Genomic DNA, 1,153,433 nt, shown 5'->3' with positions numbered 1-1,153,433 from the left:
TCTTTATAAAATAGTTTTTTATCATAATTTGTGATTAAATAAGTATTTAGTGCTTGCATCATTATAGCAAATGATCAAAGGTGAGCTATGAAACCAACTATGATGACATTTCTTTCTTAGACAACTTTTTCTTATACTATTTTTGTGTTTGTACATATCACATTTTAAATTTACATTAATCACATTTTCATTAATTCCTCCTCCAAATCTCAGCCTGAACCTACACATACCTTCTCAACATGATCAAATATACGATTTCATATCAGTTTCAATTTCTCTTCCCAAAACCTCCTTGCAGTCCTTTGTCTTTCTGCTAATCATTACTGTTTCTACAGACTCTTAAGGATTTATCCTCACCAACAGATAGGTAATTCTGTGATAGAGCCCCTGTTTCCTGAATTCCTCTTTTGTGTTTATTTGTTTTTTCTTAATTTATGTAGAGTACATTATCTTGTTGCTCCCTAGGAAATTGTGTGTGAAAAGTAAATTTTTGAGACTGACAACATCTAAAAATGCCTCATTCTTAACTGAGAGTTTAGTTGGGTATAAAAGTCTAGGTTGAAAATTATTTTCTTCACCTCACTTAATTATTCTGTTAAGACATTTACACTCTACTCTTAATAGATTTGACATGCTAACCAGTTTGCTGTAAGCATTCCAAATTGTATATAAAATCATCACATCATACCACATAAATTCATTAATGTATACATTTATGATTTAATAAAAAATTAACAAATAAAAAAATTATGTTCTTATAGAAGAGAAGAAATTGTTATATTGTCTTCAAGCTTTGTGTTATCCTTGAAAAGATTCCATTCTAACCACTGACCTATAGTGTGTGACTTGTGCTTTCTCTCTGGAAACTTATGCTTTATTGTTCATGAATGTTACAAAATTTCAGGATGTTGGGAGTTTTGTTGTTTTTTCATTTTACCGTGCTGCTGTGTACTTGAAAGTCATTTTCGTCTGAATTCTCATGTCCTTCACTCCAGGAAAAATTTTCTGCATTATTTATATGATGATTTCCTCCCCTCTGTTTTTTTTATCCCCTTTTCCATCATAAGAATGTTCCAAGCAGTCCTTTTTAAGTCTGATCCTACACTGACCCCTTAAGAAAAAGTTGGAATGTTCAAATCCTAATTTCCAGAAAGTGAAAACACAGCAATGCTGACTTTATAGAGTTTACTCACTAAGCCAGTCAGCCACTGTCAGGTTACAAGGATCCAGCTACTTCCCACCACTTACATAACCAAGCAGAGCAAAGATTCTCACTGCACCCTCTGTCTTCTTTCTTCCCACTCTCCTTCCTCCTTTCCCCTCTCTTTTCCTAATTTATCTTTCTCTTCAATTTCCCTTATGATCACTTGCCTCTCCTCCTCTTTCAGCCTCTCCCCTTTTCTCTCAAACTTTATCATTCACCACTATCCTGGCTCTAATGACCTGTCCCTGTTTCAGTCCTGTGGTTTCTTGTTTGTTCTCTCTCTTGACTTACCTGTCATATTAGATAGAGCTGCAGACCTACAGTTCTGTAGGGCTCCATTCACTGATGAGAAACTGGGCCCTGAGACAGGGCTGATTTGCTAGCAGCAGCCTCCAGACTCTAATCCCAATCTCCTGGCTCTTCCCATTACACAATAGTAGAAGAGACTTCAAAGCCAGAGACGCAAATCCCCGAGCTTTATGCTAAACATTGCGCAGTGCAAATTCGACTGAAAAGATATATTTTTACACTGCCTTTGAGTTAACTAAGTCATTAGAGAGAAGTTTCTGTATATTTCAAAGAAAAAATAAAACAAATCAGAAAAGGGTTCTAGTAATTGCTAACCTCCATCAAATACTCAGTATTTGCCCTCCATTTTGCCTTATAACAAAACTTGACTCAATAGATGCTGTTATAATCCCTGACTTGGACATGATGAAATACGAAGAAACTAACTTCTTTACTCAAGGAGACAGTGGAGAGATGAGTTCACAAGTCTGGCTCTCAAGTCCATGCTGGTAACTGATCTCCTATGGTGCTTCATGACAAACATTCTTTTAGGCATCAACACAGCCTGCTAGACAAGCTCAAATAGTCCAAAAGCCTGCATGATTTCAACATAACCTTCAAATTTTTAATGCCCTCTGCCTGTTAAGCAGTTATCTGTCTCTTCTACCTCTTTGCAAATCTCTAGCTTCAGAGTGGGACAGGTCCGTTCACTCCCCTCAACAACCTGAGCTCTCCCACCCTCATGGGAAAAGGAAATGTAAGAAAAGTAGAGTTTTCCAGATTGTTTCCAGTCTGGCTTACTTCTTTTCAGATGAAAACATTTGGCAAAGTGATCTTTCTAAAGCTATTATAACAATTATATCCAGCAAGCTTCTTAGGGTTCATTTAAATAGAAATGATTTTCATCAATCCTAGTCTGCTCTTTAGTTATGGTGACTTCTGTTATGAGCTACAAATCTGGTTCGGCTAAGGGAGGATAATAAGGAAAGTGTCCTTGCTTCTCTTCAGTGTAACTCAACTATATGTCATAGTATAAAATCCTGATTCTCACTTTAGACGTATATTGAGCAGCTCGCCAGAATTTCAGTTGGCATTGTATGTGAGGGTGGGTGGAACCGCTACAATTTAGACGTAACTGAATTAAAAAAAAAAAATCTTTTTTTCAAGTGACTTCAACTCCTTGATTCATTTTCAACTTGGAAAAAAATATCAGGTACATGATGGACTATGAGAGCTGTATTTTTGCAAGCACAATTTACAATTCATGATCCTTTTTGTAAAGGCGATTTTTAAAAAGCTATTTCCATCATCTTTTAATCTGATGTGTTCTTCTTTTGGCTGCAATACCAGCTTTATGCCTTATTTTCAACATCTTCAGGGATTTTTTTTTTTCCTGTTGCTTTAAAGTACAATGAACCATACATCAGGCATTATAAAATATGTTCCACTCTTCAAAGCTAGTTAAGTCTACTGCCTCTTTCATAACAAGCAAGGAACACAGTGAATGCTCTGCTGTAATTTCCATGGTGAGAACTAATACTTCATATTCATATGTCTCCCAGGGTCCTTCTGAGCTGGTTTGGAATCCAGGACAAACAGTAATTTGTTGCTTTTTGGTAGTTTGTTGTTTTCTGTATGAGCAAGACTCGGAGCATACTGTATCGAATGGTGCTCTGCCCCCACTTTATGTTGACCTAGTACTTCAGAATTTGACCTTATTTGGAAATAGGGTCTTTGTGGATATAATTAGTTAGGTAAAAATGAGGTCATAGTGGATTAGAGTTGGCCCTGAATCCAGTGATTGCTGTTTTTATACGAGGAAAGATAAGCACAGAGATGCAAGATAAGTACAATGACAGAGTCAGGGACTAGAGTGAGGCGGCTGCAAACCAAGGGATGCTGATAGCCCCTAGAACCTAGGAAGAGCAAGGAAGCATTCTTCTCTAGAGCCTTCAGAAAGAGCACTGTCCTGTTAACACCTCGATTTTGGACTTTTTGCCTTCAAAACTTGGAGAAGATAAATTTGTATTGTTTTAAGCCACCAGTTCAGGGTAATTTGTTTCAGCAATCCTAGAAAACTAATAAACTGAAGAACCCCGGAATGATGTTCACTAAATGGAAGAAGGCACAGTCGAGACTGTCCTCACACACAGGACTCCAGGGACTGGAGTTTCTACAGCTAACCAGAGTGTAGCGGGTAAGAATGGGGAGTGGGTAAGAATGGCAGGGGACTGGTGTAGTTACTAGAGGTGGGGGCAGCTGATGAAAGGAAATGCAGTGCTGAGACAGTGAGAAGACTCGAAGCTCGATGTGATCCTAGGGATGCTAAGTTAGAGCTGCAAATTAAAGAGCAGACTCCATGAGTAAACTGGGAGAAAAGCCCCTCAGAAACATGATAATCTTCTCAGCTGTACCAGCACACAGAGACCAGCTTGAGAATTTTGCAAATAGTTCAATCACAGTAAGCGGAAAGATTTTCCATATGAATTATGGGGAAGATAAATTCAAGTTCAGCACTTGAGCCAAGACTCCATTCTGGCTGTAGTTGATCATGTGTGCTTATGTGAGAATGAAACTGATACACTATTTCACTATTTGGTGCTCATTTTTTAATATTCATACTTAATATTTATTTACAAACAGCTTCCAGAAGGCAGGGGTTTCACTGAGAAGGGAGCTGTACTCCCACTGTGACAGTGTGGCCTTGGCTGAGAGGGCTGCTTTTTCTAACAGTGTTAGTGCTGCCAATGAGCTGTTATAAATGGCTATTCCTTACACACAGTGTGGTTTGGTCCAAGACTTACATGGAACAACGACGCTCTGCATTAGGACAAAAAAAGCAACAGTGGAAACTTTTCCGTAGTTCCACAAATCACAAGCTCTTTCAAAACTAGTATCTCTTCACATAGACTTTTCCAGACCCTAACCCTCAAGGCTTTCAGAAAATTGTGGGTTTTCTTTTTTTTTTTTCTGGTCTGGATTCAAACCAAGGCCTAAAGCCTGGAGTATCTGCCAGTCCCAACCACATTGTGCTTCCCAGCCTCAAAGTCCATGTGTCTCCTCTCTTCCCTCTCCTAAAACCAAGGACACTGGGCCAAAACCTTGTTTCTGAATTTCTTATGTTTTGTTCTTTCCTGGAGAGTTAAGTTACATTCTGATCCTACAAAAATTAATAAATCATGAAAGAAAGAACTGAGGCCATTTGCTTGACTGAACTGGATGAGATGAATTGTTAGTCAAGTGTGGAATCCAGCTCCATGGAAAGGCAAGGGAAGTGACAGGAAGGCCAAAATAATTTAAATTTAAATTTACAAAAGATAATAAAAGGAAAAGGAAAAGAAAAAAAAACCGTAATGTAGAAGAAGGAGAGAGTGGAAGGAGCCTTCTTTGTGGGTTGTGTATTATCTGCTTTGGCCACCATAACAAAATACCCCAACCGGTGGCACCTGTGGCTCAAAGGAGTAGGGTGCCGGCCCCATATGCCAGAGGTGGCAGGTTCAAAGCCAGCCCCGGCCAAAAAACTGCAAAAAAAAAAAAAAAAATACCCAACCTGCATGGCTTAAATAACACAATCTGTTTTCTTCACTGTGCTGGAAGCTGGACATACAAGATTAAGGTGGAGGCAAGCTTGGCTTCTCAGAGGCCTCTCTCCTCTCTCCTAGGTATAGATGCCTGCCTTCTCGCTGTGTCCTCACAGCCTTTTCTCTGTGTGCACCTCCTAGGTGTCTGCCCTTCTTAGTTGTAAAGACACTGGTCACATTGGGTTAGGGCCTACTGACCCCATTTCAACCTAATTACCTCTTTAAAGACCCCATCTCCAAGTATAGTCAAATTCTGAGGTATAGGGGGTTAGGACTTTGGTGGGGGCACAATTCAGTCCATAATAGGTGGTTTGGCCGGTGCAGCTCACCTTTCCTATGGCTTCTCCACGCTATACTCTCCATCTCTCTTGTCTATACTCTTGACCTCTACTTGTCTCCTGTAGGCAAAACACCTTTTAACCAGTGAATTCTCAAAGTTTAAACTAGGCCCTGCAATAGTTCAGTATTTTGTCTAGAAGAAAATGTGTCCAGGAGACTTGTTAACACACCAAATGCACATACTTCATGCCATTCTCGTCTTCACGCTGTTCCTGATTTTTATCTTAGACTGAGAAAAATGAGGTTTAGAGAAATTACGAAACTTGCTTAAGCCTCTACAGCTGGTAGATCCAGTACTCAAACCCAGGTCTGCAATTCAAAACCCCAGGCCGGTAAGTACTAAGCCAGGCTGCCATACCTAGATCACAGAAGGCCGGAAGGTTCTCTCCTGGATCAATTTAGCAGCAGAAAATAGGCTTCCACCCCTGGATAGAGTGGTGAGGTGGTTTGTTTAGAGAAGCAGCAATACTTTTCCAATTCTCCTTTCCTTAGCTGGAGAGAGATTTCCACCTCTCCCTAAGACAGAACGAATAGGAGGCAGCCCCCGCTTCTCTCTTCCCTGTCACTTACTCCTCCTCCCAGGAACGGGAGTCAGCAGTCTGACGTGGAAAGCCTGCACACTTGGCACTGTACCTTGATTCCTCCTCCCTCCAGCTGGCCCGCCATTACCCCATCTTCTTGTCACTGGTGTCCTAACCTTTCAGAGCAGTCTCAGGGGATAGGAGGGCATCCTGCTGAGCTGGAACCAGGAGGGCGAGGATTTCTAATTCCCTGTCAACTATAGCAAGCCCTTTGGGCCCCACATCGAAAGCACATTTTCCGTTCGTTCTTGTAAGTAAGAAAACCAGTGTTTTGATCTCCATCGCTCTGTCTTATTTCTCAATTGGGTTCAAAGTCAGAGGGGATACAGGAGATGTTTAATCAGCCTCTCTTATACTCAACAGGAACAAGAGTGAATTTTGAAAGCATGCAGAGATTTGAATCCTGGTTTCTTCGCTTACTAGCTATATAACTTTGGTTCAGTTATTCAAATTCTCTGAGCTTCAGTTTTCAAAACTTCCAAGCAGAAATAATAATATTCACTTCATAGGACAGTTCTCACAGTGAAATGGGAGAAAGTCTCTAAGACTCTTGGTACTAGTAAAGCTTTAACAATGTTTAGTTTCTTTCCCTCTTTTTTTATTTATGTTAGTCGTGATCCCACTTGTGTAAAATATTTATATGGAAGAAATACAAACATGTTTTCTATTCTGTAATTCTTCATTACACATACTTTATTTTTATAATATCTAATAGGTGTTGGCAATTAAACTAAATATGTGTAAATAAGAAGTCTCAGAGTTAGTATTTTTTGTAGATTTGGTTTTCATAGATTGAATCTTTGAGCAGATTAATCTCATTGGAAGTAAAGCATCTGATATAATTGTTTTCAGCAGCATATGATCTTTTTAATTGTATGATTGGGTTGTAGTAATTAGGCCTTTGAAAAGAGCTACAAAACAGAAATTTGAACATATAAACTATATTAAACTTTTCAGAATTCAAAGTTGTTATTTTGGCTTTAATTCAATGTACCATATTATTTAAAGAAGGTGAGAAAGACATAAAAATATCTTTAGATTTGAAGCAACTCAGTATCTTCCAAATGTCATTATTCAACTCTTTCACATTTGTTCTGATAAAAGTGTTAAAAGCTCAGGCTTCAGAGGCCAATGTTCCTAGCCCAGTGGGTCCATGATCAAATGTCTTCTCATGTGGAAAGATAGCAGAAATGAACAGCTGACGTATGAAAGCAGAACTTTTCTCACTGATATACCACATGGCTCTCCTTTTGGAAGTAAAAGTGTCAAACAGGTGGGTGACATTGGAGTCAGTAAGTGATTGACCCCAGTGAACAGATCATGGCAGTTCAGCCTTTGGGCTCTGTGCTTAAGCAATTTTCTGGGCCAAGACAGAAGGCATAACTTAATAGGGCCTCTTGAACACACAGTTTACAAATGCCCTACCTCAAGTTGTGACAAGGTGTCGAAGGGAGCTTAGCGGAAGGAAAGACCAAGTAAGACAGATGTATGGAGATTTCTACTCAGTTCCTGGCTCAAAACTTGAGCTCAGCAACGTTAACAATGATGGGAAACAACCATCCCAGCTGAGCATTTCCCAGGACATTTTGGTCCCTTCTCTTGGGTACTGTAATGATGCTACCTCTCTCATCATTATATTACACTACAGTCATCATTATATTACTTAGTAGTTTCCTTTTGCCCTTGCCTACCTCCCACAGAAAGATAGCCCTTCACTGAGAAAGTTCCATAAGGTGCTCAGAGGTGTATGTGAAGGAGATCTCAATGCTAAGGGAAAAAGTGAATTGTTGCACGATCTGCTGTCTTAGAAATTTGAATATTTAGGCTGGGTGTGGTGGTGCACACCTGTAATCCTACCACTCTGAGAGGCCAAGGTAAGTGATTTGCCTGAGCAAAGGAGTTGGAGACCAAACTGGGCAAGAGCAAGACCCCATCTCTACTAAAAATAAAAAAACTAGCCAGGCTTTGTGGTGGGCACCTGTAGTCTCAGCTATTGGGAGGCTGAAGCAGGAGGATCACTTGAGCCCAAGAGTTTGAGGTTGTTGTGAGCTATGATGCCACAGCATTCTACCTAGGGTGACAGAGTGAGAGTATGTAAAAAAGCAAATTTTTTTTGAATACTCAAATTCTTACATAGTGATCATGTATTATAAAGATCCTCCTGGTTTACTTTGTAAAAGAAACCAGAGCCTTCCTAAGAAATTGATTTATGTGCTTTGTTTGTGAGGACTAAAATGTCATTAACTTGAGAGGTTCCTTTCCTGGGTGTTTCCTTCCAGAGGTAGGATCTGGCCCAACCCATACATTTTCTTCCTGCCTAAGTCCAGTCCAGTCCCAGATATCAACCGTGTGACATTTTGCAAAGGTAGGGAAGCTATTCGACTATCCCCAGCATCTTAGTTTGCATAAGTCCACTCTCCTTCCCTAGAAACTTTAACAAGAAGCAACCCCCTTCCTGAGCTCTGCTGTGTTGGCTGTAGTATCTTGTCTTTCTCTTTTCTCATTTCTCACTATCAGAGCTCAGAAATAAAATGATAGAGAATTTGGGAGATTTTAATGATGGCAATTACTAGTTATGAAAATACTGACTGATGTGTCATAAGGAAATTGAAATGGCCTTAGCTTTTTTCTATTCTCCACCAGAAAATGTCTTAGTCTGACAGAAGTGACATATATAGGCCAGCTTTTCTCAAACTTGAGTATGCTGCATGCATGAAAATCACCTGGAGAATTCATTAAAAAACAGACTTCTATGCCCCATCTCCAGGGTTTCTGACTCAAAAGGCCTGGAGTGGGACCTAAGGATTTGCATTTCTAAGATGTTTCCAGGGAAAGCTGATGCTGGTAATCTGAGGACCTCATTTTGGGAACCCCAGTTGTAGTGCAAGTCTAGATAGCTGCAGGGTGTGTGAGGCAAGGGTGACTAACTCATCCCATGTGCCTGGGACTTTCCCAGGTTCAGAACAGAAAGTCCCCCAGGAATTCCCTCCATCAGAGGCAAACCTGAAAGGTTGGTCACTCTACCTAAGACCAAACATACTACCTGAGACCAAACATATTTCTAGTTTCAGGAGAAATTTCATAGTTCTTAATATTTCTGAAACCCATTTTCAAGAGTGCTCCATTGTGACTTTATATTAGCAATAGAACTTTGAAACAACTAGGTTTTAGATATGCCATATGTCTAGTATCTTTATTTCTTAAAAAATGAATAGTCCATGGTATCTCATAATAACATTAAAGAATGTTTGTTGAGGTCCTAAAGCTCTGTGTATAACATATAAAATTACTACAATAGTATAGCTTATTAGGAATTATAGTAAATGCTGATGGGAAAACTAAGTCACAGAGATTACCGGTAACCTAGCCGGTTACTCTGCAACTGAGATTTGAGCCCACATTTCTCTTGCTCCAAAACTTATATTCTTTTCTGATGATCTGGGTGGGTATATCTTTATTCCCAGGGTTTAACAGTTTCCATCACTGAATAGGTATAGTTATTCAAAGCCAGTGTCACGGAGGCCGATTATTTATTTATAATGCACTAAATCTGCAATTACAGTGTCTGCCACAGGTATCTGCTATAAGTACAGAGAGTCTGCAGACAGGCTTTCCTTAATTAGCAGGAAAACAGCTATTTATTTATTTACTAATTTTTTTGGCGACAGAGTGTTATGGTATCACAGCTCACAGTAACCTCAAACTCTTGGGCAGAAGCAATCCTCCTGCTTCAGCCTCTCAATAGCTGGGACTACAGGTGCCCACCACAACACCCAGCTACTTTGTTTTTAGTAGAAATGAGGTCTGACTCTTGTTCAGGCTGATCTTAAACTCCTGAATTTAGACAGTCCACCTGCCTTGGCCTCCCAGAGTGATAGGATTACAGGCATGTACCACTGCTCCCAGCCTATTAGGTTTTGTAATTTTTTTTAAAGTTATAAGAAAGCAATTATTTTACATATATAAGGCACAATGTAAGGCACAATCAAATTTGAAGGAATATGCTTAATTATAAGGCTATCTATCACATCTCAACCACAGTCAGTCATTAAGACCTGGTCTGCTTTCTTTTCTCTTCCCCCAGTACTTCTGACTCATCACTCACTCTTTCTGATCACAAATAAGTCCTAGATCATTGGCCTGTCCGTGGCACCTCCACTAGCTGCAGATAAAATTCCCACTCTGCTTTCTCTTCTAAAACTTTTCAAGGTTTCATTTTGTTGCCTGTTTAGTTGCAGGAATAGTGTTCTCTTTTCAGGACAGCTGTTTACCCTCCCCTTGGGATGCTTCAAACTATCTCCACCCTCCTATTCTGTGATCTGCCCTTTTCAAGGCCATATCATTGGGGGAGAAGAATGAAAGCAGGTCAAAATATGTCTCTTTCCTCCCAGGCTTCTCACCCTTGATAATTTCCTCCCAATCAGGGAAGTTGCCTTTCCAGATCACCACACTCGTTCAATGCATTCCTCTCCATACTTCCTTTAACCACTTTGCGAGCATGGAATCAATTCTTAGTTTAATGTTAATTTTGTGACTCAAAAGGGCATACTTCTCATTTTTATTACTTGAAATATTTTTGTTTTTGGAGGACACACTTGCTTTTTCACTCCCTTCCACAGAGGGGTTTCCGTTTCTCCCCTTGTTTCACATTTAGGTGACTGTTTTGGTCCATGATGGTCCGTAACACTTGAAAGCCACCTTTTTTTCTTCCCTGACTTCTGTTAAACAGAATTACTTACATTGTTTAGTTTTCTTTCTGATCATAAGAAAATACAGGTTATGAAGGCAAAAACATCCACAATTCCTAACAGCTATGCCACTAGTCCAGTCAGGGCAGGGACACCTACAACCCTACTCTCCCACCGGGGCTGCTAAAGGTGGGCCCAACCACAGCTGCCCAGGGCAGGAAATCCAAAATGGGAGTGAGGAAGCATCCTGACCCAGAAGCATCCCTGACCCTGAGCCCTTCTTGCGGCACTTCTGATCACTCACCTCAGCCCTCTAGCCTGTGGCCTGCTGGGCTCTGTACCCGGATCTGCCTGGTTCGTGTCTTGGCCTTAGTCATAGTGTGTGTGTCCAGGCATGATCCAGTCAATCTTTGCTGATAGTTCAAAATATGAATGGGTTACTGCATAATTTTCATTTTATCCCAAATGTTGGATAAGAGAAAGCTGAAACTGCACATGTTGTCATGGCCTGATGCCCACAGGTGAGGTCTGTGTTGGTGAAACTTTTGCAAAATGAAAAAAGGGCTGGGAAGAACAATGAGTAGTAAAAAAGACAGGAGTAATACACATGTAGGCTTCAAAAATAGCAACCTCGTACTCTGTTCTCTAGAAAAACATTAAAAATCAAATATCTTCATCCAGCTACTAGACAAAAGGAAATTTGTTTTGTTTTCTTTTTTCTTTTTTTTAAATAATCACATAAGAAGAATTATTAACAAAAAAAATTGATTGAGCCGGCCAGGTGCGGTGGCTTACACCTGTAATCCTAGTACTTAAGGAGAATGAGGCAGGTAGATCGCCTGGCCTCAGTAGTTCAAGACCAGTCTGAGCAAGAGTGAGACCTCATCTCTACTAAAAATGGAAAAACTAGCTAGATATGGTGGCAGGTACCTGTGGTCCCAGGTACTTGGGGGACAGAGGCAAAAGGATCACTTGAGCCCAGGAGTTTGAGGTTGCCTACAGCTAGGCTGAGTCCCCAGTACTCTACCCAGGGCATAGAGTGAGACTCTGTCTCAATAAAAATAAATAAAGAAAAGATTGAGCAGAAATGCCCAACATCATAAAAAGATTTTTACTTAACACCTATCTCAGAAGCAAAATAAAAGTGTCCTAACAATGTTGATCATCTCAAGATAATTGTGGAAACTGTACAAAACCAATAGTTTTCTTTTCAATACAAAACTCCTTTTATGGTTTGCTCGTAGGCTCAAACTGTCCCTTTTCAGCACAGACAGGGGATAATATTTTAAACTCTGAACTGAATCAGATAAAAGCTGCTGATGGTTTCTTCCTCTTTGAGGTGTAGGCCAGCCAAGGCCCTGCCAAGCTTTGGGTCTCCCCAGGGTCATTTCCTGACCGCAGAGCAGGCACTGTGGAGGGATATGGAGTTATCTTGACATCTATATTTTAGAGCATCAAGGATACAGTCTTCCACTTGAATTTCTGGTTGGCAAGTTCCAAGGAATATAATCATCTAGGCGATAACCCATCTCACTATTGTTCCAAAGGATTCTAAGTTAGAAGTTAGCCAATTGTATTTGCAACAATTAAAATTTCTCCCCCAGCCTTCCTCCTGATGGCAGCTCTTTCTGGAAATAGAGAAATGGCTACTGAGAAATTTATTATTTCAGACCTGTGAGCAGTGTGCAGAAACAGTATTTCTAGTAGGGTGCCACTTTTTCAATGTTTGCTCAATTCTGAACATACTATCTTTTCTGGGTTAAACAGCTGAAGGTTATCTAGAAAGATAGGGAAGGAGAGTTTGAACCAGAAGCACGGATTTGAGAATTAGAGTAATTGATTCTTTACTTTCCCAGAAGACATTCAGAAAGTTTAGGATTATTTAATCTGGCCTTAGCTAAAATTTGTCATTCACTATCTAGGAAGTAATACTTTGTTAAGCAAATTAATAGTATCATATAATTATATAGTGTATTTAATCTATTAAAAAAGAGTAAGAATAAGGTATAACTGTTTTCTTTTTTATGTTTTATTTCTATAGGTCTTGAATGGGTGATAGAGAACATGTTTGTATAACATCTTCTTTAATAGAGAAGGCAAATTTTTTCATGTAGTGATGAATGTAACTTTTTATATGATAGCAGGAGAATGAAAGAATATATATTTTGAAAGATTCAAAATTGGCAGAAGTTTTTGTTTCAATATCTCACTTCTAAATCTAGCTTTTTTAGTTCTATATTTTAAATTGATTTTGTTATATTCATTTTACCTGCACAGTTGACCACCTCCCTACATTGACCATCTCCTTAAGTTGACCTAATTTTCTTTTCTTTCTTTTTTTTTTTTGTGACACTGAGAGAACATTTTTATTATATACATTACCTTGAAATAACATTTTTGCCAGGAAATTTGATGCAGCATACACATGGTGCATGATAGAGAGAACCCATGCTAAAGAACATCAGTCATGTGTGCTGCTCCTGATACACAGTGGAACAGCCATGAGACGTAAGGATAGAATTAACAATGAAAGTTGACCTAATTTTCAGAGACTGGACCTACATTATATGTTCATATCAGTAAAGTAGGCTTAGTTCCTTATGTTGGCCCCCTCCATATGTTGACCAGTTGGTTACAGTCCCTTGGGTGTTCTATTGTAATTATATTATGATTATGGGTAATTTGATTAAAAGATCAAATCTCATATGACTAACAATTTCTTTATTATGGTATACTATATCCTTGAATCAGCTGTGCTATTCAAAAATATCAAACTACTTTTTTTCTATGTATACTAAAAACTTTTGTCTTTTCACAGTCCAGCTGATACAATTTCCTTTTTGAGAGACCAAATGGCAGAACAGAATTGTTTCTCAGTTTAAGCAGCAGGACACTTCGTATTCAAGGTTCAAGGTGTAGGGAAGGAGCCAGGTTAAATGGGCTGGGAAACTGGCAGCAGGCAGGCCGCACGCAGCTCACCAGCCAGACACCAAGAACCCACTGAGGGTGGAAGAAGTTATCCCAGCTGGTCTCCACTACTAAAATCAGGGTAAGGATTTTCTTTCAATTCACCCAGCCAAGAAGATCCAAGGAACAAATATCGGCTAAGTACAGGATAATTGTATTATTGATTATCCAAACTGGCTCCTTTTGAGAATGAAAGAAGAAGATGCTATTAATGATTATGGCAGGACAAGAAGTATAAACTAAGCCTACTCCATGCAAGGGAGGACTTACAGTCACCCGGTTAGGAACCAGACTGAACTGCACAGTTTTTACATCAGAGAAATTTACAGCAGACAGTATCATCTAGCAACATCTTCATTATACAGGACAGACAGCTAAGGTCTAGGGCTGGGAAGGTGACTTTCTCAAAGCCCACAGCAAACTACTAGCAGAATGAGGAGGAGGGGATTTCCTGCTCCCTACCCATTGTTTTTCTAGTTCACCACACATCTGCAATGTTTTATTCTTTTCAAACCACGGTCCCAACCTTGTAGAGCCCCAAATTTCCCCAGGCCGTATCATCCGGGAATATAAACTAAGATTGTAACAATAACAAATAGCATTTTCCTACTTCTTTCTTTACCTGTGATTACCGAAATTCCAGCTTTACTTTAAATTCCCTTTAAACAATCCCTGGGAGTCTCCTGGGATCAGCTCATGTTTGTTCATGAATAAAATCCTCTCTCCACTATGTGGAATCATCCTTCTGTACCTCCACCTTTATATCAGGCTACATAAACACCACAGGCTGGTCTGGAGTCAGAGCTGGGCGCTAGTCTCTGGCCAGTATTGTGAACTTGAATACAATATTTAACCTATCTAAGCCTCAAATTCTTCTAGGCCTATATTTTTCATAAAATGGGTTTTTTATAGAATTACTATACAGACCTATGCCTATTAAATTAAGTAATTTATGGTTGATTCTGATTATTTGCTATAACTCTGTACTATAAATTTGCCACGAATACTAAATTATCCATTTAATTTACGAAAAATTGCTCTTTGGGGGAAATACAGGGTTTAGGTTCCTGAGAGCCTTTGGTCACACCATTTTTGTCAAAGAATCGATACATTGCCTTGTTTTATGTGCATTTCTGTTTAGAAACACTATTTACTCTACATTATTGATTCATTAACACTGAACTCATGGGCAACAGCACTACAGCTCACACTACAGCTCATGCCTGAAGGAAGCTCATCTAACACATGCGTTGTCCTCTGGAAGGCTGATCAGCCTCAGGCTTAGGGACAGCCCTCAGCACTATGCCCCCCTAAGGATAAAAATGCATAAAATGTGGCACTAAATAGACTACCAAAGGACCCCTGCTTACCATTGGGAGCTGAAACAAGAAGGCAGAGTGATGTCTTATTCCATGTCATCTGAGAACATGCACACATGTGGGGGGACTTGAATTTTCCTCTGTGGTTGTCCATGAACATGCTTCCAGTATTGGTTGGGAGTCACAAATCAATTTTATTGAGTAGGTGCATACCAAATATGTGAATAATGAATATTAACAATACATAAAAAGCTTAGCACACTACATGCCATGAAACTCCCCAATAAATGTTAACTGTTGTTTTGGCTTTGGTTTTTTGTTTGTTTTATTTTGTTTTTTATATGACAATGTCTCCCTCTCTTGCCCAGGCTGAAGTGCAATGGTATGATCCTGGTTCTCTGCAGCCTTGAACTCTTATGACCCAGGGATTTCCCAGCCTTAGCTTCTCAATGTGCTGGGATAAGAGGGATAAACCACCAGGTCCGGCCCAACTGCTGTTTGTCTTTTGGTTAAGAAAAGCTCCCTTCAAAGGCCTAAGACACAGGAAGGTCACTTCTCAACCAAAGGAGATATTATCTTCCCCAACACAAACAGTAAGCTGGTCAAGCTCATTGATTGAACCTTACATGCCAGATAAGAAAAGCCAGTTGTGAATTTTTCCCAAGAGGTTCTGCATTTCACCAGTTAATGGGTTCTAACCAGGTTCTTTAGGGTCAAACACCACTGAATCCTTAGGTGAATGTCCTGTGGCTCTAATTTAGACACTTGTTTCCCCTCTGGGCCCCCCCCCCCCCCCGCCCCCTGCATTTGATCCTCCTGATGTTTATGTTACATATGCAAGTGCAGGGCACACAGAATGCATTCAGGACCCATCCTCAAATTCCACACACACTTGAGCACTCCCCAGTTTCTTCTACAAACGGCCCATTCCACGCCCTTCCTTCCCTTCCTTTTGATTTTTGTTTTGTTCCTTGAGTTTCTCCTTTACCTCTCTGTGGCCTTAAATTCTGCTATTCTTGGAGTGTATTCTTGAAATGGATTTAATTCCTCCTTCCACTGCCCTCAGGGTTTTCTCTTTCCTTCTCCTCTTTGACTCCCTGATTTCTGGCTAATTCACTGTCTCAAGTTCCAATTCCTCCCTCCTCCAACAGATCCCCTCTTCCGCAGAGCTTTCTATAATTGAGCTTGTTCGCCTTTCTGTCTGTCTTCACTTCCAAGAACGGCCTCCTCCGCCTGCCCTTTCGTCCCCTGTGGCCCTTGGATGGCTTGTTTTCTCTGGGGCAGGCCCAGACTGTCGCCTTTCCTCAGCAGGGGGGTGTCTTCTCCCTGCTGTTTTCTTCCTGTGCTTTTTGTTTAGCCCTAGCTGCTTTCTCAGTTTCCCATTTCCCCTTCCTCTCTTATCTTCATCTAAATCCATCACCCTTGACTCATGTGATTTGTAGGTTTACAGTTTGCCAAAATTGGATTGTCTTAAAATAGGTCATACTTGAACACTCTGGGAACCTTCCTTGCAGAACAGCGTGTCATGGCATGGATCCGGATACACTGCCTGTCACTCTGCCCTCTCAACTGCAGCCTCACAGGTCAGCCTGCGAGTTATATGCCTTACATTTGATTGCCTGCGAGTTATATGCCTTACATTTGCCTTCCAATATCAGCATCAGGAAGACCTGATACAATTATCTACAGTTCTGGAGTGTTACATATTATGCCCAAACGTTACTTTGCTCTACAATGTAGGCGTGATGAGCCCGGCCGGCTTCCGCTCCCTCTAACCTGCTCTATGCAGACCCATCTCCATTTCTCTCCTGCAGCCGCTCTCACCAGCCTTGCCGAGGACTTCCTAACACAGCCATCCAGTGACCTTGCTTGGGTCCCATTCTCCTTACCTTCTCAGCACCATCCAAAACTTCATTCTTTTCCTCTACAAATAGTTATTGAGGGTTTCCCTGGACCAAACACAGTGCTAGGCACTTAAGATAGGTTAAAGTTCAACAAAGATCCCCACCCCTCCAATGGAGGGAGGGAGTGGAGCATGGAGGCAGATGTTAAACAATATGCATGCTAAATTAGGTAAGTTATTAGTAAGCGGTTACTAATCAACTACATAGACAAACTGGTAAGTACATTTTCTAGTGTTAATAAAGATGCTAGAGAAAAAGGAAAATTAGACCAGGGCAGAGCCTGGAGATGCAGGGGGTGGGAGGGCGCGAGGCTCCAGGCCTGGGGGAGGACTTCGCTGCAGGCAGCATTAAGCAAAGGCATGACAGAGGCTGTCAGGGAGGGTGCCCCCCAGGGCTAGGGCCGGCACTAGGGCCCTGGCGTGGGGCACCTCTGCCTGTTCAGGGAATAGCAGGGAGGCCAGAGCGCTGGAGAGGATGGGGTTGATAGGAGGGTGCTAGGAGGGGATCCTGAAACCGGAGGACCCTAGCTCATCTACGGCCTCATAAGCCACTGTTGGTCATGGTCTCTCTTGGCCTCCGTAGAAATGCTCTGTGCCGGTTCTCTCTTTAGCTTCCTCCCTGGTTTCCTCCCCCAGCGATGCTGCCTTTGCCAATCCCTTCCCAGTCAGGTTTTCCAGAGGTTCCTTTCCCATTCTGCTCTGCTCCCTGCCATCTCCCTCCTTTTGGTCACATCTACTTCTTTGGGTTCTGCTACACCACTATTTTCAACACTTCTTCCAAGTCACACCTGCCTCCAAGGTACCATTTCTAACCTGGTGTCTTACTAACATCTCAGACTCAGCATGTACATCAGCTTTCTCTAGTAATTCCAAGGTTCTGTCCTATTTCCATGAATAAGAACCCTCTTCCGCTGGCTACTCATGTTTAAAATCTCATAGTTACCATTTCCTTCCTTATCTTATCAGTATCTGAGTTCTCTTAAATCTATCTCCCAAAAAGGAAACTTCATGTTCAAGAGAGCCAGAATTCACTAGGGTTTCACCTCATCACTTTCAGACCATTCTAATGTCTTATGTGCTGGCCTGAGCTATGGATCACCAATAATATTTTCATAATGAATCTAACAAATCAGGAACTAATTTTGCTTTATACTAGAATCATTCAAAAGTTTATGAGAAAGGACAATTCTAAGATGTCAGCTGGACGAGGCAGCTGCAGTTGTGTAAAAACTGACAGAAAAGTAGGATCTGGGTTGTAAGCTGCTTTTTTTGCTGCCAGAAAATTCAGACCCTGTTTTTCAGGTCTTCTCTTGCCTTTGTTCATGATTTAGGCTGCTGTTTTTGCAGCGCCTATCTGGTACCACACATAACTCAGCAGTTTGTCACAGATCTACTGAGGAAAGGATTCAAGGAAGGAGTGAAACCCCTGGAAGTAACTTAGTGGGAGTAACCCACCCACCCTCCAACCCGTGGAAAGCTCACATGGCATCTAAATCCATGCAACTCACAGCCAGTTTCCATTGCCACAGTTCAGGTTTTAAAGAGGATGTCCATCTTTCACCCCCATTTCCCCTTGAGCCACAGGGTACTTTATTTTTCTCTAGATGTTGTTATTTTCTGTGGCACATCTTGTACAATAACAAGATCCAGGGTTAGCCCCTTTCCTGAATCTATTCTCTCCTCCGCTGCCTGTTCTATTTCTCTCCTGAGAAGCCATCACGTTGCCTCATTTAGACAAATCGAGAGCGGCACCATTAGACACAGCTGCTCCCTCTTAACAAGTGAGTGCCATTTCTTCCTCTTAGGGATACTGCCCTTCCTGGTGCGTGTAATAGATTCTCCACTCTTGTTTGTGTAACGTCCGCTGTTCTTCCTCTGGGGAGGAGGTGGGCAGATTCTAAGGCGAGGCCATGCTCATTGTGAGCGGCACAAGTTCTAACTCTGTTCTGTTGACCAAGAATCAAAACCAGCACTGAGACAAGATGATGCCAGCAGCAGGGTCCTAATGTGAGGGCTGGAGAGGGCAGAGGGCAAGAACATCCTCAGCCCTACCGGACAAGTGGACTGCTCGCTGCCAGGGACCAGCCACTCAGCACACACATATCCAAGGGGCCTTCATGTTGGGGATAAGGGTGTGGGGGTTTGACAGTTCAGAGACACTCACGGAGAAAGGAAAGGGGTAGGAGAGGGAAGTGGAGAGGGAAGGGTTTGGGCAGAAAGGAGATCAGAGGGATTTTCCCTTTCTCCAGGTGCTCCCAGCCGTCAAGTAAAATATATCTGGGTCTCCCAACAGCTTTTCCCAGCTTACCTGCCAGTCTGACCACAGCCTGACGTTGAGATCTGGAGCCAATGGTGGTATTGATGTTACTACCATGTCCTTAAAGTATTTACATTCATTGCTATTGTGGGAAGAGCGAAATTTATTTGGGCTGGGGTCTTAGTTTGATTTTAGCCAAAAGGCCAAGAAGTGATTAGCGTGTGATTTCTTAATGACTTTTGTTAGGGGCTCTGATTCTGAATTCTGGTGCCACTGGCTGGCTGTGTCACTTTGCATCAACTTTAAGTGCTCCTTCCAAACCCCTGTCTGAGGGCTAAGAAGCTGCAGCGAAGCTGTTGTGAATTCTCAGCTCAGGGAATTTTCCTCAAGGCCTTATCATCTGAGTGTCCAAACCTCATCACATACCAGTGCCTCCCAGCTCCTAGCTGGTGGGTGTCCATTTTGATAGCTCTTGCTCTGCTTCCCACTCGAAATTGGTACTTGGGTTCTGAACACCTATTACTGACCCAGATCCCTGTGGAAAATGGACTCACTGCTCTCAGGCATAGGGAACATTAATAGCTAGGTAGGGAGTGTAGGCAGACTTGAAGCTCCTACACATAAGGGGATCTGGCAACTTGCTGGGGGGTGGGAAAATGTCTGAGGGGAGGAGAAACTTGTACATAAAAAAAGAAACTCATCTAGATTGGAAGAGTTTACATTTGATGGGGCAAAAGTCCTCAGAATGCATAATTAATCATTCTTCCTCCATCTGACATATTGTGATACTGGTTGAAATTAGGAAAACCACATTGACCACTCTAATTAGCAAATACTAATTAATAATTTCAATGAAAAAATATTTAATTCCAATGAGTGACAGATGCATATTTCATTATAGAATTTATTTTTAAAAATTCAGTCAATTTAGCCATCATTTAAAAATGCATTATGCATGTGGACATATTCTGGAAAGATACATTTGGTTCTTTAGTTTGCCATTTCTGCCAACGGGTATCTTGGGTTATTTGGCTTGTTTTATTGTCATTGACTAGTTAGTCTTTTAATTATTCTCATTTGGGGGAGAAGGAGTAAAGTAAAAAGAGAGAAGTTTCTGGAAATGATGTTAAACTTGAACAGAGCTTCCTGAACCATCCCCTCCTTCTTTGCTGACCTGGACTGCAGGGTCAAGTGCACAGATGTGCTTAGGAAGCCAAAGTGCCAGGTGTCCCCAAGGGCCATGGAGGTGGAAATGTGGGTGCATTTGATTCCCACAGAGCTGAGTCTGAGCTCACTGCCCAGACGGTTGCAATAAAACCCTTCTTTCACATAAAAGAAAAATAATTTAAAACAACCTTTCTCTGTACAGTATTATCCCAGACAAGCATTGGAAATCAAGTCTGAGTCACCTATTTAAATCCAAAGTACTATTTTTAGTTGGCAGTGTCAGCTGTTATTTGACACTAATCCTGATGTCGAGGCCTCTTGGCTGGAGTTCTAGTCGTTTGCTGATCATTAATGGAGTAGGTGAGACATGACTGATTAGCAAGGTTCAGGCTGAGGCTGTGGATTGGTGGCATCTTGCCCCTTCTCCGCAGAATGATCAAAGTGCAGTAGCACAGAGGTTGTGACCAAATGTGGCTCCCACCCACATCTTTCCCATCTCCACCCTTCCAGAAATAGGCAGGGTATTATCAAAGAGCCTTCTTGTTTGATGCCACCACATAAGTATGATTTGGGAAAGGTAGCACTTAAAAAACCAAGACATTCTAGAAAGGGCTTTTGTTTAAAATATAAAGCTGGACTTCCCTAGTGCTGTATACTTGTACTCATGGATTACCCGGGATTTCTGCAGCCCAATCTCTGGTCATATTCCCAGAAATTTGGCAAAACTTTCTGAAGGGAAGCCTGTGGGCATGTCTGCTTCACTGTCCTTGGCTATGCAGCAAGATTCTAGAACATGGGGGACAAGAACTGATCAGAAAGGGGGACAGGCTGGGGACCCCCTGTGATGCTAGGTGGAAGGTGGGTCTTTTAGCCTCTTTCCCTGAGCTGCTGCTGGCATGCATCTACCACGCCTTTCATTTATTTGGTTAATAAAACTCGTATTGGTTCTCATGTTTCTAGGTTTGATACAACAAACCGCCTTGACTGCCAGGAAGTGTTTTTCACTCCAGACTGACCAGTCAGGGCAGAAACCACAGTCTGAGAACCAGAGAAATCCAACTGCAAGTCTGAAGCAATTTATTTTTCACAATAAGTGAAAATGTGGAGGCCAACATTGCATTACTTGGTAAATTCAAAATGTGGGCACAAACAATCAAATCAGATTTTTACCAGATTTATGTCCGATAAATGCTTAAGGTCTTGCTTGTTGCCCTCTTATGTAAATGTGTTCAGCCAAAGGCAAACGCTCACGTCCTCCCGTGCTTCATGTCCATCAAACGTTCGAGTTACCAGGAAAGCAGTTTGTCAGCAAGTGTCAAAAGCCATAAAAACATGCCTTTCTCTGTGTACGTGATTCCATTTCTTAACATTAAAAATAATTATCCTTGAGAAATAACCATTATATGTAAAAATATAGAAGACTGAACAATCATTTTGAAACAGACCAAACGTCTAAAAAGAGAAGATATGGTAGATTTAGGATAAAGGCTAATCCATGTCACAGAATACTATGCAGCCATCAAAACACTTTGAAAGATAGTTAACTGCATGGGGAATATTCCATATCACAAAACAAAGGATGTTGGGGATAGAGAGAGAGTGAGGTTGGGAGAGAGGCGGGATCGGAAGGTGGGAGAGGAGAGAAGAACAGAACAGGAACAACTGTACTGTTGTTATGTGAGATCACAGGGCAGAGGCAGGCTGCGGGCTGCCACCTGAGATGTAAAGAGAAGACAGACAGACACACAGACTCCTCTGCAGACTTCTCTACTTGCTCACTTGCTCCATTTGTTGATGTTGGTAAGTCAATCTAGACTGGAGAATTTTAGAGTACTGAGAAGCAGGCCCGGATGAAATTATGAGCAGATGGAGACCATAACCCTCTGTTCAGACCAGGAAAAATCTCTCTACTTAATAACTGCCCTACAGGGCATTCTGAACATGCTTGGTCGAACTCTTCTTTAAATAAAAATAATACTAATAAAGATTCCTTCATCTCTATGCTTTCTTACAACTACAGCAACTATGCCTCTTCTTCCCTTCCCAAGAACATGTCTTGAAGAAACAGAATCAAAGACATCTTCTTTATCATCTATTCACTTCTCAGCCCATTGAAATCAGGCTTTGACTCCCACTGCATCATTCAGACTGTGTTGGCAAAGGTCCCCACATAGCTTCTTAATTGCCAGCTCCAATGAATTCCGTCATGTTCTCAACTACCTGGACAGCATTTAACCATCCCTTGCTGAAATGCTGTCTAAAACTCTTCAACAATGTCCTTCTTAAATGGTTCCCCTTCTTTCCCTCTTAATTCTTCTATCTTTTCTTTGCTGGTACCTCCTACTAGGTCTGGCCATTTCTACCAGCCTCCTAAAAAAATCTCTCTTTATCTTTCAAGACCCAGTTCAAAGTTGGTTTTGTTTTGTTTTTTTCTCAAGAGACAGTCCAACGCTGTCACCGAGGCTGGAGTGCAGTGGAATGGACATAGTTCACTGCAGCCTCACACTCCTGGGCTTAATCCATCCTCCTGCCTCAGGCTCCTGAGAGGGCAGTACTACAGGTACATGCCACCACCAAGCCTGGCTAATTTATCTTATTTGATTTTCTGTAGAGCCAGTATCACACTGTGTTGCTCAGGCTGATCTCAAACTCTTGGCCTCAAGTGATCCTCCTGTCTTAGCCTCCTGAAGTGCTGAAATTATAGGTGTGAGCCACTGCCTCTGGCCTCGGTTCAAAGTCTGACACCCCAGTCATGTCTTTGCTCACCCACTCAAATTACTTACCTGCTTTCTCAGAGGTGAATTTGTGTGGAAGTTAATGAAACTTAAGCATTAGTTTCCTTCATTTCCAAAGGCTCCTTCCAAGGCCCTCATGTGTTCATAACATCAAAGATCTCTGTAAAGTATGCAGCTGCAATCTATTTTAATAGGGCTCAGGTAAGTCTGTCCTACTGGCTCTTTCTTCTCTGATGGGCCCCCAGTCTTCTTTGCACATGTCCCCTCATGTTTGGTGGCATGGAGTGGCCGAGGGCATCTTGGAGATCTGGCTCAGGGAGGGTTGAACTACAGCAGTGATTTTCAACCAGTGTGCTGTGGCACACTGGTGTGCCGTGAGAGGACCTTGTGTGTGCCACAAACATTTTTGAACATCATTTATTAAATTATTTTTGAAAGAAGTTTAAAGCACAGTAAGTATATTCTTTTACTTTTCTCTTTTTTTTGATCAACATAATTTAAGTGTGCCGTGGAGGTTTAACTATAGGTTCAAACATGCCATGCGATAAAAAAGGTTGAAAACACTGAGTTAGAGAAACATTTATTTGGATGTACTGGGATATATTTATGTGGTTCATAATCACTCCAATGCAATAACTACTAGCTGTATAGGGTTGACTTCCAGGAACCCTTCCCACTGCCTCTGTGGTGACTCCCCCTGCTCTGTGAATCTCAAGGTCAGGTGAAGCCAGGGGCTGCATCACGGTCAGGATGGCCAGGCCCTGGGACTATACGGGTAGTTAAGTGAAACAAGGTTGGAAATATTTTGAACCTTTTTTTCAATCTTCAAATATACAAAATTTTAAGTGAATGATTTGGCTTTCAATCAGATCTAGTAAAAAATATCAATAGTATAAAAAAATGAAGTTCAGTGAACTATGCTAGAGGAAAGACTGAATTATTTTTTTCTGGTCTGTCTATAGAGAATCGTACTTAAAAGTCAGTGTTATATGAAAAGGTGATCAAAAAGTATGTAGTCAATATATGTGGAAAATATAAAAGCAGTTTGTTAGGCAGTAAGTGAAAACACCATGTTGGGTTTTGTTCTGTAGATTTCCTGGTGCTTGTGTTACAACCTCTTTGGAAAGAAGTATGGAGAATTTTTTTTTTGAGACAGAGTCTTACTTTGTTGCCCTCGGTAGAGTGCCGTGGTGTTACAGCTCACAGTAACCTCCAGCTCTTGGGCTGAAGGCAATTCTCTTGCCTCAGCCTCCCAAGTAGCTGGGACTATAAGCGCCCCCCACAACGCCTGGCTATTTTTTTTTGTTGCAGTTTGGCCGGGGCCAGGTTTGAACCCGCTACCCTCGGTATATGGGGCTGGCACTCTACTCACTGAGTTACAGCCCAATACGGAGAATTCTTAAAGAACTAAAAGTCAACCTTCCATTTGATCCCACAATCCCATTACTAGGTACCTACCCAGAAGAACAAAATTCATGTTTGTTACTTTTTTTTTTAATTTGAAATTTGTTGCAATTTCTTTTCTCACTCTAAATAAAATTTCTCTTTTATCCTTAAATTTATATTTATAATTTTGATTTTTTTTCCTTAAAGGGAGCCCTGTAAATCACACTAACATCAGGCTCCACACACCTGGGTGCCCTCTGACTTCTCCTGTAGACCCCAGACAGTAGCCACACTTGTTCCTGGCCTAGCCCAGACCCAGATGTCCAGCACATCCTCAATAAATGTTGAAAAATACAAAGGGTGCCAAAAATATATATGTACATTTTAAGAAAGTAAAAAACTGTATTAAAATCATTATACTCAATATATACTGATAATGTTTGTTATCTCCGTATATTTTATCTTGTATCTCTTGTACTTGCTGAAGTCAAAAGTGACTTGAGTGTTACAATTTAATACAGTTTTTTCCATTCTTAAAATGTGTATACTTTTTCGGCGCCCTCTGCATATCATCTCTAAAATCTTATAACGGCAAGCATGCTGAGGGTTCCCTTAATGTGATCAGAGGTGAAAGCATTAGGACACCCTAGAAAACCAGTCCCAGTTCAGGGGGCTTGCCTCAGTTTATACACTCCTCCATTACACAGCACTTCCTCACTCTGTGCCTCAGTTTATACGCTCCTCCATTCATACAGTACTTCCTCACTCTGTGCCTCAGTTTATACGCTCCTCCATTACACAGCACTTCCTCACTCTGTGCCTCAGTTTATACGCTCCTCCATTACACAGCACTTCCTCACTCTGTGCCTCATATCCCCACTCTTAACAATTGAGAGACAGAATAAAGGAGAAATAATAGGAATTCCTGCTATAGGTGACTCAGAGTATGAAATGTACCAAAATAAGAAATTTAACAATGGAAAAATATCTGCCAAGCACCCCTTGATTAAAAGGGGTGGTGGGCTCCCCCAATTCCTTTTTCTGGAGAAACTCTCTAGCAGTTAGGAGTAAAACTAGGGCTTAAAATCTCATCTTCAAACTCCTTTACTTTGTTCTTTACTTTGTTTGGAGGTCTTGCTAATTCAGGTGATGAACTACCCAGAGACCTAAATTACAGGTATTCGGCCAGCTGTTGAATCTGCAGAGTACACACCCAGGTCTGGCTTTTTCAAATTTTAATCTCCCTCTTTTCATGGGACTCCAGATACAGTCTCCTTAGTTTGAGTCTAATACTAATTATTAATACTTTCCAAATCATTGTTACCTAATTTGCTCTATCCTCTGAGTGTATGATCAGAAGCCATTAACTTCATCTCACCTTTGAACCCAACTCTACCATTCAAATTCTTCATTTATTTGATGACAAATCTCTTCCCTAATAGATTTTCATAACCACGGGGATGTAGTCCTATTCTTTTATCTTTTGTAGATGTTCATCTGGCATTTTCATAATCAGACCCTTTACCTTGACATGCCTTCTCTCTGTAGACATTATAATCAAATTTTCTAAAAATAATCCACATCTCTCTGACATACAGCTCCTGTGATTCAATCCACCTGTCCCCCATCTTCTTGTCCCACATTCTCTGTTCCTGTAAGTCAACTTCTAAATAAATGTAAAACTGGCATCCAAAACCCATGTCTACAGGCCATTCATCCCCTCTATACCTCCTTTGTATAAGAGAAAGAGAGACAGAGACCCAGGACTCATAAATCAAGGGAAAGGCCTGGATAACCCAATGTGGGAAGCCAATAGAAAACATAATATAGTCAGGATAAATAAAAGAAAGGGGATATGAAAAAGCTAACCAAGAAGAAGATAGAATTCTCATTCAATGTTCTGGATGAAACAATAAGAAAATCTGGAAAACTATATTATAAATGATCATCTAGAGAAAATTAAAAAATAAATCTAAAGCTTTGAAGCATAAGACAGATTCTTGAAACAAAAGGCAAAATAAAAATAAGGTAGAAGGTTATGCCCTAGTGGTTTGAGAAACATCCCCTTCTTCTGAGAAGAAACGCCTGCTAAACTGATGTTACAGTTTATGGGCCTCAGGGGTCCATATGGGAACACAATGAAGAAGAAAACCAAATCACCAAGACAACAGTGTAGGCAGATTACCTTCATAACTTACAAAGAAGAGCTATGCTGTTCGTTTTTTGTTTTTTTTTCATGTGCTGCATTTTGAGATCTGATATTTAAAAGAATAATAGATTAAAATAGAAATACATTAGCACAAGAAATGTATAAGGTTAAAAAGGGAACACAATAAATTCATTCATGTGAAAGTTATTTGGAGGTAGAGCCAAAGTCAAGTCAAGTTAAGTTTGAAGATACAAGGACAATGCATTTCAAATACATTAAGAATATTTGCTTCTTGTTTTTAAAGAAGACTTTAAAACTTGGTATGACTCCAGGAACCAGTTACTCATAATTATAAGTTTTTCAGAGTCATTAATTAAAAACCAATTAATAATAGTCTCACCCTAAACTTCTTTCCAGTTCCCTTGATAAATTGGCTGTGGGTGTTTCTTGAAAGGGAAACATAACCAAGTTGCATTCTACCTTTTCAAAAGATCTGATATTCTGCCACCATCACACAAGGAAGCAAACAGATTTTTCTACTAGTGTTGGTGTAATCCGTGTTCAAAGAATAGAACGTCTCAGGAGAGTGTCAAAGCATGAGAAAAGGAAAGGTATGAAATGGAAATCTGCATCATCTGATTTGGGCCAAGTTTGGGGGATGACATTTCACACATACTGAGAGTACTTCCCAGTGTTTATGGTAGAAAACTTTCACTACTCAATATACATATATACATCTTTGACAAATGAAAGTTTCCTCATGAGAAAACAGGAGTCTCAGGATTTTATCCCTCTGAGGTTGCACAAAGCTTGTTTTTGATGGGTAGAGAAAGGCAAGTGACAATGTCCACAATGTTCTTCATTCCCCTGTCCAGGCCTCTCTAGGACTACAGAATTGCCAGGGACTGAATGTCAGCCATTTCCCAGACACCGTGAGTGACCAGCACTAATTTCTGTTGATTCATGAGAAAGCCCTCAGAAGCGATAGTAGCTGCAGGGAAACAGCAAGAAGAGGAAAACAGAAAGGTGCTTTCCATTCTGCTGTTGGAAAGAATTTCCCAGATCCACTGCACGGCATTGCAAGGCATTGCACGGTAAATGGTTATATACCTACCAGAGAGGTGTGTTAAAGTTTTCTGGTTGTTATGAAGAAATACACCCCTGTTTCCCACCAGCTCCTCTCCCCATTTTTGAGTTTTATGTGCTCCCAACCTTGGTACACTTCTCTGACAGGGGAGACATGGTTTGGGTAATCACTGAAGTCTTTGCTCAGGAGGCAATCCAACCTTAAAAACGAGTTGTGTTTCCTTTGCTCAGGAGGAGATCCAACCTTAAAAAAGAGGCAATGAATAGCTTCACTGTTTTCTCAGGAAGATGTTCATGTGTCCATTTTGTGCTTAATTCACCATAGCTGCAAATAACCAAAGAGGTACTGTAAAAACTACACATTTGAATTGTTTTGTGGACAATTTTCTGGCAAGAAGGAAAACTTCCAAATTAGGGCGATTCCTCACACAAGAAGAGCAGACATCATTTGGCTGGCATGTCTTTTTTTTAAGCTCAGATCTCACTTATTTAGCGACAGTGAAGGGTATTACAGGCCTAAACAAAATTCCAGGGTAGTATTATAATCAGCGTCAACTGGGTCTTACGAAGATTTATAAACACAGGTTCCTAGGGGAATTTAACACAGCTTGGGAATAGGTTCAATGAAGAAGTGGAGCCATGCTACTTCAATGAGAAGAGATGTCTAATATTCTAAAAAGTTGAACTAGTTCTGAGAGTCTCATCAAATTAATATTGTTTCAATAAAACTTAATTTCAGTAAAACTTAATTTTGATAAGCAAGATTCAAAATTGAGATAACTGACATTTTTAAAACATGTCCTCTAAATGCTTTGCTCTTCTTCCAGTAAGAGACAGGTCTATGACCCCCTCCTTATAAGTCTCGCTTTAATGACTGCTTGACTTATCAAATTCAGAAGAAGAACTACTTGCTAGTTTCCATACCCAAGTTTTAAGATGGGTTTCACTGTCTATCTCTTGGGATGCCCATACTTAAGACCCGACCATTATGTTGGAAGGGACCTTGAGAAGAGACCCATATGAAGAGGAGTCAAGATCCCTAGCCCATAGCCTCATGACTATCCAAATGTTAGTTAATGCCAACTTTCCAGGCTTATGGGTAAACCACCACAAAATGGCATCTGCCAGCCCCAATTCAAGCTTCCACAGTTGTCCATGTGTTGAGTAGATGAGTTGCCTCTGTTAAGCCCTGACAAAATTAATTGCATTTTCATTAACAAAATAAATTATTTGTTATTGTTTTAAGTGATTAAATTTTTAAGTGGATTATTATGAAGCTATGTATAGCTGATACAGTCTACTAGCCACAATATTTTTTTTATGCAATCCAAAATTACTCCTTAATTAAGTATCAATTTTGAAATCAAGGAAAGCAGATCTGGTTTAATAGAGGCAATACAGTAAATATAAATTTGATATTCATGTTTGCAACAGGCTCTGTTAATACCCTGCAGGTTTAAAGTTGAAAATAATGATATTAACAAAAACATAGCACTAGTGGCCAATTGAAATGATAATGTTCTTGCTAACATGGGTGTTACCTTTGATGTGTCTGCCTTCAATTGCTTGTCTCAGCATGATGTACTATCTTAATGGTATAATTTCTCTGGAACAATATAGTATCTATATGGAGCAAATTGTGATTATGTAGTCATAAAGATGTTCAGCGTGAGACATAATACATCAAAATGAAGCCTAATACAATTAGAAGAAAATGAAACACTAGAGATTCTGATAAATGTACTGCAGCACAGTACTTACAACAAAGACATATTCGCTTATTTATCTATTCACTCAACAAATACTCAATTTGCTTCAACCAAGTGTCAAGAATCTGCTGGTGGCTAGACCCAAAGAAGAAATAACAAGACACAAGGGATAACAGCAAACAACGGTGATTACCCTGTCTTTCTGCCCTGGTCTGTTCTGTGCTGCTTTAAGAGAATACCTGAGATTGAGACTGGGTCATTTCTAAAGGGCAGTAATTTCTCACAGTTCTGGAGGCTGGTTCAGATCAAGGTTCCAAGATCAAGGTTCAGCTGCCTGGCCAGTGTTGCATCCTCTGAAGCGAAGAACATCGTGTCCTCACATGGCAGAATAGCAAGTGAATGAGCTACCTGAACATTGAATACACAGGGGAAGCCTCTTTTAAGAATCTTAATCCCACAAAGAAAGAAGGAGTCCTCATCGCTTAATCTCCTTTTGAAGGCCCCACCTCTTATCTACTGGCAACTTGGAGGGGGCACATTTAAATTATAGCATCATCTGAAAAAGAAAACTCTATTTTTTTTTTCATCTCTGTTCAGTTCCAATATCTTCCACTCTTGTCAGCAAAGCATTTCTACTTGGAGAAACTTGGCTAATGGATCTGAAACCACTTCCCCTGCCAATCTGCAATGGGGTAGAAATCACTTCCATCATATTAAGTGGCTGAATATCCTTGAAAAAGTGTTATGGGTGCTGGCCAGTTCTTTACAGTCTGGCTAGTGTGGTGGACCTGTAATTTTTGCTTGTGACATTTGCCTCACTTCTGTACCTTGCTTCTCCTTTCAGGGCTCACAGTGCACATGTTCACTGCCGTCCTGTTAGCCATGGCAGCACACTCCACCCTGCTCTTCCTGGCTGCCATAGTGGATTTGGAGTAGTAGAGACAAGTCAAAAAATGTGGACATTCTTCATGGCTACCAAGAGTGAGAACTTCTCCTTCACCTGGGTTGGAAAGCTAGAGGGGGTTTGTTGAAGTTCACTGGGCAGCCATGAGGGATGTGTCTGACTTTGAGTGAATCTAATGCAGAAAGAAGAAAACAGAGACCTGAGGAGATTAATCAGGCACTAGAGGCGGGGGCAAGCTACAGCAGCTGATACTTCCTGAAGCTCAGACGTCAGGGTTTCTGTCATTGGTAACCAAAAGATTCCTAAAATAGTTACTCTATTAGATAAACCTGTGTTGGCCAAGAAGTAGTATATAGAAAGGATTTGAAAGAGGGGGTTAGGAAGATCCTAAGGGTCTTCCCAGGGTGGGTGTTTTGGTTAGCCTGAGACAAATAGAAGGGTCATAAAGATGCCTGTTATTTGATCCCAGGGAGCTGGAAAAAAGCAGAGAAAATGCAATGTAATGGAGTGATTACCAGAAATTCTCTTCCCTTGTACTTTTTAACTGTCCATACACTAGGACTTAATGTTTTATAAAGACCCCCAATATGTTTTAAAGTTTACAAGGTGCACCCATACCACTCTTTCAATTAATGTTGGCAAAGACCCTGTGAGATTCATTATTATTCCACAACAGACATGAGGTGATTGAAGCTCAGAGTTGAAGGGACATGGATTTGGACCTCAGTTGCCTGATAAGACTGATTCACCCTTGTGGAAGAAAATTTGGGTAATCTTTATTTAATCTCACATGAAAAGCATTTTTTTTGGGGGGGGGAGAAAACATTGAAGAATTTAATATTGATATCTTTGAGAAATTTATATGGCATAAAGATGTAGGAAGTAAAAAAAATTGCTAGACTAGGCAGTGGGCACAGGAAGACATGGTGAGGATGACTGATGGGGAGAGGGGAGACAAGGACCATCAGAGGAGTCTGAGGACAGTGTCAAGTCTCCCTCTGATATTCCACTGAGGAACACGCAGCAAGGCAACATGCTGGAGAGGTGAGCCTTGTCACAGAGAAAGAATGTTTCTATGCTAGTGTCACCTCATTTACTCAAGAATCTAGCCAGGAGAATAAAATCATGGTTTGTATAAGGAAAGGGTTGGGAAATCAAGAGAAAACAGTAAAGAAAATCCCTGACGTACTGTGGGGAGTAGACCAGCTGCAGGGCTGTGGGAAGCAGATAGTTGGAAGTTGGAACCTGATGTCCTCACCCTGGGAATGCCAGGCAAAGTTGTGTTTGTGTTGCCTGGTATGCCCAGATGTGAACAGGGACACATAATCCTCTGTGTATCTCTACCCCGGATGTAAACAGGGACACCTAGCCCTCTGCGTACCTCTACCCCGGATGTGAACAGGGACACCTAGTCCTCCGCGTATCTCTACCCCTGATGTGAACAGGGACACCTAGCCCTCCATGTAACTCTACCCCAGATGTGAACAGGGTCTTTGGATTCTCTACCCTAGATGTGAACAGGGATACCTAGTCCTCTACGTATCTCTACCCCAAATGTGTACAGGGGTACATAGTTCTCTATATATCTCTACCCCAGATGTGAACAGGGACACAGATCTCTGTATATTTCTGTTTGCTAGGGTATTCGTTACAATCTTTGTGGGGAAACACCAGAGTTGAATATGAATGCATGCATTCAACCAGCTCACCGAGAAAGTTTGTAATCATTATACCAGATAGAAAGTAGGAAACTACATTCATATCAGACACAGTCTAAATTCTAGAGAAAATGCTGGGAATAATGATAATTTCCCATAAGAAAGAGGATGACATCAAAAATGGCATGGCTTGAAGCCAGGTGAGGAAAAATTCCTGGCTCATACAGAAAAAGCCTTTCTCTTGCAGGCTCTGATTCATCAGGTTGGGTCTTAGGAGACCAGGGCAGGGGACACACAGTCAGATGGAGACCAGCTAGGCACAGCAGGCCTTCTGGACATGGACTATTCAGAAAGCAGGAATAGAAAGATGAGTAAGACATGATTCCTGTTGTCTCATAAGAACAAACTTCTTAGCCCATGTGAGAAGTGGCCAGTATTTGATCACTGTCCTGTGAGGTCACCATAACGGAGCCACCTGCCCTGCCACCAGGGGATCAAGAAATGCTCTGAAAACATGGCATTTGAATGATTCTGAAAATGAGTAGACTTCTATTCTTGAGTTATGTATGTTGTTTATTGTATTTTATTTTCATATTTTACCATGTTTTACGATATTCCAACGAGGATCTGAAACAATTTTGAGTTAGGATATTTCAGATAGAAAAAATGTTTTGAAGGCAAAGCATTTTTGAAGAACAAAGGTATAAAATGATGATAAATGAACACAACTAGAGCAGTGAGGAGAAAGGAGGGGAGTAGGATGGTGAGTCTGGTGGCAACACCATTAGGAGGTGGTTCATCCTTTAAGGTAAAGGAGATGAGGGCCTGGCTCAAGGTCAGTGGATGTGGACAAGAGGGGGTTCCATGGGGACATTTTGTTAAAAACAAAATTTTCAAGATAGGACACAAATGGGATGCGGTGGATTAAAAAAAGAAGGAATAGTTGTGAGACTAACTTTGAAGTTTCTAGTTTTGGTGCAGACAAGATGGAAAGATAAGTACCTAAGATGGAAAATAACAGAATAATTGTCAGGCCAAAGAAGAGAGACACTGTCTCAGTCTGTTTATGCTTTTATAACAGAATACCCAAGACTGGGTAATTTATAAAGAACAGAAATTTATTCTCTCACAGTTCTGGAGGTTGGGAAATTCAAGATCAAGGCATTGTCACCTGGTGAGGACCTTCTTGGTGTGTGCCCACATGGCAGGAGGAGGAAGGACAGGAGGCAGGAAACTCACTCCTGCAAACACGTTCTGTAGCAGCACCAATCCATTCACAAGGACAGAGCCTTCACGACCTAGACGTCTCCCTGAAGCCCCTGCTTCCTAACACTGAGGCACTGGAGATTAAGTTTCCAACACACAACTTTTGGGTGATACATTCAAACCATAGCAGACACCCACATAGGCACAAAGCAGTTACTTCAGAACCAGTATGTTCAGAACTAACAAATATAGGTCATGTAGGAGAACCATCTCAGAGCAGCTATAGTCATAGCAGGGAACTTAAGCACCAAACTCAGGAGGGAGCAGAACAAGGTTAATATATATTGGAACAAAAAGGGCTTCAAATATATGATAGGAAATAGAGTAGGAAATCAATTTTCAATACCCTTAGCACTTAGGGACCACTTTTTTAATTACACAGCTATATCCTTTTGTCTATGCTTCAGTTTTGGTGTTGTGATAGTTTTCTTTTGTCTTATTTAATTTGGATTAAGCAGAAAATGCTCTGGTAAAGATAGAATGTAAGCAGGTTAGGGGAGACCAGTGCTGGTCTCACAGGGAAGGGCAGGGAGTGGGGACATGGCAGTGGGAAATGATGAGCAAACAACTTAGCCTCTGGGTCCCCAAGGTCAGCTGAGGGGCCATGGAAACTGGGCCAGACACCTAGAGCTTCAACCAGTGGAAAGACTGTGCCCAACCATGCCAGACCTCTGTGGGCTGAACAGACCAAGCCCCTGTCCCAATAGTAAGGCACAAAACCAAACTGAGCATGCCTCACATTTACTGCTGAGCACATTAACTGAATCAGAGAAAAAAGGCAGTATTTTGTAAGAAACTGGCAAGGCCCACAATGTTGACAGTGTGCTGAGATTTTTGTGTTTGGCCTTTACTGAGAATGAACTTAGTTGAATTTTCAGCTTCTCTGAGGCTTGATAATGAGTACATATCACTAAAGGCTCTGACAATGGAAACCTTTCACTACTATGGCCTCCAACTGTCACTTGAACTTACTGGTAAAATTTCAGCAGACAATAGTAAGACTGTCAAGCAAAACAGTGACTCTTTTAGTGATTCCAGAGAGGTCTCTGGATTTACCTGGATGTCAAGAGTCCAGGCGTGGCAGAGGGGACCTGAAGAAAAATGGTGATAATTGAAGCAACACATGCCTTCAGAAAGAAATTCTTTCTGGAAGAAAACAGGGTATCCCTGGGCGACACTTTCATAACAAATACTTAATAAAATCATGGGTTAGATCTATAGGACCCAATTACTTCATTATCTCTGTCAATTGTACATGCAAGAATTTGAACCCTAGGCAGGGTCTTGAAAATACAAGACACAAGAAGGAATGCAGAAAATCTCAGAAAAATGGGAAATCACGTATTTCAGGATGAGAAACACTTGCAGGGAAATGGACATCAACATGAGCTTTCTGCAATCACAGAGCACCAACTTCAGAGAAGACCATTAACCCTGAAGGCTTGGCCCGAGTTGGGAAGAGTTGGGCAAAGCCCTGGGCAGATGGTGTTTAGTGTTTGCCTTCCCCATCTCCACCAATCTCAAACTTGCAGTTGTTGGTTGTGAAACAGGCAGGAGGGGTATTTAAAATATTTAATGAATGGAATGGCAAGGTCTAACCAATCACAATGGAAATGGGAATGTGTCTAAGGCCTAGTGATAGTTGTTTCAATGGTCTAGACAGGAAGCTGTAAGAGGCCAAACCAGGTAATGACAGTGGGAACAGTCAGGGTGGTCTAGATGTGAAGGACATGATAGAATATATTCAATAGCCTTTGGAAGTCCATATAATGAGGGGTCAGAATCAGAAATGATGTCAAAGCTACAAACCTTACTTCCAGGGAGAATGGTGACACCCTTGACAGAAATGAGTAATTCAAAAAAGGCCTGGGTTGAATAAAAATGTTAGCTGGGTGGAGGTGAACTATGATGGCGGACAGGACAGACATGTAGCCCACCTCTCCCAAGTCATCAGGTAAGAGGAAGGGGGGTCTGGACCTTTTCCTTGCGTGGATTATTGGTGTGGATAGATAGCTGGAGATGCACAGCGAATTGGTGGATTGCTGTATCTGAGGTATAATTTAAAACCACAGACTCTGTTGTAGAGATTTTCCCTGCTTGGCCGTGCTGGCCGGCAGGCCCCTCCCTCGTGGAGGACAGCAGTTTGCAATTCCTGGCAAAACCCAACTGATGAAAATTTATTCCTGAGCAGAGTTTGGCATCTGAAAGGGGAGCCACTCAGAATCACAAGGAACTAAGCAACCCAATGGAAAATTGAAAGGAAGAGATCCCGCGTGGGAAACAGACATTTTGAATTGTCCAAAATGGCGGGCACCTTCCCCCAGAACAACAGGAGTGATTAAATAGACCGGACCATTCCTGATGGGGAATACTGGTGTGGGCTGGCAGTTCAGGCTGCGTGGCTAACTGGCGGGTGGCTGAACTCAAAATTCCAGACTCAAAAGTGACACTCTGAGCCACAAAACTGAATATAAGGTTTCTGTTGGCCATAGCTGCGGTGGCAGCGACCCGTTGGCAGCCAGCACCCTCCCCCACAGCCGATTGCACTTGCCAGTTTACAGGAGAATGTGGGAACAGAGTGGAAAGATTTGTGAAGCGTGGATTCCTGCACTGAGTTGGGAGGTCGGATAGGAGTGCTGTCTGTAACAGAGCAGCTGAGGTTGCACAACGATTAGGTAAAAAAACTTTTACAGAAACTCCAAAATGGCAATCGGCCAGGTAGGATGGTTACTGTGGTAACAGTATAAACTGTGAATCAGGTATAAGCCTGGGAACCACTCACAGCACCACCTGGTGTCCAGAAAGTATATTGCATTATAAATATATTCCTATGAAAGGTGATCCCTACGTCATATATATAGATGTATATTTCTACATATATACAAGAATAATATATTTGTGGTTGGTGCCTTTTTTTCTCATCATTTTCTTGGAGGAAATATCGTTAATTTTTATTATTTTTATACATATTTTTTATTTTTTCTTTCTTCTCTTTTAACTTTTTTATGAACACCACCTTTTTTTTTCTCCCTTTGCTCTTCTCTTCCCTTCCTATGGTTTCTGAGAGTGCTAACATCAAATTTGTAGAGGTTTTTTCTTTGTTTGTTTGTTTTGTTCGTATGTTTTTTATCCTTTTTTCTCAATTATTTTATGAATATCATTATTTTTATTGTAGTATTTTTTGTTGTTGTCATTGTTGTGTTTCTGATTGTTTGTGTATCTGTGGGCTTGTGTGTCTGGTAGCATTTTTATCTGTTTATTTGCTCATTTGGTCTCAATGAGTTTGGTGTTTCAACCTGCAATTCTGAGCTCCCAGCACTCCCCTCCACTCTCACTCTGAGGTCTGGAGGCCTGCCCCCCAGAAGTCCAGATTCTTCGGTGATTTCTCGAGGGGTGTGGACAAGGCCTGGATTGCAGCTGGTCAGTGCTGATTCTGCAGCATGGGAGTGAGGAGACGACAGTCAGCTGAGAGGGAACCACAGCGGAATGGCAGTGCCCTGAAGCGCAGAGCAGCAGCCTTTTTTGGCAATAATATGGCCCATCCCTGGATATTCCGAAGCCACAATGCCTGTCTCCCTAGGCAACCAGAGGAGGCTAGGCATCTTCTCAGATGTCAACCACCATGGAATAGATCTGGGACTGAAACACAGGCCTCGGAATCATCAGCCTACAGACAAAGGAAAGCAGTAGGCTAGAGCTGATCATGCTACAAATACAAACCTGCAGGAATAAAGACAGAACCTGAGGCACAGGTTCTGGGAACTCAAAACAGCTTCCCTTTTGCAGAGGAATTTAGCAGGAACAGAAACAAATTCACACAAAGTTGTTTTGTTCTATCAGCAACATCAATCAGGGGCGGGGCTGGAACTGACTGAACACCCCCAGCCTCCATCAAGCGCCTGAGGTTGTCAGGTGTCACCACCCACTGCTGGATAGAGGCAGAGAGCAGTGGCCTGGCTGAGAAGATACAGATTTCCTTGTGATTCAGGCAGGTGCAAATCCCTGGAGTATCTGTTCACTACAGATAACTGTGTCACAGCCCTGCGGGGCTATCAGTGACTGGGTGTAACAGAGGTACAAGGTGGGGAAGGAGGTATCAACCTTCCCAGACTACACTATTTGCTGTGTGGGTACTCCTGACTTCACGGAGCACTGGAGCAAGTCATATTTGAGTGGTCACCAGACCCCTGCGATCCTGATCCCAGAGACATTTGAAACTCTCACACCTGAGACAGGTGCTGACTGAGACAATTGATTTGGACCTTTTGAACTGAGCCAATCTCCTGAGGACTATTCAAGTGGTGCCCTGGGTGTGTGGTTGTAGGAAGGTTTGATTTTCCTTTTCCAATTGTTGCCTGGAGGGGGCGGGGTGACTTAATTGCTGTTATTTCTCCACAGCTGAGACTTCAACCCAGAGTAACTGTTTCACTAGGGTGGAACAGAGACCAGCTGAAAACAAGACAGAACCACTTAGCCCCACCACACCAAATAGGTCCCCAGTTTCTCAGGCCGTACCACTGTACAGGTCCTTGACAAAGCTCCAGGGGAAAAGTCAAATGGCGTAAAATAATCATGGGGCGGAATCAGCGGAAAAACTCTGGTAACATGAATAACCAGAATAGATCAACCCCGCCCCCTCCCCCAAGGAAAGATATGGCAGATGTAACTGAAGATCCCATTCATAAACAGCTGGCTGAGATGTCAGAAATTGAATTCAGAATTTGGATTGCAAACAAAATTAATAGAATGGAGAAAAATTTGGAAGTAGAAATTCAAAGAACAATTCAAAAGTCAGAATTAGAAATTTGAGGAGAAATTCAAAAGTTGTCTCAAGAATTTAATGAATTTAAAGACAAAACCACCAAATATTTTAATGAACTGAAGCAAAAATTTACAGCCCTCAAATCTGAAAAATAGAATCCCTCAGTAACAGAGTGGAGCAAGCAGAGGAAAGGATTTCTGACATTGAAGACAAAGCTTTTGAATGCTCCCAAACTCTCAAAGAGAAAGAGAAATGGAGAGCAAAAACAGATCATTCTCTCACAGAGCTCCGGGATAATTCGAAGAAGGCTAATATCCACCTCATTGGAATCCCTGATGGTGATGAAGTGGCCTCGCGAGGCACACAGCCCCTTCTCCATGAAATTATGAAAGAGAATTTTCCAGACATGCCAAGAGATTCTGAAACTCAGATAGCAGACAGTTTCAGAACCCCAGCACGATTCAATCCAAATAAGACATTCCCCAGGCATATCATAATTAACTTCACTAGTGTTAATATAAAAGAGAAAATTCTGAAAGCAGCCAGACGTAAGAAATTCATTATCTACAAAGGGAGGAATATTAGAATGACTATAGACCTCTCTGCTGAAATTTTTCAAGCCAGAAGAAGATGGTCATCGACTTTTAATCTCCTAAAACAAAATAACTTTCAACCCTGGATCCTGTATCCAGCTAAACTGAGTTTCATTTATGATGGAGAAATTAAATACTTTAATGACATTCATATGTTGAAGAAATTTACCGTAACCAAACCAGCTCTTCAGGATATTCCCAGACCTATTCTCCACAATGATCAACCCAATCCTCTACCACAAAAGTAAACTCACTCAGAAACTTTTGATCAAACTCCAACTTCCACAGTAGCAAAAGATTAAAAGGGTCCACTGGACTTTCAAAAAACTCGATACCCCAAATTTTACCAGATTTATCAATATTCTCCATTAATGTGAATGGCTTAAATTGTCCTCTAAAGATGCACAAGTTGGCTGACTGGATACAAAAACTCAGGCCAGATATTTGCTGCATACAAGAATCACGTCTTACCTTAAAAGATAAATATAGACTCAGGGTGAAAGGATGGTCGTCCATATCTCAGGCAAATGGTAGCCAGAAAAAAGCAGGCATTGAAATTCTATTTGCAGACACAATAGGCTTTAAACCAAAAAAAGTAAGGAAGGATAAGAATGATCACTTCATATTTGTAAAGGGTAATACTCAATATGATGAGATTTCAATTATGAGTATTTATGCACTCAACCAGAATGCACCTCAATTTATAAGAGAAACACTAACAGACATGAGCAACTTGATTTCCTCCAGCTCCATAATAGTCAGAGATTTTAACACTCCTTTGGCAGTGTTGGATAGAACCTCCAAAAAGAAGCTGAGCAAAGAAATTTTAGATTTAAACCCAACCATCCAATATGTGGATTTAACAGACATCTACAGAACATTTCATCCCAACAAAACTGAATACACATACTTCTCATCAGCCCATGGAACATACTCCAAAATCGATCACATCTTAGGTTACAAGTCTAGCCTCAGTAAATTTAAAGGAATAGAAATTATTCCTTGCATTCTCTCGGACCACCATGGAATAAAGTTGAACTCAGTAACAACAGGAACCTGCACACTCATACAAAAACATGGAAATTAAATAATCTTATGCTGAATGATAGCTGGGTCAGAGATGGGATCAAGAAGGAAATCGCTAAATATTTGTAACAAAACTACAATGAAGTCATGAATTATCAGAACCTCTGGTATACCACAAAGGCAGTCCTAAGAGGGAAATTTCTAGCACTGCAAGCCTTCCTCGAGAGAACTGAAAGAGAGGAAGTTAACAACTTAATGAGACATCTCAAGAAACTGGAAAAGGAAGAGCATTCCAACCCCAAACCCAGTAGAAGAAAAGAAATAACCAAATTTAGAGCAAAATTAAATGAAATTGAAAACAAAAGAATTATACAACAGATCAATAAATCAAAAGTTGGTTTTTTGAAGAGGTCAATAAAACAGATAAACCTTTCGCTAACCTAACCAGGAAAAAAAGAGTAAAGTCTCTAATTTCATCAATCATAAATGACAAAGACAAAATAACAAGAGACTCTTCAGAAATTCAAAAAATGCTCAATGAATATTACAAGAAACTTTATTCTCCAAAATATGAAAATCTGAAGGAATACTTGGAAGCACATCACCTTCCAAGACTTAGCCAGAATCAAGTGGAAATTTTGAACAGGCCAATATCAAGTTCTGAAATAGCATCAACTATACAAAACCTCCCTTAAAAAAAAAGCCTGGGACCAGATGGCTTCACATCAGAATTCTACCAAACCTTTAAAGAGGAACTAGTACCTATATTACTCAACCTGTTCCAAAATGTAGAAAAAGAAGGAAAACTACCCAACACATTCTATGAAGTAAACATCACCCTGATCCTCAAACCAGGAAAAGACCCAACAAGAAAAGAAAATTAGACCAATATCACTAATGAATATAGATGCGAAAATATTCAACAAGATCCTAACAAACAGAATCCAGCAACACATCAAACAAATTATACACCATGACCAAGTTGGTTTTATCCCAGTGTCTCGAGGCTGGTTCAATATACGTAAATCTATAAGTATAATTCAGTACATAAACAAATTAAAAAACCAGGACCATGTGATTCTCTCAATTGATGCAGAAAAAGCTTTTGATAATATCCAGCATCATTTCATGATCAGAACACTTAAGAAAATGGGTATAGAAGGGACATTTCTTTTTTTCTTTTTTTTTTGTAGAGACAGAGTTTCACTTTATTGCCCTTGGTAGAGTGCCATGGCGTCACACAGCTCACAGCAACCTCCAACTCCTGGGCTTAGGCGATTCTCTTGCCTCAGCTTCCTGAGTAGCTGGGACTACAGGCGCCCGCCACAACGCCCGGCTATTTTTTTGTTGTTGTTGCAGTTTTGGCCGGGGCTTGGTTTGAACCCGCCACCTTCAGCATATGGGGCCAGCGCCCTGCTCACTGAGCCACAGGCGCCACCCGAAGGGACATTTCTTAAACTTATAGAGGCCATATACAGCAAACCCACAGCCAATATCATATTGAATGTTCTTAAACTTATAGAGGCCATATACAGCAAACCCACAGCCAATATCATATTGAATGGAGTTAAATTGAAATCATTTCCACAAGGCTGTCCAATGTCTCCACTGTTCTTTAACATTGTAATGGAAGTTTTAGCCATTGCAATTAGGGAAGAAAAGGAGATCAAGTGTATCCATATAGGGTCAGAAGAGATCAAACTTTTGCTCTTCACAAATGATATGATTGTATATCTGGAAAACACCAGGGATTCTACTAAAAAACTCTTAGAAGTGATCAAGGAATACAGCAGTGTCTCAGGTTACAATATCAACATTCATAAATCAGTAGCCTTTATATATACCAACAATAGTCAAGCTGAAAAAACAGTTAAGGACTCTATTCCTTTCACAGTAGTGCCAAAGAAGATGAAATATTTGGGAGTTTATGTAACAAAGGACGTGAGAGATCTCTATAAAGAGAACTACGAAACTCTAAGAAAAGAAATAGCTGAAACCATTAACAAATGGAAAAACATACCATGCTCATGGCTGGGAAGAATCAACATTATTAAAATGTCCATACTACCCAAAGCAATATACAATTTTAATGCAATCCCTATTAAAGCTTCACTGTCATACTTTAAAGATCTTGAAAAAATAATACTTCATTTTATATGGAATCAGAAAAAACCTTGAATAGCCAAGACATTGCTCAGAAATAAAAACAAAGCAGGAGGAATTACGCTACCAGATCTCAGACTATACTATAAATCGATAGTGATCAATACAGCATGGTACTGGCACAAAAACAGAGAAGTAGATGTCTGGAACAGAACAGAGAACCAAGAGATGAACCCAGCTACTTACCGTTATTTGATCCTTGACAAGCCAATTAAAAACAGTCAGTGGGGAAAAGATTCCCTATTTAACAAATGGTACTGGGTGAACTGGCTGGCAACCTGTAGAAGACTGAAACTGGACCCACACCTTTCACCATTAACTAAGATAGACTCTCACTGGATCAAAGATTTAAACTTAAGACATGAAACTATAAAAATACTAGAAGAGAGTGTAGGGAAAACCCTTGAAGAAATCGGTCTGGTTGAGTATTTTATGAGGAGGACCCCCCGGGCAATTGAAGCAGCTTCTAAAATACACTACTGGGACCTGATCAAACGAAAAAGCTTCTGCACAGCCAAGAATATAGTAAGTAAACCAGGCAGACAGCCATCAGAATGGGAGAAGATATTTGCAGGTTATGTCTCCGACAAAGGTTTAATACCCAGAATCCACAGAGAACTCAAACGTATAAGCAAGAAAAGAAAAAGTGATCCCTTCACAGGCTGGGCAAGAGACTTGAAGAGAAAATTCTCTGAAGAAGACAGGCGCACAGCCTACAGACATATGAAAAAATGCTCATCATCTTTAATCATCAGAGAAATGCAAATCAAAACTTCCTTGAGATACCATCTAACTCCAGTAAGATTAGCCCATATCACAATCCCAAGACCAGAGATGTTGGTGTGGATGTGGAGAAAAGGGAACACTTCTACACTTCTGGTGGGAATGCAAATTAATACATTCCTTTTGGAAAGATGTTTGGAGAACACTTAGAGATCTAAAAATAGATCTGCCATTCAATCCTACAATTCCTCTACTAGGCATATACCCAGAAGACCAAAAATCACATCATAACAAAGATATTTGTACCAGAATGTTTATTGCAGCCCAATTCATAATTGCTAAGTCATGGGAAAAGCCCAAGTGCCCATCGATCCACAAAAGGATTAATAAATTGTGGTATATGTACACTATGGAATATTATGCAGCCTTAAAGAAAGATGGAGACTTTACCTCTTTCATGTTTACATGGATGGAGCTGGAACATATTCTTCTTAGTAAAGTATCTCAAGAATGGAAAAAAAAGTATCCAATGTACTCAGCCCTACTATGAAACTAATTTATGGCTTTCATATGAAAGCTATAACCCAGTTATAACTTAAGAATATGGGGAAGGGGGAGAGGGAGGCAAGGGAAGGGGGAGGATGGGCAGAGGGAGGGTGACTGGTGGGATTACAGCTGCAGTGCATCTTACAAGGGTACATGTGAAACTTAGTAAATGTAGAATATAATTGTGTTAATACAATAACTAAGAAAATGCCAGGAAGGCTATATTAACCAGTGTGATGAAAATGTGTCAAACTGTTTGTAAAACCAGTGTATGGTGCCCCATGATCACATTAATGTGCACAGCTATCATTTAATATTAATAAAAGAAAAAGTTTTGTTTTTTTTTTTAAAGGAGTGTTCTCAACAAAGTAAAAAAAAAAAAAAAAGGCCTGGGTTAAGTGTCAAGTTGGGGGGGGGTGCAAAGGTGGTGAGAGACTCAATTGAGAGGTAACAAAGGGGAGGGTTGCAACAGAGTTGCCTGTTGCAAATGTCAATCTGAGATGAAAGAGAGAAATCAGAGATGGAGACATAGAATTAGATCAAATAGACTTAAATTTTTACTGAGCATAAAAAAAGCTTGGTAGCTGCTCCAGATATTTCCATAGGTGGACTGAGATCCTGAGGCTGGTGCTCACTTGCTTATTGGCTGAGTTTCTGGTCCTTCTTGTCCCTCACAGAACGGTGAGCGAGGGGCATGGGCCACCCTGCGGGGCAGCACTGTGCAAAGCTGATGGGTCCAAGAGGTGCTGCAAGATAAGAGGTCAAGAGGAGGCAGTCTTCACCCAGAGCTTTCTCTCATACAGAGAGTTCTATCTGTAAAAGACTTTTTAAGTGTATTTATAAAACAGTAGGAATGGAGAAAATACTGCAGAACAGAAATTTTTACAAGAATAAAACAATTTAACCTTACGTTACAAAATGCTACACTGCTCAGAGAAGTTTTAGTCTGGTTCAAAAAGCCCGATATCTCCACAAAACAAATAGTTATTTTCCCTCTAAATTCACAAGACAACATTGAGCGATAATTGGCATTGTCAATGTTATTAATCATAATTGCACAAGTCTCATCTCATCAAGTAACATCCTTTTGGATTCTGCTTTAACTAAGTTCACTTGTGAGTAACTTTATTTATTTTTGCTGGGTAATAATGCACTAGTTCCTGCTTCCAAGAGAGAGATCTCTAATTTTTAAATGTTTATTCTAGGAAACTTGTGGCCTGAACATTTTTTTTTTCATACCAAAGCATTTTTTTTTTTTTGGTGTATATATATATATATATATATTTTTTTTTTTTTTTTAATTGTTCCAGGTTAACTTGAGGGCACAAAGAATTAGGTTACAATGTTTGCATTTGTTAGGTATCCTTATAATTGTGTCCTGCCCCACAGAGGTGTGCTATACACCCTAACATTGTCCCCATTAAGCGGAAGCACACCCATCCCCTTCCCTCATCCCCTCTCCCTGCTCCCTCATTCTTCCAATCCCCACTTTGAATTGATTTGAGTTTTTCTCTTATGTGGGTGTGTATTAGATCATCTACTGGCTTCGTATTAGAATTTAGTACATCATATTCTTGCTTCTCCATTCTTGTGGATACTTCACTAAGAAAAATGTGTTTCAACTCCATCCAGCTTAATATAAAAGATATAAAGTCTCCATCTTTTTAATGACTGAATAGTATTCCATCATATATGTATACCACAGTTTATTAATCCATTTCTAGGTTGTTTCCACATTTTGGTGATTGTAAATTGAGCTGCGGTAAACAATCTAGTGCAAATGTCTTTGTGATAAACTGATTTTTTTTTCTTCTAGGTAGATGCCTAGAAGTGGGATTGTGGGGTTAAATGGGAAGCCTAATTTGAATCTTTGATTTTTCTCCTTGCTTCCTTTCATAGAAGTTGTATTAATTTGCAGTCCCTCCAACAGTGCACAGAGCAGACATTTTGAAAATCATGGAACTAAGAGTTTCAACAGTCCCATCCCCACATTAGCTCACGTGACAGAACAGTTCCCAAAGAACCACTTCCCTTTACCACAAACAATTATTCACTTGGATAATTTTCTTCTCTACTAAATTTATTTACACTTCAAATAAAAAAGGAAAAATAAAATGAAGTGATGAAGTGTTCATGTTCTGGAGTCAAATTCCCTGAGTTTGAATCCTGGGGGCCTGTGTTAGTTTCCTACATCAGTGTAAGATATTACTACAGACTGGGTAGCTTAAAAAAACACAGATGTATTCTCTCTCACAGTTGGGAAGGATAGAAGTCCTACATGAAGGTGTTGGCAGAACCATGCCTCTCTGAAGGCTGTAAGGAAGAATCCTTCCTGGCCTCTTCCTAGCATCTGGTGACAGGGGCATTTCTAGGCTTGTAGCAGGATTAGTGCAATCTCTGCCTCCATCTTTACACTGTCATCTTCTCTCTGTGTGTCTCTTTGGTCTCTTTTAAGGACACTCACAGTGGACTTAGGGCCCACTAATCCAGTACGAATGACCTCATCTGAAGGGCCTCCATTTAACTGCATGCAAAGACCCTTTTCCAGATGAGGTCACACTCACAAATACTAGGGATTAGGACCTGGATATATCTTGGTAAGGCGGGGGGCAGCAAATTTTAACCCACTCCAGGTCCCCGTTACCAGCTGTGTGACTGTAGGCAACTTTACTTTACCTCTGTGTGCCTTTGTTTCAGTAAAATAGAGATGACAATAGTACCTAATAGTTATATAAATAAACTATCCATGTAAGCCACTTATCATAGTACTTGAAACACAAATATTATGTATTGTTGTTTGTTTGATATAGTGGAAGAAACAAACAAAACTAGCAAACAAAAAACCAAGATCAAGTTTGACACTGCTCATTTACCATAAGCTTATATTTCTGTAGTATATATTTTTCATTTAAGTTTTATAAAATATTTCATTTCAGTCTTAACAAATCCTTGTGGAACAGAAAGAGATTTTAAGTATAATATTACACCCATTTTGCAACTGAATAAATTGAGGCATTGTGCGGTTAAGCAATTTCAGTAGTTAATAGCTAAGCTAGAACTTGAACATTGGTGGTCTGGTTATAAATCTTGTGCTCTTTCTTCTCAGACAACTTATCCAGGCAAGTTATTTTACATTTCTATAATAAACCATACTTCTACATTCAAGATTTTATCTAGAAATAAGGAAGGGATTGTGATAAAGATCTTGAGTGAAATGTCCCTATGACAGTTTGTATGAGAGAGAAAAAAGTCAAGATGAATTAGGAAAGAGGGAGAAAAAAATGTTCGTGTATAATTAAAAGGAAGCCTTTATTTTCAGTTTCTTTTTCTTTCAAGTTTTATTTTTAATACTACAGTTATGTTTGGTCTTAAACAGGTTACCCAGCCACTGATTCAGGAAAATCACCTCCAATCTGCTCTCCCTTCCACTCAGATTGTGTGTGGGGGTTAGAGTCACAAACAGATAACCACAGGGAGTCATTACTCACATTACCCACTTCCTAATTTCGCTCAGTGGCCATCAGCAGCCTTCATAGCCCAATCTCTGACACCTCAGGAAGGAAGGGGGCAGAGACAGGTAAGAAACAGGCACTAGGAAAGCAGTAGGAAGAAACCTTTGCTTTAAGCTTTTGCCAACTCTGATGAGAACAAACCCACTCTATTTTGTTCAAAAAGTACTCCTTGGCATTAATGTACACAGCTATGATTTAATAAAAATAAAAAAAAATTTTTTAAGTACTCCTTCATAGGGCAAAAAATTAGATATGCTGAAAGGAAAGTACATTAAAGAGGAATTCTGGTCCTCTTATCTAGATCACTCAGCCTCTAGTTCTTAAATTCCCCTGAGAGCTCTTACTAGAAGCCAGAGTTGCTTCAATAGCAAAGAAAGAAAAGGAAAAAAAGCCAGGGAGCAGAGAAAGGGAGAGATAATTAGGGGAGGACACCTGCTCATAAATTCCTCAAAGTATGGAGTGTGAATAATTATCTAAGGGGGGTGAAATATGAGTAAATATGGATATTACAACCTCCTTTGAAAATTGGACTCATAGAGAGGGTGGAGCAAGATGGCAGCCGAGTAACAGCTTCCTTGCATCTGGGCACCGTGAGTCTGGGGAGATAGGACTCCAGGCATCTCTGGCTGGTGGGATCTGCCTATCATCACCCCTGAGAGGATACAGGGAGTCAGCGAGAGACTTCTGGACCCCAAGAGGAGGACTAAAACAGTGGAAAACCGGCAAGTGGTCGCATGTGTTCAATCCGCCTAAACCCGCCCACAACTGTAAGTTCAGTAGCAGCGAGACTGCAAACCAGAAAGGCCTTACCTGTGAACTGTTTTGGTGTCTTTGGACTTGGCACTCAGCTGAACTGCCTTGGGGAGAGCCTGAGCGGGAGTGCGGAGAACTTTGGCCTTTGTCTAGGGCCCCAGTCTGAGCCGCTGAGCCAGACAGAGCTAATAGAGTTTGGCTCTGGGTCACAGGCAGACATTGTGAGCGATCTGCCCTGGCAAGCTCCGCCCTCAGGGTCGCAGAGCTGGAATTGGGTGGGAGCTGGTAACCCAGCGACCAAGTAGCCTAAGGGCGGGGTCTGAGCCGCCTTGCAGCCCTAACCCTCGGGGGCAGAGGGAGACCAGTTTTGACACACAGGGTAAGTGGATAGCCACTTCAGCAGTGATTCCAGCAACAAGCACTTCCCTGAGAAAGCTTCTGCTCAGTAAGTGAACAAGTTCAAAGTGCCTTTTAAGTGGGCTGAAAAGAGATTTAGGGTGTCTACCTGCTGGGGTTTGAGAAACTAGCAGCCTCCAGTCGTATCAGAACTGTGATTAACATCTCATACCCCAGAAGACCACGTGTTGCCCAGACAATATTCAATTCCATATACATACTGCTTTGTTTTTGGTTGCGTGTGTGTTTTTTTTTGTTTGTTTGTTTGGTTTTTTTTTTTTTTTTTTTTTTGGTTTGGTTGTTTTTTTTGTTTATTTTGACGTTCTAGATTGTTGTTTTGTTTTTTAAGTTCAACCTTTTCCATACAGATCCTTTTTCTTTCTCAATTTTTCTAGTTTAATTATAATTTCCCATTGCTGCCTATTTCAATAATCAGAACTTCATATTGGTTAGTGTTTCTACCACTATTATTTGGTTTTTCCAGCCAATTTTATCCCGTAAGGTTTTCTGTTTGCTTGTTTTGGTTTGATTTATAGCATTTTTGTCTTTCCTCTCTACTTGGTGGAGGTGGGGTACTGTGTCTGATCAGGTTAGCAAAGAGCTGCTGACCTCAAGGGAACCACCCCACTTGGTACCCCCAGAAGGTGTTTTTTTTTTTAAGGTTGTATCAAAGTACCCTACTGTACACCTATATTGCTCTGTCTCCCTCTTTCTGTGCCTCTCTTCTTTTTGTCAATATTCCTTTCACCCAACCACTCTCCTTTCTCTATTTTTCTTTTTTTTCATTTTTTTTTTTTTCTTCTTATCACTCGGTCCTCATTTCTTTCATCGCTTTTTTGCTCTTAAACCTTCTCACCCTTCTGGTCCTGTAACCCTTAGTCCACAGGCACAAGAACTTAAAGAGCAAGAGGAATTGAAAGGAAAATTAGGGCAAGTAAACAGATAAAAGAAATCACCCATGAGGAAGAATCAGCAGAAAACTCCAGGCAACATGAAGAACCAGTCCAGAACTACCCCGCCAAGGGACCATGAGGTAGCTACTGCAGAGGATTCCACCTATACAGAAATGTTAGGAATGACAGAAAGGGAATTTAGAATACACATGTTGAAAACAATGAAGGAAATGATGGAAACAATGAAGGAAACTGTTAATAAAGTGGAAAATAACCAAAAGGAAATTCAAAAACAGAATCAAATAAGAGATGAACGATATGAAGAATATAAAAAGGATATAGCAGAGCTGAAGGAAATGAAACAGTCAATCAGGGAACTTAAAGATGCAATGGAAAGTATCAGCAACAGGTTAGACCATGCAGAAGAAAGAATTTCAGAGGTATAAGACAAAGTTCTTGAGATAACTCAGACAGTAAAAGAGGCAGAAAAGAAGAGAGAGAAAGCAGAACGTTCACTGTCAGAATTATGGGACTTTATGAAGCGTTCCAACATACGAGTTATAGGAATTCCAGAAGGGGAAGAAGAATGCCCCAGAGGAATGGAAGCCATACTAGAGAATATTATAAAAGAAAATTTCCCAAATATCACCAAAGATTCTGACACACTGCTTTCAGAGGGATATCGGACCCCAGGTCGCCTCAACTCTAACCGAGCTTCTCCAAGACACATTGTGATGAACCTGTCCAAAGTCAAGACCAAAGAAAAGATTCTGCAAGCTGCCAGGAGTAAGCACCAGTTGACCTACAGGGGCAAATCCATCAGATTGACCGCAGACTTCTCTAATGAAACTTTCCAAGCAAGAAGACAATGGTCATCTACCTTTAATCTACTTAAACAGAACAATTTTCAGCCCAGAATTCTGTACCCTGCTAAGCTAAGCTTCAAAATTGACGGAGAAATCAAATCATTTACGGATATACAAACATTGAGGAAATTCGCCACAACAAGACCAGCTCTACAGGAAATACTTCAACCTGTTCTGCACACTGACCACCACAATGGATCAGCAGCAAAGTAAGAACTCAGAAATTAAAGGACAGAACCTAACCTCCACACTGATGCAAAAGATAAAACTAAGCAATGGACTCTCACCAAATAAGACGAATAGAATACTACCACACTTGTCAATTATCTCAATAAATGTTAATGGCTTGAATTCCCCACTGAAGAGACATAGATTGGTTGACTGGATTAAAAAATACAAGCCATCCATTTGCTGTCTGCAAGAAACACACCTGGCTTCAAAAGACAAATTAAAGCTCCGAGTCAAGGGTTGGAAGACAATTTTTCAGGCAAATGGAATTCAGAAGAAAAGAGGAGTTGCAATCTTATTTTCAGACAAATGTGGATTTAAAGCAACTAAAGTCAAAAAAGACAAAGATGGTCACTTTATATTGGTCAAGGGAAAAATACAACAAGAAGACATTTCAATTCTAAATATTTATGCACCCAATTTAAATGCTCCCAGATTCTTGAAGCAGACCTTACTCAGTCTGAGCAATATGATATCTGATAATACCATCATAACAGGGGACTTTAACACTCCTCTTACAGAGCTGGACAGATCCTCTAAACAGAAATTAAACAAGGATATAAGAGACTTAAATGAGACTCTAGAACAACTGTGCTTGATAGACGCATATAGAACACTCCACCCCAAAGATAAAGAATATACATTCTTCTCATCACCCCATGGAACATTCTCCAAAATTGATCATATCCTGGGACACAAAACAAACATCAACAGAATCAAAAGAATTGAAATTTTACCTTGTATCTTCTCAGACCATAAGGCACTAAAGGTGGAACTCAACTCTAACAAAAATGCTCGACCCCACCCAAAGGCATGGAAACTAAACAATCTTCTGTTGAATAACAGATGGGTGCAGGAAGAAATAAAACAGGAAATCATTAACTTCCTTGAGCATAACAACAATGAAGACACAAGCTTCCAAAACCTGTGGGATACTGCAAAAGCAGTTTTGAGAGGAAAATTCATCGCTTTAGATGCCTACATTCGAAAAACTGAAAGAGAGCACATCAACAATCTCACAAGAGATCTTATGGAATTGGAAAAAGAAGAACAATCTAAGCCTAAACTCAGTAGAAGAAAAGAAATATCCAAAATCAAATCAGAGATCAATGAAATTGAAAACAAAAGAATCATTCAGAAAATTAATGAAACAAGGAGTTGGTTTTTTGAAAAAATAAATAAAATAGATAAACCATTGGCCAGACTAACGAGGAATAGAAAAGTAAAATCTCTAGTAACCTCAATCAGAAATGATAAAGGGGAAATAACAACTGATCCCACAGAGATACAAGAGATCATCTCTGAATACTACCAGAAACTCTATGCCCAGAAATTTGACAATGTGAAAGAAATGGATCAATATTTGGAATCACACCCTCTCCCTAGACTCAGCCAGGAAGAAATAGAGCTCCTGAACAGATCAATTTCAAGCACTGAGATCAAAGAAACAATAAAAAAGCTTCCAACCAAAAAATGCCCTGGTCCAGATGGCTTCACTCCAGAATTCTATCAAACCTTCAAGGAAGAGCTTATTCCTGTACTGCAGAAATTATTCCAGAAAATTGAGGAAGAAGGAATCTTCCCCAACACATTCTATGAAGCAAACATCACCCTGATACCAAAACCAGGAAAAGACCCAAACAAAAAGGAGAATTTCAGACCAATCTCACTCATGAACATAGACGCAAAAATTCTCAACAAAATCCTAGCCAATAGATTACAGCTTATCATCAAAAAAGTCATTCATCATGATCAAGTAGGCTTCATCCCAGGGATGCAAGGCTGGTTTAACATACGCAAGTCTATAAACGTTATCCACCATATTAACAGAGGCAAAAATAAAGATCACATGATCCTCTCAATAGATGCAGAAAAAGCATTTGATAAAATCCAGCATCCTTTTCTAATTAGAACTCTGAAGAGTATAGGCATAGGTGGCACATTTCTAAAACTGATTGAAGCTATCTATGACAAACCCACAGCCAATATTTTACTGAATGGAGTAAAACTGAAAGCTTTTCCTCTTAGAACTGGAACCAGACAAGGTTGTCCTCTGTCACCTTTACTATTCAACATAGTGCTGGAAGTTCTAGCCAATACAATTAGGCAAGACAAGGAAATAAAGGGAATCCAAATGGGAGCAGAGGAGGTCAAACTCTCCCTCTTTGCTGACGACATGATCTTATACTTAGAGAACCCCAAAGACTCAACCACAAGACTCCTAGAAGTCATCAAAAAATACAGTCATGTTTCAGGATATAAAATCAATGTCCACAAGTCAGTAGCCTTTGTGTACACCAATAACAGTCAAGATGAGAAGCTAATTAAGGACACAACTCCCTTCACCATAGTCTCAAAGAAAATCAAATACCTAGGAATATACCTAACGAAGGAGGTGAAGGACCTGTATAAAGAAAACTATGAACTCCTCAGAAAGGAAATAGCAGAGGATATTAACAAATGGAAGAACATACCATGCTCATGGATGGGAAGAATCAACATTGTTAAAATGTCCATACTTCCCAAAGCAATCTACCTATTCAATGCCATTCCTATCAAAATACCAACATCATACTTTCAAGATTTGGAAAAAATGATTCTGCGTTTTGTATGGAACTGGAAAAAACCCCGTATAGCTAAGGCAGTTCTCTGTAATAAAAATAAAGCTGGGGGCATCAGCATACCAGATTTTAGTCTGTACTACAAAGCCATAGTGCTCAAGACAGCATGGTACTGGCACAAAAACAGAGACATAGACACTTGGAATCGAATGGAAAACCAAGAAATGAAACTAACATCTTACAACCACCTAATCTTTGATAAACCAAACAAGAACATACCTTGGGGGAAAGACTCCCTATTCAATAAATGGTGTTGGGAGAACTGGATGTCTACATGTAAAAGACTGAAACTGGACCCACACATTTCCCCACTCACAAAAATTGATTCAAGATGGATAAAGGACTTAAACTTAAGGCATGAAACAATAAAAACCCTCCAAGAAAGCATAGGAAAAACACTGGAAGATATTGGCCTGGGGAAAGACTTCATGAAGAAGACTGCCATGGCGATTGAAACAACAACAAAAATAAACAAATGGGACTTCATTAAACTGAAAAGCTTCTGTACAGCTAAGGAGACAATAACCAAAGCAAAGAGACAACCTACACAATGGGAAAGGATATTTGCATATTTTCAATCAGACAAAAGCTTGATAACTAGGATCTATAGAGAACTCAAATTAATCCACATGAAAAAAGCCAACAATCCCTTATATCAATGGGCAAGAGACATGAATAGAACTTTCTCTAAAGACGACAGACGAATGGCTAACAAACACATGAAAAAATGTTCATCATCTCTATATATTAGAGAAATGCAAATCAAAACAACCCTGAGATATCATCTAACCCCAGTGAGAATGGCCCACATCACAAAATCTCAAAACTGCAGATGCTGGCGTGGATGTGGAGAGAAGGGAACACTTTTACACTGCTGGTGGGACTGCAAACTAGTACAACCTTTCTGGAAGGAAGTATGGAGAATCCTCAAAGCACTCAAGCTAGACCTCCCATTTGATCCTGCAATCCCATTACTGGGCATCTACCCAGAAGGAAAGAAATCCTTTTATCATAAGGACACTTGTACTAGACTGTTTATTGCAGCTCAATTTACAGTCGCCAAAATGTGGAAACAGCCTAAATGCCCACCAACCCAGGAATGGATTAACAAGCTGTGGTATATGTATACCATGGAATACTATTCAGCCATTAAAAAAAATGGAGACTTTACATCCTTCGTATTAACCTGGATGGACGTGGAAGATATTATTCTTAGTAAAGCATCACAAGAATGGAGAAGCATGAATCCTATGTACTCAATTTTGATATGAGGACAATTAATGACAATTATGGTTATGGGGGGGGAAACAGAAAGAGGGAAGGAGGGAGGTGGGCGGGGCCTTGGTGTGTGTCACACTTTATGGGGGCAAGACATGATTGTAAGAGGGACTTTACCTAACAATTGCAATCAGTGTAACCTGGCTTATTGTACCCTCAATGAATCCCCAACAATAAAAAAAAAAAAAAAAAGAAAAAAAAAAGAAAATTGGACTCATACTGTTTTAAGTCATTTTAATAATCTTGTGGTTTATTCTATAATGTATTTTCCAAATTGCCCTAGAAAGCCTGAAGGGGCATGCACAATGAAATCATTCAGCAAGGTTCTTTAAACAATTGATAATAGCAATAAAATGAAAACTGGCTGCATCTAACTGTAACCCGCATTGAGATAATTCTTTGCCCTTCTACGGCATTTATCTTGAAATGCCTGACCTCTGGGTAAGGATTAATTAAATCCTACAACTGGAATGAGGGGCAAAATTCCAGACAAGTGCAATTAAATCCTGTCATAAAGCACCTTTTTACTCTTGGATTGGGTTACACCTGGGTCAGATTATGCCCCTGGTGTGCATGAGAATGTAGAATACATCTTTCACTCTGTAACCCTGAATGCTTTTAGCACAAGGTTATCCTTTGTTCAGGAAAAGTAAGTTAATGGCTTACTCAACAACATTTTGCTTTTCCCTGCTACCTCTTAGCTCCTAGTTCCAAGAGGATGTCCATCTAATCCAGCATTTATAGTATTACAGGATTTGACAGAAAGATACAATAATTAATTTTCTAAACTCAGCTGCTTCATGTTTTTGCAACGTGTCTTCAATAAAATAATTGAACAACCTACCCCATAGGCTGCGGGACTGCTTCCACTAAGCATTGAGACTGGACTTTCTTCCTGCCTTCAGTACTGGGTTTTATTTAGTTATATTTCTGGAAGTTGTATTTTTTTTTAAATATCATTGTAACTTGAAGTCTGCAGGACATATGTCCTCTAGGAACTAGACTAAGAGCTCAAAGCAGGAAATGGACCATTATTCATCAGATGGTAACACTAATGCTTTGAGCCACTACTGTTCTTTATTACATCTGGACAGGAATCTTAAAATTAATATGGTCCATATTCAGGTAACTCTGTGCCTTTCCATCAGTCACCCTTCAGGTATTCTTGTCTCATTTCCTGTCTGCCAAGTCAAATCTGACCCCCACAGTTCATCCAGCAGTTGGACTCCATGCATGTCATCCACCACACACAGAACACGCTTCTCAATATCTTGGCCAGTGTCAAAGAACTTCCTTGCCCACCTGGAACAAATATTAAGGTCCAGGTTAAATGAAAAGACATAACAATGTGCAAAAAAGAAATGGACATCATATATCTAGTTTATTCTCACATGTATTCAAGTAAGCACTGACTGAGCCGACCAAATCTGAAGAGATTTAGAGAGGCATTTTCTGAAAAGCCTTCAAGCAAGCCAGAATCATTAGGATATGTTTTAAGTGTTAAAATGTAAAGGAAAGAAGAGACTGGCTGATTGAGAGAAGAGTAAGCTAGGGGCAGAAAAACATCTTCAGAATGACATTAGTGCAAGAAGGCAAGCTATGAGCATGCAACAATTTGCTTGGCTAAAGGAGATAAGAGTTTAACACAGTGATGCTTTACCCAAAGCCTCTCCAGAAAGTTGATAAGCAAATTCATCCCTGAAACACACAGCTCTTCTGTTAAATTTAGTGCAGTGTCGTATTACAGATCCTCAGATGCCTCTCTGACACAAATGATAAAACAGGAGATGACATTTCCAACTGCCAACCTCTAAAGGACCATAGGTCACTAATTGCCCTATTGCTCACATAGTAAAGGAACCATAGAAGCCACTTCATTGAAGTTTGTTGGTAAGCCACGAGCCACTACAGAGATGCTGCCCAGAGCCGCTGCCTTCAACAATGAAGCAGGTAAAAATATTTTGTCCACAGTATCCCAGGGCTAGGTGTTAGACACACACTGCATGCTATTATAAAGCCTGAATTTATGCTCCCGAGGATGACACCTCCTCTCAACCTGGCACTATTGCCTCCATACCCAGAGTATAGATCCAGTCCTCAGGGTGAGCCTACGGCATTCTCCAGTCAAGGGCACGGTGAAAACCCTTCTTCACCATTTGCTAAAGGAGTGTCTTCTAACCCACAACAAGCTCTAAAGATCACAGTGAGGACAAGATCAGCCAAACTCCGAAGAGTGGAACTGAGAATTTCTCTCCTACAGCTGCTGATAGCACCAACTATTAATGCTTCTGTTTGAGGATTTCTGAGCTAGCAGAGCAGAAAGCCCCAGAACCCCAAAGATTCTCAGGGTCTGGACCTCTGAATTTCTCTAAACCTTATTATCAGTGGCCCAAGAAGCTCAGGAACTTTTCCCAAGGGCTTCCTCTCAGACCCCCTTGCTCATTGTCTACAGCAATGTTTTTCAACCTTTTTTAATCTCATGGCACACTTGAACCTATAGTTAAACTTCCAGGGCACACTTAAATTATGTTGATTTAAAAAAAAAGAGTAAGAATAAGAATATACTATGTTTGAACTACTTTTGAAAATAATTTCACTAATGATCTTTAAACATTTTCACAACACACTCAAGATCTCTCATGCCTTACCAGTTGAAAATCACTGCTCTAGGGTATTAGAAAACCACCCCCTGGTTTTCATTAACACTTAGAGTATGTTCTCCTGGCTCATCTTCACCCAGAGTGAGTGTGGAGCAAGCAACATCAACCAGTTATTTCGCTTTTCATTGACTCAACAAACACTCTTTAGCTGTACTGGGCACAGGAGACTCTGAGAGATTTTACTGAGGAAGGGGAGTACAGGCAGGAGTCACCAGGTATGTGGGCTGAAAGGGGACTCAGAGGCTGCCATGTGAGGGGTGCCACACAAGTCCTCTGCCTCCTTTGGGTCTGGGAGTTCACTGGGTCAAGCATGTGGAGGAGATGGGAGAGTCTGGTGTCTTTGAGGGTCAAAACTAAAAGAAGAGGGACTGAGAGCAGCTTGGAGGAGTCAGTTTGAAGCTACTTTTTTTTTTTTTTTTTTTTTGGGACAGTCTTAGTCACCCTGGGGTTGAGTGCCATGGTGTCCTAGCTCACAGCAACCTCAAACTCCTGGTCTCAAGTGATCCTCTTGTCTCAGCCTCCCAAGTAGCTGGGACTACGGCACCCACCACAATGCTTGGCTAGTTTTCCTATTTTTTTTAGTAGAGATGGGGTCTCACTCTTGCTCAGGCTGATCTCTAACTCCTGAGCTCAGGTGATCTACCTGCCTTGGCCTCCCAGGATGCTAGTACTGCAGGCATGAGCCACCGTGCCTAGCCTTAAGCTACCTTTTTCTATCACCTGCTCCCGACCTCAGATGCAACTGACCCAGAAGACAATCTCTGAGCAGACCACCATGAGCCAACTCCTCACTGAGCATGCCCACTGCACCCAACTGCACATATCCAGATACTCTTGTTACCTGCTCAGACACTGGCTGAAATTGGAAATGGAAAAAGGAGGTGAGAATACTGGTCCTTTATCAGAGAATATGAAATAAACAAAAAAGGTGACACCATCTCTGACTTTATTTATTTATGTAGGACTTCTCTCTTATATACAGGAGCTAAATATTAAAAGCTATTGATCTCATGGAGATAGAGAGTAGAACGATGGTTACTTGAGGTCAGGAAGGGTAGTGGGGAGGGGGTGATAGAGTGGAGAGGGTCAATAGGTATACAGACGTAGTTAGATGGTAAGATGAAGAATGAACTATATTTCATAGCACAAATATAATCAACTATAACTTAGGGCATACTTCTAAGCTTAAAACAACTAAGAGTGGAATTAGAATGCTCCTAACACAAAGAAATGATAAATACCGGAGGTGGTAGATACCCCAATTATCCCCATTTGATTAATTCACATTATATGCCTGTATCAAAACATCATGTACCCTATAAAAATATACAGCTATTATGTACCCATAATTTAAAATTTTAATTAAAAAATTATTTGACGAATAAAATAAAATCTTCTTATTCAGCTTTTTTTAAAAAGTAGAATCAGAAAAGTAGAAAAGCAGAAAACAACTGTGTTCCTTTGTTCTTACCTTTTTTTTTTAATTCAAAATGAGAAAGCATGTACAACTTTCTCCATTTTCTAAAAATAGACATAGAAACCAAGTGGGTAAATGATGTGCCTTCTAAGGACAGTGCTAAACAAGAATAGAATCCAGATCTCCTTCTTTGAAATTTTAATTTGCATGAAATTCCCATCTTTACCTCAAGAAAGGTTCTCTTTCCCAACTAAGCCCCAGAGTAAGATAAGTTTGCAGCTCCAATTTCTGCATAGCATCTGGTCCTAAGCAAAAATGGCCACTGGAATTTGGAGACCACAAAGGAAGAGAAATTGTGTTAAGTTGTATAAAACTTAACCTGTCTAAAAAAGAAAAACCACTATCATCAGATCTCTCTCTCTCTTTCTCTCACTGTCCCTTCTCACACATACAGATGCTCAATATTGGCAATGTTAATACATCTTCTAAAGAGACAGGAATGAATAAAGCTAACAGAACCCATCTTTAGGGAAAAACAGATGGTTACATAATATGGTTTGTGAGTGAGAATTCCTAGAAAGAAAAAAAATAATCAATTGACAATGCAAATTAATTGACACTTGACTGCCCCCCCCTTTTATTTTTCTTCATATAAGATAATTAAGATGACACCAAGAAAAACTGCTTGGACTATTCTCAGAATCGGACCTACCAAGTCAAACATGTCCTTCCCTTGCAAAACCAGTGCTATTTCCCTCCATTCTACGGAGTATCTTCCTTCTCCTTTCCAGCAGCCATTCCCACTGGGTGACGCTGAGCTTTTTGTTGAGTCAGCCTGGCATATCTTTCATTTGGCAGGCTTCTGACAGGCAGGGTTGACAGACATTTGAGATTCATTCCCATCCATCAGCCTGACAGGCTTTACAGGGCTGGATTTCAGTACCTGCAACAGCTCTTCCCCAGGGCCTGGCGCACCAGTCAGGCTATATCAGGGAAAAGAGCAGTTTGCCCTGTGTCCTCATGCACTCACTTGCCAGGGTAAAGAAAGAAGTCTCCAAGCCGCCCATTGTAATCTGGAGGTGCTAACCTTTGGTAGTTTGCCTTTGTGGTGTGCACACATATGCATGCATGCACACCAGAGTACACATGGAACACGGGCATGCACACATGTGTGGGCACACGAGATGGGCTTAAAAACAACTCAGTTTACATACATATGTATTTCTCTTGTTTTTTCTTATCCCTTCAGCAGAACAAAAAGGATCCTATCAGTCTCTTTAGGCGTAAGTAACCACAGCACTTGGCGCACTCCTCTTGCAATCACCAGCACAGAAATGAAGTCTATTCTTTGAGTTCAGACTCTTGGCACAAGATGCATAAATGACAATCACATAAAAGTGGTCAGGAGAAAAATTTGGGGAAATAATATGTTTCTTAGTTCAGACTCCGTGAATGGTGTTTCTTTACACTACAAACGTGGATTAACATGCCAGCTCTTATCTGCTAGACTCTACAAAATTGCCTCCATCCAGGCCCCTTTTCCTAGGTTTCAGATTTTCATTTACACAAAACTCTTCCAGTCAAATTGTTTGGAAGATGGAAGAATAACATTAAGGTGCAATGTAAATCTCAATGGTTTGCTCAAAGATTGATACTTGGCAAACGTGTCTTTGTGGAAGAGGACTTCGACTTGTTTTTAGTTCTAGATCCAAGTGAGATGAAAAGCAAACTAATCCCAGTGTTGATTGTCAGAAGAAAGACATTTGCTGTGCATTAAAGAGACTGAAGCAAGTAAATACCATTTGCACTACTCAGATGTTAGCCAATGGGAGCTAAGTCTACCACTTGACCCCTAGGTGCCCTGTTATTTTAACAGCCAAGATTCCTGGTGCTTTTCTTTAGGAAGGTGAACACACCCACCAGCTGAATGTTATTGAATCCAGTGGTCCCTTGGTACTAAGAATCGCCACAGGGGGTTGTTAAATATACAGATTATCAGGGCTCTTCAATGAGATTTCTGATTAAAACAGTGTGTGTCTGGAGCCCCAGGCACCTCAGTTTTTAACAAGCTCTTTGGGTGAACTTAAATAACTTGCCTAGCATTATATTGCTGGCTAGGGATCAAACCAAGGCTAGATCCAGGTTTCTTGACTTCTAGACTAATAACATTGACGATTCTGTGCTGCATCCAATTTTATTGTAGAAAAATAGCAATTAAAGTCATCAGGCAAAGAAACCCAGAATGGTGCATCTTTATGGCATCTATATTTATAGGAAACTAGGTGGCAAGAGAACTTGAGAGTACTACTGAGCCATCACTTAAGGCTGCAGTTTGGAAGACCATATGCTATCCTTTTAATTTTAATGACTATTTTGAACCCTACAAGTTTTTGGTAAAACTAGGCTATCTCCATTCTCAGTTTAAGATACAAATCCCCGGAGTTCAATAATCAGAATTTCACGGTCCAGTAATAACAAAAAGTTTGGAAATCCAGCTTATCCTGCCTCAGACCTCCAATTCTTTCTGTCCTCAGCTCTCTTGGAGCTCACAGCTATCTCAAAGGGAGGGGTCTAGTTTGTTTCCTGGCAACAGACGAAGCACACCCATGTCCCCTGTGCCCCTGGAGTATCCACAAATGTAGGACAGGGTCTTTCTTTGGCTACCATGACAATCCAGTGCTAAGTTGGATCATTTCCTCAGTGTTATCCACAATAAAAGGGGTTCCCAGTCACTTTGGCTGGGACCTTTTGGATTGAAGTTCATGTGATTTCCTCTGTCAGACTCTGGGCTGCCCCAGGATGGATTTGAGCAAGATCTGGATGGAATTGGATAGCAGAGTCCAGGCTTTAGGAAACACCCAACAATAAAATATATTTTAAAGACAGCTCAGAAATAGAAGCATTTTTATAAATCTTTTCCTTTCAAATCTCAAATTTATTTCTGGAGTTTTCCTTAAATTCTACATGCTTCTATTTCCCTTTCTGGGAAGTTCTGTTTTGTTTATTCATTCTACCAAACATAAATTCTCCTGATGGTTTGGACACAGTTAGCTACAAGACAGTAGCTTGAGACATGGTGAAAAAAGCTCAGTTATGTCCTTGAGAGCTCATGATCCAGTTGGAAAAATAAAAAATAAATGACTCAAAAGCAGAAATAAGACTGCCATGCAAGACAAACGAAAATCCGGAAGTACATGCACCAGGGCCACCTTCATTAGCAGATGAATGAGGAGGCAACATGGAGAGGAGGAGGAGCTGAGGTCTGCAAAGGGAGTTGATCAGCTGGCGAGAGGGGAAGGATGTGCTTCACATAGGATGGCTGTCCACTTTGGCTGCAGAGGTAGCTGGGATGAGACCAGCACAATTCAGCAGCATAGCCAGAACCAGTCAAAGCACAGTCAGACCAGGGTTTAGAGAAGATGTCAGACCCTTTATTCCATGGAGCCCTTGGCTGCCTTGGAATCTCTGAGAGTCTTATAGTAGGCAGGCAGAACAAAGCTCACACACACGTCCAGAATCAATGAATATGGCCTGTTACATAACAAGATGATCAAGATTGCAGATGAAATTGAGGCTGCTCATCAGCTGACCATTACATAGGATATTATTCTGGATTACCCAAATGGGTTCAGTGTGAGCTTAAGGCCTTACAAGTGGAAATGGGATATTCAAAGGAATTGATCCTCATTGTGGGATTTGAAGATGGAGGAAGGGGCCATGAGGCAAGGAAGGCAAGGAGCCTCTAGGAGCTGGAAAAGGCAAGGACCTTCTCCCCTAGTGCTTTTAGGAGAAACACAGTCCCACTGACATCTTGATCTTATCCCTGTAAGAACCCCCACTGGGTGCCTGAATCCACAGATAGTACCAAACTCTGTACAGACACTCCTCGACAGTGGGGCTACTTCTCCGCAAACCCTTGGGAAGTTGAAAATATACCAAGTCCCAGATTTTTCACCTATAGAATAGGAAGATATTAATTTGTGTTATTCTAACACTAAGTTTGCATTAATTTCTTAGGGCAGCAATAGAAAGCTAACACAGACCTCTTTGCAGAATGTTTGTAAATGCATAAATAAAATGCATAGCATTGTATTAGAGAGCAGCTAAATTGACATTCAATTACCAAACTACTTTTAAAGTGATATAATGTACATACATATATGTATATATCTCCTTTATTAATTCACTAAAGGAGAATATTTCATGTCATATGTAACAATTACCATAGTATTGAAGTAGTGACATTCATAAACATTTTTTAAGATAGCTGCCATAGCTACATGATATGCAATTACTTGTGCTTTCTAATTGTGATCTAATTATTGTTAATATTATTGTAGTTAGTTGCTTATACTCATAATTGAAGGAAATCAAATTTCCATCAGAGATTAGTAAAACTAAAGATGCAGTTTTCCCACTCAGGTTCATGAACTCCTGAATTCTATCCAGAGATCTAGCAGGGTTCAGATCCAGTTTGAGATCTGCTTATTTAAGGAGGATGTTAGCTGTGGTTAAAGGAAATTATTTCAGGGCAAGCATTATGAACTTTGGGCTGCATCCTGGAAGGACTAAACATAGAAACAGACAGCCCATGGGAGCATTACAACCCAGGAGCAGACCCAAGGAGATGAGAGCCACAGAGCCTTATCCACAGGGCTGGACAATAATTGTGGGAGTGTGATAAGCCCAGGTTGGGGGTAGAAAGGACCGCAGCAGCTGTGATCACTTTTATGCAGTCTCTTACTAGAAAATTTTGAGCATCTCTTAGCTGCCTCCACAGAAGGGAAATCCTTCTAAGTCTACAGGGTAGCTACTGGGCATCCTATTTATCAATCTTTGACCTGGCACCTAAAGGCAGGGCTCCTTCATCTACCAGAATGGAGTCAGAAATGAAAATAGGTCGTAGATTGTTCTGTTTGGCCCATATATTATTGTGATTATATAGGGTAATACGTGTATATTAAGCACATCGAATATGAGCAATTGTATTCATTATCCTGGAATGTTTCCTTGTGCCCCTTTTTTAGTCAAAAATTGATCTTCCCTTATAAAGGCATCCACTGTTCTGATGTCCACTTCCATACATTATTTGTGTGTATTCCTGAACTTCACACAAATGGAATTTGCAGGTTGTGCTAATTCACATATGGCTTCTCTTCTTCAATGTAATGTTTTCAAGACTCTCTCCTTCAATGTAATGTTGGTGAATACATAATATTGTTAGTTTATTTCTTTTTATTGCTAAATAGTATTTTACTGTATGGATATACCACATTTATATGTTCCTTTATTAATGAACATTTTAGTTATTTTCAGGACTATTTTCGGCTTCTTGAATAAAGCTACTGTAAAGAACAGAGTTGTGCCAGTTTTTTTGTATTTCTCTTAGTAATATGCATAGGAATAGAATTGTTCTATTCTGTCAGTGTTTAAGGTAAGAGGAAGATTGGCTGCAGTTGCAGATATTTTTGGTTTATCTTCGAAATCAACTCATTCAGCGCCCTAGAATTCAATTGCCTCAAGAACACAAGATATTATGTTATTTCCTATTTGGTTACTATCCTCCTTACTGTTGCATTCTCAGCAAAATTTTGAAGGGTGGAGGGAGAGTTGTGGGACCAGTTTTGCTCACCAAGGCTTCTTTGAGACCACTGCTCTTTGCTACCCCCATAGAAAAGTATGATTTAAATTTTGTATGGGTGTCTCTTCTTGTTACCATGTGAGCAAAGGGCTTTCTCATTCATCTTAATCCAAGCTGGACAAACAAGTGTTTTCCTTTCTTCTTTTTCTAGCCTTTGGATTCATTGAAAGCAATGACAAATTATGAAAACTAAAGGAAATATGCATATTTCTAGCTTCTCTTGAAAGTAGGCTATCTTGAATACACAAGGGCTGCCTTCTTATATGCAGTGATTAGTGGGAGCTGAGCAGTGGCTGGCTCTTTACTTAAGGTGGGTAGTCCCTCCTGGGTTGGGGTACCAAAATCTAAAATAATCACAATAATATGTGGGCCAAACAGGACAACCATCACCCAGCCCAAGTTCCATTAACTGTGATTCCTGGTCTTTTGGATATTCATAATCATATCTTTCCTGAAGCTGAAGCAGAGTCCTGCAGCAGCATTTTGTTGTTACTGGGTTCAATTTTTTAACAGCTTTATTGAGATATGATTCACCCACCATACAATTTACCCATACAAAATGTACAATTCAATGAATTTTAATATATTCACCGATATATAATGATAAATTTTCAAACATTTTCCTCACCTCTAGGAGAACTCCATGCCCTTTAGCTACCACCCCTGGTCCCCCATCCTTCTTAGCTGTAGGCAACCATGGATCTACATTCTAGCTCTACAGCCTTAGCTCCTTTGGACATTTCACACAAATGGGATCATATAATATGGGTTCTTCTATGACTGGCTTCTTTCACTTAGTGTAATGTTTTCAAGGTTTAGCCATGTTGTGGCATGTATTAATACCCCATTCTTTTTCATGACTGAATAATATTCCATTATAAGGATATGCTGTATTTCGTTAACCAAACAAATCTTCTTTCTGTGAAATTGTGAAGAAGGACAAAGAAATGTGTGCTAGTTTTGCTGTTGTACCTCAAACTGAAAAAGTGAGGGCTACAGTGCATGACAAGAGCTTAGATAAGATGGAAAAAGCATTAAAGGCAAGTATACACAAAAGGTCTCTGAATTATAATGGTTTGACTTATGAAGAGTTTTTTTTGGTCTACGGCCCCATTGTAAGTTGACGAGCATCTATATAGGGGTAGATTTTATCCACAGTTTGGGGCATCCACTGGGGGATGTCTTGCAACATGTCCCTGGCAGATAAGGAGAGTTACTATGTCATATTTTGTTTATCCCTTCAGCTAGCTGTCAATGGACACTTGGATTGCTACTATGTTTTACCTATTATGAATAATACTCCTATTAACATAAATGTCTAAATACCTCTTTGAGACCTGACTATCAATTCTTTGGAGTATATCCAGAAGTGGAATCGTTGGGTCATACAGTAATTCTATTTTTAACTTTTTGAGAAACTGCAATACTGTTGCACAGAGGCTATACCATTCTACAGTCCTACAAACAGTGCACAGGGGTTCCAGTTTCTCCATATTCTTGTCAACTCTTGTTATTTTCTGGGGTTTTCTTGATAGTAGCTATCTTAATGGGTATGAGGTGGTATCTCATTGTAGTTTTGACTTGCATTTCCCTAATTATTAGTAATGCTAAGCATCTTTTTATGTGTTTATCAGTCATTTGTATATCTTCTTTGGAGAAATGTCTATCTAAGTCATTTTTTTGAATCAGATTGTTTGTTGTTGTTAAGTTTTAAGAGTTTTTAAATATATTCTGGATGTTAATTCCTTATCAGATGAATGATTTACAAATGTTTTCTCTCATTCTGGAGTTGTTGATAGTGTCTTTTGATACACAAAATTTTGTATTTTTTATGAAGTCCAATTTGTCTATTTTTTGTTGCCTGTGCACACTTGGTGTCATAGTTAAGAAAACATTGTCAAATCCAGTGTTCTGAAACTTCTGTCCTATGTTTTCACCTAAGAATTTATTGTTTTAGGATTCACTTTTAGATCTTTGATCCATTTTAAGTTAATCTTTCTAGATGGTGTTTGGTAAGTGCCCAACATCTTTCTTTTGCATTTGGATATTCAGTTTTCCCAGCATCACTTTAAAAAAAGAGTATCCTTTCCCCTTTGAATGGTCTTGACCTGCTTGTCAAAAATAATTTGATCATATATGTGAGAGTTTATTTCTGCCTATTCTATTGCTATGTTTTTATGCCAGAACAACACACACCTGTTTTAGTTACTATAGCTTTGCCGTAAGTTTTGAAATCAGAAAGTGTAATTCCTCCAGTTTTGTTTTGTTTTATTTGTGGTGTTTGTTTTCACTATTTGGGAGTACCTTGAGATTCCATATGCAGCAAGTTTTTTAACTGAATTCTGATTCATTTAAACCTATAAATAATAAAACTTAGGTCAAATAATCCTGATAATCTACTCTTGTTCAAGTCTTGGATCACATTTTGCAGATAATATGTCTCCCCAACAACAAATCAGGAAGAATGGGAAGTAGCTAGGTCTTGATATGGGATACAATTCCCTTATTCTGGAAGCACACAGAAACGCAGGCTAGGGAATCTGTCTTTGACTTTCCATCTCTAAGATGTTAGCCCTGCAGTACTGTCTGATGATAGCTACCTGTTAAGCATATTCAACATTGTCTTTGATTCTTTTTTTCCAGCAGAACACTAACATGACTCTTAGAACCTTCTCAAATTTAGTTTAGAGGTCACCATTATAGGAGCTTTTTGCCACAAAACTCCCTACCCCTAGGACTTCTGATTAATTTCATGCAAGAAGTCTCAACCTATTTCCTATATGTATATTCTTCCTGCTGTTTGAACTTGGAATATTCCCAAACTATGCCTAAGTTTGGTACATTTAAAGGAAGTCAAGCAGGATGAATTCTCAAAAATCCTTTTATCCAAAAAAGCAGTGAACCTTGTATGGGAAGGTCACCAGTAAGGACTATCAAGAAAACAGAACTTAAAACTCACAGTTAGGACTTAAGTGACCTGCTATATACAGCATGAAAATTCATTCCTAAAACAAAAATACTATTTTGTGTGACTATTCTTCAACCACTCATAAACTTCTTGGGGACAGAGAATACATCTTATTTTTTATGTGTCCTCAGTACTTAGTTCATGTTCAATTATATAGTGAAAGTTTAATAAACATATGTTGAATAAATAGATTATAGACATCTTCTTGTCTGAATTATGCTGTATACAAGTTCAGAGAAAGCCAGAGATCTCCAAAGCACACACTATTGCTGACCTCTGAAAGTAATGGATTAAAAGATTACAAAACCATATATGTATTGTAAAGGACCTAGAGTGTCCCAAAATATATTAGGATTTGGGGTCTAATCTTAGGTATAGGGGGAGGTGGGAGAAAAACTCTGAATAAAGAATTTCTTGTCCTTTGTTAATCATGAAATTCACAGCTATCTAGGAAGAGGCTCTCCTTTGGTGAAACTCCCTGTAATGTACGGTTCAGTGAGGGGCATTTACAAGTCAGCTCATTTTCTGTAGAGAAGAACAGCAGGCAAAGAACACAGAGCCTGTGGGTTCATTAGGCCTGAGGGCTTTGCTTCCCAAGCTCTAAGGAATCACTATTGTAAGTGGCTCAATGGTAGCAGAAGCTGTAGGAAGATGGATAAATGGAAAAAAATTAGTGTGAGTTTTTAAGCAGTACCCAATTTACCTTTCTCAGTAACATTTTACAATGTGTGTTTTTTACTTGATTTAGAGCCGAATCTAATTCACAATGGCCCATTGTCGAAGCAGTTCCTCTGCCTCCTACTCCTAAATGCTAAATACCTTGGCATGGTTGGCACATTCTTCACTGATGTTACCCACAGATCTTCTCACTGGAGAGTTTGATATTTCTTAAGTAATGCCTGACATGACAAATTAGCTCAGAATAATTCTTCTCATCTATTTTTATGCAAAGTTTATTTCTATTTGACTATAAATAGAAAAAATGGGGGAAAGATAACAAGGAAAACTGATTTTTTAAATTGCCATATTAAATCAGGTTATAAATAGATAGAAAATTGGGCTTGAAGGTAGAGTTAAGCAAGTTACTTAGTCTCTTGCTGTCTGAGTTGTATCATATGTTAAAGAGTAAGATTGAACTTGATGACTAAATTGTCATTTTAGGATTGTCACTAAGAAAATGAAATTTCCTACCAGTCTTAATTTTTAAATAAAATTTTGATTAAAATTTAACATATCAAGGATTAAGCGATCTTGCTTAATGAATTATCACAAAAAGAGCTCCAGCATTTAAGCACCACATTGATGAAGAAACCAAATATTACTGGTATCCCAAGCCCATCTCACGGCCCATCCAGTCATTATTTCTACTCAGTCCATTCCAAGTATAACCACTATCCTTACTTCTAACATCACAAAGTAGTTTGCTTTTGAACATTATAAACACGAAGTTGTAATATATGTATTTTTTTGATGTCAGTAAGGCATAAATTTGTCTAAAATTTGGTGTTAATCAAAATTCAGATTTGTCAATAGAGATAACCAGGGTATTAGGCCTTTGAACCTAAGCTTTTAGCCATTCCAGGATTATTCACTGTGGAGGGTGGGGGCAACTCTACGCATTTCTAGCTGAAAGATATTTAATGTAAAGAATTAGAGTTTCACATAGCCATTGGAAAGGCTGGGGGAGCAAAAGCCAGGAAGACCTCTTCAGGAGACCTGGAGGTGCAGGGATCCCAGGGAAACATTGTGATGACCTGACCTTCCTGACCACAGGAACCCAGAGCCAAGGGAAGCTGTGGATGAAGATCTCAGTTCCCATCCAAGGCTGCTCAAGAGAAAAATACCTTCTCCCTCTTTTCTACCTTCCAAATCTCACATGAGTATTTCTCACTGACAGCTTTAACCCAGAATCCTACTAGAAAGGGATTCAGGAAAAATGTCACCTGGATTTCTCTTCTGTTATCTAAGGAAGAAGACAGAAAGGGACAATGATGACACTCAGCTAAAAGCAGATCAAGACTTAGTTTTAAATCAGCTGGTGGAGGCAAACAGGCCTGTCTGCATCTCTGATCTTCTAGTCTCTCCTAAATCTTCAGATCCATTTCCAACACAAATCCTATAGTGCCCTCCTTAGAGATACTTGAAGGCCTGCTTTTATTTTACTTATTTCTAAACCACAGAATTAGAAGGCCTTCCTCTGTTTTGTTGGAGATTACACAAGGTAGTTTCTAAAGACTCTCCAGAGTGAGCCCTATAGCATCATCTGAGGATCTCCAGAATTGAAGCAGTGTGCAGCTCATCACACAGAGGGTGGGGTAGAGTTACTGTGGGGTAATGGACACTTCCCACTGTCCATGCCATACTATTCTGAAGGAAGCAGTGTTGAAGATAATTACTATCCCTCTTCTTCGGTAACAGAAACTATTTTCTCCCCCTTTTTCGGTTTCCAATCTTAGAAGTTGCCCTGTCCTATCAGAAGAATTGCCAGGAAGGTAGGGGTTTTGTTTGTTTGCTTTTCTGTGCATCTAAAATTTCCTGACAATCTAATCTCCGGAGAGTCCCAGTAACCAGGCAACACAAGTCATGCTCTAGTTGTGAGATCCTCAATCCACATTTACTGTGTTATCCTAGTTTGAAATAAGAATACTAAAGGCAAAACTGGAGAAATTAGATTTAGATCTTTATTACTACAAGCAGATAACTGGGCCCCTGCCCTGTCTTATTGCTGATTAGAAATTCTGAGACAAGTGCTTTTAAAAAGACTAGAATAACAAATTCTATCTGAATAGGATCAAAGCCAGTAACCTGTTTTTCTCACAGAAAAAAGAAAATGGAAGGAGATCATTTTTGTCTGGTGACAGTTTATTTTAACCCACATGCTTTTTCCATTTGTAATTTAGTCTCACTTGTGTTTTCAGAAACATTGCCAATTCAGATGGGTTTCTTGGGTAAGGATGTATCAGGGAAGGTTAAACACAGCTGTTCTGGTGCCTGAAATCCTTCAGCATCTAGCAAGACCTGAACTAGTAAAATAAACTCAGAAAGGGCTGTTTGGACCAGTGTTTCTCAAGATAGCATGAGCATAAATAAGCTTGGAGTCAACAGTTGTGGGACAAGGTCAACGGCTACCTGGGGACACGGACTTACTGTGGAAGGGCACTATCTATAGTACATTTGCTACAAAACGGTACAGAGTTGGACATTCTGGCCTGTTACCACCAGGCTATCACAAGGAAAAGTGGTCCAGATCAGTACTATGTCAGCACTTTTTATAATAATGATTCATTTACTAGGAATTTGGCTATCAGGTTACAGGTGATAAAAATGACGCTCAAATGTAGTGTCAGACCACAACATTCATAATTCTCTTCCATTAGCTAAACACACAGTCCTAATTATCCAGATAAAAGGGGTAATTCCCCAAATAGTACCTAAATCTTTAGTGATTTACAAAGTGCTTTCATATACCTCATCTCATCACAGCGGTGTGCATGCCTTTGTCACACAGATGGATTGAACTAAAGGTAGTTTCATTTGCCAATTTTAAGTATCTCCCTTTCCTTTCTGGGCTGCATTAGTTTCTGTGAAGCCTGACAGACAAATTGTCCTTTAGCTCCTCCAGGCACGTGACACCTCTAGAAAGAGGCTAATACCTGATCATTATCTCAGATCCAACACCTCAGGCAAGAGTCCCTCAATCTCCTAGGCTTCAGCTTTGTCAAGTACACTCTAGATATCTTTTCAAAACTGTGGTAATCCTCACCGACTAAAAAGGGTTGATTTATGATATGAATGAGATTGTGTGGATATAGGAATCTAATACACAGAGGTAAATAAGTCCGACATTGGGTTGGTCTTATGTAATAAAACGTTAAATGTACATACAATTTGATAGAGAAAATCCTGTACTAAGAATCTAGTTTAATGAAATAGCTACATAAATGTGCAAACATATACCAAGATGCTCATCACAATTAAAAGCAACCAAAACATCCACTGCCATGGGACTAGTTAAAAAAGATATGGGAGTGAGCAATTAATAAATGTGGGGATTGGCAGCTGTGGCTCAAGGAGTAGGGTGCCGGCCCCATATGCTGGAGGTAGTGGGTTCAAACCTTCCCTGGGCAAAAAAACTACAAAATAAATAAATAAATGTGGTATATACTTACTATGGAGTACAACTCAGCCATAAAAAAGAAAGGTGAACTAATACCTTTAGTAACAGCTTGGATGGAACTGAAGACCATTCTCCTAAGGAAGGATGGCAAGAGAGAATACCACGTATTCTTACTATTAATTTGGAAGCAATCAGTCAACACTCATGTGCACATATGAAAGTAAAACTCAACGGAAATTAAGCAGGTGGGAAGGAGGAGAAGAGAATGGGTAAAATTACACTTACTCAGTATAATATACACTATCTGGATGATGGGCACATTTATAACTTTGACTCAAACTGTACAAAAGCAATTCATGTAGCCAAAACATTTTTATCCTCATAATATTCTGAAATTTTAAAAATAAAATTAAAAAAAAAATGGGTTCCAGGGCAAAGGCTCATGCCTGTAATCTAGCTCTTTAGGAAGTTGAGGTGAGAGGATCACTTGAGGCCAGGAGTTCAGGATTAGCCTGGGGAAGAGCCCATCCCTATAAAAAATAGAAAAATTAGCCAGGTATGGTGGTATGTACCTATGGTCCCAGCTACTCAAGAGGCTGAGACAGGAGGATTACTTGAGCCCAGGAGTCTGAAGTTGCAGTGAGCTATGATGATACTACACTCTAGTCCAGAGAAAAGAGTGAGAGCTTGTCTCAAAAAATAAAATTAAATGAAAAAAACATATGAGATATTCATGTAAAAGAATCCATGCATCCACTAAAGAGAATCATGGAATTTATATTTGTTGACTTGAATGGGGGCTCCAAGTCATGTTTTTGAGAAATTGCAACATAATATGGTTGGTATAATCCTATTTATGTGTAAATCAAATAAATCCCAGATCCCACTGTGGTCCAAACTCAACAAGTGTTACATTTACAGAAATAGCCTAGCAACCAAAAAGCATTGCAAAGTAATTTCGGTCTTTGCTCTCAATTTTCAGAAAACATTAAAGAACATACAATTTCTAACCCACAGCATCATATCTTAAAATAGCCACTTTATGCCACCTTTTTCATCTTGTTCTCTTACTCTCATGTTGTAATAGCTTCTGAAGGCTTTCTTCCCACAACACCCTTTCCAATCTCAATCAGAAGCTTCACAGTGATACCCAAATTGCTCAGCCACATCTCTTCCCTCTTCCTCTGGTTCTAAAAGAACATCTGAACATCTGAATAATAAGATGAGACAAGAAGAAAATTGTAAGTAGAAAAAATATCCTTCCCAGGGATTAGGAGGAAAAGAGATTGATTATGTATATACTACAATGTCTTAACCTTGTAGCAAAATTATTAGGCTGATATCCAGCATACATAAATGTAGAAGTGTCTACAAGGATATAAGAAAAAATTCTTAACAATAATTATCTCAGTTGGGATTTCCCTGTGAATTTTGCTTTTAACTTTATATCTTTCCTTTACATCTGTTAGAATGATTCATGATGAACACATTTTGTTTGTAATAAAAAATGAGAAAAACTCATGTCAACATGTTAAAAAAAAGGCCATAATGATGTTCTCTCAGAATAATGGATGTGAAAAAATATACAATTTAAGTATAAAATTCATATATTTTAAATAAATACAGTTGGACTATCTTTTCCTGTTTTCAACATTGAATAGTTCCATTATTTTGAAATTATTTTCATTACTCCTACATGTTAAAGTTGGTTAGTTTCTTAACAGCAATCAAACACTCCCCTACTTTGCTTAATTTGTTATTTAATTACCAATCAGCCCTGCTTAATTTTAAGCCCTAGATTGTGACTTGCATAGGATTTGATGACTTGCAAATAAATGTTAAACATTTTCAGCTCTGATTCCTTTCATTCATTCGCTCTGAAAGTCATCATTTTTAGGGGTCTCCTCGATGAATAGGGGGTTAGTGTATGCATATTTGTATACATTTCAATCTCTCCACACCCACACATGCCTGTATCTCTTCTCAAATATATAGTATTTACTTATTTTTCAGATTCATGAGGCAGACAAATTTCCCTCAAAATCAAGGTGCCTGTCTGTACAGTTTCCAGCATTCTGACTCATGATTCTTCTCTTCACAAGTAATTCTGAAGAGGAGTTTGCAACACATCTCTGATGGGGCCCGGTCACACAACTGGTAACAACTGGTGCCAGACAATCAGTACTCCTGGCTCCTCAGAAACGAGCTTGTTAGTCATACTCCCCTTTCCGAAATGCCAAATGACACCCTTGCTTATAGCTGGAAAATCCATCCTGGGAGTTTCAGAAAGCAGAATCTGTCACTTATCAACTACATTTACAGCTGAATATTGTTTCAGCATTATAATTAAATAACTGGATTGGTTCTAGTCATAGACCACTTAAAGCAGGTCTCTTTATAAGAAGAAAATAAATAACTGCTGTTCAAAATCCTAAAGGACCTTAAAAAATTGGAAAAAGTGATTGGAAACAGGCTTTAGTAGGCTGGCAACAAAAGAGAACATTCAGAGAGGGAAAAGTACTCAAAGGAAGCAGAAAATGGCTGACCTTTTGGCTGTACACATATAAGTGTCAGGAAGGAAATATACACTTCAGTGATATTATATAAATATTAGCCAACATTTTAATAAATTTAGCAGGGTACATCTTTTTGCTTTCTTTATATTCCAGAGAAGGTTATCTTTCAGATATCCTTCAGAATCACCTGAGTAGCCCTTCATTGTATGTATGGGTGAGGAAGCCCCTTAGAACTAGTGTCTAATGGGACCCCTTTATCTCTCATTTTTTAGTCTGACCTAAGAAATATTGCTTCACTTTCTAGTAGAAAGTGGATCACCTTGACCAGAGACCAGACTCTTCCAGCCCTGAAAGAAAAGCTGGGTGAGTTCATCACTTCCCCAGGGAAGTATCCCCTGACTTTCTCACTAGAGCACTCTCCTTTTATGTAATTCCACCTTGTATCTTTCTATCATTGTCTTATCATAGCAGTGGCTTTGCATTTACATGGCTATTATTTGTTTAGTAGTGCAGTCTTACTGCAGACTTTTAGCAACATTACAGCAAAGACCATTGTTCTCTTTGTTCCCCATTATATTCCTAATGCCTTGCATAGCATTAGCACCCCATAAATACAATACTTGTTGAAAAGATAAAAGAATGAATTGAGAAGATCTCCTTTAGGGTCTCACCAATCAAGGTCCAGGGACAGAGAATATAACAAAATGTTCTTAGTTAACAGTAAGGTAGAAAGAGGTGGGGCCAGCAGACTGGCCATGGATTTGAGTCAGAAACAGAAAACAGCATAGTTGTTTAATTTTTATGTGACAAACACTAGAACTGGTCTTGAACTAATGTACCTAGGATGCTCTGTCCTAGGAACTGGCTGGTTATATAATGAAATAAACCATCTCTATCAATGGCAGCAGTGAGGGCCTTAGACATATCATGGTCTGAAGCTATCTCAACTGAGCAAAGTTCAGGAAGTGACCTTCCCTTAAAGGATTTTTTTTTTTGGAGACAAAGTCTCACTTTACCACCCTTGGTAGAGTGCCATGACGTCACAGGACTCACAGCAAGCTCCAGCTCTTGCGCTTACGCTATTCTCTTGCCTCACCCTCCCGAGCAGCTGGGACTACAGGCACCCGCCACAATGCTCTGCTATTTTTTGGTTGCAGTTTGGCCAGGGCTGGGTTTGAACCCACCACCCTCGGTATATGGGGCCGGCGCCCTACTCACTGAGCCATACGTGCCACCCCCTTAAAGGATTTTTGAGGTCAGGAAAGGACTCTGAGTGAGCAGAGGATTTTGCCCAGTCTCAATGTCATGTTTCTGAATGGCATGCCGTGTTCACCAACAGTAGTAGGCAACATTCTAGGATAAAATCAACACACTGTGTGTTACTGCCTGCCTCTTCTGTGGAAGAAACCTAACAGGTCTCTGGGTCACTTCTCCCCATACAAGGTATTTCACATCTGGTAGTTGGTATCCCACTGGACTCTCCTCCACGTTCCAGTCACACAGTGATTTTCATTTGATCATGCCTGAGGGGAGATTACCCCTTATGAAAGTCACCTGATGAAGGAATTCATATTATTATAACTCAAAGGGCCTTGGTCAGTTGCTTGGAAGCCAGTACCACTGAGCATAACCCAGAACACCCTCAAATGATGGCATCTTTACTATACTTCTACATCTTTGCATACCCTAGAAGCAGGGAACTTCCATCTCTATAATCCCAGCAAGGCCAATCTCTACTAGGAGCTTTCCTGCCTTCACCACCACTGTCCACCTACATGACTCACACCAAACTGAATTTCTCGCTTAACAACTTGATTGATGCCAGGATACAAGACAGAGATTACACTAGAGCTGAAAGAACAAGAGAATGTCTGAATTAACTCGTATGCTATGCCCTGGGAATTTCCAGTTCAAGTTATTTTCACCTAAAACTAGAGGACTTGTATGCTATGCCCTGAGAATTTCCAGTTCAAGTTATTTTCACCTAAAACTAGATAAAGGAACAGTCTTATTACGTAAACGAAGATCAGTCTAGCTCTCAGTGCAATCCATAGTTCTCAGTCATATCTGTTATCTTCCAAAAATATGGATTGAATCTCATCACCTTCCGTTGAAAATCTCCATGTGATTCTCATTATGCACAGAATCAATCCAAACTCTCTTCACACTGCTGTCTCATGCCCCTTTATGCATTCTTGAATTTGTGTTAACATACCAATTTTAAAATTTTCTTGTTAGCTATTTTAAGTATAAATTAATACATATCCAAAAATTCAAATACTATAAACAGCACAAAGAAAAAATATTACTTTTCCCTTCTCTATCCCTGCTTTAAAAGAAAACAATGCTTTAGTGTGTGGCCCTTCAGATCTTCTCCAGTATATAAACTTTTCCATGTAAGAGTAGCATCATGAATAAGCAAATAAACTAATGCAAACCTAAAACAATGTACATAGAAACAGACAGAAAGACATACAAAGAGAGTGCAATATATGTATTCCCCCAGGAAACCAGGTACTTTTTGAAGGAAAGGAGCATGCCTTGTTACGGTGGAACTTCCATAGCTGACCACCTCCCTACATCAACGTACTCCTCAAGTTGACCTAATTTTTACAGACCGGACATTCAGCAGATGTACAGATCAGGACAGTAGGCCTAGTACCTTATGTTGACCACCTCCATATGTTGGCCAGTTTGTTACAGTCCCTCGGGTGGTCAACTTACAGAAGTTCCACTGTATTTGGTAAATCCTAGGGCTTAGTACAATTACATGATAGGAATTCACCAAATATTATATAATTGAATAAAAGAATGAAAAAAATGCTGCTAATAAAAATCTATCTTTTCTTAATTTTAATGTGAACTTGAAAAATATGCATTTTACATGTCTACTGACACAGGACATTTGTTAAGATCTATACCAGACATTGTGACACCAAGGCTAGAATTAAGACAGGTATATAAACAACAATGATACATAGAGAAAAGAGCCACAAGAACATTAAAAAAGGAAGTACTATAGCCACTCAGAAGGAGCCAGAGACCATTTCTGGAGAATAGTGTGAGTTTAAAATCAGATGGTAGCCTGCTGGTAAACCAGGTCTTTGAGGACAGAGTACAAAAGAGTCTTGATTTGTAGTCAATACCAATTTTCATGGCCAATTTCAAGCTACCAATGTATTTAATTGGCTCTCTTGAGCAAATACAAGCCCTCTCCAGCATACCACTGATTTAGGGCATGCCAGCCAATCTTTTAGAAACCCCCTTTATTCTTCTATCACCATGACCTTCTAACACCACATTGTTTCAGCTACTGCATATGCACATGTATGCACATGCACACACATACACCCATATGCTCTACAAGTGAAACAAAATATTCTTCAGGTGATTTGGACAAGAAGAGATTGGAATCCCTAGAGCATGACTTCTGGACCTGATTAAGCATGCAGAAAACTACCCTACCCAGGTCTACATGCTTCCTGTCAATTTTTTCTGGCACTTGAGATGTTCATTCCTTTATCTAAGGTATCTTTTCATTTTTACATTGCCTAAGCTGCTGAGCTTTTCATCAATACTTCCAACCTAGTTTTGTGGAATGAGCCAGACATCACTCAGAAAGATAAGAAAAACAAGTGGAGATTGCATGTTATAAGTAGGGTTTAACTCTAAATAAGATCATCCTCTAAGGCTTCAACATGTGTATTTAGATATCCGATTTAAAGCAGAAATATGAAATCTTAACTCTAGCGGGTGAGTAAGAGGATATTTTAAGTAGTATTGGACACATGTTAAGAAAAAAAAAAAAAATGGAGACTTTACATCCTTCGTATTAACCTGGATGGAAGTGGAAGACATTATTCTTAGTAAAGCATCACAAGAATGGAGAAGCATGAATCCTATGTACTCAATCTTGATATGAGGACAATTAATGACAATTAAGGTTATGGGGGGGGAAGCAGAAAGAGGGATGGAGGGAGGGGGTGGGGCCTTAGTGTGTGTCACACTTTATGGGGGCAAGACATGATTGCAAGAGGGACTTTACCTAACAATTGTAATCAGTGTAACTGGCTTATTGTACCCTCAATGAATCCCCAACAATAAAAAAAAAAAAAGATTATATTTTTCCTGGGGCCAGAAAACAAAGCATGCTAGCTGTGCCATGAGAAGTTATGTTTTGATTGCTCAAGTGAGAAATAACATCATACAAGTTTCTGGAAGAGGGGCCTTACAGGAATTAGTCAATATTAACCCAAACTGTTTTCAGCAGGAGTATTTGGCTTTGGACCCCACTGTTTATCAGAGATCATGAAAAATAATATGAAAACAACTAAACAAAAAAAATCATATCCACCTCTTTGGGAGTTTAAACTGTATTTTTCCAAGTAGAACTTCAACCCATAATATTCTCATTCATCAAATCTAGGCTTGCAAGCCAGTATGAGATTCTAATTTTACGCTCAAAATAAACTATGAAAACTAGTATATCAAAAGAGGTTCCTTGGAGAATTAAATGGTGCCTTTGATGATCAAAATAAAAAGGTGGTGAATCATGGAAACAATTTATTTCTTTTTATTTCTTTTTCCTTTTTTTTATTAAATCATAGCTGTGTACATTGATATAATCATGGGGCATCATTCACTAGCTTCACAGACCGTTTACCAAGTTTCACATATACCCTTGTAAGATGCACCGCTGGTGTAATCCCACCAATCCCCTTCCCTCTACCCACCTCCCCCCGCCCTCCCTTCCCTTTCCCCCTTCCCCCTATTCTTAGGTTGTAACTGGGTTATAGCTTTCATGTGAAAACCCTAAATTAGTTTCATAGTAGGGCTGAGTACATTGAGTACTTTTTCTTCTATTCTTGAGATACTTTACTAAGAAGAATATGTTCCAGCTCCATCCATGTAAACATGAAAGAGGTAAAGTTTCCATCTTTCTTTAAGGCTCCATAATATTCCATGGTGTACATATACCACAATTTATTAATCCATTCATGGATCAATGGGCACTTGGGCTTCTTCCATGACTTAGCAATTATGAATTGGGCTGCAATAAACATTCTGCTACAAATATCTTTGTTATGATGCGATTTTTGGTCTTCTGGGTATATGCCCAGTAGAGGAATTACAGGATTGAATGGCAGATCTATTTTTAGATCTCTAAGTGTTCTCCATATCTCTTTCCAAAAGGAATGTATTAATTTGCATTCCCACCGGCAGTGCAAAAGTGTTTCCTTTTCTCCACATCCGCGCCAACATCTCTGGTCTTGGGATTTTGTGATATAGGCTAGTCTCACTGGAGTTAGATGGTATCTCAAAGTAGTTTTGATTTGCATTTCTCTGATGATTAAAGATGATGAGCATTTTTTCATATGTCTAAAGGCCACACACCTGTCTTCTTCAGAGAAATTTCTCTTCAAATCCCTTGCCCAGCCTGCCGTGGGATCCCTTGTTCTATTCTTGCTAATGCGTTTGAGTTCTCTGTGGATTCTAGTTATTAAAACCTTTGTCGGAGACATAACCTGCAAATATCTTCTCCCATTCTGAGGGCTGTTTGCTTGCTTTACTTACTGTGTTCTTGGCTGTGCAGAAGCTTTTTAGTTTGATCAAGTCCCAGTAGTGTATTTTTGAAGCTGCTTCAATTCCCCAGGGGCGGGGGTCCTCCTCATAAAATACTCGCCCAGACCGATTTCTTCAAGGGTTTTTCCTGCACTCTCTTCTAGTATTTTAATACTTTCATGTCTTAAGTTTAAATCTTTAATCCAGTGAGAGTTTATCTTAGTTAATGGTGAAAGGTGTGGGTCCAGTTTCAGTCTTCTACAGGTTGCCAGCCAGTTCACCCAGCACCATTTGTTAAATAGGGAATCTTTTCCCCCACTGAATGTTTTTAATTGGCTTGTCAAAGATGAAATAACGGTAGGTAGCTGGATTCATCTCTTGGTTCTCTATTCTGTTCCAGACATCTACTTCTCTGTTTTTGTGCCAATACCATGCTGTTTTGATCACTATCGATTTGTAGTATAGTCTGAGGTCTGGTAGTGTAATTCCTCCTGCTTTGTTTTTATTTCTGAGTAATGTCTTGGCTACTCGAGGTTTTTTCTGATTCCATATAAAATGAAGTATTGTTTTTTCAAGATCTTTAAACTATAACAGTGGAGCTTTAATAGGGATTGCATTGAAATTATATATTGCTTTGGGTAGTATGGACATTTTAACAATGTTGATTCTTCCCAGCCATGAGCATGGTATGTTTTTCCATTTGTTAACATTTTCAGCTATTTCTTTTCTTAGAGTTTCATAGTTCTCTTTATAGAGATCTTTCATGTCCTTTGTTAGATAAATTCCCAAATATTTCATCTTCTTTGGCACTACTGTGAACGGGATAGAATCCTTAACTATTTTTTCAACTTGACTATTGTTGGTATCTATAAAGGCTACCAATTTATGAATGTTGATTTTGTAACCTGAGACGCTGCTGTATTCCTTGATCACTTCTAAGAGTTTTGTAGTACAGTCCCTAGTGTTTTCCAGATATACTATCATATCATCCGCGAAGAGTGAAAGTTTGATCTCTTCTGACCCTATATTGGATACCCTTGATTGCCTTTTCTTCCCTAATTGCGGTGGCTAAAACTTCCATTACAATTTAAAAAGCAATGGAGACAATGGGCAGCCTTGTCTGGTTCCTGATCTGAGTGGAAATGATTCCAATTTAACTCCATTCAATATGATATTGGCTGTGGGTTTGCTGTAGATGGTCTCTATCAGTTTAAGAAATGTCCCTTCTATACCGATTTTCTTAAGTGTTCTGATCATGAAGGGATGCTGGAGATTATCAAAAGCTTTTTCTGCATCGATTGAGAGAATCATATGGTCTTTGTTTTTTAATTTGTTTATGTGCTGGATTACATTTATAGATTTACGTATATTGAACCAGCCTCGAGACCCTGGAATAAAACCGACTTGGTCATGATGTATAATTTATTTGATGGTTGCTGGATTCTGTTTGTTAGGATCTTGTTGAATATTTTTGCATCTATATTCATTAGTGATATCGGTCTATAATTTTCTTTTCTTGTTGGGTCTTTCCCTGGTTTGGGGATCAGGGTGATGTTTGCTTCATAGAACGTGTTAGGTAGTCTTCCTTCTTTTTCTACCTTTTGGACAGGTTGAGTAATATATGTACTAATTCCTCTTTAAAAGTTTGGTAGAATTCTGACGTGAAACCATCTGGTCCCGGGCTTTTCTTTTTAGGGAGGTTTTGTGTGGTTGATGCTATTTCCAAACTTGATATGGGCCTGTTCAACATTTCCACTTGATTCTGGCTAAGTCTTGGAAGGTGATGTGCTTCCAAGTATTGGTCAATTTCCTTCAGATTTTCATATTTCTGAGAATATAGTTTCTTGTAATATTCATTAAGGATTTTTTGGATTTCTGAGGAGTCTGTTGTTATTTCATCTTGTTGTTTCTGATTTATGAGATTAGAGATTTTACTCTTTTTTTCCTGATTAGGTTGGCCAAAGGTTTATCTATTTTATTGACCTTTTCGAAAAACCAGCTTTTTGATTTATTGATCTGTTGTATTATTCTTTTGTTTTCAATTTCATTTAATTCTGCTCTAATTTTGGTTATTTCTTTTCTTCTACTGGGTTTACGGTTGGAATATTCTTCCTTTTCCAGTTGCTTGAGATGTCCCATTAAGTTGTTAACTTCCTCTCTTTCTGTTCTCTTGAGGAAGGCTTTCAGTGCTATAAATTTCCCTCTTAGAACTGCCTTTGTGGTGTCCCAGAGGTTCTGATAGCTTGTGTCATGGAAACAATTTAATTCAGCCTACTTCCAGTCAATAAGATGGTGTTTCTTGTTTAAAGTAAGAATATCAATGCACTATCCTTGAAAATTAGCAGTACCTTCCTTCAGTTTTTTTAATGGAAGACTTCAGACATAGGGAATTGTTAAGGTTGATTCTGGCATGAGAAAGAGTACCAGGTTTTAGTAAGAAGTATAATGCATCAAAAAAGAAAGATTATTGCAAGATAGAACTCAACACAAAGAACAGATGAGGCTGGGCCCCTTAAACTGTCACACAACATTTCCAGACAGGGCCAGCTCCAGGCATGTACCACCTGTGCAGTCTCAGTGGCTCCCTGTTCACAAGGGCCCTGTGCCTGGATTTTCATGTTCTGTGGTTGTCATCATGAAATTCTTCATTCTCTCTTTAAAGTTGTGTTTTAGATTTGAAGTTAACAAGCATAATGACCCAGGCTATACGATTTTTCATGGAAAGTCAGTTTCTGTCTATGCCAACAACAATAACAAAAAATGTTGGGCTAGAGTTTCATTCAATATTAGTTTGAAAAGGTACTAAATAGTTGGCCTCCCTACAGCTGCCTTTTGGGCCCTGATAGTTCAGTGTTTCTAGGTTGTCTTACACATTTTGTTTCTGCATGGCCTCTGAGAATCATTGCGAAGACTTTGCTGACATACCACTGCACAACCTAGAAAGGCCACAGTCTGCTTGCAGGCTCCTATTTCACAACCACCTCGTCTTCCTGTACCAAAAGAGGCCACTAAGAGGATCTGGACAGGGTGCAGCAGACAAAGAAGGGAATGTCTTTCCCTACCATGGTCACTCCCACCTCTCAGGCTTTTCTTATTTCTCCACGGGTGCCCACATAGTCACTCTGCTCCAAATCTACCCTGAGAATCCACTGCCATGTTGGGAAATATCCTTGCTGTAGTTATTAGGAAGTTCTTCCTTTCTATCTATCTCCCTCTCACCATTTCTTTACTTCTTCCAATATACCTGTAAATATTTCCAGGCACCAGAAGTCCAAGGAATCACCACTCCTTCTTCTCAGGCTTACATAGAACTATTTTCATGGATATCTACTTTCCAGCTCCATTCTATGTCTTGTCTGATCATCCACTACTTCCCCTTTATGATGATTAATTTAATGGATCAACTTGGTTGCGTCACAGTACCCAGATATTTGGTTAAACATTATTCTAAATGTTTCTGTGAAGGTTATTTTTGGATGAGATTTACAGTTAAATCATTAGACTCTGAGTAAAGTAGATTACCCTCCATAATGTGAGCAGACCTCATCTAATCAGCTGAGGGATCTAATAGAAAAAAAACTGATATACCCCAAGGAAGAAGGATTCTGCCAACAGAGGACCTTCAGATTCAAACTGTGGCTCTTCCTTGATTGCCACAGCTTCCTGGCCCATTCTGCAGATTCTGGATTTAATAGGCCTCCACAATCACATGGCCCAATTCTTCAAAATCTCTCTCTGTATATTCATTCATCTTTGTTCTTCTCTGGAGAACCTTGACTGATGCACTCTTTTCCCAGAATAAACCAGAGTGTCTTCATTAACCATGTGGCGTTATGTATTCTCATTGCTTCCAAGGCTCTCCAATAGGCTTACCTCAAATTCACACATAGAAGATTAGGAATTGGGCAGAGGGTGGAGGAGTTAAGAGGGCCTTTGCTATGTGAATGTAAGCAAGTATTTCACATCACTGTGGGAAAATCCATCCTATGTAGATTCACATACCATTTAATTAGTATAAGGTAAAGGGACCTTACTGAAACAGCTAGCACAAATAACATTTAATAGAAAAATACAACACCAACCTTGTTTACTATTTACTGGATTTTCTTGATTTTTTTCAGATGTCCCCTCGGATTGAGTGTTTTCTTGCTTTGTGGTTATTTACACTGGTCATTAATTTAGCTATTTAACCAAATTTTCATCCATGTTCATACACAAAAAATTTCTTGTGCAGTGGACACCTATGGACTTTTTTACCTAATACCCTCATATCTATCATTGTAGACCTCCAAAGAAAATTGTGTTTCCTTAACTCTACTGGTAAAGCTGCCTAACTTATCCATCTCCAGGGTATTGTAGGCGTTGCTCTGTGAGCTCAATGCTTTCCTCCTCTGACCCAAAGGATGCCCAGGAATAATATCCTAACTCAAACAGGGCAACAAGCTCCTTCTTGCAAAGTTTTAGACTTGGGACTGAAGGAATCATATTATCTCCCTGTTTCTTTTTGGGAAAGATTTTTCTGAGGGATTTCAGCAGCCACATTTTCTGTCATGCAGACAAAGCTGCTCAAAAATGAATGTGAGGAATTGGAGAGGGTTTTCAAGAACCTAATTCCTATTGTCCCAGATGCCTAGCCATGTTTATGACCTTAGTTTCCATTAGACATGCTTCTGTCCTCACAATAAATACCCTTTTCCTGATGTGGTAGATGTCATTTGCAATCAAAGGAGTGCTAAGTAATATTTGTACAAAAGCATGGCATCTATGAAACCAGCGCTCTATTCTGGTCTCAGAACAACTAGAGTCATGTTATCTCAGATAAGTAGAAACTTGCCCTTTGACCCAGGGTGTGCCAGTTTCAAGCCACTGCACAGGTGCTTTGTATGATACAGCATGATCCAGGTCTGGGTCTTATTCACCATCAAGAAAAATCTTTTTCTTTAAGTCTACTAGGAAAACACATTAACATATGTACTTTCCTACAGAGGTTATCATCATCTTAAACAACTGCCTGATACACAGGCTTTCAGAGGCAAAACTGCTGAAGTTGAGGAGAAAAATACTTTGGTGAATTTTTGAAGGATAAAAAAGAACAGAAAAAACTAAATCTAAAAATACTCAAGTTCTGAAAATCTCTTCCAGTACTTATTACCTCCTCTCCATATTTACTTTGGGGAGGAGGTAGGGGAACTTCTAAAATTGTTTTTCTGAGTTCCTGCTTCATCTAGCCTAAAAAATGTCTTCTTTCTATCTTAATCAGTTTGGACTGCTATAATAAATATACCACAGGCTGGGTGGCTTAAACAACATTTATTTCTCACAGTTACAGAGATTGGAGAGTTTGAGATCGGGGTGCTAGCTGGTCCAATGTCTAGCAATGCTAGGTCTGTAGATGGCCATCTTTTGGTCTGTAGATGGCCATCTTTTTAATGTATTCTCACATGAAAGAGAACACAGAGAGAGAACTCTCAGGGGTCCCTTTTATAAGGCACTAATCCCATTCATGAGATTTCCAGCCTCAGGATCTAATCACCTCCCCAAGTCCTCATCTAGTAATACCATCACATTGGGGAGGAAACAAACATTCAACACATTTTTTGCTGCTTTTTCCTTTATGAGGAACTTATACACTAAAGATATTCAGAGGGTAAAACAACCTTCTTACTCAACTTTCCACTTTAACCATTCTTGACATGGCAACCAAAGGATATTTGTAAAACACAAAATTAGGCCGCTAAGTCTTCTATTTAACAGATTCCATTTGTTTCCCACCAACTTGGAATGAAAACCAAATTTCTGACAAGAATCCCCAAATCTCTGTATGATCTTGGCCTCATATACCTCCTTAATCTGAGGGATGTCATCATTTTCCTCCCTCACTCTCTTCCAGCCACCCTCATTCCCCTCAGCTTCCTGAAAGTGCTTGGGCCATAAAGCTTTATTCTAAAGCAGACAAACTGTGCTTGTAGGGAAGTATTTGGCCAGACACAGTTCTTGCAGAAACCCATGGAAAGGAATGTGATGCCAGTCACAGAGTAAAGTTCTATCCTGGTCAACAGAACCTTATGACAGCAGATTTACATCTGATATTTTATTTTCAATACATGGGAAAGTAAGTGCACTGCTTTGAGTGCTACAGGACTCCCATCATCACTGAAGTCAGAGTGGGAAGGTAATGTGGGGCTTCCAGCAGAAAACAGAGTATCGTGGTTAATTGTACAAATTTGATGTAGACAAAACTGGATTGGAAACTTGGCTATTTTTTTTCTTTTTTATTATTAAATCATAGCTGTGTACATTAATGCAATCATGGGGTACAATGTGCTGGTTTTATATACAATTTGAAATATTTTCCTCTAAATGGTTAACATAGCCTTCATGGTATTTTCTTAGTTATTGTGTTAAGACATTTATATTCTACATTTAGTAAATTTCACATGTACTCTTGTAAGATGCACCATAGGTATGGTCCCACCAATTACTCTCCCCTCCCCTCCTTCTCCCCTTTCTCCATATTCTTGGGATATAATTGGTTTCATAGTAGGGCTGAGTACATTGGATACTTTTTCTTCCATTCTTGAGATACTTTGCTAAGAAGAATATGTTCCAGCTCCATCCATGTAAACATGAAAGAGGTAAAGTCTCCAACTTTCTTTAAGGCTGCATAGTATTCCATGGTGTACATATACTGCAATTTATTAATCCATTCATGGGTCAATGGGCACTTGGGCTTCTTCCATGACTTAGCAATTATGAATTGGGCTACAATAAACATTCTGGTACAAATATCTTTGTTATAATGTTATTTTTGGTCTAGGAATTGTAGGATCAAATGGCAGGTCTATTTTTAGATCTCTAAGTGTTCTCCAAACATCTTTCCAAAAGGAATGTATTAGTTTGCATTCCCACCATCAGTGTAGAAGTGGGATGGTGGGAATGCAAACACATCCACGCCAACATCTCTGGGATTTTGTGATGTGGGCTACTCTTACTGGAGAAAGATGACATCTCAAAGTAGTTTTGATTTGCATTTCTCTGATGATTAAGGATGATGAGCATTTTTTCATATGTTTGTAGGCCATGCACCTGTCTTTTTCACAGAAGTTTCTCTTCAAGTCCCTTGCCCACCCTGAGAGGGGATCACTTGTTCTTTTCTTGCTAATACGTTTTAGTTCTCTGTGGATTCTTGTTATTAAACCTTTATCAGAGACATACCTGCAAATATCTTCCCCCATTCTGAGGGCTGTCTGCTTGCTTTACTTACTGTGTTCTTGGCTGTGCAGAAGCTTTTTAGATTGATCAGGTCCCAGTAATGTATTTTTGGTGTTGTTTCAATTGCCCAGGGGGGTCTTCCTCATAAAATATTCATCCAGGCTGATTTCTTCAAGTGTTTTAGAAAGTGCAGGAAACCTGGCTTTCCCACTTGGTTTCTGTATTACTTAGGCAAGTCAGTTAATCTTACTAAGCCTCAATTTTATATGCTGTAATGTGTTAATAATTTGATTTTGTGAAAGTTAAATTAGAAAAAGTATATAAAGCTCTTTGTTAGAGCAACCTTTAAGGCACCACTAAATTTTCAGCAATAACTAAACAAAATCATAGTCTTGGCTTTTGTTTTTGTTTTCACAAACTTTATAAGTACAGAAGGTAAAAGATTAGTTAAGTAGAGAAATCAGTCAGGAAAGCAGTCAATCTATTACTAATTGAGATTGTGATAGACTTTGTCCGAAGCCTTTGCAATACCTGGGGTCATGCTGGGTACACAGTGGGGCAATGTTACTCAAGTAAGGCATGTACACTTCTATATCAGAAACACCTGTCATAATGCACGTTCCTGATCTGCCCCGATCTTCTCATCCAGGATCCCGAGGGTTGAGGTCAGTTATAAGCATTTTAAACAAATTCCCTAGATGATTCTTTCTACACACATCAGTTGAAACATGTACTTCAGCCTCAAAAACAAACTGATTGATGAATTGAGCAAGAAAACCTACAATTCGGGTTCCAGATGCAAAAAAACTCCATCTAGTTTTGTATCTTTTAAAAAATCTTTCCCCCAATTCCCTATTTAACAAATGGTGCTGGGTGAACTGGCTGGCAACCTGCAGAAGACTGAAATTGGACCCACACCTTTCACCATTAACTAAGATAGACTCTCATTGGATTAAAGATTTAAACTTAAGACATGAAACTATAAAAATACTAGAGGAGAATGCAGGGAAAACCCTTGAAGAAATTGGTCTGGGTGAGTATTTCATGAGGAGAACCCCCAGGGCAATTGAAGCAGCTTCAAAAATACACTACTGGGACTTGATCAAACTAAAAAGCTTCTGCACAGCTAAGAACACAGTAAGCAGAGCAAGCAGACAGCCCTCAGAATGGGAGAAGATATTTGCAGGGTATATCTCTGACAAAGGTTTAATAACCAGAATCCACAGAGAACTCAAACGCATCAGCAAGAAAAAAACAAGGGATCCCATCGCAGGCTGGGCAAGGGATTTGAAGAGAAACTTCTCTGAAGAAGACAGGCGCACGGCCTTCAGACATATGAAAAAATGCTCATCATCTTTAATCATCAGAGAAATGCAAATCAAAACTACTTTGAGATATCATCTAACTCCAATGAGACTAGCCTATATCACAAAATCTCAAGACCAGAGATGTTGGCGTGGATGCGGAGAAAAGGGAACACTTCTGCACTGCTGGTGGGAATGCAAATTAATACATTCCTTTTGGAAAGATATATGGAGAACACTCAGAGATCTAAAAATAGATCTGCCATTCAATCCTGTAATTCCTCTGCTGGGCATATACCCAGAAGACCAAAAATCACAACATAACAAAGATATTTGTACCAGAATGTTTATTGCAGCCCAATTCATAATAGCTAAGTCATGGAAAAAGCCCAAGTGCCCATCGATCCACGAATGGATTAATAAATTGTGGTATATGTATACCATGGAATACTATGCAGCCTTAAAGAAAGATGGAGACTTTACCTCTTTCATGTTTACATGGATGGAGCTGGAACATATTCTTCTTAGTAAAGTATCCCAAGAATGGAAGAAAAAATACCCAATGTACACAGCTCTACTATGAAACTAATTTGGGACTCTCACATGAAAGCTATAACCCAGCTACAACTTAACAATAGGGAGAAGTGGGAAAGGGGGGGGTGGGTAGAGGGAGGGGAATCGGTGGGATCACACCTGTGGTGCATATTACAGGGGTATTTGCGAAACTTGGTAAATGTAGAATGTAAATGTTTTGGCACAGTAACTGAGATAACGCCGGAAAGGCTATGTTAACCACTGTGATAAAAATGTGTCAAATGGTTTATGAAGTGAGTGTATGATGCCCCATAATCATATCATTGTATACAGTTATGATTTAATAAAAAAAATAAAAATAAAAAAAATAAAAATTAAAAAAAAATAATAAATAAAAAATCTTTCCCCCAAACATAAGCAAGATATCAGAATTTTTTAAAAGGAAGTGCAATGAACAAAAAGGCCAAGGGTTGCTGGTATCTATTTCAAAACCTTAGAGACTTTCTCTTTGATGTTTCAAAGGTCTTTGATGGGCCTGTAAATTGAAAGTTGTACACCACCATGCTCATGAAAATCCCTCCTTCTGAAAAGCTGCCTCCCACAGAGCAGGTTCTATCAGGTAGAGGCTTATAGCTCATTTATTGTATTAATGTACCATCCTAATTTAGCACTTAATCACTCTCACCACCCTGTATCTGTGTAATAAAGAGTCTGGTTTCCTTATTGATGTTTGTTTGCTGACCGCTTTCAAGCCACATGCTTTCTTTTCTCCTTCTTTATGCTGGGAAGAACACCTATGTGTGCTCCTTCCCTCCTTTGGCAGCATCAGGACGTTCAGATCATGTCAGCCCCAGCACATGTGAGGAAACCCCCAAACTATCCCTGTGCCCTAATTGCCATAAAATTCCAAGCCTCATTTTGTGAGTAGTACATCGTTTCATATGCTCTTGGTATGTATGTGACATTGTTAGTCTAGACACTGGAACCAAAATATTTTAGAGGAGGGATTCCATCCTGTGTCCATACAATGCCCTAAACCATCTGAGAAATGGCAGTTGCCTTTAATCCATCTGGGTATCTGAAGTTTCTCTGCCCGGTCTGCACACAGCTGAAAGATTCACTCTGCAACACACTGCATACATCCCACAGTTTCTTCCTATCTGATACATTTTCTGGCTATGCAATATTGATCATGACAGCATATACGTCTAGCTTTGGCTGACTGTCCAGTATCAGTGCTAAATAAATCTTCATTCATAATAATGGAGGTTAATAAAGCAGTTATTTTGGGCCAGGCACAGTGGCTCACGTCTGTAATCCTAGCACTCTGGGACACTAAGGCGGGTGGATTGCTTGAGCCCAGGAGTAGGACACCAGCCTGAACAAGAGCAAGAACACATCTCTAAAAATAGCCAGGTGTTGTGGTGGACACCTGTAGTCCCAGCTACTGGAGAGACTGAGGCAAGAAGACGATTGGAGCCCCAAAGTTTGAATTTGCTGTGAGCTTTGATGCAACAGCACTCTACTGAGGACCATAAAGTGAGACTTTGGCTCAAAATAAACAAATAAATAAAGTAGTTATTTTAAATAAGGGTGTACAAGTCACTAAAAACATGTGAGCAATGTGTCACTAAACTACTCCTATTCAAGATTTATTTAATACTTAAAAAATATGTAGCCTAGTTTTCTGCCTGAATGAAACAAAATGGAAAAAAGAGAACATTATCACAAACTAATGTGAGGTTTCTTAACAAATGTGTATTCTTTTCAATATCCAGAATCACACACCTGTGACTAGTCATAACACAAATGACATTTTTATCTATAAAATATGGAAATAACTCTATGAAGGCTAAAAGTGTAAGTAGAAAACATTTAAATAGGTTCACATATTTAAAAGATATCTGGTAATAAAATCTAAGCTTTCCATTGATAGCCCAAATTATATATCTAACCTTTGCATCAAATGAGTAAAATCATCATTTATAATTAAACAGCAGATGTTCAATAGTGATTATATCCTGTTATTTCTTGTCCTATAATAATAAAACTAATAAATCTAGAGCAGCAATTTTATATTATAATATTACCATCTCTTTGCGGAGATTTGATTCTAAATTTGACCAGATAGCCAGTCCTAACATACCACTTCTTGACTTGCATTTCATTCTAGAACATTCCCCCCAAGACATGCTAAGTAGAGACTCTTTTCTTTACCAATCAACTATTAGAACAGTGGAAAAAGTGATAATTCTTATTTCTTTTTCAGTGACATCAAGTGCTAGTCAGTCTATTTGGGGGCAAGAAATAACTAAATTTTCTTAAATATTGGCAAACAAGCCTCCAATTAAAATTCAGATTGAACATAACCATTTACTATTTTCCCTCCAGAAACCCCCAAGGCAGTAGAGGCATTAAAACATATAAATCCATGAGTACAAAGAAAAGAGGAAAATAAATAACAAAATCTTGAAAGCTAGAAATTAGATGGATGAGCACCAACTAACATAGGAAACTAGAAAAAGCCTGGAAGAGTTGGGGGGTGGGTAAACTGCCAAGATAAGTCCAGAAACATGCAGATATTACATACTGTCTATTACAGAACCACAGACAGTTGTGGTAATTTGGGGTATCAACTATCCCTGAAAGTGGGGGTGGGAGATTCAAGTGAGGTTGAAAGTCAGAAGCTTAGATGGAAATCTATATAAGAAATAATTAGACCCATAGATCTCTCCCACCAACCTACTCAGGCAAATGACTACCTCTTCCCTCACCACCTCACCATGACAGAAAACAAAAATTTTATTCACTGACTGAACTTCATCTTGCCATACATGGTACAGAACTGTACTTAAAACAGGGCAAACCTGAGACTTCTGAAAGGTGAGCCCTGCCCCTCACACCCCAACCTCTCTTCACATTCAGCCCCAGAATGCTGGCAGGAACTCACAGTCCTCAGGCAAGAAACTGAAGGATTCATATCCAGGAAAACTGACCCAGAATAAAAACCTACAGATACTAAAGCTGGGGCTCCTCTGAAAAAATCCCCCAGCCAGATTATCTTCAGCTGAAACTAGTAATCAACAAGGCCCATCCACTCATTCAGAGATTATAAGCCATCTCTCCTTTTTTTTGAACCTTAACCATAAGCACACAGCCAAAAATAACTCTATGAGAAAAATCTATGACATAAAAGACATAAATTCAAACAAAATAAACAACATACAGGAAAAAGGAAATTAAAGAAAAGAGACATTGAGTGAAATGTAAGAAACCATCAAACAAACCTTCATAATTCTCAGGGAAATAAAAAAAAGCATCCACAAAACAGGGAGAGGATGCTATAAAAACATTTTGAAAACAAATAAAACAAAAAAACTCTTGGAAATTAGAGGAAAGCAGCAGAAATGAATTTTTTCCTCTTTTGAAACAGAGTCTCACACTATTGCCCAGGCTAGGGTTCTATGGCCAGTCACAGCAAAAACAAACTCCTGGGTTCAAGTGATCATCTTGCCTCAGCCTCCAGAGTAGCTGAGACTACAGGTGCCTGCCACAACACCAGGCTTATTTTTCTAGTTTTGGTAGAGACAGGGTCTTACGCTCAAGAGACAGTTCAAGAAAATAGGAGGAAAGATTTTTTAAAAATAGAAAATAGATCCAAACATCCAACAACATTTTAATGGAGTCTTTAGAAAGACACCCCCCCCAACAAAAACCCATAGAGAAATAGAAATTATTAAAGAAATAATTTGAAAATACATCAGAACTAAAAAAATTAGCAAGCAAATTGAGGACCTACAAAATGCCCCACACAACGCTTCAGCAAAGATTTACATCAATTTCTATAGTCAGAGAATTTTAGAAGCTTAGGAACAAAGAAGAATTTCTAAAAGTTTCAGGGGCTAAAAAACATATAAGGATCGGGAATCAAACTGACATTAATTACATCATGGTATTACAACAACTGTGAAATAACAAGAGTATTATCAGAAGCTGGAAGATAATGGAGAAATGCTTTCAAAACCCAGAGGTGTTTAGCTTTCCATCTCAACACCTCGTCAAGTAATCAATTAATTGTAATACTAAGAGAAAGACAGTAAAGTCTTGAAAAACTTATTTCTTATGAACACTTTTTTTATTAAGTCATTTGTACATAGATCACGTGTTGATTATTTGTACAAATGGAGTGCTTACATCCTACTAATTAAGATAGCCTTCACCTTATTAACCCAATTACAGTGTTAAGACATTTGTTGAACACTTTCTTAGGAAGCTACCACAAGATGTGCTCCATCAACACAATGGAGGAAGCCACCTATAATCCCAGCTCTTGTTGAAGTGGAAAGGGAAGGATTTCCTGAGGCTAGGAGTTCAAGACCAGGCTCTGCAACATAGCAAACCTGTCTCTACAGAAAATAAAAATGATTAGCTGAGGGTGGTGGTACATGCTATGTATGTAGTCTTAGCAACTCAGGAGGCTGAGGAAGGAGGATTACTTGAGCCAGGAGTTTGAGGTTACAACAAGATATGATCCTACCGCTGCACTCCAGCCTGGGAGAGTGAGAACTTGTCTCTTAAAAAATAAATAAATAAATGGAGAAACCAAGAAAGAGGAAGACATGACAGCATGGATCAAAGGGTTTAAGCCAGAAGAGAGAAGAAGAAAATCCCTAAAATAGCAATAAAATGCTATGGTCTGAATGTGTCCTCCAGAGTTCATATGATGAAACTTAATCATCAATACGATAGAAGGGGGGCCTGCTAGAGCTAATTAAACCATGAGGACAAAGCCCTCATGGATGGGATTAGTGTCCTTATGCAAAGGCTTTAGAAAGTGAGTTCACTCTCTCGTCCTTCCCCTTCCTCCCTTCCAGAGATTGCAGCCAAAGGCATTATCTTGGAAGCAGAGAGCAGTTCTAAACAGACATGAAAGCTGTTGTTGCCTTAATCCTGAACTTCCAGCCTCCAGAACTATGAGACATAAATTTCTATTCTTATAAATTAGTCAGTGGTATTCTGTGGGCTAAGACATGATGGAAGATTCCCTGGTGACATCTGACATTCCTTAGGGACCTACAACCAGCCAGTTCAGGCTCGATGGGGGATAGAGGGCTACAAGGGAGATGTTTCTGAGGAAAGAAATGCAACAGATTACATAATGTAACTTAATATATTCAGAGGAGATTTGTATTTCTGGCAGACAGTTCAGGAAAGAATTAATGATGATAAATTACATAAAACTAAAGAAATGAAGAAAAGGAGGTGATTGTTATATCTAGGGGAAACAAAAATGTATAAAAGAATGCCGTGCATAATATGTACAAGGAAATAATGTAACTAATAAATATCAACCTGACAAAAGTTACCTAAGTTGAGAAAATATAAGAATTAAAATTATCTTCCATAGTAGGAAGTTAATAGATAATGTATCTAAAGCTGAAAATTAAGCAATAAAATTATAAATATATTATTGAGAAATATGAAGTTGAATACCAGAAGAAAGCTAAAAAACTTGAAAGGAGCTGCTTCCTGAAATGAGATTTATGGTTAGATAGTATTGGAGTAATATACCACTGTTTTTTTCATTTAAAGGCTTATAGTACTATGTGTATTTGACTATTTAAATTATGTACATATGTAACTTTGAATAAAAGTAAAATAAAATACACAAAATTAGAAAATGTGCTAGCTACAACTTACTGGTACAAAATTATAAAGAAGAGTTTAATTAGAACTGATTCTAAAAAGTGTGATATGCAATTATGAGATTGTAAACTGTCTAGAATAGCCAAGGTAAAATATAAATACTTTTTATGAAGCTTTGCAATTAAGACACTGTGGTACTAGCCTTAAGATAGACAGACAAATAGAGCGATGGAAGCAAAGTAGAATGAAGAAATGTATTGCATCTGTATGTATGCAATCATCTGATTTACAATAAAAGCACCACTTTAGGGGGGACAATTGAAAATTTTAATAAATGTTGCTAAGAAAGACAAGGGAATAATATATTTATTATTTATGAACTTGAATAGGAAAAGATCTAACCAATGTAAGAAAAGCACTAATTTTAAAACAAGAGGTGGATAAATTAGATGTCATCAAAATTAAGAGCATCTATTGTGTGTTAAAAAGATATATTAAGAGTGAAAAAGCAATCAACAGACTTGGAAAAGATATTTGCAATATCCAATAAAGGGCTTGTATTTAGAATATGTAAAGAACTGCTACAAATCAATAATAAAATTATAGACAATCTAGTTTGAATAATTGGCAAAAATCTTGATTAAGAACTTTTAAAAAAGAGGCGGAGCAAGATGGCAGCCGAGTAACAGCTTCCTTGCATCTGGGCACCGTGAGTCTGGGGAGATAGGACTCCAGGCATCTCTGGCTGGTGGGAACTGCCTATCATCACTCCTATGAGGATACAGGGAGTCAGCGAGAGACTTCTGGACCCCAAGAGGAGGACTAAATCCGTGGAAAACCGGCAAGTGGTCGCGTGTGTTCAATCCGTCTAAACCCGCCCACAACTGTAAGTTCAGTAGCAGCGAGACTGCAAACCAGAAAGGCCTTACCTGTGAACTGTTTTGATGTCCTTGGACTTGGCACTGAGTTGAACTGCCTTGGGGAAGGCCTGAGCGGGAGTGCGAGAACTTTGGCCGTTGTCTAGGGCCCCAGTCTGAGCCGCTGAGCCAGACGGAGCTAATAGTGTTTGGCGGTGGGTCACACGGATCCATTGTCAGTGATCTGCCCCGGCAAGCTCCGCCCTCAGGGTCGCAGAGCTAGAAACGGGTGGGAGCTGGTAACCCAGCAACCAAGTAGCCTAAGGGTGGGGTCTGAGCCGCCTTGCAGCCCTAACCCTCAGGGGCAGAGTGAGACCAGTTTGGCACACTGAGTAAGTGGATAGCCACTTCAGCAGCGATTCCAGCAAGAAAGCTGGGAAAGCTTCTGCTCAACAAGTTTACAAGTTCGAAGTGCCTTTTAAGTAGGCTGAAGAGAGATTCAGGGTGTCTACCTGCTGGGGTTTGAGTAATCAGCAGCCTCCAGTCGTATCTGAACTGTGACTAACATCTCATACCCCAGAAGACCACGTGTTGCCCAGACAATATTCAATAACATATACAAACTGCTTTGTTTTTGGTTGTGTATTTTTTTCTTTCTTTTTTTGCTTGGTTGTTTTTTTTGTTTGTTTATTTTGACGTTGCTGATATTCTTTTGTTTTTTTAATTTCAATCTTTTCCACACAGATCCCTTTTTCTTTCTCAATTTTCCTAGTTTAATTATAATTTCCCATTGCTGCTTTTTTTAATAACTTCAACTTCATTTTTGCTAGTGTTTCTACCGATATAATTTGGTTTTTCACCCAATTTTATCCCTGTAAAGTTTTCTGTTTGCTTCTTTTGGTTTGATTTATAGCATTTTTGTCTTTCCTCTCTACTTGGTGGAGGTGGGGTACTGTGTCTGATCAGGTTAGCAAAGAGCTGCTGACCTCAAGGGAACCACGCAACTGGGCACCCCCAGAAGGTTTTTAAAGGTTGTGTCAAAGTACCCTACTGTACACCTATATTGCCCTGTCTCCCTCTTTCTGTGCCTCTCTTCTTTTTGTCGATATTCCTTATACCCACCCCCTCTCCTTTCTCTATCTTTCTTTTTTTCTTATCACTCGGTCCTCCTTTCTTTCATCCCCTTTTTTTTTTGCTCTTCAATCTTCTCACCCTTCTGGTCCTGTAACCTATAGTCCACAGGCACAAGAACTTAAAGAGCAAGAGGAAGTGAAAGGAAAATTAGGGCAAGGAAACAGATAAAAGAAATCACTCATGAGGAAGAATCAGCAGAAAACTCCAGGCAACATGAAGAACCAGTCTAGAACAACCCCACCAAGGGACCATGAGGTAGCTACTGCAGATGATTCCACCAGTATAGAAATGTTAGGAATGACAGAAAGGGAATTTAGAATACACATGTTGAAAACAATGAAAGAAATGATGGAAACAATGAAGGAAATTGCTAATAAAGTGGAAAACAACCAAAAGGAAATCCAAAAACAGAATCAAATAAGAGATGAACGATATGAAGAATATAAAAAGGATATAGCAGACCTGAAGGAACTGAAACAGTCAATTAGGGAACTTAAAGATGCAATGGAAAGTATCAGCAACAGGTTAGACCATGCAGAAGAAAGAATTTCAGAGGTATAAGACAAAGTTCTTGAGATAACTCAGACAGTAAAAGAGGCAGAAAAGAAGAGAGAGAAAGCAGAACGTTCACTGTCAGAATTATGGGACTTTATGAAGCGTTCCAACATACGAGTTATAGGAATTCCAGAAGGGGAAGAAGAATGCCCCAGAGGAATGGAAGCCATACTAGAGAATATTATAAAAGAAAATTTCCCAAACATCACCAAAGATTCTGACACACTGCTTTCAGAGGGATATCGGACCCCGGGTCGCCTCAACTCTAAACGAGCTTCTCCAAGACACATTGTGATGAACCTGTCCAAAGTCAAGACAAAAGAAAAGATTCTGCAAGCTGCCAGGAGTAAGCGCCAGTTGACCTACAGGGGCAAATCCATCAGAGTGACCGCAGACTTCTCTAATGAAACTTTCCAAGCAAGAAGACAATGGTCATCTACCTTTAATCTACTTAAACAGAACAATTTTCAGCCCAGAACTCTGTACCCAGCTAAGCTAAGCTTCAAAATTGACGGAGAAATCAAATCATTTACGGATATACAAACATTGAGGAAATTCGCCACAACAAGACCAGCTCTACAGGAAATACTTCAACCTGTTCTGCACACTGACCACCACAATGGATCAGCAGCAAAGTAAGAACTCAGAAATCAAAGGACAGAACCTAACCTCCACACTGATGCAAAAGATAAAACTAAGCAATGGACTCTCACCAAATAAGACGAATAGAATACTACCACACTTATCCATTATCTCAATAAATGTTAATGGCTTGAATTCCCCACTGAAGAGACATAGATTGGCTGACTGGATTAAAAAACACAAGCCATCCATTTGCTGTCTGCAAGAAACACACCTGGCTTCAAAAGACAAATTAAAGCTCCGAGTCAAGGGTTGGAAGACAATTTTTCAGGCAAATGGAATTCAGAAGAAAAGAGGAGTTGCAATCTTATTTTCAGATACATGTGGATTTAAAGCAACTAAAGTCAAAAAAGACAAAGATGGTCACTTTATACTGGTCAAGGGAAAACTACAACAAGAAGACATTTCAATTCTAAATATTTATGCACCCAATTTAAATGCTCCCAGATTCTTGAAGCAGACCTTACTCAGTCTGAGCAATATGATATCTGATAATACCATCATAACAGGGGACTTTAACACACCTCTTACAGAGCTGGACAGATCCTCTAAACAGAAATTAAACAAAGATGTAAGAGATTTAAATGAGACCCTAGACCAACTATGCTTGATAGACGTATATAGAACACTCCACCCCAAAGATAAAGAATATACATTCTTCTCATCACCCCATGGAACATTCTCCAAAATTGATCATATCCTGGGACACAAAACAAATGTCAACAGAATCAAAAGAATTAAAATTTTACCTTGTATCTTTTCAGACCATAAGGCACTAAAGATGGAACTCAACTCTAACAAAAATGCTCAACCCCACCCAAAGGCATGGAAATTAAACAATCTTCTGTTGAATAACAGATGGGTGAAGGAAGAAATAAAACAGGAAATCATTAACTTCCTTGAGCAGAACAACAATGAAGACACAAGCTACCAAAACCTGTGGGATACTGCAAAAGCAGTTTTGAGAGGAAAATTCATCGCTTTAGATGCCTACATTCGAAAAACAGAAAGAGAGCACATCAACAATCTCACAAGAGATCTTATGGAATTGGAAAAAGAAGAACAATCTAAGCCTAAACCCAGTAGAAGAAAAGAAATATCCAAAATCAAATCAGAGATCAATGAACTTGAAAACAAAAGAATCATTCAGAAAATTAATGAAACAAGGAGTTGGTTTTTTGAAAAAATAAATAAAATAGATAAACCATTGGCCAGACTAACTAGAAATAGAAAAGTAAAATCTCTAATAACCTCAATCAGAAACGATAAAGGGGAAATAACAACTGATCCCACAGAGATACAAGAGATCATCTCTGAATACTACCAGAAACTCTATGCCCAGAAATTTGACAATGTGAAGGAAATGGATCAATATTTGGAATCACACCCTCTCCCTAGACTTAGCCAGGAAGAAATAGACCTCCTGAACAGACCAATTTCAAGCACTGAGATCAAAGAAACAATAAAAAAGCTTCCAACTAAAAAATGCCTTGGTCCAGATGGCTTCACTCCAGAATTCTATCAAACCTTCAAGGAAGAGCTTATTCCTGTACTGCAGAAATTATTCCAAAAAATTGAGGAAGAAGGAATCTTCCCCAACACATTCTATGAAGCAAACATCACCCTGATACCAAAACCAGGAAAAGACCCAAGCAAAAAGGAGAATTTCAGACCAACCTCACTCATGAATATAGATGGAAAAATTCTCAACAAAATCCTAGCCAATAGATTACAGCTTATCATCAAAAAAGTCATTCATCATGATCAAGTAGGCTTCATCCCAGGGATGCAAGGCTGGTTTAACATACGCAAGTCCATAAACGTTATCCACCATATTAACAGAGGCAAAAATAAAGATCACATGATCCTCTCAATAGATGCAGAAAAAGCATTTGATAAAATCCAGCATCCTTTTCTAATTAGAACACTGAAGAGTATAGGCATAGGTGGCACATTTCTAAAACTGATTGAAGCTATCTATGACAAACCCACAGCCAATATTTTACTGAATGGAGTAAAACTGAAAGCTTTTCCTCTTAGAACTGGAACCAGACAAGGTTGTCCTCTGTCACCTTTACTATTCAACATAGTGCTGGAAGTTCTAGCCAATACAATTAGGCAAGACAAGGAAATAAAGGGAATCCAAATGGGAGCAGAGGAGGTCAAACTCTCCCTCTTTGCTGACGACATGATCTTATACTTAGAGAACCCCAAAGACTCAACCACAAGACTCCTAGAAGTCATCAGAAAATACAGTAATGTTTCAGGATATAAAATCAATGTCCACAAGTCAGTAGCCTTTGTATACACCAATAACAGTCAAGATGAGAAACTAATTAAGGACACAACTCCCTTCACCATAGTTTCAAAGAAAATGAAATACCTAGGAATATACCTAACAAAGGAGGTGAAGGACCTTTATAAAGAAAACTATGAAATCCTCAGAAAGGAAATAGCAGAGGATATTAACAAATGGAAGAACATACCATGCTCATGGATGGGAAGAATCAACATTGTTAAAATGTCTATACTTCCCAAAGCAATCTACCTATTCAATGCCATTCCTATCAAAGTACCTACATCGTACTTTCAAGATTTGGAAAAAATGATTCTGCGTTTTGTATGGAACCGGAAAAAAACCCGTATAGCTAAGGCAGTTCTTAGTAACAAAAATAAAGCTGGGGGCATCAGCATACCAGATTTTAGTCTGTACTACAAAGCCATAGTGCTCAAGACAGCATGGTACTGGCACAAAAACAGAGACATAGACACTTGGAATCGAATTGAACACCAAGAAATGAAACTAACATCTTACAACCACCTAATCTTTGATAAACCAAACAAGAACTTACCTTGGGGGAAAGACTCCCTATTCAATAAATGGTGTTGGGAGAACTGGATGTCTACATGTAAAAGACTGAAACTGGACCCACACCTTTCCCCACTCACAAAAATTGATTCAAGATGGATAAAGGACTTAAATTTAAGGCATGAAACAATGAAAATCCTCAAAGAAAGCATAGGAAAAACACTGGAAGATATTGGCCTGGGGGAAGACTTCATGAAGAAGACTGCCATGACAATGGCAACAACAACAAAAATAAACAAATGGGACTTCATTAAACTGAAAAGCTTCTGTACAGCTAAGGACACAATAACCAAAGCAAAGAGACAACCTACACAATGGGAAAGGATATTTGCATATTTTCAATCAGACAAAAGCTTGATAACCAGGATCTATAGAGAACTCAAATTAATCCACATGAAAAAAGCCAACAATCCCTTATATCAATGGGCAAGAGACATGAATAGAACTTTCTCTAAAGACGACAGACGAATGGCTAACAAACACATGAAAAAATGTTCATCATCTCTATATATTAGAGAAATGCAAATCAAAACAACCCTGAGATATCATCTAACCCCAGGGAGAATGGCCCACATCACAAAATCTCAAAACTGCAGATGCTGGCGTGGATGTGGAGAGAAGGGATCACTTTTACACTGCTGGTGGGACTGCAAACTAGTACAACCTTTCTGGAAGGAAGTATGGAGAAACCTCAAAGCACTCAACCTAGACCTCCCATTCGATCCTGCAATCCCATTACTGGGCATCTACCCAGAAGGAAAAAAATCCTTTTATCATAAGGACACTTGTACTAGACTGTTTATTGCAGCTCAATTTACCATTGCCAAAATGTGGAAACAGCCTAAATGCCCACCAACCCAGGAATGGATTAACAAGCTGTGGTATATGTATACCATGGAATACTATTCAGCCATTAAAAAAAATGGAGACTTTACATCCTTCGTATTAACCTGGATGGAAGTGGAAGACATTATTCTTAGTAAAGCATCACAAAAATGGAGAAGCATGAATCCTATGTACTCAATCTTGATATGAGGACAATTAATGACAATTAAGGTTATGGGGGGGGAAGCAGAAAGAGGGATGGAGGGAGGAGGGAGGGGCCTTAGTGTGTGTCACATTTTATGGGGGCAAGACATGATTGCAAGAGGGACTTTACCTAACAATTGCAATCAGTGTAACTGGCTTATTGTACCCTCAATGAATCCCCAACAATAAAAAAAAAAAAAAAAGAAAATTAAAAAAAAAAAAAGAACTTTTAAAAAGTGGATATCCAATAATTTATGGAAAAAATGCTCAATTTCATTACTCATTAGATATGTGTAAATTAAAACCAGAATGGATATCACTCTACACTCACCAGAATGACTAAAATTTAAAAGACAGGTAATAGGAAAAGTTGGTAAAGTTGTGAAGCAGTGGGAATTTTCCTGTTTTGCTAGTGCAAATTCATTTATTTATTTATTTTATTATTATTAAATCATAGCTGTGTACATTAATGCGATCATGAGGCACCATACACTGGTTTTATAGACCATTTGATGTATTTTCATCACACTGGTTAACATAGCCTTCCTGGCATTTTCTTAGTTATTGTGTTAAGACATTTATATTCTACATTTACTATGTTTTGCATGCACCCTTGTAAGATGCACCATAGGTGTAATCCCACCAATCACCTTCCCTTTGGCCATCCCCCTCCCTCCCATCCCTCTCCCCCTTCCCCATATTCTTAGGTTATAACTTGGTTATAGCTTTCATATGAAAGCCATAAATTAGTTTCATAGTAGGGCTGAGTACATTGGATACTTTTCCCTCCATTCTTAAGATACTTTACTAAGAAAAATATGTTCCAGCTCCATCCATGTAAACATGAAAGAAAGTCTCCATCTTTCTTTAAGGCTGCATAATATTCCATGGTGTACATATACCACAATTTATTAATCCATTCATGGATCAATGGGCACTTGGGCTTTTTCCATGAATTAGCAATTATGAATTGGGCTGCAATAAACATTCTGGTACAAATATATTTATTACAATGTGATTTTTGGTCTTCTGGGTATATACCTAGTACAGGAATTATAGGATTGAAAGGCAGGTCTATTTTTAGATCTCTAAGTGTTCCCCAAACATCTTCAAAAGGAACATATTAGTTTTCATTCCCACCAGCAGTGTAGAAGTGTTCCCTTTTCTCCACATCCACAACAACATCTCTGGTCTTGTGATTTTGTGATATGGGCTAATCTTACTGGAGTTAGATGATATCTCAAAGTAGTTTTGATTTGCATTTCTCTGATGATTAAGGATAATGAGCATTTTTTCATATGTTTCTAGGCCGTGCACCTGCTTCTACAGAGAAGTTTCTCTTCAAGTCCCTTGCCCAGCCTGCGATGGGATCACTTGTTCTTTTCTTGCTTGTATGTTTGAGTTCTCTGTGGATTCTGGTCATTAAACATTTGTCAGAGACATAACCAGCAAATATCTTCTCCCATTCTGATGGCTGTTTGCTTTGCATACTGTGTTCTTGGCTGTGCAGAAGATTTTTTGTTTGATCAGGTCCCAGTAGTGTATTTTTTGAAGCTGCTTCAATTGCCTGGGGGGGGTCCTCCTCATAAAATATTCACCCAGACCGATTACTTCAAGAGTTTTTTTGCACTCTCTTCTAGTATTTTTATAGTTTCATGTCTTAAGTTTAAATCTTTAATCCAGTGAGAGTCTATCTTAGTTAACGGTGAAAAGTGTGGGTCCAGTTTCAGTCTTCCACAGGTTTCCAGCCAGTTTACCCAGCATCATTTGTTAAATAGGGAATCATTTCCCTACTGAATGTTTTTAATTGGCTTGTCAAAGATCAAATAACAGTAAGTAGCTGGGTTCATCTCTTGGTTCTCTATTCTGTTCCAGACATCTACCTCTCTGTTTTTGTGCCAGTACCATGCTGTTTTGATCACTATCGATTTATAATATAGTCTGAGGTCAGGTAGCGTGATTCCTCCTGCTTTGTTTTTATTTCTGAGTAATGTCTTGGCTATTCGAGTTTTCTTCTGATTCCTTATAAAATGAAGTATTATTTTTTCAAGATCTTGAAATTATGACAGTGGAGCTTTAATAGGGATTGCATTAAAATTGTATATTGCTTTGGATAGTATGGACATTTTAACAATGTTGATTCTTCCCAGCCATGAGCATGGTATGTTTTTCCATTTGTTAACATTTTCAGCTATTTCTTTTCTTAAAGTTTCATAGTTCTCCTTATAGAGATCTTTCATGCCCTTTGGTAGATAAACTCCCAAATATTTCATCTTCTTTGGCACTACTGTGAATGGAATAGAGTCCTTAACTATTTTTTTCAGCTTGACTATTGTTGGTGTATATGAAGGTTACCAATTTATGAATGTTGATTTTGTAACCTGAGATGCTGCTGTATTTCTTGATCACTTCTAAGAGTTTTGTAGTAGAATCCCTGGTGTTTTCCAGATCTACAATCATATCATCTGCATACAGTTAAAGTTTGATCTCTTCTGACCCTATATGGATACACTTGATCGCCTTTTCTTCCCTAATTGCAATGGCTAAAATTTCCATTACAATGTTAAAGAGCAGTGGACACAATGGGCAACCTTGTCTAGTTCCTGATCTAAGTGGAAATGATTTCAATTTGACTCCATTCAATATGATATTGGCTGTGGGTTTGCTATAGAAGGCCTCTATCAGTTTAAGAAATGTCCCTTCTATACCAATTTTCTGAAGTGTTCTGCTCATGATGGGATGCTGGAGATTATCAAAAGCTTTTTCTGTGTCAATCAAGAGAATAATATGGTCTTTGTTTTTAATTTGTTTATGTCTGAATTATATTTGTAGATTTACGGATATTGAACCAGCCTTGAGACCCTGGGATAAAACCGACTTGGTCATGATGTATAATTTGTTTGATATGTTGCTGGATTCTGTTTGTTAGGATCTTGTTGAATATTTTTGCATCTATATTTATTAGTGATATTGGTCTATAGTTTTATTTTCTTGTTGGGTTGTTTCCTGGTTTGGGGATCGAGGTAATATTTGTTTCATGGAACATGTTGGGTAGTATTCCTTCTTTTTCTATATTTTGGAACAGGTTGAGTAATATAGGTACTAGTTCCTCTCTATAGGTTTGGTAGAATTCTGGCGTGAAGCCATCTGGTCCCAGGCTTTTCTTTTTAGGGAAATTTTGTATGGTTGACGCTATTTCAGAACTTGATATAGGCCTGTTCAACATTTCCATTTGATTCTGGCTAAGTTTTGGAAGGTGACATGCTTCCTACTATGGTCAAATTCCTTCAGATTTTCATATTTCTGAGAATGAAGTTTCTTGTAATATTCATTAAGGAGTTTTTGTTATTTCGTCTTTGTCATTTCTGATTGATGAAATTAGAGATTTTACTCCTTTTTTCCTGGTTAGGTTAGCCAAGGATTTAACTATTTTATTGACCTTTTCAAAATACCAACTTTTTGATTTATTGATCGGTTGTATAAGTCTTTTGTTTTTAATTTCATTTAATTCTGCTCTAATTTTGGTTATTTCTTTTCTTCTGCTGGGTTTGAGGTTGGAATGTTCTTGTTTTTCCGGTTGCTTGAGATATCCCATTAAGTTTTTAACTTCCTCTCTTTCCATTCTCTTGAGGAAGGTTGCAGAGGTATAAATTTCCCTCTTAGGACTGCCTTTGTGGTATCCCAGAGGTTCTGATAATTCATGTCTTCATTGTCGTTTTGTTCCAAAATTTGGCAATTTCCTTCTTGATCTCATCTCTGACCCATCTATCATTCAGCATAATGTTATTTAACTTCCATGTTTTTGTATGAGTATGTAGATTTCTGTTGTTACTGAGTTCAACTTTTATTCCCTGGTGGTCCGAGAAGATGCAAGGAATAATTTCTATTCCTTTAAATTTATTGAGGTTAGACTTGTGACCTAAGATGTGATCGATTTTGGAGTATGTTCTGTGGGCTGATGAGAAGTATGTGTATTTAGTTTTGTTGGGATGAAATGTTCTGTAGATGTCTGCTAAAACCAAATGTTGGATGGTTAGGTTTAAATCTAAAATTTCTTTGCTCAGCTTCTTATTGCAGGATCTATCCAACACTGCCAAAGGAGTGTTGAAATCTTCAACTATTATGGAGCTGGAGGAAATCAAGTTGCTCATGTCTGTTAGAGTTTCTCTTATAAATTGAGGCACATTCTGGTTGAGTGCATAAATATTCATAATTGAAATCTCATCATATTCACTATTACCCTTAACAAATATGAAGTGACCATATTTCCTTCTTATCCTTCCTTACTTTTGTTGGTTTAAAGCCTATTGTATTGGGCAGCACCTGTGGCTCAAAGGGTTAGGGCGCTGGTCCCATATGCTGGAGGTGGTAGGTTCAAACCCAGACCCAGCCAAAAACCACCAATAAATAAATAAATAAATAAAGCCTATTGTATCTGTAAATAGAATTGCAACACCTGCTTTTTCCTAATTACCATTTGCCTGAAATATGGACGACCATCCTTTCACCCTGAGTCTATATTTATCTTTCAAGGTAAGATGTGATTCTTGTATGCAGCAAATATCTGTTCTGAGTTTTTGTATCCAGTCAGCCAACCTGTGCCTCTTTAGAGGACAGTTTGAGCCATTCACATTAATGGAGAATATTGATAAGTCTGATAACATTTTGGGTATCAAGTTTTTGGAAAGTCCGGTGGACATTTTTAATCCTTTCACCACTGTGGAAGTTGGAGTTTGATCAAAAGTTTCTGAGTGAGTTTACTTTTGTGGTAGAGGATTGGGCTGGTCATTATGGAGGATAAGTCTGAGAATATCCTGAAGAGTTGGTTTGGTTATGGCCAATTTCTTCAACAGGTGAATGAAATTAAAGTATTTAATTTCTCCATCATAAATGAAACTCAGTTTAGCTGGATACAGGATCTGGGGTTGAAAGTTATTTTGTTTTTGGAGATTAAAAGTCGATGACCACCCTCTTCTGGCTTGAAATGTTTCAGCAGAGAGATCTGCAGTCATTCTAGTATTCTTCCCTTTGTAGGTAATGGTTTTCTTATGTCTGGCTACTCTCAGAATTTTCTCCTTCATGTTAACTTTAGTGAAGTTAATTATGATGCGCCTGGGGGATGTCTTACTTGGGTTGAGTCATGCTGGGGTTCTGAAACTGTCTGCTATCTGAATTTCAGAATCTCTTGTCATGTCTGGAAAATTCTCTCATAATTTCATGGATAAGGGCCTCTGTGCCTTGCAAAGCCACTTCACCGCTTTCAGAGATTCCAATGAGGCGGATATTAGCCTTCTTCAAATTATCCCAGAGCTCTCTGAGAGACTGATCCATTTTTGTTCTCCATGTCTCTTCTTCTTTGAGAGTTTGGGAGCATTCAAAAGCTTAGTCTTCGATGTCAGAAATCCTTTATTCTGCTTGCTCCACTCTGTTACTGAGGGATTCTACCGTATTTTTCAGATCTTTGAGGACTGCAAATTCTTGCTTCAATGTGTCAAAATGTTTGGTTGTTTTGTCTTTAAATTCATTGAATTCTTGAGACAACATTTGAATTTCTCCTCAAATTTCTAATTCCAACTTTTGAATTGCTCCTCAAATTTCTAATTTCAAATTTTCCTCCATTCTGTTAATCTTGTTGGCAATCCAAGTTCTGAGTTCAATTTCTGACATCTTGGCCATCTTTTGTTTGCATCCTTGGGGTCGCAGCGCGCCTCAGCAGGGTTGATGTTCATTCTTCAACCTTCTTTCTTGGCGCATCTCTAATCCACCAGGTTATTCGCTAAATTTCTGTCCTTTAACTCTCCTTCTGAACAGGAGCCTCTGTGGAAAGCTGGCTTCAGTCAGCCATCTTGTCTCTGCCCCCAGATTTCTCACTGCTAGTGGAAATTTAAATTGTATATCCACTGTGGAAAAATGGTTGACAATATCTATGTGCCTATCCTAAAACCCTACAACCCTGCATTTCTACTCCTTGTGATACACACAAGAGAAATGAATGCATATATCCACTAAAAGAATGTTCATAGCAAATTTGTTCATTACAGCAAAAACACTGGGAACAACCCAAACGTTCAGAAATAAAATGAATAAATAGCATATAGTATTTTCATAAAATGGGATACTGAACACCAGTAAAAGAGAATTGACCAAGCATGGTGGCTCACTCCTATAATCCTAGCACTTTGGGAGGCTGAGGTGGGAGAATTGCTTGAGCCCAGGAGTTCAAGTTTACAGTGAACTATGATTCTCACACAGCAGTCCAGCTCTAGCAACAGATCAAGACTCTGTCTCTTAAAAATAAAACAAAACAAAAGCACTATCATTACACAAAGCAATGGGGATCAATCTCACAGAAACGTTGAGTATAAAAAGCTAGATTCAAATGCATATGTATACTATAATTCTGTGTAAATGAGGCAAAACTAATTTTTAATGACAGAAATCAGAGCAATTACCTCTATAGACAAGGGTATTGACTGGGAAGGAGTGAAAGAAAGTCTTTTCGTACTGGAAATATTCTGTACATTGAGCTCACTTGCTGATTCATTGTGGTATACATAAATACCTAGTTCCAATTTAGTACTGAGGATATGTGGTATTTGTTTTGTTATTCTTGCAATACTTCACTTACAAGAATGGTTTCTAATTACATCCAGGTTGTCACAAAGATACTAGATCTCCACATTTTTATGGCTAAATAATATTCCACGGTATACCTATACTCCAATTTATACCATTTGTGTATTAAAGGGCACTTGGATTGTTTCTGCATCTTTGCAATTGTGAATTATTGTGCCATAAACATTCTAGTGTAAGTGTCTTCATGAAAAAGTTTCTTTTTTTTCTTTTGGGTAAATACTTAGTAGTGGGATTACAGGATCAAATAGTAGGTCTACTTTTAGTTTTTGAGGAATCCTCATCCTACCTTCCATAGAAGTACTAGTTTGCAGTCCCACCAATAGTGTATGAGTGTTCTTTTCTTTCCACGCCCATACCAGCATCTGTTCCTTTGAACATTTTATGACGTGATGTTATTACTGAGGCTAGATGATATCTCAGCATGGTTTTGATTTATACGATTAGAGATGATGAGGATTTTTTCAGGTTTTCATTGGCCATTAATCTATCTTTTTAAGAATTTCTCTTTTTAAGAGAAATTGTCTCTTGCCCAATTTTTAATGGGTTCTTTGATCTTTTCTTGGTTATTTGTCTAAGTTCTTTATAAATTCTTATTATTAGCCCTTTGTCAGATGTGTAGCACGCAAATAATCCTCTCTCATTCTGTAGGTTGTCTATTTGCTTTGTTAATTGTGTCCTTGGCTGTACAGAAATGTTTTAACTTTATCAGGTCTCATTTATTTATTGTTGTTATGGCTGCACTTGCCACTGGGGTCTTTTTCATAAATTCTTTCCCTAGGTCAATATCTTCAAGAGTTTTTCCCATACTTGCTTCTAGGATTTTTATAGTTTCATGTACTAGGTTTAAATATTGTATCCATTGTGAGTTACTTTTTGTGAATAATGAGAGGGGTGCTTCCTGTTTCAGTCTTTTACAGGTTGCTATCCAGTTCTCCCAGCATCACTTATTGAATAGGGGTTCTTTTCTTCAGTGATACATTATTGTTGACTGAAGTCTATAGTTTTCATTAAGGTTCACTCTTTGTGTTGTACAGTTTTGTGGTTGTGATTATATATACATATATAATACACATATATACATATATGTATATCACAACATATATGTATATCACAATATATATATTATATGTATATATATAATTTATATATATGTTTATATTATATATTGTGATATACATATGTATATCAGAGAGAAAGACACATGTACGCACCTTTGCAGTATCATGCAGTACAGTTTCCCTGCCGTAAAAATGCCCTGTCTAATATCTACTCATCTCTCCTCTCACCTTCTTCAGTCCCCATCAAATCCCTGCCAATGTTACTCTCTGTAGTTTTGTCATTTCCAGAATATCATATGGTTGAAATCATATAGCATGCAGCTTTTTAGATTGATCTCTTTTACTTGAAATAAGTGCTAAGTTTTCTCCATGTCTTTTTATGCCTTGATAGCTCACTTCTTTTTATAATTAAATGATATTATGATTATGTGGATATACCACAGTTTGTTTATTCCTTATTGAAGAATATGTTGGTTTGCTTTAAATTTTGACAATTATAAATAAAGCTATATAGAAGAGGGGAACATAATTCTCTACCTTTTTGTGTTCAATATAAAAGGCCTGAAAATTAAGCTAATGAAGGGCAGGTTAACAGGAGAAAAGATTTATTTTGTATGCACATAGAAACTTCACAGAAAAGAAATGAGACCCTAAAAAGGTGGTTAGACTCCAGGGTTATGTAGCATTTTAACAAATAATGATATAGTGTGGAGAAATAAAAAAAATCAAAGAAATAAATCTGGGCTTCTGGGGCAGTAAATTGTGGAATGTTAACTATTTGGTGGAAACATAGTAGAAGATAAGTTAGTAAGGTTTGCAGAGTCATCTTGGCAGGCATCTTCCAGGCACAGAGGAGTAGAGAGAAGACACCTTCACAAAGGAAAATTTATGTTGTGCTTTTAGGCAAAAAGAGGGCAGAGAATTCCTCCTAGTTTTTCTGTTTAATTGTGTAACCAATCCCCTCCATAGAACAAATTTCATTGATCCCTATAAAATTCTCTCTGTAATTATTTGACCTTTGTAATTTTTTTCCACAAAATGGTGGATTTTTTGCAAGACAAAATTGCTAAGATTCTGAAGTCCCAGGGAGACTACCTGACACCAAGATTCACCATCCCCCACAACCTCCTTAGTTACACAATACCTGCCCCCAAGCACACAGCCTCTCCTTTAAAAGACTGTGATCTCTGTTAGTCAGGCAGCTTTATCCATTCTTAATATGGCAAGACATCTGTCATATTAAAATTTTCTTTTTTCCTTAGCAATCCTCATTGTCTCAACAATTGGATCTTTGTGTGATGAGGAAGTGACCTGTACTGAAATCCCCTTTCGGTTTCAACAACAATTGCCTTCAGCTCAAAATAACCCTCATACCAAAGTGACATATTTCGGGGTGACATATTCTGATCCCCTTCAGTTTCTATAAACATTTGTGTGCAGATTTTTATGGAGAAATAAGTTTTCAACTAATTTTAGTAAATACCTGGGAGCACAATTGCAGAATCATATGGTAAGATTAGGTTTAGCTTTGTTATAGAAAAACATTTTAAGCATTCTAAATATAAAGATATATGACACTTTTTCAGTATACAAAACATTGGACATAGCCTTTCTTCTGTAGCTACTCCATTCCTGCTCAATTAAAAACCTCATAATGGTTAACATTTTAACATTTCTTCTCTACATTTCTTCTCTTGAAGGAGCCTCCAAATTCCTTTGAAGAACAAATCTGAATCAAGTAGACCGGAGCAGTGAGGAAGAGAACCAAAATGCCTGAGAGAGGATACCAAGAAAAGACAAAGTCAAAAAAAACAAAAGGCTTCTCACAGAAGCCCCAAGGACACACCTACAAAATGCTCTCTGTAGTGACTCAGCTCTTAAGAATTTGTAGAAACTTAACTTCCTGGGACCTTGAAATTAAACTAATGCTTGCTTCCACTTCTGTAAAAGCCCACATCCATCTTCTCCAGCTCAATTCAAACAGCCCAGTGAGAAGGGTATCTGTGGACAAGGAACCCTTGGCTGGAGATAAAAGGGAAAAGACAGGCAGGTGGAGAACTCAGCCATTTTTGGACTTTCATCTGCCGTGGCTCTGCTGGCTGAAATAAAGCCCTTCCTCTTTTAAACATGGATCTTTGGGTGGCTCTTTCTCTCCATCAGGCCTTCAACAAAATTCCTGAAACATGCCTTCAACAAAATTCCACATGTGAGGTCTCTATTTTTCTTTTGGGCTAATTATCTTTGAAATAAAATGTCAAGTCTGAATTCAGGATCTGCTACTTTCTAGACCTTTGCAGCAACTTAACCTCTGATAGCCTTGGTTTCTTATTAAAGTAAAAATAATGATAATAGTAATAGCATAATGGCATTGAAGGCAGGATTTGATGAGATAATATTTACAAAATGTCCAGGAAAGTGCTGGGTATGTGAGGAAAATTTAACAAAAGTTTATTCTCCTCTTTTGATTAAAAGTACTTGAATACCACAATCTATTTTCTCTTTCCACTTAACTGGAATAACATCTGAATAGGTACCTCCTCTCAGGAGACCTGGAAATCTCCTCTGATAAGAGTTTGAAGTAAATTATTGAAAATCTTACAAAGAGGTCAAGAAATCAGTCTCATTCTGTGGCAGTTATTAGGCTAATATGAAAATAGTCTCTGGCAGCTTTCTTGATGGCTTTACTTCTTAATGCTTTTTATTATAGTACTCTTCCTGGGGTATTTATATTTTAAATGAAGATCCCTAAGATAACACAAAGGACTTAGCATCTAGATAAATTTAAATCACTCCTGTAGTTCACTCACCTTACCCTGGAAAATACCTATCTTCATTCAACATAGCCTAACTTTTCTGAGAATTATTGGTGGAATTCAGACTCTTCAAACAACATTGGAACATGAGGTGGGATCATCGTTTCTACAAGACTGAAATGTTTAAATGAAAGGAGCACTGTGCTGGTACTGCTTCGGAGCCTTGTGATAATGAGATTGTGGTTGTTTCTTAGTTTTTGTTCTTTGTTTGTTTGTTTGTTTTCTAAGATATATATATATATATATATTTCTTTTTTGAGGTTAATGTGAGGGTACAAACAACCAAATCACAATATTTGAATTTTTTTGGCAGAGTGCTTCTGGTTTTGTTTTTTAATGAATAAGAGTGTAAAAATTATTTTCCATGGAAATACATCTATCTTTATGAGAGCACCTGTGGGTGAAAATAAGCTGGAGTCAGTCAGGCTCGGGCCAACATGACACAGCTGGTCTGCTTGGTTCAGGTCCTATGTGACCTTCAGCTCCTGTCTTCCATTCTTTGTTTTGTAAATTTAGCTCCCACTGTAAAGATGCCCATCTTGAGTAGTTTAGGAGGATTGATTTAGGAAATTAACTCTTGAATTGGAAATATGGTAATACATCACTGAGTTGTGCTGATTATTATTTAAAGTAAGAGTTAATGTGGTCTTTGCTTTGAACCTTTATGTATAAAACTGGTTTCGGAAATAGAATAACAGAACTGTCTTGAAGAGGCTACTCTTACTGTTCTCCAGAATCAATGGCCTTCTGACAAAGTTCAGTGGACCTATCCCTGTCTCTGCTTATTGGCTGACAGTGACAGGCAGGTAGACCCTCTTTGTCTGGTTGCATTTTGATGTGTTACCCCTACCTACCACTGGGAGTATTTAGTCAACATTAAGTGATTTACAGCAAGCAAAAGTGCTGTGATTTGCTGATCATAACTAGGATGTATCATATATTTTAGAACTAGCTCTGTGCTTTTAGCATCAAAATAAGTATTTCTCCCTTTTATCTCCCTCGATCACTACCTACCATGGGATTAATGGCTACTTAAATATACCATTATTATGACCTTCTTCCAGTCTTAGAAAATAATATCTTTTCATCAAGATAATTTGCCTTCCCAATGTCAAGGTTATATTTGCAACATAGAGCCAATATTTTCCTTTTCTCATACAAGGACAGGATCTATGTCCTGTTTGTCCAGCTTCTTTGTAGCACAGAACTTTGTGTACAGTAGTATTAAATATTTACTGGCAAACACCATCACCTCACTGCAAAACAGGAAATTAAAGATGCAAATTCTCTCTTTACAATGTTATTACTCACCTGACAGTTTAGTAATTTACATTTTATAATTTGCTATACAACAGAAACTATGTAGTAGTGAAGCCAGAAAAGCGGCCTGCAAGATGGAGTCTGCTCAGCTGTCCCCACACACCTTCTGTAATTATCTAGTTAAGGTTTCTCCATGACTGTGAGAATGTTTGTCTCAGGAGACCTGAGGAGGTAGCACACACAGACAATAGGTGTTCCGATATTGGTACAGTAAGGTTACTTTGATGATACAAGGTTTTCTTTAATGATCCTCTTAGATATTTTGTTAAGTGAAAATTACCTTTCTGTTGTTTAAATATTCTGCGCTGCAGAATTAAGACTAATTTGATGTAACTTCCTATGAGATAAAGTTAAAATTTTCTAGGTTTGTTTTCTTGTATTCCTAGTATAAAAACTATTAGAATTGTAACTGAGGCAGAACAGAATTGAGAGGCTACTCTTTCTGTTCTCCAGAATTGCTCACCTTCTGAAAAATAAAGCTTTTTCAGACTCATTTGCATATTGACTGGACAGTGACAGGTAGGCAGACCCTCTTTGTCTGCTAACAGTAGTATTAAAAATAATCATAAGAGATCCTGAAGTTCTTTTTTTTTTTTTTTTTTTTTTTTTAATTTTTTTATTAAATCATAAGTGTATACAATGATATGATTATGGGGCATCATACACTCACTTCATAAACCATTTGACACATTTTTATCCCAGTGGTTAACATCCTGAAGTTCTTAAAAGATATGTCCTAAGACATGTACAGATTCCCAAAATCACAGATACAATTATAGCTGCAGTTCCCAACCCCGGAGCAGAGGACCAGTACCAAGCCACACAGCAGGAGATGAGCAGCAGGCAATCAAGCCAAGCTCCATCTCTATTTGCAGCTGCTCCATGGAGAAACTGTCTTCCATTAGACCAATCCTTGGTGCCAAAAATGTTGGGGACTGCTGCATTATAGCACAGAATTTTTCTGATAAAATGCAGTCAAGTATCACTAAAAACTTTTAATTGACCCCTTAAGACCTTTATAATTCTATAAGTAGAGGAGTAGACTCATTTATAAATCTAATAATAAAAACTCTGTCTGGAAAATTTATTGAAACAGTTTGTGAATTGCCTTTCCTTATTTCCTTATACAGCACATGGTAAAAGCATTCATATCATGGATCTAAGCCACTGCCAATATGGCATTCCCACTCAATAATTTATCCCAAACTCCTGCTTTTCTACATAAGCATCATCTATTTCTTAGGTTTCATAACTTTTTTTCACTTCTGTACCAGGTTAGTTTTGGTTGTTTGTTTGTTTGTTTTTTTCCTGTTTGTTCCTTTAACAGGGGCATTTTCCATAAGATGAAGAGATTTTCTTATTTCACAAAAGGTGCACAGATGAAAAGATAAGCTAAGAACTTCAAAATCAGGCTGAGATGAGGATGCTTGCCATTCCACAGACTACACCCACATAAGTTACTCACCCCTGCAAACCAGCCTCCTCTAAGGATACAGGATTTAAATTTGCACCTTGGCAAAGTTCAAATTATTACATGATGTGGACCATTGGAGTTACTTAGAGATAATCAAAAGTGAACATGTTAAATTTCTGAAAGCCTAACATCTTACAATGAGTTTTAAGATTCTAATAAAATCTGTAAATATACGGTCTTTTGAGAAAGGGAGGGATACTAAATTAGTGAGCCATATTGTAAATAAGAAGCTAATTATTTGCTTTATGCTTTAGAGACATGACATCATTTAATTCTCCCAGTAACTTTACAAGGTAAGTATATTATTCCTATTTTTATAAGAAACTAAAAGCTCAGAGAAGCTTTTAAGATTGTTCAATATTATGTGACTTATAATTGGCTGGGAAACAATTCAAAGCCAGGCCTGTCTGACCCAACAATGTTATTTTCACTAAAGCCTCACTACTCAAAACATCCCAGACCACAGGATTAGTGTTACCTGGGAGGGGGCTAGAAATGCAGAATCTCTGAGAAACTTAAACCAGTTTATATATAATTGTAGACTGAGCTTTACAAATCTCACAGTGGTCCAGAAAGAATGGAAAACAGAGAGACTGAGGCACAGAAAGACTACATGTAAAAGGATTACCTAAGTTGAATTTACTACTTAATTAAAAAGATAATCTATAGTTTTTTAACCTGTTCTTTTTCTCAGAGAACTTCGCTCCCTATGGGTAGGTGACTTTAAATCCCAATTCCAAACATACTACTTCTATGGGTCTTTCCTATCCCAGTTAGTGGGACTGCTCTTCTTGCTCCAGACTAATCTAGGGATCATCTTTAATTATTCTCTTTCCATTGTCCTGCATTGAAATGTGCCACAAGTTCTTTTAGATTCACCTCCAAAATAAATACTAAAAGCCAACCACCTATCACCATCATTGCCCTAGTCTAAAACACCCCATCTCTGTTCTGGGCCATTGTGTGGTCTCATAACTAACTGGTCTCTCTTATTCTACTCTTCAACTCCTGCAAGTCTTCCACTACCCACAAGTCAAAGTGGTACATCTAATTGCTTCTAATAATTTCTTATGGCATTTAGAATAAATTTAAACTCAATAATCTGGCCACTCGCTCTATCAGCCTCTTTCTCATTTGTCATGTCTGAGTTACATGGACCTTCTAGATTTTTCTGGAACATGTCAAACTCATTCACACCTCAGGGTCTTCATACTTCCCTCTGTCTGAAATTCTACTCCCCAAGATACTTTGGTGCTCTTTCTCAGTACTCATACCTCAACTCAAGTATCATATCCTCAGAGGAGACTTATGTAACCAACTACAGCAGCCCCTCTTGGTATGTGATCATCTATTCCATTACACTGTTGTTGTTATTGTGTGTTTATTTTTAAAATAGTCCCATTGCAGGTGGATGCCCTGGGAGCTAGAGAGTGGGCAGTGGTTTTGCTTATAAGAAGTTTATTAGAAGTGCTCTTGATTAACATCCAAGAAAGAGAAGGGAAATAAGAGAATTGGGCAAAGAGAGAAATTGGGCTACAACTACTGCCTCAACAAAGGCCTCAGCCAACTCCACAGGAAATTTGTAGGCTAGAACGAGCCTTTAGAATATACCAAGTTTCAGCAAAAGGGGAAAGCCTTTATATCATCACATCAACCGGTTACTGGATGCCAGCTTCCCAGAAAATGCACAGCAGAACTCTTAAGTTGAGACAATTCCCGAAGAAGCCCGACAGCTACAACTGTCTGTCTGGGACACCCCCAGCAAGTTGGGGAGTGTTTTAGGTCAATGAGATCTTGGTAGCACCTCACCAGAGTCCATCCTCTGAATCCACTGTATGTATAAATTCTGGAATTACCTTTATTAGGATGCTGGGGCATCTCTTTCTCAGGTAAAACTTACTGAGGTTTAGTGAAATGAAATCCAGCCTCAGCTACTGCAGCCATTCTTAGAATCACAAGTGAAACTCATTGTCTCCCTCCTCTACTCTCCATACTGTCTCCTCCCCAAACTCACCTAGAACCTCCACAGGTCTAGGTCTTGCCTGGTGGCCTAAACCAGACCCTCATCCTGAAGGGTCTGAGCTCCTAGTTGTCATGTCTTTCTCTCTCATTATGGCTTCTGTGTTTGTTTACTACTGCTAAAATGGAGCAAAGAGTATCAAGAGTCATCTAAATGCAGACTAGGTATGACAGTAGCCCAGTCTCTTTCTGACACCAGGAAAAGTCCTCTTCTTGCTCATTGGTCCTAAAGTTCCCAGGAATAAGCTTCATTTTATGGCTGAATTGGATTCTTTCTCTGTCCTCTGGTGGAAGCCATTCCCTCTCTGGGAATCAAGATGAGGTGGAAGCCATTCCCTCTCTGGGAATCAAGATGACTAAACCTGGGCAGTGCCTGTGGCTCAAAGGAGTAGGGTGCCGGCCCCATATGCCTGAGGTGGTGGGTTCAAACCCAGCCCCGGCCAAAAAGTGCAAAAAAAAAAAAAAATAATAATAATAATAATAAAATAAAATAAAGATCTTTAAAAATAAATAAATAAATAAATAAATAATAATAAAAAAAAAGATGACTAAACCTACAGAATCCAGAAATGCAAGAAAAGGAATACAAATTTCCCCACACAGGTAACTGGGAGTGATGGGCAGCAGGACCATTCCTGCCACTACCTCTTAATTCCAGGACTCATGTATTCTAACTAGTAGGGAAGTAGCACCACATACAATTCATTGGTCCCTAATATGCATTACAGATGATGACTTCAAAGCTGCTGCCTGAGCTTTTCCTTTGCTCTGCTAAGCCGGCAGCTTCTGATGTTGTCATACATGATAAGAACAGTAGATCTCCTAGTCATGTGCCCACTAGAGAATCCCTTTTCATGTAAAATTATCCCTAACTCTAATGCAACATATGAGTCATTCCATACTCATCAACAAACATACTGTAGGCCCTCAAATAGTGATGCTGGTGCTCCCCTGGAAAGGCAAGACAAATCTTTATATATATTACCAAAATAAATTTTTATTTCCATTTAAATAAACCACTGTTCTTTCCAGGGTGGAAAGATGCTTAGTATCCTGGTGGCACTGTATTAGAGACTCAGTGTTAGTCTCTGCTACTGGCCATGCTGGACTTTTGTTAGGCCCATGCATAGTATCCATCTTTCCCAGCAGTGATGGTGTTATTATTCCTAGCTAGGGAGCAGGTAATCCAGGCCACAAATTCTAAATCAGGGTCTGTTTCCTTGGTACCCTGTTGATACTAGTTGTTGCAGATCAGGGCTCTCAGGGAGTAGACTGAGGCAGAGATTAGTGAACAGAAAGTTCACTAGGAAGTGTTCTTAGGTTCTTACCTATGGAAAGGATGGAAACAGCATTGGGAAGAGGAAGAAACTGGGCTGTGATGTAGTCTCCATAAAGGCCTCCATTAAGCCTGCAGAAAGCTGGGATAGACCTTCAGACTTGTCCTGAGCTGGGTGAGGGGCTGATCCTTTATACCTCTGTGTTGTTCAGTTACTGAATATGAAAACCCCAGAATAAAAAGTAACCTTATGTAAGATAATGCTCTTCAGGTACGGTGATTCCCAAAGGGGACTATATTAGTTAGGGTTCTCCAGAGATACAGATAGGATGAACAGATAGACAGACAGCTAAGTGGGGATTTATTATGAAGATTGGCTCACCTGATTTTAGATGCTGAGAAATGCCATAATACACCATTTGCAAGCTGGAGAACCAGAGAATTCAGTCGATCCAAGTTTGAAAGCCTGAGATCCAAAGACCAGAGAACCCAAAATTCTGGTATCCAAAAGTGGGAGAAAATGAGTGTCCTTGCTCCAGAAGAGATAGCAAATTCATCTTTCTTCTCCCTTATTGTTTTATCCAGGCCCTTAATGGATTGTATGGGTGCCCACCCACATTAAATTAAGGCAGACCTTCCCTACTTAGGCCAGTGATTTAAGCACTAATCTCTTCCAGAAGCACCCTGACAGATACATAATAATGCTTTACCTGACAGGGTGTCCTTTTGGCTTCTCTGTGCCACATTAGAAGAATTGTTGGGGGCCACGCATTAAATATACAAACACTAATGAAAGCTGATAAGCCAAAAAAAAAAGTACATGCATAATTTTTATAATATCAGTCACCAAAGATAAACAAAAAAGTCCACACATAATCTGCATGTGGCCATGGGCCATAGGCTGAGCATCCCTGCATGAGTTCACCAGCTACACAAATGTTCCTTAACTCAATCAAGTTAACCGTCACATGGGGCTGAGGGGTTAGGGATATCTGGAGACAACGTTCCAAGGACTAGGGAAATAAGAACTTCAGACTTGAAGGTATATCTGAGAAGGTATCATAGAGATCATTACAAAAATGCCATTATCTTAAAAACTTAAAAAAGTTTTTCTCTCATTTATTAAATATCTACCCTAACTAAAAGTAATCATCATGAGGACAGACAATTTATGAATGATATTTGGCATATATTAATAGTAGGTAGATTCTCAACAAACAGTATTGAATTTTGAATGAATAAATTAGAACTGATTATAACCTCAATCAAAATAACTAAAGGTAATTTATAGAGTGTTATTTGAAGGAACAATTTCACTGATAGATTGAGGGAGCTTGGTGTATTTTTTGTTTATTTTTCTTCTCTTACCTTTTTTTCTCTTCCTTCCTTCCTTCCTCTTTCTTTCCTTTTTCATTCACAGTTAAAAGACGGAGTATATAGGTCTAGAGAATTCAAAACCGGATACCTCATTCATTTTTTAAATGTCATCTAGAGAATACTAGTTATTTGGAGAAAGAAGAAAATAAAAAAGAAGGAAAAATGGAAGAAGGAAAGGAGGAAAAGAGGGGGGAAGGAGAAAGAAAATAATGTTAGGAATTAGTTGCCTTCCACTGGAGGAATTAATATTTAAGGGTAATGGTATGAGAAAAAATCAACTGGAGTATTTGAGTGTGTATCTATGTGGCATAAAGCCGGGGCAGCTAGTTGCTTAGCCACTATGATAAGACCTAGACCACATTCCTTGCATTTGAAACCATGATAATATTTTTTTGTTTGTTTGTTCCCTAACCTTCAGGAGACAAAGGGTAGGAAAATGCTGTTGTTAAAGAGTCCACAATTGAAATAATTTCTTTCTTCAGCCTGAGGAAAGTTGCAAGAGTAAACTTGCAACCATTTTAGGTCCACTGCAACTTAAATATGTGGTGGACGAGTGAACAAAAAAAACTCATATTTTGGTTATTAAAATTTGTGGAGCAGTGCAATCAGTATGTAGGCTTATCATATTAAAATGTAGGGAAAGTTGAGGGCTCCACTGATATTTACTCTGTTTGACTCTACTCTCAAATTACACTTTAAATAAAACAAAGAAGAAATTATATTAAGCTTATTTTTAAATTAGGTACATTTATCAATTAGAAAAAAAACAAATACCAACTTGTTTCCAAAAGCCAAGTGGACCTGAAATTTTTATCTATTGTTACCTAAAAAAAATACATATAATTATGGTTAATATTTTACTTTTGTAACTATGTATCTATGTATATTTATATACATAAACTTATAAGGCTATACCAGGTGTCAGCTTGTGACACCAGATTGTGAGGTTTGTATAATAGTCTATTAAAAATACTTATTTTCAAAGGCATTATTTTTTTCACTCAATACTAGAACCAATCCATCCAAAACACACTTACTTTTAATAGTTGCATGAGATGTGTGGAAAATACAAGGCATAAAAATCTAGGAAAACAACCAGGGCCAAAATCAGACTGAAAACCCAAGAATGCTAAAGCCTCAAAGGCTGTTAAATGTGCACAGTAGTGAACTTAAGTGACCAGCCAGACTCACAAAACAGCTCAATTCAGCAGCAAAATCCACTAAGGGATTTTTTCATCTGCTCTGTTCTTTCTTCTTTGGCTTCTGCATGAAGCTAAATAAATACATTCTTTGCCTACAGGATGTGTTCACCTTGTGGTATGGATCTGGTTATTGGCCACAGACAACATGGTCCACCCTGCCTTTGAGCCCCTGTCTTGTTTGCTTAGGGAGAAAAAACCTAACTTCAGGGAGGAGACACCTTCCTCCGCCTTCTCTGAATTTCAATGATCAGAATCTATCAACAAAGCCGCCGCATTGTAAGACCTGACAGGCTCTGGGTCTTCTCCAAGCTGAGGCCAGACTGGGGATTTGAGACTGACATAGAACTTGTTATGTGTAATATTAAAGAAACATGAAGCAATAGCCAGTCCCCAGCAGGCTCCTTCTCATGGATACTGAGAAGTGTAAGTTATGGCCCTGACTCCTTCTCTTTCCAGTTATCCCTTCCTTTCCTGCTCTGTTGCATATTGCTATTCAGAAATAAGAGCATCTTCTTTTGAGAGTTAAATAAACAATGCATTATGGTTACAAGTTATACATTTGACTAGCATAATTAGCAAAAAAAAAAAGGTCATAATTTGTGACTGTGTAAATTTAGAATTACATTTTGTCCTTAAAATGATTTCCCTTTTATTGGGCAGAAAATCAGGCTTAATTTCGGTACCAGGCATGCTAGATTCCAGGGTTGATGACAAAGCCCAGTCTTTTCTGATTTTATCTAGGTGTGTACTGGTGGGAAAACGTTTCCTAGTGGTAACTTGTTCAGTATCACTCCTCTTACGGTGTCTTTGAGTCTTCTCAATTTATTTCCTTGACAAAAAGCATGTTTTTCATCTGTCTGCATCACTGAACCGATGGAGGAAAGGGAGAGCACAAAATGGATTCTATTCCTTGTGAATTATTAAAGCAGGTTGTCAGCAACTATAAATCCTCCTAACAGATGACAGCCCCAGAAGCAGAGAGAATGCAACCCAATCTGTAGAGCCTAGTGGGGAAAAAAAAGAAAAAAGAAAACTTCAATGGAAAATTGAAGAAATTTCCATTTAGATTTAGGGTATGGATTTTGAGGATATCCTACAATCCACACAAAAGAAAATTAACCATTAAGTCCTTTTTTAACATTAGTTTGGATAAAGTTTTATATTATTTCTTTTGTTCTTATCTTTTCTTAACATAGTACCTGACTGAGGTTGGAGTCAACCAAAGTGATTTAAATGATATATTTCTGAGGAAAATTTGTAGGCATTTATTACAAATACTTTTTATAACCTTCTGTAAAAAAGTGTGAGAAACATATAAAATAAAACAAACTTGTTACTTTAGCCACCAGAAGAAACTAAAATAAAGGCTCTTAAATATTTTCCTGGGGTTCATGTGAGTTCCATTTTCCCTTTTGCCAGTTCTAATTCATTTTCTATTCACTTGGCAAATACTTGCTGGGTCTCACAGTAATTTCCTGTCTGTTTTCTTTGAAGCAAATACTTTGGGAAGGTATTTAGAACACTGGCCAGTAAAGGGATATGAAAAAGTCTTTACTTTGGTGTTAACCAAAACTTTTCCTGTTTCACCAGTTTGGGAGTTTATTTTTCATCCCTCTTACATTATTAAATGCCAGAGAGATACTCTGGTTTCCCTTCAGATTGCATAAATCTTTCACCTTTTAAATGCCAGAGAGTAGCTAAATATTAATATTTCATTTTGTTTCAAAAAAACACCACAAGTTCTACAGACCTTGATTCAGAGTGGTCCAACATCATAGAGAAACAGACAAGAAGATGTCAGGTCCAGGACTGCCCGGCCTTGGAGTGCAGGGGCCCCTCTCCTGTCTGAACCTGCAGGGACCCTGCATTGGTATGACCCTAAGAGTAAATGCCTCCTTAAGGTTTGCCTTCTAGCTGCTCACCCACCACCTAGTCCAGATCCTGCCTCAGTGTTATCACTTTGGGAGCTTCATACTCCAGAGACACCTGGGGTATGAAGGACTTGTCTTTGCTCTGTCTCTGCGTAGTCTAAGACTGGTGAACATTCAAACAGCTTGCCTTGACTCCAGGATTAATCACCTCCCCAAGCCCAGCAATGGTGGATACTTTCCCAAGGGAGCTGCCCCAAGCTAGGGCTTAGGAAGCCCTGTTGCAGGGTGTGAATGCTGACACTGATGTTTGCTCACTATTGATTGCTCCTTTGGCTCCTTTGGTCCCTGTCTTCTGTTTTGGCCCTGAGCTTGGCTAACTGTGACTTTTGGCCCCTGTCTTCTGTTTTGGCCCTGAGCTTGGCTAACTGTGACTTTTGGCTCCAGTGACTTTTGGGCTTCTGCCTCCTGACTTCCCCCCTGTCTCAGGAGCAGAACTTCCAGCTCAGACCATTGGCCTTGTATACATTTCCTTTGGGTCTCCAGCTCTCTTTTTCCCACAATCCTGGGATGAGGTCCTGAGGCCATTCCAAAACCCACTGTGGTTACTGGTAGCATGCTCTAGAAGGGAGGGAGACCAAAAAAGCTTGTTTTCTAATTTTTTTCTTACCATATGAAATAGGCTAAAAAAACACATTTTGCCCTTCTGGACTGCATAGGTACGCTATAAAGATTAACATCCGTGAATCCTGTGTGGATTAATGTAAAAAGCAGCCATGGAGAAGAGTGCCAAGCTATTGTCTTGGCAACATCTCCACACAAGGAAAAAAAATCTATAAAAACAAGCTGTAATTATAAAGTAAGGAGGCTGTTTTTGTTTTTATCGAACATAGCAACTCTGTCCTTCCAGGTGCCTCTTATTCTCTTCACATCAGCCATTGAGGCAAACTGTCAGTTACTGCATTAATTTCAACAATAAATTCCTGTCCCCAAATGTGTTTGGAATGTCTTTTTGTATTTCTTTCATGACTGGTTGCACAGTTTTTAAAAAAATCCTTACTGCTAAAAATTCTTTGTCCTATTAGGGTGGCCCTAAATTTAAAACTGCCACATTTGGGGAGAAAGCCATGATCTAGGAAAGATGGGGGGAGATTGAGATGCATGTATTGGCCCTGATTCTAAAGAAATAATGGGTGTGTGCATGCAGGCATGTGAGGGAGGGGTGGTGTGAGGCAGGGGTGTGTGTATGGAACAACCAGAAAGAGAGAATACCCTAGGTACCCTACACGTTGGTGGGTAGTGGCTTTATCCCTCATTAAACCAAGGAAGCAAATCTGACAGGCCGTGCATGCCACAGCTTCCACTCTTGTCAGGAAAATTTCTCGCTTCAGTCTTGACTGCAAGCAGACATTTTTTGAAACATAGACAATGCCATCAGTTTGTAGGCAGAGTTCCCACAGAACACACCACAGGAATGTCCTTCCTCCCTCCAGGATTCATATAGCCTTGTCATCAGCTCTGATCTCTGCTGTCAAAGACCAACCAACAGGATGTGCAGATTTGTGAACAACTACATTTCTAAGGGAAAGGTTACTTTGCAAACTGGTCAAGCTCAAGCTCTCCCCCTTTGCCTACTTCACTAGTCTTTATTCTCATTCCTCCCTCTCTCACACATTTCTCTGTCTCTACTACCATAAGCAATTATTTCTGGCTTAAAACAGGGTGCTGCTCCTTAGAGAGCTTCTAAATGCCTGGGAGAAGATGGATGATCTACAGATCAATATCTCCATGATGGACAGTCTGGGTTACTTTGCTTTTGAGACCAGGGGATTAATGAACATAGTTTTGCTGGCCATAGAAAAATATGTAAGTAAAGAGAAAGAAAAGCCTCTCCTCTTCATCTTTAAGAATCCAGTTGCTGCTTTCTTTCCCATTGGCAGATTCCCTTTTCAGGCTCTTCAAAAGAGACAGAAACATTTCTGCTTTGTGGATTTGGGTATGTCAGATTCTTAGCCAACATTAACAATGGGCTGAACTCTGTGGGTTTGTAATATTCCCTGAATCTGCCTGTCAGATTCTAGTGAGGACCACTTGAACCTAATTCAAGGCATGGGAGTTCAGCCTATGTTGTTGCTCCTAATTCCCAGTGGTACTATTCAGCTTCTTACCCTGTAACTGGCATACCTACCTACCCAGTTTGCCAGGACTGCCAACTTGCCACATTTTGGAGACTGCCTTTATGTATGTCAGAGTACAATGATATTCTGTGTCCATGCTTTTGTTTAAGCATATTTTTAACCCTTTGGTAGATTACTGAGTCTATCAGAGTCTACAGAATCTCAAGTTGTTGCCGTAGGTAGAGTGCCATGGCGTCACAGCTCACAGCAACCTCAAACTCTTGGGCTTAAGCGATTCTCTTGCCTCGGCCTCCCAAGTAGTTGGAACTTCAGACACCCACCAGAATGCCTGGCTATTTTTTGGTTGTAGTTGTCCTTGTTGCTTGGCAGGCCCGGGCTGGATTTGAACCTGCCAGCTCCAGTATATGTGACTGGCGCCCTAGCTGCTGAGCTACAGGCGCCGAGCCAGATTACTAAAATATTTTAGAGTGGATTTGCTGAGTTTTCTTTCCTGTTGCCTAAATTCAATTCAGTTCAGCAATTAGTTAGGGAATTCTTACTAAAAATAGATACAAAATCTGCAAAGGTTACATAAAAAGTCAAAACAGTTTACATTCAAAATGAGTAGATAATTTAAGCACAAAAAGAAACATAATACAGGGTGTAGTGAGGTAGGTATCACAGGACACATTAAAACTTTGTTCATTTGCTACTATACTATTACATGTTTGGCCATCAGGGATGTGCTAAATGAGGAAAAGGGTGAACAACACATGGAAGGAAAGGGCTGTATCAAACTCTTCATAGAAAAGAGAAATCTAAACTTGAATTCTGAGAGGGGCCTCTGCTCCTCTGGCTACCCTGGAATCCTCTGAATAGTGTTAAGTCAATCTGTTTTCAGCATATAAATGGTGGAGAAGCCATTATATTATTTTAAGAAGCAATGGTGAAATTCAAAAGGTGGAAGAGACCTCACAGACCATCTTAACTGACCCTCTAAAAGAGGCTGCAATCCTTTTTCTGATAACAATGCTACTCTATCAGGGAGCATTCTCTAAACAGATCCAGAAGTGATTCATTCACTTCCTACTTATCCAGTAGCCCATTCCTTCCCATATCTGTGAGAATGAAGACACTAAGTTCACAGGAGGGAAAAAAGAAAAAAAACAAACTATATATAACCAAGGTGAGGATCAAAATCTCCAACTAGTAAGGTCCCAAAACAATCTTTTCCTAATAGGATCTTGTAGGATTATATTCCACAGGATTTGAATCCTCCCTACTCCACCCCCACCCCCCAAAATACCCAGTTTAGTTGATATAGGTGGTATAGGATATTCTGGCTAAACCAGAAAATTAGTGTCCCTACAGCAGTCCAAGTTTTCAATCATAGGATCTGAATCTTTGAGTCTGATAGTGGGAAAGAAATAAAGCAAAATTTTACTCTCTTGTATAACAGTAGGTTTGTCATGTTTTATGTAGCACAGAATGCATCAATTACCAATTAGAATTCCATATTTGGTGCCATGGATCTGGTTTTTAGAGGAAGTTCTCATGAGGAATTATTCATAAATTAACTGTATTTGTTATTTCTGCTCTTGATTAATGTTGTAGCAGAAAAGTGGGGAATGGCTCAACGGGAGACGCTGTCTTCACCTCCTTTCTTCTACTTTGACACACAGAAGTCTATAGAGAGTCTACATCTATCTCAATATCCCTTCTTTTGTTCATTTCTACCAAACAAACCTATTGATAAGCTGTCTATCTGGACTCTGACTCTTCCACTGCCTTAAATAAGCTTTTCCAAAATAAATTTCTTTTTAGCCAAAAATTTTTAGCTACATAGATTCCAAGAACAGTTCTCCAAGGCTACACACAATCCTACAGTCTCTTTTTAACTTATCCACTAGTGAAATTAGTTATTTCCAATCAGTTCTGCTACCTTTGTTTCTCATTATATTTTTATAACAAAATCTGGCTCCACCATTAATGTTGCTAGAAAAATCTGAGATATAGCCTAGTACTTGTGAAAGTGACTTGTGCCCATGTGACTAGCATGGGCACAAGATATTTGAAAATTTCACTCAGAGAATTAGCTGGAAGGTGAATAATTACTTGTGTTCTTTTTAACCACTTTGAGCAATGAGTGTCCTATAGCACTGCTGAAGACCAATCCTGGCTTGATTGGTGCCCACAAGAATGGTTTCACTTCCTGTTTTTCAGGCTCAATACTTGGAAATAATTCCGCTTCCTTATGGGCAAGAGTTTTGAAATGAATGTGTTGGTAAAGCAATTTGAGGTCTCACATGATCAAAAGGAGAGGGAACAGTCAAATTGTGAGTCCTCGAAAGAAAAGGAAGGTTATTAGTATTATCCTGAGAGACTGAGAAATCTTCCCTTCTGCTTCTCAGCAGTGTTGTTGAAATCCCAGAAAGGAGTACCCACACGTGCACACATCTATCAGTTCTTGATTATTTCACCAGTGACAGGAGAAGTTAGTCCAAACCATGCATGTTAATCTTGCTTCTAGAATTGGACTTGGAAACAATGAATTAGTATAAATATCAAGCAGAACTCTTACTAAATTTATATAATCCCAACTACAAATCAGTGCTACATGGCAGGACCACAATGGGGAATAAGCAGAGGACAAAGAAAAGACCCTGGGACAGGTACAATATTGATAACCTCAAAGTATTTCCTTAGCTAAAGAAGATTAGAATGAGGGTGTGCAGTTATAATTTCTGCACACACCTGAATCCATCGCCCCTCATCCTTAATTTCATCATGTTCATAAATGGTTGCATACCAAAGAAAGTAACTTACTTGGTTTGTTTTCTTAGGAAAGAAAACATTAAAAAGTTTAATTCGGGGCGGCGCCTGTGGCTCAGTCGGTAAGGCGCTGGCCCCATATACCAAGGGTGGCGGGTTCAAACCCGGCCCCGGCTGAACTGTAACCAAAAAAAAAAAAGTTTAATTCACCACATTTTAAGCAAATAATAAATCATATCAAATCATTCTCAATACACATTAGTTCTATGAATTACCCTTTCATCTCAAGTCTGATCTATTTGGAGAAAAAAGAAAAAAAGAGAATGGAGAAATGGGAATAAAAGGGAAAGTAGGTAATAGAAGGAATAAAGAGGAGACAGGGAAAACAACAAGGGAAGAAGAGAGTGACCAAAGGGAGTCAAAGAGACCAATAAAAATAAATGAGGAACAACTGGAATGAGTAATGATAACAAATTAATATTTTTTTGTAATAACTGAAGTAATTATAAAGTGCCTCTCCTTTCCTTTCCTTTCACTTTCCTCTTTATTAAATCTGTAATGGCTTGGTAATTTAAATATTAATAACAGGGACCATGTAAGTATTTGATTTAAAAAAAAATTTTAAGTATAAGGAATCTAAAAAATATAATTTTCTAGAAATGCTCAAATTCTAACAAGGTCTCATTTGACAAAATATACTAACTCTGCTTCTAGCATCCTTTTGAAAGGCATTATGATTTCATAATTTATAGAGCCAAAACAGAAAGAGACAGAATAAAACTTGTATTTTTTTTAATTTTCGCTTTCAAATTTCCTACGTGTTTTTCACCAGAAAATGCATACTGAGTTTGTATCCTAGGATATGTCAATTGTTGTCTCTTTGAAATAAATAGGGGGAAAATGCTTAATGCATGTTGGCTAAAATATAATGAAGCTCTTTGTTTTTTTAGTGAGGGGGTAGGGGTTAAATGATCAGCTAACACCTCCAATTTGTCTCTGTCAAATATGTATGCTGAAATGTCAAATCAAGTGACTGAGTATGGAGAAAAAGTTGCTGAATATTATAGCCATTATTCTCCATGCTATGTATAGCAGTGACCAGAGTAATATTGCTCTAAAGAAAGTTTAAAATCATAAAATAAAATCCATAGCCAAGACTCTATCCCATGTTAAGATCATGCATATTGATTGCTTCACTGGATTCAACTATTTAGATTTTTATTTCTTAACAGGTCATATTTTTCTATTTTTATGTTCATATTAACAAACAATGAAATTCTTATTTCATTGCCATGTGAAAAGTCTACTATAATGTACATGTGTAGTGCTGAGAGTTTTGGTACAGATTCTCAGATCTGCAGAATAGGACACAAGAGTGCCCCCTAGTATATCCTCCTGGGGCTCCCCATGTCAAATTTGGAAGAGACATTGATGAATAGTCCATGTTCTAGAAAAATATTTCTCACAAGCAAATTGCAAATTCTCTTTAAAAGAAAATTTTTTAAAATATACATTCTATCGTATTAATTTTACTTTAATAAAAGCATAAAACTATATATAAACTTCTTACCCTTTAAACCCAGAACTATGAAACCCAAAGAAATTTTAACTCTTTATATCCATCTATCCTTCTATTCATCTATATAAACAACATTAAAACAAAATAAAGAAAATTCAAATTTGCAACATTAATTTAATGGATGGTATTGGTTTGCTGAAAACTAAATCTCTGAGGTAGAAAAATGTAAATGCAGATCCAGTTTTTAAATATACTCTCTCCCATCTGTGAAAAAGATTCCCCATAATGTATGGAACAAAATCTAATTCAGGGATGGGAAACCTACGGACACTTGTGGCCTTCTAAGTCCTTTAGACTGAATCCAAATTTTACAGAATAAATTCTTTGATACTTTTTTGTCTTTTATATTTATATTTTATTTGTAAAATGAATGTATTTAAAATACCAAAGAATAAAATAAATCTGAACAAAATAATCCCCCCAGATTAGAACATTAATAAGCCATAATTCCTAAATTGATGGCTAACTTTTCCTGCCTGACCAGCAACACTATTGCACAAGGCTGGTTGGCAAGAGTTTATGGGGATTGAGTACACCAGTCTGTTATCTGCTTTTGACAGCAGTGCCCTGTGTTTCTGTTTGAAGTGGAATTTGTGAATAGTTACACAGCTTGACAGTATTTTTTAATTCTGTCTGCTTAACAGCCCATCATGTCAAAGAAGATCAAGAGAATGCTGAAGAAGAAAACAGATTTTTTAACAAAGTTTGGGAATTGCAATACTATCTTATTTTTGCTAAAAATAAGATGATTTGCTTGCTTTATGATACTGCAATATGAACATTAAAGAAATTCAATGCTCCTCAGCTTTATAACATGCATACAGACCACAAATATTTTAAATTAGAGGGCAAGGTACAAAAGGCTGTATTGTAGAAATTAAAAGATAAAAAGCAAAAGCAAAGACAATTCTTTCTTTATTTTTCTTTCTAAAAAAAATTTTTTTTATTTTTTTTTATTAAATCATAACTGTATACAATGATATGATTATGGGGCATCATACACTCACTTCATAAACCGTTTGACACATTTTAATCACAGTGGTTAACATAGCCTTTCCGGCGTTATCTCAGTTACTGTGCCAAAACATTTACATTCTACATTTACCAAGTTTCGCAAATACCCCTGTAATATGCACCACAGGTGTGATCCCACCGATTCCCCTCCCTCTAACCACCCCCCCCTTTCCCACTTCCCCCTATTGTTAAGTTGTAGCTGGGTTATACCTTTCATGTGAGAGTCCCAAATTAGTTTCATAGTAGGGCTGTGTACATTGGGTATTTTTTCTTCCATTCTTGGGATACTTTACTAAGAAGAATATGTTCCAGCTCCATCCATGTAAACATGAAAGAGGTAAAGTCTCCATCTTTCTTTAAGGCTGCATAGTATTCCATGGTATACATATACCACAATTTATTAATCCATTCGTGGATCGATGGGCACTTGGGCTTTTTCCATGACTTAGCTATTATGAATTGGGCTGCAATAAACATTCTGGTACAAATATCTTTGTTATGTTGTGATTTTTGGTCTTCTGGGTATATGCCCAGCAGAGGAATTACAGGATTGAATGGCAGATCTATTTTTAGATCTCTGAGTGTTCTCCATATATCTTTCCAAAAGGAATGTATTAATTTGCATTCCCACCAGCAGTGTAGAAGTGTTCCCTTTTCTCCACATCCACGCCAACATCTCTGGTCTTGAGATTTTGTGATATAGGCTAGTCTCACTGGAGTTAGATGATATCTCAAAGTAGTTTTGATTTGCATTTCTCTGATGATTAAAGATGATGAGCATTTTTTCATATGTCTGAAGGCCGTGCGCCTGTCTTCTTCAGAGAAGTTTCTCTTCAAATCCCTTGCCCAGCCTGCGATGGGATCCCTTGTTTTTTTCTTGCTGATGCGTTTGAGTTCTCTGTGGATTCTGGTTATTAAACCTTTGTCAGAGATATACCCTGCAAATATCTTCTCCCATTCTGAGGGCTGTCTGCTTGCTCTGCTTACTGTGTTCTTAGCTGTGCAGAAGCTTTTTAGTTTGATCAAGTCCCAGTAGTGTATTTTTGAAGCTGCTTCAATTGCCCGGGGGGTTCTCCTCATGAAATACTCACCCAGACCAATTTCTTCAAGGGTTTTCCCTGCATTCTCCTCTAGTATTTTTATAGTTTCATGTCTTAAGTTTAAATCTTTAATCCAATGAGAGTCTATCTTAGTTAATGGTGAAAGGTGTGGGTCCAATTTCAGTCTTCTGCAGGTTGCCAGCCAGTTCACCCAGCACCATTTGTTAAATAGGGAATCTTTTCTCCACTGAATGTTTTTAATTGGCTTGTCAAAAATCAAATAGCGGTAAGTAGCTGGATTCATCTCTTGGTTCTCTATTCTGTTCCAGATATCTACTTCTCTGTTTTTGTGCCAATACCATGCTGTTTTGATCACTATCGATTTGTAGTAAAGTCTGAGGTCTGGTAGTGTGATTCCTCCTGTTTTGTTTTTATTTCTGAGTAATGTCTTGGCTATTTGAGGTTTTTTCTGATTCCATATAAAATGAAGTAATGTTTTTACAAGATCTTTAAAATATGACAGTGGAGCTTTAAAAGGGAGTGCGTTGAAATTATATATTGCTTTGGGTAGTATGGACATTTTGATAATGTTGATTCTTCCTAGCCATGAGCATGGTATGTTTTTCCATTTGTTAACATTTTCAGCTATTTCTTTTCTTAGAGTTTCATAGTTCTCTTTATAGAGATCTTTCACGTCGTTTGTTAGGTAAATTCCCAAATATTTCATCTTCTTTGGCACTACTGTGAATGGGATAGAGTCCTTAACTGCTTTTTCAATTTGACTGTTGTTGGTGTATATAAAGGCTACCGATTTATGAATGTTGATTTTGTAACCTGAGACGCTGCTGTATTCCTTGATCACTTCTAGGAGTTTTGTAGTAGAGTCCCTAGTGTTTTCCAGATACACAATCATATCATCTGCGAAGAGCGAGAGTTTGATCTCTTCTGACCCTATACGGATACCCTTGATCGCCTTTTCTTCCCTAATTGCCGTGGCTAAAACTTCCATTACAATGTTGAAAAGCAATGGAGACAATGGGCAGCCTTGTCTGGTTCCTGATCTGAGTGGAAATGATTCCAATTTAACTCCATTCAATATGATATTGGCTGTGGGTTTGCTGTAGATAGCCTCTATCAGTTTAAGAAAAGTCCCTTCTAGACCAATTTTCTTGAGTGTTCTGATCATGAAGGGATGCTGGATATTATCAAAAGCTTTTTCTGCATCAATTGAGAGAATCATATGGTCTTTGTTTTTTAATTTGTTTATGTGCTGAATTACATTTACAGATTTACGTATATTGAACCAGCCTTGAGACCCTGGGATAAAACCGACTTGGTCATGATGTATAATTTGTTTGATGTATTGCTGGATTCTGTTTGTTAGGATCTTGTTGAATATTTTTGCATCTATATTCATTAGTGATATTGGTCTATAATTTTCTTTTCTTGTTGGGTCTTTTCCTGGTTTGGGGATCAGGGTGATGTTTGCTTCATAGAACGTGTTGGGTAGTCTTCCTTCTTTTTCTACATTTTGGAACAGGTTGAGTAATATAGGTACTAATTCCTCTTTAAAGGTTTGGTAGAATTCTGACGTGAAACCATCTGGTCCTGGGCTTTTCTTTTTAGGGAGGTTTTGTATAGTTGATGCTATTTCTGAACTTGATATGGGTCTGTTCAACATTTCCACTTGATTCTGGTTAAGTCTTGGAAGGTGGCGTGCTTCCAAGTATCGGTCTATTTCCTTCAGATTTTCATATTTCTGAGAATAAAGTTTCTTGTAATATTCATTAAGGATTTTTTGGATTTCTGATGAGTCTGTGGTTATTTCGTCTTTGTTGTTTCTGATTGATGATATTAGAGATTTTACTCTTTTTTTCCTGATTAGGTTGGCCAGAGGTTTATCTATTTTATTGACCTTTTCAAAAAACCAGCTTTTTGATTTATTGATCTGTTGTATTATTCTTTTGTTTTCAATTTCATTTAATTCTGCTCTAATTTTGGTTATTTCTTTTCTTCTACTGGGTTTGGGGTTGGAATGTTCTTCCTTTTCCAGTTGCGTGAGATGTCCCATTAAGTTGTTAACTTCCTCTCTTTCCGTTCTCTTGAGGAAGGCTTGCAGTGCTATAAATTTCCCTCTTAGAACTGCCTTTGCAGTGTCCCAGAGGTTCTGATAGTTTGTGTCTTCATTGTCGTTTTGTTCCAAAAAATTGGTGATTTCTTTCTTAATCTCATCTCTGACCCAGCTATCATTCAGCAGAAGGTTATTTAACTTCCATGTTTTTGTATGGGTATGCAGATTCCTGTTGTTACTCAATTCAAGTTTTATTCCATGATGGTCCGAGAAGATGCATGGAATAATTTCTATTCCTTTAAATTTACTGAGGTTAGACTTGTGACCTAAAATGTGATCAATTTTGGAGTAAGTTCCGTGGGCTGATGAGAAGTATGTGTATTCAGTTTTGTTGGGATGAAATGTTCTGTAGATGTCTGCTAAATCTAAATATTGGATGGTTAGGTTTAAATCTAAGATTTCTTTGCTCAGCTTCTTTCTGGAGGCTCGATCCAACACTGCCAAGGGAGTGTTGAAATCTCCAACGATTATGGAGCTGGAGGAAATCAAGTTACTCATGTCTGTTAGAGTTTCTCTTATAAATTGAGGTGCATTCTGGTTGGGTGCATAGATATTAATAATTGAGATCTCGTCATATTGAGTATTACCCTTAACAAATACGAAGTGACCATTCTTGTCCTTCCTTACTTTTGATGGTTTAAAGCCTACTGTATCTGCAAATAAAATTGCAACACCTGCTTTTTTCTGATTACCATTTGCCTGAAATATGGATGACCATCCTTTCACCCTGAGTCTGTATTTTTCTTTTAAGTTGAGATGTGACTCTTGTATGCAACAAATATCTGGCTTGAGTTTTTGTATCCAGTCAGCTAACCTATGCCTCTTTAGAGGACAGTTTAAGCCATTCACATTGATGGAGAGTATTGATAAGTCTGGTGGAATTTTGGGTATCGAGTTTTTCAAAGGTCCAGTGGACATTTTTAATCCTTTCGCCAGTGTGGAAGTTGGAGTTTGATCCAAAGTTTCTGAGTGAGTTTACTTTTGTGGTATAGGATTGGGTTGGTCATTGTGAAGGATAGGTCTGAGAACATCCTGAAGAGCTGGTTTACTTATTTTTTCAACATATGAATGTCATTGAAGTATTTAATTTCTCCATCATAGATGAAACTCAGTTTAGCTGGATACAAGATCCTGGGTTGAAAGTTGTTTTGCTTTAGGAGATTAAAAGTTGATGACCAGCCTCTTCTTGCTTGAAAAGTTTCAGCAGAGAGATCTGCAGTTATTCTAATATTCTTACCTTTGTACGTTATAGTTTTCTTTCGCCGGGCTGCTTTGAGAATCTTCTCTTTCATGTTAACTTTAGTGAAGCTAATTATGATATGTCTGGGAGATGGCTTATTGGGGTTGAATCGTGCTGGGGTTCTGAAGCTGTCTGCTATCTGAATTTCAGATTCTCTAGGCATGTCTGGAAAATTTTCTTTCATAATTTCATGTAGAAGGGCCTCTGTGCCCTTGGCAGCCACTTCATCGTTCTCCGAAATTCCTATAACGCTTATGTTGTTTTTTTTCGAATTTTCTGAGAGTTCTCTGAGTGAGTGATCCGTTTTTGCTCTCCATTTCTCTTCCTCTTTGAGAGATTGGGAGCGTTCGAAGACTTTATCTTCAATGTCAGAAATCCTTTCTTCTGCTTGCTCCATTCTGTTACTGAGGGATTCTACTGTATTTTTCATATCTTTGAGGGCTGTAAGTTCTTGTTTCAGTGTGTCTAAGTCTTTGGTGGTTTTGTCTTTAAATTCGTTAAATTCTTGAGACAATTTTTGAATTTCTCCTCGAATTCCTAATTCCATTTTATTAATCTTGTCTGCAAACCAAATTCTGAATTTGACTTCTGACATCTCAGCCAGTTGTTTATGAATGGGATCTTCAATCACATCTGCCGTATCTTTTCTTGGGGGGGTTGATCTATTCTGGTTATTCATGTTACCAGAGTTTTTCCGCTGATTCCGCCCCATGGTTTACTCCCTTTGGTTTTTCCCCTGGGGTTTTATCGAGGGCCCGTACAGTGTTGTGGCCTGAGAAACTGGGGCCCTGTCTGGTGTGGTGGAGCAAAGTGGTTCTGTCTTGTTTTCAGCTGGTTTCTGTTCGATCCTATTGCAACTTCTACTCTGGCTTGAAGTCTCAGCTGTGTGGAAAAATCAGCAATTAAGTCACCCCGCCTGCCCACCTCTGGCCCCAGTTGGAAAAGGAGAATCAAACCTTCCCACAATCGCACACCCAGGGCACCGCCTGAAAAGTCCTCAGTCTATTAGCCCAGTTCAAAAGGTCCGAATCAACTGTCTCAATCAGCACTTGTCTCGGGTGGAAGGGTTCAAGAGGTCTCTGGGAACTGGATCACAGGGGCCTGGTGACTCCTCTGACACAGCTCACCCCAGTGCAGCGTGGAGTCAGGAGGAGCCACCCAGCAAACAGAGCAGTCTGGGACGGTTGACATCTCCTTCCCCACTTTGCCCCGCCGTCGGACCCAGTCACTGGTATCTCTGCAGATGGCTAACCCAGTTGCCTGCAGTGAACAGACACTCCAGGGGTTTGCACCTGCCTGAATCGCAAGGAAGTCTGCCAGGCCCCCGCAGACTGCCGCTATCTAGCAGGAGGAGATGGGGCCTGACATCTTTGAGTGTTTGATGCAGGTGATGGGAAGGAGGTGTTCACTCAGGCTTAGCCGCGTCCCTGATGGATGCTGCTAACAGAACAGAACAGAACAGACAACTTTGTGAGGTTCTGTCTCTGTTCCTGTCGTCGCCTACAGAAGACGGGCTGTTTTGAGTTCAAACGTCTTTGCTGCTGGAGAATTGCGTCTGAACACCTCTCTGGGTCGGCCCCGCCCTGGAAGCTTCCCGGGTTTGTGAGCCGTCACCGGTGGCCTCCTCTGGTTGCCCAGGGAGACAGGCGGTGTGGCCTCAGAATATCCAGAAGTGAGCGTTCTGCCGTTAAAGAAAAAACGGCTGTTGATCTACCTCCAGGGAACTGCTGCTCTGGTGTGGGCACTCAGGCGACCCTTTTCTCCTCTGTCCCACGCCCCAGAGTCAGCACTGAGCGGCCGCAGTTTGTGCTGGGTCCACACCCCTTAAGAGATCCCCCAAGAATCAGAACTCTTGGGGGATGGGCCCCCAGACCCCGATTGGGAGTGGGGGGGAAGCTAGAGTTTCTTTCAGTTTTATGCAATACTACGGTCCGGGGAGGGCTCCTGCACTGCACCGCAGGGAAGTGCCGCCAAGGCTTGATTTCCCCTCAGCAGAGTGCCCTCTCCTCGCTCACGTATCCCAGAGTCAGCGCTGACCTGACGCAGCTCAGGCACTGTGCACTCCCCTCGAGAAATCACCCAAGGAGCCGAACTCCTGGGGGATAGGCCCTCAGACCCCGAGTGAGAGTAGGGGTTCTCAGCTCTCAGCTGGGAGGCTAGAGTCTTATTCAGTCTTGGGCCCCTTATGCCCGGGGAGGGTTGGTGCACTGCACCGCAGGGAAGTGCCGCGAGGCGTGACTCCCCCTCAGCCCGGTGCCCTCTCCTCACTTGCGTGCCTCAGAGTCAATGCTGACCAGTTGCAACTTGGGGACCGTCCACTCCCCTTGAGAAATCACCCAAGGATCCGAAGTCCTGGGGGACAGGCCTCCAGACCTCAGTGGGCAGGAGGGGAGCGCCGGGGATTCAGGGTTGCCGGCAAAGGATTCCCAAAGTTTTATTCAGCCCTATGTCCGGCAGGAGAACGCCACGGCACCCCAGTAGGGGAGGTAGGTCCAGTTTTTAGAAGGTCTCTCCCGTGGAGTGTAGTGGGAGGGCCTTTAATTTCTGCCCGCTTGTTTAATTGTGGGGCTCTTGAGCCGGTCTCATGGGGGAGGGGGACTCCCGTCCGCTTGGTGGTGGATTTTGTACCTTTTGTTTGCTCCTTGTGATCACAACTTGCCTCAGCGGTGTTGATGCGTGTTCTTCAGCCTTCTCTCTTGGTGAGGCTCAAGTCCACCAGGATACTTACTAAATTCCTATCCCTTAACTCTCCTTCTGGACGGGAGCCTTTGTTGAAAGCTGGCTTCAGTCTGCCATCTTGTCTCCAAGACAATTCTTTCAAGCAGTAATAAGACCTGGAAATAAGGCTACTAAAGAAACTTATAAAATAGCTTCTATACTCAGGATAAAATCAGAATCCATTCAGTGATGTAGAAATTCTGAAAGTAATGCATTCTCATTATTGAAGTTGTAGGATGCTTAGATCCCAATAACATTTCCAAGTACAAACAACTGCCTCTTTCAAGGAGAACCATAACTGATCAGCAGCATGAATTAGCCCTCAGCTTACTAGAACAACTTTGTGCAATACTTCAAAGGAAAAATATACATTATTAGCACTTTGTATGAATCAATTGATGCTACTGACTTGACATAGATTTTATACTTCATTTGGGTCATAACAAAACATTTTCTTTGCTATGAAGAGTTACACGCTTTGGGAACTCTAGTGAACAAAACACAAGGAATATATCCAGCAACTCTCAAGATAAATTTTGTCAAGTTGAATTTGGTAAATTTAGTTAGCATATGTACAAATGGTTTACTTTCCATGACAGGAAAACATGAAGGGTTTTTTACACAGATAAAAAAGTATTAACAGATCCAGATGCTCTTATTTCTTTTCATTGTATCTTGCATCAAAAAAATTCTATTCTAAAGCTCCTAGTTTAAGTGACTTGAATATTTCTTTGCAAGGTACAACTATATATATGATATATGGCAAGAAAATCCAAGCATTTTGAAAAAAGTATCTTTTTTTTTTTGCAGTTTTTGGCCGGGGCCAGGTTTGAACCTGCCACCTCCAACATATGGGGCCGGTGCCCTACTCTTTTGAGCCACAGGTGCCACCAAAAAAAGTATCTTTATTAAAGACATTTCTTCTTCAGTCTCAGCACCTGAAGTTCAAGTGGCTAAGGCGCCAGCCACATACACCAGAGCTGGCAAGTTCAAATCCGGCCCGGGCCTGCCAAACAATGACAACTACAACCAAAAAATAGCCTGGTATTGTGGCAGGTGCTTGTAATCCCAATTACTTTGGAGGCTGAGGCAAGAGAATCGCGTAAGCCCAGGAGTTGGAGGTTGCTGTGAGCTGTGACACTACAGCACTCTAACCAGAGCAATAGCTTGAAGCTCTGTCTCAAAAAAACAAAAAAATTTTTTTTTCTTCTTCAAAAGGAAATTTGGGGTAAACATTTTCCCTGGTTCGCAACATGTTCCCTGTCAGAACATTATCCCTGTTTTGTATAAACATTTTCCCTAGTTACTCACTGATGAGCAGGATAATGTGTGGGAATCATACGAAGAATACATAGCTGTTATAAATCTATTAATTGGAGAATTCAGTGAAAGGTTCACTGACTTTGAGAACCCTGACATCATTTCAGCCTCACCTAGTTGACGTTACCAAGCCACCTACAGAACAAGGAATTAATTGAGTTTTCAGTAGATAATAATTGTTTGATGCTAAGAAAGATCCAATTGAAATATGGAAAAATGCAGTTGAATACCCAGGATGTCAGCTACTTGCTTGAAAAATGCTTTCTTGCTTTTCAACCACTTATTGCTGCAAGTCTACATTCTCCTACCTAACCCAAATCGAGATGCTCTTAAGGTTACAAATGATCAATACATCCAAAGGATCAACTGAATCTGTGGGCTTCCATGCTGCCACTGCAACCAAATATTCAAATGCTTTCCAAAAAAAGGGCAGACACAACAAAGTCATTGAAAGGTTTAAAACTAACAGCTAGGTCTCTCTCACCTCTGCTGCTTCATGAGAGAAACCCACTTCCAAGTCTCTTTGGAAGTGCTATAAGCTCTTTGTTCTTCCTAAATAAAATTTCTCTTTGTTACACTGAAAAGGAAAGAAAAACTAATGAATAGTTCTCATTTTTTGAAATTATTACATATATATTAGATTTTTACAAATTAATATGCATTTTTATTGTATCTAATTGTTTTTTTGAACATGACCTTGTTTGATTACAGCTAAATTAACATGGCCTTTCAACATAAAAAAGTTCCCCACCCCTAGCTCCTTAGCATTTCATTTTAGACCCTCCATATAGTCAGACCTCTTTCCGACCTCATTGCCCTGTACATCCCCCACTCACCCTATGACTTGCCATTTTCCCAGAAAAACACAGTCCTCTCACACACCTGTAACTTTGCACATGCTGTCTTCTCATCCTCCTCTCTTCTCTGCTTACCAACATTCTAATTTTGTCTTTCACTTTCAATGCCATCTCTTTCACAAAGCCCTCTCCCAGTCTCCTGGACTTAACAACTGCACCTTCCCCTGAGTCTCTAGAGTCCATTGCTCATATTTGTTTCTATGTTGCCTGGAAATGTTAGTTTTTTCAATAGATTTATCTTCTTTATTACACTGTTAACCTTGAAAACAAAATTTTTAAAAAACACCAATTTATTGAGATATAATTCTATATAATCCCATCATATAAAGTGTGCATTTGAATGAGTTTTAGTCTATTCACAACCCTCATCACAAACAATTTTAGAACACTTTAATCCCTTTAAAAGGAGATTCATCCACGAGCCATTAGAAGCCACTACCTATTCCCCTACTCCCTTCCCTAGGCAACCATGCCTGTAGATTTACCTGTTCTACTTTCTGTCCTGTAGATTTACCTGTTCTGGAATTTTCACATAAATGGAACCATCCGATATATGACTTTTTGTGTACAAGTAATCTTTTAAAGGCAGATACCAAGTCCTGTTCATAAAGGAGGAGGTGATGAATGGGATATGTAATATAGAAAGAGAATGAGTTTAGAGTCAGACAGAACTGAGTTAAAAATCTCAACTCAAGTATTTACTATTTATATAAATTTGGGCACATCACTTCTTTCTCTGAGCATCAGTTTACCAAAGATGGGTATAAGAATACCTCTCTGGCTAAGCAACCTACCCGAGGTCACACAGCAAGCCAGAGGCAGACTTAACCCCAGGGTCCTCTGATGGCTTCCAGGGCATACTCCTGGGTAGCTCATATAAAATACTGAGGGCATTGCCACTGAATCTGGGACAGATTGGTCCCCCTCGTTAGGATTTTAGGACCTTTCTAAGGTAGATCTGGCAAGTCCTGGAGGGTGAGTATAGCTCCCAGCAGGGAGGTAAAGCTTCCCCCAGGGCTTTGCCTGGTGTTCACATTAGGCAGACTTGGCTCCCTTGAGAATCTCACAATCTGTTCAGCTATTTGGACCAGACAAGGGATCTGGACTGTTCTCCATCCCAATGTAAATAAAAATCCAGTTAGAACATCCAGATGTTCATTTTACCCCTTCTTGAATTAGAAGCCACCCAGATGTGTGAACAGAGTACACAGGAGACTGGCGGTGCCTGAGCTTCCTCTCCTGCACGTGTGAGGCCACCACTGTCAGCACAGTCCCTGCGGCTCCCTGTACTTTCCAGGCTCCGCACCCATGGAATCAACAGGGTATTCGTGGAAGGCCTGATAGTGGCCTTCTACTTCTACTTGGGCAAAGCACTCAACTGAAACAAAATATTTTATTGAACTAGACATACAGAAAAGTGGACAAATCATAAGTGTCAGCTTGGTGAATTATCACAAAGGGGACATCCCTGTGTAAGCCCCATCCAGGTCAAGGAAAAAAAAAAAAAAAAAAGGATACCTCTCTTAAAAGGTGGTTGTGAGCAGTGTAACCTGGCTTATTGTACTCTCAATGAATCCCCAACAATTAAAAAAAAAAAAAAAAGGTGGTTGTGAGGATTAGAAATAGGATGGAAAAAAGTTCCTAGAAAAGTGTTTACTCAATAAGCAGACATTGTTATTTATGTTTATCCCTCTATTCCCATAGTATATGACAAAGTAGATGGTAAGAACAAGTTGAGTAATTATCAGGTATTCATTCTGAAGAATTTGAATGCCTTTCCTACGGAGTGCCAATGGACTTTTAACAATGTAGAGGAAGGAGATAAAGTTCCCAGAGCAAAATCTGTCCTAGAACATCTAAACTAGTTGCCATTTGTTTTCCAGCCACTGTTCTTTCTCAGAATAAAATAAGCTTGGTCAATGGAAAAGGATAACAGATAACAGCCAATTAACAAATCTAGGATCTGCAATCGGAGGGAATGCAGTTGGGTTCTGGCCCTGATATGGGCATTCTAAAAGCACTTAGAAAAATCATCTATCTCAACTTTTAGCTTTCATTTGCAAAAAATTAATCTAATAAATATTTCTTCTTTTTCTATTATAGACAAAAAGAGCTCAAATCACACCTGAAAAATATTCGAATTCTTAAGATAGACAAACAATACCATCTGGATCATAAGTAGAAACAAACTACAGGGAAGGAAAGGCATAGAATAGGTTTTATCCAGAGGAAAGAAAAGTTCAGCCACCATAAAACAATTGAATTATATCTACAGATTTCCAAATAACTCAGGAACCGTCACCCTGAGAACAATAATGCTCCCTCAGAGAGAAGTATTAGTATACCAATCCAATTCTTTCAAATAAAGAGAAGAAAGAGTTTTTAAAAATTATATAATAGAGGATGTGTGATTGAATCAACAGTCTGAAAGAAATCGAATAGTCTACTTTAAAATAAAAAGGGTACACAAGTAATTCAATATCTATGGGAAAGAAACATGGCAGGATTTTTATTTTTTTTTTTTTTCAGGATTTTTAAAGAAGAAAAGATCTAATTTCCCAGAGATGGGAAAAGTACATGAGTTTTCTATAAAGAATTGTTTTTCGTTTAAAACCATAATTCTGCAATCCATGGGAATAATTAAGGAAATAATAATTTAATTTGAATAGATCGTTTGGCAATTGAACATTAAAATAGTGTAGTTTTACCAAAAAAAGGGGGAAAATGTTCTTGAAAACTTTTGCCATTTCAACCTTTTTTTTTTAAATAAGAAAAATTACCTTCTAGCTAAAAGCAACTGGGTGAAATTCACATGGAGAAATTTTTAAAAAAATTTTAGAACCTGAGGTCATGGAAATGCTTAAATTGATAAATTCCAGTTTTTCCAAACAGGCTGAAAAAATTTTTTAAACATAGCCATGAGGCAGAATCCATTATTGGTATAGAAATAGGCTTAGCATTCCCAACTCAGATTGCTCTCACGCCTTAATGTACTCCTATTATTTTCCAAATAATTTATCCCATGATGAGAAAATATTTACCTTCTGATCCAAAGGAAGAGAGCCAGTAAGCTTTTCCATTTACTTATCTCTTTAAATCAAAAAGAAAGTATATCAATCCCTAATAGATCTAGCTTCTTATGCCAGTGGCCTGCTCACATGTGCTATATATATGCAGTCTCCTCACCTCCCTTTTAATGCAAATACCCTCTCAGCAGATAGAAACACCTGAGACCCTATTTCTATATCAAAATCATATGGGTGGGAACAGCTCCTAAAGTTCTCTAAGGATATTTGCCTACTGTGAATAAGGTAGTAATTCTCTGATTATCTGACCTGAAGTTAGGAGTGATGTATGTACTTTTTCTTGTCATGATTTCCCAGATTCCATCATAGGTCTGTTAAACGTATTTTCTCACAGATTTAATAGTGAAGGCTACCTGAAAAACAGGCCCAGCTCATCTCCAATGATCAGCCCTCAAGAGTGGACTTGTTTGTGTAAGAAATTCTTGATATTGGGGCAGACTTTCAATAACTGAGCATTCATGGAAGTGGTCTCCTTCCAATGCTGACAAACATAGAAACTGAGAAAGGAGAGGAAAAATTGGAGAAAAAAATATTGACATTCAGAATCACCCTGACCTGGAGCCCACTGAAATCCAGATCCCCAAACAACTGAAACTCATTGTGAAAATGAACAGAACACAAATATTCTGCATTGTAAAATGATGGTACAGGACTAGTAATGATTCACCAAGCTTAGAAACTATTTCTACTATTTTATAATTATCCTGGTTTTTACCCCAGCACCAAATGTGCTCATTAAATCTCTAAAAGTCCATAGGAAATTAAGCTCTAGGGATTGAGTTTGTCTTTGTACTTTTAACCTTCCCCAAAAGTTTTGTTTCAAGAGCCAAAAACCTACTATCCAAGTTAGCAATCACTAGATTCCTATCCTATCTTTGGCTTTTCCGTTGACTTGTTACTTTACCCCAGGTAAGTCCATATGTTTTATTTCTCTCTAGTTTTTCTTTTTTAACATGGAAACAAAAACATGGTACCTATAATTTGCCTTAACAGGGTTATAGTGAATGTTCTTCAAACTCATGGATATTCTAAATAAATATGAAAAGCAATTTCATATTGGAACTGTTGTGATACACACTAATAAAATATTGAAATAAAACATTACAGTAATAGCTTCAGAGTGGCTAAAAGAGCTGAAAGCCAATTATACATACACGTTAGCCCGGTGGATCCCTGATTACTACCCACAAAACTTTTACTTCTGAGAAATGAAGGGCCCAATGGTCCTTTCCATTTATTCCTTTGTCATCAAAATAGTTTATTAACAAAAGTTCAGTCCACTAAAAAGCTACCACCTATGACTCAGATGTTTTAAAGACAACCAAAAGTGTCCTTCAACACTTCAGATCTCTATTAGTCCAGAAAAGGTACGCAATTCTAACTTACTGTTCAGTGTTATTATAAAGGTTAATTTGATGGGCAATCTAAGCAAATCCAAACAAAGAAAAAGAATTAAATTATGGAATGGAGGAAAGCAAAAATAATCCATTCTATACCTTTTATAGAGGGGCTCAAGTCGCCAAGATGCTGGCTTTTTGCTGCCTGAGGAATGGACACAAGGATCCAGTAGGGAGTGAAGCATTGGACTAGATTATCTCTGTGCTCACTTTCTGGGGAAGGTCATTGTAAAATGAGAGGAAGAGTTTAAGGTTTGATCTCCCTCCTCCAAAGAGGCTGAATTTCAGTTTCATCTGTTGTATCACATTGGACAAATCATTTAATCCTTCTAAGTCTTAGTTTGTCATGCATGAATATGGCAATATTAATACCAACCTTAGAGAGCTGTAAATGCTTTTGTTCCACTCATCACATTAAATTTTAATTTGCTTATAGTTTTAACTCTGAACTTCTTGATGGCAGGGACTGCATCTTATTCATTTCTATAGCTGAAATATTGAATACAATACCCAATTAACAAAAAACATTCAATACATACTTGTTAAATTGTGTTGAATCAACTATTTGCACCACTGCAGCCCTGTGGCAGCAATATACCATATAGTATTTTTGTAAAGACATGAATACCGGCTTTAAATTCAGATGGTACAGTAGATTAGACCATTGTTCAACAGCTATTCACCCTTGCCCCACTCCTCAGTGACAAAAGTATATTCTCACCCTTTGATTTTAGTCTTGCCCGCATACCTCGCTTTGTCAACTAGAATGTGGGTGGTTTGCTGGACCACATTATTGTGGCATAGCTGATTTGTATAGATGGTGTTTCATTAAATAATGTGCATTTGCGGTGGTATTAGTTCTCAAAGTCCCCAAAGTCCTAATACTTTGAAGCTATTAAGTAAATTTTTCAATCAAACTCAGCAGATTACCTACTAATGTACACGTTATTGGTGTCTTATGTTTCTAGTGGTACAATGGTTAAAACTGTGGCCCTGAGAGCAATTTCCCGAGACAGGGTGCTTTTCCCCTTTAGCAAACTTTACCATCAGATGTACAGCTTGAAGTTTTACCTGGCGGGAAGGTTTCTCTTTTCCACTCCCATTCTTACCACCCTTGAGGGCCTAGTGCCAGAATTTGGGGCAGAACAAACTGCAAACCAAGACAAATTTTTTTCTACTTAGGCAACACAGCACAGGGAACTCCCCTTGGAACCATGGATGAAAATTGATGGAGAAAAGGCAATGAGCTGCCTTCTAGCCATAGGGGTGGGACCCAATTCCTAATGTCCTACCCCTGCCTCTAGGATCTCTTCAGGCCCAATGCCACACTTAACACTTGCATTTGGTGACAAAACATCTCTAAACATATCTAACTTTATGATGAGCTTGGTCCAAAACAACCAATTTATATTAGAAAGCTTAGGTCACTTACAGACCTATCATCAGGTATTTGTGTCCACCAGGACCCAGTAGCAAGCCATAAACTGTTTTCAGAAGTAAAATGATGACTTATTAAAGTGATCATGCCCTTTCCCCAAAATCCTGGGGCTCCACGCTGTGATTCTCTTATTTAAGCTTGCCACAGGCTCTGTTTATATTCCTTATCTGCCACAGACTCTTGAAGAGCCTGTGATCCACTGGTTTAGAAAAGCTTAAATTACAGATCCTCCAGTACTGAAATCTGAACAACCATGGAGTTGTTTCTTTGCACTGGGCTCCATTTACAGCTGGAAATATTTTTGGTCAGTGACTAAACAAGTTGGAGCAGAACAACCAAATATTGCCTAAAAAATCCAAAGACACCTACTAAGCATTGTGCCTCTTTTTCAGTGGGAAGGCACAAAGATGCCCAACATATACCTCTGAACAGAGTATGTCAACATGATGTGGACAATTTGACCCTAGAAACTTCACTGAGATATAGGAACCTACATTTTCATGTAGGTGTATCAGTAGCTGGGAGATAAAATCCATGAAAATATAGGCGTTAGCCATTTGCTGCTTGCTGCTAGACAGGTCTTACAGCATGCTAGCACAGATACAGTATGCTAATCTGGTGCTCTATGAAGTGTTAAAACAGTGAAGGTCCTGACTGGGCGCCTGTAGCTCAAGGGGCTAGGGTACCAGCCACATACACCAGAGCTGGCGGGTTTAAATCCAGCCTGGATCTGCCAAACGACGATGACTACAACCAAAAAATAGCCAGGCATTGTGGCAAGCACCTGTGGTCCCAGCTACTTGGGAGGCTGAGGCAAGAGAATTGCTTAAGTCCAAGAGTCGGAGGTTGCTATGAGCTGTGACACCACAGCATTCTAACAAGGGCAACATAGTGAGACTCTGTCTCAAAAACAAACAACAAACAAACAAAACAGTGAAGGTCCTTGTGGGCTACCTTTGGGCACAGAGCCAAAGAGTTTACACAGCCTTAGACAAGACTGTTTTTTGGAATAGTGAGAAAATGGGCCAATTTAACAACTACATATTAGGTGCCAGGAGAGGTGTTAGTTTGTTTCAATAAAAAAGGCTGCCTCTGAAAAAAACAGCTTCAAGTGAAGTAACCATTGGCTGACTTTTAATAATCCATTGTCATTCACCAAAATCCAGTTGAACTGGTGAGTTAAATCAGAATGTGATAGGAATCATTTCTCCAAACTAGTGTTTGATAGTGGCAAGGGTTCTGTGGCCTGTCAAGGATGCAGTATTGCTTTGGGTTTACCCTTTCGATAGCATGAGAAGGAGCTCCCAGCTTCTACATAGTCCCTGAAATAGACTTTACTCTAAAGCAGTAGGTCTCCAACATTAGCATGAATTAGAATCATTTTAAGAGATTTTAAAACTCAAATCATTAGATCCTACCTGTTTCTAATCCAGGAGGTATGCTTGGGTTTGAGAATTTGCATTTTTAACAAGTTTCCAGGTGATACTGATACCAGTGTAGATTATGCCTAGAGACTGGATAAGTGGGAAGAAATTTTTAAAGTAATTTACCAGCCTCAAGCACTTAACATGGTACCTGCATGAGTCTATGTTTTACAGTGAGGGAAATGGAGAAAAGTGGTGAAGTTGTAAGTTAATTAAATAGCATTTGGTTAAGAGACCTCCTACTTTCCACCTCATCTAGTTGCTGTAGATTTTAAATTAAGTTATATCTGTGAAGTGGTAAGCACAGTGCCTACCATATGGAAGTACCCAATAAATATTATTATTACTATTTTAGTTTTCTTTATATTATTTTAAAAATCTACCAGCAAAGCCACTAATCACCTCTGTATCTTCATATAAATGATTTAACCATTTAGACACCAAGTTTATTCATCTGTAAAATAAAGTGATATTAATCATCTTTAATGTCTCTTTTTTAGATCCAAAAATCTCTAGTTTTACATTAAAAAGAACCTACCATAGTTGTCTTAATTAAGGTTTTATACTCACTAAGGGCAAGCCCTCTTCATGACCACAGCTCTGATGCCCTTAAAATCTTGTCTTTTGTTTAAATTACTTAAATTTTTCATTGTGTGAAATATACATTTATATAAAAAGTATAATGGACCTTAGGTCAATTTCTACCTGCATTTATTCCTGGGAACTTGGAAATTAGGTACTATAAAGAGAAAAATCCAAACAGAAAGGGTTACATTTTTTTATTCATAGGGTCATATTTTCTCCATATGGGTTTTCTCTGAGGTTTTACTCGAGGGAACCAAAGCTCCATCAGCAGAAGTGCCAGAGATAGGAAAGAAGCTACTGTTGTTTTAACTACATGAATCTAATTATAATAATGTGATAGATTATTTACTAAACACTGAGGACTGAAATTTTCAAGTCGTTCTAGGATTAGAAACTTCCAATCATTCTTTAAAGTACCACTGACTTCACTGAAGAGCCACTGTCTAAAATTCTGCAGAACAACATTCTATTATCATTATAATTTCACACATATTATTAATCATCACTTAATTTAATGATGAGAAAGCAAAACAGACTAGAAAAGAAATGTACACTTGCCAACATAGCTGATTTGTCATGCCTACCTATTTGTCTTCTTTTGGAATGTCCTAAGTCTGTGACTGAAAGGCACATTTTTACAGGAGGGAATCTGCACACTGAATCCCCACTGTCTCTTTCCTATACAATAACCCCTCTCTTTTTCTGCATCAACAGTTTTCCCTCTTTACTGCATCTTTGTTCTTTGCACATAAAAATACTGTGATTTCTCTCATCTTAGGAAAATAAAAGCCTCTTTTGGTCCCAGGGCTCTCTGTAGATACTGCCCATTTTCTGCTTCCTTTTGTAGCCATGTGCCTCAAAGGCACTGTGCACATTCAAGTCTCCATTTCTTCTTCTCCCATTCTCTCTCAAGCTGATTCCTACCAGGGTCTCCTCCATTTCAATTAAACTGCTATTGCCTTGATCACCATTGGCATTCACATTGCCAATTCAAAGGTCAACTCTGAGTCTTAGGCAATTGTTCTCCTTTTTGAGATACTTTCTCAATTTGCCTTCCGGAACACTACATTGTCCTGTTGGTCCTTCCACCTTACTAGCTGTTCCTTCTCCACCTTCCTTCCTGAACTTTCCTCATCTTCTCTACCTCTACCAGGGAAAAATGCAGGTTTTTGCTATGTAAGAGAAACACAGCTCACAGCAAAATTGTTACAATCTAGACTAAACAGGTACCAGGATAACTACAGGCTGGGGGCAGGAGCTAGGGGGAGTGCCTGCTTTCTTGAGTGCCTCAGCCTTTTCATGTCTTGAAACAGCTGGCTCAAACTGTCCCTGTCTGCTTTAGAGCTGTGGTAGTTGTCATATAGTGACCTTTAGCTAATTGTAACACTAAAACCCCACCTAATGGGAAATTGTAATATCATTAACATAACATGAGGTTCATGACAGCACATGATGATGGGACTGGGTCTGCATGATTTGTTTCACCATGAATAAGTAAAGATACAATGTAAAAACTTTGTTTCACTCTTTGGGAAAGTATTTAAGGCAATACCATAGGTCGGAAGATGTGGATTTTGCATACAAGAAACTCCTGTGAAGAAATTCCTATGCCACCCAGGAGCAAATGTCCTTATAAGTAACTTCTAATAAACTCAGATAACTCATAAAACGGTTCTTGTTTGAGTCATTCTTTGGTCTCTTGGTTCCCTCTCAGTTTGAAAAGGGGGATAGTTTATCTACATATACTGTCTGGGATTTTCCTAAAATATTCTAAATGTTAGAATTCCCCAAAGCTGGGTCTTCTCCAATCTCTTCCATGATCACATTATTCTCTAACTAATCTTAGCCCTATGCCTTTTATTAACCATCTGTGTCCTGGCTTTCCCTCTCCATCCCATCTAAAATACCATCCCCTCCTGTCATTTTCTATTCCTTTTCCTTACTTAATGGTTTGTCACAGAAATTTACTTTTTAGCAGTGACTTTCTTATATATTTATTCATATTTGTTTATTGTGTCTCCTCCTGGCTAGAATGTAAACCCCATGAGAGCAGGAACTTGATATTGTTCCCTGATATATCTCCAGTATACAGAACAGGGTCTGGTATGGTATATACTAGGTACTGAAATGAGTTTTTGTCAACTGAATAATTAATGTCCAAATTATTCTTTCAAATTATTTGGCACCGTTTATTTTATGTAACAATGCCAGGCAAGCAATAGCTTTAGCTCTCAGAGAGGGATTCCTGCAGGCTGCCCGAGTTATTTACCACACAGCCTACATGGAACAGAGTTGAGCTGCAGGGCACAATGGCAAAAAGGTGGGAGAGTGGAAGCAATTCTAACTTGTGGTTCAAACCAAAGAAAGGAAAATCCAGTCTAGTTCAAGGCAATTGAGATTGCAGTGGGAGAAACGTGGAAGATGCCGCCAACATGGGCACAGCTTCTGAACTATCAGGTAAAGAATGGAGATAGTAGGGCTCTAAATACTAAACAAGGTCATCCAGGGAAATGCCAGATATTCTGGAGCCGAAGAAAATTTGCCAAGTCTACCAGGGACCTACCACTCGAATGCCTGGTTCCTTGATTTCCATGTAGAATCATGACTGCCTGCAAATGCTTAATGCTCAATCCAGCATCAGATGTGGGGATAGGGCTGAGACAGGTACTGTGAGGAGTGCAGAAATAAATATAACAGAATCTCTACCTTCAAAGTGCCTGTAGATTTATAGGCGATGTTAATACAGGCTATAGAAGGCTCATAGAAGTAAGAGAGTTACATAACGTGTAACGTGCTCAGCAGAGCCATGGAATCATAGCAAATTATATCTGTAAAGGAAGTTATTTATGGATTGTGTTTAAATATAGAACTAGTCTCTTGGATGGAAGAAAAAGAACAATTTACCAGTTACATATCTCTTCATCTGCAAAAATGTAGGTTTTAGAAAGAATTCTTTTTTATGTTTCTTTCCAGTGCTAAATTGCTGTGATTCTTAATTCACATACACTTAACTAAATACATAAAATTATACATATAATTTGAACTTTGCTCATTTCGAATCTATGACCAATGTAAAGCTAATTGAATTTTAATTTCACTCTACTAGTAACATTAGTAGTTTGTCCAAAAACAGTGTAAACATATTATAAAAGGAATGTCTACCAAATTTAAGAAATGAACTGTTTTCAAAGTATTTAGAGGTCTTATTTGTAGACAAATAGCTGAAGTGGATGGCAGCCACTTAGCCCATGTTTTGACGCACTTCATAGAGATTCCTGAGTGAGGGCCCTTTGGAGAGAAGGGAGTTGCCATACCAGGTCCCTTATCTTACCTCAGAACAACAGGAAGCCAGAACTTGCCTTGACTGAAGGAGAAGTGAGAATAGTCCTGCAGATTATCCTCCGAGCCTTATTCTATTTCTCATTCTGGCAGTAAAAAGTACTTGCATAAAGTGTGTAACAAAGAAGAAGATGCAGTTTTCTTTATTAATAAGTTATTATGTAAAATTCATTCATTCAGAAAGACTTATTGAATGTGTACTATATTTATCAAATGTACAGGAGGCAGTATTACATATCCTTATTACATTACAGACTTTCAGACCATGTTTATTTCATCTACAGCTCTTGAGAATATGCTGTATCTTGTAGAGTTAACTCTAATGGGACTTTCAATTACATACCTCAAAAGGCTGCACATGCACCTCACAGGCAAATAGGGATGTTACCAAAAATAGAAACTAGGGTGATTAGGGAATACTAAAATTTACCAAATGCTTTTGGGACTTAGGTCAAAGAAGCTAAAATTCAGAATGAGATGCAAATTGAAAAATGCCATGAAGGGAATGGTAAAACAGAATTTGGAACGCATACAGCCAAAATTTTCATTATACCTTAGAGAAATCATCACAAAACAAGTTCCAAATAGAGGATAAGATATAGGAGTCATACAACCTATTGGAGGCGGATTTAGTCACTTTTTGTGACTGAGTCATAAGGCTAATCAAGACAGGACAGCGTTTTCAATTTCCCTTGAACATACTGCGGTTGGTTCAATGAGGTGTCTTTCCTCATTCTACTCTCTTGACCCACTGCCTGACTTCTTAAATATTATTCGTTCTTCAGAGCCTTGCTGCAGTTCCAGCTTCTCCTCAATGCAGTCCTCTTAATTCCTCCTACCCAAAATGAGAGCCCCTTCCTGGATGTCCTATGAATCTTTATAACATGGCAGTTTCCCACTAAAAGGTTTTCTAAAGGGCACTGAGTTCTTCTTCTGGATAAGACTACAGATTTCTTACTTGCAGGATTCATACCTTATTCCTTTTAATGATTTATGAACTTACTTATGAGGAAAGTCAAGATATAAAAATTTGATCATATTAATTAAATATTGAATGAATTGCATTTTTCAAAATGAATAAAACTGTAGGAAAGTGAAACTATCTTGGAAAATTTGGGATGCATGATCCATAATACCCATTGAACCTAAGTCCTCATAAGACATAAAGGAGGCACTTAAATAGTTTTGACTGACAAATTAAATAATTGGTGAATGGTAATAAGAAAGTTTTCTTTAGTGAAACCTTTCATTCTAGCCTATATACTAACATATGAGGTTGATTAATGCAAATAATCATGTCACTAACACCTCCTAAAATTTGCTCAGCCTCCTATATCCTTTATCCTAATTAATGGCATCACTCCTCCCACCCCGCAGTGACCTAAGCCAGGAAGCTGGAAGTCAGTCACCCAGCACTCTCTCCTCATTCCCATATTTGATTCCCCACCAGACTCCATTGACTCTCTCAGATCCATCCCCTCAGCACAGCTTTTACTTGGTCCAGGCCATAACATCCCCACCCACCTAGGTTCTAGGGACATTTCTTAACTGGTTGCATATATCTGGTCTCACTTCTCTCCAATCCATGCCACATCCAGCCAAGAAAACCTTTCTGAAATGCAAATCTGTTTGTGTCATCCTCGTTTCTAAATCTTGCAATGGTTCCTAAGGCCTAAAGGATAAAGTCCTACCTTCGTTGCATGTCATTCATGGGTCCTCTTAATCTGGTTTCTGCCTTTCTTTTTGGTACCAACTTTGGCCACTTGCCAAAACCATATCATACCTTCTTATCTACTATTTTTTTTTTTTTTTTTGCAGTTTTTGGCTGGGGCTGAGTTTGAACCCGCCACCTCCAGCATATGGGGCCAGCGCCCTATTCCTTTGAGTCACAAGCACTGCCCCTTATCTACTATTTTGAAGTCTGAAACTGTCAGACTTTCAAAGTCTAAAATAGTCTAAAGTGTCACTTTGTTATGTAGAACAATCTTCCACTCTGTACACATTTAAACTGTTCAAGTTACCTTTAGACCTAACCCCAGGACCAACTTATTTCTTGATCACCTCTGCAAGACTGATACTTTGGCCAGCACTATGCCTGGTAATCTCAGAGGGTAGGGAGGGACACAGCAGATTCTGGTGTTGAGAGAGAGCATATCATTTTGTATTTCATATATAACCATCACCATAACAACTATCCAAATGTTTGTTGAACATTGGTGAGTTGATGATGAAAGAGTTTAAAAGATGGAATTTCAGGGAATGAGAATGGCAGGAGCAAAGACCCCAAAGCAGCAGTGAACTTGTAGTAGACTAAGTCCAGCCCAAGGTGGGGTTTTTTTCCCTCCTGATATTGCTAAGTTGGAGATTTTTATGAAAGGGCAAAAGATGAGGGAAGGAGCCAATCTGAATGAGCAGTGACTAAAATAAAAGAAGATGAAATGAAACAAACATAACTCAAAGACTTCTACCTGGGACGCTGGAAGATTGTTGGCACCTTGATAGAAAATGAGAAACCCAAATTGTACATTCAGACCAGTTCTCGCTATCTGAATATGATAAAGAAAAAAAAGTCTAAGGGGAAAATACAGTTACCTACAAATTACCTACAAATGTCCTTGCCAGGCTGCGGGCTTCTGCCACCTGGTGGCAGTTTACTCAATTCTTTAAACTTGTGTAAATTCAAAATCTAAACCAGCAAATCCTAGCACAGAGCCAGAAACGAAGCAGTTATTCAAACATTTGTTTGTAGAATGAATGAATGAGTTAAATGTGTAAACAAATGACTGAATGAAGCAAAGCTCTGTGGAAAAAGAGAACTCTGATCTGAAGGTCAAGAGTCGGCATCTAGTTCCACACTACTATCTGTGGGCTGATCTAAGAAAGTCATTGACTTCTCTGAGGCTTAGTACTGGTGTATGTAGAGTCTCTAAGTAGGTAACCTCTAAGGTCATGTCCAGCTCTAACATTCTTACCTTTATATTAGGGCTTCAGTTTACTCATATGTAAAAAATGTGTGAACATTTTTCAGTTATATTATTTGTTTTTTAATATGTATATATATTATACATTTTGAATATATATATATAGTTTTTTTCTGAAAACTTATTAGCTGAGTTCAAAAGTCTTTGAACAGTCACATCAGCCAGACTATCAGAGGGGACATGCAAAGTTCTGGCAATTGAATTTAAACTCACACAACTGGAGGAATCTTACTGGTTCTAAGCTCCCTTCTGATTATGTGATCATTGCTCCTCCTCAGCTGCATGTTTCTAAAAATGGCTTAGAAGTCATTCCTTCTGTTTCAATTCAGTCCCAGAATACTGTCCAACAGCACACTGGAAGCCTTCCTATGAGTTTCCAGATCAAGGTCCTGGGTGAGAATTGAAGGGTGAATAAATACTACTGTGTGGAGTTTTCTCCTTTTAGGTTAAAATCAGCCATACTAGATTGCATTATGATATTAATTACATATGCTTGTTAAATTTTCTCAGCTAAAATAAAAGATCTGGCTGAAAAGAGACTTTTCAAAAAAATTATAATCCTTCCACAAGGTCTGCAGGCAATAGATAATTAGCATATATTTTTATCTTTATGATGACAGTTAAAAAGCATCAGCCAATTCTAGGACTGAGGTAGGGACTATGTAAGTTGATTTTGAAGAGTCCCAGAAAGTAAAGAGGTGCTTAAAAACTCCCACAATGATGGGAGAATGTCAAAGGGATAGAGGAACACAATTAGAAAATCTCCAAATAACCAATTTAGGCAACAAAAATAAAGTACGATTGGCTTCTAATTCAAAATATAAAATAAAATATGTGAGTTCATACTGACATAAATCATTAAATGATTCAATAAACAGGGGAGAATAGACAAATCTTCTATAGAAAAGAATTTCAAGTAATTTATGCAGATCTTCCACCCTCATAGAAGTGGAGCCTAACTCTCCACTCTTCCAGTGTGGGCTACACACACTGCCACAGAGAGAAGTATGACAGGGGAGAATAAAAGACTAACTCTGAAGCGGAAAAACCTGGCAAACACTGCTTCAGTCAGATGATCAAGAATGCTAAGTCATGTGGATAGTACACACCGTAGTAAGAATAGCACTTTACTTTTACTTTCTTCTTCCTCCAAATCCATAACCTCTCTCTAATTATGAGAGAAACAGCAGACAAATCCCAACCGAGGGACATTCTACAAAATCTTCACCATTCCTCAAGGCTGCCAAAGTCATGAAAAATAAAATAAGTCTGAGAAACCATCAGAGTTAAGAAGTCCACAGAGATAAAACTAAATGTAATAAGATTTCCTGGGTGGGGTCCTGGAACCGAAAAAGAACATTAGGTGAAAACAAAGGAAATCTGAATACAGTGTAGATTTTAGCTAATAATAATATATCAGTATTGGTTCATTAATTACAACAAATGTACCAAAATAATTTAAGGTTTTAAAGGCAGAGGAAACTGAATGTGGGGTGTGTAGGAATTCTCTGTACTATACTATTTGCAATTCTCTGTAAACTATAACTATTCTAAAATAGAGTTTATTAGTTTTTTAAAAAACATGAGCCAAAACTTCCATTATACTTAGCAGCACCATCATAACCAGCACCATCTAGAGAAGCAAAGAAATGTCAAAATATTATTAAGTATCTTCTGGAAAATTAGAAAGCAGAAAATTCAGATAGGATACATAAAAGAAACAGGAATGTTTCCATCTAGGACAGAGAAATGTAAACAATGCTTTAAGAACAGCTATATTATTGTATATTTTTTCATTTGCAAAAAGCATAGTTCCTTAAAGAAAATATAGGAAAAACTATAAAAAAGCATAAAAAGGAAATAAAAGCTTTTATAATGTACCATCTAACACAAATACTATTAGCATTTTATTTTCAATTTTTTAAATCCATATATATTTTCGTGAGTTTTATTCATAGCTGTAATCATATTTGATACACACAAATACAATTTAACTTATTGGGAGGTTTTCTCTCTCTTAATTGAAGACAAATCATATATAGAGTAAGTTATTTGGTCTCATTTTGCATTTTGGATAGGATTAAGTAAAAGGGAACCTTATGGCTTCCTAAGACTATATGAATATCCAGAATTTGCTCTATTTTCTAGGATCTAGCACAAAATCAAAGGAGATGCATATGGTACTATACGGGAGTTTAATGGACTATCTCTTGATTTCACTGCAGAGAGGGTGTAATACTTAGAAACAAAATGGAAAAGGGGTAAAGTTACTGTCAGGCAAGAGCCACAAAAAGAAAAGGTAGGGTACTAAAGTATGGAAGTTGGTAGATGATTTAAAAGAATTTAGAGAGGGCGGCTCCTGTGGCTCAAAGGAGTAGGTCACCGGCCCCACATACCAGAGGTGGCGGGTTCAAACCTGGCCCCGGGCCAAAAACTGAAAAAAAAAAAAAAAATGAATTTAGAGAGAACATATATGTATTTAAGAATAAAGTATGAGGCTCTGTAGCAAGCACAGTGGTTATGGCACAGGCCATATACACCGAGGCTGGCAGGTTCGAACCCGGGTGGGTCCAGCTAAACAACAATGACAACTGCAACAAAAAAAATAGCTGAGGGCGGCGCCTGTGGCTCAGTCGGTAAGGAGCCGGCCCCATATACCGAGGGTGGCGGGTTCAAACCTGGCCCCGGCCAAAACTGCAAACCAAAAAATAGCTGGGCGTTGTGGCGGGCACCTGTAGTCCCAGCTACTCGGGAGGCTGAGGCAGGAGAATCGCTTAAGCCCATGAGTTGGACGTTGCTGTGAGCTGTGTGAGGCCACGGCACTCTACCGAGGGCCATAAAGTGAGACTCTGTCTCTACAAAAAAAAAAAAAAAAAAAAAAAAAATAGCTGGGCATTGTGGCAGGTCCCAGCTACTTGGGAGGCTAAGGCAAGGGAATCACATAAGCCCAAAAGTCTGAGGTTGCTGTGAGCTGTGATGTTACATCACTCTATTGAGGACAACAGCTTGAGACTCTATTTAATAAAAAAAAAGAAAGAGTGAGGTATGAAAAATTATAAAATGGTGAGGAATGTAAAGAGCATGAGGGGTAATCTCTTTTTGCAAATGTGTGGTGTGTATGTTGGCAGAAGAAAGAATGTAGTTGAAAGTAAATAGTAGCAAATATTAACATTATAATCTCTATAGTTATCTAGGTAAGAGCTTACATTCAGATAATACTGTTTCTTAAGGTTTATACAATGGCTATTTTCCAGATTAAAAAAAGTTTGATCCCTTCTAAATTTCATTAGACTGAGGCAACTAGAAACAGTAAACATTCTTGAGTACATATTGCCACCCAGTGGATAAACGTATATGATGCACAAAGCATTTGCAAAGGAAGAAGACAGATAGTAAGTCATTATGACCATGATATTGAAGCTTTGCTTGTGTGAGGTGAAAGCCATGTACCATACGTGGTCCAAAATTGAATCACACTGCTCATTCAGACTGCCAGACTAGATTTTCATATACATTTTCAAAGTACTCTGATAAATATTACCAGAGGCTTTCAGCAATGGGAAAAAATACTATGAGATATGTCTCAGTAATGCTAATGCTCATGAATTTCTAATAAGACCAGTCAGAGATACTTTACTTCTAATAGGGCAGAAAGAACACTGTCAAGGTGGAGCCTAAGAGATTCAAATCTTAACTTCCTAGGGTGCTAAGAGCTCTGACATAAAGTCTGGGAGAATTATATTTTTGGCATAATATTCTTGGAATTTCCCATCATATGAAACCAAATAAAGATTCTTAGAGTGGAGCTATATAGAGACAATAGAGGCATTGAGGTCATTTAAATTAATACTGAGGCCACATTTATGCAGGGACTTCCTAGTAATTCAACTTAGAAAGGCACAGAAATATCCTTCTTTGTGGGTAACTCTGTGTCTTCTGGTATTCTGTAGACAAGTCCAATCCTATTTACTATGTTTTCTAAAATGAATAATAGAATGTATGGGATTGGAATGGCATTCAAGTTTCAAGGAAAATTATCCTTCTGATACTTTATTTTTTTTTTTGCTGTTTGTGCGTTATGCTCACTGAGAGGTTTGCCCATCTACTGTTGAACACTTCTGGATGGGGAATCCATTAACTAATGTGTCCATTGTTGAGTCTGGGATTTATTGATCTCACCATACTTAGAAACTAATAAACTAGTCTATCGGTGTTTCATGAATGCTGGTAGAAGATGTGAGACAAAAACTTCATTATTCATGGTCCATTATTCATGGACATCATGTTTAAGTTAGTCTCCCTTGTCAGGTGCTGTGCACACAGTTGATTTGTGTCCTAGGTTAGGAGGATTGAGTTTGGGAACTCACTGCTTTATAATAAGTGGTAAGTAAGCTGGCTCTTTTTTCCAGAATGGAATCTTGACTTATCCCTCAAGGTTGTTTGCTACAAACACAAGTCTAAAAAATGGCCTGGATAAAGAGAGGCCAAAGTCTTGCATTCTTGGTATACCCAGTAAAAATGTTCTGGGATGCATAAGCCCTATTATCAGTTGCCTTGCTCAACATTCATATAAAGCCAAAATCAGTTTTCCTATAATTTCCTTCAATTAGTTCTGGGCTTTCCCCCCAGTTTCTTCAGCATTTTTATGTCAAACACCTGCAGTGTGTTATACTGCCATTGAGTTGCCTTTTCTCCATGCTAATCATGTCTAATCCCTTTGACCATTTCTTCATGATCAGATGTGACTTTGGCCCCATCACCATTAGTATGCTTTCCTCTGAGCTTGTTTAAGTGCTCTTCCCCAAATGGACTAAAATACTCCAAGTATGGTCTAATCATTTCAGAGCAGAATTGAAATATTACTTTGCTTATTTTAGGAATATACCCTTATATGGTACCAAAGATCCCATTAGCTTTTTTGACAGTCTCATTAATTCCCATTGGAATTCTTGACTTTTGTCATAAGCTGCTATTTAACCATACAGTTCTATTCTATTCTTATGCTAGAAGCTGGAAACTCCATATAGTTTTTCTTTAAAGGAATCACCATGCCAACCAATTTCATTGAATATAATAGAAGGTGTAAACTTAAGCTCCTCGTTTTAAATACTTATTTAGCAGTTCTAGTAGAAAAGTACAACTCTTTATTACTTCTTTTTTTTATGTTATGGACTTCTTTTGTATAAGCTGTTATCTGTGTTAAAATAAATGGCATGTGATTCTCATACTCTTTAAGAGTTCAATAAGAAGCTTTTGTTTTCTTCCCCCATCCATACATGTAGGAGAATGGGAATTGACAATGTTCATCTTCTGCTTTAACAAAGAAAACTGGATGTGTATATATAGAGGTTGCAAAAATATGAGTACACATTTTAAGAAAGGAAAAAACCATAGTTTAAAAATTATAATATTCGAATCAGATTTGACTTCCACAATTATAAGAAGTGCTCAAATGTGACTTATATTCATCTATGTTATCAGTATATATTGAGTATTACAATTTTAACACAGCTTTTTCCTTTTTTAAAATGTGAATATTGTTTTTGGCACCCTCTGTGAGTGTATGTATATGTATACTTTTTCAAAACCAGAGATATTTAGATACTAAGTTTAATTTTTTAAATTATAACTTTTGTCAATTATTTCCTTTGATGTGCAGAAACTTTTTAGTTTACCATTTATTTATTTTTTGCTGTTGCTATATTTGCTTTGCAGTCTTACTCATAAATTTTTTGTCTGAGACAATACCCAACGTCCAGAAGAGTTTTTCTACATTTCCTTCTAGAATTTTTATGGTTTCAGGTCTTACCTTTAAGTCTTCAATTCATCTTAAATTAATTTTTGTATGTGGTGAGAGATAGGGGGTCCAGTTTCATTCTTCTGCATGTGTCTATCCAATTTTTCCAGCACCATTTATTGACTTGAACATCATTTCCCCAATGTATGTTTTTGCCTTCTTGATCGAAAACCAGTTAGTTGCATATGGCTTTATTTCTAGGCTCTCTGTTCTGTTCTCTTTGTCTACGTGTCTACCTTTCTATCAATACCACGCTGTTTTGGTTACCATATCCTTGTACTACAATTTGAATTCAAGTAAAGTGATGCTTCCAGATTTGTTCCTTTTGCTTAGGATTGTTCTGGCAATTCACACTCTTTTTCGGTTCCACGGGAAATTTAGAATTGTTTTTTTTTCCTAAGTGGTGAAAAATGGCATTGGTATTTTGATGGGAATTGCATTCATCTATAAATCAGTTTGGCCAGTATGGACATTTTAACAATGTTGATTGTTCCAGTCCCTGAACATGGGATGTTTGTGCATTTATTTGTGTCATCTATGATTTCTTTCATCAGTGTTTTACAGTTCTCCTTGTAGAAATCTTTCACATCTTTGGTTAAGTATATTTTCAAGTATTTTATTTTCTTTGCAGCTATTGTAAATGGTATTGAGTGTTCTATTTGACTCTCTGCTTCACCATTACTAGTGTATAGAAACCCTACTGTTTTGTGTACATTATTTTTGTAACCTGAGCTTTGAGTGAATTTATTTATCAATTTGAGGGGTCTTTTGGTCGAGTCTCTAGGGTTTTCTAGATATAAGATCATATCATTGGCAAAATGGATAGTCTGATCTTTTTCCCAATTTGGATTCCCTTTATTTCTTTCTCTTGCCTTATCACTCGGGTTAGGACTTCCAGTACTATGTTCAATAGCAGTGGTGATAGTAGACATCCTTGCCTTATTCTAGTTCTTCAGAGAAATGCTTTTCACTATTTTCCATGCAGTATGATGTTGTCATATATGGCTTTTTTTATTTTGAGGTAAGTTATTTCCATGCCTGGTTTGTTGAGGGTTTTTATTATGAAGAGGTGCTGGATTTTATCAAATACTTTTCTGCATCTATTGAGGTGATCATATGCTTTTGTTTTTAATTATGTTTATGTGGTGAATCCCATTTATTGATTTGCATATGTTGAACTACCCTTTCATCCCCGGGATGAAGCCCACTTGATTTTGATGAATTATCTTTTTGAGGTGCTATTGGGTTTAGTTTGTTAGTATTTTGTGGAAGATTTTTGTATCTATGTTTATGAAAGATAGTGGTCAGTAGTTTTCTTTCTTGCTGTTGTTTTCTTTCCTGGCTTTAGTATCAGCATGATACTGGCTTTTTAGAATGAGTTAGGGGGGATTCCTCCTCAGTATTATGGAGCAGTTTCAGAAGGATAGGTACCCGATCTTCTCTGTAGGTCCAATAGAATCTGTCTGTTCCTAAGCTTTTGTTTAAATGGAAGATTTGGGGGGGGGCGGGGGGCGGGGGGGGCTGGGTTTGAACCCATCACCTCCAGCATATGGGGCCAGTGCCCTACTCCTTTGAGCCACAGGCACTGCCCTAAATAGAAGACTTTTTTGTTACTGTTTCAATCTTGTTACTCATTAATGGTCTTTTCAGGATTTCTATTACTTCCTGATTCAAGCTGGGGAGCTTGTGTGTTTCTAAAAATTTATCCATTTCCTCTAGGTTTTCTAGTTTGTCTACATAGACATTTTTGTAGTGGTCTTGGATGATATTTTTTATTTCTGTGGTATCACTTGTAATGTCTCTTTTTCATATCTGATGGAGTTTTTTGAATCCCTTCTCTTTTATTTTTGGTTAAATTAGCTAGTAGTAAATAAAACCAGTAGCTACTGGTTTTATCTTTTCAAAGAACCAGCTTATAGTTTTGTTGTTTTTCTTCTGTTTGGTTTCTACTTCATTTAATTCTACTCTGATCTTTGTTATTTCTTTTCTTCTGCTAGCTTTGGGTTTGGTTTTTTCTTCTTCTAGTGACATTAGGTTGTTAATTTGTGATCTTTCTGTGTTTTTGATATAGGAATCTAAGGCTATGACATTCCCTCTTAGCACTGCTCTTTCTGTATCCCAGAGTTTGAGGAAACTTGTGTCAACTTTGTAATTCAATTTAAAATTTTTTTTAATTTCTATCTTGACTTTGTTATTGATCCATGAATTATTCAGCAACAGAATGTTTCATTTCCATGTATTTTATAGTTTTAAGAGTTCCTCTTGGAATTTATCACTAGCTTTATTCCACTATGAGCTGAGAAGATACATGGTATGATTTTGATTTTCTGAATTTTCCAAGACTTGTTTTGTGGCCTAACATATGATTGATCTTGGAAAATGTCCCATGTGCTAATGACAAGGATATGTATTCTGCATTTTTTCAGTAGAATATTCTGTAAATGCCTGGTAGGTATATTTGTTTAAAGTCCTGTTTAAATCCATGTTGATTTTCTGCCTTGATGATGTCTAGTTCTGTCATTGGAATGTTGAAGTCCCTAGATATTATGAAGTTGAGGTTTATTACTTTCCTTAGATCTACTAGAATTTGTTTTAGGAACCTGTGAGCTCCTATGTTAGTTGTATATATACTTAGGATTGTTACATCTTCTCATCAAATCGATCCCTTTACCATTAATAATGACCATATTTGTCTTTTTTACCATTATTGATTTAAAGTGAATCTTATCTGATATAAAAATAGCTACTCTTTCCCACTTTCGGTTTCCCTTTGCATAGAATATTTTTCTCTACTCCTTTACAGTGAATCTGAGAATCTTTGCAAGTTAAATGGGTTTCTTAGAGGTAGTATATTTTTGAGTTTTGCTTTTTTTTAATCCATTCAGCCAATCTGTATCTTTTAAGTTGGGATTAAGACCATTTATACTCAATGTTAGTTTGATATGTGAGATATTGTTTTGGTCATAATGTTGATCGCTACCTAGTTGCTTTGTTTTCTCTCTTGTGTACTGTTTTACAAGAACTATGCATTTTAACTTTGGGACATTCTTCACTGGTGGATACAGATTATGCTCTTCTGTGTAGAGTACTTTTAAGCACTTCTAGTAGAACAGGTATAGTAGTGACGAATTCCCTCAGTGTTTGCTTGTCCAGAAAGACTTTATTTCCCCTTCATTTATAAAATTGGGTTTGCAGGACACAAAATTTTTGGCTGGCAATTATACTATTTAAGAAGACTAAAAATGGGACAATGCCAATCCCTTCTGGCTTATAAGATTTTTGCTGAGAAGTCTGCCATTAGTCTGATGGGTTTTCCTTTTAAGTTATTTGATACTTTCATCTCATAGCTTGTATGATTTTCTCCATCACTTTTTTAAAATTAAATCATAAAGAGGCAGATCATGTATACATTAATGCTTTTAGAGGGTACAATGTGCTGATTTCATATACAATTTGGAATGCTTACGTCATACTGGTTAATATATCCCTCACCTCATTTACTTACTGTGTTAAGACATTTATACTCTATACTTAATAGATCCGACACATACCCTTGCAATATGCACCATAGGTGTGATCCCACCATTCACCCTCCCTCCATCTGATTTCCCCTCTCCTTCCCATACCCCCTCCCTCCTTCATCCTGGGTCATAGTTGTAATCTATTCTTCATATGAAAGTGTAAGTGATTGTAAATTGGTTTCATAATAGTACTGAGTACATTGGATACTTTTTCCTCCATTCTTGAGATACTTTACTAAGTAGGATATGTTCCAGCTCCATCCAAATAAACATAGAAGAGGTAAAGTCTCCATGTTTTTAAGGCTGCATAATATTCCATGGTGTACATATACCACAATTTATTAATCCATTCATGGGTTGATGGGCACCAGCCTGATGACCACGTTCGTGATGTGTTATTTACCTTGAATCTTCCAGGTGTTCCATGACCTTCTTATATCTAAAGGTCTAAATCTCTAGCAATACTACAGAAATTTTCCTCCATTATTAGCTCAAATAGTTTTCCATGCTTTTTGCTTTTTCTTTTTCTTTCTCAGGGATACATATGACTCTTATATTTGTTTGCTATGCATAATCCCATATTTCTTGGAGAGAGTGTTCATTGTTCTTGATTCTTTTATCTTTGCTTTTGACTAGCAGGGTTAATTTGAAGGGCTTGTCTTCAAGCTCTGAAATCATTTCTTCTGCTTGATCTAGCCTGTTGTTTAAACCTCCCACTGTATTTTTAAATTCTCTAAATGACTTTCATTTCCAGAAGTTCTGTTATATATTTTTCTTATGTTATATATCTCTTAAATCAATTTTCCTTCATAGCTTGACTTTTTTGTTTGTTTCTTTGTGTTGGTTTTCAGCTTTCTCATCAACCTCATTGATCTTATTTGTGATCCACACTCTGAATTCCATATCTGACATTTCAACAATTTGCTTTCCATTGGAGTCCATTGCTGAAAAGCTAGTGTAACCTTGTTGGGGTCCCGCTGAGAACTGTGGAAACTGGTGGTGATCGACTGAAGAAATTTGGTTAGAAGTGATGGTAAAGAAAGACACAAGACATAGACTAGAATTAAAAGTTGGAGACAGGGGTCCATTGCCCGTTGTGGGATTTCAGCAATGGCCCAGAGTGTTTGCTCCACTCTGATTTTATTGAAGTCTATTTGCTCAGAGGGTAAGATGAGGGAGGGAACAAAGATGTCAGCAGTTTCTCAGATTGATCATATCTATTCTATAGTTCTGTTGTTATTATAATTAACCTTAAGGGTGGCTTTCAGTAATCCGAAATCTGAGCCTTGGATTGGGAGAGTCTCCTGCTTGAGGTCACACACACAGATTTCTAGGGAGGTATTAAACTCCACTAGTTCTCTGTGGAGTAAAAAGCCACCACTGTTAATCTCCTCTAAGGGATCGGTGGGAGGGAGGCATTTTCCTCCCATCACCACCACAGAGGCTTTTCCTCTGCTATAGGGATACAAGCTCTTCTGCCCATATCTCAGAGCTCTAGCTACTCTCTTGGTCTCTGTCCCAGGCAAATGCAAATCTCTACAGTGGGTATCTGCTTTTGCCTGTTTAATGAGCAGGAAATGCCCCAGAAGATGTATCTTTCTTAGGACTTCTCATAGCCTCTTCTATGACCATTATTCTCTTCAGAGTGCTCACAAACCCAGTAGGGTATTTGTAAGCTGTACCCCCAACAGACTAGAATTTCAGAAAAGGCAAGAAGCTTACTAGCAATGGCTAGCTTAAATGTAAACTAGCTGACTTGTCTTTGTTCCAACTCACCCAGCTTACTTTTTAGTTTTCCTCTTTTTCTGGGGGTGCTTTCCTTGTCAAGAATGGGGTCTTTGGTCCCCATTCTCCCAGCATAACCTTTTGGGGAGATCAAAACAGTTTGTTACTTTATGTTACCAGAGTTCTTATGCTGGTTCCTTCTAATTTGGTACCTCTTCTCTCAGCTCAAAACAGACAGCATTGTGGTACACCTGATTTCTTCTGCTGGGAACTTTGTTGCTCAATGAAAAGAAGAAGAGGTCCCTGGATAGTATGCTTGAGTCCTAATCCAGGAGATTGGCCAGGCAGTAGAGGGTGTATATATCACAGGCTTTTAATACTCCTGCTGTCCTGTGTCTCTCTCCTTCCCCTGTGGTTGTCATGGGCACACAATGGTCAGTGGCACATGCAGGAAGTGCCCAGCAGCATGGGCATTTGCTCTGTCCAGTTCTAGTGGTGATGTTGCTACCCAGGCAGTGGCAATAGATGACAGGGGCCTCAGGCATGTCCTCTGCCTGAGACCTATGGCAGCTGTCACTGGGTAGGGCCATCCTAGTGCCAGGAGTAGGTGCTGCTGGATCTGAGGACTTCTTTTTGTCCAGGCCCTCTAGTGGCATTGGGGGTCCACAGCACTTGCTTATGGGGTGAGCAAGAGCACTTAGCAGGCTTGCTCCCTCCTCAGCCTGGAAGGAACAATGCAGTGGGGGTGGGGGGAGAGGATGATAGCAATAGATCTAACTCCCAGGTAGATGCAGCACTCTGGGGCTGGGAGCTCAAAATGGCACCAGCCATTGTGCTCAGAGTTTGGAAGCCAGCTGGAGCTCTTCATGCTCTCTCTGGAGCAATGCCACCGCACAGTCTCCAGTTAGCTGCTTATATCAGACCAGATGGCTCCTGTACTGGAGAGGCCCTTCTGCAGCTTTGATTACAATGTCTTCAGGGGAAGTTTGGATCCCTGAGGATCTTTCCTCGGTCCCTTCCACATGTGGGCACCTTCCCCAAAACCTCCAGTCCCACAAAGTAGATCATGCCACTTCCGTCTCCTTCATTTTGGGAGCCTCCTGTTCTTTCTCCATTGATTACCAACACTTTCTACTAGATGACCTACTTGAAGTTGAATATCTCTCCAGCATTTTCAAGTATATTTGCATAGAATTTTACAAAGTAAAATTTGCTTTTTTATTTTCTCTGTTTCAAAGAAAATTTCCTGGACAGCAGGACAGCATTTAAAAATACAAAATGTCATTTTGTATTTTGTGAACTTCTACCGTAACCAATTAGGTTGACAAATAACTTTTTTATTTTTTATTACTTTAACCAGCTTTTAAACACATGAATTTCTTTTTTCTAACACATCAATTTCTGTAGCTATCAATTCTTTATGCTTCATTTTAGGTTTTTATTTTTGTTTTCTATATTCTTTTGAGTTGAAAATTTAATTCATTTATTTTTATTTTTGTTGATAAACGTACTTAATGCAGAAATTGTTCCTCAGAACACTGCTTCAGCTATATTCCATAGACTGACTTTTTTTATTATCATTATTTTCTAGAAATTCTGTAGTTTCATTTTGTAACCCTTTTAGTTTCATTAACCTTTACAATATAGCTGCTGATTTTGCTTAGGTCCTCTCCTGTTGGCAAGTGGGCCACACTCACCCATAGTCTGGGCTTTTAAGGGATTCCACATCACTGACTTTTGTTGAAGATGTTATCTATGAGAATTCCCTTCCCCCCTTTCATTAACTTTTTAGTCTGTTCGGTTTTCAGAATGAGTTTTGAAGTGATGATTCAAAACTGCTACTTTGATCACAAATCTTGATCTCCCAACATACCATTTAGTAAGATAACTACTCAGAATTACATATTTTTTTAAAGTGACTAAAAGTAATTATCACAGAACATAATAACAATTACAGAAATCAGAGTGCATTTATAAGAGTTATTAGAAACAATTGTTCTAAGATAGTTTTGTAACTCAGAATAATATCTTTTTATACAACTATGTGATTCCTTTTATTTCATTTGCCAGCAGTTTGAAGAGCCTGTGGTTTCAAGGCCAAGCACAGGAATCATATTAGCAGTGAGAGAAAAGCAAGCCTGAGAAGCTTAAGATTTACAATATGTACACTAAAGGATAGATCAAGAATTTGAACAAATGAAATCTGGGACATACACCATTCCAATTATATCTTCAATCAAGCCCACAGCTTTGGAAAGAAAGCATAGAGTCAGGGAGGAAGAGATGTCTACTTAAATGTTCAGATAAATAAAACCTACAATAAATCATTGAGTATTATCAAAGCCAACTTTTCGTTACATACTTTAAATAGAAGTGCCTTTTAGAGTTGTGAATTAAGATTTTTTTTTTATATAGACTCTTGTCACGTAGGCTGGAGTGCAGTGCCATCATCCGTAGCGCACTAAAACCTCAAACTTCTAGGCTCAATCAATCCTCTTGCCTCAGCCTCCCAAGTAGCTAAGAGTATGGGTGCTTGCCACCACACCCAGCTAATTTTTCTATGTTTTGTAGAGATGGGGTCTTGCTCTTGACCTCTTGCTCTGGTCTGCAACTCCTGGCCTCAAGCAATCCTCCAATCTTGGCCTTCCAGGGAGGTAGGATTATAGGCATGAGCCACAGAACCCAACCATAAAATTTACATAAATAAAATAATATGACCAAGGGGGCAGAGCAAGATGGCAGCCGAGTAACAGCTTCCTTGCATCTGGGCACCGTGAGATAGGACTCCAGGCATCTCTGGCTGGTGGGATCTGCATATTATCACCCCTGTGAGGATATAGGGAGTCAGCGAGAAACTTCTGGACCCCAAGAGGAGGACTAAAACAGTGGAAAAATGGCAAGTGGTCGCGTGTGTTCAATCTGTCTAAACCCGCGCACAACTGTAAGTTTAGTAGCAGCGAGACTACAAACCAGAAAGGCCTTACCTGTGAACTGTTTTGGTGTCTTTGGACTTGGCACTCAGTTGAACTGCCTTGGGGAGAGCCTGAGAGCGAGTGCGGAGAACTTTGGCCGTTGTCTAGGGCCATTGTCTGAGCCGCTGAGCCAGACGGAACTAATAGTGTTTGGCTGTGGGTCACAGGGAGCCATTGTGAGCCATCTGCCCCGAAAAGCTCTGCCCTCAGGGTCGCAGAGCTAGAATCGGGTGGGAGCTGGTAACCCAGCCACCAAGTAGCCTAAGAGTGGGGTCTGAGCCGCCGTGCAGCCCTAACCCTCAGGGCAGAGTGAGACAAGTTTTGGCACACTGTGTAAGTGGATAGCCACTTCAGCAGTGATTCCAGCGACAAGCACTTTCCTGGGAAAGCTTCTGCTCAGCAAGTTTACAAGTTCAAAGTGCCTTTTAAGTAGGCTGAAGAGAGATATAGGGTGTCTACCTGCTGGGATTTGAGAAATCAGCAGCCTCCAGTTGTATCAGAACTGTGATTAACATCTCATATCCCAGAAGACCACATGTTACCCAGACAATATTCAATAACATATACATACTGCTTTGTTTTGGTTGTGTTTTTTTTTGGTTTGGTTGTATTTTTTTGTTTATTTTGATGTTGTTGATGTTGTTTTGTTTTTTAATTTCAACCTTTTCCATACAGATCCTTTTTCTTTCTCAATTTTTCTAGTTTAATTATAATTTCCCATTGCTGCCTTTTTCAATAACTAGAACTTCATTTTTCCTAGTGTTTCTACCGCTATTGTTTGGTTTTTCACACAATTTAATCCTGTAAAGTTTTCTGTTTGCTTGTTTTGGTTTGATTTATAGCATTTTTGTCTTTCCTCTTTACTTGGTGGAGGTGGGGTACTGTGTCTGATCAGGTTAGCAAAGAGCTGCTGACCTCAAGGGAACCACCCAACTGGGCACCCCCAGAAGGTGGGGTTTTTTTAAGGTTGTGTCAAAGTACCCTACTGTACACCTATATTGCTCTGTCTCCCTCTTTCTGTGCCTCTCTTCTTTTTGTCAATATTCCTTTTACCCACCCCCTCTCCTTTCTCTATTTTTTTTTTCCTTATCACTCGGTCCTCCTTTCTTTCATCCCGTTTTTGCTCTTCAACCTTCTTACCCTTCTGGTCCTGTAACCCTAAGTCCACAGGCACAAGAACTTAAAGAGCAAGAGGAAGTGAAAGGAAAATTAGGGCAAGGAAACAGATAAAAGAAATCACTCATGAGGAAGAATCAGCAGAAAACTCCAGGCAACATGAAGAACCAGTCCAGAACAACCCCTCCAAGGGACCATGAGGTAGCTACTGCAGATGATTCCACCTATAAAGAAATGTTAGGAATGACAGAAAGGGAATTTAGAATACACATGATGAAAACAATGAAAGAAATAATGGAAACAATGAAGGAAACTGCTAATAAAGTGGAAAATAACCAAAACGAAATCCAAAAACAGAATCAAATAAGAGATGAACGATATGAAGAATAAAAAAGGATATAGAAGAGCTGAAGGAACTGAAACAGTCAATAAGGGAACTTAAAGATGCAATGGAAAATATCAGCAACAGGTTAGACCATGCAGAAGAAAGAATTTCAGAGGTAGAAGACAAAGTTCTTGAGATAACTCAGATAGTAAAAGAGGCAGAAAAGAAGAGAGAGAAAGCAGAACGTTCACTGTCAGAATTATGGGACTTTATGAAGCGTTCCAACATACGAGTTATAGGAATTCCAGAAGGGGAAGAAGAATGCCCCAGAGGAATGAAAGCCATACTAGAGAATATTATAAAAGAAAATTTCCCAAATATCACCAAAGATTCTGACACACTGCTTTCAGAGGGCTATCGGACCCCAGGTCACCTCAACTCACACCGAGCTTCTCCAAGAAACATTGTGATGAACCTGTCCAAAGTCAAGACAAAAGAAAAGATTCTGCAAGCTGCCAGGAGTAAGCACCAGTTGACCTACAGGGGCAAATCCATCAGAGTGACGGCAGACTTCTCTAATGAAACTTTCCAAGCAAGAAGACAATGGTCATCTACCTTTAATCTACTTAAACAGAACAATTTCCAGCCCAGAATTCTGTACCCTGCTAAGCTAAGCCTAAAAATTGATGGAGAAATCAAATCATTTACAGATATACAAACATTGAGGAATTTCACCACAACAAGACCAGCTCTACAGGAAATACTTCAACCTGTTCTGCACACTGACCACCACAATGGATCAGCAGCAAAGTAAGAACTCAGAAATTAAAGGACAGAACCTAACCTCCACACTGATGCAAAAGATAAAACTAAGCAATGGACTCTCACAAAATAAGACAAATAGAATACTACCACACTGATCAATTATCTCAATAAATGTTAATGGCTTGAATTCCCCACATAGATTGGTTGACTGGATTAAAAAACACAAGCCATCCATTTGCTGTCTGCAAGAAACACACCTGGCTTCAAAAGACAAATTAAAGCTCTGAGTCAAGGGTTGGAAAACAATTTTTCAGGCAAATGGAATTCAGAAGAAAAGAGGAGTTCCGATCTTATTTTCAGATACATGTGGATTTAAAGCAACTAAAGTCAAAAAAGACAAAGATGGTCACTTTATATTGGTCAAGGGAAAAATACAACAAGAAGACATTTCAATTCTAAATATCTATGCACCCAATTTAAATGCTCCCAGATTCTTGAAACAGACCTTACTCAGTCTGAGCAATATGATATCTGATAGTACCATAATAACAGGGGACCTTAACACTCCTCTTACAGAGCTGGACAGATCCTCTAAACAGAAATTAAACAAGGATATAAGAGACTTAAATGAGACCCTAGAACAACTGTGCTTGATAGATGCATATAGAACACTCCACCCCAAAGATAAAGAATATAAATTCTTCTCATCACCCCATGGAACATTCTCCAAAATTGATCATATCCTGGGACACAAAACAAATATCAACAGAATCAAAAGAATTGAAATTTTACCTTGTATTTTCTCAGACCATAAGGCACTAAAGGTGGAACTCAACTCTAACAAAAACGCTCGACCCCACCCAAAGGCATGGAAATTAAACAATCTTCTGTTGAATAACAGATGGATGCAGGAAGAAATAAAACAGGAAATCATTAAATTCCTTGAGCATAACACCAGTGAAGACACAAGCTACCAAAAACTGTGGGATATTGCAAAAGCAGTTTTGAGAGGAAAATTCATCGCTTTAGATGCCTACATTCGAAAAACAGAAAGAGAGCACATCAACAATCTCACAAGAGATCTTATGGAATTGGAAAAAGAAGAACAATCTAAGCCTAAACTCAGTAGAAGAAAAGAAATATCCAAAATCGAATCAGAGATCAATGAAATTGAAAACAAAAGAATCGGGCGGCGCCTGTGGCTCAGTGAGTAGGGCACTGGCCCCATATGCCGAGAGTGGTGGGTTCAAGCCCAGCCACGGCCAAACTGCAACAAAAAAATAGCCGGGCGTTCTGGCGGGCACCTGTAGTCCCAGCTACTCCGGAGGCTGAGGCAAGAGAATCGCGTAAGCCCAAGAGTTAGAGGTTGCTGTGAGCCGTGTGTTGCCATGGCACTCTACCAAGGGCGGTACAGTGAGACTCTGTCTCTACAAAAAAAAAAAAAAAAAAAAAACAAGGAAAACAAAAGAATCATTCAGAAAATTGATGAAACAAGGAGTTGGTTTTTTGAAAAACATAAATAAAATAGATAAACCATTGGCCAGACTAATGAGGAATAGAAAAGTAAAATCTCTAGTAACCTCAATCAGAAATGATAAAGGGGAAATAACAACTGATCCCACAGAGATACAAGAGATCATCTCTGAATACTACCAGAAACGCTATGCCCAGAAATTTGACAATGTGAAGGAAATGGATCAATATTTGGAATCACACCCTCTCCCTAGACTTAGCCAGGAAGAAATAGAGCTCCTGAACAGACCAATTTCAAGCACTGAGATCAAAGAAACAATAAAAAATCTTCCAACCAAAAAATGCCCTGGTCCAGACGGCTTCACTCCAGAATTCTATCAAACCTTCAAGGAAGAGCTTATTCCTGTACTGCAGAAATTATTCCAAAAAATTGAGAAAGAAGGAATCTTCCCCAATACATTCTATGAAGCAAACATCACCCTGATACCAAAACCAGGAAAAGACCCAAACAAAAAGGAGAATTTCAGACAAATCTCACTCATGAATATAGATGCAAAAATTCTCAACAAAATCCTAGCCAATAGATTACAGCTTATCATCAAAAAAGTCATTCATCATGATCAAGTAGGCTTCATCCCAGGGATGCAAGGCTGGTTTAACATACGCAAGTCCATAAACGTTATCCACCATATTAACAGAGGCAAAAATAAAGATCACATGATCCTCTCAAAAGATGCAGAAAAAGCATTTGATAAAATCCAGCATCCTTTTCTAATTAGAACACTAAAGAGTATAGGCATAGGTGGCACATTTCTAAAACTGATTGAAGCTATCTATGACAAACCCACAGCCAATATTTTACTGAATGGAGTAAAACTCAAAGCTTTTCCTCTTAGAACTGGAACCAGACAAGGTTGTCCTCTGTTACCTTTACTATTCAACATAGTGCTGGAAGTTCTAGCCAATACAATTAGGCAAGACAAGGAAATAAAGGGAATCCAAATGGGAGCAGAGGAGGTCAAACTCTCCCTCTTTGCTGACAACATGATCTTATACTTAGAGAACCCCAAAGACTCCACCACAAGACTCCTAGAAGTCATCAAAAAATACAGTAATGTTTCAGGATATAAAATCAATGTCCACAAGTCAGTAGCCTTTGTGTACACCAATAACAGTCAAGATGAGAAGCTAATTAAGGACACAATTCCCTTCACCATAGTTTCAAAGAAAATGAAATACCTAGGAATATACCTAACGAAGGAGGTGAAGGACTGCTATAAAGAAAACTATGAAATCCTCAGAAAGGAAATAGCAGAGGATATTAACAAATGGAAGAACATACCATGCTCATGGATGGGAAGAATCAACATTGTTAAAATGTCTATACTTCCCAAAGCAATCTACCTATTCAATGCCATTCCTATCAAAATACCAACATCATACTTTCAAGATTTGGAAAAAACGATTCTGTGTTTTGTATGGAACCGGAAAAAATCCCGCATAGCTAAGGCAGTTCTTAGTAATAAAAATAAAGCTGGGGGCATCAGCATACCAGATTTTAGTCTGTACTACAAAGCCATAGTGGTCAAGACAGCATGGTACTGGCACAAAAATAGAGACATAGACACTTGGAATCGAATAGAAAACCAAGAAATGAAACTAACATCTTACAACTACCTAATCTTCGATAAACCAAACAAGAACATACCTTGGGGGAAGACTCCCTATTCAATAAATGGTGTTGGGAGAACTGGACATCCACATGTAAAAGACTGAAACCGGACCCACACCTTTCCCCACTCACAAAAATTGATTCAAGATGGATAAAGGACTTAAATTTAAGGCATGAAACAATAAAAATCGTCCAAGAAAGCATAGGAAAAACACTGGAAGATATTGGCCTGGGGAAAGACTTCATGAAGAAGACTGCCATGGCAATTGCAACAACAACAAAAATAAACAAATGGGACTTCATTAAACCGAAAAGCTTCTGTACAGCTAAGGAGACAATAACCAAAGCAAAGAGATAACCGACACAATGGGAAAGGATATTTGCATATTTTCAATCAGACAAAAGCTTGATAACTAGGATCTATAGAGAACTCAAATTAATCCACATGAAAAAAGCCAACAATCCCATATATCAATGGGCAAGAGACATGAATAGAACGTTCTCTAAAGATGACAGATGAATGGCTAACAAACACATGAAAAATGTTCATCATCTCTATATATTAGAGAAATGCAAATCAAAACAACCCTGAGATATCATCTAACCCCAGTGAGAATGGCCCACATCACAAAATCTCAAAACTGCAGATGCTGGCATGGATGTGGAGAGAAGGGAACACTTTTACACTGCTGGTGGGACTGCAAACTAGTACAACCTTTCTGGAGGGAAGTATGGAGAAACCTCAAAGCACTCAAGCTAGACCTCCCATTTGATCCTGCAATCCCATTACTGGGCATCTACGCAGAAGGAAAAAAATCCTTTTATCATAAGGACACTTGTACTAGACTGTTTATTGCAGCTCAATTTACAATCGCCAAAATGTGGAAACAGTCTAAATGCCCACCAACCCAGGAATGGATTAACAGGCTGTGGTATATGTATACCATGGAATACTATTCAGCCATTAAAAAAAATGGAGACTTTACATCCTTCATATTAACCTGGATGGAAGTGGAAGACATTATTCTTAGTAAAGCATCACAAGAATGGAGAAGCATGAATCTTATGTACTCAATTTTGATATGAGGACAATTAATGACAATTAAGGTTATGAGGGGGGGAAAGCAGAAAGAGGGACGGAGGGAGGGCGGTGGGGCCTTGGTGTGTGTCACACTTTATGGGGGCAAGACATGATCGCAAGAGGGACTTTACCTAACAATTGCAATCAGTGTAACCTGGCTTATTGTACCCTCAGTGAATCCCCAACAATAAAAAAATTAATAAATAAATAATATGACCAAAATGGGAGACGGGAGAAGAAAAGATAAAGCAGATATACATCTTCTCTATTTAAATCTCTTTTATTTCTTTTAGAGTAGATTAGAAGACTAGAGAAGTGATTTTTCCATGAAGTTATAACAGAATATAAAATAAGATTTTTCTTGTTCAGTCTTTGCTGAGGGGACATGGCTGAGAGCAATAGCCACATATTCTAGAGAGAAATCAGGCATAAAAAGAATTTGCTAAGAAGTGGCTCCCACAATAACTTCTTAGACCCCTAAATTATCATTTACTTGTTGCGGTGAAAGCTTCAGGGGGAAAGTTGGTGAGAATTTTTTTGAAGAGCATCATACATTAAATTCTTTCTTGGCAGTACTTTTAATATGTCACTATTATTTAAATAAATTCAACTAAACATTGAAGATATAAAGTACCTGGTGAAAAGGCTTCCTCAAAATTAGGCTCATCCAAAAGTTTTAAAAAGCACTGATGCTTTTCCAAACCCAGATTCTGATTTAATTGCTCTGCGGTGTAGCTTAGACATCAGGGTTTTTATAGCTTACCAAGTGATTCTACTATGTAACCAAGGTCCAGAACTATTCTAAATATAGAAGCTATCAAAAACAAAAACAAAATGAAAAAAACAACAGAAACTTCCCTGCACACAACGTTTTACTACTGTGCTATAAAATATCAATAAAACTATTGAAAAGTTGAAATTTTCACTGAAAATATCTACACTTTTGGTCTTCACTCTCTGGGTCACTGTCATAAAGATTTGACTAAATGGTTTGTGTTCATTTCATTAAAAGCATGTAAATAAGTTCCAAGGACAGAGTATGGTATAAGATAAGTAGTATTATTACAGGAGTAAAAATATTAGTTTTATAAAATAAGTATTGGTTTCTAATATACATGACTTCCATAGGAGACAGTATCCTAAGGAAGAGTGCAGAATGTTTTTCTCTTTTTTTATATATTTTGCTTTTATTTTTAATTGACGCATAATTTACATATTCATAGAGTACTGTAATATATTGATATAAAGATCAAATAAGGATAATTAACATATCCATCACCTCAAACACTTATCTTTTCTTTGTCTTGGAAATATTCAAAATCCACTCTCCTTGAGACTTCAAAATATACAATAAATTGTTAATTATAGTCACCCTACCATGCTATAGAACACTAAATCTTATTCCTCTTATCCAGCTGTAATTTTGTACGTATTAAACAACTTCCCTATCCCTCCAATCCTTCCCAGCCTCTAGTAACCATGGCATTTTACTCTATTTTTATGAGATCAAATTTTTTAGCTTCCATGTATGAGTGAGAACATTTGGTATTTATCTTTCAGTGCGTGGCTTATTTAACACAACATAATGTCCTCCAAGCTCATCAATGCCACTGTGAATGAAAAATTTCATTTATTTTTATGACTGAATAGTATTCATACACACACACACATATGTATATACAATGTATATACATATACACTATATATAACACAACGTGTATATCGCATTTTCTTTATGCATCTGTCTATTGATGGACACTTATCTTGCCCACTGTGAGTAGCGCTGCAAGAAAGATGGGAGTGTTTTTCAATATACTGATTTCTTTGGATATACGTAGTATATTCAGTAGTGGGAATGATGGATAATATGGTACTTCTACTTTTAGTTTTTTGAGGATCCTCCATACTGTTTTCTATAATGGCTTTACTAATTTACATTCCTTTTTTTTTTTTTTTGTAGAGACAGAGTCTCACTGTACCGCCCTCGGGTAGAGTGCCGTGACGTCACACGGCTCACAGCAACCTCTAACTCTTGGGCTTATGCGATTCTCTTGCCTCAGCCTCCCGAGCAGCTGGGACTACAGGCGCCCGCCCCAACGCCCGGCTATTTTTTTTTGTTGCAGTTTGGCCGGGGCTGGGTTTGAACCCGCCACCCTCGGCATATGGGGCCGGCGCCCTACTCACTGAGCCACAGGCGCCGCCCCTAATTTACATTCCTAAGAGCAATGTATTATAGTTTTCTTTTCTCCGCATACTCATCAGCATTTGTTATTTTTTTGTTCTAAAGTTGTATTTTAAAGTTTATAGCTACACAAGTTAGAAATAGGAAAGTCTAGTAATAGGGAAATAAACATGATTGAATGCTTAAGACAAAAATTCCATTATAGGCATTCTTTCCTTAGAGTGACTTTATCATTATTATTTAAATAAATTCATCTAAATATTGAAGATATGAAATCACAAACATTCCCAAATTATAATTAGTTCTCTTTCTCTTTTCAGACCTTGTATTGGACCATTAAAGGATTCTTTCCCCTCTCTACTTCTCTTTTTCCTCCTATAGATACTAGATGATTACAATGTAGTATCTTTGCTAGATACTAAAAAATATGAAGATAAGATTGGTCTTTATTCTAATGCAGCTTATATTTAGTAGTAGACAGGTAAACAGAACATTTAAAAACCATTTCACTAAGGACTATTAAAAAATGATGCTCAGGATGAATGTTAATGAGGCAAACAACCAAGGAAAATATTCTGGCAGAGTTGACACCTGATTTGAATCTTAAGGATATTTAAAGTTATTCAAGAGAATTACAGTTGAGAAGTACTGTAAGGAACAGAGCCAGCAGTATGTACAAAGCCAGAAGGCAAGAGACAACATGACAATGGAAGATTATGGTAAGAACTGCTTTTCTTGGCACCCATAGAACAGTGGTTACGGTGCTAGCCATATACACCAAGGCTGGTGGGTTCAAATCTGACCATGGCCAGCTAAAACAACAATGACAACTGCAACAAAAAATAGCCAGGCATTGTGGTGGGTGCCTGCAGTCCCAGCTACTGGGAGGCTCAAGCAAGAGAATCGATTAAGTGCAAGAGTTTGAGGTTGCTGTGGGCTGTGACACTACAGCACTCTACCGAGAGTGACATAATGAAACTCTTATGAGAAAAAAAAAAAAAAAAGAACTGCACGGGCATCTGCAACACTGGGACTTTGTGGTGTGGGCTATTCTCCCTGGGGTTAAGTGATATCTCAGGGTCGTTTTGATTTGTAGTTCTCTGATGCTTAGGGATGATGACAAACATTTTTTCATATGTTTGTTAGCCATTTGTCTTCATCACAGAATGTTCTGTTCACATGTCTTGGACAGTGATAGGATCGTTTGCTCTTTTATTGCTGATTACTTTGAGTTCTCTATAGATCCTAGTTATCAAGCTTTTGTCATATTCATAACATGAAAATATCTTGTCTATTTTCTTTAATTATTGTATTCTTACTGTGAAAAGGTTTTTCCATTTAAGTAAGTCCTATTTGTTTATTTTTGTTGTTGTTGTGATTGCTGTTAGAATCTTCTTCATAAAGTATTTCCCCAGGCCAACATCCTCAAGAGTTTTTCCCATACTTGCATCTAGAATTTTTATCATTTCATGTCTTATATTTAAATCTTTTATTTATCTTGAGTCAATTTTTGTAAGTGGTAAAAGGTGAGGATCTAGTTTCAGTCTTTTACATGTGGTTATCCAGCTCTCCCACCACCATTTATTGACTAGGGGTTATTTTCCCCAGTATATGCTTTTGTTTGGTTTATGAAAGATTAGATGACTATAAGAGACTGGTTTCATCTCTTGGTTCTCTATTCTGTTCCATATTGTGCCAATATCATGCTGTTTTGATTACTGTAGACTTGTATTTTGCAGTGGGGACCTACCAATACTTTCTTTCTAAAGGCCAAAGCTAGAAGAATACCCTAGACCATTAGCTTGTGGCCTCCTTGAGCCAGACCAATGCTATGACTCCCCAGCCCTCAGAGAAGAGGAAACAAAAAGAAAAAAAATTAAGATAAAGAAAATTTAAAATATAATTATATAAGATAAAGAAAAAAAGGAGATATTTTAATGGGTATATGAGGAAATGTATGTGGGGAAAATGAGAAATTAGTAAAATCTCTACCAAAAGAGAGACAGAAAAAGAGAAATAAAAAAGAATAAAAGGGGGCTAAAAGCCCTAACAAAAATAGAGAAACCCTTATTATTAAAAAAAAAAAGTAAAAACAAAAAACAAAATACAACCAAACAAAAAAAAACACGAAAAAAAAAAAGCACCAACGAAAGGCGGGGGAGGTGAAGAAAAGAAAAAAAACTAAAGAAAAAAAAATTTTTAAGTATAAAATGTAAAACTGTATGTGTGTGTATTGCAATATAGTGCCTGGACACCAGGTTGTACTATGTTGTTAGGTGACAGAACACACGCTAGATTTACTATATATGATGGAGGTAAGAAATCACTCTCTAGCTGCAGAAGAGATTGGGTCTTATCTTCCTGCCTTCTTTGCCCTCAATCCTGGCCTGTTTGCTTCATCAGCATTTAGTCCCCACAGGACTGGGGTGCCAAAGCTCAAACTCTCCCCAGACTCTCCAGGAGGCCCATCAAACCATGTCCCCTGATAACAAAGCATCCCTCCTAGTGGGTGTGGGGGCCACTCAGCTCACCTCAAAGATGCTAATTGGGCTCAGCAGGCACACCAGAGCTGGCCCTGCACTAGGATCCCATAGACTATTTTTCCTATGCGTGTGGCCCTCCCCCAATGGTGGCGTCCCACCAGCAGCCAAGTCAATGGGAGAACCACCCCACCTAGTGTTCAATCCTGGCCCCTGGAAGCTGTTCGAGTTTACTTGCCACTCCAGTGAGCAGCCCAGTCCAAAATCAGAAAATTGCAGGACAGCCTTTTCCCATCCCCAACCCTCCAGAGGAGAGTTGGCTGACTGGCCAGCCTCTGCCCATACTAAACATCTGACTCTATCATTTTTCCTCAGCTCCAGATCACTTCATAGGTTCCTCAAGTCTCCCACTGTTTCACTATGCCCCCAGAGTGATTTTCCTGGGTAGATTCCTTCAGCCAGAAGTGACTGAAGTCCACTTTCCCCTGTCTCACCATGAGTAGTTGGTAAGATATCTCTAGTCCACTATCTTGCCTGGAGCCATACTGCTTGGTAATTCAATTTTCTTATCTTTTTCCTTTCACAAAAGGGACCCACTTCAACCCAAAGATCAAATATACATGTTCTCTTTGGAAGTGCTCTAAACTTTCTCTTTGTTCTTCCCAAATAAAATCTGTTACCCATAGAGCAAAAAAGTTTTTGAGGGTCTCCGTCAAACTAGAATGCTGGATTTCAGCTATACCTCCATGAAAGCTTTTCTTTCACAGAGGTGGACATAGAAACTAAACAAGACAATATTGATCATGTTCAAGAAAGAGAAACCAGTTCTAAGTAATAAGATTTTCTAAGCTCACAGCTGCGTTTGTCCACCATGTGCTTTTGTTGGCGGCCCTGTACTGCCAGCACTGATTTCCTTACACAAATCAGGAAGGTTTTATAACCTTGATATATCAGTGTCTCATAGTTGTGTTTATGTTGATGTGTGGTAGTGTCTTCATGAGTGATGTTTATTATTGTTGTTGCATGTTTTCATGAGCCATCACAAGAACACTGGAGCTTGAATTAGAGCAATGAACACACATTCATAAATATCTTGTTAAATTTGGCAAGAGTGGAAGTGAATCAGGAACATGTTAGCCAACATTAATGGGGATAATGCCATGGAGAAAATGGCAGCATACAAGGTGCCATTTGTTTTTCTGTGGGGAAAGAATCACCAATGAAGAAAGGTCAGGGAAACCAGTAATGAGCAGAACTGATGAAAACATTGCAAAAATTTGTAAAGTTGTGTGTCAAAATCATCAGCTGACTGCGAGAATCATAGCAGACCAAAGAAATATAGAGAAAGAGTTAGTTAGGAAAATTTTAATTGAAAATCTGGCAACAACTCATAGCCCTTGAATCACAACAATGCATCAGTTTACATGGCACTGTCTGTGAGGGAGTTTTTAGCCAGTTAACAACTGTTTTGAAACACCCTCTCTACTCACCTCATCTGACCTCCAATGACTTTTTTCTTTACCTGAAGATAAAGGAAATACTGAAAGAAAGACATTTTGATGACATTCAGAATATGAAGGATAATACTCCAATAGCTCTAATGGCTGCTCCTGAAATAGAGTTCCAAAACTGCTTTGAAGGATGCTGGAATCAGTGCATAGCTTCCTAAGGGAAATACTTCAAAGGTGACTAGAGTGATATTCAGCAAAGAGGAATATAGCACTTTTTCTAGGACGAGTTTGTGAACTTAATTGTCAGAACTCATGTGTGTGTGTGTGTGTGTGTGTGTGTGTAAAAGTAGAAAATTCAAAGACTGAAGTTACCTTGTGAATATGAAAGATCAAGTATACATGTGCTTAAGGAATATTAAGGAATAGGGAAGCATGGTTAAAGGTAAACTAAAGCAACATGTGATGCAGAATTAAGACAATGAATTATATTAAAAACTCAATTGTTACCATGATCAAATCTATTTTCTGTGGATGTTCCTCATGAAATTAGTACTCCTTTTATATGGTTAGGAAGGTGGTATTTTGAGCTACAGAGTCTGCTAGAAATTTGAATTGTTTAATAAAATAGAGTAACTGGGCACTCCAGCCTTATGAGAATAAAACAAAAAGCCTACTTCAAATACAGAAGGAACATAGGTCACCTCAGGCTCTTGGTACAAGGTCACAGGGAATGTAAGCATTTCTTTTTCTGCAAAGAAAATGCATCTAAAGAGAGTAGGAAAAGTTTGTCTCAATACAGTTGACTTGTAATCATTGTGAGTTCAGGTAAAATGTGTTGATCTGGAAAATGTACTACTGGCAGATTTCTTTTTTCTTCTTTAAGCAATAACCTAGCACAGAACAATGCCATGCTTATGGAAGTTGCCTCAATCTTTAAAATCACAAGTTTTAAAACACTGCCTACAATGGAAATGTGCATGCTCTAGACCAGGGTTCCCAAAAAACACACCTAGTAAACATAGGTACCATGCTTCTAACTCTTTATTGCACAATTCATAAAAAAAAAATCTGTGATTCCACTGCATCCAATGTGGGTTTTTTTGTGAATTTATATTAGCTACAGCAAAAAGGCCATAATATGTCACGTTTAACACCCACCTATTTCTTTTGTTCGCCACTTAGCACATACACACAGACCCACGCATACACACTGATAAATGATAACAAATTACTTTTTCACACCGATAGATAAATTGTAACGTTAGGACAACCAAGTGGAAACAAATATCAAATCCCACTTTGAGATACAATGTAACTCATATGTCACTATTATTTTTTCCTTCAACTTCTGAATATGTATTTATGTTTTTGTCATGTGACACAGAATAAACTTTTCTGAATTTTTCCCATAAATCTACTTATCAAAAAGGAGGCACTAGCGATTTTGTAGAAGTGAGATCAAAGTGGGTAAAGGTTCCTAAATGCTTTTATCTAATTGATCCACCATATGCTGTACTAAATTTACTAACTTCAAATGCCTCCACCCTTATTTACACAAGTAAATACAGAGATGAACTTTAAACCAAAAAACAGAGCAGAGCTACTTGCAGAAATAGTGCCTCCTGGTCGTGAGATCATCTCATACGTTTTGTAAAGCACTAGAGTATAGCATATTTAATCACTATGTTATTCTTCCTAATTTAAAATTACAATTAGATAAATGGTACAGTAAATTTTAGTTTGATAAGTATTACTTCCAAAAAGTCATGTCACTAACATGACATTATGAACTTATTGCCTCCTATTAATAAAATAGCAAAGAATATTTCCTATGTGCAGTTAGTAGTAGTGGCTTAGCTTATAAAAACAAAACTTAGTAGAAATCACCATCGTTCTTATATTCCAAAAACCCTATATATAAATGCTTGAGAGCGACAGGTGTGTTGTAGAAGCAGTAAGACATGATTATTTAATAACCCAGTAGTTCTATTTCTGAGTTACTAAGTCAATACTTTTCACTTAGTGAAATAATGAGATAGTTTTTTATTATAAACTTTGGCACAAATAATCAAAAATCATAAATAATCAAAAAAATTATTTGGTTTTAGAATGTTGTGGTACATAAAGAGTAATATAGCTGCCTAATACTCTGTAAATTTGTGAACTTCAAACAAAATAATGCACAGTGGAGAATCAGAAAATTACTGACCTTTCTTAATGTATGGAATTATTCTTTAATCTTTATTGTTATCATGGAAAAAACAGTATTTTGCATGAATTCAAAATTTCTATCTTATACTGTGTTTAATGCCTTCCCTGAACTGAAAGAAATGAGATATTTAAATTTCACTCTGAGCTATGGAATGCTAAAAATTAAACTAAACAAGGTAACAGATGGTAGCAACCTCACAACACATACACTACTGAAATTTTTTGTTTACTGTCACTTCTCACTGTTTATTAAACATCTCAAGGGCTACAATTGTATTTTCTTAACTTACCCCAGTACCTCAATAAAATTCTAACTGAACATATGAATAAATGACCTTAACAAAAAGTTAAAAATAAAAATATAAGTTAAATAGTTTTTATTAACTGTAAAATCTGAAAGGAGATCTGGAGTCACAACACGTGTGTTCAAATATTACTTTATCACAAGTTATGTGAATTCCGCCTCAGTGAGGCTCGGTTTTCTCATCTGAAAAAAGGGGTAACACCTGACCTAAGTCTTTCAGAGTACCTGTAAAGGTAACATGAGGTAAGATACATGAAAGTCCTTTGTAAATATCAAAAAAAAAAAAAAAGTTATTTGCTGGTATTCTATTACATATACAAATAGGAAATGCATGTACATATGTATGAAATAAGAAATTTTCAAGATGCAATGTGCAACTGACATTTAAAAATATATACCATTTTTCCTAAATGAAAAGTAGCTTAACTCTCCTTTTTAGCCTACAAACATACTCAAAACCATTCATCAAAAAATCAAAAAACAAAAAAACCGCACCTGCTTCCTTCAAGATATGGTCCCCATACTTTTCTCTTCTCTAGTAAATACTTTTGAAGAAGGGTTGATATTTATACACCTTCTTTCTCAATGCACTGAAATCTGACTCTGCCACCACTGCGTAAGAACAGCGTCAATATGGTTAAAGCCACTAGTTTCCTTTCAGTTCTCACTTTATTTTATTCCTGAAGATTTCTTTTTGAATACTTCCTACACTTGTGCTAACTTCTGCAGAATGACTATGTCCTGTTTTATTCTTCAATTGACTAATTTTTTTTACTAGGTCAGCTTATTCTTCAAATGCAGGTGTTACATAAAGTTTTGCCCTTAGATTTTCTTTTCTCTTACTCTAATTTTCTTTTCTTACTGTAATTTCTGCCTAGATTATCCAGCCTGCTCCAATAGAAGAAAGCATAATATCTGCATTGCTAACTTCCAAATCTGTGACTTTGTCTCAGGCTCTCTAATGGTCTGTATTTCTAATTATTGACCAAATATTTCCACCTGAATGCACTTCATTCTTTGCAAAGTGGAACTCATTATCCTTCTCCCTTATCTCAAATTTCCTCCTCCTCTCTTTATTGCCACTATAGGCAGTTAGCCAAGCAGAAATCTTACAGTCATCAATGACATCTCCACTCTTCTTTGACTTCTATTATCTAGTAATAGGATTATTAATTCTACCTCTGAAATATCTCTCTAATCCACTTTCTTTCTTCTCCATTTTAACTTTCATGGCCTTCACTGGATCTTCACTATATTTCTTTTTTGAAATATTTTGACCACCTCTTATCTAATCTCTCTGCTTTGATCTCACACAATTTGAATCTATCCTGTTAAATATAATGTCAGGGAAATGAATACACTCCCCTTCTTCTCTATTTAATGCCTACTCATTGCCTGGAAAATAAACTCCAAACTCTTTGATGTGGCATTTAAGCCCTTTTCTGATCTGTTTCCAACCTGTATTTCTTGTCCTAACTCCTGCCTATACCTTTCTTTCTCTAGAACATGTTATGCACTTCAAGTTTCATGCCTTAATTCATAGCGTTCCCTCTACCTATTATGGTTGTTTCTCATCTGTAAAAAGCCTATAAATCTTTTGGGCCCATGTGATATGGGATTTTCTCTGTAATAACTTCTTTACCCTGCCTTCTGGGTAAAATTAACCCCTACTCCTTCTGTAATCTTCCACTGCTATTAAAATTAAAGTTGTAGAAGTGTTTATCACTTCCACTGCATTAGATTCAACAGGAAAAAGTCATTCATTTTGATTCATCTATGCCTAACAAAATGCCTGACAAATACAGGATATTCAATAAATACTGCACAGAACAAACCTGTTCCTGATTATGTAATAAATAGAACAAACCATAATAATAGTCTTCATTACTGTAAAATATATACTATAAAACTATATCATATTGATTCTGTCAGTTATTATTAGAATTAAATGAAAATCATTTGGCTTTGGATGGTAGTAAAAAATATACCCTAAAGATGAATTATCCAATGTAATCCTTTTGATTTTAAATAAATCAAACAGCTAAATTTCTCTCTTATAGTTTGGAAGGAGGCAGGAAACATTATAGCAAGAATCCAGTCAAGCATCTGTAAAATAAACAGAAAGCAAATATGAGGCCTTTATTAGTGCTATTAGAATATCAAGGTAAGAACCATGAAGTATATTAAAGTTTTTTGTGTACTGAAGAGCTAAAGACATTGTAAAGACTGAAAATACGCACAGGTATATGCTAATGGGGTAGTGCTAAATCATTATCATGACCATTAAAAGGTTTCTGTACCGTTAAGGACATATTCAAAATAGCAAACAGACAACCCACAAAATGAAAGATAATATTCATGTTACACATCTAATAAAGGACTAATAACCAGAATCTATAAAGAACTCAAGCAAATCAGCAAGAAACAACCAAACAACCCCATTAAAAAGTGGACAAAGAACATGAACAGAAAGTTTTTAAATGAAGCTATACTAATGGCTAACAAACTCATAAAAAAATCTCAACAGCTGGGCACCTGTAGCACAGTGGTTATGGTGCGAGCCACACACACTGAGACTAGCAGGTTCGAACCCCACCTGGGCCAGCTAAACAACAATGACAACTGCAACAAAAAATAGCTGGGCATTGTGGCGGGTGCCTATAGTCCCAGCTACTAGGGAGGCTGAGGCAAGAGAATTGCTTAAGTCCACGAGTTTGAGGTTGCTGTCAGCTGTGACGCTACAGCACTCTATCGAGGGCAACATAGACTCTGTCTCAAAAAAAAAAAGCTCAATGTCTCTAACCATTGGGAAAATGAAAGTCAAAGCCACAAGATATTACCTAACTACAATGAGAATGGCTTGTATTAAAAATTCCCAAAACAAGTGATGCTGGTATAGATGCAGAGAGAAAAGAAACTCTTATACACTGTCGGTGGGATTGCAAACTGGTGCCACTTCAATGGAAAATTATGTGGAGATATCTCAAAGAACTGAAGGTTGACTATAATTTGATCCAGCATCCCACTGCTGGGTGTATACCCAAAGGAAAAAAGGTCATTTTATGAAAAGGACACCTGCACTCGAATGTTTACAGCAGCACAATTCACAAATGCGAAGACATGGAAACAACCCAAGTGCCCACCAATACATGAATGGAATTGAAACACATTCTATTTAGTAAAGTATGTCAAGAATGGGAAAAAAAAAGCGTCCAATGTACTCAATACTAATATGAAACCAATATATAAACAATTATGCACTAACATGAAAGAAAAAAACACAAATATAGTCTAGCAAGGGGTAGGGGAGAGAAGGGAAAGGAGATGGGGGGGGAAAAAGGCCAATTGGCAGGATCTCACCTAACGTGCACAACGTGAGGGTATTCAGCATGCCCTTTGGGTGAAGGGCTCAAGTACACCTTGAACTTTATCTTAGAATTGAAAACAATGTAACCAAAACTTGTGTATCTTCATATTAATTTGAAGTAAAAAAATTAAAAATTAAAAAAATAAAATAAATTTGTGGTATATGCATGCTTTAGAGTACTACTCTGCCATCAAAAAAATTGTGATCTAGTCTCTTTTTGGAAAATCTGGAGAGAACTGGAAACCATTCTTCTAAGGGAAACATCACAAGAATGGAGAAACAAATACATGTAACTCAATTTCAAACTGGAACTAATTGATCAACACTTAAGTGCATAGATGGGAATAAAGTTCAGTGAAAATCAAGCAGGAGGGAGTGGTAAATTCATAGCTATTGGGCACAGTGCACACTAACTGGGTAAAGGACACACTTACATGTATAACTTCAACTCAATCTGCACAAAAACAAAGTATGTAAACAAAATGTATACCTTCTAATATTCTGAAATTTTAGGAAAAAACCCAAGTGAATGTTAACTTTATCAAAATAGATAAACTTTACCTATAGATTTAAAAAAACCATCTCTTATTAATACTATTTTAATGAAATTATACTCAATCTTATTCTATGACTGTAGTTCAGGTGTCAGCAAACTATAGCCTATGAGCCAAATGTAGTCACTCATCTTGTTTTTTTGTACATAAAGTTTTACTGGAACACAGACATTCACTTCTGTAGTATTAGTGTCTGCTTTTGCTCTACAAGGTCAGAGTTGAGTAGCAAAGACAGATACTGTTATGTACCACAAAACTTAAAATATTTACTATCTGACCCTTTAAAGAAAAATTTGATAAACTCCAACTACAGATAGTCAGTTGCAAAGATAGTTAAAAACCAAACAAGTTTGTATATAGTATGTACAGTTTGTGTGTGTACAAATATATCTCTATATATACTTAATATTCTAGAATTTAGAGTCTGTATGCAAAGATTTCTTCTCAAAAATAAAAATATGAAAGGTAAAAATATGGTATCATAGGAAATGTACAGACATCAAACACATAACAGAGATAAAGGACATACGGGACATAAGTAGAGGGCTTTTTAAAGAGTAAATTATTTTATTTCCATACCTATAAGGCTCCCTGATTATTCTTCATTAACTAGAATATGCCATGGCTATTTTTTATAATAGAGTATGTTACTGAAAATAAACTTTTCTACCACTATTATATTGCTAAAAAAATAAAACTTAACTCTTCCTATATGAATAAAGGAGTAAAGTTAAATATAATGAACTATTTTTTAAATAGAGAGAAAGGTTGAAAGAGGAAAAAGGAGAGAGGGGGTGGACAGGGACAAGAGATAGAGAAAGACTAGAAAGAAAAAAGAAAACCAACGGTACCTCATTCTCTAATTGAAATGAACCCAATTTGTGTACCAAAATTAAGGCCATCTCGGACATGAGAGAAAAACTTGTCAGGATGACAGGATGTACAGAGGTTAAGGTCTTGGTTCTGGTCCTGAATATTCTGTGGAAGAATTCCTCCCCGTTCTAGAAGAATCCTTAGGATAAAGATTAAAAAAAAATGAGTTTATTTTACCAATAGTCAAGGCAATAAGAAAAAGGTATGAATACTGGTATAAAAGAGTTTTGGGAAAGATCTTGGAACAATGTAAATTGTTATCCACTTACAGAACATGGACTAGTTAGAAAAAGGTAGATTTTATCACCATTTATCACCTAAGTTCATAGATGAACTGCACAGTCTTCCATGTTGTCCTGCAGACATGATCTGGATACATATTTTTATAATAAAAATCAAGGATTTATTTAAAAAATTCTAAAGTTACCAGAATACCAGACAAAATTCATTTGGTTCTGATAGAATGTACTTTTTAATCATCTGGTTTTCCATCTTATTTTCTTCTATTCACCATTTTTTTCCATAGAAAACTTGCTTTTCCATAAATACTTTATGATATGAAATAATAGTACAAATTAGTGATGTCAGATTCCAACTTAAATAAGTCACATTTAAGGATCAATTTCAACACTTCCACTTTCTGAGGCAGAATCTGGGTAAGATTTTGCAACTAGAATAGAAATAGGATTTAAATCAAACATCAATTTTCCTTGGTAGTAATGACAAATAATTTTCAACAGATATTTATGGCAAAACTTTCAGATTAAAAAATGCAAGGGACTATAAAAAATTTGATTTTGACTGTTTATGTTATCTAATATTTTCCTAATAAATATATTCCTCTAGTAAATTAGAGAAAAATTCCAAAATATCAGCTTCCTGATAGTTTATTACATTTCAGAGAATTTAGCAGAGAAATGGTTATAAAGTTATGTCACCTTTTCTGAAGTTTAATTAGATCTTTTAAATCTAAATGCCAGTGTTCCTTCCTTCACTTTTAAATCAATTAGAGATGCCAGACAGCAAAATTTCTGGTATTCAAATTTAAATGAAAATAAAATTCGTATTTAAAATAAGTTTTTGTGTACACATATATGACAACTACTTAATTAATAGCCACCTGAATTTTTCTTAACAATTGTTTTCTAAAATATTTTTCATTGAGAAATTACAGTAACTGAACTTGCAGTTCCAATATGAAAGCAAACATACCTGGTAGCTTTACGGATGTCAACATAGGGATCTGGTAAGTCAAACAGTCGTACACACGCAGGATGAATATTATGAAACGCCTTTGCTGATTCCTTTGGAAGAGTAAAACAGCAAGGTCCTACTGATGGTCCAAGTACCACAACAATGTCTTCCAAACTGGAGCCATATTCTGCTATCATAGCATTCACTGTAGCCAGAGCAACACCTAACAAAGTACCTTTCCAACCTGGTAAATAGGAAGAAAAAGATATAAGGAAAACTAAAATATAATAATATTTTACCTGAATTTATGTCTAAGCTAAAAATGAACAGATTTAGTTTGCATATTTTTCAAAGTCCAGAATAATAAATGAACTACAAAGTTATTACATTATAGTCTGGCTTTTAAATGAGATACCCTATAACAAAGCACCTAACACAGAAGAAACATTTAATAGGTGTTTCCTTTCTCTTCCATTTAAACGTGTCCCATGGTACCTTTAGCTTCCTCTAGGAGTACAGCTTCTTAGTGTTCTTACTTTTATTTTTAGATTTTAAAAAATTGTGGTAAAAAAACAGAAAATTTACCATTTTTACTGTCTTAAGAGTACATATCAGTATGTGTTAAATTCATATTGTTTATGAAATGGTACAACCAATCTCTAGAAAGTTTTCAGCTTATAAAATTAAAACTCTATAAACATTAAACAATAAATCCCTGTTTCTCGGTTTCCAAGCCTCTGGCAACTACCATTCTTCTACCAGTTCTTACAAATTCAGTCACTCTAGGCACTTCTAATAAGGGAAACCAGCACAATATTTTTTTGTGAATGACTTATTTAATTTAGCCTACTGTCCTCAAAATTTATCTGTATTGTAGCATGTGTCAGAATTTCCCGCTTTTTTAAGGCTGAACCCATTATATGTACATACTACATTTTGCTTATCTATTCATCTAGCAATGGACACTTAGGTTGTTCCCACTTTTTAGCTATTCTTATGTTGACAATGTTGTTACCAACATGGGTATGCAAATATCTCTTTGAATTCTTCTGGATATATACCCAGAAAGGGAGTTGCTGGATCACATGGTAATTCTATTCATAAATTGTTGTGTCATCACCATATTGTTTTCTATAGTGGCCACACTATTTCACATTCCCAACACCAGTGTACTACTGTTCAAATTTCTCTTCTTCCTCAATAACACTTGTTATTTTCTGGATCTATTAGCCATCCTAATGTATTTGAGGGTAATATCTCATAGTGGTTTTGATTTGTATATCCCTAATTTTTAATCCATTAATATGAGATTTCTATTCATTTATTTATACATCTTTAAATTTCTTTCAATAATGTTTTGTAGTTTTCATTTCTCCCTGACTTTTTACCCTAAAATATATCTATTATGTTTCAATCAATAATTCCCTTTCACATCCTTCCCATTTGCCCAAACTATCATTCTCTTGCCAGTTTTGTCTTCTCTGCATTGGATCCCATGAGTTCAATGATAAAACCATTTCTTTACTCCTGCTCCCATCTAGTTGCCAAGGACATAAAGCTAAGAATATTGCATTTCTCCTTTATTCTCCGTATCTGAGTTTGATTCAGGTGATCTGGGCTGGCTAATAAGTAGTCTCCTTACTCCTTCCCTCAGCACTCCACACATACTCCCTTCTAAAGTGAGGCACTAAGGTAAAGAGATCAATTTTTCCAAATAAATGGAAGAGATAACCAAAACAAGAAGTACTCAGGTGACAGGTCCAACCACCACTGGTAAACCAATGGGTATGTGGTTATAGGAAGAACAGAATGAAAAGATCATATTTCTAGATGGGTCTGTAAGTGAGTGGGATATTAAACATCAAAATAGGAAACCTATGTGGTGGAGAAGGCTTTAGGAGAAAAATATTGCGTTTTTGACACAATGATTTACAGGCACCCAAGAATATGCAGGTAGTGATGTTTATAGGAAAGCAACTAGGTATAGGTATTTTGAACTAAAGAGAAATATTGTCTGGGCGTTTCTATAGAATAAGAGCAGCTCTCTTCCTCAGAGATCTTCCTTAATTATTCTCTCAGCTATAATTCATCCTACTCCCCTCTATTTGGTATTTTTTCATACAGTAAAGGCATATATGCATATGTACACATCCGGTTAAAAGATTTTTATTAAATTAGTCCCACAAGACTTTACACTTTTTATATGTATATGATAAAATATAAGTATACAATGTATCTAATTATAGTCTATTTCAAGGTTAATTTATAAATGACTTAAAAATGCACACTTATATCTTCATTTTGACTGCTTTATGTTGGCTATTTTAAAACTAAATGTTTAAAAGCCTAAGAAGTAACAAATATTCCCCTTTTATATCCGAGAGTTAAGACTAAAGTTTTAAATAACTTTTTGACAATGTCACATATTAAACTTGAATTCTTATGCAATTCCATTACTTCAGCTAGTCAGAAGAAAAACAAAAGGAAAGTAGTAACAGACTTACAAATAGAAGGAAATTCTAAAGAACGTCCCTCATTTCACATAGAATCATAACCACTGGATAATGTAAATACTACTTTAAAAGACCTTAAGAAAACAAAATTCCATAACTTAATTAACACAATATAGATTTGAAAAATATTTCTTTGCTCTTATCTTCAGAGAATAGTTACAATTAAATGCACTGACTAAATAAACTAAATGCAGTTTTCAAAACATCTTGCTTTTTTCTTACCTCCCTATACATGCTGCTCCTCTGTATGAACACCATCCTACAACACGCCTAACATTCCTATTTCCTGGTGCCTGAACTTCAAGAATTCTCAAGCAGAAGCAATACCTCTACCCTAGAAGGTATTCTGAAAAGCATGGAGGTGTTTTTGTTGTAGTTTGGTTTGTTTGTTTTGGTTATTACTATAACTGGAAGTGCTACTGACATTAAGAATTTAAAAGGTCAAAAATACTTAATCTATAATGTAAGATTAACTTGGCCAAAATGTTAATAGTACCCTTGCTGAGAAACACTGGTACCTAGCCAAATCCAACAAATTCCTCAGCAATCAACTTAGATACTACCTCCTTTGAAAATTCTACTATGATTGATATAATTTGACTTGGATGCTCCTTTTATCAGCCCCTATAATAAGAGTATGCTGACCGCACATCATCATTCCATTTATTACAATGTAATGTAATTAACTGTTTGTCAATTGCACCAGAAACTATTTTTCCTGTACTATAAAATTAGTAAAATTCTAAATGCTTAATTTATCATACTTACCAGAGTGAGCAACTCCACATGCTTTTTTGACAGGATCTGCAAAAACTATCGGTATACAATCAGCACCAAGAGCCGCTATTGTGATGCCTTTCTGATTTGTGGTTATTCCATCATAAGATTCAGGCTCCTTCTTTCCCATAATCCAGACGTCACTGCCATGATCAGTCTAATTAATGGTAAAGATGTAAAAATGTTCAGTGAAAGTGTTTTAAAAAGGGAATTTCTCCTACCATAAGCTTTTTTGAAAGTATTCATTTTAGTACAAAATCATTTAATCAGTGTAAAATTACTGACATTCATTAAATATACCACTTCTGCACATGGTAAAATATCAAATTTACTTAACTTTTTAATCTTGTGGTATATGATCTCTGCATATTTTATTCAAAGAAAAGTAGGCTTTAACATAAAATTCAATATAGTTGGATCGTGAATAATTCCCACTATAGATGGATAAATCTTTACTTGTAGCACTTTCCACAAAGTAGAAATTTAACTTTCCTATTAAAGAAAGTTAATTACCAAGTTAATAATTTTACTTTTCCTAGACTCAAGGAAGACTAGAATTCTGTAAAGAACAAGACATGTCATCTTTTATGACTCTAGTTCCTCCTAGTGTTGATTTTGGAAATAATGGTCTTTCTCTCCCACCATTTACTTATCCTCCATCTTAATCAGAAAGGGCAGTGGTACCCTACCACTACTCTTGAGAATTAACTGTACTTTCAGAATTGAGGAATCCAGATGAAAAATATAGCAGATCCTTGAATAATGTCATTTCATTCAACATCATTTTGTTATAATGTTGGTTAGGGAAAAAAATCAATCCCCCATAAATAGTTTAACTAACGTCCATGTAACTACTAGCAGAGTCAAAAATATACTTTAGATCTTCCAAAACATAAAGCAAAATTTTACCTTTATTCGGTAAAATTTCTCCATATTAAATCCTGCAGTATTTGCCAACCTACGCAGATTTTCTTGAACAACTATCTTGGGATCTCTCCGTTTGGAACTACTAAAGAGATTGAATGAGCTAAGAGTTGGTATATAAGATATTCCACCTGTTCTTGTAGTAAATCCATGTATAAAAATATCTGTTGAAGATAAATAGTAAAGATTAAAAAGATGCTATACAAGACTACAAAGCATTACAAAACCCAGTGTCTCAATTAGACCTTCCCTGACCACTTCAATAGCAATTCGGCTCCAATTTCAATAGCATTGGGTACCTTGAGAGGAGCTTACTAAAGTCTGCTTTGTGTTTGTTTTACCTTCCTTATGGAATTATTCCTCTTCGAGGGTATATTCTGTCCATCTTTCCCATGCTGTTACACCCAACAGCATATAGCTCGCAATAAATATTGTTTAACCAAGAAATAAGATTGACGATTTTAAATTTCACTCTTCTATGAAAGTGCCAATGAGATGAAGTTTCAGGGTTCTAAGTAGACTTTCAGGGTCATAGATCTCACTATAAATGAAGGCTGGAGGTTTGTCTTAAAGGTTAATTTGCATAAGGCAAATTTTTTTTGTTTAGGGTGGCTTTGAAGGAGTTACCCCTTGACACCCCTGATACCACAAGGCCATCCATGACACACCACGTTACAACTGATTCTAATGAGCAACAAGCCCACCACAGTCAATAAAAGAAAGGAAGAAGAGAAGAGAAAACAACCTCTAAAGAAAGGCTGGATCTTCATGCACATAATAAAACAACAAATAGTGTTTTATATACCTGGGATCAAAGGAGAAGTGATAATAGTTAATTCCCCATTCAGTGCAGGCAGACTTCTCAAATATGTTTCTATTTCACTCTGGATTTCTTCCCGTTCTTGAGCTGTGATTACCTTTATTTCAATGGATTGTTTCAAAAGGCCTCCCCCCAAAGTGACTTGTAAGTCTTCAAATTCAAAATTATAAACATCAGTGAAGAGTTGATCAATGAAAGCTTTCATTAATGTTTTTCTGTGCCTAGGTACAATCACTTTAATGCTGCTCAGACTTCTTTCATCTATTTTTTGTTTAAAGATATACAAAGAGGCAGCCATGCTGGGATTGCTAACAGTCTCAAATTCTCCCAAGAGGGCTGATAATCCATTGCTTGTTTCTAACTCACAATTATCATGTTCCCCATCCCTTTCACAGCTGGTGTTACCACAACACATTATACAAAGGAACTTGGCCTTGGCAGCATGGTGGTACTGGACAGCATTCAATGCCTGATGGCAGTTCTTTTGAGAGTTCAACTTCAAACCAGAGAGATCAATCAAAACTGCTTCTGCCATCTTTTAAAGACTTCTGTGCCAAATAAATCACCTGCAAAGAAAAATAGCATAAGTACAAAATGATATCAATCTTCTTATATTTACAACAGAAATTTGTGAGTGATAAAAAAAGAAGTAATTAAAATATAATCAAAGTAGTAAATCTAGTCCCCCTCCCAGAAAAACGAGTCCACTATTTGTCATAAGAGAACTATGACAATTAAAATAAAGCCACATCTTAATTCTTACTGTGAAGATATTGGAACATCTTTCCAGCAGAACAACAATTGCTCTGTTCTGTTTACACAGCAAATTTTAACTGGGGAATTACTTCTTGACTTAAAGTCCTCTTTTTAATTACAGGGTGTCAACCTGTGTGGTATATCGTTTGAATCCTGACGTGACGCTCATATTAGGTCACGTGCCTTTATATGCTGGGACTTAAGTTCACGAGATTAAACGGAAATGCAGCTGAAAAGCCCGTTTTAAAGAGAAAACAGCTGAGAGGGCTCCTAGATCTCCCTCCAGTATTTACACAGTACTCCTCACTTAGCTATCATCACAAAAGCCACTGCGATCTGGACTAGGGGCTTCCTACCTACTGTGATATTCATTCTCCCGCGCAGATTCGCTCACCTGCAGCCCAGCCCTCAGGGTCTGGGTCTTTCTAAGGTGACCCCCTAAAGGCGACACGCTCAGTCCAGGACGGTTTCCCCCCGCAGCCTCTCCTAACCTCCGCTCCCTCTTAAGTTCATTTGCAAATTTGAGCTGGTGACGGCCCTCCCCCCAGTGCACTGTGAATTTCCACACACTGTTCCCGCTGGGTCCCGGTTAACCCGCACTCGGCTCAGCAGGGCACAGGCTGCAGCTCCGCACCTGCCCTGGCCCCTCCACTGGCCACTCACCGCCTCCGGGACGTCTCTGACGGACAGACGCACACCAGCTGCGGATTCCTGGGTCCCAGCCTCTCTGCGCGACTTCGGTGACGACCTGCCGTCCCCACCCCCGCCCTGCGCCTCAACAAACCCCAGCCGCGGCGGGATAAGCGCGTCCCGACTGCCCCGCCCCGCCTCACCTCACCTACCTTCCCGCTGCCGCCGGGAGCCCCCGCATGGCACGGACGTGGGCTCCCTGTGGAGACCCGACGGCCGGCGCCCGGCCGCGAACGCGGGGAGGCGGCAGGGAGCGCGGGAGGCGGCCGGGCCGGGGGCGCGGTGCGTGCGGACGCCGCTGCCGGCGCGAGCGCGGGGAAGCCCGGGATGAGCCAAGCGCCGCGCGCCCGCCGCTGCCTCAGCAGTTCCGGGTCTGGGCGGCCCGCCGAGGCCGCGGCCCAGCCGAGGGAAGAGGAACGGGAACCACAGCCGCGCAAAGGCCGTCTGGCCGGAGCCGGGCGGGTCAGCGGGCAGGAGAGGGCAGGCCAGGCCGGGAGCCGGTCGCGCGGCCGCGGGAGCCCGGGGCGGGCGGGCCGGGCCGGGCCGGGCCGGGCGGGGGAGGGGCGGTGTCCCGGGAGGCGGCGGCCGGAAGGACCTGGGGACCCCGCAGCTGGAAGTCGGCTCTTCCGTAGCTGGAGGACGACTCTCTGACCCAGCAGTGTGGTCAGGACACTTGGTTTAATAACCAGAGCCCAGGCCTGAGGATCCTGTCACGCTAGCTCTGGCAACTTGCCCCGTCCAGGGTTCAAGTAATGGGGCCTCCTTGGGGACATGTTTTCTGTGGGTTGTTTTTTTTCTAATTTGTTTCCTGAAAAACGCTGGTTGATTCTCTTCCTTTGCCTTTTTGCTGATTCTGCCTTCCTCGCTGACTGGACCAACAGTCATTACAGTTCCTTCACTTGTACTGACAGCACAGATGTCCTCTGCATTTTTACAAGAATGTTTTTAAGCAGGGTCTTTCCTGTTGCCCTTGTAACCTCTGGGGCTCAAGCGACCCTCCCACCTGGGCCTCCCAGAGTGCTAGGATCACATGCGCAGGCCACCGAGCCGGCCCCTTTTTAAATTTGAGCCACTGATTGGGCGGTAGAAGGAGCTTACACCGAGAGTCAGGATAAAGGTACAATTTAGCAGCTCTGATCGGTTCTTCAAGAGGGTGATGTCCATTTACTTAAAACTATGGAGCAGCTACTATAGGAAAGGCAAGTGTTAAGGAAAAGGAGGAAAAAAATCCAGCCTTGAAAGCTTAAGAGAAAGAGTTTTCCTGTAGAACTGGTTATGATTCAAAGAGAGGTCTTTTTAAAATCTCTATTGTTGGTCATGTAAATAATAGACCAATAAATAAATTCAATAAATAGGTCAATAAATGATAGATAAATGCTAATGAACCTTTATCTGAGAATCTTGGATATCTGGGCGTTTAGAAAAGTCCTTGGAGGGAGGGCACCTTCTTGAACTTGACTAGAGGGTGAAGCAACCAACCAGGAATGGGAACCCACTCTGCTATATCCTTGACAACTGTTTTCATCAAAATTTCTATTTTTTTTTTTTTGGACATTTTATAAGAGCCCTGAGTGGTAGATGGTACATCTGATCAGAAAGTGTACTCTCTGCCTTGAGCCTGTTTTATATAAAATATTTCCTGAAGCAAAATAGAGGTCATTTAGTTACAAAGCAGAATTAAAACACTGATCTAGTTTTTTAGTGGCAGTAAGAAACAAGAAAGAAAATACCTCAAAATAGTGAAGCTGTCTGGGAAGAGTTTGTTGCATTGTACCATTTCCTGTCACGATCTGGTCCTAGTCACATCGCCTAACACTACCTCACTCCACTTTAACATACCGTACTCCTGTGGTTCTCAGTCTTGGCTAAACATCAGAACTACAAGTGGAACTTTTTTTTTTTTTTTTTTTTTTTGTAGAGACAGAGTTTCACTTTATTGCCCTCAGTAGAATGCTGTGGTGTCACACAGCTCACAGCAACCTCCAACTCCTGGGTTTAGGCGATTCTCCTGTCTCAGCCTCCCGAGTAGCTGGGACTACCGCCTGCCACAACGCCCGGCTATGGAACTTATTTTTTTAAAAGAATGAATGCAGGGACTCCACCTCTGCTGTACATTGAATTAGAATCTGTAGGAGTCAGGCCTGTGCATGTTTTGCTTTGCTTTTTTGTTTTGTTTTAATCTCTGTGGATGATTCAGATGCATAAATGGGTTTGAAAAAAATAACTTCCCTGTTCCCAAGCCACTCAAATAAAGGCTGTTCTTTGGATAGGCCACATGATTTAATCTTTTACATTTGCTAGCCCTTCTCTTAAGATGCCCTTCCCTTTATTTGCTTATTTAACTGCTTCTTATTATTTAAGACTCTTCAAGCACAAACATAATCTTCCCTGAATCCCATCCCTTCACTAAGCAGAATTAATAGTTTCTTTAGCATTTTGTTCATATTCAAGAGGCAATCTCCACGCATAGCCAAGCAATAAATTGAAAAAGTTGGTTTAACATTGAATTGTATGCTTTGTAAGGATAAACTTTATGGTATGTAAATTATCCCCAAATAAGGCTTGTTTTTAATAAAAAGAAAAAATTCATTTAAACCAGAGAATCATCTAAAATATTATATAAGTATGACAAAACTTTCTATTTTAGCCTAACATAACTGTATACTCATTTGTTGATCTATTGAGAAGGTCCAAGGCCTTTCTTTGCACATGGTCCACTGATTGGAGTTCTATATTATACCTCTAGCATAAGCCATACCTCCATCAGCTAGATTTCACAACATTGCATTCTTTTAAGAGGAAAATAATTTAAACTGGAAGTTGTGAAGCAATCTGAATACAGATTTATTCTTTCTAATCTTTTTCAGTTATTTCACACACCTTTGTTGGGTCTTTCTAAAATATTAAACATAGATTTTTGAAGAAACAAACTATTTCCCTTGGTATTTTATTGGTTTACATAATAAATTATGAAAGTATAGTATTAAGTATAACTGACATAAACAGTTTTGAGAACAAACACAAGAAACTCATTGTAAGATTTTACAGTTCAACTGGTAGGCGAGAAATAGACAAATTTGCTACAGACCAATTGCCTTGCCCTGAACATTCAGTATGATAGGGAAATTAGCCACTTATGATTTACAAAGGAAATTAGAATGGGTCAATTGGTTAGAGGTTAAGTATAGATGGGCTAAAAGAGCATCTACTGTGCTGCTCCATTTGATTATGTGTCTTTTTCTTGCAAGGAGATTTTAAGAGCATTTTGAGAGCAGAGATAGAGAACCACTTGGATCATCTCCATTCTTACAATACCACACAGATCTCATCAGAACACGTGGAACTTTTTTTTTATTTTTATTTATTTATTTTTTTTTTTGTAGAGACAGAGTCTCACTTTATGGCCCTCAGTAGAGTGCCATGGCATCACACAGCTCACAGCAACCTCCAACTCCTGGGCTTAAGCGATCCTCTTGCCTCAGCCTCCTGAGTAGCTAGGACTACAGGCGCCTGCCACAACGCCCAGCTATTTTTTGGTTGCAGTTCAGCCGGGGCCGGGTTTGAACCCGCCACCCTCGGTATTTGGGGCCGGCGCCTTACCGACTGAGCCACAGCTGCTGCCCAGAACACGTGGAACTTTTAAAAACTTGAATAGTTGCTAAGGTTTATGGGTCTTTCCACAAAAGGCTGTGTAACAGATGCAGATTTCTTTGTGAAAAGCTTCCATTAGTTTCCCAGGGCTGCCATAACAAATTATGACTAAATTGGTGACTTAAAACAACAAAAATCTGTTCTCTCACAGTTATGGAGGCCAGATTATGAAACTCAGATGTTGACAAGACCTTTCACCTTTTTTGTTTGTTTGTTTTTTGTTTTTTTGAGACAGCAACTCACTATGTCGCCCTCTGTAGAGTGCTGTAGTGTCACAGCTCACAGCAACCTCAAGCTCTTGGATTTAAGAGATTATCTTGCCTCAGCCTCCCAAGTAGCTGAGACTATAGGCACCTGCCACAATGCCCGGCTATTTTTTGTTGCAGTTGTCATTGTTGTTTAGCTGTCCTGTGCCGGGTTCAAACCTGCTAGCTTCCGGGTATGTGGCTGGTGCTGTAACCTCTATGCTACGGACACTGAGCCAACTTTCACCTTTTTATTGTTCCCTTAACTCTTACAGCTTTTGATGGCTCCAGGCCTTTTTCAGCTAGGGGTGACATGACATGAGGCTCCATGCCTCTGTCTTCATATGGTCATCTTCTATTTGTGTCTGCATCTCAAATCTTTCTCTGCCTTTCTCTTATAAGGACACTTGTGTGGAAATAAATGAAGATCAATCAAATGAGAACAAGCAAAGGATATTTATTCAGAGCTTTCAAGGGAGTCAGCCACCAGTTCATGCATTTTTGCAGAGTCAGATGCAGGCCGAGAAGTGGGTATGCCTTGATTAGAGGCTGTTGGCATGGGAAAGCTGCAGACAGTCTAACTAGAAGTGAGGCATTCTATGTGATTAGTTAGATATGCATATTTTGCTCTCTCTTATTTGTCCCAAGTTGGAAGTGGGCACAAAAATTAGGGAACCTGTCAGTTATTAATCAAGCACTGGCCATTTGGGCCCAGTTGTTATAGTTTGGCTTTCTGAATTGTTACTGGAGATAGTGGTCTGATTTTCTATAAGTCTGATTTATAGATACTAGGCTAGCTTCCTAGATTGGTTACTACAGGTAGTGGGTTGGTTTCCTGGCTTGGTTGCTGCAGGTTATGGGTCACAATTCTGTTTTTATGTATGCTCTGGCTATTATCCATTTGTGTGTTAAGTCTCTCACTTGTCATTGACTTTATGGTCTACCCTAAGTCCAAGATGATCTCATCTCAAGATCCTTAACCAAATTATATCAGCAAAGACCCATTTTCCAATTAAGGTCACAATTATAGATCCTAGGGGTTAGGAAGTGGACATATATTTTGGGGGCCATGACTTAACCTACTAGAAAGTTCCTCTTAGTTTAGAAATCATGGTTACTTGTTTAGAGAGAGAGAGAAAAAAAAGAAAGATCTTACCCCATAGTGTCCTGAATGATACAAGCAGATAGGTCATGACTAGACTTCACCAAAGGTCTATAATTTCTGTCCTAGAGGCATAAATCATCTGGAATAGTTGCCCAGGCATCATTTAAAGCTTAGATTTGAGCTGAAGAACAACCCCTCTATGTCCACAGTCCAAAACAAGAGATGTCTTTGTGGTTTGGTACTATCTACACATTCAAAGAATTTCTCTCCTTTGGTAGAAAGCTAGAAACAACATTGATAATATGTGAAAGTTGCCTGTATTATATTGGATAGGGAGGTAAGGAACAGTAAAAACTCTTTGGTTTCTTTCTTTTTCAGTGTCCTAAAACTTCAATCTCATTGCCTGTCCAAAGAAGGGAGAAATCCCTAGTTTTAGAGGATTCTAAGACATAGTATGTAGTAAGTATACAATAAATTTTGAGTTAATTAATTAGTTGATTCTTTTTGGATGACTGTTCTAATTTTCCTTAAAAACATACGATTGAAAAGACAGTCTTGTCTTTAAACTGTTTGCCTGATTTATGGAATTCTAATGAATTATCAGTAGATGGCAGTAGATTGTTTTCATTTTTATTTCTTTATCATTTCGCAGTAGAAATCTGGAAAAAAACTAAAACTTTCCCAATTTTATAGTATGGTTTAAATAAATATCACCCAAAAGTTCTTTGGTTTATGTTGCTTCAGAAATACAGATAAACAGGTACCAGCTACTTTATTTTTCATTTTATAAATCTAATTTTCTTTATTCTTTCCTTATCTAATCAAATATTTTTTGCAATATTAAAAATTAATAAGACAGTATATTTGCCTTCCTGAAGCCTAAAATCTAATGGGGTAAGATACTAAAAAATAATGAAAATAATAAGAATAAAAATTTGTTGCATATTCACCATGTGACAGGAATTTGCTAAATGCTTCTCATATGTAATTTCATTTAGCCTTCACAATACCCCTAATTAGGCAGGTACTAGTATGGCTTCCATTTTATGAACAAGGAATCTGAGGCCCAGGTTAGAAATAATTTACCTGATAAACTAATAAGTGGCACAGCCTGGTTTTAAAACTAGCTCTGTCTTACTCTAGGATGTATACTATTATCTGTCATGCTATAATAGAGATCTAAAAATAATTGTTCTACAAAGAGAGTGATCATATTTGCCAGAAAGATCAAAAAAGACTTCTCAAAGAAGATGTCATCTAAAATGGAGTTGAAAGATTGTCCTTGATGTTAACATGATCAAAACAGTGCTTTAGGAGCATTATACTGTCAGAAAAGGGTGAATTGGAGTAGAGATAGACTAATGATAGACCCCTGTTATGTACCAGCCGCTTCTCTGTAATCATAGAGCTTACAGGATTTAGAAAAGAGACAAGTGTATAAGATGTCAGTGGTGATAGATGGTGTTAAGAAAATTAAGGTCAAGAAAGGAAATGAAGGGTGAGATAGGAAAGGTCATGTTTTAGAGAGGGTTATCAAGGAAGGGTCTTCTGCTCTGATGGTATTTGGAACTGATAAGTGATTTGATTCCAGTATAATTTAAAGCTAGAACCAATGGGTTTTGCCAAAAGAATTGCATGCAACCTACAAAGGAAGGAAGAGAGTCAAGGTTCTGGCTTGTTCCTTGGGTTAACTGGGGCATCAGCAGCCTTGGCTACCTACCTGGAATGTCCTTAGCATATCCTGAAGAGCCTATGAAATATCAACAATAAGATTTCCTTTGTGATTGTTTTGGGCATGTCTGGTTGTGTCATCCTGAGCTCCATACCCTTGGAGAGACCTCCTTGCTAATGAATCCAGGATTTGGGGTCTGAACAACAAGAAAAATGGACTTGTAATTTACTGAAGTGGAGAAGACCATGATGGAGCAGGGTTAGTAGTAGTGATGGAATGGATAGAGGAATCAAGAGTTCAGTTCAAAACCTATGAAGTTGAAATGACTATTAGAAATCTAACAGGAAATATCAAGTGAACAATTTGGTATGAGACTGTAGTTCAAAAAGGATGTTCATGTTAGAGATATAAATTTGGGGTTTTTCAACCTATAAGTAAATTTTAAAGCCATAGAACTAGATGGTATCACCAGTGGAATGAGTGTGAGAAAATAAGGAAGCCTAAGGACTGAGCACTAGGACACCCTAACATAAGTGAGAAAGATAAGGAGGATCCAACAAAGGAAACCAAGAATTATGGTGTTTCAAGAAGGCATAATTATCAAATGTGTCAAGTGGTGTTAATATATCAAATAAAATGACTGAATTTGTCCATCAGAATGTGGTAATATGGAGGTCATTGATAACCTTAGTAAGAGCTTTAGAGGTAGGGTGGAAAATTACTGGTGCTGATGAGTCCAAGAATGAGAGGATAGAAAGTGGAAAGCAAGGAATCTAGTTTTAAAGGGGAGTGAAGAAATGAGTCAATAGCTGAATTGTCAATCAAGGGTGTTGGTATGGTGGTTGATAAATGATGGGCCATTCAGGGATAATACATTTTACCAAGTAAAGAGGGAAATTCTGTTGAGGGACCAGTTGAAGAAGTAATGTCCTTAAGTAGGTGGGAAAGAAGTATAAAAGTAGAGGATTGGCCTTAGGAGCAAGGACAGTTTTTCATTGTGAGCAAAGGGTAGACTACTGTGTAAGTATAGGTGCAGAATACTAGTAGATGAATAATTTACCAACCCCTCTAAATTTTTCTACTTTCTCAGTTAAATCAGAAGGTAGATTATTAATTAAAATGAAAGGCAAAGAGATGTGAGAGGTTGGCAAACAGATGAGAAGGAGAGAAACAATCACGTATAAAACTTAATGACTCCTGGGCGGCGCCTGTGGCTCAGTGAGCAGGGTGCCGGCCCCATATACCGAGGGTGGTGGGTTCAAACCCAGCCCCGGCCAAACTGCAACAAAAAAATAGCCGGGTGTTGTGGCGGGTGCCTGTAGTCCCAGCTACTCGGGAGGCTGAGGCAGGAGAATCACCCAAGCCCAGGAGTTGGAGGTTGCTGTGAGCTGTGTGAGGCCACGACACTCTACCAAGGGCAATAAAGTGAAACTCTATGTCTCTAAAAAGAAAAAAAACTTAATGACTCCTAAGGGCCTAGGATGAAGAGCCCACTGGACATAAATAGTCTTAGATTTAAAGTGAGACCACAGTGCGGTTGTGTGTCTTTCTTTAAGCATATTCAGCTACTTGAGAGTAAGCAAAGCAACTGGTTAGGATTTTTCCAGGGAAGTAGGACAGAGAGTGATCTGTAAGGGAAATGAAGGTTAATGCAAAGGGATCTTAGGTAAGAAGAGAAGAATACAAGAGGGGCTGAGGAATTGTGTAAAGGTAGAAGAGTCAATGGATTGAAAGTCTTGGTGTGGTTGAACAGAACTTAAAGTGTAAGTATTAGATGTAATAAGCTCAAAAAATAAAAAGTGGTTTGAATCTAAGATGATGGATGAGGTACAGTTATACTCTGTGGGAGTGTGGGGAGGACAGATGGGAGAAAACATCAAAGAATTGAGAGATCCTGGCATCCATCTGTGTGGATGTTGAAATACCAAAGAAATATAAGAGGAGTTGTGATAGAGAAATAGTAAGACAGCTGCTATGTTTTGGGAGCGAGGAGGAGAGATCTGGAGGTCAGTTAATAATAACAGGAAAGGGAAGGCTTATAGTCTATGGTATGAACTTTGAAGAAAACAGAGATGGTTTTAGAGAGAGGAGAATAATAATAGTTCGGCCGTGGTGATGGGGAATAGGAATATTTGCCTCACCTCCAGACTTCGTGAGTTTAGGATGAAGATGCAGTATCTTTGGATTTTAGTTAAAGTCAAAAGGTGAAGGGAAAATTTGCTGAAGAAGTTGAATGAAGATAAGATTTTGCTGAAGATGATCCCTGAGTTTCAGAGGTCACAATGAAAAGATATCAAAGGGTTGTGGAGTGGGTAACAGCATCAGATTAAGTCAAATAAGATGGGTCTTCATGGTGAGGAATGACCCCAGGGAGTCTAGGCTTCTCCTGAAGACTGAGGTTAATAGAGATTCAGAGTTCAAAGGGAATAGTGCCCACCATGTCTTAGGCATATTGTGGAAATGACACAGTGATTTGGTGGAGAGAGAAATGGAGACTCACCATGAAGTTAGCTTTCCTAGCAGGAGGTGAGAGCATGAAGAACTGATTGGGTTACCTCTTCACTTATTCATGCATGTATTGTGTTGTTAGGCCATTGGAGGTCTGTAAACTGCAGCAGTTCTATCAGTGAACTTTACTAAAATAGCTCCCCAAAGAAGAAAGGTGGAGAGTAGTAATGGGAATAGAAAGGAGAAGACTTGATTAAAATGTCATTTTAGCACCACAAAAATACAAAATAGAGTTGACCTTGAACAACACAGGTTTGAATTGTATGGGGCCACTTATATGAGGATAATACTAACCCAATTGAGATAAAAATGAAGTATTTAAGAAATTTAAAGCCCGAGTATATAGAGAGCCCACTTTTCATATAAGTGGGATCTGGAGGGCTGACTTTAGGACTTGAGTACACAAGGATTTTTGTAGGGGGGGCTGGGGGAGTCCTGGAACCAATTTCTTGGCATATTCCGAGGTATGATCGCTGTTCTATTCTGCAATGATATGTAAAGACATAGTTCTTCTCTTTAAAAAATTATAATTTGGGGGCGGCGCCTGTGGCTCAAAGGAGTAGGGCACCAACCCCACATGCCAGAGGTGGAGGGTTCAAACCTAGCCCCGGCCAAAAACTAAAAAAAATTATAACTATGGTAGTATAGCATAGTCTATTAAGAGCATAAACTTTGGAGATAAAATCTGTCACATCTCTGATACCTAATAGTAGTCTGACTTGTGGTTAAATCCCTGGATCTGTTCGTGCCTCACTGTGCTTTTCTATAAAATAAAAATTATTAAAATAATTTGTACTTCATAGAGTTAAATGAGTTAATATTTGTAAGGTTTTTAGAATAGTATCTGGCACAGAAAAATCTCTATAGATTTTTTTTAATCTAAAGCACTTAGAACAACGTCTAACATAAAGTAAGCATGATATAAATATTTACCAGTTATTATTTGAGAGAACTGATGGAATTTAAACATAAAGGGCATACATTTTCAAGGTAGTTTGGCAGAATTAAGGATGAAGTCTGTGACCATGAAACCCAAACAAAAAAGCTAGAGAGAAAAATCAGATTTGGATTAATAAGCACTAATTTGTGTGTTAAGCAGAAAGGACACAGCATGAACAGAGTGAATGGTCTCAGAATCAGGGAAGACTTCATTAAGGAAGTAAGTTTAAAGTGAGATTTGAAGAAAGTGATGTGAAAAAACATAAAAGAATCATAAATTGTCAGGGTGATTGTGACAATCTGATAGTTAAGCACACAGGATTTCCTTAGGATATTTCTAGGTTGATTTGAGTCCTCTCATTTAGGAAGGAATTTGGCTTTGTTTTTCTTTCTTTTTAATTTATATATCAGGTTTCAATCCTCTCAGTTTTGTTTTTAAAGAAAACATTTAACTAGTACATGAGCACGTTGAATATAACCAATCTTTAAGAAAGATATCAAGTGATTGAAGGAGAAAAATACTCCTTCATTTCATCAGTTATTCTTATGTGGAGAATAGACTAAAATATGATTTTAAACCTTCTAGGACTTACCCTGGCCAAAATAGTATGGACAAAAGTGCTATATTCCCTGTCTTCCATACCATTCCCATGGCAGAAATTGCTAATCATTCTTGGCACTGTTTCTCACAGATTCTGGTTTTAGTTTCAGAATCTATTTCATTATAGTACCAGACGTACCTGTCACTAATCTGTAATAATTACTCAGTATATGTAGTCTGACAATTAAATTCAAAACTCACCCTAGAAAAAGTGCTATATGTTTCATGGGTGACTATCACTATGGTCACCTTTGAGGTTGGAAGCTATGCACCATCACCAGTACCTAGTCCACCCTTCAGAACAAGTTTGGAACTCTTTTTTTGGGATGGCCATCAGAGCTATCACAATATAAGGTAAGACAATTAAGTTTGCAAACTCATTCCAGAAAATGAGGGTGGACTAGGTGCTGATACCAGTGCATGAAGGGTGGACTAGGTGCTGACACCAGTGCATAGCATCCTAGGGGGAATACCTGGAAGGTGGTGACCATCGTGATATTCTGCAATGAGGTATGTAGTACTTTTTCTAGGGTAAGTTTGTAGACTTAATTGTCTGAACTCTTTTGTCAGGTACTGTGCTAAGTATGTTGTATACATTACTTTAATCATCACAACAACCCTATGATGTTTGCTAAATGAGGACATTGAGAATCAAAGGAATTAAGAAACTTAGGGTCATAACAGCTGAAAAGCAGAAGAACCAAGATTCAAATAAAGTTTCACTCTCCTTCCAAAAATCTCTCATTGAACCATTTGTATTTGAATTCTTGGCACTAAAGATAAAATGTCATTGCCATACCTGTGACATGTTTAACAATTTAACTTTCAGGATCATCAGTATATGACAGGAAAAAACAAAAGTGAAAGATTATCAATATAGATTATTGTATCGGAGTAAAGAAGGTAAACGAAAAAGGAGCAAAGAGGAGATTATAGGTGTGGAGAATGTCAGACAACAAAGAAAGGAGGAGTCAAGGACTTTCCAAAGAAGGTAATAAAGCAATCTCAAGAAAGAAATAACTACAAAATCAGCAACAACAAAATAGTATCATGATAAGTTAATTATGTTAAAATTGATAGCAAATTATAAAAGAGGGAAGCAGTTAAACCAGGAAGAAACATATACAGTGTTTAGAAAAGGTATAACAACCTAAAAATACAGGCCTATAATGAAAATTCATCAGCTGTAATTGCTCTAGAGTTGTTATGGTAGCACTATAATTATAGTATATGTGCAAGTGGTCTGGGAAAAAATTAGAACAATCAAAATATTTATACTGTTCCATAAAGGAACAGGTATAACATTGCAGTAAGCAACACGGAATTGCCTATTATTACTGCTTTTGATTTTGGTTTAGTATATAGTCAGGGAAAATTACAAATCCTAAATTCAGTTTAATTTATGAGAAAAAAGCATCAAATATTTTATGATTTTGAGTAATGAAACATAACTGTCCTAAAATGCCTGCATTTTAATTTTTATTATGTACTTTATTCTTTTGTCTAGTTATAGGTAACGAAGGCACATCTTCATTAACAGATGTTGTAGAACAAGTTGCAAGGCAACAACAATCACAAGCTTCAGAAATAGAGAAAAACAAAAAGGTCCTGTTCCATTTGCAGGTAGCCTATTTTATAGTTTTTAAAATGTTTTTACTTCCTTCAAAAGTATGTTAAATTAGTGACAAGGAAGTTATTAAGAATATTTAATATTGGGAGTCAATATTAAATTTATTCTGTCTCAATTATTTTGTTCTCCTTAAGTAAAGTTCATATGAATATTTCAGTTTTATGGAACTGTTTACACTCCCAATATATAAAGATTCAACTATGTCATTTCAACTGTGTATAACCATATATAACCTCACATATGACAAATAATTATTTTACATTCACTTATTTGATAGTTTTTCCTAAAATGCTGAATTGAAGGAAGGTTAATTTTTAAGACAGTGTTTCTAAAGCTGTGACTTGTGATTTATTCATAGCAATTGAACATTTCAAGTAGCTTCCCTCTATGTTCCTTCTCTTTCATAATATATTCATAATCCCACTTCAGGATATTTGGGAGCCATGCATGGTCTTTGCAAGCAGCATAATTAGATATAACTATACCCTGTAAATATGACTAAACAAATGAAAATGAAAACCATATCTTTACTTGTGACTTGTAGGTTGTTATTAAATATATCAGAGAAGTGAACTGTCTAGTTTGAAAGGCCAAATTTGCCTCCTTCTAGCTCCATGATTGAATTTTTCTGTGCCCCTGTTTTCTAAGTTATAAAATGGAGATAATAGTAGGTACTGCCTATAAGGTTTTCATGAGGATTAAATGAGTTAATTTGTAAATAATGTAAGATATCCTTAGTGGGGTCTAGGTGGACAGTGTAGTGCCTGTTCTTGAAATTGGCTATAAGTGTCATAGGTTTATATGTTTAGGAAAAAACAGACTGTGTAGGGTTCTGTACTGTCTGTTTTTCTAGGCATGCAAAGTGGGTCTTGGAAAATACCCCTCCTGTATAAGGAGAGACTACTGTCCACCCGGAATTAGCATCAGATTCCACAAGTTAAATAGCTCAGTTCCACAAGATTGCTCCCACTTCATATGCTAATTACAAATCCCAGGCCACCCATACTTCTGATCAATTTGAAAATTTTTTAGAATGAGCCACAGAATTCAGGAAAGCACTTTACTTACTATTATTGATTTATTATGAAGCATACAACTCAGTAACAGTCAAATAGAAGCAATGCATAGAGAAAGTATGGGGGCATGCATAGAACTTCCATACCCTCTCTTGGCACACCACCCGCCCAGCCCTCAGTGCGTTCACAAGCTCAGAGCTCTCTGCACCCAACAATTTAAGGTTTTTTAATGGAGCTTTTATAACTTTGGGATGATTCATTATTAATTCAATCTCCAGTCTCTCTCTCATTTTAGGAGGCTGGGAAAACAGGACTAAAAGTTCCAGGCTTCTAATCAATGATTGGTCTTTCGGACAACCAGCCCTCATCCTGAAGCTATCTAGGATTTCACCAAGAGTTAACTCATTAAAACAAAAGATGCTCCTATCACTCATCACTTGGGAAGTTCCAAGGTGCTGTGGTGGATGTTTGTCCTCTCCAAATCTTATGTTGAAATTTGATCACCTGTGGAAGTGGGGCCTAAAGAAAGGTGTTTGGGTCATGAGGGCAGATTACTTATGAATAGATTAATGCCCTCCTTTGGGAGTCAGTTCTCACTCTTTTAATTCCCTTGAGAGCTGGTTGTTAAAAAAAACCTGGCAGCTCTCCCCCAGCCTGATTCCTCTCTTGCCATGTACTTGCTGCACATTGGTTTCTCCTCACCTTCTGCCATGAGTGGATTCCACCTGAGGCTTTCACCAGATGCAGATGCCCTATCTTAAACTTCCTGACCATCAGAATTGTGAGCCAAATCTTTTTTATTTAAACAGACTATACAGACTTAAGTATTCCTTTATAGCAACACAAAATGGACTAAAATACAAGAGTTTTAGGAGCTCTGTACTAAGAACCAGGAACAAAGATAAAAATATCTTTGTATGATACCACACTACCTGATTTAATATTTATTATACAGAGTAGTAATCAAGATAATGTGATATAATGTCAGGCTAGACATATAGATCCATGGCATTAAATAAAGTGTCCAGAAATATTCCAACACATATCCACTGATTTTGAAGAAGTACCAAGGCAATCCATTGGAGAAAGATAACCTTTTCACCAGATAGTGGAGGAAAAATGAGATATCTTCATGCAAAGAGAAAGGAAGGAAGGAAGGAAGGGAGGGAGGGAGGAGAAAGAAAGAAATCTCTCAAATTTCACTTCATGCCATATACAGAAATTAACTCAAAATGAACCACAGGCCTCAATGTAAGAATTAAAATTACAGAATATTTAGGAGAAAACATACAAGACTTAGTGCAATTAGGTTTAGCAATAATTTATCTAATAGGACACAAAAATTGGTTGAATTTCACTGAAAAAAAAAATTGGGGGCCAGGTTTGAACCCAGCACCTCTAGTATGTGGAGCTGGCACCCCACTCCTTGAACCACAGGCACCACCCATGAAAAAATTTTTTTAATTTGCACCTCAAAATATACTGTTAGGAAAACAAAAGTGAGATATCTTTTTAAGACCTTTTAGGCATTTGGGTTGTCACAGACTGGGAGAAAATGTTTGAAAACACATCTGGCAATGTACTTAAATTTGTATTATATATGCACAACCCATTAGAATGGCTAAATCTAAACAGATTGATCATATATACCAGATTGATATAGTAGATCCCTCTAACTAGAACTCCTAGTTAAATGGAATGTAAAATGACAACAACCAATTAGGAAAACTATTTCTTATTTCTTAAAAAGTTAAACCTGTCCCTATCATATAACCAAGCCATTTAACTGCTAAATATTTATTCAAGAGAAATAAACATATAGGTCCACTGCAAAACTAGAAATAACCTAAATGCCCATCAGTTAGATGAATCTAGAGAAAAAAGTATGATATACCCATATAAGGAATATTACTCAGCAATTAAAAGTGAAGAACTATTGATATATACATCAACATGGATGAATCTCAAAATAATTATGCTGACTGAAAGAAGAGAAACTTAACACTATCTTAAATGATACTATTTATATAAAATTATTGAAAATTAGTGATAGAAAGCAGAGCAGTGGTTGCCTAGGAATTTAGAGGGTAGGCAGGGGAGTACAAAGCATTAGGAGGAAGCTTTTTGGACAATGGACATGTTTATTGCCTTAATTTTGGTAATAATTTCATGAGCATCTAAGTGCCCAAATTTATCAAATTGAAAAGTTTAAATATGTGAAGTTTACATCAATTTTTCCTCAATAAAGCTGTAAACAATAAAAGGAGAGAAAGAAGAAGGGAGAGAGAAAAGGAGAAGAGGGAGAGAGAAAAGGAGAAGAGGAAGAGAAAGGAGGAGGAGTTGTGGGGGGAGGAGGAGAAAATAACATAATTCTAGTGTAAGGGTAGAAATGGATTAAAGGAGAAAGGTACTAAAGCCAATAAGAAAGGTTGACAGTTAATTTCATTTGTCCAGGAAAGACAAGAGGCCATGACCAAATTGGTGGAAATGTCATCAGTAGAATTGATAGCCTGCTGTATCTGGCAGGGTATGTGTCCCTTTCCTGACCATTCCTGTACATCACTCATTCGCTCTTTTAATAAGTATTTATTGAGCAGCTACTTTGTGCCAGTTCCTGTTTTAAGCACTGGGAAGATGGTGGTATAGAAGACAGACAAGGTTCCTGTAGCCACTTTGGGAGCTTGGGGTCTGGGTAAAGTAATACAATGGAAAAAAACATTGGAGGATCTTCAGCAGGGAAATAACATGGTATGATTTATGTTTTGAAAAGATTCTTCTGCTTGATATGAGAAGCCTAGTTGGGGGACTGGATGAAAACAGGGAGACAAAGAAGTTAAATTATGCTACAAAAATTGGACAGAAGTGAATTGGGAGTTTTTTTCTAGAGGCCTAGCCCTCAGATTTGCTGGGAAATAGGTGGTGGGGGTTAAGGGCAAGGGAGGAATCAAGAATAACTTCTAGACCTTTGGATATCCAGACAGAAAGCAGATACCCAAATTTTATTAAAACCGGAAAGACTAGAGAGGAATATGTTTGGTGTATGTTTTTTCCTAAATAATGATTTGAGATGTCTTTTAGATATCCAAATTGAAATGTCAAATGGGTATTTGAAATATCAGAGCTGAAGATAAAAACTGGGGTTCATCAGCAAGTTATCTTTTTCAGTGAACTCACCTCTCTTGTCTCTGCAAGGAAAAGGATAGAGGGTTTTGCCTTTCTAAAACAGTGCCTTTCTCCCAACATTATAAATTACTTATTTAAAGACAATGGCCATACTAGGAAAAAAAGAGGATGGCAGATGACCTGCAGAGTTATTTCGGTTGGAGGATCTATAGAATTTGAGGAACAGTTAAATATAGATATAAAGAGAAGGGAAGAAGTAATGGCTTAGGAATATAGGAATGTGGTAATTAAAATTTTTGGTCTCTATTTTTCATCCCTCTGTATATCCACACCATTTTCCATATCATTAGAATGCTCAGTGCTCTCCCATAATGGTGGCCACACTTCCCCTTGATGCTGAGTTTGATCATGTGACTAACTTGGATATTAGCAGATGTGATTCAAGTAAAAGCTTTAAAAAGCTTTTACATAATGGAACTTCCACTCTTCTGCTTCTGCTTATTAGCATGAGAAGGACATGACTGGGGTGGCCCACTGGAAGAAGAGGTATGCATAAAGCAAAGCCAAGAAACCCTTGTCAGCCCAGTAAAAGCCAACCTATATCATCTTACAACCAGCTAACCCCCCCAGCACTTGAGCAGCAGAACCACCTAGCCAGCCCCACCTGTTTCCAGTCATGTCAGCAATAAATACTTATTGTTGTTCTATGCCACTGAGGTGTCGTGGTTCTAGCTGGGTGTAGAACTCACAGCCACTTACATTCAGTGAATCATCAGCAGAGTTCAAGCTGTGAATGTAAATGAAATTACTCAAGGTGTATAAATACAATGAAAAGAGGAAATTGTGATGATTGAACTCTGAGGCAAACTTGTATTCAAAAGAACACCTGAGATTAAGAAGGAATGTTTGGAGATATCTAAGGAGAACCAGAACAGAGTAGGGTGGTATGGAAACAAGGTTTTAACAAGGAGGCATTGGTTAGCAATGCCAAATGCCCCAGAGAGGCAAACCAGTTATCTTTATATTCATTTTACAAATGAAGAAACTGAAGTTTGGGTGGAGTAGTTAAGTTTGTTATGCACAATCATACAAGCTAGTAAGTAGCAGTAAAGGCATGAGAACCTGGATTTTTTTATTCTTAACTCAGGGCTCCATTATTTTTATCATATTGTCTTGAGTTTGTACTTCTGATGTCCATAAATATTAAAATGATTATCATATATATAAACAATACTAAGATAAAATGATATGATTTTAATTTTCAGGATTATATGAACATTAAAAAATAAGAAAAATATAACTGAGATTTTTCTGAGATTATAAAATAATTGTGTTACTTTAGTGTGTTTTCTTCTGTAATAAATCAGTTTTTAATGGATAAATATATATTTTTATGTTAAGTGATTTTTCTACACGCATTATGGATCAAAATAATGACTTTCCTTTTATGTTTAATATCATGAATTAATAATGATAATGTTAAACTGTATTACAGAATGAACTCCATGAGCTTGAAAAACAAATAGTAGTTGTCTCTGCAGAAACCAAAGAAACAGAAAGACAGATTGATCAGCAAGATGCTACCATAGAGAATATCAAACTTCAGTGCAATATGCTGGAAACGCAAATCAAATCCTTACATTCAGAAAATGTAAAGCTTAAATTTGACATAGAAATGGCCCAAGAGGATTTTGAGGGACACATGATAAAATATAATGCATATTATGTAAAAATAAAAGCACATAAAGATAGTATGAAGGAGGTAGAAAGCAAATGGCCATTTATGACTGAACTCCATGAAAAACAAGATCTCGTTAAAAAACTAAAAACAATGAAAGAAGAACTCATGCAAGATCTCCAAAATCCAGGAGGAAACCGAATAACACAAGTACAGGTTTGCATTATTACTGAGCAAAACTTTTTCTATTATTCATTTTTTGAAAGTTCATATACTAAATGATAAGTTAATCATTAAGTTAATAAAAAATACTATTCTACATTCAGAAACTAACAAGTATTAAAACTTAGGTAAGCTGTTATAGAACATGTGTTCTATAACAACTATATCAAGTGTGCAAATGCATTAATGAACACCCACAAATCCTTTGTGGATTTATGACAATATATGGCCAAACAAAATCACAGTGAACAGTTAATCAATTGGTTGCAGAAAGTATAATTCCCAAGTGTTGAAGCCTCGGATCCAAATCCAGCTATGCATCTAGACCAATTCACATCAATTTAGTATGCTTAATGCTGCTAATGAAAACAATATGAATTAATAATTGCACCTTAAGCATATTTTTATTTCTCTTACTGTTTTTTTCAAGACATTAGAAGACACAGACTTAAAATATAGATCATTTCTTGCTAGAGAATTAAAAAATATCCTTTACACTATTGTTGGACAATTGATACCACGACTGTCATTTTCCTTTATACCTTATTTTCATTTAGTTTTTAGTTATATGTTTATATGTTTTCAATAGTTTAGTTATATGTTTTCGATTCTAAGGTATTTTGTTTGAATAATAGCTCTTTATTTTGCACACATATAGAAGTCATATTCTAATCCTATTTATCAAAGTTAAATTTTGATTTGTCTAGTTTTCTTAAATTATAGAAAGACTAAAAATCTTGGACTTATATTGACTATGTCTTTTTTATTTGTATATTTTAAATTTTATAAATATACAGGAAGACATTACAAAGTTAAAGGATAAAATTATAGCTATAAAAGAAATTATCAATGAAAAAACTTGTTTTCTTGAGGAAGAAAAAAAGACACATGAAAAACTCAGAAAAGAAATAGAGGTAACTCTTAATTATATATATTTCAGTGTTTTATGGGACCATTTTAAAAATTTATAATAATATTTTCATAGTTTACTCTCAACTCAAAACAGATGAAGAGCCAAATGTTGTGATGGGCACCTGTAGTCCTTTGGGAAGCTAGAGCAGGAGGATCTCTTGAACCTAAGAGTGCTAGGTTGCTGTGAACTAGGCTGACACCATGGAACTCTAGCCTGGGCACCAAAGTGTGACTCTGTCTCAAAATAAATGAATAAATAACAAAATAAAAGTGATATAAGGATTTTAATATAAATAAAAGCAGATGGATTTTGTTTCCACTGGACTCATAAAACAAGAAATGTTAAAGAAAAATAAATGTTAAAGCTTAAAGAAAATGGTGTTGAGAAAGATTAAAACATGAAAAATATGGGTAAATAAATATTTTTCTTTTTATGAATTATTTAAAATTCAATTAATACTTTAAAATAAAAACAATAGCTTGTCACAGTGGCTCACAACTATAATCCTAGCACTCTGGGAGGCCAAAGTGGGTGAATTGCCTGAGCTTATGAGTTGGAGACCAACCAGAGCTAGAGTGAGACCCCATCTCTAAAAATAGCTGGGCATTGTGGCAGGTGCCTGTAGTCCTATCTACTCGGGAGGCTGAGGCAGGAGAATCACTTGAGCCCAAGAGTTTGAGGTTGCTGTGAGCTATGACACCAAGGCACTCTACTAAGGGCTACAAAGTGACTCTCTCAAAAAACAATCAAACAAAGTATTTTGAGTTTTATAATATACATACAATAAGATATATCTCAATAATAGCTTTTTATTATAAAGTTCCAACATTTTCATGAACTGGTATGATATATGTATTAATTGAAGCTAGATTGTGAGAAGTTAAGGGTACTTACTGAAATTCCCTAAACAGCTTTTTTAAAGAAAGAAAAAACATAGGTATATAGTATAATTAGAAAGAAGAAAGTGCAGGGAAAACTCTTGAAGAAATCTGCCTGGGCGAATATTTTATTAGGAAGACCCCCCGGGGCAATTGAAGCAGCATCAAAAATACACTACTGGGACCCGATCAAACTAAAAAGCTTCTGCACAGCCAAGAACACAGTAAGTAAAGCAAGCAGACAGCCCTCAGAATGGGAGAAGATATTTGCAGGTTATGTCTCCAACAAAGGTATAATCACCAGAATCCACAGAGAACTCAAACGCATTAGCAAGAAAAGAACAAGTGATCCCATCTCAGGCTGGGCAAGGGTCTTGAAGAGAAACTTCTCTGAAGAAGACAGGCGTGCAACCTACAGACATATGAAAAAATGTTCATCATCCTTAATCATCAGAGAAATGCAAATCAAAACTACTTTGAGATATCATCTAACTCCAGTAAGATTAGCCCATATCACCAGAGATGTTGGCGTGGATGTGGAGAAAAGGGAACACTTCTACACTGCTGGTGGGAATGCAAAATAATACGCTACTTTTGGAAAGATGTTTGGAGAATACTTAGAGATCTAAAAATAGACCTGCCATTCAATCCTACAATTCCTCTACTAGGTTTATACCCAGAAGACCAAAAATCACATTATAACAAAGATATTTGTACTAGAATATTTGTTGCAGCCCAATTCATAATTGCTAAGTCATGGAAAAAGCCCAAGTGCTCATCGATCCACAAAAGGATTAATAAATTGTGGTATATATACGCTATGGAATATTATGCAGCCTTAAAGAAAGATGGAGACTTTACCTCTTTCATGTTTACATGGATGGAGCTAGAATATATTCTTCTTAGTAAAGTATCTCAAGAATGGAAGAAAAAGTATCCAATGTACTCAGCCCTGCTATGAAACTAATTTATAGCTTTCATAGGAAACCTATAACCCAATTATAACCTAAGAATATGGGGAAGGGGGGAGGGAGGGGTGGGGAGGGAGGAGGATGGGCGGAGGGAGGGTGATTGGTGGGACCACACCTACGGTGCATCTTACAAGGATACATGTGAAACTTAATAAATGTAGAATGTAAATGTCTCAACATAATAACTAAGAAAATGCCAGGAAGGCTATGTTAAGTAGTGTGATGAAAATATGTCAACTTGTATATAAAACAAGTGTATGGTGCCCCATGATTGCATTAATGTACACAGCTATGATTTAATAATAAATTTTAAAAAAAGAAAGATGAAGAAATCCAATGGAAAAATAAAAATAATACAAAAGAAGACATAAAAGGAGAAAGAAAGGAAAAAGACAAAAGGGACTAATAAAAGACCAATATGATAGACTGAAACCACAAAATATCAATAGTTATATAAAATGTAAATGAACTAAACATTCCAATGAAAATAGAGAAATTACCAGAAAAATCCGGGTGCAGTGGCTCATACCTCATAATCCCAGAACTGTGGAATGCTGAAGAGGGAGAATTGTTTGAGCTCAGGAGTTCGAGACTTGTCTGAGTGAGAATGAGATCCCCAACTCATGAAAAACTAAAACAACTAAAAAAACCTAGCCAGGCATGCAGCAAGTGCCTGTAATCCTAGCACTCTGAGAGGCCCACAGCTGGAGTCTAAGGTTGCAAAGAGTTGTGACACCATTGAATTCTGCTCAGGGCAGAGGGTGGGACTCTGACTCAACAACAACCAAAAAAAAAAGGAATTAAAAAAATAAACATTTAAAAAAAAATCAGGGTGCCTATTAACCTCTTCACAAGAGATGCACTTTTAATTTAAAGGCACAAATATGTTGAAAGTACAAAGATGGGATAAACTATGAGGACACAAATCTTAAAAAACCTGGTGTGGCTATGTTAATATCAAATTGGTTTTAAGATGTAGAGTACTAAGCAATTTAAAGAGGAAAGTCAGTTCACCATGAAGGAATAACAATTCTGTATGTATATTTACCTAATAATAAAGCTTCAAAATGCCTTAGCAAAAACTAACAGAACTAAAAAGAAGAGATAAATCTGGGTGGCGCCTGTGGCTCAGTGAGTAGGGCGCCGGCCCCATATGCCGAGGGTGGCGGGTTCAAACCCAGTCCGGGCCAAACTGCAACAAAAAAATAGCCGGGCATTGTGGCGGGTGCCTGTAGTCCCAGCTGCTCTGGAGACTGAGGCAAGAAAATCGCATAAGCTCAAGAGTTAGAGGTTGCTGTGAGCCGTGTGACGCCACGCACTCTACCCAAGGGCGGTATAGTGAGACTCTGTCTCTACAAAAAGAAAAAAAAAAAGAAGAGATAAATCTACAATTATATCAGAGATCTTAACTTTTTTTCAAGTACTTGCTAGAATAATACAAAAAAATGAGTGAACATGTAGAAGATGTGAATAACTTTTCTACCAACTCCAACTAACTATGGATTGTACTTTATTTTCAAGTGCACAAGGAATATTCAACAAGATAGACAACATAGTAGATGATAAATTTCAAGGAAATTGAAATTCTTTTATCATAATAGAATTAAATTAGAAATCAACAACCATGAAATAGCTAGAAAATATATTAACATTTGGAAATTGAGCATTATAATTCTAAAAACCTGTGTGTCAAAGAAGAAATCACATGCAAAATAAGAAAGTATTTGAAATTGAATGATAATGAAAACAGAACATATGGAAAATTATGAGGTATAGCTAAAGCAGTGTTCAGAGGAAAATTCACTGAATATAGGTTTCAATGCCTATATTAGCAAACAGTAAAATATTTGAAAACAAGCATCTAACCTTCCCCCAGAAAGGATTATAAAATAAGATAAATTCAGCCAAAAGTAAATGGAAAAAATTAAATCATACAGAGAAGAAATCAATGAAATAGAAATCAGAAAAACAAATGGGAAAATAACAACAAATCCAAAAGTTGAAAAGACTAATAAAGCTGACAGATTCATAGCAATAGTGATCAAGAAAAGAGAGAGAGAGTGGGAACATTACCTCAGGTGGTATAGATTAAGAAGTATGATAAAGGCCTATTATGAACAACTTTATGTCAACAAATTTGATACCATAGAGGAAACAAACAGATTGCTTGAAAAAGACATATACCTTAATACAGGAAGAAATTGCATGTTTAGGCCTATGATCCATTTTAAATTAAGCTTATGAATGATATGAGATGAGAATAAGTTAAATTGAATTTATTACAATTAAAAGCTTCCCCATAAGAAAAATTCCGGACCAACACATTTTCACTTGTGAATTCTGATACGTTTAAGGAAGAAATAATACCCAACCTATATAAATCTTCAGTATACAGAAAAGGGAACTCTTTTCCTTTCAAAAGGCCACATAACCCTGATATAAAAAAAGATACATTTATCAGAAAAGAAATTAGAGACCAATTGCCTCTCATGAACATAGATGTAGAAGTCCTTAACAAAATATTTGCAAATTGAATTTAGTAATATACAAAAAGTCTGACACATTCAAACCAAGCAAGTATTATCCCAGGAATAATAAAAATATTTGAAATGCAAAGTTTGTTAAACTTTTAAAAATCCAACCTATAACTCATTATAGGAGCAAACGACAGAAGTAAAAAAGATATACCCTTGATAGTTTTAGAAGCAGGATTGGACAAAATTGAGCACCTTCAGCAAATTTGTTGAGTAACAAATCTCAACAAATTAAGAATAAAGGAATTTTTTTCAACTTGATAAAGGGCATCTGTAAAAAACTTACAGCTAACAACATCATATTTACTGGTGAAATGTTGTATGCTTTCTCCCCTAAGATGGAGAACCAGACAAAGATATCTGATTTCGCCTCCTACATACAGCATTCTTCTTATTCTTTTTTTTTTTTTTTTTGAGACAGAGTTTCACTATGTTGCCCTCAGTAGAGTGCTGTGGCATATAGCATTGTTATAAGAAAAGAAAAAAATATATAAGGCATAAAGATTGGAAAGAACGAAGTAAAATTGTCATTCATAGATAGCTTAATTGTTTATGTAGAAGCAGCCTGAAGAGTTTACACAAAGACTAATTAGAACTAGTAAGTGAATTTACTAAGTTCATAGTATAAAAAGTCAAAATATAAAAGTCAATTATATTTTTAAGTAGTTTCTATGTAGTAGTAATAAACAACCAAAAAGTGAAATGAATAAAATAAAACTTTTTTCATTAACCCCGAAGAACATAAAATACTTGCTAATTAATTTTATGAATAAATGTATACAACTTCTACATTAAAAATATTGCAGAGAAATTAAAGACTGCTAAATAAATGGAGAGATATACTATGTTTATAGTTTATAAAACATAATTTTAAAATTTCAACTTTCTCCCAAAATGATTTATGGTTCAACACGGTTCCATAAAAACACTGTTGAGTATTTTTTTTTTAGAAATTCGCAAGATGATTCTAAAATTTATATGATGAAAATGCAGACGATCTAGTAAAGCCAAAACAATCTTGGGAAAGAAAAATAAAGTTGTAGGACTTATCCTACCTGATATTAAGATTTATTAGCTGTGGCTATCAAGAAAGTATAGTATTGATAAAAGAATAAATGGACCAATGAAATAGAGTTCAGAAATTAATCATATTTTGTCAATTTGACAAAGTTGTCAAGGAAATTCAATGAAGAAGGGAAAGTCTTATCAATAACTTCTGCTGAAATAATTGTATATCTATAAGGAAAAAATTAATCTCTATGTCTACCTCACAACATACACAAAATTTCATTTGAAATGGAGCATAGATCTAAATGTAAAAGCCAAAACTATAAAGCTTGTAGAAGAAGCTGTAAGAGAGTATCTTTATTATGTTGGATTAAGAAAGATTTCTTAGGATACAAAATACATTAACTATAGGGGAAGAATTTTGATATATTAGACTTAAAACTTTGAAACAAACTTCTTTTCTTCCAAAGAGACCTCTAAGAAAATGAAAAAGCAAGCGTTCTAACTTTGGGAGCCTGGGGCAGGAAGATTGCTTGAGGCCAGTCTTGTGTGACAGCAAGATCCCATCTGTACAAAAAAAAAAAAAAATAGCCAGGCATGCTGGTGTGCTTCTGTAGTCCCAGCTACCCAGGAGGCTGAGCTAAGAGGATCACTGGAGTTCAGGAGTTTGAAGTTGCAGTGAGCTATGATTGTGCCATTGCACTCTAGCCTGGACAACAGAGTGAGACTTTTTCTCAAAAACAACAAAAAACAAAAAAGCAAAGATCACCGTAGGAGTAAAAATATTTGCAACATACACATACACAACTTTCACCTAGGACTTATATATAAAGAATTACTGTTACCACTCAAAAATATAAAAGACATAGAGCCATTTTTAAAATGGGCACAAGATTTGAACAAAAATTTTACAAAAGAAGATACAAGATGACTGATAAGCACATGAAAAGTGCTCAACACTCTTAACACCAAAGAAATGCAGACTAAAACCACAATGAGATGCTATCTACACCCTTTAATCTTAGAAGGGTTAAAGCTTCCTTGAATGATAACAATGAACGTTGAACAACTAGAAAGATCTTGCATTGCTGGGGAAATTACAAAATGGTGCAACTGTTTTGGAAACTGGTTTGGCAGTTTCTTAAAAAGTTAGCATAGGCTCGGTGCCTGTGGCTCAAAAAAAAAACAAAAAGTTAGCATATACATACCCTATGTCTCAACAATTCCTCTCACTCATAGGCATTTGCTCAAGAAAATTGAACATGTATTTTTTTATGCTTTAAAAACTTATGAATTCTCATAGCAACTTTATCCTTAATAGCCTCAAAAGCGAAACATCCCAAATGTACCTGAAAGGGAGAATGGATGAACAAATTGTGGTATATTTATAAAATGTAATATTACATATACTATACATGAATAGGTAACTTTTTCAGCCTTATTATTCTATCATTTTATTAGTTCATTTAAATGTAGGCATATTACTATATTGAGATACCATTTTACATCTACAAGGATGGCCATAACCCCCCCCCCCCACAATGAGTATTTTCAAAGCTGTGAAGAAACTGGAACCCTCATACATTTCTTGTAAAATAGTGCAGTCATTTTGGAAACTGGCTGGCAATTCCTAAACAGTTATATACAGACGTACTATATGACCCAGTAATTCCATTCCTAGGTATATGCCAATGATAAGTGAAAACATATACCCACATGAAAACTTGCACATCATATTGATGGCAGTGTTATTCATAACAGCCAAAAAATGGAATTAATTCAAATGTCCATTGAATGGATAAATAAAACATGGTAAATCACACAATGGGCTGTTACTATTTTGCAATAAAAAGGAATAAAGTTCTGATACATGCTACACTGTGGATGACCCTTAAAAAACATTATCCTAAGTAAAAGAAGCAAGTCACAAAAGACTATGATTTCATTTCTATGCAATGTCCAGAATAGGCAAATGTATGTAAGGAGAAAACAGATTAGTGGTTTTCTACTGCTAAGGGGTGGTGGATTATAGAGTGACTGCGAATGGGTAGTGGATGATGCAAATGTTTTAAAATAGTTCATGATCATGATTGCACAATTTTGTGAGTGTGCTAAAACACTTGAGTTGTACACTTTAAAAGATGGATTTATGTGAATCCATCTCAATAAACTTGTCGTGAATGTTAATTAAATCTCAAATAAAGTTTTTTTTTTGTTTTTTTTTTTTTGCAGTTTTTGGCTGGGGCTGGGTTTGAACCTGCCCCGTCTGGCATATGGGGCCTGTGCTCTAAAACAATGGAGTGTTCTATGCATAGAAAACATTAAACATCAGAAATTTTGACTTACTTTCCCAGGGCCTGACCCCAGGATCCTTATACCTTCTGTGGTACTTCATTCCCATCATCTGGCTCAGCATGAGTAGTGATTTACTTACTGGTAGAGAAATGCACTGCATACTCTCCTAGATCTTTTAGATATGTAGATCTGTATTTCAGCGAACCACTGGATACAGGAAATGGGAAATGAAAAACTGATGTTAAAAGAAAAACTTTAAGCAAATTTAATAAAGCTTAACTGAACAAAGAAGGATTTGAGAATCAGGCAGCCCTCAGAAACAGGAGAGGTTCAGAGACCTCTGCTTTACAACATGGGCAGGCAGCCTTTGTGGACAGCATTGCTTTTTTTGAAGGGATCTGATCAATTAGAGGCCTGTGATTGTTTGAAATTTAGCTGCTTTCTGTGATTGGATGATACAGTTATCTGTTGTAAAAGTATATTGTAAAAGTATAGGTTTTCAGTTAGTTTAAATACTAGGTTAAGTTGCAGTTCCTTACATAGGGACTCAAAGCACAGAGTCCATCAGGCCAAGTTTAGTTTAACACTGTAACTGCTCTGACATGTAGAATGTACTCCATCATGGACTCTTCACTTGGGTTCAAATGCCAAACACCATCACTTGATATCTATGAAAACTTGGTCAAATTACTTAAACTCTTGCATCTTTGGTTTTCTTACACAAAAATTAGAATAATAATACCTATATCATAAAGTGTTTTGAGAATTTAATTATATGAGAAAGCTTTCAGCACAGTATCTAACACGTAATAAGTGTTGAATAAATAATTATCATACGATTACTGTTTATTTTTATTATCACTGTTATTTACTGTGAGTAGTTTCTAATTAAGTGCTTTCCTTTCTAGAATAGTCAAAACTTTCTTTATGGCTGTTTACTATTTGTATTTCACAAGCTCTACTGATGAATGCTCCTTTTTTAATAGGTTCAACATAAGAGATATGATGCGATTCTTAAGCGTTTGCATTGTCAACTGAACAAGCTTCAGTCAAACAGAAGACAATGGCAATGGAACATTCACCAACTGGAAAAAACTGCAGCTGAACTAAGAAAATGTATTGGAATGCAGGAATAACATGTCATAGGGTAGTGTGGAACATACACCATGCCAACAGAAATTATGGGACAGAAGGTTGAGAAACTCTTTTGAGTTCTTAATAACAAACTTCCACTACACATATCAGAGGCCTGTCATCCATTTGGTAAAGTGCCTTCCAACCCTACTCTTGATAGCTCTAGATAGAGAAAGGAAGGCTTACAGGTGGCTAATGGAAGAGTCTACGAATATTTTGAGAATGTTAAGATGTATTATGCTCATGAAAGTGTGTTTATAACTTTGCTTCACTACAATTCACTTCATATTCACAAGTGAATATGCTTCACTTCATATTCACTACCCTATGAAGTAAAACTTTAGAAGAAAAGAAATACTTGAATTTTCAATGATTTAAATTAAGATAATTTTAAAATGGTGTCTGTTTCAAACTTTTTATTGTAATTTGTTTTTTTTATAACTGCCTTCACAGTAGCCCATAAATACTGATATTTACAATAATGTTTTTATACGTTCAATGCTTCAGATATTCTACTCAGAAAGCAAAAATCATTTTTCTTTGTTATTAAATGACATGTTTTAAAGTGTTGCAATGCATAAAATTTTTCATTTGCTTTTCTGTCTATAAATTCTTTTTTTGCCTATTGTGATTAAATTAAAGTCATATTATGTAAGGTAAACTCCGAAGAGTTTTAATTATTATAGACTGACATGTATTTTTTTCTCATTGGAGAGTAAATGCTATGTCCATGGCAATGAATCAAATATTTCTTGTCCTTTTCTAGGTAAAGTACCTCCTTTCATGGTTCCATTGAGTTAGAAACAAAACAAGATATTAATTATTGGAGATATGGTTTTTAAAGAGTCACTTACAGGATTAAGTGATTTCAAACAAACAATATCAAAAAGATATTTCAAATCCATTTTCTTCTCCCCTTTCTATATCCATGAGATTTGTTTAAGAGTGTAGCTGATATAAAACCCGATATTTATAATCTTATTATATCTAACATTAATAGTTTTATTATGGCTTATCATGGCTTACCCTGGCTAACACATCTAATGACTTTTCCTATAACAGAATCAGCTTTGGTCTATGATTCAGAAAAACATCTCCAAATGGAAGTGGTTAACATACAGATTATGGGGAGTACCACTTCTGCACAGCTGGAGACAAAGCTAAAGCAAATGCTGACTATATAAATATATTTTAATGTAATGAATTATTAAAAAGTTTTTCTTAGCATTATACTCCATTCCATTTACAGCTTATAAAAGAGAGATTCTAGCATTCTAAACTCTTTTATAATGGGATTCAAAATATTTATACATGGTAACACCTTGGGTCATATTTTTGTAAGTTTATTTTTCAATTAACATATAAAGAAAATAGGTTTAATCTGCTTAAAATAATATGCCCTATTCATGAAAGCAATTTTTAGTGTAGTTTTCTAAAATATCCTTGATGTAATACATGTGCCTATTTTAAATTTTTTCAGTTATTTGAAAGAGAAACATTTTTTCCTTGCTCTTTTTAAACTTGAAAACTATTTCAAATGAATAGAGGCTTTTGGATTAAGAAGAACTCAATCATGAAGTATCGCAAGCTTTATAATTGAGTGGGTATGATATTTCAACACCGTCCAAAAACTTTAAAGTGAGAAAATGGAAGTTATTTTTTATTCTATTTCTGTACAACTCAATCCAGCTCAGACTATGACCTCTTCTGCCTGCTGGTAATCCTCACACAATGCTTCTGGGTTAAAACTCAGTCTCTTTTGGGTAAACATGCAGCTCAGAATTCCCTCTTTCTCATTTTCTCTTTGTGGTAGTGGTCTTAAATTTCTGAGGTATTTAAATTGTTTTGGCATCAGGAGCAGAGCTTTGGTCCAAGTGTCCTTCTGTGCCCTCACTGGCTGCTGCAGGGAGGCAGTGCGTTCTTGCTGGTCTCCAGCACCATCTGTCTGTGCTGGGCCTGCAGTTGTTTTTTCTAGTCAACAAGCTCAGCTTCTTTATCCAATCACAAGACTTCTTCTGGACCTATTTAATTTTCTCTATATGCTGGACAGGTTTTATGTCTTTGGAATCCTATTCTATCCATGCATTCTTTTCCCTTCTCTGCTTTCTCTGGGATAAACTGAGTTTTATAAGGTTCTCAGTGCTTTGAACAGCTCAGCAAATATTTTGTCTCTCAATATACCCAGTCTTTTGCAAAGGAAAGCAGTGATATCAAAAATATTATTTCTACTGTGAATTTTTTAAAAAGCCTAATATGAAGCTCAAAGCTAACAAGTTACTTCTTAATTCTCAACAGTATCTGTATTGACCCTGCTCTGGTAGGTGCTATTACTTGAATGATGACTAAAAGGTAATTAGTGCAAGGAAGCAGAGGAAGGGGAAAAAAAACTCGATATCTCAAAATACTACTTACTACATAGGAAACCTTGGGCAAGTTGTAGTTGACCAATGAAAAGAATGGATATCTACTTTCAAGGTACTATGGAAATCACCAGGTGATACACATTAAAGCCAGTCAAGTCTGCCACTGTGAACAGTTTCATGGGCAGTATAAATGTTCTACATGGTACCTATTAGGCTATGTCTCTCACCATCAGCTGATTAATCATGCTGAAGCACTACAGATATAAAATGTTAATAACAACACTAAAGAACAGTACTGTACAGAGTATGCTGTGCCCTATTTGGAAAATTGTATGTATTATTTCACTTATTTCTCAAAAGATGATTTAAGGTAAATATGATTCCTGATTTACAAAGGGAACAATTGAGGCTTCTCAGGTTAAGTAACTTGCCTAAGAACTCATCACACAGATCCTCAAGGTTAGAGTTAAAATCCAAAGCCCCATTTTGGCTACGTGGCACTATGAAAATTATTCCAAAAGTAAGCCTCAATTTTACTATAAATAATAGTAATTTTCTACATTTATTATTTCTGTAGATTATAGAGCATGTAATACATTTAATCAAAGTGAAATTTTATTATTAAAAATAAATAGCACTCAAATGCTTAGGTAACACTATATGAGGGTCAATGTCAGTAAAACATTTTGGCTAAGGAAAGTAGAATCCTGTGTACGAAAAATTGCTTTGGCCTTTTAAAGTTAATATAGGAATTTTCAGTTAAAAGTCTCAGTTTCTATATTATCTTACATTGAACGTGGGACTCACTGTTCACCCATAATAGTTACAATATTAAAGGGCTTTATTAATACTGTCACTATTTGGAACTATTTCAGGGAAAGCCGGCAGTGATTTAGAAGAACATGTTTTTATTTTTAGTTGCTCATAGTTTAGTTTCTCATATTTTTAACATTATAAATATTTTATTTTTCATTAACTAAGCTAATGCTTACTAAAGCTAATGAGCAGAAGCTAAAAGTTATGTGCCTGTCAAAAATAGTGTATATTATTTGAATATATAATGTATTTCTAGGGGAAGCTTTTCTTTGCTGATAAATTTGGCAATATAAGGAATGAATCTTCTATATCACATTAGCTACCATGTAACACTTTCTCTTGAGTGTTACTGAACTATGACCAAAACCAAGAAAAATAAATTGAAGCAAATACTAAAACCAAAATAGATTTATTCAATTCATAGCTAAGAATGGGATGCTTCAAATTGCTTTTTCTTTTTCCGTAATGTTACATTTAAATGATGGCTGTGAGCTCTAGATCTTTAGAAAAATAAAAATAGCATATGATTTGGTAATGACAGGGTTGCTGTTTACATAATCCAGCGAAGACAGACATGAAGTACTGAGACCTCAGCCTCTTAATTAATGAGACGATGTATTCCAAAAGCAAAACCAGAGTTGACAGGATAAATACTTCTAAAAGCCTTCCTACCCCAGACCTTTCTGGCATAAAAACCACATCGAAATTTGAGTAAAGCACTTAAATTACAGATACTTGTTGGCATTGCTCAATTACATAGCACAAAGTAATTTAGAGGCAATGGTAACACACTGCCAGTCTAAGATAAATTTTAAGTTGTTTTTTGTCCAAAATAAATGGGTGAAGACATCATCTACTTTATCTGCTTTTGTTACTTCTCCAGATATTATTTTACAAAGAATAGTATCCTGAAGGTGATTTCGAGATTGCTTCTCCCTGAATCCGCAGTGCTTCTTAATACTGTAATTTGCATGAGTTGTTTTATTTTCAGTGACCTACTATTAACTAACTTACACACAGTGATCCAGCCAGATGTTAACACATCTACTTGGCGAAACATCACATGGCTTTTTCTCCATCCGCCTTTTCTACAGAGACTGCGTACAGCCACTCCCAAGTGTCATTCCAGAAGGTGATACCTCTCTGAGAACACTTCCATCCTTTAGATATAATATTGGCTTTGCTGGGCGGTTAGATAATGTTGATAACATTTTAATTTTAATTTATAATTTATACATATTTGTACAAAACATTCAATTCTTAGATCCACCCTTTTTCTAACATTCCAGTACTTTAGATTATTCATTTCCTAGGTCTTTCAGTCTCAATCTGTCAATGTAATTTAAACACATTTTCCTAATAGTGTAATTCTCTTATGCTTCTTTCATATCTTCCCATCAAAATACCACTTCCTCATTCAGACCTTAGCTTTTTCAGCCTCCTCTCAGCCATAAATTGCATCATATTTAGGCACCAATGCTAATTTTTGTTGTAACTCCAAAGCTTAGTCAAGTGACCTCAAGTTAGATCTCAATCATTAAAAATAGTCTCTTCATTTATAACTGTTTTATGCATGAGAAAATATTGTTTTGTTATTCTGAAATGCCTCACAAAGAAAATTTTTCTCTGAAACATTGTGTAACACACACAGTCAATGTTCTGCCCAGATCCTTGGGCCTATTTCAAAACCCTTTTGAGAAACCCTCTCCCCACTGAGGCCTGCTTTTTTGACTCTAATAGCTCTTACTTAAGACATTCTTTGGGAGGTTTGCTACCCTCAGAAGACTTTGCTAGGTATTGTAGCCTTGCTTGGCTTTTTTTCCCCTTACCAGTCTTCCTTTCCTTACCAATTTCTTCTGGTAAAATGTCAATAATAATCACTTTCTCAAGAATTGTCATCTCAGGGACTGCTTCTGGGAATCGCAAACTAAGTCACATTGCAAAATTAATCACACATTGAAATCTCTATTTTCAAGAGATGACTATTGTTCTGCTCCAGTTCCTCCTTCACCCTAGACCCAGATCAATTCCATTGCCAGCAGCAGCAGCAGCAGCCAAAAAAATAAAAAAGGAGAAAAAGGAAGGAAACTAACTTACCACCTTTGAAATCTAATCATCATCCAGCACTCTCCTATTTGGTGTAATGTGATGTATTTGTTTTAAAGAAAATAACCCAAAAGGCGCAAACTTCATTCCATGTACCTAGTACATTAATAAAAGTATACTATTAACATCATTTTAGTACACAAAGTACACTATTAGCTTTCAAACATAACGAATTACTATTTTGTATTTTTTATGTTATTGTCCTTAGGAACTACTGCGTTGTTATTAATAATATATCTAACAAACCTAGATTTGGAAACCCCATATTAACAATTTAGGATTTTTGCTGCTGTGTTGAGGTCATATAATTTCAGGCAGACTGGGGCAGTGCCTGTGGCTCAAAGGAGTAGGGCACCGGCCCCATATACCGGAAGTGGCAGGTTCAAACCCGGCCCCGGCCAAAAACTGCAAAAAAAAATTAGACAGTTGGCAGAAGCCTTGTGCAACCAGACTATAAGAGTGATAATTGGAGAAAACATTTTGGTTGCCCTCAAGCCAACTAGATGACAAAGACAGGGACAAGGACAAGAATAAATCACGTGTGCACATCCACTAGTCATGTGTCTCCAGATGATCATCTTAGTCTCTCAAACCATTCTTTTCCATCTTTTAAAATTAACAATTCTCCCTTTTAATTGTCCATACATTTCAAAAGCACTAGAAAAATAAGGCTGGGCATGGTGGCTCATGCCTGTAATCCTAGCACTCTGGGGAGCCAAGGCAGGTGGATTGCCTGAGCTCAAGAGTTCAAGACCAGCCTGAGCAAGAGCGACACCCAGGCTCTAAAAACTATCTGGGCATTGTGGCTTGTGGCAGGCACCTGTAATCCCAGCTACACGGGAGGCTGAGGCAAGAGGATAGATTGAGCCCAAGAGTTTGAGGTTACTGTGAGCTATGACACCACAGAATTCTACTGAGGGTGACAAATTGAAACTCTGTCTCAAAAAACAAACAAACAAAGAAAAAAAACACTAGAAAAGTAGTCTGATGGAGATCAAGAGCAATTAACAGAAAATTAGAAAGGAATGTGGGTTTATAGGACAAACCATTATAAAATATGAATCATAGCATCTGCCATCACAGTCACAGAAATTTACAGTAATTTTAAGAGTATTTATTGCAAATGATAATATAATATCTTTGTGATGTTTTCACTATGACAAAACTTAAAACATAAAATTAGTAAAATTTATCAAAAACAATTGTTACTATTGTAAAAATGATTTTCCCCTAGGCTCAAGTCAATATTGCTGTTTTGGTCCTTGACCTCAAAACATTCATAAACATTAATGTTGCTAGTTCTCAAAATGTTTAGGTCATATATGAATAATTAAAAACTGCTGCAAAATGTCTTACCTAAGTGGGGCACAGTAACAGGAGCAAACCTGGAATATCAACTGTTATTATACAAACTGAAAAAGAAGCCATGTACTGCCAGTTAGGACCCAGAGAACTGATGGCCAATTTTAATCTTATACCTTCTCTGTGTTAGGTAATTACAAAAATTAATACGACATAATTCTTCTCACCCAGGAGATTAATTTAGTTGGTAAGAGAAACATGTATTTATAATAGGCTCTACTACAATGTAAAACATCCAATAACAGAAGCATGAACTAAACTCTTATTTTATTTTGTAAACACGAAATAAGGAGCAATTACTCCCCACTGTGGGTGGGAATTCTTAAAAGAAGAAGTGACATTGGAAGTGGTTTGCCTCACGGATGTGTTGCCTCATCCTCTCTGGAAGTCCCTATGTTATTCCCCTTTGCATCTCCACCAACTAGTAGATACGTGGCACATAATAGGTGCTCGGATGTGGGTAGAATAAATCAATGAAGAAGATAATCAATTGAGCATTCAAGCATTATTCTCATTATCAAAATCCCACAACAATCCAACCTTCAGCCTCTCCTAATTTTGATCTTATCTATTGTTACTATTGCTTCAATTATCTTTGAGTAAAAAGTAAGCATGCAAATGCATTTTCTATAAAGAAAGAAAAAAAAAACCTTTCCATTGGCACAAAATCTGTGTCACAAGTAAATAGCAAACACTTAAAAATCTGTCTCTAATCAACTTGTCTAACCTCATTTTTTTCCCCTATTGAAGACCCTGTACTTCAACCAAAATAAAATTCTAACTATTCCCTAAACCTGTGTTTTCACATTTTATTCACTTTACCTGAAAGCTTTGTCTTCTACATCCAGGAGTCAACTCCAATTCAGCCTTTAGGACCGAGTGCCATAGTTACAACTACAATAAAGCTGAGCTACATTTAACATACCTCAGTTTCTTTGCAATGCCACAGTTTCGGAATACAGTTGTCCCATGGTACACACAAGGGATTGTTTCCAGGCCCCCACCCTCCACCCCAAATGTATACATCCAAGCCTGCAGTTGGCCCTGAAGGATCTTGCATATAGAAAATCAGCTGCTCCATAAAAGCAAGTTTCAATCTGTACTTTCAATCTGCTTTTGGTTAAAAAGATCCCTATGTAAGTGGATCCCTGCAGTTCAAACCCTGTTGTTCAAGGGTCAACTATACTAAGAAATCTACATGATAATTTATAAATTGAATTCATGTGTGTATATATTTATATATTTATATACATGCCGCACCCCCGGCATCAAGCCGTGGCGGGATGGCTCTGTCCGCGTTGTAAAAACTGTGGTAAGGCGGTGGGTGCTCCTCGGAGCGTTGCCCCCAGTCCCCCTGGTTTGCGACAGCAGCGCATAAGTTGCCTAGCATGCCTTTTAGTGAACGTAGGAAGTCATGAGGTGCGGCATAAAAGCCTAAGAAACTTTTACCCTGAAACCTGTCTGTTCAGTTGAATGACTGATTATTGTCTGATTGTTTTGAGAAACTAAGAATAAACACAGTAACTTACTGATCCACAATTAAACACAGCAAGTATGGCTGTGCCGGACTCAGTGGCTCCAAGAGAGCCTGTACAACAGCACGTCCCCACCATAAATGTCAGTGAATTGAAATAGTACATCGAGAGAATGCAGGCACGGCAAACAAGATGTTCCAACATGACACCTCCTGCAGTAAAACCTTACTTAGAAAAACATCTGACTTCACTAATTAGTAAAACTTTACTTAGAAAAATGTCTTACTTCACTAATTTTCATATGTAACACAAATCAATGGAGTAGTTTAATGTTTAACAAGCAATTAACTATGAATCAAAATATAGGTACTAATTAGAGTAAAAATATATAGAAGTAGTCAAACATTATACATAAAAGAATATGTTCAGCTGTTTTTAAAAGAGATCATAAGAAACTGAGACCAATTAAAGAACTAAGAGAAGTTACAAGCCTTGACATTCCTAGATAAGGGGAAGCAACCAGGTGTTACTAATGAAACCACTTCTTTAGAACAAAAACCTTGAAAGTATACAGTGCATCAAAAGAATGTAAATACCACAAACAAGATGTTTCCAACCTGATATCCACCCACCCTTTCCCCCTATCTCTAACCTTGTCTTTCCTAACCTCACTTTCAATATAGTTTAGTTTTCATACAATATCCTTTTATTTCTCATGTTTCCTTCACACTCTAATCACTTATATGATTCATAATACACCTCTAATCATAACAACTATATATAATCATGAAACTAAAAACTATGAAAGAAAGTAGTGTTGTATGTTAAAAAACACATTCAACTTTAAATAAAGGAAGCTGAAAAGTAACTGCTGCTTATCAGCTACCTCACAACTGCCATTTGTTCCCCCTTGCAGGCAAAACACTGTGTAAGATAGATGGTTGAATGCCTGCGTTTGTAAAACAAGATAAAAACTTGTGACCACCTACAAGTCATAAAAATGTCTTTTGTGATTTGTAATGCTTTGTCAAAAATGTATAAAAGACACTCTTAAAATTCAGTAAAGTTGCAGCTACTTCCATCATCACTTGTGGTGTCTAGTAGTCTGTCAAAAACCATCCTGCGTCGACCTTCCAATCAACCTGTAACGTTCCGCCCTGAAAAGCCCTCAGACTGAGACTCATTCGACTGGCGGTCCACGACAGCTGGCGCCCGAACAGGGACCTGAAGGACAGGTGATCTTTCTTTTTCTTTCTTTCCTCTCTTTTCAGATTGAAGGCGACTCTCACCAGGGAGCTCGAGTCCCGCCGGTAAAGGCTGACCGGTTAAGCGTGAGTAATCCGCAGGACAACATGGGGCATACATTAGGAAAAGAGGAACGCATGCTCAGTGTCATGATACAGCGTTTATTAGAGAAAAATGGTTTTCATGTGTCTCTCAAACGGTTGGAGGAGCTTATGCATTTCATAAAGTTGGTTAGTCCTTGGTTTCTGGAGGAAGGCTCTCTCTCTCTCTCCGACTGGAAGAGAGTGGGACGCGAGATGCGGAATTACATGCAGGAGCATGGGGAGCAGGTTTTGCCCCCACAGGCTTTTCCTTTGTGGTTACAGGTTAGAGAACTTTTGGCTGACAATACCTTCTTAGAAGCATTTATAAGAGAAACTGACTCGGAGGCTGAAAGCCCTGAAACTAAGGTGGCACCCATTTGTGATAAAGTTTCCCCAGAGGCTCTTAAAGATCCTGAGCCGGCATTAAATGCTGAGAGCGCAATTCCCTCGGCACCAACGCTTAAGGACATTCTACCACCACTCCCGCCGGTTGATAATTCTTCTGACAGTGACAAATGGGATGTGGTCGATGAATTTACTAAACCAGATGAGAGGGACAGAATGGATGATTGTATTCACCCTCGCCGAGCTTATCCGGCGGCTCGCATTCCTATGACTTCATCCAGACCAACTTTGCGGGCTCCACTTCCCCGTGTGCCTCCTTGTCTCCCCCCGCCACCTGCAGGCTTTCAAGCGGCGGTGCGAGAAGCCCGTCAGCAGGGAGATTTTACTTTCGCTTTCCCGGTGCGCTTTCCTACGGAGGAAAGGACACCACCCACCTGGGAACCTCTGTCGTTAAAGACACTTAAAGAATTGCAACAAGCTGTCCGTACATCGGGAGCTTCTGCCCCTTATACTTTACAAATTGTAGAATCAATTAGCAGTCAGTGGCTTACTCCGTATGATTGGCAACAAACGGCCAAGGCCACGCTTTCCCCAGGTGACTATATTTTATGGAGAACAGAATATGAGGATAGATGCAGAGAAAGCGTTAATCAACATGTAGGTAAAAAGGCACAGCCCACGTTATCTATGCTTTTAGGAACAGATGAATTTGCCACCTCTGAAAATCAAATTAAACTACCACGGCAATTTTTAGAAATAATTAACCACAATGCAGTTTCTGCTTGGCGCAGGATACCTCCTCCAGGTACTAAGGGCACAACTTTAGCAGACATAAAACAGGGTATGGAAGAGTCCTATCCTGACTTTATTTCTCGCCTGGAAGAAGCTATTAATAGAATGCTCCCACCGTCTGAAGGCACAGCATTATTACTCAAGCAGTTGGCTTGGGAAAATGCAAATACGCTGTGTCAGGACTTAATACGTCCACTCAAAAAAACAAATACAATACAAGATTATATTAAAGCATGCATAGATGCCTCACCAGCGATCGTCCAGAGAATGGCGTTCGCTACAGCTATGCGGGGTCAAAAATTCAGTTCATATGTTAAAAGTGCTTTTAATAGAGACCCCAGTAATACATGTTTCGGGTGTGACCCCCCACATGACTTACCCACTTGTTATAATTGTGGGAAGCCAGATCATATACAAAAGGATTATAAAAAATCCACCGGTGCTAATAATAATAATAGTAAGTCTCGTGGGCTACCCCCGGGACCATGCCCTCGTTGTAAGAAGGACAGACACTGGAGAAATAAATGTAAATCTAAGTTTCATAAAGATGAAACCCCCTTGTCTGACAAGGGTGCATATGCTAATAATGACAATAGGTCAAAAAACTAGATGAGGGGCATTCTCCCAGCCCCGACCCCAAAAGAGAACCTAAGTCTACTGTAGTACAATCTATTTTAGAGCCCACATCTACTACTAATTGTATACCACCTGAATGGACTATTCATGATCTCCCACGTGGGACTCCTGGCAGTGCAGACCTAGACCTTGCCAGCTCTAAGGATGTAATTATATCTAAACATAATGGTGTTACTCTAGTTCCTACTAAAATTAAAGAAAAGTTGTTACCAGGCACAGTTGGTGTTATTTTAGATCGTAGTTCTAATTACACTAAACATTTTAAAGTTATTCCAGGAGTAATTAATTCTAATACTGAAAATACAATTAAAGTCATGGTAAAATCTTTAGTAGAAACTACACAAATTCATAAAGAACAAAGAATTACTCAGTTATTATTGTTGCCATATATACCACTCCCCACCTATCACTTACATGATACCAGGGGAGAGGGTCAATTTAGATTTACTGATCAGGACTGTATAACTCTCATACATAATTTATATGATAGACCAATATTGAAAATAAAAATTGAAGACAGACCCATTAAAGGGTTAATGAACACAAGAGCTGATGTGACCTGCATTGCAGCTTCTGACTGACCAAAATCCTGACCAGTACATCAAACTAAGTCTTCATTAGTTAGTTTAGATTCTATTTCTAGTGTTATGCAGAGTACATCTCATTTATTATGTAAATATAAGAATAAGAAAATTTACTTTCAACCTTATGTGTTACCCTCTCTACCCTATACTTTATGAGGACGAAATCTTTTACATGTTCTAGACATGAAACTAGTTACAGGGGATCAACTAAACAATCAGTGTTTTTCATAGGGGCCACTGCAGAAAATTATGCCTGTAAAATAAAATGGTTAACAAATGTTCCTGTGTAGGTTAGTCAGTGGCCCCTAACAACAGAAAAATTACAGACACTACAAATTTTGGTACAAGAACAATTAAATAAAAAACATTTAAAAAAATCCACTAGTCCATGGAACACTCCTGTGTTTGTCATTAAAAAAAAATCTGACAAATAAAGACTTTTACAAGATTTAAGAACAGTAAATACCATTATAGAAGACATGGGCTCCCTTCAACCTGAGCTCCCATCTCCTATAGCAGTACCTAAACAATAGCCACTTATAATTATTAATTTACAAGACTACTTTTTTACTATTAATCTACATCCTGAGGATTGTCCTCGTTTTGCTTTCAGTGTTCCTTCTTTAAATTTACAGGAACCATTTAAAAGATATCAATGAAAAACTTTACCACAGGACATGAAAAACAACCCTACCTTATGTCAAAAATTCGTAACAGCTGCATTGGCAGCACTGAAAAAACAATTTCCTAATGCTTACATAATTCATTATATGGATGATATCTTACTAACTCATCCTGAGCTACCACAAGTACAACTAATGCTAAAAAAAGCTATAGAACAATTAACTAAATTTAATTTAATAATTGCCCCAGAAAAAATTCAAAAAAATAAACCATTAAGTTATCTAGAACAATAGATTCACTCTAACTATATTACACCCCAAAAAGTACAAATTCAAAGAAATAAATTACAAACTCTTAATGATTATCAAAAATTACTAGGAAAAATAAATTAGATTCAACCTTTTCTGAAGATTACTACAGAAACCCTTAGTCCTTTATTTACTATCTTACAGAAAAACTCTAATCCCCGTTCCCCTAAACAATTAACTCCAGAAGCCTTGCAGGCTTTAAAAGTTATTAAACAAACTTTAACTCAAACTAGAGTTAAACAAATTAATTATCAAAATCCATAGTCTCTACTCATTTTTTCTACTAAATATACTCCTACAGCTTGCCTATGGCAAGAAGATATTTTAGAATAAATTCATTTACCACATGTTCAAACAAAAATTATTACTAATTATCCATACCTAGTGTCTTTATTAATTAATAAAGGAAGAAAAAAATCACGAGAATTATTTAGTAAAGATCCTCATATAATTGTAACTACTTATAATAAAATTCAAGTAAAACAACTGTTTCAAAATAATAATGATTAAATATTAACCTTACAAAACTATACAAGTCAAATTTTATATCATTATCCTAAACATCCTTTAATTGAATTTACAAAAACAGTTTCACTTATATTTCCTCTTATGTGTTCCAAACAACCTCTATCTAACACAATAACTTTGTTCACAGATGACTCCTCTACAGGACAAACTATAGTTTTTAGTCCAGGTCTGTCTCCTCTTATTAAGAAAGTTACACAAACCTCCACCCAACAAACAGAATTATGGACTCTAATCTCAGCCTTTAATAATTTCAAACAAAGGTTTAACTTGTACACAGATTCAAAATATATTACTTCTCTTTTTCCAGCTCTTGAAACTACTCTTTTGACAGAAACCTCAACTATTTTACCTTTATTAAAAAAACTACAAACTTTAATTCAACAAAAAAATAATCAATTTTATATTAGTCACATAAGAGAACATACTAATTTACCTGGCCCTTTGACCCAAGAAAATGCCACTACAAATTTGTTAACACGTACTATGATGACATCAGTAACTAAAACTGAAGAAAACCACACCTTACATCACCAAAATGCTAACGCATTAAGAAAAATATTTCAAATTACTAAAAAACAGACCAAACAAATAGTCTTAAAGTATAAAACCTGTCCTATTACTCATCATCCTTTAAAATTCGGTGTCAATCCTCAAGGTTTACGCCCCAATATATTATGACAAATGAATATAACACATGTCTCTAGTTTTAAAAAATTACAATATGTACATATTACTGTTGATACTTTTTCTCATTTTATCTGTGCCTCTACAAAATCTAACGAGGCTTACAAAAATGTTGTACAACACCTGTTTTACTGCTTTCAGCAGCTAGATGTCCCTCTTCAACTAAAAACAAATAATGCTCCAGCTTACACCTCTCGAGCATTTAAACAATTTTGTACACAATAAAAAATTACTCATTCTACAAAAATCCCGTATAATCCTCAAAATCAAACAATTATTAAAAAAACTAATCAAATATTAAAATTACAAATTAAACGCCTACAAAAAACTCATAAATATTTCTCCCCTCATCATATTTTAACCCATACTTTATTCGTCCTAAATCACCTTAATGTAAACTCCAACAATTTAACCCCTACTCTCTCCCATTGGCAGCCGCAATCGGCTGCCACCCTTCCTAAAGTTCTTTAAAAAAATTTATTATCAAACCAATAAAAAGACCCTAATATATTATTAACCTCCAGACAAAACTATGCTTACATATTTCCACAGAATACCAACTCTCCCATCTAAATTCCAAACCGGCTCATCAAACCAACTCCTCCAGAGACCCCGACACAAAAAACAACGCCTGCGGCGGATGAAAATCCTATCTACACAAATGAGAACAACTGTGAAAGTTTCACCAAAACCCTCCAAAATCACATGGACACAAATCCGTGCCCTGGTGAAACAAACTAAACAACTTCTCATGTCTCAAAGAAACCCTCTAACTCCTACAATGTACTTTCTTACGTTTCTATCACTAATCTCTACTCCTAAAATAAAAACTACAACTTATTAGTCTTATGTTCCTAATCCCCCACTGCTACACCCTGTAGACTAACTAAATCCAAACCCCATAAAAATTCTCTCTAATAATTCTATCCACTTAGAAGGTTTAACTAACTCAGAATCCAAACATCATACTACAGCTTTAATTAATTTCACTAACAAAACCAACTCCTTACCTATTTGTTTTACTTTAAAAGACAACACACCTCCTTTTTGTTTACCTACTAACTACAAAATATTTTTAACTAATACTCCAAATCCTCATAATACAAATAAACGTTATATTTAAAAATATAAATTACAAACTATTAAAAATCCTAATTATAATAAAACCTATTTATCTATAAACTCGTTACCTCTCCCTAACTATAAAAAAAAAATATAAAAATAAAAATCAATTCTAGAAATCATCATTAACTAAAACACCTACTTAACTTTCCTATAAATTCCCAAATACCACCAACAAACATTCTCCTATAAATTCAAACACAATCATCTAAAACTATTCTCCTACTTCCTATTATAATCATAATAAATACCTATCAAACCAATTAAATAAATATCATCAATATCAATAGTCTAGTACCCCTCAACCAATACACAAATAATTTACACCTAGTTTAATTAAACCCATATAAATCACTCAAAACAAAAATAAAACTCAAATACATTATAACCTATTTAAACTTGTTACTACATCCAACTTAATTTTAAAAAAAAAAACCTAATATACCAAAACCAAATACAATGTCAATAAAAACTTATATTAAATATCCATATACTCTACTTTTAACTTCAAATAAGTACTTAACTATTACACAATCTAAAAACTCTTATCATATTTCTTATACTATTTATAAAATAACTAATTATCTCACTTCTACTAATTTATTCAATAAAAAATTATTTAATTCTATTTTAATTATAAAAAGACCTTCTTATGTACTATTACCTGTTAATTTACAAAATAATCCTTAATATAATAATTCTACTTTACAAGTTTTACATACTGTTAATCAATTAATTCGACCTAAGAGATTTATAACTACTTTAATTCTTAGTATTTTAACTTTAATTTCTATAATCACAACATTTACGATAACCACTACTACTTTAGTTCAAAAAGTTCACACAACTCACTTTGTTAATTCTCTCAACAACAACATCACTCTAACTTTAATAACTCAAACTAACATAAATAATAAACTTAAAACAAAACTTAACATCTTAAAAAAAATAATTTTAACTCTAAAACAAAATATAAAGTTTATACAACATAAACTTCAAACTAAATATCACTCTACTTTTCCAACTATCTGTGTCACTCCTCTACCTTATAACCTCTCCACCTCTTAAAACAAAACAAAAACACATTTACAAAATATATAAAAAAATAATAATATTACACATAACTTACATACTCTCCAAAAGAATATCACTACCATCAATAAAACTCATCTACCTAATACATCTCTCAATACTCTAACTCAATCACTCTCTAACAATCTTAAATCTTTAAATCCTATATCTTAAATTCAGTACATTGTATTTATTATTATTATTAAATACCTAATATTCTATATTATTTTACTGTTACCATATCTTCTTCGTTATGTCTTTTCCTCCTTAAAGACTGTTCACCAAGACCTCTTTAAACTACGTTTCATTAACAAAAAAGAAAAAAATGCCGCACCCCCGGCATCAAGCCGTGGCGGGATGGCTCTGTCCGCGTTGTAAAAACTGTGGTAAGGCGGTGGGTGCTCCTCGGAGCGTTGCCCCCAGTCCCCCTGGTTTGCGACAGCAGCGCATAAGTTGCCTAGCATGCCTTTTAGTGAACGTAGGAAGTCATGAGGTGCGGCATAAAAGCCTAAGAAACTTTTACCCTGAAACCTGTCTGTTCAGTTGAATGACTGATTATTGCCTGATTGTTTTGAGAAACTAAGAATAAACACAGTAACTTACTGATCCACAATTAAACACAGCAAGTATGGCTGTGCCGGACTCAGTGGCTCCAAGAGAGCCTGTACAACAGCACGTCCCCACCATAAATGTCAGTGAATTGAAATAGTACATCGAGAGAATGCAGGCACGGCAAACAAGATGTTCCAACATGACACCTCCTGCAGTAAAACCTTACTTAGAAAAACATCTGACTTCACTAATTAGTAAAACTTTACTTAGAAAAATGTCTTACTTCACTAATTTTCATATGTAACACAAATCAATGGAGTAGTTTAATGTTTAACAAGCAATTAACTATGAATCAAAATATAGGTACTAATTAGAGTAAAAATATATAGAAGTAGTCAAACATTATACATAAAAGAATATGTTCAGCTGTTTTTAAAAGAGATCATAAGAAACTGAGACCAATTAAAGAACTAAGAGAAGTTACAAGCCTTGACATTCCTAGATAAGGGGAAGCAACCAGGTGTTACTAATGAAACCACTTCTTTAGAACAAAAACCTTGAAAGTATACAGTGCATCAAAAGAATGTAAATACCACAAACAAGATGTTTCCAACCTGATATCCACCCACCCTTTCCCCCTATCTCTAACCTTGTCTTTCCTAACCTCACTTTCAATATAGTTTAGTTTTCATACAATATCCTTTTATTTCTCATGTTTCCTTCACACTCTAATCACTTATATGATTCATAATACACCTCTAATCATAACAACTATATATAATCATGAAACTAAAAACTATGAAAGAAAGTAGTGTTGTATGTTAAAAAACACATTCAACTTTAAATAAAGGAAGCTGAAAAGTAACTGCTGCTTATCAGCTACCTCACAACTGCCATTTGTTCCCCCTTGCAGGCAAAACACTGTGTAAGATAGATGGTTGAATGCCTGCGTTTGTAAAACAAGATAAAAACTTGTAACCACCTACAAGTCATAAAAATGTCTTTTGTGATTTGTAATGCTTTGTCAAAAATGTATAAAAGACACTCTTAAAATTCAGTAAAGTTGCAGCTACTTCCATCATCACTTGTGGTGTCTAGTAGTCTGTCAAAAACCATCCTGCGTCGACCTTCCAATCAACCTGTAACGTTCCACCCTAAAAAGCCCTCAGACTGAGACTCATTCGACTGGCGGTCCACGACATATACACACATATGTAAAATATATGGAATTACAACTTAAGGAACTTATGTATAACTTCTTGTTCAGAATATGTTAAAATAATTTTACCCTTTTAAACATTGGGCTTCATTATGGAAAGGCTAGCATTTGAATGACATAGAATAATACCAAATAAAAGACAGTTAATTTACCATTTATAAAAGAACATGAAAATTAGTTGTTCCGGGACTATTTCCAAAATCTATTTTAATAATTTTAAGCCAAAATGTATGAATGTTTATAAAGACAAAAGCTTTTTTTAAAAAATGCTTTTCTGGAAAATGTAATGATACTTTTAGGTAGTTCTAATGAAAATAAATGTGCTTCACAAGCCACACAAAATATGCTTTTGTGTTTTTCCATTATACATATTTTGAACTATGATTTTAAAGTTTCACATATTGAAAAATTATGTAAAATGTTCCATCTTTTAAAGAAAAGAAAACTGTAATAAGCTTCGTGGAAATACAGCTAGCCAAATAGGGACTGTCTGGGAATAGAAAAGAAAATTGATACTGAAAATGGAAATCATAGCATTTCTCTGAATACAATATTATAATCATAAATTTAATGATTAATATGATTTGGGGCAATTTAACTTTGTTTTATTGTTTCTATATGATTATGCCTGATTATGGAATTTAACTATAGTTCTAGTAAAGTTCCTTCCAATGTCACACTTTGCATCTTTCCTAATTACACCTGTAGCAATTACACCTTTTTCATTTTTAGGAAACCAGCTTTCTGTGTCTATTATTAAGATTATATACATTATTTCTGCACCATAGAAAATAACCTCTATTTTCATCACTTTGAAGTATTCTTTACTTTTCTCTCTAGAATTATGATGTTCCATTAGCTGATGGTACGGTTTTGAGTACTTTTCAGAGTTTTGCCATCAGAGGTATCCTTAATATGCTTATTAGGCCTTAGAGGATGCTAGTTTTCTTATATAAAGGGAGTTTTGAGCTTTCATTAGGTTGTTTCCCAAATGCTTTAATTTTCAGATGCAGTTTAGCACAATTATTGGTGCTTTAAGCAGGGATAATTGAGAAATAATGTACATAGCAAAATGAAAAAGCACAGAGTAGCCAATAAATAAAAAAACCCAAAGTAACATTGCTTAGTATCCCATATACTGATGGGAAAATGTGTATTTTGTGATATTAACTGTGACAATTTCAAGTATTTTACAATTAGACAAATTAGTTCAAGAATAGCAATGTCCCTGAAATTGCATGCATCCTTTGAATGTGAATTAAAAATACAATATTATTTATATTTAGGTGGTAGAATAGAGTGAATAAAAAATAAAGGCCAAATATATCTTATTAAATAATGGAGGATAAAAGAGCTTAATAATATGCATATTACCAAGAGTATGTATTCATACAATGAGTTAACAGAAAAAAGTGGATTATAAAGCATTACAAATAATATATTCTAATTACGTTTTTTTAAAAAGTGACTGTGAGTTATGTTTCAAAGAGCTAGGAATATTTAGCCTATGTCCAGACCAAGTATTGTTTTCTCTGGGCTAAATATTTTCAGTTCTATAATAACTTACGTGGCATAAGGTTAAGTCCTTCCATCATCTTAGTCACATCCCTTTGGATATAACACTGCCTTGACATTGTTCTCTGAAAGATACAAAACAGAAAATAACACTTAAAGTATTGTCTGATTAACATCTTGCATATATTGTTCACTCAAGTTGAACTCACTTTCTCAATCTGAGAGATTACATTGTCATACAAAGGATTATACTCCTTGTTGGAACATGGAACTATTATTTATCGTCAATTAATTCATTTTTTCTTACTGACATATCTTGGACTTTATGGGATAGCATATGAGATAGAATATTTGAAAATAAAATATGGTTTGAGATAGTAAGATTGTCAGCTGGAATAAAACATTGCTCTAAATAGGAATATAAATTTCTAGAATATTTTCAATAGTACTCTATAACAGCTTCAAAAAAGGAAACATATTCAAAAAAAATAATTAAAAAAGCTAATACTTACTAAGGCTTTGCTGTAAGCCAAAGTCACACTATAAGGTAAATCACTAATGTTCTCATTTTAAAGACGAGAAACTTATTTATTTGCTGTGATTCTTACATAAAGAATATTTGGTTAACCAGAAACATGGTTCATGTAAGAAAGGTAAGATTGATGCTTGATTTAATTTTCAATTTTAAGAATAATAGCCTAATGTTCTAGCAACATACAAAGGTAATAAACCAGGCATTCCTTTTAAAGCATTATAATGAAGTCATAGATTGTTATATATTTAATGTTTTAATCAATGACAATACTATTATTGATTTCAAGTCATGCCATCTTTGATGAGTGGGGGTTTCTCAAGTTAGTTTCTATGTCCTTTGGCATAATCCCAAATTTTTCATGACCTACTTGTCTTAAGTTGTCATGAGTTGTCCCAGAATTACCATCTACATTTCCCGCTCAGACCTGAAACCTGCCACTTTACCATGGAGCTTTTGTTTCTTTATTAGAAAATAGTATTTAGAGCTCACAAGCTGAGCACCAACAGTTTTTGTTAAACTGAGTTGTCAATATCCCTAGAAATTTTCGGTAGCCAGAGGTAGGAGATACCAATAATTTTAAATTAAACAGAAATCATCAGTTTATGCTGTATTTCTCAAGTCAAATTAAAGATTACATAGAGTTATACTTAGCATCTCCAATTTTGTAGTTGTATTTTTTCCTCTTAGCTCCTAAATCACACTAATACAAATATCCATTGTCAAAATAACACTAACCATTTTAATAACAAAATAAAATTTTCTGCTCAGCTGCCATATGAGGTTGCAGAGCCCATCTCTGTCTTGTTCTTGCTCTTTCATCTTCTACCATGGGAGGACACCACAGGAAGTCTTCAGCAGACCTGGTCTTGATCTTGAGCTTTCATCCTCCAGAATTGTGAGAAACAAATTTCTGTCCTTTATAAATTACCCAGTCTCTGATATTCCATTTTGGAAGCATGAAATGGACACATAACTAGAAGTGGAACTTCTGGATTATACGATAATTTTCTGTTTACAGTAGACCCTCAACCATCTCAGGAGTTAGAGGTACCAACCCTCTCATAGTAAAAAAATACATAGTCATAATTTTTGATTATCCCCAAACTTAACATAACTAATAGCCTACTGTTGACCAGAAACTTTATAGACAATATCAACAGATATTTTGTATGTTAGATATATCTTATATAGATATATCATTTATCTTACAATAAAGTAAGTTAGAGAAAATGAAATGTTATTAAGAAAATCACAGAAGAAAAAAACATTTTATCAAAAAGAAATTTGCCCTCAAACATTTATAGCAGCTCAATTCACAATCCTAGAGGTGTGGAAACAACCCAAGTGCCTATCAATCCATGAATAGATTAATGAACTGTGGTGTATGTATACCATAGAATGCTGTTCAGCCATGAAATAGATGGAGACTTTGTATCTTTTTTATTTACCTGGGAGGATTTTGAGAACATTATCCTAAGTAAAATTTCTCAAGAATGGAAAAGCAAGCATCCTATGTACTCAATACTATGTTAAAATTAGTAGATAAATGACTTCAGGCCCACTTAAGATAAAAAAATTAAATTCAAGAAGAAGGGAAAGGGGGAGTTGTTAAGTTCCCACCTAACAGGTATAATGTACAGGTATATGGCACACTTCCTGGGTGAAGGACTCCACTACAACTCAGACTTTACCTTACAAATGCAAACAATGTAACCTAATTGTATGTACCTTCATATTAATCTGAAATAAAAGAAAGACACACACACACACACACACTCTTCACATTGCAATCATTATGTACCCTGCTCCTATCTGGAGGTGTTTCATGGATAAATTTTAAGAAATAGTGCCGCTTGGATCAAAATGTCTCCATTGTTTAATGAATATTTGAATTCTAAAATCTTGAAAGCATTAAAAACAAGAATAATAAATAATAAATGAATAATAAGGTAAAAACAAGAAAATTATCAGGAAGATAAAATAGCCTTACTATTTATTAAGTGGCAGTGGATTGATCATCCTAAAGGTCTTCACTCCTGTCATCCTCACATGGAGCAGGCTGAGGAGGAGAAAGTGGAAAGAGCTGGTCTTGCTGTTTCAGGGTTGGCAGAGACGGACTAGGTAAAGCAGGTGGGAGGGGAGGGAGGAGGGTGTCAGGTGGAAGGGGAGGCAGCACACTCCGTGTAACTTTTATTTAAAAAAAAATCTGCGTATAATTGGACCAGTGCAGTTTAAACACCTGTTGTTCAAGGGTCAACTGTAATTTATTCTTCACAGCATCTGTACCGTTTTACATTCCCACCAGCAATGCAAAATGGTTCTAATTTCTTCACATCTTTCTCAATGCTACCTGTTTTCTGTGTAGTTTTTCTTTTATAATAGCCATCTTTATTGGTGTGAAATGGTATCTCATTCTTTGCATTTCATCTTTGAACATGTATTCATGTGCTTATTGGCCATTTGTATAACTTGTGGAGAAATGTCCATTCAAGATTTTTGCCCATTTTTTAACTAGGTAGTTTTGTGGTTATTATTGCTGAGTTCTAAGAGTTCTTTATATAGTCTACATGTTAATTTCTTATCAGATACACAATTTGAAAATATTTTCTTGCATTCCATGTTTGCCTTTTCACTTTGTCAACTTGTCCTTTGATGCACAGTATTTTAAAATTTCAATGTAGTCTAATTTATCTGTTTTTCATTTCCTGTTTTTTTGATATCACACCCAAAAAATCCAGGCCAAATCCAATATTATGAAGATTTTCTCCTATCTTTTTCTTCTGAGTTATTGTTTTAGTGCTTACATTTAGGTCTTCGACCTGAGTTCTTTTATCTGTTTCATATATGATGTAAAGGCAGGCTCCAACTTCATTCTTTGGCAAGTAGATATCCAGCTTCTCCAGTGCCATTTGTGGAAAAGACTATCTTTTCCCCATTGAATGCTCTTGACACCCTCATAAAAGTCTTCTGATCATATATGTGAGGGTTTATTTCTTGGCATTCTATTTTTTCCTGTTGGTCAATGTAGTCATCTTCATGCCAGTACCATCTTTTGTTTGTAATAGAATAGCAAATATTTTCCCCAGATTGTCATTTCTTTTTTTTTATTTTGTTTATGATACTTTTGCCATACAAAAGTTGCTTTATTTCTAGGTAAATGTATCAATGTTTTTCTTTATTGTTTCTATATTTTGTGTTACAGTGAAGAAAGATTTTCCTATACCTAGCTTATAAAAGAATATGTCAGTGTTTTCTCCTAACACATGAATAAAACAATGTCAATTTTATCTAATGATTATTATCTTCAATTCTACTGCAAACTGTTCAGAGAAAAAAGGGAGATGATAATAAACCAAATTGAAAAAGACTGCAATAAGATTGCTGACCAAGTTAGAATATAGCCTTTTGTTTCTAGTGATGATGACAAATATGAGGAGAAAGACAATGACAAACAACTACTATCTGATGTCTTCATGTTCTGTACAGGCACAGCTGAAGGTCTTGGCAGATATTACATATAGAGAAAGAAGAAAAACGCAGTTTTTACACATAAGAGCATTAACTTCCGTGTTATAAAAACCTGAGACCTAATGCAGGTTTTACTAGATTTGATTTCAAATGCTGTCACTAATTGTGTGACTTTGAGCAAGTTTCTTACGTTCATTAAGTCTCAATTTTAAAATCTTTAAAATAAAAACAATAATACAATTTATATCATACAATTGTTATAAGATTAAATAAAATAATCCAATTGAGCATGGAGGTTCAGGTCTGTAATCCTAGCACTTTGGGAGGCTGCACTCTAGTCTGGGTGACAGACCAAGAGCCCATCTGAAAAAAAAGAGTGTATGCATATATATATTTAAATGTATATATATGTGTATATATATATATATGCATATGCGTTCTTGGTGATTAGCATCAAATATTTAATACGTGTTAGCCACTATCAGACCCCAATTTATAAATAAGATTACTAAAGTGATGAAAAATCAGATAAAGTCACACAGTGTCAGAACTGGGATTCAAACCTAAGCTCTAATCTGTTTTCACTCCAAATAGCCTATCCTTTCACTATATCAGGCAGAAAACAATTTTCACATAAATGCTGAGTTTTGGTAAAGCCTAGAACAGATCAGACTTAGGTATTAAAGGAACTATTTTCTGATTAGAAACAATGGCTTTTAGATAAGAAACTTAGTGTGCAAAACATAGTGCATGACTCCATGATCACTGCCTCTTTTTCCACAATCAGATGGAAAGTATTCAAAATTTTAGAGGTGAAAAATCACAGAAGAAAAGAACCGAGAAGGAGTTGCTGGATTGGATAATTAATATCTTATAGTTTATTGTTGGGGCAGAAACCATAGTGTATACCAGCAGCATCAGGACTTGAGGGAGTTAGACAAGAGTGGTCAAGATTAGATAGACTTTCTAGGGCAGAACAGGAGCCAGGAGAGCCCCAGCAAGGGCAGAAGATAGAGAGTGGGGGGACATTTACTCCCCATGACTCATATTTCCATTAAGGGCAGAAAATGTCTAATCTACTCCCCAGAGATGGAAGATTATGGGAGGAATGCTTTCAGCTTATCTCTGATTTTCCCCTTATCCTAACATATGAGCAATTTATCTTTAGTGAATTTGGAAGAACACTTAGCCCCTGACTCTCCCATAATCCAGCTATAAACCGAGTGCAGAGGGGTTGCATTCAGGGCTGCTGCTGTTGGAGAAAATTCTACTCAACAAAACCTCTGACCAAACATCTAAAGACATGTTCCTAACCAGCTTTATCAATAATGAAGTTAATATCTATTTTAATATCTATTCCTCTCAAAGTGAGAGAGGAAGAAAACGGTGGCATCCACAGGCAGAAGCTGCAGCAGGAGGGAACTTGGCATCGGTAAACTCTAGGAACACAGGCCGAATCTGGAACTCCAGGTTGGAACATTGACACAGAGACTCAGAACTATGAATCGAAGGGGCAATGATTGTTGTATCGTGACTAGGTTTGACCCAGAACCTAAGAGCACACGCCCTTAGGACTGTCATTTGAGGCCTGAGAGCTGACAAATGGAAGGAAGGTATGCTTTCCAGGGGTCCTCAAACTGCAGCCCACAGGCCACATAGGGTGGTGTGATTGTATTCGTTCCCGTTTTGTTTTTTTACTTCAAAATAAGATATGTGCAGTGTGCATAGGAATTTGTTCACAGTTTTTTTTTTTTTAAACTATAGTCCGGCCCTCCAACAGTCTGAGGGACAGTGAACTGGCCCCCTGTTTAAAAAGTTTAGGACCCCTGCTGGAAAATGTAGATAACCTATGTTTACTGCGCTTTGAGAAATGAGATACTCCATGAAAGGCTAAATATACAATAATTTAAAAGAGGAGGATTTTCTAGAGCTGGAGAAATCTGACCATGCTTGTGCAGCTCATGAAAATGGTAGCAATGAAGATGCAAGAGTGTGGGAGGTAATTCATGCTGTTGATCCCAGGAGGCTGGGAGAGGATAGACTTCCAGTTGGAGAAAGAAGGCTTAGAGTTGGGAGAAAGAGCATTCCTGCGACAGGAGGGAGAAATAAAGGAGAATGTTTAAAGAAAAAAGAAAATTCAAAGTGAGGAAGAGGGAAATCAAAGGAGCTCTTGTTTAGAAAGAGGGCGAGGATGACAGCTGAGGGTGACAGCACAGAGCTTGTCCATGTGAGGAGAATGAATGGTAGAAAAAGCCCCAGAGATGGAGCCATGGGTAAGAAAGGGGACTGGCACTGATGATCTGCATAATGCAAGTTGGAGTAAAGTCCACAGTGAGTCCATTCACCTCAGGGTGGCCATGGCTGTCTAGCAATGTTCTGTTGTCCAGGATTAGGAGGCACAGCAGAAGACTGAATGGGAAGTTGAATTTAGTAAATTCAACATGTCAAGCACATTTTAACTTTTCTTCTGTAGTAACAATAGATTTTTATCTCAGGGTCACCATTTTAAATAGTTATTCTCCCCAAATTATAGTGTATTTGTGAATATAAAATTTGTAAAAGATAAGGCTGAACAGAAAACATAGCTGGGAAATAGCTTATTTAGTCTGTTGGTTTATTTTAAAACCAAATCCAACATCTCAGACTACACAGTGGTCTACACAGGGAGTGCTAATATTTATTGACCATCTAAGACAGTGGTTCTCAACCTTCCTCATGCTGCAATGTATTTTCATTGTTACAAAGGGGTCGCAACCCACAGGTTGAGAACCACTGACTAAGAAGTGCCAGACATTTGCAAGGGCACCACACAAATGTGTAACTTGACTTAATTAAGTATTCCGATTAGTAAAGTTCTGGATCATTTGTTCAACAATTGTACATCTACTAACTACTTCCCTTCGCAGCATAATATGATGTGCGATATATGGTCCTTTCTTGCCTTTCTCTCACACCCAGTTGAGCCAGTAAAACATGAAATAGATAAAATGGTATATAGCAACATTAAAAGGTGAATATAATTAAATACCAAATATGTTTTCAGAAGCAAGAACAACATGAGCTATCTTTGAGATGATGGGCAGGATTTGGATGAAAAAGAAAGGAAAAGATGGGCTATTTCAAATCACAGCTGTGGAACAACCATAATAACTCAGCATGTGGGTTGAACTACCATGGACAAGGAGTAAAAGAGAATTTTTGAATCAGAGATATACAGACACTGAGAAGCTGTGTGGGAGTAGGGGACATGGGAAACATATTTCTTAGGCTCTATCCCATCGGTTCATCACTATTTCCAGCTCCCCTAGGTTGTTTTGAGCATGCAGTCATAACTATGGCAGGCTTCTTTATATAGTGTTCTATGAATGACAATAACTCCATCATAATGTTTCCTAAAACATGAAGTTTGCAAGAATCAGTGTTCTCTGTAACCATTAAAATAAGTCCCTCTTCCCAAAGCAACTCTCACCTGACCAACTCTTTAGTCCAAGTTAAGTTGGAAACTATTAACTTTGGAGGCCACAGGCCTTTAAGGGACCCGTATTTGTTTTTCTTTTTTTAAGTCTGAAAATATGCTAAATCAAAATGAAGAGGTAGCAGCTCAAATTTTGGAATTTTTCTCTTAAAGCAAAAAATTGAACTGAGATGAGTTTGGAGTCAGAGATTTTTTTTTTTTTTAGACAAGAGTCTCACTATGTCATCCTTGGTAGAGTGCCACCATGCATTACAGCTCACAGCAACCTCAAACTCTTGGGCTTAAACAATTCTCTTGCCTCAGTCTCCCAGGTCGCTGGGACTACAGGTACCTGCCACAACACCCAGCTATTTTTGTTGTTCTTGTTGTTGTTGTTGTTTGTTGTTATTGTTGTTTACCTGGCCTGGGCCGGGTTCGAACCCGGCTCCATGGGTGTATGTGGCTGGCACCGTAAACACTGTGCTATGGGCGCCAAGCTGGAGTTTGAGATGTTTTAATTATTTATAGGTCTGAATGCAGCCAATGGGTTGATTTTATCATGCCTCTTGAAAGTAAAAAGTAATAGCCTGGTAATTTTTAGTTTTGACAAATGCTTGAACAAAGCCTACAAGAATGTAGTCTCTAAGCCTCAAACCTGAGGTAGGTCATATATCATGCCTTAATCAGAAAGTCCTTGGATAGCTGAATGAGTTAGAAAGGATCACCCCTCCCAAGTCCCCTGCTTTATACACAAAGCAGTTAGGTGGTAGTCTGACCCCAGCTGTCACACTCCCAGCCTACACCTCCTGCCATATCTTATACTATAACAGATTCATTCATTCATACAACAAAAATACTTATGGAGATGCCATTAGGATCACTGGTAGGGGTGTCCAACCTGCTGCCCGTGAGCCACATGCAGATGTATTTGAGACATGTTTTATGTATCTGTGGTTTTGAATATTGCAAAAAGTATGCAAAGACTTTTTTTTTCCTTGCTCATTCCTTCCATTAATGTTTGTGTATTTAATGTGTGGCCCAAGACAGCTCTTATTTTTCTAATTTGTGGCAGAGAAGAAGAAAGGTTAGACACCCCTAGATTCTACTAGATTATAGAAGGAAAAGGTAGACATGGTTCCTGCAGTCATAGAGTTTACATCCAGGGAGCAGGGCAGATGTTAAAGAACTACAAGGTTAGTTATGTAACCATAAATGTGGTCTCAGCTGCCTCTATTAGCACATAGAAAGCACAGGGAAAGAAGCAAGCACATCATTGTGTAAAATATGCTATGATTAGTTTAAGCCGCATTTGTCTTCTATATCCAATAGCAAAATCCAGTCACATCCAAAATTATTAAGTCCCACCAGAAATCAAAGTAGAACTAAATAATGTTTTAATATATAACTTCTCACCCATTTTTTATCCTCTGCCCTTTCTTCATTCAAGCCAACAGCTCCCTTTATGCTCCACAACTTCAGCTGTAGAAAGTCAAGGAGTCCCTACCCTTTCTGGCTTTTGTTTCTAAAAATAAAACTAAGCCCACAGAGAAACTTACACTGTTTATACAGGATGCATAAGAGAGAAAATATTTGCGGGAACAAGTGGAGTTTGAAAAAATAGGAGGAAGAGAAAGAGGAGGAAGGAGGTTCCTGGAGCAGGGAAGAGTCAAATGCAGCCTCCAGGGAGCAGCAGGAGCCTAGCACAGAATGGCTTCAAGTAATGGCTGTGACTGGGGAGGAAGGAGGACAGGGCAGCCAGGTTTTAAGGGACAAAGCACAAGAATGAGACAACACTACCTTCATCTGTATTCTCCTGAGGGGGACCTCCATACCAGTCAGCAACAGCTCAGAGAGATCCCACAACATCTCTAGTCATTTTCACGCATAGCTATCTTTAGGTATGTATATGCCTTATTTTTAGGTAAGTATAAATTTTATTATTTCCTATATAGATAAAACTTCTCTTCTTCTCTCAAGGGAGGTCTGAATTCGCTGCTAGCAAAAGACCTTGAGATCTGTGGAGGAAAAGGGAGAGCTTAGTTTTCTGTAAGCAATCTGCAGATTGAGGAGACACAGCTTGCAATGCAAACTGAAAAATGTGCCCCAGAGAACAAAGGGGGACCTGGCTTACATAGGGGGATGCTCCCACCTTATTAAACTAAGGCAGTCATGTCTTAGTGCATATCCATCCGAGCAAATGAAGGATTCAGACTCACTCTGTCCCAATTGGTTAGAAATGGCTAAGTCCTGATTGGGTAGTTTTTAAGCCTGGAGCCAGAAGCCACTGCTGGTTGTCCTCCTCAGATGGCTGGTGGGAGTTTTCCAGCCATGGTATCTTAGCTTCAAGACCCACCTTAGATAAGAAATGCAAACAAGATGAGGGCACATAATCATCTTTCTCTCACCCACCCTGGTCACTCAGTTCCTGTTATCCTGTGGTGAGAGTGTCTCTGTTAGCTACAGGGAGTCCATCTCTTCTGGAGAGCTCCGGGTCTTATTTTCTAGTTTTATTTCACATGATTTTGTTTGGGGACCAGGAGTACCAAGTGCAGGCAGCTTTTACTGCTGTCTTCTTCCAACCTCCAGCTCCCACCACTCCTTTCCTCACCCCAGTGAGGATGAAAAACGCTACGAGGAAAGAGCAAAGCCTACTTATTTAGCTTTAAGCTGGGCAGTTCTGTTTTGACAGTCATTAAAATGTAGGCTCCCTTTCTTGGTTTGTATTTGCAGATTGCTTAAAGATCTCCCTGCTAGGGAATTCCGATGTGTATCATGTCCCAGTGAGATGACTTCCGAATGGCCTCTTACTACCCTCCTCAACTCCTGCTCTTTGCTGTGGCCCTGGGTCTCTTTCTGCTGGGGTCTTTCCACTTCATCAGGCAGCCTCTGGAGATGGCGCGAACCATCCTCAACCACTTGGTGGTGTGCAAAATACCAGAACAATGACACATTTGGTGGGTGGGGGAGGCTTCCATGAGAGACAGAGGTTAAATTATCCTCCTAATAAAAATGATGGGAAGTCCAGACTTGCAGTTATATTTGTAGTTTGAGAGTCATACTTGCTAAAATCGTAAGTTATCTATATGAAAGTTGTCCCCTGATCATCTATTAATGGAGGCCAAGAAGGTTTTGCCCATTGCAATAAATTTCCTTGGAAATTTGCATAATTGTAGCAAAGGATAAGCCAATTGCCATTATCCTATACGAAGCTAAAGAAATGATTTCTAACCAATTTGTAATCTTACAAGTTGTGATATCCAATGAAGAATATCTTCTTGTTTATTTATTCAAGGGTTTAAAAACAGTTTTCTGTAGTAGAGCAAAATGGAGAAAGAGTTTTCTTCCCCTTCTCCTCTCTCAACCCTCTCTCTTTCTTTTGTAGTCAGTCAATCAGGAGCTCAAAACCCTCAAGTCATACTAATCGCTAAAAGTCACAAAACTGGCTTCTGTTTGTCATCTACCTTGTCCTTGCTGTGACAGCAGGAGACAGTTATACTTTGACAATTTTTTATTCTATTGATCTTCTCTGTTAATTTTCAAGATAGTTAGGAAGAAAGCCCTTTATTCAGTTCTGGGGGGAAAAAATCTGTTACCTAAGCATTTGCCCGATATTAATAACTATTCTAGAATAGCAAAATTCTGTGCTTAGAAGTAGTGGTGCTACTATGTCACTGTATTCTACGTCATCTCTAAAGCGCTATTAAATGCTGCTGAGTTAATTTTGACATGCTTAGTTAACAGGAAAAAGAAGGCAAAGTTAAAAGAAGGCAGCCTGGTTGGAGGTCTTTCCAGAATCACACCTTTTGTGTATACTGTCTCTCACCCTGGCTTTCTGTTTGTCAAATCTTTTTGATTTTTCAATTACACATTTTTGAATCTTTAGAAGAGTAACCAAGCCTAAACCTATCTAACTCTGTTAACATTTTTTTAAAAAAAGTAACAGAAAGCAAAGAAGTTCAAAGAGAAATAGAGAAATGACTGTTTTGAGCTCACACAGAACATGTTTTGGGGATGATGACATAGATTCATAACAATTATGGGTCAACAGGTCATGCTGCTCTTCCAAGGTTCATCTTTCAATTGCTTACAAGTTCTTTTACAATTGTCCTCAAAGTTCCCCCAAACACTCATAAAGGCCTATTCAGAGTGAAACTGGCAGATAAAAACTCTCATTCTTTGAATGTGTTCAAAAACACATTTTATAAACTAATTATGTATTTAAACCAGCTAATTTTTCTTGACAAATTAGATGTTAGACATGCAGATTTTATGTCATCATCATTTCCATTGATTACTGACAAAAATATTAGGGATCCAATAGTGTGGAATACAATTAAATAATACAATTTCAAATGGTTGGAGGAGGGCATTCTATCCTAATGTGAATCATTTCATTTTATCAAAACCTATTACACACATATATTTATTAGCCATTCACATAGGCCCCACTTTATGTGCCATGCAAAACACAGCAATGGGCTGAGAAATATCTCATGCTATTGTCCTCAACAGTAATTAACATCTAAAATCCTGGAAATGGTGCAGAGTGGGCAGTAAACCCAGTTTGATGTAATTGCTGGCAACATCTACTGGGCAGCATTTGAGTGGGAATCATGTGTGCTAAATTCTATTCAAGGCAATCCTGTCCTCAAAGCAAATCATATTTCTTGACTCTTTAATTTCTCCAGCAGTAGAGGTTGGCAGAAATTCTTAGGGAGAGAAAACATTGGTAGACAGACTCAAAATTTTGTTTTATCAGAGCATTCAATTTCATATCAATTTATAATTCACTAGGCAGTTCTTAGACCCATCTAGGGATCCCTAGATTTCAAACTTTTAAAATACTCGAGGATTCTAGTTACCTTCCTAAGGTGAGAGAAGGAAGGCAGAGTATAAGACTTCTCTGCACTGTATTTATGAAATTATTTTTGGTTGTATTTTAGATTGTCTCTGTCATGGTTTTCTTTTTGTCAATGTCTATATTCATATATTAATTTTAATATTTAATCTTAAGCTAGGATTTTGGCCTGAATTTGAGGAGAAAGGCAAAATTAGAACTTTCTAGCTGAGCACAATATAAAACAGAAAACGAGGTGCTCTCAGTTCTGTTCCATATTAGAATTACTCAAGACAATTAAAAAAACATTGAACACTCACCTGCAACCCAACTAAATCAAATTTGTTCAGGAGGCCTGGGTGTCAGAATTTTATAAAGTTATGTTTCTGGCTCGGTGCCCGTAGCACAGTGGTGACGGCGCCAGCCACATACACCGAAAGTGGTGGGTTCAAACCCGGCCCGTGACAGTTAAACAATAGCAAAAAACAGTTGGGCATTGTGGCAGGTGCCTGTAGTCCCAGCTACTTGGGAGGCTGAGGCAAGAGAATCACTTAAGCTCAAGAGTTGGAGGTTGCTGTAAGTGATGTTACAGCACTCTATTGAAGGCGACAGTGAGACTCTATCTCAAAAAATAAAAAAATAAAGTTATGTTTCTAATGTGTACCCACTGGAACAGATAAACCAACAATAAGTTAGAAAGAGGATATGCCTAGGGCTATGGAAGATTCTGGGGAACAAGACAAAAATTATGCTTAGGAAATAATAGAATTGCCAAAGGGGCAGTTCTACTTACAGGGAAAAGGCATGGTGAACCAAAAAGAGTTTGATAGAACTGAGAAAAAGAGGCAGGCTTCCAAGACAACCATGTAAAGAAGGATTTGGTCTGGGAAGGGGCTGAATCTGAGACTCCAGAGGGTCACAGATATCTACTTTGTGACTTTGTAGTTGCCAATCTGCAGAATACTCAAAAAATCCTGCCTTAAAAGAGTTTTTGAGCACTCTAATAAATTGCTATTCATGTCTTTTTCCTGAGGAGAGATGTGAAAGAAAAAGCTGCATCAAATGAGCTAATATTTTTTGAGCATTTCTCTGTGTGAGATGCTATGGAAGATATAAATAAATCCAAGATATGGTCCCTGCCTCCAATGAGCACATGTCCAATGAGTTGGAAAGATAATTGTAAAATGTATAACAGTACTCAAGCTACATATCATTACAAATTTTCTCTTTATATTCTTCTTTAAAACCTTCTTCAACATAACTGAAGAACTATTTCAAAACAGTCTAAAACTACTGTATTTTGCCACATATAATACATACCTTTTTGCCCAAAATTTTGAGGGAAAAATAAGAATGTACATTATATATGGGTAACATCTCTACATAAATGTTGTTAATTCTTTTATTTATGTTTATGTGTTAAAAGTGCAACTTCAGAAAACAACAATGATATCTGTATGCAAAATAATACATATAGTATATTTATTGTATGTACTAAATATACATATAGTATAGTAATCATGCCCCCTCAGTGCTGCCCCCCTCCCTGGCTGCCCCCACACTGGGCCGGCATTACAGCTGCAAGAGCCTCCAGACCGTCTAGCCAATTGTACCAGACACCACTGCCACTGCCATCTTGGAAGCCGGCATACTGCTGATAGCAATGCAACAATTAGCCAGGTACTTTGGTGAAAGGAGGGCAGAAGTGGCTACACAGTGGTGCCTCCTTCTTTTGCAAGAGGCCCGAGGTGTGGAGAAGTCAGAGCGAGCCCAGACAGAAGGTGAGAGTAGTCCAGATGACCTGAGCACCCAACTTCCCCTAACAGTCCCCTCTTGGCCCACCCTTACCCCCACATCTTCTCATTTCCTACTTCCACCCATGTATGTTGGAACATGACCATGGCTACTCCACTGAGAACCCCAGTGTGCTTATTTCCTGGGAAGCTGTGTGAGGGGCTAGGGTGGGCCCTGCCTGTCCGGGATCCCTGTACTTTCCTGGCTGTCTGGTATCTTGGGCCCCTTCTGAGGCTCCTGGGATTCTGAGCTAAGGAGGAAGCCTTCCCTGATGATACCTCAGTGAAGTACTCTGCATTTATATTTGTTTAGTGACTAGACTGTAACGTCCTCAAGCCATCTAGAACATGGGCACTCAGTAACATCAGAATGAATGACACCTGCCTGTCCCAAACTGGCAAATCCTACAAATTACCCATGGACTGGTTAAAATGAGACTCCTGAATGACACTCAAATACGACACCTAAATCTACCATCCAGGAGAAAGACCTGGGTATCCATTCTGTTAACAAGCATCATAGATGGTTCTTCCCACTGGAAAGTTTGGAAAATTATACCAGTTCAACACCTTGGGTGCTGGGAAAAGTCACAGGCTCAAAATTCAATCTATGGGTTCAGGTACCCCTCAGATTTTGTGCCTTGCTGCCAGGTACCCCTTGAACACAGAAACTTCATGGGGACAGAGGACCAAGATCACAACATCAGGCTATAAGTAGAACCATGTCCCAGAACCCAGGTCTCCCAGACCCCAGCTCAGGGATCTGCTCCTTCAGTACAGTGCCCTGGGGTCCTCAGAAAGGAGCCGGTTGTGTGGGAGACAAGGCAGCCTGGGAAAGGCAGGGATCTACTGTTAGGAGCCCAGGGAAGGCAGGGCTGGCCCTGGCCCCTAACACCAGCTTCCTGGGAAATAAGGCTGCTGAGGTTCTCAGCGGAGCAGCTGTGGCCACATTGGCACTGACAGACATGAGTGGGAATAGGAAACGAGAGGGTGTGGGGATAAGGGTAGGCCAAGAAGGGACAGTTGAGGGATGTCGGGCACTCAGGTTGTCTGGACCACGCTCACCTGCCACCCAGGCTTGCTCTGACTTCACTGCAGTGGGCAGCTCTGAGCCTCATGCTTCTCAGGAGAGAAGGAGGAGCACTTCCACCCTCCTTTAAAAAAATTTTTAAAAGATTTTTTTCTTGACAGTGTAAGCAAAAAACATGAGTGGACATTATACACAGCAAAATACAGTAGTTGTCATGTAGTGGGTCAGACTATAATGCTGTGATTTTGGAAAAGAAGAGATGACTGTGGAAAGGCCTGGCCTTGGAATATTTCACAGAGGGCCTAGACCTGAGCTGGGTTTGAGGCCACAGTGTCTGTAGCTAAGTCAGAGGTGGATGTTCTTGGTCCTGGGGAAGGGTGTCTTTTCTTGGTGTCACTGTTGTCAGATTGGGAAGTCAGAGAGACTGGTCTTGTTTGCTGAGGCCCCACTTTCTTTGTGCTATTAACATCTCCAGGACTAGTGATACCACAAAGGAGTCAACTTCTGCAAAAGGCTCTATAAGCAACTCTGCTCAAACTGCCACACAGCCATACACATCCCTCACCAGCAATGGATATTCTGTCTGAAAAAGGAGTATCAAATCTGAAAATATAGTTGGATATAAAATAAGTGGTTTATTGATATTATACATGACAAAATCATATTTATGTTTCCAGACTTTCTAGACCACTCCATGCCCACCTAAATTCATTAAGAACTAATGTTCAGGAAGAGCTCAATAAGCCTCATCTAGAATGGGATAACTGAAAGGAATCAGGGAATGGGGAATTAAAGAAAGAGCAGAGAGGCAGAGTGCCAAAGGAAGGAGAGGGTACTCCGAGAACATGGGAGACAGCCAACACAGGCTGCCCACTTCTGAGTCTTCCCGAGGACTGTCTGTGTAGAGGGGGTCCTGAAATTTCCCACAGCTGTGACTTACCAAGACTGGCTGTACATTGGCATGGCCTGAGGAACTACCCAATAAATCAGAATCTGCGATGGGACCCAGGAATGCATTACAGTCCCATAGACGGTGCTGACCTGAAGGCCTGCACTGTTTTGGAATGGTCCTCACAGGCAAGGTGCAGTCCTATCTTAGGTATAACAGAGGCTTTAAAATCAAAAGTCCTAAGGTTCTGGACAGAAGACAGCCTCTTAAGTGCTCATTCCTGGGTGCCAGATCTGAGGTTTATCAGCACGGCTTGGGTTCAGGCTGAGAACATACATCTTCAACAAGTACCCAAGTGGTCCTGATGCTGGTGATCCAAGGGCCACAATCTGAGAAACACGGTGCTGGGGTGTTGCCAGAGAGTGGATCACAAACCATCTCATGCATGGGTAAGTTCACAATGCCTGCTAGAGAAAGCAAGATGACCCAGGGCACTGAGTCCTCTTGGGGAGAGGCATGGGGACAATATTCCAGCCCCTTCTCCACCATGTGGGTAGCTTAGAATGATCATTTTTACATTCTATGTAGATCATGACCCCTTCACTAAAAAAAAGTAGTGCTCTTTTCCTCCTGTTTGTTGTAAAGAGGGAAATATGTTAACTTTTGAGGTGGATCAGAGTGAAAAGAGGAGAACTATCGGCTGAGCAGAGGAAATAGATTACTTTACAAACCTGTGGAGGTATGTCTCAAGTTTTACTTGGCAATGTTTCTATGAAGGGTAATTTATTTCTAAAAGTTTTTCAAAATATCAAGATAGATTTATTTGAAGGCAATCATTTTATTTTTATCGAGTATTTCTTTTAATATCAATAATAAAGTGGCTTAGGCTCAGCACCTGTATAACTCAGTGGGTAGGGCACCGACCACATTTACAGGGCTGGTGAATTCAAACTCAGCCCAGGCCTTTTAAAACAACAACAACAAATAGCCGTGCATTGTGGGCGGAGCTTGTAGTCTCAGCTACTAGGGAGGCTGAGGCAAAAGAATGGCTTGAGTCCAAGAGTTTGAGACTGTTGTCAGCTATGACAACACAACACTCTACCAAGGGCGACATAGTGAGACTCTGTCTCAAAAAAAAAAAAAGTAGTTTAGAATATATTCATAAAAAAAAAAAAAAACACACAGCCACTCAATTATTTTTAACATTTTAACATATTTTGACTCTCACACTGGAAAAAATTATTTTTCCTTGGGGCCACAGTATTTTTTTTTTATTAAAACAGAATAAAAACTATGAAAAAAGACCCCGTCTTTTCTAATTAATGAAAAATTTATTTTTTCTTTTTGTTTTCTGTGTGTGTTATACACAACTCACATGGCCCTATAATCAGTTTTCACACTGTGTGCCACGTGAGTTGTATGTGACTCATATCATATTTATTGAATTCATTTCTGAGAATTGAGTGTTTTGTAATTCCACAAGTATTTAGTGGTGTCTGGAGTGGAGCAGTCCTGGCTGATGACTTCTGTATCATGCCCCCTAAGCATGTGCAACAATGTGACATTGCTGCATATTATCCTATCAATTTTGTTCAAAGAGCTGCCCGGCAAACATATAGGGGAACATGCAATGGGAAGTTATGGTAATCGGAGAACACAGCCCAGCACGTGTGGCACACCTGGGCAGAGGGCTGGTGCAGGGAGCAGGAGATGGGGGAGACAGGCAGATTGACAGCAGAAACAATGAGCAGAGGTTTCCCAGCGTGGAGGCATGCTGTGGACCTTCCCACACATCTACCAGTTCTATACACTTCAGGAAGACCTGGGCTCAAATCTAGCCTGAGTATACAACTCGCCTGGCCATTAATGTGTTAAATATCTTGAAATCTTCATGGCAAGTAACAAATGACTGTTCTTATTTATGTACTCAAGACATATACAATAGCTATGATCACCTGGAAAACCTCTAACAAAGAGAAAAATAAAGTCCAATAGATGGCAGTATTTGCTACTTTTTACAAATTAATTCAGGGAGACACTTTCCTTCACCTCAGACTTACTTGTTCTGGAAATATAACTTCAATCACCATTTTTAAAAAGCCAGTACAGGGAGCCCAATAATTGTGTCATTTTCTGGGCCACCATTAAATTATTCTGCCACAATTTATTAAATACGGAAAATTGTTAAGGTAATAACCTTGTATGAGAGTATAAAGCATTTAGCTCCATTCTTTTGTTTCAGTGTTCCTAGGACAGCTGTTTTACCTCCCCAACTCCTGAGTCCCCATCCACAGAGTGCAGAGGACTGGTGCAGGGAGCAGGAGGCAGGGGATAAGATAAAAGATAAAAGTTAGGGTGGCGCCTGTGGCTCAAAGGAGTAGGGCACCCATCCCATATGCTGGAGGTGTCAGGTTCAAAACCAGCCCCCACCAAAAAATGCCAAAAAAAGAAAAAAAAAAGTTAAAAATCAATTTCAGGCCAGAAAATATTAAGATTACATCTACCTGTTCTTTAATATTATTTTTTCAAACATTGTAATGTACTTATGAATAAATACTTTACTGGGTCTTTTGGCATGAGAAAGAACTGATATATGATAGATAGTAGTAGGTCACTAAACTCAGAAGAGACATAGCTATGGACATAGGAGTTCTACTCGCAGCTCCAATCACGTGACCCAGGGTGTGGTAATTAAATTTCTTGAGCATCATTTTAACCATATGTATAATTGTGATAATAATGCCTACTCCATGGAGTTATGAAAATAAAATTAGATAATATATAGCATCTCCTGCAATTCATTAGTGGTCGCCAACCTTTTGGCACTAGGGATGGGTTTCAAGGAAAATAATTTTTCCACAGATGGGGGAAGGGTCACAGGTGGGAGTGGGAGCTTGATGCAAGTGTGCAAGCAGTTGATCTTTCATGGTTTCTGTGAAATCAAACCTTTCTGCTAATGGTAATCTGTATTTGCAGCCACTCCCCAGCACTGGCATCACTGCCTCAGCTCCATTTCTGATCATCCGGCATTAGAGTCTCATAAGGAACAGGCAACCTAGCTCCTTTGCATGCATAGTTCACAGTAGGATTCACACTCCTATCAAAATCGAATGCAGCTGCCAATCTGGCAGGAGGTAGTGACGTGAGTGATGGGGAGCTGCTGTAAATAGAGATAAAGCTTCACTTGCTTGCCTCCCACTCACCTCCTGCTGTGCAGCCCAATTCCTAACAGGCCAGGGACCCATACCTGCCTGGCAATGCATGACATAGGAAGGCATGACAATTAAGTTCATGAACTCATCCTAGAAAAAGTGCTATTTATCTCATTGCTGAATATCACTACAGTCATCTTCAAAATACTCCCCATGGGAAGCCACGCACTGATGCCAGCACCTAGTCATCCCTTCAAAGCAATTTTGGAACTATCTTTATGAATTGGCCATCAGAGCACTGTCATCATATTACCCTCCATGTCCTGAATGTCATCAAAATGGCTTCCTTTCAGTATTTCCTTTATCTTTGGGTAAAGAAAATGCACCCACATTTTCTTTGAGACTGTGTTCTGAAACAATTATTTGTTTACTGGCTAAAAACTCCCTCACAGACAGTGCCGTGTGAGCTATGCAGTGTTGTGATCCAAGAGTCATGAGTTGTTTGCCAAGATTTTCAGTTAAGATTTTCCTAGCTGTTGCTCTGTTGGTGTTTACTTGGTCTGCTATGCCTCTCACAGTCAGCTGATGATTTTAACTCACAATTCCATGAAGTTTTGCAATGTTTTTGTCAGTTCTGCTTGTTATTGGCCTCCCTGACCTATCTTCATTAGTGATGCTCTTTCTCCCCTCAGAAAAATGTTTAATCCCTTTGTACACTGCGATTTTGCTCATGGCATTATCCGCATAAACTTTGACTAACATGTCCCTGATTTCATTTCTATTTTTGCTAAGTTTAACAAGAAATTTGGGACTGTTTGCTTGTTGCTCTAATTCAAGGTCTAACATTCTCACCACAGCACAGAAAAACACACAATAGTGAATTCACTCAGCAAAACACCACCACACATCGACATGAACACAGCTGTGAGGCACTGATACATCAAGATTATAAAACCTTACCAAGTTCTTTGTACAGTGCTGCCAACTTAAGCACACAGGGGCAAGTTCGCGAACTTAATTGTCAGACCTCTTATACTGGATACTCAGTAAGTGGTGTCTGTTGTTTATGTTGTGCCATCAACCTTAATGTCCTATAGTCAGGCATGCCTTACAACAAAACATTTTTCAAGAACTTCAGAAAAATAAATCCCACTATCTCCATTAGCAATATATAAGTGTTTAGCCCCAATTCTTCCCCAGCCTAGGCAATGCTCATCTACTGCATTTTTTCTCATCATTAGCATCAAACCTATTTATTTAAGCTTCCTGGGCTTTAGAAACACACAGAGGCAATTCAGCAAGCATCATTTGCTGTTGAAGGTTAAAGCAACTGTACCCTATAATCTCCTACTCAGCTGCCAATACCAAATTTAATACAGAGAGGTGAACACATGGCTGAAATGTTTAGCACAGTATCTATTTTTCTCATCTTAGTTTAAAATTATGAAAATTATATATTGTCTACAAAAGCTGGTATTTCTAGTTAGTGATAGTTTCCCAACATCGGGGCACTAAATACATCAAAGTGGCAAGGTATTCTACAATGAATTAAAATTTGGTTACCTATCAGCATTGAATTCAATTAAAATTCAGAAGTGAAGCAGAAGAAGATTAACAAAATGAACTGGAAAATCAAGAAGGGAGGAAAATATAGAGTAATAAAGAGAAAGCAGGGGAAAAAAATCACCCTAACAACAACCTGAAGTTTCTATATTTATCTATGTGTATTTGCTTCACTTGGTTGTCAATTTTAATTGGTCTGCAACATGCTGTGGTTCTAATGTATTCAGAATTTCAATTGTTATTTCTGCCATCTATTATAGTATCCCCAAATGAAGCCTATTCCTAGTGAATAATGAGGGTTTCTCTCAGTATAGAAATAGCTTATTAAATCTATTGTTAGTTTTTGTACCTGATGACATAAGTCCTTAGAGGTGCAGAAAATGGGAAACTGTCTCTTTCACAAATCATATTTACTTTACTAAAAGCAAGGATGATTCATCAAGGTTGGCCCTATGCTAATTGAGATTTTGTGAAGGTTAAAACTGAGGCAGGTATATACCAAAATGTCAGAAGTTCAGCACTGATATTCATGTCTTTCCAATGCCTTTTTTTTTTTTCAGATGGCAAGACTATTTTTACAAAGGAAAGACTCCTACTTTGCCTGTGTATATGTGTACCATCTGTATAAACCCTGATGGTTTTAAGATTTGAGACTCTACATTAGTGGTCCTCAAACTTTTTAAACAGGGGGCCAGTTCACTGTCCCTCAGACTGTTGGAGGGCCGGACTATAGTTAAAAAAGAAACAAAAACTATGAACAAATTCCTATGCACATTGCACATATCTTATTTTGAAGTAAAAAAACAAAACAGGAACAAATATAATATTTAAAATGAAGAACAAGTAAAGTTAAATCAACAAACTTACCAGTATTTCAATGGGAACTATGGGCCTGCTTTTGGCTAATGGGATGGTCAATGTCTGGTTCCATATTTGTCACCGCTAGTCGTAACAAGTGATGCAAGTGTGCATCACTTAGTCCTGAGACTGAGAGGAGGAGTCGGAGAATGCCACGCACATTCCACACATGAGCACTGCGGGCCCGGGACGAGTCAGTTGCTAAGCAGGACAGGCAGCAGTGGCAAAACACCCGGTGGGCTGGATAAATGTCCTTGGAGGGCCGTATGTGGCCCACAGGCTGTAGTTTGAGGACCCCGCTCTACATAATTTACTGAAAAGAGCACAGGCCTTGGAGAAAGACAGATCTGGATTCTTAGACAGAATCTTGCATTTATTAGTTTTCTTACCTTGGGAACTTATTTAACCTTTCTGAAGCAGAGCTTTGTCATCTATAAAAAATGAGAATAATAATACATGCCCTACAGGAAGTGATTGGTGTATTTTATCACAATGCCAGAAATGTAGGAAAAGTTCAATACTTGATTAAAAATTTACTCAGAGCATAGGTGAGCCCTTAAGCAATTTCACATATGAAAATCTGACTTGCAACAATAAGAAATTAGTTGTGGATAGTTATTTTTAATGATTATATTAAAAGAAAAACAACAGAATCATTTTTAACAGCATCTATTAATGTATTAAAAAACACTATAAAATATTAAGTAAAAAGAAATATACCTATAGAATTCATGGAACACAAAAGGGCATGAAACTTCATTGTTTCTAGGAAATTTTTTGTTCATTCTTATTAATAAAAATTAATCCTCCACTTAAGTAATACCTAACAAGTATTTTTCTATCATTTACTTTAAGTAGAACTGGCCAATATTTAAATATTTAGTCTTGTCAATTTAGCTAATGTCAATACATATGTAATATATACAGAATATATATATATATAAAACATATATTACGTGTACATATATGTTCTTTTGCCCTGTTTGGAGATGTTAGTTAATATATGGCTAATCAATATATGAACATTAAAGGTAAAGAAAAATAAACATAATGGAGATTTTAGAATTCTGGGACAAGGACTTGGGACTTACTTCCTCTTTCTTCACATGCCCCTCCAAGGCATGAAAATTTGGAAAAGAACTTAAAATCATAGGTGGGTTTGTTAAAGGGATAATAAAATTGAAAGAAAACATGTTGGAACTAAATGCATTTATGAATCTGGGATTGCATATATTACAATTATTCAATGTTCTCAGAATATGTTAACATAAAGTCTTCATTTTAAATAAGCTTTTCTTCCAAGAGAAATAGTTTGATTCATGTTTTGTTGAAAAAATGGAAAACAGAACCAAAGACATGAGCTGTAATATAATAACATGTGTATTTAAGAAAGACCATGTTGTTGAGAAAGGGCTGGTGGTCTCTGTAATTGATTATGATTCTGAGAAACAAGACATAGTAAGTTCAACCACCAATTTGCTTGGTGAACCATATTTAAAAGATAGAGAGCTAAAATGCTACTAAAAGACAAAAATGCATCTGCAAAGTGATAGCATAAATAGAAAGGGTGTTGATTTGGTTGCTAAGCTAGCACACATATCAAATATATGCGTTGCCATTTGATTTCAGCACAATCAAGGGTTGTTGCAGGGTGTTCCAAGCAACTACTTGTATATGGGCATTTCCTTCAGTCCAAATTGAGCATAGCTAATGAGGTTACTGGCTGTTTCCTGCCACATGTAAGGAAAGCAGTCACTGAGAAGTACACAGCCATTGTCACAACCTTTTTTTCATTATTCTCTACTATTTCTCAACTCTCCTATTATAAAATCCAGCTTGTGTGCCCAACACTTTTCTTTCTTTTTTTTTTCCTTCTGCATAAAAATCACTTTCCAATTAATTATTAATCATATCATTTCTTTATAACTATCTTGAGTAATAAATAGTAATATTCCTATTCTGCCCCACTATTCCATACTATGTTTCCTTCTTTTGTTATTATTATTATTAAATCATAGCTGTGTACATTAATGCGATCATGGGGCACCATACACTGGTTTTATAGACCATTTGACATATTTTCATCACACCGGTTAACATAGCCTTCCTGGCATTTTCTTAGTTATTGTGCTAAGACATTTATATTCTACATTTACTAATTTTCACATGTACCCTTGTAAGATGCAAACCTCGAAGTAACACACACAAATGTCTCAGAACTCTCACGTGTTATTTGCACAAATGGAGGACATGAATGGCAAACTCTTGAGGGTATGTCAGGCCTGTCCTGGTATCAGCTTCTGGCTTCTGGAGATTTCTGGACAACTCAGAAGATTTTTGAGAGTAAATACATTACGCATATTCTTAATGAACTAAAAGATTAAGCTTAAACTTTTAAAGGCTCTTCCATTGATTGCATCTTGAAGGTTACAGTTCAAGTATTAGCAAAGTGCCCATATAGGTACATTGCTTGGATCCATAAGAAAAAAAGAAAGAGAGAGAGATGGAGAAGGAAGTGCATGTGTACCTGAGCTACTGATCAAAAGTGTCAGTAGCTGGGAAAACATGGCTGGAAAGTAGTATTGAAAATTAGCACGACAAGTTGCACTAAGTAAAACAGAAAATGAACAACACAGACAATGGTGTTTGTGGGTTGAGTGGCAGCCTGGCTAGAGAGGATGTCAAGCCTTGCCATGGATTCAATAATTATTTCTTGATTAATATTAGTTAATTATCAATTTATTGGTTATTATTCAATCAATTAAACAACTATTTAATAATAGTTGGGCTAGGGTTAAAGTTAAGTGCTGCCACACAAAGATAACAAAATAGATAAGCTTTTGACATGTTAAGGCCCCATCACGTAATTGACAAGTTCCTGCAGCATTACTAAGAGCAGGGCAGAGAATCTGCAAAGTCCCCTCCCGCTGTGCCTCTGACTTGCCACAGGACCCTAGAGAAGGCATTTAACCTCTTAATCTCACTTTCCACTGCTATATAGAAGGATAACAGTAAAACTGCCTATCTGGCTTTCTGGCTTTCTCACAGTGTTGGTGTGATGTACAAATGAGATAATCAATGTGAGAATGTTTTGGAAATTGTAAAGCATCCATTTTATTTTCATCTCGCTGTAGACAGAAATAATAATTTCCACCTATTCACCCCATATGGATGCTGTTGCTTCTTGGCATTTATTGAACAACAATGCTCTCTCCCTGATTTACAAATAGAATTAGACAGAGTTCTTGCCCTGTGATTTTTTAAACCAGGCAGATATGCACGATAAAAAGATGAGAAAACATTCAAGGCAGACACTATTGTGTGACGATCATTAATGTGTTTATAAAATGTCTATGCATTTCTTAGATGGAAAGTGCTATGGGAATTTTTCATAGTTCTTAGGATATTTGCTTATTGTGAAAAACTGACAACCTACATGATGTAAAGCAAGAAGAAAAGAAGTGAAGAGAAATGAAGTAGAAAGAAGGAAATGAGACACGTGGCAGGTGAGTCCAATAAGTGATTAAACATTGTATTTACATGCTTTAGATTATACTGAGTCCTGGATAGGGGGAATTTGGGTGTAGGCATGAAATGAGCACCAACTCTATTTGCAAGTAGACTCTTTGTTCAGTAAACTATGTGAAGTAGTAGCACTCATGGTTGACCATTATACTATTTATTTAGCTTGAAAATAATTAACATTTAAAAATAATAGCTGTATTAATAACCACCAAGTATTAGCATCTGTACAATGTCTTAGATTTTACAACTTTTTTAAATGCAAACAATTCTCATAAAACTGTGAGAGGAGGAGTTAGCAAAATCCTTCATAGTAAAAAAAAGTAGGAGACTCATGGCACATATGTGCATTTTCTGTCTTCAAAAAAATTAATCAAAAATCTAAAATAAAGAATCATAATGTGGGTTGGGGAAGGAAAGAACTCTGAAAAATAAATTAAAAAGCAAATTTAAAGCTGGGTTGAATTTGGAAAGATTTTTCTTATTTTTTTCATCTTACTCCAGTTCTAGAATTTGCAAATTAATTTCATTGGTTTTCAGAGTGAGGCAATCATTAGAAGGATTTTGTGCAATGGGCCCTCCAGGCAAGCACTACCACCTAAGGAATGTCACTGTGAGGGCTTAATCATGGATTGAGGTTCTGTGGATGTATAGCGCATATTTCTTACATATTATTCATAGGATACTGAAAAGAGAGCCTTGGTATGATATTCACTAAATAGTTTAAAGAACTTAAATATTATACCTTAATGTGTGGGTTATCATGTGTAAAACTGAAGCTTGAAAAACAGAGTTAAAATGACTTTAGAGAAAAATGAAACAAAGTCGTAACTGATATTTCAATTTTAAGAATTAAACAGGATATTAGGTAATTGTATTAATGAAAAATTTAGATAAATAAAACATACATTTCAAATAATTAAGCATGGTTAACAAAACTTTAATGCTTTCCTTGAAATCCAAGAGTCTTCTAGTCTAAGAACAAATTACTTCATGGCCCCTTTGCCAAAGTTAGGGTAAAAGACAGTAACTGCTGTTATAACTCTTGTGGTAGTCTGGCATTTTCCAGTTGTATTTCTCCTTCTCTTCCCTCCTTTCTCCTGTCCCCTTCTCCTCCTCCTCTTTCTTATTCCTTACCCGCCCCCCCCATAACAACAAGACCTTTAATATTAACATAAGATCTTTAACTACAATAAGTATAAAATCTTGTTTCTCTGCTTCTAGACTAGTATCTCTATTCTGGAAATCTAAAATGTAGATTTTTCTCCCTAAAACAGCTGTTAAAGGCCAATTTCCATGTCTTCTTCCTTTTTCTTTTTTCTTCTATAATTGTCACATAAAGAAACTACCAAAGTATTTCCAAATAACATCAATGTCTGAGTTTCTGTAGCATCAGAGAATCTTCTAACTATAAGGGCACTTGATGAATCATCAATATCTGGCTTTAGGAACTATTGTGAATAATTTTTTTTGACCTATTTATAAAGAACTTCAGAGAAGACAATTTCACCATCTTTCTTATTAACTCATTTTGGGCGCAGTCACTTTCATTGTCAGGAAACTTTTCTTTACAGAGCTTAAGTTCCTCATGCCACAGACTGAGAAATATAAACAAGCAGACTAAGTCTCTACATGTGAACATTTGACTCTTGAATGTTCTAAGTATGGAAAGAACTCAAATTCATTTTAAAAAGGGTGATTTTTATGATATGAACTCCATTGAATGTTTTAAGCTGGGAAAAACAAGATGTAGCCCCTTAATAAGAGAATTTTCATGGTATGAGTCTTGATTCACAGTTTTGCAGTTTCAAAAAACTAAGGCATGTTCTTGTCCTGAGCTACATAGTCAAATAAACCACAGAAAACATTTACAAGGGTGAATATATGGTGTGATGTGAGGGGGATGTCCACCTTTTCTGTTGGGCTGTTCTTACTCAGGTATAGATGTGTCTGAAAAACTATATTTTGATAATTAAAAAAACTATATTAAGAACGCAGCTTAGACATGGGAAATTGGTAAAAAGAGACAATTTGTAACGAAAAATAAGCATTCCCAAGTCTCCCCAATAGAGTTCTCTTTTTGACCAAAGAAGCAGCTAGTCAATCACATTGACAGGTACAGGAAGAGATAGCTAACATCTTGAAGAAATAAAGAGAAAGTAGACAAGTGACCTCAATGGTCTGTTTGATAGAGAAGGAAAGTCAACTCTACACATACATCCTCCCCCCTGGGCATAGTCCTTGGGACCAGTGATGGTTAATATATCCAAAAATGAGTCACTGAGAGGCGTATCAACATTAGGGAAGAAGAAAATACTTATACTGTTTTCATTTCATTGTCAAAGAAAGTCTTAAGTCAAGTAGGTATTAAATTATCCTTGTTTTTAGATGAGGAAACAAAGGCTTAGTGAAGTTGAGAAATTCATCCAAGTTTACTTAAAACATAAACCCACGATAGACCCACAATTCAAATTCAGCTTAATCTGATAGTAAATCTCAAGCTTTTACTTTTCCATGCTTGCTCATCTTACCATTAAATGTTAATAATTATTCTGATGACCCTGATTTATAAAAATTAAGTTAAAGGATCTATAACAAGCTTTACGTTAATAGAACTGCCACCAAAGTAGTCAAATAAAAGAAGTTTGGCATTTATTTTCACTTTGAATTATTCTGGCCAAATACTGTTTTATTATATTAATTAAAAGGCTGATATTTTATAATGGAATCAAAGGAAATGGAAGTGGAGAGCATTCATCTCTTTGAGTTTCATTCAAGACAGATATCACACTTGGTATGTCTGCTCAACCCCTATGGACTTCATTCTGGCCCATCCTGTCTCTCAATTTCAAATTTTCTGTTTTTGTTCTCACTTCACCCTTTGTATTTAATGCTAAAACTTGGCATCTCTGAATAAAGATTTTGATATCTCTTCCTGCCCAAGGTCACTTCTCAACCCAAAGTGGACCTAGGCAAATAAACCTGCAGCATCTTGAAAGAATCAAGGTAAGTGATTTTATGCAGCAAGGGTCCATCTTCCTAGTTGCCGAAATTCTCAGATTGGCTAAACATGATGACTGTCCCTTAAGTAATGCTAGGGATATACGACCAATTCTTCATTTGCAATTTGGCAATCATCAAAACTTTCCAGTTGTATGCAGTTTCCAAGATATGATGTCATCATGTGTTACATTTTATTATTTCATTATTTTCTTTTACCTGTTGCATATACAAGGTGGTAATATGTGAACTTAAGATTTTCATAATTTACAATGTAGGATGTATAGTTTACAGAGAAGTTTTATAGAGAATTAATTCCAACTTATTTTCTCTTTCTCCCTTTCCCTTCCCTTCCATTAATTTTGGAGCTTTCATTTTAAGAGTGGTATGAGAGGGCCAGGTCTCTTAGATCCGCAGGTTGGGATGGACTGGATTGAGGTTGTTTTACTTGGGGAACCGGTAGCCCTCCCAATTAGAAGTTGGCAAAATTATGAACATTATTTAAGTTTTAGTTAATGATGATCACTTCCTGGGTAAATTAGTTAGCATATTCAACTACAAAAGTAGAAAATTCTCTTGGAATTTTTGCCATCGTTTGGTTTAATTGTTAAGGATTTTTTATGGAGTCTTAAAAGCAAAATACAACAAACTTCCTAAATTTCGCCTGTAGCAATTGACATAAAACCTGAATTCAAATAATTCACCACCTCTCAGCCAAACTTCTGCAGAACCAGTGAATAGATGGTCACTGTAATGAACACTCTGGTTACTTACTAAAATCAAGAATCTTTTTCTGCTCCATCAGGGAATGCAGTACCACATCCAAGGTTAGAGCTGGATCTCATTTGGGGGGTGGAGGTTAAGTAATGCAAAACAATAAACATTCTGGTACAAATATCTTTGTTATGTTGTGATTTTTGGTCTTCTGGGTATATGCCCAGCAGAGGAATTACAGGATTGAATGGCAGATCTATTTTTAGATCTCTGAGTGTTCTCCATATATCTTTCCAAAAAGAATGTATTAATTTGCATTCCCACCAGCAGTGCAGAAGTGTTCCCTTTTCTCCGCATCCACGCCAACATCTCTGGTCTTGAGATTTTGTGATATAGGCTAGTCTCATTGGAGTTAGATGATATCTCAAAGTAGTTTTGATTTGCATTTCTCTGATGATTAAAGATGATGAGCATTTTTTCATATGTCTGAAGGCCTTATAATAGCTAAGTCATGGAAAAAGCCCAAGTGCCCATCGATTCACGAATGGATTAGTAAATTGTGGTATATGTATACCATGGAATACTATGCAGCCTTAAAGAAAGATGGAGACTTTACCTCTTTCATGTTTACATGGATGGAGCTGGAACATATTCTTCTTAGTAAAGTATCCCAAGAATGGAAGAAAAAGTACCCAATGTACACAGCCCTACTATGAAACTAATTTGGGACTCTCACATGAAAGCTATAACCCAGCTACAACTTAACAATAGGGGGAAGTGGGAAGGGGGGGGTGGGTAGAGGGAGGGGGATTGGTGGGATCACACCTATGGTGCATCTTACAGGGGTATTTGTGAAACTTGGTAAATGTAGAATGTAAATGTTTTGGCACAGTAACTGAGATAACGCCAGAAAGGCTATGTTAACCACTGTGATAAAAATGTGTCAAATGGTTTATGAAGCGAGTGTATGATGCCCCATGATCATATCAATGTATATAGTTATGATTTAATAAAAAAAAAAAAAGTAATGCAAAACATACACAGAATGGCCAGAGGCCAAGGAGCTGGGCTTGTGACTATAGAACACACCAGCATTCGGCCAAGGTGAGATTAAGTTTTTAAAGGGCCATTAAAAGTGTTTATTTATTATTATAAGTGGTAAAAGTGGGGAAATATAAAGGAAAGGACTCAAGGGTGACCAGTTAAAATCTTGTTTTAAAGAACTTGCTGAACAAAGAGTTCATCTTGGAGAGGAGCATGAAAGGAAACACACACACACACACACACATGAATCTTTTTGTGAAAGCCTTTAACTAAAATGCTTGTATTTAAATGGTTGAACTTTGACTTGAATGAAATTTAAAGAGAATAAATATATGCCAAGAAAATATCTGGAAGGGTATGTACCAAAGTAGTAATCATGGTTGGTCCCTGAGAGGTAATGTTACTGCAATTTTATTCTTTCTTCTTTTTCATTGTTGGATTGCCTATTTTTTTCTCATAAGCATACACAACACTTTTACAATTAAGGGGGGGCGGTGGCAGGGAACTATTTTTGTTTAAAAGAAAGGGATTTTTATGGTTGGTATTTATCTATAAAATAAATGTTCACATAGCTAAATCAGCAGGGCAAACCAACATTGGGGAAGCAGAAACTGTGTGACAGAATAAAAACAGAGACTAATTAAAAACAAATGAACACAAAAGCTTGAGTTTTGCAACAGCAGCAGAATTTATAGAATTACAGCACCTCTAGAATTATGGAATCCACAATTTCCTGCATGTGTCAGTTTCTGCCAACTTTTGGCTGTTTGTGGTTTTCTTTAAATATTCTTGGAAGAGACTCCCAGAAATCATCAATTCAGTCCAATATTATAATCTAGCAAAGATTTCCAGAATTTCTACAGGAGCTTCCATTCACGTATATGTTCCAATTTTCTGTCACACACTTTTAATTTAGATCCAAGATTTACAAAAATTTGCTGAGTTCCTACAACACAAGGGACCTTTTCTCATGTTACTTTATGTAATTTTCTTAACAAACCAATGAGGCATATATTATTATCCACATTTCACAGGTGGGCAAATGAAGCTCAGAGAGTGAGGTGTCCAACAACACACAGCAAGTCACTGGTTGGGCTGGGATTTGAACTCAGATCCTTTGACTCAGTGCTGGGTGCTATTTTCATGCTACACTACAGCCACCTCTGGACAAGTCAAAAATGTGACTGAGATTCCTGGTTTACCCAAGTGAAACCTCTGGGGCCCATGAAGAGGCAGATGATATATATAAAGTGTTCAATACATGAATGGTTGGGCTTCCAACAGCTCTAATTAGGTCAATGGCTTTATGTCAGTGTTATCCTATAAGTATTAGGGGAGTCTGATAATGCTGCTTTGAACCACTGAAAACTCTGTCACCTTGGATTATTGCTTCTCCACTCTTTACAGTTTTGTCATGAATTGAGTGAAGGAGTTGTTTTTTTAAAAGTTATATTATACTCAGTTTTAATATGAAGCCAGTAGATGATCAAATACATACCCACATTAGAGAAAAATTCAAAGTAATTCAAGGTGAGAGGTGGGGGAACATGGGAGCGGAAAGAGGAGGGGAGGAAGGGGGATGGGGGTTATGGTGTATGACACACCTCTCGGGGGCAGGACACAATTATAAGAGGGTCTTTACCTAACACATGCAAACAGTGCAACCTATTTCTTTGTACCCTTAATGAACCTGAAACAATACAAAAATTAAATAAAATAGAAAGGAAAGCATGAAAGTTGTTTTAAAAAGTTAAAATAATAAAAAACAATTCTGTGTTAATAAGTGAACGGAAACTGAAAAGGCAAAAATTGGAAAGTTCTAAGAAGAGTAATAGCAAAATTATATGTTAAAATTATTGAAGAGGATGCCAGGCACAGTGGCTTAAGCCTGTAATCCTAGCACTCTGGGAGGCTGAGGCCGGTGGATCGCCTGAGCTCACAAGTTTGAGACCAGCCTGAGCAAGAGCAAGACCCCATCTCTAAAAATAGCCAGGCGCTGTGGCGGGTGCCTGTAGTCACAGTTGCTCTGGAGGCTGAGGCAAGAGAATCCTTTGAGCCCAAGAGTTGGAGGTTGCAGTGAGCTATCACGCCACAGCATAGTACTCCACTGAGGGTGACAAAGTGAGATTCTGTCTCAAAAAAAGAAAAATTGAAGAGTAACTGCTATGTCTTTGTAGGCACTGTAATTTCAAAATACTACACACACGTTGTCCCGTGAATTTTGTGATGGGTTCAATATAAGCATATTCTATAACCTATTCCACTCTGCCCCGGGATCCTTAGGGATAGGCAATGCATAGCTGCCATTGCCAACATGGCCTATCTTCCCTTGCCAGGATCTTCATATAGCAACAGACTTGCTATTTATGTTATATATCCCATGAAAATCTAAATGGTTATTACTAATAGAGAATATGAATATGGAAATATACATAAATATCTTATTCACTAATAATCAATCATCAGCAAATGGTTTATTTAACAAATGCCTTCATTAAGTCCTATTAGTAATTCAAATTGAAGTTTGTTTCACCTGGTCAAGTGACAAATTATGCTTATATTTACTTTCTTGTTCCTAAGAATAATGATAACTAGACTGTAGGCTCCTTAAAGACAGAGACAGATTGTATTTTACATTTTATTGGTAAAAAACAGCATGAAAAACAGAACTGATTATGAAGTAGGTACTCAATAAATACTGGTTTGGTTTACTGATGTGCATCTTCTTGTTGTGGACAACCAAATGAATTATTAGGTTAAGACAGAAGTGAGGATATTAGTAAATCTATCAGTTTATTTACCTTTAGCCATACAATATTAATGCTGAAAGGCTCCGGATTAGGCAGAAGTTCTTAACTTGAGATTCAAAGGAGTTTCTCTTAACTCCATGACATTTTTATTCAGAAGTCTTGTGTACATTCAAATGTTCATTTTCCTTGAGAGGAGAGTCCATAGCTTTCCTCAGCTTTTAGGAAATCCGCACCTCCATAAACTATTAGAACCACTGACCATCAAACATGTCCACCTACACCCTAAATGTAAGCACTAATGATTAAGAAATAAAATCTATCTCCATTTGCTTAGAATAGACTATAACATTTTTTCTCCTATTTTTAACTTCCCTGAAGATGTGTGACCTCCAGTCTGAATCAAATTTTCCTAAGCAGTACCTGCAATAAGGCAATGTATAAATGATGAATACAAACAGGATAGCTTGAGGCTGTTCCTGGTCCCTGTGCCACACTCAGTACCGAGTTGGCACTTGGTTTCCAAGTGCAGGTCAAGGTGTTTTTTATCATTTAAAACTCCAATGTACTAACCGATCTGGGACCTAATTATGGGGAACATTATCTGTATCCTTATGTGTGCTCACAGCTACTAAAATCAACATCAGCCCTTCAGCTAACGGTTCCTGTCTTCTCACTTCAAAGAATTTGGGGGCAATCTACTCCCAGCATGAGTAGGTGACTTTGGAATTCATGGTACATCTCACAGTCTAAATTTACCAGTCTTCAGAGGTAGAATGCTTTTATTTTTGTTATTTAGACTGACAGAATAGATTAGTTAGTTATGATCAAATCAGTTTCAAGCACTTTACACCCCACCCCTTCACGATCCTGTGTTTTTAAGGAAGTTAATATGTGACTAGTTTATTGCACTGCTGCAAATTGAAAATAGCAGTTATGTTAAGGAGCATTCCCTTTTTAGGAAGAAAAATAGTACCTTTAGAAATATGCTATTGATTCTCAGTCTGATAATAATATATAAAAACAAATCTCTGAGCTGTACATTTTATTATTATCTAGTATTAAGTAGCAGTGGGGGTTGCTGGGTTGATGGGTTGATAGCATTTTCAGCCCATGTGTTCCTTCAAACTTTTATTTTTAAGTGGGTCAAGAATACTGTACATATTATGTTGTTATTCCTTCTTTCCATTGTTCATCTTTTACATTTCATTATTTATTTTAAATGTCAGGTTAATTTAAGGGTACAGAGAATTAGGTTACAATGTTTGCATTTGTTAAGTATAGCCCCTTTTGTTTATTTTTAATGTTAATATAAATTAAGATTGCTATGCACCTATATTCTTATTTTTAAACATTGGCTCCTTATAAATGTATTTCTTTTTACAAAGAGATGATTTCCCATTTTCGTGATCATCAGAGGAGTTACAGTTTTGACATTCTTCCATCCTATCAACTAAGACAAACACTTGAGAAGTGGTTGACGCTCTAGCAGGGGTCCTCAATCTATGGCCTGCGGGCCACATGTGGTGGTGTGATTGTATTTGTTCCCGTTTTGTTTTTTTACTTCAAAATATGTGCAGTGTGCATACGAATTCGTTCATAGTTCTTTTTTTTTTTTTAAACTATAGTCCGGCCCTCCAACGGTCTGAGGGACAGTGAATTGGCCCCCTGTTTAAAAAGTTTGTGGACTCCTGCTAGGGGTTTCAACCTTCTGAAGGTTCACTGAAAATCAACTGACTTGTGCAGATTAATAGGAGAAAAGGCATATGATATTGAACATGCATAAACAGAGGAATTGTAGGAGAATAAAGTAACCCAGTGGGGTACAAATGCTTATATATCTTTTTGAAAAAAAGATGTGGAAATGGGGGATAGCACATGATTTTAGAAGAATTCAATGGGCTTGGAACACACAGTGGTCCAGGACAAAGTCTATTGGGCCCAGAGAGCAGTGTGACAAAATTCTGTCCAGTTGTGTGGAAACACTTCAGTCTTTCTTCCTGTGATATGAGTTAGGTTAAGGAAAACTTCAGAAGGCAATTGTGTTCTTCTTAGGAAGGTCTGGTTTTTAGATAGACAAGGAACTTCAGAGAAAAACTTCATATGGTGTTTTGGGAGAGAGAGAGGATTTAAAATCAGAAGAGAGAGAGTGTGTGTGTGTGTGTGTGTGTGTGTGTGTGTGGAGGGGGTCGGAGGGACCTTGTGGCTACTTCTTCAGTCCAGCATGTACATTTTGGATTATCATTTTTCTGAGCCTCAACAAAACCCTAAATACAACTTTCCAAGGAAAACTTTTAAAATTATTCTCTAAGATTTTGACTCATATCCACTTTATACTTTGGCTGTTAAGGGTCCATTTGGGATATCAGAATTTTTCTCCTTCTGCAAGTTTTAGAGATTCTTTTCAAGTAAAAATATTAAATATCTAGCTTTCAACATAACAAAAAAGCACATGAATTCCAATATCACAGCTAATGTCTTCTAAGAAGACTGTAAATTGAGTGACAGTAGAGAAGTCATTTAAAGAGACCCCCACTAGAGAACACACAGCAGCACCCAAATAAATCCATTTTAATTTTCACTTTATTTCAGTTATATTTCACAGCTGTAATATCATGAGTGGTGAGAAAAGCAGCTCGTAGAAGAGCCTAAGTTCAAAGGAATTGAAATTTAGCATGGAATGTAAAATTGGGGACTTTTGCTTGCTTCTAAGAGGAAGATTGTAGAAATACCAAGGTTGAAGGAAGTGGGCTTGATGGCACAAAATTAGCAGTCTGGGGTTGGTGACCTTGCATGTTTAGGCAAGCGTCTATTAAGTACTGCTCTTTACAGGAGAAAAGTGTGTAACAGACAAACTATTAGAAACGTGCATTTCTTTTAAAATTCGATTCCCCATCCTTCTGCTCTAGAAAGGATGGTAGATACGTTCAGTGGGAGGTTAGGTTTCCCCAGGCCAGAAATAAAGCAGGGTGAAGCTTTCTCATACCCAGAGGACTCCAATGGGTTCCAGGCAAAGTGCTCTTTGCAGACAGCACCCTTTGTTAAGGTTGCACAACGGGTCAGTTTTCTGTTTTCTTTCTTTGCACTGGGGCTCTGGCCGCCAGAGGGGAAAATAGCCACACACAGGGAAACTGCATAAGTTAAAATCAAGTAAGCCTATTGGGGTGGTAATGACTTTCCCAGATCCAAGTCTTTCCCTTCAGGTTATGTGAAGCTAGAAAACAATGTCATTCATTTATAGAGAACACACAAGGTACGTGGTACTGTGCTGGGTACTGGAGGGCATGCAAGAGTATACAAAACACAATCACTGCCCTAAGGAATCCTGTTAGGAAGGGCATTTCAAGTATTACCCAGACCTTACAACGCCTGAAAAAATAGTTGGGTAAATAAAATTCCACTCAGAATTTAAAATGAGTCTGAAAAAGTACACTGCTAAGACGACATATCCTTTAAGAGGCTGGACGTGTAATTGTGCTTTAAAAATTTATTTCTATGGTTTGGACGGAGCCTGACTTGAAAGCTGCACCCCTTGCATACTTGTACAGTTAAATCCGAACAAAGAGAAGGGCAGCAGTTGTTACTGTGAAGTGGGTAACTCTGAGGAAAAGTGGTCTCCAAGGAAGAAAAAACAGGACAACATTCTACCTGGGGTCCCCCCACAACCCTCGCCAACCGTGCAGGCTGAATGCACCCCAGGCCCCCGTCCTGCATCTTCTGCCCAGGCGGACTGCAGGCTGCCTCGGCCCTACTCCACCTTCTACCCGACGCCCACAGCCTTGGCACATGCCGGCTTCAACCCGGAGTCAGCCACGTGCGCCCAGATTCCCCGCGTGGCCTCTCGGCGAGCCTGGCGCCTCCAAGGTCGCCGTGTAACCGTGCGGTCCCTATCTCTGTTCCCCTGCGCCCCAGCCCAGAAGTCTGTAGAGCAGCGGCGGCGGCGGGAGCGAGCGGCCTCGGCCCCTCCCAGAAGGGGGCAGCGCGACCACGGGCTGCGGGCGCCGCCTCTACTGCATTGGTGGCTGCGCGTTCCGCTCACTCAGCCCGGCTCGGATTCGCAGCCCGAGCGCGCTTCGCCGCCGTCATCCCCTACTCTGCAGCCGCCTCGCGCCCGCAGCTCCTGCAGGCTAGACGCGTTCGATCCTCCTTCCCCGGGTTTACGGATTTCCGGAGGCGAAGAATTTTGCCTCGGTCCCTACGAGCATCTCTCTGCTTCACTCCTCCTCCCCTCGCGATTCCCCCAGCCCGTGGGCGCGCGCGCTCGCTCGCTCACGCACTCACACTCGCAGGCGCGCGTGCGCACGCCCGCGCGCCACGAGCCGCGGAGTCTCCAGCGCCCCTCAGGAGATCCTTCCTCTCTCGGGCGCCGCTACTCACACAGGCTTCCAGCCGCCGCGGGGCGTCCTCTGTCTGCCGCGGCGGGGGCGACCGCGGCTGTGGAGGGAATCGCGGCCGCAGCCCGGCCCCGTCTCGTAGCTCCGTGCCCGGGAGAGAGTCCAGGAGAAGCGGAGAAAGGGGAGGACGCCAAGGCTAAGAGGAGCGGCGCCGCGCCTGGCGCCCGGCTGTCTCCGTTCCCCATACCGCGGCCCCAGGTAAGCTGCTCAGGGGCCCGCAGCATCCCTGAGGCGTCCCGGCTCGGGGCCCGGGTTCTCTGGTCCCGCCTCCGCCACGGCACTTCTACCTAGGCTTGTAGGGGAGTGGGCGAGGGGGAGGGGAGTGGAGCTAGAGGTGAGGCTGGTAGAGAGAGGTGCGTGGAAGCGTGGGGGCGTCGGTGCAGACCCCCGCGCCCGTCCCCGCCGCACCCCAGCCCAAGCTAGGTCACTTTTAGTAGCTGGGGGTGTCTGGTGCCCCAGACAGTTGTTCCCGGCTTTCCTTGCCGCCCGCCAGCCGGTGTCGGCTCGGGGCTCTGCGCCTGCCGCGCGCCAACCACCTTCCCTGAACCTTGGACAGCGCACCCGCCGCCTGTTGTCCCGGGCATCACCCAAGACCCTGTCCTGCCCCTTATCCCTCTGCTCTCTTCTTTCCAGGTTGTCACCCTCCCTCCCTGCATCCCTTCTCCTCCCTGCCTTGGCGGACTCCGCTCTAGTGCGGGCCGGAAACTTTCCTGTGTGCCTCATCTGCGCTAGGTACTATTGTTATTTGTGAGGGTCCCCTCTACGGGAAACTCGGACACCCCGACAGGTCTTCTTCGGCGGGAGCGCTCCCTGCCCTGCCCAGCCCAGCCCAGCCCAGCCCAGCCCAACCCAACCCGAGGCAAAGGAGGCAGTGGGTAACTGGACTCGGCGGCTGCCAGGGTGCAGAGCCCGCGCCTCGGCAGCTGGATGTCCGCTGTCTCCGGCCTCTCTGGACTCGACACGTGCGCGCCTCCCACGGACGCGGCACCTTCCAGACCACCCCACGTCCTCCCCCTGTACGGCCACGGCCACCCATAGGTTGGACACCGGGGTTCGCGGGTCCTGATTGGCTGAAGGTGTAACCCCGCCCCCATTATGGAGGTGGGTGTTTCTGGAGTGTTGTGGTTGTCATCCCGCTGCTAGCACATGGGGAAAGTGGGGTCGACAGGTGGCCTGCGCTGAAGGATCCTCGAGTCCCACTGTGTATACCCATTTAGCCTTCCTTCTCCCTTCTCTTGCTCTTTCCCTTTCCTCTTGCTCAATCTTTCACTGCTATAACATTAAATAACAAAACAAAACCTGGCTTGTAACCCTAATTTTATAAAGAATGTGTTTGTTTAGTGGTAGCGATTTTTAAAAGTGGATTTAGGAAAATGTGAAAAATAAGTGTTTATGGAGAGGTTCCTAGGAAACTGGGCTTCAGATTTAAGTCTGGTAGTTTGGAGAAAGTAATAAAAGGTGCTTAAGGGATCTGGAGAGGGTGAAGAAACTGGGAAGGAAATTGATTCTTAGAGCAGGAAGGACACAGGTGAGCGAGCTTGGGAAGGAAATAGAGAAGGAAGTGGGTCATTTGTGGGCTGAGAGGTGAAAGAGAAACCCAGGTGGGCGCCCTTGAGAGGTAGGTGCATTTCTCTGGGAAAGTGGTGATTTTGGTACTTAGTTAATTATCAAAAAGGTTTGCTTCTGTTGTGCCCGAGTAGTCCCTTTGATAGAGACTTTGTATTAATAATGTTTATCCACGTACTGGATATTTCTTATTCCAGCTTCTTATAATATACAGATTTGCAAGTAGTAATGAATTCCAAAAAGTGAAAAGACCCCTTGAGAGGAATGCATTAGTTTATTTAAAGTGCTTTGGAAATAATTGTGAGGGAAGACCGATGAGCATTGCATAAAATGCAAACATTGTTCTGGCATTATTTAGGGCCTTTGCAGAAATACAAATGATACTGATTTCTCTTCATTTCAATATTTGATTGCCTCTAGCATTTTCAGGCTTTAATTCCTTTAGGCTGTCTTGATGTTGTGTCTGTAGATCTAGAATATTATAATTCTTATCTTCAGAAGCCTTGTCAATGAAAACCAAACAGCAACTGATGAAAGTTAATGTTGACAACTTTATATTGAGTACACTGTGTGTTATTTTATTTGTAAGGTAGTGAAATATGCAAGAGTAACATAGCTTGACTGTTATTCCCCAAGGACTCATATCAAAACAAAGTGGAGAATCACATGAGACTATTCCAGGGAGAACAATTCAATTATTTTTAAGATGAATAAAATTTAAGATTCTTGGGTGCAAACAACAACACTGAATTATCTTTGTACACATTGGTAGCATGTGCTGTTAAGTGAAACAAAATATTAAATATGTTAGATGATTCCAAAGTAGATGGTAAAGGCTTTTCATTTATCATTTTTATGTAAGTAGGCAGAATTGCTTTTCTGTCTGGAAGACTTCCTGTTAGAAAGAACAGGATTTGATAAATCTGGCAAATTGGAAATTATTGCTGTTGTTAAGGAAATACAATTCTTGCTATGCTTTGATTTCTCTAGTTCATGCCTAGAGTTTCCCTCAGGGATTTAGGTTTCAGTTATGGGCCTGTCAAATTTAGTTGGGCTTTCAGGTGCCATATGCATATATGCAAAATATATGTATATATATTAGCACACAGTTATATATTCATATTCTCTGTATCTCTACACAATTTTAGGGTACATTCAGTATACTTAGTCTCGTGTGTGTGTATATATATATATATATATAATTGTCATCCTTAGAATTTTTTCTTGTTCCTTTTTGTCCAAAAGGTGGCTCTGTTTTAAACTGTAGAAAGCATTATCACCAGTAGAATTGGCCAATAGATCATGGAAACAGACAATAGTATTTTGTTGCTTGGCAACCACCTACTGTGAATGAAAAACAAAGCAGTGACAGCTGCTTCCACATCCTGATACACTGTAGCTCAGGCATTGCAACCCTCCAAATAAGATAGATCCACCAAGTTTCATTTGAGTGAGGTGAACCTGTTGTTTTCTTTTCTCAGTGTTTTAAAAAGAATATTAATTTTTTATTTTGATATAATAAAAATTATGTTGTTATTGTGGGATGAAATGAAGCATCTAACTTCAATTTCCCTCTTAAGCCTAGTGTAAACTGAAAAATGCAAGTTTGGGAGGATCGTTCAGCTCTTCCCTTTATAGTTGTTAAACATCGTAAGCGCATTTTTTTGCTGCTGTCAGGTGCTCTTAGGATATTACAAAAACTTGAATTTTCTATAATAGGTCTCAGGATAGCTTCCCTTGGGTCACACCTGAACATTCCCCCCCCCACCCCATTATTCTTTCTTCTTTATATACATAAAATTTGTAACCAAGATTTTTTTCCTAGTAAGAATTTTTAGAAAATATAGTCATATTTGAGAGTAACAATTCATCACTGACACTCTAGGTGAGGCTGTGGTCTTAAATGTGTTGTATATGGTATATTCTATCTTCAAGTCCTATGACCCTCACCTCTTTCCCTAAACTGGGAAGCTCAGTTCCTTGATTTAATGGTAGTTTACTAATCTCATATTTTTTGTGTGAGGTTTTTTTTTTTTTTGTGATTTTCGGTTGGGGCTGGTCTTGAACCCGCCACCTCCGGCATATGGGGCTGGCGCCCTACTCCTTTGAGCCACAGGTGCTGCCCTTGTGTGAGTTTTTAACAGAGAGGAGATTAAAGATTTTGTTGATCACTTTGTATAGCTGTAAAAGTTTAAACATTTTAGGTAATTAATCACTTGGTACAGTTTCCTATCCTGTAAAGCAGTAGACATGCTGTTGGTGTTCTGGGCTCTTTAAATTTCCTGGGGTAGGCTGTGTCCCTGGATAATATTCCTTTCAGTCTTTTATCAAAGCCATCTTGCCAAAGGTGTTACCTAATGCCTGTTAGTGGAGGATGAGTTCTCTATCTCTGGAGAGGTGATAGTGCAGATTATTTCGTAACTCTAATAAAATGATAACAGATGGATTGTTGGATGGCAAAATGGCATCATGTATGCATTATTATTTCTTCTAAACTTAGAAAATGTATATATTATACATTTTGAGGTTCCTCATGCTATTATAAAGAATTTGCATTCCACTGTTTATTATTTATGGAAAAAGTAAGCATTTAACTTTAATACAAAACCTTAAGTAGAAAAACTTGAAGTGGGCTGATTGGAGAAACAGTGTAGTGACAGTATTAAGTACCATTGAAGAGCCATTTTCACCAGAAAAGATGTACTTTTGCAGATTTTTAGGGGGGAATAAATTGATTTACAACATGTTTAACCTAGTTTTAGAAGCCTGCTATTAACTTGTTCTAGCTAGAAGGATTTTCAAACAGAATAATAATTTGGCAGATTTCAAGTGAATTTCATTGATTTAACAACAACAACAACAACAACAAACCTCTTTCCCACTGTCTGGATATAGTTTGTCCAGAAGAAGTACTTGTTTTTGGATAATCTAGTATTAATCTGAATTTCAAGATTTTCTTTTTTTAAATTTTCGGAATTATCTGTTTGTACAGTGTGATGTTAAATATTCAATAATTCATGCATTTAATTTAATCCACTGGAATCTTGAGATGAAATTAACTGTCTTCTGTTTTCACATACAAGATAATTTTTATGTATATGTGTAAACATATACACAATACTTGTATTTTTTCCTTTTTGTCATTTTTCATTCTTATGATGAAATGCTAAAGGACTTGACTTGTGTTTTTTTCATATAGTAAAGAGAACCTTTAAGCAAGAGATATTTATGTTTTCAATTTCCTTATGTCAGCTTCTGCTATTATAACCTGTAAACTCTTACCCACCCAAATAAGATGATTGCTAAAAGCAGACAAATGAATAAATATATAAGTAGGCTCCCATTTGCCACCATCCAAGCTAGCCTGGAAAGCATATTTTCTCATTCTTAGACACAGATATACTTCCACATACGCCTACATACACATAGAGTTTAAGGTCCTATAGACTCTTATTTTAAGGAGGTACAAAATATTATTTAATTGGACTTGTATATGGGAATTTTTAAAGAAAAGATGATATATTCAGATTTTTAGAAATACAGAAAAATAAGTTAAAATTAATTAAATTTTTCACATTTATGCTGATAGTATGACACGTGGTACTGAGAACAGTGCCCAGTACCTACAACAGGGCCTGGCATGTGGTACATGGTAACCATGTATTTTGCGGAGTTAAAGTACCTTCTGTGTTTTTTGGTGTAATGTTGCAAATACTTCAGTCTTTATCTGTGTGATAGTAGATATTCAGAGAATGGAGAAAAGAATTATTGTAGTTTTCTAATAGTTTCTGTCACTGTATTTAAAAAAAAAAAAAAAAAAAAGCCAAACTAGCTAACTTAGCTAGTAATATTTTGAAATATACTTCTTGAGAACGTAGAAAGTTATAACAGGGCTATTGATTTATCCCAAGTACAGAAAAGTGCTTTAATAGCCTATAGCAGCATAACAAAGGTTATGGCAGCAAGTCCCAAAGAATACTTTATTTAGTTGGCTTTAGAGGGTGAAGTTTGCTAGCCCCAATATAATTATCCAAACTGGAATGTAGCCAGGATGCTGTGGTTAACATCCCAAACAGGAGAAAAGCCACAGATAAGGTCTTTAATGACAAAAAGTGGCCAGAGCTGCTGCTTTGGTCTCATTTGCAAGAGAGCACCTTGAGTCTCAGAAGCCATTGTGCACTTGAAGGATAGCACCCAAAGTCACTATCTGGATCCCAAGTACCAAATTTTTAGTCATTGGAAGAAGTCACAACCCCAAGTATTCAGTGCCATTGAAATAAGGCTTTTTTTTTTTCTTTATCCCGTTGAATCTTTGTGAAGTAAGTAGAGAGTGGTAACATCTCTGGAGACAACCGTGGCAGAATCACAAGATAGGTAAAGTCGGCCACACTTCCAAATCCTTCTATAGTGCTGTTTATCTTTCTATCACTGCCTAGGTGTTTATCTCTTTTGAAGTTTAGTCACAGTTGAGTATCAGCAAATCTTTGTTAAGTTGCAAGCTGATAAAACGTTAAGTACTTTTCTGGAGGGATTCCTGTGTGTCTTGCATATGTTAGGTGCTCACTATTTATTTGCTTGATTCTCATAGTGGAATTATTCTCTGGTTTTGTCCAGAGAACCTTCCAGTATCACTTAAACAATCACATACTATGTATTTTCTTTTGGAATTATTTTCTTAACAAACATTTTTTGAGTATTTTTTTTATAAGTACTGCTATATTTGGCTCTGGGAATTATAAGAATTCTTAAGGCGCAGTTCCTGTCCCTGGAAGAAAGCATGCTGCTTTCAGGGAAGTGCACAAATTCAGTGTGGTTTGATAAGTAGCTTAGTTGGTCCAGAGTAGAGGCAGGAGACAGATCATGGAGGACCTGGTGGAGTCCACCAAAGATTTTGAACTTTATAATATTGGCCAGATATTTGCCTATCCATAGAAATTTTATGAGTTGTTTGTCACAATACGGATTTCCAGATTTTACCCATGACCCACTCTCTTCTGCAGGACACAATTCTTCAAGCACTTCCTATTCTCCAAATGAGGGCTTTATCTCCCACATGTGGGGGCAGATTAGTGGTACAACACAGTTAGTGCCCCAGGAGTAGACTTCAACCAGTGACGGAAGAGAACACCTTAGCATCCTCTCTTCTTGGGTGAGATAACGCTGATGCATATTCTCCATGGTGTCTCAGAGCTGCCCTGTGAAGCTGAGCCTCAGTTACCAACAGTGGCAGTCAGCTACACAACCTGCATGTTAAAAATAGTTGTCTCCTCTTTTTATTTCTTTACCAGAAAGAACTCCTAGGATTTTCCCAAGTAAATAACTTCCACTTACATTCAGTCTAAAGGTCAGCTTCGGGAGGAATTTAGCATAAGATGTAGAAGAAGCTGGTGGTGGTGGTGGTGGTTGTTATAATGAGGCAAGTTTGGGAGACCCAGCCTCAGGTGGTGGAGAGCTACTGAAGGATGACACTGAGGCCTAGGCTACTTTAGATTTGCAGCTTGTAAAAGTTACTCTGCCAGATGTGTGGGGAATGGATTGCTAGAGGGTAAGTTGGAGGGATAGAGACCAGCTAGGAAGTAGCACTGCCGGGCAAGCCGTCATGAGCACTTAAGTTAAAGTAAGGGGATGAAGATGCAGGAAAGGATTTGAGATGGATTGCTGCCTAAAAACGTCAGCATGACACGGATGCCTGTGCTATGCCTTCATTTATCCCACTGCTCTTCCTCAGACAAGCTTTCAGTCCTCCACCCTGCCGGTTGCCCTGTCCTGCCTGTTAGACTTGGCACCCCTGGAAGGGTTGGGAGTCCCTTGTCTTGCCTATAATCTTGGTTAGCCTTTATAGCATTAAGTAGCACAATTCTGGATATAAATAAAAGAAGAAAGAAATATTAATTAAAAATATGAATAATTCACTATCAGATCATTAAAGGAAGAAAGTTACATTTTATAGAAAGGATTTGTGGAGTTGTAGAGAAGGAGCGTGCCTGTACGTTTTGTAAAGAATAGTGATTTCTCCCCGCCTCGCTTCTGGGAAAGAGGTGATTTTCATCCACCATCAATTTCTGGAAGACCTAGCATGACTGTATGCCCTTATATCTATTGTTTTCTCTGCTGCTCTGATAGCCTATATTTTAGCTAAGTGAATGAGTGGTAACTGGGAACAGGGTTGGGTTTTTTGGCCTCTCATTCTGTCATAATGCCAGGCTTTTGACTGAAATTTTTCCCATCAGCTCTTAGGCCATTACTTCCCAAAGGAGATCAAGAGGTATAGACAATGAGAGAAAGAAAATATAAACATGTAAAAAGAGCTGTTTTGGATTGAATTCTTTAGTTATGAAATGAGCAGGTTGAAGCTTGTTAGGTGATACGATGTAAGATGGGGCAGGCTTCTCATCGTCTCATGTATGCATGCTAATATTCTGGCTCTTTTTGTAGTCAGAAATGTGAAATTTGAGTAATCCAGTAAGAGTGACCTGACACCATCATCTTTTGTAAAAGTAGCATTGATTCAGTGACAAAGAGAAGACCAAATTATGAGCAGTTGTGGAGTGGGCCAGCAAGGAGCTTTCCAGGGAGACCAAATCGTCACGACAGCAGAAATATGGAGCATGTGAGTGTGAAAGAGGCCCAAGATGCCAGTGGTGGGACACAGTGCAAAGGAAGAGGCCTCGGTGATTCAGGATGTCATGCACGTAATTACTATATTTTTAATTAAATTCTTTATTTTGAGATAATTATAGATTCAAATGAGTTATAGAGAGATCCTGTTACTTAGTTCCCACAAAATTAACATCTTACAAAAATATAGTATAACCAAAATAAGTAAATAAATAAAAATTAAAAAAATATAGTATAACCAGAATATTGTCGATACGTTGATACAATGCACTATCCTTGTTCATATTTCCTGAGTTTTACTTATACTGTATGTATTTACTTTTGTGAAATACTTATGACATTTTTTCTTTTTAAAAGTTAGGGCCTGGTTTGGCCCCTGTAGCTCAGTGGTTACAGCACCAGCCATATACACTGGGGCTGGAGGGTTTGAACCCGGCCTGGGTCTGCTAAACAACAATGACAACTACAACAAAAAAATAGCTGGGCATTGTGGTGGGCGCCTGTAGTCCCAGCTACTTGGGAGGCTGAGGCAAGGGAATTGCTTAAGCCCAAGAGTTTGAGGTTGCTGTGAGCTGTGACACCACGGTACTCTACCAAGGGCGACATAGTGAGACTCTGTTTCAAAAAAAAAAAAACAAAAGAAATTAGGGCCTTTTTAATTCTAGATATTTAAAAAGAAATCTCGCCTCTTTGGACTAGTTCTGACTTAATTGTAACTAAAGAAGGCGTGATAAAGAATAAATTTCCCGACCTCTTTCCAACTTAGATTCTGCAGAACAGCACTGGGGCCACTGGAACATGACAAGAGGTCAGTTGGCTGTTCTGTCCAAAGGTAGACATACTTTATTCTTTTGTGGCCAATGTATGGCAATACGCAAACCTTTTAAAAGTATGTCTATTGCAATAGGAGCTTGCTTGTTAAAGCGGACTGTCCCTCTTCTTTTCACCAGCATTTCTGCCCTTCTCCCTTGTGGTGGGTGCAGCATGCCTCACTCTTCCCGCGTCCTCTCTGCCTCAGAGGAGGCACACCTCTGTAGGCTGGTTTCCCAGGTTTCTGAGTCAGCTGGCTTGCTGTTTCTACCCATGGGAGGCACTAGTGGGAGATGGCAGGGAGAAGGCAGAGTCAGATATTTGTTCTTTTCCCTGGCATTGGGCGGCACCCAAGGCAGTGGCAGACCCTCCTCAGTAGCACAGCCCATGATTGACACGTTCTCTGGTTCTACCTGCTCACTGGCGACCTTGCTGCACAGAATCCTGCAGCACCCAAGGGAGTTAGGGCTTCTTGGCCTTGCTAATCTGCATTACATCACTGTCTGGTGTTAGGCTCTCTGTGCCTCTATGACCCGAGTAACCAGTTTTCTAAAGTACTTTAGAGATTTCTATTTTCCTATTTGGATGTTTCCTAGTTCCTCAAAGTATGAAAATGGTGTAAATCTGATGAGGTTTTTCTCTTCTGACATTCTTATTTCTTCTACTGCAAAAAATCTTGAGTTGGGGCAGAAGATACCCACATTTATAATCTCACCCTGCCCCACCAGAAATCTTAGACACTTTACTGACGCTTCATTCCCTCCAAGTCTCTGGTTCTCTAAGCCCTGATATTTTCCCTTTGTCAAATATTTTTGGCAATTTGGTCATCTCCCTCCAATTTCTCTGTTATTCTGTCTTTCAGCCCCTCGTTTGCTCACCTTCCCTATCCTCTGCTCTTAGAAGGGTTTGGCTTTGCTGGAATCTTGCTTTCCTGCATAAGGATGCTTTTCATAGTGTTATCAGTCTGCTTCACCTTATCTCCTGTGAAGTATGTAACAAAAACAATGGTAAGAATGTTGATAAGAATGCTTTGGGAAGAGGGGAATGGACTCATGGAGTGTCTTCATATATGAAACTGATTTAGAAGGTGTGTCAAGGAATCCAAGCGAGGGGCTATGAGGCAGTCACACAACACACTGCCTTAAGGAAGGGGGCACTGAGGGGCAGCTTGAAATCCTGAGGGATGTTGATGGGGCTGTCTTATGACACAGGCTCTCCTCCCCTTGTTGGAGAGCAGTTTTGTTGGTTGCCACATAACAGTCCCACAGTAGCTTCATCCTTTATCCAGGGGTTCCCAACCAAGCACAAAGAGCTGAGAGATGGAGCCTCTATTAACAAAAAGCTTCATACCCATCTCCAAGATGTTCAAAACAGCACAACTACCACCCAGTTTTGGGTGCCCATCCTCAGCTGCCAGGAGCAGTGCCTTTAGGCATTGTGGCACATATGGGGATACTCTTAAAATTAACTAGCAGCTGTGCACATCACCCCTAAGTCCAAGACCTGGGGCCTGGGAAAATCCAAAGCCTTGGCAAAAGAAGAACTTAAGTATAGAAACATAGCCTGTGGTACGAGTAGTAAATGTGTTCAGGTCCAGATATTTTTCTGCCCTTGAGGTGGGAGCTGGGGAATGCTTTGTGGTCTGGTGCACACACTTATGAACAGTTGGATCTTTCTGGAACCTGCCTGTAAGGCCACTGCTTGCTTTGTTCTCCATGATGATCATAAGTGGTGAGAGCTGGGTGGGAGAATTGTGGATTAGACAGCTCTGAGGGAGCTGAAAAAAGAAAAAAAAACTTATTTTGAATAGGCATAAGCTTTAAAGGCAAGTAATTAAGACCTACTTCAGCCTCGTGGCAAGTTCAGGTTCTAGTTAATACAAGTGCAAGATGGGAAAAAAATAAATCACTTGCATACCTGTAATCTGTTTAGTAACAAAGCCCCAATTATGCCTGCTCTTATATGAGTTTAGCTTTTATTTTCCTTTCTCTTTATCTCTCAGACCTGCCTGAGCTCAGGGCTCTTATTTTCTAGTAGTACTCTATACACTTTTCTTCAAGAAAGTCATGCCTGTGTGAGAGCAGCCATCAGTTTCTTGTGACATCCTTCCCAATTCTAGTCTTTTACACATTTCAACTGTGTCTTTTCTTCAGAGACATACACACTGTGTTTATTTCCGTATTACTCAGTAACGTGCTGTGGCGTGCGGAGAGCATCTTTAAGTGGATTTTTCTTGGGCATTAGGGTCTTGATTCTGTCAAGTAACACAAAGCAGGTGCAGCATGAGTTGGAGAAACGGTTTTCTGTGCACTGGTTGATGCATTCTATATTGTGTTGAGTTGACCTCAAGTAGTGTGTGATTTTTCTCATCTAACTATTAAAAGAATAATTTTGAAATGCATATTTGAAGTCTCCTATAATATTTTTGACCTATCCCTATAATCATTTTGTAGTAGAGATTTAAAGTATCTTGAGAAAAGCATGCTAGATATTTGTTGTGCCAAATTAATAGATATTTAATGTGCTAAGTTCACACCAGGTGCTGGGAGTGAAGTGGTGAACAAAATAATGGCTAGTCCTGTCCTGGTAGGAGTCTACAGTTTACTGGAAAGAACATCAAACAAACATGAAAGTAATTATGTAATTGGAACTCACGATAAGTACTTGGAATAGGCTGTATTTTTCTGAAGTGCTGGTATGAGAGAGTGGTAGATAAATTAATATCTGAAGGGTGATTAGGGTATCCAGGTTGGAAGTCCAATGTGTGAAGCCTAGATGTGAGAAAAGCTTTGCTGCTGGGAAACTGAAAGATGGCTAGTGTGGCTGCACAGTAGAGCATGAAGGTGGGCAGAGGTGAGGAATGAGGCTGCTGAGGTGGAGGCTGGGGCCTGATTAAGCCACACTTACCAGGCTATGCTGTGAATTTTGGATCTTATCCGAAGTGCAATGGGGAATACCTCTGGGTTTTGTTTTTTTCTTTGCCTTAAAAAAAAAAAAAAATCAAGGTGAAATTCGCATAACATAAAATGAACCATTTTAAAGTGAACAGTTCAGTGGCATTTAGTATATTCCCAATGTTGTGCAACTACCATCTGTTTCTATTCTAAAAAATTTTCATCATCTCAAGAGGAAACTATGCCCATTAAGCAGTGATCAAAGGGTTTAAAGGGAAACGATGTGGTCTGATTTGTAGTATTTAAGATCTTTCTGGCAAGTTTCTAGAGAAAGGGATTGGAGAGGGCACAACTGGAAGCAAGAGAACCAACTTGGGAATTACTGTCAAATCTGTAGGTAGATAGTGGCAGCTTCTAGGACAAGGGGCAAGAATAGTGACCAAAGATACAGAGAAGCGTAGAATGATCTAAAATAAGTTTGTGTAATCAGGCTTGATTATCTGTGACTAAACCACCTCATAATTATTTGTATCACTGTTTCCTAATGGGGATGATCCATACCCTATTCAAATCTGTCTAGGGTACTCATTCAAAGTATATCTGCTTAAAGCCATCTCAAACTAATGAAGAAAACTGGAGATGGTCCTTAGAAATTATTGTTGGGGCTTGGCGCTCATAGCACAGTGGTTATGGTGCCAGCCATGTACACCGAGGGTGGCGGGTTCGAACCTGACCTGGGCCAGCTAAACAACAGCTAAACAACTGCAACAACAACAACAAAATAAAAATAGCTGGGCGTTGTGACAATAGCTATTCCCTTGCCTCAGCCTCCCAAGTAGCTTGGCGTTAGGAAGGTTGAGAACCACTGCGCTATTGATAGATTCTGAAGCCAAATATGTAATATGGACTATTTAATAGTGAGTACTTATTTATTTTTTCTTAGAGTACTGTGACTCTTCTAGAATTAAATGGTTCCTGATTGTGAATAATGGCATTATCATGAAATACAGTGTAAGTACAATATAACATTTTATTGTAAAAGCAAGGAAGAATAACTGCTGGAAATTAACTTGTAAAACAAACCATCCCAGTATATTTGCAATTATCCTACATCTGTAAGATTCCTGTTATTTTAAAGAAATGTTTACCCCAATGAACTGATTATAAAAGCCAGAGTTTTTGAGAACTTTTCTTTTTGGAAAGATTCTACAAGCTCTCGTAAAAATCAACCAATGATTTTTGAATTTTGAAATTTTGGATGGATTACATAAGTGACATGTAATTTATTGACATGTGGTGGGCCTCCTTCCATGTCAATAAATACATATATTTTTAATGACTTAATACTTTCATGTTGAAATTTTTATATGTAACTTCTGTTTTCTGCTTGCCTTGGGGTGGGTATTTGTAGCCCAGAGCTACCTCTTAGACCTGTCACTGCCAGCCTGAATTTATAGCACTCAGATGTCTTTAACCCAAGTGGTGTTTGAGATCTTTCGGATAATCTCCTCTTACCTCCCAATTTATGAAATGTGTTTAATTAAATTATAATTTTAGAACTGAGAGGGGTCATGGAGAACATCTGGTCCTCTAGGTTGCTTGAAACTGTAGCCTTTGGAGAGCTGGAAGTGACTAAGGCTCTGCTGCAGAGGGGTGGGGATGAGGTAGGTCCTTGGGGATTTATCCCATGAAGAAGGTGTGTACACCCAAGGAGAGCCCGTCTATCTCTACCTGACCTAATGGCACTTACAGGCGGCCGCCCCTCTGCTGCTTTCAGGTGGCCGTGATAGCCCCTGCTTTCTGCTCGCAGCTTTCTGGTTGCCATGCCTCTCCCCTCCCACCACAAGGATTCTCTTCTCAGTTTTTGGGATATGAAGTGTTCAGCTTCTTTAAAAAGATATTTCATTTTGATTAATGTTATTTTCACTCTTCTGGAAAGACACTTAGATACCTCCGGCTGTGTTTCTTTTTCAGCATGTATAAATTCAGATTTGAAAGAGATTTCATTGCTTCATCATGGAATTTTATAATGAAATAATATTTTGTCTGTCTGGCTAGTTTCTTTCTTTTTTTGTTTTTTCTCCTAGAACACTTAAGTTTGGAGAGGGATATGAAACAAAGCTGTCCATTTATTTTAGACTAAAAGCAGAATCAGTAAATAGCCAGATTTTTTTAAAAGCTTGTCCCCCCAACACAAAAATTCATGTTATTGTGCAAGGGCAAACACTATAGAATACAAAAAGGAAAGTGAAACTTATCAGAAAGCCTACTAGAAATAACTATGGTTGAAATTTTAGTAAAGTTCTTCCAGTCATATCTTTGAGTCTGCGTGTGTATTTACATATACTTACACACACAGTATATGCAGACCAAATTCTAAATAATTTTGTCTGTGCTGTTACGTAATCCATTTTTTTTTTCTAGTGACATGTGGTGGGCCTTTTTCCATGTCAATAAATACATATATTTTTAATGACTTACTACTTTCATTAGATGCCTTTCCTTGTAAGTAATAGAATTTTTAGGGCAAACTGCCATAAGAAAGAACATGTTCACATATTGAAAAGTCCAGTGAGTGGGGGCTTCAGGCATGTTTTAAATCAGGATTTAGGATTTATTTATTTATAAATGTGCATTTCCTGTTCTTTGTCATACTCCTTGTAGTAGTAAATTATTGCAGCTCTAGGGGCACATTCATCATCCAGAGGACCAGAGCTGTTCTTCTTTAATCTTGGCTTCCTTCTTCTTGGACCATCGGAGGTCATGTGACCCGGAAAATATTATTTTCTGATTGTCTTATATTTGAGTAGAAGTTTAGTGTTCTGTTAGGAAAGATGGGGAGATGCCTTGCTGACTAGGCAGCTAATGGTGCCTGTCAGAGTTTACTCTAGGTTTAATGACAGACAGTTGTTTACAGCTTTTCATTCTAAAAATCATTACTGCTCTAAGCACACTTGTATGTATACTATTTTACACTTGTGCTGTTACCTCATTTGGGTAAATTATTACTGAAAGAATTGCTGGATCAAAAAGTGTGCCCATTTTTCACTTTGCATAGCCGTCAGAGATATAAAGGCACACTTTTCCCCCCAATTATGTGTTGATACTCCTCAAATGCCTATTGTGAGTTGGGTTATTTTAATTTTTTTAGTCTCTGAATTTTTAAGTGGAGGCTTCAGAATTAAAGCAGAATTTCAGGTGTCAACAATTTCTCTGAGCCAGACAAATTGGAAGTGACATTTGCTGTTAATCAAAACTCCTGTGGCATTAAAATATTTCTCTAGGAAGGTGAAGAGGAAAGGATGGAGAGGTGTGTGTTCAGCCAGCTGCCAGCCCAGTGCGTGGTGGATGACTGCCTGAGAGGTAGGCCATTTCGGAGCCCCTGAGTGCTCACCTGTGTCTCACTGCTGACACGTGCTTTCTCTCCAGGCAGTCTGTTACTGTGTACCCCCCATTCCAATACAGACTGTGGAAACCGGAGACACATAACTGGGAGTACAAGGAGCTGATGGCCATTTATGCATTTACTCTGTCCTTTCTTCTTCTTCTTTTTTATTAAGTCAGATACACATAGATCATGAATATGTTCATGCATACGTGGGGTACAGTGTGCTGATTTTTTTTAATACAATTTGATGTGCTTAGATCAAACAAATCAACATAGCTTTCACCTCATTTACGTGATTATTGTGCCAAAACATCTATTTTCTACACTTGACAGATTTGACTTGTACCCTTATCCTTTCAACTGTAGCTTTTCTGAATTCTTGGTGTTTATTTAGTGAAAAATTTTAACTTAGAAATCAGTGGATTCCGGGATGGCAGCACCTAGTGTGCCTTGGTCTCCTTTTGAGGAAGTGAATGGGAAAGCTCATCAAGATGACACACTTGTAGGACTCTGGCAGGGGGCTGCGGTTTGCCTGAGCAGACTTTATGAGAAGGGCATTTGAATGGAAGCCCAGCAGAAGATTGCAGAGTCGTGGGTAATATCTTTTGAGTATTTTCAGGCATAGTTGCATTTGCCATCCAATTTAATCCTCATGGCAACTTTTTTTTTTTTTTAATGTGAGTAATAAGAAGACACCCAAATTTAGAGAGATAAGTAACTTGTGCACTGCCAGAGCTGGTATGTGGAAGAATCAAGAATTTTGAACCCTTTTTTCTACCACATTGTGCTCCATGATGCTCTGTCTCTCCCCAAATAGAAATTAATAGCATCTTGCTTTTTTTTTTTTTTATTGTTGGGGATTCATTGAGGGTACAATAAGCCAGGTTACACTGATTGCAATTGTTAGTTAAAGTCCCTCTTGCAATCATGTCTTGCCCCCATAAAGTGTGACACACACCAAGGCTCCACCCCCCTCCCTCCTTCCCTCTTTCTGTTTCCCCCTCCATAGCCATAATTGTCATTAATTGTCCTCATATCAAAATTGAGTACATAGGATTCATGCTTCTCCATTCTTGTGATGCTTTACTAAGAATAATGTCTTCCACGTCCATCCAGGTTAATACGAAGGATGTGAAGTCTCCATTTTTTTAATGGCTGAATAGTATTCCATGGTATACATATACCACAGCTTGTTAATCCATTCCTGGGTTGGTGGGCATTTAGGCTGTTTCCACATTTTGGCGATTGTAAATTGAGCTGCAATAAACAGTCTAGTACAAGTGTCCTTATGGTAAAAGGATTTTTTTCCTTCTGGGTAGATGCCCAGTAATGGGATTGCAGGATCAAATGGGAGGTCTAGCTTGAGTGCTTTGAGGTTTCTCCATACTTCCTTCCAGAAAGGTTGTACTAGTTTGCAGTCCCACCAGCAGTGTAAAAGTGTTCCCTTCTCTCCACATCCACGCCAGCATCTGAAGTTTTGGGATTTTGTGATGTGGGCCATTCTCCCTGGGGTTAGATGATATCTCAGGGTTGTTTTGATTTGCATTTCTCTAATATATAGAGATGATGAACATTTTTTCATGTGTTTGTTAGCCATTCGTCTGTCGTCTTTAGAGAAAGTTCTATTCATGTCTCTTGCCCATTGATACATGGGATTGTTGGCTTTTTTCATGTGGATTAATTTGAGTTCTCTGTAGATCCTAGTTATCAGGCTTTTGTCTGATTGAAAATATGCAAATATCCTTTCCCATTGTGTAGGTTGTCTCTTTGCTTTGGTTATTGTCTCCTTAGCTGTACAGAAGCTTTTCAGTTTAATGAAGTCCCATTTGTGTATTTTTGTTGTTGTTGCAATTGCCATGGCAGTCTTCTTCATGAAGTCTTTCCCCAGGCCAATATCTTCCAGTGTTTTTCCTATGCTTTCTTGGAGAATTTTTATTGTTTCATGCCTTAAATTTAAGTCCTTTATCCATCTTGAATCAATTTTGTGAGTGGGGAAAGGTGTGGGTCCAGTTTCAGTCTTTTACATGTAGACATCCAGTTCTCCCAACACCATTTATTGAATAGGGAGACTTTCCCCCAAGGTAAGTTCTTGTTTGGTTTATCAAAGATTAGGTGGTTGTAAAATGTTAATTTCATTTCTTGGTTTTCAGTTCGATTCCAAGTGTCTATGTCTCTGTTTTTGTGCCAGTACCATGCTGTCTTGAGCACTATGGCTTTGTAGTACAGACTCAAATCTGGTATGCTGATGCCCCCAGCTTTATTTTTGTTACAGAGAACTGCCTTAGCTATACGGGGTTTTTTCTGGTTCCATACAAAACGCAGAATCATTTTGTCCAAATCTTGAAAGTATGATGTTGGTATTTTGATAGGAATGGCATTGAATAGGTAGATTGCTTTGGGAAGTATAGACATTTTAACAATGTTGATTCTTCCCATCCATGAGCATGGTATGTTCTTCCATTTGTTAATATCCTCTGCTATTTCCTTTCTGAGGAGTTCATAGTTTTCTTTATAGAGGTCCTTCACCTCCTTCGTTAGGTATATTCCTAGGTATTTCATTTTCTTTGAAACTATGGTGAAGGGAGTTGTGTCCTTAATTAGCTTCTCATCTTGACTGTTATTGGTGTATACAAAGGCTACTGACTTGTGGACATTGATTTTATATCCTGAAACATTACTGTAGTTTTTGATGACTTCTAGGAGTCTTGTGGTTGAGTCTTTGGGGTTCTCTAAGTATAAGATCATGTCGTCAGCAAAGAGGGAGAGTTTGACCTCCTCTGCTCCCATTTGGATTCCCTTTATTTCCTTGTCTTGCCTAATTGTATTGGCTAGAACTTCCAGCACTATGTTGAATAGTAAAGGTGACAGAGGACAACCTTGTCTGGTTCCAGTTCTAAGAGGAAAAGCTTTGAGTTTTACTCCATTCAGTAAAATATTGGCTGTGGGTTTGTCATAGATAGCTTCAATCAGTTTTAGAAATGTGCAACCTATGCCTGTACTCTTCAGTGTTCTAATTAGAAAAGGATGCTGGATTTTATCAAATGCTTTTTCTACATCTTTTGAGAGGATCATGTGATCTTTATTTTTGCCTCTGTTAACATGGTGGATAACGTTTATGGACTTGCGTATGTTAAACCAGCCTTGCATCCCTGGGATGAAGCCTACTTGATCATGATGAATGAATTTTTTCATGATAAGCTGTAATCTATTGGCTAGGATTTTGTTGAGAATTTTTGCATCTATATTCATGAGTGAGATTGGTCTGAAATTCTCCTTTTTGTTTGGGTCTTTTCCTGGTTTTGGTATCAGGATGATGTTTGCTTCATAGAATGTGTTGGGGAAGATTCCTTCTTCCTCAATTTTTTGGAATAATTTCTGCAGTACAGGAATAAGCTCTTCCTTGAAGGTTTGATAGAATTCTGGAGTGAAGCCATCTGGACCAGGGCATTTTTTAGTTGGAAGATTTTTTATTGTTTCTTTGATCTCAGTGCTTGAAATTGGTCTGTTCAGGAGCTCTATTTCTTCCTGGTTGAGTCTAGGGAGAGGGTGTGATTCCAAATATTCATCCATTTCTTTCACATTGTCAAATTTCTGGGCATAGAGTTTCTGGTAGTATTCAGAGATGATCTCTTGTATCTCTGTGGGATCAGTTGTTATTTCCCCTTTATCATTTCTGATTGAGGTTACTAGAGATTTTACTTTTCTGTTCCTCGTTAGTCTGGCCAATGGTTTATCTATTTTATTTATTTTTTCAAAAAACCAACTCCTTGTTTCATTAACTTTCTGAATGATTCTTTTGTTTTCAATTTCATTGATCTCTGATTTGATTTTGGATATTTCTTTTCTTCTACTGAGTTTAGGCTTCGATTGTTCTTCTTTTTCCAATTCCATAATATCTCTTGTGAGATTGTTGATGTGCTCTCTTTCTGTTTTTCGAATGTAGGCATCTAAAGCGATGAATTTTCCTCTCAAAACTGCTTTTGCTGTATCCCACAGGTTTTGGTAGCTTGTGTCTTCATTGTTGTTATGCTCAAGGAAGTTAATGATTTCCTGTTTTATTTCTTCCTTCACCCATCTGTTATTCAACAGAAGATTGTTTAGTTTCCATGCCTTTGGATGGGGTCAAGCATTTTTGTTAGAGTTGAGTTCCACCTTTAGTGCGTTATGGTCTGAGAAGATACAAGGTAAAATTTCGATTCTTTTGTTTCTGTTGATATTTGTTTTGTGTCCCAGGATATGATCAATTTTGGAGAATGTTCCATGGGGTGATGAGAAGAATGTATATGCTTTATCTTTGGGATGGAGTGTTCTATATGCGTCTATCAAGCACAGTTGTTGTAGGGTCTCATTTAAATCTCTTATATCCTTGTTTAATTTCTGTTTAGAGGATCTGTCCAGCTCTGTAAGAGGAGTGTTAAGGTCCCCTGTTGTTATGGTATTATCAGATATCATATTGCTCAGACTGAGTAAAGTCTGTTTCAAGAATCTGGGAGCATTTAAATTGGGTGCATAAATATTTAGAATTGAAATGTCTTCTTGTTGTATTTTTCCCTTGACCAATATAAAGTGACCATCTTTGTCTTTTTTGACTTTAGTTGCTTTAAATCCACATGTATCTGAAAATAAGATTGCAACTTCTCTTTTCTTCTGAATTCCATTTGCCTGAAAAATTGTCAAACCCTTGACTCGGAGCTTTAATTTGTCTTTTGAAGCCAGGTGTGTTTCTTGCAGATAGCAAATAGATGGCTTGTGTTTTTTTTTTTTTTTTGTAGAGACAGAGTCTCACTGTACCGCCCTCTGGTAGAGTGCCGTGGCGTCACACGGCTCACAGCAACCTCTAACTCTTGGGCTTACGTGATTCTCTTGCCTCAGCCTCCCGAGCAGCTGAGACTACAGGCGCCCGCCACAACGCCCGGCTATTTTTTTGTTGCAGTTTGGCCAGGTCTGGGTTTGAACCCGCCACCCTCGGTATATGGGGCCAGCGCCCTACTCACTGAGCCACAGGCGCCGCCCGATGGCTTGTGTTTTTTAATCCAGTCAACCAATCTATGTCTCTTCAGTGGGGAATTCAAGCCATTAACATTTATTGAGATAATTGATAAGTGTGGTAGTATTCTATTCGTCTTATTTTGTGAGAGTCCATTGCTTAGTTTTATCTTTTGCATCAGTGTGGAGGTTAGGGTCTGTCCTTTGATTTCTGAGTTCTTATTTTGCTGCTGATCCATTGTGGTGGTCAGTGTGCAGAACAGGTTGAAGTATTTCCTGTAGAGCTGGTCTTGTTGTGGCAAATTTCCTCAATATTTGTATATCCATAAATGACTTGATTTCTCCGTCAATTTTTAAGCTTAGCTTAGCAGGGTACAGAATTCTGGGCTGGAAATTGTTCTGTTTAAGTAGATTAAAGGTAGATGACCATTGTCTTCTTGCTTGGAAAGTTTCATTAGAGAAGTCTGTGGTCACTGATGGATTTGCCCCTGTAGGTCAACTGGCGCTTACTCCTGGCAGCTTACAGAATCTTTTCTTTTGTCTTGACTTTGGACAGGTTCATCACAATGTGTCTTGGAGAAGCTCGGTTAGAGTTGAGGCGACCTGGGGTCCGATAGCCCTCTGAAAGCAGTGTATCAGAATCTTTGGTGATATTTGGGAAATTTTCTTTTATAATATTCTCTAGTATGGCTTCCATTCCTCTGGGGCATTCTTCTTCCCCTTCTGGAATTCCTATAACTTGTATGTTGGAACGCTTCATAAAGTCCCATAATTCTGACAGTGAACGTTCTGCTTTCTCTCTCTTCTTTTCTGCCTCTTTTACTATCTGAGTTATCTCAAAAACTTTGTCTTCTACCTCTGAAATTCTTTCTTCTGCATGGTCTAACCTGTTGCTGATACTTTCCATTGTATCTTTAAGTTCCCTAATTGAGTGTTTCAGTTCCTTCAGCTCTGCTATATCCTTTTTATATTCTTCATATCGTTCATCTCTTATTTGATTCTGTTTTTGGATTTCCTTTTGGTTATTTTCCACTTTATTAGCAGTTTGCTTCATTGTTTCCATCATTTCTTTCATTGTTTTCAACATGTGTATTCTAAATTCCCTTTCTGTCATTCCTAACATTTCTGTATAGGTGGAATCCTCTGCAGTAGCTACCTCATGGTCCCTTGGTGGGGTTGTTCTGGACTGGTTCTTCATGTTGCCTGGAGTTTTCTGCTGATTCTTCCTCATGAGTGATTTCTTTTATCTGTTTCCTTGCCCTAATTTTCCTTTTCACTTCCTCTTGCTCTTTAAGTTCTCATGCCTGTGGACTAAGGGTTACAGGACCAGAAGGGTGAGAAGGCTGAAGAGCAAAAAAGGGATGAAAGAAAGGAGGACCGAGTGATAAGAAAAAAAAGAAAAATAGAGAAAGGAGAGGGGGTGGGTAAAAGGAATATTGACAAAAAGAAGAGAGGCACAGAAAGAGGGAGACAGAGCAATATAGGTGTACAGTAGGGTACTTTGATACAACCTTAAAAAAAAACCCACCTTCTGGGGGTGCCCAGTTGGGTGGTTCCCTTGAGGTCAGCAGCTCTTTTTAGCCTGATCAGACACAGTACCCCACCTCCACCAAGTAGAGAGGAAAGACAAAAATGCTATAAATCAAACCAAAGCAAGCGAACAGAAAACTTTATGGGATAAAATTGGGTGGAAAACCAAATAATAGCGGTAGAAACACTATCAAAAATGAAGTTCTAATTATTGAAATAGGCAGCAATGGGAAATAATAATTAAACTAGAAAAATTGAGAAAGAAAAAGGATCTGTATGGAAAAGGTTGCACTTAAAAAAGCAAAGCAACAATCAACAACATCAAAATAAACAATAAAAACAACCAAACCAAAAAAAAAAAAAAAACACACAACCAAAAACAATGCAGTTTGTATATGTCATTGAATATTGTCTGGGTAACACCTGGTCTTCTGGGGTATGAGATGTTAATCACAGTTCTGATATGACCGGAGGCTGCTAGTTTCTCAATCCCCAGTAGGTAGACACCCTAGATCGCTCTTCAGCCCACTTAAAAGGCACTTTGAACTTGTTCACTTGCTGAGCAGAAGCTTTTCCAGGGAGGTGCTTGTCGCTGGAATACCTGCTGAAGTGGCTATCCACTTACCCTGTGTGCCAAAACTTGTCTCCCTCTGCCCCCCAGCGTTAGGGCTGCAAGGCAGCTCAAACCCCGCCCTTAGGCTACTTGGTCGCTGGGTTACCAGCTCCCACCCAATTCTAGCTCTGCGACCCTGAGGGCCGAGCTTGCCGGGGCAGATTGCTCACAATGGCTGCCTGTGACCCAGAGCCAAACACTATTAGTTCCGTCTGGCTCAGCGGCTCAGACTGGGGCCCTAGACAAAGGCCAAAGTTCTCGCATTCCTGCTCAGGCTCTCCCCAAGGCAGTTCAGCTGAGTGCCAAGTCCAAAGACACCAAAACAGTTCACAGGTAAGGTCTTTCCGGTTTGCAGTCTCGCTGCTACTGAACTTAACAGTTGCGGGCGGGTTTAGACGGATTGAACACATGCGACCACTTGCCGTTTTTCCACTGTTTTAGTCCTTCTCTTGGGGTCCAGAAGTCTCTCGCTGACTCCCTGTATCCTCTCAGGGGTGATGATAGGCAGATCCCACCAGCCAGAGATGCCTGGAGTCCTATCTCCGCAGACTCACGGTGCCCAGATGCAAGGAAGCTGTTACTCGGCTGCCATCTTGCTCCGCCTCTCCGCATCTTGCTTTATTTTAACTGATGATACAAAAGGAGAAATACAAAGTGGAGTATTGAAATTGAGATATGGCCTTGAAGAAATTCACCTGAGAATTGCAAATGATAAATGACAAAGTGTAAGTAGCCCAAACAAGTCAGCTCAATGATGAGAGAAAACAGGCTTTCCTGAGGGAGGTGATGGTGCATGTTGGGAGTATTCATGAACCTGGGACACATGGAAAGAGACCAGGTAGTGAAGATAGACAAGAGACAAGTGATAGGGTATGTCTAAAGCAATGAATATGCTAAAGAAATATTGATAATATATCATTATTGTCAAATAGGAAATATTGACAAATTCTCATATATGTGTATGTCCATGACCAAATGTGATTGCAAAATAGAGCACTTGTGGAGTTTAGATGATAACTGAACTTGTCTGATATGTTTATGTGGGTTCAGAATGCTAGAAAGCCAACGATCAAGTCAGTCAAACTGTGACCTAATTAAAACAGAAAAGAAAGAGAATTTATAAATAATATGCAATTTTATAACATTGAAGATATATGTATATGTAAAAAGAGAATGTTAGGGAGTGGAGTACTTAGCAGAGAAAACTAATGGCTTAAGCTCACTGGAATAGTTGTATAACACAGAACCAGTCCTTTGACATTCAGAATATGGAGCAGTTCTTTGCGGTCATCAGCCAAAAGAAGATCCCCACTCTCCCAGACTCCCTCCCCCTCTCTAATTGCTGAATGCCAGGTGGAGTGGAGGGCGCTGACAGATTGAGTGGTCCTAGTGACTTTTGTATTGCATCTGGCAGCCAGTGTATTGCTCTCCTCAGTCTCTTGCAGGCTGCTATGCACTGCCTGTGTTTATGGTGTCTGCCAGTGGACAAGTGAAGAGCCATGGGGAAGAGTAGAGAGCTTTGGCAAGTGCCCAGTTGAAGATGACAAGCCCTGCTCTCTGTAAGTGCTTTGGTGGGAGGTGAGTGCATTCTTTCCCACTGATGCTCTAATGAACCCATTATAGAATATCTGTTGCAACATCTCCTTAGCCACCTTTATTAGGAATTGGCTCCATTGTCCAATTGCACTGATCATTAAAAACATTCTTTCAATGCACAGTGTAAACTTTTCTTTTCTTGGCTTGAGGCAATTACCTCCTGCCCAATTTGGCAGTTGCTGGGAATAGCTGTGAGCACTGGTGATATTATTGGCTGAGGAGTGAGGCAGAAGCTGAATAAAGTTTGGTTTTCTGCATGCTTCACAATGTGGGTTCTGATCCCAAGGTTAAAGACAACACAGTAACTGAAAATGCCTCTGAGCTGTAGATCCAAGAATGGCCTTCAGTGTCCAGTGGGGGCATTTGTGTCTCAATGTTGAAGATGCCACTGCAAACCTTCAGTGCTCCAAATTTGTGCTCCTGTCTCTTTAGTCTCAAAATCTTAGCGTGAAATATTTAGTACCCGAGGAAAGCTAAATTAATGGTGAGTCAGAGTAATTAAGGCAAAGTAAATAATCTCCAAGGTTCTCATTCCCCGTGAAACTAATTTCATATCTTATCCTTCATGTGTTAAAAATAGTTCTCTGCTAATTCAAGATGCCTGTGCTCTGTGTTGGTGAAGTGCACTTCACTTCTATTGAAAGGATGCAGATTAGAGAGTTATTTTCAATTGGGTGATTTTTTTTTTTTTTTTAAGGTACATTCATTTTGGCACCATAAGAGTGTGAATCTCTTTGGGTGAGCTGAGAGTTGGATACAGCTGCAGCCAGGCAGATGATGGGCCAACTAGCTTATGATAACTTGCAGCTGGGTTATCTATCCTTTTCATCCTTTTACTGAGAACTCTCAGTTCCCATCCTTCTGTTCCATGAAGAGGTTGGTTTGATTCTTCTGTATGGTTTTGGACTTGCCTTAGCTTGACCTTGCCTGTGTGTACAGTTTAGAAAATAAATCTGTTTAGCACTTCTGAGCAAGGGGAATATTGGGACTTGAACATAATTTTAATTGTTTTTCACCTTAAAATGAACATGAAACAGAAGCTCACAACTCTTCTCTTATTTATGTGTTTTTAGACTTCAGTGCACCAAAACTTATCTTTCTGTAATGGAGCTGTAGCAGTGCATTGCCTTCACCATCCAGTGGCCTGGGAGGATTGTGTGCTTTGGCTTGAATGCATGGCTGGCATACCTTGTGTCCTCAAGCTAATGAAACTGCTTCAGGCCACTGCTACAACAGTAGTCTTTATGAAAAGGGAGAATTCGTTCTCTTTCTGTAACAAGAGGGTAGTTTACTTAGTATTTGAAGGAGAATGTTTAACATACAATCCTCAGTTAGTACAGCTGAAATGAGATCATTATCACTGATGTTGTGCACCTTGAAATCACTGAGTTATCTTTTTCTCTTCAAAGAGATGCCTCAGTCCTTTAGTGCATCATGGACCTAATCTTTCAGGGAAATAAAATTTTGGCTTTTAAACATTTTTTTTTTTATTGTTGGGGATTCATTGAGGGTACAATAAGCCAGGTTACACTGATTGCAATTGTTAGGTAAAGTCCCTCTTGCAATCATGTCTTGCCCCCATAAAGTGTGACACACACCAAGGCTGTGGGAGTGGAATATGCAGTGTCCAGTGTACATCAGAATAGAGTCTGTATATAGCTACATGTCCAAGCAGAAAAACATGGCTAATTGAAGGAGAAGCCCATGTGAAATGATTTTAATGATTCTCCTAATTTTAGATGTTTAGATGTAGTGCCATAGGAACACTTTTCTGGACAGTGAATGTTCCTTTTTGCTAATTTCCCTTCTGAGAAAGATGGGTAGTGGAGGCATATGATATGTATGGGGAGTAATTATTTCTTTACTGTATGTGAAGACATACCCTGTGAAGACGTGACTTTTTAACATTGCTGCCTTTATCACAGTCATTACATACATATTATACACCACCTAACAATGTGAAAAACATCATCTGATATTTTGATTGTCATGACTTCTGAATGAACTGGGTACTGATTATTATCCATTTTAAAGGTGATGAAATTGAAATTTGGTGAAGCTAATTTGACAGTCATTTCTTCATTGATTTATCTTTTATTTCACAAACATTTAAGGATGCTTCTTACTGTTATGGCAACTGTGAATATACAAAGCGGTTGTGGTCCCTGCTCTGGAGGGGCTGTAAGAGGAAGTGGACAGCAGTGGGTAACTGTGTGATCAGCATTGTGAAACAGATAGTTGCCAAGTGTTAGAGGAGTGCACAGCAGGGTGGGAGGTTAATTCTGACAAGGGAATTGGGGTGCCATTTACACAGAGGAGAATTAAGCCAGGCTCTAGGCCCTCTCTAGGAAGAAAAGGTCATTCAAAGGTGAGACCCAGAAGCACTAAAGAACATAGGGAAGAGCAGTGCTGAGTGGCTCTGGCATGGAGAACATGTAGAGAGCACAGAGAGATGAGGCGTGGAAAGGTCACAAAGCTTGTAAATGGTACAATTGGGAAGGTACAGAATTTTCTGCTTCCCACTCCGATGGTTTTCCTTTAGAGTAGGTTCTTTATTGCTTAGTTATTTCCCCCCTAAAAACAGCATTAGCATCCTCTCTACAAGCCATGTTGAAGAAGATGAAAACAAGGGATTTCACTTAACAAAGTTTCCCACTTAGCCAGAGGGTGTAGCTTGTATTTTGGTGGGGGCACACGTCTGTGTGTGGTCCTGTAGATCAGGTAAGGTGCAGTGAGTGGCGCCAAGGCCCAGGTGCTGTCAGTTAAGTGCTCTGGCTGGTGAAGCAAATGCCATTTTGAAGTACTCTAGCTGCACAACCTTAGTCCTACTTTAGAAGTCTTACCGGTTGTGTAGATTTGGCACTTGGAAACAAAAACTATAGTAATTATTTTGAAGGAAATGGTGTTTTTAAAGCTGTTTCTTCTGATTGAAAATGACTTTTTGTTCACAGAGATGAGTAAGTGCTAGAAAGAACTGACAGCAACTTGAAGTAGGAGTATAAAGTGGAGGTAAGGCACATTAGCTGTTAGCTGATTATTATTGCTTGAAAGCAGGGAGTTTTGTTAGATTTTGTACACTGTATGTGGTGTGAAGAACAAACCTTTCCATTTTTTTTTCCTGAGAGCCATGATGTTATCTCAGTAATTGAAAATAATCTTTTAAAGTTGCTTTTTAACTAGATTTACACAATCCCCTTTCAAATCAGTGTTATCTGCCCTTACATTTCACAGTAAATGTTGCTGCCTGCACAGCCCCTGCTAACAAGAAGATCAAGTGTAACTCTTTTCATGATTTGAAATAAAGTGTTTCTGTTGTAATTATCCTGGCTCCTGGTTGTGCTCTTGCCAGTTGCATCCTTTCTCAGCTGCATTTGTGAGGATGTTTCATTGTGGGGCATAAGGCGGTCTGTTCAGTGTTGGCTGTCACAAACATCTGATTCTCCCACTCATTTTAGTTTTTCTTTGTTTGAAAATGTAGATATTTCTGGGTTGTGGCTGTGATTAGGATGAGGTGGGTTTTGGGAAATTTTTTGTCAGCTATGCTGAGTAACTCCTGAGAGGCAGTGTATCTCCTGTTTATATCTTCACTGACCTTACTTTGGCAAACTTAGAATAAACACTATGTCCCTTAAGCTGCAGGAGCCAGATTTTTTTTTTTTTTTTGTAGGGACAGAGTCTCACTGTACTGCCCTGGGGTAGAGTGCCATGGCGTCACACGGCTCACAGCAACCTCTAACTCTCGGGCTTACGCGAGTCTCTTGCCTCAGCCTCCCGAGCAGCTGGGACTACAGGCGCGCCCCACAACGCCTGGCTATTTTTCTGTTGCAGTTTGGCCGGGGCTGGGTCTGAACCCGCCACCCTCAGCATATGGGGCCAGCGCCCTACTCACTGAGCCACAGGCGCTGCCCTAGGAGCCAGATTTTAAACAGGTGTTTTATGATGGCGGTAAGAGGTAAACACTAAAGTGTGTTTCCAAAGAATACTGTGAAAAGATGTAGAATCTCCTTAGGAATTCTTTGGGAACAGGCTATATTTTCATATGTGTAGGATATACATTCTTTGAGTTTTATTTCTGATAATACATGAAACTCTCTTTTCTACATAGTGATTACATTTTATTTTCAAGTTGTGACATTATATCACTTGCATTCCTGACCTAAAAAACACTTGTTTATTCTAGGCTGGCAGTATTTTCAATAATGTTGTCTTCAAGGAAGATGCCAGTCAACTGCCATCTTTTTTAAGTTGCAGAACTGAATCATTTTGAGACAACATGGATGTGCTGGGCAGATATTTGTTATGGGTGGTTTGGAATAAGGCTTGAGTGTTGAATTGAGGATGGGATTGGCAGACACTGAGTCAACCAGTTGGTTTTCAGACTTCTTTTGAATGGAGTACTCATAGTTCTACTGCATGATGTCTGCTGGACAGTTCAGATTAAGACCTGTTATAGACTGAATGTTTGTGTCCTCCTCAGATTTATGTACTGAAATCTTAACCCATGAGCTGATGGTATTAGGAGGTGGGGCCAACCATGAGATCATGAGATCCTTACAAAAGAGACCCAGGAGAGCTCACTTGCCTTTCCACCATGTGACGATGTAGAATAGAACAAGAAGGGTGAAATGGGCCTTCACCAGACACCCCTCTGCTGGCACCTTCATCTTAGACTGTTTATAATAACTTCCAGAACTATGAGAAGTAAATTTCTGATGTTTATAAGCCACCCAATCTATGGCGTTCTGCTATAGTGGTCAAAATGCAATAGACAAGGCCCAGCTCTTTCATTTAATAACTGTCAAGTGCCTGAAACATTTGAAGCCTAATTTTCCTTGTATTAAAAATAAGAGGGCTGGAAAAAATGGCCCTCTAAGATTTTCCACTTCTCTGAAATGATGGGTTCAGTTAAACATGAAGAAGATTCAACGCACCAAATACCAATAATGAGTGAGTTTGAGCCTTATTTAAATTATATAGTTTGCCATTTTAGGCTATTGTTGTATTGATCAACTCCGTTAGTAGGGATAATTGAGAATTGACTGAGTTGCTTAGGCACTTTCCTAATTACATTAACAAAATATAAATGTTCCATAAAAATTTCATGTACTATTTCAGAGACTTCATATGAGACTTCATTGTATTAATGTATTTTCTGACTTTAGGGAGAATAAGCACTGTTTTGCAATGTAAATAGTAAGAAGTAAACAACTTGCTTGATTCAGTTGGCTACCAACAGTGCCTTTTAGTACTCTAAGGTTTCAAGTGAGAGTTTACCCCAGATTATTAACTTACATCTGGTGAAAACGAATACCCCTGGCTTACATTTGTTGGAGGCAAGAGATCCAGATTATACGTCTACTTTTCTCTCTGACTAATTCAAATATAGGGGAAGTCTTAAGGAATTAAATTTAATTTTTCCCCCGTGATTGACTACACAACTATACAGGTGAGGAAGTTGATGAGAAAGGAAACTCAAATCTGATTGTTAAAGTGAAGCTCAATTAACCACCCCCAATTATCTCAGAAAATGGAGACTTGGCTGTCCTGTGGAATAAATAATCACTCCCAACTTGCACACCTTTTCTTCTTTCTTTGCAGCAGTAGTCTGTGGACAGCACAAGGAGCAATGAGAAAATTAGAGGAGGAGGTTTTCTTGGAGGAAATGGAAATGGGACATCTGTAGCTTACATTCATCCTAGAGTTCTGGACCGACTTGGTAATGAAGTTTAAATTGCCCCTCAGCTGCTTTAATTTATGAATTCCCCACTTAATCGAGATGTTGCCAGATGAATTCAGACTATTGCCAATACTGTGCTATCCCTGAAGCATATCTCATCAGTCTTATCCATCTCAGATATACCCATGCACATTAAATATTACTCTGCTACTTTTGCCAATAAGTCTAGCTTTATTAGGCATATGGTGTAGAAAAAGTGAAAAAGTAGGATGTTCATTAATTAGATTCGCGGTGTGTGTGTGGGGATGTGTGTGTGTGGTGGGGGGAGGCTGCAGCATGAACCTGCTGTAGGGCAGAGATACTGTGCTTTTATTTTATTGTTTTTGTTTCTCATCCTGTTTGTTTGTTGACTACTTGGAACACATTGTTTCCAGTTCCTTTACTGTAAAAGTTTGTAGTATTTTGCTAATTGAGGCTGAAAAGTTACAGAGATTTTGCGTAAAGCAGAAAGAACATTGTGAGCATTTTGAATCCTTATTTGTGAAGAATCATGGGTACCTTCAGCAGACAAATGGGGGAGAAGAGGATGATCCAGGTACTTCTAGTGGAATAGCACATAAAGACAGGACATTCACAAAATAAAATTCATTTGAAAACAATTCATTATTGTGCATGAAAGCGAGAAGACATTCAAAGATAGTGGGCAGGGAGTTGGTATTTGTTACATACTAATGCAAGGTAATTTCTGTGAAAGTGTGTGGGTAGTTTTATGTAGTGTCATGGAATGGTGTGTTTTTTTTGCTGTATGAAAAGTACCTTTAAAAAAACTACAATAAAGCTTATTGTTGTATTATTTATAATAAGGGAAAACTGGAAGTTATCTAAATATTTTTATTTTCTTGATGGAGTCTTGCTTTGTTGCCCAGACTGGGGTGTGGTGGCATAATCACAGTTTACTGTAACCTCCAGCTTCTGGGTTCAAGTGATCCTCCTGTCTCACTTGAATTTTTCATTTAAGAATATTACAGGGGTACAGATGTTTTGGTTACATAAATTGTTTTTGTAAAGTTTAAGTCAATGTTATAAGTGTGCCCATAAAAAAGTGATTTGAGAGTTACTGCATTTATCTTAAGTAATTTCAAGGTGTTTGGAAAGGTGATGTGTCCATGATGATGATATTAAAAGATGAGGGTGCAAGCTGGGCATCTGAAGCTCCGTGGTTAAGGCACCGGCCACATACACCAAAGCTGGTGGGTTTGAACCCGGCCTGGGCCTGCTGAACAAACAACAACAACAACAAAAATAGCCAGGCATTGTGGCCGGTTACTGTAGTCCAGCTTCTAGGGAAGCTGAGGCAAGAGAATCTCTTGAGCTCAAGAGTTTGAGGTTGCTGCGAGCTATGACACCATGGCACTCTACAAAGGGTGACAAAGTGAGACTCTGTCTCAAAAAAAAAAAAAAATGAGGTTGCAAATATTTTCTTCCATTGTGCAGGTTACATATTTATTCTATTGATTGTGTCCTTGACTGTGCAGACATTTTTTAATTTCATCAAGTCTCATTTGTTTATTTTTACTGTTGCTGTGATTATTCTTGGGGTCTTCATAAATTCTTTCCCTAGGCTGACATCTATAAGAGTTTTTCCACCTTTTTTTTCCTAGAATCCTTATAATTTTGTTTCTTAGGGTTAAGTCTTTTATCCATTGTGAATTAATTTTTGTGGGTGGTAAGAGGTATGGATCTTGTTTAAGCCTTTATATGTGGCTATCCAGTTTTCCTAGCACCATTTATTGAATAGGAATTCTTTTCTTCAGTGAATATTTTTTTCTGCTTTGTCAAAAATCAAATGAGAATATGAGGATGCTTTCATTCTGGGTTCTCTGTTCTGATCCATAGGTCTATATATCTGTTTTTGTGTCAGTAGCATGCAGTTTTGGTTCCTATAGCCTTGTAGTGTACCTTAGAGTCTGGTAAATTGATAGATATTTGCATGCTGTAAATCCCATAAAAGACTGATAACCAGAATCTACAAAGAACTCAAGAAAATCAGCAAGAACAAACAACCACATTAAAAAGGAAGTGAAAGACATAAACAGAAAATTTTCAAATGCAGGTAGTCTGATGACCAGCAAACACATGAAAAAAATGGTCAACATCTCTAATCATCAGGGAAATGCAGATCAAAAACCACAATGAGATATATCACCTAACTCCAGTTAGAATGGCTGTAATCAAAAAGTCCTAAAAACAAGTGCTGGCATGGATGAGGAGAGAAAGGAACAAATGTTCCTTGTATAAGGAACTGCAAATGAGTACAACCTCTATGGAAAGTACTATGGAGATACGGCAAAGAAATAAAAGCAGACCTACCATTACATCTAGCAATCCCACTATTAGGTATTTACCCAGAGGAAAAAAAGGCATCAACAAGACCCTTGCACTGCAAATGAGTATGACCTCTATGGACAGTGGTATGGAGATAGCTCAAAGAAATAAAAGCAGACCTACCATTACATCTAGCAATTCCATTATTAGATATTTACCCAGAAGAAAAAAAAGACATTTTATCAAGAAGACACTTGCACTGTAATGTTTATGGCAGCACAGTTTCCAATTGCAGAGATGTGGAAACAACCCAAGTGCCCATTAATACATGATGGATTAAGAAAATATGGTATATGTATACTGTGGAGTATTACTCAGCTATAAAAAGGGTGATCTAAAAAAGGCTATCTTTTGTAACAGCCTGGTTAGACCTGGGGAGACCATTCGTCAATGGTGTTCAGTACTAAATTGGAGTTTTATTGCACATATGAAAATAAAACTCACCAGGAATCAAGTGCGGGTGGGGTGGGAAGGAGGAGTTGGGTTAATTCACAACTAATTGGTACGCACATTCTGGGTGAAGGGCACACTTATAACTGACTTAAAATGTACAAAAGCAAATTATGTAACCCAAATATGTATTCCTATAATTTTCTGAAATTAAAAAAATAAAAAGTTGAGAATATTTTATTGGTTTTAAGTACTATACTTTCTGTAAGTTTTTATATGAAATGTAATTTCCTTCAGACGCAAAACATCTATTAAATTTTTTTACTAATCTTAGTTCCGAGGAATTTTTATTTTTCGTGCCTCAACTTCTCAATATTTGAGAGGAAAACTAGATATCTTGTGGGCATTTCTGTTCTGGAAGCATTGTTTTCTGTAAAGAAAATGAGGGCAGGTGGCAGGAAGACACTCAGGCTTCTTTCTGTGATTTTTTGGCAACTCTGAATCTTGGTGGTCTTAGCTTATTTCTCAAAGTATTAATAATTAAGGTTAATGATTAAGATATCATTAGCCTGGGCGGTGCCTGTGGCTCAGTGAGTAGGGCGCCGGCCCCATATACCGAGGGTGATGGGTTCAAACCTGGCCCCGGCCAAACTGCAACCAAAAAATAGCCGGGTGTTGTGGCGGGCGCCTGTAGTCCCAGCTACTCGGAAGGCTGAGGCAAGAGAATGGCTTAAGCCTAGGAGTTGGAGGTTGCTGTGAGCTGTGTGAGGCCACGGCACTCTACGGAGGGCCATAAAGTGAGACCCTGTCTCTACCAAAAAAAAAAAAAAAAAAAAAAGATATCATTAGCCTTTTTCAGTATCTCAGAATTTGGGGGAAAAATAGTTAGTAGTTGGTACAAACATTTGAGATCTTTCTAGGGAAAAATTCTGTATTATCATAATGTCCATATGACTTGTGGACATAATGCTTACCTCCAGGCAGGTGCTGTTTACTTGCTTGGTTTCTCCACTTTAGTGATCTGGAATATCTGTGATATTGGAAGTAAAGTCAGGAAAATCCAATGTCCCTCGGACTGAAAATTAAACACTAGAAATGTTTTGTACAAATCCTGTGCATTTTAACTTTGTTTTAGGCAAGGTGTTTTTTTTTGTTTGTTTGTTTTATGGCCAGGGCTGGGTTTGAACCTTCCACCTCCGGTATATGGGGCTGGTGCCTTATTCCTTGAGCCACAGGTGCCACCCAAGGTGTCATTTATTTTAAATTTATATATGGTACCTGTTATTTGGATTCTTTTGGAAATTTTAATTTTTGTTCTAGCTTATAAAATACAAGGAGGAGAATAATTTAGCTGAAGAGAACATCTTAGAAGGGAGGAACGGTGTCGGAAGCAGGCATTGTGGACAGGTGCTAGGGGGTCAGTGGACCCTAATTAAAAATGAATGTATCACTGAGCTGGGGCTGTTTAGTGCAGGGGCAACTGTGCTCATATATGCCCTGGGGTTCAAGGAGTGGGCAAGGCGCAGACTGATGGCAGCATACAGCATGAGTGAGAGTGCTGTTCTCTGTATCCCTCTGGAGAGTTCAGAGTCTTCCTGGTATGAATAAATGGGACTGACATACATAACAGTCACCAGGTACCATTGAAAATAGTGTCAATTACCATCATTTGTCCATTTTAGTTATTCAGGGTAGTATACACGTACAATGTCATATTGTAGAAGGATTTGGTTTTTAGAAATTTTAGAAACTTTTAGCATAAAGTGATACACTCCAGCTTTCTAGAAAGTACACTTAGACCAGGATACTGTTCCATGATGGCAGATTAATGAAGTGTTTATTTTTATTATCTAAATGGCAAAAAAACGTTGTGCTGCATTTTCAAGGTGCATTACTATAGGGAAGAGACTTGTATTGTTGATAATCTCTCAGACGAGAATGCTTTTTCATTCTTTCTCATAGCTTCTCTACTTATTTGAATCTCCATATAGAATAAAAATTTTATGAGCACAAAGATTATGTCACTCTTGCTTATAATTGTAGTTCCAGCATCTACCATGGTACCTAATACATAAAAGATGCATAATGATTATTTGTTGAATGAATGGAGAGATAAATGGATATCCCTAAATATGCTAGAATTTAATTATGCTGTACCCTGGCTGTATTAAGAGATCATCCGAGAAGGAAACACTGCATCTACACAATGAAGAGACACCACCCTGTCGTTCCAAGGTGATCCTAAAAAGTCATATCTGTGGAACTTATTAATCTTTATTTTTAAAAAGCTTACCAAGTAATTCTGATGTATAGCTTGGAATGTCAGTCTTTGATTTAGAGTTTAAAAGTTACATTTTCCTCTGTAAGACAGGGACTTCTCCATCATTAGGAATTTAAACAAAAATTTCTTTATTAGACATTCTAGAAACTTTATGATATGACATGAGCGGTGGGACAAGTTCAGTGGGTTAAGTTCTAATTTAACTCCAAGATTCTGTGATTCTCTGGGTATATGTTTAATTCTGTATCTTCATGGAAACTAATCAATTCCCAGCCCAGGTTTTATTTACTTAACTTTCTGACATGTCATCTTTTCTTCTTTGCTTTATTCTGTACCTTTTTCTAAAATAGAGCTGATTTTCTCACTTTTCTAGACCTTAAACAAACAATACCTCCTTTCCCTTGCTCAGAATGCTATTTTCTGCCTTGTTGTCATGCCCCCCAAGTCTTGCAGGTCACAAATATAATTTTAATTTATGACCATGTATATTTATTATTATTTATTAATACTGCTACTAATATTATCAGTAATAACATTTATTGAATAATAACAATACTCTAAGAATATTACATTTAATAAACTACTTTAAACCTCATTAAGTACTATTTTTCTTTCATTTACAGATAAGAAAACCAGGATTTAGAGAGGTTTAGTAACCTGCCAAAAGCCATTGAGGTAATTAGTTTAAACTTAATTTGAGCTAATTGTAGATCCATACATAGCTGTAAAATAATATAGAGAAATCCCTTGTATTCTTTATTTGGTTTCTCAAATTGGTAATACCTTAAGAAACTATAGTATAATATCACAGTACTACTCTGTATAGTACAGGGCACAGTCAGGATGCAGCACATTTCATCACCACGAGGATGCCCTGTGTTGCCCTTTTATGTATGCCTCCTCTCTTTTCTTGCCCCCTACTCTGACCTGTGACCTTGGCAACTGCTAATTTGTCCTCCATTTCTGTAATTTTGTCATTTCAAGAATGCTATTATTTGTGTCCTTTTGGGATTGACGGCTTTTTCACTCAGTATAACTACCTGGAGATTTACCTAAATTCTGTGTATCAGTAGTTTGTTCTGTTTTATTACTGAGTAGGCCAGGTTTTAAACCATTGTATGTTGAAAACTTCTATGTTGTTTCCAGTTTTAGACTGCTATAAAGTTGCTGTGGACAATTCATGTACAGGTTTTTGTTTGAACATAGTTTTTTATTTGTCTTGGATAAATGTCCAAGAATGCAACTGATGAGGAGTTGCATGTTTAATTTTTATAAGAAACTTCCATAATGTTTTCTACAGTGATTGTATCATTTGACATTCCCATGAGCACAGTATGAGTGACCTTGTTAGTATGCATCATCACCAGCATTTGGTGTTGTCGTTATTTTTATTTTTGGCACCCCAGTAGGTGTATTGTGGTATTTCATTGTGGCTCTAATGTGTATTTCCTTCATTCTTTGTTGAAATGTCATGCATCTGTGCCAACATGGCAGGGTGGCTCAGGGATGGCTGGTCCTGGACACCCTCAACTCTCAAGTCTGGTGTTAGCTGACTGTCAGCTAGAGTGATACAGGGGCCAAGGCACAGAGCTGCATGTGTGTGATAATCTGCCAGGCTAGGAGTGTGGTGTTGGGTAGGGTTCTGAGAGGGTAGAAGCTCACATGATGTTTGGAGACTTAGTCTCATAACGGGCACACCTTTTTTTCCTCTATTGTGTTACTCAAAGCAAATCACATGGCCTGTGAAGGTTCAGGGGGTGGGGAAATAGATTCTACTTCTTAAAGGGAAAAGCTGCAGAGTCACATTATCACAGAGCATAGATACAGAGAATAACAGAGAGTTGAGGGCCATTTTGCAATTAATCTACCATATCAGCTATCTAATATAATTATCTTCCACCCATTTTTCTCCTTTATAACACACATTAACTTTGGAAACAGTGTATCTTAGTGAAAAAAAAAAAATTCACCTGGGAGTTAGAAAATCAATACTTGCGTGTGTGTGCATTAAGAAATTGGATTAAGGATGCCTAGAGCCCTAAAATTACCTGGTTTATTTATGAACATTTACCTATAGCACATCCAACAAGGCTTCTGCCGCAATCACAACAGCACAGTTATAATTAGAGAAGGTCATTTTTCATCTTTTTTGTAATGTGTGTAAAGTAGACTAGTTTCTGCCTGTTCAAATTCAGCTCCACTGCTTCTGGGATAGCCCCTAAATTGAACAAATCCTTACTAAGTGCCAGGCATGGGAGAATAAAGATTCCTGCTGAGAACTCCTGGTCCAGTAAGAGTCGTGGATGAACATAAAAACACCAAGTGGCATACGGCATTACCCAGCCTATGCACGTCTTTTTCTCTGGACCTCTAGCACTTCTTTGTTCTTCTCACCAGGAACAACACGGACTCAACTCTTTTCAACTTTGCCACCCTAGTGTGTCAACTACATATATTTATAGGCTACTTAGAGTTTTGTCTGTGGTCTAGGCTGTCTCCTGTGACCTGGGTGATTGACAGAGTTCTGATTTTCTAATTAGTTAATTCTTCTCTTCAGTAATAAACCATGGGCTAGCTGGAGATAGTTCAGGTCTCACACCATAATTACATGTAGTTTGTGCCTTTGGTTGAATGCCTCTCCTTTCTCTCTCTAATGTTTTACTTATTTTATTAAGATCATACTATAAAGTAACCAACATGTTTCCCTACCATTTTACCTGTTTAACAATTTAGAAAACAGCAGTGGCTAGCTATATAATTTTATTTTTGTTGAAAATGTTGTAATAGAGGAGGAATACAGAGGGTGTAAAAATGTAGACATGTTTTAAGATATGTTATCTTTCTATTACTTTTCGAAGTAATCGAAGGTGCCATCACTGGTCAACTGTACCTAGACATTCTGTACAAATCCATTTTATCTGCAATTTCTGCAATTTGTACACTTTTGGGGAATAATTGATTTTACTTCCAACAGGATCGCTTAAAATGTATTTACATGTCTTCCTCCCCACGCTCTCCCCCCATACCAAACTCTAAGGAATAGTACTTTCTGGGTGGTGGGCTTAGTGATGATTTTTGTTTTCTTATTTAGGTGTGCTTGGGATTTTTAATTTTGTGCTACAAAACATATTATTACTGTAAAAAAAAAATTAAACATTTTTGTATGAAAGAAATGTAAGGCCCACAAGTAATGGTTCATAACCAGAGAGCATGTGTGTGCCCAGGTATGAGAGGCTAGAGCTTCACAGGTATGTGAGGTTCTGATTAAAGCAGTCCCAGAGGTGTCCTGAATGACTGTCACGCCAACCCAGAGTGATAGGAAGCAGGCTTGGGGAATTTTGACCAGATTTCATTCTTTGATGTTAATTCTGTATGTTTTCTCTTGGCGTCTGTTTCTCTCTACCTTTCATACACATGCCACTCATATTCAAAAATGATGGTTCTTTTTTTTTTTTTTTTTTGCTTGTACAAAAGATTTTTATTGGTGAGGGAGGAATGCAGCAGCGCAGCACCAAAGAGGAGAGAAAAGAAGAGAGAGGGGAGAAAAGAGAGAGAGAGGAAAAAGAGAGGGGGAGAGAGAGAGAGAGAGGAGAGACTGAGACAGAGAGAGAGAGAGAGAAGAGAGAGGAGAGGAGGGGAGAGAGCTAAAATGATGGTTCTGACAGTGATGTTCATGTAGGTAGTTGAAAAAGCTCCTATTCAACCAAAAATCCTTTCAATTAGGAACATGCTTTGAGGTTTTCTGTGCAGTGCAAAACAGAAGTGGTTTGTGTTCTGGGATTTGAGACAATAATATCCTTTCTTTTATGTCCTGAGCAGACAGAGTTCTGGTGATATGAAGGCTAGAGAAACATGTGACCTGTGAATTTTCAATTGTGTTGAATCAATGCAGCAGACAGAAAATACTGCATTGTTAAGCAAGGATTTCGTCTACAGATGCAGGGCAATAAGAACATAAGCAGATTGACAGATAGTCAACATGAACTAATATGTAGACTTTAAAGTCAGAAATCCAAAATCAGTCTCTCAAAATACAGGTAGAGGGGCGGCGCCTGTGGCTCAGTCGGTAGGGCGCCGGCCCCATATACCGAGGGTGGCGGGTTCAAACCTGGCCCTGGCCAAACTGCAACCAAAAAATAGCCGGGCGTTGTGGCAGGCGCCTGTAGTCCCAGCTACTCGGGAGGCTGAGGCAAGAGAATCGCTTAAGCCCAGGAGTTGGAGGTTGCTGTGAGCTGTGTGAGGCCACGGCACTCTACCGAGGGCCATAAAGTGAGACTCTGTCTCTACAAAAAAAAAAAAAAAAAAAAAAAAAAAATACAGGTAGATACATAGAGGGAATGCTCCAGCTTAATGTTCCAGTTCTTTCTGAAATGTCTAGATTCTTACTAAGGAAACCTGGTCACACAGGATGAGGAACAGAAGCTGAAGCCAGCCTAAAAGAATCACAACCAAAAGGAAGGGGCTATTACTGGTTCCCCCAAGTTTCTCTTCTGTGGTCAGAATTACCATGTTTCACATTTCAGAAACTCTTTTAGGAAGGACCATAGATATTCAATTTTTGAATATTTTCCAAATCACTTGCCTGAAGGTCTTAAAGGTGCACTTAAACTACTACACTAAAGAAACACAAACAGAAATATTGAGAGTATCTCTGTACTTCATTCCCCTACCAAATGTGTTTCTACAGTTTACCTTTTCCCATATGTAGTTGTGATCAATTTTTTTTGGCAGTTTAAATTGAAATGTTAATCTTAATTTTTAATTGTAGTATTCTTTGGCCAGATTTCAGAATGCATTATGAATATATAAAAATTAATTGTTATTATATAGTATCAATGAACAATCAGAAACAAATAAAAATGCCATTTACAATAGCATCAAAACCAGAAAATACTTAGGGATAAATCGTTAACAGCACCAGCCACATACACTGGAGTTGGTGGGTTCAAACCTGGCCCTGGCCAGCTAAAGAACAATGACAACTGCAACAAAAAATAGCCAGGCATTGTGACAGGTGCCTGTAGTCCCACCCACTTGGGAGGCTGAGGCCAGAGAATTGCTTAAGCCCAAGGGTTTGAGGTTGATGTGAGCTGTGATGCCATGGCACTCTACTGAGGGCAACATAAGGAAACTGTCTTTAAAAAAAAAAAAAAAATCTGACAAAAGATATGTAAAACCCATGCACTAAAAACCATAAAATATTGTTGAGAGAAATTAAAGAATATTTAAAGAAAGCTATAACCTGTTTGTGGTCAGAAGTCTCAATATTATATGCTATCAGTTTTCCCCTGCAGGAGTGTCCAACCTTTTTTCTTTTCTGCAACCCAGTGGAAGAATAGGAGTTGTTTTGGGCTACACAGTAAATATCCAAACACTAACAAAAGCGGAATGAGCAAAAGAAAGGTCTGTGCATACTTTTGATGAGGTCTGACACCACAGATAAGCAAAATAATTCTTAAATAATCTACATGGGGCCGGCAGACTGCAGGTTGTACACCCCTGGTTCACCATGATTCCACTCAGAATGCCAGTTCTTGAAATTGAAAAGATAAATCTAAGACTCCATAGAGATTCAAAGAACCTAGAATAGTCAAAACAACATTGAAGATGAATAACAAGGTTGAAGTGTTGAAACTGCTTAATTTCAGTTATAAAGCTACACTTACTAGAAGAGTGTGGTACTGGTGTCACAACAGACAGGTCACTGGAACAGAAGAGAGACCCAGATAAAGACACATACGTGAGTTGGACACTAATTTTAGACAAATATCCAAGGGCAATTCAGTGGAGAAAGGACCATTTTTTAAAGAATTGGTGCTAAAACAGTAGGATATCCATAAACAAACGAAAAAATGAACATTCAACCATATTTTATAGTACATATAAAAATGAACACAACATAGACATGTATGTAACACCTAAAATCATAAATCTTGTAGATGAAAACATAAAAATATCTTTGTGGCATTTGTTTGGACAAAGATTTCTTAGCTATTATACCAAAAGCAGCCCATAGGAGAACCAATTGATGGACATAATAAAAAGAAAATCTTTGCTTTTCAAAAGATGGTGTTACATGAATGGAAAGATAAGCCATAGACGTGGAGAAATATTTGCAAATCATGTATCTGATTTGTGATTCAGAATACATAAATTACTTTCAAAGTTTAATAAGGAAATAACCCACTAAAAATGGGCAAATGATTTAAACACATATTTCACCAAAGAAGAAATATGGGTGATAAATAAACACATGAAAGATGCTTAACATGAGTAATCATTAGGGGAATGCAAATTAAAACCTCAGTGAAATAATATAGTAGACATATTAGAATGGTTGTAATTAAAGCAACAAACTTTATTAGATATTGATGTGGATATGGAGGAAATTGAACTTTCATATACCATTAGTGGGGGTTGTAAAATGGCACAGCCACTTTGAAAAATAGTTTGGCAGTTTACTAAAAAATTAAACATATCTGGAGGTGGCGGGTTCAAACCTGGCCCGGCCAGGAACTGTGAAAAAAAAATATATCAGGCAGCACCTGTGGCTCAGTGGGTAGGGCACTGGCCCCATATACTGAGGGTGGCGGGTTTGAACCCAGCCCCAGCCAAATCGCAACAAAAAATAGCTGGGTGTTGTGGCAGGTGCCTGTAGTCCCAGCTACTTGGGAGCCTGAGGCAAGAGGATTGCTTGAGCCCAAGAGTTGGAAGTTGCTGTGAGCTGTGATATCACGATACTCTACAGAGGGTAACAAAGTGAGACTCTGAATCAAAAACAAACAAACAAACAAAAAAAAACATACACCTACCACATGATTCATCCTTTTCCACTCCTCGGTATTTACCCAAGAGGAAGGAGAAACATATGTCTGTACAAAGACTTGCACATGAATGCTCATAGCAGAGTTCTTCAAATGACCCAAAACTTAAAACAACCCTTATATCTATCAACAGGTGAAAAGACAAACTATTGCAGCCCATCCATATCAATGCTGAAATAACTCAGCAATATAATGTAATAGCCTATTGATTCATACAGCAACATGGATGAATTCTCAGTATAGTTATGCTGAATGAAAGAAGCAAGGCAAAAATAAAAAGACTGCAGGTTGTATGATTCCAAGCATTTTAAACCTAGGAAATGCTAATGAGTATGGAGAAATCAGATTAGTGGTTGCCTAGGATTGGGGAAGAACAGGGAGGGATTAGGAGAGATGACAAGAAAGCATGGGAAACATTTGGAGGTGGTGGGTATGTTCATCATTTTCATTATGGAGACGGTTTCACAGGATTGTGTGTGTGTATGTTAACACTTAAGAAAAATTGTATACCTTAAGATGTGCAGCTTATTCATTTGAACCATTCTCCCATAAAGCTATTTAAAAACTAGTGCACTAAAGTGCTGTGGCAGCCAGAAAAGCAGGGGATTCTGCGGGCACAAAGAAAGCAGTGGTGAGTCTCCTGGGAGAGAGGAATTGGTAAGGGCTTTCCAGGGGGAGGTGGCCTTAGCTGAACTGGGAGCAATGAATAAGCATTTGTTGAAACTGCTACAAAGACAAAACTTTCTGGGTACAGAGGCATTGTTAGTAAGGGCTGAGAGGTGTGAAGCATGACACACAATTTGGCATGTTACAGGTAGGTGGCATCTTGACAGCTGTGGTGGAGGTAAATGAAGCTAGAGAAGTAGGTAGGGGCAAGGCCACAGAAGTTTTGTCATTCCAAAGTATTAGGATTTTAGCCTGTAGGCACAGGGGAGCCACGGGAGGTATGTAATCAGGGGGAGTTTGATTACAAACTCCTGGGGGGAGTAACAGGCTGTTTGTGTTCAAGGAAGATTGTTCTCACACTGCAATGAAGCTAAACTATAATAATTAAGGATAGATAGGATTTTAATTAAATAAGAGGAGAATTTTCCATTGGTAAATGTTACATGTGAATACTTTTTGTGAAAGTATTTTATTTTGAAGGGGTCCCCCTCCAAATTTGATCACATGGAAAATTATGCAGCAAATGCTAACTGTACAAATACATGAACATTCCTGGGTTTCTTTCCTATCTTCTCCTTTCCTACCTGTTGACTTAGAGGGCACATTCTTCAGTCTTGTTCCAGGGCTATTTTGACAAAAGGATCCAGATGAGAGATCTTGTCTTGACATGAATTGTAAAAGGGCTCCACTGCAGAATCACATCCAAGTAGATAACCAGACTTAACAGTTGGAGATTTGGAAGACACTCGCTGTGGTTGAGTTCTGGTGGTGCAAGCACTAAAGACTAGGCTTATCTCTCTATGGGATGCTTTGAAAAGCCTCCTGTGGCTGAAAGCCAGAATCTAGGGACAGTTGTTAATCCCTCAGCTGGAATATTATACTTTGACACTATTAAGGGATGCTGGAAATGATATTACTGACACAAAGTATGGAGAGCTCTCTAGTGATCACATCTGTCTTGATGCACTGTAAATTTTTCCATTTCCTATTAATCTTTGGTAACTAAATCCTGAGTATGCCAGATGGTAGTTTTCTGCTAAGAAGAAAAGCTTCCTGTTTTTTACTTCCTTTTGGGAATGGACCTTTAGCTATATGTGTTGGAAAAATAAATCTCTGTGCATGTGGTGAAAACCTGATGGTTTATTGCCTCTGACTTTTAAACACTGGTGGTTTAGTAACCTTTTAATTATTACAATTTAAAAAAATTAGATCTAGAATTTGCATTTTTGGTGAGTCCTGGGGATGATGATTAGCACTGATTTTAAAGTATAATAGAATTATTAGGGTATATATCATAATTTAATTTTAATGTTCATTGTCTTATATGTGGGAGGGTTAATATTCAGCAAAGAATTCTGAATTCTTAAAGCTCATAGGAAAAAAACAGTAAAATGATGGTGGGAATGCTTTCACTTGCTTTATAGCTTGGCTGAGTTGAGTTACTAATTACTTAACTACCTTCAAAGATGAAGAGTGAAGTGTTTATTATCATTATTATTGTTACTGTTATTCTCCATTCGGAGAATAGCTTTAGTCACGTTCTCAGAGCTCAGTGGTTTATGGAGGTTTTAAATTAAGGCAAACCATACTAATTGCCAGATGAGCAGCAAGGCTGGTCCCCTTCTGGGAAACAGGTGTGTCTCCACTTCTAGGTGCTGACGCACGTGGTCCTTGCTGTTGTCACTAAGTCCAGCATTTCCATGGCTCCTTTCTCCAAGGTGAACTCCTGCCTGGGCCACAGAGGCTCTTCTCTGCACCTGTTTAAAGATACAAAAGCAAAGTTATGTTTATTCCTGGAATTTAGAGATCTGTTGCCATAAAAAGAGCACTTCAAACTATAGAGAATATTTCCTGTACAGGCTTTCACTTCATTATGAAGTCCCAGAAAGTGGGGTCTTTCTAGTCCCTCCTTGTGAATAATTGTAGCTGAATTTGCTCCCTGTCTTGTTCTCATTAAAACAGATATATTCATGTAAATAGTTTCATTGAAATGTGGCCAACTGCCCTACATTTGTAATAAACCACTAAACCTCAGGTTAAAAGAGGAAGTAGTTCTGGGTAACTTGATGAGAACTGTTATGTAATAACTATTGATAATAATGATAATAGCTGATAATTACAAAGTACCATGTGCCAGGTGTGTTTAATGTGCTGTATATATGGTTACTAATTTGACCGTCATAATGACCCCATGAGGTAGGTATGATTAATAACATAAAAATCTGCTTAATAACACTAAAACTGAATGTTAGAGAAATTAAGTAGCTTACTCATATTTACACATCTTGTAAATGGTAGAGGAAAATTCAAACTCACTATGTTCTTAGAGTCTGTGTTCTGATAAATGTGCTATATTGCTTCTTAATTATAGACTTTTAAAGAAGTCATCTTAAATAATATAAATTATTACGTAAATGACACTAATAACTAAATTGGACCATAATATTGTTATAAGTTATTGAGAACTTAATGTGTCAGGTAATAAGTACTTTGTATGTGTTATTTAGTATTTTGTATATATTAATCCTTTTAATAATACTTTAAAGGAAGTATTATCTTTCACATTTTATAGAAAAGAAAACAGTTTTAGTGAAGTTTACTGACTTGCCTAGGGTCAGATGGTAAATTTGAGATAAGATGCAGAGCCAAGTCCTTTACTAATGCTTAAGTTTTTAACCCTATGTTAAAAGATAATAAAAAGAACTCAAGCTAGATTGTTTCATACATAGCCTGCTCTATTATGTAAGTCATGTTATTCATTTTTATTTTTTAGCTAATATAAATAATTCTTACGTATCATAATTATTGCAGATACTCAAATAATGTTTTTATATTTACTTCTAAAAGTATTTCAAGTGGCCAGTTGTGGTAGTTTATGACTGTAATTTTAGCACTTTGTGAGGCCAAGGTGGATCACTAGGGGTCAGAAGTTCAAGACCAGCTTGAGCAAGAGCAAAACAGAAAAATTAGCTGGGTATCAGGGCATGTGCCTATGGTCTCAGCTATGGGGAGAGGCTGAGGCAGGAGGATCTCTTGATCTCAGAAGTTTGAGGTTGGAGTGAGTAATGGTGATACCACTGCACTGTAGCTACCACGGTGACGGAGTAAGACCCTGTCTCAAAAGAAACAAAAAAAGTGTTTCAAGCAATGGTATTGGTACCTGCATAATGCTTTGAATTATGGGGAATTATAGTTTAGGGCAGGGCTCCTTAACCTTTTAAGTACTACAGACATCTTTGGTAGTTTGTTGGAGCCCATGGACTGTTTCTCAGAGTAAAGTATGTGAATGCATAAAATACTTAGAGTGACAAGGAAGCAATTATACTGAAATACTTATACAATTATTTTAAAAGTATATTATGATAATATATGTGCTTTCTTACAAAATATATAGCAGTGGGAGGGGGGAGGAGGCAAGATGGCCACCTGGAGCCAGCTTTACACAGAGGCTCCCATCCAGAAGGAGAGTTAAAGGATGGAAGTTTAGCAAGTAAGCTGATGGTTTGGAGCTGAGCCAAGAGAGAAGATTGAAGAGCACATATCACCCCTTTTGAGGTGAGCTGCGACCCCAAGGAAACTAAAAACAGGTAGAAAACCTATCCCCAAGTGGACGGGAGTCCCCTCCCCCATTAGAATGGCTAGCAGTATACTTTCTGCAAACAAGCATGCAGAATTCAAATCTTTTCTATTTTATCCCATGGGAGAGACCCTCTAAAAACCGGAACTCCTTACCCAGAAAGGACCCATTACTGTGCCATGGCACACTCCCACCAGGCATAAAACTGAACACATACGCTACCTGTAATTCTGAACTCCCATGAACTCCCAGCACTCTCACCCCATGGTCTGGAAGCCTGTTCCCCATGGAGTCCAGATTCTTGGGCATTTTCTTGAGAGTTGTGGACAGGGCATGGGCTATTACAAGTCTATGCTGAATTGGTGGCACGGGTGTAAAGCGGGACTGTGGAGTGAGGGAACCTGTACAGGAGAGGGAGAGACGATGCCCCACAGCGCAGCAGCAGCAACATTGGGAACAATAGGCCTCACACCTCTGGTGATGTTTTGGAGAAACATTTCCTGCCTCTCTTAGCAAGCAAAGGGAGCTGGGCCTCTGCTCTGGTGGTGGCCATGGGTGGAACAGATCTGGGACGGAAGTGCAGGCCCCGTGAGCAAAGGGTATGCCTGAGGCGGTACCTGCCTGGGCTGGGGGGTGGCAGGGATGGAGAATAGAATCTGCATATGCGCACAGAGACGGCATACTCCCAGGGCGTGGCTAAGTCAGAATTGCTGCTTTTTTGAGCCCAAGATGCAAGCAGGTCCCAGGGGATCATAACTGGGACAAAAGAAGGCATGGCAGCAGCATCAGCCCAGGGAAGGGCAGGAACTGAGAGCCGTTTGTGAGCTCTAACTGCATCCGCCCCAACACAGAGGGCAGTGGAGACAGAGACACCAGCTCCATGAGAATTGGCGCAGCAGCACCGGCACAGGGCGGTGCTAAATCGCAGTTTCTGTGAACTCAAACAGCTCCTTGCCCACAGGGGAATATAGCTAGGACAGAAATGCAAATTCTGTGGGAATATAAGTGGCAGCAACATCAATCTGGATGGGGCTATAACTGAGTGAAACTCCCCAGCCTCCAGTAAGCAACTGAAGTAGTCAGGCTTCACCTCCCCCTGCTGTCTGGTGGCAGAGTGTGGCGGCCAGGCCGAGGAGACATAGATCTCTGAGTGACTCAGTCAGGTGCAATCCCCCAGTACATCTGCTTATTGGAGGGAACTGGATCACAGCCTTGCGGGGGTACCAGTGACTGGGCATGACAGAGGTGCAAGGTGGGGAAGGAGACATCAACCTTCCTGGACTAATTCATTTGCTGGGTGGGCCCTTCTGACTCCATGGAGTCATACTCAAGCTTCAAGCAGACCCCTGCTATCTAGTTGCTGGAGGTCTTTTGAACTATCCCACTTGAGACTGGGTGCTGACTGGGACAATTGATTTGGAACTCTTGACCTGGGCCAATCACCCGAGGACCATCCAAGGTGGTACCCTGGTTGTGTTGTTGTGGAAAGGTTTGATTTTCCTTTTCCAGTTATTGCCCATGGGGGCTGGGGTGTCTTAGTTGCTTGTTTTTCTCCACAGCTGAGACTTCAACCTAGAGTTATTGATTACTAGGATTGGACAGAGACCAGCTGAAAACAAGACAGAGCCATTTAGCCCCACCACACCAAGCAGGTCCCCAGTGTCTCAGGATGTAGTACTGTATGGGTCCTTTGCAAAGCTGTAGGGGAAAACCTGCAGTCACAAGTCTCAGCTCTTAGGAAAGGTCTGGTTAATCACTACTCTAGGAGCCCCTAATCCAATTTCATGTTATCTGCTCATCTAGCCAATGGTGAAAAATAATCATGGGGCAGACATGGGGGAAAAACACTGGCAACATGAATAATCAGAGTAGATCAACTCTCCCAGGAAACAACAAGGTGAACACACAAGAAGATCCCATTCATAAACAAATGGCTCAGATGTCAGAAATCAAATTCAGAATTTGGGTTGCAAATGAGGTTAATAGAATGGAGGTAAAGTTGGAATTAGAAATTCAAGGAACATTTCAAAATTTGTTTCAAGAATTCAATGAATTGAAAGACAAAATTACCAAAGATTTTGACACATTGAGACAAGAACTTGCAGCCCTCAAAGATCTGAGAAATACAGTAGAATCCCTCAGTAACAGAATGGAGCAGGCAGAAGAAAGGATTTCTGACATTGAAGACAAAGCTTTCGAATGCTCCCAAATACTCAAAGAGGAAGAGAAGTGGAGAGCAAAAACGGATCATTCTCTCAGAGAGCTCTGAGACAATTAGAAGAAAACTAATATTTGCCTTTTAGAAATTCCTGAAGGCGACGAAGTTGCTTTGAAAGACCCAGAGGCTTTACTTAAAGAGATAATCATGGAGAACTTTCCAAACATGGTGAGAGATTCTGAAATTCAGATAGCAGACAGTTTCAGAACCCCAGCTTGACTCAACCCGAATAAGGCATCTCCCAGAAACATAATAATTACCTTCACCAAAGTTAATATGATGGGGAAAATTCTGAAAGCAGCGACACGTAAGAAAACCATTAACTACAAAGGGAAGAATATTAGAATGACTGCAGATCTCTCTGCTGAAACTTTTCAAGCTAGACGAGGGTGGTCATTGACCTTTAACCTCCTAAAAAATAACTTTCAACCTAGGATCCTGCATCCAGCTAAACTGAGTTTCATTTATGATGGAGAAATTAAATACTTTAATGATATTCACATGTTGAAGAAATTTCCATAACTAAACCAAGATGTTCAGGATTCACAGACCTATCCTCCATAATGACCAGTACAATCCTCTACCACCAAAGTAAACTCAGTCAAAAACTTTTGATCAAACTCCAACTTCCACAGTGGCAAAAGGATTAAAAATGTTCACTGGACTTTTGAAAAACTCGATACCCAAAATTCTACCAGGATTATCAATATTCTCAATTAATGTGAATGGTTTAAATTGTCCTCTAAAGAGGCACAGGTTGGTTGACTGGATACAAAAACTCAGGCCAGATATATGCTGCATACAAGAATCTCATCTTACCTTAAAAGATAAATGTGGACTTAGGGTGAAGGGATGGTCATCTATATTTCAAGCAAATGGAAATCAGAAAAAATTAGGTGTTGCAATTTTATTTGCAGATACAGTAGGCTTTAAACCAACAAAAGTAAGGAAACATAAGGATGGTCACTTCATATTTGTTAAGGGTAATACTCCACATGATGATATTTGAATTATTAACAATTATGCACCCAACCAGAATGCGCCTCAATTTATAAGAGAAACTCTAACAGACATGAGCAACTTGATTTCCTCCTGCTCCATAATAGTCAGAGATTTTAACACTCCTTTGGCAGTGTTGGATAGATCCTCCAATAAGAAATTCAGCAAAGAAATTTCAGACATAAACTTAACCATTCAACAATTGGATTTAACAGACATCTACAGAATATTTTATCCTAAAAAACTGAACGCACATTCTTCTCATCAGCCCACGAAACATAACTCCAAAATTGATCACATCTTAGGTCACAAGTCTAACCTCAGCAAATTTAAAAGAATAGAAACTATTCTTTGCATCTTCTTGGACCATTGTGGAATAAAAGTTGAACTCAGTAACAACAGGAATCTGCATACTCATACAAAAAATGGAAACTAAATAACCTTATGCTGAGTGATAGCTGGGTCATAGGTGAAATTAAGAAGGAAATTACCAAGTTTTTGGAACAAAACGACAATGAAGACACGAATTACCAGAACCTCTGGGATACTGCAAAGGCAGTCCAAAGAGGGAAATTTATAGCACTGCAAGCCTTCCTCAAGAGAACAGAAAGAGAGGAAGTTAACAACTTACTGGGACATCTCAAGCAACTGGAAAAGGAAGAACATTCCAACTCTAAACCCAGTAGAAGAAAAGAAATAACCAAAATTAGAGCAGAATTAAATGAAATTGAAAACAAAAGAATAATACAACAGATCAATAAATTGAAAAGCTGTTTTTTTGAAAAGGTCAATAAAATACATAAACCTTTGGCTAACCTAACCGGAATGAAAGAGTAAAATCTCTAATTTCATCAATCAAAAATGACAAACATGAAATAACAACAGACTCCTCAGAAATTAAAAAAATCCTTAATGAATATTACAAGAAACTTCATTCTCAGAAATATGAAAATCTGAAGGAATTTGACCAATATTTGGAAGCACATGACCTTCCAAGACTTAGCCAGAATGAAGTGGAAATGTTGAACAGGCCTATATCAAACTTTGAAATAACATCAACTGTCCAAAATCTCCCCGAAAAGAAAAGTCCGGGACCAGATGGCTTCACATCAAAATTCTACCAAACCTTTGAAGAGGTACTAGTACCTATATTACTTAATGTTTTCCAAAATATAGAAAAAAACGGAATACTACCCAACACATTCTGTGAAGCAAACATCACCTTGATCCCCAAACCAAGAAAAGACCCAACAAAAAAAGAAAATTATAGACCAATATCTCTAATGAATATTGATACAAAAATATTCAACAAGATCCTAGGAAACAGAATCCAGCAACACATGAAACAAATTATGCACCATAACCAAATGGGTTTTATCCCAGGATCTAAAGGCTGACTCAATATATGTAAATCTGTAAATATAATTAATCACATAAACAAAAATAAAAAACAAAGACCATATGATTCTTGCAATCGATGCAGAAAAAGCTTTGATAATATCTAGCATCCTTTCTTGATCAGAACACTTAAGAAAATAGGCAAAGAATAGACATTTCTTAAACTGATAGAGGCCATACTACAGCAAACCCACAGCCAATATCGTACTGAATGGAGTTAAATTGAAATCATTTCCATTCAGATCAGGAACCAGTTGCCCATTGTTTCCACTGCTTTTTAACATTGTAATGGAAGTCTTAACTATCACAATTAGGGAAGAAAAGGCGATCAAGGGTATCCATATAGGGTCAGAGGAGATCAAACTTTCACTCTTTGCAGATGATTTGACTGAATATCTGGAAAACCCCTGGGACTCAACTACAAAACTCTTAGAATTGATCAAGAAATACAGAAGCATCTCAGGTTACAAAATCAATACTCATAAATCTGTAGCTTTTATATATACCAACAATAGTCAAGCTGAAAAAACAGTCAAGGACTCTATTCCTTTCACAGTAGTGCCAAAGAAGGTGAAATATTTGGGAGTTTACCTAACAAAGGATGTGAAAGATCTCTATAAAGATAACTATGAACCTCTAAGAAAGAAATAGCTGAAAATGTTAACAAATGGAAAAACATACCATGCTCATGGCTGGGAAGAATAAACATTATTAAAATGTCCATACACCTAAAGCAATATACAATTTTAATACAATCCCTATTAAAGCTCCTCTTTTATACATTAAAGACCTCGAAAAAATAATACTTTTATTTGGAATCAGAAAAAACCTTGAATAAGCAAGACATTACTCAGAAATAAAAACAAATCAGGAGTAATCATGCTACCAGACCTTAGACTATCAAAGTGATCAAACCAGCATGGTACTGGCACAAAAACAGACAGGTAGATGTATGGAACAGAATAGAGAACCAAGAGATGAACCCAGCTATTTACCATCATTTGATCTTCGATAAGCCAATTAAAAACATTCAGTGGGGGAACAGACTCCCTATTTAACAAATGGTGAACTGGCTGGTGACCTGTAGAGGACTGAAACTGGACCCATGCCTTTCACCATTAATTAAGATAGACTCTCACTGGATTAAAGATTTAAACTTACGACATGAAACTATAAAGTACTAGAAGAAAGTGCAGGGAAACACTTGAAGAAATCGGCCTGGAAGAATAGTATATGAGGAGGATTCCCTCTTCCCCAGGCAATTGAAGCAACATCAATAATACATTACTGGGACCTGATCAAACTAAAAAGCTTCTGTACAGCCAAGAACACAGTAAGTAAAGAAACCAGACAGCCCTCAGAGTAGGATAAGATATTTGCAGGTTATGTCTTGGACAAAGATTTAATAACCAGAATCCACACAAGTGATCCCATCTCAGTGTGGGCAAGGGACTTGAAGAGAAACTTTCCTGAAGAAGATAGGTGCATGGCCTACAGACATGTGAAAAAATGCTCATCATCTTTAATCAGCAGAGAAATGCAAATCAAAACCACTTTGAGATATCATCTAACTCTAGAAAGATTAGCCCACATCACAAAATTCTAAAGCCAGAGATGTTGGCATGGATGTGGAGAGAAGGGAACACTTCTGCACTGCTGTTGGGAATGCAAACTGATACGTTCCTTTTGGGAAGATGTTTGGCGAACACTTAGAGGTCTAAACATAGACCTGCCATTTGATCCTTCAATATATCCAGAGGACCAAAAATCCCTTTATAACAAAGATATTTGTACCAGAATGTTTATTGCAACCCAATTCATAATTTCTAAGTCACAGAAGAAGCCCAAGTGCCCGTCAATCCATGAATGGATTAATAAATTGTGGTGTATGTACACCATGGAATATTATGCAGCCTTAAAAAACCTGGAGACTTTACCTATTTCATGTTTACATGAATGGAGCTGGAACATACTCTTCTTAGCAAAGTTATCTCAGAAATGGTAGAAAAAGTATCCAATGTACTCAGTCCTACTATAAAACTAATTTATAAGCACCCACACTTCCAAATGAAAGGTATAACACAACTATAGCCTAAGATGAAGGGGAAAGAGGAGGGGGAGGGAAGGGGAAGTGGGAGGAAGGTTGGAGGGCGGGTAACTGGTGGGAACACACCTATGGTGCATTTTACCAGGGTACATGTTAAATCTACTAAGGTAGAATACAAATATCCTAACACAGTAACTAAGAAAATGGGGTGAAGTTTATGTTAACCATTTGATGAAAGTATTTCAAATTGTATATAAAACTAGCACATTGTACCCCATAATTGCATTAGTGTATACAGCTGTGATTTAATAAAAAAAAAAACATAAAAAAAATAAAAAATCTAGCAGTTGGGGAAACGATCACTTTAATTTCAAAGTGGTGATGAAAACAGAATATTTTGAGACAGCAGCAATAATTGCAGTAAAAATGAGAATATCTGTGATTTTTGTTAATGAGAAATGTGCAAGTACTTCTAATGCTCCTGTGATATGTTGCATGATTTCCCAACCAAATGCTAAATGAAAGTTACAGATTAGTGACAATAAAGATTAAATTTTTATGCGTCTTGAGTTTAATGATTACATGAATTTTATCCATAGATCCTTTTGGGACCTGAGAGCCTGGGTTAACAAACTCTACTATGAAGGGAGGGTATTGCTCAATTTCGTGTCCTTCAAGTAAAAGGTATACAATTCGATGTGCTAGTCACATAGGTCTTCAAAAAAGTTTTTTTTTTTTTGTTTGTTTTTTGCTTCAACTTTATCAAAAGATCTAGAATCGTTTCCATTGCCACCACATAAGATTCTTAGATGTTTTGATAAAGTTGAAGCAAATAAGGAGGATTCTCCTTGGGGTGGAGGAAGGCTTAGAAATATTTTCTTTTCTGCATGGCTTGTTATTTGCCTTCATAAGGAAGTGTGAAGACACAGCCTTCACCATTGTGGACCCCATAGTTAATAAAGAGAGAGGGCAAAAAGTATACAAATACACTTTCCGAGTGTGGGTAGGGTTGCAGGTGCCGTGTGAGCTTGCTTATGAAAACCAAAATAGCAGTAGAAGCAGTAAATGATCACAAAATGAAGTTACTTGGACCTTACTGCAGTGGTAGTATCCTCTAGATTATCGTCCTTTTTCAGATCTTCTTTTTGTACACAGTAGTAGTATTCTAACGTAGCATATCAAATACATTAGATCATGCATGCATTCTGACATATTTAGTGAGTTCTGTGTCCCAGGCATTGAACTGTCATTCATCTTTTATTTGAATCTCTTGATTCTTTGAAATTAATACCCATTTTTCAATCTGAGAACCTGAAGCATGTGCTTATAAATGGTAGAGCCAGTCATTTTGCTTTTTATACTGCTGAGAGGTACTGCTTACTCTTGTCATGATTCTCAGCTAAACCCAACACTTTAGCTGCTCTGATTCCTGCAAGCATTTGAGACATGGTGACACAGACTAACATGTAGGAGTGGTGATTTTCAACTGGAATTTGCTCAACTTGTTAAGGGCAAACAAACTGCATTTCAAAGTTCAGAATGCTATTTGGAAACAAGAAAGTGTATTTCAGGTTAATGGATTGGGAGCCAGATTACTTTGTGCTTGACTGACTTTTGGTAAATAGGCCATATGTTATGAGTCCCCTCATAAATTTTGTGTACTTTCCTCCAGTTTTATTTTCTGTCACCCCTTATTTCTTAGCTTCACTTTTTCATTTATTTTCTACCTCCTTTCTTCTCTCAGGGATTCCTTGTCACTTTTTCTCAGAACTCTGTGGATGAGCAGTAATCTTTGTTATTCTGTGAAATACTTTCTCCGACATTCATGTTCGGATGCTCTTCTCATTCCTGCCTCCCCTCAACTTAGTGGATTGGTTAATTACTGCCTAGGTTAGAGCCTAGGTTATGACTGTTTATATCTTCTGCCTACTCTATCCCTAACCACTTTCTACCCTTGAAAGCTCCTCTTAGATTTTAATCCCCATTAACCTAAGTGAAACTTTCAAAAGCTTTTCCCCACATACAAGTTGTTTTTATAATTTTTAATTTACATTTTACTCCTTAATCAAAGTATTTTTTAATGATAAATGTAAAACGGGTTACAAAATGTAAGCATTATAGAAATATATTAATGTACTACATATATGATAAAAATCTCTCATGCCATAATTTCTCCTCCATTTAGTGTTTATTACTTCAAACTTTCTTTTCTGTGTACACACTGACATTAATATATTTATTTTCATATACATATGAATTTACCATACATATTTTTCTCAACTTACATTTAAAAAATTTTTTCTTGGTCCTATCTTATAGGCATATCTTCATGTTAATTCATACAGCTTATACCTATTAAAGTGGCTTAGGAGGTCATTTTATGTATATGTCAGAATTTATTTGATATATTACTTATAAATAGATACTTGTTTCTCTTTTATCATTACAAACATAGCTGTAGTGAATATTCTTGTATACTCTAATTGCCTGAAAAATTTATAGTATATATATGTATTTATAATAAGATTAAAGGAAATTTTGAAAGAAAACTGATATGCTCACAATTCTGCCACTTTCATTCATTGGTTTTGATTTCTCTATATTCCCTTTCAGACTTCAGTCTTCTGTGTACGGGATTTTACAACTTTATCATCTTCATCATCTTCTGTTTTACTTCTTTCATTTAATGGTATTTTGTGAGCACTTTCCCATGTTGATAAATTTTCTTGGCAGTTCTAATGGAAATGTCATTTTCTATTCTGTTGGTATTTTGGTTGATATTTTTGTTGTCTTCTGCTAACTTTTCTGTTATCTGTTACCTGTCTTGTGATGTTTCATCACATCCAGCTTTCTATTGCAGTTACTCTCTTCTTGCATATGCTCTGTTTAGCAACCTATTCTTCCTCCACTTATGTGAAACCTTCTGACTAGAGGTTTCCATCACCTGGCTACCTCTTCTGTGGGGCTCAAGGCCCTGCATGCTCTTAGTGCTCAGTAAATAAATGATCTTTATTTCCAAGTGCATGCTTTCCTGGTTATCTCCCTAAGAATTTTCTTCACACTGCAGTGCCTCTACAAATACTGCCTTCTGGAAAAACTTTTGGTAATCCATAATGCTAAGATGTGTTGTAGATGTAATTTATATTCATAGCCATTTATGCAGTGGGTTGTGTGGGCATTTCAGCACCAAGGAGAGTGACTGTTTGCTTTAGTTTGGGTTCAAGGTCAATGGAGGATTTACTGTGTTTAGGTCTCTGTAGTGCTGTTGGCAAGATGTAATTTTTCCATAATAGATGAAAAGCCAAACCCTGTATAAACATACTTTAATAATGGTGAAAGCCCTAGCAGAGCTGTACACTGAGGAAATATTAAAGTTCACATCCTATAGCTTAGACTTAATTGGAGCAAGTAGTCCTTGTATTTACATTGGGTTGTTTGTTTTAATATCAGTTCTTGGAGTGGCTCATCACATATTTTCCATTCCTCTACACGTAACAGCCCATTCCAGGATTCTGTTTGGTTTATGTCTTCTTTCCAACTCTGAAGAAAGAAAGATTTACATCTTACTTTGTGTGCCTTGGAGATCCTTGACATTGTATCTAGCCTCCCCTGCTCTGAATATTTCCAGTGCTGTAGGCACAGCTTCCTCATTAGTTCTTGGTTTACTGAAGGACAAATGACTTGAGATTTATTGGAGTCTTGAACTGAACTGTTTATATCTGTTTGTATAACATGTTCTCAGAACTATTAGTTCTGGGTTACCCAGAACCTGTTTCCAGAAAAGCTCTGAAGCCTTGTGCTTTCCCTGGGAAGTAACGTTAGTTGGTGCCATCCCTTGTGCCTTGTGGACTCAGATTTTCACTGAAATGGAAATATTTTCTAAGGTAGAAGGCAGTGAAAAGTTGCTGCTATGGGTCAGATGTGTCCCCCAAAGTTGATGTGTTAAAAACTTAATCCTCAATGCAACAGGATTGAGAGGTGGGAACTTTAAGAGGTGATCAGGTCATGGGGTTCTGCTGTCATGAATGGATTAATGTCATTATCAATGGAGTGAGTGAGTTATCATAAAAGTGGGATTTTTACAAGTATGCCCTGTTTCTGGCTCTGTCTCACCATGTAATGTCTTCTGCCATGGAATGATGCAGCAGAAAGGCCCTTGACAGATACTGGCCCCTTCACCTTGGACTTCCCAGTCTCCAAACCATATGATATAAATTTCTGTTCTTCATTACCCAGCCTCAGGTATTCTGTTACAGCGATACAAAATTGACTAAGCAATAAATCCAGAGGAAAATCATCTTTTTTAATGCAGAAGGAGGAAGCTTTAGTGCTTCTGCTTTCTTCCTGTGTGCCACAGCACTCATCCTGCTTCACCTACCTCTCTTGAGGGCAGAGGAGGAAGATTAAGTCTCTTCAAGGGATATTAGAGCTACAGGAGCTTTTTCCCCATCACAGTAGTATGAACTATTCAAGTTGTGCCTTGACCATCTTCTCAAGGGGGGTTTAATAGAACTTGAGGATTTATGCCTAAGAACCCTCTGGGCTGGACCTATGGGAAAATCTACCACAAAGGATGCTTGAAGGACTTTCTGAGTTAATGGGAAATAAGTCTTCTTTTATCTTCCCGTGGAAATGTTCTGGTTTGATTTGGGGTATGCTTAAAATCCCATCTGCGCTGTAATATCTTCTTCATTGACCTGTGGTCAAATTATTAGATCTCATAATCATAAGTTATCATGGTGTCTCTAAGAGTACTAATGGCATTTCAAGTTAAGTTTGTGATGAGGGATTATCAAGGTAGCTGCTGGCTAGTTTCTCTCTTTTTGTCCTGCCTCTCCTCTCTGCAGTCCCCCTGTCTAGTTTTTTTTTTTTTTGCAGTTTTTGGCTGGGGTTGGGTTTGAACTTGCCACCTCTGGCATATGGGGCCGGCGCCCTACTCTTTTGAGTCACAGGCGCTGCCCTCCCCCTGTCTGTTTTTAATATAGTTGCCTGAGCGATCATGTCATTCTCCAAACCAAAATTACGGTTTTTATGTCTTCAAACCCCAACATAATCAGAATCAACTTTGAGTCCTTTCTTTCACTTTTGCCTACATCAAGTCTCTCAAGACAGCTGAAGTTCCTATCAGCTCAACTTTTAAAACATCCAAAATTCAACCACTTTTCATCCTTTCCTGTGTTACCCTTTTGGTTGAGCCACCATCATCTGTTACTAGGTGTGATGATTAATTTTGTATGTCAGCTGGTCTGGGCCAAGGATGCCCAGGTTAACTGGTAAAACATTATTTCTGGATGTGTCTGTGAGAGTGTTTCTGGGGGATATTAACATTTGAATTGGTAGACTGAGTAAAAAAGAAAAAAATGTTTTTCACTGGTGTGGGTGGGCATTATATAATCTGTTGATGGCCCAATAGAACAAAAAAAAGTGAAGAATGGGTGAATTCTGTTTTTCTTTGTGCTTGCGCTGTAATAGAACACTTATCTTCTGCCCTTGGATATTTCTGGATCTCAGGCCTTTGCATTTGGATTAGGACTTAACACTATTTGGTCCTTTGGTTCTCAGACCTTTCGGTTTGAATTCTAACTATGCTGCTGCCTTTCCTAAACCAGCATTTACAGATCATGGGACTTCTCATCCTCTATAGTCATGTGTGCCAATCCTTCATAATAAATCTTTCTATATATCTCTCTATATACCCTATTAGATATTTTCTCTGGAGAAGCTTAGGATGCTTGGTTTATGACAGTAGCTTCCTAACTTGTCTACGTCTAGCCTTGCCCATTTACTCTGCCCTTTGTACAGAAAATAAAGTAATCCTGTTAAAATGAAATTTAGTTTGATAAGATAATTCAATAGGAGAAAGAATAGTCTTTTCAACAAATGGTGCTGGGATAACTGGATTTCTACATGGAAAAAAAATAAACTTATACCTTTTTTTCTTACACCATAGACAATAATTAAAAATGGATTAAAGAGAAGTGTAAGAGTTAATGCTAGGTTACTATTTGAAGAAAACATAAATGTAAATTTTCAAGATTGTGGATTAGGCAGCAGTTTCTTAGGTATGATAACAAAAGTATTAAGCAACAAAGCAAAAAATAGATAAATTGGTCTTAATCAGAATTTGAAACTTTTGTATTTCAAAGCACATCATGAAAAAGTAACAATAAAATCCACAAAATGGGAAAAAAATATTTGCAAATTATGTATCTGATAAAGGGGTTATATCTTGAATATATAAAGATTTCTTATAACTCAATAATAAAAAGACACAACACCAAAAAAATGAGCAAAGGATCTGAATAGACCTCTAAATATATGTACATGATCAATAAGCACATGAAAAGGTGCTTGATAATCATTAGCTATATGTGAAATCCAAATCAAAACCAGGTGGGGATATACTTTGCACCAACTTAGATGGCTGTATTCACAAAAACTGATAATAACAGGTGTTGAGGATATGGAGAAGCTAGAACCCTCATTCACTGTTGGTTTAATGTGAAAAGCTTCAGCCACATTGGATAATAATTTGACACTTCTTCAAAAGGTTAAACATAGAGTTACCATGTGACCTAGTAATTCTCTTAATTATTTTCCCCAAAGAATTGAAATTATATTTCTGCACAAAAACCAGTCAGTAGATGTTTATAGCAGCACTATTTATAATAACAACAACTAAAATGCCCGTTAACTGATGAATGGATAAACAAAATGTGATATATGCAGACAATGGTATACTATTCAGCAATAAAATGGCATGAACTGACACGTGCTATATAGGGTTCAACCTTGGAAACATTACATGAAATGAATGAATTCAGTCATGAAGACCACATACTTTCTGATCCTATCTATGTGAAATGTCCAGAGTAGGCAACTCTATGGAGATAGTCGATTAGTGGGTACCTAGGGCTGGGAGTTTGAGGAGGGGATTAGAGTGACTACTAACAGGTATGGATTTCTTTTTGGAGTGTTAAAATGTTCTAAAGTTGATTGTGATGTTGGTTGTACCACCCTCGTGAATTGTACGCTTTAAATGGCTTAATTGTATGTTATACCAGTTATATCTCAGGAAATGCATTAGAAAAAACAAGTAAATCAGGGGAGGTCTCTCCTTTGCTTAGAATCTTCCAATGGTTTCCCTTCTTACTCAGTAAAAGCAAAGTCCTTACTTACGATGGCTTCTAATATCTCCCTGTCTTGAATGCTTGCTGCCCTTTGTCTTGTTTACTCCACCCTGGGAGCATTGGCCTCATTTGTGCTCCTCAGAAATGTTGATCTTCAGCCCCTGTGCGGTGGCTCACACCTGTAATCCTAGCATTCTGGGAGGCTGAGGTGGGTGAATTGCTTGAGCTCAGGAGTTCAAGACCAGCCTGAGCAAGAGCAAGACCTTGTCTCTACTAAAAATGATAAAGCTGAGGCAAGAGGATCGCTTGAGCCCAGGAATTTGAGGTTGCTGTGAGCCATGATGCCACAGCAGTCTACCCAGGGTGACAGTAAGACTCTGTCTCAAAAAAAAAGAAAGAAAGAAAGAAAGAAATGTTGATCTTCTAACTTATAAATCTGCTAGGAACATATTCCCCATATACAGTTTACCCTTACACAATGTGAGGATTTAGGGGCATCAACACTTCATGCATTTGAAAATTTGCATATAACTATTGACTCACTAGCAAATAAACTGCTAATAGCCTACTGTTGATCCAAATTCTTGCTGGTAACATAAGCGGTTGATAACACATATTTTGTATGGTATATGTATTACATACTGTATAGTTACTTACTTTATAAGAAAGTAAGCTAGAGAAAAGGAAATGTTCTTAAGACAATTTTAAGGAGGACAAAACATGTTCATTATTCACTAAGTGGAAGTGTATCACGAGAAAGATCTTCATCCTCATTATTTTCACATTGAATAAGCAGAGGAAGAGGAGGAGTTGGTCATGCTGTCTCAGAGGTGGCAAAGGGAGAAGAAAATTCATTTATGAGTGGCCTCATGCAGTCCAACCCCATGTTGTTCAAGGGTCAACTGCATATTGCACAGCTCCCTCCCTCGACTTCTGTAGTCTTCACCTTATCCAACCATGTTATTTAAAATACAGCCTCATTGCAGCAGTTCTTCTTTTTGTTATTTTTCTCCATTGTTCTTAGAACCATATAACATAATGCACACACACACGCTCATATATATGTAAATAAATTAATTAAATATTGTATTAATATATTAGCCTGTCATGAAGGCAAAAACTTTGGTCTGATATTATTCACCAAGACAGGGTGCCTATAGAGGGTGGCTATATATAGTTTGTTATTTTAAATTACATAGGAACTTTATAGACACCCTGTATGTATCTCCATTAGATAGAAGAATGCAGGCACCATAGTTAGGTATGCGATGGATATTTGTTGACTGAACGAATCAGTCTAGGATAGTTAGTGAAGAAATGTTGTCAATCTTGTTAGCTAGTTAGAACCTAGGAAATAATGGATGACAGAATAGGAGATAGAATGGATTTCTTTAAAAAATGTGGCTTTGCAGATTGGACAATATTTGGAGTGGTGAGCACTGCCCACAAAGGGGCAGCCCTATTAGGCTATTAATATGGAGGATGGGGGTCCTGGGTGCTAGTTATGAAAAAGGTTCATAGAGGAAATGGAATGGTAGGACATTCTGAAAGCAGAAATGTGTGGAGTCAGAGGTAATTTTAATTGGGGTGAGTGTTGTGCCTTCTTTAGAATTGAGTAACTGATTAGTAAAATCAGCTTGAGTAGATGAGATAGTTTTAGAGTTTTTTTTCTTTTTTTTTTTTTGTAGAGACAGAGTCTCACTGTACCGCCCTCGGTAGAGTGCCGTGGCGTCACACAGCTCACAGCAACCTCCAGCTCCTGGGCTTACGCGATTCTCTTGCCTCAGCCTCCCGAGCAGCGGGGACTACAGGCACCCGCCACAACGCCCGGCTATTTTTTTGTTGCAGTTTGGCCGGGGCTGGGTTTGAACCCGCCACCCTCGGCATATGGGGCCGGCGCCCTACTCACTGAGCCACAGGCGCCGCCCTCAAAAAGTATTCTCTATATAATAGTTATAGTCACTTATGATATAAAATAACTAAGCAAACATAACCTAAAAAGAATCAGTTGCAATCTTGGTATGCCTATTGGACGTTAACTTTATTTTTTCAAATGATATGATATGCAACCAGAAAAATTGTTTGGAAGTACTTATCTTTGTAAAGTATTTCGCTTATCATCAAAATATTGTATCTAACTAAATGAGGGATGGGTCATTTAAATAGAAAGGGTTAATATTAATTTTAATAATTTTTAATTGATAATTTAAGAACTAATTCCATTATAATTCTATCTATGACATGAAAGAAAGGCAGTTAACCAAAGTATAGATGTTTTCAATATATTTTTTCTTTATTCATTTAAATATTAAAGAACTTTTCTTTAAATTACTGCATTTTTTGACTGTATTCTTGGCTGCATAACAACATTGTTATGTTGAAAAACTGATTAAAACTCTTATATTTAAAATATAAAATTATTTTCCTCTAGGTGGTATCATATACTTTATATTCTATAAGCTCGGGAAAAGGAGTGTTTGAAGGTATTCCTATTGTAAAGTAAAGAATGTGGCATTTCTAATGATTTATAATTGTATTTGGAAAATACTATCTTATAATATTTTCCTATCTGTTTTACTTAAAATACACAGGATTTGCAAGTATGCTAATCATGGTGATGACATTAGGTCTAAACTGAAGTAGAATTCTTCAGAAGAAAAAAAAATAGTTTAAAATCATAGCCCTAATTTTTTTTATCAGAATTGATTTAAGGAAGCTAGTCCCCTGATTTGCTGTAGGGGATATTAATAGAATAGGATAAGATTTAGACCCCATATTATTATGTATGTTTGCTGTTCAAGTACCTATCACGTGTTCATTGTGAATTTTACATGAAGTCAAGGTAGATTCATGATAGTCACCAGTTATGACTTGTTTGATGACATTTATGTTTGTGGCTACTAGACCTTTAACCAGGTAGTTCTTTCTATAAGGTCAAGCTTAATCATCCGCCTCATTGACTATGTTATCCTGCTTTTCACTCACAGTGTACAAATATGTTGCATATATATTCTGGGAAGTGTATATAACTTGTGAAAATGGGTGGTGTCCTTGGCCAGTGTGATCAGTTCTGAGGAAGGGTTCCCATCTTATCTGGAACAGTGAAGGTCTGAACCAAATGGCAGGAGGATACTGTGGACTCAGAACAGTGACCCCGGGAAGAGAGTAGAATCTGAGAGACTATTCAAGCATTTGTTGCCACTGCTGAGCAATGCACAGATTTTCCAGAGATCCAGATCAACATCGGTTGGGGATATCTGCTTCTGTCACTAGTCCAGTGCTCAGGCTGTCTGGTATTTACTGTTCATGCTTCAAGATGTTGAACCCATCTATTAAAATTCAGCACTATTCTGTTCAGATGTAGCAGATCTTCCCCTTATTGTCTAGGTATGGGAGAACCTAAAGGACTCAGCAATGTTGCAACACAAATTTGTATTATCATTCCAAATTTTACCCATGATGCTGGGGAGTATCTTTTAGAGGTTATACTTGATTTTATTACATGCATCATTGCCCTGACATTGGAAAGTATGAGAGGCAATGGAAACATATTTGCTGGTCAGTATCTCTCCCCCCTAAAAATCCATGTAAGTGTAAAGCTGGTTCTCACTAAAAATCATCTATGGCAGAGTGGAATTAGGCCTACATTAGGACTATCTCTTCTGGCTAACTTGATTCATCCAAGTTTAAGTTGACTATATTTAAGGCTAGAGTGGTATTTAGAAGAGAAGATGAGGGAGGAGTTTGAATGGGAAGAGGTGATAACCAAGGTTTTATTCCTCTTTGAACTTAGAGTCTTCTGTAAAAACTCAGCCCCATCACTTCCATTTTTACTAAAGGGCATAGAACCCACCTTTTATCATCACCTTGTGGCTGGTTCTTTGCACCAGACTGGCCCCTTAACCTTTATTGTTAATCTTGTACAAATTTTCTAAGTGAGAATGAGTCTTTCTCTAAGACTAGGGGGTCATACTGTAGGTAAGAGGCAGAGTATTAAGAATTAGCATATCTATGTTAACCACTTCGATGAAAATATTTCAAACTGTATATAAAATCAGCACATTGTACCTCATGGTTGCATTATTGTACACATACGATTTAATAAAAAATATAAAAATTCAAAAAAGAAAAGGAAAAAAAAAGAATTAGCATAAGTGGGATAAAGTAACCGGATAATACATGGCATGTCACAGTTTGTCCATGGCCTTAATGGATACTTAAGTACCTTCCATGGTACTTAATCTTGTGGCAATTTTGACAGGAAGCTAGTTCACCCAATACGGCTCTATATATCCTAATAATGGCAACACTGAAATGGGACACTTGTTTGCCATCCCCATGGCCAAGTTAAAAGTATGATGATAATATTTCTAGAAATTAAAAAAAAATTTTTTCTTCATTGAATTTTAGAAAAAATTTCTTATTGATAGCACATTTAAAACAAAACCTGACGACTACCATTTTTAGGGGTATTAAGTCAAACTAACATGTTTCATTTGCTGACAGAATTTAACAATTTCTTGGTATAGTTTGGAAAAATAAAAAATATTTGCTATAAAGCTCTTCAGGTTTTGTGGCTTACATTAATAATTAAAAGATCAATAAATGCACTGTAGTAAAGGTTTCTATACAAGTATAAATGTGTACAATTGAATCAATAAGGTACATTAAATGATGTTCCCTGCAACCAAGCTGACTGAGAAAGTGCAAAGTGGGTTTAAAAAAATCAATAGAAGGAGGGAAATGGAAGGAGTTAGTCCTAAAAATGGGTTTTGATCAACATTCTCTATTGCTCTCTTTCCCTTCTGTAATGTTTTACAGGAAGTTTGAAAAAACAAGGATTCTTCCCATTACTGTATCCTACGGTCAGTACCAAATGGAAGGGCAGAGGATGTTTTAAGCCTTAACCTTGAATGACTGTAAGGCGTGATTTTATATGTGTGTTTTGACTGTCCTTCCAACTTATTTTTATCCATGGCCTTTTTTCTCTGACATTTAACTTTTGCTCAAATTTCCTTTTCCTTTTACACTTCCTGATTCCACAAGTACTTGTATTGTTTACAATGACTGGTAGTAACTTTTACTGTTTGTTTCAGTTTAGTACATACTATAATGTACTTTATTTATTATTCTTTTGTTATACACAGAAAAAAGGAAATTTTAGGTGTGTTCAGAAAAGCCAAGTTGTAATTGCAGTCTTTAAAAGCCCAGTTATTAGATTGTTACCTTAAATGTCATGCTTTCTGATGCATTTAAACATAGAGTATTTTGATAAATATTTTATAGCATAGAAATATGTCCCCAGTTTTCCAATTTAAAAAGATAGGTCAACTGGCTGGCTTTCTTTCATTCTTTGAAATAAAACTTGTTTTAGCTGGGTTATCTGATGCATATTATAAACAAATATTATCATCCTCCCTTTGGAGATAGCATATGGATTGCAGTCTGGCAGAAAGCCTGCCTAGGCCAGGGTTGGCAACGGTATCTCAGTGATGTATGTTGAACATGATTTTTCTCATCTGTAAAATTATGGTATGAGATCTCTAAAAATATAACTAGCTAACAACAAGTTCTCTGATTCTGTCTTCCAGAGTTGTCCTCTGCTTATGAATAGATCCCGTACACTATATATCTTCGTTCCAAACAGAGCAAACTAGAATCTCTTTTAGAGCACATTTTATTATAGTTGCCTTCCCTAGGAATGCTTAGTTTTCCAGTTGCCAGTGATGCTTGCTATGATTTTATTAAGTGATACAGAGTTGTTATTGTCTGTGTGTTCATACCTGGAGGTGTTAGAACATCAAGTTACTAAAGGTTTTCTTAAAAGCTCTAGGTATCTTGAAAAAAAAATGACGGGGGCAAGAAGTTGATTTTCCTCATTGCCTCTTCCAGGAGGATTCTGTTAGGGAAGGAAGGAAGGGTGACCTCAGCAGGTTTCAGAAATACTTTCTGGTTTGCAGGTGATGGATTGCTGCTAACACTTTTTTGTTTCTCTTTTGATTACTGATATGAATTTCTGATTTGGGGGATTTTATCTATTGGGAGAAGTTAAAGAAGGGTTATGTCCTCTAACTCACTTGAGCCAATAGGATTCATTTTCATGAAGGCCTGCTCAAAGGTAAACGAATGTAAGTGACAAGATAATAGTTTTCTAGGATTACTGTTAAAGTACCACAAACTAGGTGGCTTAGAAAGAGAAAGAATTATTGTCTGATAGTTTTAGAAGCTATTAATAGAAGTCTGAAATCAGGTGCTGGCAGAGCCATGCTCCTTTGACACCTGTAGGGAAGAATCCTTCCTTGCCTTGTTCTAGTTTTTGGTGATTTGCCCAAACTCCTGGATCTTTTTTGGCTTATTCTGCAACACTTCAGTCTCTGCTTCCACTGTCACACGATGTTCTGTTTGTGTCTGTTCTTATTAAGACACCACTCATACTGGATTAGGGCCTACTGATTCCATGTTGAAAAACTCTATTCCCAAATAAGGTCAGATTCACAGCTATTGGACTTTAGGACTTCAGCATACCTTTTGGAGGGGACATAATTCAACCTTTAGTAGCTCTGACGCTTTTTTTCCATGCTGAAGATGGCAGAAAGTCTTTTGGTGAAGGGTTGAATCTGAAGATCAGCAATACAAACAATATTTTTGGAAAACAAGTGTCTGATACACAGAAAGATGAGAAAGCATTTTATTTTTATTTTTTTAATTAAATCATAGCAGTGTACATTAATACAAATGTGGGGTACAATGTGCTGGTTTTATATACAATTTGAAATACTTCCATCAAAATTGTTAACATAGCCTTCAGAGAAAGCATTTTAAAGGGTAGTGCTTTTGGTATATTGAAAAACTGGGTCTCTGGTTGTTTTTTTTTTAATTTTTTTTTTTTTTTAAGCAGTCAAGGATAAATCACTATATAGGATATGGCTTACACTAATGCCTTTTGATGCTTCTGACATGTTTGTAAAGCCCTAGATTCATTTGTGCATTGAGGTTATTGTCTTTTAGTTCTTTGTGTGAAAAATAACTGAACTGGTGGTATTTTCCACATAGTAATTTCTATCTGTTCTTTGTTCTTTTTTTGCTACAGAAGGTATTTTACCTACCATTTGTTGTATTTTTTTCATTGTTATTTTTATTATTGTTCCCTTCTGTGGATGGTATGGAATTATTTAGAGTATGTAAGCTCCTTATATTTTCTGTTTTCCAGCCCCATTGTTACTCACACTTTTTGTGGGGAATGGGGTCTGGTTGGTTATCCAGGTATGAAGGAGTATCTGTCAGGTATGGAGAGAGATTTACCCTTCACTTCAGGTATACCTGAAGGATTCCAGGAGGGGGTTTAGTTGATTATAAGATCTATCTTGCAATTGGCCCGGCTTTTATTTTGCATTGTGCCCTTATGCAGTTAGATGTAATTTGTCTCAGCCTGGGTGCAGACTTTGCCACATCGCAGCAGTCTGAAGGGCAGGTGAACTTGCTTTGTCTTGCATTACTGGGGCTGATCTAAAGACTGGAGAAAATTCAGTTCGCATTGACAGCCAGTAACCCATAAACACCAGTATGCAGCACTGTCTGAACCCATGTTGAACTGCTTGAAACTACCAACTTAATTCTTACAGGGACTCTCTTTTAAGAAAACTTTGGACAAGGATTTATCTTAGTTTTTTTTTTTTTTTAACCTATCAGTAAATTGTCTTTTTCTTAAGCACATTGTAGTTTGGTGTTAGTTTTTTATTGTTTAGTGGTGGGAAGCCAGTTCACATTCAAATTTTTAAAAAAATAGTAGGGGGCTGATTGGGCACTCAACATTACTTGGTACATGTTTCTACCATGACTTGGTGTAAAATGAAACTATGTGAATGGAAGTACATTTTAGAGACTTATACATCAGTTTCTCACATGCTTTTAATTATATGAGGGTGGATATTTATGAACACACACAGAGTGAGAGGGATGTAGGCCCAGTGTACTTCCTGTCATTGCATGCTTAACCATAAGGAGGGGGAAAAGGCAAAAACTAAGAGAACATTATTGAATTGTGAAATAGGAATGGGTTCTGGGAGTTTGTCTCTCCATTCTGTATCTTTGGACAGTTCTGCCCATTGGCTGTTCAGGTGCAGGAGCAAGTGGCTATCTGGCTGGCTTGATGTTGCAAATGCCTTAAATTTATATTCATGTTCCAGAAGACTTCTCTAAGATTTGGAGTAAATTCTGATGCTGTTAATATTTATTTTACTTTTATTTCCCCTTTTTTTCTCTGCTTGGGATACGATGTTAATTAACTCTCACCTGTGAGACTTGTAGAGCTCATATTGCTTGTTTAATTTAGATTACAAGCCTAGAGGGCAAGCACCTTTCTTTTCTCTGTAGTGCTAAGGACCTCAATGGCAGAAATGTTTATTATTACTATGTATTATAATCATGATCTTCTGCTAAAATATTATGCTGATTGCATTTACTTAGAAATGATAGCTCTAGTTCTTTTTAACTTGAAAATATTTTATTTTGCTTTAAGCCACTTAGATGGTGATTTTGTAAGGAAGACTAAGCTAGATACCAAGTTGAAATGTAGTTTGAATGCATTTTTGAATTACACTGTGAGCCAATAGCAGTTATACCTTCAACATAAAGTATGTTTTAATAATTTTTAAATCTCCTCTAACTACAGAATGGCAATTTGATTTATTCCCTCCAATTATTCCTAATGAAAGAAAAACAAAATAGGACTGAGACTAAACATAAACAGGTTAGGTGAGGGAAAGGAATTATGATTGAGTTAAAACAGGTGGTCATAATATTCTGCTTAGACTATCTTCAACAGGAACTTGTAAAACATTATAAACTTTGTTATTGACTGTGGAAAGTTCTAACTATGGGAAGTGATGGAGAACTGAGGCACATACCAGAATAATTCAGTCCAAAAAACACTCTAAAGTATCTCAACAGAGTAAACCCCATTAATTAAAACTAACTTGGAAAGGCCAAGTAAATTAGTGAAGTTTAAATTAGAGTAATCTCGAGTGTGTGACAGATTGATGTGATTACCCAGGGTCCATTACCTAGAACTTGGCAGGAGTTCTCTGGAGTGGGGAGGAACTCGGAGGGAAGGTGGGTTTAGTGGGTCTGTGCATGTCATCTCTGCGTATTCATTTTATTCATTCAGTAGATGCTTGCTGGGCATCCATTATGTCATAGGCACTGCTCTGGGAAACTGGGAATGCACAAATGAGTGAGGCCTTGCCTCTGCCCTCAAGGACAAGACTCATCATAAAGTACAACCGTGCTTGAGAAGCAGTGTTACAGAGCAGACACAGCTACAGGGTATCATAGGAGCACCGAGAATGGGTGGCCACACTAGCCTAGAAGACAGATAATGCTTCCTGGAGGACATGATGTCTGAGCTGAGTCCTGCAAAATGAGCGTGAGGATGGAGGAATGGCTGGAACAAGAACACTCAGGTCAGAAGTGGTTCAGGCATTGCAGGAAGCTGCAAGTAGTTCTTGTCTCTCACAGGATGAGGGGCATGATGGGAAGGCTGGGCAGTGGGAAGCAGCTGGGCAGAAACCTGGGTTAAGAGTTTGGGCTTGGTCCAAGTAGATTAAATGGTAGAACTGAAGTTATAAAGCAAGAAGATGATGGAGTTGGTTTGTGTTTTATGAAGATCTCTGGGGTGTGGTTTCTTGATTAGAAGATGGATTTGAGAGTGGAGCAAGAAATATAGAACGAACCCCAGAGTACTTGTGTAGTTATCTGGTGGATTTAAGGTGCTAACAGCTGAGATTGAGAACAGAATTAGAGGATCAGGTTTATGGCAAAGAAGAGGAGAGTATTAATTTGATATGCCTGTGGGATATAAACAGTGTTTAGGTTGAAGATAGCTTTAAAGATATCACTTTCCACCTTGGTGCCCAGTGAGTATGGTGCCAGCCACATGGGGTTTGAGCCTGGACCTGGTCCTGCTAAGCAACAATGACAACTGCAACCAAAAAATAGCTGGGCATTGTGGCAGGTGCCTGTGGTCCCAGCTACTTGGGAGGCTGAGGCAAGAGAATTGCTTAAGTCCAGGAGTTTGAGGTTGCTGTGAGCTGTGACACCATAGCACTCTACCAAGGGCGACATAGTGAGACTCTTGTCTCATTAAAAAAAAAAAAAAAAAAAAAGATATCCCTTTCCCTCTTTTCCTTCTTTTCTTTGCTTCTTCAGTGTAGAAGTATTTAAAGTAGTCAACTACAGTAATGGGTTTAAGGTCATTCATGTAGATGAAATTGTGAGAATGGACAAGATTTCCCCCGTCCCCTGTGAGTAGAGGAAATGTCCCCTGAGAGCCTGGTGAAGATCCCCCAACCTCCCTGCACAGAGGAGAGGAGATCTTTCATAAGGTGGAGAGGGAACTTGCTCTGAAATGAGTGGGAAGGTCTTTTAGGGCAGGCGTCCTCAAACTGCGGCCCGTGGGTCACATGAAGTGGTGTGAATTATATTTGTTCCCGTTTTGTTTTTTACTTCAAAATAAGATATGTGCAGTGTGCATAGGAATTTGTTCATATATATATTTTTTTTAAACTATAGTCCAGCCCTCCAACGGTCTGAGGGACAGTGAATTGGCCCCCTGTTTAAAAAGTTTGAGGACGTCTGTTGTAGGGTAATAGAAGGGATTCTCCCTGGAGAGTAGTAGTAACCCTAAAGGGACCCAATACAGGGGAGAAAGCCTGCTATGCTTCCTGGACTTAGTTTACAAAATTTACTTTCTTTTTCTCCATAAAGACAACGTTTTCCTCCTTCACAAGAGAGGCATTTTTATTTTCAGCCTATTCTGTCATTTGATCATTTTATAATAGCCTTTAGTAAATTAACTTTTAAAACTTAATTCCACTAGAACTTCCAGCACCACGTTGAATAGTAAAGGTGACAGAGGACAACCTTGTCTGGTTCCAGTTCTAAGAGGAAAAGCTTTCAGTTTTACTCCATTCAGTAAAATACTAGCTGTGGGTTTGTCATAGATAGCTTCAATCAGTTTTAGAAATGTGCCACCTATGCCTATACTCTTCAGTGTTCTTATTAGAAAAGGATGCTGGATTTTATCAAATGCTTTTTCTGCATCTATTGAGAGGATCATGTGATCTTTATTTTTGCCTCTGTTAATATGGTGGATAACGTTTATGGACTTGCGTATGTTAAACCAGCCTTGCATCCCTGGGATGAAGCCTACTTGATCATGATGAATGACTTTTTTGATGATAAGCTGTAATCTATTGGCTAGGATTTTGTTGAGAATTTTTGCATCTATATTCATGAGTGAGATTGGTCTGAAATTCTCCTTTTTGTTTGGGTCTTTTCCTGGTTTTGGTATCAGGATGATGTTTGCTTCATAGAATGTGTTGGGGAAGATTCCTTCTTCCTCAATTTTTTGGAATAATTTCTGCAGTACAGGAATAAGCTCTTCCTTGAAGGTTTGATAGAATTCTGGAGTGAAGCCATCTGGACCAGGGCATTTTTTAGTTGGAAGATTTTTTATTGTTTCTTTGATCTCAGTGCTTGAAATTGGTCTGTTCAGGAGCTCTATTTCTTCCTGGCTGAGTCTAGGGAGAGGGTGTGATTCCAAATATTGATCCATTTCCTTCACATTGTCAAATTTCTGGGCATAGAGTTTCTGGTAGTATTCAGAGATGATCTCTTGTATCTCTGTGGGATCAATTGTTATTTCCCCTTTATCATTTCTAGTTGAGGTTACTACAGATTTTACTTTTCTATTCCTCATTAGTCTGGCCAATGGTTTATCTGTTTTATTTATTTTTTCAAAAAACCAACTCCTTGATTCATTAATTTTCTGAATGATTCTTTTGTTTTCAATTTCATTGATCTCTGATTTTATTTTGGATATTTCTTTTCTTCTACTGAGTTTAGGCTTCGATTGTTCTCCTTTTTCCAATTCCATAAGATGGCTTGTGAGATTGTTGATGTGCTCTCTTTCTGTTTTTCGAATGTAGGCATCTAAAGTGATGAATTTTCCTCTCAAAACTGCTTTTGCAGTATCCCACAGGTTTTGGTAGCTTGTGTCTTCATTGTTGTTATGCTCAAGGAAGTTAATGATTTCCTGTTTTATTACTTCCTGCATCCATCTGTTAATTCAACAGAAGATTGTTTAATTTCCATGCCTTTGTGTGGGGTTGAGCATTTTTGTTAGAGTTGAGTTCCACCTTTAGTACCTTATGGTCTGAGAAGATACAAGATAAAATTTCAATTCTTTTGATTCTGTTGATATTTGTTTTGTGTCCCAGGATATGATCAATTTTGGAGAATGTTCCATGGGGTGATGAGAAGAATGTATATTCTTTATCTTTGGGATGGAGTGTTCTATAATGCATCTGTCAAGCAGAGTTGTTCTAGGGTCTCAAGACGAATGGCTAACAAACACATGAAAAAATGTTCATCATCTCTATATATTAGAGAAATGCAAATCAAAACCACCCTGAGATGCCATCTAACCCCAGTGAGAATGGCCCACATCACAAAAATCTCAAAACTGCAGATGCTGGCGTGGATGTGGAGAGAAGGGAACACTTTTACACTGCTGGTGGGACTGCAAACTAGTACAACCTTTCTGGAAGGAAGAATGGCGAAACCTCAAAGCACTCAAGCTAGACCTCCCATTTGATCCTGCAATCCCATTACTGGGCATCTACCCAGAAGGAAAAAAATCCTTTTATCATAAGGACACTTGTACTAGACTGTTTATTGCAGCTCAATTTACAATCGCCAAAATGTGGAAACAGCCTAAATGCCCACCAACCCAGGAATGGATTAACAAGCTGTGGTATATGTTTACCATGGAATACTATTCAGCCATTAAAAAAAAAAATGGAGACTTTACATCCTTCGTATTAACCTGGATGGAAGTGGAAGACATTATTCTTAGTAAAGCATCACAAGAATGGAGAAGCATGAATCCCATGTACTCAATTTTGATATGAGGACAATTAATGACAATTAAGGTTATGGTGGGGAGGAAAAGCAGAAAGAGGGACAGAGGGAGGGGGGTGGGGCCTTGGTGTGTGTCACACTTTATGGGGGCAAGACATGATTGCAAGAGGGACTTTGCCTAACAATTGCAATCAGTGTAACGTGGCTTATTGTACCCTCAATGAATCCCCAACAATAAAAAAAACAAAACAAAACTTAATTCCACTTTGAACAAAACATTGGCTTCTAGAAGATAATGGGAAGATGACAGAGAATGCACGATGTGCTAAACATCAGCTTAGTTGGCAGCTTTCATTAAATTATTTTTAGTGCCAGTTTATTTTTCAAGACATAAATACTGTAAATAAAAGTTTTAAAAAATTAATAAATAGAAGAAAAATAGATAAGAAAATGAGCTTTTGGTGGGTTACTGTTAAGTTGCTTGAAAATAATTGTTTTATCTGTCATGAATGAATTGAGTGTTTCCTATGCTTGTTGTGCTTACATGGACATGTCCATTTTCCAGAAAATAATGCAAGAGGAACCTTTACTTAGAACTAGCTCAGTTATCCTAAATGCCAAATTTGCAGAGTAGGAATGCTATAATTTAATCAGAAGAGCAGCATTTTAATCTGAGTTAAATAGATATTTGTTTTGATCTTGTACTTTGTTAACATATATAATTATCTCCACAGTATATATTGAGTAAATATGATTACAGGGAATGTTGGATATTGTGGAATATTGAATGTTCTGTTTCATGATCTGCTGGTTTCTCACTGAATGACCTCAGGCAAAGCAGAGAACTTCTCTGGACCTCAGTTTTCTCATGTGTAAAACAAACGGACTGACTTAAGGGAGTGCTTTTGTGGTTATTATTATTATTATTGATCAAATGAATAAAGCTGAGAGAGAGTATATCAAGAGCTTAGCTGGCCAAAGAAAGGGCAGAGAGTTTCTCCTGCATTCCTTAATCAGCCACTCAGATTGTTTTTTTTTTTTCACACTGTAATATGTTTATTTGAACAAAACAATATTCTGAGTTAACTCATTTATTACATGATAAAAAACCACTTTTGATCCAAAAAATTCCTTCATAAAACTGCAGTACATTGGGTGTTGCCTGTGGCTCAAAGGAGTGGTGCGCTGGCCCCATATGCCGAAGGTGGTGGGTTTAAACCGAGCACCGGCCAAAAACTGCAAACCCCCCACCCCCAAACAAAAAACAAACCTGCAGTACGTTGTGCATGTAAATAGCATTATATTTTATATGCTAGCAAATATGATACTTTGAGAACAATGATATCAATCACATTTAAATTGTTAATTTGTCCTTTCTTCATTTTGTAGTTTGTTGATATTTCTAAATTTGTTTTATAATTACATAAGCACTGTAAGCTTAAGGCAGTGGTTTTCAGCCTTTCTAATGCTGCAATCCTTTAATACAGTTTCTTAACGATCTTCCACATACCTCCATTTGCCACTTAAAATAATTCAGACAAAATATTTTGCAAATGGCATGATTGTATTGTAATCATGTGGTCTATTTTTTCTCCAGCTTGTGTTTTATAGAAAAAGAGTTAGTGACACATAATCCCAAAGGAGTTAGTTGTCAGATAAATCTTGGGCAATGCTGCTTACCATATCCCTCTCTTAGAAATCCCCAGCGCGTCTCATAGTCTCCCAAGAAGTTCTCTTGTAAACAAATATAAGTTAAAAAAAAAAAAAACACAGCAGTTCCCAAGTGAATTTATGAGATTCCTATTTTATTCACACTCTATTGCCATCCTAGAGTCCTGCTGTTTTCAGTGTGTATTTTGGGGAAAAAAATGAGCTATTTGCCTAAGCTGTCAAGATGTTCACTGAGGGGATAGGATATTACAAGCCAGAGAGGTGAACAGTATTGCAGTGGATGCAGATGCCTGTCACCAACCTATGAGTTCTTGAAGTCTAAAAAGGACAGGAAAAATGATATGGAAACAAACAAAACAAAACTAAATGATTGGGGGGGTGGTGGCGCGGAGACAAGATAGCTGACTGAAGCCAACTTTCCACAGAGGCTCCTGTCTAGGAGAGTTAAAGGGCAGAAATTTAGCAAGTAACCTGGCAGATTAGAGCTGTGCCAAGAGAGAAGGTTGAAGAATGCACATCAACCCTGCTAAGGTGAGCTGCAACCCCAAGGATACAAACAAAAGGTACAAAATCCATCACCAAGTGGACAGGAGTCCTTTCCCCCATGAGAACGGCTTGGAGTACCCCATAAACAAACAAGCAGAGTTCAAAAGTCCTCCCATTACACTCCACAGGAGAGACCCTCTAAAAACTGGACCGATTTCCCCTACTAGGGTGCCATGGTGCTCTCCTGCCAAGCATAAAACTGTGTAAAACTGTATGTATTCTCTACATGCAATTCTGAGCTCCCAGCACTCCCCTCCACACTCACTCTGAGGTTTGGAGGCCTGTCCCCCAGGAGTCCAGATTCTTGGGTGTTTTCTCGAGAGGTGTGGACAGGGACTGGGCTGCTGCTGGTCAGTGCTGATTCTGCGGCAGGGGAGTAAGGAGAGGATGGTCAGCTGAGAGGAAACCATACAAGAGCTGCAGTGCCCTGAGGTACAGAGCAGTAGCCATTTTTCCACTAGGGTTGGTGGGTTCAAACTCAGCCTTGGCCTGCTAAATAATAATGACAATGGCAATAACAAAACAACTGGGCATTGTGGTGGGGGCCTGTAGTCTCAGCTACTTGGGAGACTGGGGCAAGAGAATCACTTAAGCCCAAGAGTTGGAGGTTGCTGTGAGTTGTTGCCAAAAATGGCTCACCCCTGGATATTCCGGAGTCACACCCCCTGTCTCTCTGGGTAACTAGAGGAGACCTGGCATCTTCTCAGGTGGCAACCACCGGCGGAACAAATCTGGGACGGAAACATAGGCCCCATGAGTAAAGGGTTTGCCTGAGGTGGTACCAGCCTGGGTGGACCACGGGGACTAGAAAACACATGCGCAGAGCTGGCTGATTGCCAGGGTGGGACTGACCCAGAGAACTGCTTTACTGAGTCTAAGACGCACCCGGCCCCCAGTGGATCGTCAGCCTAAACAGAGGGCAGGCAGAGGCTACAACTGACAGGTAACTGTGCTACGAATACAAACTACAGCTGAGCCGGATGGCGGCACAGACAGGGCCTGAGGCACTGGTTCTGTGAACTCAAAACAGCTTCTCTTCTGCAGGGTAATTTAGCAGGGACAGAAACAAATTTGGCAAAGTTGTTCTGTTCTGTCAGTAACATCAATCAGGGGCGGAGATGGAACTGAGTGAACAGCCCTAGCCTCCATTAAACACCCGAGGTTGTCAGGCCTCTCCTCCCCCTGCTGGATAGTGCCAGAGAACAGCAGCCTGGCTGAGAAGACATAGATCTCCTTGTGAGATTCAGGCAGGTACAAACCCCTCAAGGATCTGCTCATTGGAGGCAATTGGGTCACATCCCTGCAGGGTTATCAGTGACTTGTGTGAAAGAGGTGCAAGGTGGGGAAGGAGGCATCAATCTTCCCAGACTAATCTATTTGCTGGGTGGGACTTCACAGAGCACCGGAGCAAGGCATATTTGAGTTGTTAGCAGACCCCTGTCATCTAGTTGCCAGAGACCTTTTAAACTCTCCCACCTGAGACAGGTGCTGACTGAGACAATTGATTTGGACCTTTTGAACTGAGACAATCACCCGAGGACTATCCAAGTGGCACCCTGGGTGTGTGTTGTTGGAAGGTTTGATTTTCCTTTTCCAATTGTTGCCTGTGGGGGGTGGGGTGACTTAATTGCTGGTATATCTCCACAGCTGAGACTTCAACTCAGAGTAACTGTTTCACTAGGGTCGGACAGAGAGCAGCTGAAAACAAGACAGAGCCCCACTTAGCCCCACCACACCAAGCAGGTCCCCAGTTTGTCAGGCCGTAGCACTGTACGGACCCTCGGCTAAGCTCCAGGGTAAAGGTACAGACACCAATCCTAGCTTTTGGGCAAAGGGCTGGTTAATCACTACTCCTGGAGCCCCAAACCCAAATGTTTTATCCACTCATCTAGACAAACGGTGTAAAATAATCATGGGGCGGAATCAGCGGGAAAAGTCTAGTAACTTGAATAACCAGAGTAGATCACCCCCACAAGGAAAGATATGGCAGATGTAACTGAAGATCCCATTCATAAACAGATGGCTGAGATGTCAGAAATTGAATTCAGAATTTGGATTGCAAACAAGATTAATAGAATGGAGGACAAGTTGGAATTAGAAATTCGAGGAGTAATTCAAAAGTTGGAATTAGAAATTCGAGGAACAATTTTTTTTTTTTTTTTATTGTTGGGGATTCATTGAGGGTACAATAAGCCAGTTACACTGATTGCAATTGTTAGGCAAAGTCCCTCTTGCAATCATGTCTTGCCCCCATAAAATGTGACACACACTAAGGCCCCACCCTCCTCCCTCCATCCCTCTTTCTGCTTCCCCCCCCATAACCTTAATTGTCATTAATTGTCCTCATATCAAGATTGAGTACATAGGATTCATGCTTCTCCATTTTTGTGATGCTTTACTAAGAATAATGTCGAGGAACAATTTAAACGTTGTCTCAAGAATTCAACTAATTTAAAGATAAAAGCACCAAAGTATTTTCCCCATTGAAGCAAGAATTTGCAGTCTTCAAAGATCTGAAAAATACAGTAGAATCCCTCATTAACACAATGGAACAAGCAGAAGAAAGGGTTTCTGACATTGAAGACAAAGCTTTTGAAAGCTCCAAAACTCTCAAAGAGGAAGACAAATGGAGAGCCAAAACGGATCATTCTCTCATAGATCTCTGGGATAATTCAAAGAAGGCTAATATCCACCTCATTGGAATCCCTAAAAGTGATGAAGTGGCTTTGCAAGACATAGAGGCTCTTCTCCATGAAATTATGAAAGAGAATTTTCCAGACATGCCAAGAGATTCTGAAATTCAGATAGCAGGCAGTTTCAGAAACCCAGCACAACACAACCCGAATAAGACATCCCCCAGGCACATTGTAATTAACTTCACCAAAGTTAATATGAAGGACAAAAATTCTGAAGGCAGCCAAACGTGAGTAAACCATAACATACAAAGGGAAGAGTATGAGAATGACTGCAGATCTCTCTGCTGAGACCTTTCACGCCAGAAGAGGGTGGTCATCGACATTTAATCTTCTAAAACAAAATAATTTTCAACCCCGGATCCTGTATCCAGCTAAACTGAGTTTCATTTATGATGGAGAAATTAACAACATTCACATGTTGAAGAAATTTGCCATAACCAAACCAGCTCTTCAGGATATTCTCAGACCTATCCTCCATAATGACCAGCCCAATCCTCTACCCCAAAGATAAACTCACTCAGAAACTTTTGACCAAACTCCAACCTCCACAGTGGCAAAAGGATTAAAAAATGTCCCCTGGACTTTCCATAAACTCAATATCCAAAATTTTACCTGACTTATCAATATTCCCCATTAATGCAAATGGCTTAAAATGTCCTCTAAAGAGGCACAGGTTGGCTGACTGGATACAAAAACTCAGGCCAGATATTTGCTGCATACAAGAATCTCATCTTACCTTAAAAGATAAATATAGACTCAGGGCGAAAGGATGGTCATCCATATTTCTGGCAAATGGCAATCAGAAAAAAGCAGGTGTTGCAATTCTATTTGCAGATACAATAGGCTTTAAACCAACAAAAGTAATGAAGGATAAGAATGATCACTTCATATTTTTTTAAGGTCGATACTCAATATGATGAGATTTCAATTATAATATTTATGCACCCAACCAGAATGCACCTCAATTTATAAGTGAAACGCTAACAGACACGAGCAAGTTGATTTCCTCCAGCTCCATAATGGTCAGAGATTTCAAAACTCCTTTGGCAGTGTTGGATAGAACCTCCAAAAAGAAGCAGAGCAAAGAAATTTTAGATTTAAACCTAACCATCCAACATTTGGATTTAACAGACATTTACAGAACATTTCATCCCAAGAAAACTGAATACACACACTTCTCATCAGTTCACAGAACATACTTCAAAATTGGTCACATCTTAGGTCACAAGTCTAACCTCAGTAAATTTAAAGGAATAGAAATAATTCCTTGCATCTTCTCGGACCACCATGCAATAAAAGTTGAACTCAGTAACAACAGGAATCTACATACTCATACAAACACAGGAAAATTAAACAACCTGATGCTGAATGATAGCTGGGTCATAAATGAGATTAAGAAGGAAATTGTCAAAATTTTGGAACAAAATGACAATGAAGACACGAATTATCAGAACCTCAGGGATACTGCAAAGGCAGTCCTAAGAGGGAAATATATAGCACTGCAAGCCTTTCTCAAGGGAATGGAAAGAGAGGAAGTTAACAACTAAATAGGACATCTCAAGCAACTGGAAAAGGAAGAACATTCCAACTCTAAACCCAGTAGAAGAAAAGAAATAACCAAAATTAGAGCAGAATGGAAGAAGCCCAAGTGTCCATTGACCCATGAATGGACTAGCAAATTGTGGTACATGTATACCATGGAATATTATGCAGCCTTAAAGAAAGATGGAGACTTTACCTCTTTCATGTTTACATGGATGGAGCTGGAACATATTCTTAGTAAAGTATCTCAAGAATGTAAGAAAAAGTATCCAATGTACTCAGTCCTACTGTGATGCTAATTTATAGCTTTCATATGAAGGCTATAACCCAACTATAGCACAAGAATATGGGGAAAGGACCAAGGTAGGGAAAAGGAGGGGGGAGCTTAGGGTAGAGGGAGGGTAATGGGTGTGGCCACACCTATGGTGCATCTTAGAATGGGTACAGGCGAAACCTACTAAATGCAGAATATAAATGTCTACATACAATAACTAGCAAAATGCCATGAAGGCTACGTTAAACAGTTTGATGAGAATATTTCAGATTGTATATGAAACCAGCACATTGTACCCGTTGATTGTACTAATGTACACAGCTATGATTTAACAATAAAAAAAAAGGAAATAACATCGCAGGATGATGATGTAAATTTGAATTATGGAGAAACAACACATAGTGTTTTTACAAATGTCTCCAGCACTGAAGGTGCAATATGTATGGAAAATGTATTTGTTACTTCCCTATATTACAAACTTAACTTAGCGTTCTATATTTTATTTGTCAAACCTTACAACTGTAAAATAAACACATTGTCAGTTGTTTTGAAAATAAAATAAATTAGAGCAGAATTAAATGAAATTGAAAACAAAAGAATTATACAACAGATCAATAAATCAAAGTTGGTTTTTAGGAAAGGTCAATAAAATAGATAAATCTTTGGCTAACCTAACCAGGAAAAAAAAGAGTAAAATCTTTAGTTTCATCAATCAGAAACGAGAAAGACGAAATAACAATAGACTCCTCAGAAATTCAAAAAATCCTTAATGAATATTACAAGAAACTGTATTCTCAGAAATATGAAAATCTGAACGAAATTGACGAGTACTTGGGAGCATGTCACCTTCCAAGACTTAGCCAGAATCAAGTGGAAATGTTGTGAACAGGCCTATATAAGATCTGAAATAGAATCAACCATAGAAAATCTCCCTGAAAAGAAAAGCCTGGGACCAGATGGCTTCACTTCAGAATTCTACCAAACCTTTAAAGAGGAACTAGTACCTATATTACCCCACCTGTTCCAAAATACAGAAAAAGAAGACGACTACCCAACACATTCTATGAAGCAAACAAGACCCTGATCCCCAAACCAGGAAAAGACCCAACAAGAAAAGAAAATGATAGACCAATATCAGTAATGACTTTAGATGCTAAAATATTCAACAAGAACCAGCAAACAGAATCCAGAAACACATCAAACAAATTATACATCATGACCAAGTGGGTTTTATCCCAGGGTCTCCAGTCTGGTTCAATACATGTAAATCTATAAATATAATTCAGCACATAAACTAATTAAAAAGCAAAGACCATGTGATTCTCTCAATTGATGCAGAAAAAGCTTTTGATAATATCTAGCATCCCTTCATGATCAGAACATTTAAGAAAATTGGTATACAAGGGACATTTCATAAACTGATAGAGGCCATCTGCAGCAAACCCACAGTCAATATCATATTGAATAGAGTTAAATTGAAATCATTTCCATTCAGATCAGGAGCCAGGCAAGGTTGCTTATTGTCTCCATTGTTCTTTAACATTGTAATGGAAGTTTTAGCCATGGCAATTAGGGAAGAAAAGGCAATCAAGAGTATTCATATAGGGTCAGAAGAGATCAAACTTTCACTCTTTGCAGATGATATGATTGTATATCTAGAAAATACCACGGATTCTACTATAAAACTCTTAGAAGTGATCAAGGAATACAGCAGTGTCTCAGGTTACAAAATCAACATTCATAAATCGGTAGCCTTTATATATACCAGCAATAGTCAAGCTGAAAAAACAGTTAAGGACTCTATTCCATTCACAGTAGTGCCAAAGAAGATGAAATATTTGGGAGTTTACGTAACAAAGGATGTGAGAGATCTCTATAAAGAGAACTATGAAACTCTAAGAATAGAAATAGTTGAAAATGTTAATAAATGGGAAAACATACCATGCTCATGGCTAGGAAGATTCAAAGTTGTTAAAATGTCCATATTACCCAAAACAATATACAATTTCAATGCAATCCCTATTAAAGCTTCACTGTCATACTTTAAAGATCTTAAAAAAATAATACTTCATTTTATAAGGAATCAGAAGAAAACTCGAATAGCCAAGACATTACTCACAAATAAAAAAAAGCAGGGGGAATCACGCTACTGGACCTCAGACTACACTATAAATCGATAGTCATCAAAATAGCATGGTATTGGCACAAAAACAGAGAGGTAGATGTATGGAACAGAATAGAGAACCAAGAGATGAACCCAGCTACTTACTGTTATTTGGTCTTTGAGAAGCCAATTAAAAACATTCAGTGGGGAAAAGATTCCCTATTTAACAAATGGTACTGGGCTGGCAACCTGTAGAAGACTGAAACTGGACCCATACCTTCCACCATTAACTAAGATAGACTCTCACTGCATGAAAGATTTAAACTTAAGACATGAAACTATAAAAATACTAGAGGAAACTGCAGGGAAAACTTCTGAAGAAATCGGTCTGGCCGAATATTTTATGAGGAGTACCGCCCGGGCAGTTGAAGCAGCTTCAAAGATACACTACTGGGACCTGATCAAACTAAAAAGCTTCTGCACAGCCAAGAACACAGTAAGTAAAGCAAGTAGACAGGTCTCAGAATGGGAGACGATATTTGCAGATTATGTCTCCAACAAAGTTTTAATAACCAGAATCCACAGAGAAGTCAAATGTATAAGCAAGAAAAGAACACGTGATCACATCGCAGGCTGGGCAAGGGACTTAAAGAGAAACTTCTCTGAAGAAGACAGGCGCACGGCCTACAGACATATGAAAAAATGCTCATTATCCTTAATCATCACAGCAATGCAAATCAAAACTACTTTGAGATACCATCTAACTTCAGTTAAGATTAGCCCATATCACAAAATCCCAAGACCAGAGATGTTGGCGTGGATGTGGAGAAAAGGGAACACTTTTACACTGCTGGTGGGAATGCAAATTAATACATTCCTTTTGGAAAGATGTTTGGAGAACACTTAGAGATCTAAAAATAGGCCTGCCATGCAATCCTTTAATTCCTCTATTAGGTATATACCGAGAAGACCAAAAATCACATTGTAACAAAGATATTTGTACCAGAATGTTTATTGCAGCCCACTTCATAATTGCTAAGTCATGGAGAAAGCCCAAGTGCCCATCGATCCACCAATGGATTAATAAATTGTGGTATATGTACACCATGGAATATTATGCAGCCTTAAGGAAAGATGGAGACTTTACCTCTTTCATGTTTATGTGGATGGAGCTGGAACATACTGTTCTTAGTAAAGTATCTCAAGAATGGAAGAAAAAGTATCTGATGTACTCACGCCTATTATGAAACTAATTTATGGCTTTCAAAAGCTGTAACCCAGTTATAACCTAAGAATATAGGGAAGGGGGAGAGGGAGGGGAGGATGGGCGGAGGGAGTGTGATTTGTGGGATTACACTTATGGTGTATCTTACAAGGGTACACGTGAAACTTAATATAATGTAGAATATAATTGTCTTAACATAATAACTAAGAAAATGCCAGGAAGGGTATGTTAACCAGTATGATGAAAATATGTGAAATGGTATATAAAACCTGTGTATGGTGCCCCATGATCACATTAATGTACACAGCTATGATTTAATAGAAAAAACCAACAAACACTAAATGCTTTTTTCCTCTCTCAAGTCTAAACTGACAAGAGCTCCCATTTTGTGCAGATTTTCTTTAATTACATATTAAGGAAGAGAATAGAAGTAAAATTTATGAAGTCGAGTTTTTTTTTATTCTTTTATTATGTGAAAAAAAATTTCTCTGACTTGTAAAAATCTGGCCTAGTTTGATTCACTTTGCTCCATACCTACCTAATTCCCTTTAGCCGTCTGCAGGGAAGAAGGAAAAGAAAGATGAGAAGAACAAAGGATATAAGAAGGTTTGGGGAAAATTGGATTTATAAAAGCCTAAATTATTTAATAATTTTTAATACCTTTATTAATAATGGCAGTTGGTGCCATAGCCTTTAGTATGTTAAACTATTACTACGCTTTTATTATAGTAGAAAACAGTGTTGGGGAAACTTTTGTTTTAAAGTTAAAATGACTTCTTGTTATATACTGGTGATATTAGTGTTTATATCAGATGTGCTAATATGGTCATTTTGGATCTACAAGTAACCATTTTTAAAATTTGATAATATTAATGGTAATAATTTTAGCATGCAAGTCATTTACAAAAACTTTCAAAGTTGATAATATTTTTCGAATTGTTTCATTAAGTTAGGGGTGAGGACACTGGGGAGGAGTAAAGTGGGAGGGAGAGAAGAGAGGGGCTGTTGAGTCCTCTCTTTCACTCGGCCATCTGACCGTAATATAAACCCCCCCATACTCCTTCCTAATCTTTCTTCTCTCTTCCATCTTCACCACCATGGGCTTCAGCACCATCTTTTACCATCTCCCATTCTCCTCTTGGCAAGCCCACTGTCAATCAGGAACTAAAACATGCCTAAACTAAACTTTTTGAACAACTTTGTAAGGATGTCCTACTTACGTTGTTTGTTAACCAAGAAGAAAAACACATGGATTGAATTCATTTTCCTCTTCGTTAACATTGTCTGCTGAGAGTGAGGGATGGGACAATTTGGAGTATTTTTACAAAGCAGAACTTCATTTGGAAGTGGAGGAGGTGAGAATTATCCACCATTGCTGGATCTAGAGGAAGACATTGCTGTCTGTTCTCATCTGGCTGAACATGCATGATGAGGATTTAGCCCCAGAATAATTTGGGGAACATCTGCCTTTGCTCTAGAGTCTGAGATGGTGAGAAGTACTCTAGGATACAGCTGGGAGGTCAGGGCTAACACCTGGGAATAGGGAAACTAGCACTGAGAAGTGTGGGTGTACTTTTATACGCGACTTTTAGCTTTGAGGTAAAAGTCAAAGACTTCTGCTTGAAGGAAACAATGCATTTCTTCACTGTCTTTCTTTAGAGCTGAATTCTGATCCAGAGAGAATTTCTACTTCCCCTATCAAGATCAATTCTTCCCCTTTGTTGTTTAAAGCCTGCGTATGCTTGTTGGGTGAGTAAGGTGTTTCCCCAGCAGTTCATTTTTTAAAGTTCATGCAGATGACTAGAGTGGTCACTGAATGCTAAAAGTTGAAATATGAAAAATTGTTTTACAGAAGTCAGAGTTTAAAACCATAAGGTTTTCTTTGTCCTATGGTATATGATTTTTTTGGGTTAATATTTTTTTTCAATTCCAGGACCATTCTTTGTTTTGTTCTTTTGTGGTATGAATAATATGGTTTGCTTTTAAAAAGTATTGTTATCATGCACTCCTAGGACCATATCTTGATGCAAAAAAAAAGGTAAGATAATCAAAACTAAGTGGCTCATAGTCGGTTGGGAGTAGAAGCTAGCTGTACAAATAATAACAGCAGAGAGCAGCAGCCACTTTGCTTGCAGAAATTTCTTCCTTGTGGAAGATAAATTTGACATGGGAGACAAAAGATATGCTCTTATTTATAAAATTCTTGCTGTCTGGTTTGTGCCTTTGTCTCAGGGAGAGGAATGTGGCTTTGGCTTACTGTGTTCACTCTCTCTGTCCCCTGTTCGGGACCCATCCAAGAAATAGAACAACATCACTACTTCTGAGGTCTGTTTTCTTAGGTTGGCACTGATTAAAAAGACCCACATAGCCATATCTTGCTCCCTTCAGGTTCAAGCATTTCAGAGAACCAAGCGTTATTTTTAGTCATTGTGTTGGGGCACAGAGTGCTTGGCTTATATAAAGTTGCTTAATCAGCAGTCAAGGAAACCCTATTTGGTTTCTTCATAAAAGCAGAATTTTAAAAATAAAACAGAACCCTATAATTTCATTAATGTGCACAGCTATGATTTAATTAAAAAATAAATAAAACACTTCTTGTATAATATCAGTCAGAAAAATCTTAGCTTAGCCTTTCCTGTCATAGTCAAATGCTCTGGAGTTACAACTTGATAGACCAAGGAGGTGAGACAGGCATCCATGTCATGATGGCTTAATTCCAGAAGTATGAGAGAACCTTGGCTTTGTTGTGCCAAACAGCAGAGTAGTCTGTGGAGGCAGCAGCGCCCTCTCTCCCCACTTATTCTAGTGGGTGTGTGCTCCTATGATGAGAATAATAGAGTCAGGTAGTTTTTGTTTGGTAGCTATCTCATATATGCAAGATGAAGCAGGGTACATGCTAAAATAATAGCATGTTTCTTGCACTGGTTTCGAAAGAAGCTGTGTAAGAGAGAGAACTAAGAAGGGAAGGACAGAGAAGGGAAGACAGACAAAGTGCCTTCTTTTGAGGAAGGGTGAATTAGATAAATGTGAATTGGAAAAATATCCAAATTCTTTAATTTTTTAGTTGAATTTTCTTTAAAACCTATTACAAGGATTATAGTACAAAGGCAAAATTAAATGATTTTTGTTTAATCTATATTTCAGCATTTGGTGTTTCTTGAGATTCTGTTATTGTGCTAGTCAGGGAAGATATACATGTACAAATGAATAAAATGGTCCTTGTGCTAGGCACAGGTAAATACATGATTTCATCAATGTGGTACGATTGTGCTGCCAAGGAGAGAGGGATGTGTAGATGCTGTGGGAATTCCCTCTCCTGTCCTTTCTCTGTGTGTTGGAGGTATTGATGAAACAGATGTCAAAAGGTGGACACAAGAAGTGAGGCATCAGACACATAAAGGGTAGAGCAGGTAGAGGAGGTAGAGGACAGACCAGGCCTGCTTGGACTCAATATTCTGGGTCCTGGGGAGCACAGATATGCCACTCCTATTTGTGCAGAAGCATGCGTTTCCTTTCATGCATGGAAAGTCCTTTGTATACATTTGATTTATTTAACTGAAACGAACTGGTGGAGAGGCAAAGTAGGTACTTCCATTCGGGCAGTAGCAAAAAGAACATGAAAAATGGATTTCTAGAATCTTTTCCTAATGTTCACAACATTATTTAAAAGACCTAATGTGATGTCATGTGTGATTTATGCTATGTAGGTGTTTTTCTACTGTGTTTGAAGCAGATAGGTATTAGAGTGTAATATATTATGCAGTTTCAAATATAAAAACTGTTCTAGTGATGTGAAAAGATAAGGTGTTGTACTGCTGATCAGATAGCCCTAATTAACTGTTTTCAGCGGAAAAGTGTATATTTGGACATTTTTATCCTAATGAAACATTCTGAACAGTCTACAGTCTAATTTCTTTTTTTCCCTACTTGTAGCCTAAAGGTTTGATCCAGTTCTTTCTTTGGTTACTTGTTCGGGTGTGTATGGTCAGTTATTTGTATAGAGGCTGAAAATACCACCATAATTTGAAGTGGAGAAGTGGAGTAACACCTGGAAACAAGGAGACTTGGGTCCCCTTTATCTTAGGTTGTATGATACCAACTCAGTTTTTTTTTTGAGACAGAGTCTTACGTTGTCACTCTTCATAGAGTACCATGGTGTCATAGCTCACAGCAACCTCAAACTCTTCAGCTCAAGCCATTCTCCTGCCTCAGCTTCCCGAGTAGCAGGGCCTACAGATACCTGCCACAATGCCCAGCTATTGTTAGAGACGGGATCTCGCTCTGGCTTAGGCTGGTCTAGAACCTGTGACTGTGAGCTCAAGTAATCCACCCACCTCAGCCTTCCAGAGTGGTAGGATTATAGGCGTGAGCCACTAATTACAAGTGAACTGCCTGGCCCCCAGCTCACTTCTAATTTTTAGTATTTCCAGTCCCTTTCACTGACTTTATTTTTTTTGCAAAAGTACGTTAAAAGTGCATTTGTACTCAGTAGAGTGCTCTGTTAACTACTCAAAATGAATATAAGAAGATTTAAGAGTTTGAAGTGCTTTTAGGAATAGCAGATAGTCACTGTCTTCCAGTTTTTAATTTTCAGTTGAGAGTTACGGTGATATCATTTCCAAACAATCCTAACAGGTAGAATACAGAGTACTTTCAGGCTTCTCAGTAATTTTTTGAGAATGGAAACATTAAGTAAGCATCACGGGATTGCTTTGATAGTTATTGGTTTCAGTCAATTTCTGGGATTAAGTGGTAGGGAAGAGACCAGCTTCCCACCAAGAGGTAACATGTTGTACTTAAAAGTGTTGGAATATGGCTTTGCTGGGATATTTAAGTACAAAAAGCTATGCAGTGTATCCTGAGTTGGGGCAAAGGTGCTATCTTCAAGACCCAGGCCCACTCACTCTGCCAAGGTGTGGGAGCTCAGGTCTGCCTACAGGGATCTTCTGTTTAGAGAATAGAGCTGTGGGAGATAGACATGCTCACATGTAAGGTGCCCCAAATCATCTCTAATGATTTGAACTAATTCCCCACATATGAGATGCCCTAAATCATCTCTAATGATTTGAACTAATTTATTGGCACACATAGAGCTCTGCATGTTTCTTAAGGTAGAAAAGCAGTTTAGGGAAGGCTTAAAAAACTGTGTTGATGCTCTAGGACCTCAGTCTTCAACTTCTGGGCCAGGCTGTGGACTGATGCCTGTCCGATGGTCTTAGGAACCTGGCTGTCCAGCAGGAAATGAGCAGCAGGCACGCTTCCTCTGTTTGTACAGCTGCTCCCCATGGCTCGCATTACTGCTTGAACTCTACCTCCTGTCAGATCCCCCACTACGCAAACATTTTCTAGCATGAACCTGGTCCCTAGAGCCAAAACGGTTGGGAACTGCTGCTCTAAGAAAACACAAGTTCAAAGGTAAGATTATTATTAAAAAGTTCATCATGATGACAGCAGAGCCTTAAACCCAGTGTTGGCCCTTCTGAGGGTAAGGTTGTATGTGGTTGAGCAAGTCACAGGCCCATAACACCAGCCCTGCCTAGTGGGGAAACAGGTTAGTCTAATACAAGGCAAATAAATGCTGAGTTATAATTCAGACAGGTCTAAGGAATTGGGTGGCTGGGAAGAGTGGGTAAAGTTTCACAGACAAGGTGATATTTTAGGAGATACTGAGGAAGGAAGGGAGGCATTGAAAGGGCTTCTGTATGAGGGAAAAATTATGCTAAGGCATAGAGTGATGGAAATACAGAAACTGGTGGGTTCAGGGAGCAGCTATAGACGAGGGCTGCCTAAGCAAAGAGAAGTATGTTTTCAGAACATTAATTCTGTGTGGCATGAAAATATTGAATAAGATCGTTGCTTCCTTATTCTCATTTATGTTGCATAAGGCCTATGTATCTGCCAACACAGTCCTGAGAGAAACATCAGACTTATGTATGTGATTTTTCAATAATAGTGTAATTTGTATTAATGTTAGACAATCCCCCCGCCAAATGGAACACTATTAATTCTCTGTCTTGCTTTTAGAATGATTCCAGTTAGAGATACAAATCCGGAATTTTTTTCAAATACATCTTCTTGAAGAGAAGATTAGGTGAACATGTTATAGATTCTTTTCTATGTGAAAATTCCAGAAAATTTAAAAATGTTGCCCTTGTGTTTCAGAAATAGGATGTGAGTCTCATACCTTCCCTAGCAGAACTGGTCAAGAGACTCATTCATTTGGACAGGCTAGAGGTTGAGAAAGAGACTTGGTTCATGAGGTGGCAAGCTCCATGGCCAAGGATGTGGCAGGCCCTTTCAGGATTTTGGCCTGTCTTTCCAAGGTTCTGGTGACTCCACTGCATATTCTGAGGCTTTTCGTACTTGGTAAGCTGCATCGGGACTCTCTGGAAGTTGCCCCTTTACATTTCTTTTATTTAGGTGGGGGCTTAATAAGCTGTCTTGTGTTTAAGTGCCTTAAGACTTGCTGCATTTCTAGTTTCTACCCTTTACATTCATGATCTTATCCTTATTGTCCAGCTTCCAAGCCACTGCATTGTGACTACTAGGACAGGGAAGATTCAGGGGGAGCCTGAATGGCCAGGCATTGCATTGAACAGCACCTCCCACCTTCCAGGCAGAAGAGCAGGCTCAGAGCAAGATAGAGACACAGAATCAAAGACCACACCTCACTTTGAACGTGTGAGTGCTGGTGCATGTCATATGTGAGTTATGTGAATGAGTGTATATAGAGTGCTATGACTCAATGGCAAGTTTAAGAACACAGTGATCTTTGCTGAATGACATTTGACTTTTAATAGGCAGTTATGTATAGAGACTTAGGAACCTTTATGGAAACCAGTACCTGGAAGGGTGACTATCTCCAGGCCTTCAGAGCATGATAGCCAGTGGGGATTTAAATGCTAATTGTCTTATATCTAGATCTGCTTGGAATTAGGTCCTGAGCTTCTGGGGATATATAATTGCCTCCCTAAGGAGAGCTAGAGAAGAGTATTGGTAGGAAAAAGAAATCATGGGATGATGATAATTTTTTCCTATGTAGGGAATATTTTTTGGTTAATTCATCATGTCTATTGTATAATCTTAACATAGTCTTAAAGTTTCCCCATAGAGGTCTTGTGCATTCTTATTTAATTTTAAGATACTTTATTTCATCATGAATGTTATCTTTAAAAATATATATATATACATACATATATATATACACATGTACATACACATACATATGTATATGTACACATATTTATACACATACATATATATACTTTTTCTTTTTGGTTATAATTTTTGTGGAGCAGTGTGGTAGGTGTCTACAAGTCGATCTTGGACTCAGTCACCTTGCTCAAGTTTATAATGATTTTTTATTTTTTAATCTATTTAGGTATTTGAGTCTTATCTATTGGTTCAGGGTTTTTTATGTTGTTGGTCACATTTTCTATTTGTTGATTGTGTTAATTTTTCTGTGTTGATAGTCACATTTTATGTTAGTTTTTTCTGTCCTCCAGAAATTATTATTCCTCTGATTTCATTTTCTTGTCTCATAGTGTTAGCCTGAAGTAGTAACACCAAATAGTGTTATGTGTCTAAAGAGTTTCAATTAATTATATTGCTTGCTGTAGATTTTTGTGTATAACTTTTACCTTGTCAAGGAAGTTACCTTCATTCTTGAGAATTTTTAACATGAACGATTATTAAATTCTTCAGATGTTATTTCTGTATTTGTAGAGATAACCAGGTGATTTTGTTTTCATGTACTTAGTGGGAATGGATTGCTTTAATAGGTTTTCTGATGTCAAACCATCCTTGAATCATTAGGGTATTTATTTTCCAGATGAAGGCTTTTTCTGGATATCAGAATCTGATATTAATGTCACTGTTACCTTTGTCATAGTTTTCTCCCCTCAACTTTCCCTTCCTGTGTTAATACCCTGTCATGTGTGATTGACTGATGTTGACATTAGGATATTTGCATCTGTGTGGATAAGTGAAATTTTTTTACATTGCCTTTAATGCATTGTTGAGGTAATGAACCAGTGTTCTCATCCTTGTAAATTTTAACAACTTTTGTGTAGTATTAGGTAGGAATAATCTGATTTTGGGAAGTAGAACTCACTGGCAAAGTTATCTGGACCAGATTTTTTTTCGAAATAGAGTCTTACTTTATTGCCCTTAGTAGAGTGCTATGATGTCACAGCTCACAGCAACTTCCAATTCCTGGGCTTAGGCGATTCTCTTGCCTCAGCCTCCCGAGTAGCTGGGACTCCGAGCGCCCATCACAATGCCTGGCTATTTTTTGTTGCAGTTTGGCCAGGGCTAGGTTCAAACCCACCACCCTTGGTATATGGGGCCAGCGCCCTACCCACTGAGCCACAGGTGCTGCCCTGGATCAGTTTTTTAGAAAGATTTTTATATTATTATATACACAATCATTTCCATTTCTAATTTTTGTATATTGTTTCATTCGAGATTTCTATTTTATCTCAAACAATTTTGACACTTAATATTTTCAATAATGTTTGTCAGTTATTCTTGTGTCATTTAAAACTTTGTAGTTACTTACATTTTTCCTCTTTCTTTGTTAATCTGAAATGTCTTTTTATCTTGCCCAGATTTGCTTGAAATATCCCCAATTAGCATATAGGTTTTGTTAATCAAAATCAGCTGTAGGTTTTGTTAATCTTCTGCTTTCTTCCTTCACCACCCTTCCCTTTTTCCTCCTCTTTCCTTTATACTTTTCATATTGTTTTCTGCCTTCATTATTCTTATTTCCTTTGTGTGTGTCTGATTTGTTAGCTGCTCTTGGCAGATTTTTGTGTTGATTGTTTAACTTCTTTGTTCTCAGTCTCTTACTTCCTTAAAAACGTATTAAAAATAATTTCTTGTAAGATTTAATGGTAGTTATTTTGACATAGGTTTTATGTTTCCTTTGTTTTTCATAATTTATGTGTTAATTTATTTCTGATTTTATTATATTTTAATGATCATAGAACATTTTCTGTATGATTTTGATCCTTTGGAATTTATTGTATCTTCTTTTGTGCTATTACTTCATCAATTTTGTAGTTTTAATTTGCACACCCACAAGGACTGATGATACCAAACTGAAGATTTTTCAGGTGTTAATTGGGCATTTCTGTCTACTTTTGCGAAGGTTCTATTTAATTCTGTGGCCTGTTTTTTATTGTGTTGTTTGTCTCCTTATTATTGAATTGTAGAATTATAAAATTTTTTTTGGATGCTGGCCTTTTGTTAGATATATGTATTTTGAATATTTTCTTTCTTTTTTCCCCTTAATTTTGTATCCTTGCATTAAAAACTGTGATTCTTATAGACAAGATATTATTTGTTCTTTAAAGCCAGTCTGGGAAACTATGGCTTGCCTCCTCATTTTCTTGATTATGTTCTTTATTTCAAAAGCAGAAGTTGTAATTTTGATGAGTGGAATACACATTTTTTTTGCCTAATGCTTACTGAATTTTGTGTATAGGAAGATCTTTGCTATCTTGAGGTCATAAAGGTATTTTCATGTAGCAGTTTTCCATTTTCGGCTTTTATTTTTAGATTTATGAATCATCTTGGGTTACTGTTTCTCTATGTTGTGAGGCTTATTTATTCATTATGGATCTACAGTTGTTCTATCACCATTTGTTGAAAAGATTTTACTTTCTCTATTGAATTACCTTGGTGTTTTTGTTGAAAAATTAATTGATTCTGTATGTCCACACATATTTTTATTTATTCCATTTTATTGATTTATCTGTTCTTATAACAGTATCATTTTTTTATGATTACAATAGCATTTTTGTAAACTTCAGAATCAAATCCTGAAAGCTCTTCAACTTTGTTCTAATTAAAGATTGTTTTGATAATTGTAGATTCTTTGTGTTTCCACATAAGTTTTAGAATCACCTGTGGAACTTAAGAAACTATGTTAAGATTTATAAAGAGAAAATGAAATTTCATGAATAAATAAGGCAGTAATGACAAGAAGATCAAGAAAGAGTAACTTGGTGTAAAATTGTTAAAATACACTATAAAGTTATATGAATGAAAAAAAGCATTATATTAGTATAAGAACAATGAGAGCAAGTTTATCAATGTAATGAAGTGGAAAGTTCAGAGGCAGGCCCTTTTATATTGAAATCTTATTGAATAAAGTTATCACAAACATGATGGAAAGAAAAAACTATGAGAATATGATGCCCAGGATTAAATTTAAGGATCTAAATAGATAAAATATGTGGTAGAACAGAATCTTGACCTTCAAAGATGCCAATATTTTCTAATCCCTACAGGATGTGTGATCATCCTGAATCATTGAGGTATGTCCAATCATAAGGAACCATAAAACATGAAAAAGGGACTCAGAGGGCTGTGCCTGGGGCTTAGTGAGTAGGGTGCTGGCCCCATATACCTAAGGGTGTCAGGTTCGAACCCCGCCCCGGCCAAACTGCAACAAAAAGATAGCCCGTGTTGTGGGGGGGCGCCTATAGTCCCAGCTACTTGGGAGGCTGAGGCAAGAAAATCGCCTAAGCCCAGGAGTTGCTGTGAGCTGTGATGCCACAGCACTCTACTGAGGGCGATAAAGTGAGACACTATCTCCTAAAAAAAAAAAGAAAGAAAGAAAAAGGGATGCAGAAAATCAGTGTCAAAGAGATGGTTGGCCACACTTTGGCTTTGAAGAAGCCAAGGCTCCAAGAATGTAGAAGTCTTCTGGAACCTGGGAAAAACAAGGGAATGTGTTCATCATCTTCCCAGAAGACTTGGCCCTGTCAATACCAGAGAGTTATGTTCTAGCCTTCTGACCTCCAGTACTATGAGACAATAAATTTCATGTTTTTTTTTTTTTTTTAAGTCACTGAGATTGTGATGATTTTACTACACTAATAACAGGAAACTAATAGACTGCCACTTCCTGAGATGGGGAAAGCTCCTTGAGTAGCAACAGGAACTTTGATTTTTATGATTACTATACATCCAAGTGTAGATACCAAAGAGAAAGTTTGATACATGTATCTGAATCTGAAAGGAATGTCAAGATTAAGAATACAAATATATAAGACTAGGTGAGCACATAGGTTGTCAATATAGATAAGAAGAGAGGATGGTACAGGGCAGATCCTGGGGATGTTACAACATCAAGAGATAAGGAGTGAAAGAGGAGCAAGAAAAAAAGACGGATGAAATTACCCGGAGAAAAAAGAGAAAATCATTTCAGGTGGAAAGAAGTGTTAAAAAGGATTGAATGTTACTGAGAGGTCTCAGGGAACTTAGAATGAACTTAGAATGTGGAGAATGTTTGTGATTAATAAGACTTATTTTAGGGTATTTTGGGAGCTAGATTTAATTCGGAATGAAGAGTGAATGAGCATAGCAGTCTCTTGAAGATTTTTTTTTTTTTTTTTGGTAAATGAGTAACAGAGAATATAATTGAGAAAAACAAGACAGTAACTAGAAAATAATATGGGGTTCAAGTCTTGTGGGATTATATTTGTATTTTAAAAGGTCATGCTAGCCGTATTGTGGACAATAGACTTTAGGGAGAAGTTATCAAAAATATTGTCATGAAAATGTAAAGAATTGGGGAGAATAGTATTGGTCTTGTGAAAATTGATGGTGAAATTCAGTAAAGTGGAGGTGGCATTAAAATTGGAGAGAAATGGGCAGTTAGACAGAAAAAGGCTTTCATACGTAATAAAATTTTTGGAATGACAGAAATATGACTGTTTCTAGCTTGGGCAATGGGATATATGATGACACCATTTATTTAGGAAGGAAGTTAGTAAAGCGAAGGTATGGGTGTAATATGACAAATTCATTTTTGGGCATGGGAAAGGGAAGATATTATCAATTCAAAATCAAAGCTATCTTCTCAGTCACTTAACTGTAATGTGGTTTTCCACTTACAAATGTTAATGTTTGCATCCTATCAGAAATTCTGTGTTGGCCCAAGTCTGAGGAAGTGAATCTTTTTTGTTGGACATACAGAAAGTATAAATACATAAGAATAGAAGAATAAAAAAGAAAAATTAGAAAATAAAGTCATTAAATATATCAAAAAGAATACAAAATTTGCAGGAAAAAAATAGAATTACCTGTCTGTTTCTTTTCTTTTCTTCCTCTCCTCTCCTCTCCTCTCCTCTCCTCTCCTCTCCTCTCCTCTCCTCTCCTCTCCTCTCCTCTCCTCTCCTCTCCTCCCCTCCCCTCCCCTCCCCTCCCCTCCCCTCCCCTCCCCTCCCCTCCCCTCTCTCCTTTCACAGACTCTCCCTGTGTCACCCTTGGTAGAGTGCCATGGCGTCACAACTTATAGCAACTGCTAGCTCTTAGGCTTAAGCAATTCTCTTGCCTTAGCCTCCCAAGTAGCTGAGACTATAGGCACCCACCACAATGCCTCGCTATTTTTTTGATGCAGTTGCTATTATTATTTAGCAGGCCCAGGCCAGGTTTGAACCCTCCAGCCTCAGCATATGGTGCCCTGACCACTGAGCTATGGGCACTGAGCCCACCTGTCAGTTTCTAAGAAAAATCCTGCTGAGAGTTCGTTGATGTACTCTCTTTCTGTTTTTTTGGACATAACATCTAAAATGATAAATTTTCCTCTCAGGACTGCAATTGCTGTATCCCACAGGTTTTGGTAGCTTTTGTCTTCATTGTTATGCTCATGGAAGTTAATGATTTCCTCTTATCTCTGCCTGCAACTCAATTGTCATTCAGCATAAGGTTGTTTAATTTCCATGCCTTTGTGTGGGGTTGAACGTTTTTGTTGGAGTTGAGTTCCACCTTTAATGCCTTGTGGTCTGAGAAGATACAAGGTAAGAATCTTTTGATTCTGTTAAAGTTTTTCTTATGTCCTAGGATATGATCAATTATGGAGAATGTTCCATGGGCCGATGAGAAGAACGTATATTCCTTAGCTTTGGGATAGAGTGTCCTATATACCTCTATCAAGTTGTTCTAGAGCATAACTTAAATGATACACATTTAAGTCCCTTGTATCCTTGTTTAGTTTCTGTTAGAGGATCTATCTAGCTCTGTAAGAGGAGTGTTAAAGTCCCCTGATATTATGGTGTTATGAGGTATGATGTTGCTCAGACTAATTAAGGTCTATTTCTGGAATCTGGAATCATTTAAGTTGGGTGCATAAATATTTAGAATTGAAATGTCTTCTTGTATTTTTCCCTTGACCAATATGAAGTGTTCATCATTGTCTTTTTTTACTTTAGTTGCTTTAAATCCACTTGTATCTGAAAAAGATTGCAACCTCTGTTTTCTTCTGAATTCCCTTTGCCTGAAAAATAAACAATCTAAGCCTAAACCCAGCAGAAGAAATCTCCAAAATTAAGTTAATTAAATTCCAAAGAATCATTCAAAAAATTAATGAAACAAGGAGTTGGTTTAAAAAAAACAACAACTAGATAAACCTTTGGCCAGACAAACTGAAATAGAAAAGCTAAATCTCTAGTAACCTCAGTCAGAAATGATAAAGGGGAAATAACAAAGAGATGCTACAGAGATAAAAGAAATTATCTCTGAATACTACAAGTAACTCTATGCCCCCAAATTTGACAATGTGAAGGAAGTGGATTAATATTTGGAATCACACCTTCTCCTTAGACTTAGGAAGACATAGACCTCCCAAACAGACCAATTTCAAGCACTGAGATCAAAGAAATAATAAAAGAAATCTCCCAACAAAAAAATGCCCTGGTCCGGATGGCTTCACGTCAGAATTCTATCAAATCTTCAAAGAAGAGCTTATTCCCATGCTTCATAAATTATTCCAAAACATTGAGGAGGAAGAAATCTTCCCTAATATGTGCTATGAAACAAACATTGCCCTGATACCAAAACCAGGAAAAATCCCAACTCAAGAGGAGAATTTCAGACCAATTTCACTAGTGAATATAGGTTCAAAAATTCTCAATAAAATGCTAGCCAATAGACTACAGCTTCTGAACATAAAAGTCATACATCATGATCAGGTAGGTTTCATTCCAGGGATGCAAGACTGGTTTAACATAGCAAGTCCCTAAATGTAATTCACCGTATCAACAGAAGCAAAAACAAAGACCATAAGATCCTTTCAATAGATGCAGAAAAAGCACTTGATAAAATCCATCATCCTTTTCTAATTAGAACACTGAAGAATATAGGCATAGGTGGGACATTTCTTAAACTGACTGAAGCCATCTATGACAAACCCACAGCTCATATTTTACTGAATGAAGCAAAACTGAAAGCTTTTCCACTTAGAACTGGAACTAGACAAGGTTGTCCTCTGTTGCCCCTACTATTCAGCATAGTGCTCGAAATTCTAGCCAGTACAGTCAGGCAAGAGAAGGAAATAAAGGGCATCCAAATGGGAGCGGAGGAAGTCAAATTCTCCTCCTTTTCTGATGATATGATCTTATATTTAGAGAACCCCCAAGACTCAAGCACAAGACTCCTGAAAGTGATCAAAAAATACAGAATGTTTTGGGATATAAAATCAATGTCCACAAGTCAGTAGCCTTTGTATACACCAATAGCAGTTGATCTATTTGTCCTAATTAAGGACACAGTTTCTTTCAAAGTAGCTTCAAAGAAAATGAAATACCTGCGAATATACCTAACAAAAAAGGTGAAGGACCTCTGTAAAGAAAATTATGAAACCCTAAGAAAAGAAATAGCAGAAGATAAAAATAAATGGAAGAACATAACATGCTTATGGCTGGGAAGAATCAACATTGTTAAAATGTTTATACGACCTAAAGCAATCTGCAGATTCAGTGCCATTCCTATTAAAATACCAACATTGTACTTTTAAGAATTGGACAAAATAATTCTTCGTCTTGTATAGAAACATAAAAAATCCCATATGGCTAAGACAGTTCTTGGTAATAAAAACAAAGCTGGGGGCATCAGCCTACCAGACATTAGTATATATTACAAGGCCATAGTGATCAAAACAGCATGGTATTGGCACAAAAATAGAGACATAGACATCTGGAATTGAATAGAAAACCAGGAAATGAAAGTAGCACCTTACAACCACCTAATCTTCAATAAACCAAACAAGAACATTCACTGGGAGGGTGAAGAGGTGGGGTGAGGGTGGAAGCAAGATGGCTGATTGGAGCCAGTTTACCACAGAGGCTCCTGTCCAGAAGGAGAGTTAAAGAACAGAAGTATAGCAGGTAAGCTGATGGTTTGGAGCTGAGCCAAGAGAGAAGGTTGAAGAACACACATCACCCCTGCTCAGGTGATCTGCGACCCCAAGGATACAAACAATAGGTACAGAATCCATTCCTATGGCATTCTCCTGCCAGACATAAAACTGTACAAAATTGTACATATTCTCTGCCTGCAATTCTTAACTCCCACTCTACTCTCACCCTGAGGTCTGGAAGCCTGTCCCCCATGGAGTCCAGATTCCTGGGCATTTTCTTGAGAGATGTAGACAGGGTGTGGTCCATTGCAGGTCTGTGCTGATTCTGTGGCATGGGGGTAAGGAGAAAGCAGTGGACTGAAGGAACCGTACAGGAAAGGGAGAGGTGGCGACCCCTGGCACAGAGCAGCAGTGGCAGCAGTGGGAACAATAGGGCTCATTCCCCCTGGGGACATTTTAGAAGGACACTCCCTGTCTCTCTGGGCAACCAGAGAAAGCTGGGCATCTTCTCTGGTGGCAGACACTGGTAGAATAGATCTGGGACGGTAATGAGGCCCTGTGAGCAAAGGGTATGGCTGAGGTAGTACCGGCCTGGGCGGAATGCTGTGGGTCAGAGAATTGAAGATATGTGTGCAGAGATGGCATATTCGCATGGCGGGGCTGAGCTCAAGGACTGGTTTATTTAGACTAAGAAACACCTGGCCCTCAGGGGATCATAGCTGAGACAAAGACAGGCGGGCCGAGGCTGGAACTCTGAGCCGAGAGTGAAATTTAACCCCACCTTCCCCAACACAGACTGCAGAGGAAACAGAAACACCAGTTCCAGGCAGTGGCACAGACCAGGGCTGAGTCACAGTTTCTGTGAACTCAAACAGCATCTGGTTCTCAGGGGAATATAGCCAGGACAGAATCACAAATTCTGCACAAACATAAGTGCCAGTAACATCAATCAGGGGTGGGGCTGGAACTGAGTGAGCCGTCCCCAGCATCCATTAACCACTTGAGGTTGTCAGGCCTCAGAGTCCCCTGCCAGATGGTGGCAGAGAGCAGAGGCCTGGCCGAGGAGACATAAGATCTCTCTTGTGATTCAGGTGGACTAAAACCCCTGGAGCATCTGCTCATTGGAGGTAACTGAGTCATAGCCCTGAGGGGTTACCAGTGACTGGGTGTGACAGATGCAAGGTGGGGAGGGGGGCATCAACTTTCCCAGACTAATTCATTTGCTGGGGTGGTTCTTCTGACTCCATGGAGCACCAGAACAAGTCATACTTGAGCTGCTAGCAGACCCCCTGCTATCTAGTGGCTAGAGACCTTTTGAACACCCTCACTTGAGACTTGGTACTGACTGTGAAAATTGATTTGGATCTCGCAGCCTGGAACAATCACCTGAGGTCTATCCAAAGTGGTACCCTGGGTGTGTGGTTGTAGGAAGGTTTGATTTTCTTCTTCCAGTTGTTTGCCCATGGGGTAACTTAATTGCTGGTATTTCTCCACAGCTGAGACTTCAACAAGAGTAAATAATTCACTAGGTTAGGACAGAGACCAGCTGAAAACAAGGCAGAACCACTTAGCCCCACCACACCAAGTTTAAGTCCCCAGTGTCTCAGGCCATAGCACTGTACAGGTAGGGGAAAAGGTACAGACACCAGTCATAGCTCTTGGGCAAAGGGCTGGTTAATCACTACTCCAGGAGCCCACCAACCCAACTTCACTGTATCTGCTCATCTAGCCAAAAGGTGTAAAATAATCATGGGGCGGAATCAGCGGAAAAACTCCAGTAACATGAATAACCAGAGTAGATCAACTCCCTCGGGGAAAGATACGGCAGACACCAGTGAAGATCTCATTCATAGAAAAATGTCTGAGAGGTCAGAAATCGAATTCAGAGTTTGGATTGCAAAGAAGATTAATAGAATGGAGGTAAAGTTGGAATTAGAAATTCAAGGAGCAATTCAAAAGTTGTCTAAGGAATTCAGTGAATTCAAAGACAAAATCACCAAAGATTCTGACACATTGAGACAAGAATTTGCAGCCCTCAAAGTTCTGAGAAATACAGTAGAATCCCTCAACAGAATGGAGCAAGCAGAAGAAAGGATTTCTGACATTGAAGACAAAGCTTCCACAGTGGCTAAAGGATTAAAAATGTCCACTGGAATTTTGAAAAACTCGATACCCAAAATTCTACCAGGCTTATCAATATTCCCCATTAATGGGAATGGCTTAACCTGTCCTCTAACAAGGCACAGGTTGGCTGGCTGGATACAAAAACTCAGACCAGATATCTGCTGCATATAAGAATCTCATCTTACCTTATAAGAAATATAGACTCAGGGTGAAAGGAGTCATCCATATTTCAGACAAATGGAAATCAGAAAAAAGCAGGTGTTGCAATTCTATTTGCAGATACAATAGGCTTTAAAACAACAAAAGTCAGGAAGGATAAGAATGGACACTTTATATTTGTGAAGGGTAATACTCAATATGATGAGATTTCAATTATTAATATTTATGCACCCAACCAGAATGTGCCTTAATTTACAAGAGAAACTCTAACAACCATGAGCAACTTGATTTCCTCCAGCTCCATAATAGTTGGAGATATTAACACTCATTTGGCAGGGTTGGAAGATCCTCCAATAAGAAGCTGAGCAAAGAAATATTAGATTTAAACTTAACCATTCAACATTTGGATTTAACAGACATCTACAGAACATTTCATCCCAACAAAACTAAATACACATTCTTCTTATCGGCCCATGGAACATACTCCAAAATTGATCACATCTTAGGTCACAAGTCTAACCTCAGCAAATTTTAAAGAATAGGAATTATTCCTTTCATCTTCTTGGACCATCATGGAATAAAAGTTGAACTTGGTAACAACAGGAATCTGCATACTCATACAAAAACATGGAAGTTAAATAACCTTATGCTGAATGATAGCTGGGTCATAGACGAGATTAAGAAGGAAATTACCAAATTTTTGGAACAAGAGGATGATGAAGACATGAATTTGGGATACCACAAGGGCAGTCCTAAAAGGGACTTAAAGGGACATCTCAACTGGAAAGGAGGGAAATTCCAATCCCAAACCCAGCAGAAGAAAAGAAATAACCAAAATTAGAGCAGAATTAAATGAAATTGAAATCAAAAGAATTATACAACAGATCAATACATCAAAATTGTTTTTTTTAAAAGGTCAATAAAATAGATAAACCTTTTGCTAACCTAACCATGAAAAAAAAGAGTAAAATCTCTAATTTCATCAGTCATAAGTTGTAATGATGAAATAACAACAGACTCCTCAGAAATTCAAAAAATCCTTAATGAATATTACAAGAAACTTTATTCTCAGAAATACAAAAATTTGAAGGAAATTGACCAATACTTGGAAGCACACCACCTTCCAAGACTTAGCCAGAATCAAATGGAAATGTTGAACCAGGACTATATCAAGCTCTGAAATAGCATCAAATATACAAAGTCTCCATAAAAAGAAAAGCCTAGGACCAGATGATTTCTCATCAGAATTCTACCAAACATTTAAAGAGGATCTAGTACCTATATTACTCAACCTTTTCCAAAATATAGAAAAAGAAGGAATACTACCCAACACATTCTATGAAGCAAGATCAATATCACCTTGATCTCCAGGAAAAGACCCACAAGAACAGAAAATTATAGACCAATATCACTAATGAATATTGATGAGAAAGTATTCAACAAGGTCCTAGGAAACAGAATCCAGCAACACATCAAGCAAATTATATAACATGACCAATGACCAATGGGTTTTATCCCAGGGTCTCAAAGCTGGTTCAATATATATAAATCTATAAATATAATTCAGCACATAAGCAAATTAAAAACAAAGACCGTATAATTCTCTCAATTGATGCAGAAAATGCTTTTGTTAATATCCAGCATCCCTTCATGACCCCAGCGCTTAACAAAATTGGTATAGAAGGGACATTTCTTAAACTGATGGAGGCAATATACAGCAAACCCACAGCCAATATCATATTGAATGGAGTTAAATTGAAATCATTTCCACTGAGATCAGGAACCAGGCAAGGTTGCCCATTGTCTCCACTGCTCTTTATCATTGTAATGGAAATTTTAGCCATCGCAATCAGGGAAGAAAAGGCGATCAAGGTTATCCATATAGTGTCAGAAGAGATAAAACGTTCACTCTTCACAGATGATATGATTGTATATCTGGAAAACACCAGGGATTCTACTACAAAACTCTTAGAAATGATGAAGGAACACAGCAGTGTCTCAGGTTACAAAATCAACTCATAAATTGGTAGTCTTTATGTATACCAACATTAGTCATGCTGAAAAAACAGTTAAGGACACTACTCCGTTCACAGTAGTGCCGAAGAAGATGAAATATTATACCTAACAAAGGATGTGAAAGATCTCTATAAAGAGAACTATGAAACTCTAACAAAAGAAATAGCTGAAGATGTTAACAAATGGAAAAACATACCATGCTCATGGCTAGGAAGATTCAATGTTGTTAAAATGTCCATATTACCCAAAGCAATATACAATTTCAGTGTAATCCCTATTAAAGCTCCACTGTCATACTTTAAGGATCTCAAAAAAATAATAGTTCGTTTTATATGGAATCAGAAAACAACTTGAATAGCTTAAGATATTACTCAGAAATAAAAACAAAGCAGGAGGAATCATGCTACCAGACCTCAGACTATGCTATAAACGATAGTGATCAAAATAGCATGGTAGTGGCACAAAAACAGAAAGGTATATGTATGGAACAGAATAGAGAACCACGAGATGAACCCAGCTACTTTCCGTTATTTGATCTTTGAGAAGCCAATTAAAAATATTAAGTGGGGAAAATGTTCCCTATTTAACAGATGGTGCTTGGTGAACTGGCTGGCAACCTGTAGAAGACTGAAATTGGCCCCACACCTCTCACCAGTAACTAAGATAAATTAAAGATTTAAACTTAAGACATGAAACTATAAAAATACTAGAAGAAAGTGCAGGGAAAACCCTTGAAGAAATCAGCCCCGTAGAATAGTTTATGAGGAGGACCCACCCACCCCGGTCAATTGAAGCAACATCAAAAATACACTACTGGTACCTGATCAAACTAAAAAGCTCCTGCACAGCTAAGAACACAGTAAGTAAAGCAAGCAGACAGCCCTCAGAATGGGAGAAGATTTTTGCATGTTATGTCCCTGATAAAGATTTAATCACCAGAATCCACAGAGAACTCAAATGTATTAGCAAGAAAATAATATGTGATCCCATGTCGGGCTGGGTAAGTGACTTGAAGAGAAACTTCTCTGAAGAAGACAGGCACACGGCCTACAGACATATGAAAAAATGCTCGTCGTCCTTAATCATCAGAGAAATGCAAATCAAAACTACTTTGAGATATCATCTAACTCCAGTAAGATTAGCCCATATCACAAAATCCCAAGACCAGAGATGTTGGCGTGGATGTGGAGAAAAGGGAACACTTCTACACTGCTGGTGGGAATGCAAACTAATACGTTCCTTTTGGAAAGATGTTTGGAGAACACTTAGAAATCTAAAAATAGAACTACCATTTGATCATACAATTTCTCTACTAGGTATATATCCAGAATACCAAAAATAACATTATAACAAAGATAATATGTACCAGAATGTTTATTGTATCCCAATTTATTATTGCTAAATCATGGAAGAAGCCCAAGTGCCCATCTACCCACAAATGGATTAATAAATTGTGGTATATGTACACTATGGAATACTATGCAGCCTTAAAGAAATATGGAGACTTTACCTCTTTCATGTTTACATGGATAGAGCTGGAATATATTCTTTATCTCAAGAATTGAAGAAAAAGTATCCAAAGTACTTAGTCTTACTATGAAACCAATTTATAACTTTCTTATGATTGCTATACCCCAATTATTGCTCAAGAAGATGGGGAAAGGGGAGAGAGTGGGGAGGGGGGAAGGATGGGTGGAGGGAGAGTAATTGGTGGGACCATACTTACGGTGCATTTTCCAAGGGTACATGTGAAATTTACTAGGTGTAAAATATAAATGTCTTAATACAATTACTAAGAAATGCTGTGAAGGCTATGTTAACTAGTTTGATGAAAACATTTCAAATTGTATATAAAACCAGCACATTGTACTCCATGATTGCATTAATGTACACAGCTACGATTTAATAAAAAACAAACAAAAAAATTCACTGGGGGAAAGAATCCCTGCTCAATAAATGTTGTTGTTTGGATATCCACATGGAAAAGACTGAAACTGGACCCACACCTTTTTCCACTCACAAAAATTGATTCAAGGTGGATAAAAGACCTCAATTTAAGGCATGAAATGATAAACATCCTCAAAGAAAGCATGGGAAAAACACTTGAAGATATCAGCCTGGGGAATCATTTTATGAAGAAGACTTGCATGGCAATTGCAAGAACAACAACAAAAATAAACAAATGGGACTTAATTAAACTGAAAAGGTGTATAGCTAAGGAGATAACCAAAGCAAATAGTCAATGTACAGTGGAAGTACATTTGCATATTTTGAATCAGTTATAACCGTGATATGTAGGATCCATAGAGATTTCAAATTACTCAACATGAAAAAGGCCAACAATCTCTTAAATCACTGGGCAAAAGAGATGAATAGAAAGAACACAGACGAATGGCTAACAAACGTGAAAAAATGCTCATCATCCCTAATTATAGAGAAATGCAAATTAAAGTCACCCTGAGATACAGTCGTAACAGCAGCAAGAATGGCCTACATTACAGAATCTCAAAACTGAGATGCTGGCATAGATGTGGAGAGAAGGGAACACTTTTACACTGCTGGTGGGACTGCAAACTAATACAACCTTTTTGGAAGGAAGTATAGAGAACCCTCAAAGAACTCAAACTAGACCTCCCATTTGACTGTGCAGTTCCATTACTGGGCATCTATCCAGAAAGATGAAAAGTCCTTTTAGTGTAAGGACTCTTGCGCTAAACTCTTTATCACAACTCAATTTATAATTTCCAAAATGTGGAAACAGTCTAAATGCCCACCAACCCAGGAATGGATTAACAAGCAGTAGTAGGTGTACAGCATGGAATTACTATTCAGCCCTTAAAAATGATGGAAATTTTACATCTTTTGTATTAAGCTGGATGGAAGTGGAACACATTATTCTTAGTAAAGCATCACGAGAATGGAGGAGCAAGAATCACATATGCTCAGTTCTGATATGAGGACAATCATGTGTGGGGGAAGGGGAGAACAGAAAGAGGGAAGGAGAGGGGGGTGGGGGTTACAGTGTGTCACACACCTGTTGGGGGTGGGACGTGATTATAAGAGGGAGTTTAACCTAACAAATGCAGTCAATATAACCTGGTTCTTTGTACCCTCAATGAATCCTCAACAATAAACAAACAAAAAATACTGCTGAGATTTTCTTTGGGATGGCATTGAATCTATAAACCAAATTTGTGGCAGTTGACAGCTTAATATTTTTGAGACTTCCAATTTATGAACTTGAAACAACTCATTTATGTAGGTCTTTATTTTTTCTCTCTAATATTTTGTGGTTTTCAGTGTATGCCGAAGACTTGCATATTTGTCACTGTACTTTTTCTAAATATTTTATGTTTCATGATGCTGTTGTCTGTGGTATTGTTTTATTTCATTTTTAATTCATTGCTAGTATATAGAAATACAGTTGATTTTTATATATTGAATTTCTGTCATCTGACTTTCCTAAATGAATTTTTCACTTCCAGTAATCGTGTGTGGAGGTGTACTTTCCTTAGAATTTTCTCTGCAATCAACCATGTTGTCTGGAACAAAAGCAACCCCAAATATAGTTTAATTCCTTATATTCCTGTCTTTATGCCTTTTATTTCTCTTTCTTGCCTGTTGCATCATCTGCAAGTGCTAGTTCAGTGTGGTGGGAGTGGATATTTTCCTGACTTGAGGGAAAAAAATGTTCACTATTTTGACATTTAATTATGATATTAGAGTGAGATTTTTCTTAGATATGTTTATCAAATTCCCTTCTAACCTTACATTTTGGGGATAAATAGCATATAGCATGATCTGTTATACTTATTTTTGGAACTTGATTTGCTAATATTTTGTTAATGGATTTTTACATCTTTATGAGTGATATTGGTTTGTAATTTTCCTTTCTTAAAATGCTGCGGTCATGTTTTGGTATCAGAATTAAATAATAATGAAGGATGTTGTGATACCCTCACTCTACCTCTTTTATTCTGGTTTATTTTTGAGAACTAGAATTGGTTTCTCTGATATTCAACACTGTTTGTCTTTTTTCTATTTAATTGTATTGTACTATCCTTTATTGCTTCCTTTCTTCTAGTTAGTTTGTATTAACTTACTGTTTTTATAGCTTCCTGACATGGTAGCATAGATCATTGGTTTTAAACCTTTGTTTTTAATATAAGTATTTTAAAGCTGCAAAATTTCTTCTAAGCATTGCTTTAGTTAATTTCACAAAATTTTATATGTTATGCTTCTATTATTGTTCAGTTCTAAGTATCTTCTAAATTCTCTTATGATTTCTTCTTTGGACATGTGGATTATTGAGAAGGGTATTGCTTACTTTCAAATTTTGAAAAGTAATTTCTAGACCTCTTATTATTGATTTCCCTGGTTTGTAGATACAGTATATATTCTGTACAATTAAAAAAGAATTTATTGAGAGCTGTTTTATTTTTTACAATATTAGGTCTGTTCTACTGCATATTCGTCAATATAATTGACAAGAATGTGTATTATATGAATTCTGTTTTGTTGAGTTTAGATTCTAAATATTTTTAAAGTTAAATTTCATCGATAGTGTTTTTCAAATCTTACATCTGTAGTATTGCTTTTTTATCACTTCTTGAGAGAGGGATGTTAAAAATCTCTCAAGTATGTGTGAATGTTTCTATTTCTGACCTTATTTCTGCTAGTTCTTTGCTCCATATATATTAAAATTTTTAGGTAAATGCATATTTATGGTTATACTTTACTAATAAAATGGCCATCTGTTCATAGTAATACCTCTTTATCATTGTGAAATACTACTCATTTTCTCTGGTTTGTATACTGTGGCTTGAAGTCTACTTTGGTATTTATATAGCATACCAGATTTCTTATGTATGGATTATGTGATATAAATTTTTCTCATTCTTTTTTTCAATCTGTCTATGTCTTTACATCTATAATGCATCGTTTTTGTAGAGCATGGTTTTGGATGCTTTCTTATCTAGTTTAATAATCTCTGCTTTGTGATTATTAGTGATTAGTGATTAGTTAGTGATTCCATTTTGGCAAACATGAGGAGAAAACCAAAGAAGATCCCCCATATGGAAATTAAATAAGTTCTTTAACTCCTGGCACATTGCTTGTTTATTATTACATTATTATATTATATTGCTGGCATATTTTTCTGTAAATAATTGGAATGGTTTTATATATATATCTATTTGTGTTTACATATGCAGTTTTGCTATTTGATTCTATTTGTCTCCTATTTTATGTTTCTTTGCTGTTCCATTCCAGTATTTTTAGGTTAATTAAATATTTTTAGTATTTCATTTTATATCCACTATTGTCTTTTACTTATACCCTTTGTATTAGTTTTTAATGGTTGCTCTAGAGATTATAATATGTGGCTTTATCTAGTTAACTTGCTTGAGTGAGGGTTACAAATCTGCATATCATATGGAACAACCACATGATACTATTTTATTTTCATCCCTCCTTGCTTTTATACTGTTGATATCTTATATATATTTTTACATATATCATAGACCTATAATATATTACTATAGTTTTTGCATTAGTTAATTGACTTTTAAAAATAGAGATAAAGAGGCATCATAATATTTATACATATATTAAATGTGCCAAAAGTCTCTTTTTTTGGTTACCATAATCCCCCTGTTGAGAAAAGAACAATATCCTTGGTGTCGTTTATCATCTCTGTCATTTTGGTATTTTAGAATTTTAGTACTTTGTTACCTAGGACTTTTTTTTTCAGGAAGGGATGTGACAGCCTGCTCTAGTTTACCATTTTGCCATAGTTGCATAAAGTTGTTTTTTTAAAAGGAAATATATTCCAGTAGATACTGGGTCACTTGTTTAATGAAAAACTGAGAAGCTAATAAAGAAATAGCTTGGGTGGCACCTGTGGTTCAAAGGAGTAGGGCGCCGGCCCCATATGCTTGAGGTAGAGGGTTCAAACCCAGTCCTGGCCAAAAACTGCAAAAAAAAAAAAAAAGCAAAACCAAAACAAATGAAATAGCTTATAAAGGAAGGCTGCTAGAGAAATGGCAAACATAGTGTACTTTTAATAGTTAGTGATTCCATTTTGGCAAACATGAGGAGAAAACCAAAGAAGATCCCCCATATGGAAATTAAATAAGTTCTTTAACTCCTGGCACATTGCTTGTTTATTATTACATTATTATATTATATTGCTGGCATATTTTTCTGTAAATTTGCTAGCCACTGAGTAAAAATCTGTTAAGAAACATTAGTGAAATATTCTATAGAACTAAGTTAGGAATCGGGTCATTACTGGGACATCTGACAATACAGAGGAAGATAGATGAGTGGCATTCTCAGAGAACCCTAAAAGAGATAGCTAAGAATACTGTCTGAAACTGCCTGGATTTATGTTCTTGAAAAGCAGTGTCCACTGGGTGGTGGTGGGGAATAGCAACATTTCTGGTTATCTGTAAATGATGGTAATAAGCTTAAGTGAATGGAATAGGAGGGGAAAAGCTAGGGTGTTGGATGGAATTCTTATTCCATGTTCCTTGTGTTTCTACAGAGGAGAGAGGATGTGCACCCTATACCTGAGGAAGGAGAGATGTGGAGAGAACTCTACCTACTTTTCTATGCCTCCCTACTCCTTCCTCTCCAAGGTTTGAAGTGACCTATCTTAGTCCATTCCTGCTGTTATCACAAATTACGTAGACTGGCAATCTATAAATAACAAGAATTCATTGCTTTCATTTCTGGAGGCTGAGAAATCTAAGATCAAGGCACCTGCAGATTGTGTATCTGAGAGCTTGTACCTCCTAGATAGTACCTTTTGTGTCGCCACATGCCCCAAATGGTAAGGGGGCACCCTCAGACTTCTTTTATAAGAGAACTAATTCCATTTGTGAGAGCTCTGCTCTTGAGACTTAATCACCTCCTAAAGGGCCTATCTATAGACTCTCAAGTTTCAGTGTATGAACTGGGAGGAATATTCTAATCTAGTGTTCCCTGAGAGGTGAGTAAGAGAGTGGGGACTCAGCATACCCTGGACTTCCAAATCTCCCTGGAAATAATTTGCAACCTATAACATGGGTAAGTTTAATCCTGCGGTAGAGTGTTAGCCGGTGCTTTTGGATGCATATACAAAGCTATGGTCTCCAATGAGACTGAACAATAAAACACTGATATCTTTGTTTTCTAACTGTCTGCTTCATTTGCCTTCTTATTTGGTTTGGAATTTGAGAGAAATGTTACTTATACATTTAAATCCCAACAATATATTTCTGTATCCACTAATTTATATATGATAAAAATGATAGCAATTTTTCAGAGCACTAAAAAGGGTAAAAATGAACTACTGATACATGCAGCAACTTGAGTGGATTCAAAGAGCAGTATGCTGAGTGGAAAAAACCAATCTCAAGAGATTTCACAGTGTGTGATTCTGTTTGTATGACATTCTTGAAATGCCAGAGTGATAGAGATGGAGAAAATACTATTGGTGGCCAGGGGATAGTGATGGGGTAGAGGGAGTAACATAAAGGAGTTCTCTGGTAGAGATACAATTCTGTGTTTTGATTGTACTGGTGGTTAGGGGAATCTGTGCAGGGAATAAAACTATTCAGGACTATACACACTTGCAAATGAATGCATGCAAAGAGTTGGTAAGATTTGAATAAGGGTTGTAGTCTGTATAAGAATATTATGTACTTTGTATAAGAATATTTCCTGGGAAGCCAGGAAACTACTTTCATAATCCTGAAAGACAAAATTCCAAATTCCATCATCCTAAACAATCAAAATCTCTAAGGTCTACAATCCCCCAAAATCATAATCCCAATGAGCTCAAACTCTCAAAAATATAATTCTGGAAAATTTAAAAATTTTCAAAAGGGACTTATTTACATTTTCAAAAATGGGATTTATATGAAAAACATAAAAAAATGAACACTTCATAGGCTACTATACACAGTAAAATAGGCATTAATTACATTTTGCATAAACACTCAGGTATGCTAATTACATAGCAAAGATGTAAAGTTATGAGCAGACATGTCATATTTGTAAAGCATAGATCAAAAGGAAATTGTGTAAACACACATCACTATCATTGGTAATTGTATACATCTTGTATACATCCAGTTTTATAACTTTGTTTTTTTTTTTGGTACCTGCCACCTCTGGCATATGGGGCCAGCGCCCTACTCCTTTGAGCCAAAGGCGCTGCCCTATAACTTTGGTTTTTTGAAATACCATGATGACAAGACTGATTAAAAACAGTGATGGATCACCACGACATATGCAATTGTCCACATTGTGGAAATCTTAAGAAATCTTATCTGTCGCAAATGCCGATGTACAAAAAGGACATCTCTTCATTGATCAAGAAAGTGTCAGTGTTTTTGCAAACATGCACAATGCTTATGCACAAAGTCAGTGTTGTGATAACTCACTTTCATGGAGTCAAATTTGCAAAAGCCACATCAAATGAATGAGAACTTTCTGAAAGTCTCTACAACTTATACATCCAGTACTAGAAGTGGCGCAAAGATGAAATACATAGCAAGCGAATTATAAAACAGAATTCTGACATTTTAAAACAGTGAAAAGAAAAGTAAAAGAAGAAAGAAAACAAAAAAATTGAACATACGAAAAAGAGTACTACAGAGATAGATTATAGGGCAATTGCACAACAGTAGTCTTTAAGAGCTGGTTAACTTTCATAGTCATTAACTTTATTTTGAAATCTCACATCATCAGGAATAACTGATTTTTTTCTTTTTGGATATGGCTGTCCTTGGAGAATACATTCACATTCATTTCCTTGAGCCATACTTACTGACAAATAAAGATGATAACAGGGTAATAGTTCCATTTAACATAGTGCAGCTACCTATGCTTCTTGGGATTGTGGATTTTAGGGATTTTAGACTTTAAGGACTTTTGATCTTTAGAAATTTTGATTTTTGTGATTTAAAGAGTAGGATTGTATCTTTCAGAATTATGGTCTAAACCAAGTTTTCTGGATTTGATAATTTTGTAGGATGTTACCACTGGGAAATGCTGGCCAAGGGTAGACAGAATTATGTACTATATTGCAACTTCCTGTAAGTTGGTAATTATTTCACAATTAAAAAGTGTTTTAAAATCTGTGCAAACATTGTCACTTCATCTAAGTCTCTTGTCACTCAAGAGATATCAGGCAAGGAGATGAACAAGAGTTCATAAAGGCACACATGCCATGATAGCCTTTTCAGCAATACATTTTGTCTCAGCTTAAAATTGTTACACAGTCAATCTCAAAAATTCAAGAAAATATCCTAGTAAATAATAAATTTCTAAAATTTCACTTATATCTTCCTGAAGATTGTTCATTTAACTCAAAAGAAGTTTTATTTCTTCCCTTGCTACATAGCATTGTTGACTGTCTTGCTTCCTGGTTTAATATGCAAGACTTATAAAATTCAAACTTATTTGTGAATATACAAATGCATTTTCATTTTCTGTCAGCTCTAATAAAAATCAAGATGCTTTCTTTTTTTTAACAGTTTATAAGTGGTTACAAAAATACAGTTAGAAGGAATAAGATCAAGTGTTTGATAGTATAATAGGATAGATATAATTAGCATAACAATTGTTCCAAATAGCTAGAAGTGAAGAATTAGAATGTTCACAATATAACAAAATGATAAATATTTAAGGTGAAGGATATCCCAATTCCTTGATTTGATCATTATGCATTATGTGTATGTATCAAAATTTCACATGAACATCCAAAATATGTACAACAATTATATGTCAGTAAGAAAAAAAGAAAAACCCAGACTGATCAGGTTTGTGGGGAAAGATGTGCAGACTTAGGAACAATGAATGGTTTCAGTAATTATTCTTATCTGCACAGGTATAAGCCAGTGTTCACTCTTTAGCAATAATATATACTTCAAACTATAAATATTCAAAACATGAACTAATTTTTCTTCATTATTGAAATCTCTGTATGCAAACCTAGTAGCATTTGTAAGCTGATCTCTCTATGTGCCAGAGTAATTACAGCAAAATAAATAATCTCCAGTGTTCTTATTCCCTATAGAAATGGTTTAATATCTTATCTTTCAAAACTGGTTTTCAGCTCATCCAAAAAGCCTTAGGAAAGTTCTTTAGTATTCAGAAAAGGAGTAGCTTTAGGAACGCTCTGGAGCATATCTCCCCTCTAGCAACTGCAGTCGTGCTGGGGTACTTTTGCCATCTGAGAAGGAGAAAATACTTCTGTGCTCCTCTTTTCTCATATGGGGTATGTGTGTTTCTCTGTAGAGCCCTAAATCAGACTCCTGCAGCAGGAGGAGTTTGTAAACATGAAGTCATGTGTTGGACTTGTTGATAATACCATCGGTGGCATTCTCCAAGTCGTTTCTTAACTGATACCCCAGTGTGATATTGGGGACCCACCAAGCTTTTCTTGAGATACTGCATAGAGAACCTTAGCCACCACACTGCTTTATCATCAGCATTTTTTTTTTTCTGATCCTTTTCAGGGTTGTGGTGATTGTCCCAGTGTCTGTACAAGTTCCAGAATGAGTCATTATGCAATTGCTTCCCAAGTTATAAGGCAGTCATCAGCTGGGATGAGTTCTTTGCTTCTATATCTGAAATATAGAGATAGATATTGGATATCAGGCCTCACAGTGCCAAACTGATTCTTGCTTTTTAAACTGTGAAATTGTTTTTCACAGACTCTTTACTAGTGTATGGGCTGGAAGCGATGCATTTTTATTAACCAAAAGGTTAATACTGTGAGGAGAGTTTGTCAGCATATATGACTCATGTTCCTTCCAGAGTAGGATCATTGATAGATAACTTGTTTTGAATAAATATATCTTTAGTGAAGTGTGCAAAGACTTGACATGTGCTACTTGCAGTTTTCAGCCTGTTATAATTTTGTGAAAAGTGCAGCCAGCGTTGATTGAAATTTTCTGTTTTTGATCATAGTGTTAAGATGATTTTTGTTGTTTCACTTTTTGCTTCAATAAAAGATGAGGTGAAAAGAGCAGCTGTTTGATTTTCATGAGTTTTTATACGTGTTATAATTGTAATATTTTAAATTTTCAAATGATGTCTTTTTTATAAGATGGTTTAAATTTAAGTTCACAGTCTGTAACCACTGAATTTTACATTTTATTATTTATGCTGTGATTCGGCATTCTGTAGAATGTCTAACATGTTGCAGGCTGCTCTAAGAATTAGGGCCTTTGGAAGTCTGTATTTCTAACTTTACATAAATTGGTCCTTTCTTTGGTCTCAAAATAGATTCTAGGTCAAGGTTGAATGTGTTTACTGAAAGGTACTTATGTAGGAGTTGCTATTCTTAAATATTGGTTGTCAAAAACAAAAGGTGCTTTTTTGAAAATGGGCTGATGATATTGCAAAGCATTATTTGTAACAGAGCATCACTGTTGGATACAGCAAAGTAAAATTTTGGGGAAAAACCAGGCAGATCAAAAGGATTCCATGGTGACCCACCAGCTCTTCTGGCCCTCTCCTTCAGTTTCTCTGATTTGCTTCTCTCCTGCTTCACTTTTTCCCTGCTGGTATACAGACTGTTGAGTATTTTTTCCACCATATCTTCTTTTTCCCTCTTCCTTCTTTGCCCTGTCAAACACGGATATTCTGTAAGGCTTAATCCTGATTCTGGAGTAACTGAGCTTAGTCTCAGCTTCACTCAGTTTCGGAGACTTTCCTAAGGAGGACAAAGGGAACAATGGAGGCTTTGTCTACAGTCACAAATGGGAGCCCAGATCAGTCTTGCTTCTGTAGGTCAGGTGTTGAGAGAGGGGAGATAGGGTGAGTCTTGGTTAGTCATATCCACACCAAGCTGTATCCTTCTCCCAAGGCCTGCTGGATCTGTCCAGTATGGATGAACTGGTGCCTTCCTGGAACCCCATCCCTTTGCCCAGCTCTTCCTAGTCCTGGTGATGCTGGACTCTGCCTGTCATCTCTGGGGTCAGTAGCAGGTGATCTGCCCTGAAAAGGGTAGCCTGCTGCTGAGACTAACCTAGTAGATTAAACCTCCTATGTACCAGCCCTCGCCTGATTAAGCCAGAGTTTATTGTGTCCTTTATAAAATTGTAGTTGAATAGCCAACTGCCCTCCTCAAGGTTCATCCCTGCAACTGGCCAGTCTCTCAAACCCTAGTCCTAGTCTCCTTGGCTTCCCCATTAGACTGAGTTTCCTGTTGAGAATGAGTTAGAGCAGGCCATTTTTTCTTCTCACTCTAATGGTCTTTATTAGAAAATGCATTGTATTTCTTAAGCTCCAATTTTGAATTTTTATTTTATAGAGCCTGCTGTATCTGTTTTCCTGGTACCTTAAACCCAGAATATGTTTAAAATTGAACTCATTGCCTTTTCTCTCATACCAGTTCTTCCTCTAGACTTTGCCATTCGTTCTGTTTGCTGCGTGATCATCTATCCCATCTTCCACGCCAAAAGCTAACCTCACTTTTCACATTCAGTTAATTGTCAAAATGTTCATTCCTCCTTGCTACTTTTGTATCTTCTTCTGACTCTTCATATTCATTCTCAACTCTGTGCCTTCGTTTATCTCTCTCTCTCTCTCTCTCTCTCTCGCTCAATCTCCCTGCCTGGGGCTCAAGCAGCTAAGGCACTAGCCACATACACCTGAGCTGGCGGGTTCGAATCCAGCCCGGGCATGCCAAACAACAATGACAACTGCAACCAAAAAATAGCCAGGCATTGTGGTGGGCGCCTGTAGTCCCAGCTACTTGGGAGGCAGAGGCAAGAGAATTGCTTGAGCCCACGAGTTGGAGGTTGCTGTGAGCTGTGATGCCGTATCACTCCACCCAGGGCGACAGCTTGAGGCTTTGTCTCAAAAAGAAAAAAAAAAAAATATATATATATATATATATCTGAGATGTAATTTTTCTTCATGTTTGCTTGTTTAAAACTTTGTTATCTTTTAAGAAACCAGTAATTTTCTGTTCTAAAATAGTCTTTTCTGACATGCCAAGATAGAAATATTCTGTCTTGTTTATTTAAAAAAACAAAACAGGAAAACATATTTGTCATTATTTCTGTACCCATTGAATTGTATTGGGTAAGTACCTGAGATAAATGTGTAGTAGTGTGCATGCATATGGTTTATTACTATGTCGTCTTGAAACCTGCTCAGAGCTTCCTAAATTGGTCCCTGAGCTCCAGGCATCATTGCTGCCCGACATGGATGTCCTTTCTGTGTGCCCTACAGCAGCATCTTCTGTGGACCTCAAGGTCATGTCAACTACTTTATGTTTATATTGTCCTATAATGGCAAACAATTGTCCATTTTGTGGACAGTGTCTTCCCAGCCATCCCAGTTATTTTTCAAGATGAGCCTAAACAACCAGAAAGCAGACACTGAAGAAACCAAAAGAGGTCAAATAGAAAACAAAATGGTACAACCACTTGGGAAAACAATTTGGCAGTTCCTTAAAAGGTTCAGCATAGAGTTGCCGCATGACCTAGTGATGCTCTTGGGTGTACTCTAAAAGGAAGTATACCTAAGTACTCTAAAAGGAAGACCTCAAAATCAAAAGTTCTTCTCTGACTTGCCCTTGTCTTTCTGCCTCTCAGTCACATTCTTCTTTGATGCTGGCCATAGAAACTAGAATCTCTCTTTCCTAAGGTGGCTCGTAAAAGCCAGAGGCCCTTTTCCCTGAAAACCAGCCATAAAACCTGTTCTATGAGGAAAAAAAAAAAAAAAAAAAACTGGCCCTAATGAAATTATCTGACCTATCATGTTTGACTATAGGCCATATAATACCTGTTCCAGAAAGGAACATGCCCAGAGAGACAGAGAAGAATCTAGATATACAGGCCTTGCTGGGTTCCTTTGCTCAGCCTGTTAGCATTGGATCATACACTTTCTGCCCAATCATATTTCTGTGCAGCTGTCCGTACTTTGTTGAACCCAAACATGAAAATGGACAATTTCCCCTGTACCTTTGAATTTTCATTCTTTTCCTCCTATTAATTGCCTCATGTCAGTGATTTTTCAGCAAACCTTAAGGGGGCCAAGAGCCTTGCTGCCTACAGTAGCTAAGAGAACTGAAAATGCATGAGTCATTATGAAAGTTTTGAGATACAGAACAATCAAGAAACATAAAATTCATTCAAACAGAAACAACACTGATATGCAAAGCAAGTTGAAACTTGCACAGGTGATTAAGAAAGGACACTGTTGAATGTGGGTCTTGGAAGTGAAGTAATTGACCATATCAAAATTTTTGCAATGACCCTCATATTTGTCCACACCAATACCTGTAACACAAGTGTTCATAACAGCATTTGCCATAATAGTTAAAAGGTATGACCCATATGCCCATCAGCTGTTGAATGAATAACCATATCTGATACTTTCATACGGTGGAATATTATTCAGGCATAAAAAGAAATGAAGTACCACTACATGTTATGATGTGAATGAACCTTGAAGACATGCTAAGTATAGGAAGCCAGTCAAAAAAGGCCACATCTATATGATGCCATTTATGTGAAATTTCCAGAATAGACAAATTCATAGAAATAGAAAGTAGATTCAGTAGTTATCATGTGTTGTCCTGGCGGTACGGGGGTATGGGGTTTCTTGTTAGGATGGTGAAAATGTTCTGGAATTAGATAATGGTGATAGTTGCCCAACTCTGTGAATATAAATAAAATCTCTGAATTTTGGGTGGCACCTGTAGCTCAGTGGGTAGGGCGCCGGCCACAAACCCCAAGGCTGGTGGGTCTGAACCTGGCCTGGGCCTGCTAAACAACAATGACAAATGCAACAACAACAACAAAAAGCTGGGCGATGTGGAGAGCACCTGTTGTTCCAGCTACTTAGGAGGCTGAGACAAGAGAATCGCTTAAGCCCAAGAGTTTGAGTTTGCTGTGAGCTGTGACGCCACAGCACTCTACTGAGAGTGACATGGTGAGACTCTGATTAAAAAAAAAAGATAAAATAAATTTTAAAAAAGTCTGTTATGGTATGTGAATCATATTTTAAATAGAGCTCTTATTTTAAAATAGACAAGTAAGGAAAAAATTAGAATTGTAAAAGTAAAGGGAAGAAAGGGTTTGAATATTTTGTTGAGCCAAAGGGGGCTTCTGATAGTGGTATGTTAGCTCAAGCACTTTGATGAGAAAGTCAAGGCTGAGAGAGGTTAAGGGACCCCACTTAGACTCCTGCAACATATGATAGGATGGAACAGGAACCATTTTTTCAAAACATGTGCTTTTGCCACTAATCCTGTTGCTTTCTCAGAAGAGCAACCTCATATCAGGGGTGTCTTTGTGAACTTATCCCTCTGCAGGGCCTGCTGATTCCATGAGTGTGAAGTCTAGACCTGGTCAGGGCTGAGCCCCACCTATCACCTCTCTTCAGGGCCTTGCAGGGTGCTGTGTGAGGTGCAGTTGTGCGTGCTGTTAGTGCCTGTGCTCTTCTCACTCTGGTACTTGTGTTCTCTATTTCCTTTTCTGCACTAGAAACAGAGTGGTTGCTGGTCGTGCTTGTGAGGGACAATAATTGGGGCACGTGCTTAGGGGTGGCTCTAATTTCTTACGTGCACACTGCAGGAAAGACAAAATGTACTAGACCATTAAGGAGAGGGTTTTAATTAAGCTATTTCAAGGGGGAGAATGATCATTAATGTTCTTCGATTATATGAAAGAAGTGAGAGAAAACTTGGTTTCATAAAATAAGGGAGTCATCTCAGCCCTACTATGAAACTAACTTATGGCTTTCACATGTAAAGCTATAACCCAGTTATAACCCAAGAATAGTGGGAAGGGGAAAAGGGAGGGGAGGGAGGGGGGAGGTGGGCAGAGGAAGGGTGATTGGTGGGATTACACCTGCAGTGCATCTTACAAGGGTATACGTGTGAAACTTAGTAAATGTAGAATGTAAATGTCTTAACACAATAACTTAGAAAATGCCAGGAAGGCTATGTTAACCAGTGTGATGAAAATGTGTCAAACGGTCTGTAAAACCAGTATATGGTGCCCCATTATCGCATTAATGTACACAGCCATGATTTAATAAAAAATAAAAATAAAAATAAGAGTCATTGAGGAAGAGGGGTGTGAGTATTATCTGGAATAGGAGAGGACAGAATGATTCTTTGCAGTCAGCTAGTGCTTTAACATGTCTTCTCCAAAATTAACAATAAATTGAAGAGATGCACACTTCTACTCTGTGGTATTATAAAGATGACAGCAATCTTGGAATATCATTCAAGGGAATATGTTATCCCCTTTTCACACATTTGAGGAAAGACTCATTTACCTTATGGTGATCAATTTTAAAAGAAATGCAAAAGAAGACCTACCACACTATTAAAGAAAGGGAAGGACTGACTTGTGGGAATGAAGTTAAATAAGTGTCTGGCAAAGTGCCTGTTAAGCCAAACCCACTGAAGGTAGGAAAGCATAAACTTAGCAGGGGAGCAGCTTTAGAGGGAAGTGACCAGTGATTTTTTCATAAAAGCTGAGGACTGCTGTGGGCTATGAGTGTCGCCATGACACTGCACCCAGGGCAACAGAGTAAGCCTCTGTCTCAAAAAATAAATAAATAAAAGTAAAGGAGTTATTTTTGTACATAATAAGTGGTCAAAATCCCCAGGTTTTCGTTAAGAATGGTTTTGTTCCAGCACAGACTAGCTCAATAACAAATTAGTCTTTTTTTTTTTTGCCTAGGCCTAATTTCCATGATTTTACCATATGGAAACTATGACTTTTACAAAGAACTTGCTCCATTGAACAAGCTTCCTGCATTTTTCAAATGTTTCTTGACATTAACAGCTCTATTTCTCAATTAGCAAAAAGAATAAGGTTGATTATGCATATCCATGGGGTGACAATTTACATCTCATTAGCCACTCTAAGGTAAACATTAAAAGGTCACTATCAATAACTTTTATTTCTTTTGCTCTCACAAAGACCAGTCAGTAAGTCTAAGCTTTCCCCTACTCCTTATGGTTGATAAGCTCTATTTTAAAATGATGGACTTTAAACTGATGATGGGTAATAAAATCTGTAGAATTTAAAGCTTAGTTGACATTTTGTTTGTTGCATTTTTCTAATCATTTTCTGATACCCATCTGTTTTTGTGAGAAATATAAGCTAAGCTAGTCATAGAAATTAAAAAAGGGGGAAAGGAACATGTGTATAAGCCTTGCAGCACGTCCTGGTAAACTATGCCTGGGCTCATCCTTAGAGCTGAAATGACTTCCAGCTATCATTCAGAGATAAGATGGAAGAAATTATTTCCACCTCCTGTATTATAAAATAGAATAGTAGCTGACTGTCTTGTATATGAGAAAGATTAAAAATAGGAAATTTATTGTGTTACTTGTTCAGGCAATAGGGTAGGTGATCCTATAGTATTTTTTTTTTAATTAAATCATAGCCGTATACATTAATTCGATCACAGGGCACCATACACTGGTTTTATAGACCGTTTGTGACACATTTTCATCACACTGGTTAACATAGCCTTCCTGGCATTTTCTTAGTTATTATGTTAAGACATTTATATTCTACATTTACTAATTTTCACATGTACCCTTGTAAGATGCACCACAGGTGTAATCCCACCAATCACCCTCCCTACGCCCATCATCCCCCCTCCCTTCCTTCCCTCTTCCCCTTCCTCTCCCCCTTCCCCGTATTCTTAGGTTATAACTGGGTTATAGCTTTCATATGAAACCCATAAATTAGTTTCATAATAGGGCTGAGTACAGTGGATACTTTTTCTTCCATCCTTGAGATACTTTACTGAGAAGAATATGTTCCAGCTCCATCCATGTAAACATGAAGAAGGTAAAGTTTCCATCTTTCCTTAAGGCTGCATAATATTCCATGGTGTACATATACCACAATTTATTAATCCATTCATGGATCCTTGGGAACTTGGGCTTTTTCCACGACTTAGCAATTATGAATTGGGCTGCAATAAACACTCTGGTACAAATACTTTTGTTATAATGTGATTTTTGGTTTTCTGGGTACATACCTAGTAGAGGAATTACAGGATTGAAGGGCAGATCTATTTTTAGATCTCTAAGTGTTCTCCAAACATCTTTCCAAAAGGAATGTATTAATTTGCATTCCTACCAGCAGTGTAGAAGTGCTGCCTTTTCTCCACATCCACGCCAACATCTCTGGTCTTGGGATTTTGTGATATGGGCTAGTCTTACTGGAGTTAGATGATAACTCAAAGTAGTTTTGATTTGCATTTCTTTGATGACTAAGGATGATGTGCCTTTTTTCATATGTCTTTAGGCCGTGGGCCTGTCTTCTTCAGAGAAGTTTCTCTTCAGGTCCCTTGCCCAGCCAGCAATGGGATCACTTGTTCTTTCCTTGCTTATACGTGTGAGTTCTCTGTGGATTCTGGTTATTAAACTTTTGTTGGAGACATAACCTGCAAATATCTTCTCCCATTCTGAGGGCTGTTTGCTTGCTTTACTTACTGTGCTCTTGGCTGTGCAGAAGCTTTTTATTTTGATCAGGTAAGAGTAGCATATTTCTGAAGCTGCTTCAATTGCCCAAGGGGTCCTCCTCATAAAATAGTCGCACAGACTGATTTCTTCAAGGGTTTTCTCTGCACACTCTTGTAGTATTTTTATAGTTTCATGTCTTAAGTTTAAATCTTTAATCCAGTGAGAGTCTATCTTAGTTAATGGTGAATGGTGTGGGTCCAGTTCCAGTCTTCTACAGTTTGCCAGCCAGTTCACCCAGCACCATTTGTCAAATAGGGAATCTTTTCCCCACTGAATGTTTTTAATTGGCTTGTCAAAGATCAAATAATGGTAAGTAGCCGGATTAATCTCTTGGTTCTCTATTCTATTCCATACATCTACCTCTCTGTTTTGGTGCCAGTACCATGCTGTTTTGATCACTATGGATTTATAGTATAGTCTGAGGTCAGGTAGCGTGATTCCTCCTGCTTTGTTTTTATGTCTGAGTAATGTCTTGGCTATTCGAGTTTTTTTCTCATTCTATATAAAACGAAGCATTATTTTTTCAAAATCTTTAAAGTATGACAGTGGAGCTATAATAGGGATTGCATTGAAATTGTATATTGCTTTGGGTAGTATGGACATTTTAACGAAGTTGATTCTTCCCAGCCATGAGCATGGTATGTTTTTCCATTTGTTAACATTTTCAGCTATTTCTTTTCTTTTTTTTTTTTTTCTTTTTTTTAATTTTTTTATTAAATCATAACTGTATACAATGATATGATTATGGGGCATCATACACTCACTACATAAACCATTTGACACATTTTTATCACAGTGGTTAACATAGCCTTTCCGGCGTTATCTCAGTTACTGTGCCAAAACATTTACATTCTACATTTACCAAGTTTCGCAAATACCCCTGTAATATGCACCACAGGTGTGATCCCACCTATTCCCCTCCCTCTACCCACCCCCCCCTTTCCCACTTCCCCCTATTGTTAAGTTGTAGCTGGGTTATAGCTTTCATGTGAGAGTCCCAAATTAGTTTCATAGTAGGGCTGTGTACATTGGGTATTTTTTCTTCCATTCTTGGGATACTTTACTAAGAAGAATATGTTCCAGCTCCGTCCATGTAAACATGAAAGAGGTAAAGTCTCCATCTTTCTTTAAGGCTGCATAGTATTCCATGGTATACATATACCACAATTTATTAATCCATTCGTGGATCGATGGGCATTTGGGCTTTTTCCATGACTTAGCTATTATGAATTGGGCTGCAATAAACATTCTGGTACAAATATCTTTGTTATGTTGTGATTTTTGGTCTTCTGGGTATATGCCCAGCAGAGGAATTACAGGATTGAATGGCAGATCTATTTTTAGATCTCTGAGTGTTCTCCATATATCTTTCCAAAAGGAATGTATTAATTTGCATTCCCACCAGCAGTGCAGAAGTGTTCCCTTTTCTCCACATCCACGCCAACATCTCTGGTCTTGAGATTTTGTGATATAGGCTAGTCTCATTGGAGTTAGATGATATCTCAAAGTAGTTTTGATTTGCATTTCTCTGATGATTAAAGATGATGAGCATTTTTTCATATGTCTGAAGGCCGTGCGCCTGTCTTCTTCAGAGAAGTTTCTCTTCAAATCCCTTGCCCAGCCTGCGATGGGATCCCTTGTTTTTTTCTTGCTGATGCGTTTGAGTTCTCTGTGGATTCTGGTTATTAAACCTTTGTCAGAGTTATACCCTGCAAATATCTTCTCCCATTCTGAGGGCTGTCTGCTTGCTCTGCTTACTGTGTTCTTAGCTGTACAGAAGCTTTTTAGTTTGATCAAGTCCCAGTAGTGTATTTTTGAAGCTGCTTCAATTGCCCGGGGGGTTCTCCTCATGAAATACTCACCCAGACCAATTTCTTCAAGGGTTTTCCCTGCATTCTCCTCTAGTATTTTTATAGTTTCATGTCTTAAGTTTAAATCTTTAATCCAATGAGAGTCTATCTTAGTTAATGGTGAAAGGTGTGGGTCCAATTTCAGTCTTCTGCAGGTTGCCAGCCAGTTCACCCAGCACCATTTGTTAAATAGGGAATCTTTTCCCCACTGAATGTTTTTAATTGGCTTGTCAAAAATCAAATAGCGGTAAGTAGCTGGATTCATCTCTTGGTTCTCTATTCTATTCCAGATATCTATTTCTCTGTTTTTGTGCCAATACCATGCTGTTTTGATCACTATCGATTTGTAGTAAAGTCTGAGGTCTGGTAGTGTGATTCCTCCTGTTTTGTTTTTATTTCTGAGTAATGTCTTGGCTATTCGGGGTTTTTTCTGATTCCATATAAAACGAAGTAATGTTTTTTCAAGATCTTTAAAATATGACAGTGGAGCTTTAATAGGGAGTGTGTTGAAATTATATATTGCTTTGGGTAGTATGGACATTTTGATAATGTTGATTCTTCCTAGCCATGAGCATGGTATGTTTTTCCATTTGTTGATATTTTCAGCTATTTCTTTTCTTAGAGTTTCATAGTTCTCTTTATAGAGATCTTTCACGTCTTTTGTTAGGTAAATTCCCAAATATTTCATCTTCTTTGGCACTACTGTGAATGGGATAGAGTCCTTAACTGTTTTTTCAATTTGACTGTTGTTGGTGTATATAAAGGCTACCGATTTATGAATGTTGATTTTGTAACCTGAGACTCTGCTGTATTCCTTGATCACTTCTAGGAGTTTTGTAGTAGAGTCCCTAGTGTTTTCCAGATACACAATCATATCATCTGCGAAGAGCGAGAGTTTGATCTCTTCTGACCCTATATGGATACCCTTGATCGCCTTTTCTTCCCTAATTGCGGTGGCTAAAACTTCCATTACAATGTTGAAAAGCAATGGAGACAATGGGCAGCCTTGTCTGGTTCCTGATCTGAGTGGAAATGATTCCAATTTAACTCCATTCAATATGATATTGGCTGTGGGTTTGCTGTAGATAGCCTCTATCAGTTTAAGAAAAGTCCCTTCTAGACCAATTTTCTTGAGTGTTCTGATCATGAAGGGATGCTGGATATTATCAAAAGCTTTTTCTGCATCAATTGAGAGAATCATATGGTCTTTGTTTTTTAATTTGTTTATGTGCTGAATTACATTTATAGATTTACGTATATTGAACCAGCCTTGAGACCCTGGGATAAAACCAACTTGGTCATGATGTATAATTTGTTTGATGTGTTGCTGGATTCTGTTTGTTAGGATCTTGTTGAATATTTTTGCATCTATATTCATTAGTGATATTGGTCTATAATTTTCTTTTCTTGTTGGGTCTTTTCCTGGTTTGGGGATCAGGGTGATATTTGCTTCATAGAACGTGTTGGGTAGTCTTCCTTCTTTTTCTACATTTTGGAACAGGTTGAGTAATATAGGTAGTAATTCCTCTTTAAAGGTTTGGTAGAATTCAGATGTGAAACCATCTGGTCCCGGGCTTTTCTTTTTAGGGAGGTTTTGTATAGTTGATGCTATTTCTGAACTTGATATGGGTCTGTTCAACATTTCCACTTGATTCTGGTTAAGTCTTGGAAGGTGGCGTGCTTCCAAGTATCGGTCTATTTCCTTCAGATTTTCATATTTCTGAGAATAAACTTTCTTGTAATATTCATTAAGGATTTTTTGGATTTCTGATGAGTCTGTGGTTATTTCGTCTTTGTTGTTTCTGATTGATGATATTAGAGATTTTACTCTTTTTTTCCTGATTAGGTTGGCCAGAGGTTTATCTATTTTATTGACCTTTTCAAAAAACCATCTTTTTGATTTATTGATCTGTTGTATTATTCTTTTGTTTTCAATTTCATTTAATTCTGCTCTAATTTTGGTTATTTCTTTTCTTCTACTGGGTTTGGGGTTGGAATGTTCTTTCTTTTCCAGTTGCGTGAGATGTCCCATTAAGTTGTTAACTTCCTCTCTTTCCGTTCTCTTGAGGAAGGCTTGCAGTGCTATAAATTTCCCTCTTAGAACTGCCTTTGCAGTGTCCCAGAGGTTCTGATAGTTTGTGTCTTCATTGTCATTTTGTTCCAAAAAATTGGTGATTTCTTTCTTAATCTCATCTCTGACCCAGCTATCATTCAGCATAAGGTTATTTAACTTCCATGTTTTTGTACGGGTATGCAGATTCCTGTTGTTACTCAATTCAAGTTTTATTCCATGATGGTCCGAGAAGATGCATGGAATAATTTCTATTCCTTTAAATTTACTGAGGTTAGACTTGTGACCTAAAATGTGATCAATTTTGGAGTAAGTTCCGTGGGCTGATGAGAAGTATGTGTATTCAGTTTTGTTGGGATGAAATGTTCTGTAGATGTCTGCTAAATCTAAATATTGGATGGTTAGGTTTAAATCTAAGATTTCTTTGCTCAGCTTCTTGCTGGAGGATCGATCCAACACTGCCAAGGGAGTGTTGAAATCTCCAACGATTATGGAGCTGGAGGAAATCAAGTTACTCATGTCTGTTAGAGTTTCTCTTATAAATTGAGGTGCATTCTGTTTGGGTGCATAGATATTAATAATTGAGATCTCGTCATATTGAGTATTACCCTTAACAAATATGAAGTGACCATTCTTGTCCTTCCTTACTTTTGATGGTTTAAAGCCTACTGTATCTGCAAATAAAATTGCAACACCTGCTTTTTTCTGATTACCATTTGCCTGAAATATGGATGACCATCCTTTCACCCTGAGTCCGTATTTGTCTTTTAAGTTGAGATGTGACACTTGTATGCAACAAATATCTGGCTTGAGTTTTTGTATCCAGTCAGCTAACCTATGCCTCTTTAGAGGACAGTTTAAGCCATTCACATTGATGGAGAGTATTGATAAGTCTGGTGGAATTTTGGGTATCGAGTTTTTCAAAGGTCCAGTGGACATTTTTAATCCTTTCGCCAGTGTGGAAGTTGGAGTTTGATCCGAAGTTTCTGAGTGAGTTTACTTTTGTGGTATAGGATTGGGTTGGTCATTGTGGAGGATAGGTCTGAGAACATCCTGAAGAGCTGGTTTACTTATGGCAAATTTTTTCAACATATGAATGTCATTGAAGTATTTAATTTCTCCATCATAGATGAAACTCAGTTTAGCTGGATACAAGATCCTGGGTTGAAAGTTTTTTTGCTTTAGGAGATTAAAAGTTGATGACCAGCCTCTTCTTGCTTGAAAAGTTTCAGCAGAGAGATCTGCAGTTATTCTAATATTCTTACCTTTGTACGTTATAGTTTTCTTTCGCTGGGCTGCTTTGAGAATCTTCTCTTTCATGTTAACTTTAGTGAAGCTAATTATGATATGTCTGGGAGATGGCTTATTGGGGTTGAATCGTGCTGGGGTTCTGAAGCTGTCTGTTATCTGAATTTCAGATTCTCTAGGCATGTCTGGAAAATTTTCTTTCATAATTTCATGTAGAAGGGCCTCTGTGCCCTTGGCAGCCACTTCATCAGTCTCCGAAATTCCTATAACCCTTATGTTGTTTTTTTTCGAATTATCTGAGAGCTCTCTGAGTGAGTGATCCGTTTTGCTCTCCATTTCTCTTCCTCTTTGAGAGATTGGGATTGTTCGAAGACTTTATCTTCAATGTCAGAAATCCTTTCTTCTGCTTGCTCCATTCTGTTACTGAGGGATTCTACTGTATTTTTCATATCTTTGAGGGCTGTAAGTTCTTGTTTCAGTGTGTCTAAGTCTTTGGTGGTTTTGTCTTTAAATTCGTTAAATTCTTGAGACAGTTTTTGAATTTCTCCTCGAATTCCTAATTCCATTTTATTAATCTTGTCTGCAAACCAAATTCTGAATTCGACTTCTGACATCTCAGCCAGTTGTTTATGAATGGGATCTTCAATCACATCTGCCGTATCTTTTCTTGGGGGTGTTGATCTATTCTGGTTATTCATGTTACCAGAGTTTTTCCGCTGATTCCGCCCCATGGTTATTTTACTCCCTTTGGTTTTTCCCCTGGGGTTTTATCAAGGGCCCGTACAGTGTTGTGGCCTGAGAAACTGGGGCCCTGTCTGGTGTGGTGGAGCAAAGTGGTTCTGTCTTGTTTTCAGCTGGTTTCTGTTCGGTCCTATTGCAACTTCTACTCTGGCTTGAAGTCTCAGCTTTTGTTTGCGTCCTTGTGATCACAACTTGCCTCAGCGGTGTTGATGTGCGTTCTTCAGCCTTCTCTCTTGGTGAGGCTCAAGTCCACCAGGATAGTTACTAAATTCCTGTCCCTTAACTCTCCTTCTGGACGGGAGCCTTTGTTGAAAGCTGGCTTCAGTCCGCCATCTTCCAGCTATTTCTTTTCTGAGAGTTTCATATTTCTCTTTATAGAGATCTTTCACATCCTTTGTTAGATAAACTCCCAAACAGTTCATCTTCTTTGGCACTACTGTGAAAGGAATAGAGTCCTTAACTGTTTTTTTAGCTTGACTATTGTTGGTATATATAAAGGCTACAGATTTATGAATGTTGATTTTGTAACCTGAGAGCTGCTGTAATCCTTGATCACTTCTAAGAGTTTTGTAGTAGAATCCCTGGTGTTTTCCAGATATACAATCATATCATCTGCGTACAGTGAAAGTTTGATCTCTTCTGACCCTATATGGATACCCTTGATGGTCTTTCTTCCCTAATTGTGATGGCTAAAACTTCCATTACAATGTTAAAGAGCAGTGGAGACAATGGGCAGCCTTGTCTGGTTCCTGATCTGAGTGGAAATTATTTCAGTTTAACTCCATTCAATACGATATTAGCTGTGGGTTTGCTGTAGATGGCCTCTATCAGTTTAAGAAATGTCCCTTCTATACCCATTTTCTTCAGTGTTCTGATCATGAAGGGATGCTGGATATTATCAAAAGCTTTTTTTGCATCAATTGAGAGAATCATATGGTCTTCCTTTTTAAATTTGTTTATATGCTAAATTATAGATTTATGTATATTGAACGAGCCTTGAGATGCTGGGATAAAACCAATGTGGTCATGATGTATAATTTGTTTGTTGTTTTGCTGGATTCTGTTTGTTAGGATCTTGTTGAATATTTTTGCATCTATATTCATTAGTGATATTGGTCTATCATTTTCTTTTCTTGTTGTGTCTTTTCCTGGTTTGGGGATCAGGGTGATGTTTGCTTCATAGAATGTGTTGGGTACTCTTCCTTCTTATTACATATTAGGAACAGGTTGAGTAATATAGGTACTAGTTCCTTTTACAGGTTTGGTAGAATTCTGATGTGAAGCCATCTGGTCCTGGGCTTTTCCTTTTAGGGAGGTTTCGTATGGTTGATGCTATTACCGAACTTGATATTGGCCTGTTCAACATTTCCACTTGATTCTGGTTAAGTCTTGGAAGGTGACATCCTTCCAAGTATTGGTCAATTTCATTCAGATTTTCGTATTTCTGAGAATAAAGTTTCTTGTAATATTCATTAAGGATGGTTTGAATTTCTGAGGAGTCTGTTGTTATTTCGTCTTTGTCATTTCTGATTGATGACATTAGAGATTTTACTCTGTGTTTCTGATTAGGTTAGTCAAAGGTTTATCTATTTTATCGACCTTTTCAAAAAAACAACTTTTTGATTTATTGATCTGTTGTATAATTCTTTTGTTTTCAGTTTATCTAATTGTGCTATAATTTTGGTTATTTCTTTTCTTCTACTGGGTTTGGTGTTAAAATGCTCTTCCTGGAGGGGGAGACAAGATTGCAGCTGAAGCCAGCTTTCCACAGAGAGTCCCGTCCAGAAGGAGAGTTAAGGGACAAAAATTTAGTAAGTAACCTTGTGGATTTGAGCTGCACCAAGAGAGAAGGTTGAAGAATGCACATCAACACCGCTGAGGCAAGCTGCGAGCACAAGGACCCAAACAAAAGGTACAAAATCCATCACCAAACAGATGGGAGTCCCCCCCCCCCACGAGACTGGCTCAAGAGCCCCACAAACGAACGAACGGGCAGAAGTTAAAGGCCCTCCCACTACACTCCATGGGAGAGACCTTCTAAAAACTGGACCTACCTCCCCTACTAGGGTGCCATGGCCTTCTCCTGCCAGGCATAAAACTGTATAAAACTCTAAATATCCTTTGTCGGCAACCCTGAACTCCCAACACTCCTCCCACTCACACTGAGGTCTAGAGGCCTGTCCCCCAGGAGTTCGGATTCTTGGGTGATTTCTTGAGGGGAGTGGACAGTGCCCGAGCTGCGACTGGTCAGCGCTGACTCTGAGGCATGCGAGTAAGGAGAGGGCACCCTGCTGAGCGGGAGTCACGCCTCAGTGGCACTTCCCTGCCGTGTGGTGCAGCAGCCCTCCTTGGGCAACAATACAGCCAGCATAAAACTGAGTGAAACTGTAGCTTCCCCGTTTGCAGCGCTGATCTCCCAGCACTCCCCCGCACTCTCACTCTGGTCTGGGGGCCTGAACCCAAGGAGTCCGGATTCTTGGGTGATTTCTTGTGGGGTGTGGACAGTCCCTGAGCTGTGCTGTCTCTGGGCGCGGAAGCAAAGAGAGGATGGTCGGCTAGAAGGGAACCGCTCCAGACTGGCAGTTCCCTGAGACCGCGGAGCTGCAGCTGTCTTCTGACAGTGGTGCGGCCAGGCATAAAACTGTCTGGAACTCTGTGTTTTCGATACCTACAGCTCTGGGCCTCAGCACTCTCCTTCACCCCCACTCTCAGACCTGTAGACCTGATCCCCAGAAGTCTGGATTTTGGGGTGATCTCTCGAGGGGTGTGGACAGAGCATAAACTGCGGCTGGTCAGTGCTGACTCTGGGACACGAGACCGAGGAGAAAAGGGTTGGTTCGGTGCCCACACCAGAGCAGCAGTTGCCGGAGGTGGATCAAGAGCCGTTTTATTTTTTAAACAGCAAAACGGCTTACTTCTGGATATTCTGAAGCCACACTCCCGTCTCCCTGGGCAACCAGAGGAGGCCACCAGTGAGTAAAGGAGTTGCCTGATGCTGCTCACAGACCTGGGAAGCTTCCAGGGCAGGGCTGACTCAGAGAGCTAATCGGACACAAACCTCCAGGAGCAAAGACGTTTGAACTCAGAACAGCCTGTCTTCTGCAGGCGATTTTAGCAGAAACAGAGACAGAATCCCGCAAAGTTGTCTGTTCTGTTCTGTTCTGTTAGCAACATCAATCAGGGGCGGGGCTAAGCCTGAGTGAACACCTCTTCCCCCCGCCCCCACCTGCATCCAGCACCCAAGGATGTCAGGCCTCACCTCCTCCTGCTAGATAGCGGCAGACTGCAGAGGCCTGGCAGATTTGCTTGCAATTCAGGCAGGTGCAAACCCCTGGAGTATCTGTTCACTATAGGCAACTGGTTAGCCATCTGCAGAGATACCAGTGACTGGGTCTGATGGAGGAGCAAAGTGGGGAAGGAGATATAAACCTTCCCAGACTGATCTATTTGCTAGGTGGCTCCTCCTGACTCCACGCAGCACTGGAGAAAGCCATATCAGAGTAGTCACCAGAACCCTGTGATCCAGTTCCGAGAGACCTCTTGAACTCTCCCACCAGAGACAGGTGCCGATTGAGACAATTGATTTGGACCTTTTGAACTGAACCAATAGACTGAGGACTTTTCAGGCAGTGCCCTGGGTGTGCGGTTGTAGGAAGGTTTGATTTTCCTTTTCCAATTTTTGCCAGAGGTGGGCAGGTGGGGTGACTTAATCGCTGGTTTTTCCACACAGCTGAGACTTCAACTCAGAGTAAATGTTACACTAGGGTCGAACAGAAACCAGCTAAAAACAAGACAGAACCACTTAGCCCCACCACACAAGACAGAGGCCCAGTTTCTCAGGCCACAACACTGTACAGGCCCTAGATAAAGCCCCAGGGGAAAAATCAAAGGGAGTAAAATAATCATGGGGCGGAATCAACGGAAAAACTCTGGTAACATGAATAACCAGAATAGATCAACCCCCCCCCAAGGAAAGCTATGGCAGATGTAATTGAAGATCCCATTCATAAGCAACTGGCTAAGATGTCAGAAATCGAATTCAGAATTTGGATTGCAGACAAGATTAATAAAATGGAATTAGGAATTTGAGGACAAATTCAAAAGTTGTCTCAAGAATTTAACGAATTGAAAGACAAAACCACCAAAGACTTAGACACTCTGAAGCAAGAATTTACCGCCCTCAAAGATAGGAAAAATAGAGTAGAATCCCTCAGCAACAGATGGAGCAAGCAGAAGAAAGGATTTCTGACATCGAAGATAAAGCCTTTGAACGCTCTGAAACTCTCAAAGAGGAAGAGAAATGGAGAGCAAAAACAGATCATTCTCGCAGAGAACTGAGGGATAATTCGAAGAAGAGTAATATACGAATAATAGGAATTTCTGAAAATGATGAAGTGGGCTCGATGGGCACAGAGGCCCTTCTGAATGAAATTATGAAAGAGAATTTTGCAGACATGCCTACAGATTCTGAAATTCAGATAGCAGACAGCTTCAGAACCCCAGCATGATTCAACCCCAATAAGTCATCCCCCAGGCATATCATAATTAGCTTCACTAAAGTTAATATGAAGGAGAAGATTCTCAAAGCAGCCCTACAAAAGAAAACCATTACGTACAAAGGAAAGAATATTCGAATAACTGCAGATAACTCTTCTGACACTTTTCAAGCCAGAAGAGGGTGGTCATCAACTTTTAATCTCCTAAAGCAAAATAACTTTCAACCCAGGATCTTGTATCCAGCTAAACTGAGTTTCATTTATGATGGAGAAATTAAATACTTCAGTGACATTCATATGTTGAAGAAATTTGCCATAACCAAATCAGCTCTTCAGGATATTCTCAGACATATCCTCCACAATGACCAACCCAATCCTATACCACAAAAGTAAACTCACTCAGAAACTTCGGATCAAACTCCAACTTCCACACTGGGAAAGGATTAAAAACGTCCACCGGACCTTTGAAAAACTCAATACCCAAAATTCCACCAGACTTATCAATATTCTCCATTAATGTGAACGGCTTAAACTGTCCTCTAAAGAGGCATAGGTTAGCCAACTGGATACAAAAACTCAGGCCAGATATTTGTTGCATACAAGAGTCACATGTTAACTTAAAAGACAAATACAGACTCAGGGTGAAAGGATGGTCATCCATATTTCAGGCAAATAGTAATCAGAAAAAAGCAGGTGTTGCAATTTTATTTGCAGATACAATAGGCTTTAAACCAACAAAAGTAAGGAAGGACAAGAATGGTCACTTCATATTTGTTAAGGGTAATACTCAATATGATGAGATCTCAAATCTTAATATCTATGCACCCAAGCAGAATGCACCTCAATTTATAAGAGAAACTCTAACAGACATGAGCAACTTGATTTCCTCCAGCTCCATAATGGAGATTTCAACACTCCTTTGGCAGTGTTGGATCGATCCTCCAACAAGAAGCTGAGCAAAGAAATCTTAGATTTAAACCTAACCATCCAACATTTGGATTTAGCAGACATCTGCAGAACATTTCATCCCAACAAAACTGAATACACATACTTCTCATCAGCCCATGGAACTTACTCCAAATCGATCACATCTTAGGTCAGAAGTCTAAACTCAGTAAACTTAAAGGAATAGAAATTATTCCATGCATCTTGTCGGACCACCATGGAATAAAACTTGAGCTGAGTAATAACAGAAATCTGCATACTCATACAAAAACATGGAAGTTAAATAACCTGATGCTAAATGATAGCTGGGTCAGAGATGAGATTAAGAAAGAAATCACCAATTTTTTGGAACAAAAAAACAATGAAGACACGAACTATCAGAACCTCTAAGGGACACCTCAAAGGCAGTTCTAAGAGAGAAATTTATAGCACTAAAAGCCTTCCTCAAGAGAACGGAAAGAGAGGAAGTTAACAACTTAATGGGACATCTCAAGCAACTGGAAAAGGAAGAACATTCCAACCCCAAACCCAGTAGAAGAAAAGAAATAACCAAAATTAGAGCAGAATTAAATGAAATTGAAAACAATAATACAACAGATCAATAAATCAAAAAGCTGGTTTATTGAAAAGGTCAATAAAGTAGATAAACCTTTAGCCAACCTAATCAGAAAAAAAGAGTAAAATCTTTAATCTCATCAATCAGAAATGATAAAGACAATATAACAACATACTCCTCAGAAATTCAAAAAATCCTTAATATTACAAGAAACTTTATTCTCAGAAATATAAAAATCTGAAGGAAATTGACCGATATTTGGTAGCACGTCACCTTCCAAGTCTTAGCCAGAATCAAGTAGAAATACTGAACAGGCCCATATCAAGTTCGGAAATAGCATCAACTATACAAAACCTCCCTAAAAAGAAAAGCCCGGGACCAGATGGTTTCACGTCAGAATTCTATCAAACCTTTAAAGAGGAATTAGTACCTATATTACTCAACCTGTTCCAAAAGGTAGAAAAAGAAGGAAGACTACCCAACACGTTCTATGAAGGAAACATCACCCTGATCCCCAAACCAGGGAAAGACCCAATAAGAAAAGAAAATGATAGACCAATATCACTAATGAATATAGATGCAAAAATATTCAACAAGATCCTAACAAACAGAATCCAGCAAAACATCAAACAAATTATACATCATGACCACGTCGGTTTTATTCCAGGTTATCAAGGCTGGTTCAACATTCGTAAATCTATAAATGTAATTCAGCACATAAACAAATTAACAAACAAAGACCATATGATTCTCTCAATCAATGCAGAAAAAGCTTTTGATAATATCCAGCATCCCTTTATGGTCAGAACACTTAAGGAAATTGGTATAGAAGGGACATTTCTTAAACTGATAGAGGCCATCTACAGCAAACCCACAGCCAATGTCATATTGAATGGAGTTAAATTGGAATCATTTCCACTCAAATCAGGAACCAGACACGGCTGCCCATTGTCTCCATTGCTTTTTAACATTGTAATGGAAGTTTTAGGCACCGCAATTAGGGAAGAAATGGTGATCAGGGGTATCCATATAGGGGATTTTTCGATGGGAAGATGGCGGACTGAAGCCAGCTTTCCACAGAGGCTCCCGTCCTGAAAGAGAGTTTGGGGACGAAAATTTAGAAAGTAAACTGATTCGAGCAACAACAATTGAGAAAGTTGAAGAACGCACATCAACCCTGATGAGGAGAGCTGCGACCACAAGGAAGCAAAGAAAAGGTATAAAACCCATCACCAAGCGGATGGGAGTCCCCCCTCCCCCACCTGATTGGCTTAAGTGCCCCACAAACAAACGGGCAGAAATCAAATGCCATCCCACTACACTTCACGGGAGAGACCTACTACAAACTGGACCTACCTCCCTTACTGGGATGCCTAGGCGTTCTCCTGCCAGGCATAAAACTGTATAAATCTGTAAATATCCTTTGCTGGCAACTCTGAGCACACAGCACTTCCCTCCACTCTCTCTGATGTCTGAAAGCCTGTCCCCCAGGAGTTTGGATTCTTGGGTGACTCCTAAAGGGGAAAGGACAGTCCCCGAGCTGCGGCTGGTCAGCACTGATTCTGGGTCACGAGAGAGAGGTGAGGACAGTCAGCGGAGGGAGACCCTCACCAGGGCAGTGCTTCCCCTAGGTGAGGTGCAGCAGCCCTCCTTGGACAACAATACAACCAGGCATATAACTGAGTCGAACTTGCTACCAGCTGCTCTGAGCTACCTGCTGCTCTGAGCTTCTGGCGCTCCACCCGCCCTTGCTCTGTGGTCCGGAGACCTGAGTGCCTGCCGTGTGACCGGGCAGGGAGCCAGGTGGAGCTGAGTCTGTTTTTTGCTGCCCGGTGGTTCTGGGCTCCAGCCGCTCCCTCCACCCTGCCCCTACTCGGAAGCCTGAAGGTTTGTGCCGCGATGGTACAACCTGGTGAGAGACTGGGAGGAACTGAATTTGCTCACTGTCGACCGGGCTTCCTACGTCTCGGAGGCCCTCCTGGCTCTGGGCTCCCCGCGCTCCCCCGCTCTCATGCTGTGATCCGGTGTCCTGAGCACCTGCTGTGTGGCCAGGCGGGGAACCGGGTGTAGCCGAGTCTGTTCGCTGCCCGGCGGTCTGGGCTCCAGCTGCTCTCTCCACCCTGCCCGCACTCTGAAGCCTGAAGGGTTGAGCTGCGGCGGTACAACGGGGCGAAAGACTGGGAGGAACTGAATTTGCTCGCTGTCGACCAGGCTCCCTGCGGCTCGGAGCCCCTGTTGGCTCTGAGCTCCCGGCGCTCCCCCCCGCCCTCTGTGGTCTGGAGACCTGAGCGCATGCCGTGTGGCTGGGCAAGGAACTGGGTGGAGCTGAGTCTGTTTGCTGCCTGGCGGTTCTGGGCTCCAGCCGCTACTCCTACACCACCCTCACTCTGAAGCCTGGAGGCTTGGGCTGTGGTGGTGCGGTGGAGCCAAAGATTGGGAGGAATTGAGTGAGCTTGCTGCCGGTGGCTCTGAGCTCCCAGCACCCCACCCCACCCTCACTCTGGGATATGGAGGCCTGTCCCCCGGGAGTCCAGATTCTTGAGGGATTTGTCGGGGCGTGGACAGTGCCCGAACTGCAGCTAGTCGGTCCTGACTCTTTGACATAGGAGTGAGGCTGGGGGAGACCCACATCAGAGCAGCAGTTCCCTGAGGTGGCTTAAGCCATACCCCCTGCCTCCCTGGGCAACAAGAGGAGGCCACCCCTGAGTATAGGATTTGCCTGAAGTGACTCACAGACCCCGGAAACATCCAGGGTAGGGCCGACTCAGAGAACTGAGACTTCAACCCGGAGTAAGTGCTTCATTGAGGTGAAACAGAAGCCAGCTGACAATAAGTCAGAACCACTCAGCCCCACCACCCCAGACAGGGCCCCAGTCTCTCAGGCTACAACACTGAACAGGCCCTCAAAAAAACCCCAGCGGAAAAATCAAAGGGAGTAAACAACCATGGGGCGGAATCAGCGGAAAATCTCCGGTAACATGAATAGCCAGAATAGATCAACCCCCCCAGGAAAGAAGTGGCGGATGTAATTGAAGAACCCATTCATAAACAACTGGCAGACATGTCAGAAATCAAATTCAGAATTTGGATTGCATACAAGATTGATAAAATGGAATTAGGAATCCGAGGAGAAATTCAAATGTTGTCTCAAGAATTTAATGAATTTAAAGACAAAACCACCAAAGACTTAGACACACTGAAGCAAGAATTTGCAGCCCTTAAAGATATGAAAAACACAGTAGAATCCCTCAGCAGCAGAATGGACCAAGCAGAAGAAAGGATTTCTGACATCGAAGATAAAGCCTTCGAATGCTCCCAAACTCTCAAAGAGGAAGAGAAATGGAGAGCAAAAACGGATCACTCTCTCAGAGAGCTCTCAGATAATTCGAAGAAGGCGAATATACGAATAATAGGAGTTCCAGAAAACTATGAAGTGGCATCGATGGGCACAGAGGCCCTTCTGCATGAAATTATGAAAGAGAATTTTCCAGACATGCCTAGAGATTCTGAAATTCAGATAGCAGACAGTTTCAGAACTCCAGCACGATTCAACCCCAATAAGTCATCCCCCAGGCATATCATAATTTGCTTCACTAAAGTCAACATGAAGGAGAAAATTCCCAAGGTTATCAGGCGAAAGAAAGCCATTACCTACAAAGTTAAGAACATTAGAATGACTGCAGATCTCTCTGCTGAAACTTTTCAAGCCGGAAGAGGGTGGTCATTGACTTTTAATCTCCTAAAGCAAAATAACTTTAAACCCCGATCTCGTACCCAGCTGAAGTGAGTTTCATCTATGATGGAGAAATTAAATACTTTAACGACATTCATATGTTGAAGAAATTTGCCACAACCAAATCAGCTCTTCAGGATATTCTCAGACCTATCCTCCATAATGACCAACCCAATCCTCTACTACAAATGTAAACTCACTCAGAAACTCCTGATCAAACTCCAACTTCTACAATGGCGAAAAGATTAAAATTGTCCCCTGGACTTTTGAAAAACTCGATACCCAAAATTTCACCAAACTTATCAATAATCTCCATTAATGTGAATGGCTTAAACTGTCCTCTAAAGAGACATAGGTTAGCTGACTGGATACAAAAACTCAGACCAGATATCTGTTGCTTATAAGAGTCACATCTTAACTTAAAATACAAATACAGACTCAGGGTGAAAGGATGGTCATCCATATTTCAGGCAAATGGTAACCAGAAAAAAGCAGGTGTTGCAATTTTATTTGCAGACACATTAGGCTTTAAACCAACAAAAGTAAAGGAAGGACAAGAATGGTTGGAATGTTCTTCCTTTTCCAGTTGCTTGAGATGTCCCATTAAGTTGTTAACTTCCTCTCTTTCAGTTCCTTTGAGGAAGGTTTGCAGTGGTATAAATTTCCCTCTTAGGACCTTTGCGGTATCCCAGAGGTTCTGATAATTCGTGTCTTCATTGTCATTTTGTTCCAAAAATTTGGCCATTTCCTTCTTAATCTCATCTCTGACTCAGCTATCATTCAGCATAAGGTTATTTAACTTCCACGTTTTTGTATGAGTATGCAGATTCCTGTTGTTACTGAGTTCAACTTTTATTCCATGGTGGTCCGAGAAGATGCAAGAAATAATTTTGATTCCTTTAAATTTACTGAGTTGAGATTCGTGTGAACTAAGATGTGATCCATTTTTGGGTATGCTCCATGGGCTAATCAGAAGTATATATATTCAGTTTTGTTGGGATGAAATGTTCTGTAGATGTCTGCTAAATCCAGATGTTGGATGGTTAGGTTTAAATCTTGAATTTCTTTGCTCAGATTCTTATTGGAGGATCTATCCAACCCTGCCAAATGAGTGGTGCAAACTCTGACTATTGTGGAGCTGGAAAAAATCAAGTTGCTCATGCTGTTAGAGTTTCTCTTGTAAGTTGAGGCCCATTCTGGTTGAGTGCATGAGTATTAATGATTGAAATCTCATCATATTGAATATTACCCTTAACAAATATGAAGTGACCATTCTTATTCTTCCTTATTTTGTTGGTTAAAAGCCTATTATATCTGCAAGTAGAATTGCAACACCTTTTTTCTGATTACCATTTGCCTGAAATATGGATGACCATCCTTTCACCCTGAGTCTATATTTACTTGTTAAGGTAAAATGTGATTCTTGTGTGCAGCAAATATCTGGCCTGAGTTTTTGTATCCAGTCAGCCAACCTGTACCTCTTTAGAGGACAGTTTAAGCCGTTCACATTAATGGAGAATATTGATAAGTCTGGTGAAATTTTGGTATCGAGTTTTTCAAAAGTCCGGTGGACATTTTTAATACTTTCGCCACTGTGGATGGAGGTTGGAGTTTGATGAAAGGTTTCTGAGTGAGTTTACTTTTGTGGTAGAGGATTGGGCTGGTCATTATGGAAGATATGTCTGAGAATATCCTGAAGAGCTGGTTTGGTTATGGCAAATTTCTTCAACATATGAATGTCATTAAAGTATTTAATTTCTCCATCTTAAATGAAACTCAGTTTAGCTGAATACAGGATCCTGGGCTGAAAGTTATTTTGTTATAGGAGATTAAAAGTCAATGACCATCCTGTTCTGGCTTGAAAAGTTTTAGCAGAGAGATCTGTAGTCATTCTAGTATTCTTCCCTTTGTCCGTAATGGATGTCTTACGTATCGCTACTGTCAGAATTTTCTCCTTTGTATCAAATTCAGTGAAGGTAAATATGATATGCCTGGGGGATGTCTTATTTGAGTTGAGTTGTATTGGGGTTCTAAAACTGTCTGGTATATGAATTTCAGAATCTCTTGGCATGTGTGGAAAATTATCTTTCATAATTTCATGGAGAAGGGCCTCTATGCCCTGTGAGGCCACTTCATCCCTCTCAGGGATTCTAATGACACGGATATTAGCCTTCTTCGAATTATCCCAGAGCTCTCTGAGAGAATGATCGTTTTTGCTCTCCGTTTCTCTTCCTCTTTGAGAGTTTGGGAGCATTCAAAAGCTTTTGTCTTCAATGTCAGAAATCCTTTCTTCTGCTCGCTTCACTGTGTTGCTGAGGGATTCTACTGTATTTTTCAGATCATTGAGGTCTGCAAATTCGTGCTTCATTGGGGAAAAAACTTTGGTGGTTTTGTCTTTAAATTCATTAAATTCTTGGGACAACTTTTGAATTTCTCCTCGAATTTCTAATTCACAGTTTAGAATTTCTTGTCGAATTTCTAATTCCAGTTTTCCTCCATTCTGTTAATCTTGTTTGCAATCCAAATTTTGAGTTCGATTTCTGACATCTCGGCCAGCTGTTTATGAATGGCATCTTCAGTGACATCTGCCATATTGTTCCTTGGGGGGGGGGGGAGGGTTGATCTATTCTTGTTTTTCATGTTACCAGAGTTTTTCCGCTGATTCTGCCCCATTATTATTTTACACCTTTTGACTTTTCCCCTGGAGGTTTGTTGAGGACCCGTACAGTGCTACAGCCTGAGAAACTGGGGACCTGTTTGGTGTGGTCGAGCTAAGTGGCTCTGTCTTGTTTTCAGCTGGTCTCTGTCCTACCCTAGTGAAATAGTTACTGTGGGTTGAAGTTTCAGCTGTGGAGAAATACCACCAATTAATTCACCTCACCCCCCACAGGTAACAATTGGAAAAGGATAATCATACTTTCCTACAACCACACACCCAGGGCACCACTTGTATAGTCTCGGGCATTTGGCTCAGTTCAAAAGGTTCAAATCAATTGTCTCATTCAGCACCTGTCTTAGGTGGGAGAGTTTAAAAGGTCTGTGGCAACTAGATTGCCGGGGTCTGCTGATAACTCAAATATGACTTGCTCCGGTGCTCTGTGAAGTCAGGAGGACCCTCCCAGCAAGTACATTAGTCTGGGAAGGTTGATCCCTCCTTCCCCACCTTGTACCTCTGTCACACCCAGTCACTGATTGCCTCCAATGAGCAGATACATCAGGGGTTTGCACCTGCCTGAATCACAATGAAATCTATGTCTCCTCAGCCAGGCTGCTGCTCTCTGCCACTATCCAGCAGGGGGAGATGAGGCCTGACAACCTGTGGCACTTTATGGAGGCTGGGGTTGTGTTCACTCAGTTCCAGCCCCACCCCTGAGTGATGTTCCTGACAGAACAACTTTGCAGCAATTTGTTTCTGTCCCTGGTAAATTCCCCTGCAGAAGAGAAGCTGCTTTGTGTTCCCAGAACCTGCACCTCAGGCTCTGTGTTTGCTCTAGCAGGTTTGTATTCGCAGTACGATTAGCTGTCTGTTCTAGCCTCCTGCCTTCCTTTGTCTATAGTCTGATGATCCCCTGAGGGCCAGGTGCATCTTAAGCTCAGTAAAGCAGTCCTCTGTGTCAGCCTCAGTCTGGGAATCTCCCATTTTGCGCATGCGTTTTCTAGTCCCCGCACTCCACCCAGGCCGGTACCGCCTCAGGCAAACCCTTTACTCATGGGGCCTGTGTTTCCATCCCAGGTCTTTTGCCGGTGGTTGCCACCAGAGCAGATGCCCGCCTCCTTTGGTTGCCCGGAGATACAGTGGGTGTGGCTTCAGAATATCCCGGGGTGAGCCCTATTGTTGCCAAAAATGGCTGCTGTTCTACACCTTTGGGCACTGCCGCTCCTGTGTGGTTCCCTCTCAGCCTACCATCCTCTCCTCTCTTCCTTACTGCAGAATCAGCACTGACCAGCTGTAGTGCAGGCCCTGTCCATACCCCTTGAGAAATCACCCAAGAATCTGGACTCCTGGGGGACTGGCTTCCAGACCTCAGATTGAGAGTGGAGGGCAGTCCTGGGAGCTCAGAATTGCAGGTAGAGAATATATACAGTTTTATATAGTTTTATGTCTGGTAGGAGAACGCTATGGCAGCCTAGTAGGGGAGGTAAGTCCAGTTTTTAGAGGATCTCTCCCGTTGAGTGTAGTGGGAGAACCTTTGAATTCTGCTTGTTTGTTTGTGGGGCACTCCGAGCCGTTCTCATGGGGGAGAGGACTCTGTCTGCTTCTTGATGTATTTTGTACCTTTTGTTTGTATCCTTCGGGTCGTAGCTCGCCTCAGCAGGGTTGATGTGCGTTCTTCAACCTTCTCTCTTGGTGCAGCTGTAATCCACCAGGTTACTTGCTAAATTTCTGTCCTTTAACTCTCCTTCTAGACAGGAGCCTCTGTGGAAAGCTGGCTTCAGTCAGCCATCTTGTCTCCACGCCCCCTATAGTATTTTGTTAAGTCGATTGGCAAACCTACACATGGTGGACTGTATGAGTGTTACTTGGGGGCGGTTGGTGTTATTTAGTTAAAACAGTGCCTTTTTTCTTCCCTGTTGTGGGAGTTGAGGGGAATCTTGGCCCTCTCAAGGTTTACTGAAAAATCACTGATACTATTCGGATTAATTGATGATTAATTAATTTAATGTATGTGCATAGGAGCCTTCAGTATGAAGATGCAAAGGGGGGGAAATTGTCCGATTTTTATGCTTAGGTTCAACCAGCTGTGAATAGCCAGGTAGAAGTATAAGTGAGGAAAAGAGAAGTATGATCTAATAATGCTGATAGGCTGGTGGCATAGTCCAGCAAGGCCTGTCTAGATTTTTCTTGGCCTTCCTGAATATGTGTTCCTTTCTTCTGAGTGTGGAGCAGGGCCCTTTCAGAACAGCGAGGATCTTATGACCAGTAGTCAAACACGGAGGGGCAGAAAAATTGCTTTATGGCCAGTTTTTACTGAGAGTATTTTTAGGGATGTGATTGGCTTTCAACTAAAGCAGTTCTTGTTTCTATGTCCTGCTTTGGGGAAGAGATTCTAGTTTTTGTGGCTGGCTTCCAGTGAGAATTGAACTGGGAGAGAGGAGAGCAGGAGAAGGTCAGAAAGAAACTTTTTGCCTCTGAGGCTTCCGTTTTGAGCTAGTGTTTTCTGAGACCCAACACTCAATCTATCCATAGGAATGCTGATTTTTGGCTTCTTTCTCCATTCTTCTTAAACAGTGGAAATAATTATAAGAGCACACATGCTCTTTGAAAGAAATTTCAGTAGTCTATAACTTTATGAAGAAAGAATTTGTATTCCCACCTCTTAGAGATACTGATCATTTACATTTTGCTAAGTATTCTTCCAAGAGTTTTTTCCCCCTTTCTGTATAAATGCATCAATTTTAAAATAAGACTATGTTATACATTGTTTTCAAATGACAATTTTTTAAAATAACTATGACAATTGTGGTTATCTGTGTGAATATGCATGTAATTGATTCTGATGGCACATGATAGTACACTGTAAAGAGCTACTATAATTTATTTAACAGTCCTCATTTATGGGTGGTTAGGATAAATACTGGTGAAAATTCTTTTACTATTAAATTCCTTTCCCCAAGTTTTTATCAGTTTACTCTTTTATCAACAGTATTTAACAGTGTCCATTTGCTACATCTTCTAAAACTCAGAATACTTTTAAAATCTTTGTTATTCTGTTATACAAAATATCATTTAAAATTTGAAGATTTTTATTTGGGTTCTTTGAGAACTTTATCGTAGAGGCAATTTGTATGCCTGTTCATGTCATTTGCTTTTCCTTTGTTAATAGGAATTTTTTTCTTTTTTGTATTTGTTCGAAAGAGCTCTTTATATATTAGGATGATTAGCCTTCTGCCATAAAAATCAACTTACACAAAATAAATTGGTACCAGGCAATGTGTTAAGTATGTGTTTTTCTCTGTTGACTGTCTTTTCACTTGAACTTATAGCATTTTTTCCCAATTGAAAAGCTACTATTAATTTAGTCAAATGTATTAATCTGTCAAGTTTCTGGCTTTTAAAATAATATGTGGAAAAACCTTTTTCCCTCTGGGTTATAGAAATTATCCCTTAAACTTTTATCTATTTCTGTGATTTTTAAAAATGATTTAAATATTTAATATTTCTGGAATTAATTTTAAGGGAAGTTACTTTGTAAGGATTCAAAATTATTTCTGCTACATGTTTAACTTACCCCAACACCGTTATTTCAGAATCTACTGATTTCCCACTTTTATCACACACAAATTTCTCATGGGTCTTTGCATCTAATTCTGTTTCTTCTATTCTGCTCCATAGATCTATTACTAACCTCCAACTCCCAGGTACAAAAAGCAAATTATCACATAGAAGTATTAGTGTTTACTCAAAGAGTAGGTATTGGAGTGTTTGGAGAATATTGAGAATGAGTTCTTAGGCTTCTAGGGGGTGGCCCTGAATGAACTTTAAAGATACAGAAAGAGTAAGCCAAACTTGAGTTGAGTAGGGTAATGAGGAAGTGCATTCTAGGCAGACTGGAATGTGAACAAAGTCTCCCAGGTGAGAAGTAGTGGATGGTGTGAATGAAATGTGAGGCAGAAGTCATGAGGAGTGTATCCATGGTCAAGTAGCTAATGTTTTTTTTTGGTGGGGTGGGGTGGGGTTCCTTCTATATTATAAGATGTGTAGATTTATTCTTAAATGTTTCAATTGTTGAAGTGTTTTAAGTAGAGGCATAGTACAATATGATTTGTGTTTTAGGATTTTTTTGTTCTTTTCCTGGAAGATGAATAGAAATGAATTCTATAGAAATTAGGCTATAGGTAGAAAGATGACTAGAAATTTCTGTAGCAGTCCAAATAAGGGGTGACAGGAATCTGAGCTAAGATAGGGCAGAGGGAAAGAACAGGGGTGGAGGAGAGACCTGTTTTGATGCTTACTTATGAAGAATGATGGGTCACGCAGCTGGAAGAGTGAGGGTGCCCCTAAGTTCCCAAGCCTTCGTAAATGGCCTTAATATTCTAGACATGGAGGGAAATAAATTGCTTTGTGAAGAGGAGGAGCTGGTGGAGTTGATGTGGTAGCTTTAGGACAGTGACAGGAATGAGAAAAGGAACTGACCAAACCAAATGGACGGACTTCCAGCCCAGCTGCCATTGAAGGCATCAGATACAGTGCTCAAGTTGTAAATTTTACATTCACATATTCTTTTGAACAAATGCCTAAAAACTTTCACAGATTATCTTCACACATCGTGTTGGTGAACTCCTGTCCTTCTCCCACAAATCTCCCTTCAACTAGGTGAAAGATTATAGATTTTTTTTGTAACTACATATTTAACTTAGCCAGTTTGAAGTAAGTTTCAGTTTCTCAGTTTCATACATTATCTGCATCAGCAGCTAACTTTATAAGATGTGCTTTCCAGATGATATTTGAAGCTAGCAGACTTTGACTAATGATGACCCTTTGAAAGTAGCAATAAGAAAGACTTATTGGAGCTGACAGAAAATCTCCTCATACTAGCCAGAGCAGAAATGCTGCTTGCAAAGCTTTTCTTTGCTTATGTACACTGGCAAGTCTCATTAAAAATCAAAGAAAGAATTAATTTTGCTAATTGGAAAGATGTTTTTTTTTTTTGGCCGGGGCTGGGTTTGAACCCACCACCTCTGGCATATGGGACCAGCACCCTACTCCTTGAGCCACAGGCACCGCCCTGGAAAGATGTTTTTAATAGTTAAATTCATACCTTATGTGAGTTAAAGTGTGAAGAGAGGTAAAGGAAGAATGAAATGCATATGATTTGTGCTACTGAACTGCCACCTGGATATCATTAAGTAAGGAAATATGTGTGGCATTGTCACCATCCTCAATTTATATTTATTGAACACCATGGTATTGAGGCTTATAAATAGTCACTTGGTCAGGCTGAGTACACCAATAATTTATGCTGGGCAAGTAGAAGAGGTTACTAATTTTGTTTTCTTTACTATATGTGTTTCTCCTGGGCAGATCATTTTTTATAAATCTGCTTGTCTTATTTTTAAAACATTTTATTAGCCAGGCTAGCTGCTCTTCTGAAAGATAGAGTGTTCTAGGTACAAAAACCTCAGAACTCTCAGTTATCCTGAATACCTCACATTTTTTATGAAGAGAAGAGGCTAGATTGATAAGGCATTACTCTGCTTCTTTGTAACATACCAACAAGATCTCAGATTTCTCTTTTCCTAGTTGAAGTCTCTCGAACAAAGAGCTGAGGAAGGGTGTATGGGTGTTCTGGTGTGAGTTTTTCATTCACATCATAGGCTCTGCGGTATTTTTTTAATAACGGCGTAGGGCTTAAAATGTTATCAGGATGAAATCCAGCGTTTGTTCACTGGTCTTCCTAGTGAGACCCATTATAGCCAGAAAAGCTGGTGTGGGGTGGAGGGTGAAGCTTTGAGCTAAGCAGATAGTATGGGGAATTATAAGAAAATGAAAGAGAAAAGGAAATCCCTGTTAGTAATAAATCCTGTAAGTGCTTAGTGTTTACATATGTGGAGAACTGGTGTATATTCATATTTATATTAATATATTCATACATGTATGAGATCACGTACAATTTTCGATGCAGAATGCACATTTTACCTAAATAGGTTGATTTATATAAGGGCACAAAAGTAAATGGCAACAATGAATATTATAATATATAGAATTAAAGCAGTCCCTCTGCAGGTTAATGGAGATCTGGCTTTTTTGAGAAACTGATTTTGCCATTTTCTCTTAAATACATTTTGGCATATTTGTCATCTAAAGATGAAAGATACTAAGTACGTGTCAGCTTGTCACGGATGGACTCAAAGCTTAATGACTGAATCTGTACTCATTTCTACATGCATCTGTTAAGTATCTAACACAATCTTCTACTTTTATTTTCATTTTGTTGTTAGGTTTTGCTGGATCTTTTTTTTTTTTTTATCTCTACAATTTATCTCCTAACATTGGTGTTCTTCAGAGCTCTGACCTTCGTCTTACGCTTTGCAACTGCCTGAATCACTTTTATTCATCTTCATGCCTTCCTGGTATATCTATGTATTTTTTGACTCTGGTGGTGGATCCTGGTAATAACCATACGTCAAAACCCACTCTGCTCTTGATCCTAGAAACATAGCTGTGCTGCCTTTCTCAGCCATGTGAGTAAGATCTTGCCATAAAAGCCTCCTACTGATGATTATGTCTGAATGCTCCTTGTGGCTGAGTAGGTTGGATGCTGCTCTTGAAGGGGCTCCTGGAATGACAGTCCTTCCTCTCTCCGTCTAAGTTCACTGTGTGCAAAAGAAATCAAACTTCTTGTTACTAAAATCACTGAAATTTCGTGGCCTTAATGTATATATTTTAGATAACCCTAATTGAGACAACTCTCAAATATTTATTTATTTATGAGACAGAATCTCATTCTTTTGCCCTATGTAGAGTGCTGTGGTATCATAGCTCACAGCAATCTCAAACTCCTGGGCTTCAGCAATCCTCTTGCCTCAGCCTCCTGAGTACCTGAGACTACAGGTGCCCAGCACAACTCAGATAGTTTTTCTGTTTTTAGTAGAAACAGAGTCTCATTCTTGCTTAGACTTGTCTTGAGCTCCTGATCTCAAGCAGTCCACCAACAGCCAGGATTACAGGTGTGAGCCACTGTACCAGCCTCAAATCTTTGCGTCTTTACTTAGAATCCAAGTCTTTTTCCTAAGAGATCCAAATATCTCACTGCTTATTGGACATGTGTTGAGGGGTGTCTTTCAGGTATACCAAATACAACTTTTCTAAAACCTGACCACTAATTCCTTCCTTCTGACCCTGTTCCTTTTTCTATGTCTCTTTCTCTGAAAATAGTAGCCCTGGTCAAACAGATGCTTCAAGGGCTTCCCATTGCCCTTAGGACAGAACAGCCGAGGCCTGAGTTAACCTCCTTACTTCAACTCCAGCCCTTCTTAACTTCAAGTATTTAGTTTATATTATATTCTCTTGCCTCTGGGTCTTCTCCAATTCTTTTTCACATTCTCCTTTCACCTGGATAAGTCTCACTTATCTCTCAGGTCAAGACCTAAAAATGATGTTGCTTAGAATGCCCTTCCTGATCTCCAGATTAGATCTTTATATTTGGTTCCCTTCCTGTGTTCCCCATAGCACTCTGTTCTTCCTCTATACTTAAAGTGACTGTGCTTTATTGGCCTTGTTATTTATCTGTCTTCCTCCTACTCACTGTGAATTCTTCCAGAGGAGGGCCTGGTGCAGCCTGAGTCTTGCTGATTATACAGCATCCATCATGCTGATAACACGACCGGCAGGTTGTGGGCAGCACTGTGGGGTGATCCGGAGTCACGTTTCTTACCCATTTTCCCCTTGTAGAACTTAGAATAAGATTACCTTTTAGAGTAAGGATTTTAATTGAATTAATTAAGTGAAAAGAAGATAAGTAATTAAGGGAGATGGTCATGAAATAGACTACCTTGGTGGGTGTGAGAGGGGAAGAGATGAACTCTGTAGAATACAAAGTAGAGGAAACTGTAAGATATTAACACATAAACTTGTGACCATATGTAGGACACGCATTTAGTAAGTACCAAAACATCCTAGATAACTTGTACTCCAAACAGACATGGTCTACCCCCAGCCCATGTATCACTGTTTCAGCCATCTTTAATAATAATAAGAGAGGAGAAAGAAAGAAAATTTCTTTTTTGCCCTAGTTAGAGAAAGCCCTTCAGAAAATGTCATTTATTCATTGTTCCATTCAATCTTTAGTTTGTTTGTTTAACAAATATTTGTTAAACATGATACCAGATGCTTGGAATACAAATAATGAGAGGAAGAAAGGAGCTATTACACTAGTAGGGAGGCAGACACCTACAATCTAATTATAGGACAATATGGTAAGCACTGTAATTTAGCAATCTGTGCAAAGTAGTATGAGAGCACAGAAGAGGAAGCAAATTCTGTTTTTACCTATTTCTGGCAAAATGAAAATGGAAATATGTGTATGCTTTCTTTGTGAGGGAGTGAGCAATGTTGACCTCTCTTGTGCTTTGGCTTTGCCTGAGTAGTTTCTCATTGCTGCCTTTCCCACCTTTCTTTGGGGTTGTGAAAGAGAGAGTTTGTTGTTTTCCACATGAATTTGCTTGGCAGATTGGGTAATTCACTGCTGCAAGACTAGCAGTAATGACAGTTCTTTGACATGTTCAGTTGAGTCACAGGACTCAAGACCAATGCTGTTCCCATGACATTACCACTCCTCCCAACTTCCCTGAGGACACACAAGAGGAAAATTCATTTCCTGAGTGTTGACCACTTGAAATAGCCAAATGGGGACAAATCATGCTTGAATAAGCATGATACCATGTGAGTAAGGTCTGAGTCAATGTGGGAAACTTTGTTTGACAGAAGACTCAAGTGGCTAAGAACAAACCCCAGTCTTTGTGGGCAAACAGTCATCTGGTTAGATCTCAGAACTTCTTTTGCTTCATTAAGCCAGATAAAAGGCAATGAACTGACAATGTGGTTGGAGAAAAAAATTTTTTTCAAGATTTTTGCCTTTATTATCTTCCCCTTTTGTGTGTGTGTGTAAAATAATTCTTGTTTTTTTCTTGCTCATCTTTTCCTTCTTCTTTCAAAATTTATTGGAAATAGACTAATCCCGATAGAAAATCTCATTGACCACTGAGAAGCATAAATAATTGATGGCATGTATTTACATCCCATCTCTGCCTCTTACTAACTGAGGAGATTTGAATGAGTCACTTAAACTCAAAGCTTGCTAAGCGTTGATTTCCTCATCTTAAAAATGAGACTATTAATGCTGCCAATCTACCTCCGAAGATTATTACAAGGATTAAATATGGTAATACAAATAAAGTCCTGATATATACTAAGAGCTGCTTAATATTGTCTTTTGTTATTAAATTCTGAAATCTAAGCCTTATATTGTTTCTTCTCTAAGACTTTGCCTTTGCCTTGCCAACCATGACAGTGACCAGAGACTGCTGAAAGATAATCCTAAGGACTCTTAGGTGACCTGTGACTCCATAGTTGGTGTATATGGGCTGAGATTTCACATATATTAAAAGATTTCTGAGTGTTTAAATAATGTAGTGTTTCTTTTTCTTTTTTTCCTTTTTGATTTTCCTTCCTGGTTTTCTAAAAGGCTGTAGCAAATTTCTTACATTTTCTGAGGAGGGCTAATCTGATAAGTAATGGGTATGTCTTTCAGCCAGCCAAGGTGTTCCCATTCCCCAGGATGCCCAGGAGGCAACACCAAAGTTGAGCTCATAGAATCTACAAGTTCAGAAGAATACAGATGGGCGTAATTCATTAGCCTTTATCCCACCACTAGCACTTTAAAGAAAATAAATCTATTACTAATGAGTGCCCATTTTTTTTAGAACTTCCTTTTGAATTAAGGCTACATATAGTTCAAGATATGAATTGCCAAGTACAGGACTCATTTCTTCATTATGTAAGCCATTAGCCGGTTACTGCTCAGATGTTTGAGTACCTGTTGAAGGCTAATAACAAGGTGCCCAAGAGACTCTCAGCTGTGCCCTTTCACTGGCTCATCTGGGCTCCCCAGAGGAATGTCATTCTTGGTTCCTCACCATTAGCTATGAGTCCTGCACAAGGAAGGGCCTCCTTAGCATCAAGAAACTCCTCCTTTCCTATGCTTTCCTGGCAGCATCCTACCCATGGGAATAGAAGGGAACTGTGCAAGAGGAAGAGTACAATTACTTGGAAGTGAAAGTTTTTTTTGCAGAAAATGCAGAACAGTTAGATCTGGACATAGGGAAATATGAAGAGACCTGTGTGGGAAAGTGTCATCTGAGTGAACTTGAAAGCTGAAGCAGACTGGCAGCAAGTTGTGTTTAAAGCAAACACCAGAGAGAATGACTTTGGGGATCCTGGGAAATTGAGGAAGAACAGCATGATTTACACAATGAGGACAAAAAGAAAGTAAATGCTTAATTTCTAAGAACTATCAGTTCTGAAGAGACATTCTAAATATTGCTTCTTTGAAAACCATTACACAGCTCAAATATTTATATTGATATTATTTAGCTATGATCCTGAAATGTTTTGGTTTGGCCATATGCAATGGATGCTTTACTATTTTGGAATTCTCTAGGGAAAAATATTATTAAAAGGATTGATGAAAAAGCAGAGCTTGTCACTGTCTGTGATTGCCTTAGCTACTGTGTATAAAGGAGGACTGGCTTACTTTAAGCACTCACTCCGTTTTCTCTTCAAAGAGGTCATATCATTCTGTGTGGTAAATGCAAACATGGGAATTCAGTTACTTCTGAAGATTACCTATTCTCTGTAGGGCGATAGTCCTCAGAGGGTTCCAAGGCCTCAAAAACAAAGATATTATGATGTCCCAGTCATTACTGTCCCTATCGTGGATTAGAGGTACTATCATGGGATTGACGAGGTTATTTTAAAAGGACTTTTGAATGCTCTTCATGGCCACTCAGAAGCTCATCAGAATCTACTACAGTTTACATTTCTAAATATTTATTTAAATATCTTTGCTAGGGGACATCTGACTTTTGTTCATCTTCTTATTTAATTTAGACTGCTCTTTTTCCTTGCTCTCAACAGTTCAGCTTTCACATCTCATCAGAAATAGCTGGGTGAAATTCTTCCTGACCACTTTGGTTCTTTGATAATTGAGATTCTTATTTCTACCACACATTCAAGAACTTGACATTTTCTGGAATATATTGCTCTTACCACTCATTAAATTATCATTGCTTGAGGAGTTTAAAAGGACATAAGACACTTACAGAAATGGCTAAAATAGAAGATAGAAAAGGACATAGGTGCTCAAGTGAGGGAGTTGTCACTTCTGCTTAGGACAACTGCATGGAGTAGGTTACATTTAAGGTAGGCCTCCAAAATAATCTGGTCTTAGCAGATGAGGTTGCTTCCTGCACAAATATACCTTTTTTAGCTCTTAGAAGGTGATCTCTGTGGAGGCAGAATGTGAGTTCTTCTTCCCCTAGTGTCCTTTGCAGCATACAGTTTAGGTACTGACATGGAGCAAATCTAGTACAGTAGAATCTCTGTAAGTTGACCACCGAGGGACAGTAAGCACCTGGTCAACATACGGAGGTGGTCAACATAAGGAAATAGACCTGTATTGATACATACATGTGGTTCATGTCCGGCCTAGGAAAATTAGTCCAACTTAAGGAGATGGTCAACTATGGAGGTTCTACTGCACATACTTGTATGCTTGAATTCCTGCTAGAGGCATTGACATAACCACTCTTTCTAACAGGAAGAGAAAGTTAAAATGATGGAGCCAACACCTTGAACTACTGGTAGAAGGAAAGCTTGTCCTTCCTTGCCCAGTAGCCCTGGAATGGTTTTCACGAGGGCATGTTTCCTTTCACCTCTCTGTTGGCTTCTTGGAATTGATTATTTTGATGCCATATTGAAGAGAAGGTGAAAGAGTGAGTGAGGATTTGAGGGGGAGAGTCTGGTTACCTCCACTCATCTTTGGAGACAGATCTGTGGTAGTGGCATCTTGGATTAAAGAGAAGCCATCCCAGAAGACCAACTGAAGTTGGTGAAACTTTAAATCTCCCTGTCCTTTGCCTGGTTCTGTTGTCTTTGACACATGTGCTTTGCGTCTGATTAGGAAACGTTATGTGTACTAGGTGCACACAGAGCCATCACATTAGCATGGAAATTTCTGGAGATATCTAGCAGTCAGGGGTTCCCACCACCAGCTGTAACCCAGAACTGTGTCTGTAATCGCAGAGACACTCCAGTCTCTCAGGAGCTCTGGCCTCTCCTGCCCCTGGTTATCAAAAGGCCATTGAGGAAGTTCTGTGGGGGTTTCGGAGGGCTGCAAATTCTTGTCTTGCAGCACCCCTGCCAAAGATTGGCTAGACAGTAGCAGGAACCTCAAAATAGTAGTCATAGGAGGGGAGTTTCTTAGCAGAGTGTCTGCTGTTGACCTAATTTATTATGTTTTGGCTGACAATTTCAAAGATGAAGGGTAGGGTACCTTAGAATTAATACACCACATTCTTGCTTTGAAACTGTTTCTTTTACTAATGATTTTATTCCGTTATATTAAAAACCCAAGGTTTATGTTATAAGTGTGACAACCAGCCATTACCTCAGTAGTATTCCACAGACCCTACGCAGAACACATAAAATGTCGTTTTAAGTGCTAAATTTTTTCTAATGCCTTTTTCTTCTTTTACAGAATTTTGAAAGCAGCTTAAATCTAATTGGTTCCCCCAGGATCTCAACTTCTGTTATATTTGTGACATTTCTTTTTTGAGAGGCATCTGGAGAGACTGAACTGCCACTGGTAGCTGGCATGCAGGGTGGGAAGGATGCAGCAACATTTTTCCCCCTTCCTTAAAAACTTTCAGATGGCTCTGTTTTCCTGAGTTTTGAATTTTGATTTTCACGAGTGTTTTTATGATGTTGATTTCTGCTTTTTATATTATTAAATGTCTTATGAATAAAAAATGGTAACTGCAATTGTCCCTACCCTTGGGCCAGCCTATATCTAAAGTGAAAGAAAGTAAAGAGAAAGAGGAAAACAAAACATAGAGTGGTAGTATAGACCTGGGTAAATAATACTTACCAAGCACAGTTCACTGGCTTTCTGACCATCTAATTCACTAAAAGTTAACTCCTATTTAGATAATGGAGCTATTTTTAGCTGCCCAGATTTAGATGTTTCTGTAACCTAAACAACTGTGAGATGACTGTCAGACCTTTGCCCTAATCACAGTGAGTCTGTACCTTTTATGAAGTCCCACATAGTGAAGCAAGTGTAAAAGAAGATGCCACCCTGGTAAAAGGGAACGAGGGAGACTGAAGGCAAACCAGAGACTTTTTGTTTTAAAATATTTGTTTTAGCTGAATCCTTATACTTAAGGATCTGAGATTAACAATATTAGAAAAGCATATTTATAGGGACTATTTGAAATATATTACTAAAAAGCTGTGGTTTCAGAGTCTCACTTTTCCCTTGTTGGACAGTTAAAGGTTGGGAGTAAGGAACGCTGAGTGTTTCTGAGGCCATAGAACAAAGCATTGAGGCCATGCTGAAACCAGGTATAAGAGCATATTAAGGATGGTGGCTAGGCAGCCTTTTGCCATTGATTAGAAATAGTACATGGAGCAATGGCAAGAAACGTGTTCCTCCTTTGGAACATAGATGATTTGAAGTCTCTATGTTCAGAGAGCCTTATCTTATAAATGTTATCTTCCCTTCCTAAACACAGGCCAGAAGAATGGGTTCAAACTTTTGTTTTAAGTGCCTCTTGATATTGCGTGTGTGTGTGTGTATTTGTATGTTATGGCCCAAGTGGGAAGATCTGGGAATATCATGTAATTGTACTTTGGTTTTCCTGTTCTTGGTTAGGCACAGGACCTGCCCAAGCATAGAAAAACCTCATTTCAAGTTTAGTAGGCAATAAAGTCAATAATATGTCTGTCTTTGTCTCGCTGATTCTTAGTTTTTCTCAAATATAAAATAAAAGGATTGGTTAGGTGACTTCTAAGATCCTTTCTAGATTTTATAGTGTTTACAACTAGGGTATAAAGGGTGAAAAGGAAACCACAGAAATGGTTAGGAAATACAAGTGTGGTAGCTCAATGATGAGGGAGGATTTTCTGGGGAAAGAGAAAAAGCAGCAGGGCTGTAGCCAGGGTTCTCTTCTCTCTCCATTTTTAGTGTACCCCCTACCTTTCTGATGGCTTTAGCTAACACAGAAATGCTCTTCCTGTGTGCTCCTGCTTCTCTCTCCTCTTTCTCATGTTTCTTTTCCTCTTTCTCCACACATTCACTTACTACCCTCTTTATATCGTTCTGGGGAGTAGATGTGGTTAGGGTTTGTCAGGAAGATGTAAGAATAATAATGGAACTTTGAAAAATAATTTTCAAGACTGTTTCTATCCTTTCATTTGGTATGATCTGTTATAGCTTCAGTTTTACTAAATAAAAAAATAAAATAAATAAAATATTTTAGCTTGTGGGTACTGTTGTCATCACAACATGCAGATGAGGACACTGCATCAGAAAGGTTAAATAACTTGCCCAGGTTTTACAGCTAGCTAAGGCGAAGTTGAAATTTAATCCCAAGATATCATTTTCCAGTGTTACTTACTCTTATGCACTTGGTCTTGCTGCATCTTTTCCAAGATAGAGATGATTTTCTATTCCCTATAGAATTGTTATAATGCTGGAAGAAAGAATACTTTAAATTCTTATAAAATTGAATTAAAGGATCATCGTGCTACCTGGAAGAGACAGTTCTCTGTGGTTTCCCTTGCCTTAGGCCTCCAGAATGCCCTCCAAAACTTATTGACAAATATTTGACTGGTTATTTTAAAGCATCTACTTCTTTTCTGGGTAAAATTGATGTATTCTTTTAATTTAAAAGTTTTTTTTTCAGTAAATTTATTTCAGATTAATGTGCAGGTATAAACAACTAGGTCAAAATATTTGATTTTGTTAGGTAGAGTCCCTCTTATGGTTATGTCCCCCACAAGAAAGGTGTGCCAAACACTCCTAATTTAAAAGTTTGAGTTTTGATACATAAAGTTAAACTCTAGGTTAAAGAACTTGTGTTACATTTCTGTGTAAAGGGTGAAATTGGTGTATTAAATAAATGTGCTGATAAATTAATATATGGATTAAGTGGTGTTGGAAGAAATAGCTAGGAGCACTGGGTTAGTGAAAGCACTGGATTTAAGCATTAGAAGAAATTTTCTTTTAAGGTTTTATTTGCCTGATTGCAGCTGACTTCTTTGAGACAGTATGCTTGTTATGAACATTTGAAGCACACACAAAAAAGGATCAATATGTTTATACTCCAAGGTCAGTATCTCCATTGTTATATAGGGTAGTGGGGGTGATAGAAAGAAATGAGAGAGCTAATTCTTTTTATATGTGTTGCTGTGGTATGAAGATTATACCTTCTTGATAGGTTGTGTATGTTAGAGGGCAAAGGATGCATTGTTTGTTCATTATGCCCTCTAATACCTTGCTTATCTGGTGGTCATATTTTCAGCAGTTACATCATTTGGAGCTTAGAAGTTTTGGATCATAGATTAGTGCTGAAAGGCTTTTAGGTATAATTTAACCTAGTTGCCTTATTTTGCAGATGAAGAAATACAGCCCCATACAAGTAAGGGACCTAGCTATAGGTTAGAAAAATATCTCCAAGTAGAAAACAGTAATTACAAAAGTTGCATCCTATTTGCTCATTCACTTTGCAAATATTTGCTGAGTATGTATTATATTTAGGGCATGAGGGTTGGGGGGCCCCTTGAAGCTCTTACCAAATATGTATATCATGAAGATGAAAAATGGCTGAGAATTGTTCATGGTAAATTCCTTGAAGATGGTGGGGGCCTGATCCTTTTCATTCCCTAATGTCTCATGCCTTCCAGATAATGAAGCTGCTGACTACAGGAAGAAATGAAAGAGGAAATCACAGTGTAGAAATGTGTGAACATTTACTGTGAACAAATCTATTGACTTAAAATCATAAGACATTATTTTTCATTCCAGTGCTTAGTCTAAATTCATGTTAATAACAATGAGTTAAGAAAAGGTTAAAGTTCCTTCACCTGCTGCTTTAGCATAATGGTGCAGTGTGTGAGATATTTTCAAAAGCTTTCAAATATAAAAAGTATTAGTGACTAAAAAAGTGAGCTTCAGTTGTCTAGGACTTTTTTTCTGAAGTCATCAAAATTTATTGAACACCTGCTATGCAAACAATCTATCTCTATAACATGAATAGATAAGTTTGATGTTGGTAGAGAAGTTGAGTCATTGTAAATAAACTTGATGTCTACCTGTTAACTTTACAACTGGGTTTTATTTACTGAAGCCATTATTAAGGTTGGTGTTCTTTAAGGTGCTATGCCAAGTGTGGGACAGAGAGAGAGGAGGGAATAAATACGCTACTTGACTTCAACCTGGGCAGTGTGCCAAGACTGTGACTTCGTTTAATCCTTATACCAGTTCTGTGTAGTACTCAATGTTATCACCATTTTGTTGATAAGGAATCTGGAATCAAGTGGTGAGATAATTTTCCCAAGACAACATAGGGACAAACAACTGGATTTGAACCAGTATCTACAGGATTCAGTGGCACTTAGCTCTCTAGCCAATGTGGAGTGTAACTTGACAGACACATGCATTCATTCATCTATCTGTCCATCCATCTGACAAATGTTACAGAACCACCATTGTGCTAGACTCTGTAAGGAGAGGTAGATCTGAATCAATAGGAAATCTCAACTACACGATAATATAATACATACTAATACATACATGATTAAATTCAAAGAATGTGTTTTTTAAAAATTATTTTGGTCTGTAAACTCAGTACCTTTAAGAGCATACCTTTTGTATTTGGGGGAAATGTTTTTTGAATTAAAAAAATTGGTTAGACACAAATTCAAAATTATAATAAATGATTTATTTGTACTTAGCAAATCCATTTGAAAAATCGGATATTATTGTTAAATTGTGATGTTGGCTCTGATGACTAAAAGAACCGAAGCTTTCCTCTTCTTCCCACTTTCAGGGTGGTGGCTTCCCCATTCAGCCTCCTGGGCATATTGCCTGCACATTTGTTGTAACACCTCCCAGATTTCCAAGTAAATGAGATATGGATGGTGATGTTTTATTTACTTCACTAATTCTGAGTTAGGGCAGTCTAGATTAGTGAAATATACAGTAGCAGAGTTAGAGAGCAAGAAGTAGGTTAACATAAATACATGCAATTGTTGTCAACTAAAAATAAAGTAAAACTAAAAAATAGCAACAAAAAATGAAATAGGGTAATAGGATCTCAGGTCTGTAGGTCTGTGTTTGAATGCAAATGCTTTCACTTGTATAGCATTTTGCAAAATTCTAAATCTCTTTGAGCCTGGATTTCTTTATTTAATAGTGCTTGTATCACATTGCCATGAGAATTAAAGGACACCATAGACATAAAAATGCTTTGCAAAGAGACTTAACAGTGTGAGATTGTGGAAAGATCTTTATAGGATCATCACTATTGCCATTAGCACCTCATGGTATCAGGTATCAAATGAGGATAAGGGCTTTTAACTTTGGGCTCAAGCTGTGCAGGAAGAGAAGAGAAGTCTAGCTTTAGAGAGAGAAGGTTTGCATATGAAGGGGGAAGAGTGTCAGTTTTTGCCTATTTCTGATTGCTCAGTTTTTTGCAGTTTAGGTACCAGGCATCTGGTAGTCAGCCTTCTGCTTCCAGCCTCTGGAGTTACCTCTAAGATGTCTCAGAGTGGCGCCAGACAGAGGTTCCCCATTTCGAATCTTCCCTGGTTTCTAATCCATTGCTTTCTTTGAGCCGCTCTGTCACTCATACTTCACTCTGACTTCCATCTGCTCTCCTCACCTCCCTGCCTCAGTCTGCCGTCCTGATCACTGACTCAGGCTCTTCCCAGCAGTTAGGATTCCTAGACCCCTCTGAATTAGTCCCAGTTTTCCTTCACTCTTTTCTGTATTCTCTTTACAAATCTCAATCACCTACTACCGGAATGGAAAGAATGTTTTAATGATATGACAAGATAGATTTAGGAAAATGATGTGTCTAAGCTGTAACAAGGGTTCTATTGAGTAGAAAGAATGGCCAGGGAGATGAGGCCTGGATGGAGGGTGTTGACAGGAGAACGTATGGGCAGTTTCAAAGGTTGACCCACCTGAGTGTTTTAATGACAGGGCAAGTATAAACTCTATTTTGTGAGTGCTGAGAGCATATCACCTATGTACCTGAGAGAAAGCATTTGGCAAGGTAATTAGTGATGAACGAAAATAGTTCCATTTTATGGAGTCCTAAGATGGCAATGTACATGACCTGTGTGGTTTTATCTCAGATAAATGGTTTTCTAAATCTGCAGACTGGAGGTCAGGGTGTAACTGACTGGGTATCTTAAAGTCCTTTCCCCTGAATTCCCTTCTTTGAACACCAGTAACTGTGATGGTGGAAAATTACCTCTTGTTTATCAGTGGGCTATAGGGGTCCTTTGGAAAAATGTTATTAGAGAAAATCAGCAGAGCGGAAGTCTGCAAATCAACAAGAAAACAAACAACCCACATTTACTAGGAATAAAAATGTATGACTCACAGGGACAAACACAGAGGCAGGTACCCCCTCGCTCTTTTTTTTTTTTTAAATTTAATTTAATTTAATATTTTAGCAGTTTTTGGCTGGGGCCAGGTTTGAACCTGCCACCTATGGTATATGGGGCCAGCACCCTACTCACTGAGCCATAGGTGCTGCCCCCTTGCTCTTTTTCTTTCCGACTTTCATATATGGGGTGGGAGTCCTCACAGCTTCTGAGGAAGAGCCTGGAGGATGAAAAATGAAGGCCTGTTTTTAACATTTGTACAGGTAGTAAATGTTAAAACAGTGTGTCCAGGCTTTCAGACCTGCCCCCAATGTTTATCTCTACATTGGGGGCAGGTCTCCCAATAATACTGAATTATTTTAGTGGTGGTTTCATCTAAGTAATTTACTCTTTTAAATGATGATGTTACAAAGATCAGACCTGTGAACTCTCTGGTTCTAGCATTCTCATTTTCCTTTTTCTTAAAATTTGTTCAGTGCTTTTGGTGTTACTTGAGAAAGTTAAACCATAGAGAGGAATTCTAAATGAGGGTGTACAAAAAAGGTACTGTTACACCAGTGCCCAGTGAGTCCTGGGCACCAGAGTTTGCTCCATTTATGAGGACTCTCCATCTATGTGGCACCTTAGGAAGGTTTCTAAATAGCTTGGGCAGTAGGGGCCATGTGTTTCATTTGTAAGTCTCTGTTTAAAAATCTATGTCACATTGCATTTTAGTATTTGATTTGCTCTCTGTGATGTTTACTTTGGTGTTCCTGATTATTTTGGTTTTATCAGCCACATTTATGGATCATTTAAATAAGGCTTGTGACGGGGCAGGCACAAAGAAAATGACACAGGAAGGGCAGTAGCACCTTCTCATCCTTGAGCGTGTGTTCTCATGTGGAGTGTGGTGCTCGCAGGGTTCTCTGAACGTTCTGGATGATGCACAGAGGTTTATGGTGATGTGTGGGTGGCGCTCATGAAAAGTATCAGTTCTGCCGATACAACTTGCTGTGTGACCTTTGGTAAGCTATCACTTCATCTGGTGAGGGAAAAGTTAATAGCAACAACAAAAACCACCACCACTACACTGCCTTTGTGTTCCTCAAAAGATTGCTGAAATATTTAAAATGTGCTTTGAGTTATAAAAACAAGGCAGTAAAGATTATATGTACATACATGATGCACATATGTATACATGTGTATATATACACATTTGCTGTTCACACTGAGGCAGACATCAAACAAGCTGAACTTGACTTCTCCCAGTGGACTTGAATACTCCCACCACTTCCACAGGCCTGTAACATGGCACCTGTGTGGTCTTCATAGCTAGGGTCTTCCCCATCTCAGTACATGGCATCTCTTCCCATTCAGAAATCATCCTTGTTTTTCCTTCCCCATATCCAGTGTGTCCATCACCAATCCTGTCATCTCCTCTTTCAAAACCTATTTCAAATCCATCCATTTCTGCTGCTTTTCTGTCACCCGTGACCAGACTGAAATCAGCTTCTGTTGATTGCTTCTCTATAATCCATTTTCCACCTAGTAGCCAGAGTCACCTTTCAAAAATGTAAAACACGTTTATGACAAGCCCTGCTTAAAACTATTCAGTGGCTTTTTGGGGCTGTTGGAATGAAATTCAGACTTCTAACCGTGACCTACCTGGCCACCCCAATGCCAGTCTACTGGTTACCTTATTCACTGCACTCTAGCCAACCTTGAAGCTTCAGTTCTTCAACTCTCTATACTTTTTCTTAAGTATTTTTTTTTTAAATAGAATTTATCTTTAGAGCAGTTTTAGGTTCACAGCAAAATTTAGGAAAAAGTATAGAGAGTTCCCATCTATCTCTACCACCCCCACATGCATAGCCTCCCCCACTGTCAACATCACTCAACAGAGTGGCACATTTGTTAGAATTGGTGAACCTACATGACACATCATTATCACCCAGAGGTCATAGTTCACATTAGGGTTTGCTTATGGTGTTGTACATCCTGTAGGTTTGGAGAAATGTTCAATGACATGTATTCACCATTACTGTGTGATGCAGACCGGTTTCGCTGCCCTAAAAATCCTCCGTGCCCTGCCTTTTCATCCCTCTCTCTTCCTAATCTCTGGCAGCCACTGATCTCTTTATTGACTTCATAATTTTGGCTTTTCCTGAATGTCATATTTGGAATTGTACAGTATGTAACATTTTCATAGTGGCTTTTTTCACCTAGTAATATGCATTTAAAGTTCCTCTATGTCTTTTTATGACCTTAAAAATTTTGCTGTAGCTTTTCGCTCCACTTTACTTTAAATTTCCACCCTGTTTAACTAGGCTTTATTGCCACATTATCCTATTTTTTTTTTTCTTCATAGCACTTAATTGCCCTCTGTTGTTTTCTTTTTCTATTTGCTATCTCTCTCACTAGAACTTAAGCTCACTTAGAGTGGGGGGTCTCGCCTGTCTTGTTCTGGGCTGTATCTCCAGTCCCTAGAACACTCGCTGATGGATAGTAGGTGCTCAGTAAATGTTTGAAGAGTTAAATGCATGTGTGACTTAAATATTAATTCTCTTTAGCTGCTTCTCTTCCACTTAGTTTTTAAGGTGATAAACTTCTTTAATTCACTCTGTTCCAGGTTTTATTCAGAGGAAGAGGCAGAAATTCATGCTAAGTCACCAAGTCTGGGAATTATTTTTTGTTCACCTTTGGCTTTTGAAGCTCTGCTAGTTGTCTGCTGAGTTTAATGGGGCTCCAGGCGAATGGCAGTTTGGTAGCCTTGGGTGGGAATCAGTCACATTGCAAGAGAGAACAGTGGCAGTAGAAAAATGATTAAGGGAAAATAGCAAAAGTATGATTTAACATTTATTGAGTCACACATTGTACTCAACAGCCGTGTGTAACATAAAAAGCGAATTAGGAGACAAGTCAGATATAAAATGAGTGAGCACACACAAGCGCACAAATACTGCAGAGAGAAAGGTGTTTTTTCAGATGCTTTCTTTCATTTACCAAACTATAGTATTATCAAAAAATATAGGCTACTTCAGGAGAGAGAGAGTGCAGCCAGTGTTGTGGTTCAGTTGTGCCTTGTGGGGCACAGAGAGGCCTGCAATTTCTTTTTTTTTTTTTTTTAATTTTTTTATTAAATCATAACTGTATACAATGATATGATTATGGGGCATCATACACTCACTTCATAAACCATTTGACACATTTTTATCACAGTGGTTAACATAGCCTTTCCGGCGTTATCTCAGTTACTGTGCCGAGGCCTGCAATTTCATTACTAGTTTTTTTTTTTTGTTTGTTTGTTTTGTTTCTTGCCAGGGCTTGGTTTGAACACACCACCTCTGGCATATGGGGCTGGTGTCCTACTCCTTTGAGCCACAGGTGGTGCCTGTGGCTCATTACTAGTTTTTAAAGAAACTTTCTCTAAGGCTAGCACACTTTCAGGGAGTCAAACCAAGTGAAGCTGAGTTAATGTTCTCATTAAAATGTTAAAGAGGCTTTATTCATGAACAATTGAAGCTGTAATTGCTTTATCCTTGTAAACTATGGAAATATGTGGGTATCTCTTACAGAGGCATTCATCCAGTCCCTCTGTCAGGAGGAGCTTTGATTAGTGGAGGGCTTGGCTGGATCTAGGGACTGGTAGATCCAGTCATGGCTATGGCATCTCTCTGTGGCAGAGGTGGTGCTAAGGGAAGACACCATCATTCTGTCTTCATTCTGTAGATCTTGTTTCATGAGCAGGGTTTGACAATTTGATCTTGAATTCTAATTTGGAGGTCATATGAGAAATGAATGTGTGTACACATATGCAAACACATGTTATGGAAGCAAGCAGGTGATTGTGGTTGTTTTATACTTTCCATAAACTAAAGCTTATTGAGATGAGAGTTGAAGAAATAGAAATACGCTGAAGTGCTGATGAAGCTGATGAAGGGGATTGATTATGAAAGGCCCATGAATTGCAAGGGGACAAGGCACTTAGAACTGGCCTTGGGAAGTAACAGACTCACTCCCCCTTTGCCATCCGTTCATGCCCCAGTGAGAAAACATAGCTGGGGAACTTTGGGTGGTGAATGCAGAGGGCAAGTACAGCTATTTTTTTTCTTCCTGGGAATGGCTTATATGATGTTTAGATAGAGCTCTGAAATCACAGAGCTGTGGTTTTGTATAGCTTGGAAACTATGCTTGAAACCTCAAAATGAAATTTAAGGGGGACAAGGTTAAAACATAGAACCTTTTCCCTGATTTTTCATTATTTGAACCCTTTGTTGAATGGTAACAATTCTAGGTCTCATGGTATGCAGCTCTAGTAATAGAAGTATTATCTGGGGATTGCTTTACAATAGTGTGCAATGGGGGAGTATCTTTTCTTCATTTATTCTAGGTTTATGGCTGAGCCTCCTCTTAAAAAAAAGATAGACTCATACGGGAAAAGCATACACATGCACTTAATATAAACTTTATACGACAGGGAAGCCTTCATAAGAAAATAAAGATCTGATAAAAAGGTTAAACTTATGTGGTGAAAAAGTGGATAGTCATAGAGAAATAGGATTTGATCAAGGGAGTATTATCTAATAGTAATAGAGGACATTTACCAAGGTTGAATTGGATTCTTCTTGGCATCTCTTTGGGACCATTCCTCTGTGTATAGAGAGAGTGCCTTTCATGGTAGGGTCTCATGATGTGCTTCAGGGAGAAGGGTCAGGGAAGGGGAGAGAGAGCATCCTGATTCTGCTGTTTTCTCAACTGCCAGGACTCCATATTTGGGGGCAGCATGTCCTGAATCTCATTAATAGTTATGTTTCTTTTTTCTACTGTTAGGTTTTAGGTACTTTACCCTTGGTTATATTTAAATTAAAATACATATGTCCTAGAGCTGTCAACATTTTTTCTTCAAAGGCTCAAATCCTTTTTAGATGTATGTGCAGGGCATTTGTTAAAACTGCCTTCAGTCCAGGGGGGAAACAGAGTTGAAAGTTAGTACAGGAGGTTCTCTCTCTACAGGATGCCCTAGATGTTGCCCCTCAAGTCACCATACATATAAAAAATGGGAAATTATAGCTAAATATACCTTTATTTACAAAATATTTATTTAAAAAATTTTATAAAATATTTACAAAATACTGTCTGCATGGTGGCCACATCTTTGTAAAATTTTGTAAGGAACATTTTGTAAAGGTACATTTAGCTACAATACTCTATTTTCCCTGTGTATGGTGACTTTAGGGGTGACCTTTGGGATACCCATAATAAATTAGGTAGATTTTTGTAAAGTGTTCTTTTCTGGAAGGATAACAATCTCAGTACAATGATGTTAATTTTTAAAAAGAACCCATCATAGTTGTTCAACATAAAGAAAGTGAATTCCATTTTCTGGAATGCTGCTGCTATGTTATATTTTTTTTTAATTATTAAGAGATTCAGAGCAAAATATAACAAATTTTCATTGCTGGTTTTTCCCCTAAACTCCTGGTTGAATGAAGTGGAGTGACTTGCCATCTCTATTCGGAGATCCTGCCAGCTTAGTCCCTGGATTCAGAGGTGAATGTAGAGAGGTTCTATCCAGACACAGCTCAACTTGTTATGTCTTCTCTTCACCTTCGCAAATGTAGGATTCCAGTCTCTTTCCTGAGCTATAGAGGGAATCCATTCGGGAAGTTTCTTTTTCTTTTTCTTTTTTTTGAGGTAGAGTCTTACTATGTTGCCCTCGGTAGAGTGCCATGGCATCCAGCTCACAGCAACCTCCAACTCTTGGGCTTAAGCGATTCTCTTACCTCAGCCTCCCGAGTAGATGGGACAACAGGCGCTCGCCACAACGCCTTGCCATTTTTTTGTTGTAGTTGTCATTGTTTAGCCAGGCCTGGGTGGGCTCGAACCCGCCAGCCTCAGTGTATGTGGCCGGTGCCCTGCTCACTGAGCTACAGGCGCTGATCTAATTTGGGAAGTTTCTTTGTGCTTTGCCCAAGAAATCTTAGTGGGTTGTTATTAGCTCCTCATTTTCCAGGATGTCTCAGAAACCTTTGAAGATATGTAATGATGTGACGAAACTTTCAGTAATAACAGGGTGTGTACACAGAATTGTGGGAACAGGGGGTTTGACTCATTAATCCTAGGATTCTGTACTTTTTGACAACTTTTGTCTGTTTTTTAGTTTTTCCATTTTCTCATTTGCTATCACAGTGATAGTTGTCACATCTGATGGCTCAGTGCCCCTGCCCAACCGTGCTAGCTCTCAGAGGCAAGTTACATCCAAGACCGTATGTTGGCCTTATGATTACATGGCAATGCCAAAAACCTAGAGAACATTTTTGAAGTGCATCAGTATGTAATATAGTGTTTTCTTCCAAATACTTAATTCTTTTTTGTCTTAAGGCTCATATTGATTGTTCTGTTGATAGATTAATTAACCCATTCACTCATCACATATTTTGGGAACACATATGCTAGGGACATATACCTTATCTAAGGACTGGTATAATTTGGTGGGCAAATCATATTTGTCTGCAGAGTTTTGCTGATAGTTCCTGGGTTAAATATAAAAGAGTTAAATACAAGTACCTTAGGGAAACCAAATTGCTTTTCTGCAATACAAAGACTGCATGTGAGATTGCCATATCACAGCCTATACTATAGAATTCTCTATAAGGGCATTTCACATGGGAAATTGTACCGGACATTTTATATATTATATAATCTTCATATATTTATTAAGCTGTAACGTGTAAGGCTTCCTGATAAGGGTGTTAAATGAGGCACTTTGTGGGCTGCACTGGGTCTTTGTCAGGAAACCCTCTTTCAACTCCTGCCTTGCTATTCATCTGGTAAAGAAGTATGTTTCAGTCATTCCAGGAGGATTTTGGGGAACTGTACAAAGAGGGACAGGGCTAACAGAGGGATTGGTTTCATGGTGGGTTGAAAGGAATGCACTTAGGGAAAACCAGGGATAGAATGAAACCCTTTACCCAAAGATGTATATTTAACATCTTTATATCCTTTCTATGCAGCTGCTAAGTACTCCAGAATTGTTGTAAATTTTAGGAAATGCTAAGAAAGTGCTAGATTACTGTGTTTTAGAAAGTTTTTTTTTTCCTCTCAACTGTTGACCTAGAATCAGGTTAGGAGAATGTGAGAACTCCAGGTATTACAATAGAACAGTCCAGGAGTCTAGCAATTTTCCTATTATCCCTCAGGTGTATGTTTGGGAGGACTGGCTATAAACTGATAATGGAGATTCTACTCTAGGAAGGGAAAGAGAACATAGAAGAGGGGGTTAAATACATGGGGATGTTAGTGAAGAAAAGAGAAAGGAGACCAAGGAACAAAGGCAGGAAGGTGTTTGGTTGTCCTTCCTTTCCTCCTTTCTCTCCTTCTCACAGATGGAAAGTGTGAAAATGGAGGCAGATTGAAAGGGGAAAAAAGAGATTTGAATTAGAGATAGGTGGGCACTGGAGGTAGTAAAGGAGAAGGAAAATGAGTCAGAGAAATCAATAGAGTGAGGGGGAAGGAGACATGATAAGAACTATTCAAATGTAGGTAGAAGAGAGAGGCACAGGAGAAGGAGTGCACACTTTGGTCATACTGAGAATTTCAAGTGCCCCCAGCGGGCATCTGCCAAATAGCCAGTGTCCCTTGCTGAAGACATTTTCCTGACTTTTGTATTAACTTTAATGCAATTCTCTTTATGGTCCCTGTACTGCTGCTTGCACTTTCATTGACACTCTGTGTGATCAAATACCAAATGTGGAGACACAGTTCTGTTATCCCTGGCCCCTTGGAGTCTGCAGCAGATTTCTGAGTCGGTGCTCCTTGCTTTTGATGTTTGCCAATTCTCCTTGTCTACAGGTAGGAGAGTTGAAAGGGAAAAGAAATGTTCCTAAGGGCTGTCACATGTATAGCTCATGCATATGAATATTCAAAGGAGCTTAAAATTAAAAAACAAAACAAAACCTTATAAAATCACAATCCAGTATTTTTTGAAGTAAGATGACTCTTTCATTGCCGGTCTGATTACCTGCTCTAACCCAACTCCATACTTGTTATACCTGTACATGAGGCTGCTTCATGAGAGATCTTTGCTCATTTTCTTTTTAAGACTCAGCTGAGGAACCCCTCCCAATGGTCCAGATCTGGGTCAGGTGCTTTCTAAGTGGACAGTAGTCTCCTCCCTTGCCTCTGGCTTCCTGGGCTGACTTGCCCTGTTAGAGATACCAGCCATGTGACTCCCATCCTTCCACTTTGGACTCGTTGCACAATATTGGTCCTCATTGGGCACCTGATTATAGAGTGAATACTGTCTCTGATTAGTGTCTAGAACTGGCTATGGTTTTAAATACCAGTTTGTAGTTAGATTACAAGTTCTGTAAAGAAAAGGGATTTAGCCAGCTGTAAGAAGTTTCTAGAGAGTTGGATAGAATTTTTGTTCCAAATTCATAAAACTGTAATTGAGTAATTGTGATTTCATTACGTGCTGGATATCAGAGGATGTCTTGAAGTTCTGGGCAAACGATTTCTTGTGATTCTAGTAATCACAGGTCTTACGCATAAGGCACTTTAAAACCATGCTTCTCAGACTTCAGTATGCATAGGAATCCTCTGAGGATCATGTTAAAATGCAGATTCTATTGTGGTTGGGTCTCAGGTGGGTCTTAGATTTTGCACTTCAGACTTGCTGGTAAGGCTGATGATGCTGATTCTTACAGCTGTCCCTGAAACACATTCTGAGTAACAGGGCTTTAAAATACTTCTTAGAAAGTAAAGTAGGAATTTATTCTATGGAAATATTTAGGTACACTTTATAATTTGCAGGTTACAGATTTTCTGAGAGAAAACTTCTAAATAGCTCTTCTTTCAATCTGAGGATTTGAAAGAATTTTCTACACTTAAAAATAGTACATCTGATACTGGTCAGCTCCCCAAACTGCTTTTAATGATATTATAGGTTGCACTACCCTTAATTAACATGTAGCTTTATTTATTTAGGTGTTCTTAGATTTGGAAGGCCCTGGCCCCTACACTCACCCTGGTGTAACTACTTTAGCAACAAAGACTAATTGTCTTTACTGTTCTTTGGGAGCAGAAATACCGTTCAGAAGACTGACAGTTCGAAGGCTGTATTTATGATAAGACTCTTACATTTATTTATTATTACCAAGTTAGTACCATGCAGAGACCTTCTCTAAGGGTATTCAATTGGAATGGCTAGAAATGGAAAGGGGAGTGTTCAGCTCTATAAGCACAACCTCGTGTCTGCTTACATATATGTTCCATCAGCTCTCTGAAATTGATGTTTGAAGTTTTTTTCTTTTTTTCTAACAAGACGGCCTTTATTTGACAGGTCCTTTCAGCTGGTGTGATACCATATTTATAACGTGTGGAGAAGAGAGAGCTCACCATGCTGAGGTAAAGGGATGTTGTGTGGTGCACAGGGCTAACAGCAAGTTGGTTGTCAGTGTATGGGAAGGGATTAGCCTAATACACTACTGACATCATTCTCTTATGTGTGTCTTGCTCAGTCATGCTGCGGTTCAGAGAGCCTATGGTGGAAGATCTTAATGAACTAACATGCACCTGGGGATATCTGCAAAGGTCCTATCGTGGGGGGGGGGGCTGTGTAAACAACCAGGTGTTACTACCAGTTTAATCACTGTAAACAACCAGTTTAAGAATTGGCTACTTGAACTCTCTTTCCAATTTCTACAAAGTATACATGGAATTATTACTATTGTTCATCTTTATTATCTCGTCAGAAGGCTTTTACTATTTCAACATTTATGTCAATATATGAATACTGAAGATTTCTAATTAAAGTTTCATCTCTCTCCCTTTATCTGAAGTTATCCTACTAAATTTCCTTTGCATTTTCTTTTTAAATACATACATGTTCCACAACTTTGATTTGCCCAAATAGGTCACCAAGATTAACTTTCCATTAACCTTTGTTGCTTCTGTGTTGTTGTTTTTTTTTTTTAATCATCTTTTTAGTGGATTAAACAGTCTTCATTAGGTTGGTCTCTCCTTAGGGTATGAACCTTCTTCTTCTTCTTCTTTTTTTTTTTGGATGACCTTAGATTTTTCTTTTATTTTAACTTAAAAAAAAATTTTTTTTTTTTTAAATAGATGAGGTCTTTGTTGCCTAGACTAGTCACAAACTGCTGAGCTCAAAGGATCCTCCCACCTTAGCCTCCTGCATAGCTGGGACCACAGGCACATGACACTGCACTGGCCATTGCATAGGGTTGATAGAACTGATGTGAATGATGTTGATCCCTAGGGGATTGACTGAACCTGGCCCATTAACTGAGCCTGTGGAGGTAGACCCACACTAGGAGCTGTCTTAACCATGGCAATTTTGTTACTGAGAATGTTTCTTTTGTGACCCAATCTGTATTAGTTTCTTCTGACTGCCTTAACAAAGTACCACACACTGGCTGGCTTAAAACAGAAATTTGTTGCCTCAAGTTCTGGAGGCCATAAGTCTGATTAAGGTATCAGCAGGTTGCTGTCTTTCTCGCCTTCTGGCGGCCACAGACATTTCTCAATGTGTATGTGGCATTCTCTCTGTCTCTTTACAGTGTCTTCCTTCTATGCATCTCTCCTTCTTCACATTTCCTTTTCATAACTCAGCCTGATGATCTCATCTCAACGTGATCATCTGCAAGAACCCTATAAAGTCATGTCCACATGGACAGGACGTCAAGACTTCAACATCATCTTGGGATCCAGAATTGAACACATAACACTACTTAAGCCAGTGTTTTTCAAACTTTTAAATCTCACAGCACACTTGAACCTATAGCTAAACTTTTGCGGCACACTTAAATTATGTTGATCAAAAAAGGAATACACTTAACTGTGCTTTGAACTTCTTTTGAAAATTTAATTAATGATCTTTAAAAATTTTTACAGCATACCATTTGAAAATCACTGATCTAAAGGAAGGGGACAGGCATATCTTATCTTACTGTGCTTTATATTATTGAACTTCACAGATAGTGTGTTTTTACAAATTGGAGCATTGTGGCAACCTATGTTGAGCAAATCTGTTGGAGTTGTTTTTTCCAATAGCATGTGTTCACTTTGTGTCTCTGTGACAGAGTTGTTTAGCAATAGAGGATGTTTAAATTGTTTTTGTGGACATAATGGCATTATATACTTAATGGACTATAGCAGGGGTCCTCAAACTTTTTAAACAGAGGGTCAATTCACTGTCCCTCAGACCGTTGGAGGGCCGGACTATAGTTTAAAAAAAAAAAACAAAAAACTATGAACAAATTCCTATACAGTGCACATATCTTATTTTGAGGTAAAAAAACAAAACGGGAACAAATACAGTTCATACCGCTTCATGTGGCCCGTGGGCTGCAGTTTGAGGACGCCTGGACTATAGCGTAAGTGTAACTTTTATATGCACTGAGTAACCAAACAAATTGTATGGCTTGCTTTGTTGAGTGATATTCACTTTATTGCAGCTGTCTGGAGCTGAATCTGTAACATTTCCGAGGTACACCTGTAGTGAATTCCTCTAAGTATCCCTCTAAAAATCTAGCACAGTGCCTGTTGCTTAATATTTGTTGAATGAGTGAATGGCAAAGACTTAAGTTGAATTTGAAAAAGCAAAGTGCAGGGACTAGAAGTGGGCAGGTATAATGCCAGCCCTTGTCTTGGGTGAACTTTTACTTTCAGGATAGGTCGAGTTAAGTATCATCCTAAGTGAGATAGAAGTTTTCCTTTGAAAGTAATTGCAAGTGGGGGTTTTATAACAGGTCTCTGTGTGAGCCGGTCCTGCTGTCTTTGCTGGCATCTCAGGCTGAATTGCCAATTTACATGCCTCCTCTTATCAGTACATTAAGATATCTATCCAGCTAATTCAATACCATTTAAATCATACTTAGCTAGGCTTTCCTTTCTTTCCAGCTGCATCACTTTGCACTTATTAAATTTAACGTTCTGTTCCCTGGCTTTAATCTCTAAATGCTATCCTGAAGTAGATCTGCCCTAATCATGTCTTCTCCCTTCTTTATGCTTCTGTAGCTCAACATTATTAGAAGTTATCTGTTGAGTGTTCAGATTTAGATGTTGATAAAATATTAGGATACCGGTCTCAAGGTAGTAGTTAAATGATCTGTTCTTTAGAGATGCTTATTTCAGAAACCCTTATTTCCTGTTGAGGTAGTGCTTTTTGGCCATGTCTACTTTTACTTCCAGGAAAGGATTTCATTTATAACAGGGAAAGGAAGCCTCCTGCTGAGAGGACTCAAAGGCCAGGGGCACATCTCCTCCAGAGAGTGAGGTAGGTCTCCTTGGAGCCTTGTGAATTCTTTTAAGTCCCTAGGTTAGTGCTGTGAGGAGCTGCTCTAAGTAGGCTGGCTAATGTCTATATACTCACTCTGTTGGTCAGCCCTTGGCCTCCTGGAGGTCTGTGCTACAGGCATATTGGAATCAGTTACTTACAGGCCTTCCCAGCCCCTCAGGAGCTTTAGTGTTCCTGGGGGTGGGCTGCAGGTTTTCCCATGGCCAAGAGATAGCATTGGCTTAGACAGCACTGGATTTATAAGGTGATGACAGGCAGTAGAAAATGAAAATAAAAATTCATTTTAGCATTTTTCACTGCAGCATTAGTCCTAAGATTATTGATAAATCAAACAGCAGATATTTATGTCACGTGCAAGGCATGCAGGTACAGTTTTGTCAAATGCCATGTGTGGATGTATAACGTAATCCGGCGTCTCCACAACTTACTTTTCTTTTCCATTTTATTCAAGAGCTTACTACCGTCGATGAGAGGCCTCCTATAACACTTCACCTGAACTCTCTTTAGTTGGTTTGTGAGGATGTCTAAAGGGCTTCATTAAAATTGAAACAATTTATTTGTTTTGGCCAAACAATGATCAAATCTGAGTGATGATGGCACAGCCCTCACTTGACTGCAGGTAGAGCCCAGTGAGCAATTATGTTCTGGTAATTAAACTGTCCTGAAATTGCTAGTGAAGTACCATGTGTGTGTATTTCCATGGTTATAGCATTTTAATAAGTCTTATTTTAATAACTAAGTTATTTTATGTATATCTAATATTTCTTCATTTTTAAAGGGAAAACAACGAAGAAATAAAACCTCAAGCACCTTCAACTAATGACTAGTTTATTGTTGTTGCTTAACCTTTACTTCTGCTTTGTGTTTTCCAATTTCATTTATCTTACATTTCTGAAAACTCAGTTGTAAGAGTCTCATGAAATTGATAATAATTTATTCATTATTAAATTCTGATTTTAAAAAGAGGGAATGAAGGGAATGGTTTTTATGTCTCCAGGTTAGTTAATAACCTGGTATTTTTTTTAGATCTCTAGAATAAGAGTATGTTTATGATAACATGGAAGGTATTTTAATTAAACAAATTATACTTTCAATCAAAATTCTATCAGACTTTCTCAGAAAATACTTTTCACATGAATAAGTTAAAATATGAATCTTAGTCTCTGCTTTCTCTGGGTTCTTCTGCCTCTCTTTTTCTTTCTCTCGCTCTGATGCTGCTTTGTTTCATTTACATCCGTGAGTTTATGTTAAGTGCTTATGATCTGATAATATAAAATTTATGAAGAATAGTGGCTTCTGACAGGAAACTCAGAAAATGCCATGAAGGCTATGTTAACCAGTTCGGTGAAAATATTTCAGACTGTATATGGAACCAGCACATTGTACCTCATGATTGCATTATTGTACACAGCTATGATTTAATAAATAAAAAAAAAGAAGCTTGACATTCTTTTCCATGTATTCTCTCCTCCACATTTAGTTATCACTAAGCTTTGTTAACTTTCTGAAATTCTTTAATATTTTTACTCAACTTTTCTTTTTGATCTGTGACAGCCCTTTTCCAGGATTTTCTTTTGTTTGTGTGTTCATATGACTATTTAGTTTATTTGTTCTCTCCTCCCCCCTTTTTTTTTGAGACAGAGACTCTGTCACCGTGGTGTCATCATAGCTCACAGCAACCTCAAATTCTTGGGCTTGAGCAATCCTCTTGCCTCAGCCTCTTGAGTAGCTACAGGCACCCACCATGATATCCGGCTAGTTTTTCTATTTTTAGTAGAGATGGGGGTCTCACACTTGCTCAGGCTGGTTTTGAATTCCTGAGCTCAGGCAATTCACCTGTCTTGGCCTCCCAGAGTGCTAGGATTACAGGAATATGCCACTGTTTATTTGTTCATTTGTTCATTCATTCATTCATTCTTTTGACATATACCAAAGATTTTGGGGGGAAATGTTAAGTATATTATAATTTAGGTGGGAGATAGTCATGCAAAATGCATTGCTATGATGGAGCTATAGATTAAATATGCCTTTCATACAGGAAACAGAGCAACTAAATGAGATTAGGGACATAAGAAATTGCTTTATATTAATATTATATCTGAATGGGGATTGTAAGAAGTAGAAAATTGCCAGGAAAATCAGTGTGGTGGGGAGAAAACATTCCAAAGGAGACAGAGAGTGGATTGGCAGAGAGGTGAGCGGGCCAAGGCGTGTTTCTGTGTGTTCCATGTTGTTTGGGTGTTGCTGGAGCATCAAGTGGGAAGAGGGATGTGAAGCTAGGGGAGGCTCTGCGGGAAGAAGATCAGTTCTGACAGTCCTGTGACATGTTGCTGAGGCTTCCTTTCTGTCTCGGTTCTGCAAATTGCACTTGCCTTCAGTTCATTCCACTCCGTGTGATGAGTATGACTGTTAAAAAGTGCTTTTATCCTGAAAAACCCCTCGCTGGTGACCCTTGCTCTTGTCTCACTGTTTCCAAAGGGAATTCAGGCCTTTTTCCTTCTCCTATTTACTCTTTTAAATCATTTGTGTGTGCTTCTCGTACACAATTTACTTTCCCCTCTTTGCTTCTGTTCTCAAAATCCTCCTATCCTTCAAGATCTCACTGAAATTCATAGCCTTTAAAAAGGCTTTTCGCTACCCATGAGTGATTTTACCCATTGTGAATTCCAGGAGAATTTTCAACAGATTTCTCATATCACAATTTTCACCTGCTTTTTTCTGTCACAAGTTATTTTTATAAAGCTCTTAACCATGTAGAAGGGCTACCCACATGTTAAGGGGTAGGGCTACTTACCTTCGTGTGCTCTTTATGCTGAAAGTGAAGCTTCTTGCATGTAGTAGACACTGCACTGTTTGTGAAAAGAATGGAGGGAAATGGAATCCCTTTAATTGGTAAGGCTATTACAGAGGTGGAACTGAGGGATTGATTAATTGTCATGCGGAAGAGGCAGTAGTTAATGTAATCTCCTGACTGAAATACTTGCAGGGCGGAGTTAGGGTCAGTAAAAATGGAAGGATTACGTTCAACAAAAGGCAGAAATATGTACAGAAAAGAGATCCCCTTTAAAAATCTGCTAAACTACTGTAAGGTTTAGACATGGGATGAAGACATGTAGGAAACCATTCAGCATATGTGATTGTCTTTGACAGTGAGTAACAAATGGCATAGCAGGTAAAAGCACCTATATTACATTATGAAGCTCTGCATTATTATATAAAGTGGCCTCTGGAAAAGTTGATTCAATTTCATACTTCTCAGTTACAGATCTGGAGACAATCACAAATCCAGAAATATATTTATGAAACTCTGTTGCTACTGAGCACAAAAGACCATAATCCTATTACTTGTGATTTTGAAAGGGGCAAACATGAATAACTGAAAAGAGATATTGATTAAAGAAGTAATATGAACAGGAATAATGGAATTAAAGTAATTGAGGCAATATTGGGCCTAATGGACCTTGTTCTCTTAATGCCTTTTTCTTCTGCTCTTGTATTGAATTGGTCCTAAAGTCGATTGAGCTATGTGCACAGAAAGAGGAGGACATGATGGAGGCATTAGTATTTGCTGTCTATAAAAAAAAAATCAATCTGTTGTTTTTACAGAAGAACATCAATCACTGTGAAATCAATTAACTGGAATTTTTTACATTTGGCTTTTAAGATAATGAGACAAATGATGAGAAAAGACTGTGTGCCTTGCACATAGTAGATACTGAGTAGATGTTTCTTGAATTGAAAACCAAAGGATATGGATTTAGTTCAAAAACTATTTCTGTGTAAGTTCTTTTATCAGTATTGGTTGAGTCCTATTCCTTTCACTTGACTGCCTATATCTATAGTTCTGTAAATGTGGATTCCTGAATTTCACTGATTCTTGCTCTAAAGTGAGTTCTGTCACATTTTTACTGCTAGGGAGTCCAGCTTCAAGTGACCTTGGATATCTGAATTATTTAGTGTGTTAACTGTTTTCTGTGACCAGACTTTCTGCCCTATACAGCATTGGAAGATTATATTTTTTGAAATACCACTTTTATGACATTAGTCCTGATTCAGAAAACATCAGTGTTTCTTCCTTGTCTACAAACTTATAGGCTCATTATACTTTAGAGCTCTTTCTCTACTAAGGGCTTTTGTATTCAGACTTCTGCTGCTGCCTGTCTGCACTTCACCACCATCCATGTCTTGCCCAGACCCAGTGGGGGAGATATATTTGTCTTTCCATTCTGCCGTACTGTTTTTGATCATACATAATCTTCTGCTTGTATATCCATCCGATTAAAGTCAGTTCTGCTTCAGGAAATAGTTACAGTATTTAAAACTGTACTTTATCAAGTACTTATGGTCATGCCATTGTTTCTGCTCAAGCTATTTCTAACCTGCTTGGGAAGCCTGCTGTTCTCCACAAAGAAAATATTCATTTATATTTAATAGTTTGTGTTTTTGGAGAAGAGAGGCAAGTTGGTAGAGTAGAAACACTCTGTGTGCACTGCTCTACAGGAAAAGATTGAAAGTTGCAGGTAGATGCCAACCTATAGATGATCCTCTTGGAAAGAGCATCAGAGAAGCAATAAGGGACATTCAGAATTAAGGAGGTGGTGATGGGTGATACACTGAGCATGATCAAGAAGGTACCTGGAGAAGGCATCCACATGTGGGGAAGGATGGAGGAGAGAACTCTTGGGCACTGTGCTATCCCTGTGGGTGCTGCATCCCAAGCTGTAAGGGAACCCCACCACAACTGAAGACTTCTGGATTGATCAGGGAGCTTCTTGGAGTTTGTGCAGTAGCACTGAGCCTGAGAATGGGCGCAGTAAGGACCTGGTGGCTTTCATTCCTGGGTTACTGCAACTGATGCCATTCTGATCCCTCAGCTCCAGAGTGCTAGGTCTACACAGGGCTCAGCTTTGTTACAGCCACCCTATCATTACCCAAGCTGGCCAGGGAGGGAGCAGGGAGAGTGGACACTCTTGTGCCCCTGTGATGAGGAGCCAAGCCCCCATGGGATATATTTCAGATGGGGTGCCACAAACACCACCTGAGAAACATGCAGCAGCTACCTCCATGGGACTGAGGCAGGAGGAGAGTCCCGGATCTTCAGCAACTTGGTCCCATGTCCCCGACTCTGTGATCCCCAAACTGCCACTTACCCTTGTAGTTCTGCACTTGTGGTTTGTGCACTATTGCCTATCCCTGAGGCTCCAGCACCATCACCTGGTCATGCAGCTCCTTACCCAAGTATCTAAATCCCAGGCTACCCTATTTCCATCAGGCTCAGTGGCCCTTCACTGAGTCTTCCTTGCTGTTACTGGGCCCTATGATTATGCCCCTAAGGTTCTAGTGTCACTGCTGGACCCCATGACCATGCTGTGAGACTATCCCACTACTATTGGGCTTGAAACCCCACCTCTAAGGGGAAGTACTGCAGCTAGGACTGCAGCTCTGTCTCCACAGCTATCCTGCTGTTGTCAGGCCCTATAGCCCCATATCCAAGGCTCTAGTGCCATAGTTAGGACCTGCACACTCACCCCTAAAGCTCTAATGCCATTTCTGGGACCTGTGTCCTCACTCTAGGACTCCCACCATTGTCTAGTAGGAACTGTCCCTGTGATCCAACAGACCACCAATGACCCTCTATCCTTGAGCTACTATTGCATCTGGACCTGGCTGGATCAAACACCTCAAGCCCCAGAACTCACAACCACTGCTTAGTTAGCCTTGCACAGCTGCTACTGTCACCACCACAAGGAGACCAAGGCAGAGCAATCACTGGCAACACCAATCTCTGTGGAGACAGACTCACCCAGACCTCAACCTCAGCTTCCAACAGTAGCATGGAGAACCATCTCCTATTCTGCACAAAGATCATTAAGCACAGGCTTGGACTGTGACTGTCGCAGGGGAATGAGACAACACAGATAACTATTACAGGCTTTCAGTGCATCTGCCCCTCTCCTGCTAGGTCAGTCTTCCAGAGCAGGTCACAAAAGCACCATCTAGGGACCTCTCCTTCTTTTCACTAAAGAGGGAAATTCCTAGCAATGGAGAACAGGTGCATTGCAAATCTATCTGCCCTGAATTGAAAGAAAAGATTTCAGATGAGAAGAAATCAATAAAAGAACCATGACAACATGGAAAAAAAATGCTAAGAGATCACAATGAGAACCCTAAGGGATCACAATGATCTACAGCAATAAATCCCAACCCAAAGGAAATTATCAAAGTGTCAGAAATGGAATTTAGAATATGGATGGCAAATGAGATGAATGAGATTGAGAGAAAACTGAAAACCAACACAGAGAAGCCAACAAAATGTTTCAGGATGTCAATGAAAATAATAAGTCACTTAAGGGGTAGACACCTTGTGATAAGATATTTCAGAACTTAAATGAAAGAATTGTTTAGGAAATTTCATAATACAGAGGAAAACTTCTACAACATATTAGATTAGACAAAAGAAAGAACTTCAGAGTTTGAATACAAATTTCTTGAATTAACCCAATCAGTAAAGGATGTAAAAAAAAGAATAAAGAATAATGAACATTCACTCAGAAATCCGGAACTATGTGAAGTGAATCAAGATATGAATTATAGGTATCTATGAGAGAGAAGAAGAAAAAGCAAACATTGCGGAGAATTTATTTGGAGGAATTATTATGGAAAATTTCTCTGGTATTTCCAGAGATTCAGATACCTAGATAGAAGATGATCATCAAACACTGGGAATATTTATACCAAATAGGCCTTTGCCAAGACACATAGTAATCAACTTGGTCAAATTCAAAAAGAAGGAAAAAATTCTACAAGCAGGAAGATCACAGCATCAAATGTACAAAGGAAAACAGTAGACTTATCAGTGGAGACCTTAGAAGCCAGAAGGGATTGGGCCCCCATTTTTAATTTTCTTAACGGAATAGCTGTCAACAAAGAATTTTGTTTCCTGCAAAATTGGAGAAATGAAAGACTTTTGCAAACAGGCAAGCATTAAGAGAAATTGTCATTACTAGACCTACCCAATGGGAAATACTCAGAACCATATTATACATGGAATAATACAATAGATACCCATCAGTGTAAAGACACACCAAAGTTAAAGCTCATAGCTCTTATAAATCAGCGTTGCATGAGAGAACAAGGTATCATCTAATGTGATGAACAAAACAGTATCCTACATATCAATTCTAACACTGCATGCGAACAGTCTTAATGTCCCACTTAAAAGTCATAGACTGGCTTAATGGATGAGAAGCAAAACCTCAAGTACATGTTGTCTCCAAGAAACACACCTGTGAGGATTCACACAGACCCAAGATAAAAGGATGGAAAAAAAATATTTCATGCAAATAGAAAACAAAGCCGAGTAGTTGTAGCCATTATGTGAGATGAAATAGACTTTTTATAGTTACAGGGGTAAAAGCCATGACAATAATGGCCATTATATAATGGCAAAGGGAACAATTTAACAAGAAAACATAGCAATCTTAAATATGCATGCACCTGATTCAGGAGCTTCCAGATTTGTAAAGCAAATTCTACTAGAATTAAGCAAAGAAATACACAGTAATGTAATAATTGCTGGTGACTTCAATACTCCACTTACAAAGCTAGACAGATCACTGAAAGGAAAAATCAATAAAGAAATACTAGATTTAAATAGGACTCTAGAACAAATGAACCTAACAGACACTTGCAGAATCTTATACTAAAAAACTACTGCATATATAATATATTCTAATTGTCAGAACATGGGAAATTCTCCAAGATTGATCATATCTTAGATTAAAAAATAAGTCTTGGCATGATTTTGATTTTGTATCTTCTTAGACTACAGTGAAATAATATTAGAAATAAATTCCAAGAGAAACACTCATATCTGCACAAAGTCATGGAAATTAAACACTTTGCTGTTCAATGATCCTTGGGTCAATGGTGAAATTAAAATGGAAATCAAAATATTCCTTGAACTAAATGACAAAGGAAACACAAGCTACAAAATCTACTGGATATAATAAAAGCAGTCCTAAGGGGAAAGTTGATAGTCTTAAATGCCTACTCCAAAAAGACAGAAATATGACAAATTAACAACCCAATGTCACATTGGAAAGAAGTGCAAACCAAACCCAAAGGCAGAAGAAGAAAAGAAATAACAAAACTCAGAGCATAACTAAACAAAATGGAAACAAACAAAACAATACAAAGGATCAATGAAACAGAATGTTTACTCTTAAAAAAAATAAAACAGAAAGACTTCTAGCCATAATAACCAAAAATAGAAGAGAAAGGACTGAAATAAACGAAATCAGAAATGAAAAAAGATATTAAACTGATACCATGGGAATGCAAGATATCATTCAGGCACACTAAGGAAACCGCTACTCACATAAACTAGAAAATGTACACGAAATTGATAAATTCCTGGAAACATGCAAACGACCTTTTAAAACTTAATCAGGAAGAAATATAAATTTTGAATAGACTAATAGTGAGATTGAAGCAGTAAGAAAAGTATCCCAACAAAATAAGCCCTCGACTAGACAGATTCACAGCCAAATTACACCAGACCTACAAAGAACTGGTACCTATCCTAACAAAATTATTCTATAACACTGAGAAGGGGGATTCCTCCCTGACTCATTCTTTGAAGCCAGTATCACCTTGATATTAAAGCTATGAAAGGGCACAACAAAAAAAAACTGTTGATCAGTATCACTTATGAACATAGATGCAAAAATCCTCAACAAAATACTAGCAAACTGAATTCAACATCATATCAAAAAGATAATCCACCATCAAGTGGGTTTTCATCTCAGTGAGGCAAGGTTGGTATAACATTTGCATATCAATAATCATGATTCACCACATAACCAGAAGCAAAAATAGACCATATAAGCATCTCAGTAGATGCAGAAAAAGAATTCTGTAACATTCTTTACTCTTTCATGGTAAAAACCCTTAACAGACTAGGCATAGAAGACCATACATCAACACTGAAAAGCCATATATGACAAACCCACAGTCAACATCATATTGAATGGGAAAAAGTTGAAGGCATTCCCCTAGGAACTGGAAAAAGACAAGGATGCCCACAGTCATCAGTTGTATTCAACATAGTAGTGGAAGTCCTAGCCAGAGCAATTAGGCAAGAGGAAGAAATAAAGGATATCCAAATCAGGAAAGAGGAGGTCAAACTATTACTTTTTGCTCACAGTATGATCTTGTGTCTGGCAAACCTCAAGCACTCTGCCAAAGACCTTCTGGATTTGATGGGTAAATTCAGCAAGGTCTCATATTGATTAGCAGAGTCCTATTGATTACAAAATCATTGTACACAAATCAGCATTTCTATATATTAATATCAGTGAAGCTGACAGTTATATCAAGGACTAAATACCATTTATAATAGTTACAAACAAAGAAAATACCTATTAGTATATTAAATTAAGGGGGTAAAATATTTCTATGAGGAAAACTACGAAACATTTATAAGGAAATTACACACAATTTCTTTCATAAGTGGCAAAAAATAAATGTAATGACATACCTTGCTCGCTCATAGATGGTAGACTCAATATCATTAAAATGTCCATACTGCCAGTGTCATATTTCACATCTGTAGGAAAAATGATCCTAAGCTTCATTTGGAACTGAAAAATAGCCAAAGCAATCTTAAGCAAAAAGAAAAAGTCTGGAAGCATCACATAATCTGACTTCAAACTATAGTATGAGGATATAGTAACCAAAACAGCACGATACTGGTTTAAAAGTAGAAACACTTTATGAGGGCAAGACATGATTGCAAGAGGGACTTTACCTAACAATTGCAATCCATGTAACCTGTCTTATTGTACCCTCAATGAATCCCCAACAATTAAAAAAAAAAAAAAAAAGTAGAAACATAGCCCAACGGAACAGAATACAAAAACCCAGAAATAAAATGGTCTACCTATAATAACCAACTGATCTTTAACAAAGCATACAGCAGCATACTCTGGGAAAAGGAAGCCCTATTTAAATGGATGGTCCTGGGAACATTATTTTAATAGAGTTTCAGGAAGGGCCATAAAATAACACATGTGTTCATCTTTAACCTGAAACCTCAAGTATATTACTTGAGTAATTACTTAAGTATAGAGTATAAATGTCTTAACACAATGACTAAAGTAAGGCCCAGCCAGAGCAATCAGGCAATAAGTTTTATATTAACAACTCTCCCTGCCAACCTTCTTGTTAACTTTCCCATACCTTGCCATAAATATCAGCAGACAGCTGAAGATCATCAAACATTTAAGGAAAGTCTCTATCATGAGAGACAGAAAGTAAAACATGCAAATAGAAAAAAGCAACTTGAGGGAAACAGAACCTTTGTAGGCAAAAGAAATCTTAAAAAAGAAATCATCAGTTTAAGGGTTAGGAGATAAAGTTAAGTAAATTCCCTAGAAATGGAATAAAAAGAAACAATAGAAAGCAATATAGAAAAAAATAGAAATTTGGAAATAAGAAAATAGAAACTTAATTTTTGGTTTGTATATTCAAAAATTTACACTAGATTGAGAAAGTAAATAGTGGACAGAAAACCATAAAAGGTATAATTCAACAAAATTTCCCCAAAGTAGGAGATTTCTGATTAAAAGATAATGAAAATACATAATCATGAAACTTTTTACAATATTCGAATGTTGAGCTGGGTCAAGGTGGATGATGGCTAAGGCAAGAGAATTGCTTAGGCCCAAGAGTTGGAGGTTGCTGTGAGGTGTGACGTCACAGCATTCTACTGAGGGCAACATAGTGAGACTCTGTCTGAAAAAAAAGAAAAAGTAGCCAAATGTTATGGCAGGTACTTGTACTCAGCTACTCACGAGGCTGAAGCAAGAGGATTGCTTGAGCACAAGAGTTTGAGGTTGCCATGAGCTATGATGATGCCATGGCACTCCACCCAGGGTGACAGAGTGAGATGCTGTGTCCAGGGATGGTTAATGGTAGGATCACACCAATGGTGCATAATGCAAGGGTACGTACGTGTCGGATCTATTAAGTATAGAGTATAAATGTCTTAACACAATGACTAAGTAAACGAGATGAGGTATAAATTAACTAGTGTGATGTAAGCATTCCTAATTCTATATGAAATCATATTGTACCTTATGAATGTGTTAATATATACATGATCTATGTGTTTATGATTTAATTAAAAAAAGAACAAAACTAATAGACAGACTTGGGAATCCAGACATAGGACCAGATGAAAGGAATCCCTAAGGTGACTGTGAAAGAGATGTCAAGATAACAGTTGTACAGCAGGGCTAGTGATCAATTGGTCTAAATTGGAGTAGGGAATTGGGGGAGTTCTTCAAGATGATAAAATTGACAAAATGCCTAATGTGTTTGTGCTTAGAGGAGACTTACAAATCTATGGGAAGCTTTGAGAATAACGTCATGGTAAGTACATAGGAAACTAACCTAAATTAAATGTAATAATTATGAACTCCACGGAAGACAAGAAGTATAGAAAAGAAGATGTATTCGTAGGCTACTGTGTGACTCAGCACCAATAGTCTTCCCCAGAGTTCCAACTTCCCATGATGTAAACATGGATATTTAATATAACCCAAACCAGAGTGTGTGTCTGAGAGAATAGGGATGTGAGGCAACGTGTGTGGAAAATACCAAACCCTTATCTTCCTCAGTGGGAGGTCAGTAGATGATACCTAAAATTGAAAAACCAGTAAATAGTAAGAGAAGAGTGTTACTTAAATAAATGCATCTAAATTTTGTCTCATTATGGTGCACATAGAAACTGATACTAAATAATGTAGTAAGCTGGAGACATCAATTTGGGGAATATTAAGTAGATATATTTCCAAATATAATATTTTTAAATATTTAAATGAGAAATCTGAGTTTGCTTTCATAAACATAACTCTTTGTATATTTCTTATGTGCCTGAAATGGCTAAACAATTTCAGATCGAGATCTCAGGGATTCTCTCTTTAAATTCTTCTTAGTCACCATCAGTGAGCTACTACACAAGTGATGATGTTTTAAATTTTCAAGCCATTTCATTGCTATTTCAAATTCTATAACATTAAGTTAAAATTGCATTTTAAAAATTCAAGTTTTTTTCTTTTATCTTTTTTTGAATTGAAATTTTCTTTTTTTTTTTATTAAATCATAGCTGTGTACATTAATGCAATCATGGGACACCATACACTGGTTTTATATACCATTTGACATAATTTCATCACACTGGTTAACATAGCCTTCCTGGCATTTTCTTAGTTATTGTGTTAAGATATTTGTATTCTACATTTAGTAAGTTTCACATGTACCCTTGCAAGATGCACTGTAGGTGTGGACCCCCCAGTTACCCTCCATCCAGCCATACTCCCCCCTCCCCTTCTCTCCTTTTCCCCTTTCTCTATATTCTTAGGTTATAATTCGGTTATAGCTTTCATATGAAAGCTATAAATTAGTTTCATAGTAGGGCTGAGTACATTGGATACTTTTTCTTTCATTCTTGAGATACTTTGCTAAGAAGAATATGTTCCAGCTCGATCCATGTAAACATGGAAAAGGTAAAGTCTCCATCTTTCTTTAAGGCTGCATAATATTCCATGGTATACATGTACCACAATTTGCTAGTCCATTCATGGGTTGATGGGCACTTGGGCTTCTTCCATGACTTAGCAATTATGAATTGGGCTGCAATAAACATTCTGGTACAGATGTCTTTGTTATATTGTGATTTTTGGTCTTTTGAGTATATACCTATGCCGCACCTTTCCCTCGGACTGAAGCCCACCGACAGGGTGGTCCGCGGCATACCTAGTGAAGGAATTATAGGATCAAATGGCAGGTCTGTGTTTAGATCTCTAAGTATTTTCCAAACATCCTTCCAAAAGGAACGTATTAGTGTGCATTCCCACCAGCAGTGTAGAAGTGTGCCCTTTTCTCCTCATCCACGCCAACATCTCTGGTTTTGGGATTTTGTTATGTGGGTTACTCTTACTGGGGTTATGTGATATCTCAAAGTAGTTTTGATTTGCATTTCTCTGATGATTAAGGATGATCAGCTTTTTTTCATATGTCTGTAGATCGTGCGTCTGTCTTCTTTAAAGAAGTTTCTCTTCAAGTCTCTTGCCCACCATGAGATGGGATCACTTGTTCTTTTCTTGGTAATATGTTTGAGTTCTCTGTGGATTCTGGTTATTAAATCTTTATCAGAGGTAAAACCTGCAAATATTTTCTCCCATTCTGAGGGCTGTCTGCTTGCTTTACTTACTATGTTCTTGGGTATGCAGAAGCTTTTTAGTTTGATCGGATTCCAGTAATGTATTTTTGATACTGCTTAAATTGCCTGGGAAGTTCTCCTTCCAGAATTTTCCCTGTGAGGCAGAGCATGACGGTGGATGGGATGGACCTGTAGCCCACCTCTCCCAGGTTATCAGGTGAGAGGAAGGGGGGGGTCTGGACATTTTACCTACATGGATTGTTGGTGTGGACAGACAGCTGGAGATGTGTAGCGAATTGAGGGATTGCTGTATATGAGGTGTAATTTAAAACCATGGACTCTGTTGTAGAGATTTTCCCTGCTCAGCTGTGCCGGCCTGCAGGCCCCTCCCTCATGGAGGACAGCAGCTTGCAATTCCTCACAAAACCCAATTGATGAAAATTTATTCCTGAGCTGAGTTTAATGACCTGAAAGGGATCCTGATCAGAGCCACAAGGGACTAGGCAACCTGATGGAAAATTGAAGGGAAGGGATCCCACCCGGGAAACATTTTGAATTGTCCGAAATGGCAGACACCTTCTCCCAGAACAACAGCAGTGATTAAATAGACTGGACCATTCCTGGTGGGGAATATTGGTGTGGACTGGCAGTTCAGGCTGTGTGGTGAACTTGCAGGTGGCTGGACTCAAAAGTCCAGATTCCAAAGTGAGACTCTGAGCCAAAAAATCTGAGGATAAGGTCTCCATGCGCTGCAGCACTGCGAGCTGGCAGCAGCTAAAGCCGGTGGCAGCCAGCACCTTCCCCCACAGGCTATTGCAGTTGCCAGTTTACAGGAGAACGTGGGAGCAGAGTAGAAAGATTTCTGAGGCTTGGACTCCTGCACTGAGTTGGGAGGTTGGATAGGAGTGAGTGCTGTCTGGAACAGGGCAGCTGAGGTTGGACAATAATTAGGTAATAAACTTTTACAGAAACTCCAAAATGGTGATCGGCCATGTAGGGTGGTTACCATGGTAACAGTGTAAACTGTGAACCAGGTATGTATAGGAAACAGACACAGCGCCAACTGGTGTCCAGAAAGTATATTGCATTATAAATATATTCCTACAAAAGTTGATCCCTACGTCATACATATAGATGTATATTTCTACATATATGGAAGAATAATATTTTTGTGGTTGGTACCTTTTTCTTTTCTTTTCCTCATCACTTCCTTGGAGGAGCTATTGTTACTTTTTTTATTTTTTATATATATTTTTATTGCTTCTATTTTCAATTTTTTCTTTCTCCTTTTTTAACTTTTTTATGAACACCACTTTTTTTTCTCCTTTTTCCCTTCTCTCTTACTTTTTTCCATTCTTAAGGTTTCTGAGAGTGCTTACATCAGAGTTTTAGAGGTTTTTTTTGTTCATTTTGTTTGTTTTTTACCTTTTTTTCAATTATCTTACGATCATCATTATTTTTATTATAGTTGTTTTTTTTTTCTTGTTGTCTGTATGTCTATGTGTTTCTCATTGTTTGTACATCTGTGGGATTGTGTGTCTCATAGCCTTTTTATCTGTCTGTTTGCTCATTTGGCCTCACTGAGTTTGGTGTTTTGCTAAATCCTAGGGTTGGCTATTTTACCTAACTCCAATTTTCACATTCAACAAGACCAAGGATAAGGGTAGAGCTGATAGCTAACCATGTTGCGAATACAAACCTGCAGGAGTAAAGACAGGTCCTAAGGCACAGGTTCTGGGAACTGAAAACAGCTTCTCTTCTGCAGGGAAATTTAGCAGGGACAGAAACAAATTCCCACAAAGTTGTTCTGTTCTATCAGTAACATCAATCAGGGGTGGGGCTGGAACTGAGTGAACACCCTCCAGCCTCCATCAAGCACCCGAGATTGTCAGGCCTCACCTATTTCTGCTGGACAGAGACATAGAACAGTGGTCTGGCTGAGCAGGTACAGATTTCCTTGCCTCATTGGAGGCAACTGGGTCACAGCCCTGAAGGGCTATTAGTGACTGGGTGTGAAGTCCAAGGTGAGGAAGGAGGCATCAACCTTCCCAGACTAATCTATTTGCTGGGTGGGTTCTCCTGACTTCACAGAGCACCGGAGCAAGTCTTATTTGAGTTGTCAACAGACCCCTGCGATCCAGTTGCCAGAGAACTTTTAAGCTCTCACACCTGAGACAGGTGCTGACTGACATAATTGATTTGGACCTTTTGAACTGAGCGAATCAACCAAGGACTATTCAAGTGGTGCACTGGGTGTGTGGTTGTAGGAAGGTTTGATTTTCCTTTTCCAATTGTTGCCTGTGGGGGCGGAGTGACTTAATTGCTGGTATTTTTCCACAGCTGAGACTTCAACCCAGAGTAACTGTTTCACTAGGGTTGGACAGAGACCAACTGAAAACAAGACAGAACCACTTAGCCCCACCACACCAAACAGGTCCCAAGTTTCTCAGGCCATAGCACTGTACAGGTCCTTGACAAAGCTGCAGGGGAAATGTCAAACGGTATAAAATAATCATTGGGTGGAATCAATGGAAAACCTCTGGTAACATGAATAACTACAATAAATTAACCCCACAAGGAAGATATGGCAGATGTAACTGAAGATCCCCTTCATAAACAGCTGGTCGAGATGTCAGAAATCGAGTTCATAATTTGGATGGCGAACAAGATTAATAGAATGGAGGAAAATTTGGAAGCAGAAATTCGAAGAGCAAATCAAAAGTCCGAATTAGAAATTCGAGCAGAAATTCAAAAGTTGTCTCAAGAATTTAACGAATTTAAAGACAAAATCTCCGAAGATTTTAATGCACTAAAGCAAGAATTTGCAGCCCTCAAAGATCTGAAAAATACAGTAGAATCCCTCAGTAACAGAGTGGAGCAGGCAGAAGAAAGGATCTCTGACATTGAAGAAAAGCTTTTGAACGCTCCCAAACTCTCAAAGGGAAAGAGAAATGGAGAACAAAAATGAATCATTCTCTCAAAGAGCTCTGGGATAATTCGAAGAAGGCAAATATCTGCTTCATTGGAATCCCTGAAAGTGATGAAGTGACCTCACAAGGCACAGAGGCCCTTCTCCATGAAATTATGAAAGAGAATTTTCCATACATGCCAAGAGATTCTGAAATTCAGATAGCAGACAGTTTCAGAACCCCAGCACGACTCAATCCGAATAAGTCATACCCCAGGCATATCATAATTAACTTCACTAAAATTAATATGAAGGAGAAAATTCTGAAAGCAGCCAGACAAAAGAAATCCATTACCTACAAAGGGAAGAATATTAGAATGACTGCAGATCTGTCTGCTGAAACTTTTCAAGCAGAAGAGGGTGGTCATTGACTTTTAAACTCCTAAAACAAAATAACTTTCAACCAAGGATACTGTATCCAGCTAAACAATTTCATTTATGATAGAGAAATTAAATACTTTAATGACATTCATATGTTGAAGAAATTTGCCATAACCAAACCAGCTCTTCAGGATATTCTCAGACCTATCCTTCATAATGACTAACCCAATCCTCTACCACAAAAGTAAACTCACTCAGAAACTTTGTTTGTTTATTTGTTTTTGTAGAGACAAGAGTCTCACTGTACTGCCCTAGGGTAGAGTGCCGTGGTGTCACACAGCTCACATCAACCTCTAACTCTTGGGCTTAAGTGATTCTCTTGCCTCAGCCTCCCAAGCAGCTGGGACTACAGGCGCGCGCCACAACGCCCGGCTATTTTTCTGTTGCAGTTTGGCTGGGGCTGGGTCCAAATCCGCCACCCTCTGCATATGGGGCCAGCGCCCTACTCACTAAGCCACAGGTGCCTCCCTCACTCAGAAACTTTTGATCAAACTGCAACTTCCACAATGGCCAAAGGATTAAAAATTTCCACTGGGTATTTGAAAAACTCGATACCCCAAATTTTACCAGACTTACCAATATTCTCCATTAATGTGAAGGGCTTAAACTGTCCTCTAAAGAGGCACAGGTTAGCTGACTGGATACAAAAACCCAGGCAAGATATTTGCTGCATACAAGAGTCACACCTTACCTTCAAAGATAAATATAGACTCAGGGTGAAAGGATTTTCATCCATATTTCAGGCAAATGGTAATCAGAAAAAAGCAGGTGTTGCAATTCTACTTGCAGACACATTAGGCTTTATACCAACAAAAATTAGGAAGCATAAGAATGTTCACTTCATATTTTTAAGGGTACTACTAAATATGATGAGATTTCAGTTATGAACATTTATGCACCCAAGCAGAATGCACCTCAATTTGTAAGAGAAACTCTAACAGACATGAGCAACTTGATTTCCTCCAGCTCCATAATAGTTGGAGATTTCAACACTCCTTTGGCAGTGTTGGATAGATCCTCCAATAATAAACTGAGCAAAGAAATTTTAGATTTAAACCTAACCATCCAACATTTGGATTTAGCAGACATCTACAGAACATTTCATCCCCAGAAAACTGAATACACATGCTTCTCACCAGCCCACGGAATATACTCCAAAATCAATAACATCTTAGGTCACAAGTCTAACTTCAGTAAATTTATTGGAATAGAAATTATTCTTGCATGTTCTACAACCACCAGGGAATGAAAGTTGAACTCAGTAACAACGGGAATCTGCATACTCATACAAAAACTTGGAAAGTAAATAACCTTATGTTGAATGATAGCTGGGTCATAAATGAGATTAAGAAGGAAATTGCCAAATTTTCGTAACAAACGACAATGAAGACACAAATTATCAGAACCTCTGGGATACTGCCATTGCAGTCCTACAAGGGAAATTTATAACACTGCAAGCCTTCCTCAAGAACGGAAAGAGAGAAAGTTAAGAACGTAATGGGACATCTCAAACAACTGGAAAAGGAAGAAAACTCCAACCCCAAACCCAGTAGAGGAAAAGAAATAACCAAAATTAGAGCAGAATTAAATTAAATTAAAAACAAATGAATTATACAATAGCTCAGTACATCAGAAATTTGTTTTTTTGAAAAGGTCAATAAAATAGATAAACCTTTGGCTAACCTAATCAGAAAAAAGTGTAAAATCTCTAATTTCATCAATCAGAAATGACAAATACGTAATAACAATAGACTCCTCAGAAATTCAAAAAGTCCTTAATGAGTATTACAAGAAACTTTATTCTCAGAAATATTAAAATCTGAAGGAAATTGACCCATTATTGGAAGCACAGCACATTCCAAGACTTAGCCAGAATCAAGTGGAAATGTTGAACAGGCCAATATGAAGTTCTGCAATAGCATCAAACATACGAAATCTCCCTAAGAAGAAAAGCCCAGAACCAGATTGCTTCATGTCAGAATTCTACCAAACCTTTAATGAGGAACTAGTACCTATATTACTCAACCTGTTTCAAAGTGTAGAAAAAGAAGGAAGACTAACCAACATGTCCTATGAAGCAAAAATCACCCTGATCCCTAAAGCAGGAAAAGATGCAACAAGAAAAGTATAGACCAATATTGTTAATGAATACAGATGCAAAAATGTTCAACAGGATCTTAACAAATAGAATCTAGCAACACATAAAACAAATTATACATCATGACCAAGTCAGTTTTATCCCAGGGTCCCAAGGCTTGTTGAATATACGGAAATCTATAAGTATATTTAAGCACATGAACAAATTAAAAAACAAAGACCATATGATTCTCTCAATTGATGCAGCAAACACTTTTGATAATATCCAGCATCCCTTCCTGATCAGAACACTTAAGGAAATGGGTACAGAAGGGACATTTCTTAAACTTATAGAGGCCATCTACAGCGAACCCACAGCCAGTATCGTATTGAATGTAGTTAAATTGAAATCATTTCTACTTAGATCAGGAACTAGACAACGCTGCCCATTGTCTCCACTGCGCTTTAACACTATAATGGAGGTTTTAGCTATTGCAATTAGGGAAGAAAAGGCAATCAAGGGTATACATATAGGGTCAGAAGAGATCAAACTTTCGCTTTCCACTGATGATATGATTGTATATCTGGAAAACATCAGGGATTCTACTACAAAACTCTTAGAAGTGATCAAGGGATACAGCAGCATCTGAGGTTACAAAATTAACATTCATAAATGAGTAGCCTTTATATATACCAACAATAGTCAAGCTAAAAGAATAGTTAAGGACTCTTTTCCATACACGGTAGTGCCAAAGATGAAATATTTAGGAGTTTATCTAACAAAGGATGTGAAAGATTTCTATAAAGAGAACTATGGAACTCTAAGAAATGAAATAGCTGAAAATGTTAACAAATGGAAAAACATACCATGCTCATGGCTGGGAGTAATCAACATGGGTAAAATGTTCATACTACCCAAAGCAATCTGCAATTTTAATGCAATCCCTATTAAAGCTCCACTATCATACTTTAAAGATCTTGAAAAAAATAATACTTCTTTTATATGGAATCAGAAAAAACCTCGAATAGCCAAGTCATTACTCAGAAATAAAAACAAAGCAGGAGGAATCATGCTACCAGACCTCAGACTATACTATAAATCGATAGTGATCAAAACAGCATGGTACTGGCACAAAAACAGAGAAATAGATGTCTGGAACAGAATAGAGAACGAAGAGATGAATCCAGCTACTTACCATTATTTTATCTTCGACAAGCCAATTAAAAACATTCAGTGGGGAAAAGATTCCCTATTTAACAAATGGTGCCAGGTGAACGGGCTGGCAACCTGTAGAAGACTGAAACTGGACCCACACCTTTCACCATTAACTAAGATAGACTCCCACTGTAGTAAAGATTTAAACTTAAGACATGAAACTATAAAAATACTAGATGAGAGTACAGGGAATACCCTTGAAGAAATCAGTCTGGGTGAGTATTTTATGAGGAGGACCCCCGGGCAATTGAAGCAGCTTCAAAAATACACTACTGGGACCTGATCAAACTAAAAAGCTTCTGCACAGCCAAGAACACAGTAAGTAAAGCATGCAAGCAGCCCTCAGAATGGTGGAAGATATTTGCAGGTTATGTCTCCAACAAAGGTTTAATAACCAGAATCCACAGAGAACTCAAACACATTAGCAAGAAAAAAACGAGGAATCCCATCGCAGGCTGGGTAAGGATTTTGAAGAGAAACTTCCCTGATGAAGATAGGTGTATAGCCTGCAGATATATGAAAAAGTGCTCAACATCTTTAATCAGAGAAATGCAAATCAAAACTACCTTGAGATACCATCTAACTCCAGTAAAATTAGCCCAAATCACAAAGTCCCAAGACCAGAGATGTTGGTGTGGATATGGAGAAAAGGGATCACTTCTACACTGCCCATGGGAATGCAAATTGATACATTCCTTTTGGAAAATGTTCAGAGAACACTTTGAGATCTGAAAATAAACCTGCCATTCAATCCTATAATTCGTCTACTAGGTATATACCCAGAAGACCAAAAATCACATTATAAAAAAGATACTTATAGCAGAATGTTTATTGCAGCCCAATTCATAATTGCTAAGTCATTGGAAAAGCCCAAGTGTTCATCGATCCACGAATGGATTAATATATAAACTGTGGTATATGTACACCATGGAATATTATGCAGTGTTAAAGAAAGCTGGAGACTTTACCTCTTTCATGTTTACATGGACGGAGCTGGAACATATTCTTCTTAGTAACGTATCTCAAGAATTGAAGAAAAATTATCCAATGTACTCAGCCCTACTATGAAAGTAATTTATGGCTTTCGTATGAAAGCTATAACCCAGTTACAACCTAAGAATATGGAGAAGGGGGAGAGGGAGGAGAGGCGAAGAAAGATGGGCAGTGGGAGGGTGATTGTTGAGATTTCACCTGTGGTGCATCTTATAAAGGGTACATGTGAACCTTAGTAAATGTAGAACATAAATGACTTAACGCAATAACTAAGAAAATGCCAGGGAGGCTGTGTTACCCAGTGTGATTAAAATGGGTCAAACTGTTGATAAAACCAGTGTATGGTGTTCCATGATTGCATTAATGTACACAGCTATGATTTAGTAAGAAAAAAAAGGAGTTTTCCTTGCACTTTCTTCAAGTATTTTTATAGTTTCATGTCTTATGTTTAAATCTTTTATCCAGTTAGAGTCTATCTTAGTTAATGGTGAAAGGTGTGGGTCCAGTTTCAGTCCTTTACAGATGGCCAGCCAGTTCACCCAGCACCATTTGTTAAATAGGGAATCTTTTCCCCACTGAATGTTTTTAATTGGCTTGTCAAAGATCAAATAACGGTAAGTCGCTGGACTCATCTCTTGGTTCTGTATTCTGTTCCAGACATCTACTTCTCTATTTTTGTGCCAGTACCATGTTGTTTTGATCACTATCGATTTATAGTGCAGTCTCAGGTCTGGTAGCGTGTTTCCTCCTGCTTTGTTTTTATTTCTGAGTAATGTCTTGAGTATTTGAGGTTTTTTCTGATTCCATATAAAATGAAGTTTTATTTTTTCAAGATCTTTAAAATATGACAATGGAGCTTTGATAGGGATTGCATTAATGTTGTATATTGCTTTGGATAGTATGGACATTTTATCAATGTTGATTCTTCCCACTCATGAGCATGGTATGTTTTTCCATTTGTTAACATCTCCAGCTATTTCTTTTCTTAAAGTTTCATAGCTCTTTTTGTAGAGAAATTTTACATCCTTTTTTAGATAAACTCCCAAATATTTCATCCTCTTTGGCACTACTGTGAAAGGAATAGAGTACTTGACTTTTTTTTTTTTTTGGCTTGGCTATTGTTGGTATATATAAAGGCTACAGATTTATGGGTGTTGATTTTGTAGCCTGAGCCATTACTGTATTTCTTGATCACTTCTAATAGTTTTGTAGTAGAATCCCTAGTGTTTTCCAGATGTACAGTCATATCATCTGCGAAGAATGAAAGTTTTATCTCTTCTGACCCTATGTGGATACTGTTGATTGCCTTTCTTCCCTATCTGTAATGGCTAAAATTTCCATTACAATGGTAAAGAGCAATGGAGACAATGGGCAACCTTGCCTGGTTCCTGATCTAAGTGGAAATGATTTCAATTTAACTCCATTCAATACAATATTGGCTGAGGGTTTGCTGTAGATGGCCTCTATTTGTTTAAGAAATGTCCGTTGTATACCGATTTTCTTAAGTATTCTGATCGTGAAGGGATGATGAATATTATCAAAAGCGTCAATTGAAAGAATCATATGGTCTTTATTTTTTAGTTTGTTTATGTGCCAAAATACATTTATAGATTTATATATATTGAACTAGCTTTTAGAGCCTGAGATAAATCCTACTTGGTCATGGTGTATAATTTTTTTGATATGTTGTTGGATTCTGTTTGTTGGGATCTTATTGAGTATTTTTGAATCAATATTTATTTATGATGTTGGTCTGTAATTTTCATTTCTTGTTGGGTCTTTCCCTGGCTTAGGGATCAAGGTGATGTTTGCTTTGTAGAATGTGTTGGGTAGTATTCCTTCTTTTTCTATATTTTGGAAAAGGTTTAGTAATATAGGTAGTAGTTCTTCTTTAAAGGTGTGGTAGAATTCTGTTGTAAAGCCATCTGGTCCTGAGCTTTTTTTTTTTTTTTTTTTTAGGGAGATTTTGTATAGTTGATGCTATTTCAGAACTCGATATAGCCCTGTTCAGTATTTCCACTTCATTCTCGCTAAGTCTTGGTAGGTGCTGTGCTTCCAAGTATTGGTCGATCTCTTTCAGATTTTCATATTGCTGAGAGTAAATATTGTTGTCATATTCGTTAAAGTTTTTTTTAATTTCTGAGGGGTCTGTTGTTATTTCATCTTTACCATTTCTGATTGATGAAATTAGAGATTTTCCTCTTTTTTTCCTGGTTAGGTTGGCCAAAGATCTATCTATTTTATTTACCTTTTCAAAAAACTATGTTTTGGATTTATTGATCTGTTGTATAATTCTTTTGTTTCAATTTCATTTAATTCTGCTCTGATTTTTGTAATTTCTTTTTTTCTGCTGGGTTTGGCATTGGAATGTTCTTCCTTCTCCAGTTGCTTGAGATGTCCCATTAAGTTATTAACTTTCTCTCTTTTCTTGAGGAAGGCTTGCAATATTATAAATTTCCCTCTTAGGACTGCCTTGGCAGTATCCCAGCAGTTTTGATAATTCGTGTCTTCTTTGTTGTTTTGTTCCAAAAATTTGGTGATTTCCTTCTTAATCTTGTCTATAACCCGTCTATCCTTCTTAATCTAATCTATAGCCCATCTATCCTTCAGTATAAGGTTATTTAACTTCTATGTTCTTGTATAGGTATGCAGATTCCTGTTATTATTGAGTTCAACTTTTATTCCATGATGGTCTGAGAAGATGCAAGGAATAATTTATATTTTTTAAAATTTGTTGAGGTTAGATTTGTGGCCTAGGATATGCTCAATTTTGGAGTATTTTCCATGGGCTGATGAGAAGAATGTTTATTCAGTTTTGTAGGGGTGAAATGTTTTGTAGATGTCTTTTAAGTCCAAATGTTGAATGGTTAAGTTTAAATCTAAGGTTTCTTTGCTTAGCTTCTTTTTGGAGGATCTATCCAGCACTGCTAAAGGGGTGTTAAGATCTCTAACTACTATGGAACTGGAGGAAATCAAGTTGCTCATTTCTGTTAAGAGTTTCTCTTAGAAATTGAGTGCATTCTGGTTCGGTGCATAAATATTCATAATTGAAATCTCATCATATTGAGTATTACCTTTAACAAATATGAAGTGTCCATCCTTTTCCTTCCTTTTTTTGTTTGGTTTAAGGCCTATTGCATCTGCGAATAGGATTACAATGCCTACTTTTTTCTGCTTTCCATTTGCCTGGAGTATAGATGACCATCCCTTCACCTTTTGTCTATAATTGTCTTTTAATGTAAGATGAGATTCTTGTATGCAGCAGATATCTGGCTTGAGTTTTTGTATCCAGTCAGCCAACCTGTGCCTCTTTTGAGGACAATTTAAATCATTCACATTAATTGAGAAAATTGATAAGTTTTTTGAGAGTCCGGAGGACATTTTTAATCCTTTTGCGACTGTGGAAGTTGGAATTTGAACAAAAGTTTTTTGGTGGGTTTACTTTTGTAGTTGAGGATTATGCTGGTCTTTATGTTGGATAGGTCTGAGAATATCTTGGAGAGGTGGTTTAGTTGTGGCAAATTTCTTCAACATGTGAATGTCATTAAAGTATTTAATTTGTCCATCATAAATGAAAGTCAGTTTAGCTGGGTACAGCATCCTGGGTTGAAAGTTATTTTGTTTTAGGAGATTAAAAGTCGATGACCATTCTCTTCTAGCTTGAAAGGTTTCCGCAGAGAGATCTGCAGTTATTCTAATATTCTTCCCTTTGAAGATAGTGGTTTTCTTTCATCTGGCTGCTTTCAGAATTTTCTCCTTCATATTAAGTTTAGTGAAATTGTTTATGATGTGTCTGGGATATGTCTTATTCCGGTTCATTCGTGCTGGAGTTCTGAAACTGTCTGCTATCTGAAATTCAGAATCTGTTGGCATGTCTGGAAAGTTCTCTTTCATAATCTCATACCTTGTGAAGCCATTTCTTCATCTTTGAGGATCCCTATAAGACGAATATTGGTTTTCTTTGAATTATCCCAGAGCTCTCTGAGAGAGTGATCTGTTTTTGCCCTCCATTTCTCTTTCTCTCTGATAGTTTGGATGTGTTCAAAAGCTTTGTCTTCAGTGTCACAAATCCTTTGTTCTGCTTTGTCCATTCTGTTACTGATGTATTCTACTGTGTTTCTCAGACATTTGAGTGATGCAACTTCTTGTCTCAATGTGTCAAAATCTTTGGTCATTTGATCTTTGTATTCGTTGAATTCTTGAGAAATCTTTTGGGTTACTGATTGGAATTCTAATTCGATCTTATTTCGTATCCAGATTGTGAATTCGATTTCTGACATCTCAGCTATTTGTTTGTGCATGGGATCTTGTGCTGTGTCTGCCCCATTGTTCCTTTGGGGAGTTGATCTACTCTGATTATTCATATTGCCAGACTATTTCCTTTGATTTCGTCTCATAATTGTTTTTCACAATTGCCTCTGGCCATCCTCAGAGTTGGGGTGGTGTCTCTCTGAGATTAGACCCCGGGGGATCACCGTATTGTTGCTGGATCTTTGGAGTGATTGATTCTGTGTGGGTCCTCTGGGGCTGCCCCAGCCAGGGAGTGCTGGTTGTGGGAGCAGCTCTGGAGTGTGACACCCCCGGATCCAACAACATGGTGGTGGGTGGTGCACACGGTTCTGGGCGTCTCCTGTGTCCAGTGACTTTGGCACAGAGGGCCCATTGCTACAGCAGCGTCTGGCCAGGAGAAGCACTATGCACCGAGTCAGGGAGGACTTCAGAGGGCACGCAGCTACCAGAGTCCATCGCTAGACAAGCGGGCTTGTTTGGAGGCAGGGAGGTTACAGGAGGGAGGATGCGAGATTGTGTGGCTCCCAGAGTTCCAGGTCAGGGTTTATGTAGCTGTGGCAGTCAGTATAGCGGGTCCCACCGCAGCTCTTACCGGGGTCCAGGCGGGCACATGTCTTATGGAAGTCTGGGACTGTGCCTATAAAAGGTCCCTGCGCAGCTCTTCCGGAGCAACTCTTACCAGGGTCCAGGAGGGTGCCAATTGCAGGTCGCAGTGCAGCTCTTCCAGAGGTCTGGGAGGGTGCTGATCACGGATCACGCGGCAGTTCTTCCAGAGGTCCTGGTGGGTGCCGATCGCAGGTCACGGGGCAGCTTTTCTGGAGGTCCGGGATGGTCCTGGTGCAGCTCTTTCGGAGATCCAGGACGGTCCCGGTGCAGCTCTTATTGGGGACCGGGAGGGTGCTGACCATGGGTCTCGGTGCAGCTCTTCGGAAAGTCCGGGAGGGTGCCGATCGCAGATCCTTGCGCAGCTCTTCTAGAGGTGGGAGTCTGCTGATCACAGGTCCCAGTTTAGCGTTTCTGGAGGTGGGGTGGTGCCGATCATGGGTCCTGGCGTAGCTCTTCCGGAGGTCCGGGAGGGTGCTGATTGTGTGTCGTGGGCCAGGTCTTCCGGAAGTCTGGGCGGGTGCCCATTGCTGGTCGCGGGGAGGTTGGTGGGTCCCGATTGCGGTCCTGCTGCAGCTCTTCCGGAGGTCCAGTATGGTCCCGGTGCAGCTGTTACCGGGGTCTGGGAGGGTGCCGATAATGGGTCCTGGTGCAACTTTTCTGTAGGTGGGAGGGTGCTGATCACAGGTCCCAGCACAGCTCTTCTGGAGGTAGGAGGTTGCCAATCTCAGTTCCCGGTGCAGCTCTTACTGGGGTCCGGTAGGGTGCCAATCATGGATCCTGGTGCAGCTCTTCTGGAGGTGGGAGGGTCTTTACTCAGTTTCTTATTGGACATCTATACAACACTGCCAAAGGAGTGTTAAAATCTCCAACTATTATAGAAGTGGAGGAAATCAAGTTGCTCATGTCTGTTAGAGTTTCTCTTGTAAATTGAGGCACATTCTGGTTGGGTGCATAAATATTAATAATTGAAATCTTATCATATTTAGTATTACCATTAACAAATATGAAGTGACCATTCTTATCCTTTTTGTTGGTTTAAAGGCTATTGTATCTGCAAATAGAATCACACCTACTTTTTTCTGTTTTCCATTTGCCTGATATATAGACGACCATCCCTTCACCCTGAGTGTATATTTGTCTTTTAAGGGATTATGAGACCCTTGTATGCAGCAGATATATGGCCTGAGTTTTTGTATCCAGTCAGCCAACCTGTGCCTGTTTTGAGGACAATTTAAGCCATTCGCATTAACTGAAAATATTGATAAGCCTGGTAGAGTTTTGTGTATCGAGTTTTTCAAAAGTCCAGTAGACATTTTGAATCCTTTCACCACTGTGGAAGTTGGAGTTTGATCAAAAGTTTCTGAGTAAGTTTACTTTTGTAGTGGAGGATTGTGCTGTTCATTATGGAGAATATCCTGGAGAGCTGGTTTAGGTATGGCAAATTTCTCAACATGTGAATGTCATTAAATCATTTAATTTCTTCATCATAAATGAAACTCAGTTTAGCTGGATACAGGATTCTGGGTTGAAAGCTATTTTGTTTTAGGAGATTGAAAGTCGATGACCAGCCTCTTCTAGCTTGAAAGGTTTCAGCAGAGAGATCTGCAGTCATTCTAAATGTTCTTTCCTTAGTAGGTATGGTTTTCTTACATCTGCCTGCTTTCAGAATTTTCTCCTTATTAACTTTAGTGAAGTTAATTGCGATGTGCCTGGTTGATATCTTATTTGGGTTGAGTCGTGCTAGGGTTCTGAAACTGTCTGCTATCGGAATTTCAGAATGTCTTGGCATATCTGGAAAATTGTCCTTCATAATTTCATGAAGAAGAACCTCTATGCCTTGTGAAGCCACTTCATCACCTTCAAGGATTCAAGGCAGATATTAGCCTTCTTCGAATGGTACCAGAGCTCTGTGAGAGAATGATCCGTTTTTGCTCTCTATTTCTCTTCCTTTTTGAGAGTTTGGAAGTGTTCAAAAGCTTTGTCTTCAGTGTCAGAAATCCTTTCTTCTGCCTGTGTGACTGTGTTAGTGGGGGATTCTACTGTATTTTTCATGTCTTTGAGGCCTGCAAATTCTTGTCTCAATGTATCAAAATCTTTGGTGATTTTGTCTTTAAATTCGTTGAATTCTTGAGACAGCTTTTGAAATGTTCCTGGAATTTCTTATTCCAAATTTTCCTCTATTCTATTAATCTCGTTTGCAATTCAAATTCTGAATTCGATTTGTGACATCTCAGCCATCTGTTTATGAATGGGATCTTCAGTTGCGTCTGCCCTATCTTTCCTTGGGGTTGTTGATCTACTCTGGGTATTCATGTTACCAGAGTTTTTCTGCTGATTCCGCCCCATGATTATTTTACACCATTTGAGTAGATGAGCAGATAAAGAGAAATTGTGTTGGGGGTCCTAGAAGTAGTGCTTAACCAGGCCTTTGCCCAAAAGCTGGGACTGGTCCCTGTACCTTTTCCCCTGGAGCTTTTCCAAGGACCCATACAGTGCTACGGCCTAAAAAACTGGGAACCTGCTTGGTGTGGTAATGCTAAGTGGCTCTGTTTTGTTTTCAGCTAGTCTCTGTCCTACTCTAGTGAATCAGTTACTCTGGGTTGAAGTCTCAGCTGTGGGTAAATACCAGCACTTAAGTCACCCTGCCCCCCACAGGCAACAATTGGAAATGGAAAATCAAACCTCCTCACAACCACACACCCAGGATACTACTTGGATTGTCCTCGGGCGATTGGCCCAGTTCAGGAGGTCCAAATTAATTGTCTCAGTCGGTACCTGTCTCAGGTGCAAGAGTTCAAAAGGTCTCTGGCAACTAGATCAGAGGGGTCTGCTGAGAACTCAAATATGACTTGCTCTGGTGCTTCATGAGGTTAGGAGGACCCACCCAGGAAATAGATTAGTCTAGGAAGGTTGATGCCTCCTTCCCCACCTTGTACCTCTGTCGCACCCAGTCTCTGATGGCCCTGCAGTGCTGTGACCCAGTTGCCTCCGATGAGCAGATACTCCAGGAGTTTGTACCTGCCTGAATCACAGGGATATCTATGACTCCGCAGCCAGGCCTCTGCTCTCTGCCACTATCTGGCAGGGGAAGGTGAGGCCTGACAACCTTGGGTGCTTAATGGAGGCGGGGGCAGTTCACTCATTTCCAGCCCGACCCTGATTTATTTTGTTGACAGAAAAGAATAACTTTACAGAATTTGTGTCTGTCTATGCTATATTTCCCTGCAGAGTGGACGTTGTTTGAGTTCACGGAACCTGCAACTCAGGCCTGATCTATGCTGCTGCCCGGTGTTTGCTGCAGTTTGTATTGGGGCCGCATGTTTAGCTGTCAGTTCCAGCCTCTACTTGCCCTCCTTTTTTTCAGTTAATGATCCCCTGAGGGTTGGGTGTATCTTAGGCTCAGTAAAGCAGTCTTCTGGGTTTTCCCTGACCAGAGAGTCTGTGGTTTCTGTGCGTGCATGTATTCTAGTCACTGGGCTCCACCCAGGCCAGTACCACCTCAGGGAAACCTTTTATTCACGGGGCCTGTGTTTCAGCTCCGGATCTGTTCTGCCAGTGGCTGCCACCAGAGAAGATGCCCAGTCTCCTGTGGTTGTCCAGAGAGACAGGGTGTGTGACTCCTGAATATCCAGGGGTGAGCCCTATTGTTGCTGGTGCGGCTGCTGCTCTGTGCCTCAGGGGACCACCACTCCTGTATGATTCCCTGTAAGCTGACGGTCCTCACCTTACTTTCGTGCTGCAGAATCAGCATTGACAAGCAGCAGTCTATGCCCTGTCCACAACTCTCGAGAAAATACCCAAGAATCTGGACTCCTGGGGGACAGGCCTCCAGACCTTGGGGTGATTGTGGAGGGATTTCTGGGGGTTCAGAATTATAGGTAGAGAATATATACAGTTTAATACAGTTTTATGCTTGGCAGGAGAGCACCCTGGCACCCTAGTAAGGGAAGTAGGTCCAGTTTTTAGAGGGTCTCTCCAGTGAAATAAAATGGGAGAAATTTTGACTCTGTTCACTTGTTTGTATGGAGTACTGCAAGCTGTTCTCATGGGGGAGGGGACTTCCATCTGATTGGTGATGGATTTTGTACCTTTTGTTTGTATCCTTGGGATCGCAGCTCACCTTAGCAGGGTTGATGTGCATTCTTCAACCTTCTCTCTTGGTTCAGCTCTAATCCAGCAGGTTACTTGCTAAACTTTTGTCCTTTAACTTTCCTTCTGGATGGGAGCCTCTGTGGAAAGCTGGCTTCAGTCAGCCATCTTGCCTCTGCCCCTCAAAAATTCAACCGTTTGATATCTCATCTTTGCTAGTCTAGTGAAATCCTCTGATAATTACAATTGATTTCAAATGATTGATTTTTTGCCTGTGATGTAATTAAGGATAATGATGTGCCTGTATGTATAAAATATGTGATTATTTTTAGAGCAGTCACCCCATGGGTAGCTTGGATACAAGTAAAAGAGCACATTAGATTCAGTGGGCAGGTGTGGTCATTCACACATGTTACCATAGCACTCCGAGAGGTTGAGGTGGGAGGAGCACCTGAGACCAGGAGACTAGCCAGAGCAACCCCATTTGTACAAACAATAGAAAAATAAGCCAGGCATGGTGGTGTATGTTGGTAGTCTCAGCTGCTTAGGAGGCTGAGGCAGGAGGTTTGCTTAAGCTTAGGAATTTGAGGTTGCGGTGAGCTATGATGATGCTACTGTATTCTAGTGCGGGGTGACAGAGTGAGACCTTTTCTTTAAAAAAGAAAGCACATTAGACCCAAATAGAAATTAATATTTGATTCCCATAAATAGAAGATTATTTGGGAGGTAATTTCTTGTAGATTTACCACTGGAACCCCCCCCCCCACAACACACACATACACACAAACACACACACACACAAATGTCTAGCACTCCACATTTAATCAGCTGCACCTTATATATCTGGAATGAAACTCCTCCTGCAGCTGCATGGGCTGCTCTGTACAAAGTGCAGTGCTGCTTTCTGTAGCAGTCTGTTGAAATGATTGTCATGGTGTTTCTAAAGCCTCTCAATAGAAGCTTGGGTATCATAGCTTTTGACATTGGGGAAGTTGCTGGCCAGGTGTGACCTGCCCGGAGACACCAGGCCCCACATGATTCCCTGAGACCTAGGGGCATCTATACCTTATATTTATGGAGCATATCTGGAATCAATTCATTGCACAATAGTGTGCCAACCAGATGTAGGAACAAATTGCAAAATAATTAAAGAATTTAAAGCAGTTATTTCTGAGTCTAATACTATTTAACAGTTGAAACTGTTATGAACAAATTGATGTAAATACAAGGTAAAAACTCTTATGCAGTCTTATTAGATCTTCCAGACCTTTTGCTTTCTTGAGACATCAGAGAGAGTTGCTTTCAACTCTGTTTTCATGAGCTAAGAAGACTAAATGTATGCAATTAAGGAATATCGCCTGCGTCTTAAATGTACAGGCAGTTTATCTTAAAATCAGTTTGTGGATTATCTACATACTATAGTTTACGTCAAGGATTAAGGTAAAGAAAAGAACAATAAATCTGAAGATAGCAAACTTTAGTTTTTAATAGAAGAAAAAGAGAAGTTAAAAATGAATGTGAAATACAGCTGGTATTTTGAAACTTTAATTGATTATTTTTCTGTGGTTCCCCCTTTTTTCATTTCATGTTAACGTGAGGGTACAAACAACTGAGTTACAGTATTTACATTTGTTAGGTAGAATCCCTTTTATAGTTGTGTCCTGAACCTAAAAGGTGTGCCATATACCCTTACATCGTGCCCATTAAGTGGAAGCACACCCCTCCCCTCTCCCCCTTTCTTCTGTCTCTCCCCCCTTCTTTCCCCCTTCCTCCCAACTTGAATTGAGTTTTTCTCCTGGTGGGCATGTGTTAGATTATCTACTGGCTTCTTATTAGTATTGAGTGCATTCGGTATTTGGTTTTGCATTCTTGTGATACTTTACTGAGGAGAATGTGTTGTAGCTCCATCGAGGTTAATGCAAAAGATGTAAACTCTCCATCTTCTTAAATGGCTGAATAGTATTCCATGGTATACATATACCACAGTTTGTTAAACCATCCCTGGGTTGATGGGCATTTAGGTTGTTTCCACATGTTGGTGATTGTTAATTGAGCTGCGATAAACAATCTAATGCAAATGTCCTATGACAAAATGATTTTTCTTCTGGGTCTTCCATTTGACCCCAAAATGGGATTGTGGGGTCAAATGGAAGGTCTAATTTGAGTTGTTTGAGAATTCTCCACACTTCTTTCCAAAGACGCTGTATTAGTTTGTAGTCCTACCAACAGTGTAAAAGTGTTCCCCTCTTTCCACATCTGCACCAGCATCTGCAACTTTGGGATTTCGTGATGTGGGCCATTCTTACTGGAGTTAAGTGATATCTCAGGGTGGTCTTGAATTGCATTTCTCTGATGACTAGGGATGATGAGCATTTTTTCATGTGTTAGCCATTCGTCTGTCTTCATCAGAGAAAATTAGGTTCATATCTCTTGCCAGGTGATAGATGGATTGTTATTCTTTTTTCCTAGATTAATTTGAGTTCTCTATAGATCCTAGAAAATACACAAGGAGGAACAAACAGAAAAATTCTGGCAACGTGAAAAACCAGAACAGAATGGTGTTGTCCCTTTAACATGCTCCTGGGGAAGTTAGTAATAATGATATAGGAGAATAGTTAGGAAACTGATACTCATGTTTTCACTAAATTAGCTGGTAAAAAAAAAGAAAGGTACTTAAGAATGCATGGTGGAGAACAGTGTTCTTTTGCAGAAGGGACTGAGAGAAAGGTTCATTTGTTGCCCTCCATATTCAAGACTGAAATTGGTGCTTTAATTTGCTGCTTAGCTAATGGGCCTGATGACTTATTCTCATTTTTTAGGCCTATAATATGTCCTTAAAACCATCTCAAGGTTTTTATACTTAAAGCCTGAGATCTCTATGCTTTAGTTTTTCCTTTTGTTCTTCAAACACTTACATTGCCTCTCCCTGTTTCATCTGAGAGGTTCACAATAATGTATGGTATGCACTGAATAATTTGGACATAGTCTGTGACATGTCTTGATATTATACCACTCAGAATTCCAGGAAATGGTCCCAGCTCGTATTAGAAGATTAATGCAGGTGAACTTTAAAATTTTAATTTTTTTTTTTTGTAGAGACAGAGTCACACTATACCGCCCTTGAGTAGAGTGCCAAGACATCACATGGCTCACAGCAACCTCTAACTCTTGGGCTTATGCTATTCTCTTGCCTCAGCCTCCTAAGCAGCTGGGACTACAGGCGCCCCCCACAACTCCCGGCTATTTTTTTGTTGCAGTTTGGCCAGGGCTGGGTTTGAACCCGCCACCCTCGGCATATGGGGCTGGTGCCCTACTCACTGAGCCACAGGTGCTGCCCAAAATTTTAATTTTTTGAAATTTACATTTTTACCAGTGATTGAAAAACATTGGCATTCTTTCTGCCTGCATTACTGATTACAATTGCAAATACTTGCAAAAGTGCTAGTATAGCTTCTCACAGTTCCATCAGAAGCAGAATATTATTTTATCCTTTTAATGGCTATTAAATATTTAAAAAACAATTTTCCAAAAATATTTCCATAACTATATGTAACAAGTGCATACATCATAATGGCAAATGTATTCTGATACACATGCATAACAGCATTTGCTTAGATAAATTTATACTATGTATGTCTAAAGGACTTTGCCAAGAGGAAATATCAAGTTGTGAGAGGTTTTTTATTTGAAACATCATTATAAGAAAAGGTAAAAATAGAAATGCTTTCAGATGAAGTCAAGATAATGATTCCTCAGGCAGTCACTACCTTTTTGCTCCAGGATTTCCTGGATGTGAGCCCAAACCTTGTGATTGGAATCTGGAATGGTAGGATCATGGTGTGTTAGTTATTTGGAAGGTGAGATCAAGGAAAGCTATCAGCTCTTGAACTTTCCCACTGAGAGATGAGCAGGTGTCATGTTTAATGTTAAGCGTTATCTCTTGAATGAAGATTCAAAAGAGAGCAGGAACTTATTAAGGGTGAAGCGACTGGAGCAAAGGGTTTATTCTCCTACCTAGAGAGCAAAACCAAGCATGTCACAGCAGACTGGGGAGAGTGTGGTGGGCATGGATGTACAGGGATAAGCTCAGAAGAGGAGAGTCAAGGAAGTCAGCTATGGACATGTAGATCTTGGTTGAAATTTTATTTAAGAAGAAACATTTGGAACATTTGGCAACAAGTAACATGATCAAAACGACATTTGGGGAGATGAGTCTTGCTGTGTGTTATAAAATAACTCAGAGAAGGGGAAGGCAGTTGGTGCTGTCATGATAAGAATGACTGCAGAAGAGGGGAAAGGCGAAGGGATTGGACTTGATGACAGAATTGATGAAGAAGACGGCAGACAAAGAGACATTATAAAGAGCTTGTCCAGTCAGGATTGCTACTTTGGAAAACAACTCACATCTCCACCAATTAAAAAAAAAAAAAAAAGCAGGGTGTCCATGAGATTATCCAACTAATGTCCAGATTCCTTCTGGAATAGGTAATTCTCTTCCCAGTGAAATTGGAACAGTTTTCAAAAGACAGAAATGTGCCAACTTGATCAATTCTCTTTTGGATATACTATGACCCTCAATCTCTCCTCACCCACTCCTGGAAGATCATCCAGACAGCAGTGAATAAAGGAGTGTGATCAGAATTAGAGATCAGGGAGGACCTGTGGCCTGGACCTCATCTGCACATACACATAATTGGATTTGGGCATACAGATGAGCATTCTGTGCCAAGGGGTTAGGGTACAGAAACTTGGGAGCAGATATTATGGTCTGCTCTGTGGAAAGGCCAAAGAGCAAAAACAGAGGGGTGGTTGGAGTAGCAATAAACCTGTGGACTTGTTTGCTCTCAATGTAACTGGATATTTGCTTCATTAGGGCAAATAATGTTTTGTGTTTTTAGGCTTTTCATAAATGAAGGGACAGTTCCATCTCTTAAGACTTAGCATCCACAGAGAATTCACATTATAAATACAGCAAAGTGAGCTCCCAAAATGGCATAGCTGAGCAAGTCTTCAGCCACCAGAAAGATTTTCATGAGCCCCCTTTTCCACAACTCACCCTTATTCTCCTTAGAGGTAACTGTGACAATTTTTTTTTTTAATTTCAGATTGATTAAGGGTATGGACAATTAGGTAATGTTGTTTGCATTTGTTAGGTAGAGTCCAAGTTGTAGTTGAGCCCTTCACCCAGGAAGGGCTACGTATACCCCTACATTGTGCTGTTAGGTGGTAGCACCCCACACCTCTTCCCTCTGGCCCTTTCCTTCCTTACTTCTTCCCTTTTCCTTCTTATTTGGATGTAGTTGTATTTTTCTCTCGTGTAATCATGTCATTGTTCATCTATTGCTTTCATATTAGTGTTGAGTACATTGGATACTTGCTTTTTTTTTTTTTTTTTTTTTGGATACTTGCCTTTCTATTCTTGTGATACTTTACTTAGGAGGATGTTCTCTGAATCTGTCCAGGGGAGTACAAAAGATATAAAGTCACCATCTTTTTATGGCTGACTAGTATTCTGTAGTATACATAGATCACAGTTTATCCATTTGTGGATTGATGGACACTGGGTTGTTTCCACAGAGTGCTGGTTGTGAATTGAGCTGTGATAAACATTTTAGTGCAATTATGCTAAAATACTTTTTTTTTTCCTTCTGGGTAGATAACTAGTAATGGGTTTGCAGGATCAAATGGAAAGTTTGCTTTTAGTTCTTTGAGGACTCTTCATACTTCTTTCCTCAGAAGCTGCACTAATTTGCAGTCCCAACTATGGGGATTCTTTAAGTGGGTATTGGGAAGGAAATCATCAAGAAAATCCTACACTCTAAAGTGTTGAGTTTATTTAACCAAAGAATCCAGTATGGAATCCTTTTGGATCTTGTATCAGTGTTCACCAGAGAAACAGAATCTGTATATGTATGATTCTTTGTGTATATGTGTTTATTAAAAGATTGTTTTAGGGATTTGACTCATGCAAATGCAGGAGCTGGCATGTCTACCTTCACAAGGCAGGCCAGCTGTCTGAAAACTCAGGCAACGATTGGTATTATAGCCTTGAGTATGAAATCTGCAGGGCAAGTTGACAGGCTAGAAACTTAGGATTTCTGTTACAGTCCTGAGGCATAATTCCTTCTCCAAGGAACTCAATTTTTGTTCCTTAGGTCTTCAACCGAGTTAGTGAGACCCAGCTACATTATCTATCATCTATCATCAGTTGACTTTATTCACCTAACATCAACTGATTTTAGATGTTAACCCCATTAATAAAAGACCTTTCGCAGCAACATCTAAACTGGTGTTGCACCAAACCACTGAGCACCACAGCCTAGCCAAGTTGACACACAGAACATGATCATCATAAATCTCTTATTTTTACTATAGTGAAAGAGCAGAATGAATTGTATTTTGCCACATTTCCTCAATGTTAAAGATTCTGTTAGTGATTCAATAGTGGCAGTTGTAGCATGCTTTTTTCCTTTTTGATCAAATTGTTAAACGAGATAATTTGTTTGAAAAATCTGGGCACTGTTAACACCCAAACTTCACCGCGCATGGTGCCACATCATCTCATCTGCTTGCCTGCTGAGTGAGGTGGGCATGGGGAATGCAGGTTTTGACTGAGGGAGGTTGTTGACTTCTCAAGTTCTGCACTGAGAATACTCAGCTGAGTATGTGACAGTCACAGGGGCTGTGGGGAGTTAATATTTTCTGGGAAGAATTTTAATGTTAGAATTTACTGTCTTTTACACATATAAATTTGAAGCCTTAATGTTGTGCTCTTCTAGTTATTTGCATTTAATATGCATGCAAATTCACAACATATACTATATGCTGAGAACATAATTCATAAATCAGTACTTTCCCTGGTTGTTAGCAATTTTGGCCGCTTTAAAAATTAATACTTGGAAGAAATATATGTTTTCTAATTTATGTTTAATTTTCAAAGAAAAATATATAGTATATTCTCTACCAGAAAAGGAGATCTCTGCTATAGGGTTCTCTGTGTTTAAAAAGTTTCATATACTGCTAAAGGTTAGAATGTTTTTGTTCATCTTTCGTAGGAATGGGTTTCGATTAGGTGTTGCAGATGTTTGTTTCCATTAACAATGCTGAAAAATATGTTTTGGTAGCATGATTGCAGGCTACAGCATTCTGGGACTATTGGGGGTGAGTCATTTCAGTGATAAATGCACATTGAGTAACAGAGCAGCATATAGTACTTCCAAGAGGAAGAAGATGCTCCCAGGCTGCATGGCCGAGAGTGGGAGAATCCCTGATAGGGACTCAGGAGCCTCTTTGGCTGCCGCTAAGGACTGTTGTCTTGGCAGCTAAACTGCAGCTATACTTCCTGTCCCCAGGCAGGGAGCTCCAGTCCTGCCGTGACCTTTCTCCTCCTCCTTCCAATCTGTTGCAGGGTTCTGCTGTGCAGCTCCCAGGCAGCTTTGGATTTTCTCTTCCCTGGAAATCTCTGCCAGGGGTCCTACGACCCACGGGCCACATGCGGTGGTGTGATTGTATTTGTTCTCGTTTTGTTTTTTTACTTCAAAATAAGACATGCGCAGTGTCTATTTGTTCATAGTTTTTTTTTTTTTTAAAACTATAGTCCTGCCCTCCAACGGTCTGAACTGGCCCCCCGTTTAAAACGTTTGAGGACTCCTGCATCATTGCAACCCCCTGGCTTCTCAGCTGCTTACCTCTTCCATGAGTCTGAAGCAGAGCTTCCCAAGCCTTCCTGCCACCGTGGAAGTTACGTTGTCTTGCAGTACATACTTCCTGAGTGCGGCATCCTCTGCAGGGTGCACACGTTTGTCCCTGACGTTAGCAGTCTGCTCTGACAAACTACTGAGGATAATTCTTTAACTCTTCTTCTCTCTGAGCTATACATCTTTCAGGACCTAGGTACCTTCCTCCACCTTATCACTCCTGTGGACTGCTTTACTCTCCACCTCTCTGTGTTAGCTCATTTCTCTCACAATCAGCCCTTTTCAAACGATAATGAGCAAAGGCTCTCAGCTGACAAGTCTCCTTGGTGGCACCATCGTCACCACCACCACTGCTGCCGTATGTATTATCTCAAACTTCTTTGTTAGCATATTGCTAGTTGCTGCACAAAAAGGGCTAAATTCATTTGCCTGTGGGTTGGCTTGAAACCTAAGTCAGGCCTCTGTGTCATTGTGCAGCCTGGTAGAGGACTCAAGTCAGGGCAGGAATCCGTCTTGGCTGTGCTCATCATGGCATCCTGGGGTGCTGCAGGATCTGCCAGGATTAAGAGGTGACTTCCACCCTTCCCTCCTTTTCCCCTCAACAGTGGGACATTTACTTAGCCAAACAGTGCTAAGACACAGAACTGAAGGGGTGCCTTTCAGCTATTCCACTTTGGGGCTGAGGAAGTATCATTTATTAATTTGCAGCTAGTACCCTATAGGCTTATTGAAGGCTTGGTTTAGAGAATATATGTGAGAATCGAGAAGCATCAAAGTGAAGTCTTCTAATAAGAGGAGAAATCATCAAAAGGCACACCAAGTCTTTCCTACTCCTTTAGAAACTATAAATGGTGAGGAATCTTGCTTTTGAATCATATGACAGGGTTTAATGAATTTGATATAAGTACCAAGTGAAGATAATTTTGTGATGATGATGGCTTTCAGGCAAAATATTCTGTAATGATTTCTCCTATCCTCCTCTTTTTCATCCCCTTTTCCTCTTCCTTCCCTCAGCTCTTTCTCCTTCTCTTCTTCCTTTTTTGATAATAATCATAGTGGCTTACTAATATATAAAACATTCTGACTGGCTCAAAGTTGCATTTTCCTAGGCATGATTGTATCATAGGTAACTAACCATAGGTCCCCTGTGCTGTGGGCAGAGCAGCTTCCTGATTGTCATAGAATGTTTGGGGACATGGAAGCCACATGCTAGATTCACACAGAGCTCAAGAGCTCTGAGTTTAAGAACTTGAGCCTGACTCAAGTTCAGATACCCACTGATCTCTCCCCAGTGTAGGATTCCCCAAAAGAGGCTGGGTGGAAGGCAAGTGGTGAGGGCCCCGAGACAAGGCCGTAAGTGAAGTCTGGTAAGGGTGAACCAGACTAAGCTGCAGTGTTTGGATGTCTCAAGGCTCAAGTGTTTCAGGCACCTCCCATGGCCTAAGCAGCCTCCTCTCAGCTCACACTGCTAACTAAATACTCCTCTTCACACAAACCAGTGTGCTCTGCTGGAAACCAGAGCTCTATTATAAAACGGCCGTTGAGAAAAATCCGGCCTATGGCTGTTTTTGTAGGGCTTAAGGGCTAAGAGTTGCTTTTACATTTTTAAAGGGTTATTAAAAGAGAAAAAAAAAAAAAAGCAAAGCAAAGAAGAATGTACTACAGAGACATGTGGTCCATAAAAGCTAAAATATTTACTATTTGGCCCCTTAGAGGTGAAGTTTGTGAAGCCCGGCAAAGTCTTAGTCATTGATACCTGACAGTGCTGCCTCCATAGCCTGTTACAAAACAGCAAGGTCCATGAGTGGAAGTGGTTTCCCTGCCAGCTAGCCCTTGGGGTGGATTTGTAGAGGAAGTTATATGCTCATGTCAGAGGTGTTGAATGTGACATGTGGGTGGCAGAGTGATTAAGGTTTGTGGAGCAGAGGAGAAGTGTCAGAGACTGGAGAGGAGGGCTGCCAGTGGTAGGCCCCAGGTCTGTTTGTCTTATAGGTACTTTTTGCACCACACCAGTAGTCCTGGTGAATAAACCGAGGTGGGGATCCCAGGAAAAGCTCAGGTTTGCTGCATGTCTGTGGCTAGAGTGCTGAGAATTGGGACTTAGGAAGTTGCCTTCAATATCACATGTTTGTATCACCATGAGCAGGGAGATCAAAGGGCATTTGGTTTTTCTTTGTTCTGCGGTTTACAAAGTCTTTCTCATTATATAATTCTGAGAACCCTCTAAAGCAGGCAGAATGGATATTACTTTTGATCTTGACTTACAGAGAAAAATAGAATTGATTCTTGGTCAGGAAAATGGTCTTCTTCAAGGTCATTATATTACATGGTAAAGTTGGCAGTCAAATCTAGATATCGTGGCTCTATGGCCTGAGCACCATTCTCAGAGTCAGTGAATTATCACTACTCATAGTGTGAACTCTGCCCACACCCTGCCCCTCAATACAAAAGCCTTCCCACTCAGTGTTGCCATAGTCTGCTTGTAAGTTCATTTATGTTAATATACAAAACAGCAGAAATGGTTAGAATAGCTGCAGAGCTATATGTCAGCTTAATCACCTTCCCACATGGAAAGGCTTATATGGAGCAAACTCTAGCCAAAGTATTAAAGGTAGTTGGTACTGCTCTGGTACTGTTCATGTATGTCTGGAAACTTTGAGTTTAGACATATTATTTAGATATGCTAGTTTTACTTTCATAAAGAACCATTGAAGGAGTAATTGTTAGAAATAATTAAGACTATGCCTAGGAGCTGTTTTTGCTCTCTTACCATGTTTGAACAAGGCACTGTGTGATAAATAAATCGAGTGGCCCATTCTGAGTTTGTATGATTTGGATATTAAGGACTATTATTTCTACAAGGTAGGACAGGAGAGAGAATTTTATACACTTACTTGTCACCTTCTTACATTGATATTTTTGTTGTAATCAAATGTGCAGTGGAACAAGCTGTGGTCTGCAGAGGCTCTAGTGCTCCGAGTCTACACCTGAGAATGGATTTGGTGTTGGAGCTGATGTCATGGGTACATGCCGCAGCCAGCCACAGGGAAATCCATCATAGTAACAGCAGCCTAGCCGTCTTGGGAATCTCACCACATCCATATTCACTTATGGAGAACACTGAGTGCTCTCACTGAGAATGATAACCAGGGACTCTGGGATAATGCTGCCTTTACATTGTTCATAAAATATGTTAAAAAATAAAGCCTTAAACGCCATGCTTGTGAAGAGTGAGGACAAGAAAATGAGAGAAACATTTCATATCGTGCACTTCTCCTTGGAGCAGACAAGTTATGTCACTTTCTCAAAATGGGTGTTTTAGCTCTCACAGCATCCTTTGGAAGGCTTAGGTCAGCCACAAGTTAGTGCCTTGATATCGCACGTGGACATTAGCATGGCTGGCAAATGTTGTTTCCTCAAGAACCTTGCATCTGCCCAGTCTGGGGTTTCTGTCCCTCCAGCTCTGTTCCCTGTGTTCTCTCTCTCTCATCATCCTGTTTTATTTTTTTCACAGCACTTTTCACTGTTTTTGGTTGTCTAATTTTTTCATTGGCTTGTTTACTCTTTCTCTCACCTCTGGATTATAAGGCAGAGGTCTGCTCTGCCTTGGAGCAGAAACCGACAGCGCATCTCTGGCTCACTATTGTACCGATGATGTGTCTGTGGCTCACTGTTGTATTGGTAACACACAGAGCAGTGCCTGCCTTGTGGTAGGCGCTCAGTAACTTCACCGAGTTGAGTTCAATGAATAAATGAATGAATTGGTGAGTAAATATGTGCTTTCTTTTTGGTTCATCCCAGTATAGTGCCCAGTACAGGGTTGTGGGCTTTGCCTAGTGGGAGAGTCTAGAGATATTATATTAGTTTTGTATTGTTGCAGTAACAAATTATCACAAACTTAGTGGCTTAAATAATATAGGTTTATTACCTTACAGTTCTGGAGGTCAGAAATCTAATACATTGTCAGTGGGCTAAATTTAAGGTGTTCATGGGCGGGATTCCTTAATGAAGTCACTAGGGGAAATCTGTTCCTTGCATTTTCCATTCTCCAGAGGTCACACACGTTCCTTGGTTTGTGGCCCTTTCTATCTTCATAGCCAGCAACGGTGGGCAAGTTCTGTGCTTTAAAGACCCATGTGATTAGACTGAGTTTACTTGGAGAATCCAGGATAGTCTTCTATCTCAAGGTTCTTAACCTTAATCATATCAAGGTTCTTAACCTTAATCATATTTGTAAAGTTCTTTCTGCCACATAAGTTAACATATTCACAGATTTAGGGAGTAGATTCTGGATTCCTGTGGGGAAGGTGTCATTCTTCTGCCTATCACATGAATTTGCTCACAAAGAAGGTACAGAACCACATTTCTTTTCCAGAATATGTATTGTGAAAGAGAAAGTCATCCCAAGTTATTTATTCACTCAACAAGAATATTTATAGAGCTTGTTATATATTGACAGTTTTGTTCCTGATGGTAGACTAGGTCCAGATTGTTGTTTTGTAGGGTTGGCTATAGGACCCTGGGGAAGTTTACTTGAATTCAAAACCAGGCCTGACAGTTAAAAATCTGGTTGCTAACCACAGTGGGATCAGAATCTACAGGGGATTCACAGAAACTGTAGTGGTAATGATGGTGGTAACAGATAATACTTACTGAGTACAGGCCTGTTTGGAGGAATTAATTTAATTTATGCAATCTTTACATAATTCTATAATAGATGTGCTATTATCACCCCCATTTTATAGATGATGAGTGTAAGGCACACAGAGGTTAAATACATGACCTAAACACAACTGATGAGTGACTGAGCCATGATTCAGACATCCCAGGCAATATGTTCTCCACCTGCTCCCTAACCACTGCGTTTCAGTCTCCCGTGAGGTCTGTTAGAGGGTGGCCAGAGTGGTGGCAAGGAGGAGCACATTATGTACTGTACCCCTTGCTGAACTGTCTGTTGGACTTTGGGATTTGTGAAGTAGAGAGAACAGAATGGTCAGAAGCTCCAAGTTTATATGTCTGCTTCACTGGTTACCAGACCTGGGTCTAGATCAGGCCACTTCAATTCTCTGAGCCTCCATGAAGAGAGAATACAAATTCTGTTTATGTCTCCAGCGTGGGAGAAGAATCATCCGTGATTATAGGGAAGCGCTCTGTAAATGGTGGCTATTTCTATTCAGGTGTCTGAAGGGAAAGTGCAATAACGTAGCACCTTGAAAATCTATCTGGCCGTGTCCCCCTGGGGCAGACTGGAGAGGGAGATTGCTTCCCAGAGCTTCTGTGAGGGAGGCTGATTAATGGCAGGGATATACAGATTCATCAGTGACAGTGTGACATCACTCAGTGCAGGTAGCTTGTCCTCAGTGTACAGATGAGGGCTCTGATAACTTGAGCATGATCAGGCCTCTTCCACGTGCCTCTACATTCCTCATTTTAAGAGCTGTACAGTGACCACGCAAGCCCAAGAACTTCATGTATGAAGAAGGTATTCTTTAGTGGATTTTTCCCTGGTTGTATGAGTGCAAATGACTGCTGTTGTGTTCTAGGCTTCAGAGGAAAGAGTAAAAACTTGCCATCATGTGTACCCTCACATTAATCTGAAATAAAAACAAACAAACAAACAAACAAAAAAAGTACCTTAGAGCTAGCCAAGGCAAACACTACGTAATCTATTGGTGACATTTGACTTTCAAAAGCCCAAAAGGATGTGAGAATTTTACATTGGCCTGCCAATTTTATACATGCCAGTAGAAGGCATGAAACTCCTGGGTCAGGCACTAAGGATGTTATTGCTTGTGGTAAAGCAGGTGGCAGGGGCTTCATGCTCTGATCTGGGTTTCCCTTGTCCCCAACTCCCTTGGGGATACTGCAGTGTGGGCCTCAGGGATGCTTTATGGCTGGTGGATTCTATCAAAGCTGAGAAACACAAAGTCTAGGGAATCCTCAACCTTATAAATGGCTCCTGGCAAACTTGCCCAATCTTTGCCCTGGAGGAAAGTCATTATCTTTATTGGCTGGCCAGAAAACAAAGCCATCTTTTGTCCTGGACACATGTTTATTGTTTATTCTCCCAGGGTGTTTGTTTTACAAACATCTTGACAAGGCAGTCAGAGACAAAAGGTGTTAATGGATGGAGAATTGTCTCCTCCTAGGAACAAACTCATAATTAGGTAAATTTCTGATAATAACCATAAAGGTGTTCTTCTTTATACATAATTTTAACTATGAATTGGTATAATCTGAATTCTGTTTGAGAAGAAAAATTTCTTTCCTAATTCTCTTCATTTATTGAGTTCTACTTAACAATTTGGAACTGGGAGAGCCAAACCTATTGCTGAAATACTCAATTTTCATGGAGTTCAGAACATCAAAAGAATTGGTAATTAAATGATATTTTAATGAAAGTTTGGTTACATGGAATGTACAAAGGACATATGATTGATTGTCCCTTTGATCAACTTTGATTACAAGAGTAAATTAAAGTATACATTTTATGCATTGAAAATGGATGATACCAATTGAACCTTCGGTTTTTACTTAGAATAAAACACATTTTTTTTTTTATTTCTATGGCAATTGTCCAGGCAAATTCTTAATGGGAAAATTATTTGATGTACAAAATTATTTATATTTGATTATTTAATTCTTAAAAATATATTGTCTTTAGATAATGGTTAAAATTATAGTGCGTAGTCAGTGATAAACTGAACCCAAATAAGTTGTATAATTCATGAGATAATTGAACTATCGACATATTTTTTAGGTTTAAACTTGATATAATAGCCACAAGGTACTGTAAATGTCAGAAGTTCAAGGATTCATACTCTGTCGGAGGTTGGTACTATTCTGTGAACATGGTTTTAAATGCAGCTGGGATTGGATTGAAAGCCATCTATGCTAATTCCTAATTCTGCAATTTAACTAAAATATCTGAATCTCAGTTTTCTCATCTGTAAATTGTATATAATGATTACTGCATAATAGGATAGTTGTCCAGTCTACATGAGATAAGTTATTTGAGGCTGATACGTTCTTTAATAGTGTGAAGGGAATATTGCAGTCAGTTCAGGACGATTATGAAGTTTTCTGGATTACTTTCAGTTTGGGTGAAGCTTTAAATTCTTAGTTAAATTCCTTCTCTAAAGTACTCATTTATTGTCTATTATTTTTCTAGTTATCTGGGTGCGTGGGGAATTCAAATTATCATTTAAAAATCATCCCATGGATATCAAAAGCTCATAAATTGTTAGATGCTAATGGGAAAGTCAAGAATCTGCTTCAACTTATAATTGTAAGCGTACATAGAAGTATCTAGGGAGAAGCAAGGGTTGGCTTAAATTCCCAGAATAAAATACTTGGCAGATTTCAAAACATGTCACTCACTGTAAAATTAATTTAATTATTTACCAGCCACACACATACTAATCAATGTTGGAAGTATAAAAGACCACAGGAAAGAATGGACCTTTCTTTTACAAGTGCTGGTATTAAGAAATAATGACAGCTCACATGTGTGATGGCCTTGTTTTTATGGGAAATCGGGACCAGAATATTTTAAAACTAATTACAATTAATTAAGATGACTAAAAGAGCTCTGACAGTTCGGGATTCTATTTTTATCAACTGAATCAAATTCTCCAGTGAAAAGTAGAAGACAGATTTTAGATTTGACAAATAACTTAGAAGCTTTGCAATGGGAATGGAGTGAGAAAGTACAGTAAGCAGAAGGAATATTTGGTGAAATTCTATATTCTTTAAGCAGCTACTGTACATTTAATATAAAGCCAGATATGTCTGAAGAGGTAAAGATAGAGAAGAGAAAGAGGTTAGTATATTTCAGCAGATGGAATGATGGAAGATACTTTCTCCTGGTATGTAAATCTTGATATGCTGTTACCATGTAGAAAATAGCACTACAGTGTAATGCTAGCATTAAAATATGTACATATATGTATGTATATTTGTGTGAGCATGCATATATATCTCTGTATCTCTTTATCTCCAGATTATATGTGTACGTATAAATATAAAAAATGGCTTTACTTGGTGGAAATTGGGTTCAATGTTTACTTCTTGCTGAGTATTACTGTATGCCTTTTGAGATCTTTTAAAACAGTAGCTTTTCCAAAAGGAGAAAACAAACCAAACAACTTGTAAGATACATGAAAGCTGGTTTCAATTGGTTGTTAATGGAGGCAATTAAATAACAATGACATTATTTCTGTTCAGTCCAGCTTATATTAAATAAGCTTCTACCTTTTTTGGGTGGGGTGCCGTGCTGGCTCTGTGGTAACTGAGCTGATTCTGATACTTAGCATATTGTCCCAGCTCATTCACAGCTAGAGGTAAACAGTAGGGACCACAGACACTACAGACCCACCTCAGTCCTTGGCATCTCACATAGGAGCTAGGGTTTCTGAATTTAACGCTTGCCCTGAAGAACCTTATAATATGGTATAGAAGCTTGCACATTAGTGAGACGGAACATGTGTAAACATGTAAATCAGTTTATAACACTTTTTCCTTATAAATAAAAAATGATTTTAGTTAATTTTACAGGTAGCATTCTTCCCCACATAATTGTAATTGTTTTACTTCGAAAGATAGGGAAATGAGAGTTTTTCCCTCTTCATTTTCTACTTTATTGGACTCTTTTAGGATTGTGGACATAAATATTCCGTACCATTTGGTACAAACACAGATGTAGCATAAATGAGGAAGTAGAATATCAGCTCAAGTGAAGGAAGTTCGAAGTGTGAGCTCTATTAGACAGGAAAATGGATATTTGAATAAAGAGAGTTGTTGAGGACACAGAAAGCTATCTCTACAAAACTGCAGAGTCAACATTTTTTAGATAGTATCATGGATGAGTAGTTAATTAAGTAAAGGACTGTAATCTCAGCAGAATATTGGGAAAATGAGGTTTATTCTTTCTTCTCCTTGAACATGGGGGCAAATTGGTCTTTGATTCTGTTGTAGACATCTCTTGGGTGTTTCTGCCCTAAGTTCTGCTTCTATTTCTTTGAAAATCCTTCTTGTTGAAATGATTTTAGTGTCAGTGACACTCATCAGCTAAATTTAATACTTTTCTAAAAATACTGTCTTTTCCGCCCTTTAATAATTACTTCAATTCATAACTAATTAAAGTGTAACATCTTGGAAACTTCTTGTTTAAACTCTTCCTATTAGTCACCTTATTGAATTATTTATTTATCACCAGTGACCAGCTCAATATGGGTAATATTTCTCTCAGCCTTCAGCTCCCAGCTTTTCTTTCCTGATATTGATTAAATTTTGAGAGATTCAGAGCAATGAAACTGGATCTGAATGTTTGTATGTGTGCATGTTTGTGTGTAAGAAAGTTGTTAAACCTTTTTAAAGAACTCTAAGAAGGTGACAAGATCTTTTGAAATTGGAGGCTGAATTTTGTAGTAATTATTAGCATGTGTAAATATGGGTAGGTTAAATCACTTTTTAAACTTTTTTGTTTCCTATTCTGTAAAATCAGGATAATAATATCTACTGATCTTCTTGTGGATTAAATGATGAAAAACATCTAACAAAGTGCCTGATATGTAGACATTGTTCAATAAATATTATCATTATGACCTATAATGGTTATTTTTATCTTGCTTATATATATCTTAGGAGTATATCAAACTGAACAGCTTCTTTTGAACTGCAGTATCATTATAGGCACATTATGAAACTTCTTTCAAAAATTTTTCTGTTACTCTGTTATTTCTTGTCTCTGATTTGAGAAGAATTGATTTAAATCACACAATTCCTTATACAGAGTCAAGAACCTTGAGGGCAGGATCATGTCTTATCCTGTGTACATCACCTTCGGGATAGCACTTTATTTGGGGTAGGTTTTCAACAAATTTGAACAAAACTCTGGGGTGTGGAATACGGAGGGCTGAATTTAGTTCTTATCACTTACTAGGTGTGGGGTTTCTTGAGTTACCTATTGTGAACCCAGAATTTTTGAGATCTTAAAACCAGATTCAGAAACAGAAAGGCCTGAGGTTTGGGTTCTGGCTTTGCTGAGGGCTGGTCTAAGGTACGTGGGGTTTCTTGGTCACATGTACTTTGATGTCCTTCCCAAATCTATAAATATTTGTATAACATTTACTTAATGGAAGCCTAGGGGGAAATAACTTTTAGTTAATAAAAATGTAATATATTAACAGATTCACTAAGTCATTTACTCTCTTTGGCCAAGGAAAGATCAATGGCCTGGGGAAAAAATAGTGAATTTTTTTTTTATATTTTACTTATTGTTGATTTTGCTATATATTTTTTTGTGTGTATGTATGTGATCAAAAATCAAGCAAATAATTGGGAGGGATAGTAAGAGATGGAGGTTTACCCTGGAAGTGAGAAAAATGTAAACTAAATATTATACTTTCATATTAATTTGAATAAAGTTCAAAAAAATAAAAAATAAAATGCTTAACAGAAAAAAAGATTTAAATCTTGAATAATGAAATATCTTACTTTTATCACTCAACAAGCACCAGACATGCTTATTTGATGTTACAATTTTAGCGGGCAATATAGGTGAGTTATTCAAAGGAGTTAGTAGACACAGGATGCTGGGCAGGTGTTCTTTGTGAAGATTGGTGGAGGAGAAGGAAACAAACTTTTTCTCAAATTGAGAGTGCTGGTTATGAGGGATTGCATGATGATGTTTAAATTGATGGGTGCATATTACTCAAATAACACAATAGCATCCCTGTGGCTCAGTGAACAGGGTGCCGGCCCCATATACCGAGGGTGGCGGGTTCAAACCCGGCCCCGGCCAAACTGCAACAAAAAAAAAATAGCCGGGCATTGTGGCAGGCGCCTGTAGTCCCAGCTATTCGGGAGGCTGAGGCAGGAGAATCACCTGCTCCTTAACAGTTTTGTACAATTGTAAGTTTGTTCTCGTTAGTTAATTTTTCTTAATTTCTCACACTTTTAGTGAAAACATTTGTGTATGTCACATTTTTTCTTATGAATATACATGCCAATTCTGTGCTGTATGTAGTTCTGCAAAAGGTGTTCTTGATAGATCTTATAAGCTATTTAATTGTAAAAATGTGGCTTATCATATACCACTCTTTTAACATTATATTCGTTAAAACAAGAATGTTTTCCATTGCCACCAAGATAAATAGCAGTAACTTTACAAAAAAGAAGGATTCATCTGTCAACCTACTTTGAAACACCTAATTCCATTAGCTGTTTGCTCTTCTGGAGTAGCAGGAAAGAATTTACATTTTATTTATGCATGTCCTTTGTTCAATTTTCTGTTGAGGTGTTAAGTTTTTTTTCTTTTGGATTTGAGGAAAGCCCTTTAAATACTGTCGTATTTGTTACAAATATTTTTTCCCAGTTTTCATTGCCACCTGATTTTATTTATGGTAGATTTCTTTTTTATCATTTAGAAATATTTAAATTTTGTACATAAAAATAATTTACATCAGCACTTCTTTATTTTCATAATTAGGACACTGTCCCAACCTCAAAAATTATATGTTTTTTAATTAATTACATATTATTATTCTAGTTTTATTATGAACTTAATATTTTTTAAATTTGTTTTATTATAATTTTAAACAGTCAACAAATGTCATTTTTGGAAAATTATTTAATTCTTCATTGATTTTGATACCACTTTTATCACAGAGCAAATTATTTAATAGTCTAGCTTTTTTATAGGCCTTCTCGTTGTATCATTGTATTGTCTCCTGATTCTTCAACTGTTCATTACTGGCATATTATATGTTTAATCTCTCTTTTTTTTTTTTATTGTTGGGGATTCATTGAGGGTACAATAAGCTAGGTTACACTGATTGCAATTGTTAGGTAAAGTCCCTCTTGCAATCATGTCTTGCCCCCATAGAGTGTGACACACACCAAGGCCCCACCCACCTCCCTCCTTCCCTCTTTCTGTTCCCCCCCCATAACCATCATTGTCATTAATTGTCCTCATATCAAAATTGAGTACATAGGATTCATGCTTCTCCATTCTTGTGATGCTTTACTAAGAATAATGTCTTCCACGTCCATCCAGGTTAATACGAAGGATGTAAAGTCTCCATTTTTTTTAATGGCTGAATAGTATTCCATGGTATACATATACCACAGCTTGTTAATCCATTCCTGGGTTGGTGGGCATTTAGGCTGTTTCCACATTTTGGTGATTGTAAATTGAGCTGCAGTAAACAGTCTAGTACAAGTGTCCTTATGATAAAAGGATTTCTTTCCTTCTGGGTAGATGCCCAGTAATGGGATTGCAGGATCAAATGGGAGGTCTAGCTTGAGTGCTTTGAGGTTTCTCCATACTTCCTTCCACAAAGGTTGTACTAGTTTGCAGTCCCACCAGCAGTGTAAAAGTGTTCCCTTCTCTCCACATCCACGCCAGCATCTGCAGTTTTCAGATTTTGTGATGCGGGCCATTCTCACTGGGGTTAGATGATATCTCAGGGTTGTTTTGATTTGCATTTCTCTAATATATAGAAATGATGAACATTTTTTCATGTGTTTGTTAGCCATTCGTCTGTCGTCTTTAGAGAAAGTTCTATTCATGTCTCTTGCCCATTGATATAAGGGATTGTTGGCTTTTTTCATGTGGATTAATTTGAGTTCTCTATAGATCCTAGTTATCAAGCTTTTGTCTGATTGAAAATATGCAAATATCCTTTCCCATTGTGTAGGTTGTCTCTTTGCTTTGGTTATTGTCTCCTTAGCTATACAGAAGCTTTTCAGTTTAATGAAGTCCCATTTGTTTATTTTTGTTGTTGTTGCAACTGCCATGGCAGTCTTCTTCATGAAGTCTTTCCCCAGGCCAATATCTTCCAGTGTTTTTCCTGTGCTTTCTTGGAGGATTTTTATTGTTTCATGCCTTAAGTTTAAGTCCTTTATCCATCTTGAATCAAATTTTGTGAGTGGGGAAAGGTGTGGGTCCAGTTTCAGTCTTTTACATGCAGACATCCAGTTCTCCTAACACCATTTATTGAATAGGGAGTCTTTCCCCCGTGTATGTTCTTGTTTGGTTTATCAAAGATTAGGTGGCTGTAAAATGTTAATTTCATTTCTTCGTTTTCAATTCGATTCCAAGTGTCTATGTCTCTGTTTTTGTGCCAGTACCATGCTGTCTTGAGCACTATGGCTTTGTAGTACAGCCTAAAATCTGGTATGCCGATGCCCCCAGCTTTATTTTTGTTACAGAGAACTGCCTTAGCTATACGGGTTTTTTTCCGGTTCCATAAAAAACGCAGAATCATTTTGTCCAAATCTTGAAAGTACGATGTTGGTATTTTGATAGGAATGGCATTGAATAGGTAGGTTGCTTTGGGAAGTATAGACATTTTAACAATGTTGATTCTTCCCATCCATGAGCATGGTATGTTCTTCCATTTGTTAATATCCTCTGCTATTTCCTTTCTGAGGATTTCATAGTTTTCTTTATAGAAGTCCATCACCTCCTTCGTTAGGTATATTCCTAGGTATTTCATTTTCTTTGAGACTATGGTGAAGGGAGTTGTGTCCTTAATTAGCTTCTCATCTTGACTGTTATTGGTGTACACAAAGGCTACTGACTTGTGGACATTGATTTTATATCCTGAAACATTACTGTAGTTTTTGATGACTTCTAGGAGTCTTGTGGTTGAGTCTTTGGGGTTCTCTAAGTATAAGGTCATGTCTTCAGCAAAGAGGGAGAGTTTGACCTCCTCTGCTCCCATTTGGATTCCCTTTATTTCCTTGTATTGCCTAATTGTATTGGCTAGGACTTCCAGCACTACGTTGAATACTAAAGGTGACAGAGGACAACCTTGTCTGGTTCCAGTTCTAAGAGGAAAAGCTTTCAGTTTTACTCCATTCAGTAAAATATTGGCTGTGGGTTTGTCATAGATAGCTTCAATCAGTTTTAGAAATGTGCCACCTATGCGTATACTCTTCAGTGTTCTAATTAGAAAAGGATGCTGGATTTTATCAAATGCTTTTTCTGCATCTACTGAGAGGATCATGTGATCTTTATTTTTGCCTCTGTTAATATGGTGGATAACGTTTATAGACTTGCATATGTTAAACCAGCCTTGCATCCCTGGGATGAAGCCTACTTGATCATGATGAATGACTTTTTTGATGATAAGCTGTAATCTATTGGCTAGGATTTTGTTGAGAATTTTTGTGTCTATGTTCATGAGTGAGATTGGTCTGAAATTCTCCTTTTTGTTTGGGTCTTTTCCTGGTTTTGGTGTCAGGGTGATGTTTGCTTCATAAAATGTGTTGAGGAAGATTCCTTCTTCCTGAATTTTTTGGAATAATTTCTGCAGTACAGGAATAAGCTCTTCCTTGAAGGTTTGATAGAATTCTGGAGTGAAGCCATCTAGACCAGGACATTTTTTGGTTGGAAGATTTTTTATTGTTTCTTTGATCTCAGTGCTTGAAATTGGTCTGTTCAGGAGCTCTATTTCTTCCTGGCTGGGTCTAGGGAGAGGGTGTGATTCCAAATATTGATCAATTTCCTTCACATTGTCAAATTTCTGGGCATAGTGTTTCTGGTAGTATTCAGAGATGATCTCTTGTATCTCTGTGGGATCAGTTGTTATTTCCCCTTTATCATTTCTGATTGAGGTTACTAGAGATTTTACTTTTCTATTCCTCGTTAGTCTGGCCAATGGTTTATCTATTTTATTTATTTTTTCAAAAAACCAACTCCTTGTTTCATTTATTTTCTGAATGATTCTTTTGTTTTCAATTTCATTGATCTCTGATTTGATTTTGGATATTTCTTTTCTTCTACTGAGTTTAGGCTTAGATTGTTCTTCTTTTACCAATTCCATAAGATCTCTTGTGAGATTGTTGATGTGCTCTCTTTCTGTTTTTCGAATGTAGGCATCTAAAGCGATGAATTTTCCTCTCAAAACTGCTTTTGCAGTATCTGACAGGTTTTGGTAGCTTGTGTCTTCATTGTTGTTATGCTCAAGGAAGTTAATGATTTCCTGTTTTATTTCTTCCTTCACCCATCTGTTATTCAACAGAAGATTGTTTAGTTTCCATGCCCTTGGGTGGGGTCGAGCATTTTTGTTAGAATTGAGTTCCACCTTTAGTACCTTATGGTCTGAGAAGATACAAGGTAAAATTTTAATTCTTTTGATTCTGTTGATATTTGTTTTGTGTCCCAGGATATGATCAATTTTGGAGAATGTTCCATGGGCTGATGAGAAGAATGTATATTCTTTATCTTTGGGATGGAGTGTTCTATATGCGTCTATCAAGCACAGTTGTTCTAGGGTCTCATTTAAGTCTCTTATATCCTTGTTTAATTTCTGTTTAGAGGATCTGTCCAGCTGTGTAAGAGGAGTGTTAAGGTCCCCTGTTATTATGATATTATCAGATATCATATTGCTCAGACTGAGTAAGGTCTGTTTCAAGAATCTGGGAGCATTTAAATTGGGTGCATGGATATTTAGAATTGAAATGTCTTCTTGTTGTATTTTTCCCTTGACCAATATAAAGTGACCATCTTTGTCTTTTTTGACTTTAGTTGCTTTAAATCCACATGTATCTGAAAATAAGATCGCAACTCCTCTTTTCTTCTGAATTCCATTTGTCTGAATAATTGTCTTCCAACCCTTGACTGGGAGCTTTAATTTGTCTTTTGAAGCCAGGTGTGTTTCTTGCAGAGAGCAAATGGATGGCTTGTGTTTTTTTATCCAGTCAACCCATCTATGTCTCTTCAGTGGGGAATTCAAGCCATTAACATTTATTGAGATAATTGATAAGTGTGGTAGTATTCTATTCGTCTTATTTTGTGAGAGTCCATTGCTTAGTGTTATCTTTTGCATCTGTGTGGAGGTTTGGTCCTGTCCTTTAATTTCTGAGTTCTTACTTTTCTGCTGATCCATTGTGGTGGTCAGTGTGCAGAACAGGTTGAAGTATTTCTTGTAGAGCTGGTCTTGTTGTGGCGAATTTCCTCAATGTTTCTATATCTGTAAATGATTTGATTTCTCTGTCAATTTTTAAGCTTAGCTTAGCAGGGTACAGAATTCTGGGCTGCAAATTGTTCTGTTTAAGTAGATTAAAGGTAGATGACCATTGTCTTCTTGCTTGGAAAGTTTCATTAGAGAAGTCTGCGGTCACTCTGATGGATTTGCCCCTGTAGGTCAACTGGTGCTTATTCCTGGCAGGTTGCAGAATCTTTTCTTTTGTCTTGACTTTGAACAGGTTCATCACAATGTGTCTTGGAGAAGCTCGGTGTGAGTTGAGGCGACCTGGGGTCCAATAACCCTCTGAAAGCAGTGTGTCAGAATCTTTGGTGATATTTGGGAAATTTTCTTTTATAATATTCTCTAGTATGACTTCCATTCCTCTGGGGCATTCTTCTTCCCCTTCTGGAATTCCTATAACTTGTATGCTGGAACGCTTCATAAAGTCTCATAATTCTGACAGTGAACGTTCTGGTTTCTCTCTCTTCTTTTCTGCCTCTTTTACTATCTGAGTTATCTCAAAAACTTTGTCTTCTACCTCTGAAATTCTTTCTTCTGCATGGTCTAACCTGTTGCTGATACTTTCCATTGCATCTTTAAGTTCCCTGTTTGACTGTTTCATTTCTTTCAGCTCTGCTATATCCTTTTTATATTCTTCATATCGTTCATCTCTTATTTGATTCTGTTTTTGGATTTCCTTTTGGTTATTTTCCACTTTGTTAGCAGTTTCCTTCATTGTTTCCATCATTTCTTTCATTGTTTTCAACATGTGTATTGTAAATTCCCTTTCTGTCATTCCTAACATTTCTGTATAGGTGGAATCCTCTGCATTAGCTACGTCATGGTCCCTTGGCGGGGTTGTTCTGGACTGGTTCTTCATGTTGCCTGGAGTTTTCTGCTGATTCTTCCTCATGAGTGATTTCTTTTATCTGTTTCCTTGCCCTAATTTTCCTTTCACTTCCTCTTGCTCTTTACGTTCTCGTGCCTGTGGACTAAGGGTTACAGGACTAGAAGGGTGAGAAGGTTGAAGAGCAAAAAAGGGATGAAAGAAAGGAGGACCGAGTGATAAGAAAAAAATAAAAATAGAGAAAGGAGAGGGGGTGGGTAAAAGGAATATTGACAAAGAGAAGAGAGGCACAGAAAGAGGGAGACAGAGCAATATAGGTGTACAGTAGGGTACTTTGATACAACCTTAAAAAAAGAAAAACCACCTTCTGGGGGTGCCCAGTTGGGTGGTTCCCTGGAGGTCAGCAGCTCTTTGCTAACCTGATCAGACACAGTACCCCACCTCCACCAAGTAGAGAGGAAAGACAAAAATGCTATAAATCAAACCAAAACAAGCAAACAGAAAGCTTTACGGGATAAAATTGGCTGGAAAAACCAAATAATAGCGGTAGAAACACTGACAAAAATGAAGTTCTAATTATTGAAGTAGGCAGCAATGGGAAGTTATAATTAAACTAGAAAAATTGAGAAAGAAAAAGGATCTGTATGGAAAAAGTTCAACTTAAAAAACAAAACAACAATCCACAACAGCAAAATAAACAAAAGAAACAACCAAACCAAAAAAAAAAAAAAAAACAAACACAACCCAAAACAAAGCAGTATGTATATATTATTGAATATTGTCTGGGCAACACGTGGTCTTCTGGGGTATGAGATGTTAATCACAGTTCTGATACGGCTGGAGGCTGCTAGTTTCTCAAATCCCAGCAGGTAGACACACTAAATCTCTCTTCAGCCCACTTAAAAGGCACTTTGAACTTGTTCACTTACTGAGCAGAAGCTTTCTCAGGGAAGCGCTTGTCGCTGGAATCACTGCTGAAGTGACTATCCACTTACCCTGTGTGTCAAAACTGGTCTCCGTCTGCCCCCGAGGGTTAGGGCTGCAAGGTGGCTCAGACCCCGCCCTGAGGCTACTTGGTTGCTGGGTTACCAGCTCCGCAACCCTGAGGGCGGAGTTTGCCGGGGCAGATCGCTCACAATGTGTGCCTGTGACCCAGAGCCAAACACTATTAGCTCCGTCTGGCTCAGCGGCTCAGACTGGGGCCCTAGACAAAGGCCAAAGTTCTCCGCACCCCAGCTCAGGCTCTCCCCAAGGCACTTCAGCTGAGTGCCAAGTCCAAAGACACCAAAACAGTTCAGAGGTAAGGCCTTTCTGGTTTGCAGTCTTGCTGCTACTGAACTTACAGTTGCGGGCGGGTTTAGACGGATTGAACACACGCGACCACTTGCCGGTTTTCCACTGTTTTAGTCCTCCTCTTGGGGTCCAGAAGTCTCTCGCTGACTCCCTGTATCCTCTCAGGGGTGATGATAGGCAGATCCCACCAGCCAGAGATGCCTGGAGTCCTATATCCTCAGACTCATGGTACCCAGAGGCAAGGAAGCTGTTACTCGGCTGCCATCTTCCTCCGCCTCCTCTCAAGGGCTGCCGTGGTGATAACCGCTGCGGCTCCCCCGTTCTTTACCGCCTTTGCCTCCAGCAGCCCCGCGTCCCGGCAAAGTCTCCACCTCCCTCAGCCGCTGCCTGCCCGACTGCGGGCAATGTGACCGCGTCACGTGACCCGGAGCTGGAAGACCGCATCCACGCACATGTCGGATGGCCAAGGCTCCTCAGGCAAGCACGGTCTCCACAGTGGCCCTGAGCCAGGAGGCGGTGCTCATCGCAGCCCCAGAACCAGCCCTTCCCGGGACCGACGCGGTCCTCTAGAGCCTGCGCAACCGGCAGAGGCTGGAGGCGGTGTTCCGGACCCCGCGACGAGCCTGCCGGGTGCTGCAGCGCACTCACGCCAGGCCCAGCGTAGGCCAAGTGCGCGCGTAGGTGCGCGAGGTACTGCGCCTGGTGCGGCGGCTGCGCGGCCTGAGCGAAGCCCTGCGGGAGGCCGAGGCGAACTGCTCTGCCTGGACCTTACTGCACGACCAAGCCGCGCCGCTGCGTGCCCAGCAGGCTGAGCGGCTGCAACCGCTGACCCAGGCCCTCTATCTGGACGATGCATGGCGGAGGCTGGAGAGGGTCCCGTGCCGCCAGCTGAGGCTTCGCGAGAGGGCTTGGAAAGGGAAGGCCGAGCTGGAGGAGGAGGCTGAACTATCCGGCCCGGCAGCGCGCAGTGCGGGGGATGGATCCTGTGCCAGGAACGGTCGTCGCGCGCGGTCACCGGTCCCGGACGCACAGCTCACAGCGTATATGTTTAATCGCTTATAAAACAAGTCTTCTATATTATCATTTCATTTTTCTTTCCCTAAAAATTTTACATAGCTCATCCATTTGTTCTTCTAAATGAACTCAATAATTCAAGTTTCAAATTTTCTAAATAAGCTTCAGAATCAACAATGTAAATTAGGCTTTATACAGTAGATTTAAATTTTATGTCTACTTAAGATAATGTTTATAAGCAGTAAATATCTAAAAGCCATTCAACCTCACTAGTAACCATAGACTTGCAAATTATTTAACATCTAGTAAGTAGGTTAAAAAGTTTAAAGGTTGATAACATCCAGCATTGGTAATAAATATGAGTGATAAGGGCATGTTTATAGACCACTGATGGAAAAAAAAAAGTTATTTTAGAGGAAATTTGTCAGTATCTGTCAAAATATAAAATATGAATACAATTGATTCAACGATTTCCCTTCCAGGAATCTATCCCATAAACATTTTTACACATGTACACAAAGACATGGGGTAGTTCATTGTATCACTGTTTGTATAATAATAATCCTATACTAGAGCCCACATAAAAGTCCACCTGTAGGGAATAATAAAGTAAATTATTAAGTATCCAGTCAAGGAATGTTATAAAGCAAATATATGTGTCAGGAGTGTAATATGGAAAAAAATCTTATATCATACATTATTAAACAAAAAGATAAGTTTCAGAACAGTATGACCAACATTGTATGCAAACACCTGTTACTGTATGAACTCTTCGTGCCTCCACTTATAGACTTTGATTCTCTGTTGCACAGGACAGAAAGCTTTACCACCTGAGGGGGATTTTATTCTTCTCCAGCACCACCACAAGGCAGTACAGGAGTTGCAGTCTATGGACATATTTAAAAATGTTGTTAGAGAGAAGATCTGCCACAGTATTCTGAATAAGTCAAAAGAATCATTCACAGGAGAAGACCACCCAGGCTTTCTGACTGGTACGGAATCCAAAGCTGGCCAATGACATTTCTTCTCAATTCAGCTCTGTCAGCCTTGAAATCAATAGAAATCTCTCTAGACATCTTGCAGAAGGCTATTAGTTCTTATTTTCAACCAGCATAATGTTATTTTTGTGTGACACCATTGGTATTTAAATGAAAAGGTAGAAGAGTCTGCATCAGAGTCTATCAGCCCAGTGCTTTCCATGACACTATAATCGTATTATTGTGCAATGGAAAGCAAAGTCCAAAAGTAAAATAACAATGCTAATGGGCAAAAGAGGGAGCCTAGTTGCTGCAATTCAGTAATCCAAATTCTAGCATTCTATCCTGTTCTATTTCCAAAATACAAAACATAAAGTCAAAGATTAATGTAAAAGGGTGTGTGTTGCAATGTTATTAAAAATGGTGGGAATATAAATTTTAAATATCCTTAAATAAGAATGTTTAAATTATGGTACTTTCATAATGTAGAATATTATTATTGTAGCCATTAAAGACTAATGATTTTAAAGGCCACTTAACAAAATAGGAAAACACATTGTTATGTTAAGTGAATAAAGTGGGGTTCAAAATTGTATTTACAGCATGAACCCCTTTTATAAAAAAAAAAGGGAAATATTGAAGAGACTAGAGCAAAATATTCCAAAAATATTTACAGTGTTTTATAGCTAGATGATATTATATAGAGTTATATTTTTATGTATGAGTTCATATCATGTCGCGGACCGTCAGTCGTTGGGCCTCAGTCCGAGGGTGTTTAGGGTGAACGTTACAGGTGGATTGAAAGGTCGACGCAGGGTGAATTGACAGACTATTACACACCACGGGTGATGAAGAAAGTAGCTGCACTTTATTGATTTTTAAGTCTGGTATTTATACATTTTCTTTCCAGGGTTAAAACAATGTAATCATTATTTTGCTTATGCTTACAAATTATCTTTGTGTCTTCAATTATTTTTGTGTTTTCATATGTGGTTTATTATGCATTATATGTTTTCAAGGTTTTGCTCTTTGGAGGGAGGTGGTTTATTTTTTCAAGGTTTTTGTTCTAGGGAAGTGTTTTCATTAGTAACACCTGGTTGCTTCCCCTTATCTAGGAATGTTAAGGCTTGTAACTTCTCTTAGTTCTGTAATTGTTCTTAGTTTCTTATGATCTTTTTTAAAAACAGTTGAACATATTCTTTTATGTATAATGCTTGACTACTTCTATATATTTTTACTCTAATTAGTAACTATATTTTGATTCATAGTTAATTGTTTATTAAACATTAAACTACTCTATTGATTTGTGTTACATATGAAAATTAGTGAGGTAAGATGTTTTTCTAAGTAAAGTTTTATTGCAGATGGTGATAATGCATGTTGTTAGAGAAAAGTTTTTCTGTGAGAGGCACCGTGGATGGTGGGTGTGCATATCGTGATGGAACATTTTGTTTGCCGTTTTCTGCATTCTCTCAATACATTGTCTCAATTCACTGACATTTATGGTGGGAGCGTGCTCCCTTGGAGACATTAAGTCTCCTTTGGTTATATGAGATTATGGACAAGTAAGTCATTGTGTTTATCCTTAGTTTCTCAAAACAATCAGGCAATAATCAGTCATTCAACTGAACAGACAGGTTTCAGGGTAAAGGTTTCTTAGGCTTTTATGCCGCACCTCATGACTTCCTACGTTCACTAAAAGGCATGCTAGGCAACTTATGCGCTGCTGTCGCAAGCCAGGGGGACTGGGGGTAACGCTCCGGGGAGCACAGACCGCCTAACCACGTACTTTACAACGCGGACAGAGCCATCCCACCACGGCCAGATGCCGGGGGTGCGGCAATATCAGAAGTCTTTATATATTTGTACACACCACCTGTTGTGGTTGACAAGCAGATAAATAATCCTTTTATTTCATATGTAATTGTTTGCTTGTAGAGAAAAGTAGGAACTTTAGCTTTTGAATTAAAATAAACAAAACCCCTTATGGAGCCTTTTGTATCATGGCAGTAAGCTTTACCTGAGGGAGGGTGTTTTAATTATATTACCATTATAAATGTTAGGGCTTCCTAATTGTACTCCCTTCTTGTTCTTGGAAATGCTTGGTTCACACAGGATTGAAAATAACATTTAGGAATTACCAAACAAGTCTGGAAAATAAAGTTGTATAATCAAGTGCAGGTGCTGAAACAAGTTAAAAGAGATACTCATCTGGCAAAATTCCTGTTGCCCATCTTTAGTTTTCTCACATTGACTGACTTATTTCTGCCTTGGAAGAACTACTTGGAATAGGTACCTACCTGATGCTTCTTTGAACAATGGCAGTTTACTGTCCTCCACATACCATATCCAAATGTAAATACTTTCCGAAATACTGACTTAAACTGACAAAAGCAAACATGGGGTGTGTGTAGGGGATAATGAGATTAGGGAGTAGTCCTAGTAGAACACCACAAACTTCAAGGGAATGTAATTGAACATAGTCTTATTTGGAATAAATTAAAAGACAATAATAAGTGGAATAAAATTCTCCTCAATAGGTCTCTGTGAAGTGTTTGTTTCTTAAGTAGAGAAGGCTTAGAACATTTTCAGTAATAGCCTTCAAATTAGATGAACAGGAGCTGGGTGGGAGGCAAAGGAAATAAGGAAGGCATCTACAGGGAGCCTGCTTCTGAACATCATTCCTTCTTTTCTACCCTATAAGGAAGAACTTCCCTTAGCAATTGTGTTTATTTTTTATTAAATCATAGCTGTGTACATTAATGCAATCATTAATGCATCACAGTACACAATGTGCTGTTTTTATATATAATTTGAAATATTTTCAGCAAACTGGTTAACTTAGCCTTCATGACATTTTCTTATTGTGTTAAGACATTTATATTCTACATTTAGTAAATTTCACATGTACCCTTGTAAGATGCACCGTAGGTGTGATCCCACCAATTACTCTCCCTCCACCCATCCCTTTATTATTCTTAAGTTGACAATAAAATGGCAAACATGGAACCCCCATGCCCGGGACAAATTAGGTGTGAGGGCATAAACAGTATAAACAGTGGGCAAAGAGCAATTTCTGTGATGAAAACCACTGTCACAAAGTGTCAACTCTGCAGAAATGTCATCAGTTCAATTGAAATGAAATGTAAATGTAAACTGTTACATCTACGGAAGACAATTAGGTAATAGTTATCTAAATTAAAAATGCAGAGTTCTGGGCGGCATCTGTGGCTCAGTGAGTAGGGCGCCGGCCCCATATACCGAGGGTGGCGGGTTCAAACCCAGCCCTGGCCAAACTGCAACAAAAAAATAGCAGGGCGTTGTGGCGGGCGCCTGTAGTCCCAGCTGCTTGGGAGGCTGAGGCAAGAGAATCGCGTAAGCCCGAGAGTTAGAGGTTGCTGTGAGCCGTGTGACGCCACAGCACTCTACCTGAGGGCGGTACAGTGAGACTCTGTCTCTACGAAAAAAAAAAATGCTGAGTTCTACTTTCACATAATTAGAATAAATGTACTTTCTCTATTCCTTCCACTAAATACAACTCAAAACCCTGGGCATTAGACATAGAATAAACGAGAAGATTCTGAAATTTGGAGAGGAGAGACAGACTTGGCAGGGATAGTGGTACCAGAGGAACAACCTGGGGATGAATTCCCTACATTTTCCTTTTGTCTCATGTATCTAAGAATTTGATCTTTAAGAAACTAGCAACCTGGGAATACCAGTGGATACAGACAATAAACCCCCCAGGGAAGCTTATTCTCTCTAGCCAGAAAGGAAAGAAAGAGATAATAAACCAAGACAGAAAACTTGAAAACACTAATTTTTCTATTCTATGAAGCCACAGAAAAAAACTGTGTCTCTACCACTTTCCCATTAAGGAAAATTTAAGCAAGGGGTCTAGACTTTCTCTTTCAGAAGCTGTAACAATTCTCCTATTGGATGGTGTCAGAGACCATGGAGGGAGCCAGGTCTTTCATTCCTGCTGGCAGGTAACCAGTTGCTTTCTCTCCTTTATGCTGCAGTACTGATTGAAAGTGAAGACATCTACATTCATCCAGCAAAAATGTCACCTTCTGCTCAAGTCCTGCTAGACTAGAGAAGGCCTAGTGGTGAATCAAGACTTTCACCACTGCCCAGTAATGATGAGACCACCCTCAGCTCTTCAGCTTAGTGTCTTTTTTTTTCTTTTATTGTTAAATCATAGCTGTGTACATCAGTGCAATCAAGGGGTACAATGTACTGGTTTCATTTACAATCTGAAATATTCTCATCAAACTATTCAACATAGCCTTCATGGCATGTTCTTAGATATTGTATGTAGACATTTGTATTCTGCCTTTAGTAAGTTTCGCCTGTACCCATTCTAAGATGCACGTAGATGTGACCCCACCATTACCCTCCCTCCATCCTAAGCTCCCCCCTCCCTTCCCCTTCCTTGGCCCTTTCCTCATAGTCTTGTGTTATAGTTGGGTTATAGCCTTCATGTGAAAGCTATAATTTAGCTTCATAGTAGGGCTGAGTACATTGGATACTTTTTCTCCCATTCCTGAGATACTTTGCTAGGAAGAATATGTTCCAGCTCCATCCATGTAACATGAAAGAGGTAAAGTCCCCATCTTTCTTTAAGGCTGAATAATATTCCATGGTATACATGTACCACAATTTGCTAGTCCATCCGTGGGTCGATGGGCACTTGGGCTTCTTCCATGACTTAGCAATTGTGAATTGGGCTGCAATAAACATTCTGGTACAGATGTTTTTGTGTCTTAAGAGACCACACGGAGAGCCAGAAGTCCCAACCAAACCCAGTAGTAGCACGGAATTACTACTTGGATGTTAGGAGGTCAAGTGGGGAGCCTAGACTTCTATCTCTATTTAGCAAAAATGAGCTAGTATTCTCCTTTCCCTTGTGAAATGGGGTAAGAAAAAGTGAGTTGGAATAGAGATTTTAAATAAGATCCAAAGTCTCAGAGCATAATATAAAAATGTTCATGTTTCACTTGAAAATAAATCTTTATACCAAGAACCAGGAAGATCTCAAATTGTGTGAAAAGAGGCAATAGCTGTTAATATTGAAATGACTGTCAGAATTGAATTATCTGATAGGATTTTAAAGCAGCCATGATAAAAATGCTTCAACAAACAATTACACACTTAAAATAAATGAAAACATAGAAAGAAAAGAAATAGAAAGCCTCAGCAAAGAAATATAAACTATAAAGAGGAACCAAATGATAATTTTAGAACTAAAATACCAAAACTGAAAATGTTCAGTGTATGGGCTCTGAAGAATTATAAAAGGGAGAGAGGAAGGAATTAATGAACTGGAAGACATAATGATAGAAATTATCTCAATCTGAACAATGAGAAAAAAATGGAATAATGAGAAACAACAGAGCCTTGTAGACCTGTGTGATTATAACAAAACATCTATTATTCATGGCATTGAAATCCCAGAAAGAAGGAACAAGAAGGTAGTACTGAAAAAGTACCTGAAGATAACGGTGCTGAAAACTTCTCAAGTTTGGCAGTTTGGTAGTTTGACCTAAACCTACAGATTTGAGAAACTAAGTGAACTCCAAACAGAATAAACACACACAAAAACAGAATAAAGACACATTATATTTAAACTTCTGAAAACTATATTCAAGAGAAATTCTTAAAAACAGTGAGAGAAAAATGACACTTTCTTTATGAGAAGAACAATTAGAAGTACTGCATATTTCCCTGAGAAATAATGTAATCCAGAAGAAAGTATCACAACATTTTTTAAGTGCTGAAAGAAAAGAATTATTTACCTGTAATCCTAAACCCCATGAAATTATCCTTCATGAATGAAGAAGAAATTAGTACATTCTTAGAATAAGGAAAACTAAGAAGTTTAGTTTCCATCAGACCTGTCCTAAGAAAAGTGCCTTGAGAAAGTTCTCAGAATGGGAAGGAAACAATAAAAGAAAGGACTTTTAGAAATCTGGATAGAAGAGAAAACATGACAAGCAAAAGCCTGTGTAAACATGGGTAAACATTAGGCTTCTCTTCTTCTTTTGAGTTTTATATTTGGTGGTTGAAGTGTAAATTATAGAACACTCTCTAATATAGTTTTTCAATGAATATAGAGGAAATATTTCATACAATTATATTTTAAATAGAGAGGGCAAAGGGACATAAAAGTAAGTAGGTTTTTCATACTTGAACTGATAAAATGATACTAAAGACTAAGTTATGCACATACAAGATACAGTACCCAAAACAACCTCTAAAAAATTATTCGAAGACAATGCTAGATACGGTGGCATATACCTGTATACTACTCAGGAGGCTGAGGCAAAATTGTCACCTAGGGCAACATAGTGAAAAATACTATAGATAAATCAATATGGAATTCTAAACTGTTATCTAACCCACTTGAACCCACATGAAAAAAGAAAACAAAGTAATGAAAAACAGAGAACAAATAAAATTAAAAATCAAATGACAGACTTAAGCCCTAACATATTAATAATTACATTAAATGCAAATAGTCTAAGAACATCAGGTAAAAGAGCCAGTCATGAATCAGCAATAAACTATTTATAAGAAATAAAAATATAAAAATATAGGCACACTGTTGGGTGGTGCCTGCGGCTCAAAGGAGTAGGGCACTGGCTCCATAATGCCAGAGGTGGCAGGTTCAAACCCAGCCCTGGCCAAAAACTGGGGGGGCGGGGGAAATATATATATATATACACACACACATACATATACATATATATGTATATTATGCACACACACACTGAAAGCAAAAGAACAGAAAAAATATCCAAACATTAATGAAAGGAATTCAAAGGTACCTACATTAATGTCAGGTAAGGTGGACTTTATAGCAGCAGTGTACAACCTTTTTGTTTTTATTTTTTAAACATAATTTAAAGAAGTTTATTCTGAACCAACATCATGGTGTTGATGGAATTTCTTTCTGGAGTAGGTCCTTGGTCTCAGAGATTTGAAGAATAAACCCAGGGACCACACAGATCAAAAGAATACAGAACGAATAAAAGACACCAGTGTCTCTGGCCGAGGGGAGAGACCTAACTGGGAATTCTTATGGGTCTTTTGTCTAGGGGCTTATATAGTTTGTAAATAGGAAGGTCTTGACAATTACATTTGGCCAGGACTTGGCCGACAGAAGACACCTTTTTAATATTGTTGAGTATATTAACAAATGAATGCAGTCCCTCCAGCTCTGTGCAAAGCACAGGGAGTTCACTTCAAAGAGGCCTGACTTATGTGAAATATTGGCAAACTACTTTTCTCCTGTCTGGCTTATATATGGAGAGTGCAATTTTGTAGAAAAAAAATCTGTTTGCCCAGGCCTAGAAAACTCCCTGTCCAGCCTTGGAGGGGGAACCCTGTATCAGTGGCCTGGAGCCATGGCCAAGAAGCCGTGAGCAAGTGAACTGACTGTGGTTGGGTTACAGTTTCGTTTTATACATTTCAGGAAGATGGTAATTACAGATAAAGTCATAAATCAATACACAGAAGGCATATAATGGTTTGGTCTGGAAAGGCAGGACTTCTCAAGGCAAGGATTATAGGTTATAGATGAATTTAAAGATTCTTGAGCTGACAATTGGCAGAAAGAGTTAGTCAATGTCTAAAAGACTAGGAGTCCATCAAAAAAGGAATGCTTGAGTTATGTACGATAAGGATCTGTTGACCAGAGACAAATTATAGGACATATTCCCAGACTCAAGTGGTTCATTTTGTATGTTTAGGACTTGCAGGTATGTCTTGCACAGCCTTAGGCCTGTTAATGAGTCACAAAGAACATCTCCAAGAAGGGAAGTGGGGGGCATGATGAGGCATTTCTGGTTTCCTTTCTTATGGCTAGCAACTCAGTTTCAGGGTTATCCCTTTGGCCAAAAAGGGGTTCAGTCAGTCAGCTGCTGCAAGGAACCTTAAGATTTTATTTTAATTCACAATTTTGGCACCTGTGGCTCAAAGGAGTGGGGCGGGCCCACTTATGCCAGAGGTAGGGAGCTCAAACCCAGCCCCGGCCTCCAAAAAACAAACGAAAACCCACCTTTGGTCAAGGTCTGCCAGAGGCAGCATCAATGGCCAAACTATTTTCTCCCATCCATTGCTAGGGTGGTATGGTTACTTGCCCCAGTTCTATCCTGCCCCTCATTGGGACCCTTGTGAGGACTGAATAGCCAAAAGAGCTTAAGTCAATTAAGTGTTTTGGGGTTGATGAGACTGGAGGTAGACAGGCACTCATCAACCCTTTAATCACTTCTGGGCTATATGCTGATTTTGTGAGAGGAATTTTTTTTGTTTGTTTATCTGTGGTGTCATATACCATGAAAAGTATTCTTGGGCTTTTTTGTTGTTGTTGTTGTTTTTGTTGTTGGCTAATCAGTTTTCCTTAGTGTTCGTATATTTGATGTGTGGCCAAAGGCAACTCTTCTTCTTCCCTTGTTCTTCAGGGATGTCCAAACATTTTTTTTCCCCTTGTTTTTTTGAACAAGGGGGGAAAAAAGTTTGGACTTCCTGATTCAGAGTATGTTCTCTTCTCTGGTTCCAATAAAACAAGCTAGAGATCAATAATGTAAGACAGCATCCTAACACTTTGAAACTAAACATACTTCTAATAATATGTGGGTCAAAATATCAGGGACATCAACAATACATCAAACTAAATGGAAAATATAAAACAAAAATCATAGGTAGCAGGGTAGCAGCTAAAATGGTGCTGAGAGGGAAGTTTAAAAGACTAAATTCATACATTAACAATGAAGAAAAAATTTAAATCAATAATGTAAGCTTCCACATCAAAAAGGCAAGAAAAAATGTAAATTTAACTCATAGCGACCAGAAATAAGGAAATAGAGATAATAATAGAAATCAGTGAAATTGAAAACTGAAAATACAGTAGAGAAAAATCAATGAAACAAAGTTGCTTTTTGAAAAGATTGATTAAGTTGACAAACTTTCAAGACTGACAAAAAAACAAGAGAATATACAAACTACTAGTATCAAGAATGAAGCAGCAAATGTCACTACAGATTCTGCATACATCAAAAGATACAATGAAGAACTTTAATTACATGTTTTGATAACTTAAAAGACATAGAGCAATTCCTTCAAAAATACAAAGTACCACAATTCATCCAATATGATGTAAATAATAAGAATAGCTTTGTAATTATTAAGGAAATCAGATTCATAATTTTCTACTCTCCAAAAGGAAATCTCTAGGCCCAGTTGGTTTTACTGGATAACTCTGATTACTCAATGAAGAAGTAATGCCTATCCTGTACAGTTTATTCTAGAAAACAGAAAAGGAGAGCCCTTGTCCCATTTCATTTTATGAAGTTAGTATTGTCCTGATTTTAAAACCAGACAAACACAGTATAAAAAACTATTTTCTAATATCCCTCATAAATGGACAAGTAAAAATTCTTAACAAAACATTGGCAAATAGAATTTAGCAGTGTATACAAGAAATATCAACCATGAGCTAGTGAGATTTATTCTACAGATGCAAGTCTAGTTCAATGTTTGAAAGTCCATGTAATTCACCTTATTAACAATTTGGTGAAGAGAGCCATATGACCTTACGAATTGTTGCAGAAAAAGCATTTGACAAAATTCAGCATCTACTCATGATAAAAACTCTCAGAAAATAAGAATATTGGAGATTTCTTCAACTTGATATGAAGAATGTATTTAAAAAAAAAAACAAACTCCAAAATCAAGCCTAGAAATAAAATTATAGTTAAAGATGCAAGACCTAAGTTTTTTCTCCTCACCAGTGGTGACAAGGCAAGGATATCCACTGTCACTACTCTTATTCACTACTACATTACAGGACGCTATAAAGCAAGAAAAGGAGAAAAACGCATTAAATTGGGAAAGAAGAAATAAAATTTTGTTTATTAGCTGATGGCATAGTTATGCATGTAAAAAATTTCAAAGACTCTATAAAAAATACTGTAGAGTTGAGTTTACCATGGTTGCAGAATACAAGATGAACATACTAAAATCAGTTGTTTTTTTTTGCAGTTTTTGGCTAGGGCTGGGTTTGAACCTGCCACCTCCGTCATCTGGGGCTGGAGCCCTACTCCTTTGAGCCACAGGCACTGCCCAACCAGTTGTATTTTTTAGCAGCAACTAACACATTGACACAAAAATGAGAACATATAATACTATTTACAGTTTCTCAAAAATATTTTATTGTAAATATGACAAAACATGTATAAGACCTATATGATGAAAACTATACAATAGTAATAAAGAGAAAAGATCTAAATAAATGGAGATATACCATGTTCATGGAATGGAAGATGTCAGTCTTCTCCACATTGATATGTAAGTATTGATAGCAACTCCCACCAAAATCCCAAGAAGATTTCTTGTGGACATTAACAAAATTATTTTAAATTTTATATGCAACGGAAAAAATAACTTCAAAAATTTAAGTAGAATAAAATAGTCTGGAAGAAAAAAGAATAAAGTGAAAGGAATCACTCTACCTGATTTCATGAATTTTTTTTTTTTTTTTTTTTGAGACAGAGTCACTATGTCACTCTTGGTAGAGTGCTGTGGTGTCACAGCTCACAGCAACTTCAAACTCCTGGGCATAAACGATTCTCTTGCCTCAGCCTCCCAAGTAGCTGGGACTACAGGTGCCCTCCACAACTCCTGGCTATTTTTTGGTTGTAGTTGTTATTGTTGTTTGGCGGGCCCAGGATGGATTTGAACCCACCAGCTCTGATATATGTGACTGGCACCCTAGCTGCTGAGCTATCGGTACTGAGCCTGATTTGATGACTTTTATATAGCTCTGGTAATCAAGACTGTGGTATTGGTAAAGGGATAGAAACGTATCAGTGAAAGAGAATAGAGAACACAAAATCAACACAGATATGAATTGTCTTTTGATGGAGATGCAAATGCAATTCAGTAGAGGAAAGATACCCTTTTAAACAAGCAGTGCTTAGAGAAATTTATCATCTTTAGGCAAAAAAGGGAACCTCAATCTCAGTATCATACTTTGTATACCACATATAAAAACTCAAAATGGATTATGGAGTGAATTGCAAAGCATAACATTACAAATAATTAGGGAAAAAAAAGGAAGAAAAACTGGGAATTAAAAATAGAAAAACACTTCTTAGACTTGACACCCAAAGCATGATCCATGAAAGGAAAAACTGGTAAATTGAACTTTATTAAAATTAAAAATATTTGCTCTGCAATAGACCTTGTTGAGGGTATGAAAATATAAGCTACAGACTGCGAGAAAATATTTTCAAGCCACATATCTGAGAAAGGACTAGTAACCTAGGACTGGAGTGGGGGACCTGCAGCCATAAGGCACATATGGCCTTTCAAGTCCTTGAGTGTGGCCTTTGAGTGCACATTTTACAGAACAAATTCTTTTATTTATTTATTTTATTTTTTTTTTGTCCGGGGCTGAGTTTGAACCTGCCACCTCTGGCATATGGGACTGGCGCTCTACTCCTTGAGCCACAGGCGCCGTCCCAAATTCTTTTATTTTTATTGATACATTTTTGTTCATCTTTTATATTTTTCATTTCTTTTTAAAATGAGCATATTTTAAAAGCAAAAAATAAAATAAATTTCACGGAAAAATCCTTCCACAGTGTCTAAAACAAGTAGAACATTAGTAAGCCATAAGGGCTAAATTGATGGCTACTGCACTCTACACTCATGATTTAGTTCTAACTTTCTACACCCAACTATGATACAATCACAGTAAGGCTGGTTGGTGAGAGTTTATGGAGATCAAGTATACCAGTCTCTCACCACATTTTAACAACATTACACTGTATTTCTGTTTGAAGTGGAATCTGTAAATAGTTGATCAATAGTATTTTTTAATTGTGTCTACTTACCAGACTTAATCATGTTAAAGAACACCACAAGAATGCTGAAGGAAGAAAACAGATTTTTAAAAGGAGGGTTGAAATTTCAATATTCTCTTGTTAATGCTTGCCTTCTAATACTGCAATATCAACATGAAAGGAACTCAATTTTCATTAGCATTATAAAACTCATAAGGACCATAAATATTTTAAATTAGAGGGATAGATACAAAAGATTGTATTGCAGAAATTAAGAGATAAAAAGCAAAAGCAAAGACAGTTCTTTCAAGCAGCAATAAGACCTGGAAAAATGCCACTGAATCAATTTATGAAGTAGCTTATATGGGGTGGGGGTGGGGGGGACATAAGGCGTGGGAGAAGCCACTCAGTGATGTCGAAATTGTGAAAGAATGCATTGTCAAAGTTGTAGGATGCTTTGACCCTGATCGTGTTTCATAGTACAAACAACTACTTCTTTCAACGAGGATCATAACTGATCATCAGCATGAATTAGTTTTCAATTTAACAGGACAACTTCATGTAGTACTTGTAAAGGAAAATACATATTATTCAATCGCTTTGTATGAATCAACTGATACTACTGACTCAGTGCAGGTTTTATGCTTCATTCAAGCCATAACAGAAGATTTTCTTTGCTATGAGGAGTTATACGCCTTGGACACTCCTGTAAACAGAACATGGGAATAGGTATCTTCAGCTTTCAAGATATATATCATGAAATTGGACTGAATTTGGTAAATTCAGTGAGTGTACTACATAGTCAGTGCACCTTCCATGACAGGAAAACAGGAAGGGTTATTGCACAGATTAAAAAGGTATTAACAGATCAAGATATTCTTCTTTATTTTCATTGTACCTTTATGTTGAAGTTCTATTTGAAGTGACACTTTGTAACAAGTTGTAAATGTTGTTACTATCCATACAGATGCAACATGGTATCTGAATCATCAGTTTCTTAACATGCTGAAGTTGAATGATGAGGTATTCAGTGTGGATTTACATTATCGTTTTAAAGTGCTTTGGCTATTGTAGGGACAGGTGTTAGGTAAAAGTTTATCTCTGAGAGAACAGATAGTATAATTTTATGAAGAACATAATCACCAATGTGAATTATTGAAAGAAAATCTCTATAAGAAAATCTCATTTCTGTGTGATAGCATGTCAAATCAAAACAACTAATGTTTCTATACAAGGTATAACTAAGTCTACAGATGATATGTGGCAAAAAATCCAAGAATTTTGAGAAAAGTAATTTCTCCACAAAAGGAAATTTCAGATGAACATTTTTTCCTGTTAACAAAGGTCATTGATGAACGGGATGATATATGCAAATCATTTGAAGAATATGTAACCGTAATAGACCTATAAATTGGAGAACATGATGAAAGGTTCATTTATTTTAGAATCATGACATCATATTCAGATTCGCATTTCAGTTTCACCTAGTTGACATTATCAAGGCACCTGAACGATTACAGACGGGATGAATTGAGCTCTCAGTAGATGATATTTTAAAGTCATTGTTTGATGCTAAGATATATATAATTGAAATATGGAAAAATGCAGGAGAATACTTTGGTAAGATGCCTGAAAAATGATTTCTTGCTTTTCAATTACTTACTGCTGTGAATCTTTATTCTCCTACCTAACTCAAACCAAGGTCACATATGACTGATCTCCCATCTAGAGGATCAACTGAAACTGCAGACCTTCATTCTGCAATCAAATAAATGCTCTTCTACAAAAAAAAGACACAATAAATAATTAAAAGGTTAAATTTAAAGTTAACAAATAATTTTCATTTTTGAAGTTACTAAATACATAGTAGTTAGATTTTTACAGAGTAATGTACATTTTAAGTATATCTAATTGAAGTTTGTTGAATGTGGCCTTATTTGATTAGAGCTAAATTAATTTGGCCTTCCAACATGAAAAGGTTCTCCACTCCTGCCTTAAAATGTGTAAAGTACTCTTAGAAGTTAACAGTAAAATAAAAATCCAATTAGGAAATAGAAAAAAAGACATGAGGAGACATTGCACTGAGGAGTACATATAGATGGCCAGTAATCCTGTTAATAGATGTTTAACATCAGTAGTCATTCTGGAAATGCAAGTTAAAATTACAACATATCACTATACACCTGTCAGAATGAGTGAAATAAAAACTACTGATAGCACCAAATTCTAGTAAGATACAAAAAAGTGGACAAATTATTCTTTGCTGGTAGGAATGTAAAATGGTATAGTCACCCTGGAAAACAATTTGACAGTTTCTTTTTTTTTTCTTTGTTGGGGAATCATTGAGGGTACAGTAAGCCAGGTTACACTGATTCCATTTGTTAGGTAAAGTCCCTCTTGCAATCATGTCTTGCTCCCAGAAGGTGTGGCAAACATCAAGGCCCCACCCCTCTCCCTCCTTCCCTCTCTCTGCTTTTCCTCCCCCCCCATGACCTTCATTGTCATTAATTGTCCTCATATGAAAATTGAGTACATAGGATTCATGCTTCTCCATTCTTGTGATGCTAAGAATAATGTCTTCCACTTCCATCCAGGTTAATACGAAGGATGTAAAGTCTCCATTTTTTTTAATAGCTGAATAGTATTCCATGGTATACATATACCACAGCTTGTTAATCCATTCCTGGGTTGGTGGGGATTTAGGCTGTTTCCGCATTTTGGTGATTGTAAATTGAGCTGCAATAAACAGTCTAGTACAAGTGTCCTTATGATAAAAGGATTTCTTTCCTTCTGGGTAGATGCCCAGTAATGGGATTGCAGGATCAAATGGGAGGTCTAGCTTGAGTGCTTTGAGGTTTCTCCATACTTCCTTCCAGAAAGGTTGTACTAGTTTGCAGTCCCACCAGCAGTGTAAAAGTGTTCTCTTCTATCCACATCCACGCCAGCATCTGCAGTTTTGAGATTTTGTGATGTGGGCCATTCTCGCTGGGGTTAGATGGTATCTCAGGGTGGTTTTGATTTGCATTTCTCTAATAGATAGGGATGATGAACATTTTTTCATATGTTTGTTAGCCATTCGTCTGTCATCTTTAGAGAAGTTTCTATTCATGTCTCTTGCCCATTGATATATAGGATTGTTGGCTTTTTTCATGTGGATTAATTTTAGTTCTCTATAGATCCTAGTTATCAAGCTTTTGTCTGATTGAAAATATGCAAATATCCTTTCCCATTGTGTAGGTTGTCTCTTTGCTTTGGTTGTTGTCTCCTTGGCTGTATGGAAGCTTTTCAGTTTAATGAGGTCCCATTTGTTTATTTTTGTTGTTGTTGCAATTGCCATGGCAATTCAGACTTCCTGAAGTCTTTCCCCAGGCCAATATCTTGCAATGTTTTTCCTCTGCTTTATTTGAGGATTTTTATTGTTTCATGCCTTAAATTTAAGTCCTTTATCCATCTCAAATCAATTTTTGTGAGTGGGGAAAGGTGTGGGTCCACTTTCAGTCTTTTACATGTGGATGTCCAGTTGTCCCAACACCATTTATTGAATAGGGAGTCTTTCCCCCAAGGTATGTTCTTGTTTGGTTTATCGAAGATTAGGTAGTTGTAAGATGTTAGTTTCATTTCCTGGTTTTCTATTCGATTTCAAGTGTCTATGTCTCTATTTTTGTGCCAGTACCATGCTGTCTTGACCACTATGGCTTTGTAGTACAGCCTAAAATCTGGTATGCTGATGCCCCCAGCTTTATTTTTATTACTAAGAACTGCCTTAGCTATACGGGGTTTTTTCCGGTTCCATACAAAACGCAGAATCATTTTGTCCAAATCTTGAAAGTACGATGTTGGTATTTTGATAGGAATGGCATTGAATAGGTAGATTGCTTTGGGAAGAATAGACATTTTAACAATGTTGATTCTAACCATGCATGAGCATGGTGTGTTCTTTCATTTGTTAAAATCCTCTGCTATTTCCTTTCTGAGGATTTCATAATTTTGTTTATAGAGGTCCTTCACCTCCTTCGTTAGGTATATTCCTAGGTATTTCATTTTCTTTGAAACTATAGTGAAGGGAGTTGTGTCCTTAATTAGCTTTTCATCTTCACTGTTTTTGGCATATACAGAAGCTACTGACTTGTGGACATTGATTTTATATCCTGAAATATTACTGTATTTTTTGATGACTTCTAGGAGTCTTGTAGTTGAGTCTTTGGGATTCTCTAATTATAGGATCATGTCGTCAGCAAAGAGGGAGAGTTTGACCTCCTCTGCTCGCATTTGGATTCCCTTTATTTCCTTGTCTTGACTAATTGTATTGGCTAGAACTTCCAGCACTATGTTGAATAGTAAAGGTGACAGAGGACAACCTTGTCTGGTTGCAGTTTTAAGAGGAAAAGCTTTCGGTTTTACTCCATTCAGTAAAATATTAGCTGTGGGTTTGTCATAGATAGCTTCAATCAGTTTTAGAAATGTGCCACCTATGCCTATACTCCTCAGTGTTCTAATTAGAAAAGGATGCTGGATTTTATCAAATGCTTTTCCTGCATCTATTGAGAGGAACATATGATCTTTATTTTTGCCTCTGTTAATATGGTGGATAATGTTTATGGACTTGCGTACGTTAAACCGTCCTTGCATCCCTGGGATGAAACCTACTTGATCATGATGTATGACTTTTTTGATGATAAGCTGTAATCTATTGGCTAGGATTTTGTTGAGAATTTTTCCATCTATATTCATGAGTGAGATTGGTCTGAAATTCTCCTTTTTGTTTGGGTCTTTTCCTGGTTTTGGTATCAGGGTGATGTTTGCTTCATAGAATGTGTTGGGGAAGATTTCTTCTTCCTCAATTTTGTGGAATAATTTCTGCAGTACAGGAATAAGCTCTTCCTTGAATTTGATAGAATTCTGGTGTGAAGCCATCTGGACCAGGGCATTTTTTGGTTGGAAGATTTTTTATTGTTTCTTTGATCTCAGTGCTTGAAATTGGTCTGTTCAGGAGCTCTATTTCTTCCTGGCTAAGTCTAGGGAGAGGGTGTGATTCTAAATATTGATCCATTTCCTTCACATTGTCAAATTTCTGGGCATAGAGTTTCTGGTAGTATTCAGAGATGATCTCTTGTATCTCTGTGGGATCAGTTGTTATTTCCCCTTTATCATTTCTGATTGAGGTTACTAGAGATTTTACTTTTCTATTCCTCATTAGTCTGGCCAATGGTTTATGGTATTATCGGATATCATATTGCTCAGACTGAAAATGTCTGTTTCAAGAATCTGGGAGCATTTAAATTCAGTGCATAAATATTGAGAATTGAAACGTCTTCTTGTTGTATTTTTCCTTTGACCAATATAATGTGACCATCTTTGTCTTTTTTGATTTTAGTTGCTTTAAATCCACATGTATCTGAAAATAAGATAGCAACTCCTCTTTTGTTCTGAATTCCATTTGCCTGAAAAATTGTCTTCCAACCCTTGACTCGGAGCTTTAATTTGTCTTTTGAAGCCAGGTATGTTTCTTGCAGACAGCAAATGGATGGCTTGTGTTTTATAATCCAGTCAGCCAATCTGTGTCTCTTCAGTGGAGATTTCAAGCCATTAACATTTATTGAGATAATTGATAAGTGTGGTAGTGTTCTATTCATCTTATTTTGTGAGAGTCCATTGCTTAGTTTTATTTTTTGCATCAGTGTGGAGGTTAGGTTCTGTCCCTTTAATTTCTGAGTTTTTACTTTGCTACTGATCCATTGTGATGGTCAATGTGTAGAACAGGTTGAAGTATTTCCTATAGAGCTGGTCTTGTGGTGGCGAACTTCCTCAATGTTTGTATATCCATAAAAGATTTGATTTCTATGTCAATTTTTAAGCTTAGCTTAGCAGGGTACAGAATTCTGGACTGGAAATTGTTCTGTTTAAGTAGATAAAAGGTAGATGACTATTGTCTTCTTGCTTGGAAAGTTTCATTAGAGAAGTCTGTGGTCACTCTGATGGATTTGCCACTGTAGGTCAACTGGCGCTTACTACTGGCAGTTTGCAGAATCTTTTCTTTTGTCTTGACTTTGGACGGGTTCATCACAGTGTGTCTTGGAGAAGCTCGGTTAGAGTTGAGGCGACCTGGAGTCCGATATCCCTCTGAAATTAGTGTGTCAGAATCTTTGGTGATATTTGGGAAATTTTATTTTATAACATTCTCTAGTATGGCTTCCATTCCTCTGGGGCATTCTTCTTTCCCTTCTGGGATTCCTATAACTCGTATGTTGGAACACTTCATAAGGTCCCATAATTCTGACAGTGAATGTTCTGCTTTCTCTGTCTTCTTTTCTGCCTCTTTTACTATCTGAGTTATCTCAAGGACTTTGTCTTCTACCTCTGAAATTCTTTCTTCTGCATGGTCTAACCTGTTGCTGATACTTTCCATTGCATCTTTAAGTTCCCTAATTGACTGCTTCAGTTCCTTCAGCTCTGCTATATCCTTTCTATATTCTTCATATCGTTCATCTCTTATTTGATTCTGTTATTGGATTTCCTTTTTGTTATTTTCCACTTTATTAGCAGTTTCCTTCATTGTTTCCATCATTTCCTTCATTGTTTCCATCATTTCCTTCATTGTTTTTATCATGTATATTCTAAATTCCCTTTCTGTCATTCCTAACATTTCTTTATAGGTGGAATCCTCTGCAGTAGCTACTTCATGGTCCCTTGGAGGGGTTATTCTGGAATGGTTCTTCATGTTGCCTGGAGTTTTCTGCTGATTCTTCCTCATGAGTGATTTCTTTTATCTGTTTCCTTGCCCTAATTTTCCTTTCACTTCCTCTTGCTCTTTAAGTTCTCGTGCCTGTGAACTGAGGTTTCGATGAGTCCTTTTAGTATATGACCAGAAGGATGAGAAGGTTGTAAAGCAAGAAGGGATGAAAGAAAGAAGAAAGGAATAAAAGAAAATAGAGAAAGGAGAGGGGGTTGGTAGAAGGAATATTCAGAAAAAGAAGAGAGGCACAGAAAGAGGGAGACAGAGCAATGTAGGTGTACAGTAGGGTACTTTGACACAACCTTAAAAAACCCCAACCTCTGGGGGTGCCCGGTTGGGTGGTTCCCTTGAGGTCAGCAACTCTTTGCTAACCTGATCAGACACAGTACCCCACCTCCATCAAGTAGAGAGGAAAGACAGAAATGTTATAAATCAAACCAAAAGAAGGAAACAGAAAACTTTATGGGATAAAATTGGGTGAAAAACCCAATAATAGGGGTAGAAACAGTAGCAAAAATGAAGTTCTAATTATTGGAAAAGGCAGCAATGGGAATTTGTATTTATTCTAGAAAACTGGAGAAAGAAAAAAAATCTGTACAGAAAAGGTTGAAATTAAAAAGCAAAACAACAACAACAACCTCAAAATAAATAAAAAACAAACATAGAAAACAAACAAAAAAAGCAACCAAAAACAAAGCAGTATATATATCTTGTTGAATATTATCTGGGCAACAGGTGGTCTTCTGGGGTGTGAGATGTTAATTACAATGCTGATACGACTGGAGGCCTCTGCTGATTTCTCAAACCCCACATGGTTGACACCATAAGTCTCTCTTGAGCCCTCTTAAAAGGCACTTTAAGCTTCTAAACTTACTAAGCAGAAGCTTTCCCAGGGAAGTGCTTTTCGCTGGGATCACTGGTGAAGTGGCCATCCTCTTACCTAGTGTGACAAAACTGGTCTCCCTCTGCCCCTGAGGGTTAGGGCTATAAGGCGACTCTGACCCCACCTTTAGGCTTCTCAGTCACTAGGTTACTAGGTCCTGCCCGATCCTTGCTCTGCAACCCTCGGGCGGACCTCGTTGGGGCAGTTCTCTCACAATGGCTCCCTGTGGCCCACAGCCAAACACTATTACCTCCGTCCATCTGGCTCAGTGGCTCAGTCTGGTGTCCCAGACAACGCCCAAAGTTCTCCGCACTCCTGCTCAAGTTCTCCCGAAGGCAGTTCAACTTAGTGCCAAGTCCAGAAACACCAAAGCAGTTCACAGGTAAGGCCTTTCTGGTTTGCAGTCTCGCTGCTACTGCACTTAGAGCTGTCAGCAGGATTAGACCGATGGAACAGACGCAATTACTTGGCAGTTTTCCACCATTTTTGTCCTCCTCTTGGGGTCCAGAAGTCTGTCGCTGACTCCCTATATCCTCAAAGGGATGATTATAGGCAGATCCCACCAGCCAGAGATGCCTAGAGTATTATCTCCCCAGATTCACGTTGCCCAGATGCAAGGAAGCTGTTACTCGGCTGTGATCTTGCCCTCTCTTCTTGACAGTTTCTTAAAAAGCTAAATGTGCAACTGTCATATAGCCCAGCAATTGCATTCCTGGGCATTTATCTAAGAGAATTGAATACTTATGTTCACTCAGAATTCTGTACACAAGTGTTTATAGCAGCTTTATTTGTAGTAGCTAAAAATCAGAAACAATCCAGATGTCTTCCAGTGGGCAAATGGTTAAACAAATTGTGATTATACATATCATAGTATAGTACTCAACAATAAAAAGGAGAGAATTATTGATACAATATCATGACGACTATACAGAATATTATGCTGAGTGAAAAATACGAGTTCCCTGAAGTTTGTGGTTGTGTGATTCTATTTATATAACATTCTTGAAATGACAAGATTATAGAAATGGAGAATAGACTAGTTGTTGCCAGAGGCTAAGAAGCCATTGGGGGAAAGAGATAAATGTGTGTGGCTGTCAAAGGGCAAAATGAGGGATTCTCAAGGTGATGAAAATAATTCTGTCTTAATTATCTTGGTTGTGATATTGTACTGTAGCTTTGTAGGATGACACCACTGGGGAAACTGGGTAAAAGGTACAGTGTCTATCTTTGTATTGTTTGTTACAACTGCCTTTGAAGGTATTATTTCAGAATAAAAAGTTTAATTAAAAATATGCATTTTGATTTTTTTTTTTAAACAGAGTGTCACTATGTGCCCTGGGTAGAGTGCTGTGGCACAGAGCTCACTTCAACCTCAAACTACTAGGCTCCAGTGGATCCTCTGGGCTCAGCCTCTGAGTAGTTGGGACGACAGCTGCCTGTCACAACGCCCAGATGTTTTTTTTTTTTAATTTTTAGCAGAGGATCTCACTTTTGCTCAGGCTGGTCTCAAAATCCTGAGTTTAAGCATTCCACCTGCTTTGGCCTCCCAGAGTTGTAGGATTAGAGGTGTGAACTACCATGCCCAACTTTGCACTTTAATCTTGAATTGTACTTTGAAGAATTTATCTCATGAAAATCTTAGAATTACAGGTGTACAAAATAATTTACCTTTTCAGATATTCATTTCAGTATTAGCAAAAGATTACAGTGTTTTAGCCTATCAGGGCACTATTTTGAACTAAATTCATGTGTTGAAATCCTGTACCAGCATTACAAAGGATTAGATAATACAAATGTATTGATTTACATGAAAATCCAAACTCTAGGACTATATAAAGGCATGTTAATATTAAAAACAAGCATTCAAGCATGCATTTTCATATGCGTGGAGTCTTTTGAGGATAGTAGACAGTGATATGAAACAGTGATTTGACTGAGCACAGGGCGAGCAGCAGTGGGTCTGGTGGGCCTTGTGTTTGTATGACCAATTAAAGAATATGTTAGCATGTTCTGTTATAAAAAAGAATAGAATGTTCAGAAATAGACTGAAATATTTATGCACACACATACACATGTGTACATACAGATAGATACAAACATATGTATGTACACTGAATGCACACATAATACATTTTCCTTGTATCCTAATAAATTCTTTTTTTTTTTTTTTTAAGACAGAGTCTCACTCTGGTGCCCTGACTAATTATAATTCACTGCACCTCAAGTTCTTGGGCTTCAAGTGATCCTCTTGCCTCCGTTTTTCTATTTTTAGTAGAGACAGGATCTGGTTATTGCTCAGGCTAGTTTTGAACTCCTGAGTTTAAGCAATCCACATGCCTTAGCTTCTGAAAGTCCTATATTTATAGGCATGAGTCATCATGCCTGACTCATACTAATAAATTCTAAGTGAAGTAAAGATATAAATGTAAAAAAATGGAAACAAACATATTGGAAGAAAATATAAGTAAGTATTTCATTATCCTGGGGAGAGAAAAGCCTTTTAAAGCATGGCACCAGTAATGTAATCATAAGGGGGAAGATTGATGAATTTAACCACTCATATAAAAATTTAAGGTTTTTGTATTACTAAAAGGGCAGCACTCAACACATAAACCTTATTTAGTGATACAATGAACATCACCAAGGGATGGGCAAACTGACTGTGGTCTATCATATGATTGATTACTGTGTAGTAACAGTGAATCAGTTATGGATACAAGGAGCAGCCCTAGTGTATCTCTAGCATATAATGCTGAGCCAGAGAAGTTAATTACAAAATTAATCTATGGTGTCAAATGTCAGGATAGGGGTAGGTTTTCAAAAGGAAGGAGGGAGTAGTGACTGGTTGGGATGTGTGGGAGCCTCCATGGAGCTGTGAATGTTTGGTATCTTGACCTGGGTCGTTAATACAGGGAAGCCACAGGTAGTACAGGGGGCATTTTCTTTGTAATGACTCATTAAGCTGTATCCTATTCTGTATGTTTATTGTACTAAGAGTTCTTAAAAATAAACAGACAGAAATAATTATTTTGACTCTCATATTGGCAACGAATTTTTTTAAAGTGAAATTGTCTTTTAGTAGTACTATAAATTGATGAAACTCTTCAGAAGGCAGGGTTGGTATTGTGTTTCAAAATTGTACCCAGCAATTTCCATTGCAGAAATTTATCCTAAAGACAAAATGAGAAAAATGCATGAGGAGGCGTATGTAAGGACATCCATGGTAGCTTTATAAAATGAAAAATCAGAAACAAACTGAAAGCCCAATGTTGGAAGATTGTTTAAGCTGATAACAGTACATATGGAATATATTGCAGCTTATTTATTTATATGAAAAGGTACTTTTTCTATGGGCAAAGTTATCTGATGGCTCAGCACCTGTACTTCAAGCTGTTAGGGCACCAGCCACATATACCGGAGCTGGCAGGTTTGAATCTAGCCCGGGCCTGCCAAACAACAATGACAACTACAACCAAAAAATAGCCAGGCATTGTAGCAGGTGCCTGTAGTCCCAGCTACTTGGGAGGCTGAGGCAAGAGAATTGCTTAAGCCCAAGACCTTGAGGTTGCTGTGAGCTGTGACGCTATAGCACTCTACCCAGGGCAACAGCTTGAGACTCCGTCTCAAAACAAAAAAAAGTTATCTGAGTAGTTTGGAGAATAAAATAGCAATTTCTGGATCTGTCTCTGTCGCACAGTTATATATAACTCATACATACACTCACTTAAAAACTCTGAAAACCATATTTTTAAATAGTTTGAAATACTTGTCACAAAATGACTAAAATATCAGCAGGATTTACATTTTTTAACTTTGTATTTCTTAAACAAACATGGGTATATGTGTTTAAAACCTGAGGAAAATAATAAAACAAAATTAAACAAAAAGTCCCAAGAAGGAAAAGTCCCCCGAGAAGGGACTTTTGTATGTTTTCTCCAGTTTCCTTGTCCCTTCTCCCTAGCAAAATTAGGTTTTTCAGAAAAGGATGTAGGGAAGAGAGAGAGAAATGTGACTGAACTGTGTATTTGTTAAATTTAACAGTATTAAATTATAAGATTAAAAGAAAAGTAAGATATGAACCTTATCATTACAAAGAATTTTCTTATAAATGAGCAGAATTATTTCTAGGTCGTCCTTCAATTAAGTTATTTTCATTTGTAGATTGAATGTTAGTGATGTAGTTCTGAGTATTTTCCAGCCTACTGAAAGGACCTAAAAATGTATATGCCAAACTTAAAAATAGTTTTCACAATGAATTAGATCAGAGACAGTTCCATGTTTTGTGAAGTTTTAACATTGCATAATTTTTACTTTCTGGTCACTGGAAGAGGCCCCTGTAAGTCAGGTGCTTTCATTTCAGGGTTCAGGGCATGCTGTGTGTACTAAGACCCTCTGTCAGGAGGCAGGCTGTCCAATTTGTGACCTTTCTTCTGGAAAATGTCATCAGAACCCAACTATTATCAAGTGGTTTTAGGCTCTTAGTGCCATAGTAAAGAGTCTTGTATGGTAACTCTTGACCGTGAACTCCTTATGCTGTCACGCTAACTGGATACCTGGTGGATAAAGACAGGTGTAGAGGGCTTGGAAGAGGCTGCTTTTCAATAAATACTCTTCCAGTGACAGCATATGTAGGACATTTTATTATCCAAGTAAACCAAGAAAAACATCGGAAGCCCTGTTATATCACCTTCTGCATTCCTAGAAGAATTGACCCCCCCACTTTTCCTTATTGTGGAACAAAATACTTATCTTCTTAGCAGATGTTCAGGTGTGCAGTACAGTATCGTTAACTCTAATCATAATATTGTACAGAATATTTCTAGATCTCTTTCATTTCATGACTGAAACTCTATACACATTGCACGGAAACTTCCTATTTCCTCTCTCTCTAGTTCCTCACAACAACCATTCTATTCTCTACTTTCCTGGGTTGGACTATTTTAGATACCTCATACGTGTATAAGTGGAATCATACAGTATAGTGTGATTTGTCCTTCTGTGAGGGGTTTGTTTCACCTAGCATAATAGTTTCAAGGTTCATCCATATTTTGACAAAATACAGGATTTCCTTCTTTACAGACGTTTTAACAATATTGAGTCTTCCAAAATTGATGAGCATAGAATGTTTTTGCATTTAATTGTGTTCCCATTATTTCAACAAGTTTTGTAGTTTTTAGTATACAAGTCTTTCACTTTCTTGGTTAAATTTATTCCTAAATATTTTATTTTTATTTTTTTTATTAGTATTAGATCATAGCTGTGTACATTAATGTGATCATGGGGCACCATACACTGGTTTTATAAACAGTTCGACACATTTTCATCACACCGGTTAAATAGCATTCCTGGCGTTTTCTTCGTTATTGTGTTAAGACAATCATGTTCTGCATTCACTTAGTTTCACATGTAACCTTGTAAGATGCACCACAGGTGTAATCCCACCAATCACCCTCCCTCTGCCCAACCTCCTCCTTCCCTCCCCTCCCTCTCCCTCTTCCCCATATCCTTAGGTTATAACTGGGTTATGGCTTTCCTATGAAAGCCATAAATTAGTTTCATAGTAGGGCTGAATACATTGGATACCTTTTCTTCCATTCTTGAGATGCTTTACTAAGAAGAATATGTTCCAGCTCCATCCATGTAAACATGAAAGAGGTAAAGTCTCCATCTTTCTTTAAAGCTGCTTAATATTCCATGGTGTACATATACCACAATTTATTGATCCATTCATGGATCGATGGGCACTTGGGCTTTTTCCATGACTTAGTAATTATGAATTAGGCTGCAATAAACATTCTGATGCAAATATCTTTGTTATAATGTGATTTTGGGTCTTCTGGGTATATACCTAGTAGAGGAATTATAGGATTGAATGGCAGATCTATTTTTAGATCTCTCAGTGTTCTCCAAACATTTTTCCAAAAGGAATGTATTAATTTGCATTCCCAACAGCAGTGTAAAATGTTCCCTTTTCTCCACATCCATGCCAACATCTTTGGTCTTGGGATTTTGTGATATTGGCTAATCTTACTGGAGTTAGATGGTATCTCAAGGTAGTTTTGATTTGCATTTCTCTGATGATTAAAGATGATGAGCATTTTTTCATATGTTTGTAGGCCATGTGCCTGTCTTCTTCAGAGAAGTTTCTCTTCAACTCCCTTGCCCAGCCTGCAATGGGGTCACTTGTTCTTTTCTTGCTTATACGTTTGAGTTCTCTGTGGATTCTAGTTATTAAACCTTTGTTGGAGACATAACCTACAAATATCTTCTCCCATTCTGAGGGCTGTTTCGTTGCTTTACTTACTGTGTTCTTGGCTGTGCAGAAGCTTTTTAGTTTGATCAGGTCCTGGGAGTGCATTTTTGAAGCTGCTTCAATTGCCCAGGGGGTCCTCCTCATAAAATACTCTCCCAGACCGATTTCTTCAAGGGTTTTCCCTGCACTCTCTTCTAGTATTTTAATACTTTCATGTCTTAAGTTTAAATCTTTAATCCAGTGAGAGTCTATCTTAGTTAATGGTGAAATGTGTGGGTCCAGTTTCAGTGTTCTGCAGGTTACCAGCCAGTTCACCCAGCACCATTTGTTAAATAGGGAATCTTTTCCCCACTGAAAGTTTTTAATTGGCTTGTCAAAGATCAAATAACAGTAAGTAGCTGGGTTCATCTCTTGGTTCTCTATTCTGTTCCAGACATCTATTTCTCTGTTTTCGTGCCAGTACCATGCTGTTTTGATCACTATCAATTTATAGTATAGTCTGAGGTCTGGTAGCGTGATTCCTCCTGCCTTGTTTTTATTTCTGAGTAATGTCTTGGGTATTCGAGGTATTTTCTGATTCCATATAAAACGAAGTATTATTTTTTCAAGGTCTTTAAAGTATGACAGTGGAGCTTTATTAGGGATTGTATTAAAATTGTATATTGCTTTGGGTAGTATGGACATTTTAACAATGTTGATTCTTCCCAGCCATGAGCATGGTATGTTTTTCCATTTGTTAACATTTTCAGCTATTTCTTTTCTTAGAGTTTCATAGTTCTCTTTATATAGATCTTTCACGTCCTTTGTTAGATAAACTCCCAAATATTTCATCTTCTTTGGCACTACTGTGAACGGGACAGAGTCCTTAACTATTTTTTCAGCTTGACTACTGTTGGTATACATAAAGGCTACTGATTTATGAATGTTGATTTTGTAACCTGAGACATTGCTATAATCCTTGACCACTTCTATGAGTTTTGTAGTAGAATTCCTAGTGTTTTCCAGATATACAATCATATCATCTGCAAAGAGCAGAAGTTTGATCTCTTCTGACCCTATATGTATACCCTTGATCGCCTTTTCTTCCCTAATCGTGATGGCTAAAACTTCCATTACAATGTTAAAGAGCAGTGGAGACAATGGGCAGCCTTGTCTGGTTCCTGATCTGTGTGGAAATGGTTTCGATTTAACTCCATTCGATATGATATTGGCTGTGGGTTTGCTGTAGATGGCCTCTATCAGTTAAAGAAATGTCCCTTCTGTATCAATTTTCTTAAGTGTTCTGATCATGAAGGGATGCTGGATATTATCAAAGTTTTTTTTGCATCAATTGAGAGAATCATATGGTCTTTGTTTTTTAATTTGTTTATGTGCTGAATTATACTTACAGATTTGCGTATATTGAACCACCCTTCTGACCCTGGGATAAAACCGACTTGGTCATGATGTATAATTTGTTTGATGTGTTGCTGGATTCTGTTTGTTAGGATCTTGTTGAGTATTTTTGCATCTATATTGATTAGTGATATTGGTCTATAATTTTCTTTTCTTCTTGGGTCTTTTCCTGGTTTGGGGAACAGGGTGATGTTTGCTTCATAGAACGTGTTGAGTAGTCTTCCTTCTTTTTCTACATTTTGGAACAGGTTGAGTAATATAGGTACTAGTTCCTCTTTAAAGGTTTGGTAGAATTCTGACGTGAAGCCATCTGGTCCCGGGCTTTTCTTTTTAGGGAGATTTCGTATGGATGATGCTATTTCAGAACTTGATATGGGCATGTTCAGCATTTCTACTTGATTCTGGTTAAGTCTTGGAAGGTGACGTGCTTCCAAGTATTGGTCAATTTCCTTCAGATTTTCATATTTCTGAGAATAACGTTTCTTGTAATATTCATTACGGATTTTTTTGAATTTTTGAGGAGTCTGTTATTTTCTTTGTTGTTTCTGATTGATGAGATTAGACATTTTACTCTTTTTTTTCTGGTTATGTTAGCCAAAGTTTTATCTATTTTTCGACCTTTTCAAAAAACCAACTTTTTGATTTATTGATCTGTCGTATAATTCTTTTGTTTTCAATTTTATTTAATTCTGCTCTAATTTTGGTTATTTCTTTCTTCTACTAGGTTTGGGATTGGAATGTTTTTCCTTTTCCAATTGCTTGAGATGTCCCATTAAGTTGTTAACTTCTTCTCTTTCTGTTCTCTTGAGGAAGGCTTGCAGTGGTATAAATTTCCCTCCTAGGCCTGCCTTTGTGGTATCCCAGAGGTTCTGATAATTTGTGTCTTGATTATTGTTTTGTTCCAAAAGTTTAGCAATTTCCTTCTAGATGTCATCTCTGACCTAGCTATCATTGAGCATAAGGTTATTTAACTTCCATGTTTTTGTATGAGTATGCAGGTTCCTGTTGTTACTGAGTTCAACTTTTATTCCATGGTGGTCCAAGAGGATGCAAGGAATAATTTCTATTCCTTTAAATTTACTGAGGTTAGACTTGTTACCTAAGATGTGATTGATTTTGGAGTATGTCCCGTGGGCTGATGAGAAATATGTGTATTCAGTTTTGTTGGGATGAAATGTTCTGTAGATGTCTGCTAAATCCAAATGTTGGATAGTTAGATTTAAATCTAAGAGTTCTTTGCTCAGCTTCTTGTTGGAGGATCTATCCAACACTGCCAAAGGAGTTTTGAAATCTCCAACTGTTATGGAGCTGGAGGAAATCAAGTTGCTCATGTCTGTTAGAGTTTCTCTTATGAATTGAAGTGCATTCTGTTTGGGTACATAAATATTCATTATTGAAATCTCTTTGTATTGAGTATTACCCTTAACAAATATGAAGTGACCATATTTACGTATATTGATTTACGTATATTGAACCAGCCTTTTGTTGGTTTAAAGCCTATTGTGTCTGCAAATAGAATTGCAATGCCTGCTTTTTTCTGGCTACCATTTGCCTGAAATATGGATGACCATCCTTTCACCCTGAGTCTATATTTATCTTTTAAGGTGAGATGTGACTCTTGTATGCAGCAAATATCTGGCCTAAGTTTTTGTATCCCATCAGCTAATCTGTGCCTCTTTGACAGACAGTTTAAGCCATTCACATTAATAGAGAATATTGATAAGTCTGGTGAAATTTTGGGTATCGAGTTTTTCAAATGTCCAGTGGACATTTTTAATCCTTTTGCCACTGTGGAAGTTGGAGTTTGATCAAAAGTTTCAGGGTGAGTTTACTTTTGTGGCAGAGGATTGGGCTTGTCGTTATGGAGGATAGGTCTGAGAATATCCTGAAGAGCTGGTTTGGTTATGGCAAATTTCTTCAACATATGAATGTCATTAAAGTATTTAATTTCTCCATCATAAATGAAACTCAGTTTAGCTGGATACAGGATCCAGGGTTGAAAGTTACTTTGTTTTAGGACATTAAAAGTCAATGACCACCCTCTTCTGGCTTGAGAAGTTTCATCAGAGAGATCTGCAGTCATTCTAATATTCTTCCCTTTGTATGTAATGGATTTCTTACGTCTGGCAAGTTTCAGAATTTTCTGTTTCATATTTACACTAGTGAAGTTAATTATAATATGTCTGGGCGATGTTTTATTCGGATTAAGCCGTGCTGGGGTTCTGAAACTGTCTGCTATCCGAATTTCAGAATCACTTGGCATGTCTGGAAAATTCTGTTTCATAATTTCATGGAGAAAGATCTCTGTGCCTTGCGCGAGGCCACTTCATTAGTTTCAGGGATTCCAATCAGGTGGATATTAGCCTTCTTCGAATTATCCCAGAGGTCTGTGAGAGAATGATCTGTTTTTGCTCTCCATTTGTCTTCCTCTTTAAGAGTTTGGGAGCGTTCAAAAGCTTTGTGTTCAATGTCAGAAATTCTTTCTTCTGCTTGCTCCAGTGTGTTACTGAGGGATTCTCCTGTATTTTTTAGATCTTTGAGGGTTGCTAATTCTTTCTTCAGTGCATCGAGATATTTATTCCTAAGTATTTTGTTCTTTTTGATGCTATCGTCAATGGGATTGTTTTCTAAATTTTTTTCGATTGTTGATTGTTCCTTGTGTAGAAATCCAACTGAATTTTTAGTGTTTATTTTGTATCCTATAGTATTACTGAATTCATTTATTCTAGTAGTTAAATTTTTATTTAAAAATTTGTGGAAATATTTAGTTTTCTATATAGCGTATAAGATCATATGATTTGTAAACATAGACAACTTCTTCCTTTCCAAAGTGAATGTCTTTTATTTCATTTTCTTGCCTAAGCGCACTAGCTAAGACTTCCAGTTCTATGTTGAATGGAAGTGGTAAAGGTGGGCATACTTGCCTTGTTCCAGATCTTGAAGAAAAAGCTTGCAGTTTTTCACTGTTGAGTATAATGTACCTGTGGGCTCTTCATTAATGGCCATTATTATGATGAGGTAGTTTTCTTGTGGTATCACATTGATGGTTTTTTATATGTTGAGCCATTTTTTAATCCTAGAATTAAATCCCACTTTATCATGGTTTATCATCCCTTTCATGTGCTGTTGAATTCGGTTTATTTGTATGTTGTTAGGGATTTTAGAATGTATGTTCATCGGGGATATTGACCTATAGGTTTTTTTTTTTTGCTTGTAGTATCACCTTTTGGCTTTGGTGTAGGAGTAATGCTGGCCTCATAAAATGAGATTGGAAGCATTCCATCCTTTTCAATTTTTTGAAAGAATTTGAGAAGAATTGGCATTAGCTCTTCAAATGTTTGGTAGAATACACTAGTGAAGTCATCTTATCCTGAGCTTTTTCTTTGTATCCCTACTAGTTGTCGATCTGTATGGATTTTCTGCTTCTTCATGATCAATCTGGGAAGTTGTATGTTTCTAGGAATTTATCAATTTCTTTAGGTTATCTAAGTTGCTGATATATAATTATTTGTAGTAGTCTCTTACCCTTTTAATTTCTGTGGCATCTATTATGCCTCCTCTTCCATTTTGTATTTTAGTTGAGTCTTCACTCATTTTTTGCTAAAGGTTTGTCAGTTTTGTTAAACTTTAAAAATACCAAATCTTACTGTCATTGATTCACTTATTTTTTAAAAAGCTTTATTGGATGTAATTTATATACCATAAAATTTACTCATTTAAAGTATACAATTCAATAGTTTTTCATTTATGTTCAAAGTATGTGACTATTATAATTTAATTTTGGAGTATGTTTACCATCCTGTAAGAAACTTGTACCCATTAGCAGGCTGAGCCATTTTTAACTATAAAAATATAAAAGACTTCTTGGAGCCTGTTTTTGGCTCCTAACAGATTTGATGAAGTATGGTAGTAGATATGATGAAGTTTGGAAACCCATTTTTGATTTGTAGTTGATGTGATGAAGTTTTGAAGGTGGTTTAGGAAACTGTACAATTTATTAAGGTATATATTTTATTGTTATAACTCATCTACATTTTTTATTACTCAGTAAAATATTTTATCATACTCAAATATTTATTTTTCATAATTGACAAAAATTATATATATTTATCATTAGTCATATTGTTTTGAAATATGCATATGTTTGAAATCACTAAATTGAGGTAATTAACATATGTATTACTTCAGATACCATTATCAAATAATAATTATTTCTTAAGAATATCTTTTATCACTTGAAAATATTTACTATAAAGCATAAAACTTATAAAGCTTAATATTTGTTGGCAACTATGCATTAAATAAGTTTTTTTGATATTGAAGGAGTAAAAAAGTAGTGACACAAGGTAAAAAAAGTTCATTGCATTGTGTTCATGGGACAAAGTACTACGCTGAAGTAGAAGGCATGGATCATAATGCTGCTGATTTATTTTGGGAATCATATCATGAAAGTCTGTGAGAAAAATACAGAGGAAAATTTATGAGAATTAGTTACCAGATCAAATTTTTGAAACAAATTTTTCTGGAGTAAAATGCATTACTTTTCATGTTTACATTATCTTGGAAGGGTGCAGGTAACGTTTACTAAGTGTAGAGTATAAGGGTTCGAACACAATAATTAAGAAAATGCCATGAAGGCTATGTTAAGCAGTTCGGTGAAAATATTTCAGACTGTATATTAAACCAGCACATTGTACCTCATGATTGCATTATTGTACACAGCTATGATTTAATAAAAAAAAAAAAGAAATGAAAAAAAAAAGATTGCCTTCGGGCTGTTTTCTTGAGCATAAGGTCTACCAAAGTAGAAAAGGTACAGCAAATTTCAAAAATAAAAAAAAAAACTTTACAGGAGTCATAAAGTCTGATTTCACTTTTATTTTTTGTAAAGTACCTGTAATTCTAATTCTATGCTTTTAGCCTGCGCGTACATACACGGGCAATTCTGTCCCTTATAGTTGATAACAATAAGGCACCAACAAAGATGTTAATTTCTATTTATTTAGATCTATTTGTCAATGAAAATCCAGTTCCCTTCCAGATCTTTCTTAGTCTTCAAGAAAAGCTCTGTCTCAGGGAAGTAAAACTCAATGGAAATCAAGGGAGGTGGGGTTTGGCATGAAAAGCTACCTAAAGGGTACAATGAACACTATCTGGGTGATGGGCACACTTATAACCTTGACTGAAGCATTCAAAAGTGACAAATGTAACCAAAAACATTTGTACCCCCATAATACAGAATAGAAACGTCAAGAAAAATTTTCTTCGATAAAAATTTTCCAAGGGAGAAAGAAAAGAAAGAAAAGCTGTCTCTCAAATACAGTACTCTCAAACTAATGATTCATTAACAGTAGGAGAATAATTCATGCAGGGAACCTCTATGTTTTAATCACTAATATTTTCAACTACTGTGAGTCTGACTGGTCTCTGTGAGTGAGATCTATGCTGTTGGCCCTTCCTGGGTGTAAAAGGAATTGTCTTATTCTAGATCCTGCCTGGTTTCTTAGTCTGCTCTCTGTTCTGTCTGACAGCTTTCCAGAGATCAATTTCCAGAGTGGTTGAAGTGGTTTTCTTTTGGCTTCCTTGCCTGTGGTCACCCCCTCATCAACTCTGCCCACAAACCAAATTTCCAAGAACTCTTTAATACTATGGTATTAACATTCGTATGTGAAGATACTGTTGACAGTGAATAGATATAAATGACTGAAAAAAGTACAGAATTGGCAAAAAAAAAAAAAAGGAAAAAAAAAGTGTTCACTCTGGGTGTGATATCAGACTCTTGGTGTACATTTAGGGAATCTGTGTTCATAAGGCCAGTGCATCAGAAGGCTGGAAAGCAATGCAACATTGCTGGAACTCATGAAGAGGAACACGGTACCATGCCAGTGCCAAGCCCAGGCCTGTGGGCAAAGCTCCCACCTGCTGAAAGGTTTACTTGTTTTGTAAACTGTACAAGTAATTGGTTGTTAAGTCACATTCTGTGGTTGCTGGCACTATTGTGTAGTGTGTCTTTACAAAAGAAGTATTGCTAGACTACATTAGAAATGGTTATTTTAGAGTGAACTAGCTCCGTTGAAATAACCTAAATTATGTGCAGCAACATTGTTTTTCCCAGGTGGTTAAAACCACTGACTTATGATATTTAAAATGTCAGAAACAGATATTCTTAATAAGGTTGGAGAGTCAGCTATCCTTCAGGGAGTAGTGTGGGTCTCCATCATTATCCAAGCGGTCTTGTGAGACTGTGTGGCTTGGGACTTGATTTCTCTCAATATAAATAAATCCAGAATGACTGATGCAATCCGACATCTGGATGGGGCTAAACCAGATGTGTGATGGAGTCATGTTTGCAAGTTCCTTGTTTCAAATCCTTCAGTGTATATTTAGCATTTAATACTTAAGCATTTATACCAAACGATTGTTCTCCTAAGTGTTATCATTCCTGATGCTTAAAGGATGGCTTAATGGATGCATTTGCACATCTAGATGAATAGAGCTGGATTATGGAATAGCAGTTTCTTTGGAATGTTGTTGGTGTAGATGGGAAACATGGCAGTGGCACCTGTTAACTCAGATTTCCACATATAATGATTTATGCAGTTTGGAAGCAAAATATGTTACAAAATGTCTTATCTCCATGTGGGGTAGGAAGGAGAGGACAACAAGAGTTGTTCCCATAGTTGAACTATGTATATTCACTATTTTACACAGTGTATCAGCAAGCCTCACCTTGTCTGATTATAAAATTGCCTGAATTTGACAGTTGACTTTCATGGAAAACTCCTATACTGAGTGGTATTTTATGTAGGTCTGCTTGTTGGCAATGAATGATTTGTCTTTAAAATCTAAGTTTATAAGTCCTTAGTGTGCTTTTAATGAATTTGCCTAGTTTGGTAATGACAGAAAATTGAACTGAAAGAAAGTGCTACCAGAAACTGCGAAATGTTTTCAACCTACTTGAAATCTATTTTGTAACTTCATACTTGCATCTGTGAGAGTTACCTCTGCCCTCCTTGGTATGAAGAGCTAATGCTGTTTGTTAACGAGAACCCACAAAATTGTGAAACGAAAGAGGCTCATGCTCCTGAAAGTGATATGTTCGTTTTGTGCATGAATTATCTGTTAACTAAGCACAAAGAGATACACAGTTTTCTGAGCAGAAATAAGTTCTACTCAACTCCACCTAAAAAATATTGAATAATTACTTTAAAAATATCATTTTCAATGAGTCCCAAACCTCAGGCCTTTCTGGGTACCCACATGATCTAGTCTTAGTCTGGAAAATAGTGTGTGCTGGGGAGCACAGAGTGTCAGGAAGTACAAGCATACATGGTTTAATACACCGCACAAGAAAAGTACTCACACCCCTGGGGTTATATGGGTCTCAGTTTAAAAAAGTTAGAAAACATTTATCACCTCCAAATGTTGCAAAAACTTTACACAGTGCCAAAAGCTCTTTGACATTATAATATTCCATTGGAGAAATACCTGGATCCTATCCTGATGGCCAGGGCAGATGTTTGGTATCGTGCGCTAGGAATGGGCACTTTGTAGTCCCAGCACTTGGAAATCTGCCATGTAAATATGAAGTGGGTCAAAGTGAAATGCTGTGATTTTTAATATATTTATGAGAAGATGCAGCATTTCAAAACCAGGGGGAATATCTGATTAAACCACTTTATTAATAAAGATATATTTGGAACCAAAGATTAATTTATCTCACTGTTCTACAAAAGAGCAGAAGATGGAAAAAATTCTTAAGTAAATGAAGTCCCTAGTTGTAGATTAATGTTTCTTATATTTGTAATGGTCATTTTTAATATTTGTAGTGATGTGCCTTACATTAATTCTTATATCTCAGTATACAGATGGGTGGATTTATAAAAGAAAGTTTTATGCCCTAATAATGTAATAGTTATTACTTTTCAATGCAGTAATATGTGTCTAAGCATTAATGAAGTCTGTAAGGAGATTAAGATGACATGGTTTATATTACAAATTTTAAAAGAGCCCTTTTTTATAGATTACAAGTGCAAAAAAATACTGCAGTGATGTGCCATACTTTATAACTACTTTGCCTTTTTACTCTTGGATCTTAGACTTTTATCTCATCTATGGGATTGTCATTAGATGGAGGACGTGGGCAGTGATGAGGACCCATGTTGTGTAGAAGCTGAGGCAGCTTGTAGAAAGCGCAAATTGTATATTCACAATAATGTAACATAAACTCAGAATTATTCATTATGCCAAAATATAAACTATCTATGAAAAATATAAATAAAGCTCAAATGACTGTTTCATTAGATTAGAACCACTGGGTGTAGAAAATTTATGAAAATAATAAGTAACTTTTAAGCTATCAAACTGTACAGTTACAAATGAGTTATTAAGGTATAGACAAGCACGATGAATATCTCATGTGGGGTGAAAAAAAGAGAAAAATTTATTCACAGAAATGTACAAATAGTAATGGATTATGATTTGCTGGTTTGCTGACCATAAAGATAGGATTATGTATGTACCAACCTAATTATAAAAAGATGCAGAAACTGGAGAAAATGTCAAGTCAAAGATTAGACTATAAAGCACAGAGAAGGGGCTCTCGTACTTATCTAGTGCCTGGTTTGTGACAAACACTCAGCTGGGCATATTATACACATTGTAATTTGAGAAGAGCAGAGAGAGTTTTGAATAGCAGAAAAATTGGAGGGGCTTAGAAGGGGTAGTGCAAGTGGTGTAGAAATTCAGGTGATGAGAAGGAGGTGGGTAGCTGACACTGATGCTAGAGAACAGGCCCAGAGTCTTCCACCCTGAAGACTTTGTAGGGTGCTCAATGGGAAAAGACTTCTTTACCTGTTGCTCCCTTCACCGCAGTGATGGCTAAGGGCAGTTTTGTGCATCTTCAAAACACCTTAGTCATAAACCAGGTCTTTAGTTTATATATAGAATGGGAAGAAAGGTAAAAGACTAGAAAGCAAACTGACATCAGAGGTGCTTATCTGCCCATCAACCCTCCTCCTATTCATCCAATTCAGGAAGGCAGCTCTCAGTTAGTTCCTATGCCCAGTAGCCTCACGTCCCATGGCACCCTCATTTCTAGCGACAGTTGTGTGTATTATTGTGGCCTAGCAGTGCAGCAGGCTTATAATGATGACACAAAAGTCTTTCAGAAGGATTTTTATCTTTTCAGTAGGTTGGTGGTTTCTTGAAGAAAGAGATTACTCCTGATTCATCTTTCTGTCCTTTGACATAAGAGGTAAAATGTTTGTGATAGCAAACAAAATAGAAATAACTTAAGTTTGGGTGTAGGGGGTAAATCATATTGTTTAAAGTTCAGTCAGCTGTATCCTGATATGCACAGTCAGGTCTGTGTAGTTGGGGAGAAATGGAAGAAGCAGACAGTAAACAAAGTAAATAAGTAAAATATCAATGTGGGCTGTGTCAGGTGGTAATACGTATTGTGGGGGATGAAGCCAAGAAGGGAGAAGAGGGCATGCTAGAGAAGGGTTGCTGTCATACAGATGGTGCTCAGGCCAGAACTTGGTGACAGGGAGAAGATAAGACAGTTCTGTGCAGAGGGAACAGAAGTTCAGGATCGTGGAGCAGGAAGGGTCCAGGCATGCCGAGGGCAGCCCCGGGGCCTGGGTGACTGGAGAAGAGCAAATTAGGAAACCAGCAGTAGGAGAGGCAGTGATGAGGACCTACGTTGTGTAGGGCTGATGAGGACCTACGTTGTGTAGGGCCCGCAGGGCATGTGAGCGCTTAGCTCTTTCTCTGATGATACCCGTGGCCCTGCAGGGTTTTGTGCAGAAGAATGATGAGGTCTGATAAGATGTTTTTAACAGGCCCTTGAAGGTTGCTCTTTTGAGAACAAAGCAATGGAGAGAGGGCTAGAAATGGGAAGATTATTTAGGAAATGATCTAACAGTCCAGGTGAGAGCCAGTTGTGACGTGGACCTGGATGTCACAATCTGGATTTATTTATGCTCAACCCAACATGCTTTGCTGGTGGATTGAAGTGTATGGGGTGTAGCAGGAAGAGGTGAGTCCAAGGAGAGTCCAAGCCTTCTGCTTTAGAAGTCAGTCAGAACTGCTGTTTGAGTTTTGTTTTGAAGTTAGATTCTGTTCCCACCTTGGTCTCTCGATAGTTGTTTCCTTCCCCATTGGTGGTAAGTTCCTTGAGGTAGGGCCTGATGTAATTCTTACTATTATATTCCTGGTGCCCACCACAGTGCCCGTCATAATGGACACTCACAACATACTTGGGTGAATGATGTTGTACCCTTCTTGATAGTTTAATTTTCCTAACTATGAGATCTCAATAATAATACTGACTTTACCAGATGGTTTTGAAGAACAAAGGAAAAATAGTGGTCTAAAGTGCATTGTACATTTGACATTCACTTGGCATTCACCTGACATAGAAAACACTGATATGTGGAAGCTTTAATTATCATTGTCTGTTCTTTAGAATGTTGATAAAAGTTTGAATGTCTGTAAAGAAGCCTGCTTCATAGAAAAAATAATGATGAGTCACTTTCACCATTTTCATCAGGACTTTGTTATTACGAGCCATCTCTTCAGTGACTCAGAAATAGAGGTGAGACTTCTGCAGAAAATCCAAACTAGTTTAACTGCGTTGCTGCGTTAAAGCAGGACAGAAACAAAGGAACCACCCCAAGGAACTTTCTACACATTAATATTACTTACTATGATGAGTGGTGTTCTAGAGCAGTTAGACATGGGAAGACTGTGGTGTGGAAGTAGATGAGCATAGACTGAGTTGTTTGAGAGATGGTGCAGTGAGTTGTCCTGGTAGCCCAGAGTTTTTGTCCTTAACAGTTTAGAAAATCTTTTTAAAGCTTAGTGATTGAGTTTAGCTGGGAATAAACAAGTGAGAATTTGGTATAACAGCTGTGTTTCTGAACTTCGTGTTTTTAAGCTGTATGTGAAAACTCAGTTGCCTTTCCAGATGAATGTATGAAGAGCAGTTCATAGAAACAATTACTAAGGGCATATCTGGTAGTTGAGACTACAGAATTTTAAAAGCGTCTCTATGAATCCTTTGTTTTCTCATGGCATGTCTTGGGTACCAGTTCAGGCTAATACCTGATAAAGAAGAGACTGTAACTTACAAGTGTAACTCCTGATGTTGATTGCTTTAAGAAAAGATTTTTGCCTTAATAAAGCTCTTTTAGTAAGTGAAATTGCATACATACATTTTTTCTAAGTACATTTGATTTTCACTAACGTTTTATTCTTATTCTATATAAGAAAGCTAACGTTGGTCACATTTTCCTATGACAATGCCTCTGGGGAAGGTGAATAGTGCGACTACTAATTGCCACTTACCCTGTGACCCTGTGGAAGAATGTTAACTGGGGGCCACAATGTGTTTGCTAAAACAGTGGTTAACTCTTCTTGAGAAAGAAAAATTTTAATGTTTAGTTAATCTGTAGGAAGAACAGCAAACGTAAAAGTCTAATACATACAAGAAATAAAATATTTATTGCTGCCATTTTCTCCCCTGGTGATGGAGGTCTAAAGGAAAAGGGAGAATATGTTTTTTTTTTGTAAGGAAATCAGAGAATCAGTCAATCAGGTGAAAGAGGAGGATAAGAAAAAGTGAAGAGAAAAATGTAAGTAGCTCCTACCCGGTATTAATACGTGAACTTCTGTTCTTCCCAGACCTTTTCCCAGACCTTTCCCTCTGCTGGGTCCTCATTTTCCTTCTCAGTAAGCCACATCAAATCCGATACTTCAGTCTCTTCTGACCTAGGTATGCTGCAGTCTCCTTCTCACATCACCTCTTGATACACACTGGGTCAGCTGTGGGTGTGGGGTTAGGAGTGAAGCCTGGGCTTGAATTTTGGCTCTAATAGTTAACTCAGCTTTTGTTTTTTTACTTACAAAATGGATATGGTAATACCTTCTTCCTTGGGCTGTTGTGAAATTTCAGTCAGATAATAAATGGAGAACAACGCAGTACCTGGTATATCCTACCTCTCTCCTATATAAACCACAGATTAGATACTGTGGGCCCTGTGTCAGCCTCAGCCTCTCTTTTCCTGGAACTTAAACAAAAATACTAATTATCCTTTTGAACTGAAGTGTTAAGTAAACAAAAGAATAATTCAGGAATTGTTACTACATTGCCTATAATTTTCAAACACATGATTTCATACAAATATCAAAACTCTACTTATATGAAGATGTTATTTTGAGGAATTGTGTGTGTGTGTACAGACTAATCTTTGTTTACACTATTACACCAGGTAGGAACAGTCTACCTGAGTTTGTATGAAGAGATATCTTTGATCTCAGGATGTAGACCCAATCCAGTTGCTGTTTTTACCATGGCCATTCGTGCTTGCTGACTGTCCTCTATTCAGAGCACTGATCCACATTCCAGCGTGCAAAGGGAATATTAGAAGGGACGTATTGATCCATCTTGGAAAAATTCCTTCTGCCCTCTTTCTTTGTAATTCCATACCCTTTTCCCCCTCTCCAGGCACAGTGGGGCTTGGTGTTGATGGGCTGAGGAGAACACCTACTGACCTTGCAGAGATGCCACCAGTCCTAGAGGACAGGAGGAGTGGACTCCAGTACAAAATCCCACATGGATTTAACTGATGAACTTCCAGACTTAGGAGGCTTTTCACCACCATTGTTTAATAACTTCTGTGCAAAGCAAGTCATAAATTTGACAATAGGAGAAGGAGGAGTTAAGGACACTAATATTTACTGGGGATCCTGACTATGAATTGAGTTTTAAATACCCCAAGACCTTCCCCAGAGAGAAGCCTGCTGAATTGTTTCAAAAGGGGTGCCTACAGTGAGCTATGATGATGCTACTGCATTCTAGCCAGGGCAATAGAGTGAGAACTTGTCTCAGTAAAAGGCGGGAGGGCTAAATCAGTGTGGCACGTGCAGGTGGTGATGGGTGGAGCAATAGAATTACAAATCCCAGTGGATCCTCAGGGGTGAGGGTTCCTTTGTGGGCTGTCCCACCTTTTATGATTCCTTCTGAGGGAGGAGCACTCTCTGGAGCTTCTCCTTAATTCTGTTTACCTCCGAGCTAAGCTTTGGTGGGCTTCTAATTTACTTAGTTTTGTTTTAAGGGTTTCAGTGCAGGCAAGGTAACCAAGAATACAAAGTTGGGGATGTTGCAGCTGCCTCATTGACCTGCCTCCTGTAGCATTCTCTCAGAGCTACTCTCTCCACTTACCCTCATCCCCAAACAATTTTATTTCTGACCCCTGATGTCAGTAAGGCCATGGGATCATTTCTTCAGTTTGTTCCTTCTCCGAAGGATGCATTTTGGGCAAATCAGTAAAATCCCTTTGTTGCCAGTGAGTCAGTAAGTCCAAAAACCTACAGGAAGGTAAAGAAATGGAGAAAGTTACTCCAGGCGGCAATCTTCATCAGACTCTAGGCCGCTGTTCTCCACTGTAATAATTATTAGCAAAAAATTTAGTTCAATTACATACATACAAGCAGTTCTTAGAATTAGTTGACATTTATTAAGTTAGTACAAAAAATACTAGCCAAACACTGCTGCCAAGTAACTATTATGATAGTTATATTTTGGGGAACTTCAAAGATGTAGATTAGAATCTTAAGTAAAACTTCAGCAACTTACAAAAGTGTTTTTGTATGCATGCCTGGCAAAGGAATAATTGTAAAGCAGCTTCTCCTTGAGATCGATTTTTAGTGTGCTGAAGAATTGTTGACTTTATCAGATCCAAATTTGACTCTAGGAGAGAGTCTGTGATAACCATTAGCATTTGGGAGGCCTTCTCTGTGCAGAGAAGGATAGCAATCTGGCAAGTATCAACGCCATAGTTAAGTTGTCTTAGTTGAATCATGTAGGCTGTCTTTAAAATCTTAATTCCTTCTTCCCTCCCACTTTCCCTCCTTAACTTTTCTTTCATAGTATATTTTATTAAGATTGCAATTTCAGCATAGAAAAATCTATATCAAGAAGTTTTACATACTGATATAGAAAGATTCAAAATCCACCCAAACTAATGTTGAGGAATTAACTTAAATCACATACTAATAGATATTGATATTCTGTGATTCACAAGACTAAATCAAGCAGTTAGCCTCAAAACAGCCTAGTCCTTAATATGATTTTTTCCCTGGAATTTTGTGTCTATTCTACATGTACTTGTTTTTATGGAAAAAAATGCAGTGTTGGTGTTTTAAATCTCTATGCATAAAACCACATGAATGTTCCCATAAATTACTTAATCACATATTTTTACTTGTCTTAGATGCTCAAAATTTAAAATTACTGTAATAAGTTATGCTTATAAGGACTGAATGTTTCAGTAAACATATTGATTAGCTCACATACAGTAACGCAAGCCTTAAATCCGGGAGTCACTTATATTTAAATTGTAACACAATTACAAGAAGTTTTGCTTGTAATGTTCTTGTTGGATCCTTTCACATTTTATACGTGTTCAAAAAAATTTTTTTTTAACTACGGTGAATGATTAGGAGGACTGTGAAAAATATATTCAGAGTGCTGTGCTCTGAGCAATCATCTGAGAGGTTCTGGAAAACCTTCATGAGTTTCTATAGGCCAGTCCTCTATCAGCTGCACCATGGAGATGTGAGGTGTTCAGGTTGCAGTGAGAAGAGGACCCCTGGCATGGTGGCTTCCTGGGGAGGGCTTTAAAGCCAGGCTAGTCTTTTGACTTCACAGCTTCCCTGGGAAGAATTACTTCAAACTGCTAGCCCAAACCGTGATTAACACATAATTATTTGGCAGATTTCATGGATAACAGTAAGAGGCAGGTGGGAGGGATCCAAAACAGACCTGACTGAGGCTCCAGTTTTGTCCAAGGTTTGCTGCTCACTCCCAACTCCAGTGCTCTTTGTAGAATTTGAATCATTTTAATGAAATATTGCATACATAAAGTATAGTACGTAACAAGTATTACATTGTAAGAATAAAACTAATGCCTATGTGTGAACCACCTGGCTAAAGAAATAGAGCATTACCAGTAAATGGAGTGCCTCCTACCTATCCTTCTCTCTCTCCCACCGAACCACTTCCCTCTGCTTATAACACTCTGTTTCAGGGTTTTATTTTACATGTGTGCATCTGTAGACAAAGTATTGTTTCATACGCATTTGAAGTTTATGTAGATAGAATCATACTCTATTTTACTTTCTTTTAGTCAACATTATCTTCCTGGGGTTTATATGATATCCAGTGGGTAGTGACACTTCATTAATTTTCGTTGCTGTAAAATATTACATTGTATGATTATTCTAAAAGTTCTTAATGATCTTTTGGCAGATATAATTTGAGTTATTCATAGTCAGATTTTAAATTTTTACTTTTTTGCTACTGTAAACAATGCTGCTAAGACCTTTTCTAGGCTAGTCTATAATACATAAGTGCTAGTGATTCTCCAGCAAAGATATGTAGTCGTAGAAAAGATTGTACATCTTTAAATATAATGCTGAATTATTTTCTGAAGGGAGTGTACAAATTTAAATGCTTACCTATTCTCAATGCTCTGTGTTCTTGTGAACATTTGGAAATCACAAGTTTTCTGATTTACCCCTTATTTTGAGTTGCAAATGCTGTCTTCTGGGGTGTAAACTTATATTTCTTTGGTTACTATTTAAAAATTGTCTCATAAGTTTATCAGTTGTTTATGTTTCTTCTTTAAAACATCTGTCTCTGTCATTTTCCTGTTTCTCTCGTGGGTTGTCTTTATTTTTGAATAGTTAGGCATTTTCTGTATATTGTATAAAACATCCTTTGTGGGATTTACTTCCACCATATTTGTGGATTAGCACTTTGGTTTTTTATGGTGTCTTTTGATAAAGACCGTTATACTTGGAATGCACTGCTTCTCATTTTCTATCATCTGTGTCTCATAACCTCTCTTTCATATTTTCTGTTTTCTTTGCTGCAATCTGAGTTATTCCTTCAAATCTTTCTTCTAGCTCTGTGAAACTTTTTTTTAGGTACATTCTAATTTGTGATGTGATTGAGTTTTTAATTTCAAATACTTTTTTATTTCTAAAACATCTATTATTAAATGTGACTGAATTTTTTTTCTCATTTAAAAATTTTTACTCTTTTTATTTCTTTAGCTACTTAAAACATCACAATTTATATTCTATTTTAATTTATGCTAATATTTGAGACTATTGAGGAATCTGTGGTATGCTGTTTGTTGGCTTGGTTCCTTGTCCACATATGGTAATGTTTGATTGTGAGCTTATATTTGGCTGAATTTAATCTGGGGGAATTACAAGGAACCTACATTAAGGGTGCTGTTTTGTTTAGAATAGACTTGCCTGTGCTTCAGTGGGACATCAGGGAGTCTGCCAACCTATGGTAGATTTTATTTAATTATTTGGCTTAGAGTTTTCCTGACTACCCAAGTAATGTAAATTTAAGGTTTATGCCATTTGAGATCTGGTATTTTCTTGTTGTAGATTATAAGAGAAAACTATTATTATTATCTTCGTTATTATTTTGTATCCTAAGAGTAGGCAGGAAGAAGTAGACTCCCTATCAGTTTTCCTCAGCAACAGGCTGTGTCTTCCAGAGCCCAGTTTTCCCGAGAGTGAGGTTCCTTCCAGTGCCAGTTGAGTTAAGTAGTCTTAGACTTACCAGCCCTGATTTTCCATGGACCCACTGCTGATTTTCCATCCATGTCCAAAACTCTAGACACTTGGCTGGGTCATTTTTCCCCACAGAAGCTCTGGCTTTGGGGGTTGCTCATTATTCATTATTTTTTAGCTTCTCTTGTTTTCTGGAGAGGTCAGCAGTGTGTTTACACATAAGTTAGTTGTTGTTTATCCAACAGGTAAGTGTTTTGTGAAGTTCAAGTCTGGCCCCAGCTCTTTGCCATTAAAATACCACTTTTTCTTTCCCCATATATCTTGCAAGTGCATGATAGTTAAGAGACCCTAAGATTCGATGATTGGAAGCAATCATATCTAACTCTCATCCATTGCTTTTAAATTTTTTTCGGTGGAGTTGGAGCTAAGGCTATGGGAGGGAGGGGGAGGGGCTTGTGCCTTCAAAATCTGCGTATCCAGGGCAGCCCTGCTGTCATCATTTGGTTGTTGAATATCCCAGCACAGTTCATCTCTGAGAACAAAAACCTGAAACTACTGCAGTTGAAACTACAACTCAGAGGCCACATCTCCCGACGGTACAGGGAAAGAGGCTCACGGAGGACTTTCAGCTTCAAAGGCCAACTTCATGTTCCCTATATTTAAGTTCTAAGCCCTAGTCTACGAATGGTACTAATCCACATTACAGGCTTATGTTTTAATCATATTCTTTATTTTTTTTTAAGGCTGATGAGGGTTTCGCAGCCATATACACAATAGAGGAAAGAAGGCAGAATGCAAATATTATTATGATTACTGATTGTCATTATCAAGTTAGAGAAATGGAGATCTAGCCAGATAATGTGACTTTTCTGATCAGATAGTGAATGAATGAGTTAAGACTGGATTTTGATTTTTTTCACTTCAAACCACTTATTTATACATTTTATTTTAATGATAAAATACTGCATCTATCTTAAAGTATGTCAGAAAAATTTGAAATTTTGTAGGCTTAAATTTTACCAGGTCAATGTAAGAAAGTAAAATTAATTTATTTAAACCAATGGAAACATACTTAATCTGGATGGAGATTTTTTTCTTGGAGCCAATTAGAGATGCAGTATTTTGTTCAATTTGTTCCATTTCACTTCAGAAGCACAACTTGGGTCTCCATTTTTCTTACTTTATTAGAAAAGCAGATAACTAAAAAGGCACTCTCTGTCTTCAACTGTGTCTTTCTCATATAATGAATTAAAAAAAATAATACAAAGAGATTAATAGAATCACAGGATGCCTCCTAACCACGTTTTGTCTGAATCATTATTCCTTATGTTATGGCTTCTAAAATGAAGTTCTATCCACTCATGATTAAAAACTGTCTATATTTTTACTTTGACTTGAATTATTATTCACCTAAATAAATACATAATGTTTAAAAATAAAACTTGTAGAGCAGTATCTGAGGCTCTGATTTGAGTATAATGGTTCCAATTGTAGAGTGGACTATCAAGTCAAGATGAGTTATACTGTCAGTGCATTAGACAGTTCTTTGCAAAAGAGTGAGTTTTTTATTACTGTAAGAAAAAAATACTCTTTGATTATCCTAGGCCTCTTAAAAAATGGAAGTGGCATGTAAGTATTCTGCAGGTAAAAAGCCATATTCACCTGTCACTCAGTGATATGGGTCATCAATATAGGGCTTTTATCAAAGAGGTGAACATGATGATCTGGGATGGCATTACCCAGAATGTAGCCATGAAATACTCTCATTGTTTTCAACATTGATAAAGCCCATATTAGTGTTTTAATTTTTAGCTCCATATTTAAAATACAATATTGGAAATGGACCAGAGAAATTGGAAATGAACCAGAGAAATGGGATAAAAATAATTTGAAAGTAAAAATTTTACTTGTACTAGAAACTAAGATAAAATGGCATTCTTTATAACCAAGAAGGGAAAGCATAGAAGTGATTCTGAGTGACCCCATCTATAACAGAAATGGGAGTGACAAGTGCCTCTTGCCCTAGATCTTTTAAGGTAAAGTACTTAGCATTAGAAGAAATGGCCATGATGCCAGGGCTGATTGTTCTTGTACCACTCCTCAAATCTAGCACCTGCTCACTAAAGGCATCAGTGTCTTACTGGGCAGACATCAGCTATTAATTCTGAAAGTCATTCCAAAGCCAAGTATGAGTCAGAAGGAGATGAGTGATAATATGGCAGGAAAGATTGTATGGCAGAGGCCCTGAGGAGGGAAGTCTTGTCCTACCTATTCAGTCAGAGTGAGAGCTGGGCTAGGTATTGTGGACAAGAGAGGAAAAGAAGTCCCAAACCCTTAGGGAGCTCACTGTCAAGAGCTTGCCAACACAGCTGTTTCAGTATTGAAATATATTTAGGAGTTTTTCAGTTAGACAAGTAGTGAAAGAACCTCAGACAAAGGTACACAGTTATGATGATGTACCAAGTATGGATATAATTCTGGTTGGAGCAGCAAATTTAAACGGAAGCCAGAAAGATTATAATTCAATGGTTAGGTTAAGTGTCGGAATATGGAACACATTTTATCAGGTCAAGAAACTTAATTGTCCTTGTACTGTCAATAGTAAATCATTTATTTGTCTTAAAATGGATTTGTGTCTTATGAAGATCTCCTGGGGCAGTTTGGAGAATGACTGTCTCTGGTAGGGTTGGAGGATGTGGGGTTGGCCAGCGTAGATGCAGGTAGACTAGTAAAGAGTCACTGAATGAAGGTCTGTCTTGTGGATTACCCATGAAGACAGGAAAAGATGGCGTGGGAGGGAACATAAAGAACTTAGGGGAAGAGAGAATTTTAGATGTTTTTACCCCAAAGAAATGAATGTCTAAGGTGATATGCTGATCAGCCTGATTTGATCATTCCACAATGTATACATGTATGGAAACATCAAATTATACTCCATAAATATAAACAATAATTTGTCTATTAAAAACAAAGCACAATCTAAGAATTTAGGAGACAAAATCAATAGGTCTTGGTGAGTCATGTAGCCGGGTGGTAACTGAGAGTGATGAATGAATGAGGATGCTTTGAAGTTGTTTCATAAACCAAGAAGAGAATTGGTCTGTTAATTTTCTATCCCTGCTGTAAAAATTACTATAAATTTATTGACTTAAAACAATATAAATATATTACCTTATAGTTCTAGAAGTTGTAAGTCTGAAATGAGTTTCAGTGGGCTGAAGTCAAGTATCAGCAGGGCTGTGCTCCCTCCACACACTCCAGGGTAGAATCCTTCTCTGCCTGTTCCTGCTCCTAGAGATAGTCACATTGTTTACTCTGTGGCCCTCTCCCATCTTCAAGACCAGCAGTGGCCAGTCAAGTCTTTCACATACCAAGTCACTATAACATGACTTTTCTGTTTCTTCTTTATAAAGACCTTTGTGACTACCTTGAGACCACCGAGATAATCTAGGATAATTTCCCCATGTCAAGACGCATAACCTAATCACATCTGCACGATCGTTTTTGCCATGTACGATAACATATTTGGTTGTTCTAGGGTTTAGGATGGGGACATCTTTGTGGGGGCCGTTATTCCACATAACATGGTTGGAATGTGGACAGTGATGGCCATTTATGCATGTGATCTTGATAATAAATTGGGACAGCTGGGTATCTGATTGTTGTCTAGAGATAAGAGATTTCGGTGACATAAATGGACATTGATTCTAATTAGGCTGGTGTTATAGCTATGGAGAGGGCTGATAAACATGGGGAGCAGGACATAAAAAGTAACTAGATTTCCCTACTAGCAAAATGCTGGTTGCGTCAACTTATTTGGTTCACTTTCTCAAAATTAAGTGCTGTTCTTGTACTCAGAATGAACCAGAAGTTTGTCATTTCATTGTTTTTGCTACTTTTGAAATTGTACCCAGAATAATGACTTTCTATTGGAAGTCCAGTTCTCCAGAAATGTATCAGCAATGGTTGGATTTTGTACTGTTCTAACCTAATCTCATTTAATCATGTTAAATTCTATAGTATCTGCTCTGCTTAATATTCTGTTCCTAGGAAACCTTCAGGTACAATTCTGATAGGACCGTTGACCCTGCACACATAACATATTACACATTCATTTGGAAACTCAACATTATGGCTCTCTCACAAGTTTGTACATTTTCACTGAAATTTTAGAACACAGGTTAATTTGGGCTTAATAAAAAAATTAAAACATGAAGAGGATGAGTATGTGTAGTAGGGAATGGGCAAAGTTTAGGTGAAGTATTTGCTCCCAAACCAGCAGCCTAATAAAACCAACAATTCCATCGTGATTTCTTTGCTTACTCCAACCTTTGGGCCTGGAATTGATCGGTGTAGCTGCTTTTTGCCTTCTGCAATAGTAGTTACTGTCAGTTTCCTCACTGACAGTAAAGTGGTTAGAATTTCTCAGTCTGGAGCTTGAGTGCACTTAAAGCTGCTGTGATTCCTGCTGCAGGATGATGGTGGGGCTGACGTGGACCTGCTGATTTTCAGATTCTAATTTTTCATTCTCTGCACGTGCAGGAACATTTTAAGGAAAACTACTACCACAAGTCTTCAGTTTTGCTTTTATGATCTAGATTTTTGTGTCTGTTCACCAAGATGTCAAGAATGTAAGGATTTGTGCTCGAGGTGATTGAAATACAAAAGTTCACAAGGCATGGCCCTTGCCCTCAAAGTTTCTAGTCTAATAGGAGAGGTAGAGCTCTATGCAAACACCTGTAAGATAGGCTGAATGTAACAAGGTTATGAGAGAGAGAGAGAACGCACATTTTGGTTGTTCTGTGGAAGAAAGGTTTCTGATTGTAGAGGGAGTCATGAAGCCTTTTCTTATGACTTAATAGTTAATTTGGTTTATATAGGAGGATAAGATACTTAGAACTTGGAGGAAGTTTGTGGATGGTATTTCATACATAGACACAAAATTAGCAGAAGTCAGAAGAAAGAAATAGCATAGGTATGAGAAAGAGTGAGTAATATTGTTTGACTATCATTGAAACAGTGGGATTAATGTGGAAAGAAAAACCTTTAATGCTATAAAAGGCTTTGAATGCCATAATAGATAATGCCTAAGTTTTTCATCCCTTATTTTTATTTTTACATATACATGTGTTTATTAGGTTTCCATTTTTGCCTTCACAAAATTAAAGAGGCTTAAAATTTAGTAACTATAACAATGTTTAAGATAAGGAATAGACACCAAAACCTTGTAAAGAACGAACGAACATAAATACATTCAGAAAAGAAATCAGAATTGCTGCATTGAAATATTAAGCAATAATAATAATAATAAAAAGAAAGTAACATTCACATTGTTAAATAAGAGTATGTCTATTGTAGAAGGCTTTGACTCTGAGATTCAGTATGGAGTTTTTCATCCTTTTAAAAATATTCCTGAATAAAATTTCCATTTGGTCATAGTGTTTTATTTTAATTGCTATTGGATTCTGTTTGTCAGTGTTTAATTTAGGACTTTAGCATTGTTATTCCTGAATGACTTTGTTCTATAATTTTCTTTTTGGTGCAGTCTGTCAGGTTTGGTATCAGTGTTACCATTGCTTTGTAAAAAGAACTTGGAAACTGTCCTGGTTTTTTCTTTTTTCTTTTTCCCTTATGCTCTGAAAGAGTTTAAATGGTATTGGAATTTTCTGTTATTTAAAAAGTTTGGCAATTTGTGCTGTGAAATCATCTAGGCTTTGTGTGCAGTGTGTGTTGTGTTTCTAGTTTGGGGGGTAAATCTAGCAATTCTTACTTGTGTAGTAATTGGCAGATAGATTTTTCCTTTTTTCTGGAGGTAGTTTGATATACCATATTTTCTAGAAAAATTATCTCTTTCATCCATGTTTTAAAATTCATTTGCACAGAGTTGAACAAAGAAATCTGTTATAATTTTGAAAAATGTTTTCTATTTTGTATTATTTGCTTCTTATTGGTTTCAATTTTGTGTAATTGAATTAACTTCCTCATACCACTTGGTTTAGTTATGTAATTATTTAAGTACTGCCTTTTAAATTTACTTATTAATTCCTTACTCAGCACTCTTTTAATTAATTTATGCTTATGTATATTAGTTTTTCTGCTTTCTATAGTTTTTGTTTCCTTTAACTCCCTAATGTTTATTTTCATTTATGTTTATTTATAAACTATTTAAGCCTACAAATTTTCCCTTCAGCATGATTTCAGCTATCTCTTGGATTTCAAAAATATAGTTGTTCTTTAAATAATATTAATATCTTTCTGAGATCAAAATTATGAAGTAAGTTTATAATTTTCAGAGGATAGGACATAGTTTTTCTAATTTTTTTAGTAGTTGATAGTTTTATTGCATCACGATGCAATAATTTGTTCTAGACTTTTCTATTTTGGGGAATTTATTGCTGAGTTATTTGTGGCATGATAGATTATCAAATTTTTATGCCTGTTTGCTGGATACTAGAAAAGAAGATATTTTCTCTGTTTCCAGGGTACAGTTATGATATATACCTGCATATAGTCATACCACATGTGTTCTACCATTTATATTGTTACTCAGATGTTCCATGGATACTTACTTTTTTATGCACTTGGTTTATCACAAATGGAAAGAGATAAGTAATTTCCTGCTCTTAATGGTTTTCTATTTGTCTGTATTTTCTCTTGTGTCGTTGTATTGTTACTGTAGGTGACACAGGCCTTTCTTGTGCATGCCTGCCATGTGCACTGCAGCGGGTTTAGCATCCCTGGCTCTTACACAGTGAAAGCCAGTAGTCTTCTAGTTTTGTCTGACAATCAAAAACACACACATGAATAGTAGGAATGGTATCGTTGGTAGTTTATAACCATGGATGTTTGGAAAATATGTGTTCTAAACTTTTTTTCTCTCATTTATATGATAATTCTGTATGTCTTGTGCTGAAATTTAAGAAATTTAGAAAATAATCTTTTTTCTTTTTTCTTTTGAGACAGAGTCTTACTTTGTCACCCTCGGTGGAGTGCCAGGCATTACAGCTCATAGGAATCTCATACTCTTGGGTTCAAGCAATTCTTTTGCCTTAATTTCCCAAGTAGCTGGGTCTACAGGCGCCCGCCACAACACCTGGCTGTTTTTAGAGATGGGGTCTTTCTCTTGCTCAGGCTGGTCTTGAACTCCTGAGCTCAAGCAATCCACCCACCTTGGCCTCCTAGTGCTAGGCCTCCTAGAGTGCTAGACCTCCCAGAATGCTAGGATTATAGGCATGAGTTACTATGCCCAACCTTTGAAAATTATTTTTAATTGTATATGAAAGAAAATGATTTTTTTCTCCTGGAATGTAATGAAACCAATGAAATAGTGATGCCCAAAAGAACCATTGAGAATCTGTAGTGCTAAAAGTGCTTAGGTCAGGTACCTTCCCCCTCCCTCTTTGCTCTGTGTTCAGGTACAAGAGACAACAAGGTATACCAAATAGACTAATTCTTCCAAAAGCCTTAAAATAAGTCCATATATCATATTTCAGCAGAGAGTCCTAACTTTCATTACCACCTGCTGCGATTCATCTCCCAAAGGACAAGTTATATTAACTTGACAAGTTCTTGAATGTAAATGCAGCTTACTAAATAATGTATGTATGTATAAATTTAAAACTTCTTAGTGTTCTAAAATAAATTCTTAAGACTAGCAAATTTCTATACACAGAGCACAAAAAATACGAGAATTGTATTGAGACAAAGTGGAAAATTACCTATAAAAATAAACTCTGAAGTTCTTTGAACTCAAAATGGGCTTACTAAGAACTGTGTGCAAACAGTGGGGAAGGACTACAACAATTTTAAAGCAACTTTTGGCTAGCTCATCAGAATTTGAAAGAATTCCCCGAAATGTGTGTATAGGATTTGAAACAGCTTAACTGAAGCTAACACACATTGACATCAAAGTCTTTTGTAGGGTGTTTGAAAATGACTTTCACTGCTACAGAAAGGAGAGTAAGTATGTATTTTTAGGTATTCACCTGAGCATACAGTTCTTAGTGTAGCTATTCTGGTCAGTACTTGAAAATCTCTCATAGAGAACTTGCTCCAGATCTACCATTGGTGACAATTAATTCATACTGTGTTTGAGAATGCTACTTAATATTACTGGTTGATGATAAAAAAGGGCCATTATTGTTTTTTAAAAAAATCCAAAATAGCTAAAGGCCTACTGATTATGCTCCCACCGATTACTAATTTTTAGAGAATTTGAATGTAGCATAATTCAATTAACATAAAAATTAATGTTAATTTTTAGTTGCTCTTTTCTAGTACAGCAGGTGATTTAGGATATCTCAGATTATGTCATGATGCCTTAGATTTAGAAGCCCACTGACTCATTCTCCCAGTCTGAACCTGGATTGAAAATTTTCCTATCTCCTTTCCTTTCTAAAAGATATGATTACCATCAGCTTGCATCTGGGTGCACTCCTGTACAGCCCTCACTGCCCTGCCCCTGTCCCCTTTGCTTGGACGTTAGTGGTGGTCAAGAACGTCCTGTACTCTTTCCTATTCTAGGACCTCTTTGAGAGAAGTCAGCTAGTTCTCAGTTCCTTTCCCTCTGTCTGTAGTAGAATATGGGCTTCTTTGAATTTGGATAACTTTAAGTTCTTCCTTTCTAATTAAGACCTATAGTGGTTTTGTTTTGTTTTTTTTACTCAATTGCAGATCTCAAGTCTTTGAGATTTTTCTCTGTTAGGCTTGCTCAGTTGTCTTGGTCATGAGCCTGCTAAGCAAGCATAACTCTTAGTGTTCTCCTGCCTCCAAGAATACCTGTGCTCCAGTGCTCAAGTCATCCAGCCCTGATTCTTTGGTCTCATGGTAAGATCAAGAACATTGACACCAATAGTGAAAGATAAACAGTAAGTTCCTTGGGTAGAGAAGATACCCAATTCCCATCTGAAAATAGTAGAAATGTATCTGCTCGATAGTGGAGACTTAAACGTTCTTTCTTTTTGCATGTGTAAATTTTGCTGTAGACATCTCATTCTTAGTTCACAGCATTAGTATACACATTGGATTTTAGAGTTGAAAGAGTAGGAAGGGAGGTGTTAAAAATTATCTAATGTAAATGTCTTTCTGATACATAAATCCTCTTTCCAATATCTCCCTCAAGTGGATAATTAACTCTGCAAACATCTGGATACAGATATCTTACTCCTTATAGCATTTGTTCCTTCATGAGGGCAGAAAAGCCTACATTTTGTTAAGCCATCATTCTTATATTGTGACTTCAACCCTGTATGGAGTTAATATTTAGTGTGTTCTTACTAGGTTCTAGGCATTATTCTATGCACTTTAGTCTCCAGGTAACCCTATGACATAGCTAACATTAATAACCTGATTTTACTGATAAGGCAACGTAATCATAGAAAGGTTAAGTACCTTACTCAAGGGCATACAACTAGGAGGAAAAAAAATTAAGGAACTAGGATTCTCATCTAAAAATATGATTTCTGGTCCCATGTGCTTAACCAACCTTGTACAACACATTAAATCTTGTAAGACTTCTATAATAGTTATGAAATTAATAAATCTTCTAGTAACAAAGTTTTATTAATCATTGAGAAAGGAGGTAAGATTAAGTCAGACAATAATGCTTTAATTTCTTGTCCATTCATTCATTCATTTGACAAAGATACTTACTAAAGGTTGCTACAGATAAAGCAATGAACATGACGTACCACCTATGCTCTCCTGGAGCTTACATGCTACAGGGAGGAGGCAGATGGAAGCCCAAAAGAGGACACATGGTGAACAAGAATGTGTCAGATAAAGAGCAGAAGAAAATAAAGTGAGGGAATTTGTACCTCTTCAGTGCACTACTTTTGATGGGAAGGCCTTTCTTAGTAGGTAGCATTTGAACTGAGAATAAATATTTGGTATTTCATTTGTTACTATTAAGAATTAGAAATAAGGTAGTAGTTCAGCAGCGAGGGCGCCAGCCACATACACTGGAGCTGGCGGGTTCAAATCTAGCCTGGGTCTTCCAAGCAACAATGACAACTACAACAATAAAAAAAAAATTAGCCGGGTGTTGTGGCAGGCACCTGTAGTCCCAGCTACTTGGGAGGCTGAGGCAAGAGAATTGCTTAAGTCCAAGTGTTTGAGGTGGTTGTGAGCTGTGATGCCACGGCACTCTACCCAGGGCGACAGCTTGAGACTCAGTCTCACAAAAAAAAAAAAAAAAAGCATTAGAAATAAAAGTTTTCAAATGTTTTAAAGATTTTTGGAAACAAAATTCTCCTAGAGCACAAATATAATACATTTTCCTTGAGTTTCTTCTTCTCTTTTATCTTGTGCACAGTTTTTGTCAATTCTTAGTTGAGATAACTTATATTAATATTTGCAGGTTGTATTTAAATCTTTCTTTGCCACGGGAAAAATCAAATGGTCTTACCCAACTTCATGTGTATCTTGTGATTTTGATGACTTCTTGGTGTTCTTCCCAAATTTTGTTTAGCTCTATACATCTTGCTTATATTGGAAACCAGATGATTTCAAATTGTTGTCCTGTGTTGTCAGGTAAGGTCCAAGCAAACCCAGTTTTTCTCTTCTTGTCTCTAATTATATATTACATGCCTATTTTATTGGATTGTCTGTTGAATCAATCAAATTTCTGGTTTCTGTTCCCCTTTATAATTTCATATTTTAAACAGCCCTTTGTTCTGTGGATTCTGTTATGATAGGTAATTACAGTGGCCGTGACCTCAAGGATTCAGGATTCACTCTCTAAGGATAGGGACAAGGAAGCATACAGCTGTCAATCAGTGGACAAAGCCAAGAGTTTGAAAAGTTATCTGGGGATGCTGTAAATGAATGGCCTGTCTGGATCATTCCTGCTTCTACCAAGAGAAGAGTTAGTGCTGTGGTCTGGATGAGTCCCCCCGAATTCATGTGTTGGAAACGTAATCTTCAATGCAGCAGTGTTGGGAAGTGGGTGGGGCTTTGGGGGAGGTGTTTAGGTTATGAGAGCTTCATTATCATGAGTGGATTGATGCTGTTACAAAAAGGACTTGACAGAGGGAGGTTAGTCCCTCCCTTTTGTCCTATTGTCCTTTCTGCTGTGTGTGGTCACAGCATTCCTTCCCTTTGGAGCAACAAGGCTCTATCATGGGAACAGAAATCAGGCCCTCACCAGACACTAGATATTTTGATATCTAGTTTCAAAATATTTTCACCATCCCCAAGATGAAACTCTACACCCGTTACACAGTTGCTCCCTATTCCCCTCTCCCCCCAGCTCCTGGTTAACTACTTATATCTGCATCTTCATTGTGTTATATAACACCTAGTTCAGAGAAATTGCTTAATAAATGTTTATTGGAATAATGAATGAATTATGAATTTTGAAGGGGAAAGACTGTTTTTATTTAAGTTGGTTAATCCACGCTATTTTGGATGGACCACGTGTGCCAGGCAGCACAGAAGAGAGAACCAGACATGTCCCTGCCCGCATGGAGTTTCTAATCTAACACAGTGCTATGTAATGGAAATATGTATTAGGTGATCCACATAAGTCGCTCAGATTTTGTAGAAACTGCATGTATTGGTTTCCTATTGCTGCTATAAATAATTACTACAAACTAAAACTTCAAACAAGCTAAATTTATTATTTTATGCTACTGAAGGTCAGAAGACTAACATTGGTCTTACTGGCCTAAAAGCAAGATTTCTGCAGGGCTTTATTCCTTCTGGAGTAACATACACTAAGTCTGCCAAATCTGATGTGTGTTTTACACTAAAGCACATCTCAATTTGAACAAGGTACATTTATAGCTGTGTAGCCATGTGTGGCTTGTGTTTACCACATTGGTCATCACAGAGACATTGAAAAAATTATTCCAAGTGCTATATGTCAAGAAGAAGTACAGGGTCCTATGAGATTATACTGCAGGGAATCTAACCTCTTCATGAGCTGTTGGAAGTTTTCCTAGAGACAGTAGAAACCTGAGTGGCAAGTTGGTTGGGTCTTAAAAGCAGAAAGAGGGCGGCGCCTGTGGCTCAGTGAGTAGGGCGCCGGCCCCATATGCCGAGGGTGGCGGGTTCAAACCCAGCCCCAGCCAAACTGCAACAAAAAAATATCTGGGCGTTGTGGCGGGCGCCTGTAGTCCCAGCTGCTTGGGAGGCTGAGGCAAGAGAATCACGTAAGCCCAAGAGCTGGAGGTTGCTGTGAGCTGTGTGACACCACGGCACTCTACCAAGGGCGGTACAGTGAGACTCTGTCTCTACAAAAAAAAAAAAAAAAGCAGAAAGAGAGATCACATTTCCTTTCTTCTCCCAGTTTAAAACCATAAGATAGCTTCTGTTGCCCTATGGCAAAAGTGCGTAGGAAAGATTTTATACCCATCTTAGTAGGGAAGTAATAGGATTAGATAACACATTTCTTTAATTAATTAATTAATTTTCTTTCTCTTTCTTTCATTTTCTTTCTTTTACTGTGTTGCTTGGGGTAGAGTGCAGTGGTATCATGTTATCTCACTACAATCTCAGCCTCCTGGGCTTAAGCCATCCTTCTAGCTCAGCCTCCCAAGTATCTGGGATGACAGGTGCATGCTATCACACCTGGGTAATTTTTTTTTTTATTGCCCTCAGTAGAGTGCTGAGGCATCACACAGCTCATAGCAACCTCTAACTCCTGGGCTTAGGTGATTCTCTTGCCTCAGCCTCCTGAGTAGCTGGCACTACAGGCACCCGCCACAACACCCAGCTGTTTTTTTTGTTGCAGTTTGGCTGGGGCCAGGTTTGAACCCACCACCCTCGGTATATGGGGCTGGCGCCCTACCCACTGAGCCACAGGTGCCATCACATCTGGGTAAATTTATAGTATTTTTGTAGAGACGGGGTCTTATGTTGCTCTTGCACAAGCTAGTCTCAACCTTGAGTGATCCTCCTTGTCTCAGCCTCCCAAAGCGGTAGAATTACAGTCGTGAGTACCATGCCTGGCTTGGATATATATTTCTTGGACAATTACTCAAGTCACTTTTAAGCTCTCATTTTCTTCATTTCTCCCTGAGTTGTATTGTTAATTGAAAAAAATATTTTTTGTTTCATTATCTTATCAGACAAGTTTCTCATCAGGCCACAGGGTCAGTACATTTCAATTTCATTTTTTACTCTTTAGAAACTTGTGCATTGCAATATATTTCTAGCATGTTGCCCTGGCTAGGCCCTTACCTCCTAAATATAATGTGTCACGACTGTCACACCACTCTGTGGTTGAGTTTACAGACAAGGCACCTGGGGTAAAATTTTCAAATGGCTACACAAGCATTTTATTGGGTAAGAGGAACCACAGCTGGAAATTTGCTAAATTACCAAGGAATCTGTATCTAATCCTTCTGGTAACAATCTTACTCCTGTTGTTTTGAACCTCTGGGATAAATGGTAGCTGTTCTTGGACTGTGATCCTCTTGAGAAGACTTTTAAGGATTGATGGGTCAGCAGGAAGGCAGAGGTTCTTCCTAGGAACAATTTAATAAAACTGATTTTACTTAGTTGTAAGGTATGGACTGATCACTGCCTACAGAGATCAGCTGTGCTACTTACCTCTGTCTGGAGAGTAGCTGACATATTGTCCATCTGTCAGGGGTAGGCCCCATGGAGAACAGGGGCAGTAGCAGTAGTGCTGTTTCCTGAAATTTGCCTGGTTTATTTTCTGAAAACCATCCAAGTATGGCAAACTTACTTCTCAGTTCACTTGGGAAGCAGGTAAGATTTGCTTTTTTTCCCCAAGGAGGACTCAGAGATTTAAGGCGTCAAGTGGAGTCAGACCTCCCAATAGTTCTTGTTAAACCACCTGTGGGGAAAGCCTCTGCCTCCTTTTAGGTGGTCTTCACAGGGATTTGTTTTCAGTGAAGTTAAATATGAAAGGGCTAGACCATTTACTCCATAATCGATGCTTGGATTTTTTTTCTCCAGATCTAAAACATTCTTTAATTATAAGTGCTTACAACAAATTACAAATTTATTCTTAGGTAAATCTTACCCCAGACCTTTTAAAGCAAAGAAGCTCCTGAGAACATTTGGCATTCTTTTTGGTTCTGCTGTTAGTCCTCTGCTGCCGTCCCTTACCCACCTTGCTTGATTTGGTAGCAGCAAAGGATAGGCTTCTCCTGAGTCATCTGGATCCTGTCTTCTGTATTCCCTGACATACTTGTTTTTTTTATTTCATGTCTGTTCCAGACCCAACTTTGAAGAAACTTGCGGGAGGGGAGGAAATGGAACATACAGCTTTAACTACTCCATTTCCCCTCCTATCAGATTTCAATATGATTCACAGGTTCTAGAGCCTTAAGTAGGTGTAGGCAGAGTGCAATTTGGTATCTCTCCATATGGATTTCATTCATTGCAGGGAAATCCTGAATAACTCAATCCTTACACCCGCTGTCTCTACAGCAAATCTGTGTAAACATCCATGCAGTCATTCTTGAGGGAAAGTCTCCTACTATGATAAAGTATGTTTGCAGGAAACCAGTGGTTTCTCTTTACTGCTAATTCAAGCATGACAGGTGTTTAAATAGCACAGATGCCTTGACTGAGATTAAAGTAGAAAACAAAAATGTGTGTTTTATTCGGTTGTGGGAGTTTTAGAATTGAGTGTTCTTCCACCACTTATAATTTTGGTTTATAGTAAATTACAAAGATTAAAAACTGGAAATAGTATGCATGACACACACATTAAATCACTTCCATTAATGTCTTTTGGCATTGATTTTAACCTAAAACATTAATTTTAATAGAAATTAATGCATTGTACATTGAAGGTCAGTTAATTGAGTGGGTATGGACCATTGGGTACTTGGGCTGAAAGGACTCTCCTGTGCAGAACTCACTGACAGTAGTGTGCTTTTACTAATTGGATGGGAAAACCTATTTGGTGCTTTGCTTTCCTGATGTCATCTTTATAACCTGTCAGGACCCCTGCCTACCTGAAAAGTCCTTCACTTGGCCTCTTTTTTTTTTTTTTTTTCCTATTGGATTGACATATATATTATTACATTTTACATAGCACTTAGTCTGTCATATGCTGCATTAGCCTTGAAGATTTGTGGTCCATGTTGTAATTTTGAGAAGGAAAATTGGTTAAATGACAGGAGAAATATGGCAGTTCATGAACAAAATTCTTTCTGAGTTTCATTTCTTGTTTTAGTCATCCATATCCCTGTCACTAACCTCATTAGGTCAAGGGCTTAAAGGCATTTTGTATGGAATTGGCACATTTTACCATCTGAGCGGTGATTTTCCTTCCTGTTTTGGGAAGCAGTAGTTTTCAAATACCTCTAATTTTTAACTTGAAAAATTAGTATTGCACAATACATTTTGCCTCAGGAAGCCATTAGTGCTGGATACTGAAGTTTGTCTCACTTTTTCCATAAGTTTGAGACCTCCTGGAACTTTTACCACAGTTGTAAACATCAAACAATTGAATTGAATTCTGTGGCAGGACTGGTTATGCATGCATGTATGCATGCATTTTATTTGTCCTAAAGTCCTTAGGCATCTGTGGTGAACAATATACTATGGTATAGGTTTGAAACTTTAAGTAGTGTTCCTGTATTAGAATAATAATGGAACAAACTGGCCATGTTTGTATTCAATGAAGACTATGAAAAGAAACATCTGTAGCCCTCGTTGGATGTCTGGGTACACACTTACAGGACTGTGCTGCCAGCTTACATCTGGAATAGTTTATCCCTACTGAACAGATGTGGGTGGGAACTAGGTCATTGTAGCAGGGGAACTACAATGCACACATTTCTTTATTCTTGCAGTGACTATCATTGCATTTTATTTATGCTTATTTTGGCAATGTCATCCTTTCTCTGTAATAGGAATATATGTATGCTAGTGAGTATTGAAGGCATCTACAGGTAATAAAACAACCTATAGGGGATTTATAAAACACTTCCATAGTACTGGCAAATAACTCTCTTGATATTAAGGTGTGAAATCAGAGGAAGGGATAGCTGTAAGAGTACACAGAGACACCTTCATGTGCCTTCTTGGTTGGAGACACAGAGTGGTGCTGTTTCATAGGTAAGTCTCTTGGGACAGGAGGAGCCACTGAGATAAGAAAAACAGTATGAGGTCCTGAGGCAGTGAAGGTTCAGTGAGTTCTTGTGACCAGCAGTCATTAGCATACAAGCCTGCTATTAGTTTCCCATGTTTTATGGTGATTTCCTTGACCAAGCAGGGGGTCTTTGGAGCATTAGTAGATGTTATTGTCACACAAATTATTGTTTCTTTCTGGAATGTCTTATATTTTTAGTACCAATGAGACCCTTCACTGTCCCCATGTGCCTCTAAAAATTTAAAGAGAATCAAGGAATGCATAATTTATATTTTTCCCAAAAGGTAACAGTGTCTCAGTATTATCTATGAGGAGATGATTTTAAATTTCATGTCTTATGCAGAAGGTGATTTTTATGTAAAAACTGTAAGAACTGGCCTCAGGGATAACCCGATAATTATCCTTCTAACAGCAGAGATAGATTCCAGGTGGATTATAGCCGAAAGCCGTGGTGGATCATCTATGCCCTTGTGAATCACAGTTGCCACACATAGTAACTGACACATGCCAGGAAACACACCTTACTTCTACTTCCGGAGAACAACCACCAGAGACTTCATGTGTCTCAAGAGACAGATGAGCAAAAATTTCCTGTGAAAGAATTTAGTGCAGGGCTGAGTTAGATTTCTGTTTAAAACAGCTGCCAAAAAAAATTGCTTTTTCTGCTTTGGTCCCAGAGGGGTTCACTGATGAATTGGGTGAAATCTGTGAATCCCTCATCTATGAATGCCATGACTCCCTGGGTCATCATTGTTTTCATTGAGCTCAGAGCCTGGAAACCCTCCTCACCTATACTCCTTGCTACACATACATGAAATGTTGGAATTGGTAAGATCTTAGTGCTTCCAAGGGGAAAGAGAACAAAATAATCCTCAGCTTGGTTACAAGTCTCTGTTTTGCTCTTTGAGCCAAATAATTCCTAGCATTTGCTTTTAAGCACTTTGGGGCTATTCATTCTTTCTTTGGGAAAATTTAGGTGCAAAGATACAAAATCTTATAATCTAACATGGGAAGGGGCTTACGTAACCATTGAAGGGATAGTGGAATTGGGGAGAATTTTTTTCCAGCCTGTTCTCTTTCTGTTCATCTATGTCTATGTATATTACATATGTGTATGTATATACACATTTTAGCTTATATATGTATATAAATAGTAGTCTTCACTTTTCTCTTGGAAAATGCTCTTGATAAGTACCTTACAATCTCGTCATTTCTCTTCGACTTAGGAGACCTTTCTGCTCACCCCTGTGTTGACCACCCACCTCCTACTTTGAGTCTTCACTTCCTTCCATTGTGGTGTGTCTGGCTCCCTGCTCCTTCTGCTCTGTCCGTTACGTACTCAGTGTTACATGTTTAGAGATTGCTGGGAGGGACTTTCAGTTGAGGAATATTTCAGTTGAGGAAATGCAAGCCTTATGTTTATCTTTTTGTTCACAATCTCCTTGAAAAGTAATTTTAAGATGTTAAAAACAGCCTCATGGGAAAGGTACAGAGCTAACCCAGAGAAAACTCAGGGTATGGTGTGGGGCAATTTATGAACCGAATGTTCAAAACTAATTTCGAATTTGTCAAAAAAAAAAAAAACTTGCACTTGTAAAAACATGTGCAACTTCAGAAGCATCATGGTCTGGAGAAGGAACTAGAAGAGGCTTATTCATAGAGAATGAGGATTGGTGGTACACAGGGGAGCAGGACTGCAGAGTCCAGATGGACAAAGCTCTGTGTACTCCAAAGGAGCTTGTTCTTTATACTCCAAGGAAGGAAATGATTTTAATGAAGGAAGAGGCTTTGTATCAGCCTGCCTCTCCATGTAGTAATGCCAGGAGACCCTCCCTTCTCTGAGAGTCTCACTGGGAGGATCTTTTCTCTAAACCTGTGGCTTTACAATGAAACCAAAGATTTCAAGAAGGAAACTAAGGACTGTGAGCCAAAGCAAAGCCAAAGATTTCAAGAAGGAAACTAAGGACTGTGAGCAAATCCAAAGATTTCTTGGATCTCAACCCAGGAAACAGTAGACAGTAACTGGTAAATTAATAAAGGTGTGCTACGTTTGTTCAACTATCCCTTCCTCCCATCCATTCACTATATTTGTTTGTCTGCCATGATTGGTTTTATATGCATGTGTGTGGTATGCTTCACAGCAGTGCCTAATTGGAATAAAGAACCAGGGATAGAAAGGGTAACCATGAACCAAATGAAAGGTCTTTTTAACAAACAGAGGCATTAGGCAGGAAGACTCTTTTTATTTATTTATTTATTTATTTATATTAAATCATAGATCTGTACATTAATGCAGTCATGGGGCACCATACACTGGTTTTATATACAATTTGAAATATTTTCATCACACTGGTTAACATAACCTTCCTGGCATTTTCTTAGTTATTCTGTTAAGACATTTATATTCTACATTTAGTAAGTTTCACATGTACCCTTGTAAGATGCACCGTAGGTGTGGTCTACCAATTAGCCTCCCTCCACCAATCCTCCTCCATCCCCTCCCTCCTTGTCCCCTTTCCCCATATTCTTAGGTCATAATTGGGTTATAGCTATAAATTAGTTTCATAGTAGGGCTGAGTACACTGGATACTTTTTCTTCTATTCTTGAGATACTTTGCTGAGAAGAATATGTTCCAGCTCCATCCATGTAAACGTGAAAGAGGTAAAGTCTCCATCTTTCTTTTAAGTCTGCATAATATTCCATGGTGTACATATGCCACAATTTATTAATCCATTCGTGGATCAATGGGCACTTGGGCTTCTTCCATGATTTAGTGATTATGAATTGGGATGCAGTAAACATTCTGGTACATATATCTTTGTTATAATGTGATTTTTGGTCTTATGGATATACACCTAGTAGAGAAATTGTAGGATCAAATGGTAGGTCTATTTTTAGATTTCTTAAGTGTTCTCCAAATATCTTTCCAAAAGAAACGTATTAGTTTGCATTCTCACCAGCAGTATAGAAGTGTTCTATTTCTCCACATCCATGCCAACATCCTTGGTCTTGGGATTTTGTGATATGGGCTAATCTTACTGGAGTTACATGATATCTCAAAGTGGTTTTGATTTGCATTTCTCTGATGATTAAGGATGACGAGAATTTTTTCATATGTCTGTAGGCTGTGTGCCTGTCTTCTTCAGAGAAGTTTCTCTTCAAGTCCTTTGCCCAGCCTGAGATGGGATCACTCGTTCTTTTCTTGCTAATACGTTTGAGTTCTCTGTGGATTCCAGTGATTAAACCTTTATCGGAGACATAACCTGCAAATATCTTCTCCCATTCTGAGGGCTGTCTGCTTGTTTTATTTACTGTGTACCTGGCTGTGCATAACCTTTTTAGTTTGATCAGATCCCAGTAGTGTATTTTTGATTATGCTTCAATTGCCTGGGGGTCCTCCTCATAAACTATTCTCCCCTGTTTATTTCTTCAAGAGTTTTACCTGCACTTTCTTCTAGTATTTTTATAGTTTCATGTCTTAAGTTTAAATCTTTAATCCAGTGAGAGTCTTAGTTAATGGTGAAAGGTGTGGGTCCAGTTTCAATCTACTATAGGTCGCCAGCCAGTTCACCCAGCACCGTTTGTTAAATAGGGAATCTTTTCCCCACTGACTGTTTTTAATTGGCTTGTCAAAGATCAAATAATGGTAGGTAGCTGGGTTCATCTCTTGGTTCTCTATTCTGTTCCATATTTCTACCTCTCTGTTTTTGTGCCAGTACCATGCTCTTTGGATCACTATCTATTTATAGTATAGTCTGAGATCTAGTAGCTTGATTCCTTCTGCTTTGTTTTTATTTCTAAGTCATTTTTTGGCTATTCGAGGTTTTTTTCTGATTCCATATAAAAGGAAGTATTATTTTTTCAAGATTTTTTTTTAAAGTATGACCGTGGACTTTAGTAGGGATTGCATTAAAATTGTATGTTGCTTTGGGTAGTATGGACTTTTTAACAATGTTGATTCTTTCCAGCCATGAGCATGGTATGTTTTTCCATTTGTTAACGTCTTCAGCTATTTCTTTTCTTAGAGCTTCATAGTTGTCTTTATAGATGTCTTTTCTGTCCTTTGTTAGATAAACTCCCAAATATTTCATCTTCTTTGGCACTACTGTGAATGGAATAGAGTCCTTAACTATTTTTTCAGCTTGACTATTGTTGGTATATGTAAAGGCTACCAATTTATGAGTGTTGATTTTGTAACCTGAGATGCTGCTGTGTTCCTTCATCACTTCTAAGAGTTTTGTAGTAGAATCCCTGGTGTTTTCTAGATATACAATCATGTCATCTGTGAAGAGTGAAAGTTTGATCACTTCTGACCCTATATGGATAACCTTGATCGCCTTTTCTTCTCTAATTGCAATGGCTAAGACTTCCATTACAATGTTAAAGAGCAGTGGAGACAATGGGCAGCCTTGCCTGGTTCTTGATCCTAATTTCAATTTAACTCCATTCAATATGATATTGGATGTGGGTTTGCTGTAGTTGGCCTCTATCGGTTTAAGAAATGTCACTTCTCTACCAATTTTCTTAAGTGTTCTGATCGTGAAGGAATGCTGGATATTATCAGAAGCTTTTTCTGCATCAATTGAAAGAATCATATGGTCTTTGTTTTTTAATTTGTTTATCTGCTGAATTATATTTATAGATTTGAACCAGCCTTGAGACCCTGGGATAAACCGACTTGGTCATGGTGTATAATTTGTTTGATGTGTTTCTGGATTCCGTTTGTTAGGATCTTGTTGAATATTGTTGTATCAATATTCATTAGTTATATAGGTCTATAATTTTCTATCCTTTTAGGTCTTTTCCTGGTTTGAGGATCAAGGTGATGTTTGCTTTGTAGAATGTGTTGGGTAGTATTCCTTCTTTTTCTATATTTTGGAACAGATTCAGTAACATAGGTACTAGTTCCTCTTTAAAGGTTTGGTAGAATTCTGACGTGAAGCCATCTGGTCCCAGACTTTTCTTTTTATGGAGATTTTGTATAGTTGATGCTGTTTCAGAACTTGATATAGGCCTGTTCAACATTTCCACTTGATTCTGGCTAAGTCTTGGAAGGTGTGCTTCCAAGTATTGGTTAATTTCCTTCAGATTTTCATATTTCTGAGAATAAAGCTTCTTGTAATATTCATTAAAGGTTTTTTTTAATTTCGGAGGAGTCTACTGTTGTTTCATCTTTGCCATTTCTGATGGATGAAATTAGAGATTTTACTCTTTTTTTCTGGTTAGCTTAGCCAAAATTTTATCAATTTTTTGACCTTTTCAAAAAACCAACTTTTTGATTTATTGATCTGTTGTATAATCCTTTTGTTTTTAATTTCATTTAATTCTGCTCTTATTTTGGTGATTTCCTTTCTTCTGCTGAGTTTGGAGTTGGAAAATTCTTCCTTTTCCAGTTGCTTTAGATGTCCCATTAAGTTGTTAACTTCCTTTCTTTTGTTCTCTTAAGGGAGGCTTGCAGTGCTATAAATTTCCCTCTGAGACTGCTTTTGTGTTATTCCAGAAATTCTAATAATTTGTGTCTTCATTATCGTCTTGTTCCAAAAATTTGGTAATTTCCTTCTTAATCTCGTCTGTGACCCAGCTATCCATTCAGCATAAGGTTGTTTTTGCATGAGTGTGCAAATTCTTCTTGTTACTGAGTTCAACTTTTATTCCATGGTGGTCTGAGAAGATGCAAGGAATAATTTCTATTTCTCTTAATTTACTGAGGTTAGACTTGTGACCTAAGATGTGATCAACTTTGGAGTATGTTCCATGGGCTGATGAGAAGAATATGTATTTAGTTTTGCTGGGATGAAATGTTCTGTAGATGTCTGTTAAATCCAAATGTTGAATGGTTAAGTTTAAATCTAAAATTTCTTTGCTCAGCTGCTCAGCTTCTTATTGGAGAATCTATCCAACACTGCCAAAGGAGTTTTAAAATCTCCAACTATTATGGAGCTATAGGAAATCAAGTTGCTCATGTCTGTTAGAGTTTCTTTTGAAAATTTAGCACATTTAGATGGGTGTATAAATAATTGAAATCTCATCATATTGAGTATTACCCTTAAGAAATATGAAGTGACCATTCTTATCCTTCCTTACTTTTGTTAATTTAAAGCCTATTGTATCTGCATGTAGAATTGCAACACCTGCTTTTTTCTGATTTCCATTTGCCTGAAATATAGATGACCATCCCTTCACCCTGAGTCTATATTTATATTTTAAGATAAGATTAGATTCTTGTATGCAGCCGATATCTGGCCTGAGTTTTTGTATCCAGTCAGCCAACTTGTCCCTCTTAAGAGGACAATTTATGCCATTCACCTTAATTGAGAATATTAATCAATCTGGGAGAATCTTGGGTATTGAGCTTTTTGAAAGTCCAGTGGACATTTTTAATACATTCGCCACTGTGGAAGTTGGAGTTTGATCAAAAGTTTCTGAGTGAGTTTACTTTTGTGGTGGCGGATTGTGCTGGTCATTATGGAGGATAGGTCTGAGAATATCCTCGAGAGATGGTTTAGTTATGGCAAATTTCTTCAGCATGTGGATGTCATTAAAGTATTCAATTTCTCCATCATAAATGAAACTCAGTTTTGCTGGATATAGGATCCTGGGTTGAAAGTTATTTTGTTTTAGGAGATTAAAATTTGATGTCCACCCTCTTCAAGCTTGAAAGGTTTCAGTAGAGAGATCTGCAATCATTCTAAATATTCTTCCCATTGTAAGTTATAGTTTTCTTCCGTCTGGCTGCTTTCAGAATTTTCTCCTTCATATTAACTTTAGTGAGGTTAATTATGATGTCCCCGGGGGATGGCTTATTCAGGTTGATTCATGCTGGGGTTCTGAAACTGTCTACTATCTGAATTTCAGAATCTCTTGGCATGTCTGGAAAATCCTCTTTCATAATTTCTTGAAGAAAAGCCTCTGTAATTTGCGATGCCACTGCCTTACCTTCAAGGATTCCTATGAGGTGAATATTAGTCTTCTTCAAATTATCCCAGAGCTCTCTTGAGAGAATGATCTGTTTTTGCTTTCCATTTTTCTTCTTCTTTGGGAGTTTGGGAACATTCAAAAACTTTGTCTTCAGTGTGAGAAATCCTTTCTTCTGCTTGTTTCATTCTGTTGCTGAGGGATTCTACTGTATTTTTCAGATCTTTGAGGGCTGAAAAATTCTCATCTGAATGTGTCAAAATCTTTGGTGATTTTGTCTTTGAATTCAACTTTACCTCTATTCTATTCATCTTGTTTGCAATCCAGATTCTGAATTCAATTTCTGACATCTTGGCCATCTATTTATGAATGGGATCTTCAGTTGTGTCTGCCATATCTTTCCTTGGGGAGCTTGATCTACTCTCGTCATTCATGTTACTGGAGCTTTTCTACTGATTTTGTCCCGTGATTATTTTACACCATTTGAGTAGATGAGCAGATAAAAAGAAGTTGGGTTGGGGCTTCAGGAGTAGTGATTAACCAGCTGTTTGCCCAAAAGCTGGGACTAGTATCTGTACCTTTTCCCCTAGAGCTTTTCAAAGGACATGTACAGTGCTACGGCCTGAGAAACTGGGGACCTGTTTGGTTTGGTGGGGCTAAGTGACTCTGTCTTGTTTTGAGCTATTCTCTGTTCTACCCTAGTGAATCAGTTACTCTGATTGGGTTGATGTCTCAGCTGTGGATAAATACCAGCAGTTAAGGCATCCCACCCCCAACAGGCAACATTTGGTAAACCTTCTAACAACCACACACCCAGGGTACCACTTGGATTGTTCTCATGTGGTTGGCCCAGTTAAAGAGGTCCAAATAAATTTTCTCAGTCAGCATCTGTCTCAGTTGGGAGAGTTCAAAAGGTCTATGGCACATAGATAGCAGGGGTCTGCTGGAAGTTCAATTTTGATTCTTTCCCCTGCTCTGTGAGGTCAGGAGGACCCACCCAGTAAATTGATTAGTCTGGGAAGGTGGATGCCTCCTTATCCACCTTATACCACTGTCACGCAGTCACTAATAACCCCTCAGGGCTATGACCCAGTTCCCTCCAATGAGCAGTTGCTCCATAGGTTTGTGCCTGCCTGAGTCACAGTGAAATCTGTGTCTCCTCAGACAGGCTGCTGCTCTCTGCCACTGTCTGGCAAGGGGAGGTGAGGCCTGACAACCTTGGGTGCTTAATGGAGGCTGGGGTGGTTCACTCAGTTCCTTTGCCCCTGATTGATGTTGCTGACAGAAGAGAACATCTTTGTAGAATTTGTTTGTGTCTTGGCTATATTCCCTTGCAGATCAGATGCCGTTTGAGTTCACAGAAAGTGTGACTCAGACCCGGTCTGTGCTGATGCCTGGTCACAGCAACAGTTCTGTCCGGTTAAGCTCTCACTTATAGTAAAATGGTAGCAGAGTCCCAGCTATCAGTTACAGCCTCTGCCTGCCTGCCTTTGTCTCAGCTATTTCCCCCTGAGCACTGGGTGCATCCTAGGCTCAGTAAAGTAGTCCTCTTTGTCAGCCCAACCCTGAGAGTCTGCTGTCTCTGCACGTGCATATTGTAGTCTCCACAGTACCCCCAGGCCAGTACTGCCTTAGGCAAAACCTTTTTCATGGGGCCTGCGTTTCCATCCCAGATCTGTTCTGCCAGTTGCTGCCACCAGAGAAGATGCCCAGCCTCCTCTGATTGCCCAGAGAGACAAGGGATGTGACTCTGGAATATCCAGGGGTGTGTACCTTATTGCTCCCTCTGTGGCTGCTGCTCTGTGCCTCAGGGGACCACCTCTCCTGTATTGTTCCCTGTCAGCCAACCATCTTCTCCCTATTCCCGTGCTGCAGAATCAGAACTGACCAGCAGCAGTCCATACCCTGGCCACAGCTCTCAAGAAAATACCCAAGAATCTCACCTCCATGGTTGACAGGCTTCCAGACCTCGGGGTGAGAGTGGAAAGGAGTGCTGGGAGTTCAGAATTGCAGGTAGAGAATATATACAGTTTTATGCCTGGCAGGAGAGTGCCATGGCACCCTAGTAGGGAAAGTAGGTCCAGTTTTTAGAGGGTCTTTCCCATGAGATAAAATGGGAGGAAGTTTAAACTCTTCTTGCTTGTTTGTATGGAGTACTGTGAGCCGTTCTCGTTATTCTCCCTGGACAGTGTGCCTTGTGCCTGCTGCTTTCTCTAGAAGATTTTGTATGTATCAGGGAAAGCATTTAAATGACACCTTTTATCCTATGTAACTCAAGTTTGTAAATAATGGTGTCACTTATCAAAGAATTGAAAAAATTCTGTTATTCACAATTCTCAAAGAATTGTGTTATTCTGTCACAAAGAAAGATTCATCACCTAGGGATTTTTTTGTATTATATTTTAAGAGTATAACAGATCAGTATTTTTATAGTAGGGGAGCATTTTTCTTTGGTTTTTAGAGACACAAAGTAAACATCTATAAATGTCAGAAAGCTTTAAAATCCAAACAGGCTGTAGTCTCATTAGAGAGCAGTCTGGCTAGAATTCACAAATTGAAATATCTTGCCATAAAATTTATTGTAAACAAGAAACTAGGAAAAGGCTTGTATGCAATTCAATAAATATCAAGCTGTGGGTTTCTAGCTTGTTAAATGCAAAGATATTTGAAGTTACATAATCATACCCTGACACGTTATCGAGATTTCTAAATCTTTTATAAATTCCATTTCTCTTCCTTGAGACTGCCAAGAAAACAGAGTAGACATGTGGTCAAGCACTGACCTCTTCTCTACAAGACACTCATCTCTCTGTGCCTCAGTTCCCTGTGTCTAAATTTTGGGTATTTGTGAGTCTCATTATCCTACATTTCATAAACATATGAAGATTGATCAATTAATTATCAGGCCACATGTTAAGATGAGATGAACTTTGAGTTATATTAATCATTTGAGACAATTAAAAAATTTTTTTGATAAAGTGCCCTTAGCAAGCAGTTTGTGTATGAATATGATTTTGTCCCATTTTTAAAAACATATTGAACATTTACAACTACTATAGAAAGGCTGGATAAAAGAAAGTGATGGAACTCATGGGTTGAAAATCATACTATTTTTTAAATAGTAATAGAGGAAAAATGAAATGACACAAATGAATACTAACATGGGGAAAAAACTCTTGATGCTGATGTTGTATTGAAATGTATTATTTTTATCACTATTCATGTATAGGATAACAGAGATGTCCTGATACTGATCTTCCTGTAAAGGATTTTGGTACATGGTCTTTACTATAAGCTTCTAGGCCAGACATTAATTATGCTATCAAGTTTAGTTACGTATGTTTTTTTCTCCATTTGTTCAGGTGATTTAAAAAAAAATAAAAGTTCTTGGATAGACACATGAGGAACTGGCATGGAGATACTTTGTTCAGATTATGAATAAAAAAATTGATTTCTTGGAAGGAATGACATTTCCCATTCACTGTCTCTACTTCTGGAACTGTAGATTGTTCTGCTCATTCTTATTTTCTATGGTCTGGACCTGGTCACTAAAAAAATAATAGACTGTGCTTTAGCCATAAAAAAATGCCATAATAAACCTTAACACCAATGACAAAAATACCAATGGCATGCCTTTACATTTTATAGTAGTTTATAATTTGTGAAGCATATTTCTCACATGCAAACATTTAAACTTATTTAGAATGTAAGTATTGCTCCATAAATTATAATTTATGTTCCATAAATTATACCTGTCTACTGAGGGTGGAGACAATGTCTAATAATTATTCTCCTCCAAAATGATACTAGTCCAGATAACTGGCTCAAAGTTCTTAGCTTATAGTCTTTGGTTTTTTCTTTCAGAAATAATACTTTATTTCTCAAATAATCAGTATTCCTTCTATATTGCTAAAGATGAAAATATTTTTTTAAATCACATTCCAACAGAAGATAAACATTCTGTTGCCACTGAGAATGATAATTTATATATTCCAAACCCAGAAATAAAATACATGTATTCTCCTGGGTTTTCATCTTACTTAGAATTGCTAGAAGAATAGAATTCATTTGATACAGTAAGTATAAACTCATCGGTCTATGCATTGATGGTTTGCTTTAGAATGCATATATCTGAAATGTCAAAATACTTCAAATTTGTGGCCAAATTCATTGAGTTTTACCCCGAATGACTAAGGACTAATCATCTTTTTCAAAAAAGCAGTATGTCATTGCACAGAAATTTAGGCTTATTATTGCAAGAATTAAAAAAAAATTAGTGTCAAATATAAACTGGCATATTAATTCATGGTCATAAATAGCAACTAGGGAAAAATGTGAACACTAACATCCCCAGAACAACTTATTTATATTCAATGTTTGCATAGGAAACTGTAATTTGAATACAAAAACATTTATTTGAAACTTGGCTCAGGACAACAGGCATTTTGAAAATTTTATGTTGTTAATTTTCATTGGTCACAAGTTATTTTGCTGCTATAAAATACATGGTAGTTACAAAAGTCAAGAATCTAGAAATAGGCTAACAAATAAAATTGAAAAATTATTGTTCAAAATTGCTATAATAGTTGAGAGTCATTTTCTATCCATCAATGTTTGTTTTATTTTTCAGAATGATACTCTGTGGTGTTTACTAGGACAGCATGGTTGGCTTTTTTGATTGCTTGTTTTTTTTTGTTTTTTTTCTACTTTTGGCCCAGGGCCAGCGTTCTACTCCTTGAGCCACAGGCACTGCCCTGATTGCTTGTTTTTTAACATAAATCTTAAAAGATCAGTGGTACACTAGCAATATAATTCCTCTGTTCTTGGTGTTCACTAACCTACCCTTAGATTTTTCTGCTGTTCCCAGTTAATTTTGCTCATACTGCTAATTTGGAAGTTCACAGACAAAACAAGACAGGAATCTTTCCTTTATTTAAACAAGTTATACTAAAATTCTGCAGAGTGGGTTAAATACACCACACCATTCCCCAGAGTGTGTCTTTCTGGGTATAGGAGCTATGAACCCCCAGTTGCACTGCCATCACATCAGGCTCTCGTGGTCTCAGCCTCCATCCTGGATCCCTGAGAGGGAACCCCACCAAAGGAGCTTCTGGGGCCCTCAGCCTCCTGCCTTCAGTAGGGAAAGCTGAGGAACTGCTGGATTTCTAGCAGCTGACAGAAGGAGGCTGGAGATGAGTGCTTCCTGTCCGAAGTTGGAATTCAGAATTTCTTTTTTCTATTTTTTATTTTATTTTTTTATTTTTTACTTTTTATTTCTTTTTAACTAAATCATAGCTGTGTACATTAATGCGATCATGGGGCACCATACCCTGGTTTTATAGACTGTTTGACAAATTTACATCACACTGGTTAACATAGACTTCCTGGCATTTTCTTAGTTATTGTGTTAAGACATTTATATTCTACATTTAGTAAGTTTCACATGTACCCTTGTAAGATGCACCGCAGGTATAATCCCACCAATGACCATCCCTCCGCCCATCCTCCTTTGTCCCTCCTCCCCTCCCTCTCCCCCTTTCCCATATTCTTAGGTTATAAATGGGTTATAGCTTTCATATGAAAGCCGTAAATTAGTTCCATAGTATGGCTGAGTACATTGGATACTTTTTCTTCCATTCTTGAGATAATTTACTAAGAAGAATATGTTCCAGCTCCATCCATGTAAACATGAAAGAGGTAAAGTCTCTATCTTTCTATAAGGCCGCATAATATTCCATGGTGTAAATATACCAGAATTAATTAATCCATTTGTGGATCAATGGGCACTTGGGCTTTTTCCATGAATTAGAAATTATGAATTGGGCTGCAATAAACATTCTGCTACAAATATCTTTTTTATAATGTGATTTTTGGTCTTCTGGGTATATACCTAGTAGAGGAATTATAGGATTGAAGGGCAGATCTATTTTTAGATGTCTAAGTGTTCTCCACACATCTTTCCAAAAGGAATGTATTAATTTGCATTCCCACCAGCAGTGTAGAAGTGTTCCATTTTCTCCACATCCATGCCAACATTTCTGGTCTTGGGATTTTGTGATATGGGCTAATCTTACTGGAGTTAGAAGATATCTCAAAGTAGTTTTGATTTGCATTTCTTTGATGATTAAGGATGATGAGCATTTTTTCATATGTCTGTAGGCCGTGTACCTGTCTTCTTTAGACAAGTTTCTCTTCAAGTCCCTCACCCAGCCTGCGATGGGATCACTTGTTCTTTTCTTGCTTATACGTTTGAGTACTCTGTGGATTCTGGTTATTGAACTTTTGTCAAAGACATAACCTGCAAATATCTTCTCCCATTTTGAGGGCTAATTGCTTGCTTTACTTACTGTGTTCTTGGCTGTGCAGAAGCTTTTTAGTTTGATCAGGTCCCAGTAGTGTATTTTTGAAGCTGCTTCAGTTGCCCCAGGGAGTCCTCCTCATAAAATACTCGCCCAGACCAATTTCTTCAAGGGTTTTCCCTGCACTCTCTTCTAGTGTTTTAATACTTTCATGTCTTAAGTTTAAATCTTTAATCCAGTGAGAGTCTATCTTAGTTAATGGTGAAAGGTATGGGTCCAGTTTCAGTCATCTACAGGTTGCCAGCCAGCTCACCCAGCATCATTTGTTAAATAGGGAATCTTTTCCCCACTGAATGTTTTTAATTGACTTGTCAAAAATCAAATAACAGTAAGTAGCTAGGTTAATCTCTTCATTCTCTATTCTGTTCCAGACATCTACCTCTCTGTTTTTGTGCCAGTACCATGCTGTTTTGATCACTATAGATTTATGGTATAGTCTGAGGTCCGGTAGCATGATTCCTCCTGCTTTGTTTTCACTTCTGAGTCCTGTCTTGGCTATTCGAGGGTTTTTCTGATTCCATATAAAACTAAGTATTATTTTTTTCAAGATCTTTAAAGTATGACAGTGGAGCTTTAATAGGGATTGCATAAAAATTGTATATTGCTTTGGGTAGTATGGACATTTTAACAATGTTGATTCTTCCAAGCCATGAGCATGGTATGTTTTCCATTTGTTAATATTTTCAGCTATTTCTTTTCTTATAGTTTCATAGTTCTCTTTATATAGATCTTTCACGTCCTTTGTTAGATAAACTCCCAAACATTTCCTCTTCTTTGGCACTACTGTGAATGGAATAGAGTCCTTAACTGTTTTTTCAGCTTGACTATTGTTGGTATATATAAAGGCTACCGATTTATGAATGTTGATTTTGTAACCTGAGACGCTGCTGTATTCCTTGATCACTTCTAAGCATTTTGTTGTAGAATCCCTGGTGTTCTCTAGATATACAATCGTATCATCTGTGAAGAGCGAAAAGTTGATCTCTTCTGACCCTATATGGATACCCTTGATGGTCTTTTCTTCCCTAATTGTGATGGCTAAAACTTCCATTACAGTGTTAAAGAGCAGTGGAGACAATGGTCAGCCTTATCTGGTTCCTGATCTGAGTGGAAATGATTTCAGTTTACTCCATTCAATACGATAATAGCTGTGGGTTTGTTGTAGATGGCCTCTATCAGTTTAAGAAATGTTCCTTCTATACCAATTTTCTCAAGTGTTCTGATCATGAATGGATGCTGAATATTATCAAAAGCTTTTTCTGCATCAATTGAGAGAATCATATGGTCTTTGTTTTTTAATTTGTTTATATGCTGAATTATACTTATGGATTTAGATATATTGAACCAGCCGTGAGACCCTGGGATAAAACCAGCTTGGTCGTGATGTATAATTTGTTTGATGTGTTGCTGGATTCTGTTTGTTAGGATCTTGTTGAACATTTTTACGTCTATATTCATTAGTGGTTTTGGTCTGTCGTTTTCTTTTCTTGTTGCGTCTTTTCCTGCTTTGGGGATCAGGGTGATGTTTGCTTCACAGAACGTGTTGGGTAGTCTTCCTTCTTTTTCTGTTCTTTAGAACTGGTCTAGTAATATAGGTACTAGTTCATCATTAAAGATTTGGTAGAATTCTGATGTGAAGTCATCTGTTTCCCGGCTTTTCTTTTTAGGGAGATTTCGTATGGTTGATGCTATTACAGAACTTGATACTGGTCTGTTCATCATTTCCACTTGATTCTTTGTAAGTCTTGGAAGGTGATGTGCTTCCAAGTATTGGTCAATTTCCTTCAGATTTTCCTATTTCTGAGAATAAACTTTCTTGTAATATTCATTAAGGATTTTTTGAATTTCTGACAAGTTTGTTGTTATTTCGTCTTTCTCATTTCTGATTAATGAGATTAGAGATTTTACTCTTTTTTTTCTGGTTAGGTCAGCCAAAGGTTTATCTATTTTATTGACCTTTTCAAAAAACCAACTTTTTCATTTTTTTATTGGTCGTATAATTCTTTTGTTTTCAATTTCATTTAATTCTGCTCTAATTTTGGTTATTTCTTCCTTCTACAAGGTTTGGGGTTGGAATGTTCTTCCTTTTCCAGTTGCTTGAGATGTCCCATTAAGTTGTTCACTTCCTCTCTTTCTGTTCTCTTGAGGAAGGCTTGCAGTGCTATAAATTTCTCTCTTAGGACTGCCTTTGTCGTATTCCAGAGGTTCTGATAATTATCAGAGGTTCTGATAATTCATGTCTTCATTGTCATTTTGTTCCAAAAATTTGGCAGTTTCATTCTTAATTTCATCTCTGACCCAGCTATCATTCAGCCTAAGGTTATTTAACTTCCATATTTTTGTATAAGTATGTAGATTCCTGTTGTTACTGAGTTCAACTTTTATTCCCTGGCAGTCTGAGAAGATGTAAGGAATAATTTCTATTCCTTTAAATTTATTGAGGTTAGAATAGTGATCGATTTTGGAGTATGTTCCATGGGCTGATGAGAAGTATGTGTATTCATTTTTGTTGTGATGAAATGTTCTATAGATGTTTGCTAAATCCAAATGTTGGATGGTTAGGTTTAAATCTAAAATTTCTTTGCTCAGCTTCTTATTGGAGGATCTATCCAACACTGCCAAAGTAGTGTTGAAATCTCCGACTATTATGCAGCTGGAGAAAATCAAGTTGCTCATGTCTTTTAGAGTTTCTCTTATAAATTGAGGCACATTGTGATTGGGTGCCTAAATATTCATGATTGAAATCTCATCATATTGAGTATTACCCTTAAAAAATATGAAGTGACCATTCTTAGTCTTCCTTACTTTTGTTGGTTTAAAGCCTATTGTATCTGCAAATAGAATTGCAGCACCTGCTTTTTTCTGAGTACCATTTGCCTGAAATATGGACGACCATCCTTCCACCCTCAGTCTATATTTATCTTTTAAGGTAAGATGTGACTCTTTTATGCAGCTAATATCTGGCCTGAGTTTTTGTATCCAGTCAGCCAACCTGTAGCTCTTTAGAAGATAGTTTAAGCCGCTCACATTAATGGAGAATATTGATAAGTGCGGTAAAATTTTGGGTATCGTGTTTTTCAAAAGTCTAATGGACATTTTTAATCCGATTGCCACTGTGGAAGTTGGAGTTTGATCCAAAGTTTCTGAGTGAGTTTACTTTTGTGGTAGAGGATTTGGGTAGTTATTATGGAGGATAGGTCTGAGAATATCCTGAAGAGCTGGTTTGGTTATGGCAAATTTCTTCAACATATGAATGTCCTTAAAGTATTTAATTTCTCCATCGTAAATGAAACGCAGTTTAGCTGGATACAGGATCCGGGTTTGAAAGGTTTTTTTGTTGTTGTTGTTTTTTGTTTTTTTTTTGGAGATTAAAAGTCGATGACCACCCTCTTCAGGCTGGAAAAGTTTCAGCAGAGAGATCTGCAGTCATTAGAATATTCTTCCCTTTGTTGGTAATGGATTTCTTACGTCTGGCTGCTTTCAGAATTTTCTTTATTAACTTTAGTGAAGTTAATAATGATATGCCTGGGGGATGACTTATTCAGATTGAGTCGTGCTGGGGTTCTGAAACTGTCTGCTACCTGAATTTCATAATCTCTTGGCATGTTTGGAAAATTCTCTTTCATAATTTCATGGAGAAGGACCTCTGTGCCTTGGGAGGCCACTTCATCACTTTCAGGGATTCCCATGAGAGGGATATTAGCCTTCTTCAAATTGTCCCAGAGCTCTCTGAGTGAATGATCCGTTTTTGTTCTCCATTTCCCTTCCTCTTTGAGAGTTTGAGAGTGTTCAAAAGCTTTGTCTGCAATGTCAGAAATCCTTTCTTCTGATTGGTCCACTCTTTTACTGAGGGATTCTACTGTATTTTTTAGATCTTTGAGGGTTGCAAATTCTTGCTTCAGTGCGTCAAAATGTTTGGTGGTTGTGTCTTTAAATTCGTTAAATTCTTGAGACAACTTTTGAATTGCTCCTTAAATTTCTAATTCCAAATTTTCCTCCATTCTATTAATCTTGTTTGCAATCCAAATTCTGAATTCGATTTCTGACATCTCGGCCAGCTGTTTATGAATGGGATCTTCAGTTACATCTGCCATATCTTTCCTTGGGGGTGTTAATCTATTCTGTTTATTCACGTTACCAGAGTTTTTCCGCTGATTCCGCCCCATAATGTTTGATAATGTTTGATAATTTGATAATGTTTGATATTTTCCCTGGAGCTTTGTCAAGGACCCGTAGTGGGCTATGGCCTGAGAAACTGGGGTCCTGTTTGGTGTGGTAGGGCTAAGTGGTTCTGCCTTGTTGTCAGCTGGTCTCTGTCCGACCCTTGTGAAACAGTTAATCTGGGTTGAAGTCTCAGCTGTGGAGAAATACCAGCAGTTAAGTCACCCCACCCCTCACAGGTTGTAATTGGAAAAGGAAAATCAAACCTTTCTGCAGCCACACACCCAGGGCACCAGTTGGATAGTCCTTGGGTGATTGGATCAGTTGAAAAGAACCAAATCAATTGTCTCAGTCAGCACTTGTCTCAGGTGGGAGAGTTTAAAATGTCTCTGGCGACTAGATCACAGGGGTCTGCTGACAACTCAAATATGACTTGCTCCAGTGCTCCATGAAGTCAGGAGGACCCACCCAGCAAATAGATTAGTCTGGGAAGGTTGATACCTACTTCCCCACCTTGCACCTCTGTCACACCCAGTCACTGATAGCCCTGCAGGGCTTTGACCCAGTTGCCTCCAATGAGGAAATACTCCAGGGGTTTGCACCTGCCTGAATCACAAGGAAATGTGTATCTGCTCATCTAGGCCACTGCTCTCTGCCTCTATCCAGCAGGGGGAGGTGAGGCCTGACAACCTCGGGCGCTTGATGGAGGCTGGGGTCATGTTCACTCAGTTCCAGCCCCACCCCTGATTGATGTTACTGACAGAACAACTTTGTGGGAATTTGTTTCTATCCCTGCTGAATTCCCCTGCAGAAGAGAAGCAGCTTTGAGTTCCTAGAACCTGTGCCTCAGGCCCTATCTTTGCTCCAGCAAGTTTGTATCCACAGCATGATTTGCTGTCAGTTCTAGCCTCCTGCCTTCCTTTGTCTGTAGGCTGATGATGCCCTGACGGACATGTGCGTCTTAGGCTCACTAAAGCGGTCCTCGGCATCCGCCTCGCCCTGGGAATCTCCCGCCTTGCACATGTGTTTTCTAGTCCCCACGCTTCACCCATGCCGGTACCGCCTCAGGCAAATCCTTTTCCCATGGGGCCTGAGTTTTCGTCCTAGATCTTCCACCAGTGGTTGCCACCTGAGAAGATGCCCGCCTCCTCTGGTTGCCCAGAGAGTGGGTGTAGCTTCGGAATATCCGGGGGTGAGCCCTTTTGTTGCCAAAAATGGCTGCTGGTCTGCCCTTGGGACACCGCCACTCCTGCTTGTTTCCCTGTCAACCGACTGTCCTCTCCTCACTCCCGTGCTGCAGAATCAGCACTGACCAGCTGCAGTCCAGGCCCTGTCCACACCCCTCGAGAAATCACCCAAGAATCTGGACTCCTGGGGGACAGGCCTCCAGACCTCAGAGTGAGAGTGGAGGGGAGTGCTGGGAGCTCAGAATTGCAGGTAGAGAATATATGCAGTTTTATACAGTTTTATGCCTGGCAGGAGAACGCTGTGACACTCTAGTAGAGGAGGTAGGTCCAGTTTTTAGAGGATCTCTCCTGCTGAGTGTAGTGGGAGGACCTTAGAACTCTGCTCATTTGTTTGTGGGGCACTTCGAGCCTTTCTCATGGGGGAGGAGACTCCCGTCCACTTGGTGATGGATTTTGTACCTTTTGTTTGTATCCTTGTGGTCGCAGCCTGCTTCAGCAGTGTTGATGCACTTTCTTCAACCTTCGCTCTTGGTGCCGCTCCAATCCACCAATCACTTGCTAAATTTCTGTCTTTTAACTTTCCTTCTGGACAGGAGCCTCTGTGGAAAGCTGGCTTCAGTCAGCCATCTTGTCATAATTGCTTTTTTCTTAGGAAGGGTTTCCCTGGCACTTCCCCTCATTTGGCTCCAGCCTCACTTCCCTTCCTTTTGTTCTGTGAACACATCCAGCTCCAGGCTTAATGTCTCTGCTCCTGCTGTTCTTGCTACCAGGGACTTCTGCCACTTGTTATCCCCTTAGCATTCATTCAGCTATCAATTTTGATGTCTCTTCCTCAGAGCTGCTGTCCATCCCATGACAGCACTCACTTTTATTTTCTTCACAGCATGTTTCACTGTCTAAAGTAATCTCATTCATCTGTTTAGTTCTATGCTCTGTGTCCATGGCTGTTCCCCTTCTCCATGCTAAAACAGAAGCCTCATAAGAGTAGAAATCTTGCTTTTCTATGTACCACCGTTGCCTCTTTCTCAGGACAGCCATGGACCATGGTAGGCATTTAGCAGATGCTCACTGAGTGAATGAATGGGATTTCTGATAGTGTCATGACTCTGGTTTAGCAGCATTTGTAGTTGCGGGCACCAGGGACTAGTCTGGGGAGTCCTTCCTTCTGTATAGCAGGATTTCTATAGGAGATGTGTTTCTCTTTGTAAATATTTGTCTAAAAGATGACTTTTGACACATAACTTTCCTTTCTTAAATTGGGGATTGGCTCTACTTCTCTAATAGCTGATTCAGTTTATTAGTTGACATCAAAGAGTAAGTAAACATTTAAAAGAAATTTAAATAGAGTTTGAGACATTTGAGAGCAATCTATATTTTTAAAGAAATTCCCTCCTTCTAGCCAAATGCAGCCTTTCACTGCATGGACATGAGTTTACTCATTGTCCCTAAGGTAACAGTGTTTTTGTAAGGCTCTTCCCCACTTTTGGAATACACACAACACTTGCTCTTTGCTCATTTTAGGCCTCCTGCTCAAATCCTATCTACTTCTCACTGCATTTTGTGACTGTTCCTTTGCTGTTTTCTTTTCTGTGGTCATATAGAACTTATTTGTCTATTTGTAAGGTTTGTTGGACTTCATCACACTCTAGTTTATATTGGTATCTATATCATAATAATTATTGTTATGTTGATAGGGCAGATTTATACCTTGCCATGTACATGCCATGTAATAACTCCTTTCATCTTGCAGCAGTCCTATGATATGGCTGCACTTTAATTATTCTGATACACTGCACCTGTCTGCATCTTATGGCTGAGCCCTGAGGGGCTCATTGGCTCTGAGTAATACATTTACCAAGCTGAATTTGCACCTTGCAGCTCTACAAGCTCTTGTTGGTTGGGCTCTTGCCTGGGCATTCTTTTCATACTGGTGGTGAATGCATTTAGCACCCTACACAGGGTGCACGGTAGTTAGGAAAAAGTCAAAATCCTGAAAGACAAGATTTGCCATAATCACTGTGAAAAAGGAATCCTAAGAATTTGTTGAATCCTTTTATCAATAAAATAATAATTCTCTAGGTCTACCTTTTTGGTTATACTCTTGGCTTTTTCTTTCTCCCACTCCTCCCAGAATTGTTGGTTGGGAAGTAGAGGAAATAATAAAAGCGAACAGAAGTTTTGTTTACTGCCTTTTGAGTGACTTCTAGATATAAGGAGCAAGCACTTTGGGGTCAGAATCTCAACTGGGAATAAGACAGGAAGCTGTCAGGTGAAAAAGAACAATTAATGGACAGCTTCTGCAACTATGTGAAACTCAAGAGAATTTTCACAAATTAGTTCTGGTGACCTTATTACCTAAAATAAGCATAACACCTGAATAGAGCACATAATTATTCTCACTATGCAATCTATGCTTTACAGTTACTGGCATATTGTTCAAAATGTGTTCTTCTCTAGATGACTGTTTCTCCACTCCAAAACAAAACCAAAGTCCACGAACAAAAAAAAATTAGGGAAGAATTTATAATACATGTGACAGATGATGGGCTAATTTCCTTGCTGAATAAGGAGCACATATGAATCAATAAAAAGTAACAATTCATCAGAAAAAGTAGAAATGAATGGGCAGTTGGCAGGAAAATATAGTGACCCATGAACTTGGCCTCGTTCATGATGGAAAAAATATTGAAGTAAGGTAGTATTTTTTAGGTGACAGTTGAAAACAATTTGAAAAGTTGGTAGTATCCTCTGAAAGTAAGAAGTGTTATGGAGTTGGAAGGAGTGTACATTGGAAAAATAGTTTTTGGGGGAGTTTTAAGTTCTATCTGTGCAAAGTAGGAAGCTATAATTGGAAGAAAGCATACTGCAATTGCATGTTGTTTGTAATAATTAAAACTCAGAAGTATCCTAAAAGTATACCAATAGGAATAAAGGTATTATAGCATACCTATTCAATAATTCACAATGTAGGTGTTAAAAAGAACAAACCAATCTATGGCAATGATATGAAACAGTGTTCAGGAATGTTAAATATGGTATGAGCACGTTCAAATAAAATAGCAAATGTTTCCATATAGCTTAAGCATGTGCCAGTAAATATGCACATGTATACAATATATATGCTTGTATGTGTGTGTGCTGCACATGAGACTCTTATGGTTATTATCTCTAGAAAGTGAGACTGGAGTGAGAGAAGCTGATATTTCTTGTTTCATCTTTTGTACTAGTTGAAACTTAGTTATTCGTATCTTACTTTTAAAGAGAAACCTTCTCCATTAGAATATATTTAAAGCATTTCACTAGAGGATATTATGTTTTAATATTTTTAAAACCTAACTTAGACCAAACAATTAGATATTTTTTTCTCATGATCTACATTCTTGGCATAGTGCAATTTCTGTTAGATAACAGGTTTAGTTATAAGCACATTCTGCTAACCTCCTCCATGACACTCTTGCCCACTAGGGTTTCTGTATTGTTCTTTTCATACTGTATTGCCTTTGGCAACTGACTTGAAGGAAAAAAAAATCTATATATTCTCTGCTTTTATGGTGCACATTCTGTTAGCAATTTTGGATAGTTATGATTTGGGATAGTTTATGTACACCTCAAAAGCAATAGAAAAAAGCATATCTAAATAAGTATTTCTTTTCTGAGGTTGTCTAAACCATCTGGGAGACAGGTCTAAATTGGCAGCTTGGGGCTTGGGGTCCATAGACTTAGTTTTAAGTCCCCCTGAATTCCATGTTATTTTCATGTCATTACAGAACATGAGGTTGTACACAGAATACTGGATTGCACTATAGTTTTTAAAAGAGCCAAAGGATGAAGCTGTTCTAATTAAAGAAGAGAATTTAGCATTGAAAATAAGAAAAAGGTATAAAAGCCCCCCAAAAGTGCATGTGTATGGAGGAGACGTTTTTGTGACCTGTGTACCTCCCCTCATGTATTTGAGGAGTCAGCAGGTTGCAGGGCGTGTCTCACTCTAAACGCTGTTCCCCTACTTCCTTGTATGTGCACAGCTGAGACTTGCCAGTAGGCCAGAGGTGTATCAGTGCTATGTTGCACTGAGAGAGTCTCAAGTAACGTATTTTTACTCTGTGGCACCCTCTTTATTATAAAAGTCAAATGGTTTTCAAAGAAGAGGGGTGAGGAATTGGGAGGCTGAGGAAAAGACAAGAGTTTTTACATGGTGCATTGTTCCATTGTTCTCTTTAAGAGGACAAAGTATGAGAGAGGATGTATGTAGTGGGTTAAGTGGCAGAAAAGAAATATTCTTTTATCAGAAAGATATCTTCAAGCCAGATGGTAAGAGAAAGTGTGCTACTTTCAAAAACAAATCCAATACCTTTCTTATAAAAATAGACTTCTCGGGCGGCACCTGTGGCTCAAAGGGGTAGGGTGCCAGCCCCATATACTGGAGGTGGCAGGTTCAAACCTGGCCGCAGCCAAAAACTACCAAAAATAAATAAATATATATATATATATATATACACACACATATATATTTCTCTTTTAATCTGTCTATCTTTTGTTGACTTCCCATCTATAATTTGCTATAATGGTCCAATTTTCCCTTTATCTGGAAGATTTGAAGGGAAAAAATAATAAAACTAATGAGTTGTCCAATCTGTTTAGTGTTGAAAGGCAGACGTGTCTCCTTGTCATGGGGCAAAAATAAACAAATCAAAACACGCCAGAGAAAGTAAGGCAAATAGTGACTAATTCACTGTGATTAGGGATAGAAATGAGGGACATTCCCTAATGCCAGCATAAACCCAAACCCATCCTGGAAACATTCTGACTCCTTCTGAGTATTGTGCTAGGACAGGGGTTCTCAACCTATGGTCACGGCCCCTTTGTAACAATGAAAATACATCCTGCATATCAGATATTTACATTATAATTCGTAACAGTAGCAAAATTACTGTTATGAAGTAGTAATGAAAATAATTTTATGGTTGGGGTTCACCACAACATGAGGAACTGTATTAAAGGGTCGCAACATTAGGACGCATTAGAAAGGTTGAGAACCACTGTCCTAGGATTTTAGGCCAGCGCCATAGCCCATCCAGTCTTACTGTGCTTTAAGGAAGTGAACAAACAGGTAATTGTTTTCAAATTAACTGCTGCTTGAACAAAGACACCCAGAGGAATAGTTCAGACTGGAGAATGCAAAATTCTTCCAACCAGTGAAGGCCCATCATCAACACAACAGCTGGTGGCGTTCTGCTGAGAAACTGACAGTAGCCAGAAAGGTGCTTACTGGGGAGCAGAAAGGGCATCTGCCAGCTAGAAGGTGGTTGCCTAGTAGAGACCTTTCCTGATCTCTCTGGAGGTACCCAGATCAGTGGATGCTGCCTCTTTGACAACTCACTACTGTATTACATGGTTTGGTTTCGCAGCTCTCAGAATGTACCATACAAACAGCCTTCCAAGTAGTATGGGATCTAGGTGCACCATTTATGGATGGGACCCCCTCCAACTCTTCTTGCCATTTCCCTCAGTGGGAGGCTGGCTCTAAATTTGCTGTATCTTCACAAGGCAGGAGATTTGTCTTAACCAGCAAATCTTCCTGTATCTTGTTTCATCATTACTATTTTTTTTCCACTTGTAGCCACAAAATGAATCTTCTGTTTTTAGCCCAACTCCTTCAGCTCTTGGAACCTGGTAGATTTGACTATAAGGTATCTTAGGATAGTCCCCTTGCCCATGATGAGAAAGGTAGGGGCTGTACACCATTTCTGTCGCCAAGTAAGTGTCTGGAACCAGCATGATGCTATATTGCATTTAGAACCAGAAAATCAGCCAAAGCCATCCTGCTTCTCACTGCTGCCTTCCTTGCCCATCCCAGACAGGAGCTTCCCCCTCATCCCCTCATCTGTAGAAGTTTCTACCAAAAGAGTGATCCTCCCAGTGTTTCTTGCTTGAAATTGTGGTTTGCTCCTGGGTCCTCTGACACCCCTTTTCTGCAGTCAGCAGATTTCCTGATGGCTTCAGAGCTCTGTGTGGAATCCCCACCCCTGCCACCTCCAGGCCATAAATGGAACTTGCCTCTTAGGTAGAGGTTATCCCTAAGTCTAAGAATATTTCAACTCCCCAACTTCTCCCAGAGTTGGAGATGGCTTGAGAATTCCCTGAACTTTCCATTTTTCTCCCATCCTAAGTAGATACTTTCCTGCTTTAAGGCTCATGAAATACAGCCACTGTCCTTCCTGGTTGTTGGACAACTTGCCCTGACCCCCCTTGATCTGTAATGTGAACTTTGCTTCACATTGGACTGTGTACTTTCCTGTCTTTGTCCAAGCTCTTTCTACTGGTGGGAGTATGTGTCCTTTTCATCTTCACCTATTCAAATTCTATCTCTGGTCTTCTACCCTTTCCTCTCATCTTTTCCTAGAATCCCTTGCTCATAGATATTTCTTTCCAAAATCTACTATAGCCCTTCTTTGGCACATAATCACGTGGTACTTACAACGACCAAATTGAATTTCATATTGTAACTTAAATCTTTTTATGTTATTTAACATTTTAAGTCTTATGTGCCTTATGTACTCACTTATACTGTCTAGCTCTTTGAAGATACAACTTTCTGAGAACTTTCATTGATATAATTATCATCAACCCTAAGCCTAACACTTAAGTGTCTAATAAATATTTGTTGAATGAAAGGGAGAATGAATCAATCATGAGTGAATGTTTCAAGATATTGGAGATCCTTGCTTTCTTATTTTTCTAATTTGCCAGCTATGTCATTTCTACACACATTTCCTCATGTGACTTTTTAGTTCTTATCTTTAACTTACTATGAGGTTTGAGAGGTCTACAGTAAAGTAATTTGAACTTATAACAAAATAGCATTTTTAATTAAATGTTGTAAGTAAAAGTTGTAGTAGCGTCTAAGTAATGTCTGTGTTCACCATCATGTCTATAAGTAAGGGAATACAGTGTCCTTAAGGGAAAGCTTAATGTTCTAGGCTATTAATCTCTGTAAATTTTTTTTGTCTTTTGCTACCTATTAGAAAAGAAAAATAATTAGTTCTAGAGTTAAAAAAAAAAAAAAGCTAGGCAAGTAAGCCTAGTAACTTCTTTTAATTGCTTGCTTGTTTTCCTGGAAGCATCAAAGAGAATGAGAGAGATTAAGGATTTAGAAAAAAATACTATTATTTATGCCTCGTAGTACAGTGAGAGCTTACCCTGCGATGCTTTTTGCTATACATTCAACATCTATTGGTATCAAAGCACTTTTCATTTTAGGGAGCCATCCCCAGAGGAGAATAATTTAAGTAAGGGGAGATTTGAGAAGATTGAGAACTGTTAAACATGGGAGGAGGTAGATTATAACTGCTGAGTCTTCTGTACTTCGATTTCTTTGCTCTATGCTATCTCTAAAAAGCAGTATGTCATCCCTAGCTGCAGTGGAGCAGATTCATGCATATTTACCAGTTGCAAATTAGAAATGTGCAGCCCAAAGAATAGCAGTGTTCTTTGTCTTTTCTGCTTTTCTTCCTTCACTAATGATTCATAACTTTTAACACATCCAGAATTTGGAGATTGGTTTTGTAGCTTGTCATTTCCTTTGTACACCAATTAGATTGTTGTAATTTAACTGGAATTTTTTTTTTTTTGCCTAATTTGAAAGCTTCCATGTGGGTAGACTGAGGTTTTCTCCATCCTGTGTTAGGGCTTTGATGTAATGATTTATTAAGGTACTAGGAGAGATATTGATCCTGCTAATAGCTTCTGCCTTGCCACATAATGTTTTACATTTTACTCAGCTAAAAGACCATATCCCTTTTTCTTCATCTGATTGACCATAAATGTTTTGGCCTTTCCTCAGCAATTATCTCCCTTACCAAAGCAGTGGGTAGAAGTCAAGTATTTATAGACTAATTAGTGAAGTCAACATGTCTAAATAGAGTACCTTACATAACACCAAGAAACCTGGATTATTGTACCCTCAATGAATCCCCAACAATAATAAAAAAAAAAAAAACAAGTATTGTACAGTACTGTGAAATTAGCGAAGTTTGCTGCAAGGCAAAAATGCAAGGGCTGAGAACACAAATGGTTGAGGACACATACACTACGGATGGCAGTTGTCTTTTGTTTCATTATGAAGACACAGCTAAAAGGATGTTTTATAATAGAACATTTCCTCCATAGCTGTTTCCTTAACCCTAACATCTGTTTACTTATGAAAGCTTTGGGATATCACTGGGTTCTGAACTTCTTTTATATTTATTTTTTAGAGTTTGCTATCTCACAATACCAGTAGACTCGAAGATATTTACACTGGAGCTCTAGCTAGAAAGATGTGATAAGAATGCAAGAATCATCTTGTTTTATATATATGAAGCTACTTTGCATTTTCAAAATGTCTTAAAAGTATTAATTCTTGCCCAAGATATAATTAGCTCAGTTTTGCAAATAAGAAAACATCGCTGGTGTAACAGAGGGTGCACTGGGCTAGGAGTCAAAAACCTGGCTGGAGTCCTGCCTTTATATCCTGTCCTTGCACTGACCACACAAGGCCTTTGGGTACCAGTTTCCTCATTTTGGAACTAGAGATACAAAAAATTTTAAAAATCAAAGAAATTAAATCAAAGAAATTGATGTCCAATTGCTTTATAAGTTGTACAGCACCATAGAGATTTAATAATTTTTCAAATCACTTGAAATCATATAATCCAGTGAAAGATTTCTTTTGAGATAAATGTGGGTACAAATAGAATTGCAGTCCAGACTGCTGCTAAGTTAGTGATGTGGCTCCCACTTTTGCCCGTTATGTAAAATCTCTTTGGAATTTCCAAAGGAGATTATGGAATTTCTTTGGAAATAAGGAGTGTCTCATTATCTTGGACCCACATATAATTATTCATATTTTTCCCAAGTATGATTAGTGATCTTAGAAAAATACTTAGGATTTCTCACAATACGTTAGTCCTGGAATGTTAAAAAAACAAAATCCAATGACAAACCAGCTACTTCAAGTAAACATCTCTTGTGTGCCTGATTTATGTCATGCTTTTTGTTTGTTTATTATTCTACACTTTCCTTAATCCCCCTACTTGTCATTATCTACAGGAACTGATAATTTGCAAAACAAGAAACAAAGCAGAATTTAATTGTACAAATGACATCAGAGTGGGAGAAGGCAGATATATTTAAATGAGCCAGTTTTAAAGGAGTGGTGAGTACTTTGACATCAGTGAAATACAAACTTTTTCTTTGGTCCTTGTTGTCAAGACAGCCAAATGTCAAGCCCAGTCTGTCTTATGGAGTGGCATTTTATTTTTCTTATTTGTTTTGTTTTTGAAATTTAAAATAATTGTAGAATTGTGGTATGAACTTTTGTCCTGACATCTTCATTGACTGCTCACTGAAAGTTTCCTAATTTGGCACATAGGTGTTACAGTTATATAGCCCTAAGCCAAATAGTAATATTTTTGTTCAGTTTTGCTTCTATCTTTCATTTTCATGTGCCTTTCCCACTTCCTGGTACCCCTGATACTTGTCTCTAGGTGCCAGCTGTATCTTTAGGTTGCCTTTCCCAGGATCTCTCACCCTCCTACCTCTCATGTTTCCCCCTACAAAATACCTTAGGCTCCAAAATTACCTTTTCTTTTTCAGTATTATTATAAACTCAGTTTTTTATTATGACTAAATTAGGAAAAAGTAATCTTATTAAACTAATTTATAATTAGGTGTCTGTGATCAATGAAGCTCCTCCCTTAGTTCTCCTGAGGATGCGTTTCTACTATAATGCAGAATGGTAGTCTTCGAATATACTGTTTTCTAGGAAAAGCAATACTTTCTCCATTCATTAGTTCAACATATAACTGATTGCCTAGAATTATCTTCATGGATTAAGCCAGGTGAAGATTAGATAGATCCTTTTGGATGAATTAGTCCTCAGTTAATGACACAGGCAAACCCTTTATGTCAGGCATATCTTGGTTCTGCTGTTTATACCCAGGAGCTTCTCTCCTGTAAGGCAGCAGTGACTTAAGAACAAGTGGGAGGAGGGAGGACAGCTGCAGAGACTAGAGGGAAGTTGGGGCAGGGAGATGTGCAGAAAACAAAGGGGGATGGGTAACCAGAAGAGTTGAGCATTTAGTCTTCAGATCTCTTCTGCCTCTAAGATTCTGAGTAAATGAGAAAGAAAATAGGAGAGAATAAGACAAAAAGTGAGAGGGGATGGGAGCAGTTCTGAGAATATAGTAAAAGGCTGTATTTTTTAGCTGAACACCTCTAGGTTAATGAATACATGTATACTATGATATTCAGCTCCTAGAGTGGGGATGAGCCCTTTTCTCTGGGTTCTAGGAATATTAAAAATCAGCGAGTGTGTGGCTTCCCTGGCACGCCCTTTTCATGACATTGGAGAACGTCTCCCACAGCAAGGTTGAGGCTGCCAATAACGCTTCAGCGTTTTCCTTTTACACACTGGTTTTTCTAAGCCCTTGAAGAAGGTTAGTAAGAGATCAAAAATCTCTCAAAATGACTAAAGGTCTCTGCTCCTTCCTGGAAAGGTTGGAGATGACTCAGGCACCAGATAGGAACTGGGGCAGGCCAGCAGGAGATTAGAATACAGAGGGAATAAGAACAAAACCCAACTTCTTACAAAATGAACGCTTTCTAAACTCAAGAAGCACATGGGCAGAATTAAAGTGTGAGTGAAGAGAACTGAACATGCTAAGCTCACTACATACCTTTTAAGTCAAAACTACTTCATTCTACTGGAGCTGAAGCTGATGTGTAGGCACGGCCATGTTGGGCCCATCATCTGCCCCCTGCTGACTGCGCCACAGGAGAGGAGCGTTGCTAGGAGTCCCCAGGAGGCTAGAGCAGCTTTATGCCAATTGTTCCATGATGATACTGGGTGCAATTTAAATTAGCATTAAGATACCAAATGTCCTTTTACTTTGCAGTCATCATATTATCAAATGCATTCATCAACTGTAGTAGATTATTAAACCTATGACTATTAAATTTGACTAAATTGTAATATAGCTTTTAAGATAGAAATTTTGTGTGTACGTATAAAAATGCTTTGTAGCTTTAAAAGGCCAGTAGCTTCCTGAAGCAGAAATAGGCTGTGTAAGTTTTAGCAGATAAATAATCCCCCAAACTTGATTTAATTCCTCCATTTTGAAGCCTCATCATGGACAAATGTCAGCTTCATTCTATATTAGGTGTGTTATGCTTGGAAGAAGACTTTATTTTATTTTATTTTTATTAAATCATAGCTGTGTACATTATTAATGACATCATAGGGCACCATGTACTGGTTTTATATACAATTTGAAATATTTTCATCAAATTGGTTAACATAGCCTTCCTGGCATTTTCTTAGTTATTGTGTTAAGACATTTATATTCTACATTTAGTAAGTTTCACATGTACCCTTGTAAGGTGCACCGCAGGTGTGGTCCCACCAATCACCCTCCCTCCAGCCATCCTCTTCCTCCCCTCCCATCTCTTTCCCCATATTCTTAGGTCATAATTGGGTTATAGCTTTCATATGAAAGCTATAAATTAGTTTCATAGTAGGCTGAGTACATTGGATACTTTATCTTCCATTCTTGACATACTTTGCTGAGAAGAATATGTTCCAACTCCATCCATGTAAACATGAAAGAGGTGAAGTCTCCATATTTCTTTAAGGCTACATAACATTCCATGGTGTACATATACCACCATTTATTAATACATTCGTGGGTGAATGGGCACTGGGCTTCTTCCATGATTTAGCAATTATGAATTAGACTGCAATAAACATTCTGGTACATATATCTTTGTTATAATGTGATTTTGGTCTTCTGGATATATACCTAGTAGAGGAATTGTAGGATCAAATGGTAGGTCTATTTTTAGATCTCTAAGTGTTCTCCAAACATCCTTCCAAACAGAACATATTAGTTTGCACTCCCACCAGCAGTGTAGAAGTGCTCCCTTTTCTCCACATCCATGCCAACATCTCTGGTTTTGTAATTTTGTGATATGGGCTAATCTTACTGGAGTTACATGATATCTCAAAGTAGTTTTGATTTGCATTTCTCTGATGATTAAGGATGACGAGCACTTTTTCATCTGTCTGTAGGCCATGTGCCTGTCTTCTTCAGAGAAGTTTCCCTTAATTGGCTTGTCAAAAATCAAATAGTGGTAAGTAGCTGGATTCATCTCTTGGTTCTCTATTCTGTTCCATACATCTATCTCTCTGTTTTTGTGCCAGTACCATGCTGTTTTGATCACTATCGATTTATAGTATAGTCTGAGGTGAGGTAGTGTTATTCCTCCTACTTTGTTTTTATTTCTGAGTGATTTTTTTGGCTATTCGAGGTTTTTTTCTGATTCCATATAAAACAAAGCATTGTTTTTTTGAGATTTTTTTTTAAAGTATGACAGTGGATGTTTAATAGGGATTGCATTAAAATTGTATGTTGCTTTGGGTAGTATGGACATTTTAACAATGTTGATTCTTCCCAGCCATGAGCATGGTATGTTTTTTTATTTGTTAACATCTTCAGCTATTTCTTTTCTTAGAGTTTCATAGTTGTCTTTATAGAGATCTTTCATGTCCTTTGTTAGATAAACTTACAAATATTTCATCTTCTTTGGTGCTACTGTGAACAGAATAGAGTCCTTGATTGTTTTTTCAGTTTGACTATTGTTGGTATTTATAAAGGCTACTGATTTATGAGTGTTGATTTTGTAACAAACTGAGACAGTGCTGTATTCCTTGATCGCGGATAAGTGTTTTGTGATAGAATCCCTGGTGTTATCCAGACACACAATCATATCATCTGAGAAGAGTGAAAGTTTGATCTCTTCCTACCCTATATGGATGCACTTGATCACCTTTTCTTGCCTAATTGCGATGGCTAAGACTTCCATTACAATGTTAAAGAGCAGTGGAGACAATGGGCAACCTTGCCTGGTTCCTGATCTGAGTGGAAATTATTTCAATTTACCTCCATTCAGTTTGATATTGGCTGTGGGTTTGCTGTAGATGGCCTCTATCAGTTTAAGAAATGTCCCTTCTTAAGTGTTCTGATCATGAAGGGATGCTGAATATTATCAAAAGCTTTATCAATTACCAATTGAGAGAATCATATGGTCTTTGTTTTTTAATTTGTTCATGTGCTGAATTATATTTATAGATTTACATATATTGAACCAGCCTTGAAACCCTGGGATAAAACCCACTTGGTCATGGTGTATAATTTGTTTGATGTGTTGCTGGATTCTGGTTGTTAGGATCTTGTTGAATATTTTTGCATCAATATTCATTAGTAATATTGGCCTATAATTTTCTATTCTTGTTGGGTCTTTTCCTGGTTTGGGGATCAAGGTGATGTTTGCTTCATAGAATGTGTTAGGTAGTATTCCTCCTTTTTCTATATTTTGAAAAAGGTTGAGTAGCATAGGTAGTAGTTCGTGTTTAAAGGTTTGGTAGAACTCTGACGTGAAGCCATCTGGTCTTTGGTTTTTCTTTTTAGGGAGACTTTATATAGTTGATGCTATTTCAGAACTTGATATAGGCCTGTTCAACATTTCCACTTGATTCTGGCTAAGTCTTGGAAGGTGGTGTGCTTCCAAGTATGGGTCAGTTTCCTTCAAAATTTCATATTTGTGAGAATAAATTTTCTTATAATATTCATTAAGGATTTTTTGAATTTCTGAGGAGTCCATTCTTAGTTTGTCTTTGCCATTTCTGATTGATGAAATTTGAGATTTTACTCTTTTTTTCCTTGTTAGGTTAGCCAAAGTTTTATCTATTTTATTGACCTTTTCAAAAAACCAAATTTCTGATTTATTGATCTGATGTATCATCCTTTTGTTTTCAATTTCATTTCTTTCTGCTCTAATTTTGGTTATTTCTTTTCTTCTTCTGCGTTTAGGTTTGGAATCTTCTTCCTTTTCCAGTTGCTGGGGATGTCTCATTAAGTTGTTAACTTCCTCTCTTTCCATTCTCTTAAGGAAGACTTGCAGTCCTATAAATTTCCCTCTTAGGACTGCCTTTGCGGTATCCCAGAGGTTCTGATAATTCATATCTTCATTATCATTTTGTTCCCAAAGTTTTGTAATTTACTTCTTAATCTCATCCATGACCCAGCTATCATTCAGCATAAGGTTATTTAGCTTCCATGTTTTTGTATGAGTATGCAGATTCCTGTTGTTACTGAGTTCAACTTTCAGTCCATGGTGGTCCGAGAAGATGTAAGGGATATTTTCTATTCCTTTAAATTTACTGAGGTGAGACTTGTGACCTAAGATGTAATTGATTTTGGACTATGTTCCATGGGCTGATGAGAAGAATGTGTATTCAGTTTTGTTGGGATGAAATGTTCTGTAGATGACTGTTAAACCCAAATGTTGAATGGTTAAGTTTAAATCTAAAATTTCTTTGCTCAGCTTCTTATTGGAGGATCTATCCAGCATTGCCAAAGGAGTGTTAAAATCTTCAACTATTATGGAGCTGGAGGAAATCTAGTTGCTCATGTCTTTAGAGTTTCTCTTATAAATTGAGGTGCATTCTGGTTGGGTGCATAAATATTAATAATTGAAGTCTCATCATATTAGGTATTACCCGTCACAAATATGAAGTGGCCATTCTTATCTTTCCTTACTTTTGTTGGTTTAAAGCCTATTGTATATGCCAATAGAATTGCAAAACCTGCTTTTTTCTGATTTCCATTTGCCTGAAATATAGATGACCATCCCTTCACCCTGAGTCTATATTTATCTTTTAAGCTAAGATGAGATTCTTGTATGCAGCCGATATCTGGCCTGAGGTTTTGTATCCAGTCAGCCAACTTGTGCCTCTTAAGAGGACAGTTTAAGCTATTCACATGAATTGAGAATATTGATAAACCTGGTAGAATTTTGGGTATCAAGTTTTTCTAAAGTCCAGTGTACATTTTTAATCCTTTCGCCACTGTGGAATTTTGAGTTTGATCAAAAGTTTCTGAGTGAGTTTACTTCTGTGGTGGAGGATTGTGCTGGTCATTATGGAGGATAGGTCTGAGATTATCCTAGAGAGCTCATTTAGTGTTGGCAAGTTTCTTCAACATGTCAGTGTTATTAAAGTATTTAATTTCTCCATCATTCATGAAACTCAGTTTAGCTGGGTACAGGATCCTGGGTTGAAAGTTATTTTTTTTAGGAGATTAAAAGTCAGTGACCACCCTCTTTTAACTTGAAAGGTTTTAGCAGAGAGATGTGCAGTCATTCTAAATATTCTTCCCCTTGTAGATTATGGTTTTCGTACATCTGGCTGCTTTCAGAATTTTCTTTTCCTTCGTATTAGCTTTAGTGAAGTTAGTTATGATATGCCTGGGGGATGTCTTATTTGGCTTGAGTCATGCTGGGGTTCTGAAACTGTGTGCTATCTGAATTTCAGAATCTCTTGGCATATCTGTAAAGTTTTGTTCACAATCTCATGAAGAAGTGCCTCTGTGCCTTGTGAAGCCACTTAGTCACCTCCAGGCATTCCTATGAGGGGAATATTAGTCTTCTTCAAATTATCCCAGAGCTCTCTCAGACAATGATCTGTTTTTGCTCTCCATTTCTATTCCAGTTTGAGAGCTTAGGAGTGTTCAAAAGCTTTGTCTTCAGTGTCAGAAATCTTTTCTTCTGCTTGCTCCATTCTGTTACTGAGAGATTCTACTGTATTTTTCCTATCTTTGAGGGCTGCAAATTATTACCTCAATGTGTAAAAATCTTTGTTGATTTTGTCTTTGAATTCGTTAAATTCTTGAGACATTTTTTTGAAATGCTCCTTGAATTTCTAATCCCAACTTTTCCTCTATTTTATTAATCTTGTTTGCAATCCAAATTCTGAATTTGATTTTTGACATCTCAGCCATCTTTTGGGATCTTCAGTTGTGTCCTCCTTATCTTTCCTTGGTGGGGGGTGTGTGTTGATCTATTCTGGTTATTCATGTTAGCAGAGTTTTTCTGCTGATTCCGCCCCATGAGTATTTTACACTGTTTGAGTAGATGAATAGATAAAGAGCACTTGGATTGGGGGATCCAGGAGCAGTGATTAACCAGCCCTTTGCCCAAAAACTGGGACTAGTGTCTGTTCCTTTTCCCCTAAGGTTTGCCAAGGACCTGTACAGTGCTACAGCTTGAGAAAATGGGGACCTGCTTGGTGTGGTGGGGCTAAGTGGTTCTGTCTTCTTTTCTGCTGCTCTCTGTCCTACCCTAATGAATCAATAACTCTGGGTTGAAGTCTCAGCTATGGAGAAATACCAGCAATTAAATCACCCGCCCTCCCATAGACAACAATTGGAAAAGGAAAATCAAACCGTCCCACAACCACACACCCAGGGTACTACTTGTATAGTTAATGGGTGATTAGTCCAGTTCAAGAGGTCCAAATCAGTTGTCTCAGTCAGCACCTGTGTCAGATGGGAGAGTTCAAAAGGTCTCCGGCAACTAGATAGTGGGGGTCTACTGGTAGAAAAGTATGACCCACTCCAGTGCTCCATCAGGTCAGAAAGACCCACCCAGCAAATAAATTAGTCCAGGAAGTTTGATGCCTCCTCCCCCACCTTGTACCACTATCACACCCAGTCACTAATAACCCCACAAGGCTGTGACCCTTTTCCCTCCAATACTCCTTGGGTTTACGCCTGCCTAAGTCACAGAGAGATCTGTGTGTCTTCTGCCAGGCTCCTGCTCTCTGCCACTATCCGGCAGGGGGTGGTGAGGCCTGACATCCTTGGGTGCTTAATGGAGGCTGGGGTGATTCACTCAATTCCAGCTCCGTCCCTGTTTAATGTTGCTGACAGAACAGAAGAACTTTGCAGAATTTGTTTCTGTCCTGACCATATTTCCCTGTGGATCAGATGCTGTTGGAGTTCACAGAAACTGGGACTCTGCCCTGGTCTGTGCTGCTGCCCGGTCTTGGCTGCCGTTTGAGTTGGGGCAGGCTGGTTATGCTCAGACTTTGCTGTCAGTTCCAGCCTCTGCCTGGCCACCTTTGGCTCAAGCTATGATCCCCTGAGGGCCGGGTGCATCTTAGGCTCAGTAAAGTGGTCCTCTGGGTTAGCTCTGCCCTGGTTATCTGCGCATGCATATTCTAGTCTCCATGGTCCACAGAGGCTGGTACCACCTCAAGCATAAGCTTTGCTCATGGGGTCTGCATTTCCGTCCCAGATCTGTTGTACCAGTGGCTGCCACCAGAGAAGATGCCTGGCCTCCTCTGGTTGTTCAGAGAGATAGGGGGTATGACTGGAATATCCCCAGTGGTGTGAGCCCTATTGTTCCCACCATGGCTGCTGCTCTGTGCCTCAGGGCACCGCCACTCCTGTCTGGTTCCCTCTCAGCTGACTGTCTTCTCCCTACTCCTGTGCTGCAGAATCAGCACTGACCAGCAACAGTCCATGCCCTGTTCACACCTCTCAAGAAAATACCCAAGAAACTTGCCTCTATGTGGGACAGGCTTCCAGACCTCAGGGTGAGAGTGGAGGGGAGTTCTGGGAGTTGAGAATTGCAGGTAGAGAAAATATACAGTTTTATATAGTTTTATGCCTGTCAGGAGAGTGCCATGGCATCCTAGTAGGGGAAGTAGGTCTGGTTTTTAGAGAGTCTGTCCTGTGGGAGAAAATGGGAGGACGTCTGAACTCTGCTCGCTTGTTTGTATGGAGTACTGTGAGCCTTTCTCATGGGGGATGGGACTCCCGTCAGCTTGGCGATGGATTTTGTACCTTTTATTTGTATCCTTCAGATTGCAGCTCACCTCAGCAGGGTTGATGTGCACTCTTCAACCTTCTCTCTTGGCTCAGCTCCAAACATTGGCTTACTTGCTAATTCTGTCCCTTAACTCTGCTTCTGGATGGGAGCCTCTGTGGAAAGCTGGCTGCAGTGAGCCATCTTGCCTCCGCCCCTGGAAGAAGATTTTAAAAAGCATTTCTTAAGGAGATAACATCTGCAATTTTGATTTTATTTTAAAAAGCCAAGTAAAATTAAATATAAGATTGTGCATCTTTTTAAGAGTTCTGAGAATTTTTCTTTAAATATGTTGTCTCTTGAGCATTAGAGCATTGAAGGAGATGGCTAGGATAAAACCTGATTATGCTAAGGATCTTCCTCTCTAAATACAGTCTGTCTATGATTTAACTTCTTAAACAGTTAAGAGTTAATATTTAATAACAACTGGTGATTTTGAAATTTCACAAAAGATTCATTGGATGAAGATGATTAACTCTTTAACACAATACAAAGTACAAGTCCTTTATTATGTTTTAGTATCCTTCTAAGATGGCTCTTAGAATCTTTGTGAAGAGAAGAATTTTTGTTATTTTTGAGCACACTATTGTGGGAAAATTACATAACCTCTCCAAGACTCTGTTTTCTCATGTATAATTGGAGCCAGTAATAATATAACCCTCCCATAGTTTTTGTTTTACTGGGGCAGTGAGTAGTTCAGTCCATCTTACCTTAGGCAGGGATTAGATGTTCCTTATCTGCAATCAGGCATAAGATGAAGATGAGAAATATGTGTTGGCACAACTACTCCTGAAGTGCATGTGTGTATTCTCTAAAGAATAGCAGACATGCTCTCTGCCTATTTATACCATCTCTGAGGGAGTCTTGTACTTCCCATGGTCCCTGCAGTAGAGATCAGATTGCTGCTTGCAAGCCCCGGAGGAAGGAGCCTCCTTGAATGGAAAATTGTGTATGGTGGGACTCCACCTGTGTGTAAGATACCCAACACCATGACTGGTATAGTTAGTATTACTTTACCACTTCCTTGACCCCAGTGTCTTGATGTTAGTCTCTCTTGAACATGTAGGACCTGGTTCTGAAACTTGAGATGTTGGAACTAGGTTATTGTGAGATAGTCCTCATTTTCATCAGAGACTGAGGAGGGGACATAGGAATGTATGTACATTTGCAAGACACAGAAGAGTACTCTCTAGAATCTGTTTATACAGTTAGTGTATTTTAAGGAATGGTAAATTACAGCAGGGTTAAAAATAACATCATCTGAAAAATCATGTGTTGCTTTTCCATAGGCTGTTTTTGCATAAAGTTTTGATCAGAGGGGAATACAAAACTTCAATTTTTGTGAAATCAGAAGATGAACTGAAAATGTAAATGAATTTAGAGATGAATTAAAGTTATTTTACAAGGTTTAAAGTTGAATAGAGGACTTTGTACTTCCTAATAAATTTTTTTTTTTTTTGAGACAGAGTCTCACTTTATGACCCTCGGTAGAGTGCCATGGCATCACACAGCTCACAGCAACCTCCAACTCCTGGGCTTAAGCGATTCTCTTGCCTCAGCCTCCCGAGCAGCTGGGACTACAGGCCCTAATAAATTATTTTAAAATACCTTAGCAGTTAATATTTTGCTTCTCTTGTCTGAGTTTGTACATTATTGACCAGGAAAACATGCTTTTTTGTTACTGAGTTTTCAAATTCCCATTTACAAGGTAAAGACATTAAAATGAAAGCTTTTCTGGAGACTGTTGTATTGTTATATCAGAATAAATTCAGTGCGACTGATCTTACAATGGACTGATTAATACACCCTGAGAGAGAACAACTATCTCCATCAAGTCTGATTCCATAATTTTTTTTCTTTCTTTGAGACAGAGTCTTACTTTGTTGCCCTTGGTAGAGTGCCGTGGCATTACAGCTCACAGCAACCTCAAACTCTTGGGCTTAAGTGATTTTCTTGCCCCAGCTTCCCAAGTAGCTGGGGCTGCAGGCACCGCCACAATGCCCAGCTATTTTTTTGAGACGAGATCATGCTCTTGCTCAGGCAGGTCTTGAACCTGTGAGCTCAGGCAATCTATCTATCTCAGCCTCCCAAGTGCTGGGATTAAAGGCATGAGCCACCACATCTGGCTGTTTTCTTTTCTTTTCTTCTCTGTTCTTTTTTTTGAGACAGTCTCAAGCTCTTGCTCTGGGTAGAGTGCCATGGTGTCATAGCTCACAGCAACCTCCAACTCAGGTTCAAGTGATCTTCTTGCCTCAGTTTTTCTATTCTTATTAGAAATGGGGGGAGAGGGAGTGTCTTACTTTTAACCAGGCTGGTCTTGAATTCATGACCTCAAGCAGTCCACCCACCTTGGCCTCCCAGAGTGCTAGGATTACAGGCGTGAGCCACTGTGCCTGGCCCCATAAATTTTTTACTCCTTCGTGCCAAAGATTGCCCTTAAAGGCAAGGATAAAATACCTTTTGGGAAGTTACTATACTTAGGACAAACACGTATACAGAAACTTTCACAAAGTGTAGCACATTTTTGCCATAGAGGAAAGCCCAAGAGGCTGTGGGAAGACTAGGAAGGGTCCTCCCTCAAAGGGAGAGAGTCTGGGGAGAGTTTTGTTTCTTTAGTGACCCATTTTCAAGCAAGCAGTTCAGTGGACTATGGGGAGCATTTTTGCAGGAGGCAATATCTGAACTTGAAACTCGGTTTTGATAAGATTTTGAATTAAGGAAGAGAAAACAGGTAGATGGAGAGAACAGCATGGATGTTATGTAGGAAACATCTGTTGGTATCAGATGGCAGCTTGCCATCCTTTTCTGGTAAGAGCACCTCAGGTTTTCCCTTCTCTTGAAGCTTGTGGAATTCAAGTGGTGCAGCTGCAGGAGCTAGCCACCAGGACTGGCCACCCGGCTGTGCAGACCACAGGGATGGCTTTGAACCAAGCCAGGTGAATGAGACCCCTAAGCCTAAAATACTTGTTGAATTCTCTGGAGGAGTCAATCTGGAACTCCAGGTAGTCACTTTGCTTCCAGTTAAAGATAACCTATCTAAAAGAGAAAACAATGCAAAAGGCAGAAGAATGAAGAGATGGAGAAGGATCTAGGATCTACCCATACCTGAACCCATTGACCCTTGTACTTTTTAGTTAAGTCTGCCAATAAATCCCCCCTTATAATTTAGTCACTTTGAACTGGGTTTCCGTCAATTGCAACTGGTATAGTTCTGATACGGGGTTTTCTTTTTTTTTGGGGGGGGGGTGTTCTTTTGTTTTTAGGAATTTTGTTAATATTTTTTACTTAAAAAGAAACTATGGCAGTTTCTTAATAAGTATGTTTTTTTTTCTAAAAGAGAAACCCCTTTTCTCTTTATAATAGGTTCAAATAAGAAATTGAGGCTTATTTCTAAAACTATTAAAAGTCATTATTTTATGAAAAAGATTTATTTTGTCTTTGTATATTCTCTAGCCACACCCTTGGGGGAGGACTTAAGTTTCTGGATGTGGATGCCCCCAGCAGAGGGGAGACAGCCTGCAAACCAGTTTAGGGTCTGCACCTGTCTTCTCTGACAGCACTGAGGTCAGAGCTCTCTCTTTTGGATTCACAATGATGTCTCCTTAGTACCAGAAAGTCCCACCCTCTGGAAGAGGCTCTCAGGAGATCATCTCACTTGGCTTCAATATACATTTTGTGAGCCATCCGAGATAACGTGGATATATTTAGGCAGAACTTGATTTTTTAATAGTTGATCTCTATTGGTAGTCATTTCAAATAGTAAAAGTTCTTGAGTTGTTTGCTAAAAATTTTTTTCAAAATAAAAATACTCCCTTTGGACCTGCAAGAATAAAACAAACCAAATTGCACCCTGTCTTATCTGGTGAAAGTTCACTTTCAGATCTTTCTCTTTGATGTCTTTATCAGTTACCTTTTTCAATCAAAGATAGCGTTTATCTTCACACATTATTAATGAATTTTTTAGAAGTTTGCTTCCCTATATACATATCTTGTCATTTATCTTAAAGTGCATATTAAGGGCTCTTGGGTTGTTTGAAACCATTTCATTTCCATACTTTTATCACTGGTTCGTTTTCATTTAAGGAAACAAAACAGATACAGATTTAAGAACACGAACTTGACAAAAAGTAGGTGATGGTGTTAGGGAAATGTTTCCTTGTGGAAGCAAAATTCAGACTTTGCTACAGAGTACATTCCCCAGTTGGTGTGTGGACCTGGGGTGGGGCTCTCAGAGATATTAACTGTGATCCAGTTCAGAGGCAAGAGGCCAGGACTGGCTCTCCCATGATTTTATGGTTGGCTGAGCCAGCTTAACAAACAATAAGCTTGCATGCCTTGTTAAAACAGTAATCCTTGATTGGCCCAAAGGTAGGTATTGACAACTCAAACAGAGGAAGAAAAGCGGTTTAGTCCTGTCTACGTTATTCATGTCTGAGATAATTTGCAGACGGTACTCACTTCCAGGAAATCCAGTTTGACAAGGGGACTTGGCACGTCAATCTCAGGGATGTTGTGAGAAGGATAATTTAGATGAATTTATACAGTTTGACTACTTTCTGGTTCCATTTCTTTCCGTTTAAATCATTGTGAAGCCTGAGAATGGTGTAAAGTATGAGGGTAGGTGAGAGATCTTATATATCTATTTTTATAATTGGTTTATTTATACATACATAATTTGTCATCAAATTTAAGTCTTGGTTGAATCTCAGTGAAAAAAGCAGAAATTTTGCATTTGGGGAATGTGTCTTTTGGTCTGGAAGGCATGGGTTCATAGAACATGGTGAGCCAGTGTCATGTAGGGAGGTGGCAAAGGAGATTTATTTTGATGGAGGTCCCTTCCAATGATTTCCCTTTACAGCTAGAGTGACACAGGTATTCTTCTCCATCAGTCACAAGCCCCTGTCGAGTCTGGCCATACCTCCCACCCTGTGACCTGTCCTCATGTATGTGCCCATTGTTTACCAGGCTCCAGGCACTCAGGCAGGGCCTGCCCTGGGCTACCACCACAGGGCATTTGCATCTGCTGCCTGGGACACTCTCAACAGAGCCAGGAGTCGGTAGCTCTTTCTGATTCTTCAACTTTCAGCTTACATGCCAGCTCATCCCTGAGGCCCTTTTTAAACCTGCCAAAATCTATCCGTCCTCCATAGCTACTCACTCTCCTAGTGAAGAAGCATGTTTTACCTTCTTTATAGCATGTACCACTCTTTGAAATTATTTTTTAACTTGTCTGTTTTGCCTCTTCTTACTAGAATACTTGTTCTATGTCATCATTGCATTCCTAGCACTTAAATATTATCTGACATAACACAAGAGTTCACTTAACACTGATCATTTGAACTCTTCTAGACTTGTTCCAGTGCCAATCTATTATTTTATGTTTTAAAAATAAATGATTATATTGCCCCTTGCTATTATAGGGAAAATGTCAATGTTTTGAAATGGCTCCCTGCTGCTCAGATAAAGTGATTCCTTTTATTAAGTAAAAGAGGATGAAGGATAATGTATACCAACAATTAGATGTCTAGAAGAAACATCTTTTTCTGAAGTTTCTTACTTACAGAAATAGCAACCTCCGGACCCCCCAGCCCCCAGCAATGTGCACATTGTTACGCTGCATGGACATTAAGTTTTCTAAATCAACAAGTTGCTGAAAGTTTCTTGCCATTTTTCCATCTGTGACCTTTGGCTTTGCTGTATGATCTGTGTCTTCCTGCTGCTTGGCAGCCAGCAGGGAGAGGAGCAGACTCCAGGAAAGCTCAGTGTTCCCAGTGACCTCTCCCAGTCACCATGGCCCATAGGCTGGGCCTGACTGAGACCTTTCACCAGAGCCTGTTCTTTCCCTCCCCTCTCCTAATGTTCCCTCCATCCCTGGGGCCTCTTATTTATGTGTGTGAGAGAGGAAACAGAAAGAAACTCCATAAAAGATTATTTCTGTGAGGTAGTTTAATAGCAGAATAGACAGCAAATACCACCCTAGGGTCATGTGGAAAGGCCAGTTGCATAAGAATTGTATTTTCTTTATTACTTTGAAGAAAATAGAATGGGAAAACTCAGTAGCTTCATACACCTCAGGGTTCATTAGAGATGACTGTCAGTTTACTGAAACATATATGGCTTGTTTTATTTGTTTTAATGATATCTGGAGTTCCTCTGAGATGGCAAAGAGATCTTGTTGAACACTGGGCTCCCACCTCCCTGGGGCATAGCTGTTTGGTCATTAGAGCGTGGTGCTACCGTGGAGGCCAGGTAGACTGGTAATGCAAGGTGTGCCCATCACCTGAGGGGGCTAAGAATCTAGAGCAGGCGTCCTCAAACTTTTTAAACAGGGGGCCAAGTTCATTGTCCCTCAGACCGTTGGAGGGCCGGACTATAGTTTAAAAAAAAAAAAACAACTATGAACCAATTCCTATGCACACTGCACATATCTTATTTTGAAGTAAAAAAACAAAACGAGAACAAATACAATCACACCACCTCACGTGGCCCGCGGGCCGCAGTTTGAGGACCCCTGATCTAGAGGTCAGAACAGTGTACCAAGGTTTACGGGTGTGCATTGTGTATAGACGGTAGCATGAGAAATGGAGTTTTTAAAAGAAAATAAGTACTGGCCTCCGTTCAGTATGGTTTGTTATAGGTTTGTTTCAGAGCAGTACTACTGCTCCTCTTATCAACTCGTGGGTCTTTTTGAAGATAAGCAAAAATATTCCTCTGTGCTCAGCCTAAGTGCTCAGCTTCTCTTGACCAGCAGGTGCTTTCAATTACTGGCTTCTTCTAGAGCAGAGAGATGTGTTAAATGCCTGCCAGGTAGAAGCTTTCTAGATGAAGCTATACTTTGGTTCCCTTTGTAGTTGGTTCATTCGGGAGATAGGTGGTTCCTATTGTGATCATGCTCCTAGCCCCCGCAACTTAATAACCTATTTGGATGGAAGAAATGGTTTCCATAATTATTTTGTCAGTAAGTATACTCTCTTACCAAGAAAACACAACAGCAGCCTTCTTTAATTCAATTCTGTCAACTTTTATCAAGCATCACTTGTGTGTCAGGCCATGTGTTGGTCCTCAGGATAAAAAGAGATTAAATGTGCTCTTCATGACAGTAGACAACAAGATGCCTGCTATAGATGCAGCAGCTACAAAAAAAGTTGTCTTGGGTTCTCATTTTATTATAATTCAAAATATCGTTTATTGAATGCCTAACTTTGGTCAGGCACTTTGCATGAATTATCTTTACTACTTGGAAAAATCTAGTTAAGGGGATGATATTAACTTTAATTTATAGCCAAGTAAACTGAGGCTCAGAGAGAATGAATACATTTTCTAACAAGAAAGTGATTCTGATTCAGTGATTCTACCCGGTTTCCTCGAAAATAAGACCGTGTCTTATTTTAAGGTGTGCTCCCAAAGATGCGCTAAGTCTTATTTTCAGGGGACGTCTTATCTTTCCTGTAAGTAGGTCTTATTTTTGGAGAATGTTTTATTTTAGAGGAAACAGAATATATTCAGTGTATACTTCTGTTGCAGGACCAGTGATTGAAACCAATAGACTCTCACCAAAGATTCTAAGTGAAGGAATTTTATTTTAGCTAGCAGAGCCACGGCAGATTAGAATCCAAAGTGGCCAAGCTCTCGGATCATCTCTGTCCCTGTCCTTTTAGTGGACTCACAAGTAGACGGACAAAGGGATTACCATATTATTTTTTATTGGAGGTGTCAAATTGTGTGCAGGGTTTACAGAAGCTGAAGCAAGCAGCGAGCGTTAGTTTCAAGGACCCAGGAAGCTAAGTTTTACAAATTCTTTTTTTTTTTTTATCTGTAATTTTATTTTATTTTATTTTATTTATTTTTTTTTTTATTGTTGGGGATTCATTGAGGGTACAATAAGCCAGGTTACACTGATTGCAATTGTTAGGTAAAGTCCCTCTTGCAATCATGTCTTGCCCCCATAAAGTGTGACACACACCAAGGCCCCACCCACCTCCCTCCTTCCCTCTTTCTGTCCCCCCATAATCTTAATTGTCATTAATTGTCCTCATATCAAAATTGAGTACATAGGATTCATGCTTCTCCATTCTTGTGATGCTTTACTAAGAATAATGTCTTCCACGTCCATGAAACTAACATTTTACAACCACTTAATCTTTGATAAACCAAACAAGAACATACCTTGGGGGAAAGACTCCCTATTCAATAAATGGTGTTGGGAGAACTGGATGTCTACATGTAAAAGACTGAAACTGGACCCACACCTTTCCCCACTCACAAAAATTGATTCAAGATGGATAAAGGACTTGAATTTAAGGCATGAAACAATAAAAATCCTCCAAGAAAGCATAGGAAAAACACTGGAAGATATTGGCCTGGGGAAAGATTTCATGAAGAAGACTGCCATGGCAATTGCAACAACAACAAAAATAAACAAATGGGACTTCATTAAACTGAAAAGCTTCTGTACAGCTAAGGAGACAATAACCAAAGCAAAGAGACAACCTACACAATGGGAAAGGATATTTGCATATTTTCAATCAGACAAAAGCTTGATAACTAGGATCTATAGAGAACTCAAATTAATCCACATGAAAAAAGCCAACAATCCCTTATATCAATGGGCAAGAGACATGTATAGAACTTTCTCTAAAGACGACAGTTTTACAAATTCTTAAGGGTTAGGTTACCATGGGGAGGATCTTGAAGGTGTGTCCTTGGGCTTCTCTGAGAAACCGTTGTTTTTTTAGACTTTTCCCAGGTATCCTCCCTCACTTCTTTTTTCATATGGACAATAATTTAGATAGGAATGTATTTTTAAATAAAGCTACCTCATATGTCAGTTTTTAAAACTATCTACAAAATAGATAAAGGAGAGATGAGCTTTATAATCTTTGAAAGCTGAGTGATCTAATAAGGCTAGGGATTTGAGAGCTGTTTAACAGAGAATAAATATGTGATGAAGAATAAGAGGAATAAGAGATAACTCCTGAGGGCGGCGCCTGTGGCTCAGTGAGTGGGGTGCCGGCCCCATGTACCGAGGGTGGTGGGTTCAAACCCAGCCCCGGACAAACTGCAACCAAAAAATAGCTGGGCATTGTGGCGGGCACCTGTAGTCCCAGCTGCTCCAGAGGCTGAGGCAAGAGAATCGCGTAAGCCCAAGAGCTAGAGGTTGCTGTGAGTCCTGTGACGTCATGGCACTCTACCGAGGGCAGTAAAGTGAGACACTGTCTCTACAAAAAAAAAGAGAGATAACTCCTGAAAAATCAGAAACAAGATTATCTTCTCTGCTCCACTACTGGCAATAAGAATAAAGAGAAAACCCAGCATTTCATTTTGAAAGTGTAAAAATACAAGTAAAAATTGAACAGCAGGTCTTTAACAGTCCTTGACTGTGGGAAAGACAGGACAAGGAAGCCTAAATACTGTAGCTCAGTGACTGTTTTTTTACTGCAAACTATAGCATGAAAAACATTTTATATGACAAATCAATGCACACATACTATGTGAAACAAAAATCTTATAAAATATCACCCCTCATACATACAGTACACTCTGATATCTTTTATTCTAGCTAACTAAAACAAATTCTGTTTGTGTTCCATTGATGAATAGCTTGCAATGTGATGTTTGAAAAAATTCTCTCTAATCCCCCTATCTTTCTCCTTTTCTCTCTTTATCCCTCAGCCCCAGAGTAAACATCACCATAGCAAACAATAGAAGCACTAACGTCCTTTACCGTCCTTCATGCCCTTCCCATTCCATATTCCCACGTACAACACACATATTCCTTCTCTCCATCTCCACACATACACGTTGCTATGGACTATTTATGTTCCCATCACCATCCCAATTCATATGCTGACATCTTAGCCCCCAAGATGATAGTGTTAGAATATGGTACCTTTAGGGGGTGATTAGGCCACAAATGGGGTAGTACCCTTATAAAAGAGGCCCTAGAGAGCTATGGTTTCTGGCATGTGAGAACTCAGCTAGAAGATGGCCATCTGTTAGCCAGGAAGTGAGCCCTCACCAGACAGTGAATCTTGGACTTGTCAGCTTCCAGAACTGTGAGAAATAAATTTCTATTGTTTCTAAGCCCTTCATCTTTCCACTCTGTGTATTCTGTGAGTGCAACCTGAATGAACAGAGACCCCTATGCTATAAATTCCAGGGACCTTTGGAATCTCTATCACACCATTGTTACAGATGACACAAGTTTATCATTTGCTATCCATGCTCTGCAGTTTACAACTGCTGAGGGATTTTTCCTTCAGTAAATGAAGCTGCTTTAATGTTCAGAAAACATTCTTTTTTTGTTTTGATGCTTTCTGACATAACTTTTATAACTGGGAAAAAAAAGAAAAAACTTGTTACTCAACAATCTCACAATTCCATTAGAAACTTTATCTTTTATTTTGGAGAGAGCTTAAAACTTGAAAAACTAAATGAAATGCAGACCCAGTAAAGATTTGACAGTTATCATTTCAATTACAGACATGATGATTGTATAATAGAAATGCTTCTTTTGAAGGCAGAGGTACCAGAGTTTTGTGTTAGAAAAAAAACAAATTGTCTCTTGCCAGGATTGTCTATTTCAATTTTATTTTCTTGTGAAAATTCAATACAATGAGACTTTTGTGTTTTAATTTTTTTAGAGACAATGTCAACATGGTCTGAACCTCTGAGGATTTCTGACTAAACCTTATGAAATCTTTTTTTTCCCCCAACCTTTTTTTTTCTTTATTAAGTCATATACATATAGATCATGAATACATTTATGCATATGTGGAGTACAGTGTGTTGATTTTTTTATACAATCTGATGTGGTTACATCAAACCAATCAACATAGCCTTCACCTCATTTACTTGTGTTAAGACATTTATGTTCTATATTTGACAGATTTGACTTGTACCCTTGAAATATGCTCCATAGGTGTGGTCCCACCTTTTACCCTCTCTCTATCAAACTTCCCCCCTCCCCTCCCTTGTGAGAATAATAATATAGTATGTAGTACACTGTTCTGTTTTATTTTAAATAATTTTTAGCACAAATACTCCAAAGGAAAAAAAATAATGAAAGATTGGAGAGTGGAATTATGAGGGGTTTTAATTAAGCTTGCTATTTTAAAATGTATTAATAATGGAAGTTAGACAAAATAATAAGTAGGAGATTTGATAAATGGTTTGTAGGCATTAGATTTTACAGTAGATATAAATTCACTGCAGACATTTCCCATCAGAGTACTTGATCCAGACTCATGGATGTCATGTTTGATACCACCCTCTCCCTTACTTCCCACAGGAAACATTTTTGTATCTTAACTTATTTCACTCTCAGAAGCACCTCAAAGCCATATGCTATTTTTCAAAAGTCTGAGGTACCACCGTATTGAAGGGAAGAGGGGTCTTCAGAAGATTTCATTCCATTCCACTCCATTCTTGCCGCCTATATCACTTTTTGCCATAGGTGCCTAAGTAAACAAATAAACACACAAATCTGATCTTGCCCTTGCCCTACATACTAGGAAAGGGGTTTCTAACAAGGCCAGCCAGACCTGCAGATCTCTGCAGGATCTAGCTCACACCCATCTCACAAGTGTCACCCCATCCTGCCACACTAGACCCCTTTCTATTCCTGAATGAGGTTCTTTCAATATGCCTTTCCATGTTACATGTCATGAGCTTTGTTTCTTTTAAGAGTCATTCTAGGAAATTACATATATTTTTATGATGCTGCAATTGCTTGCTTTTTTTATACTTCTCTGAGGCTGCATTGCACTCTGAAGAGCTTGCATCACAGTTTCTCAGAAAATCTTTAATGGAATCATAGTAATAGGTTTGCTTTAGGACATTGTAGTTTTCAAAGCATTTATGCAGAGCTCAAATTTTGTTTAATTCTCATAATGCCCATTTTTGAAGTTGATAGTGATGGTCAAAGGAGTAGATGGTAAAAGGCAAACTTAAATCTAAATTTGTTAATAACCATATTCTAAATAGACATAATGCTTCAATTAGAGGAAAAAGATTGTAAGACTGGATGGGGCCAACTTAATGCTACTTTCAAGAGATATATTAAAATTATAATTATGTAAAAATGTTGAAAGTAAAAAGTTGGAAAATGTAAAATGCAAATACCAACGTCCCTTCACACAAAAAGGATGATGGTAGTAGCTAAGTTAACTTTATAGAGGACTTACTAAATATAAAGAAGGTATTTTACAATCATAAAAATTTTCTTGCCCAGAAATTAAATAATCTCTAAGTTTTAGTCATTTAGTAATAGAAGCTAATTAAAACAAAGATTGACAGAACTAAGAGGAGGGATAAAGAAATCCACAGAAAGTGAAAGATTGTGGTTTATCTTCTTTTAGTAACTGAAAGAGCAAAGTTAGCATTTAGAAGATTTGCATAAATAACAAACTTTACTTAGGAACACATCAAGACTTTCAACACATAATAATCCCCCAAAACTCTTTTTTGTCTAGTATACATGAAATATACAAAAATCTTGGCTAATTGCCAAAAAGTCTAAAATATTTCAAAGAATTAAAAACTTACAAAAGGTCAAAAGTTGATCATAATTTATTTAAGTTACAAGTCAACAATAGTACCCTGAGAGCAACAGTGAAATCTTGAATATTTCCATATTTAAAAATTAAAAAATATAATTCTACATAAATTATTAGCCAGTGAAGAAATCACTGGAAATTAGAGAATACTTTGAAAAGACATTAAAATTTTGCCATATCAAAATATATAGAATACAACTAGTGTTATCTTTGAGGAAAATACATAGCCTTACATGTATGTTAGAAAGAAGACTGAGAATTAATAAACTGAACATCCCTCTCAAAAGTTTAGAAAAAGATGGAAAAAGTAAACTGAAAAAAAGTAGAAGGAAGGAAAATATAAAGAAAAGGGCATAAAATAATGAAAAAAAAAAACCCAACTATAATATGTCCCTTTGGCATTTCTAGTGCCCTACTGAGATTTCAGATAAACCATTCTGCTTTGTTAGCTCTGTATCTATTGCAGTTTCTCTGCTGATGGCTTCTGCATGCCCACTGGAGCAGTCTGTCAATATTCAAAGACTTTGTGGTGTTCTCTGTATTACTTCTTTTTTCTTTCTGGCGTCAACATGTCCCTTGTCCTAGAAGCAAATTGTTGCCCTGTCACTCCTTTTCCTTCTAGCCCTATCCTAGGAGGCTCCTTGCTTCCTTATGTAAATTGGTCCAAAGGAAATCCACCTCACCTTTGTATGTATGAGACACACTTGATACATACAGCTACAAATAGGGCATTAGCTCAGATAGAGGACAAGTATACTGTTAGGAGTACCCCAACAAAAGGGTGAACTGCTTTATATCCTTTTTACAATTGTATCTCAAAAATATTCCTTCCTTAGCATACAAGGTTATGAGTGACCAGAATAATGGACAAATGTTATAGAAAGTGATTGATATAGTTTGAAGGAGGAAGGCTTTCATGCATGTACTTCTGTGCCTTCTTTATCATTCTGATTTGCAATGGAAGGGTTTATAGAATTGAGAAGCCATGAAGTGTTTTTTTCTAATGAAATTCTCTGCTTTGTAAATAGTCCAAAAACTAATTATCTCATGTCCTCTTATGGTTTGAAGCCTCTCCGTGAAATACAGTATTTTTGTATTACATGCAAACAAATCAGCAATAAATTTCTTACAAAGCAAATGTTATAAACTTTTTTGTATAAGAGGACCAAATTCCTAAAATGCAAAGCTAGTTACCTGCTTTGTTAAGAAACATGAATGCAAACAATTTTCATGAAAAATTATGGAAAGCAATTGGCTAGAGAGTGATTACAGAGGTTAATCTGTGTACTAATTGGCTTGTTTAGGATGTGCCACAAAGCTGGATTCACCAATCATTTCTAGTTTAAGTAAATGATGCAGCATTATAGCAATTAAAACATGATTCATTTTTCCACACCTTTTCTACATTAACTTAAAAATAATCATTTGGGCTTAATCCAAATCAAGAAAAAATATATAGCATCTAAATGGAGCTTTTACCTTTTAAGTAATTTTTCCTGCTGCTGACCATGTGGAACAGGGCAAGGACCTCATGTCTGAACCGCACTGCTTAAAGAATTTTCTCCTAAGGCACACACCTTCCTTACATCCCCTCTTTATTTATGCTATGGGTCATCATTCTAGTGAATGTGACACTGCAGTCACTCTTACAGTTACAAATTATAATGTGTATGTGCAAATTATTACTTTTTTTTTTGCACAGAGGAAGGAGCACAGCTGTATCAGATGATATAAGAAGGATAAGTGAAAGTCACTTGATACAATAAGAAAAAATAAATTATGAACAATTTTTTCACAGGAAGAATTTTTTTCCCTGAAAAATGTTAAGTTCTGCTAAATTAAGAGTGTCTTGCTAACAAATGCCAAAAATGCAGCGGAAGGAAGTAGCCTGAAGGTATATGCTGACCGTGTACTCCTCGTGGGCTGAAACTTTAACTGCTGCATGTGGAACATGGTGACATTTTTAGTTCTGTTCCCTTTCTGAGGTCCATAAGAAGTCATTCCCTTATATGCTATTTTCTCTTTGCTCTGAGAAAGTGTCTGAGGTCCCAAGCTAGAGCATCTGGGTCATGATGGTCAATAGGGAAGGTGGGTAGGACACAGCATTAGAAGACCTTATCATACACTCAGAATGCAATGAATGAGCATTGCATTCTGGGATACTAGAGGCAAATGAAAAGATGTATCTCATTGGGTAGTGGGGTGGGTCTTCTGATTCTGTTTTTGCTTATCCGGTTGTGTATGTGAGCTTCTCAGTATCGGTCCCAAGACTTTATTCATTCCTATATTTTCAGGTCCAAACACAGTGTCAGGCACCTAATAGTTACTAAGTGATGGTGGTGGTGAGTGGCAGGAACTAACATTTGTTCACTAAGCATTTTATATGTATTATCTAATGTAATCTCCATGGCAGTTGCATGGAGGAGTTATTTTCTTTATTTACAGGCATGCAGAGTTTAAACTTCTTTCTCAAGCTCTCAAGGTCATACCACTGGTAAATGTTCTAAAGCCAGGTTCAGACCTCTCTGATAATGAAAATGGTACACAAATGCAAATAGTTGAGTGAACTATTAAATAATTCAAGCAGTGTTTCTGTTTGTATCCATGGGCCTGGAAACATGTATTTTACATTAGACTGGGGCAGAGTTTCTCAATCTATTGACATTTGGGGCTAGATAATATTTTGCTGTGGGAGCTGTCCCACTGTAGAATGTTTATCAGCATCCCAGGTTTTACTTACTAGTTGCTAGTGGCAACCCCCACTCCCCTATGACTCCAGCCAAAACTGTCTCCAGAAATTGCCCAATATCTTCTACAGCTGTGGTCCCCAGCCCCCAGGCTATGGGATGATACTATCAGGTCTGTGGCCTGTCAGGAACTAGGCTGCAGAGCAGGAGGTGAGCAGCGATGAGTAAGTGAAGCTTCATCTGTATTTACAGCTGCTCCATCATTCGTATCACCACCTGAGCTCTGCCTCCTGCCAGATCATTGATGGCATTAGATTTTCATAGGATTTCATAGGAGCCTGAAACCTACAGTGAAGTGTGCATGCAAAGGATCCAGGTTGCATATTCTTAAGAGAATCTAATGTCTCATGAGCTGAGGTAGAGCTGAGGCAATGATGATAGCGCTAGGGAGTGGCTGCAAACACAGATTATCATTAGCAGAGAGATTCGACTACATAGAAACCATAATAAATCAATTTATTGCAGATTCATATTAAAACCCTGTCAGTGAATGGCAAGTGACAGTTAAGCTGCATCTGGTGGCAGGCTTTATAATGGCAAACGAGTTGATGTACTTCAATCATACAGCCGCATGTGTTGGCAGACTTTTAAGTCACAATTGGAAACTTATTTTAGACTGCATGTGGCTGGCCTATTATTTTATTTACCACTTCTGTGCTCACCTCTTTCCTCACTGCACACTTGTTTCAATCTGAGTTTTAGTAAGCCAACAAGCTAACCCTAGCAAAAATAAGTAAAAAATGTTCCATGAGAGCTGCTTTGTAAAGGGAGAAAGGGACCCACTGATGAGAGAGCAGAAGACTCTAAGTCTGCCAAGAGAATAAAACCTTCATTTAAAAGAAAATATCAAGAATCCTAATTCAATTACGGGTTCACTGTAACATGTGATTCTCATTCTCTGAGCCCAGCTATTCAACAAAACCATGAAACCTTCAAAACTACATTAAAAGATAAGTATTTTGAGTTTTTTAAGAATAGAACAACATGAACGTGAAAAACAAAAGTGATTATGAAAGGCCACCACATACATCATCAAACATGTCTGCAGTGAGAGCATCATTTTTGCTGGCTGACCACATGGCTAAAGTGAAGATGCCCCTTACCACAGCTGAAGAGTCTGTCTTGCCTGCTGCTAAGGACACTTGCCATGAATTTCTAGGACAGGCTGCCTGTGTCCCTCTTCTAGCTAGCACCAATGTGGACAAATTGATGAAATAACAGAGGATATACAGGCAGAACTGTTGGGGAGGATTAATGAGTCACTGTGGTACACAGGTTGACGAGTCTGCTGATGTCAATAAGGCAACAATACTTGTTTTTGTGCGCCGTGTTTTTCAGGAGGATGTGCATGAGGATGTGTTATGTGCACTTCCGTTGCCAACCAGCACCACAGCTGCAGAACTGTTCAGGTCTTTGAATAATTACCTATTAGGAAAACTAAATTGGTAATTTTGTGATGATGTATGCACAGACGGAGCTGTTGCTATGACTGGACAGCTTTCTGGTTTCACTGTTCAGGTCAAGGAAGTCGCTTCTGAATGTGAGTCTGCACACTTTGTCATCCATACAGAAATACTGGCTAGCCAAAAATTGTCACCTGAAATGAAACAATGCTCTTTTAGGATGTGATTAAAATTATCCACATATTAGTCTATGCCCTTCCCTGCCATCTGTTGGCACAGCTCTGTGAGGAGATGGTGCAGGGCACACATGTCTTCTCTTACACACAGAAGTAAGGTGGCTTCCTAAGGCTAGATCTCTGGCCAGAGTTTTTGAGTTATGAGAGCTGCTCCAGAGATTTTGTTTAGAAAAACAGTCATGACTGGTAGTACATTTTAGTAACACAGAATGAATCGCAAACTTGCTTACTTATGTGACATATTCAACCTGCTCAACGAACTCAATCTGTCACTTCATGGGAGAACGACAACTGTGTTCAAGTTGGCAGATAAAGTGGCCTCATTCAAAGCCAAACTGGAATTAGGGAGGCGAGGAGTAAACATTGGGATTTTGACATGTTTCAAACATTAGCAGAGATTTTGGAAGAGACTGAGCCAGGGCCTTCTTTCTTCCAGCTGGTATATGATCATCTATCACAGCTTTCAAAAGGATTTGAGCATTACTTTTCTACCACCTAAGACTTCCACACTGAGAACGAGTCATTTGTGAATAAGCCAGGTGAATTGACTTTGTCTGTGCTGGAAGAGGATCAGCTGCTGGAGATTGCGCATGACAATGGCCTTAAAAGTATGCTTGAGACAACTTCAAATTTGCATAGTACTGGATTAAAGTCAAGGCAGAATATCCTGAGATATTTAGTGCTTTTACCACAAAAACACTAAAAAGCCTGCTACATTTTCAACATCCTATCTTTCTGAAGCAGGGTTTTTTGTAGTGACAACAACCAAAACAAGATTAAGGAGTAGACTGGATGGACATAACCCACACACTTCGGGTGTCACTGTCTCTCTCCTATCACCTCCAGATGGGACCATCTAGTTTCAGGAAAACACACTCAGGACTCCCACTGAGTCTGCATTATGATGAGTTGTATAGTTCATTACATATTATAATGTAACAATAATAGAAACAAACTACAAAATAAATGTAATGTGTTTGAATTCCCCATCCCAAGTTCATGGAAAAATTATCTTCTATGAAACTTGTCCCTGGTGCCAAAAAGTTTGTAAACTGCTATCTCAGAGGACAAAATTATTGCCACTTGCCAAGAACAGGACTGAAAAGACCCTCTTAGGCCTCTGTACTTTAGGAGGACTAAAAGCATCTCTTTCAACAACCCCTAGAAGACCTTACTTAGGGACATTTATCTTCCTCAGTCTATGATAGCATTACTATCTCCACCCTCTGGTAGTTGTGGGATATGGAAGGAAACGGAGTTTTGTTTTGTTTCCTTCTGTTATAGAAATGAGAGAAGGCAAAATATCATCCTTGGAAATTGATCAGACTCTTTACACAATATGAAAATCACTTTCATGTTCTGGGCAAGATAAAGGGTAGACATTTACAAGTAGGGCCCAGGACAAGAGGTGTTGTAGTGGTGGGAAGATCTGTCCTGATGTTTCTCAGCAGTATTGGGCCCATGTTTAAGAACACAAGCCTATGTCCTGGATGCACTCATCCTAGCCCAGAGGAACTTGGGTAAGGGTCCATGTGGATTGTTAAGTACTCTATGCATATTTCTTGAGAATCTCTGTTTGGTGAGGATCCAGCATCTGTTTGTGATTGACTCATAAAACGAAAAGGGCACATGGATCAGAAGGATGTGGTTTGGTTTATGGTAGTCAGAGCCAGTATAAATTTTTGGAGGACAAGTTCAACTATTGAGTTTGAAAATTGTTAATAAAGAATCCCATACTCATTTTTCCCTAAAATACAGGATGTACAGAACCAGTGTTGACAGTATTAGAACGCTACATGGCCATGCTGTCATTTAGTTCTATTCTCTGTGGCATTCTGGAGCAGATGCCCTGGATTGCTCAACTGCCTCTATAATAGTGAAAATTCCTAACTCCTTCAGAATACCTTTTAGGGAGTACAGTCTGCTTCAGAGTTACTTAGGTAGACCTCCCCCCACCCCCAGAAACCATTAGAGTTAAATGAGGCCATATGTGTGTGTGTATGTGTGTGTGTGTGTGTGTATTTAATTTTTTAAAAGTAATATCATGCATTAGAGAATGGTAATTTATAGAATTTGTATACTTTGAAATCTGGGTAGACTTTGTCTTTTTAATTTTAAATTAATTTTTAAAACCAATTAGTGTAGATAATCTGGTTTCATAAAAGCTAGATTTACAAAACATGTAAACTGGGCCATGAATCTTTGTGCTATAAATATATTTTTAACCTTTTTTTTAAAAGGGAGATTTAAATAATATCTCTTCTAGTTCACTAAGGGCCATATGGGTCACCAGTGATTTGACTCTTTGACTCAGAGATTGTGAGGATGAGAGTAAGGTAATAAAAGTGGTGCTCAGGACTCACCTTTATGATTAATTAGACAAAATACACACACACACACACCAGAAACTTAATGTGAGATAAAGGAAAATACCATTTGACTTACTGAAGTAAAATTGTATTTCAACTTCTTTCAACATGTTTCCCTGGAAATTCTAGAAAAAACAGACAATATATTGAGAAGGGAGAAAAACCTCAGCCGGAGAATGAATGTAGTTGCACAGGGCTGAGAGAACTCTGGCCGTGGAGCCTCTCCTTCAGTCTGCCCTGCTGCCAGGCTCTGCAGGGCCTTAATGGCCAAGCTCTGCAGCTCCAGCTCTAAAGTCAGGACCTTTCTCACTAGGTTCTTCATGATACGCATGTTTAGTCCTTGTTTTCAAGAAACATATATATTCTGGGTTAAATAAATTGTAGGCATATTCATAAAAAAAGATCACTGTGCTTTTAATGAAAGTGCCATTATACAGCAGCATTTCCCAGATGTTTTCTCAGGACCTCAGTCTTTGACACGGTAACAGTTAAAGGTTTTGGAAATTTAGGGAAAACCTCCTGTAGGTCTGTTACCCTAAAAATAGTGTTTGTACTTCTCGTTCATTTTAGTTTTTATTTCTTTGCGTTTATATTTCACGTAGTGATTTTCATAGAGTAGTACAACTTATTTTTTTCCTTTCCCAGGTTGTACATGCCAGGAAGCTTTCCTTCTGATTATATGTAAAAAAATCAGCACTCATTACTGGTACAGACTTTGGCACATATTGAGATTAACTTGCTAATCTAAATGGTATGCAAGAATATTAGTTAATGTAATTTTTTCTCATAAGGACGTAACAGTAATTTTTCATTAACTGAGTTTAAAGAAATGTAGTCATCACATTAATACTCATAACAGTTTTAGATCCTTAATTATGTTAATTTGATTTTTAATGATTTAGCAAATTTCTGTTTGTTCTTAACGATTCAAAAATAGCCAGAGGTGCTTTCAGTTTAGACATAGTTTTGTTTAATACTGTTATATTAAACTATTGTATTATAACTGCAGTCTTCTAACTTTTAATCATTCTCAATTTGGTTTATTGCACACACAACTTGGGACTAATCTGTGAAGGTAACATTTCAAATATGGCATTGCAGGAGGTTTGCATGTGAGAGATTTCTGCTTGTTGTCATTCTGCTACAACCATCTGCTAAGGCATATAATTTTCTTTTCCTGGCACCACTCTCATGATGAACTCTAGGGAAGGGAGATTTAACACAGGTAGATGTTGCAAGGTCCTCCCAGAGGTATTACCATCAGCAGTGAATGGACAGCAGCACCTGTCTTCTATACCACTTTGAATCTTTTGGAGAAATTTCACTCTGCCTTTCACAAACTAAACCCCCCAAATACCTTGATTATATACTTCAGTTTTTAACAATATCTGTGTCAAGCCTGTTAATCTCTATAGAATCAGACGAGTTTTGAAAACTGATGGGTATTGTTTGAAATGCTGTTCACTTGCTTCCCCTCTGCCCCAGACAGCCTTCACTCATGCCACGTGAAATAGAAGATGAATATTGAAACATTGCATACACACAGGAGAGTCATACCAACCATTCATTCAAAAGGATCCTGAGTCAGACATATTCTTATAATCTAAACTCAGACCATTCTGTGTGATAACTGCATTAATACATTGTTTATTTGTTTTAATAGCTGTGCAAATAATTATTAGTATATTATATTTTTAAATTGGCAGAGATAGTTGGCCTGTGATTAAACTCAGCTTCTCCGCTTATAGTACTATCATTTGTGAAAAATAGTTACCTACTTTCTATCAGTGTTTTTTTTTTTATTTAATTATTCCACCAGTGTTTATTGAACCCCACACACGTGCCAACCACTGTTCTAAGGTGCTGAGACACAGAGGTGTACAAAACAAATATGTCCCCTGGCTGTATGGAGCTTCTACTCTATTTTATTTTTTTACTTAATTTTTTTCCCTGTATATTTTGATTATTTATTTATGTATTTATTATTTATTTTTTATTTTTTTATTAAATCATAGCTGTGCACATTCATATAATCATGGGGCATCATTCACTAGCTTCGCAGACCGTTTACCAAGTTTCACATATACCCTTGTAAGATGCACCGCTGATGTAATCTCCCCAATCCCCTTCCCTCCACCCACCTTCCCGCACTCTCTCCTCCCTTTCCCCCTTCCCCCTATTCTTAGGTTGTAACTGGGTTATAGCTTTCATGTGAAAACCCTAAATTAGTTTCATAGTAGGGCTGAGTACATTGGGTACTTTTTCTTCCATTCTTGAGATACTTTACTAAGAAGAATATGTTCCAGCTCCGTCCATGTAAGCATGAAAGAGGTAAAGTCTCCATCTTTCTTTAAGGCTGCATAATATTCCATGGTGTACATATACCACGATTTATTAATCGATTCGTGGATCGATGGGCACTTGGGCTTCTTCCATGACTTAGCAATTATGAATAGGGCTGCAATAAACATTCTGGTACAAATATCTTTGTTATGATGTGACTTTTGGTCTTCTGGGTATATGCCCAGTAGAGGGATTACAGGATTGAATGGCAGATCTATTTTAAGATCTGTAAATGTTCTCCATATCTCTTTCCAAAAGGAATGTATTAATTTGCATTCCCACCAGCAGTGCAAAAGTGTTCCCTTTTCTCCACATCTGTGCCAACATCTCTGGTCTTGGGATTTTGTGATATAGGCTAGTCTCAGTGGAGTTAGATAGTATCTCAAAGTAGTTTTGATTTGCATTTCTCTGATGATTAAAGATGATGAGCATTTTTTCATACATCTGAAAGCCGCGCGCCTGTCTTCTTCAGAGAAGTTTCTCTTCAAATCCCTTGCCCATCCTGCGATGGGATCACTTGTTCTATTCTTGCTAATGTGTTTGAGTTCTCTGTGGATTCTGGTTATTAAACCTTTGTCGGAGACATAACCTGCAAATATCTTCTCCCATTCTGAGGGCTCTTTGCTTGCTTTACTTACTGTGTTCTTGGCTGTGCAGAAGCTTTTCAGTTTGATCAGGTCCCAGTAGTGTATTTTTGAAGCTGCTTCAATTGCCCAGGGGGTCCTCCTCATAAAATACTCGCCCAGACCGATTTCTTCAAGGGTTTTCCCTGCACACTCCTCTAGTACTTTTATATTTTCATGTCTTAAGTTTAAATCTTTGATCCAGTGAGAGTCTATCTTAGTTGATGGTGAAAGGTGTGGGTCCAGTTTTAGTCTTCTACAGGTTGCCAGCCAGTTCACCCAGCACCATTTGTTAAATAGGGAATCTTTTCCCCACTGAATGTTTTTAATTGGCTTGTCAAAGATTAAAAAATAACGGTAAGTAGCTGGATTCATTTCTTGGTTCTCTATTCTGTTCCAGACATCTACTTTCCTGTTTTTGTGCCAATACTATGCTGTTTTGATCACTATCGATTTGTAGTATAGTCTGAGGTATGGTAGCGTAATTCCTCCTGCTTTGTTTTTATTTCTGAGTAATGTCTTGGCTATTCGAGGTTTTTCTGATTCCATATAAAAAGTATTGTTTTTCCAAGATCTTTAAAGTATGACAGTGGAGCTTTAATAGGGATTGCGTTGAAATTATATATTGCTTTGGGTGGTAGGGACATTTTAACAATGTTGATTCTTCCCAACCATGAGCCTGGTATGTTTTTCCATTTGTTAACATTTTCAGCTATTTCTTTTCTTAGAGTTTCATAGTTCTCTTTATAGAGATCTTTCACGTCCTTTGTTAGATAAATTCCCAAATATTTCATCTTCTTTGGCACTACTGTGAATGGGATAGAGTCCTTAACTGTTTTCTCAGCTTGACTATTGTTGGTATATATAAAGGCTACCGATTTATGAATATTGATTTTGTAATCTGAGACGCTGCTGTATTTGATCACTTCTAAAGAGTTCTGTAGTAGAGTCCCTAGTGTTTTCCAGATATACTATCATATCATCTGTGAAGAGTGAAAGTTTGATCTCTTCTGACCCTATATGGATACCCTTGATTGCCTTTTCTTCCCTAATTGCGGTGGGTAAAACTTCCATTACAATGTTAAAAAGCAATGGAGACAATGGGCAACCTTGTCTGGTTCCTGATCTGAGTGGAAATGATTCCAATTTAACTCCATTCAATATGATATTGGCTGTGGGTTTGCTGTAGATGGTCTCTATCAGTTTAAGAAATGTCCCTTCTGTACTGATTTTCTTAAGTGTTCTGATCATGAAGGGATGCTGGATATTATCAAAAGCTTTTTCGGCATCGATTGAGAGAATCATATGGTCTTTGTTTTTTAATTTGTTTATGTGCTGGATTACATTTATGGATTTGCGTATATTGAACCAGCCTTGAGACCCTGGGATAAAACCAACTTGGTCATGATGTATAATTTGTTTGATGTGTTGCTGGATTCTGTTTGTTAGGATCTTGTTGAATATTTTTGCATCTATATTCATTAGTGATATCGGTCTATAATTTTCTTTTCTTGTTGGGTCTTTTCCTTGTTTGGGGATCAGGGTGATGTTTGTTTCATACAACGTGTTAGGTGAATCTTCCTTCTGCCTTTTGGAACAGGTTGAGTAATATAGGTACTAATTCCTCTTTAAAAGTTTGGTAGAATTCTGACATGAAACCATCTGGTCCCGGGCTTTTATTTTTAGGGAGGTTTTGTATAGTTGATGCTATTTCTGAACTTGATATGGGCCTATTCAACATTTCCACTTGATTCTGGCTAAGACTTGGAAGGTGCTTCCAAGTATTGGTGAATTTCCTTTAGATTTTCATATTTCTGAGAATACAGTTTCTTGTAATATTCATTAAGGATGTTTTGGATTTCTGAGGAGTTTGTTGTTATTTTGTTGTTTCTGATTGATGAGATTAGAGATTTTACTCTTTTTTGTCCTGATTAGGTTGGCCAAAGGTTTATCTATTTTATTGACCTTTTCGAAAAACCTGCTTTTTGATTTATTGATCTGTTGTATTATTCTTTTGTTTTCAATTTCATTTAATTCTGCTCTAATTTTGGTTATTTCTTTTCTTCTACTGGTTTTGGGGTTGGAATGTTCTTCCTTATCCAGTTGCTTGAGATGTCCCATTAAGTTGTTAACTTCCTCTCTTTCCGTTCTCTTGAGGAAGGCTTTCAGTGCTATAAATTTCCCTCTTAGAACTGCTTTTGCGGTGTCCCAGAGGTTCTGATAGTTCGTGTCTTCATTGTTGTTTTGTTCCAAAAAATTGGCGATTTCTTTCTTAATCTCATCTCTAACCCAGCTGTCATTCAGCATAAGGTTATTTAACTTCCATGTTTTTGTATGAGTATGCAGATTCCTGTTGTTACTCAGCTCAAGTTTTATTACATGGTAGTCCGACAAGATGCATGGAATAATTTCCATTCCTTTAAATTTACTGAGGTTAGACTTGTGACCTAAGATGTGATCGATTTTGGAGTAAGTTCCATGGGCTGATGAGAAGTACGTGTGTTCAGTTTTGTTGGGATGAAATGTTCTGTAGATGTCTGCCAAAGCCAAATGTTGGATGGTTAGGTTTAAATCTAAGATTTCTTTGCGCAGCTTCTTGTTGGAGGATCGATCCAACACTGCCAAAGGAGTGTTGAAATGTCCAACTATTATGGAGCTGGAGGAAATCAAGTTGCTCATGTCTGTTAGAGTTTCTCTTATAAATTGAGGTGCATTCTGGTTGGGTGCATAGATATTAATAATTGAGATCTCATCATATTGAGTATTACTCTTAACAAATACGAAGGGACCATTCTTGTCCTTCCTTACTTTTGTTGGTCTAAAGTCTGTTGTATCTGCAAATAAAATTGCAACACCTGCTTTTTTCTGATTACCATTTGCCTGAAATATGGACAACCATCCTTTCACCCTGAGTCTGTATTTGTCTTTTAAGTTAAGATGTGACTGTTGTATGCAACAAATATCTGGCCTGAGTTTTTGTATCCAGTCAGCTAACCTACGCTTCTTTAGAGGACAGTTTACGCCGTTCACATTAATGGAGAATATTGATAAGTCTGGTGAAGTTTTGGGTATCGAGTTTTTCGAAAGTCCAGTGGGCATTTTTAATCCATTCACCAGTATGGAAATTGGAGTTTGATCCAAAGTTTCTGAGAGAGTTTACTTTTATGGTATAGGATTGTGTTGGTCATTATGGAGGATTGGTCTGAGAATATCCTGAAGAGCTGGTTTGGTTATGGCAAATTTCTTCAACATATGAATGTTATTAAAGTATTTAATTTCTCCATCATAAGTGAAACTCAGTTTAGCTGGATACAAGATCCGGGGTTGAAAGTCATTTTGCTTTAGGAGATTAAAAGTCGGTGACCACCCTCTTCTGGCTTGAAAAGTTTCAGCAGAGAGATCTGCAGTCATTCTAATATTCTTCTCTTTGAAGGTAATGGTTTTCTTTCTCCTGGCAGCTTTCAGGATTTTCTCCTTCATATTAACTTTAGTGAAGTTAATTATGATATGCCTGGGGGATGTCTTATTGGGGTTGAGTCGTGCTGGGGTTCTGAAGCTGTCCGCTATCTGAATTTCAGAATCTCTAGGCATGTCTGGAAAATTCTCTTTCATAATTTCATGCAGAAGGGCCTCTGTGCCCAGCAACGCCACTTCATCTGTTTCTGGAACTCAAATGATTCGCATATTCGCCTTCTTCGAATTATCCCAGAGCTCTCGGAGAGAATGATCTGTTTTTGCTCTCCATTTCTCTTCCTCTTTGAGAGTTTGGGTGTGTTCAAAGGCTTTATCTTCAATGTCAGAAATCCTTTTTTCTGCTTGCTCCATTCTGTTGCTGAGGGATTCTACTGTATTTCCATATATGTGAGGGCTGCAAATTCTTCCTTCAGTGTGTCTAAGTCTTTGGTGGTTTTGTCTTTAAATTCGTTAAATTCTTGAGACAACTTTTGAATTTCTCCTCGAATTCCTAATTCCACTTTGTTAATCTTGTCTGCAATCCAAATTCTGAATTTGATTTCTGACATCTCAGCCAGTTGTTTATGAGTAGAATCTTCAATTACATCTGCCATGTCTTTCCTTGGGGGTGGGGGGGATCTATTCTGGTTATTCATGTTACCAGAGCTTTTCCGCTGATTCCGCCCCATGGTTGTTTTACTCCCTTTGATTTTTTCCACTGGGGCTTTGTTGAGGGCCTGTACAGTGTTGTGGCCTGATAAACTGGGGCCCTGTCTGGTGTGGTGGGGCTAAGTGGTTCTGTCTTGTTTTCAGCTGGTTTCTGTTCACCCTAGTGAAACAGATACTCTGGATTGAAGTCTCAGCTGTGGAGAAATATCAGCAATTAAGTCACCCCGCCCCCCACCGGCAAACAATTGGAAAAGGAAAATCAAACCGTCCTACCACCGTACACCCAGGGCACCACCTGATTTGTCCTTAGGCGATTGGTTGAGTTCAAAAGATCTTAATCAATTGTCTCAGTCTGCACCTGTCTTGGGTGAGAGAGTTTAAGAGGTCTCTGGGAACTGGATCACAGGGGTCTGGTGACTACTCTGGTGTGGCTTGCTCCAGTGCTCCGTGGAGTCAGGAGGAGACACCCAGCCAATAGATCAGTCTGGGAAGGCTGATGCCTCCTTCCCCACCTTGGACCACTGTCACACCCACTCACTGATAGCCCTGCAGTTGGCTGACCCAGTTGCCTGTAGTGAACCGGTACTCCAGCACTTTGCACCTGCCTGAATCACAAGGAAGTCTGCCAGGCCGCTGCGCTCTGCCTCTCTCTAGCAGGAGGAGGTGAGGCCTGACAACCTTGGGTGCTTGATGAAGGTTGGGGGGTTTTCACTCAGGTGCAGTCTCACCCCTGATTAATGTTACTGAGAGAACAGAACATCTTTGCGGTTCCCCTGCGGAAGAGAAGCTGAATTGAGTTCCAAATCAGCTTGTCTTTGCTCTTGTATTGTCTATAGACTGACAATCCCCTGAGGGCCAGGTGCGTCTTAGGTTTAGTAAATCGGACCTCTGTGTCAATCTCGCCCTGGGAGTTTCCCTGGTTTGCAAATTGGAGTTGCCTCAGGCAAATCCTATACTCAGAGTCTCTGGTTGCCCAGGGAGAGAGGGGGTGTGGCTTCAGAATATTCGGCAGTTAGCTGTATTGCTAGCAAAAGAGGGCTGCTGTTTTATGCCTCAGGCAACGACTGCTCCGTTGTAGCTCCCTTCTGGCCAACCATCCTCTCTCCTCTCCCGTACCGCAGAGTCTGCACCGACTGGCTGCAGCCCAGCACTCTCTACACCCCTCCAGCAGTCGCCCAAGTGTCTGGACCCCTGGCGGACAGGGCTCCAGACTTTGGAGTGAGAGCAGAGGGGAGCACAGGGAGCCCTGGGAGCCTGGGGTTGCGGGCAAAGAACGCACACAGCTTTACGCAGTTTTATGCCTGGCCGTATTGTCACCAAAAGATGGCTGTTGCACTGTCCCTCAGGGAACTGCCACTCCAGTGCGGCCCCCTCTCCGCCAACCAGGACTGGCCTCCAGACCTCTGTGTGAATGAAGGGGAATGCTGGGAGCTCAGAATTCCAGGTAGAGACTATATACAGTTTATACATTTTTATGCCCGGCAGGAGGACGCCGTGGCACCCTAGTAGGGGAGGTAGGTCCAGTTTTTAGACGGTCTCTCCCGTGGAGTGTAGTGGGAGGACCTTTGAACTCTGCCCGGTTGTTTGTGGGGCACTCTGAGCCGTTCTCATGGGGTAGGGGACTCCCGTAGGCTTGGTGATGGATTTTGTACCTTTCGTTTGTATCCTTGTGGTCGCAGCTCGCCTCAGTGGGGTTGACATGCATTCTTCAACCTTCTCTCTTAGTGAAGCTCAAATCCACCAGGTTACTTGCTGAACTTTTGTCCTTTAACTCTCCTACTGGAAGGGAGCCTCTGTGGAAAGCTGGCTTCAGTCAGCCATCTTGTCTCCTCCCCCCTCTATCAGTGTTTTGACTGTGAAATGGGAATACAATGCCTCCCCTTCTTATCCTGGAAGGGTATGTTCCCAGACCTCCAGTGGATGTCTGAAACTATGGATAGTACCAATCTAACTTGCCATCAGTCAGAACACATTTCTGTTCATTTCTTCCATCTACAAATTTAATGTCTTTTCCGTCTTAATTAAGCACTTAACCATGCATGGTGGATATACATACATTTTGCAGTTTGAGGTGTGGCAAAAAAACTAGCACTGATTTCTTTTCTCTTCTTTGCATTTTCACAGATAGAAGATTTGATCTTCTATTGTATTTCATCAATACAAAGAAGATTAAGTCTTACCTACTTTGAAAGGAGACGCACTCTTATGAGCAACAGAATAAAGGTTGAGTTGAATCTTCTCCACATTCAAGTGAATCAAAGCATCCAGTTTTAACGTGAAATCAAGCTTAGTAAATTTTAACCCCAAAGGAAACCCTTCTGGAAGATTATAACAGAATGAAAATAGGATCATAATGGAAGTCTATCTACTCTATAATTTTATAGTTTTCCAAACAGTATATCATCTCACTTCGCATTGTGTTAACTTAATTAGACGTTTGAAATATGGAAAGCAATATTTAGAAGAAAGCAGAAACACAATTGTAATGAGACTCAAACTGTACAAGCAAAAAAGATAAATTCAGGTGTCTTTTTCTTTTAATCATAAAAATAATGATTCTGGTGTAGAAATTGAGCAGACTCTTTTATTGCTTCCCATCAGTCAGATCCTTTTTCACATACATAATATTAGATTTTTCTTCTTGTAAAATTCATCAGGCTAAATTCAGTCAAAGAGGATGAAACCAAAAAATACATTATTTTTAGATTTCTCCTCAGCTATACTGAAATTAGCTATGTAATGAACTCCCTTTGTATAAAAGGATTTAGAAATGTAGGCTCCAAAATCAATATATTAAAAAAGAAATAAAGTTCTTATTTCTTTAAGTAGCATACACTAGTATTTCTAAAAGCGAGGTCTACAACTTGGGGGTGGAGGTTATTAGGAGAAATATGGAATTGAAAGTAGTATAGGATGGCAGTCATCAAGTGACTACAGCTGCCTCTGGGATTGTTAGGACATCATGAATGTGAACCAGTAGCAAGAGGCCTGGTACCTAACACCCAAGAAATTCTAGATAATGTTTTTTAAAGGATTAATTTATTTAACAAACTTTACTCAGTGTCTGCCATATGTGGTGTGCTGTGCTGGACATTCTTTTTTTTTTTTTTTTTTTAGACAGAGTTTCACTATGTTGCCCTCAGTAGAGTGCCATGGCGACACAGCTCACAGTAACCTCAAACTCTTAGGCTTAAGCAATTCTCTTGCCTCAGTCTTCTGAGTAGCTGGGACTATAGGGTCCCGCCACAACGCCTGGCTATTTTTTGTTGCAGTTGTCATTGTTGTGTAGCTGGCTAGGGCTGGGTTCGGACCCGCCACCCTCAGTGTATGTGCCTGGCACTATAACCACTGTGCTATAGGTGCCAAGACTGTACTGGATATTCGTATGCCTGAGTCTTTGGAAGAAGGGAACTGAGGTTGAAGGAGGTTAATCCTGCCATGTGTCTTTGTCTGTAAGTGCCAGTATAACAAAATACCTGAGACAATATAATTTATAGAGAACAGAAATTTATTTTCTTGCAATTCTGGAGGCTAGGAAGTGCAAGATCAAGATGCCAGCAGGGGGACAGAGGCAAGATGACCAACTGGAGCCAGCTTTTCACAGAGGCTCCCGTCCAGAAGGAGAGTTAAAGGACAGAAGTTTAGGAAGTAGGCTGATGGCTTGGAGCTGATCCAAGAGAGAAGGTTGAGGAATACACATCAACCCTGCTGAGGTGAACTAAGACCCCAAGGGAACAAACAATGGGTACAAAATCCATCACCAAGCAGATAGGAATCCCCTCTCCCATGAGAACTGCTTGCAATATACTCTATACATACAAGCAAGCAGAGTTCAGATCTCCTATTTCATCCCATGGGAGATATGCTCTAAAAATCGGAATTCCTTCCCCAGAGAGGACCTACTAATGAGCCATGACACTGTCCCACCAGGCATAAAACTATATATATTCTCTACCTGCAATTCTGAACTCCCAGCACTCCCCTGCACTCTCACCCCAGGTCTGGAAGCCTATCTCCTGGAGTCCAGATTCTTGGGCATTTTCCTGAGAGGTGTGGGCTGTTGCAGGTCTGTGCTGATTCTGTGGCATGGGTGTAAAGAGAAGACAGCGGACCGAGGCGGAGAGGGAGAAGCAGTGCCCCAAGGCATAGAGCAACAGTGGTAGCAGCGGGAATAATAGGGCTCAACCCCCTGGAGATATTTTGGAGAGACAATCCCTGCCTCTCTTAGCAACCAGAGAAAGACAGGCATCTACTCCAGTGGCAACCACTGAGGGAACAGATCTGGGATAGAAATGCAGGCCTTGTGAGTAAAGGTACCTGCCTGGGTGGGTGGGGTGGAGACGGAGAGTAGAATACGTGCAAGCAGAGATGGCATATTCCCAGGGCAGGGCTGAGTCAGAAGTGCTGCTTTAGTTCTGCCCCCCCGGGGAACATAGCTGAGACAAAAGCAGACCCGGTAGCAGCACCAGCAGAGGGAGAAACAGACACAGAGAGGTGTGTGCAAGTACCAGCCCAGGGAGTGGCGGGAACTGAGGCAGTATGAGCTCTAACTGCGCTCGCCCCAACACAGAGTGCAGCTGAGACAGAGACGCCAGGTTTGTGAGAACTGGTGCAACGGCAGCGGCACAGGGTGGGGCTGAGCTGCAGTTTCTGTGAGCTCAAACAGAGCCTGGACTGCAGGGAAATATAGCCGGGACAGAAACACTAATTCTGCCGAAATATAAGCGGCAGCAACATCAATCTGGGGGTGGGGGGATCAGGTGGCTGAAACTGAGTGAATGGCCCCAGCTTCCATTAAGCACCCAAGGTTGTGAGGTTTCAGCTTCCCCTAGCTGGCTGGTGGCAGAGTGCGGTGGAGGAGACATAGATCTCCCTGTGACTCAGATAGGCACAAACCCCTGGAGCATCTGCTCATTGGAGGGAACTGGGTCACAGCCCTGCAGAGTTACCAATGACTGGGTGTGACACAGGTATAAGGTAGGGAAGGAGGCATCAACCTTCCTGGACTAATTCATTTGCTGGATGGATCCTTCTGACTCCACAGAACACTGGACCTAGTCATACTCGAGCTGCCAGCATACTCATGCTATCTAGTTGCTTGAGACCTTTTGAACTCTCCCGCTTGAGACTGGGTGCTGACTGGGACAATTGATTTGGAACTCTTGACCTGGGCCAATCACCCAAGGACTAAGCTATCCAAAGTGGTACCCTGGATGTGTGGTTGTGGGAAAGTTTGATTTTCCTTTTCCAGTTGTTGCCCATGGGGGACGGATTGACTTAGTTGCTGGTATTTCTCCACAGCTGAGACTTAAACTCAGAGTTACTGATTCACTAGGATTGGACAGAGACCCGCTGAAAACAAGAAAGAGCCACTTAGCCCCACCACACCAAGCAGGTCCACAGTGTCTCAGGCAGTAGCACTGTATGGTTCGTTTGCAAAGTTCTAGGGGAAAAGGTAAAGACACCAGTCCCAGCTCTCGGGCAAAGGACTGGTTAATCCCTACTCCAGGAGCCCCAAACCCAACTTCACCTTATCTGCTCATCTATCCAAATGGTTTAAAATAATCATGGGGCGGAATCAGTGGAAAAACTCTGGCAACATAAATGATTAGAGTAGATCAACTCCCCCAAGGAACGACATGGTGGATACACTAGAAGATCCCATTCATAAACAAATGGCTGAGGTGTCAGAAATCAAATTCTGAATTTGGATCACAAAGAAGATTAATAGAATGGAGGTAAAGTTGAAATTAGAAATTCAAGGAGCACTTTAGAAGTTGTCTCAAGAATTCAATGAATTCAAAGGTTACCAATAAATTTGATAATTACCAACAATTTTGATACATTGAGACAAGAATTTGCAGCCCTCATTGATCTGAGAAATATAGTAGAATCCCTCAGTAACAGAATGGAGCAGGCAGAAGAAAGGATTTCTGACACTGAAGATAAAACTTTTGAATGGTCCCAAACTCTCAAAGAGGAAGAAAATGGAGAGCAAAAAAGGTTCATTCTCTCAGAGGGCTCTGGGATAATTCGAAGAAAACTAATACTTGCCTTATAGGAATTCCTGAAGGCGACTAGGTGACTTCAAAAGGCCCTAATGTTCCACTCCATGAGATACTCAAAGAGAACTTCCCAGACATGCCAAGAGATTCTGAAATTCAGATAGCAGACAGTTTCAGTACCTCAGCAGGACTCAACCGGAATAAGGCATATCCTAGACACACTATAATTAACTTCGCCAAAGTTAAAGAACCAGGCAAAGTTGCCCATCGTCTCCACTGCTTTTCAACATTGTAATGGAAGTCTTAGCCATCACAATTAGGGAAGAAAAGGCAATCAAGGGTATCCATATAGAGTCAGAGGGATCACACATTCATTCTTTGCAGATGATACATGGTTATCTGGAAAACACCAGGGATTCTATTACAAAACTCCTAGAAGTGATCAAGGAACACAACAGCATCTCAGGTTACAAAAATCAATACTCATAAATCTGTAGCCTTGATATATACCAACATTAGTCATGCTGAAAAAAGTCAAGGACTCTATTCTGTTCACAGTAGTGCCAAAGAAGATGAAATATTTGGGAGTTTATCTAACAAAGGACGTGAAAGATCTCTATAAAGACAACTATGAAACTCTAAGAACAGAAATAGCTGAAGATGTTAACAAATGGAAAAACATACCATGCTCATGGCTTGGAAGAATCAACATTGTTAAAATGTCCATACTACCCAAGCAATGTACAATTTTAATGCAACCCCTATTAAAGCTTCACTGTCATACTTTAAAGGTCTTGAAAAAATAACATTTCATTTTATATGGAATCAGAAAAAACCTCAAATAGCCAAGATATTACTCACAAATAAAAAGAAAGCAGGAGGAATCATGCTACCAGACCTCCGACTATACTATAAATCGATAGTGATCAAAACAGCATGGTACTGGCACAAAAACAGAGAGGTAGGTGTATGGAACAGAATAGAGAACCAAGAGATGAACCTGGCTACTTACCGTTATTTGATCTTTGACAAGCCAATTAAAAACATTCAGTGAGGAAAAGATTCCGTATTTGACAAATGGTGCTGGGTGAACTGGCTGGCAACCTGTAGAAGACTGAAACTGGACCCACACCTTTCACCATTAACTCAGACAGACTCTCACTGTATTAAAGATTTAAACTTAAGACATAAAACTATAAAAATACTAGAAGAAAGTGCAGGGAAAACTCTTTAAAAAATCAGCCTGGGAGAATAGTTTATGAGGAGGACCCCTCGGGCAATTGAAGCAGCTTCAAAAATACACTACTGGGACCTGATCAAACTAAAAAGCTTCTGCACAGCCAAGAACATAGTAAGTAAAGCAAGCAGACAGCCCTCAGAATGAGAGAAGATATTTGCAGGTTATGTCTCCAATAAAGGTTCAATCACCAGAATCCACAGAGAACTCAAATGTATTAGCAAGAAAAGAACACATGATCCCATCGCAGGCTGGGCAAGGGACTTGAAGAGAATCTTCTCTGAAGAAGGCAGGTGCACGGCCTACAGACATATGAAAAAATGCTCATTCTTAATCATCAGAGAAACGCAAATCAAAACCACTTTGAGATATCATCTAACTCTAGTAGGATTAGCCCATATCACAAAATCCCAAAACCAGAGATGTTGGCATGGATGTGAAGAAAAGGGAACACTTCTACACTGCTGGTGGGAATGCACACTAATACGTTCCTTTTGGAAAGATGTTTGGAGAACACTTAGAGATCTAAAAATAGACCTGCCATTCAATCCTACAATTCCTCTACTAGATATATATTCAGAAGAACAAAAATCATTTTATAACAGAGATATTTGTAGCAGAATATTTATTGCAGCCTAATTCACAATTGCAAAGTCATGGAAGAAGCCCGAGTGCCCATCAACCCATGCATGGAGTAATAAATTTTGGTATATATACACCATGGAATATTATGCAGCCTTAAAGAAAGATGGAGACTTTACCTATTTCATGTTTACATGGATGGAGCTGGAACATATTCTTCTTAGAAAAGTATATCAAGAATGGAAGGAAAACTATCCAATGTTCTCAGCCCTACTGTGGGAAACCAATTTATAGCTTTCATATGATACATATAACTGAACTATAGCCCAAGAAGAGAGGAAGGGAGAAGAGGGAGCAGAGCGGAGTGGGGAGGATGGGTCGAGGGAGGGTTATTGGTGGGAATATACCTACAGTGTTTTTTACAAGGGTACATGTTAAATTTACTAAGGGTAGAGTATAAATGTCTTAACATAGTAACTAAGAAAATGGGGTGAAGGCTATGTTAACCAGTTTGATGAAAATATTTCAGATGGTATATAAAACCAGCACATTGTATCCCATGATTGCATTAATGTACACAGCTATGATTTAATTTAAAAAAAAAAAAAAGGTGCCAGCAGTTTCAGCTGTCTGGTGAGGGTTATTCTCGGCTTCCAGGATGGCATCTTGTTGCTACGACCCTCTAGAGGGGAAGACAGTTGTATCCTCCTGGAGCAGAAGACAGAGGACAAAAGAGCCAAATGCTGCCTGATGTCCTGAATTCCATCTGCAAGGAAGGAGCGCTCTTGCCTAATCACTTCTTAAAGTCTGTAAATCTTAATCCTTTCACATTGTTATTTATGTTTCAACCCTTGCATTTTAGAAGGGACACATTCAAAGAATAGAACCATGCCATTTGCTTCAGAGCAAATAATGATTTCAATTTAAGAAGAAAGTAGACTGTAATATAATTGAATAACTTTCCACTTTAGGACTGACTCTTGAGCTGGTACCCTTGAAGTATAGCATTTTTCACTTTGCGTGAGTAGGAAGATAGAAACTGTATACTAACATAAATTCATTTTAGAATATAAAAGAAATGTTAACTCTAAAATGCCAAAATGTTCTGCTAAACACTGTTTTTCTCTTTTTCCCCCCGGCCTTCTAGTTCAAAGAACATTATAATCTTACTTTATTTTTAATATTTTAGAAAATACTCTTTTCTATTACAGCATAAAAAGTTCATTTAGAAACTTCTGTGCTTTCATTATTTTTCATCCTGGTTTTTCAAGGCCAGAATAAAAATAATGGGTATAAAACAAAGGCTTTCAAGTGGAAGATGTAGAAGTTTTAATTAAAGAATGATGAAAAAGTGACTAGTCCTCCAAATCTTTAATAAAGCTAGTTAATTCTCCACTAATGCTGTAGAAATTATGCTCTAGTGAGCTGGGACATTTTATTCATAATCAGGCAACATTATGTGCTTCTAATTAACAGTTGTATTTCCATTTGTCCGCCACTATTGAAAGAAAAGTAATACCAAATAATTTACTACATTGTTGTATAATCTTCAAAAAAAACCTTTAAACTCTAAGCCTGCATAGAGCATTGTTTGTTAAGCATTGACTGGATCAAATCAACAGGTGTCATCTCTTCTCTAAGAGCACAGTGTCAAAAATAAAGAAAAATCATTATGGACAGGTTAAGAGAACACCACCCAATGTGAGAAATAAAAATTATAAGTATTTAGCAACCCATTGAATGGGAGAAAATATATGTGAAACATATATATGATAAGGGATTAATATTTAGAATATAAAATACCTTCTATAACCCAACAATAAAACCAATCAGCCTGATTAAAAATGGACAGAGGACTTGAATAGATACTTTTCCAAAGAATATATACAAATGACTAATAAGCGCAAGAAAAGATACTCAGCATCAATAATCATCCAGGAAATGTCAATCAAAATCACAACGAGATGCTGTTTCACAGCTGTTAAGATGACTACTGTGGCCTGGATCAGCTCATTCCTATAATCCTCCCACTCTGGGAGGCCGAAGTGGGTGGATTGCTTGGACTCAGGAGTTCAGTGACTAGCCTGAGCAAGAGTGAGACCCCCATCTCTACTAAAAATTATAGAAAAACTAGGCTGTTGCACTCTGGTAGTCCCAGCTCGGAAGGCTGAGCAAGAGAATCTATTGAGCCCAAGAGTTTGAGGTTGCTATGAACTATGATGATGCCACAGCACTCTACCCAGAGTGATGGAGTGAGACTCTGTCTTACCAAAAAAAAAAAGAATAACTACTATCAAACAAAATAAGTATTGGTGATGATGCAAAGAAATTGGAACCTTGTGCACTGTTGATAGGAATGTAAAATGGTGCACCTGCTATGGAAACCAGTACAACAGCAGTTTTTCAAAAAAGCAAAAGCATAATTACTATATGATCCAGAGATTCCACTTCTGGGTCTGTGTCCCAAGGAATTGAAAGCAAAGACCTCAAAGAAATATTTGTATACCCATGTTCATCTCAGCATTATTCATAGAGGCCAAAATGGGGAAGCAGCTCAGATGTCCATAGATGGATGAATGGATATATACATACAAGGCAGTATTATTCAGCCTTAAAAAAAAAAAAAGACATTTCTGACATATTCTGCAGCATGGGTGAACCTTGAAGACACTATGCAAAGTTAAAAAAGCCACTCAGAAAGAGAAATCCTATATGATTCTGTTTATATAAGGTACCTAGATTGGTCAAATTCATAGAGACAGAAATTAGAATGGTTGTTTCCAGGGCCTAGGAGAAAGAAGGGATAAGGAGTTATTATTTAATGGATATAGGACTTCAGTTTTGCAAGATGAACAGAATTCAGTGGATGATGATGGTGATGACTGTACAGCAATGTGAATGCACTTAATTCCACTGAACTGTACACCTAAAATTATTAAGGTATAAATTTTATGTTATGTGCATTTTATCACAATTTAAAAATATATTCATTATTTAACATTAAATGTGAAAGAGCAGTTGATAAAATAAGGGATTTAAGGATGAGTCAAATTTTGGATTTACATATTCATTTATATTATTTATCAAATGCCTCCTGAGTGCCTCATATTATTCTAGATGCCAGGGATACTGGGTCAAAATTAATTAATGCTGCTAAACAAATAATGAGAGTGGTATCAGATAATAAATATGCCAACTAATGCATATACAACTGAATTGCAGGTGGGGATGTAATTTAAACAAAATGGAACAGGGTTAATAAGGGAACCAACTCTTATAAATAAGGTGGTTAGGTAAGTTCTCTCTGCAGAGGTGACGTTTAAACCAAAACCTGAATGAAAAGAGGAATGTATCTGTGTACATATCTTGGAGCGGGGTATTCCAGGTGGAGGAACTGGCACATCCAAACACCCAGATATGAGAATGTGATTTTAGTGCTTGAGGATGGCAAGGAGGCCAAGGAGCTGGAGCAGGGCAAGTTAAGCAAGAGGAAAGGTGGTGGGAAATGGTGCAGAGATGTGTGACAGTGGCTGTGGTGAGGGGGCTGCTCTTCATACTTGTGGGGTTTGATGGGACGTGAGAGAGGTGAACACACCAAGAATGACTGTACAGGTTCATCTGCTAGGTAATGGGGTGTTCATCTGCTACCATGGGACCCAGAGAGGAATACGTGTCCAGAGTGGGGAGCAAAAGGGTGGACCCCGATGATTCAGGAAAACAGGCAGAAGTGTTTATCAATGAGAGGCAGTAGCCATAGGGGATGGAAAGTGTTAGGTCCAGCCTCTTGGCCAACTGTTGTCCTGGCTCTTTGGCTCCTTGCTTGGAAGTATTAATAAGCAGGGCCAATGGACTGCTTATTAATAGACTGATCGCAGATAGGAAGCAATTCCACACAAACAGCTTTTATTGCAGAAGAGAAGGAAGCTATGCAAAACAGAGTGTTCCGGAGGGAGGAACAGGGCAGTCTCCACAAGTGGAGAAAGACATCTCCCAGAGGAGAAGGTGTGGGGTGTCCCCAAATGATTGATATACATGATTGACAGGCATTCTGCATTTTCCTCCCCTCTCTTCCCCTGATGGGTCCCTCCCCCTTCTCTGACCCTAGGAGCCCACTCTTGGTCTGTATCAGTGGCTGTCTATAGATTTGGTCTCTGCCTAACAGAAAGGAAGGAGCAGAGTCCATAGGTACTATGAAGAAAGAAAGGGAGCAAAATACTTGGTAAGCACCTCTGTGCTAAGTGAGGAATAGTGAAGGACTAAAAACATTTAAGTGAAGCACCTGCTGGTGGACTGTGGGGTGCTGTGCTGCTTAAGATGCCCTGTGTGTGAACTCCTCATCAAGGATAATCTGGTGGTTGAGTCTGGCTAAAATCAGCATTTTTCGTGCTGATTTTATTCACACATATGGCATTGGTTGATGTTAATGGTTAGATTCACTTCTCTGGAGCCAGAGTGATGCTCCAGAGTTGAGGCAGTTCTGTGATCTTCCGGCAGAGGAGGCCTCAGAGGCTACGAGGAGCTGGGAGCCAGTAAGAAGGGAGGTTGGACAGGACAGGGCTCCAGGCCACTTCTACCCAGGAAGGCCTACATTTGTCTGAAGATACTGCTTCCTCAAAAGATTTATTTCCTAAAAGATCTTGTTTGGAAGTAGTTTAGCTGCGAAGAGGAAAGTTAAAAAGTCACTGATCTAGTTGACACTCCTCGTTGATCAGATGAGAAAACAGGCATGGGAGCAGGTGATTTGCCTTTCCTGAATGTTCAGTTTATTCTGGTCTTCCCTGCTGTTGTCCTCCTTTTCCTGGTTCTCTTCTCCACTTTTATGATTATTGAAGTTTTTTGAAAGAATTTTATGCTTGTAATCTTACCAGCCTCTGGTAATTAGGGCATATACTGTAAACTAGCAATCTCCAAAGTTTTTGGCACTAGGGACCAGTTTACTGGAAGATAGTTTTTCCATGTACTGGAGGAAGGTCCACCTTATTTCTATTATTGTATTGTAATATGTAACAAAATAATTCTGCAGGTCACCATAATGCCTAATCAGTGAGTGATGGGAAACAGCTGTAAATACAGAGGAAGCTTCACTCCCTCTCCTGCCGCTCACCTTTCTGTGTGGCCTGGTTTTTAACAGGCCACAGACTAGTGCCAGTCAGTGGCTGGGGTGGAGGGCTGAAGCTGTAAACCATCATTTAAATGAACCCAGGTTTCCTGCCTTCTCACCTGGACCCCTTAAAACTAGGCTCTATTTCCTGAGAAGCTCATCTAGGTAGGGTCATGGAAATTGGATTTTTAACATGGCCCTCAGATGATTCTGATGCAGGTGATCCTGAGGCCAAATTTTTAGAATAGCCAAACTGGTTTCTTTGAAAGGAGCAACTGTGGCAGAGATGGGGGAGAAGGTTGGAAATTATTATTGAACTTTATGGATAAAAAACAAAAGTTAGAGATTGAAATGACTCACCCAAAGAGACACTGCTACTGTGATGTGGTTGGGACCTAAATTCTATGTTCTTGTCACAAAACCACTGTTACCCAAATGGAGGTCTACAGAACACTGACTTTCCATATTGAGGTTTTTTTCTCTTACCCATAGTTAAATGAGAAAAACATGGAACCATATTGTGTTTTATAAAGAACTTCTATTTATTCCAAAATTCTTCCCTCCAAATGTTTTGAGTTTTTAAATATCTCTTCTTTATGACATGGTGGTAATCGGATGTACTATTTCACTTCTTTTAATGGCATGAAATCCACAAATCTGGATGCCAACGGTACTAACACACAAAGGTTCCCATGACATGAAGTATGGAATTCTGACCTCCATGTTCCCCTACTCCATGTTCCTTGCTTCTAAAGGGATTCTATAGGAATGTTTGAAAACCACTAATCTGGCTTGGGACTGGTAGCTCGGTGGTTAAGGCGCTGACTACATATACCAGGGCTGGTGGGTTCAAACCCGGCCGGGCTTGCTAAATAACAATGACAACTACAACAAAAAAATAGCTGGGCATTGTGGTGGGTGCCTGTAGTCCCAGCTACTTGGGAGGCTGAGGCAAGAGAATCACTTAAGCCCAAGAGTTTGAGGTTGCTGTGAGCTATGACACTACAGTACTCTACAGAGGGTAACATAGACTCTATCTCAAAAAAAGAAAAAAGAAAACCACTAATCTTATCTCCTTTGTTACTTGGCTGTGTAATTTCAGCAAATCACTTTGTTACATAGGAGACTAGAAGGCAGGGCTGAACCCAACATCAGGTATAGGTTCTGAAGTAAACAACTCTCAAGCAGAAACTTGAGAGGGCTGATAACCATAGGCAAGAACTGCCTTCAACAGGCTTTCAGCTGTCTGTCATCTTACATGGACTTTGATTAATTACAATGATTAATTACAATTAATTACAATTTTCTACCCTTGAAATCACCATGATAATTCTGAGACAAACATGTAAAATATAAAAATGGGAGGAAATCCAATTCTAGGGCTTACTACCCAAATTCTTAGTAAATGACAGCCCCTTAGCATTGAATATTCCTCCTCCAATTAGACTTCAAAAACCCAAAAACTGCTTCCTCCTGGTGCACCTGTTCTTTCTGAGCTGGACTTCTCTCCTGCACTCATGTTCTCTCTGGTGTACTTTTGCTTTCAAAAAAAAAAAAAAAACACCCTGCTGCTTGCTTGGCTTATGTGGTGCATCTTGAAATTCTTTTCCTGATGATCATTAAGAACTTGGAAAAATATCCATTTGTACTAACAGCTTCATTTCTCTGGGCCTTTATCTTCATCTAGGATTTTGTGTGCGTAAGGATAAAATTCTGTATTTGGAAAAATGAGAATTATTAAAATAGATTAGGGTTTTTTTTCATTATGAGTAATTCATCAGCTCTACCATATTTGTATAAAATGACTAATACAATTTTTTATTAAGCCCAGTACACAAAAAGCTCATTAAGCCAATACTGGCTTACCCAGAGTGGTATTTAATTCAAGGCAATTGCTATTCCCTAGTAATCTAGGTCTCTATGGTTTAGTAGTAAAAATATTGAATTATCTAATCTAGTTAATGCAAGGCTCATTTTTTTTTTTCAATCTTTCTTTCAGTCTCCCTACTTTTAAATGGAATTTTCCCTTATGCTTTAAAAACTGGATGTGACTAATATATGCAGATGAAAGTCCATTTATGACTCAGCACAAAGTGGGTCCACTTTGAGATCCATAATGCTGCTTAAGTGGTTTTGTCCACAAATAAATCATTACATACTTAGGATTTGATTCTATTCATGATTCTATAGATATCTTTATATATATATATATGATGTCTTTGTGATGCTTGTATGCCACATCAGCTTTAAAACTCAATTTTTATCAAGGGCGCTCTCCTGCCTGGCAACATTTACTTGTTTGGGAACTCAGAAAGCATGTAAAGAGCTTGGTCTGCTGGGCACTGAAAGAAGCCTCAGGAACACCATTCAGACCTGACCTAAGGGGGTTCCTAGTCTAGTCAAGGAGTTATGCTTATAAGTAAATTATCATATTACAGGATAAATTCAGTATTGGAATTTATATTTTCAGTAAGTTTGGGCACACAGACTTCAATTCACATTTATTCTAAGCCAGGACCTAGGACATGAGGGTCATCTTATAGGGCTCAGGGACAAAGAATTACTTTGTCCCCAAAGGACTTGACCTGTGATCAAACTATGTAGTGTATGGGGAGACTTTACATCCCATACTATGGATGAGGGTAGTTATTGGTCTCATGGGCAAGGGAATTTGGGCACAGCCCCTTCAGACGAGCAGGAACACTGACCCCAGATCAGCTGTTTTCATCTCAGCAACCTGAGAAGAACCTGCGTCATTTGTCCTTGGACAATCCTGAGTGCTTCTCTCTAGGGGCCTGTAGTACCCTGCACAATGCATGTCATCACACCAGGTTGTACCAAGTACATCTCCTGGTAACTGTCTCATTGGTCTAAAATTGAACATGGTCCTTGGAGCCTATTGACTAGTGTCTTTTGTAACATATCTATAAAATACAAAAATTAATTGTGCTTTTATTATAGAAAAACAGCCTGTTCCCAGGCAGAGGGAGTTGGTTTACTTCATGCAAAAAAGGTTTGGACAAAAGTCAAATTATGATCACTTTTTCACACAGCTCCAAATAACAGAGCATGATATCATGGGTTTTATTTGGAAAAATAGGGCTAGGCCCTCACCTATCCCCATGTTAAGGGTGCCATAGCTCACACATGTAATTCCAGAACAGTGGAAGCTTGAGGCCAGGAGTTCAAGACCAGCCTGGGCAATAAAAACTATGTTTCTTCAGAGCAGACATACGTTACCAAATTTTAGAATGCTATGATACGTTAAGAGTTTCTCTCCCACCCTCCTTCCCTTCCTTCCTTCCTTCCCTTTGACTAAGTTGGGAGAAATCACGCTGTTGCTATGTGAAGGTGATCACTGTGGTTCTAACACAGTCTGCCTCCTCCCCGGCCTTCCACTGAGCCTAATCCTGGCCCCACTCTCTGTAGGGCTTGTTGCAGAGTGTGCTGAGGCCCAGACCCACTTGCTGTCACTTTTTTGACCCTTAAGTGCTTAAATTATGTCTTTTGTCTCACCTTCTCCTCAAATCCTATCTTCTCTGCCTGATTGACAGCCACCCCAGCAAAGCCTCTCTAGTCTCACATCTGCATAGCTCATTTGATGATGGTTTTGTTTGTGGCATAAATCCTGTCTCTACAGATAGATAAAAAGCTCTGTGAAAAGGCAGATGATGCCTTATTATTTTCTGAACCCCACACAGCTAGTTTAGTTTCTTCCACATGTATTTATTAGTGATTCTGAAGAATTATAAAGAATTTAAATAAAACAGTCATAATTTTTTAAAGCTTTCCTCTTACCTTATGGAACCTATTAGTGAGATAATTAGAACATTGAGATACCTAGTGTGTGTGTGCCAAGAGACTGTTACAATTACGGGAATATAATGAACAACCAGGGACAATACCAGTGAAGTCTGCTCCAGCCAAGTTTGCTGGGAAACAGGCTCAAGGCCTTGCTTCTGATTCACTATGGCAGAGTTAAAGGATGTGCATTGCCCAGGGTCATGGTGATGAGAATCCAGGTCACCAAGCCAATGTAGCAGGCACCATTACATTTCTAAACTAGACTGCATTTATTTATTCATTTATTTGATGGATATTTTAGAAAGCATTTACTCTGAGCTAAGTGCTTTGTTGAGTTCTCAGAACACTAAGATGAATGTGGCCCAGGACAATTTAGGAACCGTATAGCCCAGTGAGGATTCAGACACATTAGTAGATACTTAAAAGCAAGCTAAACATTGAGGGGTGGAGATTTTAGACACTGTGGGCCTGGGAGGAACACAGAACCCACTGAAAGTCCAGATCCAGCATAATGATGCCTTTACCTCTGAGTAAATTTGGTACAGTCCACTCTGTTTAAAGACCCAGATTTCACCACTGTACCATTCATCTACCTAATGATAAAACTCTAGTACCCTAAATCTATTGAAATCATTTTTAAAAAAGGGAAAAAGGAAATTGATTATAGTAGAAAATGCATGAGAAAGGAAAGGCAGAGGCTGATTTAACATATGAAAAATAAATGTGATAACACTGACCCCTCCCCCAAAATCAGTCAGTCAGTCAAGGACCTAGAGAAAAGAGCTTGTGTAGAAGACAAAAGCACTGAGTCAGCACTGCCCAGAAAGGTTGGTTATGGCACAAAACATTCCAGACTCACAGATAAGTCAGAGATGAGGGGATGAAGGGTTCCCTGGACTCTGCTTGCTTCTCTCTTCTCTTGCTTCCTAGCTATCTTGTCTCTCTGAGGCCTGCTCCTAGTTTCTTGGCTAGGCTTTCCTGGTCTCTGCATTCTCATGCCAGATTTGTCTTGCTGCCAGCCAAGCATTCACTATAAGCTTTCTGCTGGGAGACTGAGATGACCTCATCATAGTCTTACAGCTGATTAAAGGGAGACCCTGGAGAGTTGTGAAATGCATTTCAGTTGTTGGGAATAGCTTGAGATGAAGTGCAAGGGTAGGGAAAAAAATGGTTACAGTAGTGAAGGTAGATTGAAGTTTTGTTCTTGGGCTGGACAATCTGTTTATCATTAGTGGGAAGATAAGTCTTTTAAATAAGTGTGTTGTTGTCAACACAGGCTGATAGGTCAGAGTAGCATATAAGGTGGGTGGTGACATTAGCGAAAACACAGACATGTGTTCCACAATGTTATTTAATTCAGCTGGAGTGAGTCCATTGTAGATGTCTGAATATGAACTGACATGTATCCCAGTTGGCCTAACAAGACCTCTTGGATCTTCTGCACAAAGATTCTTAGCTAAAAGGAATCACATGGTTACAATAACATAGGCAGAGCTTACTTTGTCCTTGTTTTCATTGCATACTTTCTAGATCTCCAGCTTTTTATATGCTAAAGAGAGGAAATAAGATTTACTAAATATTCTTGACTTGGGTAGGGGAGAATTTTGCCATGTACTGCCTAGAATCACTCATTTCAGTGCTCAATTTAGTGAAAGAATGTTAAAATTAATAGATTGCACTTGACTGCATTTTCTATAATTTACTTTTAAACTCTTCAGTATGGATACTGTGGGATATGTATGTTACATGTGAATTAATCTATTTCTCTAAGATGGTAAACCAATATCTGAAGCACTTAGTTAATAATATTCAATTCAGCATATTTAGTTAGTATTTAGAAGATTCATGAGATAGTTACCATGAATGCTTCAATTTTCTTTATATCTGATCAACAAAGAGGACTCTTTTTTTTTTTTTTTTACAGTGGTAAAATGGGATTTGAGATTTATGGATTCTGTATATTGCATGAACAAAACTAAAGAACCTAGCAAATCAAATCTGGAAAGCCAGCCACCTTTTGGACATCACTGTAGGTGATGTGGACCATTCCACATGAAGGACTACCCTAAGCTAACTAAAATAATCCTGAGCATTGCACTAGACTATCATAGCAACTTCCTCCACTGAACTTTTGATGCAAAGTGTTATTGGACACTAAAAATAACAGAGCGACTTTCACGGAACTCATTACATAACTGTGTCTGCTTGCTAACAGATACTTGTATGTACCTCAGATATGGTAGCAAGGTATGGGAGAGGTAACTTATGTGTCTCACCTATCAGAAGGAATCTAACATCTATGAATGGCTTAGATCTATTCATGACATATTTCCTAAGAATGAACTGAATTAAAAGAGGGGTTAAAAAAGAGGAAAACATGAATATGGTTCATGAGTTATTAGTGAAGAATGCATTCTTTATATTGGTTTTCTTTTGAGGATATTATTTGTTGGATCATGCATCTACTTTATGTGTTTCCTAACTTGTGTACCATATATTCACTTTGAAAGGAATACCAGTGTGATTTTTTGGAGAGAAGGGAACACTTTTACACTGCTGGTGGGACTGCAAACTAGTACAACCTTTCTGGAAGGAAGTATGGAGAAACCTCAAAGCACTCAAGCTAGACCTCCCATTTGATCCTACAATCCCATTACTGGGCATCTACCCAGAGGGAAAAAAATCCTTTTATCATAAGGACCCTTGTATTAGACTGTTTATTGCAGCTCAATTTACAGTCGCCAAAATGTGGAAACAGCCTAAATGCCCACCAACCCAGGAATGGATTAACAAGCTGTGATATATGTATACCATGGAATACTATTCAGCCATTAAAAAAAATGGAGACTTTACATCCTTTGTATTAACCTGGATGGAAGTGGAAGACATTATTCTTAGTAAAGCATCACAAGAATGGAGAAGCATGAATCCTATGTAGTCAATTTTGATATGAGGACAATTAATGACAATTAAGGTTATTGGGGGGGGAAGCAGAAAGAGGGAAGGAGGGAGGGGGGTGGGGCCTTGGTGTGTGTCACACTTTATGGGGACAAGACATGATTGCAAGAGGGACTTTACCTAACAATTGCAATCAGTGTAACCTGGCTTATTGTACCCTCAATGAATCCCCAACAATAAAAAAAAAATTGGGCAGAGCAGATGTCTCAGTCTGTTCAAGCTTTTATAACAAAAATATCATAAACTGGATGGCTCATAAACAACAGAAATATCCCACAGTTCAAGATGATGGTACCTGATGGAGGTACCATCAGATCTGATGTCTAGTGAGGGCCTACTTTCTGCTTCATAAATGGCACCATCTAGCTCACATGAAAGGAATGAGAGGTCTCTTTTAAAAGGACACTCATCCCAGTCTCATGATGGAGTCATCTCCCAAAGGCCCCGCTACCTAATAACATCACCTTGGAAGTTAGGATCTAAACATATGAATTTTGAGGGGCATGCACATTCAGACCACAGCAGCAGAGATAATTGGCCTACCCTGAAGTTCATCAGACCTACAGCCATAACTACATAGGCAGAGGACACTCACTACTGAACTTTTGGTCAAAGACATTGACTTGAGTTTTTTTCTTGAGATCTGGCTTTCATAGAAGTGCATATTTTACATGAAACTGGTAGAGATCTAAAAACTTGTAAGCATTTTCTTCAAATTAGCAGGCCAAAACTTCATAAATAAGTTTTCCACCATAAAATGTAATTGGAAGGTACAGCATAGCCTGTATTATCTAAAACACATTGTTTATTTGTGTGGTAATCTGAGCTTTCCATCACAGGATTAGCATAATGGCTTTAGCCTGTTTCGTCTTAGGGTATTGTTTGGCAGAAAAAATTAATAAGGTCTGTTTCTACTAATCACAAATTCCATTTTGTATTTCTTTGATATGAATTCTTTCATGTGAAAGTAAACTCTAAATCTCTTTCAAAGGAAGAAAAATGTCAGTGAGTCTGTTTAACATACACACAATCTGAAGATTTTAGTAAACTACACAAAATGGAGAAGGTAATATTGTTTGTTTGGGGCTGCTTTGTTTGTTTGAAGAATTTAATTACAACTCCTGCGGCTTTCTAGGCATGTAAGAAATTCTTCCCTAAGACTGTAGAACATTTTGCAACTAAGCTGCTTGATTTACTAGGCCACTGAGAGAACAAGCTAGATAAAACAACTAGGGAGTCCTAGACGCTGAAGCCAAAAAGCCACACTACCACAGCTTTGTTCTTCCCTGTTGTTCCCCATGATCTTGTGCAAAAGAATTTTGTTTTCCCCAGATGGTCTCCATAGTCATTGTAGAGCAGGGAAATATGATCCCTCAGTAGCCAGGAGAGCAGAACCCTCAAAATTTTTACTTCTGCTGCAGAGAAAAGGACTGAATTCACAAGCTGAGCTTTGCTTTTCCACCTGCTTCCGTGTTTATAGCACTGAGGTCAACCTGCTCTAACATATGTACTCCCTTTTATGCAACAGGCATTATCTCTGAAAACTTGTGTTTAATTCACATTTTCATAGAACCCATGATGGGTTTCCCACTGACTTACGTTATAATTTCATAGATGTTTTATCTGAAATTGGACTGATCAATTGGTGGTGGCTTTAACTGTCTGCCCATTAGGTTTTCTGTTAAGAAATCGATGACATATCAATGAACACACCAAAGTATATGGTAACTTCTTTTATAAAGTGAATAACCATTCTTTACTGTATATTCAGTCATTTATTTATTCCACAAGCATCTATGGGGTCCCTGTTCACTGCTGGAACCTAGGGCAGAAAATAAATATGGCTTGATGTCTGCCGTTAGGAGGTTTATAGTTTCCTGTGGAAGGTATGGTTAGATTTTCAACTGTAGCTCTGTGTAATTAGTGCCATGAGACCTGTGCACACCAGGTGCTGGGCACAAACAACAGCGACATCTTACTCATTCTGGACATCCAGAATGACTCACCTGGGACAGTGTCCAGGTTTTGTCAGATGAAGGGGAATTAGCCATATGAAGACAGGGTGGATGGGCAGATAGGGCACATCAGCTGGGAGCAGAGATCTTGGGAAGGTGCAGGAGCCTGGAGCAGGACATTCTGGAGGAACTCTGAGCTGGTCTAAAAAGCTTAGATCAGTGGTGCCTAGGAGCAGTTGCTTTCCCACCATTCTCACGGTGATTATAATTCTTTGTTTGTAGCTGTAGGTCTAGGATAGTGTAGTGATTGACACGTGGACTCTGGAGCCAGATGGCCAAGAGTCACATCTTGTGTGTGATTTGAGGCAGGTCCTGCTAGCTCCTCCATGTCTAAATTCCCCCATCTATACCACTGGGTATTACAGTACTGTTATCTATCTTGTAAGGTTTTTGTGATAGCTTCAGCAATTAAAAAGACCTAGCATATAGTAAATATTATAAAAGTATTTGGCTTGCTCATAAGATACTTAGACAATAAATTTTTTTTTAATTAATTTATTTTTTTATTGTTGGGGATTCATTGAGGGCACAATAAGCCAGTTACACTGATTGCAATTGTCAGGCAAAGTCCCTCTTGCAATCATGTCTTGCCCCCATAAAGTGTGACACACACCAAGGCCCCATCCCTCTCCCCCCATCCCTCTTTCTGCTTCCCCCCCATAACCTTAATTGTTTAAAACTTCTAGAAATATTCCTAACCCTCCCAAGCTTAGCAATAGAGGAATAGACTTGAGCAGTTCTCTAATTCTACTGTAAAGGAGTATTACTCAGGGTGTTTATTAAAATGCAGCTTTTGGCCTCATCCTCTGAAAACATAATTCTTAAGTCTTGACTAGGATCCAGAAATGTATATTTTAAAAATCACCCATACAGTTTTCATGCGGATAGTCTCAATCTTTGTGAGACATTACCTGAGTCTTTGCCCTTTGAGAGCTTGTGACCCATAGGGACTCAGAAGACCTATGCTCTGGTCCCAGCATGGCTGTGTACTGATTGCATGACCTTAGACAAGTCAGTTAATGCTCTGAGCATCTATTTCTTTGTCTGGAATTAATAACATCACATGACTGTGAAAATGAAACAAAACGTGTCTCTGAAAGTCACTGATGAAGTAACCAGTGCTAAGTAGTTTCCTTATCAAAACTGTGGGTGCTTCAACCTACAGTCTGGCCTGCAGAAAACCTCAGAATCCCGGTGACCAGATTATTTTAGGAAGAAAGGTTGCAGCTGCAGCTGGACCTCTAGCAGCTTTTCTCCATAGAAACCACCTCTCTCTTCTATAGTACCTTTATTATCCTGCTGATTTTCCAATGCTCAGCAGACATAGATGATGGGAGTTAGTACTTTTTAAGGCAAACTCTCCTATTATTAAACAATTCTTGTTCTATAAAAATCCTACAAATTAAGCCAAAACGAGACTACCAGTAAGTTTTTCCATATCATTTTAAACACTGAGTACAGAAGGGTTAATTGGAAGAGGCTGGCTGGATTGGGTGGGGAGGGACAGGAGGGCTGGCTGATGAGCATCTATATTCTCCCAGCTTTTTAAGTTAACACTCCAGTTTCAACCTCCAAGTTTGGCTGCAAGTACAAGTTCACATGCCAAAGTGCAAAGAGAAGCTAGAGTAGAGTTATAAAAAGAAAAGTGATAGAAAGAAATATTTTATAAGTTATTAAGATGAAAACATAGTGTTAGTTATAAACATTTGAATGATTTTTTCCTGAGATATAGTTGTTCGGGGTTTAGGAATTTAACAGCTACCCATAGGGACTTCCATTGATAGAAGCCAAAATTTTTAGGACTAAAAAAAAAAATAAAACCAAAAAGCTCTCAATTGCAAATTTGAGATATATAAAAATGGTTTGGACTATGTTTTATTCTACTTCAATTTTAATAGAATCCAACAAGAAAATGAGCTGAAATACAAAACTGCACAAAGTACTCTTGTCCTACTTAACCCACAAGGATAAAAGCTAATTATTACTGCCCCTGTAACTGCCTGTTAAGAGAGAAATATATGCCATACAGTGTGTCTAGCATAGTACCTGGAGGTAAGCAAGCATTACATAAACTCAAGCATTTCATAGTTAAAGATTTTGATGTTAGCTATGAAAATATTTGTTTATATAATAATTAAAAATCATAATTTTGAGATTATTTTCTTTGATAAATTGTTCATCAGATATATGATTAATAGCTAAAGGTGAATGTTTACTTAAACATAAAGGAATACTTTGTGATTTTTTTTACTTTTTAATTTATTGATGTTAAATGCATTTATTACTTTTGTGTTGTTTGTCCCCACTAAAACAAGCCTCATAAAGGAGATGTAAATCACAGATATTAGCTGTGATCATAAAGCTTGACATTAAAAAGCTCTCCAAAGTTTGCTGGTGATGTAGATGGATACTTGGTTTGTGTTTGGTAATGCAGATGATTCACTCACTGCATTACAGTGAGAGGTCCATGTTAAGAATAGTGGAATAATTTTCCTATTGTTTGTTACTACTTTAGAATGTGTTGTTAGATGCCTCATCCAATACTTATTAAAATCATAAATGACCTTGTAAGGGGGATCAAGAGCAAAGGATGATTCTGAGAAAAATAGGAGTGGCCTAGCTGGTACCCGTCTCTCCGATCTTACTTCTTACAGCTTCTCCTTTTGCTCTCCACACTTCAGCCATGCCTTCTTCATGTGTCTCTCTGTGTGTGTGTTTTCCCCAAATGTTTGACACCCTCCTACCCCTGGTTATTTGTGCTGGTCCCTTTGACCCCCAACTCCCTTTATTGTTGTGAGTCCTCGAGTAGTAGTAGCCACATACTACTTGAGGACTCACAACAAATGACCCTTAATGATCTTTCTCTGTACTCCCCTTTCTCAAGTGCTGTTCTTTCTTTATCCTACTACTTGGCACAAATTATTATTTTTTTAACTGTTAATCTTCCCAAAGAGCCTATAAACTCCATGATGGCCGTCACTCTGTGTTATCCTCATTATCTCTCTGGGATTCAGTGCAGTACTTGACCCACCATAGGTATTTGACTAATATTCCTTAGAAAGATGGATGGAAGGAAAGCAGGAAAGGAAAGATAGATACTGACCTCACAAGGAAGGATCTTGCAGCTATTTGAGCCAGGAAATTTGTACTTCTTAGCTTCTCAATAATAAATACAAGTGTACTATTGATTAATCTATTTGACTATCACACAAAAATGTGATAGATAGCCGATAAAATACAAAAGTCAAAGTATGATAGCTGATGATATCAAAGTTATTTTCTTGGCCAAAAATGGGGGGGGGGGGGGAGAAAAAGAAAAACACACACATTGGTTTTGGAGGCTCTCTAAAAATATATTTGTTAAGGTGACAGATATCCCAATTATACTGATTTGATCTTTATACGTCAAATAAATAAAATAAAAATATATTTGTAACATTTAATTTTTTTAATGGTTTTCTTTATTATGTAGTATGTTAAACATCTTGAGAATAGTGCTGGCAAGTCTTTCAGTCAATTATATGCTCATTGGCAAAATTTTTCAAAATATTATGGTAGACTTTGGAGCTGTGTGGTGCTGTTCAGCAGCTCACATGACATTTCCATGTCAGGACATTGCTTTTTTCATTGCATTTTGTTCACCCATTCCATGAGTGCTTCTTGCCAGCTTTTGTTCTCACGATGGAGTAGATTTGAATTTTTTTTTTTTTTTGAATTTTTGGATGAAATATATAAAATGGTACAAGAGCCTATCCAGGTTGTATAATTTAGAAGTGTATAATACAATGAGAAGGAAAGCAGGTTAGAATTAGCTTTCAGGGCTCTGACTCTGGGAGTATTTTTGTGTAACTGTTTGTAATGACATAAATCTGAACAGCCTTTGTAGACCTGCCTGTGATTGAAAAACTCATTCTGATCTTATACAACAATCAATTGATCAATACATAAGTATATATGTAAATTAGACATGCACACACGATACACATAAATTATGTATGTATGCAATATCCGTAGACTCCATATATGTATAACATACATAGATACGCACACACCATACTCTGCCTTACCCTCGGGAATTTACAGGATTGCCTGTGGATAGGAAATGTCTGGTGCTCTCTCCTCTTGGATTCCCTAGAATGAACTTGGAGGATTATTATAGCTTGAAGCAGCAGCTGCTGGTGACAGTTTTTCCACTGCAAAGAGGTGAAATGATGAAGACCAATGGTCTAACATTTCCCAAAGTACTACAAAAGAATAAAAGAACAAATAAGAATCAGTGAAATGGCATATTACTTTATGCCTTATTTGGGGAATTTTAGAATTTCCTTGGCAAACTACTTTTCCCCAAGAGAACTTCTTGACCTAATTTAGTAAGTTCTCACTGCAAGGTCTTTCTGAACCACAGACTGTGTTTTTCAAAAGTGATGTGTTTTTTTCATTTAGGGGTTTTCCTTTTAAAGTTTCCAGAGAAATTCAGGTCAGTCAGATATGCTTATTTCAAAATAAACTGATATTTGGATTTCAATACTAATGGAGCAGAGCCCATGTAAATATGACTGAGCAAACTCTATCATGTGTATAATAATCTATAAAATAAGCTGTTCTGAATGAAATTATCAGTTACAGACACTATGAATGTTCCTAAAGCAAATCTTAGTAAGAATTAAAATTGTTTTACAATTAAAGAATCTTGTCACATCCAAGTAGCTTTAAAAAACTCTTGTAATAGAGTAAACATAGCATAGTTTTGCTTTGAAAAATAAAGAATGGATAGAGACCCTGAGGCTGCGTAGGTGATTAAATGGTTCAGCTTATATCCTTAGTTTATCCAAACACATACCTTATGAGCTATAACTCCACGGAGCTCTTTAAGGAACTAAATACATAGAAGAATAGTATTATCAGGTTTAAACTTCAGAGGGATTCAACAATATAAAATATAGCCTTAACCTTGCATGACATTAGTAGGAAAAAAAATCACAGTGTGGACATTGCTTAGTTCTCTTACTTGTTTTCTATGGTCATAGTTGCAGTAGAAATAGTATTTAATGCTCAATTTGTAGCAGGCCCTGTTTTCCATGAGTTATATTTAGTAATTTATTTAATTCTCACAATATTGTAAGGTACCATTATTATCTCCCAATTTGCAGATGGGGGAACTAAGCATGAAGAGAGTAAGTAACTTTCTCAAGATCATATAGTTAGTAAGTCAGTCATAGAGGTGGGATTTGAACTCAGGTAGTCCAGATTCAGAGTTTATACTCTGAACAACTGCATCATCCTGTGTCTGACCTGTGGGTGAGTCTAATTATGAGCAGTATTAGGAATAAAAAATGCAGAGAATGCCTGTGTCAGAGCCCTTAGGAGCTAGCCCCAACAGAGATAGGATTATGCAGAGTAACAGGGACTCACATCTCGGAATGTTTTATTTGCAAAGCACTTACACCTGTGCTTGTCCCTTTGCTCTTTACAATAAAATGAAGTTTTTATTCATTTAAAAATTTTATGGAATTCCTATTATATGTCAAATACATATGTCAAATTTTATCTAATGTAATAAAGTAATGAATGAGAAAATATACTTGCTGTTCATCATAAGTATGGAGTAGCAAGAATCCAATGTATTCAATTCTAATATGAAGACAAAAGATGACCTAATACGTGGGAGGGTAGGGAAATGAGGGAGAGGGAGAAAGTGGACGAGGGGGGGGGATTTAGGGGTCACAGTGAATGACATACCCTTGGAGGTGGAACACAATTAAAAGAGGAAATGTAAATGCAATCAGTGTAACCTAATTCTTTGTTGCCTCGAAAGAAGGACGGAGGGAGTGGGGTGGGGCCTTGGTGTGTGTCACACTTTATGGGGGCAAGACATGATTGCAAGAGGGACTTTACCTAACAATTGCAATCAGTGTTACCTGGCTTATTGTACCCTCAATGAATCCCCAACAATTAAAAAAAAAAAGGAAAGAAAGAAATTAAAAAAAAATTTTTTAAATCCTTGCTTTCAAGAAACTTAGATTCTTGAAAGGATTGTATAGTAATTATAATGTTAGTAACAGCACTACTATACAGTATATGAATACATCAGAAACAGGACCGCAGGCTGGCAGGAAAGCAAAATCTTATTCTTTACCAATTCTAAAAGGGCCTATAAAAGCTCACATGGAATGATCTGGAGATTCTTTAAGCTCTAATTGTATCCACAGCTGGAAAATCCTGTGATATTTACAGATTTACTTTGTTGTGATTCTATTACAAAAACATTTTTGGTGACTCCCTTCTCCTTGTTAGATCGATCTATATACATAGAGATAAACCATTTCTATAATGACTTACAACAAAGGTCTGAAGTCTAATACCATTCATGAAACTTTCTAAGCCATAATTTTTGCAAAAAAGTAGTAGTCAGAAGTGGTACTGTCTAACTCTGAGAACATGCGTCTGTAAATGTCAAGCTGCTGGAAAATTCTCATTCAGGAAAGGTGGGGTCTTGCGGGGAAGAGCTTGTATTTTTTTTTTCTTTCTCTCTGAAAAGCAAACCAGCGTTCATTTCTACAAAATGGAGAGTATTTAAAGTCCACTGCTGAATTTCAGATGTTTGCCTATGTCAAATGACACTGGAAAAACTCTTCATTTGAAATGTTTAAACACTGAGCAAAGGAAATTTAAAGATGAATGAGAATACCATCTATAGGCTTTAGTCTGTTTTATTTCGACATTTATCCCTTTTTAAGGTTTTCCCCTGCATTTTTACTTTTTCTAAATTTGTATTACAGAGTAGTTAACACCTCCAGAAAATCTCGTTTATGTTACATCAGATATATCCCAAATTTTAATTGAAAATTCTGTGGTTTTCTACTATTCCTAAAGTCATTTGGGCTATGTTATGTTTGATGATAGAGGTATTGTATCCTCGGAATGAATTGGGTATGTGGCTCCTATGCCCCAATTCTGATGGACAATTTGTAATCTTGCTCGATCGTTGGAAATCACAGAGGGACAAATGATAGACTAGGGATTTTTCAGGATAGCTTCAGTTTAAGCAGCCTTCCTTTCATTGTTGTGTTGGTGGACAAAGACCAGTGTGCCCCTTTCTCTGGCATGTGTTAGGTACTATCATGGAGACTCATTAGGACAGGCATTTATCACCTTCATGTATTTTTCATAAATATTTTAACCATAGTTTTGTTTCTTTAACACCTAATATCCCTGAAGTAAGCTATTTTGTCATCTATTCTAAAATATTGCTGTGATATTTCCTGCCACAGGGTAAAATTTGTAGAAGACATTTTTATTTGAGACTTAAAAATACAGTATTTTAATTTATGAATTTCCAACAAGACCTTATTTAAATGCTAAGGCCTGCATCTTGATGAAGCATTAGTCTATTTGGATGATTTCCACATGGATTTTTAAGTATTAATGTTTCACATTATTTTTATCAATAAAATGCATGTACATGCTTTTAAAAATTAAAAAATGCAGGAGGCTTATAATGAAAAGCTATAGTCCTTGATCCCACTTCCAGACTTACTGCCCAGAGAAAAGCTTATAATTCTTTTAATTGTCCGTTTGTTTATATTCTTGATATTTCCTTAAAACTGGCTGAATCAAGTATGTGTGTGTGTCTATATATAAGTATGTATACACTCTCAATTTCTTGAGAGTACCCATTGACCTAATCACTGCGATAATAACCTAGCTTGTTTACAACACCCACTCCCCTCTTTTTCATTCTTTTCATTTTTGGTTTTTCTCTTGTTAACACTCTACCTTTAGATAATGTTCTTTTTCCTTTATTTCTGTTCTTTCAGCTATGCACAGCATCTAATGATTTCTTTGTAACATAACATGAGACTATTACTGTCTTGTTTGCACTTCTATAACAAAATACTTGATCTGAGGGATTCATAAAGAACAGAAATTTGTTTGTCACAGTTCTAAAGGCTGGGAAGTCCAAGGTTGAGATGTTAGCAGGGTCAGTGTCTGATGAAGGCCTGTTCCCTTGATGGCATCTTTTTGTAGTAGCATCCTCACATGGAGGAGGGGGAAGGCCCAAAGAAGATGAAAGCTGTCGCACACATGGAAGAACACAAAGGACCTAAGCTAGTTCCCCACAGCCCTTTTATTTTTTTTTCCCCCTCCACAGCCCTTTTAAAAGGCACTAATTCATTCACCAGCATGGATCCCTAGGGACTCACTTCCCCAAATGCGTTCTCCCTTAATGCCAACATGATGACGATTAAGTTTCAACACATACATTTTGGCAGGCACGTTCAGACCACAGCAGTTACCCTTTTTATAACAACTTCTCCTTTTAAGACTTTCCATTTTCATGTTTGCTTTTAATTTTACATTATTAAGGTTGATATAGTTTATGTTCTGTTTTTAAATATATTAAAACATTGGTGTTTTATCTGTAGGTTGATTCTAAAGGTAAAAAATATCAATAGAGAGTTATTGTTTAAGTATCACTCAGTGCTAATCTAAGTAGTACACTATGATTACACAGCTTCGTTTTGTTTAGGCTTTTATTTTCCCTAAAGTTTTTAATTGCTTTTATTTTTCTTTGCCTAATCTGCCTTTATGGCATCCTTAAGTACTTTAACCTTCTCAGCAAGTAGAATTAAATTCTTAGAATTCCCTCTTTTTCTATATATCTTCCTCTGTCCCAGGTGAGAGCAACTGGTATGTAGGCACCTTGCTTCCCTGGATCCATGGCTTTGTTTTTCTGACTTTAATTTTACAAGCTGCTGGAACACATCCTCAACAGTCTTCCTAGAAAGGGTACGTGGGATCTAAATACTCTGAATTTCTGCATATCTTAAAGTGATTTGATTAATGTTTTTGCTAAAGTAGGAATTGTAAGTTAAAAATAATTTTCCCTTGGAATTATGTAGGCATTACTTTTTTTTTTTTTTTAGCATCTAGGACTGCTGATAAGAAATTTCATTCTTACTTCTTTGTAGGTTACTAATTTTTCCCTCCTCAGATTTTAGAAACTTATAGGACCTCTCATCACAACATATCTGGTTATGGTTCTTTTCTTCATTATGTTCACCTCTTGATGGGGCCTTTCAATTGTGGGAAATTCCTTTTGATTATTTGTTTATTTTCTCTTCTGTGTTTTTCCTTAGGAATTCTTTGGCATTCTTAGTAGGTGAGTCTTGTGGTTGGATTTTGTACATCTTTTGTCTTTTTTTTTCTTGTATTTTACATTTTTCTCTCAATATTTTCTAGCTTTTTAGAACACTTATTCAATATTATTTTGTAACTTCATTGATTTATTAAAAAGTTTTTGACTTTGAGGCTTTTAAATTTTTAAATAATCTTATTCTCTGATTATTTTTTTTTAAATAAAATCTTGGTCATGTTTTAGAGTTTTAAAAGTTCTCTTATACTTTTTGAATCACTCAGGTTTTCTCAAGGGTTATTGCATTTTTTTTGTTCATTTATTATAGGTTCCCTCCTTTATCGTTCCAACTTTCTTGAAATGTCTGCTAATAGTTGTTATCTAATCATATTTAATAATAAAAATTTGATTGCTAATTCTGTCTCAGAGATGATAGCTTGGCTTTCTACTGTTTAGGGTATTTATTAGAAAATCAGTTGTTTCCATGCAGAATTCTCCCAGGTTTCTGCATTCTTTTGATCATGCTCCCTTCCTACATGTACATAGGATGTAGCTTTGTTAGCTTTCTGATTAACTCCATGATCCAGAAATTTTACTATAATTCTTCATCCATTTTTATTTTCATTGGTTTTATAGGTTACATGGGAACATGGAAAGGCATAGAATAAACTGATGTGATCAGTTTACCATGTTAGGCTGGAAGCATCTAGAACAAGTATAAATTCTGTGTAAATTCTCATATATTTTTACAGTTGCTTGAAATAATTTGATATTACCTTACGAAAAATAGCTATAAGTTTCTTTGTTTCCTAAGTGGATAGTATTACCTTCTTTACTAGGTCAGAGGTCAGAGTAGTTTTTGGATACTGACCATTCTTAAAACAAACTCCACTTTAGTAATATAAGATTGACATCCAAAACGTTGTGCATAGTTCATGTATATAACCTGATGAGTTTGGAGTTAAGTATATATCCATGAAATCATCACCACAAACTATGCCATAAACGTATTAATCACCTCCAGTAGTTTCCTGTGTATTATTTTGTGATAATATTTAACTTGACTTAGCAAATTAAGATCATAGCAAATTTTTACATACATAATAAAATATTATTAACCATGGGAACTTCTAGGACTTACCTTGCATAACTGAAACTTTCCACCCTTCTACTAATATCTCAATATTTTGCCATTCCCGACCTCTATCAACCACTATTCTACTATAGGCTTTCTGTGAGTTTGGCTATTTTAGATTTCTCGGGTAAGTAGTACCATGTAGCATTTGTCCTTCTATGTCAGGCTTATTTCAGTTAGTATCATATCGTGTAGGTTCGTCTATGTTGTTGCAAATGAAATAATTTCCCTCTTTTTAAGGAATAAAAAGCACTCTTATTTTAATATTCCATTGTATGTATATACCACATTTTCTTGCTCCATTCACCTGTCTGCTGACATTTAGGTTGTTTTTTTGTCTTGTCTCTTGTGAATAATGCTGCAATGAGCACCAGAGCGCAGAAATCTCTTTCTGACTTCAGTCTTCAGTTTTTTTGAATATATACTGAGAGGCGGGATTGTGACTGTCCAGTGGTCATTTTATTTTAAACTTTTTGAGGAATATCCATAGATTTCCATATAGTGGCTATACCAATTTACATTCCCACCACAGTGTATAAAGGTTCCCTTTTCTCTGCATCTGTATCAATTTTTTTTTTTATCTTTGTCTTTTTAATTAGAGCCAGCCTAACAGATGTGAGGTGATATCTCATTCTGGTTTTGATTTGCAGTTCCCTGATGATTAGTGCTATTGACTGCCTTTTCATATACCTGTCTGTCTTCTTTGGAGAGATGTCTATTCATATTCTTCATTTTTAAATTGGATTTTTTTTATTGCTATAGAGTTATAGAATATATTTTGGATAGTAACCTTTTTTTAAGGTAAGTGTGTTGAAAATGTTTTCTCCCATTTTGTAAGTGACCTTTTCATTTTATTGTTTGCTTTGCTGCACAGAAGCTTTTTAGATTGATATAATCTCACTTGTATATTTTTGCTTTCGTTGCCTGTACTTTTTGTATCTTGGGCAAGAAATTATTGCCAAAGTCATTGTGATGGAGCTCTTCCCCTGTGTTTTATTCTAGAAGTTTTGTGGTTTGAGGTCTTCCATTTAAATATTTCATCTATTTTGAGTTGCTCTTTGAGTGTAGTTTAACGCAGGGGTTCAATTTAATTCTGTTGCATATGTATATTCATATTTTCCACAACCATTGGTAGAAGAAACTATCTTTTCTCTATTGTGTAATGTTGGCACCCCCATTGAAAATCATTTGACCTTACATGCATTGGCTTATTTCTGAACTTTCTGTTCTGTTCCACTGTTATATATGTGTATTATTACGCCAGATTATCCTCTTTTGATTATTGTAGCTTTGTGGTATATATTTTGAATTTAGGAAGTGTATTTCCTCTATCTTTTTCTTCTTAATCAAATTTGCTTGGCTATTCTAGGTTTTTTGTAGTTCTATACGAATTGCAGCATTTTTTTATTTCTATAAAAATACCAATGGGATTTTGGTAGATTGAATTGAATCTGTAGATTGCTTTGGATAGGTTGTATATTTTAACAATATTCTCTCAATCCCTGACCATGGGATGTTTTTCTATTTATTTGTATGTGCTTTAATTTCTCGATGTTTCATAGTGTATGTGTATAATTCTTTCACCTTATTGGTTAAGTCTATTCCCAAGAATTTTATTCTTTTTGAGGCCATTGTGATGGGGATTGTTTTCTTAATTCACTTTTCAAATAATAATTCATTGTATGTTCAGACAGACTGATTTTTATGTGTTGATTTTTGTATCTTGTAACTTTACCAGTTTTTTTTATTAGCCCTAACAGGTTTTTATGGGAACTCCAGTTAGAGATTTCTGAGTATAAAATAGTGTCATTACCAGAGGTGATTTTTCTTCTTCTTCTCCCATTTTGATGTCTTATATTTCTTTCACTTGCCTGATTTCTCTGGCTAGAATTTCAGTACTTTTTTTTCAGTCATTTTTTTCTTTATTTGTTTTTTAATTTCTTTTTTAATTTTTTATTAAATTATAAACACCTAGATCATGTATATATTAATGCATTTATGGGGTACAATTTGCTGATTTCATATACAATTGGGAACATTTACATCACACTGGTTAATATATACCTCATCTCAATTACTTAGTTATTGTGTTAAGACATTTTTTACTCTATACTAATAGATTCGACATGTTCCTTTGCATTATGCACCATAGGTATAATCCCACCATTCACCCTCCCTCAATCTGACCCCCCCCACTTCATCTTGGGCCATAGTTGTGATCTATTCTTCATATGAAAGTGTGAGTGATTGTAGATTGGTTTCATAATAGTACTGAGTACATGGGATATTTTTTCTTCCATTCTTGAGATACTTTACTAAGTAGTATATGTTCCTGCTCCATTCATGTAAATGTAAAAGAAGTAAAGTCTCCATCTTTTTATAAGGCTGCATAATATTCCATGGTATACATATACCACAATTTATTAATCCATTCATGGGTCGATGGGCACTTGGGCCTCTTCCATGATGTGGCTATTATGAATTGAGATGCAATGAACAATATGGTGCAAATATCTTTGTTATAAAGTGATTTTGGTCTTTTGGATATACACCTAGTAGAGGAATTGCAGGATCAAATGGAAGGTCTGCTTTTAGATCCCTGAGTATTCTCCATACTTCTTTCAAAAGGGACATATTAGCTTGCACTCCGACCAGCAGTGCAGAAGTTATCCCTTTTCTCCACGTCCACACCAACATCTGTACTTGTGGGATTTTGTAATGTGAGCCACTCTTATGGGAGTTAGATGGTATCTCAACATGGTTTTAATTTGCATTTCTCTGATGATTAAAGATTATGGGCATTTTTTCATGTGTCTGTAGACCATGCATCTATCTTCTTCAGAGAAGTTTCTGTTCAAGTCCCTTGCCCACAGTGAAATGGGATTACTTGTTCTTTTCTTTTAATAAGTTTGAGTTCTCTGTGGATTCTGGTTATCAAACCTTTGTCAGAAGCATAACCTGCAAATATCCTCTCCCATTCTGAGGGCTGTCTGCTTGCTTTACTTACTGTGTTCTTGGCTGTGCAGAAGGTTCTTAGTTTGATCAGGTCCCAGTAATGTATTTTTGGTGTTGCTTCAGTTGCCCCGGGGTGGGGTGGGGAGGGTCCTCTTCATAAAGTAGTCTCTTAGGCCAATTTCTTCAAGTGTTTCTCCTGCACTCTTAAGAATCTTTATGCTTTCATGTCTTGAGTTTAAATCTTTTATCCAGTGAGAGTCAATTTTTGTTAACAGTGAAAGATGTGGGTCCAGTTTCAGTCTTCTACAAGTCACCAGCCAATTCTCTTAGCACCATTTGTTAAATAGGGAAGCTTTCCCCCAATTTATATTTTTGATGGGCTTATCAAAGATCAAATGGCAGTAAGTGGGTTCATCTGTAATGGAAGTCTTAGCCATTGCAATCAGGCAAGAGAAGGTGATCAAGGGTGTACAAATAGGGTCAGAGAGATCAAACTTTCACTCTTCGCAGATGATATGATTTTATACCTGGAAAACCCCAGGGACTCAACCACAAAACTCTTAGAAGTGATCAAGGAATACAGTAGCATCTTAGGATACAAAATCAATACTCACAAGTCAGCTTTTATATATGCCAATAATAGTCAACCCGAAAAAACAGTCAAGGATCCTGTTCCCTTTAGAGTTATGCCAAAGAAGATGAATTATTTGGGAATTTACCTAACAAAGGACGTGAAAGATCTCTATAAAGAGAATTATGAAACTCTGAGAAAAGAAATAGCTAAAGTTGTTAACAAAAACATACCATGTTCATGGCTAGGAAGAATCAACACAGTTAAAATGTCCATATTACCCAAAGCAGTCTACAAATTTAATATAATTCCTAACAAAGTACCACCGATATACTTTAAAGAACTGGAAAAAAATAGTACTTCATTTTACATGGAACCAGAAAAAACCTTGAATAGCCAAGACTTTACTCAAAAATATAAACAAATAAGGAGGAATCACACTACTAGATTTCAAACTATGCTACAAACCTATAGTGATCAAAATAGCATGGTATTGGCACAACAATGTAGAGGGAGATGTGTATTCTTGCCTCTCCCTGGTTAAAGGAAACCTTTCACTTTCTCACCATTGAGTATGATATTGCCTGTGGGCTTTTCACATAAAGTCTTTATTGTGCTGGGGTAGTCCCTTCTCTCCTTCTATACCTAATTTGTGGCTTTTTTTGTCAGTGAAAGGATGTTGAATTCTGTCAAGTGGTTTTTTTGCATTTGTTTTTGCATCTTGAGAAGATCATATGATTTTTTTTTATTCTATATTATGTTAATGTGGTGTGTTATATGGATTGATTTTCATATGTTGAACCACTCTTGCATCCCAGGGATAAATTGGATAAATTTTATTTTATTTTTTTAGCTCTGATTAATAAGCTGTTGAATTACTTTGGCTATTCTTTCATTGAGGATTTTTGCATCTATGTTCAATGGGGAAATTGACCTATTTTCTTATGTTTTGAAGTTTTTTTTTTTGTTGTTTGTTTGTTTTTTGTAGAGACAGAGTCTCACTTTATGCCCCTCGGTAGAGTGCCGTGGCCTCACACAGCTCACAGCAACCTCCAACTCCTGGGCTTAAGCGATTCTCTTGCCTCAGCTTCCCAAGTAGCTGGGACTACAGGTGCCCGCCACAACGCCCGGCTATTTTTTGGTTGCAGTTTGGCCGGGGCTGGGTTTGAACCCGTCACCCTCAGTATATGGGGCCGGCGCCCTACCGACTGAGCCACAGGCACCGCCCTGTTTTGAAGTTTTTATAAGAGTGACTGGCTTCATAAAATGAGTTTGGAATTGTTCTATTTTTTTTTTTTTTTTAGAAGCGTTTAAGAATATTGCTGTTAATTCTTTTTTTTTTTTTTTATTGTTGGGGATTCATTGAGGGTACAATAAGCCAGGTTACACTGATTGCAATTGTTAGGTAAAGTCCCTCTTGCAATCATGTCTTGCCCCCATAAAGTGTGACACACACCAAGGCCCCACCCCACTCCCTCCGTCCTGCTAATTCTTTAAACATTTGATAGAATTCACCTATGAAGGTATCTGTTCCTGGGCTTTTATTTGGTGGGAGAATTTTAATTACTGATTCAATCTCCTTATTTGTTATTGAACTGATTAAATCATGAAGAAATATAAAGCATAATCTGGTAGATCATGTTTCTAAGAATTTATCCGTTTCTTCTAGGTTTTTTAGTTTGTTAGTGTATAATTAGTCATGTAGTTTCTTTTTAATTTTTTTGTGTGAAATGTTTTTGTTTTTATTTATAATTATATTTTATTACCAAGATCACCACATTTTTCTCTTTGTATATGAAAATTTTTTGCCATTATTTTTTAAGATAAGTTTTCTGCCCCCTTTTTTCTTCTCCTTCTAATGTCATAATGCATTTGTTAGTTTTTGTGATTAGTTTAAATCTAGCAGTATTTCTTGGCAGTTTATTTTTTTCTTTCTACTCTTCTGAGTGGCTTGAAATAATTTGAAATGACATGTCTGAGTTTTTTTATTCTTTCTTCTGCTTGATTGAGTCCAATTTTGATGCTCTCTATTAAATTTATCAGTGTACTCATTAATTTCAGCTCCAGAATTTGTTTGGTTCTTTTGTATGGTTTCTATCTTTTGTTGACTTCTCATCTTGTTCGTTTTTTTTTCCTGGATCAGAGTCTTGCTCTCTTGCCCAGACTAGATTGCCATGGAGTCACCCTAGCTTAGAACAACCTCAGATTCCTGGGTTCAAGTGATCTTCCTGCCTCAGCCTCTTGAGTGGCTAGGACTACAGGTACCTGCCACAATTCAATTTACAAATGACTTTTATTTTTACTAGAGACAGATTCTTGCTCTTGCTTAGGCTGTTCTTGAATTATTGAGTTCAAAGGATCCTCCTTCCTCTACCTCTCAGAGTGCTAGGATTATAGACATGAGCCCCTAAACCCAACCACATTTTGTTTATTGTTTTCCAGGTTCCATTTAGTTGGTTATCTGTGTTCTCTTTTAACTCAGAGAACTTCTTTAAGATGATTTGTTTTGAATTCTTTGTCAGACAATCTGTAGATCTCCATTTCTTTAAGATTAGGTATTGGACTTGTACTTTGTATTTTTCTGCTGTCATATTTTACTGAATCTTTATGATTCTTGCAGGCTTGCGCATTTGAAGAAGCCATGACCTCTTTCAGTCTTTGTAGACTGGCTTTGATAGAGAAAGCCCATCACCAATCATCCTGGGAAGAAATTTTGATCAGGCTAGTTGGCAAGGCCCACAGGTGGCTCTGTTGATGAAGGTCCGTGGGTAAGCCAGGTGCCAGTGCCTGTGGGTAGGTGGGTCTGGTGCCAGGGTCTGTGTATGTGTGAATAGTGACCTGTATTAGTTATTTCTGCAATGGCATCCCATGTTGCTTTTGGACATACTTATGTATTACTGATGTTTTATGGCTTCCCATGTTGTTTTTCAACATAATTATGGCTATTACTGATGATGTTACTACTAAATGATTCTTTCTTATCCCTAGCCATAATGTATTTATCAAAACTAAGAAATTAACATTGATGTGGTGAGCTGTAGCCCATAGTTTATTCCTTTTGTAAAAATCAGTTTTACAACTCTGTTGTTTTTCTATTCCAGGATCTAGTCTAGGATATCATAGGGGTCATGTTTATTTCGTTTCCACCAATCTGTGACAGTTTTAGTTTTCCTTGATATTTATGACCTTGAAAATTTCAAAAGAGTACTTGTGAGATATTTTGTGGAATATTCTTCATTGTTTTTTAATGATGTGTTGTCACAGTTAGACTAGGGTTATAAATTCTAGGGAAGAATATCACATAGGTGAGTATATCATCAACATGATTTTAAGTGGTGATTTTAAAATCACTTGATATGCCAATCACAGTATATGCCAAGTTCTTCACAATTACTATTTTCCTTGTTCATATTAGTTTCAAACAGGTCATTAAGTCTAGCATTCAGTTGGGGGAAGAAAAATTAAGTTCCATTTCCTGAATGGAAGACTATCAAAGAATTTCAGACCAATGTTAAACCCACCACAGTAAATACTAAATATGTTATTAGTGGGACTATTTTGAGTCTGTTTGACTATTATGTTCCCCATTAAAGTATTGCTTATTTTAGTATTCATCATTGGCTTTTTAACTGCCTGTAGCAGTTACTACCAATGTTCTAACTTTTCTTTTACTCATTTTGTCTACATTTTTTAAAATTTGGAATTCTTCAAGATAAATACTAGTCTCTTTTTTTCCATTTATTCATTCAATTATTTATTTACATATTTATGGATATTTATTTTGTTCCTGGGGTTGAATGGTCTAGTATTGTCATTTCATTTCTCAGATTATTCTAGTTTTGTCCATTGGGAGCTCTTTTATGTTGGCTTCTGTGACTGGATGTGCTCATCATTTTTTAATACTTTCATGCTTCTTGTTCACCATAAAATGCTCCTAACTCATTCATAATAGAGGTTAAACAAAGCCATAGATTGGGTAAATCAGTAATTTCATAAATATTTATTGAGCTTTCAGACTATGCTAAATGCTGTGGAGAACAATGAAGTTTAAGGTTTTGCTGGCTTCGGGGATTTTCTAATCTACTTTTCAGAAATGAACTAATGAAGGCTAATGAAAAACATATGGCAGTGAAAAATTTAATCAGTAAGTGCTGGAGAAGCTCTCAAAGAGTAAAAAAATAAACATGAGCTTACTACATTAAGAAAGGAGGTCCAGGGAAATATATATGGTTTAGCCAAGTAAAATGGAAAAAAAGACATAAGTGCAGAGATCGTTATTATAGGGAGTGAGAATTCAGACAAATAAAATCATGTTAAATGAAATGGATAGTTTTGTAAAATAAACTTTACTAAAGCTGATGTAAGAAGAAATAGAAAAATAGGAATAGCTCTGAATTTGTTAAATAAATTTAATTTCTAATTTAAAGCCTTTCCCAAAGAACACTTCCTGATGTTTTCACTCATGCATTCTTTCAAACATATACAGAAGAAATAATACTAATCTTAAGCAAATATAGAAAATAGAGGCAGAGAGAACACTTTGAAGTAATTTTGAAAGATTTAATAACCCTAATAGCAAGTCCTGATTAGAACACTGTTTTAAAAAATGCACATTAATATTCCTCATGATCATAGACACAAAAATGTTTAAAACAATTAGGAAATAGCGCACAATCACTAGAGTGATATATAGAATAAATAATATATCATGACAAATTGAATTTATTCCAGGTATGTATATATTCTTTAATATTCAAAATAAGTCTACATTAATAAAGGATAAAAATTATATGATTATCTCAATAGATGCAGGAACAGAATTTGATGAAATTCAGCACCTAATCATGTCGAAAACTTCTAGTTAATCTTGGAATAAGAGGTATCTTTCTTCAACTGTGATAAACCTTCAACTAATAATGTTTATAAGGAATGCTTTTCTTCTAAATCAGGGGAAAAGTTATAGGTGCCCTCTTTGACCAGTTTTATTCAGTATTATATTGGAGGTCCTAGCCGATGCAATATGGCCACAAAAAGAAATAGAAAGCATAGAGATTAGAAAGGAAGAGGTAATAAAACTGTCTCTATTTGCAAACAGCAAATAGAAATTTTATATAAAAACTTATATAGAGAATTCCAAGGAATTAAAAAATATCTTTTGAACTTAGCATAAATCTATTGAAGATAGCAAGTTCTCAGGATAAAAGTCAATGTAAAATTTCAATTTTAGTTTTATATACTAAGAAACAATTAGAAAATGAAATTACAAACAATGTCACTTAGGATGGTATCAAAATCATAAATACTTAGTAATATAATTAAAGAAATAAATGTAAGAATTATACAATGAAAATTATAAAACATTTCTATGAAAAATTAACATCTAAATAAATGGAGAAATCAACAATGTTTTATAATGGAAGATTGTTTTAAGATGCTGATTTGGCTGGGCACAGTGGCTCATGTAATCTCAGCATTTTTGGAGACTGAGGTGGGAGGAATGCTCAGCCTGGGAGTTCAAGACCAGCCTGGGCAACATAGGCCATGTTTCTACAAAAAATTTAAAAAGTTAGCCAGGTATGGTGTCCTATACCTGTAGTCAGGTACTCAGGAAGTGGAGGCAGGATGATCAGTTGAGCCCAGGAGTTTGAGGTTACAGTGATGATACCACTGTGCTTCAGCCTGGGTGATAGACCAAGATCTGTCTCTTAAAAAAAAAAAAGAAAAAAAGAATGTTGGTTTTCCCCCAAATAATGTGTATTTTGAACAAAGTCCCCAAAGGTACCCCACCACCTGATGGAATTTAGTAAATTGGCTCTAAAATTTATATAGAATGACAAAGACTAAAAAATGTCAAACCAGTTTTGAAAAAAGAATGATAATTCTGTGGAACTAACATTCTCTACTTTCAAGACTCACTATAAAAGCATAGAAAGTATGATATTAGATAAGGATAGACAAACAGATCAATGGAACAGAATAGACTGTTAGGAAATAGAGACTCATTCAGTCAATTGATTTTTAATGAAGGCATCAGGGTAATTCTGTAAGATAAAAGTTCATTAAGAAATGGAACAAATTGATAGAGCAATTCATTAACTGTATTGATTGAAACAAAGTGAACCTTAATACCTTCCTCACGCCATACACAAAAATTAATTGGAGATGTATCATAGACTTTTACATAAAAATAAAAACTATTAAGCTTTCTAGAAAAAAAATGTAGTAGAAAAATGGTAACTGTCCCTTAGGATACCAAAAGCACTGATGTTCTAGGAAAAAAATTGATAAATTTGACTTTACAAAATTAAAAAAATATTTATTAAACATTATTTGAAACAGGCAAGAAAGAGGGGAAATTACTTGCAATACATTTACAGGAATTGAATCTATGATATAAAAAAACCTTTACAACTCCAATAAAAAATACACAGAAAACCCTTCTCCCAAAAAGCAAATAACTTAAGCAAAAAAAAAACCTTCACAAAAGAAGATACTATGTATAAGAATACTCAGTAAAAACTGACTATATTAGTCATGGGGTAAATGCAATATAAGTGTCACTTCACATCCACTAGAACAGCTGCAAATAAAAAGGACTGAGAACATTAAATATTGTTGAGGATATAGTCATACTGAATTACAGTACTGGTAAGGGTGTAAAATATTACAGATTTTTTTTTTAATTGATGGTTTTTCATGATCTTAAACATGTGCCTGCACTTTGCGTACAGAAACTTCACACCTAGTTACTAGCTTGAGACAAAAATGGAAGCATATATACCTTTGCATAGGAATATAAAGCCTTTCGTGAGAATGTTCATAATAGCTTTGTTTATAATAGCCAAATACTGGGCCAATCCAAATGCCCAACAGCAGAATGGATAATAAATTATAGTGTATTTATACTATACTACTTACACAATAGGATATTATTTGATGATACAATGGAATAATGTGTATGAATTAATAAGAGAGATTAAACAAGAATGAATCATTCTTAATGTTGAGTACAGGAAGCCAGACATAAAAGAATAATACCGTATAGTACACTGTATGACTCTCTATAAAGTCCAAATACAGGCAAAGACAACTATGGGGGTAGATATCAGAACGTTATGTTTGGGAATTCTTGACTAGAAAGGATCTTTCTGGGATGATGGAAATGCTTTTTATCTTGACTCTTGTGCATGTTACTTAAGAGTATGCATTTGACCAGGCTTATTGAACTGTACACTTGAGGTTGGTATATTTTACTGTATGTAAATTATACGCCAGTTGAAAAATAGAGACATAGTCTTTTATATTCTCCATTGGTCTTTGGGGAATTATTTATCAACCCTTGAGTTTTCATTATTCATAAATACAGGAAGGAACATGACATTTCTCAAATTCAGCACATCTCAAAGCAGAGTCACTGTCATTTTTCACTGCCTAGACATGTAGACACATACCAGCTTCCCTTTTGAATGTCTACATTCTGTCAGTGTTCTCATGGTCTCCTTTAGACACATCCTCAAATTATAATTGTTTTCAAAATATAATTTTTGACTACTTTTCTTTCATTATTGACTTCATCTGATTGATAGAATTTATTTACTCTCTACTTTTTCTTCCATGCACCCCTACCTTTGCATTTCTACTTCTATTTCTTAATTCACTCTTAGCAATAGCCATCTCTTTTAATTCTAAAGTTTGATGCCACACTCATCTCCAAAAGCATATTTCTAATCAAAATGCAATATAAAAATACTTCCGATAGTTTTGAAACAGTCCATGAAATTTTAAATTTTTTATTCTGAAAATTGCTTTAGTCTTATTTTCCTCCACCATAAAATCTCCACTCCAGTCACCAAGGGTGTTATAGTTTGTCTCATTTCTATCTCTTGATTCATTAATTGTGAAAGAATGTATTTGCCATCTTACAGTTTTCATGTTTATTTGTCCCTTTTGTGAAGGTACCTGCATTGTAAATGATAAGTTAGTTGGGGAACTGCTACATTATTTTTTTAGGTTATATGAAAACACCACTGGTGGGGCTTTATCACACTTTACTCAATTGTTTGATTAATAAGTATGTATTGAGCACTTGTCATATGCCAGGCACAGTACGGGGAGATGTAGCTTTGTAGCCACGATGAACCTGGTCCCTGCCCAGACAGAACTTGAAGCCTAAAATCTTAGAGAAGATTTTAAACAGTGATTATAATTCAGTGCGATGAGTTCTGGAGGAAGGTGGGGCAGTGTCTTATTCTTGTTTCATATTATTTGTGGGTCTGTGTAATTAGTTAATTATGATTATTGTGATAGTTGAATTTGGGTGTTGACTTGAGTGGACTAAGGGATACCAGATAGCTGACAAAGCATTAATTATTCTTTGTGCTTCTGTAGGCACTGAGCTTGCTCCTCTTCTGCTGAAAGGGGAACACGGTCTGTTTAACATTTGATTAGAATGACTAGGCTGCCCTCGGTGGGTCCATAAAGGTGTTTCTGGAGGAGATTGGCATATGAGTACGTGAATATTCCTTAAATGTGGTCAGGCACCCATATAATCAGCTGGGGGTCCAGATGGAACACAAAGCTAGAAGAAGGATGAACTCTTGTTCAATGACTTGGAGCTGAGATCCCTTTTTCTTCTGTCCTTGGATGTCAGAACTCCAGGTTGTTTGGTCTCTGGACTCTTGGACTTGTTCCAGCAGTTTCCTCAGGTTCTCAGGCCTTTGGCCTTAGACTGAGAGTTGTACCATCTGCGTTCTTGGTTCTAATGCCTTTGGACATGGACCATGCCATACTATTGGCTTCCCTGGTTTTCCAGCTTGCAGAAGGCCTGTCATGGGACTTCTTAGCCTTTATAAAATTAAGTGAGCCAATTCCCCTAGTATTAATAAATCCCTTCTTATGCAGAGGGTACCAAAAAATCTATACACATATAATATGATACATTGAAAAATATAATAATACATATTATATTTTTAATACCCAAGTCATATTTGCTATCTGCAATTACCAGAGATGCTCAGTGTGGCTTGTATCTATCTTTTGTTACTAGTATATATTGAGTGTTAAAATTTAATGTAGTTGTTTTCTTTCTTAAAATATGTAGACATGTTTTGGAATCCTCTGTATATCTCTTTCTATATATATATCCTATCAGTTCTTTCTCACAAAAGAGCCCTGACTAAAAATAGTCAAGGTTTTCCAGAGAAACAAAACTGATAGGGCATAGGGTATATGTGGGTGTATGTGTCTGTAAGTATGTGCACGTGTGTGTATTTTAACAGATGTATTTTAAGGAATTAGCTAATGCAATTATGGAGACTAGCCAGTCCAAAATCTGCAAAGGCAAAACAGCAGCAGTTTGGAGATCCATGGAAGAGCTGATAATTGCAACTTAAGTTTAATGACAGTCTGAGGCAAAATTCCCTCTTTGTTGGGGGACCTCAGTTATTTTCTCCTAAGAACCTCAACTGATTAGATCAGGTCCATCCACATTATGGAAGGTAATCTCCTTCACTCAGTGTTTATTCATATAAATGCTACTTTTATCTAAAAATATCTTCACAGAAACATACAGTCTGGTATTTGATCGAATATTGGAGTACTGAGGCCTAGCCAAGTTGACATATAATCATCACAATATTAAAGAAAAATTTGAGGCACAATAAAATTTTTAAATATTTGAGAGAGAAGGGCAGTGCCTGTGGCTCACAGGGGTGGGACACCAGTCCCTTATGCTGGTGGGTTCAAAACCAGCCCTGGCCAAAAACTGCAAAAACAAACAAAACAAAACAAAATATTTGAGAGAGAAACAATATATAGGGTGGCACCCATGGCTCAGTCAGCAGGGCACCAGCCATATACACCAAAGGTGGTGGGTTCGAACTTGGCCCTGGCCAGCTAAAAACAACAATGCAACAGCAACCAAAAAATAGCTGGGCATTGTAGCAGGTGGCTGTAATCCCAGCTACTTGGGAGGCTGAGGCAAGAGAATCACTTAAGCCCAAGAGTTTGAGGTTGCTATAAGCTGTGATGCTACAGCACTCCACCCAGGGTGACAGCTTGAGACTCTGTCTCCAAAAAAAAAAAAAAGAAAGAAGAAAAAAAGAAATAATATATAAATTGGGGAGCACCAGATTGAAAGAGGCTTAGTGTTCCAGTGACAAAATCTCAGAAGCAATTATTCACTGGGAAAATATAGAAGCAGAATGAAGAAATTATTTGAATAGTTGGCAATTACTTTTTAGGTAACTTGTCTTTTTAGGTAACTTGTTAGTCTCCAGTCATGTAATTACATTACTGTATTGGTTGGCTGCTTATGATTGGCTGGGTTTAAGTTTTAATTCTAACATAAGAATTTATCCAAATGACCCATTAATTTTTGCTCATATTTGCAATTTAAGCAAGATTAAGTCTATTTTTAAGGACTTTGGTTTTGTTTGCTCAGGAAGTTTTCATGCCTGGCCCCCACTTTTAATTTTGCTGTAACAATAGTTAGAAAGCCTTGAGGCTTAGCTTGTGTCCTCTCAAGGCTTCAGTCAAGGTCTTGGCCAGACCTAGAGTCATCTCAACTACAGCAGGATCTGCTCACCTGGGCCAGAATATATTTCCAAGTTCCCTCATTGGCTGGCAGGATTCAGTTAGTTATAGGCTGATGGACTAAAAGCCTCAGTTCTTTCTGGATATTGATGTGGAAAATTCCCTCAATTTTTTTTCCTACATGTGTTTTTTTCTTAGAGTGGCTCACAAAGTGGCAGCTGGTGCCGACAGAACAAGAGAGGTGTCACTTCTCTTCATATTTGTCATGGGTGACACCCCATGAACATATGATGCATCTTTAGTTGACATTCACTATACTGTATTGAGCAGATTATTTCTATTTGATCCACAGGTTTTGGTCAGAAATAGCCTTTTTGAGATTAGATCTTATCATTAAGAAAGTAGGGATCCCTTTGGGGGTTCTCAGTAGTAGATATGTGTAGAGTAGCATTTTAAAATTTGTTTATACAATAATTCATTAATTTTTTGCTCAAATATAATATTTATCACCATTGTAGTTTGAGAAGATGACGGATCTTTGGACTCTTCAGGATGAACTACAAGAAGGAAAACCAGCTAGAAGTTTTTAGTAGTACACGGAATGTGATGTCATGAGTTGGAATGAATGGAAAAAAAGACCTGATAGGCTTTCTGTGAAAGGGATAAAGAAGAGTGAGAAGGGAGCATCATTTATTTTGCAATTAAATTCTATCTTGGTCCATTTGCACTGCAATAGCAAAATACCATATTGGGTAATTTATAAAAAGTAGAAATTTATTTTCCTTATGGTTCTAGAGGCTAGGAAGTCTAAGATCAAGATACGAGAAGGTTTGGTTGTCTGGTAAGGGCTACTCTTTTTTTTTTTTTTAATTTTCACATATACATATATTCATTAGGCTTCTACTTTCTGGCTTCACAAAATTAAAAAGGCTCAAAATTTAACAACAATACCAATGTTTAAGATAGGGACCAGAAAGAAAAACCTTGCAAAGAACGAACGAAGACAAATACATTCAGAAAAGGAATCAGATGATTGCTGCAATGAAGTATAAAGCAATAATAGTAATAGTAATGCAAAGAAAGTAACATTCACGTTGCCAAATAAGAGTATGTCTATTATAGAATGGGCTTTGACTCTGAGGTTCAGTATGGAGTCATCAATTAACTTCTTCTTACTGTTTTTTCCCCAAAGTATCAAAGAATAGACAACTAATATTTATAAATAAAAATAAAAGATAATTTCAAAAAACAGATCATGCCAAATCTTATAGACAAAAGAAAAAGAAGAAATACTTCAAAATCATTCTACTTAATCTGGATACACCTGATATTAAAATTGGAAATAATATTATAAAGGGGAAATTATAAACATAATTCATTTATAAATAAGGATGCAGTATCCTGTACCCTAAACAATATATTAACAAGTTGAAGTAAAAGTTAATGTTTAAGTAATGTACTTTAGTCAAAATTGAATCCAATTTATGTGAGAATCAGTCACTGCTTTCTTTCTTCTTTTCCTTACCCTCACCCCCTCCCTCTTTCTCTGTCTGCTTGCCCCTTCCCCCATCCCCACCATGCATTAATTGTCATTAATTGTCCTCATATCAAAATCGAATACATAGGATTCATACTTCTCCATTCCTGTGATGATTCACTAAGGATAATGTGTTCCACCTCCATCAAGGTTAGTACAAATGCTGCAAAAATCTCTATTTTTTTAAATAGCTGAACAATTTTCCATGGTATACATATACCAATCCATACCAATCCATTCCTCGGTTGAAGGACATTTAGGCTGTTTCCGCATTTTAGCGATTGTAAATTGGCTGCAGTAAACAGCCTAGTACAAGTATCTTTATAATAAAAGGTTTTTTTTCCTTCTGGATAGATGCCTAGTAATGGGATTGCAGGATCAAACGTGAGGTCTAGATTGAGTTCTTTGAGGTTTCTCCATACTTCCTTCCAAAAAGGTTGTATTAGTTTTCAATCCCACCAGCAGTGTAAAGGTGTTACTTTCTCTCCACATCCACACCAGCATCTGCAGTTTTGAGATTTGGGGATGTGGGCCATTCTCGCTGGGGTTAGATGATATCTCAGGGTGGTTTTAATTTGCATTTCTCCTAATAATTAGGAATGAGGAGCATTTTTTCATGTGTTTTCTACCCATTCATCTCTCTTCTTTACAGAAGGTTCTGTTCATCTCTCTTCCCCATTGATGTATGGGATTGTTGGGTTTTTTCTTGTGGATTAATTGAAGTTCTGTATAGATCCTAGTTATTAAGCTTTTGATTCAAAATATGCAAATATCCTTTCCCATTGTGTAGGTTGTCTATTTGCTTTGGTTGTTGTCTCCTTGACTGTACAGAAACTTTTCAATTTAATTAAATCCCATTTGTTTATTGTTGCTGTTGTTGCTACTGCCATGGCAGTCTTCCTCGTAAAGTCTTTCCCCAGGCCAACGTCTTCCAATGTTTGTCCTGTTCTTTCTTTGAGGATTTGTATTGTTTCATGCCTTAAATTTAAGTCCTTATCCCTCTTGAATCAATTTTTGTGAGTGGAAAAAGGTACAGGTCCAGTTTCAGTCTTTTACATGTGGATATCCAATTCTCACAGCACCATTTATTGTATAGGGAGTTTTCCCCCAGTGGATGTTCTTGTTAGGTTTACAGATGGCTGTAAGTTGCTGGTTCATTTCCTGGTTTTCTGTTCCATTCCAAATGTCTGTGCCTCTATTTTTGTGTCAGTACCATGCTGTCTTGACCACTATGGCCTTGTAGTACAGCCTAAGATCTGGTATGATGATACCCTGGCTTTGTTTTTATTACTAAGAACTGCTTTGGCTATACAGGGTTTTTTCTGGTTCCATACAAAACACAGAATCATTTTTCCCAAGTCTTGAAAATACGATGTTGGTGTTTTAATAGGGATGGCGTTGAATCGGTAAATTGCTCTGGGAAGTATAGATATTTTAACAATATTGATTCTTCCCAGCTATGAGCGTGGTATGTTCTTCCATATGTTAAAGTCCTCTGCTATTTCCTTTCTTAAGGTTTCATAATTTTCTTTATAGAGATCCTTCACCTGTTTTGTTAGGTACATTCCTAAGTATTTCATTTTCTTTGGGGCTATGGGGAAGGGAGTTGTGTCTTTAATTAATCTTTCATCTTGGCTGTTGTTGGCATATACAAAAGCAACTGACTTGTGGACATTGATTTTATATTCTGAAACTTTACTGTATTTTTTAATGACTTCCAAGAGTCTTGTAGTTTAGTCTTTAGGGTTCTCTAAGTATAAGATCATATCAAAAGCAAGGAGGGAGAGTTTTACCTCCTCTCCTCCGATTTGGATGCCCTTTATTTTCTTGTCTTGTCTAATTGTATTGGCTAGAACTTCCAGCACTATATTGAAAAGTAATGGTGACAGAGGACAACCTTGTCTGGTTCTAATTCTGAGAGGAAAAGCTTTCAGTTTGACTCCATTCAGTAAAATATTAGCTGTGGGTTTGTCATAGATAGCTTCAATCAGTTTAAGAAATGTGCCACCTATGCCTATACTCCTCAGTGTTCTAATTAGAAAAGGATGCTGGATTTACTATTATTATTATTGCTTAATACTTCATTGCAGCAATCATCTGATTTCTTTTCTGAATGTATTTATCTTCGTACGTTCTTTGTGAGGTTTTTGTTTCTGGTCCCTATCTTAAACATTGGTATTGTTGTTAAAATTTGAGCCTTTTTAATTCTGTGAAGGCAAAAATTGAAAGCCTAATAAACACATGTATATGTGAAAATAAAAAGAAAATGAGGCTGGATTTTATCGAATGCTTTTTCTGCATCTATTGAGGGGATTATATAGTCTTTGGTTTTACTTCTGTTGATACAGTGAATAACATTTATAGACTTGTGTCTATAAACCTGCCTTGCATCCCTGGGATGAAACCTACTTTATCATGATGTATGACTTTTTTGATGATAAGCTGTAATCTGTTGGCTAAGATTTTGTTGAGAATTTTTGCACCTATGTTCATTAGTGAAATTGGTCTGAAATTCTCCTTTTTAGTTGGGTTTTCCTGGTTTTGGTATCAGGGTGATGTTTACTTCATAGAATGTGTTGGGGAAGATTCCTTCCTCCTCAATCTTTTGGAATAATTTCTGTAATATAAGAATAAGCTCTTCTTTGGATGTTTGATAAAATTCTGGTGTGAAGCCATCCGGACCAGGCAATTTTTTTGTTGGGAGATTTTTTTATTGTTTCTTTGATCTCAGTGCTTGAAATTTGTCTGTTCAGGAGATCTGGGCTAAGTCTAGGAAGAGAGTGTGATTCCAAATATTGATCCATTTCCTTCACCTTGTCAAATTCCTGGGCATAAAGTTTCTGGTAGTATTCAGAGATAATCTTTTGTATCTCTGTGGCATCTGTTGTTATTTCCCCTTTATAATTTCTGATTGAGGTTACTAGAGATTTTACTTTTTTATTTCTAGTTAGACTGGCCAAAGGTTTATCTATTTTATTTTTTCAAAAACCCAACTTCTTATTTCATTAATTTTCTTTTTTTTAATTAATTTATTTTTTTTTATTAAATCATAGCTGTGTGCATTGATATGATCATGGGGCATCATACACTAGCTTCATAGACCGTTTGGTACATTTTCATCACAATGGTTAACATAGCCTTCCTGGCATTATCTCAGTTACTGTGCCAAGACATTTACATTCCACATTTACCAAGTTTCGCATATACCCCTCAGACATATGAAAAAATGCTCATCATCTTTTTTTTTTTTTGTAGAGACAGAGTCTCACTTTATGGCCCTTGGTAGAGTGCCGTGGCCTCACACAGCTCACAGCAACCTCCAACTCCTGGGTTTAAGCAATTCCCTTGCCTCAGCCTCCCGAGTAGCTGGGACTACAGGCGCCTGCCACAACGCCTGGCTATTTTTTTTTTGGTTGCGGTTTGGATGGGGCCGGGTTTGAACCCGCCACCCTCAGTATATGGGGCCGGCGCCTTACCGACTGAGACACAGGCGCCGCCCAAAATGCTCATCATCTTTAATCATCAGAGAAATGCAGATCATTAATTTTCTGAATGATTCTTTTGTTTTCAATTTCATTAATCTCTGATTTAATTTTGGATATTTCTTTAGGGTTAGATTGTTCTTTTTCTAATTCTATCAGATGGCTTGTGAGTTTGTTGATATGCTCTCTTCTGTTTTTCGAGTGTAGGCTTCTAAAGCAATAAGTTTTCCTCTCAGGACTGCTTTTGCTGTATCCTATAGGTTTTGGTAGCTTGTGTCTTCATTGTTGTTATTCTTAAGAAAGTTAATGATTTCATTTTTGATTTCTTCTTGCACCCAACTGTCATTCAGCATAAGGTTGTTTAAGTTCCATGCCTTTGTGTGAGATTGAACGTTTTGTTGGAGTTGAGTTCTACCTTTAGTGCCTTGTGATCTGAGAAGATGAAAGGTAGAATTTCAATTCTTTTGATTCTTTTAAGGTTTGTTTTGGGTCCTAGGATATGATCAGTTTTGGAGAATGTTCCATGGGACAATGAAAAGAATGTATATTCTTTATCTTTGGGATGGAGTGTTCTATATGTGTCTATCAAGCACAGTTGTTGTAGGGTCTCATTTAAATCTCTAATATCTTTGTTTAATTTATGTTTAGAGGATCTGTCCAGCTCTGAGAGAGGGGAGTTGAAGTCCCCTGTTATTATGGTGTTATAGGATATCATATTGCTCAGACTGAGTAAGGTCTGTTTCAAGAATCTGGGAGCATTTAAATTGGGTGCATAAATATTTAAAATTGAAATGTCTTGTTGTAATTTTCCCTTGACAAATATGAAGTTACCATCATTGTCTTTTTTGACTTTGGTTGCTTTAAATCCACATGTATCTGAAAATAAGATTGCAACCCCTCTTACCTTCTGAATTCCGTTTGCTGAAAAATTGACTGCCAACCCTTAACTTGGAGTTTTAATGTGTCTTTTGACGTGAGGTGTGTTTCCTGCAGACAGCAAATAGATGGCTTGTGCTTTTTAATCCAGTCAGCAAGTCTATACCTCGTAAGGGGGGAATTCAAGCCATTGACATTTATTGAGATAATTGATAAGTGTGATAGCATTCTATTCAGCTTATTTAGTGAAAGTCCATTGCTTAGTTTTGTCCGTTGCATCATTGTGGAAACTAGGTTCTGTCCTTTAATTTCTGGATGTTTACTTTGCTGAAGGTCCATTGTCATGGTTAATGTGTAGAACAGGTTGAAGTATTTCCTGTAAAGCTGCTCTTGTTGTAGCAAATTTCCTCAATGTTTGGATATCAATAAAAGATTTGATTTCTCTATCAATTTTAAAGCTTAACTTAGTGGGATATAGAATTCTGGGCTGGAAATTGTTCTGTTTAAGTAAATTAAAGATAGATGTCCATTGTTTTCTGGCTTGAAAAGTTTCATTAGAGAAGTCTGTGGTCACCCTGATAGATTTGCCCCTGTAGGTCAGTTGGTGCTTACTCTTGGCAGCTTGCAAAATCTTTTGTTTTGTCCTGACTTTAGATAGTTAGGGCTGCTCTTTTTTTTCAAGATGGTTTCTCTGGAGGGGAAGAATTCTGTGCCCTCTCATGGTAGAAGGCAGAAGGGCCAGCTACCCACACACTGTATGAAGCCCCTTTTTTAAAGGCCCTAATCCCTATTCGTGAGGGAGGAGCCACCATGGCCTAATCATCTATTAAAGCCTCCACCTGTTAATCCTGTCACATTGGCAACATCTAAATTTTGGAGAAGACACATTCAAACCGTAGCATTCTACCTTACAACACTCTTCCCAGCAAATTTATGTCCTTTTCACATATGAAGTGCATTCCTTCCATGCCAACATTCCAAATTCTTTACTTGTTCCAGCATCAACTTTAAAGTCCAGAGTCTCATCTAAATTGTATACAGGTGAGACTCAAGGCACAGTTCATCCTGCGGCTTTTCCCACTATGAATCTGTGAAATTAAAGAAGGCATGTGCTTCCAAAATACAATGGTGGAACAAACATTTCTGTTTCAAAAGGGAGAGATAGGAATGAAAAAAGAGGTAACAGATCCCAGTAAGTCTAAAACCCAACAGGGAAAACGACATTAAATTTTAGTCTTGAAAATTATCTTTGACTCCATGATCTGCCTTTCAGGCACACTGGGGTTAGGGTTAGGGTTAGCAGGAGGTGGGGAACCTGTGGCCTTTTTTAAGCACCGAAAGAAGCAAGAAAAGCTTCATCTTCCTCTGTTGCACCACTTTTAATAAAATAATTTTTTCTACAAAATTTAGATTCAGTCAAAAGGCCATATTCAAGGATCCAGAAAGCCACATATGGGCCCAAGACTGCAGGTTCATAACCCCTGGATAGCTTTGTTGGGCATAGCTGATGAAGCAGCTTTCATAGATTGAGTCCAGTCCCCCTAGCTTTCCCAGGCTAGAGTTGCATGCTGGTGGCTCCATAGTTATGGGGTCTTGAGGGTCAACCTGCCCCCATGACTCCACTAAGCATTGCCTTACTGGGGACTCTGTACATGACCCCAATCCCCCAGTTCTACTGTACTGCCCTAGTGGGGATTTTCTACATGGCCCCACCCCTATGGCAGGCAAGTCTCTGCTTAGGCCCCAAAGCTGTCTGAGACTTCTTTTGAAATCTAGATGGAGATAGCCATGCCACTTCTACTCTACCTACCTGTAGGATTAACACCACATAGATGCTGCCAAGTTTATAGGGGTGTCTCTCCTACATATTGGAAAAATAAGAGTTGTTTTTGGGCCACACATAAAATGTGCAAACACTAATGAAAGCTAATGATGAGCAAAAGAAAAGGTCTTTACATACTTTTTGCAATATCCCACACCACAGATAAGAAAAACAGTTCTCAAATAATGTTCATGTGGCTCACAGGCCACAGGTTGGACATGCCTTTTGCCTCTAAAGTGGTAGCTTAAGCCACACCTTGGCCAACTTGAGCCACTTCTAGGTGGCTAGAAGTGCTATGCCAGAATGTCCCCACATTCTAGCAGAGACTTGAAGCAGCCCTGGGTGGTGAGCCCCAGGGTCTCATGGGTGTTCTGGGCCTTTCTCCTGAAACAGTTCTGCACTGAAGGCCCTTGAATTCTAGAACTGTGATGGAGTGAGAGCCTCACAGATCTCTGAAGGGCTTTCTGGGTCATTCTCCCACCATCCTGATGAAAAGCACCTGACTTCCTTCTAGCCATACTAATGTACTTACCAGATGGTCATTTGACCATATCTTTGGTTTCCTTTTATAAACACACTTCTAAAAAACATTCACTAATTGACTAGGCTGAGAATTTTCTAGATCTTTATATATTCTGCTACTCCTTTAATTACAGACTCTATCTTTAAATCATTTCTCATCTCACATTCTCTCCTACAAACAGTTAAGAGAACCCCCAGACCACCCAGAAGTTTTGCTGCTTAGAGATCTATTCCATCAGGTATTCTACTTCATTGCTTTTAACTTCTGCCTTCCACAAAGTCCTAGGACAGGATATAATTCAGCCAGCCAAGTACTTCGCTACTTCATAACAAAGATCACCCTTCTTCCAGCTTCCAATACTTTGTTCGTCATTTCTATCTGAGACCTCAGTACAAAAGTCTTCACTATTTATGTTTGTACCAGCATTTTGTTCAAAACCACTTAAATAATCTGTAAGAAAAATCAGGATTTCTCTTCTGCTTTGCACCTCTTTTGGGCTTTCACCAGAATTGCACTGAATGTTCTGTTCATGGTGGTACAGACTTTTCCCAACATTCCCTTTGAATTCATTCCATGCTGTACACATTACCCAGTTCTAAATCTACTTCCACATGTTTAGGTATTTGTGACAGTATCACCCCATTCTTGTACCAATTTCTGTCTTTGTTTGGTGCTGCTACCACAAAATTCTGTAGACTGGGTAATCTATACATTATTTTCTCCCAGTTCTGGAGGTTAGGGCACAAGCAGTATCAGTTTCTTGGTGGTCTACTCTCTGCTTCCAAGATGGCTTTTCTGGAGGGGAGCGATCCTGTGCCCTCCCGTGGTAGAAGGCAGAAGGGCCATTTTATAATGGCCCGAATCCCATTTGTGAGGGAGGGGCATTATGGCATAATCATCTTTTAAGGACTTTACCTTTCAATATTAGCACATTGGCAACACCTGCATTTTATTTTATTTTTTAAAAATATTTTTTATTAAATCATAACTTTATACATTGATGCATTTTTGGGGTTCAGGGTACTGCTTCGATATACAATGTGAAATGTTTACATTGAACTAAGTCACACATCCATCACAAAGAGGGGACACATTCAAACTGTAGAATTTTCCTTAAGCAGACCACTCGGGGCTGGGAGGCAGGAGGGGTGTGGGAGAATTCAAGCCATTGTGTCTTTCTAGCTACTCTGTGAATACAATATCGTATGGGTCTGGCAAAGACAAAGTAGCATGGCTCAGTGGCCTTTGATTTAAAAGGAATGTATTTAGAGGGACTGTACATTAAATCCATAAATGATGATATTTCTGCCAAGCTTCTTTTGAGTTAAAGTGCAGAATATAGGGGAAATAGGAATGTTCATTAATATAATAAGATAGCATTTCCAAATGAATGATACTAAATCAGTGTTTATTTTCATTGCTTCTAGAGAACCATAGCCACCAAAAATACAGTACATCTTCCATTATACGGCCCAGAGTAAAAGGGCATATGGTTTCTGTGCACAGTGACAGACATATTTTCTTTAACAATATCCATGAAAGGTTGCATGGAGATTTGAGTCTTAAGTCTTGTGATTTAGATTTCAGGCTAAGTTTAAAATTGGCATGTCTAGAGCTGGCCAAGTTCCATTAAAAGCCATGGTGTCATTTTGGATTGGAGTTGAACAGAACAGGACCCTGTGGGATCATGTTCTGTTCTTGTTAGCAATACATGAATTTTCTTCTTTGTATCATTTCTTTCTTGACTGTTGTTATGTTAGGTATCTATTTTCACACCTAACCCTGGAAAAAAGGTCTAATTTTATGGACCTATTATTTTTCAAAGTTCCTCATTTTCTTGCTTTTCAGTTATTTCAGAGGATTTCTGTAAAATCCTAACTAATTTTGTTTATTTAATTATACACATAGTTGAGCTTAAATGCTGCCTTCCTCACTAAAGAAATGCTGCCTTCCTCACTAAAGTCTTTTTGATGCCCTTTATCCTTAAGAGAGAGGACATCTGGTTTCTCTGAAGCTTCTGAGCACTTTTCCCCTCACTGAGTACACCCATGGTGTTATGCAAAGGTAGTGTATTTCCTGACATTCACAGAATTCTTGCCACTTAATGCATGACATACTTTATATGGGTTGTCTTAATCTTCAGAATAAGCCTTGAGGGGACTACTTTGTGCAGATGAGAAAGCTGAGGTTATAGAGTTTAGAGTACCTTGCCCAAAGCCATACAGCCACTAAGTAATGAAGCAGGGACACCCCCAGACGTCTGGTCTGATTCTAGATCCCATTCCTGAAAACACTTAACTGGTATCACCTTACAGTGTTTGACATCCGAATTGTATTCCACTACAGGACAGCAATGGACGGGGCTCGGGGCAGAGTTTGAACCTGCCACCTCTGGTATATGGGGCCGGCGCCCTACTCCTTTGAGCCATAGGCACCACCCTGAAAATTTGTTTTGAGTGAGTATAAAGAAAACAGAATGCTGGTACATGAGGATTGAAGAAGAGTTTCTATTTATTTTGCATTCCTGTCACTTAGGTTTGATTCAATGGTCCAAATATCCTTCTATATTTTTTGTCAAGCCCTCCTTTTTTACGAAGATAAATTGTCTCTGTTTTTCTCCATGTAACAATCTGGTGCATTTGGTTCTATAGAACTGGCATATACCCAGTCATTTTCCATTTATTTATTCATGACTTAAGTTTCTATTGCCAAAAACAAAAATAAAATAAAAAGATTATTTTAAGTTAATTAATTTAATAAAAATTTTAAAATTTATGCCTGGCCTTCCTTCCATCATTTTCTAGCCTTTCAGAGGTACTTCCCAAGTGTAATGTATTCATGAGCTAAAAGTTCCATGACTCAAACGAAAGCCTACGGTATTAAAAGCTGGCATTTTGAGGGGAATGTTGATGTGCTTAGTTAGTAGGCAGTGACCCAGAAACACAACATGAGCGCTGAGGGGCTCTCTGTATTGGTACCTGGACCATTAGAAACACATAGAAAATTGACTAAAAATGAGAGAGCTCTGAGCCTTGCTCAGTCACCCTTTGCCGTTAAGATGGATACCAGAAAGCTATGTTAACCAGTGTGATGAAAATGTGTCAAACGGTCTATAAAACACAGTGTATGGTGCCCCATGATCGCATTAATGTACACAGCTAATGATTTAATAATAAAAAAAAAAAGATGGATGTACCTGCAAAGAGATACAGTATTATTACCCAGAGCCATAGAGGCTGTGGGCTTGGTTGCTAATTGCCTCAGGAAAACTAAGTTTGCATCAGGACACCAGAGGAACTCTAGGTCACATGAGGGGCCAAAGGAAGAAGAGAAATTTACATGTCCAGCATGATGTAGCATTGCACACAAACGTGACCATGACACAGAGGAGCTTCATGTTTTCCAACAAGTTCTCCCTCTTTGCAAAAGGAAGGAAGATGGGAGAAAAAATGCACTGCTTACAGCTTCATTTTTGTGGGCCTAAGTGAGGCAATTTAATAGAAAGCTAAAGCAAATTAGGAGAGACAGTTTCTTAATTCAATAATATTTGAATTAATTTGGTATGTTGCAGGTATATTATCTGTTCTCTTGTTTGTGAGATGTTTTTCTGTGTTACCTCAGGTGAAACTGGGGAAAGTACCTGCCCTGAGGCCTTTGGGCTTTGATAGATGTAGGTTCTAAGCCTGAGATTGGTGATCTGTGCATGTGTTTTCCCATCTGTAGAATGGAGTTAGTACTTTCCAATTACAGGGCTTTACAGATTAAATATCCCATGCTTTCAAAGCCCCTTGCTCCTTGTAGGTACTCAATAAGGACTGTTGCTGCCTTTCTTGTTCATATCCTGCCCACAGTTCAATTCTCACCTGGTTAGATAAGAGGAAAAGCAGAAGTTCACTAAGTTATAAGTTATTCCTGACCTTAAGAATTTCTTAATACAGTGCTAAAATGTTACTTTCCCCCCTGACATTTATGAATAAGAATATTTGGAGCATAAAATTAATAGAAATTAATAGCATCCTGCTAATAATAGTGGCAAATGCTAATACAGCACTTTCTGACCACAATGGCTGGGCCAGACAGTAATGGTGCTGGATATATCCTGATGGTGTGCTTCTCTTTTTTTCCAGAAGCCTCTGGTATGTTAGAACCACAATGTGTTCTTGGGATTTCATTTGTGAACAGATTCTGTTTAAAAGACTTTTTATGAAAACATTATTCCCATCAAGTACCTGAAGAACACATTTGTCTTCTGAGCTGCTGGCAGTTTTTTTGTGTTAATTTTTCCTTTTTGTTTACTGAAGATATTAATTTTAAGGGATATTTTAAAATGGATAATAGTCATGCTGTCTTTCAGTTAGAACTCTGAAAGTAGATTATGCACATATTACAAACTTCTAATTTCATTGAACGATATCGTTAGGATGGAAACTCACAGTGGGCTCAGAAAGAATTTTCAACACAAATATTAGGATGGAAAGAAGAGAAAAGTTTATTTTACTTTCCCTGAGAGAGAGAATGGGAAAAGGGTATGGTACCTGAGGAAAAAGAAAAGTACCAGCCCAGAGGACAAGTGGCTTGGGCTTTTTGGGTTTTATAAAGAGTAAAAAAGTTCATTGTTGCAGACTGATAGCTGGAACAGCTGTGAAGCTGCTGCATTTGTTTTTCCTTTTTATGTCTTCTCCTTGAGACCAGCTTGTCATTTTCTCTGGAATGTGGTCTTGACAGATGTGTGGTGGGGAAAGGGTCACACTCTTTCTATCTGCTCAGTTCTTTTCAGTGCTGTAAAAACATAACTCTCAGGCTATTGCATTGTAATCTTGTCCTTCCAAGAGGCAATTATATGCTGTTAGTTTTTCCCCTTTTCTTTTTGTTTATTTTTCTCTGATAGTTTATTAGCAATGCTGTCCTTTCAGATAGACATAAATGAAAATAAATATCTTCTCATACTTGTAGATACTCTGTGGGATGCAACAAGGACTTTAGAAATAAAATGTATACCACATTGGCTTAAAACAAATTTTATTTCTGTGTTGATATATTCTAACTGAAGAGATTCAATAAATTTATCAAGTTTATATATATATATGCACACATATATATATCAGATTTCATTAACACATTCAATTAAGACTTGATGAATAAATTGTATTGTAAAACATTGAAAATCAAAACTGCATTTGTCAATATTGATTACTATTATCATTATGACAGTTTTCAAATTGTAACACTGAGTGGCCAGAATGTTTTATTTATTTCTACCAGGAGGCACTCACCTTATGATTTATAAACGATAGGATAAGGTTTGATTGGGATTGTGTTGTATGTTAAAAGTTTAAAAATTTACTAACAGTCTTGTTGCTTACTTAAGGAGAAAGCTCGCTAGCAGAGCAAGCATTTCATTTTGGAAATACATATTTGCTATTGAGATAGTACAAAGTAAAACACTTTTATTTTAAAGGTACTTTCTCACAAAGACCTCAAAGGCTAAATTCAGTCCACGCATCTTTCATAGCTGGGAGAAGAAACAGGGTGCAGGGTAAGGCTTGGTGCTCTGAGTGGATGAAAACTAAAGAAGAACACAGGAGAAGGAACGCAGCACTTTCTAGCATGACACATCTTCTCCTACGGGCATTTATTTCATTTGGTGGTACTTCTATTCTGTCCACAGTGACAAATGTTTTCTCCCTTAATAGCCCTTTACCTCAGTTTTACTTTAATTTCTCCTGAGAAAGTAGATGTTATTGTAGTGCCGGGCTAGAGTCCAGTTTCCCCAGCACACCCTTCATTGTTAGGCCTCACGATTAGCCCATCCTAAAGAGTGAGGCAGGGGCCCTGGCTGGGGGGCGGAGCAGGTGAAATTTGTGTCTCCACCCTCAACTTTCCAGTCTCTCAGTTTGGTGGGATATCACAGTGTATTGGAACCTAATAAATGTATCCATAGAAACAGAAGTGCTGAAAAGGACTTGAGAAGTTACTCATATGCTCTTCCTTAATTTATAAGCAAGATTCCATGTGAATTGTCTGAAATCAGTAACAGTCTGTTTATATCCTGGGATCCAATTTCCTTTTTTACCCCGTGCTTTATTTAAAATTGTGATAAAAAAAAATGTCCAAAACAAAATCTACCCTGGTTCTTGAAATTCTCTAGTTTGCTTTGCCCCTGATGGAAATCAGACTGTGTGTTATTTGCCCACTTCAGCACATACGCATACACGTATGCTCTCTCTCTTACTCTAACTCTAAGCCTATTGCAAATTCTTGCCCCTCCTTTGCTGCCTTGTCTTCTTTTTATGAAAAGAGAAAATTTATTGGTCAGAGTCCACCTGTATCATCATATTCTTAGTTCTGACATCATCCCTTTCCTGTGGGGAAGATTAATTCCATTTAAAAAAATTTTCCTATAAAATCGTATAATCAAAAATAATACTTAACCTTGCAATTCTTTTCCGAGTCTCTTAAGTTCCCTACATCTCACTTAAGAGTCCAGACAGGTTGAAGAAGCTTTAAAAATCATTTATTGCTCTTTCTCAATTGGACTCATTGACATTTTAAGTAGGATAGTTCTTTGTGGTGCAAGATTGTCCCCCGTACATTAGAATATATAGTAATCTGAGTTCTGAGGAACCAAAAGCCAACAGCACCGCCAGTCTCCAGCCATTATGGCAACTGGATTCAAACCTTCCTTCCCATGTCCCTGAAGGGAAAGTCTGAGACTGCCAGACCTCAGACTCCTCACTTAACAGTTGACTGTACCAAACTGGCAGAGTCGAGTACAGGGTACATCAGGCCCAGCCTCCTGTCTGTAGCCTGGGTACCATTCTCCTTCCACTCTATCATACTTCTGTGTGCTACATTTATTTGTAAGCTGTCTAGAAATATGCTAACATGCATTTATGGATAGATACACTTTTTGGAAGAACTAGAAATTCTGCTCTAGTGTTTAAAGGACATCATTTTCACTTGCTACAGGAACTTGGATAAGGGAAAGATGCTATTAAAACAGCAAACAGGAGTAAGAAAATGGCAGGGTAAGGACAGTTCTGGGGATAGAAAGAAGCAACAGGGCCTCAGGAGAAGTGGTGGGGCCGAGGTCACAATGGTGGCAGGTCAGGTACTGAGTGGAAGGGGTAGAAAATATGAAGTCTGAAGGAAAACTGAAATAAAGGTAAGTAATGAAGCATTATTTTTTGTACTTGCTTTGCACTGAGCACCCTAGTTTTAACTCTTTGCTCTAGGCCACAGTCACGTTCAAAAATTCGAAGATCAGTTTATTGGTAGCCCAGGGAGCCCTTGCTCCTGGCTTCCCCTTTCTCTCCCTTGGGTCTGACATCCTTCATCTCACGCCTCTGCTATCCTCCACCTGCATTTGTGCCTTCTCCCTCACTTGCCTATTGCAGGCCCCCAGTTCATTCTTCATGCATGTAGGATGTGAGGAAATGACAACTTATCTCTCTCCTGATTCTTCCAAGGGCTCACATAAACTTGTAAATTAATAGGAGAAGACATAGAAATAACTGACCTTTGAGAAGTTTCTCCCCCCAAAGCTTTGTTATGTAAGGCTCCATAAGCCTGGAGACTTAAACTGTAATATGGGTACAACCTCCCATGGAAAACCAAGTTCTCAGGCACTACTATTTTGTTTGGTTGTAAGGTGAGAAATCTTTGAATTCCTGAGTGTATGGGGTACTTAATAACAAAATACCATGAATTCAGGAATTAAAGACACATTTCTGTGTATGGTTCTTTTCAGTTTTTTATAGTAGGATTATACTTAACATCTGCCTTAGCTTTCACAAAATACACAAAGTAAGTACAGAGTAGAAAATGAGAACTGGACTAAAAGAGACTTTCTTTGCTTTCTAGCAAAATGGGAAATCCTAGACGATATGATGTATCATCCGTAAAAAGGCTACATTTTGGGGGATAGAAAAAATAGTATCAAAAGACTTCTGTTATCTTGTGTTATTTAATTATTTAAAGCTTTATGACTGAGTTCCTGAGTCAGATTTTTAAAACATGGGGATTTTCCTGTCTTGTCTTCTTTTGTGCATAGGACATCAAGTTATATTTGGCTTCTCAGAATTTCTCATTTCCTGAAATGCACTACTAGCTCTATAAACATGGAAGAATAAATATTAGCTTTATGAGAACACATTCCTCTGCTAGTGGAAAAATAGTGTATAATAAAAAATACAAGAATGTAATATTGAAAATTATAGATCAATATGCCCTCTTATTGTTGGGTGTATATCTAATCCTCATGTATAGAGTCTGTTTTTTGGTGAAAAACACATGCTGTGTAATAGCATTTATATCTGTGATTTATTTCTACCCCTCATATTTAATCTCAAGTGACTCCTGCCTCACTAGTGAAATGTTTCAGGCTTATTTTCCACTATGATTTTAAGAAAAACCTCACTGGCTTCTTGCCATTAATTCTGAGAATTACTCATGATCCAAAATTAATAAAATGTTCATAGGTTTCCTTTCTATTGGCGGTTCACCGTACCCAACAAATGAGCTTTTTGGGAATTATGTTAGATAATGTTTATTGGCAAATTTGAAAGAAAAGGAAGTGTTTGTAAGGAGCTAAAAAATAAAACGTTAATTGTGGTTTTGCACAGCTAATCAACACTTATAAGTGTGCAAATTATTATTCCAAAATCCAGACTCTAATTATACATTTGTAGAAGCAGTGAAAATGTGGCATCCATTAACTGCGTGACTTGAAAATTACATGGATGTCTCATAAAGAAGATAATAACTCAAGAGTAGTGTATTTAGGTTTACCTACATTGAATTGTACTGAGTATGAATATATATATATATATATATATATATATATACCTTTAATTATTTTTTCTCAACACTAATTTTTTTTAGAATTATCTCTGTTAATAATAGGTGCTCGGGCTCATTCATCATAGTTATTTGTCGTATAGGTTTCCACAAATGAAGTATGCCTGCCTTCTAATGCTAGAACATTTCTCCATCTTTTGACTTTTCCTGACAGTCATCAGCTTTCGCCCATCTCACCTTTCATAGCAGATGTAGGTGTTTACTATGCAATACTCTGCATCCTTCCCAACCCTACCCCACACCCCATCACAGAGTAGGCACTTGGAAAATTAGGTTCTGCTTCTCTTTCCTTCTTGTCAATACAGTTTCCATTCTGTTTTGTTGCTTCTGTTGAAGGTGCCTCTATGCACCTAATTACTAGAAAACATGTCTAGTAATAGGCCTGATTTTCTCTTGATTTTTCCATGCGCGGTTTTCTAATGTGGCTTTACCAATTCCATCTCAATCAAGTATAATTGTGTCTGAAGAGTAAGAACTGACAAAAAAAGAGAAAAAGAAAAAAAAGGAGCAAAGACAAACTAGAGAGAGTGAAAGAAGAAAGAAGGGGTTATTTCCTGCCCTCAGCTTCTGAGACTCGGTTGGTGTCCAAGAGAGGCACTTTTTGAAGTACATTTGCACATTCTTTACACTCCATTATCTTGAAGGTCATCTTTTCTCTTCCATTAGAGCAAGAAAAAAAATTCCCTTTTGTCTTTTTGTTTCATGAGAATGTTAGAAAAAAATGTGTGTGATTCTTTAAAAAGTTTGGTATTTTGTTAAAGATTTCAGATCTATCGCAACCTAAATGTTGGTTTAGTGTTTGGTACTTTCACAAAAATGGGAGCTATCCAAAATTATCAAGTAAGTATGTAGTTGTATTTTTGGTAGATTTTAGGGTTGTTTTGTGGAACATTTTGCCTAGCATGTTCTAAGTAAATCTTTTTTCAATAAAACCAAGTAAATAATATTTGTACAGTTCATGGTAATGAATATTTGTAGAGGTCATGGTCATTTGACTTGGAGTTATGTTAAAATTTTTATTAATCACCTTTTATCGACTGCAGAACAACACTTCAACACTTAGAGCTCGTATAAATGAAAGCAGATCTGTAAACAAAGGAAAAATCAGAGTTAACTGACAGCATCAATTTCCATGAAATATTAAAATTAAAGTCTGTGTTTAGGATTCCTAGCTTATTGAGGGCTTTAAAAAGAAGTATTCACTATGTTAAAATTTTAACAGTGTTTACACTTCTCTCAAATTCTGTTCTTGTTTTGTTATTCTAAGAGATTAAAGCTTTTTGGAGGGTCAGTTATATTTTTGTATATGATCATGGGCTCAGCCAGTTGCCACCACTTTAAAAAACAAAACAAACAAAAAAATAAACCCCAGCATAAAACATTCAAGAGTAAAAGCAATTATTTCTAGAACTGATAATAGTCTTTCCTGGGTTCAGTCATCTTTTAAATTATTTATTCCATTCCAGACACTGGAGCTTATTAGACTGTAAATGATCATACTACTTTCCAAATATAATTTTCTGTATAAAAGACTAAATTAATAAGTATTGAGTACTTCCTTTGGTCTTCCTAGCAGTGTTCTAGTTTTTTCTAAAAGTTCAAGTTTGTATGGTTTCCCCCTTCTTAATCTTCATTTTTTTGTATATGGTGGAATTCTACTTAGCTAAGATTTGTGCCAATTTTAGTTTTCAGCAAACTTTTGTAACTGAACATAAGTCCTCAGAAAATAGAATTTCCATCCAGAAATGTTGACACACATTCCCTCTCACTGCCCCTCTGGCCATCACTACATACTTTAGGCTGTGGAATCAGCAAGGTAATTTTTCAATCTTAGCTCACAGATGTTTTTAAGCAGAATTGATTCTGTGGTGGTACTGATCTTTTCGATATAAGATTATTAGTGCTATTTTCTTTCTTTCTTTTTTTTTTTAGTGCTATTTTCTTAATAGTAAACTTAAATTACATTTATCAAAATCCATCATAATGATAGATCTGATGGTATTGAGTTCTCTTATGGCACATTTCTTAATAAATGTGGTGGAATTACAATAAATTGTAAACTCTCGATTTGTGGCAGATTCTACTTTGGAAAATGAAATCAAATCAGTCTGTCTGTCTCCAAGTTATCACATGGGGGCTCAGCTCAAATTACCAGCAGATCTACAGCCGTCCTTGCCTTCTTTTCCCTTTCTCTGTAGGGCCATTCTCTCAGGAGCTGGAGTGCAGCCTCCAGGTTTCAATGCCAGCTAAAATCAAGCTGCAGGGGAATGTAAGGAAACATGTCTAGTAATAGGCCTGATCCTGATGCAATTGTTCCCTCCCTCCATCCTACCCTCTTTCCTCCCTCTCTTCCTTACAACTCCTTCCCTCCCTCCCTCCTTTCCTTCCTTCCTTCTTTCTTCCTTTCTTTCTTTGACAGGGTCTCACTCTGTCACCCCAGCTATAGTGCAATGGCAGGATCATAGGTTGCTATAACCACAAACTCCTGGGCTCAAGTAACCCTCTTTCCTCAATCTCCTGAAAAGCTGGGACTGCAAGTGTGCACAACCATGCCCAGTGAGTTTTTCATTTTTTTTTTTTTAGAGACAGGGTCTGGATATGTTGCTTAAGCTGGTCTCAACTCCTGAGCTCAAGCTGTCCTCCTACCTTGGCCTCCCAAAGTTCTAGGATTATAGGTGTGAACCATCATGTCTGGCCTTTTCTTTTTATGTCAAGGTCCATATGAAATTTTTCAGGAAATAATAATTAGACCACTGATGGCTTGGTAGAAGCCAGATTGTTCATGATGTATTATAAATTTTTCAACTATTATTTGAGAAAGTTCCATTAAAAATTGAAATGGAATAGAGAAGAATGGAAATAAATAAATGTGGTTCTTAATTCCAGTTAGAGGATCAGCAATTTCATTGAGAATAGACTGAAACCTAAATTTGAATTCTTTAATACAGAGAAAGCTATGCAAAATTTAAAGACAAGCAATTCATTATGATTCCCCAAAGTAATGAAAAGACAAATGAGTTTAATAGGCTTAGAGGGGAAAAAGCTGATAAGTGCTAGGAACTTAGAAAAATCTTAAATTTTAAGTGTGCTCTTAATACTTGAGACATAGACATAAATAATTAAGGACAAAGAGTCTCAAGGATGCCTGTGTAAGAGACACCATTAATATAGGGACGCCTCCCTAATTAGAGGAACTAGAGAGAGAGTGCACTTGTTAGGATTATGTGATATTTCACTTCAAAGGCAGTTGGTTGTACCCTCTTAAGTAAATACAGTAATTCTCTATCCTGTTTCATGAATCCCTAATTTCCTCTAATAGTTTTACTCTAAGATGGTACATACTGGGAAGAATTACAGAAGTTTGGCCTTTCCCCATCCCGAGTAACTTGTATTAATTTAGAAAACTTGAAGTTAGTGTTCAACTTAATTGAAATATAGATCTCCTAATATACTTCCTTGACATATGTATTATGATTTAAATTCAAAGTAAGTTTTAAGATTACGGGTGTATTGTTGTTATAACCCAAAAAGTTGATTTCCAAGTTACTGTTTCCATTTACATATAGAATTTTATTTCCTTATAACAGTAAGGTCTCCCTGAAGGGGAAGAGCAATAAGACATTAGGGTGCAGGGCGCCTGATTTACGCTACATCCTCACTCAGAGAGACAGTTTAGGGAGTGCAGACATCCCGGCATTCTTAGCATGGGAGAGATAAGCGAGGAAGAGATAAGGGCTAAGAAGGGTGATTGCTAGACAGCTGTTATCCCAGAATTTGGCATGCAGCCAATGTTTCTTTAATTTTATCTTTAGCTTCTATAGACAGCACAGAATTTGTGTATGGCAGGAGGAAGGAGGGAATTTCTTTTTATTTTTTTTTATTTTTATTAAATCATAGCTGTGTACATTAATATGATCATGGGGCACCATATACTTGGTTCATAGATCGTTTGACACATTTTCATCACACTAGTTAACATAGCTTTCATAGCATTTTCGGAGTTTCTTTTTAAACAGACACAAGGGAACTACTTATTTTTATTTTAAAAAGACTTAAAAAAATTCTTTTCTAAAATCTGAACAACACTTGAATAAATACTATAGGCAAAAATTTTCCAGATAAAATTTCTGAGGTCATTTCCATTCACTTAAATTTTTTCACACACACAAAGACTTATTTACTGAACAATGCCATCACTGTGAGAAATTCCACCCTAAATTTTAGCAAAGACTGTATAATTCCCCCTACTCCACCCAAGATGAACTAAGAGACTGGAATGTACTTTTCATTTAATTCAAAAGAAGTTTGGGGGCTGGTCTGAAGGTAGTGAGTTATCACATTTAACTGTTCACAGTGACTTACAGATTGAACTTCTTGTTCTCCTCTTTCCCCCCTTCTCACTCTTGCACTTACTAGTCTTAAAAATGCAATAAAATAAAGAATTTTTGTTGTTTTAAAATTCAAAGGAAAAAATCTGTTAGCCACAGTTTCTTAGACTTATCACAAGTCTGTACATTTGACAAGCCAAAGGATGGCAGGAATGAAACAATTAAATTTCAACATTTGGGAGCTCAGTTTTCTCATCACAAACATAACTAAATTGAAAGTAATAGATATCACGATAAGTTCTACTTGCCTTGAAAATATCTCTTCATAAAAATGATAATAGAAGTCCCATAAAAATATAATTCATAAAAGCCTAGTTTTTCTTATGTTCTCCTTAGCAAATAAGACATAACCTGTGTAAAAAAATTCTACTACCTTCTATCCCTGTCTGAGAATTCCTGTCATTTGAGAAAACTTGCTGTTGCTTAATCTATTGGTTGAAAATGCTAAAATTGTTTTTGTGAAATGAATAGTGAATAAGGAGATGGCAGGATGTAAATAAGTGTTAACCTTTCATTACACTGCACTTAGAATATTTTTTTCTTCTAAAATTACCTTACCCAGCTCCATTTTGCTGAGTTTCTGGAACATATGCATAGAACTTGGCTCATATTAGGCCGTGATTTAAATGTTTGCTGAACAAATAAATAAGAAAATTAATGAAAGATAGCCTACAAAGATGAGTTTCCAAAAATCCCATAACTTCGGTGGGCTAAAAACCAGATGGGAAGGGCATTGGAGATGTGGTACTCCACACTCTCTTTCTGTGGTTGGTCTCCAAGGCCCCTCTCTATTTATTACTGTGGCATCTGGCAGGCTTGTTTTTCTGGGCCCCACATGCTCCATGCCGTGTGTTAGCATTTTCCTGGAATGAAAGTCAAGGAAATACTATTTCTAAAAATATGCTTTATGGGTTTTTTAAAAATATAACATTTCCTTTCTACTAGCTCATTCACCGAGGGATCTTAATAAGTGGTATCCACATGTAGAAAAAAAGTCACAGTGAATCTGATTTTATCCCTGCAACAAAATTTAAAATTTTTAACAAAGTATGCAAACATTATCCTCTCCTTTTTCTAAATTTTATTTTTGTAAGTTTATAGCCATAGGCACTGAGTGCGTACTAAAATTAGTAGGTAAAACATTTACTCTATGCTTAGTTATACCAGGAATTTTCTTTACATACATTAGCAACCATAGTCCTTTAATAATCTTGTATAGTAGACATTATTTATATTTTAAGTGAGGAAACTTAGGCTTAGTTTATTTACTTAAGAAACATGGCTAGTGACGTAGGAAGATAGGCTTACTTTCTCCTTTTTTTATTTTGATTTTTTATTTTTGTTATGAAGGGCTCTTTTTTAAAAGAATTTTTCCCAGCATTTTACTTTGAAAATGTTTAACCATGCAGAAAAGTTGAAATAAATGTAAAGTGAACACTCATATACCCACCACTGTGCATCACTCCATCCCTCCATCCATGAATCCATCTTATTTTTGGACACATTTCAAAGTAAGCTGTATCCATCACTGTATTTCCCCCTAAATAACATCAGCGTGTCCATTATTACTAGAATTCAAATTTTGTTTATGATTACATATGATAAAACATAAAACTTTTATGAATGAATTACCGTGTATTCTGATAAGTGTATACACCTGTTCCACCAAAATCTGTGATACCCCAGAATGTTCCCTCAGGCCCCTACCCAATAAATTCCCGGCCAACTCAGAGTAAATCAGTTCTCATTCTAGAATTTTGTTGAAATGGAAACACATTTTCTTTTGTGTCAGGCTCCTTTCACATAGCATAATGTTCTTGAGACTAATCTGTCCTTGAGTTTATTGGTAGTTTTTGTCACTTTATTGCTGAGTGATGTTCCATTTTACCAGTTTGTCTAAACTCTAATGTTCTGACTAGTATGAGTGAGCTTCTGTGAACATTCTTGTGAAAGTGTTTTTGTGGGTGTAAGTATTCATTTCTATTAGGACAACATTTGAAGTATAATTGTGGTCATAGGCAGGTGTAGGTTTAGTTCTACACCTAAAGGTTTGAAAATTTTTCCAAAGTAGTTGTTTACATTCCCACAAATAATATATGAGTTTGAGCAATTGTTCCACATCTTGAACCATATTTGGTGCTGTTAGACTTCTTAATTATAGCCAATTTGGTAGATTTGTGGTGATTTTTCATTATGCTCGAACATGCATTTTCCTTGATGACCAATAGGTTGAAACCATTTTCATATGCTTCCAGTCATTCATTAATTTCCTTTGTAATATGTCTATTAAAATCATTTTTCCATTCATATGTTAAGTTGTTTGTATTTTTATTATTGAGATATAGAATATATAATGTATAAGAATGACTGTAGACCAGTATTTTCTCAGATATGCTTTGTAAGTATTCCTGTTCAGTCTGTGCCTTGCCCATTCATTCTTTTAATAATGTCTTTTGAGGAGCAGAAGTTTTAAATTTTGAGGTCTAATTTATTACTGCTTGTTTTTCTTTTCATAGTTATTTTTTTCCATATCCTGTTTAAAAAAAAAAAAACTTTATCCATAAGAGAAAAAAAATTCTATAATTTCTTTGAAAAGTTTAATACTTTTAGCTTTTGTGTTTAGATTTATGATCTACATTGAATTTTTATTTATTGTCTGAGGTCAGGATAGGTTTTTTTTTTAATATTATCTAAATGGACATTTAATTCTTCCAGCACTATTTGAAGACTTTTCTTTCACCATTGAAATGCCTTCATGTTGTACTCAAAAATCAAATACATATAAATGTATGTCTATTTTTGAGCTCTCTGTTCTATTCCATTGATTTTGTGGCTCTTTATGATACTACATTGATTTCTGTAGCTTTATAGTATATAGCATATGCCCTACATTTTCATTCTTTCTTTACAATATTGGTTTGAATATTCTAGTTCCTATAAAATTTTAGATTGGTTTTAGGATTAGCTTGCTGGTTTCCAAAAAATCAGCTGGGTGGGATTGTGATTTCGAATATATTGATTCTAGGGGTCAATTTGAGAAGAACTGTCATCTCATCAATATTGCGCCTTCTAATCCATGAACATATACTCTCTCTTTGTTTACATGTGTCTTCTTTAATATCTTTCAGTAATATTAGGTAGCTTTTAGTATAAAGATCTTAATGCCTATTGTTAGACTTATTACTAGGAATTTTATATTATATATCGAATTTAAATTTTCTTTATTTTTACATATACATGTGTTTATTAGGTTTCCACTTTTTGCCTTCACAAAATTAAAAAGGCTTAAAATTTAACAACAATAACAATGTTTAAGATAAGGCCTAGAAACACTCGTAAAGAACGAACGAAGATAAATACATTCAGAAAAGAAATCAGATGTTTGCTGCAATGAAATATTAAGCAATAATAATAATAGTAATTCAAAGAAAGTAACATTCACATTGTCAAATAAGAGCATGTCTATTATAGAATGCTTTTACTCTGAGGTTTAAGTATGGAGTCATCAATTAACTTCTTTGTTTTTTTTTCCCCAAAGTCTCAAAAAATAAAACAATGGTTTCCTACTAGTATGTGAAACTACAATATAAGTATTATCCTAATACCAAAGATGTAATAAAAGAAACTAGACCAATATTCTTTTATGAATATAGATAGAAAATTCCTTAATAAACTACAAGAAAATTGAATATAGAAACATATAAAAAGATTATATTATATGCCATGACCAACTGAAGTTTATTCCAGGAATGCAAAGTTGCTTCAATATTTGAAAACTAATCAATATAATACTCGATATTAATAGAATAAAGACAAAAAACATACAATCATTGCAGTAGACATAGAAAAAGCATTTAACAAAATCTCTGTCATGGTAAATACACCAAACAAACTAGGAATATAAGGAAACTTTCTCAGTCCGATAATAGCCATCCATGAAAAACCCACAACTAACATTATAATTATTAATGAAAGACTGAAACGTTTCCACCTAAGATTAGGAACAAGACAAGAATTCCGTGTTAGTCACTTCTAGTCAGTAATGTATTAGATGATTTAGCCAAGATAATTAGGCAAGAAAAAGATATAAAATGTATCTTATTTGGAAAGGAATAAATAGAACAAACTTTATTTTGCAGATGATATAGTCTTATATAGAGAAAATTCTAAGGAATTCACACACACAAGAAAACTGTGCATTAGTACTACTGAATTCAGTGAAGTTGCAGGATAAAAAATCGATATACAAAAACCAGTTTTATTTTTACAATGAGCAACCTACAAATGAACTTAACAAAAGTAGTATAAGACATGTACACTGAAAATTGTAGGGCTTTGTTGATAAAAACTAAAGATGATCTAAATAGGGCAGTGCCTGTGGCTCAGTGAGTAGGGCACCAGCCCCATATACCAAGGGTGGCAGGTTTAAACTTGGCCCTGGCCAAACTGCAACAAAAAATAGCCAAGTGTTATAGCAGGCTCCTGTAGTCCCAGCTGCTCAGGAGGCTGAGGCAAAAGAATCACCTCAGCCCAAGAGCTGGAGGTTGCTGTGAGCTGTGACATCACAGCACTCGACTGAGACAAAGTGAGACTATGTCTGTTAAAAAGAAAAAAGGATGACCTAACTAAATGGAGAAACACCTTGTTTTCATACAAGGCTTAATGTAAAATATCAGTATTCGCCAAATTTATCTACAGATTCAATGATATTTCTATGAAACTGTACTGGCCTTTTTAATAGAAATTTGTAAGAAGATCTTAAACTTCATATGAAAATGTAAGAGACCCATAATAGCCAAAACAATCTTGAAAAAGAACAATCTTAAAGAACTTGCTGTAGTAATCAACACTCTGTGGTACTGGCATAAGAACAGATAGATAAAGGGAATAGAATAGGGAGTCCATATATAAACCCATGTGTGTGTGGTCAGTTGACCTTCAACAGGGGTTCATAAACCAATGTATCTTTTCAACAAATGATGCTGGAATAACTGATTTCCACATGAAAAAGAATGATTTTGGAGCAATCTGGATGGATTTAGAGAACATTCTCCTGGGTGAAATATCACAAAAATGGAAAAACCAGTACCACATGTATTCAGAACTAATTTTAAATTAGTAGATTAACAACTACATGCTCAGATGAGAGAAAAATCTCAATTAAATTCAAGTAGGGAGGAAAGAGGAAGGGGTTGAGTAAGTTCCTTGAACAGGGATAGGGCACACTTACTGGGTGAAGGATACAACTACAACGTACTTTAACCTTACAAAAGCAAACTGTGTAACCTAATTGTAGGTATTTTCATATTAATCTGGAATTTTAAAAAATTACTTTGAATACTTACATCGTACCAAATATAGTAATTAACTCAAAACTGATCCAAGATCTAAACATAAATGTTAAAACTATGAAATTCTTATAAGGAAACATAGGTATAAAATTTTATAACCTTGGGTTAGGCAATGGTTTCTTAGGTAAAACACTAAAAGCTTGAACATCAAAAGAAAAAAATAATAAATTTGGCCTTACTAAATTTAAAAATTTTGTGCTTTGAAGAACACTATCGAGAAAGTCAAAAGAAAACCACAGAATTTGAGAAAATATTTGCAAATTATATGTCTGGTAATGGTTTTGGGTTTTCTTAAATTCTATTTTAAGTTAACGTGTAACAAGATACATATTTCAATTATCTAGAAAATATAAAGATTCTTCCAATTTTTTATTTATAAAAAAGATAACCTATTTTTAAAATGGGAAAAGGAGCTGAACATTTTTCCAAAGAAGATATGCAAATGGCCACAAGTACATGAAAAGATACGTATCATTTTTAGTCCTTAGGAAAATATAAGTCAGAACTACAGGAAGTCATCCCTTCACACCCATTGAATTACTACGTTACTCTCTAATTATTATATTGTCTGTCTTTTTAAAACAGTAAATATAGTAACATAGCTTGTGGCTCAGTGAGTAAGGTGCCGGCCCCGTATGCCGAGGGTGGCGGGTTCAAACCCAGCCCCAGCCAAACTGCAACAAAAAAATAGCCAGGCGTTGTGGCGGGCACCTGTAGTCCCAGCTACTCGGGAGGCTGAGGCAAGAGAATCGCGTAAGCCCAAGAGTTAGAGGTTGCTGTGAGCCGGGTGACGCCACGGCACTCTACCTGAGGGCGGTACAGTGAGACTCCGTCTCTACTCTATATATTAGAGAAATGCAAATCAAAACAACCCTGAGATATCATCTAACCCCAGTGAGAATGGCCCACATCACAAAATCTCAAAACTGCAGATGCTGGCGTGGATGTGGAGAGAAGGGAACACTTTTACACTGCTGGTGGGACTGCAAACTAGTACAACCTTTCTGGAAGGAAGTATGGAGAAACCTCAAAGCACTCAACCTAGACCTCCCATTCGATCCTGCAATCCCATTACTGGGCATCTACCCAGAAGGAAAAAAATCCTTTTATCATAAGGACACTTGTACTAGACTGTTTATGGCAGCTCAATTTACCATTGCCAAAATGTGGAAACACCAACCCAGGAATGCCCACCAACCCAGGAATGGATTAACAAGCTGTGGTATATGTATACCATGGAATACTATTCAGCTATTAAAAAAAATGGAGACTTTACATCCTTCGTATTAACCTGGATGGAAGTGGAAGACATTATTCTTAGTAAAGCATCACAAAAATGGAGAAGCATGAATCCTATGTACTCAATCTTGATATGAGGACAATTAATGACAAGTTTATGGGGGGGGGAAGCAGAAAGAGGGATGGAGGGAGGAGGGTGGGGCCTTAGTGTGTGTCACACTTTATGGGGGCAAGACATGATTGCAAGAGGGACTTTACCTAACAATTGCAATCAGTGTAACTGGCTTATTGTACCCTCAATGAATCCCCAACAATAAAAAAAAAAAAAATATATATATATATATATAGTAACATAGTATAGTAACATAACGTACAGTAATTGCTGTCTAAAAGAGGCAGAGAATAGCATGTGTGTTGGTGAGGGTGTAGAAAATTTAGAACCCTCATACATTTTTGGTGGGAATACAAAATGCTATAGCCACTTCCATGAAACATTTTCTCAAAAAGATAAAGTATACCTTTTAACCTTGCAGTTCCACTCCTAGGTATAGATCTAAAGGAAGTGGAAAAAATGCACTCTCACAAAAATTGTACATAAGGGTTCATAGCAAAAACATTCCCAAGAAACAAAAGTATAGACTACTCAAATATTCATCAGCTCCCACTTATCAGGTACAACATGTCAGTAAATGGCATACTTGTTGGGTGAAGGTCACAACTACAACTTGGACTTTACCTTACAAAGGCAAACAATGTAATCATACGTACCCTCATGTTAGCCTGAAATAGAATTAAAAAAAAAAAAACCCAAACAATAAAAACCCAAATATTCATCAGTTGATGAATGTATACACCAAACATGATACTATGTATATCTATGCAGTGGAATATTATTCAGCTCAAAATAGGAATGAAATACTTTTACATGTTACAACATGGATAAACCTGGAAAATTATGCTAAGTCAGTGATTTTTAACCAGTGTGCCATGAGAGAATTTTAGATATGCCATGAAAATTTTTGAAGAGCATTAATGAAATTATTTTCAAAAGAAGTTCAAAGCACAGTAAGTATATATTTTTTAAAAATATATTTTTTGGATTAACATAACTCACACGTGCCACAGAAGTTTAACTATAGGTTCAAGTGTGCCCTAACATTTAAAAAAAAAAAAAAAAAGTTGAAAAACCCTGTGCTAAGTGAAAGCCAGGCACACTTATTGTACGATTCCACTTATATAAAATGTCCAGAGTAGGCAACTTTGTAGAGATAGAAAGTAGATTAGTGCTTGTCAGACACTGTGGGTAGGGAGTCTTGCACATTGCAAACATGTGCAGGGTCCTTTTTAGGTGATGAAACGTTCTGGAATCAGATAAGAGAAATGGTTACATAGCCTTGTGATTATACTAGAAAGCATTGAAGTGTATGCTTTAAAAGGATGAGATATACATTGTGTAAATTATATCTCAATAAAAAAAAGTTGTATCCTTTAATTTTCGTAAATTTACTTACTAGTTCTGTTGGTTGTCTGGTAGATTTTATGAGACTTTTTCAATATAAAAAATGACATTGAGACAGTTTTATCTTTGCATTCCATTTGTCTTTATTGTAATGGCTCAAACTTCCTGTAAATGTTGAGTAGAAGTGATCAGAGTGCCATTGCTCCTAATTTTGTGAGGAATTTTTTATTATATTAAAATTGCTTATGATTTTTAGCTGTAGGATTTTCATAGATACTTTTATTGTATTGGGTAAAGTTCTTTATATCCAATTGAGGAGTGTTTTTATCATAAATGGATTTTTAATTTTTACATAATTTTTTTTCTTTTTTTATTATTATTAAATCATAGCTGTGTACATTAATGCAATCATGGGGCACCATACACTGGTTTTATACACTGTTTGACATGTTTTCATCACACTGGTTAACATAGCTTTTCTGGCATTTTCTTAGTTATTGTGTTAATCCATTTTTTTTTAATATCCATTAGATCATTATATGATTATTCCCTGTTACTCTTAGAATGTTCCACTGGATCATATATCTGGTATCAATGGAATAGACGGTATAAATAGAGAATCCCACAGTAGATTATAAGAGTGGGACTAGAGCTATATGTGAGAAGTATCACTTGTACCCCACTCCTTTTGGTAGAACTAGACGTAGTGTTATACCTAAATACAGGGATGATGAGAATTGTAGTCTTACCATATGCCCAGGAAAAACCTGAACTGGTTTGTTAAAAACCGAGCAATTTGAGTGGTGATAATGGATAAAAATAGGTATATTATACTTCTGTAGTATTTTATGCAACCTAATTAAAAACTCCTTTTCATTTTCTATGTTTTGATTCACCATGTATCTTTCAACATAAATGTTATATGGGCTATTGTCCCTGCACTTTTATTTCTTATTTTTCACACGGTCCTGGCCTTCTTGTCCATTCCCAAGGTTTTCAATCTTCCCTTTTGAGGTTAAGATCTCAAAATTTGCTTCTCTAGCTTAGAGAACCCTCTTGAAGTTCAGAACCATATTTTAGGAGATATTTGAACCATATTCACACAGATATTCCATTTAACGCACCCTAGATTGTACTCAATTATTGTCTTCCCAAGCCCTTTCTTGTGTATTTGCTGACTCAGATAAAAGCACCACTCTTATTCCATGATTTAATACATATTCATCTTTGACTTTCTCTCTCTTTCTCTCTTTCCACATCAAATCACTTATTTTCTATGTATTCATCTTCTAAAATATCTCTTAAGTCTATTCTTCTTTCCATATTTCTCACTTATCTGGGGTTTTTTATATTCTGGGTGGTGTATCACAGTATCCTTCCTAACGTTCTTACCTCCAATGTCAAGCCTCCTTAGATTCATTTGTCACTCAGCCCCAGGGTTATGTTTCTAAAAATATACATATGATTATGTCATTTTTCTCTAGTTAGTCAATGACTACCTCTTACATCATTGTTTCCAAGCCTTTTTTTCTGTTGTTATTTTAAAGTAACAAAAAATCTATCTTCAGTGGACATTTGGTGGTAAAACTTGATAGAAAGCAAGCAGGTGGGATGGGGCAGGAGAGGAGGGATGAATTCACCCTTACTGGGTACAGTGCACACTATCTGGGTGAGGGGCACACTTATCACTTTGACTCAAACTCTACAAAAACAATTTGTATAACCAAAACATTTGTACTCCACTAATATTCTGAAATTAAAAAAAAAATTAATTTCAACTCAAAAAAAAAAAAAACAAAGAAGACTCAAATACTAAAGTTGAACAAATAAATAAGTGGGCAGTAGGTGGTGAGAGCCAGGCTTTTCCTTGTTAGAACAATTTCACGTAAGCAAGGTGGAAAGCCTAGAATGAGCTCTATGATACTAAATTGGAGTCGGACATGTCAGTACGGACTCAGCGCAAAAACAAAAACAAGTATAGATATGTATATCTCCCTGGGTTGGAATATGTATTTATATTTCTGAGCTCTTTCTGCTGAGCGGGCCTGGTAGCAGTCATAGATGCAATAGTAGCATTGAGCACACCCACAAGCACCCAGATCTTAGTGTAGAAATATTATCCTTCAAAAATAGACAGTAGGGGGGCACCGTGAGTCTGGGGAGATAGGACTCCAGGCATCTCTGGCTGGTGGGAACTGCCTGTCATCACTCCTATGAGGATACAGGGAGTCAGCGAGAGACTTCTGGACCCCAAGAGGAGGACTAAAACAGTGGAAAACCGGCAAGTGGTCGCGTGTGTTCAATCCGTCTAAACCCGCCCACAACTGTAAGTTCAGTAGCAGCGAGACTGCAAACCAGAAAGGCCTTACCTGTGAACTGCTTTGATGTCCTTGGACTTGGCACTGAGTTGAACTGCCTTGGGGAAGGCCTGAGCGGGAGTGCGGAGAACTTTGGCTGTTGTCTAGGGCCCCAGTCTGAGCCGCTGAGCCAGACGGAGCTAATAGTGTTTGGCGGTGGGTCACAGGGAGACACTGTAAGTGATCTGCCCCGGCAAGCTCCGCCCTCAGGGTCACAGAGCTAGAAATGGGTGGGAGCTGGTAACCAGCAACCAAGTAGCCTAAGGGTGGGGTCTGAGCCGCCTTGCAGCCCTAACCCTCAGGGGCAGAGTAAGACCGGTTTTGGCACACTGGGTAAGTGGATAGCCACTTCAGCAGCGATTCCGGCAAGAAAGCTGAGAAAGCTTCTGCTCAGCAAGTTTACAAGTTCAAAGTGCCTTTTAAGTAGGCTGAAGAGAGATTTAGGGTGTCTACCTGCTGGGGTTTGAGAAATCAGCAGCCTCCAGTCGTATCAGAACTGTGACTAACATCTCATACCCCAGAAGACCAGGTGTTGCCCAGACAATATTCAATAACATATACAAACTGCTTTGTTTTTGGTTGTGTATTTTTTTCTTCTTTTTTTTTTTGTTTGGTTGTTTTTTTTGTTCGTTTATTTTGACGTTGCTGATGTTCTTTTGTTTTTTTAATTTCAATCTTTTCCACACAGATCCCTTTTTCTTTCTCAATTTTCCTAGTTTAATTATAATTTCCCATTGCTGCCTTTTTTAATAACTTCAACTTCATTTTTGCTAGTGTTTCTACCGCTATCATTTGGTTTTTCACCCAATTGTATCCCCGTAAAGTTTTCGGTTTGCTTCTTTTGGTTTGATTTATAGCATTTTTGTCTTTCCTCTCTACTTGGTGGAGGTGGGGTACTGTGTCTGATCAGGTTAGCAAAGAGCTGCTGACCTCAAGGGAACCACGCAACTGGGCACCCCCAGAAGGTGGGGTTTTTTAAGGTTTGTCAAAGTACCCTACTGTACACCTATATTGCCCTGTCTCCCTCTTTCTGTGCCTCTCTTCTTTTTGTCAATATTCCTTATACCCACCCCCTCTCCTTTCTCTATCTTTCTTTTTTTCTTATCACTCGGTCCTCCTTTCTTTCATCCCCTTTTTTTGCTCTTCAACCTTCTCTCCCTTCTGGTCCTGTAACCCTTAGTCCACAGGCACAAGAACTTAAAGAGCAAGAGGAAGTGAAAGGAAAATTAGGGCAAGGAAACAGATAAAAGAAATCACTCATGAGGAAGAATCAGCAGAAAACTCCAGGCAACATGAAGAACCAGTCTAGAACAACCCCACCAAGGGACCATGAGGTAGCTACTGCAGATGATTCCACCAGTATAGAAATGTTAGGAATGACAGAAAGGGAATTTAGAATACACATGTTGAAAACAATGAAAGAAATGATGGAAACAATGAAGGAAATTGCTAATAAAGTGGAAAATAACCAAAAGGAAATCCAAAAACAGAATCAAATAAGAGATGAACGATATGAAGAATATAAAAAGGATATAGCAGACCTGAAGGAACTGAAACAGTCAATTAGGGAACTTAAAGATGCAATGGAAAGTATCAGCAACAGGTTAGACCATGCACAAGAAAGAATTTCAGAGGTAGAAGACAAAGTTCTTGAGATAACTCAGACAGTAAAAGAGGCAGAAAAGAAGAGAGAGAAAGCAGAACGTTCACTGTCAGAATTATGGGACTTTATGAAGCGTTCCAACATACGAGTTATAGGAATTCCAGAAGGGGAATAAGAATGCCCCGGAGGTATGGAAGCCATGCTAGAGAATATTATAAAAGAAAATTTCCCAAACATCACCAAAGATTCTGACACACTGCTTTCAGAGGGCTATTGGACCCCAGGTCGCCTCAACTCTAACCGAGCTTCTCCAAGACACATTGTGATGAACCTGTCCAAAGTCAAGACAAAAGAAAAGATTCTGCAAGCTGCCAGGAGTAAGCGCCAGTTGACCTACAGGGGCAAATCCATCAGAGTGACCACAGACTTCTCTAATGAAACTTTCCAAGCAAGAAGACAATGGTCATCTACCTTTAATCTACTTAAACAGAACAATTTGCAGCCCAGAATTCTGTACCCTGCTAAGCTAAGCTTCAAAATTGACGGAGAAATCAAATCATTTACGGATATACAAACATTGAGGAAATTCTCCACAACAAGACCAGCTCTACAGGAAATACTTCAACCTGTTCTGCACACTGACAACCACAATATATCAGCAGCAAAGTAAGAACTCAGAAATCAAAGGACAGAACCTAACCTCCACACTGATGCAAAAGATAAAACTAAGCAATGGACTCTCACCAATTAAGACGAATAGAATACTACCACACTTATCAATTATCTCAATAAATGTTAATGGCTTGAATTCCCCACTGAAGAGACATGGATTGGCTGACTGGATTAAAAAACACAAGCCATCCATTTGCTGTCTGCAAGAAACACACCTGGCTTCAAAAGACAAATTAAAGCTCCGAGTCAAGGGTTGGAAGACAATTTTTCAGGCAAATGGAATTCAGAAGAAAAGAGGAGTTGCAATCTTATTTTCAGATACATGTGGATTTAAAGCAACTAAAGTCAAAAAAGACAAAGATGGTCACTTTATATTGGTCAAGGGAAAAATACAACAAGAAGACATTTCAATTCTAAATATTTATGCACCCAATTTAAATGCTCCCAGATTCTTGAAGCAGACCTTACTCAGTCTGAGCAATATGATATCTGATAATACCATCATAACAGGGGACTTTAACACACCTCTTGCAGAGCTGGACAGATCCTCTAAACAGAAATTAAACAAAGATGTAAGAGATTTAAATGAGACCCTAGAACAACTATGCTTGATAGACGCATATAGAACACTCCACCCCAAAGAAAAAGAATATACATTCTTCTCATCACCCCAAGGAACATTCTCCAAAATTGATCATATCCTGGGACACAAAACAAATATCAACAGAATCAAAAGAATTGAAATTTTACCTTGTATCTTTTCAGACCATTAGGCACTAAAGGTGGAACTCAACTCTAACAAAAATGCTCAAACCCACCCAAAGGCATGGAAATTAAACAATCTTCTGTGGAATAACAGATGGGTGAAGGAAGAAATAAAACAGGAAATCATTAATTTCCTTGAGCATAACAACAATGAAGACACAAGCTACCAAAACCTGTGGGATACTGCAAAAGCAGTTTTGTGAGGAAAATTCATTGCTTTAGATGCTTACATTCGAAAAACAGAAAGAGAGCACATCAACAATCTCACAAGAGATCTTATGGAATTGGAAAAAGAAGAACAATCTAAGCCTAAACTCAGTAGAAGAAAAGAAATATCCAAAATCAAATCAGAGATCAATGAAATTGAAAACAAAAGAATCCTTCAGAAAATTAATGAAACAAGGAGTTGGTTTTTTTAAAAAATAAATAAAATAGATAAACCTTTGGCCAGACTAACTAGAAATAGAAAAGTAAAATCTCTAATAACCTCAATCAGAAATGATAAAGGGGAAATAACTGATCCCAAAGAGATACAAGAGATCATCTCTGAATACTACCAGAAACTCTATGCCCAGAAATTTGACAATGTGAAGGAAATGGATCAATATTTGGAATCACACCCTCTCCCTAGACTCAGCCAGGAAGAAATAGAGCTCCTGAACAGACCAATTTCAAGCACTGAGATCAAAGAAACAATAAAAAAGCTTCCAACTAAAAAATGCCCTGGTCCAGATGGCTTCCCTCCAGAATTCTATCAAACCTTCAAGGAAGAGCTTATTCCTGTACTGCAGAAATTATTCCAAAAAATTGAGGAAGAAGGAATCTTCCCCAACACATTCTATGAAGCAAACATCACCCTGATACCAAAACCAGGAAAAGACCCAAACAAAAAGGAGAATTTCAGACCAACCTCACTCATGAATATAGATGGAAAAGTTCTCAACAAAATCCTAGCCAATAGATTACAGCTTATCATCAAAAAAGTCATTCATCATGATCAAGTAGGCTTCATCCCAGGGATGCAAGTCTGGTTTAACATATGCAAGTCCATAAACGTTATCCACCATATTAACAGAGACAAAAATAAAGATCACATGATCCTCTCAATAGATGCAGAGAAAGCATTTGATAAAATCCAGCATCCTTTTCTAATTAGAACACTGAAGAGTATAGGCATAGGTGGCACATTTCTAAAACTGATTGAAGCTATCTATGACAAACCCACAGCCAATATTTTACTGAATGGAGTAAAACTGAAAGCTTTTCCTCTTAGAACTGGAACCAGACAAGGTTGTCCTCTGTCACCTTTACTATTCAACATAGTGCTGGAAGTTCTAGCCAATACAATTAGGCAAGACAAGGAAATAAAGGGAATCCAAATGGGAGCAGAGAAGGTCAAACTCTCCCTCTTTGCTGATGACATGATCTTATACTTACAGAACCCCAAAGACTCAACCACAAGACTCCTAGAAGTCATCAAAAAATACAGTAATGTTTCAGGATATAAAATCAATGTCCACAAGTCAGTAGCCTTTGTATACACCAATAACAGTCAAGATGAGAAGCTAATTAAGGACACAACTCCCTTCACCATAGTTTCAAAGAAAATGAAATACCTAGGAATATACCTAACGAAGGAGGTGAAGGACCTCTGTAAAGAAAACTATGAACTCCTCAGAAAGGAAATAGCAGAGGATATTAACAAATGGAAGAACATACCATGCTCATGGATGGGAAGAATCAACATTGTTAAAATGTCTATACTTCCCAAAGCAACCTACCTATTCAATGCCATTCCTATCAAAATACCTACATCGTACTTTCAAGATTTGGAAAAAATGATTCTGCATTTTGTATGGAACTGGAAAAAACCCCGTATAGCTAAGGCAGTTCTTAGTAACAAAAATAAAGCAGGGGGCATCAGCATACCAGATTTTAGTCTGTACTACAAAGCCATAGTGCTCAAGACAGCATGGTACTGGCGCAAAAACAGAGACCTAGACACTTGGAATCGAATTGAACACCAAGAAATGAAACTAACATCTTACAACCACCTAATCTTTGATAAACCGAACAAGAACTTACCTTGGGGGAAAGACTCCCTATTCAATAAATGGTGTTGGGAGAACTGGATGTCTACATGTAAAAGACTGAAACTGGACCCACACCATTCCCCACTCACAAAAATTGATTCAAGATGGATAAAGGACTTAAATTTAAGGCATGAAACAATAAAAATCCTCAAAGAAAGCATAGGAAAAACACTGGAAGATATTGGCCTGGGGGAAGACTTCATGAAGAAGACTGCCATGGCAACTGCAACAACAAAAATAAACAAATGGGACTTCATTAAACTGAAAAGCTTCTGTACAGCTAAGGACACAATAATCAAAGCAAAGAGACAACCTACACAATGGGAAAGGATATTTGCATATTTTCAATCAGAGAAAAGCTTGATAACCAGGATCTATAGAGAACTCAAATTAATCCACATGAAAAAAGCCAACAATCCGTTATATCAATGGGCAAGAGACATGAATAGAGCTTTCTCTAAAGACGACAGACGAATGGCTAACAAACACATGAAAAAATGTTCATCATCTCTATATATTAGAGAAATGCAAATCAAAACAACCCTGAGATATCATCTAACCCCAGTGAGAATGGCCCACATCACAGAATCTCAAAACTTCAGATGCTGGCGTGGATGTGGAGAGAAGGGAACACTTTTACACTGCTGGTGGGACTGCAAACTAGTACAACCTTTCTGGAAGGAAGTATGGAGAAACCTCAAAGCACTCAAGCTAGACCTCCCATTTGATCCTGCAATCCCATTACTGGGCATCTACCCAGAAGGAAAAAAAAATCCTTTTATCATAAGGACACTTGTACTAGACTGTTTATTGCAGCTCAATTTACCATTGCCAAAATGTGGAAACAGCCTAAATGCCCACCAACCCAGGAATGGATTAACAAGCTGTGGTATATGTATACCATGGAATACTATTCAGCCATTAAAAAAAATGGAGACTTTACATCCTTCGTATTAACCTGGATGGAAGTGGAAGACATTATTCTTAGTGAAGCATCACAAGAATGGAGAAGCATGAATCCTATGTACTCAATCTTGATATGAGGACAATTAATGACAATTAAGGTTATGGGGGGGGGAGCAGAAAGAGGGATGGAGTGAGGAGGGTGGGGCCTTAGTGTGTGTCACACTTTATGGGGGCAAGACATGATTGCAAGAGGGACTTTACCTAACAATTGCAATCAGTGTAACTGGCTTATTGTACCCTCAATGAATCCCCAACAATAAAAAAAAAAAAAATGGACAGTAGGGATCCTTGGGAAGTGGCAGGTTGAATGGCCGGGGTAGCAAATGTACATTATCCGGGAGCATCTGGTATCCCCAAAAAAAGATTAAGTGCTCGAGAAACAAGAGGATGCAGGCAAGTCAGAGGGATCCAGGAACCATCTTGAAAGGGTTCCCAAGGACCAAAGCTGGGATAATCTGAGTATCAAAGTACATAACATGGTTTTTAATTACACCTAGAAGTGTAAAATAGATGTACCTGAGTTCATCCTGACATAAATAAATGATCGAAGGAATAAATACATGGAGTAGAAGGGACAAACCTTCCTCATGCAAGAATTCCAAATAGTAGAGGTATCATCTCCCTCCAGAGACTGAAGCTTACCCTCCCCTTTAAATGTGGGCTGGACATAGTGAAGTGGTCTCTACACAGGAAAAACAGTAACTTCACAGTTGAAAAATCCAGTAAACATAATTTATGGCTTTCACATGAAAACTATAACCCAGTTACAACCTAAGAATAGGGGGAAGGGGGAAAGGGAGAGGGGCAGGAGCGGGGAGGTGGGCAGAGGGAGGGAGATTGGTGGGATTACACCTGTGGTGCATCTTACAAGGGTATATGTGAAACTTAGTAAATGTGGAATGTAAATGTCTTAGCACAATAACTAAGAAAATGCCAGAAAGGCTATGTTAACCAGTGTGATGAAAATGTGTCAAACAGTCTATGAAACCAGGGTATGGTGCCCATGATCACATTAATGTACACAGCTATGATTTAATAAAAAAAAAAAAAAAAGAAAAGAAAAAATCCAATAAACCCTACCTTAACCAAGTGATCAGGGCTGACATCCCTTGATGACAATCATGTTGATGTCACTTGCCTGCCCCTGATGTGACATTAAGGGCAGTTTACCTCTCTTGTGTGATCTTCTTGCCAATAACCCTAGTCAGTCATGAGGAAGACATCAACAACCCCAAAGGGAGGGATATTCTGTAAAATACTTGGCTGATGCTCCTCAGGACTCAACATCAGGAGAAACAAGGAAGGAAACTGACACAGAACTGGAGAGACTAAAAAGGCACGATGACTCATTGTACGGTGATATCCTGCATTGGATCTTGGAACAGAGAAAGGACACTTCTGGGAAAACTAGTAAAAATCCAAATGAAGTCTTGAGTTAGTGAATGGTAGGTAATGCACTGATGTTGGCTTCTTAGTTGTGATAAGGTATGATGGTAATGTGAAATGTTAATATCAGGGAAAATTGGAAGAGGGATATTTAGGAACTTTATTATGTTTGCAATTTTTTTTTTGTGAATCTAAGATTTTTCTAAAGTAAAAATGTTATTTAAACATAATAATATTAGGAGGGACAAATATATCAAAAAAGTATTATCAAAGCTACTGTAGTTGCAGTAGGGTCACAGGCCAGAAACCCGCCTGCCTGTCCTCCCCTCGCTTGGTTCACTCTCTCCCCATTTGCCTGCTTCGCTCCCGAGTCCCTGAATTCTCTGGCACATATTTTGGAAACTTCTCTAGGATTAAGTCCAAACATCTTGTCATGTCTTCTGGGGATCTCTATATTCTTACCCTTGTCTAGCTTTCATTTTTCATCTGCTGACCACTTGCCTCCTGTTATTTATTTTCTTCATATATTTTGAAGACAATTTCTTTTGCTCAAGCTGACCATGACCATGACCTTCTTGTTGATTTTGCACATGCTATTATTTTTTCAGCTTAGAAGACTGTTCATGCTCAAAAACTCTTTGAAAATCTTCTTAGAATACAGCTCAAGAGTGAGCCTTCTGCTGAAATGCTCACATTCTGAAAACATTATTACAATAGCACATAGTCCTTAGCTGCCTGAATCTATGCCTGTAAGAATTTTTAATTCTTGCAATAGTTCATAAGCTCCTTAAGGAAATACCAATCATCTCTGTATGCCAAGTATCAGGCACAGTGCCTGGCACATAGTGGGTGGGTATTCAGTAAGTGTCAAAAAAAAATAGACGAATGGGTGAATGAGTGAATAATAGCAACTTCATTAAAATGAGATTATTTCTTTTTTTTGTGTGTAGGCTTTACATATATTCGAACCTGGTTGTCATAAAGATACAAATCTAACACTTTAATAAGAATGCTTATCCCAGTTTGAAAGCTTAAAAAGGAAAGCATTGGCTTTTCAAGAGTAATTGCTAGTTTTAATTCAGCCCACAGGTATTTACACATACAAGATACTGTGAGTAGTTGGGGTTTTTTCCCTTAAATAACAAAAGTTCTACATGGTGTGTACTATACAGGAAACAAATAATGTAGTGTTTCTCTCTCAGTCTGCCGGAGTTTGAAGGAGTTGTCAGTAAGACTGGCTGCATACATTCATCTTCATTAGCCCTTCCAAAGTGATGCTTTTTGAATCGGATGGCCTAGTTCTTCTAGGGCCTTTAATTTGACAATTACTGTGTCCAGGATCTGTAGAACAGATAGTGATTAGTTTCACATTTTGCTCACTGGGCAGCTTAATGTTCTTGTCACCTTACATTGAGTTTTAAATATGCAAAACACAAAGAGTGTCAAACATGTTTCTCAGACTAGGGGTGGGTCGCATCATGCCTTAGTAATTTGAATTGCTTCTGGATATAGAAATTAAAGCATTTGGTTGATTAATGAAACAATTAAGAGATATGGCAAAAGTGCATCAAAGAAGGAACCATGATTGTCTGTGTGTGCATAATAGCTTAGATGTATCTTCTTATTTTCTTTCATAAAAGCACCACTTGCTAGCATGTGTAAAGAAATAGACAATGATAGGATCTTGCTTACAAAATAGCACTCAACCTTAATAATTTCCTTCTTTGAATATTCAGAGAATGATATCTATCAATTTTTAACATAATAACTCTTCATTACCTTATATTTTAGACAATTTTTCTCTAACAAAATTAATGCTTTGTTTTTATTGCCATATAAATTAGAAAAGTTTCCTTTGGGCTCGGTGCCTGTGGCTCAAGCCGCTAAGGCACCAGCCACATACACCTGAGCTGGCAGGTTCGAATCCAGCCCAGGCCCCCCAAACAACAATGACGTCTGCAACAAAAAAATAGCCCCATGTTGTGGCGGGCACCTATGGTCCCAGCTGCTTGGGAGGCGGAGGCAGGAGAATCGCTTGATCCCAGAAGTTGGAGGTTACTGTGAGCTATGATGTCACGGTACTCTACCCAGGGTGACAGCTTGAGGCTCTGTCTCAAAAAAAAGACAAAAGAAAAAGAAGAAAAGAAAAGTTTCCTTTGGAAAAATCCAAAACCACACTTAACAGTTTTATCTGCTCTTCATTTATTTAGATACCTGGGAGTGAATTTGACTCATTTATGGGGACTTAACCTGGTACCATTATTAGCAGAAAAGATTATTTAACATTTTAAGAAAACATGGGAAATTGCCAGGCACATAACATCCCAAACATAAACTTTATTTGCTATCCTCTTGAAGAATTTGTTTGCATGTAATGTTGTTCACACCAGTGATAACAGAAAATATATTTAATAACTACTCAGAATTAATATGCTATAGTATGCATGACTACCTAATTTAATTTATCTCTGATTAAGCCTATTATGTTTGAGATCACTTTACAGAAGATTTTTTTTTGCCAGCTGTAAGCTTATTTGAATTGTAATATAAGTTAATAATGTGTGAAATAACCAGTGGTGCCTACTTCTAAATGTTAATTTTGTCAACTGACTTCCTGAGTTGCATAGCTAGTTCATTCATTGGCATTTAGTTAATATCTTACATGAAGACCAGATATTGGAATAAATATGAGAAGTAAGCACTCTAGGAATCTAAGACAAGTGGAACAGAGGTTCTTTATTTCCAAAAACCAGAGGAAAGTCCATTTTATTATAAAAGTAATAGAAAATCAATGATTGATAATCAGTCAATAACATGATATATAAGATAGCATGTACCTTTACATGATTTGTGTTCTAAATCTATTTCTTCAAGATTTATCCTCCTCAGATCAGATAAAGTAATAACATCAGGGATTTGGCAGTGACCCCAAGCAGCCTTCCTCAATGTCGGAGCTGACTGAATCTTTTCTTTTCAGTGGGCCCAGTAGGAGAGGGAAGGGGCTGGGCTGTCGCTGCTCAGTGGCTTATTCTCTGCATTATAGACCAAGCGTGTCTGTGTGTTTATGCTGAACCAGCTGCTTTATCAGCCAGTCTAATTCTCTTTCTCAATGTCTTCAGTAGTTAGCACGGAAAAAGTGATTGGGCTAATTATGTTCCCTTACTCAGCATTTGGCCTCACACAAGCTATGTGCATCTTTAGATATAGTTCGTACTGTTCAGAATGTGAACTTCATCGTTTATATATATATATTTAACTTTGGTAATCTGTTTGCTTCTTACCCACCTCTGCACTGCTTTTCTTCCTGTTTGGAATTATTTTTTCTGATCTTCTTATTGAAATTCTACCCAGTCCTAAATACCTTCCTAAAATCATGTCTTCTTTGTGAAGATTTCCTACCATTTCATGCCAGGATCTCCTCCCTGAGCTCCTCTTGGGGTCATTTGCCTTGATCATTTTGTCACCTTTCATATTCTCCACCATAGGCTCCCTGAACGCACAGAGAGATACTGCATTTTGAGTCTTTATGGTCCACAGTGCCTAATACGGTTTTCTTATAAAAAGAAACAACATCTGTAGATGGTGGTAATTGATGGTCAGAACGCAAACTTACATGTATGCAAGGAAAAAACTTACATGTCATGAATCCTAGGTGAATAAATAAATATAGGCAAAGTCAGTTTGTGGGTGCTCATTTGTTTTAAATGTGAAGTAGAAACTTGCATGTAATATTTTAAAAGTAAGAAGTCATAAAGTGGATTTCTTCTTGCTTTGAACAGCTCTTGCTAGACCTATACCTATAATTTGAATCTCAGAATATATATATGCAGTTTGTTAGCCTTGACTTACATAAGAATCCCTGGGGAACTTTCAACAGACTGTAAGCGCTCATGACGGCCTCACTTTCAAGCCAATTAAATCAGGGAGTTAGTATCATTCTTAAAAATCTAACCAGATGATTTTACAGAAACCAGAATTCAGAACCACTGGTGTAAAGGAAACTTAAAGGTCATTAAATTCATTCATGCATCTGGTGTTTGATTGCTTTCCACAGCTGCTTTAGAAGTGAAAGAAGAGTACTTATAATAGGAAGAATAGAATTGAAGCTTTCTGATGCAGGTATCCATGCCTCATTCAATCCTTCTCTCAAGCTACCACTAAGATGACCTACTCTCTTGGTTTATAGGGGGCCCCATTTTTAACACAGAGAGTCCCAGTGCCTTGATAATGGACAAACCAGGACAGTTGGTCACTCTACCAGGTGACCTGACCAAGTGGGTCAGGTTTTGTTGTTGTTGTTGTTGTTTTTTAATTTGTATGTGGTGAAATGTGTGTGTATGTGGGTTTTTTTTTTTTTTTACATTTCAGAATATTACAGGGGCACACACATTTTGGTTACCGAATTTGTTTTTGTACATTTCAAGTCAAAATTATAAGTGTGTACACTGTACCAGTTAGGTATGAATTAACCCAGCCCTTCCCGCTTCTCCCACCTACTTGATTTCCATTAAATTCCACTTCTGCGTGTGCACTTAAATGTTCATCAACTACTTTCTATGTAGTATTGAGTAGTGAAGTGTTTCCATTCTTGTGATACTTCACTCAGTAGGATGGTCTCCAGTTCCATCCAGGTTGTTACAAAAGATACTAGATCACCATTTTTTATGGCTGAGTAGTACTCCTTGGTATGCGTGTACCACACTTTTATTAATACATTCATGTATCAATGGGCATTCAAGTTTCTTTTTGAGAAACAGAAAAAATGTTTGGTTCTTCTTCTTCTTCTTCTTTTTTTTTTTTTGGTAGCTTTTTAATGAAAAAATATGAATAACTAGAACACTTTTGACCTCAGCAGCCTTGAAGGGAAAGAGACATATCAAGAAAAAAAGGGAAAACATTGCAACAGGTTCTCTTAGAATTCCTGCAGTTCAGATGGGGAGAGGGTCCCTATGGCATGTAGTTAGTTAAACAATATCAAAATAGTCATTCACTTTTATCTCTGTTATGTAGATAAATTAAGAATGATTTTGGAATGTAAGAAAGCATTGAATGAAAAATTCCAAATTTGTAAATATGATCAACTAAGCCACAAGCTCCTTAGGGATAATTATTTTTATAAATGAGAAAACCAAAGACTTATTGAAGCTGACATGAGGTGACAAAGCTGAAACTTGGCTTCTTGATCTTTTTCTAGTCAGATTTTTGGCCTTTTTATACCACACGTCTTTTTAGTTCCAGAAACATATAGCACAGTCCCTTCCTTTCAGATAAAAGTAAATGGGGGTAAATTGACAGAACAAGTAAAAGTGTTTAACAAAAATAATTTTAACACTTTGATGTATGATAGCATTAAGAATTATTGATCATGAATGTCCATTTCAGATTTATTCTGATATGGAATATAGTCTTACAACCTCAGAATTAACTTATCTCACAGTTATATTCTGTTTTGGCCACATAGATCACTGAGCAGTCTGATCACTACATAAGTTGTTCCTTTTATTCACTGATTCCCAGAATTGCCAATTGTGTCCCAGTAATTTGACTATCCTCTTAACCAAATCTCATCAACGATGTAGCAATTCAGACAGTGGTTTGGTGGTCATTTGTCTAAAACATTGAAATACCTAGTTTCATTGAAATCATGATACATGTTTCACTCTAAAATTATAAAAGTACTTCTATAAGAAAAGTATCAATAAATAAAAATTACAACATAGTATATTTTCCCTTTCTTCCTTAACATACTTAGCTAAAGTCATAAGACTCGCAGAAAGTTGCTTACCAACTCATCTAATCCTTTCCAAAGTATGCCAACAAAGACTACCTGAAAGAAAACAAAAATAGTGGGAGAGTCTGTAGTCAAATAAGTTTACATAATGCCAGGTAAAACAAAATTGAATGGGTGCCTTGAATATACTAATACGTATAGGGAAGCTTCAAGAATGGGGAGAGAGAAGGCATAAGATGAGAGAAGCATGTTTTTAAATTATCTAACTGCAAACTCCTTTTCATGAAAATCTGGAGGGACTTCATCCATTCTCCTAATTGTGCAGATAAACAAAATGGATTCCAAACAGGTCAAGAAACTGATCTAGCATCAAATACTTTCCTTAATTTTCTGTCTAGGCCTCCCTGATTCACACACTTTTATATTGCTTTCACTAAGTACTTTGAAAATACTTTGCCCACCCTCTATAGTGGCTAACTGAACCGGTTACTTCCAGACGACCAGCTTAGCATGATATGATACCTAAAAACAGAAATAAAAAATTAGTAACTTAGAAAAGATGTTGTTTTAGACCAGTGGTTCTCAACCTGTGGGACGCGACCCCTTTGGGGGTTGAACAACACTTTCACGGGGTCGCCTAACTAGATCCTGCATATCAGATATTTACATTACGATTCATGACAGTAGCAAATTACAGTTATGAAGTAGCAATGAAAATAATTTTATGGTGGGGGGGTCACCACAACATAAGGAAATATATTAAAGGGTCACGGCATTAGGAAGGTGGAGAACCACTGTTTTAAGACAGTTGAAGGTTTCAATATTGTCTTATGTTCTGATTTTAATAGTTATTGGGCACCTATAATATGCCAAGTTCTTTATATGCATCATATGATTTAATCCCCATCATACCCTGCAAAATAGATAATATTGTGTTCACTCTCCCATTGGAGAGCTTGTCAGTTTTCTGTGGTCATACATTTAATAAATGGAAGAGTTGGAATTTAAAACAAGGTCAGTTTATCTGTAAAGTCTGGTATTTGTTTAAGCTCCAGGACATGATGACAGCTACATTGGAAGAGCTGTTGACAGGATAGTTAACTTTTTAAAAAGTTATTGGCCTATAATTGAGTATGACACAGGATAGAGAGAATTACTTAATTTCAGATAGACAAATTTATATGAAATATACTCAGGAATATAAAAATATATTCAACTAAAAGGATTAACAGGAAGCTGACTTAAATTTCTTCTGGGGATGAGGTGAGGAATACACACATATCTACATTAGTACATACATACATACTTGCATTGTTTAGCTAAAAGTAGGTGACTTTCAGAGCAGTAGGAATCAATATATAAATTGAAAAGTAATATGAGCATGTACATGGTAATTGTGAGAATTTCATGTACAGTATTTTTTTGTTTTGCTGGTTATGGTGCTTTTCATATGCATTTTGGGTACATGTTGTTGAGTGACAGAATGGAGTTTGACAGTTAACATTCAAATCGTTCGATTGCCTTCCAAGTCAGTGGTTGTTGTTTGGAGTTATCTTAAAGCTAGATGATTTTCTGTAACTTCTCTTCTTATTTAATAAACTTACATAGCTTTTCTTAGTATAGTTATTTATTTGGGCCCTAATAGAACAGTCTTCTTACTGTTCTTCTTTTAAATCTTTTATGTCTGTTTCTTGTTTCTCTTCCTCCCTTTCTCTCTCTTCCCTCCTCCTATGCCCTTCCTTCTTCTTTTCCTTCCTCCCTCCCTTTCTTCTTTTTATTGAGAAATTGATGTGGCATCTGCCTCAAATTGATTTTGGGTCTGAACTTCTGGAGCCACGATAACAGTGAAATGCTGTCATCTTGCTAAAGATAACATTCACAGAAGGAGGTCAACTTCACTTTGCCTAGTGCTCCCTTAAAAGTAATAAAAAGGTAAAATGATTTCGTGTAAAACTTCCCTAAAAGTTGCTGTGATCTAGTTAGTAGTCGATTAGGATACCACATGAAGGTCTCTGGTTAAACAAACTAGACTAGAATGAAGCACATGATAAGTACATATAACTATAAAAGTAAAATTTATAAGATTAGGAACTCTGGTTTTGTTAGATTGAACACATGCCTTTTATATCTTCCTATTCCAGAAATATCACTGCAATCATAGTAAAGAATAAAAAAAATAATAATAACCTATAAAGCAGAGAAACCAAGAGTGAGAGAGAATAAACCAAGGAGATGTTACTGAATAAGACCTGTCAGCCAGATTGTGAAAGACGGCATATGGAGCAGACGGGGGGGTCCTGAGAGAAGCCTGTAGATTCACCCTACAGGACACAGCAGAGGCTCAGGAGGAGTGCGGCTGGAAAAAGGGGCGTGACAGGGCAGCATATTGTATGGAATGGCTAGGCCCTGCTCCCCTAACTCACCCTGCCACTACTAATTCCTCATCCCTGCTTGAGGCTCGAGGGACAGTCTTGGGCTGTATCAAATCAGAGGCATTTTGGACTCAGGGAGTAGGCCCCGGAGTGAGAATGAAGCTTCACAAAGTGAATAGGTAAAGTCTCCTGGACTATTCCCCAGAACAGTTCCCAGAGGACACTTGAAGCTAGGGATGATCTCCTGAGGCAAGGGCCCGATGAGTCTTACATAGAGAAACGAAAGAGCCAAAGAAATTACGTCACTGGCACTGGGATCCCCACTGAAATGGCTGGCCTCCCCACTCAGGAACCTGTCAGGGATGTCTGCCAGGTAGGAAGTACACCCTGCCTCCACTCAGGGGTTTTCTTGGAAACTAGACTCACTGTCCCTAAATATAAATGAATTTTATATTTCCTTTTTTTGTAAAGATTGCTGTATTTCCCATGCTAGTCTTGAATTCCTGGCATCAAATGATCCGCCTGCCTTAGTCCCCCAAATTGCTGGGATTGTAGGTATGAGCCCCCGTGCCTGGCCATAGAAGGGTCACCACATATTTGGGGATATCCTTCATTATAAAATATAGACTAAAATAGAAATCAAAACAGAGGAAGAAAATAGGATTAAGGAAGTTCAGAGAAGATACAGATATTTCATGAAGCAAAAGAAAAGCTTCTAAAAACCTATAATATTTTAAGAAAATTGAGAGACACTATTATATCCATGAAATATGAGAGTATTCTATAGAAAATGAATAATCAGAAAGTAAGAAAGGGGTCTCTGAAATTAATTAAATTTTGAGTAAAATTTAGAAATTATTCAGAGGTGTAGGAGATAAATTCAAGTAAACTTTGTAGAAAGAAGAATAACAGGCAGTGATGGAAATGAGGGAGTATACAGGTAAGAAATGTAGTGGGTCAAAATCCATGAGGTTCAGCATTTTGCCATATAAGTTCCAGAAAGAGAAAAGAGGAAAAAAATGGTAGAGTGGCAATAAAAAAAAAAAAGGACAAAAATTTTTATATGATTGAATTTTCCTAGAATGTGCCTAGAACAATGGATAAGACAAGATCTCTATTAGGGTTCTTTACTATGAGATGCCAGGATTAAAAAGAAGATCCGAAACCTTCCAGAGAAATGACAGAGGACAGATGGAAAAGATCATGCCAGGCCAAAGGAGTACCAGCAGCCTGAGACTTGTCAACTGCAACACTCTGAGTAGCTGGAAGACAATGAGGAACAGCCTAGAAATTCTCAGGGAAAGTTAGATTTTACTTAGCATTCAATTACAAGCTTACAAAGCAAACATGTGCAAGAATAGAATTAAAACAAGGTCTCAGCAAATCTTACCTCCCATTCACTTTTTCTCAGGAAGCTACTAGAGAATGTTCTCTACAAAAATGAGGATATAAACCAAGAAAGAGGAAACCATGGGATCCAGGAAACGGGGGATCCAACACAGGGGAGAGGAACAGGAATTTCACAAGATGGTGTTAAAACGAAGCCCCAGAACAACAGGTGGGCAGCTGGCCTGGAAAACCACAAGACTAGACAGGCTAGGCGGGTGAGAGGGACTACTCAAGGGAAATAGATGCAGTCAGCTAACCAGGCGGGCTGGAGGTGGGGCTACTCAAGGGAAAATAGATGCCGTCAGCTAAACAGGCAGGCTGGCATGAAACTAGGGTTTTGAGTGCTCTCTTTGGTAGCACATATACTAAAATTGGAACGACACAGAGACGATTAGCATGGCCCCTGAGCAAGGATGACACGCAAATTCGTGAAGCATTCCATATTTTTTTTCAATAAACTTTCCTTGTGTGACAAAAAAAAAAAAGAAAGAAAATATGGTTTTGATAGGGATTTTGTAGCCCTACATAGCAGGAACACATTGGATAACCTCTGAAAATTATAAGTTAATATATATTAATATACACATAGTATTTAAATGTGGGGAAGCAAATATCAGAGTTAAAAGTACTTCCCTTTCCCATGGTGGAGTTCAATCTCCTTGGGGTTTGGGGGACGAGGATAGCAGTTGTTGGACAGTCCTGTGCTGGCCAAGACCTGAGTTTAACCAAGCTAAGAACAGTGGTTGGGGCAAAATTCTTAACCTCTGTGGGAGATTACAACTCTGGCAAATGAAAAATAAGTATCTTTCATAATAAAAGCAAAAAAAAGAAATAGTGGTGTGCTCTGAGGAGTAAGAATAAGTTGGGGGAGGGATTACAGCTTTTGGTTATGGGCTTTAGAACATACTACTTGCTTTTTAAAACTATGAACATAAATTACTTCAATAAATATTAAATGTTTTAAAAAAAATCACTGGAATCAGGAATAGAAGTTGTAAAACCAAAGTGTACAAACCCCCACCACCACCAAAAACAAAAATTAAAAAAAAAAAGCTGATGATGATTTTCTTAATATCTTTCAAACCTCATTCATCCCTTATCTAATAACAAGTAGGGGACTCTGGACCCTCTGCCAAGCATTTCCCATCATCTGCATCCACTTCTCTTGTTCCATGTTTAAGCTGAACGAGGCCACTTAGTGTTCCCTTTACATGGTATGATATTTTCCTTCCTCTGGGCCTTTGCAGAGTGCAGTTACTGTCCACCTCTATACCCGTATTCTCAGCACACACAGACTTCTCCCATTGCACCTACCTCCTTCTTCCCTTGAACACTTCCCCACCTGTTTACATCCCAGATTCCTCTTTGAGGAGTCTTTGGGAGTCTTTAGATCAGGCGTCCTCAAACTTTTTAAACAGAGGGCCAAGTCACTGTCCCTCAGATGGCTGGAGGGCCAGACTATAGTTTAAAAAAAAAAAAACATGAACAAATCCCTATGCACACTGCACGCATCTTATTTTGAAGTAAAAAACAAAACAGGAACAAATACAATTCACACTGCTTCATATGGCCCACAGGCCGCAGTTTAAGGACACCTGCTCTAGATAATAGTATTCTTCCCTTTTAACAACTCTTGCATTGCCTTTTAATACCACTTACCATGCACTACTTGAATCACAATTGTTTTTTACCTGCCTTGTCTTTGTTAAGAAGTAGGAAGGTGACAATGGCAGGAATCACACTGCACTGGTGCTTGTTCTGCTCCTACAGTGCCTAGCAGAGTGCTGACATGATCCAGATAACACCTCCAGTATAAGTTAAATGAATAAATTAATCTTCCATTGAATGTGAAATCTTTTCTGTCATATGGCCCAGCCAAACATCTACATCTACATAAATAAATATTACTGGAAAGTAAGGATGTTTGTTTTTGTTTCTGTTTTAACGAAGTTTATGTGCTTTCTTCCTAAGAGGGGAGATCATACATAGAGCCCAGAGGATAAATTGTTTCCCCCAATTTTTGTTTGTGCTGCCTTTTGGGAGAATGTGGAAAACTTGTGATTTTGAAAGTTAGTGTTTTTATGACTCCGCAGGGGTGACAGGTAGCCTGGCACTAAGGAAAATGTTTTAGGTAGGATGTTACCTGGGCCTTCAGGCAAGAAGCCCCAGCACATCACCTTGGACGTGGTGAACGATAGAACAGCCTAAGATGTGGCAGAAAAAAGGAAGCTCTCTCTTAAGGGCAGAACACAAAAATATAAAAGGAAGTCCACCAATACTCAAAGATACACTCATATAAAAAGGTCACCTAAGTTGAGAGTAGCAGAGCTAGGACCTGGATCCATAGCTTCCCACACCAAGTTTAGGTCTCTTTCTGTTTTATCGGGCTTTATACTAGAAGTCTCAGATCTGTTTATAACCACTTAAATGATTATCAAACAAATTATAACAGGATTCATCTAAAACATCCATAAATGGAAATAACAAAATTCCTAGTGGTGTCATGGTACATGAAGATTGTGGAGTATCATGGAGTCTTTGTAAAGAAAAAGATAGACCTGTAAGTCCTGATAACTGTTAAAAGAAGAAGTAAGCACCTAGTATAACATCCCGAGGATTTTATTGGACTATCACCTCTCCAATGAAGCCTTCTTTAACCACTGTATTCATAATTGCAGACCTCCTGTCTCCCCAACTTTTTCTCTGTTAGTATTATTCCTATCCGATGTAATACATAATTTACTTTGAGATCTATCACCCTACTGGAATATAATCTATAATTAGATTATATAATCTAATCTATATGATCTAATTTACTCCTTCCCCCAGTACCCTAGAGTAACCAAATGAACGAATTTGTATAAAAAGAAAAAAGTTTATTAGTTGAGTAGAAACAGTTCCAGAAGGCTGCACACACCTCACAGTAATTTGAGCAGTAACACTAGGGATCTAGGGGCAAGACAGACTTTTTATAACCAATGCTTCTATGTATATGCATCACTTTTTAAAATAAAAACACAAGTTTTATAAGGAACCCGTATAAAGTGTTTTGTGAAGGCTATGATAAAATATCAGTTATTTGATCAGCACCATTTATTTCAGATCCTGAGATAATAAAGGGCATTTTAAATTCCTCTTCTTTCCAGAAATCAAGTTGTAAATGGGCCACTATTCAAGTCCATAGACTTTGTATTTCATGAAGCCTTTACCAATAGCCACTTTGTATTTTCCATTAGGGCAGTGCCATCAATACTTATGTTGTAGTGGAGGAAAATGGGTTTTTAGGATATATACATTTATATCTTTTGTTAGCTATGTGACCTGCAGTAGATTACTTAACCTTCCTGAGCCTCGGTTCCCTTACCTATAAAATTAGGATAACTTTTCCTATGAGCAAAGGCTGTAGTTCAAGCAAAACAAGACAAAGTATGTACAGTCAGTGCCCAGCAGTGTCTGATTCAAGATAGAGCTCATGATGTAAGATCCCTCCCCTTTCTCTGAAGAAGGTAGTCCACAGAGAAAACTATTAGTGATGCTTTTATCACTAACTACTCAAAAGTGTGCTCCCAGCATCACCAGGAAGTTTATTAGTTTATTAACTCTTCTGGAGTAAACGAATCCCAATCTGTAAGTTTAACAAAATAACCAGTGCTTCCTACTGAAGGTCAAATGTCCTGGAGGGTGGCACACCCACAGAAATCGTAATAAAGGCTCTTGCCCACATTTCCCTCCCTCCCCCTCACCTGCTTCCCAGGTAGCTCTGCATGGCATGGCCTGCCTTCTGTTGTTGGGGACTGTGAGTAACAAACTGCCTTTTTCAGTGGCAAACATCTCTTACCTCTTGGCCTTGCCATACCTAAATAAAAACCCAATCACCAGGTACACTTTAAAATAAGGTTGCCTTTTTTTTTTTTTGCAGTTTTTGGCCAGGGCTGGGTTTGAACCCACCACCTCCGGTATATGGGTCTGGCACCCTACTCCTTTAAGCGATAGGCACCATCCAAGGCTGCCCTTTTAAGCTTCTCTCTAAATTGTACTCTCCCAGACAGCCCCCTCCTCCACATCACCTTGCAGATTTCCAGTTCGTTTGGAGAAGTGTGAGGGTGCTTGGCAAAGCCAGGTGTTCTGTTTGGGCAGGGCTAACAGGCTAAAGCATAAGAGGATGCTGAGCCATCTCATCAGCCTGAACTTTTAAATAAAGACAATCAGGAATAACCATGTTACATAAGGTTGTAAATCTGCTTAATATAGTATGACTATATCGAATGCCAATAATGCTCCTTAAGCACAAGCGTTGAACACTTCAGAAACTACTATAACAAATGATTAAGACCTCCAAGATAATGGAACCATTTGAATTGAAACACACAAACTTATTTACAGTATTCTAAGATGTCAAGGAAACAAATGAAAACCTGCCATTCACATCCATTCTTTTTTCCCTGTGGTTTCTTAATATGGTATGTGTTTTAGATAGAAATAACTCCTGCCCATGAGCAGTTATAATGCTACCAAGCAACTTTCCTTCCCATGTTTGCATTACCTCTTGTCTTTTCTGTTTTGGAATGAATTATGATATGTAGAAGTGAGTAAACTAAAGTTGAGGTTAATAAAAGCAAATATTAAAAGAACATGAAAGGGAATTTTCTTCCTATGACTCAAAGAAAAACATGAAATAAGGAATGTTCTGAGTGTAGAAAAAAAATACTCAAGGTAATTTTCCCTGTTCTCTCATACCATAATCAAAACTAAAGATTTCTGTGACCAAATATTGGGGGGCAGGGGCCCCCAGCACAAGCAGCAGAAACCACTGGGTCTTCTCCAATTCCATTCTGACTTTCTAGCTAGAGATACAGTTTCAGAAAAAAACAGGTTGAGTCTCAGTCCCTAAGATTGCCCCTGCCTCAGGTACCAATCCCAAAGTCTGGGCCTTTTCTGACTGACAGGCTTCAAGTTGGAGTTCCCACAGCCCCTTCTTTGAGTTCAATTAAGTTGCTGGAGAAGAACTTAGGGAAACACTTTGTTGGCTTATTATAAAGGATATTACAAAGGCCACACATGAAGAGATGCATAAGGCAAGGCATGGGGGGAGGGGGCATGCCACCCTCCCCCCATGCTTCCGCATGTCCAGCTTTGTGGAAGTTCTCTGAGCCCTGTCCTTTGGGTTTTTATTGTGGCTTCATTATGTATGTTTAATTAAAACACAGTCCACTAGTGATCAGATTAACTTTCAGCCCCTGGTTGGGGAGGTAGGAGGGAAGGTTCTAACTCTCCAATCCTGCCTTGGTCTTTTCAGTAACCAGCCCTCAACCTGAAGCCACAGTAGGGATTGCCAGTCAATCATTAACATACAAAAAGAGATTTCAAGGATTTTTGGAGACATATGACAGGCAACAGGGATGAAAGAAGACCAAATATATATTTCACAATATCACAATTATCTCTTTCAGAAATATCCCATGTTTGTTAGGTAAGGTTGTAAGAACAGAAAATATCAATTTTAGAGTAACTTCCATCATAAAAGTTCCTTTACTATCATTTTATTGAGAAAATTAAAATTTGATCAGCAGTGTTTAATTAAGAAGTATTGGAAAAGGAAATTTTCCAATAATTGTTTTGTGACCATCAGTTTTGTTAAAAAGAAAAAAAAAAAAAAGACCATATTGTTATGACCATTAAAAAAAAAAAGAAAAACTTTGGCTGCAGATGTGAGGATTTTGCTTCCCAGAATTGGCCCCATCAGATTCAATATTACTGACCAATCAGTGTCTAACATTTTTGCCGCCTGCATGAATATAAAAATGACAATATCCCCTAAAACCACAGGCTTGTTTCTAGAAGGTATTTTTTTTTTTTTGGCTCCTTGACCCTTTTCCAAGTAACCTAATTTGCCCAAGGGAATCTCGTGCTAGAAAAGAGTGTTTGCATCTGCTTAGGGAAATGTGCCTGAAATAATGACTTATTTAGAACCAAGAACAGAATGGAATGGAATGGATTGATAAACCAGTTGGAGCAGGCAGAGAGCAACCTGGGCCTCCTAACTCTTATAAAAGGAGCTCTGCAGCAAAGCAGTTTGCCTAGGCTGGATCTGCCAAGAGCCATCTTTATTCAGAGACAAACATTGTCTCTGTAAAGTCTGTGCAGAATTCTTACTCTCACAAATACCTTAAGGCATGTTTGTTTATCTTAAGTTTCACTTACACTTCTAAGATGGTGCGGATTTCTCGATTCAGCCCTGCAGACCCCACTGTAGAAATTGCTCTCCCAGGTATGTTACCCATTTTAAATTCAATTGTGTCCTTTCAGATGCCTGTAGAATCCTCATTGGTGGTGATGCTCTGGGTTAAAGTGCTTTTTGGGGTGCCAGGAGAGTTGGCAAGTGCACTGATGCACGGATTACCCAAAGAGAGGGCTTGACTCAGCTGCTTTCTCAGTTAGTGAACTGAGAATGAACCAGTGGTCAAAAGTAGGGAGCTGACATCTCATCTGGAGGAAGGAAGAATGAGTTGAAGGAAATTAAAAAAAAAAAAAATCAGGGATATTGCCACTGCCTTGCTCTTTCATGCTTCTCCATTTCCTGTTTCCTTTGCTTTTTCTTTTTTCTCTTCACTTTTTTTGCCAATTAAATGTAGTTGATTTGTTTATAACTATAGCCTCAAGGCTAATAACTAAAATGGTAAAGATGACAACAAAAAAAACACTTAAAACAAATTTTTAAAACCTGAAGATAGATTTATTTGTCTTAATCTTTTCTGCTATTCAGTAAAGCATACAAAGACTTTAAAAATGACTTTGTTGAGAAAAGTGTGTAAAGTCGTTTTGTATCTAATTTCCTAGGACTACGGCTGAAGCAAGAGGTCCTAGGATGTCCAAATGAAGACATCAGATTGGCTGGACTCCTAAATCTGCATGGTCTAGTGTTCTTAAGGCACTAGAGTACGGGAATCTAGCCTATGCACATAGACTTTGTTGAGAAAGGAACATTAAATCCTTGACTATAAGTTGGGAAGGTTGAGCCTAAAAAGAATCCTACTTAGTTACAATAGTAATGAGAATTCACCTTTATTTTTTAATTTAAATCTATCTTTGCACAATTAGCAAATTATTAAATGACCTTTCTTTCAAAGTCTGCAAACAAATGCCTGTTCCCACTAATAAGAAAACATGTTTTACAAGGTTCACGTTGATTAATTGACAAATGTTGATAAAATCAAAGCAGTGCTAAAATGCAGTGCACCAACTGCAGCATAAATTACTTTTGTTCAATAGCGTTTCTAGTGGCTATACATTTGTAGTTTACCTTTCAATAAATATCACTGTCTTAATTGAAACATTTATTGTGGAAATTTATCTCTGAAGATGACTGCAAGGAACCACAGCTAGGACTAAACATTTCTTTATCTGCATGTGCTTTTTCTGCTCAATTAAAAGCATTGATTGCCGTGAACATTTTAAAGATGGATGCTATAAATTTTGAACAAAAGGAAGACATACGTATTTTAATATACTTTGAAAATCATACGCCTTAGATTGACCTTAGCATTCACTACATTTTTGATAGCTTCAGCAATAAATAAAAAATACTAAATCACCAGCCTTACACTGTTCACTAAGAGCATTGCATTCTTAGCCCATTGCCATCAGCTGTTGTGGCAAATGTCATGACAGGCTACATTAGGGGGGCCTGTGGCTGGCTGTTTCATGCTCATATGTTTCAGACATCAGAGAAGCTTAGCTAGACCCGTAGTCCTTCTTTTTCATATGAATGAGTAGCTGTCCAAGGATTTCCTGCATTCTACGTAAAACCCAAGGGCCCAGAGGATCCCAGCAGATGGGGAATGAAGGGGATCAAGGTGGATGAGAATGTAGGTTAGGGCACAGTGTATACTGCAGAGCCCCTATCTCTCTCCTGTTGTGGTCTGCGCACATGGGATAAGCTCCCATACTCTAGTGCCTTAAGAACACTAGAGCATGCAGATTTAGGAATCCAGCCAATTTGATGTCTTCATTTGGACATCCTAGGACCTCTTGCTTCAGCCATACTCCTAGGAAATGAGATACAAAGCGACTGTTTAAAGTTCAATGAGTATGTATCAAGCCTACAATATGCGACATACTGTGCTGGGCCCTAAGGATATACACGTGAACCGTACAGTTTCTCTATCCTGAATGAGCTTACACTATCCAATCCTATCTCTGAACATTTGCAATTTTTCATTTAAAAGATACTTTTCCACAATTTTCCAACTATTTTTGAACTTCCATTGTATACCAGGGACCGTTCTAGATGTTCAGTAAATAGTCTAGATGTTTTCTTTCTTTGGTATTTATCAGAGTTCACGATGTTCTCATGGTCCTCTAAGGCAAATCTTATCTGCCAGTTTCTGTATGAGCTAACTCACTTCATGATGACCAGTTCAAAGTTGTACTCAAGATTATCACAGCTGCCCCACCTGGATTGAGATTGGGATTTGACCAGTAGGACCAAGCAGAGACCATCATTCTACTGAGAATGATCATCATCCAACTTGAGACAGAGGAAACATTGCCCTCGGTATGGGCATGAAGATTGTAGAGCAGGAATATGGGGCTGTAGCATGAGTGAGTTAAGGTAGAACCAAGCTGATCTGGGAATGTGGATCATAGAAGAGGCTCATTAAACTGGCAGTCCAAGGGTGAAGGTTGGACAGAAGTTGGATGGGGCTAGTAAATGGTAGAATTTCAAGTGACTGACTATGAGGCAAGGAAAGAAGGCAGACTAGCCATGGAGAACACAGAGCAGCTAATAAGTAGGTGAGTTAGGGCTGTTCAGCGTTTAAGCATTCTGCAAGATAAGAAGCTGCTGATTTGGGTTTAAGTGTGAAGAGAGTTAGGTTCAAGGATAAAAAAACAGCAACAAAAAAAAAAAAAACAGAAAATTCCTGCCACTGTGAACTTGGGTCACAAGAAGTAAAATGTGCTTCTAGGCCTCAAGGGTCTGAGCAGGACGGGCAGCATGACGCCGTGTGTCTGAGTCTGAGCTCATTTTGTTCTCTCAGTCCAGACATTAAGACAGTGTTTGGCATGCCATAGTCCTTCCACAAACATTCCACTGAACTCACCTGGGTTCTGAGACAGAGGAAGATTCCCAAATGAGGTTATTTTTATATGACAGTACAAAATTTAAATTGCCCTGGCACTTAATGGAGGGAAAAAAAAAAAACAAGGATAAACGGACAAAAAGGAAGATGATCATTTGTTCAGTGATGTTGCATTGTCCCAGTATGTACATTTGTTTCCTCCCCGTGGAACCTGAGAAGTGCTAAGAGTGTGTGGTTAGCTATTAACCAGATAGGAGATGTTTCCTTGTAGGAGCATTTGGAAAAAAAGAAATGAAAAGGGAAGGGTAAAGTGATTAAAACCCTGCTGAACCACCAGGTTCCTGTCTGAAAATTTAAGTGAGATGCCAGACCTTGGCTGAATTGCTCACATCACATCCAGAATCTCTTCTTATCTTCCATGAGGAAGGTACTGCCCACTGATCTCCATCCCCTGGAGGCTGGTGATAACTTCCAGGAAAAATAACAGAATTCCTGTACCCTAGATAAAAGTCCGATTGGGCTGGCTGGTGACATACATCACACATAAAAGTTGTAAAATACAGTCTTTAAAAAAAAATGCCCTCGTTCACCAGGTTGGGTCAATGAGAACCAGCAAAGCCACCCAGGCAGCATTTTTGCCCATTGATCACCATTCTGAGTCCCAGGCCAAGAAAGCTCAAGTGGCCATTCCTCACTCTGCACTCCTAGTCTAAAACATCAGTGGGGGCAATGTTGTTATTACAGCAGCTCTTTTAAAAAGTAAATACTATAGAGCCTCTGAAGTGACCACTCAAGGGACTGTAACAAACTGGTCAACATAAGGAACCAGGCCTACTATACTGATATGTACATGTGGTGCCTGGCTGGTCCATGAAAATTAGGTTAACCGAAGAAGGTGGGCAGTGTAGTGGGTGGTCAACTATGGAGGTTCTACTGTACATAAGTCCCAGAAGGATGAAAACATTACTTTAGAGCATAATGGTGTTCTATAGAATCAGAGAGTGTTGGAGCAGGAAACAGCCATGAGAATGTGTACAGTCTAAACCCTTATTTTTCATTCTTACCTGAGACAACTATGGCCAGCCCAAATTCATGCCGTAAGTCTGCAGCAGACCCAGAACTGGAAGCCAGAACCCAGTCTCCTGAGCCAACCGCAGTCCCTGCTCCCTGCCCAGTGGCCACACACCCAGGGAATAGGTGCAAGTGACAGGTATCTAAGGAACCATCCTCTTTTATGTGGAGAATAGTAAAAGTTAGGGGAGGATGGGCGGAGGGAGGGTGATTGGTGGGATTACACCTGCGGTGCATCTTACAAGGATACATGTGAAACTTAGTAAATGTAGAATATTAATGTCTTAACACAATAACTAAGAAAATGCCAGGAAGGCTATGGTAACCAGTGTGATAAAAATATGTCAAATGGTCTATAAAACCAGTGTATGGTGCCCCATGATTGCATTAATGTACACAGCTATGATTTAGTAATAATAATAATAATAATAAAAGTTAAATACCCAAGTCATAGTCCTCGTCTTGCTCCTGACTGTATGTAGGTGACTCAAACAGTGAACAAGATGCAGGCACATTTACCTCATTATGCACACACTATTTTTTTTTTTTGTAGAGACAGAATCTCACTTTACCGCCCTCAGTAGAGTGCCATGATGTCACAGGACTCACAGCAACCTCCAGCTCTTGGGCTTACGCGATTTTCCTGCCTCCCGAGCAGCTGGGACTACAGGCGCCCGCCACAATACCTGGCTATTTTTTTGTTGCAGTTTGGCCGGAGCTGGGTTTGAACCCACCACCCTTTGTATATGGGCCCAGCACCCCACTCACTGAGCCACAGGCGCCACCCATGCACACACATTTTTCAAAATACCAATATGAATGAACTTCATTTTATAAAACATGAATGAACAAAGTCTAATAAATTTCTAGCTACCTTAAATTTCCTTTGTTTAGTTAGTTTCTTTCTAGGCGCTGTGAAAAATGCCGAAGACTTCTTATCTTCACTTGAGTGTAGAATCTTAGGGGTTTAGAGCTCTTGTCACCCTGGCCTCTGCCTAGAACCCACCTGAAGACAAGGGACCTCCCACGTGGTTTTTCTGTCTCTGAGTCCTCCCAGGGGAACTTCCCATTTTCTCTCCCTGCCATTATATTCCCTTTGTGGCAGAAGAGGAACATAATACCAAACATGAAGTCTGCAGCCCAGCCTTTGCCTCCTTACACAATACAAGTGTGATTAAATTACTACAGGAACATGACGGGGCTCTCTGTACTCCCCTGCCTTCTGACTAACAGGTCCCAGCACAGAGAAAAATCCTGATCAACCCTGTAGTTGATAGGCCTTTGTGAACTATTTTTTTAGCAGACACTTTTTCTTAAGAAGATTAATGTGACTTGTATGTTAAGCAGACTGAAAGGGATGATACATAGTCTTACAGTGTGCTTTTTCTCAATTCAGCGGTACCTCTCCACACACACCTACAGTGCTAATTCTAATCTTCAGTTACTAAAGCATTTTCATTTTCTCTTTTCTGAGGTACTTTATATCCTCTCCTTTTTATTACTACTACTACTAATGTAGGGTTCCTGGAAGCAGTGCAAGCTAATCAGAAAGAAGCCATCTAGATTATGATTTGGGTTTCACGATAGACGTTGCAAATGTAAACCTTTTTGAAGTAAAGCACTTTAAAAAGTCTGATCTGAAAAACTTGGCATGTGTGGGTGATTTGTTTCACCCTTCTTGGAATGTCTCTCTCCTCTGCCTGGCCTAATCCTATTCATCCTTTATAACCCAACTCAAGTGTCATCTCCTCTGCCGAACTTCTCCCCTTCCTATGCCCAGGTCCCCTTCCAGAACCCTCATTCTTTATTCTGTGCTGCCAGAGCACCTGCTTCATACCACCAGAGTGTAGCATTTATCCCCAGTACATTACAACCAGTTCCGTGTGTCTGTCCTGCCAGCCCAGTGTGGACTCCTTGACAGCAAAGACAGTGGATAGCACCTCATTCATCTTGCATCACCTGAGCAAAGCATAGTGGATGATGTGCACCCGGAGTTCTGAACTGGATTATTCCAGTACCAGCTCTTTTAATATAAAGGGTCTGAGCTTTTTGGAAGGTATATCAAGCAGAAGTATAATTTAAAAGTTGTAGTCTTCAGGAATTTTATTTAGGAAATTTCAGACTTTTTTTTTTTATATTCTTATTTTTGAGGTGAAAGTCGCATCCATATAACACTAACCACTTATTACCTTGTATATGGGGGTACTGATCTCTTTTTTTGCTCCCCACATCTAAATAGGGTTGAATTGTTTGCACAGATTCACTTTGCTTTATGTAACAGATGTATACTGTAAACATGTTTAGTTTTTTTATTTTTTTATTTTTTATTGTTGGGGATTCATTGAGGGTACAATAAGCCAGGTTACACTGATTGCAATTGTTAGGTAATTGGGGCAATATGTCTTGCCCCCATAAAGTGTGACACACACCAAGGCCCCACCCCCCTCCCTCCGTCCCTTAACAATTTATTTATTTATTTATTTATTTTTATTAAATCATAGCTGTGTACATTGATATGATCATGGGGCATCATTCACTAGCTTCACAGACCGTTTGACACACTTTCATCACACTGGTTAACATAGCCTTCCTGGCTTTCTCTCAGTTACTGTGCCAAGACACTTACATTCCACATTTACCAAGATTCACATATACCCTTGTAAGATGCACTGCTGGTATAATCCCACCAATCCCCTTCCCTCCAACCACCTCCCCCCTTCCGCCCCTCCCTCTCCCCCTTCCCCCTATTCTTAGGTTGTAACTGGGTTATAGCTTTCATGTGAAAACCCTAAATTAGTCTCATAGTAGGGCTGAGTACATTGGGTACTTTTTCTTCCATTCTTGAGATACTTCACTAAGAAGAATATGTTCCAGCTCCATCCATGTAAACATAAAAGAGGTAAAGTCTCCATCTTTCTTTAAGGCTGCATAATATTCCATGGTGTACATATACCACAATTTATTAATCCATTCGTGGGTCGATGGGCACTTGGGCTTCTTCCATGACTTAGCAATTATGAATATGGCTGCAACAAACATTCTGGTACAAATATCTTTGTTATGATGTGACTTTTGGTCTTCTGGGTATATGCCCAGTAGAGGAATTACAGGATTGAATGGCAGATCTATTTTTAGATCTCTGTGTGTTCTCCACATCTCTTTCCAAAAGGAATGTATTAATTTGCATTTCCACCAGCAGTGCAAAAGTGTTCCCTTTTCTCCACATCCGCGCCAACATCTCTGGTCTTGGAATTTTGTGATATAGGCTAGTCTCACTGGAGTTAAATGATATCTCAAATTAGTTTTGATTTGCATTTCTCTGATGATTAAAGATGATGAGCATTTTTTCATATGTCTGTAGGCCGTGCGCCTGCCTTCTTCAGAGAAGTTTCTCTTCAAGTCCTTTGCCAAGCCTGCGATGGGATCACTTGTTCTTTTCTTGCTAATACGTTTGAGTTCTCTGTGAATTCTGGTTATTAAACCTTTGTCAGAGACATAACCTGAAAATATCTTCTCCCATTCTAAGGGCTGTTTGCTTGCTTTACTTACTGTGTTCTTGGCTGTGCAGAAGGTTTTTAGTTTGATCAAGTCCCAGTAGTGTATTTTTTGAAGCTGCTTCAATTGCCCGGGTGGGGGTCCTCCTCATAAAATACTCGCCCAGACCGATTTCTTCAAGGGTTTTTTCTGCACTCTCTTCTATTATTTTAATACTTTCATGTCTTAAGTTTAAATCTTTAATCCAGTGAGAGTCTATCTTAGTTAATGGTGAAAGGTGTGGGTCCAGTTTCAGTCTTCTGCAGGTTGCCAGCCAGTTCACCCAACACCATTTGTTAAATAGGGAGTCTTTTCCCCACTGAATGTTTTTAATTGGCTTGTCAAAGATTAAATAACGATAAGTAGCTGGATTCATGTCTTGGTTCTCTATTCTGTTCCAAACATCTACTTCTCTGTTTTTGTGCCAATACCATGCTGATTTGATCACTGTCGATTTGTAGTATAGTCTGAGGTCTGGTAGCATAATTTCTCCTGCTTTGTTTTTATTTCTGAGTAATGTCTTGGCCATTCAAGGTTTTTTCTGATTCCATGTAAAATGAAGTATTATTTTTCCAAGATCTTTAAAGTATGACAGTGGAACTTTAATAGGGATTGTGTTGAAATTATATATTGCTTTGGGTGGTATGGACATTTTAACAATGTTGATTCTTCCCAGCCATGAGCCTGGTATGTTTTTCCATTTGTTAACATTTTCAGCTATTTCTTTTCTTAGAGTTTCATAGTTCTCTTTATAGAGATCTTTCACATCCTTTGTTAGATAAATTCCCAAATATTTCATCTTCTTTGGCACTACTGTGAATGGGATAGAGTCCTTAACTGTTTTCTCAGCTTGACTATTGTTGGTATATATAAAGGCTACCGATTTATGAATATTGATTTTGTAATCTGAGACGCTGCTGTATTTGATCACTTCTAAAGAGTTCTGTAGTAGAGTCCCTAGTGTTTTCCAGATATACAATCATATCATCTGCGAAGAGCGAAAGTTTGATCTCTTCTGACCCTATATGGATACCCTTGATTGCCTTTTCTTCCCTAATTGCGGTGGCTAAAAGTTCCATCACAATGTTAAAAAGCAATGGAGACAATGGGCAACCTTGTCTGGTTCCTGATCTGAGTGGAAATGATTGCAATTTAACTCCATTCAATATGATATTGGCTGTGGGTTTGCTGTAGATGGTCTCTATCAGTTTAAGAAATGTCCCTTCTATACCGATTTTCTTAAGTGTTCTGATCATGAAGGGATGCTGGATATTATCAAAAGCTTTTTCTGCATCGATTGAGAGAATCATATGGTCTTTGTTTTTTAGCTTGTTTATGTGCTGGATTACATTTATAGATTTGCGTATATTGAACCAGCCTTGAGACCCTGGGATAAAACCCACTTGGTCATGATGTATAATTTGTTTGATGTGTTGCTGGATTCTGTTTGTTAGGATCTTGTTGAATATTTTTGCATCTATATTCATTAGTGATATCGGTCTATAATTTTCTTTTCTTGTTGGGTCTTTTCCTTGTTTGGGGATCAGGGTGATGTTTGCTTCATAGAACGTGTTGGGTAGTCTTCCTTCTTTTTCTGCCTTTTGGAACAGGTTGAGTAATAATTCCTCTTTAAAAGTTTGGTAGAATTCTGATGTGAAACCATCTGGTCCCGGGATTTTCTTTTTAGGGAGATTTTGTATGGTTGATGCTATTTCTGAACTTGATATGGGCCTGTTCAACATTTCCACTTGATTCTGGCTAAATCATGGAAGGTGACGTGCTTCCAAGTACTCGTCAATTTCCTTCAGATTTTCATATTTCTGAGAATAAAGTTTCTTGTAATATTCATTAAGGATTGTTTGGATTTCTGAGGAGTCTGTTGTTATTTTGTCTTTGTTGTTTCTGATTGATGAGATTAGAAATTTTACTCTTTTTTGTCCTGATTAGGTTGGCCAAAGGTTTATCTATTTTATTGACCTTTTCGAAAAACCAGCTTTTTGATTTATTGATCTGCTGTATTATTCTTGTGTTTTCAATTTCATTTAATTCTGCTCTAATTTTGGTTATTTCTCTTCTTCTACTGGGTTTCGGGTTGTAATGTTCTTCCTTTTCCAGTTGCTTGAGATGTCCCATTAAGTTGTTAACTTCTTCTCTTTCCGTTCTCTTGAGGAAGGCTTTCAGTGCTATAAATTTCCCTCTTAGAATTGCCTTTGCAGTGTCCCAGAGGTTCTGATAGTTCGTGTCTTCATTGTTGTTTTGTTCCAAAAAATTGGCGATTTCTTCCTTAATCTCATCTCTGATCCAACTATCATTCAGCATAAGGTTATTTAACTTCCATGTTTTTGTATGAGTATGCAGATTCCTGTTGTTACTCAGCTCAAGTTTTATTCCATGGTGGTCCGTGAAGATGCATGGAATAATTTCTATTCCTTTAAATTTACCGAAGTTAAGACTTGTTACCTAAGATGTGATCGATTTTGGAGTAAGTTCCGTGGGCTGATGAGAAGTATGTGTATTCAGTTTTGTTGGGATGAAATGTTCTGTAGATGTCTGCTAAATCCAAACATTGGATGGTTAGGTTTAAGTCTAAGATTTCTTTGCTCAGCTTCTTGTTATAGGATCGATCCAACACTGCCAAAGGAGTGTTGAAATCTCCAACTATTATGGAGCTGGAGGAAATCAAGTTGTTCATGTCTGTTAGAATTTCTCTTATAAATTGAGGTGAATTCTGGTTGGGTGCATAGATATTAATAATTGAAATCTCATCATATTGAGTATTACTCTTAACAAATATGAAGTGACCATTCTTGTCCTTCCTTACTTCTGTTGGTTTAAAGCCTATTGTATCTGCAAATAAAATTACAACACCTGCTTTTTTCTGATTACCATTTGCCTGAAATATGGATGACCATGCTTTCACCCTGAGTCTATATTTGTCTTTTCAGTTAAGATGTAACTCTTGTATGCAACAAATATCTGGCCTGAGTTTTTGTATCCAGTCAGCTAACCTACGCCTCTTTAGAGGACAGTTTAAGCCGTTCACATTAATGGGGAATATTGATCAGTCTGGTGAAATTTTGGGTATGGAGTTTTTCAAAAGTCCAGTGGACATTTTTAATTCTTTTGTCAGTGTGGAAATTGGAGTTTGATCCAAAGTTTCTGAGTGAGTTTACTTTTGTGGTATAGGATTGGATTGGTCATTATGGTGGATAGGTCTGAGAATATCCTGAAGAGCTGGTTTGGTTATGGCAAATTTCTTCAACATATGAATGTCATTAAAGTATTTAATTTCTCCATCATAAATGAAACTCAGTTTAGCTGGATACAAGATCTGGGTTTGAAAGTTATTTTGCTTTAGGAGATTAAAAGTCAATGACCACCCTGTTCTGGCTTGAAAAGTTTCAGCAGAGAGATCTGCAGTCATTCTAATATTCTTCTCTTTGAAGGTAATGGTTTTCTTTCTCCTGGCGGCTTTGAGGACTTTTTCCTTCATATTAACTTTAGTGAAGTTAATTATGAATGCCTGGGGGATGTCTTATTGGGGTTGTGTTGTGCTGGGGTTCTGAAGCTGTCCGCTATCTGAATTTCAGAATCTCTAGGCATGTCTGCAAAATTCTCTTTCATAATTTCATGCAGAAGGGCCTCTGTGCCCAGCGAGGCCAATTCATCGGTTTCAGGGACGCCAATGATTCAGATATTCGCCTTCTTCGAATTATCCCAGAGCTATCTCAGAGAATGGTCCATTTTTGTTCTCCATTTCTCTTCCTCTTTGAGAGTTTGGGAGCGTTCAAAGGCTTTATCTTCGATGTCAGAAATCCTTTCTTCTGCTTGCTCCATTCTGTTGTTGAGGGATTCTACTGTATTTTTCAGATCTTTGAAGGCTGAAAATTTTTGCTTCAGTGTGTCTAAGTCTTTGCTGGTTTTATCTTTAAATTCTTTAAATTCTTGAGACAACTTTTGAATTTCTCCTCGAATTCCTAATTCCATTTTATTAATCTTGTCTGCAATCCAAATTCTGATTTCGATTTCTGACATCTTAGCCAGTTATTTATGAATGGGATCTTCAATTACATTTGCCATATCTTTCCTTGGGGGGGTGATCTGTTCTGGTTATTCATGTTACCAGAGCTTTTCCACTGATTCCGCCCCATTGGTGTTTTACTCCCTATGATTTTTTGCCCTGGGGCTTTGTCGAGGGCCTGTACAGTCTTGTGGCCTGAGAAACTGGAGCCCTGTCTGGTGTGGTGGGGCTAAGTGGTTCTGTCTTGTTTTCAGCTGGTTTCTGTTCACCCTAGTGAAACAGATACTCTGGATTGAAGTCTCAGCTGTGGAGAAATATCAGCAATTAAGTCACCCCGCCCCCCCACCGGCAAACAATTGGAAAAGGAAAATCAAACCTTCCTACCACCGTACACCCAGGGCACCACCTGATTTGTCCTCAGGCGATTTGTTGAGTTCAAAAGATCTAAATCAATTGTCTCAGTCTGCACCTGTCTTGGGTGAGAGAGTTTAAGAGGTCTCTGGGAACTGGATCACAGGAGTCTGGTGAGTACTCTGGTGTGGCTTGCTCCAGTGCTGCGTGGAGTCAGGAGGAGCCACCCAGCCAATAGATCAGTCTGGGAAGGTTGATGCCTCCTTCCCCACCTTGGACCACTGTCACACCCAGTCACTGATAGCCCTGCAGTTGGCCGACCCAGTTGCCTGTAGTGAACCGGTACTCCAGGAGTTTGCACCTGCCTGAATCACAAGGAAGTCTGCCAGGCCGCTGTGCTCTGCCTCTCTCTAGCAGGAAGAGGTGAGGCCTGACAACCTCAGGTGCTTGATGAAGGTTGGGGGATTTTCACTCAGGTGCAGTCTCACCCCTGATTAATGTTACGAACAGAACAGAACAACTTTGCAGTTCCCCTGCAGAAGAGAAGCTGAATTGAGTTCCAAATCAACTTATCTTTGCTCTTGTATTGTCTATAGGCTGACAATCCCCTGAGGGCCAGGTGCGTCTTAGGTTCAATAAAGCGGACCTCTGAGAGTTTCCCCGGTTTGCAAGTTGGTGTTGCCTCAAGCAAATGCTATACTCACAGTTTCTGGTTGCCCAGGGAGACGGGGTGTGGCTTCAGAATATTAGACAGTGAGCTGTATTGCTAGCAAAAGAGGGCTGCTGTTTTATGCCTCAGGGAACCGCTGCTTCGGTGTAGCTCCCTTCCGGCCAACCGTCCTCTCTCTGCTCCCGCGCCCCAGAGTCTGCACCGACTGATGGCAGCCCCGGCATTGTCTACACCCCTCGAGCAATCGCCCAAGAGTCTGGACTCCTGGGGGACAGGCCTCCAGACCTTGGAGCAAGAGCGGAGGGGAGGTCTGGGAGCCCAGGGTTGTGGGCAGAGAACACACACAGTTTTACACAGTTTTATGCCTGGACATATTGTCGCCATAAGATGGCTCTTATACTGTGCCTCACAGAACCGTTGCGCCAGTGTGGTCCCTTCTCTGCCGACCGTCCTCTCCTCACTCCCATGCCCCAGAGCCAGCACCGACCAGCTGCAGTCCAGGCACCGTCCACACCCCTCAAGAAATCATCCAAGGCTCTGAACTGCTGGGGGACTGGCCTCCAGACCTCAGTGTGAGTGGAGGGGAGCGCTGGAAGCTCAGAATTCCAGGTAGAGACTGTATACAGTTTTATACAGTTTTATGCCTGGCAGGAGGACGCCGTGGCACCTAGTAGGGTAGGTAGGTCCAGTTTTTAGAGGGTCTTTCCTGTGGAGTGTAGTGGGAGGACCTTTGAACTCTGCCCAATTGTTTGTGGGGCACTCCGAGCCATTCTCATGGGGGAGGGGACTCTCGTCATCTTGGTGTTGGATTGTATAACTTTTGTTTGTATCCTGTGGTTGCAGCTCACCTCAGCGGGTTTGACGTGTGTTTTTCAACCTTCTCTCTTAGTGCAGCTCAAATCCACCAGGTTACTTGCTAAATTTTTGTCCTTTAACTCTCCTTCTGGATGGGAGCCTCTGTGGAAAGCTGGCTTCAGTCAGCCATCTTGTCTCCTCACCCCCACAATTTTTTAAAAATACCCATGCATCTTGGTGATCTTTAGCTGTGCACCATCTTTCCTCTGAGGATGGGTCTATGGTTGACTAACTCTGTAAACATGTTTAAATCTAATGTCTGAACATTAGATTATGTATTAAAGTGCACTACAGGAGCTGTTTATTAAAGAGAACATTTTTTCCAAGTGAAGAATCTATATATAAGAAGAATAATTTCTGAACCTACCAAAGAATTTGCCTTTTATGAAGAGTAATATTTTTGCTAGAACAATAAAGGCATTTCTGCATTTTAGTCAAAATTCTTCTGGCATTAATTTTGTATTTTTCTATATTATGTTTAAAACACTGTCCTTATTCCTAAGAAGAGTTTTAATTTTTACAATAGATATTCTTGACTTACTAAAGTTAATAACACCTCTTACTCTCATAAAATTGGTATGTATTGTGTATTGCTACTGGTTCAGTTAATAAAAAATCACTTGCATGGGCATTTAATGATTTTAACACAAATCTTACTTGAATGGATCAGTATTTCATACTTTTACAAGAAGAATTGAGGGCTGATATAAATGTTTATACAGGGCTGGAATATGGAAAAAGACAACAAATATAAATCTCAGCGACATACTTATTAGACATACTTAGATTTTTACAATTATCATGGTTACTTCCATTACCCAGACAGTAAAAGAAAACAGAAGTAAAACAGAGTGGACCACTGAAGGAGGAAGGAAAGGAGCCAAAAATATTGTACTTAGACGTGAACTTTATGTGAGTTTTATTTAAATGTTTCTATTTCCCGCCCCCTCCCACCAGATTTGCAAAAAAAGGTATTAGAGAGGGGTGTGGAGAAGTGTGGGTTTGGGGATATTGTCCCTAGCGTCATTTATAATGAGTGACTCAGTCATGAGTGTCCCTTTGCATTCAGAATGCAGGGTCACCACTGCCTCTTGTCCTATGTCCCCGTGGTGAGCACAGCAGAGGTCTTTTAATAATGTATTCACTGAGTTGAAAAATAATATTCTTGGCTCTGGAACTACATACTTAGCACATTCTCAGCATATGCCATGTGGAAAGCCTAGTGTTTTTAGACTGAAGTTCTGCCGGGCATAAATAAAACACTTGAGTGTTGACCTTTTTCAGTAAACAATACTAGAAATGTTGAGTACCTTTAAAATTCAAATACAGCTTTTAAAACGTGTTCTCATTTTCATAGACAGCTGAGGCCTGCCTGTGCTAATACCCAGCTAATCTGAAGTCTGTGAAGAGCTTGGCAATCAGTCAGACTCAGTTCATCTCTGCTTGTTTTAGCTCCCTGTGCAGAGGCTCTGTGGGCCCTGTTCTGTTAGATTCTCCCTACGTATAGGCGTTTTAATTTCCTAGGAGATCTTTCTCATGTCTGGGTATTTGTATGGTGAGCATCACATTTGGACCAACATCTATTCCTCCACCCAATTTTAATTAAGTAGTAAAGCTGATCTTTATTCATTAGAATTTTATTTTATTTCCAGCATAGATTTCCCTCCTCCTACCTTGCCCTTTATGCATGTTTTTATTGCCTGTGTCTTTTCTCACTCCCAAAATAATGTCTGAGGAGAAAGCACTCACCTCATTGTAAGAGCTAGTCCAACTTTAATTACTGTTCTTGAGATTGCAACATCTGAGTGAGCGGCTGATGAAACTGCATTCACCCAAAGGTGACCATTATTAACAGACCCGCAGTGCTGCCTTGGGGCAGGTAGGTTCTGGGATAGGACCTCCAGGTAGGACAGCTGCATCTTACCTATTCCACTGAATTAAACATTAAGATCTGTTTAGAAGCAGCTTCTCACTTCTAGCTTGGAGCATCTGGTAGTGGTTCCAGGTTAATGAATATGTTTCACGGAGTCCTATTTCCTTCCTCCTTCAGTTGTCCACTCTGTTTTACTTCTGTTTTCTTTTACTGTCTGGATAATGGAAGTAACCACAATAATTCTAAAAATCTAAACTGAGATACTTTAGGAAAATACACAGCCTTTGTAAGAAATGGCATATGTAAATATAGCTTAGCGTAATGTAATTCTCATTCCACTAGCTGGAGTGTTTAGCGAATAGGAATTTTTTTGATTATAACTTGGGAAAATTATAAATAATACAAAAACAAGTTAATAGGCTCGGCACCCGTAGCACAGTGGTTACGGCACCAGCCACATACACTGAGGCTAGCAGATTCGAACCTGGCCCAGGCCAGCTAAACAACAATGACAACTGCATCAAAAAGTAGTCAGGTGTTGTGGTAGGCACCTGTAGTCCCAGCTACTCGGGAGGCTGAGGCAAGAGACTCGCTTAAGCCCAAGACTTTGAGGTTGCTGTGAGCTGTGACACCACAGTACTCTACTGAGGATGAGATAGTGAGACTCTGTCTCAAAAAAAAAGAAAAAAAATTTACATCAGAAAATTTAGTTAGTACCCTACATGCAATATAGAATCATCCCAGTTTCTCAAACCTACCTTTATACATCCATGCCTATGTAATGATCTTCAGAATGATGATCTAAATGTATTTGATGTATCAGAAATCAGGAGGACGGTTCAGTTTTTGTCTTTCATGACTATGACATTTTTGAAGAGTACTGATTACTTGGTGGAAGGCCCTTTATTTGGATTTATCTGATGTTCTTTCATAATTAAATACAATTTTGGCAAGAATACCACAGAGATGATCAAAACTTCTCATTGTATCATATCAAAGGGCACATCCCTGTAATCTTTACTGCTTTCAACATCTGTTTGATAGTATCAATTAAAACAGTATTTTCTCCTTAGTTACTCAAATTTTACCATTGTTCAGAACATAGTATGCTGTCATTCTGGAAATTTATATAAGCATTTTAATAAAATATACTTTATAAATATATACATTTTCACCTGGATAAAATGATACTTCAGCGATTTTTATTATAATTAACACTTTTTACAATATTCTAGTTTTAGGCGTATTTCTAAGGTTGCTCCATTTTTTAGTTTCCTAATTGATAAAACATACTTTTTGTAATAGTTAAGTGAGTTGATGATATATGTGAAAGTGGTATCAAATAGTAGATACTTGGCAAATTTGAGGTAAAGTAGAGTCTGATTTTGATATTTTGTTGTGAAAAAATTCACCTTCGATGTCAAGGGAGTAAAATGTCAAAAAAAGTGTCATGAGGCCAAGTGAAGTGGCCTCATGCCTATAATCTTAGCCCTCTGGAAAGCTGAGGTGAGTGGATTACTTGAGCTCAGGAGACCCCCATCTCTACTGAAAATAGAAAAAATTAGCTGGGCATAAGAGTGAGCACCTGTAGTCCCAGCTACTCAGGAGGCTGAGGCAAGAAGATGTCTTAAGCCCAGTAGTTTGAGGTTGTTGTAAGATACAGATGCCATGTGCTCTAGACGGAGCACAGAGTGAGACTCTGTCTCAAAAAGGAAAAAAAAATGTCAGAGTTAATTAAATATTGTGGTGAACACTGTGAGCAAATGTTTAACTGTTCAAACAAAAACACATCCGTAATCACAATTAATCCAGAGATCTTTAATATTTATAGGTCTTAAAGTTACCCATCTTTTCTATTTCTTTACTTGGCCCACTAATATGAACCTTTGGATTTTCTGTTAATTCATTGTTTCATTCATTTAGTTGTTTTTTATCTAATTGTTAGACTTGATCACAATAGGAAAGCACCAGGTGTATTAGACTTCGAGGCTAAGGCTTCTTATATCTAGATAAGGCAGAAACAATGTTTATATTCTAATTCTCCAGTTAAACACCTAAGCCTATTTTACCCTTTTAGATACTTATTCTCTTTTTTTAATTTTATTTTTTGATATAATGAGCTGACTTATATACATCAAGTTCTGGGAGCCAAAGTGTTTCCTCAAGATAACAAAAATCTCTTTAAAATATTTTGCCTATGATGTTTTCTCTTGATTATTTCTGAAACCATCTTCTGGATCTATAATACACAATAGGCATATTGAAATTGATGCAATGTAGCTTAAATTTTTTTCATGAGAAAAATCTGGTTCATTGCTCATTTATTCACCAAGCACCTGTATTTTAATAGGTTAGTGCTGAATTCTGAATAGCAAACAAAGAAAACAGAGGGCCTGCCTTCGTGGAACTTCAGTAAGGAGAAGTGGATATTGAAAAAAATATGTATTTAAAAGCATGGAAAAAATTCTGAAGTTCAAGAACAAGTTGCTGTAAGAGAGGATATTCATCAGTAATGTCAGAAATATAACAAAAGGTTCATCAAGGCATCCAGTGATCTTTGTCTGTCAGTGCTTTGTCTTCAAGAGTTGAAACCAGGAATAATACCATAGCACCACATTCATGGACTCTTAAGATTAGAACACATGAAAGGCCATCCTGCACATTTCTCACCTACAACTATACTGTTGAGTATAGAAGGTCAACCAGCTGCTGCTTCAGAAATTTCAAGAGGTCTTCTCTCCTTTCCTTTCTTCTTTAAATTAATCACAGAGTTACTTATTTATACTGTATACCACAGTGACTTTCAACTTTCAGTGCACATCAGAATCTCCTTGGGAGCTTTTTTTCAAAATTCATGGGCCTCACATCAGATCCACTGAATCAAAATCTTGAGGGGGACATCAGGCATATCTATTTGTAAAAAGCCTCCTCGGGTGAATACAGTGTCCACCAAAGGTTGAAAGTCACCATGAGCCATCTTTGTGGCGACTGGGAGAATCAAACAGCCACCTGAGGGACAGACACATTCTTGTATAGTTTGTGAGTTTAGTATTGAAACGATTGACCTACAGAAAGCTCACGATTTTCTCCTGAACAACTTAACTAATCCTTTAATTGTGGTTGGGCCTCAGAAATCCCCTGATTTTATCTGCCCATATTCCCTTAAATGAAAAACCTGGAAATAGCATTTGAATATTCTTTTCTTGCACCATCACGCTTGCCACTCACTCCCTATCACCTCCCCATTCCAATTGCTTACCAAGTCCTAGCTCTTTGTCTCCAGAAGCACCTCTCAAGTCCATCCCCATCTCCATCTCCACTGCCAATGCTTCTCATCTGGTCTCTAGAAATGACCTTCGAATGGGTTAACCCTAGGGCTTCTCTCCTTGTAGAACTTACCCTCCACTTCAAAATAAGAATTATCACTCTAAATTACAAATTCAATCCTGTCGTTCCTAATTTAAAGTACTCTACTTGGTACAATTTCCTGTGGGAATAAAAGTCCTTAGAATGTCCCCTGCCTGTATTTTTAGCATGATTCCCCTTCATTTCACTGCACACAGTTGGAGTTAACTAAGTATTTACTGAATGGGAAAAGTAATGAATGAAATCCACCTCCTTAACTCCCACCCATCAGTCCTCGTTCCATTTTTTGGAGTGTTGTTTGACTTGTGTAGTCTGTCTTCTGTGTCTGCTTAACTTCTAATTCAGGGGTTCTCAGCCTGTGGGTCGCGACCCACAGGAACTGTATTAAAGGGTCACGGCATTAGGAAGGTTGAGAACCAAAGCCAGTAAGTTTTTTCTAAAACTTGCACCAACTCTTAGGAATTCCAGGAGATGAGTCATTATGGGCCATTTTCTTAGTTCCACTAAGCTCTCAAGGCCAAATGATTGAATCCTGATAAACTTGCTACAAACTCAGATTCTTGAGAAAGAAAAGTGGGAAGCATTTCATTCAGTGTCATCGCATTGGTGACAGGATTGGTTCTTCCTCTGGCTTGTTTTGAGAGTATCTGATGCTAGCTTTCATGCCCGCTGCCCCCTCCCACCACCACGGTGGGCTCAGATTTCACACCTACACTGTGTATTCTGCCTTTCTCAAGCAACGGATTAACTTGCTTGCAGGAGAAGACTCATAAAATTCTGTCACCTTTGCTGTTTATTAACATCCTTCCCCAAAATTATTACAATTTTCAGTTCTACCTTTACAGATATTTTAAAATATATTCTATGTACTACCTTTGGTATTTTTTTCAAAATGTTCAATCTTAGTCCTGAATTTAGGCCTCTTAAGCATTCTTCTAAGAGTTGTTCTCACCCATTCGTGTTTTTACTCTTGTACCCTTGTTTTCATTTATTGTCTTTTAGAATCAGAATTTATCAGAGAAGTTCTCATAAAGACACAGTGATTTCCATAGTGGTGCCCTCTTTTCATTCACTAGGAATATGACTGTCCAGTTAACGAAGGTCTGACAATTAAGTTTGTGAACTCGTCCTACAGAAAGTGCTATATACCTCCTTGCTGAATATCACTGCAGTCACCTTTGAGGTACTCCCACTGGGTATCCACTGATGCCAGCTCCTGTTCCTATAAAGCAATTTTGAAACTCTTTTTCTGGAATGACCATCAGAGCTATCATCAAATGACACACAAAAACATGAAAAACAGTAATGAACACCACTCAGCAAGAAACTGCCACACGTCAACACAAACACAGCTGTGAGACCACTGATATGCCAAGGTTACAAAACCTTACTGAGTTGTTCGTACGGTGATACCAGTGTAGGTGAATAGTGGCAAGTTCACAAACTTAATTGCCAGACCAACCTTTCATAATGACTGCTCTGATGGTCATTCCAGAGAAAGAATTCCAAAATTGACATCAGTGCATAGTTTTCCTAGGGGATTACTTCACATGTGACCATAGTGATATTCAGCAATGAGATAGGTAGCACTGTTCTTTTTTTTTTTTTTGTAGAGACAGAGTTTCACCCTATCGCCCTCGGTAGAGTGCCGTGGCGTCACACAGCTCACAGCAACCTCCAACTCCTGGGCTTAGGCGACTCTCCTGCCTCAGCCTCCCGAGTAGCTGGGACCATAGGCGTCCGCCACAACGCCCGGCCATCTTTTTGTTGCAGTTTGGCCGGGGCCGGGTTTGAACCCACCACCCTTGGTATATGGGGCTGGCGCCCTGCTCACTGAGCCACAGGCACCGTCCGGTAGTACTGTTCTAAGATGAGTTCATGAAATTTATTGTCAGGCTTCATAATCAAAATTTTATTTTCTGAAGCTCTTTTATATTTATTATACCTGTTACTTATGTGTTCATATCATCCTTATCTTTTATGCATCTTTTTTTTTTTTTTTTTTTTTTTTTTGTAGAGACAGAGTCTCACTTTATGGCCCTCGGTAGAGTGCCGTGGCCTCACACAGCTCACAGCAACCTCTAACTCCTGGGCTTAAGCGATTCTCTTGCCTCAGCCTCCCGAGTAGCTGGGACCACAGGCGCCCGCCACAACGCCCGGCTATTTTTTGGTTGCAGTTTGGCCGGGGCCGGGTTTGAACCCGCCACCCTCGGTACATGGGGCCGGCACCCTACCGACTGAGCCACAGGCGCCGCCCTCTTTTATGCATCTTTATGTAAGAAATATTTTATAAGTCAATGGTATGTATCTGATCAGAATTAGTGTTCCCTATCTTCATTATTATGAACTCCATGCTGTATGATAACTTCCTTCTGAGAGTCCTGCCACCTTCATGTTGTTATTGACTTTTTTGAAGCTGGTCAATACTAAGACTATTCTATAGTTCTTCTCTGTCATCTAAGGTGGTGAACAAACTCTTGCCATTCCTATCATGGTTTAATTAAAGTATTGTAAGTTTGCTTCCCATGACTTTCTTTGAAGCTCTCTAAAATATATAATATTTTGTGTTTTGTCTTGGTATCTTGGTTAAGGAATTCAGACATTACTTTCTGTAAAACAGTGTTTTTATTTTCTTTCTACTGGAATTATCTCTTTTACACTTTGAGCAGTAAACCCGAGTATTAGTATTTCATGAGTTGGTGCATAAATGTCAAGACTTTCCTAATCTTCTCAGTTTATCTTTTATAAAGAAGCTCACTTTTGTTTTCTAGTTGATAAACTGGCATTTTTCTATTTTTTTTATTTTATGTATTTATTTATTTATTTATTTTGTAGAGACAGAGTCTCACTGTACCGCCCTCCGTAGAGTGCCGTGGCGTCACATGGCTCACAGCAACCTCTAACTCTTGGGCTTATGCGATTCTCTTGCCTCAGCCTCCTGAGTAGTTGGGACTACAGGCGCCCGCCACAACGCCCAGCTATTTTTTTGTTGCAGTTTGGCCGGGGCTGGGTTTGAACCCACCACCCTCTGCATATGGGGCCGGCGCCCTACTCACTGAGCCACAGGCGCCGCCCAATATTTTTATGTGGGAAAACATTGTACTTAGGAAACACAAATTTAAATCCCTTGGCATTTTTCTCAAAGCAACATTTTAGAGAATAAAACTATCATTGTCATTATGTACATACAGAGTATCATCTGAACAACTTGCTTAAATGCCCGATAGTAAAGAGAGAGGCAGCTCTGTCCTTTCAGCAGCCTCCAACGCTCCTGATTTCACACACAGGAGTTCACCATTCCCTGCTTGAGCTGTCTGCCTACTTTCCCTCTCTCTGTTCCCACTAAGGATCTATTTTGGTTGTGGTTTTGGTTTTGGTTTTTAAACCCTTTGAGACTCAACCCATACACTTCTGCTCCTGGTGCTTCCCTGATACCCCAGTTGAAAATAGTATCTTTCCTCTCCCTTAACTACACTGCTACAATGAATGTTTTCCTTTGCTGTTATTTGTTTCAATATCTAATGACTGACCTAGGTGTTATAGAGTCACGTCATTCTATGAGTGGAAACAAAGAATGATTAGCAGGCAGAATTTTACTTTTGAACCACTGCATAAAAAAAGCGTATGTGACAAAAGCATTCAATATGCAGATAGCATGCAAGTATTTCCCAAATAACATGTAAGTATATGGTATTTTTTAAAACCAGTCATGAAATATGTAGGTTATGTGAGTACCCCTGGCTTATTTTTTGAAGCATATGAATCATAATTATCTCTATACATTTTTAAATACTCAAACATCATTTTAAAGGACAGGATGAAACAGAACCTGAAGCTGGCACAGTGGGCAGTAGCTGGGGAGAGAGGAAAGGTGCCAACAGATGTCCTTGGAGGCGCTGGCGTCACACAGCACCTTCTTTCTCACCTGCTAATGGCATTGTCTGCTGTGGTGGAGAGGTAGAGGAGATTGTTCACATTGTGGTACTAAACAGAATGAGTCCAGGTGATCAACCCAAATTCTGCCCAATAAACTATATTGCCTGTTAACACGTCCCAGGGGCAAGCAAGTCTTCACATGTATCCTACATAGGAGTTTTATGTTTTAAGTTATTACAGGCCACAGGCTTCCTGGCCAGAAAGGCATGCTCCACAGCATGGCCCATCAGTTTCTAGTTTAGAATAACCAAAAGGGAAGCAGGTGGTGTTTCCTGGTGAGATATCATCATGTAAGTATTTGGACAATTCTTTATCATGAATCTGTCTTCTGTGTGCAGAATATTGTAAGAGGTTGGTAATTTCTAATTGCCCCTTGTTTCCAGATGTCTGAGAAACTAATTGAAGAAAAAACACAAACCCATAGGTATACAAAGAAACACAAAAATGGGCCATATTAAAGAGACATATAGAATACCAGTTGTTAAGATGGTAGATATATGCTTACCAATTTTTGCTGTATCCATACAATCCATGGATAAAGTATCCATTTTAGCCTCATTCTAAGCACTAATATCAGTGAAATTCTACAGTTTCCTTTTAATGCATTTCCCCCCAAACACGTATTAGTTTGAACTATGTGAAACTACCAATGTTTGATCTTTTTAAAAAATGCATGAAAACATCTATTTCACATGACTCAAAACAAATAAAACCATTACTAATTTAAATGATGGTTTGGGTCCCATGTTAAATCCCTGACATACACTCAAGAGTTCAGGGAAGCAAGCAGCTGTAAGAATTGATCTCGTAGGTTGTTGTGGCAGAGGTGAGCTGTGGTGTGAGCCTGAAGGGAGGATGCAAAGAAAAGAGAAAAAGACTTATTGAGGGAGCAGCTGTGTGCACTGGTGTGTGGAAGGCAGTGTGCAGCAGCACGTGCAAAGGAAAGCTGGAGAGCTGGTGGGGGTAGGTGGGGAACTATCTCCTTTGGTGTCTCAACCCTTGCATTTACTTGAAAAGCATGTTTTTCAAACAAATGAGCACACCTTTAATATCTCTCTGAGGTCTCGAAAAAATTAGTCTCTATTTGTTACTAATACCTTGAACAGAGTCAGGTGCTTCTCTTAGAGAGTATATGGTTGTCACCAGGGTGACCACATTGGCAACAGCTCTGTAATGTAAGGAGGCATGAATCTGACTTCACAGAAATAGCTGCATCTAGTGGAAGTGCTGACTACATTCAGGCTCCTTCCAATTTATTCTAGAAGTTCCATTGGTCATTTCTTTGTACATTCATCTCATCTTTCTGGCCCATCCCCACTGTGTAGAAGATTCCAGGTTTAGGCCTTTATCCTCACCGGTGCAAGTAATGGGTGACCACCCAGCACATTGCTCTGAGCCTAGTATGAGAGTGTATCAAAGGGCACTTCCTCAGGATCCATTTTCAAGGTTGCCATGCCCCTCGCTGGCCTGGCTGAGCTCTGCCTGTACTCCAGCAGAGAACACTAAGACATCTGACCAGTGGGCCATGGAACAATGAGAACTATACTTTTTGTAATGAAAAGAAAACTGTGTTGAAAAAAACTCAGTGTTTCAAGCCATAGAAACATGTGTCCTTTTTACTTTTAGAGCTAGCTATGGTTTAGAAAATTATGGATAAGGTTTGTTATTATATTTTTAAAAGTTCAATATACAGGTATATATATATATATTTTTTTTTTCTTCTAAAGACTATTTTTAGAGCAGTTTTAGGTTTACAGCAATAATGACCATACAGCCTGGGATGGTTTGAGTTTGTCCCCACCAAAGCTTCTGTTGAAACTTCATCCCCAGCAAGGCAGCATTGGGAGGTGGGCCTGGTTGGAGGTATTTGGGCCAAGGGGGCTGACCCTCTGGAATGGCTTGGGAGTAGTCTCTGGTGTTCTCACAGTAGTGAACAAGTTCTGTCATGAGATAGATTAGTTCTCTCGGGAATGTTCTCTTGAGAGTATGTTGTTATGACGCTAGGACACCCTTAGGGTTTGGCCTATTCACATGTGTCCACTTCCCCTTTGACCTTTTCTGCCACATAACAAGCACAAAAAGTATTCACCAGAAGCCTCACCATGCTTAGAACCCTGGACTAAATAAGCCTCTTTTCTTTATCAATTACTCAGCCTCAGGCATTCTCTTATAAAGACATTAAACGGACCAACACAGACCCCCTGCTCCCAACATGCACAGCCTCTCCCATTAACAACCTCCCCAGCAGAGCAGTGCATTTGTTACAAATGTTGAACCTGCATTGACACAGCTTTGTCTAAACTTGATAGTGTGTTTTATTGACACTGTATTGGTGTTTGGGGCATAGGGTTAATTATTTGTATCTGGCAAAAAGAGTAAGGCAGGACTGCTCCCTTGAGTTAATAATGTCTGAATCCAAAAACAGACAAAACTTAAGGGCAAAGTGGAAGTCAACACGAATAACCACAAAAACAATCCATAAACTGATCCCAGGGCTGAGATTGGAGGGTAAATTACATACAAATTTTTAAAATATCAAAGTTATCTTATTTCTTCTGAGTCCTTGGAAACCATAATTTCTGGTGATGACTGCATTTTAAAATGTATTTTTTATTATTGTTCAGGTATGTTAAGGCCAACAGATCAGGTGAGAGTCGCCATTGAAGAGTAGCTTGTTACAGCTCCAAGGGGGGTGGGGGGAAGGGCGGGCACAGCTCCAACCCCCACCCCCACCAGGGAGCCACACAGGGAAGCACCCGGCTCAGCCAGAGGGGAGAGGAAGTAAGACAGCCTTTATTTTGCTTTCTGCAGGAAAGAATGGATAAAGCAAAGTGAGTAAACAAGCTTAGCACTGGCTAGGTGGAATAATTTAAGTGTGGTCTACAGTACAAGGCTGTCTCTAGTACCTGATGACTGGACCAGGAAAAGTATCAAGGCAGAATTTTAGTAGTTTACCACGTGAGAGACAGTAAAGGAGGTGGTTGAGTGTGTGGGGTCTGGATTGGTTGGTTTGCGTTTGAAAAGTGTACTCCCAGAAAAGTTGCTTGCTCTTTAGGACTCAACCAGCTCTGTGAGGGTGGGCTTTCTAGCCCTACCAGGCATCAGGAATACAGAAAATAAAAAGCCATGATTAACGAAGTGTGTGTATATGTGTGTGTGTGTATACATATATATATATATATATATAGACACATTCATAACATTTATTTAGCATATTTGTGTATATAGGAGGGAGGAGTATGTGTCTACTAAGTACTAGGCACTGTTTTGGCTAATGATGATTTAGCAGGAAAAATGTTTGAAAATAGTTAAAAATAATTCGGTCCTCATAGAAGACTGACTTAGAAATAACTACAGTGTAACCTCAGATGTTGAAAAAATCTTATGGAGACAAATAGTAGAAGGATAGAAGGGAACTGAAATTGCTATTTTAGGTAGAAGTTAGGGATGATGCTTCAGCAGAGAAGAGGTAAGTTGAGGGAGCAGAGTGGGGGTGTCCGGTATGTGCAGGAACCCCAAGTACAAAGTCAGTAAGGAATGCTCAAGCTTGGCAGGCTCCAGGAAGAGTGATAAGACCGCCTTTTGGGAGCTCCAGAAGCAGCAGAAGCTATAGGCAGGGAAATTGCTGAGGTGACAAGGAGCCAGATTCTGAGGGACCTTGGAAACAATCTAAGAATGATAGAAAGCTAGTGTGTGTTTCTGGAATGCTAGGCCCTATTAAGACAAGAGCTAAGCTTTACTCTCAAAATGCAAATGAAGTAGCTATCACCTCATTCTATTCTCTGATTTTCTACACTATTAAATTATTTTATATCTTATATTCATTTCAGATGGCTTTTTTTTTTTTTTACAAACAGAGAAGCTTAATATCTTTCTCTCCAAAGTTCTACACTTAGAATTTACTTTTACAGTTTAAAACAATAAGAACTTCTCCATACAATGTGAAAAGGTAACTTTAGGTTAGAACTGAAAATGACATTCTGTACTATTGAATGCCTTGGTATATATGTGGCATTTAAATAAAATGAAATGCAATTTTTAAAACTGGTATACTTCTGTAAATCTAGGAGACAAAAAAATGAGCTGTGAATAATCAACAATTTGCTTTGATTTTCTGTTAAATCATAGCGTCTTTTGCACTTCATATTGTTTACTGAATATAAAGTAAAATCCACTCACACTCCACTTACTATAAGAGCGCCCACAAAGAAAACCTCATTTCAAATCTAATTGTGGACATTGTTCTTTCATTAAAAATTCATAGAGTTTGTGAACGTGTCATGTAAGTATGGAGTCTCCATTATTTCTCCAGCTCCTTTCCCACTGGCAATTCTGATCAGAATTTTAAAACATCCATACCTAGAAAGGTGTTCTTGGGAGAACAACAAAAAGAAAAAAAAATGAGGAAGGAAAAGAAATTATGAATGTAAATAAAAGGACCTTCTGATCAAATATGCTATAGTTCCCCAATGCGATTTCAATATGTGTAGGTCAGTGGTCAGGGACAGCTGGCCTTCCCTCCCCATCTTGTCACTGCTATTTAAGTCATTTTCCCAGCAAACTGTAAGTGTGTTATTAACTAGTAGCTGGTCCATTGTTTGTTTTGTTTCGGGTAAAAAGGGAGGAGACTGAAAAGTAGACTGACTTAGCTTCTTTCCTGTCCTGATTGTAATGCCTCTTCACCTCATTAGCCAGACCCAAATAATACACAAAATGCATAGTTTTTGCCTTCTGCAGAGGATGCGGCAAGTACTGCTGTGTGTTGAGATATTTGGTCAGGCTCCATGTGGAGCCCCTACTGCTTACACTTAGTTTATATGCTTGCTTTGATTTGTTTCAAGAGAAAACAATGCAAATGCAAGAGAACTAGTGGATAACAAGATGAGAATATGTAACTGTGTGCAAGAAACCTGATCCCATGGCAGGAGGAAATGTACTCTTCTGGATTTCATATATAAAGGTGCAGGAATTGTGTGACATTTAATGTACTTCAGAAATCACCTTTTCTCCTCATATAAACTTATTTTTGCAATTTAGCTCAGCAAGGAGCTTGCAAATTCAAAAACAATTTGCAATCAACACGACTCTGGTTGGAAGGATACCACTATAACCTTCCATTTTACTCGACATCGCATTTTCTCTTTACGTTGCGGCCCTTCCTAAAACAGCCTGCTCATCTTCTTGGTATACAAGCATGAGATCTAACAGCAGATTATATCTCCAAAAATTCAAGCCGTTGCTGGCCCTTGTTCTGAATTTTGGGTGCTGGATTAAGGCAACAGGATCACACTTCAAGTCCTTCCCCCTGTTTGATCTACCCGACCACAGGAGTTTGCAAACCAAAATGGTGATGCTGTCATACACAGGCTCAAACCACCTAATTTATATATTCTACCCTTCTTTACTAACAATAAATCAAACCAATATTCTGTTAGAGAAAAAAATACATATATATATATATTTTTTTCAGGGGGAAATAGCTGCTGTGAAGGCATGCTTATGAAGCTGCCTTAAAGATTTTGCTGCTATTGTAGTCCAAACCATTCCTTCATGTGGGCCTATCGAAAGGAATCAGGATTCTAGTTATCAAAATATCTGGCAGTTTTGCCAGTAATGTTTCATTTCTTTCAGCTCCTCCAAAAGGTATCATACTTTAGCCTTTCCAATGACTTGTGAGATGAGGACTGAGAACATAAAGTGGAAAAACTCAGGAAACTGGCCCACAGGGTACTTGTGATAGGAGCTGTCCTCTGGTATGCAAATTGTGCCGCCAAACTGCTTTGCACATTTCACGGAAGAGTCAGAGAGAGCAGCTTCCCATCAGCTCTTGGGATTTAAGTCCATCTTCACTGGGAATGAAAGAGTAGCTGCCACAAGGGTGATGATTCTGCTAAGCACACAGTAGGACTTTGATTCAAGCATGCATCCAGCACCTCCAAAATGCCAGAGATCTCTTAGAATAGGAACCAGAAGTCAGGTTTCCTGGCTTATTCAGCCCATGGTTTTACCCAGCTCCTGCAATCCCCCCCTTCCTAGTTAGCTCTTGTTCCTGGTGGTGGGTGGGAAGGAGAACTGAATTCCAGGCCCTGCCTTGTAGCTAGCTGACGGTGTAATGACGTAGTGTGTTTAGAGACACGTACTGGGTGTGAGAAGCAAGACAGAAAAGGGTTATGGCAGAAAGTGAGGGAAAGAAAAGTAAGAGTAACCCAACTTCACCTCCAGCCTTTCCATCTTGCCGTTATCAACAGTTGTGGTGAGGATGCGGGTGAATCAGATTGCAAACAGGAGCTGTCTACACAGGAAGAATGGTTCTGGGCAGTCCCTGATGGCCATGATGCTTTCTTACCTTCTTTGTACTAACATGCCAGCTTGAATCACCAGTTTATCCTCAGTATATGTACTGGGACAATGTTAAACCCATTTTGGGCTACAGGTTAATCCTAGGTAGACACCTTGTATGCTTTATTTCCTCTCATCTCAAAATACTTAATTATAATTATCACTCTGACTTTAAGAAAAATATGTTGCTCTTTAAACATGAGTCTTGAGTTTTTTCCAGCTGTAATTTCTGATGATTTGCTCATATTGATGTTTTCTCTCCAAGCAATTCTATCTTGGTTTTACTTACTGCTCATGGCTCATCCTTTTGGTTTCAACCTACTTTTTTTTTTTTTTTTTTTGTAGAGACAGAGTCTCACTGTACCGCCCTCGGGTAGAGTGCCGTGGCGTCACACGGCTCACAGCAACCTCTAACTCTCCGGCTTACGCGATTCTCTTGCCTCAGCCTGCCTAGCAGCTGGGACTACAGGCGCCCGCCACAACGCCTGGCTATTTTTTGGTTGCAGTTCAGCCGGGGCTGGGTTTGAACCCGCCACCCTCGGTATATGGGGCCGGCGCCCTACTCACTGCGCCACAGGCGCCGCTCTCAACCTACTTTTTAATTGTCTTATCTTTTCTTGTCTTAGAGAGTTTCCTCTATAAGCCTAGTATTAATTTTATCTGGAATCTAGTATTTGTTTTTCTTAAAGTGGTCATGCTCCTAACAGTATCTAGTTTGTCACACTGCAGAAAGTTCAAGTCTGTTAGTGCTTTTTAATTTATTTCCCCCACTACGTTTTTGCAAAATTTTGAGGCTAGGGTCTAGGTCTTGCTCACTATTATGTTCTTGATATCAGGTACACTTACTGTATGATTTGCATGCAATAGGCATCTAATACAAATCTGTTGTATAAATGGATCTCCCACAGATGGAACTAACACTTTACCCCAGACTCCTCTGTCATTAGAGCCAGTCAAACCGAGAGGGACCTCCTAGTCTGGTTCTTTGGGGAAAAAGCTTCAGTTCCCTAAATCTATCTCAGTAGAGGTCTAGGCTAGGACAGATTGAGCCTGGGCTCTGCCACCCACTGGCTTTTTGATGTTAAGTAAATAATCCAGAGTTGTAACCCTCTGAACCTTAGTTTCTTTTCTTTGGTAAAAAATTGCTAAGAACATCTATCTCCTAAATTACCGTGGGCCTTTTTCATGAGATTAGAGATGTGAATTGCTTGCACAACTTATGGCTTGCCTATGGCACCATAGCTCACAGCTATTTTCCCAGTGGGTGTCTCTGAAGAGTGTGGTCCGCTGGGGGAAAAGGGAAAGGAAATGATAGGAATGACACTCCTCTTCGATGTTACAGATTTTTGCTTTGTTTGAACTTATTATGTATATTAGTTCTAATAATGGTACTTTTTGAATAAAAATTTTCTTAATGAAAGTGTTAGTTCCCAACTCTCTAACATATGCTGATGTTTATTTTCTTCTCAGATCGAAGAGAACTGTCATTCCATTCCTGTGCAAATTAAACCACTAGAAAAAAAGACTGTTCAATGATCTGGTAGTTAAGAATATAGTAAGAGTTCAGAATGTGTGTTTGAATGATGATGATGACCCATATTAAAGTGAAGGTTTGGTGATGGGAGATTGTACTGTGGGATGTCTGGACATAACAGTGCATTTTGTTTTACATTGATTATGCGTCTCACTGTTAGGTCTACCTTATTTTGGCCTTATTACTAAAACTCTTTGTGTGGCAGAGACTGTGTCAAGCTGATATGTTGGATAAGTACACAAACACGTGCCCACTTCATTGTGCAAGTAATAAAATCATTATCCTAATTGCTATAATAGTCAAGGCCTGGTGAGTGTTTGGAGTCAACAGTCACTGTGGTTCTCAAATGTGCTCACTTCACACACTACACTGTTTAACCACCACTAGTTGTTGGTTATTTTCTGAAGTTGTTATTTTACAATTAACATTATCTCATAATAAACCATAAAATTTAGAATTGCTCCAGAATAAGAATATCAGAGGACTTGAAGAGCAGAAGATCTTTTTTATTACAACTAGAAAGGAAAAAATGTAATAATGCTAGTGGAAATTCTTTTAAAATATTTGTTTAGATTGGGTTTAAGCCTTCTAGCTGTGAAAATAACAAACCATGGTAGCAATAGCAATATCCTATAATTCCCACAAAGCACATTCAGCATAATTTCTTTTTTATAAATAATAAAATCATAAATAAATACAATTACTCTTAGGCTAACATGAAATTACATTTAGTACCATGGACCAGATGTTTTTTTCTCACATCTGTTCCCTTTAAGGTCAATTTTTTGCTCACTTCTCTCTCTGATTTCCCGTAGTCATTTACGTAATCTGTCACTGAGTAACTGGGGATGGCGTTTGATCAATAAACTGAGTTTGGTGAATTTGAGGAGAGATATAGCATTTCTTATCTCCTACATAGTAGACAGATAAGAGACATAAAATCCCTCAGAACACTTAAACCTTTTCAGGCTTTGCTTTTGGAGGCCTCACCCCATACTATACCCAACATAAGAAATGCATTCACATCTGATGTTCAGTATAATTTTGCCTATAGGAATTTTGGACAGGATTTTTATAATTTTGGTTGGTTGCAGCTGTCATTGTTGTTTGGTGGGCCCGGGCTGGATTCGAACCTACCAGCTCAGGTGTATATGACTGGTGCCTTAGCCACTTGAGCCACAGATACTGAGCTAATTTTTATAATTTTGCTTTTGAGGTTATTTACCTATCAGTTATTTCTTTCATTTAAAACTGCCTTCAGTTTCTCCATAATATCTGAAACATGAAAAATCCCACTTAAAAATGATTTTCATCTATTATGACTTTTATCTGAATACTAAATTTGATCACTAGAGTTGTCTCCACACAAAACTTATAGATATTTAATTAAATAACTATTTGTTGTAGATAGTGCTCTTTCCATGTACATTGACACAGAGTATTTTCAGCTCTCTAACATTATTGTAGACCTCTCTTCCTCTAGTGCCTAATTGATAACACAGCCTTAGTTGGAATGATAGGTTACTTCCCAGAGCCAGATGGATCCTTTGATCTGGAATACTGAAGAAAGAGATTCTGTCTGAGGAGCTTAGTCCCCCAAGTGCCATCCTCTTGCACAGAAATATTTTTATATGGTGAGTATCTCCTACTTTGGCAAGAGAAGGAGGATGAGTGTTGATGGGGAAAGTGGAGGTGGGAGGCCGCATATTTACCATCTTTCGTGTTAATTTCTAAGCAAACTGGAGAGAGAGGAGAGAAGGGGTTGGATCTGTACCATAGGGTTTTGTTGTGACCTTTAGCCTCATATCCAGTGTAGGAGCCTTCTTAGTCAGCATTTATTCCCTCCTTGTGCAGGAGGCAGGAGCCTCCGTGGAGATTTTCTGGCTTTTGAGGGCTTCACTGAGATTACTATGAGCAGCCAGTCCTTACTCCTGATGATCCTTGACCTCCAAAAGCAGCATAAAGTCCTTTTACTAACAAAGAACCAGGGCAATGATCCTAGCTTCTGAGTCAGTTATGTCCTTGGAGGCTGAAACCACCTTTCTGTGTCCCCCAAGCTGCCTCCAGTCTTAGGAACCCTTGGATAGGCCTTTCTGTCTTATGAGCACCTTTATTTGAATTTTGCTGAGTACAACCAGTAGCTCCAAAGGTTTGACCCATTTCCTGAGAATGCTCACTGCCAACTTAGAACTTTCCAATTGGAAGTTTCGTTACACATGCATTTGCCTGGGGTGGCTGTTTCCCAATAGCCCTCCCCTAACTACTCCACCAAGCTTTCTGGGTCACCCCCACATTACATAACCACACCGTTTATGAAGCCCTGAGAAGTAAAAAGGACCACAGCAGGGGACCTGAGCCTCCACTGTTCTTGTTCACTGATTACAGAGCAAGAACCAGGGCGGTGAGTGGTCATGTAGAGAAAGAGAAAGCAAGGTCTCTGGGGCAGGGCAACATGTAGGAGGTGGCGGTATCCTGCTCAGTGTGTGTGTCCTGGGGTGACTGTGACTGTGGGGCTAATGCTTTATTCATCACGCTGCGATGGCTTCATTAAGAGCACATTAGTTTAAAGAGTAACGAACAGGTTCTTTGTGACCCTGCTAGGAGAAATGTTAAACAGGATGAGTAGCTGGCTCAGGCTGGTCTTGGTTTGAACTGGGTTTTATTGAGGCAGATTTCCACAGATTAGAGGGCTCTAACCAGGGCTTTTGGAAAATAGATAACTAAGGTACCAGAGTTTGCAGGGTCAAGGTCATTTAAGGGTCAGTTATTTACCCACTACAATTAAATGTTCTACTTTGTAGCTTAATATATTTTCTACAGTTGAGTCAAAGGGTAAAATGAGTACATAAAAAAAAACATGGAACACAAAACAGCACAAATTATAGAATGATATATTGCCCTCTTTCTCTTATATAAGAAGATAATAATGATTATAGAAATTGCTTTCTGTCTATCAGTGTGTCCAAAAAGAACGGTATGTGGCCACTGTTGCCTTTCTAGATGGTGCATGCATAAACAGTTATTCTGTGATTTGGGGCCATGTCCGTGGTTCATAGAATTCACCTCTCTCGATGGCTGGGTCGTGTGCCAGAGGTGTTACCCCCTTTCTCAAAATGACGTTTTACTCTTTTTTTCACTGTATGGATCTTTCTCTGCAGTACATAGCTTTGCCATTTCTGGTAAGCCTTTTATTTGATTATACTATTCTGTTTATTTTATCTATTTTTTAGAGCTTTTAGAATGTGAATATGAAGAGAATAGAGAGATTGCAAACACAGAAAAACTCTTGTCCATTGAGGGGAGGCAAGAATTATCTAACATGGCTTACCTATGTTCATATAATTTATCTGTGACTTACTTAAATGATGATTAGTCTTAGTTTCCCTCTTCTGGGAAACAGAAGAAGCCACTCACCCCTGCAAAAGTAGGATGGAGGTGTCTTCTTCTCTAGATGAGGGCTCAGAGGAAGGGAGAATTAAGAACTGGTAAGAGTATTTGACGCAGTGAGCTGCCACGGCCCTCACGAGTTGCATCTGACAGGTGCCCATCAGGAAGATGTTGGAACTGATGAACTCTCAGGTTTCTTTTTTTTTTCTTTTGGCAGGGGCTGGGTTTGAACCCGCCACCTCCGGCATACGGGACTGGCGCCCTACTCCTTGAGCCACAGGCGCCGCCCGAACTCTCAGGTTTCATCCAACTCTTCAAACATAGATGCTCAATGAACCTGGTTGTGTTTATCTTAAATCCCAGAGGCCAAGAACAACTTTACTTAAAGTGAGACTCCTTCTAGTTTTAATGTATCTGTTAAGGAACCCACAAGCAGTGGGGAGGCGGGGGGGGCGGGTGGCAGTGGGGTCATGTTGCTTACCACACAGAAAACCAATTACTGAGACAATGAGGATTATCAAGGAGGAAAGGATTACTAAAGAAGCTACAAGCTACGTCAACCAGGAGGGGGAAGCACAGACTTCCTCAAGTCCACCTCCCCAGTCAGCAGGCCAGGGAGTGGGGGTGGTTATGAAGGTAAAACTGAACAATGCATGAGGGGAGTGAACATCATTACATATTTGGGGTAGAGTGCAGGGCACTCGAGCACAGTGAGGAATCATGCTAGTACATATGTCCCATAAAGAAAAAATGGCAGACAAATCCCTTCCCAGAAATTGTAGTAGTATGATGAGCTGCAGGTTGACATTGCTCATTCTTTTAGCCTTGTGCACAGTCTCAGTGGCTCTTGGGCACAGTCTGCAGTGGCCTATTGCTTATCTTGTCTTTCTCTGGACAAACAGGTAGTGTGAAGAGCTATAGTTATCTCAGGGCTGCAAGGAGATTCTGCTTTTCTTAGTTGTTGGGGTGGGGGCTCAAAAAGAATGCACAAAATGTGTATCACTTTTCTACCATCACAAAGTTCTGCTCAGCAATTCTTACTGAGACCTCTCTGTCTCTTCTCTGCTTTTCCTTGAGACTGCAGTTGCTAGGCCAGGGGTGTTGAGATAACACTGTTATGTCCTATCAAGTCGAGCCCACTTAGCTGCCTGCTTCATTTCTAATGTGAACACTGAAAACTCATGTGAAATATGAGGGAACTCAGATACTTAAGAACTATTAATTTCTGGTTATGGAGCAGGTTACAGATGCAGGCTTATGTTTACTGATGATACTGCTTTCTTTAATAATGCTTTCCCCAGCAGACCTAAGAGTAACTTTTTCTATAGTAGGTATATTTTGGAAGGTGGAAAACAGCAATTGATGACAACAGATTATGTGTGTGTTTGACTGACATTTATTAATGGGGGGATGAATTGAACCATGACATATGTTATAAACACTCTTAGGGTATAATTGAAGTAGACTAAATGTGGAAAGTCCAATATTTTAAAAGCTATCTCTTCAAATACTTTTAAATTATATACAGTAGTCTCCTCTTATCATTGGGGGGTACAATTCAAGACCCCCAATGAATGTCTGAAGCCACTGAGAGCACCAAACCCTACATGTACTTATTACACAGGGTATCCCCAAAATTGCCCCTGAAGTCATCATATATCGGGAACATGGAGAGTTGGGGCTAAGTTTCCCTTTATTTACAAAATACTCATTACAAATTTCACAAAGAGGTGATCAACACATACAGAATATTTTGTGAATATTTTGTAAAATTTTGTAAGGTACATTTAGCTGCGCTCTCCCATGTTCCCTATGTCTGATGACTTTAGGAGAGACTTTGGGGACACACTGTAGTTACATCCAGGCTCCCGTATTATTTTCTGTTTTTAATGGAGAGACAGAGAGATACTTTATCCTTAAGATCTCAATATGTTCTTTTGTTACTTATTTAATTTAGAAATATAAAGTATACATTTTTTAAAAAGCAAAGTTTTCCTTACAAATAAATTTTACCTCTGTCATTTCTCTATACTTTATATGTATAATGCTAAGTATTTCTCTTTGTGTAAAAATCATAACTGTTTTTATCCCCTGTTCTACCCTTATTATTCAAGTTGTCTCTGGAAAATTTGGTCATTTTGTTTAATTGCAAAATTTCAGAGGGAGACTTTCAGACATGTACTCTCTCTGTCTCTCCCTCCCTCCCTCTCCTCCTACCCCCTCTGCCCTCCACACCAACCTATCCCCCTTTCTGTCTCTGTCTCTCAATGTGGAGTTCTTAGAGACAGGTATGTCATGGGTAAAACCTTATCCATTCAGTAATCACTTCCTTTCCTCCCTAACATAGAAGGAAGATGATTTATAGGTTAAAATTGGCTGCTAGGTGAAGTAGAAAAATGGAGGATGTAATCACACCCATAATGGAATTTTGTATTTCAGAGATGGCTCTTTATTCTCTGTGGTGCATGCCAAATTGCAACTTGTCCTTTCTTCCAATGATTTCACTTATTTCGTACTGTACATATATGTCTTTGTTACACTAACCTACTGCCAAATGGGTCTAGAGGTGCAGTTATTTATAGATTTTGGCTCATTTAAGGACCAGCTTCAAGAAATCTATAAAAGGAGAGCATCACTGTAACCTGCCTCTGACCCTGCATTATGAAGGTGTGGAACCTTCAGTCTTACAGGCTGCCTTGTGACGTGCACCAAAAGCTTATGTTGAAAAGCTGACAGATTTTTTTCATTATCTTTTTTTTGATACTTTAAATTCATATATATGTTCTAGTGTTCAAGAAAAATTCCCCCACCCCATGGTCTTAATGAACCCTGGAACTGAGGTTTTTTTCCCTTTGTTCCTTTATTGCTTCCTTCTTTTCCTTCATTTTTCTTTCCTCCCTTCCATGCATAAATTCATTTGAAAAGATATATGAAATTTTTATTTATATTTTATGCATAATTTAAAATATATTTTATATACTTATAAATGTGTAAATGTTATGTATCTATATATCTTTATATATTCACATGTGTGTGTGTATGAAGAGAGTGAGTAAGCATGTTCCACATTCCAGGTACTTTGCTTGCTAGCTACAGGATATTCAGAGATGATGGATTTCCTTAATCTTCCTGAACTTATAGTTTATTAGGGAGAAAGAGAAAAATAATCAATGAGAATGTGAGTGACAAGTGCTTATGTAGAGAAAGGCGCAGAGTGCTCTGGGAATGTGTAGGAGGGAGGATGTATCTCCTTTGTCTTCTTGCCGTACAGGGAAAACTGAAAAAAAAGAATAGGAATAGCATCTCTTCCTCAGGTGCCCTGCATGATGTATATTAATTGGTAACACCTTAGAAAAAAGCTCAATGATTTTATAAATACAGATAATCTCCAACTTTGGATGGTTCAACTTACGATTTTGGAATGTAAATAACCCACTGTAAGTCAAGGAGCTCCTTATCACTCATAGTAGGGTTACAGAATGTGTATCACTTTTCCACCATCAAAAAGTTGAAAAATCTTACCCTTAAGTACATTTTCACCTCACGATATTTTTGACTTAAGGGATTTATTGGGACATAAACTCATTGGAAATCAAGGACTATTTGACTAACAAGTTGGATACTAAGGAAGACCTTTTGAATTTATGCATTTGACAGTAAATACCATAGGATTCACTCCTACCTGAACTGATCTTTATATAGCTCCATGCTCTGTTCATATTGTTTCCAAGAGGTGAGTTTTCTTTCTATCGCTGAGAAAGAGATTTTAATTTTATTTGATGTAATATTCCTACTTCACAATCATCTCATCAGAAATTCCTCATAATATGCCTAATCTAAATCTCTTCTTTAAAATCTTAATCCCATTATTTATTGATCATTAATAGATAATCAACATCCTGTATATTTAACAAATTTGAAACTTTATCTTGCTTTATCATGTAGTAGTTTAGGTAATCCCCATTATCAGTGACTTCTTTAGACTTTTGTTTCTAAGTATACCCCTAACACCCCCAAATTTACTCCTACTTAAAAATTAAAATCAATGTAGACTTTGCTGACATTTCTGGAGAGGGGATGAAGGGAAGATTTATGTTGGTTGCTTCCAAGTGAACTACCTGAAATTTTGCCAAGGTCATTTAATATGTTCTCTATAGTCCCTTTTAGCCATGGGTGGCCACCAAAGATTTATTCTTCCCTCCACCCACAAAAGCATTCAGCATTGTGTTGTCATTTACCACTCTTTACGGAGCAATTCAGCTCTTCCCCAAACTTACATATTCCTCTCATATCCCTAGTAGTTAACAGGACCATAGAAGCCTGTTTAATAACCCCAGAGAATAATTAGAGCATGGTCTTTGGGTTCCTTTTGTATTTGAAGAGATAACAGTGAGAATTTTATAAAATTGATGAAAGATATTAAGATTTCTAGTTTGCTCCTCAGTGGGAAAATGGGTCTGCAATTACTACTTCCTATAATTACCATTACAGGAAGCAATAATATCTCCCTTCTTGTTCATAGACAGTTGCTTAAAAATCATGGAGTTAGTACATAAGTGATATTTTTTTAACAATCATCTGTATTATTCTAAACTGTGGAACATTTCCATAACCTCAGGAGATTATCTTACTGATTACATGAAGACCAAAGTTAAATATTTTCTTAGTGATAGAAGGCAAGAGTGAACATTGGATAGAAATGTATTTTTCTTTTAACTTATGTATAAACTATGATAATGCATTCTTATCAAATGAGGTTTCAGATACCATACCATATTCTATAAGACACGAATAAGTATGATTCTTTCACCATAATTACTTTGCTATTGAAGTAGATATAAATCTTAGGACTTAGGTAAAACAAAATCAATTTAAATGGAATTTTTAGTACCTAGTTGATTCTATCCCCATTTAACATTTAATAGAAATACATCTTTTGTGGACAGTTCGAGGTGAGTTTTTTTATTTAGGAAGTATGTGTCCTTGGTACCTGTAAGTGTTGAAAAGGATTAGAGATGTCATATTATTGAGAATTGGAGCAGCCTGTCCTTTTTTTTGTTTTAGGACAAGTAGTATTTTTATAGACTAAGTGAGTTTCAGAAACTATTCGCACCATTGTTATAGCCCAGTGAAATACTGAACATAAATATATCTTATTGAATAGTTATGAAATTGGGTATGAGATTTTGTACTTGAATATATCTTACAACAGTTTAAATATCCTTTAAGCCCTAGACAAACCTATGCTGTTATCCTTGGCATTTTGTATATCAGATTGTTTTATGGTGATCATACTTCACTAAAAGCTATAAATAGAAACTGCCCATTTCATAATTGGTCATGAATCTCTTGAAAGCATTTGTAGTTGCGTAGACAGAAAAAACCTAGACAGAAAAAATTCATATATCTTTTAAGTCTATTATATTATTTTATAAAAAAGTTATGAAATATTCTGTTACAGTTTAGGTGTGGCACAGAAAACTAGGGCAACACTTACTTTTAGAAATATCAAGTGTTACTCGCTGTTTTAGAATTAATTACATAATTATCCACCAGAACACAAAGATCCCAGGGTACCTTAATGGAAACACTACACTTCCAAATAAAATAATAATAATTATCACCTACTATATTCAAAGTACTTTATTAGCTATGATTTTTAACTCTCCACATTTCTCTGTGTAAATAAACATCATTAAGAATGTTAATCTTTTCTATAGTGTAGAAATAAGAAATCTAAGGCAGAGAAATTGATTCGAATGATAAATTAGGCATTATGGTCTTTAATTATTTAAAGAGGCAGGTATTCAATAGGAACAATAGATGTTAATAGAGTACAAAAATAGCTTTTGCAACTATTCAAAAATTACTAGTAGTAATTAATTAAAAGTATCAACTTTCTTCCAAGCCAAATGATAAAATCCATTTAAATTTTGTAAAGAATTTCCTGGCTGTTTGAGACTATTGGAAATGCCTATAATATGACAGAACCTGCCTGCAAGTCGCCATCCCAGGCACATGGTAGCCACATGAAGTTTGTATGTCCTTAAAACCATGAAATTGAGGGATTGAAGAGATGTAATAAATTGAACACCACTGAGTTCAACTAAGGGATAAGTTTAGGTTTACACACCACATCTTTGCCAACAGAGCAGTGCTTTAGTAGCGGTTTGTTACTATTTTGAGTGAGATTCTTATAGTTTGTGAATATGGCCATGAAAAGTATTAGAAGCTGTGGCCCACAAGGACACTTGATACCCCATTATTGGACTGTAATCATTAAGGTGAAAATACCATTGGAACAGACAGATACAGAGTCAAGGAAAGCTAACACCATCCCCAAAACAGTGTAGTAAAAAGTCAAGGGGAAATGGGACTGGTAAGGAATAAGTCATAAAATCTACAAAGTAAAGAGAAGCTCTTCGATATAGTGTTCCAGAGCTGCAGACTCATTAGCCAGAAAAAAAAAAAAAAAAGGTGTGATTAATGCCCATTTGGGGAGAATTTAAGCTAGAAGGAAGCCAGCCAACTAAACTTCATTTGGGGAGATAAGTAAGACAAATTGTGACCTTGTAGTGATCTGAAACAGCTCTACTACAGGGCCATTTGAGCAAAGGAATGAATATGTTCTAGCCTGACTCTGCCTTGGTGCTCTGAAATGGTTGAAAATGGGGAGAGAAAAGTATTTTGAGGTTTCATCATAGAAATATCTGGTGAATGGACAGCTACAGGGCAGATGGTTAGGTTAGGTATATGTTTTTAATGCTATTTAATTTAATTTATGTGGTGAGAAATTTCTTTGTCTGAAGGTATCCATTGCCTGGGATAACTGATGCACAATATATGTACAAGTTCTGAATTCATTGGGGTCTCAGACTGGCAAGGTATAAAGTATATATTCTGCCTAAAGATAATTACATTTAATTCTTGGTCATGAAGATGCATCATCCTTCTGATAAATAGTTGGAAAAACAAAATTCCCTATATCTCACATACCTCTCTAGTTGAAGGCTAAGGATTTGTTGAGATCCACCAATCCTTAAGATATTTGAACCTCAGTTTCCATTGTATTAAATTTTTGCTCAGTTGGGAAGTTGTTCTTTTTAATAGTACATGTTCAAGGGTGTGCTGATTCTTGCACCTAAGATTCAAAGTAAAAGGACATATCATAAAAGGCTCGGATTTCACATTAGATACCCTGAGGGAAAAACCATAATATCTAATTATAAAATTATCAACAGAAACATGGTTTAGAAAAGTTTCTAAACATACACAGAAATAAAAATAAATTTTAAAACTCCATTGTTATATTCAATCACTTAAGATAGAACTTGTCAGGACACTCATTTAAGTTTTGATTTGATCAAAGTGCATTTAAAATAGGTACCTATGAATCCTCTATGTTTTTTGCATTTCTAAGGATGGAGAAAAGGTGTAGTCTTTTATAAACAGTATGATACCAAAGGGCCCTTTGTAACTTTATGTAGTTTCTTATTTATGTGTCTTAGAAAAGTAATTTAAAAGTCTATTAAAAATACATATATATAAGCTGTGCAATCCTAAGGAAAATTCAGACTGAACAGACTATGGCTGGTTAAATTTATCATGCCATAGAGCTGAAAAAACAAATGCTTTCCTTTGCGGCCCTACTGCCCTGTAGATCTTCTTTTATGAGCTGCACGCTATTCTTCTCTTTTGCCTTTCCTGACTATTGTAATTTAGGTACCCTCCTTTTCCAGCCTTATGGTGAATGGATTATTGCTTTTTTCTTCTTCCCAACTTTTTTTCCTCTCTGAATACATTTCACAGATGACCATCTTCCAAAATAACAACATCAATTAATTTTTTAACTTAAAAAAAAAAATCTTCTTTAGCTGTGAGTCTGTCCTCTCCATTGATGTGTAGTGTCTGGAAGAGGCTGTGCAGGGATGATAAGCCCCATTTGTGAAGGCTCTTCAAGGGGAGGCAAGGCATTTGACATACTCATAAATGGTACCGTTTATTCAGCCAGCCCGGCTCTAGGTAAGCTGACAAGTTGACCCATGCATCTCATAGGTCTGCAAAACTGAACCACGAGACAGCTGCTGAGGGAGAGAAGGCAGTTTGACTTCTGTGCTGGAGACTGGAAATCGGTTTTTCTCTTTGCTTTTGTTTTTGAACAAACAGTAGTTTGTTCCTTGATGTTCTCTCACAGTTAACTGTTACCGTTTCTTACCACACTCCTATCTCCCTTTGCAGAATCTGATGATCCCCGAGGGGACCCTGTACTCGGCCATCAAAGAGCTGCTATCTCCCAGAATGCTCACAGTTCAGTGGTAGATGCAGGTGGAATTGAGAGCATCCCCCAGCAACCCCAGGAGCTTCCTCAGATGATGGCTGCAGGTAAATGTCAGTGGCTGGCACAGGACACAAACAAGGCTTTTTGAGTTTTAAGTGGAAAGGCTTACCCAGCCATGAAAAACATACATTAAAACAGGAGCTAAGTCCTGAAAAAAACAGGCCCTGGAATTAGTGAAAGCAAAGATCATTAAGTCAAATTTGACACATTCTGCTGTTCTTTCTTTCTTTCTTTTTTTTTTTTTAATAAGCTCTGTGCTATTTTTTTTTTAATTTTATTTATTTATTTAGTATCAAAGTCAATGCCTATAGGAAATATATTGGAAAAGTCACCTCAGGTAGATGTCTGCCTTTATAATGTAATGATGTAAGTTTGTAAAGCAGTGAACATACAAGGAAACAATAAATTCAGTCAGTACCAGTTTTACTTCTCGATCATTTTTTTTTTAACTAGGTAGATAGAAGGCATGCCTGCTCAAGAACTGCCCTTGGAAACAGATGGATTTATTTATTTTTAGTCCACTAAGCCAGTTGACTTGTTTTACCAAGGGGGTATCACTGCTTTGCCTCTCAACCTTGTAACTCAACTAACATTGTTTCACTTGGAGAAGAAAGAAATTGGTCAGTATTTTCCCAGGGTACCTCTTTAGCAGCATGCTACCTATAATATAAACTACATGTCCCTGAAAGTATTTACATTTATGGCTGTGGGTTTAAATACTTTGTTGTTGTTGTTGTTTGGGAATGTGCTAAATGAAGCCTCACATCTTCAGAAATGTGACTTCCTTTAAAATAAACACCTTTGCCTATTGATTCTAAGTCATGGATTGTTTCTCCCCACAGCAGCTGATGGTTTGGGAAGTATAGCGATAGACACAACCCAGCTCAATATGTCCGTGACAGATCCCACAGCCTGGGCCACAGCCATGAATAATCTGGGCATGGTTCCCGTGGGGTTGCCTGGACAGCAGCTCGTGTCTGGTAAGCTTTCTCCTGGTTTCAAAGATGCTTGCAGCAGTGCCAGAGGGTGTGGGTGACAGGTGCCTGGTAATCTCTCCACCCAGTAAGTGTTGAACATGGTCTTTGATTTGCGATAGGAACATGTTTGGCAGTTTGTGCTTGAGTTTGTGTCTCTTTTCTTCGTCACTTTTCTCTTCTGCCTAATAGGAGCTGTTCTCAGAAATAGCCGCCCTAACTGTTATTGCTATATGCAGTTTTGCAACATCAGTTGTATTTGTTAAAATTGGTAAATAGAATGGCTAATATTTACTTTCCAATTTGCAAAACTCATTGACATGCATTATCCCATTTGATTGCATAGTTGTCCGTTGGCAATAGGTAGGTATTTATTTTTGTTATTGCTTCTGTTAATGTTCTCATTTTACAAATAGGGAAATAGAAGACCAGGGTTTAGGTAACATTTTTAGCATTGTTGTGGCAGAGCTACAAACTCAGCTCAGCTAACACTAAATTCAACCTTTTTTTCAAAAATAAAAATAAAAATAGAGCTAATTAGCACTGCTTTAAAAAAAAAAAATTCTGTCAGCCATACCTTAGAGAATCATAATACAATGCTTTTAAAAGAGAAAAATGTTTAGAAATATCACAAAGGTCATTTATGTGTAAAAGATTTTATCATTTAATTTAACATGTTTATCAAGAATTTTATATGTGCCCTGTAAAACTCGCTTTGAGAAATAGAATAAATACGCAGTGTACACATAAAGTTTGTGTGCAATTTAAAATAATTTACCTATATAGACAACGATTTTAAATTGCACACAAACTTTATGGACACGCTGTATATACCTGTATGAGTATCCTTGAAAAGCCTGATTCCTTAAATTAAAAAAAAAAAATTATGTGTGGAATTAGATGTTAAGCACTAGCACAGATAGGCAATGTAGTAATTTCCAGATCAATCACTAGGGCTCTAAGGAAAGATGTTATCAGGAAGGCCAGGCTTGAGATAAATAGGATTTTCATACTGACTCATTCATTCGTTCAACACATTTCCATTGAGGTACTGTCCTGGTAGAAAGGCTCCAGAAGTAAGAAAAATAGGCGTGTTCTGGCCTCCCAGAACTTGCAACGGTAGGCGACAGTCAGCTCTTATGCTGAGGGGATTGCTGTGATGGCAGAAGAGCCATTCACTTTTGGCTGTCAAGTTAGGTGATGATAGATGTGATGGTGTTCACTAAGTAGAAACCAAGTGCTTTTGTAATTTCTGCACTCACAAACCTATGTAACTTGTGCTGAATTTACCAAGCATTCGTTTTCTTTTTTCATCAATACTGGTATTTGTGTATGTGAACAGATATGTACACATCTATACCTAGATATATAAAAATATGTATTTCATTTCTTTTTTAACATATTAAAGAACTTGAGAGTGGACAGGACATAGGGGATAGTAGGAAACACACACAAAAAAAGGAAAGACAAAGATTGAGTTATAAAACATTACACTTAGAATATTTATAAAATTCTCCAAAATGCTATCAAATTCATACAATTGAAGATTAGTTTGCTGTGAAGATTTGTGTTTATAAATGACTTATGTGTTGATCCAGGCCCTCTCCTCCTAAAGCTGACCTACACAGATACTTCTTCTATTAATAATAAATTCACAGTAAAGATTTCTATTTTTCTACCCATGTTTTCCCACCTGCCTAATTGAAATATTTCATACAGCAGAAATTATTTTACTCTTGTCTCACTTCCTGTTTCTCTCAGAAAATGTTGTGTGACTTCTAGAGTAAATCTAAACCTTAATAATTCATTATTTTCCTTATGATTGTGAGTCTTTTGACATTTTAACCATGACCAATTTATGATTTTCCCAGCAACTTACCATGAAAAGAATTACAGCCCATCATATTATAGAAGATTTACCATATCTGCCCTGAATTACATTCTCCATCTCCCATATTAGCCAAATTGCTTAAACTGTTTTTGAGCCTTTGCAGGTCTTTCTGGGCTTCGACTTCATCCTGTCCACAGCCTGACAATTTCACTGCACTTGGCATTGTTCTCAGGGCCACCAGCAAACTGCATTGTTGACACCATCTCAGGGTCAGTTTCTGCAGTGTGTGCTTAATGTTTAGGTGTTTTCTTCTAGTCTTTTTTCTATGTGCATCAGTCACAATGAATGTGAAATTTTCTGTTATGCATTTTTGTTAATATCTTATCCTAAACTGTTTTTTCCCCATTTTATTATTTTTATTCTTTTATATGAAAAATGTTTAATTAAATCAAGTAAATCTTCCAAAGTTTACTTAACTATTCTACTGTTTACATTTAGGCCATTTCCATTTTTTCACTCTTACTAGCCAGATTTCCTTAAGGAACTTAATCTCTTTCAGCATGCAAAACCATTTTACTTTTTCTGTAAGATGGTGATCTTATCTATTCCATGGAAATACTGTGAAATTTAAATGAGATAACTTACATAGCCTCTATTTAGTGAGTATAAATTAAATACTCCTCTTATTCTTTTCTTTCTTCTTTTTTATTCTGTTTTTGAACGCATAATATTCTACTAAACATTTTTTATTCATAGAGCTTTATAGCAGTTAGAATTATTTCCCTCAAATAGACTCTTACATATAAAACTAGTAGGTCAAAAGAAATGTTCATTTAAAGTTTCTTATTATATACTGAGCAACTAATTTCCAAAACATATGGCTTTAATATTTACTACTTTGACACACAAAGGTATGATCCTATGATTTTATTTTAAAGTATTTTATAACTATCCTTTTTTAATTTCCTTTTTTCTCCTTTATTTTCTATTAATATTTTCTTATTTGTAAATAGATTATTCTCACTTTTTTTTTTTATGTTGGCATGTAATGTATTTATCTTTTTTTTTTGTAGAGACAGAGTCTCACTTTATGGCCGTCTGTAGAGTGCCATGGCATCACACAGCTCACAGCAACCTCCAACTCCTGGGCTTAAGCGATTCTCTTGCCTCAGCCTCCCAAGTAGCTGGGACTACAGGCGCCCGCCACAACGCCCAGCTATTTTTTGGTTGCAGTTCAGCCGGGGCTGGGTTTGAACCCGCCACCCTCGGTATATGGGGCCTGCGCCCTACCAACTGAGCCACAGGCACCGCCCGATTATTCTCACTTTTTAAAAATTGGTTTATATTTGGACATTTGTTAAACATTTCAATCATTAGACTTCATATTTCCTAGAGATAGTCATTAAGTCTATTTCTTTTTGTCTTAATGTTCTTTTAAAATAATTTTTGTTTAATTTTCCATTTATGAGTTCTTTATACTATTTCTAAATACAGAAAGATTTGCCTACTCTGGAAGTTGTTAATATTCCTGATTTTTCCTGCCCCCATTGACATAATTCCACCCTTTTTGGAATTTAAATATGTATGTATATTTTTATCTATTTTTTTTTCAAATTTCCTGTTAATACAAGGGTACATAAAATTAGGCCAAATTGTTTGCATGTATAAAGCAGAGTCTAATTGTAGTTATTTTCCTCACATGGAAAGTGTATTTGTATCTATTTCTGATACTATTCTGATTTTTAATACAGTACCTAATTTCATTTCTTACAGTTCTATGGCATATTTATATGAAGATTTTATGCTGTTTTTACTGTACTCAATATTTAGAGCCCCTGTTTCTTTTCACTGTCGCCATAGAGAAACGGGAAGCTGTGTCCAGCTCTGTTGTCATACTGGCCACTGCTGAGGTTGATAAGTGTGACTGTAGAATGGTAGAGGCAGTCTCTAATGTTTCAGCAGGGACTTAAAGATTATTTAGTGTACCTTCCTTCCAAGAAATCCTCTCTAAAACATCTCTGACAGGATTATGGAGAGCCTGGATTTTATGAGTACTTGGCTTTCTCCCAAAGTTTGTGATATTTCTAAATGACCAACCACTCTACCCATATTCGTTAAAATTAAACTGACGCTAAATCCCATTCCTCACTGCTTCTTCAGTTTATTGAGAGATTAAAATTATCAGCAAAGCAAGGCATAAATTTTTCATATCCTCTGATTTTATCGAAATAACTTCCTGGGAAATCATATCCCTTATTACTGTCATTGCACGCCTTTCCACCGTATTGCCTTACACGCCCACAATTACGCCTTTCCCCATCCTTTCCTTTCACCATCACCGAACATTCCCCACTGTGATTCGGGTCCCACTTTTATGGGCTTCAGTTACCTTCTTCATTCAAAATGCTTCTTGAGATTGTTGAATTTGTTCCTCTTATGCACAGTGTACTGTTTTGTAGCTGTCCTTCAGCCCTACATGCCACACTGTGAAGTCTTGGCTGCTCTGTGAGGTAGTATTTACTGCCACATATTATTGTTTCTTTATGTTAGTTTTGTGATGTTTGTTGATGATGATTCCTTTTAGTTATCAATACTTTGTGTGTTGGCATAAATGCAGGTATTCTAAATTGATCTGTTGGAACATTAGTATCCTACAGTTGTTGGATACGACAGCAGTTGTTAGGTAGGTTGGATGCCACCTAAGTACTTAGGTGGCCTAATAGTGGTAACGAACTTAGGTTTAAACACAGGTAAATTGCCTTCTTCGTGGGTTTTCTCAAAACCTTTACTATACAAATGTGCAATGTACAGATTTCAAAGAGTAGGACTTAGTACGTAGGATTCTCCAAACTTACCTTATAAAAAAGTATCTGTTTGCATCTCATGAGACACTAGAATATAGCCATCTAAACCATATTTTTCCTGTTAAGTGTGAAGATCCTTTTCCACTACCATCCATCTTTCCATGCCATATATATATATATATATATCCTTTGTATGGCCTAGTTTACAATTTTGTTTGTTTGTGTTTGCTCTGAACAGTGTCACTCCCTAATCTCAAATTTCAAAATAATTCTCTTGGGGTAGGTGCTACCTGAATCTGCCTTCTCAGCTTTCTGTGTCCCTTTCCAAGAGCCTTCACCTCTAATGTCACAAGCCAAAATCTAAAATATCAAGTCCTGAGCTTTGACACCAACCGTGTGACCAGCTTTTCCCTTCCTATATACTTTGGTTTCTTTCCAAAAGTCATAATCAACTGAAAGAGTATTTGAACAGCAGGAGCTGAGTCCCCAGGTTTTAAGTTTCCTGCCAAGGCTGCAGGGGAACTGGTAGTACTTTCTGGATATCCTCTGGCTGTTAGGTGATACCTTACTCTTCTCTAAAAGTTTTTGAAATCTCTTTTCCTAGTGTCAACCATCTTTCCATAGCTGCTGTTGATGTTAGGTTGATGCATATCTTTTATGACAAGTTTCTAGGTATGCCATTTGTCATATTTCAAACACATGTTCTGAAAAGGCATCACACCTCCCAACTAGCTATGGTCTGGTTGGGTATATACGAGATAGTGCCACATCCTTATCAGTGATTAACTTGGAGCCGATAAAAGACTGCCTCATGCTTGCAAGTTATCTGTTAGCACACCGGATTGTTCCTGGTTCATACTTTGCTGTTTCTTCTTCAGAAACTCCAGAGTCACTGTCACTGCTTCTGTTTCCTTCCTGCTAAGCTAAGAAGGGCTTAGCTTTCTAATTCATGGAGAGGCTACAATGGGTGAATGTCCCCTCTGTTCTCATCATTACCTTCTCCCATTCATGGATGTTTCTGCTCGTTTTAATTCTTCTCTGTTTCCTCAGAATATTTTTTTCTGGTTTCCTTCTTGGGTTATTTAATCCTCCCAGGGACACCATTATCCTCTTTAATATGCCCAGATATGGAGAGGCATTTGTTAAATCCTTTCATCTCCTCAAGTATCACTCTTTTAACTGGGATTTATTGAGCCACAGGTTGTGTTGAATACTGGAAATATAATAGATGGACCTTACTGTCATGTTTTAGGATCGAGAGGGAGAAAGAGAAAAGAATAAATGAGCAAATGTAAGTCAACACAATAAGTGATTATGCATTCATAGAAAAAGGGTACTATGGGATGTCGCTGAAGGGTGGTGAGCAGGAAAGCAGTGAGATGAGAATTATTCCTGTATTTTAACAGAGCACATTCAGAAGCCTTACAGAGGATGACTGGGAGGGGGGAAAGGTTGGCACTGGAGGGCAGATACGAATAATGATGGCAGCAGTGCTGGTAATGATCCTGGCATAAAAGATGCAAGAGACTCATGAGACATACAATTGTAGAAATAGGAGGAGCTGTTGACTGAGTCTACATGGATTCCTTGAAAATTGGATAAATGGTGGGGGCCTGTACCAAGAAGATAAGTTGGGGAAGGCTGAAAGAGAAGAAGGGTTGGGGAGATGTCTAATTTCTTTTTGGGTGTGTTGAGTTTGAGGAACCTGTTGAAGAGACACATGCAGGGAGCAGTGAGATGGGACTGGAGCTCAGGAAGGGAGGGTAGATAGAGACTGGGCTTTGGCAGCCACAGCTCATGAATAGTTATTGACACCCTGGGGACTTTAATCCCCAGAAATACTTAGGCTATGAAATGCAGAATGGACCCTCAGCTGCTCTCCCAGATGTCAGCCTAACCTCCAGTTGGGTTTCCAATTCTTTCCATCTCTTTCCTCTCTGGAGGCCCACTAAACTCCCAATATAGCTGGGCTCCAAAGTTTGCAGGGAATGAAGTGGCCAGAGATTGAAAATAAAAATGTAATCTGGGAATCCTTCCTGAAATCATCTCTTTAGTTTGTACAGAAACCCAGAACTGTGTGTTGATAAAACATCCCATGTATTCATTTTAAAAATAAAAATAAAGCGCCAGCTAAGTTCTTTTCTTTAGTCCCTTCAGATATTAATGGTGACGCTCTCTGACATAGACATGATTAAGGGGACACAAGCAGCCTGGTGTATAGTGGTGGTGCTCTCTCTGAACTCTCTGCTCAGAGTTTTCTTTTGTTTTCATTTTCCATCTTGTTGAAAGATTTATCTCTATCAAGTGTCAGAAAATAAATAGGCCCTTGGCTTACATTTCACAATTTATGTACCTGATTTCATTTATTTTTGACAGTTCTGTTATACTTTGCACAGTTATTTATCCTTTTATCCCCAGAACATTTGGACAGTACATTGGTATATTTATTTATCTATCATAATATTACCAAAGGTTCAAACTGTGGTTTATTTTATTTTTTATAAGAATTATACAAATGATTAATTTTAATTATGGGGTGTTATAAAGAAAAACAGGGAACCTATCTTTGCCTGGAGGTATTAGAGGGGCTTCAGAAAAAGGCTCTTCTAGGGAAGTAGTATTTAGACTAAGCCCTGAAGGATAAATTAAAAAGTTATCCAAGAAGCAGGTCAAAATGGAGAATTTGAGGGTGGTGCCTGTGGCTCAGTGAGTAGGGTGCCAGCCCCATATACCGAGGGTGGCGGGTTCAAAATGGAGAATTTGAAAATGTGAGAAAATCCTAAAAGCATAAAATACCCTATGCAAAGACCTGAGATGATAGTAGCTTAGCTCTTTCAAGGAAGAGTGTGGGGGCAGAGGTGGTGGTTAGGATGGAATGTGGTTGGCAGGTTGGTGCTTGTCCTGAGTCTGGAGAGGTAGGCTAGGGCCAGAGCATGCCTTCCAAAGTAGGAATTACAGATTTTATTAAAGTGCAAGCTATTCAAAGATTGTTTCTTTCTTCCTTGAAACAAAAATACCTGAATTCTTTTTATAGAGAATGGATTGCAGAGTGGCAAGAGGGGAGACTGGGTTTATATGTAGAAGTCTGCTGCCCACAGAGGCAGTGGAAGCAGATGGCCTAGATACATCCATTGGGGACTGGAGGATGGAGCACCAGCCCTGTGCAGGCAGGGAGACAACACACACCCTCTTGGAACTTTCATTCTAGTGCTGAGCTTATGGTGTGTGTCAATAGTGTTTCTTGAGATAAGAGAATTTATAGAAAACTGCTTTCCAAAAAATATCACCTTCTGTCTATACCTTGTCCTTTATAAAGTAATAGACATCACTTAAGGGATTATTCTCAATGATTGTCCACAAATGACAATAGTCTATGTCCTTGTTAGCTAGAGATGTTATAAAATCCTCCTCAAATGTTTAATATAATATATAGTCATTTGAAATGTAGTCAGTTTTTTCTTCCATGTAATGGATAAGATAAATGTGTATGCTTTATATTATATTGACTTCTTCTGATTTATCAATGTGTAATGTTTTTCTTTCTTTTATATATTTTTACATAAATATGTATTTTAAAATTTTATGCTAGTTTCTACCTCTCAATTAACATAATCCTTATTTGCTTTGTCATGCCTGGTATATGTACTACTTACTAGACTTTTGGGTTATGCTGGTCACTTTCTTATTAGATCAAAACTAAAGAAAATATTTTAAAATAATTGTGTGTATAGTTACTTATGTATATACATTTTGTATATACACATTACGTACAACATATGATGTGTATGTGGTATATACCACAAACACATATTCCCTAGTTTTCTTAGTTTCCTCTGGAATAAAGAACCTTCAGTATCTTTGAATCTAGGAAATAATTAGCATGCCACACTGGAAAATTGTATCCTCTACCCAGGGTGGAGACTCTAATTCAGCTGAGAGCAGGAAGAAAAACCAAACAGTTGAATTCCCTTATGATAATTGGTTTGAGTGTTTTTGTCCTGATATGTGTGTGAGTGTGTATATATCAGGTCTGGCATTTAACTCACCCTAGAAAAAGTACTATATTCCTCATTGCTAAATTATCACTATGGTCACCTTCACAGTACTCCCCTTGGTAAGCTATGTACTGATGCCAATGCCTAATTCACCCTTCAAAGCATTTTGGAACTCATTCTGGAATGGCCTTCAAAGCTGTCGTTGTATTATCCTTGATGTCCTTAATATCATCAGAATGTTTTCCTTTCAATATTTTCTTTATTTTTGAGTAAAGAAAAAATTGCCAGGAGCTAGATCAGGTGAGCAGGGAGAATGTTCCAACACAGTTACTTCTTTATTGGCTAAAAACTCCCTCACAGACAGTGCTGTGTCAGCTGGTGCATTGCCATGATGCAAAAGACAGGAGTTACTGGTGAAGATTTTCAGTTAAGATTTTCTTGTTTCTCTGTCAATATTTATTTGGTCTGCTATGCTTCTCACAGTCACCCAGTGATTTTGACAATATTTTTGTCAGTTCTGCTCACTAGTGTCCACCCTGACCTTTCTTCATCAGTGATGTTTTTACACCCCTTAGAAAAATGTTTAATCCATTTGTACACTGCCATTTTCTTCATGGCATTATCTCCATAAAATTGAACTAACATGTCCCTGTCTTCACTTCCACTCTTGTAAAACTTATTAAGAAATTTACAACTGTTTGATTGTTGCTCTAATTCAAGTGCTGACATTCTTGCAATGGCACACAAAACCAATAAACAACAATAATGAACACCACCCAGCAAGATACCCCCACAACTCTGATTTGTTCTGAGATACAGTTAAGTTCCTTGGAAATCATTGGAATGAACACAACTGTGAGACACCAACATGCCAAGGCTGTGAAACCTTGCTGAGTTGTTTACACAGTGTTGTCCATGTAGGAACATGGTGGCAAGCTCACAAACTTAGTTGTTAGACTGCATATGTGTGCATGCATGCATACATCATTGTGTGTTGGAGTTTTGTTCTGAGTTAACATCAGAGCCCTTTATTTCACTATGGAATAAATGCAAAGAGACTTCTCTTCTATATCCTTTGTTTGCTTTTATTTCCTTTTGTTATTCTGCAGCCTTATAGTTTACTCTGTTATATACTGTGTTCTTGAGTTGTAGATCTATCACATTATGTGCTTATATAATGATTATGTCATTTATCTTATTAGACTGTGCTGTACTTCTTCTATGGGCAAGAACCTTATCTAATTTATCTCTGTATTTCTTCTGTCATCACACATGCAGCTGTATGCTCAGTAACTATACAGTTGAATGAATGCATTATTTGATTCAGTTATATAAATAGTTATATGAAGATATATAATATCAGGAAAAGTCACTCTTATTGCTGGTCCTTAGTAGCTAAAGTATAGCTTTTATGTCTTCAGTCATGGTTACATATGAAGGGTAACCACAATCACCAAACCCCTGATTTGACATCTGTAATTTATTTTTCTTATAAGTGAGCATTATCATTCTAGATTACTTCTTTTTTAAAATGTGTCTTCCCTGTCTTCTCTTATCATGCTTATGCTTTCATCTACCTTCTTGTACATATGAGTGTATTTACCACAGCTGTTTTAGTGTGCTTATCTCCTAATTCTTTGATCTGTGGTATTTCTGAGTCTTATTTTCCTGATTGATTTTTTTTCACATGATGGGTCTTATTTTTCTGTTTCTTTGCATGTCTATTAATTTTTTATTATAAATTTTATGTTGTCAGGTATTGGATTTTTTTTTAGTTCTTTAATTATTTTTAAGATTTCTTCTGAGATGTAGTTAAGTTCCTTGGAAATTATTTGATCCACGTGGCCTTCTAGGTTCTTTAGTATGGCCTTTTGACTAAATACAATTTTTACAGAGTAAATCCTTTTATACATATCTTTATTAATACATTTTTGTTCATCTTTTATATTTTTATTTTATTTTTAAAATGAATATTTAAAATACCAAAGAATAAAATAAATATCATCAATGAAATAGTTCTCTCTGATCAACTGGCATAATTAGAACATGACTAAGCCATAATGGCTAAATTGATGACTGCTACACTCATGACTTAGTTCTAACTTCCCTCACCTGCCTGGCATCACTACTGCATGAGGCTGGTTGGAGAAGAGTTTATGGGGGTCCAGTATGCCAATCCATTAACAGCTTTCAACAATGATGCACTCATTTCTGGTTGAAGTGGAATTTGTGAATAGTTAGTTGAGCAGCTTGACAGTATTTTAATTCTGTCTGCTTGGTAGCCCATCATATTAAAGAAGACTAAGAGGCAGAAACATATTTTTTAATGATGATTGGGAATTACAGTATTATCTTGTTTCTGCTAAAGAGAAGATGATTGGCTTTCTTTGTGATATCAATATCAATATTAAAGAAGTTCCTTGTTCTTCAACATTCATGCATAAGGACTACAAATATTTTACACTAGAGTGAGAGGCATGAAAGGTTGGGTTGCAGAAATTAAAAGATGAAAAACAAAAGCAAAAACTATTCTTTCAAGCAGCATTAAGGCTTGGAAATAATGCCACTGAAGCAACTTATAAAGTAGTTTATATACTCAGGGGTAAAAAAAAACAACGTAGAAATTGTGAAAGAATACATTGTTGAAGTTGTAGGATGCTCAGGCCCCATATACATTTCAAAATACAAACAACTTTCTCTTTCGAGGAGAACCATAACTGATTGGCAGCATGTATTAGCCCTCAACTTATTAGAACAACTTCATACAACACTTCGAAAGGAACATACATATTATTCAACTTCCTTGGATGAATCAACTGATACTACTCACTCAGTGCAGGTTTTATATTTCATTCAGGTTATAACAGATGAATTTTCTTTTTTTTTTTTTTTTTATTGTTGGGGATTCACTGAGGGTACAATAAGCCAGGTTACACTGATCGCAATTGTTAGGTAAAGTCCCTCTTGCAATCATGTCTTGCCCCCATAAAGTGTGACACACACCAAGGCCCCACCCCCCTCCCTCCGTCCCTCTTTCTGCTTTTCCTCCCCCCCATAACCTTAATTGTCATTAATTGTCCTTATATCAAAATTGAGTACATAGGATTTATGCTTCTCCCTTCTTGTGATGCTTTACTAAGAGTTACTACTTTGGGCACTGTTTTGAACAGAACATGGGGAATGGATATCTTCAACAACTTCCAAGATAAATGGTGTGAGTGTATGTACAGACAGTGGACCTTCCCTGACTGGAAAACATAAAGGTTTATTGTACAGATAAAGTGTATGTATTAACAGATTCAGATGCCAGTGTATCTTACATCAGCAAAATCTCTGTGCTAAAGTATTATTTTAAGTCACACTTTGCAATACATTATAAGCATCACTAACTATCTCATGCAGATGCAACATGGCTTCATTAATTTTGTAACATGCTGTTGAACAATAAGGTATTTAGTGTGGATTTTCTGTACCATTCTAAAGTGCATTGACTATCACAGAGATAGGTGTTAGCCAAAATTTTATCTTTGTGAGAAGAAACAGTTAAACTTCATAAAGAACATAATCAGCAGTATGAATTATCGAAAGAAGATTTCTATAGGAATGCCGCATTTCTGTGTGATATGTTACATCAAAATAACTTAAATATTCTTCACAAGGTTAAGACTAAGTTTGTATATGACATGTGGCAAAAAATCCAAGCTTTTCAAAATACAGTGTCCTTTTTCAAAACACTTCTTCAAAAGGAAATTTTGGATGAATGTTTTCCCCAGTTAGGAAAGGTCAGTGATGAGCAGGGTGATGTTTGTGAATCATTTGAAGAATATGCAGTTATAGACATACTAATTGGAGAATGCAATGAAAGTTTCACGGACTCTGAGAATCATGACGTCACACTCAAATTATCATTTCAGCCTAGTTGAACCTAAATAACTACAGATAGAATTGATTGAGCTCTCAATAGGTGACATTTTAAGTTCATTGTTAGATGCTAAGAGAGATGCAAGTGAAATACAGAAAAATGCAGTAAAATACTTGCATCTTTGGCAACATGCCTGAAAAATCATTTCTTCATCTTCAACCACTTACTGCTGTGAATCTGCATTCTCCTACCTAACCCAAATCAAGATGCCCTTAAGGTCATAAATGACTGATACTCATCTAGAGGATCCCTTGAAACTGTGGACCTCCATGCTGCAACCAAATATTTAAATATTAAATGCTTTCCAACAAAAAGCAGACGCAATAAAGTCATTAAAAGGTTAGTTAAGTTTAAAATTAACAAATGGTGCCTCAACGGAGTAGGACGCCAGCCCCATATGCCAGATGTGGCAGGTTCAAACCCAGCCCTGGCCAAAAAAATAAATAAATAAATAAAATAAAACAAATAGTTTTCTTTTCTTGAAATTATTATGTTTGATTTTTACAAAATAATGTTAATTTCTAAGTGTATCTAATTGAAGTTTCTTGAATTCAGCCTGATATGATTACAGCTAAGTTAATGCCACGTTTCAGCATAACAAGATTCTCTACCCCCTATTTAGTCCCTCGTCATGTGGGACTGAGAACTCTTCCCTAGTATATTGCAAGGTTTCTCCTAACTAACTATTGTAAACAAGATCTATTTTCAGCCCTCTGGGAGCTTTAGAAAAGGAACCACCTCCTCTTTTCCTATAGCTTTTGCCCCAGCCTTACTACTCACCACCCCAAGTTTGTCCTGAGAAACACTCAGCCAAAGACTTGGACAGAATCCTCTGAAGATCTCCAGAGCTTGCTCTCTGATTAGCTCCTTCCTTTCTAGTGCTCTGGCCCTGCAGTTTCCAAGGGGCCACTCTGTCCCTCCAGCCACCATTCAATGCCGAACTCAGTTAGCTCTCAGGCTCTGTTTGGGTTTTCTTCCTTCTGTTAAGTCCAGGAAACTTTCTAGGATAGTGGGCTACGACAGTCATAGTTTTCACTTTGTTTATTTCCCTTATAAATCTGATGCTGTGGTATGAATGATTTTATTAGGAATGCTAAAAATTACAGTTATAAAACCTGTCAATTGTAGGCACCTAATATTTGCTACATACTCTGTATCACACTTCATTTAATCTTCTGCTAGCTATTATTAACCCCATTTTAGAGATGAGGGTACTGAGTTTGGGTGACATTAACTAACATACCCAAAGTTACCCAGCTAGAAAGAGGCAGGCTAGAATTGTTATCCAGGTCTGTCTGCCTAATATATTTTCATTATATCAGAAATTTTTTTGTATTGTATTGCAAATTTTGAATTTTTATGCATATCAATTTTTTATTGTGTGTGAAATCTGAAGAGTTCCATGAAGCTTCAAGAGTTTAGGACTCATTCATTGATCTACAGTTTGTACTAAAGTTTAACAAGGAACAACTTAGTAATATAAAATAGACTTCTACGAATAAGACCATGGTAGTTATGCCCTCGGGCTTATGACAGTAACCAAAAAAATGATAATAAGGGGAATTATACATTTCCATCTAAAAATAAATAAAGAAAGCTCTCTCAAAGAAAAAAGAAACAGAATTTTTTTATGATTAAGACATAAAATGGACTTGGGTCAACATGAATACTCACTGCATGAGCAGTACAGAGTGTTACATTTTATCAATTTGGTAGCACAAGTAGAGGGGGTTTCCAGAAGATGGATTCTGTTTCTCAGGAAAGTAGGAGACAAGGTCATGTGCTGAGGATAAATGCACTGATGAGGAATAGAGAACCCTGACAGTATCACTGGGGGAGGGAGAGGAAGCCACCCAGAGCAACAGGACAGGACTACCTCCAGTTGTGTTGTGTCTTCCTTGTGGACGGGCACAGAGAATGAAGATGAGCCTCATCCCGGGTTGTGTTTCATGAGGTAGCTGGAATGAAGGGACAGGGGTATGAAGAAGGTGTGAACGTTTGCAGGAGAGTGATCCCAGAGCTGGACCACACACTCCCATAAGAATTGGGGAGGGAAGGGGAACTGCAGGCTGAGGGCCACGTGTAGCCTTCTAGGTCCTTAGGTGCAGTCTTCTGACTGAATCCAAATTGTACAGAACAAATCCTTTCATTAAAGAGGGCGCAGCAGAGAAAGATGAAGCTTTTCTTACTTCCTTTGGTAGATAAAAAAGAAATATCCTGAAATCAGAAGGCCTCACATTCCCCACCCCTTCTTAAACATTGAGGAACTGTCTCTGCAAGAGACAGATGGTGGCCTGAGATCTTAGGTTTGATTCCTTTATCTGTGTAACCTTGGGAAAGTTATTTAACTTCTCTGAGTTTGCCTATAATGAGAGAGATGATAATATTAAATAACAAAAGCAGGTAATCACTACAGTTTGTAGAATTGGCAAAGTAAGGTGCATATTACAGGGATCCAAACATGTTAGTTTTCTTCGTCTTCATTGGACAGCAGTTGAGGAAGGAACAGGAAAGAGGGGGAGAGTCAGATGACATCCTAATTTCAGGGTTGTCATGAAATTAGAAAAGAGAAGGTGTGGCCCCTGTCAAAAATGATCCCCTTGTCTTGACTGCTCCCACTCTAGAAGTAGTGACAATAATTGTGCTCTATAAGCCAGGTGGAAGCAACCCATGTGTGCCCAGTGCACACCGATACATTGTAGCTCCACAATTGAATCTTGAATTCCCACACAGGTGGAAATACATGTAACCTGTGACTCCTCAAAAACTTCACTACAAATAGCTTTCCATTAACCAGAAGCCTCCCCTGTAACATAAACAGCTAATTAACACGTTTTGTGTATGTATTATATGCTGTATTCTTACAAAAGAAGGAAGCTTGAGAAAAGAAAATGTTACTATGAAAATAATAAGGAGGAGAATATGTATTTATATTTATTACATGGAAGTGGATCAAGATAAAGGTCTTCATCTTCATCATTTTAAAGTTGAGTAATCTGAGGAGGAAAGAGGAGGGTTTGGCCTTGGTGTTAGGGGTGGCACAGGAAGGGGAGGTAAGAGAGACAGGCATACTCAGTGTAACTTTTATTGAAAAAAAAATCCACTTACAAGTAGACCCTCAACGTTCAAACCCAAGTTGTTCGAGGGTCAACTGTATTAGAGTTCAGTGTAACTTTTATTGAAAAAAAAAATCCACTTACAAGTAGACCCTCAACATTCAAACCTAAGTTGTTTGAGGGTTAACTGTGGATTGCGACCCCTTTGGGGGTCAAATGACCTTTTCACAGGGATCACCTAAGACCATCCTGCATATCAGCTATTTATATTACAATTCATAACAGCAGCAAAATTGCAGTTATGAAGTAGCAACAAAAATAATTTTATGGTTGGGGGTCACCACAACATGAGGAACTGTATTAAAGGGTCACAGTATTAGGAAGGTTGAGAACCACTGTATTAGAATTGTTTTCCACAAGTTGTCTGTTTCAACATTTCCTAGACTGGAATTTCTGAGCCAATCTTAGACCTCATAAAACACAAGGCCCTGGAAAGTGAGTCCTTGAAGTACCTCAGGTAGCTAGGCAGGTGGGAAAACAATACCCCATTTGGCCTGGGAAGTTTTATGGTGCTACATTTTGATAGTTTTAATAACAATACAATTTTACAACTGAAAGCTTTTTTGGTTAAAGCATTTGAGCCAAAAAGTACCCCAAAGGTAGTTGAATATGAATATGTAAAAGTTGGGCCAGGTGCAGTGGCTCATTTCTATAATCCTAACACTCTGGGAGGCCCAGGCTGGTGGGTTGCTTGAGCTCAGGAGTTTGAGACCAGCCTGAGCAAGATTGAGACCCTGTCTCTACTAAAAATAGAAAAACTGCTGGGCATTGTGCCAGGTGCCTGTAGTCCCAGTTACTCAGAAAGCTGAAGCAAAAGGATTGCCCAAACCCAAGAATGTGATGTTGCTGTGAGCTATGATGAGACCACAGCACTCTACCCAGGGCAACAGATTGAGACTCTGTCTCAAAAAAAAAAAAAAAAAGTAAAAGTTGTACACTGAGCATTTCTGTGCTCTAGCACTATGCAATGGTTTGGATGTTTGTGTACCCCCCCAAATGCATAGATTGAAATCCTAACCCCACGGTGATGGTATTAGAACATGGGGGCCTTGGGTGGTGATGAAGTCATAAAGGTGGAGCCCTCATGAATGAGATTATAATGGCCTTTAAAAGAGACCGGGGGAGGGAGCTCCCTCACCTCTTCCACCACATGAGAATGCAGTGAAAAGAGTCTGTCTACAAGAAGGAAGTGGCCCTCACCATATGTCACATCTGCCAACACCCTGATCTTGGACTTCCCAGCCTCTAAAACTGCAAAGTTAAATTAATAAATACAGTTCTGTTTTTTACTAACTACCTAGTCTGTGGTGGTTTGTCCTTTCAGCCCAAATAGACCCAAGACACACAGTGTATAATCTCATTTAATCAGTTTTTATTTTGAGAAAAATAAGCTTTGGGCATCAAGACAGATATCATTGAACTGTAATAAACTATATTCTCCTCCTCATCAGGGACATTTTTTTGCTATCATAGAAGGTACAGTTTTGACCTTGAGCCTTTACTTCTGACAGTTTATGCCTATGGGGCACAATAACCCTTTGTCCTGAAGGGGAAGGAGAAACAAAGTAGTCTTCAAGTTTCACTCTTTCTGACTACGAGGCCATCTTTAAAGAGCTATCCCTTACCTCACTGGTTGGGCCCCTGCAACCTCCCTCAGTTACTATGTCCTTGCCACTTTTCCCATCTCAGTAGGAAAAATAAGCTCACTGCCCTAATGTGAGGTGACTCCGGTCGCTATGGGGACCCTACACACATGGTGAATCACTGCTGATGATGCTTCCACCAGAGGCATTTCTGTGCAATCACTCAAAAATGCTTATTTTATATTTTCAAGACTTAGTGGCCTTTCTCTTGGAAACCATGTATTTGAGAACATCTTTTTGAATTTGTTCATCCCCAGCTGTGAGAAAATATTGACTAGTCATGGGTAGGAAAAAGGCAATTTAGAAAAATAATAGAAGAAAATGATGATTTCATCTTTGTCTGGATTTTCTGTACCATCCTTGCTGGGACTTGGCCAGATACTCTTCGAGGGCAAGGTGACAGCCCCAGGTGAAGCAGGCCCTGGCCCACCGGAAAGGGCATGAAAATACAGGGAAAGCCACTCAGCATTACAGGGGGGAAGCTGAGCGCCCGGGTCCCTGGAAAGGCAGCTTACTACAACTGCTTTGCTAACACTTGGTGGCAAAATGACCAGGGCAAGTTGTAAAGATTTCAAGGGCCTTCCTAGGCCCACCTATCAAAAGAAGGTGTTCAAGCTCCCTTAAAACTCTGACTTTCTATGACTTAGAGGGAAAATCCCCAAAATCAAGATTCTAAGACCTTAACGTGCACAATGCTAAAATGACTAGCCTCCAGTTAATACCTTAAAGAAATAAAGTAACCGTAACTTTGAACAGGAGCCACAAGAAGAACCCCTCGTAATAATTAAGGTAACTTTTGGTGGTAATAGTGTTTTGTATTTCTTTGTTTGTTCTTTACTGGATCTAGAGAGCCCCTGCTGAGTTAATCACACATACAGCCATGTGTAGAAGTATCATTGTAAGAAGCTCTCATTTTTTAAACTAGAAACAAGTGGCAAGAGAAAGAAGGACATAATCCTTCCAGTGCCGTGGCCTTTGACTTAACAGTGGTGTCTGCTGAGTAGCCAGCAGTAACCTGAGGACAAATGTGAAAATGAAGAGTAATTTAGATGCTAGAAATCTGATGGTCTCACTTCAAGGAGTCCTAGGGGAAAAGCATGAGTAGAGCTTTTCCTTTTCATCAGTAAAAGGTAACTAGGGTGTAGATTATCCAAAATCCCCAATAGGTGGCCTTGTTTGTCATTATTTGTAATTGGTTTTCATCATGGCTATATCTGATTTTTTTAATTTGTACTTCTTTAAAGAAAATTAGGAACTTTGTGAAAATATGAACAGAAAGGAACAAGAAATATTCATTTTCTCACCTGCCTTCCTTTGCAAAGCTCTTGCTGGTTTTGAGCGCATTTGTTCAGACCGAAGACAAGAGCTGGCATAACACCTGGGCCGTTCCTTTGCAGTCCACATGGGACAGGCTCCTTCTCTGAATGAGTAAACTCAGTCTTCTGCAAACAGCTGCCTGCTGGGCTCCACCCTCAGGAAAGAACAGTAGAGAAGGCCATGCTTTTTCTACTCACATAAATGAAAATGTGAAAACAAGATTGGCACAAATATAACTGAAGTAGGGATAATTAAGAATTTATTGTAATATGGTGTCCCACTGGGCCAGCTCAATGTTAGTAGAAATCATAAAACTGGACTTTAGATGACAGTGTCTCATGCTAGTATTTAGTTCTTTAATCGTTTTCAGGGAGATGTAAGAGACTGTTTCATTGAGACCCTAGTGATACACTCCGTGATGGGGAAGGTGTCATTCCCATGCTCGTGGCCAATGTTGCTCACTGGGGCTTCTTTGCTACTGAGGGAGGGTGTGTCCTCACATCTCGGTGCAGCACTCACACCAGTATATATGTGAACAAATTGATCTGCTGATCTTCCTGCTAATGTGATCCGGTCCAGCCTTTTTAGTTTTCTTTTCCCGTAAAAGGTTTTATAATGTACAGAGTGGGAAGGAGCTCAGTCTCCCTTGGCAGATGCTTCCCTCATGGCCAGGGCCACAGCATTGCTCAGCTCCTCTTGCTTCCTTCATCTTGATGTCCCCACCCTTTTCTTGATGAATTGGAGGACCATCTCATCCTTGAAGGCCTTTTACAGCTCCATGGCATGCTGCACAGGGTCAGGCCCCACACGGCTCAGCTCGCCTCTCCCAGAAGCTTGGTGTGCTCGGTGAGGTGCCCACGGTGATGGCTGTGCCCAGCTCATTTGTGTTCTTGACCACATTGTTGGGGCTGGCGTCATGGAGTAGCACAGAGCCATAGCTACTGCTTGGCAGTGGCTGTCTAGCCCTTTCATATTATGGGTGAGAAGACGGAGGTCTGAAGAGGGTTTAGTTAAGTTCTAAAGAGCACTGCGTCTTGACTGTTTTCTCCCTTGCCCGCAGGTTTGACAGAAACACCTCTGACACACTTGCCTATTTTCTTCCCTGCTTGGTGGAGAACATTCCAAGTTGGGCGGTGCCATTGAGCTTTTACTGAACGAAAACCAGTAATCATAAGGAATAACAGACCTTTATTCTGGCTGCTTAAGCCTAAGACTTGATCAAGAGGAGGCTACATTTTTTCCTTCATTCATTACAAGAATTTTTAGACATTAAAATAAGGGAAATGCCTATTGACATTTCCCAAGGCAGTTGATATAGTTCAAATTAATAGACCACATTCATAATCCAAAATCTCCTTAGTGCTTCCTTGTTTCAGGTCTGATTCTTGTCACTTCCTTTTTGGTGGGAGACCATACTTGGTCATTCATCCTTTCCATGCTGTGTGGGTCAGTCCACCCACCCAGCCCCCTGCCTTCCCTCCAGCCTGTATGATAAGCCTCTTCAGGGAAGGAACTATATTTTACTCATCTTTGTGCCCTTTATGCCTCCTGGTGTAGTTCTTGTCATGCACTGGTATTCGATAACTATATATTACGGAAAACTTTTGCTGGTGATTTATTAACCTCCTTTACCCACTCTCTATTTATTAGAATAGTACAAACTATCCCTTTTTCTATAATTTGAAAAGAAAAAATTAAAAAGCACCTTTCTTAAAGACTTGTGATTATCTTTGATCAGGTTTCAGACCTGAGTACCTATAGCAGGCAGCCCTAAGAATATATAAGTTTTGTCAATCCAGTTACTTGTATATCCAGCTAACCTCATGTCAAAGAGGTGAAGTACTATTGTGTTTTGGCTAAAAATGAATTTCCTTCAAGCAGTAATTCAAAAACATGTAGGACCTCACATTATTTTCTGTTGTTACTTATGGTTTACCTTTTTTATATGAATTATTTCTAATGACTAATGTAAAAGATCAGAATTGCCTGCAGGGCTGTTCCTCGTTTTGCCTCAGACTCCTTGACACAGCCTACATAACTGCCAAGATTGGGATCCATCCACTCCAGTAAGAGCTTCAGACCATCGTCTTGTGGTTGAAGGCAGAGGAGAGAACACATAGAAGGGGTTTCTTTAAAATATTTCTGAGGACAGTCATTCATTTCATGCCTTGAATGAAAGAAGTTCACAAAGAAATCAATTTTTAAGGAAAAACATCACATTTTTTTTAATGTGAAGCCAAAGTATGCAGAAAATATGGAAACTAAAATTTTATTCTTAAGAAAAATAAATAGGGCTGGGTGCAGCAGCTCATGCCCGTAATGCTAGCACTCTGGGAGGCTGAGGCGGGTGGATAGCTTGAGCTCATTAGTTTAAGACCAGCCTGAGCAAAAAGCGAGTAGACCCCATCTCTACTAAAAATAGAAAAACTGAGGCAAGTGGATTGTTTGAGCCCGAGTTGGAGGTTGCTGTGATTTATGATACTACGGCACTCTACCCAGGGCAATAGCTTGAGATTCTGTCTCAAAAAAAAAAAAAAAAAGAAAAGAAAGGAATAGATTTTTTAAATGCATGTTCCCTCCCCTCTTAATTTTAGGGATTCATACCGTTTATTTCATAGTTTGGCAGTATCTCTCCATCCCTCTGATCCATATTTATTAACCACCTTTTCCTGTGAGTAACTAAGGTTATTTCTGGCCTCCTGGAGTTCATACTCTGATGGAGACAGAGAAAGTAAAAGCATGTAAACAAATTAATGAGTATATTGTTAGAAATTGTAATGCTTATTATAAACAGAATAATACCAGACTGCAGTAATAGAGCGTAAAAGTGAGAACCTACTATGAAGCTGGGATCTGAAGGATTGGAAAGAGCCACCTCTGGAAAGGGGCAGAGGAAGACTCAGAGTAAGAGGAGGCTTTGAAAACGTGTAGCAGTTAAAGTTTAGGAAAAAGATGGTCAGTCAGCAGAGGGGGTGAGAAGAAGTCGGTACCCAGAAAATTAGAAGAAAAATAGAACTATACAGTGTTATGGAATCAAAGTCACATAGTAGCCAACAGAATTGATTTCCTCTGAGAGGTCAAGTGAAAAGACTACAGTGAGGGGAGAGTCATTGTGACCTTCACCAGAGCCATTGGATGGAGTTGTGGGGGTACAAGCCAGGTCAGTGAGCTGAAGGTTGAATAATATCATAAGAACTGAGTGCGATGTTACATAGGGAGGCCCTAGAAAAGCCAAAAAGGTCTACAGAAAGAAAAGGGATTAGTAGTAGCCAGTGTCTTCATAATAGCAATGGATTCTCTATTTTTCATTTTGTATTTAAATTTGGACCAATTAAATACCCATCAGAAAAAGGGAAGGAGAAAGAGAAGGGAAGGGAGGAAAAATAATGAGAAAATTTTTTTAAAACCTAGAAACAACTTGTACATACAACTCTGATGATACTGGTTTAGAAATCATGCAGATAAATTAGGTGGTAACTTAAGGGAGATACAGGACCAAGAAAGAATTAAAACAAACTAGAATATGAAAGTACACTTTCAGAAATGATCCCTGAAGTAGGAAAAGGTATTTGATTTAGGATGGGAGGGTTCATGTAAAAAGTAAAGACCTTGAGAAGAGAGAATCTTATACTTCCTGATTTGAATAAAGCCTTTTCTGTTCAGATAGTGAAACTGAGACATAGAAAAATAGTGAATCCTTAGTCTATAGTCAAATTAATGAGCCACCAACAGAGAGAATTTTAAAAATCAAAATGAAATATATTATTGGCTGACACAATTTTTGTCCTTATGAAAAATTTTATAAGCTTACTGAATTTTTGCAGGCGTTCTCCTTGACAAACAATTAAACAAGTATAACATGCATCCACTGACGTTATTACTGGACAAAGCCACGTGGTGCGATACCACTCTCCCTTTTGCACAATCTGTGTAAAGACTCTGTTTGCATGTCTAAAGCTCATTTATATGCCACGATTTCATATCTCTGTGCTGTAACTCATTCTGAATATTTACTTTTGTTAATTGATGATCATGAAACCCATCAAAAGCCATGTGGCTTTTAGAAATGATGAGAATTATTACTTCTGCTGTGAAATATTGGCTCACCTCCCCGTTTGAACCTGCTGTTCAAGTATATGCAATATTTGTGAAATAATAGATCTCTCACAATCCTCACGTCCTCTGCAGCATTCTTGTTGTATCTTACATTTGTACGTAAGTTGTTTTTATTTGTTCTTTCACACAAGCTAGGTCAGAGGGGCAACAAGTCCTCTCTCTCTCAGTCTCTTCCCCCCAACACCCCCCTGCCAAGTGCAGTAGAAGCAGTGTTATCATCCCCAGGGATGAAAAGGCCAGCCATTATTTCCCCAGACCTTGTGGAGTTCTGTGTCTGAACAAAGAATTGTTTTCTCATAACAAACTGACTGCATTTATACTTGTGAAATTCCCGCCTTGCATTATGGAACACTTGTGAAGGATTTGACATCTACTTGTTGAGCATGTGAACTTAAGGCTAGAGAGGGTTAAATCTCTTTGACCTTCAGTTTCCTCATTAGACGTGGGACTGTCTCACTGTCCTGTCTTTCAAGGAGTAAATGTATGGTGGATGATGTAATTTTTTAAAAAAAGAAAAAGAGGATGGGCAGTGCCTGTGGCTTAAAGGAGTAGGGCACTGGCCCCATATACTGGAAGTGGCAGGTTCAAACCTAGCCCCTGCCAAAAACTGAGGTGCATCTTACAAGGGTATATGTGAAACTTGGTAAATGTGGAATGTAAGTGTCTTGGCACAGTAACTGAGAGAATGCCAGGAAGGCTATGTTAACCAGTGTGATGAAAGTGTGTCAAACGGTCTGTGAAGCTAGTGTATGATGCCCCATGATCATATCAATGTACACAGCTATGATTTAATTAAAAAAAAGAAAGAAAAGAAAAAGAGGAGACGCCTTGGGATCAGTACAGTTCCTTACAACCATTAAATATTTTAACTATCCAATCACAACTCTAAAATTTCCAGAACTGACTCAGAAGAATGAATATCTTAAATTTTGATATTGTCAAACTACCCTTTTAAAAATCTGAAACCATTTCAAACTCTGACACCAATACTGGATATTAACATAAGATTAACCCTTACTAACTCCAAGGGCAAATGAATGGTATCATACATGTATTTGCATTACTTTGACTACTCTGTTGGTGGTCTTTAAGCTGTTTCTGAACAACTCTGCATATAGTATCTTTGACTTTTTATTTCCTACTTTCTTTAGGATCAGTTTCCAGGCCAAGAGATGACATAGTCCTTTCAGTTACCCCAAAATTACAGGCAGTCCCCAAGTTATGAACGGAGTAGGTTCTGTAAGTTTGTTCTTAAGTTGAATTTGTATGTAAGTTGGAACAGGTACATTTACCTATTACTTGTAATAGCCACCCTTCATAAGCATAAGTTGCATGTAAGTTGTATGTTTGTAACTTGGGGACTGCTTATACTTCTAAAATGGTTTTTTCCATTTATCTCTCATCAGAGATGCCTGAATGTTTTAACATCCTTGCTAAATCTGCATGTTACCAAAATTATATTTGTTAATCTAATAAGCAAAAGATATTGCTGTTTTATTGGCCAGACTCTATATAACTTTGTGGAGGTCCTGATGACCACAGCCAGATGGGAGCCTGGCAGTGATACTAGTGGTTTGTTTTCTGTTCGTTCACCTGCTAGTTATTAATTAGGCAGTATTTCCAGACTCACAGTTGGATCAGATTGGACTGTTCTCATTCAGCTGTTAATGATTCTGGGACACCTTCCCCAGCTTCTCCACCTATTTAAATTCCACCAGCGACTCCAAAGGTATCCTCAAGTCCCACGTCATTTGACTTACCTTCACTGGTAGCTCTGGCCAATTTTAGTGGCACTCTTTCCTCCCCACCCCAAGGCAGCTATTGCTTTTGCCATAGGTTTGACCCTGGGGCATAGTCAATTTATATTCCCACTGTTTTCTCTATTGATAGGATTTTGTAAAATGGTTACACTCCACATCCCAGATAGTGTTAACATTGTGCCTTTTCTCTTTAGTAGGTTTTATTCTTTATGAGAAGCGACTCTTCTAGTACAGTACTCTAGCACCATACACAGGTGTACAATTAACATTGTCAGTCATATCAAGCTGAATCCCCTGTCAGACAGGTTTTACTCCAAAGGATAATGGAGTACAAGAAACACCACACTCTCCCTTCACAAGTTACTACTAGAACTCTGAATAAGTAAACCAAATGTATTACCTTCCAGGGTTTTCCAAGGGTCTCCCCTAAAGTTGCCATACAAAGGGAAAATGGGAAATTATAGCTAAATATATCTTTATTTACAAAATATTCATTGCAAAATTTTATGAAATATTTACAAAATACTCTGTACGTGTTGGCCACCTCTTTGCAAAATTTTGCAATGAATATTTTTATTTTGTAAATAGAAGTACATTTAGCTACAATTTCCCATTTTCTCTATATATGACAACTTTAGGGGTGACATTTAGGACACCCTGTACTTGGCTTTCAGATACTTTTGTTTTTATACATGTATTATTTTGATATGCTTTTGGGGTACCATTTACTAATGGTATTTTCCTGTTTGGTTTTCTGGCTTATTTCTATAAGCAAGATTAGTTTCTCTTCAAATAAAATATCTTGGGCATTCTCACATAGAAAATGGGCTGAGTTTCTTTCTATTTAGATCATGCCTTGTAAGTGACACCAATCCACTTAATTCTGGCAGCCTTTGTTGTTGTTATTGACTCTGTCTCTGATGTTAGCATTTTCCAGCTCTGCTGTTTTTGGAATATACCTGCTCTTGTCACTCCTGTGTCTTTGATTACTAACCTCTCGTTGCATTGACACACTGAGCTTCTCCAGCTGGGGAGAAGCTTCCAAGCATCTATGGTAACTTTGTCTCCATAGCCCAAAGTACCGTCAATTATTCATGTCCAGTTTTATCTCCTATACCATGACTTCTAAGCCATCGAATCTCTGGTATGAATCCTCGTCAGATGTTCAAAAGCCCATGCATGTATGTGTCTGTCTGTATATACTTATATGTATCTATACATGTTATATATATATGTATCCATTTGTATATTTATATGTTTGCATATATAACGTGTGTATTCATTTATATATGTTTGTATGTGTATGTCTATCCTCTAGCAATTAGAATAAAAGTAAAACTACTTATAGACATTTTCAAATCTTTCTTTCTAACGTAAGAACGCCTTTGAATGACTGCTCTAGCAGCAAGTCAGTAGGCATAAAAGATGGTCGTCATGCAGTTGAATAGTAGGGTGAAGAGACTCTTGGGAGTGCTCTGCTGGATCTCACCTCTCTTCACTTGCCCACATGTCCCCATCCACACTGGCCTCTTTTTAGTTCTGGAACACGCTAAGCCCTGTTGCTGCCTTCCGGCCTTTATTTCTTCTGCCTACAAACTCCCCTCCCTGCTCACCGCTGCAGGCTGGCTCTTTGTTATTAGGAGGTGGACTAAACAGTCTTGTTTCCACATAGACCAGGCTTAACCACCCAAACGACTTCCTCCCTCCTTTCTCACCCCCAGTAACTCTGTTTCACCCTGTAATGGGTGCAGATCACTAGCTGAAGGTAACCTCCTTGATTTCTCTTTATGTTCTATCATAGAGGTATAAGCTTCCAAAGGGCAGGGAGCGAGTCTGTCCTGTTCAATGTTGTATCCATTCCTAACACAATGACTGACATAGGGAAGACAGTATAATATTTGCTGTAGGAGAAACTATTTCAATAAAACATTTGCTTTAGGGGACCCTATATCTTTCCATGTGATTATCTTCCCCTGTTTCTAAATTTTATGGGGTTTATTTTTCAACATTATGTTTTTTTAAGATGTTTCGCAAGCTTTTTTTTTTTTTTCTATAGTTAATGTTATCAGGTCAGATTTTGATATTTGAAGCCCAGAATTTGAAAGCTTGTGGACAAAAGCTACAGCAATGATGGAACTAAAATGTATTAAAAATCAATGTATACGGAGGCGGAGCAAGATGGCAGCCGAGTAACAGCTTCATTGCATCTGGGCACCGTGAGTCTGGGGAGATAGGACTCCAGGCATCTCTGGTTGGTGGGATCTGCCTATCATCACCCCTGAGAGGATACAGGGAGTCAGCGAGAGACTTCTGGACCCCAAGAGGAGGACTAAAACAGTGGAAAAACGGCAAGTGGTCGCGTGTGTTCAATCCATCTAAACCTGCCCGCAACTTCCGCAGGCACGAGAACTTAAACAGCAAGAGGAAGTGAAAGGAAAATTAGGGCAAAGAAACAGATAAAAGAAATCACTCATGAGGAAGACTCAGCAGAAAACTCCAGGCAACATGAAGAACCAGTCCAGAACAACCCCACCAAGGGACCATGAGGTAGCTACTGCAGAGGATTCCACCTATAGAGAAATGTTAGGAATGACAGAAAGGGAATTTAGAATACACATGTTGAAAACAATGAAAGAAATGATGGAAACAATGAACGAAACTTCTAACAAAGTGGAAATTAACCAAAAGGAAATTCAAAAACAGAATCAAATAAGAGATGAATGATATGAAGAATATAAAAAGGATATAGCAGAGCTGAAGGAAATGAAACAATCAGGGAACTTAAAGATGCAATGGAAAGTATCAGCAACAGGTTAGACCATGCAGAAGAAAGAATTTCAGAGGTAGAAGACAAAGTTCTTGAGATAACTCAAATAGTAAAAGAGGCAGAAAAGAAGAGAGAGAAAGCAGAACGTTCACTGTCAGAATTATGGGACTTTATGAAGCGTTCCAACATACGAGTTATAGGAATTCCAGAAGGGGAAGAAGAAAGCCCCAGAGGAATGGAAGCCATACTAGAGAATATTATAAAAGAAAATTTCCCAAATATCACCAAAGATTCTGACACACTGCTTTCAGAGGGCTATCGGACCCCAGGTCGCCTCAACTCACACCGAGCTTCTCCAAGACACATTGTGATGAACCTGTCCAAAGTCAAGACAAAAGAAAAAATTCTGCAAGGTGCCAGGAGTAAGCGCCAGTTGACCTACAGGGGCAAATCCATCAGAGTGACCGCAGACTTCTCTAATGAAACTTTCCAAGCAAGAAGACAATGGTCATCTACCTTTAATCTACTTAAACAGAACAATTTCCAGCCCAGAATTCTGTACCCTGCTAAGCTAACCTTCAAAATTGACGGAGAAATCAAATCATTTACGGATATACAAACATTGAGGAAATTCGCCACAACAAGACCAGCTCTACAGGAAATACTTCAACCTGTTCTGCACACTGACCACCACAATGGATCAGCAGCAAAGTAAGAACTTAGAAATTAAAGGACAGAACCTAACCTCCACACTGATGCCAAAGATAAAACTAAGCAATGGACTCTCACAAAATAAGACGAATAGAATACTACCACACTTATCAATTATCTCAATAAATGTTAATGGCTTGAATTCCCCACTGAAGAGACATAGATTGGTTGACTGGATTAAAAAACACAAGCCATCCATTTGCTGTCTGCAAGAAACACAACTGGCTTCAAAAGACAAATTAAAGCTCCGAGTCAAGGGTTGGAAGACAATTTTTCAGGCAAATGGAATTCAGAAGAAAAGAGGAGTTGCGATCTTATTTTCAGATACATGTGGATTTAAAGCAACTAAAGTCAAAAAAGACAAAGATGGTCACTTTATATAGGTCAAGGGAAAAATACAACAAGAAGACATTTCAATTCTAAATATCTATGCACCCAATTTAAATGCTCCCAGATTCTTGAAACAGACCTTACTCAGTCTATGCAATATGATATCTGATAATACCATAATAACAGGGGACCTTAACACTCCTCTTACACAGCTGGACAGATCCTCTAAACAGAAGTTAAACAAGAGATTTAAATGAGACCCTAGAACAACTGTGCTTGATAGACGCATATAGAACACTCCATCCCAAAGATAAAGAATATACATTCTTCTCATCACCCCATGGAACATTCTCCAAAATTGATCATATCCTGGGACACAAAACAAATATCAACAGAATCAAAAGAATTGAAATTTTACCTTGTATCTTCTCAGACCATAAGGCACTAAAGGTGGAACTCAACTCTAACAAAAATGCTCGACTCCACCCAAACGCATGGAAATTAAACAATCTTCTGTTGAATAACAGATGGGTGCAGGAAGAAATAAAACAGGAAATCATTAACTTCCTTGAGCATAACAACAATGAAGACACAAGCTACCAAAACCTGTCAGATACTGCAAAAGCAGTTTTGAGAGGAAAATTCATCACTTTAGATGCCTACATTCGAAAAACAGAAAGAGAGCACATCAACAATCTCACAAGAGATCTTATGGAATTGGAAAAAGAAGAACAATCTAAGCCTAAACTCAGTAGAAGAAAAGAAATATCCAAAATCAAATCAGAGATCAATGAAATTGAAAACAAAAGAATCATTCAGAAAATTAATGAAACAAGGAGTTGGTTTTTTGAAAAAATAAATAAAATAAACCATTGGCCAGACTAACGAGGAATAGAAAAGTAAAATCTGTAGTAACCTCAATCAGAAATGATAAAGGGGAAATAACAACTGATCCCACAGAGATACAAGAGATCATCTCTGAATACTACCAGAAATTCTATGCCCAGAAATTTGACAATGTGAAAGAAATGGATCAATATTTGGAATCACACCCTCTCCCTAGACTCAGCCAAGAAGAAATAGAGCTCCTGAGCAGACCAATTTCAAGCACTGAGATCAAAGAAACAATAAAAAATCTTCCAACCAAAAAATGCCCTGGTCCAGATGGCTTCACTCCAGAATTCTATCAAACCTTCAAGGAAGAGCTTATTCCTGTACTGCAGAAATTATTCCAAAAAATTGAGGAAGAAGGAATCTTCCCCAACACATTCTATGAAGCAAACATCACCCTGATACCAAAACCAGGAAAAGACCCAAACAAAAAGGAGAATTTCAGACCCATCTCACTCATGAATATAGACGCAAAAATTCTCAACAAAATCCTAGCCAATAGATTACAGCTTATCATCAAAAAAGTCATTCATCATGATCAAGTAGGCTTGATCCCAGGGATGCAAGGCTGGTTTAACATACGCAAGTCTATAAACGTTATCCACCATATTAACAGAGGCAAAAATAAAGATCACATGATCCTCTCAATAGATGCAGAAAAAGCATTTGATAAAATCCAGCATCCTTTTCTAATTAGAACACTGAAGAGTATAGGCATAGGTGGCACATTTCTAAAACTGATTGAAGCTATCTATGACAAACCCACAGCCAATATTTTACTGAATGGAGTAAAACTGAAAGTTTTTCCTCTTAGAACTGGAACCTACAAGGTTGTCCTCTGTCACCTTTACTATTCAACATAGTGCTGGAAGTTCTAGCCAATACAATTAGGCAAGACAAGGAAATAAAGGGAATCCAAATGGGAGCAAAGGAGGTCAAACTCTCCCTCTTTGCTGACGACATGATCTTATACTTAGAGAACCCCAAAGACTCAACCACAAGACTCCTAGAAGTCATCAAAAAATACAGTAATGTTTCAGGATATAAAATCAATGTCCACAAGTCAGTAGCCTTTGTGTACACCAATAACAGTCAAGATGAGAAGCTAATTAAGGACACAACTCCCTTTACCATAGTTTCAAAGAAAATGAAATACCTAGGAGTATACCTAACGAAGGAGGTGAAAGACCTCTATAAAGAAAACTATGAAATCCTCAGAAAGGAAATAGCAGAGGATATTAACAAATGGAAGAACATACCATGCTCATGGATGGAAAGAATCAACATTGTTAAAATGTCTATACTTCCCAAAGCAATCTACCTATTCAATGCCATTCCTATCAAAATACCAACATCGTACTTTCAAGATTTGGAAAAAATGGTTCTGCATTTTGTATGGAACCGGATAAAACCCCGTATAGCTAAGGCAGTTCTCTGTAACAAAAATAAAGCTGGGGGCATCAGCATACCAGATTTTAGTCTTACTACAAAGCCATAGTGCTCAAGACAGCATGGTACTGGCACAAAAACAGAGACATAGACACTTGGAATCGAATTGAAAACCAAGAAATGAAACTAACATTTTACAACTACCTAATCTTTGATAAACCAAACAAGAACATACCTTGGGGGAAAGACTCCCTATTCAATAAATGGTGTTGGGAGAACTGGATGTCTACATGTAAAAGACTGAAACTAGACCCACGCCTTTCCCTACTCACAAAAATTGATTCAAGATGGATAAAGGACTTAAATTTAAGGCATGAAACAATAAAAATCCTCCAAGAAAGCATAGGAAAAACACTGGAAGATATTGGCCTGGGGAAAGACTTCATGAAGAAGACTGCCATGGCAATTGCAACAACAACAAAATTAAACAAATGGGACTTCATTAAACTGAAAAGCTTCTGTACAGCTAAGGACACAATAACCAAAGCAAAGAGACAACCTGCACAATGGGAAAGGATATTTGCATATTTTGAATCAGACAAAAGCTTGATAACTAGGATCTATAGAGAACTCAAATTAATCCACATGAAAAAAGCCAACAATCCCATATATCAATGGGCAAGAGACATGAATAGAACTTTCTCTAAAGACGACAGACAAATGGCTAACAAACACATGAAAAAATGTTCATCATCTCTGTATGTTAGAGAAATGCAAATCAAAACAACCCTGAGATATCATCTAACCCCAGTGAGAATGGCCCACATCACAAAATCTCAAAACTGCAGATGCTGGCGTGGATGTGGAGAGAAGGGAACACTTTTACACTGCTGGTGGGACTGCAAACTAGTACAACCTTTCTGGAAGGAAGTATGGAGAAACCTCAAAGCACTCAAGCTAGACCTCCCATTTGATCCTGCAATCCCATTACTGGGCATCTACCCAGAAGGAAAGAAATCCTTTTATCATAAGGACACTTGTACTAGACTGTTTATTGCAGCTCAATTTACAATCGCCAAAATGTGGAAACAGCCTAAATGCCCACCAACCCAGGAATGGATTAACAAGCTGTGGTATATGTATACCATGGAATACTATTCAGCCATTAAAAAAAATGGAGACTTTACATCCTTCGTATTAACCTGGATGGACGTGGAAGACATTATTCTTAGTAAAGCATCACAAGAATGGAGAAGCATGAATCCTATGTACTCAATTTTGATATGAGGACAATTAATGACAATGATGGTTATGGGGGGGGAACAGAAAGAGGGAAGGAGGGAGGGGTGTGGGGCCTTGGTGTGTGTCACACTTTGTGGGGGCAAGACATGATTGCAAGAGGAACTTTACCTAACAATTGCAATCAGTGTAACCTGGCTTATTGTACCCTCAATGAATCCCCAACAATAAAAAAAAAAAAGAAAAAAAAATCAATGTATATATGTTTGTATGTATATGTATATCCTTTTATTTATTTATGTACAAAGGAAAGTTTTGTTTTTGTTTTGGGACAGTCTCACTTGTTGCCCTGGTGTTATTTAAAAGCATTTTAAAAGACTAGTAAGGAGAATTTTCTGTTTATAAAGTTAGTAAAATGTCAAACTTAATTTCCCAAAAGGAATTCCCAAGACAACAATGTTAGTGTACCATTTAAATTTTAATACTAAAAAGCAATTTTATTACTAATTTTTTAATTGTCCAAACAAAAGCTGAACATTTTATATCCAAGTCAAGAATGGGTGATCAATATTAGTTTCTTCTTTTTTTTCTTTTTTAATTGTTTCGGGGTAATTTGAAGGTACAAAGAATTACGTTACAATGTTTGCATTTTTCAGGTAGAGTCTCTTTTATAACTGTGTCCTGCCCCCAGTAAGTGTGCCATACACCTGACATTGTGCTCATTAAGTGGGAGCACAGCCTTCCCCCTCCTTCCTCCCCTCACACTGCTCCCTTATTCCCTGCCCCCACTTTGATTTGATTTGAGTTTTAGATGATGAACATTACTTTCAACTAACTTTTTCCATTTACAGATACTCTAAATAAGAGGCAGATAGTAAACATACCATGTGCTTGGGAAAATAACCTTAATAGGGTATTGTAATTAGTATACTTTTTATTCCTTTGTCGTAGAAGTTTTCTCATCTTGAACTGGACTTCTGGCTCTAGAAATTATTTATAAAAATTTAAGTTTTCCAATAGACCCTACCCACATAATCTTAAATAATCCTTTTGGGAAAACAATAACAACATCCTTACAAAGAAATCTTATACATCTGCGGTCCCCAGTCCCGGGGCTGGGCCACGGACCAGTACTTGTCTGCTGCCTATTAGAAATTGGGCTGCATGCACGGCTTGGTGCCTGTAGCATGGTGGTTATGGCCAATGAGGCTGGTGGGTTCAAACCCAGCCTGGGGCCAGCTAAGCAACAGTGACAACTGCAACAGAAAAATAACTAGGCATTGTGGTGGGCACCTATAGTTCTAGCTACTTGGGAGGCTGAGGCAAGAGAATTGCTTAAGCACAAGATTTGGAAGTTGCTGTGAGCTGTGACACCATAGCACTGTACTGAGGGGCAACATAGTAACACATTGTCTCAAAAAAAAAAAAAAGAAAGAAAGAAATTGGGGCATGGCAGCAGGTGAGTGATCCAGGGGGTGAAGCTTCATCTGTATTTACAGCTGTTCCCCAATACTCACATCACTGCCTTAACCCTACCTCCTGTTGAGGTTCCCTTCCTCTCAGGTCCATGAAATAAATTGTCTTACATGAAACCAGTCCCTGGTACCAAAAAGTCCCTGGTACTATTGTACATAATCAGCATGTCTCAGTAATGGTGTGGAGTGATGTGTGACATGAATCCTGTCTCATCAAAGATAGTTATTTTTAAAATAATTTGGAATGTACCAAGGAAAGTTTTGTTTTTGTTTGGGGACAGTCTCACTCTGTGCCCTGGCACTAATACAGTTTACTGCAATTTCAAACTCCTGGGCTCAAGCAATTCTGCTTCAGCCTGCGGAGTAGCCAGGATTACAAGCATTCACCACCAGGACCAGCAGGGTCTCATTCTTGCTTAGTCTGGTCTAGAACTCCTGGCTTCAGGTGATTCTCAGAGTGTTAGGATTACAGGCATGAGCTGAGAAAATTTTTAATTTTATAATAACAATTTTGAAAATGTGAAGACATAAAGAGATTTTTATAATTTGAAGACTCAGAAATAACCACTACATTGTGTTTTATGTATTTCCTTCCAGTCACTTTTTCTATAATGTATAAACAAAATGCATTTTAAAAACTGATGTTATTTCAAATACATTGTTTATTACTTTTTCTTACCTGTGGAGGAAAAAGACAAAATTTTCTTATGTCAATAAATATCTTTTGGATGCATAATAATTGATATAGCCACACAAATTGTCAGTCTTTTTCTTAAATCCTTGCTAAAATTACTATTATTATTTTTTAAATATTAGCTAAGAGATGGGTAAAAAGCATCTTGCTTTTGTTTGTACTTTTTCAAATCTTAGTTGACCATGCCTGTGTTTCTTCTCTTATAAATTCCTTGTTTGATTTTTACTTATTATCTGTTGAAACATTTTCTCTTATTCTTGCTTGTGTGTTAAGGTACTTTACATGTGGGATTATGCCCCTTTACAATAAGTCATACATGCTGCAAACCTTTTTAGTAGTTTGGAGTTTCAATGTATTTTATTTTTATAGAATTGTTACTTAATATAAAATCAATCATTATAAATTTCCTCTCAAAATTAATCTTTAGAATATTCTTATCAGAAGAATAATACTGATATTATAAGATTACATTTTTCCTGCTTACAATTACTTTTTAATTTTTAATCATGAAATATTCCAAATGTAGCTTAAAAATAATTTATTTAAGCATCCATCAGAGAAACTTCCATCCAAACAGGCCACCTATTTTAGATCTCGATGCCACAGTCCTCTAGTGCCCATGATGCCACATTGTTGCCACACCACAAACCTCCATTATCATGCAGGAAGAATGATATCCTTCCCAGAGGAACTGAGCGCTGAACAGCCTGATTTGAATCACAGCAACCGGTAGAGGCCAAGGAAAAACCAGGAAACAATTGATTATCCTTTCAAGTATACTGCCCCACCACCGAGAGACAACCTGGAAGTGACAATTGCTATCTCAGTGTGCAGATGTGACAGGGAATTTATGTTTCATCCAGCAGTACCTAAGACTGCCCTTCTTTAGTGGTTTCCGAAACAGTGCACGTTGGAAACTCTGCCTCCTGACAAAGTTGTTTTCTCCAGAATGTCTTTGCTCAGAACAAGCTACTACCTTTTAGGTTAAAAAGCTAGAGACATGGTGGAAAAACTATGGGTTAAGAGCCAGATGAGTGAGCTGAAGGAGATTGTTTGATTTTCTAAGGCTCATTTTTTAAATCTGGAAAATAGTCATTATCTTATCTACCTTATAGAGTTATGGGAATTAATAAGATACTACGTATGGGCAGTGTATATACTGCATATGTATGCAGAAGGTGCCCAATAACCGGCAGCATTGGTTTAATTATAGTCATTTGATAGGCTGGTCTTGTCTTAATCTCTTTCTTGGAAGATTTTTCTGCATTGTTGAAAAGGTACTTCAATTTCTTATTCCTACTGTGTTTGGCATATAAGCAGCTCTATAAATTCTGTGTGTCAGCAAAGCTGTGTTAATAATAATAATTACTAACATTTATTGTGCACGTGCCAGGCATTTTTCTAAGCATCTTATAGTCATTATCTTGTCTAATCATTGCCCAGTGAAATAGGTGCTGTTATGACCTCATTTTCACAAATAAGTGCACCAAGGCACAAAGAAGCTAAGTGATCCGCTCAGAGTCACAGGACGAGCAAGTGGTCAGCTGGGATGTGAGCCTGGCTCCACAGCACATCAGTCTCTTGCACTGTGCCCTGCTGCCTCCCTGGAGTGGCAGCCTTGACATATGGGACACTTAACTTAGAAAGGTGTGAAAACACCTGCTGGAAGGAAAGGGGAAGGATGCTCAGAATTGAGTGTCCTTAACCTGCAGGGTGGTGAGGAGGAAAAGTCCTTGTCGAACAAATCCATGCATTGTGCTGACAGCACACTGGCTTTGTATTTCTTTCAATAGAGAATCTCCACAGTGCCAGCAGAATTCCTGTTGATGGTAATGGTGTCGTTTCTTGTTTTGCTGAGAACTCTGTGTGTAATTGCAGCCCTAAAAAACGGCAGCAGCAGGAGACCATGAGGGAAGCCTTTGTGGATAGTACCATGTGGTCTGTCGCCTTTGAGTAAATAGGCCTTGTTTATTGAGCATGTAGAATTTATTTAAAATACCAGTTCTAGGGAAAGTAAAAGAAGGATTCATGGATTTTCCCATGGCTTGGAAACTGAATATAGTTTTAGTGCAATATTAACAATATCTAAACTAGCTTTGTCTTAATATTCACTTTAGCACCCAGGATAATGATTTTTTTTTCCTTGATTCTATTTTAATCTGAAATACAAACAGCTTAAAGTTTGCTTGCCTTGAATCATTATTACCATGAAGTTGAACCATCTGTGTTGTTCTTATTCTGCTCATGGCTCCAAGCAGAAGTCTTGAAATTTAACAAACTGGGAGAAGAATTTCTATGGAGTAAATTCAGATACACAGTGACATCTAAAACCAGCAAGTTTTTGGGTATTTGGGAAAATTTTTTTTCTCTTAAATTGAGTTGAGAGTGAGAATTAATCTCGCCCTACCAAATCATCAACAATTTTCAAAATCTTGAGGCCTAGGACCATGTTTTACACTAATTATTTTTTCAATTTATCTACAGGGTATCCACAAAAGTGGCCCCTAAAGTCACCATAATATGAAAGATGGGAAATTGTAATGAAATGTACTTTTATTCACAAAATATTCATTCAAAATTTTATAAAATATTCTCTACATGTTGGCTACCTCTTTGTAAAATCCCAAATATGCTTCTTGATGACTCTAAGATGGTAGAATTAACATATAGTTGATTGTGTTTGTTTAAAATGGGATCTATTAAGTATGTCTCATTGGGCAACTAAGAAGCTTTATATATACGCATCTGATGCTTTCCAGTTGGTATCAGAGAGGACAACCAGGCCCTCCTTGCATTCCCTGGTTGAGATCAAGACCTTGGCTGGATTCAACGTGGTTCACTTTGTTAGTGCATTCACTTTTACAGCTAACCTAAAGCATCTGTTATGCTTTATAGCTTTAATAAAGTATAACTGACAAAAAAATAAACTGTGCATATTTAAATTCTATAATTTGATAAATTTTGAAATATGTGCCCCTGTGAAATTGTCACATTCACAATAATGAACATATTAGTCACACCAAAATGTTTCCTGTTTCCCATTTCTCCCTTCTACCTGCTCAATCCCCCCTCCCATCCATCCTGATCCTCAGACAACCACTGATCTAATGTCTCTATAATTTTGCATTTACTAGACTTCTGTATAAAATGAAACCAGGCAGAATGTACTGAGTGTCTTGCTTCCTTCATCCAGTATAGTTGTTCGTGTTGTCATTTTATTCTTTCTACTAAGCTATGTTAATGACAACATGAACAAACTATGTTATTAATTGCTTAGTAGAAGGAATAAAAATGGATATCCTTGCTTATTTCTGGTCTTAGGAGGAAACACCACTGAATATGACCATGTCTGAAGTTTATAAATATTCTTATTAGACTGAGGGAGTTTCCTTTGAATTTTAGTTTGCTGAGCAAAGGGATGTTGGATTTTGTCAAATGTCCACTGAGATAATTATGTGTGTTTTTTTCTTTTTCAGTCTACTTTGGTAAATTACATTGACTAATTTTTAAAGGTTAAGTTAACTTTGCATTCCTAAGGTATTCCTAAACCCTACTTAGTCATGATATCCATGTATCATCTTTTATATATATCACTAGATTCAGTTTACTAAAATTTTGTTACAAAAAGTTTTGTATCCATCAATGTTCATAGTGTATGTTGTCTGTAATTTTATTTTTCTCTAATGTTTTTGTCTGGTTTGGGTATCTGGATAATACTGAAAGCATAAAGTAAACAGGGAAGTATTTCCTTTTCTTTAATATTCTGGAAGAGTTTGTGTAGAATTATATTATTTCTTCATTAAATTTAATTTATACTAGGATATAATTCTTTAGGAAGGTCATCTGTGCTTAGAATTTCCTTGTGAGGATAATGATAACTACTGATTCAATTTCTCTAGTAGATATAGGGCTATATAGAATAGTTTTCCTATAGTGAGCGTTGGTTATTTGTGTCTTTCAAAGAATCTGTTGCATCTAAGTTGTCAAATTCATTGACATCAGTGTTTTTCATAATATTCTTTTATACTTAAAATATACGTTGGAATTGTAGTTTTATTACCTTTCTCATGTCTATCAGTAGTAGTTAGTATCTTCTCTCATTTATTTCCTAAGTTGACTAGAGGTTTATCAATTTTTCATTGATTTTCACAAAGTATTAACACTTGGTTTCATTAATTTATCTCTGTAGTTTTTCTGTTTCTTATTTCATTATTTTCTTCTCTTATCTTTATAATTTTATTTTTCTTTTATATCAGGCTTAATTTGCTCTTCTTTCTAGTTTTTTAAAGGTCAGTGACCTGACACTTTTCTTCTATTTTAACATAAGCATTTAGTAATATAAACTTCTATTTTAGTATGCTACGTTTCTTTTTATTTATTTATTTTTATTTACTTTTTATTGTTTGAGATTCATTGAGGGTACAAAGAATTAGGTTATACTGATTGCATTTGTTACATAAAAATCCCTCTTATAATTGTGTCCTACCCCCAAGAGGTGTGCCATACACCGTGACCCCCCATCCTCCTCCCTTTTCTCCTTTTCCCGCTCCCTCATTCCTCTACCCCCCTTATATTAGGTCATCTACTGCCTTATATTATAAGGTCATCTACTGCCTTCATATTAGAATTGAGTACATTGGATTCTTACTTCTCCATTCTTGAGATACTTTACTAAGAAGAATGTGTTCCACATCCATCCAGGTTAATTCAAAAGATATAAAGTCTCCATCTTTTTTAATGACTGAATAGTATTCCATGGTATACATATACCACAGCTTGTTAATCCATTCCTGGGTTGGTGGGCATTTAGGTTGTTTCCACATTTAGGCAACTGTAAATTAAGCTGTGATAAACAGTATACTGCAAATGTCCTTATGATAAAATATTTTTTCTTCTGGGTAGATGCCTGCTAATAGGATTGCAGGATCAAATGGGAGGTCTAATTTGAGTCCTTTGAGACTTCTCCATACTTCCTTCCAAAAAGGTTGTATTAGTTTACATCCCACCAGCAGTGTAAGTGTTCCCTTCTCTCCACATCCATGCCAGCATCTGCAGCTTTGAGACTTTGTGATGTGAGCCATTCTCTGTGGGGTTGGGTGATAACTCAGGGTAATTTTGATTTGCATTTCTCTGATTATCAGGGACAATGAGCATTTTTTCATGTTTTTTAGCTATTTGTCTTCTTTAGAGAAGGTTCTATTCATGTCTTTTGCCCAGTGATACATGGGATTATTGGGTCTTTTTTTGTTGTTGATTAATTTGAGTTCTCTGTAGATCCCAGTTATCAAGCTTTTGTCTGATTTATAATATACAAATATCATTTTCCATTCTGAAGGTTGTCTATTTGCTTTGGTTGTTGTTTCCTTAGCTGTACAGAAACTTTTTTTTTTTTTTACAGTTTTTTAGCTGCGGCTGTTGTTTGAACCCACCATCTCCGGTATAGGGGGCCAGTGCCCTACTCCTTTGAGCCACAGGCACTACCCTGTACAGGAACTTTTCAGTTTAATTAAGCCCCATTTGTTTATTTTTGTTGTTATTGCAATTGGCACAGAAGTCTTCTTCATAAAATCTTTCCCCAGGCCAATATTTTCGAGCATTTTCCTCACACTTTCTTTGATGATTTTTATTGTTTCATGCCTTAGATTTAAATCTTTTGTCCATCTTGAATCAATTTTCGTAAGTGGTAAGAGGTGCGAGTCCAGTTTCAGTCTTTTATCCAGTTATCCAGTTCTCCCAACACCATTTTATTGAATAGCTTTCTTTTCCCAGTGTTATGTTCTTGCTTGGATTATCAAAGATCGGGTGGCTGTAAGATGTTAGTTTCATTTCATAGTTTTCTATTTGGTTCCAAATGTCAAAGTCTCTCTATTTTTGTGCCAATACCATGTCGTTTTGGTCACTATAGCCTTGTAGTATAGCCAAAAGTCTGGTAGGGTGATACCCCTAGCTTTGTTTTTATTACTAAGAATTTTCTTGGCTATACGGGGTTTTTTCTGGTTCCATACAAAATGAAGAATTATTTTTTCTGTATCTTGAAAATATGGTGGTGGTATTTTAATGGGGATTGCATTGGATTGTGTTGGTTCTTCCCAGGCATGAGCATAGTATGCTCTTTATAGTTTACTTTTAATTTAATTTAAAATACTTTCTAATTTCCCTTTTGGTTTCTTCTTTGACCTACAAGTTATTTAGGATTTGTCATTCACTTTCCAATTATTTGTTGATTCTCCAGATATCTTTCTGCCATTGATTTCTAATTTAATTCCACTGTGCTCTGGGAACATTCCTTTGTCTGATTTTTGTCTTTATAATTTTACTGAGGTTTAGTTTATGCCAGAGTATGGCCTATTTTGGTAAATGTAACTTGCACACTTGAACGTGTTTCCTGGTTTTGTTGGGAGGGGAATATTTTTCTTTCCTTTTTCTTAAATTTGTTTTAAATCAAGGGAATACAAATATTTTTGTTACATGGTAGCGTTTACACTGCTTAACACAAGGCTATAAGTGTGCCCATCACTTGAACAGTGTTCATTATACCTGGTAGACAGGTTTTTGACTCTTATCTGGTCTTGAGGTTTCCCTGTGAGGATAGTTGTAAATACAGATTCAATTTCTTCAGAGTAGATATAAGGCTATATAGATTATTCTTCCCTTTCCCTCTCCCCCACTGCCTGATTTCCATCAGGTAAGTCAAATTGTTGGCATCATTATTTAAATGTTTTATATCCTTACTGATTTTCTGTCTGCTTGTTCTTGAAATTATTGAAAGGGCTGAAATTTCTGTTATTGTGCTTTTGTCTACTTCACCTCTCTATTCTGCAACTTTTTATTATGTGTATTTTGAAGTCCTGTTATCTGGTGCATAAAGGGTTGGGACTGTTATGTTTGCTTGATTAACTGACCTCCTTATCATTATGAAATGACTCTTTAATTCCTAGTAATTTTTTTTCCAACATCTACTTTACTTGATCTATCCCCCCTTTCAGATTTATTTTGGTTAGTGTTAGCATGGTAAATCTTTTTCAAACCTTTTGCTTTTACTTATTTATTAATATAACTTTGTATTTAAAATGCATTTGTCATGGGCAGCATATAACTGGACATTTTTTACTTCAGTCTAATAATTTGCATGTAAGTTAGGATATTAAGGCTGTTTACATTTAATATGTTATCAGTGTGATTGTTTAAAATTGATCTTAATTGATTTTATTTGACTATTATGTTTTTAATTCCAGTTCTTCTATTTTGCTGCCTTCTTTTGGACTGAGTATCATTATGATTTAAATTTTATCTCTTTTGTTGGTTTACTACTTCATGGAGTATAAGAACTGCACTCTTGTCCTATATGTTACTTCCTATCATGCATTTTACTTCTACACATATTATAAACTCAAAATATGTTGTATTTTGCTCTTTTTAACTAGTTATCTTTTAATATTTCTTATAGTTTAGATCTGCTCGTAATAGATTCTTTCAGCTTATTATGTTGGAAGAAATTTTCTGTCACTTCCATTTCAAAAGATTTTGAAAGATATTTTCACTGGACATAGAACCTAATGAAAGGAGATTTTTTTTCTTTCAGTTTTATGAAGATGTTACTCCAATGTCTCTATCTTGCATTGTTTCTAACAAGAAATATGCTCTTATTTTTAATTTTTGTTCTGCTCTATGTAATCTGCAATGGATTGTTTTCAGGATGCTTTTAAGAATTTATCACTGGTTTTAAGTCACCTGATTGTGATATACATTTATCTACTTTTTTGTTTAATGTTCCTTATGCCTCATTTTATTGAGCTCAGATCTGTGAGTTTATAGATTTTAACAAATTTGGATAATTTCCAGCCATTATTTCCTCCAGTATTTTTCTTGCCCCACCCTCTTCCTTCAGGTAATTTAATTACAAATATATTGGGTTGCTTGTTGTTGCTTCCCAGCTCTTTTATGCTCTGTTCATTTTGTTGTTGTTATTGTCGTCTTTTTACTCCCTGTGTTTCATTTTGAATAGTTTCTATTGCTGTTCTTCAATTTTGCTGATTTTTTTAATTAAATGTCTAATGTGCAACTGCAATTCTGTGCAGTGTATTTTTATCTCATACACATTCTCTCATCTCTACAAGTTCAATTTGAGTCTTTATTTTCTGTGTTTTGATTTAACTAACACATGCACTCTGTCTTCTATTTTTTTGAACATAAGGAACACAGTTGTGGGTCACTTCTTCCTGCTTCTTTGTATGTCTGGTGTATTACTTTCTTTTTACTGTTGCTGTAACAAATAACTACAAGCTTAGCGTCAAGCATCACAAATTTATTATCTTACAGTTCTATAGTTTGGGAATCTGTTGTAGATAGCACTTGGCTAAAAGCAAGATGTAATCAGTGCTGGGTTTCTTTCTGGCTGCTCCGCAGGGGGTCTGTTTCTTTGCCTTTCCCACCTTCTGGAGGCTACCTGCGTTCTTTGGCTTATTGCCCCTTCTTCCTATTTTCTTTTCTTTTGTTTTTTTTTTTGGCCAAGGCTGGGTTTGAACCCACCACACCACCTCTGGCATACGGGGCCGTTGCCTTACTCTGTTGAGCCACAGGCACTGACCCATCTTCCCATTTTCAAAGCCAGAAATGGTGAGTTGAGTCTTTATTCTATCAAGTTATTTCAACTTTGTGTTTTACCCGTCTTCCCCTTTTAAGGACTGTCGTGATTATTTGGGGCCCCTTGGGATAATCCAGAGTGATCTATCAGAAGAAGGACAGCTGATTAGCAATCTTTGTGCCGTTATGGCCTTAATTCTCTGACATGTAAAGCAACATATTCAAGATTTGGGGATTATGCTGTCACATCTGGTTATTTCTTTGATTGTTAGATATTGTAAATTTTACCATGTTAAGTGCTGGATATTTTCATTTTCCTAGCAATATCCTTGAGATTTATTCTAGGACTTATCAAAGTTACTGAGAAGCAGTTTGAACTTTTTAAAATGTACTTTTAAGCTTTGTTATGATAGACCCCAGCAGCCTTTAGTCTAGACATAATTTTTCCCTACTACTGAGGCAATGTGATCCTATATATTCTACTTGATACCTCATGAGTTATAGGCTTTTCTTCTCTCACTGAGAGAATTCCTCCCAGCTTTCTGTGACGTCTGTGGATTGTTCCTTCTAATCCTTTTGGGTTGGTCTTTACCTCGCCTAGCGTAGTTTCTTCACACACATACACTGATCAGTTCTCTAATGATCTGAGGCAAACCCTGTTTAGATCTCTGAGGGGTGTGTGTGTGTGTGTGATTGTGTGCACGCATGTGCCTGCATGTGTGTGTGCCATTCTCTTCTCTCTGGTGCTCTGCCCGGTGAACTCTAGGCTGCTTTGGCCTCCCCAAACTACCAACTGTGTCTTTCCTCAAGTCGACTGCCAGGCTCTTCCCAGCTCCTCTTCCCTGTGCTATAGCTTGGAAACTGTCTTTACAATAAGCTTGGACAATCACATTCCTCACTGTATTTGTTCCTCTTCTGTCAAGAAATCGTTGACTTGCATTGCCTGATGTCCAATATCGGAAAACCATGTTTCACATATTTTATCTGGAGTTTTAGTTGTTTCAGATGGGAGAGCATATCCAGTCACTGTTTCTTTCACCTTGCCAGAAATAAAAGTCAAACATTTGTTATTTGTCACCTATTTCATTTAGATAAAGGCAACAATGATACCCAAATATTTAACAACTGATAGGTCTTGGGCACTGACCAAGCAGAACAGATGCGGGTCTGAAACAGTGATATGGCATACTGGTGTTTACCAGCTAAAGGTCAGTCCTTTCCTGCACGGTTGCCAAACTATAATCCATCCGATTCAGGGTTTTGTCATTGACAGCCCTGAGAAGACAAAAAGAGCTTTGCAATAGGATTGACTTGGGTTTGTGTTCCGACTCTGCCACTTTTAGCTAAATAAAATCATGACCTAAATTTTCTCCATTTTTAACTTTCCCTGCACTGTTACCCTAAAGATTAATTGAGGTAAGGCACATGAAAGTTCCATGCATGTTGCCTGGCACCTAAAATACTTGGTTAAAATGAGTAGCATTCCCTTTCCCACACCTTTCTCCATGATCCACCTGAGTCCTCAAGGAAAACCACCGTATTCTACTATTAGCACATTTTTACTCAGAGGGCAATTCACCCCTCAAAAGAACGGACTATACCTAGAAGCTTCGTTTGTGGGGAAAAGACCCAAAAGAATTGCAGCTTTTAGGTGGGAAGTATCTTAGTCTATTTGTTGCTGCTGCATAATACCACTGCCTGGGTAATTTATAAAGAGAATTCATTTGGCTCACAGTTCTGGAGTTTGAGAAGTCCACAGGCCTGGTGCTCAGTGGACTCTGGTAAGGACTTTCTTGTTACATCATCCTGTGATGAGAAGAGAAAAATCAAGTGAGTGTATGAGGCAGAGAGAGAATGGGGGCCAATCTTGTACTTTTATCATGAGCCTACTCCCATGAACATTAACCCACTCCCACCACAGTGGCATTAATCCCATCCTGAGGGTGGAGCCCTCATGGTCTTTCACCCTTTTTTTTGCAGTTTTTTGCTGGGGCTGGGTCTGAACCCGCCACCTCTGGTATATGGAGATGGCGCCCTACTTCTTTGAGCCACAGGCACTTCTCTGGCCTTTCACCTTTTAAAGTCTCTACGTTTTAAAGGTTTTACTTCTCAATGCTTGACAACACTAAGTTTCTAACACATGAACTTTTGGGGGACACATTCAAATCATAGCTGGGAGAGGCAGAGAAATTGGGCATTAAATAAGCATCGTAGCTAAGATTGATGTAAAGTCTATCCAAAAGGGAGCTGAAGTCCATGGCCAGAGGAAAGGCCAGTGTAAGTCAGGCCAGCAAAGCCAGGTGTGGAGGGGTGAGGCAATGGGGAAAGGCGCCCAGAATTCTCTTAGGTGAACTTGCCAGAAGTCCATCTGGCCTGGATCCTCCCAAATTATATTTCTCTGCTTCTTTTGGTCATAAAAGTCCAGAGCTGGCCTGGCAGTGCCCCTAAACAGATGATGGCCATGGGAGGCAGTGTGAGGCACATTTTGTAGGACTGACATTGTTTTCATGGATTAGGACTTTATTTCCATAGCCTACTGCGACTATGTCAATTATGTAACTCTGGGCATACTTTCAGCCCTTTTATTTTCTTTTTAAGGTGTTTTTCAACAAATTACATTATTTTTTATTTGTCCCTTTTATTTTCTTTGAAAGTTTCCATCCTTCCCAATGTATAAAGACCAAATACTTGTCTGTAACCTTTTTGTGTTGCTAGCATATGCCTTCAACTCAAGTACTTGTTAAGGAAGGTATTTAATGAGTTTTTCATAATGTTCTTTGTTCAAGACATCAAAAAATAGTGAACAGAAAAGGCCCCAGGATACACAACTGACACATTCTCCCAAGTAGTTCAATTTTATTTTAGTTCAACTTAGCTCTGTTTAATAAATTTTTATGCTAAAATGATTCATTTTCCTCATGTCTCTGTTCCTTCACTCTGCTATGATGGTAGGAAATTAAATACTCATAATATAGTTTTACAGTTCTTTTTACTGACTGACCGAATGTATTTGAAACAATGTGAAGATCTGTTTTTATTACAGATTTAAAAAAGGCAAGAAAGACAAAAACACCCTTGAATGAGGGCATGAATGCCCAAGCTAACATTTCTGTTCCAGCTGTTGGGCAAATATGAATTCCCTGTTACACTGCAACAGGAAGATGAAGATTAGCTCACCTTTGTACTCTGTCTCTGCAACAAATCTATCCTTTATTACCTTGTCCTCCACACCATGGGCACTTTTGATGTAAACTCTGCCTAAAGGAGGCCCACTGATCCAGACTGCTCCCATGTTAAGAAGAAGAGAAAAGTAAAGAATAATATAGATACAAATAAATCATAAAACATCCAACAGTCCTCTGCCCCCCAAAGTCACTTGATAAATGTAGTAAAAATGAGTGTTCTTGAAAATGGTGCTGGTGCCTGAGGGGCAGCAGCCCTCTAACTTGGATATTTGTTTACAGAGCTCTCTGTGCTTAGGTTTGGGGACACAGTGGCTTAGCTAGATAGATGCTTTCACTGAGGATGATCACTTACAGTTCAGAGGGTGGTCAGGCTCTTTTCAGGATGATGGCATAGCTGCTATGTATGCTCCCCTAATCATGCTGAGGCTTCTAATGCGGCATATGCCCATGTATTTGAATCATAGGGAGCACCTTACACTGGGAATTACCTTTGTGCCACCAGCATTCTCCACATGCCTAGCAACCTGGTGGGTGATTAATAAATGTTGAATGAGCACATATCTCAGAAAGACCTACAGTACCATGTCACTCTGCTTCTCAGTTTCTACACTATAAAACTTACTGTGTTGGGTGGGGTGGTTCAGGCCTATAATCCTAGCACTTTGTGAGGCTATGGAGGAAGGATCACTTGAAGCCAGGATTTGGAGTCCAGCCTGGGCAACATAGATCCCAGGTCTACAAATATTAAGAAATTAGCCAGACATGGTGGCATGCACCTAGAGTCCTAGCTACTGGGGAGGCTGAGGTGGGAGAACTGCTTCAACCCAACAGTTTAAGGTTAGAGTAGCTACGATTGTAGCACTGCACTCCAGGCTGGGTGACAAAGAGAGACCCCAACTCTACAAAAAAAAAAAATCAAAGCCAAAACTTATTGACTATTAAGGACAATGGATTAGTTCTGCTAAGAACCATGGATTACAAGGAGAAGAAAAAGAACACAATACACACATACACTCCCTCCTTCACCCTCTCTTACCTGCCATGCTTCTGTATGTTCTTTAAAGCACAATAATATACTGAATAATATGTTGAATTCTCTTTCTGTTGAAGATAGGCATTTAGCACCATTGTGGAGCCCTAGAGGCCACTGAAATATATATGTAAAAAATCCTAACTGTAATTTATATTTGTGTATTGATTCCTTGTTTGTAAATTGCTGGCACATAAACGTTTGTCCTATATTTTGGTACTCATAATTACAACATGAAGTAAGCAGGGCAGGTTTCAGCCTGGGGTGGATGTGGAACTGAACCCCGCCTTATGTGGCTCCTACTTCTTCCCCTCTGGTATGTGCCTTCAGGAGACTGCAGGCAAGTAGACTCCCATAGCACTAAGGGTGGTGTGAGGCACCCTCTGCTCTCCTGTGATTGCAATTAACTGTGGGCAAATGTCTTTAGTCTTCCAAATCTCAACTTCCTTATTTGTGGAGGAGAGATGTCATGAGGACCAGCTTAGATGGATTTTGAAAATGTAGCATTACATAAAGGCTTAGTAACAATTCAAAACTAGGTACTTCTGGGGATGAGAACAAGATGCAGAGCCCTCTGAATGAAGAACAAAAGCGTGTTTAAATTTACAACCCGGCAGAAAATAATTAATTTAAAGTGAAATTCTTAGTAATTTCCTTTACTTTTAATGTGGAACTCTCTAGAGGGTGGGGGGAAATGGTATGGAGTATGTTTTTCATGTGAGAAATTACTTCTCTGAGTTTCTGCTATTGAGGAATTGATACCATGGAGAAAAGCATTTTGCAAACAAGTCATTAAGAAACACTCCTCAAAGTACCCTGCGTTCAGCCTGAAAGACCACATTAGTTCTAAAGGGCAGCTTGTTACTGATGGTATTCCCCATTAATTTACTTTTATGAAAAATTAGCCCGTAGCTTTACTCAGGATGTTGACAGACTATGGGGGAGTAGGGTTTGCCCTTGGTGCTTCCTGTGTCAAAACGCACATCAACATGTAAAGAATTAAATTTGGCCAAGCCCTTAGATGCAACAAAACATTTTTAAAAGTCTGATTCTGCTCAATTTTAGTTTATTAAAAAGACACATGTGTTCGTCTGTGTAAAGAAGCTTAAAATAGACATTCATTTAGATGAATAAAATAGGATTACAAACGAGGGCACTTGGTGCATTTAGCTACATACCCTAATCTTCCTGGCAGAAAAAAGCAGACAGGAAATAGTTCTGAATGCTACAACTCTCATTTCCAAGCACAGAAAAACACCTTGGGTCCTGGGAAGAAAAGAAAGAGAGGGATTTCTAATTTTCCTTGGAGAACTTTCTCCTGCACAGAAACTATATGGCACTGCTTCCTTAGTTGTTTACCTAGAGGACTTCCTGATTTACACCCAAAGAATTATTTTTTGATATTAGGACAGATAGTAAAACATGATCCTATACAGCAACAAGAGGACACTAAGGCAGTATTGTAGCACACACACTGAAGTAGTCACATGCACACACTCACACAGATACACAGAATAGTCATCAGAGTGATTGCTAATCTGTTTTGAGTCTTACTATATACCAGGTACTCTTTGAAGCTTAAACTCATAATACTAAGATCAACCCTGTCTGGGGAAAATATTCTTTCTAGTCCTCTATTTTGCAGATTAAGAACCCAGGCTCATCTAAGGGAGTCTACCCTTGCTGGGACTCAGACTATCCCTCTGTCTGTTGCTGCCTTTCCCTCTGTTTTCTCTCTGTTCTATCTTTAACTCAATTTCTTACTTTTCCAAATTGCAGTTCCTTTATTTTCTCTGTCTTTATTACCCCCTACTTCACCATAGTATAGAATTGAAAATTGTTATTTTTTGCATATGGTTTAAATGTTTTTTATTAAGTTGTTTGTACATAGATCATGAACACATTTATGCCATTATGGGATTCAATGTGTTGATTATTTGTATAAGTTGGAGTGCTTACATCCTACTAATCAACATAGCCTTCACCTAATTTACCCAATTACAGCATTAAGACATTTGTGTTCTACACCTGATAGATCCAAATTGTACTTACAATATGCTCCATAGGTGTGGTCCCCCTACTAACCCTCCCTCTATTGACCCACCCCTCTCCCTTCCCCTCTACCTCCCCATCCCTCCTTCATCCTAGGCTATAGTTGTGTTTCATCTTTCATATGCAAGTGTGAGTGATTATAAATTGGTTACAGTAGTACTGAGATACTTTACTAAGAAGAATATTTTCCAGCTCCATCCATGTAAACATAAAAGAGGTAAAGTCTCCATTATTTAATGCTGCATAGTATTCTGTGGTATATATATACCACAATTTATTAATCCATTCATGGGTCGATGGGCACTTGGGCTTCTTCCATGACTTGGCAATTATGAATTGAGCTGCAATGAACAATCCAGTGCAAATATCTTTATTGCCAAATGATTTTTGGTCCTTTGGATATGCACCCAGAAGAGGAATTGCAGGATCAAACAGCAGGTCTACATTTAGATCCCTGAGTGTTCTCCAAACTTCCTTCCAAAAGGAACATACTAGCTTGCATTCCCACCAGCAGTGTAGAAGTGTTCCTTTTTCTCTACACACGCCAACATCTGTAGTTTTGGGATTTTGTGATTTGGGCTACACTTACTGTAGTTAGATGGTATCTCAGAGTGGTTTTGGTTTGCATTTCTCTGATGATTAAAGATGATGAGCATTGGTTTAAATTTCTTATTTACAATTTTCATGGTATATGGGTGAATATTTTATTTGTACTTGATTTATGGACTTGTTTTGGTTAGATTGCCTTTTACTTACACTGCTATTACATTGTATAATTCCTCTTTGGTGTGGAATTAAGTCCATTTCTGGACTCAATTTTTAAAGCAGTCCTGGGCTAAGAGATATGAAATAAGCTTGTGCAGATTTAAATGAGACCTTACTTACCTTCCTGCCCCTCTACCTCATTCCTTGAAGACCAAGTCTGTGTTCTTGCAACTATGAGCTGGTGAGAAGGTAAGTATGAGATCTGCCTTATAGATGCCATATTCATGAGCACTCAAAGACAAGGCCTGTCAATTTTTTTGGAGTCTTAAACATATCCTTACTCTTTATGCATCTTAGCCTCATTACCTATAAATGTAAGTAACATCTATCATCATTTTCCAATGACATTAGGAGGAACAATTAACAAAACCCCTAATAGCGCTTTTTGTTCCATTAATAAGGGAAATATAAAGAATACCAAGTATCATTTTCTTAAAATTGTATATGAATTTATACTGTGACAAATATTATTTTGTCTCATCCCTTTAGGAGAACTCCTCTGTAAATGCTGTAAATTTTGTGATTTCTTTCATTCATTTAACTGGTATTTATTTAAGGTGATACTATGTGCCAAGGACTATGTTGGACCCTGACATAAAGTAATAATTAAGTCTCTGAATTTTCCTTGTTTATACAGACTAGTGGAAAAATTAAATTAATATTAGATTAGTGTATGGTTTTAAAACCATACACAATTTGCAGTTTCCTTGAGGAGGTCTCATGATGTGTTTAACTTTAAAACAAGCTCTATTTTCTCTCCAAGTCTACAGCTTTATGCTGATTTTATTTAAAGAGATCAATTCTGTGTTGTTTCAGTCCATTCAAACAGTAAATTTAAATTGAAACATACATAAATTGTTTAAAATAATATGATGTGAATGTTTTCTTTAAAACTAAATATTGAATAAGTTTTCCTTGGTTCTTTTTAGATTTATGAGATGTTACCTATCTCACAGATGCCTTTGTAAACTGAAAGTTTATAAATAAAATCAAAGGCTAGCCCTTGCATATCGCCTCTGAAAGATGCAGATTTCAAAGGGAAGGTTCCTATAAAGACATTTTCAGGCTGTGAAATACTATCTCTGCTGTTACGACCACTACCTACCATGGGCTTTATATCAATATGACTATTTATATCAATCAAACTATTACCATGATTTCAAGTAAAGGGAACACATCCATAGAGCAGAGAGGCATTGAAGGCCAGAAAGAAATGTGTTGACATAAATTATTTAGCTTTTCAGTATGTATTTGGAGTGTCTTCACTCCTTGGAAAGATAGATGAGTGAATTTTTACAAATAGGTTTGTAAAAATTAAAGAGTACTTCTTGGGTATTTGACTTAATATTCAACCATATGTCTCAAGATTCAACAGTTTTTGCCCCTACTATCTGCTCCTGTACCATGAGCTTGTCAGTTGGGACAAAACAGAGAACACTAAGAAACTGTTCGGTCCTTTTTTTCTTTTTTTCCCCCTAACATTATATAACAGTCCTGTTGTACAAAGTCACTAACACATATATAGAGAAACTTAATCATCAGTTAATGAGATAGGGATGTGAAAAGTTTGAAAGAAGTGATTTTAGAGGCTCCAATAGGGCCTTTTCTCATCGTTTTCCAGTGTACATCACCCGCTGGTCCCAGGTCCTGGTCTGTGAGAGGGGCCTGGGTAAGGGAACTGAGAAAGGAAAAACAGGAAGGGGAGGGAGGGGTGAGAGAGGAGAGGAAATGCAAAAACTGCAGTTGGGGAGACAAAAAGAGGCGTTTGCAGTACTCCAGATGAAAGCTAAATTAGCAATAGGGGTAAAAAAGAAGATAAAGATTAATAAATTTCTGCAAACAAACAAACAAAGAAAGATGATGTCCTTTCCAAGGCAAGTGTATCCAAGAGAGCTTGGCAGGTGACTGGTGTGGTTACCTACAGAAGTTCTAAATCAGAAACTGAGAGGAGGGAGTGGTGCTATTAAAAGAAACTGTCAACTGGCAATCCATAGAAGACTGAAACTAGACCCACACCTTTCACCATTAACTAAGATAGACTCTCACTGGATTAAAGATTTAAACTTAAGACATGAAACTATAAAAATACTAGAAGAAAGTGCAGGGAAAACTCTTGAAGGAATCGGTCTGGGCGAATATTTTATGAGGAGGACCCCCAGGGCAATTGAAGCAGTATCAAAAATACACTACTGGGACCTGATCAAACTAAAAAGCTTCTGCACAGCCAAGAACACAGTAAGTAAAGCAGGCAGACAGCCCTCAGAATGGGAGAAGACATTTGCAGGTTATGTCTCCGACAAAGGTTTAATAACCAGAATCCACAGAGAACTCAAATGTATAAGCAAGAAAAGAACAAGTGATCACATTGCAGGCTGGGCAAGGGACTTAAAGAGAAACCTCCCAGAAGAAGACAGGCGCACAGCCTACAGACATATGAAAAAATGCTCATCATCCTTAATCATCAGACAAATGCAAATCAAAACTACCTTGAGATATCATCTAACTCCAGTAAGATTAGCCCATATCACAAAATCCCACGACCAGAGATACTGGTGTGGATGTGGAAAAAAGGGAACACTTCTACACTGCTGGTGGGAATGCAAATTAATACATTCCTTTTGGAAAGATGTTTGGAGAACACTTAGAGATCTAAAAATAGACCTGCCATTCAATACTATAATTCCTCTACTAGGTATATACCTAGAAGACCAAAAATCACATTATAACAAAGATATTTGTACCAGAATGTTTATTGTAGCCCAATTTATAATTGCTAAGTCATGGAAAAAGCCCAAGTGCCTATCGATCCACGAATGGATTAATAAATTGTGGTATATGTACACCATGGAATATTATGCAGCCTTAAAGAAAGATGGAGACTTTATCTCTTTCATGTTTACATGGATGGAGCTGGAACATATTCTTCTTAGTAAAGTATCTCAAGAATGGAAGAAAAAGTATCCAATGTACTCAGCCCTACTGTAAAACTAATTTATGACTTTCATGTGAAAGCTATAACCCAGTTATAACCTAAGAATATGGGGAAAGGAGAGAAGGAGGGGAGGGAGGTGGGAGGTAGAGGAACGGTGATTGGTGGGATTACACCTATGATGCATCTTACAAGGGTACATATGAAAATTACTAAATGTAGAATATAAATGTCTTTAACACAATAACTAAGAAAATGCCAGGAAGGCTATGTTAACCAGTGTGATGAAAATATGTCAAATGGTATATAAAACCAATGTATGGTGCCCCATGATCACATTAATGTACACAGCTATGATTTAATAAAAATAAAAAATAAATAAACAAATAAAATGCAAAAAAAAAAAAAGAAAGAAAAAGAAACTGTCAAGCCTTGAATCCAGGATCCCATATTTCCTGTGGAGTACATTTAGACGAGAGGTAGAAACAGGGGAGAGGGTACTAGTAGCCCATTCAGCCAGGAAAATAATTTCGTGCTTGGGGCTTCTACCACAAGGAATTAAGGGTGATTCCCCCTGAGACTTGGCAGTGACTCGTGAAACTGGAAATCAACAACAGAAGGTTCAGAAGGAATAAATGTTGGGGAAAAGAGCCTAAGAAGATATTCCTACAAAATGCATGCTAGAATTGACAAGCCCAAGGGTGCAGGGAACCTGGAGAACATTGTGGGTAAAGGTAAGGAGGAAAATAATAGAAATAATATCTCAGTGAGAGCAAAGCACTAACCACTTGGCCAGGGGGAGTAAGTGGATGAGGGCATGTTTCATGTACCAGCTCTAAGCTCCAGATAGGTAATAGTTCGTGATCTGCAAGACATGTGCAAGAACAGCAGCTAATAGTTTGCCTCCCAGACATGAAAATGGAAGGATCTTCTTCCCCTCCGCAGCTGAGTTTCACCTGCAGGAAGAAACTTTCTGGTGAAATTAGAAGGGGCAGGAACCTTAAGAAAGGGCTATCTAGCTATTTTATAAACATGGAGGTCAAGAGAGGGAAAATTCGAGACAGGAGGAGAACAAAAAAGGCATTTCAGAAAATTAATTGGAAAATGCAAAATCTTTCATTTAGTTTCAAAATGTCAACTGCAGCCGGGAGTGGTGGCTCACTGGGTATAATCTTAGCACTCTGGGAGGCCAAGGTGGGTGGATTGCCTGAGCTCACAGGTTTGAGACCATTCTAAGACAGAGTGAGACCTTGTCTCTAAAAGTAGCCAGGCTATGTGGCAGGTGCCTGTAGTCCCAGCTACTTAGGAGGCTGAGGTAAGAGAATCACTTAAGCCCAAGAGTTTGAGGTTGCTGTGAGCTATGACACTATGCCACCCTCTTCCAAGGGTGACATAGTAAGACTCTGCCTCAAAAAAAAAAAAAAAAAAGTCAACTACAAAATTGCATAAGAACATCATCCTACAGAGGCAAGACATATGTGTTTTAGTTGAATGAATCCTCAGTGTTTGTCAACTCTGTGACGCATGCCATAAAGTGACATGAAGTTTTCAGTGCAGGCCCAGCACAAAGCAAGCATGAAACATGACCATTGCTTTTAAACATTGCTTTTTTACATAATTAGTAAAAAAAAAAAAAAAAAAGTCGAGAATTCAGAACTAAGAAAGGTAGAGACTTCTGCTAAGTGGTTGGTTAGCTTCTTCCTGCCCTCTTTCTAGAGCTAACCCTAGACCTCAGGAGGGGTGGACATTTACAGAATGGAAGTCACACATGGAAGGACACAGGGAGAGGAGTGATGAGGGTGGATGGGACACGCCTTCTTCTGAGTTTTCTTTGTGGATTTGACCAGCGTGGGTAGGAAAGAGAATTAGACCTGTTATAGGAGGAACTTGGGAGTGCAGAATAAGGGCAGTGGATTTAACTGCAGCTTGTCAGGTACAACTCAGGCTATGAGGGACACATTCCTCCTTAGGAAAACCACAGGGAATGGGACAGGCCATGGGGGAGGCAGTGAATGCACTGCCCCTGGAGACATCCAGGGAAGGCAGGCTGGGGAGAGGTCGGAGAAGTCAGATGTGTGGTGAAGCGGCAGCAGACTCTTGGTTCCAAATCCAGGTCCATTTGAAATCACTGTAACTCTGAACGAGTCACTTCACCTGTCTGAAGAGGGTAGGACTAGGTAATGCTCAGGTCTCTCTCAGCTTTGAAATTTCATGATCTTTGGTTAAGTCCCTGTGAAACTGAACCCCTCCTGGCCTGCATGACAGCCACATGCCAGTGTGGTTTTCCTGCCTCAGCCAGGAGGCCCACTGTGTCCTTTTTGTTTGTTTTCCAATTAACATGAGGGTACAGACGATGAGATTACAATGTTTGCATTTATTAGGTAAAGTCCCTGTTGTAGTTGTGTCCTGCATAACTAGATGTGCCATATACCCTTACATTGTGCCGATTAGGTGGGAGCACACCCATCCCCCTACCTTGTCCTCTCTCCCCCATCCTCTCCTCCCCTCAACCATTGGCAAGAGAAAACCCATTGTCTTAAGAGTATATTTCAGTGGGTCCAAAAAACGTGTATTAGCTTGCTCTGAGTGTGATAGCCCAGGCCTCCATACAGAACCTGCACTGGCATCGAATTCTAATCACCAGGCCTCCAGTATGAGTTTTACAGAACCTTTGATCAACTCTTATTCCTGTTTACTCAAACTATAGCATTTGGTTTTGAAGCACATGCTCCGCATGCATGCAAGCTGCTAGAAAGATCTGACAGACATCTTTGAGCAGTCCGTTTTTCTCTGTGCCAGTTTTGGTCAGAAGTTTTGAAATTCTCTTCGCTTCACATCGTATCTTATTTTCAAATATGGACACAAATCTCACCCAAGTCAAAAGTACTTAAAATAGCTGTTGACTGGCTGCATCCCAGCATTCTGCCAGCATTGCTGCCCCCTTCAGAGGAGACAGAGGGTTTTATTGATGGAATGAGGTCTTTGTTTATAAAGTGTGCACGGCAGGGCACCAAGAGCTCTGGTGGAAGTATGTCTTAGGTTTGAATAGAAAACATACCTTTCTGCCTTTGTATCTCTTACGAAAGATCACAAAAACATTTTCAACTTCACTTTCTTAAAGATCCTGCTTGTAGGCATTCACCTGTTTTATAAAATACACTATTATGTTAACAATCTGTGTGGTTGATTTGTGCTTAACAAATACAGTCATATTTAGAGTTTGTGTTTTCACAAAGAAAACCTAAAAGCAATTCTGTCTCCAAGGAATTGATTTTGAATGTTTCCTCTAAGAGAACACTTAGAAATATCTTTGTATTTATGATCCAGGGAAGCACATTTGGGGGATAATTTTTTTACTTACCCACTGCATATATAGAAATCATGCTTTTTAATAACCAGGTCAGCTGTCACCACCCCCAGGTTTCCTTCCCTGATGCTACCCCCCTGGATTCACTTCCTTGGGCTGTCCTAAGTACCACAAACTGGATGGTGGTTTAAAACAACAGAAATTTATTCTCTTACAATTCTGGCAGCCAGGACTCTGAAATTAAGGTGTCAGCAGGGCCGTGTTCTGCCTGGATTGTCTGGGGAAGAATCTCTTTCTTGCTTTTCTCCTAGCTTCTTGTGTTTGCCGGCAGTCTTGATTTGTGGTGCAAGTCTCCCACCACAAGGAGCTCTCCTTATGTCAGCATCTGTGTCTTTCCTCCTCTCCCTAGGACTCCAGCCACGTTAGACAAGGCCCACCCTAAACCAGTATGACCTTGTCTTAACTTGGTCTCATCTGCAAATGCCCTATCTCCAAATAAGGTCACACTGATGGATATGAGGGATTAGAATTTTAATGTGTCTTTTGTGGGGAACATAAGCCAACCCATTATCCCCTTACCCCAGACTGGTTCCGATGTCTTCCTTTTTCTATATTTCTGTAGAACCTCTTATTTAAATGTCTCATGGTTGGTGTCACACTGTACTGTCATTTCCTTCTTGGTGGTTTCTATTCCTGGATTGTCACATCCATGAAGGAAGGGCCCATATCTTATAACGTTCTTTGCACCCAAAGGACCTAGCAAGACTTCCAATACTGAATGGACACTCAAATGTTTGTCAAATGCAATACTCTGTTATCATCATTATAATCCTTTATTTATATTGAATGTTAATAATGTTATATTTATGTAAGCTTACAGAAATATGTATTATACAGATATTTACAGATATATAATTGCTGACATTATTCACCAAATAGTTATTGGACATTATACTAAACAGTTCAGTTTTGTTCTTTTAACCTCATTTAATTCTCATAAGAATATTAAAAAGTAAATATTGTTCTCTTTATTTTACAGATATTATAAATGAGGCTTGCAAAGATTAAATGTCCCAGGGTCTCGCATGGGAGTCTCAGGACCTGGTCTCAGGGACATTTGACTGCGGACTTGGGCTCTTTACACTTGACATACCACTCTTATCCAGTCCAGATGGTCTTCTTAGATGCTCCCACTTTGTCCTAGTGGTAGTATGCTTGGTATTCATGTTCCCATTCCCCTGGGGGACATGCTGAAGCCCAGAGAGATTAAGAAACTAGTCAGCCTTAGGTCACCTAGCTGTGCCAGATCCCTTGGCTTCAAAATCGCCTTTTAATAAATGTTTGTTTTTCCTCTACTGTTCACAGATTTTTTTTTTACTATTAAATCATAGCTGTGTACATTAATCCAATCATGGGGTACAATGTGCTGGTTTTATATACAATTTGAAATATTTGCCTCAAACTGGTTAACATAGCCTTCAAGGCATTTTCTTATTGTGTTAAGACATTTGTATTCTACCTTTAGTAAATTTCACTTGTACCCTTGTAAGATGCACCGTAGGTGTGGTCCCATCAATTACCCTCCCTCTACCCATCCACCCCCCGTCCCCTCACCTCCCTTTCCCCTTTCCCCACATTCTTAGGCTATAATTGGGTTATAGATTTCATATGAAAGTTATAAATAAAGTATCCAATGTACTCAGCCCTATCATAGTAGGGCTATCATAGTAGGGCTGAGTACATTGAATACTTTTTCTTCCATTCTTGAGATACTTTGCTAAGAAGAATATGTTCCAGCATCATCCATGTAAACATGAAAGAGGTAACACAAAATTGTTCCTCGAATATTTAAGAAAAAGAGAATACGAAATGTAAAAACAAAACAAAATATTAAGAGTTTATGAACTGAATGACTTTATAGAAGACTAAGGCTTGTCAATTGCAGTTGGAAACTACTCCGAAAAAGTGTCTTCATCCTAAACTTCTGGTAAACAGAATATCCTCATGTATTATGTGGCTTCTCTGTAGAGTAAGGATAGATCCTATTTAAAATCAGTAGTTCTTTTTGAAAAAGACAAAGTGCAATTGCATGTCTGTGAGAGCCTCTCCAGTCTTTCTGTCTGCCCTGCACAAGTTCTAGAAGCTTAACCTCCCACGCTCAGCATCTCCCTGCACCTGAGGGTCCCTCAGGCGGGAGGAAGAGGGCTCAGGAGCCTGTGTTCTAATATGCAGCTTCATGCAGGCTTTATGCTGGCTGGGCTCAGACCTGTGCTTCATGTCTGTAACTGGCCTGTCTGCCTCTTCCCTCAAACCCCAGACTTCCACTCTGGTGTCTGGATTCTATCTTGCTTCTCTGGCATGAGTCCCAGCTTAGGTAACCTGCCAGATAGCCTAGTGTTTCTCAAGCTATGGCCTCATGATGTAGTTGCAAATTCCAGTTCCCATGGACTGATTCTGAGCCCTGGACCAGGTTGGAGTAGACACTGTGAGCTGCGGACAGAGCTCACCCATCTTGGACCTGTATTTTTGTGGGCTACTAATGATGTCTATGTTCAGCCACTGTCAGGACACCTTTGGCCCAGGGACCTGACCTACAATCCTACCATTTAGCCTGATTGCTCCCTCTTTTCTCATTCTCCTGGCACACCATTATGTACCTTATTCCTTCTCCTGGCACTGACACCTTCTCTCTGCCCTCTCAGCCACAGTCCCAGCCCAGCTTCTCTGCCCACACCTAATCTAGTTATTATATCTGGCCTTGCCTGGCAGGAGGCCCCCCTATTGCCTTTCTTTCAAATAGGATCTGGTTCCTACTCAAATTTGAGTCTCTTTTCCTGAAGCATTAACAGAAAGAGCAGGAAAGGAGCAAGCCACAGCTAGGAGAAGCAAAGCAAAGAGGTGGGGGAAGGGCAGAGCATGGGGTTCTGCCCAGCAGGTACACCTCTGACCTTGAGGGGCTGACATTCCAGTGAAAATTCAGTCCAAACTCACTAGCCTGAGCAGCAAGATCCCTTCTGATCTGATTTAACTCCTGCAGCCTCTCTATACATCATGTCCACAATGCCATTGGCACACCATGAGAGAGCCGTGGAAAATTACTTGGAATTCCCGAGGCCTGTCAGGCTCTCTCCCAGTTCCCTCCCTTTGTGCTATATGAACCTCAGCTCACATATCTGACTCTTCTGCTGAGTTCCGTGTCCATCCTTTATTCTCTCCTCATATCCAAGGGGTGGGAGGGGTTTCTTACAATTACCTGTACCTCCAGATCCTGGCAATAGTATGTGCCCGAGAAATGCTGAATGAATGATTTAGTTAATTAATTCACTGCTATGCCTCTAAAACCCTAAGCACAAAACTGCCTTCTGAAAAATACTCGTAAAATTGATGAACCCTGGATCAGTAAACAGGATTTCTCTTTTTGTTTTTGTCTTGTCCAATGGGAAACAGACAACCAAAAAGAAACCTTTCCCGAGCTTTGGCTTCAGCCCCTCTCTGCTTGGAGCCAGCAATACAGAACAGAGCCAGACAGGGACACAGCCTGAGATGAATAACCCTTCCTCTCGTTTAAGTACAGTTTCTAAAAGAAAATTCTACTATGTGCTTAATTGGATTTTTTCTTGCTGTGCTTTAAGCAGTCCTCCTCGTTCCCTGCGTAGAATTTATAACTCATTATTGCTGAAGTTCACAGGGGCAGCTTTTCCAAACAGGACAGGGACTGACCCTTGGAGTTTGTGCTCCCTTTCCACCTTTGTCTTGCTGTGTATATGCCATTCTCTGGTTTTCAGTCTGTGCACTCGCTTTCATGAGTTAGTACATAATATGCTCCTGTGCAGTTTGAGAAAACAATTTCCATCTGTACATATATTGTTAAAAAGTAATGTTTTTTTTTTTTTTTTAGTCTAATCCTTCCCTACTTTCTCCTCTCAAATATTGAATCTCTGGTCCTTTGAGGTCCAGCATAATTTATGTGTTAATTCCTTCCTAAACTCTTTTCAAGCCACTGCACTCACCATGCAGATTTCATTAAACCTCATAGTCTCTTCATATTGACCTCGGAGAAAAAGCAAAGTAACTCTTGCTGTATATAGTGTCTTTTGTTTTCCATTTCTGAAGGTATCTGTATTTATTTATCACTCAGAAAGAAAACAGAAATCTATTACAACTAAAAGAGAATGCAAACGCTGGGCTCTCATCTTATTTGTGAGAAGCATGTGCTTATTATGATTCACAAGGCTCTCATTTCAGGGCTTGCAGTCCAGTGGCTTCAGCCTTAAATCATCCTGTGTTGGCAAATAATAGTGATGGCCAGGCCAGGAAAGAAACAGATGAAGTCTCTGTATAGGGGGAGATTAAATAAAAGCACAAGCATGCCGATATTCCCATTGCCTATATTTCTATTTCTAATATATTCACCTTGGAGGTTAGTATATTATTTTAAGGATGATGATGTTGAACATCATTCTGGTCTGGGACATCGTTAGAATTGGCAAATGGATCAGCAGGAGAAATCTTGATTTTTTTTTTTTTATGGGTATGGTAAATTTTTTAAAGTAGTGACACATATCAGGTGAATAATCAGGGTGGGTCATTCTAACTGGAAACTTTGAAATAGTAGTATTTCTACATGTTTGCATACAGAGGCAGAGCCGTGGGCCCTAGTTCTAACTCTATCATTTGTTTGCTTTGTGATGTTAGAAATTTTACTTAACTGCTATGTGCTCCCAGTTTCTTTATCTGTAAAATGGGAATTATACCTATGAAATTTTATGAGGATCAAGTGAAAAACCAGAGATTAAGTCTTGTCTCTGTCACTTCTAAACTTTTATATATTTTATATTGCTTTGTTTGGAGAATATCAGTGTGGAATCCTGGAGTCTTGGAATGCCAGTGCTTCAAGAGATAATCCAGTCTAATAGTCCCATATTCCAGATGAAGAAACTGAGAACCATAATTACAGAGGAAGTACCTAGAATGTCAAGGCGTCTGCTGTGAAGAAAAATGCTTATTTGGCATTTATATTTAAGGTTCTTTAAAAAAAAGAAAAGCCCTAAAATACCCCTCAGTCATACTGACCCTCTATCACGTCAAATGTGAGTTTCTAATAAACAGGATACCAGTCCTTTTGGGGTTACAAATTAGAATCAACTACTATGTTCAACCCAGAGGTGGAGTGAAAATGTCCAAGATAGCTAGAAGAATACTATAAACCTTTTCCCAGGAAGGATAGGTTTTTGCTAGACCTTTTGTATCCTCTGGAGTTTCTTTTGTATTTATTAACATATTTTATTTCCTAATTACTACAAAATAGCAATACATACTAAGGTTTCAGTATATGTATTTTCAGAGCCAGAAATGATGTCACTGTACTTAATGAGCTGCTAACATATCACTTATAGATTTTTTTGCCTTGGAGCAGGATGGCCCCAGAATCAAGGGTAGAGGATAGCTTCTGCATGGAGATTTTTAAATGCTCTACTGTTACCAAAAGGTAGCACTTGTCTCCAAGATTGCATCAAAAGAATGAAGACAACTGGTTTAAGGAGAAGGAAAGAGAAGTTTATTAATGTACCAGCAAATGAGGAGGATGGCAAAGGGCCTGGCTGTCATTTCATCTGCCTCTGGGCTTATCCAGCCTTTCAGCACAGACAAGCGAAAAGTGAAGCAGTGCAGGGGCATCAGGCACAGGCTGTACATGAGAAACAAAAACAAAGAGGGCGTTAGGAATGAAGAAAGGGCATGATCTATGGTGTGAAGGGAGAAAAGATAGGAAAGTAAGAGACAAGAAGGAAGTGTCATTCTTGCAGGGTAGTTGGAGGGTCACCATGACCTCTCCTGGGGACACCTGTGCTGCTGTGTACCTGGGGATGTTATAATACCAGTGAGAATATCTGTTTTCTGCAAACAGGGAAACCATCATGAGAGGGGTCCCTTAGTAGCTACTCTTAGGAGCTCAGTACAGGATTCCAGTCCCTGCTCTTAGAAAGGTCTTAATTTAAAAAACAAAAATCCCTGCATACCACCTTTGAATTTACTTGCTTCATTATCCCACTAAAAATTAATTCAGGGTTTACACTGGAAATCCCATCCTTTTTGCCTCTTTTCTTTTCTTTTCTTTAGTTTTCTTTTCTTTCTCTCTGTCACCCTTGGTAGAGTGCCATGGCATCGTAACTCACAGCAACCTCAAACTCTTGGGCTCAAGCCATCCTCTTGCTCTGGCCTCCTGAGTACCTAGGACTGCAGGAGCCTGCCACAAAGGCTAGCTAGTTTTTCTGATTTTAGTAGAGGCTTGGTTTTGCTCTTTCTCAGGTCTCAAACTCCTGAGCTCAAGCAATCCATCTGCCTGGACCTCCCAGAGTACTATTATAGGTGTGAGCCACCCTGCTCGCCCTTTTGCCCCCTTCCTATTATCAGGTTTTGATTTGTTTTGCTTTAATACAACGCATAGAGATTTCAGAAGAATGGGCTAATTATTTATTGAATTAAGTGAAGAAATTGGGATTGTCCAATAGAATACAGAAATGTATACAGCTAATTTTATGCCTGCATGTATCTAACCTATCCGTAGTAATTATAATCACTTTTTTTCTTCCTGGGGGAAATAGGTTAGGTGGAACCTGAATGCATTATTATAAAATATGCACAAATAAATTGAACTTTTCAAAATCTGGGTCACTTGGGTAAGAAGGCTCTTTTGATAAAACCAGGTTGACAATTAGATTCACAGGGCACTTCTATGTTAAATGATATTCTTCCCACATTCTGGGTCGTAAGGTGATTTAAACAATACAGCAACAAGAAGAAACAGAAAATTGCCTTCGTGGTAAAGCAGAACTTCATGTTGAATGGTTTTAATATGCTATGTTTGTTCTGCCATGTTAATATTTTAAGTAATGTAATTTCCTTTTCACGTAGTTTTAGGTTCATCTTTTTTGTTTTTTTCTCTTTGCCCTTCTGGAATAGCTTTAGATAATGTTACATCTTATGCCAGGAAGAATTCCTGAAAAAACACAAAGTATGAAGTCAAATAATCTTTATAGGAAAATGGCAACAACAACAAAAAGTGGGTTTAAGAGATTTAAGATTCTCTAGTCAAAATGTTATCTTGTGTACTTTACAGACTCAATCTGTGTGCCAGGTTTTGATCCGAGCCTCAACATGATGACTGGAATCACCCCCATTAACCCAATGATACCAGGCCTGGGGCTGGTACCACCCCCACCACCAACAGAAGTAGCTGTCGTCAAAGAAATAATCCACTGCAAAAGTTGTACTCTTTTTCCTCAAAATCCAAGTAAGTAACACCTGTGAGAAATATTTGCTCATTGTTTTATGTTTCTTTGTTTTAAATTTTAAGTAGCATTCCATTCATTTCCAGATGTGACTCACTGGTACATGCACAGAGTGGGGCTTTGTTCCACAGAAGGCCTTTGTCTCTAGATTAAAACAAATATGCGGGGGTGTCATCGTGTCTGTCCAGAAATTGAATTGACACTCTAAAGCCAGTACATGGAGTCTGGGGATATATATCCAGTGGTAGGAGCCTTCCTGTGTGCAATGAAATCTAGCATTTGCTGTGGAGAACATAGTGCAAAATATGTGAGCACTTCCATCTATCTTCGCAAATATGGGAGAAGAACTCTGAAATGTGTTTTTGCTAGATGGAAAATTGAATTAATTTGGCAGTTAGCAGTGTGGGGGCTGGGGGAAACTTTACATCTCAGAGTTTCTGGACCAAATTGAATTTTCTCCAAGGAAAAATACATTCAACGAAGAAAATGGGCCCGATTTTTTTTTTTAATTTAGCCTCAGATACTAACTTTATGGCTTAAATAGCTATGATTTTTTTTTATTCATATTAATCAGTGTTGCCTTTTTAAAACGGACTTTTCAGGCAATTGCTTTAGTAATCTACATATAAACTAGGTAAAAATGTTGTGACAGTGTACATTTTATCTTTTTATACATCCTTCCCGAAATTTCACAGTTTGCTCATTTAAATGTGAATAATAACAAAGCGTTTTGTCAGGCACGGGGCGTTTCACAGCCAAGTAAGTACCATACGTGCTTTTTTAGGCTATGCTTCCCATGTTCTGCTTTCTTGCTCCTTTATCTGGCAACAAGACAAAGCAGATAATAAGCCAAGGTTCTTCATCATGTTGTCATTTCATCATTTTTCAGACTTTGTGAAGTTTTTTTTCTCTCTCCATTTTCTTGGTTCTGTATTATAAAGGAGAAATGAAATTATTGTAACATTTGCTTTATCTTTGTTCACGGACAAACATAGCCACTCGGTGTAGAAATGAACACACAACGTAAAGGTTGGGAGGAGCAGGGGAGAGGAACGTAGAAACAAGACAGCCGGGGATAAATGTGAGTTGGTATAGAAATGCCCCATTACTCAGTCTGGACAAAGTTACTCTGCAAGCTTTACTTTTGCTGGGACACCCCGAAAAAGAGAGCAAATAAATGAGAGACAAAACTCTGTTTTGTTGTGATTGTTAGATCTTCCACCTCCTTCCACAAGAGAACGACCTCCTGGGTGTAAGACTGTGTTTGTCGGAGGATTACCGGAAAATGCTACTGAGGAAATTATTCAAGAAGTCTTTGAGCAATGTGGTGATATTACAGCGATTCGGAAAAGCAAGAAGAATTTTTGTCACATTCGCTTTGCAGAGGAATTCATGGTTGATAAAGCCATTTACCTTTCTGGTACTTTTCATTACATCAGGAGTTTCCTATTATGCATTTTGTTATGTTTTGCAATATTAATATGAGCTTATTCCTTTTTGCCTTAATGCACAGTGAAGTCCTTATAGTTTGGGGCTGGAAAAGAAGGAATTCTGCTTTTTCTCTTGGCTGCCAAAAGCTCTGTTAAGTCTGTGAATTGTACCTCGCTGCAGGAGTAATTTCCCACCATCCAGTCTTTAGGAATTCCATCAAGTTTCTAATTAATGTTCTCAAGTGCTTATTAGATGAAAAGCAATATTATGAGTACTAAGGGCCATTATTATTATTGGATGTAATCCTCTAGAGGAGTAAAGTACTCTTTCAGAATAATTTCAGTTTTTCGGAAGTGGATTCACTTTCTAGACACAGGGTATCAAAGTAAGACCAGTTCCTTGCAGAAAAGAAGGTCATGGGCTATAGGATGTAAGGCTCAATATCATAATGCCCAGTTCAGTAAGCTTTGTTCTTTGGTGCCAGTTTCTATATGCAAGTTTCACAGATACTAAAATAAGTCTAAAATAAGCTTGCTTTTATAGATGTTGAAATTAGGCCTAAGGCTACCTTCCATTCTGCAGGTATTGGACCAAGTGAATGGAGTCTCTCCACAAGGCTTTTGCCAAATCTAAGAATTATGGGGTGGCTTTACAAGAACATATTTTTAGATTCAACTCATTGCCATTCCCTCACACTCTCCAGGTACATTTTTCAGTCTGTCATTCTGCATTTCACTTCCCCATTCCTAAGATAAAGCTATGGGGGAAGGTGGGAAACCAATAGAAGAAAAAAAAACTCTGAACATTAATCCCAGGTTTAATTTCCGTAGTTAACCTCTCTTGCCATGAAATTCTGTGCAAACCCCAGAAGACTGAAAATTATTCCAATCCTGCAGAGACGTCCTGAGCTAGACGGTGATATGGAAAACTTCACAACCTATTCCAGTAAAACCTTACATAGTGGAAAAACAATTCTGAGCATTTCATGTTGTCCCTTGAACAACATGGGGCATAAACCATCATAGTTTACCCCAAATGCTTACACAGAGGGTAAGAGTAGATCAAAGGTCTTTTCAACACTAATACAACTTTGAAAACCAGTCAGAAGTCCCTTAAGACACTAAGGGACAACTAAGATGAACAGTCCCAAACTTAAAGATACAAAAGGTGTTCCCTGGTTTATGTCTGGAGTCTATGCTTTTACCAGTCTTGGTATGGGTCCTGTTTCTCGCACCAAGTCCTGGGTTTCTCATTATTCTACCCTTTGTGGCAGGAGAAGACCGCAGGGCCCACCTCCAGCTCCCTGCCTGTGTGCAGCGGAGCCTTCCGGCACCTTGTAACCCTGTGGAGCTGCTGAATCTGTCCTGGGAAGCTGTGAAAGGCTGATTAATTGGAAGGGCAGGAAGGAAGTAAAGCTGCCCCCTCTGTGTACAGGCTTCAACAAGCCCAGCCCAGCTGGAGGGCCTGTCTAATTTTAGGGCCGCATTCACATTTGAAGGGCAAGCTAATTTTAGCCTCAGCCTCATCAGGGTCTCTTTTAGGCCTTAATGATGATGTTTCAGTGAAAGTGAGGGTGTTTCTGGAGCCAGAAAATGTTTTAAAAGTTATTCTCTGGATGTGAACACAGGAAGGTTGCTCTGTGAGTTGAAACAGCTGGCCAGTCTCAGATAGTCCTGCCTGCTCAGCTGTTACGGACGTATCACTGTGGCCTGCTGACTTGTTAAGTTTCCATGGCCCACAACCAAGATACGTTTTGCTTTGGCATTAATTCTGCACATCTGTGATGGGATGTTTTCAGTTTTGATTGGTATTGTTATATCTTCCCATTTTTAGATAACAGTTGAAACTCTAGAAGAAGAGACGTTTCAGTGGGATCACAGGAATTAGATATGAGATCTTTATCTTATTTGTAACTTCTCAAAGAAGTGAAGTGGTCTCCTGGGGAGACACCGGCCTCTACAGGGATTTTCAACTGAGTTTTAACCCCAAATGCTGAAATAATCCATTGAAATCTACCATGAGATATTGAACATCAGCACAGAGCAGCTTAGCATTTCCAGCTGCATCTCATTTGCAAAACTCCTACGTTACTAAAGTGCTTATTTTGCTCTCTCTTCCGGCAGCCATGTTTGGAACATCTTTGCCATGTTCCTGCTGGGACCTGAATTTATTTCTGAAAATCTGAGTAACCCAAACTGAAGAGCAACCTCAAAGTCAACTCTTCTTCATTTGAAGTTAGGCTGGCTAGCTAGTAGCTAGTTTCAGTTCTGTTCGTGTTGATTTCTCAGATCGAGTTTCTCCTCATAATCTTTATAAATTGGGTAGCTCACAATAAATCCCCTAAAGATTTCTAGGCCCATTTCTTTTCTTTTGTCTATCTGTGGGCTCTTGCACAGGGCTCCTGTAGCCTACAAAGATTTTGTGAACAATTTCTGTGGTGCTGCATACAAGGTGAGGTACTGCGAGGCTATGAGAAAGGCAGACAGTGAGGCCTTCTAATTGAAGGTAAAATATTCTCCTGCGTGCCCCATAGGATATGTGGAAATAAAACAGCGTTGCAAAATTGCTTGTAATTGTGGCTTTTGCAGCTGCTAAGAGAGAATTGAGCAGCAGTGCTTTGTGGGGGAATTAAGCAATAGCCTGTGAGTGAGGTGTTCTGGAATTTACTTTGTAGATTTTTATAAATATCATAGGTGTTCTTTATTTACTCATACCCCACCTACACAATAGAATTACAGTAAATTGAAAATATAAAATCAAGGCCATGGTAAAGGTAAAAGAGGCAAGGAAAATAAAAGGACACATGCCATGTCTGTTTATGAGCTTCCTGGAAGCCAGAGGGAAAAAGGAATTATCATGACACATCTCTGATTCTTGAGATCATCCTCTATTAGGGACACTCTTTTGGAAGATGGGTAAAATACCCACTGAAACACTTCCCCAGGGATCTTTAATCATCAATCTGTAATAGGCTTAACTTTGCAGAGCTTTCATTTCTCTTCTAAGCAGCCCTATCCCCAGGCCCAGAGAAGGATAACAAGGTATCCCTAGTGAGGACAAAGTAATGAGTGTTTGCCTACTGTGCTCTGAGAGCCTGGACCAAAATGTGTGACCAGACATTCCATTGGTTTCAGGTTACAGGATGCGATTAGGATCCAGTACAGACAAGAAGGATTCTGGCCGCCTTCATGTGGACTTTGCCCAGGCCAGGGACGACTTCTATGAGTGGGAGTGTAAGCAAAGGATGCGCGCCCGTGAGGAGCGGCACCGGCGCAAGCTGGAGGAGGACCGGCTGCGGCCGCCTTCCCCACCGGCCATCATGCACTACTCAGAGCACGAAGCTGCCCTGCTGGCCGAAAAGCTCAAAGGTACGAGTCCGCCCACTGAGGTAATTCTTCTTCCTAGCCACTGCCCACTAAAAGAGAAATGCAGTGATCCCCAAATGCAGGATCTCTTATTTTTCCTGTCCCTTGTACCTGCTGGCTTCCTGAGAGCTGGGATCTCCTGGAAGCTGCAGGCACCTGGCTTCATCATCCTGTTTGGGACAGAGTCCTGGCCCTTTCCAGCCCCCTCACCTGTTCTCTGTGAATGTGTACATGCGGCCCCTCAACAAAACTCTTAGAATGAGGATGCAGAAGGGTCAGCGGTGTTAAACTCAAGAGCAGGCTATTGTCTTCAACTCCAGTGTCCAAAGAGCCAGGATGGCATCTGGGCCTGGGGGTAGAGCCACTTAGAAGATAAATGAAAGACAGGATCCCTGTCCTGAGAGGTGTGGTTGGAGGGGCACTTCCATACCCACAGAATGCTCAGCAATAGAACAGCGTATTCACTTCCTGTAATGTTGCTGAGCCCCTCTCCTGTGTTTGATGCTGTGGGAGATAAAGACATGGGAACGCTTAGTAACCAGTGAATTACAGTGATTACTGGGAAGAGGCCAGATTTGGAAGTTAAAATGCCTGCGTGTGTGATTTCAGTTTTCTATTATTGACTAAAGTTGAGTGAGCTGAGCCACATCTGGGCATTTTATAGACAAATGGTGGTCAGACCTTCCTGGGTCATTGAGTGCTGTCAGGATTTGATGAGAGAACATATGTCCTAGTTGCTGGGCACATGTAGGTGTCTGCACATAATTAACTGTAATACAAAGCCATTGGTGTGATTGTCAACCACGGAATATATAGCATGTTTTGGGAACTCAGGGGCATGTGTAATATTGATGAAGTTGTCAAGAAAGTCTTTTCAGAGAAGGCAAAATATGAACTGTGCAAGATAAACAAGATCTTCCTCCCTAGGAGAAAAAGGTCATAAAGGCTATACAGGCAGAGGCTAGAAGAGAGGAACTCAGCCCAGGAGTTACATTTAATGAGCACGGTGAAGCTGGAACAGCAGTGTGGGCCAGTGGCAGCCCTAAAGGCTGTTGCTGGATTTGGGTTCATTCCCATGCGCAATGGAGAAGCCATTACCAATTTCTGATGAGAGGAGGGATGTGATTCATCCTTCAAGTGTGTTAGAGCATAGCTGGTGTATTGCTGGCAGTGTGTAAGGTGTATTGGATGTTTTCACTAAAGAAAATATGTGAAAAGCTGCCAAACCTATTTTAAGAAGATAGGAAATTGACGTTCTACACTTAAAAAAAAAGAAAGGGTCTGTTTTTCCAACCTTCATTCCCAGTCTGGGGCTGGAAATCCCTAACAAGCTGCAGTGGCCACTGAAATGCCCCATTGTAACCAAGCCATGCTTCTTGCTGATGTTCTGGTTGCATCTTCTGCTGCTCTGAGAAAGCACTTCTTACAGACACAATTACATAGGCCATGGCTATCCATAATAAAAAGCACAAAAAATTAATAAAAGCACATACAATTGCAAATATAGACATCATCTCACTCTTCCATTCAGCCTAGAAACCGTAAGGAATGGTCTAAATGAGATAGTGCCCCATTCTCAATCAGGAATATTCACTGGAACAAATAACTTTCTTTAATATCCAGTGTATGATGTGGTATCAGATCATAATCTACCTAGACTAAATGGCACTCGATTTGTCCACTCCTAGAAGGGATTAAAAAGCTAGCACCTTGATTCTGTGATCTCACAGAAGAATTTCATCAAAGTTTAGTTTCTACACTATTTCATTTTTAAGAAACCATAACAGAAGCATCTATGCACGTATAAGGAACATGGCATTTGCTTCTCCTTTTAGAGGATAGCAGATTGGGATGTCAATTTGGTAAAGTAATTTGCAAGCCTTGCCATTTCAAAAATATATATTTATATAGATGAGTATAATTTGCAGAATTCAGAAGTTGTATCTTAGCCAAGTACTATGTGATCCCTTGAGGAAAGAACAGATTGGAAATTTTAATAGATGGCTGTTACAGTAGAATGAACTAGCTGGGGATACATCTTAGGCAAGAGTCAGGTAATATCGAGCTTGACAATTTCAACTCAAGCACAGAGTTTGGAATATAAACAGCATTTAATTGCTTAGGAAATTGGCTGCCTCAGAGAGGAAATCCACTCCGTGCTCCTTATAACGCCTCAAAGCCAGACAGGAGGAGCCAAGAAAACTGTTTCCTAGAAGATGATTTCATTGATGTGTGGATATAAAATACTGTCAAGACCTAGATAAGATATCAGTGTCAGAAGGGAAATGGAAATATAATCTGAAAATACCTAATTGGATCTGATTTTTTTCCTCCCCTCAGAAATCTTGCTATCTTAGAATTATTGCAGATACTTTTTCCCTATTTTATGTCGTGTTTATTTATTCCTATACTTTTCTTTTTGAAAATCAGCTTTATTCAGCATAGTCTATACAAGCCAAGTCTTTAGTATGATGTTTAAGGCCTTCCATGTCCAGGGTAGTGCTAAAATTGTACACATAGTAGGTGCTCAGTATACTAATTTTTTTATCTTTTCTTAAGCTATTTGGATCTCTAAGTATGTGTATTTCCAACCAGGAGTCTTGCTGAGCATGACCAGAAGCATTAGGAAGTGATGTGTGTTCAGCAATCATTATAGTCACTCAAGAAGCATTTTATTGAGCATTTTACCATATGCCTGACTCCTTTCTAGGTGAAAAGAAAACAGCATATAAGCCCCTGCCTCACAGAGTTTAGGTTTATTGAGTGATAGAAGCAATAACACTTTGCATTTGCCTATTATATGTAATAACCCCACTTTTATAAGAGGAAGTACAGGGTGCTATCCTAGAGGAGATAGCCAAGTCAGCTATCTGGGATGAGAGAGGAGGGAGGATCTTTTGGGAACTCATGACCACATTTGCTGGCTACTTGACCTTCTGAAGCCAGAAGAAATAGTTGTGTTTATGTAGTGTCTGAGGCATGGAGTCACCCAATGTCTGTTACATTAATACCAATTCTAAAAAGGAAAATTAGTGGGCGCCCTGCTGGTTAAATAGACATTGTTCTGAGACAATTCAGCTTAATGAAGACTGACTGGGAAGTAACTGCTCAGAAATTCAAAATTTATAGCTTGGCTTTGAGAAAGTAAGAAGGAGCTCAATAACACTATAATTACACTTTCTTGGAAGCAGTGGCACCAGGCAGATGAGATAATGATTTCAGTGTGTTTAACACAAGACCATCCACCCCTAGAGGAACCTTGTGTTTTGGACGGTAGAAGGAAGAGATTGATTAGACAGTGAGGAAGGATTATATCCTAATTCACTGGGGATTTCTCTTGGCTACAGCATTTAAAAGTTCTTGTGTGCTTTCCCCACCTTCATATAATCTTTCACTGTGTGATGAAGAGTTTCTATCTGCGTCAGGTGAAGTTCTGACAAAACATTGTGGGCAGTGCCCTTGGGAGTCCCTGATGTGTCATCAAGAATACAGTCCTCCTGGGATCAGCCTTCTTATTTCCAGAGGACTAGACTCTTATCTGCATATGGAATGGCCCAGTGTCTGCCTGCCACGGGGAGGAAAGGGTGGAAGTAGTACTGGCATTTTGCTGAGAAGGTTGTCAATATTTATGTTCTGTGAAAGTAAAAATCAATAATGTTATGAGCCAAGTGGAGGTTCCATTAGCTGAAAGCCAGGCTTCCTTCTTAGGGCAAGAGAAATATGAAACGCAGGACCCTGTCTGAGAATTACTTCCTTAGATGTCAATGACCTTCATAGAGGTAAGATGGGCCATTTTATTTAGAAATATATTACTTGACCTTGAAGCAGGAATAATCAGTGCACTTTCATATTCCCCACCCTTATTAATTTTCTCATTTTTACGGATAACTAAATAGCTGGAGAGAGTGTATGTGTTGGGGTGGAAGGGAGCATTATCCGTTTGTGTAGACTTTTATGCCATCTTTGATTTGGTTAATTGATGTGCAGTTAACTGAGCAGCCAGAAAATGGAAGCTTGTTCAGGGACATGCAGTTCCACATTTTGGGAATGTGGCAACAGTATTGCTTCAACCATCTTGGTATTTCAAAATCCACTTAGACCAATAGGGGACTAAGGGTGAGCATTTTCAGCAATTTTCAGGTATTATCAGAGCCAGAGTCAGTGACAGTAGTATAGACACATCATGCACTGTGTTTGTATGTGTGTGTCTGCATTTCTTTCTAAAGAAAAGTGTTCTAGAATATCTTCCTTTATTTTTTTATTTTCTCTGTTCAAATATGGAATCTTCCCTCCTGTTGCTCCTTTACAGATCTAGCCATAAATAATGGTACTATATCACACCAAAGCTTCATATTCAGTGTCCACAGGCTGGCTTTTAACCCATCTGTTGTTCTGAACTTCAGGCCAGGAGCTCCCACTATACACAAAGAAGAAGGAGAGAACTGCTTACCCCTTGGTTCTTCCCATCATTATCTACACATCAGTTTGACTAAAATCCACCAATTTCCCACCTTGCTGTGGCACACCCTGAAGTTTCAGATATGACTATAGCATGGGCATTGCCTTTAAGGAGCTTGCAGTCCAATGGTTATTAAAGGATATTCTGGCAATACAATCACAACTGTCCTACATATATAAAATGAGCATGTGTCAATGAGGAAACCAGTAAGATGTTAGAATTGATTCAAAGGAAAATTAGCCTTATAAAGATTTAAGTTTGCTACTGAATACAAATTCATTTGCCTTGTTACAGAGAAGAATTGTTTGTGTTGTTATCACTGTTTCTGCAATTTATGTTCTTTTCCTGCAGAGTTGTAAAGCAGGCTTGTCAAAAACTATTGGCTAGTCAAAACCTAGTCCAAAACGAGGTCACACCCCTATATGATGGGGTCACACACCTATATGAAGAAAAAATTGTGAGGGCTAGTTCTAGTTCATGCCCAGTGGTCCATTGAAGCATCTGACGACATCTCTATGCCCATTCTCAATCCTTGGACACTTCTGTTTTTCCTGGATAGGGATAACAGCTATTCTGTAATTGGGAGTGGCAAATTTAGGGGCAGGGTCTTACAAAGGTCCTAAGAATCCTATTAGATCCTTTTGATATTCTCTATCATTTCAGCTGCTACTTTCTATTTGAGGTTTTCATTCTCTCTTAAGTTCCGTTAGTTCCTAACCAGTTTCCCTGGCTTTCATTGAGTCCTTCCTTCCAGTGTTTCTCAAACTTGAATGTGCCTATATATTATAACAAATCACCTGGAGTAAGATGCAGATTCCTAGTCAGGAGGTGTGGGAAAGGGGGATCTGCACTGTAACAAGCTCCCAAATGATGCTCATGCATGTGATTTTTGAATAGCAAAGTTTTGCCTGTATGCAATTTGTTAATGCCTACTAAATGCCAGGTGCTAATAAACAGAGAGAGGTTGACAAAGTCTGTAATAAACAGAAATGGAAGAGATGGGCATGGATTCAGGTGGTGACACTCAATGATAAGAGATAATTGTATAGTATTATTTATTCTTCACGAAGCTGAACAATGGTTATTATCTTCCTAGAATTAAAAATGCTTTTAAGAACATTTTTGAGTTATTTGGTTACTACAGAAGGATCTACTTCTGTGGGATTATCTGATGACTTTTTCACTTTCACTACCAGTGATAAGGATCTCAGAGGCCTAAAATATAAAAGAATAATCCCACTTAATTGTTAGGAGAACATTTATCTCTGGTAGACATGCCATAGGTGAAAATGCTCTTTAACATGAAATTTAAGTGTTTATTATCAACTATGAAGCTTTCCAACTTTTAACCATAAAATTGACAGCTTTCCATTACTAATCACTACAAATCTATCAGAAACACACTAGTTCCTTCTTATCCTCAGGAATACATTACAAGTTTCCCCCACCCCCACCCCAGTGGATTTTGAAACCGTGTCTAGTAATAAAACATATATATATATACTATGCATGAACTTCTTTTTCCTTCCTCACAGTTTCACGGGTAAAAGAAAAGACACATTCTTACTCTAAATTTTAGCATCCTTAAAATGCATTTTTTTCTTTATTAAATGTGGAACTTTTTACATAAAGAATGTACTTTAAGGTTTGTCTTTGGCATATCCAAATTGTCAGTATGACTGATTTTGTGCTTTAGGGCTATTATTAAGTGAAATAAAGGTGACTTGAACACGAGCACTGCTATGCCATTATAGTTGAGCCCATAACCAGGATGTCTGCTAAGAGACTCACAGGCAAGAAGCATAGACAACATGGATATTTGGATAAGGGATGATTCACTTCCCATGGAGTAGAGTGAAGCAGCAAGAGATGTCCTCATGTTATTCAGAATGGTGTGCAACTTAAGCCTTACGAACTGTTTATTTCTGGAATTTTTAATATTTTCACATTGCAAATGACCATGGTTGACTGAGACCTGGAGTAACTGAAACTATGGCAAAGGTGGGGCTGGGGGTGTACTTTATCCATGGTTTTCTGTAGAATGTAATAAAATATAAACTGCAAAGGGAAAAACTCAGTGACCAGAAGATTGAACTGTGTTTTGGAAGTTCTATTCTCGTGTTAATGCCGCTCAGAACTGGAGACACATCCATAAACCAGCAAGTACTGGGGCAGAGTGATGAATGCTTTAATAGCAAGGTGCGTAGGGAATAGTAAAGAGACACCTAATTCATCCTAAGGTTGGCGAAAAGTTTCCTGTACAAAAGGCCACCTTAGCTGAATCTTCAGGGGAAATTAGTGGCTGGCTAGGGCAGCAGGAAATGTGATGGCCCCTTGGGTGAGTCCACAGCATGTGTGCATGCAAGGAGACAGGCCAATGGTGTTCAACAAAAGGGCATATAGCAAAGAAATAATGCAAATCGGAGAGGAAGACCAGAGAAATAACTTTTGCAATGACCGGAGTGTGATGTTGTAAGGACCCTGATTAGAGAACATTGAGCAATTTTTTTTTTTTTTATTGTTGGGGATTCATTGAGGGTACAATAAGCCAGGTTACACTGATTGCAATTGTTAGGCAAAGTCCCTCTTGCAATCATGTCTTGCCCCCATAAAGTGTGACACACACCAAGGCCCCACCCCCCTCCCTCAATTTTTAATGAACAAGTGATTCGTATTCACTCCATAATATATCAATTTTCCCAATTCTTACTGTGGAAAAAGCACATCTGCACATTCTAGCTTCCAAACTTCATCCACAGTCAGAGTTATGCCTAAGCATGTTCGCAGAAAGTGTTTAGAATTCTTATAAGTGCGTCTTTGATGTGATTTTTATGAGCAGTGTTAATTTCTTTCCACATGAATAGCTTTAATAATGCTGCAATCTAAATCCTGTTTAAATTAGTTTATATTGTTTTCTGCTTTCTCAGTGATCTTTCCACTGAATACAAAATTGAATTTACATTTGGGTACTAAAAATGACCACTCCCAATATACTCCTGAAGCCATCCAGAAGGAGTTACTGGCTTAGTCTTAATTAATATAAATTAAAGTCACTTCTTACATGGCAACAAATATTGACTAGAGTTACCAAGCATGCCTTAACTAATGTTTTTTAAATTTAATTTGAATGTCAGTGCATCAATCATACCTCGGCCTGCCAGTTTCAGAAAATTCAGAAATGAAGATGAAATTGGGAGTTTTCAAAACTATATTCTTTTAAGCTAATGGAATTCTGCTTACCAGTTAACACGTAAGAAAATCTCTTGGCTACTTACTTTTTAAGTAGTGTATTTTCAGTGGCTTAATCCTAAGAATGTTGTTTCCGTTTTCTGAAAACTGTAATCTGCTGGTGAATTTATGCTCTAGGTTTAGGAATAAAGATCAATAAAATGTGGTTTTCAGATCATTTGAGCAAACATAAATTTTAAAAATTCAAGTATATTCTTCCTGATAATAAGTTAGTCTATGTGTGAACTAAGTGACTATGAGCAAGAAAAGGAGAAACTGCCAGCGTATGAGGGAAGTAAAGAAGAGCAGCATTACTCTCTCCTTGTACACTATGACAAAAGTGTTAAGAATTTTTCTTTCTCTGTGTTATGTAGAGACGAAAGTCACAGCAAAGAGGAAAAATAGTACATGAAGAGAATAGTGTTCTCTTTTTTGTTGTTATTTTTTAAGAGAGGGTGGGGAAAGATTCCGATTTCTTATAAGTATTAGGTTTATTTCTGCTGTCTATTCCGAGGTCCATTCTCCTAACATATATTGTCAGGGAAAGAGGTAGAGAGCGTGGAGCGAGGTGAAATTTATTCTGCCTGTAACGGTCGCAGTGGGCCTCTCACAAACATAATGCTAAATTATGGGCCTCTCCATGGGCTGAACGTAATGTTAAGTTGTATGATGGATTTTATCTTATACAAGCCGCTTCGGTCCATGAAATGAGATAAGAAACCATGGTAGCTGGAGTTCACTGAGGGATGAACTTAGACTGAAATTCCAGAGTTAACAAAATTTTACCAGCCAGCTACAATACTGAATAAATGTGCTGTCTGCCTATGGGTTGATATTTTCGAGGAAACTTGAGCCTTTCACTGGTAGTGTTCTGTGGGCGTTCCCAGCCAGTTAGCTCCTCTTAAAGTGTGAGGGCAGAGGGATCAGTTTTGGCTCGGAAAAAAAGCTCTGATCCCCAATCCAGAAGGCCACTGTATAGTAGGAAAGGGCCTGGAATATCCTGGCTGACCAGGGGCCGTGTCAGTCCTGGAGAAAGCAAAGCACCACACAGGACCTTGTGTGAGGCTGGGTCCTGCCATGTTTCAGTGCATGTATCTCCTCACCAAATAGCAACCGCATGGGAAAGTTGTGGCTTGGTCTGGGAGGGGGCCTTTGGGAGAAGAGGTACTGAAGATAGCACCCTATAACATTTACAAAGCACTCTGCAAATGGAAGGCTTTTTTATACTGTGTAAAATTCTGTTGTATTAGTAATTACACAATGGTTGATTTTAAAAATCTGGAGAGTAAAAGAAAACAAAATTCTTTCATCAAACATGGATCAGCCTCTGTTCACCTTGATTATATATGTGTTTATTACATATGTGAACATGCATAAGGATATCTCTGATATTTCCCCATTGGAGGAGACAGTACCTGGCACATGATAGGGACTCACAATATGTCAATGAAGGGGTAAGTATCTAAATCTTCTGGTCTAATTTTGCTGCTGATCTTTAGAATTCGGAGCCTACATAGTTCAGTTGTAAAAAATACAGGATGTTTTCTCCTAAATCACATTTTCCAGTAGTAGAAAAATGTAAGTGAAAAGCTTCTTGTTTCAAAGTTGCCTAGAAAATATGCGATGAGCCTTCAGCAGTAGTTGGATCGATTAATGTTGTAATAACTGACAAATAACTTCCAGCTCTAATTAACTTAATCACCTTCTAGCTAGCTTTATCGCCACCTCCAAGCCACACAACACAGGTTTTTTCCAGTAACCATTTCCAAATAGGCAAGTCTATTTGTTTTCTATCAAATAGACTTTATTGCTTATTTATAGGTGGAACATTTCTTCCCATTTCCTATGCCCCCAGCTCACCTGCACTCACCCTCGGAAGATGTCGATAAGTCATCTAAAGCAAGCCCTGACCACCGCAGAGAACATGTCCTTTTTTGTGGAAAACAAGGAACAAAAAAATATTCTTTATTTCAGCCTAATTAAATTGGTACCTTAGCTCTAAAATGAAATTAGTTTTGAACTACAGTAGAACAAAAATTGACTAATTCCTACTACCTGCCTTGGGGACAATATCTTAGTTATAACCGATTTTAAAATAACTTAATGTCTTCCACATTTTAACACTAACTCAGTGATCCTGTACATCAAAAACTGATATTACTATAATATAATATTTATGATAAAGGAATAAATTAAGTGGAGCCTAAATAGGTTAATAACAGGTTTTTATTGAGTTACTCTTAAGAAAGAAAAAATCAAAAAAAATTGGAAGAATGAGGATGTAGCTTATTTTTTAAAAACGCCTAGAACAAATCTCTGAAAATTAAGCTCACAGGGTTGGCAGATTATAGTGTGAACCTCTTGGGTGGTTCATGGAGTTAGATGAGAAAAGAGACACTAAGTAATCAGCAGTCACTCTCAGGGAAGCTAATTTGTCAAATTCTGAAACTATATCCCTTAGAATGGAGCGTGCTCTGTCTCTTCAGAGGAACCAGAATACAGTATATTTTTCTCACATCGGCATGATTTGTACTCGGTGCTTTTGCATTTCCAGATGATAGCAAGTTTTCAGAGGCTATCACAGTGCTACTCTCCTGGATTGAGCGAGGGGAAGTGAATCGGCGTTCTGCAAATCAATTCTATTCCATGGTGCAGTCGGCCAACAGCCACGTCCGCCGGCTAATGAATGAGAAGGCTACCCATGAGCAAGAGATGGAGGAAGCCAAGGAGAATTTTAAAAATGCCTTAACCGGGATCCTCACTCAATGTAAGTAAACTTTTGGGGGCCATCTCTTTTGTTGTGATTCTTGCCTTTTCTTTTTTATTCATTTGAATTTTTTCATTTGGGGGTAAGTAGTTCAATAATCTCCCATTTTACTCCATATTGAATGGCAAACTTCATAACCTATTTCATGTTCTGTGGCAACTTGGAGGAACACGGACCCTGCCCTGTGAGCTTACTTCTCAAGGTGAGCAACATTTCTGTAGCTTTTCCTCAGATCATCAATCCTGGCCACCAGGGCAGGGCAGCTAGATGCACCAGTGCCTGCTGGACCCACCACAGCTCCTACCACACACACAGCTACTCCTGCAAGTCCACACAGACCCCTCTGTCCTCCTAGTGCTGGAGGAGAAAGCAGACCTGAACATGTTTTCCCAGTGCTGGAGGAAAAAGCAGACCTGAACATGTTTTCCCTGGGCTCTGTTTAGAAAGAAGTTGCAGTCAGAAAAACTCCTTCCCAGGATCTTTTATTTGAGATGAGCTTTGACTATCAACACGGGCAACTCAAGAGTCCAGACTTTTGTCCTCTCTTCATTCAGAAAGCAAATTGCCTTAACTACTTAACGCTGGTAATTTTTTGTGCATAAATTGTAAATTGATGAAGGGGTGTAAGTGGGGCTTTCCCATAGAACAATAATCAGGGCTCTATTTTAAAAAAAAAGGCATATATTTTTTCTAATGGGCATTCCGTGTCTGTTGTTAAAGTCAGTGGCATAATGCGTTACAGCTGTCGATATTCTCTTGCTTAGTGAAAGCTGATGGATGACGCTGTAACAATTCAGTGCTCCGTTCCACACCAGGTGCAGGGGCCCACACACAACAGTGGCATGTGCGAGTTATATATTTATTCTATGGATAAGCATTATTTTCAGTGGGATAGTATGCCAAAATACCTGTCACCTCTTTCATCAGAATAAACCCAAGGAATGATGTGTCCATTAGGATGGAATGAAAGAAGAACATGTAAACCAGAATCTTAAATGTAAAGGAATCTTACATGACTCTGTTATCAAAAGACAGTTTTTACAGAGGCATAGCATATAACAAACGTAAACTCTGATAAGTGACCAAATATCCCCTATGAAACAAATTGGTGGTTTAAAAAAAAGGAATAGGAAAAATAGAACTACTCTGTCTCACTCAGACCACCTGGAGGAATGAGTTTCTAACTAAGTGCAAATGTCTGGCGACTCTAAAAAATAGGGTTATTAAAGATAGAATAAACTAAACTAATATTGATGCCAGGTTTTAAAGGAGAGAAGTGGTGGATGGGGGAAGGTAAGGGTGAATTGAGTAGAGGATTGGGTAGAGAAAAGGGAGAGAAAGCAGGGAAAACAAGTGTAATAACGCAATTCCCTACAAAGTTATGGCAAGAGCTGTATGCCTGAACAGTAGTGCTCACCAGCATCAGTCTTAAATTCTCACCTCACAGGTAAGAGTCAACCCTGTTCCCTAACAATGAAGATGGGAAGGCAGCCACAGGTCAGAATAGGAAAGAATTTAGTTTTGTTTGACAATAACTATTGACAAAGGAGCCTATTAAAAATGAGGCCCCTGTGACATGGCTGAACGAACACAGCATGCCTACCTGTCATCATATAGATGTAAGTCAGCCTGCATTTGAAACAAGTGAGAGAGACAAAAAAGGAGTAGTAGTCCAAATATTAGCTTTGTATTACTGATAGCAGCCAAAGTGGAAAATAAGATTGAGACAGGAAGCAATAACTGGCTTCCTGGTGCTGGACCTGGGGGCTGAGCATGCAGCCTCAGGCAGCACTGAAGACCACAGGCCTTGTGCCCTGGAGCCCACACCTGAACACCTGGGCACAGGAGGAGAGGACCGGAACAAGCACTCTCTCCAGGCAGGCTGGCTCACTCACTCCTGAGTGGGAGTAAATGAAGGGAGAGTGGGGAGCCAGGAAAATCCCGTGTCAGAAACCATAAGAGTGGAGATGGCTGTAATAGACACCACCGAGGCACTACACCTTGGAAATGTCATAAATGACATGTAATTTGCATGTAATCTTCAAACTTGGTCCCTCTTCTGGTTTTTCCTTCCTATTTTAATAATTTCTTAAGCCAGTGTCTTATGAGTGCATTTTACACCCACCATCTCCCACCTTCAACCCCCCCCATCTAGGCCCCAAGGAGTCCGTGGTTTCTACCTTCAGAAATGTACTGCTATTTGGTCCCCTTTCTTTCATTTTAGCTGCCACCACTCAAGTTCATCCAGGCTGCCCCAACTACTATGATTGCCTGGTATGGCAGTTATGGTGTCCCTTATGAGTAACAGAAAACTCCACCAAACTATATCTTTAATTAAACAAGTGGAGTTTTTTTTTCCTTCTTTACACATGGTAAAATCCAGAAATAAGTGGTGTTGGCAATTATCCAGTGATATAAGGCTGTCTAGGCTGAAGTTTCTCTGATGGTACTAATTTTCCTGAATAATTGTCAATGGCTGCTGCTGATCCTGCCATCACATCATCTTTTTTCAGGATGAAATCACAGTTTAAAAAAAGGGAAGAAAACAGCAGGAAGGAGTTGCATTATTATTATTATACCAAGAAAGAAAAACTAGCCCAAAGATCCACAACAGACTTCTACATATGTCTCATTATGCAGAATTATTACACATGGTGTGCCTTACTACAAGGAAAGTGGGAGATATAATCTTTGAGTGGGGCCATTGCTTTCCAGAATATGATTAGGAATCTCATAGTAAGGGGAGAATGGCTACAGGGAAAGATTTTTCAATTTCTGCCATACACAATGCTTCCTTTTCCAATTTTACTCCAGTTCAATTTGTTTTTTACACACCATCTGCTATAAATCATAATCATGTCTTCCCCACCGTTATCCCTGAGTAGCTTCACTTTGTGCTAGCAGTAGTATTCACTGCCCCAGCCTACAGAGTTCCCTGTGCCTGCCTCTCTGGCACCAGTTTTGATCATCTCCATTGGCCCCCCTCCTGAGCCCAGAAGAGCTTATTCTCACCTCCAAGCTGTCACACCTTCCATTCCCTCTGTCTAGTGTGCCGTTCCCCCTGCCTTTGCATGCTTGACTCCTTCTCATTTTTTAGGCCTTGAATAAAAAGTCACCCCTTCAGAGATGTCTTTCTGGTTCACCCTCTTCTAGTAGAGTCACTGTCATTATAGCTTTTTAAGGTCCTTTATAACTCTTAACCAAATGTGTAGCATATTCATGACATACATGTACCTACTTTTAATAATTATAGTTGACATCGCAAAGAAAGAGCATATCTTTTTTATCCATCCATATATATTCAAATGCCCAAAACATAAAAATATTCGACAAGTGAGTGAATGATGGATAAGTAAGTGAATGAATGAGTAATAGCAAGGCAGGCAGGAAACCTGAAATGGTGAGTTCAGAAATTTCTGATGACCTCATTGAATAGTTTGGCACTGGTGTTTGCACTATTGGCAGGTCATGGGGTTTCAACTTGCATGTTTAACGAAGCAAATTGAAAGAAGAGCTCAGTAGCTATGCTTTTATTGGAAACCACACTTTACCAGACACTTGGTGGCAGACTAGGGCATATTAGGAGAGCTGGGGTGAAAGAGTCAACAAAAGAATTAATCCTGTAGTACCACCAATTGTAACTGCCTGACAACCTTTACATTTACTATCTACCTGTTGTTGTTTTGCGAGTCTCCCTCAGCCCCATAATTTGATTCTGGGAGGTATTTCTGCAGTCGGCAAATATCAGCAGAGAGTGTGAAAAATCCCACAGTGCTGGCTAAGGGCCCAATTCTCAATGATAATGCCTAACTACACGTCACACAAGCAACACTTCAACAGTTAAATGAATTAGGCTACGAAGTTTTGTCTCATCCACTGTATTTACCTTCCTTCTCACCAACCAGCTACCCTCCTCTTTAAGCATCCAGGCAATTTTTTTCAGGGAGAGCACAAGGAGCAAGATGCAGAAAACACTTCCCCAGAATCCATCAAATCCCAAAACAGGGATTTTTGAGCTGCAGGAAGAAACAAAACTTATTTCTCTTTGGCAACAATGTTGATTGTAATGGTTCCTATTTTGATTAATAAAGATGTGTTTGAGGCTAGTTATAAGGTTTTAAAATTTATGGCTCAAAACCATGATTACTTTTGCACCAACTTAAGAATTAAGCCTGGGAGTCAGAACAGGAAGATTGCATATCTCATTTAGCACCCTCAGGATTTTCCAGTCTCTTCTGTGTGTGTTTACAAAGACGACTACTCCCTAGAGATGAAGGGTAAGCAAATCCTGCCATCCCCGGTCAAAACATTTGCAGTAACTTGACTAACCTGGTAGATATGTACATATTTCAGCATCCTGTCCTGAGGTTCCCTCTCTCTGGTGGAGTTATAGTTCTGTTTCCCAACTACATTTTGTGCTTTCTGTAGCTCCATTCAATGTGACAAGGTGAGTTTAGTCTCAGTATTGTGGGGCTGCTTCCTTGACAATAACTGCCAAAGTCCACTGTGATTGACACATTTGCTGCACATTCCAAAAGCAGAACCAGTCACACCCCATTTGTCTGCATTGATATTCCTGGCAAAGGCCACAGGAATCACATTTTGGCTTCCTCACTTAGAATGAGATTGAGGATTGTTAAATGTGAATATTCAGGAATGGTGTCTCAGCTTTCCTTCCCTGGGGTAACAGAAAATACCCAGATTATTCTGATGGTCTCTCCCACATAGAAGATCCACATGTGGTCAGTGCCATTCTTTGGGCATTCCATGGCAGCCTGTCCACTAAGCAGCCAAGTGTGTCGTGAAGTTGTGAGGCAGTTTGCCTGCAGGAATACTGGCAGACTAGCTGGTTAGAGCAACTTCCAGGAAAGTTCAAGTACATTGTGAAGCTCAAAGACTGGTAAAAGCATATGGGTCCCTTTATAGATTTTGCTGGAAATAGCTAGTTGGTTAAACAGGACAAGCGCAACTTGAGGCGTGTGTCCATGAGCTGGATGAAATGCATCTCCTTCCCTTGCTGGTCATACTTGTCCTCGCTTTCATTTGGAAAGTTTCCATCTGCTCAAATGGTTGGCCTAAATTGCTGTCTAGCCATCAAGGAGAAAGAAAGCTGAGATGCTATTCCTGAATTTCAGTGCATAACAAAAATTTATTCTTCAAAAAAAAATTAAGAACCTTTAATAATAGCATAAAGAAAAAGTTGTGGTTTATTTCTAGGTCTCTATCAAAGGTCTCTATCAAAGTCCAGCAGTCATGGCCACACTGGGCCCTCCAGATCCCCAAGTACAGCCCCTCAACCGAATCCAAACTTCACAGAATAAATCCCTTTACTAAATTTGGATTCAGTCTATATGCGGAATGCCACACTAAAGGATCCTGAAGGCCACATGTGGCCCCAAGGCTGCAGGTTCCCCACCCTCAGTAAGTTCTAACCTTTTTCATATCTCTGGCTTTCACCCCAGGACAGCTATTAAATAGAAACGATAGCTGTTCTTTTTATGGAAGCCTTGACTTAAAGTGTCAAGGGGCAGCAGCTAAACCCAACCAGGAGTTTGGGGAGTACACATCTGCTCACTTCTGTTTGGGGTAAATATTTACTTCTGATCATGGATGTACAGTTATCAAAAACGTTAGATGAAGACAGTGTCTGTCCTGATGTGGCACCTGGGATTTTCTCCTCCCTCCTGGGCCAGATGGATAGATCGCATTTGCTAGATGTAGAAGAGAGACTTTCGGGGTTTGATCTCCTTTGCTTTTTAAAAATTGATACTTCATAGGAACTCCCCAAAGGCCTGCCCACTTTCAATTTTTCAGTTATAAGCAAAACTTGTCATTTCAAAGCTCAGACAGGAGTTGTTTATAAACTTCAGGAAGCATGTACCACTGCATTCAGTGATTAGTATGCATGCCAAGATGATCAAGTGTGCATGCCTTGTTACAACACACACATATCTAATAAAAATTTAGACACTCCATGATTGTCCCACTTTGATGCTTTCCCAATGTGCTTCCTGGTAAGAGAGAAGAGAGAGAAGGGGGCAAAGTGGAGAAAAGGCAAATAGGAAAGTAGACAGCAGTGAAGGGTTAATTAATATTAATTTAAAAATATGTGCCATAAATATAATGAGCATGAATAAAACAAGAGAATTTTATAATGTCAGGGATATGAGGGACCTTAGAGACTATCTGGGCCAAACCCTCTCATTTTGCAGAGGAGGAAACTGAGGCTCAGGGAATAGACATCAGAGGCCATGGTTGTTTAGCAATTTATGGGCAAATTAGAACCAAGGCTCTAGGCTCCTTGTATAATTTGCTTTTCAACACTGTATGTGGGTTGATTCTTTTTTTTCATGAAAAATGAATATTATCAGAAAGAGTATTATAACTATAAATGTATAGTTGAAGGAGTGTCTGGTGTCACACTGAATATAAATGCTGCTATCTGGGAAGAAAATGAAGTTGTTGCTTCTAGCACTACCCTCTTCCCTACCTCAACACACTCACATTGCCTCCCTTGCCAAAAATATTTTCCCTCCTTCCAGTGCCAGAATTCCAGCCGCTTCTGTTTCACTCCCTCCAGGAAATCTATCTGTTATAGCCCCTAACCATCTCTTCTCCTCCTACCTTCTACAGCACTTGTTAAAACTATCTACTGGACTACTTAATTATTTTATGTGCATCAGGTTGTGTGTGTTTGCTTGTTTTTACCTCTGACAAGATTTTATGCTAAATAGAGATGTGAGCCACTAACTGTTCTCTTTTCTCACCTAACTGCACTGATTCTGACCCTGGTATAATTCTTGTAAGCATATGGGAGATCTCAATACAGGTGTTGGTTGTTGATTGATCATAGATGGAAATGAAGATGGCCTTGGAAATGGGACTAGAACCTAGTAACTATAGAACATATATTCTAAATTGTCTAAATAAATATATTCTAAATCTAAATATTCTAAATGTAAACCATGCTCAACAACTTTAATATACCATTCTCTTTAAAGTAGAACACATAGAATATACGTTAGTTGGGAATTTTAAGTAGTATGATAATATCATAGCACTGTTAATAGTGTTTTAACCTGGGGATTGGAAAGGTTAGATCTGTTATGCAATTTTGTTATATGCATTTGTGATAGGAAATGCCTCATCTTAGGTCTTAAAAATAGCAAGTGGTGGGGGAGACTTTTGACTAGGCATGAAGAGATCCTGGTTCTCATTCAATATGACACTAATTAGCTTTGTGACTTTAGAAAAGTCCTTTAAGCAATTGGAGTCTCCTTTTTCTCATATTGGTAATAAAAGAATTGGAAAGATAATACCTGAAGGTTTCTTCCCACCCTAAAAATACTGCAGTCTTTATCATGTGGACAATTAGAGCCTTAACATCTCTACATAGTTAAAAACAACAAGTACCTGCCAAGACCCAACCATGATGTGGAAAACTCCTAATATGATCACAGAACAGATGATAAGGTATTATTCCATGCAAATGTCCTGTCTGTGCCTTGCTGTGAAGGTTACTCCTGCCGGGCTGCTTTGTGAATTTTAAGCCACATTTTGACCCTGATAATGTGTGTATGGCACTGTACAGGTGCTGAACACTGGTCAGAATTACTGTCAGAGACGGCCGTGCAGTGCACTGACAGTTCTCTGCTGTCACGCCCCCATCTACCTTCTCCGCAAAAATCGTAAAAGCCTCAGGTGTTTGAATGAATGATTAAATTCATTGCACAAACATTTATCAAGTGCCAGCCTGTTTGCCAAGTGTTGAAGTGAAATGTGGGGGTTTATGATCTCTGTGTACTGTGATCCCCGTTTTAGGCAGATTGGTGTCCTCTTCCACATTTCTTCTGCCTAAGAAGCTCTTTCTGAAATCGTTTGCTTCTTGCGAGCATCTCAGCTAAACATTTTTTATTTCCACCAAGGGAAATTTGGCTTGTCTGTCCCCTGCTGTCGAAAAATAATTTTATGAAGTGTTAAAATGTTTTCCCATGTCTGTAGCAATCATTGCTAGAGTTCGTCCATGGGGAAAGAAATTCCCCACAAGTGCTTTAGCAACTCAACGAGTTTTCCATTTCTCCTCAAAATCATCCTGATGGCTATTTCTATGAATGTATTAAACATTGAAAACATTATTTTCATTTTAAAAAATAACTCTTTGGTGTCAGGGAATAAATGTCCAGAGAAAATGATTTTTATAAAAACTTCCAAATGAAAGATGAGCATAAAATGTTCTATTTACCAAAAGTAAAGGACACTAAAAGCCTGCCAGAACTAAAAGGTACCTTTTTGGACTCTGTCCTTTCAGTCTCACTGGAAATACATATATCAAATCAAATAATGATGTTAACATTTTTTTAAATTATTTTTAATGGTACTAAAATATACTCTGGGACAATAAAGAATTGTACAGGGCCACATTTCAAGATTTAACATAGTACATGTTGAATGAAATCCAGCAATTCAGAAAAGATACAACTTTTGGGTGCTAAAGATGAAGACTCTGCTACTTGGATTATGAGCCCACTTCTAGGACTGGAAAGGAAGCCGCTGCCCAGGGCCAAGGAAGGAGCACGTGTGCTGCTGGCAGCGGGGACTATGAGAAACAGTTTCTGAGCTACGCTGGAAAGAATCCACACACAAAAACATTTCTAACAAAAATTCTTTTAAAGCTGGGGCACTTTTAAACCGAAGGAAAGTAAAGTGTCAGTAAAGTTACTTTAAGGCAGAGATAATGTGTTCTTGACTCTTTGTGCAACTAAAAGAGGTGCAACTTGATGTTTGTGCTCCAGAAAAAGGAAACTGTTCCCAGGGAGACTCATGGAAGAGTGGCCGCAAAGTGAGAGGATTTCTTTCTGTGGAGGCTAACTGCCCCTTTTATAGCAGGGTAGTTGGATAACCTACAAAACCAAAAATAATTATTACCATTACTCCTTTGCTGCAAATGTTTACCAAGTCCTGTTCCAGAGGCTTCTGGAGCTAGAAAGGAGATTCGGGTCATCTAGTACAGCCCCTTTGCCTTGGGCCTCGAGGCTCTCTTCATGTGGCGCAGGTGGTTAGTGGCAGAGCTAAGACTTGACAAACACAGGTTTCCCCTCTCTCCCCTCGCACATGCAGCTCCCACCCCGGCATTGGAGTCTTAAAACATTCTTTCTGCTTCACCTCCTTAGGTTTCCATTGCTGGGGCTTATTATTCAACAACTTTTTTCAACTAAAGTAGGACAGAGTGAATTTTAGACTAAACGAGAAGGCTGTGGGCACACACTGAGAGAAGTCAATTCCGGTCTGGTAGACACAAAAGCAGTGGGGGACCTTATTCCCAGCACTTAGATTGTACTGCACCATGGCTCAGATTGCTCAGTAAACTTTTGGAGAGGTCAGTGCAGCTTCCTGCCCCATCAAAACCTCAAATGTTTGGCTTATTTGTGTTGGAAAATTCTACTCACCTGCAAGTTTCAGCCCAGAGGTCCCTACAGCCTTCCTGGCCATCCTTGGCACTCCACAAATTTCCTTACAATGGGTTCTTTTTTTTTTTTTTTTTTTGTAGAGACAGAGTTTCCCTTTATTGCCCTCGGTGGAGTGCCGTGGCCTCACACAGCTCACAGCAACCTCCAACTCCTGGGCTTAAGCGATTCTCTTGCCTCAGCCTCCCGAGTAGCTGGGACTACAGGCGCCCGCCACAACGCCCGGCTATTTTTTTGTTGCAGTTTGGCCGGGACTGGTTTTGAACCTTCCACCCTTGGCATATGGGGCCGGCACCCTGCTCACTGAGCCACAGGCACTGCCCTACAATGGGTTCTTAAACTGTGAATTCTTTGTATTCTCAACCAGGGGTTCTGAGCAGTTCAAAACCATCTCTGGCTCTTTTTAGCTCCAGTGACTAGTACAGAGTCTATCTAGCACAGTACATATCCCAGTGCTCAAAAGACTTCAGCCCACAGGATAATGTGTATAAATACATGATTTAAAGTTGAGCAGATATAATTTTTATTTGCAGCTTCACCACTTGCTCTAATATGTAACCTTGGACAAGTAACTATACCTCTCCATGAATCTCACTTTCTTCATCAGTAAAATGGGCATAATAATAGAACCTGTCCAGAGGGTGGTTGGGAAATTGAAATAACATAATGTTTTAACTCGAGTTTCTCAGACTTGGGTGTGCCTTTCAATCACCTGAAAGCTTATTAAAATAGTCTTTTAATGGGATCTGAGCATTTGCATTTCTAATGAGTTCCCCAACGAAGCTGATGATGCTATGCTGGTCCAGGAACAGCACTTTGAAAACTACTATTTTAAATCGTCAAGCATAGTGCTTGGCCCAGTAAGTGATAAGTAATTAGAAATAGCCTGTTACCATTATATGATATTCATAGTACCAGTAAGGGAGGTAGCAGGGACCCAGAGGAAATCAGGGTCCCCATTGGGAAGGTCACAAAGAAGAAAAGATCCCCAGAAACCAGGTCTATCTTCTACTTGCTGAATGAACGCTCTTAGCGATGAGCCAACTAGTTGAGTAAAAGGCGGGTTGGATGAGTCTTGACTTATTTCTGTTATTTATAATGGAAACTGCAAAGTAGACATCACTGGTGCAGAGAATTGGTCACCATGTAATTCATGCTTTCTCTCATGTAGCAGGAATGGCAAAAATTAAATTTGATTACTCACTGTTGGCAAGAGAGGAAAGAAACAATCTGGAAAATATGCAGGGGGCATAGATTGGAATGTAACTTGGCACTAGCACTCAAAATGAAAAATTCAGATATTATTTTATTATCCTTCCTACTGCTGAGAATTTTTTATAAAGATATTTATGGAAGGATGTCAAAAGATATGTCGGTGGATGTTCATAGCAGCCTTATTATTAGTATACACCTGAACAGATTTCTGAGCTATATTAAGTGAAAAAAATCAAGGTACAGAGCAGTGTTTATAATATTAACACCTTTGTGGTACTAAAAGAGGTTACACGCAGAAAATTAGATGCAATATGTACTATATGCATAACTTTTTTTTCTGTAGGAATATGCTAGAATCTGTTAAGAGTAGTTACCCTTACAGACACAAATTGGTGGTGAGGGGTATCAAGACGGGAAGACAGACTTTTATTTTATTTCTTTCTTATTATGTACATGTACTACTTTCATATAGTCAATAGAGATAATTATGGCAGGGGATATTTTGGATTTAAAAAAGCTTAATAAATGCCATATATTATGAGGCACCATTAGAGCTATAATTTTATGCATTTTTGTTTTGTTACTTTCCTAAACTTTTTGAATATGCAGGGTAGCTGTAAAGTTTGTGTGCAATTTAAAATAATGTGGTACTTCACGACCAGCCTGTATATATATTAATAAAGGACCCCACAATTCCCTGAAATGTCCTGGGGTTTATACAAATCTTAAAAAGTCACTATATGCCCAATATCTTTCCACTTATTTGAACAATTTGATCATTTCCTGCTTGCTTGAAATTTGCTAAAAACATCCTATTTCTCTTTTTATACTTTGATCAGCGTGTTGTTCTTCTGTGTGCATCCCACTGCCTGAAAGAACCAGGTATCTGTCCTTGTCTAGCCAGGAAGCACAGAAATCTGATGTCTGCTGGTGGTGTTGTATTTGACAGGGCTGTGATGAATTCACAGCACCGTGCAATGCTCTGGCTACACATCTCAAGACAAAAACCCAGAATGCCCTTTACCCTCCTCAACTTGAAATTCCAGTCCATGCTTCCTCAAATTATGTGTTTGACTATGTTCATTCTCCATTTCCTGGGCTTCCTGCCAGGCTGACTGTTAGCTGCTCCATGCTGAGAGCCCCGGACCCAGGAGAATGTGCAGGAGTCTGTCTGGGAATATCCATGATAACTCTTTATTCTGGGGCCAAGACCCCTTGATTCCAGTACTGTGCTAAAGTTTTGTATGTACTTTCTCTTGTCCTTTCTCCCTTAGCTTTTAGTTTGACAACAACAAGTTAGGGTGAGCGAGGTCAACTAGTTCATTTGTTATATGCCTTTGAAAACCTCTTATGAGCTATTCATAGAGGATTTGGAAAAATGTTATCCTTTAGAAAAAAAAAAACACTTCCTCTGAACCCTACAGAGTTAAGGCTCTATCATTAAAAACAAAAATGAAGCTTGGAAGATTTGTTTGAGGTGCTTTATTTAGGCAGGCCTGCCTGTGAGGACTTAATCAGTTTCTCCAGATATTTGGGGCACTAAATGGATTAAGGCTCTTTCACAGCTACTTAGTGGGAAGAAGGAATACAGGAGGTGCCGTCTGCAGTCAGCGGGACCTGAAGGAGAAAGGGCTGTGTTTATGTTCTTTGGAGGCCTCAGCCTTTCTCTTTTTTTACTCCCAATGCTTTTCTGCCCAGAGCTCAAAATTCAGGAACCTTGTGCAACTGGGAAATCTGAGCTTTTGAGCTCTGTGTCCTGCTCTTTCCCAGGGAGCTTGTTTAGATGTGGCCCATTTACGTGGATGACCTTGTCCAAGCTTTCCTTCCATGTAAAGACTAATAAAGACAGTGCTTCTCAAGATAGTTTATAAAGTCCCCTATCCATAAGAAGAGTGTTCTAAACTCAGCAGATGTCCAAACATCTCAAGGTGGGGGAAAGGGCAAAAAAAAAAAAAATAAAGTCAACAGCTGGCCACTGTAGTGCAGTGGTTAGCACATCAGCCTACATACCAGGGGTGGCAATTTCCAACCTTGCCTGGGCCTGATTAACAAAGAAGTTGTTAAGATACTTAGTTGATGATTTTTGTTTTTAAATTTTGAAGAATGTGTGTGTGTGTATACACATATATGTTATGTAGGTATATGTATTTCCACACATATACATGTATAGGCCAGTGAATAATCAATAGTGAGAGGTTAGCAACTTCATCAAAGTTCTGTTTATCTTTCCCTGAAGTTCAAGTGTAGCTGCCAAGTATACAGGGACTCTGATATGACATCTAAGATGGACATTCAAACATACTTTTGAAGAATCAATCACATATATTCTTATGATCCTTAAATAACCTAGTTTAGGCAACATAAAGCATTCCTGGGGAAAAATTTGCAAGGTATGAAAGGTAAATTTAAATTTGCTGATGGAGGACTCTTTTGGTAGATAATACTTCCAAAACTTTGGGATTTTTTTTTTTAATAAATAAGTAGCAATCATAGAACAGAATTTATGCTTTTTGTCTGATACAGGATGACCTGGGGCCTTCCAGCCACCACCCCATAGACCACTAGGTTTGTGACAGGACTGGGTAGGATGATCTACATTTGTTCCACCTGCAGTACAACTTCGATACTCTATTCTTTTTGAACAAATGCCCATGTCATCCTGTGAGCTATTCTTCTTTCTCCAATAAGTACAGTTTTAAAGACCCCATTGAGTTAGTAACTATTTGTGATTTTATTGTACGTTAAACAAGTATTGTGAATGATACTGGAGAAGTAGTAAGTGGTCATCTAATTCATAGACTTCCGTTTGGTGTTACCACTGTAGGCAATGAATAATGTATGATCTTTACCTATGACATTGATTCTAGTATTTATTCTTATTTATAATTTAAAAAATATACTGTCTTTGAATCACATTCATTAGGGCATACTCTTGGAAGTGGTTTTTCTCTAATAATGATGAATTCATGCTGATCCAAGCATTCCTTTGGAGTCCTTTTGTGTGCCCCAGAACTTTCATTTGACTGGTTCAGCAGTGAGAGGAATAAACTGGACCATCTGAGTACCGTGAATTTTCAGTCTTACCCTGAGTTACCCACTTACTGTTTTTTTGCTTTTTGATTGGTGCACACATTAGAAAGAAAAAGTATAAAACTTCATAAGAAAACTATAAAACTAAATTACATTTACTTTTCCTTTTAATCAGTCACCCTATTGAAAAGAAGACAATTTAAGAAATTGAAAATGGCTCAGAACATTTCAAACATATCTCTGAATTCTAACTACTTCTTTTCTGAACCCTCAATCCATATTTCAGCTATGTTTGGATGGCCTTCAGGCATCTCAAACTCAGGATGTCCAAAATCAAATTCCTTGTCTTCTTTCTCAGATATCTTTGGTCTGCTTCCAAAGCTCCTGTCACCTTGGTCTTCCTGCTCTCCCCCTGCAGGTCAGCCACCTCATCCAATCCACTCTTCATCAAATGACTGCTTGTTCTGCCCTCTGTTACAGAGCCTCTGTCTAAATTCAAGTCTTCGTAATTTCTCCCAAGCCAACCCTGCTTTGCTGTACCTACAATGTAGAGTTGATGATCTGAATTGATGCATATGGTCCTTCTTGATTCATTCTCACCCATCCTTACCCCATCCCCACCTGCTACTTTCACACAAAGTCCTCTCACATCTCCATGCCAGCCTTTGAATGTACTACCCTTGCCCTCTCTGCTAAATAAGTGTTGATTCATTATTGAGACCTGGCAGAAATGTTGCCTTATTTGTGGGGTATTTCCTGATTCCACTCGCCTACTTAATTTTCTGTGTCCACCAAGCTGACCTCCATACCTCCCTCGCACAGGGTAATTAACTTCTTGCCTTTCTCTCTCTTTAGAGATTGTCATCTCATCAAGGGCAGGACCGTCTCTTAATCATATATTTATAGCTATCATTCAAGTGCCTGGTACCTGGTAGGATCCCAGATGTTTGATGAATGAATTGAACTTACACCCTGGGATATGGTAATAGCATGTTCTAAGTGAGGCACTTGGCTTCAGAGAGGGAATATCTGCAGTAGTACATGGCTTGAGTAGATATTAGGGGATCTGTTTTTGGCCTAAACCAGCATAATATTAGGCTGTTGTGTCTCTTGTCTAAGCATTTCCCCTTTGTGCTCCTCCATGTGTGTCCCCAGTTCATAAATATGCATAATTTTCTCATTAGCATACCTTTATTATTAAGAGCCTACCCTTTTTCATGGCAGAATTTTTACTATTACCACCCAAATACTCAGTCTCAACCTTTATTGTCCTTTCATATAAGGCCTGGTGTTAGGATAAGGTTAGCTAAATAAGATTTGGAGTTGGGGTCTCCCGAGTTAGCAAACAAGAAAATGTGAAAGCCCCCTCTGAAAATTGCCCATAGATTGAGAGGTATTTGCTCATTAGCATATCAGATATTCATGATGTAAGTGAATGGAATTCAGCTCTGTCATAGGTTTGTTTATTTTGTGTGATAATTTATAAAATGTGGCACCGTGTGTTGCTCTTCTGTGGGGATTATTCTATTAACTCTTTGGCATTCTTTGGACATCAGAATATTTGGATGAGCTTTTATGTCCTTTTTTTATCATAGAGCCTTGGGAAGCACTTGCAAAAGATTTCTTGTGATAGAGTATTAACATCCTTGAGGGACTAATTTTAACTGTCTTTCTAACTAAATATTTAGAAGTTCAAGTTTAATCATATGATTAATTCAGGGCTTTAATTTACTTAATCCCATGTTTACTAGCTGTTTAAGCAAGACCAAGTTTAGAGTTGGTCAGCCCTACTCTAAACACCTTCCCACTCCTAAGAGCGCATCTCTTTCTCTACATAGTTTTTATTCAAAGCCCCTCAACATTTATCATTCCAATAATACCCATCATCCTTGGAAGCAACAGAAGTGCTAAACAATGTCAAGGTGATAGAGTTAGAGCTTGACCTAGTTTGGGAGCCAGAGGGAGGGGAGCCTTATGAAAGTGACAGTGGTGTGTGGTCATGAGGAACTACAGAGTCGCCATGTGTGTTGAAGTAAGGCCTGCATGTCAGCACTGCCAGTGGGGTGAGCCTTGGTCTGTTGAAGTGCAAGTGGTGACTCCTGGTCCCTGCCTGGATCTGGGGGACTTTCTGCAGTTCGTGCACCAGGGGAGAAAAAGGATGGAATGTATCCCCTAAGATGGAGGGGAGATAATTATACCTCTATCCATTGCCCCACCTTGGAACTTTGACATGGCAATGTATTCAGAGGGCTGCAGTGGAGTCCTTGAGATGAGACCAAAAGAGGAAAAGATAATAAACTATTTAGCCCTTCCTTTTCAGCCACTCACCTCAGCTGCACTTCTAAGTCCCAAACTACGCATTACTCTATCTGCATATCTATCTATGTATGCCAGTACCTGTCTATATATCTATAGATATAGGGATATAGATGTAGCAAAGACCACATTTAAGCAAAAGCTAAAGAATACTTGGAAGTAGATGCTCATGACCTTTTCCCAGTCATACTTAGAGTTTGTTTTTAACCTAAAGTTATGGAGACAGACTTGAAGGGAGACATCCCCAACCTTGCTAAAATGTAAGTACAAAAAGGCACAAATTGGATGGATATTGATGATGTTCTTTCTATTGTGACATCATCCATAGACTCCTAGTGTCTTTGCTTTGCTTCCCTATAGTGATCACAACATAAATTACTTGTCTTGTTTGACTTCCTTGTTCACCAAAGTTGAGCAGATTGTGGCCGTTTTCAACGCTTCTACCAGACAAAAAGCTTGGGACCATTTCTCGAAAGCCCAGCGCAAGAACATAGACATTTGGCGAAAGCATTCTGAGGTTGGTGATTTTATTATTACTTTTAACCACCATCACACAGCTGGATTGGCAGAGAACAGTGTGGCTATGGCCGTTGTGGTTTTTGTTGCAGTGGGCAGTCCTCCTTCCATTGTCTTTTCTCATTTTCAGCTCCAAATTCAGCTCAGACTTGTTCCTTGTCCAGGAAAGCAAATGATATGACACTTAGAGAATAGAGTGTTTTTCTCCCCTGCAAAGGGAAAAAAGAATCTTTCCCATTCACAGGAAAGAGCTCAGAAATAAACTAAGACACTTTGCTGAATAAATTATTTTGAAGAAAAGTGTGACTCAAAATAGAAAACTAGGTTTAAAATACACATTTTTTTCTCAGTGTTCTATGTGATAATGACTGTTGCCCTTTGGGCTAGAAATGGCAAGTATGCCTTTCCATCCCTGCCTTCTCATCATAAGCAATGCCTCAGTCCTCTGTGCTAGGCAGTAGGTTCTATCACACCTCTCCCCAGAGAAAATGTCACAAGAGAAGTGCGAGCTAGCTGAGTCCACCCTTCAGCATCATTGCATGTGTGAAGTGTGAGTATCTGTCCCCTAAGTGTGAGTTCACACTTGACCTTCCTGGGCACCTAAAAGACCAAAATGGGTCATTAGTCACTGGTCATCCAGCTGTTTTTTAACTCCACAGTGTAGTGTACGCTTTGAACCTGTAATTTAAAAGTAAGTATACTGTCTTTGTTTGCTTCTTTTTTTTTCTTTTACAAGAAAATGGGTTTTTTTTCTTTCATTTGGATGCCTCTCCATCTCTAGCATGTTAATATTAAAGTTCTCTAAATGATATTCCCCTCTTTCAAAATCCCAAACTTATGGAAGGTAAGGTTTATTTATTTAATGACTTTGGATCACACTTATAAAATAAGTGTTTTATACAGAGTTTGAGGAACCACAAAGTACTGTGATATCAATCATTAGGGTAGCATTTTAAGTGCCCATTAACTAATGCTAAATTATAGTTGAATACCAATAGCACTAGATGTAACATCTACATGAATACCAAATGAATTCTTTATTATAACTGTTATTACGGTGAATATTGAATGACTTCACGGTAATGTGACACTTAAAATGCTAGTGCAATTTATTGTTAAGAAGGGCTTTTTTTTATTTTGTTCACTAATGCCTAAGGTGGTTGGTGAATAATACAGTCTGGTTTTCTGTTCAAGATGAGGTATAAAGAGGAGGTTGGGGTCTCTCTTTAATTTTTCAGGGGCCAGAAAAGAAGGGTACTTGCCTAATGTTCTCCTTGACACTGAGTTGAGATCCAGGTCATGTAAATTTTCAGGATAAGAAAAGAATCCTTCATTTATGATGCAATATATAAGTTGAGGGTTATGAAAACACAAACTGGAATCCATGAACTATGATTTATATTTGGGAATGATCAGTCTATGGATTGCTTATTTGTTTTTTCATCACATGAAAACCAAACATGATTAAAAGGAATGTTAAGAGAAAGGCAGGTGGCATGATACTGAATAAACCCTGGGCATAAAAAGGCCATCACTAGAAAGTGAGTGTCAGTAAATATCAGATAGTGATCTAAACTCACGCTTCCTGTCACATCTGCCTCAACTTTCCGCCCTCCCTCAGCCCTGCAGCCTGTGCCAGGTGCAGTCCCTGGGAAGGCTCTGAGCATGGCCTAAGCAAGCCTGCTGGCTCTGCTCAGTGCTGGGGGGTGGAATTGGAGGCTCCAGAAGGACAGAGGAGTGCAGTTGTGCAAGAGCTCCTGGGAAGGGTCTTTGTGCCTTCATGCCACTTGCCCACCTCTTCTGATATACATTAGCAAACAGAAGTCTAAATTACCTTTGATTTTCTCTCTTACGTGTCACTTAATTGATTAAATACCAGTTGGTAATTTAACATTGTAGATGATTTCTCAGTTGCATATAAGCTTGATAATTGACTTGATTTTTTCCCCCACATACCCAAGTACAGCATCTGTTAATTATCTGTAACACCTCTACAGATTTATTGGAGTGTACTAGTGATTTACTGCTGAACCAGGAGCACCCTGTGGAAACACCCTCAGCTTTTTTTTCCCCTCATTTATTTTCCCTTTTCATTACCCTTCTCCACAAGAACAACTACCATATGATAACTTGTCATTAATTGTAAGGACTAAACAACAGGCACTTTCAGCCCCACTTATTCTTTCCTTCTGACTTTTTACTTGTTTCAGTTATTTTCAAGCCACCTCATTAGGAATTGGGTTCTCTGTCAGTAGAAAAATTAGCTGTCCTCAACCTAAAAATTTCCCCACTGATCACGTGCGACACCCACCTCCAATACCTGTGATATCAATCATTGGGGTATCAGGTAATGCTGATAACTGCCACAGGCCCATGAGGTGTTATTGAAGGTGGAAATAGACCTCTTCCTTCTGGGTGGCAGGACCAAATAAGGAGGTATCCTCTGTCACACAGGTAGCTTCTCGGAGCTAACTGTGATTGCTTCCCCTGACCCCCACCCTGGACCCTACCCCTCTGCCTTCTGCCTTCTTTGTCCTCTGCAGTGGGGATTCCCAGGGTGCAGAGTTAACCATTCAAGTCCTTCTGCAATAAATAATTTCCCTTCCATCATGCTGCAGTTAAAATCTGTGAGCTAAAGGAGAGATGAAAATCAAGAAAAACCATAATATGGAATGATAATATGCACATCCATCAAATGGGCACTGGACCTATGTTTAAAGTCATCCCACTGATAAATTTGGAATAGTAATTTAGTTTTATTGTTGCTCATAAGTTTATTGATTCCAAAATGAAATTATTTTAAATATTTGACCTTCTTAGAGACTTTAAAAAGGGGGAAAAAATAGCAGAGGTTATGCCCTGTTTTTAATCTTTTCAAAGATAGTGCATGTAAGAGAACAAAGTGAATAAGGATTTACAAATATACAACATACAGCTCAATATGTAATAATAATTTAATGTAAATGATTATAACATGCTTTAGGCACAATAAATAGTAAAAACTTTATTGTATAATTCTTTACGGTCTACAATGAGTTTTCACATACACCATTGCATTTAAACCTTCTATTATTATAACTCCTCATTTATGGGTGAATGGACAAAGGCTCAAAGAACTTGATTAAAGTCACCACCTTCGTAAGTGGAAAGAATAAGATACCATTCTATGATCTATGGCTCTAAAGCAGTGGTTCTCAACCTTCCTAAAGCTGTGAGCCTTTAGTATAGTTCCTGTGGGTCGCAATCCACAGGTTGAGAACTGCTGCTCTAAAGTGATGCTAAAGCAACTATTACAGCAAAAACAGTATCCCTTATAAAATAAAGTGAGATACAAAAGTGGAAGGTGTTTGCTTTTATTTTGTTCTCTAACATCTTTTTAATTAAATATTGGGTATCTGAATGGCCTGTGTGTGTGTGTATTTGTGTTTGGGATCACAGGCACATACACACATACAGAGGCACTATGTTTATATGAAAAATAATAGTGATCAACATTATCAATTTAGCAAACTAAAGGTCTTGTATGATGATAAATATAGTACATGCCTTAACTCATTTCATTCTCAAAACTATTATCATGATATTCCAGTGAGCAAATTGAGGCTAAGAGAGCTGAAGAAACATTCCAAAATTACACAGTGGGTCAATGGTACTCCAGGCCTTTTTAAAATTCCATTGTTCACATACTTATAAGGTATAAACCCCTGATATGTGCCAGTCATGTAACAGGTATTTCTAGGTAATGTTGCAATAGCCCTGCTAGGTGGATATTATTATCCTCTATTTTTTGTTTACAAATGAGGAAATTGGGACTTCAGAGAGATTGATAATTTGCTGAAGAGCCCTTGACTCATCGATGGGTGAGCAGAGATTTATCAGAGGTCTGACCTGGGTCTTTCCCCATACCCCTCAGAACTTCATTTAGATTAGGTGGGGCTATACTTTGGAGGGAAAAGCTTTGGATTCTAAATGTTGATATGCCGGTAGTTATATACCCCAAGCCCATAGAGAAAAGGCGGGTGTGTATGACTCTGACGTTGTGTACCCTGTACTTTCAGGAGCTCCGCAACGCTCAAAGTGAGCAGCTCATGGGTATCCGACGAGAAGAAGAAATGGAAATGTCTGATGATGAGAACTGTGACAGCCCCACTAAGAAGATGAGAGTTGATGAATCAGGTAATGCTGATAACTGCCACAGGCCTATGAGGTATAATGATCTTCCAGATCTCGCATGGGGAATAAATATTGGGAAATGGCCATATAACTCACTTTTATTTGAATTAGACTAAACATCATTAGACTCGGCTTTTCATTAATAGAACTTTAAACTCCTTCTTAGGAACATAGTGATTTAAATTCCTCTACTTGTTTCTTCACACATAAATCTAGGGCTGTAATAGGTTGTTGTTTTTTTTCAGGGATATTTGCTTATTTTCATAAAAATCCTTTTCTAGAGTATGGCAAACACTAATGATACTGAATTCTTATAGCAGCACAATTCACAATCTCAAAGAAACAACCCAACTGCCCATCAATACATGAATGGATTAATAAAATGTGGTGTATGCATAGTATGGAGTACTGCTCAGCCCTGATGGGAAATGGTGATCTAGTATCTTGGTGACAACCTAGATGGAACTGGAGACCATTGTTCTAAATGAAACATATAATAGGAATAGAGAACCAAATGCATATATTCAATACCAGGTTGGATCTGATAGAGACATAAATCTCAAAGAGTATCAAGCTGGGAGAAAGGGAAAGAATCCATGGGTAAATTCACACCTATTGTGTATGGAGCATCCTGTCTGGGTGGGGGGCATAATTATAAGCTTGACTCAATTTGTGAAAAAAGCTAAGTATGTTAAAAAAAATAAAAAGCTAAGTATGTAAACAAAACTTGGGTATTCCCTAATATTGGGTATCCCCTAATATTCTGAAATTTAAAAATATATATTTAATAAGCACCTAAAAATATTGGTTTAAGTCAGTGTAATTCTTGCATGGGAATTGTATAATCTCTAAAAATACTTTCTAGATTTTGAGCCAACATGCTAGAGAATTAGACTTCTTTTCCAATAAATTTTAGTTCGCCAAACCTATAATCAAAACAGTGGCCCCATTTAGTACCAAGCCAATGGCATCACTTCTTGATTATAAATAGGAGAGAAGTTAGGGAGAACCCTGCTTTATGTGCTTTGTCTAATGTGACATGCTGATTTAAAGCTCTCTCCTTGAATTATATGTAAATCCATTGGTATTGGGAAAGTAGGCTGGGGAAACGCTCATTCAAAACATGAGACGCCAATAGAGACTGCCTGTCTAAGTGGAAGGGTATTGTCTAAAGGACTTGTCAAGACCACAATTGCCACCATTGCCAACAAAGAAAATGAGGGAGATGATGTATTTGTCTGTCTTCTCCTGCCTATCAGTGAATAAAACACATACCTGACCTCAGCTTTTTAACAGAAAGGTTACAGGTAACTGGGAATGGAGGATCTTTGCTAATTTGTTAGTAGAAGCCAAAATCAAGATTCAAAAAGGGTCAAGTCATCAACATGGCAAAGTGGTCAGAATATTCTGCTTCTCCAGGGTAGAGGTAGATGTGGTGATTCCAAGAAAAAGCTCCTGCATCCCGTTATCTACAGAGGCAGCTTTAATTTCCTTAAAGACGTGGTTCTAAAATATGTAACATTAGCATTGTCTAGGAACTTACTAGAAATTAATTAACATACTGTAAATTATCAGGCCCTACCCGAGACCTACTGAATCAAACTTCTGGTGTACAGGGTGAGGTAGTGAGGTCCAACTTGGGCTGTGATTTAAGCCCTCTGGGAAATTGTGATTCATGCTAAAGTTTGAGAACCACTGTCTATAAAATTTCTCTTTCATCCTCAAATTCCATTCACTTAAATCTTTTAGAAGCTTAGCATACAAGTAGGCACCATGCCACTTTTTTCTGAAGCCATATATCCTTCCAAAATATATAGCTAGTGTTTATGTGTCAATGCATGAGCATCTCCCATGAAGCTCCTATCAGATTTATCAGGGCTGCTTTACCTTATCAGGTTTGGATTTGCTTGTTGGAGGAGACCACCTTCCTCACAACATTTCTACATATATTCTATAAACCACTGTATATCAAAGAATGGAGCATGTATTAGTGTGATTTTCTTAAATTCAATGAAATCTTGAGATAAAGAAATAGAACATTTTTCTCCAAAAAGCTTTCATCACTTTTGAAGTTCCTAGATGAGGTGTAAGTTGACATGAAACTTGGATTCTTAACAACCTTATAAGGTAGGTGTAGAAGAAAAGAATTGAGTCGAATCAGAAATTCTGATTTGAACCTGTGGCTTTTGGGGGATGACATGTCTTTTTAAACAGCCTGTCAGTTTCTCAAGAAAAGTGTATAATTTCACAGTCTACTTAGGTTAGGACCAGAATCACATGATGCTGCACAGTATGCTCACCCAGCAGGTCTCGTGGGCCGGGGCAGCAAGCGTAACCGCACAGGGTTGGCGCCTGAACTCTCACCGTCCGCAGGGACCAAGGTTTTCTCTGGAGATTTGACTGGAAAGCCCTCTTTCCAGGCCTCTTGTAGTTTGTTGCCTGGGCATTTGAAGAGATCATGAAGTAGAACCTAAACTTTTAAATACTTGTGCCAGGTTTTAACTTGGCCTGCCGAATTAATGAGCACAATGCAGTGCGTGTTGTACCCCAGGTTCTAAGGGATGAGATGAGAGAAGTGAAGTTCACATGCCAGGCCCTGAGGAGTTCAAAGTCTTTCTCTGTACTTTTCAAAAGGAGATGGACCGGAGAACATGGCATGTGGTTTCTGAAGAAAGCACAAGACTGATTACAGGGAAAGGAAAGCAACTAACCTTTTTTGTTCCATTGCGCCCTGAAGAGCCTGCCAAAGGGCAGGCGGTGGTTTTCCTCTCTGTGCTTTGTATCTGGGGACATGATCTGACAGCAAGAATTCCCATCTGGTCTTTTGACCAAACCACAGACAAATCTCTGCTAACTCCTGCTCCAAGCAAGGGAGGCTGGAGGCGCATCGCCTGAGGGAAACACCTTTCAGTGTATCTCCTTAGGTAGCACATCACTCATTTTTAGGTACAAATTTGCATCTACCAGTCACCTTCATTGGAGAAACCCTTTCAAAATGTAGGGGTCTAATTCACTGATGGGAATTGGCAATGCTGAGGTATGTTTAAAATAGTTAACTGTTTAAATTGCATACAAATTTTATGAACACCTCGTATTAATAGAATTGAAGTGCCCTTTAAGAAATCTCCTGTCTCTTTTTTTCTCTGCTAAAATAGTTGGGATTTTGCCACATACTTCCTATGTGGTAACTGATCCAAGAATTCTTGGAAATCCAGGGGGAGTATCCTTCAAGCAGCCACCTGCCTGTGCCATCTCTCAACTAGGACAAAAACTGCCCTGAATAGGTTTAATTTCTTGGGGTAGATAGAACTGTCTTTGCTTTCTAGAAAAGGCACAACATGCTATGTAAAGACTTGTATGATACCTTGGGTTTACTTTAAAAATTTTTTTTATAAATATTTTCTCCTTTTTTGATTATAAAGAATATTTCATGGAATTTTTGCTTTTTGTCACATACAATAATTTACAACTACTAATTTACAATTTCTCTTTGGCTAGAGTTCTCCAGTATTCCTGTAACTGTAACAATTCTCAGTGAACTGTTAACTCTTCCTCATCAGGTGAATCTTAAAGGGAAAATGAAGTTTGCTGGAGCAAAACTAAATGCCAATAAAAATGGAAAAGAATTATGTTAATAAACTTGAAAATCATGACAGATTTATCAACGCATTCATTTGAGAAGGTTAGCATCTTGTTGCAAAGCCTGCGAAGATAATTTTCGATAAGAATTCACATTTATTGTTGCTTAGTCTGCCTCCTACTGGAATCAAGCCAGACTTTTTAACTCAGATCTAGTGTTCCTTTCCTCTCTCCTTCCCTCCCTCCCTCACTCACTCTCTCCCTCCTTCTCTTTCCCTCCCTCCCTCCCTTCTCCCCTTTCCTTTCCTTCTCCATTTTTCTCTCTCTCCTTCCTTCTGTCTCTCCCTCTTTCCCTCTCTTCCTCCCTCTTTCTTTCCCTCCCTCCCTCTCTTCTCCCCTTTCCCCTCCTTTTCCCTTTTTCTCTCTCTCTTCCTCTCCCCCCCCTTTCACTCCATTCTTCCCTTACTCTCCCTCTCTCCCTCCCTCCCACCCTCACTCTCCTCCCTCTTTCCTTCCCTCCCATCCTTACTCTCCCTCTTTCCCTCTCTATGCCCTTTCCCCTCCTTCTCCCTTTTTCTCCCTCTCCCTCTCTCCTTTTCTCTCCCTCTTTCCTCCCTCCCTTCAGGTTGACTGTGAGGTGGGGCAAGTGTTCATAAGGAGTAAATAAAAGAAAGGAAAGAGGAAATCTGTCATAGATTATAAGGCCTCAGATGATAAAACCTAATTCATATTAGTATTGTGAGAGTTAAGCAAGTCAATGCCTATAAGGCCTTTCTGACTTGTCTGACAGTTTTGAGCATATAAGTACTCAGTAAATGTTAACTCTGCTTATTACCTTAGTCAACCTCTAATACCTGACCCTTGGCTTTACTTCAGCAAGAAGTCTTTAAAAAAAGTTTGTTGAACTTCAACTGAACATTCCTCTTCTTCAGGTCTCAATGTTTCCGTGCCTCTGTCCTGTAGGTTGTTAGGAATGGTAACCCTTTCAAAATTTGCTCTAATGAAATTTAAATAGTGAATGTTAAGAAGCTTGTTCAAACAAGGATGATACATTTCTTCCTAATGTTCAGAACTTTATACATACAAAATTCAGTGCCACATGCTAAATAGGCCATGGCCCAGAGAATTGTACCCAAGTGTCCTTCTACTTATTACAAATATAGGTGGAGCACTTTCTAAGGGCAGGGTGCTGTGGACTCAGGGAACATTGAGAGGTTTAGTTATCCGGCACCCTTTCCTGGAGGGTGTGAGACTCTTTTTGAAGAGAATAAACATTTTAAGTTAATAAAAGTCTAACACCTAATGTCAAGTATGTCCTAAAGCCAGTAAATTAAATTTAGTAAGAGCATCACTTCCTAGTGTATAAACCTTGTACAATATTTAATGAGTGTACATTGAACTCAAATTTGAGAAGAGTAAAACTAAAAAGTCCTTTGTTTAATAACATCATTACACCATTCCATAATACACAAGCAAATGTTTTTGGATTTTAATTATACCAAATTTAAACTCTGAACTCTGTAAAGAATGTTTTCCAAGTTGTCTGTTTTCCATGGAAATTCATCACAGCATAGGTAGAGAATTTTTTTTAATTTCACTAAGAAGTCAAACAAGGATTTTCCAAATCTCTCAACCACTAAATGAAATTAGGTACTCATAATTAAGTTCTGTTGGAACTAGCAGTATTTAGTTGGTCTGAATACTTTTAAATATAACTGCATGTTTTAAGTTAAAAAATTAATAAGGCTTTTCCCAGCTATCTCCCTTGATTTCTTTGAATGCCAGAACCACCTTTGCTTCTTGGATTCAGTTTGTTTCCTCTGTGAAATGCTTCTGAAAAATCCTAAAGGATGCCCAACAGAGAGATCATAATCAGGTATAAGCTTAAGAAGAAGCTCACTGTTACTCAGGACCAGACTGGACACAGAGGAAGGAGCGTTCTTAAATGCCAGCCTTGGGTCTGGCAGCAGCTGGTAGAAGGGTCCTTTTAGGAAGCACTGAATGTGATCTGAAGCAGGCTTACATGGGAGTGGCTCAAAACCTGGCATTCAGACATCCATTGAAAGTGAGATGGCTCAGTTTGAAGCCACATGCTGAATCTGAGCTCCCCACACAAGCAGACCCCAGGCAAAACATCAGTGCTGAGTAGAAGCGTGGAAGGATAAGCTGTTCCCACATGTAATGACACCCTGGGGTATTATCCCCTGAGAGAAATAGGGCAGCAGTGTGTGTCTGACAGTGGCCACCAAATTCAAGATACACCCATTCAAGAGCCAAAAAGGAAATGTGATTAATCAAAACTAAAATTGCTTTAAGATGACGAAGGAAATCTTGCAAGGTAGGCTGAGTAGCCTGCTTCCTTCCTGAACTCTTGAAATAGAGCTTCATTTGCAAAGAGCCAAGGCTTTTATCTGTTTCTTTCCTGTTTTTTTAAATCTTGGTAATCTGGCCAGTGCCGTGGTTTACACTTGTAATACCACCACTCTGGGAGGCCAAGGCAGGTGGATCGCTTGAGCTCATGAGTTCAAGACCAGCCTGAGCAAGAGTGAGACACCCTCCCCCATCCCCCAATCCCTACTAAAAATGAAAAACTGAAGCAAGAGGATATCTTGAGCCCAAGAGTTTGAGATTACTGTGAACTATGACACAAAGTGAGACTGTGTCTCAAAAAAAATAAAATTGTGCTCATCTTGCCAAGAGAATTCAAATAAATATTTGGGGTCGATTTTTCTTTTCCCTAATTTTCTTTACAGTTACAATACCCTTTCCATAATACATATGCTTCTGAAAAGTGTAGGAAAAAATATATATATTTAATTGCTTTGTCTTTTAAATACAAGGAGACAGATGTGTTTAAATTGACCCTGTAGCAGAGGATTCCTTTTCAATGGCAGCATTCCTTTACCCATTTTGTAAATTCACATTTCAAGTCTGAACTGTCTTTAAGTTTAACCCCCTTATAATCCCATTTTTATGGGACACCTAACAATACATCTCTCTCATAGATGCACAAAGTTTCCATAATCCCGTATTTCATGTAAAATCGATCTGTGTTGCTGAAATTGCATTGTGTCTAGGAGACCAAATATTTTCCCCAATACTCTGAACTACTCAGTTGTGCTGTACCTCCATAAAACCCAGCTGAGCCCTAGCTGAGGTTCTTAAACAATCTACACCTGTGTGCTACAAGCTTGGCACTGGGGGCTTCCCCATATGGTTGCCTATGTGACAGCCCAGCACATTTTCCTAGCTGCATTTATGAAGCAGACTCGGGTTTTATTAGCCCTGACTTCAGGCCTGGTGCCATGAGCCCCTTGAGGCTGGCGGAAGGCTTGGGGGCCAGTGGGCAGTTGTCAGGCCAAGGAAAAGAATAAGGAACTTAACAATCATTTTTGGAATGGGAAGCTGCAGGAGCCTAGACCTGGGAAAGGTTGAGACAAATGACCAGTGAGCAGCATGGGGTCATAGCTCTGCCACCTGGGTCCCGCGCCTGACGTGCCCTGACGCTTCTCAACTGCCAGGAGCACCATTATCTAGATTACAGTTTATTATGCTTTCTGGGCATTTCATTCTGGTAAGGTCTGATGCAGGATCATTACATAGAAGAGTAGATTTAATCCTGTTTCCTTAGCAGGCTTTAAGGACACTGAGGGAATATTTATGTAATAAGATGCAAAGTTGCTATGGGAAATACTATAGCAACCTAACATCTTCCTCGAGCCAAGCAGCCACTTGTAACAGCAATCTAAATTTACATTTATTTTACTGTCATTTTATCGACACTCTTAGTATCTCTTCTGACAGGATGTTAAAATATGTTTTCAGCTTGCATTTGAGCAAAATTAACACAGGGCTGTGGAGTTTAGGTGTGGTTTGCACAACTTCTAGAAAAAAAAATCAAATCAGAAATTTTGAGGGAGTTCAGATGACAGGATCTGGGTAAGTTTGTAAGCTTTTTTTTTTTCTTTCCTAAACATCGGAAATAATTCTTTAGTAGAATGTATTCCCTATTGTCCTTTTTAGTTTATAAGCAATAATAGGAAATTCTGAGTATGAAAAGAAAATCATCCTTTCAATACTAACAAATTTGGTCACATACTTGCCAGTGATTCTAGTAGCTACTTATACAAAACACTTTTAATAGCTCATCCCATTGTCCTCTGAAACATACAAAATTTTAAAAATAAAATGTGTTTATGATATGAAAAGAATACTGGCTCATTTTCCAATATGTAATGATTAAGAATAATAAAGAAGAAAATAAAACTGTGTTATAACATTGCAGAAGAGTGTTTAGGCATGTAATTTTTTTTCTTTTGTACAGAGTATAAAATATTTTTCTATGTATTTTTTTTAAAACTTAGTAAACAATAATTTTAATGACTTAGATTTCAGGCAGGCCTCCTTGTAAAACGAGTAATTTTTTTTTAAACTTCCTTTTTATATATTAAATAGGAAATATGGAGAAAATAAGTGTGTATTCTTTCAGGATCATGAGCTTTTTCCCATGAACCTTTGAAAGTTGAAGCCAAAAATCTTTGAGGTGGTCATAGTGGATACCTAAAGTTATTAAAACCCTGATAACTGCTACCAGACCTCCCAAAAGCATCTTTTAGGTCCTTTAAATATGAGCATGGCAGAGAAGCTATATGTAAGCCAGTTGGTAGTGGAAAAATACTGTCTATTGATTTTCTTCTGTACTTCTCCATCTGAAATCTTGACGTGTGACTTAACACTGTTAAAGTGGGACATTGGCCAAAAGAATCAATACCAGACCATATTAAAACATACGCTCTTACCAGCTTCATAGCACTGTGATATAACTGTTTATGAGTGTCATTGTCCTAATTCTCCTTTGCTTTTGCACTGCATTACTCATCAAAATACAGTTGGTGACATAAAGCTATTATACCTTGACTCCTAACACTGTTGCCCATAAACTTCATTAATCAAAGGTCTAAAGATGCTAGGTCTACTGTGTGAATATAGAAAGTGAAGATAAGAGGTTGTCTTACAGAATTCTAGTTACCCTGCATAGTTAAGGGGCACATAACTAATGAAAGAAGTAGTTACTTTCTTCCCTTTCTTGAAATTCCACTTGCTATTATATTAATATGATGCTTATCTCATACTTAGAAGTTCTGGAATTTGAAGTTTCTAGGAATATAAAAATTGGTATTCTAATAAGCTCTCCCATAGCTAAATGACTCAGAGACTCTTTTACTTAACTGAATGCCCTTGATATCAGAGAGAAGTGCTCAGCACCTGCTCCACCCCCTTTCTAGGACCCACTGTGGGAAGCCTTCTGGAAAGTGGCTAGAGAAGGAAAATTTTTTTTAGATGCCCACATTTAGCAGCGAAGTAAGGAGAAACATTTCTGGAGTAAAGTTGCATGACAGGGTCTATTATTATAATGCTTCAGGCAGGGTGTTGCAAGATCTTTAATGAATCCCACTCCTCAAACTGCTAGAGCTTCTGTTTCTGGGGCCCTTGCTCTCTACTTGGAGCATGCTGGGTCATTGCAGCTTGCAGCAGATGCCTAAATTTTCAATTCTCAGAATCACTTAAGAAACATATAAATATTTAACATTAGGGTATTGTTAATTACTAGTATATCCATGAGCAGCCTTAAAAAATTATGTTTTAGACTATATGATAGGATGAGAGAATATTCTCAATATATTGCTCAGTTTTAAAGCAGTTACAAATCAACATGAAAGATAACTCCAATTGTGCGTGACCTTAGAAATATTATAAATTTGCTTTTGTACTACATTGTTCATCAAAACAAAGTTGGTGAAATAAAGCTATTATACCTTGACTCCTAACTCTGTTGCCCATAACCTTCATTAATTAAAGGCCTCACAGTTTCTTTGTTGGGGGAAAATCTGTAAGGAAATAGATCAGAATATTCACTGTTAATTAAAAGTGATTTTTGTTTTCTTTGTGAATTTCAAAAATGTCCATAATATTTACTGTATTATTTTCGTAATTAAAACCACAATAAATATTAATTCCTAAATTGTCTATGAGAATCTGCAGGAAAGTTCATGTCTGTTGGGGAATACCACCTGGCCGTTTCCAAGCATTCCAGAAAGTCAAAAGTAGTAACAAATAGTAACCAGTATCAGATACTGGTAGTTTATTGAATTGGCTTCTTTGGCTTTAAACTGGAGGATTTCCACATTTATCTCACCATAGTACGCTTACCATTCTGAGAGTTAATCATATTTGTATAACTATTAAATAATGGATCTAAGAAATAATTCCAGTTATAAGCCAGCAGAAATATTGAGTTCTTCCCCACAGAGAAATTGGCATTCTAGTTTTTTTTAGGTATAGAAGAAAATTCTATCTATTTAGATATAGAAGAGACCTTAGAAATATTACAAAACTTCTTTTTTTACAAATATGAGAGAAGTTGAGAAGTTATGTTACTTGTCCAATATTGTAAGTGGGAAGTCTAGAACTCAATACTAGCTTCCTTCTTTCCAGGCAAATGACCCTTATGGCACCACTGAATTGGGGGGAAAGGCTCCAGAATCTCTGCCAAAAATCTTAAGGGACATCAGATGTGTCAGTAACCAAATAAAATAAACCAGGGATTTTGAATGCTTGCTATGTGCATGGTACTATGATGCCATTTGGAGATGTTTATTACCTTAAAATGTTAATCCAGACAAAGCCTACTGGGGCTATGCGTGGTCCTCCCATCATTCTCTCTGTTTTTTACTGAGTAGTTGCCTGTTTTCAAGCCCATTCTAACAGAAATGCCAGCTTTAGAAAATAGTAAGTTGGCTCAATCCCTTTTCTGGTTGACTGGCATTTATTTCCTCAAAACAGAGTCTCCTCAATGGCTTTAAACAAGAAAAAGAAGAAAAAGAACTGCTTCGAAGAGGTGAAGTGCATTGGGAATTGCAGTGCCAGGTTGTGTGTTTCCTTAGGTAAAGCACACACACTGTCACAGTCATGTTTGCTGTTTCCTAACTCCTTAAAAACATAAAGAGAAAAATAATTTTCTCAGAACCCAGGCACACACTTGATGGTTGACCCTAAATGACCTGAGCTCCCACATCAGCCCATTGATTTCCCATCTCACCCAGGTTTTCTCTGCACCCCCAGGGCCTGGCAGAGCTTGCCTGAAGTTCACCAGTTTATTGACTCACCATCTAATTACAAGACTTATTGAAGTGGCTCTTGCTGTTTCCCAGATCCTGAGGCTTTTCTTTATGAGTTATACATCTCCATATGTCTTAAAAATAAAAGTCTGAGGGGAAGCATCTTCAATAATACCAATCTTACTGAGATTCACAGACTCAGGGAAGTTTTGATCTGAAAGAGATCATGGAAGTATTATATCCTCTCCCTGCTCCCAATGTTCTAAATTAATGAGAAAAATGAATTTTGGCACCCCACACTAATTATTGAGTTGCTGAATAAATATTACAATTTTATATTGAGAATTTGTGATATTTTTGTAATTACAAGTTTTCAGGCACAACTTAATGTATACTAGTACATTAGTGGGCAAGTCTTCTGGATGTAGGATGAGAGATTTCATTTGACTTTTAGTAATTTTATCAGCCAATTGTTTTGATGAACTTTATCTGCAATACTAGACTTTTCTAGTGTAGAATATATACTCTGAGTATCCTAAAGTCATCCATTTCTTTATCCTTGGTACTTTACCAAATTGTCCTAAATGTCATAATACAAAGCAGTGATAAAATTCAAATAACAAATACTTAGTTACCCCTCACAGTGTGAATGGTACTGTATCCTTTGTCTTTCAACGCCAGATTAAGAGGAAAGAAGAGCAAAAGAGCCTTATAAGACTGAGATTCTGCCTTTGATCTGAGTTTGCTTCTTATCTACTGAAAAGTCCAAGTAGCATATCATCAGTTCTTCTTTTCCTGTAATAGCCACTGGGTCCATCCATGCAGTCTCTGCTCTCAGAAGTCACCAGCAAAAGCCAGTGGATAAACCTTAATGCTAAGAACTATCAGACCTGAGAGTATCTGAGAAGTCGTATAAATCTGTTCATCTGAACTCTACCTTAAGCAAATAAAGAGTTGAAAACATGCTAAGATGTGAAGACCTTTTATCCCATATGCTTCTCAAAGCTCAGCTCGGGATCTTTTCCTTCCCAAAGACCCAACCCATTGTGTAGTACATAGAAGGTGGACAAGATTTTGTTGAATGAATGGGTAGGAAATTAACACTAGGAGGAACTAATTTTTAATATGTTAGGGGATATATATATATTTTTTTTTTTTTTGGGTAGAAACAGAGTCTCACTGTACCGCCCTCGGTAGAGTGCTGTGGCATCACAGCTCACAGCAACCTCTAACTCTTGGGCTTAAGCGATTCTCTTGCCTCCGTCTCCCGAGTAGCTGGGACTACAGGTGCCCGCCACAACGCCCGGCTATTTTTTTGTTGCAGTTTGGCCGGGGCTGGGTTTGAACCTGCCACCCTCGGCATATGGGGCCGGCGCCCTACGCACTGAGCCACAGGCGGGGGATATTTTTGTTTTTCATTTTGAACTAAAAAAGCAAAAAAAAAAATTTAATCCCCATAGTACTGTCCACATCCTTAGATAAGGACCCTGAGGTCTCATGGAGGTATAGTCACTTGCCCTAAGTCTTCCATTTGTTATCCAGCTCCAGTGCCCCTTCTCTTTCTCTAGCCGCCTCTGCTTTCCTCCTATACACAATCCGTGTCAACTTGACTCTCTGAGGAACAGATATGGGGGATGCAGAACAGTGTGGCTGGTGTTCTCTCAGGACGACTGATCCTCAGAAACATCAAATAGTCCCCAAAGTCTGACTGTGTCTGCTCCTCTCTCTCCTTAGTAGAATCCTGCTTGCAGAATTACGTATCAGAACTCTTCTGTGTTACTCTTCAGGGCAGGAAGACTGAGATGTTTTTCAGGTCATTAAAACAGAGGGGCCTATGACAAGGTGAAGGATGGGGCAAAGAGGAAGAAGAATAAATAAATGAATAAAGTGACATTTGAAACATTTTTCCCTCTGGAACTAGGTTGAAATTTTTGCACATTCAAAATATATCTTTTTTTTATTTTGAGTGATTAATACTTGTTAGATTCTTGGACTTTGAAATAAAAATTAAAAGTTAAGTTGGACTTTTTTTCCCTTCTAGATAACATTTAGGCTCCTGAGGAATATTATAATTGGTGCCAGATCATCAGTGCCATGTTAACAAAGCACTTTATATAAAACCTTCCATGGCACCTTCTCTCTCATGTTCAATAAAAAGCTAGTAACAAGAGAGCTGCTTTCTCAGAGGAATTCTTTTAACCTTTGAGAAACAAAATATTTTATGCTAATTCTTGCTTAATTGGAAGGAAGTCATTTTTAAAAAAATCATTGAATACGGCTTTGAAGTATTCTCTGTTCCTGACCTCTTTAATTCAATCAAGGTCACCTCATAAACTTGCCCAAACAGCTCTATTTCTCAATTAGAAAAAGAGGTAGAACCGTTTAGAGCATTTAGTGTTTGATTAATAGTGCTTAACTGGTGCTTCAGCACTTGCAGAAGCATTTTAAGGAGTCGATGGTAAGAATAAAACACTGCCACATAAAAAATTAATACTTATCAGAAACACACTCAATGAATCCCCAACAATAAAAAAAAGGAAAAAAAAAAAAAGAAACACAAAACAAATCATTTTAATAAAGCAAAACTGTTTTTTTTTTTTGTGGGAATGTGAAGAAGATTATCATGCTCAACATATACAGTGTTTTAATGTCTGAACAACTCTCTCCAAGGAAAAAAGATCTGTAAATTTACCCATCCAGACAATTTAAAAATACATGCACTTTCCCTGCCCAAGGCCTCAGAAGAAGACAAACGCTGAATTTATCGAAGCAGGATTTCATAGCACTCAAATTCCGGAGCTGAAAAGAAGTAAGGAGAAGATGTGTCCGGCTGAAGAATGTGAACTAGAGCCATCCGAATAGATGAAATATGAAGGGCTCTGAAAATACGTTTTTAGCTTCCTTCCATGTTCCTTCCTATTTCTGGGCCTGACTGGGTACTGCCAAGCTAGTACCATGCTCTCTTTTGAAGAGAGGGCCATTGAGGTAGTCAGAGAACTAGAGTGGCTCCGAGAAAGGAGCCTGGAAGAAGAGGGAGAACTGGTGTCTCTGTCAGAGTGTAAAGTTACTGAACAGAGTGAAGAAATAACTGAGCCACATGAAACCAGAGGCCTCTGGAAGTGTCTTAGTTTTGTTTCCGGTGTGACTTGGCGAATGGTGGCCCTCCTCCAAGACTCAGCTTTCTCAGCCGTGATATAAAGCTCATCCTAAGAGAGTTTCCTTGATGAGGTTGTGAGAAATAAACAATTAAGGGATTCCGTGGCATTTTGCAAATGTCAAATACTGCAGCAATGTGGAGAATTGAAGTTAGGAGAAAGTGGTTCACGACCCTGTCTGCACTTGAGAACCACCTGGGGAACTGTATACAAATACCAGTGTGTGGGGATGGGGGTGGAAACCCAGGTACTGTGTTATTAAAATACTCTCCATATGATTCTGATGCACAAAGGTTTGAAACCCACTGGCATGTAATAATGAAGATTGATGGCTGTCAATAAGTGGGAAAGAAGAAACAACAGAGAACAAAATTAAAGTGGAGTAAAAGATAAAAACATAGAATGGACAGGAAATGACTTATATAGGAAACAATAAAGGATAAAAGAAAGGAAAATGAGAGGGAGGCACTTTAAGGCAAGCACAGGAGAGCCACATAGAGAATTCTGTCAGGTGCACTGAAGTGTCCCTACCTTTCTCTGTCTCTAGGAGAATAGCCAAAGACTGTTTCCCATCCATTACTGGTAAGAGTGGGAAGCAGGCATGCCTGGGCATTCGCCAAGGAGAATAGCCTCAAAGAATCTAGCAGCTGGGGGTGGGAGCATGTGCACACAGAAGGGGCCTTCTCTACTGCAGTGTAGGGCCGGTCCAGGGGCCCTTGATCAAGGATGGTTGGTTCCAGAGTTTCAGCCTGGTTTTTCCTGGGTGCAAGCCACAAACCTGCCATAACAGAAACTTTCTCTGGAAATACAGTGCAAAGAAAAGTAATGCATAGTATCTAGCAGATCAGAACACTGTGTTTGGAGATGCTGCCTGTAGGATTTAGGAAATCATTCAGTCATGATGTCATTGCAGGAGAGGCAGCAAGTAGCCCTCTGCAGGGAGCAGGCAGATGGGGTAAGGGGATGAGAACAGACACAGCAGAAGGCAGAGCAGCCCAGAAGCCACGGCAATGGCAAAAGGTTCTTCCACTAACAGAGAAACTGCTGCAAAAGGCTGAAAGAAAGCAAGTGCCAAAAAATAAATAATAAAAAGAACTATAAGACTGGAAGAAAGTTATGAAAAAATCATTAGGAAAGGAGAATCTGGTCCCTAAGGGCTAGGGAACTGGTTCTAAAAGGTTGGCATGTGTTGGAATCACTCTAGAAACTTATTGAAGTGCACATCCTTGGGCCCATTCCAGAATCTCAGATCCAGAGGGTCTGGAGTGGGTCCAAAATTGCTCATTTCAGAGGTAAGAAGCTGGTACAGATGCCTCCAGATACCAGCCAGCTGTTTATACCAGGTCATCCTACTTTGTACATTTAGAGAGGATGGAGATTCTTTTTGTCTCAATGCCAGGCACAAGTAAGTGTTCACAAATCAATTTCAAGGACCGTGGAGAAGAGGTTATACACAGCCTGAGTATAGGCACTGCCCAAGCATGAAAGCAAAGTCTTGGTTCCCAGTAGTATCCCTTGGATAGCTAGGGATTACCTAAGGTGCAACTATTAGTAACTAAAAGAAGAAAAACATTTTTTATTCAACTCATCTTTGTCATCACGAGTATTTGGTATTATAAAAATAAAAGCTTTGTGAACAAGTTGATATTCTTTGCAAAAGGCAAAACTACCAGTATGAAAGCGTGCACGCACGTGTGCGCGCGTTTGCGCACGTGTGTGTGTGTGTGTGTGTGTGTGTAGAGGGTAGAGCAGGAGAGGGAAGATACCACTTCCTGAGGGAAAATTTTCTTGAAGAAAATTACAAGTAACCAATTGTTATAAGGTAAGAAGGGAGAAGAAAACTGCTGCTTCTGCATTGTAGGCTGATGAGGAAATAAGGGGAGTCTTTTAGAGGGAAGGATTGTTGTTTAAAGCTTCTCTCTTTGGACAAGACTAACTCCTCCTTAGGGTGAAGTCACCGAAAGCACAGCCCATGGCAGAGTCCTGTACCCTCAGAGGCACACTGTCTGCCAGGGGGAGATGCCATAGTGGCAGTGGTAGTGTCACTGTCCCTGAAAGCCAGTGTAATTTTATGATGCATCTTGATGAGCTAAGTCTGACTTCCATAAAAAACAATCATTCAGACCTTCAGAGAATTAGAAAAAAAAAAAAAAAAAAAAAGGCCAGGCATGGTGGTTTATGCCTGTAATTCCAGTAACTCTGGAGACTGATGTGGGAGGAATATTTGAGGCCAGGAGTCTGAGACCAGCCTAGGCAACACAGTGAGACCCCTCTCTAAAAAATATTGGACAAACTTAGCTGAGTGTGGTGGCCTATGCCTGTAGTCCCAGCTACTCAGTTGACGAAGGCAGGAGTACCGCTTCATCCCAGGAGTTCAAGGTTGCAGTGGCTATGATTAGGCAACTGCATTCCAGCCTCGGTGACAGAGACTCTGTCTCTGAAAAGCAAATTCTTTTTAAAAAGTAATCTTTTACCCTGTTTCCCCAAAAATAAGACAGTGTCTTATTATTAAGATGTGCTCCCAAAGATGCGCTAGGTCTTATTTTCAGGGGACGTCTTATCTTTCCTGTGAGTAGGTCTTATTTTCGGAGGATGTCTTATTTTCGGGGAAACAGGGTATCTTAGAAATCAAAATAGGGATTGAAAATGAAACAAAACTGAAATCTAATCAAAGGAAAAGGAAGCGTAGGGGAAAATTGCCCCTCACCCCAGGAGCTGCCTGCCTGGCTTTCTGACTGGGAAAGCAGCCACCCTGCGCCCCTTGCCCTCCACTGGCCCTTCTCCCATCCTCAGTACTTCCTCATGGAGGTTGCTGGGCCTTCAGTAAAGCAGTTTCCATTGTGTGACAGTCCCCCTCTGCTTCCCTTCAGCTCCTTAAAGAGTGAGTTCAACTTAGAGGCCCAACCCAAGAAAGAGCCCTATCAGGGTGCTTATCTTCCAGCCAGAGGCCTCCCCTCCCTCCCCCTTCCAACCACTGCACATTGTAGGACAGCCCCGCTAGGTAGAGAATTCCTAATCAGCTTCTACCAGGTTCTTCATCTGCAGTTGTCCCTGTCGCGGAAAGCCCTGCTCCCAGGTCCGGCCTGTGTATTCACGTGTGTTCCCGGCAGACTCCAGAGGCATGTGCACCTGACACAGCATCCTTCAGCAGCATTCGAGATAACAGACTTACCCTGCTATTGGAGGAAGTGAGCTTGCCTCTTCCTTTTGCTTATTTTCCTCTGAGGAAAATGGGGAGTGTTGGGGGGAGGTATCAGAGGATAATGATGTAAATGGAAAAGAGAACAGGCATGATGTGAATTCTCCACTGTGGCAGCAGCACGCAACACCTTCCAGCCCTGCCACCAATACAGGTTGCTTCCTGAGGAAGAGCTATGTGGAAGGAGGAGCAGGGGATTTTTTTTCTTTCCCTGAGTCACCTGCTGCCAGTGGTGCCTCCAGACTCATTTTTAAGCCATTATAATAACAGGGTCTAGCTTACCTGCACTCTCCAAATTACCCTTATTTCACTGGCCTCACACGGGATGGAAACAGACACTGCTTTGTGCTCCTGTTTAGCTCTCCCTAATGATAGCTAATGTGCAGACTGTAATACACACTGCAAATATGAAATGTTATGTCAATGCTAAGTTGTAATAATAATAATCCTGCAAAAATGTAACAGAAGGAATTTCCGTGAGCAATTTGAAGAAGATTGCTGCTTCAGTGGTGATACAGGTATTATTGAGAAACAGATCAATTGTACTTTCTTGGTGCCTATGAAGCTGTCTGGCAGGGGAGTGGCTGTTCAGCAGGCTTGGTTCCAGGAAGCCTTCCAGCTCTGCCTGGCCACAGGGAGGCAGCGAAGCCGCCAGCATTCCTAGAGAATGAAGCCATGGATAGTGAGGGATGCAGCGCCTTCATTTGGTCTGCTGCGGATGGAGCTTGTCTTTGTCTGTCGTCAGCTCATTCAGAATAGACCCAGGGGACGGAGCTCTGTGGGAGGTGAGAGGTAAGAAGAGGCATCTGCCACCTTTATTCTAGCTGAAGACACACATGCTCATAAAAGCAAACCACAGCTAAGCTCTAACTTTGGTTCTTTTTTTTTTTTTTAATTAAATCATAGCTGTGTACATTAGTATGATCTTGGGGCACCATACACTTGGTTCATAGACCGTTTGACACATTTTCATCACACTAGTTAACATAGCTTTCGTAGCATTTTCTTAGTTATTTTGCTAAGACCTTTACATTCCACATTTACTAGGATTCACATATACCCTTGTAAGATGCACCACAGGTGGTTCTTTAAGAGCCCTGAGGTCAGTGTGGGTCTTAGCACAACTCTCTTAATGAAGCATTAACAACCAAGGCTCCTGAGCTCAGGGATTAGTGGGTATCAATGTGCCATTTCAGAGGAGTGAGACCCAGGGCACAGAGAGGGACTCCCTGAGTGGTTTGAGTCAGGCCTTAAGACTGCCAGAGGGTGAGTTTAACTTCCACATAGATCATCCCCAAATTTGTCCTGCAGAAAATATGGATATGAACATTTATTTTAAAATAGGATTGTGCCCTCCACTTTCATGGCAGAGCCCCTCTCTAGCAGATTACCACTCAAGTAGAACTTGAAATGGAAATGTTTTACCAGTGCTGGAACAAACCAGCCAGTACAGTAGAGTCTTTGGTTTCCTCCTTTCTTGAACCACTGTGCTTCTGTGAAGCTAGACCCCTAATGCTTTACCTCAAGGAATGTAATTCTGGGCCACCCCCTACATTGCCAGCCAGCTGTGTAACCTCCATGTCTTTGAAATGCAATGCTAGCCCTTACAAAATAAGATAATAACCATATTTACTTCATTGTATTTCTGTGAGGGTGAAGGATATTATGCAAGTAATATGCTTAGCACAGTACTTTTATATAGAAGTTGTTAACTAGAACTACCACTCTCATTGCTATGACTATCACTGCTACTGGTACTTGAATAGTGACTGTGCTTTTGGCCCAAGTCTTCCTCTGACTCCAATCAGGAAGTGCTCAAGGCTTTGAGACAGGGCGGGACTCATGGGACAGGGCACAGGGATGGAATAGGACTATCTCACGGGTGCAGAGCATGGAGTTGGGGGCAATACAAAGATACAGGAATAAAACCAGAATGAGAAGCCACGCTTGTGGTTCCTTCAGAAGTATTCATCCAAACAAGACAACCGGAGCCTCGTTCAGAAACAAGGGCGCAGAAGGAGCAGGGGTCTGAGCAGCACTTCTAAGTGAGGCCTCAGCACTCCCCAGGGGCTGGTGGAATGCACATTCGCAGGCTTCCTTCCAGACGTGCCTATTGGAAACTCTCAGGGTAGGGCCCAGAAATACGTGTTTTAATAATATGCCCACCAGAGATTCTAATGAGGGCCAATGTTTGGAAAACACTAGGTTAAAATAATGCCAGCTGCTATATATATAATATATAATGCCAGTAGCCTAACCAAAAAGAAAGTGTTCATTTCTTGGGCTTGTAGTCCAAGGCTGATATTGGGGTTATGGACACCTTTCCTCCATGTGGTGACTCAGAGATCCAAGCCCCTTCCAGCAGTGGAAAGAGAAGGAGGGACTCCGGAAAGCACATACTGCTGCCCCTCACGGCATTGTGTCTCTGTCACAGAAAGCCACTGAACACCCCGGATGTTGCAGGAAAAGATTCAGAGGGCAGAGAGAACCTGGACACTGTTCCTGTCACTGGGACATAACAGGGCCCAGAAGGCAGGGTCATGGAGCAGTGAGCCGTGGAAGGCATACAGATATTGGGGTGATATCTGCCAGGCCTTGAGCCTGTCCCTGTCCTCTTGTGTCCTGGACCTCTCAGTATGACTGCCTACCTGGATAATAGCCAATTAAATCCTTAAAGACGATTTTCTTTGCATGTGGGAAAGAAATATACAGTTCAGCAGTGTCCTTCCAGCATTCCAGGAGGACATCTGGCAAAGTAAAGGGGGAGTGTTGAACACAGAGCTCCCCGAAGACACAAAGACTAACAGTTCTGGAGAAATCCAGATATTGTTAGAAACAATATATTAAAATGTTTTATTATTTAGTTACTTCTTGCCTGAGCATGAAAAAGATATTAACAGACTGTCAGTTTACTGGGACATAACCCAAAATAGCTTACATTTCTCATATATTGCTAATTATTTTTCTGAGACTGGTAAGAGATTTCAAGGCTTTCACTAGATTATTTACTTAAAGAAGTTAAGCATGCCATTATCTGTTCCCATGGAAACACAGTAAGACAGCACACAGAGGAGGAGGTCACTTTGACCATAATTAATATAAGGGATAATGGTTTATATAGAATCTAGTAAGGGATACGATGGGATGCTGTAATACCTTTAAGCCTCTCCTTCAGCAGTGCAACTTAATCTTTGAATCCGTTTTCATACACTGGTATCACTTTGGTTGGTTTTACGAGTCAAATGCTAATTTTTAAAATATAAATTCCTCTCCCTTAGAAAAATTTTTCTAATGTTAATTAATTTTTAACCCAATCAAAAAATTCCAGTGTACACAATTTTTCTAAGGTAGTGAGTAACTATAAATGCATGTACCGGCCTTAACCTTCTTGCAAATGCTACAGCTCCTTGCCATGTTTCCTCAATAAATGGTTGATTGGTGAATTAATTATGATAACTCAAAGGCACCACTAAATTCAACAGTGCCTTTTAAATCTCCAAAAAAAAATGTACTTATGTTCAATATAGTTTACATTTAAGGTATCTAATTGTATTCTTTTTTATTGGGGTGTCTCTTAGTTAAATATCCCATTTATTGGCACCCAGTGTACTCGTTGGGGATTCCTGACAAAAAATGCACAGTTTATTAGTTTATTTTTAATCCTTATGCTTATTTTAATAGTGAATTTGTTGTGTAGTCTCTTAGGATAAATTTTAGCATGAAAGCTTGATGACACATTTTTTAAAACTCTTTAATTACAATATTCCAGAAAACACTACAGAAAGAGAGAGAAAAGTAAAGAGGCGACATTTCAAGTTTCTGATTTTTTAACACACTGACAAATTATTTTACGTCATAAATTATTGGGATTTTTTTTCTGCTAGAGCTTTGGTCCAAAAAACATAATATAGCCTCTTCCAGGCAGACTCAGGTCTGCAGCATGACCCTGAATACTGTTTTAAAATGGGTGGCCTGAAGTTAAGTGGAGTCAATATACAATTTCTCACCTTTTACAAGATAACTGCTTGCTGCCACATGATTAACTACAATTTTTTTTGTAAATAACAAGCTTGAAATTATTTAATCAAAAATGTAAATCAGTTATATGCCCCAATTATAAAAATGTTGATGAGATTGGCTATGGTATTGATTTTTTTTTTTTTGGTAGGGGGAATTATAACTGTTGGTTTGGTTTTTATAATATATCGTGATGTCACATTCCTATTCCAGGAATGCAAATAGCATCATACCCTGCTTGGCAGGCACAGTGGTCACCTAGCTTAGCCAAGAATAAGAATGTTCAGCAGTATCATTCTGCAAGCTTATACGACAGTCCCTAAAATAATAGATGGTACACTTTCCTGTATGTATTTATGTTCAGATAATTTATTTAAATAATGCTGCTGGCACATGCTTTATAGCTGCTTTCATTCTGCTACACAGATTTCAGCATATCTTGCAGACTTGCAATTCATTTGGAAAATGTAATTTCCATCCCTGCATACTAATCGATTTCTTCACAAACACCTGCTATCAGTTATGATAATAAAAATGCCACTCTGAATTGAAAAAGGGCCAAATAGAGCTTCCTACGGAAATGACTTAAGTGTCTTTGAATGCTACTAAATGTAGTAATGTGCTTGTGTAGTGCCAACACTTTTTTCATCATTTGCATTTTCTGTGATTTTGCCCTATTACAACATCGCCTCCTACAAATGATACCTCGCAACTGTTGCCTTATAGATTGGTAAACTGACTTTTCAGAAGGTGGTAAACAGTATGGGCAAGATCTGAAGTTGGGCTGTACAGTGTTAAAAAGCACTAGCTCACGTTCCGGGGTGTACCCTGGATCATTTCTGATTTTATGAGTAAATCTCTGCAAACTATAAAATTGGCTGCCCCTTGGTTTTGCACACACATATAAACCAAATAAATTTCCTTTATTCATTATCTGCAGCCTCCAGTTCATTCCACATACCATTGCTAAACTAATGTTCCTGAATCACCAATTTCCTTGTGTCCTTTCGCTGCCCCAAGCACCTTCTGTGGTTCTCAATCGATTGCTCCATTGAGCCAAACCTTCCCCATCCTCTCTCATTCCCAGTCATGGATCTACTTTCTCTCACTGCTTCTAAGCACACTTGCCTTTTTGGTCAAGCTTCCCTCCTTCTTGCCACAAATATTCTATCTTCAGTTCTCATCTCTGGGCTTTTGCTTACCCTGTGGTTCCTGAGACATTCTTCCTCAGTTCTTGGGAGATTTTCTTCTTTAAAAGCCCTGTTTTATCCTTTAATCTCCATTTCTCTTTCTCTTCTTTTAACTTTTACCAGATGTATTCCTTTGCCAAACACCTCAATGCAAAATTGTTCACTTCTTTATTCAATCAACATTTATTGACTCCAACTGCATGCACGTTCTACCTTTGGGATGCATTAGTTTCCTTTCAAATATGTCAGTTTCTATTAGATTTTTAAACTCTTTGAAAGAAGAGACAAATTTTGTTTCCTCTTCTGGTCATCCAAGATGACCAGCCATACCTGGGCACAGGTAAGTATATAGTAAATGCTTAGCAACTAACTGATCCCTAATGATTTAAGGTAGGGAATTTTCTGGTTACTTGCCTGCTTTGTGTGGTGAGTACTTCAGTGTGTACTATATATACGTTATTATTTTGCAAAGTGGAATTTCATAAAACACTCAACTGTAAAACTATTAATATAATTAGACATTTGATATTCAAGGGAAGAATTCAGTAAAGTCTGAGAGCAACTCAGAAAAGCTCTGTCATTATTGTCCTGTAATGGGCAAGTAGAGTGTTCAGGAGGCTGACCTTGACCTGTCCCCCTGACATAAGGGATCCAGGGATATGGAGAAAATGAACATGGCTGGCTGTGCAGGAGGCTCCACACCAAAAGTGGCATCTTTCAAGAAGTTTCTGGTAACAAGCTTCTCAAATTTTCTTTCACTTTTTTCTTTAAAAAGTGGAGAATAACTTTTCTGTGAGGTGGGAAGAATGTACGGGACACTGATAGGAGAGTAAGGGGCAGAATGTGAAGCTGGAACAGTCTGTTAAGAACTAAGCACACACAGACTGACGGCGGTGCTGTAATCGAGAGCAAAGAGCCTGGAACTCATGGATATAGGTTTGAAGATTGTTTCTGCTGCTACTTTGTGGGACTGGACAATTTATGCAACTCCTCTGTGCCTCATTTTTCTCAAGATGGGGATAAGACCAGCACCCGCATCACAGGCTTGATGAGGGGGATGAAGCAAATTAGTTCATATGAAGTTCTTGGCCCAATACTTTGTGAGCTCTCAGCAAACTATTATCATTATCAGAGATCATGAAGCAATAAAGTGGGAACCAGAGACAGGAATTCCCTATCCACAATCCGTGTTTTGTACCATTCACTCTTTCATTTGGTTCTGACTGTTTCCAAAACTTTGAGATGTATGAAACCACAAGTGTCTTCTTGGTTTTTCATTAAGATAGAGATGTGCATGAAATCTGAGCCTACACACATAGAATTTTAGCTTTCAGGGAGGAGTATTAGAGTAACCACTCAGCCTTGTAAGGAAACAGAGTTTTAATCTGTTGGTGAAACAGATGGAACTAGGTTACCATTCTGATAGGAGTTAGAGAAAACAATTCATGCAATTTGTCCCAGCGGTAGAGCAGGCAGGAACAGTGTGCATATAAATTCCTGTCTCCCCTGGGATGCTGCCACATGCCTCAACCTGTGGAACAGCTGATGATCGGAAATAAAGCAGTGCTCCAAGGAGCTAAGCCAGCTTGTGGAGAGGGAGAGGATGGTATTATGGTAGATGTGATTGTTGCCAGGGATTCTGAATGTTGGCATCACCTTCCAACACCTAGGAGGTCAGGAGACAGAATTTGGGAGGACTTAATCCTGTGCCCATAAGGAAGGTTCAGACATAAGACAGGACACAGAGAATAGATAAAAATTCCAAAAGGAGGGATATATGCCAACTACAGATTAGCCTCAGTGCATGGCATTTGGGTTTTCTTTCTGAGCTGGGAGGAAGAAACATTAAGAATTTGGGTGAAGAGACTCCCTTTCCCACAGAAAGCCTCCACAGTCTGAGCAGGACGGTAACTCACTGGGACCTGTTCTGTTTGTCCTCCAGCCCTGGCTGCTCAGGCCTACGCCCTGAAGGAGGAAAATGACAGTCTTCGCTGGCAGCTGGACGCCTACAGGAACGAGGTGGAGCTGCTGAAGCAAGAAAAAGAACAGCTTTTCCGCACAGAAGAAAACCTCACCAAGGACCAGCAGCTCCAGTTCCTGCAGCAAACCGTACAAGGCATGCAGCAGGTACGTGGCCCACGGAAGGGAACTGTGCATTAACTGGAGGGAAGTAAAGGGCCACTGTGTGGTAGGAAGGGCGGAGAAGAAACAACAACCAAAACCTAGGTGTATAGGAGAGGAAAGTGCTGAAGGCCTGTGTGGAAGGGTAGAGTGTGAAGAAGGGCCAAGCTAATGACATATGTTGAAAAAATGCACCCTGGAGGTAGGAAATAAAGGAAGAGAATTTAGGAGATTGAGATGTTGTATATATAAGTAATGCAGCCGTGTGGCAGATGGTTAGCAAATCCTCACCTATAGGTGATACAAGAGTGTTGCAATCTTAGAACTTTCAAGTTCTTTTTTTATTTATTATTAAATCATAGCTGTGTACATTAATGTAATGTATGGGGCACTATACACTGGTTTTATAGAACATTTGACACATTTTCATCGCACTGGTTAACATAGCTTTCCTGGCATTTTCTTAGTTATTGTGTTAAGACATTTATATTCTACATTTAGTAATTTTCACATGTACCCTTGTAAGATGCACCGTAGGTGTGATCCCACCAATCACCCTTCCTCCACACATCCTCCCCCCGCCCTTCCCCTTCCCCATAATCTTAGGTTAGAACTGTGTGACAACTGGTTTTAAAAAGGCAGCTTGTTTTGTTTGTTTTCAAGGTTAGTGGAAATGTAAACTATATTGTTTTCACTTCTTCTGTATTATACCTAGGATCTAATCAGGTTTGTGAGCACAATACATATTTAAGAAATGGTTGTTGATGGAATGGATGGAACACCAGAGTTCTGGGGGATAGGTAGCTTTAGAAATAGGACAATAACTGTGGTTTTGTTGAAGAGTGCCAGAATTTGTCCTAGCATACTGAATTTAAAGGTGTATATTGATAGCTATTGTTAGAAAGGAGGTGAAATCTATAGGTGTGGAGTATACTGTTAGAAATAAGAGGTCGAGGGAAGAGGAAGATCTGAGTGTTGGCAGGGGAGGAACAGAATCAACAGAATCCAAGATTCATAGGTGGATTTGTGTCTGAAAATATTAGGTAATATATGATACTCTTTTTTTGCTATTTTCAAAGATAATTTTATTTTTGCTTTTTAATTTTTTTTTATTAAATCAGAACTGTGTACATTAATGCAGTTATGGGGTACAATTTGAAATATTTGCACCAAACTGGTTAACATAGCCTTTGCCACATTTACTTAGTTATTGTGTTAAGACATTTATATTCTACACTTAGTAAATTTAACATATACCCTTGTAAGACACACTGTAGGTGTGGTCCTACCAATTACCCTCCCTCCACTCATCCTCCCCACTCCCATCCCCTCCCTTTCCCCTTCTTCTTGGCCTATAGTTGGGTTATAGCTTTTATAAGAAAGCTATAAATTGGTTTCATAGTAGGGCTGAGTATATTGGATACCTTTTCTTCCATTCTTGAGATACTTTGCGAAGAAGACTTTGTTCCAGCTCCATCCATGTAAAAATGAAAGAGGTAAAGTCTCCATCTTTTATTAAGGCTGCATAATATTCCATGGTGTACGTATACCACAATTTATTAATGCATTCGTGGGTTGATGGGCACTTGGACTTCTTCCATGACTTGGCAATTATGAATTGGGCTGCAATAAACATTCTGGTGCAAATATATTTGTTATAAAGTAATTTTTGGTTTTCTGGACCAAAGTAGAGGAATTGTAGGCTCGAAAGGCAGATCTATTTTTAGATCCCTAAATGATCTCCAAACATATTTCCAAAAGGAATGTATTAGTTTGCATTCCCACCAGCAGTGCAGAAGTGTTCCCTTTTCTCCACATCCACACCAACATCTCTGGTTTGGTGATTTTGTGATATGGGTTAATCTTACTGGATTTCAACGATATCTCAGAGTGGTTTTGATTTGCATTTCTCTGATGATTAAGGATGATGAACATTTTTTGATACATGATATTCTTAAAGTGTTTGGGCCTTTGAGTGATCTTAGAATAATAGAGCATAAATTATCATCTTCACACATAAGAATTCTTTAATTATTTCTCTAAATATATAAATTCAACTAACGTTTCTGGGGGGAAAAATTATTTTCACTTAAACAGGAGAAAAATACACATAGGATGATGGAAAGTTAAAATGGGTAGTGAGTAGAACATTTTTTTCAAATTCCTCTAACTATATTGATTAATCTCTGAGATCAGGAGCATGAACTGCCTACAAAAGTATCTAAGTGATTAGCTTTAACTACCACAAAAATATGAGCCTGACCAAAAAAAAAAAAAAAAAACAGAGATATAAAAAAAGAATAATGGATTGGGAAGTGAACAAGTTAATGACTAAGACACAGAAATTATGTCTTAAATATCTCTTGCCATTTTAAAGCAATTGTTGAGTCCTGGCATTGAGTGCTAACTGGTTGGTGTTCACAGTGTGTGTTAGACTAATCAGGGAGATTCAGATGTCAGAGCCATCCAGGAAAATGTCATTACAGTCATCGCTCAGGTCCCTGTACTTGGAAATTGATGTAACAGCTGCTGTGTGAAGCTCCTGGGGTTGTCTGTATGCCCCAACATTGGGTGTTTGTGGGTGTCCTTGCCAGGATGAGAGTCTGTCGATCTCCCCAAAAGCCATAGCCAGACCTAGCTTAAAAGTTCCTATGTCACACTTCAAGTAACTGGGCTGCTTTTCCTCCGCAAAAGATTACTCCCAGTTGCTTTAAATGTAAATAAAGCTGTTGATGGTGTTGGTGCATAACTTCCCATGGGGAGTACTTCAAAAGTGGCCATAGGGATATTCAGCAATGAGGTATGTAGCACTTTTTCTAGGATGAGTTTATAAATTTAACTGTGTGACCTCATACACTTTAAAATATAGTTAAAAATTTGTTGTCTCACAGTTCAGAAGACTGCAACCCCAAAATTTAGGGTCTAAAAGCAGGGCTGGTTCCTTCTGAGGGCAGTAAGGAAGAACATGTTCTGTGCCTCTCTCCTAACTTATGGTGATTTGCTAGAAATCCTGGGCCTTCCTTGGTTTGTAGACACATCACTGTGCTCTCGGCCTTCATTGTCACATGGCTTTCTATGTGTGTGTGTGTCTGTGTGTGCATGCGTGCGTGTGTGTGTGTGTGTATGTGTGTGTGTGTCCAACTTTCTGCTTTTGCTGTGACATAGGTCTTAGAGGATCAGTGGCCCACCCTAGTCCAGTATGACCTCATCCTAACTATACCTACAAAGGCTTATTTCCAAATAACATCACATTCTTTGGAACTAGGGGCTAGGACTTCAAAATTTGGATTGGGGTTGAGGGACACAGTTCAATCCATAACAGACGTATCATAGATAGTCAAGATATATGCATTGAATGAAGAAATGAATGGACAAAGGCCCAGAGGCAGGAACAGCACACGGCAGGGTGCCTGTGGGCCACGTGGGACCCTTGAACTAAAAGAGCAAGGCAGGGAGTGGTGAGAACTGACACCCAGGAGCAGCATGTGGCATCTCTTTAGCACATGGGAAGTGCTCAATCCATGGTGGCTGCTGTGATTTTAATTCTTCCTGGTTGTTAAGCCGATGCATAGTTATCTCTGTATCAACACATCCTTGATACAGTTTTAAAATACAGTTACTTCCTTAAGACTCATGTATCTACCATATTTCTACCATGTGTGAACAAATCACGACAACTTGCAAATTTGAATTCCAGTACAAAGAATTATCCTAATTTTGAAACATATTTCCAATCTTCCCACTATCTAATTTATAAATTAGAAAATCATGGTCTCCATGGAAGGTGACAGAGAAAGGAGGGTCAGCCTCCCATCTGTCATCATTCCCACAGTTGATCTGTGTCGGGAAGTTATTTCTGTAACAAACAAAAGAAATGAAGGGCCTTAATGACCTTAGAAGTAACAGACAATTTTTAGAATTGCCTTCATGTTTAGCCAAAAAATTGCTAACCTCTTTCAATCCCTTAAGTATATGTCCCTGACATGATGCGGACATATCCTTATTTTTCATGTTTCCATGAAGAAAACATTATGGACGGTGGTTCCTAAAAATGAGAAAACCTTGGGTGAGTTTGGATGGTTTTCAATTTACCTGTGTACTGCATGTGAGTCACAATTTAATATATTAAAGGCTTCGTACAAAAGGGAATAACAGCATGTATCCACGTAGCTGACAGTGAAGTTACTTGTCTTTGCTGCAGAATAGAGTAATTTTTGACTTTCATTTAGGTATACAAGTAAAGAATATACATAATTTCAACTCTTACTTTCCATTTGCCACACTGGATTTGTTAGTTAGATTTATTGAAGTAAGATTTACTTAGAGTAAAAGTTCTATGAATTTTGACAAATACACACAGTCATATAACTGCTATCGATACACAAACCGATTCCATTACCCATCCCTTCATGCCCCTTTTAGTCAACCCCACTCCTCTCCTGGCAACTACTGATCTGTTTTCTATCATTGTAGTTCTTTCTTTTCCAGAACGTCACATAAGGAGAATTATACAGTATGCAACCTGTTGAGTCTGGCTTGTTTTATTTAGCACAGTGAATCTGAGATTCATCCACGCTGTATGTATTTGTAGTTCATCCATTTCTAGGCTGACTAGTATTCCATTGCAAGGAAGAGTTATTTGTTTTTCTAGTCACCAGTTAACAGACATTTAGTTGGTTTCCAGTTTGGGGCAGATATGAATAAGTGTGAATAAAGGTTCACCTAGAGGCTTTTTCTTTTCACTTGTGTCCCACCAATAATAGGATTATTGGTCCAACTCTAAGTGTATTTAAGTTTTTAAGAAACTGCCAGGCTGTTTTCTGAAGTGTCTGTGCCATTGTGCATTCCCATAAGGCTGTATGAGAATTCAAATTCTGTGTCCTAATCACTCAGCACTTGGCATAGTCAGTTGGTTTTAGCTTTTTTAGCCACTGTCATTAAATGTATAGTGGTATCTCATTATGGTTATTATATAACACATTGTGTTATATGGTTAAATACAACACATTATTACTGTTATATTTTTAAATAATTAATTTACTTAAAATTATTTATTGAAGCTTTATTATTGAAGCAGAATTATTTTTGAAGCTTTGTGTAATATTCAATTATTTATTGAAGCAGAATTATTTTTGAAGCTTTGTGTAACTCATATTGATAGGACTAATGCATACTCAGATAACAGGATAGCATTAAAAACTGATAATAATAAAACTAACAATGACTATGTCAGAAGGTTCCTTCAAAATACTTTAAAGCAATGCTTTTGATAGTTTTAGGAAATCTAGTCTATATACCCACTGTCATAGGCCAGTAAAGCATGGGCCATGTAGGACAGCGGATCTCTAATGCACTTAGCTTGACATTAGTGAGGCCCAGGGTTAGTCTGCTGTCTTGACAACTTTTAGCAAGGGAAGATCATAAAATAAAAATGGGGAAAGGAGGATTATTATAATCAACACCATTTTAGAAATTAAGTAACAAGTATTTTTCTCTTTAATACTCCAGGAGGAACGTATGTGTGATTTTTATATACATGTATTACAAAATCTTACTAATCTAGATTAATTTCATGGAAGACAAATATGGTATTTGCCACCTTCCTAAAATGTAAAATAGCCCCAGTTAGTTTTGAGAAATATTGGGCAAATTTATTCTATGTAATACATATTAAGGAATAAATGAAAGTGTTTGGAAATTTGAACATCAGTGAGTGCATCTGACCTTTGAGTAAGTTCAACGTGTTCTCTGCAGTCTTTTTTAAACTGTTTCATTGCTTAGTAAATAATTTTTTCAAGATAGGGAAAAACTTGTACTCACATGTAACGAAGTCTTAAGTTATGTGTCAAAATCCAGATAATAATAATGGCAGCGGGAGTGGTAACTAGTGGGCTGGTGGTGGCTGTGGAGAGAAAGGTGACTATAGTGCTGATAGAGGCTGTGGTGGTGAAGGTGGTCATGGTGCTGGGAGAGGCTGTGGTGGTGAAGGTGGTCATGGCGCTGTCAGAGGCTGTGGTGGTGAAGGTGGTCATGGCACTGAAGGTGGCTGTGGTGGTGAAGGTGGTCATGGCACTGATAGAAGCTGTAGTGGTGAGGGTGGTCATGGCACTGATAGAGCTTGTGGTGGTGAAGGTGGTCATGGCGCTGAGGGTGGCTGTGGTGGTGAGGGTGGTCATGGTACTGATAGAAGCTGTGGTAGTGAGGGTGGTCATGGCACTGATAGAGCTTGTGGTGGTGAAGGTGGTCATGGCACTGATAGAGACTGTGGTGGTAAAGGTGGTCTTGGCACTGATAGAGGCTGTGGTGGTAAAGGTGATCATGGTACTGATAGAAGCTGTGGTGGTGAAGGTGGTCATGGCACTGATAGAGGTTGTGGTGGTGAAGGGGGTCATGGCGCTGATAGAGACTGTGGTGGTGAAGGTGGTCTTGGTGCTGATAGAGGCTGTGGTGGTGAAGGTGATCATGGTACTGATAAAAGCTGTGGTGGTGAAGGTGGTCATGGCACTGATAGAGACTGTGATGGTGAAGGTGGTCATGGCGCTGAGGGTGGCTGATGTGGTGAAGGTGGTCGTGGTACTGATAGAAGCTGTGGTGGTAAACGTGGTCATAGCACTGATAGAGACTGTGACGGTGAAGGTGGTCATGGTGCTGAGGGTGGCTGAGGTGGTGAAGGTGGTCATGGTACTGATAGAAGCTGTGGTGGTGAAGGTGGTCATGGCACTGATAGAGGTTGTGGTGGTGAAGGTGATCATGGTGCTGAGGGAGGCTGTGGTGGTGAAGGTGGTCATGGCGCTGAGGGTAGCTTGGTGGTGAAGGTGGTCATGACGCTGATAGAGGTTGTGGTGGTGAAGGTGATCATGGTACTGATAGAAGCTGTGGTGGTGAGGGTGGTCATAGCGCTGATAGAGGCTGTGGTGGTGAAGGTGGTCATGGCGCTGAGGGTGGCTGTGGTGGTGAAGGTGATCATGACGCTGATAGAGGTTGTGGTGGTGAAGGTGATCATGGTACTACTGATAGAAGCTGTGGTGGTGAGGGTGGTCATAGCGCTGATAGAGGCTGTGGTGGTGAAGGTGGTCATGGCAATGAGGGTGGCTGTGGTGATGGTAGTGGCATGGTTGTGATTGTGACATTGGGATCATGGCTGTGGTAGAATAGTGGTACTTCTGATAATTAGAAAATTTTAGGGAAAGACATAAAATGAGCATATCTAAGAATATTTCATTGTTTCTTGAAAACTGAGGAAATTCTCAAAAATGCAGCAGACCCAATGCTCCCAGCAAACTTTGGAAGGTAGTGCTCCAGGGAATGGGGTGGCTGCCACAGTGCAGGCAAGAATGCAGAGCAATGTAACAGCAGCTTATTTGCAACAGAAGTCTTTCCTTCTTCTTAGTCTTTCTTCACTTTTATGTTCTGTTTTTAATTTCTAACCAAAATTCCCACCATTCTAATAATGGACCTGCTAAGTTGGTGCTCTTGTGTCCATTACATTTTCTCTAATATTTTGTTTTTACTTTATCTTTCATCCTTTCCATTGAAGTTTCTGCTTGATAATCAGATTATTTTATTTTAAAAAATGTATTTTGTTCTTTGATTTTGTTTTTGCCTGTCAATACAGTATCTGCTTATGTTCTCTGTTTATTATCTTTTCATGCAATCTTATTTTATAGCTGCATTATGTTTTTGAGAATACTAACTAGAATTTTAAAAATTCTTTTTATTCCTCAAACATTTCTCTTTATTCCATCCAGGGTTAGTCATTTGATTTTTGTATTTCAGTCTTCTATGTACAGGTTTCTTTACATATGAGGTAAGGGTTGACAGTCTATGTGTGTTTGGATGTGAAGGGCTTGATTTACTTTTCTAGGAGGCTGTGTGGGTGTGTGCATTGTTGCATCCAGATCTCCTGCAGGTCTGATCTTCCTCCTGTGCAGTGGCCAACTGAGCGCTCGTGGATTGGCAGGCTTTATTTTAAGAATAGTTGGGGAATCCCTCAAATGCCAAAATCTGTCACATACTAGGAACTCCCTAGAAATCCCTTCTTGTTGTGTTTGCTTTTATAAATTTATTCATTGACAGACATTTTAACTGAGATTGTGGTGGAAAGAAACACAGATACACACACAGCCTCTGATATCTTGAACAGGAACCTGTTTCAGGGGCTTCTGACTTTAACCCAGTTCTTGAATGAATTCTTGGTACCTTGTGGCTCAGCAGGTGGAGACGGGAGGAAACTGAAGATTATTCTGGCTGTCCCATGGAGCAAGGGAAGGCAGTGAGTAAGTGAAACTGAAGATTATTCTGCTTCCCATGGAGCAAGGGAAGGCAGTGAGCAAGTTTCATAATGTGTCAGAGGAAGGAACAAGGAACTTAAAGCAGCATATTTTGCTGTCTCAGCAAGAAGAGGCAAATCCACAAACTAAAAGGTCTTTTGAAAGAAAGGAAGATAAATAGTCAGAAAAGGGTGATTTGAAGAGGCTGCAGTATGGAGGAAGCGGACCAGTAGAATCTGTTTCAGACGAGGGCTGAGCAGGATAGGCAGAAGTGATGGCAGATGTGGTGGGAAGAACGAACAGTTCTTCCTCTGTCGTTAAAAACATTTTTTAAAGGAAAATAGCACATGCATAAAAGGACAAGAAAAAGGGAAAATGAGAAATCCCTTTAAAAGGAAAAATTCGAGTTTTTTGTAATGACAAATTCTACTTTAAGAGCTTTTAAGAAATATTTAGAGACAATGTAGAATGTAAAAAAAATAAAGACTGAAAGTTAGGAAATTAAGTTGCAATACATCAAGAGGATCTACCTTCTAAGTAGAGTTCATGAGCCTCAGAAATGTTTAGTTTGAAGGAAGCAATAACACATACATGCTGATCTGGTTGTTGACTCACTCAGGAGGATGCTTTTAACAATATTATCATAATTTCTTTAATTTAGGAAAAGCTATACATCAGTGCGAAAAACAATTCAGTGTCATTGGACAGGGCAAGAAAATCTCATTATTACAGCATAAAGAAAAAGGCTTTCTTTTCTACTCTTTGGTACAAGTAGCAATGTCTTCAGCTTTAAAAAGTTCAAAAAATATGTGCGTGTACAAACCCTCACACACATATAAAAACCTGGAGTCTTTACAGCTGTGGCTACAGCAATACGCCCATGTTTGATTCTATTTCGAACACTCAGATGAAGTTTCTTTCTTTCTAAATAGAAAAGAATGCACGAAACATTTCCCACATTCATATGAAAAGCAACTGACATTCTACTAGAATCAGAAAAATCATAAAACGTGCACATCTCTCAGATGATGTGGTTTTAAAAAGATTCAGTGACTTAAACATCAAGGTTTACAAGAGCTGCCAATTTTGGTATCCACCACAATCTTCCTTTCTTTACATTTAACTACCCCAGATTTGTAATTTCATTTCTGTATTTATTCTTCAGCCAAGTATCTTGGGAAGGTGCATTGTAATAGCAGACCACATGATGCTAATCCTCATTTATATTTCCACCGCATCTTTCATTACTCTGCTCAAGGTCATCTGTGGGGTTCTTGCTGGCAGTGTGTGCACTCCCTGACATTTGCAGATTGCATTCCTGGTGCATCTGAAGGCGACATGTGTCCCACTTCAGAGTGAGACTCTGAAAGGGATTGTTGGCCAGGTGTCCTCAAACTGCGGCCTGCAGGCCACATGAAGCGGTGCGAATTGTATTTGTTCCCATTTTGTTTTTTACTTCAAAATAAGATATGTGCAGTGTGCATAGGAATTTGTTCATAGTTTTTTTTTTTTTTTTTTTTTAAACCATAGCCCGGCCCTCCAATGGTCTGAGAGACAGTGGATTGGCCCCCTGTTTAAAAAGTTTGAGGACGCCTGTTGTTGGCTACATTTGGAACCAGAAATAGAAACCAATTCTCCAGTTCTTGGCCTGGGGCTTTACATTACAAAGCCCTACTTGTTTGAAATGATCACACCTGACATCCATTAGGGGTTTGGGCGTTTTCAAAGCACTTTCCCATTTGATTCTAGATAAGATACACAGACTAAAAATGAAGATAATGGAGAGGAAAGTTGATTTTTTTTTTAGCAGTTTCAAGAGAGGATGGGCCAGGGAGTATCTTGCTTTCCTCAGTGGGCACAGGTCATAGGCTGAGGAAGAGGAAGAAGATAAGCAGTATTCATGCCACACAAAGGCGTGAGTAAGAAAATGAAAACACTGGAGAGGGGAATATGTGGCTCCAGCTTGACTGCTCTCTATAGCACTCTGGGAAAGTCAGGCTGTCTGGGCCTCAGGGTCTTCACCTGGAGAAGGATGGGCTCTGCAAACCCCGGGAAGGCTGTGTTCTAGTAAAATCATGTGTCGCACACATGCGATTATGTATGTGAGAACATTTTGAAAAGCTGTTACACAAATGCAAAAGCTATTGCCATATTCCAGGTGAAAGTATGAAAATCTGTAGATTTTTTTTTTCCTTTTGTGGTTTTTGGCCGGGGCTGGGTTTGAACCTGCCACCTCCAGCATATGGGGCCGGGGCTGGCGCCCTACTCTTTTGAGCCACAGGCACCGCCCAAATCTGTAGATGTTTGAAAGAAGACTCAGAATTTGCAGAGTAAGCCCGGACAAGTGCAGATCTAAATGTCCTGATGCTGACGTGGCCTGAGCTGCTGCCCAACACCCCTTGCAGCAGGAAGGCCATCTGAAGCAGGTTCACATCAATTCACTCAGTCCTCACAACACTGCAGGAGTGTGTGCCTGTCCCCATTTGTCAGGTAAGAAACTGAGACCCAGAGGTATCAAGTGGCCATACCAGGGCACAGGAACACGGCATAGTGTAAGACCCCTCCAGCCAGGGTCTGTGCGATAGTCCCTGTCACCCCATGGCTTTTTGTAGTACACCCTGATAATAGTGCTTCGGAACCACAGTACTGGCAAGAGCAGAAGACGAGGAAGTTCTGTCCTCATGTGCAGGCAGGTTGCTGAAAATATTATTGGCAAAAACCCACTGCCAGTTTCTGATTCTCTTTGTCATAGCCCCTAATTTGTTTTTTGCAGTAGCAGAGCAAGAGCTAGCAAAAGGAAAGTAACATTCATGTAGCTTTCATGTACAAAATTTGAGTTGTGAAAATAAATCGCTTCATTCGTGGAAAGAGAAAGAAAAGCCCTAATAAAATTTAACTATGAGCTGCTTCGTCTCATCATCAGTTATCCTGCTCTGCCATTAATTAATCTGATCATCAAATGCATCCTCATTAGTAATCTTTCCTGCTCAAAATAATAAGGCTAGCAGATGAATCGGTATAGGACCAGAGTAGAAAGAATGGCATTGCCCTGCAGACCATTAAAATCATTTGGCTTCTGCCTTAGCTGCTTTCCTTGACGTCTGCAGTGGGAAATCCTGAATCTCCAGTAGACCAGAAGCAATGCCCAGGATACAGGAACTTCACTTTTGCCAACAGTCTGTGGCCATCATCGATGACCTTTGAATAACCTTCCCTTTCCACACTTCTTGTGAAAATTGCCTCCTGATTTATACGCTATATCATACAATGAGTTTATAGTATAGTGATTTATAGTGAACTCGATCTTTTCTTAAATGTAGTACATCAGTACGTCAAGATGGACTTTTGCTGCAGACACATACTGGCCTTTTACTCTGTTTGACCATACTGTCTTTCTCCCTCTAGCCACAGACTCTAAAATGAATCTTTGTGGTCTGGCCTTGACTTCACTTCTTTATAGTCTCCCAATGCAAAGAAGCCGACTCATTTGCAGTGAAGCCCTGAACCCTGCCAGCACTAGTGCTGCCTATGTATAACAGGTGTCCTGCTCCAACCAAAATAATGTAATTAGCCATCTCTCAGATCAGGCCACAGTTGGGAGGGCATTGTGCTCCAGGGCTTTCCCCATACAGCTGCTGAGGAGGGACAACATGAGGATTAGGAAGACTAGCCACTTTCCTTCTTATCAGAAAAAAAGGCTTTTAAAAAAATTCAGGGATAGGGCGGCGCCTGTGGCTCATTGAGCAGGGCGCAGGCCCCAAATACCGAGGGTGGTGGGTTCAAGCCCAGCCCCAGCCAAACTGCAACAAAAAAATAGCCGGGCGTTGTGGCAGGCACCTGTAGTCCCAGCTACTTGGGAGGCTGAGGCAGGAGAATCGCCTAAGCCCAGGAGTTGGAGGTTGCTGTGAGCTGTGTGACGCCACGGCACTCTACCCGAGGGCGGTACAGTGAGACTCTGTCTCTACAAAAAAAAAAAAAAAAAAAAAATTCAGGGATAAATTATGTGGGGGCAAAGAAATACAGCATTGAAACAAAGAAGAAAGGAAAATTAGAGAAAATCAAATCCTCCTTACATAAGAGAAAACCTCAGAAGAAGAAAAACAGGTGGAAGTTGCAGTTTTCCTGGTTTTAGATTTGTCATTTAAATTTTTTTTTAAACCAGGCACATTGGCACATGCCTGTAATCCAGCACTTAGGAAGGCCAAGACAGGAGAATCACTTGAGGCCAAGAGTTCAAGACTAGCCTGATAAACATAATGAGATGCCAACTTTATAAAAAATATAAAAATTAGCTGGTCATGATGGCACATGCCCATAGTCCCAGTTACTAAGGAGACGAAGGCAGGTGAATCGCTTGAGCCTGAGACCTTGAGGCATAATGGCTTCATCTAGCCCAGGCGAGAGAGGGAGACCTTGTCTCAAAATGAAAAAAAATTTTTTTCGGCTATTTTTCCTTTTTACAAAAAGGAAATGCTCAATGTAGAAAACTTCGAAACATAAAAGAAACATATAAAAGGAAACAAAACCGGGCTTAGAGAGCAAAATGGCCGCCGAGTAACACCCTCCTTGCATCTGGGCACTGTGAGTCTGGGGAGATAGGACTCCAGGCATCTCTGGCTGGTGGGATCTGCCTATCATCACCCCTGTGAGGATACAGGGAGTCAGCAAGAGACTTCTAGACCCCAAGAGGAGGACTAAAACAGTGGAAAAACGGCAAGTGGTCGCGTGTGTTCAATGGGTCTAAACCCGCCTGCAACTGTAAGTTCAGTAGCAGCAAGACTGCAAACTGGAAAGGCCTTACCTGTGAACTGTTTTGGTGTCTTTGGACGTGGCACTCAGTTGAACTGCCTTGGGGAGAGCCTGAGAGGGAGTGCGGAGAACTTTGGCCATTGTCTAGGGCCCCAGTCTGAGCTGCTGAGCCAGACGGAGCTAATAGTGTTTGGCTGTGAGCCACAGAGAGCCATTGTGATTGATCTGCCCCGGCAAGATTCGCCCTCAGGTTTGCAGAGCTAGAATCGGGTGGGAGCTGGTAACCTGGCGACTGAGTAGGCTAAGGGTGCGGTCTGAGCCACCTTGCAGCCCTAACCCTCAGGGGCAGAGTGAGACCAGTTTTGGCACACTGGGTAAGTGGATACCCACTTCAGCAGTGATTCCAGCGACAAGCACTTTCCTGGGAAAGCTTCTGCGCAGCAAGTTTACAAGTTCAAAGTGCCTTTTAAGTGGGCTGAAGAGAGATTTAGGTGTCTACGTGCTGGGGTTTAAGAAATCAGCAGCCTCCAGTCGTATCAGAACTGTGATTAAAATCTCATACCCCAGAAGACCACATGTTGCCCAGACAATATTCAACAACATATACATACTCCTTTGTTTTTGGTTGTGGTTTTTTTTTTTTCTTTTTGGTTTGGTTGTTTTTTGTTTATTTTGATGTTGTTGATGTTGTTTTGTTTTTTAATTTCAAACTTTTCCGTACAGATCTTTTTTCTTACTCAATTTTTCTAGTTTAATTATAATTTTTCCATTACTGCCTTTTACTTTTTTTTTTTTTTATTGTTGGGGATTCATTGAGGGTACAATAAGCCAGATTACATTGACTGCAATTCTTCGGCAAAGTCCCTATTGAAATCATGTCTTGCCCCCATAAAGTGTGACACACACAAAGGCCCCACCCTCCCCCTCCATCCCTCTTTCTGCTTTTCCTCCCCCCCGCATAACGTTAATTGTCATTAGTTGTCCTCATATCAAAATTGAGTACACAGGATTCATGCTTCTCCATTCTTGTGATGCTTTACTAAGAATAATGTCTTCCACTTCCATACAGGTTAATACAAAGGATGTAAAGTCTCCATTTTTTTTAATAGCTGAATAGTATTCCATGGTATACATATACCACAGTTTGTTAATCCATTCCTGGGTCGGTGGGCATTTAGGCTGTTTCAACATTTTGGCGATTGTAAATTGAGCTGCAATAAACAGTCTAGTACAAGTGTCCTTATGATAAAAGGATTTTTTTCCTTCAGGGAAAAATCCCCAGTAAGGGATTGCAGGATCAAATGGGAGGTCTAGCTTGAGTGCTATCAGGTTTCTCCATACTTCCTTCCAGAAAGGTTGTACTAGTTTGCAGTCCCACCAGCAGTGTAAAAGTGTTCCCTTCTTTCCACATCCACGACAGCATCTGCAGTTTTGAGATTTTGAGATGTGGGCCATTCTCACCAGGGTTAGATGATATCTCAGGGTTGTTTTGATTTGCATTTCTCTAATATATAGAGATGATGAACATTTTTTCATGTGTTTCATAGCCATTCATCTGTCATCTTTAGAGAAGGTTCTATTCATGTCTCTTCACCATTGACATATGGGATTGTTGGCTTTTTTCATGTGGATTAATTTGAGTTCTCTATAGATCCTAGTTATCAAGCTTTTGTCTGATTGAAAATATGCAAATATCCTTTCCCATTGTGTAGGTTGTCTCTTTCCTTTGGTTATTGTCTCCTTAGCTGTACAGAAGCTTTTCAGTTTAATGAAGTCCCATTTGTTTATTTATGTTGTTGTTGCAATTGCCATGGCAGTCTTCTTCATGAAGTCTTTCCCCAGGCCAATATCTTCCAGTGTTTTTCCTATGCTTTCTTGGAGGATTTTTATTCTTTCATGCCTTAAATTTAACTCCTTTATTCATCTTGAATCAATTTTTGTGAGTGGGGAAAGGTGTGGGTCCAGTTTCAGTCTTTTACATGTAGACATCCAGTTCTCCCAACACCGTTTATTGAATAGGGAGTCTTTGCCCCAAAGTATGTTCTTGTTTGGTTTATTGAAGATCAGGTGGTTATAAGATGTTAATTTCATTTCTTGGTTTTCAATTTGATTCCAAGTGTCTATGTCTCTGTTTTTGTGCCAGTACCATGCTCTCTTGACCACTATGGCTTTGTAGTACAGACTAAAATCTGGTATGCGGATGCCCCCAGCTTTATTTTTATTACTAAGAACTGCCTTAGCTATACGGGGGTTTTTCCGGTTCCATACAAAACACAGAAACATTTTTTCCAAATCTTTAAAGTACGATGTTGGTATTTTGATAGGAATGGCATTGAATAGGTAGATTGCTTTGGGAAGTATAGACATTTTAACAATGTTGATTCTTCCCATCCATGAGCATGGTATGTTCTTCCATTTGTTAATATCCTCTGCTATTTCCTTTCTGAGAATTTCATAGTTGTCTTTATAGAGGTTCTTCACCTCCTTCGTTAGGTATATTGCTAGGTATTTCATTTTCTTTGAGACTATGGTGAAGGGAGTTGTGTCCTGAAATAGTTTCTCATCTTCACTGTTATTGGTATATACAAAGGCTACTGACTTGTGGACATTGATTTTATATCCTGAAACATTACTGTATTTCTTGATGACTTCTAGGAGTCTTGTGGTTGAATCTTTGGGGTTCTCTAAGTATAAGATCATGTCATCAGCAAAGAGGGAGAGTTTGACCTCCTCTGCTCCCATTTGGATTCCCTTTATTTCCTTGTCTTGCCTAATTGTATTGGCTAGAAATTGCAGCACCATGTTGAATAGTAAAGGTGACAGAGGACAACCTTGTCTGGTTCCAGGTCTAAGAGGAAAAGCTTTCAGTTTTACTCCTTTCAGTAAACTACTAGCTGTGGGTTTGTCATAGATAGCTTCACTCAGTTTTAGAAATGTGCCACCTATGTCTATACTCCTCAGTGTTCTAATTAGAAAAGGATGCTGGATTTCATCAAATGCTTTTTCTGCATCTATTGAGAGGATCATGTGATCTTTATTTTTCCCTCTGTTAATATGGTGGATAACGTTTCTGGACTTGCGTATGTTAAACCAGCCTTGCATCCCTGGGATCAAGCCTACTTGATCATGATGAATGACTTTTTTGATGATAAGCTGTAATCTATTGGCTAGGATTTTGTTGAGAATTTTTCCATCTATATTCATGAGTGAGATTGGCCTGAAATTCTCCTTTTTGTTTGGGTCTTTTCCTGGTTTTGGTATCAGGGTGATGTTTGCTTCAAAGAATGTGTTGGGGAAGATTCCTTCTTCCTCAATGTTTTGGAATAATTTCTGCAGTACAGGAATAAGCTCTTCCTTGAAGGTTTGATAGAATTCTGGTGTGAAGACAACTGGACCAGGGCATTTTTTGGTTGGAAGATTTTTTATTGTTTCTTTGATCCCAGTGCTTGAAATTGGTCTGTTCAGGAGCTCTATTTCTTCCTGGCTGAGTCTAGGGAGAGGGTGTGATTCCAAATATTGATCCATTTCCTTCACATTGTCAAATTTCTGGGCATAGAGTTTCTGGTAGTATTCAGAGATGATCTCTTGTATCTCTGTGGGATCAGTTGTTATTTCCCCTTTATCATTTCTGATTGAGGTTAGTAGAGATTTTACTTTTCTATTCCTCATTAGTCTGGCCAATGGTTTATCTATTTTATTTAACTTTTAAAAAAACCAACTCCTTGTTTCATCAATTTTTGAATGATTCTTTTGTTTTCAATTTCGTTGATCTCTGATTTGATTTTGGAGATTTCTTTTCTTCTACTGAGTTTAGGCTTAGATTGTTCTTCTTTTTCCAATTCCATAAGATCTCTTGTGAGATTGTTGATGTGCTCTCTTTCTGTTTTTCGAATGTAGGCATCTAAAGCGATGAATTTTCCTCTCAAAACTGCTTTTGCAGTATCTGACAGGTTTTGGTAGCTTGTGTCTTCATTGTTGTTATGCTCAAGGAACTTAATGATTTCCTGTTTTATTTCTTCCTGCACCCATCTTTTATTCAACAGAAGATTGTTTAATTTCCATGCGTTTGGGTGGAATCGTGCATTTTTCTTAAGAGTTGAGTTCCACCTTTAGTGCCTTATGGTCTGAGAAGATACAAGGTAAAATTTCAATTCTTTTGATTCTGTTGATATTTGTTTTGTGTCCCAGGATATGATCCATTTTGGAGAATGTTCCATGGGGTGATGAGAAGAATGTATATTCTTTATCTTTGGGATGGAGTGTTGTATATGCGTCTATCAAGCACAGTTGTTCTAGGGTCTCATTTAAATCTCTTATATCTTTGTTTAATTTCTGTTTAGAGGATCTGTCCAGCTCTGTAAGAGGAGTGTTAAAGTCCCCTGTTATGATGGTATTATCAGATATCATATTGTTCAGACTGAGTAAGATCTGTTTCAAGAATCTGGGAGCATTTAAATTGGGTGCATAAATATTTAGAATTGAAATGTCTTCTTGTTGTATTTTTCCCTTGACCAATATAAAGTGACCATCTTTGTCTTTTTTGACTTTAGTTGCTTTAAATCCACATGAATCTGAAAATAAGATCGCAACTCCTCTTTTCTTCTGAATTCCATTTGCCTGAAAAATTGTCTTCCAACCCTTGACTGGGAGCTTGAATTTGTCTTTTGAAGCCAGGTGTATTTCTTGCAGACAGTAAATGGATGGCTAGTGTTTTGTAATCCAATCAGCCAATCTATGTCCCTTCAGTGGCAAATTCAAGCCATTAACATTTATTGAGATAATTGGTAAGTGTGGTAGTATTCTATTCGTCTTATTTTGTGAGAGTCCATTGCTTAGTTTTATCTTTTGCATCAGTGTGGAGGTTAGGTTCTGTCCTTTGATTTCTGAGTTCTTACTTTGCTGCTGATCCATTGTGGTGGTCAGTGTGCAGAACAGGTTGATGTATTTCCTGTAGAGCTGGTCTTGTTGTGGCGAATTTCCTCAATGTTTGTATATCCGTAAATGATTTGATTTCTCTGTCAATTTTTAAGCTTAGCTTAGCAGGGTACAGAATTCTGGGCTGCAAATTGTTCTGTTTAAGTAGATTAAAGGTAGATGACCATTGTCTTCTTGCTTGGGAAGTTTCATTAGAGAAGTCTGCGGTCACTCTGATGGATTTGCCCCTGTAGGTCAACTGGCGCTTACTCCTGGCAGCTTGCAGAATCTTTTCTTTTGTCTTGACTTTGGACAGGTTCATCACAATGTGTCTTGGAGAAGCTCGGTTAGAGTTGAGGCGACCTGGGGTCCGATATCCCTCTGAAAGCAGTGTGTCAGACTCTTTGGTGATATTTGGGAAATCTTCTTTTATATTATTCTCTAGTATGGCTTCCATTCCTCTGGGGCATTCTTTCTCCACTTCTGGGATTCCCGTAACTCGTATGTTGGAATGCTTCATGAAGTCCCATAATTCTGACAGTGAACGTTCTGCTTTCTCTCTCTTCTTTTCTGCCTCTTTTACTATCTGAGTTATTTCAAGAACTTTGTCATCTACCTCTAAAATTTTTTCTTGTGCATGGTCTAACCTGTTGCTGATACTTTCCATTGCATCTTTAAGTTTCCTAATTGACTGTTGCAGTTCCTTCAGCTCTACTATATCCTTTTTATATTCTTCATATCGTTCATCCCTTATTTGATTCTGTTTTTGGATTTCCTTTTGGTTATTTTCCACTTTATTAGCAGTTTCCTTCATTGTTTCCATCATTTCTTTCATTGTTTTCATCATGTGTATTCTAAATTCCCTTTCTGTCATTCCTAACATTTCTTTATAGGTGGAATCCTCTGCAGTAGCTACCTCATGGTCCCTTGGCGGGGTTGTTCTGGACTGATTCTTCATGTTGCCTGGAGTTTTCTGCTGATTCTTCCTCATGAGTGATTTCTTTTATCTGTTTCCTTGCCCTACTTTTCCTTTCACTTCCCCTTGCTCTTTAAGTTCTTGTGCCTGTAGACTAAGGGTTCCATGAGTCCTTTGGGTACAGGACCAGAAGGGTGAGACGGTTGAAGAACAAGAAAGGGATGAAAGAAAGGAGGACCGAGTGAAAAAAAAAAAGAATAGAGAAAGGAGAGGGGACGAGTAAAAGGAATATTGACAAAAGGAAGAGAGGCACGGAAATAGGGAGACAGAGCAATATTTGTATACAGTAGGGTACTTTGACACAACCTTAAAAAAAAAACACCTTCTGGGGGTGCCCAGTTGGGTGGTTCCCTTGAGGTCAGCAGCTCTTTGCTAACCTGATCAGACACAGTACCCCACCTCCACCAAGTACAGAGGAAAGACAAAAATGCTATAAATCAAACCAAAACAAGCAAACAGAAAACTTTATTGTATAAAATTGGGTGAAAAACCAAATGATAGTGGTAGAAACACTAGCAAAAATGAAGTTCTAGTTATTAAAAAAGGCAGCAATGGAAAGTTATAATTAAACTAGAAAAATTGAGAAAGAAAAAAGATCTGTACGGAAAAGGTTGAAATTGAAAAACAAAACAACATCAACAACATCAAAATAAAAAAGCAACCGAACCAAAACAAAACAAAACACAACCAAAAACAAAGCAGTATGTATATGTTGTTGAATATTGTCTGGGCAACACGTGGTCTTCTGGGTATGAGATGTTAATCACAGTTCTGATATGACTGGAGGCTGCTGATTTCTCAAACCCCAGCAGGTAGACACCCTAAATCTCTCTTCAGCCCATTTAAAAGGCACTTTCAACTTGTAAACTTGCTAAGCAGAAGCCTTCCCAGGAAAGCGCTTGTCGCTGGAATCACTGCTGAAGTTGCTATCTACTTACCCAGTATGCCAAAACTGGTCTCACTCTGCCCCTGAGGGTTAAGGCTTCAAGGCGACTCAAAGCCCACCCTTAGGCTACTCGGTGCTGGGTTACCAGCTCCCTCCCGATTCTAGCTCTGTGACCCTGAGGGCAGAGCTTGCCAGGGCAGATCGCTCACAATGGCTTCCTGTGGCCCACAGCCAAACACTATTAGCTCCGTCTGGTTCAGCGGATCAGACTGGGACCCTAGACAACGGCCAAAGTTCTCCGCATTCCCGCTCAGGCTCTCCCCAAGGCAGCTCAACTGAGTACCAAGTTCAAAGACACCAAAACAGTTCACAGGTAAGGCCTTTCCAGTTTGCCATCTCGCTGCTACTGAACTTACAGTTTCAGGCGGGTTTAGACCCATTGAACACATGCGACCACTTGCCGGTTTTCCACTGTTTTAGTCCTCCTCTTGGGGTCCAGAAGTCTCTCGCTGACTCTCTGTATCCTCGCAGGGGTGATGATAGGCAGATCCCACCAGCCAGAGATGTCTGGAGTCCTATCTCCCCGGACTCACGGTGCCCAGATGCAAGGATCATTCCTGCCCTTTTCAATAAGTAGAACTTCATTTTTGCTAGTGTTTCTACCACTATTATTTGGTTTTTCACCCAATTTTATACAATAAAGTTTTCCGTTTGCTTGTTTTGGTGTGATTTATAGCATTTTTGTCTTTCCTCTGTACTTGGTGGAGGTGGGGTACTGTGTCTGATCAGGTTAGCAAAGAGCTGCTGACCTCAAGGGAACCACCCAACTGGGCACCCCCAGAAGGTGTTTTTTTTTAAGGTTGTGTCAAAGTACCCTACTGTATACAAATATTGCTCTGTCTCCCTATTTCCGTGCCTCTCTTCCTTTTGTCAATATTCCTTTTACTCGTCCCCTCTCCTTTCTCTATTCTTTTTTTTTTTCACTCGGTCCTCCTTTCTTTCATCCCTTTCTTGTTCTTCAACCGTCTCACCCTTCTGGTCCTGTACCCAAAGGACTCATGGAACCCTTAGTCTACAGGCACGAGAACTTAAAGAGCAAGAGGAAGTGAAAGGAAAAGTAGGGCAAGGAAACAGATAAAAGAAATCACTCATGAGGAAGAATCAGCAGAAAACTCCAGGCAACATGAAGAATCAGTCCAGAACAACCCCGCCAAGGGACCATGAGGTAGCTACTGCAGAGGATTCCACCTATAAAGAAATGTTAGGAATGACAGAAAGGGAATTTAGAATACACATGATGAAAACAATGAAAGAAATGATGGAAACAATGAAGGAAACTGCTAATAAAGTGGAAAATAACCAAAAGGAAATCCAAAAACAGAATCAAATAAGGGATGAACGATATGAAGAATATAAAAAGGATATAGTAGAGCTGAAGGAACTGCAACAGTCAATTAGGAAACTTAAAGATGCAATGGAAAGTATCAGCAACAGGTTAGACCATGCACAAGAAAAAATTTTAGAGGTAGATGACAAAGTTCTTGAAATAACTCAGATAGTAAAAGAGGCAGAAAAGAAGAGAGAGAAAGCAGAACGTTCACTGTCAGAATTATGGGACTTCATGAAGCGTTCCAACATACGAGTTATGGGAATCCCAGAAGTGGAGGAAGAATGCCCCAGAGGAATGGAAGCCATACTAGAGAATAATATAAAAGAAGATTTCCCAAATATCACCAAAGAGTCTAACACACTGCTTTCAGAGGGATATCGGACCCCAGGTCGCCTCAACTCTAACCGAGCTTCTCCAAGACACATTGTGATGAACCTGTCCAAAGTCAAGACAAAAGAAAAGATTCTGCAAGCTGCCAGGAGTAAGCACCAGTTGACCTACAGGGGCAAATCCATCAGAGTGACCGCAGACTTCTCTAATGAAACTTCCCAAGCAAGAAGACAATGGTCATCTACCTTTAATCTACTTAAACAGAACAATTTGCAGCCCAGAATTCTGTACCCTGCTAAGCTAAGCTTAAAAATTGACAGAGAAATCAAATCATTTACGGATATACAAACATTGAGGAAATTCGCCACAACAAGACCAGCTCTACAGGAAATACTTCAACCTGTTCTGCACACTGACCACCACAATGGATCAGCAGCAAAGTAAGAACTCAGAAATCAAAGGACAGAACCTAACCTCCACACTGATGCAAAAGATAAAACTAAGCAATGGACTCTCACAAAATAAGACGAATAGAACACTACCACACTTATCAGTTATCTCAATAAATGTTAATGGCTTGAATTCCCCACTGAAGAGACATAGATTGGCTGATTGGATTGCAAAACACTAGCCATCCATTTACTGTCTGCAAGAAACACAACTGGCTTCAAACGACAAATTAAAGCTCCCAGTCAAGGGTTGGAAGACAATTTTTCAGGCAAATGGAATTCAGAAGAAAAGAGGACTTGTGATCTTATTTTCAGATTCATGTGGATTTAAAGCAACTAAAGTCAAAAAAGACAAAGATGGTCACTTTATATTGGTTAAGGGAAAAATACAACAGGAAGACATTTCAATTCTAAATATTTATGCACCCAATTTAAATGCTCCCAGATTCTTGAAACAGATCTTACTCAGTCTGAACAATATGATATCTGATAATACCATCATAACAGGGGAGTTTAACACTCCTCTTACAGAGCTGGACAGATCCTCTAAACAGAAATTAAACAAAGATATAAGAGATTTAAATGAGACCCTAGAACAACTGTGCTTGATAGACGCATATACAACACTCCATCCCAAAGATAAAGAATATACATTCTTCTCATCACCCCATGGAACATTCTTCAAAATTGATCATATCCTGGGACACAAAACAAATATCAACAGAATCAAAAGAATTGAAATTTTACCTTGTATCTTCTCAGACCATAAGGCACTAAAGGTGGAACTCAACTCTAACAAAAACGCTCGACCCCACACAAAGGCATGGAATTAAATAATCTTCTGTTGAATAACAGATGGGTGCAGAAAGAAATAAAACAGGAAATCATTAAGTTCCTTGAGCATAACAACAATGAAGACACAAGCTACCAAAACCTGTGGGATACTGCAAAAGCAGTTTTGAGAGGAAAATTCATCGCTTTAGATGCCTACATTCGAAAAACAGAAGGAGAGCGTATCAACAATTTCACAAGCCATCTTATGGAATTGGAAAAAGAAGAACAATTTAAGCCTATACTCAGTGGAAGAAAAGAAATCTCCAAAATCAAATCAGAGATCAACGAAATTGAAAACAAAAGAATCATTCAAAAATTGATGAAACAAGGAGTTGGTTTTTTTGAAAATTAAATAAAATAGATAAACCATTGGCCAGACTAATGAGGAATAGAAAAGTAAAATCTCTACTAACCTCAATCAGAAATGATAAAGGGGAAATAACAACTGATCCCACAGAGATACAAGAGATCATCTCTGAATACTACCAGAAACTCTATGCCCAGAAATTTGACAATGTGAAGGAAATGGATCAATATTTGGAATCACACCCTCTCCCTAGACTCAGCCAGGAAGAAATAGAGCTCCTGAACAGACCAATTTCAAGCACTGAGATCAAAGAAACAATAAAAAATCTTCCAACCAAAAAATGCCCTGGTCCAGTTGTCTTCACACCAGAATTCTATCAAACCTTCAAGGAAGAGCTTATTCCTGTACTGCAGAAATTATTCCAAAACATTGAGGAAGAAGGAATCTTCCCCAACACATTCTTTGAAGCAAACATCACCCTGATACCAAAACCAGGAAAAGACCCAAACAAAAAGGAGAATTTCAGGCCAATCTCACTCATGAATATAGATGGAAAAATTCTCAACAAAATCCTAGCCAATAGATTACAGCTTATCATCAAAAAAGTCATTCATCATGATCAAGTAGGCTTGATCCCAGGGATGCAAGGCTGGTTTAACATACGCAAGTCCAGAAACGTTATCCACCATATTAACAGAGGGAAAAATAAAGATCACATGATCCTCTCAATAGATGCAGAAAAAGCATTTGATAAAATCCAGCATCCTTTTCTAATTAGAACACTGAAGGGTATAGGCATAGGTGGCACATTTCTAAAACTGATTGAAGCTATCTATGACAAACCCACAGCCAATATTTTACTGAATGGAGTAAAACTGAAAGCTTTTCCTCTTAGAACTGGAACCAGACAAGGTTGTCCTCTGTCACCTTTACTATTCAACATGGTGCTGGAAGTTCTAGCCAATACAATTAGGCAAGACAAGGAAATAAAGGGAATCCAAATGGGAGCAGAGGAGGTCAAACTCTCCCACTTTGCTGACGACATGATCTTATACTTAGAGAACCCCAAAGACTCAACCACAAGACTCCTAGAAGTCATCAAAAAATCAGTAATGTTTCAGGATATAAAATCAATGTCCACAAGTCAGTAGCCTTTGTATACACCAATAACAGTCAAGGTGAGAAGCTAATTAAGGACACAACTCCCTTCACCATAGTCTCAAAGAAAATGAAATACCTAGCAATGTACCTAACGAAGGAGGTGAAGGACCTCTATAAAGACAACTATGAAATCCTCAGAAAGGAAATAGCAGAGGATATTAACAAATGGAAGAACATACCATGCTCATGGGTGGGAAGAATCAACATTGTTAAAATGTCTATACTTCCCAAAGCTATCTACCTATTCAATGCCATTCCTATCAAAGTACCTACGTCGTACTTTCAAGATTTGGAAAAAATGATTCTGCGTTTTGTATGGAACCGGAAAAAACCCCGTATAGCTAAGGCAGTTCTTAGTAACAAAAATAAAGCTGGGGGCATCAGCATACCAGATTTTAGTCTGTACTACAAAGCCATAGTGGTCAAGACAGCATGGTACTGGCACAAAAACAGAGACATAGACACTTGGAATCGAATTGAACACCAAGAAATGAAACTAACATCTTACAACCACCTAATCTTTGATAAACCAAACAAGAACTTACCTTGGGGGAAAGACTCCCTATTCAATAAATGGTGTTGGGAGAACTGGATGTCTACATGTAAAAGACTGAAACTGGACCCACACCTTTCCCCACTCACAAAAATTGATTCAAGATGGATAAAGGACTTAAATTTAAGGCATGAAACAACAAAAATCCTCCAAGAAAGCATAGGAAAAACACTGGAAGATATTGGCCTGAGGGAAGACTTCATGAAGAAGACTGCCATGGCCATTGCAACAACAACAAAAATAAACAAATGGGACTTCATTAAACTGAAAAGCTTCTGTACAGCTAAGGAGACAATAACCAAAGCAAATTGACAACCTACACAATGGGAAAGGATATTTGCATATTTTCAATCAGACAAAAGCTTGATAACCAGGATCTATAGAGAACTCAAATTAATCCACATGAAAAAAGCCAACAATCCCTTATATCAATGGGCAAGAGACATGAATAGAACTTTCTCTAAAGATGACAGATGAATGGCTAACAAACATATGAAAAAATGTTCATCATCTCTATATATTAGAGAAATGCAAATCAAAACAACCCTGAGATATCATCTAACCCCAGTGAGAATGGCCCACATCACAAAATCTCAAAACTGCAGATGCTGGCGTGGATGTGGAGAGAAGGGAACACTTTTACACTGCTGGTGGGACTGCAAACTAGTACAACCTTTCTGGAAGGAAGTATGGAGAAACCTCAAAGCACTCAACCTAGACCTCCCATTCGATCCTGCAATCCCATTACTGGGCATCTACCCAGAAGAAAAAAAATCCTTTTATCATAAGGACACTTGTACTAGACTGTTTATGGCAGCTCAATTTACCATTGCCAAAATGTGGAAACAGCCTAAATGCCCACCAACCCAGGAATGGATTAACAAGCTGTGGTATATGTATACCACGGAATACTATTCAGCTATTAAAAAAAATGGAGACTTTACATCCTTCGTATTAACCTGGATGGAAGTGGAAGACATTATTCTTAGTGAAGCATCACAAAAATGGAGAAGCATGAATCCTATGTACTCAATCTTGATATGAGGACAATTAATGACAATTAAGTTTATGGGGGGGGGAGCAGAAAGAGGGATGGAGGGAGGAGGGTGGGGCCTTAGTGTGTGTCACACTTTATGGGGGCAAGACATGATTGCAAGAGGGACTTTACCTAACAATTGCAATCAGTGTAACTGGCTTATTGTACCCTCAATGAATCCCCAACAATAAAAAAAAAAAAAAAAATCAATGTCCGCAAGTCAGTAGCCTTTGTATACACCAGTAACAGTAAAGATGAGAAGCTAATTAAGGACACAACTCCCTTCACCATAGTTTCAAAGAAAATGAAATACCCAGGAATATACCTAACAAAGGAGGTGGAGGACCTCTATAAAGACAACTATGAAATCCTCAGAAAGGAAATAGCAGAGGATATTAACAAATGGAAGAACATACCATGCTCATGGATGGGAAGAATCAACGTTGTTAAAATGTGTATACTTCCCAAAGCAATCTACCTATTCAATGCCATTCCTATCAAAATACCAACATCGTACTTTCAGATTTGGAGAAAATAATTCTGCGTCATGTATGGAACCGGAAAAAAGTCCATATAGCTAAGGCAGTTCTTAGTAATAAAAATAAAGCTGGGGGCATCAGCATACCAGATTTTAGTTTGTACTACAAAGCCATCGTGGTCAAGAGAGCATGGTACTGGCACAAAAACAGAGACATAGACACTTGGAATCAAATTGAAAACCAAGAAATGAAACTAACATCTTACAACCACCTGATCTTCGATAAACCAAACAAGAACATACCTTGGGGCAAAGACTCCCTATTCAGTAAATGGTGTTGGGAGAACTGGATGTCTACATGTAAAAGACTGAAACTGGACCCACACCTTTCCCCACTCACAAAAATTGATTCAAGATGCATAAAGGACTTAAATTTAAGACATGAAACAATAAAAATCCTCCAAGAAAGCATAGGAAAAACACTGGAAGATATTGGCCTGGGGAAAGACTTCATGAAGAAGACTGCCATGGCAATTGCAACAACAACAAAATTAAACAAATGGGACTTCATTAAACTGAAAAGCTTCTATACGGCTAAGGAGACAATAACCAAAGCAAAGAGACAACCTACACAATGGGAAAGATATTTGCATATTTTCAATCAGACAAAAGCCTGGTAACTAGGATCTATAGAGAGCTCAAGTTAATCCACATGAAAAAAGCCAACAATCCCATATATCAATGGGCAAGAGACATGAATAGAACCTTCTCTAAGGATGACAGACGAATGGCTAACAAACACATGAAAAAGTGTTTATCATCTCTATATATTAGAGAAATGCAAATCAAAACAACCCTGAGATATCATCTAACACCCGTGAGAATGGCCCACATCAAAACTGCAGATGCTGGCGTGGATGTGGAAAGAAGGGAACACTTTTACACTGCTGGTGGGACCGCAAACTAGTACAACCTTTCTGGAAGGAAGTATGGAGAAACCTCAAAGCACTCAAGCTAGACCTCCCATTTGATCCTGCAATCCCATTACTGGGCATCTAACCAGAAGGTAAAAAATCCTTTTATCCTAAGGACACTTGTACTGGACTGTTTATTGCAGCTCAGTTTACAATCGCCAAAATGTGGAAACAGCCTAAATGCCCACCAACCCAGGAATGGATTAACAAGCTGTGGTATGTGTATACCATGGAATACTATTCAGCTATTAAAAAAAATGGAGATTTACATCCTTTGTATTAACCTGGATGGAAGTGGAAGACATTATTCTTAGTGAAGCATCAAAAGAATGGAGAAGCATGAATCCTATGTACTCAATTTTGATATGAGGACAATTAATGACAATTAAGGTTATGGGGTAGGAGGAAAAGCAGAAAGAGGGATGGAGGAAGGGGTGTGGGGCCTTGGTGTGTGTCACACTTTATGGGGGCAAGACATGATTGCAAGAGGGACTTTACCTAGCAATTGCAATCAGTGTAACCTGGCTTATTGTACCCTCAATGAATCCCCAACAATAAAAAAAAAAAAGAAACAAAACCATTCAGAGTGTTTGTACCTGGATATAACTATCGTTAACATTTACATAGAGCCTTTCAGTTTTTTTCCCGAGGTACCTATAAACATGGAGTGCTTATCATTTTTAAATATTTGCCAATAGAATAAGCAAACTTAGTTAACGTTTCTAGAATTGTAACCAAAGTATAGAATTGGGAATTCAGTTCCAAGATGTTAGATGGTTAGTTAAAGACTGTTTTCTCCTCTGTTTAACAAAGCACCCTGAGGAGTCATCAAGGGAAATTTAAAGTTAGTGCCCAATCTGGTGCTTACTTTATAGACCACCCAATTCACTCAGCTGATCAGAGAAAACGCCCTGCATTGCAAAGTGCCTGTCTGTATTCAGCTTCCTCAATTTGGTGATTACCTCTCTGGCTTTTGTGCTATTTGTTTCTTGTCTCTGTGTCTCTGTCTCTCCCTCCCTCTCTCTATATTAATTTCTGTCTCTTTCACACACACAGTCCTTTAGCAAATAGCCACAACTGCCTTATTTTCTGCAAGTACTAGGAGGAGAAAGCTAGTGAATATTTGAATTTGGCCTATAGTTTCCAAGGAAGAAGTATAGTAAGTCATGCTTATAATGAAAGACCAACATAGTGCCTTTTCAACGAGATCAAAAATGATCTGTTTTATTTTTTTCTTACCTTTTGTTCTCATAATTCATTCTGCTGACCCACAAAATATCATGATTTAAGGCTAAAACAACCAGAGAAAAATGAAGCTTTTAACAACATGGAATAGAAGAGAACATTCTTATGGTTATCCACAGTTAACTCAATAACAAAATGTGATTTTTAAAAAACTAATCTTAATATAATCCCTTTTAATCTCCATATTATCAATTAGACAAGGATGCAACTACTTTGTATCACTTTGCTTTGGTTTGTGAGGTAGATTTTCAAATTGTCATCGGAAGCAAAAAAAGATTACTACATGAAGTCCATTAGCAGACCCTAACAATGCCATCTCCCTGTGCTTTCCCTTTGAAAAGTTATCCACGCTAACCTTGATGGTTAACCAAGCTGAACCCCTGTTTCTTCTTAAGTAGCTATGTGTCATGGATGGTCATCTTTTCTTTGCCATCTTATTTAGGAGCTTGGCCTTTCATCTGACTTCAGCAAAACTAGTGAATGACATTTTCATTTAAAGGACATGGTGGACATATTGCATGTAAGGTTAAAATGCATGCAGCTGCTGATTGGAGTAGGGGATTTAATAAGGCCAGAGAGGCTTTTCATGGGCAGGTTATTGGTAAGCATGAAGTTATGGCTCTAATTTCTCATAATTTTTGTACCTTGGGAGCTGTTATCATTTATGGCCATGCTGACACCATTTATTGGAAAGGGTCTGACTAACTCAGCTCACTTCTGTAATGCTTCCTATATTTAATGTTTTTGATGCCGAGCAGATTGGTTTAAGATGATAATTTTCTGTCAAACTTTTGGATTTATGCAAGATACTGGTGCTATATTTATTTTACCAGACAGATCTCAGCCCCAGATTGTAAGAACATGTGACACATTTTACAATGACAGTATTTGTTGAGGTTTTGTGTTGCTGGTGCTGCTCCTGTTATTGTTATTTTTCCTATAAAAGAGTCTGAATTTCAAAGACAGGGCAAGCCTGATACAGTCCAGACGCTGAGTAGTTAGCGCAGGGCCACTTGCAGGTAGTTAGAAGCTTCCATGGAAACTATTCTAGTCTGCTGCAGCCCTCACCTGTCTATCTGTGGAGTAGGGAACAGAGGAAACTTGGAGACCTTCAGGAGTTCTGGTTACTCTGAGACTCCTAGAATGTGGGGTTCCAAATAGCCTAAAATTATTTAAATAACTTGGAAACTTTGGGAGAAGAACCAGATTTCTTCTGCCTGTCACTTCCTTAGTGACATGAATGTGTTCATTTATTTACAGATCTTGTTCCAGAGCCACCTAAAATTCAAAGTGCTGCATTCAGGGCTGTTCTTTTCTCTTTACCCTGCCCCTAGATATCTGATTCTCCTAGTCATAAAAATGTTGACTTGCGTTAAAAAAGAAAAGCTGGGAATACTGTAATCATTCAAATAGCTAAAGTTTTACAATTATCAGGAGTTGAGTAATATAAGTGATATGGACCTTCAAGATCCATAATAAGGAAAGTTCTTCATCCTCAGTCAGACATGTGTAGGTGATATAAAGGTAAAACCTTCAGCTATAATTTTCTCTTCATTTATCTCCACAACATGCTAGGGTAGTTGAAACCTTCTCAGCCTTAAGATGCAACTAAAAGCTCACTAGACCAGTGATTTTCAACCAATGTATCACGCAAAGTTTTAAAAATCATTAATTAAATTATTTTCAAAGGAAGTTCAAAGCACGGTAAGTATATTCTTTTGTTTACTTTTTACCAACATAAGTTAAGTGCTGCAGAAGTTTAACTGTACATTCAAGTGTGCTGTGAGTTAAAAAAGGTTGAAAGGCACCAGCCTAGACTCATTTTCTTATCCCATAACCAGAAAGGCAAAAGCTGCTGTCTTAACTCTGCAACCAGAGAGGCCAGCGATGGTGATAATATCCTGCTGTTAATGCTGCTAGAACAAGTTATGCCTTTACTCTCCAGCGACTAAACTGAATGAAGCCCACATCACTTTGCAAAAAGACACCTTCAAAGATTGCCATAGAACTTTACTTTCAAGTCACTCATGGAAGGTTTTCTAACTGTAATCTCATATCATGACTGGGTTACAAACCCTACAAAAAAAAAAACAAATCTGTTGGCCTTTGGAGCATGGTGCAAGACCCAGCTGTTCAATCAGGTTTTTGTTTGATTGAAGTAAATGGTCCAGCCTGGCTGGAAAGCATGTTAATATTTTAAATTTCTACATTAACAACTGTACATGTGCCCAGAGTTTAGGGTAATGACCACCTCATATAATTGCAAAAAAAAATGATAAGAATAAATAAATCCTAGCAAATTGGATTATCATTTGCAGCGGAATTGCCAGCAAAGGCAATAGAGAGAACATCAGGGATGCGTGTTCCTACTTCAGCAAGCATTTGACACCTTCTCTTGTGAATTGCATGAATGGTGCTAATTCAAGTTGGCTGGACTGTGTTTTAAAAGTTGGCTGACAAAAAGTAACCAGCATGGCTAGGGTGGGGCTGAACAACAAGATCCTTCTCTTAATTCCCAGTACTGTTCAAAGTCACTTGACCTTGCTGGCTATTAGTCTCTCCATTTTTGCAAAAAGGATAATGACATCACTTTCATTTAACTCTGTCAGTACCTTTTGCCAGTCAAGTTGCCTCATGTTCCATGTGTATTCTTTTCTCTTACAGCCTCCCACTGGGAAGTGTTATTATCTTTATTTAACATGTGAAGAAAGAAAAACAGGAAGTTGTAATGACCTTGCAAGTTATACTATTAAAAAAAGAAGAAAAAAATGAAGAGAAAATAGGATTTAGAGCCTTTGCATCACTTTTTCTGTGTTTAGTATTCTAGAAATTTGTTGGTACATTGCTTTGCAAATGATAAATAATTCTTCATGAGACAGTTATGAGGGTAGACATGGGGAAAAGAGGACACCAGAGCAGTAAAGTAGCTTGTTCAAGGTTACATCACAGGTCAACAATGCAGCAATCATGCTAGCCTTTGTTGGGATTTTTTTATTTGTTTTGTTTTGTTTCTTGGAGACAGAGTCTCACTGTGTCAGCCTACGTAGAGTGGCCTCACAACTCACAAGAACCTCAAACTCTTGGGCTTAAGTGATTCTCTTGCCTCAGCCTCCCAAGTAGGTGAGACTACAGGCACCTACCACAATACCCAGCAATTTATTGTTGTAGTTCTCATTATTGTTTTAGCTGGTCTGGGCCGGGTTTGAACCCGCCACCTTTGGTGTATGTGGCTGGCACCCTAACCACTGAGCTATGGTCACTGAGCCCATGCTAGTCTTTGAAATGCTAACACGCAGCTTACTTTTTGCTTTTTCACTAATCCTTGGCTATATTTCCTTTCAGACTAATGTTGCCTTATTAGGATATAGTGTATCATGACTAGTAACTCCAGTAAATTATGTGAATGCCATAATAAAGTGTCTGTCTTTCACCCAAGTCCCTCCCAGGGGCATATTCAAGCAAAGGAAATGGTCTCTAAAATCATATCTGACAAAACAGTTCTCCTTGGCCCCTGAGCCCGACAGGCTAAGGTCCTGATCTCCTTCTCTCCCTCTCAAGCACCAGCAGTCATAATTTAATACCTTCCTCTTCTCTAAATGACAGCATTATTTTTAGTAATAATCACGAAATAAAATGAATAGTAATGGCCAAGAAAGAAATGCGGACTGAAAATTTTCTTGCATTAAATTTCATATAAATTTATGCCAGTAAAAAGTAAAATGTAGTACAATGAAAGGAAGAAAAACCACAACCATCTATTCAATAGTTTTCTTTAATGCATCTAACACTTTGAACTTTGATCCTTGATTACTTTTAACATACTACTGTATGTAAATAATTGTCTGGTAAACAAGTGAGTTTTAATAAAACCAGATGCAAAAGGCACAATTTAGGCAGCTACTGATTGTGTCCCTGATGTAATGTTTTCTTGATTCGTCTTTTAGTTGTAAAGCAAACAATTCTATGAAGAATACATTTCAATTTTTTAAATATTAAAAGTCAGTAAGAATGTTTTACATATGAATTAAAATTTATACTTACCAACCCAAAATAATAAAATTCATGGTTCTCTGTTTTGCTAACACATTAAAAATTCTTAGAGGGGTCTTGTGGCATGCATGAAAGTAGCTAGTCTTGGCAAAACTGTGCTATCTTTGTTTATTTCAAATACTCATATGCTATATTCTGTAAAAATGCAAAATATATGTAGTGCGACAAAGGTTAGAACACTGTGTCCAAAGCAAGCTCAGATGACTCTGAATCAGAGCAAAAGTGTGTAGCTGAGGCTTTGACAGTGTGCACTCAAGTGGCCTGAGGGGGGAATTGAGAGTTGTGGCAGACTGTAAAACTGGACATTTTCTGAATCAGTTTCCACATAAAATATGTTTGTTAAAGGGTAAACAGCAGAATGTGCTAATGTGAATACTATATACATATTACCAAATCTTAACAGTGAGGGCAGCAATGTTTTAGAATTTAGATCAACAAGAGATTTTTATGAGAAAGGGGAATTTCATCACTTATTTTGCTTAGAACTGCTAATATGGTGGCAATAGTTGGATGGAAATTTATTTTTATTATTGTTTTAAAATTTGGTATGAATGGACTTGCTTAACTCTTGCCTGGAGGCTGACAGCTCCTGGGCCCCACCTTTGGCACCCCACCACTTCCTCCAGACTTAAGCCTGCCCATCTGCATCTCTGGGGCTTCCTATGTTTTCCTAACCTCTCTGTGGCTCTCGAGCCCCTGAAAAAATCACTCCTTCCTCTGAAAGTTTTGCATGGCTCTGAGGATTCCTGGATTTTTCCCTTTTCTGTACTGCAGGGGAAATCCCACTGTATTATAGGCCAGCCCTGGGGAACCTAGCAATGGCCCAGCTCTAAGTTCCTGCTTTCTGGGGTTCCTCCCTTCACTCTCCTCCCCTGCCCTGAAGAACACACAGCCTGCGCCCTCCCTCTACCCACTCCCTGGGAGACCTGGCTCAAAGGTGTGCACACTGTGTGCATTCTTCAGTTCTGGCCCTTACTCAGTCCAGAGAAGGGAATCTCTGCCAGGTCATGCTGCCCTGGGTGGGGAGTGGTGGGGAGCCAGGGAGCGTCATGTCTCAGGCACCCCTGTGGGGACACAGATCTTTAAAAACACTTATGTCTGCTTTCTCACTAATATCTCTGCTTGTCCCAGGCTCCCTGGGTACTGACAGGCATGACTCTAGGGTTCACAGCCTTGACATGTCAGAGGGCAGGCTCAGGCGGGCACCTGAGCTATTTGGCTCTGGCTGATATGAGGATCTTAACAGCAGGGTCGGGGAACAGAGCCATGCTCCAGGTGTCTCCCGGCTGTAAATGAAGCCCGATCCTATCACAAACAAGAGATTGCCTTTCTGCCTAGCAATGAGAATGGCATTTAAAATTCAATATCAGAAAAGATATTGACGAGATTAAGGGCCTGGAGGAATTGATTTATGAGGAAAGACCCAAGGAATTAAATATGCATAGCCTGGTGTAATAGGATATTAAGCTGTGAACACAATTTCATTTCTATGATCCAGTGTCCCTGTTATCAGTCATCTGAATGGTAGTGTTCTCTGCAAGAGATGTTTCTCCCCTCAGGGGTCACCATGCCTGAGGCAGAGAGGGAGGCACTGGGATTGATACACTGGGTCACTGGCTTAGTTACCCTCATACCTGGGCACAAATTGAAGTGCAGTTTCATCCCCAGGTGGAAGCAGATGACATTTTAAACTAGATCTTGAGTAGTCCTATCCCTCCTTGTGACAAGAAAATTCAAGCTAGCTCCATTCCATCTTTTTCTTTCCAGGGAGAAAAGTGAACATGTAGGTACCAGGAGGTAAATTATCATCCTTACCCTGAGACAGGTTTCTCTCCTTTGTCAGAAATACTGTTGGATGGTTTGCCTTCAGACAAAGCCTTGCTCTGAGGTTGTGATGATATGCATTTGACTGCTTGGGTCTCAAACTTCCCCCGACAATCAGGGGTTTGCTCAGAATCACAGTGTTAGATGTAAATAGACACAGGCTGACTTCATTGGCAGGACCTGAGGCTGACATCCCTCAACAGTTGGAACCAAAACAGGATGGAGGGGTTGCAGGGTCTGAGAGTCCTGGGAGATGTGGAGAAGCAGGAAGCTGTGTGTGTGGCCGACAGGATCCTACCAAGGGGAAAAGGATTAAGAGGTGTCTCCTCCCATCTCAGGACCTAGAAGCAGGACAGATCGGCCAGAGCCGGCCACAGGTGGGGCTCAGATTGAAGGCTGAAATACTGGGAGAAATCAGGTTGGAGTCAGGACACACAAGACAATGAATCTCTGTTGTGGACATTGCCATGTGGACTAGATGTTAAAAGGACTGCTGGGGTCAGCCCCCGCACACACAGTCACACCTACCTTGTCCTTTGGTGAGAATTCCCTGGGCCTCATTTCCTTGGGTGATATTCCACTGGCCTTAAAGGCATAGGCCACTAAATAGGACGTCTGACTTATAGCAAAGTTACAGAGATGGAATGACATTTATTAAAATTGAATCAAATAAGTAAAACTACCTTGAATTTAAATTACACACTATATGAGTTCAGGTATTTTCCAGGCTTTTATCAAAAATATTCAGTGGCTCATTTCCAGTAAGTAGAATAAGGTGTGATTCAGAATGAAACTCCTGAGTCCATTCTACTGACCCCTAAAACTCCTAAACCAACCACCCAAAGCCTCCTACACTCGTTATAGCCATTATTAGAGTATTTTGTGCTGCCTTAAATGAATTGTAATGTGCATAGTAGCATCCTCGTGACCCAGCATTTTGAGAATAGGGTGCTTGATGTTGTTTTTTCTGTATCCTTAATGATACCCAGCCCAGCACTGTGCCCGCAGGAGAAGCTTGGTGTTGACTGAAGGCATGAATGATCACATATTGGCAGATTTAGAAGGAAAGAAGAGCCAAGGCCGGGGAAAATTCCTGAGACAAAAGGGAGAGGAAGAGAGGAGAGAGAGAATGAATGTTGATGTCAGTATATCCACCTGACGTCAGGACTCACCACTGACTCACCACTAACCGAAATTTAGACAGGATACTTACTCTACCATCACAGAAGACACGAGATGGGTATTCCATTTAGGGGTCCTCTGTTTTGTGCCAACCATCACCACCTTTATCTCCCAGCTCTCCCAACATCCTACCAGAGATTCCTAAGTTATCACAATTCTGTGAACATCAGTTTATAATGAGATGGTGCTGGTATATTTCCATACAGGGTATGTGCACTGTTGCCTGTTTTCTGATGAAATCTTTTTTTTTTTTTTTTGAGACTGGGTCTTGCTCTATTGCCTAGGCTAGAGTACAGTTGTGTCACCATAGCCCACTGTAACCTCAAACTCCTGGGCTCAAGTAATCCTCCTGCCTCAGCCTCCTGAGTAGTTGGGACTATAGGCACACATCACCATGCTTGGCTAATTTTTCTAATTTTTTTTTTTGTAGAAAAGAGTCTTTCTATGTTGCTCAGGCTGGTCTTAAACTTCTGGCCTCATGTGATCCTCCTGCCTTGGCCTCCGAAAGTGCTTGTATTACAGTCATGACTTACCACTCCTGAACATGAAATAAATCTTATATAACCTGTTAACTATATAAAAATTTCATCTTGGTAGAAAAATTATAAAATTTAAGAAAAAAGATAAGGAAAGGGTTACAGCTTTTAAAGGAAAGTGAGATTCACCACACTGCTCACAGAAGTATACATAAAAGCATGTCTTCCACAGCCTCACTCATAAGTGGAAGTAATGAATACCTAGGTAGAAGTTGTTGGTAGGAGGATTTTAAATTTAGCATGTTTTGATTTCGATTTCAGATTGACAGTACAGTGTGGTTGCCAGGGTAGAAACCAGAAATTGAGGCAGGAAAATTGAACTGTGCAAGTGGTAGATCTCTCCCAGACAGTGTGACCTTGCATACATGACTTAACCTATTGTCCTCTCATCTGTAAAAATGAAAATGTGACCTCACTTATTCGGGGGCTGCAAATAACATTTGTAATGCTCTTTGAATTTGTCAGAAAGAAAGGCGCATTACATACTGAAGTCCCCGTCCACAAAGAGCGTTACAAATGATCCTATTAAATCAGTGGCCTGGAAATATCAAGATGTGTCAGGTACAGCATTTATTTACCTGCTTATTGTCTGCCACAGTGTTTCCACTTGATTGGCACATGGATAATTGTCAGATTGGAACACACTCAATTGTAACCACCAAAGAATGTAACAGTGCATCTGTTTAATGCCACACTCTCAAATGTTAAATTAAAATTATGCTGTAGTCAGCCAGTCCAACCAAGTGAACTTCTTTAATTGAGGCACTTTGGTACTTAAAAATTCAAACTAGAAAGAATATTATAGAGTCATAAATTTCAAGTGAAAGGGACCAGAAAGACTGACTTAAATTATCTAGTTTTGAACTATCTCCATTTTTATAAGGCATCTAGTCAAATGAAGAATGGCAGTTTTGAATCACCACTGTTTTGAATAAATAAATATTAGATTACAAGTTTATATCCTATAAACAAAAGGAAGCATTAATTTTGTAGAATGCAGAAAACAGTCTTGGGGTTTTACTGTTATTATTCTGCCAGTGGTGATTTTGTTCATTTTTTGGTGGAGCCTGGGGAAATAAATTACGTAATTATAAATTCCTTGCTTGGATTTCCTTAGCCCTTTAAGAAACATTCCTTTTCAGATTAAAAGGATATCTGGAACTGTCAAGTAATAAATTAAAATGTCTTAAATGGAACTGCTATTTACCTCAGAAAGTTTTATGCATGTCTGGAACAATAAATTACCCAGCAATAGATACTAAGTTTTTTTGTTTGTTTGTTTGTTTGGTTTTGTGAATTTTTTTTGGATTTTTTGTTAGATCAGGTTCAATCCCATAGAAATAGGCTGGGCCTGGTGACTCATACCCACACTCTCAGCACTTGGAAAAGCCAAAGAGGGAAGATCGTTTGAGGCCAGAGTTCCAAACAAGCCTGGGTAAAAAATTAAAAAATTAGCCAGGTATGGAGCTGTATACCTGTATTCCCAGCTGTTCAGGAGGCTGAGATGAATAGATTACCTAAGCCTAGGAATTTGAGGCTGCACTGAACAGGGATCGCACCACTGCTCTTAGCCTCAGTGACAGACCTAGATTCTATCTCTTAAAAAACAAAAAAATGTCCAGGCACAGCAGCTTATGCCTGTAATCCTAGCACTCTAGGAGGCTCATGTGGAGGGATTGCTTGAGCTCAGGAGTTCAAGACCGACCAGCCTGAGAAAGAAAGAGCAAAACCATATCTCTACTAGAAGAAAAACAAACAAACAAACAAACAAAATTAGCCAAGGGTAGGAGTTGGCACCGATAGTCCCAGCAACTTGGGAGGCTGAGGCAAGAGGATCACTTAAGCCCATGAGTTTGAGATTGCTGTGAGTTATAATGATGAGGCCACGGCACTCTACCCAGGGCAACAGTGAGACTCTGTCTCAAAAAAAGAAGCAGCCAAATAAAACAAAGAAGTAGAGAAACAAGAGCAAACATTTTATTTCTCTTTTCATTCATTCAGCACCTGCTATGTATAGAAATGACTTACTCATGGCCCTACTGTTGGGGGATGCAGTCTTGTTGAGGAGATACATATGAAATGTGATATATATCGAGTTAACTGTTTTAGGAGCATAGAAGGTAGATGAATTCACTTTGCTTAAATGACTAGAGGACATCTTTATTTAGGAACAACCCAAGGTTACTGCATATAATAGCGTAGTTTCTGCCCTGGACAAGGACACTGGGCTAAAGGGTTAAGTGGAATGAAATCAAGCCCCCACTCCACTGCCCAACCACGCACCCTGGTAAGTTGTGTCTACCTGAAGGGTGGGGCTCTTTTCAATTTCACAAAGGGTCATACCATATGGGTCAATGTTGGGCTGAAAGCAACAATTGAGTTAGGGCTTAAGGAATGAGTATGAATCTGCCAGGCAGAGTTCTGGATGATGAGCTTGTCGTAAGTCATGACAGGGCCTGGCATGTCTGGGGAAGGGTGAGAAGTTCATAGTATGGATTTTATCTGTAGCAGATAGGGAACTGACAGTGTTTTTTAAGAATGGGAGCATGTCAGTCTTTGGGTGCCAAACTCTCTGAGGAGTACAGGGGTGATGTTAAGGGGGGACGGGCAGAATCCAGAGGAGAGGGGATGGTAGCCTTGACTGTGACAGCAAAGAGGGCATGCAGAAAAGGTGGAGGGAGAGACAAAGAGGTGGTGAGGGTAATGCAAGGGCCAGGGCTCACTTCAGAGTTTAACTCTGGATATCAGCGGAAGAGGTTTAATAATGTGTATTTTGGCAGGAAGGGGAGCTAATAGGACGGGTGGAAACACAGCAAGTCAAGGATCTCGTGGGTAGTAAGACAGGGGAAGAGCTATGAAGTCAGCTTTGAAAAGCTTCATTACATGAGATGCAGTGGAAGGCAGGTACATCAATAGGATCACCAGGAGCAAGTACACGTTGAGAAGAAAAGAAGCTGAATCCCAGCTGGCAATCAGAAAAGCACGATGAGTGTAGTGAGAATGATTTGAGTACAGTACCAGGGACGGAAGTCACATTGTAGGAAGATTAAGCATTAAAGGAGATAGCGGTTTTCATCTCCAGTTACCCATTAGATTTTCCTGTGAAAGTTAGAAAAAAATTGTTAATGCCTGGGTTCCTCCTCTTGATATTTTGGGTTAATTAGTCTTCTGTTGGGACCAGAAATCAGTATATATTTTTGAAAAGCTCCAAGGTAATAGTAATGGACAACCAGAATTAAGTACTACAGTTCTTGACTATTCTTTTAAGAAGTATAAATAAACCCCAGTAACTAGAAAGCAGATAATGACATGCTTAAAACAAGGTATCAGAGAAATACAAAAACTTTTGAAGATGAAGAATCTTTATATTCTGTTAGACTTATAAAAATTATAAAGGTGAATAATGATGCTTTTAGTGTAGCTGTGGGGTTGAGCAGCTATTGTATGCCATTAGTGGGTAGGTAGACTAGTGCAGCCCTCCTGCCAGAATAGCTTTACCTTGACCCAAGAACTCCACCACTGGATATGAATCCCAGTGAAATTCTCCCACAGGGGCAGAGGCAGCATGCACTAGCATTGCAGGCTTGTAAAGAGTGGGGAGAATTGGAGCTAGCCTGACTGGCCTTCACTGGGAAAATGAAATGAATTAGGCAAAATTGGGAGAACATACCCCACAGAATATTATGCAACCATCAGAATCATACATTAGATATAGAAAATATTAGCATGGAGGGGGAGAGCAAGATGGCAGCTGAATAACAGCTTCCTTGGATCTGGGCACCGTGAGTCTGGGGAGATAGGACTCCAGGCATCTCTGGCTGGTGGGATCTGCCTATCATCACCTCTGTGAGGATACGGGGAGTCAGCGAGAGACTTCTGGACCCCAAGAGGAGGACTAAAACAGTGGAAAAACGGCAAGTGGTCGCATGTGTTCAATCGGTCTAACCCTGCCCGCAACTGTTAAGTTCAGTAGCAGTGAGACTGCAAACCGGAAAGGCCTTACCTGTGAACTGTATTGGTGTCTTTGGACTTGGCACTCAGTTGAACTGCCTTGGGAGAGCCTGAGTGGGAGTGCAGGGAACTTTGGCCGTCGTCTAGGGCCCCAGTCTGAGCCGCTGAACCAGACGGAGCTAATAGTGTTTGGCTGTGGGCCACAGGGAGCCATTGTGAGTGATCTGCCCTGGCAAGCTCCACCTTCAGGGTTGCAGAGCTAGAATCCGGGTGGGAGCTGGTAACCTAACAACTGAGTAGCCTAAGGGTGGGGTCTGAGCCACCTTGCAGCCCTAACCCTCAGGGTCAGAGTGAGACCAGTTTTGGCACACTGGGTAAGTGGATAGCCACTTCAGCAGTGATTCCAGCAATAAGCACTTTCCTGGGAAAGCTTCTGTTCAGCAAGTTTACAAGTTCAAAGTGCCCTTTAAGTGGGCTGAAGAGAGATTTAGGGTGTCTACCTGCTGGGGTTTGAGAAATCAGCAGACTCCAGTCGTATCAGAACTGTGATTAACATCTCATACCCCAGAAGACCACATGTTGGCCAGACAATATTCAACAACATATACATAATGCTTTGTTTTTGGTTGTGTTTTTTTGTTTTGTATTGTTTTTTTTGGTTTGGATGTTCTTTTGTTTATTTTGATGTTGTGGATGTTGTTTTGTTTTTTAATTTCAACCTTTTCCATTCAGATCCTTTTTCTTTCTCAATTTTTCTAGTTTAATTATAATTTCCCATTGCTGCCTTTTTCAATAACTAGAACTTCATTTTTGCTAGTTTCTACCGCTATTATTTGCTTTTTCACCCAATTTTATCTCGTAAACTTTTCTGTTTGCTTGTTTTGGTTTGATTTATAGCATTTTTGTCTTTCCTCTCTACTTGGTGCAGGTGGGGTACTGTGTCTGATCAGGTTAGCAAAGAGCTGCTGACCTCAAGGGAACCACCCAACTGGGCACCCCCAGAAGGTGGGGTTTTTTTTAAGGTTGTGTCAAAGTACCCCATACTCCTATATTGCTCTGTCTCCCTCTTTCTGTGCCTCTCTTCTTTTTGTCAATATTCCTTTTACCCAACCCCTCTCCTTTCTCTATTTTTTTTTTCTTATCACTCGGTCCTCCTTTCTTTCATCCCTTTCTTGCTCTTCAACCTTCTCACCCTTCTTGTCCTGTAACAAAAGGACTCATCGAACACTTAGTCCACAAACACGAGAACTTACAGAGCAAGAGCAAGTGAAAGGAAAATTAGGGCAAGGAAACAGATAAAAGAAATCACTCATGAGGAAGAATCAGCAGAAAACTCCAGGCAACATGAAGAACCAGTCCAGAACAACCCCGCCAAGGGACCATGAGGTAGCTACTGCAGAGGATTCCACCTATAAAGAAATGTTAGGAATGACAGAAAGGGAATTCAGAATACACATGTTGAAAACAATGAAAGAAATGATGGAAACAATGAAGGAAACTGCTAATAAAGTGGAAAATAACCAAAAGGAAATCCAAACACAGAATCAAATAAGAGATGAACGATATAAAGAATATAAAAAGGATATAGCAGAGCTGAAGGAACTGAAACAGTCAATTAGGGAACTTAAAGATGCAATGGAAAGTATCAGCAACAGGTTAGACCATGCAGAAGAAAGAATTTCAGAGGTAAAAGACAAAGTTCTTGAGATAACTCAGATAGTAAAAGAGGCAGAAAAGAAGAGAGAGAAAGCAGAACGTTCACTGTCAGAATTATGGGACTTTATGAAGCCTTCCAACATATGAGTTATAGGAATCCCAGAAGAGGAAGAAGAATGCCCCAGAGGAATGGAAGCCATACAAGAGAATGTTATAAAATAAAATTTCCCAAATATCACCAAAGATTCTGACACACTGCTTTCAGAGGGATATCGGACCCCAGGTCGCCTCAACTCTAACCGAGCTTCTCCAAGACACATTGTGATGAACCTGTCCAAAGTCAAGACAAAAGAAAAGATTCTGCAAGCTGCCAGGTGTAAGCGCCAGTTGAACTACAGGGGCAAATCCATCAGAATGACCGCAGACTTCTCTAATGAAACTTTCCAAGCAAGAAGACAATGGTCATCTACCTTTAATCTACTTAAACAGAACAATTTCCAGCCCAGAATTCTATACCCTGCTAAGCTAAGCTTCAAAATTGACGGAGAAATCAAATCATTTACGGATATACAAACATTGAGGAAATTCTCCACAACAAGACCAGCTCTACAGGAAATACTTCAACCTGTTCTGCACACTGACCACCACAATGGATCAGCAGCAAAGTAAGAACTCAGAAATCAAAGGACAGAACCTAACCTCCACACTGATGCAAAAGATAAAACTAAGCAATGGACTCTCACCAAATAAGATGAATAGAATACTACCACACTTATCAATTATCTCAATAAATGTTAATGGCTTGAATTCCCCACTGAAGAGACATAGATTGGCTGACTGGATTAAAAAACACAAGCCATCCATTTGCTGTCTGCAAGAAACACACCTGGCTTCAAAAGACAAATTAAAGCTCCGAGTCAAGGGTTGGAAGACAATTTTTCAGGCAAATGGAATTCAGAAGAAAAAAGGAGTTGCGATCTTATTTTCAGATATGGATTTAAAGCAACTAAAGTCAAAAAAGACAAAGATGGTCACTTTATATTGGTCAAGGGAAAAATACAACAGGAAGACATTTCAATTCTAAATATTTATGCACCCAATTTAAATGCTCCCAGATTCTTGAAACAGACCTCACTCAGTCTGAACAATATGATATCTGATAATACCATCATAACAGGGGACTTTAACACTCCTCTTACAGAGCTGGACAGATCCTCTAAACAGAAATTAAACAAAGATATAAGAGATTTAAATGAGACCCTAGAACAACTGTGCTTGATAGACGCATATACAACACTCCATCCCAAAGATAAAGAATATACATTCTTCTCATCACCGCATGGAACATTCTCCAAAATTGATCATATCCTGGGACACAAAAAACAAATCTCAACAGAATCAAAAGAATTGAAATTTTACCTTGTATCTTCTCAGACCATAAGGCACTAAAGGTGGAACTCAACTCTAACAAAAACGCTCGACCCCACACAAAGGCATGGAAATTAAACAATCTTCTGTTGAATAACAGATGGGTGCAGGAAGAAATAAAACAGGAAATCATTAACTTCCTTGAGCATAACAACAATGAAGACACAAGCTACCAAAACCTGTCGGATACTGCAAAAGCACTTTTGAGAGGAAAATTCATCGCTTTAGATGCCTACATTCGAAAAACAGAAAGCGCATCAACAATCTCTTCCATCTTATGGAATTGGAAACAGAAGAACAATCTAAGCCTAAACTCAGTAGAAGAAAAGAAATCTCCAAAATCAAATCAGAGATCAATGAACTTGAAAACAAAAGAATCATTCAGAAAATTGATGAAACAAGGAGTTGGTTTTTTGAAAAAATAATTGGAATAATTTCTGCAGTATAGGAATAGATACAGTATAAAATAGTATATAGATATAGTATAGGAATATATATAGTATAAAATAGAATTCTGCAGTATAAAATAGAAAAACCATTGGCCAGACTAAGGAGGAATAGAAAAGTAAAATCTCTAGTAACCTCAATCAGAAATGATAAAGGGGAAATAACAACTGATCCCACAGAGATACAAGAGATCATCTCTGAATACTACCAGAAACTGTATGTCCAGAAATTTGACAATGTGAAGCAAATGGATCAATATTTGGAATCACACCCTCTCCGTAGACTCAGCCAGGAAGAAATAGAGCTCCTGAGCAGACCAATTTCAAGCACTGAGATCAAAGAAACAATAAAAAATCTTCCAACCAAAAAAAACCCTGGTCCAGATGGCTTCACTCCAGAATTCTATCAAACCTTCAAGGAAGAGCTTATTCCTATACTGCAGAAATTATTCCAAAAAATTGAGGAAGAAGGAATCTTCCCCAACACATTCTATGAAGCAAACATCACCCTGATACCAAAACCAGGAAAAGACCCAAACAAAAAGGAGAATTTCAGACCCATCTCACTCATGAATATAGACGCAAAAATTCTCAACAAAATCCTAGCCAATAGATTACAGCTTATCATCAAAAAAGTCATTCATCATGATCAAGTAGGCTTCATCCCAGGGATGCAAGGCTGGTTTAACATACGCAAGTCCATAAACGTTATCCACCATAATAATGTAGGTAAAAATAAAGATCACATGATCCTCTCAATAGATGCAGAAAAAGCATTTGATAAAATCCAGCATCCTTTTCTAATTAGACCACTGAAGGGTATAGGCATAGGTGGCACATTTCTAAAACTGATTGAAGCTATCTATGACAAACCCACAGCCAATATTTTACTGAATGGAGTAAAACTGAAAGCTTTTCCTCTTAGAACTGGAACCTACAAGGTTGTCCTCTGTCACCTTTACTATTCAACATAGTGCTGGAAGTTCTAGCCAATACAATTAGGCAAGACAAGGAAATAAAGGGAATCCAAATGGGAGCAGAGGAGATCAAGCTCTCCCTCTTTGCTGACGACATGATCTTATACTTAGAGAACCCCAAAGACTCAACCACAAGACTCCTAGAAGTCATCAAAAAATACAGGAATGTTTCAGGATATAAAATCAATGTCCACAAGTCAGTAGCCTTTGTATACACCAATAACAGTCAAGATGAGAAGCTAATTAAAAACACAACTCCCTTCACCATAGTTTCAAAGAAAATGAAATACCTAGGAATATACCTAACGAAGGAGGTGAAGGACCTCTATAAAGACAGCTATGAAATCCTCAGAAAGGAAATAGCAGAGGATATTAACAAATGGAAGAACATACCATGCTCATGGATGGGAAGAATCAACATTGTTAAAATGTCTATACTTCCCAAAGCAACCTACCTATTCAATGCCATTCCTATCAAAATACCAACATCGTACTTTCAAGATTTGGAAAAAATGATTCTGCGTTTTGTATGGAACCAGAAAAAACCCGTATAGCTAAGGCAGTTCTTAGTAATAAAAATAAAGCTGGGGGCATCAGCATACCAGATTTTAGTCTGTACTACAAAGCCATAGTGGTCAAGAGAGCATGGTACTGGCACAAAAACAAAGACATAGACACTTGAAATCGAATTGAAAACCAAGAAATGAAACTAACATCTTATAACCACCTAATTTGATAAACCAAACAAGAACATACCTTGGGGGAAAGACTCCCTATTCAATAAATGGTGTTGGGAGAACTGGATGTCTACAGGTAAAAGACTGAAACTGGACCCACACCTTTCACCACTCACAAAAATTGATTCAACATGGATAAACGACTTAAATTTAAGGCATGAGAGAATAAAAATCCTCCAAGAAAGCATAGGAAAAACACTGGAAGATATTGGCCTGGGGAAAGACTTCATGAAGAAGACTGCCATGGCAATTGCAACAACAACAAAAAAACAAATGTAACTTCATTAAACTGAAAAGTTCTGTATAGCTAAGGAGACAATAACCAAAGCAAAGAGACAACCTACACAATGGGAAAGGATATTTGCATATTTTCAATCAGACAAAAGCTTGATACCTAGGATCTATAGAGAACTCAAATTAATCCACATGAGAAAAGCCAACAATCCCATATATCAATGGGCAAGAGACATGAATAGAACCTTCTCTAAAGATGACAGACGAATGGCTAACAAACACATGAGAAAACGTTCATCATCTCTATATATTAGAGAAATGCAAATCAAAACAACCCTGAGATATCATCTAACCCCAGTGAGAATGGCCCACATCACAAAATCTCAAAACTGCAGATGCTGGCATGGATGTGGAGAGAAGGGAACACTTTTACACTGCTGGTGGGACTGCAAACTAGTACAACCTTTCTGGAAGGAAGTATGGAGAAACCTCAAAGCACTCAAGCTAGACCTCCCATTTGATCCTGCAATCCCATTACTGGGCATCTACCCAGAAGGAAAAAAATCCTTTTATCATAAGGACACTTGTACTAGACTGTTTATTGCAGCTCAATTTACAATCGCCAAAATGTGGAAACAGCCTAAATGCCCACCAACCCAGGAATGGATTAACAAGCTGTGGTATATGTATACCATGGAATACTATTCAGCCATTAAAAAAAATGGAGACTTTACATCCTTCGTATTAACCTGGATGGAAGTGGAAGACATTATTCTTAGTAAAGCATCACAAGAATGGAGAAGCATGAATCCTATGTACTCGATTTTGATATGAGGACAATTAATGACAAGTAAGGTTATGGTGGGGGGAAAGCAGAAAGAGGGACGGAGGGAGGGGGGTGGGGCCTTGGTGTGTGTCACACTTTATGGGGGCAAGACACGATTGCAAGAGGGACTTCACCTGACAATTGCAATCAGTGTGACCTGGCTTATTGTACCATCAATGAATCCCCAACAATAAAAAAAAAAGAAAGAAAGAAAAGAAAATATTAGCATGGATGGATCTTTAAAAATTGAGATTTATTAAAAACACAATAACTAGCAAGAAATATAATGATATCACTTACAAAAAAGTAAATACAAAACAACTATTTAATATATATGCATATATTCTTTTTAAATTTATTTATTTATTTATTTATTTTTTGAGACAGAGTCTCACTATGTCGCCCTTGTTACAGTGCTATGGTGTCACAGCTCCCAGCAACCTCAAACTCTTAGGCTTAAGCGAGTCTCTTGCCGCAGCCTGCCGAGTAGCTGGGACTACCCGCGCCTGCCACAATGCCCGGCTATTTTTTGTTGCAGTGTCATTGTTGTTTAGCTGGCCCGGGCCGGGTTGAACCCACCACCTTCAGTGTATATGGCTAGCGCCTTAAATCACTGTGCTATGGACACCGAGCAGATATATATTCTTTTTTAAAAGAAAAATATATTCCAAATAAAAATCTAGATGACACTAACCTATTAAAATGATTGCCTGCACTTCAGAAGAACAGAGAATCTTGATGAGAAAGAAGATATTTCTCTTAAAAAGTGTGATTTGGGCCAGGCACAGTGGCTCACACCTGTAATCCCAGCACTTGAGAGGCCTAGGTGGGTGGATTGCCTGAGCTCACAAGTTCGAGACCAGCCTAAGCCAGAGTGAAACCTCATCTCTAAAAAATAGCCAGGCATTGTGTCAGGCCCTGGTAGTCTCAGTTACTTGGGAGGCTTAGGCAAGAGAATCGCTTGAACGCAAGAGTTTGAGGTTGCTGTGAGCTGTGATGCGACAGCACTCTACTGAGGGCAACAAAGTGAGACTTTGTCTCCAAAAAAAAAAAAAAAGTGTGATTCCAAGGAAGGATGAGATAGGATGAATGCTTAAATGGGAGGTGGGGCCAAGGAAAGGGTGTGTGTGTGTGTGTTATAGAAGGAAGAGTTGTAAATGTATAGATGAGGTGCAAGGCTCCTCCCTCTTATGTAATCACATCACTGGTAGGAACAGCAGAGAGTTTGTCCAAGTAGTATTCCTTTCCACAACCTCAAGTTCATTTGATTTTTTTCTCATTGTACAACAGTGTGTGCTTGCTACAGGTATGTCAGAAAATTGGTGAAGAAACCTAACATAACAGATCCATAACCCCATCAACCCAGAGACAGTATCCAGATCTTTCTCTATGAGTATTTTGCCAAATTAAATGAAAACTGTTTGTAACCTGAACCTTTTTGTTGTTGTTGTTTTCTGCTGAGAAGTGTATTGTGTGTCTCTTCTGTGTCTGGAGACATTTGTGCAACTTTGTTTTTAATGGCTGCATAGTGTCCTGTTATACAGATAACACCATTGTTCATGTCCAGTGCCCTTCCTCTGGACATCACTTCTAAATCTTACCACCTCAATGCCATGGTGAATAAACATAAGCGATCTACCTTTGAAAACAATCGCCTGTCCTTCACTTGGCTCATTTTAAAAGGAGGTTTGAAGCTTAGACTTGCAATTATCTAATGAAGTAAAACTTTACTTGGCTTCACCCAAATTGGAGACTGGGGCCAGTCATAAATGACAATGAAGGAATAAGGCCATTCTCCACTGTTCAGACATAATATAGGTACTTGTCACGGTGCCAAAGGACAATGTGGGCTCTCTGGTTCCTATACTTTAGTCAGTGATGCACAGTTAACTCACAGAGACTGTTCAAGTAGCCAGTGTGCAACATGTGGCTCCTAAGTAATTATGTTACAGGCATGGGGGAACTAGGAGACACTCAGCTTTTAGAAAATTATGAAGAGGCCGGGCTTGGTGGCTCATGCCCCTAATCCTAGCATTCTGGGAGGCCAAGGGAGGTAGATTGCTGAGCTCAGAACTTCGAGACCAGCCTAAGTAAGAGTGAAACCCCATCTCTACTAAAATAGAAAAACTAGCATTGTGGTGGGCGCTTATAGTGCCATCTACTCAGGGGGCTGAGGCAGGAGGATTGCTCAAGCCCAAGAGTTTGAGGTTGCTGTGAGCTATGATGCCATGGTGACACAGTGAGACTCTGTCTCAAAAAAAAAAAAAAAGAAAGAAAATTACAAAGAAATCACCATTCATGCTAGGGGACCATAATAGATTCTTAAACTCATACCAGAATGGGGCACAGCATATACCAGCCTCAAGGCAAAGCACAATGTGTTTTTCTGAGTACTACCTAACCCCCGAAGTCTCCCCCAAAACTAGAAGGTTTAATTTAATCCTTCCAGTTAGTAGTTTCGAGTAGGTTTTGATAGTGACTGACCAAGCCCCTCTATAGCCAGCCTGCCAAGGTCTAAAGCAGCAGCCTGGGTACTGGAGATGGTCCCTTCCTGGCAGGAATATGCTAACATTTCCGTATCATTAGGGCAGAATTTGTTATGTGTGGTAGCAGAAGAAATGCACTTTTGTCTTTTCAAACTAGTCCTTTGTTGTCAAGGAGCTTTGAATAGACAAAGCTGTTTTCAGGGCCTGTTTCAAAGCTATTAAATGTATTCTCCAGCCTATGTACATCTATGTATATATTAACACATAGCCACGTCCCAAAGAATGCATGCTGGGCAGCAGTCTGGCAGGCAAGGTAAGCCTTCCCATGAGTTACGGCTGATAGTGCAAGGAAAGCTCAAGGCTTACAAAAATCCCTTCAGTGGCCCTGCTTAAAAATAGCAGTGCAGGTCATAGCTTAGTGTTTTGACAGCTTATATCAGCAGTTTTCTCAGCTGATATATTGATTGCAGTTTGGACTTCAGTCCTGCTGATCTAATAAAACATCACCGTCATAACAGAAAGTAAAAGGGATCTTTTGTGGTCCCAGCCACTTGGCGAAGTGGATTTACTATCTATAACATGCAAAATGAAGTGACATTGGACAGGTTCACTAATTATATTTTATAATTTAATTTCCTCATCTATTATATAGTTTATTAACACTATTCTGCATATGTTTACAAACATGCATTTGTTCAAAGGAATGCAATGGTGCCTTCATGAATACTAAAACACATTTTGTGCATCAGTACCACAAACAACCTAATTGCATGCCAAAGACTGCAATGCTCCCTATATTAAGTGGGGTGAAAGCAGTCAGCTGAAGTCTGGACCAACCTTTAAGACATGTAAACATCTTTTCCTGGTATTCTGTATATTTTAAAATCACTCGGCCTTCAATCCCCCTTATGCTGTCCTTTATTTCACAGCAACTGCTAACCATCCAGGAGGAGTTAAACAACAAAAAGTCAGAACTGGAACAAGCGAAGGAAGAGCAATCCCACACACAAGCGTTAGTGAAAGTCCTCCAGGAACAAGTAAGTTAATGAAACAGCTGCCTAATGAACCAAATCAAACACCCCGATGCACGCCTCCCTCGTGCATCACCCACGCAAACACTACTGAAGGTAATCTGCAGTAGTGTTAGCCTGCACCCTGCCAAAGCTCCTGGCATCTTTGCTGTGTGGGGTATATAATCTCATGGCCAGCGTCGCTCACTGTCCTCACTCCTGTACCTATTTAGCCTGCCCAAGCCCGCCAGCATTGTATGACAGTTTCTTACAGAAGACAAATGGATTTTGATGATGTTTTATAATGTGGGCAGTGCAGATATACTTCAAAGTAAGCAGCAAGGTTCCTGTTACATCTAATGGTGGGAGAGATGTGTGGTATAACCTAGGGTCCTCCTGCAGACATGTGAACAAGAAAGACTGATGCATAACAGCGGTAAGATAATATCTGCCCTGTGCATCAGAGCACTTATCCAACCGTGGTGAGCAACAGACCTTTTCTATGAAGTTTGTAAATCTGATCGTTTCATTTTAGCTTTTTTTGATACAAAAGTGTGGCTTGACATTGATAACTGGATCAGAAAGTATTGTCTTACAGTAGGGCAAGATCGATCACTCAGCAGGCAGCATAATGAAATCTAAGCCCACTATCTACATTGGAGGAGCCTGGAGAGCTCCTGAAATGCCTTCCTATTTCTGGCCTTCACTTGCTGCCAACAATATAATGAATAGTATTAGGAGAGAAAAAAATCACATCCAACCCTCTATGGGTTATTAAATGTAGGTTGTTTTAATTTTTTCATTCACACATAGTAGTTTATAACAATGTTATTTATGTGGTATAATTTCAAAGGTGACATTTTGGAAAATAAGAAATAGGAAGGGTATGACCCTTGTCAGCTGTGACTAAGCCACTTTGCAAGTGATTCTTATTATTTTAATGGTTTGGGAATCAAGAAAGTATCTTCTTAGTTATTTTCCCCTAAAAATGTAATTGATTTGTGAAGGAAAAGTGAAGATGGTAGAAAGTTTATAGTCTTTTTTAACTTTGGAGAAAAAGGCTTTTTAAAACTACTGATTATCTTTATATGATTTTCATGCATTCAATACCTTACACTAAGTCTAAATCTGTGTGATTTCAGATGTTAGATTGAACTGAAAAATCCAGTTGACTAAATTCACCATTACCTACTGTCTAGGACATATGCAATCGTTGCCTTTCCACTTCTACGTTATTAAAAGACTCCCAAGAAAATGGAGCTGAGTTAGGCCATATCTGCTCCTGAGCAAACTGATATGGCTCTGAGCTTTTGTTGTTTTCTGCTCTCTCCCTCCCTGTGACTTTTTCTTTTAGGTAGCTTTAACTGGAGTTGGGAGGAGTGAAATTCTCTTTTCTCTAAATGACTCAAATCCATTATTCTGATTTGGAGTCCAAACCCCAGTCATAAAGACAGATTCTGAGTTTTGCAAAAATTATTGATATATTCTTGTTACAGCATGCATTTTTAAACAGCAAAGCACACACACAGGCATTGGTGAAACATCACATTTCACTCTCCATTACTTTAAAGAAAAAAAAAAAACAGAACGTGAAGAGGATTCAAAAGATCTAAAACCATTAAGGACCTAGAAAATACGATTGAGAAGGAAGCATTTTTAAATTGCAGTACTAATTGAAGTGGGATGGCTTTTTCCAAGCAAAAGGTCCAAGAATATCTAAGTCTAAGGAGGTCCATTGGTACATAACAGCTAAATGTATCTGGGCTGCTGTTGCCACTGCCCCACTATTTGCCCAAGAGCCCAGTAGCTGTTGCTCCTGGTGGTTCTTGCAAAGGGGGTAGGCAAGGTACTGGTTCATTCTATCGCCCTGCAGCCACCCACCCACACAGAGACATACACTGAAACCACACCTGTCACCTCCATAAGCATTGCCTTAGGAGGCCTTTTTTGGATATGTGTGGAATAACTACACGTGAAAGCACTGTTTCGGTTGCCTGCATAGATATGGCAACTTACAAACACTGCAGAGTTTAAATTAATAGCAGGGAAAGACAGACCCTTCTCTGAAGATGTGGTATTTTGCTATTCAAAGCACCTGCCACTTGCTGGGAATCCTGACAGGAAAGGAGAGGTCCTGAGGCAGACCCTTCCCACTACTAGACCACTTCCCACTGCTTCCAGGAAGGCCAGATCGCTCCTCCATTCCCTCAGCTCTCTAGCCTTCCTGTTTGCTAAGACCAGCTTCTCTAGGTCTCTGCAGCTCCACAGAGTCCTCCCTGCCTACATCTGGAGCTTGTCCACAGGCATGAGTCTCATCAGCCCTTCCTGGGGAGAGCAGCAGTGGGAGGAGGGAAGAACAAGGAGCAGGCCAGGGAGTGCAAAGCAGCCAGCCTGGAGCCCAGCCACCAGGAGAGGGGCTGCACGTGGAGGGGCTGCCTCCCGAAGCTGGCAGGAGAGAGCAGAGAGTAAATGGGCAAATAAAGATGAGGGCAGACTTAGAGGACGACCTGGAGTAGAAAGGGAGGAGAGCAACGGGCACATTTACCTTGGTAAACATGTAAAGATAGAACTGCAGAAAAATAACAAGATCTGAGCTAACCTGATTCTAACACTTGGAGCACAAGCTACAGGACCTCAGTGTGTGTGTGGGGTGGGGATGGGGGTGGTAGGGGGTGTGGGTAGAAGGTTCCATGAGAAGGAAAAAGATGGGGAACACCCACATAAGAAACCTTAAGCTAGGAAAAGGTGGAGGTTTATTTTTTAAGTCCTTTCATGCCTTGTGGTAATGAATGGTATTCCTATCACAGAGGCTTCCATTTTCTTTCTCGTGCATGTCACATACTGCCCACAGCCCCTTGTAGTTGCCATGTGTAGAATCATCAGTGATGTAGCCCTAAAGAACCATGGGTGTATTTTTTCCCTTAAGTGGGAACGATGTGGAAATGGGTCAGAGTCTTTGGTCCCTAATTAGCTGCCTGTCCTCAATTTCTTCATGTCACAATTCTTTGGAAAAACCACTCTCTTGGCATGGAGAGGCTATGGCTTTCTTGCTGAGAGTTTAAGATTGACTTTAAAAAACCTTAGAAGCTTTATTTTAATATGTACAAAATAAGCAGAAAGAACCAATATTCTGAATCAAACACATTGGTGGTGTATGTACAGTTATTTTCTTTCAAATTTTACATATTTATTCTCCACCATGAATACTTTATTTTAGGCATAAAAAAGATGATAAAGGAGATGCTGCTTCCTAAGTGTGATAAGTCAGGAAGAAATACTGGCAAACAGCTGCAAGGCTAACTTACCCTTTTCCTTTGCTCTCTGCTTCCAAATTTCTGTTTTGAATCAGGATAGGATAAAAATGCCAATTAAAGGTTTCCTGAAATTTCCTGGAAAATGATTATTCTTAAACCTTCTGAGAGGGAGGAGAATTTTAAATATTCACTGTTAAAAACTTTATTTAAGGGCGGCATCTGTGGCTCTCAGTGAGTAGGGCGCCGACCCCATATACCGAGGGTGGTGGGTTCAAACCCAGCCCCGGCCAAACTGCAACAAAAAAATAGCCGGGCGTTGTGGCGGGCGCCTGTAGTCCCAGCTGCTCGGGAGGCTGAGGCAAGAGAATCACATAAGCCCAAGAGCTGGAGGTTGCTGTGAGCCGTGTGACGCCACAGCACTCTACCGAGGGCAGTAAAGTGAGACTCTGTCTCTACAAAAAAAAAAAAAAAAAAAACTTTAAGTAATAGCTTTTCTTCTAATTCTTCAGTGGTTAAAGTGAGTCTTCCCAACTCTTTCCTCTGCCAAAGAGACAACCATCTTTTTCCCTTTAGTCCGCCAGAGAAATCAGTCATTCAGATATGTTCTAAAGGAAGACATGTATGGTAGCATTGCAGCATGTTAAAAATAGCTGAAAATGTATCTCTCACGAATAATCGTTAGTATAACATCATTTAGCTGATGGCAACTTGCAAACACTGCAGAGTTTAGATTAATAGCAATCTGACTAGGAAATGAAATCATTTATTATTCTTAAAACCAATTTTATACATTTTATGCCTATGGAACTGCTTTCTAATCTTATTATTTAAAAAATAATGACCAAGGCCCATTTATTTTTTGCCAGCCATCAGGCTTTATAAAATATTGGTCTCAAACTGGCTTCAATAAGGCTCATTAGAAATACGTGCTCCATCTGTGTTACCTCATTGGAAGTTTTATAAAATGCAACCTCATATAAATCAGTTAACAAGATGGTAGCAGATTTAACTGATTTTTTGTTTCGTTTCTCTCTCTCTCTCTTTTTCTTTTTAATTTGCAGTTAAAAGGTAATAAGGAATTGGTGGAGACCAATGGCCACAACCATGAGGATGCAAATGTAGGTACCACAATCCTGGCATTTCTCTACTTGCTTGATGTTGGTTGTGATGTGTTTACATTGGTAAACATCTAAAGGTAGAATGGGGGACTGTGACATGTTATTTGCCACATAAAAGAAATCAGAATCCTTGCTTCTCAGCAGCTTAAGATTATTATATATGATTTGGCAGAACAATGTGGTTGATAGGCACTGCTATCATTAACTTCATTTGTCAAATGTCAGTTTAGAAGTACTTGAGCTAATCCCCACCATCAAAGATTCTAATCTCAATGAGTTTGTTTGAATCCTTTATATTCCCACAGCTATAAATTGGTGATATATTGGGGGAGGCAAATGGAATGAGGCTCAATAGGGTAATGAATGATATATTTCATTTTTATTTGTTATGTTTACCTGCTAATGACTAATAGATCTCAGATCTCAGAGCCACTCCCTCCTCTCAGAATACCTCTTGAAAGTCTACCTCTCTTTTGTTACTCACCAGAATAGTAGCATGCTGTGTCCATCATAATGTGTGATGGTACAGGAGCCCAGTTGGCACCCTGTCTTCTTCTCTTAATGTTCCTTGAATCAAGTATTCTTTGTGCCTTGAAAGTTTTTTAGTTTCAGGTGGAATATTTTACCATGTAGATCATTGTCTCTGCATGTTTGATGGTTTTGTTTTTGTCTTTTTTCAATCTCTTTGATACTCATATGTATTTGATTATTTTCATCACAGAAAATGCTTACCAAGCAGTTCCTTTCACATAACACAGAATTAGACATGGTAATGAATGCCTGATTACACTAGAGCTAGGAGAAATTATATATTTCATGTTCACTCTTGTTTTAATTATATACAACAGACAGCCTAATATTCAAAGTGCCCAAAAAAATCCCTCTTAATTATTACTGTTTCTACCCAACAGATATTTAACATATGGTGCTTAGTGAGGACCAACTGTGTTCATGGTGCACCACGACATTCTAGGGAGATAGGGATGGGGGTTACAAGAAATACAGGACTCACCATCTGCCCTCAAGGAACTTATAACTGAGTTGAGGAATTAAGAAACATGATGATATACAGGATGTGATGAGTGTACACGAAAGAGAGACAGCTGTGATTTGATGTACTTTGAAATCCAGACTTGCTGCTTATTAAGTGTGTCAGCTTGACAAGATACTTAACCTCTCTGAGCTTCATTTTTATCATTTGTAAAAAGGATGATAAAGCCTACCTCAGAAACTTATGATATTGTAATGAGAAAAAGTGTTATTTTATGATTTCTTTGTGCTGGGTAATCAAGAAAGGCTTCCTGGATCCATGCTACTTGGGTTTCACTTTGAAGAATGGATAGGATTGAGAAAGTATAGAGCTAGAGCATGAAGCTGTTGCTGCAGAGCCTGATGGGCAGTGTTGTGACATACACAGAGATTGTGTTCCCTCTCCAAACCACATGACCTGCAGCCTTACCCTGAATCCCTTCTTCAGGACCCTGTCTTCCAGGGGCATACCACTGCTGCACTATCGACCCAAATATTCCTGTCCACTCCACACACAGCCCCTCTGTGCCTTCAAGGATGAAGTGGCCGTGTGCCTCAATGTCCTGATCTATAAAATGGGGATGATATTTCCTACCATTCTTTCTTTAAGGCTTATTGTGAAAAGCAAATGATGTGGAAGCACTCTGCAACTCTGAGGTTCAATCTGAGTAGATGTTTTAAATTGAATTAGATTTGGTGATAAATGTCAAGTATTCAACTCATAGGCCCTTTTTTGAGAAATGTTAAAAGTCATTTTTCAAAAGTCATTTTCAGGGAAAAACATAAAGGGAGAACATCTCTGAGGGGTTTTGTCCCTTCTAAAGGAAAGCTTCTAACTTTTTAAGATACCTCTCTAGTTCTCATGATATAGGCTTTGTAATCAACTCAAAGAAAGGTCTGTAGGGAGATGGGGTTCCAGCCACGCAGGACTTAGGAGCAGCTCCTTGACGCAGGGTTGGGAGACACCTGTGAAGTGGCAATCCTTGCTAGCTACCCTGCTAGTGGCCACCTCCCTGGCCCAGCAGAGGCTGTTACAGTCACCACCTATTTTGTCAGGGGTCTTCTAGTTGATAAATTATTGACTTGTTATTCTCTTTTCTGCCTGAATTTTTTTCCTTCTGGCAGTTTCCCTAGTACCTCCAGTAGGGTTACATGAAAGAAAAGGAAAAAAATCAATTATTTGGCCATGCTTTAGCCATGGCCAAAATATTTAGCAAATATTTAGCCAAAGTATTTAGCAAAATACTTTGAGAAGGTATTTTTAAATGTCTGAAATGAAGTCTCCATCTCATCTGAAGTTTCCATTAACCCTGTGGTGGCCAAAAGAGTTGAGGCTTTCAAACCAGACCAAGAGTTTGAATCCATTCTGATCATGAATAGTCATGTGACCCAGGCAAATTTTGTAACCTTTGTGAACTTTACCTTCCTCATTTGTAGTGCACTAAGTAAAACTGTGCACATAAACACCTGGCTGAGGGTACATACTCAAACAAGTGTTAATTCCATTTTCATGCATCCATAGAATTTATTATAGCAGACAGGGCTTTTTCAGGATGAATATTAACGCAAACCACAGGTTTTAAGCATTGGGCCCAGAGGCTGCTGGCTCAGACATATAGATTATTTTTCATTATTATTATGCACATCTGGAGGCAAGAATTTTATGCATTATCATTTGTTAATAATAATTATACGGTGAACTGGTGCCAGCTCAGCTGGGTATTCTTGTGAGAGTTGATATTTTTTTATAATTCTAGTGTATCTTATTATAAAAGTTTTTAAAAAGCATATGAAGCTTGCAACTTACAGAAAAGAATACGGAGGTAGAGGTAAGGAAGACTAACTTTTAGTATCGCATTACTCAGAAGTAACCACTGGTAACATTTTATTTTAATTTTATCCAGCCATGTGCATGTACATAACCAGGAGAAAAACCCATCAATAAATGAAAAAATAGGTAGTATCATATTGTCTTCAGTTTTGTACCTTTTTGATTTCTCATTGTATCGTATTTTTCTTGTCACCAAATGTTTCTCAAAGACATGATTTTTAATGGCTGTATAATGTAGATATGAAATAACTAAACTTTGTGATAGGCATTTAACTTTTCATTTTTCCTATTATAACTAATGCTGTAATTAACATGCCCATAAATCTTGGTATCATTTTTCATATTTGTTTCTGGAGGTGTCTGTACAGTTAGTAGCTGTGTCAAGAAGTCTGGCAAGGCGTTTCAGACTTCCAAAACCACTGGGCATTCACAGTGTCAGTGCAGGCATTCACTGTTAGTGTCCATTAGTCATCCTAAAGGGGTACGCTAAAAAATACGTAGAATAAATTCATTCTATTTTCTTAGTCTCAGGAGTCACTTAGCTTATGGTCTGTTACAATTTTCTATTGTTTTTGCATTTTACTGAGTACCAACAGCATCTGATCAATACCTTGTCCAGGATTATTGAGATCTCAAAACGGATATACCCTTAAAAAGCTCAGCCCTTGTTCTCATATCTCAAGATCACCTGTGAGGTCATGCCCATGAGAAAAGTTTTCTGAAGGCTAATTTAAAACTCATAAGGCCAGAAACTGAAGTCACCTGCAAAGGCCTTGTTCTCCAAGAGAACTCACATAAATCCAGCTCATACTTGCTGATTTTAAACAGCTTTTTCTTTGTATTTGGAACTGTGTAGACTAATGACAGATGGACAGCCCCGCCCCTTAAGTGTACCACATTTAAAACAAGCCTTTATCTCTGTTCCTTTAAGGATTTCAGTTATTCCAGACCCAATTTCCTTTCCTAGAAAGCAAAGCTACACATTTTCTTTTCATCTCTGTCTCTGAGCTGTCTTCTCATCCGTAGAATACTGACTGACTAACTGGTCCCTGGTAATTATGTATAACAGATGTCAGCATCTTAAATTTAAAAAAAAAGAAGTTATTCTGTCTTTATCTTACATTCTTTTTGATGACCTTCCTCCCTGCAGTATCACTACCTGTGATTCTTACCTGAGTGTCTGGTAAGAGAGTGGAGGAAAAGGAGAAGAGAGGAACATGGGAACAGGCTGGAGGGAGGAGGTAAAGTGGCAAGGCTTTAATAATAAAGCCGTGAACTAACGCTGCAGTGTATAGAACAATTTGGTCTAGAGTTTTCCCTGAATGTTCTCTCCTCCCGTTCTTATTCTGTTATAGGAAACTGACTCCTCAGAGCCCTCTGTGTGCGCAGTGCACGCTCCCACAAGGGGCTTAAAGAAACCACTCGCAATCTGTACAGAGGTTTAATTGGTGATGCTGAAGGTTACTGATGTCAAAGAGAACACCCTTCCCACACAACAATAAAACAAAAACATAAAAGAAAAAAAGACTTTTCAGTTTTTCACGTCGCCTCTGTGAGAAAGTAAATCCTCAGAGCTGTCTTTAAATCTGTCACAGTAAAGATGTTAGGAGTGTATGGAAGAGATATGTGCGAAGAACATTCTTCAAGTTTAGTAGGCCGCGGCAGAAGGCTATCGTTGGCCATGTATTTTAATGATGTATGTGCGAGAACCTCCAGAGCACAGGTCTTTCCGCCTAGTTTCAGAGTGTGGCTTTCACCCTTTAGGCATGTAGGCATGAGAGATAAGAATACGCACCGGAGGGTCCCACAATGGGAAAAGAAAAAGAAAACCTCTGCTGACAAATAGGGGCTATATCCTTAAAAGTAAGAAACAACCCAGCCTCTAACCTTTCTTCTCTCTAGGGACTTTCTGCCTGGTCTTCAGGGGGCCCCTAGTCTTGAACTGGGGTGAAGGAGACAAGACTGGAAGGGACAGTGTAAAGAATCACACACCCGACCCTATCCCATGTCTCTATCTCAGTGTTTTTCAACCTTATTTTTCTCATGGCACACTCAAATCTATAGTTAAACTTCCACAGCTCACTTAAATTATGTTGACCAAAAGAAAAGAGCAAAAAGAATAAAATAAAATATACTTACTGTGCCTTGAATTTCGTTTGAAAATAATTTAATTAGTGATCTTTAAAATTTTTCAAGGCACATCTAAGACCCTTTCACAGCACACCAGTTGAAAACTGCTGCTCTGTCAGAAGGAAAATAAGCCCCACCCCAGAAACTGCAGTACTCAACCAAAGCTGTCACGGCCCTTCCATCCCCGCCCCCCAACACGTTCTTCTCACCCTCTGTCTCTGCTCTTGGCTTACACAGAGTGCTTCATTGCTTCATTTATATCCCAGCAAGCCTGATATCCCTTTTCTACTCAGTACACCCACCCACATTCACTGAGAGAGGCAGCAGAGTACAGGTGTCAAAAACTGAGTGGGGCTGAGAGCCCAGTTCAATCCTAGCTCTGCCACTGACTCTGAGGCATACACTGACTCCTTGCACCTCCATCTTTTTTTCATCTCTGAAGTGAAAGTAACAATCACCTACCTCGCAGGGTTCCAACAAGTCATCACAGTACTGACGTGATCTGTACATGTCTGGTGGTGTTATACTCCAGCCTTACATGTGCCGGATGCTATACTAGGTGCTAGAGACCCATTGATGGGTAATAAAGACGTAGTTTCTGGCCCAAATGGAGGCAACTCCCTGTGCCTGTGCCCTGCCCTCACCCAGACTTGTTAGTCCTTTCATTCCATCAGCACTCGCTCTGGCCCTCGCCTTCGGGTCAGAATTGCAGTGGGAAAATTTCTTGGGGACAAGACCTCTAATGGAAGGATTGGCCGGGGTAGGGGTAAGAGTCTGTTGGGAATGGGTTTCAGGGAGTGCTACACAGAGAGCTTTAAGTTCTCCAGAAAGATTAAGTGGGAAATCAGTAGCCACTTTCCTTTAGGGAGAGGTGGATCCTTGTCTATAGATGCCTAAAGACTTTCCATGGGTGAATATTTCCTTCACCCTGTGCATGTTGCCCTGCTCACATATTAAATGCTCACCCCCGCATCTCAGTCTTTCCCTCCAGTTTCAGCTCTGGTATTAGTCATTATCACTTCTCTCCTGCTAGTGCTTGCTTCCTACCTCCCCCACCTGCCCTCTCACCCCTGCTCCCGTGCAGTTGCCGCCCTCCAGCAGCCTCTCTGCCTGTTCTGCTGTGATGTAGTTTCATGCCCTGCCATCCACTGGGAGACCCATCATTCCACCTGTAAAAGTACATGCAATCCCAATCCAGCACTTTGTGAAGGCCAGTGATTGGAAGGGACCCGGTTAGTTGCCCCCAGCCCAGCAGGTGCAGAGCTACAAGGAAAGAGTAGAGAAAGAATTACTGTTGAAAAATGGGCAGAAGCTACCTCCAGAGTGAGTGCTTTTGTTTCCAGTCAACCTTTAAGACTAGTTTCCTAACTGGGTACCTCTCTGCTAACTGACAGTTTGTGTTTCCAAAGCTGGAGCTTAGAGCCGAGGTTGGTGGTACCTGCTTAGCTGGTAGTGGATTTGGAACATGTAACAGGATTAGCAAGTGCTTAGTAAAACAGACTGAGTCCAGAGAAATGAAAATGCTTCTTCCTCCAGGTCAGGTTAGAGAAAACAGGCAAGGAAAACAAATTTCAGTGCTGTGTGAAATGGTCTGACATGGATACCTATGTACATAAAACCAAGATCTGAACAAAAGTTATTCATTTTGGAGACAAGAATGTCCTTCCCCAAAAAGGTTCATGATAATCTTATCAGATGTAAAAACCAAAAGCAATTGTTTAGAATGGAAGATTGGTGTAACTTTTTTCAAGCCAACATAACATACATATAAATACACATACATCTTTTTTTTTTTTTTTTTTGATACAGAGCCTCACTTTGTCACTCTTATTAAAGTGCCATGAATCATAGCTCACAGCAAACTCAAACTTCCAGGCTTAAGCAATTCACTTCCCTCAGCTTTTCAAGTAGTTGGGACTACAGGTACCCACCACAATGCCCAGCTGTTTTTTAGAGATAAGGTCTCACTCTGGCTCTGGCTGGTCTCGAACCCGTGAGCTCAGGCAATCCACCCAACTCGGCCTCCCAAGGGCTGAGATTACAGGCGTGAGCCACCGTGCCCGGCCCACACATAAATACTCTTTTATCTTTAAAATGTCGTTTTTTGTGTGTGAGAAACATGGAAATGCAAAAAAAAAAATTCTAAATAACCATCTGCAGTCTCACCACTCAGAAGTTACTGTTTCCACATCTTTGCATTTCCTCCATCTTTGTCTCTTTGCATGTGTGTGTATACATATATATATATTTTATCAAATTTACAGCATATGATATGGACAATTTTATAGCCTATTTTTTCTTTCTAAATCATGAACATTCCCCCCATGGTATTAAGTATGTTTTCTTAACATTTTTTATTGGTTCATATGTACATATCTTCAGGTACATGTGATATTTTGATACATTCATATAATGTGTAATGATCAAATTAGAGTAATTGAGATGTCCATCACCTCAAACATTTATCTTTTCTTTATGATAGGAAGATTTGAATTCTCTTCTAGCCATCTGGAAGCATGCAGTAGATTATTGTGAGCTCTAGGCATCCTACTGAACTAATTCTTACTCCTTCTAGATGATTGTACTTTTGTACCCATTCATCGGCCTGTCTTCATCACCCCTCCCCACTATGCTTCCCAGGCTCTAGTGACCACCAACCTACTCTGTCCTCATGAGTATCTACTTATAGGATCTACTTTTTTACCTCCTATATATAAGTGAGAACATGCAGTGGTTACCTTGCTGTGCCTGGCTTATTTCACTTAACATAATGACCCTCACTTCCCTCTGTTGCTACAAGGGACAGGATTTCACTCTTTTTTGTGTCTGTATATTTTTCATTGTATGTAATATATCACATTTTATTTATCCTTTCCTTCATTGATGGGCATATATGTTGATTCCATATTTTGGCTGTTGTGAAGTGCTGCAGTAAACATGGAAGTGCAGGTACTCTTTGATATATTGATTTCATTTCTTTTGAATAGATGCCAAGTAATAAAATTGCTAAATCATACAGTAGTTCTATTTTTAGTTTTTTTAGGCACCTCCATACTATTGTCTATAGGGCTGTACTAGTTTACATTCCTACCAACAGAAGAGTATTCCTCTTTCTTCATATTTTCACCAGCATCAATTCTTTTTTGTCTTTTTGATAAGAGCCATTCTAACTGAGGTAAGATGATATCTCATGGTGGTTTTAATTTCCATTTAGCTGGCCATTTGTATGCCTTCTTTTAAAAAATATTTATTCTGAAAAATACCTATTCAGATCTTTTGCCCATTTTTAATTCAGAGTATTTGATTTGTGCAATTGAATTGAGTTTCTTATATATTCTAGTTAGTTATCTTTTGTCAGATAATTTGAAAATATTTTTTCCCATTCTGTAGGTTGTCTCTTCACTTTGTTGATTATTTCCTTTGCTGTACAGAATCTTTTTAGCTTGCTGTTGTCCCATTTGTCTATTTTTTATTTTGTTCCCTATGCTTTTAAGTCTTACTCAAAAAATCTCTGGCCAGACCAATGGCCTAGACCTAAAACATTTCCTCTGTGTTTGTCTTCTAGTAGTTTCATAGTTTCAGGTCATAGATTTAAACCTTTAATATATTTTTACTGGATTTTTATGTCTGGTAAGAGAAGAATCTAATTTCATTCTTCTGCATACAGTTTGTCTAGCACTATTTATTAAAGAGACGGTATTTGGCCTAATGTGCGTTCTTAGTGCCTTTGTTGAAAATGAGTTGGCTGTAAACGTGTGGATTTATTTCAGGGTTCTCTATTCTGTTGCATTGGGTTATATGTGTGTTTTTATTCCAGTTACACACTGTTTTTGTTACTATGGCTTTGTATACAGTATGTTTTGAAGTCAAATACTGTCATGCTTCCAGCTTTGTTATTTTTGCTCAGGATTGCCTTGGCCAGTTGGGGTATTTTGTGGTTCCATACAAATTTTAGGGTTCCATACAATTTTTTTTTCTATTGCTGTGAAGAATGTCTTTGGATTTTAATAGAGATTATGTTGAATCTGTAAATTGACTTTGGTAGTACTGACATTTTAATAATATTAGTTCTTCTTCCTAAGCATGAAATATCCTCCCATTTTCTTGTGTGTCCTCTTTAGTTTCTCTCCTCAGCATTTTGTATATTTCCTTATGAAGATTTTCCACTTCTTTGGTTTTATTCAAATTTATTCCTGGGTATTTTATGTTTTTGTAGCTATTGTAAATAGGATGTTTTTTCTTGATTCTTCTTCATATTGTTTGATGTTGGCATATATAAATGCTACTAATTTTTGTATATTGGTTCTGTATCCTCAACTTTACTAAATTTATTCATCAGTTCTAACAGATTTTTGGTAGAGTCGTTAGGGTCTTCTAAGTATGAGATCATCTCATCTGCAAACAAGGATAATTTGACTTCTTCTTTTCCAATTTGGATGCCCATTATTTCTTTCTTTTGGCTAATTGTTATGCCAGCACTTCCAGTACTATGTGGCAAAAGTAGGCATCTTTGTCTTGTTTCAGCTCTTATAGGAAAGGCTTTCAATATTCCCCTGTTGCATATGAGGTTAGCAATGGGTTTTATAATATATGGCCTTTGTAGTCTTAAGGCATAACCTGTGTGTTGCGTTTTTATCATGAAGGGATGTTGAATTTTATCAAATGCTTTTTCAACATCTATTGGAATGATTACATGTCTTTTGTTGTTGGTTCTGTTGATATGATGTGTCACATTTATTAATTTACATAAGTTTAACCATCCTTGTATCTCTAGGATAAATCCCACTTGATCATGGTAAATGATCTTTTTAATATGTTGTTGAATTTGCTAGTATTTTGCTGAAGGTTTTTTGCTTCAGTTTTCATCAGGGATGTTGGCATATAGTCTTCTTTTTTGTTGTGTCCTTGACTGGTTTTTAGGTCAGGATAATCCTAGCCTGATAGAATGAGTTTGAAAGTATTTCTTCTTCTTCAGCTTTTTTGAATAGTTTGAGTAGAATTGGTATTCTTCTTTACATGTTTTGTAGAATTCAGCTGCGATGCCATCAGATCCTGGGCCTTCCTTTAATGATAGACTTTTTTTTCTCTCTACAGAGAAAAAGGGGCTTTATTTTGTTGTTCATTTTTTTATTGAGTAAATTTAGTATTTTTTTGTGTGTTTCTTTTTATTTTATAATTTTTCAATTATTGTTGAATCATAGCTGTGTACATTAGTGCAATCAAGGGGTACAATGTGCTGGTTTCATATACAATCAATGATAGACTTTTATTACTCTTCAGTCTTACTACTCATTATTGTTCTGTTCAGAGTTTCTATTTATTCTTGTTTCAATCTTGATTATTCATTGTATGTGCCCAAGAATTTATCCATTTCTTCAAGGTTTTCCAATTTGTTGGTGTATAGTTGTTCACGGTAGTCTCTAATGATCCTTTATATTTCTATGGTTAGAAATGTTATGTGATTTTTAATGACTTCTTAATATTTCATGCCACAAATGTACTCTATTTAATCAGCCCCTGCTGTGGGGCTTTAAATATTATTTGTTTTTGCTGTCATGAATAGTATAAAATGAATATTCTTTAACAATATTCTGGTTAATTTATCCACCATTTAAGCACTTTATAAATGGGGAAGCTTTTGTACTTGATTGGGATGTAGGGATAGAGGGAGATTCACTGTTTTTTTTTCGTTAAATTAAAGTTTACTCCCTACATGGTAAGTAATGAAATAAACAGCCCATAATAATGCCTGGATAATTACCACATAAAGAGGACACTGAGTTCCTTGCCAGGACAGGAAAATAACTCTCAAGAATATATGCATTTTGAAGAGAAGGGTAAATTGTATATAAAACCTGAATAATTTAGAAGAACAATGCTTAGATATGTTGTTTGGGGACTTGTGCTATGAATTCGATATCAGAGTCTTCTTCATGACCCAGGGACTAACGAGCCTGTGCTCTGTGTGGACCCCAGACCAAGGTTAATGGAACCAGGTCACTGCTAACAAAATAAGGCTTGTCCACTCTCCAGAGAGAATATGTGAGAATAAGAAGAGTGATTAATTAAAAGTTAACAAAATGAGTTCTAACCCCAACCTGAATATTAAGCTTTTATTTTTAATTATGGCCACGAAGTCTCACGTAAGCTCCAAACCATCAACAAGAGATGCATATACAAACACACAGACGTGACTTGAATGCAAGCAATATCATTTTAAAGTCAAATAAACCTAGAGGGCTCAATCCAGTATCCTGCTCCACACGAGGTACAGCCTAGCACTGCCTGATACCCTAAGCAACAGCAAGCAGTGGGAATGCTCAGCAGCCTTTGTGAAAGGGGCCCAGAGCCCGCCAGTGGTCATGGTGCCCACAATGGCAGGGGGAAAATAGGAAGCCTCCGACCTTCCTGCCCCTGCAGCTCCTGCTGGCACAGGACAAGGCTTAGTGGTATGGAAACAGGGAGGGGTTTCTTGGTTTCTGTGCATTATTCAGGAGCCACAGGGCATCCTAGATACTGTTTTTTTAAGCAGAATGTTAAATGTTCTATTGTGATTTTCCTACCTCTTACTGCCACTGACCATAGGGGAAACAAGAAGGGGAGAAGTGTGAGATGTACCAGGCAGTGCTGAAGCCAGTGCTGGTTTAACTTACCATCCTCCATGCTGGTCTACTGCAAGGATCCCAGCTCCGCACTCTCCAGCTGTCCTAGGACAGTTCTGTGATGCTGTGAAGGGAAAGCATTCTATTTCCCCACACCCTGCTCACTTCCAGACCACACCCATCACTCATCACCCATCACCCACTGCATTGCCACAGATCTCACTGGGCTGAGGGGATCTATAGGAGAAAGACAAAGAAAAAAACTAGGTACAAAGGTGGGAATTAGAAAAAAAAAGAAGGGCAGAAAAGACTGGGACAGGAGGAGTTTCCTAAATTTCATGGCTCTCTGCCTTTCAGCAGGCAGGGTTCTTTTGCCCACCTGCTGAAACTCCAATCCTGAAATTAGTTTCATCAGATGTGTGTGTGGTTGTACAGATACTCACATTTAATGAAAATTTTATCCAAAATCAAAACTCTTGAATTGGAAGCAAAAAACTCAGACTTCAAATAAAATTATTGGTGGGCTTCCTGGGGGAAACTGCAGTTGAATGTGGAAATAAAAATATTTAAATAGCCCACAACAAAATGGAGTGTATCCTAATCCTTCCAGCCTCAAAACTCTTACAGCTCTTATAGAGACTCTCTTCTTCATGCCCCCAACTTTCCTTCAGCCTAAAGGTGTGACTCACCCCCAGGTGTGAGTTCACAGCTGCCAGCTCCACCTGCCCTCCTTGCTAACCTGCCCATGGTGCCCGGAGAACCCAACATCCGTTTCCAGCTGCTTGTAACTGGGCATTTTTACCAAATCTCGAAGAAGGTTGCAAACCTCACACTGGTAACTTTAAATCTAAGTTAGGAAAGGATATCACAATATTTCAGAAATTTGGCCAAATTCACATCGCACCCTGATGTGAATTCCCTCCACGTGTTCCTAATTCAGGCAGAACAAAAGTTGAATTTGGAAGGAAAGCTGTTGCCCAAAGGAAGAGGCATTCACACATTTTGTTACATTTTAAAATTATGTTCTTTATAGAAAGACGAGACTTTCCTGAAAAAAATAAAGAGTCTGCAGTTCTTAACTGTGCAGATGTCAGAGCCAGGTTGCTCTTTGCCCGTCACCCTCTCTGGGGAGCAGCCTGCTTGTAAACTCATGAAAAGTCTCTTGGAAACTACAAGGTGTATGGTGGCTGTTTTTGGGAAACTCCACAGGTTACCCTGAAAAGACTCACCAGCCTTGGAACATTTAATAGATTTTTTTTCTTCAGATTTATGGTCATTTAATTTTTTTTTTTTTTCAAGAAAATCCTCAATGCCTCAGCCTTTTCAATCCTGAAATTGCCCTTGCAGGGGAGATTTGTGGTCTGATGTTCAGCATCACATCATTCCCATTGCCTTTCCAGCTTCCCCAGGAGACTACAGAGTGGCTTTCTCTGTCTGGACAATTTCCAGACTGTTCAGTGTATGCTAATGAACTACTTATGTTTGGGAGACTTGCAGAATCTAATTTGCACAAGCAATTTCTTTCCATGCCAACTTTAACAGAGTTGAAACTATGAGAAAGGTCTACAAGTATGATCTATATAAAGCCCCAAATCCATGTCCTCCTCACTGTACACACACACACACAACACACTCTTATACGCATAACATATAAGTCTCATAACTGTAATTTTACATGTCATTCCCAACCATGTTATGTGCCAGTATTCAAATTTCTCCCCTTAATAAAAACAAAGTAACAGTGGGGCTGCTGTTAAGAAAGATGGTTGGCTTGATTTCCTAAATTAATGGCTTTAGTCAACAGATCAAATTCAGCTAAGTGTACAATTCATTAAAAAATTTAAATAATGAGATTTTTTATTGATAAATCAGCTTCCTCCATCTATCATATCACCATTTTTGCCTGCAATGCAAATTCCACCTGCTCAGCTCAATTCCCATTTCTTGGGGTCTTACCCTGAGATCAGTCCCAATTGATCACCATCTTCCTCAGATTCCTACAGTATTTATCATCATTCCAGCCATTTTGAACAACCCAATTATGATAGGCTCATATCCCCAACTCAAGTAAAGTTCCTTAGCTCAGGAAATTTTTATCTGTCCCTCGAAACACCTAACACGTTAATAAGCCTAGCTCAATGGGTACATTTGTAATAATTATCAACTGAGTACTGAATTGACAAAGGAATTCCAGCAGCCTCAGATAGCTGTGTGAATCTCTTTGGCCTGGTTAGGTGAGAGATACCAACCCTTCCTTCTGTATATTATCTTGAAGGTGGTCTTGAAGATAAACATAGTTATTAAAATGGTAACTTCATTCTAGTTATCTTTAAGATGTGTACAGAGTATTGTAGAATGAAAATTAGAATTGAGGTGATAGGGATCACCTTTTCCAGCTTTTTTATTTTGCATATTTTAATTCGATATATGTTTTCTTATTTAATTATTCTTGTCTGAGTTTTACATTCTCCAGGGTAATATATCTCAAACTTCAGTAACTGACAGAATTAGCTTTTCAAAACACAGATTGCTGGGCTCCACCCATAGACTTTCTGACTGGGTGGGTCCAGGCTAAGGCCTGAAATTTTACATTTCTAATAAGCTCCTGGGTAATGCCAGTGTTAGCAGCCTGAGCCCTACACTTAAGTAAACACTACCACCTACTCCCCATCCCAGACCAGCACCCAGGGCTGTCTGGTGTCATAGCTTATATCACACTATACTGTAATATATTTTACATACCTGGCCATCCTCAGGACTCTTACATTCTTGAAGAGCAGAAATCACTATTCTTCATCTTGTTGTCTAACATAAAACCTACGCTTTTAGTAGATGCCCAGTAACTACTTGTTGAATGAAAGAGGTGATGGGTTCTTAATAAATCCTAATCAAATTATACTGAACCAAGGTGTCCAGATAGTTTATTTACTCCAGCTATTGAACTCTATTCAGTTCCCAAAAGGAAATGTATGATTAGCAAGTGCCAGGTCTGGTTCATATGAAATCACATTGATTTGGAGAATACACAAAAATTAGTGGACCAGGTCCATCTGTATCCACATGGCGGACAGGCAGAGCCTAAAGGTAGGACTCACCCCAGGTGTAAGTTAACAGCTGCCAGCTGCAGCTCCATCTGCCCTCCTTACTGGACTGCCCACGGTGCCTAGCAGACCTGACATCCTTTTGTAGCTGCCTGTAACTGGGCACTTTTATAAAACTTCCAAGAAGGGTGCAAACCTCATACCAGTGCTTTTAAATCACTTAGGAAAAGATATCACAACATTTCAGAAATTCAGCCAAATACACCCCCTTGTGAGTTCCCTCCATATATTCCTAATTCAAGCAGAACAAAAGTTGAATTTGGAAGGGGCTGTCTGTTGGGGGCACACCTGACCTCAGCGCAGTCTCTGTCCTCCAGGAGCACACAGCCTACTGGGGAGACTCATTTCAAAGTAAGTGGAGAAGCTGGGATCCCCTGCAGGTGACTCAGGCAGAAGGTGGTATAAGCTAAAAGCTCTGGTGTCTGACTATCTGTGGCCCTGTCTTGATACCACTATTTTACAGATGTGTGACCTGATGGGATCTGCTTACTTATTTGTGCCTCAGTTTTTAATCTGTAAAATGAAGACAATAATGTTATTGGCACTTGTCCTCTACCAAGTACTCAATAAGGGCCATTAGTATCATCATCACATTATTTGTTTCTTACTTAGAGGACTTCAAATTTTACATCACTCAGGCACCACACGACAGTGATCCAGAACACTTATTTCTTGGAATAGTTCTCATGTGTGGCATATGCAAGAAGGCAGTACGCAGAGAATTCAATCGGGCTTGTTGGGAGGGGACTACTTAATGTTTTCTTTTAAGATCTCACAGTATTATAGGTAAATGTTATGAAATTTGATTTTACTTTAATAATAATCAAATCTTTCTTTCCCATTTATCAGATACAATTGTATCACATCTAGTTTTATGACCTATTTACCACTACAAAGGTCAAAAAAACCTCTAAATTTTAATATTATCATTAGTAACACAAATTCAGCAAGTGAAAATTATGATAGTCGGTGCCTTGTAGCAGAGAAAAATACGAAATGTCATAACTGAGAAATGAACTGAGAAAATAACGTGCCAAGAGCACCATAATACAATTAATCTTTACCAGCAATAGAGTCAGTACCACACAAGATAAATCAAACTAAGTAATTCTGGATGCACATACATACATTTTTAAAAAGTATTTCGCTTTAGTTTCTTCTGTTTGCTGCTCTATTTTTATTGGTTGAGAAGATTTTTCATGTCAGTACTTTCTCAGGCTGTGAAGGGTATAGACTTAAGTAGATAAAACAGTGTGGGTTACACTGTATACATACTGAAGAGAAACACACAGCTGTTTTTGAGAATGAGTGTATTTTTTTCCTTTTGTTATGTCTGTAGTAGCATGTAGTAAAAACTATAAATAAAATACTATAACTTAACAGTTTAAATGAGTTATTGGAATACGAAAGAATGCTTTTCTCATTTGTAATTTGTTTTTATTTAACATGGCTGTCACAAAACTATATCAAAAGAAAGTCATTTAATTTCCAACTTGAAACCACAATTTAAGCATGGCATGAACTGGGAGAGCCATAATTAATATGATCTAGGTAGCAATGATGCTCTTAATATTTAATGGAAAATGTTAAGAAATTGAAATTACCCTTTCCTATCAAGTCTCTGTTCTTATTGTGAGATATTCTATTTGGGGGTTATACATGTATGATAATCCTATTTTTCAAATAACTTAATAATATATGTGTGTATATATATATATATAAACACATATACATACGTATATACACACGTACATACACATGTACACATATATGTATATCTATTATGTTATATACACATATATGTGGAAGGAAGATTATAGTATATAAAATAAAAAAGGTAAATACATGAATGTTATTAGCATTTATATCTGGTAATAGAATTTCAGTTAAATTTTTTTCTTTTTATCTATGTTTTACAAATTTTCTGTAGTAAACATATATACAATGTTGGACAATTAAGTTCTTGAACTCATCCTAGAAAAAGTGCTACATACCTCGTTGCTGAATATTACTTGGCCACCAGCGCCTAGTTCACTCTTCAAAGCAGTTTTGGAACTCTTTGTCTGGAAAGACCATCAGAGTTGTCATTATATCTGACAATTAAGTTTATGAACTTCCCTATAGAAAGTGCTTTGAAGGGTGGACTAGGAGCTGTCATCAGTGCATAGCTTCCTAAGGAGAGTACTTTGAAGGTGACCATGGTGATATTCAGCAGTGAGGTAGGTAGCATTTTTCCAGAATGAGTTTGCAAACTTAATTGTCTGAGCTGCTATACCTCATAGAACTTTCGTAGTTGACTGCCTTCCTACATTGACCACCTCCTTAAGTTGACTTAATTTTCATAGACCAGACCTGCACCACATGTATATATCAGTACAGTAGGTCTAATTCCTTGTGTTGACCACCTCGTATGTCAACCAGTTTGTTGCAGCCCTATGGGTGGTCAATTTACAGAGGTTCTACGGTAGTGTATTATTTGTAATGAGAAAACCAATAAAGGTTATTACTAAGAATTAAAGTTAGCTAAAGAAACGTCTTTATTTTGGAAATGAAAGGCAAGGAAAAATGGTTATAAGCCTATAGTTTGGTCTCCAAAAAAAGTTTAAAAGCTAATATTTAAATTTAGAACATTGAAAGCATTTATAGATACAAACAAAAAATTAACTTCTTTACCTACTTCAATCTAAGAGAGTAAACAAATCATTTTATTATAAAATGATACTAAGTATAACAATTCATTCAGGAATCAAAAAGATGTACAATACCCAAAGTGACTGCGTTGTTTTCTTCACTATCCACTGGGTATATATTCCTCATAGGCTTCCTATGGCTAGCTCCCAGCAAAGGGTGCTGACCTAACCCTCAGGATTTCCAATCAGTTTCACCCTGTCTGTGCACTATCAAATTCATTTGATGTAATTCAACTAATATTACTAAGGATCTAATATTTATTCTTTTTTGTGACCTATCTAAATGTCACTTTAATTTTTTCACAAATGCTGTAATTTTCAGCAAGTTCCATCCAACTTGCTGCAAAAGACATTATTTCGTTTTTTTTTTTTTTTGTGGCTGATTAGTATTCTATGGTGTATATATGTATATATATATACCACATTTTCTTTACATAATCATCAGTTGATGGGCACTTAGATTGATTCCGTATTCTTTGCAGTTGTGAATTGTGCTGCAATAAACATGAGTACAGGTGTCTTTTGTATATAATGACTTCTTTTCCACTAAGTAGCTACCCCACAGTGGGATTACTGGACTGAGTGGCAGATCTACTTTTAGTTCTTTGAGGAATTTCCATACAGTTTTCCACAAAGGTTGTACTAATTTACATTTCCACCAAAAGTGTATAAGTGTTCCCTATTCATCATCTAGGCATTGACTATTCATTGACCTAGGCAAACAATTTAAGAATAAGACCCCATGTGCTAATGTTGTTTTCTGACTTTTTAATAATGGTCATTCTGATAGGAGTAAGGTGACATCTCATTGTGGCTTTAAGTTGCATTTCCCCGATGGTTAGTAATGTTGAGCATTTTTTCATATGTTTATTGGCCATTTGTGTATCTTCTTTTGAAAAATACCTCGTCATGGTTTTTGCCCACTTTTTAATGGAGTAATTTGGGTTTCTTTCTTGCTGATTTCTTTGATTCCTTTGTAGATTCTGAATACTGGATGTATAGTTTGCAAATACATTCTCCCATTCTATAGGCTGTCTGTTTGCTATGTTGATTATTTATTTTGCTGTTCAGAGGCTTTTAGTTTAATTAAGTCCCCTTTATTTATTTTTATTTTGGTTGTATTTGCTTTGGGGGTCTTAGTCTTAAATTATTTGCCTAGGTCAATGTACAGAAGAGTTTTTCATAGGGTTTCTTCTAGAATTTTTATGGTTTCAGGTCTTATATTTAAGTCCTTACTCCATCTTGAGATAATTTTTGTATACGGTAAGAGATAGGGATCCAGCTTTATTCTTCTGCATGTGGCTATTTAATTGTCCCAGCACCATTTATTAAATAGACTATACTTCCCCCAGTGTGTGTTTTTGTCTGCTTAGGCAAATATCAGTTGGTTATAGGTATACTGTTTTATTTCTACGTTCTCTATTGGGTTCCATTGACCTATATGTCTACTTTTATACCAGTGTACCATGCTTTTATGCCATGCTATTTTGGTTACTATCACCTTATATTATAATTCAAAGTTGTGTAATGTGATGCCTCAGATTTATCTTTTTGCTGAGGATTGCTTTGGCTATTCAGGCTCTCTGTTGGTTCCATATGAAATTTAGGATTGTTTTTTCTAATGCTGTGAAAAATGACAATGGTATTTTGATGGAAATTACTTTGAGCAGTGTGGACATTTTAACAATGTTAACTCAGAAGAGGATGCATGTGATGAGCAAGGTGATTAAATGAGTCCATGTTGTAAAGGACTTATAACACTTCCTGTATATCGTAGGTACCACACAGGTGTTTGTTAAATAAATAGAACCAATAGTGACCTGAAAAGGAGGCCAATAGGAAAAACGCTGTAGCTGGATATCTCTAATACCTAAACCACACAGAGTTTTCACCTATATTTCTTTAAGGGGTCTTTCTATGTCCTATAATCAGTTCTCACCTGTTATAATCTTTGCAATTAGAAATCATAGAAAACCCAGTTCTTAGAGTTGTCTAAGGTACGTGTTCTGAGTGCAGCAATTGAACCCCAATGAAGTGGAATGTCTCAGAACATAAAATGTGGTCATATTATGAATCTCTGCCTCTCCGCTGAGGACAGGAGTCCAACATATCTGATTTCAAATTGTCTCTCTGACACTGAGGCTTCTTGGGCCTTTGAGGCTTCCCTTGTGTAGACCTTGAACATCAGAAGCTGCTGGACAATGGCACAGATAACGAGAGCCCAGGACCCTCAGGACTAGAAGTCCCAAGCTTCAGCAACTGATTGGATCAGCAGGGCCCTGAGATTTCTAGCCCACAAAAAGCTCCTGAGATTCTGTTTGTTCTTAAGGATGGGTCCTTTGAACCATAAGAAATTCTAAAGCTTAGTCACTCATTCTCATTAATCCTTTCTCATAGGGCGGCGCCTGTGGCTCAGTCGGTAAGGCGCCGGCCCCATATACCAAGGGTGGCGGGTTCAAACTCGGCCCTGGCTGAACTGCAAACCAAAAAATAGCTGGGCGTTGTGGCGGGCGCCTGTAGTCCCAGCTACTTGGGAGGCCGAGGCAAGAGAATCGCTTAAGCCCAGGAGTTGGAGGTTGCTGTGAGCTGTATGATGCCATGGGACTCTACCAAGGGCCATAAAGTGAAACTCTGTCTCTACAAAAAAAAAAAAAAAATCCTTTCTCATTCTGAAGGGAAGATCCAAGTCAGAAGAAAGGGCCAGAGCAGGCATGGAATTAGGGAGAAGGAAGGCACCGTAGAGATCATCTGATTTTATATGCCTCCTTTTACAAAGAGAACAAATGAAACAAAGTACACACCTGGGCAGTGCCAGTTAGAACCAGAGTCCTCTGTGTCCAGACCTATCATTTTTCCATTATTCCAGGTCATAGGTTGTAGACTATTTCTTCATTTACCAGCAACAGGGCACCTGCTATTTGCTAGTCACTAGTTCATAAAGGAAGGTGTGAGAGTATCTCCATCCTCCTTCCTCCCCAAACCATAGTTCTAATCTTAAAAGCAGTAGCTTGAAGGTTATTTATGACTGGCACATCATTTGATGAATTGCTTTTGGTACTTTGCAAAAATATGAGTAAAAGATTTTAAAAACATAGCTGATTGGCATCTTGACTATCATCTACAGGATCCCTGATTTCATGAAGTGTGATGGTTAAGACTAGGGTCTGTGAGCAGACAGCAAAATGAGGCCATGGAACAGGAAGGCAGAGAATACGAGCCTTGTGGTATACTGTTGGCAGAGTGAGAGGTGACATGTTGCATCTTTATTGCATAGATCTTCACCATCCCACTCACCTTGCACTAGTAGCTATAGAGGTCACCAGCCCTTGGAGGGCCATGGGGAAAGTCACATGGTGGTGGTCTCCCTATTTATGAGATGGGAGGCTATTACTCAATATGTTATTTAATAAAGTATTCATCCACTGGCTGTACTTTATACATAACTCTTCAAAATGACATCTGTGTGTCATTAGTTTCTTTTTATTTTTTTTTTAATTATAAGGATAATAGAATAACAACATTGACATAAAAAAGTAGAAAAGATAGAAAGTATCCACTATTTGAACACAACCATAGTAATTTTTCCATATGTACTTTTACGTACTTTCTGTCAATTTTATGCAGAACTTTGGTATAAATTCAGCACCACATGTATGTTTTAAGTACTTGTTGTTCTGTGTCTAGTTAGTCCTTGGAATAATAAAAGTAAACTATGATAGTACTTATTCCACAATATATTCCTAGAAGTTTATAGTTTTCAAAAGCACTGTTTCACTTACGATATTTGGTCCTCACAGACGACATGTGGGAGAGGCATAGAGTATTGTCCATGTTTTACATAAAAGAAAGTTACAGTTTAAAAAGATGCTCTGACTAAAATTAACCAATCTGCAATAATGGTGACAGAAACAGAACACAGGCTTCCCCAGCCATGCTGCCTCACTTGTTCAGATATGGTTCCTGCCCTGACAAGCAACACAGGTGATAGTCAGTTTTACCCAAACGTATAAGTGATCAGCTGCCTCAAAGTGGCATAGGAAATGTTTCCTAATGAGTAAGTGACCTGAAAAATATGCTTCTGAGAGATACAGGGGTTGCACTATGTATAAAAATTCAAGTAGGAAGTGGCAAAGACAAGAAAGGAGGGAGCTTTCTGAGCACACCTCTGGGCGTGGCATAGAAAGGGATAGGCTGGTTTGATAGGGTTGAACCCAAAATGCCAGTCAGTAGCTTCTGACATTTTCCTACACATTATCAGAAAGCATCTGAATTTTTAAATCAGAGATTGACAAGATGAAAGTTGCATGCTAGAAAACTGATCTGGTGACATTTTGTAAGGTACATTGGAAGAGGAAGAGCCCCAAGGCAGAGACAAAAGGGAGGTTCTTGCAGTGGCCCACGTATGACGCTAGGAGAACTGAGAACAGAACACCAGTAGTGGAAGTGGGACAGTGGCAGGGAGATGTCTCCTAGAGACTCCATGGGATTTATTTAGGGAGGTTTTAAAAACATGTGGGGGATGGAAAAGAATCAATGAAAGACAAGATGAAGGGTCCAAGCCCCAGCTACTGGAAGAATGATGCCTCTACTAAAAAAAAAAAAAAGTTAAAAGAGGATGCATTTGATGAGCAAGATGAATTGCCTTTTGTGTCCATCAACCCATGAATGGACTAGCAAATTGTGGTACATGTATACCATGGAATATTATGCAGCCTTAAAGAAAGATGGAGACTTTACCTCTTTCATGTTTACATGGGTGAAGCTGGAACATATTCTTCTTAGCAAAGTATCTCAGGAATGGAAAAAAAAGTATCCTATGTACTCAGCTCTGCTATGAAGCTAAATTATAGCTTTCACATGAAGGCTATAACCCAACTATAGCACAAGACTATGGGGAAAGGGCCGAGGAAGGGGAAGGGAGGCGGGAGGTTTTGGTGGAGGGAGGCTAATGGGTGGGGTCACATCTACGGTGCATCTTAGAATGGGTACAGGCGAAACTTACTAAATGCAGAATACAGATGCCTACATATAGTAACTAAGAAAATGCCATGAAGGCTACGTTGAACAGTTTGATGAGAATATTTCAGATTTTATATGAAACCAGCGCATTGTACCCCTTGATTGCACTAATGTACACAGCTATGATTTAACAATAAAAAAATAAAAATAAAAATAAATATATTAGAAAAAAAAATTATAGAAGTTTAGAAGAACAGCAGCATCAGGGAGGACCTGAGTTCAGACTTTGTTGGGAAGGTGGGGAGGGGGAAGTATAAGGTCATTTCTTTGAATGATGCTGTCCATAGAAGCCCTGTTTTATAAAACAGAAGAAAGTCCCCTAGTACCTTCCATGCCACATCTATAAAGCTGATGAGGGTCTATCAATCATTATTCAAAGACAGTTGACCCTGCTTAGCACTCTTATTTATTTATTTTTTTTTTGCAGTTTTTTTTTTTTTTTTTAGCCGGGGCTGGGTTTGAACCTACCACCTCCGACATATGGGGCCGGTGCCCCACTCCATTGAGCCACAGGCACCACCCAGACCCTGCTTAGCACTCTTATTTTTAGAAAACTGATCTAGAACTTAAAATGTTGAGTAATTTGCCCAAGGTCAACCAGCTGTTGTTGGAAGCACCAGGAAGAAGTAAATAGTGTCTGTTCCAACCTTTCATTCTGAATTTGAACTGGGTAGTGTTAGATTTAAGCAAACAACCCCAGAGGTCAGTTGATGGTAAAAAACAGAAGCTTAAAGAATTAAGTTTGACCATAATTGAATCCATGAGAATGAAAGAACTCTAATTAAACGAATAGAAAAGAAAATCTGAGGGATCAAACTTTGGCAAGGACTGAAGTTAGAGTAGGAGGAAGAGAGTGGCCTCTCCTTTGTGTGCACTGAGCTGACAGAGGGAAAGAAACAGCCAGTGAAGACAAAACAAGAAATCAGGAGGAAAGAGAGCAGGCCCTCATGTGTAACAGAAACAAGGGAGTCCTGTGGTTTAAGAGGAACCCACGTCAACGGTGTCAAATATCACATGGAAAGAGAACTGAGAAAATAACCATTTGGCAAGAAGGTCACTGGCAGTCTTCTTTTTTTTTTCTTTTTTGAGACAGCCTCACTATGTCACCCTCCATAAAGTGCTGTGGTGTCACAAACTCTTGGACTTAAGTGATTCTCTTGCCTCAGCCTCCCAAGTAGCTGAGACTACAGGCACCCGCCACAACCACCAGCTCATTTTTTTTGGTTACGGTTGCCATTGTTGTTTAGCAGGCCCAGGCCAGGCTCAAACCCGCCAGCTTCGGTGTATATGGCTGGTGCTGAGCCTCACTGACAGTCTTTGAGAGGTAGATTCACTGGGGTGATGGATGAGAAAGCTGAGCTTTCTGGTGGCGCAGCAGTCAACACCACAAGCAGACAGTATGTATTCAAAAAGCTTTGCAATAGAAAGAAAACATCACTAAGGGGAGGGAGGCCACGGGAATAATGAAATAAAAGCAATAACAAAAGGTTTAGAACCTGGGAAACCATATGCTTTGGTCCTTAGGGGTGTGAGGGTGGGTGAAGGAGAACAAAGCTAGCACTATTCTAGCTCAGGCCATTATTGAAAAAGAGCTTTCCTAAATGATAAATTACTTTGATCATCTCTTGAAGTAATTGATAAGGACTCTTAGAGGGGAAATTTCTGCCTGTAAGTAGCTTTTTAAGAAGTCTTTTTAAAAGGCTGTGACATCTAGTTTCCAGTTATTGAAAACCTCTTCTCTGGCCCTTTAATGATTCTTTCTAAGTATCACAGAAATTAGTTAAAAGGTAGACGAGAATGAGAAAAGCTGCATTGGGTAGTCTTGTCCACTCTCCATCAAGTGCAGCCTGTTACCCATGGTGTGTTTTGGGGTGTGCTTTTACTGTGTTCCCACCACTTCCCTTGGAAGACTATTTTATAATCTAATGCATCTCACTGTGAGGAAGCTCTTAAGCCCCATCCTAATGTTCCCTTCTTGCGGTATACTCTGTACACCATTAACGATTTGTGCTTAGTAGCTTTCTTTACCTCCCACCCCATCCACGCTTGTTCACTTCCACTTTGTAATCTCTAGGCATCTGGAGCAGCTTTTTCAGAACCTTTAGCAGACACATCATTCTTCAGGGCACGTTACATCTACCAGGCTAAAGGATTTTAATGTGATGTAAGGATAAAAAGGATCTTTATAATTTATGTTTCTAATGATAAAACTTTTCCATTCTGATAAGACCATTTTCATTCTCTGTAGATTTGAGGCCAGGAGAGGAATGAGAACTGTGAAGCTTTTAAGAAAGAGCAAAACCATCCATGATTTGTGATTCAGCGTACCAGTAAAATATGTTTCCCAGCTACAAAATACATAAATTTTTGGAATTTATTGAATGTAAAGAATATGAAATTTAATTGTTTTCTGACCTCTGTGTTACAGCTTTTTGATGAAGAAATTCCTTAACTCTAAAACTTCCCAAACTCTAAAAAATAAAGAGATATTTAGGCACAGTTCAGGTCCACATACTACCTTAATAGATTTTTTCCTAGTGTTAGAGACAAAGCATCAACTGTTATGTCCTCTGAACACAGGAATGCTGAAAATGCTGTCCCTTGGTGTTTAATATCATGGTCAGTTTGTCCCTACTGTCAGGGACTGTTCCCAGAAGAGCTTTGGGAAGTGTCTACTTAAGACTCTTTCATATGTTACTAGCAATCCTGGCTTCCCCAGACTTACCTTCACGGACCTTACAACCTGAGCATCTCCCCACAGACAGGCTCAGAACGTGCTTGCACATCTGGAAGGTTGTGTTGCAGGAGAGAAGCACTGAGCTTGGGGAATCCACTTCTCTTCTGTCAAGCATAAGCAAGCCTGCCCTTTGTCCCAGAAGGAAACATCAAAGTTGCTCGCTGCAAACACAAACCTGAGAAATGCTTGATTAAAAAGAGCCATCAGGGCCTTGCTTCTAAATTCAAAAACCTGCACATTCTACTCCCTCTCAAATAATTTTAGCAAGATAGAATAGAGACCTTAAGTTTGCACTTCCATAACTGAACACATCATCTTCCCCCAGGTAAGCTCCATTTTCCTATTCACTGAGGTGCCAACTCATTTTCAACATGTCCTCATGCACCAGGTCACCAAGGTTTGTTTGGGGGGTTTTTGTTGTTGTTTGACCTCTTACATACCTCTTCCTTTTCTACTTTACACAGGATTGAGTTGATTTGGGCCCTAATCTTCAAAAGGTGAAGTACTAGGCTAGTACTAGTCAGTACTAGGCTAGCATCTTTGACTCCAGTTGTATTTGTCTCCAATGTCCTAAAATGCAGAGTTGTCCCCCTAATTTCCCTACTAAAAATTCTTCACTAGTTCAAGCCTTCCAGATAAAATTTAAATTTCCTATTATGATCTTTCTACTTATCATCTCCCCAGCTTCATCTACTCACATTTCTTTCAGATTTTTTTTTTTTGCAATTTTTGGCCGGGGTCGGGTTTGAACCCACCACCTCCGGTATATGGGTACAGTGCCCTACTCCTTTGAGCCACAGGCACCGTCCTTTACTCAGATTTTTTGTAAGAATTGCTGTGGGTCTCTGGGTAAGCATGCAGTCCTTCTCACTTTGGACTTCATGTCCTTATAAACTTAGAATTCCTTGGCATATGGTAGGGATGAGATGTACACATATGCCACAGATATTCACTGGGTGACTAAAGGCATAAACAGGATTAGCTTAAATACAACAGGGTTTGGTTTGAGGAATTACTTAGTCCTACATTCTCTTTGTGTATTCCCTTTACCTTAACCAGTCATGATGATGGAAACTTTGACAAACATCAGATAACAATTTAGATTTGTAAGGCCAGATACAGTGGCTCACATCTGTAATTGTAGCACTCTCAGAGGCTGAGGCAGGAAGATTGCCTGAGCTTAGGAGTTTGAGACCAGCCTGAGCAAGAACCAGACTTCATCTCTACTAAAAATAGAGAAAACAGAAAAATTAGCTGAGTGTTGTGGTGAATATCCATAGTCTCAGCTTCTTGGAAGGCTGAGGCATAAGGATCACTTGAACCCAGGACTTTGAGGTTGCTGTGATCTAGGACACCATGGCACTCTAGCCTAGGCAACAGAATGAGACTCTATCTCAAAAAACAACAACAATTAAATTTGTAGACAATAAATAAATAAAAACATTAAAAGGGTACAGATGTTATTTTTATATACTTTGTGCTTTCTAGACTATCCCAAATTTCAGAATACCACTAATCATAATTATCTTCTTCAGTTGAACAACACAATATATAGACAAATCAAATTAACCTTATTTTTTCTTTGGACCCTATGATTCATTAAAAAAAAACAAAAAACTCTTCTCTTGGTTTATAGTTGGAAAAGGTAAAAGCACAGCACATAAAGTGGCTATTGAAAAATTACTCTCCTATCTTCCCTCCCTTAAATATTTCCATATTAATTTAACTGTTGTCTTTGGAAAAATGTATGATTTCCCATTTCTCCATCTAATCAACTCTGTGACTTTGTCAGTAAGAGTCTGAGCTTATGTCTTGCACACTTAGAAGTAACAAGTTGGAGTACTTCACTAAATGATATTATCGACCTATATATCTATTTAATATGCTGGGACACACCTTTGACTACACAGGAAATGATATTTCCCCTTTTGGAGATTTTTTTTTTCTTTTGGAAATTCTTGAGGCCAAGTTTATTCCAAGATGCAAGCACTCCTTGGAGCCCTTGATTGTCTTCAGTGGGTCTTCCCATCGTAGTTCTTTCCCCTCCTGGAGAAGTCAGAACAGCTTCATCTCCACGGTGACAACTCACAGAAGTATGCAAAAGCTGGTGTGTCTGTCAAGCCATGGGTCTCTGCCAGGCCATGCAGAGAGGTGTATCCATTCCATTCACTGACCATGACTCTGTTAGAGCACCCCACCTGTGGTGAGCAAACCATAGACTACATTATACAGACTCAAGAAATATTTCCACAGAATGGTGGTCATAAGACTCTGTTTTAGAGTCTTATGACTCTGTCCTCATGTATTCAACTGTAAAATACTGCCAAAGCCAGAGTCACTGGAGGAGTTATGTCTGGCTCCTTGTGGACATTGTTGATTCAGGGGCATTTGTCAGGCCTTGCTCAAAGTCCACCTTTCCATATGACTCCAGCTTTGCACATGGGGACAAGTGCCTAAAAGCATTCTTGGGTGCTCTGTTCTGCCTTTGCCATTTCCTGCTATCTTCCTGCCCTCTATAGCCTATTTCCCTCCCTAAACCTGGAGTTGAGGAACTGTGAGGTGGCCCCAGGACACCACTCAGTCTTGGCAATTAATGTGGGGCTGTTATCTGCTAAACTGTACGGAGTAATTTCATTTGGCCCCAGTCATCATCCAGGCTCTGAACAGATCACCCTCTCTTAGAGATATTATTTCCACTCAGCTCTAGGGTTGATTATTTGCATTTTTTTAATGATGCAATCATCATCTTAGTTAATGTTCTTCCATCCTCTTTCTTTTTAAACTTCTCCTGGGAGCCTCAGCCTGCATTTGCTCAACAATCTCACCCTCCAAGGCCTAGAAGTCCAGTGTGAGGTCCCCATGGGACCAAGTCCTCTTTGGGGATTCCATTAATGGAACTTGGCAGGCTCTTTGACCCCTACCCAGAAAGATGATGTGCACACAAAGTCCTGCTCTAATTGAGATGGCCTAATCAGAAAATTCAAACAGTATTTCATTACAGAAGGAGTATCTATCCCCTTCTCTGTAACTCCTTTCTTAAATATTCTAATGCTATCTACAAACAAATTTGGATTTGTTCTCTCTTAAAATTCATCACTGTATTTTCACCAGGGTAGATCCCCATATCCCATTTTTGAAGTATAGTATAATTCATCTTTAATTATCTTTGATGTTCAGCTGGGCCCAGTCTTATCTTAGATCATCCCCTAAATTTCTGATCCCTGTCTTCTTGGGCACATTCCTACTTTCAGCCTCAGCTCATACCCTCTAGTCAACTAAGACCTCCCTCTGGTAAATCATCACATTCCATTCTTTATCTTAGCCATGTTCACCTCTCCCTCTGTCTTCATCAGTCTTCAGCAACTAAGTCTAACCTTAAGAGGAGCCTCTAAAATGCTCTTTAGATATTACCAACTACAATGTCTCAATAGAGCTTTCTTCCCTGGCTACTTCTAAGTACCCCTGATTTACAGAGCAGTAGCTCATAAGTTAAGCTAAGTTCATTGTGATTGCCATACACTGAGTTTTTCTTATTTGAAAAACTGCTTGTGCTTTTTGTATGTTCAGCATGCTTCCAGCAGTTTCTATATTCTGGTGTCTGACCAGTTTTGTTAATTTATATGAACTAACTAAATATCTATCCTATAACTCCTTTCATCCTGGTAACACCTGCCAACCCATTTGTCCAGAACTTTTAAGTTCTCCTTTGTCCATTTGGTCCTCCCTACCTATCCTCTGTCATCCTTACAGACTCCCCACCATTTAATAAAAACAATATCTTTAACTTTTTGGTCAATATCCTAGTCTTTGGAGCCATCTTTCTGTGATCAACTTCTGTCTAACAAGACTCAGCTTCCCTAATGATTCTACTATTCTGAATGTATAGATCATGCGTACAGATTGTTAAATTTGACTTTCTATTAAATTTCTCTCCATTTTGAGTCCTAATACCAAATCTAAGTAGGTGTCAGTTAAATCTTCATCTCTGTTTTTAAAGACCATAGAAAGAAATAACAATAGTCTGATGTTTGATGTGTTAGTCGCTTGTTGTACAACTCTTCATTTTCAGTTTCTAAAGAAAAGAATTTTCCAACCTGTGCTTTATCTGCTTTTTACATTTGTTCATGAGGATCCACACTTGCTCAGCTTAAACACTTCTAACAACAGTTCTATCTCAGTTTCCCAGTGCAGGCCCTGTTTCTCCATATACTCACACACATTATTAGCATAGAATTATAAATCAGTCTCCTGTATGCTTTCCCAGAAAACGTTGTTCGTTGAAATAAAACATGTTAAAGTAGCTGTAGTCAAATATTGCTTTAATAAACAGAGTTAAATCAAAACATGGACAGAAATCTAAGATAATTTGTGCCAAGTTTGCCACTTATGCAAAGAGTTACTTGGTTTACGGGAAGCAGTAGCTAGTAGCTTAAGTTCCAGAATTACTATTCTATTGTTGGGCAAATAGGTGAATTATATGTAAGATGTGATCTTCATTAATAAGTAGAAGTGATGACCTCATGTATAGAGCTTAAGAGATGTGGTGGTTTCTGTTGAAATGCGCAGAATCTACATAAACATATATCTGGTTTTTGGTTTTTAACTTTGTAGGAAGTCAACGTGTTGAATGTTGCATTGGTCAACCAAGACCGAGAGAACAATACTGAAAAAAGAAGCCAAGGCTTAAAATCAGAGAAAGAAGCTCTGCTAATAGGTAAGGAAATTCTGTTTGCATCTCTTTCCTTAAATAATTCTCAGGTAATGAACTTAATATTTTAGCAATTCATCTCCAACTTGTTAACAATTTGAACAGCTTTGCTTTCTGGTCAGAGGTGTCATTAATTTCATCAAGGTTATATTACATACATTTCAAATTAGTGACATACAAACTAATGTGGGTTTTGCTCTTCTGTAACCATATATATTAATTGGTTGTCAGACATAAAACCGAGTTCAGGAAGAAAGGTTAATTTGCATTTCAGAAGTCACAAATCTGAATTTTAAAGTTTGGACATGTCACTTTGAACTAGAGGCCAGATTGGTTCTAGCCCAAAAGCTTCAAATCAAGTCAGATACCCAGGCTCCAGAGAATCTTTGAACCCCAAGATTAAGCTCCAAGCCCCTTAGCAGGGTTCATATCCTAAGGTCAGCCCTTAAAGCCAATGAAACAGGCATTCAGGCTACTGGTGCTAGGCTAATTCGGGTCAGTCTTTCCTGGCCAAGATTGGAACCTTTCATCTAAGGTGAGAAAAAGAAGCTATCCATTAAGGAAGAGGAAAGAGAAAGAAAGGAAATTACTGTTTACCTACAAACATTCAGCCCCACAACATACAACTAGCTTAGCGTTGTCTTCATCTGGCCCAGAGAGACGCCTCCAAATGATCTCTTTTGAGAGTCATTGTCAGTGGAACTCACAGGAAGAATTCTTGATGAGGATGTGTTGATAAAGTGTCTGGAACCCACCTTAGAAAGCTATATGTTTTAGGTTGTCACTCAAGGCCTCAAATTCAGGAGAAGGAAGCCACCATCCCAATTTCTGTGATCACAGTACTCTTTCAAGCTGCACCTTGGCACTGACCCCAGTGTGGGTTTCCAAGTTTAGACTGGCTCTTCCGTGGCATGGCTCAGTCGGTAGGGTGCCGGCCCCATATACCGAGGGTGGCGGGTTCAAACCCGGCCCCGGCTGTACTGCAAACCAAAACATAGCTGGGCGTTGTGGCAGGCACCTGTAGTCCCAGCTACTCAGGAGGCTGAGGCAGGAGAATCACTTAAGCCCAGGAGTTGGAGGTTACTGTGAGCTGTGTGATGCCATGGCACTCTACGGAGGGTGATAAAGTGAGACTCTGTCTCTACAAAAAAAAAAAAAAAAAAAAAGAATGAAGAATTAGACTATTGTGTGCACCTACATGTGAGACAAATTGTTCTTCTGTAGTTCGTTATCTGGCAGAGGAGACACCTGGTTGTATTTTCTATATACTGCATGTGCTCATCTCAAAATGACAGGTACACCAGGGCCTGTAGAAGCTGGCACAGAAGGAATTAAATTCAAAGGATAGTCCAAACTTCATCCATCATATATAGATTTTTCAACTACAGGGTTATTGAATATGACATCAACTTAGAGATACTCCAAGGAAAACCAATTATTTTTTTCTCTCTGATGATATACAGCTGTAATAACATGCCATGCACAAGTCTCAGAAGACATGCTGATGTGCTGTCAGTTCCAGGAACCTAAAATGAACCCAGGTGTAATTGGTAACTGGATTTCTCTTCTGTTGGAAAAGGTGTCCAATTCTGACAACTGTTTCTCTTTCACTCAGTGTGACAAAGGTGTGATTTCCCCCATAATGCTTTTAGGGTTTCACTCAGTGTGACAAAGGTGTGATTTCCCCCATAATGCTTTTAGGGTATACACAGAGCACATCAAACCTGCAATCCTGTCCCTCTCTGTGTAAGTGTGAATAATGCTGACCATTTGAAGGTTAAAAATCATGGGAATAAGTCTCTATTTCCAGATCGTTACTGTATTTTCTTCCTTTCATGAAAGAAGGCTTCCCTTTTCTACTTGGGAAACACAGTTCATTTACAATGTCTTGTATATGTAGTAGTTACTAGCAGTCACTTATACATACATACATATATACATATATACATTATTCATACATATACACATGTATTTTTTTAATCAGTTACCTCAAAATTTTAAAAATGACATGTTTATGACATTGTACATTAATGAAAGTAAATAGGATGATTATAACATGCCATCTCCAATACCTTTTGTATGAACCCCCTCCAAAAAATTCATTAATTCAAGTGTATTAGAAATAAAAATATTAGCAAGTCAGGATTTTCAATAAAAAGTAGGCACAAATCAACTCTAGAGTTTCTAAGACTTTCCCCCTCACTGTTGGTCTTTTAAACTAGTCTACCTATATTTACATTTGAAGTTTGGGGTAGAGCAAAAGAAAAACAGGATGTGACACTTACTAGGAATCAATACATGAGAATGTTTTGGTAGAAGGAGGGCTGCAAACAAGTGTCAGATTAATATAAACTCAGGAGTTTAATTTTTCCCTTTGGTTTTTCATTACCTGTCTTCCTTTCTCAATATTTTATTTTGCTCTACAAATGATATTTTGGCAAAAGATATAATATCCTGCTCACATCAACCCCTAAATATCCATACAATGCTACTCTGTTACATGCAAAGAGAGAATAATCCACTATAAGGATGCTGCAATGGAGGAGAGTTTCCAAGAGAAGCAAAATGGATCCACCCAAAAGGTGCAGCTGCTCCCTGCCGTGAAATGGGCCTCTCTGCTAATTGAGTTTAGCCATTTATTCTCGTAGATACTGAGTATTGGGACCACAAAGCCCACCTCTGCAGCTTCTGGAATCTAGATAGAGACTACAGTGGGAACAAAACTGCTGTGGACCAGGATAAAGAGAAGAAGGACTTCCTGGTACTGGGGCTACTCTTTTCTGAAGATGTCTTATAGGTAGAATGATTCTAGGAGTCCCCTGACTGTCAAAGTGGTTCTCAACCTTCCTAGTGCCACCACCCTTAATATAGTTCCTGTGGTCACGACCCACAGGTTGAGAACCACTGGTCTAGAACATCTGCAGGGGACAAGAATACTCTTTGAAGTTCCCCTGAGATCTTCCCTTGGAATAATTAAACCCATGCAGAGGACACAAGGGGCATACTCTAAGCCAGCCTAAAATGCCAAGGACATAGGAGAAAATCTCTCTCAACTTGGAAATATTAATTGGCAAAATCTTAAATCACACCTGGGGGTTGCAGTATATACAGGGTCTGGCAGAAGTGATGCCCGTTATGTTACAGAATTACATGCACAAATAACAGCAGAAACAATGCCTATTTTTATGAGCTGGTATACCAATCTATACCAATCTTTTATTACAAAATCTTGAGCATGTAGTTTGGTAACATGACAATATCTCACTCAAGCACAAAAGGGTATTACTTCTGCTGGCTCCCAGTACTATCTGCCAATATATTCAGATGACTCAACACCCCTTGGGGGCACATAAAATATTATATAAGAAAGGCACATTGACACAAACCTGATTGCCTGGAAGAGAATTGGAATGAAAAATTAGTAAACTCATCAAATGAATTCCATCTGTAGAGAGTATAAAACTGAAGCTACAACTCCCTAAACAGTGAGCCATCCTAGTTGTTTGCGATTATCTGTGGCACTAATTTATCTGGGCAAAAATGTGTATTCTGTTCAGACATTCTCATAACCATTAGAGTTTTGTTTTTGTTTTTGTTTTGTGGGTTCCCCCCCCCCGCAGTTTTGGCCAGGGCTGGGCTTGAACCCACCACCCCTGGTATATGGGGCCAGCACCCTACTCCATGAGCCACAGGTGCTGCCCGACCATTGAAGTTTTTATTTCAAGACATATCAGTTGGTATTTATTGGAGAGAATCACTAAGATTTCAATGATACCATGATTTGTATGAAGGAGAATAGATCGAATTTTTTTTTTACTGATAGGATAATAGTTCTGAAGAGGTACTGATAGAATAACTCTGAGTCTGTATCACTCTATCTATCTTCTCTTACTTTATTGACAAGTAGATTTTGGGGGTACAAGTTGAATTCTGTTACATGTAGATATTGTATAGTGGTAAAGTCTAGGTTCTTGGTGTACTCACCACCTGAGTAATGTACATTGTATCCCATAGGTAATTCTTTTTTTTTGACAGTCTCACTCTGTCATCCTGGGTAGAGTGCTGTGTCATCAGCCTAACTCAAAGCAACCTCAAACTCTTAGGCTTGAGCAATCTTCTTGCCTCAGACTCCCAAGTAGCTAGGGCTACTTCTACTGGTCCCCTGTACTATATGCCAAGCACCCACCATGAACCCAGCTAGTTTTTTGTTTTTAGTAGAAACAGAGTCTCAGTCTTGCTCAGGCTGGTCTTGAACTCCTACACTGAAGCAATCCACCCACCTTGGCATCCCAGGCCAGGGTGCTAGTATTATAGGCATGAGCCACTGAGCCCAGCCACCCCATAGGTAATCTTTAATCCTTTCCCCCCTCTGAACCTTCTCCCCTTTGAGTCTCCAATGTCCATTATATCCTTCCTATGTGCTCATGTGTAGCCATAGTTTAGCTCCTGCTTATGTAAGAACATGCTAAATTTTATTTTTCTGTTTCTTAGTTACTTCACTTAGGATAGTGGCCTCCAAAGCCATCCAAGTTGCTATAAAAGATATCATTTCATTCTTTGTTATGGCCAAGTAGTACCCTATGGGGGAGGGGTGTACAAACACACATTCTTAATCCAGTCATCAGCTGACAGACACTCAGGTTGGTTCCATATTTTTATGATTATGAGTTGTGCTGCAATAAACATGTGAGCGGATTTATTTCCCTCTGGGTAGATACCTAGTAGGAGGATTGCAGGGTCAAATAGTATATCTATTTTTAGTTCTTTGAGGAATCTACATAGAGGTTGTACTAATTTACATTTCCACTAACAGTGTGTAAGTGTCCCCTTTTCACAACATCTGCACCAACATCTATTTTTATTTTTTACTTTTGAGTAATGGTTTATTCTAATTAGAGTAAGATAGAGTATCTCATTGTGGTTTTAATTTGAGTTTCTCAGATGATTAAGGATTTTGAGCATTTTCTCATATATTTCTTGGCCATTTGTATTTTTGAAAAGGTTTGTTCATGTCATTTGCCCACTTCTTAATTGGATTGTTTATTTTGTTCTCACTGAGTTGACTGCCTTATAGATTTTGGATATTAGTCCTGTATTTTACATATATAGTTTGTAAATATTTACTCTGATTCCATAGAATGTCTGTTTACTCTTTTGATTATTTTGTTTGCTCTGCAGAGGCTTTTTAGTTTAGTTAAGTCCCATTTACCTATTTTTGTTTTGATTGTATTTACTTAGGAGGTCCTGGTCATAAATACTTTGCCTAGGTCAGTGTACATAAGAGTTTCTGCAGATTTTCTTCTAGGATTTTTATGGTTTCAGGTTTTACATTTAAGTCTTGCCTCCATCTTAAGCTAATTTGTGTATATGATAAAAGATAGGAACCCAGTTTCACTCTTCTGCATATGGCTATCCAATTTTCTCAGAACCATTTATTAAACAATATGTCCCTTTCCCAGTGTGTGTATTTTGTTTTTGTTTTTGTTTTTGTTTTTTTTTTTGCAGTTTTTGGCCAGGGCTGGGTTTGAAACCACCATGTCTGGCATGTGGGGCTGGCGCCACACTCCTTTGAGCCACAGGTGCCGCCCCCAGTGTATGTTTTTGTCTGCTTTGTTGAAGAACAATTGGTTGTAGATGTATAGTTTCACTTCTGGGTTCTCTATTCTGTTCCAATGATCTAGTTAAATAGGCAACTTTTATGCCTTTAACTATTCAGACTTTTTTGGTTCAATATTAATTTTTAAAGTGCTTTTTCTAAATCTGTGAAAAATAATGTTAGTATTTTCATAGAAATTGCATTGAATCTGTATATTGCTTTGGGCAGTATAATCATTTTAACAATGTTTATTCCTTCAATCCATGAGCATAAGAAGTTTTTCTTAGAGGAAATTAAGGTTTTTCAACATTTTTCCATTCATATGATGTTGGTTGGTTGTTGTATATGGCCTCTATTGTTGTGAGGTCTATTTCCTATATGCTGATTTTTTTGAGAGTTTTTATCAGGTATATATATTATATATATATATATATATATTTTTTTTTTTTTTCCATAGAGACAGAGTCTCACTTTATGGCCCTCGGTAGAGAGCCGTGGCATCACACAGCTCACAGCAACCTCCAACTCCTGGGCTTAAGTGATTCTCTTGCCTCAGCCTCCCAAGTAGCTGGGACTACAGGCGCCCACCACAACGCCCAGCTATTTTTTGGTTGCAGTTCAGCCAGGGCCAGGTTTGAACCCGCCACCCTTGGTATATAGGGCCGGCACCTTACCAACTGAGCCACAGGCGCCACCCGATATATATATATTTTTTAATGCTACCTTGAAAAAAGTTTCATCTGCTGATAAAAAGAATATATATTCTATAGGTTTTGGCTAGAATGTTCTATATATGTCTGTTAAGTCCATTTGATCTAACGTCTAATTAAAGTCCAGTGTTTTTTCGTTGATTCTTTGTATCAATGATTTGTATAGTGCTGTGAGTAAGGTGTTGATGTCTGGCACTATTATTGTATTGCTGTCTCTTTTTTTTAGTTCTAGTAATATTTGTTTTTTGCATCTGTGTGTTGTGTGCATATATATTAAAATCATTCTCTCCTTTTGCTGAATTGATCCCTTTATCATTATGCAATGACCTTCTTTGTCTTTTTTTACTCTTTCTAATTTAAAGTCTGTTTTAGCTGATATAAGTATAACTAGTCATGCTTGCTTTTGGTTTCTGTTTGTGTGGGTATCTTTTTTACCCCTTTTGTATGTATCTTTCTGGGTGATGTGGGTTTCTTGTGAACAACATATAGTTGAATCATGTATTTTTGTCCATTTTGCTAATCTATATCTTTAAACAGAGAAATTAAGTTATTTATATTCAAGTTTAATATTAATATATGATATTGATTATTCTTGTCATAATGCTACTTGTTCCCTAGTTGTTTTACAAATTCTTTCTTTCTTTTTCTTTTTGTCTTTATACTTTGCTGAACTTTTGTTATATTGCCATTTAATTCCTTTCTTTTTCTCCTCTGTGCATTATTTTACTAGGCCATATGTTTTCATGATGATGCATGTTGACTTTTGTTTCCATGTTTAAGACACTTCTGATCATTTTCTGCAGGGCCAGTCTAGTGGCACAGATTCTCTCAGCATTTGTTTTTCTGGGAATGACTTTATTTCTCCTTCATTTATGAAGCTTATTCATGCAGGATATAGAATTCTTGGGTACCAGGTTATTTCCACCACTTTGAAATGGCATCCCATTATCTTTGCCTGTAAGGTTTCTGTTGAGAAGTCTGCTATTAGTTCACTGGGCTTTCCTTAATAGATGACTAGATACTATTCTCTTGCTAATTTTGAAATTCTTTCTTTTATTTCAACTTTAGTTATTCTGATTATAATTTTCCATGGTGAAGTCCTTTCTGCAATGTATTTGCCTGGGATAGCATTTTGCCTCCTGTACCTGAATGTTGAACTCTTCTTGATAGTCCTAGGAAGTTTCCATCAATTATTTCCTTAAATAGGTTTTATAAAGTTTTTGATTTCTCTTCTCTCTTGGGAGTACCAACAATCAGTAAGTTTAGTCACTGTATGTCCCAGACACCTTAAAGGCTTTGCTCATTATTTTTATTCCATTTTGCTTATTTTTGTCTGACTGAATTGTTTCAAAAGACCTGTCTTCAAGTTCTCAGATTATTTTCTCTGTTGGTCTCATTTGTTCTTAACACTTTCAATATGTTTTGTATTTCCTGCAATGAATTTTTCAGCTCCAGAATTAGTAGGGGGTTTTGTTTTGTTTTTTTTTTTTCAGGTCATTACATATTTATTTATTTATTAAATCATAACTGTATACATTGATATGATCATGGGGCATCATACATTCGCTTCATAGACCATTTGACACATTTTCATCACAATGGTTAACATAGCCTTCCTGGCATTATCTCAGTTACTGTGCCAAAACATTTACATTCTACATTTACCAAGTTTCGCAAATACCCCTGTAAAATGCACCACAGGTATAATCCCACCGATCCCCTTCCCTCTACCCAGGGGTTTTGTTTTAATGATATCTGTCTCCTTCATAAATTCCTCATTCATATCCTAAATTACTTTTCTGATTTCTCTGTACTAGTTTTGAAATTTCTCTTCCATCTCATTGATTTTCTTTAGAATCAGTGTAGTAGAACCTCCATAGTTGACTCCCTCCCTACCATAACCTTATCCTTAAGTTCACCTAATTTTCATACACTGAACATGCACCACATGTATGTTTCAGTACAATAGGTCTAGTTCCTTATGTTTACCACCTCCATATGTTGACTAGTTTGTTACAGTCCCTTGGGTGGTAAACTTACAGAGGTTCTATTGTATTTGGAATTCTTTATCTGGCATTCTGAAGAATATTTTTTGATCAGGATAGATTGGTGGACAATTATGTGGTCCTTTCATGTTGTCATATTTTCTTACTTTTTCACATTTCTTATGTCCTGTCATTGATCTCTATGCATCTGATTTAATAGTCATTTGTTCCAATATTTTAAAATTGTTTTTGAAGAGGAGAAGTTTTTTTCTGAAGATATATATATATATATATATATATATATATATATATAGTATATATCGTTGGTTGAGTAGAACACTTTGGCTTTGATTTGGAGTGCCTGTAGTAATGTGATCTTTGTATAAATTCTTAAGCAGTATGCAAGGTCAGTGGTGTCTGTGATTTCCTTTGTGGCTGAGAGTACAGGCTACAGTAAAGTTTTGCTGAAGATTTGAACAGCAGCCGAACCAATCTTTGGATCACAGTGGTTAGAAGCATTAGAATAAAAATGCCTGATTTTATGCCCAGAATAGCTTATGCTAGCAGGAGTGTTACCGTGTCCTGGTGACCAGTTCTTGGGCCTTCATGTGGCTTGCTCAGAAACTAGTTGTTAGTGGGTCTACATCTGCATCAGCCTGAACTTAGCCCAAGGGCAAGTTTAAAGCACCTCCTAGCTTTAAACTCCCAACCTGGCATCTCAACCCTGTGACTAGAGAAGGTGGAGCCCCTTCTAAGCAAACAGCATAGGCAAGCTGGTGGGGGGAGAGCCATCTACTTGTATTTTGGTCTCATAGCAGCCCATAGCAAGGTGGTAGGAATTTCCCGAAGTATGTGTAGGAGAGCTTAGGCTTCCTTATCCTCCTGAGCTGGGTGGGACTTCACCACATCAGCCTAAATTCAGCCTAAGGGTGGGATGCTGCCATCCCACTCCAAAAATTATGTTCTGCTATGTGACTAGAGACAGTAGGTTTCTTGTGGCCCTCCAGGCTGTAATGGCAGGAAACTGGAGAGTGTGATTTGTTCCTGCTCAATACTTAGTCCCATAGCAGCCACCTACAGAATGGGTAGGTATCATCTCAGATGTGTGCTGGAAAGCCTAGTGTCCCTTCTCCTCCCCAGGCAGGCCAAGGCTAGAGCCACATTAGCCCAAAGTCAGCCCAAGGGTAAGTTGGAGACCAGTGTCAAACCCTCAAAATTGTGCCTTGGACCTGATTCTGGCTAGGCTGGGGTCCTACCCAGATAAGCATGGTTGAGAAACTGTGGAAAATGCTATCTACTTATGTCTCAGTCTCAATAGGAACATGTAGCGGGGTGCTGGGGACTTTCCCAAAGGTACATGAGAGCACCTGGGCTCCTCTGTCCCTCCTCAGAGCCTTTCAATGGCTGCAGGTATGCTCAGAGTTCCCTGGTGTCTCACCTCGAGGAATGGTGCCCAGCCCAAGCTGCTCTAGACTTGGATGCCTGTGAAGCTCTACATGGGTTCCCTTTCTGGAACAACATCTCTGTACAATCTCCAAGAAGCTCCCTATGCTAGCTCTAAGAACTGTGTGGGTTGGGGGAGTTCTCTGTAGCCAACAGTGTAAAAGCTCATCTGGCAGAGGAGAGTCCTAGGGCCTTCTTTCTTACTGTTTGCCCACACTCAGGAGATGCTACTAGCTCTTAGCCAGTCTCTGGCCAGGCAACTTTCCTTGAGCCCTCTTGTAACCCACTTTTGGTGCTCCCTGTAGCTTCCCTAATGAATGCTAGCTTTTGCTCCTAGACAGTCTGTTCAAAGTGTGAGAATTGGTTTACTACTCTGATTCCTCTCCACAAAGGAAGCACATACCACTTGTGTCTAATTGGCCGTCTTGAGCCTATTACCCTTTCAAGAGAGTTTTAATACTCTTCACTTGCTTTTTAGTAATGACACAATAAATTCCAATCCCAGAAGCTGTGATTTGCATCCTGTCAGTGATAGCCATCACTGTAAATCCCATCCAGATATAGTGAGAACCTTCTCGACAACTTTAGCTATTTACAAAGCAGCTTTTTCTTAAAGCCTTCCTGGTTCCCTGAGATTCTCAAACTCGTAACAATCAGGCAAACTTTATTACAAATGCTGATATCTCTGAAGATCAAGATACACAGTGTAGATCACCAAGATGCTTCTTACTTCACATCTTTCTCGCCCTCCCCACCCTCACTATTTCTATCACTGGTCACCATCTCACCCATGTCACACAACTACAACACTACAACATACCAGAATTGTTATGTTCCCCCTAATACATGGGTATGAAGAAGCAGACGAGTGGAATATGGAAAAATGCATTGACAGAAGGTTAAGTGATAACTACCTTTTGGTGCTTTCAGTGAATAAAGTTGAGACTGTATTTAGGAGGTACCTGAGAAAAATAATCCAAAGTGTGTATTCTTCTTTGAAAGCTGCTGACCATAAAATAATCACTTCCAAGGCACAGATAATCAATAAATTAGAAAACATCTTTCAAGAGCCTATGATAAAAATTATCATTCTTCGTTGTGGAAAAAAATTATCTGGGTAACCTGTTCATTATAAAACTAACATCCAAGGGGCACTTCTGGTACTATGTTTTGAGAAACATTGGTCTGTCATACACCAGCAACTGTGTTAAAGTTGGTGGTAAAATGATCTCTTTTCTCAAGAAGTTCAGGGATAGAGACAAAGAAAATAGTTAATTACAATGAAATGTGATTTGTCTACAGAGAAGGAGCTATGTTTGCTGCAGGTGCCTGGTCAGAAGAAAGGACAATTGAGCTAGTCCTAAAGGATGCAGAGAGTATCACTGAGTGGGTGAGGAAGTTGTCAAGGGCATTTCAGACACAAGTAACAATTTGCTAAAAGGCCCAAAGATAGCCTCAGTGGCTTAGTTGGAAAAATAATACAAATAGACAAATATTAAAAAACAAAATAAAAACTGACCAAGTCTATAAGATCAAGTTTTGTACTCACCAAATAAGTGGAACAAACTGCTTTTTGGAAAGTTAAAGCTCGTTGGAATCCTCAGGCACTTAGACCCCTGTCTAGGCCAGAAGCATTCAATGCATTTGCTCCTACCCACTCTTGCTGTCTCCACCTGCCATGAGTGCCTCACGGTGCCACAGCTGCCCACAAACATCTGTTCCTTCCTGGCCTAGTGGGAGACTAGATTCTGTGTGGCTTTTTTCCCAGCTGGCTCCCCTGTTTGTTGTTCATAGAGCCTTCATATGGCATCAGCATGAAGCAAGATTATTTCAGGCTGGTTGATGGCCAGATCTCCAAAGATTCCTGGCAAGATATGACTATGCCTGAAGACAGCTATTCATTGCATTGCCAAGGTCCCTGCAGATCCCCTATGTTCTTCAGTGAGCTGATAGGCCCCAGGGTCTTCCAAAGTTTCCCAGAAGACTGTCAGCCAGTATGGGTATAAAGAAAACTGACCTCAGCTCAAACTTTACAGCTTGACGCCAAGAGTGTGTGAAGGAGACTCCAGGCAGCCCAAGGAAGGGGAGCATATTCTGATAGGATTCCATTTGTTATGCCATTCAAAGAGAATAATGTGCTGGCCCAACTGAATGTACAAATGGATAATTTGTTCTCATCAGGAAACCAATATAATATTTAAAATAAGAGCTCATAGATACAAAATATGAGAGTGGGAGGGATCATCCCTATGACAAACCACAATATTCAGTAATCCCTGAGCAGCCCTGAGTAGTGAGGAAGTGAGGAGAAGGGTTCTGAGTATTTGTGGATTAGGACATTTGATCCACTGGGCAATCAAAGACTAATCACTTATCCAGTATGGACCTAAATCCTCTAACTGTATAAAGTTAGGTTTGATTAGATGGCCTTTTTCACACTTGATCTTAGCCAGGGCCTAGTTTGAGCTGAGGTCAGTTTTCTCTATACCCATACTGGGTGACAGTCTTCTGGGAAACTTCTTCACTGCTGATCCAAGAAGCAATTCTCAACCGTGGGTCGTGACCCATGGGAACTGTATTAAAGGCTCGTGGCATTAGGAAGGTTGAGAACCAGTGAATTACATAGTCTTTTTCAACTCAATAGTCTTGCAGTCTATGAGGATTTTTGTTTTTTGAAACAGAGTCTTACTTTGTCACTGACGCCACTCAGTAGAGTGCTGTGGCATCATAGCTCGCAGCAACCTCAAACTCTTAGGCTCAAGCAATTCTCTTGCCTCAGCCTCCTAAGTAGCTGGGGCTATAGGCGCCCACGACAACACCCAGCTATTTTTAGAGATGGGGTCTTGCTCTTGCTCAGGTTGGTCCTGAACCTGTGAGCTCAGGCAATCCACCCACCTCGGCCTCCCAGAATGTTAGGATTACAGGCGTGAGCCACGCACCCAACCTCTATGAGGACTATTATGAAAGCTTCATTACCCACAGACAGTGATCCTGTGTGTAAGTAGAGTATCGTATGCTTTATGTGTTTATCAACACATAAACATGAACTCTATTATCTTGTACCTTTAAAACAAAAGAGAGGGAAAAACCTATCTTGACTCCATGACCTCTTTCAACCAACAGCTTATTTCCCGCCTCCATCCCAAGCACGGCTCTTCTGAGGCATCACCCGTGGTGGGTTTCCATGCCCTTCCTTTTTCTCTCTCTCCAGTCCCCTCCAATCTGGCTTATGTCCTCACGCTATAACTGTTCTTTTCCAAGTCTGTGTCCCCAGTGAGTTTCATATTGATTGCCAACTTCTCAACCCCTCCATCTGGCAGCTACCCTCACATCTCCTGGAAATACCTTCTCTTGGCCATCATGACCACTGTTTCTTATTGATCACTCCTTCTCAGATTCCTTAGATGAGTTCTTCAGCTTCACCTCTAAATTTTAAGCTTCTTCAGGGCTCACTCTTCAGAGCTTTTCTCTACCTAAGTAATCTCAATGAATATATTGGCTTTAAATCTCTTTTGTTGCCATTGACTCATAAATTTATATTATCTCCAACTGCCCTTTAATACCTCCATTTAGATGCGAATGAATATCTCAAATTTAATAAGGCCAAAGCAGAATTCTTGATTCCCATTTTCCTGCCCTAATGTGCCCCTTCCCCAGTATTCTCATCCAGGAAAATGGTCCTGCCTACTCGCTAAGGCCAAAAACTGAGGACTGATGTTTGATCCCCCGCATCCTTTCCCATTCACATGTGATCCATTGGCTCTACTTTCAGTGTCCATTTCTATCTTGTAGTCCAGACCCAGGTCTTCTGCAAACACTTCTAACTGGCCTCCCAGTTTTTTGTCTATTCTTCATACAGCAGCTTTACAGAAAATCTTAAAACACTCATATCATGTCCTTATTTAAAATCCCTCTTGTGGATTCCTGCCACATTTAGAATTTAATCTAAAACCCTCACCCTGGTATACAGGGTCCTCCAGGATCTGGCTCCCACTCACCCCTATACACTTGTTGTATCACTGGCCAACCCGCTTTGTTCCTACCAGCTCATTTCCACCTCAGGGCCTTTGCACTGTTTGTGGCCATGACCTGGAATAATCTTCCCCCAGGCTTTCTATGGCTGGTTCCTTCTCATCTGATACTCCAAAAAATCTGCTTTCTCAGACAGATGCCTTTGCGGGACCACCCAGTATGAATTGCACACCACTCAGGCTCAAGGGCGCTCTCTCTCTCTGTCCTTCCTATTTTGTTTTCTTCTTTGTGCTTAGCACTTTTGGAAAATGTTTTCTTTATTTTTAATCTTTGTGGGGTTTTTTGTTTGTTTCTTTTATTAAATCATAGCTGTGTACATTAATGCGATCATGGGGCACCACACACTGGTTTTATAAACCATTTGACACATTTTCATCACACTGGTTAACATAGCCTTCCTGGCATTTTCTTAGTTATTGTGTTAAGACATTTACGTTCTACACTTATTAAGTTTCACATATACCCTTGTAAGATTAATCTTTGCATTAATTATCTATGTTGTTCACCTAGACTTAAAGTTCCAGAAGACCTGAAACCTTGTCTATCTCACACCATGCTGTGCCCCTAGCACCTTGCCACCTCCTTGCCACTAAGTGTTTCAAATGACTAAAGGAAGTGAATTAAGCAGTAAAAATCAGTACTATTTAGTTAATTTTAATGTTTCTCCCCTTGATCTTAGTAAGGTATAAATAAGGGACTAAACTAGATAATTTTGGTAGAAAAAGCTCAGAATGCTCTTAGGCAGCCTGTTTAAATGGGATTCCCTGACAAGAGATTTGCCACAGGTTGTGCAGAGCAGATTTGTGTGTCCTTAAGTAGCTCTTATGACTCTGAATGTGCAAAAAACCCAGTAGTATTGACAACTTCCTCTGCTCTTTTTTCTTTTTAAATTTCAGGATGTTACAAAAGTATACATGTTTTGGTTACATAGTTTGCTTTTATATATTTTAAGTCGTAAGTCAAAGTTACAAGTGTGCCCTTTACTCAGAAGTGTGCAATGTACACATTAGATGTGAGTTTACCCGTCCTTTCCTCCCCACCTACTTGAATTCTGTTGAGCTTTGCTTCCATATGTGCACATAAGTCGATCTTAAGTTAGCTACTTACAACTGTATTTTCCACTTTGGGAAAACCACTTCTTAAATTAGAGACCTTCTACTTCTCCATGGAAACAGCCAAGACCAATTGTTGGGTCCTTTTTGAGATCCACCAGTACAGTGACAGCTAACTTGTCTCCCACCCTCTGTTCCTAGTGTTCATTTTACCCCCTCCCAGAGGACCATAATATGGTCTCCATCTGTTGGGTTTGTAGCAATTCTCATTAGCTTTTGAGTTATAGGTATCTTTTATCCATTCCCGGGATATGGATAAAAAGCTTTACAAAAGCTACAAAGAGGTGTTAGTAGATTTAAGAAACTTCACCTTACATACATACCCAAATGAATGTGGATCTGATCCAAAAACACAGGGCCTACACTGCATTTTCTCAGGTGGCCTGACTGATGCTTCGGTGATGCTGCTGGAATGGGCAGGCACAGGGGTGGAAGTGGGGCTGAGGAGGGGCTGGGTTCTGGGGGGTGATGACTACTATTTACTTTTCTGCAGCAACACTGCAGAAAAGGAAACAGTATCTCCAGCAACACTGAATCATTGGGTTGTCATCCAATGGAAAAGCTTTGGAAGCCTTTCGGTGACTACCTACCTTGACCTGATGAGTAGCTACTGGCAAAAAGCTAATGGCTTCTTGATATCAGCTACCACTGAGATGGTTCTGAACATCCTCCTAAAGATAGTCAAGTCTGTGTCAAGATTTCTACTATGATTTTAGAAAGGTATACAGAAACCACGTGAGAATTTTCCCCTTAGTTTCATGAGCAAAATAATTTTGATGAAAATTTTTCATGCCCCAAACATCCAAGCTACCCTGTCCTAAATCTATAACAGGATGGGTTAGGATTAAGAATCACCGGTGAAGAATCTCTCCAAATTATCAGATTTTTAAAAGACTATTACATCATCAGTTAGGACTTATAGAAAATTTACAGTTTTCATTTATCTCCATTTATTAATAATGGACTAATAGAAATATTAAATAAGTATACTAGCTATTTCCAATTATACGAAATAAATTCATTCACTATATATCCATTGTGAATGTATACTGTGTTCCAGATACAGAAACAGAACACACAGAGACAAAAGGCAGGGTCCCTTGGGGAGCAGCCCCAGGACTGGGGATGAGGGACAGCAGGCAATGGGATAGAAGCACAGATACATGTAGGGTAGTCAGCCTCACAGAGGTAACAAAGGGGCCACTCCAGGTCCTCCCGTTTCTGGTGTCCCTAAATTTCCTATGTCAGCATCTTACCTCCTAGGCTAAGCATTACTGGCCTCCCTCCCAGCCTTCCCCCAATCGTCCTCTGACTTGTTCTCTTCATCCTACCGAAGACATGTGGGTTGACATCACACTCTCATGGACACTTAGAAGGAAGGATGTGGGTGATCCCCAGGATATCGAAGAGTCTCTGTCCAGTGGGGATATTAAATGTGAAAAATGTTTTCCTCCATCTTGGGCCCCTGGGATGGTTAAGTTGTAAGACTGTTCAGGCCATCTACCTTCTGAGATGCTTCCTTGCCCCATGGAAACACACACACCCTGGTCATCCCGAGGAGCAGCAGCCTTCCCGGGGAGGCCCCTGTGTGAGGGAGAAGAAAAAGGTTTCCCACTAGGAGCAACACTGTCTGCTCACAGGGCCAAAGCTGACTGTTACTCTTCCTCCCTCTCCTCATCCTCATAGTGGTGTAGGGGGGGACAGTCTGACTGCCACTGGTTAGAGGCTCTTTGTGGGGAGCAGTGGGCATGGGAACTGAGACAGGGTAGTCCTAATCACCCTCCCGAAACAGAAGCCATTCCCCCACACACACACTGTAATCCAGCTCTCACTCTCCCACTTAAAGTACAGTTAGATGGAAGAAATAAGCTATAATATTTCACAGTACAGAGGGGAAAATTGTAGTTAATAATAATTAATTGTATATTTCAAATAGCTTGAAAAGAAGAGTTGTAATGTTCCCAACATGAAGATAAATGTTTGAGGTGATAGATACACCAGTTACTCTGATTAGATCATTCTGCATTATATACAGATGTCAAAATATCACATGTTCCCCCCAAATATGTACAACTATAACATGTCAATTAAAAAATCTTAAAGAAATAAAAAAAGAAATGCAAATGAAAGTGATAGTTTAGCTGGCTCCCTTTAAACAACACAAACAACCAGGGGCAAATTTGTTGTAATTTGTCAAAGGAAATCATTCATGGCGTCTATGTTTTAGCCTTTATTAGTAACAGAATTACTTACAATGCTACCTTACCACAGATGAGGATTTTAGACACAGGGAAGTAGTTGCCAAGCCTCTATAATTAAAATATAAATAAATATGGTCTGTGACACTGCAGGAAAGAAATAGATCCATAACAGGGGAGGACATAGTGCCACCTGAGTAGCTCTTCTGCCACTTAAAACTATTAACACCATCATTGCTTCCACCATTGCCATTGTTTCATAAAAAAAGGACATTTAGCAAGAAAAAAGGAAAAACATATCCTCAGAATAAAATTGTAGTTCTTATTGCAGGAAGATCAGGTCAATCTCTAAAAACAGAGATTTTACCCTTAGGGGAAATGTAAGGGTTATTTGTACCTTCCTCGTTTAACTACCCACCTCTAAAAACTTCGTAGAACCTCCCATGAGGATAGGTCTTGGAGAGTGCTTGTCTAGATCCTTTCGTTCTCTGTCCTCAGCCTACCTATGAACTGGAAACTTTTTGTTAAAAACTGACACTCATCCCAAAGCATGCCCAGAACCACACAGGAGAGCAGGAGGCGGTGAGACTCCTTCATAGACCAATTCAGTTATATTATAGGGTGACTTAGTGACAGAAGGCTGTGCTTGCTCTGATTACATTCATACAAGGCTTCAAAGCTCACAGTAAACAGAGCATGAGGGCTTATCAGATTTAATTCATCTCAAAACCTGTTTTAAAGAGAACTAAAAAATGTCAGTCTGAGCACAACTTCTTAAAAAGCAGCATACAGTCCATGCAAGCAATTTCCTCATGATCCCCATTTTGCTTTCGGATCTGGGGGCAGAGTGGAGAGGAAGGCAATGCTTTGCACCTTATCCTGATACCAACATCCATCCTTTCGTTTGTCAATACAATGTTGACAGTTGATTTTCATAATGGAAAAGCCTTCTGATTTATAATCAAACTCCAGCCAAACCATCCATTCCCAGACCTTTTAAAATGGTCTTATAAATTACAGCAGAGAAAAGGGGAGGGCGAGCTGGCGCCCCTTAAACAACACTAATAACCAGGGGCAAACAGCAAATGTTCCAGAAAGAATGTGTGTTTCCTTCAATGGCAGTTAGGGGAAATCAAATTAAATACTTTTCATAACCAGCAACTATAATTATCAGGAAAATCTGAGGTAATGTGATTTCTGACACAGCCGTATGAGCCATTTTCATCCTGCAAAGTCCACAGAGAAAAAGAAAAGAGGTAGTTTTATCCTTCCAATAACTACAATTTTATATTGGTAAATCAAGCATAAAATTGGTAGTTGAAATACTTCCAGGAGTCTTTGTTTTGAAATACGTTTATTCATCTATCTATTATCTCAGATTCTAGCTTTGCTAACTACTGTCATCCCAGGAGATAAAATGTTCTGTTTGCCACGTTACTATTACTGTCTTTAGAATGTTCTATTATTGAATTCTTGTTGAGTGCTATTAGAAATGTCAAGACCATAACTCAGCCTGACAAAAACAGTCCTTGGGGTTGTGTGGCATCATTTAGTTGAGACTCTTTTGTTTGCCTCTAAATAAGTGTCCATGTTTGTCTATCTTTTCAATTCAGGCATCATATCAACATTTCTTCATGTCCATCCTTTCGGAGCCAACATAGAATATCTTTGGTCATACATGCAGCAGCTGGACTCCAAGGTAAATTATTTTTCTCCAGTAAACTTTCATTGCTGAAATGCAGCGTGTTGATTGCTGGCTGCAGCTGGATGCTGCGGGAGCTAACTGGGATGTAAGAGAGGAGAGAGGCTTATCAGCACTCCTCCTTTGCTAGGACCTCCAGTTTTGGCAGGTAGTCCTCGTCTTTTCGCTTGCTTTTATCTTTGTAGAAAGAAAAGCCGTTATCTCAAATAACAATGACTTTCAGCAGATGCCAAATTAATTAGAAAAGCTTCTGAGAGATTTCAAATTATAAGTCAGCCTGAAAGTTTCCCAAACAAGGGAAAAAGCAGGTGAGTGTGGTTAACAGAGCCTTATCCTTACACTGTGTTCTTACAGGAGTCCATGTTCCAGACTTCACATAATAGAGGAAACATCACCTCTAATAATACAAGATCTCATATGACTCTCAAGAAGAAATGTGGATTAATAGCTGTTTTCAACATTATTCTCTAACTGGAAAAAGTAACTATAAAGGTGTTTCAGCTGTGCCCTTCAAGGGTCATGCCCAAAGTCAGACATCACACGTTTCTCTGAAGTTCAGTTTTTCTCATCTGAAAATTAGCTACGCTCTTAGCCCTTTGCAGTCTTCATGTGCCAAAAGGGAAGGGACAAAAAGACCTCTATTTATGTATCAAATTTGAGCGAACAATGAGAGGTCTGGTCCTGTGGAAATAAAATAATGTCACTAACCAGTACTGCCTGCGGGAGCTCTGGAAGGGGGTGGATAAGAAGCCCGAGAGGTCACTAAGTAGCCTGCTAATTTCCTACTAGGAAGGAAAATGGAAATAAGTAAGAAGCTCCTCCATAGGGCACACCAAAGTGCATAGACTTTGTATGACTGGACCTACAACCTGTAGTTTTATGACCCTAAATAGACACTTAACAAGTCATTCTAAATTTTCAATGGCTAGCATGGATTAAATGACTACACTGTGCACTAATTTTGATTCAAATGGTCTTACAAGTACATGATGCCAGAACTGCCTGACCTCTTAAATGGATCAAATACTTCTTCCCCTTTGAGAGAAATCATCTGGAACAAAAGTATTTTTTAGTCATATAATTCATCCCTTTTTACAATAGAGTAGACCAAAGTCGGGTAAAACAGATAAATTCTTGAATTTTAGAACTGTGTTTGAAATTCTTGAATTTTAGAACTTTATTTTTTTCTGTGGCTTTCCCTCACATGCATGGGGGGGGGATAGAAAATGCTGTGTTGAACTCAGATGAAATGAGAAGGACGCACCGTGCAGTGTTACTTTGTCATAATACAGCTCTGAAGGATTTCTGCTGTCGTTTTCCCCATATCGTCTTCCCTTAGTATCATGGCTACTTTTGCCTGGAGGATTAAATGAGACACTGCTTGCACCAATGTGTTTGGCACAGAATAAGCCCTCAAGAAATGATTCCTATTGTTGCTATTATCCTTCCCTTGTATTGTTGACATTTTTTTTCTTCTCCTTTCTGGAAGTCCCAAGTGGGAAGCATTTTTTGAGAAGCAGTTGTTGTTTTAGTATGAGCTGAAATGGCCACAGAATCCACTTGTTATTTATCTGTGAATTTCAGGACTCCTGTTTCCTCTGCTCCATCTGTCAATGATCTTATGATGATCATAAATGCGTGTGTATGTGTATAAATAAAATCATCTTCTAGGAGAAGGCAGGAGGGATTGATAAATAATGAATTGATTTATTTTGATGTGGTGGAAATTCTTGTTCCATTTTACACTCTGGACACAGCTCAGGTGCGATCCGTGTCTTTCCCTTATTAGCCTCAGGGGAGAGAGAAATCACTTGCCCATCCCAGTCATTACACAATGGGCTTCTCTGGAAGGGATTCATTCAAGGGAATTCCATCTCATTACAGGCTGGAACTTTATTTTAAAAAGTGATGAAGAAGGCGGCGCCTGTGGCTCAACGAGTAGAGCGCCGGTCCCATATGCCGGAGGTGGCGGGTTCAAGCCCAGCCCCGGCCAAAAATAAAAAAAAAAAAAAAAAAAAAAGTGATGAAGAAAGCATTTCCTTCGCAAGGAAATACACACACACACACACACACACACACACACACACCCCTACCTTACCTGAAAGCGCTCTACTTCCTGAATGAAATGCCCTAGAAAGCTGTCAAGTTTTCTCCTCACGCCTAGGGTAGAAAACATATCAAAGAAGTGCTCTAAAATTGCTGGGTGCCATGGATTAGAGCACATGTTCTTTCTATCCCAGTGAAGCTGAGAGGGTATTTAGATTTTTTAATCCACAGAGCAAATTATTACCCTATACTGGAATTGCATATCCTGAAAACCTTAAACAGAAAACAAAATAGTGACAGGTTTGCCTTCTAGGGATCCACCGGGGCCTTGTGCCTCATCAGCTACCAAAGATCTCATAATCCTGGAGGCACAGGCAGCCTACTGACGCTGAGGTTCTCAGCTAGAAAGGCCTCATCCACCTGCCTCTGGGTAATCAGGATGAATAGCCCCTCTTCCCAACAGAGAGGAGTTTTGGTTAATGTTGCATTAAGGCAGTGGGTTTTGTCCTGCTGCTACAACGCAGGGCATTTGCAGACTCCAGAACAGCTTTTTACAAATTCCACACACAACACCATCATTTCCTTGAGATATGACAGCATCACTATTACCACAATTGTTATAAGACCACATTTAGAGTCTTCCCACCTTGGTGCTGGTGAGAACAAGGAAAGCAGGCTGAACCCAACCTGTAATGGAGCTGTTACTATTAGGATTTCCCCAAAGGCCATATATGGGTATGTGAATGATTAAGGATGGAAGGAAAGGCAAGAATTTATTTAAATTATGCTGAGCATGTAAATTGCACATAGCTCCCTAAAACCATGTACCCCATAATAGGCCATTTTTCAGTCAAATGTTATTCCTGCTCTTGATAATAATATTTGCATATTTTTCTCTTCTTGGCCTTTTGTGAACTACATACTCTCATTTACTCTCTTGTGTCAGAACATATGACAGATTTTCTGACATAAATCAGAAAGATTCATTCAGAGAAAGACAGGGCAAGGGCCAGGGGCCATGGCTTCCTGAACCTTTGCTGGCTTGAAAACCATTCCCTAACCATAGGCAGGTAAGCCTTCAAAGTAGGCCATATGACCTCAAAAATGGTGTCTCATTCTCTGTAGAATCATGGGGTCTCGTGACACAGTCAGCCCCTGAGCCCACACGGCCCACCTTCTGTGCTGGCAGGTCCAAGAGCACAGAAGATGCCTTTGAGATGAGCACTTCCTGTCTTACAGACAAGAGGAGGGCTCCTCCACTTCCCCTCACTACCACCACCATTGATTTGTTCTTTAACAGATTAAGGCTCAGTTCTCCAAGCGTGTCTGGTTGCCCCTTCTCCATACCTGCACCCTCCTCCCAAGGCGGGGTGGAAGTGGAAGATTTGTTTCTGAAAAAAACAGACTTGGTATAATGTGCACAGAGGCTGGAGGATATAGAAAAATCTGTTTTGGCACAAAACTACTGTAAAATAACCAGCTTGGGAGTTCATGGGTGTGTGTGCATTTCCCACCAGAGGTGCTTACTTCTGGAAACAAAATCTTGCCAGTTCAAAGGAGATATAAATCCTACTTTAATTGGACAGCAGTCTGTCCCAAACTATAGCTAGAGGGCAAGAGTTGGTGAAATGCTCTCAGTAGTGTTTGTAAGATTGCCCACCTGAATAGTCTTTAATGTTTTATATGTTCAGGTGTTGTCCTTAAGAGGCACCTGTTACAACATGTTAAGGAGTGATTGCTTAGACCATAATGACCATGTTTGTTGGAAACTGCAGCACTTCCAGAAAGCATATGACCGTGAAGGTAACAATACTCTCCACTCAACTACATAAAGAACAAAAAGGAAGATGCTCAACTACAGCAAAAGAAATTGCTAAGTTCCCAGGGTTGGAAACCTGAATTCCCGTGAATGGCGGGCTAATCCACTGCTCTGCATGCACCCAGCACTGTCCTCCAGACCAGAGAAGGACAGAGGACGGCCCAGGTGCAAAAGAAATCTGCAGATAGAATCCTGTTTGCAAAAGCTTACAGTCTACTAAGAAAAATGGCATGATATTTATGAAATAAATTGAGAATCAGACACAAACTAACAAAGCACTTCATTGAGCAGGGCAGACATTTGGGAAATAAGAGTTAGAGAAGGGTGAGGGTGAGAGAGCCACAATCCTTGAGTCCGTTCTAGCCACCTTCCTTCCTCCCTTAACTCGTTTTCCTTTCAGATTTTTCTCCTTTTAATTCTTTCCTTCTGTTTTTCTTCCTTCTTTTCCTTTTCCTCCTCCTTCCTTCCCTTCTTCCAGTTTCTTTCTTCTCTCTTTCTGACTCCTTGCTTCTGTTCATTTTCTTTCCTCCTCATGTCCTTTTCCCTCCCCTCCCTTCTTGCCCCATCTACATTCTGTATTTCTTCCTATAAATGTTTCTTGCAAGGTATCAGTGTGTGCTGACGCCATACTCTGCCCAGGTGAGTAAACTGACAGCTAAAAGTCAGTTTATCCCATGGCAGAGCATCTGGTTTTGCAGCCAGCTGCCCTACCCCTCAGCCTTGACACAGCCTCTGCTGGTGTCTTTTCAGTGCCCGAAACAGGGGCCCCTCTTCACTGGGCTTCCCCAGCCTGGCGATATGGGATGTGGAGTCAGCCGTCATGATGATAAAGTTGATTTATGTCTGCTGGTGTCAATTTGTACATGTGCTTAGAGGCCTGGGAAGGAGGCAGCACTAGAGTCAGCAAATCAGGAAATAAATCAAGCAGATTTTGTGAATTACCCCTGTAGAGTTAACACCACATAAGCCCCTTGATCATCAGAGCCTCCTTTCCTTCTCTTCTTTTTCATTTTTAAAAATAATTGTAGCAAATAAATCTTTTCTAAAAGAGTAAGTATTAGACTTAGAAAATCTTAAAACAAAACAGGGATGGCAGAATCCCCTAATATCAAAGATTAAAAATATACAGGCCGCCAATTTCTTACAACAAAAGCCAGCTGGGCAAGAGGGTAATAAAAACAAGAAAGGGCGTCTTTCCTGAGAGGAGGGAATGGGTAAATGTCTCCGCTAGGCCGGTGAGGTCTGGGTGCTTGGTTTTATGTGATGACTCCCTGACTCTTTCAGTTCTCAAGAGAAAGAGAGCCAGTGAAAAGGTGAAGGATATTGTGAAGACAAAATTATAAAAGCTGACAAGTATAAAAAAAAAGAAAAAACAGAATTAAAGAAAATGAAGATATTGGCAAAGTAGAAATTCTTTAGCCATAGGGTAAAAAAGAATGACAAATCGATTTTTCTCTTGAATTTCTCTTGAAAATCCCCAAAGGTAAAATATCATAAAGGTTACTTTGCAGGGAGGGGGAAAATTTAAAAATCACCAAACTAACCTGAAAAAATTTTCTTCTTGATCTTCCTTCTGTTATGAGATAGAAATATCTTAAGGGAAATGTTCTAGAGTTTAGCTGTAGAGCCTTATTAAGTAGATATTTTAGGCAGAGTTTTGTTTGAAGTTGTCTGTTCTGTAGTCATACCAAGTCTCAGTCCACATATTTACATCGTTATTGGCAGAGTCAGGCTGTTCCCTTCACTACCAACAGAAACTTAGCACTAACTACATTTCAGGAGATCAATTTCCAGTGTACTAACTTCTGGCTTTATCAAAATCTGAAATATGGCTAATAGACGATCTATGTAACATGATCAGGAGGATTTCAAATCCCAGTTTCACCTCTTCTTAGCTGTGTGCCCTTGGGCGACTTATCTAACATCTCTGTGCCTAAGTTTCAGCATGTAAAAAGGGTTTTTATGAGTTATGGAGTATATTAAATGACTTAATATATGAAAAGCATTCAGAATAGTATCTGGCACACATGAGTGCTGCTTAAATGTTGTTTGCCATTTGCTTTGTCCTTTAAAGCACACAAAAGACCCTTCACATTCTCTCATTTCAAGATCTTTGCCACAACCTAGTGCACAGATGCATCTTGAATGGCTCACCTGAGACTGGTCTGCTGCTAATGCAGGGAGGAGCCAGCACTCAAACCAAATCCTCAGAGCCTTTGGAGAGTTTCTTTCAACTCCCTTGTCTTGCAAATGAGAAAACAGAAAACCCAAAGAAGTTAGGTGACTGGTTACTTAACAGGTTATTCAACTGGGAGTTGGTTAAAGGTTGTTCCATGACTAATACAAATCTTTTGAGGCTACATTTCTTTCCTTCAGCAACCAGGGGTGTGTTGGGCTGTTTAATGAGCTTTCTGATGAGATAGTCGGAGCATTCACTCTCTCCTGCCCCACAGCGAGAACTCTAAGTGACAGCTGCCTCTCTCCCTCCCCAGCCCTTCTCCTGCTTCCTTAGTGGCTCAGGCCAAAAGACTCAGTGGAAAACAAGGTGTTGCTGCATCCGGGTACGTGCCAGCCTAGATGCTCCATGGTGCGGGCACTGGGGTCCTCAAGCACCAGCGTAGGACTGCGTTGCAGCCAGCAGAGTTGGGAACAGTCCGTTGTGGCTGTCGCTGTCACTCTCACTGTATTCTTCCCTCGAGACCCCTGCTCCATGGCACCCACATGGGAGCAGAGAGGCAGCCACCTGGGGGGTTATTTCTGGTCCTCAGTCTCTAGCCCTCGCCTCTGGGGAGGTGGCGTGGGTGGTGAGAACCAGGCACCCAGCCCAGCCGGCTCCACGCTCACTGCCTGTGTTACCTGCACAGGTTACCTTGTCTTTCTGGACCTCAGTTTTCTCATTGGTAAATTATTCCCTGTCTAGGAAAGTGTGGTGACGATTAAATAGTGTTTTCAGAAGATTCTGTAAAGAAGTTTCTTGGTGACAGTGAGTTGTTACATTTTTACAATCTGCAGCAGCACTGCTGTCCTGGACCCAGCTGGCCTCCCCCATCAGTGTTATCTTTAGATCAGATATTTATTTTACCCTAAAGAAGTGAGCTTTTTCTCTCCTTCCTTTCTAATAACAGAAAGCTTCTTCCTTACAGTTCCACTGGAGGTGACAGTTACTCTACAAACAAGGTACTGGTGCACTGGCTAGGACCTCGGCTGGGTAGGAGGAAGATGGCACAGCCCAGGGAGGGCGAGTGAACTGGTCTGGAGACCAGAGCACACTGTAGATTAACTGTGCTGTCCTTCTCGAAATAAAAAAAGGGTGCTTGTTGAGAAGATAGTGACCTCACAAAGCTTAAAGAAAACTGCCACATGGACCAACTAAAAACAGGGTTTGATGGACACCTCTCCCTACTGGTCTCCTTTAGCTTAGGAGCAGAAAGCCCACCCCACTCACTTTCTCTCCATGTATATATATGTTATATGTAGAGAGAGACTGTGCTGGGCCCATGTTGCATTTTACATGTAATTCTCACAATTCCACTCAGATAGGTGTTGTCTCTATTACATACCTGAAGAAACTGAGAATCACAAATATTAGGTCACAGGTCACACACCCTGGGGCCCAGCCCAGAGGAAATCCAAGCCTGTCTGATTTACATTTCCATTCTTAGCCCAAATATGCCTAATCCTAAGAATTACCTATGGTGGTCATTGAGGAGAGATTATCTGGGCTACCCTCCAAAGCAGCTGAACTGTGGTCGGTGTCCAGACACTTTGTGTTCTTAACAAGTACCCCAGGTGACTGATGTTCAGAAAGACCTCCCTAGGGCCCTGGTCACCCACCCCCAGCTGCTGACAACCATGGGAACTGCTTCATATCGGTGCCCAGGCCCTACCCATGTGTGGTGGGTGCTTTCCAAATTCTGTCTTTGGTGAAACACTTGACCCTCTGTAGTTCAGTCTTCTCAGCTGGAAGTGGGAGATACATGGTATCATCTGCCCCACACATCTCACAGGAGTGTTGTGAGAAGCGTGCTGGCTGCACAGTGCTCATAAATGTACCTCTCACAGTCACTGAGAACCTTTTAATAATGTGTTTAATAGCTTTTTTTGTTGACCTGAGAATTGAATAATCCTTCTAACATGGTTTTGTGGAAAAATACATTCAGATTTCAAAATAATTCACACAAAAATTTTAGAATATAATTTATTTCAACTTCCAAGACTGCCTCTATTTAACGTAAGTTTTGAAATATTGTCCCAGTAATATTGAATAGATCATGTGACATAGTTTCTACATGAAGTATAAATGAACAGTTGATTTGACTTCCTTGTATATTTGGCGTCTCCTTGAAATGAATCTTAATATTGTTAAATGGAAAATGAAGGCTCTAAAATGCTATTCCTACAGTGATTATACCATGAAAAATTCTAAGCTCTATGATTCATTGAACATTTCTATGTGCCCAAAGCTGTGCTAAACCAGTAGTTTTTATACCATTCATATTAAATGTTATTCCCATTCGCTAAAGCTTAGCGAGACTATCTTTGTAAGGGTCATTTAGCCTGTAACAATAGTAGATACAGGATTCAAGCAGAATATCAGACCTCAAATTCTAGGGATACTTAAACAAAATATCAGACCCCACATTGGCCACCTTGCTATATAAAAGCCACATGCATGTACATGGGTTAGAGTGCGAACACAGGAAAACGAGCAGAGGGATTGTGGCTGATTTGTTGTCTATTTAAAATAAAATAAATTATTGGTATAAAAATTCATGTAACACAGAAAAATTAGGAGAATAAAAAGGTTGTATTAAAAAATCTACCTGGATTTTATGATAGGATGTTAAGACTTTTATTGCAGTAGGTTTGGGGATTTCATTTCCTTTCCTAAACCTTCGTGGTCGCTGGTCCCTGTGAAGGTTAAAGGACGAGAAAGAGGTCTGAGTGCAAAATATCCACGCGAATGCCCTTTGCTCTTCACCTCCTCACTGACTGAGGGGAAATTGCTGCCCTTCATACATGAGAATGAACGTACCAGTGGCTTTCCTGGAGTCGTGATGAGTTTATGCAGAGCCCTCTTATTTATTTCTTTATTTTTGACCAAGAAAATTACATATTTTTTAATTAAATCATAGCTGTATACATTACTGCATTTATGGGGTACAATGTACTGGTTTTATATACAATTTGAAATACTTACATCAAACTGGTTGACATAGTCTCTTAAATTTCCTCTCCATCTCCTTTTAGATCAGGAGTCCTGTTCAGACTGTAAGGTAGCCCCCCATATAGAGGATGAACTTGGATTTTTCTGCCCACTCATGTCATGCCCCACCCCACCAGCTGCTCAGGAAAAGGGAAAATCACACTCAGCGCTTTGCACGGGTTCCTTCTGTAAGGACATCACCTAACAGCCAATTAGAAAACTAATTGTTGTTTATTTCACTGGGAAAGTACATTCTTCCCCAACCCAATTGCCTCTTTAAAAGTGAGTTTCTTTCCCCAAAGTGACTGTTCTTTTTTTTCTAACAGATATCTGCAAATGAAATTGAAATGCTTCTGATGAGGCTGCCACGCATGTTCAAACAGGAATTCACGGGCGTGGGAGCAACACTGGAAAAAAGATGGAAGTTGTGTGCCTTTGAAGGAATTAAAACTACCTAACTGTGAAGAGCAAAAAAAAAATCTCTGGAAATGCAACCATCCAAACGTGGCCAGGCTGTGCGGTGTGTGAGCAGGAGGTTCAGGGTTCGTCCAGCGCGAGACCTTCATGGACCCATCACAGCCCAACTTTAGTTGTATCTGTGGCGTTCTCTTGTGAGTGGAAATGTAATTGTGTACCAGTTCCTTACAATAAATAAAGCTTCATACTGTGACAGACCTGTTTCCTATGAAAACCAAACAATGATTCCACAGTCATAAGATGACAAAATCTGAAAATATGCTACATTTGAGAATAGCTCACCAAGCAAAATATTTAAAGTTAATGATGGTGTAGCAATGATTGTTGCTAGGCTACAGAGTTGTATATGTAATGTATAGCTGAATCATTAAATGACATGTTCCTGAAAGTCTTTCTGTTTTAGTAAAAAAAGAAAAAAAAATTGCAGTGAGGAAAAATCATACCAACAGAAAACTTGAATATGTGTCTGAACAGTTATTGTATTTTATAAATTAAGTTATATGCTGTTCCAGGGACTTTTGCCTTATTGAAGAGGCAGAAAATATGATTGGACACACTGAGAATGCTTTATCAAGAATATTATTTTTCTAATGTCACAATTCTCCATCATGAGTTCTTTTAACATGGACTGCATAACAATTTTCATAAAGTGTAAATAAAGGGAAAAGTAGTGCTGCTGTGTTGTACTTAGTATGTAACATTCAGGTTTATGCATCAAAAGAAACATTCAGTAAATATTCCTGTTACAAGTTTTATAGCAAAGATATTAATTTTTTTCAATAAATATGACTTCTACCATATCGGTTTCTGCAAATTTTTCTTTGGTATATCTTAATTCTTCCTTAAGAAATCTGTTTATCCTTATTTGGTTACATTTCATATCCTACTATTTTAAAATGATTAAATACAAGCAATATTAAGAGAAAAAAACATTATTTCAAATAGGAATATAATAAAAATTATTGAGTGGAAATTACCAAGAAAGAAGATTATTCAGCACTGGAATAGTATATTTAAGACATAGCATCCAAATATAACCAACATAAATTTTACCTTTGTTTTGTATCCTCATGGGAGGGTGCAAAGTAGTCAATTAATTACCATATTAATTCATGGACTTGATATGTTTATTGGAAAACAAATTAAAAGAGAAATTAAGGAATCCATAATTCCAATGGCAATTTAGGTAGAATTTTGGCTTCCCCTCTTTGTTTTAATAACACAAGTGGGATATAACTTAAAATTCTATCTCCTTCCTGCTGTCTTAAGTAAGGCTCACCAAAAAAGACTAGTTTTTTTAATTTTAATTGGAGCATTTTTTAGTAAGACAGATAAACAGTGAATATTCTCCTAAATTATGGTAAGATTCATAGTTTCCTGTTGTACATTACTGTCCTCGGGTTCTTTTTATCGGACTGTGGTGAATTAAGGCCCTTAGACCTCTCCTAAATACCGATGTCCATGTTCTGTTCAGGCTCAGTGCTAGCACTGTGAATGTAGCGACAAATAAGAAAAGATGCTCTTCCAGATGTGCTCAGACTTTAGTGAGAAAAAGACATTCTCCCAAAAAGTTTCTATTTGATGTGATCCAGGTAACAAGAGGGCGATGGGATCCAAGCTAAACGCCAGTATGACATTAAACACTAGAGGCCGTGCCGAACATCACCGCCTACCTCGCGGGAGTTAGCTGTACACCGTGAGACGCAAATGAATACTTCACCACAAGAAGATATCCAGGAGTCCTCAGACTTTTTAACAGGGGGCTGGTTCACTGTCCCTCAGACCATTGGAGGGCCAGACTATAGTTTAAAAAAAAAAAAAAAAGCTGTGAACAAATTCCTATGCACACTGCACATATCTTATTTTGAAGTAAAAAGCAAAACAGGAACAAATACAATCACACCACCTCATGTGGCCCGCGGGCCGCAGTTTGAGGACTCCTGGCCTACGCACATGGATCTAAGTCCGAAATGAAAACTCCGAAGAATAAAATGGTTAATTCAGCTTCCAAAAATATTTTAGGAATTACACTACAAGAATTATTCTATGCTAGGAGAATCTACAGAGTGTCCTAAAAGTTTCCCCTAAAGTTGCCATACATAGGGAAAATGGGGAATCGTAGCTAACTATCTTTATTTATAAAATATTCTTTACAAAATTTAATAAAATATTTACAAAATGTTCTCTATGTGTTAGCCATCTCTTGGTAAAATTTTGGACACCTACTCAAACCTCAATCGTGTAAATTATTTTTGGAGGAAAAGAAAAACCTCCATTATTTCATAGGTGCTCAGGCTCAGCTGGACCTTAGAGATCCCCTGGAGGAGGCACTGCCCAAGAAGGCAGGCAGGAGTCACCCTATCGTCTCTCACCTGAAGAAAATAGGATTGTCCCCACTTGTCCCATTTGTCACACAAGGAAAATGAGGCTTAAATGCCTTAAGTAACTGGGCCAACTTTTCACAGTACATTTTTCATACAGAATTTGAACTCAAGGCTGACTCCAAACATATTCTTCTTTCACTGGGCGCGCCTCCAGTTCCTTTTATTCCCACCCCACCCAGGAGCTCAATGCTCCATCCAGGCCCTTTCCATCACTGTTTTATCCTCCCTTATTCTGCACCATCCCTTGTACACAGCTAGAGGCGTGAAGACCTCAAATCTCTCTCTTAAATCTACCTAGTAACAAATCATGGTTCTTGGTTCTGAGGACGGAGCAGAAAAGTTTGGGGATCCTTGTGTCCTGGACCCAGAGGGCCTTTCTGATTTGCTGACTTGCTTTTTCACTAATTCCCTCAATAAGACTGATTTTTTTCTTCTTGTTTTTTGGCCTTTCTGCTTTGGTTTAGTCTATTTAAGTGCACTGAGTTTGCTCACAGTTCTACACAGTTAGTTACTACAGTTCTACGCAGCTGTTAAGTGGGAAAGCACAGAGATACCCATCTCTCCATGGCCCAGCAGAAGCCACCCCTCTGGCCTGGGCACCCCCACGGGTTGGGGTCAAAATAACTGAACTGGAGACATGACCAGTGACAAGAAGAAGAAACACAGACTGTTCGTGAAGGTGCTTACCACCAGCTGTCCTCGCCTCGTGCCCGTTAGATCACAAGCTCTTTGAGGGACATATCTCATTTACATGGAATTATTTCCAAAAGTGGTTTCACTTCTAAATGTTTAAAAAGTAAGAGAATGAACCCAGATATTTTTCTGCCTTTAGGGCTTATTTGCTTATAAATACACATGGGGAAAATGTTACAAGATATTTTAAAATCCTGTGAATATCTTAGATGCAAGATTCCAGGGCAAAAAATTGTGAGTGACAATGTGTTACGTATTATTGACATACAAACTTAGTTCTAATTCAAACTTCAAACCCATATCAGTTATCTCCTCTGAAGGCACTGATTCTCTCAGGAACTTCTCTCCTGGGTTCCCACTACTATTCACTGTATTTCCATTGCAGCCCTTTTACTATATTTTAAATATTTATGAATGTGGCTGGCTGTCTTAGTCCTGCGGCCAGGAAACATCCCTCATTCATTCCTCTGGTCCCTCAGAGGCTGACATGAAATATCATTACTTTTAAATGAATATTTAGCAAATGAACCAACCAAATGAATGAAAGAACATCTCACACAAAAATTCTCTGAAGTTGCTGAATCAGAAAATATTCAGCTATTAGGTCCATTAAAGAGGCTCAAGCTTCCTGCCTTTTGTTACCTTCTGTTTTTTAGTTTTGTTTTTTTGGGGAGATAAATATATATAATACTTATCATTTTAGCCATTTGTAAGTGAACAATTTAGTGGCATTAAAGATATTCACAATGTTATATAACCAATCACTGCCATCCCCACTACAACTTTTTTGTCACTACTTCCCTCAATAAGACTGATTTTTTGTGGCTGTCTCTCAGTCCCGCAGCCAGGAAACATCCCTCATTCATTCCAGTGGTCCCTCAGAGTCCCCAACAGAAACTCTGGACCCATTAAACAATAACTCCCTACCCTCCTGCTTGTCCAGCTCCTGGTAACTTCTACTTTGAATCCTCATGGGTATACCTATTCTAGGTATCTCATATAAGTGGAATCATGCACTTGTCCATCTGTCTATGGCTTCTTTTATTTAATTCATTAGAGACCCATCCATACCATAGCACATATTGAAACTTCCACCCTTTTAAAGGCTGAATAATATTCCATTGTATGAGAATGCCTCTTTCTGGCTTAGGTATTATTTACCTCTTGCAGCAAGGAAAAGTCATTGATCTGTGCCTGAAAGTATTCAAATGCCTCATCAAAAACATTTGAAAGTGCAGAGTAGCTTGTTTCTATCTCAATAAACTTCTTGTTTTCATGGAAGGTGGAAAAAATGAAATAAGAAAAGTAGAAAAAGTTGGTAGTAATTGTATAGGAAAGTAGAGTGATTAAACAAATGTCCACATAACAATATGATATGCAACAAGTTGGGTTTTTTGGGGGGTAAGGATTGGAGATTTTTACGTTGAGGTTGATTTTTGTTTTGGGAGGGAGTGTATCTCTTTTCTAAAAATGCTATGTTAATTTGTTAGACTCAATAAAAGGTGCTTTATCTGTCTGCAAAACATAGAGACTCTTACCATCATACTCAAGGTTTGTTCTTTCTTTATATATATTTTTTATTACAGATTAATATGAGGATACAAATGATTAGGTTACCTTGTTTGCATTTCTAAGGCAAAGTTTCAACTGAGAAAATAAAAAGATATCAGATTCCTAAAATCTTATAGCTCGGCTTATTTTATATCAAAATGGTAAAACATTCAAAACATACAGGGTGAACCCAAAGGTCACCATACATACATACATACATAGGAAAGGTGGAAAATTGTCACTAAATGTACCTTTATTTATAAAATATTCAGTATAAAATTTTATAAAATATTTCTCTATGTGTTCATATATAAATATAAAAATACTAAAAACATAAAATATAATATAAAATATGAATTTGTTAATTTTTCCTATATGTGACCTTTGGGATACCCTGTATATTTGATCGGTCATTAATAGCTAAATAAACTATACTTTTATGCCTGGCACACAAAACATAAACCTTTTAACCATGTTATAGTGTAATGTTTACATATTACAGACCAACAAAAAATGTCTCTAATACCACTACCTCCAATATTCTTTGATACTTTTAGGTTATTTTTTTTCTTTCATTCCTGGACTTCAATCATTTGGAAATTTCTCACCCTACATAGAAGAGGGTGCAGGCTGCAGTGGAGTCAAGTTCCAGCCACAACATTGCTGACCCCATGTCTATGACATGTTCCTTAACCACACAACACTGCTAGTCCCAGATTTATACTGTGTGAATGTTCACGCCTATTTCATAGGGTTATTGTGATGATTGTGTAAGAAAGCACCCATTAAGCAGCCACCAGAGCTAGGCAAACTGAAGGTTTCTGCAACAATAGCCTTCCCTGCTCTCAGGTTATGCCTATTCTGACCACTGAAAAAGTCAACAATATGTTTCTAAATGTAAAGATAAAATAAGTACAGGGGTGGCGCCTGTGGCTCAAGGAGTAGGGCACCAGTCCCATATGCCAGAGGTGGCAGGTTCAAACCCAGCCCTGGCCAAAAACCACAAAAAAAAAAAAAAAAAAGATAAAATAAGTACAAAACATGCATAATCCTCAGAAATATTCCATTAAACATGTTCAAGTATAAGACTGACATTAGCATGATAATAATTCACCAACCTGCAAAGACTCTAGCAACTATTTTTATTTTTTTCAGCCATATCGTCTTTTTATTTTTATTTTTTTATTAAGTCACTTGTACATAGATCATGAATACATTTATGCCATTGTGCGATTCCATGTGTAGATTATTTGTAAACTCTAGCAATTCTTATAGGAAAATAAGCAGTTACCATCATAGTTCCCTTTTGAGAAAATGCAGATAGAGCCTGAATTCTTTATTTCAGCTCCCTTTTTCCTTATTTGGTATATTTCCAATAAACAGTAATTAGGGTCAAATACATTCAACTGTGAAGAAACCATGGCTCTAGGCTACTACCATTTTGAATGATGGTCAACTAGGTATACGGTATGCAAAGATTAAATAAAGTATTAATTACGTTTTTTTTTTAACCCAGTAGAGACATTGTCAGGAAAAATTGTAGCTAGAGCAGGCAATAGTATTATTTTAGTGAACATACACGTCTATTGTAAGTTGCTTAGAGTATCAAAGTAAAGGACTCAAGTAAATCTGATAATTACACACTGGTTGTGTTAATAAAATTAGCTGTTGTAGCCTAAAATTTTAACTGTTGCCTGCTCTCAAAACTATACAGACACTCAAACAATAAAGCTCAGAGGTTCAGATGTTTGCACTGAGCATTTCACCTCTCATGGAATGCCCATTTATCAGCACACAGCAACTAACTTCACGGGAGAAACAGATTCATAGAAATAAATTGCAGACATTCTGCAGTAGAAAATAATGCTTTGTAATACAAAGCAAAAAAGTGGTTAATGTACAATAGAAAGTGCATTGCTTGTAATGAAATGCATTTTTTTGTCTAGCAAATACATTTAGTGTGTGTTGAAAATTGTAATATCTTCCTCTGCACAGAGAAATTTCTATTATAAAGCTCATTTGCTATTGTGAGGAACGAAACCTTCTTTCTTGTTTACTAAAGTAGTCTATCTTAATATCAGCCCACAACACTGTCAAGTTCACTTAAGAAGAGCTATGTGTAGATAAGAATAGGACTGAATCAGAAACCAGAATATTCCATTTCATCTGCTTTTCATATCTGACATGTGCTATGTGATCCATTACATCTGGTAGCAATCTCATTTTGGAAAGCATTCTTCTTTTCAGAAGAAAAAGTTAAAAATTGGTCAATTTGAGGCTCTTACCAATAAATAAATCTTTTGCCTTTGAATATGTGTATACATAAGTAAGGATTTGTTTCTCCAGTATTTTTGGAGACAGACTGTGAAGTATGAACTGGGGAGTCAAACGCTGTCTTCAGGTGGAGATAAAGTATGAAAACCGCCGTGGATCATTTATTAAACAGACACTGTTACATCAAATCGCCGTATCATGCATCAGTGTTATGACTTGCAATCAAGGTAAATAAAGTTTCAAATATGAAGGGCTATGGATTCTTAGTGAGAAAAACTGTCACTTCCTAAGGCGAAGCAGCAACTGGGTAGATTTTGCACCTCATTATTTGTTCTTTGAGCAGATAAAGTTTGTTAAAGAAAAAAACTGTGGGCCATGCCTGGCATGCCATCAGACTGTGAACAGTAGGGGACAGACAGTGAAATTGGGATGGTGCCAATCTGTAGTCAAGTACTGTGTACTGCGGCTCCACTACTGGGAACTGGTTAATGAAGCGAACAGCTTTTTGGCTAATGGAGCATGTAGATCACGTGGGCATATAGGCAAGACAGTGAGGTGGTCAAGAGCATTCCAACTGAGTGGTCAGGGACACATGATTTAATCTCTTTGGGACTTAACCCTGAAATGGGGTAAGTCACTTAGTAATTATATTCATTGACTGGGTCTTTTTTACTGGGTCATCTAAGATTATACAATTCTTCAGGCAAAAGTTGTCAATCTCATGGCCTGGCAGTCCCCTGCCAACTGAAAAGATTTTCCCCTCAGAGGTCATCACTAACACATCAAATGGAATTGGCTTTCTGATTACTCTCTGGAACAACAAATGTTTTCCACACAACATAACAGGAAATCTCCCAACAGTCCCAAGAGCTCCGTGGACTGTGTGGAACTGGAGTAAGGATTTCCAAAGAACCCCAGGTTCCTGACACTTCATTGGGGGATTTTTACTGGCTCATGAAATCAGTGAACAACCAGGCAATTTCCCAACTCAAACCAGGCCTCCTGGAATAGTGTCATAGCAAAGAAAAACCTGAAATAATTTCTCAAGTATAAAATCTTTCAGAGGAAAAAGAACATCATCCTACTCTTGAAACAGAGACAGGGCCAGATGTCTTATCCTGGGTCTTCCATCTTCAATTGAGATGAGACGCTTTGGTGGAAAAATTGAAGGGATAGTATCTATCCTGTGCGTCTCTGTTTCGTATTACTTTATGGAAAGACAACTTGGATGTTTTAACCTGTGGTTCCCTAGCATCTAGAACTAAGGAAAGATGTAGGAAGGAAAGGGGTGAAGAAAGGCCATAATACCATTGCAATTTTTCAAACCTGGAAGTATAGGACAGGGTGTAGGAGCCCCCAACTCTTGCTTTGTTCTTATAACCCTTTTGATTGCTATCATAGTTCCTTTTTTTCCTGAGAGTACTTGTCTAACTGGCTCATTGATTTATCAGAACAAGCTTTATGGTGTTTTTTAATAAACTAAGGAGGAACACTCACTACCATGCACATACACCACATTCACTGATGCAGATTGCACACATATAGACATATCCAAACATACCCACACTAATAAAAACTTGTAATTTCTGCACTCACACTCATGCATGTATAACATGCAATGAATTTTTTTTTTTTTTGAGACAGAGTCTCACACTATTGCCCTGGTTAGCACGCTCACAGCAACGTCAAATTCTTGAGCTCGAGATATCCTTTTGCCTCAGCCTCCTAAGTAGGACTATAGACACCCACCACAATGCCCAGCTAATTTTTCTATTTTCTGTAAAGATGGGGGTCTCGCTCTTTAGGCTGATCTCAAACGCCTGAGCCCAAGCAATCCACCCACCTTAGCCTTCTAGAGTGTTAGGATTACAGGTGTGAGCCACCACCTGCCAGGCCTATATAATATCCAATGTAAATGTATTACAATGTATGTGATGTAAATGCAAACACCTCTGCTTTAAGTAATCATTTTTGCCCCCTCAGGTTCTTTTCTCTGCTCCCTCTGTTTCATTCAGCTATTCACATTTCCCTGGAAGATAATTAACTGAAGACAGGTAAGAAAAGGTGACACACAATCCTATAAGTGCCCATCGATTCACGAATGGATTAATAAATTGTGGTATATGTACACCATGGAATATTATGCAGCCTTAAAGAAAGATGGAAACTTTACCTCTTTCATGTTTACATGGATGGAGCTGGAACATATTCTTCTTAGTAAAGAATCTCAAGAATGGAAGAAAAAGTACCCAATGTACTCAGCCCTACTATGAAACTAATTTGGGGCTCTCACATGAAAGCTATAACCCAGTTACAACCTAACAATAGGGGGAAGTGGGAAAGGGAGGGGAGGGAGGGGGGTGGTGGGTAGAGGGAGAGGAATCGGTGGGACCATACCTGTGGTGCATCTTACAGGGGTATTTGCGAAACTTGGTAAATGTAGAATGTAAATGTTTTGGCACAGTAACTGAGATAATGCCAGGAAGGCTATGTTAACCATTGTGATGAAAATGTGTCAAATGGTCTATGAAGCGAATATATGATGCCCCATGATCATATCAATGTATACAGTTATGATTTAATAAAAATAAATAAATAAATAAAATGACACTGGCAGGAAATCAGGAAATCAGGATTGAAAATATTCCAAACAAATTCATGAAAGAGTCAGACAGAAACTAAGAAGGCTAACTCATGAGTCATGACATTAGTGAGTCCTCTTCCAGGGAGGCACTGGAGCCAGGTTCAAAATCAGAAATTCTTCTACTTCCACAGAAATAATTTCTATGGTATATGGAGGTTATTAACAGCCCTGTTTAGTACTTAATGGTCTTTCTATATCGAGGCCTCTTCCTCTGTAACATTGTAATCTTTTCCCACTCTAGACTTGGTCATTTACTCTGCTTTACATGACATGGCCAATGAACAAAGCCGGGTGTGTTTCTGCTCACCCTCTGTGTGATTCAGCCTGCACTGGTGCTCCCCGAACAGCCATGAGAACACACTGGGCTGGCCCGTGGGAGGAGGAATGAGCCATCCAGCCAAGCCCATCCAGATCAGCTGATGCCCAGTAGAGAAGAACATTTCAGCTGCCGTAGTTGATCTGCAGACTTGTGAGCTAAACAAATGGTTGTTTAGCCATATTGGGGAGTGACTTTTTGGCGAACATTATTTGTTGCAAAAGGTAACAGATGCAGAAACTGGCATTTGGAATTAGAGTACTGCTTAAACAAAAAGGTGGCACTGGCTTTCATCAAGCAGTGAGCAAAGGATAGAGAAGTGGCAAAATAACAACATGGGTTACAAATGGGAAAAAAAAAAAAGGAAGGTGGGTAAAACTGCCACCAGAGGTTCTGCAGAAGGTAGAAAATGTGCCTAAAGAACATCGGGATTTGAACAATGACATTACCAGGCAGAATGTTGAAAGCATCAGCTACATATTGAAAAGATTCTATAAGAAGGGGAAAGACTAGAGAAATAACTAACCAATGTATAAGCCTATAGAGGAAATAGGGCTTCTTGGATGGAAAGAAAAATTGTTTCTCATCTCTAGTCTCTTCAGCTCACAAATGAGTCTCAAAGAGAAACACAGCCCAACGCGAGGGAGAGCACTGTGGTGAGACTACCATGGGACAGCCGGGCTGTGGCTGAGGCAACGAAGCCGCTCAGCCCGCGTGGATCCTAAATTGCCTTCATGACGTGTCTTCCATTCTTGTTTTGTAAATTCAGCTTTAACCTAAAAGCATATATCTTGAGTAGTTTAGGGCAATTCATTTAGGAGATTAACTTTTGAATTGGGATGCTGTTATATGACTCATGGGTTATGTCAATTATTGTTTATTGTGGGTCATGGGTTATGGTGATCACTGTTGTTTAAGGTAAGTGTTAATTATGGCTGTTTAAGAGAAGGGTTAGTATGGTTCTTGCTTTTAACTTTTATACATAAAACTGTGATTTTGGAAATGGAAGCCCAGAACAATCTTAGGAAGGATACTCTCACAGTTCTCCAGAATTGCCAGCCAAGACCCTCTTCATCTGGTAACACAGGATCTAATTAAATATTTGCCATAAAGACCTTTCATTAAGATCTTTGAAAACAAACAAACAAACAAAAAAAAGATCTCTGAAATAAATAAGGCACAACCTAGTAGACCTCTAAGCTAGACCAAAGGGCTACTGGGCATCTTAAGAGCATGGTCCCATAGCACCCAGCTTACCAAGGTGACAGTGAGTGAGTCTAGAGAGAGAGCCAGCTCTAAGAGAAGTGTGGGTGCTACTTTTGGCTCATCAGGTTTATAAGAAACTCACAAAAATTTTGAAGGTACTATATTGACCAAAGGGTTACCAGTTTATGCCAGAAGAAATTGAGATTATTGAAAGTGTAAAAAGACCTCTAAGTCCCCAGTTTCCACAAGCAGGCTGAGAAAGTTGTTTAAAACACACAGAAGTGGCCAAGGAAGGTGGAAAAGACATGCCAAGTGGCAGAGAGCAGAGCCTTAGGAGACAAGGATGGAGTCCCTCCCGGGGAACAGAACCGGGGCCTAATCACGGAGCTCTCCTCTCCTCTCCTCTGGAATATAAGCTGCTGGCAACATTTTCAAACTATTGTCCCTTATACGCTTTCCATTCTTCTCTTTTTGAAGGGCATAAGCTACTATAATTATTCTGTTCTTGCTTACACTGTTGGGTTAGGTTTTCAGGCCAAACAGAGATGCTGCATCTTGAGCCTGACACTATGATGAGATGAGACCTTTAAGGAGGTGAGTATATTCTGATGTGGGATTAAAATAATAGTCAGGGCCAGAGTGTGGACATTCCACTTCTGTATCAGCTTCCATCCCAATTTCTCTATTAGTTTCACATCATCACACATAACACTGCATAACTGGCCACTCAAAACCAAGTGGCTTAAAACAACCATCATTTATTTGTCTCACAGATCCAGAGTTTTGTGATTTAAGGTGGAAATGTCTCCTCGTCTCGGCTGGACTCCCTTGCACGTTTTCTAGGTCAGTTGGCTGTCAGCTGGGACTCACATTTCTGGTGGTGGTTGGCTGACAGTTCGCTTGGGGCAGTGTGGACCTCAGCTGTGATAATTCCACTCTCTTTCACATCTTTCTCATCCTTCCCACAGGCACCCCTGGAATGTAGTCATAGTTATTTATGATGACAGAGCTAGAGAAGATGATGGTTAAGATCCATGATTATGAACAGCAGCAAGGGAGAAATCCCCAATGCACAAGGACTTTCCAAGCCCTCTGATTGTGTGGCGCTTACTAGTAAGTGATTGGTCAAGAGAAGTCACATGTCTGAGTCCAGAAACAAGGGTTGGACTCAACCCACTAGGGCAGTTCAATAGAGACTAGTGTCCTACAAGATATTATCATATGTTCCACTAAAAAGGGACTCTACCTAACAAAAGCAAACACTGTAACCTGTTCGAGCTTCACATTAATCTGAAGTACAAAAAAAGGGGGGGAGGTATATGGTCAAATATATCAAATGCTACCTATTATATCCTCTTGGCGAGTCACTCACTGTACTCTACCCATTAACCTACTGAAGGCTCTAAGAATTCCTATGCCTGTTCACCTTGGTTTAACCCATGTCCCTAGTATTTAGCCATAAAACACATTAGTTATAGAAAATTATGAACATACCTTGAGAACAAGTGTTTCCTGAATTACCTCTGAGAAATATCAGTCTAAGTTATGGAAACTCACTGAGATAGCTTTAAGAGACCTAGATGCTCTTAAGAACAGATAGATAAACCCCTAAGAGCAATTTTTTCTCTATTCCCAGATGAGAACATTAAGAGTCAGAAAGATTAAGCAAGCTGTACAGGAAAGGAGCAGCGGTGTACTCCCACCTGCCCCATCCCGATTTCCAGTCATCCTGTCACCTCCCTGCCTGTCAACGGTGGGATGTCGGATACACAACGGGGCAGGCAGAGCAGCGCAGGGTGGGAGTTTGATGGTTGGGAGACTGGTTTTAGTCCTGGCTGAGACGCTGACTAGGGTGATCTCCAGCAGGTCACAACCTGTTAAATAGATAAGACTGGAAACACCATTTTCTCTATGCTCCAATGCAGCATGGAAAATCTGCGTAATATTTTGGTGAACAGCTTTTTGGGACACAGAAAAGCATTTTCTGAGGCTTCCCCCATCTGCCACAAAAGAAAAAGACCTAAAACTGACCACCTTCCCATAAATCTGACCCTGAACGTAACGAATTCCTTTTTTAATTTGTTTATTTCAATCACTTAAGATATTCTGAATATCCTTCAGGCCCTTTCTAATTATCCAGGGAAATTTCAGTGATGTATTCACTCCTCGGTGAGGATACATGAACATTCTGAGGAAATACAATACCTGCACTGTGGGCTCTAATTTTAGAACATTCATCACTAGGATGGTTCCCGCCTTCCTGTCCTAATTTTTTTTCAGGTTGTCAGCCTGTTGAACTACATTACACTAGGTGGTGACTTTCCTCTAGGAAGCGTTTCTTTCTTGATGGCCTGCCCTTTGTTAGGAATGGTGGGTGGCCCAGGAAAGGAAGAATCGTAGCCCTTGGCCCCTCTGAGTCCCCAGTCTGACTGGGGAGATAAAACAGAACACTCAGAGGCCACAGCCGAGAGTGCCCAGTGAATAGCAGGGACAAAGCCACTTTGTCAAAGCTGTTTTACTGTCATGAAGCCCCTCTCAGTTTTTTACATTACCACCCTGCTAGGGCAATGAAATGAACTGGTGTCAAAATCCTTTCCCAATCAATTATCTGGTACCTGGCTGTGGGGAGGCAGCATCCAGAGAACCACAACAGCATTCAAGGAAACTCATTGTCTTAGAAGAAACATCCAAATACCTTTGAGTTTTCATTCTATAAGAAAAAACGTGACTCCTGTGCTTTAACTGCCACAGTGTCACAGGGCACACCAGGGCCGCTTAGGCTTCCGTTAGGGCAGGGAGGGCCCCTCAGCCAGCATTTCTCAACCTGGGCATTATTGACATTTTGAGCTGCAGACTTTGCTGTGGGGCTGTCCTGTGCAGTGTAAGATGTTCACCAGCTCCAGAAGGTGCTCCCTAGGTGACAATAGCACCCTCTGTCCCCATCATAACAAATGAAGATTCCAGACACTGCTGAATGCAGACAGAATCTCCACCAGCTAGGAATCAATCACCCCTCCAGAGTATAAGGAAGAAGACATTTTCTTTTTTTGTTCAAAATTAACACCACCACCACCACTCGTGTGACATCCATGGGGTACCGAGCTTCCCTCCGAGGCCCTGCCCTCGTGTGCAGTTGAAACATCGCGACAGCCGTCAACATTAAAGCCCTCATTTAGCAGCTGTTCTTTTCTTTCTTTCCACTCGTCCTCCACGGCCAACACCTTTCACTGCTCTGCTCACCAGGTTTTATAGCTCTTCATTAGGCTTCCAGTGGGGTGTACGTTCGCCAAGTTTTTATAGCCATCACTCTTGAGCAATTTGGAACAAATGGGGTGGCAAAATCGGGGGAAAGTGCAGTGGCACGACACAGTGACAGACTCAAAAGTCTTGCTTTGCGGTGCATCTTACAAGGGTACATGTGAAACTTAGTAAATGTAGAATATAAATGAATATAAATGTAGAATATAAAAGAATATAAATGTCTTAACACAATAACTAAGAAAATGCCAGGAAGGCTATGTTAACCGTGTGATAAAAATGTGTCAAATGGTCTATAAAACCAGGGTATGGTGCCCCATGATTGCATTAATGTACACAGCTATGATTTAAAAAAAAAAAAAAAACAAGGAAGGGGTCATAAAAACCCCAGATATATAGCTGTTCAGTTGGAAATACAGGTGACAACCTGGATTTGAAATTGGCATCTGAAGTTTGGGCAGGGGAACTGTTTTGTGAGAATGAAACTTAACCTGTGGGATCTGGCACTGTGTCCAGGTAGATGGTCTTGAAGTTGAGTTACATTGTAGGGCACTTAGTTGATGTGTACCAGAGAAATGAATTGAGCTTGTAGGGAAACAACTCACACATTTGGTCCCAGAAGTGTTCTAGAGTAAAGTACAGTTGAGAGAGAAAAAAAAAAAAAGTCTTGCTTCCCAGGGTGATCAATCAAGGCCAGGCACCAGGCATTCTTCCTCCACTTCCTCCTCTCGGCAGGCTGAATTCTCTGCGGACCATGTAAGCCTGTTTCCCAAGACCTCCACCCCGCATGGCTAGGGTAAAACTGAGAGTCTTGGGAAGTCCTCAGCCTAAAAAAAGCAGTATTGCTTGCTTTCAATTATGAAGTAGTAAGAAAGGAGCAGCAAGATTTGAGGTGGTTTATTTACCTTCAGCACCCACACTGCTTCCTTCCCCAACATACCAGCCACATCCCTCAGGAAAGCTGGGAAGAGTGACTGTGGGCAGCAAACCCAAAGGGCATGTAACATGATTCTTTATATCTTTATACACTGTCAACACCAAATCAATAGGCGTGATGACGCTGGTTTAATGTACTGAATATACAGTGCTTACTTTGGGACAGGAACATCCTCATTTAATTCCCCATCAAGACCAGAGATGTTGGCGTGGATGCGGAGAAAAGGGAACACTTCTGCACTGCTGGTGGGAATGCAAATTAATACATTCCTTTTGGAGGGATATATGGAGAACACTCAGAGATCTAAAAATAGATCTGCCATTCAATCCTGTAATTCCTCTGCTGGGCATATACCCAGAAGACCAAAAATCACAACATAACAAAGATATTTGTACCAGAATGTTTATTGCAGCCCAATTCATAATTGCTAAGTCATGGAAAAAGCCGAAGTGCCCATCGATCCACGAATGGATTAATAAATTGTGGTATATGTATACCATGGAATACTATGCAGCCTTAAAGAAAGATGGAGACTTTACCTCTTTCATGTTTACATGGATGGAGCTGGAACATATTCTTCTTAGTAAAGTATCCCAAGAATGGAAGAAAAAATATCCAATGTACACAGCCCTACTATGAAACTAATTTGGGACTCTCACATGAAAGCTATAACCCAGCTACAACTTAACAATAGGGGGAAGTGGGAAAGAGGGGGTGGGTAGAGGGAGGGGAACCGGTGGGATCACACCTGTGGTGCATATTACAGGGGTATTTGCGAAACTTGGTAAATGTAGAATATAAATGTTTTGGCACAGTAACTGAGATAACGCCGGAAAGGCTATGTTAACCACTGGGATAAAAATGTGTCAAATGGTTTATGAAGTGAGTGTATGATGCCCCATAATTATATCATTGTATACACTTATGATTTAATAAAAAAATTAAAAAAAAAAAAAAAAAATAATTCCCCTAATGCCCCAGAAGCAAATACTCTCGTAGTTCCTATTTAACAGTTGAGTGAATAGAGGCACAGAGATGTTTGCAACTTGCTCAAGATCACACAGCTAGGAAGAGGCAGAGCTGAGACAGCTCCAGAAGGCCCAAGTTACCTTCTAGTCCATTGGAGAGAAGGGAATGAGAGAGCTTGGAACTAACCAAGTGTAATAGGGTCCTCCAGAGAAACAGGTGGGTGGGATCCAATGGGATGGATGAATGGATGGATAAATAGACAGATATTCATTGGTTTTAAGTTATTGCTCATACAATTACAGAATCTGCCAAGTCTGAAATCTACAGGCCAGGTAGGCAGATTGGAAACACAGATAAGCATTCACGTTTCAGTCTCTAGTCCCAAATCTTCAGGGCAGTCTAGCAAGCTAGAAACTCAGGCAGAATTTTAGGGCAGAACTGCTTCTTCTCTAGGAAACCTGTCTTTGTTCTAAAGGCCTTTGACAGACTGGATGAGATCTACCCACATTATGGAGGATAATCTATTTTATTCAACGTCTACCAATTTAAATGTTGATCCCATTTTAAAAAATACCTTCGTAGCACCATCTAGGCTAGTGTTTGATCCAATGACCAGGCACCATAGGCTAGACAAGCTGACACGTGAAAATAGCCAACACCCAAGAAAGAAAATAAGGCAAGAATTTGCCTACGCTTTTTGGCATCCCTTGCTTAAGGAGAAAGTGACCCTTTCAATTCCAGCAGGAAGAAGGTCTTGTGCTCAATGGGTCAAAAACAAGCGCACACAGTAGAAGCTGCCACCAAGAGGATTAACGCAGAGACTGGAGGGAAGCTCAAAGCCCAGCGCTTGTCCTCAAAGGAAGGTGGCAGGAGCGATGCAGCGAGGGCCAGGCCGGGGTACCGCGGGATGAGCGGAGGGAAAGCTCCTGCCCTGAGATCTATGCGCACTGATTAGATCTGACCACCTCGCGGGAGTCTCCACATTAGCAGGTAAGGAGTGCCACGGTCACAGACATAATGGAATTCTGACGGACACAGAACCTGCTTCCCACCTAGACTCTTCTTTTATCATCCAGAATGGTTTGTAAGGGTATTCCTTGGTGGTAAGCACAGGAAAATATACTCTGAGATCCTGCAAATCGCTTCTCCCAGAAACAAGCAGGGCCTGGGCGGACGTTTCCATGCTCCCTTTGCAAGCGCGTTTCCGCCGCCTCCAAAACCTTCTGGTGCTGTCTGCCTCCTTGCCTTGCTTTCAGACATTTTATGTTGGTGAGGTTTTTGGTTTTGTTTAATATGTTTTTCTCCTAATAAAAGTGATTAGTGGAGAGAGGTCCTGTGTGCTGCAAGGAAAATACCTCGTAGGATGTTATGTATTAAAAACTGGGATCTAGGTGTCAGCTGCTTCTTACAACTCAGCTCGGAGTTGGCTCCAATTCTCTTTGCTGTGCTCAGACCTGGCCCCTGGAGAGTGGAATGTCCATGGTACAGAGTTTGTGAAGTGCTTACCTGGCATCAATACAAAAAAGGCAGAGAAAGAGATATGACTCAGTGGGTCAGGAGGGGGGACTAAGGCTCCAGACCAAGCCCCATTCTCTGCCTTGCTATCTGACCTTGGGCAAGTAACTACTGTGTGCCTCGGTTTATCCACCAACAATTCTTAAGTGGTAATAACATTTGTCTGCCCTCTTCCTGCTAATAAGTAATAAATCAGGATGTCGGAACACCCTGTAATCTTAAAGTACATAAATCAAGCAGAGCAAAATACAGGATCCATCAATTTCAACACCTTCAGTCAAAAACAAGATTTAAATGCCAGGTTCCAGTGATAAAAGGCTAGTGGGTGGAAACACTGTCGGGTGGCCCACGCCTCTTGTCTCTACGTTTAACACGTTTGCCTTCAGATCAAGAAGTCCCCATCGAAAGGCAACCCTGCAGTACAGTAGCACTGTTCCAATAGCAGATTGACAAAAATAGAGACAGATGGCTGCTCAGTGGCAGGTTTTTAAAATGAATTTACTGTTTATGAAATGTGCTCGATGGATGGTGCCAGTGACTGAGTCTGCCACGTAAACCAGAGATTGAGGGGGACAGGGACAATGATGCAGGAAGCTTCCCCTCGGTGCCCCCACCCCTGACCACCCCATGCAGGAGACGCAGGCCGGCTGCCAAGGCTGCAAAAGGGAAACAGTGTCCGGCCTTACGGCAACACTTGCTGCAGAACAAGAGAGCAGATTCAGCCCCATTTATTCTTCACAGTGGCAGAGAAAATGTCAGTGAGTGCCAGTTGGGTGAGGACAGAGAGAAGCTCAGGGCTCTTCTGCCTGGTGATTGTCTTATGTTCATTTATTGGGAAATAGTGTTGGGATGGGGAGAATGAGTGACGGACACCATCATCATGACATAATCACGAAAGAGATGGTGACTGTCCTCATCAGATCCCCTGGGGCTTGGTAAGCTCCAACCTCCTTCTTCCAAGTCCGTACAATCCTTGGGCAGTCCTCCCAGGCTGCAATGAGTTTTATGATATTCTTCTTTCATAATGCCAAAGGAGTTCTGCCAGTCCTAAAGAGCATAATTCTGTTTCTTGGCCATTTTCTTGAAGGCGATTCAAACTTCAGTAAAACCCTCTAGTGTCTCCCAGGCACTTTGAGGAACCTCCACCACCACCTTCTGCCAGTCATTGTACATCAGGGACATAAAGAGAGGTCACAGCTGAGTAAAAGTGACCATGAACAAAGAAAGACAAGGTCCCTATGACCTGTAAGTGCCAGTCAGCTGGGTGCCCGGGAGCTTGCTGTATTGGCTACCTTGTTCCTTTGTCTTTTACTGACTACATGGTTCAGTTCTACAGTGGATTTGTAAATTCATGTTTCACGAAGATATTCCTGAGACAAATAGCTCTAAGTGGGTCTGTGCTAAACCAGAGGAATGATTGCAAACTTAGGGAACATTCTGGTTTCACACGTGAGTGACAGCAGCAATCTTCATGAAACGTGCAGCCCACGTGCTCAGACCATTTCTGCGGAGCCTAGAATGCTTGCACCGCACAGCCCTGGTTTGATGGGCTCGCCAGATGCAGGTCACTGTCTCTGATGAAGCCTGGTATGAGGACCCTTCACACTGCAGCAGGATTTCTGGGCCAACCCACTCAGAGCCCCTCTTGAAGAGCTGGACATGGGACTTACAGGCAGAGCACCAGAAAGGACAGTCTCCAGAAGCTGAGAGACACTCGAAGAACAGACACCGAGAAGGGTGTGACACTGCCAGGGAGCAAGAAGCAGCCAGTGGGAACAGCAGAAGCAGATCCAAAGCCCTGTCACCACAGTGATGGAGCTGCAGGTCAGGGAACAAACTCTCCTTCTCTCCTGATCTGTGTGAACTTGCGAGAGCATTTGCTCTGTTTCTTGTATCTCAAGAGCCTGATACAGGTTGTACCTCAATACAGCTGAATGAATGCAAGGTCAGCAGCTGACTTGACCTGAATTTATCACAGCTACCATTAGCAGTAGGGTGAGTCTCATAGGCAGGCTATCTAGAGGAAGGTTTATTCACTCTCTTCTTCATCTGGGCATTCAACAATCTTTACAAATGCCCATTATATGCCAAGCAATTTGCCAGGCCCTACAGATACGGAGGAAAATCAGCAAGGGGGCTCAATCTCAAGAGCATTCCAAGAACTTGAACTTCCCAGTCTCTCGTTGTGAGGCAGCTCACAGACGCAAAGACATTTCATCCTCAGTATTTCCAAGTCAGAGATTATGGAACAAACATCACTGCTAGATAAACACCCCCTTCATTGCCAGTGGATCAACAGGAGCTTAGGAGGGTTTAGTTATACATACAACTAAGAAGAGAAAATTAGAGGTAAACATCTAAGGGAAGTGATTGAAAGTTTAGTTCTTCTTCTCAAAAGAGCCCCAACAAAAATAAAGGATCAGAAAAAAAAAAACAAAACATGAGAGCCTAAGTACTACAGAAATATTTTTTAATGGTATGTTTCTGACACAAATGCAGTTTCCACTTGCCTGGGGTTCGGTCAGCAGGTAGGAGAAGGGGGGCAATGAAGTTCCTATTAGGATTCAGAGGAAGCCTGGAGCAAGAGGAAACCAGAAAATGACAGAAAGTGACTGCCTCCCTTGGGAAGATTCGAGGGAAGGAGAGGACTGCTGTTAGCCCCCAGATGCTTTGGTATAAATTAGAAAAAGATGCCTTTTCTGGGCAGACAAAACCACATGCCAGCACTTATGCCTCAGCTAGCAGAGTGTAGGCTGGATTCCTGCCCTCATTTCTCCTCCTGGCAACATGTCTTTGTGCAGTTAACAACCTACAAACCCTTACATGGAGCAGAGAAGGGGGGAAAGGAAAAGGAAAACAAAAAAAAAAGGATTAAAAGAATCACTCAGGGGCAGCACCTGTGGTCCAAGAAGTAGGGGGCCGGCCCCATATACCTGGCCCCGGCCAAAAACTGCAAAAAAAAAAAAAAAAAAAAACCACTCAGCCAGGTGCAGTGGCTCACGCCTGTAATCCTAGCACTCTGGGAGCCCAAGGCAGGTGGATTGCTTGAGCTCAGGAGTTCAAGACGAGCCTGAGCAAGAGCAAGACCCCCTGTCTCTACTAAAAATAGAAAAGCTAGCCAGGCATTACGGTAGGTGCCTGTAGTCCCAGCTACTTGGAGGCTGAAGCATGAGGATCTCTCAAACCTAAGAGTCTGAGGTTGCTGTGAGCTATGACGCCACAACACTCTACTGAGGGTGACAAAAATGACACTCTGTCTCAAAATAAAGAATTAAATCACTCAGAAAGAACTAGAAACAGAAAAAGAAGGGAAAAAAGAAGAGAAGAGAAAGAAAGGCAGGAGAGAGGAAAGGAAAACTCAGACGAGAAAGGAAAGAAAGAGCGAAAGGAAGAAATAGAAGGAAGGAAAGAAAGAGTGAGAAGGAACAAAGGGAAGGAAGAGAAAGGAGAGAGAGAGAGAGAGATGCTTCACAATGCTCGGCAGTGACAGACAGGCCAGGCCAGGTGACTCCTCTAAAACATCGATCGGATTTTAAATCAACACACCTGTCGTAAGCACTCATTCTCGTAATGCACTGTGGCTGACACTCGGGACACATGTGTGTAATGTCATTCCTGTCCTTAAGGCCTACTGCTTGTTGGGGGGAGCACAGAGTGAAATATAATGTCTGCCAGCCACTCCAGGAGCACCAAGCCACATGTGATTAATTCTGAGCAGAAAGACTCGTTTCAGGCAAGATGGTGGAGGTCTTATGACTTGGTTATGCATTTAGAAAGTTAAGCTTGACCAGAAGAAAACAACCAACTAACCATCCATCCACCAATTAAACAACTAACCAATCAACCAAGCAGGGCTCTTCCCAGTAAGGCACACATTGCCAAGGTGTGTAGCTGCCAGAGGCCTGATATTATGGTCACACCAGGGGTCTTGTCAGGTATTTTCAGCCATCAAGATTTTCTGTTAAAAACAAAAGCAGTCTGGTGGTGCCTGTGGCTCAGTGAGTAGGGCGCCGGCCCCATATGCCGAGGGTGGCGGGTTCAAACCCAGCCCCGGCCAAACTGCAACAACAACAAAAAAATAGCCGGGCGTTGTGGCGGGCGCCTGTAGTCCCAGCTGCTTGGGAGGCTGAGGCAAGAGAATCGCGTAAGCCCAAGAATTAGAGGTTGCTGTGAGCCGTGTGACGCCACGGCACTCTACCCAAGGGCGGTACAATGACACTCTGTCTCTACAAAAAACGAAAACAAAAACAGTCTGATCTGTCAGTGTCGCAGGGCCGCTGACCAGCAGGGACGAGGACACCAACGGAAGGATCAAGGGCACTTTATTGTAGAAATGGTACAGCTCGGAAAAAAGCAAGCTCTCCTCTTCCTTCCTCTTCTTTCTCCTGAAATGGAATCTGTACTGCCAGGGTTTGAGGCAGGAAGGTTCACACGGGATTCGGACAGACCCGTGGGGCGCCCTGCTGGCAGCTTGCGGAGGACAGGTGAGCAAGCGCCGAGCGCTGATGCGTCCCCCCGGGTGGAAAGCCTTAAGTAGAGGCCAGAACAACAGTGGCTCTGAATCACGCCTAATGACCATTACTTAAGAAAGCACGGACACTTGCCTGACTAATCATCCTTACTCAAAATAATCTGGCTCCTCGTGGCCCTCAGGCGAGAAAGCCTAATTGTCTCATCTTCCCTACAGAGTCTGAAACCCTCCTGGAGGGACGCCTCTGTACTGAGTCTCACCGGCTGAGAAGGGGGCCCCGGGCTTAGGGAAGGGGCTCCGTTATAGGTTGCCTAATGTAGTACAAGCAGTTAGCGCGTCATCTGTTTCTGGGGAGCAGCTATCTCTACAGGTTAGGTTTTTCCCATCCCTCCGCCATTTTAGGCCAGCGGCCGTCATCGTCTTACAGGTCTCTCCACACTGATCTGATCCACTCCACCTGAGCTACCATCTCCACAAAAATTCCCTTCCACCTACCCCCATCTGCCATGTGGCCTGATTTTGGAGATTCCTGTAGTAGCCCGAGGGAGAACCTTCTTATAGCACATGACATTTCCTGGATCAGCACCTTGGTTGCCAATTTAGAATCTCCTAAGCAGCTGGGACTCAGACACAGCTCTATTGTTTAAGATTCTCCAAAAATAGCTCAGAACAGCCCAGGTCATTTCCTGAACGGAGGAAATACCTCACACTCAGCTGAGAGCTAAACCCTGTGCATACAAGTCTGGAACATGTGGATGTTTGCAGGGCGAGAGATGGCACAAGAAGGAAAATGTGTAATAAAAATGAAACCCAACCACGGCATGCTTTTATTACAGTGAGCACTTCTAGTTGTTTGTTTCTTACAATCATTCATTCAAGGCCTGTTTGCTGAGTCCCTGCCTAAGCTTTACATACTGAGCCAGGCTTTGCAGATGCAGCAGTGAAGAAGAAAGTGTTAATTCCTAGCCTCAAGGAATTTACAGTCCCATTTTAAGAAAGAATGACCGTGCACAATTAATGAATCACTTAGGAAGCCTTACTAAGTGGTGACCACAAGTGCAGTGCTCTCAGCAGGTGTGTGACTGGGCCACCCGATCAGGTTTGCAGGACACAGACAAGCCCCACAGGACCAGCATTCAAACTAAGAACTGAGGACTGAAGAGGAGTTAGAGGGCCAAGAGGTTGGACGAGTAGATCAGACAGAGAGCAGCCACACAGCATGGCTTCTGCCCAGATCGTGGGACACGATGGTGAATTAGGTAGGGGTTAGATCACAGGGCTCTGGAAGGCCGAGTCAGTGTAAAATGAGTTTACTCAGGTCTTTGAGACTGAGGCAGAGTTCTCCTGTCTCAATTGTCTGCCTGAGAAACATCTAAAAAGAAATACCTGATCTTTAGTACAAGATGTCTGTGCCATGTGGACCCGTCCTAGAAATGCCAGTATAAAGTTAGCCTCTGCGTTCCAAGCCACAGGGCTCCAGGATGTTCCAGCAGCCCCTTCTCCACCTTCCAGCTCCAAATGTAGCTGCTGCTTCACCACCCAAGAGGCCCTGCTGCCTTTCTTGGCAACGCATAGCAGAACTTCCAGTAACTTCCATTAGCTCGAGTTTCTTGACAGCTTGCTGAAGGCTGCCTGCTTCTCTGTGGGATCAGAGCGCACCCCCTCAATGTTAACATCATCAGTTCCAAGAAGGTTAAACAGCACAAATGGTTTTAATATATCCTCTTTGGGTCTATTCCTGTCATTTAATCATTTTAATTCCTTTCCCATTTTATCCTTAGGAAAAAAAAAAAAGAATACCAGGAGATGAGAATCCCAGAATTATAAGTTTGAGTAATAGCCCTAAAATATGTATAAAAGATTTCAGTTCCTTTCACTTCCCTTCCCCTAGTCAGATTCAACTACAGGTACACAATGGAAGAAGTCAAGCTGCTCCTCTAACATTAACAATATATGATTTTGCAGCTAGAATAAGAAATTGGCAGAAATATTTCTATTTCCAGGATAGCTGGAATTTAAGATATAAGCATGGTCTCTGGGGATAGGAGATGAATTCTGCCCTAGAATTCAACCCCGTGCTTAATCGTCAGTGATGGTTAAGAGCAGAGTTGTGAGGATTTCCAGGCTGCTCAGGCCTCGGCGGGAAGGTGGTGTGAGGTCAGTCGGGCTGGGCAGGGGAGCAGCGGGTCACAGCAAGTGTGCCGTCTGCTTCTCATCCCTGGCACAGTGCTTAAGAAAACTCGTGGGCTTTTGAGGTTGACAACCTGTGGTTGAATTCAGCTCAGCTACCTACCAGGTTTATGATCTTGAAATTGAAAGGACAAGGCCATGGAAGGGTCATACAATACATCTTCAGGACCTCATCAGATTAAGTTACCAACATCTGTTCTAACCAAGAGGAAATTTCCTCAGTTCTCGCTTCCCTAGGCACACACAAACCTGGTCATCTGAATAGTAATACGTACAATAACTCACATTTGATTAGTTTGTGGTCCCCTATGCTGTTGCAGGATTGCTTATCCTTTGGAAATTATGTGTGTGTGCGTGTGGGAGGACTTGCTCTGTTGCCCAGGCTGGAGTGCAGTGATACAATTATAATTCATTGTAGCCTTGAACTCCTGGGCTCAAATCATCCTGCTGCCTCAGCCCCATGAGTAGCTGGAAATACAGGCACATGTCACCACATCTGGCTAATTTTTTAATTTTTTGTAGAGATGGGATCTTGCTCTATTGCCCAGGTTTGTCTCAAACCACAGGCCTCAAGGGATCCTCCTGCCTCAGACTCCCAAAGAGCTAGGATTATATGTGGGAGCCACCACACCTGGCTGGAAGTTCCTTACGTCTTAAGTCTTTCTATAGCTCTTTACAGGGTTGCTGTTATAGGCCCATAAACAAATTGACTTTTGAGCATTGCCGCCATCCATGCCAATCAACTCATAATAAATCTTCTTTTCTCAGAAGCCCACACCGTGGTTCACACATCAGCTTCTGTGTACATCAGGCGGTCAGCCCATTGCTCAGTGACAGTATCCTGGGTTCCCCAGCATTTCAACCTGATCACTGCCTTTGTATATGAGCAAAGAATAAATCCTGGAATTCTTCTGGCATGAAAATCACATATGGTCTCTGAATGTAGAACATCATTTTATAAATAAAAAGAGAGTCTTAATAAAAGAAACCCTTTATAAAGTTAAAATAGCTGGTCTGGACAAGATGGTGTGGAGCCATCTCCCCAGCTCCTCCCTGCTAAGCACACCAGAACCTGGAAATGGTGCGATAGGCACCAAAGGAAAGAGAGCAAAGGGTGCTAAGAAGGTGAGTGGGTGTGGGACTCCAGGACTTGAGGAACAACACCAAAGAAAGTAGCAGGACACCTTGTATCCCCCCACCCAACAGAAGAAGGCCACCCAGACCTGGAACCCCCCCACCCCCAGAGAAGGATGCCGAGGTTATTGCTCCAGGATCAGATGGGAGACCCTGTGTCAATCAATAAAGGCTGATCAGTCAGAGCCCTGCCAGAAATGGCCAGGGGATGCTCGCCCTTCCCACAGGCCTCACTCTCCTTAACCACCAGGAGATTCTAAGGCAAGCCAAGGGGCCAGAAGGTGGTCAGTGCTAAAGCCTCTTGGTCCACATGATCCCAAGAATCTCCTCCTCAACCCAGAGACACCAGGTTGAGGGACAGAGGTGAAGAGGTGACCACCAGCCACCACGCTGGCCCACAGAACACCACAAAGGCTCAGAAATTAAAAAGCTGAAGCAATCTTTAGCTCATAAGTGATTGTGATATTTTTGCAGTTAAAGATTAATAGGGTAAGCTAACGTGTGTGGCAGAGTGGAACTATAGGGCCAATAAAACATTCTCTGTAAAGGGATTTATCTAGAAATGGAGATGCCAAGGTAGGGTTGCAAGCAGTGAAAGCCCTTAACCTTGGCTTTATATTTTAAACACAGGCAGATTGAGGTTAAATTGAAATACACAATTTTATTGGTGTACAGGAAGCAAGAAAGAGACATTAGTCTGTATAAAACTCTAAATAAAATTTTATTTTCAGCTTAGGTGCTTTGGGGGAATACATATAAAAAAGCTTTAAAATAAAATTGAAATGTGCTTTTGAGCAAGAGTTCAGGGTAGCAAGACCCTCTAGCTATATCAAGAAGACCTTACTCTTTAAAACCAAAGTGTAAATATGAACACAGACCATTTTACTGAATTAGAGATGAATTCAGGGTCCTAGGCATATAAGGAAAAGTGTTACCTAATATGTGTTACCATCCGATAGTTCCCATGCCATCCATACCTGAAGCAATAAATAAACTGAGGTTGATAATTATCAGAAATCAAGCTGGGAAAGAAAGGGAAGTCATGATGGGAGGAAGGGGTAGAAAATGAGTTCAACATTTCAAAGAAAGCTGAGGTCATGTATGAGAAAGATGTTAAAGGTTAATTTAAGAATGTGAAATAAAACATCGCAGATGGCGATGCTGTGTAATCAGTCAGGTAACTGATTGATGCCCTGGTGCCCTGGACAGAGAGCCTTGGGGTCATAGCTCACTGCAACCTCAAATACCTGGGCTCAAGTGATCCCCTTCTTGCCTCAGCCTCCAGAGTAGCTGGGACTGCAGGCACCTGCCACCACGCCCAGGTAGTTTTTCTTCTATTTTTAGTAGAGACAGAGTCTCACTCTTGCTCAGGCTAGTCTCAAACCCCTGAGCTCAAGCAATCCACCCTCCTCAGCCTCCCAGAGTGTTTGGATTACAAGCATGAACCACCATTCCCGGCTTCACCGTTCATTCTTAAGCACATTAAAAATCGTTTTGTGTCTTTCTAACATTTTCTTTGAAGACAAAACCTTTTTGTAAAATTGGAATCATGATAAATAAAAAGTATAATATTGTTTCCCATTTATATCTTTTCTTCTTCTAGATGAAAACGTTTTGATTTTGAATTACCACATATTATTCTATTTTATAGATTTATCATAATTCTATTATTATCATTTAATATTTAATTTACAACAAATTTTCTCTTTTGAAAGTTGTACAGTGTCTTACCAATAAATTCAAGGTTTAAAAAACATTGTATGGAATATCCTTATATATAATATATTTTCTTTTCTTTTTCTTTTTTTTTTTTATGAAACAGAGTGATCAAGTGATCCTGAGTAGCTTAGGATTAAGGGTGCATGCCACCATATCTGGCTAATTTTATATCTTTTATAGAGATGGGATCTTGCTATCTTTCCCAGGCTGGAAAAGTTTTTTTTTGTTTGTTTGTTTGTTTTTGTTTTTGTTTTTGAGACAGAGTCTCAAGCTGTTACCCTGGGTAGAGTGCCATGCCGTCATGGCTCACAGCAACCTCCAACTCTTGGGCTGAAGCGATCCTCTTGCCTCAGTTTTTCTATTTTTTTGTAGAGATGGGATCTCACTTTTTGCTCAGGCTGGTCTCAAACTCCTGAGCTCAAGAAATCCACCCACCTCAGCCTCCCAGAGTGCTAGGATTACAGGTGTGAGCCACCGTGCCCAGCCTTAAATATATTTTCTTCATGTTTAATAATATCTTTCTGATTTATTCACATAATTAGAATAGCTGTGTCAAAGGGTATAATTTGTTTAAGACCGTGGGCTAACTGACACACTACATTTTAGAAAGAGGTACAAAATTCCTTTTTAATCAGCTATGTGTAAGAATGCTTGCTATACCATATCCTTGAAAGAACTGATTCTTAACAAATTTGTGGGTAGATTTCTGCTTCCAGGATTAGGTGACTAGATTGTTTCAGAAACCTTCTGTCTGTGAATAACTAGAGATGTGAGATAAAATATACATGTATTAAAAAGAAATATTTTGATAGGGATAAGATGGTGTCTCAGTACAGTTTTAATTTGCATTTCTCTGATAATTAGTGATGTCAAGCATCTTTTTCATATGTTTGTTGGCCATTTGTCGATCTTCTTTTGAAAAACTTCTGTTCTTGTCATTTACCCACTTTTGATGTGTGTGTGTGTCTGTGTGTGTTTTCTTGCTGATTTGTTTGAGTAGTTTGTAGATTCTGGATATTGGTCCTTTATCAGATGTATAGTTTGTGAATTATTTCTCCCATTCTGTAGGTTGTCTGTTCACTTCGCCAGCAGAAGGTTTGTAATGTAATTAAGTCCTATTTCTTTATTGTTGTTATTGCTATATTTGCCTTTGGAGTCTTAATCATAAATTCTTTGCCTAGACTAATGTCTAAAAGAGTTTTTCCTACATTTCTCCAAGGATTTTTGTGGATTCATGCCTTGCATTTAAGCCTTTGACCTAGCTTGAATTAATTTTTATATATGGTGAGAGAGGGATCCTGCCTCATTCTTCTACATGTGGCTATTCAGTTTTCCCAGCACTATTTATTAAGTAGGGCTCCCTTTCCCTAGTGTATGTTGTTGTCTGCTTCGTCAAAGATTAGTTGATTGTACACAGATGATTTTATTTCAGAGTTTTCTATTCTGTTCCATTGGTCTATGTCTGTACTTAGACTAGACTTATATATGCATGTCTGTCTACACATATGTCTTATATTCATATGAGTACCATGCTGTTTTGGTTATTACAGCCTCGTAGTATAATTTGAAGATAGGTAATGTGATGTCTCCAGATTTTTTTTTTGTTTGTTTTTTTACTTAAGATCACTTTGCGTATTTGGGTTCTCTTTTGGTTCTGAATAAAGCTTATCTTACCCCTGTCAGAATGGCCATTATTAAAAAGTCAAAAAAGCAATAGATGAGGGCATGAATGCAGAAAAATGGGAACACTTATATACTGTTGGCCTGAAAATTAGTATGCCCTCTATGAGATTCCTCAAAGAAATAAAAGTAGACCTACCATTCAATCCAGCAATAGCAGGCGGCACCTGTGGCTTAGTGAGTAGGGCACCGGCCCCATATACCAAAGGTGGTGGTTTTAAACCCGGCCCTGGCCAAACTGCAACAAAAAATAGCTGGGCATTGTGGCAAGTGCCTGTAGTCCCAGCTACTCAGGAGGCTGAGGCAAGAGAATCGCTTAAGCCCAGGAGTTGGAGGTTGCTGTGAGCTGTGATGCCACTCCACCGAGGGCGACAAAATGAGACTCTGTCTCAAAAAACAAAACAAACAAACAAACAAAAAACAATCCAGCAATACCACTGCTGGTTATCTCCCCAAAGGAAATGAAGTTATTTAATCAAAAAGACACATGAGGGTGACACCTGTAGCTCAAAGGAGTAAGGCGCCAGCCCCATATGTTGGAGGTGGTGGGTTCAAACCCAGCCCTGGCCAAAAACTGCAAAAAGACACTTGCACTCAAATGTTTATTGCAGCACAATTTACGATTGCAAAGATGTGGAATCAAGTGCTGTTCAATTCTTGATTAGATAAATGAAAATGTGGTATGTCTACGTTACACACACACACACACACACACACACACACATCCAGGTAGTAGTACAAGGAACACTTTTCTAATGATGGGCTCACCAAAAGCCCTGATTTAAGCCTATACGTGATGTCCATGTCACAAAATCACTTATACCTCCTTGTATATTTTGAAATTAAAAAAATTAAAACTGAAAAAATAATTTAAAGAAATATTTATAAAGAAAATGGGATTGTGGGGGCAAAGATATAGAAAAGAAGAAAAAACCCAAAGACATAAACCCACAAGTTAAGGCCATTTCTTATACTATGACTGGTACTGATGTTGAAAGTGAAAGTGGCAACTAACAGGCTGAAAAACAGAGCAGAGCTTTAACTCCAGGCTGGGGGATCAAAATGTGGAAATCACTAAGGAGGGAGGACCCTGGTAAACACCTTGGGATTTCAGGATTGGAAGCCTAAGGAATGAGGTTGAACCAAAAATAAACTACACCTCACAAACCCTTAAGCTTGATTGGATTAAGGTGATTAGCTTCCTGGCCTAAATGCCTTCCAGAGGCAAAGTCAATCCTCTCTGGGAGAAGACAGCATAATCCAAAGGCACAAATTAATTCTACCATCTTTCATGCAAAATATATTCAAAATTTTTTAAAAGGAGATCTACAAACAAGTAAGACTAAAGAGAAAAAAATTAAAAAGAAGATAATAAAAACAGAAAGGACAAACACAACACAGATATTATAGATACAAAACATAGATCGATACATTTGAGAAATTAATAAGGTAGAGTTTGAATTATAAAATATAAAAAAGAATCAAATTAACATTCTAAAACTGAAAACAACAAGCAAAATTTAAAACTCAACATATAGGAAAAAACCCAAATGTAAATGAGCAGGTAAATGAATAAATAAAACATGGTACATTCATATAATGTAATATTATTCAGAAATAAAAAGAAATGAAGTACTGAAACATGGTGCAATATGGATCAGTCTTGAAAATTGTGCTAACTGCAAGAAGCCAGACACAAAATCTGTGTGATTTCTTTTATGTAAGATGTCAAGAACTAGAAAATCTATAGAGACAGATAGTACCTAGTGTTGGCCGGGGGAGGATGATGGGAGGTTTAGAGGTGATAGCTAAGGGGTGCAGGGTTGCAGGGTTTATTTGGGATAGCAATAAAGATGTTCTAAAAATAACTGCAGTGATGAATACCCAGTGAACACACTAAAAGCCATTAAATTGTACACTTTAAATGGGTGAGTTGTACTGTGAATTATGTCTCAATAAAGCTGTTTAAAAAATCCATCAATGGAAGAGTCTGAAAGCCAATTAGATATACTTTTAAAGATGTTTAGCAAAAGGGTGGCACCTGCGGCTCAAGGAGTAGGGTGCTGGCCCCATATACCAGAGGTGGTGGGTTCAAACCCAACCCTGGCCAAATACTGAAAAAAAAAAAAAAAGTTGTTTAATAAACTAGAATATAAGTTAGAATAAAATGTATTGTCTGAGCCAAAGGGACAAAAATGTGGAAAATATAGAAGTGCTTAAGAATTATAGGAGATGGTAAAAAGCTTACCAGACCTACTATTGGAGTTCCAGAGGGAGAAAATAGACCAGAAGTAACAAGTGAAGAAATAATGATGGTGAATGTTCCAAAGGGTATTATTTGATACATTCAAGAAGTTCCATGAGCTACAAGAAAGATACATGGAAACTACACCTAGAAAACACCATACTTCAAGTTTTTAAACTAAAACAAGGAAAAATTATAAAGGCAGGATGGATAAATTCTCATTGTAAAAAAGAATAAAAAAGGTAAAGACATTTTCAGTCAACCAAAATTAAGAAAAAATCACCACAGCAGATTTTCACTAAATGAAACATCGAAATAGTCAAGAGTGTCCTTTAGGCTGAAGAAAGATGACCAATCATGGAAGCAAGTAAATGCTGAAGTAATAATCATCAAGAGAACTGGTGAAAACATGGATAAGATGTAAAAGAATATTGATTCTACATGGTGGGATGGGTAACTAGGTTTAAAATACATGAAAAACCTTACATTGCTGGGGGGGGAAGGTAAAGGCAATACTTTATTTTATTTTAATAAGTCAAGAATTTAAGATAACTGCTAAAATAATAATAAAAGCACATAAATATTAAGACAGGACATTTAAATGATGAAAAATTATTAATTCAAAAGAGCCAATAAAGTGTAGAAAAAGAAACACAGCAGGTGGGAGAATAGCCTTTATTGAAACATATCCATAAACACATCTATACTAAATACTCAATTGAAATAAAAGATTTGTAGATTGGATTAAAAAATGGGCTGGGGCTCAGCGCCTGTGGCTAAAGCGGCTAAGGCACCAGCCACATACACCTGAGCTGGCGGGTTTGAATCCAGCCCCACCCAACAAACAACAATGACGGCTGCAACCAAAAAAGAAATAGCTAGGCATTGTGGCAGGTGCCTGTAATCCCAGCCACTTGGAAGGCAGAGGCAGGAGAATCGCTTGAGCCCAGGAGTTGGAAGTTGCTGTGACAGCAACCCAGGGTGACAGCTTGAGGCTCTGTCTCAAAAAAAAAAAAAAAAAAAAAACTGGGCTGGGAACAGTGGCTCATACCTATAATCCTAGCATTTTGGGAGGCCAAGGCAGGAGGTTCATTTGAGGCTGAGTTCAAGACAAGTCTGAGCAACATAGGGAGACTTCCATCTTTACAAAAAACTTAAAAAAAAAACTTAGCTGGGCATGGTGGCACACACCTGTAGTGCCAGCTCTTGGGAGGCTGAGACAGGAGGATCCTTTATTGAAACATATCCATAAATACATTTATTTGCAGTTGTAAGGAGGTACAATGATGCCATTGTACTCTAGCATGTGTGACAGAGAGCAATCCGTCTCCAAAAACAATATACAAATAAGTAGAAATCATCCTTATGCTGCTGATAAGAAGTAGGTTTTATTATATATATATATATTTTATTATTAAGTCTTTTGTACATAGATCATAAATACATTTATGCCATTTTCAATGTGTTATTTGTACAAATTGGAGTGCTTACATCGAACTAATCAACATAGCTTTCACCTCATTTACCCAATTATAGCATTAGGACATTTGCGTTCTACACATGATAGATCCAACTGGTATTTGCAATGTGCTCCATAGGTGTGGTCCCCCTACTATCTCCTATTACCCCTCCCACCCCCTCCCCTCCCCTCTCCCTCCCCTTCCCTCCTTCATCCTAGGCTAAAGTTGTGTTTCATTTTTCATATGCAAGTGTGAGTGATTATAAATTGGTTTCACAGTAGTACTGAGGACATTGGATACTTTTCCCCCCATTCCTGAGATACTTTCCTAAGAAGAATATTTTCCAGCTCTATCCATGTAAACATAAAATAGGTAAAGTCTCCTTTTTTTTTACTGCTGCATAGTATTCCATGGTATACATATACCACAATTTATTAATCCATTCATGGGTTGATGAGCACTTGGGCTTCTTCCATGACTTGGAAATTATGAATTGAGCTGCAATGAACAATCTGGTGCAAATATCTTTATTGAAAAAATGGGTTTTGGTCCTCTGGATATACACCTAGAAGAGGAATTGCAGGATCAAATGGCAGGTCTACATTTAGATCCCTGAATGTTCTTCAAACTTCCTTCCAAAAGAAACATACTAGCTTGCATTCTCACCAGCAGTGCAGAAGTGTTCCCTTTTCTCCACATCCACGCCAACATCTGTTGTTTTGGGATTTTGTGATGTGGGCTTCTCTTACTGGAGTTAGATGGTATCTCAGAGTAGTTTTGGTTTGCATTTCTCTGATGATTAAAGATGATGAGCATTGTTTCATGTGTCTGACAGCCATGCACCTGTCTTCTTCAGAGAAGCTTCTGTTCATGTCTCTTGCCCACAATGAAATGGGATCACTTGTTTTTTGCTTAGTAATGAGTTTGAGTTCTCTGTGGATTCTGGTTATTAGACCTTTATCAGTAGTATAACTTGCAAAAATCCTCTCCCATTCTGAGGGCTGTCTATTTGCTTTACTTAATGTGTTCTTGGCAGTGAAGAAGCTTTTTAATTTGATCAGATCCCAGTAATGTATTTTTGATGTTGCTTCAATTGCCCGGGGTATCTTCCTTATGAAGTATTCTCCCAGGCCAATTTTTTAAAGGGTTTCCCCTGCACTCTCTCTAAGAATATTTATAGTTTCATGTCTTAAGTTTAAGTCTTTTAACCAGTAAGAGTCAATTTTTGTTAGAGGAGAAAAGTGTGGGTCCAGTTTCAGTCTTCTACAAGTTGCCAGCCAATTCATCCAGCACCATTTATTGAATAAGGAATCTTTCCCCCAGTTTGTATTTTTAACAGGCTTTCAAAAATCCAATGACAATAAGTATCTGGGTTCACCACTTGGTCTTCAATTCTGTTCCATATATCTACCTCTCTATTTTTGTGCCAATACTATGCTGTTTTGATCACTATAGATTTATAGTATAGTCTGAAGTCTGGAAGCATGATTCCTCCCGATTCGTTTTTATTTATGAGTAATGTCTTGGCTATTCGAGGTTTTTTCTGATTCCATATAAAACAAAGTACTAATTTTTCCAGGTCTTTAAAATATGAGAGAGGTGCTTTAATAGTGATAGTGTTAAATCTGTAGATTACTTTAGGTAATATAGACGTTTTAACAATGTTGATTTGTTAACATCTTCAGCACTTTCTTTTCTCAGAGTTTCATAGTTCTCTTTATAGAGATCTTTCATGTCCTTAGTTAGCTACATTCCCAGATATTTCATCTTCTTTGGGACTATTGTAAAGGGAATAAAGTCCTTGATTGTTTTTTCCCCTTGACTATTGTTGGTGTATATAAAGGCTACAGATTTATGAGTGTTAATTTTGTATCCTGAGACATTACTATATTCCTTGATTACTTCTAGGAGTTTTGTAGTTGATTCCCTGGGATTTTCCAGATATATAATCAAATCGTCTGTGAAGAGTGACAGTTTGATCTCCTCTGGTCCTATTTGGATCCCCTTGATTGCCTGATTGTGGTGGCTGAGACTTCCACTACAATGTTAAAAAGCAGTGGAGACAGTGGACATCCTTGCCTGGTTCCTGATTTGAGTAGAAATGATTTCAATTTTACTCCATTCACTATGATATTGGCTGTGGGTTTGCTATAGATAGCTTCTATCAGTTTAAGAAATGTTCCTTCTATACCTATTTTCTTAAGCATTCTGATCATGAAAGGATGCTGGATATTGTCAAAAGCTTTTTCTGCATCAATTGAAAGAATCATATCGTCTTTGTTTTTTAATTTGTTTATGTGTTGTATTGTATTTATAGATTTACATATATTGAACCATCCTTCGGACCCTGGGATGAAACCCACCTGGTCGTGGTGTATAATTTGTTTGATGTGTTGTTGGATTCTATTTACTAGGATCTTATTGAATATTTTTACATCAATATTCATTAGAGATATTGGTCTATAAATTTCTTTTTTTTTTTTTTTTTTTTGTTGAGACAGAGTCTCACGGTACCGCCCTTGGGTAGAGTGCAGTGGCGTCACACGGCTCACAGCAACCTCTAACTCTTGGACTTACGCAATTCTCTTGCCTCAGCTTCCCAAGCAGCTGGGACTACAGGCGCCCACCACAACGCTCGGCTATTTTTTTGTTGCAGTTTGGCTGGGGCTGGGTTTGAACCCACCACCCTCGGCATATGGGGCCAGCGCCCTAGTCACTGAGTCACAGGCGCCGCCTGGTCTATAAATTTCTTTTCTTGTTGGATCATTTCCTGGTTTGGGGATCAGGGTGATATTAGCTTCATAGAATGAGTTGGGAGGTATTCCTTCTTTTTTTATGTTTTTGAAAAGATTAAGTGATATAGGTACTAGTTCCTCTTTAAAGGTTTGCTAGAATTCTGATGGGATGCCATCTGGTCCCGGGCTTTTCTTTTGGGGGAGATTTCTCATAGTTGATGCTAAGTCAGAGCTTGTTATAGGCTTGTTCAAAATTTCCACTTCTTTCTGGCTAAGTCTAGGAGGGTGGCATGTTTCTAAGTATTGATCCATTTCTTTCAGATTTTCATACTTCTGAGAGTAGAGTTTTATGTAGTATTCATTAAGGATTTTTTGAATTTCTGAGGACTCTGTTGTTATTTGGCCTTTGTCATTTCTGATTGATGAAATTAGGGATTTTACTCTACTACTTCTGGTTAGGTTAGCCAAAGGTTTATATATTTTATTAACCTTTTCAAAAAACCAACTCTTTGATTGGTTGATCTGTTGTATGATTCTTTTGTTTTCAATTTCATTTAGTTCTGCTCTAATTTTAGTCATTTCTTTTCTTCTGCTGGGTTTAGGGTTGGAAAGTTCTTCCTTTTCCAGTTGCTTGAGATGACCCATTAAGTTATTGACTTCCTCTCTTTCCATTCTCTTGAGAAAGGCTTGCAATGCTGTAAATTTTTCTCTTAGGACTGCCTTTGTGGTATCCCAGGGGCTCTGATAGTTCATTTCTTCATTATTGTTTTGTTCCAAAAATTTGGTAATTTCCTTCTTAATCTCATCTATGACCCAGCTATCATTCAAAATGAGGTTATTTACATTCCAAGTTTTTGTTTGCATGTGGAGATTCCTGTTTGGTCTGAGAAAATACAAGGAATGATTTCTATTCTTTTCAATTTCCTGAGGTTAGACTTGTGACCTAAGATGTGATCAGCTTTGGAGGATGATCCATGGGCTGATGAGAAGAATGTGTATTCAGTTTTATTAGGATGAAATGTTCTGTAGATGTCTATTAAAGTAAATGTCGTATGGTTAAGTTTAGTTCTAAAATTTCTTTGCTTAGCTTCTCTTTTGAGGATCTATCCAACACAAGAGGAGTGTTAAAGTCTCCAACAATTATGGTGCTGGGGGAAATCAAGTTGCTCATGTCAGTTACAGTTTCTCTTATAAATTGAGGTGCATTTCGTTAGGTGCATAAATGTTGATAATTGAAATCTCATCGTGTTGAGTGTTGCCATTAACAAATAAAAAGTGACCGTCATTATCTTTTCTTACTTTAATTGGTTTAAAGCCTGTTGTATCTGCGAATAAAATTGCAACACCTGCTTTTTTCTGATTTCCATTTGCCTGAATTATAGATGACCATATATAGATGACCAGTCTATGTTTATCTTTTAAGGTAAGGTGAGATTCTTGAATGCAGCAGATGTCTAGCCTGAGTTTTTGTATCCAGTCAGCCAACTTGTGTCTCTTTAGAGGGCAATTTAAGCCATTCACATTAATTGAGAGTAATGTTAAACCAGATAGAATTTTGGGTATCGATTTTTTTGAAAGTCCAGTGGACATTTTTAATCCTTTCACCACTATGGAAGTTGGAATTTGATCAAACATTTCTGAGTGAGTTTACTTTGGTGGTGGAAAATTGTGTTGTTCATTATAGAGGATAGGTCTGAGAATATCATGAAGAGCTGGTTTAGTTATGGCAAATTTCTTCAACATGTGAATGTCATTAAAGTATTTAATTTCTCCATCATAGATGAAACTCAGTTTAGCTGGATACAAGATCCTGGATCGAAAGTTATTTTGTTTAAGCAGATGAAAGGTCAATGACACCCTCTTCTGGCTTGAAAGGTTGCAGCAGAGAGATCTGTGTCATTCTAATGTTCTTCCCCTTGTATGTAATGATTTTCTTATGTCTTACAGCTTGAAGAATTTTCTCCTTCATATTAATTTTAGCGAAGTTAATTATAGTGTGTCTATGAGAATTTTTATTTGGATTGATAGTGCCGGTGTTCTAAAACTGTCTGCTGTCTGAATTTCAAAATCTCTTGGCATGTCTGGAAAGTTCTCTTTAATTATTTCATGAAGCAAAGCATCTGTATCCTTCACAGCAACCTCATCACTTTTGGGTATTCCTATACAGCGACTATTAGATCTCTTCGAATTATCCCAGAGCTCTCTGAGAGAATTATCCATTTTTGTTCTCCACTTTTTTTCCTCTTTGAGCATTTGGGAGCATTCAAAAGCTTTGTCTTCAATGACAGAGATCCTTTCTTCTGCCTGCTCCAGTCTGTTACTGAAGGATTCTACTATATTTTTTAGATCTTTGAGGGCTGCAAAATCTTGCTTCAATGTATCAAAATCTTTGGTCATTTTGTCTTTAAATTCATTGAATTCTTGAGACATCTTTTGAATTTCTGCTTTGAATTCTAATTCCATCATTTCCTCCATTCTGTTGATCTTATTTGCTTTCCAAACTCTGAACTCAGTTTCTGACAACTCAGCCATTTGTTTGTGAATGGGATCTTGTGCTGTGTCTACTTTATTGTTTCTTGGGGGAATTGATCTACTCTGATTATTCATGTTTCCAGAGTTTTCCCACTGATTCCACCTCATGTTTGTTTTTCACTGTAGGCTAGGTGGTCAGGTAAGGTGAAATTGGATTGGGGTTTCCTGGAGTTGTGGTTAACCAGCCCTTTGTTAAGGATCTTGGACCGATGACTGCAGCTTTTTTCCCTTTAGCTTTGCAAAGGACCTGTACAGTATTACAGTCTGAGGCTGAGGAAACCTGCTTGGTATGGTGAGGTTAGGTGGTTCTGTCTTGTATTCAGCTGGTTCTTGTCTGATCCTGGTGGATCAGTGCCTCTGGTGAAGTCTTTGCTGTGGAGAAATACAAGCAATCAAGACACACACCCCCACCGGACAACAGCTGGAAGGGGAAAATCAACCCTTCCTGTTACTGCACAACCAGGGTATCACACAAGGTCCTTGGGTGATTGTCCCAGGTCAGAGGTTCTGAACCAATTGACCCAGTCAGTACAAACTCTCAAGGGGGGAGAGTTCAAAAAGTCTCCAGCCCCTAGATGGCAGAGGTCTGCTAGCTGCTCAGATTTGGCTCGCTCCGGTGCTCTATGGAGTCAGAAAGGCCCACCCAATAGCACAGTTAGACCAGGGGACTGAATCTCTTTCACTACTTTGCTCCTTTTTCATGCCCAATCACTGGTGACTGCCACAGGGCTGCAGTCCTGTTCCCTCCAACAAGCAGAAGTGCCAGGCCTTAGCGCCTGTCAGAGTCAAAGGAAGGTCAAAGGTCAATGCCCCCGTGGCACGGCCACTGCCCTCTGCTACCAGCCAGCTGGGGGACCTGAGTCCTGCCTGCCTCAGGTGTTCAATAGCCACTGGCGAGTGTTCCACTTGGGCTCAGTCTAATCCTGGGGGTACCAGGACAGCAAATGCTTTTCTCCCTCAGCCACCATGCCTTTGTCCCTGCCACTCTGCAGCACGAGTATCCCCATAGAGTGAGTTCTGGTTTCCTCTGGCAGTGCACAGAGTTGGGGAGGTGTCTCTTCAAGATTAGACCCTGGTGGGATCATTCTATTGTTGCTGGATCTTTGTGGGAAGTGACTCTGTGCAGCTCCTCTGCCACTGCCAATGCCAGGGAATTCTGGCCGTAGGAACAGCTCCAGGAGCATGGTGCACACAGATCTGTTGCATGCAGCAGAGTGGGGACGCTGCATGCAACTCTGGCAGTGGGTCTGGTGAGTTCAGCAAGGAGAGCACCACTCTGCCTGTGGCTTGAGGCTTGGGCGAGGGCCTGGCATGGAGGCAAGGCAGGCACAGTGCTAGGTGGATGCTGTGCGGAGGCAGGGAGGGTGTTGGGAGCAGGGTGAGGGCCCTCGGCTCCAGCAGACTCTGGTTGGGTGGGGCACGGCATGGAAGCAGGAAGGGTTCTGGGAACAGAGCTGGGGACCCGCAGGGCAGCACGGAGACAGGGAGGGCAAAGGCACAGAGCTCCAGCTGATTCTGTTCAGGCAGGGGGCGGGGCGCTTGGTCCAGCAGACTAGGAGGGGGTGCCGCTGCTCAAGAGCCTCCTCTCTCAGTCTCAGCAGGGGTTAGGGTTCTGGTTTATCAGGTGAGGGGGAAAGGGTGGACTGGAAGTTCAGAAAGGCAGGAAAAATGTTATTTCAATTTTTTCTGCCTGGTAACCGTGTTCGGAGTCACCACAGAGTCTCTCTGGAGGAAGTAGTCCCCACTTCCTACAGCTCTCACTCATGGGGTGAGACAAGAGGTCCTCAGTTCACTACTCGCCTGTAGAAAACCTACAGGAGCAAACGAAGTGAGAAAGGAAAAAGAAAACAAAAACAAAAACAAAAAAACACAGCTTTCTTGGGGGAGGGGTCAGACACTTTTCCATTAAGATGAGTTTTGTACCTGAAGATTGCTTTGTTGGAGTCGCAGCTTGCCCCAGCAGAAGTGGCCTGCAGCTATCTCACTTCTCTCTCGCCTAGGCTCCCAGTCCTCAGCTTAGTTGGATACTTTCTGTACGTTATCCTTCCCTGTGGACAGCAGCTTCTGTCGGAGGCTGCTTCCAGTTAGCCATCTCACCTCCTCCCCCAAGAAGTAGGTTTCAAATATTTAAAATAAGGATAGAAAAGACAGGACATTTTAGTTGTAAACAAAGAATTAGCTGCTATAACTGATAATATCGAAAAGTAAACGTTGAGGCAAGATCAATCACTAGAATGAAACAAGGATGTTAAAATGGTCAATCTATCAGGATCACATATAATTCTAAAATTTTTGTACCTAATCTGTCTTTGTATGCAAACATATAAAGCAAAAATGACAGAAGTAAAAAGACGTGTAAAAAATTTACAGTTTATGGAGAGATAGACCATAACACTCTCAGTAATTGATAAAACAATTACGTACACCACATTTTGTTAATACACACATCACTTGATGGATACTTAGGTTGATTCCATATCTTTGTGATTATGAATTGTGCTGCAATAAATATTTATGAGTGTCAGTGTCTTTTTGATATAATGACTTCTTTTCCATTGGAAACATTGCCAGTAGTGGGATTGCTGGATCAAATGGTAGATAGACTTTTATTGACAGTTCTTTGAAAAATCTTCATACTGTTTTTCAAAAAGGCTGTACTAATTTACATACCCACCAGCAGTGTATGTATTCCCTTTTCACCATATCCGTGCCAACATCTATCATTTTTTAACTTATTAATAATGGCCATTTGGACAGGGTAAAATGATATCTCACTGTGATTTTAATTTGCAGTTCCCTGATGATTTGTAGTATTGAGCATTTTTTCATATGTTTGTTCACCAATTGTCTATCTTCTTTGGAAAAAAGTCTCTGTATGTCTTTTCCCCCCATTTTCTGATTTTTTCTTTTTCTTGTTGATTTGAGTTCTTTGTAGACTTGTCCTTTATTTCAGATTTGTAGTTTGAAGTGTTTTCTCTTATTCTGTAGGTTGTCTATTTATTTTGTTGATTATTCCCTTTGCTGTGAAGAAGCTTCATAGTTTAATTAAATACTGTTCATTAATTTTTGTTTCTGATGTGTTTGCATTTGGTGTCTCAGTCATACATGGTTCTGGCCAATGCCCAGAAGAGTTTTTCCCAGGTTTTATTCTAGAATTTGTATGGTTTTGCGTCTTATATTTAAATCTTTAATGTATATTGAGTTAATTTTTGTATATGTTAAAAGACAGGGATCAAGTTTCATTCTTCTGCATGTGACTGTCCAATTTTCCCAGCACCATTTGTTGAACAGGGCATTCTTTCTCCAGTTTATGTTTTTGTATGCTTTGCTGAAAATCCATTGATTGTAAATATATGGTTTCATTTCTTTTTTCTCCATACTGTTCTATTGACCTATGTGTCTGCCTTTATAAAAGTGCCATGATGTTTTGGTTACTACAGCCAAGTAGTGTAATTTGAAGTCTGTGATGCCTTCACACTTGTTCTTTTTTGCTTAAAATTGATTTGACTGTTCAGGCTCCTATTTGGTTACAGATAAAATTTAGGACTTTTTTTTCAGTTGTATGAAAAACAACATTGGACTTTTGGTTGAAATTGCATTGAATCTGTAAATCTCTTTGAACAGTGTGGACATTTTCACAGTATTGATTCTTCCAATCCATGAGCATTAGATATTTTTCCATTGATTTGTGTCATCTATGATTTTTTTTCATCAGCGTACTCTAGTTCTCCTTGTACAGATCTTTCATCTTCTTGCTTAAATATATTCTTAGGCATTTTATTTTCTTTACAGGTTTTGTAAGTGGTTTTGAGTTCTTGATTTGACTCTCTAATTGTTATTAGTGTACACAAATGCTACTGATTTGTGTACATTCATTTTGTAACCTGAGACTTTACTGGACTTATTTATCCATCATAGGAGTCTTTTCTTTTTTCTTTTTTTTTATTGTTGGGGATTCATTGAGGGTACAATAAGCCAGGTTACACTGATCGCAGTTGTTAGGTAAAGTCCCTCTTGCAATCATGTCTTGCCCCCATAAAGTGTGACACACACCAAGGCCCCATCCCCCTCCCTCCGTCCCTCTTTCTGCTCCCCCCATAACCTCAATTGTCATTAATTGTCCTCATATCAAAATTGAGTACATAGGATTCATGCTTCTCCATTCTTGTGATGCTTTACTAAGAATAATGTCTTCCACGTCCATCCAGGTTAATACTAAGGATGTAAAGTCTCCATTTTTTTTAATGGCTGAATAGTATTCCATGGTATACATATACAACAGCTTGTTAATACATTCCTGGGTTGGTGGGCATTTAGGCTGTTTCTACATTTTGGCGATTGTAAATTGAGCTGCAAAAAACAGTCTAGTGCAAGTGTCCTTATGATAAAAGGATTTCTTTCCTTCTGGGTAGATGCCCAGTAATGGGATTGCAGGATCAAATGGGAGGTCTAGCTTGAGTGCTTTGAGGTTTCTCCCTACTTCCTTCCAGAAAGGTTGTACTAGTTTGCAGTCCCACCAGCAGTGTAAAAGTGTTCCCTTCTCTCCACATCCACGCCAGCATCTGCAGTTTTGAGATTTTGTGATGTGGGCCATTATCACCGGGTTAGATAATATCTCAGGGTTGTTTTGATTTGCATTTCTATAATATATAAAGATGATGAACATTTTTTCATGTGTTTGTTAGCCATTCGTCTGTCTTCTTTAGAGAAAGTTCTATTCATGTCTCTTGCCCATTGATACATGGGATTGTTGGTTTTTTTTCATGTGGATTAATTTGAGTTCTCTATAGATCCTAGTTATCAAGCTTTTGTCTGATTGAAAATATGCAAATATCCTTTCCCATTGTGTAGGTTGTCTCTTTGCTTTGGTTATTGTCTCCTTAGCTGTACAGAAGCTTTTCAGTTTAATGAAGTCCCATTTGTTTATTTTTGTTGTTGTTGCAATTGCCATGGCAGTCTTCTTCATGAAGTCTTTCCCCAGGCCAATATCTTCCAGTGTTTTTCCTATGCTTTCTCGTAGGATTTTTATTGTTTCAAGCCTTGAATTTAAGTCCTTTATCCATCTTGAATCAATTTTTGTCAGTGGGGAAAGATGTGGGTCCAGTTTCAGTCTTTTGCATATAGACATCCAGTTCTCCCAACACCATTTATTGAATAGGGAGTCTTTCCCCCAAGGTATGTTCTTGTTTGGTTTATCGAAGATTAGGTGGTTGTAAGATGTTAGTTTCATTTCTTGGTTTTCAATTCGATTCCAAGTCTATGTCTCTGTTTTTGTGCCAGTACCATCCTCTCTTGACCACTATGGCTTTGTAGTACAGACTAAAATCTGGTATGCTGATGCCCCCAGCTTTATTTTATTACTAAGAACTGCCTTAGCTATACGGGGTTTTCTCTGGTTCCATACAAAATGCAGAATCATTTTTTCCAAATCTTGAAAGTACGATGTTGGTATTTTGATAGGAATGGCATTGAATAGGTAGATTGCTTTGGGAAGTATAGACATTTTAACAATGTTGATTCTTCCCATCCATGAGCATGGTATGTTCTTCCATTTGTTAATATCCTCTGCTATTTCCTTTCTGAGGATTTCATAGTTTTCTTTATACAGGTCCTTCACCTCCTTCGTTAGGTATATTCCTAGGTATTTCATTTTCTCTGAGACTATGGTGAAGGGAGTTGTGTCCTTAATTAGCTTCTCATCTTGACTGTTACTGGTGCATACAAAGGCTACTGACTTGTGGACATTGATTTTATATCCTGAAACATTACTGTATTTTTTGATGACTTCTAGGAGTCTTGTGGTTGAGTCTTTGGGGTTCTCCAAGTATAAGATCATGTCGTCAGCAAAGAGGGAGAGTTTGACCTCCTCTGCTCCCATTTGGATTCCCTTTATTTCCTTGTCTTGCCTAATTGTATTGGCTAGAACTTCCAGCACTATGTTGAATAGTAAAGGTGACAGAGGACAACCTTGTGTGGTTCCAGTTCCAAGAGGAAAAGCTTTCAGTTTTACTCCATTCAGTAAAATATTGGCTGTGGGTTTGTCATAGATAGCTTCAGTCAGTTTTAGAAATGTGCCACCTATGCCTATACTCTTCAGTGTCCTAATTAGAAAAGGATGCTGGATTTTATCAAATGCTTTTTCTGCATCTATTGAGAGGATCATGTGATCTTTATTTTTGCCTCTGTTAATATGGTGGATAATGTTTATGGACTTGCGAATGTTAAACCATCCTTACATCCCTGGGATGGAGCCTACTTGATCATGATGAATGACTTTTATGATGATAAGCTGTAATCTATTGGCTAAGATTTTGTTGAGAATTTTTGCATCTAGATTCATGAGTGAGATTGGTCTGAAATTCTCCTATTTCGTTGTGTCTTTTCCTGGCTTTGGTATCAGGGCGATGTTTGTTTCATAAATTTGTTGGGGAAGATTCTTTCTATATGAATTTTTTGGAATAATTTCTGCAGTACAGGAATAAGCTCTTCCTTGAAGGTTTGATAGAATTCTGGAGTGAAGCTGTCTGGACCAGGGCATTTATTGGTTGGAAGATTTTTTCATTGTTTCTTTGATCTCAGTGCTTGAAATTGGTCTGTTCAGGAGTTCTATTTCTTCCTGGCTGAGTCTAGGGAGAGGGTGTGATTCCTAATATTGATCCATTTCCTTCACATTGTCAAATTTCTGGGCATAGAGTTTCTGGTAGTATTCAGAGATGATCTCTTTTATCTCTGTGGGATCAGTTGTTAGTTCCCCTTTATCATTTCTGATTGAGGTTACTAGAGATTTTACTTTTCTATTCCTCGTTAGTCTGGCCAATGGTTTATCTATTTTATTTATTTTTTCAAAAAACCAACTCCTTGTTTCATTAATTTTCTGAATGATTCTTTTGTTTTCAATTTCATTGATCTCTGATTTGATTTTGGATATTTATTTTCTTCTACTGAGTTTAGGCTTAGATTGTTCTTCTTTTTCCAATTCCATAAGATCTCTTGTGAGATTGTTGATGTGCTCTCTTTCTGTTTCTCGAATGTAGGCATCTAAAGCGATGAATTTTCCTCTCCAAACTGCTTTTGCAGTATCCCACAGGTTTTGGTAGCTTGTGTCTTCATTGTTGTTATGCTCAAATAAGTTAACGATTTCCTGTTTTATTTCTTTCTGCACCCATCTGTTATTCAACAGAAGATGTTTAATTTCCATGCCTTTGTGTGGGGTCGAGCGTTTTTGTTAGAGTTGAGTTCCACCTTTAGTGCCTTATGGTCTGAGAAGATACAAGGTAAAATTTCAATTCTTTTGATTCCGTTGATATTTGTTTTGTGTCCCAGGATATGATCAATTTTGGAGAATGTTCCATGATGTGATGAGAAGAATGTATATTCTTTATCTTTGGGGTGGAGTGTTCTATGTGCGTATATAAAGCACAGTTGTTCTAGGGTCTCATTTAAATCTCTTATATCTTTGTTTAATTTCTGTTTAGAGGATCTGTCCAGCTCTGTAAGAGGAGTGTTAAAGTCCCCTGTTATCATGGTATTATCAGATATCATATTGCTCAGACTGAGTAAGGTCTGTTTCAAGAATCTGGGAGCATTTAAATTGGGTGCCTAAATATTTAGAATTGAAACATCTTCTTGTTGTATTTTTCCCTTGACCAATATAAAGTGACCATCTTTGTCTTTTTTGACTTTAGTTGCTTTAAATCCACATGTATCTGAAAATAAGATCGCAACTCCTCTTTTCTTCTGAATTCCATTTGCCTGAAAAATTGTCTTCCAACCCTTAACTCGGAGCTATAATTTGTGTTTTGAAGCCAGGTGTGTTTCTTGCAGACAGCAAATGGATGGCTTGTGTTTTTTAATCCAGTCAGCCAATCTATGTCTCTTCAGTGGGGAATTCAAGCCATTAACATTTATTGAGATAATTGATAAGTGTGGTAGTATTCTATTCGTCTTATTTGGTGTGAGTCCATTGCTTAGTTTTATCTTTTGCATCAGTGTGGAGCTTACGTTCTGTCCTTTAATTTCTGAGTTCTTACTTTGCTGCTGATCCATTGTGGTGGTCAGTGTGCAGAACAGGTTGAAGTATTTCATGTAGAGCTGGTCTTGTGGCGAATTTCCTCAATGTTTGTATATCCATAAATGATTTGATTTCTCCGTCAATTTTTAAGCTTAGCTTAGCAGGGTACAGAATTCTGGGCTGGAAATTGTTCTGTTAAAGTAGATTAAAGGTAGATGACCATTGTCTTCTTGCTTGGAAAGTTTCATTAGAGAAGTCTGTGGTCACTCTGATGGATTTGCCTCTGTGCTTACTCCTGGCAGCTTGCAGAATCTTTTCTTTTGTCTTGACTTTGGACAGGTTCATCACAATGTGTCTTGGAGAAGCTTGGTTAGAGTTGAGGCGACCTGGGGTCCGATATCCCTCTGAAAGCAGTGTGTCAGAATCTTTGGTGATATTTGGGAAATTTTCTTTTGTAATATTCTCTAGTATGGCCTCCATTCCTCTGGGGCATTCTTCTTCCCCTTCTGGGATTCCTATAACTGGTATGTTGGAACGCTTCATAAAGTCCCATAATTCTGACAGTGAACGTTCTGCTTTCTCTCTCTTCTTTTCTGCCTCTTTTACTATCTGAGTTATCTCAAGAACTTTGTCTTCTACCTCTGAAATTCTTTCTTCTGTATGGTCTAACCTGTTGCTGATACTTTCCATTGCATCTTTAAGTTCCCTAATTGACTGTTTCAGTTCCTTCAGCTCTGCTATATCCTTTTTATATTCTTCATATCATTCATCTCTTATTTGATTCTGTTTTTGGATTTCCTTTTGGTTATTTTCCACTTTATTAGCAGTTTCCTTCATTGTTTCCATCATTTCTTTCATTGTTTTCATCATGTGTATTCTAAATTCCCTTTCTGTCATTCCTAACATTTCTGTATAGGTGGAATCCTCTGCAGTAGCTACCTCGTGGTTCCTTGGCAGGGTTGTTCTTGACTCGCTCTTCATATTGCCTGGAGTTTTCTGCTGATTCTTCCTCATGAGTGATTTCTTTTATCTGTTTCCTTGCCCTAATTTTCCTTTCACTTCCTCTTGCTCTGTAAGTTCTCGTGCCTGTGGACTAAGGGTTACAAGACCAGAAGGGTGAGAAGGTTGAAGAGCAAAAAAGGGATGAAAGAAAGGAGGACCAAGTGATAAGAAAAAATAAAGAAAAGTAGAGAAAGGAGAGGGGGTTGGTAAAAGGAATATTGACAAAAAGAAGAGAGGCACAGAAAGAGGGAGACAGAGCAATATAGGTGTACAGTAGGGTACTTTGACACAACCTTAAAAAAACCCCACCTTCTGGGGGTGCCCAGTTGGGTGGTTCCCTTGAGGGCAGCAGCTCTTTGCTAACCTGATCAGACACAGTACCCCACCTCCACCAAGTAGAGAGGAAAGACAAAAATGCTATAAATCAAACCAAAACAATCAGAGAGTAAAGTTCATGGGATAAAATTAGGTGAAAAACCAAATAATAGCGGTAGAAACACTAGCAAAAATGAAGTTCTAGTTATTGAAAAAGGCAGCCATGGGAAATTATAATTAAACTAGAAAAATTGAGAAAGAAAAGGTATCTGTATTGAAAAGGTTGAAATTAAAAAACAAAACAACATCAACAACATCAAAATAAACAAACAAACAAAAAAACAACCAAACCAAGAAAAAAAAAAAAAAACACATCCAAAAACAAAGCAGTATGTATATGTTATTGAATATTGTCTGGGCAAACGTGATCTTGTAGGGTATAAGATGTTAATCACAGTTCTGATATGACTGGAGGCTGCTGATTTCTCAAACCCCAGCAGGTAGACACCCTAAATCTCTCTTCAGCCCACTTAAAAGTCACTTTGAACTTGTATACTTGCTGAGCAGAAGCTTTCCCAGGAAAGTGCTTGTCACTGGAATCTCTGCTGAAGTGGCTGTCCACTTACCCAGTGTGCCAAAACCTGTCTCACTCTGCCCCTGAGGGTTAGGGCTGCAAGGCGGCTCATACCCTACTTTTAGGCTACTTGGTCGCTGGGTTACCAGCTCCCACCCGATTCTAGCTCTGCAACCCTGAGGGCGGAGCTTGCCGGGGCAGATCGCTCACAATGGCTCCCTGTGATCCACAGCCAAACACTATTAGCTCCGTCTGGCTCAGCGGCTCACACTGGGCCCATAGAGAATGGCCAAAGTTCTCCACACTCCCGCTCAGACTCTCCCCAAGGCAGTTCAACTGAGTGCCAAGTCCAAAGAAACCAAAACAGTTCACAGGTAAGGCCTTTCTGGTTTGCAGTCTCGCTGCTACTGAACTTACAGTTGCGGGTCGGTTTAGACGGATTGAACACACGCGACCCCTTGCATTTTTCCACTGTTTTAGTCCTCCTCTTGGGGTCTAGAAGTCTCTCGCTGACTCCCTGTATCCTCACAGGGGTGATGATAGGCAGATCCCACCAGCCAGAGATGCCTGGAGTCCTATCTCCCCAGACTCATGTTGCCCAGATGCAAGGAAGCTGTTATTCGGCCACCATCTTGCTCCGCCTCCCCCCCAGGAGTCTTTTCAAAGAGACTTGGGACTTCTAGGTACAAGATCATGTCATTTGCCAACAGGGATCGTTTGATCTCCTCTTTTCTAATTTGGATACTCTTTATTTCTATCACTTTCCTGACTACTGTGGCCAGGACTTCTGGTATTGTATTAAATAGAAGTGGTGACAGTGGATGTCCTTTTTTGTTGCAGTTCTTAGAGAGGATGCTTTCAACTTTTCCCTATTTATTATGATGTTGGCTGTGAATTTATCATATATATCTTTATATTTTTAGGTCATGTTTTCTATGCTTAGTTTCTTGAAGGTTTTTATCATAATGTGACATAGCATCTTATCAAATATTTTTTCTGCTTCTGTTGAGATGCTTTTCTTAAAATTCTGTTTATGTAGTGAATCACATCAATTTGCCTATGTTGAGCCACCATTGGATTCCTCGGATAAAACACATTTGATCTTGGTGAATTATCTTTTTGATATGCTGTTAGATTCGGTTTTCTAGTATTTTATTGAGGGCTTTTGCATCCATGTTCATGAGGGAAATCCTTCCATAGTTTTCTTTTGTTGTGTCTTTTCCTGGATTTGGTATTAGAGTGAAACAGGCTTCATAAAATGAGTTCAAAATGGTTCCCACCTTCTCAGTGTTATGGAATGTTTCACTAGGAAGGTCATCACTTCTTCTTTGTAGGTCTGGTAGAATTTACCTACGAATCCACCGAGTTCTGGGCTTTTCTATATTGGGAGAATTTTTATTCCTGTTTCAATCTCATTACTGATTATTGATCTGTTTAGGTTTTCTATTTATTCCTGATTAAAGGTTGCTGGTTTTGTGCTTCCAAAAATGTATCCATTTCCTTTAGATTTTCTAGTTTATGTGCATAGAGGTTTTCCAAGTAGTCTCAAGTATTTTGTATTTCTGTGGTATTAGTTTTAATGTCTACTTTTTCATTTCAGATTTAGCTTATTTGAATTATTTATCTTTTATAGTAGTTGACCTAGCTGCGTTGTATCAATTTTGTTTATCTTTTCAAAGAACCAGCTTTTGTTTCCTTAATTCTTTGTATTATTTTTCTTGAGGGGGCAGGGTCCATGTCATTTAATTCTCCTCTGATACTTGTTATTACTTTTCTTCTGTAGGCTTTGAGTTTGGTTTGGTCTCTTCTTTCTAGTTCCTTGAAATGTGACATTAAATTGTTAGTTTGTGATCTTTCTGTCTTTTTTTTGTTTCACACACAGATGTAAAGTTTTAATTTTTTTTCATTATAACTTTTTCCATGATATTCTTAAGATACAGAAAAATAAAAAGAGAAAGAATTACATGTGATGCTTTATTAAAAGACAACCACTGTTATTTTTTGTTTCAGTCAAGTTTCTGTGCTTAGATTTTTTTTACTCGGTTGCAATCATATTCAGTGTGTAATTTTGAACCTTCATATTTTTGCACATTTCATTATAAACATTTTCCATGCTAACACAATTTATAAATAGAATTTGAAAAGACTAAATAAAACATTCCATGGAGTAGTGATACCATAATTTGTCTTATCATTTCCACATTGATTTCAATTTTCAAAATATTTAAAATACTATGATGAACATCTCTATGCAGTTTTTAAAAGGAGAATTTTCTTAGGATAAGTCATCTGAATTACTAGATGAGGATAGTCTGGTACAACGTAGGATAATTCTAGTAAAATAACTAGATCAAAAGAATATAAACCTTGAAAAATTATCAATAAATAATGTTGATTTGATTTCCAACATTTTCCTCTGTTCATCTATCAACATTGTGCAAGAGTACAGTAGACACGCTCACCAGGACTGAGTATTCTTATTAATAATGACAACTTTTCCTGATTTTAAGGCGAAAGGTGGAATATTCTAAATTATGCTTATTGACTTGAATTATGTTTATGTTTGTTGACATTCAACATGGTTCAATATTTTCCTAAGTATTTATTAATTCAGATCATTTTTTTCCTCTTCTGAATTATCTATTTCTATCTTTTGCCCATTTTGATCCACTGGGGCAAATTGTTTTCGTATTTGTCAATTTTCTTTTTGATTTGTAGATGTTCTTTATGTAAAGAGATGTTAACCTTTTTATCAAAAATTAGAATACTTCTGTTAGTTGCTATAGAATTTTATTTTTTTAGCATGCCACAAGTTTTTATTTATTTATTTTTTATTATTAAATCATAGCTGTGTACATTAATGCGATCATGCACCATACACTGGTTTCATAGACCATTTGACACATTTTCATCACACTGGTAAAAATAGCCTTCCTGGCATTTTCTTAGTCATTTGTTAAGACATCCATGCTCTACATTTACTAAGTTTCACATGTACCCTTGTAAGATGCACTGCAAGTGTAACCCACCAATCACCCTCCCTCTGCCCGTCCTCCCCCCATCCCCTCCCCCTTCCCCCCATTCATAGGTTATAACTGGGTTATAGCTTTCATGTGAAAGCCATAAATTAGTTTCATAGTAGGGCTGACACATTAGATACTTTTTCTTCCATTCTTGAGATACTTTACTAAGAAGAATATGTTCCAGCTGTACCCATGTAAACAAGAAAGAGGTAAAGCCTTCATCTTTCTTTAAGGCTGCATAATATTCCATGGTGTACATATACCACAATTTATTAATCCATTCGTGGATCGATGGGCACTGGGCTTTTTCCATGACTTAGCAATCATGAATTGGGCTGCAATAAACATTCTGGTGCAAATATCTTGGGATTTTGTGATATGGGCTAAATTTACTGGAGTTAGATGATATCTCAAGGTACCTTTGATTTGAATTTCCCTGATGATTAAAGATGATGAGCATTTTTTCATATGTCTGAAGGCTGTGCACCTCTCTTCTTCAGAGAAGTTTCTCGTCAAGTCCCTCGCCCAGCCTGCGATGGGATCACTTGTTCTTTTCTTGCTTATACATTTGAGTTCTCTGTGGATTCTGGTTATTAAACCTTTGTCGGAGACATAACCTGCAAATATCTTCTCCCATTCTGAGGGCTGTCTGCTTGATTTACTTACTGTGTTCTTGGCTGTGCAGAAGCTTTTTAGTTTGATCAGGTCCCAGTAGTGTATTTTCAAAGCTGCTTCAATTGCCTGGGGGGTCCTCCTCATAAAATACTCACCCAGACCGGTTTCCTCAAGGGTTTTTCTTGCACTCTCTTCTAGTATTTTTATAGTTTCATGTCTTAAGTTTAAATCTTTAATCCAGTGAGAATCTATCGTAGTTAATGTTGAAAGGTGTGGGTCCAGTTTCAGTCTTCTACAGGTTGCCAGCCAGTTCACCCAGCACCATTTGTTAAATAGGGAATCTTTTCCCCACTGGATGTTTTTAATTGGCTTGTCAAAGATCAAATAACGGTAAGTCACTGGGTTCATCTCTTGGTGCTCTATTCTGTTCCAGACATCTACTTCTCTGTTTTTGTGCCAATATCATGCTGCTTAGATCCCTATCAATTTATAGTATAGTCTGAGGTCTGGTAGCGTAATTCCTCTTGCTTTGTTTTTATTTCTGAGTAATGTCTTGGCTATTTGAGTTTTTTCCTGATTCCATAAAAAAAGAAGTATTATTTTTTCAAGATCTTTAAAGTTTAACAATGGAAAATTAATAGGGATTGCATTAAAATTGCATATTGCTTTGGGTAGTATGTACATTTTAACAATGTTGATTCTTCCCAGGCATGAGCATGGTATGTTTTTCCATTTGTTAATGTTTTCAGCTATTTCTTTTCTTAAAGTTTCATAGTTCTCATTATAGAGATCTTTCACATCCTTTGATAGATAAACTCTGAAATATTTCTTTTTTTTTGGCACTACTGTGAACAGAATAGAGTCCTTAACTGTTTTTTCAGCTTGACTATTGTTGGTATATATAAAGGCCACCAATTATGAATGTTGATTTTATAACCTGAGATTCTGCTGTATTCCTTGATCACTTCTAAGAGTTCTGTAGTAGAATCACTGGTGTTTTCCAGATATACAATCATATCATCTGTGAAGAGTGAAAGTTTGATCTCTTCTGATGCTATATGGGTACCGTTGATCATCTTTTTTTCCCTAATTGTGATGGAAGAAACTTCCATTACAATGTTAAAGAGCAGTGGAGACAATGGGCAGCCTTGTCTGGTTCCTGATCTGAGTGGAAGTGATTTCAATTTAACTCCATTCAATATGATATTGGCTGTGGGTTTGCTGTAGATAGCCTCTATCCGTTTAAGAAATGTCCCTTCTATACCAATTTCTTCCGTGTTCTGATCATGAAGGGATGCTGGATATTATCAAAAGCTTTTTCTGCATCGATTGAGAGAATCATATGGTCTTGGTTTTTTAATTGGTTTATGTGTTGAATTATACTTATCGATTTACATATATTAACCAGCCTTGAGACCCTGGGATAAAACCGACTTGGTCATGATGTATAATTTGTTTGATGTGTTGCTGGATTTTTTTTGTTAGGATATTGTTGAATATTTTTGCATCTATATTCATTAGTGATATTGGTCCATAATTTTCTTCTCTTGTTGGGTCTTTTCCTGGTTTGGAGATCAGGGTGATGTTTACTTCATAGAACGTGTTGGGTAGTTTTCCTTCTTTTTCTACATTTTGGAAGAGGTTGAGTAATATAAGTCCTAGTTCCTCTTTAAAGGTTTGGTAGAATTCTGACGTGAAGCCATCTGGTCCTGGGCTTTTCTTTTTAGGGAGATTTCATATTGTTGATGCTATTTCAGAAGTTGATATTGGCCTGGTCAACATTTCCACTAGATTCTGGCTAAGTCTTGGAAGGTGATGTGCTTCCAAGTATTGGTCAATTTCCTTCAGATTTTCATATTTTTGAGAATAAAGTTTCTTGTAATATTTATGAAGGATTTTTTGAATTTCTGAAGAGTCTGTTTTTACTTTGTCTTTGTCGTTTCTTATTGATGAAATTGGAGATTTTACTCTTTTTTTCCTGGTTAGGTTAGCCAAAGGTTTATCTATTTTATTGACCTTTTCAAAAAACCAACTTTTTGATTTATTGGTCTGTTGTATTGGTCTTTTGCTTTCCATTTCATTTAATTCTGCTCTAATTTTGGTTATTTCTTTTCTTCTACTGGATTTGGGGTTGGAATGTTCTTCCTTTTCCAGTGGTTTGAGATGTCTCATTAAGTTGTTAACTTCCTCTCTTTCGGTTCTCTTGAGGAAGGATTACAGTGCTATCAATTTCCCTCTTAGGCCTGCCTTTGCAGTATCCCAGAGGTTCTGATAATTTGTGTCTTCACTGTCATTTTGTTCCAAAAATTTAGCAATTTCCTTCTTGATCTCATCTCTGACCCAGCTATCATTTAGCATAAAGTTATTCAACTACCACGTTTTTGTATGAGTATACAGTATATGCAGTTGTTACTGAGTTCAACTTTTATTCCATGGTGTTCCGAGAGCATGCAAGGAATAATTTCTGTTCCTTTAAATTTACTGAGGTTGGACTTGTGACCTAAGATGTGATCGATTTTGGAGTATGTTCTGTGGGCTGATGAAAACTATATGTATTCAGTTTTGTTAGGATAAAATGTTCTGTAGATGTCTGCTAAATCCAAATGTTGGATGGTTAGGTTTAAATCTAAAATTTCTTTGCTCAACTTCTTCTTGGAGGATCTATCCAACACTGTGAAAGGAGTGTTGAAATCTCCGACTATTATGGAGCTGGAAGAAATCAAGTTGCTCATGTCTGTTACAGTTTCTCTTATAAATTGAGGTGCATTCTGGTTGGGTACATAAATATTAATAATTTAAATGTCATCATAGTGAGTATTACTATTCATGTGGTGCCCTGGCTGTGTGGTTCCAGGAAGGTTTGATTTTCTTTTTTTAATTGTTGCCTGTGGGGGGCGGGGTGACTTAATTGCTGGTATTTCTCCACAGCTGAAACTTCAACCCATAGTAACTGTTTCTCTAGAGTTGAACAGAGACCAGCTGAAAACATGACAGAACCACTTAGCCACACCAAACAGGTCCCCAGTTTCTCAGGCCATAGCACTGTACGGGTTCTCGACAAAGCTTCAGGGTAAAAGTCAAATGGTATTAAAACAATCCTGGGGTTGAATCAGCAGAAAAACTCTGGTAACATAAATAACCAGAATAGATCAACCCCCTCCCCAGGAAAGATATGGCAGATGTAACTGACAATCCCATTCATAAACAGCTGGCCGAGATGTCAGAATTGATTCAAAATTTGGATTGCAAACAAGATTAATAAAATTGAGGCAAATTTGGAATTAGAAATTTGAGCAGCAATTCAAAAGTCGGAATAAGAAATTCAAGGAGAAATTCAAAAGTTGTCTCAAGAATTTAATGAATTTAAAGACAAAACCACCAAAGATTTTGATGCACTGAAGCAAGAATTTGCAGCCCTCAAAGATCTGAAAAATACAGTAGAACCCCTCAGTAACAGAGTGGAGCAAGCAGAAGAAAGGATTTCTGACATTGAATACAAAGCCTTTGAATGCTCCCAAACTCTCAAAGAGGAAGAGAAATGGAGAGCAAAAATGAATCATTCTCTCAGAGAGCTCTGGGACAATTCGAAGAAGGCTAATATCTGCCTCATTGGAATCCCTGAAACTGATGAAGTGGCCTCTCAAGGCACAGAGCCCCTTCTCCATGAAATTATGTATTTTCCAGACATGCCAAAAGATACTGAAATTCATATAGCAGACAGTTTCAGAACCGCAGCATGACTGGGATGGAGAAATTAAATACTTTAATGACATTCATATATTGAAGAAATTTGCCATAACCAAACCAGCTCTTCAGGATATTCTCAGACCTATCCTCCATAATGACCAGACTAATCATCTACCACAAAAATAACTCACTCAGAAACTTTTGATCAAACTCCAACTTCCACAGTGGTGAAAGGATTAAAAGTGTCCACTGGACTTTCGAAAAACTCAATACCCTAAATTTTACCAGACTTATCAATATTCTAAATTAATGTGAACAGCTTAAACTGTCCTCTAAAGAGGCACAGGTTAGCTGACTGAATACAAAAACTTAGGCCAGATATTTACTACATACAAGAGTCACATCTTACCTTACTAGAAGAGAGTGCAGGGAAAACCCTTGAAGAAATTGGTCTGGGTGAGTATTTTATGAGGAGGTCCCCTGGGCAATTGAAGCAGCTTCAAAAATACACTACTGGCACCTGGTCAAACTAAAAAGCTTCTGCACAAACAAGAACACAGGAAGTAAAGCAAGCAGACATATCATACATGGGATCTTCAAAAAGTTCATAGAAAATGATTATGAAAAAACTATGCATGAGTCATAATTTTTTTCATCAAATAAACTAGTGATAATTTGATAATGCATCTGAACAAGATCAAGTTTGAGGGAGTAAAAGAATAAGCGATCAGTTTGAAAAAGAAAAACCTCGGTGGCGGAGACAAGATGGCTGACCAAAGCCAGTTTACCACAGAGGCTCCTGTCAAGAAAGAGAGTTAAAGGACAGAAATTTAGCAAGCAACCTGGTGGATTAGAGCTACACCAAGAGAGAAGGTTGAAGAACGCACATCAACCCCACTAAGGTGAGCTGCGACCCCAAGGATACAAACGAAGTGTCCAAAATCCATCACCAAGTGGACGGGAGTCCCCTCCCCCATGAGAACTGCTCGGAATGCCCCACAAACAAACAAAAATAGTTCAAAGGTCCTCCCACTACACTCTACGGGAGAGACCCTCTAAAAATGACCTACCTCCCCTACTAGGGTGCCCTGGTGTTGTCCTGCCAGGCATAAAACTATATAAAACTGTATATATTTTCTACCTGCAATTCTGAGCTCCCAACATTCCCCTCTACTCTCACTCTAAGGTCTGGAGCCCTGTCTCTTGTCCCCAAGGAGTCCAGATTCTTTGGTGATTTCTCAAGGGGTGTGGACAGGACCTAGACTGCAGCTGATCAGTGCTAATTCTGCTGCACAGGAGTGAGGAGAGCATGGTTGGCTGAGAGGGAATTACACTGGAGTGCCTGAGAGGGAACCACTCCAGAGTGGTGGTGCCCCAAGGTACACAGCAGCAGCCATCTTTGGCAGCAATAGGGCTCACTCCCGGATATTCCGAAGCCACACCCCCTGACTCCCTGGGCAATCAGAAGAGGCCGGGCATCTTCTCAGGTGGCTACCACTGCGGAACAGACCTGGGAATGAAACGCACGTCCCCTGAGTAAAGCGTTTGCCTGAGGCAGTACCGGCCTGGGTGGAGCGCGGGGACTAGAAAATGCAAATGCAGAGCCAGGAAATTCCCATGGCAGGGCTGACCCAGATGACCACTTTACTGAGCCTAAGATGCACCCAGCCCTCAGGGGATCATCAGCGATAGACAAAGGAAGGCAGGAGGCTAGACGTTACACCTGACTGTGCTGTGAATTCAAACCTGCAGGAGCAAAGATAGGGCCAGAGGCGCAGGTTCTCAGAACTCAAAATAGCTTCTCTTCTGCAAGGGAATTTAGCAGGGACAGAAACAAATTCCTGCCAAGTTGTTATTTTCTGTCAGTAACATCAATCATGGGCGGGGTTGGAACTGAGTGAACACCCCTCAGCCTCCATCAAGCGCCCAAGGTTTACAGGCCTCACCTTCCCTGCTAGATAGAGGCAGAGAGCAGTGCTCTGTGTGAGCAGATATAGATTTCCTTGTGATTCAGGCAGGTGCAAACCCCTGGAATATCTGCTCTCTGGAAGCAACTGTGTCACAGCCCTGCAAGGCTATCAGTGACTGGGTGTGACAGAGGTGCAAGGTAGGGAAGGAGGCATCAACCTTCCCAGACTAATCTATTTGCTGGGTGGGTTCTCCTGACTTCACAGAGAACTGGAGCAAGTCATAGCTGAGTTGTCACCAGACCCCTGGTGATTCAGTTGCGAGAGACCTTTTAAACTCTACCACCTGAGACAGGTGCTGACTGGGACAATTAATTTGGACCTTTTGAACTGAGCCAATCACCCAAGGACTATTCAAGTGGTGCCATGGGTGTGTGATTGTAGAAAGGTTTGATTTTTCCTTTTCCAATTGTTGCCCGTAGGGGGCGGGGTGACTTAATTGCTGGTATTTCTCCACAGCTGAGACTTCAACCCAGAGTAACTGTTTCACTAGGGTCAAACAGAGACCAGCTGAAAACAAGAAAGGACCACTTAGCCCAAACCCCAAACAGGTCCCCAGTATCTCAGGCCATAGCACTGTATGGGTCCTCGACAAAGCTCCACTGGAAAAATCAAATGGTGCAAAATAATCATGAGGCAGAATCAGCGGAAAAACTCTGGTAACATGAATAACCAGAATAGATCAACCCCCCCAAGGAAAGATATGTAAATGAAGATCCCATTCATAAACAGCTGGCCGAGATGTCAGAAATCAAATTGAGAATTTGGATTGCACACAAGATTAATAAAATGGAGGAAAATTTGGAATTAGAAATGAGAGCAGCAATTCAAAAGTTGGAATTAGAAGTTCGAGGAAAAATTCAAAAGTTGTCTCAAGAATTTAACAAATTTAATGACAAAACCACCAAAAATTTTGACACACGAAAGCAAGAATTTGCATACCTCAAAGATCTGAAAAATACAGTAGAATCCCTCAGTAACAGAGTGGAGCAAGCAGAAGAAAGGATTTCTGAAATTGAAGACAAAGCTTTTGAACGTTCCCAAACTCTCAAAGTGGAAGAGAAATGGAGAGAGGAAAAATGGATCATTCTTACAGAGAGCTCTGGGATATTTCAAGGAAGGCTAATATCCACCTCATTGGAATCCCTGAAAGTGATGAAGGGGCCTCGCAAGGCACAGAGGCCTTTCTGCATGAAATTATAACAAAGATATTTTTACCAGAATGTTTATTGCAGCCCAATTCATGATTGCTAAGTCATGGAAAAAGCCCAAGTGCCCATTGATCCACGAATGGATTAATAAATTGTGGTATATGTTCACCATGGAATATTATGCAGCCTTAAAGAAAGATGGAGACTTTACCTCGTTTATGTTTTCATGGATGCAGCTGGAACATATTCTTCTTAGTAAAGTATCTCAAGAATGGAAGAAAAACTATCCAATGTACCCAGCCCTACTATGAAACTAATTTATGGCTTTTATATGACAGCTATAACCCAGTTATAACCTAAGAATATGGGGAACAGGGAGAGGGAGGGGAGGGAGGTGTGAGGATGGGCGGAGGGAGGGTGATTGTTGGGATTACACCTGTGGTGCATTTTACAAGCGTACATGTGAAACTTAGTAAATGTAGAATACAAATGTCTTAACACAATAAAAAAATAACTCATCAGAACAATATAAATTCTGCTAATATTGAACAAAGAACAAATCTCAAATTTATTGTGAAGCCTAGATGGAAGAGTCTTGCAATTATTGATGCTGTATGCAAAATTTATGGGGAAAATTTATCCTCCCCAAAGCAACAGTTTACAAATGGATAACACATTTTAAGATAGATGAAAATGATGTTGAACACAAAGCCCACAGAGGCAAACTATTTATATAAATGTGTGAGTAAAATTTTTGTTTATGCTCTAATTGAAAAGAACCAGTGATTAACAGCAGAAACAATAGCCAACACCAAATGGTTCAGCTCACACAATTCTGAGCAAACATTTCACTCAGTGAGTGCCAAAACTATTGCACCTAGATCAGCTGTAGACGACAGTAGAGCTTTCATTGGAAATTTTAAATAAATGGGATAAAACTCCTAAAGCATTTCTTCGAAGAATTATAGGAAGAAATAAAACATGAGTTACTGCTATGATCCTAAAGACAAAACACAACCAAAGCAATGGTTACCAAGAGGTGAAAGTGGTTGAGTCAAAGCGAAAGCATACCTATCAAGAACAAAGGTCATGACCACAGTTTTTTTCAATATTCAAAGCATTTTGTTGTTGACTTTCTAGAATACCAAACAATAATAACACCTGCTTATTATGAGAGTATTTTGAGAAATTAATATGACATTTACTCAAACTAGATTGCTATAAATTAAGGTGTTAATCCACAGTGCAACCATTAAGGCAATAACTCAGAATAAATGTATTTAAATAAGACAGTTGAAATGATACAATTTTAGAGGAAACTAGGCGCAGTGGCCTATCTTATGCCTATAATCCCAGTGCTTTGTAACACCAAGATAGGAGGATCACTTTAGCCCAGGAGTTTGAGGCCAACCTGGGTAACAAAGCTAGACTCTGTCTGTTAAGAAAAAAAAAAAAAAGGAAAGATATACTAGAATATATCTCCATAATACAAGAAGGCAATAATAGAGAAATAGAGAAACAAAACAAACAAACAAAAAAAGATTTGAGATGTGGAAAACAAATGGCAAATTGACTCTAACTTATCAGTAAATTATATTAAATCTAAATTATTTGAACTCTGTAATTGAAAGAAAAAGATTCACATAATGCATATTTTTAATAAAAATGTGATTTAATCACAGACTGTCTATAAGAGATTGATTTTAAATTTGAACAAAGTTGGAAAGTAAAATGATGGGAAGCAATATATAATAAAAATCATATTAAAAGAGAACTAACATGGCTATATTAATATCAGATAAAATACTTTAAGAGAAAAATCACTAGAGACAAAGAAAGACATTCTATAATGATAAAAGGTCCAATCTATCAAGAAGATGCAACTATTATAAACACATGTGTACTTAACAACAGAGCAACAAAATATATTAAGTAAAAGCTAACAAAATTGGAGGAATAGACAATAATAGTTGGAGACTTCAACTTCAATGCTTCACTTTTAATTGTGGACAGAACAACTAGAGTGAAGATCAACAAGGAAATAGAAATCATAAACAAAATTATAAGCCAACTAGACCTAACAGACACTCTACCCTACAATAGAAGAATGTGAATTCCTTCAAATGCACAGAGAATATTCTCAAAGATAGACTATATTAGACCATAACATACATTTGAAATATTTGAAATTACACTGTGTATTTTCTGGCCACCAGAAAGTCAGTAACAGAGATAAATTTAGAACGTTTCATATGTCTAGAAATTAAACAACACACTCCTGAAGAACCAGTGGGATAAAGAAGAAAACTTAAGAGAAATTAGAAAATATTTTGAGTTGCATGAAAGCAAAATCACAACATATTAAAAAATTAAGGGAGGCTATGAAAACAGTGTTTAGAAGGAAATTTATATCCTTCTATTTACATCCATAACCTGTATTTTTTTCCTTAAGAAACAAGACAAAGAAAAGCAAATTAAACCCAAAGCAAGCAGGAGGAAGGAAATAATAGATTAGAGTGTAAATAAATGAAATGAAATTAGTCAGTGGGGTAAAGAATAGTCTTTTCAATAAATGATGGACTTGCAAAAAGACAAAGTTGGACCTTCCACCGTATTTTTACTCAAAATATATTAACTCAAAGATAAATCTAATGTCTAAATGATACACAATGAGAAAAATGGGTTAAATCTTCATAATCTTGTATTAGACAGTGATTTCCTAGGTACAACAATTAAGTTTGTGAACTCATCCTGGACAAAGTGTTGCATACCTCCTTGCTGAATATCACTATGGTCACCAGATGACCAAGGGGATTACTTCAAAGATGACTTAGTAAGACATTCATAACAGAGTGCTACATGTTCCACTTAGGGGGTAGGTGGAAAATTCTAGGTTAATTCTTTGTTGTATGAACTGTCTTAACAACTAACATGCACTAAACTACCTGTAATCATTATGTTTAACAAAAATAACCCCACAATTTTTCAAATGTCCCCTCAGATTCATAGTGCAAAATCACTGGGATGTATTATGTAAACTCATAAATTGTGATTTCAATTATCTCAAATACATGTTATGGTCTAACATAATGTTCTACCTTGGAGAATGTTCTTTGTGGATTTGAAGGAATTTGCATTCTTCTATTGTAGAATAAAGTGTTCTATAGGTGTCTATTAGGTCTCGTTGCTTACAATGTTGTCGCAGTTCAAATTCAACACGCCAAAGACATACATAATTCATCATTCAATACCATGCACTTTAAAAGGAAATGAGGCTACTTATGGATTTCACAAACAAAAGAGGGAAAAAACACCACAGAATGCTATTCCTCCTATTTCTCTTCTCTGTTTTCAAGGCAGAATAGATTCGGCTGGGACAGATGTGGTGTAAGTGACCACTCTTAGAGCAGGACTTAATGTTTCTGGATTCCCATTTTTAGTTGCTTATTTTCTAGGAGGAATGATCAGAATTAAGTCACAGCATCATCTGAACAAGCAGCCCTCCAAACCAAGCCCTTCTCCCTGTCTCTCTTTTCCAGGCCACCTCTGGCTGGCATGTATCACCAAGGCCCTTGGTGATACTGGACAGTTCTTATAAGGCATTTTTGGAAAACAGGATTTCATAATAATTGTTAAATTGGTTGATTTAGTGATTAGTAACATTTCACAATTAGTTTAGTAACATTTAAAAATGAAAACATCTTCTAATGCACATGAAAAAAGCCAACAATCCCATATATCAATGGGCAAGAGACATGAATAGAACCTTCTCTAAAGAAGACAGACGAGTGGCTAACAAACATATGAAAAAATGTTCATCATCCCTATCTATTAGTGAAATGCAAATCAAAACCACCCTGAGATACCATCTAACCCCAGCAAGAATGGCCCACATTACAAAATCTCAAAACTGCAGATGCTGGTGTGGATGTGGAGAGAAGGGAACACTTTTACACTGCTGGTGGGACTGCAAACTAGTACAACCTTTATGGAAGGAAGTATAGATAAACCTCAAAGCACTCAAGCTAGACTTCCCATTGATCCTGCAATTCCATTACTGGGCATCTACCCAGAAGGAAAAAAATCTTTTTATCGTAAGGACACTTGCACTAGACTGTTTATTGCAGCTCAATCGGCATTTCCACAGTTGCCAAATGTGGAAACAGTCTAAATGCCCACCAACCCAGGAATGGATTAATAAGCTATGGTATACGTACGCCATGGAATACTATTCAACCATTTAAAAAAAATGGAGACTTTACATCCTTTGTATTAACCTGGTTGGAAGTGGAAGACATTATTCTTAGTAAAGCATCACAAGAATGGAGAAGCATGAATCCTATGTACTCAATTTTGATATGAGGATAATTAATGACAATTATGGACATGGTGGGGGTGGGGGAAGGGTAGAGCAGAGAGAGAAAGAAGGAGGGAGGGGGGTAGGGCCTTGGCGTGTGCCACAACTTTTGGGAGCAAGACAGGATTGCAAGAGGGACTTTGCTTAACAAATGCAATCAGTGTAACCTGGTTTATTGTACCCTCAATGAATCCTCAACAATAAAAAAAGAAAAAGAAGAATGAAAACATCCTCATAGCCAGGGTGTGGTAACCTAGACAAATGTATGTCTGATTCATATATTTATAAAAACTTTTCTAAACTAAAAGCATTTTTTTTTCTGAGACAGGTTCTTACTCTGTTGCCTCAGACTAGAATATAGTTGTGTTAGCCTACCTCACAGAAACCTCAAACTCCTGGGATCAAGCGATCCTCCTACCTGAACCACCTGAGTAGCTGTGACTACAGGCACACATCACCACGCTTCACTAATTTTAAATGGTTTGTAAAGATAGGGTCTCACTGCATTGTTCAGGCTGGTCTCAAGCTCCTGGTCTCAAGTGATCCTCTAACCTCAGCCTCCAAAAGTGCTTGGTTACAGGTGTTAGCCACTCTGCCCTGTGCCTAAGGCATTTCAATATGACTTTCACTTTTCCCCATTCCAGGATGAGGTCATCATGATTATCGCAGCAATATATGAGATAAGACAGCACAAAGTACTCTGGGGACTTTTTCAAAATATCGCATCAATCATTTACTAATTTGTGTGACTGTACCAGCCTGCATTGTTCCACCAGGTGATCATGAGTGACTTTGTCAAATGTCAAGCCAATATCCATATGTACTCACGTGGCATTCTGTTTCATTTTTTTTTTTGAGAAAAAAATATTTATTCATGCTGTCAAAAGCAAAAGCTAAGTGTGTTCTTTGTTTGCAGCTTCCTCAAACAAAATATCTATAGAATGTATTCATACCTTTAATTTTTTTCTACATGATAGCATATTAAACCTTGAATACTTAATTATTTTTAAAAAATTTATACATGTATTTGGATAGATTTAGGGGCACACGTGGTTTTTGATTGCATAGTGGTGATGACTGGGTTTCTAGAGTACCAGTCGCCTGAATAATGTGCCCCTGATTGGCAGTTTTTCTTTACTCAACTCCCTGCAACCCTTCCCTCTTCTGAGTCTTCAATGTCCACTATCCCACTCTGCACGCCCTTCCATACCTGCAGCTTATTTCCCACTTACAAGTGAGAGCGTGCAGTATTTGGTTTTTTATCCTGAGTTACTTCATTTGGGATAATGGCTGCCAATGCCATTCAAGTTGCTGTGAAAGACATTATTTTATCCTTTTTTATGGCTGATTAGTACTTCATGATATACATTCAGATTTTATACGTTCATTATCTGCTTCTCAGTTAATAGACTGATTCCACATCTTTGCAATTGTGTATTACGCTGCAATAAAAATATGATACAGTCGACTTTTTCATATAATGATTTCTTTTCCTCTGGGTAGATCCCCAGTAGTGGAATTGCTAGATCAATGATAGATCTACTTTTAGTTCTTCAAAAAAAAATCTCTCTTCTGTTTTCCATAGAGGTTGTACTAATTTACATTCCCAGCAGTGTCTAAGTGTTCCCTTTTCTCTGCATCTGCCTTATTAACTTTTTCCAAGAGCAATCAAAATGAAAGTCATATCACAAAAACTTAAATCTCCTTCAAATTTAAAAGCACACAGGAAAAAAAATAGTAATAAACTCCAACCTGGTATAGTTTTCATATGATCTTGGAAAAGTCTCATTTTTTTTTTTTTTAAAGACACAGTAGGAGGAAAAGTCTTTATATCACCTTTTCATTGCTATAGTCTCTGTGGGAGGCGCTGGAGGCGGTAGATAAAGGCCTGGCTTTGGAGTCAGGAAACAGACCTGAGCTCTGCATCTTATGGCTAGTCGACTTTGGGAAAGTCATTTAAATCTCTCCTGATCTCTAAAGTGCTAAGAATAATGTTTTCCTTCTACTTAGGATCTAATTAGGAAAACAAAGTTCCCTTCAAATATTTCCAACCCAGACATTTAATAGAAACGATTGTTTACTGAGGTGATGGAGGCTCTAAGACTCAAAAGGGCACAGTGATGTAAGCCAGAGATTTCAGAGGTAGAAGAAGCCCTACTGCTCTTCAGCCGGAGAGAAAAGGGCAGGAGGCAGGGTTCTGGAGTCCAGGTACTGAGGCCCGCCATGTGAGAGGAGGAGCACCGGGGAGAGGCGCTGTCTCTGCTGGGTCAGTGGAGGAGACCCCACCTCCCGCCCGTGCTTCCCATTGGCCAAACCCAGCTAGAAGGCAGCTGGTGGGGGTGGGGCCTACGGGGTAGAGCAGACAGTGAGGAGGAAATCTGAGTGCAAAGAAAGTACCTTTATAGGGTTATTGTGAGGGTTAATGTAAGCCAAGAAATACATAGGAAAGGCTTTTATAAACTACTATAGAGCTCTATAAAACATGATCAGATATGACTCACAAGATGCATTTCATTGCAAATCCCTCTTCTGGTCTCCTATAACATTTTACCTTGACTTTCCTTCCACTTACTACTTTCTTTCTGCCCAGTTCTCTTGGTTTTTAAACACACATCGTGTTTTTCCTTCCATGACTTTGATCCCTGAGGATCAAAGGCCAAGCCCATGTCTGATTCATCCTCCTTAGGCTCACCATGTATTTCCTATAGTAGATATACAGTAAACAATGAGAAGAAGAAAAGAAAGAAAGAGAAAAATAAAGAAGGAAAGAAGGGAAGGAAAAAAATGAAAAAGGTAGAGGGATAAAAGAAACTGGCATATCCTGAAATTAAACTAGCTTACAATATAAACAGTGACTCCCACCTGGGGCGTTAATGGCATTAGGGCAGAAATTTCCTCATCATAGGGGATTGACTAGAGCCTTCCAGGATGTTTAACCTACCTGAGCCCCACCCAAAAGAGCCACCAGTTCCCTCTAGTCATGACAAACTCAATCATCCACATTTCAAACTACCCCCAGCAGGGGCTGAGACCTACTTCTCAGCAGGAGATATTCCTGCATCCCCACCAAACTTGGTGTCCTGTCACTCATGCTCCCAACCTGTGATATTTGTCTTTCACTTTTGATTTTATGTTTATGATAAAATTGTTCATTATCATGGCTGTTTAGGAAGAGTATGACTAAATAAAGTATAAATACTCTCAATATTTTTTACCTACATACAATGCAAGAGACATAAAATGATCCAAAGCAAATTAGGAAGGAGAATATTGTTGTGGAGGAACAACTTGATTCAGAAAAGAATTAATTCCTTTGACCTCTTAGGGTGGGGCTATTCATCTACTCAGTCAGTAAGTCTACTGATTAGTTACTGTCACCAGACATTGTGTTAGATGCTGGATAAATAGGATACAGTTCCTGTCTTCATGGAGTTTTTGATCTAATGATGGAGACTGAAAGGTGATCAGATTGTTGGAACTCAGGACACACACTGCCCCATAATATTTTAAGTGAATGAATTTGAGAAAACAGCAGAAGCAGGAAAGTCACTGTCACTCTCCTTTCCCCTGAAGCAGGTCACAAATCATAGGAAGGATTTCCTGACCTTCTCCTGCTGAAGCAGGTCATACATCCTTTGAGTGAGAGGTCCCTCCCCACACCTGGGTGAAAGGAACATCCTTATCTGTGAAGACAAAGAATCCGAACAAACAGGCCATAATTTCTTCCAGCTTGTTACCATTCGATCATGCTCTTGGCCCTGCCATCTCATGTCTCTCCCTCCTCATCACACCTACTATAAAAATACTCAGGTTTACCTGGTTCTTCAGGTCTTTGTTTCCCTTTGCAGGTTCCAGAGTCACATAGAACTTATAGTGTAAATATATGTGCTTTTCTCTTGTTACTTTGTCTTTTCTAGGGGACTTCAGCCATGAATCTAAGATGAAGAAAGCAAAAGATAATCTTCCTCCTCTGTAAGACAATTAGAAATGGTAACAGGGGCCGAGAGCCTCACGGACACACCTCAGTGTGTTCCACTTCAACAGCTATTGGGGACACTTGGAAAGGCCTGGGTAATGTGGATTTCCAGCAACTTCCCATCACAGTCAAGGCAAGAACCCTGGCAGGCAGAAAGGATACTGGTGCGGTGCCTGAGGTGGTGATACCCTGAGTTACAGTCTCAGGTTCAGTTCAAGCCCTTAAAGTGTGGGACCCACAAATGAGCAGGCACCTGGTGCCAAATCCATTTTACAACTTGATAAGATGATCCTTGTCTGTCTTCCCTGCTGGGCCAGCAGACTCATCAGCTTCTCCATTGCTTAATGAGATAGTTGCTATTGTCATTTTCCAAAATGAAGCATCACATGGATATATGAACACCTGTGCAGAAAATATTTATGGCCTCTCCCAATGAAATATGAGTCAGGGGAAGCTCTTCCCCCCATTTGCTAAGAAATAAGGGTCTAGGAATGGAGACATGACCCTATAAAGATGTATAAAATGCAGACCGTGAATTAGTCCTCTCAGAGATGAAAGGCTGTGTGCTCAGAAGTACTTAAATCTTTGTTCAAATTTCAGATTTCTCCTGCTTGAACTGCGGATGCTGAGTGTGATTCATCAGGGATTCAATCCTGTGCAGGCTCCAGACATGCTGAGAAATGACCTAATAATCCTGGAGGAAGATGAGTCCATCCATTCTTTGAATTTTCAGAAACCAGATACATGTGTCCCCTAAGAGAGTGAGGCAGTAATATCTTGTCACAGTTGCCTATTGTGTCAGTGTTTCCAGCCCAGGACTTGGGATCAATAGATGCTGAACCAATGATGTTGTCTGTGGATTGATAAGGACCTTGTCTTTCTTGGGCATCACAGAGCCCACCCAAAGCAGGGAGCAATGCACTAGTAAGCTTGTGTGTACAAGGGCACATGTGTGTGTGTATACTTGTGTGTGTGTGTGGGGGGGGTGGTCATACAAGTCTCTCTATCTTTAAGAATATATAGTGCTGGGAATTCTTGGTGCCGAGGTAAAGGCCTTATTTGTAAACCCTCCAGGTACCAACAGAAAGGGAAATTCATTAAAATGAGACAATAAAGACTTTGAAAGCGCTTTAACAACTGCAAAACATGCTAATGATAATTGTCAGTTGCCTTATAATTAGTGCCCATTTAAATCTTTGCTTGTCACAATTAGTTATCATCAGCAGCATATACAAGGTGTCCATAAAGTTCACATGCAATTTAAATTTGTTATTTAAAAAGATGCAACTGGAGTTCTTCCCATGACTAGAACTGCCTTTAAGAATATATAGTCCTGGGAATTCTTGGTGCAGAGGTAAAGGCCTGAGGGTTTTCCCCTAAGGAAACAGAAATAAGCCAAGGTAAGGAAAAGGCAACCAGAAGAGAGAGGGGGAGAGGGCTAAAGGTTGGGACTATGAGTCAAGGGGCTTTTAAGAACTACTGGATGTCTTCAATTAAATTGAAGTGGTGTGACACTGTGTTGTAAATCCCCTTTCATGCCCTAAAACTTCAGGATGCCTTCTGCATACTCAGCATTATATATCAGAAGGTATTGGGGAGAGGGAAGAAATCAGGGTGGCATTGAGCATAAACTGACAGAAAGGAATGAGAGGGCAAGAGAGGCAAGACAGTCCCCAGGACTGGTCTCTCAGCTGCAGCAGGAATCTAGAGCCAGCAGTTACTAGAAGAAATGTAACCTCATCCGACAGGACCTTTCCTCCTCATGGGGCAGAGCTGATGCCACATGGTGTGTTTACCATTGTTCTTAATGCTTTACTTGCAAGGGTTCATTAAATCGTCACCCCAAATTTATACAGGTAGTATTATGTCCATTTTATAGATGAAAAAAAAAATAAAAAACAGAGATTAAGTCCCCTGAACAAGATCACACAATGAGTAAGAATGGTACCTGGATGTAGGATCTGGACTTTAGGACCCATATTTTTGTTATTTTTTTCACTGTGCTTTGAAGCCAATGTTATTTGATTCTCAAAAGTCAAAAGGATTCCAGCTGACATTCGGGTTATAAATATCCTGTAATTAATAGTTTCCAAGTTAATGGATGTAGGGCTGTTTGTTTGTTTTGTTTTCCTTCTTAGAGACAAGGTCTTTCTATGTTGCCCAGGCTGGCCTTGAATCCATAGTATCAAGTGATCTACCCAAGTTGGCCTCCTGAAGTCCCAGGATTATAGGCATGAGCCACTGTGCCTGGCCCTGAGCTGAGTTTTGATGGTACTATGAGCCTACTGGCAATCTTGGAAATCAGACGTCAGGTCAGTGTTCCAAACAGAAGCACCACCAGCCCATGAAGGGGACAGCCCATTGGCATGGCCCTGGCATGGTAGCGTATATCACTCCTGCCTCTGACAGCCAGAAAAGAGGGGAGCAGAGGAATTATCTACAGTCTAGAAAAAGTACAAAACAGATCCAGAAAACTCGTGAGGAAGTCAGTTCAAGTTTAACATAACCCCTGAGATCTAGGTAGTCCCAAAATTAGGACCCCCTTTTTTGGCTTAGAATGACAGACTTGAGAAGCCTGAGCAGGCCAACCAAGGGAGTATGGGTCTCTGGGAGCCTGCAGTGGCTGGTGAGGGTCTCCAGCTGTGCCCCTAAGCACTGTGGAGCAAGTAAAACAATGAGTCAGTGAGACGCAATGGAGTCAGGCTGGCCAAGTGATGAGGCTCTGAGGAGGGGAATTAAATCAGGAATGGGGGACAGAACTGTGAGCAGCAGTCAGGGAACATGAGCTGTTTGCGTCTACATCCCCAACCCTGTGCACAGGATGCCTAGGCTAACTGAAAGGGCTGTGGCGGGAAATGCAATGATGATGACAAGGCTGTGTGTGGTTCCTCAAGGCACCCAGGAGAACTTTCTGGTGTAGACCTTGGGTCCACAGTCAGCCATCACCCAGGCCTGCTTCCAGAGGAAGTATATTCTGGAAATAAAATTTTCTTAAAACCTTTTTAAGAATCCTGAGATTAAGGAAGTTGGGAAGATAATGTTATACTGAGATACAAATAGTGTGTACAGAAGGGTGGACCAGGGCATATGAAGGCATGGTGTTCCTTAATAGCTCCCCAGCTTCCTCCCTGGTGGCTAAATTTGTTCCATCGATAATGTAGCCTTCTTTAGTCCTCTAGCACAGAGTTTTGTAGAACATATCGATTCCCCGCCTGGACTTATACACACAGCTCACTAGTTCCACAGAAATAACTGGTGTACCCGGCAGGGGCAATCTCATAAAGGAGGTGGTAGCAAGGTGGATATAGAAAATTTTCTCTGTCATTCCTCTCCTGCCAGTATTTCCCATTCTAGAGAACAATCAGATGCCATCAAATGAGCAATAGAAACTAATATGGATTTAATGAGGTCCTTGGATTGACAGTACTTTGTTTTAAGGACTCTCTGGGCTCTGATGGCATAATTTATTTATAACCTGCTACTCTCCAGGAAGGAAAGACAGATGGTTTATCTACTTCCAAGTTGGAGATTGGAGGACTAAGATCATAGGCATGATCCCATGGCAAATACCGCTGCCTGGAGGTGCTCCAAATCCCCCTCAGCCTTTGCCCTCCTCCCATTCTAAAGAGGGACACTGAGAGACTCCCTTGCAACTGAAGGTGGGTAACAAAACTATGCCCCTAGGCCTCTGGGAAGGATTTCTCCTTCCTCATCACAGGAGGGAGGCACACAAAGAGAACACTCTTATGTGACCCTCTTTTCTGCCTTTGGACATGTATAGGTGAGGACAACCACTGACTCTGCTGTGGCCATCCTGAGACCAGGAGGAGAAAGGCCAAGACTGGTTGAGATGACAGCCTGGTTCTTTGATGCATGTATCATGGAAATGCTAAACTTACCTGGGGACTCCAACCTCCAGACTTTTTGTTGAGTAACTAAAAACATTGGTACTCTCCTAGCTCCTGTAACATGAAGCTAAACACATTCTTTTGAATTTAGTTGTAGCAAGTACAAGAGCACAGATAATATATCTGAAAATGCAGAATGGCTGGGTGAAGGCAGCAAGCCAGAGGGCCGTGAGGACCTGACTGCTGTAGGCTGGATGTGGTAACTCTCAGGAAGTGGCAGCAAGACATTTGCTTCAGGCTCTCGCTTGTCATGCACGGAGATTCCAACCATGTGCTTAATGGATAGTATTGTTAAGGGAAATGACAGGACATTTTGGATGTTCAGTTGTACCGTAGTATCAGCTACGTCTTGAAGCTTTTGGCAAGGTCCTACAAGAAAAAGATGAATATAGGTTAGGAAAGAAAAGGAACTCCTCTGAGATATTCTCTGTTGGTAGTTTGAGGTCTGCATTGACTGAGAGTTTCAGAATTTGGAGGCCTTCTGGAAGGGAAGCAGGGAAATACAGATATAGCAAGAGATAATACTGGCAGAGTTAGAGCCCATGCCCCCAGATGCCTCTCAGGTCAGCATTCCTTATCTGGGAAAGATAATCTGCTCAACAAAGGTCTAATCCAAAATGGGGCTGCCCCACAACCCTCTTGTTTGGATTGCCCCAGAGCAGGTGCCATTAAACCAGTAAAGGGGAGAGACTGATGGAGCAGTCAGAACAGACAGAGGCTTGGCCTTGGCAGACGTGGAGGTGGCCCAGTCACCTCTCCCTTTGAGAAAGAACTCGCACTGAGAGTGACTAGATGACAGCCTTGGCCATAGCGCTGAGATCACACTCTTTCTGAGCAGCTGCTAGCCCGTGATGAGTGCAGTAGAGGGCCAGCACCCAATGTGGGGCCCTTCTAATGAGCCAGCTTTGCTCTGAAAACTCCTGTTGAGTTAGAAAACACTTTCATCAGCTCTGTGTCATAGTCAGGCTTTCCCTTCCCAATCCTACTTTCTCTCCCATTTCTTGTCACTCATGTGATATTTACATCATATTCTGAAGGCTCTTCGTTGCCCAATCCTTCTTCCTTACTTTTTTAGCTTTCATAATTCTCACTCAGTTTAAAAAAAATCTCTTGCACTCCCCAGTATTCTGTTTCCCTGGGGATCCAATCATCCACATTAGTGGCAAGAATTGACTTGAAGCAAATACAACAGAAAGTCCACTAAGGTTTTGAAGCAATTGTGCCACCAATTAAGCCCTAAGCCTGGCCAAGAAAGGGTCATGACCATTGAACTCTGTTTAACTCCACAGACAATATCAAGATCCCCAAAACTTGATCCAACATGAAGTGAGCTGGAAAGGTTGTGCAATTTCTAAGTACATCATTCTCCCTAACATCTTAGGTGGGTCACAGGAGATGACAAATAAGGGACATTTTCTCAAAGAACAACAGTATCATAGGCTGCCAGATGGGCCAACCAACGCATGTAATCCTCTCTCCTTCTCATTATCCTGGATCAACAGGACTACATACGTGCTAAAATACCAGTGGCCATTGCATGTTTCTTATGCTCTTTTCCAAGTGCAGGTTTTTGAGTTATCCTCTTTTTTCTGCATCATTGTATTTGAAGCAGGTACGCTTTCTTTTAGTTGTAAACTGCTACACTACAGGAATCTAATTCGAGATGTGGTGGCATGAAGATGTGACTACCAGTCACGCATAGGGTTAGGGCTGGGAGCTAGCTACAGCCCCCAAATGAGCCGGTGGAGTTGTTCTCCCTCAGACAATGGGTAACAATCGCTGTGTGGAAGGAAAGAGCTCTAGAGATGACAGATGATTGACAAGAGAGATTCTGGTGACAACTTTAGCAGGCCGCCCACACACAAGCCCAACATTCTCTTCACTTGTATTCCTTCCGCAGTGGAAGCTGAAAACAGCAACAGATTTTTGCTTTGTCAACTTCCTTTGCTGCCAAGACAGAGGGGAGTCAGCTGGGGAGGCTTCTGGGAAGGTGTTCTTTCTAAGAAAAGAAGAGAGGTACCCAGGGAGTTTCTTCTGCACCCCCCTGCTTCTTTTCTGTGGCTACAGTCACGTGAGGATTTGACCATCTGCTGCTACGTTAGTCACCTTGCAACCAGGAGAAAGTAAGAGAATGGCAGACATGCAAATCCAGGCCCTGACTCGCAGAATCACCCATTCCCAGACATCTGGTTGGGTAAACAGTTAATCTTCTTATGATCTCAGTCATGGCTAGTTGGGTTTTCAGTTACCTGTAAAGGAATGTGTGTTAACTGACCTGATCTCAGACTTCTCTGAAAAAAGCATTACGGTGTCTCCCGTTATTTTTGCTACTTCTATACATCTACCCAGAACTTTAAACTTAAAAAAATCAAATATATCTTCATATAGAGCAAACAAAATACTAGCAATTAAATTAATATCATTATACACATAGTGTGAAATTTTATTTTCGTAAAGTTTTGTAATCACTAGTTAAAAAATATATTGTTTGGCTGGGCATGGTGGCTCATGCCTGTAATCTCCGCTTTTGGGGAGGCTGAGGTGGAAGGATTGCTTGAGGCCAGAAGTTCAAGACCAGCCTAAGCAACATAATGAGACCATGTCTTTAGAAAAAGAAAAAAGGAAAACAGAAAAATCATCTGGGCATGGTGGCACATGCCTATAGTCCCAGCTACCTGAAAGGCTGAGATAGCAGGATTGCTTGAGGCCAGTCCAGGAGTTCAAGGCTGCAGTGAGCTAATGTGAGGCCACTATCTTCTAACTCACCTGACAGAGTGAAACCCTGTCTCTCCCCAAAAAAGTATCATTTATTTATGTCAACCTACAAGTCATTGGTTCATTTTAAAATGCAAATAAAATAAAATAAAATATCTAGCCCCATGATTAGATACAATAGAGGTATTTTGTGTTAGCCTTATAAGCAATGGAGCATCCAAGTGTGACAGCAGGACTCAGCCCCCTGGTGCTGGGAGAAGACCTCCTGCTTAAGTCAACCCTGCATTCCTTCACTAACATTTGCCCCATGAGAGGGACAGAGCTCCACAGGTACAAAATGCGGCTATGCCTTCCTGCCTGGCAACTCTAGCGACTGACAAGAGTGATTTGGGACTGTGACTTTTTACTCTCTAATATTCTTTAGACATCATCCAGTCTAATACCATCACTACCCAGATAACAAATTGAAGTCCAGAGCTTTGAGGCGACTTGCTATGCTCACTCAGCTACTCAGTGACAGAGCAGAGGTAGGAAATTCAACCCTGGTCTCTTGCTCAAGTGCTAAACTTTTCAAATGGACAAAAAGATCACAATCTTGGATGGCACCTGTGGCTCAAGGAGTGGGGCGCCGGCCCCATATACCGGAGGTGGTGCGATCAAACCTGTCCACAGCCAAAAAACTGCAAAAAAAAAAAAAATCACAATCTCTTCCCTCTATCTCTCCTTTCAAAATATCCAGAGCAGTCACAATCATGTCTAATAGATGTCCAATTTTTTGATGAAAGAGTGACAGACTGTTGTCTAAACATGAGAGAAATGCTTTGTGACTGCTGAAGTTGTGTCTAGTCCAAACAACAGCCCAAAGTTGTTTAGAGACTTTTCATCCCAAATTATCCCACTGACATTCTGTTGCCACACTCTAGGCCTTGGACATCACAGGCACTTAATTAATACTTGCTGAATTGAATGAAAAGGAATTGACTCTTTATGGGATCAAAAGTACTATAGACTATCATCTTTGCTTTTCAATTATATTATTAAGCGGAGCCACTGGGAAAGAAGTTTTCTAAAACTATGATGGGAGAGATGAAGTTCCTACATTTCTCAGAAATACATAACAAAATAAAATGCTTTTAAAAATAATTTTTACATGACTTTAATAAAACTGTATTGAGTATCTCTTATCTATAAGTGTGTGACTAGGCATGGTGGGGGAGTCAAAGGTGAAAGAGACACAGTATCTTCCAGTTTTCAAAGTCCTTATTTAACCTAGTTAAGACACAGATGTCTATATCTAATACGTATGTCACAGGGAGTATTTCAGGTCATAAATACACACATATACATATACCTACACATGCTTTTGAGTTCCCAGGAGAGGTAAGGTTCAGGGACTTGAACTTGGAGGGTGACTGTCTCCAGCTCAGTGAATTCATCCACCCAAAAGTTTGGGTGCTGCTTTTAAGGGTCACATTTTTACCTTATTTTGACTTGGGAAAGCATATAAAGGCCTCCAACCCAAGTTGAGGATTGATTGAGGGTGAGTAGGTGGACACATTGTTTGTCAGGAAGAGCTTCCCGGAGAAAGGAAATTAAGATAACAAGAAAGGGAGGTAAACAGGTAAAAGGAGAAGGAAGAACATTCAACTCAGAGGAAGTCTCAGGAGGGAAAGTAGCACACCCAAGGAGTTAAAGCCAAGGAGTGTGGCCCAGGGCAGAGGGACAGTGGTGTCCAGGCAGCCAGAGAGGCAGGCACGGTCCTCCACAGTCACAGTAATGATATTGGTGTTCATGAGAAAAAAGATGGAAAGCAGTTGAAGACTTTTACTTTTACTTTTAAAAGCGTTTTTTAAAATATATATTTAAAAGTGCTTATTAGTGAGTCAAAGCTAAGATGACTTATTCAACCACCTTGGCAAGATAATAAGAGTGGGGACACCAGTGATAGACTCTGCAAACTATTCAGAAGAATTGCTTGTCTGGATTTTATGGTCATGAAAAATTTCACAGGTTCAGCCCTACACATTCTTGAGGACCCTGACAGTGATCTGGTTGCCAATCTGGACAGGATAAAGGGTAGTGCTGTGTTTGCATTATGATAAATTTAATATATGCTGGCTTGCAGCATCAATGCTTTATCAGAGAAATAAATGGAAAGTCATTCTAGGCTGAGAGGGTAAAGAGATCAGTTTATGGAAAAGAGTTTTCCTTATGCACATGTTCTGTAAACTACAGATCAAAAGCGGAGGAAGAGCACCAACGGTGAATAATGAAATCACATATCTAAAGGTCTGGATGGAGTTAGGCATTCTGACAATTTCTTTTTAAGGAAAACATCAAGGCTTCTGCCTGGCACTGAATGCTTTGAAGATAAGAGCTCTGAAGGTGGAGCAAGATGGCTATCGCACTCAGTGGAGACAGGTGAACTTTCAAAATTGCACTCATTTAAATAGCAAGCCCCAGAGGGCCTCACCTGACAAGGAGGGTCAGCAGCTTTCACTGCTTTGAAGGGACATTTTAATCTCTAATAATTTGGCTGTTCCATGAAGTTGGGTGGTTGGAGACTGAGCTGACCTTACCTGAAGACTTTATGTTGAATGAAAAACCCAAGCCACATCCTAAGAAAATTCCAAATGTGGTAGAATTGTCAGGAAAAGATCACACCCCTGGCAAGTCCATTTCTGAAGGCTCACTCACTCTGCAACCTTCTAAGCTTCAGCCCTGCCTTCTCCCTATCCTTGGTTCTGATATAGCTGCTGGAGCTGATAACAGGTGACCCATCAGGCCAGTGCATTGAGTACCGTCCAGTCTTACTACTGAAAGTCCTGCTTCCTGAGCTGCCCCTCTGGTCATGGGCAAGCTGGGATGGTCATTCCCCTGACTGCAGTTACTAGTATGCCTTGGTGGGCATATGCAGTGACATAGTTTGCATCCCATGTGGGGTTAGGGTGGCCCTAAGTCCCACAGGACTGATATCCTTATAAGAAGAGGAAGACACAGATGGCCATGTGACTATGGAGGCAGAAATTAGAAAGATGCAATTGGAAACCAACAGCTGGCAAACATTGCCAGCAACCACTGGAAGCTTGGAAGGGCAGGAAAGAGGTCATCTTCAGAGCCTTCAGAGGGAGCTTGACTGTTGTGACACCTTGATTTTGGACTTCTAGCCTCCTGAACTGTGAGAGAACAGATTTCTGTTATTTCATGCCACCCACCTGGTGGTAATTTGTTGTGGTGCCCCCAGGAAACCACTACAACCACCTTCTGAAGTAATTTTTTTTCAAATTCAGCATTTCAGTTCCATCCATGCCTCTGTTATGTCTAATTCTTAAGTGCTGGCCTGGAACTCTTTGCAAGTTCTAGACCTATGTTGCCTCCTAAAACAGCAGAAACAGTGGGTGTGGGTGTTCTGTGTGTGCTGTGTAATAGGCTTACTCTGAGTTCCTCTCTCCCACGTACCACTAGCCCTGTAACGATTCTCTGTCGAGGTTAATGACCACTCTAAACACCTACCTCCCTAACCACAAATCTTGATATCATCCTTGATACTTCTCCTCTACATCTATCCGAACACTAATTTCTCACAATTCTCTCTCAGAAACTTCTCTCTGTAGGTGAAGTAGAGGGTATGCCCAACTCAAGTCCTCTCTGACACATGTCTGAGCTTGTCTGATGCCCTGAGGCCCAGGGAAGGTGCAGCAGTCCAGCCAGAAACCAGCTTGGGTCAGACATGTGTATGAATTTGGGAGGGGATAGCCTATATTTTCCTGGCCCACCAGCTATGATTACAAAACAAGGTCATACTTCCCTTTTATAATTCAAATTGCTATGGCAGGAGACCATATCCCACTTGCCTGTAGGAAAGGCATCTTCCTCAAAGTGTCCTCCTGCTATTTCCTGAAGTCCCTAGAGGGATGTCTCATCTGTATTCACAAATCAAACTGGTACCTGCTGGCATCAACAGCGCTTTAGTCAGGGCCCTTTGGGCTGTGTGTGTCAGAGCCCATCACACACCAGCTTATGAAAGGCAGGAAAATAATTGGCTTCCATTGGTGAGAAAGGTGCTGAGGCTTGTCATGTCATTGAAGTAGCAGTGGAGGGCACACAGCCTCAAGGACCACCCCAGTGCCTCTACCATGCCTCTTCTCTCCTGTCTCTCCTTTCAGCTTGGCTTAGCTCTTCACCATGGACTGGCTTCATTTTCTCTTCTGTCCAAATGACCCACAATATGGCTCCAGCAGGCCTTGCTTAGGAAACCCAACAGAAAGGAAGTGCCTTTCTCTTTCAACCTCTGTGAGTCAATTCCAGAGAGAAACTCTGATCAACTCTGCATGGGTGTCACACCAAGCTCTGGCTGTGTTCAGGGAAAGGGCCCTCTGATTATCTAGGCCTAGGTCAAGTGCCCTTTCTCTGCAGCTGGGAGACAGAGTCTGTTACTAGGAGAGGGTGAGTGGGAAGTCACATCAGTAGCGACCACTACCACCACACATAGGTCTGTCTTGGTCTTCTGCATGGTCTTTCTTGCTCTGGCTCCTGCATGTCCACACCCACTGCCTCCAAACCAGGTGGCAAAGCCTCACTACTGTTGCTATGAGACTCAGAGCACAAGTGGCACCATGCAAGTTCAAGTGGCAAAACACACCACAAAGAAGAGAAGAAGGGTGCTCCTCAGCAGACCCCCAGGGAATCCCAGGTGAAACCAGCAGTTATTTCTAGGAAAGAATGTGGGACAAAGCAGGATGAGGCAATGATAGTGCTCAGGGTGTGGATCCAGGTGAAGAGGAGGGAGAGGCTAACAGAATTAAGAATCGAGGCCCAAAAGCCAACAATCCCATATATCAATGGGCAAGAGACATGAATAAAACCTTCTCTAAAGAAGACAGATGAATGGCTAACAAACATATGAAAAAATGTTCATCATACTTCTCTATTAGAGAAATGCAAATCAAAACCACCCTGAGATACCATCTAACCCCAGCGAGAATGGCCCACATTACAAAATCTCAAAACTGCAGATGCTGGCATGGATGTGGAGAGAAGGGAACACTTTTACACTGCTGGTGGGACTGCAAACTAGTACAACCTTTTTGGAAAGAAGTATGGAGAAACCTGAAAGCACTCAAGCTAGACCACCAATTTGATCCTGCAATCCCATTACTGGGCATCTACCCAGAAGGAAAAAAAATCCTTTTATCATAAGGACACTTGCACTAGACTGTTTATTGCAGCTCAATTTACAATCACCAAAATGTGGAAACAGCCTGAATGCCCACCAACCCAGGAATGGATTAACAATAGTATATGTACACCATGGAATACTATTCAGCCATTAAAAATAGAGACTTTACATCCTCTGTATTAACCTGGATGGAAGTGGAAGACATTGTTCTTAGTAAAGCATCACAAGAATGGAGAAGCATGAATCCTGTGTACTCAATTTTGATATGAGGACAATTAATGACAATTAATGTCACGGTGGGGGTGGGGGAAGGGGAGAGCAGAGAGAGAAAGAATGAGGGAGGGGTTGAGAAAGGAACAGCAGGGAGAGGGAAGGAGGAGGGGTAGGGCCTTGGTGTGTGCCACACCTTTTGGGGGCAAGATACGATTGTAAGAGGGACTTTACCTAACAAATGCAATCAGTGTACCCTGTTTTATTGTACCCTCAATAAATCCCCAACAATTAAATAAATAAATAAAAGAATCAAGGATCAAGTACCAAGGTTGGCCTTCTGGTCAGCAGTTCAGTCAGGACCAAGTGGGATAGAGAGTTAGGAATGCAGAGATCAAAACAGCAATTATCAGAAATAAAAGCAAATCAGGAGGAATCACACTACCAGATATCAGACAATACTATAAATCGATAGTGATCAAAACAGCATGGTACTAGTACAAAAATAGAGAGGTAGATGTATGGAACAGAATAGAGAACCAAGAGATGAACCCAGCTACTTACAGTTATTTGATCTTCGATAAGCCAATTAAAAGCATTCAGTGGGGAAAAGACTTCTATTTAACAAATGGTGCTGGGTGAACTGGCTGGCAACCTGTAGAAGACTGAAACTGGACCCAAAATTTTCACCATTAACTAAGATAGACTCTCACTGGATTAAATATTTAAACTTAAAACATGAAACTATAAAAATACTAGAAGAAAGTGCAGGGAAAACCCTTGAAGAAATAGGCCTGGGAAGAATATTTTATGAGGAGGACCCTCCTGGGCAATTGAAGCAGCATCAAAAATACATTATGGGGATCTGATCAAACTAAAAAGCTTCTGCACAGCCATGAACACAGTAAGTAAAGTAAGCAGACAGTCCTCAGAATGGGAGAAGATAGTTGTAGGTTATGTCTCGGACAAACGTTTAATTACCAGAATCCACAGAGACCTCAAACATATTAACGAGAAAAGAACAAATGATCCCATCTCAGTGTGGGCACGGGATTTGTAGAGAAACTTCTCTGAAGAAGACAGGTGCATGGCCTATGGACATATGAAAAAATGCTCATTATCCTTAATCATCAGAAAAATGCAAATCAAAACCACTTTGAGATACCATCTAACTCCAGTAAGATTAGACCACATGACAGAATCCCAAAACCATAAATGTTGGTGTGGATGTGGAGAAAAGGGAACACTTCTGTACTGCTGGTGGGAATCCAAACTAATACATTCCTTTTGGAAAGATGTTTGGAGATCACTTAGGGATCTAAAAATAGACCCGTCATTCCATCCTTCAATTCCTCTACTAGGTATATATCCAGAAGACCAAAAATCACTTTATAACAAAGATATTTGCACCAGAATGTTTATTGTGGCCCAATTCATAATTGCTAAGTCATGGAATAAGCCCAAGTGCCCATCGACCCATGAATGGATTAATAAATGGTGGTATATGTACACCATGGAATATTATGCAGCCTTAAAAAAAGATGGAGACTTTACCTCTTTCATGTTTACATGGATGGAGCTGGAACATATTCTTCTTGGTAAAGTATCTGAAGAATGGAAGAAAAAGTATCCAATGTACTCAGCCCTACTATGAAACCAATTTATAAACACCAACACTTTCATATGAAAGCTATAACCCAACTATAGCCCAAGAAGAAGAGGAAAGAGGAGAGGGAGGGGAGGGGAGAGGATGGGTGGAGGGAGGATAATTGGTGGGAACACACCTATGGTGCATTTTACAAGGGTACAAGTTAAATCTACTAAGTGCAGAATATAAATGTCTTAACGCAATAACTAAGAAAATGCGATGAAGGCTATGTTAACCAGTTTGATGGAAGTATTTCAAATTGTATATAAAACCAGCCATTGTATCCCATAATTGCATTAATATACACAGCTATGATTTAATTAAAAAAAAAAAAAAAAAAAACAGCAAGTAGATTCTTATTGTCCAGGAGTTCTTCTGAAAGGTTGAGAGGTACACGTGTGTGTGTGTCCCTGTATAGAGCAGAATAATCCACACCAATAATCCAGTTGGCCCTAGACAGATTCAAATGCTCTGATATTAGAATCCCTGACTCGGAGGGAGGGTGAATGTCAAGATCTCACCTAATTTGCACAATGTGAGGGTGTTTGGCACTCCCCTTGGGTGAAGGGCTCAACTACAGCTTGAACCTTACCTGAGAAATGCAAACAACATAACCTAAACATTTGTACCCTCATACCACCCTGAAAAAAAAGGAAGAAGGAGAGAGGGAGGAAGGAAGGAAGGAAAGAAAGGAAAAAGAATCCCTGACTCTTTCTGTCCTCAACGCATCAGGTTATGGAGGTGCACTGGAGTCCCATTGCAAATGCTCACCTTCCACTCCCAGGCCCAGCTGCACTTCTCCTCAGCAACAACAGGGCAGCACAATGCCGCATTTGGATCCGGGCCAGCAGAGATCCAGAGGGGGTGGAGGCAGCGATGTGTGAGCCGGCCCGCCTGCCCCCAGAGTGAAAGCCCTGCTACCACCCTTTGGCCTGGCTCATTACTCATAGGGTGTGAAGCTGGCAGTTCTGCTGTAGCCCACTCTGGTCCAGCACAGGCCAAGGCTGCTGGCCCTACCAGCCTGGGCCCTGCCTAGCAAGTCAACAAAGCAGAGCTGGCAGCCAGGGCTGATTTAAAAAGGACCATTTATACGTATCCTCACTTGCAGTATGAAACACAAATGATAGTGCTTACCGAGGGAGGCTTGGGGAATAGAAGTTTGTGGCTTGACAGAGTGTAATTAACACATCATCTACACAAAGCCCAAAGATGGACTCCGTGGCGACACTGTGATTACTCCCAGGGAACACACTAATTGTATCATCTCATCCAAATGCACTGGGACAAGTGTTTATGTATCTGGATGAAAGTCAAGGCAGATTAAGAAATGCTTCTGCCAGAGGCGGCTTCTCTGACCAGCATGAGGCGGCAAGAGGTGACAGGAAACTAGAAGGGCTGGTTAAGTAAGTAATGCCACCGCTGTATAATGGGATGTGATGTGTAACTAGGAATTGTATTGCACAGAAACCTACAGTGAGTGGAAAACACTTACAATATAAAGTAAAAAGAGCAAATATAAGGCTGAAGAGGCAGTATAACCCCAGGATGCCCAAATGTTCAGCATTTTTATATGCTTTATGGGTATTTCTTTTTTTTTTTTTTGTAGAGACAGAGTCTCACTGTACCGCCCTCGGGTAGAGTGCCGTGGCGTCACACGGCTCACAGCAACCTCTAACTCTTGGGCTTACGCGATTCTCTTGCCTCAGCCTCCCGAGCAGCTGGGACTACAGGCGCCCGCCACAACGCCCGGCTATTTTTTGGTTGCAGTTTGGCCGGGGCTGGGTTTGAACCCGCCACCCTCGGCATATGGGGCTGGCGCCCTACTCACTGAGCCACAGGCGCCGCCCGCTTTATGGTATTTCTAAAAAATATTGGGCACCTGGTTAACTTGTATAAGTAGAAAATCTTGATTAATATTATACAAAAACAGCACTAAAGGTCTGCACTAAAGACCTTTTTTTTAAAAAAAAAAAAATCATTCCTACCTTTTCCTCCTCATTCTCTTGCCCAAGAATCTTGACTGCAAAGTGAAGTCTTGTCCCTTTTCTGCCTCTGCTAATAGTTTGGGCCACTGGGGATAGAAAGTCTAGGGTTTAATCTAATATGAGAGGCATGCACAGAGGGTAAAAAGAGCCATTTCCATGGGGACTTGAAAAATAAACCCTTTAACTTAATGATGTTCTACAAAAACCAATTACCAAAGAAGATAAATTATAACAGAGGCACCACCACAAAGGATGGCCATCTGCTGTGAATGCTGTAAAGGAGACTTCTGCATGGAGTAGGGGGCTGACCTGATTGTCTCTAAGAACTCTTCCAAATCTCAGAGTCTGTGAAATAAATGGTGAGCCATAAGAAAAGATAGATTTTAGAAGAAAAAACTGCAGTCCGCCATAAGTTCTACATCTGCAGATTAAACCAACCATGGATCAAAATATTTTTAAAAAGGAAAGAAAAGAAAAAGAAAAACAATAGGCAAGGTATAGGCTCAGTGGGTTGTGCTATAATCCCAGCACTTTGAGAGGCAGAGGTGGCAGGATCAGTTGAGGCCAGGAGTTCAAGACCAGCCTGGGCAACATAGTGAGACCATGTCTCTACAAAAAATCTAAAATCTGGCTGGGTGTGATTGTGTGCACCTGTACTCTGGAGGCTGAGGCGGGAGAAGCACTTGAGCCCAGGAGTTTGAGGCTGAAGTGAACTATGATGACACCACTGCTTTCCAGCCTCAGTGACAGAGCAAGACCTTGTTTCAAAAAAAAATAAATAAATAAAATAAATTTTAAAATGCAATAAAAAGATACAAATTTTAAACAAGGCAGAATCCCAACTAGCATTTACATTGTATTGGGTATTATAAGTAATCTAGAGAGATGATGTCAAGTACCAAGAGAATGTGCATACATTCTAGCAAATACTGCACCATTTTATATCAGGGACTTGAGCATCTGCTGCGGGGGTCCTGGACCAGTTCCCAGGGTCACTGAAAGGGGGGCATGTGAAAACATTCTGCATCGACACGTGCTCCGTGGCTTTTGCCACCACTGCCACTCAGCCTGAGAGTGGTACTCGGACCCTTTTTTCATGTTCCAAAAATCTCTCATGTAGCCAGTTTATCTTTGAAGAAAACCTGATTGTCACCAGGCTTTAGTCCCCTTCTCTGTCTCTCTGTCTTGTGGGCAGTTCTGGGGGCACCTGTCCCTCTTCTTTCTGCCAACCACACACAGCCTGAATTGTGGTAAGAAGCTCCTGTTGAATGATCAGCTGTCCAAAGGTGAGTGTCCTTTTTGAAATGGGATCAACCCAACTCATCAATCCTCTGCCCTGATCACTCTGGCTGAAGCCTCAAAGGCCAGAAGGCACCTGGGTAGCTTCTCTGTGCACAGCACAATGGGAAAGCAAACAGGGCTGACACTGGCAGGGTCAACAGCTCACACTGCTTGTGTATTTTGGGCAAATATATTTACATGTATATAACATGTATAGGTTTCAGGGATTATTTATCAGGTCTAAAATAGAGGGCTTTTTCCCTCTGGCATGTTTTTGGGACAGGAAGGAGGAAGCAGGAGCGGATAGTGGGTCACAACCAGGAGGTGTTTATCTGATTTCACTCTTCTCAAGAAGTCCACTTTATAGAGTAGGTCCTCAAATCTTAGAGCTCAAATATCTTCCCCAAAGTCACACAGCCTAGAAGGGGTAGCAAAGCAAGGGTTACAGCACAGTTTGTCAGTTTCTTAAGGTTTCATCTAGCTGATTAAAATGTAAGATTTAAATTTTTTCTGAGTGTCATGTCATTTGAAAAAAAAAACATTAAGTGGATGTAAAGGTCATACTTGAACCTCAATAATATTTCAGCTTGAATTTCAAGTTATGTGTAATTAAATTGTATAATTTAGAATATAATGATGCCACTGTATTAGCAAGATAGACACACTTAGTGATGCTCACTACTGAACACAAAAGAGCCATTTAATTTAAGCAAGATAATTCAAATGTTTGCTTTGCCTCAAGCTCATAAAATGCCATTTCATTAAATCATGTTTTCAGTTATATAAGATGACTGTTAAATCAAAGCTATTTTATTGTTATAGAATTTAGAACAGTATGCTGTCTTGTTATTAAATTACGAACACATAGGGAAAAAAGTATTTTCTCCCGTATGTTTTCTCCAAATAAAATACATGAGATAGTATTAATTTATTTACTAGTTTAGGAAACCACAATGGAACATCCACCATGTGCCTGGTGCAATTCTGGGCACTGGTGGGTGGCAGATTTCCTCCACAGATTAAAGGGGAGGAGGCAGAAATATTAGGAGGCTGCATGATATCTCCCATAAGATACGAGGTCCTAATCCCTGGAACCTGTAAGTGTCACCTTCCATGGAAAGAAGGTCTTTGCAGATTTGATGAGGTGAAGGATCTTGACCTGGGGAGATGATTCTGGATTGTCAGGGTGGATCCTAAATGCAACCACATGTGTCCATCTAAAAGGGAAGTGGAGGAAAGTGGAGAGAAGCAGAGAGATTTTGACACAGACACACAGAAGAGAAAGCAGCATGAAGATGGAGCAGAGGGAGATCTGAAGGCACTGGCCTAGAAGATTGGAGCGGTGCAGCCATGAGCCAAGGAATGCTGGAAGCCTCCAGAAGGCAGACAAGGCAAGGGACAGATTCTCCCCTAGAGCCAGAGGGAGCACAGTCCTGCTGACACCTTTATTTGGGCCTGGTGATACTGATTTCAGACTTCTGGGCTCCAGACTGTGAAAGAATAAATCTTTGCTGTTTCAGGCCACTGAGCAATAGGGGTATGCAGGTATGCACAAAATACAGGTATGTACAAAATACAGGTGTGCACAAATAAACACGATCACATTAGTAGTCACTGATAAAATTGGGAAATGTGATAAATGGTGGTTGGGATTGTGCCTCAAAGAGCAGAATGCAGGCAGACCTCTGTGTAGGAGAACATTTCAGAGGGGCCCTGTGAGCGCAGCACAGAAGCCCACCATGCAAAGAGAATGGCTGGCACACAGGCAGTAGCTGCAGGTGAGCCAGGGCTCTGTGGGTGGGGGAGCAGACAGAAAGCCAGGGTGACACTGTCAGTGAGGCAGGCCAGCGCAAAGGGCAATGAGTGCCGGAAAGGCCTGGGGATGGGGACGCTCATAGGGTTTTTCGGCCAGAGGAAGTAGCCTGGATTTTAGATTGGAGAGCTGCAAAGACACTGAAGGCCTTCAGCGGGGGGTTAAGTGACCCGCTTTACACTATGCAGAGGATAAGTTGGACAGAACAAGGTGAGGGTGGGCAGGCAGGACTGCAGCAGCTCAGTGCAGAGACGCTGGCGGCTGGCACCAGTGCGCCACCTTGTTTCAGAGCCAGTCGCTCTTCTGGGCACCATGCTTTAATTCACATTACCACCATGTTCCCAGTGGCCTGTGGCAACAAGTTGGGTGACCCTTTCCACTTTTCCTTCTCTCTATCTCTCTCACCATCACACTGATCAAGTGGCCTCCAATCCCTGGCATCCCACCCTACCTCCACCTCCCCATTACCACTGTCCCACTTTTGCTCGGCACCTCCTGGCGTTCTGCCTGGATGAATAGTTTGGAGCCCCAGACTGTACCTCAGTCTGTTTATTTGCTAGGTGATCCTGGCCAACTCTTTTTTAACTTCTCTGTTTCTTGATTTCATTATCTGTAAAGTGGTGAAAAGAGGAGTCTGACCTCACGCAGGCTGCAGGTATCACCTGAGCTAACACGTACAGAGTGCTAAGAACAGCAGACGCCGCTGGCAGATGACACATCTTAGCTGCGTGCTCATCTTCTCCATCTTCCTCACCACCACCAAACTCCTCATCCTGGCTGGCCCCTCTCTGCCTGCCTGTCTCTCCTACACACTCAGTGAGGTTAGTTTTCCCAAAGTGCTGCTTTGATTTAGATCACGTTCCTTGGACACCCCAATAATTGTGAGGCTCTTCTACGAAGTATCAACTCCACAAGCTGACTCAGCCCCACGTCCTTTTCCAGGCTCTGCCCCTCCGCACTCACTTCCAACATCACCAAGAGGAGATCCTAAACATAAGACTTGCTAAATCTGCTTCTTTGCCCCCAGGCCTCTACCCTCAGGTCTCCGGGGCCTGAACCTCCCTCCCTCTCCCAGTGCCACCCCAGGGTGTGCCCTCAGGAGGGACCTGTGTGGTTGGAGCTTCTCAGTCCCCCAAACCCCGACAAAACCCTTCCTGCGAAGTCCTGGCCCTTCCCTCCTGAGTCAGCTCATTCACCTACATGTCTATGTCAGGGCGAGCTAGAGACCCTCTTCCCTGCCTACTTTTATCAGAAAGAAGACCCGGAACAAAACAATTTAATCTGAGGCAGTGCTCCAGATGTGGCCACAATGTCTTCTGCAATGAAGAACAGTGATGTCCTCACAGGCCCTGCAATCTGAGGGGTCCATGTTCCTAAGAGTCAGGGCCAAAAGAAGGCAAATTGCAAACAGGCCCCTTTCTCCAGGTAGGATTATAGGGTCAGGCTGTGGTCTCCGAGGCAAATTTGTGCTTGTATTGCCAGGTGCAATGTCATAGATGACCTAGTGAGGTGACAAGCCCACCCAAAGCTTTCTCTGGGCCACATTCAGGAGTTCTTGGCCCACCTTCATCCAGCAGCTGTGATGAGTGAGCAGAAAACATCACTGAATATGTAGCTGAAGCTCTGAGTTACAAGATGCTCCAGGAAACCCTAGAGCATGGACCTAATGTTCCTACACTAAGAGACTGAGAGGGTAGCTGCAGGGCAGGGGACCAGAGGGAAGAAAATCAAGATCAGAGCTCACGGAGTGTCTAAGGAGACAACTTGCTTGTGCAGGCCCAAGTCTGGAAGGTGTGGGGGATGCCTGCCTAAAATTCAACTCAAATCCTCCCTACATTCTTGAGAAAAGGCTTGGGAGATAGCTTCTGGTGCTGGTTTGCTTGCTGCATGGCCAGAGATGTTCTCAGCTGCCTCCTTTATCCCACACACCTACATTCATGTTTCCATAGACAACAGGGGATTTCCACTCCCAGACCAGAAGGAAGTACTGGAATGCATATAGTGGCCCCCATACTCTCCCCCTCATCCTTCTCCCCCTTCACAACCAACAGTGCATGATGGGAGAGAGGCAGAAATCCCTGGGATCACACCCCACATACCACTTGGCCTTCACAGTGGGGAACGAGTGTAGCCCCTCTCTTGCTCTCTGGGCCTATCTATGCTCAGGCACATGGGTCCTTTGTATCTGCAGGCTCCAAACTGGGTAACAAACCAGACAGGCTGCTACAGGGAGGCCCAGCTCTGCCCTCCCAGTTCCTTCTTTTCTACCTGTGCCTCAGTGAGGAGGTCAACTTGGTATTACTGGGAGCCTTGTCACTGTAATTCTGGGGGAGAGAGAGGTACATGTTGGCCCCAAGTGCCTCACAGTGCGGCTGTTCACAGATGCCCAGAACCCTACACTCCTACTGTCCTGGGCATTTGAGGGCTCTAAGTGAAGTGGATCATATTTTCTGTTCCCTGGAGTGGAACTTGAATCACTGTTGTATTGGTTAGGACCTAAATGGATCCTCCAAACAAATCACCACTCAATATAGACTTGCAAGTGTCCACACTGCAAAGGACATTGTGGTGCCGTGTTTGGGGCACTGCCTTAGATGAGATTGCTTTGTTCTGGGTCTTCTTTCTGATAAAAGCAGGCAGGAAAGAGGGTCTGCAGTGAAGGTTGGCCACAGGAGAAATGGGCCTGTCTAGCCCCTTGAATAGGTTACTTCTGAGCACGTCCATGCAATAAATTGCATAAAGATACTCATGATCCAGGAGAAGACCCCAGATTTGGGAGGCAATATGACTTACCTTTTCAATGCCCTCCAAAAAATTGGCAAAGATCACTGTTAAGGATAGAAAATGAAGGGACCCTTCCATACCTACCTATAATCTCCTCATAATCTGGAGCTGGGTTTTTACTCAGCTTTGTATTCAAATGTCAAGCACTGAGTCTGGCATAAGATAGGAAATCAATACACACTTGTTGAACTGAATAAAAGCTGGACTGAAAAACATGTGCTTGTGTGAATTTCAGGATGGACTTGGTCTCTGTCAGGGTTAAGGAGAACTCCCCCAAAACATCACTAGTTATGTCATTTGAATGAGAAGACTGCTAAATGGAAATAGGATCTTTATTTATTTATTTTATTTATTTATTTATTTTTTATTAAATCATAACTGTATACATTGATATAATCATGGGGCATCATACACTCGCTTCATAAACCATTTGACACATTTTTATCACAGTGGTTAACATAGCCTTTCCGGCGTTATCTCAGTTACTGTGCCAAAACATTTACATTCTACATTTACCAAGTTTCGCAAATACCCCTGTAAGATGCACCACAGGTGTGATCCCACCGATCCTCTTCCCTCTACCACCCCCACCCTTTCCCACTTCCCCCTATTGTTAAGTTGTAGCTGGGTTATAGCTTTCATGTGAGAGTCCCAAATTAGTTTCATAGTAGGGCTGTGTACATTGGGTACTTTTTCTTCCATTCTTGGGATACTTTACTAAGAAGAATATGTTCCAGCTCCATCCATGTAAACATGAAAGAGGTAAAGTCTCCATCTTTCTTTAAGGCTGCATAGTATTCCATGGTATACATGTAACACAATTTATTAATCCATTCGTGGATCGATGGGCACTTGGGCTTTTTCCATGACTTAGCAATTATGAATTGGGCTGCAATAAACATTCTGGTACAAATATCTTTGTTATGTTGTGATTTTTGGTCTTCTGGGTATATGCCCAGCAGAGGAATTACAGGATTGAATGGCAGATCTATTTTTAGATCTCTGAGTGTTCTCCATATATCTTTCCAAAAGGAATGTATTAATTTGCATTCCCACCAGCAGTGCAGAAGTGTTCCCTTTTCTCCGCATCCACGCCAACATCTCTGGTCTTGAGATTTTGTGATATAGGCTAGTCTCATTGGAGTTAGATGATATCTCAAAGTAGTTTTGATTTGCATTTCTCTGATGGTTAAAGATGATGAGCATTTTTTCATATGTCTGAAGGCCGTGCACCTGTCTTCTTCAGAGAAGTTTCTCTTCAAATCCCTTGCCCAGCCTGCGATGGGATCCCTTGTTTTTCTTCTTGCTGATGCGTTTGAGTTCTCTGTGGATTCTGGTTATTAAACCTTTGTCAGAGATATACCCTGAAAATATCTTCTCCCATTCTGAGGGCTGTCTGCTTGCTCTGCTTACTGTGTTCTTAGCTGTGCAGAAGCTTTTCAGTTTGATCAAGTCCCAATAGTGTATTTTTGAAGCTGCTTCAATTGCCTGGGGGGGTTCTCCTCATGAAATACTCACCCAGACCAATTTCTTCAAGGGTTTTCCCTGCATTCTCCTCTAGTATTTTTATAGTTTCATGTCTTAAGTTTAAATCTTTAATCCAATGAGAGTCTATCTTAGTTAATGGTGAAAGGTGTGGGTCCAATTTCAGTCTTCTGCAGGTTGCCAGCCAGTTCACCCAGCACCATATGTTAAATAGGGAGTCTTTTCCCCACTGAATGTTTTTAATTGGCTTGTCAAAAATCAAATAGCGGTAAGCAGCTGGATTCATCTCTTGGTTCTCTATTCTGTTCCAGATATCTACTTCTCTGTTTTTGTGCCAATACCATGCTGTTTTGATCACTATCGATTTGTAGTAAAGTCTGAGGTCTGGTAGTGTGATTCCTCCTGTTTTGTTTTTATTTCTGAGTAATGTCTTGGCTATTCGAGGTTTTTTCTGATTCCATATAAAATGAAGTAATGTTTTTTCAAGATCTTTAAAATATGACAGTGGAGCTTTAATAGGGAGTGCGTTGAAATTATATATTGCTTTGGGTAGTATGGACATTTTGATAATGTTGATTCTTCCCAGCCATGAGCATGGTATGTTTTTCCATTTGTTAACATTGTCAGCTATTTCTTTTCTTAGAGATTCATAGTTCTCTTTATAGAGATCTTTCACGTCTTTTGTTAGGTAAATTCCCAAATATTTCATCTTCTTTGGCACTACTGTGAATGGGATAGAGTCCTTAACTGCTTTTTCAATTTGACTGTTGTTGGTGTATATAAAGGCTACCGATTTATGAATGTTGATTTTTAACCTGAGATGCTGCTGTATTCCTTGATCACTTCTAGGAGTTTTGTAGTAGAGTCCCTAGTGTTTTCCAGATACACAATCATATCATCTGCGAAGAGCGAGAGTTTGATCTCTTCTGACCCTATATGGATACCCTTGATCGCCTTTTCTTCCCTAATTGCGGTGGCTAAAACTTCCATTACAATGTTGAAAAGCAATGGAGACAATGGGCAGCCTTGTCTGGTTCCTGATCTGAGTGGAAATGATTCCAATTTAACTCCATTCAATATGATATTGGCTGTGGGTTTGCTGTAGATAGCCTCTATCAGTTTAAGAAAAGTCCCCTCTAGACTAATTTTCTTGAGTGTTCTGATCATGAAGGGATGCTGGATATTATCAAAAGCTTTTTCTGCATCAATTGAGAGAATCATATGGTCTTTGTTTTTTAATTTGTTTATGTGCTGAATTACATTTATAGATTTACGTATATTGAACCAGCCTTGAGACCCTGGGATAAAACCAACTTGGTCATGATGTATAATTTGTTTGATGTGTTGCTGGATTCTGTTTGTTAGGATCTTGTTGAATATTTTTGCATCTATATTCATTAGTGATATTGGTCTATAATTTTCTTTTCTTGTTGGGTCTTTTCCTGGTTTGGGGATCAGGGTGATGTTTGCTTCATAGAACGTGTTGGGTAGTCTTCCTTCTTTTTCTACATTCTGGAACAGGTTGAGTAATATAGGTACTAATTCCTCTTTAAAGGTTTGGTAGAATTCTGACATGAAACCATCTGGTCCCGGGCTTTTCTTTTTAGGGAGGTTTTGTATAGTTGATGCTATTTCTGAACTTGATATGGGTCTGTTCAACATTTCCACTTGATTCTGGTTAAGTCTTGGAAGGTGGTGTGCTTCCAAGTATCCGTCTATTTCCTTTAGATTTTCATATTTCTGAGAACAAAGTTTCTTGTAATATTCATTAAGGATTTTTTGGATTTCTGATGAGTCTGTGGTTATTTCGTCTTTGTTGTTTCTGATTGATGATATTAGAGATTTTACTCTTTTTTTCCTGATTAGGTTGGCCAGAAGTTTATCTATTTTATTGACCTTTTCAAAAAACCAGCTTTTTGATTTATTGATCTGTTGTATTATTCTTTTGTTTTCAATTTCATTTAATTCTGCTCTAATTTTGGTTATTTCTTTTCTTCTACTGGGTTTGGGGTTGGAATGTTCTTCCTTTTCCAGTTGCGTGAGATGTCCCATTAAGTTGTTAACTTCCTCTCTTTCCGTTCTCTTGAGGAAGGCTTGCAGTGCTATAAATTTCCCTCTTAGAACTGCCTTTGCAGTGTCCCAGAGGTTCTGATAGTTTGTGTCTTCATTGTCGTTTTGTTCCAAAAAATTGGCGATTTCTTTCTTAATCTCATCTCTGACCCAGCTATCATTCAGCATAAGGTTATTTAACTTCCATGTTTTTGTATGGGTATGCAGATTCCTGTTGTTACTCAATTCAAGTTTTATTCCATGATGTTCCGAGAAGATGCATGGAATAATTTCTATTCCTTTAAATTTACTGAGGTTAGACTTGTGACCTAAAATGTGGTCAATTTTGGAGTAAGTTCCGTGGGCTGATGAGAAGTATGTGTATTCAGTTTTGTTGGGATGAAATGTTCTGTAGATGTCTGCTAAATCTAAATATTGGATGGTTAGGTTTAAATCTAAGATTTCTTTGCTCAGCTTCTTTCTGGAGGATCGATCCAACACTGCCAAGGGACTGTTGAAATCTCCGACGATTATGGAGCTGGAGGAAATCAAGTTACTCATGTCTGTTAGAGTTTCTCTTATAAATTGAGGTGCATTCTGGTTGGGTGCATAGATATTAATAATTGAGATCTCATCATATTGAGTATTACCCTTAACAAATATGAAGTGACCATTCTTGTCCTTCCTTACTTTTGATGGTTTAAAGCCTACTGTATCTGCAAATAAAATTGCAACACCTGCTTTTTTCTGATTACCATTTGCCTGAAACATGGATGACCATCCTTTCACCCTGAGTCTGTATTTGTCTTTTAAGTTGAGATGTGACTCTTGTATGCAACAAATATCTGGCTTGAGTTTTTGTATCCAGTCAGCTAACCTATGCCTCTTTAGAGGACAGTTTAAGCCATTCACATTGATGGAGAGTATTGATAAGTCTGGTGGAATTTTGGGTATCGAGTTTTTCAAAGGTCCAGTGGACATTTTTAATCCTTTCGCCAGTGTGGAAGTTGGAGTTTGATCTGAAGTTTCTGAGTGAGTTTACTTTTGTGGTATAGGATTGGGTTGGTCATTGTGGAGGATAGGTCTGAGAACATCCTGAAGAGCTGGTTTACTTACGGCAAATTTTTTCAACATATAAATGTCATTGAAGTATTTAATTTCTCCATCATAGATGAAACTCAGTTTAGCTGGATACAAGATCCTGGGTTGAAAGTTTTTTTGCTTTAGGAGATTAAAAGTTGATGACCAGCCTCTTCTGGCTTGAAAAGTTTCAGCAGAGAGATCTGCAGTTATTCTAATATTCTTACCTTTGTACGTTATAGTTTTCTTTCGCCGGGCTGCTTTGAGAATCTTCTCTTTCATGTTAACTTTAGTGAAACTAATTATGATATGTCTGGGGGATGACTTATTGGGGTTGAATCGTGCTGGGGTTCTGAAGCTGTCTGCTATCTGAATTTCAGATTCTGTAGGCATGTCTGGAAAATTTTCTTTCATAATTTCATGTAGAAGGGCCTCTGTGCCCTCAGAGGCGACTTCATCGTTCTCAGAAATCCCTATAATTCTTATGTTGCTTTTTTTCGAATTATCTGAGAGTTCTCTGAGTGAGTGATCCATTTTTGCTCTCCATTTCTCTTCCTCTTTGAGAGATTGGGAGCGTTCGAAGACTTTATCTTCAATGTCAGAAATCCTTTCTTCTGCTTGCTCCATTCTGTTACTGAGGGATTCTACTGTATTTTTCATATCTTTGAGGGCTGTAAGTTCTTGCTTCAGTGTGTCTAAGTCTTTGGTGGTTTTGTCTTTGAATTCGTTAAATTGTTGAGACAATTTTTGAATTTCTCCTCGAATTCCTAATTCCATTTTATTAATCTTGTCTGCAATCCAAATTCTGAATTCTATTTCTGACATCTCAGCCAGTTGTTTATTTTTATTTTTTTATTTTTTATTTTTTAATAAAAAAAATTGTATTTACTTAGAAGCATTCAGAATGTCAACAAAACAGCTGCAACATTTTTTTTTTGCAATTACAGAGTGGTATTCAGTTAACAGAACAACAATTATTTCGTATAAGCTGCATCAGAGACAACTGAAGATGAAAAAACTACCATCCCCATATATAACTAATTTGTGCTGTGCACCAACAAGAACCTGCTTTAAATTTCTATGCCAATTTACAACCCCCATACTGTACCAGGCAAGGTTAGTGGCTATTGAAAATACCACCAGGACAGGGCTATCTAAAGACACATTCGGTAGTGTGTTAACTATACAAAAAAAGACACTGTACAGTTTAAAAACAAATCTTACACAGCCTTACATTTCAATTTTTTCTTTAAAAGGAGTGAGTTGTGTACAGGGGGGTTAAATGCTTTATAGACAAGAAAAAAAAACTGCGCTAGAACCAACTTATTCATCATCATCATCTTCTTCTTCATCTTCCTCCTCCTCTTCATCCTCTTCGTCTTCCTCATCTTCCTTCTTTTTCTTGCTTTTTTCAGCCTTGACGACTCCCTTTTTCGCTGCATCAGGCTTTCCTTTAGCTTGGTATGCAGCAATATCGTTTTCATATTTTTCCTTCAGCTTTGCAGCCTTCTTTTCATCAGCCTGCTTGTCATCTGCAGCAGTGTTATTCCACATCTCCCCCAGCTTCTTTGCAACATCACCAATGGATAGGCCAGGATGTTCTCCTTTGATTTTTGGGCGATACTCAGAACAGAACAAGAAAAAGGCCGAAGGAGGCCTCTTGGGTGCATTGGGATCCTTGAACTTCTTTTTTGTTTCCCCTTTAGGAGGGATATAGGTTTTCATTTCTCTTTCATAATGGGCCTTGTCCGCCTTTGCCATATCTTCAAATTTTCCTTTCTCTTTAGCAGACATGGTCTTCCACCTCTCTGAGCACTTCTTAGAAAACTCTGAGAAGTTGACTGAAGCATCTGGGTGCTGCTTCTTGTGCTCCTCCCGACAAGTTTGCACAAAGAATGCATATGATGACATTTTGCCTCTTGGCTTCTTAGGATCTCCTTTGCCCATGTTTAGTTATTTTTCCTCAGCGAGGCACAGAGTCGCCCAGTGCCCGTCCGGCTCTCACTTGCCCCGGCGCTGTCTCTATGGAGCTCAATGTACTGCAATGGCTGTCAGCCAGTTGTTTATGAATGGGATCTTCAATCACATCTGCCGTATCTTTTTTTTGGGGGGTTGATCTATTCTGGTTATTCATGTTACCAGAGTTTTTCCGCTGATTCCACCCCATGGTTATTTTACTCCCTTTGGTTTTTCCCCTGGGGTTTTATCGAGGGCCTGTACAGTGTTGTGGCCTGAGAAACTGGGGCCCTGTCTGTTGTGGTGGAGCAAAGTGGTTCTGTCTTGTTTTCAGCTGGTTTCTGTTCGATCCTATTGCAACTTCTACTCTGGCTTGAAGTCTCAGCTGTGTGGAAAAATCAGCAATTAAGTCACCCCGCCTGCCCACCTCTGGCCCCAGTTGGAAAAGGAGAATCAAACCTTCCTACAATCGCACACCCAGGGCACCACCTGAAAAGTCCTCAGTCTATTAGCCCAGTTCAAAAGGTCCAAATCAACTGTCTCAATCGGCACTTGTCTCAGGTGGGAGAGTTCAAGAGGTCTCCAGGAACTGGATCACAGGGGCCTGGTGACTCCTCTGACACGGCTCACCCCAGTGCAGCGTGGAGTCAGGAGGAGCCACCCAGCAAACAGAGCAGTCTAGGAAGGTTGACGTCTCCTTCCCCACTTTGCCCCTCCGTCGGACCCAGTCACTGGTATCTCTGCAGATGGCTAACCCAGTTGCCTGCAGTGAACAGACACTCCAGGGGTTTGCACCTGCCTGAATCGCAAGGAAGTCTGCCAGGCCCCCGCAGACTGCCGCTATCTAGCAGGAGGAGATGGGGCCTGACATCTTTGAGTGTTTGATGCAGGTGATGGGAAGGAGGTGTTCACTCAGGCTTAGCCCCGTCCCTGATGGATGCTGCTAACAGAACAGAACAGAACAGACAACTTTGCGGGGTTCTGTCTCTGTTCCTGTCGAAATCGCCTACAGAAGACGGGCTGTTTTGAGTTCAAATGTCTTTGCTGCTGGAGATTTGCGTCTGAACACCTCTCTGGGTTGGCCCCGCCCTGGAAGCTTCCCGGGTTTGTGAGCCGTGTCAGGAAATCCCCCGCTCACTGGTGGCCTCCTCTGGTTGCCCAGGGAGACAGGGGGTGTGGCCTCAGAATATCCAGAAGTGAGCGTTCTGCCGTTAAAGAAAAAATGGCTGTTGATCTACCTCCAGGGAACTGCTGCTCTGGTGTGGGCACTCAGGCGACCCTTTTCTCCTCTGTCCCACACCCCAGAGTCAGCACTGAGTGGCCGTAGTTTGTGCTGGGTCCACACCCCTCAAGAGTTCCCCCAAGAATCAGAACTCTTGGGGGATGGGCCCCCAGACCCCGATTGGGAGTGGGGGGGGGAAGCTAGAGTTTCATTCAGTTTTACGCAACACTACGCCCGGGGAGGGCTCCTGCACTGCACCGCAGGGAAGTGCCGCCAAGGCTTGATTTCCCCTCAGCAGAGTGCCCTCTCCTCGCTCACGTGTCCCAGAGTCAGCGCTGACCTGACACAGCTCAGGCACTGTGCACTCCCCTCGAGAAATCACTCAAGGATCCGAACTCCTGGGGGATAGGCCCTCAGACCCCGAGTGAGAGTAGGGTCTCTCAGCTTGTGCCCCGTAATGTTGCCCGGGGAGGGTTGCTGCACTGCACCGCAGGGAAGTGCCGCGAGGCGTGACTCCCCCTCAGCCCGGTGTCCTCTCCTCACTCGCGCGCCTCAGAGTCAATGCTGACCAGTCGCAACTCGGGGACTGTCCACTCCCCTTGAGAAATCACCCAAGGATCCGAACTCCTGGGGGACAGGCCTCCAGACCTCAGTGGGTAGGAGGGGAGCGCCGGGAGGGTTGCCGGCGAAGGATTCCCAAAGTTTTATTCAGTTTTATGCCTGGCAGGAGAACGTCACGACACCCCAGTAGGGGAGGTAGGTCCAGTTTTTAGAAGGTCTCTCCCATGGAGTGTAGTGGGAGGGCCTTTAATTTCTGCCCGCTTGTTTAATTGTGGGGCTCTTGAGCCGGTCTCATGGGGGAGGGGGACTCCCGTCCGCTTGGTGGTGGATTTTGTACCTTTTGTTTGCGTCCTTGTGATCACAACTTGCCTCAGCGGTGTTGATGTGCGTTCTTCAACCTTCTCTCTTGGTGAGGCTCAAGTCCACCAGGATACTTACTAAATTCCTGTCCCTTAACTCTCCTTCTGGACGGGAGCCTCTGTTGAAAGCTGGCTTCAGTCCGCCATCTTGTCTCCCTCCCTTGAAATAGGATCTTTAAATACAAAGAATAAAGAATTATAAAAAGACAGATGAAATTATTAAAGGAATTGGGAACCTCTCTAATTAATTAGTTATCTTATCAGCCCGTATTTTCTTCTATATCATCCCAAAAGTGATTGCAATATAAGTTTTCCCAGGCCTGGTCCTTCACCTGTGCTAGTTCTGTTTCACTCATGAACACACTTGCACACACATGTATGGTGTTAATACTCTCAACTGAGTATTGCTATTCATAAAAGAATTCATGAAGAAATAAACTTCTGGATTGGCACCCATAGCTCAGTGGTTAGGGCACTGGCCACATGCACTGGGGCTGGGGGGTTTAAACCCAGCCAGGGCCTGCAAAACAACAATGTGAACCCAGCCTGGGCATCGTGGTGCAGCTACTTGGGAGGCTGAGGCAAGAGAATTGCTTAAGCCCAAGAGTTTGAGGTTACTGTGAGCTGTGACGCCATGGCACTCTACCGAGGGTGACACAGTGAGACTCTGTCTCAAAAAAATAGATAAATAAAAAGTAAAGATCCAACTACATTATCATCACAGATCTTTTCCAAGACACTGGGACCCTCCAGGTGTGGCCTTTTAGGGGTACATCAGTGCTCCACAGGCCAGCTATTTCCTGGTAATTAAGAACCAGGTATGTTAAATGGATGACCTGAGATTCCACCTTGAGGCATTAACTTCAGTCAATTATTGAAGCTACTACTGGTTTTGAAATAGCATTTGCTTTAAATCTCAAATAATGTAAATCTCACAGGCAGGAAGAGTCCCTTAGCAGTCATGCCAGCTCCAGCGAGAAACCAAGAAAAGCTGCCGAGAAGTTACCAGGCGGTAAAGACTGGTGCTCATCGCTGGACTAATGACAATCATCTCCAACATATAGGGAGATGAAGACTTTTATTTCATTTCATTCATGTTGCAGAGAGAAGCCACTGATTTGAGTTTTAAATTACGGTATAATAGCTCATTTATGCAAATCATCAACAAGATTATTATAATGTTGTTGTGAATAAAATACACACACCCAATCTAGGTAGGCATTTCTCCCTTGTTAATTCTTTTATTTTATCTTGTATTGTATTTAATACACCATTGACATCGGAAGTCCTAAAATTTGTTCACTCAACCAAAACTCACAGGCGTGCACTATGTTGTTCTAAGCAGTGGGCTCCAGGGAGCCTCAGGGGCTTTGCAGTGAGACAGATGTGCTCACCAGTAAACGCCTTTACAGTTCTGCTCTAAGGGCCAGAGGAAGGGGGTTAGTTTCCTAGTTCTGGTTATGTTTGTTGCCATAACAAAGTACTGAAACCATTTCTATAATATCATCTGAAACCAACGGCTCAACGCTTGGCTAGAGGCCTAAGCTTCGCAAGGTGTAGCTGTATCTAAGAATCAACCAGCTTTTGCCCGTAGCCTGCTTCCCTGTAACTGCTTACTGCTCAGGAGTCTGGTCACAAGATTTATCCCTTGATCGATTCTATAGATAACACCTCTGTTGTGGAACGAACCTGGGATTGCCTTTTAAGATGTTTTCCAGCTCTGAATTTCTGTGGGCCCACTGACGCTGATCCGATCAGGGATCCACAGACTGGGCGGACTCCATCAGTCCTCCGCCGCCTCCGCACTAACCCCAGGAGCGGACTCAGCACCAGAGTGTCGTTTCTACGTCTCTATGACCTTACCCACTCGCAAACAATCAGCAGTGCCAATTCCTTTGCCCCTTGATTGACATTAACCCCCAGCCTAGAGCTTCTCAGGCACATTGGACAAATTTTTCCCGTCTCCTTGTTTAGCTGCCAGACGATTCAACTCTCTGCTGCGCACTCCCTGCCTCAGCTCATTTGCTCTGTTCTGTGCAGTGGGTAAATGAACCCCGTGGGGCAGTAATAATCCCACACACTGGGTGGCTTAGGGCAACACGGATTCATTCCCTTACAGTTCTGGAGACCACGGTGTGGGCAGAGTCTCCTAGGGGGGCGTCTCGGGGGAGGAGCCTTCTGTGCCTGGTCCTACTTCTGTTTATGGTCAGCAGTCCGTGGCTGTCCTTGGCTCTTCCCTCACCACACGGGGCTCTCCTAGTTCCTGTGTCCCCATCGCCTTCCTCTTATAAGGACACCAGTCCTGCAGGATACGGAGGCCATGTACTCTGACCTCCTCTTAACTGATCACAGGCACACAGACTCCATTTCCAAATAAGGTCATGCAAGCAGGATGGGGCTTAGAACCTCATATCTTTTTAGGGGGTGGCAGGGAGACAAAATTCAACCCATAACGGAAGAATCTTTAAAACGCGATGCCCTCTTGGGAACCATAGCAAAGCATTAAGGTTTCACTCTTACTCTGCGCAGGACTCAGGCATGCGCAAATCTGGCTACGGTCAGCCTCTCAGCCCGGGCCCAGCCTGGGGTTCCTCCTCTGAGCTGTCAGCCTTTCAGCCCGGATCCACCCTAGCGCTCCTCCTCTGAGCGTAAGGGCAGCCCCCCCAGGGGCCCGCAGAGCCTCTGAGGTCAGGCTGCTGGGGAGCGTGCGTGCCTCTTCTCTCGTCTCCTTTCTATTCCCCATGGCTTCTTCTTCTGAACAGTGGAATGTCCTTTTTAGACATTATCCAACAAATTTTAACCAAAGGTATTGAAATTTTTAGGAATTTTAACAGTTTCACTTCTAGTCGTCTATATATCTTAAGCAAAGCAGTGTGGAGAATCCTGTTGTGAGCAGTCCTCTGGGACAGGTGGCTGTAGCACAAAGAGGCATCAGAGGTGAGAGAAAGGCCGTCTGGTCATGGGCCCCAGGGAAACATCAGGCTCCAAACCAATTTTCCAGGCCAGCGCCCCTCTTAGGCTGGGGACTATGTGGCTTTACTTGAAGAAGAACAGCTTGTGGGCTGGAGTAAGAGTTGCACCTTACAAATTCTGAATTACTCCAATGAAAATTATTCTGAGGCCCTTCATCTCCCATACCATCTAGAACAGTGTTGTCAGTCATGACTTGGTAAATGCTCCCCTTGAAATCATGGACCCAGCTGACAGGTAAGTTAGAACCAGAGTCACACGGAGAAAAGCCTCCCTGCAGCTCCTTGACACCCCCCCAGGCCAACCTGAGCCTGAAGCAGCAAGGAGGGCACAGAGCTGTCTAATTGTCCCTGCAGGGATCTGGAGCTGAGTCTAGCCTGAGCTAGAGGGAGGGGAGAAGTTGAAATCAGATGAGAGGCTGCAGCTTCAGGATCAGATTATTTTTGGAGTTTTTAATATCTGATCATAAGAATGTACTTCAATACCTAGAAGTAACCAGAACAGCTTTGCCCTTGGCCCTAGATATTGTCCAAGGTCAGGGAGGATAGGGACTGAAAATCAGGAGGGAGGGAAAACAAAGAGGCTTTCTGGCACTGTTCCGTTGTGCCCTGTTAATACATGCATGGTAACAAGAGGCTTATGTGCAACTAGGAGTAATTTATTGAAAGGTCATGTGCAACTGGAAATAGCATTACCACGAGGAAGAAACAGAAGTCCTAAGTGGATTTCATGTAGCCACTGAATTCTGTCACGGAAGGACAGACTTGCAGACTTGAGTCTCTGAAAGGTAGCAAATGGTGCAGGGGACTTCCAGGCACACTCCTGCCTGCTTTCCTTTCTCTCTCTAAGAGCCTGTTTTCCCCATGCAGCTCCCTCCTTAAGCCTCCTCTGTTCCCTTCAGAGACCCTCCCTGATTCTGTCTCACAGAAAAACTTCTCTCCCCAAGGGAATTTCAGCCCCTAGTGCCTTCAAACTTAAGTAGCCAGGGTTCTGCCAGACCCTAAAAGAGGTGCCCAACTCAGTCCTTAGAGGCCAGAAAGGGAAGGTGGTATTCTCTTTCATGGAGTGAGAGGGGAATTGGATCCTGCATCTCGAGTTCAAACATCACCGGAGATGTTAGGGAAGAAGAATCTCTGGCCCCACCCCAACCTCCTGAACCAAGATCTGCAATTTAATAAGATCATCCAGTGATTCATATGCACATTAGCATTTGAGAGGCACGGCTTTCTTCCCTCAGCAGAATCAGGAAGGTACTGCAATCTGGTTTTTACTGCAATCTGGTTTTAGCTCATAGCCTTGCTGTGATGCCAGTGACATTAGGAGAGAAACATCAAGCCAAATACCATTCCTACATCCCGGAAACTATCATGTGAGCTTGTGGATTCAAAATAGTCTTGCACTCCTCGTTTTTCCTCTGAATGGAGATTTCTCAAAATCAATCTTCTAACACACATGCATATATATAAATTTCTAAGATTTCTGCAGTCATGACCCTCATCCACCTTTTGGCAAAGGGTGTGATTGCAACAGATGCACAAGCAAGTCCCTGACAGGCCAGCAACCCATGTGACCTCGACACCAGCTGCTGAAGTCCCTCTTTAGTGAGGTTCGCAGATGCCCCTCTGTCAACAGCCTGTGCTGGTAGGTTGTAAAAAAGAGAGAAAGTTTTTGGCCCAATTGGGTGCCCACAAAGCACTAGAAACTGAAAATCTTGATTAGAAATGTCTTCAAACTTCCTTAGAGAATTTATTTCACAGGACAACTTGGCTAGTTTAAAAAGCAAAACAAAACTTCTGGAGGAAGAGTAACATTTTCCAAGTTCAAAATGTGTACAAAGTACAAATCTCTGGCTTTAATTTTTGAAGGTTTTCTTTTCCTCCAGTAATGATCAATAAATCTCTCAAGATGGAAATTGAGAACTGTTCTGCATTTCCACCCAGCATATTTTAACACTTTATTTTAAGGTTCTGAACTTTGCTGAGGCCTTCTCCCTAGCAACACAGAACATTAAATCAACGTATCAGCAGTTCAAGCTGCAACCCCCTCATTCAGGATGTGGAGCAAAATACATCCAAAATCTCCTCCAATATATAGATCATCTATAAATGATTCAAGAGCCCCTCAAATAATCCATGCACTGTTCTCAAATGGCTTCTAGCAAAATACATGCCCAAACATAATGAGGTCATTTTTTACTAATCCAAATTGCAATTCAAGTCCAAGAAATATTTGCATGAAATATTCTTTCTAAGAAGTCCCTCCCAGGTGAGGAATTTTAAACATGTTTCTTTCAACAGGGAAGGCAAACAAATGGCTTTGGCTGGTCAAGGGTTATATTTCTCACAGCCAGGATATTCCAATTGGTTTCTCATTCCAAGGGATCAATAAACAGCCAGGCTTATGTGCATAAAACTGTCTAGGCCTTACCAATGCTAACACAGACCATTTCTTGAGCTTCTCCCAAGGTGGAGCCTTAAAAAAATCCCTGACACCACTGAAATATGTAAAGTAACAAAAACAATAAAAGGATGAACATGAGAGCAGCAGACTCGGCTCTGGATGTGCCCTCCAGACAGTTGTTCAGTGCAGTTCACGCTTTCTTCTTGTGCAAAGGAAACACAGACCAGATTTAACTCTGTCAGCAAGAACAAGCCCAGATTGCTGTCACAGTCATCTTTGCCCCAGATAGGACTGAAAGAAAAACAGTCTATGTGAGAAGAATTAATGTGACGGGGCAATCACTGTTAGTCATAAAACCTCTTGAAAGGCCTCCACCTGCAGAAAAGCAGAGAGATCAAAAAGGTTTAAGTGCTATAATCTCCATTTAGAGACTTCCTTAGCACTGGTCTTTGAGTGGATAGACGGTTGCCAGGTTTAGCAAATAAAAATACAGAATGTCCAGTACATTTATATTATAGTAGCCAATGCCTGTCCCAGAGCATCAGCCATCAGCTCCAGGCCCTGCTCATCCCTGAAGTGCCAGGGCACACACGGGATCACACATTTCCACCTAGGAGCAGGATCTTGGGAAGGTTTGCCTGTGTACTTCCTAAAAGGAGTTTTGTGGGAAACTTTTCTCAAAAATAGGCCAACTTTTCTAAGGAGCTTTTGTGAGAAGGTAGGATCGGAGGCCTACCACCATGACTGAAAAAACATCGACCTTGAGACCCTAGGTGCAGATAGTTAGGCTACCCATTGGGTTCATTTTCCCCAAGAATGCTTCCACCAAATCACAGGAAAAACAACTGAGATGACCAGCTTGCATTTCTGCAAATAAAATCATCATGGCAACCACACTTGTTTAATCATCCAATCATGGAAGAGCTTTCTGTTGATGTTGGTATTGACCAGTTAGATGGGTCCTCAGTAAGGACAGGCAAATATAAAACTCAATGCAAAAAACAAACTAACAAACAAGTGCAGAAGCCCAGCAATCACAATGAAACAGACTAACATGACAGCAGTGTTGAGCCTCTCTAAACTAACAGGAAAAGAGAACTGGAAATGATGGGAACAAAGAGAGATATTCATCGAGGATTTATTGTGTGCTAAGTGATATTCTAGTCCTTGCAGCTAGAAAAGAACAAATATACTTGGTAGAAAAAGACTTTGACACTGCCCTTGAGGACCTGGCAGACTATTAAGGACCCAGAAAGGTGAATGCGTTTTTACAGCAGGATGGAAGACGTTCTACAACACTGGTGGAAAGAATATCAGCTGAGAGCAGAGAGAGGCACCGATTTTTTTTTTTTCAGAGCAATCAGGGACAGTTTCTCAACAAATGTTCATCACTCAGGAATCTGAAAGGACAATCTAGGACGACAGACCAGCTGTGTATACAACCTATATGGCTCATTGAACAGACAGTAATACAAAAGTCAAACTCACCTGGGTTTGCACCAGAGCTCTGACCCACTAGCAGGATGTGTGTTCCTGAGATAATTAGCCTGGGTGAGCCTCCGTTTCTGAATCTGTACAATGGGGATAGTAATGTCTAACTCATAAAATTCTTATAAGGGTAAAACACCCCAAGATACACAAAATGCTCGCTCTCATACTCAGTACATTTTTAGCTTCCAATAAAAAGTGACTTCTATTAGTTTTTATATTTTGTGCTTTGGTTCTCTTGAAATTGACTGATGGACCACATTTAGGAGTGACAGTCCAAAAAATGAGAGGACTCCTGTGGTTTCTGCCTCTCACCTCAACAAACTTTGCATTTAAAAAAGAAAAAGAAAAAAAGAATGTAATGCAGCTCCCCAAGGCATTATATTAGGGGAAGAAAAGAACTTGCTGGTTTTCCCTTTGAGCTGTGCAGGCTTTAAAAGAAATCTGAAGAGTCATCCCCATAAAAGCAAAGGCTGCCAGACAGCATCTCATTTCAGCGTGCCTGCCTGGTTTAAGGACAGACACTTGCACAATCAATACTGCAGGGTTCAGGGTAGCAGGTTGTGTTCCAGGCTGGCCCACACATCAGGACAGATTATCGATTTGCTGCTGCTACTCTGCTGGGGAAATTTGGGATCCCTGTTCCATGCTCCAGAGAGGCACACTGGGTGACAGCACTACTGACCCTTGTAGAAAAGGCTGGGGGGCAGCAGTTCTCATAGGGAACTCACAAATTAGGGCCATCAGAGAGCTGGGCCTGCACCCCAGCATAGCCAAGAAATGGGCTCCCTGGTGGTAGAGCTGTCCAGGCCAATTAATGTAACAAAGAGGGGGAGACTCTCTCCCTGGAAGCCTGCAGCCTCTCTAAGCAGCATTAATTCTGTAGCACATTCTGGTTGCCAGATTTAGCAAATAAAAATACAGAATGTCCAGTTAGATTTGAATTTCATGTAAGTGGTAACAGAAAAAAAAGAAAGAAGAAAGAAAGAAAGAAAGAAAGAAAGAAAGAAAGAAAGAAAGAAAGAAAGAAAGAAAGAAAGAAAGAAAGAAAGAAAGAAAGAAAGAAAGAAAGACTCTGTAGAATAATTTGAAGAGCTGAATATGTGTGAACAGCCCAGGGAATCCATAAAGCCAAGAAGCTTTGAGTAAGTGATCCCTCCAAGAAGCCTTGAGTAAGTAGCCCCGAGGTGGTGGTCTGGTTGCCCTTCGATTTTATGCATTTAGTATGTGAAGGCAAAATCTGAAATCATGAAGGTATCCACTGATTTGGCCCCAAAAGGTGGGACATCTCAAAGGTTATGGTTGAGTTCAAAGAGTCTTTGATTTATAATTGGTTAAAGAAATAAAAAAGGCTTGGAACCAATAGAAAAGTATGTTTTCAGATAAGGAAATCTGTCAATCATACATACAGCAAGTCACAATATGCTAACTCAAAGTGATCTGTTAAGCCAATTAATGGCCCTTCATGATTTAACCCTTGTCTGTCACCTTAGGTCCTGTTAATAGTTTGTCTTCTTCAGGGTAGTATATAGACATTTTTGAAAATTTTTAAGAAGAAGTAATTTAGTATCTTTTTGCCACAAAGAGTGGGTTTTGTCAGTCTTAGGATCTCTACCATTAATGCTGGTCAGTTACTGTGTCTAAGCTCCAAAGGGAGGAGGTATAATGAGCTGTACCTGACCTTCCTTTCCTCCGGAGCTGGGGACTCAGTTTTAAGATTTTTCTGAGGTCCCTTTGGCCTACAGGGGATCTTTTCAGTTGGTGGGGGGCTTAGAATTTTATTTTAGTTTACATATAAGCAAGGGATTTTTTGAGTATAACTACATCTCAAATATTGAACGAGACGTAGTCGTACTAAAACATTGTACACTGTTTATGTGGAATTTAAATTTACTTGAACATGCTGTATTTATGTCCCAAATATTTCATGGGACATTTTTACGTATACTGAAAACTTAACTGTTGTTTATCTGAAATTCAGATTCGACTGAGTCTCCTGCATTTTATATTTTGTGTGCCTTCCACACACACACACACATATACACAAGAGACGCAGTTCTGTCTGCTCTATCCCTGCTCTTAGCAAAAGTCCAAACTTCTCCAGTGGCATTCTATCACTTCCACAATCTGCTCCACGCTTTGCTGCCCCTTTTCCTACTGTTTTCTCCACACAGCTTCTTCCTTCTGGCCTCGACATTCCTCCTTCTGAGCCCTGAACATGGAATGCCCACCCTCCCTCACACAGGGATACAGCCCAGTCATGCCCTCCCTGCTCTTGTAGGAAGATCCACATCTCACCCATACTTTAAGACCAGCTCGAACCTCACCTGCTCCTCCAAATAGTCTATGATTACCTCTTCCCAATGCCCACCCCCACGGCCTCATCCCCACCAGGAGCCCTTCCTGCTTGGAGCCCAAGGGAGTGTTTGCTTTCTCCCTCACTCATGTGCCCTTGGGTTACTCTGCCAGGTAATTTTCATTTGTTTCTTTGGCAAGCATGAATGGATGTCTGTATACAGTGCAAGTAATGACACATTTCTTTGTTTTCTTATTTCTGTTCTGAGCTCCTACCTGCCTGGCTGGTGGGCAGGATACTCTGGCTCCTGCTACAGGACCATGTAGGCGTCACTAGGCTCCCAGGCTGGCGGTGTGTTTGAGTGTCCGAGTCAGGGTGGGTGAAGGGCAGGCGGCAGCAGATACTCACTCCGCTCCGACTTCAAGTCTGAAAACTCAGCCCAAGACGTGCATATGTTACCTCCCAAATTACACCGTCAGTCTGGCAACACCTGCTTTGATGGGAGTGCAGAATTAACACCACTCAGCCTTTGAGATCCCGCTCCAAAGCAGGGACTTTGATGAGGCCTTTTCTGACTCCTTCAGAGAGGAGATGGAGCCCTCTCAAGGACCTGCAGAACCCACCTGCCCTCCGACCTCCCTTTGTTCTCGGCCGCGTCTCCCATTGCCATCACTTGGCTCACTCGGCCCAGCCATCACCCGGCCGCGGTGCGGTCCCTGAAACAGGCCAGGCCCCACACGCCCCCTCCTGACTGTGCCCTCCGCTGTCACACGGCTCCCTCTCTCCCCCTGCAGGTGGTCGTCCTAACCTCACTTTTCATCCAGGTCTACCTTGACCGCCCAATTACAGATGCATTTTTTTCCCAGCAATCCCAGTCTCTGTTTCCTGCTCTGTTCTTCCCCTTTGCACATATCATTGTGTAATATACGTATTTTTTACTGACTTTTCTTATTTAGCCTCGATTGCACTCCCTACCCTGGAATATAACCTCCATAGAGCAAGAATTTAAAAAACCGTTTTTTTATTATGGTACCTCTAAGTGCCAAGAAATAATAGGTAGTCATTAAATATTCCTTGTGTGAATAAATAAATGTATGAATTTTTTCTTCCATATTTTCACTAAACATTGTACCAAAATCTATAACTAGGGCTAGTTTCTTTTTTGACGTCCACGGATATACCTCCCCAGGAGATAATATTCTAGTGAATGAAGAATGAAAGCTCAAGGGAAGTGAGGCAGAAATGTGTCATGGTCCTTAATGGATAAGAGGTGCTTGGTAAATACTTGCTAATTGAATGGAAACGGGAAATTAGGGCCTGTTGAAGTGGCTCATGCCTATAATCTCAGCACTTTGGAGGGTCAAGAGGAGAGGATTCCTTGCGGCCAGAAGTTTGAGGCCAGCCTGGGCATCACAGCAAGATCCCATCTCTAAAAAATTTAAAAAAAAATAGTCGGGTGAAGTGACACATGTCTGTTAATCTCAGCTACTCTGGAGTCTGAGGGGAGATCCTTGTGCCCTGGAATTCAAGGCTACAGTGAGCTATGATTATGCCCCTGCACTCTAGCCCAGGCAACAGAGTAGGATCTTGTTTCCAAAATATAAAAGAAAAAGAAAAAGGGAATTTTTATTTTATTTATTTATTTTTTTGGTGATTTTTTTTTTTTTTTTTGTGATCCACTTCATCTTTTTCTTTTTCTTTTTTTGAAAAAGGAAAATTTTAGGAAGATACTGGCCTGGGGAAAGACTTCACGAAGAAGACTGCCATGGCAATTGCAACAACAACAAAAATAAACAAATGGGACTTCATTAAACTGAAAAGCTTCTGTACAGCTAAGGAGACAACAACCAAAGCAAAGAGACAACCTACACAATGGGAAAGGATATTTGCATATTTTCAATCAGACAAAAGCTTGATAACTAGGATCTATAAAGAACTCAAATTAATCCACATGAAAAAAGCCAACAATCCCATATATCAATGAGCAAGAGACATGAATAGAACTTTCTCTAAAGATGACAGACGAATGGCTAACAAACACATGAAAAAATGTTCATCATCTCTATATATTAGAGAAATGCAAATCAAAACAACCCTGAGATATCATCCAACCCCAATGAGAATGGCCCACATCACAAAATCTCAAAACTGCACATGCTGGCATGGACGTGGAGAGAAGGAACACTTTTACACTGCTGGTGGGACTGCAAACTAGTACAACCTTTCTGGAAGGAAGTATGGAGAAACCTGAAAGCATTCAAGCTAGACCTACCATTTGATCCTGCAATCCCATTACTGGGCATCCACCCAGAAGGTAAAAAATCCTTTTATCATAAGGACACTTGCACTAGACTGTTTATTGCAGCTCAATTTACAATCGCCAAAATGTGGAAACAGCCTAAATGCCCACCAACCCAGGAATGGATTAACAAGCTGTGGTATATGTATACCACGGAATACTATTCAGCTGTTAAAAAAAAATGGAGACTTTACATCCTTCATATTAACCTGGATGGAAGTGGAAGACTTTATTCTTAGTAAAGCATCACAGGAATGGAGATGCATGAATCCTATGTACTCAATTTTGATATGAGGACAATTAATGACAATTAAGATTATGGGGGGGGAGGAAAAGCAGAAAGAGGGATGGGGGAGGGGGGTGGGGCTTTGGTGTGTGTCACACTTTATGGGGGCAAGACATGATTGCAAGAGGGACTTTGCCTAACAATTGCAATCAGTGTAACCTGGCTTATTGTACCCTCAATGAATCCCCAACAATAAAAAAGAAAAAAAAAAGGGAAATTTTAAAACATACATGCACACAGTTCCTAACCTTACTTAGGATCAAATAGGTAGCGCAGGAAGGAACCAGGGCTGACTTTTGTGGAGGATGAAAGCGCTAAGGCAGGAGTAGCTATGTTTCCAGCAGGGGTGGGGACTGTGTGTGGAACTATCTGCTCCCTTCCCTCCACCCTCCCCATGCCCTGGGGCCCAGTGTGCTCAACACCAGCCCTGATGAGAGCTGCTGGGTGCAGCCTAGGCCACGGAACAGAGTGAAGTTAACTGGCCCCCATGGGTTCTGAACCCACTGGCCTCATTAGCTGCAAGCAACCAGTCACACACAGACTCCACACCAACAGAGAGATCATAGGATGGCTGGGCGCATGAATAAACCAGCACACCCGCAAATAATGAAATATTTATTGGAGATGGAGGGTTTAGTGAGACTTGGTGAGGAGGGCATGGGGGGGGCAGGGGGGAGGGAGCGGCCGCTTGCTTTCCTCCAGACCAGGAAAGGCAATGCCCCTTCTGCCTGCTTTATAAGGTAGGGAGTTGGAGACCCTGGGAGATTTGTGACTCTGGGTGTTGCTGATATTGCTATTATTCTTTTGACCACTCAAGAAAATTTATTTTCTGTTTTAAAGGAAACTATTTGCAAATGTCTTAATGTTTAATTTTCTACCAGTTCAGCTCTTTATCAATTAAGTAAGAAGACCCATTATGTCTTTTTTTTTTTTTTAAAGACAGGGAACTTGCCCTGTCCCCACGCTGAAGTGAAATGATACAATCAAAGCAGCCTGAAACTCCTGGGCTCATCCTGGACTCACCATGCCTGCCTTTTTTTTTGAGACAGGTCTGGCTGCCAGGCTCAGTCTTAAACTCCTGGCCTCAAGTGGTCCTCCTGCCCCAGCCTGCCAAAGAGCTTGAATTACAAGCTTGAGCTACCCATTACATCATCTTATAATCAATTAACCAATCCTTCCTCAAACCTCAGCTTTGAGGAAACTTGCAGCTTCCAAAGGTGGCTGTAAAGTCAGGGGTAATTTAGTAAATGAAGGGGATAGTCTAACAGATTCCCAGGAAGAGCCATGCTCCTTGCCACCTGCTCCCTAGGAAGCATGCCACAGGGAGGAGCCTGAGCGTAACTCCTGCCTGCAGGCAGATCTCTCAGCCTAGACCCCCATACAGAGACTGAGGCAAGCGTTACGGTGAAGCTACTTTACTAGGGAGGTGAAACCCTGTAGAAGTGAGGGTGAGTGAGAGCAAAGGAAGCAAGATAGGAAAAGATGAGGGTCAAGAGGATGCAGTGGTGCTGCTTAGACACTGCTTCTTGGTGAGTGGCCAGAGACACAGGCTGCTCTGTGGGTGTGTCCCCTTAGCCCTAGGACTTCTGCAGAAGGTTTGCCGGGATTAATCTCACCTCAGAGTGGAGAGAGAATAGACCCTCGACCCACAGAAACCTGCATCCAGGTTTCCTCCCAGGGAGGCACCACCCTGCAGTCCTGGGGGTCATCTGGTCCCTTGGGAGCCACTTGTGGAAAGCCCAGCTGGAGTGAGGGTATTCAGCAGTAGGCCATGGGTCGCATAGACCCAGGGTCTCAGTTTGAACTCTAGGTAGTTCCAGAGCTTGGCAAAGGCAGCAATGCTCTTGGTGAGTATTGGGGTGGCAGGATGGGCAGCACTTGGGGAAATGAGATGGGCTTCAACATTCATGTTCGACACAATGGAGGTATCAAAGAATTCTTCCTACTTCCAAACCTCATACAAAATTGTCTCACAGACCATCTTTTGAAATCCACTGGCCATGCCTTTTGGTGAGTTTGTTTGCTTAAATCCATAGCAGGTGAAGATCCACCTGGGGTGGTTCTGTTGCCTCCCTTCACTCCACTCAGCTGCCCTACCCCCAGACCATTGCTCTGCTCTTTAGATACCCAGCCTCTTTCCTCAGCAGAGGACTGAAGTTCTCCATGTTATACCTGGCACCTTAGGCTTCAAGATTATTGACCAGCTTGAGCAAAAGTGAGACCCTATCTCTGCTAAAAATAGAAAAAACTAGCCAGGTATTGTGGCGGGTGCCTGTAGTCCCCACTACCTGTGAGACTGAGGCAAGAGGATCTCTTGAACCCAAGAGTTTGAGGTTGCTGTGAATTATGATGCCATGGCATTCTACCCAGGGTGACAAAGTAAGACTCTGTCTCAAAAAAAAAAAAATAAAAAATAAATAAATAAATAAATTACAACCTTGCATGATGCGGAAACCTCAGTAAAGTTAGATTGCTGAACCTTCCAAGACAGTATTTACAATGACATTGCCCCAGTGGGAAATAGATCTACGATGGGATGAGAGTGGGGAGACACACAGCATGGCTGGCGGTGGCCCATCCAGGCTTAGCATCTGTCTTTTTTTGTCAGTTTTTATTTTTCCAGGTTTGAGTGCCACGCTTTTCACTTGCAGAGACTGGCATTAGAAATCAGACCCAGAGCATGGCCGGGCATCTCTGCAAAGGCTAGTGAGTGACGTGCAAGATACCGAGGTCCACAACTTCCACTAAATGTTAGAGAGGAGACAGAGGAGGTGGTTTGGGGCCCATTTAGCAAGTTCTTTCAAAATGATAATAGACTATGCATATTTCCAGGTAGAATAGGTACTTTTCCACAGACTATTCACGGCACATCTAAGGTGTTATGTGTGCATGTGTGTATTAGGAGTTGTGAACACAAAGAATAAGGCAGGAATAAAATCTGAAAACACCTTTCCATCCTCCCCACCCCCTACAACAGCACAAAGCCAATCAACGCAGTAGTCTATTTCAGAGGCAGCAGATGAATAGAAACCTCTCTGCCATTGCCCTGCACTCAGGAGAGACAGAAACCCTTCTGCCCTTTAACTGTTCTGCCTACAAGATCCATTGTAATGCTTTTTTTTTTTTTTCCAGGAGGAATTCAAAATTAATTTGGTTTTGCTGCATCTTGTCCTATTTTTATATGAGTGCTAACTGTTCATTCAAAAATAAAAATAAAAGATCATGCAAGATGCATGCAGCTGCCTTTTATACTGAAGGATGAAAAACTGGTTATGAAGGAGGTTAATGTTGTTATTCCAGAGAGATAACCCTGGTTGCTATGGCGAGGAATCTTCTGTCAATCATCCCAATGAAGTTGGCTCCTCTTATGAGAACAGCCTCTATTAGAGCTGCAGTTTGAATATATTTGCCACTGAGCCTTGACTCAAATTTTTAACTTAGTGGACAGGCCTGTGTTTTATCTATTGGAATATCATGGTGTTCTAGAAGATGCAGCTAAGGAAAATTGCATTTTCTTGGAATAGGCCAATCTAATCATCCTGGTTAGATATTCTTCCATCTCTGAAAAAGAGTGAAAGGATCTGGCAAGAATCAACCTAACCACGACCAGCAAAAGAAAAGCTCCAAAGAAGACATTAAAATATGTATTGTGATTTGATTTATAACAAAGGAGTTCCTTTGCATGGATTTAAGTTAATTGATTGATTAAAAAAAATTCGATGGTTTTGATCTGTGGTGCTTCTTGGCTTAATGATCTGCCGTTCCTGCTGAAATTTATTCAGGCAATAATGCACAAGAAATTGGTTGTTTTCAGCAGTTTATGACTTGTTATTTAACATTTAACAGAATGGCTATTTATTTTGGAAACAACCAATTCTGAGAGGTTTATTGCTATTGTAAACCATAATCAACTGCTTGTATCATTACTAGTTTTGCAACAGATAAAATGGACAGCTGCAAGGGGAAAATTGTTGAGTAGCTTTAAACATTTGCATTCACGATTGTACAGGGAAGTTACTTCACCTTGAAGTTCGCCTGCCTTTACAGCAAATGTGCACGTGCCTTCAGTATGAAATTTTTGGAGTTCTGGTTAAAATCACATCCACATAAGATAATGCTCCACGTACATGGAAAAAGAAGATAAGATTTGGACAACCTAGGACAATGCTGTAGATTACATTTTGTTTATGCTAGTATCATAGCAGGAATTAAGTTTCACTACTTTTGTAGAAAGCCAAGTGTTTCAGTAATTTATTCCACTGAACCCTCACAGAGGTCCTTCTGCCACCAGGGTTTCTGCTCTAGTGCTCACTGTGCATCTGTAAGATTCACCGCCATGGGCTAAGGCAAAGAACGTGATCAGACCTCTGAGTGGCTGTCCAGCCTGAGACTGTGGGAGCGTGTGCCCTGTGGACAGAGATTTATAAAGGACATGATGTGCATCAGACACACATTCTCTTGGGTGAGTTTGATCTGAGATGTTTGGGATTTCCGGTGGGAACCATAGAGTCCTTGAGCTAACAGGAGCTTAGAGGGGCAGGAACAGGGTTCATTGTCCCCAGTGGAGGAATATTCTGGGCCCTGATGCGGTGAAACTGATGTGGCCAGAGTGAGCAAATCTTTGCATCCTTCTGAGCCTCGGTTCCCATTTCTAAGAATGGAGATAATAATTATACCACATTTCCTACTGTGAAAAGGGTATGCTGAGAAACAGGAAGAGTGGAATAAAATAGCTAAAAGTATTTGAGATTATGAAAGGATTAAGACAAAGTGCAATGATTTAATGATAAACCTTATTCTGCCTGTCTTCTAGTAGACTAAATCAATTAAACAGCAAAAGTTTTGTTTCATTACATTTGATATTTGGAAGTTTGTTTTGCAAGTACTGTGACATGATGTCCTCAAATGGAAGTTTTCCCAAGCAGAACCCCATGTGTGATAGGGGCTATAAGAATGGAGATACATTTTATCTCAGACCTAGGAAAGAAGGACCCACTTTGGGATGTACAGCCTTCTCCAATGCTCTGTCAAGGACATGGTGGTGGTTGGGTGGTGGGGAGCACACTTTTTACTATTGTTTCCTGCATCCCAGACCACAGCCTCTGGAGTGCCTTAAAGATTAAGGATGCAAAGAACCAAAGAGCAGCAGACAAGGGAGAAGGGAGGGACAGAAACGGATGCACAGAAACATGAGGACAGAGAAATACTCAGGGAGAGAGAAAATGACAGAGAGATGCAGAGACCTATTGAAAGACAGAAATAGCCAGTTACCCACAGAGACAGAAGCATTACAAAGAGAGAGAAATACAGGAGAGAGACAGAGGAGAGAAATGGGGGGCAGATATCATAATAGCAAAGGCTTACATCACACACATGAGAAGAGAGGGGAAATAGAAGAGGTGGTGAGATGCAGAGAAAAAGAGGGTCACAGGGACAGACAGAAGGAGGAGGTGTGAAAATGACAAGCTACAGGGTGAAGGGTGGGGGAGAGGTGGAATAGACAAGAAGTGCAGCTCTCCTGAGAGAGTGTGTGTGTGTGCACGCGCGCGTGTGTGTGCATGTGTGTGTGCTGAGAGAGCGGGGAGTGAAGGCAGCGCTTCCTGTCCTCCCAGGGAGCTAGCTGTCAGAGGCCCTCATTAGTAGCTGCAGGACTTGAACAGAAGGGAGGAGAAATGGCAACAAAAAGAAACCTGGAGAGTGTCCCTGCTTTGTGTGAATTTTGCTGCAAAGGGCAAGCTCATTTGCAAAAATGACAAACCTGGAATTAAAAAAAAAAAAAATCCCTCCATACCCCCACAGCTTAAACCAAAAAGCATAAAAAGGCCCAGCAAGGTTGGCAGCTCCCTCCTGCTGAGTGCACGCAGTGGCAATATGGCTCAGCTGCCCTGTGGACAGAGGGCCAGACTGTCAGGATGCAGACACCCACCCCAGGCCCAGAGCCTTCCAGTCCCCACAGGAGAGAGAGTCACAGCCACGACACAACATGGACGCCGGGAGTGCCACGGCTCTGTCACAACGTAGGTTTCTAATGCAAAAATAACAATAATTACTACCTTCTCCCTAGCATTTATTATGTGCCAAAGCCAGCCCTGAATGTTTTTTGTGCGTTATCTCATTTAGTCCTCACACGACCCCGGAAAGTAGCTGCTCCCATTTCACTGAGGAGGACCATGTCTGTCTGAGCATATTCTTAACTACTCTGATATAGGCGATGACAATATTTAAGAAACTTTTTGAACCTCAATGAATCCTCAACAATAAAAAAAAGAAATTTTTTGACTCCTAAGTATAAGTAAGAAAACGACAAAGAAAGAAATTTTAACGGGTGGAGGGAGGGTAATTGGTGGGACCTCACCCATTGTGCATAGTGGAAGGGTACATGGCAAATCCATTAAGAGAAGAGTAGAAATGTCTTAATACAATACACACACAAGAGGCGGAGCAAGATGGCGGCCAAGTAATAGCTTCCTTGCATCTGGGCACCGTGAGTCTGGGGAGGTAGGACTCCAGGCATCTCTGGCTGGTGGGATCTGCCTATCATCTCCCCTGTGAGGATACAGGGAGTCAGTGAGAGACTTCTGGACCCCAAGAGGAGGACTAAAACAGTGGAAAAACGGCAAGTGGTTGCGCGTGTTCAATCCGTCTAAACCCACCCGCAATTGTAAGTTCAGTAGTAGTGAGACTGCAAACCAGAAACGCCTCACCTGTGAACTGTTTTGGTGTCTTTGGACTTGGCACTCAGTTGAACTGCCTTGGGGAGAGCCTGAGCGGGAGTGCGGAGAAATTTGGCCGTTGTATAGGGCCACAGTCTGAGCTGCTGAGCCAGATGGAGCTAATAGGGCTTGGCTGTGGGTCACAGGGAGCCATTGTGAGAGATCTGCCCCAGCAAGCTCCGCCCTCAGGGTGGCAGAGCTAGAATTGGGTGGGAGCTGGTAAAGCAGCGACCAAGTAGCCTAAGGGTGGGGTCTGAGCCGCCTTGCAGCCCTAACCCTCAGGGGCAGAGTGAGTCCGGTTTTGGCACACTGGGTAAGTGGATAGCCACTTCAGCAGTGATTCCAGCGACAAGCACTTTACTGGGAAAGCTTCTGCTCAGCAAGTTTACAAGTTCAAAGTGCCTTATAAGTGGGCTGAAGAGAGATTTAGGGTGTCTACCTGCTGGGGTTTGAGAAATCAGCAGCCTCCAGTCGTATCAGAACTGTGATTAACATCTCATACCCCAGAAGACCACATGTTGCCCAGACAATATTCAATAACATATACATACAGCTTTGTTTTTGGTTGTGTTTTTTTTTTTTTTGGTTTGGTTGATTTTTAGTTTATTTTGATGTTCTTGATGTTGTTTTGTTTTTTAATTTCAACCTTTTCCATACAGATCCTTTTTCTTTCTCAATTTTTCTAGTTTAATTATAATTTCCCATTGCTGCCTATTTCAATAACTAGAACTTCAATTTTCCGAGTGTTTCTACCGCTATTATTTGGTTTTCCACCCAATTTTATCCCGTAAAGTTTTCTGTTTGCTTGTTTTGGTTTGATTGATAGCATTTTTGTCTTTCCTCTCTACTGGGTAGAGGTGGGGTACTGTGTCTGATCAGGTTAGCAAAGAGCTGCTGACCTCAAGGGAACCACCCAACTTGGCACCCCCAGAAGGTGGGGTTTTTTTAAGGTTGTGTCAAAGTACCCTACTGTACACTTATATTGCTCTGTCTCCCTCTTTCTGTGCCTCTCTTCTTTTTGTCAATATTACTTTTACCCACCCCCTCTCCTTTCTCTATTTTTCTTATCACTCGGTCCTCTTTTCTTTCATCCCTTTTTTGCTCTTCAACCTTCTCACCCTTCTGGTCCTGTAACCCTTAGTCCACAGGCACGAGAACTTAAAGAGCAAGAGGAAGTGAAAGGAAAATTAGGGCAAGGAAACAGATAAAAGAAATCACCCGTGAGGAAGAATCAGCAGAAAACTCCAGGCAACATGAAGAACCAGTCCAGAACAAGCCCGCCAAGGGACCATGAGGTAGCTACTGCAGAGGATTCCACCTATAGAGAAATGTTAGGAATGACAGAAAGGGAATTTAGAATACACGTGATGAAAACAATGAAAGAAATGATGGAAACAATGAAGGAAACCGCTAATAAAGTGGAAAATAACCAAAAGGAAATCCAAAAACAGAATCAAATAAGAGATCAACGATATGAAGAATATAAAAAGGATATAGCAGAGCTGAAGGAACTGAAACAGTCAATTAGGGAACTTAAAGATGCAATGGAAAGTATCAGCAACAGGTTAGACCATGCAGAAGAAAGAATTTCAGAGGTAGAAGACAAAGTTCTTGAGATAACTCAGATAGTAAAAGATGCAGAAAAAAAAAGAGAGAAAGCAGAATGTTCACTATCAGAATTATGGGATTTATGAAGCGTTCCAACATACGAGTTATAGGAATTCCAGAAGGGGAAGAAGAATGCCCCAGAGGAATGGAAGCCATGCTAGAGAATATTATAAAAGAAAATTCCCAAATATCACCAAAGATTCTGACACACTGCTTTCAGAGGGATATCGGACCCCAGGTCACCTCAACTCTAACGGAGCTTCTCTAAGACACATTGTGATGAACCTGTCCAAAGTCAAGACAAAAGAAAAGATTCTGCAAGCTGCCAGGAGTAAGCGCCAGTTGACCAAATGGGGCAAATCCATCAGAGTGACCGCAGAATTCTCTAATGAAACTTTCCAAGCAAGAAGACAATGGTCATCTACCTTTAATCTACTTAAACAGAACAATTTCCAGCCCAGAATTCTGTACCCTGCTAAGCTAAGCTTCAAAATTGACGGAGAAATCAAATCATTTACGGATACACAAACATTAAGGAAATTCACCACAACAAGACCAGCTCTACAGGAAATACTTCAACCTGTTCTGCACACTGACCACCACAATGGATCAGCAGCAAAGTAAGTACTCAGAAATTAAAGGACAGAACCTAACCTCCACACTAATGCAAAAGATAAAATTAAGCAATGGACTCTCAGAAAATAAGATGAATAGAATACTACCACACTTATCAATTATCTCAATAAATGTTAATGGCTTGAATTCCCCACTGAAGAGACATAGATTGGCTGACTGGATTAAAAAACACAAGCCATCCATTTGCTGTCTGCAAGAAACACACCTGGCTTCAAAAGACAAATTCAAGCTCCGAGTCAAGGGTTGGAAGACAATTTTTCAGGCAAATGGAATTCAGAAGAAAAGAGGAGTTGCGATCTTATTTTCAGATACATGTGGATTTAAAGCAACTAAAGTCAAAAAAGACAAAGATGGTCACTTTATATTGGTCAAGGGAAAAATACAACAAGAAGACATTTCAATTCTAAATATTTATGCACCCAATTTAAATGCTCCCAGATTCTTGAAACAGACCTTACTCAGTCTGAGCAATATGATATCTGACAATACCATAATAACAGGGGACTTTAACACTCCTCTTACAGACCTGGACAGATCCTCTAAACAGAAATTAAACAAAGATACAAGAGATTTAAATGAAACCCTAGAACAACTGTGCTTGATAGACGCATATGGAACATTCCACCCCAAAGATAAAGAATATACATTCTTCTCATCACCCCATGGAACATTCTCCAAAATTGATCATATCCTGGGATACAAAACAAATATCAACAGAATCAAAAGAATTGAAATTTTACCTTGTATCTTCTCAGACCATAAGGCACTAAAGGTGGAGCTCAACTCTAACAAAAATGCTCGACCCCACCCAAAGGCATGGAAATTAAACAATCTTCTGTTGAACAACAGGTGGGTGCCAGAAGAAATAAAACAGGAAATCATTAACTTCCTCGAGCATAACAACAATGAAGACACAAGCTACCAAAACCTGTGGGACACTGCAAAAGCAGTTTTGAGAGGAAAATTCATCGCTTTAGATGCCTACATTCGAAAAACAGAAAGAGAGCGCATCAACAATCTCACAAGCCATCTTATGGAATTGGAAAAAGAAGAACAATCTAAGCCTAAACTCAGTAGAAGAAAAGAAATATCCAAAATCAAATCAGAGATCAATGAAATTGAAAACAAAAGAATCATTCAGAAAATTAATGAAACAAGGAGTTGCTGTTTGGAAAAATTAAGTAAAATAGATAAACTATTGGGCAGACTAACGAGGAATGGAAAAGTAAAATCTCCAGTAACCTCAATCAGAAATGATAAAGGGGAAATAACAACTGATCCCACAGAGATACAAGAGATCATCTCTGAATACTACCAGAAACTCTATGCCCAGAAATTTGACAATGTGAAGGAAATGGATCAATATTTGGAATCACACCCTCTCCCTAGACTCAGCCAGGAAGAAATAGAGCTCCTGAACAGACCAATTTCAAGCACTGAGATCAAAGAAACAATAAAAAATCTTCCAACCAAAAAATGCCCTGGTCCAGATGACTTCACTCCAGAATTCTGTCAAACCTTCAAGGAAGAGCTTATTCCTGCAGAAATTATTCCAAAAAATTAAGGAAGAAGGAATCTTCCCCAACACATTCTATGAAGCAAACATCACCCTGATACCAAAACCAGGAAAATACCCAAACAAAAAGGAGAATTTCAGACCAATCTCACTCATGAATATATATGCAAAAATTCTCAACAAAATCCTAGCCAATAGATTACAGTTTATCATCAAAAAAGTCATTCATCATGATCAAGTAGGCTTCATTCCAGGGATGCAAGGCTGGTTTAACATACGCAAGTCCATAAACGTTATCCACCATATTAACAGAGGCAAAAATAATGATCACATGATCCTCTCAATAGATGCAGAAAAAGCATTTGATAAAATCCAGCATCCTTTTCTAATTAGCACACTGAAGAGTATAGGCATAGGTGGCACACTTCTAAAACTGATTGAAACTATCCACAGCCAATATTTTACTGAATGGAGTAAAACTGAAAGCTTTTCCTCTTAGAACTGGAACCAGACAAGGATGTCCTCTGTCACCTTTACTATTCAAGATAGTGCTGTAAGTTCTAGCCAATACAATTAGGCAAGACAAGGAAATAAAGGGAATCCAAATGGGAGCAGAGGAGGTCAAACTCTCCCTCTTTGCTGACGACATGATCTTATACTTAGAGAACCCCAAAGACTCAACCACAAGACTCCTAGTAGTCATCAAAAAATACAGTAATGTTTCAGGATATAAAATCAATGTCCACAAGTCAGTAGCCTTTGTGTACACCAATAACAGTCAAGATGAGAAGCTAATTAAGGACACAACTCCCTTCACCATAGTTTCAAAGAAAATGAAATACCTAGGAATATACCTAACGAAGGAGGTGAAGGACCTCTATAAAGAAAACTATGAAAGCCTCAGAAAGGAAATAGCAGAGGATATTAACAAATGGAAGAACATACCATGCTCATGGATGGGAAGAATCAACATTGTTAAAATGTCTATACTTCCCAAAGCAATCTACCTATTCAATGCCATTCCTATCAAAATACCAACATCGTACTTTCAAGACTTGGAAAAAATGTTTCTGCGTTTTCTATGGAACTGGAAAAAACCCCATATAGCTAAGGCAGTTCTTAGTAATAAAAATAAAGCTGGGGGCATCAGCATACCAGATTTTAGTCTGTACTACAAAGCCATAGTGCTCAAGACAGCATGGTACTGGCACAAAAACAGAGACATAGACACTTGGAATGGAATTGAAAACCAAGAAATGAAACTAACATCTTACAACCACCTAATCTTCGATAAACCAAACAAGAACATACCTTTGGGGAAAGACTCCCTATTCAATAAATGGTATTGGGAGAACTGGATGTCTACATGTAAAAGACTGAAACTGGACCCATACCTTTCCCCACTCACAAAAATTGATTGAAGATGGATAAAGGACTTAAATTTAAGGCATGAAACAATAAAAATCCTCCAAGAAAGCATAGGAAAAACACTGGAAGATATTGGCCTGGGGAAAGACTTCATGAAGAAGACTGCCATGGCAATTGCAACAACAACAAAAATAAACAAATGGGACTTCATTAAACTGAAAAGCTTCTGTACAGCTAAGGAGACAACAACCAAAGCAAAGAGACTACCTACACAATGGGAAAGGATATTTGCATATTTTCAATCAGACAAAAGCTTGATAACTAGGATCTATAGAGAACTCAAATTAATCCACGTGAAAAAAGCCAACAATCCCATATATCAATGGGCAAGATACACGAATAGAACTTTCTCTAAAGATGACAGATGAAAGGCTAAGAAACACATGGAAAAAATGTTCATCATCTGTATATATTAGAGAAATGCAAATCAAAACAACCCTGAGATATCATCTAACCCCAGTGAGAATGGCCCACATCACAAAATCTCAAAACTGCAGATGCTGGCATGGATGTGGAGGGAAGGGAACACTTTTACACTGCTGGTGGGACTGCAAACTAGTACAACCTTTCTGGAAGGAAGTATGGAGAAACCTGAAAGCACTCAAGCTAGACCTCCCATTTGATCCTGCAATCCCATTACTAGGCATCTACCCAGAAAGTAAAAAATCCTTTTATCATAAGGACACTTGTACTAGACTGTTTATTGCACCTCAATTTACAATCACCAAAATGTGGAAACAGCCTAAATGCCCACCAACCCAGGAATGGATTAACAAGCTTTGGTATATGTACACCATGGAATAGTATTCAGCCATCAAAAAAAATGGAGACTTTACATCCTTCTTATTAACCTGGATGGAAGTGGAAGACATTGTTCTTAGTAAAGCATCACAAGAATGGAGAAGCATGAATCCTATGTACTCAATTTTGATATGAGGACAATTAATGACAATTAAGGTTATGGGGGGGAAGCAGGAAGAGGGATGGAGGGAGGGGGTGGGGCTTTGGTCTGTGTCACATTTTATGGGGGCAAGACATGATTGTAAAAGGGACTTTAGCTAACAATTGCAATCAGTGTAACCTGGCTTATTGTACCCTCAATGAATCACCAAGAATATAAAAAAAATATATACACACACAAAAAAGATATTTTGCCAACTGTGGCCTTGGCTGAGTGCAAATAACGATTTCTACAAGGAACACAAATCAAAATGTATGTCATGAAAAGGACAGTAGCCTTCCTTTTGAAATATGCTAAATTTTACCTATTATGAAAAATTAAAATAATTTCTTTGGGTTTAAAAAAAAAAGAAATGCCTTAATATTTAAGTGAGGTGACGATTCTGTTAACCAGTTTGATGTAAGCATTCCAAATTGTATATAAAATCAGCACATTGTACCCCATAAATGTATTAATGTACACAGTTGTGATTTAATAAAAAAATTAAAAGAAAACAATTCCTATGACTCCACCCATTTTTCCATGTGTGACCAATGTTTTAAATAATTCTAATTATAACCGACTCATATTCCGTATTTCCACATTTTCCTATACATGGCATCACTGACTTCATTAGCTTTATTATTATAGCGTCTCCCTTCTTTCCTTGAATCAAAAGAAGATGTTCAGCTCTGAAATGATCTGACCAGCTTTCAGTAGGTTCCCTGGGATCTGTGTTAGATCCATGTCAACCCAGTGAATGTTTGCTGAGTACTTTGATGTGCCAAGTGCTGTGCTAAGTCCCGGGGCAAGTCCAAAGCCCCTGCTCAGCCTAGTGTGAGAGACAGAGAAAGCACACACTCATTTGCATTCATGCTCATTTGCATACCTGAGACTGCAGAACATGTTCCACTTCCGAGGATGATGAGAATGATGGTGAGGACTTGATTCAAGTTTGCCTTTACTGTTGTTTCCCCTGAAGCAGCCAGCAATGAGCAGTACCAGGGACATAACAAAAGATGCACAGGAGGGAAAATGGGGCTCCCCTGCCTCTGCCCTTCCTCATACGCACACTTTACGGTCCTGACAGCTGGCGTGGAGTTGAGGTCACCAGGATGGGGGGAGTGGAACTGCTGCCTCACTGCCTTCCTACTCCAAGCCTCATTAGCTACCACAAACTATGGATGCAAACTATGGATGTTACACAGAGGCAATATCCTGACACTCAGCCTAGATAACTAGGTCAGTATTGTCCAATGGTACTTTTTACAGGGATAGAAATGTTCTATATCTGCACTGCACAAAATGGTAGCCCTTAGGTGTATGTGGCTGCTGAGAGCTCACTATGTGTCCAATGTGCCTAAGAAAATGAATTTTTCATTGTATTTAATTTAAACTAATTTAAATTTATATTTAAACATCCACATAAGACTATTGGCTACCACATAGGACAGCTATTTTCTAGGCTGCAGATTCTAGGTGGGTCAGCACCAGCACAGTCTGCCTCTATCTGGCCTGTGCTATGTCAGGCCCAAGAGGTTTCTATCCATGCCCCTAGGGACAGACCCTATGGGCAGAGCTGTCTGGCATCCTGACCTCTGCACACATCCTTGGTTTCCACATCCATCCTTTCTCGTGCCCCACACGTAGGTGGGGGGTTCTTTTCTCTATGGAGAAAATATCAGCTGCTTGTAGCAGGCAGGTTTGTCCTTGAACTGGAGCCAACTCAGGCTGATTTAAGCAGAAAATGCACTCATTACGAGGATGTTGAGAGGCTCACGTCTTCACCTAGAGAGCAGAAGAACTGGGGTCAGGTCCTTACAGCCAGGAGCAGCAGAACATCACAGTCTACTTTCCTGATACCGTTGGCACCCATCACTGGGTGCTAAGAGTCAGAGTGGCTGCAAGTGCTACCCCTAAAAGGTCATCCTTCTGTAGCCGCTGCCGGCACCCAGTTGTCATTATAACTCTGGGGCAACGTGTCTGGTTGATGGTGCCTGGGCCATCTGCCCACCCACTGTGCAGGCACCATCAACCCCAGCAAAGAGGCTGGGGAAGCAAGTAGCTGCCACTTTCAGCCTCTGCAGTGGGAGGAGGATCTGCCTTAGCTCAGACAATCCCACAAAGCCAGGAAAGGGACTCGGATGCTCAGTGATGTTGAGAATGAATATTCATTCATAACTACAACATAATACTCATCCAGATCTCCACTGAGGCCAGGAAGATCTGCAGTTCCTCTGGTTCCAGTAAAGCCCACTGTGAGGCCAGCCAGGCTAACAGAAATGGTGTGTCCGACTCCCTCTGCACTGGTCAGCCTAGAATGCAATCCCTGGGGGGCACTTTGGGAAGATGCCACAGGTGGACAGAAAGGATTTATATGGCACAGTCCCAGAAGCATATTATGTCCGCCCTGAGGATACTGTTGATGACCTTGCTCACGACCTTTCAAAGGGTCCTTTTAATGAGAAACTATGAGAGGAGTTTATCTGAGGCCTCAGTAACTAGAAAAGCTGTGCCCCTCCCCTGAACAACTGTGCAGTGTGAATCAAGGAACTGATGGGGATCACCTTTGAGTTGGCCGCTGGGAATCTGAGGGCCAAAACCATGTACATGTGAAGTCCAAGACCCCAGAGTATGTATTTTACGCATAAAACTCATTCTTCCCTTACTTTTCTAACTTCTATTTCCTTTGCCTTGCTTTTTGTCACCAACTTTAAAGTAAGCGGCTTATTTTAAGTTTTAATTATATGTTTGTAACCAACCTTAACTCCTTTCTGGAGCAAGTCAAAATAAAAATTAATAATACCATGCCAAGAAGTCTTTTCAATGTGCTGAATACTCAAAGGGCAGTGGGCTCTGCGTGGAGGCAGGTTAGGGGGAGGCAGTGTTGCAGGAAATCCTGGAGGGAGCCCATTTGAAGGATGAAGGGGCAGATGCTTATTCATGAACAGGCAGTGCAGGCAAACAAATACAGTAGAGCCTTTGTAAGTTGACCACCCAAGGGACTGTACAAACTGATCAACATACAGAGGTGGTCAATGTAAGGAACTAGGCCTATTATACTGATATGCACATGTGGTACGTGTCTGGTCTATGAAAGTTAGGTCAACTTAAAGAGGTGGTCAATTCAGGGAGGTGGTCAACTATGGGAGTTCTACTGTACTTACTTTCGAGTTTCAGCCCCCTTTTTGGTAAACATTCACTGCTGCAGTTTGGAGGTGAGTTTTTAACACTCAGACTCCTGGATGGTTTTCCCTGACTCATATTTTTGCATTTTTCAGGGGGAGCCCAGAGCAGAGTGGGAGAGGACTCTGGGACTAAATTAAGAGGCTATCTGCTGGCCCTGCTTCCATCCCATCTGCCCCATTTGGCTTCCATCCTCTTGACAGGTGGGCCTGGCACGGCAGCTCATGCCTTTCAGTTAATTGTGTGGGGCTCTGAAAAGGCCTGTTCACTCACTTCAGAAAGAAACACCCAAATAAATCCACCCCCTTTGGTGGATTTAGCAACCAGAGTAGCTTTCTAGAGAGCAAATGGTGCCAGACCAATTTAATTTCCTTGTCGGATAGAATGAAAGAGCAGGCAGATAAGGAAACAAGCAATAGATGCAATCTCCGGCCTGCACGAGAGCTCCAGCGCTTCCCCACCATGTGTCCTCACGAGCGGAGTAAAATGGCAGGGTCACAGCGCAGTGAGATAGGGAAGGCAGTCAAGTGGCATCCGGTGGTCCACCAGCCAAGAACGGAGGTGGAATGTTTCAAACATACTACTGAGCCCAACAGTCCTTTATGTTTTTTATCTTTTTATGTGACAATTCGGTGATCTTCCTGACAGGTTTCAAGCAGGGTGCAGAGAAATCTCTCGTGTGAGCGTGGTATAGCTGTGGGGGCCCCTCAGTGGTGGGAAGCTCCCCTGGGCTACAGAAAAGCAGCTCTGCAGAGTGGGTGCTCCTCTTCCCTGGGCCTGGTGCCTCCCATGGGAGGCAGCATATTATACTTTTTTGTGTGTGTGTGTCCCAGGCTGGGTTTGAACCCTCCACCTCCAGTATATGGGGCTGGCGCCCTACTCCTTTGAGCCACAGGTGCTGCCCAGCATATTGTATTTTAAAGAGCTTGGCTTTGGGTGCCTTGGGTTCCCAGACACATACTCAGTTTTGGATGCTATTTCTGATTCTTCTTTTTTAGCTTGGTATTCTTTTTAGCTCAAGTTAATCACTTATCCTCTCCAGACCTCAGTTTCTTTGTCTGTGCAATGAGTATAATTATTCACCTTTTTATATACTGAGCATTAGCAGTTAAAATGAATGTAACCATGCCTGGTACTGCATAGGCACTTAATAAATGTTATTTTTCATGGTTAACCCCAGCCTTTCCAGTGCTCCCCAAATGGTTTATGCACAATGAATCAGCCTACATTAGCCCCAATATGCCACCGTCACAAGGGGTCTGTGATGAAACACAGCCCTCAGCTCAGCTGCCAAGGGCCCCAGAACTGGAGCTGAGTACTGTGAGACACAATCAAATAAAAAGTAGAGCACACAGGAACATAGCCACAAATGGATATATCCAACTGGACTTTGTATTAGTCAGGATTCCCCAAGAAACAGCATCGATAAGATGTGTATACAGTAAAACTTCTGTAAGTTGGCCACCCAAGGGATTGTAACAAAGTGGTCAATATACAGAGGTGGTCAACATAAGGAACTAGGCCTCCTGTACTGATACATACACGTAGTGCATGTCCAGTCTATGGAAATTAGGTCAATTTAAGGAGGTGGTCAATACAGGGAGGTGGTCAACTATGGAGATTCTACTGTATATAGGCAGTAAGTCTGACGATTAAGTTTGAAACTTGCCACCATGTGCTTACGTTGGTAGCACTGTACAAACAACTTGGGTAGGTGTCATAACCTTGATATCTCAGTGTGTCACAGCTGTGTTATGATGTGTGGTGATATCTTGCTAAGTGCCATTCATTATTGTTGTTGTGTGTATTTGTATCCTGTTGAGAGAATGTCAGAGCTTGAAATAGAGCAATGAACAAACATTCATAAATTTCTTATTAACTTGGCAAGAGTGGAAGTGAGATCTGGGAAATGTTAGCCCGAGTTTATAGGGATAATGCCATGAAGAAAATTGCAGTGCACAAATGGATGAAATATTTTACTGAGGAAAAAGCATCACTGATGAAGAGAGGCCAGTAATGACCAGAACTGATGAAAAAATTGCAAAAATTCATCAAATTGTGCAACAACCTCATTGGCTGACTGTGAGAAGCATAGCGGACCAAGTAAACATCAATAGACAAATAGTTAGGAAAATCTCATAGCTCTTGCCCTGGGACAATGCACCAGCTCACCCAGCACTGCCTATGAAGGATTTTTTAGCTAGTAAATAAAAAACTATATTGGAACACCCTCCCTACTCACCTAATCTGGACCCCAAGGACTTTTTGCTTTACCCAAAGATAAAGGAAATATTGAAAGGAAGACATTTTGATGACATTCAGGACATCAAGGATAATATGATGATAGCTCTGATGGCAGAAAAGAGCTCCAGAATTGCTTTGAAAGGTGGACTAGGTACTGGTGTTGGGGCATAGCTTCCCAAGGGGAGTACTTTGAAGGTGACTGTAGCGATATTCAGCAATGAGATATGTAGCACTTCTTCTACGATAAGTTTGCAAACTCAATTGTCAGGCTTCATATATAGAGAGATTTATTTCAAGGAATTGGCTTGTGAGATTTTAGAGGTTGGCAAGTCCAAAATCTGCCAGGTGGGCCAGCAGGCTGAAGGCCCAGGAAAGAGCCACTGAAGTCTGAAGGCCATCTGCTGGTTGAATTCGCTCAAAGGTGGTCAGTCTTTGTTCTGCTAAGTTCTTCAACTGGTTGGATGAGGTCCACCCACATTATGGCGGGCAATATGCTTTACTGAAAGTCCTCCAATTTGTATGTTAATATCACCCAAGAAGGACCCCTACAGAAACAGACTGAACAGTATTTGACCAAACATCTGTGCACTGTGGCCCAGCCAAGCTGACACATAAATTAATCATCACAGACTTCATACTGTACACATGGGCACAGGGGAACCTGTTTCAGTCCCCACCTCTTTTTCCCCCCTGGGTCAGGGGTTTACCTTCTGTGCTTCCACAGCACACAGGGCCTTCTTAGAACCAGGGCTCCTGACTTACCCATTTGGGTATCCTAACAACTGCCATAGGGCCAGGCATACAGAAAGTATGCTCCCTGATTTTACAGGAAGTAAGAGATCACAGGTGCTAGTTGGTTTAGCTGTTACCCCTGTGTCACCTTCTCAAGCTAGGAGGATGCGCGAACCCTTAATCTGTCCCCCTCCATCTGGACTTCTTGGCTCCATCCAGGAGTGTATATGGCAGCATGTAGGTTGACCACCCGCTTCCCACTTACTAGCTATGTGATCAGGGCAGCTTATTTCACCTCTCTGGCACAGAGTAGACATGCAATAAACAATAGCTCTTACCCAGTAGAATGGAGATTACCCAGAAAAATGCCAGCAGAGAGAGACAAATAGGCAGAGACTGCATTTGACACACCCCCAGGAAAGTCAAGGGGACCTTTGGTCTAGGCTTGGGAGAAAGCAAAACATGACAGTGTTGAGAAATACAATCAAGGCACTGTTATCTGAGTCTCTGCACTAAGTCTTCAACACATTTGATTCCATCATTTCATCATCACAATTTATAAGGTAGGGAGGGATTTCCTAAACTCTTTTGTGCCATGAGCCTGTGGACCCCTTCTCTGTTAATATTTTCAAATACATACCACAAAAACATTGTTTACAATAGAGCTTTTTTAAAATTAAAAGAATGTTTGTGATACGGTACATGTGCTTCATTATTAATATATTCAATATTAAGATCTAGCAGCAAGTCTAAATACTACCATAATTTCCAAGTAGATGAAAACAAATGATATTTAGAGATATCTGCAACAAACATTTAGAGATACTTTCCTATTACATGAAATAAATTTAAATATATAAATATAAATAAGTATAAACATAAGTAGATATAAATTTTCATATTTCATGTAATATGAAAATATCTGTGATTTCTACTGGTGAAAGAACAAACATTGCTTACATTCATTGTCAAAGAAAATGATAACTTTCAGTTAGAGATTAGTGAAAATAAATATGATTTTTTTTTTAATCTAGACCCTCCCCCTCAATTTCATCCACAATTTCCTTGGAAGTCCATTATTAAAGGAAATCTTTTTATCCCCAATTTACAAATAAAGAAACAGAAGTTCAGGGAAGTTAAGTAGGCTTTCAAAGTTCACATGATAAGTGAAAGAGGCAGGGTTCAAACTCAGAAGTGTTGTTTGCCCCCAGAGCTTGTTCTATTTTCACAACACTTAGTGAAATGTCTTTAAGGTGCATGCTAATCCCTTGGGAATCCTGTTAAAATGCATCTTTCCAGGCCTAGCCCTAGAGATCCTGAAATGGCAGGTCTGCAGTGGGGTCCAGGATTCTGCACTGCAGACCAGCTCCCTAATGATGCTGTGCTGCTGGGCCTGGGACGGTAATGAGCTTCCTGATAATGATCTGGAGAAACCCATTCAAAGTTGTGAGTCTTCCTGACCTTGACCCTCCAGGAGACAAGCACTTTGGGCAGTTGCACTGAAATTCAGGGGCCTTGGCTGTGGGTCGCTGGGCAGGTGTAGGTGTGTTCTGCCTTGGGCTGTCGCAGCTGTCTCCTCCCCCTTTCCTTACCATCTCTCTTTAAGCTGTCTGCTTGGAGCTGATTTTTCTCTAGGTTGCCCTTTCATTTCATTTTCAGTAAGTTTCACTTTGATAAAGACGCTGTGGGGGGAAGGAAAGGCCCCAGGGTGATTCACTTCAGTTAGGCCCTGGGGTCAGCCCTACCCACAGCTCCTGGAGAGAGATGAGTGTTCCCTTCCATGTTGCCCCTAGCCCATCCCAGCTGCCTTCCCAAGCTGTGCCCCTGCAGAGCCCTTGCAGACAGCCCTGGCTCTGTGCCCAGGCCTCACTCAGTGGGCATCTAGTCCAGGGATGTGCCACCTTGTCTGGATGTGGAAACACCAGAGGAGCTTAACAATACAGTTGCCTGGCCCCCACCCCAGAAAGCCTGATGGTCCCAGTGCTGCCTGGGCACCAGAATGTGTAAAAGCTGTATGTGTAACCCTAAGAAATAGCCAAAGTAGAGGATAGCTGGTTTAGTGAAAGGAAATCAGTCGTGCATGCGATTACAGAGTGGTGCCAGCATGTGCCAGGGACTATGTTCACTTTATGCATGTCACTTTATTTCCTCCCAGAGCCATCCTGGGAAGTGGGTGATATTTTGCCACCATTTCACAGGTAAGGAAACTGAGTTTCATAGAAATTAAGTAAATTTGTCCAAAGCTACACAACAAGTAAGCACATGACTCAGAGTTTACTATAAATCTGCAGGCTGAGTTTGTAGAATCCTGCTGTTTCCCAATGGAAGTGACGTAAAGGTGGCAACATTCTCCCTTCCCCCGGGTGATGCTCTCCCTTTCAAATCACAGTGCTTTCTCTTTGCTGTGATCATGGGTTTAAAAAATGTCATGGATGTGGATATCCATCAGGCTGCATCTCAAGGAGGCTTGAAGATCCGCAAGGCCTTTTCCAGTTCCAGCTTTAGCTTCCGAAGTCTATTTGTCAAGAAAGTGCCTCCTGTTCATTTCACCGGATGCCTCCTCTGGCGTCCCAAATGCAACATGACAAGTGACAAATGTTCTGAAAGGTAGGGAGGTCCTTGGACTATAATCATGTTGGGATGAATGACTACCCCTAGCAGACTAAATAAATTACCCAGCACTCACTGTAAGCCAGGAGAGAAGTTTCAGGAACTTTAGCTAAGAATCTTAAGCACAGGTTTGTACTGCCTAGGAATGGTCCCTGGGAGGCGCAGAGTGAGGGGGAGAGGGAACGGACTTAGGGGTTAGACTCCCTGTGAGTAGATCCACTCTACCCCTTCCTGATCACGGGGATTCTGTGAAAAGTCCCTAAGCTCTTGAACCCCTTCTACATGTAGAAGAGGGATAAAAATAACCAGCTACCTGGGTGTTTTAAGAGTGAAAGAAATAAAGAATATTTGGCACACATTGTAGGCATTTAAGCATTAGTAGCCGTTAATATTATTATCCTATCTTGATTTGCCATAAAACTGGCCAAAGGGCTATTTTTTTCTCTAAATGTTCTTGGATGAAGTTTTTAGCCACAAGTAATCATTTATTTTAGTAAAAATTTTCAAATTTCATCACAATGAAAAAATACTGTACTATAGTTGTAAAATCCTATAGTTCCATTTCCAGTCTAGAGATCTGCATATTTGTTCACAGGTATTTCCTATGAGATAAATTCCTAAAGCTTTCTATGAAAATATATTAGAAGGGACCCCAGAAAAGAAAAAAAGAAAATGATTGAGGTTAGGATGTTGGAAGTACTGGTAATTTGTTATCTATTATTTTGTTGTTGTTGTTGTTCATTTTTTTAATTAATTTTAAATCATAGCTGTGTACATTAATGCGATCATGGGGCACCATACATTGGTTTTATAAACAGTTTGACACATTTTCATCACACTGGTTAACATAGCCTTCCTGGCATTTTCTTAGTTATTGTGTTAAGACAATTATATTCTACATTTACTAAGTTTCACATGTACCCTTGTAAAATGCACCACAGGTGTAATCCCAACAATCACCCTCCCTCCGCCCATCCACCACCCTCCCTCCCCTCCCTCTCCCCATTCCCAATATTCTTAGGTTATAACTGGGTTATAGCTTTCATGTGAAAGCCATAAATTAGTTTCATAGTAGGGCTGAGTACATTGGATAATTTTTCTTCCGTTCTTGAGATACTTTACTAAGAAGAATATGTTCCAGCTCCATCCATGTAAACATGAAAGAGGTAAAGTCTCCATCTTTCTTTAAGGCTGCATAATATTCCATGGTGTACATATACCACAGTTTATTAATCCATTCGTGGATCGATGGGCACTTGGGCTTTTTCCATGACTTAGCAATTGTGAATTGGGCTGCAATAAACATTCTGGTGCAAATATCTTTGTTTTAATGTGATTTTTGGTCTTCTGGGTATATACCTAGTAGAGAAACTATAGGATTGAATGGCAGGTCTACTTTTAGATTTCTAAGTGTTCTCCAAATATCTTTTCAAAAGGAATGTATTAATTTGCATTCCCACCAGCAGTGTAGAAGTGTTCCCTTTTCTCCACATCCATGCCAACATCTCTGGTCTTGGGATTTTGTGATATGGGCTAATCTTACTGGAGTTAGATGGTATCTCAAGGTAGTTCTGATTTGTATTTCTCTGATGATTAAAGATGATGAGCATTTTTTCATATGTCTGAAGGCTGTGCACCTGTCTTCTTCAGAGAAGTTTCTCTTCAAGTCCCTTGCCCAGCCTGCGATGGGATCACTTGTTCTTTTCTTGCTTATACATTTGAGTTCTCTGTGGATTCTGGTTATTAACCTTTGTCGGAGACAACCTGCAAATACCTTCTCCCATTCTGAGGGTGGTTTGCTTGCATTACTTACTGTGTTCTTGGCTGTGCAGAAGCTTTTTAGTTTGATCAGGTCCCAGTAGTGTATTTTTGAAGCTGCTTCAATTGCCAGGGGCGTCCTCTTCATAAAATACTTGCCCAGACTGATTTCTTCAAAGGTTTTCCCTGTACTCTCTTCTAGTATTTTTATAGTTTCATGTCTTAAGTTTAAATCTTTCATCCAGTGATAGTCTTTCTTAGTTAATGGTGAAAGGTGTGGGTCCAGATTCAGTCTTCTACAAGTTGCCAGCCAGTTCACCCAGCACCATTTGTTAAATAGGGAATCTTTTCCCCACTGAATGTTTTTAAGTGGCTTGTCAAAGATCAGACAACGGTAAGTAGCTGGATTCATCTCTTGGTTCTCTATTCTGTTCCAGACATCTACTTCTCTGTTTTTGTGCCAGTACCATGCTGTTTTGATCACTATCAATTTATAGTATAGTCTGAGGTCTGGTAGTGTAATTCCTCCTGCTTTGTTTTTATTTCTGAGTAATGTCTTGGCTATTAGAGGTTTTTTTTTATTCCATATAAAATGAAGTATTATTTTTTCAAGATCTTTAAAGTATGACTGTGGGGCTTTAATAGGGATTGCATTAAAATTGTATATTGCTTTGGGTAGTATGGACATTTTAACAATGTTGATTCTTCCCAGCCATGAGCATAGTATGTTTTTCCATTTGTTAATGGTTTCAGCTATTTCTTTTCTTAGAGTTTCATAGTTCTCTTTATAGAGATCTTTCACATCTTTTGTTAGATAAACTCCAAATATTTCATTTTCTTTGGCACTACTGTGTATGGAAAAGAGTCCTTAACTGTTTTTTCATTTTGACTATTGTTGGTATATATAAAGGCTACTGATTTATGAATGTTGATTTTGTAACCTGAAACGCTGCTGTATTCCTCGATCACTTCTAAAAGTTTTGTAGGAGAATCCCTGATGTTTTCCAGATATACAATCATATCATCTGCGAAGAGTGAAAGTTTGATCTCTTCTGACCCTATATGGATACCCATGATCGCCTTTTCTTCCCTAATTGTGATGGCTAAAACTTCCATCACAATGTTAAAGAGCAGTGGAGACAAGGGGCAGCCTTGTCTAGTTTCTGATCTGAGTGGAAATTATTTCAGTTTAAGTCCATTCAATACGATATTGCCTGTGAGTTTGCTATAGATGGACTCTATCATTTTAAGAAATGTCCCTTCTGGGTGGCACCTGTGGCTCAAAGAGTAGGGTGCCGGCCCGATATGCCAGAGGTGGCAGTTTCAAACCTAGCCCCGGCCAAAAAAAAAAAAAAAGAAAGAGATGTCCCTTCTATACCAATTTTCTTAAGTGTTCTGATCATGAAGGGATTCTGGATGTTATCAAAAGCTTTTTCTGCATCAATTGAGAGAATCATATGGTTTTTGTTTTTTAATTTGTTTATGTGCTGAATTATACTTATGGATTTACGTATATTAAACCAGCCTTGAGACCCTGGGATAAAACCAACTTGGTCATGATGTATAATTTCTTTGATATGTTGCTGGATTCTGTTTGTTAGGATCTTGTTGAATATTTTTGCATCTATAATCATTAGTGATATTGGTCCATAATTTTCTTTTCTTGTTGGTTTGGGGATCAGGGTGATGTTTGCTTCATAGACAGTGTTGGGTAGTCTTCCTTCTTTTTCTACATTTTGGAACAAGTTGAGTAATATAGGTATTAATTCCTCTTTAAAGGTTTGGTAGAATTCTGACATGAAGCCATCTAGTCCTGGGCTCTTCTTTTTAGGGAGATCTTGTATGGTTGATGCTATTTCAGAACTTGATATTGGCATGTTCAACATTTCCACTTGATTCTGGCTAAGTCTTGGAAGGTGACGTGCTTCCAAGTACTTGTCAATTTCCTTCAGATTTTCATATTTCTGAGAATAAAGTTTCTTGTAATATTCATTAAGGGATTTTTGAATTGCTGAGGAGTCTGTTATTATTTCTTCTTGGTCATTTCTGATTGATGAAATTAGAGATTTTACTCTTTTTTTCCTGGTTAGGTTAGCCAGTTTTATCTATTTTATTGACCTTTTCAAAAAACCAACTTTTTGATTTATTGATCTGTTGTATAATTCTTTTGTTTTCAATTTCATTTAATTCTGGTCTAATTTTGGTTATTTCTTTTCTTCTACTGGGTTTGGGGTTGTAATGTTCTTCCTTTTCCAGTTGCTTGAGATGTCCCATTAAGTTCTTAACTTCCTCTCTTTCTGTTCTCTTGAGGAAGGCTTTCAGTGCTATAATTTTCCCTCTTAGGACTGCCTTTGCGGTATCCCAGTGGTTCTGATAATTCATGTCTTTATTGTCATTTTGTTCCAAAAATTTGGCGATTTCCTTCTTAGTCTCATCTCTAACCCAGCTATTATTCAGCATAAGGTTATTTAACTTCCATGTTTTTGTATAAGTGTGCAGATTCCTGATGTTACTGAGTTCAACTTTTATTCCATGGTGGTCCGAGAGGATGCACGGAATAATTTATATTCCTTTAAATTTACTGAGGTTATACTTGTGACCTAAGATGCGATCAATTTTGGAGTATGTTCCAGGGGCTGAGGAGAAGTATGTGTATTCAGTTTTGTCTGGGTGAAATTTTCTGTAGATGTCTGCTAAATCCAAAGGTTGGATGGTTAGATTTAAATCTAAAATTTCTTTGCTCAGCTTCTTCTTGGAGGATCTATCCAACACTGCCAGAGGAGTGTTGAAATCTCCGACTGTTATGGAGCTGGAGGAAATCAAGTTGCTCATGTCTGTTAGAGTTTCTCTTATAAATTGAGGTGCATTCTCGTTGGGTGCATAGATATTAATAATTGAAATCTCATCATATTGAGTATTACCCTTAACAAATATGAAGTGACCATTCTTATCCTCCCTTATTTTTGTTGGTTTAAAGCCTATTGTATCTGCAAATAAAATTGCAACATCTGCTTTTTTTCTGATTACCATTTGCCTGAAATATGGATGACCATCCTTTCACCCTGAGTCTATATTTGTCTTTTAAGTTAAGATGTGACTCTTGTATGCAACAAATATCTGGCCTGAGTTTTTGTATCCAGTCAGCTAACCTATGCCTCTTTAGAGGACAGTTTAGGCTGTTCACATTAATGGAGAATATTGATAAGTCTGGTAAAATTTTGGGTATTGAGTTTTTCGAATGTCCAGTGGACATTTTTAATCCTTTCGCCAGTGTGGAAGTTGGAGTTTGATCAAAAGTTTCTGAGTGAGTTTACTTTTGTGGTAGAGGATTGGGTTGCTTGTTATGGAGGATAGGTCTGAGAATATCCTGAAGAGCTGGTTTGGTTATGGCAAATTTCTTCCAACATATGAATGTCATTAAAGTATTTAATTTCTCCATCATAAATGAAACTCAGTTTAGCTGGATACAGGATCCCAGGTTGAAAGTTATTTTGCTTTAGGAGATTAAAAGTTGATGACCACCTTCTTCTGGCTTGAAAGCTTTCAGCAGAGAGATCTGCAGTCATTCTAATATTCTTCCCTTTGTAAGTAATAGATTTCTTGCATCTAGCTGCTTTCAGAATTTTCTCCTTCATACTGACACTAGTGAAGTTAATTATGATATGCCTGGGGGATGTCTTATTGGGATTGAGTTGTGCTGGGTTTCTGAAACTGTCTGCTATCTGAACCTCAGAATCTCTTGGCGTGTCTGGAAAATTCTCTTTCATAATTTCATGGAGAAGGGCCTCTGTGCCTTACGAGGCCACTTCATCACTTTCAGGGATTCCAATGAGGCGGATGTTAGCCTTCTTCAAATTATCCCAGAGCTCTCTGAGAGAATGATCCTTTTTTCTCTCCATTTCTCTTCTTCTTTCAGAGTTTGGGAGCATTCAAACACCTTGTCTTCAATGTCAGAAATCTTCTGCTTGCTCCACTCTGTTACTGAGGGATTCTATTGTATTTTTCAGATCTTTAGGGTTGCAAATTCTTGCTTCAGTGCATCAAAATCTTTGGTGGCTTTGTCTTTAAATTCATTAAATTCTTGAGACAATTTTTAAATTTCTCCTTGAATTTCTCATTCTGACTTTTGAATTGCTCTTCGAATTTCTAATTCCAAATTTTCCTCCATTCTGTTAATCTTGTTTGCAATCCAAATTCTGAATTCGATTTCTGACATCTCGGTCAGCTGTTTATGAATGGGATCTTCAGTTACATCTGCCATATCTTTCCTTGGGGGAAGGGGGGTTTGATCTATTCTGGTTATTCATGTTACCAGAGTTTTTCTGCTGATTGCACCCCATGATTACTTTACACCATTTGATTTTTCCCCTGGAGACTTGTCGAGGACTCGTGCAGTGCTATGGCCTGAAATGTTGGGGATGTATTTGATGTGGTGGTGCTAAGTGGTTCTGTCTTATTTTTAGTTGGTCTCTGTTCACCCCTCGTGAACCAGTTACTCTGGGTTGAAGTATAAGCTGTGGAGAAATACCAGCAATTAAGTCACCCCACCCCCCACAGGCAACAATTGGAAAAGGAAAATCAAACCTTCCTACAACCACACACCCAGGGCACCACTTGAATAGTTCTCAGGCAATTGGATCAGTTCAAATTGTCCAAATCAATTGTCTCAGTCAGTACCTGTCTCAGGTGGGAGAGTTTAAAAGGTCTCTGGCAACTGGAATGCAGGGGTCTGGTGACAACTGAAATATGACTTACTCCGGTGCTCCGTGAAGTCCGGAGGACCCACCCAGCAAATAGATTAGTCTGGGAAGGTTGATGCATCCTTCCCCACCTTGCAGCTCTGTCACACCCAGTCACTGCTAGCCCCCCAAGGCTATGACCCAGTTAGTTGTCTCCAGTGAACAGATATTCCAGAGGTTTGCACCTGCCTAAATCACAAGGAAGTCTGTATCTGCTCATCCAGGCCACTGCTTTCTGCCTCTATCCAGCAGGCGGCGGTAAGGCATGTCAACCTCCAGCGCTTGATGGGGTGTTTACTCAGTTCCAGCCCCGCCCTTGATTGACATTACTGGCAGAACAGAACAACCCTGTGGGAGTTTGTTTCTGACCCTGCTAAATTCTTCTGCAGAAGAGGGGCTGATTTGAGTTCCCAGCACCTGTGCCTCAGGCCCTGTCTTGCTCCTGCAGGTTTGTATTTGCAGCATGATTATTTGTCAGCTTTAGCCTTCTGTCCTCCTTTGTCTATAGGCTGATGGTTCCAGGGCCTGTGTTTCAGTCCCAGTTCTGTTATCTATTCTTTTAAAACTCCACTTGTCATTGTAATTCTTATACAGTGTTTAAAATAAAAAACTAGTAGTGGAGTCAAAAAGACAGGTAGTAAAAGTGAACATTTTTGGAAAAGCCACCATGTATTGACAGTAGACAGGTGCGTCTGTATCCATGAAATTATTAAGGTCCCCCAGTAATCTTCTCAGGTTTATAGTAATATACCCTTTTTATGGGTTCAGAAAACCAAAAGAAAGTTTACAAAATTTTCACATGACCATTGTGCTTACAGAAAGTGGATCAGGGATTTGAATTGGGGTCAGTGTGACTTAGAAATGTGCACTCTTTCTATGGGTGGTGTGGCCATGAGTCAGCATCTAATGCAGGTGGCTCAGCCAAGTTCTCTGTGCTTCCCAGAGACACAGCTCATGGGCTGCAGAGTCAGGAGACTAGAACCCAAACCTTCAGTCCTCAAGGCTTGCAAGAACTCAGGTGTGTTCTTTCCTTGAGAAAAAAAATTGCCTTCTTTTTTTTTTTTTTTTTTGAGACAGAGTCTCACTCAGTTGCCATGGGTTTGAGAGCCGTGGCATCATAGTTCACAGCAACCTCAAAACTGTCGAGAGCTCAAGAAATTCTCTTGCCTCAGCCTCCCAAGTAGCTGGGACTACAGGTGCCTGCTGACAATGCCCAGCTATTTTTTTAGAGACAGGGTCTTGCTCTTGCTCAGGCTGGTCTCCAACTCCTGAGCTCAGGCAATCCACTTGTCTCAGCCTCCCAGAGTGGGAAGCTGGCCTGCCTTCTTTAAATATATTTTTTAAAAGAAAATATACAAAATATTCAAGTAAATCTTTATTAGATAATTTAGGTTACAAATGCAGTATTCGGAACATGCCTGCTGGTAACTAAAGATATGTTACCCTGCCTGCCATCCCAAAGCACATTGGGTGGGTAGGTACAGTTTCCCAAGAGGCATCAGCATAAATATTTGCATCATGATGAGGAACATGAGGCACCTTCCCTCTCTGAAAGTGGATCAATTGGCAGCACATGTAGGCGTTTCTGCTTACATGGAGTCAGGGGAGAACAAGCCCAAAGATGCCTTCATGTCAAGTGAAAAACAACTTCATACAGAGCTGAACGCACGCGCGAATCCCATCAGAGCCACGCGAGTCACTTGCAGATGTTACCTGGCAGTTCTGCACCTGGCTTTGAGGAAAATGCTAATTGGCTTTGGAGTATAGTCTGACATTTGATTGGCTGAGTTGTAATAGAAAAATTTAAATCCATCAGTGTGGTAGGTTTGCAGCATGAAGCCTATTGAAGCATTCTGTGTACAACAGAGTATGCACTCAATATTGCTCAAATTTTCCAAATAGAAACTTTTAAATGATGCAGTATTACCCAAGGTGGGTTTAAACAAATAGAAGATTTTCAAGCTACCTGCAAAATGGAACAAAGATTCATGCCTGGAGCTAGAAATGAAAAAATGCCAAATTCAAATTCTGTGCGGTGAGGCTGTGGATGAGGCACTTCCCCCAGATATAAAACAGAAGTGCTCAGCACTCTAGTGACTCTGTGCAAATGCAGAATGGTTGTCGGATGAAAAATCAATGTTACTGTGCCTCACAGAAATATTCATAATGCCTTGAATAAACACTTCTCTTCAAGCAGTCCAGAACATGCCACACATTTCTCCTTGTTACTCCCCGTGCCTTCCTCATTAGTCTCACTCTGTGGCAGGTGGGTGGTGTTTGATGAGGAGAAACCAGCTTGGCAGCACAGCTTGGGGAGGTAGGCCATGGCCTGGGAACTAGGAGCTCATGGATGGCCCCAAGTGCCATTGCCTCACCCCAGTGCCCTGATGCTGTGGGTAGCTAGCAGGCTGGGGCAGGTGAGACTGGTGCACAAGTGAAGAAGGGACAAAAGTAGGACAGGATGAAGGCAGAGGGGCTCATTAGGAGAAAGAAAAACCATCACTGCCATTGTAGATTTAGAACTCCCAGACAGCAAAGACCGAATGCACTGCCTTAGCCTAGGCAGCCTCAAGAACAAGACATGCTTGCTGGAGGGGGCTGGGAAAGAAACACAAAAGAAGCAGCAGGCGCAGAGTCGACTGCCTCACATTTTATCATTTGATCTAGGAAGTCACAACCCTTTTCAGTAACCCAACTGTAAATCCTTACATCTCTTTTGGTTGATCAATTGGGCCCTTAGAGCCGATTTATAGGTCAGCAGTTCCCACAGCTGCTGGGTAATGAGGCACTGAACCCTCACCGCCCGACCTGGTCTGACCCCTGCTAACCAGGTGTTCACGTCTGCAGATATCTCTGGTCAGTTTACACTGGTGACACATTTGACGTCCATGTTGTCCTTCTTTCCCCAGGAGTAACTTTCAGCCAGGCTTTGAGGGAAAATACCCTGTTCCCTTGATGTTGTTAAATACAGGAGACCCTCAGAAACTACTGGCCCCAGAGACTCAGAGCCCCAAGAGAAGAAGTTCTAAGGAACTGAGGGCTGCACTGGGCCACACACCAGACCTCGGAAACCACCCTGGAGGCATTCTTGCTCTGTTAAAAAATTCAGTTCAGAAAGGAAGATGACCTAACGTTTAGATCACCAGCTTGTCTTTGTACATCTACACAGAGTAGACGTAAACAACTGCTGCTTCACATATTTTGAGCAAAAAATACAAATTAATTTCATTGGTTGCATTGTTTTCAGGTTTTTCACACATACTATTGCATGGTTTCATATCATGGTACTATGTACTCAATTATGTCTGTACAGAAAATTGATGTTCCGTACACAAATCTCATCAGCAGACTCAAATGTGACATGCTCACCGTGTGATTCTATACATTGTTCTTGATTCATCAAACAGCTGTGAAAAAACATATTCATCCCCTGACAAAACAAATTCAAGGTCCCCTTTTATGGCAGTCAGACAATTTATGCTATGAAAGCCCAGCACTGCCAGTCCTTCTCACTGGATTTGAAAATGTGCTGCCTATGTCAATGTGGGACCCTCCCAGGTCAGGTAAGGGGCTGCAACATACACTGTGCCCACAGATAAGATGATTATCATTAACAGAGGACTTCATAGGGCAGGGTGCATGTGTGGGGTGGGGAAAGACGATAAAAGGGCCAGAGAAGAGAAACAGAGGGCACATCTACCTGTGAGAAGGAGAAAGCTGAACAGTGGCCTCGTTCTTTACTTACTCCAAATATAGGATCCAGGCATTGGTGCAGGCATATCCGATAATATATTCTTGGGGTGACAGTTCAGTTGTGTCAGCATTTCTATTACCAGTGCCTATGTTTAGAATTCTTTATGCAGCCAAAAGAGCTGAAGGCCAAAAATTGATACGAAGATAACTGAGGCAAGATAGAAGCAAACAAACCAAGGAACCAGGCATTTTTCTTTGGTATTTGCATTACAAGATAAATACAAAAATCAATTTCAAAGTATTGTGGGGCTGATTTCTACTTCTTTTCCCCTTGCATATTTTAGTATGAGGGTTAAAAATCCAAATTTCAATAATGGCTTCTGAGAAAATTCATGTTTATGACTTTGGTTCCTAATAGCCTTTATTTATTTATTTTTTTTTGTAGAGACAAAGTCTCACTTTACCACCCTCGGTAGAGTGCCGTGGCGTCACACGGCTCACAGCAACCTCTAACTCTTGGGCTTAAGCGATTCTCTTGCCTCAGCCTCCCGAGCAGCTGGGACTACAGGTGCCCACCACAACGCCCGGCTATTTTTTGGTTGCAGTTTGGCCGGGGCTGGGTTTGAACCTGCCACCCTCGGTATATGGGGCCGGCGCCCTCCTCACTGAGCCACAGGCGCCACTCCCTAATAGCCTTTAGGAGTGAAAGAATCATACTGTGTCCTGATGGACAATTGGGCCGACTTTCCTGCAGTAAAGGGAGGTGTTTAAAGAAAGGTCTTAAAGAAATAAAAGACTCACTCACATAGTCTTTTTAAAAATAAAGAGCTCACAATATAGATGAAGTGTTCTTCTTCAAGAATTGTACGAGGGAAAAATTGAGTATAAATTCAATTTTGGCATGTCAGATTTTATTTTAACTGTACTGAGAAAACTATACAGATAAAAGTATCTTATAGTTTATCCTTTACAATTTCAAAACGAAAAAAACACGGCAGCATTTTACTTATTTATTTTTAGTATAGCCAACATTCTCACATATCAGCTAAAAAAATCCTTATTTATAAGAAAGAAAGAAAAAGGCTCATACAAAAATATAATATTGTGAGAACAAAACGGAATAAAGTATTAGGCCAACTGAATACCTAAGTACCAAGAAGCTGAGAAAGCCCAAACCAATTCAAATCCAAGTGGGATTAACCAGGGGAGACTATGTTTCTGTGTGTACATGCTGCTCTTCCTGCAACATTGCACTGTAGAACATTCTAGATAGCTTGAGAAATGCAAATATAGTCTCACATATCATCACCAAAGGACAAATATTCCAGAGGCATGGAAGCCTGTGTGTAAACACGTCTGAAGTCAACTTTTGACTGTACACATTCACAGAAGGAAAGAATGAAGGCACCAGTTCTCCAGAAGAGTAGATAAATGGACAGATCACAAACTTAGCTACAGAATGTACTGTTTCTGAATATGGGTGTATCTAATGTTCAAGGAACTCACAAGTCTGCATGAACAGTAGTCATGAGTAGTTAGCAACCTTCAGGGGTTAAAAAACTTTTCACCATTTGTTATAGGGGATGAAAGCGCAGAGAGTTAAGTGATAATCTCAAACACACATTCTTAGATTGGTGACTGAAGTTTTATTGATTCTACTGGACAACCCTATAACTGTGCAAATATAATTTTGGAATTTGGCATAAAAGCATGACATGAACAAATAACCCAGTTCACAAATGAAAACAGTAAAAATAATTTTTTTCAACTTCTACCTGAGCACTGCAATTTCCTTTTGAATGCTGTGAGTTCTCTCTTCTGGTTCCAGTTGTCTGATTTTAACCTTAATTTTTTTCATTGCCTCTCTGCTTCTTTCAACAAATTCAGTCTTCTTGTTTTCATCTTTAATACATTGAGCTATCTCTTCATTTCTTTCCCAAGGTCTGCCGCTTCACTTTCATGAGCTGTCTTCGGAACCTGGCTCTGGATGTTTTCCTGGAAATCGTTTGCCCAGAAAAGTTTCAGGTTAAATCTCATCAAAGGCTAGGTCCAGTGGCTCATGGCAGTAATCCTAGCACCTTGGGAGACTGAGCTGGGAGTATCATTTGAGGCCTGGAGTTCAGGACCCCATCTCTACAAAAACATAGTGAGATTCTGTTTCTACAAAAAATAAAAAATTAGCCAGGCATGGCAGCATGCACTTAGAATCGCAGCTACTCAAGAAGTGGTGGCAGGAGAATCATTTGAGCCCAGGAGTTTGAGGCTGCAGTGAGCTACGATGACATCATTGCATTCTAGCCTAGAGAGTGAGACTCTGTCTCAAACAGAAAATAAATAAATAAACAAACAAACAAATAAAAAGAACCATCAAACTTCCTCCATTCCTGCTATAAGTCAGAGAAATTCAGACTGCCAAAGTTTTTAGCTGAGCATTTGCTATGTGCAATTGGATGGGCATCACCAGCTTTCAGGGGAGAACTGGAGACAGTAAGTACTTCTTGGTCCTGATGCACAATGGCTCTGGACCTTTCATAAACCCATTTTCACATTTATAACTCAAACAAATGGCCCAAAGTCACATAAACCTCTTCATTCTACTGAATTCCACATATTTAGAATTGGGGCAATATAACAGAAAGATAAAGAGCCTATGTTTCAGAGTCAAGCCAGACAGAATTTGGATCTTAGTATCACCCCTTATTGCCTATGCAATCTTGGAACCATTCCTAAACTCCCAAACTTTTGTTTCTTCATCTGTAAAATGGGGATAAAAAAACAGTACTTATCTCTTAGGGTAGCTATGAAAATCTGAAGGGATAATGGAGGCGGAGCATGATGGCAGACGAGAAGGACGTTTAGCTCAGCACTCCTGAAACAACAAGTGGTCTAGATCATTCCCTGGTGGAATATTGGTGTGGAGTGGCAGTTCAGGGTGTGCAGTGAGGTGGTGGATTGCTGGACTTGGAGTGCAATCCGGAGCTGTGGAGACTGCCAGGAAAGGTTCTGCCCTGCTGGGGCAGCAGTTACAGTTGGCAGCAGTGGCAACCAGCCCCACCATGGAGGATTGCAGTTCCCAGCTTGTGGGGAAACTAGGTAGTGTGTGGAAAGATTTGTGAAGTGTGGCCTCCCGAGCAGAATTAGGCAGCCAGAGTGGGGTACCATTTGGTACACCACCACCGTAATTAGGCTGCGGGAGAGACCCAGCCCAGATAGGAAGAGGCCATTGTTTTGGAATTTGGGAGATGGCAGTCGCCAGTCACTGCAGGCACCTTTCCCCATGGGCCAGGTGCAATTTGAGTCTCACCTACAGACAATCGTCCTTCACTTGGAACTGGCCCAGGATATCCCACACTTCACAGGAACTGTTGCAGGGAGAATTTGGGAAACCAGCCTATGAAGATTTTTTGAGATTGGTGGAATCAAAAGTTCGGCAGGGTCTAGGTGCCAAGTGGGTAATCAGGCAAACAACAAGAACATTTAAGGTTGGGACCACTCATGGCACCAGAGTGGGTCCCGTGGGAACACTCATGGGACAACTCTGGGGTCCAGAAAGTATATTGCAACATAAATATATTCCTACTAAAGTCGATCCCTACAGCATATATATACTCATATATATATATATATATATATATTCCCACTGCCTATATATAGTCATATATATATATATATATATATATATATATAAATAATTTTGTTGCCTTTTTTTCTCTCTTTGCTTATTCTTTTTGTTTTTTTTTTTCCCTTTTTCTTTCTCATAGGAGTTATGGTTAAATTTTTTTAAATTATTATATTTTTTCCTCTGTTACCCCCCTTTTCTTTCTTTCTTTCTTTTTTTTTTTTTTTTGACAGAGTCTTACTGTGTCACCCTTGGTGGAGTGCTGTGGCATCACAGCTCATGGCAACCTCTAATTCTCTTGGGCTGAGCAGTTCTCTTGCTGCAGCCTCCCAGGTGGCTGGGGCTGCAGGTTCCTGCCACACTACCTGGCTGTTTTTTCGTTATAGTTGTCATTGTTGTTTGGTGGACCCTGGGCCAGGTTTGAGCCTGCCATTTCTGATGTGTGTGTGTGGTGCCCTGGCTGCTGAGCTATAAGCGCCGAGCCCTCTCCTTCCTCTTATGGTTGCTGAGAGTGCTTGCATCAGGCTATTCAAGGTTTTTGGTTTGTTTGTTTGTTTTTTGCATGTGTATGTGTGTGTGTTTCTTTTTATTTTTGATTGTTTGTGTGTCTGTTTATGTGTTTGTGTGTCTGATTTTTTTTTTTGTTTGTTTGCTTGTTAATTTTGTTTCAATGTGCCTTGTGTTCTGCTAAAACCTCAGGTTGGCCATTTTCCCTAACTCTAATTTTTACATTCAACAAGAGCAAAGGGGAATGGGGGATGATAGCTAACTGAAGCCAGCTTTCAACAGAAGCTCCCATATAGAGGGAGAGATAATGGCCAGAAAGAACCCAACAAAGCTGAAGGGTGGGAGCTGAGCTGAGAGAAGAGATTGATAATTGCATGTCTTCTCTGCTGAGGCAAGCTGCAACTACAAGGAAACAAATTTCAGGTACAGAGCCCACCCCAAAGAGGACACATATCCATCCCCCAAGAGAGTTGTTAGCTTGCTTGCTGTGAGATCTCTACTAGTGAGTGGTGAACTGAGGTCCTTTTCTCTCA

General features: G+C 38.9%; 3 protein-coding genes and 1 non-coding gene across 11 annotated transcripts; 3 read left to right on the top strand and 1 right to left on the bottom strand.

The window, feature by feature from the left end:
• Positions 1-183,289: 183,289 nt before the first annotated feature.
• On the bottom strand, positions 183,290-194,043 carry LACC1 (laccase domain containing 1). Of its 3 annotated transcripts, none has more exons than XM_053563880.1 (7): positions 193,987-194,043; positions 192,374-192,954; positions 191,554-191,732; positions 190,636-190,801; positions 187,373-187,598; positions 186,139-186,299; positions 183,290-183,472 (listed from the first exon to the last, which is right to left on the bottom strand). In XM_053563880.1, the coding sequence occupies exons 2-6, from the start codon at positions 192,921-192,923 to the stop codon at positions 186,140-186,142; spliced, it is 1,281 nt and encodes a 426-aa protein (XP_053419855.1). In that variant the 5' UTR covers positions 192,924-192,954; positions 193,987-194,043; the 3' UTR covers positions 183,290-183,472; position 186,139. The 3 variants fall into 3 exon arrangements, with proteins under 3 accessions (XP_053419855.1, XP_053419854.1, XP_053419856.1); XM_053563879.1 differs by lacking the exon at positions 193,987-194,043 and adding an exon at positions 193,808-193,967; XM_053563881.1 differs by lacking the exon at positions 193,987-194,043 and adding an exon at positions 193,539-193,601.
• An 11,457-nt stretch (positions 194,044-205,500) lies between these two features.
• On the top strand, positions 205,501-222,522 carry CCDC122 (coiled-coil domain containing 122). The gene is made up of 5 exons (XM_053563882.1): positions 205,501-205,546; positions 206,069-206,178; positions 211,820-212,218; positions 213,022-213,138; positions 221,810-222,522. The coding sequence occupies exons 1-5, from the start codon at positions 205,501-205,503 to the stop codon at positions 221,957-221,959; spliced, it is 822 nt and encodes a 273-aa protein (XP_053419857.1). The 3' UTR covers positions 221,960-222,522.
• Positions 222,523-278,291: 55,769 nt separating this feature from the next.
• ENOX1 (ecto-NOX disulfide-thiol exchanger 1) lies at positions 278,292-1,009,208 on the top strand. Of its 6 annotated transcripts, XM_053563921.1 has the most exons (17): positions 278,292-278,585; positions 445,061-445,125; positions 593,195-593,300; positions 771,410-771,553; positions 772,352-772,489; positions 835,452-835,625; positions 836,837-837,043; positions 840,189-840,422; positions 850,661-850,873; positions 867,309-867,415; positions 871,473-871,590; positions 895,788-895,972; positions 945,781-945,888; positions 950,177-950,233; positions 979,984-980,086; positions 998,770-998,855; positions 1,008,256-1,009,208. In XM_053563921.1, exons 4-17 carry the CDS (start codon positions 771,541-771,543, stop codon positions 1,008,385-1,008,387), a joined length of 1,875 nt encoding a protein of 624 aa, XP_053419896.1. In that variant the 5' UTR covers positions 278,292-278,585; positions 445,061-445,125; positions 593,195-593,300; positions 771,410-771,540; the 3' UTR covers positions 1,008,388-1,009,208. The 6 variants fall into 6 exon arrangements, with proteins under 6 accessions (XP_053419896.1, XP_053419897.1, XP_053419898.1 ...); XM_053563922.1 differs by lacking the exon at positions 593,195-593,300; XM_053563925.1 differs by lacking the exons at positions 445,061-445,125; positions 593,195-593,300 and adding an exon at positions 362,619-362,708 and having other exon boundaries at positions 278,562-278,585.
• On the top strand, positions 723,496-723,602 carry LOC128567031 (U6 spliceosomal RNA). Its single transcript, XR_008374706.1, has one exon. It is a non-coding gene; the product is annotated as a U6 spliceosomal RNA (small nuclear RNA).
• Positions 1,009,209-1,153,433: the final 144,225 nt, after the last annotated feature.

The sequence above is a fragment of the Nycticebus coucang genome, chromosome 15 (assembly GCF_027406575.1).
Source record: "Nycticebus coucang isolate mNycCou1 chromosome 15, mNycCou1.pri, whole genome shotgun sequence".
Classification (NCBI taxonomy): Eukaryota; Metazoa; Chordata; class Mammalia; order Primates; family Lorisidae; genus Nycticebus; species Nycticebus coucang.
This window is presented reverse-complemented; position numbering and strand designations above follow the sequence as displayed.

Bases quoted from the DNA above. Each gene is read 5' to 3' on its own strand.
- LACC1 (XM_053563880.1), bottom strand. From the start codon at position 192,923: ATGGCAGAAGCAGTTTTGATTGATCTCTCTGGTTTGAAGTTGAACTCT. The intron at 190,802-191,553 runs GTAAAATTTTGC...ACCATTAATTAG, and splicing joins AGAAATTTTACCGAATAAAG to ACTGATCATGGCAGTGACGT. The intron at 187,599-190,635 runs GTAAGTATGATA...CCTATTTACCAG, and splicing joins ATGTGGAGTTGCTCACTCTG to GTTGGAAAGGTACTTTGTTA.
- CCDC122 (XM_053563882.1), top strand. From the start codon at position 205,501: ATGTCAGACAACAAAGAAAGGAGGAGTCAAGGACTTTCCAAAGAAG. The intron at 205,547-206,068 runs GTAATAAAGCAA...GTCTAGTTATAG, and splicing joins TCAAGGACTTTCCAAAGAAG to GTAACGAAGGCACATCTTCA. The intron at 212,219-213,021 runs GTTTGCATTATT...ATAAATATACAG, and splicing joins ACCGAATAACACAAGTACAG to GAAGACATTACAAAGTTAAA.
- ENOX1 (XM_053563920.1), top strand. From the start codon at position 729,365: ATGGTGCGGATTTCTCGATTCAGCCCTGCAGACCCCACTGTAGAAATT. The intron at 771,554-772,351 runs GTAAATGTCAGT...TTCTCCCCACAG, and splicing joins TCCTCAGATGATGGCTGCAG to CAGCTGATGGTTTGGGAAGT. The intron at 945,889-950,176 runs GTAAGTTAATGA...TTTAATTTGCAG, and splicing joins TGAAAGTCCTCCAGGAACAA to TTAAAAGGTAATAAGGAATT.